The 1,153,433-nt window shown below is 38.3% G+C and overlaps 16 protein-coding genes and 6 long non-coding RNA genes across 53 annotated transcripts; 14 read left to right on the forward strand and 8 right to left on the reverse strand.

The window, feature by feature from the left end:
• Nucleotides 1-3,585: 3,585 nt before the first annotated feature.
• On the forward strand, nt 3,586-20,551 carry LOC137244419 (uncharacterized). Of its 8 annotated transcripts, none has more exons than XM_067773405.1 (2): nt 3,586-3,726; nt 19,384-20,551. In XM_067773405.1, exon 2 carries the CDS (start codon nt 20,375-20,377, stop codon nt 20,549-20,551), a length of 177 nt encoding a protein of 58 aa, XP_067629506.1. In that variant the 5' UTR covers nt 3,586-3,726; nt 19,384-20,374. The 8 variants fall into 8 exon arrangements, with proteins under 8 accessions (XP_067629506.1, XP_067629512.1, XP_067629511.1 ...); XM_067773411.1 differs by having other exon boundaries at nt 3,599-3,726; nt 19,500-20,551; XM_067773410.1 differs by lacking the exon at nt 3,586-3,726 and adding an exon at nt 18,654-18,782 and having other exon boundaries at nt 19,500-20,551.
• Nucleotides 20,552-21,091: 540 nt separating this feature from the next.
• On the forward strand, nt 21,092-456,699 carry gem (gemini). 5 transcript variants are annotated; one of them, XM_067773376.1, is made up of 13 exons: nt 21,092-21,574; nt 62,863-62,977; nt 131,639-131,842; nt 180,561-180,633; nt 186,567-186,910; nt 189,497-189,617; nt 189,678-189,822; nt 257,710-258,234; nt 258,320-258,492; nt 419,126-419,324; nt 419,386-419,501; nt 445,479-445,553; nt 445,617-456,699. In XM_067773376.1, exons 1-13 carry the CDS (start codon nt 21,095-21,097, stop codon nt 446,008-446,010), a joined length of 2,964 nt encoding a protein of 987 aa, XP_067629477.1. In that variant the 5' UTR covers nt 21,092-21,094; the 3' UTR covers nt 446,011-456,699. The 5 variants fall into 5 exon arrangements, with proteins under 5 accessions (XP_067629477.1, XP_067629478.1, XP_067629479.1 ...); XM_067773377.1 differs by lacking the exon at nt 131,639-131,842; XM_067773378.1 differs by lacking the exons at nt 419,126-419,324; nt 419,386-419,501.
• LOC137244408 (uncharacterized) lies at nt 226,170-229,990 on the forward strand. Its single transcript, XM_067773386.1, has 3 exons — nt 226,170-228,835; nt 228,894-229,083; nt 229,166-229,990. Coding segments are annotated over exons 1-3 (699 nt in total). The 5' UTR covers nt 226,170-228,833; the 3' UTR covers nt 229,673-229,990.
• On the reverse strand, nt 272,250-278,775 carry LOC137244423 (uncharacterized). 7 transcript variants are annotated; one of them, XR_010950981.1, is made up of 7 exons: nt 278,600-278,773; nt 275,099-275,192; nt 274,716-275,017; nt 274,388-274,661; nt 273,741-274,323; nt 273,252-273,685; nt 272,250-273,189 (listed from the first exon to the last, which is right to left on the reverse strand). It is a non-coding gene; the product is annotated as an uncharacterized lncRNA (long non-coding RNA). The 7 variants fall into 7 exon arrangements; XR_010950978.1 differs by having other exon boundaries at nt 274,716-275,230; nt 278,600-278,775; XR_010950980.1 differs by having other exon boundaries at nt 274,716-275,192; nt 278,600-278,774.
• Nucleotides 297,470-300,870, forward strand: LOC137244406 (uncharacterized). The gene is made up of 2 exons (XM_067773383.1): nt 297,470-297,498; nt 297,579-300,870. The coding sequence occupies exon 2, from the start codon at nt 298,237-298,239 to the stop codon at nt 299,386-299,388; it is 1,152 nt and encodes a 383-aa protein (XP_067629484.1). The 5' UTR covers nt 297,470-297,498; nt 297,579-298,236; the 3' UTR covers nt 299,389-300,870.
• LOC137244412 (uncharacterized) lies at nt 400,385-402,619 on the forward strand. Its single transcript, XM_067773390.1, has 3 exons — nt 400,385-402,037; nt 402,096-402,387; nt 402,451-402,619. Exons 1-3 carry the CDS (start codon nt 401,987-401,989, stop codon nt 402,603-402,605), a joined length of 498 nt encoding a protein of 165 aa, XP_067629491.1. The 5' UTR covers nt 400,385-401,986; the 3' UTR covers nt 402,606-402,619.
• Nucleotides 455,730-515,699, reverse strand: LOC137244416 (protein transport protein Sec24C-like). Of its 6 annotated transcripts, none has more exons than XM_067773401.1 (9): nt 464,369-464,853; nt 461,606-461,832; nt 461,321-461,544; nt 460,924-461,263; nt 460,641-460,870; nt 460,433-460,575; nt 460,226-460,376; nt 456,994-457,378; nt 455,730-456,934 (listed from the first exon to the last, which is right to left on the reverse strand). In XM_067773401.1, exons 1-3 carry the CDS (start codon nt 464,372-464,374, stop codon nt 461,379-461,381), a joined length of 399 nt encoding a protein of 132 aa, XP_067629502.1. In that variant the 5' UTR covers nt 464,375-464,853; the 3' UTR covers nt 455,730-456,934; nt 456,994-457,378; nt 460,226-460,376; nt 460,433-460,575; nt 460,641-460,870; nt 460,924-461,263; nt 461,321-461,378. The 6 variants fall into 6 exon arrangements, 5 of the variants coding, with proteins under 5 accessions (XP_067629502.1, XP_067629500.1, XP_067629498.1 ...); XM_067773398.1 differs by having other exon boundaries at nt 455,733-456,934; nt 460,433-460,585; XR_010950974.1 differs by lacking the exon at nt 464,369-464,853 and adding exons at nt 461,897-462,374; nt 515,361-515,699 and having other exon boundaries at nt 455,738-456,934; nt 460,433-460,870.
• A 148,776-nt stretch (nt 515,700-664,475) lies between these two features.
• Nucleotides 664,476-673,680, reverse strand: LOC137244409 (PHD finger protein rhinoceros-like). Of its 2 annotated transcripts, XM_067773388.1 has the most exons (7): nt 673,435-673,680; nt 669,068-669,262; nt 668,791-669,007; nt 668,512-668,701; nt 667,729-668,273; nt 665,048-666,058; nt 664,476-664,499 (listed from the first exon to the last, which is right to left on the reverse strand). In XM_067773388.1, exons 2-4 carry the CDS (start codon nt 669,241-669,243, stop codon nt 668,534-668,536), a joined length of 561 nt encoding a protein of 186 aa, XP_067629489.1. In that variant the 5' UTR covers nt 669,244-669,262; nt 673,435-673,680; the 3' UTR covers nt 664,476-664,499; nt 665,048-666,058; nt 667,729-668,273; nt 668,512-668,533. The 2 variants fall into 2 exon arrangements, with proteins under 2 accessions (XP_067629489.1, XP_067629488.1); XM_067773387.1 differs by lacking the exon at nt 664,476-664,499 and having other exon boundaries at nt 664,988-666,058.
• A 2,127-nt stretch (nt 673,681-675,807) lies between these two features.
• Nucleotides 675,808-803,364, forward strand: LOC137244413 (succinate--CoA ligase [ADP/GDP-forming] subunit alpha, mitochondrial-like). Of its 3 annotated transcripts, none has more exons than XM_067773392.1 (5): nt 675,808-675,937; nt 796,747-796,920; nt 796,993-797,223; nt 802,302-802,482; nt 802,553-803,364. In XM_067773392.1, exons 1-4 carry the CDS (start codon nt 675,902-675,904, stop codon nt 802,308-802,310), a joined length of 450 nt encoding a protein of 149 aa, XP_067629493.1. In that variant the 5' UTR covers nt 675,808-675,901; the 3' UTR covers nt 802,311-802,482; nt 802,553-803,364. The 3 variants fall into 3 exon arrangements, 2 of the variants coding, with proteins under 2 accessions (XP_067629493.1, XP_067629494.1); XR_010950973.1 differs by lacking the exon at nt 675,808-675,937 and adding an exon at nt 796,004-796,351 and having other exon boundaries at nt 796,997-797,223; XM_067773393.1 differs by lacking the exon at nt 675,808-675,937 and adding an exon at nt 796,009-796,351.
• LOC137244411 (beta-arrestin-1-like) lies at nt 761,562-765,715 on the reverse strand. The gene is made up of 2 exons (XM_067773389.1): nt 765,185-765,715; nt 761,562-761,988 (listed from the first exon to the last, which is right to left on the reverse strand). The coding sequence occupies exons 1-2, from the start codon at nt 765,699-765,701 to the stop codon at nt 761,984-761,986; spliced, it is 522 nt and encodes a 173-aa protein (XP_067629490.1). The 5' UTR covers nt 765,702-765,715; the 3' UTR covers nt 761,562-761,983.
• LOC137244422 (uncharacterized) lies at nt 778,121-780,739 on the forward strand. Its single transcript, XR_010950976.1, has 5 exons — nt 778,121-778,323; nt 778,399-778,483; nt 778,566-778,925; nt 778,986-779,240; nt 779,300-780,739. It is a non-coding gene; the product is annotated as an uncharacterized lncRNA (long non-coding RNA).
• Nucleotides 780,625-786,717, reverse strand: LOC137244425 (uncharacterized). Of its 2 annotated transcripts, XR_010950987.1 has the most exons (5): nt 786,582-786,717; nt 786,384-786,418; nt 785,773-785,855; nt 784,359-784,443; nt 780,625-781,272 (listed from the first exon to the last, which is right to left on the reverse strand). It is a non-coding gene; the product is annotated as an uncharacterized lncRNA (long non-coding RNA). The 2 variants fall into 2 exon arrangements; XR_010950986.1 differs by lacking the exon at nt 780,625-781,272 and having other exon boundaries at nt 783,583-784,443.
• LOC137244414 (uncharacterized) lies at nt 786,887-791,575 on the forward strand. 2 transcript variants are annotated; one of them, XM_067773394.1, is made up of 5 exons: nt 786,887-786,936; nt 786,992-787,185; nt 788,555-788,724; nt 790,072-790,183; nt 790,343-791,575. In XM_067773394.1, the coding sequence occupies exons 3-5, from the start codon at nt 788,660-788,662 to the stop codon at nt 790,595-790,597; spliced, it is 432 nt and encodes a 143-aa protein (XP_067629495.1). In that variant the 5' UTR covers nt 786,887-786,936; nt 786,992-787,185; nt 788,555-788,659; the 3' UTR covers nt 790,598-791,575. The 2 variants fall into 2 exon arrangements, with proteins under 2 accessions (XP_067629495.1, XP_067629496.1); XM_067773395.1 differs by lacking the exons at nt 786,887-786,936; nt 786,992-787,185 and adding exons at nt 787,913-788,087; nt 788,321-788,452.
• Nucleotides 794,799-805,584, reverse strand: LOC137244421 (uncharacterized). Its single transcript, XR_010950975.1, has 6 exons — nt 804,959-805,584; nt 804,668-804,894; nt 804,453-804,607; nt 795,815-796,077; nt 795,416-795,758; nt 794,799-795,362 (listed from the first exon to the last, which is right to left on the reverse strand). It is a non-coding gene; the product is annotated as an uncharacterized lncRNA (long non-coding RNA).
• A 357-nt stretch (nt 805,585-805,941) lies between these two features.
• Nucleotides 805,942-811,004, forward strand: LOC137244426 (uncharacterized). 3 transcript variants are annotated; one of them, XM_067773413.1, is made up of 8 exons: nt 805,942-806,728; nt 806,804-807,224; nt 807,293-807,670; nt 807,741-807,909; nt 808,096-808,208; nt 808,940-809,343; nt 809,413-810,127; nt 810,189-810,999. In XM_067773413.1, exons 4-7 carry the CDS (start codon nt 807,751-807,753, stop codon nt 809,760-809,762), a joined length of 1,026 nt encoding a protein of 341 aa, XP_067629514.1. In that variant the 5' UTR covers nt 805,942-806,728; nt 806,804-807,224; nt 807,293-807,670; nt 807,741-807,750; the 3' UTR covers nt 809,763-810,127; nt 810,189-810,999. The 3 variants fall into 3 exon arrangements, with proteins under 3 accessions (XP_067629514.1, XP_067629515.1, XP_067629516.1); XM_067773414.1 differs by lacking the exons at nt 805,942-806,728; nt 806,804-807,224; nt 807,293-807,670 and having other exon boundaries at nt 807,787-807,909; nt 808,018-808,208; nt 810,189-811,004; XM_067773415.1 differs by lacking the exons at nt 805,942-806,728; nt 806,804-807,224; nt 807,293-807,670 and having other exon boundaries at nt 807,874-807,909; nt 808,096-808,652; nt 810,189-811,001.
• A 1,139-nt stretch (nt 811,005-812,143) lies between these two features.
• On the reverse strand, nt 812,144-813,490 carry LOC137246698 (tRNA (guanine(26)-N(2))-dimethyltransferase-like). Its single transcript, XM_067777711.1, has 3 exons — nt 812,821-813,490; nt 812,325-812,764; nt 812,144-812,256 (listed from the first exon to the last, which is right to left on the reverse strand). Exons 1-3 carry the CDS (start codon nt 812,848-812,850, stop codon nt 812,193-812,195), a joined length of 534 nt encoding a protein of 177 aa, XP_067633812.1. The 5' UTR covers nt 812,851-813,490; the 3' UTR covers nt 812,144-812,192.
• A 440-nt stretch (nt 813,491-813,930) lies between these two features.
• On the forward strand, nt 813,931-816,272 carry LOC137244427 (uncharacterized). Its single transcript, XR_010950988.1, has 5 exons — nt 813,931-814,575; nt 814,640-814,866; nt 814,927-815,158; nt 815,215-815,557; nt 815,611-816,272. It is a non-coding gene; the product is annotated as an uncharacterized lncRNA (long non-coding RNA).
• Nucleotides 816,273-828,243: 11,971 nt separating this feature from the next.
• LOC137246032 (mRNA export factor GLE1-like) lies at nt 828,244-829,513 on the forward strand. The gene is made up of 2 exons (XM_067777150.1): nt 828,244-828,500; nt 828,558-829,513. The coding sequence occupies exons 1-2, from the start codon at nt 828,440-828,442 to the stop codon at nt 829,511-829,513; spliced, it is 1,017 nt and encodes a 338-aa protein (XP_067633251.1). The 5' UTR covers nt 828,244-828,439.
• An 11,894-nt stretch (nt 829,514-841,407) lies between these two features.
• On the forward strand, nt 841,408-843,749 carry LOC137244430 (uncharacterized). The gene is made up of 5 exons (XR_010950989.1): nt 841,408-842,052; nt 842,117-842,343; nt 842,404-842,635; nt 842,692-843,034; nt 843,088-843,749. It is a non-coding gene; the product is annotated as an uncharacterized lncRNA (long non-coding RNA).
• LOC137244428 (uncharacterized) lies at nt 843,419-848,989 on the reverse strand. 3 transcript variants are annotated; one of them, XM_067773417.1, is made up of 5 exons: nt 848,800-848,989; nt 847,929-848,036; nt 847,657-847,826; nt 846,609-846,720; nt 843,419-846,449 (listed from the first exon to the last, which is right to left on the reverse strand). In XM_067773417.1, exons 3-5 carry the CDS (start codon nt 847,719-847,721, stop codon nt 846,195-846,197), a joined length of 432 nt encoding a protein of 143 aa, XP_067629518.1. In that variant the 5' UTR covers nt 847,722-847,826; nt 847,929-848,036; nt 848,800-848,989; the 3' UTR covers nt 843,419-846,194. The 3 variants fall into 3 exon arrangements, with proteins under 3 accessions (XP_067629518.1, XP_067629519.1, XP_067629517.1); XM_067773418.1 differs by lacking the exon at nt 847,929-848,036; XM_067773416.1 differs by having other exon boundaries at nt 847,657-848,060; nt 848,294-848,989.
• Nucleotides 848,990-855,725: 6,736 nt separating this feature from the next.
• On the forward strand, nt 855,726-1,098,583 carry LOC137244431 (putative leucine-rich repeat-containing protein DDB_G0290503). The gene is made up of 7 exons (XM_067773419.1): nt 855,726-855,978; nt 856,036-856,958; nt 920,075-922,177; nt 922,246-922,472; nt 1,061,663-1,064,024; nt 1,065,151-1,065,346; nt 1,097,849-1,098,583. Exons 1-7 carry the CDS (start codon nt 855,918-855,920, stop codon nt 1,098,436-1,098,438), a joined length of 6,462 nt encoding a protein of 2,153 aa, XP_067629520.1. The 5' UTR covers nt 855,726-855,917; the 3' UTR covers nt 1,098,439-1,098,583.
• Nucleotides 1,079,265-1,080,857, forward strand: LOC137246699 (uncharacterized). Its single transcript, XM_067777712.1, has 4 exons — nt 1,079,265-1,080,041; nt 1,080,129-1,080,406; nt 1,080,474-1,080,627; nt 1,080,687-1,080,857. The coding sequence occupies exons 1-4, from the start codon at nt 1,079,939-1,079,941 to the stop codon at nt 1,080,791-1,080,793; spliced, it is 642 nt and encodes a 213-aa protein (XP_067633813.1). The 5' UTR covers nt 1,079,265-1,079,938; the 3' UTR covers nt 1,080,794-1,080,857.
• Nucleotides 1,098,584-1,153,433: the final 54,850 nt, after the last annotated feature.

The following is a 1,153,433-nucleotide window of genomic DNA, read 5'->3' on the forward strand; positions in this document are numbered from 1 at the left end:
TTGTGGAAGTGTCGCTCACAAATACAAGCGCATATGAGAGGTATACACGTACATTTGTAGTTATAATTATAGCAGATAACCAACTAGTAGATTCTAGAACAAAACCGCCTAGAAATGCCAACGAGGAAACCAAACACTATAAAAGGCAGCAACAGTAGAGGCGCGAGAATCAGTTGGATTTAAGACGCTATCTAGGGAGCAATAGCAGTATTATTTTAAAAATCAGTTTCGTTTAAGCAAGCTATCAGTTGCAAATTATAGGTGTTATTTTCAATCAGTCTAATAAAGACCATTATTGCATTATTCAATATTGGAGTTATTTATTCAACAGTTTAGTGATTTGAACTTAGCAGAAGGTTGCAAATAAGAGGATTTGCAGTAAATTCGTTACAATATTGTTACGAATATTAGCAAAACTAAGGGGTGCTGCTATCTCTAAGCCGATGCTAAGCAGTGACGTGAATTCACATCAATAATTCAATCATTATGTATCTACATAAACGAAACAATAAATGCGTCTACACATATGTACCATGTACGTATACGAGCAGCGGAGAGTCAATGCACAAACACATGCATATATCTGAGATACTCCTGAAAGTATGCAATGAGAGAAGCTATAAAATCGTGCAATTGTAGTTACAGCTGAGAAGTTTGAGAGCTGATGGCAACTAGTAGATTCTGGAAGCGCCTAGAAGATGCGAACGTTGAAATCAGAGAGTATAAAAGGCAGCAAATGTAGAGGCGCTGGAATTCAGTTTGATTTGAGCTATCAAGCAGTTTCGATTAAGACGCTATCTAGCGAGCCATAGCAGTATTAAATTGAAAGTCAGTTTCATTTAAGGTATCAGTTTGGTTATTAAGCCAGCTAGTTGCAAAGTATAAGTGTTATTGTGAAGGACTTTAATAAAGGCCATTTTTCCATTATTCAATATTGGAGTTATTTATTCAACAGTTTAGTAATACGAACTTAGCAAAAGGGCAAATAAGAGGATTTGCAAGCAAATTCGTTACAATATGTATGTTCATACTTTTACTTATATATGTACATGTAGATCGTTTTTTGGCACGCGTCAGTCGATTATTCGTGTGAAGATTGTGCGCTGTAAATAGTATTGAACAATTTTAAAAGCAAAAAAAACTCATACAATAAATAATAAAAAGAAATCTAAACTATTTAAGTGAGTTTTTCAGTTAAATTACTTAGATTTACATATTATAATAATAGGTTTCTTCTTATTTAGTGTGTGCATTGTGGAATTCTAGCAAGCATAACTGTAATTTCTGTGAACTACTAAAATATTGTGATTTTATGTATTATGTAAGCTAACACAGCAGTATTTACATATGCCTATGTTTTTTTTTATAAATTTTTTTTGTTTAATTTACAGATGCTTTCAAAGGTGATGGCACCAATGAGCGCTTATATAATCAAACCATACGACAAGCATTCAAAACGCAAAAGGGTCGCTTAGCAAAACGAAAGTACGATAATAAAATTTAATATCTTCAAAATAAGGAAAATATTGGAAGTGCTGGGAATACAGACAATAAAAAAACCAATGACGGGAAAAAGTCACCAAATTAGTAAAGATATACTCATAAGAAAAATATGTGCATAATATGGACTTCGTATTTTAGTTTGTTCTTTTATCCTTTTGGCGTTTTTTTTTCTCAAACAAAATTGCAGTTTTTTTTTTATTAATTATAAGAAAGAGTATGTATATATGTAGGTTAGGTTTGTGGATGCGCCCCATATGTAGGTGTATGCATAATATCTAGTATGAAATTGTAGTTGCTACTTTAGTTTTTTGAAGCTTTTTTGATGAAATATTTCAAATAAATTTGTTAATTTCTAAAATAACTAAATAAAAATAAACATTTTAAAAATGGTATAAATGAAAATACATAATTTACTTTGCTGTTACCCTGCCTTTGAATTGTACACTAAGTTGTACAGTGATTCTGTTCCAAGAGCACTTACCATTTCAGAATTGTGTATCATTATGTGGGTGCTCTACCTAAACTGCCGATTACAATTGCATAAATGTACACTGCAATGTGTTGACTATACTTTACCATTCCAATTACAAGTATACGAATTGGTATAGTGGCTGTATTATAAGGTTTCTTACCCTTTAGAAAGCGTGTATAGTTATGTGGATAACCTCTCTACAATGCCGATAACAATTTCAGAAAAGTGTGCCTTAGAGTAATAAACATCCGAAGATTGTTCGGAGATCGTTTACTTACTCCATTACCAGTAATGGTGTAAGTAATCAGTTCTGTTCACAAAGCAGCCATGCTTACGGAGAAGTAACATTGATTGTAATTAGCTGAGTTTTTTTTACTTCTATATACGTTTACGCTTAAACTTTATATGGACTGCTAAGCGACAAACTTTAAATACACCTCTGAAATTGCTGCGCATAAAATTTGTCCTACTAAATTTCAATACGCATTATACTCAGATGTAACTGAAATATGTGTTTTTGTTTCACCCTCTACACTAATTCTATGTATTCTATGCGTGTCTACAATTCATTGCAACTGATTCAGCTATATGTTTTACCCTATGGCCATCAGAGGGTTGTGTCTCCGCTTTTCGGTTCACCCTGTGCTGTTATGTTACTTATTTAACCACTGCCGCTAGATGGGTCCCCTAAGCATTATCAAAGCGAGGATAGGCGTTTTTTTCACGCGCAAACGAAACGTATACGCGTGTGAAAAAAACACGGCTATTGATTCTGGAAGGTAAGCTGCATTCGAAGTGTATGATGATGAGTGCAGACATTGGTGCTTTATCGGTAACCGTATCGGTTTATAACAGCCGATTCGACCAACCTTATGGGAATCAATGCAATCGATTATTGGTGCCGCTAAGGTCGTAACCGTATCGTAGCCAACCAATTGGTTTTTGGTTTACCGTCGTAACGATAAACAGCTGATTAAGTTAAGCCGGAGTCATTGGTGCCGTATGTCGTATCGCTGTATCCGTATCCCTAACGTAATCAGCTGCTTATCGTTACGACGGTAAACCAAAACTCAATTGGTTGGCTACGATACGGTTACGACCTTAGCGGCACCAATAATCGATTGCATTGATTCTCATAATGTTGGTCGAATCAGCTGTTAAAAGGTTACCGATACGGTTACCGATAAAGCACCAATGTCTCCAGCTTTAAGCTGGAGTCATTGGTGCCGTATGTCGTATCGCTGTATCCGTATCCCTAACGTAATCAGCTGTTTATCGTTACGACGGTAAACCAAAACCCAATTGGTTGGCTACGATACGGTTACGACTTTAGCGGCACCAATAATCGATTGCATTGATTCTCATAAGGTTGGTCGAATCAGCTGTTAAAAGGTTACCGATACGGTTACCGATAAAGCACCAATGTCTCCAGCTTTAGGGATACGACTACAGCGATACGACATACGGCACCAATGACTCCCGCTTGAGAAGTATTGGATTTCGTAATGCACATTTTCGCTGCTGGGTAGTAATCCATGGCTCCAACAGTAGCTGAATGGTGAGAACAACTAATTCAGAGGCTTGTATAATCGCACATCGCATTCAGCTAAGTTAGTATGGTTATTACGATTGTTGCTATAACAAGTGTTCCAATTTCTACGCTCTGATCTTTTTCTGCAAAATAAAAAACGATTTTTTTTGCATGAAATAAATCTCATATCCTTGAATTTTTTTCATAACGAGCATATTCGGTATATGATGTCGATTTAATTTATGTGTTTTTCTTTATGTAATTGTTTATGAGTTTTGCTATTAAATGTGCCAGAAGTTGAAAAATATAATCGACATTTTGATCAAGTTTTATTAATAACTTATACATCGACGTATGGACGCTATTTACATATGTACATATTTATACCATATTAGTGCATGTACATATGTATAAGATAGCAAACTAGTATGTAGCTGTCGTTCGTATTATCAATTTAAGAGCAATAAACATACATACATATGCACATATAGGCAGACAACATTTTCATCACGGTTGCCACGTTAGCGCATTTGGACCAAAAATTGTCACATTCAAACCCCATTAGGTCCTTTTTTCAATTTTGGTCCTTTTTAGGCCGTAGCGACGATTTTGGTACTTTTTTTTCACTGAGGCAAAAATTCAAAATACTGTCCACAAAATTTGCCACACATTCATTAAATCACATATAATTTTCAATTTCAATGCAATTCTTACCACAAAAATTGCTCAGGCAATAAATTGTAGCAGAAGAATGACATTTAACCTGGGAGATATGTAGTTTAGGCGAGGCATTAAAAAGAGAAGTGTTGGATCTTTGGGCAAGGCACATTGTCATTAATTTCTATTGAAACAACGGATTTATCAGAAAGAAATATTATTTTCGTGGCTAGATGTTTCAATCGATTATCAAACAGTTCTTGTCATTACGTAGATGAGAAAAGAAATTATTTCAAATGCACGTGTATTTCTAATAGCGTTTTCTTTTCTGAAAAATATGTTTGCCTAAGTAAATGGTAAAAACTTAATAGAGTTACTCCTACTCTGGAAAAGTGCCAACTTTTATAGTGCATGAAAAGAATATAAATGGCTACGCTGAGTATCAGCTGATTCTCACAAGCGCGTTGTCAATAATAATAAAAATTCATTAGCAATTATTGCCTACATTTAAATTTTCTTCGGTAAAAATTTGTGAAGTTACGATAATAAATTGTCACGATCAGCTGGTTTGGCAGGGTTACAATGCCACACCATCATTTTATGAAAGGAAGAAGTATAACGCTTTTTCGTTGCGAGCAGGTAACAATTTTCACAAAGGATCGAAATACCCGACAAAGGCGTTGCCTGTTTTTTTTTAGAATAGATCAAAATATATTTATAACCATTGTGCAGCGTACAAAAAGCGTAATACTTTTGCCAGAAAAGAAAACGCTATAAGAACTATGTTTTAAATTAAATGTACTTGCCACTTACTTAATTTAGGTTCGAGAGATTTTGAGAGTATATGTATGACAACGTCCAAACAAAAGGTAACACCTTTAAAATTGTTTACAAAGAAATTCAATAAAAAAATTTTGAAAGCATTACTTCTCGTTTGGAACGTCGATAATTAAATGTTTTCCACCCAGCTGAAAGCAGCTCAATGAGTTTAAGGAATTATAGGACTATTGTGGTGTAAAGCCACCCAAGATACTTGAAAACTAAGTACCTTGGCACGTGGTATATTTTAACTGGAAGACAGAAATAATTTTTTAAAGCGATAACTTTATAGATGTACAACAAAGAGGGTATAAAAAAAATTTTATTTTTATATTCAGCTTTTGAAGCAAATGCAAAAGAGACCTGCTTTCGGAGGAAGGGTTTTGTGTAAAATTATTCTCGTAGGTGCTTGCAGAACCCCATAAACGTCAATAAAAACACTGTTAACTAGTTTCCCGTACCTATTTACATGTAATCCGGTTCCGTTGTTGTACAGTTGAAACTTTTTAGATGCTCGGTTTTATATCTGAGGCCTCGGGCTAGATTCAGAAAACGTGAGTTCAACACTCACACTTACTGAATCTAGTATCTGTTGTGGAGTTTAAACGTTTAAGGAAAAAGTAAGCATTTATAAAAATAGCATTAACATAATTTCTTATTTTGGTTTACGATTTACTGGCTTTGCCACAACGCAAATTTTTTAACCAATCCTTACTAAAACCTAACCGCGCTATACATTTTATTTCATTGCAATCAAGAAAAACTAGGTTCACAACGTTTGGTTGGTGAAAGACGTAGAGTTATCCGAGAAATGTGAAAATGTAACACCTAAAGGTAGACATTATTTTTGTTTGTATAGTTTGAATTAAAGCCAAGTGTCTCATATTCGAAACCATGCAAATATCCTGAAATTTTTATATTTTACAACGAATTCAACACTCTAGTAATTTGCCGAATTCTTTGTATACAAACAAAATAAAACTAAAATTTGGACCTTTTTTTGAGATTTGGTCCTTTTTTCGATTAATTTTGATCCCAAATGAAAACGTGGTGTGGCAACCGTGATTTTCATGCAAACATACATGCAAATGTTGGCCACAGTGTTAGTGAGCACTCGGTTAGAAAAGCAAGTTTGATTGCATTGTCATTGTGGTTGAGTACAATAAAATTTGCAGTAATAAGATCGGTAAAGTAATGAAAAAGCAACTACAATAACTTCTTAATGAACAGTGGCCATTTTTTCACGTTCCCAACCGACTATTGACCGAATCAAATGCAATTGCGGAGTTCATTAAAATATTTACCCCGCTGACCGACTAACGATTTAAAGAGTAGAACCATTATTACAATCTCATCCCACTCCCATTGAAAGATAGCTATTAATTTATTTGAGACAATGAAAATAAATCGAGGTTTTGCATATGTATGTATGTACATACATTACCTATCAATTGTAGTAACAAATGACGAAATATAGATATGTATGTACATATAAACCGGCAAAGCTGCAAAGAGTAAAGGCTCCATTACTGATACTTATAGCATAGACTTGACTTGACTTGGCGTAAACTTGGCATCTTAGCCACGATTATACTCCACTTAGCGCATGCAATCTGGCATCATAATCAATAAATGTCAATTTGTATACAAAATGTCAAAATGAAATGGAAACAAACGAATGGCATCTCAAAATATAAACGTCACTTAGAACTTACATAGAAAATCAAAATTCAAGAGACTTCTAAGTCAAGTTAAGTGTTGCTAAGTTTTGAGTAATCAGTAACATGCAATGTTCATTTAACAGAACTGTAAGTGACAGTTCTCAAGTCAAGTCAAGTCTATGCTAAGTATCAGTAATGGATCCTTAAGCGCCCATTACTCATACTTAGCATAGACTTGACTTGACTTGAGAACTGTCACTTACAGTTCTGTTAAATGAACATTGCATGTTACTGATTACTCAAAACATGGCAACACTTAACTTGACTTAGAAGTCTGTTGAATTTTGATTTTCTATGTAAGTTCTAAGTGACGTTTACATTTTGAATTGCCATTTGTTTGTTTCCATTTCATTTTGACATTTTGTCATAAAAATTGACATTTATTTAAAAATAAATTTCAACGCTGATTATGATGCCAGATTGTATGCGCTAAGTGGAGTATAATCGTGGCTAAGTTGCCAAGTTTACGCCAAGTCAAGTCAAGTCTATGCTAAGTATCAGTAATGGGCCCTTTAAGCCTGAATGAGAAGTCTGAAAGAGTCATGAGCATACCTCTTCACAAAATGTTGCATATATTTGCAGAGGGTCAACCCATATAACTCTTCATCGGTTTTAAGTAGGCATAAATATAGTCCCAAACTAATACCTTTGGGGTGAAATTGAAAGAGCTTTTATCCAAATAGTTAAGCCTTTTTTATTTTTTTATGAACAACATACAGGATTATTAAAGATAAAACCAACCATTTAATTAAAAAAAGAGACAAAAGGACGTGCGAGCACAAAAACGCCTAATCGATTTTTTGAGAGTACTTGGCTCAACTTTGAGAAAGTGTTAAATATTCACAATGGGAAATTTTGTTTTAATTTTTGTTACTCGTTTATTTTTGATGCATGTTTTTGGGGTTTGCCTTGTATTTTTCATCAAGTTTAAATAACGGGTATTCTCTTGCGAGCTGAGCAATAAATACACAAAAAAATGTTGGGGTGAAAACTATGCTTTGTGATGTACCCAGCAAACACAGTCTCTAACGCTAGACAATTTATGTGGGTCGTTAGACAACTACATAATATAATCGTGAGTCGAGAAAAGTATTAGAAACCTGCACTAGCAATCGAGTCTAGAGTGATTATAGATCTACTGCAAATTCAGTTAAAATTGGCATTTCAATAGAGAAACACATTAGATTTTGACAGAAGAACAATAATTTTTCTCGACTTCGTAATTATTTAAAATAAATACAAATAAACGACAACCTTCGAAGAGAGTTTAGGCTCAGCTTCTCTTCCAATTCGAGCACTCCTTTTAGTTTTTCCTACAAATTGGCGGGACGGGACATACTTGTTTTATTCCGACTACGAACGGCATCTGCAAGGCAGATGCGTTTTCACTGAGAAGCTTTTAATGGTCAACACCGCTTAGAAAAAATTTGATCCAATTGAAATTCTTGTTTCTGAAATTTTGATGTTGCTTTGCCCGTAACGTGAACCCAGGTTCTTCGGTGTGGTAGGCGGAACACGCTACCATCACACCACCGCGGCCGCCGTCTCATTTTATTTCTCCAGTATTTCTCGAGTCCGTCCTCTAACATAAGAGATTCGAGAACAGGGTAGTTACCTAATCAACCTCTAATCTTCATCTAACTTCAGTGTTTGTTAGGTTGTTCTATAATTATGTATATAAAACAAAATATTGTTAATTTCATCCCCAAGAAGTCCACTAAAAAGTTTAATTTTAACAACAATCAAAACAATTTTTGATGTTGCTTGGTACGTGACTTGAACGCGTGACCTTCGATGTGAAAGGAGGATCTGGCGGTGCTCAATGCAACGAAAAAGAGCGTTGACTACAAAGTAGTGTCAAAGTTTCTATTTATTTATTTTTTATTTATTTATATGTATAATATACAGCAGACACTTAAGAATATAGTACAACTAATGTAAATTAAGTATTACTTAAAAAATAGGTTTTTAGTTTGGATTGTATAACCGATTTGGTATACGTTAAATCTAAATTCAGAAAATTTGAAAAATAGTTGTAATCAGACATAGTTCTATTCAAGGGAGCGTTAGCGCCATAGACTGTTCAGTTAACACCACCACGAAAAACAACAAAATTCCGTAAATTTCTGCAGCGCACATTAAAGTTAACTAGCTGAAGTAAAGAAGGACAATCTATCCTGCCAAAGACAAGATCAGTAATAAATGTAACCGATAACAGCGTTCTCCTATCGGTCTGCATTTTCTTCCAGTGAGAAACCTTTAGGTTTGGCGACCATATCAGGGACGTGTAGCATGCAATCGGCTGGCCAATTGCTTTGTAAGTGGTGAAGAGCGTTTCTTTATCTTTAGCCCAAGTGCTGCCGGCAAGAGATTCGAGGATTTTATTGCGGCTCTGGACTTTCGGTACAATTGCGGCTGCATGCTCTCCAAAATGTAGATCCTGATCGAACGTCACACCCAAGATTTTAGGCTGTAAGTCAGTCGGTAGCGTGGTGCCATCGACGTGGATGTTCCATATGGTCGACATTTGGCGCGTCCATGTTGCAAATAAGGTAGCCGATGATTTGGTCGTTGACAATGTCAGTTGTCGCGAGACGAAGAAACTGGAGAGATCAGGGAGATAGCTGTCTATTTTGTTACAAAGCTCATCAATCTGTGGGCCTGGACTGTGGCCATTATTGCGCAGTCATCGGTGAAGGTAGCTTTGATATGTAGAAGTTAAACAAAATTGGGGATAGGGCACCACGTGACACCCCTTGTTTAATTCTTCTTGGCTTGGACGTTTCGTTCCTGAATTGCACTGATGCTTGCCCGACCAGACAGATAATTTGAGGTCCAACTTTTGAAACTTGGGGGAAGGTAGAACCCTTCCATGAAAAGCTTCCCAGTAAAGATTAATCTGTCTTGCAGATACCGTTCGGAATCGTCCTAAAATATGCAGCGCAAATTAAAGTATTTTTTACTTATTATTAAGAATTCATGAGCTTAACACCGGCTTATAATAACTGAATATTCAATTATTATATTTTTCTGAGAGAAACTGAAAAGAAAGAAAGAAACATTTACTGGCATATTGCGATGGTACCATTTCGAAAACCGCCACGTAATCATCATTTTTTTGTTATGGCATCAAACGCTTTGCGGGGAGAAAAACTAAACAGAACTTTAAATAGAACTAATGTACTTTGCACTCCATATCTCTACTGGTTGTTGTTGTTGTAACAGTGCTTCGCTCCATCCAATAGGTGCAACCACTGACAAATTGTCATAAATATACTCTAACGGGAGTCCAAGGATACCTTCAGTTTCAAGAGGGGAGGACTACAGAGAAAGGTGTGTTAGAGGAATTCGTTCCACATTAAAATTGAAAAGATGGTGGTGTCATGTGCGGACACGTGGCATATAAAATATACATTATGTATGTCAGGGTTGATTCTGGATAGGTAAAAGTTTAACCAGTTACAGGATCCAGATCGAAGTTGAGCCAGAGTGACGCGCGTCTCCCTAGGGCGATTACCCTCCTCTTCTGCGAGTTCAGGGTATTTAATTTTAAGAACGGGGTTCCCGGGAAATTCCTGGCAAAGAAGTCCCACGCCTTTTTGTGGATGTCACTGAGGACCTTTTTGTGTTCTTCTTCTACATACAGCTGAGATCTCAGGTGGCGTATTTCCTCATAATGCTTGCGGTGATGACTTCTTCAGGCGGGACTCTTTAATAAGATGTCTGTTGGGATGCCCAGGTTTCTGTATATTGAGCATAAACTGTTCGCCCAGCGTTTCATTTCTCTCTCTAATGGGGGTAGGTACTCTCGCCTCACTATGTAGGTGGTGCTCTGTGGTCATAAAAAGACAGAAAAGTGTTAGTTCTAAGAGAAGTGTTTTGGCAGGCCTGTATTTGCTTCCAGTGAGTAACCTTATGGTTCGGCGAACATATCGGGGACGCGTAGCGTGCAATCGGCCGGCCAATTTCTTTGTAAGTAGTAATGGGTGTCTCTTTATCTTTACCCCAACTGCTGCCGGCAAGAGATTTGAGAATTTTGTTACAGCTCTGGATTCTAAATACAATTGCGGATGCATGCCCGCCATAATGCGGATCCTGATCGAACGTTACACCTAGTATTTTTGGTAGTCCAATATGGTCGACTTTTGTTTTGTGTATGTTGTAAATAAGGCCAACTATGATTTGGTCGGTGACAATGTCATGTTTCGCGACAGGAGAAATCAGGGAGATAGTTGTTTATTAAATTATATAGGTGATCGATGGATGGGCCGGGACCTGTAGCCATTATCGCGCAGTCATCGGCATAGGAAACAATGGCGGGTGCCTAGCAGATGTCGTTCGGAGTGGGCATAGACCAAGAAGGTCCCGTCCCGCCAATTTGTAGGAAAAATTAAAAGGAGCACGATGAAAAAAGGAAGAGAAAATCTACTTAAAATCTCTTCGGAGTTTATCGCGGCTTATATTTATTTCCGCCGCACTGCAAAGTGATATCAACGGCTTTTGTTAACGGTTTGCAAAAATTTTAAATTTGCTTCTGCCTAATGTAGGCGGCGCCACACCAATTTTACAAAATTGTAATAAATTTATATTGTACATATTAACTTTTTTTTATCCACTCATCACGTTTCACCACTTCATCAGTATTGTCGAAGCATTGTTCCTTCTGACTTCGACCATTTTCAATACCAATATATCGTCGACGATGCTGTCAAAGCTGCAACTCCATCCACCAAAGTTTCACAGTAGATCGAAAAAGCTAAATAGCACGATAAGTTAAAATGTATTGAAATTTTATGGAGTTAGCAGCTTTTCATAATTTTTTCGGAGTTAGTGATTCTGGACAATAAACACATACTTTTCTTTTATCACTATAAGCAGAAATCGTCTTCCACTCCACGATTATCAAAAAACGGTTTAAGTAAAATGCGAAGCTTTTACCGCATCGTCGACGATCTCAATTTATGCTCAAGCTATGGTGTTAATGGACTGAACTTTGTTGATCTTAAACATGTAGACCACCGGCACTTGGTAAAATATCGGGGAAAAGTATAGAGGTAAAGTATCGATACTTTACTCAGTACTTGGAAAAAGCATCGAGTACAAAATACTCGAGTACTTTTTGGAAAAGTATCGATACTACTCACTCAGTACTCGTTTCGTTCTATCACTACCTCCACTTTCTCGATCCAACTGCTGCTAGCCTCTCCAAATGAACTACCCTTCTATTTCGTGCTTTCTGAATTCTTTGTATGCGGTAGGCGGCATCACTGATCAGCTTCACAACCTTGTACGGTCCTTCACAACTACACTGAAATTTCCGCCAAATCTCCCTTCAGGAATCCTACCGAATTGTTGTTCTTGTCGAACCTGTGTTTCATCTTACTAATCATTATCATGGATCGTTGGCTCACACTCTGTTTTTTAGCCACTGGACTACTTCGAAGAGCTTGAGCTTGACGGATTGGCTTTGTATAATCAGTATCGTTCAGACGCTTCATAACAATAGTGCGCGCTGGCTTGAACCCACCCTTGAATTTTTTCTGGAAAGTTCTTTTCTTTGTTTAAGTGCGTCCATTTGGGTTTGACAATGCCAGGTTTCTTCTCATAACTACATTCAGTTTTGATTTGTGTATTCCATTCGTTCCACTAATCTTTGCCCGGTCTACTGTTTTGACTTTTGTGGCATTTGTCGAATCTCCTCCACTAGCACATGTTTACTGCTGAACCCCTTGTTAAAACTACAGTTCAGAGGCAGATCCTTTTTATTATAGCGCATAATGCCTCTTTGCATCCATCTTGATGCCATGGTCAACTAAGAAGTCCACTCCCAATATGACTTCATCAACAATCTCTGCCACAACGAATTTGTGTAGAACCTAGACCTTCCTAATTCGACCTCACATGTCACTTCTCCCTGTACTTGGTTGTAATCGCCAGTGACCGTACGCAATCTTGCTCCGTAACGTCTCTCGGCAGCGGCCGTCAATGCTTCAGGCCTTTTCAATGGCACGAACAGTGCAGCAACTTTATCTTCAGCATTCCAGCTGTTCACTGCTGATGCCTTCTCAAATTGAGGCTTAAATACCTCGAAAGGAACAGAGATGAAGTTTTTACCTTCTGGTTGCTCGCTGGAACAGCTGGCCGATTTAGTTGCAACTCTTGTATACGACCTCTCAAAGCATCCACCTTGGCCTTGATTTATTCCTCAAACTGCATTATTTTTTCGTCCATGCGCGCTTCGATGTTTGATGATAGACGCGCCTCTAGTGCTTCTAGTTGTAATGTTATGCGTGTCTCTTATTCTTACAGTTGAAATGCCATATATGTCTTTTGTTCTTCCAGCTGTCATGAAATTTGTGTTTCCTGGGCGTCATTCTTGGATGTTATGCGTGTCTCCTGCGTTTCCAGTGGAGATGCCACTGTCGATGTTTGTGCAGATATCGCAGCCAATATCATGTTCAAGTTTGTGTTCGCCACTGTCTGCGGTGTTTCGTTTTTCTCCTCCATTTTTGTTGTAGCCTCTTCCCCGGGCATTTACACAGAAAATGCTCGACAGTCTCTTTTTCATCTATGTACTTACAATTTCTGCAGTGGTCATTGTGCGGAATACCAATCTTTTCCGCATGCACGCCTAAAGCCCAGTGACCAGTGCAGACCGCTAGAAGTCTACGGGTGTCGGCCCTGGATCTGCCCAGCTGATACCTCGTTTTCCTTTCGTTGTAGTCCGGCCAAATGGCTTTTGAAATCGCACAACCCGCGGTGCTCTTCCATTTTTTTCGGGCTTTGTTCACTCAAAAATCTCGAATAACTCCCTTGGCCACCCCCATGGGGTATACCTACTTCGACACTGGTTATTCCCTCACCCCCCTCTGCGGATCTCCAACGTGCCAGTTCGTCAGCCATCTCATTTCCCTCGATTCCCCTATGTCCCGGAATCCAGATAATGGATATTTCCAGAGTGTCGGTCAGCGCCGATAACATTTGTTTGCATGACCCTACCAGCTTTGAACTAGTGTATGGTGCAGCTATCACCTTAATTGCTGCTTGACTGTCAGAAAGGATAGACACTTTGCCAGCTATGCTCCTGGCCTCCAGAAGGTTACAGGCCTGCCAAATTGCGAGGACTTCTGCTTGAAATACACTGCAGTATGGCGGTAGTTTGAGCGACGTAGAAATTTCTAGGGGATGCGAGAAGATACCAGCTCCCACCCCTGAGTCCATCTTAGAGCCATCAGTGTAGATTAGTATGCCGCTGCCCACTGGAGCCGCTCCCCCTTCCAATCATTCCTACTTGGAATGATAGTGGTTATGTTGCCCTCAAACTAAAGTTTGCGGGGATTATAATCTATATCGGAATTTAGTACTCCAGTCGGGAGTAAATTAAGGATGCTGCCATGCCCCTTCTGAGTATCCTTCCAATACCCAGACTGTCGAAGTCCCAGTGCGGTCTGCGCCGCTGTACATAGTATGTGCATGTCTATTTTACTTACTTACTTAATTGGCGCTTAACCGTCTAAACGGTTATGGCCGCCCAACAAGGCGCGCCAGTCGCTCCTTCGCTCCGCCAACCGGCGCCAATTGGTCACACCAAGGGAGTTTAAATCGCTTTCCACCTGGTCCTTCCAACGGACAGGCTTGTTGTTATTTTTCATTGGAGTATAGTTTTACGTGGCGGGTCCCAAGCCCAGCGCACAACCCGCTCAGCGGGGGGGGGGGGGGGGGGGGTGAAAATATTACTTGCACGTTTATATAGCGAGCCGCTTGCTCCAAGACAGACGCCCGCTTGCAGCCGCACCTAGTGGTGGACAGACGCTGCCGATGAGATCTCCCCCGGCTAGCCCTTAAACCCATTATGTCAGAGTGCCAGGTTGTCGCCTTCTCACATTAGCTCACCGCTAAACGGATGTTTAGTGGCTACCCAGAGGATACTTGGCCGCAAGCAACCGGAAGTAGTGAGCTGCTTGAACCGCATGCAAAAGAATCGCTCTGGCCATTCCCAGGTGAATGGCGGTGAGAAGCTTTTCCCACTTTCGTGGACTTCTACACATGGCTCCACCCTCCGTCTATCGGAAACAGGTTTAAGATGGGGTCCAAAGCCGCAGTGGGGCAGATGCGGCAGGCTCAGGTGGCCCAAACGCACGCAGTACGTTGGACCTTCTGTAGGCTGGTGCGGTTGCACTTCTTGCTAAGAGCTTACCACCACACCATAGAGCCATACGTCAGCACTGGCCGCACTACTACTTCATACAGCCAAAGGACCATCTTCCGCCTGAGACCCCACTTCTTACCGAACAGTTTCGGTCATTCATTTTGGGCAACGAAATGCGCGCCCGTGGTCTCCTGGGAATCTCCGAAGCCGGGATGATCTTTAACGTAAGACCATCGAAAGCGTTTCTTACCTTATAAACACATTGATCGAGAAATCCGAGCGAGAACTCGTCCGTGCACTTGATGACCCTGCATCCACGGCAGACCTCATCACACCTGTAGTTCGGCACTGAAGTCTGCCTCTCCAAAAGGTGCTCGACGACCATCTCAGACAGTCGTCCCTCTATGGAGCTTCACACATCCCACGAGCGCCACCTGGAGGTGATCCCTGACCACCTCGCTATAGGCATGTTTCGCCAATGCTGCCGCCACATTGGAAGGTCCCTCATCCTGCCTATACCGGCCCTTCTTGGTGTCGCGCTCGCTGACCTCGTGCGAACGATTGCGCTTCGCCGACTCTTTTTTCGGTTGTTGCTGACGTGGGTGCATCGCGGGTTCTGTGCGAGAGCGGTCCGGTACTCCTGGACTACCTCTTCGCGCCATACCCTGTCCTGAGCATCCCGCTCATGCACCATGCCGCTCTTCTCATTCTTGGCTATCTTATCCAATATGTACAAAGCCCTCAGGTACCTTGCCCTCTGCAGGGTTCCCGACGACTTCTTGGATTTTCTGCGAGCCACCTTGGCTTGTGCGCTTTCCCCTACTACCACTGGTCGTGCTGGAGAGACAAGGGTACTATGGCTGGTACCCGCACCCTCGCGAGACATCCCCATCAAAGACACCCATGAAAGGCATACTCCTCCACATTAATTCCTTCCAATTCCATAACGCCTCGTAGCCGTGCTTGAAGATCGGATTTATTGCCGGTTGTAATAAATCCACGGTTCTCCAATTCCTTTTTAGTTGCTGGATCTTCAACTGACTCAACTTAGCCCTGTCCTTGTTGTCCTCTAAAAGTATCGAATTTATTCAACAATTTATTATTATTGTTATGCACCTTCTGTTAACGTTCGAATCGATTATCTGTCGAATAAATATCTCCAATATTCAGTATGGCAAAATGGTCTTTATTTACAACTCTACTGTGGCAGTAGTACTTCACAATTACAATTATCGCGTACTTCACTAAAAGCGTGTTTAAATCAAACTAACTGATTCTCCCTCAACTTGCGCTTCTTTTATACCTTTTATTGCCTCGCTCGCATATTTCTCCTAAGGTATAGGCTTTTCGCGAACAACTGCTTATTTATTTCTCTTATATGTATTTGGTATTTACTTTTTGTCTTCTAGTTATATGCGTGTGTATGTGTTGTTGTTGTTGTTGTTGTATTAACGACAAAGGCACTCCCCGAAGGTTTTGGGAAGTGTTATCGATGCTGACGGTCCTTTGCCTTATATAGATCCGGTTCGTTCCGGTAACAAAGCACCATTAAGGTACTAGCCCGACCATCTCAGGAACGATTTATATAACCACATTAAACCTTCTAGGCCATCCCGCCCCCTACCTCCTAGTTCCATGAGGAACTTGGGGTCGCCAGAGCCTCGCCTGATAAATATGTGTATGATACATTCATATTTATAACAGGATTTCCCTCGCGTAGGTGAGGTTGACAATTGGGTTGCGGAAGCTTTGAAGCTATAAAGCTTTGTATTGCGCTTATCAACCCATTGAATCCCCGTGTATATGCGTGAGTAGTAACTTCGAAGTAGTAGCTTCGCTCTTAACTGCTTCATACATATATGTATGTGAAATATTCTACTTGCTGTTAGCGCGCTGCTTGCTTTGGTGTTTACATGTACACATGTGTGGCTGCTTGCTTTTCTGTTGTTGTGCATTTATTTTGTAGCAGCAGAGTGATGAACCAAAATGCTAATATTCGTCATAACACTTTAATTATACTCAGCTGAGCAGAGATCACACAGTATATTAATTTTGTTCGCATAACGGTACCCGGTAACGGCATAAACTAATCGAGATAGATATAGACTTCTATATATAAAAATGATCTGGGCGAAAAAAAGAAATTCATTTAGCCATGTTCGTCCGTCCGTCCGTTTGTCCGTAAACACGACAACTTGAGTAAATTTTGAGGTATCTTAATGAAATTTGACATGTAAGTTCATGGGCACTCATCTCAGATCGCTACTTAAAATAAACGAAATCGGACTATAACACGCCCCCTTTTTCGATATGGAAAATTTCGAAAAAACGAAAAAGTGCAATAATTCATTACCAAAGACGGATAAAGCGATGAAACTTGGTAGGTGGGTTGACCTTATGACGCAGAATAGAAAATTAGTACAATTTTGGACAATGGGCGTGGCACCGCCCACTTTTAAAAGAAGGTAATTTAAAAGTTTTGCAAGCTGTAATTTGGCAGTCGTTGAAGATATCATGATGAAATTTGGCAGGAAGGTTACTCCTATTACTATATGTGTTCTAATCGAAATCGGATAACGAACACGCCCACTTAAAAAAAAAAATTTAGAAGTCAAATTTTAACAAAAAATCGAGTATCTTTACAGCATATAAGTAAATTATGTCAACATTCAACTCCAACATTTGTCGCCAAAGTTCTCAGCTGAGTACGTAATCTTCGGGTCCATCCACCACCTTAATCCGTGCGTTCGTAGCTTGCTTTTGAAGGTTTGTTACCACTTTTTAAAGCCACCGCAATATCACAATGTGGTCGATCGCTATCATCTTCACACCACTGTGCCACCCCTCCGAATCAAAAGTTGGAACGAGCTTACTTGGTTCTTCCCGCACCATCTCGAGTATTAAGGTAATAAGCTTTGTATTCACAGACCTCACCCTTTCATTAGGCATCTATACTAAAGGATTGCTCCGATCAACTAGTGACCCAGCCAATGACTGCGTTGCCACATTACTCATATTCTTGACACCTCCGAGAAAGCCGGAGCCTTAGCGCTATCTCTCTTTGGCTTATCTCATACTTCCGTAGTCGCCTCTTTAAACGTCCTCTTTCTGGCTTGCAGTATTCGAGCTTGTTGCTTTCGAGATAGTCACTACCTCGCTATTGGGGCTCAGCACGCGCCTACGCCAAGCGCATCGCTTATTGCGTTCTTGTCTTCTTTGGCTTTCGACTTCGTTCTCCAACTCTCATCTTTCTTATTAAAATAAGAACTTGAGTCGTTCATATTCGTCGTACAGTATTAAATTTGGGGAAAGAGCTGTCCGCCACAAAAGTGCCCCTTTAGTACTGTGATAAGGTCATCAATACTTCCCGAGGTGACCCGATGTCGGGAAGGCTCAGTTAGAATACAGCCGAATATTTTAACAAAAAATCATATATTCCAAATATTTTGTACTGTTTCTCAGACATTTAAATACGTCAAACTATCAGTTGGGTGCGGGCGCATTTAAAATCCTATGTATGGAGATATTGCACCCTCGAGTAGACCTACAACTTGAGGAAAGTCTCGAGGGGAGTATAATTCCACTGCTGCAAAGTGTAATATTTGTATGGTATCAACTTTACATCTAGTCGATCTGCCTGCTGGGTATTACCAAAGATATATGTATACAAACATACATACTTAAGTCGACGAGTGTAGAGACAACACCAATTAAGCCTATTTCAGCTACCCCACAAGATAGGTGTCTACATATACATATACGTATTTTGTGACATATTTATCATTGGTTGTTTTCGTTTTCGTTCTCGTTCTTGTTTTCATTTATTATTTACGTATTTGTAGTGAGTAGTGAACGAGCGCCAGTAGATCTAACGGAGACCGCATCTATAATGTACATAGCTAAAGCTGGACCAACAAAACGCAGACACAGGCAAGGCCAGAATCACCACTAACGTTGTACTGATTGATCGAATACGGATTCTTTAGTTTCCCGCTTGTTAAAAAACATCTCCCTATTCATTTTTGTTTTGATTGCGTGTACGAACGACGCGAGGTGGCAGTGGTGCTGGTTGGATACAGCCAAAACTGTCTATTAAAATGCTGGTCTCATATTGCTCCGCGAAGCATTGCTTCGTCATATTAAAATTGCTCCTTTAACGTGTCGACGTGTTAACCGACATTGTAAATTCATGTAGGGAAAATTTGTTTTGAAAACATCCTAAAATCTTTAAAATGAAAAAGTGTTCCTAAAGGTAGCGAGTAACGTGACAACTTTTTTTTTTTAAATCAAGTTTAAAAGTTTGTGTTTGTGCAGCAGTTTTTTGTGTATTTGCTCGTTAATATTAAATTTTGTTTGATCAAATTTTTAATCATTTCATACGTGCATTCCAGCACTTTGTTACATACATACATATGTAGATATTTACCTGTTAATTTGTATTTCTTGTGAATATATAAAACAAGTGGATAGTTGGATCAACAATAAAAATAATATATTTATGCATACGATTGATTTCGTTTTCTTTTAACAGGTAACAAACAACAGCTAAAACTTGTGATGTGTATATGAATCTACATACACACACATATGTTTATGTACATAAATAGTATATACAAACAATATTTACAAATGAACAAATATTTTCAGAACAATTTGAGAAACTAACTAAATCGTTACTAATCACGCTTACACTAAGTGTAGAAAATCACAACGACAACCATAACAACAATTAAACAAAAGCAGTCACAACAACAATATTAATCACGTTGGAATAAAAAACAACTAAAAAGTTGGTAGAAGTGAACTTTATCAAATCAACAAGTACAGAGTTAAATGTAAAATATATACACACCTACTTATATAGTATGTACATACATACAAAGTCGTATAAAGTTAAACAAAGTTAAATATATACACACATACGTGTGAACATACATACATACATTTGTGCGATCAGTGTGAAGAGATTACGATTTAATCGTGGCATTGTATAGGAAAACGCCAGTGTGACTACTAAAAACTTGGTGTCGATTGACGAAGTTCATAAATAAATATTATTAAAACAAAAAAACTCTCCAGCAAGAAAGTAATTGAGTGTTGCACGAGTCGAAAATATTAATAAAATACTTAATCGCATATTATTGTTTGTGTAATCAAATTGAAAAAAATTTCTCAATAGCTGCAGATAAAAAGATTTACGAATAAAAGGGGAAAAAATAGTTTTGAAAACGAAAGCAAATATATAAAGAAAATGCCATTGAAATAGGCAAAATATTGTTAAAAATAACTTTGATTCTATTATACAGCGAAAAAAAGAGTGAATACGGCACTATGGTTTCTAGCATTTGACAAAACCTAAACAGCGATAAGCTCTGTCAAAGAAAAAAAAAAGACATCACCAAGTCAAACGAAACTGCTGTAAACAATTACGGTACTAAAAAGAAATTCACGAACAATAATCAATTACATACATACCATTTTCAAATATTTCCGTTGCGAAAATAAAATTTTCGTTACAATAAATGGAGAAGTCTAATAACAAAGAACTCCGATTCCCTTCCAATGAGCACCAAGTGAGTCATATGTATTTGATAAACAAAATGCTGCTGAAAATTGAAAACACCCTACTACGAAGCCACCGTCAACGTGAGACCACCGGAATCAAGGAGTTGTACAATTCCTTTTTTGTGCTATTTTAAACATCTTAGCCGCAGAAGGACCCTTACCAAAAAAAAAAAAAAACATTCAGTGTTAAAGTAAAATATTAGCTTTACATAGCAAGTTTGTTATTAGTTAATGTTACAAAGTTTTATAAGTAAAAAAGTAATTAAATAAATAAAAAAACCAAAAAGGGAGTCATTAATAAAAAAGTGTAAAAACAAACCAAAAACATATAGCCGTATAAAGTAAAATTTAATTTGGTTGTTAGTAAAATAAAAACGATAAAGCAAATATTTGCCCATAAACAAATTGCCAAAGTCAAACAAAATTGAAAACTCCAAAATATGTAGGGCTAGACAATTATTAATACAGTTCTTAATTTAATATCTTAATTGTTGCGTGGCGCAAAAGCTCTCCTAATTATACACAAATCTTTAAAAATTTGTGTTACATCGGAAAGAAATACCAAATGTAAAAAATCACATTTCGGAACAAATTTTGATTTACGGGTTTCGTATACGTTTGTGTTTGTGCGCGAGTGTATGTGTCTGTGATTATCCTTGGGATATATATATAACCGAATGGCGCTTTCGCTGTTGTCGCAACATCAGCAGCCGCCAAATTATTTCGATTTGCAAACATTATTCGATCCATTTTCATTCCAACCACAACAGCAACATTTACAATATCCACATAACCCTTATCAGCAGCAACAGCAACAGCAACAATTCCAAGTGCAGCATTTGTCGCAATATCATCAACAACTAGATGATCAGCAGCAACGCCAACAACAACAACTACTGCAACATCCAACTAAGTCTAAAACTACAGCGGTCAACGTTTCGTCTTTAAAAATTAATTCGACAACGAGGACAACAAACTTTTTCCCGAATCAAATGGAATATATTGCAAATAATCTTCATCAGAATCAAAATCACAATCATACTCCTTATCAGCAACAACAACAACCGAATAACAATAATAATAACGATAACAATAGCAGTATCATCAATAATATCAGAAAAAGTAGCAGCATTATACAGAATAATAACAACAGTCAGGTAAGCGACACTCACCAGCTTAATTTAAATAATGTGATCAATTGGCTTTCAAACTGTGGGTCGCAACATCGAGGGCCCCCAAAAAAAATGTGTTATTGCAAATGCTATACATATAACTAAAAAGTTTTTTTTCTTTCTATTTCTCCGGCTTTGAACATTGAACAGAGCATGAAGCAGAGCCGTACCATTAAAAAGTGATAGCATTTCTTATGATCTGCTACGAGCTACGTCGTGTTTTAGATCAGAGCAAATAGCAGAATTAAAACTCCAAACGAAATGCTATTTTAAAAAAATGCAATTCTATTTGCATTGTTAAGCTTCCATTACTCATATTGAGCAATGACTTGGCTTGACTTAGCCTTGATTCTACATAGCACATACGATCAGCACTGTACTTAATTTATTCCAAAAATTAAAAGAAAATAGAAGTAGAAATAATGAAAACAAACAAACAACCGCTGTGATAGCTGAATGGTTATAGCAGCGGCGCCTAAACGTTGCCGATGAAGGAATTTCGCAGCTCCCGAAATGGATCTATACAACGAGCTTTGGCAGTTGTCTTAATTTTTTTTCTTGTATTCTAATTAAAATTTTTTTCAATTAAGAAATAATGTATCATAACAATAATAATGATAAAATAATTATTAGGCCTCCAGCTCGATCCAAACCCGCGAAAATACGTTTATCTGATCTCAAATAAACGCCAAATTTTTCAAAGTAATATTAAAATAAAGTTTAGAGCTTACGTAGAGAATCAAAACAACATAACAAACTTGTAAGTCAAGCAAAGTATTTCTCAGTGCTGCGTAATCAGTTAAGCAAATATCATAAAATTTTGTTTCATTGAGCATTTCGTTTGGAGTTTTTCTTCGGTTATTTGCTCCGCTCTAAAACACGATGTAGCTCGCATCAGAGTATAAGAAATGCTATCACTTTTTAATGGTACGGCTCTGCTTCATGCTCTGTTCAATGTTCAAAGCCGGAGATATAGAAAGAAAAACAACTTTTTAGTTATATGTATAGCATCTGCAATCACGCATTTTTTTTGGGGCCTTCGATGTTGCGACCCACAGTTTGAAAGCTCTGGAGTAGCAAATGCAAACGCTAGTTTAAAATCGTAGCACATATGATAAATATGAGACCTTATGATTTGGCTAACTGTTTGACAAAAAAAAAAAATTGATATACTTTTTGCGAGACATAAATCAAGTTGTATGTCTAGTCGAGTATACAAGAAAAAACTATCCAAATTTTCCAATAGACCCTTTTTTTCTTTAAATGGTGTGCAAATTGTTAATTCTCCTTAGAAATTTCTGAAATATTTTACAAAATACAACAAGAATTCGCCTTGCTTAATTTTTTCATTTTCAATAACGGACTTTTCTTACCACTGTATGCAGGGAACTACTCACTTAAAATCCGTAGCCAATTCTGTGTTCGAAAATCTATATCAAAATATCTCATATTCGACTTTGGCGACGTCTAACCCCCAAATATTTGTACTTTAAAGTTCGATTTCAAAAGCTGAAAAAATTCAATAGAAAAAGCAAGGTAGATATTTACACAGCCTTTCTTTTGTTTACATGTTTCATATAAAAAATCATTAAAAACAAAATCTAAACTCAAAAGGATCTTTGAGATTCATACTTCGTTCGAATCGGAATTGAGTTGAAATTCTACTTAATTAATTTATGTATTGATCTCGAGAAAACGGTTACCCAAATAAAAAATTTTAACAGCTACAAAACCATATAAGCTCCAACCTATGGAAAATGGGGGCTCGGCTCATAACTCTAGATGTAGTACTTGTAAAGTCGACTAGATCTTCAATTTGATGTAAAATCCGTTAAAAGTATATTAATTTTTTTATTTTGTCACATAGAGTTATTCGCCCCATTCAATGGGTACAATCACATGCCATCAAAGTCTTCTAACGAGAGTTCAAGGAAACAAGCAGTTTCAACAGAGGCTTTGATTCTACATTATAATTGAAAAACGGGTTGGTGTCATGTGAATACACATCGCATGCAGGACATATACTACGTGTGTATGGGTTAATGCTGGATAAGTAAGGGTTTAACCTGTTACAGTATCCTGAACGTAGTTAGGCAGGGGTAACTCGTGTCTCTTCCCTGGTAGTCTGTTTTCTTCTTCTGTAAGGGTAGAATATTGTATATTTTTAACGGTGTTCACCGGACGCGTCCTGGAAAAAGCGTTTACCGATTCTGTGTGGATTTAGCCAAGGGCCTTTTCATGTTTTTTCGATCAAACGGCTGTGTTGTCAGGTGCCGACTCATAGCGCTTATGACAATTAAACAAACTCTGCCTGTTCAGCATTTCGTTGTCCTCTTTAATGTTAAGCTCTGTGGTCTTCCTCTGTAGCTGGTGGTCAGGGGTCATAATGAGACATCTTGTGGCAGTTGTGATTGCGGCATTTTGACAGGTCTGCAGCCTTTTTCAGTATGTGTTTTTTAGACCAGGCGACCAGACTGGTAACGCGTAGCACATGAGCGGCCGGTCAATTGCTTTGTACATGGTTAGCCATGTATCTTTTCCCCAAGTGCTGTCGGCAAGCGACTTAAGTATTTTGTTGCGACTTTGTACTTTAATACAATTTCGGTGGCATGCGCGTTGTATTATCGAACGTTACAGTCGGTAGCGTAACACCGTCGACATGAACGTCCAATATTTGCGTCATCTGTTCCTTCCACATCGTAGAAAAGTGGCCGTGGATTTGGTCGGTGATAATTCCAGGTCGTATGAGGTGAAAAAAGGGCGAAGGGGCGAATCTTCTATGTCATGGAGTGGCGTGTCGTAGTTGACCGTGTCAAAAGCTTTTGACAGGTCGAGTGCCACGAGCACTACCCTACGATGGAGTTTTCTTGATTTAGTCCGTAACGCATTTGAGTGTAGGCGAAGATTTGCAGTGAAATGAGGGAGCAGGACGGTTTCTATTGTCTTCGTTATTGGTGAAAAGAGTGATATCGGTCGATAAGACTTACCTTCGTTAGCTGGTCTCCCTGGCTTTGGTACCAGAATTATCCTTGCCATTTTCCATTGTTAGTGAATGACAAAGGACTTCAACGTAAGGTTTCTAGCAACGGCATGGCTATTCAGTCTGGGCATATTGGTCTTTTTGATGTCTTCTTCAACCTCTTTGGGGGTGATGGTAATGGGTGACACGTCGTGTTTGTGTTTATGTGCTCGTCTGAAGGATGTATTACAAATTGCCGGCAAAAAGTCCGGCTGGCCACTGTTTACCAACACCCGCAGAGAAGTTGCAGTTCTTTAAGTGCTCTTCTTAATTGGCAGGATTGTGTTCATTTACCAGCCGAAAAATATCCAAGTTGAGATTCCTTATATGGGGGTTTTAAGAGTCGAGTTGTCTTGCTAGGTCACATTCTCTTGCTAAGATTGCAGCTTCAGCTGGGAAACAGGGTGCGATTTCCGGCGAATGACCTTAGGGAACGCACGCTCGGCTTGCCTGACATCAGTCCAAATGGGCAGACAGGAAAGATTTGTGAATGTTGTAAAGTCTTCCCACTTATCTTTCTTGAAATTAATAAAAGTCCGTTTTTCAGAGGTGAAAAAATTCGCAGGTCGATGTATTGAAAGGAGTATGGGCAGGTGGTCAGAAGCTTAAGTGAGCAGTGTCTGCAATACGACGCAGTTTAAGAGCCGTGCGCTGACGATGTAAATGTCTGCGAACTGGAACAGTTTACTTCGATTCGAGTGGGGGCATCGCCATTTATCGTGCAGAAAGTTTTTTTTTATGTGATTAGCTAGTTGTCTGCCTCTGGCGCCGACTGGCAACCTGGAATGTCAGGGTCCCTGTTGTGCGGTGAAGTCACCAAGAATTAGACGTTTTTCGCCACTGATATCAGGGCGATAGCCACTTGGATAGCAGGTGGCAGGAGGAATATAGATTTTAATTATTTCTATGTCAACGTCAACTGACCGGATGGTTATGCGTTGACTTTTTAAGTTCTTGCCCCTGTGGCTTTGTTGGGTTGAAATAGACTATATTAAACAGTGTGATGGGTGATAAAGACAAGGCCGCCTTACCCCTTGTGCAATCTTTTGTATGGATGTTGTAGCCATCGCAATTTCGGAAGTCCGACCTGGCAGTTAGCTTTGTTTCTTGAATTGCGGCTATATGGGTATTATTTTTAATCATGTAATCAACTATCTCCGTGATCTTTCCGGTTACCCCACTACAATTAGTTGCATAATTCTGAAGGGCAACGGGGAGGCAGCAGCCAGAGATGGGTGGACACGCCTTGAAGGATTTAGGCTTTGTCGTGTGTGCTGTCCAACTACTGATGGAGTCCCTCGTGTTGATGGGCTGGTAATTGTATTTTGGCGGCACGGTGCAACGAATGCGTCAGTCGGACGGTTGCCATTGCTAAGCTCGGAATATCTACGAATGTGGCATCGGCCAAGGCATGAACTGTATTGGACCGATGTTGCAATCATAAATATTCTTAGCTGGCATACGGAGCACATGGTGTGGGGGACTAGGAGTTGATGACTCACGCGAATTCGTGTCCCAGAAAAGGAGGGGTGGGATGGGGATATATGCAGATGTTCGGCATTGCTTCAATCCATGCTACGTAGATTCTAGTGATGGGTTGGAGCGACCACGTTTGCTGGATGCGCCGTTTGGCGCGAGCAACAGCGGAATGTGGATGTGGCTTGCTGAGCAGCGTTGCTGCTAGAAGGTGCCGGAGGTACGCTTGAGCGTGAACCGGGGGATGTCTTTCGACGCGAACAGCAGGGAGCCACAAAAGTTTTGTAGACATTTCGGGGACGACGAACCTTGTGTTCTAACTCAGAATAACCCGAACGGTGCATCCTCTTTTACACGTGACACAATGGCAGGGGTGTGACCGTTTGAGGTAGATCCTTTTCAGCATATGCAGCAGAACCGCAGCTTGATACCAGGGTTACATTCAATACCTTCCCGGGGTGCGGAGCGGTCCAAGTGCAAAGAGCTTCTCCGAGAATGACTATTTGTAGGAGGGACGCCAAAATTTAAATGGGGTTACACTGAAATGACACAAAAAAAATCCCGAGCCGCTGCGGTGCATAGAACCGGCTGCCGTGGGAAGCGCCGTACTATACGAAAGCTTATACTTTTCTTGTGAAAGCCAACACTTGCAAAATTTCGTGCGAAAACTAACACTTTCGGCCTATGGCTGACGAAAACAATCAACTTCTATTTGTGGATCACAACTAGCAATTTCGATTTCTGGCTGAAGAAAACTAGCAATTTCATTCGGTGTCTGACGAAAAGTAGCAATTTTCTTTTTTGTTTTTCTGCTTTTTTACAGGGGCTAGAGTTGTAAAGAAACATCTTATTAGAGCAAAATTTTTATTGCGATCCACCTAAAACAAGTTTTCCGTAGATAACTTCAAAAGTTACCTTGTTTGAAACTACAAACTTTTCTTTCCAGAAAGTGGACGAGGGCTTGATCTACTCTAATAATTCGTATTCATGTTGTCGTTTATTTAGGATTTGGTACAGCGGTACCTCTTCGTCTAGCTTAATATTGGAGAGACTTTTCTTTTCGAGAAGTGGGCCAGTGACAGACGTTTTTGAAAAAATCTTATTTATGGTGCGATTTGCTTAAAATTTAGTGCAGGAGTTCCCTTCGACAAGATATATATTTGAAAAACTTTCTTTTCGACATGTGGACCAGGGGCGTACCTATTCCAAAAAATATTATTTTTGGTGCAATTAGTTTGAAATGCATTGTCTAGGCATCCTTTCAAAAAGGAAAATAATAGAATGTGGGTGAAATTAAAGAGGCGAAGAAAGGGAAGTTAGGGTTTGGGAAATGAAAGAAAGTGTGAGTAGAAAAGAAGATAAAAATGAAGAAAGTGCGAGGAGAAGATAGAAAGGAGAGAAAGCTTGTGCAAAGAATGAGATGAAGAAGAATAGAGTAAGGTCAAGGAAGAGGAAAGAAGTAGAGTAGAAGAGAGCAAAATCGAGAATGTAAAAGAGAAAATATACTGAGGAGAGACAGGGCAATATACAGAGGAGGTGAAAGAGGCAAGAAGTAATTTTTTTTTTGCAGAAGCTTAAATATGACCAATGCCTCTGTTTACTGGTACAGTAATTACATCGGTGGGAGGAATATCATTGGCAGGAAAACGGCCAATTATCTTTCCATGTAAATCTTATTTACAACAAGTAAAGGTGTCTAAGTTCGGGTGTAACCGAACATTATATACTCAGCGTGAGCTTCAATTGTACATTTCATATCAGATAAATTACTTTAAAACATAAAACGTGGCACCGCCCGTTTAAAAGAAAAATGTCTCCCCATTTCCTCTTACAGTAAAACTTTATAAGTGAAATATCATTGATTCAAAACTATTTTTTGCTAAGTTATAGCTTATTATTCTAGTCTACGACCCTTTAAAACCTTTTAAGCTTGTTTTATATCTAAGTTACCGTGGTCTTTAACCGATCCCGTCCATTTTTATTACAAATATTTTCTGCTACAAGGAAAATATGTGTACCCTATTTTGTTACGATATGTAAATTTTTCTTCGAGTTATAGCTCCCGAAAAATAGAAAATTGCTTAGTCATAAAAGGGGCGGTGCCACACCCGTTTTCAAAAATTTTAGTTTTTTCCAATTTAATGTTATAATTCAGTTTAGATAGTAAAATTCTATTGACACAAAGCTCTTTTTCGCTAAGATATAGCTTATTAATTTCGTCTACGACCCTTTCAAAAATCTTTTATATAAAAGTGGGCGTGGTCGTAAATCGATCTCGTCCATTTTTCCTAGAAATATTTCCTGCTATAGGGAAAATTTGTGTACCCAATTTTATTACGATCCGTTAATTTTTCTTCGAGTTATGGCTCCCGAAACATAGAATATTGCTTAGTCATAAAAGGGGCGGCATTACGCCCATTTTTTTAAGTTTGAAGTTTTTCCTATTTATTGTTATAAATCCACTTGGAAAATGAAATACCAAAGATATAGCCTATTTTATTCGTCCACGACCCTTTTTAAAATCGTTTATATAAAAGTGGGTGTGGTCCTTAACCGATTTCGTAAATTTTTCTTCAAAACATTCCTTATAGTAAAGGCAACCTCTCTGCCGAATTTTCTTACGATAGGTTTAACGATTTTTGATTCACGATTAATAATATTTGTAAAATTGATTTTATCATAAGTTGGCCCATCTTGAAAAATATTTCCAAATTTTTATCAAGAGTCTCAATATCAGTCCACGTGTCAAATGTCAACATTCTAGGTGTATATTTACTAAATTATCAGTTTTTTTTTGTTTTCCAAAATTTTATATATATATAAAGTGGGCGTGGTTATCATCCGATTTCGCTCATTTTCAATACCAATCTATTCTGGGTCCAGATAAGCTAGTGTACCAAATTTAGTGAAGATATCTCAATATTTACTCAAGTTATCGTGCTAACGGGCGGACGGACGGACATGGCTCAATCAAATTTTTTTTCGATACCGATGATTTTGATATATGGAAGTCTATATCTATCTCGATTCCTTTATACCTGTATAACCAACCATTATCCAATCAAAGTTAATATACTCTGTGTGCAAAGCACGCTTAGTATAAAAATGAAAGGGATTTTAAAAATTGCGTTACTTACATCTAGTTTCGTAAAGGTTTATACAAACAAAGGAATTGAAATCGGTCGGCCAAATGAAGCAGATATTCGATGTTTGGTACACTCAGAAAAAATCGTTATAAAACGAACGAAATAAGATCAGTATTAAGAAAACTCGTTTAAAAAAGTCTGTTAAGTACGTTTTTTCTTAACTCGTGACCGATGGGCTTCTTTTAAGAACAGTTTTTCCAAGCACACTGTTCGTATTTTAAGACCAGTTTGGTATTGATGTGTGAACCTTCTGTGCTCATTTGAAGCACTCAATAGGTACCCATTTATTTTTTATAAATAATAATTTTTTTGTCATAAATAACAATTATTTATAAAAAACATTTCTTTATTAAAATCCAAAATAAATAAAAAATAAATGAAAGCGCGATAACCTCCGAAGAGATCTAAGGCCGAGCTTCTCTTCCAATTTGCGTAGTACTCCTCTTGATTTTCCCTACAAATTGGCCGGACGGGAACTACATGTTTTATACCGACTCCGAACGGCATCTGCAAGGCAGATGAGTTTTCACTGAGATCTTAAAATCCAAAAGCACAAGAAAAAATTCATATTATGCATTTTTTTCAATAATTTCTCTTAGTGAGAAATTATTCTTATTTGAAGACGTAATATGCATATATATATACTTAAAACATTTCATAACAAGTGTATTTGTCAAGTTAATAGACTACATACAAATGTAATGCGTTTAATAATCAACCTAATATTAAATGTTATCATAATGAAACTAGGAAATTTATATAGGTATCATTTTGATACATTTTAAGGGCGAAACAAATATTTTCCATGAGCAAATCAATAGTCAAGATACAAAATTGATACTTTTAATTATACTTTTTATAATATTTATCGTTGCATTGATACCACGAAAATGATACGGTTTATAGTTTCATTTTTGCACATCGTGTATTAAATTAATAGTGATATTTTTTTTTGAGTGCAGTATTATTTTTAACATTATAGTGGACACGAATTACACCGTTTCTTTTTTCTTCAACTTAAGAACATTGTACTTAATTTAAGAACATTGTTCTCATTAATAGAACATTTGTTCATATTTTAAGACCAGCCGTTCTCTTTTCAAGAAAATGGTGTCAGTTTAAGCACAAGGTTGTTGTTTTAACAACTGGTCGTTCGTTTTTGAAGAACCAAAAAGTAAGAACATGAAAAGCTTGAATTGAGTCCGATGGTGCTGGATTTTAGAACGGCGTTTTTCTCTGAGTGTATAGAGATTACATATATGACGAAATAGTGTTGAGAGAGGCAGATGGAATAGGAGCGGGAAAGGGAGTAGGAGTGGAGTTGTAGTGGGAGTGGGACTAGGACTGGAAGTGGGAATGTGAAATTTAGCGAAAGTTGGAGCGGGTGTGGCAGTGGAAATGAATTTGATAGAGGAGGAGAAAAATGAGATATAAAGTAAAAGCGAATGGGATAGATAGTGAAGAAGGGAAGCGAGGCTAAATTTTTCAATGTAGGCAAACCGATTTTCGGGGAAAACACAACATACCCCAACAAATTTAAGGGGGTATGCAGAATTTCAATGCTTAGCATTACGGGAGCCCTGAAAACAACCCCGACGGCTGCACTGTATGCCATTCTGCACATTCCACCTGTAGACCTGGTAGCAAAGAACATAGCGTTAACAACTGCAACCAGGCTCGGTTCCTCGGCGCAGCTTGAGCGCCGACCATATGGCCATAGTAGTATAGCGCCATCAATCACAAGACGAACAGACTACCTGATTCCATATCTGCGCTTCGAGGGCGATCTTAAGGCCACAAGGTGGACGGTTGGCGCAAGGATGCTCAAATGGCAGACGATGCGATACATGTGTACACAGATGGTTCCAAAGTATTGGAAGGAGTAGGGTCTGCGGTATACTGTGTTGATCCGGAAATAAATAGATCCTACAGGCTGCCGGATTGCTGCAGCGTTTTCCAAGCGGAAATAGTAGCCGTAACCAAAGCAGTAGAAACCCTGGAAGAGAATAGCCTAAGCTGCAATCGCGTTAACTTTTATATTGACAGTCAAGCAGCAATTAAGGCAATAATCTCACATAGCACAGCATCTAAATGCGTGTTAGAGTGTAAGCAGTCCCTGGAGAGAATCGGGACAGGGAGAAGCATACATCTATATTGGGTCCCAGGGCATATGGGAATAGATGGGAATGAAAAAGCGGATGAACTAGCTAAAAAGGCCGCATCCCGTGAAGCTTGCTCCGTAGACGTCCCAATTAGACTGAGCGAGATTAAGCGAAGGCGAGAGGTGGACGTGATCGACCAAACAGGAAATGCGTGGGTTCAAGCGCGGGGCTGTAAAGTGTCGAAAATTATGTGTAGGTCTTACAACCTTAGACTAACAAAGTTGCTTCTATCATTAAAAAGAGAGGACTGTAGACTCATGACGGGTTTTCTGACTGGACACTGCCTACTGGCGTCACATGCCTTTGAATCAGGCTTGGCCAGTGATATCAGATGTAGGAAGTGCGGGCTGGAGGAGGAAACGATTGAACACATTCTGTGCTCGTGCCCTGCGCTCGCCAGGCTAAAACTCCAGCTATTAGGAGTGATACAGCTGTCAGATATAGAAGCGGCAAGTGGCTTAATTCCTAGGAAGCTTCTAGTATTTGCCAAGAGGACGGAGTTATTTTATAACATAGGTCCAGGTTTTTGATAGGGTTTCTCAGTTCGGTCGTTAAAACAAACTTCTGGTAACACTACGGTCTTATTCAGTCTATGTGGTGTCCTCATGGACCGCCCAGTAAAACCTAACCTAACCTAAGTTAAATTTATAAAATTTATTGCAAAAGCTGAATCTCGCTATGCTAATGACATTGATTAACTGTAATTAAGGCCTCATTATTAATCATAATAACTTTGCACTATACTGTCCAGGCGATTTTTCCTTACCTCATGCTAGATATGCTATTTCAGGATAACTGACGCCAACTGGGAGCATCAAGGGAGATCAAGTCGTACCCCACATGTCTCCAAGAAATCAATGGAGGTCCCTTCCTCTGGTGCAAAATGCGAATGTCACCAGAATATCCTTATAGCCGGGAGCGTCCTCATCCATTCGCAAACCATGAGTTAATGGTAGACAAGAGTTAATTGTAAACGAGTTAATGGTGAAGGCAAAAGGGGAATTTAATATTAAATATGACATACTATCGCAATCAGCTTTGGGCAATTATTGGGTACCACAGGCTGGTGTCTTATCCCCTCTTCTGTTTAATTTCCACATATCAAAACCCGCCTTGTCTTAAAATCACATACTGGAAAAGGTTACGGGCTTGTGAAAATGCTGTAATCAGAACTACCACCGTATGTCTCCTTATGACCCACCAAACCACCTACATATTGAGGCCAAAGAGCTCAACATTAAAGAGCGCAGCGAAATGCTGAAACGGCAGTTTTGCTAAATTGTCACAAGCCAGGACATCCTAGCACTGTTTTCCGTGAAAATGGTGAAGTTGGCACCTACATGTGCGAGTAATTAAAAAAAACCATATCTCATTCGTTTGTCCACGTTTGTCCAGGATAAGTTTTCGTTTGTCCACCTTTTGTTAAAAACTTACAACAAAAATATTTTTTTTTTCGAAAAAACCCCAAAAAAATTTTTTTTTCGCTTTATTGTGCTAAACCGTATGTCCGTCGTTTGTCCACCGGTTGTCCATGTTTCTCCAGGAAAAAATTTCGTTTGTCCACCTTTTGTTAAAAAGTTATTTCACAAAAAAAAAAAAAAAAAAAAAATATATTTTTGTTATAACTTTTTAACAAAAGGTGGACAAACGAAAATTTTTCCTGGGCAACATGGACAAACGAATGATATTTGATTTTCTTAATTACTCGCAAATGGAGGTGCCAACTTCACACACGATTTTTATTTATTTATTGTTTTTTGTTTGAAATAACTTTTTAACAAAAGGTAGACAAACGAAAATTTTTCCTGGATAAACATGGACAAACGGTGCACAAACGATGAGTTAGCACAATGCGAAAAAAAAACAATTTTGGCGTTTTTTCGAAAAAAAAATTTTTTTGTTATAACATTTTAACAAAAGGTGGACAAACAAAAATTTTTCCTGGGCAACATGGACAAACGAATGATATTTGATTTTCTTAATTACTCGCAAATGGAAGTGCCAACTTCACACACGATTTTTATTTATTTATTTCTTTTTTTGTTTGAAATTACTTTTTAATAAAAGGTGGACAAACGAAAATTTTCCTGGTCAAACTTGGACAAACGATGGATATACGAGTTAGCACAATGCGAAAAAAACAATTTTGGGGTTTTTATGGACAAACGATGGGCAGACAAACGATTTAGCATAATAAAGCAAAAAAAAAAAAAATTTTGGGATTTTTTCGAAAAAAAAAATTGTTTTGTTAAAAATTTTTAACAAAAGGTGGACAAACAAAAATTTTTTCCTGGATAAACGTGGACAAACGAAGGACAAACGAGTGACATTTGGGTTTTTAATTACTCGCAAATGGAGGTACCAACTTCACATCGAAGTTTTTTGTTTTTGAAATAACTTTTTAAAAAAAGGTGGACACAAGAAAATTTTTCCTGGACAAACATGGACAAACGATGGGCAAACATCGGACATACGATTTAGCATAATAAAGCGAAAAAAAAATGTTAGGGTGTTTAAGAAAAAAAATTTTTTTGTTATTACTTTTTAACAAAAGGTGGACAAACGAAAATATTCCTGGACAAACGAATGACATTTGTTTTTTTTTTAATTACTCGCACATGTAGGTGCCAACTTCACAGAGCTGTCCTTGCGCTCGGCCGTTAACACGATGACTTGAGCAAAAATCGATATATCTCTACTAAACTTAGTTCACGTACTTATCTGAACTCGCTTTATCGTGGTATTAAAAATGGGCAAATTCCGACTATGACTACGCCCACATTTTCGATATCGAAAATGTCGAAAAATGAAAAAATGCCATAATTCTATACCAAATACGAAAAAAGGGATGAAACATGGTGATAGGATTGGTTTTTGACGCAAAATATAACTTTAGAAAAAACTTTGTAAAATGGGTGTCACACCTACCATATTAAGTAGAAGAAAATGAAACGGTTCTGCAGGGTTCGTGGTAGTATATATGTATGTATATAAATAAATTAGCGGTAGCCGACAGAAGATGTTCTGGGTCACCCTGGTCCACATTTTGGACGATATCTCGAAAACGGCTTCACATATGGGTCGAAATTTCTCAAGTGGGCCATTTTAAAATCGATTGTCTCAGTTGTCATTGATTACTACGGCTTTCAATCAGTTTGGACGTAAAGACGATCTCCCCAAAATATTTTTCAACAAAATTTTCTTTACATTAGTTACTAACAGTTAGAGTTTTTGATCATGTTATTATCATGTTATTTTAAAAAATTAATAACTCGTGAACAGTTTATCGAAACTTAACGTTTTCTACATCAAAATTTTCGTCAATTAATATGCTTTGCCATAAAAAAATTGATTGTTATATAAAGTTATTATTTTGCTAAACAAGTCCTGTTTGTTTTAAATAATTAAAAATTAATAAGACTGATTTACACTGATCAAAAAAAACGTGCTCGTCTAGCGCTGGAGGTAGGAGCGCGGCCACAAAAACATGTATCTTTTGACCTAATGCAAACTAATGACTTTTTTCACCAAAATTTTTTAAGGGATTGTAGAATTGAATGATATGTGTTAAAATTTTCTCGCAGGCGGATAAGTCTTATTAATTTACAAACACATTCTAGAGTCACCCCTGGTCCACTTTTATGGCGATATATCGAAAAGGCGTCCACCTAAAGAACTAAGGCCCACTCCGTTTTAAAATACTAATTAACAACTTTCATTTGATACTCATGTCATACAAACACATTTCAGGGTTACCCTAGGTTCATTCTCCTACATGGTGATTTTCCCTTATTTGACAAAGGATGAAGGAAAATTGTTCCAACAAACGTCACCCTTGGTCTACAATTTCGGACTTTTATCGGACTCATAATTAAGAGCGCTTGGAAATATTTCAGGGGTGATTTAAAAAAAATGATAAAGAAATGCGTTCAAATTTAACAAAGTTTTCATATTTAAAAAAAATATTCAAATAAAACGAATTTATAGCTGAAGAAATATAGCAAAGGCAAGTTGCTCCACTTTTTTAGTATTACCATTTGTATGTATCCAAAGAAAGAGACAATTTTATCTCCAAAGCTCCCAGCTGAGTATGTAATGTTCGGTTACACCCGAACTTAGCCTTCCTTACTTGTTTAAATTCAATTTAATTAATTTGTTACTGGGACTCAAAGATAACATGTACGATATACATCAACAACGGTGTTTAATTTTAAGCTTGACAATTTGAGACACTTAAATTATTATTGATAAACAGAAGTAAAAACAAGTAAGGAAGGTTAAGTTCGGGTGTAACCGAACATTACATACTCAGTTGAGAGCTATGGTGACAACATAAGGGAAAATAACCATGTAGGAAAATGAACCGAGGGAAACCCTGGAATGTGTTTGTATGACATGTGTATCAAATGAAAGGCATTAAAGAGTATTTTATGAGGGAGTGCGCCATAGTTCTATAGGTGGACGCCATTTAGGGTATAGCCATAAAGGTGGATCAGGGTTGACTCTAGAATGCGTTTGTACGATATGGGTATCAAATGAAAGGTATTAATGAGTATTTTAAAAGGGCGTGGACCTAAGTTCTATAGATGGACGCCTTTTCGAGATATCGCCGTAAAGATGGACCAGGGGTGACTCTAGAATGCGTTTGCACAATATGGGCATCAAACGAAAGGTGTTAATGAGTATTTTAAAAGGGAGTGGGCCTTAGTTCTATAGGTGGACGCCGTTTCGAGATATCGTCATAAAGGTGGACCAGGGGTGACTCTAGAATGCGTTTGTACGATATGGGTATCAAATGAAAGGTGTTAATGAGTATTTTAAAAGGGAGTAATCCTTAGTTCCATAGGTGGACGCCGTTTCGAGATATCGCCATAAAGGTGGACCAGGGGTGACCCTATAATTTGTTTGTACAATATGGGTATCAAAAGAAAGCTGTTAATGAATATTTTAAAAGGGAGTAATCCTTAGTTCCATAAGTGGACGCCGTTTCGAGATATCGCCATAAAGGTGGACCAGGGGTGACTCTAGAATGTGTTTGTACGATATGGATATCAAATTAAAGGTATTAATGAGGACTTTAAAAGGGAGTGGTGGTTGTTGTATAGGTGGTCGCCTTTTCGAAATATCGCCATAAAGGTGGACCAGGGGTGACTCTAAAATGCGTTTGTACGATATGGATATCAAATTAAAGGTATTAATGAGTATTTTAAAAGGGAGTAATCCTTAGTTCCATAGGTGGACGCCGTTTCGAGATATCGCCATAAAGGTGGACCAGGGGTGACCCTAGAATTTGTTTGTACAATATGGGTATCAAAAGAAAGCTGTTAATGAATATTTTAAAAGGGAGTAATCCTTAGTTCCATAAGTGGACGCCGTTTCGAGATATCGCCATAAAGGTGGACCAGGGGTGACCCTAGAATTTGTTTGTACAATATGGGTATCAAAAGAAAGGTGTTAATGAGTATTTTAAAAGGGTGTGGGGCTTAGTTCTATAGGTGGACACCTTTTCGGAATATCGCCACAAAGGTGGACCAGGGGTGACTCTAGAATGTGTTTGTACGATATGGGTATCAAATTAAAGGTATTAATGAGGGTTTTAAAAGGGAGTGGTGGTTGTTGTATAGGTGGTCGCATTTTCGAGATATCGCCATAAAGGTGGACCAGGGGTGACCCTAGAATTTGTTTGTACAATATGGGCATCAAAAGAAAGGTGATAATGAGTATTTTAAAAGGGAGTATTCCTTAGTTCCATAGGTGGACGCCGTTTCGAGATATCGCCATAAAGGTGGAGCAGGGGTGACTCTAGAATGAGTTTGTACGATATGGGTATCAAATTAAAGGTATTAATGAGAGTTTCAAAAGGGAGTGGTGGTAGTTGTATATCTGAAGGCGTTTTCCAGATATCGACCAAAATGTGGACTAGGGTGACCCAGAACATTATCGGTTGGATACCGCTAATTTATTTATATATGTAATACCTAGCAATATTTTAAGGGTGTTTTATTTCGCCCTGCAGAACTTTTTCATTTTCTTCTACTTAATATGGTAGGTGTCACAACCATTTTATAAAGTTTTTTCTAAAGTTATATTTCGCGTCAATAAAACAATCCAATTACCTTACCATGTTTCATCCCTTTTTTCGTATTTGGTATAGAATTATGGCATTTTTTTCATTTTTCGCAATTTTCGATATCGAAAAAGTGGGCGTGGTCATAGTCGGATTTCGTTCATTTTTCATACCAAGGTAAAGTGGGTTCAGATAAGTACGTGAACTGAGTTTAGTAAAGATATATCGATTTTTGCTCAAGTTATCGTGTTAACCGCCATGCGGAAGGACAGACGGACGACTGTGTATAAAAACTGGGCGTGGCATCAACCGCGTTCGCCCATTTTCACAGAAAACAGTTAGCGCCATAAAATCTATGCCCCTACCAAATTTCAAAAGGATTGGTTAACTTTTGTTCGATTTATGGCATTAAAAGTATCCTAGACAAATTAAATGAAAAAGGGCGGAGCCACGCCCATTTTTAAAATTTCTTTTATTTTTGTATTTTGTTGCACCATATCATTACTGGAGTTGAATCTTGACATAATTTACTTATATACTGTAAAGATATTAAATTTTTTGTTAAAATTATACTTTAAAAAAATTTTTTTTTTAAAAGTGGGCGTGGTCCTTCTCCGATTTTGCTATTTTTTATTAAGCGTACATACAGATATAAGAGTAACGTTTCTGCCAAATTTCATCAAGATATCTTCAACAACTGCCAAATTACAGTTTGCAAAAGTTTTAAATTACCTTCTTTAAAAAGTGGGCGGTGCCACGCCCATTGTCCAAAATTTTACTAATTTTATATTTGGCGTCATAAGTTCAACTCATCTACCAAGTTTCGTCGCTTTATCCGTCTTTTGTAATGAATTATCGCACATTTTCGGTTTTTCGAAATTTTCGATATCGAAAAAGTGGGCGTGGTTATAGTCCGATATCGTTCATTTTAAATAGCGATCTGAGATGAGTACTCAGTAACCTACATACCAAATTTCATCAAGATACCTCAAAATTTACTCAAGTTATCGTGTTAACGGACGGACGGACGGACGGACGGACGGACATGGCTCAATCAAATTTTTTTTCGATCCTGATTATTTTGATATATGGAAGTCTATATCTATCTCGATTCCTTTATATATGTACAACCAACCGTTATCCAATCAAACTTAATATACTCTGTGAGCTCTGCTCAACTGAGTATAAAAACTTGTGCATGCTGGGCCCAGTGGGGTCCATCATGAGCTATTTGCCCAGTAGGGGGCAGGTGTGAAGTTATTTTTTGAAAACAAATAAACAATAGTATATAAATTTTATGCAGAGATTTTCATTGGGATTCTACGTATAATCTGCCACCTTATACTAATCGCCTGAAACTTATTAATCTTATGATTAAATACATAATGCTTCGGTCTATAGCTCTTTCCTGTTGAGTGAAGTAAACTTTAATGTCCCCTCCCGGCCTTCAAGACATTTTAAGCATCTCTTCCTAAAACATTGTAGGACAAATTTTGAATTAAATGAGCCCTTCCTTTGTTTGTGTCAGAATTGCAACTCCCACTCTAGCACATTTGATGTTTCGGACTCGCCTTTTTGCATTACAAAATCTGTTCTTTCCTCTCTTAATAGCACCTAATTATATTCATTAACATATTCAATTCAATTTTCTAATAATTCTATCCATTATATGTATGTATATTAATTACTAATACGGCATTTATTTTCCTTAGCTGATGAGGTTTCCTCTGTAGCTGAGCAGTTACAGATTTTGACGGTTAACAAACCACTGCCTTGCAACGACACGACATGAACAGGATTAGCGTTGTATCATTGGACCACTTGAGGGTGTGCTGTCACAATGTCCATTTTAAAGTAAAATTTTAATACATACTTATATAAATAACGATAAAATCACCGTTATACAAACAATTTTCCAGTCATTGGTACTTTACATATTCGACATAGAGGGTTGAACAGAGCTATAGTGGTTTGGCGTTCTTTGCTTTATTTCAATTTTCAAATTTAAGGTAGTGTTTATAAAATCATGACACAAACAACGAAGTGGTTCGCGCGTTTCATAATTCGATCTGCATGTAACTACAAATAATTATTCCCAACTGTTTTGGCCTCCAAAGCCCACCGAGCCATGACGAGGGGCGCATCCGCATTACGCACGGATTTGTAAATTTTGTTTGCCGAGTAATTGATAGGCAGGGATTTGTTAAGCGTCGACATCGAAAACTGCTATGGAATCGTAACATACGATCACGGATCGAAAACAGTTTTCACACAAGCGATAAAAATAAGGCTATCCAACTATTTAAAAAAAATAATAATATATTATAGATTTAGTGAGAACGTGTTGCCCCTAGTTCACATATTTCATTAATCCAATGCACCATTTCGGAGCTATGGTGATTTAAAACCCGGCACTCGTATGTAACGATTCGGCCCCTGCTTAGCTATAGAGAATAGTTAAACTCATCAGCTAAGTAAAACACTAATAAGGTAGGTTATTTACTACTGACATATAAATAGTTAGAAAAGAATAATACTCAGGTTAGCGGCTCTATAATGTGGGCAACTGTAATACTTAACCGATAGTAGCGGGGGGGGGGTTTGAAGGATCCCATGGGAAGTGTTTCAAACCGAAAAGAAAAAAATTGTTACTGGACTGATTAAAGTTAAAAAGATAAAAGTAGAATGATAACGCGGATTCCAGATTTTCGAAGCATATTCCAGAATAGAAATTTTTGTAAAGGGCAACGTTTAACCTTTAGCCCTTTAGCCAAGCAAGATTTAGTATTAAATTTAAAATCCACTTTAGGATCCATTGTAACGCCTAGGTGAATAAAGTAAGTCACTTGTTTAAATATATAATCGCCACTCGCATAATCATAGGATTGGAAGAACTTCGGTTCTTCCTTTGGGTTAACTGGCGCCAATTGGTCACACCAAGAGAATTTAAATCGTTTTCCACATGGCCCTTCCAACGGAGTGGAGGCCGCCCTCTTCCTCTGCTTCCATAGGCGGGTTCCGATAAAAATATTTTATGAACCCAGCATTTTCTTTCATTCGCATAGCATGGCCTAGCCATTGTAGCCGCTGGGCTGTGTTGATGTCTACTCATACAGCCCATCATTACATCTTCTTCGGTTCTCGCCATCGCCAATGCGCAGAGGTCCGTAAATCTTTCGAAGAACTTTGCACACGAGCACTCCCAGATTCGCCTCATCAGTTGTCATGATCCATCTTTCTGCATGGCAGGACGGTTACGATAAGTGACTTGTAGAGCATGATTTTCGATTCCCGAGAGAGGACTTTACCTTTCAATTGCCTACTTAGTGTGTGTTAATGCTGGTTCCCAAAAAACGAAGTCTTTTACTATTTCGAAATTATGGCTGCCAACAGTAGTGGCGCAAACGCGCTGACTTTTTGCTTGATGACAGCAGATACTTCGTTTTGTCCTTATTCGCCATGAAATCCATCTTGTTCGCTTCTTTTTCCAATTTGGAGTAAGCAGAACTTACGCCGCGGGTGTTCAGGCCTATGTTATCAATGTCGTCAGCATACGCCAGTAATTGCACGCTTCTATAAAATATTGTTCCGGTGCGGGTAAGTGCTGCAGCTTCTATTACTTGATCCATTATCAAATTTAAGAAATCACACTATAGGGGTTACCCTGTCTTAAACTTTGCTTAGTTTCGAACGACTCGGAGAGGTACTTCCCAGTTCTGACTGAGCTGATGGTGTTGCACACGTCATTTTGCACAGCCGTATAAGTTTAACGGGGAAACCAAATTCAGACATAGCGGCATATAGGAAGCTCGTTGGTGATGGTGAATGAGGACGAAGTATATGCTGTCATCAACCAAAAAGTCAGCCCATTTGCGGCTTGGCAACCACGTCACTGTTGGCAGTCATAGTTTCGAAATAAGAAAAGGCAACATGGCCAGTCCACTCTGATATACTCGGTTTAAGGGCTAGCTGGGGGATTTTCATCGGCAGCGTCTGTCCATCACAAGAGGCGTCTGTCGGGATCAAGCGAATAGCGAGCCGAAAATAATATTTTAATATTATATGAGCGGGTTGGGCGCTAGTCTTGGGACCAGCCACGTCAAACCACACTCCAATGAAAAGCTTAATAAAGTCTCGGATAAGAAGACATCCCTTAACTGATGACGACCATGGCAAACGTTTAAAGAACAATGATTTCAGGGCATGCCCCTGGATTGTCCCTTCCCTAAATGGGATTAGTGCTGACATCACCGCTATCAAATAATTGCGTTAGATGAAGCCAGGAAGGAAGAATATTAAAAAATTGTGATATCTACTGGAGCGGCCATACAAATAAGCGCAGTTTCGGTGTCGAATTCGTGGGGGGCGAGCGACTTTGTCGCTAAATATTGACGTTCACGCCTGTGGACGTACGTCTCGGCTCTATCCGAATAAAATAAAATGTTTTAATGTATCATTCATCTGAGCCCATGCATCGACAGAGTAGAAAGTCGAAGATGTGAAATACTCGTTCTATGAACGTTGAGAACGCATATGTGAGCGGTGCCCCCGCCATGATATAAAAGTCGGGTTAGGCGATTTTAATGACAGGGTGGACAAAAAATATGTTTTTGGCCCCACAATCGGAAAGTTGAGTCGGTAGACTGACGGCATGTTTCCAGAGTTTTTTGAATAGCTCACGATCCGAGGACCTAACATCGACTCGGAACATTATCCTGTCGCGGCCAAAATACGCTCCCGACTCTGCGTGGCTAAAACCAAGGAACAAAAACCGAAAGGAAACACGGCTACGTTAAAGGCGAGCGCAAGAAGAAGAGTATGTGAACGCTATCGCGAGTTGAAAAGGGAAGCGAGAAGCCTTTTCAAGAAGAAGAAAAAACAGAGGCAGAAAGGCATGAGTGCGCTATTACGAGGCAAACTTCTTTAAGAACGAAAACGGCGTACTTAGATTATGGAGGAAACACTTCTTTGCTCTCCTAAATTGAGGCAGCGATGTACCGCACTGGGATGATGATCCCGATTCCGTAATCGGTGATGATGGAATTAATGTCACCCAATGTCACCCACCCGATTATGACGAAGTCAGAATCGCGATAACCACATTAAAAAGCAATAAGTCTGCGGGCGCCATTGGATTATCTGCAGAGCTATTCAAATACGGCGGCGAGGAGTTCGTTAGGCCCATGCATCAGTTTCTTTGCAAAATATGGTCGGACGAGTGCATGCCGAGTCCACAAAAAAGGGAAAGTGCAAACTGCGTCAACTATAGCGGAATCAGCCTTCTTAATATCGCATATAAAGTCCTGTAGAGTGCACTGTGCGAAAGATTGCAGCCCACTGTGAATCGGCCGATTGGGCCTTATCAGTGCGGCTTCAGACCTGGTAAATCTAGCATCGACCAGATTTTCACAATGTCCGAAATCTTTGAAAAAACCCGCGAAAAAAATTTACACACATTACCTCTTCGTCGATTTTGAAAGCTGCCTTCGACAGCACGAAAAGGAGCTTCCTATATGCCGCTATGTCTGAATTTGGCTTCCCCGTTAAACTTATACTTATAAAATGACGTTGAGCAATACCATCAGCTCAGTAGAATTGGGAAGGACCTCTCCGAGCCGTTCGAAGCTAGGAGAGGTTTCAGACAGGGTGAAGACCTATCGAGCTGTTTCTTAAATTTTATGCTTGAGAAAATAATACTAGCAGTAGGACTTAACCGCTCTGGAACAATATTCAATAAAAGCGTGCAATTACTATGCTGATGACATTGATATCATCGGTCTGAACACCCGTGAGTTCTCTGGAAAAAGAAGCGGAAAAGATGGTTTGATGTTGAATTAGGACAAAGCGAAGTGCCTGCTGTCATCGAGAAAAGAGACGGCGCATTTGCACTTCGGCAACCACGCTACTGTTGGCAATCATAATTTCGAAATAGTAAAAGACTTCGTTTACTTGGGAACCAGCATTGACACAAACAACAACATCAGGTCTGAAATCCATCGAAGAATCCTTCTTGCCAAGAAATGCTACTTTGGTAGGCAATTGAAAAGTAAAGTCGTCTCACGGCATACAAGTCACTTATCGTACCCGTCCTACTATATGCAGAAGCATGTACCATAAAAACTCAGATGAAGCGTCTCTGGGAGTGTTCGAGAGAAAAGTTCTTTGATTTACGAACCTTTACTCGGTGACGACGGCGAGAACAGAAGAATATTTAATAATGAGCTTTACGAGGTTTACGCATACATTAACATAGTCAAGCGAATTAAAACGCAACAGCTACGCTCGCTAGGCCATGTTTTGCGAAGGAAAGATGGTGCTCGGTTAAGAAAGTATTTTTTTGGAACCCCCCTATGGAAGCAGGGGGAAAGGGCAGTCCCAACTCCATTGAAAGTACTATATGGACATCTATTTAAATCCCCTTGGTGTGACCAATTGACGCCAGTTAACCCAACAAAGAAGTGACTGGCGCGCCTTATTGGACGGCCATAACCGTTTAAACGGGTAAGCGCCTATTAAGTAAGTAAGATTATCAGTTAATCAAATATGCCAAATAATAAGGAAACTGATTTATCATAATCTGATTGATTAAAATATTTTATAGTTTTTATTACTATCCGAACAATCTGCAGACATTCAACGAGACCATGTATGAATGTGTGTATAATATAAACTTAAGCATAATACATAAAAGGGACGTGGTCTTTTTAGCAATCACGTGCTCGGTTTAAATTCATTAATGGTTAAGAAAAACCTTGTTTAATAGAACGAATGTAGGTATGTACATTAGACTGGGTCGAAAACATAGCAGCGAAAATCCGCCCCTTAATTTAAAGTTTATATTGAAAGATCCCCTGGAAAGTTTTTTAAACTTTTACGAACCTTGCAAATACAGCCGAAATTTTGTTGTACTCAGCGTGCTTTGCATACAGAGTATATTTACTTTGATTGGATAACGGTTGGTTGTACAGGTATAAAGGAATCGAGATAGATATAAACTTCCATATATCAAAATCGTCAGTATCGAAAAAAAAAATTTAATTGAGCCATGTCCGTCCATCCGCCCGTCCGTCTGTCCGTCCGCCCGTCCGTCTGTCCGTCCGCCCGTCCGTCTGTCCGTTACACGATAACTTGAGTAAATATTGAGATATCTTCACCAAATTTGGTACACGAGCTTACCTACAGAATAGATTGGTATTGAAAATGAGCGAAATCGGATGATAACCACGCCCACTTTTTATATATATATCATTTGGAAAACACAAAAAACCTGATTCTTTAGTAAATAATACACCTAGAATGTTGAAATTTGACGTGTGGCTATCCGGTTCTGCAGCAGGAAGATGCAGGCCCTCTCTATTCCTTGTAGCTCTGCTTGGAAGATGCTAGCTGTGTTTGGAAGGCGGATGGGGATTTCAACATTTAGTTGGTTCAAGAAGACACCTTGGCCGACGCCGCAGTCCATTTTGGATCCGTCAGTGTAGAGTGAGGTGACCCCCTCCCTGCCAACTTTGTCGGCCGACCAATCCGTTCTAGAGGGTATCTGCACCTTGTAATTTCTGTCGAAGGTCAGTGTTTTTGAGAGGTAATCTGTTGTCGAATCTACATCGGCGAGCCTTGTTAGGATGTCACTGTGGCCATATCGTTTTTCTGTCAGCATCTAGACTCCTTTAGCTTGATGGCTGTGCTGATCGCTGTATATCTGATGTGGAGGGCCAGTGGCATCAGGTTAAGTATAACATTTAGTGCGTCCGTCGGGCACGATCTAAGTGCACCTGTTACCCTTGCGCATGCTGCCCTTTGTATTTTGTATTTTGTTGTATTGCTTGTTCAGGGCAGGCCACCATTCTATGGCTCCGTACGTCAGGATGGGCCTTATGACCGCCGTATAGAGCCACATCATGAGTTTTGGCTTTAGCCCCCAATTTCTGCACGAGTAGTATGCGATATACGCCTTCTCTACCCTTTTTTCGATATTGGTTTTCCAATTTAACTTGTTGTCTATTACAACGCCTAGGTACTTAACTCTAGTTGAGAGCGAGAGTTCCGTACCACCTAGTGGGGGCAGTCGAAATGTTGGTATTTTCGTTCTGTTACTGAACAGTATCAGTTCTGTTTTGCTAGGGTTGATGTTGAGGCCGCATGATGCCGCCCAGGTGTGTAGCCTGCTTAGTGGACCATGAAGGATGTCGCTTAGCGTGGAGGGAAAAGCCCACGAGACTGCAAAGACCACGTCGTCTGCATATGCTACTGCCTTAACACCATTCTTTTCGAGTTCGAGTAGTATCTCGTTCAGTGCAATGACCCAAAGTAGTGGCGAGAGGACCCCGCCCTGGGGTGTACCTCTACCAACTTTGTGGGTCATTGTCACTGAGCCCATATCCGCTTGTATGGTTCTGTTTTCCAGCATTGATTGAGTCCATCCACAAATGTGGTTGTCAACTCCGACCCTTTGCAGGGCTTTCACAATTGTGCCGGTTTCGATGTTGTTGAAGGCGCCTTCTATATCTAGGAAAGCTGCTAGTGTGAATTGTTTGTAGTGTAGTGATCTTTCCACAAAGCCCGTTAGCTCATGGAGGGCGGTCTCCGTAGATCTTCCCTTCATGTAGGCGTGCTGTGATTTGACAGGTTTGGTCCTGTTATTATTGATCTAATATATATATCCAGAAGCCTCTCAAGGACCTTGAGCATGAAGGATGTGAGGCTTATTGGCCTGTAGTCTTTGGCATTTTCGCGTGTGCGTCTGCCCGCTTTTGGTAGATAGATTACTTTTGTTTTTCTCAAGCTTTGTGGGATATAGGCCAGGGCGATACTCGCTATGTATACCACTTCCAAACAGAGGATCATTGGATCACCTAGCTTTTGTTGCATTACCGGGATAATGCCATCAAGACCGGGCGATTTGAATGGAGAGAGGCCAATTATGGCAGACCTGACCTCTTCGCTATCTAATATCCTGTCCAGTAAGCCTTCTGAGGGCTGAGAGTCCCTGCAGAGAGATTCTTTTACTGGTGCTAGAACGCATCCAGGGAAGTGAGTATTAATGAGTGTGCCCAGGGAGTCCTCTGCTGAGTTTGTCCATAGGCCTGCCTCACTTCTTACGAAGTGATTGTTGTGGTGTTCTTTGGACAGAATTTTACTCAGTCTGGAGGACTCAGGAGTGTTTTCTATTGAGGAGCAGAAGGATTGCCAGGGCACAGCCTTCGCTACCCTTATAGCTTTTTTGTATGCTTTGAGCGCCTCCCTATATGGCTGCCACTCCTTGGTTATGAGGCACTCATTAAATGCCTTCCGTACTGTCGTTCTAAGTTTCCTAAGGTCCCCGCTCCACCAGGGTGGGGACTTCTTTTTACGAATACTAAATGGAGTGCACTTCGTAAGGGGTAGTTAACGCGAGCTCTACCTTGCCGACTAGCTCATCGAGCTTTTGCGGGCAGGTTATGTTAGGTTCGCTTATTTCTAAAGCTGGCGTAGATAGCCTTACAAATTTATCCCACTTTGTTCTTCTTGGGTTTCTGTAGCGGCGAGTCTGGCCAGATCCAAATTTGAGGACTTCCTCCAAGCCCTGAAACCTGTCTGAACTAGGGAATATAAAAGTGGGCTTGTGGCCGCTGTTGCAAATACTGAGGTTAGAATTAAGAATAAAGTGTAGAAGGGACTCACCTCTCTCGTTGGTTGAGGAGCTGCCCCATATCGTGGTTCTTGCATTGGCGTCGCAGCCGATAATTATGCTGCACCCTCCGCTTTTATTTATAAAGTGTGCCAGCTCTGGAGGTGGAACCATCCCGTCATGGGCCATGTAGGCCGAGACCACGTAGATGACCTGGTTGGACACGCCCTCTATCTTTACCACTGTTAGGTCTGCTGTGCTGTAATTTGAACATAAGAAAGCATTTATACCTTTTTTTGCCTGCTCTTGGCTTACCTGCATCCGTTTTGAAGAACAGATTGTGTGTGCTGATGTTTAGCCCCCTAATTTCCTGATTGTGGACCCAGGGCTCTTGGATTAAGGTGATGTGGATGTCCTCCTCACCGAGAAGGATTTTAAGATTATATGTAGCACTTTTAGAGTGCTGCAGATTAATCTGCATACACTTAGACTTCTGTTGTGTCCCCGCCCCTGACATTGACACCATGCAGTAGATTACCTGCCTCTTCAACTTCATCAGGGTCATCTTCAGCAGGGATTGTGTCGCCGCGGAATACCTTTACCTTGGCCATGCGAAAAGCAAAGGCGATTTTGTAGACCGCCTTGGCCAGAGCCTCTAGGGACTCCTCGCAAATGGCCACCAGGATTGGTTTGCTGGTTTTCGACGGCGTTTCCTTTTTTATTAGCTGCCATTCTGCATTGGCCGGAATGTTGCTGTTTTAAAACTTGATGCAGTCCAGCAAATCCTCTCCCGAGTCCTCCAGGGGGGAAGCCAAATGCGCGCACGATGTCTCTTTGCAACCTCTGAGGCAGGTATTAGCCTTAGCTGGAGGTTGTTTAACTTTTTCGAAACAGGCTCACTGCTATTTTCATGGCCGGATCTGTTTCTCTTTTGAGAAACGTCCCCAACCGAGCTTGGTTGTCTAGGTTGTTGAGGAGTCGGATGCTCCCTTTGGAAGCGTTCGTACTCCTCCACAACCGATGTGAGAGATGCGACGTCAACAGAACCGATTGCGATCTCGTCATTTTGTATTCTCCGTAGAGTATACAGCGCTCGCTGGTACCTGTTACGCCTAACCTGTCCTTAAAATGTACTTAACAGAATTTTGTCGACGAATGTTCTTCATTTTGAACTTGTTTCGTTCGTTTTAGAACGATTTTTTCTCTTAGTGTATGTATATCGTATGCACGTGTGTAACTGAACTGAACTCCTCCTAAAAAACTGGAATGATTTTATATTTATTTAATCAACAAACAAGGTTGTTTATGTTGTCGTAGCAGTGCTTCGCCCCACCTAACAGCCGCGACCGATCACAAATTATCATCAATATCCTCGAACGGGAGTCCAAGGAAACTTGCTGTTTCAACAGAGGTGGACCATAATGAAAGGGGTGTTACAGGAGTTGGTTCCACATTACAATTAAAGATATAGTTGGTGTCATGTTTTGTATGTCGGGGTTTATTCTGGATAGGTAAGAGTTTAACCTGTTACAGTATCCAGGACGAAGTTGAGCTAGAGTGACTCGCGTTTCCCTGGGATGTATGCGTTCCTCTTCCGCAAGTTTTGGGAACTGTTCTTTAAGTACTGTATTCACCGGGTAATTCCCGGCATAAAGGTCCGACGCCTGTTTGTGGAGTTCACCAAGGACCTGTTGTGTTTTTTTGCTTCATACGGCTGAGATCTGAGGTGCCGTATTTCCTCAAAATGCTTACGGAGATGACTCCTTAGGTCCCTAGACGGTGTTGGCTCATTAATCAGATATCTGTTGGGATGCCCAGATTTCTGGGTATTCAACAGGAACTGTTTGGTTAGCATCTCATTTCTCTCCCTGATGGGGAGTATTCTCGCTTCATTATGCAGATGGTGTTCTGGGGACATAAGAAGAAAGCCCGTGGCGGTTCTGAGAGCAGTATTATGGCAGGCCTGTAGCTTCTTCCAGTGGGTAGTTTATAGGCTTGGCGACCATATAGGGGACGCGTAGCACGCAATCGGCTGGTCAATTGCTTTGTATGTGGTAATGAGCGTTTCTTTGTCTTTTCCCCAAGTACTGCCAGCAAGGGATTTGAGGATTTTATTACGGCTCTGGATTTTCGGAATAATTGCGGCTGCGTTCTCACCAAAATGTAGATCCTGATCAAACGTCACACCCAAGATTTTTGGGTGTAGGACAGTCGGTAGCGTAGTGCCATCGACGTGGATGTTCAGAATGGTCGACATTTGGGAAGTCCATGTTGTAAATAAGGTCGCGGAGGATTTAGTCGGTGATAATGCCAGGTTTCGCGAGGCGAAAAAGATGGAGAGATCAGGGAGGTAGCCGTTTATTCTGCTGCAAAGCTCATCGATCTGTGGGCCTGGGCCTGTGGCCATTATTGTGCAGTCATCGTCGTAAGAAACGATAGTAACTCCTTCTGGTTGCGAAGGTAGCTTAGGTATGTAGAAATTAAACAAAAGTGGGGATAGGACACCACCCTGTGGCACCCCTTGTTTAATTCTTCTTGGTTTTGATGTTTCATTTCTAATTTGTACCGATGCCTGCCGACCACCCAAATAATTTTCGGTCCACCTTTTAAGACATGGGGGAAGGGTAGACCCTTTCCAGGTCTTGCAGTAACATGCCATGGTTGACCGTATCAAAAGCTTTTGATAGGTCTAGCGCAACTCTTTACGGTGGACCAAAGTTTACCTACACCGGCAGAGAGGTTACAACCTCTTAGGTGCTCGTCCCATTTCGCCCGCTTGTGTTCATCCACAAGCAATCTGATGTGTTGGCTTATATACCTTATTTGGGGGTCGTCGGGATCGCGCTGTCTTATAAGGTTACGTTCTCTCGCTTGATTTGCGGCCTCCGCCGGGAAGTGAGGCCGAATTTCGGTAATTCTACCGGCGGTAATGAAGCGAGCCGAGGCGGATTCAATGACCTTGCGGAAAGCACGCTCCCCTTGGCGGGCATCAGTCGGGATAGGGAGGGCAGCATAGCGGTTGTCTGTAAAGGATTTGTATTCGTCCCACTTTCCTTTTTTAAAGTTTATGAAAGTGCGTTTTTCTGTGACGATGAAGTCGGTGGTACGCTCGAGCGAAATAAGTATATGCAGGTGGTCGGATGCCAATGTAACCATCGGCTGCCAGTTGACGCAGTTTACGAGTTCTGCGCTCACGATTGAGATATCCGGCGAACTATGACAGCTTCCTACCATACGTGTGGGGGCGTCTCCGTTTATTGTGCAGAACGTCGTTTCTTCTATTTGATCCGCCAACATCTCACCCCTTCTGTCCGCCCGCAAGTTTGAATGCCATAGATCGTGATGGGCATTGAAATCGCCTAAGATAATGCGATTGTTGCCAGTGAGTAAGGCGCTGATATTAGGGCGGTATCCACTGGGGCAACAGGTGGCACGAGGGATGTAGATGTGGTGTATGATAAACGCGAGGCCGCCTCCATTTCCGCTCTCGCAATCTTTTCTGTGAACATTATACCCAGAACAGGTCTGCAGAGCAGATATTGCTGTTAGTTTAGTCTCTTGAATCGCGGCAATGCGGATGTTGTGCTGCTTCATGAAATCGACTATCTCTGTGATCTTCTCAGTTAATCCATTACAGTTTAACTGCAGAATTCTGAAGTGCATAGGGGGAGACGTCGTCACTCTGGGAGTAAATGACGGGTGACATCGCCTGGGTTGTGGAAGGCTAGGACGCAACTGCTATTGTGGCCCTGGGACTGGACGTCCTTTGGTAAGCATAGGGGTACCCGGTGTATTTGGGTATGCGGACTGGCAACATGGCGCAATGAAACCCATCGAGGGGTTGCCGTCGCGGAGACCAGAACATCTAGGAAAGTGGTACCGTCCATGGCAGGAGCTACATTGGGCGGATGTCGCAAACATATATATTCCGTGCTGACAAACGGTGCAAAAGGAGGTAGGGACTAAGAGTCTGTTTCACTGACCTAAAAAATTGCTGCCGGAAAAGAGGGGGGAGAAGACGGGGGCAGGGGCTGATGCTCGGCATTGCTCCCGACTCTACTACGGAGATTTTAGGTATGAGTGGGAGCAGCCGTATGACTTGGTGGCGCCGTGGGCGCGAACAGCAGCGGGGCTGCTGGAGGGTAGTGGGGGGGCGCTAAGACGCAGACTACGGGACGTCCTAGGGCGTGAACGGCAAGGAGCCACAAAAGATTTATAGAAGTTACGTGGACGTGTTGTTTTGGGATCAGCCCAGAACAACCTGCCCGATGCAACCATCCCTTACACGAGACACACTGACAAGAGTATGACCGTCCTAAGAAGATTCCTTTCTGGCAGATGCAGCAAAAACATTTCTCAGGACGGGGGTCAGGAGACGGACCCGGATTGGGTTCGATACCTTCCCGGAGCAAGAGAATATGGAGTAATCCCGCTGCAAGGAGCTGCTGGGAGGATGACAATTTGTGGGAGGGACGTAACAAATTAAATGGGGTTACACTGAAATTACCGTCCTTGGTCGGGGAAAATCCGGAGTCGCTCCGGTACATAGAACCGACTGCCTTGGGAAGCGACAAGGTGTTTATAGACTGCTAATATACAAAACTTCAAGTTTACATAGCTTATATAAAAAGTATAGTTAATTCTATGAATATTTGTGTGTATGTTCAAGGGGAATTGTGAATGTTTTATATTAACATCTTGGTCCGTTTTCTTTCTTATTTTTCGGGAAATTAACCAGGGGCTGACATATTCCAAAAAAAATTTATTTATGGTGCGATTACTTTGAAATGTGGTACCGGGGTATTTCCTTGACCAGCTTATTATTTGAGAAACTCGTGTGACCCGTTATCTCCCCCACAGAGATTGAAGAGGCCATGAAAAAAGCCAAACCCTCTAAACCAGCTAACGATGGAGAGTCATAACGTCTGCTATGTTGTTGTAGCAGTGCTTCACCCCATCCAGTGGGTGCGACCGATCACGAATTGTCATCAACTTGCTGTTTCAACAGAGGTGGACCATAGTGAGAGGGGTGTTAGAGGCGTTGGTTCCACATTACAATTGGAGAGATGGATGGTGTCATGTGGGGACACATTGCAAACAGGACATATATTTTGTATAGGTTGGTCGGTTCTGTATAGGTAAGAGTTTAACCTGTTTCACTACCCAGATCGAATTTGAGCTAGAGTGACTAGGGAGAGTGCGTTCCTACTGCGAGTTCTGGGTATCTTTCTTTAAGAACTGGATTCGTCGGGTAATTCCCGCCAGAGAGGTGTGACGCCTTTTTGTGGATATAACTGAGGATCTGCTTGTGCTTTTTTGCTTCATTCGGCTGTGTTTTGAGGTGTCGTATTTTCTCATAATGCTTACGCAGATTATGCCTTAAGCTCCTAGGAGATGTAGCCTCATCAATCGGATGTCTGTTGCGATACCCAAGCTTCTGGGTATTCAAAAGAAACTGTTTTTTCAGCATTTCATTTCTCTTCCTAATGGGGAGTAATCTCGCTTCATTGTGTAGGGGATGTTCTGGGGACATATTTTCTTCCAATGAGTAACCTGTATGCTTGGCGACCATATTGGGGACGCGTAGCATGCAATCGGCCGGCCAATTGTTTTGTAAGTGGTAATGAGCGTTTATTTGTCTTTACCCTAAGTGCTGCCGGCAAGATATTTGATGATTTTATTACGTCCCTGGATTTTAGGAACAGTTGCGGTTGCATGCTCTCCAAAATATAGATCCTAATCGCACGTCACACCCAAGATTTTAGGGTGTAAGACAGTCGGTAGAGTGGTGCCATCGACGTGGATGTTGAATATGGTCGAAATTTGGCGCGTCCATGTTGTAAATAAGGTCTCCGATGATTTGGTCGGTAACAATGCACGATTCGCGAGGGAAGAAACTGGAGAGATCAACGAGATAGCTGTTTATTTTATTACAGAGTTCATCGATGTGTGGGCCTGTGACCATTATTGTGCAGTCATCGGCGTAGGAAACGATGGCGACTCCTTCTGGTGGTGAAGGTAGCTTCGATATGTAGAAGGTAAATAGAAGTGGGGATAGGACACCACCCTGTCGTACCCCTTATTTAATTCTTTTCGGTAGCACTCCTTTCGCCAGTAGTGAAGACATTGGAAACCTTCCCGTTCCCTCCCTTTACTCCGAATCTTCGCCTAGCCACTCAGCATGGCTTCCGCAAAATGCATAGCACTACCAGCGCTGTCGAAAGCTTTTGACACAGTCAACCACGGCACTCTACTCCAAGTTATAGAAGGTTTACCCTTTCCTCTTTATATGAAAAGATGGACTGCAAATTATCTGAACCTAGCCGACCAGGGTCTGACTTACCACTAGGCTGACTAGGTTGTAGCCTAGGGCGGCAAAGTTGTAAGGAAAAAAATTATATTGGATAATCATTTATATCTCAAATAAAGGAAAATGATATGAAAAACATGTACCTATATCAATAATTTAATATAAGGAATTTTTTCATTCATTTCATGGATCATCAGTCGTAAGCATTGAGATAAAGGCGCGAAAATGTTTAAAGTGTGTTCAACAGAGCGTTTAACATGTCGTCTGCTACTCTGTGCAACAACGTATCACGTGACCTTGTTTATCACTAGAAACAAGCGACTACATAATGCCAGCATGATCGCAACTAGCGAAACTTCCATTTCAGCGTTTGTTACTAGAATTTCCCAGTTCGAACCGTTCGAACAACAACTAATATCGCTATGTCTTCACGCCGACTTCGCCAACTGCGTAAAAATTTAAAGGCAACTACGACTGCTTAGCCGGTAAACGTTTATATATCCCGTTACTTGGCAGCAGACGCAGCAGAATGCTGCAAAATCGCGATTGACTTTTTTGACACTGTGCAGAAGGTCTATAATTTTTTCACTGCATCCACTAAACGATGGGAAATTCTGCAGTCTTCTGTTCCAGAAAGTAATAAAATAATAAGTTTGAAATCTTTATCAACCACTAGATGGTCGGCCAGAAATGACGCAGTCAATACACTCGATAAGTTTTATCCGGAAGTGATTTCTGCGTTACAAAAGATGGAGAATAACGAAACAGAAAAACCTTTGGTGCGAAGCGAAGCCAAAGGAATCCGGGATAAATTAGAATCTCTTGAAACAGTCTTTATGGTTGGTTTTTGGCATTTTATTCTTTCACGTTTCGAAGCAGTCAGTAAAAAATTGCAATCTGTTTCTACTACAATGGACCAAGTGATTCAATTGTACGATGGGCTTTTTAATACTGTCTTAATACTGTAAAAAAACCCTAAGGTATCAGTCATTAAAGAATATACGACTTGTCAAAGTAGAAAAAAAAAATTAGGAAAACTCAGTTTGATGAAAAAAAAGAAGGAGATGTAACATTGTTGGGCAGAGAAGACTTAATGTTATCATCGACAATTTACTCTGCAATCTAGAAGAAAGAAGCTCAGGATACAAAACCATTTTTAAGACATTTTCTGCGCTCATTGAATTGAAGACTTTAAGTTCTGAAGACCTTCGTGAGCAAGCAAAACAGTTGTGTGAATTTTATCACGAAGACTTGGAAACATCCTTTGAGGATCAGTTAATTCATTTTAAAATGCACTGCATGGAAATGCAGATATCCAATTTTTCACCGACAGAAATGCTATAATTTTTGCGAAAAAATGATCTTCAAATGGTGTTTCCAAACGTCGAAATAGCTTATAGAATACTTGTATGCACTGCAGTGCCGAAAGATCTTTTTCATGTTTACGAAGAATATAAAATTATTTACGTTCAACAACATCAGAATACCGAACGTCGCACAGTGGCGCCTTTTGAGTTTTTTCTTTGCAAAAATCATAACTTTTGAACCAATGAAGATATTATAAAAATTCGAAATGCAAATGAAAGCTAATTATTTTAGTGTGTGAAAGCTTAGAATATCACAGATACAGGGTGCTTCAAAAAAATTCGCCAAATACGAAAATTTTTAAAAAATGTAAAAACAAAATGTTTTTAGTAAAAAATAAAAAAATAAAATGAGATTTGTCTTATAATCACGTATTTAAGCATTAAATAAGATAAACTAATAATTTTGATAAGATAGCGTGGCACTGCCCACTTATGATAAAAAGTTGTATCTAAGTAGTCACGTAATCAATAACTACCAAAATCGTATTGTTTCTTTTAAATGGCGATACTCTTATAAAACTTAAATGTCCGCTTCATCGTAAAATTTTACACATTTTTATTTTTTATTTTACGAGCCAAATATGTATTTTATTAATAACTAAAAGTTATTTAAAGTGGTTCAATGAAATTTTATTTGAGCTAAAGATTAAACAGCCAACGAATTTTGGAAAAGAGGAGTGGCACTGCCCATTTATGCTAAAAAGTTTGATCTTAGCAACCGTTTTACCAATTTGTACCAAGCTTGATAGACGTATTGATTTCTATAAAAATTTAATACTCGTTTGAAGACGAAATGCCTAAAATAAATTTGATAAACTTTAGAGAAATGCAATAACGAAAAGTATAAAATAAAAAAAATGTAAGGCGCGATAACCCCGAAGAGATCTAAGGCCGAGCTTCTCTTCCAATTTGCGTCGTGCTCCTCTTGATTTTCCCTACAAATTGGCCGGACGGGACCTACATGTGTTATGCCGACTCCGAACGGCATCTGCAAGGCAGATGAGTTTTCACTGAGAGGTTTTCATGGCAGAAATACACTCGAAGCGCTTGTCAGTCACTGCCGAGGGGCGACCCCTCTTAGAAAAATTTTCTTCTAATTGAAAAACCTTATTTCGAAAATTTTGATGTTGCTTTGCCCGAGAGTTGAACCCATGGCATACGGTGTGATAGGCGGAGCACGCTACCATCACGCCACGGTGGCCGCCTAACGAAAAGTATATATTTATAAATTACTAAATTAATTAATTCTTTTATTTGAAATAAAAAATTTACTTGTACATAGATATCTTATTTTTCAATAAAGTAACAAAATTGATTAGTAAATCTCTTTTTCATCGTTACTTTATCTTAACATAGTAATCGTCACTGGAACATATATCCAACAAAGCAACCATTTCTGCGCTATATGCACCTGTACGATCTTTTTGTGTTCTTACATACCTCATAGTTGATATGACTGGATCAGAGATAGCTAACATGTTGAAAAGGTCTTCGTTTTGTCTAACTCGTGATACTTTGCAGGTATTCATACATCTATATCTTTTGTAGTCCTTGTTCTTAGATTCTTGAGCTTCTTCAGACAATTCTTCTAATGGTAAGCACTGGTACTCTATTAAATCTTTTCCATGTACTAAAATTTTATGTACCGTTGGTGTAAGTTTCTTCTCAGGATACTTTTGATGCAGCAACTCTGTAGTTTTAGATGCATATTTTCTAAATTTGGGTCCATTAACTGGTTCATGGCAGTTTAAAATATTAAAAATTACGCCCAATCTTTTCACAATATCTCTATCAACTCCTGTTATGCGAGCAGTCACTTCATCGTTTTCAAAAAATCTTCTTGAGGAGTTACCATCATTTGTATTTCCATATCCATACTTTGGACAGTCAACTCTAAGGCCAATCTCCTTATAAAATGCATTCTGAATTATTTTTTTCCCCCTGTTTTGTTTCTCCTTACATGTTGTATTGTCGTCGAAAGATTCTCCTTGTTGTGGTAGTGTATAAGCCAGCTTCAAAACAAATTCCATACATCTTATCCTAGCATGCAAAGGAGATATTCCATACTCATAATTTAGTTCGTCAGTTATTGAATCATCAAGATTTTCTAAGTCCTTTTGGCTCTTCTTACAAACTGGACATTTCATTGTAGATGTCGTATTTGTTATTAAGTTCAAAACTTTTCCATCGATCATTGTTAGAAGAAAATCATGCTTTATTGTAATGACATTCCCCTCTTCAATTTCAATTATTGTTGGTTCTAATTTGGCAATTTGATTTTTTATATCACTCACTGTAGATTTTATGAGTTCGGAAGACTCCTTCTCGTATTTAAATAATATCGGGCGACACAATATAATTGATGAGGATTTTTCCAATATTCTGAAGCTTCATCTTTTAGTCGTAATGGAATAATAGAAGCTATAAACATATTACTATCTGTAATTGTTTCATCGTCTACATTTATTATTTGTTTATATGCGCTTTGTCCTGATGATCCATCACAGCCCCACTTAGTTATCAATGCTAGCTCCTTTGGCAGTTATTTCAACTTTTCTTCAGTAAAACTTTGAAGGAGTCGTGTAGACGTATGATCCATTAGGTTTTGTAGCTCAATTTCAGCTGATACTTCGGTTATTTTGGGACTTAGAGGAACTGCTTCTTTCTTGGCTTGAGTAATCATTTTGTATCCAGGTAAAATATCGGCATTACGTTGCAATAATGACTTACGAAATATAATATATTTTTTCTTCGTTATACCGAGATCTATAAACAGCGCCAAAGCTTCTTCGGGAGTGTATTTCCTAGGTAGCGCATTAGGTGGTGCGGGAATGCTGTTTTTGATCCTCATCAGTCGCACTGGACTTGCTACCGCAACTGCTTCTGTTATATGAGACTTCACGTTTTCTTCGTCTTTTTTATATTTAATAGGCAGTGCTTCTGAAAGAAGCGGCCATAGCTTTTGTGGTATCAGACAGCTTCCTTTTCCTTGTGTAGGTAGAACACTCTTCTATGGGTTTTATTGGTCTCCCTCTACTTGGATTGGTTGACGTGCTAGGCGTTTCTTCGTCCAAAAAAGTTTTGTCAGCTAGCCACTTTTCATGCTTACTTAGAAATTTTGAATTGTTACGATAGACGTCCTTCCATTTTCTTTCTATCATAATATATTTTAAACCAATTTTTCTTTAATGCTTGTTTCACTCGCTATTTCTCCCATATTTAGCCTCAACGAAGTCCCGTCTTGACTTTGTAGATTTAAACACCGCAAATAGTTTTGAGTTTTCTAGATAAACCGCCTAGGGCGACAAATTCCTCAAGTCCGGCCCTGTAGCCGACCAAATCCATGGCCACTCTGTTAATTTCATTTCATTTATTTAACAAATTTGTACAACTAAGAACTTAAAGTCTTTTATATGTACATCAACTGACATTAAAAACTTATGCTAATACATTTTATGTAAATGGGAAGTTCAATAACAATAAAAAAAAAAAAAAAAACAATATAAAATTTAAAGAAAACTAAAATTTACGTACTGACATAAAAGTATGCGTTTATATATGCATTTACTTAAATTAATCTTATAACTATTACAAATTAATCTAGACACATGAATAGCAGAGGTACAGAAAACAATGAAAGGAGAAACAAGGAAATTAGATGACATAAAGATTATTTTAGAAATAGTATTTTAGTCAAAATATAGAAGAAATATCAATATTAGCGAAGTATTTCAGTATAATGCTTTTGAAGTTGCTATTATTCAGCCCTACTTTAATTGATTCGGGAATTGAGTTCCAAAGTCTAACAGCGCTAGTAAAAAACAATCTGCTAGACGTTAAGTATTTGAACATTGGAACCACCAATTTACGGTTTCTTTGAGACCTGGTAAAATGCAGTTTCTCATAAAGATACTTGGGGGCCTTACATTCTAATAGTTTAAACATGAACATGCAGTTTCTGGCAGCCAAGTAATTAAAGATGTTGCATCCCAGAATTTTATCCCTCCAAGGTGATATGTGATCATATCGACCTACCCCATACACATACCTGGTAACATTATTGAAGGTTACATTGATCTTGTTGGCGGACTCCGAGTCAAGTTTAGTATACACAAGTTAAAAGTATGTGAAGTGGGGTACAATTAGCTGCATTGCAAGCTTGCGACGAGTTTCCTGCGGTGTGAACGGTGCCGATATGCGTAAGGTCCGCAGTATTACATAAACATTGTGGACTACTTTATTAACTTGGTCGAAAGAAGTTAATTTATTATTTAATACAAAGCCTAAATTTTTAACTTTGTCAGTGATACTAAGGGCCTGCGATCCGATCTTTAAAGATGGAATACTTTCAGGGTCGATTTCATTTTTGGATATCGGCATAACGTACGATTTTGCAGCGTTAAGACATAAATAGTTGTTTTTAGCCCAACAGAAAACAGCAGACAGATAACAGTTTACTTTGAAGCATAAGTCTTCAACGAGGCCAACACGATTAGAAAGGTACAACTAAATATCATCAGCATATGCGTGGAGGTTAACATACTTACACACGGAAAACACATCATTGACAAACATACTAAATAATAGAGGACCAAGAACTGATCCCTGCGGAACACCTGCTTTAATGGATTTGAATTCTGACGAAGCTTTCTCTCCTCTGACCTTTTGTTCCCTACCTTGGAGGAGCCATGACTTTAATGGAACTATCAGAAAAGGCAAATAAGTGACGGAGTTTCCAGCGCAATAGCTCGTAGCAGACCAAATCGAATGCCTTAGAGAAATCCAATATGCAATGAATGGTTAGGTCGCCATTATCAAATGGCCCTCTGATGTCATCCATGATTTTTACCATAGCAGTGGCACAACTGTGTTTAGGCTTAAATCCAGACTGTAGAGGAGAGAGCAAGTTGTTTTCTCTAACAAAATTAGATATTTGTTCAGCAATTAAAGATTCGCACACTTTTGAGAACGATGGTACGATACCAATCGGTCTGAAGTCGGAAGGATCCGCAGCAAGCGGTTTCTTAGGGACAGGCACAACTATTGCTTTCTTCCAAGCAGAAGGAAAACAACCACTTGTAAAACAGTGGTTAATAATGTGGTTCAGAGGATTTACAATAAAAGGAAGAACAATTTAATTAATTTTTTTAACGAAACCCCATCATTACCCACGGCACACGATTTTATAGACAAAATAGACTTTATTACGTCACACTCACTAACACACTTAAACTCAAACGTATTAATAAAAGTATTGACAAGTTCAGGCATCCTCTCAGGAGAGACAGCGCTGGAGTTGTTGCTGGAACCGATGAAAAAATTATTTAGTATATCAGGGTCAATACTGCATTCCACCTTATTTCTCCCATGGGCCTTTAGGGTTTTAAGGTTACACCATAGCGCTTTTGATGGCAGAGAAGGATCCAATTTGCTATGAAAGAAATTCTTTTTGGCCTGCCTAATTACGGCAGTCGCTTCGTTGCGAGCAGCTTTGTACAAATCCCATGAAGCATCACTTCGGCGTGCAGCTTATTGCGCTTTTTTATTGCACAAATAACTCTTCTACTAAACCAAGGATAAGATTTATTTAAAACATGGACAGTACGTGTAGGGACATGACGATCAAATATGACATTTATGTTTTGGTTAAGATGTTCAAGTTTCTTATCTACCGTATCTAAATACCAACAATCATTCCAAGGAATACAGGAACAATCGCTGAGCAACACTTTGGTATCCACAGAACGGAAATCACGATATACATAAACATATGGCTCAGGACGATTAAACCCAACGTTCACAGTACAAAAAATTAGGTCATGGTCTGATACAAAACAAAGCTGGTCAAATTTAAGAATATATGTCAAGTCAGATATCATAAAATAGTCTAATAAGCTGGGATTGAAGTTGTTAGCAAACCTCGTAGGCATTGTGTCATTTACTATGACTAAACCAGCTGTTGAAACTTGATCACACAGTTTTTTACTATACGGGTCACTTACAAGTAAATTAACCTTGAAATCGCCACTAATGACGTAACATTCATAATCAATTAGATACACGGACAGCGCAGTAAAAAAAACAATCTAACGTGCAACATTTAGGCGGGTTATAAACACAAGAAACTAAAGCTTTTTTTACACCATCAGAGACCTCAGAAATGATAAACTCAACATCTGAATCGACAGACATACTAAGAGGCTTAATGCTAAGATTTTTCTTACAATAGATCGCCACACCACCCCCTTTCTTACGTTTCCTGTCATTCCGAATGACGTTATAGCTACTAATACAAGAATGCAGATCAGAGGTATTTTCACTAAACCATGTTTCACTTACACAAACAACATCAACCAACGATTCCTCAAAAATGTATCTAACATAATCCATTTTATCAGAGCTTAAGCTGCGTGCATTAAAGTGAACCATGTTAAGACCAACAGATTGTTTACACAAAATATTCAACAACAATTTATGATTACCATTAACTCCGGTAGTTGAGTTAAAAGTTATGTTAAATTAAATATTGTGGGCTGACACAGAGACATCATTATACTACAAAACACATATCTTTGACAAGGAAGGGAGAAAGGTGGAAAAAAAGCAATAGAGAGTATACAAGAACAACACGGAAAGAGAAAGAAAAAAATATCATTGTATCTTACATTTAGAAATTCTGTTATACTCTTAAAATTATAAATCTTAAATAAAATTATGTTAAAAATTATAAAGTTTTATAGTTTTACGCTTTGCCAACAATTTCATCAATGTCTATCTTCTTATCATTTACCCTAATTGCTTCTTCGCCATCTCTTTTTCGAACCATCAACTGTCCTCGCACAGAAAGAGCTGCTGCTAAGAGTTTTTGACGCTTTAGCTGAGCTGCATATTGCATTATCTTGCGGTTCCCTCTCGAAAGGCTTTCACGTATGTAAATTCGAGCAGAGCTTTCGGTTGAGATGTCGCTGCAAATCAGAGCTTTTTTGTTGGTTTTACAATAACTAGCAACAGCTTTTAGTAAACGACTTCGAGCATGTGAGGAGAATAGTTTGACGATAATTGGTGAAGAAGAAGCATGACGTGGAATATTGGACGTTCACGTCGATTGTGTTACGCCACCAACTGTCAGTCATCCAAAGATCTTAGCGGTAAAATTCGGTAACGCTTTGATCTTCAAGGCGTATGCCATCGAAGTTGTATCTAAATTACAAAGCCGCAACAAAATCCTTCAGTTGCTTGCCGGCAGCACTTGGGAAAAAGGTAAAGAAACGTTGCTGGCCACGTACAAAGCAATTTATACGGCCGCCTAACAGCAAATCTAAACTACGATTATACAATCTTATCATACCTGTCCTCATTTATGTCGAGGAAAAATGAATTGCCAATCATAGAAGACAGTGTTTGTGTTGTACAAAAGTTTTCTTTTGATCCAAGGAGTTACTATGGCCTCATATAATCACCGCTTGTATCGCAAAACTATTTTTACACTAAGATTTTCTCAATTACTTTTGCTATTCCTTTGAGGAATGGAAAGTTATTAATTATTTTTGGTATTTCTTGTAATGTAATTGGAAAATTTTCAAATACATTTTCAGTTCCTTGCAAAAGTACTGGAGCAGAAATTACATTTGAGCAAAATATTTATTTTCAATTACAAACAAAAAATTTTTTGTACTCGAGCCTCAAAAAACCAAACTTTTAGGTATTTTTTTGAGGAATTGAAATCAATTCCTTAGCTGTGGAGAAAAGGAATTGATTACTTTCCTCAAGTACATGTAATGGGGAATTGAATGTAATTGAATACCTAAAGTAATCATTACTACCCCACTCATGTTGAGACTTTAGATATTATTCTGTCCGGGCTAAAATGACAGTTAGGTTATCCTAGATTGTTTCCTGGTCGGATAGATATGTCCCGGAAAGGGCAGTGCGCTTTGCTACAATGCAAAATGCCCACAAAATATCTCTACAATCCTGATTATTAATTATTTCTATTACTTTATTTGTATGTATATGGCATTTAAACGTGATACTTAAGTTTGAAATAAATTCAATATTATTATATTTAAGTAAGAAAACACCAAACATGACCGTTTATTAATTCTCTTTATCTTTACAGATATTGAGCAAAACTAATCGATGTTTTATAAATGGCTACTCACATCAAAAAATTGCGTCGGATTATATTATTACTTTCGTAGATTCTCCACCGAACTCTGAGGAATCTTGGAAAGGTAAGATGCAACAAAATAACCTTGTGCTTAACTGCAGGAAGGCCCTTAAAAGAAGGAAGAAAAGCAAGATAATTATAACGATGATAATGATGTGAATGATGATATCGTCACCCATATCTAAAAGAAAAAAACAAACAGCAGGATATTAAACCGGTGAAAACAAGTAAGGGTGTCTAAGCTCGGGTGTAACCGAAAATTATGTACTCAGATTGAGTTTAAATTGTACAGTTAATTTCAGATAAATTACTTTTCTAAACCTATATAAAAGTTGGCGTGGATCTTAACCGATCCCGTCCATTTTTACTAGAATATTTCCCGCTATAAAGAAAACATGTGTATCCAATCTTATTACGATCCGTAATTTTTTCTTCAAGTTATAGTTTCTGAAACATAACAAATTGGCTTAGTCATAAAAGTGGCGATGCCACGCCCACTTTCGAAAATTTAAATTTTTTCTTATTTCTTGTTGTAATTCCACTTGGGAAAAGAAATACCAATGATAAAAAGCTCTTTTTTGCAAAGCTTATCTATTTATCCACGGTGATGGCACCTTTCTCTTTTCATCCTGAACTTTTTGGTATATGGAAGTCTATATTTATCTCGATACGTTTATGTCGTTACGATCAACCCTTATGTTACCAAAGTTAATATTGTCACGGATATTAACATCACTAAGTTATACCATCACTAAGGCGATGCCAAGGCCACGATAAGCAGTATTTACGTCAATAATCAAATCATGTATACGCATATATAAGGCAGCCGAAATATGTCACACACAGATGCATTTACTTATACGCCTATGTATGCGCGAGAGACTGTAAACTACAAACATTCACATAAATAATTCAATCATTATGTATCTACATAAACGAATAAATAATTGCGTCTACACATATGTACGTATACGAGCAGCGGAGCGGCAATGCACAAACACATGCATATATGAAGAGAGAGCAATAATTTGTGCACGTAGTTGTGGCTGGCGATTTTGTAGCCGAACTAACTAGTAACTTCTGGAAATCGAAGAGCCTAGAAGTATGCAGCGTAAACTATAAAAGCGGAACAGGCGAGTAAGAAGTAATTCAGTTTGATTTGAGTTGATCAGCAATTACGACTAAGAAGATATCTAGCGAGCAATACCAGTATTATTTTGATTAGTGGAGTTTCATTTGAGCTATCAGTTTGGTTATTAAGCTATTCGTTGCACAGTTTGAGTGTTATTGTGAAGCATTTTAATAAAGGCCATTTTTCCATTATTCAATATTGGAGTTATTTATTCAACAGTTTAGCGATACGAACCTAGCAAAAGGGGCAAATAAGAGGATTTGCAGCAAATTCGTTACAATTGGTGTCAGAAGAGGAATTGTTGAATAAATTCCGGAGGACAACAAGGACATGGCAAAGTTCAGTGAATTGAAGATCCAGCAACTAAAGAAGGAGTTGGAGAGCCGTGGATTGAATACAAGCGGCGTTAAACTTGAACTTCAGGCACGGCTACGAGAGGCAATGGAAGCGGAAGGAATTGATGTGGAAGAGTATGACTTTCATCTTGATGGCGAGGAAGTAACAAAAATTGAAGAGAAAAACGAAACATCGCAGACGGTTACCAGCACAGACTTGAATATGATATTGGCTGCAATATCTGCACAAACATCGACTGTAGCATCAATGTCGTCACAAATGTCATCACAACTGGAAGAGCAGAAGACATATATGGCATCACAACTGGAAGAACAAAAAACGTATATGTCATCTCAACTGGAAGAACAGAAAACGTATATGTCATCTCAACTGGAATCGCAGGAGAACCGTATAACATCGAAGATTGAAGCACAAGAGGCACGAATATCCGAAATGTCGGCACAAATATCAGCGCAGATCTCTGCTCAACTGGAAGAGCAAGAAGGACGTATTTCCTCGAAGTTGGAGGTGCAAGATACAAAAATTTTACAGTTTGAAGAAAAAATCGAGGCCGAGGTGGATGCTTTGAGAGGACGTATCGAGCAGTTGCAACTAAATCGCCCAGCAGTTTCAACGAGTAATCCAAAAGTAAAAACACCTTCCTTTGACGGTTCTGTTCCTTTTCAGGTCTTTAAGCTACAGTTTGAGAAGACCGCAGCAGTGCACCAATGGAATGCTGAAGATAAAGTTGCAGCTCTGTTCGTGGCACTGAAAGGGCCTGCCGCGGAAATCTTACAGACTATCCCAGAGTATGAGCGGAACCACTACGAAACATTGATGAGCGCTTTAGAGAGACGTTACGGAAGCGAGCATAGGAAACAGATATTCCAAATTGAGTTGCAAAACCGCTACCAAAAAGCAAATGAGACATTGCAGGAGTTTGCTTCAGATATTGAAAGATTGGCTCATCTTGCAAATGCAGACGCACCCGTGGAATACACTGAAAGGGTAAAAATCCAGAGCTTCATAAATGGCATACGAGATGTGGAAACGAAGCGGGCTACATATGCGAATCCAAAACTAACGTTTGCTGAAACGGTATCGCATGCACTGACTCAGGAAACAGCCTCACTTTTGAGTAAGCCAGCGTACAAAGCTCATCGCGTGGAAGTGGAAAAGCCAGACTGGGTAGACGCAATTTTGGAAGCATTGAAGGGTACGCAGCAGAAGAATAATGATGCAGTCAAATGCTTTAAGTGTGGAAAGCCAGGGCATATTGCGCGTTATTGCAACACCAACCCTAACAGTTCCAACAATGTGGGTGGTCGTAAACGCAGAGCAGAAAGACATGAGCAAATCTCCAAGACAAATCAATCGTTAAACTAAAGCGAGTCAGCAGCAAGGGGCGACAGCTGACTCCCTCAATTGAATGCCCCATAATCTCTATCTCACAAATTGGAAGAAGGTCGAGCAATCTTACTGTCGGAGGACATGTGGATGGAAAGGAACGTTTACTGACTGTAGATACGGGTGCATCTCATTCCATCATTCGAGCGGATTTAGTCAACAAGAAGATAAAACCATTGCATGGAGCAATATTGCGTACAGCCACTGGAGAAGACACCCAGGTAATTGGAGAAGTAGAATGTGAAGTAGCAATTGGGAACGTCACGGTACTTCACAATTTTATAGTGGCAGGTATTGTTGATGAAATCATAATTGGAGTGGACTTCTTAATCAACCAAAGCATCAAAATCGATATGCAAAGCAAGACGATGCGATATAAGAACATGGATGTGCCACTTAATTTCGGCTACGAGAGAGGCTACAGTAGTAAACGAGTGCTGGTGGAAGAGAGTCAGCAAATACCACCAAAATCAGAAGCAGTCATCTGGGCAAAGGTTGATGGAGATTGTGGGACAAACAAATTGTGGGTTGTCGAAGCAGCAAACAAATCAGCACTAAACATACTTGTAGGAAAAACCCTGGCTATGACAAAACAAGATGGACGTATTCCGGTAAGAGTACTCAATGAGTTCAAGTCACCACTCAAACTGACTAAAGGAGCTATTTTGGGAAGATGCCAAGAGGCTGAAGTAGTTATTAACTGTGAACAGTTCCAGGAACACGTTTCAGCTAGTAATACTGATCTTTCAAATGACATCACGGCATGGATGCAGGGGCTAGAGGAAGCATATCAGAGTAAGGCAAAACAACTGCTCCTAAAGTACGCGAACATATTTGACCAGGATGATTCTAAACCAGGCCGCACCAACGTTGTGAAACATCAAATTGACACTGGAGATGCGAGGCCGATCCGTCAAGCTCCACGTAGTGTTCCACTGGCGAAGCGGGAAGTTGTGAGTCAAATCATTCAAGAAATGAGCGACAGCGGCGTCATCGAACCATCAGCTAGTCCATGGAGCTCACCGGTAGTACTTGTAAAAAAGAAGGATGGAAAAATGAGGTTTTGCGTGGACTACCGGAAGTTGAATGACTTAACGAAAAAGGATAGCTACCCATTGCCAAGAATTGACGACACTCTGGACTCGCTTTCTGGTACGAAATGGTTTTCCACGCTGGACTTGAAAAGCGGCTACTGGCAAGTGGAAGTGAAGGAGGAAGATAAAGAGAAAACAGCCTTCAGTGTCGGTGATGGTCTTTGGCAATTTACAGTGATGCCTTTTGGACTTTGTAATGCACCAGCTACTTTTGAGAGGCTCATGGACCAGGTACTGAAAGGACTACATTGGAAAACATGCTTGGTGTACCTGGACGACATCATCGTATTGGGCAAGAACTTTGATGAACATCTTAAGAACTTGGAGGAAGTTTTCCAGAGAATAGCTGGCGCTGGCCTGAAGTTAAGTCCCAAAAAGTGTGCGCTGTTTAAAAAGGAAGTCAATTATTTGGGTCACAAGGTAACGACAGAGGGCATCTGCACTGCGAACGAAAAAATAGAGGCTGTAAAGGATTGGCCAAGACCACAGAACCTACATGAATTGAGAAGTTTTCTTGGGCTGTGCACATATTACCGCCGATTTGTACCAAATTTTTCCAGCGTAGCCCATAGCCTCCATGAGCTTACAAGAAAAAACAAAGCTTTTGAATGGAAGAAGGAGCAAGAAGTGGCTTTCCAAACATTGAAGGAGCGTTTGTGCACTGCCCCAATGTTAGCATATCCGATTCCAGGAGCAACATTTATTCTAGATACAGATGCGAGTGGATATGCTATAGGAGGCGTTTTATCACAACTGGTCGATGGACAGGAGAAGGTAGTTGCATATTACAGCCGTTCGATTGGAAAACCAGAGAGGAACTACTGTGTTACGCGGAGAGAGCTGTTGGCATTGGTAGAGTGCATTAAACATTTTCACAAATACCTCTACGGCCAGCGATTCCGTGTCAGGACAGATCACGCAGCGTTGAAATGGCTTCTGCAGTTCCGTAATCCGGAAGGACAATTGGCACGGTGGATCGAGCGACTACAAAGCTTCGACTTTTCCATTGAGCATCGAAAAGGTAGTACCCATGGAAATGCTGATGCAATGTCACGAAGACCATGTAGTCTGGAATGCAAGCACTGCTCAAAGGCCGAGGCTAAAGAAGACATTATAGATGTCCGGCTAATGACTGTAACGTGTACGGATGAATGGGACAAGGAACAACTAAGAAAGTGTCAGCTAGAAGATACAGATCTGTCACATGTTATGCAAGGGCTCGAACGAAACGAAAGACCAAGTAGAGAGGAGATGTCAGCAGAGAGTCCCATTGCGAAGTCATACTGGGCACAGTGGAACAGTTTAGAATTGATATCCGGTTGCTTGCATCGAGTATGGGAGAGTGAGGATGGTCAATGCAAGAAGAAACTGATAGTTGTTCCCAGGAAGTGGATTCCTGACGTGCTCAGCGAGCTGCACAATGGGCCAAGTGGAGGTCATCTGGGAATCACGAAGACACTCGAAAAAATTAAGCAGAGATTCTATTGGGTTGGTTGCCGTCAGTCGATCACCGAGTGGATTGCCAACTGCGAGGTATGCAACAGAGCGAAAGGGCCAAAAACCCGAAGTCATGGCCAGATGAAGCAGTATATTTCAGGTGCACCATTTGAAAGGATCGCCATGGATGTCGCAGGGCCATTTCCTACTAGCAACCGCGGAAACAAATACGTACTGGTGGTTATGGATTATTTCAGTAAATGGCCAGAGTTATACCCAATCCCAAACCAAGAAGCAGAAACAGTAGCAGAAGTGGTAAAAAACGAATGGGTTGCAAGGTATGGTGTACCAATGGAGTTACATTCTGACCAAGGCAGGAATTTTGAATCAGCTGTGTTCCAAGAAATATGCAAGAAGTTGGGCATTCAAAAAACACGGACAACTGCATTGCATCCTCAGTCCGATGGTATGGTGGAACGCTTCAATAGAACATTGGAGGAGCATTTAAGGAAAGTTGTAGACAAGTACCATAAGGACTGGGATACACACATATCATTATTCTTGATGGCCTACCGATCGGCAGTACATGACACAACGGGCCAAACTCCCGCAAAGGTAATTTTTGGCAATGACCTTCGACTGCCAGCTGATTTGAAGTATGGGATAGATGCCGATGCGGAGAGGAATGTCAAGAAATCCACTGGTGTCTTGGAAGAAGAGCTGAGAGAGATACACGATCTGGTAAGGCAACGAGCAAAGATTATGAGTGACAAGATGAAAGCGAGGTACGATAAAGCTATACAACCCACAACGAAAAAAAGGTTTGTCCCCGAAATTGCAGTGTAACTGGGAAGGCCCATACAAAGTTGTAAAACGGATCAACGATGTAGTGTACCGCATACAAACCACTACCAAACCACGAACCAAACTGAAAGTGGTTCATTTGGAGAGATTAGCAGCGTTTAGATCGAGAGATTTGTCTGACCGGGACGATCAGACTTAGGTGGAGGGCAGTGTCACGGATATTAACATCACTAAGTTATACCATCACTAAGGCGATGCCAAGGCCACGATAAGCAGTATTTATGTCAATAATCAAATCATGTATACGCATATATAAGGCAGCCGAAATATGTCACACACAGATGCATTTACTTATACGCCTATGTATGCGCGAGAGACTGTAAACTACAAACATTCACATAAATAATTCAATCATTATGTATCTACATAAACGAATAAATAATTGCGTCTACACATATGTACGTATACGAGCAGCGGAGCGGCAATGCACAAACACATGCATATATCAAGAGAGAGCAATAATTTGTGCACGTAGTTGTGGCTGGCGATTTTGTAGCCGAACTAACTAGTAACTTCTGGAAATCGAAGAGCCTAGAAGTATGCAGCGTAAACTATAAAAGCGGAACAGGCGAGTAAGAAGTAATTCAGTTTGATTTGAGTTGATCAGCAATTACGACTAAGAAGATATCTAGCGAGCAATACCAGTATTATTTTGATTAGTGGAGTTTCATTTGAGCTATCAGTTTGGTTATTAAGCTATTCGTTGCACAGTTTGAGTGTTATTGTGAAGCATTTTAATAAAGGCCATTTTTCCATTATTCAATATTGGAGTTATTTATTCAACAGTTTAGCGATACGAACCTAGCAAAAGGGGCAAATAAGAAGATTTGCAGCAAATTCGTTACAATATGATCTGTGTGCATTGTTTGGTTGGATTTAGTTGGGTATGAGCGTTACCATCCAGCGTTTACTGCTTACTTTTCCTCATGATTTTTTTTATTACTTCAAAATAGCTTAATCGAGTTTGATAAAATTATTGGCAATTTACTACTACTACTACTACTACTTTTTGTTAAAAGTTGAATTATATGGGTACTTTCACCGCCGCGAGCCATACATTCGTACGCTTTTTAATAGGGGGACTCATGTAACCGTATAAATGCCTTATAAAGTGTGTAAACGTATAAATGAAAATGCCTGCTGTAATGTCTGCAAGGTTGCATTCCTTTGAGTTTACCGCATTTACACAATGAAATGTGCGCGTAAATTTATACAAATTGTGTAAATGATTTTCCATACAAAATTTGACAGCTCGTTTACGCACTAGATAAATTTATACGTTTACACACTTTATAAGGCATTTGTACGGTTATATGAGTCCCCCTATTAGCAAGTCATTTACAAGAATATCTTAGTACAGACGTTTCAGTTTTGCTTTTTCACTTAATCTTGGCATTTTTTAATTTGTATAACAATCTAAAAATTTTTGTTTGGCAATAATACATCTGATAAACAATCAAGTTTATCAAGAGTATTACTAGGTGCGTTCATATAACAGCGTGTGTAAATGGATATAATTTTACACCTTATAAATTTATATGCTTTCATGAGTCCCCCTAATGATTCGAAAGCATTTGTAAACGGTACATTTCTTCTATTTATATTTCCCAATATGTAAGCAATAATAATGTGGCCGTGAACGCCCTAAAATCTAAAAAAATCTGCGAAATATGGCTGGGTGTTTCCTTGACCATATTGGAATAATGAAACTGGCACTGGATATTGAAATATCCCAATCCGGTTTCTCACTTATAGGCTTAATAGCCAGTCGCGAATGTACGAGTCGCTAAAGTAAGGTTTTTTTGATAATGCATCTTTGCTTTTGTGGGGGCTGAATTAAATACTTTATCAATTTTTTGTGTTTATCAAACTGCAGTACAAAGTGTATATATTTCATTTATTTGAAAAAATTAGTATTACTAACACTTGCATACAAAAACAGGGGTCTGTACATGGAACTGCATAGCCCCATGCACTTAAATGCATTTCGGGCTCTGATTCCGAATATATAGTTAGCTTGCCAATATACTGTAACGAATTTGCTGCAAATTCCTCTTATTTGCCCTTTTGCTAGGTTCGTATCGCTAAACTGTTGAATAAATAACTCCAATATTGAATAATGGAAAAATGGCCTTTATTAAAATACTTCACAATAACACTCAAACTGTGCAACGAATAGCTTAATAACCAAACTGATAGCTCAAATGAAACTCCACTATTCAAAATAATACTGCTATTGCTCGCTAGATATCGTCTTAGTCGTAACTGCTTGACAGCTCAAATCAAACTCAAACTCCTCGCCTTTACTGTCGCGCCTTTTATACTTTTTGATTTCTAATTGCATACTTCTAGGCTTTTCCATTCCAGAGCTTACTAGTTACTTTCGGCTACAAAATCGCCAGCCACAACTACCTGCACAAATTATTGCCCTCTCTTGTGACAACTCAGATAAGATATATGCATGTGTTTGTGCATTGCCGCTCCACTGCTCGTATACGTACATATGTGTAGACGCAATTATTTATTCGTTTATGTAGATACATAATGATTGAATTATTGATGTGAATGTTTGTAGTTTACAGTCTCTCGAGTACACATAGGCGTATAAGTAAATGCATCTGTGTGTGACATCTCTCTGGGCTGCCTTACATATGTGTATACTTGATTTGATTATTGACGTAAATACTGCTTAGCATGGCCTTAGTGATGGTATAGCTTAGTGATGCTAATATCCGTGACACTGCCCTCCACCTAAGTCTGATCGTCCCGATCAGACAAATCTCTCGATCTAAACGCTGCTAATCTTTCCAAATGAACCACTTTCATTTTGGTTCGTGGTTTGTATGCGGTACACTACATCGTTGATCCGTTTTACAACTTTGTACGGGCCTTCCCAGTTACACTGCAATTTCGGGGACAAACCCTTTTTTTTTGTGGGTTGTATAGCAGCACCAAATCTCCTTCCTGAAACCCTTCCGAATTAATTGCTTTATCGTACCACTCTTTCATCTTGTCACTCATAATCTTTGCTCGTTGCCTTACCAGATCGTGTATCTCTCTCAGCTCTTCTTCCAAGACATCAGTGGATTTCTGGTCATTCCTCTCCGCATCGGCATCTATCCCATACTTCAAATCAGCTGGCAGTCGAAGGTCATTGCCAAGAATTACCTTTGCGGGAGCTTGGCCAGTTGTGTCATGTACTGCCGATCGGTAGGCCATCAAGAATAATGATATGTGTGTATCCCAGTCATTATGGTACTTGTCTACTACTTTCCTTAAATTCTCCTCCAATGTTCTATTGAAGCGTTCCACCATACCATCGGACTGAGGATGCAATGCAGTTGTCCGTGTTTTTCGAATGCCCAACTTCTTGCATATTTCTTGGAACACAGCTGATTCAAAATTCCTGCCTTGGTCAGAATGTAACTCCATTGGTACACCATACCTTGCAACCCATTCGTTTTTAACCACTTCTGCTACTGTTTCTGCTTCTGGTTTGGGATTGGGTATACCTCTGGCCATTTAGTGAAATAATCCATAACCACCAGTACGTATTTGTTTCCGCGGTTGCTAGTAGGAAATGGACCTGCGCCATCCATGGCGATCCTTTCAAAGGGTATACCTGAAATATACTGCTTCATCTGGCCATGACTTCGGGTTTTGGGCCCTTTCGCTCTGTTGCATACCTCGCAATTGGCAATCCACTCGGTGACCGACTGACGGCAACCAACCCAATAGAATCTCTGCTTAATTTTCTCGAGTGTCTTCGTGATTCCAAGATGACCTCCACTTGGACCATTGTGCAGCTCGCTGAGCACGTCAGGAATCCTCTTTCTGGGAACAACTATCAGTTTCTTCTTGCATTGAGCATCCTCACTCTCCCATACTCGATGCAAGCAACCGGATATCAATTCTTAACTGTTCCACTGTGCCCAATATGACTTCGCAATGGGACTCTCTGCTGACATCTCCTCTCTGCTTGGTCTTTCGTTTCGTTCTAGCCCTTGCATAACATGTGACAGATCTGTATCTTCTAGCTGACACTTCCTTAGTTGTTCCTTGTCCCATTCATCCGAACACGTTGTAGTCATTAGCCGGACCTCTATAATGTCTTCTTTAGCCTCGGCCTTTGAACATTGCTTGCATTCCAAACTACATGGTCTTCGTGACATTGCATCAGCATTTCCATGGGTACTACCTTTTCGATGCTCAATGGAAAAGTCATAGCTTTGTAGTCGCTCGATCCACCGTGCCAATTGTCCTTCCGGATTACGGAACTGCAGAAGCCATTTCAACGCTGCGTGATCTGTCCTGACACGGAATCGCTGGCCGTAGAGGTATTTGTGAAAATGTTTAATGCACTCTACCAATGCCAACAGCTCTCTCCGCGTAATGCAGTAGTTCCTCTCTGGTTTTCCAATCGAACGGCTGTAATATGCAATTACCTTTTCCTGTCAATCGACCAGTTGTGATAAAACGCCTCCTATCGCATATCCACTCGCATCTGTATCTAGAATAAATGTTGCTCCTGGAATCGGATATGCTAACATTGGGGCAGTGCACAAACGCTCCTTCAATGTTTGGATAGCCACTTCTTGCTCCTTCTTCCATTCAAAAGCTTTATTTTTTCTTGTAAGCTCATGGAGGCTATCGGCTACGCTGGAAAAATTTGGTACAAATCGGCGGTAATATGTGCACAGCCCAAGAAAACTTCTCAATTCATGTAGGTTCTGTGGTATTGGCCAATCCTTTACAGCCTCTATTTTTTCGTTCACAGTGCAGATGCCCTCTGTCGTTACCTTGTGACCCAAATAATTTACTTCCTTTTTAAACAGCGCACACTTTTTGGGACTTAACTTCAGACCAGCGCCAGCTATTCTCTGGAAAACTTCCTCCAAGTTCTTAAGATGTTAATCAAAATTCTTTCCCAATACGATGATGTCGTCCAGGTACACCAAGCATGTTTTCCAATGTAGTCCTTTCAGTACCTGGTCCATGAGTCTCTCAAAAGTAGCTGGTGCATTACAAAGTCCAAAAGGCATCACTGTAAATTGGCCAAGACCATCACCCACACTGAAGGCTGTTTTCTCTTTATCTTCCTCCTTCACTTCAACTTGCCAGTAGCCGCTTTTCAAGTCCAGTGTGGAAAACTATTTCGTACCAGATAGCGAGTCCTGAGTGTCGTCAATTCTTGTCAATGGGTAGCTATCCTTTTTCGTTACGTCATTCAACTTCCGGTAGTCCACGCAAAACCTCATTTTTCCATCCTTCTTTTTTACAAGTACTACCGGTGAGCTCCATGGACTAGCTGATGGTTCGATGACGCCGCTGTCGCTCATTTCTTGAATGATTTGACTCACAACTTCCCGCTTCGCCAGTGGAACACTACGTGGAGCTTGACGGATCGGCCTTGCATCTCCAGTGTCAATTTGATGTTTCACAACGTTGGTGCGGCCTGGTTTAGAATCATCCTGGTCAAATATGTTCGCGTACTTTAGAAGCAGTTATTTGGCCTTACTCTGATATGCTTCCTCTAGCCCCTAAGTCCATGCCGTGATGTCATTTGAAAGATCAGTATTACTAGCTGAAACGTGTTCCTGGAGCTGTTCACAGTTAATAACTACTTCAGCCTCTTGGCATCTTCCCAAATTAGCTCCTTTAGTCAGTTTGAGTGGTGACTTGAACTCATTGAGTACTCTTACCGGAATACGTCCATCTTGTTTTGTCATAGCCAGGGTTTTCCTACAAGTATGTTTAGTGCTGATTTGTTTGCTGCTTCGACAACCCACAATTTGTTTGTCCCACAATCTCCATCAACCTTTGCCCAGATGACTTGTAACGAAGCTTTTTCGTGCCCCGTTGCTTCTTTGATATTTGCTGGGGTATACTCGCCGTGCCCAGGGTTCGTTTACAATAAATTTGAATTAAAGGGGCACCTTCCTTGCAAATCGATTTAATATAAAAAACTTCACTCTCTTTATTGGTTCTAAATTCTATAATATAAAATAAAACGTGTTTGTATACTTCATTTTCAATTTCACTTGGATTATCTTGCGGTATCCTTGATTGCGGTGGCGGGCCTTAGCGGTCCGGCCGTATTCCGTTAGCTGGGTCCCGTTAGTATGTGGCGTCGGTGCCTTGACGCGCCTTATGACGGCGTCTATCTCTGCTGCGGTGCTCTGTCGCGCCTTACGTCGGCGTCTACTTGTATTGCTGAGGCGATGCTCTGTCGCCGTGTTCCGTTAGACGGATCCCGTTAGTATGTGGCGTCGGTGCCTTGACGCGCCTTATGACGGCGTCTCTCTCTGCTGCGGTGCTCTGTCGCGCCTTACGTCGGCGTCTGTTTGTATTGCTGGTTGCCGGGTGATTCTCTGCCACGCCTTGCGTCGGCGTCTACTCGTATTTGCTGGGCGATACTCTGTCGCGCCCTACGTCGGCGTTTACTTGTATTGCTAGGCGATGCTCTGTCGCCGTGTTCCGTTAGACGGATCCCGTTAGTATGTAGCGTCGGTGCCTTGACGCGCCTTACGTCGGCGTTTACTTGTATTACTCTGCTGCGGCTTGCGTCGGCGTCTATTTGTATTACTCTGTCGGTGTACCTCTGCTGCGTGCTGCCGCCTCGCTTGGCACTGGCTTAGCCTGGCTACACTATGCGTCGCCGCGTTGACGTGACCTCTGTCGGCGTACCTCTGCCGCCGCGGTTCGCGCTGGCTTACCCTGGTTACGTTGTGCTTCGGCGGACCTCTGCTGCGCTTTGCTGCCGCGCTCTGCGCTGGTTTACGTGCGTTGCCGCTCTGTTGCGGCCTCTGCCGGCGTACTTCTACTGACGGAGGTGAGCGGGTGTCACCTGTCGCGGTTGCGCGTTACTGTGGCGGGGTCTTTGGTCTTTGGGGGTGATGCGTAGAGAAGATCAACCGCAATCACCGCTCCACGACTCGCTCCTATGAAGTGGATTCCTATTGCATAGAGAAGATCAACTGCAATAGGGATCTACTTCGCTAGTAGCTCTGGTCACGACCACAGCTCCGTGCTGACTGACTGCTGGTTTACGTGCGTTGCCGCTCTGTTGCGGCCTCTGCCGGCGTACTTCTACTGACGGAGATGAGCGGGCGTCACCTGTCGCGGTTGCGCGTTACTGTGGCGGGGCCTTTGGTCTTTGGGGGTGATGTGTAGAGAAGGTCAACCGCAATCACCATTCCACGACTCGCTCCTATGAAGCGGATTCCTACTGCATAGAGAAGGTCAACTGCAATAGGGATATACTTCGCTAGTAGCTCTGGTCATGACCACAGCTCCGTGCTGACTGACTCTGGTTACGTTGTGCGTCGGCGGACCTCTGCTGCGCTTTTCTGCCGCGCTCTGCGTTGGTTTACGTGCTTTGCTTCTCTGTTGCGGCCTCTGCCGGCGTACTTCTACTGATGGAGGTGAGCGGGTGTCACCTGTCGCGGTTGCGCGTTACTGTGGCGGGGCCTTTGGTCTTTGGGGGTGATGCGTAGAGAAGGTCAACCGCAATCACCATTCCACGACTTGCTCCTATGAAGTGGATTCCTATTGCATAGAGAAGGTCAACTGCAATAGGGATACACTTCGCTAGTAGCTCTGGTCACGACCACAGCTCCGTGCTGACTGACTGCTGGTTTATCGTGTTGCTAGAGCCTTTTGTGGCCACTTGTTGTGTTAATGTCGTGTCAAATATGTTGTGGGTTCGTTTTGTGTGGGTCAAATTAATGAGGATTTATTTGGTCCTCACACTCCCCCCCCCCCCCCCCCCCCCCCCCCCCCCCACTTCAGAAATTTAGCCCTCGGTGCCCCGTATTCGTATGCGGGCCCTGCCTTTTACCACCGTGACGGTGTATTCCCGTGTGCGTCCTTTGCCTTCGGCGATGCGTCGGAAAATGTCTCGCACGCTTTCTGCAATTTTCGGGAATTGGTTTAGCGTTGGTCCATCCGCGTCGTGGGCCTCGATTATCACCTCTTAGTGGCCTGCTGTTGTTTGTTGTGGCTCTGTTTCGGCGTCTGGTGCTACCGGTTCAGTGTTGTCTTCCGGGATTGGTTGTTTGACTGTGTAAGGATTGTATGTGGTGGTTATGGTTTGCGTAGTCTTCGTGGACTCTCGACCGTCCCGTAGAAATCGGTTCAACATTTCCGTGCGCTTCTGGCTCGCCATTTCCTCGGTGAACGGCTGTCTGCACAGTCCGGGTACTCCTTCTCCGCTCCCTGTGTATCGCAATACTCTCTCCATGTTCTCGGCTACGTATACGCCACAGTCGTTGTTGCTGGGCCTTAAACCCGTCATACCCGTACCGCTGTACATACTCCCACCGAAGGAAATCCACCCAAGCCTGTGTTGCGTGCGGAACTTTGGCCCTGTGCATCGAGTCCGCTATCCATACGTACCGCTCCTGCCAGCATTCCGTGTCAGTGATGTGGTGTGTGACTGCTGCGTTCGCCAGGCCGAGTAGGTACCAGTGTTTGGCGACGTTGTGGGGCGCAAGGATCACGCTCTTGCCAAACAGGTCGACGTTCCGGACCCAGCGGTGTATGCGTCGGTAATTTTCCTCCGTGTTCCTCTTCTGGGTCAGCTGCCAGATCACGAAAGGGCTGAGAGTCGTATTGTGTTGTCCGTGTTGCTCTTCCAGTCCCTTTGCCCAAGCGTCAATGACGGTATCGGTTAGCCATCTAGATCCCTTGAGGGCGTTGAGGTCAGTCGCGTAGAGTGTTATGCCGCCTGGTCCTGCCGGGAATATTGTTTTGGTCGTTTCCCTCTCTGGGGGGCTGTGTCCTCGCCAGAGGAGAGCTCGATGGCTGCCGGCAACTGCCCTGCCTCCACGTCTATCCTACCCAGTGTGGCTGTTTGTGGTGATGTGCTGATCTTGCCGTGGGCCTTGGCCGCGACTTCCTCCCATTTAGATATGCGCGTGGTGCGTGTCACGAGTTCCGTTGCCCGTCTGGCTGCTTCCGCCGCGCGTCTGATGTTGGTGCTGGCATAAGCTGCGGCCGACTCGGTGTTCGTGGTGTTGGTGTAGGTGTCTGCAGTGTTTGGTGATGTAATGGTGCGTGCGACGTCAGCGTACGTGTTTGCGTGTGTAGTTGCACACATGTTGTTGGCGTCGCTGCCTGTGGTGTTCGGTGGTGTGATGATACGTGCGACGTCAGCGTACGTGTTTTCGCGTTTAGTTGCACGCGTGTTGCTGACGTCGGCGGCAGTAGCGCTTGGTGGTGTAACGTTGTGTGCGACGTCAGCGTACGTGTTTATGCGTGTGGTTCCACGCGTGTTGCTGACGTCGGCGCTGGTAGCTCCTTCCAGCAGTACTACCCTGGGGCGCTTTGCTTCCTCCTCCTCGTAATGCTGGCGCATACGCTTGACGCTGTTGTTTAGTTTGGCGTTATGGCTCTCCATCTTAGGTTGTTGGTTTTTTTTTTTTTTGTTTTTGGAAAAGAAATTCGTATCAAAAGCACGTGTTGTCACCTCGGTGGTTTGCGACAGAATGACCGGTTGTCGTTGTTTTGCATCATGCCGTCGTGCTTGAAGTTACAGCTGCTCGGTGCTGTTATACTCTGAATGGTTCCAGATGAGGCTCCAGGGGTGTCGTACCCGGCGTTATCCGTTCTTGATGATGTTGAATTTTGAATAGTCCCAGGGCTGTCGTACCTGGCGATATCCGTTCTGGCTGATGGTGTACTTTGAATAGTCCCAGGGCTGTCGTACCTGGCGATATCCGTTCTTGATGATGTTGAATTTTGAATAGTCCCAGGGCTGTCGTACCTGGCGATATCCTTTCTGGCTGATGGTGTACTTTGAATAGTCCCAGGGCTGTCGTACCTGGCGATATCCTTTCTTGATGATATTGAACTTGGAATAGTCCCAGGGCTGTCGTACCTGGCGATATCCGTTCTGGCTGATGGTGTACTTTGAATAGTCCCAGGGCTGTCGTACCTGGCGATATCCTTTCTTGATGATATTAAACTTGAAATAGTCCCAGGGCTGTCGTACCTGGCGATATCCGTTCTGGCTGATGGTGTGCTTTGAATAGTCCCATGGCTGTCGTACCTGGCGATATCCGTTCTTGATTATGTTGAATTTTGAATAGTCCCAGGGCTGTCGTACCTGGCGATATCCGTTCTGGCTGATGGTGTACTTTGAATAGTTCCAGGGCTGTCGTACCTGGCGATATCCTTTCTTGATTATATTGAACTTGGAATAGTCCCAGGGCTGTCGTACCTGGCGATATCCGTTCTGGCTAATGTTGTTCTCTGAATAGTTTCTGGCGCGGCTCCCGAAATCGGTGTGTGCTGGGCAAGGGGTCTGGTTAGCACGAGGTGGCCTTCTCCACATGATATGGTGGCTCCCATGCTTCCTAGCGCATCTAGGCCCAGTATGGTGTCGTCGATCGCTCCGGGCATGACGTGTAAAACTGTGTGGAGTGACACTTCTCCGAGGCGTACCTCAGTCCTTATGGCGTCGAAGATGGTAGTGCTAGTCCCGTTTGCCATCATTATTTTGATGGCCACTCTCACCATTTCTCCGCTTCCCGAGTTCACCACACGTTTTGCTAAGCTGCTCGAGACGAAACTTCTTGATGCCCCGGTGACGATGACCGCCTCGGCTGATTCCGCGCCGAGCTTGGCTACGGCGTAGAGGCGACCATGCTCTTGGTACATTGTTACTGCCGTTTCAGCGCTCGGTTCCTTGGGTATCGTTACTGCCGTTTCGGCGCTAGGTCCCTCGGGCTCACGGCGCCTTCTTCTTCGTGGAGCCCTCTGTCGTTTCCCTGACGTCGGCGGCAGCATTCGATGGTTCGTATATCGTTGCGGCCACATTCCCATCAAAAAATTTTCTGTGGGTTTCGGCACCTATTGGTGTCATGTCCTCGTTTTCCGCATCTCCTTCATACGCCGTTGGGGTCGTATCTCTGATTGCCTGGAGGCGTGCGGTTCGTTAGATTCGGTGGTGGTGATGGTTGTGTTGCAGGTTTTGATGGTGACACCCGGGTTGTGTCACTGGCGATGTGTAGCGTAACTTCGCGGTGATGTCCGCCTGATGATCTTCGATAGTCCTCGCGTATGTTCTCATATTCTTCGGCAAGTGTCAGGAGCTCTGCGAGATTAGTGAAGTCCCTCCGACGGATGTAAAGTTGGTATTCGGGGTGGCTGTTACGGAAGATTCGTTCCAGCCGCTGTTCGCTGGTGTACCCTGCGTGTCTCATCAAGCTCTGGATTCCTAGTACGTAGTCCTTATACCTCTCCTTGTTGTGCTGCCTTCGTTGGCGTATGTCGTCGTCGAGCCGCTCGAAGTACCTGACTGGTAGGAAGAAACGTAAAAAATCCTTTTTGAAGCTTGTCCACTCTCCCCAGTGCGCATTGTTATTGCGGCACCATTGTAGCGCGGCGCCCGCTAGTAGCTCGGGCATGGTTTTTGGCAGGAGGTCCACGTTTAGCGCGTATACTTCGGCTAACTCCTCTAACCGTTCGATGAACGCTAACGGGTCCCGTCCACCTTCATACTTTACGGACCACTTTCTTACCTGGTCGATGATGGGCGCGAACACCACGGTCGGTGCTTGAGTTACCTGGCATGTATAGTTCATGGCTGGTGCCGTCATCCCGCTGGTAAGTACGGTTGAGTGGGTTGAGATGTGCCGGTTGATGATGCCATAATTTCTGATGGTACGTGCTGTTGTGTGGGTACTGTATTCCTGGGAGGAAACGCGAATTGAGTTTGTTCTACTGTTGTAACGGCGACCTTTGGTGTGCCTCCTCCGTTCGACGGAGTCGGTGTCTTAACCTCATTTACGTCGCTCATGTGCGTAGTTTCCTTGTAGGTGGCTTGTAGGGATAAAAATTTTTCGTGGATTTCCGAGTCGGTATTTGCCTTTGAGGCCAGTGCTGCTATGCGCTTTCGGATTTCTCGGGTGGTACCTGTCTGCTCAATACCCAATTCCTGTGTGATGGATATCAGCTGCTCCTTTGAAATTGTGTCTAACCACGTGGTATCGATCTGGTCGACCATTTTGTGGTTAGGTTTCTCGTCAGGAATGTTCCTTCTGACGCGCTAACGATTTGCAGGGTCCCTGCTCGGGCCCCAATTGTAACGAAGCTTTTTCGTGCCCCGTTGCTTCTTTGATATTTGCTGGGGTATACTCGCCGTGCCCAGGGTTCGTTTACAATAAATTTGTATTAAAGGGGCACCTTGCAAATCGATTTAATATAAAAAACTTCACTCTCTTTATTGGTTCTAAATTCTATAATATAAAATAAAACGTGTTTGTATACTTCATTTTCAATTTCACTTGGATTATCTTGCGGTATCCTTGATTGCGGTGGCGGGCCTTAGCGGTCGGCCGTATTCCGTTAGCTGGGTCCCGTTAGTATGTGGCGTCGGTGCCTTGACGCGCCTTATGACGGCGTCTCTCTCTGCTGCGGTGCTCTGTCGCGCCTTATGTCGGCGTCTACTTGTATTGCTGAGGCGATGCTCTGTCGCCGTGTTCCGTTAGACGGATCCCGTTAGTATGTGGCGTCGGTGCCTTGCCGCGCTTTATGACGGCGTGTCTCTCTGCTGCGGTGCTCTGTCGCGCCTTACGTCGGCGTCTGTTTGTATTGCTGGTTGCCGGGTGATTCTCTGCCACGCCTTGCGTCGGCGTCTACTCGTATTTGCTGGGCGATACTCTGTCGCGCCCTACGTCGGCGTACTTCTACTGACGGAGGTAAGCGAGTGTCACCTGTCGCGGTTGCGCGTTACTGTGGCAGGACCTTTGGTCTTTGGGGGTGATGCGTAGAGAAGATCAACCGCAATCACCGCTCCACGACTCGCTCCTATGAAGTGGATTCCTATTGCATAGAGAAGATCAACTGCAATAGGAATCTACTTCGCTAGTAGCTCTGGTCACGACCACAGCTCCGTGCTGACTGACTGCTGGTTTACGTGCGTTGCCGCTCTGTTGCGGCCTCTGCCGGCGTACTTCTACTGACGGAGGTGAGGGGAGTCACCTGTCGCGGTTGCGCGTTACTATGGCGGGGCCTTTGGTCTTTGGGGGTGATGCGTAGAGAAGGTCAACCGCAATCACCATTCCACGACTCGCTCCTATGAAGTGGATTCCTATTGCATAGAGGAGGTCAACTGCAATAGGGATATACTTCGCTAGTAGCTATGGTCATGATCACAGCTCCGTGCTGACTGACTCTGGTTACGTTGTGCGTCGGCGGACCTCTGCTGCGCTTTGCTGCCGCGCTCTGCGCTGGTTTACGTGAGTTGCCGCTCTGTTGCGGCCTCTGCCGGCGTACTTCTACTGACGGAGGTGAGCGAGTGTCCCTGTCGCGGTTTCGCGTTACTGTGGCGGGGCCTTTGGTCTTTGGGGGTGATGCGTAGAGAAGGTCAACCGCAATCACCATTCCACGACTCGCTCCTATGAAGTGGATTCCTATTGCATAGAGAAGGTCACGTGCAATAGGGATACACTTCGCTAGTAGCTCTGGTCACGACCACAGCTCCGTGCTGACTGACTGTTGGTTTATCGTGTTGCTAGAGCCTTTTGTGGCCACTTGTTGTGTTAATGTCGTGTCAAATATGTTGTGGGTTCGTTTTGTGTGGGCCAAATTAATGAGGATTTATTTGGTCCTCACAGACTGCTTCGGATTTTGGTGGTATTTGCTGACTCTCTTCCACCAACACTCGTTTACTGCTGCAGCCTCTCTCGTAGCCGAAATTAAGTGGTACATCCATGTTTTTATATCGCATCGTCTTGCTTTGCATGTCGATCTTGATGCCCTGGTCGATTAAGAAGTCCACTCCAATTATGATTTCATCAACAATTTCTGCCACTATAAAATTGTGTACTACCGTGACGTTCCGAATTGCGACTTCACATTCTACTTCTCCAATAACCTGGGAGAGGACCGTGGCTGTACGTAATCGTGCTCCAAGCAATGGTCTTATCTTTTTGTTGACTAAATCCGCTCGAATGATGGAATGAGATGCACCCGTATCTAAAGTCAGTAAACGTTCCTTTCCGTCCACATGTCCTCCAACAGTAAGATTGCTCGATCTTCTTCCAATCTGCGAGATAGAGATTATGGGGCATTCAATTTCGGGAGCCAGCTGTCGCCCCTTGCGGCTGACTCGATTTAATTTAACGATTGAGTGGTCTTGGAGATTTGCTCATCACCTTCTGCTCTGCGTTTACGACCACCCACATTGTTGGAGCTATTGGGACCGCTGCTGAAATGTCGTGCAATATGACCTGGGTTGCCGCACTTGAAACATTTAATAACTCCGGCATTTTTCTGTTGTGATCCCTTCAGTGCTTCCAAAATTGTGTCTACCCAATCTGGTCTTTCCACTTCCACACGATGAGCTTTGTATGCTGGTTTACTCAATAGTGAGGCCGTTTCCTGAGTCAATGCATGTGATACCGTTTCAGCAAATGTCAGCTTTGGGTTTGCGTATGTAGCTCGCTTCGCTTCCACGTCCCGTATGCCATTTATGAAACTCTGGATTTTTACCCTCACGGGTGCGTCCGCATTTGCGAGATGAGCTAACCTTTCAACATCCGAGGCAAACTCCTGCAAAGTCTCATTTGCTCTTTGGTGACGGTTTTGCAACTCAATTTGGAATATCTGTTTCCTATGCTCGCTTCCATAACGTCGTTCTACAGCAGCCATCAATGTTTCATAACTGTTCCGTTCGTACTCTGGAATCCTCTGTAAGATTTCCGCTGCAGGCCCTTTCAATGCCACGAACAGTGCAGCAACTTTATCTTCCGCATTCCAGTTGTTCACTGCTGCGGTCTTCTCAAACTGTAGCTTGAAGACCTGGAAATGAACAGAACCGTCAAATGATGGTGTTTTTACCTTTGGATTGCTTGCTGAAACAGCTGGGCGCTTTAGTTGTAACTGCTCCATACGACCTTTTAACACTTCTATTTCGGCATCAATTTTGTCCTCGAGTTGTAAAATTTTTGCATCCTGCTCTTCCAGTTTCACAAAGAGCTGCGATGATACCTGTTCCGAAATTTGTGCCGACATTTCAGATATACGTGCCTCTTGCGCTTCCAGTTGAGATGCCAAATATGTCTTCTGTTCTTCCAATTGTGATGTTATACGGGTTTCCTGCGCTTCAATCTTCGATGTTATGCGTGTCTCTTGGAATTCCATCTGTGATGACATTGTCGATGTTTGACCAGATATTGCAGCCAAAATCATGTTCAAAATGTGCTCGTAACTGTCTGCGATGTTTCGTTTTTCTCTTCAATTTTTGTTACTTCCTCGCCATCAAGATGAAAGTCATACTCTTCCACATCAATTCCTTCCGCTTCCATTGCCTCTCGTAGCCGTGCCTGAAGTTCAAGTTTAATGCCGCTTGTATTAAATCCACGGCTCTCCAACTCCTTCTTTAGTTGCTGGATTTTCAATTCACTGAACTTTGCCCTTTTGCTAGGCTCGTATCGCTAAACTGTTGAATAAATAACTCCAATATTGAATAATGGAAAAATGGCCTTTATTAAAATACTTCACAATAACACTCAAACTGTGCAACGAATAGCTTAATAACCAAACTGATAGCTCAAATGAAACTCCACTATTCAAAATAATACTGCTATTGGTCGCTAGATATCGTCTTAGTCATAATTGCTTGACAACTCAAATCAAACTCAAACTCCTCGCCTTTACTGTCGCGCCTTTTATACTTTTTGATTTCTAATTGCATACTTCTAGCCTTTTCCATTCCAGAACTTACTAGTTAGTTTCGGCTACAAAATCGCCAGCCACAACTACGTGCACAAATTATTGCCTTCTCTCGTGACAACTCAGATAAGATATATAGTCAAGTATCGTAAGTAAAACATGCCTCTTCGATGTCAACTCAAGAACTGAAACTTTATTTTTCAACCGTTACATTCGAACTTAGCGCTAATCTTCTTTTCTTTTTACTTATTTAATTTGATCTCTTACTTTATGACAATGTATGTAACTTAACTTATGTATGTTATAATGTATGTAACATAACATCAATTTTCTGTTAGTAACTTTTAGTAACATTGCTTACGCCTAACATAGCTTAAGGCTAACATGAAGTTATAACTTATAACTACATATATCACTCCTCCACCGCCAGAGTAGGCAGTCCCTGCTGAATCGAAATATATATGTGTATTTTCATAAAAAATTATGTGTTTTCAAATATGTTTTTCCTTTTCACTTGCGTTTTATATATTTTCTTAAACTTCTTATCTTTAGATACTAAATGGTTTCCTTCTTGAACATAGTTCGTAACTTTTTTATATTTTGGCTTAGATTTACTTACACGATTATTATTAACAATTTCATTAGCAAAATTTTCAGTAGAGACTTTTTTCAATTTTCTGTTTAAATTTTCAACTTTTTTAGTAATTTTCTGTTTAAATTTTCAACTTTTTTAGTCTTATCGGCATGTATTAATTTTGAAAAGTTTGATAGCTCTTCTTTTGAAATTAAGTTATTAATAAAATCAATAGGACGATTTTTGGTAGTTGAGTGAATTGTGTTATTATACGACACTATTGCTTTAAAAACTTTTTCGGAAATATCATCTTTATTTTCCTTATCAGCATTAAACAATCTAATGTGTTCATTAAGGGTACCATGGAATCTCTCTACATCTGAATTACCCGTCTTCAAGTAAGCAGTTGCAGTATGCATGGCAATATTTTGCTCTTTCAAAAACTCTCGAATGGCAATTGTATCAAGCTCGTTATCTACTACAAGTAATTTTGGCTTTCCCAAATATTGAATTCTTTCTTTTATAGCTTTGATTAAAGAAATCCAGGTCCTGTCCTCTAAATAATGAGCTGTGGCGTATTTTGTAAGCTTATCAATACTTGTTAGATACATCACCCCGCGCTGGGGAAACCATATATCTACATGAACAATTTCATTATGTGTTTCTGGAGTAGGAGTTATATTTATACTATGCTTTATTGGAGCTCTATCGTATTTAGCTAATTTACAAATTTTACAATTATTAATATATTTCTGAACTTCTTTCTGAAGTTTAGGAAAATAGTAATACCTTTTTAGTTCAGAAAATATTTCGGTTATGCCTCGATGATTGTTTTTTAAATGTTCTTTCTCTATTATTTGTAAAAGCTTTTGCTTATCAGTGACATCTTCTACCATTGAGTTAGATTTAAGTACTTTAAGATTTTTATTTTTCGCGAAATAATTTACATATCTCTGTTGGAATTCTTTAAATAATTCAATTTGTGGGCAATAAACAACTGCTAATCCTTTAGTTGGAAGTTTTTCCCTCATAAAATTTAAAATATTATCTATCTCTTTTATTTTTAAGGTATGTAGAATTTTGTTTCTAAAAATTATTTCGGTTTTACATGAATTTTTATCAGAAGGATAGATTATCAATTGCGTTTTAAAAATGTTAACAGGCTGTTCGGTTATTTTAATGTAATCTGTATGATCGCTTTCTGCGCTATGTACAGTGTATAAATCTTCATCAAATATCTCGTTAAGATTTGTTTCCATTTCATTCTCTGAATTTACGACGTTTAGCCTACTTAAACCATCTGCGATAACATTTTCCTTACCTTTTATATAGCTGATATCAAAATCGAATTCGTTAAGCTTTATCTTCCACCTCTGTAATTTGGAATTAGGTTCCTTTATATTATTCAGCCATACTAATGGACGGTGATCCGTCTTGATTGAGAATCTTCGACCGAAAAGATATGGACGGAAATATTTTGTGGCCCACACTATCGCGAGTAATTCTTTTTCAATCGTACTATAATTTTTCTCGTGCCCATTTAAGGTACGACTGGCAAAAGAAACCACTCTATCTCCTTGCATTAGTGCTGCTCCTAAAGCAAAATTGCTTGCATCGGTAACTAGCGTAAATGGTTTACTAAAATCTGGGTGGATAAGTATAGGATCATTCTTTATTAACGTTTTTAATTTTTCAAAAGCAGCTTTGAAATCTTTATCATTAGCTTTAATCTTTGCGCCTTGTTTTAAATATTTTATTAAATGATATGCTATTTTCGAATAGTCTTTAATGAACCGCCTGTAATAGCCCGTTATTCCCAAAAAAGATTTTATATCTTTCTGCGTCCTTGGTAACTCTATTTTATCAATCGCTTTTACTTTTTCCGGATTTGGTTTGATGCCAGAAGGGGTCACTACGTGGCCTAAAAACTCGGTTTCCCTTTTAAGAAAATGACACTTATCTAATTGTACTTTTAAATTTGCTTCAGTTAAACGTTTCAAAATTTTACCAATGGCTTCCAAGTGCTCCTCTATACTTGTTGAAAATATTAGCACATCATCTAAATAAACTAAACACATTAATCCTATATATTCCTTCAAAACATTGTTTATCATACGTTGAAATGTAGCCGGTGAATTACGAAGGCCAAATGGCATGCGCAAAAATTCATAATGGCCATTAGCCGTTGAAAATGCTGTCTTCGGAATATCATCGGGGTGCATTTCAACTTGATGAAAACCCTTGGCCAAATCTAGGGTCGTAAAATATTGGCTTCTTCCTAATTTATCAAATATGTCGTCCATATTTGGAATAGGAAACCTATCTTCAATCGTAATGTCATTCAACTTCCGGTAGTCTATTACAATGCGCCACGTTTGTTTATTGTTAGCGTCTAATTTTTTTGGAACTACCCATATTGGGCTATTGTATGGACTATTTGAATTTCTTATTATACCCTGATTTAGCATTTCTGCAATTTGCTTATTAACTTCATCTTTATGTACTTCTGGATATCTGTATAAACGAGAATAAACCGGTACGTCGTGCTTCGTTCTTATTCTATGCTTTATTTCATTTGTGAATGTTAAATTATCATTTTTATCGTAAAACACATTTTTATATTTATTTAGTAATTTCATTAATTTTTCTTTTTCAAACATCTGTAAGTGATCGGTTTTAATTAAACTTAAAATGTTGTAGTTTTTAATTTCGCAGTTAAAAAATTGAATGTTACTATCTTTGTACGATGCTTCATTATAAAGTTCTTCCTCTTCAGATAAAATTAAAGTTATTACAGCGTTTTTGGTAATTAATTGCCTATTTGGAAAATGGGTAGCGTGCTCCGCCTATCATACCGTATGCCCTGGGTTCAACTCCCAGGCAAAGCAACATCAAAATTTCAGAAATAAGATTTTTCAATTAGAAGAAAATTTTTCTAAGCGGGGTCGCCCCTCGGCAGTGTTTGGCAAGCACTCCGGGTGTATTTCTGCCATGAAAAGCTCTCAGTGAAAACTCATCTGCTTTGCAGATGCCGTTCGGAGTCGGCATAAAACATGTAGGTCCCGTCCGGCCAATTTGTAGGGAAAATCAAGAGGAGCACGACGCAAATTGGAAGAGAAGCTCGGCCTTAGATCTCTGCGGAGGTTATCGCGCCTTACATTTTTTATTTGGAAAATCGATTACGCAGCCTAAATCTTTCAAAATATTGTTACCAATTAGTCCATCAAATTTTTTATTGAAATTACATTCTAAAAACTCGCAATAGTAACCTCTCAAATTAAATTCGTTAAATATTGGGAATTTACAAAGTTTCGTTAAAAGAGTTTCTCTACCTAGAGCTTTGGCTATTACGTTAACATCTTGTTTCCATTTAGGGTGACAAATGTTAGTATTAATTAGACTGAACTCAGCACCCGTATCAATAACAAATTTTAATTTTTTTGAGGTGTTATCTATTATTATATAGGGTAGTTTTGCTCGACTGCATTTGGAAAATTTACACTCGAGCTGCCAATCTCCATAGGTTCGACCTGAGAACTTGATCTATTGAAGGCCTGCACTTGTGTTGATCCATAAGGAATAGTTTGATTGCAACTTCGGTCGGTGGCATTATGGAGAAAATTCCTGTTATCATATTGTGGGGAATTTGACTGCCTAGTTCTGTTTGAATTATTTGAATTATGCAAATTATTTTGATTAAAACGAAAAGGATTGGCTTGGAATTGTTGTTGGCGATTATTGTTCACTCTTAAACTATTACATGAATCAAAATTCCCACAGAGATTATCATTTTGATATTGATACTTACGCTCGAAATTGTTTTTTTCGTTTTTAATAAATGGTTTAATATTTCTATGGTCGTTACTAAAATTTGTTTTTACAGTGTTAAAACTACCATTTCGTGGTGGTCCAAATTGACTGTAATTTTGATGCCTGGCATCAAGTATTATTTTGTATGCATCTTCTAAATTTTTAGGATTTCTGGCAAAAATTAGTGAACGCGTTGGCTCGGGTAAATGATCTCTAAAAGTTTTGAGAGCAATTCTATTAACTTCTTTTGTTGTATACGTTTTATCACCATGTGTTAAGTTTCGATTATGTATTTTATTTGCTAGCTTATTTATTTCAAAGTAATAGTTTTCAATTGTTCCCTGTAGCCTGTACGTTTTCAAATTATCCATTAAATCATTACTACTCTCCTTTTCGCCGAAATTATTAATGAGTATTTCTTTCAAAATGGGCCAATCATCCACATTAGAGTATCTATGAATCGCTTCTCGCGTTTTGCCTACACATTTATTTTTTATGTAACCGAAAATTACATTCTTATCATTATTATTCAAATCATTGTATAGTGGTACAATATTTTCAATCTGTTTTATAAAGTCCGGCAATTGATTCGGATCATTAACATCAAAACTTTCAATATTCTTAATACATGTCAATATTAAATTAAACCTGCTTATGGTTAAAGCGTCCATTATGTTTGTTGTTGTGAGAAACAAATAGAATATGAAGTAAAATGTATTTGAATGAGCTTTTAAGCTTATATTAAAAGCACTAAAGAATAAAATGAAATTATGTCTACTTACACATATATGTAAATGGATTTACAATGAATGAGTAGTAAAGTGTGAGCATTGTTATTGTGTTTATTTGTGCAACTTCAAATGAATAAATATTTATGTGTATACATATGTATATTGGTTTTTTTATACCTTTTGCTTATTAAAAGAGAAATCTATTCGCTCTAATTGCTTCAACCTCTCTGCTCTGCTAATACGTGTGGAGAGCTCCTTCTTATACTTCCGCTGTTATTTGCCGATTTATCTTGATGTTGAGCTTCCGCTTATGCTGCTGCCAAAAAGGAAATGGATGTGCTTTACTGAGTCACTGCTTGCTCGAACTCGAAACTACACACATACGTATGTATGAATGAGTATTATTGAAGAGATTTTGTGAATAGCAAAATTCTATTTTATTCTCTTTGTAGGTAATTGATGTTCTGTATTGTTATTGTCTTATGCACTGCTATTTGACTGTCTCTTAAAGTTCCGATGTAATAAATATTGTGATTAAATTTTTGTTTTTGTATACAGATTGTCTCCACGGGAGTATGTATTTTTATAACGTTAAATTTATTTACTCTCTTCGAAAATAACTGATGATTTGATTAATTCTCTCAAAGCCCAATAACGAGAACAGAAATGTACATACTTTGCAATTTCGAAAGAAATGCTGCTTCATGAGAAAATTTGTTGTCTTTTTTTTTTGGTTGCTCTGACCTTGAGAAAGAGTAGAGTCTTCAAATAGGTTTTGTTGTAACTTGCACCCATCAACTAACGGGATAGTGAAAAAATGTTGTATTATTTTTTTTTCTTTTAGGTAAAGTTTTAATTTCACTTATTTTTATGATTTATTTGTATTCTTTCTACTTAAATAGTCAATAATCTTTTAACGTTTTTATTTCACTTTTTCTTGATGTAGAGTAAAGTTTTAATTTTTGCCACTCATTTATTATGCGTTAATAGTTTCAATACTTGCACTCAGTTCATAGTTAAAACTGAAGTTTTAAATGTTTTTTGTTTTTGTCAATGTCTTTTATTAAATTTGTTTTTCTTTAGACAATACACACGTACCACGATGACAAATTTAACTTTATTTGCACTTTAGCTTTAACATAAATGACTCTTGCCAAATTATGTTTTTGTTTTCCTCGTCGCCAGTCAAGTATCGTAAGTAAAACATGCCTCTTCGATGTCAATTCAAGAACTGAAACTTTATTTTTCAACCGTTACATTCGAACTTAGCGCTAATCTTCTTTTCTTTTTACTTATTTAATTTGATCTCTTACTTTATGACAATGTATGTAACTTAACTTATGTATGTTATAATGTATGTAACATAACATCAATTTTCTGTTAGTAACTTTTAGTAACATTGCTTACGCCTAACATAGCTTAAGGCTAACATGAAGTTATAACCTATAACTACATATATCACTATATGCATGTGTTTCTGCATTGCCGCTCCACTGCTCGTATACGTACATATGTGTAGACGCAATTATTTATTCGTTTATGTAGATACATAATGATTGAATTATTGATGGGAATGTTTGTAGTTTACAGTCTCTCGAGTACACATAGGCGTATAAGTAAATACATCTGTGTGTGACATCTCTCTGGGCTGCCTTATATATGTGTATACTTGATTTGATTATTGACGTAAATACTGCTTAGCATGTCCTTAGTGATGGTATAGATTAGTGATGCTAATATCCGTGACAATACCTACAAAATTGCGAGATATGTGTAAAAACGTAATCAGCACAAAAAAGCGGTTATGAAATAAAAATTAAAAACTTTCCAAATAAATTGAGGAGCCTACATATGAAACTTTTTTGTACTACATACATATATGACCAAACCAAATTAGGTTTCAAATATATGTTCATTATGCCGGGAATGAGTGCACTGTAGCATTCACGCATTAAGTTATTCATTCATTTGTACAAACATATGTATATTTCAACCCGTTTTGGAATGTCTTAAAATGCATTAACTCTTACATACATATTAATACATTTGTACATACATATATTTTGGTTCGCTTTGGTACGGCCTGAGATTCATTGACATATTCATTCATTTGTACACAGATATATTTTCTACACGCCACGGTAACTACGCCGTGCACCGTCTGGTAAAATGAACATTGATATGTTACTGTTTAAAGCTAATCAAATGCTCGCCACAAGCCTTTACCTGTATACAAATTATTCACATGATTTATTTATGCTTGCGTTGCAATTTCCACAGCTAATTTTATTTATGTTTAGAATGCAGTTCCCAGGGAACTGAAAGTATATGTATGTAATACACTTAGTTTGTAAGTATTAGTGTAAGTAGGTATTTTAGCTTATAGAAATTTTGTATAAAAGAAACAACTATTTAATAAAGAACTCAATTCAATCTGCTGCCGCTTCAATGGCAGTCAATTCCATCTGGTGCCGCTTAATTGGCACAACACCATATTCAATTTATTTTTTATTCCAATTATTACAGCACAGATCTGGTTTGAATTTGAAATTAGAAAAGTCTACACTTGCAGTTAAAAAAAACTAAAACTTTTTAAATAAACAAAAATAAAAAACTAAAACTAAAAAATACAAATTAAATTTTTAAATGTTCAAAAAGTTTAGAAGTTTTAATATACCGATCCCTTAAAACATTTCGTAAATTACTATATTATCGCAATACTCCAGAGCAATTAAACTAAATTCTCAAAATCCAGCACATCAACTTCACTCAGCACCGGTTGAATCGATGTTGCTGGTGGCCCAAATGTTAGTCCAAATACAATATTCATTGATATCTAATCTAGGTAGGTTCAAGGTCTCAGCAACTGCTCGAGCCTTAACTCAGAAATGGTTTAGACCATGATAAAGTACTTCAGGCTGGACCTGTGGAGAGTTTCATGATGTCCAACTTCGAATTGAGCGCAACTCGAGCAAAACATAGGAAGTGAGATATTTGCGAAGAACTAAATTTTGCTACCCCGGCTCTCGGACAACCCAAGACGCGCAAGCGTCTTATCACGATCTTAAATACCATTAACTTAATGTAAAAATAAATGCGTATGCAGATTTCCAAGTCTTATCTTAAATTCCGAGGTCAAACCCTTTTTTGGCTGGAGTAATTTTCTTAATGAATCAATTTTGAATACAAATTTTTTTCAGCGCCATAATATTTTTAAATAATTTTTAGTTATCAATTTGTTAGTGTAAATTGGTTTTTTATACCGAAGTGCTAGTTCATCATATGAAAGTGCTTTTGTCTTGCCAATTGCCAATTGCCAAGTTCTGGTTCAAATCCCACTCCCGGGAAAAAAGAATTTGAAGAGATTTACAAGGTACAGTAGAAACATCTGTCGCCTTGTCCATCCTGATGTCACGTTTTTTAAATTTTTCCGCAATTATTCAATAAATTATAATTTGCCTCAACTAAATGTTTTCATACGTTTAAATGCAATAAGGGAAATCCCCGCTTAATTCATACAAATAAGAAAACTTTAGTTTGATGTAAAAAATCTCATTTGAAAATCAGAATTCAGTTAAAAATAAGAAAATAAATAATTTTTTTGGAAATTTCAAAATCATATGAATTGGTACCTCAATTGAAATACAAAAAAAATTGTGTTGATTTTCAATAAACAACCCAGAAACATTCGGAATAAGATATTAGTCCGAAAGGAGCTGGATCGTTTGCGCTGATTATGGGCTCGTTTAGGAGTCTGAAGTGAACATATTTACCGTCTTGAGGTAGTCGTTCCATATAACCCTGATTTCATACTTCATATTAGCCCAAATATAAGTCCGATATACTAAGTGCTACCAGGCCCATAAGCAGCTCATATGTCGCCCCTTATACAGGCCTCTTTCCGACATCAATTAAGAGTCTCATTGGCCTCATACGCTGCTTATGTTGAATTTTATGGCATTATTTCGAGCCGTTTAGGAATAATTTTGGACCCATACCCGAAGAGGAAAATATACATATGTACATACATATTTTATATAATTTTATTATCTTTACAATCATGTTATGTATTATACAACATATACATACATATGTACATATGCGCAAATTGATCAATGAAGGGGAAATACTAAAAAGATCATGCGGCTATGTGGAAGAAATTTAGAAAAACTTAGAAGTGAGCAGCAACATTGACGATGAGAAAGCAAACCTCATGGTAAATACATACGTACATATGTATGTAAGTAAGTAAATAAGTACCTACACAAATGTATTCATACGCTCGAATTAGCTTTCAAAGAATATATTCAAGCCTTGCGCTGATACTTGTATTGTCCAGAAACATTTTAATGAAAGAGCTTCTATGAAACTAACCAAAAAAGAGCCAACCAAGTCATCGCTGATAGAAATGGAATTAATTTTCACAGAAAATTTTCTGAATTTTAATTCAGAAGCTACCTAGTTTGATGTTTTAATATTTTTCCTTTGTTAATAATTTCAACAAGTTGGATCCATAAAAGATTCCTAGGTGATCACATTTCTGAGAATAATACTTTTCACACATTTCGGACTCATATTAGACTCCAGAATTGTGAGCGCTTCGAGAATGTAACCCTACATATATTCGCAAAAAAAGATACCCTTTAAACATTCTCATGGCGCTCATAATTAAGGGTCCGAAGTGAGTCCAAAATCAGTGAAAAAAGTAAGAGTCAGCCAAGTGATCACTTGGGAGGTTTTTATGATTCCGAAAAAAACAAAAATTATGAGCAAAATGCCAAATATTTATGCACATATATACGGCAAAGCAAGTTTGGAATAAACATTTATATTTTATTATGAAAATTTTGCCTGTTTTTATATTGGCGTAGTCGCTTTTCCGCTCTCGGACGCTTCTCCTTAGTCATCTAGTGAAAAATATTCATTCGGCCTCTCAAATGAGCTCAAAATAACTGTAAACGTTCACATTTAGATATCTCTCCTGACTTTTAATGTTTGCTAGGTCAGTTAAAATGTTTGCAACGGTATGCATTGAATGAAGATTTATGGAGAACGCTGGATTACAAATTAAAACTAATTTAACTTATGACGCAATGGTAACTACTTTTAAATCCCACCGGTATAATTACAACGGATTGAATTTGTATGCTTGATTGCCATATTTTCTAAAACATATTTCATACCCTTCTTTTAGGTAAATATTTAGATACATAACCAATCTACCGGGTATTTACCCTTTTCCCATCTTTAAGAATACTGCATTAAAAAACAGGAAACAATAATTTCAAAAGTTGAAAGTTTCATGTAAAGAAAGAAATCATTAACTGAATATGAGAAATATGTTTTTATGACAAGTTTTCTGTTTTTAATTGCCTACAGGCAATTCTAAAGCCACATACATCAATACTAATGCTTAGTGCGCAGAAAAGGGAGGACTTCTTGGCTCACTTCGGAAAAAAGCCATCCCCTAAGTCAGAAAAAATTCCTTGATTTTCAAAAGGATGTAATCCAAATAAAGATTTTTGAAGAAAAAGAGGTCACAATACACCTAAGGCCGTAGTGAAGTATACAAAACTTATTTTATCCAAACCTCAAAAAAATTAGGTTCAATTGGTATTTGATAATATTCTGATTTTCATGATTATTTTCAAATTAAAGCTTCGCAATTTAAATGTTGTTTTCTCATTTTAAAGTGAGTATCTGATATTCAAATGATGGTATATATAGAAATTTTCTTGTCTTAAATTGCATAATCTGAATTGATATTTTCCCATATTTGAGTGAATAATCCAATTTTAAAATGCGAGGATCTCATTTTAAGTTGACAAATCTTATTTTGAATTGAATCTTTCCCATTTAAATTTAAATAATGTTATTTTAAATTGAAGGTTTCTCGTTCAGTTGTTTGATGGGCCAATATTTATTATTTTTGGGTTATTTTCTATAAGAGCTATTTGGCCGGTGGTGTTTAAGCGAAAAAACAAAGTTTTTCTTTATCCTCCTGCGCGTTTCGGTACATTTCGTACCTTCTTCAGGGAGATTTGTTTTTATTAACAACATAAAACAGTTACTTTCAAAATAAACATTTTACACGACATTGAGGATTTCACTTACATTACATTTAATTAAATTTAAAAAATTTCGTCAAAACTATGTACGTATATTCGCACTGCATCCTTTTCGTTGCTGTGTGCTTTTTAATTGCTGTGAAGTAAGCACAGTTGATATTGTCCACGTCTTCTTTGAAGTTGACACAGTCTTTTATTCTTTGTTTTTTTCGTAAGTTCTCTAGTATTAGTATTGTTTTTGTTCTTCTTTCTATGTCCATTATACGCGCATTCGAAAAATCAGCTGAGTGATTGTGTATTGTTAGGTGTTGTGAAAGTGCCGTAGAGGTCTTTTTGTTTCTTCCGTCTGCTTTGCGTTCGCTTATTCGTATTCCTAATGATCTTTTTGTTGTCCCTATATAAATTTTGTTGCAGTCTTCGCCAGCATTCGATTTAATATATCACATTATGTTGTTCCTCCTTTTCGATTGTGTCTTTTGTTCGTGTAAAAATTTGATTTAGAGTGCAGTGTGGTTTGTGCGCAAATCTTACATTGTTGTTGTTTATGATATTTTTCAAACTTTTGTTGTCCGCTAAGCCTGGCATGTCCGTCACTAGGGTAGGCACCTTGTCGTTGGTGTGAGGGCTTAGCCGAACGCCATAGCGCCCGAGTATGAGGCGGAGCTGTTTAGGACTGACATCTACGCCGTTTCGTCTCATAGGAGGGCGGCTGGATGTCGGTGACCAAGAACTGCCAACCCCCTAATCCAGGGTGTTATGCGGACCGTGCCTATTGGACGATTTGCAGCCAGGGGATTAATTCGGCTGTATTCGAACGGAGCCTTCCCGATACCGGGCCACCTCGGGAAGTATTTATGGCCTTACCACAGTAAGGGGCGCTGCTGTGGCGGACGGTTCTTTTTCCGTATATAATACTGGACCGCTGAACCCGCCTTGTCGGGCAGGTAGTCGTACGACCAAGATGAACGACTCATTACCTGATTGTAATAAGGACAATGTAAAGAGGAGGACTGAGTCGCAATCCAAGGACGACAAATACGAATTAAGCGATGCATCGGACTCGGGAAGCAAGAGTAGTGCTGATTCAATAAAGTCCGGGTTGGAGAAGCACACAAATGAAAACGGAGTAGAAGAGTGGAGAAGGGTACGGAGCAGAGGAAGTAAAAGAGCTCTCACGCAGTACCGTGCAGCACTAAGAATTGTACAACGGTTGGGAGCAGTGGTCGACCCAACAGAAGTGGAGATCTAGCGCTTGGAATGGGCCCATTAAGTGGTAGAAGTAGGTCGAAGGCAGTTCAAAAGGTTTGCTGCGATAAACCCTCGGTTCTGCAACCGGTACGAGGAGGAAGAAGCGTCGAATGGCAGAATGAAGAGGCAACGTTCGGCGGAAGGCGACAAGCCTGCTTTCGAGAGGCAGAAAGGACCCAGTCCTAGAGCCGCGAGGCAGGGCAGTCGCATAGACCAGACAAGTAGGCCCAAAGTTGTAAGACAGATGGGCTCAAATAGCGAGGTAGCAACTACCTCGAAAGCTGCGAGTCAGAGGGAAGTTCCAACTACGGAAGTAGGAGATAAGCCAAAGGGAGATAACGCTAAGACTCCGGCTTTCTCGCAGGCGCTAAAGGGAGTTAACGCTAAGACTCCGGCTTTCTCGGAGGTGCCAAAGGGATATAACACTAAGACTTCTGCTTTTCCCGAGAAGATGAGTGATGTGGCAAAGCTGTCACTGACTGTGGCGCTGGTTGATCGTAGCAGTCCTTTCGGACAAATGACTACTGAAAGGTGGAGATCTGTGGAAAGGGAGCTTATTAGCTTAATGCTTAAGATGATGTGGGAACAACCAAGTAAGCCCATTCCAACCTTTGATTCGGGGGGATGGTATAACGGTGTGAAGATGATAGCGTGCGACAACATCGCGAGCTTGCGGTGGCTGGAGGAAGTGGTTCCAAACGTCCAAAGGCAAGGCACGAACGCGCGGTTTGAGGTGGTGGATAAAGCGAAAATCCCCACGGTACCAAAAGTTAAGGTATGGATACCATGCGTGATGAAGTCGGAGGATACACTGCGACTTCTGCAGAATCAGAATACGAACATACCGACACAGGATTGGAAGGTACTTACTGTATCTCGGCCTACCGAGGATGGTCAGTTCTACATCTTCCAAATAAACAAGCAGGCGGAGGATATTTTGTACACGCAGCTTGGCAAAATGTCCTTTGGCACTGGCAAAATTGACATGCGACTCAGGAAAAGAAGTGCCGAGGATAAAAACCCTAACACGCTAAAGGTGGGCGAAGTCGAAAAGGACCTCAAAAGCCTAAGGGAAAAAAGACAGGTGGAGGTCCCCGACGTCACCACGAACGTGCTAGAAGAGGACCAACCGCTAAATGGTGCTGTGACTCGCACAGATGAACACCCGGCACAACAGTCACGAGAGGCTGAAGGGGGCCTCGAATACTCTAAACCAAAAGGGCAAGGGGAGGACGACGACGTCAAGACGAAGGTGCTGGAGGGGTACAAACAGCCCAATGGTACTGCGAGTCCTACAGATAAACCTCCAACACAGTAAAGTGGCGTCGAGCGAACTCCTCCTAACCCTTGAGGAGGGTCCGTTTGACATGGCGCTGATCCAGTAGCCGTGGCTCTCATCGGGAGGAAAGGTTTCTGGACTTAGCGCGCGCGGGTTTGGCGTTTACTACGCGCAAATGGAAGGACGGGTGCGAGCTGTAGTAATGGTAAGGAAACAGCTGCATTCATATATGCTACCTAATTACACCACTGAGGATCTCGTAGCGGTGGCCGTTGAGCAAAAGAATAAGCAAACATTTATCCTGGCGTCCTTCTACATGGCCCATGCTGCGGAGGTTCCACCGATGGAGTACAGGAGGAAGGGCGCAAAGGGTGGTTGGTCATAGGCGCAGATGCAAATGCGCACCACAATGCATGGGGAGGAGCAGATACGAACGAGAGAGGCGAATCTCTATTTTGTTACATCCTGCAAACCAATTTGCAGATAGCCAAGAGGGGAAATTTCCCTACATAAATTGGTCCAACATCCAGATATGTTCTGGATATTACATTGAGCTCCGAGCGTGATATATCAAGGTATGATTGGATGTTTCTTGATAGACCATCCTTCTCCGACCATGCGTATATCAGCTTCAGCATCCCCCTAAAGAGGGTAGAGAAGGGAGGAACCTTTAGAAACACTAGGTCAACGAACTGGACTAAATTCCTGAAACATGTAGAAACAAAACTGGGACAACCCAAAGAGGTTGCTAGTGTAGAGGAACTGGAGGAGTCGAATGAATTCCTAACAAGGACGCTTATGATTGAGTATAACAAAGCTTGCCCTCTAAGAAGATTTATAGGAAAAGCAAAGCCGACATGGTGGAGCAATGAAGTGAGTCTTCTAAGAAGACAGGTAAAAGAAATGTTTAAGCTCGCAAAGACCGCGGAAAGCAAAGCATGTCGGGACGAGTACAGGGATCTACTGAGGATCTACAAGCGTGAAATTACCAGGGCGAAGAGAAACTCATGGAAAAGTTTCTGTACGGACATAGAGTGCTCCAGTAAAACAGCACGGTTAAAAAAAGGCCTAGCAAAGGGAAACATAGTCCAGGGACTAATAAAGAAAGAGAATGGGGAATGGTCACGTAATAGTGAGGAATCCCTTGAGGTGCTTCTCGATACACATTTCCCACCGGGAGACGGTTTAGAAGAGCCAGCAGACATCACTCACACTTCGATCACGGAGCTAGTAGTGCCGGGCTTGGTGACCGATACCAAGATCGAGTGGGCAGTGAAGACGTTTTCTAAGTTTAAATAGCCGGGCCCAGATGGTATATTCTCGGCTATGCTACAAGCCTCAAGCAGGGCGGTCGTGGAATGGCTTAAAATAATATTCGAGGGTGCATAAGACTGAATCATGTACCGCACTCTTGGAGAACTGCTCGTGTAGCTTTTCTACCAAAGGCGGGGAAGATAGGTCACGTGTATCCCAAAGACTATAGACGCATTAGCTTAACATCATTTCTGCTCAAAACCTTTGAGAGGCTGATAATACATAAAGTCCAACGTGGAATAAAAGCTGCTCTCCACAACACAGCACAAAATATCTAGGAATCATCGTAGACAGTAAGCTCTCATGGAAGCTCAACGTGGAGGAGGGTCAAGAAGGCCTCAACGGCACTCTATGCATGTAAAAGACTGCTGGGGTGTACGTGGGGCCTATCGCCCTCTCTTTTTCATTGGGTTTTTACAGCGATTGTAAGCCCTATTCTATGCTATGGAGTTCTTGTTTGGTGGAAAGCCACACAAAAAACAACATACCTCAAAAAATTAGAGGGGGTATGCAGACTATCGATCCTTAGCATTACGGGAGCCCTGAAAACAACCCCGACGGCTGCACTGTATGCCATTCTTCACATTCCACCTGTGGACCTGGTAGCAAAGAACAAATCATTAACGACCGCAACCAGGCTCGGTGCCTCGGGGCAGCTTGAGCGCCGACCATTTGGCCATAGTAGTATAGCGCCATCAATCACAAGACGAACAGACTACCTGATTCCCTATCGGCGCTTCGAGAGAGATCTTAAGGCCACAATAGAGGTGGACGGTGGGCGCAAGGGTGCGCAAATGGCGGACGAGGCGATACATGTGTACACCGATGGCTCCAAAGTAGTGGAAGGAGTAGGGTCTGCGGTATACTCCGCTGATCCGGAAATAAGCAGATCCTACAGGCTGCCGGATTACTGTAGCGTTTTCTAAGCGGACATATTAGCAGTAACCAATGCAGTAAAGAAGAGAATAGCTTAAGCTGCAACCGTGATAACTTTTATATTGAAAGTCAAGCAGCAATTAAGGCAATAATTTCGCAAAGCACAGCATCTAAATGCGTGTTAGAGTGTAAGCAGTCTGTGGAGAGAATCGGGACAGGGAGAATCACACATGTATATTGGGTCCCAGGGCATATGGGAATAGATGGGAATGAAAAAGAGGACGAACTAGCTAAAAAGGGCGCATCCCTTGAAGCTTGCTCCGTAGACGTCCCAATTAGATCGGGCGAGATTAAGCGAAGGCGAGAGGTGCACATGATCGACCAAGTGAGAAAGGCGTGGGTTCAAGCGCGGCACGGAAAAGTGTCGAAGATTATGTGAAGGTCTTACACCCTTAGACTAACACAGTTGCTTCTATCATTAAAAAGAGAGGACTGTATACTCATGACGGGTATTCTGACTGGACATTGCCTTCTGGCGTCACCTGCCGTTAAATTAGCCTTGGTCAGTGATAGCAGATGCAGGAAGTGCGGGTTGGAGGAGGAAACGATCGAGCACGTTCTGTGCTCTTGCCCTGGACTTGCCAGGCTTATACTCCAGCTATTAGGAGTTTTAAGGTTGGCTTTTTAACGCCAACCATTTTTGCTGGGTTTTGATACTCACGCTAGGGGGTGTGCAGCCCTTACGCCCACCTGCACACACAAACCGTTTACCCTTTTTCTTAGTTCCAAATTAATTAGACTTGGTTTAGTTTTTGTTCAGTTTTTTTAACTAATTTCTTTTTCTGATTATTGATATTTTTACAATTTCAGTTTTACTTATGATAAACCCTAATTAAATTTATTCTTTTGCTGTTCTTAGACTTTTATTCTTTTTGTTCACAACTTGTCTTTCAATTTCGTTTAAAAAATCATAATGGTTTTAACCTTTCTTTTGGTCTCAACTTTACTTTGGGTTTTCCTTTAGTTTGGGTTTATTCACGACCGGTCACTGCAAATGTCTAACAACGAATTCACTCGGGTTCGTTTTTCACCCACGCTCAGCGGCCATCATTTTTTCATTGCTGAATGCAATTGGCCCTGCTGAGTGCAATTGGCATTGCTGTTCAGCAACAGCTGACAGCGATGCCATTTGCACTCAGGGGTGTGTTTAGTGCGTTAAGGCTGGGTAACGCAGTGCGGTTATACCACCCTTCCTTAGAAAAAGAAGAATCTGACAAGTTGATCAGATTTGTCATATTCTTCTTGATCCCATGATTTAAATTGTTTTGATTGAATGAATGCATGATATTAGGGTGTTCCTCCCCTTTTTTCATTCGTTCAATCTGAACAATTTTTTTTCTTTTTACATATGAAATTTTGTTAATATTATAATATTAATTCGATTACTTACATGTAATTTGTTTTCTAATTTCTATTGCATTAAATTAATGTATTATATATTTTTATTACAAATAGTGCGTGTATATTAATATTTGGTTTTATTTGCATGCCAATTGAAATTTTGTTTTTGTATATTAATATAAATTTTAATTTGAGATTTCATGCTTCAATAACAGAGTAATGAAAACTTAAAATTAGTTACAAGTTAGATTGTAAATTTGTAATATGAGAAAAAAAATTTAGTTTACCTTATTGATTCGGTTTTTGTGAACGGTTTTTTCCTTTTTATTTATTTCATCTAAAACCGTGACATTAACTCCATCAATCGTGCTTATTTCTAGGTTCTTTTTGTACTACTACCTTATCATTTATATTAATAGCTAACGGACGCGCCCTCTTATCATATAGATACTTATTTTTAATTTTATGTTCATTAATTAAATCTATTGCTATTTTATGTGTTTTTTGTAGTCTATATTTTACTTCTTTTGCATAATTTTCAACATTGTAAATTAGACCGATTTGTTCCTTTTGAACTTCATTTGGTAGGCTAACATTTCTACCGAATACTAATTCGTATGGCGTAAATCCATTATCGAAAATTGTACTAGGAGTTGTATTATGCAAAAATGTAAAATATTTCAAATAAACGTCCCATTCGGGGAAGTTATCATATAGAAAAGCTTGTAAATATTCATCAAACACCCGATGATTTATTTCAATTGTACCTAGGGTTTCATGATGGTAAGCTGTAGAAAAATTATGTGCGATTTTTAAGAGTTTAGTTAATTCAGAGAAAATTTCATTTTTATATTCGGTTCCTAAATCGGTTTTAATTGATTTCATTATGCCATAAATGAGGATGAAGCCTTCAAAAATGGCTCTTGCAATTGTTTTTGCTGTCTTATCAGGGATTGATATTGTAACTAGGTATTTGCTTAAGTCGCACATAATGGTAACCGCGAACCTATACCCATTATTCGACTGTTGTATCTATAACTACGACATCGAAAGGTTTGCAGGGTGTTGGTGTAAGCACCAAATTTTCTTTGGTTTTTGGCTTGACTTTATTCAAAAGGCACTTTTTGCAATTTTTGATGTATGTGGCAATATCACGGGTCATACCTTTCCAATAATATTTTGTACGTATTTTTGCGTAAAGTTTTTTATTTCCGCAGTGACCACCTGATATCGGGTCATTGTGGTAAATTTCCATTAGTTTAAGTTTTTTGTCGTTGTCCGTAACTGTTACGACAGGTTCTATTAATAGTATATGTAAATTTTTTAAAATTGAATTCCCTGTACTTTTAAAATTTGAAATAGAAAAATATTTAAATAACTGATCATCTTTTTGCCATTCTGCTTTATCAAGCTTCAAAAGTAATTCATCTAATTGCATTATTTTGTTAGTACACACAATATTAAGTAACTCGAGTTTTTTATGTTTTAAATGCGCATATATTTTTAAATTTATTTTATCATTATCGTTGTCATGACAAATTTGGCTTTTTATCCTATGGATTTTCTTGGAAAAATTATATGAAAATTTGTCGAATACCTGTAATTTGACATTTTCTTCGTTTATGTCTTCAGCCGATTGTTGTAATTGTTCGTGACGTTTCGTCATAGACCTCGTCTGTACCGCTATAATTTGATTATTGGAATTTTTAAGTTCTTGAATTGAAATTCGCGATAATGCGTCTGCACCGACGTTAGATTTTCCTTTAATATATTCTATGGTAAAATTATATTCGTACAATTCCCAACGGATTCTGGAAAGTTTCGACGACGATCTTTCATATTAAATAGATAAACTAGTGGACGATGATCTGATTTAACTTTGAAGTGAGTGCCATAGACATATGCACGAAATTGCTTTATTGCAAAATATATTGCCAAAAGTTCTAATTCTATTATTGCTTTATTTTGTTCCGATTTGCTAAAAGATTTTGAAGCAAAACAAATTGGCAAGTCGTTACCATTATGATTTTGACTCAGTACCGCACCACAACCTAACTTTGAAGCATCAACCGTAATTAAAAATTCTTTGGGGAAATCTGGATATTGTAATAGTTTGGAGAAATCAGACTTTTTCTTAGTTTTTCGAAAGCTAACTCACATGCCGTATCCCAATTAAATTCAACCTTTTTTCTACTCAAACGATTCAATGGAGCTGCTAAAGAAGCGAAATTTGGAATGAATCTCCTATAATAATTTGCAAATTCCACGAAACAGCGTCTTTATCGCGTGGGTTAGGATACCTTTTAATTGCTTCAATTTTTGAATCGTCTGGTAGCAACCCATTTGCTGAGCATTTATGCCCTAAGAAAGTTACTTCAGGTCGAAGAAAATTACATTTTTTTGGGTTAAGTCGCAAGTTGAACTTCCTAGAGGTCTCGAAAATTTTTTTTAGATTTTTGAGATGATGTGCTTCGCTACATCCAATTACTATTATATCGTCCACATACATAAAGGCTTGGTTGGGTGAAATACCAGAAAATACAATTGACATCATTCTTGAAAATGAATTTGGAGCCACGTTTAAACCAAATGGTAACACCTTCCATCGAAAAGCTCCGCGGTCAGTACTAAAGGATGTTATGTCTCTTGAATCTTTATGAAGTGGGATTTGGTGAAAACCCGAAAAAAGATCTAAAGTAGAAAAGAATTTCGCACGGCCAAGGTTATCCAAAATATCGTCTACACGTGCCAAAGGAAATTTATCGGCAATTAAATTTTTATATAGAGCCCTAAAGTCAACGCACATTCTATACGATTTTTGGCCATTTAGGTCTTTTTTCGGTACCAAAATCAAGGGACTGTTATAATTCGCACAAAAATTTTCGATCAGATCGTTTTCCAATAATTTATTAACTTGTTTATTTATTTCTTCGCGCTGAGAATACGGTAGGCGGTAATTTTTAATGTATACTGGCGTTGTATCGTTTAGTCTTAGTTTTTGTTCATAAAAATTCTTTTTTGTCATTTTATCATTGTCTAGCGCAAAAATATCGGAATGTTGTAAACATAAGTTAATGAGCTTGTTTTCAGCATAATTAGGTATTTGTTTTTCTAAAATGCTTTTAAGTTCTTTAATACGACTATCATGTTTTACTGGGTTATTGATTTTATAAACGTGATAATTAGAAAGTTTTTCTGTTTGAATGTTGCAGTTATTTACGTATTTTACGCTATTTGTGGTGTTTATTACTTTAATGATCGGATTACTAGTATCAACTACACATTTCGCTGTGAAAACACCGTCAGAAATATCTTGAGAATCCACGAAAAGTGGTTCTGAGTCTTTTTCCAAGGCGAAAATTCTATAAACTTCGCAACGAGGTGGTATAACAAATGTATAGCTTTCCATTCCGTGAAGGATGGGAAGTCCTATCTTTTCATTGCCTATCCAGCAGGAAATGCAATTTGTTGCATAGCTGATATTGCATTTATTTGATTTTCCATTTGGTATTCCATCTGATGGAATGTTGAAATCATTGTCTACCACGTGCAACGTATGTTTGATATAAAAATTTGAAAAGTGTAAGTTACTTGTAAAAGTACCTAATGTAGAAACTGTATCTGTAGTTATTCCATTAATATCGATTGTATCATTGTTATTAATTAACAAATTTTTATTGAGAGAAGAAATTTTAATTAACGAAATGTCTGCTTGTGTATCGACTAGAAATCTACAAAATTTGTTAGAGCCAGTAATATTTATTTGTACAAAATCGGAATAATTTAAGTTAAGACAATATACGTTTTTAGAAGAAAAACTGTGAGCTGAATCAGTTAGTAATTTGTCTCGTCCTCCCTCAGTGTTCGCTCCAAGGGGCTTCCCTGTTTAAAGCCCGGACACTTGCATTTCTACCTCTATTATTGGAAGTGTTAGAACCGTTGTTATTGCTAGTACGACTATGGTTGCTATTATTATTATTAGACTGATGCCGATTTCCGCCACCAGAACGGAAATTTTGCCTTTGATTGCCGCGATTGAAGTTGTTGCCATAGTTACTGTTACTAAAAGATGGTCTATTTTGCCTATAATTGTTAAAGTTGCGACTTTGATTTTGGAAGTTTCGACCTCGGTTATTACTTTGAAAATTTCTGAAATTGTTATTGTTTCGAGCTCTAAATGCTAAAACTTGGCGTTCTTTTATTTCATTTGATTGCTCTACAATCAGTTTAGCTACTATGTCCTTGGAATCAGAAAAATTGGTTGAAGCGAGGATTGATTTGACTAAACTGGTTTTTGCGTTCAATCGGCAAACGTTAACTGTTTGCTCGATGGCCATTTCATGGGCTTTGGCCTGGGTAATCCCTTCGATAATGAGGGAACGCTCTAAAGAATCAGACAATTCCTCGACGCGTTTTGCAAATTGGTGTAATTATTATTATTAACTTGTAAAGCTGCAATTTTTCCGGCAACAACTTTGGAATTGTCGGGTCTTATACGGTTACGCAGTGCTATTTTTATATCTTTCAGTTATTTGAGTTGGTATCGCTTCTCGAGCTTTACCATCGAGTTTGTATTTAATATATGAAATACAAGTGCCAGTTAAATTTTCGTCGACAAATTCTTCGATTAACTCAATTTTATTGATGAAAGATTCAAGACCCAGGGGCTCGCCGCTATAATCTTCACGCATAATACCAGCACACATGCTGATAAACGATCTTTTTTCCTCAGGAGTTGCCATATTTGTATCGGAATTAGGAGGATTTGAAATATGTGTTTCGGTCAATTCCTCAAATGCGTGAAATTCTCCGGACAAAGAAAGTCTAACAACAAGGTTTTTGATTGTACTGGGCGAATATGTGGTTGAGCCTTCGGAAACTGGGCTTTTAAAGTCAAGATTTTCGGAATCGGAACTACCGGAATTAAAATTTTTGGAATTGAAATCTGAATTTTTGGAATTAAAATCTGAATTTTCGGAATCTGAGTCTTGCTGTGAAATTCTGGGAACTACTTTTTTATTTCTAAGAAACATATGTAGTAGGAACAAGAAGAAATATTTAAACTAATTAAAGTCGAATTTGTAATAAATTGAATGTATATTGAAGTAATTTAATTTAAATTGATTTCACAGGAAAATATTTTATTTTGGTAAATGGATTTGGCTGTTGATAACGGACGCACCGCTTTTATTAAAATTGTATGGTTTTATTGTTATAGATACGGGCGCACCACATCTTTTCAAACTTGTAATATGAATGTCCTCGGACGCACCGGGATTAAAAAAAATTCCATTGGTTGTTTACGGGACCACCGTTTACGCAAAAAAAAATACTTTTGGTTAATTACGGAACCACCGCTTTAAATAAAACTTGTAATCATGTTATCTTTTTTTTTCACGTGGAACGCATCGCTTATGAAAAGTAAAAAAAGAAAATTTTATTTATTTTTTATACTCAGTTGAGCAGAGCTCACAGAGTATATTAACTTTGATTGGATAACGGTTGGTTGTACAGGTATAAAGGAATCGAAATAAATATAGACTTCCATATATCAAAATCATCAGTATCGAAAAAAAATTCGATTGAGCCATGACCGTCCGTCCGTTCGCCCGTCTGTCCATTAACACGATAACTTGAGTAAATTTTGAGGTATCTTGATGAAATTTGGTATGTAGGTTCCTGGGCACTCATCTCAGATCGCTATTTAAAATGAACGATATCGGACAATAACCACGCCCACTTTTTCGATATCGAAAATTTCGAAAAATCGAAAAAGGCGATAATTCCTTACCAAATACGGATAAAGCGATGAAACTTGGTAGGTGAGTTGAACTTATGACTCAACATGGAAAACTAGTAAAATTTTGGACAATGGGCGTGGCACCGCCCACTTTTAAAAGAAGGTAATTTAGAAGTTTTGCAAGCTGTAATTTGGCAGTCGTTGAAGATATCATCATGAAATTTGGCAGGAACGTTACATTTATTACTATATGCCTGTTTAATAAAAATTTGCAAAATCGGAGAACGACCACGCCCACTTTTAAAAAATTTTTTTTTTTAATTCAAATTTTAAAAGAAAAGTTAATATCTTTACAGTATATAAGTAAATTATGTCAACATTCAACTCCAGTAATGATATGGTGCAACAAAATACAAAAATAAATGAAAATTTCAAAATGGGCGTGGCTCCGCCCTTTCTCATTTAATTTGTCTAGGATACTTTTAATGCCATAAGTCGAACAAAAATTTACCAATACTTGTGAAATTTGGTAGAGGCTTAGATTCTAGGACGATAACTGTTTTCTGTGAAAAAGGGCGAAATCGGTTTAAGCCACGCCCAATTTTTATACACAGTCGACCGTCTGTCCTTTCGCTCGGCCGTTAACACGATAATTTGAGCAAAAATCGATATATCATTACTAAACTCAGTTGACGTACTTATCTGAACTCACTCTGTATTGGTGTAAAAAATGGCCGAAATCCGACTATGACCACGCCCACTTTTTCAATATCGAAAATTACGAAAAATGAAAAAAATGCCATAATTATATACCAAATACGAAAAAAGGGATGAAACATGGTAATTGTATTGGTCTATTGACGCAAAATATAACTTAAGAAAAAAACTTGGTAAAATGGGTGTGACACCTACCATATTAAGTGGAAGAAAATGAAAAAGTTTTGCAGGGCGAAATCAAAAGCCCTTGGAATATTGGAAGGAATACTGTTCGTGGTATTACATATATAAATAAATTAGCGGTACCCGACAGATTATGTTATGGATCACCCTGGTCCACATATTGGTCCATATCTCGAAAACGCCTTCACATATACAACAAAGGGCCACTCCCTTTTAAAACCCTCATTAATACCTTTAATTTGATACCCATATCGTACAAACATATTCTAGGGTCACCCTGGTTCACGTTTATGGCGATATCTCGAAAAGGCGTCCACATATAGAACTAAGGCCCACTCCTTTTTAAAATACTCATTAACACCTTTCATTTGATACCCATATCGTACAAACAAATTCTAGAGTCACCCCTGGTCCACCTTTATGGCAAATTTCGAAAAATCGAAAAAGGCGATAATTCCTTACCAAATATGGATAAAGCGATGAAACTTGGTAGGTGAGTTGAACTTATGACTCAACATGGAAAACTAGTAAAATTTTGGACAATGGGCGTGGCACCGCCCACTTTTAAAAGAAGGTAATTTAGAAGTTTTGCAAGCTGTAATTTGGCAGTCGTTGAAGATATCATCATGAAATTTGGCAGGAACGTTACACTTATTACTATATGCCTGTTTAATAAAAATTTGCAAAATCGGAGAACGACCACGCCCACTTTTAAAAAATTTTTTTTTTAATTCAAATTTTAAAAGAAAAGTTAATATCTTTACAGTATATAAGTAAATTATGTCAACATTCAACTCCAGTAATGATATGGTGCAACAAAATACAAAAATAAATGAAAATTTCAAAATGGGCGTGGCTCCGCCCTTTCTCATTTAATTTGTCTAGGATACTTTTAATGCCATAAGTCGAACAAAAATTTACCAATACTTGTGAAATTTAGTAGAGGCTTAGATTCTAGGACGATAACTGTTTTCTGTGAAAAAGGGCGAAATCGGTTTAAGCCACGCCCAATTTTTATACACAGTCGACCGTCTGTCCTTTCGCTCGGCCGTTAACACGATAATTTGAGCAAAAATCGATATATCATTACTAAACTCAGTTGACGTACTTATCTGAACTCACTCTGTATTGGGGTAAAAAATGGCCGAAATCCGACTATGACCACGCCCACTTTTTCAATATCGAAAATTACGAAAAATGAAAAAAATGCCATAATTATATACCAAATACGAAAAAAGGGATGAAACATGGTAATTGTATTGGTCTATTGACGCAAAATATAACTTAAGAAAAAAACTTGTTAAAATGGGTGTGACACCTACCATATTAAGTGGAAGAAAATGAAAAAGTTTTGCAGGGCGAAATCAAAAGCCCTTGGAATATTGGAAGGAATACTGTTCGTGGTATTACATATATAAATAAATTAGCGGTACCCGACAGATTATGTTATGGATCACCCTGGTCCACATATTGGTCCATATCTCGAAAACGCCTTCACATATACAACAAAGGGCCACTCCCTTTTAAAACCCTCATTAATACCTTTAATTTGATACCCATATCGTACAAACATATTCTAGGGTCACCCTGGTTCACGTTTATGGCGATATCTCGAAAAGGCGTCCACATATAGAACTAAGGCCCACTCCTTTTTAAAATACTCATTAACACCTTTCATTTGATACCCATATCGTACAAACAAATTCTAGAGTCACCCCTGGTCCACCTTTATGGCGATATCCCGAAAAGGCGTCCACCTATAGAACTAAGGCCCACGCCCTTTTAAAATACTCATTAACACCTTTCATTTGATACCCATATTATACAAACGCATTCTAGAGCCACCCCTGGTCCACTTTTATAACGATATTCCGAAAAGGCATCCACCTATAGAACTAAGGCCCACTCCCTTTTAAAACACTTATTAACACCTTTGGTTTGATACCCATATTGTACAAACGCATTCTAAAGTCACCCCTGGTCCACCTTTATGGCGATATCTCGAAAAGGCGTCCACCTATAGAACTAAGGCGCACGCCCTTTTAAAATACTCATTAACACCTTTCATTTGATACCCATATCGTACAAACAAATTCTAGAGTCACCCCAGGTCCACCGTTATGGCGATATCTCGAAAAGGTATCCATCTATAGAACTAAGGCCCACGCCCTTTTAAAATACTCATTAACACCTTTCATTTGATACCCATATTGTACAAACGCATTTTAGAGTCAACCCTGGTCCACTTTTATAACGATATTCCGAAAAGGCGTCCACCTATAGAACTAAGGCCCACTCCCTTTCAAAATACTCATTAACACCTTTCATTTGATACCCATATAGTACAAACAAACTCTAGAGTCACCCCTGGTCCACCTTTATGGCGATATTTCGAAAAGGCGTCCACCTATAGAACTAAGGCGCACGCCCTTTTAAAATACTCATTAACAACTTTCATTTGATACCCATATCGTACAAACAAATTCTAGAGTCACCCCTGGTCCACCTTTATGGCGATATCTCGAAAAGGCGTCCACCTATAGAACTAAGGCCCACGCCCTTTTAAAATACACATTAACACCTTTCATTTGATACCCATATTGTACAAACGCATTCTAGAGTCACCCCTGGTCCACTTTTATAACGATATTCCGAAAAGGCGTCCACCTATAGAACTAAGGCCCACTCCATTTTAAAACACTTATTAACACCTTTCGTTTGATACCCATATTGTACAAACGCATTCTAGAGTCACCCCTGGTCCACTTTTATAACGATATTCCGAAAAGGCGTCCACCTATAGAACTAAGGCCCACTCCCTTTTAAAACACTTATTAACACCTTTCGTTTGATACCCATATTGTACAAACGCATTCTAAAGTCACCCCTGGTCCACCTTTATGGCGATATCTCGAAAAGGCGTCCACCTATAGAACTAAGGCGCACGCTCTTTTAAAATACTTATTAACACCTTTCATTTGATACCCATATCGTACAAACAAATTCTAGAGTCACCCCTGGTCCACCTTTATGGCGATATCTCGAAAAGGCGTCCACCTATAGAACTAAGGCGCACGCCCTTTTAAAATATTCATTAACACCTTTCATTTGATACCCATATCGTACAAACAAATTCTAGAGTCACCCCTGGTCCACCTTTATGGCGATATCTCGAAAAGACGTCCACCTATAGAACTAAGGCGCACGCCCTTTTAAAATACTCATTAACACCTTTCATTTGATACCCATATCGTACAAACGAATTCTAGAGTCACCCCTGGTCCACCTTTATGGCGATATCTCGAAATGGCGTCCACCTATAGAACTAAGGCGCACGCCCTTTTAAAATACTCATTAACACCTTTCATTTGATACCCATATCGTACAAACAAATTCTAGAGTCACCCCTGGTCCACCTTTATGGCGATATCTCGAAAAGACGTCCACCTATAGAACTAAGGCGCACGGCCTTTTAAAATACTCATTAACACCTTTCATTTGACACCCATATCGTACAAACAAATTCTAGAGTCACCCCTGGTCCACCTTTATGGCGATATCCCGAAAAGGCGTCCACCTATAGAACTAAGGCGCACACCCTTTTAAAATACTCATTAACACCTTTCATTTGATACCCATATCGTACAAACAAATTCTAGAGTCACCCCTGGTCCACCTTTATGGCGATATCTCGAAAAGGTATCCACCTATAGAACTAAGGCCCACTCCTTTTTAAAATACTCATTAACACCTTTCATTTGATACCCATATCGTACAAACAAATTCTAGAGTCACCCCTGGTCCACGTTTATGGCGATATCTCGAAAAGGTATCCACCTATAGAACTAAGGCCCACGCCATTTTAAAATACTCATTAACACCTTTCATTTGATACCCATATACTACAAACAAATTCTAGAGTCACCCCTGGTCCACCTTTATGGCGATATCTCGAAAAGGTATCCACCTATAGAACTAAGGCCCACTCCTTTTTAAAATACTCATTAACACCTTTCATTTGATACCCATATCGTACAAACAAATTCTAGAGTCACCCCTGGTCCACGTTTATGGCGATATCTCGAAAAGGTATCCACCTATAGAACTAAGGCCCACGCCCTTTTAAAATACTCATTAACACCTTTCATTTGATACCCAAATTATACAAACGCATTCTAGAGCCACCCCTGGTCCACTTTTATAACGATATTCCGAAAAGGCGTCCACCTATAGAACTAAGGCCCACTCCCTTTCATTTGATACCCATATAGTACAAACAAATTCTAGAGTCACCCCTGGTCCACGTTTATGGCGATATCTCGAAAAGGCGTCCACATATAGAACCAACGCCCACTCCTTTTTAAAATACTCATTAACACCTTTCATTTGATACCCATATCGTACAAACAAATTCTAGAGTCACCCCTGGTCCACGTTTATGGCGATATCTCGAAAAGGTATCCACCTATAGAACTAAGGCCCACTCCCTTTTAAAATACTCATTAACACCTTTCATTTGATACCCATATACTACAAACAAATTCTAGAGTCACCCCTGGTCCACGTTTATGGCGATATCTCGAAAAGGCGTCCACATATAGAACTAAAGCCCACTCCTTTTTAAAATACTCATTAACACCTTTCATTTGATACCCATATCGTACAAACAAATTCTAGAGTCACCCCTGGTCCACCTATATGGCGATATTTCGAAAAGGCGTCCACCTATAGAACTAAGGCGCACGCCCTTTTAAAATACTCATTAACACCTTTCATTTGATACCCATATCGTACAAACAAATTCTAGAGTCACCCCTGGTCCACCTTTATGGCGATATTTCGAAAAGGCGTCCACCTATAGAACTAAGGCCCACGCCCTTTTAAAACACTCATTAACACCTTTCATTTGATACCCATATTATACAAACGTATTCTAGAGTCACCCCTGGTCCACTTTTATAACGATATTCCGAAAAGGCGTCCACCTATAGAACTAAGGCCCACTCCCTTTTAAAACACTTATTAACACCTTTCGTTTGATACCCATATTGTACAAACGCATTCTAAAGTCACCCCTGGTCCACCTTTATGGCGATATCTCGAAAAGGCGTCCACCTATAGAACTAAGGCGCACGCCCTTTTAAAATACTCATTAACACCTTTCATTTGATACCCATATTGTACAAACAAATTCTAGAGTCACCCCTGGTCCACCTTTATGGCGATATCTCGAAAAGGCGTCCACCTATAGAACTAAGGCGCACGCCCTTTTAAAATACTCATTAACACCTTTCTTTTGATACCCATATCGTACAAACAAATTCTAGAGTCACCCCTGGTCCACCTTTATGGCGATATCTCGAAAAGGTATCCACCTATAGAACTAAGGCCCACGCCCTTTTAAAATACTAATTAACACCTTTCATTTGATACGCATATTGTACAAACGCATTCTAGAGTCAACCCTGGTCCACTTTTATAACGATATTCCGAAAAGGCGTCCACCTATAGAACTAAGGCCCACTCCCTTTCAAAATACTCATTAACACCTTTCATTTGATATCCATATAGTACAAACAAATTCTAGAGTCACCCCTGGTCCACCTTTATGGCGATATCTCGAAAAGGCGTCCACCTATAGAACTAAGGCCCACGCCCTTTTAAAATACACATTAACACCTTTCATTTGATACCCATATTGTGCAAACGCATTCTAGAGTCACCCCTGGTCCACTTTTATAACGATATTCCGAAAAGGCGTCCACCTATAGGACTAAGGCCCACTCCCTTTTAAAACACTTATTAACACCTTTCGTTTGATACCCATATTGTACAAATGCATTCTAGAGTCACCCCTGGTCCACTTTTATAACGATATTCCGAAAAGGCGTCCACCTATAGAACTAAGGCCCACTCCCTTTTAAAACACTTATTAACACCTTTCGTTTGATACCCATATTGTACAAACGCATTCTAAAGTCACCCCTGGTCCACCTTTATGGCGATATCTCGAAAAGGCGTCCACCTATAGAACTAAGGCGCACGCCCTTTTAAAATACTCATTAACACCTTTCTTTTGATACCCATATCGTACAAACAAATTCTAGAGTCACCCCTGGTCCACCTTTATGGCGATATCTCGAAAAGGCGTCCACCTATAGAACTAAGGCGCACGCCCTTTTAAAATACTCATTAACACCTTTCTTTTGATACCCATATCGTACAAACAAATTCTAGAGTCACCCCTGGTCCACCTTTATGGCGATATCTCGAAAAGGTATCCACCTATAGAACTAAGGCCCACGCCCTTTTAAAATACTAATTAACACCTTTCATTTGATACGCATATTGTACAAACGCATTCTAGAGTCAACCCTGGTCCACTTTTATAACGATATTCCGAAAAGGCGTCCACCTATAGAACTAAGGCCCACTCCCTTTCAAAATACTCATTAACACCTTTCATTTGATATCCATATAGTACAAACAAATTCTAGAGTCACCCCTGGTCCACCTTTATGGCGATATCTCGAAAAGGCGTCCACCTATAGAACTAAGGCCCACGCCCTTTTAAAATACACATTAACACCTTTCATTTGATACCCATATTGTACAAACGCATTCTAGAGTCACCCCTGGTCCACTTTTATAACGATATTCCGAAAAGGCGTCCACCTATAGAACTAAGGCCCACTCCCTTTTAAAACACTTATTAACACCTTTCGTTTGATACCCATATTGTACAAATGCATTCTAGAGTCACCCCTGGTCCACTTTTATAACGATATTCCGAAAAGGCGTCCACCTATAGAACTAAGGCCCACTCCCTTTTAAAACACTTATTAACACCTTTCGTTTGATACCCATATTGTACAAACGCATTCTAAAGTCACCCCTGGTCCACCTTTATGGCGATATCTCGAAAAGGCGTCCACCTATAGAACTAAGGCGCACGCCCTTTTAAAATACTCATTAACACCTTTCATTTGATACCCATATCGGACAAACAAATTCTAGAGTCACCCCTGGTCCACCTTTAAGGCGATATCTCGAAAAGGCGTCCACCTATAGAACTAAGGCGCACGCCCTTTTAAAATACTCATTAACACCTTTCATTTGATACCCATATCGTACAAACAAATTCTAGAGTCACCCCTGGTCCACCTTTATGGCGATATCTCGAAAAGACGTCCACCTATAGAACTAAGGCGCACGCCCTTTTAAAATACTCATTAACACCTTTCATTTGATACCCATATCGTACAAACAAATTCTAGAGTCACCCCTGGTCCACCTTTATGGCGATATCTCGAAATGGCGTCCACCTATAGAACTAAGGCGCACGCCCTTTTAAAATACTCATTAACACCTTTCATTTGATACCCATATCGTACAAACAAGTTCTAGAGTCACCCCTGGTCCACCTTTATGGCGATATCTCGAAAAGGCGTCCACCTATAGAACTAAGGCGCCCGCCCTTTTAAAATACTCATTAACACCTTTCATTTGATACCCATATCGTACAAACAAATTCTAGAGTCACCCCTGGTCCACCTTTATGGCGATATCTCGAAAAGGCGTCCACCTATAGAACTAAGGCGCACACCCTTTTAAAATACTCATTAACACCTTTCATTTGATACCCATATCGTACAAACAAATTCTAGATTCACCCCTGATCCACCTTTATGGCGATATCTCGAAAAGGTATCCACCTATAGAACTAAGGCCCACGCCCTTTTAAAATACTCATTAACACCTGTCATTTGATACCCATATTGTACAAACGCATTCTAGAGTCAACCCTGGTCCACTTTTATAACGATATTCCGAAAAGGCGTCCACCTATAGAACTAAGGCCCACTCCCTTTCAAAATACTCATTAACACCTTTCATTTGATATCCATATAGTACAAACAAACTCTAGAGTCACCCCTGGTCCACCTTTATGGCGATATTTCGAAAAGGCGTCCACCTATAGAACTAAGCCCCCTCCGTTTTAAAACACTTATTAACACCTTTCGTTTGATACCCATATTCTACAAACGCATTCTAAATTCAACCCTGGTAAGGCGCACGCCCTTTTAAAATACTCATTAACACCTTTCATTTGATACCCATATCGTACAAACAAATTCTAGAGTCACCCCTGGCGAAAAGGCGTCCACCTATAGAACTAAGGCGCACACCCTTTTAAAATACTCATTAACACCTTTCATTTGATACCCATATTGTACAAACAAATTCTAGAGTCACCCCTGGTCCACCTTTATGGCGATATCTCGAAAAGGTATCCACCTATAGAACTAAGGCCCACGCCCTTTTAAAATACTCATTAAGACCTTTCATTTGATACCCATATTGTACAAACGCATTCTAGAGTCAACCCTGGTCCACTTTTATGACGATATTCCGAAAAGGCGTCCACCTATAGAACTAAGGACCACGCCCTTTTAAAATACCTATTAACACCTTTCATTTGATACCCATATCGTACAAACAAATTCTAGAGTCACCGCTGGTCCACCTTTATGGCGATATCTCGAAAAGGCGTCCACCTATAGAACTAAGGCCCACGCCCTTTTAAAATACACATTAACACCTTTCATTTGATACTCATATTGTACAAACGCATTCTAGAGTCACCCCTGGTCCACTTTTATAACGATATTCCGAAAAGGCGTCCACCTATAGAACTAAGGCCCACTCCGTTTTAAAACACTTATTAACACCTTTCGTTTGATACCCATATTGTACAAACGCATTCTAAAGTCAACCCTGGTCCACTTTTATAACGATATTCCGAAAAGGCGTCCACCTATAGAACTAAGGCCCACTCCCTTTCATTTGATACCCATATAGTACAAACAAATTCTAGAGTCACCCCTGGTCCATCTTTATGGCGATATCTCGAAACGGCGTCCATCTATAGAACTTAGGCCCACGCCCTTTTAAAATACTCATTAATACCTTTCATTTGATACCCATATCGTACAAAATAAATTCTAGAGTCACCCCTGGTCCACCTTTATGGCGATATCTCGAAACGGCGTCCATCTATAGAACTTAGGCCCACGCCCTTTTAAAATACTCATTAATACCTTTCATTTGATACCCATATCGTACAAAATAAATTCTATAGTCGCCCCTGGTCCACCTTTATGGCGATATCTCGAAAAGGCGTCCACCTATAGAACTAAGGCCCACTCCCTTTTAAAATTATCATTAACACATTTCATTTGATACCCATATCGTACAAACAAATTCTAGAGTCAGGCCTGGTTCACCTTTATGGCGATATCCCTAAATGGCGTCCGTCTATAGAACTATGGTCCACTTTCTCTTAAAATACTCTTTAATACCTTCCATTTGATACACATGTCATACAAACACATTCCAGGGTTACCCTAGGTTCTTTTTACAACATGGTGATTTTCCCTTACTTTGTCTCCACAGCTCTCATCTGAGTATGTAATGTTCGGTTACACCCGAACTTAGCCTTCCTTACTTGTTTTCTGTTTGTATTGTTTTTGATGGGGCCCACTGTAGGGCAGAGTGGGACTAAAACTATAGACAACTTTTAAAAATGTATTTAATTTCAGCAACTGTTATACAAGCCAAAAACCAACAACGCAATTAATGATGATTAAAAAAGTTTCTGTTTTTGTCCAACCCTGTCCCACAGTGCCTACCTTTACACATTTTTTGTGGATTTGTTCATAAAAATTGTTTTTTGTCATTTTATCATTGTCTAGCGCAAAAATATCGGAATATTGTAAACATAAGTTAATAAGCTTATTTTCAGCATAATTAGGTATTTGTTTTTCTAAAATGCTTTTAAGTTCCTTAATACGACTATCTTATTTTACTGGGCTATTGGTTTTATAAACGTGATAATTAGAAAGTTTTTCTGTTTGAATGTTGCAGTTATTTACGTATTTTACGCTATTTGTGGTGTTTATTACTTTAATGATCGGATTACTAGTATCAACTACACATTTCGCTGTGAAAACACCGCCAGAAATCTCTTGAGAATCCACGAAAAGTGGTTCTGAATTGTTTTTTCAAGGCGAAAATTCTATAAACTTCGCAACGAGGTGGTATAACAAATGTATCGCTTTCCATTCCGTGAATGATGGGAAGTTCTATCTTTTCATTGCCTATCCAGAAGGAAATGCAATTTGTTGCATAGCTGATATCGCATTTATTTGATTTTACGAAATCCTTACCAAATATTCCATCTGATGGAATGTTGAAATCATTGTCTACCACGTGCAACGTATGTTTGATATAAAAATTTGAAAAGTGTAAGTTAGTTGTAAAAGTACCTAATGTAGAAACTGTATCTGTAGTTACTCCAGTAATATTGATTGTACCATTGTTATTAATTGACAAATTTCTATTGAGAGCAGAAATTTTATTAACGAAATGTCTGCTTGTGTATCGACTAGAAATGTACAAAATTTGTTAGAGCCAGTAATAATTTAAGTTAAGACAATAAACGTTTTTAGAAGAAAAACTGTGAGCTGAATCAGTTGTAATTTGTCTCGTCCTCCCTCAGTGTTCGCTCCTGAGGGGCTTCCCCGTTTAAAGCCCGGACACTTGCATTTCTACCTCTATTAGTACGACTATTGCTGCTATTATTATTATTAGACTGATGCCGATTTCCGCCACCAGAACGAAAATTTTGTCTTTAAATGCCGCGATTGAAGTTGTTGCCATAGTTACTGTTACTAAAAGATGGTATATTTTGTCTATAATTGTTAAAGTTGCGACTTTGATTTTGGAAGTTTCGACTTCGGTTATTACTTTGAAAATTTCTGAAATTGTTATTGTTCCGAGCTCTAAATGCTAAATCTTGGCGTTCTTTTATTTCATCCGATTGCTCTACAATCAGTTTAGCTACTATGTCCTTGGAATCAGAAAAATTGGTTGAAGCGAGGATTGATTTGACTAAACTGGTTTTTGCGTTCAATCGGCAAACGTTAACTGTTTGCTCGATGGCCATTTCATGGGCTTTGGCCTGGGTAATCCCTTCGATAATGAGGGAACGCTCTAAAGAATCAGACAATTCCTCGACGCGTTTTGCAAAATCGGTGTAATTATTATTATTAACTTGTAAAGCTGCACTTTTTCCGGCCACAACTTTGGAGTTGTCGGGTTTTATACGGTTACGTAGTGCTATTTTTATATCATTAACTGAAAGTATTTGAGTTGGTATCGCTTCTCGAGCTTTACCATCGAGTTTGGATTTAATATATGAAATACAAGTGCCAGTTAAATTTTCGTCGACAAATTCTTCGATTAACTCAATTTTATTAATGAAATATTCGAGACCCAGGGGCTCGCCGCTATAATTTTCACGCATAATACCAGCACACATGCTGATAAACGATCTTTTTTCCTCAGGAGTTGCCATATTTGTATCGGAATTAGGATGATTTGAAATATGTGTTTCGGGCAATTCCTCAAATCCGTGAAATTCTCCGGACAAAGAAAGTCTAACAACAAGGTTTTTGATTGTACTGGGCGAATACGTGGTTGAGCCTTCGGAAACTGGACTTTTAAAATCAAGATTTTCGGAATCGGAACTACCGGAATTAAAATTTTTAGAATTGGAATCTGAATTTTTGGAATTAAAATCTGAATTTTCGGAATCTGAGTCTTGCTGTGAAATTCTGGGAACTACTTTTTTATTTCTAAGAAACATATGTAGTAGGAACAAAGAAGAAATATTTAAACTAACTAAAGTCGAATTTGTAGAAATTGCTTACGAGAATTTAACAGAAATTGAAATTGAATTGAATGTTGATGTGAAATTGAAAGATTTATCCGGCTATTTAATGAAAGACTGAATATTTAATCAAAAATTTAATGTATATTGAAGTAATTTAATTTAAATTGATTTCACAGGAAAATATTTTATTTTGGTAAAAGGATTTGGCGGTTGATAACGGACGCACCGCTTTTGTTAAAATTGTATGGTTTTATTTTTATAGATACGGGCGCACCGCATCTTTTCAAACTTGTAATATGAATGTCGTCGGACGCACCGGGATTAAAAAAAATTCCATTGGTTATTTACGGGACCACCATTTATGCAAAAAAAATCTTTTTGGTTAATTACGGAACCACCGCTTTAAATAAAACTTTTAATCATGTTATCTTTTTTTTTTTTTTTTTTTAACGTGGAACGCATCGCTTATGAAAAGTAAAAAAAGAAAATTTTATTTATTTTTTTTCTGTTTGTATTGTTTTTGATGGAGCCCACTGTAGGGTAGAGTGGGACTAAAACTAGAAAACTTTTAAAAATGTATATAATTTCAGCAACTGTTATACAAGCCAAAAACCAACAACGCAATTAATGATGATTAAAAAAGTTTCTGTTTTTGTCCGACCCTGTCCCACAGTGCCTACCTTTACACATTTTTTGTGGATTTGTTCATAAAAATTGTTTTTTGTCATTTTATCATTTTCTAGCGCAAAAATATCGGAATATTGTAAACATAAGTTAATAAGCTTATTTTCAGCATAATTGGGTATTTGTTTTTCTAAAATGCTTTTAAGTTCTTTAATACGACTATCTTGTTTTACTGGGTTATTGGTTTTATAAACGTGATAATTAGAAAGTTTTTCTGTTTGAATGTTGCAGTTATTTACGTATTTTACGCTATTTGTGGTGTTTATTACTTTAATGATCGGATTACTAGTATCAACTACACATTTCGCTGTGAAAACACCGTCAGAAATCTCTTGAGAATCCACGAAAAGTGGTTCTGAGTCTTTTTCGAAGGCGAAAATTCTATAAACTTCGCAACGAGGTGGTATAACAAATATATCGCTTTCCATTCCGTGAAGGATGGGAAGTGCGATCTTTTCATTGCCTATCCAGAAGGAAATGCAATTTGTTGCATAGCTGATATCGCATTTATTTGATTTTAGGAAATCCTTACCAAGTATTCCATCTGATGGAATGTTGAAATCATTGTCTACCACGTGCAACGTATGTTTGATATAAAAATTTGAAAAGTGTAAGTTAGTTGTAAAAGTACCTAATGTAGAAACTGTATCTGTAGTTACTCCAGTAATATTGATTGTATCATTGTTATTAATTGCCACATTTTTATTGAGAGAAGAAATTTTAATTAACGAATTGTCTGCTTGTGTATCGACTAGAAATGTACAAAATTTGTTAGAGCCAGTAATGTTTATTTGTATAAAATCGGAATAATTTAAGTTAAGACAATAAACGTTTTTAGAAGAAAAACTGTGAGCTGAATCAGTTAGTAATTTGTCTCGTCCTCCCTCAGTGTTCGCTCCTGAGGGGCTTCCCTGTTTAAAGCTCGGACACTTGCATTTCTACCTCTATTATTGGAAGTGTTAGAACCGTTGTTATTGCTATTACGACTATTGTTGCTATTATTATTATAAGACTGATGCCGATTTCCGCCACCAGAACGGAAATTTTGCCTTTGATTGCCGTGATTGAAGTTGTTGCCATAGTTACTGTTACTAAAAGATGGTCTATTTTGTCTATAATTGTTAAAGTTGCGACTTTGATTTCGGAAGTTTCGACCTCAGTTATTACTTTGAAAATTTCTGAAATTGTTATTGTTCCGAGCTCTAAATGCTAAAACTTGGCGTTCTTTTATTTCATTTGATTGCTCTACAATCAGTTTAGCTACTATGTCCTTGGAATCAGAAAAATTGGTTGAAGCGAGGATTGATTTGACTAAACTGGTTTTTGCGTTCAATCGGCAAACGTTAACTGTTTGCTCGATGGCCATTTCATGGGCTTTGGCCTGGGTAATCCCTTCGATAATGAGGGAACGCTCTAAAGAATCAGACAATTCCTCGACGCGTTTTGCAAAATCGGTGTAATTATTATTATTAACTTGTAAAGCTGCAATTTTTCCGGCAACAACTTTGGAATTGTCGGGTTTTATACGGTAACGTAGTGCTATTTTTATATCATTAACTGAAAGTATTTGAGTTGGTATCGCTTCTCGAGCTTTACCATCGAGTTTGTATTTAATATATGAAATACAAGTGCCAGTTAAATTTTCGTCGACAAATTCTTCGATTAACTCAATTTTATTAATGAAAGATTCAAGACCCAGGGGCTCGCCGCTATAATTTTCACGCATAATACCAGCACACATGCTGATAAACGATCTTTTTTCCTCAGGAGTTGCCATATTTGTATCGGAATTAGGAGGATTTGAAATATGTGTTTCGGGTAATTCCTCAAATCCGTGAAATTCTCCGGACAAAGAAAGTCTAACAACAAGGTTTTTGATTGTACTGGGCGAATATGTGGTTGAGCCTTCGGAAACTGGGCTTTTAAAGTCAAGATTTTCGGAATCGGAACTACCGGAATTAAAATTTTTGGAATTGGAATCTGAATTTTTGGAATTAAAATCTGAATTTTCGGAATCTGAGTCTTGCTCTGAAATTCTGGGAACTACTTTTTTGTTTCTAAGAAACATATGTAGTAGGAACAAAGAAGAAATATTTAAACTAATTAAAGTCGAATTTGTAGAAATTGCTTACGAGAATTTAACAGAAATTGAAATTGAATTGAATGTTGATGTGAAATTGAAAGGATTATCCGGCTATTTAATGAAAGGCTGAATATTTAATGATAAATTGAATGTATATTGAAGTAATTTAATTTAAATTTATTTCAAAGGAAAATATTTTATTTTGGCAAAAGGATTTGGCTGTTGATAACGGACGCACCGCTTTTATTAAAATTGTATGGTTTTATTGTTATAGATACGGGCGCACCGCATCTTTTCACACTTGTAATATGAATGTCCTCGGACGCACCGGGATTAAAAAAATTCCATTGGTTGTTTACGGGACCACCGTTTACGCAAAAAAAATTTTTTTGGTTAATTACGGAACCACCGCTTTAAATAAAACTTGTAATCATGTTATCTTTTTTTTGTTTTTTTTTTTTAACGTGGAACGCACCGCTTATGAAAAGTAAAAAAAGAAAATTTTATTTATTTTTTTTCTGTTTGTATTGTTTTTGATGGAGCCCACTGTAGGGCAGAGTGGGACTAAAACTAGAAAACTTTTAAAAATGTATTTAATTTCAGCAACTGTTATACAAGCCAAAAACCAACAACGCCATTAATGATGATTAAAAAAGTTTCTGTTTTTGTCCGACCCTGTCCCACAGTGCCTACCTTTACACATTTTGCCCACATATATATATATATATATATGTGTGTACAATTCAGGAAATTGTATGTTTGTATTAGAAGTTTTTTTTTTATTTAATGTAATTGAATAAGTATAATAATAAGTACGGTAATTTTTGAAAATTGGAAATATAATTTGAAATGTATTATTTTGTAGATGTCGAAACTTCAGGAAAAGGTTAATATGAAATAATTTTTTTGATAGAAAATATAATGAATATTCAATGGAAATTGACAAAAATGTAAATTTAATTTATTTTAATGTAAGTTATGTAATTCAAAAATTATTTCATACCAACTGCTGCTGCGCTTCATTGCCGCTTGATCGCTTATCGTTATGTTGCTGCTGCTGCTGGTCTGCTGCTTCGGTTGCTGTTTTGCTGCTGCTGCTGTGCTTGCTGTTCTGCCATGTACTGTTCTTATGTGCTTATATCCCATGAAAGTTGTTTTCTGTTTTGTTGCTTTTTGGGCTTACGGTGGTTTGCCGCTATGCTGGTAGCGTGGCTAGGGCCGATATCAGTGTCGTGGCAAGTGCCGTTTTTACAGAAAAAAAATTTTGGTACAGTCTTCAAATTATGTGTTTTAATTTTTTGTGTTTTTGTTGTTTTTCTTTCCACGATTATATTATTTCTGCTGACGTTTAGTTCGTTGTTTATTTTATAAAAGTTCATATGATCTTATTATTTCTGTATTCTATTAATTCTTTTTATTATATTTTTTGTTAAGTGCTTTTATTTCTTCTAATTTTTCTGAACTAGCCACCGGCACAAACACCACCATGAACTCCCACCAAGTAGTATAGTTATTCAAAAATGTTTCAGCTTTCAAACGTTTCGAATTTTTGTACATTTGTGTTAATTTTGATATTTTTTTTTTTTTGGATTTTTAGATTTTTGTAAATTTTTTTTGTTTTTTTTTTTAATTTTTATAATTTTTTTTTTTTTGTAGAGGGGTTTTTTAAACTTTTTGTATTTTTTTGTGTGTTTTTAATGTCTTTAAATTTTTTTGTAGATTTCTAAATGTTTTTAAATTTTTTTTGTGGGGTTTTCCTAAATTTTGTATTTTTAGTAATTTTTATAGTTTTCAAAGGAACATTTTTTGTGAAGTTTTTAGTTTTTTAATTTTTTTTTGTAAGATTTTTGGATTTTTATATTTTTTTTTGTAGATTTTTAAATAAATTTTTTGTAAACTAAATTTTAATTCTTTAGGAAAAAACTGTATTTGTTTAATTAATTTTTAGTTAAATTTTTGGATTTTAATTTGTTACCATTTTAAATTTTTAAGGTTTTAAGTTTTTCTTTTTGATTTTTGTGTATATGTGTATTTGTTGTAATTTTGTTAACATTTTAATAAATTTAAATAATATTTCTTCGATTTTTGCAATTTTTTGTAGGTTTTTTTTCCACTTTAATTAGTGCTCCTGTTGGGAGGCTTGAATGGCCACTCGCCGCATTTGCAGGCCTTCGGCCCACGGTCGCCATTTAAGGTTGGCTTTTTAACGCCAACCATTTTTGCTGGGTTTTGATACTCACGCTAGAGGGTGTGCATCCCTAACGCCCACCTGCATACACAAACCTTTTACCCTTTTTCTTAGTTCCAAATTAATTAGACTTGGTTTAGTTTTTGTTCAATTTATTTAACTAATTTCTTTTTCTGATTATTGAAATTTTTACACTTTCAGTTTTACTTATGATAAACCCTAATTAAATTTATTCTTTTGCTGTTCTTAGACTTTTATTCTTTTTGTTCACAACTGGTCTTTCAATTTCGTTTAAACATATCATAAATACACTTTTGGTTTTAACCTCTCTTTTGGTCTCAACTTTACGTTGGGTTTTTTCCTTTAGTTTGGGTTTGGTCACGACCGGTCACTGCAAATGTCTAACAACGAATTCACTCGGGTTGGTTTTTCACCCACGCTCAGCGGTCATCATTTTTTCATTGCTAAATGCAATTGGCCCTGCTGAGTGCAATTGGCATTGCTGTTCAGCAACAGCTGACAGCGATGCCATTTGCACTCAGGGGTGTGTTTAGTGCGTTAAGGCTGGGTAACGCAGTGCGGTTATAGAGTGATACAGCTGTAGGATCTAGAAGCAGCAAGTGGCTTAAGTCCTAGGAAGCTTCTAGTATTTGCCAAGAGATCGGGGTTATTTTATAACATAGGTCCTGGTTTTTGATAGGGTTTTTCAGTTTGGTCGTTAAAACAAACTTCTGGTAACACTACGGACTCAATCAGTCTATGTGAGGTCCTCATGGACCGGCCAGTTCAACCTAACCTAAGCCTGGTATGTATGTAATTCCTGTGTATATTATGCTCTCCCGTACATTATTGTTTTGTGTGTTAATATTTGGATGCTCAATTTTGTTAATTGTTGTAGTTATTAGCTTCTCAGTGACTTCATTAAGGTACCCGTAATTGTATAGAATATTTTTTATTTTCAACTCATTTTCATTCCGGAACTCCTGATCACTTAACATCATAATTTTTCTTATTAGGCTTATTGCCGTGTTCTTCTTTTGGGTTCATGGATGGTTCGAGTGGTAGTTTATCATACTCGATAACGCTATGGACTTAGAATACCAATTCGTTCTCAATTTTTCGTTTGGCCTAGTAAGATCAATATCTAGGAAGGCCAGTTTGTTGTCTTTTTCTGTGGTGAATTGTATTTTCGTGGGTTGTGAGTTTAGGGTTTTGAGTATTACTTCCACGTCCTTTTTCTTAATTATGGCTAATATATCAACTACATACTTAACTATGTATTTAATATATATGTCGTAAGATTCAAGTTCAGCGAAATTGTCGTCAATAATTTTATCTATGTCTGCTATTGTGAGAGATAGGGGGTTTCCCATTGGCATTCCATTTATTTTGTCGATAAATAGTGCCATCGTATCTGAAATAATTGTTGTCCCTTAGACAAAATTCAATAATTGTCCGGAACTGGGCTTTGGTTAGAGAGGTGTGCTCCTTTAGAATTGGCCAATGTTGCATTATGTTTGGGATTGCTAGCTGAATGGGGATGTTTGTGAAGGGTGATATCACGTCAAAGGATATAAGCAATTCATCATCGACGACTTACGTTTTCTTCAGTTTCTCTTTTACTTGGAAAAAATTTTTTACATTATAGTTTTTTGCGAGATTGTGGCAAGGTACATTAACGGATGAAGAGATCGGACGGAGAGGCATGTTGTTTTTATGGACTTTTGGAAGTCCATATAACCTAGGCGCAGTGGCTGCATTCCATGCAAGCTTGATTTTTTTGTTTCAAGTCAATGTTTTGTTGTTTATAGATTTCGTTGTTTTTCCTTTGTAACTTTTGTATTGGTTCGTCTCGTATGGTTTTGTAAGTGTTTTTATCATTTAGGAGGGCTTGCATTTTTAGTTTGTAGTCCATTTTATACCTTATGAGAGTTTTGTTGCCTTTGTCGGCGTTGGTTACAATTACATCGTCATTATGTTTGCTAATAAATTATTTCCTGTTCTCCAACCATTTGAGTATTATTTTTTCTTTCGGACCTTTCCTAATTTTGCTCCTGAAAGTGTTGATTCTCGTTGCTACCTCGCATCTGGCGTTATGTTTTTGTCGTTCGTCGCCTATTGTCCGAATCTTCTGTTCCAAGTCAGCGATTTAGTGTATCGGTGAGAACGTTTTCCTTGTTACCGGTACAGGGAATTTTTTCCCCATGGATAGTACCCAACGACAAATCTTGGGGTATATCGATGTTGGTTTTGTTTATCAGCCAATTGTTGTTCATTCTCAGCCCGTTTTTCTGTATATTTTTGTTAATTTGTGTCTTAAGTTTTTCATTTAGATTAATTTCTGTAGCAGACAATGTTTTATTGTAATAAATATTTTGATTAATTAAAATTTTCCGATGGTCCTTTACTTCTATTCTTCTAATCTTACTATTTTTACAGAATATTGCATCATGAGTTTTGTTGGTGGGTTTCAAATTGAGTTTTCCAAGGAACTTGATTCGGTGTCGTATAAAATTGTATTAAAAAAGTTAGCATTAATGGGTTTTCACTCCATATTTCTCGAATGGATCAGATCGTATCTAAATGGAAGGTACTGTAGAGTCCAGCTAGTAAATGTAATATCACGGGATTTTCATGCAAGCTCAGGAGTTCCTCAAGGTAGCATCCTACGGCCGTGTTTCTAGTGGATAGGAAATTACTTTTATCTTGCTCTTTGATTCTGAACGTCCTTACCGGCGTGGTAGATTGTTGTGATATTCTTCGGAAAATACCGTTCAAAATTCCTTTTAGAAATTTGAGGCGTTCTGATTTATTTTACTTGACCGCTGTCAGATCGAATTATGCTATAAATGTACCAATTGGGCGATCACTTACGGAAATTACGGTATCAGTCATAAAAAATATTGTCTTAAACTACATTAAACAATTTTTTTCTATTTAATTGTATAAGTCATTATTGTTACCAGTATATGCGTAGTCAGTAAGAATCTTTTGTTCATTGGCGAAATAAATAAATAAATAAATAAAATTTATATCCGACAAAGGAAAAAGAAGTTCCAAGGATAACAATCCTAACACGTTATATGTGGGCGAAGTCGAAGAGGGCCTCGAAAGCCTAAAAGCAAAGGGGCAGATGGAGGACGCGAACGTCGCGACGAAGGTGTCAGAGAAGGACAATGAGAACTAACAGTCAAATACGCAGCGAGCCGCACAGAGAAACATCCAACACAATATTTAAGCCTCAGGAAAAGGAGCCCCGCGGGACAAATCCCAATGGTGCTGCGAGAAGGGTTCGTTTCACGTGGCGCTGATGCAGGAGCAAATTCTCTCATCGGGAGGAAAGGTTTCTGGGCTTAGCGCGCGGATTTCGCGTTTACTACGCGCAAACGAAAGGACGGGTGCGAGCTGTAGTAATGGTAAGGAAACAGCTACAATCATATATGCTGCCTAATTACACTACTGAGGACCTCGTAGTAGTGGCTGTCGAACAGAAGAATAAGCAGGCATTTATCCTGGCATCCTGCTATATGGCCAATATTACGGAGGCACCACTGGTGCAGTACAAGATGCACGGATGCAAATGCGCACCACAATGGTTGGTGTGGAGGTAATAGGATTGATAGAGGCAAGTGTCTATTTTGTTACATCCTGCAAACCAATTTGCAGATAGCCAACAGGGGAAGTGTTCCTATATGTGTATGTTCAACATCCAGCAATGTTCTTGAGCTCTGAGCTTGAAACGTTATCAATGGATGATTCTTGCTAGACCGTCCTTCTCCGACAATGCGTATATCAGCTTCAGCACCCTCCTAAAAATGGTAGAGAAAGGAAGAAGATTTAGAAACCCTAAGTCAACGAACTTGGAGAAATTTCAGAAACATGTAAAAACAAAACTGGACAACCCAAAGAAATTGCGACTGTGGGGGAACTGAAGGTGTCCAATGACTAACAAAGACGCTTATGACTACATATAACAAGGCGGGGAACATCAGTCCAATGTGTCCCAAAGACTAAAGGCCCATTAGCTTTACGTCATTTCTGCTCAAAACCTTTGAGAGGTTGATAGATGTGTACATAAAGTCCACCGTGGATGAAAAACTGCTTTTCCCAACACAACATGCATACACTAAAGGCAAGTCGGTAGACACGGCACTGCATAGATGGTTATAAATACAGAGGAAGCCATAGAATATAAGGAATATGCCTTGGGGGTCTTCGTAGACATTGTCGAGACTTCCAACAATGTCTATAAACGGCCGATCATGGGTTGTCTTCTCTACATTGAAGTACATAGAGCCATAACCGGATGGATATGCTGTATGTTAAATTGCAGGAAGACTGCTTCACAATCGGGGCTGTATGAGGCCACAGCGTACGCAGATGACGTTGCAATTATTACAAGTGGAAAGTGCCTTCCAACAATTAGCTCGTTGGTGGATCGGGCGCTTCGGGATGCATTTAATGTCGCGTAGACCGCCAATGCGGAGATCAGTTACAGGGTGATCAGACTACCCGGTTGCGTACCTGGAAGTGAATGGTTGGCGCAAGAGTTCCCAAATGGCGAACGAGGTGATTCCAATGTCTGTAGTATACTGTTCAGATCCGGAAATAAACGGATCCTACAAGATGCCAGATTACTCTAGCGCTTTTCTGGCGGAAGTAGTAGCCGTAACCAAAGCAGTTGAAACACTGGAAGAAAATAGCTTAAACTCCAGCAAAGTCAAATTTTATTTGACAGCCAAGCAGCAACTAAGGCAATAATCTCGCATAGCAATCATCTAAGAGAGTGCAAGAGGTTTTGTAATCCCTGGAAGGAATCGGGATAGGGAGAAGCATACATCTATGTTCGAAATGCAATTAAAAAGCTGATGAACTAGCTAAAAAGGATGCCTCCCTGGAAGCTTGTATACATCCCAATTAGATTGGGCGACATTAATTGAAGGCGGGGTTGCTCTACGCGGGGCTATAAAGTGTCGAAGATCATGTGTAGGTCTTATAACCTTAGACTAACAAAGTTGTTCCTATCATTAAAAAGGGTTGTATTTTAACTAGACACTGCCTTCTGGCGTCGCATGCCTTTAAATTAGACCTGGTCAGTGATAGCAGAAGTAGGAAGTGAGGGCAGGAGGATGAGTGATACAGCTGTCAAATCTATAATATTTGCCAAGAGGACGGAGTAATTTTATAGCATAGGTCCCGGTTTTTGATAAAGGTTTTCAGGTTGGTCGTTAAACAAAGTTCTGATAACACTATGGACTCATTCAGTCTATGTGAGGTCTTCGCGGGCCGGCCAGTTCAACCTAATCTAACCTAGTCGGTTTATGTAGCTCCAAACAAAGCCCATGTAAAAAGTTACAGGTCACTTTGAGGGGCAACGTGAACTTTTATGGGTTTTTAGACTACTTTCATGCTGAAGCACTCATGCTGAAGCAGGATGGAAACTGAAAGCTTCAGTTTGAAAGTCCAAAAACCATAAAAATTGGCGTTGCCCCACAAAGTGGTCTATACATTTTATAAGGAAGTACATGGGCTCTACTTGGAGCAACAATGATAGAAATCGAAGCGGCTTACATTGCGCAAAATAATTTTTAAATTAGAATTTAAATTTTTTCTTTAATTTTTGCAATGCAACCCGATTTGGATTTCTTTAGTGTTACTTAAAATAAAAAACATCTACTCCCATCTACTCTGCGCAGGTCACAAAAAAACGAAGCTCAGTTTGAATAATGTTACAATAATTGAAAAAGGTTAAAAAAATACCTAAATTGATCAAATTTTATTTTAATACTTATTTAATGAAAAGTACGAAAAAAGTACTATAAGAACCAATTAAACTGTTTTTAGTACTTTGCAGCTTGGTTGTCTAAATATTTATTGAAAAAAAAATCGCAAGGAAAAATAGCCAATTTTCGACACCTTGTATCACTGCAATCCGCTCATAATTTGGTCACTCCTTTTGTACAGATCATGTACCCTACAATGACAACATTTTCTCTAACCTTGGTTGAATTTGGAGACATGAAGTTTCTCGATTGGGAACACTTGACGTAAAAAGCTCGAAATACATTTTTCTGCATGTGACGATATCTGAAAAATCCAAACTACGAATTTTGTGAAACACTTTATATTTATATTTTTTAGACGAACAATCAAAGGGATCACCTGGACCACAAATTATAGACGTACAGACAATTTATTCAAGTAGTGGAACACGAAAGAGACGAATGGATTGGGACTCATTGGATATTGGTCAAAGTGGAGCTTCAACTGCAGCACAGTCTGGAGAATTAGCTACGAAAATTCCATATCACGAAAAGGAAAAGCAAAAGAAAGAAAAAACAGCCGGTAAGAATTTTCATATTTAGCTTTTTACGCAATTCTTAATTAACAAAAATACTTATGGGATCATCGAAAAATTGTATGCTTTGTGTAGTCTTTTGCATTAAAGGTGCGTTTATATAATTTGGCACTGTACACATGTAAAAAGTTCAGAGATTATTTTCTCGCATATCAAATGCTTAAGTTATGGCGGCCGCCGTGGTGTGGTGGTAGCGTGCTTCGCCTACCACACCGAGGTACTGGGTTCAACTTAATCGCTAAGTTACATAAAAAATTTTGAAAAAAAAAAAGTGTTTCCAATCGGGTTCGCCCCTCGAAAGCTTCTCAGTAAAAATTCATCTGCCTAGCAGATGACGCTCGGAGTTGGCATGGAACATGTAGGTCCCGCCCCGCCAATTTGTGAGGAAGGTTAAAAAGTAGCACGACACACAATGGAGGAGAAGCTCGGCCTTAAATCTCTTCGGAGGATATCGCGCTTTGCATTTAATTTTGTTTATTATATGTTTTAAAAATCAGTTTCATTCAATCGGCTTTTGGCGCAATAACTCGGGTAGGTTAAGTACCTATGATTTTGCGAGCCATATTTGTGAGATATGCTGCCAGCTTGCAAGCGCTATGGAATTTTGACTTATCGACTGTTATTTAAGCCCAGTGTTTTGGAGCTATTTTAAATTACTAGAGTTTAACCTTATCACTGGCGCCTCTCTCATTGTCTGCATATACATAACCGTCAATATCTAAATAGTCTAACCAGCAGAAAATCATAGGACTGGTAAAAGCCTGAACTGCCCCTGGTCATATGCGTGAGAAAATTATTCTATCTTGATAGAATTTTATCGCCGATTGGGTTGAACTGGCAGGTCAATAAAGACCTCACATAGACTTACAGTGTCCATCGCGTTTATCCGCTAGTTAATATTAATAGTTTTTCGAATTTTGGCCGCACAAGTAACAATGTAATTCACATTGGCTGAAAAAAAGGGGAACGAGTATGCTGCTGCCAAAATTAAACAATATATTAATAAACAAAACAAGTAAATGTGTCTAAGTTCGGGTGTAACCGAACATTATATACTCAGCGTGATGTAACGACACCCTAAGAACAACTCACCACATCAACCATACATCAGCTGATGTATGTACTAGTTGACCGAACACGCTCGCACGGGCGAATGCAACCCGGCGTGTGAGTGGCTCGGCCATTATAATTTGGCAGCTGAAAAAGTAAGTTGAACTTACAAAAAACTATATTGGTGAAACGTTGTAAATTAAAGATATTGGAAACCAAATAAAACCTAAAATTAAATTGTGAAACACGAAAGTTTTATTTATACGGTTATTAATTGTGCCCATAATTGAGCGCATCCACGCTTTAATAATCCATCCAAAGTTCACTCTACAAAATCGTAAGTAGAGTTCAAATGGCGACCGTGACATCGAAACACGCGGTGCGAAAAATAAAATGGTGGAATTACCGAATTTTTGGGGTTAGGAAGATGTAGCCAAAATTAGATTGGCCTAGCAAAGGATTAATCCAACTCTGCCAATAAGTTTTATGTGGTAGTCAGTCGCGACACCACTTTGCAATTTAACAATATCAATACGCTGAATATAACATTTTTACAAACTTCAACGCAAAGTCACGCTACATTTATTCCGGCATACATTCTTTTTTCGGGATGACGATTTTGGTACATGCGACTACCCACCGTGTGGCATATTTCCAAGGCACAAGCACCAGTAGGAACCAGCAAAGACCAGCAGCAGAAAATATGTATTTAATATGTATGTATGTATTACATTCCTTTACCTACGTCTTTTACTAAACACATGTATGTGTACAAAATATTAAAATTTTCATTAAATGCGGTGCGTTCGCATAATGTATTTTAGATTTTGGTTACAACAGTGTCTCTATTAATAAAACACCTGGATTGTTTTTATAAAACGGTGCGTGCGTCTAAATTCTAAACTTAACCTCTCACAAATCTTCCATTTAAGGATTTCTCTTACCCCAGGTAGAATTTCTTCAATACATTCATTTTTCAGCAAAATATCATACTGAGTGAATTAGATGTACAGACTGCTAGTACCCTATAAAATTGATAATTTTTGATATACATATGCGGTGGTTTCGTTAAAAACCAATGAAATTTCTTTTTGATATATGCGGTGGTTCCGTTAAAAACCAATAAAATTTTTTTTGATATATGCGGTGGTTCCGTTAAAAACCAATAAATTTTTTTTTGATATATGCGGTGGTTCCGTTAAAAACCAATAAAATTTTTTTTGATATATGCGGTGGTTCCGTTAAAAACCAATAAAATTTTTTTTGATATATGCGGCGGTTCCGCTAAAAACCAATAAAATTTTTTTTATATAAACGGTGGTTCCGTGAAAAGCCAAGCGAGATTTTTTTACATAAAGTGGTGCGTCCGTGAAAATATACGATTTTTTTTACAACGCGTGAATATAAATGGATCTTTTGAACAAGTTACAACAATTTTGAGATTGTTACCAATTAATACCTATATACTTTTGTGCAAAGTTTAAATTCAAGTACATCTTAAAGATTTTTCTATACAAGGTTACTACAGTTTTAGTTAATTCTTCAAATAAATTGTTAAATACTTCTTTAGTGACTATTCACCTGCAAATCAGTTCTCTTATACAAAATTTATTTTTCTTTTTCCTCAACGTTTCAGCTTCAAAGAATTCAGACATTCAAATAAATACTTCATTAATTTCATAGTTTGAACTGAATTATTTGGGCTATTCTGATAACTACATATGTATAGTGCAAAACTAACTTCAACTTCTTTTACTTTAAAATCAGATCTTAACGATCCAAATAGTAAAAACGTGGCCTCACCTTCTGCTAATTCAGCTCCAGATCTTAACGATCAAATCATGGCAATACCAGAGGAAAAGAGAATTTTTATTAACACATGTGCTAATTCTATTAGAGAAAACTACAGTGGTGATCCTCTTGCACTTTATTCTTTTATAGACAAAATTGCATTACTTGAACAATTCGCTACTGCAGATTTAACTGATACTTTTATAGCGTTCTTAAAATCAAAACTAGAGGGTAAAGCCCGTGAAGCAATACCAACACAAGTAACTTCAGTCAATGAAATTAAAACAGCTCTACGTAGTAGGATCAAACCAGACAACTCGAAAGTTGTAGCAGGGAGAATTGCAGCGTTGCACGTTAGCAATAACATTACACAGATTTTTCAAAAAAAGTTGAAGATTTAGCTGACTCACTTGAGCGGTCTCTTATTATTGAAGGGATCACTCAAGCGAAAGCTCATGAAATGGCAGTCGAACAAACTGTTAACGTGTGTCGTTTAAACGCAAAATCCAATTTAGTAAAAACCATTTTAGCCTCAACGGCATTTACAGATCCGAAAGACGTGGTAGCAAAATTAATTGTAGAACAAAACAACGAAGTAACTGAGCGTCAGGTTTTAGGTTTTCGATCACGTGGTAACAACACATTCAGAAATTCACGTGGTAGTTATCGAGACTTTTACCCAAACCGCGGCTATACTGGTTAAAGAAACAATAATTCATTTGCATACAACAGCAACTATAACGGCAATAATAATCAAAGATATAGCAATTATAACGGAAATAGATACCAGAATAACAAAAATAATAATACGCGTCCAAATTCAAATTTCAATTCAAATACAAATAATAGTAACAATAGAAGCAACAATTCAAGATCGTCAAACGGTAGAGGTCGAAACACAAACGTTCGCGCCTTAAACGCCAGCGCCCCTCAGGAGCGAACACTGGGGGAGGACGAACTAAGCCAGTAAGCGAACATCCCTCACCAATAGGCATCTATTGTTTAAACTTCAATTACTCTGATTTCATTGAATTACAACTTAACGAGTCACAAAAATTTTGTTCTTTCCTAGTAGACATTCAAGCGGACATTTATTTAATAAAGATATCATGTTTAAGCAGAAATATTTCCTTAAATACGATCGACATTATTAACATTACCGGTGTCACTTCAAATTCAGTTTTGACTTTAGGTAAAATTACCGTAAATTTAAATTTTTCAAACTTTTCTATTAAACATACTTTACATGTAGTAAATGAAGGCTTTAATACTCCATCCGATGGCATACTGGGTAAAGATTTTCTGAAAATTAACAAATGCATTATTAATTATGAAAGAAATAGTATTTCCTTTTGGGTAGGTAATGAAAAAGTCACGATACCAATCCTGCACGGAACAGAAAGCGACAGTTGTATCATTCCACCAAGATGTGAAATATTCAGACTTTTTGATTTAGGAGATTCACCCGAACCACTTTTGGTGCACTCGCAGGAAATTGAAAAAGGTGTTTTCACAGCCAGGTGCATTGTTAATTCCAGTAATCCGATAATTAAAGTCATAAACACCACGGATGATGTCAAATGTAAAAGGTAACAGCATTCGAACAGAAAAACTTTCAAACTACAATGTTTATAAAATTAACAAGACAGAAACAGAAGACAAACGTACGAAAAAACTAATTTCGATTTTCAAAAATCAAATACCTCAACATGCTCCAGATAAATTACTTGACCTTTGCATAGATTATGCCGACATTTTCGCGCTTGACACGGACAAAATGACTTTAAAGAATTTCTACGAGCAAAAATTAAGATTGACAGACAACGAACCGGTATATGTTAAGAACTATAGATTGCCATACTCTCAACGCGAAGAAATAAATCGCCAAGTAAATAAACTGTTAGACAACGATTTGATTCAACCCAGTTATTCCAATTACAATAGTCCCTTGATTGTAGTCCCAAAGAAAGATATTAATAGTCAAAAACCTTATCGTATGTGCGTAGATTTTCGCGCAGTAAACAAAAAACTCATTGCTGATAAACTTCCACTAGCTAGAGTTGACGATATTTTAGACAATCTCGGTAGAGCAAAATAGTTTTCCACATTAGATCTTTTTCCAGGATTTCATCAAATCCCCTTGCATCCTCTCTCACGTGACATTACTTATTTCGGCACCTCGGTCGGCGCATTTAGATGGAAAGTGCTTCCATTCGGTTTAAACATAGCACCAAATTCATTCTCACGAATGATGACAATAGCTTTTTCGGGTATACCACCGAACGTCGCATTTTTGTACGTCGACGATATTATCGTCATAGGTTGTAGCGAAGTACACCATATTAAAAATCTTTCAAACGTTTTCGATAATTGTAGGTCTTTCAATCTCAAGTTTAACCCTAATAAATGCAACTTTTTACGACCAGAAGTTACATTTTTAGGTCACAAATGTTCAGCCAAAGGTTTGTTGCCAGACGACTCCAAAATAAACGCAGCTAAAAAGTATACAAAACCTACTGATAAAGACGCAGTACGACGATTCGTTGCATTTGCAAACTATTGCAGACGGTTTATACCTTATTTTGCATCTCTGGCAGCGCCTCTAAACCGATTAAGCAGAAAAAGAGTTGAATTTGTATGGGATGTTGAGTGAGAAGGAGCATTTTTATGTTTGAAAGCAGCGTTACTTTCACCAAAATTACTTCAACACCCAGATTTTACTAAACAATTCATTATTACTGTTGATGCTTCCACAACTGGATGTGGCGCTATTTTAAGTCAATAACAGCAAAGTAATGATTGTTTCGCTTCTAAAGCATTTAATAAAGCCGAACAGAAAAAACCCATTATAGAATTAGAGCTTTTGGCTATTTACTTTGCAATCAAGCAATTTCGACCATACGTTTATGGCATCCATTTTATAGTAAAGTCAGATCATAGACCTCTAGTGTACCTTTTCAATATGAAAGACCCATCTTCAAAACTTTCAAAATTAGGTTAGAATTAGCAGAATATAACTTTACTATAGTTTATATAAACTAACTCGAACAAACAAATTTTAGCAGTACAGACAAGATCAATGACAAAACGGCAAAACGACAATAACCTTCCTAGGAAAACAGACATAAAAGACGAAAAACAAATTACATTACATGTCTACGACAAATTTTCATTTAATTTTTCGAAACAAGTTCCACGAATAAGATGTGCAATTACGTACGATAAAAATAATAAAACAACAAATTTAAGAATTTTTGCGCATATTAAACATAAGAAACTCGAGTTACTTAGTTTTGAGCTTGTTAACGAAATAATAACTTTAGAGAAATTACTTTCGAGGCTTGAATCAGAAGCCGGCAAACGCAAAATTAAGCAGATTGAATGGCCTAAAAACGATATTTTGTTCGAACATTATAATATTACAAATTTCAAAAATATTGGGAATAAAATTTTAAAATCATTAGAAATTATACTAACAGATCCAGTGGAGACAGTAACAGATGAGGATACAAAATCAAACCACTAATGAAAATTTACCATAATGATCCCATTTCTGGTGGACATTGCGGAATGAAAAGACTTTACGCAAAACTGCGAACAAAATTTTATTGGAAAGATATGACTCGCGATATATCGAAATATATCAAAAATTGTAATGATTGTCTTTTAAACAAGGTTAAACCTAAAACAAAAGAAAAATTTGTTTTAACACCAACTCCTTGTAAACCATTTGATATACTAGTAATTGACACAATAGCACCCCTACCTGAGTCCAAATATGGTAACAAGTTCGCACTTACCATGATTTGCGACATGACTAAATACCTGGTAACAGTCGCTGTGCCAGACAAATCGGCAAAAACAATCGCTTCAGCAATTTTTGAAGGATTCATTTTGACATACGGCACAATGAATGCCATAAAATCAGATTTAGGTACTGAATTTAAAAATGAATTATTTGAAGAATTAACTAAACTTCTAAATATTGAACATAATTTTTCAACTGCATACCATCACGAAACTACTGGCACGATTGAACGTAATCATAGAGTTTTTAATGAATACTTACGTGCATATTTGAAAGATACTTTTTCTGATTGGGATGTTTATTTAAAATATTTTACTTTCCTACACAATACTACGAGTAGCACAGTTTTCGACAATCAGTTTTCTCCTTTCGAGTTAGTCTTTGGGAAAAAGGCAACTTTGCCGAATGAATTAACAAAAGAAAAAATTGACCCAATCTATAATGTCGCAAACTATGCCAAAGAAGTCAAGTTTAGGATGCAGAAAACGCACAAAATGGCACAAAACCTAATTAATAAAAATAAGGTACAAAGTAAAAATATGTACGATAAAACGGCACGACCTTTAATTGTAAAAATCTGAGATAAAGTACTTTTACAGAAAGAACCACATCATAAACACGAGAATATATATTAAGGTCCGTTCACTATAACTAAAATTAATGAACCTAATGTAACTATTTTTGATGGAGTTACAAGAAAAGAAAAGATTGTACACAAAAATAGAATTAATAAAGTAAATCAATAACTACTTGTTTATACTAAACTCGTATATACAACAAAAACAAAATTTTCCTTTACAAACAGCCAGGAAGGCAGAACAAAAATCATATAAATCTAAATTTAAAAACATAAAAAAAAACCGAAAATGTTTATATATCACATATGCCAATTGGCATAGCAAAACCTCCCTAGTTTCAAAATCATAAGATAAAAATGTTAAACTATACACTTAAATGAAATTATAACAAAACGAAAAAAAAGACTATATTATTAGTTAATAATACTTTAAACGTTATAAACAAAAAAAAATATACTTTAACTAATAGTTTAACTAGTAGTACAAAATACATTAAAAAAAGCAAACAAAAGAAAAGAGAACCGAATTCTTGAATAAAAATTTTTATATACATATATCATGCAACTACTATTTGCATATTGCAATGCAAAAATTTAAATAACATTGTACAAATAAATTAAATTATCTTAAATTTAAACTATTTCTCATATTAAATAAGTCGATAAAACTATGTATTAATTGGAACATAGGCTGATGTATGTTTGAGTCCAATATACAACATATTTTAGATTGAATAATATCGGGCAAGAAGAAGTCAGCAGAGTGATCACCCCAAAGGAGGGTGATGTAACGACACCTTAAGAGCAACTCACTACATCAACCATACATCAGCTGATGTATGTACTAGTTGACCGAATAGTTTTTCGAATTTTGGCCGCACAAGTAACAATGTAATTCACATTGGCTGAAAAAAAGTGGAACGAGTATGCTGCTGCCAAAATTAAACAATATATTAATAAACAAAACAAGTAAGTGTGTCTAAGTTCGGGTGTAACCGAACATTATATACTCAGCGTGATGTAACGACACCCTAAGAACAACTCACCACATCAACCATACATCAGCTGATGTATGTACTAGTCGACCGAACACGCTCGCACGGGCGAATGCAACCCGGCGCGTGAGTGGCTCGGCCATTATAATTTGGCAGCTGAAAAAGTAAGTTGAACTTACAAAAAACTATATTGGTGAAACGTTGTAAATTAAAGATATTGGAAACCAAATAAAACCTAATATTAAATTGTGAAACACGAAAATTTTATTTATACGGTTATTAATTGTGCGCATAATTGAGCGCATCCACGCTTTAATAATGCATCCAAAGTTCACTCTACAAAATCATAAGTAGAGTTCACAGTCAGCTTCAATTGCACATTTCATTTCATATAAATTACTTTTCTACATAACACGTTGCACCGCCCGTTTAATAATGCATCCAAAGTTCACTCTACAAAATCATAAGTAGAGTTCACAGTCAGCTTCAATTGCACATTTCATTTCATATAAATTACTTTTCTACATAACACGTTGCACCGCCCGTTTAAAAAAATGTCTCTCCATTTCCTCTTACAATAAAACTTGATAAGTGGAATTTCATTGATTCAAAACTATTTTTTGCTAAGTTATAGCTTATTATTCTAGTCTACGACCCATTTAAACCTTTTAAACTTGTCTTATATCTAAGTTGCCGTGATCTTTAACCGATCCCGTCCATTTTTTCTAGAAATATTTCTTGCTATAGGGAAGATTAGTGTACCCAATTTTATTAATATCCGTTAATTTTTCTTCGAGTTATGGCTCCCGAAACTTAGAAAATTGCTTAGTCATAAATGGGGCGGTGCCACGCCCATTTTTTTAAATTTGAAGTTTTTCCTATTTATTGTGGATTTAAGTGGATTTAACTTAGAAATGAAATACCATTGCTATAAAGCTCTTTTTTGCAAAGATACAGCTTATATTATTCGTCCACGACCCTTTTAAAAATATTTTATATAAAAGTGGGCGTGGTCCTTAACCGATTTCGTAAATTTTTGGGTGCCACGCCCACTTTCAAGATTTTTTTTTTTATTTTTCCAATTCTCTCTTAGAGTCTCAATAGCAGTCCACACGTCAAATTTCAATATTCTAAGTGTATTATTTACTAAATAATCAGGTTTTTGGTGTTTTCCAATATGTTATATATATAAAAAGTGGGCGTGGTTATCATCCGATGTCGCTCATTTTTAATACCAATCTATTCTGGGTCCAGATAAGCTTGTGTACCAAATTTGGTGAAGATATCTCAATATTTACTCAAGTTATCCTGTTAACGGACGGACGGACGGACATGGCTCAATCAAATTACACACATTGTCGGCTGAGTTTGGTAGTCTTACAAAAAAAGTATTATTTATTTCGTTGATGTCAACATCAGGGGGATGAGACAGGTCACTTTTGGGCTTTCCAATTCCTATTTGTTTGATTATGTTCCACTTTTGTTTTGTATTTAAAGCAGAACTAAACTTATACTTAGAATAATTTGCCTTGGCCAACCTTATGACTTTGTTTGCAGTAAGCCGAGCTGTTTTAAAGCAGTTATGCGCTTCGACTGTGTGTTACGAAGGTGGATTAGGTGTTTTAATGTAAAATTGAACCAAGGGCTATTATTGTATTTAGGTGTTTTTATTTTTAGTGGAACGTGATCATCGAATAACTTATTTATGTTATCCTGCAGAAACTTTGTCTGGTCATCAACCGATGTTAACGTACGAATCAAGCTCCATTCAACCGACTCTACGGACTCAGCAAGATAATAATAATCTATACTTCTGTAATCGCGATACGTGAACGAACTTGGCCTACATGATGTTTGGAAGTTGTAATTTAAGAATATCAGGTCGTGTTTTGAGAAGCTGGAGGCGGATAGTTGCGTGTAGTGAATTATTTTATGAAGATCATTGACAAAAAATAAATCCAATAGAGAAGAGTTAGTATTTGTGAAATGCGTTGGTAGAGCACAGTTTGTGGGAAAAGTCCCACAGATTCCATGCTTTGTTTTAAACTGGCATCCACCAGTAGGTTACTATTAAAATCTCCAGCGATCATAATATTGTCATAGTCTATTAGTAACGATTGAACAAATTCAATAAATGCGGAAAAATTTACTAGTCGATTCGGTCTGTATGTACAGCCGATAAGAAGCCTAATAATATTCTCAGAAAACACATGAACAAACACATATTCCACAGGATCACCTAGACTAGAACAACAACACAATTTACAGGACATACTACCTTTAACATATATAGCAACACCACCACCATGACCACTTCTATCTTCACCATATAATTTTTATGAAACGAAGAAAACCATTTTTCTTAAACACAAATGATATCAATATTGGAGCCTTCTGCCAGAAACCTCAACTCGTCAAGCTTTTTATAAAGGCTTTACGCATTGATATGAACAACTTTCAGCCCTTTGGTTTTCTTGCTGACTATGCGCAACAAAGTATATAGCCAGTCTTTGGAACTCGGGGACTCACTATCGGAGACCAACATTATAAAAATAATTAAGTGAATGATTTGCACTGAATTTGGCTAATAACATATTTAAAGATTTTGTAGGCGGAAAAAAGACAGAGAAGGAATAGATTAGAAAAGAGCAAAGATAAATATTTATTATCAGGAGGCTGTTAGTTAGGCCCTTGGTGGCCCTCCAGGGCATTCATTCATTCATTCATTCATTTTTATTGAGCATTTTACTTATATCTATTTATGTACAAGTTTCCGAATATTACAAACTGTGCAACACAAAGTTTAAACATAAAATCTTACAACTTATAGATAAGTACATCTAGATATAAAAAAGGTAAGACATTTTATATGTTATACTTAACATAGTGTCAAATGTCATCTCTATTGAATATACAGTGGGGTGGACTGTTAAATATTAAAGTTAAAAATTAATTATATGTTGAAAATAGGTAAAAATAAATATATTTATGTAACTAACGCATTTAATAGAGCTTTTGTAAAGATAAATGTAATATAAAGGAAAGCAATGAATATAAGACAAAATTAGTTAATGAAAAACTGTTTATGAATTGGTCCGCAGCAAAACTTCGATTTCGGTATGCGAGAGGCCCAAAAGAAAGGACTTCACGTTTTTCATGAATTGTTGTAAATTTCGTAAGGCACGAATTTCGGCAGGTAGTGCATTAAAAAGTTTTCTAGATACTATCGTATAAAACTTGCTAGAGTGTGTGGTTCGCGAGGAAGGTACAACTACAGCAGGATGTGAGTTTGTCCTTAGATTATAGGTTTCCGGTCTCATACTATGTAGGTATCCACACTTTATTAAACACATTTTTAAACTTTAGAATAATAAAGATCTCTTACTGGAAGGATTGCTAGACTTCTAAAAAGCTCCCTTGAGCGATGCAATCGATTAACGTTAGATAATTTTCTAATAACAAATTTTTGCAAAAAAAATATAGGTTGAATTTTGCTCAGGGTAGTGCCTCCCCAGCAGCTGATTCCATACATTAATAATTAAATAAAGCATAATATACCATTTTAAGAGTAGAGTTAGAACAACAACTCCTTAGATGATAAAAACAGCGTAAAGAAGATTGGAAATATTGTTTAAGACGGGTCCACAACCGGCGTGTCGTCTTCACGAAAGGAAGTATTGTTTTCCGGGTTGAAACTGTCGAGAAAACTCAGGCTGGGGACTGCTTCGGGTCGGTCGCTGATTTTTCGCTTTATATGCACCATACCCCGCATTGTGAAGACCGCTGAAACCTTTTTTCTCTTCTTTAGATGGATCACAGCCTTGAAGATCTCATGGTAGTTTTTGGTCAGCGATGCATTAACAAAGATAGGCTCATTGGAATTTATTCCCACATGCACGAGTCACAGCCCTTTGGTGCTGTTGTGGCGCCTGAAGCTCGCAATGGTTTTCAACGGCGTATTTCGGTCCGCGGGTGAGTAAAATTTAATGATAACGGCCGGATCAACCGTACCGTGGGGTAGTTTACGTTTCGGCCGAAAAACACTTTTTAGGGGGGTGGCTGAAAGTTTAGCGTGAAGCAGAGGTGGTAGAAAATCGTCTGTAAGTTTTCCCCTTCCTCGAAGGGAATCCCATGAACTCGCACGTCGCATGCAGCAATTTGGAGTTCTTGTTTAGATATAAAGTTTTCCTGCTTACATACTCTCTGTGTTAGTGTGGTTATTTCATTTTCGAGGTGCCCAATCCTCTCAAACATACCCTCCATGCGAATAATTCTACCACTTAACTCGTTTAACTCCTTCTTCAGGCCTTCAAATTTATCTTCCAGCTTTCTGCACGTTAACTCCATCATACGCTTTTCTGCTTCCATTATTTTATTGGACAAAGAGTAGTTGTACTTTATCAGTTGTTGGTCGATTGTACGGATGAGGTTAGGATATGAATCGCTTAGACGAGGAGCCTTTTTGATTATTTCAGCTTTATTGCACAAGGTCTCGCCACGACCCTTTCCAGAATTTTGAGACATGGTGTTCCAAAAAAATACTCTGAAAAATAGATGAGTTGGAACCAGGCAGCGCAAGTGTAGATGGTATACTTTATTATATTATAATTTGATAATTTTGATTGAGCTTTAGGCCAGATTATTGAATAAAACTTCTTTTTTAGTAGTATTCAAAATATATTTATTTTTCGATATTTCGACTTCAATCTGAAGTCATCATCAAGAATACATATGGATATGTATGATGTCGATCATACATATCCATATGTATTCTTGATGATGACTTCAGATTGAAGTCGAAATATCGAAAAATAAATATATTTTGAATACTACTAAAAAAGAAGTTTTATTCAATAATCTGGCCTAAAGCTCAATCAAAATTATCAAATTATATTAAACAAGGTTATTATATTATAGGTTTAACGATTTTAGATTTATGATTAATAATATTTGTAGAATTGATTTTATCACAAGTGGGCGGTGCCACGCCCATTTAAATTTTGTTTTCAAATTTTTATCAAGAGTCTCAATATCAGGCCACACGTAAAATTTAAACTTCTAGGTGTATTATTTACTAAATAATCAGGTTTTTTGTGTTTTCCAAAATGATATATATATAAAAAGTGGGCGTGGTTATCATCCGATTTCGCTCATTTTCAATAACAATCTATTCGTGTACCAAATTTGGTGAAGATATCTCAATATTTACTCAAGTTATCGTGTTAACGGACAGACGGACGGACATGGCTCAATCAAATTTTTTTTCGATACTGATGATTTTGATATATGGAAGTCAATATCTATCTCGATTCCTTTATATCTGTTCAACCAACCGTTATCCAATCAAAGTTAATATACTCTCTGTGCAAAGCACGCTGAGTATAAAAATTGATTTCAGTGCAACAAAACAGTTTCACACTAGACTATACTGATTACACTGTCTTACAGTGAAATTATAGTATTTGCGAGATATATACCTTGAATTGTGGGTATACTCCAGTTACAAGAACTGAATACTTAGATTTTCGTTTTCACCCCCAAAGTCTGGAGTTAGGGGCCAAAAACACATTTTCCACGGGTTGTAGCGTTTATTGTCCTATTACCTTACTAATCTTTATTCTACAAATGCAAATTTTATGTCATTGAAAAAAAAGGAACTTAGCGGTATAGATTTGTTCGTTTGGAAAACAGTTTTTTTAATTTTTGAATAAAATTTTTTGTTTGGCTAGTAGGTTTTTTTCTACTTTCTTAACCAATTGTTAAAACGGTTAATTCAGAATCAAAAATTTGTAGGAAGTTGATGCAACGGCCTTTTGCCATGGATGAAAATTTACAGAAATGTCGGTTGAATTGACCCGTAATTCGGTTGATTTTTACTAGTTTCTTGTTTGCAGTGTACAGCAGTAGACTTTTGAACACATAATTGAAAAATGCGCATTTCGTAGATTAAGAGATTTTTGAGTCTAACTCCAGATTTTTGGAGTCTATTAGAATAAAATACATATACACATATCATACGCTCCCAGCAAAAACTGTCGTAAGCATTCGTAAACAATAAGGAATACTGGCTTTACTCCTCACAGATAAGCCTCAGAATAACGTAAAAAGACTACATCATTCGCCTTATAAAAAAGCCTTATAAACACGCCTTATTGGAGGCTTAAAATATATATGACAAATAGAACCCAGCTCTTGTTGATATATTTTCCTAATATTTTTAAGGAAACTGGATTTCCTTTTTACACATTTTTCTTATGGCATAAGGAATATTATATATAATAGTTCACAAACCTTATAATCGGGTTATTGTACTCGATGTATTAACTTATTATAACGCTTTATGTAAGACTGATTTTAGTGAGTTATAAGCCGTTTATAAAAGGTCCTGATACAGCAAGCAGTACCTTATATTAAGGCATAATATAAGTCTTATTAGATTTGGTCCATAAGCCTTATGGGATATTATAATCGCCCTAATAGCTATTAATAATTCCTTATGTAAGACTTATTTTATGTAGGCTATACGCCTTATACATATCGTTATCTTTTAGATAATAATTATAATAAGCAGCATTATAAGGAACACACCTAACATTTCTTATGGAATTAAGGCCTGATACCATAAGCCTTCTGAATATATGAAATAGGCCTTATATAAGGTTCAAATTTTTCTGCTGGGCTTGTAAGGTTTTATGTCGGATGTACATACAGCGCTTTGCGCTATGTTCTTCTTGACAGATGAGTTTAGGTTTAGGTACAGTTTGGGGAATGTAAAACTCTCTTATCTGTCAAAGTAGTAGCTTTTGACAAAGCAACTGCCTCACAACTAGAATGAATATAAAGTCAAACTGCAGGTTTGAACAGATTTCATAAAGTACAATTAAAAATACTTCTATGCACTAAAACCATTGGTTATTAAGCAAATTGGAAAAGAAGCTCGCCCTAAATCTCCTCGGAGGTTTATCCACCCAAGTATTTCTTTATTTTCCTTTTTTTATACAGCTGTACTTGTACACAGAGAATTATAACTTTGATTGGATAACGGTTGGTTGTACAGGTATAAAGGAATCGAGATAGATATAGACTTCCATATATCAAAATCATCAGTATCAAAAAAAAAAAATTGATTAAGCTATGTCCGTCCATCCGTCCGTTTACACGATAACTTACGCAAATATTGAGATATGTATATGCACCAAATTCGGTTTACGGGCTTATATTTTGACCCAGAATAGATTAGTATTGTAAATGAGCGAAATCGGACTATAACCACGCCCCCTTCTTCGATATCGAAAATTTAGAAAAATGGAAAAAATGAGATAATTCAAAAACGAATACCGCTAAGCTAATGAAATTTTGTAGGTGAATTGATATAATGACGCAAAACATGTGAAGAAAATCGGTTATGGACCCCGCCCACTTTTTCTAAAGGTCCAACCTTAACGAAGTTTGCAATAACTCTATGGTATTTAACTACATTTGACTGATATTCTACCTCAGTAGTGGTATGGTTGAGCTAAGAACAAAACTTAAACAAATTTTGAAAACAGGCATGACCAGCACCTTTTTTGTTACTATTCCCAAAATACTTTCAATGCCATAAGTTGAACAAAAATCTCCCAATCCGAACGAAATTTGCCATAAACATTTTTTTCATAGCTGCAACTGTTTGCTCTGAAAATGGGCGAAATTGCCTATTCACCACACAAAGCAAACAACAACACAGTTTTAAGTGCACAGCTTTGTATGTAATGTTCGGTTTCACCCGAACTTGGGCTTTCTTACTAGTTTTTATATTAATTACGAATACAATTATTTAAATGAAAATTTACGAAAACATTACTAAAAAAGCTCCTTCTTTTTTAAATTATATAAGTTTACGTTCATAACAAGGTCCGATTCGGATTATTTTGCGTTTAATTTAAATTGAGTTATAAACTAACAAGTAAGGAAGATTAAGTTCGGGTGTAACCGAACATTACATACTCAGTTGAGAGCTATGGTGACAACATAAGGGAAAATAACCATGTAGGAAAATGAACCGAGGGTAATCCTGGAATGTGTTTGTATGGCATGTGTATCAAATGAAAGGTATTAAAGAGTATTTTATGAGGGAGTGGGCCATAGTTCTATAGGTGGACGCCATTTAGGTATATCGCCATAAAGGTGGATCAGGGTTGACTCTAGAATTTGTTTGTACAATATGGGTATCAAAAGAAAGGTGTTAATTAGTATTTTAAAAGGGAGTGATCCTTAGTTCCATAGGTGTACGCCGTTTCGAGATATCGCCATAAAGGTGGACCAGAGGTGACCCTAGAATATGTTTGTACGATATGGGTATCAAATTAAAGGGGTTAATGAACATTTTAAAAGGGAGTGGGCCTTAGTTCTATAGGTGGACGCCTTTTCGAGATATCGCCATAAAGGTGGACCAGAGGTGACCCTAGAATTTGTTTGTACGATATGGGTATCAAACGAAAGGTGTTAATGAGTATTTTAAAAGGGCGTGGGTCTTATTTCTATAGGTGGACGCCTTTTCGAGATATCACCATAAAGGTGGACCAGGGGTGACTCTAGAATGTGTTTGTACGATATGGGTATCAAATTAAAGGTATTAATGAGGGTTTTAAAACGGAGTGGTGGTAGTTGTATAGGTGGTCGCCTTTTCGAGATATCGGCATAAAGGTGGACCAGGGGTGACTCTAGAACGCGCTTGTACAATATGGGTATCTAACGAAAGGTGTTAATGAGTATTTTAAAAGGGAGTGGGGCTTAGTTCTATAGGTGGACGCCTTTTCGAGATATCGCCATAAAGGTGGACCAGGGGTGACTCTAGAATGTGTTTGTACGATATGGGTATCAAATTAAAGGTATTAATGAGGGTTCTAAAAGGGAGTGGTGGTAGTTGTATAGGTGGTCGCCTTTTCGGGATATCGGCATAAAGGTGGACCAGGGGTGACTCCAGAATGCGTTTGTACAATATGGCTATCAAACGAAAGGTGTTAATGAGTATTTTAAAGGGAGTGGGCCTTAGTTCTATAGGTGGACGCCTTTTCGAGATATCGCCATAAAGGTGGACCAGGGGTGGCTCTAGAATGTGTTTGTACAATATGGGTATCAAACGAAAGGTGTTAATGAGTATTTTAAAAGGGCGTGGGGCTTAGTTCTATAGTTTAACGCCTTTTCTAGATATCGCCATAAAGGTGGACCAGTGGTGACTCTAGAATGTGTTAGTACGATATGGGTATCAAATTAAAGGTATTAATGAGGGTTTTAAAAGGGAGTGGTGGTAGTTGTATAGGTGGTCGCCTTTTCGAGATATCGGCATAAAGGTGGACCAGGGGTGACTCTAGAATGCGACTGTACAATATGGGTATCAAACGAAAGGTGTTAATGAGTATTTTAAAAGGGAGTGGGCCTTAGTCCTATAGGTGGATGCCTTTTCGTGATATCGCCATAAAGGTGGACCATGGGTTAATCCAGAATGTGTTTGTACGATATGGGTATCAAATTAAAGGTATTAATGAGGGTTTTAAAAGGGAGTGTTGGTAGTTGTATAGGTGGTCACCTTTTCGAGATATCGGCATAAAGGTGGACCAGGGGTGACTCTAGAATTTGTTTGTACGATATGGGTATCAAATAAAAGGTGTTAATGAGTATTTTAAAAGGGAGTGATCCTTAGTTCCATAGGTGGACACCGTTTCGAGATATCGCCATAAAGGTGGACCAGGGGTGACCCTAGAATTTGTTTGTAAGATATGGGTATCAAATGAAAGGGGATAATGAGCATTTTAAAAGGGAGTGGGCCTTAGTTCTATAGGTGGATGCCTTTTCGAGATATCGCCATAAAGGTGGACCCGGGGTGACTCTAGAATGCGTTTGTACAATATGGGTATCAAACGAAAGGTGTTAATGAGGATTTCAAACGGGCGTGGGGCTTAGTTCTATAGGTGGGCGCCTTTTCGAGATATCGCCATAAAGGTGGACCAGGGGTGACTCTAGAATATGTTTGTACGATATGGGTATCAAATGAAAGGTGTTAATGAGTATTTTAAAAGGGCGTGGGGTTTAGTTCTATAGGTGGACGCCTTTTGCAGATATCGCCATTAAGGTGGACCAGGGGTGACTCTAGAATGTGTTTGATCGATATGGGTATCAAATTAAAGGCATTAATGAGGGTTTTAAAAGCGAGTGGTGGTAGTTGTATAGGTGATCGCCTTTTCGAGACATCGCCATAAAGGTGGACCAGAGGTGACTCTAGAATTTGTTTGTACTATATGGGTATCAAATGAAAGGTGTTAATGAGTATTTTAAAAGGGAGTGGGCCTTAGTTCTATAGGTGGACGCCTTTTCGGAATATCGTTATAAAAGTGGACCAGGGTTGAGTGTAGAATGCGTTTGTACAATATGGGTATCAAACGGAAGGTGTTAATAAGTGTTTTAAAATGGAGTGGGCCTTAGTTCTATAGGTGGACGCCTTTTCGGAATATCGTTATAAAAGTGGACCAGGGGTGACTCTAGAATGAGTTTGTACAATATGGGTATCAAACGAAAGGTAATAATGAGTATTTTAAAAGGGCGTGGGCCTTAGTTCTATAGGTGGACGCCTTTTCGAAATATCGCCATAAAGGTGGACCAGGGGCGACTCTAGAATTTGTTTGTACGATATGGGTATCAAATGAAAGGTGTTAATGAGTATTGTAAAAAGGAGTGGGCCTTAGTTCTATGTGTGGACGCCTTTTCGAGATATCGCCATAAACGTAGACCAGGGGTGACTCTAGGTTTTGTTTGTACGATATGGGTATCAAATTAAAGGTATTAATGAGGGTTTTAAAAGGGAGTGGCCCTTAGTTGTATATGTGAAGGCGTTTTCGATATATCGATCAAAATGTGGACCAGGGTGACCCAGAACATCATCTGTCGGGTACCGCTAATTTATTTATATATGTAATGCCACGAACAGTATTCCTGCCATGATTCCAAGGGCTTTTGATTTCGCCCTGCAGAACTTTTTCATTTTCTTTTACTTAATATGGTAGGTGTCACACCTATTTTACAAAGTTTTTTTCTAAAGTTATATTTTGCGTCAATAAACCAATCCAATTACCATATTTCAACCCTTTTTTCGTATTGGTATAGAATTATGGCACTTTTTCCATTTTTCGTAATTTTCGATATCGAAAAAGTGGGCGTGGTCATAGTCAGATTTCGACCATTTTTTATGCCAATAGAAAGTGAGTTCAGATAATTATGTGAACTGAGTTTAGTAAAGATATATCGATATTTGCTCAAGTTATCGTGTTAATGGCCGAGCGGAAGGACAGACGGTCGACTGTGTATAAAAACTGGGCGTGGCTTCAACCGATTTCGCCCTTTTTCACAGAAAACAGTTATCGTCCTAGAATCTAAGCCGCTACCAAATTTCACAAGGATTGGTAAATTTTTGTTCGGCTTATGGCATTAAATGTATCCTAGACAAATCAAATGAAAAAGGGCGGAGCCACGCCCATTTTGAAATTTTCTTTTATTTTTGCATTTTGTTGCACCATATCATTACTGGAATTGAATGTTGACATAATTTACTTATATACTGTAAAGATATTAAATTTTTTGTAAAAATTTCACTTTAAAAAAAATTTTTTTTAAAAGTGGGCGTGGTCGTCCTTGTTAAGCATGCATATAGTAATAGGAGTAACATTCCTGCCGAATTTCATCATGATATCTTCAACGACTGCCAAATTACAGCTTGCAAAACTTCTAAATTACCTTCTTTTAAAACAGGGCGGTGCCACGCCCATTGTCCCAAATTTTACTTATTTTCTATTCTGCGTCATAAGTTCAACGCACCTAACAAGTTTCATCGCTTTATCCCTCTTTGGTAATGAATTATCGCAATTTTTCGATTTTTCGAAATTTTCGATAACGAAAAAGTGGGCGTGGTTATAGTCCGATATCGTTCATTTTAAATAGCGATCTGAGATGAGTGCCCAGGAATCTACATACCAAATTTCGTCAAGATATCTCAAAATTTACTCAAGTTATCGTGTTAATGGACAGACGGGCGAACGGACGGACGGACATGGCTCAATCGAATTTTTTTTCGATACTGATGATTTTGATATATGGAAGTCTATATCTATCTCGATTCCTTTATACTTGTACAACCAACCGTTATCCAATCAAAGTTAATATACTCTGTGAGCTCTGCTCAACTGAGTATAAAAATCAGTGTCTTATGGTTTATCCGTTCGATAAAAATATTTCTTGTGAAGAAAATTAAAAAAATAAGGTTTAAAGTTCACATGAGAAAACGGCCCTTAGCTCGGCCTTTAGCCGGCCAAAAGTCGAATTTTCAAAGTGTGCTATGCAAAAAAAAAAATGCTTACTGAAATTTCTAAACATCTAATGTTACATACCGCAAAACTCATCTGCAACGTGAACATATCGAACCGTAAACATCTAAATCAAGTTCAACTCACTGAGAGGAAACAACGACTTGAATTTTTAATATACATACATAAATATTTATTAACTCAAAAGGCTTTAATCAGTTCAAATGAAATTTTCTTTTAGAACAAGTAAATGTGTATTAATATTTTGCTTTTTGCTGCCATATATTTTGCTACCTCTAATACAACCAGTTTTCTATATCATACGTTTTAAAAACAAAAATACTCACTTTTTTATGATATATGATATAAGTTTGAGCTAATACTGGAGTTTGAAAACAAAAACCGCTGCGCATACCTGCTAAACAAAAAGTGGCAGTGGTGATCAATTTAGTAGACTCTCGCTAAAATAAATTTTGAGTTTTCGTGACTGTTCAACAGCAATTTTGAAAAAATTAACCGCGGTATTTTGCTGAAAAAGGTGACATCGCACAGATAAGTCTTTCGGAACAAACATATAGTCCAGTTCATCAAGTTTACTTTTAATTCGCATATGTAGGTTAAATTGGTCACAAAGTCTTGGAACTTTTATCAATATCCGATTTTTCCGATATTGGCAAAAAATTTACCCCATGGTGTCCCGCGGTAAAAACTTCTAATTTCATCCAACATACTTTTAGATTGCTACGAAAAAAAAACTAAATAGAATGAAAGCGTCGGTCAACATTGTGATCATTGGCTGAAAAATAAGTGTGATATCTTATCCGTCATCTGCTGGACAGGATGCTCAAGATGGTTCCTTTTTAGCGTTTGGACAGGAGTTTTTGATGTCTATGCTGAACATATCACACTTGTCTTATCCACAATGCTTCTGACTTTCAAAATGTACTAAATATTTATGGAGTCAGCAGCTCACCAGAAGTTTGTTGCAGTTAGCAGATTATTTTTAGTTGTTGTTGTTGTTGTTGTAGCAGTGCTTCGCCCCACCTAATAGCTGCGACCGATCACAAATTGTCATCAATATCCTCTAATGGGAGTCCAAAGAAAGTTGCTGTTTCAACAGGGGTGGACCATAATGAGAGGGGTGTTAGAGGCGTTGGTTCAACATTACAATTGAATAGATAGTTGGTGTCATGTGGGGACGCATTGCAAGCGGGGAATACATTTTGTATGTCGGGGTTGATTCTGGATAGGTAAGAGTCTAGCCTGTTACAGTATCCAGAACGAAGTTGAGCTAGAGTGACTCGCGTTGCCCTGGGGGGTATGCGTTCCTCTTCCGCAAGCTGTGGGTACTGTTCTTTGAGTACTGGATTCACCGGGCAATTCCTGGCATAAATGTCCGACTTCTGTTTTTGGACCTGCTTGTGTTTTTTTGCTTTATACGGCTGAGTTTTCAGGTGCCGTATTTCCTCATAATGTTTACGGAGATGACTCCTTAAGCCCCTAGGCCGTGTTGGCTAATCAATCAGATGTCTGTTGGGATGCCCAGGTTTCTGGGTATTCAACAGGAACTGTTTAGTTAGCATCTCATTTCTCTCCCTGATAGGGAGTATTATGTAGATGGTGTTCTGGGGACATAAGAAGACATCCCGTCGCGGTTCTGAGAGCAGTATTTTGGCAGGCCTGCAGCTTCTTCCAGTGAGTAGCTTTTAGGTTTGGCGACCATATAGGGGACGCGTAGCATGCAATCGGCTGGCCAATTGCTTTGTATGTGGTAAAGGGCGTTTCTTTGTCTTTTCCCCAAGTACTGCCAGCAAAGGATTTGAGGATTTTATTACGGCTCTGGATTTTCGGTACAATTGCGGCTGCATGCTCACCAAAATGTAGATCCTCATCAAACGTCACACCCAAGATTTTGGGGTGTAGAACAGTCGGTAGAGTAGTGCCATCGACGTGGATGTTCAAAATGGTCGACATTTGGAACGTCCGTGTTGTAAATAAGGTCGCGGAGGATTTAGTCGGTGATAATGCCAGCCGTTTATTCTGTTGCAAAGCTCATCGATCTGTGGGCCTGGGCCTATGGTCATTATTGTGCAGTCATCGGTGCAGTAAACTATAGTAACTCCTTCTGGTGGCGAAGGTAGCTTATATATGTAGAAATTAAACAAAAGTGGGGATAGGACACCACCCTGAGGCACCCCTTGTTTAATTCTCCTTGGTTTTGATGTTTCGTTTCTAAATTGCACCAATAACTGCCGACTACCCAGATAATTTGCGGTCCACCTTTTAAAACATGGGGGAAGGGTAAACCCTTCCAGGCCTTGCGGTGGCGTGACATGGTTGACCGTATCAAAAGCTATTGATAGGTCTAGCGCAACGAGTACTGTTCTATGGTGGGGGTTTTGATTTAAACCGCAATTTATCTGGATGCTAATGGCATTTAACGCGGTGGTGGTGCTATGGAGTTTTCTGAAGCCATGCTGATGACAGGCTAGCTGCAAATTTGCTTTGAAGTAGGGGAGCAAAGTGGCTTCAAGAAAACTTAAAGCTTTAGTGGATTTCTTATATACATATGTAGGAGGCGCGTGCTGCAGGAAGAAAATTCTGAGCATGTTCTCTGTTTGTATTCTGCTTGTTTTTTTCTTTTTCTAAAAAAACTTTGGAATTACTAATTGTTATTTGTTATCCCTTCAAGAATTACAAAGTTACTAACGCCGAAATAGTAATTACTACATAGCATGACCCAGCGGGTTAGGGGGCTTAGAATATACCCGCGGTAGGTATGGCTGTCGAAAGAGGCGACTAAAACACCAAATTGATTCAAGGGGTTGCCAACGCAATATATAGCTTTTCCAACCCAATTGTCAACTTCACCTGCCCGTGACGAATCCTATTTCGTTAACAGCCGAGGCTCTGGCGATTCCGAACTCCTGATGGATCTAGGGGGTGGGAGGGCTTTATGGCCTAAAAGATTTTATGTGGTGACACCAAATCGTTCCCGATATGGTCGGGCTAGTACCTTTATGCTGCTTGTTACCGGAACGTACCGGATCTGCATCCGAGAAAGGACCATCAACATCGATAACACTCCCCAAGGCCTTATCGCTACAACAACAACAACAACAACCGCATGAATACAAAGAAACACTAAAACTCCCCCTTATAAAACATTCGACATGCGGTTTTTGTTTTCTAGCGAGTTACACGCTTTTCGTAGCAAACTGGTGGCTCTTATTTTAATCTATTCTCTTTGAAAGAAGTTTTAATTACCAATATACATTTTGTCAGCCCAAACAATCAAATACACCACTGTGCAAGGGACCAATGTAAACAGCGAATTTTGAATATGTACTAAGTCCAGCATTTGTTTACTTTTTATTTGCCTCATAACGAATAGGTAATATTACACACATACATTCATACATATAATATATTTATTTAGTGTCATTGGCAATCTAGATTACAGCGTCTTAAATTATCACCCAATAATTTAATCTGTAAATCATAATAATAAAACTCAAAAGCTTGTTTCTAGGAAAGACTCAACTCTCGCTCAGTTAATATGTGAACACCAAAAATTTAAGTTGATCTTGCAAAATATTTAGCTAGGTCAGATTTATTATATCTGTATACTTGTCTGCATAAATAAAGTTTTGTTAGTTATTTTTTTATAAGCATATTCCTATGTATTTTAAATATTTATATATAAAGTTTGCTTATTGTTTACAAAAAAAATAATCAAAATAATAAATGCAGAACAATGCAGTTCCAAACAGTGACAATAATAATCGGATTTATGCTTGGTATCAGACAAATTTTTCCGGTACGATCGTTAATTCTTTGAATATTTTTATTTAGTCCACACTATAAAAATTGTGTTTGTAAAGTTTCGTGTTGGATTTGGGAATGGACACAACAGAATAAATATACAAAAATAACACATGCGAGGCCGTTTACTACACGGAGGGTCCTGGGTCCAACTCCCGGCCAAAGTAACATCAAAAATTTCGAAACAAGATTTTTCAATTTAAAACTTGTTTTTCTAGTCGAGGTCGCCCCTCATAAGTGATTTGGCAAACACTCCAAGTGTATTTCTACCATGAAAAGCTTCTGAGTGAAAATTTATCTGCCTTGCAGATGCCGTTCGGAGTCGACATAGGTCCGTCCCGCCAATTTGTAGGGAAAATTAAAAACGGAGCACGACACAAATTGGAAGAGAAGCTCGGCCTAAATCTCCTCGGAGGTAAATCGCGCCAAGTATTTATATATATATTTTTTTAACACATACGTAGAAATAGTATATACAAACTGTTTTGTAAATGTCGTCGGCATAGCATATCTACATATATATATGAATTTGTGTGCGTTATGCTATTTTAATGATTTTTTCTCTGCTATTTTCGATCTGATTCAGGGATCATTTACGGCAAACATTTTTTTTTTTAAATCGCAATTGAAAAATAGTTTAGCTGATACACAAAAACCGTTTAATCGATTTCAATAATTTTTTGTTTCCTTCATTTAATCGGACTAATTGTTCGTTTATAGCAAAAAAAACAATTTTTAAATCATTTTCTTCGTACCAAAAAACGGGCCAAAACGCTTTTCAGAAAACCAGAATAGTTATTTCTCAGTTGTAATCTTAATATATATAAATTTCGTGTCACGTTGCTTGTCCGCGATGGACCCATCAGCTACTCAACCGATTTCAATCAAATTTGTACACCGTGTGCAGTTTGATCCAACTTGAAAGATAGCATAGCGTTCCTGTGCAGTTTCTTTCCGATAAGTGGATCAGGACCAATCTATTCGAACAAATTCTATTCATGGTTCAATTTGCCTGAAATTTGGTATATAGGTATCCCTTTGCCTATATTAGTATTTACGATACCTCTCTTCCGGGAAGAGGCCCAGGGACCGATCTTTTCGAACAAATTCTGCTCTTTTTTCTATTTACATGAAATTGGCATACAGGTAGCCCTTTGCCTAGATTAGTATTTATGACAATTTTTTCGGGAAATAGATCAGGGGCCGACTGGGACTGGTACTAGGGCTGGGACTCCGACTAGAAGTGCCACTGAGACTGGGAATGCGACTAGAAGTGACACTGAGACTGGGACTGGTACTGGGCTTGGACTTGGAGTGGAACTGGGACTGGGAAAAAGGAATGGAGAAGAACTAGAGAGAAGAGAGGAGGGAAGAAGAAAGAAATAGAGTTAGACGAAGTTAGATGGATGGATGGAGGGGAAAAAGTGGGGAAGAAGACGGAGAGGGAGAAAGAGATGCAGAAAAGAGAAAGGCAGAGGGCAGATTGAATAAAAAGATAAGGAAAAGGCGGAGAGTAGAGAAAGGAGAGTAAGAGGTAAAAACTGCTTGAAAGTTGTGTATGACTGCTTGAAAGCATGTATAACTAATGCTAGGGCAACGTCTGCCATGTCTGCTAGTATTCTATAAAAATTATTAACAATTATACGGAAACTAAATGTGGATGGTAAGATGGGTTTTGGCTTGTCCTTCACCATGAGAAGTTTTGTCAAACAAAAAACTTATGTAAGTTTGGGAACGTTGAGTTGTGGGGAATTTCCTTTAATAATAACCTATTAAACATTTGAAGTTCCTTTGAAGTAATTTTTTGTATTCACCCTGTCGACAACACATGTTCTTAAATTAAATCTGCCAACAATACAAGTAAGGTTTTTTGGCAGCAGTTTGTTACCTATACCAAATTTCCAGGCCGTTTTCAGCACGTATTAGGGTTTTTGTGCGCTGATACCAAAGAGGATAAATATAATAAGAGACGTCACTCGTTACTTGTAGCCATTTGCTGAATGTTTTCTTCGAGGTAGTCGCTGGTTTTTTTTTTTTTTTGGGCGAGATGTGCATAAAATATTTTCTGTACATTTTCATGGAGTATTTGTGTTTATTTTTCCGAATGTAATTAATTAATTAATTCTCTCTCCAAAAATCACAGTTGCACAAGGTGCCTACACGGCATGGATAAATGCGAGACAATTAAAAATATCCCTCTTAGAAAACATTAGGCATACATTTTTTTAATATCCAGCGAGTTACTTCCACTCGTAGCAGATTTGTGGCTCTTATTATATATATACCTCTTTGCCGATACTATCAAATCAAGCCATGACCAGTAGCCATGAAGCTGCGATAAAAGTTTTATGCAATACTCTATTATCCCATTTCAATCAGTAACATCTCAAATTTCCTTTGCGTTAAAGATGTAGGAGTTGAGTTCCAAAGAATACTGATCCAGATCCCAAGTAAAATCTAAAATACAAATGCAAATGCAACAACAACTTTGTGATCCTAATTGTTATCGGATCAACAGAGTGGCTCTGCTTATTTCATTACTTGTGGTTTTTACTTGGTAGCGCTTACAAACAAATGCATTACAGTGTGCGATATTTACCAACTTTTTTTCACTGAACACCGGATAAATTTGTACTATAAAATGCCATAGCACAGTTACATTATATTCATTTTATTAAACCATGCTAAAACAACTATTCTTTTTTCATCTGCGTAGCTACATGGTTAAAATTTTGAGCCCAAACTTAAAACTTGTTTGGACTACATGTATGACCAAGCCGAATTCGGTTTGGAGTTGAAAATCTAAAATTTCTTGTGAAAATGATAATTTAGGCTTCGCGGATCCAGATATTCCATTTTTGAATTCTAAAACTTAAATATGCAACTTTTTGTCGAGAAGCGTTTGGCATTTCCAAGCAAAGCATCCATCGGATAACGTAACATGAACGATTGTAAAAACTAACATACAAAAATGTCTTAGGTTTGAAACAAAAAGTGTAAGACAACGATGAAAAATGAGCACATACATGTAATGTTTTACAGTTGAGGCATTGATTTACAATCAAGTTTACGTTTGCATGCTACCCAATCAAATTAAAAATTGTGGGAGTAGAGGTTTACGCCGATCACTTTATTAGCGGCGGTGGCGTAGGCTCTATTATATACCGGCGGCGGGGCCGGCGCGCCGACAAAGTAACCGGCGTAAACCTCTGAGCTGAATGGCTGGACCTCAGACTATCACATTGTGCACAGCTAATGAATATGGAAACATACTTCTGACGTCAATGGTATGTTTGACGATCTGGAACAATATCAAAAAGTTGCGGCACGATTTCTTTAAATCATTTGTGGCTCGATGCTGGTCACATACAAAGGCGACTTTCGGTTGTTATCAATTATCTACTAATATTCATGACTCTCGCGGCACAGTTTTAACGATTAGCATCAATGTTGGCTTATTGTTGACCGGCTGTTTCTAAGAGCTACAATTCCCGACGTGCGAACAGTAGCAATCCCGGCTACCAGTCGCTACCACGCATCCTGACTCTTATACCATATGCCAGCACAGAAGCTATAGGACTGCGTCGACGTCACTTTCCTAGAAGCTGCGAAGACTTTCTGACGGATGTTTTTGTCGCGCTATGCTGCCAAGATACACCAAAGAAACACCTTGAAACGTTAGGGAGTAATTACTCGGTCGAAATCATAAGCAGTCTAAATGGATATCATTGTGTAACTCATGGGTGAAAATCGTATACCCATTGGCGCATATACATAATTTAAACTTTACAAGGACCGTGGATAAAAGTTTTAAAATGTAGACCAAAAACTTGCAGACGTTTGTATTCGAAACATTGACTTCAATAGTCTTCGTTTCCGGCCTTATGATATAAGAGCTTATTATGGATGATCGCCTTCAGTTTTCAGACTAGTTCGACTATCCCCTACGTTAGGGTAGTAGAATACCAGGTCATTTGTTCGACTGTCTTGGGAAAGATTTTGGCCTTTCGGGATATAGAATTTATGAAAAAAACGGCACTTTTTTCGGGTAACCTGCTTTTTTAACAACTTGAGGACAAATTTGAAAACATGTTCGACTTGGGTCACTTTATTTAAATTCATTGTTCTATATTAATTTTTTGAAAAAATTATGCGAAGTGAGCATTTAAATTTATTATATTACTTTTCTTTTAGTGTTTGGTTTTAATGAAGCAAAACCCGTGTTAAGCTGGCATTGAAACTGCCTGTTTCCTCAAATAGATTTTGAACGGTTAGAAAGTGTTAAATTTCGCAATTGGATTTTATAACTGGCAGTGATGCATTTTTAAAATTAAGCTTCCATGTGGTATGGCTATTAAAATATATTATAAAAGTCTAGAAGGTGGGTCGACTCCTAATACGCGTCCAAAAATATCGGGAGAGGTGTCAAAAGATGCGTATTGACTTCGAAAACATTAATCCGAAGACGGAAAAGAAAAATGTTATCCCTATCATCTATCCGGAGATATTGTCATGTTGTTATGCACTAAAAAAATGTTTGTGTACGAAGGGATTTTATAGGATTTAATTTTGATCCCACCCCCTTGGTGGACCGGCCAGGGTAATTTTTTATGAGCGCAGCCGAAGACCGCCAATGCAGAAAGGTGTTCTGCGCAAAAATACTATGGATCCCACCCCGGTTTCGGAGGGACCCGAGGTCATTTTTCGGTTAATATCTTTTTAACGAGTTACAATTTTTAAGCTATTGCATAGATTTTATCGCGGGCTTGGCGACTAAATCAAAAAAAAACCGTAACGGATATTTGTCAAAAAAGGTTCGAAAACGTTCGAAAAAGGTTCGGTGTTAGCAACAGGCCAAATACATAAAATTGGATCTCTATTATAAAGTTAAAGTTAAAGTTAAACCTAAAGTTAAAGTTAAAGTTAAAGTTACAGTTAAAGTTAAAGTTAAAGTTAAAGTTAAATTTAAAGTTAAAGTTAAAGTTAAAGTAAATCTTAAAGTTAAAGTTAAAGTTAAAAATAAAGTTAAAGTTAAAGTGAAAGTTAAACTTAAACTTAAAGTTAAAGTTAAAGTTAAAGCTAAAGTTAAATTTAAAGTTAAAGTTAAAGTGAAAGTGAAATTTAAAGTTAAAGTTAAGGTTAAAGTTAAGTCAAAGTTAAAGTTAAATTTAACGTGAATGTTTTTTTTTTTTTTTTTTTTTTTGTGTTTCGTGGAAGGAGGAAATGCTTTATGCACTGACCGGGATATTTAAGCCTCACTGCGAGACTCTCCGAGTGTAGGACTCCCTTCTTCCATGAAGGCCTACCCACTAAAACCTAACCTCCCACGGCCCGCGCAAATCCCCGTACCTGAGACCGCGTTTAGCATTACTTCGGGTACGGGTGCGCGCTACGTGAGCTCTATGGCTACTCTCACGCTAATGGGCTAGGCATCCGTCTTCTCGTTTACTGGTAAGTATATGCCTCACATATGTGCTGACCGTATCCCATCTGTCTCTTCGACAGGTCATGTTATTAATGACACTGCCCGGGGATAGGTCGCCAAGTACCTCTTCTACCCTCCTTCGCTGATGGGAGAAGTGCGTGCATTCGAAGAAGGTGTGGCGTACATCGTCTATTTCCCCACAGTACAGGCAGCTCGGGCTATCAACTTTACCCATTCTGTGTAGGTATTTGCGGAAGTAACCATGTCCCGTTAGAAACTGGGTCAGGTAAAAGTCTACCTCTCCGTGCGGTCGCTTCAACCATGGATTCAGTTCAGGGATTAGTTCCCTAGTCCACTTTCCTACGATGCTGTTGCTCCACTGATCTTGCCAGCGTCAGATCGATTCTTCTCGCGCCTACATGGCAACAGCAGCTCTACTTGCTTGCGATCCGTTGTCATATATTGTTTTTCTTTCCTCAACGAGAAGATATATCGGTATGGTTCCCGCAACGACCAGGACAGCTTCAGCTGATACCGTGCGGTAAGCCGAAGATATTCGCAGCGCCCCTCTGCGTTGGACCGAGGTGAGGGCGACTCGGTTCTTCCGGTATTTCATTGCGTTCGCCCAGATTTCTGCACCATATAAGAGTATAGAATCCGAGGCTGATGCAACCAACTTCCTTGTGCATGGCTTTGGGCCACCTGTGTTTGCTATTAATCTACTCAACTGCGATATTATGCGCGCAGCTCTTTCGCAGGCCCCTCGTATGTGATCCGAGAAGTTGAGTTTGCTGTCTAACCTCACTCCCAGATATTTCGTTGAAGCGAGTGTTTCTATTGGCTGGTCCCCAACCTTCATGTTCCTGGTAGTGGGAATACGTCTCTTTGTGAGGATGACGATCTCCGTTTTGGCTGTTGCTAACTGGAGACCGTGCTCAGCCATCCACCTATTTACATTACGCATGACCTGGTTTAATTTTAGCTGTGCCAGCTCTCAGCTTGGTGCTGTTATCACAGCTGCCACGTCGTCTGCAAAGGCAACGAGGAAGGTGCTTTCTGGTATGTCTAATCGAAGAAGACTGTCGTAAGTTATATTCCAGAGATCGGGACCTAGTACCGAACCCTGGGCTGCTCCACCTGTTATTTTTACCTATTTTTGACCGTGAGTGGTTTCATATATTAGATACCTCTCTCTTAAGTAGTCCCTTAAAATTTCTAACAAATATTGCGGTACTTTGAAAGTGCTTTCTAGTGCCTCAAGCATGTCCTCCCACCTAGCTGAGTTAAAAGCGCTTTTGACGTCCAGCGTGACGAGCAACACTATAGGTCTTGCTCTGTGGCACGCTGTCTCGGCTGCGTCTATAACTTCTGTTATGGCATCGATTGTGGAGTGCCCCCTCCGAAAACCATGCTGGCTGGGAGACATTGCTCCGCCGTCCTGTAACGCTCTGGTAAGGCGTTGCTTCAGGAGACTCTCCATCAATTTCCCTGCTGTGTCCAACATACATAGGGGACGGTAGGATGATGGAGAGTTGGGATCTCCTTTCCCTTTTGGAATGAGAACCAGTCGTGCTGTCTTCCATATGGTGGGGAAAATTCTTTCTTCGAGACATTTGTTGTACATGTGCAACATAAGTTCTGGGCAGTCGTTTGCAGCTAGTCTAATTGCCTCCGCGGGTATTCCGTCGGGCCCAGATGCTTTCCTAGGTTTCATAGTTCGCACGGCAGTTTTAAGCTCTTCTTCTTGGAATGGTTCCACGTTGCGATCTTCATGGGTAACGTACCCGCCCTCCCTAGGCAGTTGGGTGGGAAACAGGCCATCCACAATGTTCCTTATTTGGTTCTCGTCCATCAGTTGGTTTGGCGGACGGAACTTCTTCATTACTATCTTATATCCCTGCCCCCAGGGGTCTCGATCCACTTCCTCGCAAAGCGCTTTCCAGCACTTAAGCTTGCTTTGCTTAATGGCAGCACTAAGAGCTTTCTTCGCTCCTTTGTACGCTTCCGACTTTTCTAGAGCCTCAGGCCTGCCGCCGGCGCGAGTTGCTAGCCTTCGCATCCTGTGGCATATTTTCCGCAGCTCCGCGATTTCGCTATTCCACCAGTATACCTGCTTTTTACCCCTCCACATTCCCCTCCGTGGCATAGAGAGGTTGCAAGCGTGGAGAAGACAGCGTCTCTTCCGTTGGACTGGAGTTGTTGATTATCCATCGGGCATCCCCCAGTACTGATGCGGAGAACGTGGCAGAGTCGACCTTGGATGCGTCCCATGCTTTTGTTCTACGTGGCCCGTTCGGAATCTGCCTCTGACCGGGATCGTTTAGGTGGAAAGGGATGTAGTTGTGATCGCTGCCAGTCAGACCCTCTATGACTCTCCATCCAGCAGCGGTCAACAGCAGGCTTTCTGACACTAGTGTTACATCGGGGATCGAGTATCCAAAGCCTGGCCGTCGGTATGTAGGGGTCGTACCAGTGTTAAGCACGTTCAAACCGAGCCTGGCTGCCATCTCAAGGACTAACCTTCCACGGGTGTTAGTCTGCGGCATTCCCCATAAGACGGCTCTTGCGTTAAAGTCTCCCGCCACAACCAGGTTACTAGTTAAGTCCCTCAGGTCGTCTTCAATAAGTTCAAGCTTGTCCCTGAACGTTTGAATGGGATCATTCGGGGACAAGTAGCAGCTTACTATTGTGGTATTATTCGTAGTTAGGCGGACGTAGCCTTGTCCGGCAACACGGTTCACAATATTGGCGTTTGCATCTGTCATCCAGATTGCGACGGTGCCGGTGTTGTCTATATGCCAATCATTTCGGGCTCTATAGGGTTCGCTGATGATAACGCAGTTAGCTTTATGGTCTAAGACCAACTGTTGTAGTAGCTCATCAGCAAGTCTGCTCCGGTTTAGGTTGCCTTGGATAAAACTAATCACTATCGAATTGAGACTTTGGCCTTTGCAACAGCGAGTGCCGCTCTGAAAATGCTGCATGCTCCAGATCCAGGGACATGATTGAGCTTCTGTGTATTACACAGGTAACATTTTGGAGCTGCGGTACAGGCCGAAGCTTTGTGGCCGCTTTGCCCACACTTCCAGCAGGCGTTATTCCTGTCTGGACCCTTATATTCAGCCTTCCGGTGTCCGTAGCCGAGACACCTAAAGCAGCGTTGTACTTCTGCTCGCTGTCTGATTCGGCACTGTATCCATCCGATAGGAATTTTACCTTTTTTGAGTAGGGCGTTGCCAATATTCTCGTCCATTTCGACGACCGCCATTTTCTGTTCTCTTTGGTTTGCTGCGAACACAGAGACACGGAGAGGTCTAGTGATTTCTTCTTTTCCGACCTCCCTCCTTATTGCGTCTTGGATTTCTGTTTCAGTTGTGAGACAGTCCATGCCAAGTACTTCCAACTTCATGCGCTTGGAAAGCTGTTGTGCTTCACCGACCTCTCCTACTGCACTACCTATAGCTGCTCTGAAGGCCGTCTGGTCACTGCAGCGCGCCGTTTCAATCAGTACGTTACCAGATTTGGTTTTTCGTACTGACCGTACCACCGTACCTGTGTCATTAGGGCAGAGCTGGCCGCGTATGGCCCCTAGTACTTGGGCATAGCTTTTGCCTTCCACAGGTTTTACCACAAAAGTTGCTGCTTGTCTCCTCTTTCTCGTCCGTTTTTGAGCTTTAGGAGCTTGGACGGGGGTTGCCTGCTTGGCTGGCTGGGCCCGCTGTTTCAGCCTCCGGCGCGCTACATTGGGCCAAGACTCACCTTGTGAAAGCGTATTTGTTCTTTTATCTCGTTTATTTTTGGCTTCCAAGTCCTCTGGGTGGGAATCTGAGCTCGTTCGTGCCCTCTTGCTTTTTCGGCCCGATTCTCTGCTCTCATCTAACTTTTGAGAGTGAGCCTCTTGGCGGAGTCGCACGTTTCTCCTTCCCAACAGCGCGCTGTGCAACGACACTGGGTGAGCTGACCGACGCTTTTTCCCTTGCAGTAGCAGGTGTTGACTGGCTGGGGATGTCGCGCAGCTGTGCTTTTGCCGCCTTTGTCTTTTCCGCCGATTCGGTGCCTTGTGTGGGCATTACCGACAAGGTCGCTTTAGCGGGGGTTGTTAAAACCGGCGATCTCAGCACTTTAGTGCTCTTCTTGAACACCGCTTCATCGCCCCTTTCTTTCTCGCTTTCTCTACTTTTATCTTCCTTTGTTGTTTTTATTTTGTTGCTCATTTGTTCTATTGGGTCTCCGCTTCAAGCCGCTATTTCCGCACGATGTGCAGTCGCCGTCTTCAATTCCCGTGGTTATCTTTGCAGAAGGAGGGAGGCCACGCGTCGGTTGACACAGGTCCTTATGGGAGTCTGTGTTCAGAGCCAGAATACAGCGTTAGTCAGGAGTCGTCTCAACTGAGCCTGCACCACCAACTTAATGGCGACGTGCTTCGAACGTACTTGAAGACCTGCCAATGTTTTAACGAGACGGAGACGATGCCGATATTAACCTACCAGCCGTTTCGGCAAGGTGTCACCTTTACTTATTAAGGTAGTAGCCTATCGTCATCGCCAGCCCGTAGCAATCAATTCATAATCATATTTCCAGTTCTGGTCAACAGGATCTTACTGTCCTCGATCCTTCGGATGCTTGATGGGATATTTTAGGGCGGCATCCTATCGCCCTTCCACCAGAACTTTGGGATGTGTTGCCCTTAGAGCAACACATTCCCATTTTTCCACTGGATTGCTCGTTTTGGTTCGCCCAGAGTACTTAATTCACTCAGTACCTCCCGTCTTGTGGGAAGCGTTCCTCTATCCACCACCTGAGGAGGCGCCCGGTAGGGGACCGATACAAATGACATCTCAAAATGTAAACGTCACTTAGAACTTCAATCAACAGACTTCTAAGTCAAGTTAAGTGTTGCTAAGTTTTGAGTAATCAGGTACATGCAATCTTCATTTAACAGAACTGTAAGTGACAGTTCTCAAGTCAAGTCAAGTCTATACTCAGTAATGGGCCCTTTAGTCATTTTTCTTTCGCTCGTTGTATACGTATATGGCCGCTTAGCAGGTGCTAAGCTCATGCCCACCCCTGATCATGATTGTCGTGGCACAATTTTAACGATCTTCAGCTTTCCGACTGTCCACTTCGTTACCCTAACGTAGCATATCCGGTCATTAGTTCGACTGTCTTGGGAAAGCTTTTGCTCCGCCACTTTGAGAGGACAAAGCCTCATCTGGTAAATATATGTACCTACGTATTCACATTTGTTACAGGAGCCGTAAGGTGTAGGTGATACTTAAACTTGGTTGATAGGCTATAATCACTGTGATTCACTCCAAGATAGGGATAGGGCCACCAACTTCAAACCGGGAGACTTGGGTGTGGAATGGTGAAGTGTGAAAATCAAAATTAACAATCCACACGCAATTTTATAGTTTCGCAAATAAACAAAAGAGGTTTGAATATAAGGCCAAATGATTGTACAGCTCGCACTTACTACGTCTGCTGTTACAGTCGAGGCCTAACTTATAATAATTTGACGCCAGAAGACATTTTCCAGTTGGTATGCCCATCCTAAGCCTTCAGTCTTCTCTCTTCAGAGATATGAGCCACTTTGTGAGTCTAATATCGTAGGCTTTGCACACGATTTTAGAAATTTTGCAGCCCCGCGCTACTGTCCACGCCTGATGCAACTCCAGACTTTAGTCGATTCAGCGAGACGGCGCTATACTGATATGACCATAAGGCTTGCACTCAAGCTGACCCGAGACCTTAAGCCTTGTTGCAGTTACTAACGCGATATTTTTGGCCATAAGGTCTGCAGGCGGGATGTGTAGAATGGCAAAGCTGCTTTTGGGGTAGTTTTTAGGGCTCCCGTTATACTAATCATTGATACTCTGTGTTTTTTGGTATATGTACTTTTTCTGTGGCTGTCCACCAAACTAGGACCCCATAGTAAAGTACGGGTTTGCCGTAAATACCCAATCAGAGAGTTTGAGTGATAGGTCCAAAGTGCATACTAGCATCCTCTCGAATGCATACACTGCCGCGGAGGCTTTCCTCGCTCTCTCTTCCACATGGAGTTTCCACGACAACTTACTATCTAGTATAACTCCTAGATACTTTATGCTATATTTATACTCAGCTGAGCAGAGCTCACAGAGTATACTAACTTTGTTCGCATAACGGTAATCCGTAACGGCATAAACTAATGGATATAGATATATACTTCTATAACTGATCTGGGCGAGAAAAGAAATTCATTTAGCCATGTCCGTCCGTCCGTCCGTCCCTAAACACGATAACTTGAGTAAATTTTAAGGTATCTTGATGAAATTTGGTATGTAGGTTCCTGGGCGCTCATCTCAGATCGCTATTTAAACGCCCACTTTTTTGATATCGAAAATTTCGAAAAACGGAAAAAGTGCGATAATTCATTACCAAAGACGGATAAAGCGATGAAACTTGGTAGGTGCGTTAATCCTATGACGCAAAATAGAAAACTAGTAAAATTTTGGACAATGGGCGTGGCACCGCCCACTTTTAAAAGAAGGTAATTTAAAAGTTTTGCAAGCTGTAATTTGGCAGTCGTTGAAGATATCGTGATGAAATTGGCAGAAAGGTTACTCCTATTACTATATGTGTGCTAAAAAAAAATTAGAAAAATCGGATGACGAACGCGCCCACTTTAAAAAAAAATTTTTTAAAGTCAAATTTTAACAAAAAATTTAATATCTTTACAGTATATAAGTAAATTATGTCAATATTCAACTCCAGTAATGATATGGCGCAACAAAATACAAAAATAAGAGAAAATTTTAAAATGGGCGTGGCTCCGCCCTTTTCCATTTCATTTGTCTAGAATACTTTTAATGCCATAAGTCGAACAAAAATTTACCAATCCTTGTGAAATTTGGTAGGGGCATAGACTCTATGACGATAACTGTTTTCTGTGAAAATTGGCGAAATCGGTTGAAGCCACGCCCAGATTTTATACACAGTCGACCGCTCGAGAGCTTTGGAGACAAAATAAGGGAAAATCACCATTTAGCAAAATGAACCTAGGGTAACCCTGGAATGTGTTTGTATGACATGGGTTTCAAATGGAAGGCATTAAAGAGTATTTTAAAAGGGAGTGGGCCATAGTTCTATAGGTTGCCGCCATTTCGGGATATCGCCATAAAGGTGGACCAGAGGTCACTCTAGAATGTGTTTGCACGATATGGGTATCAAATGAAAGGTGTTAATGGGTATTGTTACGAATGTTGGCGGCACTAAGGGGTACTGCAATCTCTAGGCCAATGCTAAGCAGTGACGTGAATTCACATCAATTATTCAATCATTATGTCTACACATACGCGTGCACGCGGCGGAGAAGCAACGCACAAGCACATGCAGATATCTTATCTGAAATGCTCCTAAAGGTATGCAATTGTGATTGTGGAAGTGTCGCTCACACATACAAGCGCATTGGGTATGAGAGAATATATAAAAATTATACATCTGTAGCTGAGAAATTTATAACTATGTAAATTCTGGAAGCGCCTAGAAGATGCCACGAGGAAATCACAGAGTATAAAAGCACCAGCGGTAGAGGCGATATAAGCAGTTTTTGATTAAGCACGCAATCTGTCGGGCAATAGTAGAGTTTAATTTAAGCAGTATAGTCAGTTTGGTTATTAAGCAAGCTATTCGTTGCAAAGTATAAGTGTACTTTAATAAAGGCCATTTTTCCATTATTCAATATTGGAGTTATTTATTCAACAATTTAGCGATACGAACGTTGGCAGAAGATTGCAAATAAGGGGAATTGCAGCAAATTTGTTACAATTGGTGTCAGAAGAGGAATTGTTGAATAAATTCCAGAGGACAACGAGGACATGGCGAAGTTAAGTGAATTGAAGATCCAGCAACTGAAGAAGGAGTTGGACAGCCGTGGATTGAATACAACCGGCAATAAACTCGAACTTCAGGCACGACTACGAGAGGCAATGGAATTAGAGGGAATTAACGTGGAAGAGTATATCTTTCATCTTGATGGCGAGGAGACAACAAAAATTGAAGAGAAAAACGAAACATCGCAGTCAGTTACGAGCACAGACTTGAACATGATTTTGGCTGCAATATCTGCACAAACGTCCACAGTAAAAGAAATGTCGTCAGAAATAACATCGAAGATTGAAGCACAAGAAACGCGTATGTCAGAAATGTCGACACAGATTACATCCAAGATGGAAACTCAACTGGAAGAACAGAAGACATATATGGCATCCCAACTGGAATCGCAGGAGACACGCATAACATCCAAGATGGAAGAACAAGAGGAGCGCTTATCATTGCAGGTGGCACAAATGTCTTCACAGTTAGAAGCACAGGAAGCAAGGGTAACATCAAAGCTGGAAGCGCAGGATGCAAAAATCGCTCAATTTCAGGCAGAAGTCGATGATTTGAAGGGTCGTATGGAGCAGTTACAATTAAATCGCCCAGCTGTTTCAGCGAGTAATCCAAGGGTAAAAACACCATCCTTTGACGGGTCTGTTCCTTTCCAGGTCTTTAAGCTACATTTGAGAAGACCGCAACAGTGAACAACTGGAATGTTGAAGATAAAGTTGCTGCACTGTTCATGGCGTTGAAAGGGCCTGCAGCTGAGATTTTACAAACCATTACAGAGGGCGAACGGAACTGTTATGAAGCATTGATGGGCACTCTAGAGAGACGATACGGAACTGAGCATAGGAGACAGATATACGAAATGGAGTTGCTGAACCGCTTCCATAGGCCTGGAGAAACATTGCAAGAGTTTGCGTCGGATATTGAAAGGCTAGCACATTTAGCGAATGCGGACGCACCCGTGGAATACGCTGAAAGGGTAAAGATTCAGAGCTTTATAAATGGCATACGGGACGTCGAAACAAAGCGAGCTATATACGCAAACCCAAAGCCAACATTCGCAGAAACGGTGTCATAAGCTCTGATTCAGGAAACAGCATCGCTTCTGTGTAAGCCAGTTTTCAAAGCACGCCGTGTGGAGGTAGAAAGGCCAGAGTGTGTAGACGCAACATTGGAGGCGCTGAAAGGATCGCAAAAGCGGAGTGAAAAAGTTATCAAATGCTTCAAATGCGAGAAGTCCGGTCACATTGCACGTCATTGCAATCTTGATCCTAGTAGTTCCAACAATGTGGGTGGCCGTAAACTCAAAGCTGGAGGAGATGAGCAAGAGCGTGTCAGATGTAAAGAACGAAAACTTGCCCCAGCTATTGAATGTCCTGTGATATCTGTGTCGCAAATTGGAAGAAAATCGAGCAGTCTTGCCGTCGAAGGAAAACTGGATGGCAAGGAGCGTGTACTGACTGTAGATACGGGCGCACTCATTCCTTAATTCGATCTGACTTGGTCAACAGGAGAGTAAAAATGTTACCTGGAGCAAGGTTGCGTACGGTCACTGGTGAGTATAACCAAGTCCAAGGAGAAGTGGTATGTGAGGTATTAATTGGAAAGGTCATGGTTCTACACAAATTCATTGTGGCGGAGATTTTTGATGAAGTCATATTGGGAGTGGACTTCTTAGTTGCGCTATAAGAACAAGGATATACCACTTAACTTTAGTTTGGAGAAAGGTTTCTGCAGTAATAGGGTACTGGTGGAGGAGATTCGACAGAGACCACGAAAGTCAAGGATGGATCGAATGGGCCAAACAAAGCGAAATCAAAGGTACCTGCGAGAAAAACACTGGCATTGACAAACCCTAATGGACGCACTAAACCGACTGAAAGAATTTTCCAGAAAGAATGCAAGGGTGGTTTCAAGCCAGCGCGCACTAATGTTATGAAGCGTTAAGACGATACTGATGATGCAAAGTCAATCCGTCAAGATCAAGCTCTGCGAAGTAGTTCTTCATTGACCAAGCAACAGAGTGTGAGGAAACGGCCCAGGGTAATGAGAAGTAAGATGAAACACAGGTATGACAAGAACTTTAATTCGGAAGGTTTCTTGGAGGAATATTTTGTACTGCTACACAACCCTCACCGGCGGAAAGGTGTTCCATCCAAATATCCGTGCAGCTGGGAAGGCCCGTACAGAGTAGTGAAGAGGATCAGAGATGTCATCTACCGCATACAAACAATTGGGAAACCACGAAGTAGAAGGGTGGTTCATTTGGAGATGCTAGCAGCATTTAGATCGAGAGATTTGCCTGATCGGGACGATCAGACTTAGGTGGAGGGCAGTGTTACGAATGTTGACGGCACTAAGGGGTACTGCCCTCTAGGCCGATGCTAAGCAGTGACGTGAATTCAATTGCAATTGTGATTGTGGAAGTGTCGCTCACACATACAAGCGCACGGGGCATGAGAGAATCTATAAAAATTATACATCTGTAGTTGTAGCTGAGAAATTTATAACTAACTATGTAAATTTTGGAAACGCCTAGAAGATGCCACGAGGAAATCACAGAGTACAAAAGCACAAGCGGTAGAGGCGCTATAAGTAGTTTTTGATTAAGTACGCAATCTGCCGGGCAATAGTGGAGTTTCATTTAAGCAGTATAGTCAGTTTGGTTATTAAGCAAGCTATTCGTTGGAAAGTATAAGTGTTATTGTGAAGTACTTTAATAAAGGCCATTTTTCCATTATTCAATATTGGAGTTATTTATTCAAAAATTTAGCGATACGAACGTTGGCAGAAGATTGCAAATAAGGGGGAATTGCAGTAAATTCGTTACAGTATTTTAAAAGGGAGTGAGCCTTAGTTCTATAGGTGGACGCCTTTTCGAGATATCGCCATAAAGGTGGACCAGGGGTGACTCTAGAAATCAAAGGAAAGGTGTTAATGGGTATTTTAAAAGGGAGTGGGCTTTAGTTCTATAGGTGGACGCCTTTTCGAGATATCGTCATAAGGGTGGACCCAGGGGTGACTCTAGAATGTGTTTGTACGATATGGGTTTCCAATTAAAGGAATTAATGAGGGTTTTAAAAGGGAGCGGCCCTTAGACAGAACATCATCTGTCGGGGGCCGCTAATTTATTTATATATGTAATACTACGAACAGTATTCCGGCCAAGATTCCAAGGGCTTTTGATTTCGCCCTGCAGAACTTTTTCATTTTCTTCTACTTAATATGGTGGGGTGCCACACCCATTTTATAAAGTTCTTTCTAAAGTTATATTTTTCGTCAAAAAACCAATCCAATCACCATGTTTCATTTCGTTTTTCATATTTTGTATATAATTATGGAATTTTTTTCATTTTTCGTAATTTTCGATATCGGAAAAGTGGGCGTGGTCATAGTCGGATTTCGGCCATTTTTTTTACCAAGATAAAGTGACTCCCGATAAGTACGTGAACTAAGTTTAGTAAAGATATATCGATTTTTCCTCAAGTTATCGTGTTAACGGCCGAGCGGAAGGACAGACCGTCGACTGTGTATAAAAACTGGGCTTGGCTTCAATCGATTTCGCCCACAGAAAATAGTTATCGTCATAGAATCTATGTCCCTAAAAAATTTCACAGCGATTGGTAAATTTTTGTTCGACTTATGGCATTAAAAGTATTCTAGACGAATAAAATGAAAAAGAGCGGAGCCACGCCCATTTTGAAATTTTCTTTTATTTTTGTATTTTGTTGTACCATATCATTACTGGAGTTGAATGTTGACATAATTTACTTATATACTGTAAAGATATTAAATTTTTTGATAAAATTTTACTTAAAAAAATTCTTTTTTTTAAGCGGGCGTGTTCGTCATCCGATTTTGCTAATTTTAATTTAACACACATATAGTAGTAGGAGTAACGTACCTGCCAAATTTCATCATGATATCTTCAACGACTGCCAAATTACAGCTTGCAAAACTTTTAAATTACCTTCTTTTAAAAGTGGGCGGTGCCACGCCCATTGTGCAGACTTTTACTAATTTTCTATTTTGCGTCATAAGGTCAACACACCTACCAAGTTTCATCGCTTTATCCGTATTTGGTAATGAATTATCGCATTTTTTCTGTTTTTCGAAATTTTCGATATCGAAAAAGTGGGCGTGTTTGTAGTCCGATTTCGTTCATTTTAAATAGCGATCTGAGATGAGGGCCGAGGAACCTACGTACCAAATTTCATCAAGATACCTCAAAATTGACTCAAGTTATCGTGTTTAGGGTCGGACGGACGGACATGGCTAAATGAATTTCTTTTTTCGCCCAGATCATGTTGATATATAGAAGTCTATATCTATCTCGATTAGTTTATGCCGTTACGGATTACCGTTATGCGAACAAAGTTAATATACTCAGCTGAGGTGGTCGCCTTTTCGAGATATCGGCATAAAGGTGGACCAGGGGTGACTCTAGAATATGTTTGTACGATATGGGTATCAAATGAAAGGTATTAATGAGGGTTATAAAAGGGAGTGGTGGTAGTTGTATATGTGAAGGCGTTTTCTAGATATCGACCAAAATGTGGACCAGGGTGACCCAGAAAATCATCTGTTGGATACCGCTAATTTATTTATATATGTAACACCACGAACAGTATTCCTGCCAATATTTCAAGGGTTTTTTATTTCGCCCTGCAGAATTTTTTCATTTTCTTCTACTTAATATGGTAGGTGTCACACCCATTTTACAAAGTTTTTTTCTAAAATTATATTTTGCGTCAATAAACCAATCCAATTACCATGTTTCATCCCTTTTTTCGTATTTGGTATAGAATTATGGCATTTTTTTCATTTTTCGTAATTTTCGATATCGAAAAAGTGGGCGTGGTCATAGTCGGATTTCGGCCATTTTTTATACCAATACAAAGTGAGTTCAGATAAGTACGTGAACTGAGTTTAGTAAAGATATATCGCTTTTTGCTCAAGTTATCGTGTTAACGGCTGAGCGGAAGGACAGACGGTCGACTGTGTATAAAAACAGGGCGTGGCTTCAACCGATTTCGCCCTTTTTCACAGAAATAAGTTATCGTCCTAGAATCTTAGCCCTACCAAATTTCACAAGGATTGGTAAATTTTTGTTCAACTTATGGCATTAAAAGTATCCTAGACAAATTAAATGAAAAAGGGCGGAGCCAAGCCCATTTTGAAAATTTTTTTTATTTTTATATTTTGTAATGTTGACATAATTTGCTTATATACTGTAAAGATATTAACTTTTTTTTTTTAATTTGACTTTAAAAAAAAAATTTTTTTAAAGTAGGCGTGGTCGTTCTCCGATTTTGCTAATTTTTATTAAGCATGCATATAGTAATAGGAGTAACGTTCCTGCCAAATTTCATCATGATATTTTCAACGACTGCTAAATTACAGCTTGCAAAACTTCTAAATTACTTACTTACTTAATTGGCGCTTAACCGTCTAAACGGTTATGGTCGTCCAACAAGGCGCGCCAGTCGCTCCTTCGCTCCGCCAACCGGCGCCAATTGGTCACACCAAGGGAGTTTAAATAGTTTTCCACCTGGTCCTTCCAACGGAGTGGGGACCGCCCTCTACCTCTGCTTCCATAGGCGGGTTCCGATAGAAACACTTTCTTGGCCGGAGCATCATTATTCATTCGCATAACATGGCCTAACCAGCGCAGCCGCTGCATTTTAATTCGCTGGACTATGTTGATGTCTGCGTATAGCTCGTACAGCTCATCATTAAATCTTCTTCGGTACTCGCCATCGCCAACGCGTAGAGGTCCATAAATTTTTCGAAGAACTTTTCTCTCGAACACTCCCAAAGCCGCTTCATCTGCTGTTGTCATGGTCCATGCTTCTGCCCCATATAGCAGGACGGGTACGATATGTGACTTGTAGAGTATGATTTTCGTTTACCGAGAGAGGACTTTACTTTTCAATTGCCTACCTAGTCCAAAGTAGCATTTATTGGCAAGATTGATTCTTCGCTGGATTTCAGTGCTGATGTTGTTGCTAGTGTTGATGCTGGTTCCCAAATAAACGAAGTCTTTTACAATTTCGAAATTATGGCTGCCAACAGTAGCGTGGTTGCCAAGGCGCGTATGCACTGACTCTTTGCTGGATGACAGCAGGTACTTCGTTTTGTCCTCATTCACCATCAAACCCATCTTTACCGCTTCTTTTTCCAGTTTGGAGTAAGTAGAACAAACAGCGCGGGTGTTTAGGCCGATGATATCAATGTCATCAGCATATGCCAGTAATTGCACACTGTGGTGCCACGCCCATTGCCCAAAATTTTACTAATTTTCTATTCTGCGTCATAAGTTCAACTCACCTACCAAGTTTCATCGCTTTATCCGTCTTTGGTAATGAATTATCGCACTTTTTCTGTTTTTCGAAATTTTCGATATCGAAAAAGTGGGCGTGGTTATAGTAAGATATCGTTCATTTTAAATAGCGATCTGATATGAGTGCTCAGGAACCTACATACCGAATTTCATCAAGATACCCCAATATTTACTCAAGTTATCGTGTTAACGGACAGACGGACGGACGGACGGACATGGCTCAATCAAATGTTTGTTCGATCCTGATGATTTTGATATATGGAAGTCTATATCTGTTTCGATTCCTTTATCCCTGTACAACCAACCGTTATCCAATCAAAGTTAATATACTCTGTGAGCTCTGCTCAACTGAGTATAATCATGAGAATCGGTTAATTTTTGACAAAGCAATTGTATGCTGTTATGCATTCCATTAATATATGGGGAAAAAATTTTTAATATTCAAAAATTCATATCTCGAAAACAACGAGTTTTGGCTAATAGGCATTTGGCCAAGTTGAAATATGAACTATACACTCGATACAGAAAAAATTTAAACAAAAAAAGATAACCTTTTTTGAGAAATTAATTTTGAAAAAAGTCATAAATTTTTACTAAATACTAAAACAAAATTTGTTTTAAACTATATGCTATTTTTTATAAATTTATATAAAAGTAAATGTAATAACCAACATTTCAAAGAAAAAATCATGAGAATCTGTTAATTTTTGACAAAGTTATTGACAGTTGAAAAAATAGGTGAAGAAAATATCGATCGCATTTTATCGAATTCAATTGCCGATTAATCCGAGAAAAAATATTTTTTGAGGCAAAAAAAACACGTGTTTCATTATTTTGAACAAAGAACAACATATTAAAATTTCATCGAAATCAAAAATCATGTCCTGCGCGGACCGGGTGTCTTGAAATGGAATGAGCCTATGGTTTTATCCTTGCGGCTGATGTTGGGTTTAAATAGACCAGTGGCGCAGTGAGGGGGAAGCAAGGGTGTAGGTATCTTTCCCCGGGCGCTACTCACATTTTTATTATAACTGATTTCTGGACAACAGTTTCTATAATAAAAAATGCATTCATATATCCGGAACACTTACGACAGGTTGTGGAATAATTAAAGGCATATAAATTATAAATTTTCGTTTCATAACATTAGTTCATTTCTGGTATGAAATCTCAAAGAGGATTGATCGTACGCAGCTCAGATTACATGATCCAGGAATGAATTTTAGATAAGCTCATCATGATCTTAAATCATTAGCAACTGAACTATCCGAAATTCGAGACACTCCCTGTGAAGAAGCAATAGAAAAAGCGAAGTCTCTTTGTGAAAAATAGAATATTGATATAGTAAAACGTGTAAGAAGCGCCGCAAAATGCCCGGAGAATCGGCTAGAGATGTTGGTCTTTATGCTCTTTTCCGAATGTGAAATTTCTCGCGTAATGAAAAGTGTTCTCGATCGTCTCCAACAAGAAATACGTACAAGATTTACGTGACTAAATGAGCTTAATTTTAAATTTGGATTTCTCTTAGATGTTGGCAATTTGTTAAACAAGGATACTAACAACTTAGAAAGAAATTGTAGGAACATGGGTGAATTTTATATTACAGATTTCGACGGAACAGAACTTTTTATCGAAATATGTGACTGCAAAATATTACTTCGCAGTAGAAAAGAAATTGAACCCAAAACTCCGTTAGAAATATTTTGTCCCGGGCGCCCGAAAACCTCACTACGCCAATGAAATATACTATATTGCACGCTGTGTTGGGCCACCACGATCGCCCTTCTGGGGCAGGAGGAGCTGCTCCGAATATGAAAATTTGAGGCAGGGACCTTGAGAAGGAAGGAGAAAAACTTGAGTCGCTCCGGTACATAGAATCGGCTGCCGTGGGAATCGATCTCAAAGCCTGGGGAAATTAAACAGGGGGTTCAACAGAACGATGTCCTATTCCCGCTTCTGTTTAGTTTCTACATATCAAAACTCCTTTACCCACAAGATGTAGCCACAGTCATTTCCTATGCCGAGGACTGCACGATTATGGTAATGGGACCCGGCCCTTCAATCGATGAATTAGTTTCTTTCTAGTTTTTTCACCTCAACCTGGCATTATCACCGACAAAATCCACGGCTACTCTGTTTACGACGTGTAAGGAACAGATGACGCAAAACGTTCACGTCGATGGTGTCACACTACCGACTGTCAGTCACCCAAAGATCTGAGGGATAACGTTCAATAATACTCTGACCTTCAAGGCGTATGCCACGGAAATCGTATCTAAAGTACAAAGGCGCACCAAAATCCTCAAGTCGCTTGCTGGTAGCACCTGGGAAAGAGATAAAGAAACGTAGCTAACCACGTACAAAGCAATTGGACGGCCACTTATGTGTTAGGCGTCACCAGTTTGGTCGCCTGATTTTAAGACCACATCCTGGAAAATGCTACAGGCCTGTCAACTCCTATCAGAACTGTCACGGGATGTCTCCTAATGACGCCCGAACACCACCTACATAGTGAGACCAAAGAGCTGAACATTAAGAAGTGAAATGCTGAACAGACAGTTTTTGCTTAACTGTCACAAACCAGGACATCCTAGCAAACAACTGCTTGATCTAGCCCCACCTCCACGGGGGTTAAGAGAACATCTCCATAAGCACTATTATGTGAACCCTTTTTTAATATAATATCCTACTCTTGCAGAAGAAGAAATCACACTACCAAAGGAGACCAACTTCGTTCTGAATACTGTAACAGGTTATACTCTTACTTGTCCAGAGTCCCTGACTACGACTACGAACATAATGTATGTCATCACTCCACCATAGTTTCAATTGTAATGTGGAACCCACGCCTCTAACACCAATCTCCCTATGGTCCGCCCCTGTTGAAACTGCCAGTTTCCTTGGACTCCTGTTAGAGGACTTTGATGAAAATTTGTGAGTGGTCGTGTCCATTGTCCGTCTCGCTAATCAAATACCTAAAAATAATATTTATACTATTATGAACAACGGAAGCAGTGCTAACAACGCAGTGCTATAAATCCAATTTCACTGATCAAGTCCTTTTGAAGCGCCAAAAATTACTTCACACAGTTCGTGATATAAAAAAACGTATATTATAGATATAACAAAGTGTGTGTAGAAGGAACAGGAACAAAAAAAAGAAAAACAAAAGTGAGAGACAAATCACAAAGCGTGCAGTGAGGCATTCAATTGTATGAGTGCCATAATACCTGTATGAAGGCAAGTGAAATTAAGTGCAAAATTCAGCACCTGAAAAGCGACCTGATGAAGAAGTGAAATTCGGAAAGATATTCGGTCGATATTCTCAAGTCATGTTACTTTTTTATGCATTGTGATGGCATACCACATAACATTACTCGGAGTTCTGCCGCATTCCCACGACATGCTGATTGGAATCTTGTTGCACTCCAATAGCAAGTCGATTGGAATACAGAGCATTCCGGAATTATGCTGAGCGGAATCTGACGCTCTCTTCTTACTATTATATTCTGAAATTAAGTTGTAATATTAAATAATATATTTCTATGTTTCTAATATAGTATTGTTGAAATTTCGATGTATTTTAATTTTAACCTTTGACTTGTATATATATATATATATATATATCTTTTATATCATGTAGTCGACCATTTTACGTTTGTTGTCGACTTTAAATTAATAAATAAATGAATAAATAAAAATATCAATAACATTCTTGTTACATCTATTGATTTTATATTAAAGTATACAAAGGCATGCTTATTTAGGACTTTTCATACACATAAAAAATTTTAAGAAACCAGTTTTTTATTTTTGTTTGTGTATGAACTACACAATATTAATAAACTAAATACTTTGTCTAATACTGTTTTCACACAGACGGCTTATTGAATAATAAAGGCAGTTATCTACATTAAGACGCTTATTGAGCTCAATCTTCCCTACAAAATTCGAATCTATTATTATTTCATTAGTAGCTAATCGAATGCCTAATGAAGTCAAAAGCACAATGCAACTCTGTTGGCAGCGTTCCGCTTCCGTTTCCGCTTCTTAGTTTTCAAAGCAAATGTCATTGTCTGCATGGCGGAACGATACAAGGTGGCCGCATCGAACAGCTGATTATAACCTTTTTTATTTGATTTGATACATCAACTACCGACGCAGTACGATTTTGACATTTGTCCATCGAATTTACAAGTACATGGAATTTTGTTTGTTTGTAGGTATGTCACCATGCTCCCACCTTGTATCGTTCCGCCATGATTGTCTGTCTCATACTTCATACAAATCGAGCAGTTACTTCTGTGTGAAAGCAAAAATTTACGATTTCATTAGCAGGTGAAATGAGATCATTAAGTTTCTGTGTGAAAACAGTATAATAAAGTTATGGTTTTTTAAAATTGCGTACGATTTGTTCCGTACCAACCGTGGAATGCTCCTATAGAAAATTTTCATTTGATTTTCATAATTTGTAGCTTGTGAAGGTGTGCAAGGTGCATGGTAATACGCAAATCGTTTTTGCACATTTATATTCGTTTTATTATGAGATACCATTCAATTACAAAATATCTGCCTTACTTTTTTTTGCTTACAAGTTATCCCCATCCTAGTTTAAGTTCTTGTTTGATATATGCACATGCTTATTTTTCCAGAAAATATGGAGGTTAAATCTTATCTAAAAAAATTTTAGGTCGTGGCAATTGGACGGAAGATATTGGATTCGATTTAAATACAGACTTCAACAGCAATTCTTATCTCAGCAAGTAAGTTTCATTATACGCAAATATATTTAAAATCATGCGAAACATTATATTATTACGATTTAAGGGGAAATGCAACTTTTTTATATTGTAACGAATTCTGTGCAATTTCTCTTATTTGCAAACTTCTGCTAACTTTCGAATCACTAAATTGTTGAATAAATAACTTCACTATTCAATAATGCAAAATGACCTTTATTAAAGTACTTCACAATAACACTTCTAATTCTCGACAGATAGCGTGCTCAAATCAAACTGGTCCCTCGTGCCTAAGCTGCTGCTTCTTTCATACTTTTTGGTTTCCTCGTTGACATATTTCTAGCCGTTTCTATTTCTAGAATTTGCTACCAGCTATAAAATTACCAGCTATAACATAAATACAGATGCACGTTATAGCTTCTCATATGCGCGTGTATATGTGAGTGATACTTCCACAGATAATTGCCTACTTTTGGGAGCATCTCAGATAAGATATATGCATGTGTTTGTGCGTCTCTCTCCGCTGTGTGTACGTATATATGTGTAGACATAATGATTGATTCGTTTATGTAGATACAAGTGACTGCCTGCTTTATTGTTGTTGTGGCTTCATTTACTTAGCATCAGACTAGTGAGGTGAGTATCACTTAGTGTCACTAATATTCGTCACTCTGCCCTCGACCTAAGTCTGATCGTCCCGATCAGACAAATCTGTCGATCTAACCGCTGCTAGCCTCCAATTGAACCACCCTTCTATTTCGTGGTTCCCCAATTGTTTGTATGCGGTAGATGACATCACTGATCCTCTTCACAACTCTGCACGGGCCTTCCCAACTGCACCAAAATTTGGATGGAACACCTTTCCGCCGGTGAGGGTTGCATAGCAGTACCAAATCTCCCTCCAAGAAACCTTCCGAATTATAGTTCTTATCGTACCTGTGTTTCATCCTACTACTCATTACCCTGGGCCGTTCCCGCACACTCTGATCTTTGGCCAATGAACTACTTCGCAGAGCTTGCGCTTGACGGATTGGCTTCGCATAATTAGTATCGTTCCCACGTTTCACAACAGTAGTGCGCCCTGGCTTGAAACCACCCTTGCATTCTTTCTGCGAAATTATTTCCTTCGTTTTAGTGCGTCCTTTTGGGTTTGTCAATGGCAGTGTTTCTCTCGCAGGTATCTTTGATTTTGCTTTGTTTGACCCATTCGTTCCATCAACCTTTACCTTTGACTTTCGTGGTCTTGTCAACTCTCCTCCACCAGTACTCGATTATTGTTGAACGCTTTTTCCAAACTGAAGTTAAGTGGTAGATCCTGGTTCTCATATCGCATAATTCTTCTCCGCATATCGATCTTGATGTCATGGTCAACTAAGAAGTCCACTCCTAATATGACTTCATCAACAATCCCCGCCACAACGAATTTGTGTAGAACCATGGCCTTCCCAATTAAGACTTCACAGATCACTTCTCCCTGGACTTGGTTATACTCGCCAGTGACCGTACGCAACCTTCCTCCAGGTAATGGCTTTACTCTCCTGTCAGATCGGATTAAGGAATGAGATGCGCCCGTATCTACAGTCAGTTCACTCTCCTTGCCATCCACATTTCCTTTGACGGTAAGACTGCTCGAGTTTCTTCCAATTTGCGAGATAGATATCACAGGACATTCAATAGCTGGGGCAAGTTTTCGACCTTTACATCTGACTCGCTCTTGCTTATCTCCTCCAGATTTACGTTTACGACCAGCCAAGTTGGAACCACCAGGACCGGTGCTGCAATGACGTGCAATGTGCCATGGCTTTCCACACTTAACATTTGATTGCACCATTATTCAACTGTTGCGTTCCTTTTAAAGCTTCCAAAATTGCGTCTACCCACTCTGGCCTTTCTACTTATACACGGCGTGCTTGGAAAACTGGCTTACACAGAAGCGACGCTGTTTCCTGAATCAGAGCATATGATACCGTTTCTGCGAATGTAGGTTTTGGGTTTGCGTATGTCGCTCGATTCGTTTCGACATCCCGTATTCCATTAATAAAGCTCTGAATTTTTACCTTTTCGGTGTATTCCACGGGTGCGTCCGCATTCGCTAAATGTGTCAGCCTTTCAACATCCGACGCAAACTCTTGCAATGCTTCCCCAGCCCTCTGGAGACAGATATACCAACTGAGATGTCATATATGTCTTCTGTTCTTCCAGTTGAGTTTCCATCTTGGATGTAATCTGTGTCAACATTTCTGACATACGCGTTTCTTGTGCTTCAATCTTCGATGTTATACGTGTCTCCTGCGATTCCAGTTGGGATGCTGTTTGCGACGATATTGATGTTACTGTCGATGTTTGTGCAGATATTGCAGCCAATATCATGTTCAAGTCTGTGCTGGTAACTGTCTGCGATGTTTCGTTTTTCCCTTAAATTTTTGTTGTCTCCTCGCCATCAAGATGAAAGACATACTCTTCCAGGTTAATTCCTTCTAATTCCATTGCCTCTGGTAGTCGTGCCTGAAGTTCGAGTTTATTTGACGATTATATTCAATCCACGGCTCTCCAACTCCTTCTTCAATTGCTGGATCTTCAATTCACTCTACATTGTCATGTCCAAGTTGTATTCGAAGTCTTCGGAATTTATTCAACAATTCCTCTTCTGACACCAGTTGTAACGAATTTAGTGCAATTTGCAACCGTCTACTAACGTTCGAATCAATAAACTGTTGAATAAATAACTCCACTAATCAATAATGCAAAATGGCCTGTATTAAAGTACTTCACAATAACACTTCTACTTCTGGACAGATAGGGTGCTTAAATCAAATTCATTCCTCGTGCCTCAGCTGCTGCTGCTTTTATATTTTTTGGTTTCCTCGTTGACATATTTCTAGGCGTTTCTATTTCTAGACTTTGCTACCAGCTATAAAATTCATATCTCATATTCGCGTGTATATGTGAGTGATACTTCCGCAGATAATTGCCTACTTTTGGGAGCATCTCAGATAAGATATATGCACGTGTTTGTGCGTCTCTCTCCGCTGCGTGTACGTATATATGTGTAGACATAATGGTTGATTCGTTTATGTAGGTACAAGCGACTGCCTGCTTTATTGTTGTTGTGGCTTCATTTACTTAGCATCAGACTAGTGATGTGAGTATCACTTAGTGTCACTATGGTGGCCACATAAATATAATTTTTATATTTTTAAACAATATTCACACCTGTTTTTATCTTTAACTGTTAATTTTCAATTAAAATCCTTTTCTGATTTCCCAAAAATCCAAGTTCAATACTTAAAACAAAATGCACAGCTTTTTTCCAACTTCTTATTAAATTCAAGGTTCGATTCGAGCTCAAGGCCAGAACAATATAGTTGGTAAAAGGAATAGAAGTAGCAAATTTGCCAGTCAAACAAACCACCGCTGTATAGCTAAATGGTTAGCGCAGCGTGCCTAAAGCGTACTGATGATGAAGGCTTAGCACCCTCCGAAATGGATCTATTCGCAGCTATGGCAGGTTGTCTGAAAAATTTTCTACTTACTATTTCAAAAACAAAATACAATTTTTCAAATTTAGAAAAATTAAAAAATAACAATAATTATCATTAGAAAAAAAATTATTGTTCTGACCTTGAGCTCGAATCGAACCTTGAATCATTTATCAATAAGCCGATAAAAACAAAAACAATTGTTAATAAACCATGAGCACTTGGGAATGTCAAACAAAGTAATTGACAATAAACAAAAATCCAGCATTATCAGTTATTTGCACCAGATGGCACAACACTGAAAAAAATAGTTGGTAAAAGGAATAGAAGTAGCAAATTTGCCAGTCAAACAAACCAACGCTGTATAGCTAAATGGTTAGCGCAGCGTGCCTAAAGCGTACTGATGATGAAGGCTTAGCACCCTTCGAAATGGATCTATCTGCGCAGCTATGGCAGGTTGTCTGAAAAATTTTCTACTTACTATTCCAAAAACAAAATACAATTTTTCAAATTTAGAAAAATTAAAAAATAACAATAATTATCATTAGAAAAAAAAATTATTGTTCTGGCCTTGAACTCGAATCGAACCTTGAATCATTTATCAATAGGTCGATAAAAACAAAAACTTCTTATTAGTTTTTAGAATTCTTTCGAGAACGAATTTTTGTCACCCATTCAATGTGGCCTAGGGATGTGCAAGTTTTAAAACGCTTTCGACTATCGTTTAGTTTTGAAAATTTATTTAAAGAAGGTGCCCTTACATACATAAAAACAAGTTTTGTTCGTCTATTGTATGAAAAAATGAGCAACACCTTCGACAAAAAAAATTCTTAAAATTAAACGGTAGGCGTTAGTGCTGTGAACTTTGTTTTAAGTATTGAACTCGTACTTTTCGGAAATCGAAAAGGGAAAGCATTATTTTTTATTTGAAATTGAACAAACTAGTTAATGATAAAATTAGTTGTAAATAATGTCTTAAAATAAAAGATTTCTTATTTTGAAGCCCCCACTGTATATGTATAAAAACGGGTTTCTCTTCGTTGAGCATGTCGAACACGGAAACTCGCTGGCCTACTTTCATATCCAAAGAACTATGAAGCTGGGATATACGCTTTTGAATATAAAGTTATAAATAAAGCTTTTAAAATTTTAAAATATATAAACAACATGCATGTAAATCTTAAACATATTTAAACAAAAGAATTGTTCCCGAAAGGTATTATCTTTAGACTACCGTACCCACAAATAAGACATACCAAGAATGATGTGAAAGCTAGCCGCATAACTTTTTGCAGAATTTAAAAATTATTTTTGTAAAAACCACATCTTATACATATTCATATACATATGTACATATGGGTATTTCCAACCTTATGGACTTTCCATCGTGATACACTTTGGGTATAAAAACTCTAGTAGGCATTGGATCAGAATATTTTTTTTGTGTTATAATCGACATTCGTTGACCTTTATCCACTCCAATAACAAATATTTTCCTAAAGCGATACACATCTACTTGTTGCCGATCTAAAGTTGCTGTTCGGACGTTCCGAAAGCGTACCTCATGTTGTTGACATAATATTTTCTTAGAAATTAGCGAAATAGTTTATGTTGCATAAATATGTTGTAAAAATTGTAATTAAAAGAATATACATACAAGGATTATAACTGCATAATTTTTATATTTTCAACGATGCTAGGACGTTCCCATTCGGACGTAGAAATTTGCATTAATTCTTGCAAAATTAATTTTCCAGCTTCACTCAGATATGAGAAAATCTCTTTTAAATACATTTTTAAAGAGATAAGAGAAAATTTTCTGTAAGGGTTCAGACGTTCCGGTTTTTGACAAATCTATAATTTTGACTGCTCAAATTTCTCGAAAAACAAACTATGCGATCATAAAGATACCTGAAAATACCCCTTTTTGTTGAAGTTTTTACACTTTAAACTACCGCTACGCAATTTCTTTTAAACTTTAAGTATGAAATACGTCCGCTTGCAAAAAATTTATTATTTTAAAAATTTCAAGCTTCAACCCATACATGCGATTTTTATTATTAGTTTGAAGGACATAGAGCGTTGTAAGCAAATTTATAGATAATCTCATTATTTTATTAAAAAAACAAAATTTGGCAACTTAGCATATTTGATTAACCTTCAATATCTTATATAAAATATTAATCTTTGTACATATGCGGCTTTTGATTGACATTTAAAAAAAATTGCATAGGTAAATGTTAACTTTTTTGCTCTTAAATTACAGCTCTACGGAAACACCCATATGTATATAAATAATATATAGTATATTAAAAAAACAAAAAATGTAAGGTGCGATAACCTCCGAAGAGATTTTAGGCCAAGCTTCCCCATTCTTTCATATATAGTATTTACATATAGGAATTCAATAAACATAAAAGTAGTATTAAGAAGCATAAACAATTATTTATATCAATAATGGATTCGTTTCATCAACAGTGAATCCTTTTTATCATTTTCACCGGCTTTGACAGTACTCAAACAAGAGCCACAAGCTGATCAGTTGAAGACTAACAAAAGTCCTTTGAATACTATTATTGGCGGCAGTATTGGAAGTATACAAAAATTAGATAAAACATCATCAAATATTGTGACAGCGCCAACAACCGAGGATACTCCAAAAAATGCTTTGAACACTTCATTATGTGGATGTGGATCGCCTAAAGTAGGCAATTCACCAGAAATTGAACAAAATGGCAATAATATTGAAAAATCCAACAGCAGTGGAGCCATTGGATTTGGCAATGCTGGATCATCTTATTCTGGGGTAGACAAAAATACTGGTAAGGCATATTTTTTACAGAAACCAAAATAAAAAATCTTAAAATTTATGGAAGTGATTGGTTTACTCAATCAAGTAAAGTGTTATATGATCACTGATAAAAAAAAACATTTTTACTCAAACGACAAGTTTGCACCTTGGCTTAATTCACAAAGGCCCTAACCAACAAATTTAAAATTTTACAGGAGAAACAAAAAAAATTTATTTTTACATTCACTATATACAGTTTTTTTTTTTTTAAGTGGCATATCTCCGTTGTTATTCACTTTAATAAATTAAAATTTTTTTGGAGGATGTATCTTAATATACCATACCAAAATCAGCAATAAACGAAAAATCTGTTGGTTGAGGCCTTTATGAATAAAGCTAACGATATACCATTCATAAAGGTGATAATAAAATATAAATCTAACTATTCAACATTTCACAACTTTAGTGATTTAAAAATATTTTTCGATCACATACATATAGTAAAAAGCGACATGGTCCCATAACATCGCTTATTTTTCTTGGTTTTGGGGATAATAATCCTGAGAGTGGGAAACTTAAATAAAAATTGGCCATCATCGGAATCTAAATAAGGTACTTTACCTACGGCACACTATGGAGTAGATTGGCAAAAGTTGTCTCAAAATCAAACGGGAAATTTAGAGCGATCAAAAAAATGCTTTAAAGGCCAATTATTATAATATATAAAAAAAATGGTAGACTACAACACAAAGTTGCAACTCAAACGTCACCAAAGTTCTTGCTATTGATAGATTTTTAATGCATTTTATATAAAAGAATTCACTACAAATCAATCACAAATTTTAAAGAAATGACGCTCAAATAAATCGCAAATAATATAATGGCACACATTTTGTTGGGACTTTTCTCGAAAATTGTAGAATGAATAGATATTTCTTTTGGCATATTTGAGTTCAAAATCTATAAAAGATATGATATGGAAATTAAAATATTTATTTAGTTTTTATTTTACAATAACAATTTTTACAAAATTACGCTTTCAAACACGTTTTTCAATACTTAGTTCTGAAACTTTCAATTACATTCGCATTTTTCATATAGAAAACTACACTTATGGTAAAAAGAAAAAGGCGAGGAAAATGTTTTCCCTATTACGGCTTTTCTACAGTCACTACAGCTGCGTAACGAAGCTTTTTAAATGGTTTTATTCAGCTTCACTTGACAGGCCGGCCGGCCGACACGAATTTTGTAATTAAAATTTAAGTAACTTCCCGATAAGCTAAAAGCGTTAAACTTGGAATGTAGTTCAGAACCCGATGACAATGCAATAAGAAGAAAAAAACTCCGATAGGTGGAGCAAGGATCGAGATATTTAACAAAACCTTATTTGTGGTCCGATTTGGCTCATATTTGGAACACATATTACATACATGAATAGAAAGCGACAAATGAAAAAAATCGCCGCCAAGTGGCGCAAGGATCGAGATAGTGAAAAAAATCGTATTTGGGGTCCGATATGGTCCATATTTGGAACACATACATATTACGTACATGAATAGTAAGCGCCATATGAAATAAAATAAATTTAAAAAATGTTTTAAGTTAAACGGTTTTATTGAAAGCAATACTTACATTAAGTAATAATAATACTAAAAGATAGAAAATAAAATAATTTAAAAAAAATGTTTAGTTAAACGGTTTTATTGAAAACAATACTTACATGAAGGAATAATAATACTAAAAGCTAGAAAATAATTAGGTGGATCCTAGGTACTAGTCATCACACTCCTCATCTATCTAGGGCGTTGATCAGACTATTAAATAAAAGCGTTGTGCGCGTGAAATTTCTAAAAATGTGAGGCGTAGCATAATCTGATTAAGTTGGTCTTATGACTACCAATAGAAATTTGACGCGTCCAACGCTATTATTTAATTGTCTGATCAACGTTTCAACCTGTACTTTTAAATGCAATTTTTATTATTAGTTTGGCTGAACATAGAGCGTTCTAAGCAAATATATGGATATTGTCATTATTTTACTATTTCATATCCATATTATGGACGATTTGTTAAAGCTTATCCAGAAAAAAAATTTAGGAACTTAGTGTATTTAATTAAACTTTAATATTTTATATATTAGAAAAATAACTGGATGTATATTTTGTGTCTTAGAGGACATCTACATATAAAATTTTCCTAGGCGAACGATACTTTTTTTGCTTTTGCCACTTCTGCGGCAACACTCATATACAATACCAAATTTACATCCAAGGAGGTTTAGGTCGAGATTCTGTTCCAATTTTCGTTATGCTATTTTTAAATTCTTTTTCTACAAATTGGCAGGCGGGACTTTCCTGTTTTATGCCAATTTCCAACGGCATCTGCAAGCAAATAAATTTTCGGCAAGAAGCTGTTCATGCCAGAAATACAATCGCAGAGTTTGCTAAACCACTGCCGAGGGGCGACCCCGCTTAAAGTTTTTTTCTCTAAAGATTTTGATATTGTTTCTCCAGGCCCTTGAAAGTAGGACCTTCTGGATGGTAGTCGAGTCTTCTACCACCACATCACCAATTCTATAAACTTATATAAAGAATTAATATTTTAATAATATTTTTAGTACAAGGAAACCCAGTGCCTGAACAGTTGACCGTAGCAGGTGTGAGCAAAGTTGATAACTGTAGCAAAAGTGTGGCCTCTAGTGGCAACAACAATGCCAATGCACACTCTGACGATCATAAGTGAGCTCATTGACTGCATTTTGCTTACGATGTTTGAAATTCTAATCTTGTAATTTATAGGTTTCAATACATTTTGGCAGCTGCCACTTCTATAGCTACTAAAAACAATGAAGAAACGCTTACCTATCTAAATCAAGGGCAAAGCTACGAAATCAAGCTGAAGAAGATCGGAGATTTATCGTTCTACCGTGATAAGATATTGAAGGTAAGCACTTTCAAGCATTTAAAAATATTATAAATAAAAATAAGATAAAAAAATTGTTAAACACTTTCTTTATATGTATGAATCTATGTATAAATTATTCAAAATATTGATGAATTTTTATTTTGAAATTTTAACAAAAGCTACTTATTGTAAACAACCTAGATTACAAAAACAAAACTTTAAAGGTAGACCGCAATTGGCGAACCCAGGCGAACTATTACTTTAAGTCCATGAAGAATGGAAGCTTCGTTGTAAAGAAGACAATACATATCCATAAATAAATGAGCCCAGATCACGCATTCCGGAATTGTTGTATTTGTAATCGAATTTGGAAAAAAAGTTTGGTGACGTAGCGCTTTCGAAATTTTTCGATTTATTACATTTCTCTCATATTTCGCTGCCAGTGTTCGGGGTATAAAAAATTGTTAAACGACTACGCCCTAGTTAAGAGTTAAATTTTCGGAGTATATTTTTCCCCCCTTTTGGGAAAGCGGGCGAACAACTAAAAAATCACAAGGCGCCAGGTAATGACGGAATACCCACCGGTCTTGTCAAACACTGAGTATAAGAGTTGATATTATATAAAGAAGCAGGTAGATGAGGACAAGACGAAGTACATGAGACTTCTCTTGAACTGCTCCCGAGAAAAGTTCTCCGGAAGACTTATAGTCCTGTCCGTGCTGTCGACGGCGAGTATCGAAGGAGGTATAATCATAAGCTGTATGGGCTTAACGCAAATATGACGATAGTGCAGCGAATAAAAACAGAAAGCTTCGCTAGCTACATAGGTCATGTTATGTGAATGGACAAATACGCTCCAGCCAAGAAATAAAGTAACCTCTGTTTGGAAGCATAGGAAGGTGAAGCCTTTACTGATTTGGGAGAGGCAGTTGGAGGGAGATTTGACCTCGCTTGATGTCCCCAATTGGCGACTGTTATCGCCAAACAAAAAAAAATCGCTAGGGTGGTTCAGCTCCAATTAACGATGATGATGTAAGTTTGTACATGGTTGTAAGGCTGGATTACATTTTTAATTCGAAAAAAATTATGCACTTTTGTTTTATTATAGATCCTTTTATTTAAAAAAAAAATAAACACCACCCTCTACAACTACTTACTCAACTTACTTCATTTTTAACACGCTTATATTAGCTTCACTTGTATGTATGCTTGTTTGTAACTCTCTAGACTAGGCGCGCACGGAAGAGTTAGACCCATCTAGCGGAAATTATTGAAGACTCGTGGCAGTGGTTAAATAACTCGCTACACAACAAGTTGTGCTTGATAGCGGAGACATGATTGGTGCGCTACGGTGGTATCAACACCAAATATCTAAGTGGATTGTAGATACTAAAACTTCACCATATTTGCGAGTTTTTTAGTTATTTTAAATTATATTTATTTTATAAAAAAATTCTAGAAGTGCAGTATGTTGAATTTTGGCAGGACTTGCAGATCGCGTCCGTGCGGCTTACATTTTACTCCTTCTATTCTGATTATGTACGAAAAAAGTACAAAAATTGTGAGTAAAATGTGAAGAAACAATGTCTTAAGAAAGGAACAACGAATTAACTTCAACCCAGGGACGGAAAATAATAATTATTTTTTTTTTCGGAGTCGGAAAAAGTCCTGGTCAAAAAATTGTCCTAGGTGAAAATTTTTGAGTTCCCAGGTATCCCTATAGCAATATCATGTCGAATCATGCATCCTTTTTATTTTTTGAACTTTTTCCATAAGAGTCCATATATAAAAGTAAAATCTGTAATTTTATTTTTTTAGTCCGATAGAACTAGTTAAACTCGGACTTTTAAAAACAAAAGTCAGGAAATAAAAGTTAAATCCGGACTTTTATTTTTTAATGCCAAAATAAAAGTCCGGCTTGATAACAAAGAAACTGCTTATCCGAATTAAAAAAAAAATAGTTTGTTTCGGATATGCCGTTTCTTGGTTATCAAGCGGGACTTTTATTTTGGCCTTATTTCCGGACTTTTATTTTTAAAAGTCCGAGTTTAACTAGTTCTCTCGGACTCAAAAAATAAAAATCCTAAAATAATTTGTATTTTGATCCAAATATATTAAAAGTCCAAAATTAATAGTAATATGATTTAGTTTTCAACTCAACCCAAATAAACCTTTGAGATAAAAAATGTAGCAGAAGGTAAGAGCGAAGCAAAATACTCCGATTGGAATAATGTCTGAAACCTGCGTCAGCAATAAAACAAGTTGTCAAAAGCGTGACGTCACGCCGAGAAAATGTAATTCACAGCTATGATTTATTTGCCCTCTCATTTTTTTATGCGTGATCTGATTATTGGTTCATGATACACATACATACATAAATTGTGCACAACCATTATAGTTTTGTTTTTGTTAAGCTTTTTACAATAACTCTTGTTAAAATTTCAAAGTCAAAACTCATCATCATTACGTCTCTGTTTTTGAATGCTTTATATAAAGGAAGTTTCAAACAAAATTTTATCTTATTTTACCCATTTGTAGCATCGTTCCGGTGCTCAAGTTTGTAGCTGAATAGCAAGTCTCATGAAAATTAATCACTTGATTCGCTCTTCCGTACGATTTTCTAAGTACCTCGTTGCGTGAGCCTCCTAGGAGAACTTTTTGTAATAGGTATTTTACTCCCTTTGGCCTTTGAAATGCTTTAAAAACATAAAGCCTCTAGTTTTCTATGATGATTGATATTGTTTCTCCTTTTGATGCATTTTCACAGTGCCCTGAAATACGTAAGTGTAAGGTTTTAAATTTCTGACTCCAAAATCGATCGCAAGCTTCCACATGTTCTAAATGATTTTATTAAATATCTCGATCGCTTCCTCATCATTTTGTTATCCTTAATATTAGAACCTGCTGAACCCTCAGCTATTTTCAAAGTTTCTATTGTGTAGGTTATGGGGAAGTCCTTAAAAACTGGAAAGCAAATTTTCCAAGTTTGAAAGATTTTTTAATATTTGGCGATGCCTGCGCAAAATTGTTTTCCCCCTGACGTTAAGTTGTGATCGGCCCCTGATTGTGTTCCAAGTTTCAAGACTTTAGCTTCCCGGGAAGTTAATTAAAAAATGGTTTCAAGATTTCCCAATTGTGTAGTGAAATTTGCGGAAAACATGAAACGAAACTAAATAAACAAAATTCTTTCGAAAAATGGTTTTCCAAATACGTTTTCCAGTACCAACAGGATTACCATGGTTAATTGAGAAGAACAAAAGGTGCATTTGAAATGATACCTTGAAAAGTTAAGTCGGTAAAGGCCTAAATTTGATTTAGTTTGATGCAAATTTTACATGCTATTCAAACCTTTTACATGACTACACTTCTCTCATCCGAAATTTTATTTTTGCAAATATATTTCTTAGAATTTCTTATTTAACAATAATTATGCAGTGAGTAGGGCAGTATAATGTGTGTATACACTAGGGGGGTCCTTAGAAATCATATTATCCATTTCCAATGAATTCGGTTCCCGATTGGTGTCGATTAAGGAGCGTCGCACAGGGCTCAAAGTTAGAATTTATCTAAGGGGGCTTATAAAATTAAAATTAAATTTTTTAGCTTCTAAAACCAAAACTCGATAATAGTATTAAGGTAAACGATTTCATGTACATATATGTAAATTTTGGTCGTATTACACGATGAACTCCTATACAACTCACTTTTATCTTTTCTAATCGGGACCGATATGTGTATGTATTGTCGCCAACTATAGTATTATCAATTTCGGTATTTAAACAAAAAATTGAATTGAACATTTTTTTAAATCCATAGAGAAGTCTTAACGCTCATGCGACACACTTTAATCATCTCCAATAGGGGCCAAAATTTATGTGTGATATTTTTGTCGTTTACCTATTGAACGGGTGAGACTGGAAAAATTCGGTAATGTCATTTATAAGTGCCACCATAGCGTATATACACACATGTTTGGGCTCTCCTTTTTCAGTGAAAGTTTAAAGTTAAACATAGTTTAGTTCTGGCCGTCAAATACGGACCCTGTTTTTTGTTGTATACGGTCTGTTCTAGTTTACAATTTTGGGAATAGTTCCCTAACTAAATTTGTACTGCTATGCAACACTATTTCAACATTGTCTTCTAGAATTTTTGAAACTTCCAAAATTACTCCATATTCGAGGGGTGTACGACGATATGGTTGGACCAGGGCGTACTATCATGTAATATATGAACAATTTTTAAGTTTATTTACACATAAATATTTACGTAGATATTTTCTAAGCATTTATATGTATGTATATAACAACAAACATATATGTATTCATTCATTGTATTGGTATTAAGTAAGTAAATTGATTTTAATATGCTTCAATTAAAGCAAATTGCGACAAAGTGCGCAGATGTTTATATCCATACATACATTTGTTCTAACGCATCGAATCCCGCAGATCTTTTGCAATCCCGGTGTTTTCCGGGATTATACAGAGGATATACTTTTTTTAATTTCGGTTCAAAAATAATGATGTAACGTATGCGCAGTTGAGTAGTTTAACCAAAATATGAATTTCAATTCAGTGTTTCGAAAATAATTCTACTCAATTTTTATAAACACATAAAAAGTTAATTTCGTTTTAAACAAAAATGAATAGTTTGTGTCGTGCGCTTTAACACAAGTGTTTGATATGAAAGTTCAGCCAATTCAAAAAACCTTTATTTTAGAAAATATCGTAATTATGTATATTATAGCGTAAAAAGCATTACTTGCTAGTCTTGATTTTAAGTTGTTACATATCGGTCTATCCTAATAGAAAAGTCGTAATTGAAAAGTTTTGTTAACAAGGACGTAACTCGGCAAGTGCTTTAATAAAGTCGTATCTCAAAACGTCAGTTAATAAGGTTGTAACGGAAAAAATAAATTTTTTGACAGAAGAGATATAATTTTAATATAGCTTAATTCCTTTCCACTTTTGGTAAACAACTTAAAACGGCTAACTATACTGCAGCTGAAGAAGCAAAAAAAATGGGTCTTGCGGTAAATGAGGACAAGACGAATTATTTGCTGTCATCCACGAAAGAATCGTACAAGACGAAGTATTTGCTGTCATCCAAGAAAGAATCGGCGCATTCGCGCCTTGGCAGTCACGTGACTGTTCATGGGATTCCCTCTATTTGGGAACGAGCATTAACAGCAAAAACAATGTCAGCTTAGAAATCAAACGGAGAACAACTCTTGCCAACAAGTGCTACTGTGGACTAGAGCTGGATTTTGATTAGATTTTTAATCGATTTAATCGATCTTTTTTTAAGAAATGAAGAATCGATTTTCTTTTTAGAATCGTTCGATTTTTTAGCCTTCGAAGTTTTGATCATCTTTCAGCAACTGTCTATTTCATATGTATTGATAAAAACGTGCATAAAATATATTTGTTGTAATTTTTAATAAATTTAGCTTTATTGGCGCATATTCACAGACTAAATAAAATAGTGTTTAAATTTTCAAAAAGCTCGACTTTTTTAAAAACCATGAACTATAACTATACACCATTATGATGGTGGCTATTGGTAAAAGAAGAAATTTAACATCACCAAAAATTGGCACTTAGCCGCCTAGGAGATTTTGGCATTGCAGTTGCGCAAGTCAGCCTAGATATTTGTTTCCGAATACGGATGCTGATAGGAACACCTGCTGTGCCGAAATCTTTTCATGAATTCACATAACAAGACCTATCGGCTGGTTCGACGAAGATGGCCATAATTCATCGACATAACTTTTCTCTTGAAATGTGCCATGCCATCGACTCTTGATTCCGCAGCTATAATGACAGATTAATAAAGGGTTATAGCCAAAAATTGTTCTACTGTGATTTCTAAGATAACATTGCAGAGAATGCAGAACTAACTGAAGAAATGTCTGCGCACAAAATTTTAATATGTGGAAAAAACACAGAAAGCATGATATTTAGGTATAGAATACACTATCAATCTCACTCCGATGGGAGGAACAAGTGAATAACCCTGTGATAATCTTTGATGTTACCAAAGAGCCTCAGTCAACGAACGAGAAAGAATCTGGCAAGATTTTTTAGCGGTACAACCTTGGTAAATAATTGAGCAGAAATCAACTATTTTCAGTTCGATTTAATCGATTAAATAAATTTGTCTTAGAAACGCATCGAAAAAATCGATTTTCAAAAAATCGAATCCTCTGCTTACAAACTGCGATGTCGACTGGAATACTTTCTCCTTCTATTAATGATATTGCTGAGATACGTCCTTGTTAGGTCGACATATAACCGACTGGAGAAATTGTTGTTGATAGCATATTAAACAATTTCTAAATGTACAACAGGAGATCCACCGGATAAAAAAATATATATTTCTATTAAAATCACATCATTACGATTTGTAACGTTTAAAGTAGGCTGTACATTATCATAATAAATATAGTTTAAAAAACTAAAAAAATTGCTTTTAAATAATGTCGAACTAAAAAAGTTGAAAATAATTTTCAAAATAAGTTTAAAACAATAATGAACGAAAAATACTAGTATTATTATGAAAAAAGCGTCGGGCTCTCGATATACGAAAAATGTGGCAGAAAACGCCCATGCTTTTTAGTTTTTTTAAACTATATTTATTTTTCACTATTCATTCTTACAAGTGAAGCTAATATAAGCGTGTTAGAAAGAAGATTTCTTTTGATTTAAAATTAGAACTTGCAAAAATAAAAAAACAGGGACACTATTCATCAATAAAGTTTTTTGATTTGCAACATGAGATTCCGAGAATCCAGGCATTTTAGTAAGTGTAATCCCGGGATTTCGGGATGGCAAAATGGATTGGAACCCCGTTATTCGGGATCGGGTTTCCCCGGACTCGTTACCTTAATTGGTATATGTATATGTACATGCGTACATACAAACGAACAAAATATGTAAGTAAGTAATTGTTTTTAAGTACGCGTGCATCACTTAGTTATTGTACAAAAGACGGTAGATATTTATCGTATCGCGTAGCTCAGCGAGTAGATCATTGTTTGTAAAATTGCGCTGAAAATTTGCTGACTTTCAGCATTGAAGTTAAATGAGACAAGATTAAGCGATAGAATGATTAACGACGCTGCGTTTTGATGACAAATATCTAATTGTACTGGAAGACCACAAGTGTCTGGACCGCAAACATTCCTCGCGGGCGGATTACACAATTGCCAACAATTGGCGCAATCAAATTTAAAAACATACATATAACACAGTAAAACCTCACATAATCGGACACTAAAAAGGAATACATTTTCCGTTCAGTTGGTTTAACAAAAAATTGGACGATGTCCGGTGAAGTGGATCGATCCAAATGAGGAACACTTATATGGGAACTATCCTCAAACGTTCGTTCGAGCACAAGCCAGTGTGGAAATTTGTCATGCTTGACCTTGACGATTATTCAATTGAGCGCTTTCCATGGTTGCCTCTACCCAATGAAAAATCGAACGTATGGTCGCATACATCCTTAAACTATCGTAGAAGTTGGGCCAGGATGACTCGTGTGTCCCTTGGCAGTGTGCTTTCTTCTTCTGCAAGGGTAGGATAGTGTATTGATAACGAGGTTCGTAGAGCGCGGCCTGGCAAAGACGTTTACCGATTCTGTGTAGATTTTGCATTGGGCCTCCTTATGTTTGTCTGGATCAAAGTGCTGTGTTGGCAGGTGCCGGATCTCATCATAGTTCTTATGGAGTTGCGCCCTTGACCCTATTGGAGGTGGGCCTAGATCAAGCAGTTGTTTTTAGGGTCACCGGGTTGTCACGTCATGAAAGACATCCTCATACAAAATTATACGACTGTTACCAAAGAAAATAATCAAGCAACAGTAACCACTACTTCATTTGCTTATTTGAAACTTGAGGATTTATGAAATCATTCCGATTTTTAATGAAATAATAAAAATTTGCTTTTCACACACAACCATTTGCTTCATTAACTAACTTCAGTCAGTTTTCCTTAAGTAATAGGAACTCATCAAACCTTATAAATGCCTTATAAACAGAGCTGCCCAACCCCTATACACTTGTAGCACTTTTGTTTTGTATGAAAGTGTAAATAAATTTTTTTTAAAGCACTCCCATATGAAGCTCGCGAACTGGGGTATGAAAAACAAATTTATACTAACAAATTGCCAACTAAGTATTATGCACAAATGTTATGAAAAAAATTTAAAATGAGAATTGATTCATAAAGAAAATGAGAAATGAACCCAACAAACGAATCAAAGAACCGAAATGTTTTAAATATTTAAAACTTTGCATTGTATTTTTGAAATACAGAAAAAATTCCAGTGTACATAAAATTTTTTATATGTATTGTGATCAATGTTGCTAGAACTTTTTCAGAAAATAAGATAAATGGACAAACAAAAATATATAAAAAAAGCTAAAAAAAAATTTAAAGCTAAAAAAATTGTTTTTGTTTTTATCGGCCTATTGATAAATCATTCAAGGTTCGAATCGAGCTCAAGGCCAGAACAATAATTTTTTTCTAATGATAATTATTGTTATTTGTTAATTTTTCTAAATTTGAAAAATTGTATTTTGGTTTTTGGAATAGTAAGTAGAAAATTTTTCAGACAACCTGCCATAGCTGCGCAGATAGATCCATTTCGAAGGGTGCTAAGCCTTCATCAGTAGTACGCTTTAGGTATGCTGCGCTAACCATATAGCGGTGGTTTGTTTAACTGGCAAAATTAAAAAATAACAATAATTATCATTAGAAAAAAATTATTGTTCTGGCCTTGAGCTCGATTCGAACCTTGAATGAAAGCTAAAAAAAACTAAAAATTTAAGGCAACTTTTGAAGCATTTTATTAATTTTTTCATAAAAATCTTAGCATTTTAAACATTTTATACATCTATTTAAAAATTTAAACTAAATTTTACTCCAAATATAATTTACAGATGATGCAATCTGTGTTTTATACAAATTTTTTAAGTCAATCATTTGACCACTCGTCTACTACTACAGCTATTTCACTGCTTGCAGTATATATATATATAAAAGGTAGTATGTGTGAGATAAAAACATACATAAAGACTTAAAATATTTCGATATCATCATCTGATTAATTGGAATATATATTTGAATTGTTCATTAGTTCAATGAGATCGTTTGTTATAATAAAATCATGGCAGCACTTATTTGCTTTCCCTTGTCCGTACTTTATATATAAAATTGAATTTTTAAATGTAACCTGTTCTGCTGCTTCGTTTTAACATTGTTCATGGTGCTTCAAATTCGCTCTACTTCTGCAGTACTGAGTGGTAAACCCAAGAAATCGAAAACACAAGTGGAAAGACTGGCAAAGGCATTATCCCCGAGAGCGTTTTTATACTCCCGGACCTCTGCCCAACCTACGTTGTCCCATTCATGTAGGTGCAATTTTTTCCACTGCATTTCAAGTTATTTATTTCATCATATATATCTACATTTTTCTTGTGTGAAGCTATCGAAAATAAGTGGTTTGACAGCACTCAGTGCCTTTTCAATAGAGAAAAAATTTATATCTTTTAAAGTTTCTATATAACTAGGCAGACGTTGCCGTAGTTGCTCTATTAACTTTATAATGAAACTACGACAGTTTTCTCGTACAATTCTTCGCGAATGTGTATCATTAACCTTGGTTTTTAAAAAGTCATCACTTTATTACTCCTAGAAAATTGGGCATAGGAACCAATAACGGCGTTAAAGGAAAAAACACCGGATCAAAAGTGTCTGAGTGAAATGTTACAAGTGAAAGCAGATACTTAAGATCACTAAACATTTTAAGAGGATCTGCCGAGTTGCTCTCAAAGAGCTTATTCATGGTTTGGACCTCTTTTAATATGGGGCTTAGGAAAAGTAAATAAGGCAAATATCGTCCGTGAAAACATTAGACAAAAGCTTTGCTTTATGGCACGAATCCGCGACAGCAGCAATACCAAAGTGGGTTTTCAACTTTATCCATTGATTGGCCACTCTTTTTGCGGCTACTTCGATGAACAACCACCCAGTTGAGCATGTCTTAACAATTTTCAATGGCTCAAGTCCTTTCTTTATGGCAGCATATAGCATTCCATAGCTCCTTTGTCTACTTGCGGACTTATAAAACCAGTTGTATGTTTCTGCAATCAAAAATTCAATTTCATTCGGAAGTAGCTTCGAAGCAGATGAAACAGCCAATTGAATCGAATGGCAGACACACGGAACTAAAATGATTTTAGGTTGATGTTGCTTTAATAAAGTTACTGCGCCTCGATTTCTGCCTACCATAACGCTAGCATTATCTGTTCCTACTAAGCCCCTCAAATGTTCAACATCCAACCCAAAATCATTCAATGTTCTTAAAATTGAAGCAGTCAATCCCTTTGCCCTGCAATCCTCGATAGCTGATAGTTTAAGAAATGTGTTAACAATTGTCATTTTCCTCATACCTAAGAAGGTACTCTGCTAGGTAATGAACTACGAAAAATACTCGTTCCTAGAACAAGTGTGTACTCGTATCGGAAGAACACTACTCCTATGATATCAGACTTACAAAGTTGCTCATATCTCTAAAGAGAGAACACTTAAGGCTCATGATGGACATACAGACTGGGCACTGCCTTTTGGCGAGTGTTCGTGTCCTGCGATCGTGAGGTCAAGCCTCCAGCTAGTTGGGGCGGCATAGTTACCAGATCTCGAGGCAGAAAGTATGGTAGGTACTAGAAATTTTATAGTATTTGCCAAGAGGACGGGGTTATTTTATAACATAAGTCCTGGTAACTGATTGGGGCTTTTCCGTTTGGTCGTCAACAAATTATGATAAGGCTATGGACGCATTCAGTCTATTCGAAGTCTTTCTTGACCAGCCAGTTCAACCTAACCTAACCTTGCCACATATGCTAACTATAGCGCAGGCAATTAAAATTTAAAAAAGTCCACACCCAGATATGAGCTAATAATTTCAACAGGTCTTCGGTTTGCTCCTTTGATAAGAAACTACTATGTATATTAGTATTATATATTTCATTACAGTCAATATTTACTCTGTACATGATGCAATTGTTGAAAAAATAAAATCATAAAACAAGACGTTGTGGCCCTATTTTCGGAAATCTTTATTTATTTAGCTTCTAGCCTCACAGCCTGAATTTCAAACTACAATGAAATTCTGCACACTTTTGGATAAATTAATATTTTAAGATTTTTAAGAGAAATTAAAATATTTTTTAATTCGAAATATCTCTCATAATTTTTCACAGTCGAAAATAATGAAAATACGATATTAGGTTTGGAAATATATAGCAGATGGAGTGGTCGATATACATAATTCATTTTAACGTAAATGTTTTGTTTTACTAGTTGATTCTCATTTTATTTCGAACATAAACCATGCATGTTCCAAATAAATTTATATGAGGCTAGTAAACAAGGTGAACCTGCCTACATGCAATTATAAAGTGACGAACGTGCGTCAAAGTAATCTTCTGTTTTGTGAAAAAATTTTGTTGGAGAAAATATCGCAAGTCCGAAACTATTTGAAGAACAATATCGAAAATCGAAAAGGGAACCAAAAAGTAAAACTACGTTTTCAAGGAAAATAACCGTACTTGTAAATTGCGTATGCTGTTTTGTAATAAAAAGAAGTTTTCGTGGCGAAAAAGTGTACTGATGGCAATAAAATGCATTTTTAGCATTTTCAAATATATCGAAATCTAGAACCAATTTAAAATCCGTACCGAAAGCCTTTGGAATGCAACAAATACATTTAAACAGGAAAACATTATCATACGGCGCCTTAAAAACTCAGACCTTTTCGGGAAGGTGCTCGTACGACCAAGATGAACTGCTCAGTATCGTATTTTAATAAGGAGAATGAGAAAGGGAGGACTGAGTCGCAAGTCAAGGAAGACAAACACGAATTAAACGATGCGTCGGTGAGTTATCGAGCTTCGTGTTAGAAAAGCATACAAATTCAAACGTAGAAGTAGAGTGGAGAAGGTACGGCGCAGAGTAATAAGAGAGATCTTTCGCGGTATTTTGCAGCGCTAAGAATTGTCCAACGCTTTGGAGCAGTGGTCGCCCCAACAAAACTGTAGTGCGAGCGCTTAGAGTGGGTCAGTGAGGAAGTAGTAATATGTCAAAGCCAGTTCTAAAGGTTTGCTGTGAGAAACCCTATCTACTGCAAGCGGTACGAGGCGGAAGGCGACAAGCCTGCTTTCAAGTGACAGAAAGGACCATGTCCAGGGCTGCCAGGCAGGACAGCCGGATATACAAGACAAGAAGGCCTATAGCTGCAGGACAGATGGGCACAAATAGCGAGGTGGTAACTACCTCGAAAACTTCAAGTCAGGGAGAAGACGTTAAATGTGCCAACCACGGAAGTAGGAGATAAGGCAAAAAGAGATTACGGTAAGAATCCGTCTTTCTCAGAGGTGTCAAAGGGAAATAACGCTAAGAATTCAGCTTCCTCGGAGATGCCAAAGGGAGAAACACTAAGACTCGGGCTGTTCCCGAGAAGATGAGTGATGTGGCAAGGCAGTCACTGACTGTTGCGGAGAATACGCTGCGACTTCTACAGAGTCAGAACCCGAATATACCGACACAGAATCGGAAGGTCCTTTATAGTCCAGGGACTAATAAAGAAAGAGAGCGGAGAATGGTCACGTAACAGTGGGGACTCCCTTGAGGTGCTTTTCGACACACACGTCACATCGGGAGATGATTCAGTAGAGCCAGCAGACAACACTTACATGTCGATGAAGCGGCGGGCCACCTTGTCCTTGGATAACTAGAAAATAACTTACCTCAAAAAATTAGAGGGGTATTCAGGCTATCGATGCCCCAAAAACAACCCTGACGGCTGCACTGAATGCCGTTCTGCACATTACACCTGTACACCTGGTGGCAAAGACATAACGTTAACAAGTGTAACGAGGCTCAGTGCCTTGGGCAGCTTGAACGCAGGCCATACGTCCATAGTTATATAGCGTCGCCAATTACAGGTAGTGATAGAACTTTTAGAAAAAGTATCGATACCGGTACTCATATAAAATACTCGGATCAAAGTATCGATGCTAGTACTCATACTCAGTAAAAGGTATCGAGTATACTCGATCCAAGTGAGTACTTCGGAATTTTTACCAAAATTGAAGAAACTTTTTTTTTAATGAGATCGTATGGTTTGAATTTAATAGAAAACAAGTAAGTAAGTTTAATTTTGGATGAAACCGAACATTATATTCCTAAACGGGGTCGTCCCTCGGCAGTGGTTTGGCAAGACTCCGAATGTATTTCTCCCATGAAATGCTTTGCAGTGAAAATTCATCTGCCTTGTAGATGCCGTTCGGAATCAACATAAAATATGTAGCACAACGCAAATTGGAAGAGAAGCCGGATCTAAATCTCCTCGGAGGTAAATCGCGTCAAGTATTTTTTTATGGCATTAAACGTTTTGTGGAGAGATTACTTGAATAGAATTTAAAACAGAACTTACGTACTTTGCACTGCCATATCTTTACTGGTTTTTCTTGTAGTAACATTGCTTCGCCTCATCCTATCCATCATGGGTGCGGCCACTCCCAAAATGCCATCAATATCATCTAACAGAAGTCCAAGGAAACCTGCAGTTTCAACAGTGGTGGACCATAGAGAAAGGGGTGTTAGAGGCATTGGTTCCACATAGCAATTGATGTGGATAGGAAAGAGCTTAACCTGTTACAGTATCCGGATCGAAGTTGAGCTAGAGTGACGCGCGTATCTCTAGGGAGATTGCTTTCCTCGTCTGCGATATCAGGCTATTTAACTTTAAGAACGAGGTTCGCCGGGCAATTCCTGGCATAGAGGTCTGGCGTCTTTGTGCATATCACTGAAGACCTGTTTATGTTCTTTTCTACATAGGGCTGAGATCCTGAGCGGTGGGGCCTCTTTAATGAAAAGATGTATGTTGGGATGCCCAGGCTTCTGTGTATTCAACAGAATATTCACCATAAGATTTCTCTCCCTAATGAGGAGTACTCTCGCCTCACTATGTAGGTGGCGGACAGCCCTTATCGGTTCGGAGAGCGGTGGTTTGACATGCCTGTATTTTCTTCCAGTGAGTAACCTTTAGGTTTGGTGAACATATCGGGGACGCGTAGCATGCAAGCGGCCGGCCAATTATTTTTTAATGAGCGGTAATGAGCGTCTCTTTATCTTTACCCCAAGTGCAGTCGGCAAGAAATTTTACGTTTTTGGATTCTAGGTACAATTTCACGCTTGTCAAAATGAAGATCTGATCGAACGTCACATGACATTTGTTTTGTGTATGTTGTAACCAAGGCCGCTTATGATTTGGTCGGTGTAATTTTCAGGGCAGGAGAAACTAGGTAGATAATTGTTTGTTTTATTACATACTACAAATTGATGGGTGGGCCGGGAGCTGTAGCCATTATCGTGCAGTCATCGACGTAGGAAACAATGGTAACTCCTTCTGGTGGCGAAGGGAGTTTCGATATGTAGACGTTAGAAAAAAGAGGGTACAGGAAACCACCTTGTGTAATTCTTCTGGGTTTAGACGTTACGTTCCTGAATTGCACCGATGTCTACCGACCAGAAAGATAATTTGCGGTCCACCTTTTCAGACAAGGAAGAAGAGGAGACCCTTACAAGTCTTGCAGTAACGAGCCATTGTAATAAGTTTATATTGGCGGTCACCGTGGTGTGGTGGTAGCTTGCTCCGCCTACCATTCTGAAGATTTTGGGTTCAAGCCTCAGACAAAGCAACATAAAAAAATTAGAAAAAAGTTTTTTCAATTTGAAAAAAAAGTTTTCGAGCGGGGTCGCCCATCGGCAGTGATTTGGGATATACTCCGAGTGTATATCTTCCAATGAAAAGCGTCTCACTTCACACAAACTCATCTGCCTTGCAGATGCCCTTCGGAATCGGTGTAAAACATTTAGTTCTCCTCCCGCCAATTTGTAGAAAAATTAAAAGGAACCTGACGCAAATTGGAAGAGAAGCTCGGCCTAAAATCTCTTCGGATGTTATAGCGACTTACTTTTATTTTATTTTTTATAAATTTATATTGTGCCTCGTAAATTTTTTTCCAGTCATCAAGTTCCACCACTTCATCAATATTTGTTGAAGCATTGTTACTTTTTCCATTTTTGAAAGTAGGCGTAGATATAGTCTGACTTCGACCATTTTCAATACCAAAATATCGTTGACGATGCTGTAAAAGCTGCACCTCCATCCACCAAAGTTTCACAATAAAACGAAAAAGCTATATAGCACGATAAGTTAAAATGTATTGAAATTTTATGGAGTTAGCAGCTTTTCATAATTTTGTCGGAGTTAGTGATTCTGGACAATAAACACATACCTTTCTTTTACACCATATGCAGAATTCTCTCCCATTCCACCATTATCAAAAAGTCGGTTAAAGTTAAATGGCGAGCTTTTACCGCATCATCCACGATCTCAATTTATGCTAAAGTTGTGGTGTTAATGGACTGAACTTTGTTGATCTTAAACGGTCTACATGGTAAAGTATCGGGGTAAAGTATCGATACTTTACTCAGTACTCGGAAAAAAGCATCGGGTAGGAAATACTCGAGTATTTTTTGGAAGTATCGATACTACTCACTCAGTACTCGTATCAGTATATCACTAATTACAGGGCGAACAGACTACCTCATTCCGTATCTGCGCTTCGAATGAGCTCTTACAGCCACAAAAGAGGTGGTTGGCCGAAATGGCGGACGAGGCGATACACATGTACGTCGAAGGTTCCAAAGTAGTGGAAGGACTAGCGTCTGCGGTATACTGTGCTGATCCGGAAATAAACAGATCCTATCAGTATGCCAGATCACTATAGCGGTTTTCAGGTGGAAGAATTTGCTGTAGCAGCACTGGAAGAAAATAGCGTAAGCAGTAACCGTGCAAACTTTTTATATTGACAGCCAAGCAGCAGATAAGGCAATAATCTCGCATAGCACAGCAGCTAAAAGTGTGTTAGTATGTAAGGACAGTAAAAAGCATACATCTATATCAGGCCCGCCGCTGACAGTTTTTTGACTGCCTGCAAATACCGATAAAAAAAAAAATTCCAGTGTACATAAAGACTTAAAATATTTCGATATCATCATCTGATTAATTGGAATATATATTTGAATTGTTCATTAGTTCAATGAGATCGTTTGTTATAATAAAATCATGGCAGCACTTATTTGCTTTCTCTTGTCCGTACTTTATATATAAAATTGAATTTTTAAATGTAACCTGTTCTGCTGCTTCGTTTTAACATTGTTCATGGTGCTTCAAATTCGCTCTACTTCTGCAGTACTGAGTGGTAAACCCAAGAAATCGAAAACACAAGTGGAAAGACTGGCAAAGGCATTATCCCCGAGAGCGTTTTTATACTCCCGGACCTCTGCCCAACCTACGTTGCCCCATTCATGTAGGTGCAATTTTTTCCACTGCATTTCAAGTTATTTATTTCATCATATATATCTACATTTTTCTTGTGTGAAGCTATCGAAAATAAGTGGTTTGACAGCACTCAGTGCCTTTTCAATAGAGAAAAAATTTATATCTTTTAAAGTTTCTATATAACTAGGCAGACGTTGCCGTAGTTGCTCTATTAACTTTATAATGAAACTACGACAGTTTTCTCGTACAATTCTTCGCGAATGTGTATCATTAACCTTGGTTTTTAAAAAGTCATCACTTTATTACTCCTAGAAAATTGGGCATAGGAACCAATAACGGCGTTAAAGGAAAAAACACCGGATCAAAAGTGTCTGAGTGAAATGTTACAAGTGAAAGCAGATACTTAAGATCACTAAACATTTTAAGAGGATCTGCCGAGTTGCTCTCAAAGAGCTTATTCATGGTTTGGACCTCTTTTAATATGGGGCTTAGGAAAAGTAAATAAGGCAAATATCGTCCGTGAAAACATTTGACAAAAGCTTTGCTTTATGGCACGAATCCGCGACAGCAGCAATACCAAAGTGGGTTTTCAACTTTATCCATTGATTGGCCACTCTTTTTGCGGCTACTTCGATGAACAACCACCCAGTTGAGCATGTCTTAACAATTTTCAATGGCTCAAGTCCTTTCTTTATGGCAGCATATAGCATTCCATAGCTCCTTTGTCTACTTGCGGACTTATAAAACCAGTTGTATGTTTCTGCAATCAAAAATTCAATTTCATTCGGAAGTAGCTTCGAAGCAGATGAAACAGCCAATTGAATCGAATGGCAGACACACGGAACTAAAATGATTTTAGGTTGATGTTGCTTTAATAAAGTTACTGCGCCTCGATTTCTGCCTACCATAACGCTAGCATTATCTGTTCCTACTAAGCCCCTCAAATGTTCAACATCCAACCCAAAATCATTCAATGTTCTTAAAATTGAAGCAGTCAATCCCTTTGCCCTGCAATCCTCGATAGCTGATAGTTTAAGAAATGTGTTAACAATTGTCATTTTCCTCATACCTAAGAAGGTACTCTGCTAGGTAATGAACTACGAAAAATACTCGTTCCTAGAACAAGTGTGTACTCGTATCGGAAGAACACTACTCCTATGATATCAGACTTACAAAGTTGCTCATATCTCTAAAGAGAGAACACTTAAGGCTCATGATGGACATACAGACTGGGCACTGCCTTTTGGCGAGTGTTCGTGTCCTGCGATCGTGAGGTCAAGCCTCCAGCTAGTTGGGGCGGCATAGTTACCAGATCTCGAGGCAGAAAGTATGGTAGGTACTAGAAATTTTATAGTATTTGCCAAGAGGACGGGGTTATTTTATAACATAAGTCCTGGTAACTGATTGGGGCTTTTCCGTTTGGTCGTCAACAAATTATGATAAGGCTATGGACGCATTCAGTCTATTCGAAGTCTTTCTTGACCAGCCAGTTCAATCTAACCTAACCTTGCCACATATGCTAACTATAGCGCAGGCAATTAAAATTTAAAAAAGTCCACACCCAGATATGAGCTAATAATTTCAACAGGTCTTCGGTTTGCTCCTTTGATAAGAAACTACTATGTATATTAGTATTATATATTTCATTACAGTCAATATTTACTCTGTACATGATGCAATTGTTGAAAAAATAAAATCATAAAACAAGACGTTGTGGCCCTATTTTCGGAAATCTTTATTTATTTAGCTTCTAGCCTCACAGCCTCAATTTCAAACTACAATGAAATTCTGCACACTTTTGGATAAATTAATATTTTAAGATTTTTAAGAGAAATTAAAATATTTTTTAATTCGAAATATCTCTCATAATTTTTCACAGTCGAAAATAATGAAAATACGATATTAGGTTTGGAAATATATAGCAGATGGAGTGGTCGATATACATAATTCATTTTAACGTAAATGTTTTGTTTTACTAGTTGATTCTCATTTTATTTCGAACATAAACCATGCATGTTCCAAATAAATTTATATGAGGCTAGTAAACAAGGTGAACCTGCCTACATGCAATTATAAAGTGACGAACGTGCGTCAAAGTAAGCTTCTGTTTTGTGAAAAAATTTTGTTGGAGAAAATATCGCAAGTCCGAAACTATTTGAAGAACAATATCGAAAATCGAAAAGGGAACCAAAAAGTAAAACTACGTTTTCAAGGAAAATAACCGTACTTGTAAATTGCGTATGCTGTTTTGTAATAAAAAGAAGTTTTCGTGGCGAAAAAGTGTACTGATGGCAATAAAATGCATTTTTAGCATTTTCAAATATATCGAAATCTAGAACCAATTTAAAATCCGTACCGAAAGCCTTTGGAATGCAACAAATACATTTAAACAGGAAAACATTATCATACGGCGCCTTAAAAACTCAGACCTTTTCGGGAAGGTGCTCGTACGACCAAGATGAACTGCTCAGTATCGTATTTTAATAAGGAGAATGAGAAAGGGAGGACTGAGTCGCAAGTCAAGGAAGACAAACACGAATTAAACGATGCGTCGGTGAGTTATCGAGCTTCGTGTTAGAAAAGCATACAAATTCAAACGTAGAAGTAGAGTGGAGAAGGTACGGCGCAGAGTAATAAGAGAGATCTTTCGCGGTATTTTGCAGCGCTAAGAATTGTCCAACGCTTTGGAGCAGTGGTCGCCCCAACAAAACTGTAGTGCGAGCGCTTAGAGTGGGTCAGTGAGGAAGTAGTAATATGTCAAAGCCAGTTCTAAAGGTTTGCTGTGAGAAACCCTCTCTACTGCAAGCGGTACGAGGCGGAAGGCGACAAGCCTGCTTTCAAGTGGCAGAAAGGACCATGTCCAGGGCTGCCAGGCAGGACAGCCGGAAATACAAGACAAGAAGGCCTATAGCTGCAGGACAGATGGGCACAAATAGCGAGGTGGTAACTACCTCGAAAACTTCAAGTCAGGGAGAAGACGTTAAATGTGCCAACCACGGAAGTAGGAGATAAGGCAAAAAGAGATTACGGTAAGAATCCGTCTTTCTCAGAGGTGTCAAAGGGAAATAACGCTAAGAATTCAGCTTCCTCGGAGATGCCAAAGGGAGAAACACTAAGACTCCGGCTGTTCCCGAGAAGATGACTGATGTGGCAAGGCAGTCACTGACTGTTGCGGAGAATACGCTGCGACTTCTACAGAGTCAGAACCCGAATATACCGACACAGAATCGGAAGGTCCTTTATAGTCCAGGGACTAATAAAGAAAGAGAGCGGAGAATGGTCACGTAACAGTGGGGACTCCCTTGAGGTGCTTTTCGACACACACGTCACATCGGGAGATGATTCAGTAGAGCCAGCAGACAACACTTACATGTCGATGAAGCGGCGGGCCACCTTATCATTGGATAACTAGAAAATAACTTACCTCAAAAAATTAGAGGGGTATTCAGGCTATCGATGCCCCAAAAACAACCCTGACGGCTGCACTGAATGCCGTTCTGCACATTACACCTGTACACCTGGTAGCAAAGACATAACGTTAACAAGTGTAACGAGGCTCAGTGCCTTGGGCAGCTTGAACGCAGGCCATACGTCCATAGTTATATAGCGTCGCCAATTACAGGTAGTGATAGAACTTTTAGAAAAAGTATCGATACCGGTACTCATATAAAATACTCGGATCAAAGTATCGATGCTAGTACTCATACTCAGTAAAAGGTATCGAGTATACTCGATCCAAGTGAGTACTTCGGAATTTTTACCAAAATTGAAGAAACTTTTTTTTTAATGAGATCGTATGGTTTGAATTTAATAGAAAACAAGTAAGTAAGTTTAATTTTGGATGAAACCGAACATTATATTCCTAAACGGGGTCGTCCCTCGGCAGTGGTTTGGCAAGACTCCGAATGTATTTCTCCCATGAAATGCTTTCCAGTGAAAATTCATCTGCCTTGTAGATGCCGTTCGGAATCAACATAAAATATGTAGCACAACGCAAATTGGAAGAGAAGCTGGATCTAAATCTCCTCGGAGGTAAATCGCGTCAAGTATTTTTTTATGGCATTAAACGTTTTGTGGAGAGATTACTTGAATAGAATTTAAAACAGAACTTACGTACTTTGCACTGCCATATCTTTACTGGTTTTTCTTGTAGTAACATTGCTTCGCCTCATCCTATCCATCATGGGTGCGGCCACTCCCAAAATGCCATCAATATCATCAAACAGAAGTCCAAGGAAACCTGCAGTTTCAACAGTGGTGGACCATAGAGAAAGGGGTGTTAGAGGCATTGGTTCCACATAGCAATTGATGTGGATAGGAAAGAGCTTAACCTGTTACAGTATCCGGATCGAAGTTGAGCTAGAGTGACGCGCGTATCTCTAGGGAGATTGCTTTCCTCGTCTGCGATATCAGGCTATTTAACTTTAAGAACGAGGTTCGCCGGGCAATTCCTGGCATAGAGGTCTGGCGTCTTTGTGCATATCACTGAAGACCTGTTTATGTTCTTCTTCTACATAGGGCTGAGATCCTGAGCGGTGGGGCCTCTTTAATGAAAAGATGTATGTTGGGATGCCCAGGCTTCTGTGTATTCAACAGAATATTCACCATAAGATTTCTCTCCCTAATGAGGAGTACTCTCGCCTCACTATGTAGGTGGCGGACAGCCCTTATCGGTTCGGAGAGCGGTGGTTTGACATGCCTGTATTTTCTTCCAGTGAGTAACCTTTAGGTTTGGTGAACATATCGGGGACGCGTAGCATGCAAGCGGCCGGCCAATTATTTTTTAATGAGCGGTAATGAGCGTCTCTTTATCTTTACCCCAAGTGCAGTCGGCAAGAAATTTTACGTTTTTGGATTCTAGGTACAATTTCACGCTTGTCAAAATGAAGATCTGATCGAACGTCACATGACATTTGTTTTGTGTATGTTGTAACCAAGGCCGCTTATGATTTGGTCGGTGTAATTTTCAGGGCAGGAGAAACTAGGTAGATAATTGTTTGTTTTATTACATACTACAAATTGATGGGTGGGCCGGGAGCTGTAGCCATTATCGTGCAGTCATCGACGTAGGAAACAATGGTAACTCCTTCTGGTGGCGAAGGGAGTTTCGATATGTAGACGTTAGAAAAAAGAGGTTACAGGAAACCACCTTGTGTAATTCTTCTGGGTTTAGACGTTACGTTCCTGAATTGCACCGATGTCTACCGACCAGAAAGATAATTTGCGGTCCACCTTTTCAGACAAGGAAGAAGAGGAGATCCTTACAAGTCTTGCAGTAACGAGCCATTGTAATAAGTTTATATTGGCGGTCACCGTGGTGTGGTGGTAGCTTGCTCCGCCTACCATTCTGAAGATTTTGGGTTCAAGCCTCAGACAAAGCAACATAAAAAAATTAGAAAAAAGTTTTTTCAATTTGAAAAAAAAGTTTTCGAGCGGGGTCGCCCATCGGCAGTGATTTGGGATATACTCCGAGTGTATATCTTCCAATGAAAAGCGTCTCACTTCACACAAACTCATCTGCCTTGCAGATGCCCTTCGGAATCGGTGTAAAACATTTAGTTCTCCTCCCGCCAATTTGTAGAAAAATTAAAAGGAACCTGGCGCAAATTGGAAGAGAAGCTCGGCCTAAAATCTCTTCGGATGTTATAGCGACTTACTTTTATTTTATTTTTTATAAATTTATATTGTGCCTCGTAAATTTTTTTCCAGTCATCAAGTTCCACCACTTCATCAGTATTTGTTGAAGCATTGTTACTTTTTCCATTTTTGAAAGTAGGCGTAGATATAGTCTGACTTCGACCATTTTCAATACCAAAATATCGTTGACGATGCTGTAAAAGCTGCACCTCCATCCACCAAAGTTTCACAATAAAACGAAAAAGCTATATAGCACGATAAGTTAAAATGTATTGAAATTTTATGGAGTTAGCAGCTTTTCATAATTTTGTCGGAGTTAGTGATTCTGGACAATAAACACATACCTTTCTTTTACACCATATGCAGAATTCTCTCCCATTCCACCATTATCAAAAAGTCGGTTAAAGTTAAATGGCGAGCTTTTACCGCATCATCCACGATCTCAATTTATGCTAAAGTTGTGGTGTTAATGGACTGAACTATGTTGATCTTAAACGGTCTACATGGTAAAGTATCGGGGTAAAGTATCGATACTTTACTCAGTACTCGGAAAAAAGCATCGGGTAGGAAATACTCGAGTATTTTTTGGAAGTATCGATACTACTCACTCAGTACTCGTATCAGTATATCACTAATTACAGGGCGAACAGACTACCTCATTCCGTATCTGCGCTTCGAATGAGCTCTTACAGCCACAAAAGAGGTGGTTGGCCGAAATGGCGGACGAGGCGATACACATGTACGTCGAAGGTTCCAAAGTAGTGGAAGGACTAGCGTCTGCGGTATACTGTGCTGATCCGGAAATAAACAGATCCTATCAGTATGCCAGATCACTATAGCGGTTTTCAGGTGGAAGAATTTGCACTGGAAGAAAATAGCGTAAGCAGTAACCGTGCAAACTTTTTGTATTGACAGCCAAGCAGCAGATAAGGCAATAATCTCGCATAGCACAGCAGCTAAAAGTGTGTTAGTATGTAAGGACAGTAAAAAGCATACATCTATATCAGGCCCGCCGCTGACAGTTTTTTGACTGCCTGCAAATACCGATAGTGGCACCCGTTGATTACATATCGTCGCTCCCATGGAAAATTAACACGTTTCAGATTTTCTTTGCTAGTTTTCTATGAGAAAAACTGAAACGTGTTAGTCTTTCAAGGTACAGTATTGTAACGAATTTAGTGCAATTCCGCTTATTACAAATCTTCTGCTAACGTTCGAATCACTAAACTGTTGAATATATAACTCCAATATTGAATAATGCAAAAATGGTCTTTATTAGACTACTTGAAAATAACACGTATACTTCGCAGCTGACAGCTTGCTTAAATCAAACTGATTGTCGTGCCTCAACTGTTGCTGCTTTTATACTGTTGGATTTCCTCGTTGACATATTTCTTGGCGCTTCTATTTCTAGAATTTACTAGTTAGTTATCAGCTATATAATTACCAGCTATAACTACGTTTATAGCTTCTAATATGCGCGTGTATATGTGAGTGATACTTGCACAAATTATTGCCTACTTTCAGGGAGTATCTCAGATATATGCATGTGTTTGTGCGTTGCTCTCCGCTGCTTGTATGGACATATGTATAGACATAATGATTGATTTATTGATGTGCATACAAGTCACTGCTTAGTATTGGCTTAGAGATGATAGTATCCCTTAGCGTTGCTAATATTCGTCACACTGCCCTCCACCTAAGTCTGATCGTCCCGATCAGACAAATCTCTCGATCTAACCGCTGCTAGCCTCTCCAAATGAACCACCCTTCTATTTCGTGGTTTCCCAATTGTTTGTATGCGGTAGATGACAACACTGATCCTCTTCACAACTCTGCACGGGCCTTCCCAACTGCACCAAAATTTGGATGGAACACCTTTCCGCCGGTGTGGGTTGTATAGCAGTACCAAATCTCTCTCCAAGAAACCTTCCGAATTATAGTTATTGTCGTACCTGTGTTTCATCCTACTACTCATTACGCTGGGCCGTTCCTTCACATTCTGTTCTTTGGCCAATGAACTACTTCGCAGAGCTTGCGCTTGACGGATTGGCTTCGCATAATCAGTATCGTTCCCACGTTTCACAACAGTAGTGCGCCTTGTCTTGAAACTACCCTCGCATTCCTTCTGGGAAATTTTTTTTTTTTGTGCGTCCATCTGGTTTTGTGTTTCTCTCGCAGGTACCTTCGGTTTTGATTTGTTAGGCCCATTCGTTCCATCAACCTTTGCCCGATCTATTTTCCTTGACCTTTGTAGTATCTGTCGAATCTCCTCCACCAGCACTCGCTTACTGCTGAACCCTTTCTCCAAACTGAAGTTAAGTGGCACATCCTTGTTTTTACAGCGCATTTTCCTTCTTTGCATGTCGATCCTGATGTCATGGTCACCTAAGAAGCCCACTCCCAATATGACTTTATCAACAGTCTCCGCCACAATGAATTTGTGTAGAACCATGACCTTCCCTATTAAGACTTCACAGATCACTTCTCCCTGGACTTGGTTATACTCGCCAGTGACCGTACGCAACCTTGCTCCAGGTAATGGCTTTACTCTCCTATTGACCAAATCAGATCGGATTAAGGAATGAGATGCGCCCGTATCTAACGTCAGTACACGCTCCTTGCCATCCACGTTTCCTTTGACGGTAAGACTGCTCGAGTTTCTTCCAATTTGCGAGATAGATATCACAGGCCATTCAATAGCTGGGGCAAGTTTTCATTCTTTACATCTGACTCGCTTTTGCTTATCTCCTCCAGCTTTACGTTTACGACCAGCCAAGTTGGAACTACCAGGACAAAGATCGCAATGACGTGCAATGTGACCGGGCTTCCCGCATTTGAAGCATTTGGTAACTCTTTCACTCCGCTTTTGCGATCCTTTCAGCGCATCCAATATTGCGTCTACCCACTCTGGCTTTTCTACTTCCACATGGCGTGCTTTGAAAACTGGTTTACACAGAAGCGAAGCTTTTTCCTGAATCAGAGCATGTGATACCGTTTCTGTGAGTGTAGGTTTTGGGTTTGCGTATGTCGCTCGCTTCGTTTTCACGTCCCGTATGCCATTTATAAAGCTCTGGATTTTTACCCTTTCAGTGTATTCCACGGGTGCGTCCGCATTCGCTAAATGTGCCAGCCTTTCAACATCCGACGCAAACTCTTCCAATGTTTCACCAGGTCTCTGGAAGCGGTTCAGTAACTCCATTTGGTATATCTGTCTCCTATGCTCAGTTCCGTATCGTCTTTCTAGAGCGCCCATCAATGCTTCATAACAGTTCCGTTCGCCCTCTGGAAAGATTTGCAAAATCTCAGCTGCAGGCCTTTCAATGCCATGAACATTGCAGCAACTTTATCTTTCGCATTCCAGTTGTTCACTGCTGACGTCTTCTTTTAGTTGTAATTGCTCAATACGACCTTTTAAATCATCGACTTCTTCCTGAAATTGTGCGATTTTTTTTTCCTGCGATTCAAGTTTTGATGATACCCTTGCTTCCTGTGCCTCCAGCTGCGAGGATATGCGAGTTTCTTGTGCTTTCAACTCCTCAGCCATATATGTCTTCTGTTCTTCTAACTGTGTTTCCATCTTGGTTGTTATACGAGTCTCCTGCGATTCTAGTTGGGATGCCATTTGTGACGTCATATATGTCTTCTGTTCCTCCAGTTGAGATGATATATATGTCTTCTGTTCTGCCAGTTGAGATGATACTGTCGATGTTTGTGCATATATTGCAGCCAATATCATGTTGAAGTCTGTGCTGATAACTGCCTGCGATGTTTTGTTTTTCTCTTCAATTTTTGTTGTTGCCTCGTCCCCATCAGGATGAAAGATATCATCGTCCACGTTAATTCCTTCCGACTCCATAGCATCTCGTAGTCGTGCCTGAAGATTTGAGCAGGTTTGAGTATTCACTCTGCATCATTTTACTCAAAGCATTAATTTCGTTTAAAATTTCGAACCAAATTACTACCGATCAAATAAATGTATAATTTTGAATATTAAGAGGAAGCGAATGAGATTTATGAGAAATAGTGCAATCCCATTCCGAAGAATTACCAGATATTTCCAGCAAGGCGTTAAATATTTTTTCGAGGTGGTACCTTAAGGGCTTAACGGCATCGATTCGGCTAGACCATCGCGTGGCACTTAAAGCTTTTAATTTTAAATCTGGAAAATGTTTGCAAATTATGAACTACTTAAATTTCTTGAATTAATTAAAGAAATTAACAGTTTCGTGTGTTATATTTGCTGCATCGTTCACTACGAAATTAAGGCTATGAGCCGAGCATGGGACATAAAATGCGCGGTTATTGTTTAGCAAACTTTTTTTGTAGTCGATTGTGTTTTCCACGAATATTAGAACCGTTTCATAACCTTGACCGCGTAAGTTTTGAATGTTGACATTTAATTGTGAAAATAAGTCCAAATAAAAAAATGGAATAAACTTCACCTGTTGAGCTGGTCATCGGACAGAAACCAACGAAATTTTCACATATCTAAACATTATTGGTTTTGCAATTTAACAGAGCATGCCTCAGTACAACTGTAATTCACTTCGTTTTGTAACGTCGTCGCATCAAGTTCGTTTTTCCCCACAACTCAACCGCGAGCTATAAAAGGACGCCATTCATGTGGTTGAGAATAAAATGGCGGATAGTGCGGGAATCGAAATGACAAAAAATTGAATTGGAAACATTTGAAAAACTGAAAAATGTATCGTACTTACGGCTGAATTCTGTAATTCAGTCTCATCTCAAGTCTCTAAATTTGAGATTTTCATTTAGAGACAATTTTTGTGACTTGAGATGATTTCGGTATTCAGTAAACGAAAGTCACAAAAACAATTCACCATATCGACGAAATTCACCAAAATGACAATTTACTCATACATTGAACAAATAATATAGCATTGCATTTTGTCAAAGTAACGTTGGGTGGTATTGTGGCTGAGCTTGATAAGACGCCGATCAAAATTTTTATAGAAAATCCCAAAGTGCATAGGTTCGAATCTCAGCGGTGCTACATAGAGTTCGATGTTTTTTTTTTAAGTATTTTCTGTTTTTTAATTTTTTCTATGCTTATTTTAATTTTAGGAATAAAAAAAATATATTTAAAGCGTTTTTCGCAAATAATTTTCATACTTTTTCTGAAATTTTCACGTTTGTGATCTGCCTCGGCCCAGCTCACAAATTAGTGATTGCTTTTGTGAGGCTGGAGACGCGAGACAGCTTACAGAATTGCAAATTGTCTCAAAAGTGATTTTCACCCCAATTAGTCTCTAATAGTGACTAGAGACGGCTTACTGAATTCAGCTGTTAGAGTAAGCCATTAAATCGTAATGTATTTAAATATATAGTAGCCTCAATTATGCAGAAACCTACGCACATGGTTCTGGCTTTAGTGTATTACATGTGTGTTGGTGGAGCAACTGTACAGCAATCTAAAGACATCAAACTTCTGAAAGATTTCACAAAATAAGAATTAGTTATGGCGTTATAGCTTCTAAGTAAGCCGGGCCAAGGTAGTATTTCATTCAAATAAATGAATGGAAGCAACTTAAAACTTCAAACAAACAATAATTTGTTCCATGTGAGTTGCAACTGGTGTGCAGTCCAATATAATGGAGAAATATTTTGATTCTCTCACGTTGTTCAGTATATATTTTTTTATAGTCGTGCCGAGCATATCAATTATTTCATTCTCCTAAATAGTGAGTCATACGGCCTGAATCTAATTTTGAGGATTGAATTCTGTGAATATGTTCCCGTATTACTGTAACAAAGGATGCTATCATTTCGATTGTTTTTAGAAAATTACCATTATCAAGTTCATATAATATTTTTGACGATTCTTTCTAGCACGTCGCACCATTGTTTTTTTTCGATTCTAATAGTCGCAGTTGCATTTGATTTACAGTAGCTTTATTTTTTGACATATTATTCAATTGTACCCACGATTTTACATTTTCACTGTGGTAAGCGCTTGTTTCATGTCTTTTCAAGGTTAATGATAAATGCTGCCAATCAGAAAAACCGTTCAAAGAAGATATACTACCAATAGATTTACCAAATATTTTACAACAAAAATAATAGACAGAATATTTTGAAGTGGACTAAACAAGCCAATCTCGTATAAATTTTTCTCAATTGCAAAATTTTTATAATAGTAATTGACTGTTAATTTTCTTCCGTCGTCATTTAGAGGAAAGTTGTAGTTTGACACCTGTATGGACCCTCGAATAACTAAAATATTTACAAGATCATTAGAAATACTGACAGGCCACAATCCGGGATCATCAACACAATCTAAATTGCTACAAATTACAGATGATGACGGGAAATTGCTTACAGGTTCCTCAGAAGTACTTTTTCCGGTTTCACTGTACTCTCCTTCTGAAGAACATACATCTATTTGTTCAGATACGTCCATAGCTTCTTGATTTAAAGCTGCGCCTGTTAAAGCTTCGACAACATTTTCTTGACATTCCGTTTCTTTAGTTTCCGGCTTATTTAAAAATGTCTTTAAGGAAGCCGCCAATTGCTCTTTCTGTCCCTCTTTTTCTCGTTTTCGCTGTCGTGATTGCGCTCCGGAAAGTTTTTTCTTTTTCTGTGGTTCATAAAATTTTTTGTACCCATTAAATATTTATTTTAAATTAATCTTAGTATATAATAATACATGGGTATTTACTATAACAGCATCCACCCTGCAGTGAAAAGGGGAGACAGTCCCACATAGAAACAGTTTCGCACTATAGCTTTAATGATTCCCTATGAACTGGAGATAGTAGGATGCATAGCAGGACATTTGGTAGCCACCGCTGTACTTACAGCGCTAAAGTTTGAGCTATTATATTTAAATTGATAAATCGAAGGCTACGACTATTTTAGAGCCACCTACGACTGAACTAGTTAAGAACGCGTTCAAAAGGTCTGCAGAAGGAAACAATTGTCATTTCGTAGGACATCACAATGTCAAAGAGTTTAGGGATTCTTTTATAAATTTATTATAGAATAGTCTTCTATAATTTATGGAAAAGATATCGATTCTTAATAGAAAATTTATCAATTTTTTATATTGTTATTTTAAAGATTCCTTATCAAACCGATAACTCGACGATTCATAATTGTTAATAAGCCGACAATAAAACAAATTAATGTCAGTATAAGTTGTTTCCGATGAGAACGACAAAGCTCTTCTCAAAAAGCCCAAAATTATTTGTTTTCGATGAAATTTCCTCTGTCGGCGTCTAACTTAAACCCCGGGAGAGTTCTATTTAATTTAAAAACATTAGGTTTTTGGACATACGCGAATATGTTTACAAATCGAACTTCACGAGTACTTGGTACTCACTCCTTTTTTTATACTCAGTTGAGCAAAGATCACAGAGGTTATTAATTTTGTTCGCGTAACTGTACATTGTAACGGCATAAACTAATCGAGATAGATAACTTCCATATATCAAAATGATCAGGGTGAAAAAAAAATTATTTAGCCATGTCCGTCCGTCGGTAAACACGAGATATCTTATTGAAATTTGGTACGTAGGTTCCTCGACACACATCTCCGGAACCTATTTAAATTGAGCGAAATCGGACAATAACCACGCCCCCTTTTCATATACATGAAACTTTCAAAAACACCAAAAACGTGATAATTCAGTAGCTGCATTATTAACTACCACACCAAAATTCAGGAGTGTGTTGATATAACGTCCCCTAGTTCAAAATTTTGAAAATTTACAAAAAGGGGAGTGGCACTGCCCACTTCTGAGAAAATAAATTTTTCAATTATTGGTAATAAAACATTTCATTTCATTTCATTTCATTTTTTATTCATTTTCTTTCAAAACAGCATATATGTTACAATAGCGACTTAAATTAAATTAACCATAATTACAGAAAGAAAAGTAAGGCATTCTGTAAAAATATATGTATTTTAGTATCGAATGCCGTCTCCGAATAAAATTGAATTCAAAAACATGTAAAATAGTGCGTGGGGTGAAGTTTGATTAAAAATAATAAGTAATAAAATATATTAATACAATATGTACATATATTTTTTTAAGTGCTATGGTTCAGCAAAATTTTGATGTCTTCGTGTGATTTCTCTAGTAGAAAAGATTTAACCTTTCCCAAAAACTCATTCAGATTTCTAGTGACACGTATACATGCAGGCAACGCATTAAAAGCTTTACAAGAAACGATAGTAAAGAAGTTGTTGAAGTTGGTTGTTCGAGAGGTCGGGACATACACAAGTCCATATGAGTTTTGCCTCAAGTTATAACTATCCGATACCAGGCTATGTAAATACCCACAGCGAATAAAAAATATCTTTAACGTTTTATAGTAGTACATATGCTTAACAGGAAGAACTTTCAGATCCCTAAACAACTCCATAGAGTGGGGAAAACGATCAACATTACATATTTTTCTTATGACCCATTTTTGAATAGTTAGAAGCTGCTGGATTTTATTACCTGCAGCGCCACCCCAACAGGTTATACCATATTGGAGCTTGGAGTGGACTAAAGCGTAGTAAATAGTTTTAAGTGTTTCGTTTGAACAAACTTTTCTTAAATTGTAAAAATAACGAACGGAAGATCGCAAGTAGGACTTCAAACGAGAAATATGCGTAGACCAACTCAAGTTTTGGTCAACAATAACACCAAGATATTGGAAGTCGCCTACTTTTTCAATAGTGAAGCACTTATCGAAACAATTTACTTCAGCTTTAAACGATGCACAGAACAGAAAATTATTTAGTACAAAACGTTTCCAGTCAGTAGCATGGAATACAATGGCTATGTCAGGTGAGGATTTTGTATGCAAATTGAAATACATCAACTTCGTTTTCTTGCTGACAGAGCTTATGTGCTGCAAACCACACTCTTAGCAAATGCACATCGTTATTGATTCCTGCTACTAAATCCAGATAGGTCGATGAACCATAGGCGATAGCAAGGTCGTCAGCGAAGGCTGTTACTTTTCCATACAATAGCAGCGAGAATATTGAATTAAGGTAAATCAAAAATAGAATAGGACCTAAGACAGATCCTTGAGGTACACCTAAGCTAATTGTAACTGGGTTACTTATACTACTTCCAACTTTTACTTTTTGAATTCTTCCTGACAAATAAGATTTAAACCAATTATATATAAACCCACGGAAGCCCGCAAAATACAATTTGTCTAATAAAATTTGGTGATCAACCATGTCAAATGCTTTAGTGATATCAACGAACAGTCCAGCACAGTTCTTTTTATTGTCTAGTTCCCTATATATGTGAGAACAAAAGTCCAGCAGGGCATCTTCTGTTGACCGCCCATTTCTGAACCCGAATTGCATTGAGCTGAAATAGTTATTATTGTCAAGAAATGATAGGATTCAACCTTTAACCAGTTTTTCAAAAATTTTTGAAATTGAAGACAGTAATGAAATAGGCCTGTAGTTATTTATATCCGTTTTGTCACCCTTTTTAAATAAAGGAATGGCAATAGCGCATTTTAAGTCTAAAGGAAATGATCCACCTAAAATACTCATATTAAACAAATCCGTTAGGATATCAACTAAATTTAGTGCCACATATTTAAGAGTCTGATTCGAAATTCCATCACAACCACATGATCTAGAGTTATTCAGAGAATTAATTGTTTTTAAAACTTCAATGCCAGTAAATGGCTCGAAAAAAAAACTATTTCCCGAATTCGAGAACTCAGGTATCAGAGCGGAGGATTCGAAAACAGGTGATTGCCCTATTGATAGAAAGTGATCATTGAAAAGGTTTGCCACTGTTGGAGGATCAGAAAAGCTCACGCTACCATCACATAAAACAATTGATGTATTATTAGCTTTACAACTGCGATTCAGAAGACCGTTAATGATATTCCATTCCTTCTTTGGATTGCCATAGGAAGACCTAAACTCATTTCGATAGAAATTATCACGCTCCACGTGTACTTCTTTTTTGAGTTCTCTACATAATTTCATATACCTGCTGCGAAGATTTGCGTTTGATGGGTGGTTTTTACACTTTTTTCCAAGCTTGTTTTTTAGATGAATTTTTTTGAGCAACTTTTTGCTAATCCATGGTTTTAATTTATAATCAGATCTGCGAGGGATAAAAGAAAAGCTAGCAGACTTAATGTGTCTGTTAAAAATGTTCAGAAAAATATTAAATGCCTTGGATACGTCTTTTTCAGAGTAACATTCATCCCATGACTCAAATCGCAATAGTTCGTTTAGAGCGTCAAAATTTATTTGCGTTAAACAAGAACTAACCTTTTTATACTCAGTTGAGCAGAGCTCACAGAGTATATTAACTTTGATTGCATAACGGTTGGTTGTACAGGTATAAAGGAATCGAGATAGATATAGACTTCCATATATCAAAATCATCAGTATCGAAAAAAATTCGATTGAGCCATGTCCGTCCGTCCGTCCGTTTGTCCGTTAACACGATAACTTGAGTAAATTTTGAGGTATCTTGATGAAATTTGGTATGTAGGTTCCAGGGGACTCATCTCAGATCGCTATTAAAAATGAACGATATCTGAAAATAACCACGCCCACTTTTTCGATATCGAAAATTTCGAAAAATCGAAAAAGTGCGCTAATTCATTACCAAATACGCATTAAGCGATGAAACTTGGTAGGTGAGTTGAGCTTATGACGCAGAATAGAAAACTAGTAAAATTTTGGACAATGGGCGTGGCACCGCCCACTTTTAAATGAAGGTAATTTAGAAGTTTTGCAAGCTGTAATTTGGCAGTCGTTGAAGATATCATGATGAAGTTTGGCAGGAACACTACTCTACTTACTTTATGTCTGCTTAATAAAAATTAGCAAAATCGGAGAACGACCACGCCCACTTTTTAAAAAAAAATTTTTTTTAATTCAAATTTTAAAAGAAAAGTTAATATCTTTACAGCATATAAGTAAATTATGCCAAAATTGAACTCCAGTAATGATATGGTGCAACAAAATACAAAAATAAAAGAAAATTTCAAAATGGGAGTGGCTCCGCCCTTTTTCATTTAATTTGTCTAGGATGCTTTTAATGCCATAAGTCGAACAAAAATCAACCAATCATTGTGAAATTTGGTAGAGGCTTAGCTCCTAGGACGATAACTGTTTTGAGTGAAAAAGGGCGAAATCGGTTGAAGCCACGCCGAGTTTTTATACACAGTCGACCGTCTGTCCTTCCGCTCGGCCATTAACACGATAACTTGAGCAAAAATCGATATATCTTTACTAAACTCAGTTCACGTACTTATCTGAACTCACTTTGTATTAGTGTAAAAAATGGCCGAAATCCGACTATGACCACGCCCACTTTTTCGATATCGAAAATTACGAAAAATGAAAAAGATGCCATAATTATATACCAAATACGAAAAAAGGAATGAAACATGGTAATTGTATTGGTCTATTGACGCAAAATATAACTTTAGAAAAAACTTGGTAAAATGGGTGTGACACCTACCATATTAAGTAGAATAAAATGAAAAAGTTTTGCAGGGCGAAATCAAAAGCCCTTGGAATCTTGGAAGGAATACTGTACGTGGTATTACATATATAAATAAATTAGCGGTACCCGACAGATGATGTTCTGGATCACACTGGTCCACATTTTGGTAGATATCTCGAAAACGCCTTCACATATACAACTAAGGGCCACTCCCTTTTAAAACCCTCATTAATACCTTTAATTTGATACCCATATCGTACAAACAAAACCTAGAGTCACCCCTGGTCTACGTTTATGGCGATATCTCGAAAAGGCGTCCACACATAGAACTAAGGCCCACTCCTTTTTACAATACTCATTAACACCTTTCATTTGATACCCATATCGTACAAACAAATTCTAGAGTCGCCCCTGGTCCACCTTTATGGCGATATTTCGAAAAGGCGTCCACCTATAGAACTAAGGCCCACGCCCTTTTAAAATACTCATTATTACCTTTCGTTTGATACCCATATTGTACAAACTCATTCTAGAGTCACCCCTGGTCCACTTTTATAACGATATTCCGAAAAGGCGTCCACCTATAGAACTAAGGCCCACTCCATTTTAAAACACTTATTAACACCTTCCGTTTGATACCCATATTGTACAAACGCATTCTACACTCAACCCTGGTCCACTTTTATAACGATATTCCGAAAAGGCGTCCACCTATAGAACTAAGGCCCACTCCCTTTTAAAATACTCATTAACACCTTTCATTTGATACCCATATAGTACAAACAAATTCTAGAGTCACCCCTGGTCCACCTTTATGGCGATATTTCGAAAACGCGTCCACCTATAGAACTAAGGCCCACTCGTTTTTAAAATACTCATTAACACCTTTCATTTGATACCCATATCGTACAAACAAATTCTAGAGTCGCCCCTGGTCCACCTTTATGGCGATATTTCGAAAAGGCGTCCACCTATAGAACTAAGGCCCACGTCCTTGTAAGATACTCATTAACACCTTTCATTTGATACCCATATCGTACAAACAAATTCTAGAGTCACCCCTGGTCCACGTTTATGGCGATATCTCGAAAAGGCATCCACCTATAGAACTAAGGCCTACGCCCTTTTAAAGTACTCATTAACACCTTTCATTTGATACCCATATCGTACAAACAAATTCTAGAGTCGCCCCTGGTCCACTTTTATGGCGATATTTCGAAAACGCGTCCACCTATAGAACTAAGGCCCACGTCCTTTTAAGATACTCATTAACACCTTTCATTTGATACCCATATCGTACAAACAAATTCTAGAGTCACTCCTGGTCCACGTTTATGACGATATCTCGAAAAGGCATCCACCTATAGAACTAGGGCCTACGCCCTTTTAAAATACTCATTAACACCTTTCATTTGATACCCATATCGTACAAACAAATTCTAGAGTCGCCCCTGGTCCACCTTTATGGCGATATTTCGAAAAGGCGTCCACCTATAGAACTAAGGCCCACGTCCTTTTATGATACTCATTAACACCTTTCATTTGATACCCATATCGTACAAACAAATTCTAGAGTCACCCCTGGTCCACGTTTATGGCGATATCTCGAAAAGGCATCCACCTATAGAACTAAGACCCACGCCCGTTTAAAATACTCATTAACACCTTTCATTTGATACCCATATTGTACAAACGCATTCTAGAGTCACCCCAGGTCCACTTTTATAACGATATTCCGAAAAGGCGTCCACCTATATAACTAAGGCCCACTCCCTTTTAAAACACTTATTAACACCTTTCGTTTGATACCCATATCGTACAAACAAATTCTAGAGTCACCCCTGGTCCATCTTTATGGCGATATCTCGAAACGGCGTCGATCTATAGAACTAAGGCCCATTCCCTTTTAAAATAGTCATTACCACCTTTCATTTGATACCCATATCGTACAAAATAAATTCTAGAGTCACCCTTGGCCACCTTTATGGCGATATCTCGAAAAGGCGTCCACCTATAGAACTTAGGCCCACTCCCTTTTAAAATTATCATTAACACATTGCATTTGATACCCATATCGTACAAACAAATTCTAGAGTCATGCCTGGTCCACCTTTATGGCGATATCCCTAAATGGCGTCCATCTATAGAACTATGGCCCACTTCCTCTTAAAATACTCTTTAATACCTTCCATTTGATACACATGTCATACAAACACATTCCAGGGTTACCCTAGGTTCTCTTTACAACATGGTGATTTTCCCTTACTTTGTCTCCACCGCTCTCAACTGAGTATGTAATGTTCGGTTACACCCGAACTTAGCCTTTCTTACTTGTTATTATTGTTTTTTGCACAGGCCTTGATTAGTAGTACACCAGTCATAGTGTGATCTGTTATTCCGACATCAAGATTTAGGCTACGCAAACTACTGAGAAAATGATTACTAACACGACAGAAAACGTGATCCAAGCAGCTTCCAGACATACTACGAGTTGGTTCATTTAAATACGATGTTAGACCATGACCAGCCATTAGATTTAGGAAACTATCTATGATAGGATTAGCGTTAAGAATATCTAAATTAAAGTCACCTAAGATGACAATATTGGCTGAATTTTCACTACGGAGAAGATTTGAGAACTCTTCCACAAATATCTGAACAGGTATCGCATGTAGCCTGTAAACACACATAAAAGTAAAGACTGCACCGGAAATACTTATTGAAACCTTTAGGATGTCAGCACTTGTGAGATTGCATTCAAAATAATCACACTCATACATATCCCGAACAAAAACTCCAACACCACCTGCAGAATAACTGTCATTGGTGTTCGCGAAAAAATTATAACCAGGTATAGTGAAATCATGAATTTCGTGGGAGTATATCCAGATTTCAGACAAAAGTATTACGTCGGGATAGTTTTTAAACATCTCTAGATTGCATAACAATAAATCAAAATTTTGCCGAAGACTACGTATGTTTTGATGAATAGCAACAAACGAGTCCGTAGAATTATACATCAAATCAAGATCATTAATAGGGCTGACTATAGCGAGGTTGTTTATATATAAAATATTTGAGAAAGCCATTTGAAATATGCAAGTATTAAATAATAATTAGAAAACTACGTTACTTTTGACAAATCGTCAAAAGTACTAAGAATAACAACGTCGCTATTATCAGTCTTTTTCATCATTATTCTACCATGATTTATCCACAGGTACTTATAATTTTGTGCTTTTTTTGTTTTCTTCGCTACTGTAAGCAGCGCTCTGTTGTAGCTAGTGAGACTATCGTTTATGTAAATATTGGTGCTTTTCTGTCCATCACCAAAAAGCTGAGAAGTTAATTTCCCCTTTTCTCTCCGTTTTTGGGACATAACTTTACTCTTCAACTCAGTAGAGGCAAAATGAATACGGAGCACGTTTGTTTGCTTGAATTTTTTGATGTAGCACTAGCTTATCTCTTCTGGAGAAACAGATAAGTTCAAAGCAGCGCCTAAAATTTGCTTTGTGCATTCATTCGCATTATCACTTGTTAGCGCTGGTACACCAATAATATCGACTGCACTGCTTAGTAGTTGTTGTTCACGCCAATTTAATACACTTTCAAGCCTCGATACTCTCTCGCTCAGTTTGTGATTTTCCTCTTTGAGTTGTTTCACCGTGCTTAGAAACTCGGTATTCACTTTCTTTAGACTCACAATTTCGTCATAAAGCAACTGCAAAGTTATTTCCTTTGTATTTATGTCGCCATCAATATGTATTTGCTGTGACGGCTGGATTGATTCCGTTTCGTATGCGTTTGTGTTGTTGTTATTTACGACATTGCTTCGTTCACTTGCACTTGCACGTATATTGTCACGGTTATTGCTGGGTATCTTGTGTGTTTGCTGTTTTTGGCTGCTGTTGGTGGTTATTTTTGGTTTGCTAAGTGCTGTTGTTGCCGATTTTGTGGTCGCACCGCTCGATCCGGACGCAGAAGATGCGTCCGCTATATCACCCGAACAGAGCCCAGAGGCAGCACCAGGTAATAGCTGTTGATGTAGCGATTTACGGCGCAGAACAATGCACGGCTCACATCTATGCAAAAACGGTTAAAGATGTAGACACAAAAATCGGCAAACTGTTAACCTTTACAACAGGGAATAAGCCGTGGAAAAAATTATCGAAATCTGTGAAGGGCCACGCCCACTTTTATATAAAATAAATTTAAATGGACCGTCGGCGAATATAATAGGCAATATCTTTGTGAAAACAAACATGATATTTTACTTATAAAGTGTATATAAAATAAGAAAATGAATAAATGAAACAACTTTGGAAATAGGTGTGGCATGGTCCCTGTTTTGACCAAGCGTTTGCCAATTTGCCAAACTTTTCTCGAGCCAGAACTCGAAGTGTAATAGACGTATCCTGATAAAATGCAACACATATTTTCCTTATAACCCCACATATTTCTGCCAAAAATGGACCACGTCAGTTAAGGACCACGCCCCTTTTATATAAACGATGTTGAAAATTACCCTGTCGATAATAATCGAAATCTTTACGAAAAAATATACGTCGGTGGTGCTTTAGTTCTAGAGAGTATTTGTAAGAAGAAAACGAATAAATAAACAATATCTTGAAAGGGAGTGGCACCTACCCTTTTTAGAATAATACTTTGTCTACGTTTCCGGAGCCACAACTGGAAAAAAGATTGACATTTATGAATTCGGTACACTGAATTCCTCTATAAAGGGGAATATCTCTAATAAAAGTAGGCAAGATCCTTTAATAAACATTCCCAGTTTTGATTATACTTAGTGTTAAAAGCCTAAAACGAATTGGCAATAGAAGCTGTCAACTGAGTATATAATATTCGGTTCTACCCGAACTTAACTTCCTTACTTGTTTTAAATCCCCCTATTGTAAAATATGAAATACTGAGTTACGCCCCTATCTGATTTGACCGACGAAATATTAAAATATGTATGTACAAAAGTAGGTACATACTTTACGGCAAAGTCTTTGCGCATGATCTTGTTAGGGATAGTAATTATTGAGATTAGTCAATAAATGTAGATAAGTAGGTACTTACAATAATCACGATTTGATTATGATCACTCTAATAAAGTTTGATTATCAATAAATATATCTAAATACACCTCTAAAAAACTTTTAACAACGTAATTGCAATTTAATGTGTAATCGTTACGGTTCATCCACTACATTGTGGATATAACAAGTGTAATGTCTTATCCACAATGATCCACTATACGCATTACGACAAGGACTATTTTTCCGTCATCTGGTGGAGAAATCTTGAGCCAGCTAAATAATTTTGAATGTATATGCAACAACAACGATTTGAGCCAGATAAATCCAGGGGTGGCTTTCCGTATTTCGATATCGAGCAGAAACGAGTGTCGAAGTATCGTTTTTGCTTTCTCTAACAAAAAATATCGTCGCGTTGTATCGAGCGTTCGATGTAAACAGTTCGACACCAATTTTGCTATCGTTTTTCTTTTTCGCAGTTATTAACCGCATCAAAATGTAAGTTAAAAATTGTAATATTTTTGTGATTTAACATATTTGATATTTATTTACATAGGAGCCAACAAACAAACGCTGCTCAACTGAAATTACTAGTTGAATTTATGGAAAAGCATAATGCGTTAGCTAAAAATACCTTACAAAATACTAATAACGGCCGCGCGAAGAAAAAACAGCTATGGAACAAATTAACGGACCTGCTAAATAGTAACGGTCCTCCTGTAAAGGTGACGCAGGCATGGCAGAAAGTGCGTTGTGGCATTAGAAATTATACAAATTCTCTTTGAAGATGTATTGTTTGTGGTAACAACCTACTTTTGTTTCTTCTAGGTATGGACTGACTACAAATATAACACGAAACGCAAACTAACACAACGCATGAACAGTTTGAAAAGAACTGGCGGTGGTCCATATGACGCCGTTCCTTTAAACGACACGGAAGAACGAATAATTGCCGTAGCAAAAATAAATGAACATTTGTTGGGAGTTCCAGGCGCTACGTCACATGGAAGCAATACAGACCATCCTTGTTCTTCTAGGCAGTCGGAAGAAGCATTCATAAACGACTGCTTCACAGCAATTTCGAGCGCATATAGTTCCTCTAGCAACGACGAGAATAAAGCGCCAAGTGAGTCGCCAAGAGATAATATAACTTCAGGATCAGTAAGCGACAACGAGCCACCACAAACTCCCAGAGCAAGAAAACTTACAGATCGCAAAATGAAAATTATTGAAAAAGAAATAGATAATCAGGAAAAATTTCAAACTGAAATGTTAAGGCTCTTAAAAGAAAGCAACGATATTGGACAAAAGAAGCTGCAGTTAATGGAAAAATAAATTGCAATTGAAGTTCAGTATAAGAAAATTAAAATGCAAGTAATGGAGGCGGATTTGGAAAAAGTAAAAGTTGAACTCTCTTTGCTGAAACGAAAAATGAATAACAAATGAAGCTACCTATGTGTATGTGTTAAATAAGTACAATGTTTATCTATTTTTTATTTAATTAATTCGTCCTATGAGTGAACTTTTACGAGAATGAAGTGCAATTAAATTTTATTTATTACCAATTTACAAACGGTTTTACTTTATTTGCTACCAATTAAAATGAAATTCTTACATAGCTGAATGGAAAAGATGGTCTTTTATTCTATTTCTTATTCTATCTGCTTCTCGGTTGCCTGTGTCTGGCGGGTTAGGTTATATCACTCCTTCTTGCCTAGAAGTTATAACTTCATTGTTGGTACGAAAAGGAATATTTCGGCTAATGCACACATTATGAAGAGCGGCACACACTTTTGCAATTTTCGCAACAATTGTTGGGCTATATCTTGGTTTTCTGTCGTCTGATAATATCCTCCAGCGGCCTAAACGGGACGATGCAATTAAAGTTAATATATTTAAAATGGATTTAATTAATAAACTAACCTTTGTAAACGCCAATAGTTCTTTCAATGCTCCTAGCTTTGCTGTGAGTATCATTAAAAAAGCTTTTCCTTTCGTCTGGCTCATCTTCTCGTAACCGGTACGGAGTCATTAGCCATGGTTCAAGAGGGTATCCGGAATCACCCAATAGCAACGAGTTTCTATTCCCACTGTTGCATTGTCGCTCCATTAACAGTCGCGCTTTTGAGGCCTTCCACACAAATGAGTGGTGTGCAGCACCTCCATATTGTGGGCATATAGCTTTGATCATTAGTTTATGATCACATATCTGTAATAAAGCATGTCCAATGCGTTTACTCAATAAACAGTTCTAAAGAACATATGTACATAGGTATGCACGTACATATATACTTACAATCATTGCATTAATGCTATGCTTTCCTTTTCTATTGAAATATATACATATGTTCATTTTCCACAGGTCTTAGCAACTGCAAATGAGTACCATCAACGGCACCAACGACTGGAATGAATTTAAAAAAACTAAACTTTCGTTATTAATTAATTTATTGAGCTGCATTACCTCCAGGAAAATTATATTTTTGGTTAAACCACTCCTTGCATGGCTGAAAGTCTTTTTCAAAAAGTATCCACTTTCTACAAAGATGTTCATCCAAAGATACCAAAGTACTGCGAAAAACCTTCGACAATGTACTATGCCCCATTGGTGCTGTGTGTGCTCCACCAGTTTGCCATTGGTAACCGCCACCTGCTAATATCTCCAGTGTTGCTGCTAGCCTCAAAATCGGAGGAATATACGTGCTTCGTACACCTTCCCTTAGGTTGATTTCTCTTAATACTTCCATAAAAATCTCTTTGGTTAGCCGGTATTTTGTTTGGAAGCTGTGAAATGAAAATGTACAGATTTAAAACTTACTCTTTGAAATGCACACTTTTTGACAGCCACAAATCACTTTCCAAACACTTCCCAAAATATGAGAACGAGAGTGCCTTTATCGAAATACGGAAACCAAAACGGCCTCGTCGAGGGTTCGATATCGAATTGAAGTATCGTACCGACGAGTGTCGACCATCGAATTACGGAAAGCCACCCCAGATAGAAGTCTGGTTCAATTTGTGAGCCAGATAATTTGTTAATTACTTCTTTTTAGGTTGGCAACGCGGCCTTTAATAAACCTCCTTTTTCAAAAATTGATGTCGCTGCTTAGCCTTTCGCCGTATGAGTTAAATGAAAAACAGCGGCGACATCTGCCTATCACATTTCACGTGTGCGAAAATTTCACTACATCTGCTTTTCAAGTCTCTCAATGATCCAGAGCATTCCCGTGAGAAGTGAGCGTGAGCCGGAGCTGTAAAACTCACTGGAAGACGGCATTTATGTATGTATGTAAAACTACTTAAGCTGCAGACATTGGTTCTTTATCGGTAACCTTATAACAGCTGATTCGACCAACCTTATGGGAATCAATGCAATCGATTATTGGTGCCCCTAAGGTCGTAACCGTATCGTAGCCAACCAATTGGTTTTTGGTTAACCGTCGTAACGATAAACAGCTGATTAAGCTGGAGACATTGGTGCTTTATCGGTAACCGTATCGGTAACCTTTTAACAGCTGATTCGACCAACCTTATGAGAATCAATGCAATCGATTATTGGTGCCGCTAAGGTCGTAACCGTATCGTAGCCAACCAATTGGGTTTTGGTTTACCGTCGTAACGATAAACAGCTGATTACGTTAGGGATACGGATACAGCGATACGACATACGGCACCAATGACTCCAGCTTTACGTTAGGGATACGACTACAGCGATACGACATACGGCACCAATGACTCCCGCTTTAACCAACCGACCAACTGCGAAATAAGCTTAACAGGGGACTCCCCTAACTTTGCCAGTCCTGCCTTTCATAGGCAAGTGCCCGACGTTCAGCAAATACTGACATTCTTTTTGGATCACAATAAAATATCTAGAAATTTTGAAACCCATCAATGTGGATGGCAATAGTGTCAATATATATTGATGTGTAGCACCTCCGTAACCCATCAATATGTGATTTATTAGTGTTTCGTGAAATAAAAACAAAATATTGCAAATTAAAGGATTCAACTTAGTTTTGTGTCAGCAATATAATCAAAGATATTTTTGAAAGCGAAAATCTAAGTAGTGTAAGTAAACAACATAATTTTAAAGAATTGTTAACTTTTTTTATCGCAAGTAAAACGTATTTAGTACTAACATTTTATATAAAGGGCATATAATAATGAAATATAGTACCCAGTACAGGTAGAATCGAAACTTATGACAATTCCGTTTTTATTTGTTATCGTAAGTACTTTCATTATATATTGGGGTATATTCATAGTCAAACCTAGTTAAGAACTATAAGTAAGTGACTGCTTTTTGACGTAATTTCCTATGGGCTATCTTTAAAAAAATCTGCAACTAACTTTAAGCACCAACTAAATTCTTTCTATGAATATGCTCCAATGTGTACGTCACATCTCGCAATCTATCAGTATCCATCATATGGATAGCGACAAAAGTATCAAAATATAAATTTTTCGCCTACAGCTGCTTAGTGCTGAACTATGTAAAACGTGGGGAGAGACTAATTTTTTCTGGTCTAAAACAAAACTCCTATTTCATCAGAGCGTTCAATCCCTTACAAGACTACTACGCAAAGAATATTTTCCAAGCATAATTAGTTAATTTTTAGTGAAACGAAACATAACGACTGCATCTTGAGAATTTTTAATAGGGAAATACCAATATCAATGAGCCAGAACATTTCCGTGATAATTGAGCTTGATACGGAGCTAGAAAACCGACAGAATGATGGCTATTTGTAACGAATTTGGGGCGCCATCAAGCGTGGATGGGCGCCTCCACCTTCTGACAGACGCAGTTTCTTAACGACTGCAATAGATGAGGCTGTTAGGGCAAAGATTCCGAGCTCGTAAGGTTTTTTTATTGTTTAGTGTGGATGACTATTTATTATGAAATTGACTTTCAATATTGGATGTGGCGCCCGCGTGCAAAGATTGCGGTCCGAGCTAGTACGGTTTTTTTTATTCTTTAGTGTGGATGACTATTTATTATGAAATTGACTTTCAATATTGGACGTGGCGCTCACGTGCAACGATTGCGGTCCGAGCTAGTAAGGTTCTTTTTATTCTTTAGTGTGGATGACTATTTATTATGAAATTAACTTTCAATATTGAACGTGGCGCCCGCGTCAAAGATTGCGGTCCGAGCTAGTAAGGTTTTTTTATTCTTTAGTGTGGATGACTATTTACTATGAAATTGACTTTCAATATTGGACGTGGCGCCCGCGTGCAAAGATTGCGGTCCGAGCTAGTAAGGTTTTTTATTCTTTAGTGTGGATGACTATTTATTATGAAATTGACTTTCAATATTACGTCGTTCGATTTAGCGCCCCTTGGACGTGGCGCCCGCGTTCTGTGCACACTTTGCACGCCCGCTTATGGCGGGTCTGATCTATATTAGGTCCCAGGGCATGAGGGAATAGATGGGAATGAAAAAGCGGATGAACTGGCTAAAAACCAGTTTGGGGGAGATAAAGAGAAGGCGAGAGGTCCACATGATCGACCAAGCGGAAAAGGCGTGGACACAAGTGTGGGGCTGCAAAGTGTCGAACATCATATGTAGTTCTTACAACCTTAGGTTAACAAAGATACACCTGTCGTTAAAAAGAAGGACTGTAGACTCATGATGGATATTTTGGTTGGGCACTGCCTTCTGGCGTCACATGCCTTTAAATTAGGCTGGGTCAGGGATAGCAGATGTAGGGAGTGCAGGTTGGGGGAGGAAACGATCACGCACGTTTTGTGTTCGTACCCTGCGCTTGCCAGGATCAGACTCCATTAGGAGGTATACAGCTATCAGATCTAGAAGCAGCAAGTGGCATGTGTCCTAGAAAGTTACTAGTATTTGCCAAGAGAATGGAGCTATTTTATAGCATAGGTCTGGTTTTTTATAGAGGTTTTCAGTTTGGTCGTTAAACAAACTTCTGGTAACACTTCGGGCTTATTCAGTCTATGCGAGGTCCGCATGAACCGGCCAGATCAACCTAACCTTACCTTACTCTACAGCTGTGCATTACGTATGTCCAATTTCTTATCGACGTGCTATCGATTTGTTAAGGACGACTGATCGGTTTGTAATTAAACAGATACCGATAAAAGCTGAATATGAAATCGTAGTCAACGAATCTAATTATTGTTCTAATCGGCTTGTCATATAAATATGTATATATCAGGGTTGAAACAAATCAAAATAAAAAATAAAAATTATTCATCATTTTAAATTTTTTATTGATGAATAAAAAGTTATTTTTTTTTTTTTATGAATAAAAATAAAAGCATTTCTTGAATAATGAATAACATTTTCTCGTTATTCAAAATATTCTAATTGATGATAAACGCCCATTCTTATTTTTGCAAATTTTGAATAAAGAGATGAGGTATTATTCATTATTTACAAAATATGGAATAAGAATAAAATTTTAGTTTTTATTCAGTTATTCAAAAATAAAAAAATAAACCATCGAGATGCCCTGAAAATATACCCATATGCGTAACCAGTTCGCGTGTAGTTCTGAAGCTTCTTAGGGTAATATTGAGACGATTTTGGGGAGTATTCGCGGGGTTTTTTGGGGGCCGTTTGGGGTAATTTCTTGGACACCCTGGGGATCCTTCCGGGGTCTATTGGGGTCCATTCCAGGGGCTTCCTCGCGCCCTTCTAGGGTTTTGGGGTCATTTCGGGATGGCTTTTGCGACTCCCTCGGGGTCTTTTGGAGGCCATTTTGGCATGGTTTAGGGGAGTACCTCGGGGGCATACCGTGACCTTTTTGCGACTCCCTCGGGGTCATTTGGGGGTCATTCCGGGATGATTTTGGGGACTCTCTCGGGGTCCTCCCGGGGTCATTTGGGGTAATTTCGGGATCTTCTTGGGGACTCCATTGGGGTCATTGCGGGATCTTTTTGGGACTTCCTCGGGCTCATTTCGGGATGGTTTTGGGGACTCTCTCGGGGTAATTTCGGGGTCATTTGGGGGTCATTTCGGGATGGTTTTGGGGACTCCCTCGTGGTCATTTGGAGGTCATTCGTGGGTCATTCCGGGATCTTTTTGGGGACTCTCTCGGGGTCATTTCGGGGTCATTTCAGGATGGTTTTTTGTACTCCCCCGGGGCCATTTTGGGGACTCTCTCGGGGTAATTTCGGGGTCATTTGGGGGTCATTTCGGTATGGTTTTGGGGACTGCCTCGGGGTCCTCCCGGGGTCATTCGTGAGTTATTTCGGGATCTTTTTAGGGACTCCCTCGGGGTCATTTGGGGGTCATTTCGGGATGGTTTTGGGGACTGCCTCGGGTCCTCCCGGGGTCATTCGTGGGTCATTTCGGGATCTTTTTAGGGGCTCCCTCGGGGTCATTTGGGGGTCATTCGTGGGTCATTTGGAGATCTTTTTGGGGACTTCCTCGGGGTTATTTCGGGATGATTTTGGGAAATCCCCCCGGATCATTTGGGGGTTATTTCGGGATGGTTTTGGGAACTCCCTCGGGGTAATTTGGGGGTACATTTCGGGATGGTTTTGGGGACTCCCTCGGGGTCATTTGGGGGTCATTCCGGTGCGACATTCTTTGAAAAAAGTCGCTTGTTTTAAAAGTTTTCTGGGATGTGGCGCATTCAAATCGACAGCCGAGATTGGGTGATATTCCATTCGGGCTTCCATATATGTGTGTATAATGTTAACTGCTTTGTACTCTTTACTTTAATTTTTAAAATAATTTTGAATTGAAGTTTCGTTTGAATTAAAAAATTTTTGAATAACCTTAAAAAAGAAAATGTTTATTAGTATTAAAATATTTAAATATGTAGGGTTATCTGCTTTGTAAAATTTACCTTAATTTTATAAATTATTTTTATGTTATATTACTTTTAATCTTATTTCAAAATGAAAATTTTCTAGTTAGTTATTTTTAAAAAAATTTTAAAAGTGAAAATAGTAAATCATAAATGGAATAAATTTATTTAAATATATAGGTTAACACTATATATTTATGGCGATCCTACAATCGAACCAAAGGAATTATATAAATACTATTTTTCGTGTTATTTATTAACGAATTTTCCTTAAAACTCATCCATCCGTGACGAAAACATACGAGGAATTCTTTCAACAAAATGAAGATCGCGATGGTGTGCGCCTAAATTTCAATGTGTGGCCATCGAGTCGAATCGATAATATAGTGTTAACTACTTTGTACTCTTTACTTTAATTTTTAAAATAATTTTTAATTGAGTTTTCGTGTGAATTTAAAAATATTTGAACAACCTCAAACAAGAAAATTCTTATTAGTATTAAAATATTTAAACTCAAAAATAAATAAAAATAAATTTATTAAAATAAAATAAATATTTGGTTTATTACCAAAGTATGTAGTTTAATACACTTTAGTAGCACACTTTTAACATTGAAATATGTAGTTTTTGAGTGTATAATAAAGGTTCAAAACCTGTGCATCTTATAGGTCAAAAAAAATTTTATTTGATTTGAAAAAAGTTTAATTTGATTTGAAAAAAGTTTCTTTTGACCTGCAATTGTTATATGGAGTAATTTGGATGTGTGCTCAGTTAAAAATATCGCCAAAAGTAATCCGCAAATTTATGACTTGGAGACACTGTTTTCCAAGTTTGCTTCTGGGTATTTACCGCTCTCTCAGGAGTTTTTGAACGATGGGGCAAACCTATGCATAACGGTTGCCACTTTGGTCCATTTTGACCAAAAATGGTCCTTTCCAACCCCGTTTGGTCCGATGGTCCTTTTTGGTAAATTTTGGTATTATTTAATAAGTAGGCACGACTTTGGTATATTTCTCTATTTTTCTCTGGGAGAAAAAGAAACTATGGGAACGTTGAAAGGACTAATTGAAAACTTTTTGTTAATGACATTTTATCTATACCAAAAATAAAGCAAATATGGTCCTTTATCAAATTTGGTAATTTTTTTTGATGAATTTCGAACCGAAATGAAAACATTGTATGGCAGCCGTGATTTGGCACAACATTGCCATTAACCCAGATACGCTCATCAAAAGTACGTAAACATTTTAAAAGTGCTTTGCATTGACGTTTAGTAAAAACAACAATCGAAAGACATTGTTGTCATGGATTTGTAAAAATGTTTTGGAAAAAATTAATTTCATACAGGCCTTCCCATTGACACTGTGGTTCACACTTATAAGAAGTACCCCCAAATGACCCCGAGGGAGTCCCCAAAATCATCCCGAAATGACCCCCAAATGACCACGAGGGAGTCCCCAAAACCATCCCGAAATGACCTCGAGGAAGTCCCCAAAAAGATCCAGAGAGAGTCCCCAAAAATATCCCAGAATGGCCCACGAATGACGCCCAAATGACCTCAAGGAAGTCCCCAAAACCATCCCGAAATGACCCCGGGAGAACCCCGAGGGAGTCCCCAAAACAATCCCGAAATTACCCCTCAAATGACCCCGAGGGATTCCCCAAAACCATCCCGAAATAACCCCTCAAATGACCCCGAGGGATTCCCCAAAACCATCCCGAAATGACCCCCAGAGAGGCCCCAAAAAGATCCCGGAATGGACCACGAATGACGCCCAAATGACCCCAAGGGAGTCCTCAAAACCATCACGAAATGACCCCGGGAGTCCCCGAGGGAGTCCCCAAAACAATCCCGAAATTACCCCAAATGACCCCGAGGGAGTCCCAAAAACCATCCGGAAATTACCCCAGGAGGACCCCGAGGGAGTCCCCAAAACCATCCCGAAATGACCCCGAAGAAGTCCCCAAAATCATCCCGGAATGACCCCCAAATGACCCCGAGGGAGTCCCAAAAAGGTCACTGAATGACCCCGGGAGGACCCCGAGGTACTCCCCTAAACCATGCCAAAATGACCTCCAAAAGACCATGAGGGAGTCGCAAAAGCCATCCCGAAATGACCCCAAAACCCTAGAAGGATCGCGAGGGAGCCCCTGGAATGGACCCCAATAGACCCCGGAAGGATCCCCAGGGTGTCCCAGAAATTACCCCCAAACGGCCCCCAAAAAACCCCGCGAATACTCCCCAAAATCATCTCAATATTACCCTAAGAAGCTTCAGAACTACACGCGAACTGGTTATGCATATGGGTATATTTTCAGGGCATCTCGATGGTTTATTTTTTTATTTTTGAATAACTGAATAAAAATTAAAATTTTATTGTTATTCCATATTTTGTAAATAATGAATAATAACTCAACTCTTTATTCAAAATTTGCAAAAATAAGAATGAGCGTTTATCATCAAACAGAATATTTTGAATAACGAGAAAATGTTAATCGTTATCCAAGAAATGCTTGAAAAAAAATACCATGTTATTCATCACTCAAGTTTTCTTGAATAATGAATAAAAATTTATTTTTTATTTTTTCGTCAATGGTTATTCAAATTTGTTGATAACGCCTATCCCTGGTATGTATATATGTATGTATATATGTATAGTAACCTGGGTCGATTTGTATGGACGAAAGTTAACCTATATCGCGCCATCGATTTTTCGATAGGATTTGCGCTCAGGAAAAAAGTTCCACTACGCATACCCAAAAAAATAATTTTTGAGCCTGCACAAAAAAAATCGATTTTTCGACCAAAATTCTTCTAAATCTCCATAAAAGAAATTTTTTTTTTTCAAAAAACTGAATTTACCAATTGACACGAAAAAATGCATAAAAAATCGTTGAAATTTTGCAGGCTCAAAAATTATTTTTTTGGGTATGCGTAGTGGAATTTTTTTTTCCGGAGCCCAAATCCTATCGAAAAATCGATGACGCGATATAGGTTAATAAATCGACCCAGTCTAATGTATAGTTTATTAATATTACTATTTTTGCCATTATTATTATTATCTTTTTCTTCTGTTATTACTTTAATTTATTATTTTTTTTATCGTTTCTATTTTCAATCCTCATTTTTAATCGTACTGTTATTTTTAATTTGTGATGTTTGTTTAAGTTTCTCGTATTTATTCCTATACGTAATTGCATACTTCTGTACTTATCTATGTTGTACTAGAAAACATCTTTGCATCTTATCGTGCTAATATGTAGCCAATAAATAAAATGAAATGATACAACTGGAATCCGTCGATAACAAGCCGATAAAGAGCTAATAAGAGGGCGATGGCTCAGCGATAACAAATCGATAAGAAACCGATACCTTCACGGTAATAATTCCCTCACTAGGGTAGGCACCTTGTCGTTGGTGTGAGGGCTTAGCCGGGGTCATTTCGGGATGATTTTGGGAAATCCCCCCGGATCATTTGGGGGTCATTTCGGGATGGTTTTGGGAACTCCCTCGGGGTAATTTGGGGGTACATTTCGGGATGGTTTTGGGGACTCCTCGGGGTCATTTGGGGGTCATTCCGGTGCGGCATTCTTTGAAAAAAGTCGCTTGTTTTAAAAGTTTTCTGGGATGTGGCGCATTCAAATCGACAGCCGAGATTGGGTGATATTCCATTCGGGCTTCCATATATGTGTGTATAATGTTAACTGCTTTGTACTCTTTACTTTAATTTTTAAAATAATTTTGAATTGAAGTTTCGTTTGAATTAAAAAATTTTTGAATAACCTTAAAAAAGAAAATTTTTATTAGTATTAAAATATTTAAATATGTAGGGTTATCTGCTTTGTAAAATTTACCTTAATTTTATAAATTATTTTTATGTTATATTACTTTTAATCTTATTTCAAAATGAAAATTTTCTAGTTAGTTATTTTTAAAAAAATTTTAAAAGTGAAAATAGTAAATCATAAATGGAATAAATTTATTTAAATATATAGGTTAACACTATATATTTATGGCGATCCTACAATCGAACCAAAGGAATTATATAAATACTATTTTTCGTGTTATTTATTAACGAATTTTCCTTAAAACTCATCCATCCGTGACGAAAACATACGAGGAATTCTTTCAACAAAATGAAGATCGCGATGGTGTGCGCCTAAATTTCAATGTGTGGCCATCGAGTCGAATCGATAATATAGTGTTAACTACTTTGTACTCTTTACTTTAATTTTTAAAATAATTTTTAATTGAGTTTTCGTGTGAATTTAAAAATATTTGAACAACCTCAAACAAGAAAATTCTTATTAGTATTAAAATATTTAAACTCAAAAATAAATAAAAATAAATTTATTAAAATAAAATAAATATTTGGTTTATTACCAAAGTATGTAGTTTAATACACTTTAGTAGCACACTTTTAACATTGAAATATGTAGTTTTTGAGTGTATAATAAAGGTTCAAAACCTGTGCATCTTATAGGTCAAAAAAAATTTTATTTGATTTGAAAAAAGTTTAATTTGATTTGAAAAAAGTTTCTTTTGACCTGCAATTGTTATATGGAGTAATTTGGATGTGTGCTCAGTTAAAAATATCGCCAAAAGTAATCCGCAAATTTATGACTTGGAGACACTGTTTTCCAAGTTTGCTTCTGGGTATTTACCGCTCTCTCAGGAGTTATTGAACGATGGGGCAAACCTATGCATAACGGTTGCCACTTTGGTCCATTTGGACCAAAAATGGTCCTTTCCAACCCCGTTTGGTCCGATGGTCCTTTTTGGTAAATTTTGGTATTATTTAATAAGTAGGCACGACTTTGGTATATTTCTCTATTTTTCTCTGGGAGAAAAAGAAACTATGGGAACGTTGAAAGGACTAATTGAAAACTTTTTGTTAATGACATTTTATCTATACCAAAAATAAAGCAAATATGGTCCTTTATCAAATTTGGTAATTTTTTTTGATGAATTTCGAACCGAAATGAAAACATTGTATGGCAGCCGTGATTTGGCACAACATTGCCATTAACCCAGATACGCCCATCAAAAGTACGTAAACATTTTAAAAGTGCTTTGCATTGACGTTTAGTAAAAACAACAATCGAAAGACATTGTTGTCATGGATTTGTAAAAATGTTTTGGAAAAAATTAATTTCATACAGGCCTTCCCATTGACAGTGTGGTTCACACCTATAAGAAGTACCCCCAAATGACCCCGAGGGAGTCCCCAAAATCATCCCGAAATGACCCCCAAATGACCACGAGGGAGTCCCCAAAACCATCCCGAAATGACCTCGAGGAAGTCCCCAAAAAGATCCCGAGAGAGTCCCCAAAAATATCCCAGAATGGCCCACGAATGACGCCCAAATGACCTCAAGGAAGTCCCCAAAACAATCCCGAAATGACCCCGGGAGAACCCCGAGGGAGTCCCCAAAACAATCCCGAAATTACCCCCAAATAACCCCGAGGGATTCCCCAAAACCATCCCGAAATAACCCCTCAAATGACCCCGAGGGATTCCCCAAAACCATCCCGAAATGACCCCCAGAGAGACCCCAAAAAGATCCCGGAATGAACCACGAATGACGCCCAAATGACCCTAAGGGAGTCCTCAAAACCATCACGAAATGACCCCGGGAGTCCCCGAGGGAGTCCCCAAAACAATCCCGAAATTACCCCAAATGACCCCGAGGGAGTCCCAAAAACCATCCCGAAATTACCCCAGGAGGACCCCGAGGGAGTCCCCAAAACCATCCCGAAATTACCCCGAAGAAGTCCCCAAAATCATCCCGGAATGACCCCCAAATGACCTCGAGGGAGTCCCAAAAAGGTCACTGAATGACCCCGGGAGGACCCCGAGGTACTCCCCTAAACCATGCCAAAATTACCTCCAAAAGACCATGAGGGAGTCGCAAAAGCCATCCCGAAATGACCCCAAAACCCTAGAAGGATCGCGAGGGAGCCCCTGGAATGGACCCCAATAGACCCCGGAAGGATCCCCAGGGTGTCCCAGAAATTACCCCCAAACGGCCCCCAAAAACCCCGCGAATACTCCCCAAAATCATCTCAATATTACCCTAAGAAGCTTCAGAACTACACGCGAACTGGTTATGCATATGGGTATATTTTCAGGGCATCTCGATGGTTTATTTTTTTATTTTTGAATAACTGAATAAAAATTAAAATTTTATTGTTATTCCATATTTTGTAAATAATGAATAATAACTCAACTCTTTATTCAAAATTTGCAAAAATAAGAATGAGCGTTTATCATCAAACAGAATATTTTGAATAACGAGAAAATGTTAATCGTTATCCAAGAAATGCTTGAATAAAAAATACCATGTTATTCATCACTCAAGTTTTCTTGAATAATGAATAAAAATTTATTTTTTATTTTTTCGTCAATGGTTATTCAAATTTGTTGATAACGCCTATCCCTGGTATGTATATATGTATGTATATATGTATAGTAACCTGGGTCGATTTGTATGGACGAAAGTTAACCTATATCGCGCCATCGATTTTTCGATAGGATTTGCGCTCAGGAAAAAAGTTCCACTACGCATACCCAAAAAAATAATTTTTGAGCCTGCAAAAAAAAATCGATTTTTCGACCAAAATTCTTCTAAATCTCCATAAAAGAATTTTTTTTTTTCAAAAAACTGAATTTACCAATTGACACGAAAAAATGCATAAAAAATCGTTGAAATTTTGCAGGCTCAAAAATTATTTTTTTGGGTATGCGTAGTGGAATTTTTTTTCCGGAGCCCAAATCCTATCGAAAAATCGATGACGCGATATAGGTTAATAAATCGACCCAGTCTAATGTATAGTTTATTAATATTACTATTTTTGCCATTATTATTATTATCTTTTTCTTCTGTTATTACTTTAATTTATTATTTTTTTTATCGTTTCTATTTTCAATCCTCATTTTTAATTGTACTGTTATTTTTAATTTGTGATATTTGTTTAAGTTTCTCGTATTTATTCCTATACGTAATTGCATACTTCTGTACTTATCTATGTTGTACTAGAAAACATCTTTGCATCTTATCGTGCTAATATGTAGCCAATAAATAAAATGAAATGATACAACTGGAATCCGTCGATAACAAGCCGATAAAGAGCTAATAAGAGGGCGATGGCTCAGCGATAACAAATCGATAAGAAACCGATACCTTCACGGTAATAATTCCCTCACTAGGGTAGGCACCTTGTCGTTGGTGTGAGGGCTTAGCCGATCTCCATAGCGCCCGACTATGAGGTGGAGCTGTTTAGGACTGGCATCTACGCCGTTTCGCCTCATAGGAGGGCGGCGGTATGTCGGTGACTAAGAACTGCCAACCCCCCTAATCCAGGGTGTTATGCGGACCGTGCCTATTGGACGATTTGCAGCCAGGGGATAAATTCGGCTGTATTTGAACGGAGCCTTCTCGATACCGGGCCACCTCGGGAAGTATTGATGGCCTTTCCACAGTAAGGGCGATGCTGTGGCTGACGGTTCTTTCCCCGTATATAATACTGGACCGCTGAGCCCGCTTTGTCGGGCAGGTGGTCGTACGACCAATATGAACGACTCATTACCAAATTGTAATAAGGAGGGTGATAAGAGGAGGACTGAGTCGCAAGCCAAGGACGAGAAATACGCATTAAGCGATGCGGCGGACTCGGGGACCGAGAGTAGTGCTGATTCAATGAACTCTGTGTTGGAAAAGCACACAAATGAAAACGGAGTAGAAGAGTGGAGAAGGGTACGGAGCAGAGGAAGTAAAAGAACTTTCTCGCAGTACCGTGCAGCCCTAAGAATTTTCCAACGCCTGGCAGCAGTGGTCGACCCAACAGAAGTGGATATCGAGCGCTTGGAATGGGCACATGGGGCGATAGAAGTAGGTCGAAGGCACTTCAAAACGTTTGCTGCGAGAAACCCTCGGTTCTGCAACCGGTACGAGAAGGAAGAAGCGTGTAACGGCAGAATGAAGAGGCAAAGTTCGGCGGAAGGCGACAAGCCTGCTTTCAAGAGGCAGAAAGGACCCAGTCCCAGAGCCGCTAGGCAGGGCAGTCACATAGACAAGACAAGTACGCCCAAAGCTGTAAGACAGATGGGCCCCAATAGCGAGGTAGCAACTACCTCGAATGCTGCGAGTCAGGGGGAAGTTCCAACTACGGAAGTAGGAGATAAGCCAAAGGGAGATAACGCTAAAACTCCGACTTTCTCGGACGTGCTAAACAGAGTTAAAGCTAAGACTCCGGCTTTCTCTGAGGTGCCAAAGGGAGTTAACACTAAGACGCCGGCTTTTCCCGAGAAGATGAGTGATGTGGCAAAGCAGTCACTGACTGTGGCGCTGGTTGATCGTAGCAGTCCTTTCGGTCAGATGACTAGTGAAACGTGGAAATCTGTAGAAAGGGAGCTCATTAGCTTAATGCTTAAGATGGTGCGGGAACAACCAAGTAAGCCCCTTCCAACCTTTGATTCGGGGGATGGTATAATTGTGTGAAGATGATAGCGTGCGACAACATCGCGAGCTTTCGGTGGCTAGAGGAAGTGGTTCCAATCCTCCAAAGACAAGGCACGATCGCGCGGTTTGAGGTGGTGGATAAAGCGCAACTCCCCACGGTACCAAAAGTTAAGGTATGGATACCATGCGTGATGAAGTCGGAGGATACACTACGACTTCTGCAGAATCAGGATCCGAACATACCGACACACCTCGGAATATGCTTTTTTACAAGTTGGCTCATATCGGTCTCTCCAGCCACATTATAGGGGTTCTGCGACTCATTTATAAAGATACATCAAGTCAGGTATGGTTTGATGGAGTGCTTTCTGAGCCGTTTACTGTCAATCAAGGTGTTCGACAAGGTGGCTTGCTGAATCCAACTCTTTTCTCGATATAGATAAATGACCTAAGTGACAGTCTCACCGGCGGTGTTCAGGTTGCGGACATAACGGTAAAAGCTCTTATGTACGCCGACGATATCGTGCTTTTTAGCCGACTCGGTCCAATTCAATGGAATTATGGGAGCGAGATCATTGAAATTGTTAATGAGTACAAGTAGTTGGGAGTTCTATTGAACTACAAATTATCGTACATAAAGCACCTTGAGGCGAAACTGGCAGAGGTTAAGACAGCTATAAATGCTACATGGTTAAAATACATAAATAACCCTCGCATTTGTATCTCAAAAAAGATGAAAATTATTGACGCCGCATGTAAGTCCATCATGTTTTACGGTGCCCAAATATGGGGTGTTGATAAGTTTGAATGCGTAGAGAAACTTCTGCGTTTCTTTGTAAAAAAGTTAATCTTTCAGCCATTTAACCCACCAAATAATATGATACACCTAGAATCAGGTTATGCCTCCCTATTCAAACATACTTTGCGTACACACATGCTTCATATTTCACGCTGTTTAAGTTTGACTCCAAACAGACTCCCCCGCGTTGTAGCAGACGAAGCAGTAAGGCAAGGTAAAGTGGAAAAACAATTACGAAAGTGTTAACATGATTCCCCAGTCAGACTTCTCCCACGCATCGCTCAAGGTTAGTATTCCAATAGTACTAGAAAAATTGATCAAAAAGAGTTTGATAACTACACCGAAAGTGCACGCCAGTCTAGGTCACATGACCTTTACTCCGGCTTGATTCTTTGCAATCTAAATGCTGTTGAAGACGCATACCATTTCATTGGCATATGTCCTATATATAAAGATATTCGGTATAAAAGTTTTAGATCTGCAGATGGTGATAAATATCCTTAAAGGATGTAACTATCATTCGCTTTACGTTTATATAAGTAACTGTCTTAAATATAGAAGTCTTATTATGAACGAATTTTACTAAATGTTTGTTTAGATATAAGTGATATTAAGACTTGTTATTGTCTACAAATTTTTTATTTATTTTATATCTAGTTCAGGTTAATTTTGCTTTTATTTTGGTAATCCCATATTTAAAAGAAAATAAATAAACTACTACTACTACTACTACTACTACATACCGACACAGGATTGGAAGGTACTTACTGTATCTCGGCCTACGGAGGAAGATCAGCTTTACATCTTCCATATAAACAAGCAGGTGGAGGATATATTGTACACGCAGCTTGGAAAAATGTCCTTTGGTACAGGCAAAATTTATATGCGACGCAGGAAAAGAAGTCCCGAGGATAAAAATCCTAACACGCTGGGAGTGGGCGAAGTCGAAAAGGACCTCAAAAGCCTAAGGGAAAAAGGCAGGTGGAGGTAGCCGACCTCACCACGAAGGTGTTAGAAGAGAACCAACAGCCAGATAGTGCTGTGAGTCGCACAGAGGAACACCCGGCACAACAGTTACAAGAGGCTGAAGGGGGCTTCGAACACTCTAAACCAAAAAAGCAAGGGAAGACGACGACGTCACAACGAAGGTGCTGGAGGGGGACAAACAGCCCAATGGTGCTGCGAGTACTAGACATAAACCTCCAACACAGTAAAGTGGCGTCGAGCGAACTCCTCCTAACCCTTGAGGAGGGTTCGTTTGACGTGGCGCTGATCCAGAAGCCGTGGCTCTCATCGGGAGGAAAGATTTCTGAACTTAGCGCGCGCGGATTTGGCGTTTACTATGCACAAACGGAAGGACGAATGCGAGCTGTAGTAATGGTAAGGAAACACCTGCATTCATATATGCTGCCTAATTACACTACTGAGGACCTAGTAGTGGTGGCCGTTGAGCAAAGGAATAAGCAGGCACTTATCCTGGCATCCTGCTACATGGCCCATGCTGCGGAGGTTCCACCGATGGAGTGCAAGAGGCTAGTACAGGAGGAAGGGCGCAAAGGGCGGTTGGTCATAGGCGCGGATGCAAATGCGCACCACAATGCGTGGGGAGGATCAGATACGAACGAGAGGGGCGAATCTCTATTTTGTTACATCCTGCAAACCAATTTGCAGATAGCCTACAGGGGAAATGTCCCTACATACATTGGTCCAACATCCAGCAATGTTTTGGATATTACACTGAGCTCCGAACGTGATATATCAAGGTATGATTGGATGGTTCTTGATAGACCATCCTTCTCCTACCATGCGTATATCAGCTTCAGCATACCCCTAAAGAGGGTAGAGAAGGGAGGAACCTTTAGAAACCCTAGGTCAACAAACTGGACTAAATTCCAGAAACAGGTAGAAACGAAATTGGGACAATCCAAAGAGGTTGCCAATGTGAAAGAACTGGAGGAGTCTAATGAATCCCTAACTAGGACGCTTATGACTGCGTATAACAAAGCTTGCCCTCATTCAGAGGAAAAGCAAAGCCGCCATGGTGGAGTAATGAGCTGAGTCTTCTAAGAAGACAGGTAAAAGAAATATTTAAGCTAGCAAAGACCGCGCAAACCGAAGCGTGTCGGGACGAGTACAGGGATCTACTGAGGATCTACAAGCGTGAAATTTCCAGGGCGAAGAGAATCTCATGGAAAAGTTTCTGTACGGACATAGAGTGCTCCAGCGAAAAAGCACGGTTGAGAAAAGTCCTAGCAAAGGGAAATATAGTCCAGGGACTAATAAAGAAAGAGAACGGGGAATGGTGACGTAATATTGAGTAATCCCTTGAGGTGCTTCTCGATACACATTTCCCATCGGGAGATGGTTTAGAAGAGCCAGCAGACAGCACTCACACTTCGATCACGGAGCGGGTAGTGCCGGACTTGGTTACCGATACCAAGATCGAGTGGGCAGTGAAGACGTTCTCTAAGTTTAAATCACAGGGCCCAGATGGTATATTCCCGGCCATGCTACAATCTCAAGTAGGGCGGTCGAGGAATGGCTTAAAATAATATTCGATGGGTGCATAAGACTGAATCATGTACCGCACTCTTCGAGAACTGCTCGTGTAGCTTTCCTACCAAAGGCGGGAAGGATCGGTCACGTGTATGCCAAAGATTATAGACCCATTAGCTTAACATCATTTCTGCTCAAAACCTTTGAGAGGCTGATAGACGTGTACATAAAGTCCAACGTGGATGAAAAGCTGCTCTCCACAACACAACATGCGTACACCAAAGGCAAGTCGGTAGTCACCGCATTGCATAGGGTGGTAATAAGCATAAAGAAAGCTCTGGAATATAAGGAATATGCTCTAGGAGTCTTCTCAGACATTTTCGGGGCTTTCAATAATGTCTCTAAATGGGCGATTATGGATTATTTATTTATTAATTATATTAAAGTACATCCAGCCTTAACCAGATGGATCGGCTGCATGTTAAATTGCTGAAAGATTACATCACAATGGGGATTGTACGAGGCCACGAAATCAGTGGACAGGGGAACGCCGCAGGGAGGGGTGCTATCACCTCTGCTGTGGACGCTGGCCCTCGACCAACTGCTCAGGCGATTTGATGAGGGACCCGTAAAACTTACGGCTTACGCGGATGACGTTGCAGTTATCATAAGTGGAAAGTGCCTTCCAACGATTATCTTGTTGATGGATCGAGCGCTTCGGGATATTCATACCTGGGCATCAAATGTCGGGTTGAAAGTCAACGCGGATAAGACGGATATGGCCTTGTTTACAAAGAGGCACAAGGTCCCAAATTGAATCAGGCCTAAGTTAGGAGGGGTGACTCTACGGGTGAAACCTTGCACAAAGTATCTAGGAATCATCCTAGACAGTAAGCTGTGATGGAAGCTCAACGTGGAGGAGAGGGTGAAGAAGGCTTCAACGGCTTTTTATGCATCTAAAGAATGCTGGGATGTGCGTGGGCTTATCGCCTTCTCTTTCTCATTGGGTTTTTAGAGCGATTGTAAGCCCTATCATATACTATGGATTTCTTGTTTGGTGGAAAGCCACACAAAAAGCAACCTACCTCAAAAATTAGAGGGAGTGTGCAGACTATCAATGCGTAGCATTACGGGAGCCCTGAAAACAACCCCGACAGCTGCACTGTATGCCATTCTGTACCTTCCACCTGTAGACCTGGTAGCAAAGAACATAGCGTTAACAACTGCAACCAGGCTCGGTGCCTCGGGGCAGTTTGAGCGCCGACCATACGGCCATAGTAGTATAGCGTGATCAATCACAAGACGAACAGACTGCCTGATCGAGGGCGACCTTAAGGCCACACTAGAGGTGGACGGTTGGCGCAAGGGTGCTCAAATGGCGGACGAGGCGATACATGTGTACACAGATGGTTCCAAAGTAGTGGAAGGAGTAGGGTCTGCGGTATGCTGTGCTGATCCGGAAATAAACAGATCCTACAGGCTGCCGGATTACTGTAGCGCTTTCCAAGCGGAAATAGTAGCCGTAACCAAAGCAGTAGAAATCCTGGAAGAAAATAGCCCAAGCTGCAATCGTGTTAACTTTTATATTGACAGTCAAGCAGCAATTAAGGCAATAATCTCGCATACCGTAGCATCTAAATGCGTGTTAGAGTGTAAGCAGTCCCTGGAGAGAATCGGGACAGGGAGAAGCATACATCTATATTGTAAAAGGTTTGAAATAAAATAGACTGCGTTGTGAGTGATCAAAGCTCAATGCTTAATTGCTCTTTTATTCAAATGTTGTCAGCTTATTTATACAAAATTATTCTAACATATTCTTACATACATATTTACATTTAAGCATACATACTTACGTACATATTTACCTTAAGCATACATACGTACATACAACTTGATATAAAATATGTACCTACACACCTGTGTTGAGTTGTGACTTCTGTGGGAAATGCAACGTTCGGAAATTTGCTTGAATGAAAATTTGTTTGGTTGTGTGTTGTACACACACCTGTATTAAATCGTGTGAATGGCTATGTCAGCAAGAATGAAACATGATTTTTATGTGTTGATGAACATTTAGACTATTTTTGTTACAGGGTAGCTGATTTAAATATTTGGTCTTAAATTGTTGGCTGTTTACACTACATCTCCCTTTTTTTAGAATGCTTATGCATTTGGAGAATGCATGAGCATTCTAGTATAAATTAATTCCATATTTTGTATTTTATGTTTGTAGGTTGTAGATTTACTTATTCTATTAATTTAATTATATTTTTGTGAATTATTATTTTCTTATTATTTATGATATTGCTATTCTCTATGTTACTGGGAAATTTTCGCTTATCCTCATATCCTCTTCTAGATGGGATTAAAGTGTCATTATTTTTACTATCGATATTTTCTACTTTATATGGAATTAGAGTAAAATTATTGCTTTTGTCGATCTTTTCTACTCTAAAGGGCCCTTTATATCTATTACCTAACTTATGTCCTGATTCATTTTTTACTAACACTACACCTCCTATATTTATTTCCTTATAGCGAATATTTTTATCATAACTAATCTTTTGTTTTTCTTTAGCCTGTTTTACCAATTTATATGCTCTATCTTGCGCTATTTGTAACCTATACTTAATTTCTTTGTCGTAAGCCTCATAATTGTATAATGGGCTTAATGTGTTTTCTCCTCAAAATTCGTAAGTCTGGGGTTTTTTGGCAAATACTAATTCGTATGGACAATAATTATGAACCGTAGATGGGGTAGTATTGTAACAATACGGAAACTATTTAAGATATTCATCCCAATAATTTTTGTCAATATATGTAGGAACGTACGTATTCATTGAATGTTCTATGACTACGTTCAACTGTGCCTAAAGTTTGATGGTGGTAAAGTGTTGACGTTTTATGGTTTATTTTTGGAAGTTTGCATAAATCTTCAAATAAGCTATTTTTATATTCGCTTCCCATATCTGTTATAATTGTCTTCATGCAACCATAAACTAGGATAAAATTTTCGAATATCGCTTTGGCTATTGTTTTTGCGTGTTTGCTGGGTATTGGTATTGCAACTAAATACTTAGTTAAGTCACATACTATAGTAACTGCATATTCATTTTCATTTTCCGACCTGGGAAGAGGGCCTATCGTATCTATTTGTACTGTGTCGAACGCTTTTGTGGGCGTTTCGGTTATAATCATATGTTCTTTCAAGTTTTTTATTATTTTATTTTTATTGCAATGAGTGTATTTTTTGATATATTTTCTGATGTCGTTTTTCATTCCTTTCCAATAGTATTTTTGTTTTATTTTATTAGTAATGCGATTTATTCCTGGATGGCCACCAAAAACAGGATCGTCATGAAATTTGTGAAGAATTTCTTTAATTTTTTCATTATTTGTCACGTGCATAACTTCTGGAGTTAATGCTATAATTAGATTTTTGGAAACTTTGGTACCAATTTCTCTAAATCTGTCTACCCGGGCATAATTATCTTTAAACAATTTGTCTAATTCCTAAATTGCCGGCTTCTTTTATAAGCCTGGCAAAGAATTTACCTAAATCAATCTTCGCTTCTACAATTAAATTTTTTATATTAATTTCGCTACAAATTTTCTTTCCTTTTTTGAAACGTAATTTCGGAGGATCGAAAACGAGCTGGACTAGTCTCTTTACTTCACATTTATTTAGCGCTTCAAATATTATTGGGTTCTCTTTGTGACTTTTTATTTCTTCATTTTTACTACTGGAATCTTTATTGTTATAATTTTTCTTAGTTTCCGATCTAGTCGTAACTTTTAATATTTTACACGCTTCTACCGGTATTTGTTTTAGGTCTTTAATATCTTTGCGTGATAATGCGTCGGCTACATAATTTTCTTTACCTGCGATATACTCCACCTCGAAATCATATTCTTCCAGATCTAATCTGATTCGAGTTAGTTTTGATGACGGATTTTTCATCGAAAATAGGAATGTTGGGGGTTTGTGGTCTGTTTTGACCAAAAATTTTCTACCGTAAACGTATGGTCTAAAATATGTTATGGCCCAATGCATGGCTGCTAATTCTTTCTCAATTGTTGCTTTATTAATTTCTGCTTTAGTAAATGATATTGATGCATAGGCAATTGGTAATTGTTTTCCTTCATACTCTTGGCTTAATACTGCTCCGCAAGCATATCCAATTGCGTCAGTTGTTATACAAAATTGTTTATTGAAATCGGGACATTGTAGGATATTAGGGCTTATTAACGCAGCTTTCAAATAGTCAAAGGATTTTTTGCAATCCTCTGTCCAGTCGAAAACTACATTTTTCTTGCAAAGTCTTGTTATTATTCTAGAATATTCTGCAAAATTTGGGATAAATCTTCTGTAATAATTGCAAAATGCGACGAATCTTTTCGCCTCATCCGCATTTTTAGGTGTTGGGAAATTTTTAACAATTTCGAATTTATTGGGGTCTGGCAAAATTCCTTTGCTTGTGCATTTATGACCAAGGTAAGTTACTTCTGGGTTGAAAAATAAGAATTTATCCGGATGCAATTTTAAATTATATTTTTTACAAGTTGCGAAAACATCTCGTAAATTTTTATTTTCGGAGCATCCTAATACGACTAAATCGTCCATGTATAGGAATGCTTGTGAAGGTTTTAAGCCTGAAAATGCCAATGTCATCATTCTTTGGAATAAGTTCGGTGCTACTTTAAGGCCATACGGTAGTCTTTTAAAACGATAAGTATCACTATCCGCTGTAAAAGATGTGATATCTCTTGACTCTTCGCTGAGTTCAATCTGGTGAAATCCAGACATTAAATCTAAGCATGAAACATATTTAGCTCTTCCTAATTGATCTAGTATGTCATCAATCTTTGGTAAAGGGACTTTATCTGCGGTTCATTTTTTATTTACCTGTCTGTAATCTACAACCATTCTCCATCTTTTTCCTTGGTTATTCGGTAGTGATTTTTTCGGTACTAATAAAATTGGACTATTGAATTCTGAAATTGAAGGTTCTATTATGTCATCTTTAACTAATTTGTTTACTTGTTTATTAATTTCACTCTTATAATAACAAATGCTTGTTGTGAATTTGCTAGTGTGTTTGCAATAAAGATAATTTCAGACAATTCTTGTTGTGGGATTAATAAATCTGATTTTTTATTTTCTATGTGAATTTGTTGAACTACTTCTGATGGTGTGGGAATTGAAATACTATTGATTGTTGGTTTGTTAGTCATCTGAATTATTATGTTTTCTGGGTAGTCATATGGTCTCAGTATCACCTTCTGTTTGATAATTCAAAATGCAATTATATTTTTTAATGAAATCTAATCCTAATATTCCATCACATGGGATTGGGAAAGTGTCTTCTACTACGTGAAATTTGTTTCTAATTAATAGGTAATCATCTTTTAAATCTGCTTTAACCGTGCCAATAGTGCTTGTTATTCCTTGACCAATTCCTCTTAGATCTGTTTTTGAGAATTATTTATCGTGACATTACTGTCAATCTGCCCCTTTTTTATTATTGAAATATCCACTCCCGTATCGATTAGGAAGATATATAATTTGTTATTTATTGAGGTGGAGTTTGTTGGTTTTCCTGTTGTGTAACATTTCGGACATTTCTGGTGTTATTGCGGGTATTTCCTCGCGATCCGAAATTTCGACCAGGTCTTTGGTTATTTTGTCTGTTGTTATTATTATTATTATTATTATTATACGTATTGAAAGAACGTCTATAATTTCCTCTATAATTATTGTTTTGGTAACTCCTGAGGAAGTTTCCTCGGAAATTGGATTTTTGTTGGCGAATATGTAGTAGTGAATTTGTATTTCCAGTTACTTCTGTGCAACTGTTAGTAAATTTTGATATGGCTTCTTTCATTGTTGTGAACGTTCCAGCTTGCATAATTGTTTTTACATTATCGTTAGAGCAGTTTCTACACATAGCTTCCACAGCTGATTGTGCAGCATACTTGGTTGCTAACTCTGGTGTTTGTCCGTCGGATATGTATGCTCCTTCCAACGATTTTGTGAGCTTTTCAATTTCAGCAGTGTATTGATTTGCAGTTTTGCTGTTGGATATTCAGGAGTTTTGATTCACCTTTAATTGCTGTTTTTAATTTTTGTCTTATTGCTTCGATTGTGCTTTCCGTGTTTGTTAGGTTTCTGGCTGTTCCTTTCAGCTTGGTTTTTATCATTGAAACCGCTATAGCTTCATGGGTATCCTTAATTTGTTCTAAGATATCTAAAGCATCCAGAAAGCTATTCAAGTTTTCAACTTTACCATCGAATTCTGGCAAAACCGATGAAGCAGTCTTTAAAAATTCCACTATTATTTGTGACATTTTGTTGATTTCAGTTTGTGAGTTTGATGTCTCTGTTAAAATTTCCTGTTTTTTTTCTTCTACTTTTTGTTCTATTTCTGGTTCCTCTTCTAAATCGGAGGCTGACTCCAGAAGAAATGTGCTAAAGTCTATTTCTATTTCCTTCTTGAAACTTGATGGTACTTTGAATTCTATATCATATCTTGCCAGTGAGGACACCAATTTGTCTCTAACGCTGGAAAAAATTTGATATGCTTGGTCCTTTCGATTGCCGTCTAGTTTACCATTCAACTGTTGAAGTGTTTTTCCTATTTTGTTAAATACTTCAAATATCATTTTAAGATGCTTTACTACTGTTTCTGTCTTTACTTTTGTATTTTTATTAATACATTTATATCGTTTTTTCTTCTATAAGTAGTTTTACGATATCTTCCCATTTGCCCATTGGGGATAGTAGTTAAAATTTAGTTAAACCTTATCTAAACCGTCTGCGCGGCTGGTATATCGCTTTTTTAGGAATTTATTATGGGTTGAGTAGAGTTTCAGAAACAAACTGATGCAACTGACTACGCAGATTATTAGAAGCATGATTTTGATAGTATCTAGTGCCTCAGTATGATCTACTACTTGGACTGAGTTTACAACGTTTGCCGTTGGTTTTTCTATTTTTGATTCTTGGCTTCCCATCGTAAAAAAATATGAAGACAAAAAAAATTTTTTAAGAATTCATGAGCTTAACACCGGCTTATAATAATTGAATTTCAATTATTATGTTTTCTAAGAGAAACTGAAAAGAAAGAAACATTTACTGGCATATTGCGATGGACCCATTTCTAAAACCGCCAACGTAATCATCATCAGGCAATTTTGTAATGTTATCAAAGCTTTCACCGGGATTCGAACCATGAATCACATGGTGAAACTGCAGTAGCCTTTAACCACTAGGCCATCCTGCTGGTATTTGTTTTCATGCTTAATTCAGTTTTTCTCATTTCTACACTAACAACACAATTGAGACATTTTGTCTCTATATTAATTTGTGTGCCATGTAGATTTGTTTTTGTCAAGTTCTTCTTCGTTGCGAATGAGAAGCTTTGTGAACTCGGGCTCAGTTGTACATATTTATGTATGTTTGTTTAATGGTGTGTTCAGTTTATACTTATATTTAAGAATAATTGAATTTCAATTATTATGTTTTCTAAGAGAAACTGAATAGAAAGAAAGATTTACTGGCATATTGTGAAGGACCCATTTCGAAAACCGCCAACGTAATCATCATCACACAATTTTGTAATGTTATCAAAGGTTTCACCGGGATTCGAAATTTTTTTTTGTTTTTTTTTTTCTTTTGTTAAAAAAATGTTTCTTTTTTTCAATATATTAATCTGTTCTTCCCATAAATTTTACTTCGTACCTATATAATTCTTCGGATGTTGTTGCTGGTGGGTTTCCTGCATTCCATATTGTTGGTCCCCCAGGCATATCAATAAGTTTCCACCATTTTTTCAACCACACTAAAGTTTTTTCCTCATCTACAATTTTAATTTCATTTATAAGGTCCTCAAGTGGGCCTTTTACATAACTTTTAATTTTTCTTGATCTTTCCATAATTTTAAAATCAATAGTTTTACAAAATTTTATTTTATTTTTATTTTTTTTTTTTCAACACCCTAATGTTTACATTGCTGGGTTTGGTTTTTATTTTGATAATTATTTTTCCTTAATTCCTTGATTTCTTGTTTTAGTTTAATTTTTTCTGCCTGATTTGTGCTTAAATTAATTTTTTCATAAATCTTGGCTATTGTTTTTCGAATAACAAATTGCTTTCCTCCTCTTTTTCTTTTCAATTTTATCGGTTTTGGAACTTTAGGTTCCTCAATTTTTAGAATCTTATTTCTCTGTCCATATTCCTCGATTTTTATTGGCTTAGGGCCTTGCTTGGGTATTTCAGGTGTTTTGTTTTCATCTTCTAGGAACTTCAGATTTAGTTTAACTAATCCTTCAAAAATTTGATCAAATTGGCTTTGACTTTGTATGTCCTCTTCTTGGAACATATCTCAAAATTTAGCAAAAAAAAATGTTTTTACAGCAGAAATTTGAATTTTTGCTTGTCAATAGGCAGCCGTTAGGTTGCCCGAATATTTTTCCTGCTTAGAAATTATGTCTAAAATGTTAAAACTATTTCAAAATTCAGTTAATTATATTTATTATATTTATACTTATTATGCTGCCAGTCTTGTTGTTTATTCCGAATGTGGTTCTTTTGTTCCTTCCAAGGTAATATCAATATTTTTATTGCTCATATCCACTGCTCCTGCATCATTTCGATTATAAAGCCCGTAAATTATCATAAAAATTGCTAAATGGCGTCATTTTTGAGTGCTCCAAATTTATTCAAATTAGCTTTCAGTAGATTTTGTTTGATCAGCTCCTTTTTGCTTTTATTCTTCCAGGATAAAATTTAGAGTAAAAAACTCGTTTTATAGCTTCACTCTTTGTTTCATTTATAAAGCTTAGGCTGTAATCAGCCAGTAAAGTCCTTGCCAGCTATGAAATTAGGCTGAACAATCAACCAGAAAAATCATACGCAGGATCGCCATGTAAAAGATTTGAAATAAAATAGACTGCGTTGTGAGTGATCAAAGCTCAATGCTTAATTGCTCTTTTATTCAAATATTGTCAGCTTATTTATACAAAATTATTCTAACATATTCTTACATGCATATTTACATTTAAGCATACATACTTACATACATATTTACCTTAAGCATACATACTTACATACCTACATATAACTTGATACAAAATATGTACCACATGATCGACCAAGCAGGCAAGGCATGGGTTCAAGCGTGGGGCTGTAAAGTGTCGAAGATTATGTGCAGGTCTTACAACCTTAGACTAACAAAGTTGCTTCTATCATTAAAAAGATAGGACTGTAGACTCATGACGGGTATTCTGACTGGACACTGCCTTCTGGCGTCACATGCCTTTAAATTAGGTCAGTGATAGCAGATGTAGGAAGTGCGGGGTGGAGGAGAAACGATTGAGCACGTTCTGTGCTCTTGCCCTGCGCTTGCCAGGCTAAGATTCCCGCTATTAGGAGTGATACAGCTGTCAAATCTAGAAGCAGCAAGTGGCTTAAATCCTAGGAAGCTTCTAGTTTTTGCCAAGAGGACGGAGTTATTTTATAACATAGGTCCTAGTTTTTGATAGGGTTTTTCAGTTTGGTCGTTAAAACAAACTTCTGGTAACACTACAGACTTATTCAGTCTATGTGAGGTCCTCAAGGACCGACCAGTTCAACCTAACCTAACCTATCGGTAATAATTCACTATCGATAGTAACACAATAACTTGTCGGTATCGGACGAAGCTCTTTTCAAAAATCCAGAAATTATTTGTTCCTGGTAAATTTACCTTACACTTGTATATTTACACATCGAAATTCACAGGTATTTGGTACTCACGCTGTTTTCTTTTTTTTTCATTTTATACTAGAGTGTCATCAAAATATGTTTTCATGAGCGCCGATTACAGTTTATGGAACGTGAACAAATGCAACAATGGCAAGCTTCCCGTCCAGGAGAGCGAATTATTGAAGTTGATGTTCCACTTTCTTACGGCCTATGTCACGTATCGCAACCCTTAAATCCAAATTTTCTAAATACCGTTGAAATATTTTGGGACCCTTTGAAAGAGGTCGGTGTTTACATTAAAGTAAATTGCATTTCCACTGAGTTTACACCAAAAAAGCATGGTGGCGAAAAAGGTGTACCATTTAGACTTCAGATTGAAACATATATAGAATCGACTAATTCGTCAGGATCGCCGCCTGCAGCTGCATCAGTTTCAGCAGTCGTATCAACTTCAGGAACGGCTGGAACAGCTACCGTGCCATCGCAAATTGGTAATGCAATGCCATCCGGTTTATTGGCCAATTTCACTACCAATCACAATGCAAACAATAATCTTGGACATGTTAATGGCAAGCAACAGGTGCATGCTGCAGCTTGTCAAATCAAGGTATATATACATTAGAACTTTTCAGGAAAATTGTCTATCCTTAGTCTCTTATTTTAAATCATCCTCTATATGATAATACATTTAGGTCTTTAAATTGAAAGGCGCCGATCGTAAGCATAAACAAGATCGTGAAAAAATTCAACGGCGGCCTCAAGCAGAACAAGAAAAATTCCAACCCAGCTATGAATGCACAATTATGAATGACGTACCCTTGGAATTGATAACAACGGCAGGAGCGAGTTCTTTTAGCCCTGAATGGTAAGATATTTTTATTACATTATTTCATTACATTATACTACACAAATCTTCATCAACAAAGCTAAGCATTTGCATGAAAATGCACCAAATCTAACCAACCTAGGTAAATCATCATAGAATAAGGGGGTTCCATCAAATCAGACCCTCTCAGCAAATAATATAAATTGTATCTTGCTCAATCCAACAACGTTTGCATACGTTGACGTAACAAATAAATTTAAGAAATCTTTAAAATCGTAATCATAGTTGCAAGTCTTTTACACACATAAAATTACGCTGCGATGAATTTTAAATGCTTTTCCGCTAATTCGAAACAAATCTTAAGATCCTTGGAGCTATATACCGCTCACAGTAGAAACATATGTAAACTTTAAAAGTAGTGTTGTCGCGACCGTAACAGGAAAAGGTGAAAAAGTTTAATAACATGAGAACTAGACTTCGCAAATTTAATTCTTTGCATAAGTGTCGCACAGCATCCTTAGATTAGAATACCAAAGTTTCATTAAGAAAAGTTAAACCGTTTAATTTTTTTCTAACTTCATATACTTGTCGTGGCCGTAAGAGCCTCCTGCAATTTGCAACCAGATTGACTGAATTTTTGTATGTGTGCGTGTCGGGTATTTGACGATTGCCCGGCGACTATCAAATAAAAAGCCATCAATCAACATTTGCATTGAGAAACCGTAGCGTTCGGTCGTGAAAATGTCGTCATCGGATGATGACTTTTTTTTACTTGCAACTACAGCAGTTTTATTAAATAATAAAAAAATTTATAAAAATTTTATTAAATAATAATAAAAGCTTTACATTCCACAAAGCTGGTAAACATTGATAATTTTCAATAAATTTTAATATGAATTGCTGTTCTTTCGCGCACTTGTTCATTTTGAATGTCGACACAAACTAAATACAACACTGCTGTTTTGTCAATCACACCCCGGGACTATCAAATAAGTTAGCGTCAAATGAAAAAATCAAAAATGTTTGATTTTCATCAACGTGTAGCCAACAACAAATACGTGTGCCACGAAGCCACCCGAATGCACTAACACACACAAAATTCAGTCAATCTGGTTGTAAATCGCAGGAGGCTCTAACATTCGATATATTTGCTTTAACGGGCAGATATACATAATTATTTCAAGTCCCCCTGAATTCAGTTGTACTAATTATTTTTCTATCTTAGCCGTAGTTTTGGAAATGTTGACTAAAGTTTAGACCGGGATGACCCTAAGATTATTAACACCAATATGGATACCACTCGAAGGGAGTTGTTTAGTGAGTTATGGAAATGAGCTTCCACAATATATCAATTTTATAATGCCGCGACCGTTACGCTCTCTTTAACCTAACGTGGGCCCTACCAATACATTTTTTATTTGTAATTTGCCTGACTATATTTTCCACTTCTTGCAGTATTTTATTCCTATAATGATGCAATAATAACATTGAAAATTTCCTTTAAAATTACAAAAGTTGTGCACAAAAGTGTCGCTACCGTAACAATGGAAACTTCCATATACCATAACCTCATTCCCCTATTTCTCCTATGGTCTAGACCTTTTTACGAACAGTCTTCTCGAATATTTGCTTATTTAGTATTCATTTCCATAGTACATATCTCATATTCATATTTGCCTACTAGTTATATGCGTGTATATGTGTGAGTAATGCAGTGGTCGGAGATCCAATCAATTGAGCCTCACTTGCTTCACACATATTCTTACTCTCCATCGTTCAGTCTTTAGCGAGACAGCAACGTGCGCACGACTGTCGCATAAATGTTAAGATTCCCTGCGAGAAATATTATGATGGGGAAACGAAACTGTTAAGACGGCCTTTCCGTAATTTGAAATAGCTTTGAAAATGTGTTAAAGGTAATCATGAGTTTTTTTTTATTGTTTTAACAAAAGTTGTGGTAATTTTATTCAAGAATCACATTTTTTCTGAGCCAAAAATAAATTGAGCTTCTGCTCTCCAAATATCACTATAGAATTTTTAAAGTATCTTCACAAAATAGTAAAAAATTAACATGAGTAAATCTTTATGTTTGTTTTAAGTCAGTCACATATTTTTTGAACATTCTGCACTTCGTTTGATTGCGATATTAGCTTCGAAGATATGATGTTTTAAGCGAGAGATCACCACTATTTTTAATGCTATTTTCCTTGCCAAGCCACTTTAAAAATCCAAGTTTCATGAGCATTTACATATAACTATTTCGGTTACCCTTCGAAGCGACTTCAACGTGGTGAATAAAGGGACTTGAGAATGTTTTAATATACTTTTGAATCAAAAATCAAATTTTCGAAAAAGTTCGATAAATTTATTTTTAATAAATGCACGTTGCTATTTCAATTTTAATTTCCTGGTGGGATGCTCAAGCTCTCACTCTCACAGACACACTGACATTTAATTTTTTGCCGACCACTGTCATATTCTTAGCTGCTGACTACATGTATGCGAAATATTCTCTTCACTCATAGCTTTGCTGTTTACATGTTCATATGTATGGCTGCTAGAATTGATGTTTACATGCACGGTTGCCACACCATGTTTTCATTTGGGGCCGAAATTCATCCAAAAAAGGGACCACATATCAAAAAAAAAGAACAAAAATTTGTCTGTTATACTAATTGTAGGCAACATAAGGAAAACGACGATTTCTATTTTGGTTTAAAATAAATATTTATTAATTATGAAATACTTTCCATTTATTATTTAGATATTTGTATTTGATAATTTTTGATTGAAATTTAAATGATTTTATTCAAATGTTTTTGTTCCTTTTGACGCGTTCAAAAATTGGTTGTTGTTGTTGTTGTAGCGATAAGGTTGCTCACCGAAGGCTTTGGGGAGTGTTATCGATATGATGGTCCTTTGCCGGATACAGATCCGGTACGCTCCGGTACCACAGCACCATTAAGGTGCTAGCCCGACCATCTCGGGAACGATTTATGTGGCCACATTAAACATGCAGGCCATCCCCTCCCTCCCCACCCCAAGTTCCATGAGGAGCTTGGGGTCACCAGAGTCTCGTCTGTTAGTGAAACAGAATTCGCCGCGGATAGGTGAGGTTGACAATTGGGTTTGGAGAAGCTATATATTGCGCTGGCAACTGAACGGTTGCGCTACGCAGCCCCTTGAATCTGGTATTTTATTCGCCTCTTACGACAGGCATACTTACCGCGGGTATATTCTGACCCCTAACCCGCTGGGTTCTATTGCGCTTGCTACAAATCGAATGACCAGAATATTCGCGAAGAAAAATTATATAATGCAATGTTCGAAAAAGCATGCCCAAACTCATACATACATACAAAGTCATTTAAAAGTATATAGAATTTGCAACCGATCCAATTACAACTTTAATTATATAGAAATAGTATATATAACAAACAAATGTATGCAACTGAGCGCACTGAGAGTGCAACAAAAAATGATATTGGTATCTCAGTCTAAGCGGACGACTGCTTATAACATTTTCAGCTTCAATTAGGGTAATTCGAAAGGTAGGTGAGGAGCTTCTTCCTTTAGCACTCGCTACAGAAGTCGTATCATGCATTGAACAAGACTCCCAGCATCCACCAGCTGCTGTGTTCGCAGAGCAGTTGAACAGCCACTCTATTCCACGCCCAGCGCACTCTTGTTCAATGCAATCAAAATCAAACAATCTGTCTTCGACACGCAGAAGCTTTTGAGCGCCAACAAAATTAGTACCGTTGTCAATACGGATTCGTACGGGTGTGCCTCGACGGTTAATAAAACTTCTGAAACATGTAATGAAAGCGTCGGTCGACAAATCTTCAGCTACCTCCAGGTGTATTGGTCTGATATTTAAATAGGCAATCCAGTAATTTGCCGGCGGCGACCAATGGTGATAAAAGACGGACCACACTAATCAACTCCTGTGTAGCTGAACGGCCGAACATACGGCGTGAGACGGTCGACTTATAATGGACCTATCAATGGCGCGAAAGGCTTGTCGGTTTTAGCGATATAAACTGAACAACGTTTTTTAACTGAAGCAAAGACTGCACGGATATGTGGTACCCAAAACTTGGCGTATTTCATTAATTGTAAGCGAGTCATTCTGATTATGAAGCTGTGTATGCCAGTATAAGACTAAAAGACGGGTGACCTGATGATGCAGCATGATTGAACGACGGGATGATAGAGAGAGACAATATGCTGAACTATACGACCATTTCTATTTCTACCTCTTCCTGTATGCGACGACATATATGGACTTCCGATTTTGCAACCTCGTGTGCTTTTAGCTCACCTGAATGGCGGATACGGTCTCTGGCGTTGTAGATAAACCGCAAGACCCAATTCGTTACCCTAAGTAACTTAAAAAAGGAGGAAAAATTTGAATAGTTAATGATATACTCATCTGTCGAAGTGGTGAGAAGCAAGCATTTTTTTTTCTTCGGTTGCGCATTCTGTTGACTGAAGTGAAACTACTTCTTGCGGCAACTCGGATTCGCCGAGTTGCAGAAAGCTGGGACCTTTGAACCAACAGCATTGTGAATCGGGTTCTATAATGGGCTATCCCCGTGTGGCGCTATCTGCTACATTTAACGACGTTGGCAAACATCTCCAATGTGATGGTTTTATGGTAGAAATTATCTCGACGATTCTACCATCTACGAACTATTTGTATTCTCTGGTCGTAGAGCGGATCCATAATAATACAGTCTTTGAATCACTCCAAAACACAATGCGATTCAAGTTGAAGTTATGGCATTCCACAACTGATTTCTGAGGACGGCTTGCCAGCACTGCAACTTGCAGCTCCAGGCGAGGAATTGACATGCCCTTAAGAGGAGCACAACGCGCAGCATAAGCAACGGCAGCATAAGCACTAGAACTGGTATCAACGAACACATGCAACTGCACTTCGTCAGCTACAGGCAACATCGTAGAATAACATCGCAGAATTGAAAGCTTTGTTACATTTTGAAAGCTTGTCCACCGACGCCCATTTCGCGACAAGCTGCTCAGGAACTGGCTCATCCCAATCGGTTGTCGTTTCCACAAGGACTGCAATAGAATTTTCATACAAATGGTCACATTAACCAAGAACGCAAAGGATCGTATATAGCCATCACAATCCCCAGCAGTTCATGTTTTGTATGCGGGCGTACGCAATCAAGGACTTTAATCTTACGTGAAACTTAAAACAATCAGTGCTGGTATTCCAGAACATACCCAGCACCTTGTCGATAGTAGACTTTCGCTCCATGTCTACAATTTTGTCTGAGATATTGTTTTCGCCATTAAACTTGGCTTGGAGAGATTTATTATTCGACACAAAGTTGCGTAGTGTAAATCCTGCAGCAGAGTTGATGACAATTGCTTCTTTGACAACATCTTCGGCTCCTATATTGCTTCCAGAGCTGATAACTAAATCATCCACAAGTTGTTTATGACAGCAGACGATCGACGTGGCATATGGCTTTCAAATTTTAAGGCGTTTAAATTTAATTTTTTTTTTTTTCAAGACATAACATAGGTTTGAATTGTATTATGGAGATTCCCACCACGCCATAAGAAGCGTTTGCGAGCTTTGGTATGCAGGCTTGACAACTATCTGGGAGAACATCTCCTGAATATCTGCAGCGATGGCTATAATTGACGAAATTTTAAAATTATAGTTAGCAAAGACTGTGCATGCTCAGGCCCTTTAAGTAAGACAGCAGCTGCGTCAAACACAATACGAATCTTGGCCGGCTTATGGGGGTTGACCACCCCGAAATGTGGTAAGTACCATGTTTTAGAAGTTACATGAGATGCCTCTTCTTGCTTCAGCAATCGGGCATAGCGTCCGTCAACATATTTTTGCATTTGAAGTTTATAACATAGGGCTTAATTAGGATCTCTCGCCATGAGAAGCTTGTAAGCGTTGAAGCGCCATATCATAACTAGAGGGAAGCTCGGTATCATCTTTTCTCCATAAAAGACCAATCTAGGACCCAGACTCAGAAACTTTGTTGACTTTTCTAAAATATATCTTAGTCCTATATGATCTTCGTCCGATTCTAAAACCAAATCTGTACTACGAACGCCGAAACTCTAATGAAAAATACTCATTAACTAACTTGTGCAAATCTTTAAGTGACTGCGATTGTGATTCGCGGATGCACAGAATGTGTGGTTGCCGGACTGTATTTCGAGATATAGGGCCTTTGGCTATTGGTTGTTCTGGTCCCCCATCAACAACTTTTTGAGCAACACCCAAGTAGCTGTTGTCTATACCTTGCAAAATAACTGGCTTAGCATTTATGTAACTCATGATTGGCAGCGATTGAAAATGATCAAATTTATTTTTAGCAAATTTAATGACTTAACAGTATGAACGTTCTCGAAGTTAAACTCAGCTGATTCACCTCTTATATTTACTGAAACCTTGCGCGCATTTTCTTTACTTTGACTCTCACCATACCATGTAATGGAACTTTGGGACCACGAAGACCTAACTTTACGGCTATATCCTCTTCAAGAAGTGTTATGGACCCTTCATCGAACAAAAGACAAACATATTTCCATTAGGCCATGACAACGTAATGGGCAATATTTTAAAAATACTTGTTTGACTACCAGATAAATAGTTTAGCACGCGTTCGATATTTTCTGTCTTTGGCTGAGTTGTATTTTGATTATGTTGCAGTACCTTGTTGCTGTATTATACTCTGATGCAGTGATGTGTGGTGCATACGTTTGCACCCGTCGACTGAACGTACCTTACTTTGCCGACAATTCGATAAACCATGTCCCTTACGTAAACATCCAAAACATAAATGGTTGCTCTTCACGAAACTCCATATTGACTGTATGTCACGTGAAAAAAACTTTGGACATTCAACGGGTTTATGTGACTGTTCACACTCCAAATATTTATTCATTTCTTCAGGATGCATATCGTTGTTGTACAAAACTCGACGAGTAGCGCCACCGCTCTGAGGATTAGGATAGCGTGGCTGTTAACTGACCTACGCTAGCTTGGATGTGACGCAACGATAAGTCAGAAATTCCCGACAATAACGACACAAATCTGGCTATGTCACTTAACTCACTCACTGAAATGTTCAGCAATTGGATGTGGCAATATATTTACGGCACATTGACTCCATTCGTACTGTTTTGAGGGAGGCAACTTTCCAAACTTTCTAACAACGTAGGATTCATTAAGTGATGCCCGCACCTATCAGACTTGAAAAAGGCGACGATATTTCTTACCCTGTTTGCATATTCAAGAATTTGATCCAGTTGAGTCCTCATGAATCGACGGAAATCGAATGAACCGAAGTTGAAGTGCAACTCCCCTATAACGTTTGGTACATCTTCCGGATAAATTAAAAGTGAGATCACGGCGGTTTTGGCAGCACCTTGTAAAGCCTTTTGTAGGCGCATACGATTTTGACGATGGCTGTATTGGAATTTCATAGTAGTGTCGTTGAAGTTTGCCAAAAACAATGGCCAGTCATCAGGATTTCCACCGATTAATGGCAACGGGAATAATACAAAAATTCGTTCACAACGGCCAGCCGCTATACAGAATGAAGCTAAACAAAAAATTTAAGCGTTTTTCTCGAAAACTTGTTTTCGCACAATAAGGTCGTTTCATGATTCCAAGTCACATATGTAAAAATTTTTTAACAGCCCTGGAAATGTTTATCCTGTTATGTTTCTTATGAAAAAAAAAAAATGAAAAAAATTCTTTTTTAGCTTTTTTTTTTTGTCCATCTGGCCTATTTTCTGAAAAAGTTCTAGCAACACTGATTCAGAGACATTTTAAATGTCATGCCAGTATAACCTTATACATATCTAAAAAGAAATTCAATTCCAAGGCTCTTTAGTAACAGTGCTCATCTAAATGCAACTTTGTCATTAGCGCCCCGACTCCAGTGTGGTAACATTCTTCACCACGGTAACGAAATCATGTGGAAACTTTTACACCCTTTTGGTATTCTACCCACGAAAGTAGCCGGATAATTTTGACCCACAAAAGTAGGTGGTTACATGGAAATAACCACACAACAGCTGTTGTTTAGAAAAAGGCAAAACTGAAAAATAAATTGTAAGCGCAAATAAGTAAAGATAATAGTAAAAACGTGTTGCCTCTTGCTATACATATTTGTTTACATTAGCTGTGTTTTTTTTCTCATCTATATACATACGTTTACGCTTAAACTTTATGTGGACTGCTAAGCGACAAACTTTAAATACACCTCTGAAAATGCTACGTATAAAATTAGTACTACTAAATTTCAATACGCATTATACTCAGATGTAACTGAAATATATGTTTTTGTTTCACCCTCTACACTAATTCTATGTATTCTATGCGCGTCCACTATTTATCACAACTGATTCAGCTATATGTTATACACAGAAATACAACAGAGGGTTGTGTCTCCGCTTTTCGGTACACCCTATTGCTGTAGCTAGTTGTTCAACCACAGCCGCTAGATGGGTCTCCTAAGCATTATCTAAGCGAGGATATGCGTTTTTTTTCACGCGCAAACGAAACGTATACGCGTGTAAAAAAACAAACACGGCTATTATGTACATTCACAGAATAAAAATAAAATATACCTATGTAAAAACTTATCAAGTATAATATAATCACTGATGACCTGGGAGTCAATTCCCTAACTGTGAAAAACTAAAAATGTACACTCATTGAAAACTCATTTGCACACACAATTTATACTTTAAGTTTTCATGCGATTCTGTAAATTATTGTGTACATTGTTTTGCTGAATGAGCGCTGAATGTAAAAGTCTTATGTCAGTGAGAAAATATTCATCAAACGCCATGAAAACAAAAAAGTCATTCTGCAACAGTGCGTATGAGTTTTGAATGTCAGAATAGTGTACACTGGCTGCCAGGAAAACTCACGAAGTTTTTATCAGTGAGTTTTTTTGTTCACAGTTTTGCTTTACAGAATCAGAATTTCAAAGTTTACACAATTTCTTGTGTACACTGTAAAACTCACAGTTAGCGAATAGGGCCCCTGATACAAAACATTCATTCTCTCTCAATTCGCTTCCAGGAATGGGGCTTGAAATCAGATGGCTTTAGAGTTGCCTAAAATACGCAAAAAAAACTCCAAGAAATCCGTTCGGTTTCATTATTTTCAAATAAATCAGCAAGTAAGCTAATAAAAACTTATTAAAATTTATAAAAAAGGCAAAGTTTTGTAGAAATATTTTGTGGTAGATAAGTGAAAAAATATGAAATAATATATTTCGATAGCGTTGCTTTGCTTTGTTACTCTGGCACCGACAACAGATAACAATGACCGGCTAGCCCCTTTTTTCACTTTGATGCGACCAAAACGTTTATGTACATATGTACATACATATGTATATCCACATACGCAAAAAATGTATAAGAAATTACGAAATTAGATCACTTGGTGAAGTATCTGCGTTGTCGTCCACAAAAGGCTGTTAATTAAACATGTTGCGTTAACCTATCCGTATACCTACAATTTATCTCAGCTGTCAAAAATGGAATTTCGCAACGCTCCACAAAAACATGGCCTTTATGCATCCATTTACATCAATGCGAAGACTAAGAAGCTGACTTGTATATCAATCGAAAGTTGCTACCAAAACCCGTTTCGTGTGCAGCCCTTCGATGAAAGGTGTTGTAACTGATAAATTTTCCACGGGTGAAAAGGAGTTATTTTTTTCTTCGGATTTGTAATTCTGACAAAATTCGAGTTTTTTGATATCCCATTGAGAATCTTGAGTAAATTTTCGGTGAAAATCATAAATTAAACCTTTACCATGTAAAATACCCCAAAGTTATTCTTAAATACCCAAATTTGATTTTTAGCATGATGGCATCTATGGCCAATATTATAAAAAATGCACATTTTCACGCGCTCTCAGAGAGCGAGAAGTTTCATATCAGGTCCAGTGTTGTCACTCTACCACTATAGTGGTATATCTACCACTATTTAGCCTAAAATCCGGATCTACCACTCCTACCATTTTTTTTTTAAATCTACCACTTTTTTATTTGCCTGCATTTGACTATGTTCTTTAAGTTGCTCACAATGACCTAAAATTAAGGTTTTTATGTATGTTGAAAATTAAAACGTAAGCACACTCTGTATAAGTTTTTAAAATTTTCACCAAAGAAATGTGTGATTTTTATAATGCTTACGTACCTTCGAAAGAACTTATACAATTTTATGTAAAATTTAACTTCATTGATGGGAAATTCGTGCCAAAAACTTTGTAATAATCTTATTTTTCGACTGCTGAGTGGAATTCGCCGTATCTCTGCCGCCGTTTCGAAAACGCCCTATCCCAAAAAATTTTGGAATAACGCCCTATTTTAGAACTTGTTTCAAAAATGCTCTATCTCAGCTTACATTTAATAAATTTGTGACTTAAGCTGGGACTTTTATGAAAAACATATTTGGCGTTCTTCAATCGAGTTCTGAGATAGCTCGTTTTCAAAAGAAAAACTGAAATACGGTGTTTTTGAAAAACATTCTCAGATAGGGCGTTCTCGAACTGGCAGCCGAGATACGAGCGATATTCCACTCAGCCGTCGATTGGAGTATCCGATGGATGCCTTCGATGTCACGGAAGTAGGTTGTAAGATTTAAAAAATAAATTGTTTTAATGCACAAGTCTATTTCATTAGATTCGGGCTATTTGTATTCATTGGATACCATTGAAGTAATTTGTTATTTTAAGGTTTCTTAGTAGTATTATTATATGTTTGAACAATGTGTTATGAAAAATGGAAAATTTGGAGACTGTAAATTAACTTTAGTCGTATCCACACATGGTTTGTTAAAGTTCTTGGTCGGTAGTTCGTATTTGATTATCAATTTCAGCTGTTAAGGTTTTTGTAGTAACAAAATTTTTAAGACTAGTTCTTTGATAGTTTATTAAAAAAAAACGCCTAAAAACTACCGACTACTAACTTCAGAATTAAAAACTAGGTGAGAGTCACACTATTATTTAATTATTATTTTTTGTTTGATAAGGTCTAAAGCCTATACAGTATACACATACTCTTCATACAGATGTTTATATGTATGTTGTTAATTCACTTGAAGTTTTTATGTTCGTTTTAATGGTTGAATAATAATAATTTGAAAAAATTGGTTTTAATGTTTTTGGAAATTCTACCACTATTTTTAGGAGATCTACCGCTAAATATATTTTAGAAGTGACCTCACTGATCAGGGCCCGAATTACGTATTCCGTGAACTGAACACTCGTCTCTTAAAAGTACTTATTTGGTATTACGTGATACGTGAACGAATAGCTGCTATCGAAATTCGGTATTATGTGTTCAGTGAACATACACAACAAATCGTAAACGTCAAAAAATTTCATACGATAGCAAAAAGACGTTCGAGTGCATTAAAAATTGGTTGTAGTTTGAAAATTAAACGAATTAATTTATAGTTCTTACGTTTTAAATTTGTTTTTAAAAAAGTAAAGTGATCTTAGCACAACTAAAAAGGAAAATTTTATCAAACATAAAACGGAAAATTTCGAGTTTAATAATGTAAGTAAATAAATATAAAATTAGTTAAAATTATTTATAATATAAAATGTTTGTTTCCCCAAAGGACGTATCCAAATAAGCTTAATTATAAGCAAAAGGAGATGATGGGAGAATTTATGCAGCAGCACCCCAACCTGGCCAAAAACATCATACCAAATTGTGCCCAAGGAAAGGCGACATCTCAACGATTGTGGGAGGATCTATCTAAAAAACTTAACGCTGTAGGCCCACCTATGGAAGATGCAAAAATGTGGAGAAAGGTAAATCAAACAACCGATCGGAACACTCATCTCTTGCTATGATAATTTGTAATCCTGTGATATTTATAATTTGTAGGTATATGCTGACCAAAAATACCAAGCGAAGCGAAAACTAACTTTTAACCGGAGCTCAAAGTCTCGAACTGGTGGTGGACCATACGAGGAGAAATTGATAACATCAGCGAAGGAAAATATCATTGAAGCAAGCGGGTTAGAAGTGACGGTTGAGGGTCTGCAAACAGTGCAAACCTGGGGTAACATCTCAAAGGGTTTTTCTCAACACCTTTTTGAATCTCCAATCGAAGTAAGCAAGGACTTTGACGAGATTGAGTTTTAGCAGGAGGAGATGCCTTCAGTTGAAATTGACACAAACAACCCAACAACTTCGACACGGAAGATCAAAGTTTCTGATTATGACATTGAAGAATATAATGTCCCGTCCACTTCGAAGAGGAGGAGAAAAGTAGGTGAGGATCCAAAATTAACACTTTTGGAGCAAAATTTAAAATCCGGAAATGAGGCAAAGCTCAATATGGATGACAAGCTTGGCAGACTCGTGGAGATTCAAGAGCGGATGTTGCAAATCCAAGAGCGGGCGCTACAGATCAGGGAAGAAAAACACAAACGTTTTTGTGCCCTGAACGATTTAGAAATAGAACTGAGAAAGCGGGACTTAAATCCATTTTCCGATTCCGAATAAAGGGATCAAATATTGTACACCTGTTTTCGCCAATAATTTTCATCATATTTAATTTACATAGTTTTTTTTTATATACATAACTAGCCTACCTGGCAGACGATGTCTTACCCGAAAACTGGTTTTCCTACATTTAAAAAGTGAGCCCCATCTCCCCTCTTCACTCTCAATCCCATTCTCTTCTACTATATTTTTCTTCTTATTCTTCTCCATACCTTATTCCGTTTATCTCTCTTCCATTCCAAAATGCACCCCACTCCAACATCTACTCAAACTCCCTGTCCCTCTCACTATCCCACTCCCATAAACATTCCTATTCTCATATCCACTCCAGCTCCCATCCCAATCCCACTCTCCAACCTCAATTTCTTCAGATATGGAATCCCCATACCAAATATTGAATACCTGTTCAAAATAATTTCGGAAATGTAGCGAATTAAAATGTTTCCTAAAGGGGGCGTGACACCGCCCATACGTTCTGAGGCTGTACAAAGTTTGCCGGGTCAGCTAGTTATTAATATTTTTATTACATATATACCCAACAATCAAAGTAAACGTAATGTAAATTTATAAAGTTTTCTCAAACAAACACTAAGCTTACAAAACGTTGATTTTTTGTTTACAAATTGTTAAAAATTAAGCTTGAAATAATCGAAACGGCTTACTTCTAAGCTTATAAATGTAAATTTATGAAAAAAATCGAAAAGAAAACTTGTTATAAATAATTTCCCAAAACTTTTTATAAATGATAATTTTTATTTCAATAATTTCAATAATATTAAAAATACATATGTGTATGTAAATTTACATATGAATTAATTCTGAATTTCATTCATATATTAAATAAAGAATGGCTGCATTTCGAATAAGTTGCAGGAGAATCCAGGAAACGGTTTAAATGCAGCCATTCCCTCTCATGAAAATAATTTAAAATTTTCGAAGTTGAAAAATATTGGCAAATAGTTCTGTCGTCTTTTTTGTAAACATTTACAATTTACTTTCACAGCTAATTTGCATATCAACCTTTCGTCACAAAACTTATAAAATGTTTTCTGAAAAAAAAAAATATATATATAAATATTTAATACTGGAATCGTTTAACACAACAAGTTTGCTTTAAATTACTTTTCAAAACATTTACAGAAATGCCTGTTGGGTATGTATATAAGAACTGAAATTAAAATGTTGAACCTTATTTAAATCTTGAACGAAAAAATTTCCATAGTTTTAAGGGATAATATTTATTATATAAATATATATATACATTTATTGAATACAAAAAATTTATTGAACTCCAGTCATATTTTTATTTTTTAGTATAGTTATTTTTAAATACTATAAATTTAGTTATACAAATCATGTAATGATTTTAGCTAAGAAATAAAAAAAATTCTGATAAAAATTGTTATTCTTTTTATCTCTTATCTTACAGGTGCATATCGTTAGCTTAATTCACAAAGGCCCTAACCAATAGATTTTTTACAGATTGAAATGTTAACAACAAGTAAAATATTTGCCACGATGAAAGTTGGCGTTATGTTAGTATACAAGAGGTGGGAAGATCCCAACTTTTTTTCTTGGAAACACGGGGTGGCGCCTTTAAAACCTCGTCCCAGCTAATTTCGTTTCAATTAAATTATTTTAGTTATTTTTTTATAAAGTTATATGTCAATATATAAGAAGATTAAGCCAGTTTAAAGTTTACAAATTCCACGAATTTTTTCTTATATGTTTCCATTTCGATTTCGCACTCTTTCAATTTATCGTTGGATTCTCTAAGCACATCAACTTCATCTTTAAGCTGTATTAACTCAGAAGGGTTTTTCTTTAATGAAAAAAGATAAAATTAATACGTGAATGAAAATAGCAAATCTTTGGTTGCATTATAAATATGGACGATGTTTACTATCAGATCGTCATTACGCTGTTTTATTATTTGAATTTCCTTTTCTTGCTGCTGAACCTTAAATTTCAGGTCCTCTCGTGATGCATCTGATTGTATAAGGTCTTCTTTCATTCGATCGAGCTATCGACGAAGTTCAAAATAACGTACAGAACCAGCTTGAACTGGACCCAGTGATACACGATCATTACCAATTTGAGCAGTTGTATTTTCCAACCGATGAACTTCATCCTGCGGTTATTAAGATCTTGTATTTTAGATTTTTCTTCTATGAGTAATAAAATCTGTAAAACATGAAATTTAAAAAAATTAAATTTTTTAAGTAAAACTCAATTCCACCAAATACCTTTTTATCAGATTCGAAACACTTTTGAGGCAAAGCATATCCCCCTTCGTGCAATATTTTATAATCAAAATTAGCTATACTTGACCAACTACGAGATGAACACTCTCCATGCCAAGTTGACTCAAGATCTTGCAGTGCTCGCATTATATTAGCTTGAAGTGATTCCACTAAGCACGTTATTTGTCGTATATAATCTGCTTGGCAGCACAATTTACTGCGCAACCTAGTATAAGCTATAAAAAATGCTCGAGCAGGAACGCAGGATCACATTTTTCGGAAATACGTTGAGCATCAGGTTGAGGAAAATCTGCTAATGAATAACTTAATACATCGTTGTAATAATCATGTACACCTTCAATAACTTTCTTTAAATTGCTCATCCTCAAGCGCCAATTTATTACTGTGCTTATTTTGGACAACCAAGCATCTGTAAACTTAAAAGATTATTATAGTTTATTTAGTTATTTCTCCTGAATTTCTCACACTTACCTGTAAAAACGTCTGGAGCAAATTGGTGTAAGGCTTGTGCCAGAGCCACTCCAAGTAAGTTCTCAACTTACATTGACTATATTATATGTAATTGACACACTTATTTGAAAAAAATTGCCAAAATATTTCATCTTAAGCCAAACTTGCTAAGAACTTCAGACAAGACACCTGTATATTAACTTTTGTGATTGGCCATTTGTATTTTAATTAAGAAGGGATTGCTTTATTTGGTTTCGAATATTTTGACCAATTCTTAAAATTTGTGTGTGCTCGCCTATATCAATATCATTCACAGCAACATCATTGGCAGTTACACTTGGTTGGTTAAAAGGGACTTTAAATTCCATACATATGTTGTGTAGAGCTGCGCAAACGTTGGAAAACATTGCCACCTTTTGTGGGGTATATCTTCCGCGCTTATCGTTGCATAGTATTTTCCACCGCCCTTTGTAAATACCAATTGTTCTCTCCACCATACATCTGGCTTTTGAGTTAACCGCATTAAATACACTCTCACTTGAACCCTCCGCAGGATTTCTGTATGGGGTTATACACCAAGGTTCAAGTGGATAGCCGGAATCACCTAATTAAATGAAAGTAGAGAATAAATGCCCATAGTTCATACTAGTTGACTAAAAAATACAAACCAAGTAACCACGAATTATTGTTAGAATTTATTTCAAATTTCTCTTCTAGCATTATTCTTTGTTCTGATTGCTTCCATACAAAGGAATCATGTGCAGCCCCTCCATATCTAGCATTTATTGCATTAATTTTGTATTGGTGATCGCATATATGCAGCAAGATACGTGTTTATACGTATTACATTTAAACTATGAAATCCCTTACGATTAAAAAACATATGTTCGTTTTCGCTGGGTTTCTGCAGGCCAATATGGGTACCGTCAATACATCCAATTACTGTAAGAGGGAAAAGTTTAGGCGCATCCAAAAAAATTTATTTAATTTTCTCACCTCGTGGTATCTTATACTTCTCGTAGAACCATTACATACAGCCAATCAAACTCTCCAGTGTAAAACGGATATGTTCTATTTCAGTCACTACTATGGTGCTCAATTTTGAAACCAAGCTTTGACTCATTCCCATAAGGTAATCGTCCCCTACCGCCCGCTGGTAACTGCCACTTCCAAGAAACGAAAGCGTTACTGCCAACTGGAGGATGGGCGGTGCAGCTGCTGAGGAATGGCAATTGAAATTTGTATTCCTCAGGACATAATTAAATGCTGCTTTATTAAGACGAAACCTTTTAATGAACCTAAAAATTAGCCAGTTATATAAACGATTCGGTAACAGTTCACAAATGTTCAAGTTATAGTGAAATTATAAACGAGCTTACGCATTTTCAGACAAAGAAAGAGGATTGCTTTTGTCTCTTAGCTGGCGTCTTACAACCTTCTGGTCATGCCCATCCACGTCTTCGTCGGAACTTTCTAAAAAGAAATGTAGTTCCGGCTCCATGTTTTCAACTCTAAAAAACTACAACGTTAGTTTCCTTGGTATTTCTTCGAGTGATAGAGCTTATTGGTTAGGGTGAAGTACTGTTATAACAAAAACTAGAAACTATCAACATATGCATCCCTCCTGTCACCTGATGCCCCAGTGTATACCGCCCTGAAATCAGCGCACTACTCACCGGAGAAAATTGCATAATTCTAGGCAGGGCCCACCACGATCTATGGAATACTGATCTACAGACGGACAAAAAGGCGAAATAGCGTTCTACTAGATAAAGACGGTCAACTACGGCACGTTACTGCAAGACCTGGAAGGGTCCTCCCTTCTTCCATGTCTCAAAAGGTTGACCGCAAATTATGTCTGGTCGGCAAGCATCCGTGCACGTCAGGAACATAACATCTAAACCCAGAAGAATTAAACAAGGGGTACCACAGGGTGGTGTCCTATCCACACTTGCACAATAATGACCACAGGCCCACACATCGATCTCTCCGGTTATTTCGCCTTACCAAACCTGATATTGTCACCGACCAAAGCATCGGCAACCTTATTTACAACATGGACGCGCCAAATGTGGACCACATTCAACATCCACGATGATAGCATTACGCTACCGGGTGCCTTACGCCCAAAAATTTGGGAAGAATGGAACTGCAATTTTTCCTAATATATATAACGTCATAATAAAATCTTAAAATCTCTTACCGGCATCACTTGGGGTAAAGACAAAAAACGCTTATTACCACTTACAAAACAATTGGCCGGCCGTTTGCATGCTACGCGTCCCCGATATGGTCGCCCAGCCTAAAGGTTACTCACTGGAAGAAAATAAAGGCCTGGCAAATTACTGCCCTCAGAACCGCTACGGGCTGTCTTCTTATGTCCCCAGAACACCACCTAAACAATGAGGCGAGAGTACTCCCCCATTAGGCACAGAAATGAAATGCTGAACAAACTGTTTCTGTTGAATATCAATCTCAACAGATATCTGATTGAAGAGGCCACACCGCCAGGGGCTTATGAAGTCATCTCCGCAAGCATTATGAGGAAATACGGCACCTGAGAACACAACCGTATGAAGCAAAAAAGCACAAGCAGATCCTCAGAGATTTACACAAACAGGCGTCGGACCTCTATGCCAGGAATTGTCCGGCGAGCCCAGTTCTTAAGGAAAAATACCCAGAACTCAAAGAAGAGGAAGCACACTCCCTGGCTCAACTTCAATTGAATACTGTAACATGTAACTATCCAGATTCAACCCCGACATTAATAATGTATGTCTGCTTGCAGTGTTTCCCTACATGACACCAAACATCTATGTCATTGCAATGTGGAACCAACGCCTCTAACACCCCTCACTCTGCTCCACCCCTGTTGAAACTGCAAGTTTCCTAGGACTCCCGTTAGAGCCTATTGATGACAATTTGTGAGTGGTCGCACCTAGTGGATACGGCGAAGCACTGCTACAACAACAACAACCACGTAAAGGAAGCTTAGAGTACCGGTTCCTGTTGTTGTTGTTGTTGTTGTAGCGATAAAGTTGCTCCCCGAAGGCTTTGGGGAGTGTCATCGATGTGATGGTCCTTTGCCGGATACAAATCCGGTACGCTCCGGTACCATAGCACCATTAAGGTACTAGCCCGACCATCTCGGGAACGATTTATGTGGCCACATTAAACCTTCAGGCCATTCCCTCCCTCCCTACCCCCAAGTTCCATGAGGAGCTTGGGGTCGCCAGAGCCTCGTCTGTTAGTGAAACAGGATTCGCCGCGGATAGGTGAGGTTGACAATTGGGTTTGGAGAAGCTATATATTGCGCTGGCAACCTGAAGGGTTGCGCTACACAGCCCCTTGAATCTGGTATTTTAGTCGCCTCTTACGGCAGGCATACCTACCGCGGATATATTCTGATCCCCTAACCCGCTGGGGGAGTACCGGTTCCTCGAACACCTTATAAAAATTGTTGGTAGATTTATACGACATCATGACACTGCTAATACGCGTTCAAAAAGATCGACAGAGGTTTCAACGCCGACGCGTCTTGATATCAGTATTAATAATCCGAAACCCGAAAAGGCAAATTTTAAGTCGTTCAAAAGATATTAACGAAAAACCGAAAAATGACCCACGGGCCCCCGAAACCGGGGGTGGGATCCACAGTATTTTTGCGCAGAACAGTTTTCCGCATTGGCGGCCTTCGACCCCGCTTATAAAAAATTACCCTGGGTGGGTCCAACACCGGCTTGGACACCAAAACTATATCCGCGCAAAACACTTATGTTCACAATTTTTTTTGTGGGTACCCAACATTACAACAACCACATGAAAATCGCCAACTTCAACTGCAAATATCTCCAGACAGAGATAAAATTTTTCTTATTAATACTGATGTCAATACGCGTTTCACAACTCTCTCGATATTTTTGGACGCGTATTAGCAGTGTCATGCTGTCGTATAGAATTACCAAATTGTTGCGATCTTTATTACAATAACGAATTATTTACAAGAGGGATGGCTGCTAATATACTTTCAAATATATCGTGAGGTGGAAAATAACACACCTTGACCCCTCTATCATTGATCAGAAGGCGGAAAAGACATATTTTGAGTATATCAAAAGATATTCGCGAAAAACCGAAAAATTACCTATATTTCACACCTATATGCATGGACGGGATTGGGCCGCACTTATACAATACTACCCCGGCAGGTGTTACACCTGTTTGGGGTCAATATTAAAGCCGTGCAAAACCCCTTTATACACATTTTTTTTTACGTGAACAACAACATGTTGTTTGACGCCACTTCCGATATTGTTTGACGAGTATTAGCAGTCGACCCCTGTTGCAAATTGTTAAATATACAAATTACATATAACAAAGAGTACATATATCTTTATTATATGAATTAGGGGAATGTATTCCAGCGTAAGCGGCACAGATTGGAATCTTCCCACAGGTACAATTGTCTGGACAAACTACTTTTCGTTTCGGTAATTCTATACGACAGCATTACACTCTTATTACACGTCCTAAAATATTGAGACGGGTGTGAAAAGACTCGTTTTAGATCCATGATCGCGAATCTGGAAACGGAAGCTGACAAATTTGCCTTTGAGATTAGCACAAGTTGTTTTATTATTTTAATGGTGAATGTGTCATGCTGCCGTATAGAATTGGACTAAAATTCCATTCGTGCACCATTAACGATTTCGTACAATATTACTTTATTGAATTCATTAGGTTTAAGTAAATTAAAATTGGTCCGAGCAAAAACTAGAAGCATCAGTAAAATTAAAACTTTAGTTTTGGCAACTAGGAGGAACTCTCTTCCACCTCTTTTTTATATTTATTATTAATTGTGCACTCATCACTAAAATTACCTGTGTTAATTTCTTTGTAAGCAATTATTTTCCCCTTTTTTCCTTTTAAAAGTTGCTTAGGAATTTATTCCACAATGTAAATAAATAATTTTTCTTATTTACAATCAGAATATGACATTTAACTGTCAAAGTATCTATTACAAATCACCATTCAATCTATTACTGCCTGTCATAAATTACGATACGTTACTGAACGTACCTCATAATACCAATATTGCCATTCGTACGATCAGTCGCGTAATCTTTATTCGTACGATTTCCGTTTCGATCACGGAATATGTAATTCGAGCCCTGGTCATCAGTGATATGAATATACACATCGTCCCGTTTACTCGTTAACCTCGTATCTACAAATGAGACATTTTCGGTAAAGCGAACACGGTTGCCACACCATGTTTTCATTTGGGACCAAAATTCATCAAAAAAAAACGACCAAATTTTTGTTTTATTTTATAAGTAGGATGTTTCCATATAAAATTTTACTAAACATAGTGAAGACTTTGCTTTAATTCCAGCTGAACAAACAAATATATGTACATGCAACCAAAAATGGTACTATATTTGGACATAGGATAAGTCTATATCTTTCACCAACCAAACGTTGTGAACCTAGTTTTGGTCACAAAGCTCTTGGTTCTAGCATTATGTTGTTGATTGCAATGAAATAAAATGTATAGTACAGTTAGGTTTTAGTAAGAAACGGTTCAAAATTTGCGTTCTGGTGTTGCCGAACTATGTATGTGGAAAACTCAGTAAATCATAAATGAAACTAGGCAATTTTGTTAGTCCTATTTTTATAGATGCTTACTTTTTCCCTTAACGTTTAAACTTCATATCGTGAATGCGCAATCTGGGTACTCATATGAACAGAGTATATGTGGAACTTAAGAGCGAATTGAGAGTTTCACAGAGTTGCACTGCCACACCACCATTTTATACAGGGTAAAAGTGTAAAGCGTCAATTACCCACCGACGTGTGCCGTACGTACGGACGTTTGTCGTACGAAACACGTTTGACCGCACCCTCAAGCCCGTAGGAATCAATGTGTGCGTCTGTGTACATGTACATAACACATTTGTGTGTGTATTGTTTACAGATTAGCACTGTTGCCATTGACCATTTTACATGCATGCTTATGGAAACATCAACTGTTTCCAATTTAATTTTTGATGTTGTAAAAGGCTGGAATTAATATTAAAGAAATATAAATAGATCACATATTTATAATCTGCACTTTTACATAATTATTTCGAATTATTTTCACAATTTTTCAAACTTTAATTAGGTGTTTTTGCATAAAACTGCAAACGGTCAAAAATTAGCGCACAAAAGTTTACTAGGCAACTCTGTCTAGTGAGAGAGCGATCAGCTGATACGTTCTTACGGAAAAAATCAAAATTGTTTTGATTTCTACGTTCAGGGCTACGTACGTAAGGGCGTTGCACGTCGGTAAGTTTTCGTTTACATTGCACACTCATAAGATAGGTCGTGTCAGCTGACACGTTTTTGGTACGTATGTTCGTGGGTAACTGCCGCATAACGCTTTTGCGTTGCGAGCAGGCAACAATTTTCACAAAAGAACGAAATACCCCGTAAAGGCGTTGCCTGGTTTTTAGAATTGCACGGCGTACAAAAAACGTAACACTTTAGCCAGAAAAGAAAACGCTATTAGTTTTCAATTACCTTGCGTGGCTTAGCACCACAATAGTCCTGGAATTCCTTGAACTCATTGAGCTGGGTGAGAAAGATTTAAATATCAATGTGCCAAACGAGAAGTAATGCATAGAATTTCTTTGTATAAGTTTTGAAAGTGTTAGGCTCACGGCAGAGTGCTCGCTATAAGCTATGCTAGGCGAGAAGCAATTTTTATTTTCATATATTTTCCATAGTGTTGTATAACCGATCGAAATATCTAGCCGTTATTAATATTATCATAAAACAAGAGTTTTTTTTGATTATTCGGTTATTTCATCAACAATTAACGACAATGTGTTTGCCAACACTTTTCTTTTTAATGCCTGGCATAAATTATATCCTAGGTGAAATGTTATTGTTGTGGTACATTTTATTGACTGAGCAATTTTTTATGGTGAGAGTTCCATTGAAGTTAATTCAAATTATATGGGGACTAACGAAAGTGTGGCGAATTTTTGGCTATATTGTGAATTTTTACCTGAGTGAAAAATAAAAAAAGTACCAATCGAGGCTACTGCCTAAAAAGGACCAAAATTGAAGAGGGACCAGCGGGCCAAATGGAGTTGGAAGGGACCATTTTTGGTCCAAATATACCAAAGTGGCCACCGTGAAAGCGAAGAAAACTACCTTTCAAATTTCTCCACAGACACTGGTGAGTTTTTCGGTGATGACAGCGTTACCACTTGGGCCAGAATCGCAGATAAATGAACTGGTAACGATATTCGGTTCATAATGTTCTGGGTACTATTTTACCGGTAACGCTCTGATTCGGGGCATAGATATCTAATTGATAATTTACCGTCTAGTGTACAAATATTGGACCACTCGAACCGAACCGTATAGGTGGTTAAGAAACACCCAGGAATCGGTTCTTGAGCCGGTTCCAGTTTTGCTAGAGTGATCCAAACCATTGAACCGAAGGCGATTTGAGGCCATGTGCTGTAGGTTGATATCTTATTCGTCTTGTTATATTTCTTCATTAGGAATATACTTACATACATATGTATGTACGCTGTAGCGAATCGTACTTGTGCCGAACTAGCGCAGAACTAAAAGCCAGTATTAGTTGCAATTATGTCCCCTCACAGTGCTCCCAGCTAGCACTTTTACCAATATTATGCCTCCCCCTTTCACACCTTTTGAAATCTTTCTTAACTGGTTCAATCTATGGTGGCTCTGAAATAGCCGTAGATTAATTATTTTAGAACATATATGTAGCTCGGAATTGGTTGCTTTCAAGTGCCTAAGCCGCTCTGCTTCCCAAATTTTTTCTTGTTATATATAACCGTTATAACAACCGAAAGAATATTTTTGGCTAAATTAGTCAAAGTCTCAATTTTTTTGTAATTTGTAATTGTTATTAAGAAAAGAATGTACCTACATAATTTAAGCTTATACCTACATAACGAAATGAAGGCAATATTTCACAATTAAACTAGTATAATGATTAGTCCAGCGGCATGGAGCTGTTCCAATTACATATAAAAATAGGATAGACTAGTTATTGGTGATTTCGCAAGTCGACTCTCACGCCTGCTCTCTGAGAGCACAACTCAACCCGACGGAATGCAGGAGCAGTGGGAGCATATCTCCAAAACACTTCGTACTGCCGGCGAGGAAAAACTTGGTTACCGGCGACCACGGAAATACAGCTGGTACGACGAAGAATGCCCCGTTGCAACCGAAAGAAAAGACGCTGCCTACAGGGTACGTTAAAAGCGAGCGCAACAAGAGCAGTGTATGAACGCTATCGCGAGTTGAAAAGGGAAGCGAGACGCCTTTCAGGAAGAAAAGGCAGAGGCTGAAAGGCGTGAATGCGAGAAGCTTAAGCTGCTAGCCACCAGGAATAATAACCGAAAATTTTACCAAAAAATTCGGCGACAGACGGAAGGTTTTAAGTCCGGGGCAAACTCTTGTAAGATCGAAAACGGCGACCTTGTAACTCATGTCGAGAGAGTACTTAGATTATAGAGGGAAAACTTCTCTGCTCTCCTAAATGGAGACAGCGATTTCCGCGCAGGGATGACGAACTCGATCCCGCAATCGACGATGATGGAATAAATGTCCCCCATCCGATTACGACCAAGTCAGAATAGCAATAAACAGATTGGAAAAGGCCGCGGGCGCTGATGGATTGCCTGCGAAGCTATTCAAATACGGCGGCGAGGTGTTGGTAAGGCGCATGCATCAGCTGCAAAATATGGTCGGACGAGTGCATGCCCGGCGATTGGAATCTAAGTGTTCCTTGCCCAGTCCACAAGAAAGGGGATGCTGCAAACTGCGCCAACAATCGCGGAATCAGCCTTCTTAATATCGCATATAAGGTCCTGTCAAGTGTATTGTGCGAAAGATTGAAGCCCACCGTGAATCGGTTGATTGAACCTTATAGTGCGGCTTCAGACTTGGTAAATCTACCATCGACCAGATCTTCACAATGCGCCAAATCTTGGAAAAACCCGCGAAAAAGAATCGACACATATCACCTCTTCGTCGATTTTAAAGCCGACTTCGACAGCACGAAATGGAGCTGCCTACATGTTGCTATGTCTGAATTTGGTTTCCCCGCAAAACTTATACGGCTGTGCAAAATGACGTTGAGCAACACCATCAACTCAGCCAGAATTGGGAAGGACCTCTTCGAGCCGTTAGAAACTAAACAAGGTTTCAGACAAGGTGACCCCTGTCGTGCGAGTTCTTTAATTTGATGCTGGAGAAAGTTATACTAGCGCTGCAGAACTTAACCGCTCCGGAACAATATTCTATAAAAACGTGTAATTACTGGCATATGCTGATCACATTGATATTATCGGCCTAAACACCCACGCCATTACTATTGGATTTCAGTGGTTATATTAACACAATAAAAGAGTTTTAATATAATTTAATGAGAAAAAGAAAAACGTGTTGTTACACTTGTGTCAAGCGAATCCATACCACGTGGTGGCAAGGCAAATTCCATCACTTCGCGGTGCAGAAGAATGTTAAGTCAAAAGAAAATTTTCATTGATTTCGATTAATTGGCATATTGCTGTACAAGGCTTTGTATGGAAAATTAACAAGAAGAAGCAATCAGCTGTTGGGATAACACCACCTCGACTGAATTCGCCCTCACTTGTGTGGTATAATGAGAACAGAAGGTTTACAATGAAAAGAAATTGCAATGTGTATATAAGCCGATAGGCGGTGCTATTGAATAATAAAGACGTGAAGTAATTCCAATCCAACAGTTAGTTCTGCTTACTCCAAACTGGAAAAAGAAGCGGTAAAGATGGGTTTGATGGTGAATGAGCACAAAACGAAGTATGTGCTGTCATCGAGCAAAGAGTTAGTGCATATACGCCTTGGCAACCACGCTACTGTTGGCAACCATAATTTCGAAATAGTAAAAGACTTCGTTTATTTAGGAACCAGCAACAACACTAACAAGAACATCCGCTCTGAAATCCAGCGAAGAATCACTTTTGCCAATAAGTGCTACTTTCGACAAGGTAGGCAATTGAAAAGTAAACAAGTAAAGGTGTCTAAGTTCGGGTGTAACCGAACATTATATACTCAGCCTGAGCTTCAATTGCACATTTCATTTCAGATAAACTACTTTTCTACATAACACGTGGTACCGCCCGTCTAAAAAAATGGCTCCCCATTTCCTCTTAAAATACAACTTGATAAGTGAAATATCATTGATGCAAAACTATTTTTTTCTAAGTTATAGCGTATTATTCTAGTCTACGGCCTTTTTAAACTGGTTTTAATCTAAGTTGCCGTGGTCTTTAACCAATCCCGTCCATTTTTACTAGAAATATTTTCTACTATAGGGAAAATTTGTGTACCCAATTTTATTATGATCCGTTAATTTTTCTTTGAGTTATGGCTCCCGAAACATAGAAAATGGCTTAGTCATAAAAGGGGCGGTGCCACACCCATTTTCAAAAATTTTAGTGTTTTCCAACTTTATGTTATAATTCAATTTAAAAAGTTAAATTCTATTGATACAAAGCTTTTTTTCGCTAAGATATAGCTTATTATTTTCGTCTACGACCCTTTTAGAAATCTTTTATATAAAAGTGGGCGTGGTCTTTAACCGATCTAGTCCATTTCTTCTAGAAATATTTCCTGCAATAGGGAAAATCTGTGTACCCAATTTTATTACGATCCGTTACTTTTTCTTCGAGTTATGGCTCCGAAACAGAAAATTGCTTAGCCATAAAAGGGGCGGTGCCACGCCCATTTTTTAAAATTTGAAGTTTTTCCTATTTTTTGTTATAAATCCGCTTGGGAAATGAAAAACCATTGATATGGAGCTCTTTATTGCAAATATACAGCTTATTTTATTCTTCCACGACCCTTTTAAGAATCTTTTATTTAAAAGTGGGCGTGGTCCTTAACTGATTTCGTAAACTTTTCTTCAAAGCATTCCTTATACAAAATGCAACCTCTCTGCCGAATTGTGTTACGATAGGTTTAACGAATTTTGATTTATGATTAATAATATTTGTAAAATTGATTTTATCACAAGTGGGCGGTGCTACGCCCAATTAAAAATTTTTTTTCAAATTTTTATCAAGATTCAATATCAGTCCACACGTCAAATATCAATATTCTAAGTGTATTATTTATTAAATATAATCAGGCTTTTGGTATTTTCAAAAATATTATATATATAGAAAGTGGGCGTGGTTATCATCCGATTTCGTTCATTTTCTATACCAATATATTCTGGGTCCAGATAAGCTCGTGTACCAAATTTGGTGAAGATATCTCAATATTTACTCAAGTTATCGTGTAACGGACAGACGGACGGACGGACGGACATGGCTCTATTAAATTTTTTTTTCGATACTGACGATTTTGATATATGGGAGTCTATACCTATCTCGATTCCTTTATACCTGTACCACCAACCGTTATCCAATGAAAGGTAATATACTCTGTGTGCAAACCACGCTGGGTATAAAACTCATGTCCTACAAGTCACTTATCGTACCCTTCTTGCTATATGGTGCAGAAGCATGGATCGTGGCAATATCAGATGAAGCGGCTCTGGGAAAGTTCGAGAGAAAAGTTCTTTGAAAGATTTATGGACCTCTACGCGTTGGAGATGGTGAGTATCGAAGAAGATTTAACGATTTAACAACTAACCTTCCATCTCGGGTATATAGCAGCAGATCTTCTTCCTTGGTTAAATAAATCCGTCCGTGCTGTGATTATGAAGCGCAATAAGCTTTATTCCCTCTGGAAAAAAAACCGAACCGACACAAATTGGCGTGCATACAAACTTATACGAAATGAGACCAACGCCTATATAAGGAGAGAAAAGTGCAAATATTACAGTTGAATGTTGGATATATCGTTACCTAATCATGTTTTGTGGAGTAACTTGAAAGACCTTCAAGTACATGGGAGTGAGAGTTTTGACTGTTCCCTTAACCCTGAAGACCTTAAAGAAGCTTTTGTGAGTCGAGTGAGCCCGTCTTGTGTTAGTAACTGTTTCACAACCCGTCCTTTATATATGGTTCCTGTTTGTCAAGTCTTCGAGTTTACAGCTGTTTCGGAACTTAATGTGGCGAGATGCATAAATAAAATAAGGTCGAATCCAATCAGTCAGGACAATATACCGATCAAATTTGTTAAATTAATCGCCCCGTATATTAGGCCGGGTCGATTTGTGCGGAGGCAAAAAAATCACCCATTGCTCTGTGAAAATCATATTCTAGGGATCAAAATAAGAAACTTTGCCCAAGGAACTATACCTCTAAAACGAATTCTGATGTCCCCCCCCCCCCCCCCCTTTGGGTCGTAGGGGCAAATTTTGAAAAATCCCACTTTGAAATGCCTCTGTTTTTTCTTTTTGGAGTTTATTTTTCTCTTTAGAAATTTATTTAGTCAGAACATATGTAAATGAAAAAATGAATTTAACATAGTAATAGAAAAGAAATTAAAAAAATTTATTAGAAATTAGCGTTTTTACAACCCCCTTTTAAAACCAAGGCATCACTGTGATGCATTTGCATGTCGTAAACATAGTTGTGTGGGTTTTTTATTCAACCCTTTTAAAAAATGAAGGTATCAGTGTGACACAATTGCAGATCGTAAAATTGCTTGTGTTGTTTTTTTTAAGCCACCACAAGACACAGCAGGTAGAATTGAAATTGCCCCTACCCAAAAGTTCGACCCAAAGGGGGGGGACATCAGAATTCGTTTTAGAGGTATGGTTCCTTCGGCAAAGTTTCTTATTTTGATCCCTAGAATACGATTTTCACAGAGCAATGGGCGATTTTTAAATCGACCCACCCTACCGTACATTCTTCCTACATTGACACATATTATTAACCACACTATTATTACTTTTTGTTTCCCTGATATGTGGAAGGTCGCCACGGTTATACCCATTGCAAAACCTAAGCTTGCGGATTGTCCTGGGCTTTCTTGTGCACAGCCTACGTCACGAAGTAACTGATGTAACTAAACTACTTCCCTTGCACGTTCACACGCTGCCATAAATTCAGCCTCAGTGGTTGAAAGTGTTCCTGTTTTCTGGCGGCGCCTCCTCCAGGTAATAACACCTCCACCCACCAAAAATGCGTAACCTGTGGTAGATTTTCGCGTATCAACATCACGCACAAAGTCAAGTTCAGAATATCCTTTCAATGTCGTGGAAGGACCAGAGTATTGAATTCCTCTTTCAGCTGTTCCCTTCAAGTATCGTAGAATACGCTTGACTGCCGAAACATGCGAGGGCTATGGATTATCCATAAATCGGCTGACTTCTCCCACTGCATATGACATGTCTGATCTGGTCACAATCGCAGCAAACATAAGAGATCCTATCGCTTGTCGATATGGGAATTCAACACACCCATTTTCACATGATTTAGTTAACGTGCTATTGCTGTCTGCTGGACTGGATATGTGCTTCGAATGTTGCATATTGAACTTCTCTATAACCTTTTTGATATATGCACTTTGATTAATGAAATTTTTCTTCTCTCGATCTCGGTGTATTTCAACGCCAACGTAATTACCGTCTTCTCCTCGTGTCATCTCAAAATTGTCACTCAAATGAGCCATCACTACTTCCAGTGTTTGTTTGCTTTTTGACAGAATCAATCCATCGTCCACATACAACATTAGGATAATCTTATTGCCATTTGCACTACCGACAAACACACATGGATCTGCCTTCGATTGGATCACGATATAATCGTTCAGGAGTTTTGTGAATTTCTTGTTCCACATTTTAGATGCTTGTTTTAGTCCATAAAAACTTTTCTTGAGGCGGCAAGCTAGTCAACTTCAAGTCCTTCTGGAACCTCCTCTTCTAGGTCCCCATTTAAGAACGCTGCCTTCACGTCGAACTGCACCATTTCCAAGTCTTCTAATGCGGCGATCGCAAAAACAGTTCGAACAGAATCGTACTGCACCACTGGAGAAAATTTTTCCCCATAATTAACGTCCTCCTTTTGTGAATAGCCCTTTGCAACTAGGCGTGCCTTGAAAATTGGACCGGACATACTCGATTTTCGCTTAAAAACCCATCGACTTCCTATTACGTTGTGGTCCTTTGGACGTTTCACCAAATCCCATGTCGTATTTTTCTTCAGTCAACAGTTTATAGATTCTTCTGAATTAACCGCATCTTCGTAAGTGCTTGGATCTAGAACTACAGCTGAATATCCACTTTCAATTAGACGGCTTGGTTTCTTCAACCTCTCGCGAAAACCATAGCGTTCAGTACTACGTGGTCTTTCTTCCTCTTCTTCGCCACCCGGTATATCATCGCTTGTATCGAAAAAGTCGTCCGACACGTCTGAATTATTATCCTCATTTTCATATATTCCAGTATTTTCTGGAGACTGCTTAATAGTTGGCCACTCTTCATACGATGTTTGCCTATCACTATCATCATCGCCAGCTAGATGGTACACTTGAGCGTGATTCACAATTTTCTCTTTTATTTTTACGTTGCAGCTTACAATTATTTCCGTGTATCCGGATCATAGAGCCGCAAATTCTTTGATGTGGACTTGTACGTGACCAGAAATACCTTTTTTGCCTTGGCATCCCATTTCTTACGTCGACTTTGTTTTGGTATCTGCACGAAGCATTCACTGCCAAAAACTTGCACATGTCCCATTTCAGGTTTCCTCACAAACCATTCTTCATATGGCGTTGAATTAAGACACTTTTTGTTTGACGATCGACTAAGAATGTACACAGCCGTTTGTACCGCTTCTGGCCATAATTGCTGCACTGGCTAGCAGAATTGTGCGAGCATACTCTACTACGGTTCGATTTTCACGCTCTACACGGCAATTTTGCTCCGTTGTGTACGGTGCAATCCGTTCAAATATCACCCCAGCATTAATGGTGACTTATAACCATAAAGCCATAACCAGATAAAACAGCTGATCGAATCTACCTTATGGAAATCAATGTAATCGATTAATGGTGCCATACCATAACGCTAACTCGATTACATTGAGTTCCTTAAGGTAGGTTCGATCAGCTGTTTTATCTGGTTATGGCTTTATGGTTATAAGTCACCATTAATTCGCCCTTTACTCAGCATTCGCATACAGTTCTTATTGACAAACTCTGTGCCATTATCAAAACGAATGTGTTTCACAGAATTACCTGTTGTGCTGCGAACAAGTGACAACAAAGCCTTAAGTTTTTCATACACCTCATATTTATTAGCCAGATTGTACACATATTTGAAACTCGTTGCCTCATCTTCAACCAGAAGAAAGTAAGACATTCCCCCTATACCTACTTCTTCCATCGGCCCACACAGATCGACATGCAAATAATTCGCCTTTCGCGGTCACTCGGGTTTGCGCTGATTTATGTGAAACACGTTGCATTTTACCAAGATAGCAGCCTTCGCAGAAAAACTTTGTTTCACTCGACAATTTGACCCCTTCAATCAAATTCTGGTTGCATATATGTTTTCTTGCATCTACATTCCGATGATACAACTGCTCAAGCGTGACGGTTGCAGCGCACGCTCGTTCACTAATTCTCTGTCTAAATACCATTCTCAATTGCTTACTGTCATCTTTCACACCCACAGCATATATTTCACCATCAACATCCGTCAATTTGCAACCATCATGACAAATCACCATTTGAAATCCCTTTGAGGTGGCGGATGCCATTGAAAAAAAATTCTGCTTCAGTTCAGGAACATGGTGCATATTCCTAAGCTGTCTCTGTAGCCATTTAATTTAATTAAAATTGTTCCCGTGCCACGAATCAATAAACGATCATTATTTGCTATTTGTACAAATCGCTCAACTTCATACTTCTTATAATCTGTAAACCATTCAATGCGACCTGTCATGTGCTCTGTTGCACCTGAATCAGCAATCCAAATATTCTCAAAATTCGTAGTGAACCAATCACTGACGTTGCCACAAAATGCAACATCAGTGCCAGCCTTTTTGCGTTCGGCAAACTTTTCACCGCGCTTCGAACATTCACGCTTCCAATGTGAAATTTCATAACATTTGTTACACTTTGTTTTCTTTTTCAGCTCATCAATCGACGTTGACGTTTTTTTGTTAGTCCGCTGTTGTTTTGATTTGAATTTCGCACTGAAAGCCACATCTGATGATGTATCATCTACTTTGTTCATTTGATCCTCCTCCAGCTGCAAACGAGCGATCAAACTATCCAACGTTCTTGCTTCTCTTATGTTGTACCAAACTGTCTTGAAATTACGAAATTTGGGCATCAAACTGCAAATGATCCGCACCGTTTTAATGTTTTCAGATAGTTTTTCACCTTGGTCTTCGATTTCATGTACCATTCTACTCACCTTTGACACATACACCGCAACTGATTCGCCCTCAGTCATTTTCAATGAAAAATATTCCTCATATAGATTCACTAGCAAACCCGTCTGATGTTGTTCTGCCCTAAATTTGGTCTACCTGCATACATTTTAATAAGCTTTTTCTCTCTAACTCTGCCCACCCCTCTTCACTTCTTCTTAATCGTTTTATTCACTCCTCCCTCCGTCTTTTTCGCTTCATATATCTTTATTTTCGTCTCACTATATCTCTTTCTCAGTCTCCTTATCCTTCCCTCTTTTCTCTTCTCTCAAGTTTTTGCCATTCTCCCAGTCCCAGAGGGTGGTATGTATTTTGTTCCAGTACCATTCCGAGTTCCAGTCCCACTCCGAGTCTCAGTCCCAATCCTAGTCCTAATCGCATTCCCAGCCCGTCTCTGGTCTACTTCCCCGAAAAGAGGATCGTAAATACTAATATAGGCAAATTTATATACCAAATTTCAGACAAATCGAATAGGACGTATGTAAATAGGTATGTGGGTATTATCAATTCTTGCTTTTTCGGCTTCGCATGCATATTTATCAGTTTTGCCAGGTTGATGCGACTAAATCGAATATCACAATGAAAATTACTTTAAAGCTCTGAGCAACAGCTTTCATTTGGTATCCATATTACACACACATTCTAGGGGTATACGGTTCCACGTTTTGGCCTATATCTCGATACCCTAGTCACCCAGCGGTATAAATTACTCTGTACTAAAGCACACATCAACAGCTTCAATTTGATACCCATAATGTAAAAACACGTACTAGTGTTACCCTGGTCCACGTTTTGGCCTATATCTCAAGACCCTAGTCACAAACAGATATGAAAATTACCCTGTACTAAAGCACTCATCAACTGCTTTCATTTGTTATCCTTTCTTGTATAAACACTTTCTAGGGGTATCAGGGTCCACGTTTTGGCCTCAATCTTGAGACCCTAGTCACCAATATGTATGAATACTACCCTGTACTAAACCTCTCATCAACAGCTTTCATTTGTTATCCATATTCTATTAACACATTCTAGGGGTTTTGGCCTATATCTCGAGACCCTAGTCACCTATAGGAATGAAAACTACAATGCACTAAAGCACTCATCAACAGCTTCAATTTGATACCCATAATGTAAAAACACATCCTAGTGTTACCCTGGTCCACGTTTTGGCCTATATCTCAAGACCCTAGTCACAAACAGATATGAAAATTACCCTGTACTAAAGCACTCATCAACTGCTTTCATTTTTTATCCTTTCTTGTATAAACACTTTCTAGGGGTATCAGGGTCCACGTTTTGGCCTCAATCTCGAGACCCTAGTCACCAATATGTATGAATACTACCCTGTACTAAAGCACTCATCAACAGCTTTCATTTGTTATCCACATTCTATAAACACATTCTAGGGGTACCCGGGTGCACATTTTGGCCTATATCTCGAGACCCTAGTCACCCACGGGTTCGAAAAATACCCCGTATCAAAGTACCCATAAACAGCCTACATTTGATGCTCACATTTTACAAACATATTCGAGGATTCCCCAGGTCACGTTGTGATCTCAAGACCATATCCAGAACTGGATAAAAAGTATCCTATGTCAGTCTCCTGGTTCTAGGCTACCCCTCCACCAATCTTCAGCCAAATCTGTTAATCCGTTCTTGAGTTATAAATAGTTTAACTAACACCACTTTCTCTTATATATGTATGTACATATACACATCACATTAGAAACTTCAAAAATAACAGTTTCCCCACTATTTAATGGATGTTATCAGAGAATTTAAACACAATTGTGTTTAAATTCTCTGGTAAAAATGTTACTTTTGTTTAAACAATTTGGCTGATATAAGAAAGGAATCAAGTTTTTTTTTTTGATGCAGATCGAAGGTAAAGATTTCAAAGTTTTACTGAAAAATAGAATTTTTTAAATCCACCCATCTGTTTATGAGTTATAGCTGTGTAAACAAAAATTTTATGATTTTTTACTACATTTTGATATTATTCGCTTGTTCATTGTCCACCGATGAAATTAAAATCGCCATTGCTTTGCCATCATTTCTGTCTTATTGACTTTTCTCAGCGGCACTTGCAGTTTAACCAGGAACATTGCCGGCCATGACGTCCAACAGGCCTCTGGATTTCATCACAGCATCAATTTGGAACTTCCACAACTTGTAATTCATACCATTTAATTTGTGATGAGTGAATGCTACACCATTGCCAGGGTTTTCGTCTACCAAATCGATTTTGTGTAGTAAACAATAAGCAAATACTACGGTACGGCGACACGTCTATGTATTTGACCATTTCTATTAAAAATTTACAACCTATCTGATGCAAGAATGTTCTCGAAATTTTTCTTTTTTTTTCTTTTCTCAACCCACGCGTTGCGCCCTCATACACGCATATATGTACATACATATACATTCATATACCATAGCAAAGCGCGAACCAATCTTCACTACGATGAATATTCTTATTCAGTAGAATTACTTAGATTTTCCAACTTTTAAGTGTTCTTCAATTTTACTCGATAAATACAGCCATAACCTATTGGATTTCAGTGGTTATGGTAAAACAATAAAATAGTTTTAATATAATTTAATGAGAAAAAGAAAAACGTTTTGTTACACTTGTGTGGTAAAATGAGAACAGAACGTTTACAATGAGAAGAAATTGCAGTGTGTATATAAGCCGATATACGGTGCTGTTTAATAAAGACGTGAAGTAATTCAAATCCAACAGTTAGTTCTGCTTACTCCAAACTGGAAAAAGAAGCGGTAAAGATAGGTTTGATGGTGAACGAGCACAAAACGAAGTACGTGCTGTAATCGAGCAAAGAGTCGGCGCATATGCGCCTTAGCAACCACGCTACTGTTGGCAGCCATAATTTCGAAATAGTGTAATGAATTTACTGCAATTCCCCTTATTTGTAATCTTCTGCTAACGTTCGAATCACTAAACTGTTGAATAAATAACTCCAATATTGGCTACTTGGTTTCAATCATGAGGGTGTAGAAATTCTGTTGCGACCCATCGTATAAATTCCTTTATGTAACATCCATGAAGTTTTCAGATTTTTATGTCAGTACTTTGTCATTTATAGTATTTCTTTTTATTTAATATTGTAACGAATTTGCTTGAAAATCCTCTTATTTGCCCTTTTGCTAAGTTCGTATCACTAAACTGTTGAATAAATAACTCCAATATTGAATAATGAAAAAATGGCCTTTATTAAAGTACTTCACAATAACACTTATTCTTTGCAACTAGCTGGCTTAATAACCAAACTTATAGCTTAAATGAAACTGACTTTCAAAATAATACTGCTATGGCTCGCTAGATAGCGTCTTAATCGAAACTGCTTGATAGCTCAAATCAAACTGAATTACAGCGCCTCTACATTTTGCTGCCTTTTATACTCTTTGATTTCAACGTTCAAATCTTCTAAGCGCTTACATTTCCAGAATCTACTAATTACCATCAGCTCTCAAATTTCTCAGCTGTAACTACAATTGCACGATTTTATAGCTTCTCTCATTGCATACTTTCAGGAGTATCTCAGATATATGCATGTGTTTGTGCATTGATTCTCCGCTGCTCGTATACGTACATATGTGTAGACGCAATTATTGATTCGTTTATGTAGATACATAATTATTGAATTATTGATGTGAATTCACGTCACTGCTTAGCATCGGCCTAGAGATGGCAGTACCCCTTAGTGTTGCTAATATTCCTAACAATATAGTATTTTTTTTTATTTAAAGTAGTTATTCTCTGGTCTTTACTTTAACTAGGGATATTAGCAATTATATCTTGTGATTATTATGCGCTCCACAAGCATTTATTATTATATTTAAAGGAAATGACATTTCCACTGCTTTTATATTTAGCATTTAATGTCATTAACTATTTTCTTATCTGAATTTGTTATTTCTTTGTATATTGTACTACTTGGAACATTGTACGTATTTATAAGAAAATAAAGAATATACAATACAAAATAAAAATAAAAAATTTAATAATGCCAAATGGCCTTTATTAAAGTACTTCACAACCAATTGCTTGCTTAAATGAAACTGATTGTCGTGTCTCTACTGTTGCGGCCTTTTATACTCTGTGATTTCTCGTTTGCATACTTTCAGAATTTACTTAGTTACTGCTATATAATTATAACTACAGATGCACGTGTATAGCTCTCATATGCACGTGTATTTGTGAGCGACACTTCCACAATTATAATTGCATACGTTTGAGACCATCTCAGATAAGATATCTGCATGTGTTTGTGCGTTGCTTCTCCGCTGCGTGTACGTACATATGTGTAGACATAATAATTGAATTATACTTAAATAAAGCTCTTACAATAAAGCTTGATAATTGAAATATCTTTGATTCAAAACTATTTTTTGCTAAGTTATATCTTATTATTCTAGTCTACGACCTTTTTAAACTTGTTTTATATCTAAGTTGCCGCGGTCTTTAACCGATCCCGTCTATTTTTACTAGAACTATTTTCTACTATAGGGAAAATTTGTGTACCCAATTTTATTACGATCCATTAATTTTTCTTTGAGTTATGGCTCCCGAAACATAGAAAATGGCTTAGTCATAAAAGGGGCAGTGCCACACCCATTTTCAAAAATGTTAGTGTTTTCCAATTTAATGTTATAATTCAATTTAAAAAGCAAAATTCTATTGATACAAAGCTCTTTTTCACGATATAGCTTATTATTTTCGTCTACGACCCTTTTAAAAATCTTTTAACAAGGTATTTGTTTAACCGGCTTTAGGTCCAATTTTTAGTATTAAAACACCAAAAATTGTTTTTTCTTTAGTTTACCAATATATTTCGGTTACACACGGTAACCGTCTTCAGGGCTTTGAACTATAAACAAATTACAGAAACAAAAAATAAAAATACAATTGACATAAAAATTGAACAAACATAAACATTTCTCTACATACATTATTTTACACGTCTTCGCTGTTTAACGTGGAGCTAGTCACTGTCCGCATATTGTTTATCAAGAGTTTGTAGTAGCTCGCGCAGTTATCAATGTCCGTTTTGTAATTCATTCGTATGTTAGTCGGTGTGTTTAAAATATGAAGTACTTCTAAAGTCAATCTCTTATTATATTGTTTCTCTTCCTGAAGTATTGTTGTTTGGTTAAAGTTCGGAGAGTGGTTTTTCGTCGTACAGTGTGTCATAAGTGCTGTTTTTTGGAGAGTTGCTTCGTGGCAATATTTAAAATCTGATTTATGTTGGGCTAGTCGAGTTTTTAATTTAGCTTTGGTTGTGCCCACGTATATATTATTGCATGATTCCATGTCATTTCCATTACATGGTATTTTATATATCACATTGCTTCTATCCGCCTGAGGTACCTTAGATTTTGTTCTGTTGAATAAATTTTTTAATGTGTTAATTGGCTTGTGCGCTATTCTAACTTTTTCTTTATTATAACAATTCGAGTTTGCTAAGCGCTCTGATAAATTTGGTACATAACATAATGACTTGAAAATTTCAGGTTTTTGTGATTCCCGTTGACTAGCTTGTGATGTACATCTTTTAATTAGGTTATTTGTAATATTTTCAGGAAAATCTTGACCTTTTAATAATACTTTTGCTTCTTCTTTGATCTCTTCGGGGTAAGCGTCATCTGATATATTTAGCATACGTCGTATACAGCCCATTGCTGTATTTATTATCATCGTCTTTGGGTGTTTCGAATGAAAGTTAATGATTCCTCCTGTAGATGTGAGTTTCTTATACCACTTTAACTTCAATTGGTTGCCTCGTCGAATAATAATTGAGTCAAGATATGGCAATTTTCCGTCGTCTTCGAGTTCCGTTGTGAACTTTATATGTTTGTTATAGGAATTTAATGCGTCAAGTGTGTTTTGTACCTCATCTTCATTTATTATGGCGAATCTCGGATCTCCAGCACACAACCTGTGCAAATATGTAGCGGATATCTTAAAAAACGTCACGGTAAACTCGAGTTATAACATAAAAAATACACTAGACTTCAAAGGAAAAATAAACAACTCGTATATCTATGACGATGAAAGACTAATATCATTTGACGTAATTTCCCTGTTTCCCAGTATACCAACCCAACTAGGACTTGACATCATAATAAGAAAATGGACGACAATAGAGAACCATACGAAACTACCAAAGAAAATGTTTATAGAAATGTTAAAATTTTGCATCGAAGATAATCGATATTTCAAATTTAATGATAAAATTTACACCCAGCTGAAAGGGTTGCCAATGGGATCACCGACCTCACCAGTGATTGCAGATATCGTGATGGAAGAATTGTTGGAGAATACAATGAAAAAGTTAACAAGAGTACCAAGATTAGTCACGAAGTACGTGGACGACCTATTCGCCATAATAAATGAAGATGAAGTACAAAACACACTTGACGCATTAAATTCCTATAACAAACATATAAAGTTCACAACGGAACTCGAAGACGACAGAAAATTGCCATATCTTGACTCAATTATTTTCCGACGAGGCAACCAATTGAAGTTAAAGTGGTATAAGAAACCCACATCTACAGGACGAATCATTAACTTTCATTCGAAACACCCAAAGACGATGATAATAAATACAGCAATGGGCTGTATACGACGTATGCTAAATATATCAGATGACGCTTACCACGAAGAGATCAAAGAAGAAGCAAAAGTATTATTAAAAAGTCAAGATTTTCCTGAAAATATTACAAATACCCTAATTTAAAGATGTACATCACAAGCTAGTCAACGGGAATCACAAAAACCTGAAATTTTCAAGTCATTATGTTATGTACCAAATTTATCAGAGCGCTTAGCAAACTCGAATTGTTATAATAAAGAAAAAGTTAGAATAGCGCACAAGCCAATTAACACATTAAAAAATTTATTCAACAGAACAAAATCTAAGGTACCGCAGGTGGATAGAAGCAATGTGATATATAAAATACCATGTAATGGAAATGACATGGAAGCATGCAATAATATATATGTGGGCACAACCAAAGCTAAATTAAAAACTCGACTAGCCCAACATAAATCAGATTTTAAACATTGCCACGAAGCAACTCTCCAAAAAACAGCACTTATGACACACTGTACGACGAAAAACGACTCTCCGAACTTTGACCAAACAACAATACTTCAGGAAGAGAAACAATATAATAAGAGATTGACTTTAGAAGTACTTCATATTTTAAACACACCGACTAACATACGAATGAATTACAAAACGGACATTGATAACTGCGCGAGCTTTTACAAACTTTTGATAAACAATATGCGGACAGTGACTAGCTCCACGTTAAACAGCGAAGACGTGTAAAATAATGTATGTAGAGAAATGTTCTTGTTTGTTCAATTTTTATGTCAATTGTATTTTTATTTTATGTTTCTGTAATTTGTTTATAGTTCAAAGCACTGAAGACGGTTACCTTGTGTAACCGAAATATATTGGTAAACTAAAGAAAAAACAATTTTTGGTGTTTTAATACTAAAAATTGGACCTAAAGCCGGTTAAACAAATACCTTGTTAACAGAAAAAGGTCGCCAAAGGATTTCATTACAAAGATGGAAGGCACGCCGTAAGCATAAAACAACAACGAAATGGGATATGCAGAAATAAGGAGGAACTATTGCAATGCTAAGGCAGTTATAAATAAATTTCAAACTACATCAAAAAAATTGACGAAACTTAAATCTAGTATTAAATTTCTTTTAACATGCAGAAAATCTAAACTAATTCCTAATTTTATTAAAAGCTCTACTAGATGTAACAAATTATTTGTATATGACCGTGACACCCACACAGATATTGATAGGACTCTAGACAGACACACAAACAACTACCATACAAAGATACTAAACCTTCTGATCAAACACAAGCACAATATACTCAAAAGACAAAAACAGCGCACGGAATACATCACAACAAAGCTGAAGAAAAAGCTGAGCGAAGATGACTTCGAAGAATTTATAAAACAAGAAGAGGACATTGCGAACAAAGCTACAGGAGCACTAAAGAAAAAGCAAGAATCAAAACACGAAAATCTAAGGAAAACGAAACCATATGTGGGTGAACAACAACAAACATGAGGAGTGGTTTGTAAACAGAACTGATGTTGAATTTCCCTCAGACATAAAATGTCTGTTAGCAAAGGGTCCAAAGTTCGCGCTGCCAATTGAAAATAAGAGCTTTCCATTGTTTCAATATATCGCGGATGGTGAGGATTTGGTACAAACAAGCACAACGAAAGATAAACAAGAAGAGGCGCGAACAAAATTCTCTGAACTTGTGAAAGCTCATGTAAGAACAAATAAAAAAAGTGCAATAGATAGTGCAATATCGGATACAGTGAAGCGGACGCGGAATTTTCTGAGCAAAAATAAAAATATTCGTGTTTTATCATCGGACAAGGGAAACCAAACAGTGGCAATGAATGTAAATGACTATGAAAACAAAATGAATGATATATTAAAAGACTTGACAATGTACAGAATTCAGAGACAGGACCCAACAGCGAGGCTTCAAAGCAAAAATAATAACATAGTGGATAAAATATACAGAATGAATGTAATCACAAAAGTCGAGAAAAATAAACTCACCACAACCACGGCACTACCTCCACTGATTTATGGACTCCCAAAAACACATAAGCAGGGAACCCCACTCAGGCCGATATGTTCCGCCGTCGGATCTCCAGCACACAACCTGTGCAAATATATAGCGGATATCTTAAAAAACGTCACGGTAAACTCGAGTTATAACATAAAAAATACACTAGACTTCAAAGGAAAAATAAACAACTCGTATATATATGACGATGAAAGATTAATATCATTTGACGTAATTTCCCCGTTTCCCAGTATACCAACCCAACTAGCACTTGACATCATAATAAGAAAATGGACGACAATAGAGAAGCATACGAAACTACCAAAGAAAATGTTTATAGAAATGTTAAAATTTTTCATCGAAGATAATCGATATTTCAAATTTAATGATAAAATTTACACCCAGCTGAAAGGGTTGCCAATGGGATCACCGACCTCACCAGTGATTGCAGATATCGTGATGGAAAAGTTGTTGGAGAATACAATGAAAAAGTTAACAAGAGTACCAAGATTAGTCACGAAGTACGTGGACGGCCTATTCGCCATAATAAATGAAGATGAGGTACAAAACACACTTGACGCATTAAATTCCTTAACAAACATATAAAGTTCACAACGGAACTCGAAGACGGCGGAAAATTGTCATATCTGACGCAATTATTATTCGACGAGGCAACCAATTGAAGTTAAAGTGGTATAAGAAACCCACATCTACAGGACGAATCATTAACTTTCATTCGAAACACCCAAAGACGATGATAATAAATACAGCAATGGGCTGTATACGACGTATGCTAAATATATCAGATGACGCTTACTCCGAAGAGATCAAAGAAGAAGCAAAAGTATTATTAAAAGGTCAAGATTTTCCTGAAAATATTACAAATACCCTAATTAAAAGATGTACATCACAAGCTAGTCAACAGGAGTCACAAAAACCTGAAATTTTCAAGTCATTATGTTATGTACCAAATTTATCAGAGCGCTTAGCAAACTCGAATTGTTATAATAAAGAAAAAGTTAGAATAGCGCACAAGCCAATTAACACATTAAAAAATTTATTCAACAGAACAAAATCTAAGATACCTCAGGCGGATAGAAGCAATGTGATAAATAAAATACCATGTAATGGAAATGACATGGAATCATGCAATAATATATATTTGGGCACAACCAAAGCTAAATTAAAAACTCGACTAGCCCAACATAAATCAGATTTTAAACATTGCCACGAAGCAACTCACCAAAAAACAGCACTTATGACACACTGTACGACGAAAAACCACTCTCCGAACTTTAACCAAACAACAATACTTCAGGAAGAGAAACAATATAATAAGAGATTGACTTTAGAAGTACTTCATATTTTAAACACACCGACTAACATACGAATGAATTACAAAACGGACATTGATAACTGCGCGAGCTACTACAAACTTTTGATAAACAATATGCGGACAGTGACTAGCTCCACGTTAAACAGCGAAGACGTGTAAAATAATGTATGTAGAGAAATGTTCATGTTTGTTCAATTTTTTATGTCAATTGTATTTTTATTTTATGTTTCTGTAATTTGTTTATAGTTCAAAGCCCTGAAGACGGTTACCGTGTGTAACCGAAATATATTGGTAAACTAAAGAAAAAACAATTTTTGGTGTTTTAATACTAAAAATTGGACCTAAAGCCGGTTAAACAAATACCTTGTTAACAGAAAAAGGTCGCAAAAGGATTTCATTAAAAATCTTTTATATAAAAGTGGGCGTGGTCTTTATCCGATCCCGTCCATTTTTTCTAGAAATATTTCCTGCAATAGGGAAAATTTGTGTACCCAATTTTATTACGATTCGTTAATTTTTCTTCGAGTTCTGGCTCCCGAAACAGAAAATTGCTTAGCCATAAAAGGGGCGATGCCACGCCCATTTTTTTAAATTTAAAGTTTTTCCTATTTTTTGTTATAAATCCACTTGGGGAAATGAAATACCATTGATATAAAGCTCTTTTTAGCAAAGATACAGCTTATTTTATTCGTCCAGGGCACTTTTAAGAATCTTATATATAAAAGTGGGCATGGTCCTTAACCGATTTCGTAAATTTTTCTTTAAAGCATTCCTTATAGTAAAGGCAACCTCTCTGTCGAATTGTGTTACGTAAGGTTTACCGATTTTTGATTTATGATTAATAATATTTGTAAAATTGATTTTATCACAAGTGGGCGGTGCCACGCCCAATTTAAAATTTTTTTTAAATTTTTATCAAGAGTCAATATCATTCCACACGTCAAATTTCAATATTCTAAGTGTATTATTTACTAAATAATCAGATTTTTGGTGTTTTCCAAAATGTTATATATATAAAAATTGGGCGTGGTTATAATTCGATTTCGCTCATTTTCAATACCAATATATTCTGGGTCCAGATAAGCTTGTGTACCAAATTTGGTGAAGATATCTCAATATTTACTCAAGTTATCGTGTAACGGACAGACGGACGGGCGGACGGACGGACATGGCTCAATTAATTTTTTTTTCGATACTGACGATTTTGATATATGGAAGTTTATATCTATCTCGATTCCTTATACCTGTACAACCAACCGTTATCCAATCAAAGTAAATATACTCTGTATGCAAAGCACGCTGAGTGTAAAAATCTTGTCCTACAAGTCAGTTATCGTATAGCAGGAAGGCTATATGGTGCAGAAGCATAGACCGTGGCAATATCAGATGAAGCGGCTCTGGGAAAGTTCGAGAGAAAAGTGCTTTGAAAGATTTTTGGACCTCTATGCGTTGGAGATGGCGAGTACCGAAGAAGATTTAACGATTTAACAACTAACCTTCCATCTCGGGTATATAGCAGCAGATCTTCTTCCTTGGTTTAATAAATCCGCCCGTGCTATGGTTATGAAGCGCAATAAGCTTTATTCCCTCTGGAAAAAACCGAACCGACACAAATTGGCGTGCATACAAACTTATACGAAATGAGACCAACGCCTATATAAGGAGAGAAAAATGCAAATATTACATTTGAATGTTGGATATATCGTTACCTGATCATGTTTTGTGGAGTAATTTGAAAGAACTTCACGTACATGGGAGTGAGAGTTTTGACTGTTCCCTTAATCCTGAAGACCTTAAAGAAGCTTTTGTGAGTCGAGTTAACCCGTCTTGTGTTAGTACCTGTTTCGCAACCCGTCCCTTATAAATGGTTCCTGTTTGTCAAGTCGTCGAGTTTACAGCTGTTTCGGAACTTCATGTGGTGAGATGCATAAATAAAATAAGGTCGAATGCAATCGGTCAGGACAATATACCGATCAAATTGTTAATCAACCGCCCCGTACATTCTTCCTACATTGACTCATATTATCAATCACAGTATTACTACTTTTTGCTTCCCTGATATGTGGAAGGTTGCCACGGTTATACCCAATGCAAAACCTAAGCTTGCGGATTGTCCTAGTGACTTTCGCCCTATCAGCATTTTGCCAGCACTTTCGAAAGCCTTTCAGATATTTTTGTCGGAACAAATTCGAGACCACGTTAGCAGACATAGCCTGCTATCACCATACCAGTCAGGCTTCCGATCAAAGCACAGTTGCTCCACGGCTATCATAAAAATTATAGGCGACATCAGGGCACCCTTTGACAAAAACTTTTGACTTCTCGAAAGCCTTTGACTCTGTAAACCATGACTTTCTGTGCTTAAACTTAAAAAAATATTTTGGTTTTGGTGACTACGCAGTGAGACTCTAGCGAAGTTATCTGACGTGTCAAAATTGGCTCCGAAACTTCAGGTCTAAAACCACTATTGGCTGGGGTACCCCAAGATTCCATCTTGGGTCCACTACTATTTAGTATTTTTCTTAATGACATATTTAATGCATGCCAGCATGTTCATACGCATACATATGCCAATGATGTTCACCTATATTTATCGGAAAATCATGAGGGGACAAATCATTTATGCTCAAGATTGAATAATGACTTAACATCCATATTTGAATGGGCTAGGAAGAATGACGTATGCCTGAACAGTGAGAAATCGTACGGTTTGCCTATATCTAAAAAACGAATAAGTTTGTCAAGTATTCCGTCCTTACGCGTCGCCAGTAAATGTCTCAAACTCGTTTCGAAAGTGACTAATCTTGGTTATGTTATTAACACAGCGCTGGCCTGTGATGATCATGTGAACTCGGTGGTTAATAAAGTATAAAATATCTTAAGAAATTTACACGAATATCGAACGAAGAAAACTGGCAATTCAATTAATTATGTCGATTATATGCTACTCTGAGCTAGTCTACAGTAAACTGAGCTCCCAGTCTGCTCATACAATTGATGTGGCACTTAATCATGTTACACGTTATGTATTCGGCTTAGCTAGATTTAATCATATATCCAGCTGGAGAGCGCGTCCACTGGGCTATGAAATCTCCGAATATCTGAAAACTGCATTTTCTTTTGTCGACTAATCATGTATAAAAAGCCAAGTTATCTATATGAGGTCTGCTCGAATCAACGACCTAATAGTACCAACTTATAACTGTCTAACATCTGGACGGCTATTCTTTGTCAATGCTATTCGCCTATTGTACTCAATTCCAGTATCCATTCAAACGATCATACTTCATGAGTTTTCGCCGTCAATATGTATGATTATAAACATTGTTTTGTTAATGAATTCAATTATTTGTTTATTTTAGATACTTTCTTAATTTACTCCTCTATATTTCATATGATAATTTAACCTACATAATGTTCTGTTATAACTTTTGTTTTATCATTGCTATTTATCTCTTTGTTGTACTATAAAATATCTTAGATCTTATTGTACTAATACTCTGTTTGCAATAAATGATAAAAAAATGAGCTGTACGAGCTCTGCGCAGACATCAACATAGTCCAGCGAATTAAAACGTAGTGGCTGCGCTGGCTGCGTCATGTTATGCGAATGAAAGATGACGCTCCGGCCAAGAAAGTGTTTCTATCGGAACCCACCTAGAGGGCGACCCCCACTGCGCTGGAAGGACCAGGTGGAAAGCGATTTAAACTCCCTTGGTGTGACCAATTGGCGCAGGTTGGCAGAGAGAAAAAGCGACTGGCGCGCCTTGTTGGACGGCCATAACCGTTTAAACGGTTAGCGCCAATTAAGTAAGTTATTGACTATTAACCAAAACATTTTTTATTTAATAATTTGGGAAAAATTTAAACAACGTGACATCAGGACGGACAAGGCGACAGCTGTTTCGATTATACCTTGTAAATCTCTTCAAAGCCTTTTCTCCCGGGAGTGGGAGTCGAACTCGCACTCCTACGATAGTTGAAATGGTTGTAAACGCATTCAGCTACGTCATGCCTGTTGTAAAGTTCTTCCCAATTGCCTTCTTTTTTGCATATTTTAATCTTTTACACATTGCATACTTCGTATGCAATTATGTTTTAAAGCTATGCTTGGTACGGCGGTTTTCAAAGAAACTTTGGTTTTTGTTGCTGTTTTCGTTCTATTTATAGAACTACAACGAATTAACCAATTTTGTCTGTTTGTATGATTTTAATAATCGGGGATTGCCCATATTGCTTTTCTAAATGTATGAAAACATTTATTTGAAGCAATTTTTTAATTTTATAATTTATTTAATAATTTGGGAAAAATTTAAACAACGTGACATCAGGACGGACAAGGCGACAGCTGTTTCGATTATACCTTGTAAATCTCTTCAAAGCCTTTTCTCCCGGGAGTGGGAGTCGAACTCGCACTCCTACGATAGTTGAAATGGTTGTAAACGCATTCAGCTACGTCATGCCTGTTGTAAAGTTCTTCCCAATTGTCTTCTTTTTTGCATATTTTAATCTTTTACACATTGCATACTTCGTATGCAATTATGTGTTAAAGCTATGCTTGGTACGGCGGTTTTCAAAGAAACTTTGGTTTTTGTTGCTGTTTTCGTTCTATTTATAGAACTACAACGAATTAACCAATTTTGTCTGTTTGTATGATTTTAATAATCGGGGATTGCCCATATTGCTTTTCTAAATGTATGAAAACATTTATTTGAAGCAATTTTTTAATTTTATAATTTATTTAATAATTTGGGAAAAATTTAAACAACGTGACATCAGGACGGACAAGGCGACAGCTGTTTCGATTATACCTTGTAAATCTCTTCAAAGCCTTTTCTCCCGGGAGTGGGAGTTGAACTCGCACTCCTACGATAGTTGAAATGGTTGTAAACGCATTCAGCTACGTCATGCCTGTTGTAAAGTTCTTCCCAATTGCCTTCTTTTTTGCATATTTTAATCTTTTACACATTGCATACTTCGTATGCAATTATGTGTTAAAGCTATGCTTGGTACGGCGGTTTTCAAAGAAACTTTGGTTTTTGTTGCTGTTTTCGTTCTATTTATAGAACTACAACGAATTAACCAATTTTGTCTGTTTGTATGATTTTAATAATCGGGGATTGCCCATATTGCTTTTCTAAATGTATGAAAACATTTATTTGAAGCAATTTTTTAATTTTATAATTTATTTAATAATTTGGGAAAAATTTAAACAACGTGACATCAGGACGGACAAGGCGACAGCTGTTTCGATTATACCTTGTAAATCTCTTCAAAGCCTTTTCTCCCGGGAGTGGGAGTCGAACTCGCACTCCTACGATAGTTGAAATGGTTGTAAACGCATTCAGCTACGTCATGCCTGTTGTAAAGTTCTTCCCAATTGCCTTCTTTTTTGCATATTTTAATCTTTTACACATTGCATACTTCGTATGCAATTATGTGTTAAAGCTATGTTTGGTACGGCGGTTTTCAAAGAAACTTTGGTTTTTGTTGCTGTTTTCGTTCTATTTATAGAACTACAACGAATTAACCAATTTTGTCTGTTTGTATGATTTTAATAATCGGGGATTGCCCATATTGCTTTTCTAAATGTATGAAAACATTTATTTGAAGCAATTTTTTAATTTTATAATTTATTTAATAATTTGGGAAAAATTTAAACAACGTGACATCAGGACGGACAAGGCGACAGCTGTTTCGATTATACCTTGTAAATCTCTTCAAAGCCTTTTCTCCCGGGAGTGGGAGTCGAACTCGCACTCCTACGATAGTTGAAATGGTTGTAAACGCATTCAGCTACGTCATGCCTGTTGTAAAGTTCTTCCCAATTGTCTTCTTTTTTGCATATTTTAATCTTTTACACATTGCATACTTCGTATGCAATTATGTGTTAAAGCTATGCTTGGTACGGCGGTTTTCAAAGAAACTTTGGTTTTTGTTGCTGTTTTCGTTCTATTTATAGAACTACAACGAATTAACCAATTTTGTCTGTTTGTATGATTTTAATAATCGGGGATTGCCCATATTGCTTTTCTAAATGTATGAAAACATTTATTTGAAGCAATTTTTTAATTTTATAATTTATTTAATAATTTGGGAAAAATTTAAACAACGTGACATCAGGACGGACAAGGCGACAGCTGTTTCGATTATACCTTGTAAATCTCTTCAAAGCCTTTTCTCCCGGGAGTGGGAGTCGAACTCGAACTCCTACGATAGTTGAAATGGTTGTAAACGCATTCAGCTACGTCATGCCTGTTGTAAAGTTCTTCCCAATTGCCTTCTTTTTTTGCATATTTTCATCTTTTACACATTGCATACTTCGTATGCAATTATGTGTTAAAGCTATGCTTGGTACGGCGGTTTTCAAAGAAACTTTGGTTTTTGTTGCTGTTTTCGTTCTATTTATAGAACTACAACGAATTAACCAATTTTGTCTGTTTGTATGATTTTAATAATCGGGGATTGCCCATATTGCTTTTCTAAATGTATGAAAACATTTATTTGAAGCAATTTTGTCTTGTCCGTCCTGATGTCACGTTGTTTAAATTTTTCCCAAATTATTAAATAAATTATAAAATTAAAAAATTGCTTCAAATAAATGTTTTCATACATTTAGAAAAGCAATATGGGCAATCCCCGATTATTAAAATCATACAAACAGACAAAATTGGTTAATTCGTTGTAGTTCTATAAATAGAACGAAAACAGCAACAAAAACCAAAGTTTCTTTGAAAACCGCCGTACCAAGCATAGCTTTAACACATAATTGCATACGAAGTATGCAATGTGTAAAAGATTAAAATATGCAAAAAAGAAGGCAATTGGGAAGAACTTTACAACAGGTATGACGTAGATGAATGCGTTTACAACCATTTCAACTATCGTAGGAGTGCGAGTTCGACTCCCACTCCCGGGAGAAAAGGCTTTGAAGAGATTTACAAGGTATAATCGAAACAGCTGTCGCCTTGTCCGTCCTGATGTCACGTTGTTTAAATTTTTCCCAAATTATTAAATAAATTATAAAATTAAAAAATTGCTTCAAATAAATGTTTTCATACATTTAGAAAAGCAATATGGGCAATCCCCGATTATTAAAATCATACAAACAGACAAAATTGGTTAATTCGTTGTAGTTCTATAAATAGAACGAAAACAGCAACAAAAACCAAAGTTTCTTTGAAAACCGCCGTACCAAGCATAGCTTTAACACATAATTGCATACGAAGTATGCAATGTGTAAAAGATTAAAATATGCAAAAAAGAAGGCAATTGGGAAGAACTTTACAACAGGCATGACGTAGCTGAATGCGTTTACAACCATTTCAACTATCGTAGGAGTGCGAGTTCGACTCCCACTCCCGGGAGAAAAGGCTTTGAAGAGATTTACAAGGTATAATCGAAACAGCTGTCGCCTTGTCCGTCCTGATGTCACGTTGTTTAAATTTTTCCCAAATTATTAAATAAATTATAAAATTAAAAAATTGCTTCAAATAAATGTTTTCATACATTTAGAAAAGCAATATGGGCAATCCCCGATTATTAAAATCATACAAACAGACAAAACTGGTTAATTCGTTGTAGTTCTATAAATAGAACGAAAACAGCAACAAAAACCAAAGTTTCTTTGAAAACCGCCGTACCAAGCATAGCTTTAACACATAATTGCATACGAAGTATGCAATGTGTAAAAGATTAAAATATGCAAAAAAGAAGGCAATTGGGAAGAACTTTACAACAGGTATGACGTAGCTGAATGCGTTTACAACCATTTCAACTATCGTAGGAGTGCGAGTTCGACTCCCACTCCCGGGAGAAAAGGCTTTGAAGAGATTTACAAGGTATAATCGAAACAGCTGTCGCCTTGTCCGTCCTGATGTCACGTTGTTTAAATTTTTCCCAAATTATTAAATAAATTATAAAATTAAAAAATTGCTTCAAATAAATGTTTTCATACATTTAGAAAAGCAATATGGGCAATCCCCGATTATTAAAATCATACAAACAGACAAAATTGGTTAATTCGTTGTAGTTCTATAAATAGAACGAAAACAGCAACAAAAACCAAAGTTTCTTTGAAAACCGCCGTACCAAGCATAGCTTTAACACATAATTGCATACGAAGTATGCAATGTGTAAGAGATTAAAATATGCATAAAAGAAGGCAATTGGGAAGAACTTTACAACAGGCATGACGTAGCTGAATGCGTTTACAACCATTTCAACTATCGTAGGAGTGCGAGTTCGACTCCCACTCCCGGGAGAAAAGGCTTTGAAGAGATTTACAAGGTATAATCGAAACGCTGTCGCCTTGTCCATCCTGATGTCACGTTGTTTAAATTTTTCCCAAATTATTAAATAAATTATAAAATTAAAAAATTGCTTCAAATAAATGTTTTCATACATTTAGAAAAGCAATATGGGCAATCCCCGATTATTAAAATCATACAAACAGACAAAATTGGTTAATTCGTTGTAGTTCTATAAATAGAACGAAAACAGCAACAAAAACCAAAGTTTCTTTGAAAACCGCCGTACCAAGCATAGCTTTAACACATAATTGCATACGAAGTATGCAATGTGTAAAAGATTAAAATATGCAAAAAAGAAGGCAATTGGGAAGAACTTTACAACAGGCATGACGTAGCTGAATGCGTTTACAACCATTTCAACTATCGTAGGAGTGCGAGTTCGACTCCCACTCCCGGGAGAAAAGGCTTTGAAGAGATTTACAAGGTATAATCGAAACAGCTGTCGCCTTGTCCGTCCTGATGTCACGTTGTTTAAATTTTTCCCAAATTATTAAATAAATTATAAAATTAAAAAATTGCTTCAAATAAATGTTTTCATACATTTAGAAAAGCAATATGGGCAATCCCCGATTATTAAAATCATAAAAACATTTTTTGTTTAGTCTTTTGTTATTGCTATCCAAAAAAATACTTTTTGTTGCTGTATTGGTTATTTATAACCAAAAGACAAATTTTGTTCGCCATAATGATTACACTGTGCTACACTGATTTTGCACTTTAATAGCGACCTAGTGTCCGTTGTAGGTCTTGATGAGTAGATTAAGATGTCGTGTTTCAAAATTTTCTAACACCCCGAAATTTCCAATTTATTGTTAAAAAACTGTTTTCTTGTACCTCGCGCATTCAAAAATTCGTTACTCCGTCATGTTTCCATCAATTTTTGATTGCTTAACAGCTTTGAAAGCTGAAAGATAGGGCTTCAAAAATATATACATTTGTCTACACTTTTTATAGCAAATTTTTGAGATTTTTTAAAAGTTATCTAAAATTTTCTGGTTTTTTTTTTTTTTCAAAGTTTGACGGCTTTTCAATGTATCATTTCTTTAATGAAAAATTTTTTTCTTAAAGAGATTGAGAGAAAATTCTATCTCGAGTAAAAAAAGTGCTGGCTGATCAAATTCGGTTGAGAATTGTTTAAATAACAAGAATTTTTGTGAACAAGAAAATTCTGCTCTCATTGTACAATCGATATCGCGTCGGGTCAGAATTAATTGTATGATTTAAGTATATCGCTGCCATCGTAATGAGCATTCTTATCGTTTCTTTTATTCCACCAATAATTTTTTTCATAATTCCAATTATTGACTTTAATTATTTAAGCAATTTCGATATTTTTTAAGCTATTGCATAGATTTTATCGCGGGCTTGGCGACTAAATCAAAAAAAACCGTAATGGATATTTGTCAAAAAAGATTCGAAAAGCCTCGAAAAGGTTCGTAAAGGTTCGGTGTTAGCAACAGGCCAAATACATAAAATTGGATCTCTATCATAAACAGCGGTGGGCACCACTACATGTACACGGTTACCAAATTGAGAATATGTTAGTAAACACGAACGCGTAGCGAGCACGAAAGCAAAATCAATTATTTATTTAGTTTGATTTCAATCATTGTTTACTATATAGTTTGGCAACTTAAACAGAGGTTATGTTGCGAATAGAGTGGAAGGCAGTGGACTAGGCAGTCGAATGTCATAAAATGAAGGAATGGTGTTCGGAGTTTTTTGAAAATTAAAAAAAAAATTGATAAAAGCTTTAATAAAAATAAAACTACTGTTTTAATAACAACAAAAACGCCTTATATATTCTATGTACATAAATTCGTAAAGATTATCTCACTTTAAAATTTGAGTTAAATAATCTAAAGTTTTGTTTTGAAACTGAGTCGAGAACTGTTCGTGTGAATGTGCGAATTTTCACCGATCAGCTGTTAGTTGCGCTACTTGGTAAAATTTACAATGATTTCAATGCTTTTACGGTGAACACGTGTCACACGCACTGTTTGGTACTCTGTTTTAAGCGCGCGTGCGACAATTCCTCACCGTACGACCATCGAAATCAAACTAAAAGCTAGTGTTGGGAACTATCGAATGAAAACTATCGAGTTATTCGATAGTTCACTAATTTTCATTCATTCGATAGTCATTTGAAATTCGTTCATTACTATTTTTTCGAATTACTAGTTTTAGGTATGAATGATTCGTTCACTACTATTTTTTCGAGTTACTAGTTTTAGGTATGAATGATTCGTTCATTACTATTTTTTCGAATTACTAGTTTTAGGTATGAATGATTCGTTCACTACTATTTTTTCGAGTTACTAGTTTTATGTATGAACGATTCGTTCATTACTATTTTATCGAACTACTAGTTTTTGGTGTGAATGATTCGCTCATTACTATTTCTTCGAATCTTTCGTTCTATTTAAATTTTTGCGGTGCATATATCAGTGTTAAAAAGATATTAAAATAAATTTAGCATACGTCAACCTAATCGACAAACGTTTTAAGCGTGGTAATTATTAAATATTTTTAACTGAGGAAGTGATTTTAACAATTTAATTTGTGTAGATATTTATAATGCGGCCTGGATTGAAGAGATCTTCCGTTTGGGAGTTTTTTACCAAAAATGGCAATGAAGTTAAATGCCATATATGCAAAAGAATTTTTAAATTTTCTGGCAACACATCAAATTTAAATGACCATCTACGCCGTAAGCATCCGTCTTCCTCAGAACATAGGAATCTAACTTCAGGAGAAATAGCACCAGTAATTTCAGAAGAGGAACGTAGTTCCACTTCTCTTTCGTCAACTACTGCAGGGAGTGCAGCGCGCAGTTCGTTAACAGTACCTACCGAAGACATTTCCAATAGTGGATGTTTGAGAAGGACTGTTCAAACAAAATTATTTGTTACCAGCAGACGTTCTGAGCTCTCAGAGCAAGAAAAAAATAATATTGATGAATCTCTTTTAAAGATGATTACAAAAGACTTGCAGCCGCTTTCCATCGTTGACAATGTAGGATTTGTAGAATATACAAAAAAGCTTCAGCCATTATATTCCTTGCCAAACAGAAAAGTTTTATCAAATACAATGCTACCTTTTAAATACAATGAAGTAAGAAAGAAACTGCATGACTTGCTCAACATTGTAACACATATTTTAGTTACAACTGATATGTGGACTTCTGATAGTCAAAAATCTTTTTTGTCAGTTACTAGTCATTTCGTTCGGGATAACAAAATGATTTCTGCAGTTTTATCAACAAACGAAATTTTAGGAAATCATACCTCCCAAAATATAGCTACAGAATTGAAGTTAATATTTGATGAGTGGTCCGTTTTTGACAAAATAGTTACTGTAGTAAGTGATAACGGAGCTAATATTAAAAAGGCTATAATTGAAATACTACAGAAGCACCACCACCCATGTGTAGCGCATACATTAAATTTATGTGTAATTGATGCCATCAAAGCTGTTCCACAAGTTACTGTGCTCATAAACAAGTGTCGTGCCATAGTCACTTACTTTAACCATAGTTCTCAAGCGACGGAAAAATTAAAAAATATGCAAAAGCAAATGGGCGTTACTGAACTGAGGTTAAAACAAGATGTCCCTACCCGGTGGAATTCCACCCTTATAATGATGGAGCGCATATGCTTGGTAAAAGAACCACTCTCTGCCATAATAACTTCTTTACCAAATGCTCCTGATTTCCTCAATTCATCAGAATGGGAAACATTGTTGGACTACACTAATCTTTTCAAGCCCGTAGAGGCCATGACAATCGAATTGTCAGGAGAAAATTATCCCACGATGTCACTGGTAGTGCCCCTAATCAGAGGTCTTCAATACGCAGTACGAAATCGCAAAATGAAAACTGTAGAGGGAGAAAGTTTGAAGAGCAGATTGTTAGAGGTGGTTTGGAGACGATTAGGGCAGTTGGAGTCTGCCAAAATGTGCGCCAAATCAACATTCCTAGATCCCAGGTTTAAAAAAATTGCGTTCGGTAATGAAATTAATGCAAATAATACAACAAAATGGCTAGTGGAAGAAGTAACTTCCCTAATACGGCAACAAAACACAAGTGTTTCTACCAACACCCCAAGAGAAGTATCGGTCGATAAAAGCGAAGTATCTCTCTGGGATCTTCTCGATGAAAAAGTTGCTGAAGCAAAAACAATTTGTCAAAACGCGCCCAATGTGAATGCAAATATTCAGTTGGAGCAATATCTAAGGCAAAATTTTGTTGATCGCTCAAATAATCCCCTAGACTATTGGAATCGTAGCCAGTCAACATTTCCGGAACTATATATGCTTTCGAAAAAATATTTATGTATACCCGCAACATCGGTTCCGTCAGAACGAGTTTTCTCGAAAGCAGGGCAAATAATTAACGACAGCAGAAACCGACTTAAAGGAGATAAACTAGATATGATAATATTTTTGAACAGCAATTTAAACATTGAAGGTATTTTTCATGTCAACTCGATGTACATACTTGTATTATTTACTTTACAATCAATTTTTTTAGGGGTTTAATAACACAATCAGTTGCCATCTCTGCGGCGAAAATTTAATATAGACCCTCATGCACTATCCGATTTTGGCTAGAACAACTATAGCGAGTTTTAGTATTTAAGTGCTTGAAATATTTGTTTGTGCAATTTTTATATTAATTAAATGTGACCTGAATTTTGAAAAAAAAAAAAACAGTAGCTTATGTATAAGTTAAGGCAATCAATAATGCCTCTGAAACATATTTGAATAATACAGATAAAAATCCATTTTAAGTAACCTTGTTTCCTGTTGTTGTTGTTGTTGTAGAGGCATAAAATCTCCCCACAGGTTTGGGGGAGATCAAAAAACTCTGTGGGTTGCGGACCAAGGTCATTTGCATATCATTCATGCGCTTTGCATAACATGTAACAAAGGCATTTAAATTGAATATTTTCATTATTTACTTCAAACACAATTTACACCATTTTAGTTATATTTAACGTTTTTGTTACGTTCCAATGTAGCGTGATCCAAATACGGATAGAAATTTAACATACAAATGCAACAACAAATTGATCCATATGGTTCACATTGTTGTCGCATTGGCATGTTAAATCTCTAGCCGTATCTGGATCACGTTTCATTGGAACACGACGTTTTTTGTCTTATATAGGTTTGTTCTTTAGCTACCCCGAGGGGTAACTAAAACAGCTTCTGGCAAGCTAAAGAACAAATCAAATGAATGAATGAATGAATGAAAAAATTCGTTCGATAGTTAAAATCATTCAGTAACTAACTATCGATAGTTGAATTCATTCGATAGTTCCCAACACTACTAAAAGCATTGTGAATGATGACAAAGTGTGATCTCTTCTGCATAAACGTCAAAATTCCAAAGTTATTGGATCACCTGATTCGTATTTGACTATCGCTGTCTCATTCTGTATCTCTTTCTATCACCCGCTGAAGATAGGCGCCGCCATATTGAACAGCCTGTCAAAACGCTGAAAAGTAGCCATATTGAACAGCCTGTCAGGCAGTTGACAGATAAGAGATCACACATTGTCATCATTCACAATGACTAAAAGAGCTGTCGTTGATTTTCACGAAGTAGCCATTGTGCTATCGCTTATCGTATACATATATGGTCGCTTACAAGCCAACCTAATAAAACCGCACTGCGTTTTTTTAGCGCACGCAAACAACCGGCGTTTTTTGCCCTAACCCAAATAAGCATACGTTACGACAATGTAAAGCATGTGTGCAAACGTCAAATCTAAATGTCACGCAGAACAAAAATTGGACATCGAGTTAGGTTTTCACGCATCAAATTTAATTTGAGTTGCTCTCATACAAGTTGTATGTGCATGAGACATTTTTGACAGAAAATGACTTGCGTGCGTTTATATTAGGTTGGCTTGTTAGCAGGTGCTAAGCTCACGCCCACTCCGGATCATAAAGTTAAAGTTAAGGTTAAAGTTAAAGTTAAAAATAAAGTTAAAGTTAAAGCTAAAATTAAAGTTAAAGTTAAAGTTAAAGTTAAGATTAAAGTTAAAGTTAAAGTTAAATTTAAAGTTAAAGTTAAAATCAAAGTTGAGGTTAAAGTTAAAGTTAAAGTTACAGTGAATTTCAAAGTTAAAGCGAAAGTTAAAGTTAAAGTTAAAAATAAAGTTAAAGTTAAAGTGAAAGTGAAAGTTAAAGTTAATGTTAAAGTTAAAGTTAAAGGTAAAGTTAAGATTAAAGTTGAAGTTAAAGTTAAAGTTAAATTAAAGTTAAATTTAAAGTTAAAGTTAAAGTTAAAGTCAAAGTTAAAGTTAAAGTGAATGTTAAAGTTAAAGCGAAAGTTAAAGTTAAAGTTAAAAATAAAGTTAAAGTTAAAGTTAAATTTAAAGTTAAAGCTAAAGTTAAAGTTAAAGTCAAAGTTAAAGTTAAAGTTAAAGTGAATGTTAAATTTAAAGCGAAAGTTAAAGTTAAAGTTAAAAATAAAGTTAAAGTTAAAGTGAAAGTTAAAGTTAATGTCAAAGTTAAAGTTAAAGGTAAAGTTAAGGTTAAAGTTAAAGTTGAAGTTAAAGTTTAAGTTAAATTTAAAGTTAAAGTTAATGTTAAAGTTAAAGTTGAAGTTAAAGTTAAAGTTAAATTAAAGTTAAATTTAAAGTTAAAGTTAAAGTCAAAGTTAAAGTGAATGTTAAAGTTAAAAATAAAGTTAAAGTTAAATTTAAAGTTAAAGTTAAAATTAAAGTTAAAGTTGAAGTTAAAGTTAAAGTTAAAGTTAAAATTAAAGTTAAAGTTAAAGCTAAAGTTAAATTTAAATTTAAAGTTAAAGTTAAAGTTAAAGTTAAAGTCAAAGTTAAAGTTAAAGTTAAAGTGAATGTTAAAGTTAAAGCGAAAGTTAAAGTTAAAAATAAAGTTAAAGTTAAAGTTACCGTTAAAATGAAAGTTAAAGTTAAAGTTAAAGTTAAGGTTAAAGTTAAAGTTAAAGTTAAAGTTAAAGTTAAAGTTAAGGTTAAAGTTAAAGTTAAGGTTAAAGTTAAAGTTAAAGTTAAAGTTAAGTTTAAAGTTAAAGTTACAGTTAAAGTTAAAATTAAAGTGAATGTTAAAATTAAAGTTAAAGTTTAAAATAAAGTTAAAGTAAAGTTAAAGTTAAAGTGAATGTTAAAGTGAAAGTTAAAGTTAAAAATAAAGTTAAAGTTAAAGTTAAATATTAACTTCTCATTTATTCAATAAAAGTAAAAAATTTGTTTTCTTATCGGTCACCACGCTTAAAAAGGTTAACTTGAATTAATATAAAAGGCAAAACTGGAATTAACATCAAAGAAAACAAAATGTTGCATAAATATTATAATTGCATAAGTTGATAATATGCAATAGCTTTACCGCGGCAGTCCCCTAGTGCCACACGTCCTTTTATTTATCTATATCATCTCTCGAGTAATTTTATTTCGCTCCTACGTTGGAGAGAAAAAATAAGGAAATAAATAGTTGCAAATATATTTACATAAAATTTTGTTTTATTTTATGTACTTAATACAAAAAAAACTTCGAATTTCGATAGCTGTTAAAAATGTTTGCTAGACTTCTACGTTTATAAGCCACATCGTCAGTATCGCGTTTTAGAAGACCAGCAATAATTTGGCAGCATTCTGCTCTGACTTTTTCCGAAAAAGCGTTTTTCGATCTTTAGTAGTTCCTGATGGAACCGTTCTCCTTGTTCTTCACTGAATTGTCCAAGATTTTCAGGTAAGAAATCCAAATGTGAATGCAGAAAATGGACCTTGATTGACATTCTGCACCCCATCTGCCCATAAGCCTCTAAAAACTTATTCACTATTTCTACGTAGTTGGCGCTTCTGTTATTCCCCAAAAAGTTTTTGCAATAGAGAAACAAAACTAGCCCATGCTCTTTGCTCAACGTTATTCAATTTTTTGAAAAATTCCGTATCAGAAAAAATTTTTCGTATTTGTGGCCCAACAAAAATACCTGGTAAAGTTGACAATAATGAGAAAGTGAATGTGATGACAATATTTTTTTTTATGTGTATATATTTTTCATTTTTTGAGTGCGCTGGAGCATTTTACACAAGCATACTCTGGTTCATACCAAAAATTTTCTCTATACACGCGATTAAAGAAAGATGTGAAAGCTTCTGTGAGAGCTGCATTGGTTTTTAATTGTACACGATGTTGCGTATCAACGAATAACCCGCAGACGTAACAAAAGTTATTACGCTTATCACACATTGTTAAAAAAGTACCTTGTAGCAACACGTACAACCACTGACTGATTTGATTCTACCAAAATGACAGTATCTTAAGTTTCGTCTTGTCATTTATATTACAGAGGCAAAGAGGAAAATGTCTCGGAGAGCAATTAAAGCACTGTGTATCTCATTTCCACAAACAAGAAAAACCGTTGTCAAAACCGTGGTCATATCAATTTTTCCTAACACATTATTTGATGATAAAAGTAAATAATTTTGTTTATCTTTGCTTCATAATTAAATCATAAAAAAAGGTTAAACGAAGCATAGAGAATGCTCAAAACAACGGCGACGATATACTGAAATCATACACTCAATCCTGGCGCGTTATCGATTCTACGATGAGAGCAGAATTTTCTTGTTCACAAAAAGTGTAGTCATTTCAACAATTCTCAACCGAATTTGATCAACCAGTACTTTTTTTACACGAGATAGAATATTCTCTCAATCCCTTTAAGAAAAAAAAAATTCATTAAAGAAAAATAATTCATTAAAGAAATAATACAAGCCGTAAAACTTTGAAAAATAAAAAAAACAAGAAAATTTTAGATGAATTTTAAAAAAACTCAAAAATTTGCTATAAAATGTGTAGACAAATACATATATTTTTGAAGTCCTATCTTTCAGCTTTCCAAAACTATTAAGCACTCAAAAAGTGATGGAAAAATGACGGAGTAACGAATTTTTGAATGCGCAAGGTACAAGAAAAACGGTTTTTTCAAAAATAAGTTGAAAATTTCGGGGTGTTAGAAAATTTTGAAACACGGTATCTTGATCTACTCATCAAGACCTACGACGAACACTAGGTCGCTACAAAAGTGCTTGAGATATTTTTTTTTGTAGCACTATGTTATTAACATCCACAAAAAAATGTTGGTTGTTATAACTGTTATTTCTCACCAAAAAAATCTTGTTGACATATATGTTGGTTTCGGTGAACTAAACAAAACAGTTCTATTGTTATGGTTGTTTACAACATATATCTTCATATATCAATTTAATGATTCAACAGGCAATACATTTTCGTCTTTTTTTCTAAAGATTTTTATGTTGCAGCTTATTAAAATTTATGCTTTTTAATCCTCATGTTTGACTTTAATATTTTGATTACCATTTGAAAAAAAAAAACTTTTTTTATTGACCTCTAACATCGCTAAACACCAATCATGCTAAAATACGCACCCTTTAGCTTTACAAATATAGGTAGAAATTGTCAGTGAGTGGAAAAACGTTACTTGACTAGCGAAATATCTTCTTCGGCTATGTCGAATGTTATTGCTAAGACCAATAAAGGGTCTGAGATGAAAAATGATACTGATGATTGGCCAAATTACAATGAAAAGAAGTTAAAAGATAGTGGAAACGAGCACACAGCAATAAAAACTCAAAGTATACCCCCATAATTATTCAAATTATATGTAACTGCCCTTTAATTTTAATATTTTTGATAAGAGTTTAAAACTTATGAGTTTATATCAAAGCACTGTTTTTAGCAATCAAGGAATGTACGTACACAAATGCCGGAATTTTCGGAACTTGGAAAAGATTCCCACTCACCCACTTTCGATGTATAAATTTTGAATTTACCTACATATCAATACAATTTGATTACTCTTTCCGACTAAATAATGAGTTATCATACAATTGAACAAAAGAAATAATCAAATATAAATACTTTTGATGATCAAAAACTGAAAATAATTTCTCGATCACTTTTTGGAATCATTTTTGAAGTCCTTTGATGATTAAATTTTTATATTTCATAAAAAACAGCAAAAGGAACAAATATGCTTACTTTTGATGATCAAAAACTAAGTATAGTTTTTCAATCACATTTTGGAATTTTATTTGAATCGAATGTATTTACTTTAGGTGATCAAACATTTTTAATTATTTTTAATTCAGCTTTTTGAATCTTTTATGAATATATTTGTTGACTGAATAATGAATTTTATTCTTGTTAAAATTTTACTTTTCAATGAAAATCTTATTTTTTCAACATACACATATTTTTTCAATCATGAAGCTCAGAAAAAATATATAAAAATTTTATTATTTATATAATTATACATATTCTTCAAGACAAGAAATAATGTAAATGCTGCTTGTGACCAAAGATTTCCCCAACCACTTCTCCACCTTCGGCTTCCCAGAAAATACATAATTGTTGGACAATACAAAAGTTGTTAGCTATTTGAACCCCAGGTAAGTGAAACTCTCTTGACATGTGTACCTGGATATGTCTTCAACATCCCGTACCGCATCGTATTTTAAGATATTGACGATCATATGTAGCTGATGTTGGATGTTGTAGTCGTAGGTGTATATCGGTCAAGTTTGTTTGCGAGTTAGCTGTGGTTCGAATAGCTCACTTTCGCATGCTTTCTTCCCCTGATGAAATAAAATTATTATGTAGTATCCTATTTTGAATGAGATATGAAGAATAAATGCATTATAATGGCATTCAAAAATCTCAACCAAAACGATTGAAATATATTCACGAATATGATCAAAAAATGACTGTGAAAAGCAGTCAAATATTGCTCTAAAACAGTTAAAGCTCAATTTTACAATGATATCAAATATGAATAAAAAGCGTTTCGAAATAGGAATTATAAATGATTAATCAAGAATAATCACATTTATGGTACATTTTTCTCCCGACGATACGTTAATTTTCGAACAGAAAATGCTTTTAAATTTGAACGTTTTTAATCATCTTGGGGTATGATATTTAAATATTTTTTGATCAAAATTTTCAAAAAATGCTGGCTGGGTTGGGGTCCCACGGCTATATCGCTAGTACATACATACATACATACAAACATATGTACATTTTGAGACATTCCGCACTTATGTTATGAATAACAATATGTGCGTATACACTCGTAGATTTGTGCAAATATTAACAAAATTTCATACATACCTATAGCACCTTAAGGGAGTGCATATACTTATATTAGGTTGGTAAAAAAAAAAATTACTAAGCCCATAATATCAATATTTATAGGTCGCTCATCGAATTTTTTGTTTTCTTAACGATTTGAAAGGCGAAATTTGGCTTCGTGTTTCCTAAAATGGCTGCATGCTTGTGTTCGCGAAAAGTAAACAAATAAACTATTAAATTTTACAACAATGAGCAAATTAAACAAAAAAAGTTATTTGTGGTTTTATAAATATTAAAGAGTGTATGTAGTTATTGTAGTTATGTATAAAATTCTTGAGAAAGTGCTCGTGTGTAGATAAAAAGTTTTAGCTACCCCTTAGTACAATTTAAAATTACTGATTAATTCTCGGTGCAAAACTCCCTGATAACCTATATGCAAAATTTCAAAGCTCAAACCTGTTTGGTTTCCGAATAAAAGCTAAATGGACCTTTAATGTATAGCCAACCCAACATCGCTTCTTCAAACAATAAAAAATAAAAGAAAATTAAACAGTTGCTTGCTAAAAAAGTGATTCTAAAGTAATTCAAAGTCAATACTTACAATTTTGAAATATTTCCTTAAGGGCTAAAAATTCTTTAATAAAAAAAATTCCGACCTATTCTAAAGTAAGCCTGTTATAAAGCTTGTATTTGAAAATTCAAAATTTTTGAAGCAGAAATTGGTGCTTTGATTCGTTTTCACAATTCTCAAAGGAATATCATCGGTAAGCAAGCTATATTATAGTTTCATCTATGTATATTCTATAATATTGTGTAAAGGAATTAAAGCATATATGTCCTGTGAAATAATTACTACATAATTTCCAGTTTCACCTTTTTCAACCTAGGTACTTCCTGTGAGATTAGTAGAATTGCAGAACAAAAAAAAACAAAGTTTATAAATGCCTTGGAGATCTCTTACTATATCATGCAGAGAACCCACCAAATATGCAAACAAGGTATATAAAGACGTTTTCGATCTTAGGTGTATTGAGACTAATTTTTTAAACCATTAAGGGTCGTTTTCTCCATCCTCGGTTAACACTATCCGGCAGCTTAATCTATAAAAATGCATACTGGTCATTCCGCCAGAAATAACACCACGGATAAAAACTGGAATTTGATGATTATCTTTTAATACCCATATCCTCTAGGAACCCTATTTCAGTAAGTTATTACTTCTGTTATAGTAGTTTTGTTTTATGTTTTTCCGCAAGTTTACATACAAAATTGGAGAATCTTGCAAGCCAGTTTTGAGTAGCTTCCCCCTGAGCTAGGGTCTTGAAATTTGGAGCACACATCGGAGCCCAGGGGTCGTCAAAATTCAAAAAATCGCTCGAGCTTGGAATTTTCGCTTTCAAGTTTTAAGGAACTACCAGATAATCCAGTGAACCGAACCTTTGAAGATAGCTTCAGACTCAACAAGACTGAAATATTTAGGATTAAGGAGTTTTATATATGGCACAGGGATCGAGGTGTTTAGAAATTCCACTTACTACTTACACTTATGTGGAATCTGCTACCGCTATTTGAGTAACTTCCGAAGAGCTAGATTCTTGAAACTAAGAAGATGCTTCACAGCCATGACAATGCAACATGAGAGACAAAAAATTTCGTTAGAGGGTCCAGGGATCGGAAAAACTAAAAAATTCCCTGAACTTGGAAATTTTGCTTTCGACCTTTCAGGAACTTTCCGAAAACCCTGAGGTCTGAAATTTTGAATATAGCTTTGGGCTCTATTAGGTCGTAATACTTAGCATGAAAGAGTTTTTTATATTGGAAAAGGATCGAGATATTAGAAAGTACATTTAAAACATGTGGAATTTTGCGACCGCTATTTGAGTAACTTCCCGTAGAGCTAGATTCTTGAAACTAATAACGTGCTTCAGAATCCCATGACATTCCAACGTGAGGGACAAACATTTTCGCTAGGAACCCAGGGATCGTGAAAACTGAAAAAATCGCCAGAACAAGGAAATTTTTCATTCCAGCTTTCAGGAATTTTCCGAAAAGCCTGAGACCTGAAACTTTGAACATAGCTTTGGGCTCCATTAGGTTGTAATACTTAGGATAAAATGTTGGACAGGGATCGAGATATTAGAAAGTACATTTACAACATGTGAAATCTGGCGACCGCTATTTGAGTAACTTCCCGTAGACCTAGATTTATGAAACTATGAACATGCTTCGCTAGGTGGTCTAGGGATCGTGAAAATTCAAACAATATTCCGAGCTTTGAAATTTTGCTTTCGAGTTTTAAGGAACTTCCCGATAACCCAGGTACCTGATAATTTGAACGAAACTGTGTGCTCTATTAGGTCGAAATGTTTAGGATAAAATAGTTTTCTCGATCAGATATTCAGAGATATTTATAAAGTCCATTTACAATATGTGGAATCTTGCAATCGCTATCCAGTAGAGCTAGACCTGAAACTTTGAACGAGACTTCGGGATTTATATTTGGGATAAACGATTTTTCTAGGTGGGACAGGGTTCGAGATATTTAGAGGTGTTCAAAAGTAAGTACCTACTCATTGAGCTAGAAACATCATACCTTACACATAGTTCAGATTACCTTGACAATGCAACAAAAGGACAAAATAAAAAGAAGATTTATATAAGGGAAGTACTTAGAAATTTAGTTCTTTCTTTTCATTATACTCAGTTGAGCGGAGCTCACAGAGTATATTAACTTTTATTGCATAACGGTTGGTTGTACAGGTATAAAGGAATCGAGATAGATATAGACTTCCATATATCAAAATCATCAGTATCGAAAAAAAAATTCGATTGAGCCATGTCCGTCCGTCCGTCCGTCCGTCTGTCCGTTAACACGATAACTTGAGTAAATTTTGAGGTATCTTGATGAAATTTGGTATGTAGGTTCCTGGGGACTCATCTCAGATCCCTATTTAAAATGAACGATATCGGACAATAACCACGCCCACTTTTTCGATATCGAAAATTTCGAAAAATCGAAAAAGTGCGATAATGCATTACCAAATACGCATTAAGCGATGAAACTTCGTAGGTGAGTTGAGCTTATGACGCAGAATAGAAAACTAGTAAAATTTTGGACAATGGGCGTGGCACCGCCCACTTTTAAATGAAGGTAATTTAGAAGTTTTGCAAGCTGTAATTTGGCAGTCGTTGAAGATATCATGACGAAGTTTGGCAGGAACGTTACTCTTATTACATAATGTCTGCTTAATAAAAATTAGCAAAATCGGAGAACGACCACGCCTACTTTTTAAAAAAAAAATTTTTTTAATTCAAATTTTAAAAGAAAAGTTAATATCTTTACAGCATATAAGTAAATTATGCCAAAATTCAACTCCAGTAATGATATGGTGCAACAAAATACAAAAATAAAAGAAAATTTCAAAATGGGAGTGGCTCCGCCCTTTTTCATTTAATTTGTCTAGGATGCTTTTAATGCCATAAGTCGAACAAAAATTAACCAATCATTGCGAAATTTGGTAGAGGCTTAGCTCCTAGGACGATAACTGTTTTCTGTGAAAAAGGACGAAATCGGTTGAAGCCACGCCCAGTTTTTATACACAGTCGACCGTCTGTCCTTCCGCTCGGCCATTAACACGATAACTTGAGCAAAAATCGATATATGTTTACTAAAATCAGTTCACGTACTTATCTGAACTCACTTTGTATTGGTGTAAAAAATGGCCGAAATCCGACTATGACCACGCCCACTTTTTCGATATCGAAAATTACGAAAAATGAAAAAAATGCCATAATTATATACCAAATACGAAAAAAGGAATGAAACATGGTAATTGTATTGGTCTATTGACGCAAAATATAACTTTAGAAAAACTTGGTAAAATGGGTGTGACACCTACCATATTAAGTAGAATAAAATGAAAAAGTTTTGCAGGGCGAAATCAAAAGCCCTTGGAATCTTGGAAGGAATACTGTACGTGGTATTACATATATAAATAAATTAGCGGTACCCGACAGATGATGTTCTGGATCACACTGGTCCACATTTTGGTAGATATCTCGAAAACGCCTTCACATATCCAACTAAGGGCCACTCCCTTTTAAAACCCTCATTAATACCTTTAATTTGATACCCATATCGTACAAACGAATTCTAGAGTCACCCCTGGTCCAAGTTTATGGCGATATCTCGAAAAGGCGTCCACATATAGAACTAAGGCCCACTCCTTTTTAAAATACTCATTAACACCTTTCATTTGATACCCATATCGTACGAAAAAATTCTAGAGTCACCCTTGGCCCACCTTTATGGCGATATTTCGAAAAGGCGTCCACCTATAGAACTAAGGCCCGCTCGTTTTTAAAATACTCATTAACACCTTTCATTTGATACCCATATCGTACAAACAAATTCTAGAGTCGCCCCTGGTCCACCTTTATGGCGATATTTCGAAAAGGCGTCCACCTATAGAACTAAGGCCCACGTCCTTTTAAGATACTCATTAACACCTTTCATTTGATACCCATATAGTACAAACAAATTCTAGAGTCACCCCTGGTCCACGTTTATGGCGATATCTCGAAAAGGTATCCACCTATAGAACTAAGGCCTACGCCCTTTTAAAATACTCATTAACACCTTTCATTTGATACCCATATCGTACAAACAAATTCTAGGGTCGCCCCTGGTCCACTTTTATGGAGATATTTCGAAAAGGCGTCCACCTATAGAACTAAGGCCCACGTCCTTTTAAGATACTCATTAACACCTTTCATTTGATACCCATATCGTACAAACAAATTCTAGAGTCACCCCTCGTCCACGTTTATGGCGATATCTCGAAAAGGCATCCACCTATAGAACTAAGGCCTATGTAGTATCCTTTTTAATTATTTATATTTTTATTAAGAATATTCGCATATAAAGAGTATAACTTCTTGAAGGTAAAAATTGAATCCAACTCAAAATTTTTGAAAATTAAAATATCAAAATTGAAAATTAAAATATTGATGGAACATATTAAAATACAAATTTCAAAGTAACTTAAACACAAAGTTAAATAAAAATAAGAACCCTACATTACTCCCCCTTCCAGAGAATTAACATTAAATAAATTAAATGTGACTTTCTTCTTTGTTTTAATATTATTGTGATGAGTGTTAGAGTTGTTAGGTAACGTTTCAATAATCGCTGGTTTTAGCCTGTCAATCGGGATAGTTTTGATCTCATTATCAATTTATATTTTAAAATACTTCTTGTTGTTTTCAAGTATCTTGTATGGACCTTCATACGGTTGTTGTAAAGAACGCTTATTAATTAAACGAACAAAAACAAATTTACATGTTTGCAAATCTTTCGGAACATAAAAACCAACATTAGAGTTATGATGATTTAAACTCGAATGAACATTTCTAAATTTTTCACGTAATTTACTCAAAATTTCATTTGATGGTGAATTTTCAGATGTTGGAACAATAAGTTCACCGGGTAGTCTTAAATTTTGTCCAAGAACCATTTCAGCCGGTGTAGCCGAAATATCTTCTTTAAATGTTGATCGCAAACCTAACAGTATTAGAGGTAGCTCTCCATACCAATCTCTGGTTCCATTTGTAGCCATTAAAGAAGATTTCAATTGCCTATGAAATCGCTCTACCATGCCATTCGCTTGAGGATGATAAGCTGACGTTGTAATTTGATGACTACCTAATAACTTTGTTAATTCTGTAAACAATTTTGAAGTAAATTGAGCACCCTAATCAGTAGTTATTTCTAGAGGTCCCCAAACCGAGATATATATTCACATAAAAATTTATTTGCAATTGTTTCTGCAGAAATTTCCCTTAATCCGTATGCTTCTGGCCAACGTGTGAATCTATCGATAATATTCAAAATATAGCGATGTCCCTTTGAAATAGGTAAAGGTCCTACAATATCTAAATGAATATGTTCGAATCTTTTGTTCGGTATTAAAATTTTACTAACTGGTGACTTCGTATGTCGATAAACTTTAGATTTTTGACAACTAATACATTCCTTGGACCATCTATTAATTTCTTTATTCATGTTTGGCCAAAAATATTTTTTTATAATTAGACGGCGAGTGGCTTTAGTACCCGGATGCACTATCCCATGTAACTTATCAAATACTGTTTTGCGTAAATTATTTGGAACGAACGGTCTAGGACAATCTCCGGATGATTCACACCATATATTGAAATTTAAAACAGGAATTTTAACTAATTTTAAATTTTGAAATGATTGTTGAGATACAAGATTGTTTAGCTCATCATCTTGTTGCTGTTCCTTTTCTAAAATTTTAAAATTAAGTTCTGAATTTTGAATTGCTTCTATTTCAAATGCCCTAGATAAAGTATCAGCTACTACATTTGCTTGTCCAGTAATATGCTGAATATCATTTGTAAATTGTGCAATAAATTCAAGATGTCTGGTTTGTCGTGGACTACGTTCAGTTTTTGAATTTAGAGCGAAAACTAAGGGCTTGTGATCAGTAAACACAGTGAATTCTCTTCCTTCTAATAGATATCGAAAATGTTTAATATTAAGATAAATTGCTAATAACTCTCTATCAAAAGCACTATATTTCATTTCAGCTGATGAAAGTTTCTTCGAATAGAATGCGAGAGGTTCAGACTTATTGTTGAAATTTTGTTGTAGAACACCACCGACTGCCGTATTGGATGCATCTACAGTTAAAGTTAATTTTGCATCTTTGCTAAAATGATTTAACAAGACCTTAGATGCAAACTTGTCTTTAATGCATTCAAACGCTTTAATAGATTTATCATCCCAAATTAGAGTTTTGTCCCGGTTTTTACTTGTTTTATTAATTAAATCATATATAACTCCAGTAAATTCGGCTAATTGTGAAATATATCTATGGTAATAGTTAACCATACCAATAAACTTTTGAGTTTGTTTAATGGATTTTGGTAGTTCAAAATCTCGAATAGCTTTTATTCTATTTTCCGATGGGCGTATTCCTAATTCAGAAATACTATGTCCTAGAAAATCAATTCTAGTAACACCAAAAATGCATTTATTTGGTTTCACATTCAAACCATATTCACACAAACGTTCAAAAAGTATACGGAGATCTTTAATATGTTGCTCTTCACTCTCGCTAGCACCTAAATTATCATCAATGTACGCGTAAACAAAATCTAATTCATTTACAACTTCATTGATGAATCTTTGAAAAGTTTGTGCTGAGTTCCTCAAACCAAAAGGCATTCGAATGAACTCAAACATGCCAAAAGGAGTAGTAATCGCCGTTTTATATATATCTCCTTCTGCCATTGGAATTTGATGATACGCTCTAACAAGATCTAATTTTGAAAATATCTTTTTATTTCTTAGATTAATATTAAAATCCTGAATATGTGGTAAAGGATAGCGGTCAGGAACAGTAACAGTATTAAGTCGTCTAAAATCACCACAGGGACGCCAATCATTACAGAAGAATTTGATGATCTACAAATTCCAGTTTTTACAAGAAAATCAAATTCAGCTTTGGCTACCTTAAATTTGATTGGGTCTAGACGTCTGGGCTTTGAGAAAGGAAGATTGCCTTCTGTAACAAGTCTATGAACTGTGGCGTGTTTAACTGGTTTTGAATAGTTTGGCTCTTCTATAAGAGAAGGAAATTCTTTCAACAATTTTGTGTATTGATTTTCTACTGAAAACATTTTTGGAAGAGAGATGTTACAATAGTATGAAATTGTGTTAACTGATAAATTTGTTAATGGATCTATTAAACATTTGTTTTTAATATCAATAAGTAGTCCATATTTGCATAAAAAATCTGCACCTATAATCGGCTTTGCTATATCAGCTATCAAAAACACAAAAGGAAATTCCCGTCTTAAACCTAAATTAACATTTACAATTTTTTTTCCATATGTAAAAATCGTTGAACCATTGGCTGCTGTTAAAATCAGGGATGCATCTTAACGTTAAGCTAATCGTTTATCAAAAAATTTCCACCGTTTCCGTTGAAACACTTCGAAATATTACCGATAAAGAAATTATCAAGATAAATTGTATCTCGTTTTTAGCCGAAACGAAAAGCTTTCGTTAACGTTAAAAACGTTAACAAAAACGTGATACTTTATGTTTGAATTGTGCTGGCAATGCTATAGCCATGGTGAAGCCGTAAGGTGGTAACAGCGAGAGGACATACACACACAAACTCCATGTAATTTGTTTGTGTAATTCGTTGGTGGTAATGTCAAAACTACTCTGAGAAATGTTCGTACTGTCAAAATTCGTGAGCAAAGTTGCAATCAGCTTGGCTAATGCTTTCACCTTTAATGACTCCGCCATCAATCAGCTTTGCCAGCATAGTTTGAAATTAATAATCAACATAAACGATTTGATTTCGTTTTGATATGGCAGAAAACGAAGCAAAATCATTTCGTTAATTTGACGTTTTTAACGTTAATAAACGAAACGAAATGAATTTGATATCTAACAGGACTTCTAAAACTATTTCTACTTGTTGAACGTGATCTTGAATAATTCTGACTAATTTCTTTTTTAATTTCACTTAATTCCAAAGATAATTTTTGAAAATTTTCACAAATTAAAGATGTTGTCTTAACCAAATTAGTAATAATAGAATTTTCGCCTTTAGAATTTTGAGAACTGTTTATCAAAGCAATTTCATTTTTACTGATAACTTCCCAAACGTTATCAGCTAATTTAGTTAGATCATTTTATGTCATTGGAATTCGAACTTGTTAAAATTACATTCAAGTTTTTGGGTAATTTTCGCATCCAAAGTTTCTTTAACATTTCTTGGCTAAAATTAGAACCAGAAAGTAGAACTAAAGATCGGTAAAATTCTGAAGGCTTGCGATCACCCATTTCAGAATCAGACAACACTTTATCTAATTTTGCATTCTCACTTAAGGAATGTCTTTCGATCAAAGTTTGTTTTAATGCAGAATATTTATTTATTTCCGGTGGATTTTGAATAAAACCCAAAATCGTCATTATGACATCCTGAGGTAATGCAGTAATAATATACTCATATTTGGTCATTTCTTGAGTAATTTTTTTAGTATTGAACTGCATTTCGGCATGTATGAACCATGCCTCAGGACAACTTGTCCAAAACTGAGGAAGTTTCACTGAAGTGGAAAAAATTTCGTTATTGTTTTCGTTCGCATATGGATTTATTAGATCATTTTGCGAAGAAACACCTTCTAAATCAATAAGCGAATCGTTAACCCGATGTGTTGGTGTAGACGTGTTTCTGTCGTTTGGTGGCGTGCGAAGCATAATTGAAATGGAATCTCAAAAATCAAAAAATTAATTTTTTAAAATAACGTTCAAAACTCAACGTTATTAAATGCAAAATATTCTTTTAAATCTCCAGAAGAAAGAGTTTACAATTATTTAAAATGTATTAAATTTTAATTTCAGATAAACCTTAACTAATATAGTTATATATATATTTAAAATATATCAAAATTTATATACATAGTTCTGAATAACAGCTCACCATTTCTTCCTTATTTTGATTTGTTGTTGCTTGTTATATCTATCGTTATTGTTGTTATTGTTGTAACTTACGTTCTCTTTATGGTGCTGTGTTGACGGCTGACGGTGTTGTGTTAAACTCAGCGCACTTTTCCGGTTTTTTTAAGTTACCGGTAAGTCACTTTTGGAAATCTATTTCTGGATTTGAACGAATTTGCATTTGGTCTATTGCAATTCATGCACTTTTAATTAAAACATGAGTTGTTGAAAGCTCTTCTTGAATTGATGTGTTGTTGTCGGTGCTGCTGGGCTATTTGTTTGTACTTGTTGTTGTTTAATTTTGAGCTGCTATTGTTGAAATTTTCGGATTTATGCATTTTTACGCCAAAACCAATATTTTGTTTAATATTCCTCTCTTCTATAATTTCTGCTTTGAAATTGCTTTTGTTTTGTAATTCTAGTTTAAATGTTTATTGCCAATTGTCGTTCAACAATATTGCGTAACTGATAAAAATTTTATATTTTTAAATTCAAAAATTTTAGAACTGAATTTGAACTGATGGTCACACTAATCTTTGGTTTCTTCGAATTTCTGCCTGATTTTAGGCGCACTAATAAATAATGTTTGTTTGAGGTAGTAAATTTTTATGCGTACAATAAATATTTAAAATATCACATTCTTTTTTGTTTAAAAATTGATGTTTAGTTAAATCCTCCTGGCAGGATCGCCAATTGTAGTATCCTTTTTAATTATTTATATTTTTTTTAAGAATATTCACATATAAAGAGTATAACTTCTTGAAGGTAAAAATTGAATCCAACTCAAAATTTTTGAAAATTAAAATATCAAAATTGAAAATTAAAATATTGATGGAACATATTAAAATACAAATTTCAAAGTAACTTAAACACAAAGTTAAATAAAAATAAGAACCCTACAGCCTACGCCCTTTTAAAATACTCATTAACACCTTTCATTTGATACCCATATTGTACAAACGCATTCTAGAGTCACCCCTGGTCCACTTTTATGGCGATATTTCGAAAAGGCGTCCACCTATAGAACTAAGGCCCTCGTCCTCATTAACACCTTTCATTTGATACCCATATCGTACAAACAAATTCTAGAGTCAGGCCTGGTCCACCTTTATGGCGATATCCCTAAATGGCGTCCATCTATAGAACTATGGCCCACTTCCTCTTAAAATACTCTTTAATACCTTCCATTTGATACGCATGTCATACAAACACATTCCAGGGTTACCCTAGGTTCTTTTTACAACATGGTGATTTTCCCTTACTTTGTCTCCACAGCTCTCAACTGAGTATGCAATGTTCGGTTACACCCGAACTTAGCCTTTCTTACTTGTTTTTTTTTAAGTTTATCAATGATGAAAGTTAAGCAGTCAGTTGAAATTTGGTCATTTTCTTTGTGCTTGCTATACAACTTCTCCCTTGAATGTTAGTTTTTCATTAAGATTCTTATAGTTTGCCTGAATTTGGAAAGTGAGGTCATTGGAAAGAAAAAAATTGAAGTGTAATGTCTTTTGCATAAGCTAGTGATTATGTAGTTCCACCCGTCACTCTTTGAAAATGGTTTTTTGTGTAAATTACACACCTTGGTTTTATATTCCATTATCTTTGTATGAAATCAATATTTTCCTTCAAGTGATACAAGTTCTAAACTTTTATAATTACTAGTTAAAAAAAATTACTTAAAGTTTGAGTCAAAGTCTAGTCAAAATCCCTCACTCATCACTATGGAATATCACATACGTAAAATACATAAACAATAATAATTTGCAGAATTTTTTTAGTGATAAATTTAAATTGTTTGATTTTTGTTTTTGTTTTGGTTAGCCCTACAACTATTTTGAACTCCTTTTATTTTTGTAGAATTTATTAAAAGAACCAGGAGAAAGAACTATCTTCCAAATTTTCCATTTCGGTGACCGACACGCTTAAAAAATAGGTAAAGAAACAATTAGACTGTTCTCCCATTCGCGGTATGTGGTGTTCTTTGATAAAATTTTGTATTGGAAACCATTGGAACTACTCAAAACTTAAGATTTAAAATGAATGCGATACTCTTGTAAATTGCCTAAATAATTTAAAAATTAGAAACCTATATTTAAAAAAAAAGTTATTCAAATCGAATGTAAAAGAAAGCATGTATTGGATTATTAACGGTACATTCCAACTTTGAACCACTGTCCGGCGAAGTCAATGTAGGATAGGATAGGATAGGTTAGGTGGTAGCTGCCCTGATAAAGATAGCTCACTTGAACAACACGAAGGTCCGTTGTGATACCACATACAGCAAAAATAACGGTGACTTAGATCTAGCTACTTAGATAATCGTTGGGTAGCGACGATAAAGCTCCGAATGATACCGATCTCAACTTTGGATAAATCCTCGGGAGATCCAAGTGAGTCGCGACCGAAGTACTTTCCCCTAGTTCTGTCAAAAGCTGGACAATCAAGCATAAAGTGATTTGGTGATTCCACCTCATCATCCTCCATACAGCTGCAGCAGGATGGAGTTTCCAGTATATTGAGATGTACCGCATGGATACCCATGGGACAGTGCCCTGTCAAAACCCCAATGACCATTGATAGATGAGCCTTAGTGAACCCAATTATTTCAGCAGACCTTCTGCCATCCACTTTCGGCCAGAAAGATCTTGCTACCCTGCAAGACGTGGTGTCCGCCCAACGTTTGCGGAGCTGACTCGAGGCCCAGCTATGGAGGAGCAATCCACAGGTGGCCAGCGGGATCCCGAAATCCCTACAGCCATCTTCATCCGGTTCAGTTCTACCGATGCGGGCTAAGAGATCCGCATGACAGTTACCCGGGATATCACTATGGCCCTGGACCCAGGTAATCTTAATTGTAAAATAATTCGATGTAGATGTTAAATTCCCTAACCGTAGTAGCACTGAATAGCATTCCATCCACCGCATCCTTAATCGCAGCAACGTCCGCTTGGAATACCCTGCAGTGATCAGCTAACTTAAACTTGCGGCTTTAATTTTAGCTCTTGACAAAAGACCCCCCCCCCCCCCCCCCCCACCAACCTTTCCATCCAGCTTCGACCCATCCGTGAACAAGTTAACCGGTCCCATGCCCCAGATAATTCCTCTTACCGACTCCTCTCTCTCTGGAATGACTGGGTGAAGGTTGTATAGGGAGCACTTATCGGCATACAATAGTCCGTTCTGACCGGGATAAAGTCGAAACTGGTAAGAAGGCTAGAGTGTCCGCGGTCAGAAAGTCCATATCCCATATCACGAAGCCTGACCAACGACCTTGCCGCGGCCGCCTTTCCAGCAATATCTACTGGGTATATGTTCAGCATGACGTTCAGTACCAAGGTAGGCGTTGTTCTGAGAGCGCCACTGATACCGATCAGCGCCGTCCGTTGCACTGACACTAACATTTTGGAGGTGCTCGCCGTGTCCAGTGCTTTCCACCAGACCAGCACCCCATATAGCAGAATCGGTTTGACCACCATCTCATAAAGCCAGTGTACTACTCTTGGCGAGAGTCCCCATCTCTTTCCGATAGCCCCTCTGCAGCAGTACAAGGCAATGGCGGCCTTCCTGGCCCGATCTTCCACATTGGGTCTCCAGGACAGTTTCTTGTCCAAAACAATCCCCAAATATTTAACCCTATCAGAAAGTACCAACGGCACCCCTCCAATAGAGGGAGTTCTGAAATCGGGCAACTTATATCTCCTTGTGAAAAGAACCAATTCCGTTTTTCCCGGGTTGACCGCCAATCCACATGATTCAGCCCACCTAGCCACAGTATCCAGGTAGCCCTGCAGAACATCGCGCGTTGCATAGGCAACTACCCGACAACCATTGGCTTCTAGCTCCACAAGAAGCTCGTTGACTACCACAACCCAGAGGAGAGGAGATAGGACACCCCCCTGTGGCGTATCCCTGCACACCTTCCTCTTAATTATTGCCCCTCCCCACTCCTCTGCGACAATTCTGCCGCATAGAAGTTTGCTAATAAATTCAACCAGAGCCGCCTCGACTCCTAAACCCACCAGAGCTCTTTCGATTGCCCCCGGTAAGATATTGTTAAAAGCCCCCTCGATGTCTAGAAAGGCACCCAGATTTCAATCGAATGGAGAGCCGTTTCCGTCGATCTGCCCTTGCAGTACGCATGCTGTGAAGCCGACAGTAACCCCCGAGTTATCGTCTCCCGTAGATACAGTTCAAACAACTGCTCAAACGTCTTAAGAAGAATCGACGAGAGACTGATTGGCCTGAAATCCTTAGGAGATACATGAGAGCTTCTGCCGGCCTTCGGTATGAAAATAACCCTAACCGTGTGCCAAGACTTCGGGATATAGTTAAGCCTGAGGCAGTTAGTACAGATGATGGCCAACCAGCGGCAGGAAATACCCAAAGACTTTTGAAGTTGCGCAGGAATGGTTCCATCTGGGCCCCGATACTTATAGGGCTTGAACGACCCTATAGCCCAGGTTATTTGACTTTGCCGTATTGGAATGGCAGGCACTTCTGCATGGCCAACGACCGCCGACCATGCAGGGAAGATCCCTGCGCAACTGGGACATCGGGAAAATGATTGTCCAGTAAAAGCTTTAGGGACCCCTCGCTAATCATCGACCAGTCCCCACCATCATCTCGCAGATACCCCAGAGGAGCGGGATTCCTATAGAGTATTTTTCTAAGCGTCGTGGATTCATTGCAGCCTTCTACGTTTTCGCAGAAGCTTCGCCATGCATCTCGCTTGGCTATCCTTATTTCATATTTATAAATGCCCAGACTCACCTTATATAGCTCCCAGTCCGAGGGTAATTTACTCCTCCTGGCTCTGTTGAAGAGCTGCCGACTGGACGCTCTTAGGTCGTCAAGAGAATCCGACCACCAGGGCGGCTTGCCCTTCCCCCTGTAAATTTTCAATGGGCAGGACAGCTGAAAGGCGCTATTGCTTGCCGAGGTGAAGTTTTCCACCAGAACGTCTATCTCAGAATCAGACAGGTCCGAACTAACGGTAGGCGCCGCAGGCAATAGCTCTCCTAGCTTCCTACAATACAAGTCCCAGTCAGTACGTTTAGGGTTCCTATCAGATATTTTACCGGGACGTTCTTCATTCACCGAGAACTGAATATATCGGTGATCAGAGAAGGAGTGCTCGTTGAGAACCCTCCAGCCAGATATCCGACTTTCCAGTTCTATACTAACCATGGTGAGGTCCAGGACCTCCTCCCTTACCGCAGTAATAAAAGTCGGGTCATTCCCCCTATTACATATACAAAGACCCTCATCTACAATAAAAGTAAATAAAGACTCACCTCTAGTGTTGGTATCCGAGCTTCCCCAGATGCTGTGATGGTCATTAGCATCGGCACCGATGATCACGCCAACACCTCTTCGCCTTGGTTCAGCGGTGATTTCGCCCAGTATCGCAGGTGGTGGTCCCACTACGTCCCCGTGGGGCATATACGCTGAGACCACCCACATTTCATTACTTCCTCGCTCGAGGCAGACCGTGATTACGCCAGCATTGCTGAAATTAGAGAGAATAAAAGCATTAATCTCTTTTTTAACAAGCACACAGGATCTAGGCCTACTTGCCTCCCCATGCACCAAGGTGTTGAATTTTCCAGTCCTTAATCCAGAGATCTTACTGCCGTTACTACTCAGTCACGGCTCCTGGATAAGGACTATATCCACTCCGCCTATTTCAAAGCAGAGCAACAAATTTGCGGAAGCCGCCTTAGTGCTGAATATTGATTTGACGGATTTCCATCAAAACCGCTTTTCTTCCGCACCCCATCCTTGGCGGATTCGTGTTAGTCGTGTCCATTCTAAAAATTCCCCTCCCAAGGCCGCTATCCGGAGCCGATTGTGCAGTCGCCCTTCAACGGGCTCGTGGTTATCTATGCTACGCAGGGATGCCACGTGAGGGTTGACAGACCGGACGCAAAGCGGGAAAATCTTCAACCGCACCTACGCCACCAACTTAACGGCGACGGAGCCGGAACGTACATTGAGGCCCGCCACGGTTTTAACGGGACGTGGGCAGGTGCAGCATTAGCCTACCAGCCGTTTCGATAGGGTTTCACCCCGACCCACTAAGGTGGCAGAATACCGCACCTACCAGCCCAAAGTCATCAATTCCTCAACATAGTCAAAATCAAAGTCCCTAACAATCCAGTTCGTCACCGTTGTGTACCGATCTTGACCCTTAACAGGGTCCTCCCTCCCCTGAGCTCGGCACAATGACTCAGGGGTGCGGGTTTTATCGAGTTGTCCTCTCTAGATACGCCATTATCAGTAGAAACAGGGGCACCTCGTGCAGGACGTAATAACTAATCACGCGTGACATTCGTCACTATGGTCGGTCTAAGGCTGATAACAGTCCCTGATCCAGAGCCTGGAACCACTTATGATATCCAAGCCAAGTATCTCAGCCCCCGAAGTCTATGTAACAATAATAAATATTGCGAGCCCAAATAAAGACTTTTAATTCACATTCAGAACTTCTAAGCGTATAAGAAGTATATCAAACTGACTTAAAATTCGGTCCGGGCTGTTTAAATGTTCCTGCTACTTAATTTTTTGTATGCCAGTGTTATTTGAGATAAACCCACGGCTGCCACTTTGTTCATTTGGACCAAAAATGGTCCATTCGAAACTCATTTGGCACGCTTATTTTCAACTTTGGCCGTTTTTAGGTAGTAGCCACTGTCGTAAAAATCTACAACAGTGGTCACAAAAATTGCTTGAGGGCTCTTGATTGCAATCGATTTTCATCAACTCACATGTAATTTTCATTTAAATTCTTACCACATTTTCTAGCAGTGTGTTGCACAAATTTAAAAAATTTTCAGTCATTAAAATTTAGTTCAAATATTTTGGGCCAAACATTAAAAAGAAAAGTGTTGGATCTTACCGCAAACAAATTTTCCTCAATTACTGATGAAATATTTATCACGCATTTATCAGAAGAAAAGTTTTGTTTTTGTGGCCAGATATTTCGATCGCAAGATATATTCCTTTACTCGTTTACACCATGACTAAAAAATGAATGAAAGCGATAACTTTAAAAATGTGCAATGAACTGCGATCAAAAAAATTATTTTTATATTGAGCTTTGAAGCAGATGCAAAGTAGATTTGATTTCGGAAGAAGTGGTGTAAACATGTTGTGTAAAATTATTCACGTAGGTCTTAGCAGAACACCAGAAACTTCAATACTTAATAACATTGTTAACTAATTTTTCGTACCTAATTAAATATTATCAAGATTCCGTTGCTACACAATTGAAACTTTCACATAAGATTTCGGAACATTTGGGTAAAAGTGAGTATCTATGTAAAAAAATAGCATTAACAAAAATGCTTCGAAGAATTGCTAAGTTTTATTTATGATTAACTGAGTTTGCCAAATAGTTCGGCAAGAAAAGAACTCAAAATTTTTAGCTGCGCCCTATTAAAGTTAAAGTGCGTTATTAATTTAAGTTTATTTCAATCAACACAATATTGCGAGAACTAAGAACTTTGTAAGCAAAACTAGGTTAGGTTGAACTGACTGGTCAATAAAGAACTCACATAGACTGAATGTGTCCATAGTGTTACCAGAATTTTTTTGACGACCAAGCGGAAGAACCCCAATCATGTGCCAGGACATATGTTATATAATAACTCCGTCCTCTTGGCAAATACCAGCAGTTTTCTAGTACCCAGCTTAATTGCTGCCTCAAAGATCTGGCAACTCGCCACCCCTGATAGCTGGAGCCTTCGCTTGGCGAGCGCAGGACATGAACACAGCTCAACCGTTTCTTCCTGCAGCTCACACTTCCTACATTTGCTGTTACTGACGAGACCTAACTTATAAGCATGTGACGCCAGCAGGCAGTGTCCAGTCAGTATGCCCATCGTGAGCCTTAAGTCTTCTCTGTTCAGAGATATTAGCCACTTTGTGACTCTAATATAGTAAGCTTTGCACATGATCTTAGAAATTTTGCAGCCCCGCGCGTTTGTCCAAGCCTTTCCTGCTGATGGATCATATGCAACACCTGTCTCCATTTCTCCCAAACGTATTGGGACGTCTATCATCGACTTAGCGAGTATTGCACCCTTCTTTGCCAACTCATTGGCATTTTCGTTACCTTCTACCCCTTTATGACCGGGAACCCAGTAGAGGTGTATGGTCCAGCCTGAGCGAAGTTTTGCCAATGCTTCTTTGCATTCCACAACACTTCTTGATGAAGTACTGTGTAAGATTATTGCCTTAATCGCAGCCTGACTATCAATATATAAATTGAAAGAACTGCTGCTTAAGCACGCTTCCTCCAGAATTTCTGCTGCTTTCTTCGCTGCTATAATTTCCGCTTGAAAAACGCTGCAGTAATTTGGCAGCCTGTAAGATCTACTTATTTCTGGGTCGACACAGGAAACAGCAGGCCCAACCTTACTTACTTACTTAATTGGAGCTTAACCGTTTAAACGGTTATGGTGGTCCAACAAGGCGCGCCAGTCGCTCCTTCTCTCTGCTAACCGGCCCCAATTGGTCACACCAAGGGAGTTTAAACCGTTTTCCACCTGGTCCTTCCAACGAAGTGGGGGCCGCCCCACTTCCTCTACTTCTATAGGCAGGTTCCGGTAGAAACACTTTCTTGGCCGGTTCGTCATCTTTCATTCGCATAACATGGCCTAGCCAGCGCAGCCGCTGCGTTGTAATTCGCTGGACTATATTGATGTCTGCGTATAACTCATACAGCTCATCGTTAAATCTTCTTCGGTACTCGCCATCGCCAACGCCTAGAGGTCCATAAATCTTTCGAAGATCTTTTCTCTCGAACACTCCCAGAGCCGTTTCATCTGATGTTGTAATGGTCCATGCTTCTGCACCATATAGCAGGACGGAAACGATAAGTGACTTGTAGAGTATGATTTTCGTTTGCCGAGAGAGGGCTTTACTTTTCAATTGCCTACCTAGTCCAAAGTAGCATTTATTGGCAAGAGCGATTCTTGGCTGGATTTCAGAGCTGTTGTTGTTGCTAGTGTTGATGCTGGTTCCCAAATAAACGAAGTCTTTTACTACTTCGAAATTATGACTGCCAACAGTAGCGTGGTTGCCAAGGTGCATATGCGTTTTGTCCTCATTCACCATCAAACCCATCTTTACCGCTTCTTTTTCCAGTTTAGAGTGAGCAGAACTAACGGCGCGGGTGTTTAGGCCGATGATATCAATGTCATCAGCATATGCCAGTAATTGCACGCTTTTATAGAATATTGTTCCAGAGCGGTTAAGTTATGCAGCTATTAAAATTTTGTCTAGCATCAAATTAAAGAAATCACGCGATAGGGGGTCACCTTGTATAAAACCTCGTTTAGTTTCGAACGGCTCGGAGAGGTCCTTCCCAATTCGGACTGAGCTGATAGTGTTGATGATGGTGTTGACCCAACCCCTTCCATTAATTTGGAACCATCCGTATACACATGTATAGCATATTCTGCCATTTCTGCACCCCGGCACTAACCCTCCGGCTCCATTGTGGCCCCAATATCTCTTTCGAAGTTCAGGCACGGGACTATATATTCCGTTTGCCCGATATTAGCTGGCGCTATGCTGCTGTGGCCATAAGGCCCACACTCAAGCTTCCTCGAGGCCTTTAGCCTTGTTGCCGTTGCTAACGCGATGTTTTTAGCCGTTAGGTCTGCAGGCGGGATGTGTAGAATGGCGTGCAATGCTGTTGTCGGGGTAGTTTTTAAGGATCCCGTTATGGTAATCATTGATACTCTGCATACCCTCTCCAGTTTTTTGGTACCCTTGTGGTTGTCCACCAAACAATAACCCCATAGTATGGGGTGATAGGCCCAACGTACATCTTACATAGCATCCTCTTGCATGCATAGAGTGCCGCAGAGGCTTCCTTCGCTCTCTCCGGCAATGTCCAGAAAACACCTAGGGCATATTCCTGGTGTTCCAAGGCTTTCTCTATATTCATAACCATCCTATGCAATGCAATATCGACTGACTTGCCTTTGGTGTAAGCATGTTGTGCTGGAGAGCAAATTCCTCGTTCATTTTTAATTGTATATACACTAGACTGGGTCGATTTATTAACCGATATCGCGCCATCGATTTTTCGCCCACATTTTTACAATAGGTTTTTAAAAAAAAAATATATTTTTTGTGTTTTGGAGAATGTTTTGGTCGAAAAATTGACCCTTTCGCGATTTTTTTTTGCAGGCTCGAAAATTATTTTTTTGGGTATGCTTAGTGGAACTTTTTTTCCTGACCAAATCCTATCGAAAAATCGATGGCGCGATATCGGTTAGCTTTCGTCCATACAAATCGACCCAGGTTAATATACACATCTATTAATGCCCTAGGGCTTTGAGTAGAAAAGATGTCACACTGTAGTATTTCGGATGCAGATGACTGGCTTTTCCCGCTTTCGGTACGAAGACTACTCAGCCGTTCTCCAAGATTGCGGGACGCGGTTCAGTTTTCTGCAACCCTCAAAGATTATTCTTAGCCATTCTATAATCGTTCCACCGGCAATCTGCAGCATGGCGGGGAATATCCCATCTGGCGATTTGAACATAGCAAACGTTTTTATTGCCCATTCAACTTTGGTCTTTGTCACCAATCCTGGTACTTTTCGCTCCTTATTAGGACTGTAGACGTGGGTACATAAATCTTCCGCATCGTTTCTACGGTGGCAACCTCTTTAGGCTGCCCCAATCTTCCTGATACATCTCTCAGAAATTTGTACCAGTCCGTTGCCCTAGGGTTTCTAAAAGTTTTCCCCCTCTCTACCCTTTTTAGGGGTATTCTGAAGCTGATATATGCATTGTCTGAGAATAATGGCCTATCAAGGAGCCTCCATTCATGCGCCCATATATCATGTTCAGAACTCAATGTGATATCAAGCATATTGCTTGACGTAAGACCAGCATATGTAGGCACGCTACCCCTGTTGGCCACCTGCAGACTACTCTTTAGTATGTAACAAGAAAGGGACTAACCTCTATCATTAATATCGTACCCTCCCCATACGCTGTGATGCGCATTATTGATCCACCAGCCTTTTGAAATCGTCTTGTGTGGCTTCCACATCATGGGCCATGTAGCAAGATGCCAGGATAAGCGAAGGTTTTTTCTTTTCCTCTATTGCGAGTACCACTAGGTCTTCGGTGCTGAAATTAGATAGCATGCATGAGTATAGGTATTTCCTTACCATGACTGCAGCTCTAACCATGCTTTCCATCTTTGCGTAAATCTGCGAGCGCTGAGTCCAGGAACCTTTCCTCCAGATGAAAGCTATGGCTCCTGCATCAGCGCCACATCAAACGAACCCTCCTCAAAAGTCAGGAGGAGCTCACTAGATGCCACTCTACTCTGTTGGAGGTTTATTTGTAAGACTCGCAGCACCATTGAACTGTTTGTCTCCCTCCAAATTGTCCGTCACTGTGCTCACGCAAAGCATTTTTCCGCTGTTTTCCGAGTCTTGAGATCCGTTTCTCCCTCCCCTGTTCGAAGCGTGTTTGTTAGACTCGCAGCATCATTGAGCTGTTTGTCCACTTCCAATACCTCCACCTCTAAGCAAAACTAAGTCCACAAGGTTTCGTTGGTGAAAGTCTCATAGAAATTTAAACGTTTACATTTAATGTTATACATAAAAATACACCTTATTTTTGTTTGCGCAGTTTAAGCTAAATCGCTTTTACTATTTTTAGCATAAACACATTTAGGCAATTCACAAGATACCCTATTAGTCACATATGTTTGCTGTTGTAATAAATTTTATGTAGGAAACCATGGAAAAACCCCAAATTTTTAAATTTTAACGCTTGAAACACAATGTCCTGCCGCCGCGTAATAAACGCGACGAACTTCGTCTAGTCAAAAATAGAATCCCCGTAATTACATAAAGGTGAACACAATTAAAAAGAGCGAAAGTTACGCAACGGCATTTTGCGACGATAGATTAATTTCTATCGTCCCAGCCGGTCGATGACGACAAACATCACAATGGTTGCTGCTGTTCAATTTTTTTATGTATAAAAAGAGAAAAATAAAAAAGATGATACTGCCAAAACACGTTCAAAAAAATTGGGAGGGATATCGAAAGACGTGTTTCGGTATCATTATTCATAAACCGCCAACTATTGATTAATATTATTAAAAACTAAAAGGTAATTAGCACAAACATTTGCTAAAGTTTAGTTTTTTAAATCAATGTCGTACGTGCGCTGTCAAAAATTTAAGCTCATGCAAGCTTATGAAAACTTACGTAGCGTGCGCGGTATATATGTTAAAGCTCCCATTACTGATACTTAGCATAGACTTGACTTGACTTGGTGTAAACTTGGCAACTTAGCCACGATTATACTCCACTTGGTGCATACAACCTGGCATCATAATCAGCGTTGAAATTTATTTTAAAATAAATGTCAATTTGTATGACCAAAAGTCAAAAATAAATGGAAACAAACAAATGGCATCTCAAAATGTAAACGTCACTTAGAACTTACATAGAAAATCAAAATTCATCTGACTTCTAAGTCAAGTTAAGTGTTGCTAAGTTTTGAGTAATCAGTAACATGCAATGTTCATTTAACAGAACTGTAAGTGAAAGTTCTCAAGCCAAGTCAAGTCTATGCTAAGTATCAGTAATGGGCCCTTAACTGTATTTTTTAAATTAAAGGGATTAAGATTACTCGGAACCAAACGTGTCTTCCGATACAGCTCTTAACACTTTGGGCGTGTTTTAGCAGTCAAGGTTAAACAAAGAATTAAAAAAGTTTTAATTGTTTTCATCTTTATATCTGTAAATTGCCACTCTGAATAAAAAGCGTCAGAAAATTTCGCCCGGCATTGTGTTTTGAGTAAACGAAATATCTGGGCGTAATTTGAAAAATGTCATCGCGGGACGCGGCATATATCGTCGTCGCTCGGCATTGTGTTTCAAGCATAAAATGAATAGAACTTGTGAATTCCTAATTATTTGTATACCAATAAATTAAAATTAAAATTTGGTCCCTTTTTCAATGAATTTTGACCGCAAATGAAAACATGATGTGGCAACCGTGGTTAACCCCTCTTCTTCTCAGACCTATTTTAACATGTTTTTCGAAGTTTCCACAGGGGATTTCAAGTGAATAATATTTTTGAATCAACCTAATATTCTTGCATGTATGTATGTGTTTATGACGAATTTTGCGAAAAGAGAGCCAATTCCAAACTCCACCATGGTTCCAACAAAGAGTGCAAAAAAATTTCGCTTTGCTATGTACATACATACATGTATGCTAATACACAATCGCAAAAGCCACAATAAGCCACAAATACTAGGGAATAAAAGCTAAAATCTTTCTTTTGGGCGTTTTTAAACATAATTAATATTTTTTTCGGAATTTTTCGCTACTGTTTGCTGTAATTTATATTGGTGGCTGCCGCTTTCAAAGTAATCAAGAAGCCAATGCTTGGCTACGTATGTCGTCAAGCTTTGCTTTATTGTGGTTGTGGTCTGCAGTCGCCGTGTTGAATGTAGTCAGTAGGGTGGGTCGATTTGTATGGACGAAAGTTAACCGATATCGCGCCATTGATTTTTCGATAGGATTTGGGCTCAGGAAAAAAAGTTCCACTATGCATACCCAAAAAAATAATTTTCGAACCTGCCAAACATCATTTTTTTCCTTTTTTTCGGCTTTGATTTTTAAGATTTTTTTCATAACATAATGTTCATATGTATACCCTGCCCGACCCAAATATGTCCGCTAAAACGTTGGCGATAACAGTTTTTTTGAAAAAAAAAAAAATACATGGTATACATGAAAATTTTACAATCAATGAACATTTTTTTAGTAGGTCATGAAAAAAACTTTTAAAATCAAAGTCGAAAAAAGTCAAACGAATGAAATTTCCATATATGTAATACTCCTATATTGCTAATAGAAATTGCTCGCAATGTGTTTTGAATTCGAAATCAAAACAAGACAGCCTATAAAATTTTTGTGATTGTAGCAGCATAAAGCATATATGACACTACTTTATTTTTGCTTGGATTCCAAGCTAAAAAAACTGCCGAAACTTTATCGGAACTTCAAAACACAAAAACAATTTCTATCATGAAAAAGCGAGACCACTATTCCCCCAAAATTAGTGAGTTTGACATGTTTTTGTTTATGTTTTACATTTTATTTTTACATTAGCACTTTTAACAATAAAAACAATGCAAATAACACGCGAAAATTATTTCGATCTCTAATGGTTCACTTTTTTCACAAGAAAGTTGATTTTAGTTGCGTTTTTATGCACCACATTTTCAAACTAAAAACAACATTTTCCTGTGTCAGAAAAAAAATAAAGAAAAAACGGCCGAATGTCAAAAAAACCTATCGAAATACAAACTGGCTCGTTTGTTTTTAATGAACTAGTTTGTATTTTCCTTGTATTTCGTTAGTTTTTTGAAATATAATTTACACACTTACACCAGTACTGAAGCCGTATTAGGAGGGAGTGCGACAAAAAATTGAAGATAAAATACAAGAAAAAATACACGAAAATAAGGTAGTGTCATATAGGTATAAGTGTGACAAGAAAAAATTTTAATCTAGGTACATTCGATTATTGAATACAAAAACATTTAAACAGCAATATATCGGCACTCTGATGTTTGGGAATGTAGCTAGCCTTTTGTAGCAATATAGGAGTATTAAATATATGGAAATTTCGCAGGCTCGAAAACTATTATTTTTTTGGGTATGCGTAGTGGAACTTTTTTCCTGAGTCCAAATCCTATCGAAAAGTCGATGGCGCGATATCGGTTAATAAATCGACGCAGTCTTGTAGTCAGCCCGACTAGTATAGTTATTATACATACCTATATACATTTACCATTTTATTACCGGTGTAGAAACCAGCAAAAACCCATGTTACTCTTACTACTACATTGAAACATATTGCATCGATGGATTTGTTAACTTTTTATCATGAGCCACACATACAAATGCTTATGTGAAAACTTATTAGCGTCAATACCATCTTTAGTTCGTATTCGCAGTTGAATGTGGTCGGAAGTGTTGGTTCATTCAAAGCGCAAGCGTGACATAAAATCAAACAGTCGATTAGAATTACATTTTGGTCTCCTTGTGTAGCAAAAACTCTCTTTTAACACCGATAATTAAATTTGACGTATTTTAAATATTAATTATATGTATTAGTAAATATCGCGACAAGAATTTAATACTTGATTGAAATTAATACATATAAAAATAATTTGCAAAATATATTGTGAGACAAAGGTCAAATAAAGTGCGACCACACGATATCACGATCATGTACTTAAAATCAAAAGATTTATGTACACCATCATACAACATCAAGGAATTTGATATAATACTAAGTCCAAAATCGAATTTATTACGACGTGTTTGATAGTACGCAAAAAATACATCGTTGTTGTTGTAGATATCGTATTACTGGAAAATAGATTGCACAATCTGAATACTGTGGTTTGTATAACTCTAATAACTAAATATTTTTGCACGTGTTCATAGCATGCACATATGTATGTACAGTGGCTCACAGCATATTTCGTGCAGCTACAGAAAAAAAATGTAGAGCTATATAGAAAGGAAAATAGTGACGGTGTCAAAAAAATTCACATGCACAATTTTAATAAAAAGTATGCTTTTGTTTGAACAAATACTTAATTTTCATGTGTTTATACATTTGTGCTAATTATTTAATAAAAACTAAAATTATCTCAAAAACTAAGGTCACAGCTTATTTCGTGCACTGCGCCCTGCCTTACAAAAATCTACTTTTAATTTAGTTTAGTACCTCGTATGACCACCTTTTTGTTAAATAACATCTTCAAGATGATTTTCCGTAGATGCAATTAGTTTTTGAGCGGCTTCGGGTGGTACCTTATGCCTTTCTTCGACAAGAGTAGTTTTTTTATTTATTTATTTATTATTTAAAGTCGACGACAAACTATGGTCGACTGCATAATATAAAAAATATACAACTCAAAAGATAAAATTTAAGATATATCGAGATTTCAACAATGTTATATTACAAACAAAGATATATTAATGAACATTACACTTTAATTTCAGAATATAATAATAATAAGAAATATGAGCAGAAATAAGATCTTATACCGAAATCTTATACTGGCGGAATGCATCAGATTCCGCTCAGCATGATTTCGGAATGCAGTGGATTCCAATCTTCCTGTTGGAATGCAACAAGATTCCAATCAGTATGTCATGGGAATCCGGCAGTGCTAAGAGTAGTGTAATGAGGATACACCATCACAAGGCATAAAAAAGTAACATGACCTGTGTTGTTGGAATGCACCGGATTCCAATCAGCTCGATGCCTGACCCATAAGATTATACTGCCGGAATGCATACGATTCCGGTCAGTGACTCATGAAAAAGCATGTTTTTTACGTTGTTGGAATGCACCAGATTACAATCAACACAGTACTGTCTTGTTCCTTCTTAATGATACATGTTGATAAATGTTCCTCCATCCTTAAACGAGATAGTTCCTGTTTTTTATGGAATAAATAAAATGCCGGAAAATTAAATTAAATTAGCTTGTATCTCTTAAATTAGATAGGCAAGTATTGCACTACGTATAGTGGCAAAAGTACATTCAAGACTGATACAGCTATACAAGTCATTGTAGTGCGCGCACCAGATAAGAAGAGGATTATTTTTAGCAAAGTTTCGTCGACAAAGGGGTAAATAGAAAGGAACGTAGTGTCTGGATACTCTAGGGGGAACCGCAAAAAACAAGCGGCTGAGAAGGTCCGCAGAATCAATTTCTCCAATAATGAGCTTATGGATGAACAATACCCCCAGTAAAATTCTCCGATTTTCCAGAGTGGGTAAGTTAATAAGAAGAAGTCTACTTCTGTATGGGGGAAGATGGAACTCGAGTTCCAATTAAGGCCACGCAATGCAAATATCAAAAACTGCTTTTGAACTGACTCAAAAAGCTTTATATGCTTTTGAGAAACAGGGGACCAAACGCATGAGCAATACTCGAGTATTGGACGTACCAGCGATGTGTAAAGAACCTTAGTGAGGTACGGATCATCGAACTCTTTAGCCCATCTTTTAACAAATCCAAGTAAACCCAACGCTTTGTTGGCAACAGATGAAATATGCATGTTAAAATTCAATTTCGGATCAAAAAGGACACCTAGATCATTTGCAATAGATATACGCTCCAAAGGCGTACCATCTATTACATAAGGTTTCAATGCTGGCTTCACTCGGTGAAAAGTCATATGCTTACATTTAGAGCAATTTAAAGCTAGTAAATTTGTTGTGCACCAACATTGGAACGAGTCCAAGTCGGCCTGAAGAAGATCCAAGGAACTCAAATCGGTAGGACAGTAAGTGTAGCAAAGTTTTACATCATCCGCATACATTATAGTATGGGAAAATAATATTGTCTGTGGCAAGTCATTAATGAATAGGGCAAAGAGCAAAGGACCTAGATGACTTCCCTGGGGTATGCCGGAGGAAACTCCGAACGATTCCGACAGATTGGACTTGAACAGGACTTTTTCGGTCCGGTTAGAAAGATAGCTTTTCAGCCACATTAATAGGTGCAACGGAAACCCCAGTAAATCAAGCTTATGAATAAGTAGCTCATGGTTGACGGTATCAAATGCTTTGCTGAAGTCCGTGTAGATGAGATCCGTTTGCTTGTTCGCTAAAAATCCTTCCATAACTACAGAGGTGAATACAAGCAAATTTGTAGTGGTTGACCTTTGACGAATGAAACCGTGTTGGCATGGAGATAAAAGACTAGAATACTGATATTGGAGTTGACTGGTAACAATCTGTTCAAAGACTTTAGGAATGACTGAAAGTTTAGCAATACCCCTGTAGTTTTCAAATTTTGACGGACTACCTTTTTATGCAGGGGTATAATAAAAGACTGTTTCCAAAGTGTCGGGAATGACGCAGATCCCAGAGATAGCTCAAATAATTTTAAAATAGGCTCATACATGTTTTCGGCGCAGTACCTAAGCACGCAACTAGGAACACCGTCCGGTCCCGGAGAAAAGGTGGGATTCTAAGATTGAAGACTCTGAAGAAGGATTCCTAATGGAATTCAAGCTATCTAAGCGAAAGGGATATTGACCGGAATGAAAACCACTGGATGAATACGTGGACTTAAAGAACTCAGAAAATAGTTCAGCAACGTCGTCATCAGTGCAAGCTTTTTTACATCCAAACGTTAATGAGGAAGGATACCCAGAAGTTTTCCGCTTTGAATTTACGAAACTGTAAAACTTTTTTGGATTTTAAAAAAAATTGGGCTTTACAACAACTCAAGTAATTTTTATAACAAACCTGATTAAGACAGTGAAATTTAGAACGAGCTATTGGATATTTAGAGAGGTCTGCAGATGCTCCAGATTTCTTGAATCTCTTATAAAGCCTAGATTTAATGTTATTAAGTCTGATAAGTTGCCTTGAAAACCAAGGGGGCTTATTCGAACATAGGGTATAGCGAGTAGGAATGCAGGTATCAAAGAATCCATCAAGCATACTGTAAAATATAGAGATTGCCGAATCGACATCAGTGCAAGCATAGAGATCCGACCAATTATGGGAAGCCAGCAGATCATTGAGCATAATGAAATTCGCTTTGTAGAAGCATCTAGATCGGGGACGAGACTGTTCTTGAATCCTACGGGGTAGGCTGATATCGAGTGATATCTCTAGAGTAGGGTGAAGAGGATCTTCTGGAAGGGATAAAGGTGGGATTTGCGTAAGGGCAGTACCCACCGAGCCATCCACAAATACTAAATCCAGAATTTTATTTCCACTATTTGGAACATTGTTAATCTGTAAAAGAGAGGAGTCTAACAAGCAATTGAGAAACTCATGTTGAGCAGTGGGAGTTAAAAAGTTTGAATCACTTATATTAACCCAACTAACTGTTGGCAAGTTAAAGTCACCAACAACAACAAGTCGATCGTTATCTCCCAACTGCGAATTCAAATCGCAGATGGCCGAGCTATGACTAGCATAAACATCTATATCCGAACGCTATAGCTACCGAATGAAAGCCTAACTGCTATGAATTCGATATGAGAGATATTGTCCAGCGAAATCAACTCAGATGATAGGTTAGATTCAACAGCAATAAGGACACATCCCGCTCTAGAGATGCGATCACGCCGATAAACAGCATATTTATTTGAAAAAACCACAGAATTGTAATTATCAGGCTTTAGCCAGGTCTCCGTAAAAGCTACAACTTGTGCAGAAAAGTTGAAAGACTTAATGAAGAATGGAACAAGTTTTGATCGTAAACCACGAACATTTTGGTAATTAATGAGAAGACGGGACAGATCAGCAATTACCTTTGTGTTGTTATTACTGTGTTCGTCATACCGTTTTTTGGCTGTAATAAAACAGGTTCAGCCCTCGCCTTTCTTGTGAACTAGTGAACCACAGTATGCTTAGGCCAAAAAGAGGAAGTACCTTATCGATATATTCATCTGAAAGGGATATTTTATATGAGGAGATGTCTCTCTCATATTTAAAGTTAAATTTATACACATTTATGTTACTAGTGGGTGCAAGACCAAGCTTAGAGCAAACGTAATGAGCAATATCATTTTCGGTAAGCGTGGCGTGTAATCGGGACACAAATACAGCCCTACGAAGTGGCACGGCAGTCACCTGCAAAGGAGTAGCGTATAGCACACCAGAGAGCTGGGAAGGTGCGGCCGTTATAGGACAGTTGACAGAAAACGCATTGGTTATCGAGCCCGTCAATGAAGTACTATTTTTTTCAGGTACACTTGTATCGCTAGCAACAACCCCAGTATCGGTAACTGTTATTGTTGGAGCTAAAGATACCGGTGGAGGTGTACACTGAGGGAAAAAACAAAGGTAAAACTTACTATAACGAGGTTAATTCTACGATAAACAGCTATGATAGTCAACCAAAGCTGTAATTTGTCAAATCAACTATGGTGGAGTAATTTTTACGTTGATAAATAGTGTTGCAATTATAAGATTGTTTCTTTTCAATTCAAAATAAATTAATGTTGATTTAAAAATTCACATTTTTTATTCAACTTCGAAATAGAGTTGATTCAAACCTGACTTTGTTTTTGTTTCAAGATTTTTAACTGTCAGTATGAAAACTTCCTATGTTGGCTTAAAAATGTAGAGATTTTAAATAAGCATTGAAAAGTTGTTGGTTTAACTTTTTTTCAAGGTTGCTTTAAACACGCCTTCAATGTTGGTTTAATTATGTAGGACTCTTTACTTACCATTCAAAATTCCTATATATGGGCAAGTCCTCTGTCACGGGATTCGCTCATATAATAATTTCCACAAGTAAAAAAAAAGAAGTTTTTTTTAACTCTTTTTTATTTTAATTGAAAAAAACGTGTAATGTAAGAACTATGTATATATACATACGTAAATAAGTAACTTTGACAACTGTCCAGGTAGTGATATTTTGTTCGTTAATTTTTTATAAAAATATGGCACATACTTTACAATTTGTATAAAAGTAAAAGCAATTAAACAAAACGGTATAATAAATAAATAATCAAACATACTTAACTCTACAATAAGTACTGCCGTTATTTATAGAATACAGGTGCAATGGTTTACTTAAAAATTTGGATATTTCGATAATATGAATTTCATCAATTTTACTGCCAACTTCGAATGATTGAAAATGCGTACAAAATTTTTTTAAAAGTATTGGGTAACATAATACGTATAACTTTTCGTTTTGATGTAAAAAGTTATGTATTTTATGAAGTTTAAATACATCCCTTTGGGAAGCTAAATAAGAGTTTGCTTTATATTTTGTGTATCTGTAAACAACTTCGTCCAATATTAGACAATTGTTATAGTCAATACTTTCATTGTGAACAATTTTAGAAAAATAGTCTGTCTTTGTTAAATTTATACATTTAACGAAATTATATTCGATTTCGTTTTCCACACCGCTCTCATGGTCTAATAAAAATTTGGCAAATTGTAATCCAGATTTAACAGTTAATGTATAAGGAGAATTCAGTCTCGATCTGGTATTACCTAAATATGTTTTTGCTTCTTTATGTTTTGCCTCAAATCGCATTCCCCACAAGTATTTAAGAGGACCACATTTTTGAATAGCTGTCGAATAGTGAATGAGAAAATGATGTTTGGGTTTTAGCGATCCATATAATTTAATATACAGTAAATGGTGTTCTTTTACAAGATTTTGTAATTTGGGTAGTTCCTGAGGAAAATATATTGATTTACTTAAAAAATCTAAAATTTCCAATAATAGTGTAAGTAACTTCCAATGCTTGTTGCCAATTGGAACAATGTCGCCAATCATTAAAGGTAAAAAGTGGGTAAAACATTAGCCTCACTTGCCGTCATTTTTAAGTTAAATTTTTTTAGCTTTAGATAATCCAAAGCTGGAGAATCATTTCCGAACTCGGTTTTCCCAAACTGAAAATACTTTTTTCTATTATTTATCGCGTTCAGAGTAACAACGCCCTCTTCGATTAACCCCAATAAAATGTTGCATACATCGTAGGTACATACACCTTCATACAAGTCATGCATTATATCAAAGCAGAAGTTTTGTGTAACATGGTAACTTTGAAGCCTATTAAATATACATTCTTCTTTAATTCCTGTCAATTGAAAGTTATTCTGCAATAAGTCGTTTGCATAACTTTCTTTAGTCCTTAAGGAATCTATGCATTCAGATGTATCACATTTCGTTTGTTCCTTCATCCTGCTGCATACACGGCAATATCTTTTGGAGTTAGGTTAGGTTAGGTTGGGGTGGCTGCCCGAGGGCACACTTAGGCCAGTAGTACTAGGCCCGTTGTGATACCACGAAAAACACCGTTACCTCTCCTCTCCGAACCATTTTGAGGACCTGATGAAATCTACCAGGTCCTTGACGTCATGCTCCACAACCTGACTCATAGTATCAAGAAATGGAGCTCCCAGAAAGCGCTGCCGTGCTCCGCTTAGCGCTGGGCAGTTGCAGATGAGGTGAACCACCGTTTCCTCCTCCTCATCTTCTTTACAACTCCTACAGCAACGACGATAAGGCGCTCCTAGCCTTTCTGCATGCCTACCTATGAGGCAATGACCCGTTAGTGCCCCTACAAGTGTGGAAATTGTACCCCTTCTTAGGTTGTAAACGCGACGGGACCTTTTAGGATCCCATTTAGGCCAGGTTTCTTTCGACGTTCGACATCCCGGTGTTTGTAGCCATCTTTCGTCGGCTTGACGGTAGATGTGCTCTTTTAGCATTAGCTTGCATGTGGACAGGGGCATACCTAAGCGTTCTTGTCCAGGAAGAACCTGCTTGGTTGTACCCTGCCTAGCGAGTTCATCTGCAATACAGTTTCCCTCGATATCCCTATGTCCAGGGACCCATGTGAGGTGTACACGGTTCTGTTGAGCCATCTCTTGAAGAGATCGGCGACAGTTTAGTGCTAGTTCAGAATTGAACGAGTGGGAGCCCAGAGATTTTATGGCAGCTTGGCTGTCGCTGAAGATAAAAATTTCCTTTCCGACAATGTATGTCCCTATCCTAGCTGCGGCTTCCATTATGGCTGCAACTTCTGCCTGGAATACACTGCAGTGGTCGGGTAGTCTGAATGAGAGCTGGAGGTCAAGGTCCCTTGAGTATACTCCACCCCCAACTCTCCCGTTTAGCTTGGAGCCGTCCGTGTATATGGAAATGCTGTTGCCCATAGCAAAGCACTTGTCCGACTCCGTCCAGTCATCCCTGCTGGGTATGTTTATCTTAAAGTTGGTTTCCGCAACTGTTGTGGTCGCACAGAGATCCGTGCTAGGAGGAAGAAATGGAGTTAAATGATTGGACAAATCCAAGAATAGGATTCACTGCTAAATTATCTCCGCTTACCACACCAAGAATAAACCGAACTCTATATATTTCACTTCTTGTAGTGATATTAACACCATCTTCTAGTAGTTTGAGTTTATTTATAAAATGATAAAATGCATTTTCGTTCCCAATGTTCTTTAAATTTGAGGTGCTTATAAATGCAGCATGAAATATATAGGTCAGCTTTGATTGAAAACGTTGTGGTAAAGTAGGAAACGAAACATAACAACCACAAATTGAAAAGGTGTGACTTCCAAGGGGGTTGTTCACTTGAAAGTCGTCAAAGTAAAGAATGTAGGGTATGACAATGTCATCTTTATACATTTGACTCTTAATTTTGTAAATATCCCCACTTGCAAAATTTTTAATAAGAGTGCCTTTTATACTATTCCGGGTATTTTCGATTGTAAATTTCAAAAGATCCGGAATCTCAAACAACTTTTTAAATCTGAATAACAACGGAAGGATATGAATATCAAAATGTTTAGGGCCCAAGGTCGGATTACCCTGTTCCGTCACTCTTGAAATAGATATCTTAAGTGTTATTGATTTGGGCTCCTCGTAAAGGTCTAAGCTTTTTAATATCTTAAACAATCTGTATTCAGATTTTATATCCTCAAAAGGGTCGTTACAAAAATTTAGTATGCATTTTAAATCGTCTTGAATTTCGTTAAATATATGTATATTAATTACATTTTCAATTGCTTCTGTTATACATTTAAATAAACCTGTAACCATTTTCTGCACCTCAATAACATTTTTTCTCGTCATACAATTGTTTTGATGTAAACCTAAACATAAATATAGTGATTTCTTCTTCAAATGACTAACTAAATTACACGAATTGTTATCTTGTGATACATTTCTGTCTATGTTATGTGATATAGTGTAATCTGCTGACTTATAATTAATAGTTGTGGGAATGAAAGTATTATTCTTGCCATTGATTGATTCGGAATAATTTGTTGAGCTGTAAGTAGTAGATATACTGTTACTAATACCATTATTAGAAACATTGTGTTGATTGTTTAAGTGTCTTTGAAAACTTGTAAAATTTGTAAATGTTTGATCACAATTGTGTTGGGCACACTTTATCTTAAGAAATTTCGTTTTCAGCAAATGATCGAATTTAAAGTGACGAATCAAAATAGTTGATTCAGGAAACTTTTTAAAGCATTGAAAACAGATAAACATATTAAAAGTTTAAGTATTTTTTAAAAAGTTTATAAGGGACACCACATTCGAAGACTTGCGGTCGAATTTGGTAGTTATGTCAAAAAAGTATTTTTGAATAAAAATCCAAACTAATTCACATCCCTCGGGATATGCCAAGGAAAAAACTTGAAATATTTTAAAGCAAACATCCAAGCTCTCGAGAAATGTGGAAAATTTGTATAAAGTAGAATCAAAATATATGAAAAAGCTTTTTAGATCATTGACAGATCCAACTACAATTAAGAAAGGTTGAATTGTCAAATGGCATGAATAATATTTACGAACAATTTCGTCAATTTTTAGTTGATAGTCATTTATGGACTCAATATGCAAAACAAAACTTTCCTGTGCGTCGATTATTTTGATCTTTTTAGAGCGTTTTCCCGAATTATTCGTAAACCTTGAAGATGTTTGTAATACCGATGTGAGCAATATTGAAAGTAAGTAATCCTGTAATCTAACAAAAATTTCCATTAGATGGGTATTTAACATATTTATATACATATAATAATAAATTTACCTGTATTTGTCAATGATTTTGCCAAAGAAAATAACTGCTTACAATTGTCATTATTTATGTTTATTTCATAAAAGCGTACAATATTCCTTTTAAAGTGGTCCCACTTAGAGCGCAAAGAGCCTTGCTTCAATGGGTACAGAAAATCGAAGTCAATTTCAATCTAAATAAAGTGAAAAATTTAAAACAAATGGAAATTTAGTACAAAATACATAAGTGCATGTTAAAAGAAAAAGCTAAGTAGGTACTTAAATTTGGTTGAACCTGACAGATAGTCTGTATGAAGTTATGTCAAAAAGCTAAATCTTTAAATACCTACTAAACTTGATTTTGCATATGCACCAATATTATTATCTATTTACCAGCTCAGGTGCCCGAGCATCGCCTAATTTCGGCCAGGCTTTTAAAAAATCGACACTTGCCAAGCTCTTCACATCTTGTTGTTGCCTTGCTGCAAAAGTTTTAGCCCACTTATCCAAAACTTCGTTCCAATCTGCGTTCTCCTTGCTGAGCGACAACTTTAAAGCGCTGATAATGGAAGTGTCGAGTTCTTCAGTGCATTGGTGCGTATTGTTTTCTACATTGTGAGGTATATTATTCTGCGAACCTTTTTTGGACTTGCGGCAGTTTACGTATTTATAGAATAGTTTTCCACTCGGATTTTTTTTCCAGCCCGGGGAATATAGTAATATTCCTGAAAATTTTAATTAAAAAATTTGTTTCATCAAGAAGTAAAGAACTTTATATTGTTTACAACATTAATTTATTTCAAACTCTTATAAAACATAAAATCACCTTGTGTCTACTTCACTAGGGAAAACAGAGCAAATTTCGTTTACTAACGAATAAAAATCATTCGGTTTAAGAGAAGTGTTTCCGTAGCATATTTCTTCGAATAAAATAGCAATTACTTCGTCCCTGTTGATATTGTCAAGTCTACTGTTCTCTTTGTAAAAGCTTAAAATGTTCGTTCCACGTGTGGTACTCGACAACAACGTAAATAAATCCTGAAGAAAATATAATATATATAAAAAAAATAAAGTAAAATAAAAAATGAAATAAATAAATAAATAGCCAAATGAAATAATATAAATAAAATAAAATAAAAGCAAAGTAAACAAAAATAAAATGATTCAAATCAAAAATCCGAATACGTTTGGCTCAAACTATTGCTATTTGAGTATAAGATTTTGAAAAAGTGGGGGTGTGCCACGCTCTCTATTAGGAAAAATTTAAGTTCGCTTTATCTCAGCATTTATTTGAAGCAGGTATTTAATATTTGGTATAGAGATTCCAAATATGATGAAATTGAGGTGGAAGAGATAGTGGAAGTGGGAGAGGAATTGGGAGTGGGATGGAAATTAATGGAAAAAGGGATGGAAAAGATTAAGAATAAAAATGGAAGATAAAGTAGAAGAAAATGGGATAGAAAGTTAGCGAGGCTCCCTTCTTGAATGTAGGCAAAATATTTTACGGGCAAGACAAAGTCCAGCGGGCAATATAATATAAACTTTGAGTTTGAGAAAGAGCAATAACGCTGCGGCCGTAATTTCCCAATAAAAGGAAATACAGCCATCGCGCCTTATTTCATTTTCAAAGGAGAAAAATGCCAGTCGACAAAACGAAATAACGTCCGCGAACTTCTGAGCTTTAAAAAGCGACCACAATAACATTTATAAATTTTACCTTATTTATGTTTTTTTTTAATACTCACCTTTTAAATATTCAAACACATTTTCCAAATCAAAACTTTTAAGAATCGCCTTTAATTTGTTCTCGTCGTTTTCTTCCTCGCTCAGAAATGAATTTATTGTGTTATTAATAACTTCGCCACAACCTGAAGTTACATTAAACACTTCGCCAGAACATGGAGTTATATTAATTACTTCACTACCTATGGCGTAGAATACATTTTCAACAATTTCACTTTCCATTCTTACAAAATTCTTTTAAAAATCACCTTTTTAAATATTTGTTTAAAAATCGACTTCACGCTGCAACAATTTTTTACAAATGGCGCTTTTTCTCATGCAGAAATGTAAATCAGTAAGCCATGAACCGTTATTCATTGTAGGTTTTGTTGCTACATACAATTTAAGAGAGTAGGTTAGGTTAGGTTGGGTGGTAGCTTCCCTGATAGAGGAAGCTCACTTGGACAACATGACGGTCCGTTGTGATACCACATATAATAAACTAAACTAACGGTGACGTAGATATAACTACTTAGAGAATCGTTGGGTAGCAACGATAAAGTTCCGAATGATATCGATCTCAACCTTGGATAGCTCCTCGGGAGATCCAAGTGAGTCACGACCGAAATACTTTCGCCTAGTTCTGGCAAAAGCTGGGCAGTCAAGCATAAAGTGATTTGGTGATTCCACCTCATCATCCTCCATACAGCTGCAGCAGGATGGAGTTTCCAATATATTGAGACGTACCGCATGGATACCCATGGGACAGTGCCCTGTCAAAACCCCAATGACCATTGATAGGTGAGCCTTAGTGAACCCAATTATTTCAGCAGACCTCCTGCCATCCACTTTCGGCCAGAAAGATCTTGATATCCTACAAGACGTAGTGTCCGCCCAACGTTTGCTGAGCTGACTCGAGGCCCAGCTATGGAAGATCAATCCACAGGTGGCTAGCGGAATCCCGAAATCCCTACAGCCATCTTCATCCGGTTCAGTTGTACCGATTCGGGCTAAGAGATCCGCTTGTCAGTTACCCGGAATATCACTATGGCCCGGGACCCAGATAATCTTAATTGTAAAATAATTCGATGCAATCGCAAGTGAGGCCAGGCACTCCCAGACCACCCTCGATCGCACTATAGTTGAGATCAAGGCCTTTATAGCCGCTTGGCTATCAGAGTAGATGTTAAATTCCCTAACCGTAGTAGCGCGGGATAGCATTTCATCCACCGCATCCTTAATCGCAGCAACTTCCGCTTGGAATACACTGCAGTGATCAGCCAACTTAAACTTGCGGCTTACATTTAGCTCTTGACAAAAGACCCCCCCCCCCCCCCCCGCCAACCTTTCCGTCCAACTTCGACCCATCCGTGAACAAGTTAACCGGTCCCATGCCCCAGATAATTCCTCTTCTCCACTCCTCCCTCGGGGGAATGACTGGGGTGAAGGTTGTATAGGGAGCGGCCACCGGCATGCAATAGTCCGTCCTGTCCGGGATAAAGTCGAAACTAGTAAGAAGGCTAGAGTGTCCGAAATCAGAAAGCATATAACCCATATCACGAAGCCTGACCAACGACCGGGCCGCGGCTGCCTTTCCCGCAATATCTACTGGATGTATATTCAGCATGACATTCAGTGCCAAGGTAGGTGTTGTTCTCATAGCGCCACTGATACCGATAAGCGCCGTCCGTTGCACTGACACTAGCATTTTGGAGGTGCTCGCCGTGCCCAGTGCTTTCCACCAGACCAGCACCCCATATAGCAGAATCGGGTTGACCACCATCTCATTAAGCCAGTGTACTACTCCTGGCGAGAGCCCCCATCTCTTTCCGATAGCCCCCCTGCAGCAGTACAAGGCAACCGCGGCCTTCCTGGCCCTATCTTCCACATTGGGCCTCCAGGACAGCTTCTTGTCCAGAACAATTCCCAAATATTTAACCCTGTCAGTAAGTACCAACGGCACCCCTCCAATCGAAGGAGTTCTGAAGTCGGGTATCTTATATCTCCTTGTAAAAGAACCAATTCTGTTTTTCCCGGGTTGACCGCCAATCCACATGATTCAGCCCACCTAGCCACAGTATCCAGGTATCCCTGCAGAACATCGCGCAGGGTGCCCAGAAATTTGCCCCTGACTAGGATAGCGAGGTCATCTGCATAGGCAACCACCCGACAACCATTGGCTTCCAGCTCCACAAGAAGCTCGTTGACTACCACAACCCAGAGCAGAGGAGATAGGACACTCCCCTGTGGCGTACCCCTGCACACCTTCCTCCTTATTATGGCTCCTCCCCACTCCGCTGCGACAATTCTGCCGCATAGAAGTTTGCTAATAAATTCAACCAGAGCCGCTTCGACTCCTAAACCCACCAGAGCTCTTTCGATTGCCCCCGGTAAGAAATTGTTAAAAGCCCCCGCGATGTCTAGAAAGGCACCCAGAGCATACTCTTTATGTTCTAGAGACCCCTCTATTTGCTTTACAATCGAATGGAGAGCCGTTTCCGTCGATCTGCCTTTGCAGTACGCATGCTGTGAAGCCGACAGTAACCCCCCAGGTATCCTTTCTCGTAGGTACAGGTCAATCAGCCGCTCAAACGTCTTAAGAAGAAACGACGAGAGACTGATTGGCCTGAAATCCTTAGGTGACACATGAGAGCTCCTGCCGGCCTTCGGAATGAAGATGACCCTAACCGTGAGCCACGACTTAGGGATATAGTTAAGCCTGAGGCAGTTAGTGTAGATGATCACCAACCAGCGGCAGGAAATCCCTAAAGACCTTTGAAGTTGCGCAGGAATGATGCCATCCGGACCGGGTGAATTATAGGGCTTGAACGAATTTATAGCCCAGGATATTTGACTTTCCCGTAGTGGGATAGCAGGCATTTCTGCATGGCCAGCAACCGCCGACCACGCAAGCGAAGATCCCTGCGCAACTGGGACATCGGGAAAATGGCTGTCCAGTAAAAGTCTCAGGGACTCCTCGCTACTCATCGACCAGTCCCCACCATCATCTCTCAGATACCCCCGAGGAGCGGGATTCCTAGAGAGTATTTTTCTAAGCCTCGCGGATTCATTGCAGCCCTCTACGTTTTCGCAGAAGCTTCGCCATGAATCTCGCTTGGCTAACCTTATTTCATATTTATAAATCCCCAGACTCACCTTATAGAGCTCCCAGTCCGAGGGTAGTTTACTCCTCCTGGCTCTGTTAAAGAGCCGCCTACTGGACGCTCTTAGGTCGTCAAGGGAATCAGACCACCAGGGCGGCTTGCCCTTCCCCCTATAAGTTTTCAGTGGGCAGGACTGTTGAAAGGCGCTATTGCTTGCCAAGGTGAAGTTTTCCACCAGACCGTCTATTTCAGATTCGGACAGGTCCGAACCAACGGTAGGCGCCTCAGGCAATAGCTCTCCCAACTTCCTACAATACAAGTCCCAGTTGGTACTTTTAGGGTTCCTAAAAGATATTTTACCGGGACGTTCTTCATTCACCGAGAACTGAATATATCGGTGATCAGAGAAAGAGTGCTCGTTGAGAACCCTCCATCCAGATATCCGATCTTCCAGTTCTCTGCTAACCAGGGTGAGGTCCAGGACCTCCTCCCTTACCGCAGTAATAAAAGTCGGGTCATTCCCCCTATTACATATACAAAGTCCCTCATCTACAATAAAAGTAAATAAAGACTCACCTCTGGTGTTCGTATCCGAGCTCCCCCATATGCTATGGTGTGCATTAGCATCGGCACCTATGATTACGCCAACACCTCTCCGCCTTGCTTCAGCGGTGATTTCGCCCAGTATCACAGGCGGTGGTCCCGTTACGTCCCCATGGGGCATATACGCTGAGACCACCCACAATTCGTTACTGCCTCGCTCGAGGCAGACCGTGGTTACGTCAGCATTGCTGAAATTAGAGAGAATAAAAGCTTTAAATTCCTTTTTAATAAGCACACAGGATCTAGGCCTACCTGCCTCCCCATGCACCAAGGTGTTGAATTTTCCCGTCCTTAATCCAGAAATTTTTCCGCCGTTACTACTCAGCCACGGCTCCTGGACAAGGACTATATCCACTCCGCCTTTCTCAAGATAGAGCAACAAGTTTGCGGAAGCCGCCTTAGAATGCTGAAGATTGATTTGACGGATTTCCATCAACACCCCCCTTCTTCTAGAGAGTAAGAGAGTAAGATCTAACGCAAAATAATGTTGATTCAACAGTGTTATAATTTCAAATCGACAATAACAATGTTGCATTAAAAATGATTGTTGTAGATATTTAACAGAAAAATGAAACAATGTTCGTTTGACATTATTTCTAGTTGGATCGACTATTAAATTTTTAAATCAACCTAAAAATTATTGTTTTGTCATTATTAAATGTTAAATCAAATAGTTTTTCTTGAACTTTGCACAATTGTATAAATGACCTTATAAAAGTTATTTTAACAATTTAGTTTTTCTCTCAGTGATAGGATGAATTGGGGAGTCCAGCGACATCAACATTGGTGACGTAGAACAAACAGCCGCAAAGATACCACTATTAGTGGTATCTAATGGCTAATCTTACTAATCTGCCTTTTCCGTGTAGCCGATTCCAAAATTTACCACAAATTTTCAATGGCATTTAAGGCGAGAGATTGTGGAAGTGGATTCATGAGGTGTGGACAGTTCCATATTACCCATGCCTGCACAATTCCGTCACAATCCTGGATATGTGTTAAGGGTATTTGTATTTGTTATTGCGAAATCGATCACGTACTTCTAAATTAGGGACAATTTGCAACAAATTGTCTTCTCGTAAGGTTAAATAAATATTTTTGTCCATTGTACCATCAAAGAAAGTTATTTTGCCAACTCCAGAGACAGCCAAGTAGGCTCAACCCCATCACACTTCCACCGCCATACCATACAGGTGCCTTCAGTTTTTTATTTTTGAGCTCTGTATTTGCTTTACACCTCACTTTAATCATGCCATATAAGCCAAATATATAAAAAGGACGTGTGGCACCCGGGGACTGCCGCGGTAAAGCTATTGCATATTATCAACTTATGTAATTATAATATTTATGCAACATTTTGTTTTCTTTGATATTAATTCAAGTTAACCTTTTTAAGCGTGGTGACCGATAAGAAAACAAATTTTTTACTTTTACTGAATAAATGAGAAGTTAATATTTAACTTTAACTTTATTTTTAACTTTAACTTTAACCTTAACTTAAACTTGAACTTTAACTTTGACTTAAACTTTAACTTTAACTTTAACCTTAACTTCAACTTTAACTTTAACTTTGACTTTAACTTTCATTTTAACTTTAACTTTAACTTTATTTTTAACTTTAACTTTCGCTTTAACTTTAACATTCACTTTAACTTTAACTTTAACTTTTACTTTAACTTTAACATTCACTTTAATTTTAACTTTAAATTTAACTTTAACTTTAACCTTAACTTGAACTTTAACTTTGACTTAAACTTTAACTTTAACTTTAACCTTAACTTCAACTTTAACTTTAACTTTGACTTTAACTTTAACTTTCATTTTAACTTTAGCTTTAACTTTATTTTTAACTTTAACTTTCGCTTTAACTTTAACATTCACTTTAACTTTAACTTTAACTTTTACTTTAACTTTAACTTTAACTTCAACTTTAACTTCAACTTTAACTTCAACTTTAACTTTAACCTTAACTTTAACTTTAACCTTAACTTTAACTTTAACTTTTACTTTTACTTTAACTTTAACTTTAACTTTAACTTTCACTTTAACTTTAACTTCAACTTTAACTTTAACCTTAACTTCAACTTTAACTTTAACTTCAACTTTAACTTTTACTTTTACTTTAACTTTAACTTTAACTTTAACTTTAACTTTCACTTTAACTTTAACTTCAACTTTAACTTTAACCTTAACTTCAACTTTAACTTTAACTTTGACTTTAACTTTAACTTTCATTTTAACTTTAACTTTAACTTTATTTTTAACTTTAACTTTAACTTTCGCTTTAACTTTAACATTCACTTTAACTTTTACTTTAACTTTAACTTTAACCTTAACTTTAACTTTAACTTTAACTTTCACTTTAACTTTAACTTTAACTTTATTTTTAACTTTAACTTTAACTTTCGCTTTAACTTTAACATTCACTTTAACTTTAACTTTAATTTTAACTTTAACTTTAACTTCAACCTTAACTTTAACTTTAACTTTATTTTTAACTCTAAATTTCGCTTTAACTTTAACATTCACTTTAACTTTAACTTTATGATCCGGGGTGGGCGTGAGCTTAGCACCTGCTAACAAGCCAACCTAATATAAACGCACGCAAGTCATTTTCTGCCAAAAATGTCTCATGCACATACAACTTGTATGAGAGCAACTCAAATTGAATTTGCTGCGTGAAAACCTAACTCGATTTCCAATTTTTGTTCTGCGTGACATTTAGATTTGACGTTTCCACACATGCTTTACATTGTCGCAACGTATGCTTATTTGGGTTAGGGCAACAAAAGCCGGTTGTTTGCGTGCGCTAAAAAAACGCAGTGCGGTTTTATTAGGTTGGCTTGTAAGCGACCATATATGTATACGATAAGCGATAGCACAATAGCTACTTCGTGAAAATCAACAAAAGCTCTTTTAGTTTGATTTCGATGGTCGTACGGTGAGGAAGTGTCGAACGCGCGCTTAAAACAGAGTACCAAAGAGTGCGTGTGACACGTGTTCACCGTTCAAGCATTGAAATCAAACTAAATAAATAATTGATTTTGCTTTCGTGCTTGCTACGCGTTCGTGTTTACTAACACATTCTCAATTTGGTAACCGTGTAAATGTAGTGGTGCCCACCGCTGTTTATGATAGAGATCCAATTTTATGTATTTGGCCTGTTGCTAACACCGAACCTTTACGAACCTTTTCGAGCCTTTTCGGATCTTTTTTGACAAATATCCTTTACGGTTTTTTTTTTATTTAGTCGCCAAGCCCGCGATAAAATCTATGCAATAGCTTAATAATATTGATTCAGAAATGATACGTGCGATGTTAAACAATTTCAGAGCTCAAAAATAAAATTTTGAAGGCAACTGTATTGTATGGCGGTGGAAGTGTGATGGGTTTGGGCCACTGGCCTGCTTCTGGAGTTGGCCAAATAACTTTCTTTGATGACACAATGGACAAAAATTTGTATTTAACCTTACGAAAGGCAATTTGTTGCGAATCGCTCCTAATTTAGGTGTACATGATCGATTTCGCAATAACCATGACAAATACCCTTAACACATATCCAGGATTGTGCAGGCATGGGTAATATGGAACTGTCTACACCTCATGAATCCACTTCCACAATCTTGCGCCTTAAATGCCATTGAAAATTTGTCGTCAATTTTGGAATCGGCTACACGTAGAGGTGGCAAGATTAATCGCAAAGATTGAAATAATCGATTAATTTTGAACAATTAATGATTTAATTGTATCGTAGACTTTCTTTCAATTAATTGCAATTTTAATCGATTAATTGACAAAATAATCGTTTTTACACATGTTTTTTTATCTGTGCTTGGCAGCATTGTTTCTTTGTTTTTCTTACATCACTAAGATTCTTGTTCACTAACATTGCGCAAAATGGCTCCTATCAAAAGTAAAGCGTGGAAATATTTTATTAAAGAAAAAAAAACAACCTGGTTGTATGTAATTTTTGTAAGAAAAAGTTAAAATTTTCAAACAACACATCAAACATGTTCCAGCATTTAAAATTGAAACATACAGCTGAAGTTGATTAGTTTAAGGTAAGATAAAATAGTTAATTTCCTTCAAAGAATGGGTGCGTAATGCATTATTTTATAGCATGATTCCAAAACAAACGAGGATGACAGTGAAACCATTGATGAAAATAGTGTGGATACTGTAGTCGATATCACAAATGAATGCGAAAGTAGCACAGACGAAATGCCGAGTAGTAGCGCCAGTCAGCCAAGTAGCTGGCCAAGTCAGTTGAGTAGCACCGCCAGTCAACCATTAATTTTAAAAGCATTTACCAACATTCAAAGCTATTCCTCTGGAACAAAAAACAAGAAAATTACACATGGAATCATGCACATGATCGTCAAAGATAATTTGCCGTTTACCTTTGTCGAAGGTAGGTTTTGTGTTCATTAATTATTCTATCATTTTATTCTAAGAAATTTAACTTTTATTAAAGGTGCTGGCTTCTTAGACTTTATGAAGCAAAATTTCCCACTTTACAAAGTCCCAACAAGGAACACGATAAAGGCTGAAATTGATAAACTGTATGAAGAGGAAAAAAAAATGTGTGTCATTGCTTTCAAATCTGCATTGTGTAACCCTGACCACTGATATATGGACTAATATAGACACGAAAAGCATGTTGAGAATAACCGTTCATGGGTTGCTTGAAACAAAGCCATTTAATGGAACAATTGGTGTGTATCAATTGAGTGAGTCCCATACAGCTTCTCATATATCTGAGATTTTGTCCGATGCAATGAAAAATGTTTCTACTGAGGAAGATAACGTTAAGGCTGTTGTCACAGACAATGCAAGAATTATTGTCAGTACAATCTATGAAAAATTCGGAAAAAGCGTCATATTCCATGTTTCGCCCATACGATGAATTTGGTTTGTTCGAATTCATTAGATATTTCTGCTTACAAGGCATTATTTTAAAATGCAAAACAATTGTGAAATGGTTCAAACGCAGCGTTAAAGCCAATGACGACATACGAAAGGTGCAGGCAACCGCTGGCGTACCAGAGGATAAATTTTTGAAACTTATACTAGATGTAAATACGCGCTGGAATTCCATGTATTATATGATAGACCGGTTCATCAAACTTAGCGCCGACGTCAGCCAAATTTTCTTAAATTACCCCGATTCTCCGCCCATGATAACGTCAAGAGAAATGGATGAACTAATGGAAATATGTAAAGTTTTAAGACCTTTAAAGGCCATGACAGTGCAGATAAGTGGCGAACGACATGGAACTCTCAGCCAAATAATACCTCTAGTTCATTGCGGTCATGAACAAATTTCGAAAATTCACCAATGTCAACCAGCAGCACAAAAACTGACACAAGAAATTTTAAAGCAATTTGATAAAAGACTTGCGACCATAGAACAGTCTTTCCTCTTAGCTGCATCCACTATCTTGGATCCAAGATTTAAAAGGGTTAATTTTAAGGATCCGGTGGCTTTGGCGTCGGTATTAAGACACATTCGTGCTGAAATAACCAAAAAAGATGTCAATATGGAAACAGCAAGTGGAATCAGAACACGATTTTGACTTATGGGCTCCACACAAAATTCTCGCGCACAAAAAAAAAAGAGAGCATGTGACGATGTGCAACCTCAAGACGAGTTCACTTTTTATTTAAACTCGCAAGTTTTGCCACTTAAATCGAACGTAGTATATGCTTGGGATGACATGAAAACAGTTTATCCCAAGCTCTATGAAGTCACTAAAAAATTATTGCCACTTGATTGGCAAAACTATTATTTCTACAAACTTGGCTAAATAAAAAATAAAGAATTTTTTCAAGTAAATTGTTTTTAATTATTTTAATGCATTGTCGTAGCTTTTTGAAATAGTGGTCTCAATTGTTTTATCAATATATTTTATAAATCGACAATTAATCGATTAATTCTTATCAATTCCAATCAATTATTTTACTTTTGCAATTAATCACATGATTAATTAATCGATTATTTTTATTTTTTGCCATCTCTAGCTACACGGCTAAGGCAGATTAGTAAGATTAGCGATTTAAAATCTACTCTTGTCGAAGAAAGGCATAAGGTACACCCCGAACCCCCTCAAAAACTAATTGCATCCATGGAAAATCATCTTGAAGATGTTATTTAATAAAAAGGTGGTCATACGAGGTACTAAACTAAGTAAAAAGTAGTTTTTTCAAAGGCAGGGCGCAGTGCACGAAATAAGCTGTGACCTTAGCTTTTGAGATAATTTTAGTTTTTATTAAATAGTTAGCACAAACGTATAAACACATGAAAATTAAGTATTTGTTCAAATAGAAGCATATTTTTATTAAAACTGTGCTTTTGAATTTTTTGACACCGTCACTAGTTTTCCTTTCTATATAGCTCAACAATTTTGTTCTATAGCTGCACGAAATAAGCTGTGAGCCACTGTATGTATGTATGTTAGTGCAAATGTATCCTCCTGCATATGCAAATGTTTATTTTTTTTCACAGCCTTACATATTTACACATATCATGAACCAATAAACAGATCCCACATTAAAAAATGAGAGAGCAAAAAAATCATAGTTAGCCGTGAAATAAATTTTCTCGGCGTGACGTCATGCTTTTGACAACATGTTTCATTACTGACGCAGTGCTCAGACTTTATTCCAATCGGAGTATTTTGCTCCGCTCTTACCTCCTACTACAGTTTTTTATCTCAAAGGTTTATTTGGGTCAAGTTGAAAACTCAATAGTATTACTACCATATATGTAATACTCCTATATTGCTAATAGAAAATGCTCGCAATGAGTTTTGAATTCGAAATCAAAACAAGACAGCCTACAAAATTTTTGTGATTGTAGCAGCATAAGTGTGACAAGAAAAAATTTAAATTTAGGTACATTCGGCTTTTGAATACAAAAACGAAAACGTTTCAACAGCAATATATCGGCACTCTGATGTTTGGGAATGTACCTAGCCTTTTGTAGCAATATAGGAGTATTACATGATTCAATCACAAGAGGTTTGCTCGACAGACACATTTCTTGACAATTGCAGCCATTTTGCTCCCAAATCGAATTGACATCCGTTAACTGTGTTGTTTCTTTGCGAGTTTTCGAAAAATATTAGTAGTAGAAATAGGAAGCAATCAGATAAGTACTTAACTGCATAATTCCTTAGAACATTTATTTTAATTTTATGATGAATTTATTAACTATGCCATGATCTATTATTGTGGCTGAACATAGGTTTTATGAAATGTACGAACACCAAGGAATCGTGCACTTTCGTAAACCCATGAAGATACGAAACCTAAACCAATTCAAAATTCATCGTTCAACGTCAAAATCTCGACTATTAAATCGATTCACGTAAAAATTTCATTAGTAAATAATGGAGATGCCATAACGAAATGTACTCATTGGGCATGTTAACTTATTCAGGTAAAAGTCTAGAACAGGAATCTACTGCTAATACGCGTCCAAAAATATCGAGAGAGGTGACCTCGACAACAATAATTCTAAGGCAGAAAAGAAAAATTGTATCTCTGCCCGGAGATATTTGCAGTTGAAGTTGGCAATTTTCATGTGGTTGTTGTAATGCTTTTGTGCACTTAAAAAGATTTTGTGTACAAAGGGAATTTGCATGCATTTAACTTTGATCCCACCTCATTGGAGGACCGGACAGGGTAATTTTTTATAAGCTCGGCTGAAGGCCGCCAACGCGACCCGGGGTAATTTTTCGGTTTTTCGTCAATATCTTTTGAACGAACTTAAATTTTTATTTCCGTCTTCGAATTATTGTTATTGAGGTCAGTACGCGTCTTTTGATACTTCTCTCGATATTTTTGGGCGCGTATTAAAAGTCGGTCTTCTGTTCTATTAACTCCGTATGTTCGGAACATTCGTCTCCATTTAAGAATTTTGAGAATCGGTTTATATTTGGAATATTATGCATATTCGGACCGCGTGAGGTAGTATCAAATGAACCTATTCCGAATATTCTAAATTAACGGTTTATCCGGAACGCTTCCATGAATACTTAACGGAAAAGAGCTTTCCGAAATTTCAGAATAAAAAGGTGAATACTCCCTGTGTAGCAGGACCGCTCAAAAGCTTAACTCTTCTGTCAAAGTCAAGGTAGGAATATAAAGTTCTAAGACAATAAGCCATTTTCTTTTATTTTTGTTTTTGTCAGTTCCTTGCGGCTGCTGAGTAGCGTATCACCCCATGTCGGCTGCCTCTTCAAAATCATCTCAAAATATTTTTCAAAAATTTTCCAATTCAGGATTTGTCACAAAACCGCCCTATATTAGAGTTAGATTGAAGAACGCTTCATCTCAGAATGCTTTTCGTTAATTCCGTCTTATGACAAAATGCATTGAACTTATGCTCATGTAGGGCGTTTTGGAAACAAATTTTGAGATAGTGCATTTTTGAATAAAATTCTAACGTACGGCATTCTTCAAACAATTTCTGAAAGAATGAAAAAACCAACATAACTTTACCAATTCATGAAATATTTAGTAGAAATTGAATTATTTCCCCAAAAACTTTTCGCATTTACAAAATTATTATCACTACTAATATACTACCAAAGATACTTGTCTACTACAATTTCATTTAAGGGAACTGCATTATGCCCCGTTTTCCTTACATCGTAAAAGCAACCCGTCGAAATTTTTCAATTTGGGAGTGTCAAAGATCTGTCATCATTGAAGAACAAACCTGTAGTAATTGAATCATGGGAGTATTACATATATGATTACTACCTAATACATTTTGGTTAAAGTTTTAATTGTATACGTATGAAAAGCTGATTGTTTACAAGTGACGTTTGCATGAAATGTCGTGAACTCATTGTTCGTGTCTTAAGACATGTTTGTTCACATTTTACTCACAGTTTTAGTCCTATTTTCGTACGGAATGAGAAAATAAGAAGTAAAATAAGCAAAAAATGTGTTCGGGTGTGATCTGCAAATCCTGCCAGCTAACCCTGTTTTGCGATAATAGTCGCCAATTGGGGGACCAACCGAGTTAAAATCTTCCTACAACTGTCTCTCCCAACTCAGTGCAGGTTTTCTCTTTCCTCTGTTTACAAGCTGCCGGCGCGTATTCGTTCATCCGCATAACATGCCTTAGCTAGCGAAGCCTTTGGATTTTCAATCGCTGCACTATCGTCATGTCTGCGTAAAGCTCAGCTGAGTTATATCATTATACCTCCTTCGACACTCGCCGTCGACATCACGGATAGAACTATAATATCGAATACTCCAAGAGCCATTTCATCTACTTTCTCTCGACACCTTCCATAATTCCGAGCCATACATAAAGGCAGGTATTATGAGTGATTTATAGAGCGAGAATTTTGTTTGTCGAGAGAGGACCTTACTTTTCAATTGCCTAAAGAAACACTTGTTGGCAAGAGTTATTCTCCGTTTGATTTTTAGGCCAACATTGTTTTTGCTTCCCAAATGAACGAAATCCTTCACAGTCTCGAATTTATATCCGTCAACAGTGACGTAGCTACAAAGGCCACGATGACAGCAAGTACTTCGTCTTGTCCAAATTTACTGCAAGACCCACTTTTCTTTGCTTCTTTATCTTCGCCTCCATGCTTGAACAGCCCGGCGAATATCCCGTCATTACTTGGCACCTTGTGATTTTTTAGCGAGGAATCTGCCCCGGTCTTGAAACCTTCTGTCATTAAAAGAGCATGAAATATGTATGGTAACTGAAAATAATAATAATATTTTTTCGAGATAAATATCCGGGGATATAGAATGTGGTGTGTTAATGGGAGCATTAATTGGTCATCCTACACGTTTTAGGCCGACTCCATGTGCATCTGATAAGGCAGATAACTTTTTTGCTGAGAAACATTACATGACAAAAACACAATCGAAGGGATTTTCAAGCTACTAAATCAATTTGATGTTAGTTGTTCGCCCGCTTTCAAAAAGGAAGAAAAAATGTACTCCGAAAATTTAATTTTTTCTCCGGCGTAGTCGTTTGCTCAGGTAACAGTTTTATGTACTCCGAACACTGGTAGCGAAACATGAGAGATATGTAATAAATCGAAAAATTTCAAAAGCGCTACGTCATGAAACTTTTTTTTCAAATACGATTACAAATACAACAATTCCGGAATGCAGGATCTTGGCTCATTCGATTATGTACACATATTGCTTCTATCATTAAAAAGAGAGGACTGTATACTCATGACGGGTATTCTAACTGGACACCGCCTTCTGGCGTCAAATGCCTTTAAATTAGGTTTGGTCAGTGGTAGCAGATGTAGGAAGTGCGGGTTGAAGGAGGAAACGATCGAGCTTGCTAGGCTAAGACTCCAGCTATTAGGAGTGATGCAGCTGTCAGATCTGGAAGCAACAAGTGGCATAAGTCCTAGAAAGCTTCTTGTATTTGCCAAGAGGACGGAGTTATTTTATAACATAGGTCCTGATTCTTTATAGGGTTTTTGAGCTTGTTCGTTAAAAAAACTTCTGGTAACACAACGGACTCATTCAGTCCTCATGGACCGGCCCGTTCCACCTAACCTATGTATACATATGTACAGTCTGGTAAAAGTTACTGTCCATGAACTCTTTCATCTAATGATTGAAAACAAACTACTAGTTCTCCGCATTCCTAGGAGGTTGTATAAGGCTGACTTAATAATCAAAGCTGTATTGATACAATTCCTTTTAAAAATCGTGTTTATAAAAGTGAGCGTGCTTCTTATTATATTTCACCCAGTTTTATTAGAAATATTCCTTGTAAAACGGCCAATGTGCGTCAAAATTCGTTTCTACTCAAGCGGATTTGATTTATGTTAGCAAGGGTTATGACTTTTATTATAAAAATAAAAGCTAGTTTGTTTTTGTTATAATTAACGATAAGTCGGGTTCGGAATAATTTCGGGCTCACTTTGAGACTATTTCTGGCCTTATTCATGTTGCGGGATATTTTTAATATTACATGTACCTGTTTAATTCTACAAGATTTTCATAAATCTTTAAGCTATTGCATAGATTTTATCGCGGGCTTGGCGACTAAATCAAAAAAAACCGTAACGGATATTTGTCAAAAAAGATCCGAAAAGGCTCGAAAAGGTTCGTAAAGGTTCGGTGTTAGCAACAGGCCAAATACATAAAATTGGAGCTCTATCATAAACAGCGGTGGGCACCACTACATTTACACGGTTAAGTTAAAGTGAATGTTAAAGTTAAAGCGAAAGTTAAATTTAAAAATAAAGTTAAAATTAAAGTGAAAGTTAATGTTAAAGTTAAAGTTAAGGTTAATGTTAAAGTTAATGTTAAAGTTAAAGTTATAGTTAAAGTTAAAGTTAAAGTTAAATTTAAAGTTAAAGTTAAAGTGAAAGTTAAAGTTAAAGTTGAAGTTAAAGTTAAAGTGAATGTTAAAGTTAAAGTTAAATTTAAAGTTAAAAATAAAGTTAAAATTAAAGTTAAAGTTAAAATGAAAGTTAAAGTCAAAGTTAAAGTTAAGGTTAAAGTTAAAGTTAAAGTTAAAGTCAAAGTTAAAGTTAAAGTTAAGGTTAAAGTTAAAGTTAAATTTAAAGTTAAAGTTACAGTTAAAGTTAAAGTTATAGTTAAAGTTAAAGTTAAAGTTAAGGTTAAAGTTAAAGTTAAAGTTAAAGTGAATGTTAAAGTTAAAGTTAAAGTAAAAGTAAAAGTTAAAGTGAAAGTTAAAGTTAAAGTTAAAGTGAAGGTTAAAGTTAAATTTAAAGTTAAAAATAAAGTTAAAGTTAAAGTTAAAATGAAAGTTAAAGTCAAAGTTAAAGTTAAAGTCAAAGTTAAAGTTATAGCTAAAGTTAAAGTTATAGTTAAAGTTAAAGTTAAAGTGAAAGTGAAAGTTAAAGTTAAAGTGAATGTTAAATTTAAAGTTAAAAATAAAGTTAAAGTTATAAATAAAGTTAAAATTAAAGTGAATGTTAAAGTTAAAGTGAAAGTTAAGGTTAAAGTTAAAGTTAAAGTGAATGTTAAAGTTAAAGTTAGAGTTAAAGTAAAAGTTAAAGTGAAAGTTAAAGTTAAAGTCAAAGTTAAGGTTAAAGTTAAAGTTAAAGTCAAAGTTAAAGTTATAGTTAAAGTTAAGGTTATAGTTAAAGTTAAAGTTAAAGTGAAAGTTAAAGTTAAAGTGAATGTTAAATTTAAAGTTAAAAATAAAGTTAAAGTTATAAATAAAGTTAAAATTAAAGTGAATGTTAAAGTTAAAGTGAAAGTTAAAGTTAAGAATAAAGTTAAAGTTAAAGTTAAATATTAACTTCTCATTTATTCAATAAAAGTAAAAAATTTGTTTTCTTATCGGTCACCACGCTTAAAAAGGTTAACTTGAATTAATATCAAAGACAAAACTTGAAAGAAAACAAAATGTTGCATAAATATTATAATTGCATAAGTTGATAATATGCAATAGCTTTACCGCGGCAGTCCCCGAGTGCCACACGTCCTTTTTTTTATATTTTGCCGGTTTCGAGACAAAAGAAGTGTAAAACATAAATAATTTAGGTAATATTGAAAAGACCCCGGCAGTGTTCCGCAACGATCTCGAAATATTCCCCAAATAATCTTGAATAGTGAACCAATTAATGACGCCTTTAAAAGTTCCGCCAGGAGAGCGTCTCTTAATGCGATAGTTCTGAGTTAGTTCGGTACTAGTGCGGCTCAACTGGGTTCCTTAAAATTAGCTTGACGGGACCTACATATTTTTTGTCAACTCCGAACGGCTACTAAATTTCCACTGAGAAGCTTTTCATAGGAAAAATACACTCGGCGTGCTTGGCCTCTGCCGAGAGCCACCCTCGTCTAGAAAAAAATTTTTCGATGTTAAAACACTTGTTTTGTAAATTTCGATTTTACCTTGCTTAGGCGGAGCACGCCACCACCATCCGCCGAATGAAAAAGGCGGTTGAAATATTTCCTCGGGACCGGTTTTTTTTTAATTTTTTTTTCTGAAATTAAAGCAGAGTATAGGAAAACCAGCGCCGCAGGTTCTAACCTGACTTAGTTGTTATATCAAATAATCCTTACCGAACATGTTTTTAGTCCGATTTCTAACTGAAATAAAACAAGAATACAGAAAAACGACGCCACAAACGTCTTCATATTTCAGCTAATTCCTCGCTGAACCTTAAATAATCTTTAAAAAATTGTTGCGATCGACGACAGCTCAGACGAACGGGTGATCTCTTAGCGATTCGCTCGTCATGGTAGTATCTATAATTTTCGTTCGACCTTTATGTTTCTTACGTTATGTAAAAAAAATGTTAAGCAGTTGTCAATTGATATACATACTTATTGCCAGCTCTTACCGTAATGCATAGCTGCAAACAATCCTTTCGCAATAGAAAATGGGGCCCTGAACGTAATCATGAACTTGCTTTGACATGCTTCCGAAAGAACAGGTAATGTCAGCTGTTATTGGCTATTAAAGGTGCCCCTCCCGAAACATAAATACAGGGTGATTTTGACAACTGTGTCTCACGACAAAAATCTTTCGTAAGACTATTTGCTGTTCTAGCAACCAGTTTTAAGTCTTTAGCAAAGCAGTTAGTAAGATATGTTACTGAGGTGGTCTTCGTAATCTTCGCATTTCCTCTTGCAAATATATATAAAGAAGAACAATAATGAATTAAACATTGCGCAAAATGGCTCCTATCAAAAGTAAAGCGTGGAAATATTTTATTAAAGAAAAAAAAACAACCTGGTTGTATGTAATTTTTGTAAGAAAAAGTTAAAATTTTCAAACAACACATCAAACATGTTCCAGCATTTTAAATTGAAACATATAGCTGAAGTTGATTAGTTTAAGGTAAGATAAAATAGTTAATTTCCTTCAAAGAATGGGTGCGTAATGCATTATTTTATAGCATGATTCCAAAACAAACGAGGATGACAGTGAAACCATTGATGAAAATAGTGTGGATACTGTAGTCGATATCACAAATGAATGCGAAAGTAGCACAGACGAAATGCCGAGTAGTAGCGCCAGTCAGCCAAGTAGCCGGCCAAGTCAGTTGAGTAGCACCGCCAGTCAACCATTAATTTTAAAAGCATTTACCAACATTCAAAGCTATTCCTCTGGAACAAAAAACAAGAAAATTACACATGGAATCATGCACATGATCGTCAAAGATAATTTGCCGTTTACCTTTGTCGAAGGTAGGTTTTGTGTTCATTAATTATTCTATCATTTTATTCTAAGAAATTTAACTTTTATTAAAGGTGCTGGCTTCTTAGACTTTATGAAGCAAAATTTCCCACTTTACAAAGTCCCAACAAGGAACACGATAAAGGCTGAAATTGATGAAGAGGAAAAAAAAATGTGTGTCATTGCTTTCAAATCTGCATTGTGTAACCCTGACCACTGATATATGGACTAATATAGACACGAAAAGCATGTTGAGAATAACCGTTCATGGGTTGCTTGAAACAAAGCCATTTAATGGAACAATTGGTGTTTATCAATTGAGTGAGTCCCATACAGCTTCTCATATATCTGAGATTTTGTCCGATGCAATGAAAAACGTTTCTACTGAGGAAGATAACGTTAAGGCTGTTGTCACAGACAATGCAAGAAATATTGTCAGTATAATCTAGGAAAAATTCGGAAAAAAGCGTCATATTCCATGTTTCGCCCATACGATGAATTTGGTTTGTTCGAATTCATTAGATATTTCTGCTTACAAGGCATTATTTTAAAATGCAAAACAATTGTGAAATGGTTCAAACGCAGCGTTAAAGCCAATGACGACATACGAAAGGTGCAGGCAACCGCTGGCGTACCAGAAGATAAATTTTTGAAACTTTTCCTAGATGTAAATACGCGCTGGAATTCCACGTATTATATGATAGACCGGTTCATCAAACTTAGCGCCGACGTCAGCCAAATTTTGTTAAATTACCCGGATTCTCCGCCCATGATAACGTCAAGAGAAATGGATGAACTAATGGAAATATGTAAAATTTTAAGACCTTTAAAGGCCATGACAGTGCAGATAAGTGGCGAACGACATGGAACTCTGAGCCAAGTAATACCTCTAGTTCATTGTGGTCATGAACAAATTTCGAAAATTCACCAATGTCAACCAGCAGCACAAAAACTGACACAAGAAATTTTAAAGCAATTTGATAAAAAACTTGCGACCATAGAACAGTCTTTCCTCTTAGCTGCATCCACTATCTTGGATCCAAGATTTAAAAGGGTTAATTTTAAGGATCCGGTGGCTTTGGCGTCCGTATTAAGATACATTCGTGCTGAAATAACCGAAAAAGATGTCAATATGGAAACAGCAAGTGGAATCAGAACACGATTTTGACTTATGGGCTCCACACAAAATTCTCGCGCACAAAAAAAAAAAGAGAGCATGTGACGATGTGCAACCTCAAGACGAGTTCACTTTTTATTTAAACTCGCAAGTTTTGCCACTTAAATCGAACGTAGTATATGCTTGGGATGACATGAAAACAGTTTATCCCAAGCTCTATGAAGTCACTAAAAATTATTGCCACTTGATTGGCAAAACTATTTATTCTACAAACTTGGCTAAATAAAAAATAAAGAATTTTTTCAAATAAATTGTTTTTAATTATTTTAATGCATTGTCGTAGCTTTTTGAAATAGTGGTCTCAATTGTTTTATCAATATATTTTATAAATCGGCAATTAATCGATTAATTCTTATCAATTCCAATCAATTATTTTACTTTTGCAATTAATCACATGATTAATTAATCGATTATTTTTATTTTTTGCCATCTCTAGCTACACGGCTAAGGCAGATTAGTAAGATTAGCGATTTAAAATCTACTCTTGTCGAAGAAAGGCATAAGGTACACCCCGAACCCCCTCAAAAACTAATTGCATCCATGGAAAATCATCTTGAAGATGTTATTTAATAAAAAGGTGGTCATACGAGGTACTAAACTAAGTAAAAAGTAGTTTTTTCTAAGGCAGGGCGCAGTGCACGAAATAAGCTGTGACCTTAGCTTTTGAGATAATTTTAGTTTTTATTAAATAGTTAGCACAAACGTATAAACACATGAAAATTAAGTATTTGTTCAAATAGAAGCATATTTTTATTAAAACTGTGCATTTGAATTTTTTGACACCGTCACTAGTTTCCTTTCTATATAGCTCAACAATTTTGTTCTATAGCTGCACGAAATAAGCTGTGAGCCACTGTATGTATGTATGTTAGTGCAAATGTATCCTCCTGCATATGCAAATGTTTATTTTTTTTCACAGCCTTACATATTTACACATATCATGAACCAATAAACAGATCCCACATTAAAAAATGAGAGAGCAAAAAATCATAGTTAGCCGTGAAATAAATTTTCTCGGCGTGACGTCATGCTTTTGACAACATGTTTCATTCAGACTTTATTCCAATCGGAGTATTTTGCTCCGCTCTTACCTCCTACTACAGTTTTTTATCTCAAAGGTTTATTTGGGTCAAGTTGAAAACTCAATAGTATTACTACCATATATGTAATACTCCTATATTGCTAATAGAAAATGCTCGCAATGAGTTTTGAATTCGAAATCAAAACAAGACAGCCTACAAAATTTTTGTGATTGTAGCAGCATAAGTGTGACAAGAAAAAATTTAAATTTAGGTACATTCGGCTTTTGAATACAAAAACGAAAACGTTTCAACAGCAATATATCGGCACTCTGATGTTTGGGAATGTACCTAGCCTTTTGTAGCAATATAGGAGTATTACATGATTCAATCACAAGAGGTTTGCTCGACAGACACATTTCTTGACAATTGCAGCCATTTTGCTCCCAAATCGAATTGACATCCGTTAACTGTGTTGTTTCTTTGCGAGTTTTCGAAAAATATTAGTAGTAGAAATAGTAAGCAATCAGATAAGTACTTAACTGCATAATTCCTTAGAACATTTATTTTAATTTTATGATGAATTTATTAACTATGCCATGATCTATTATTGTGGCTGAACATAGGTTTTATGAAATGTACGAACACCAAGGAATCGTGCACTTTCGTAAACCCATGAAGATACGAAACCTAAACCAATTCAAAATTCATCGTTCAACGTCAAAATCTCGACTATTAAATCGATTCACGTAAAAATTTCATTAGTAAATAATGGAGATGCCATAACGAAATGTACTCATTGGGCATGTTAACTTATTCAGGTAAAAGTCTAGAACAGGAATCTACTGCTAATACGCGTCCAAAAATATCGAGAGAGGTGACCTCGACAACAATAATTCTAAGGCAGAAAAGAAAAATTGTATCTCTGCCCGGAGATATTTGCAGTTGAAGTTGGCAATTTTCATGTGGTTGTTGTAATGCTTTTGTGCACTTAAAAAGATTTTGTGTACAAAGGGAATTTGCATACATTTAACTTTGATCCCACCTCATTGGAGGACCGGACAGGGTAATTTTTTATAAGCTCGGCTGAAGGCCGCCAACGCGACCCGGGGTCATTTTTCGGTTTTTCGTCAATATCTTTTGAACGAACTTAAATTTTTATTTCCGTCTTCGAATTATTGTTATTGAGGTCAGTACGCGTCTTTTGATACTTCTCTCGATATTTTTGGACGCGTATTAAAAGTCGGTCTTCTGTTCTATTAACTCCGTATGTTCGGAACATTCGTCTCCATTTAAGAATTTTGAGAATGGGTTTATATTTGGAATATTATGCATATTCGGACCGCGTAAGGTAGTATCAAATGAACGTATTCCGAATATTCTAAATTAACGGTTTATCCGGAACGCTTCCATGAATACTTAACGGAAAAGAGCTTTCCGAAATTTCAGAATAAAAAGGTGAATACTCCCTGTGTAGCAGGACCGCTCAAAAGCTTAACTCTTCTGTCAAAGTCAAGGTAGGAATATAAAGTTCTAAGACAATAAGCCATTTTCTTTTATTTTTGTTTTTGTCAGTTCCTTGCGGCTGCTGAGTAGCGTATCACCCCATGTCGGCTGCCTCTTCAAAATAATCTCAAAATATTTTTCAAAAATTTTCCAATTCAGGATTTGTCACAAAACCGCCCTATATTAGAGTTAGATTGAAGAACGCTTCATCTCAGAATGCTTTTCGTTAACTCCGTCTTATGACAAAATGCATTGAACTTATGCTCATGTAGGGCGTTTTGGAAACAAATTTTGAGATAGTGCATTTTTGAATAAAATTCTAACGTACGGCATTCTTCAAACAATTTCTGAAAGAATGAACAAACCAACATAACTTTACCAATTCATGAAATATTTAGTAGAAATTGAATTATTTCCCCAAAAACTTTTCGCATTTACAAAATTATTATCACTACTAATATACTACCAAAGATACTTGTCTACTACAATTTCATTTAAGGGAACTGCATTATGCCCCGTTTTCCTTACATCGTGTCAAAGATCTGTCATCATTGAAGAACAAACCTGTAGTAATTGAATAATGGGAGTATTACATATATGATTACTACCTAATACCTTTTGGTTAAAGTTTGTGAGGTGGGTTTTGTCGAAGGCTGAGGTAAGCTCAGCCGCTCCAGGGTCAGGCGAAGGTCCCACTAACCTCTACCAATTAATAACACAATTAGTTGTTGTTTTGTTCCGAACACGCACACACACACGATGCGGCTTTTGCCTTTCGATGCCGGCAGCCTTTGATCCCAGAGAGAGAGAGAGAGAGAGAGGGCGGAGAGAGACGCCACGGATAATAGCGCAGGAGTGGCGGAAAGACGACAGTACGGGTTGCAGTTTTCAGGAAACGGTGGTGATAATCAAGTATCTTACCCCAGAGAAAGCTTACGGATTGGGCGGATTACGGTGGTGCTCCTACGGTTGATGCTTGACAGCGGCGGGCAAGGAGGGCGCAGTTTCACCTAGGTGAAGTATGCAGTGAGTTGTGGCGTTTGCCATTTCATACTAGTTAGCGTATAAAATGGTTAAGAATTCAGCTCATCAATAACTCCTCGTTATGATAGCGAATGAAAAATGCACGCCAGATAGTCAGTACCACACGTGCTGAGTATGTTTGGTTGTTCGCTGTTGGTACTTGGCATACTATGTGCGGGTGGTTGTTCGCTGTGCAAGGCGATCGTAGGGTATGTATATTTACATGGTATATTATGTGCGGATGGTTGTTCGCTGTGCAAGGCGATTGTAGGGTATGTATATTTAAATGCTAGGGTATATACATATTTAATGTTAGGGCTTGTGAGTGGGTTATTGTGACGTAGCATTTTGCTACGTTACAGTCCCCCTCCCACTTCAGGGAAAAAAAAGCTTTGGCATTCGGGAGTTTGTGGCCGTAAGGCCTGCACTGCCGTGGACCAAGTGGTCCCGGTATATTTTACCGCCTCGGAGGTGGCGCGGCCGACGTACGTGTGTGTGTTTGTTGTCCGGTATTTCTCTTTATTATATATTTACTTATATATATATATATATGTTTTTTTTCCTAAACTTGTATATAAATCGGCATAAAAAAAATATTGTACATTGTATTATTTTTTTTTTTTATGACAAAAAAAAATTGTTCTTTTAGCTTAATACTAATTAATTGAAATTCATGTGTATGACTTTTCTTCTTTTGTATGAGTGTTTGTATAAAGTTGAACATTTTGTTTGAAAGGTATTTTGCAGAAAAAAAAATGGGTATATATTTGAACAACATATTTTTTTCCTTATGTAGCGTACAATCATTCATAAAAAAAAATTGTTTTTAACTTATACTTGCAATTGTTAACAAAAAAGATTTGTGACAATGATTGCTCAGGCTAACAAGAAAGTCGCCACGGCATATTATGCAGTTTGAGGAATGGTGTGTATTACTAAGAAAATGGATCTCTTTCGCCACGTGTGTTTTTTTTTGTTTTTTTTTTTTTTTTTGTTTTGGTAATAACAATTCCCTGCTCGGGCGCCATTTGTGAGGTGGGTTTTGTCGAAGGCTGAGGTAAGCTCAGCCGCTCCAGGGTCAGGCGAAGGTCCCACTAACCTCTACCAATTAATAACACAATTAGTTGTTGTTTTGTTCCGAACACGCACACACACACGATGCGGCTTTTGCCTTTCGATGCCGGCAGCCTTTGATCCCAGAGAGAGAGAGAGAGAGAGAGGGGCGGAGAGAGACGCCACGGATAATAGCGCAGGAGCGGCGGAAAGACGACAGTACGGGTTGCAGTTTTCAGGAAACGGTGGTGATAATCAAGTATCTTACCCCAGAGAAAGCTTACGGATTGAGCGGATTACGGTGGTGCTCCTACGGTTGATGCTTGACAGCGGCGGGCAAGGAGGGCGCAGTTTCACCTAGGTTAAGTATATTCTTTTCTTCTTACTAGTATTGTGTAGAAAAACATTTTTTTTGTTATCTTTGTGTATGACTTTATATAAATAAAAAAAAAAACGAAGTTTAACTCCTTTGGTTTCTAAGGTTGCATGGATTTTTTTTTTTTTACAATTTTTACCAAGCAATAAAATAAATAAAAAAAAAATATAAAAAAAATATTGAATGCATCGGAGCCTAAGATTACGGTGGTGCCCAGGTTAATCCTTCTATTTCATTATTCTCCTTTTGATTTTCGCATATCTTTTCCGGTGCCTCGTTTCGGTGGGTCGAGCTGTTTCGTCTTCTACCTTTTTACGGTCGGTTGAGTTTTCTGCGCACTCGCTTATGCTTAGCAGCGGGTGTACTGTTTGCATCACGTTGGGATAAAGCGGGGGTCGTGAAAAATTTGTACCTGCTGTATGATCAACTTATTGGGTGGCCGTGAACCTGCCTCGAATGGCGGTACCCATTCCTTTACCTTTTGTGTCGAATCCAGTGAGGCTGGCGACGCATCGTAATCTGTAATGATAAGAGCAGAGTTATGTACGTGTTGTGTTAGGTGGAGATATTACTGGTTCGGCAGTGAATGGGCGTTCGTCGGCGTAGAGTTTTAAGTCCTGTAGATGCGTATGCGCTGTCCGTTTGTGATGCTCTTCGGTATGTCTCAGCTGGACGGTATTGGATGATATGTAATTTTCTACCACATAGGGTCCGGAGAACTTTGGTGCTAATTTTTGTGTAAATTGATTGACCGCGGAGGAGAGCGGATGCTCTCGTTTCATCACCTTTTCCCCAACCTGTGGTTTCCAGGGTCTACAGCGCAGATCGTAGTATTTTTTCTGTGTCTTGGCTGCTTTAGCCAAATTCTTTCTGATCTCTTCCCATAGGTCGGTTATTGTTGGGGATACGGTCGGTGATTCTTTGGGGACGGCGCCTTCGGTGCGTATTTGCTGAGCTGTCGCTATGTTTCTTCCAAAGTTGATTTCAGCAGCCGATGCTCGGGTTGCTTCGTGGTGTGCTGTGTTCATAGCGAAAGCGATTTGCGGGACTTCCCTGTCACAGGTGCGGTGATCGGCTTTTGAGCGCTGCGCCATCATGGTCTTGATTACCCTATTAGCTCTTTCGGTCGGGTTTTTATGGGGGGCGTATTCGGCTGTGAATTTGTGGGTTATTCGATGTTCGTCGACTTCAGCATTTTTTACCTGTTGCATCGCTGAGTTCCGTGGGTAATATCGCTGTTTTAACGGGCGATCATGTTTCAGCGAGATTACATGTTCTGCTGCCCTGCTGTGACCAGTTATTCCCCCGAATATCCGTTGGTGGTGGTTTAACAAAACTGCGAGCTCGGCATTTTGAGTTGTTCTTAAATGCTTTCTTTCTGTCACGGTACTTAGCTTTGCAATTATGGTGTTCTGGGTTGGCGTGGCTGGCGGTAATATGTTTCCATCTAAGGTGAGGGTGAGCCCCCTTTCCATGAGAACGTCCATGCCTAGAATCATGTATTCGGCCAAATTAGGTAGGGTGGACACTCGCATGTGGGTCGGTTTATTGTTACAGAGTATGGTTACTTGGTAGGTGTACGAACTAACAACGGAAGTCCTATCGGCGAGCTGTACATTGCGGACGCTGGGTGCGCATGCTATTTTCTTGCCTTCCAGATGTTTACGTATAGTGTCACCTACGTAGGTGAGCGTTGCGCCGGTGTCCACCAAGGCTCGGACGTTTAACCCTTCGATGGTGACCTTGACGTAGTGACGGCCATCCATCTTTTCATTCGGCGGTTGTTCGTCGATGGCTGCTGATTGTGGTATTTTCCCGTGCCGTAGCCTGACGGAAGTCAAGGTGCTCGCCTTATGGCACCTGCAATCTCTGGACAGAACGTTGTCCCGACCACATCTGGAGCAAAATAGTCTTCGGGCTTTTCGGCACTGGTGGCGCATATGTCCTCGCTCCTTGCATCTCCAACAGGATTTCTCTCGGCTATATTCTTCGGTCAACGGTGATAAAGAATGCGCTGTTTGTCTGCTTTGTCTGGTGGCCTCTAATTGTAGCAACTCGAATTCGTCGGTGAGCTCCATCAGCTCTTCAATGGTTCGGAACTCGCTACGCTTTGCGAATAACCGGTATTCGACGCGCAGCCCGTCGTAAATGCGTTCTAGGTGGTTCTCTCGTGACATAATTGGATGTTGTCGGATCATGGTTTGCATGGCGAGAATGTAATCCTTAGCCTTTTCCTGCCCCTGCTGTCTCCTCTGGCGTATGGCGTCCTCTAGTTGGTGTAGATGCCGTCTGGGTAGGAAGAATTGCTCGGCCGCTGTGCGGAACTGTGCCCACGAGAGTATCTCGGCTTTTCGTACACGGAACCATTGCAATGCCTTGCCGCGCAACGTCTCTGGCAGCGTTGGGAGCAATCTGTCCAATGGAATGCTATAGCACTCGGCCAGCTCCTCAATTCTCTCCAAAAAGTCATAAAGCGTTTCTCCACCCGTGAAATGGTCATCCCATCGGCGGACCGTATTCATTACTTCGGCATCGGTTAACTCGGTACGGGGCGGTGACGGTCGTTGGTTGGCCTTTGTAACTGCAGACGGTGTGGTCATATGGATGGAGGGAGTTTGGTCGAGAGGGGTTTTAATTTGGCTATTCTCTTCTGCCTTGATTTCATCTTCAACCTCTCTCAGTAGATTTTCAGTTGACTTGCGATTTCGTTTTGCCTTGACGTAGGCACTGAGCGCCATGCGTAGCTCAGCGACAGTGCTGCCGTTAACGAATATCCGCTATCTCTTGCACTCTTCGATGAGTCTCTCTTTCTTCAGCGAATATATCCAGTTCAAGCTGTCGGTATTCAATAGGTTGGTGTTGTCTTCTGATTGTGGTTGCGTGTTCGGTGGCCCATCTCCCGGCGGGCTGGTGCTTGCTGTTGCTTTTACACTTTCCTCTCCGGAGATGGGTCCCTGCTCGGGCGCCATTTGTGAGGTGGGTTTTGTCGAAGGCTGAGGTGAGCTCAGCCGCTCCAGGGTCAGGCGAAGGTCCCACTAACCTCTACCAATTAATAACACAATTAGTTGTTGTTTTGTTCCGAACACGCACACACACACGATGCGGCTTTTGCCTTTCGATGCCGGCAGCCTTTGATCCCAGAGAGAGAGAGAGAGAGGGGCGGAGAGAGACGCCACGGATAATAGCGCAGGAGCGGCGGAAAGACGACAGTACGGGTTGCAGTTTTCAGGACACGGTGGTGATAATCAAGTATCTTACCCCAGAGAAAGCTTACGGATTGGGCGGATTACGGTGGTGCTCCTACGGTTGATGCTTGACAGCGGCGGGCAAGGAGGGCGCAGTTTCACCTAGGTGAAGTATGCAGTGAGTTGTGGCGTTTGCCATTTCATACTAGTTAGCGTATAAAATGGTTAAGAATTCAGCTCATAAATAACTCCTCGTTATGATAGCGAATGAAAAATGCACGCCAGATAGTCAGTACCACACGTGCTGAGTATGTTTGGTTGTTCGCTGTTGGTACTTGGCATACTATGTGCGGGTGGTTGTTCGCTGTGCAAGGCGATCGTAGGGTATGTATATTTACATGGTATATTATGTGCGGATGGTTGTTCGCTGTGCAAGGCGATAGTAGGGTATGTATATTTAAATGCTAGGGTATATACATATTTAATGTTAGGGCTTGTGAGTGGGTTATTGTGACGTAGCATTTTGCTACGTTACAAGTTGTAATTGTATACGTATGAAAAGCTGATTGTTTATAAGTGACGGTGCATGAAATGACGTGAACTCATTGTTCGTGTCTTAAGACATGTTTGTTCACATTTTACTCACAGTTATAGTCCTATTTTCGTACGGAATGAGAAAATAAGAAGTAAAATAAGCAAAAAATGTGTTCGGGTGTGATCTGTAAATCCTGCCAAAATTTAACATACAACACTTCTTGAAGTACGTTGAGTCAGTGAGATCAGCTAACCCTGTTTTGCGATAATAGTCGCCAATTGGGGGACCAACCGAGTTAAAATCTTCCTACAACTGTCTCTCCCAACTCAGTGCAGGTTTTCTCTTTCCTCTGTTTACAAGCTGCCGGCGCGTATTCGTTCATCCGCATAACATGCCTTAGCTAGCGAAGCCTTTGGATTTTCAATCGCTGCACTATCGTCATGTCTGCGTAAAGCTCAGCTGAGTTATATCATTATACCTCCTTCGACACTCGCCGTCGACATCACGGATAGAACTATAATATCGAATACTCCAAGAGCCATTTCATCTACTTTATCTCGACACCTTCCATAATTCCGAGCCATACATCAAGGCAGGTATTATGAGTGATTTATAGAGCGAGAATTTTGTTTGTCGAGAGAGGACCTTACTTTTCAATTGCCTAAAGAAACACTTGTTGGCAAGAGTTATTCTCCGTTTGATTTTTAGGCCAACATTGTTTTTGCTTCCCAAATGAACGAAATCCTTCACAGTCTCGAATTTATATCCGTCAACAGTGACGTAGCTACAAAGGCCACGATGACAGCAAGTACTTCGTCTTGTCCAAATTTACTGCAAGACCCACTTTTTTTGCTTCTTTATCTTCGCCTCCATGCTTGAACAGCCCGGCGAATATCCCGTCATTACTTGGCACCTTGTGATTTTTTAGCGAGGAATCTGCCCCGGTCTTGAAACCTTCTGTCATTAAAAGAGCATGAAATATGTATGGTAACTGAAAATAATAATAATATTTTTTCGCGATAAATATCCGGGGATATAGAATGTGGTGTGTTAATGGGAGCATTAATTGGTCATCCTACACGTTTTAGGCCGACTCCACGTGCATCTGATAAGGCAGATAACTTTTTTGCTGAGAAACATTACATGACAAAAACACAATCGAAGGGATTTTCAAGCTACTAAATCAATTTGATGTTAGTTGTTCGCCCGCTTTCAAAAAGGAAGAAAAAATGTACTCCGAAAATTTAATTTTTTCTCCGGCGTAGTCGTTTGCTCAGGTAACAGTTTTATGTACTCCGAACACTGGTAGCGAAACATGAGAGAAATGTAATAAATCGAAAAATTTAAAAAGCGCTACGTCATCAAACTTTTTTTCAAATACGATTACAAATACAACAATTCCGGAATGCAGGATCTTGGCTCATTCGATTATGTACACATATTGCTTCTATCATTAAAAAGAGAGGACTGTATACTCATGACGGGTATTCTAACTGGACACCGCCTTCTGGCGTCAAATGCCTTTAAATTAGGTTTGGTCAGTGATAGCAGATGTAGGAAGTGCGGGTTGAAGGATGAAACGATCGAGCTTGCTAGGCTAAGACTCCAGCTATTAGGAGTGATGCAGCTGTCAGATCTGGAAGCAACAAGTGGCATAAGTCCTAGAAAGCTTCCTGTATTTGCCAAGAGGACGGAGTTATTTTATAACATAGGTCCTGATTCTTTATAGGGTTTTTGAGTTTGTTCGTTAAAAAAACTTCTGGTAACACAACGGACTCATTCAGTCCTCATGGACCGGCCCGTTCCACCTAACCTATGTATACATATGTACAGTCTGGTAAAAGTTACTGTCCATGAACTCTTTCATCTAATGATTGAAAACAAACTACTAGTTCTCCGCATTCCTAGGAGGTTGTATAAGGCTGACTTAATAATCAAAGCTGTATTGATACAATTCCTTTTAAAAATCGTGTTTATAAAAGTGAGCGTGCTTCTTATTATATTTCACCCAGTTTTATTAGAAATATTCCTTGTAAAACGGCCAATGTGCGTCAAAATTCGTTTCTACTCAAGCGGATTTGATTTATGTTAGCAAGGGTTATGACTTTTATTATAAAAATAAAAGCTAGTTTGTTTTTGTTATAATTAACGATAAGTCGGGTTCGGAATAATTTCGGGCTCACTTTGAGACTATTTCTGGCCTTATTCATGTTGCGGGATATTTTTAATATTACATGTACCTGTTTAATTCTACAAGATTTTCATAAATCTTTAAGCTATTGCATAGATTTTATCGCGGGCTTGGCGACTAAATCAAAAAAAACCGTAACGGATATTTGTCAAAAAAGATCCGAAAAGGCTCGAAAAGGTTAGTAAAGGTTCGGTGTTAGCAACAGGCCAAATACATAAAATTGGATCTCTATCATAAACAGCGGTGGGCACCACTACATTTACACGGTTAAGTTAAAGTGAATGTTAAAGTTAAAGCGAAAGTTAAATTTAAAAATAAAGTTAAACTTAAAGTGAAAGTTAATGTTAAAGTTAAAGTTAAAGTTAAGGTTAATGTTAAAGTTAATGTTAAAGTTAAAGTTAAAGTTATAGTTAAAGTTAAAGTTAAATTTAAATTTAAAGTTAAAGTTAAAGTTAAAGTTAAAGTTAAAGTTGAAGTTAAAGTTAAAGTGAATGTTAAAGTTAAAGTTAAATTTAAAGTTAAAAATAAAGTTAAAATTAAAGTTAAAATTATGAGGTGGGTTTGGTCAAAGGCTGGGGTATGCTCAAGTCAATCCAGAGTCGGATGGAGGTTCCACTTCCCCCACCTAAATAAATACACAGTAAATGTGTGTTTTTATTTCGAACACACACACACACGCGGCTCTCAGGCTAAAATATCCACAACCTTGAATCCAGGAGAGAGAGAGAGATGTTCACTAGGTAGTGTCGCTGACAATATAGTGTAATCCAAGGACGACGGCTCTCCACAGAGAGAGGGAGATAGAGTGCTAGCTTAGCGGTGGCTGAGATGGTGAAGACGACGGTGGCTCTCGCTAAGGGAGGCTAACGGCGGTAGTAATGACGGCTGTAGTTAGGATCACGCCCGAAGAGAGAGTACTGAGTGACGGTTGCTCTCACCAAATAGCTTTGACGACGGTGGTGGCTAGACTTCGGGATGGGATGTCCGAGGATCGGGATCGTGGTGATGTACTTACGGCGAAGTGTGTATTAGTATGAGGCTAACTAACTACAATATATTGGCTCGGGTATTGGGCTAGGGTAGTAGGGGAGTTTGTCCCGCCGCAGGCGTTGGGAAGTGTTCCCCTCTTACCTGAGCCGTGTATCCGTGCATTACCCTTCCTCTGAATAATAGGGGGGGTGAGTCCCGTCTTACTCAGAGGAGATGATAGCAAAATATTAGGGTTGCCCAACAGGCCGCGGGGGGGAAGTACCATCGGCAGAACCGACCTTGTAACTTTACCCCCCCCCCCCTCGACACAAAGGGAGTCCCTGGAATATGGGTAAGGCTGCCCAATAGGCCTGGGGAGAAGTACCATCGGCAGAACCGACCTTGTAACTTTACCCCCCGTCGACCCAAAGGGAGCCCCTACAATGTATTTATATTGGCTCGGGCAGTCTGCCAGGGTAGTGGGGAAATCCGCCCCGCCCCTGGCGTTGGGACGGGTTTCCTTCCTACCCGAGAAGGCTGCTCGTGCATTACCTTTCCGATGAGTAATAAGGGGTGTAAATCCCGTCTTACTCACCGGAAATGTGGGTAAACCTGCGGGGTGTCCGATAAGCAGGGGGGCGTACCATCGGTGGAACCGACCTTGTAACGCACCCTCCTAACTCAAAGGGCACCCCTTACCTACGGCGAAGTGTGCCTGGTGTATTCCGGCCAATCATTTTATTCATAGGTAACTATGAACACGTTGGGAATTATGCTCGCATTGTCGCGCACAGCGCGCTACGAATGAAAATTCCCAAGCATTGTGCGTTCACCATCGCTGGCTTGCTTTGTGCTTGCGCGATGGTTGTTGGGCCGGTATGTATGTATATATGTATGTCGGTACATACACTACTAGGGGTGGGCTTGGTCAAAGGCTGAGGTATGCTCAAGTCAATCCAGAGTCGGATGGAGGTCCCACTTCCCCCACCTAAATAAATACACAGTAAATTAGTGTTTTGATTTCGAACACACACACACACGCGGCTCTCGGGCTAAAATATCCACAACCTTGAATCCAGAAGAGAGAGAGAGAGAGATGTTCACTAAGTAGTATCGCTTATATTATAATCCAAGGACGACGGCTCTCCGCAGAGAGAGAGAGATAGAGTGCTAGCTAGCGGTAGCCGAGATGGTGGAGACGACGGTGGCTCTCGCTAAGGGGTGCTAACGGCGGTAGTAGTGACGGCGGTAGTTAGGATCACGCCCAGGGAGAGAGTACTGGATGACGGTGGCTCTCACCAAATAGCTATGACAACGGGTGGCTAGGCTTCGGGATGGGATGTCCGTGGATCGGGATCGCGATGATGGTGGTACCTACGGCGAAGTGTCTATATTAGTATGAGGCTAACTAACTACAATATATTGGCTCGGGTATTCGGCTAGGGTAGTAGGGGAGTTTGTCCCGCCGCAGGCGTTGGGAAGTGTTCCCCTCTTACCTGAGCCGTATATCCGTGCATTACCCTTCCTCTGAGTAATAGGGGGGGTGAGTCCCGTCTTACTCAGAGGAGATGATAGCAAAATATTAGGGTTGCCCAATAGGCCGGGGGGAAGTACCATCGGCAGAACCGACCTTGTAACTTTACCCCCCTCGACCCAAAGGGAGTCCCTGGAATATGGGTAGGGCTGCCCAATAGGCCTGGGGGGAAGTACCATCGGCAGAACCGACCTTGTAACTTTACCCCCCTCGACTCAAAGGGAGTCCCTACAATGTATTTATATTGGCTCGAGCAGTCTACTAGAGTAGTGGGGAAATCCGCCCCGCCAATGGCGTTGGGACGGGTTTCCTTCCTACCCGAGAAGGCTGCTCGTGCATTGCCTTTCCGATGAGTAATAAGGGGTGTGAATCCCGTCTTACTCACCGGAAATGTGGGTAAACCTGCGGGGTGTCCGATAAGCAGGGGGGGCGTACCATCGGTGGAACCGACCTTGTAACGCACCCTCCTAACCCAAAGGGCACCCCTTGTCGACCGCCAGTGGCGGCCGACACGCACTTCACCTACCTACGGCGAAGTGTGCCTGGTGTATTCCGGCCAATCATCTTATTCATAGGTAACTATGAACACGTTGGGAATTATGCTCGCATTGTCGCGCACAGCGCGCCACGAATGAAAATTCCCAAGTATTGTGCGTTCACCATCGCTGGCTTGCTTTGTGCTTGCGCGATGGTTGCTGGGCCGGTATGTATGGAAAATATGATGTTAGGGGTGGGCGCAAAATAGGAAATAGATATTGTGGCGTAGCATTTGCTACGTTACAAAATGAAAGTTAAAGTCAAAGTTAAAGTTAAGGTTAAAGTTAAAGTTAAAGTCAAATTTAAAGTTAAAGTTAAGGTTAAAGTTAAAGTTAAAGTTAAATTTAAAGTTAAAGTTACAGTTAAAGTTAAAGTTATAGTTAAAGTTAAAGTTAAAGTTAAGGTTAAAGTTAAAGTTAAAGTGAATGTTAAAGTTAAAGTTAAAGTTAAAGTTAAAGTTAAAGTTAAAGTTAAAGTTAAAGTTAAAGTTAAAGTTAAAGTTAAAGTAAAAGTTAAAGTGAAAGTTAAAGTTAAAGTCAAAGTTAAGGTTAAAGTTAAAGTTAAAGTCAAAGTTAAAGTTATAGTTAAAGTTAAAGTTATAGTTAAAGTTAAAGATAAAGTGAAAGTGAAAGTTAAAGTTAAAGTGAATGTTAAATTTAAAGTTAAAAATAAAGTTAAAGTTATAAATAAAGTTAAAATTAAAGTGAATGTTAAAGTTAAAGTGAAAGTTAAAGTTAAGAATAAAGTTAAAGTTAAAGTTAAATATTAACTTCTCATTTATTCAATAAAAGTAAAAAATTTGTCTTCTTATCGGTCACCACGCTTAAAAAGGTTAACTTGAATTAATATCAAAGACAAAACTTGAAAGAAAACAAAATGTTGCATAAATATTATAATTGCATAAGTTGATAATATGCAATAGCTTTACCGCGGCAGTCCCCGAGTGCCACACGTCCTTTTTTTATATTTTGCCGGTTTCGAGACAAAAGAAGTGTAAAACATAAATAATTTAGGTAATATTGAAAAGACCCCGGCAGTGTTCCGCAACGATCTCGAAATATTCCCCAAATAATCTTGAATAGTGAACCAATTAATGACGCCTTTAAAAGTTCCGCCAGGAGAGCGTCTCTTAATGCGATAGTTCTGAGTTAGTTCGGTACTAGTGCGGCTCAACTGGGTTCCTTAAAATTAGCTTGACGGGACCTACATATTTTTTGTCGACTCCGAACGGCTACTAAATTTCCACTGAGAAGCCTTTCATAGGAAAAATACACTCGGCGTGCTTGGCCTCTGCCGAGAGCCACCCTCGTCTAGAAAAAAATTTTTCGATGTTAAAACACTTGTTTTGTAAATTTCGATTTTACCTTGCTTAGGCGGAGCACGCCACCATCATCCGCCGAATGAAAAAGGCGGTTGAAATATTTCCTCGGGACCGGTTTTTTTTAAATTTTTTTTTCTGAAATTAAAGCAGAGTATAGGAAAACCAGCGCCGCAGGTTTTTACCTGACTTAGTTGTTATATCAAATAATCCTTACCGAACATGTTTTTAGTCCGATTTCTAACTGAAATAAAACAAGAATACAGAAAAACGACGCCACAGGCGTCTTCATATTTCAGCTAATTCCTCGCTGAATCTTAAATAATCTTTAAAAAATTGTTGCGATCGACGACAGCTCAGACGAACGGGTGATCTCTTAGCGATTCGCTCGTCATGGTAGTATCTATAATTTTCGTTCGACCTTTATGTTTCTTACGTTATGTAAAAAAAATGTTAAGCAGTTGTCAATTGATATACATACTTATTGCCAGCTCTTACCGTAATGCATAGCTCCAAACGATCCTTTCGCAATAGAAAATGGGGCCCTGAACGTAATCATGAACTTGCTTTGACATGCTTCCGAAAGAACAGGTAATGTCAGCATGTTATTGGCTATTAAAGGTGCCCCTCCCGAAACATAAATACAGGGTGATTTTGACAACTGTGTCTCACGACAAAAATCTTTCGTAAGACTATTTGCTGTTCTAGCAACCAGTTTTAAGTCTTTAGCAAAGCAGTTAGTAAGATATGTTACTGAGGTGGTCTTCGTAATCTTCGCATTTCCTCTTGAAAATATATATAAAGAAGAACAATAATGAATTAAACAATATTAAAAGGCAAACAATTATTTTATGTAGAGAGCATGGAATAATTAACAAGAATAAACAAACAAAAAATGTTGTACAAAGAAAAAACATTACATAACAACTAGCAGTCATGATTCAATCAATTTAAAATTCATCGTTCAATGTCAAAAACTCGACTAGTAAAAATGCCATTAGTAAATATTGGAGATGCCATAACGAAACTACTCATTTATTTTATTTAATTGGCGCTTAACCATTTAAACGTTTATGGCCATCCAACAAAGCGCGCCAATCGCTTGTTCGCTCAGCCAACTGGCGCCAAATGGTCCACCAGGGAGTTTAAATCGTTTTCCACCTGGTCCTAACAGCGGAGTCAGTGGCGCCATCTTTATCTGCTTTCATAGGCGGGTTCCGATAAAAAAAAGACTTTCTTGGCCGTCGCGTCATCTTTCATTCGCCTAGCCAGCGTATCCGCTGCGTTCTGATTCGCAGGACTATGTTCTTCGGTACTCGCCAACGCCAACGCGTAGAGGCCCATACATCTTTCGAAGAACTTTTCTCTTTAGCACTCCCAGAGCCGTATATATGTACATACTTATTTGGAATATTCGGATGTCGTAAAGTAGTATAAAACGAACGTGTTCCGAATATTCTAAATTAACGGTTTATCCGGAACACCTCCATGAATACTTAAACGGAAAAGAGCTTTCCGAAATTTCAGAATAAAAAGGTAAATACTCCCTATGTAGCAGGACCACACAAAAGCTTAACTCTTCTGTCAAAGTCAAGGCCGGAATATAAAGTTCTAAGACAATAATCCATTTTATTTTATCTTTTTTTTTGTCAGTTCATTACGGTTGCTGCGTAGTGTATCACCCCATGTCGGCTGCCAGTTCGAAATCTTCCTATCTTCAAATATTTTTCAAAAATTTCCCATTTTAGGATTTGTCACAAAATATTCAGATAGAGAGTTTTTGAAACAATTTTTGAAATTTTGAATAAAATTCTGGCGTACCGCATTCTTCAAACAAATTCTGAAAGAATGACCAAACTAACATAACTCTATCCATTCATGAAATATTTAGTAAAAAATGAATTATTTCCCCCAAAAACTTTTCGCATTTACAAAATTATTATCAGTACTAATATACTACCAAAGATACTTGTCTACTACAATTTCATTTAAGGGAACTGCATTATGCCCCGTTTTCCTTACATCGTAAAAGCAACCCGTCGAAATTTTTCAATTTGGGAGTGTCAAAGATCTGTCATCATTGAAGAACAAACCTGTAGTAATTGAATCATGGGAGTATTACATATATGATTACTACCTAATACCTTTTGGTTAAAGTTTTAATTTTATACGTATGAAAAGCTGATTGTTTACAAGTGACGTTTGCATGCAATGACGTGAACTCATTGTTCGTGTCTTAAGACATGTTTGTTCACATTTTACTCACAGTTTTAGTCCTTTTTTCGTACGGTATGAGAAAATAAGAAGTAAAATAGGCAAAAAATGTGTTCGGGTGTAAATCCTGCCAAAATTTAACATACAACACTTCTTGAAGTACGTTGAGTCAGTGAGATCAGCTAACCCTGTTTTGCGATAATAGTCGCCAATTGGGGGACCAACCGAGTTAAAATCTTCCTACAACTGTCTCTCCCAACTCAGTGCAGGTTTTCTCTTTCCTCTGTTTACAAGCTGCCGGCGCGTATTCGTTCATCCGCATAACATGCCTTAGCTAGAGAAGCCTTTGGATTTTCAATCGCTGCACTATCGTCATCTCTGCGTAAAGCTCAGCTGAGTTATATCATTATACCTCCTTCGACACTCGCCGTCGACATCACGGATAGAACTATAATATCGAATACTCCAAGAGCCATTTCATCTACTTTCTCTCGACACCTTCCATAATTCCGAGCCATACATCAAGGCAGGTATTATGAGTGATTTATAGAGCGAGAATTTTGTTCGTCGAGAGAGGACCTTACTTTTCAATTGCCTAAAGAAACACTTGTTGGCAAGAGTTATTCTCCGTTTGATTTTTAGGCCAACATTGTTTTTGCTTCCCAAATGAACGAAATCCTTCACAGTCTCGAATTTATATCCGTCAACAGTGACGTAGCTACAAAGGCCACGATGACAGCAAGTACTTCGTCTTGTCCAAATTTACTGCAAGACCCACTTTTTTTTTGCTTCTTTATCTTCGCCTCCATGCTTGAACAGCCCGGCGAATATCCCGTCATTACTTGGCACCTTGTGATTTTTTAACGAGGAATCTGCCCCGGTCTTGAAACCTTCTGTCATTAAAAGAGCATGAAATATGTATGGTAACTGAAAATAATAATAATATTTTATCGCGATAAATATCCGGGGATATAGAATGTGGTGAGTTAATGGGAGCATTAATTGGTCATCCTACACGTTTAGGTCGACTCCATGTGCATCTGATAAGGCAGATAACTTTTTTGCTGAGAAACATTACATGACAAAAACACAATCGAAGGGATTTTCAAGCTACTAAATCAATTTGATGTTAGTTGTTCGCCCGCTTTCAAAAAGGAAGAAAAAATGTACTCCGAAAATTTAATTTTTTCTCCGGCGTAGTCGTTTGCTCAGGTAACAGTTTTATGTACTCCGAACACTGGTAGCGTAACATGAGAGAAATGTAATAAATCGAAAAATTTCAAAAGCGCTACGTCATCAAACTTTTTTTTCAAATACAATTACAAATACAACAATTCCGGAATGCAGGATCTTGGCTCATTCGATTATGTACACATATTGCTTCTATCATTAAAAAGAGAGGACTGTATACTCATGACGGGTATTCTAACTGGACACCGCCTTCTGGCGTCAAATGCCTTTAAATTAGGTTTGGTCAGTGATAGCAGATGTAGGAAGTGCGGGTTGAAGGAGGAAACGATCGAGCTTTCTAGGCTAAGACTCCAGCTATTAGGAGTGATGCAGCTGTCAGATCTGGAAGCAACAAGTGGCATAAGTCCTAGAAAGCTTCTTGTATTTGCCAAGAGGACGGAGTTATTTTATAACATAGGTCCTGATTCTTTATAGGGTTTTTGAGCTTATTCGTTAAAAAAACTTCTGGTAACACAACGGACTCATTCAGTCCTCATGGACCGGCCCGTTCCACCTAACCTATGTATACATATGTACAGTCTGGTAAAAGTTACTGTCCATGAACTCTTTCATCTAATGATTGAAAACAAACTACTAGTTCTCCGCATTCCTAGGAGGTTGTATAAGGCTGACTTAATAATCAAAGCTGTATTGATACAATTCCTTTTAAAAATCGTGTTTATAAAAGTTGGCGTGCTTCTTATTATATTTCACCCAGTTTTATTAGAAATATTCCTTGTAAAACGGCCAATGTGCGTCAAAATTCGTTTCTACTCAAGCGGATTTGATTTATGTTAGCAAGGGTTATGACTTTTATTATAAAAATAAAAGCTAGTTTGTTTTTGTTATAATTAACGATAAGTCGGGTTCGGAATAATTTCGGGCTCACTTTGAGACTATTTCTGGCCTTATTCATGTTGCGGGATATTTTTAATATTACATGTACCTGTTTAATTCTACAAGATTTTCATAAATCTTTAAGCTATTGCATAGATTTTATCGCGGGCTTGGCGACTAAATCAAAAAAAAACCGTAACGGATATTTGTCAAAAAAGATCCGAAAAGGCTCGAAAAGGTTCGTAAAGGTTCGGTGTTAGCAACAGGCCAAATACATAAAATTGGATCTCTATCATAAACAGCGGTGGGCACCACTACATTTACACGGTTAAGTTAAAGTGAATGTTAAAGTTAAATTTCAAAATAAAGTTAAAATTAAAGTGAGAGTTAATGTTAAAGTTAAGGTTAAGGTTAATGTTAAAGTTAATGTTAAAGTTAAAGTTAAAGTTAAAGTTAAAGTTAAAGTTAAAGTTAAAGTTAAAGTTAAAGTTATAGTTAAAGTTAAAGTTAAAGTTAAATTTAAATTTAAAGTTAAAGTTAAAGTGAAAGTTAAATTAAAGTTGAAGTTAAAGTTAAAGTGAATATTAAAGTTAAAGTTAAATTTAAAGTTAAAAATAAAGTTAAAATTAAAGTTAAAGTTAAAATGAAAGTTAAAGTCAAAGTTAAAGTCAAAGTTAAAGTTAAGGTTAAAGTTAAAGTTAAAGTTAAATTTAAAGTTAAAGTTTTTTTTTTTTTTTTTTTTTTTTTGTGTTTCATGGAAGGAGGAAATGCTTTATGCACTGACCGGGATATTTAAGCCTCACTGCGAGACTCTCCGAGTGTAGGACTCCCTTCTTCCATGAAGGCCTACCCACTAAAACCTAACCTCCCACGGCCCGCGCAAATCCCCGTACCTGGGACCGCGTTTAGCATTACTTCGGGTACGGGTGCGCGCTACGTGAGCTCTATGGCTACTCTCACGCTAATGGGCTAGGCATCCGTCTTCTCGTTTACTGGTAAGTATATGCCTCACATATGTGCTGACCGTATCCCATCTGTCTCTTCGACAGGTCATGTTATTAATGACACTGCCCGGGGATAGGTCGCCAAGTACCTCTTCTACCCTCCTTCGCTGATGGGAGAAGTGCCTGCATTCGAAGAAGGTGTGGCGTACATCGTCTATTTCCCCACAGTACAGGCAGCTCGGGCTATCAACCTTACCCATTCTGTGTAGGTATTTGCGGAAGTAACCATGTCCCGTTAGAAACTGGGTCAGGTAAAAGTCTACCTCACCGTGCGGTCGCTTCAACCATGGATCAAGTTCAGGGATTAGTTCCCTAGTCCACTTTTCTACGATGCTGTTGCTCCACTGATCTTGCCAACATCGGATCGATTCTTCTCGCGCCTGCATGGCAACAGCAGCTCTACTTGCTTGCGATCCGTTGTCATATATTGTTTTTCTTTCCTCAACGAGAAGATATATCGGTATGGTTCCCGCAACGACCAGGACAGCTTCAGCTGATACCGTGCGGTAAGCCGAAGATATTCGCAGCGCCCCTCTGCGTTGGACCGAGGTGAGGGCGACTCGGTTCTTCCGGTATTTCATTGCCTCCGCCCAGATTTCTGCACCATATAAGAGTATAGAATCCGAGGCTGATGCAAGCAACTTCCTTGTGCATGGCTTTGTGCCACCTGTGTTTGCCATTAATCTACTGAACTGCGCTATTATGCGCGCAGCTCTTTCGCAGGTCCCTCGTATGTGATCCGAGAAGTTGAGTTTGCTGTCTAACCTCACTCCCAGATATTTCGTTGAAGCGAGTGTTTCTATTGGCTGGTCCCCAACCATCATGTTCCTGGTAGTGGGAATACGTCTCTTTGTGAGGATGACGATCTCCGTTTTGGCTGTTGCTAACTGGAGACCGTGCTCAGCCATCCACCTATTTACATTACGCATGACCTGGTTTAATTTTAGCTGTGCCAGCTCGCAGCTTGGTGCTGTTATCACAGCTGCCACGTCGTCTGCAAATGCAACGAGGAAGGTGCTTTCTGGCATGTCTAATCGAAGAAGACTGTCGTAAGTTATATTCCAGAGATCGGGACCTAGTACCGAACCCTGGGCTGCTCCACCTGTTATTTTTACCTTTTTTTGACCGTGAGTACTTTCACATATTAGATACCTCTCTCTTAGGTAGTCCCTTAAAATTTCTAACAAATATTGCGGTACTTTGAAAGTGCTTTCTAGTGCCTCAAGCATGTCCTCCCACCTAGCTGAGTTAAAAGCGTTTTTGACGTCCAGCGTGACCAGCAAGACTATAGGTCTTGCTCTGTGGCACGCTGTCTCGGCTTTCTTGACTGCGTCTATAACTTCTGCTATGGCATCTATTGTAGAGTGCCCCCTCCGAAAACCATGCTGTCTGGGCGACAGTCCTCCGGCGTCCTGTAACGCTCTGGTGAGGCGTTGCTTCAGGAGACTCTCCATCAATTTCCCTGCTGTGTCCAACATACATAGGGGACGGTAGGATGATGGAGAGTTGGGATCTCCTTTCCCTTTTGGAATGAGAACCAGTCGTGCTGTCTTCCATATGGTGGGGAAAATTCTTTCTTCGAGACATTTGTTGTACATGTGCAACATATGTTCTGGGCAGTCGTTTGCAGCTAGTCTAATTGCCTCCGCGGGTATTCCGTCGGGCCCAGATGCTTTCCTAGGTTTCATAGTTCGCACGGCAGTTTTAAGCTCTTCTTCTTGGAATGGTTCCACGTTGCGATCTTCATGGGTAACGTACCCGCCATCCCTAGGCAGTTGGGTGGGAAACAGGCCATCCACAATGTTCCTTATTTGGTTCTCGTCCATCAGCTGGTTTGGCGGACGGAACTTCTTCATTACTATCTTATATCCCTGCCCCCATGGGTCTCGATCCACTTCCTCGCAAAGCGCTTTCCAGCACTTAAGCTTGCTTTGCTTAATGGCAGCACTAAGAGCTTTCTTCGCTCCTTTGTACGCTTCCGACTTTTCTAGAGCCTCAGGCCTGCCGCGCGCGCGAGTTGCTAGCCTTCGCATCCTGTGGCATATTTTTCGCAGCTCCGCGATTTCGCTATTCCACCAGTATACCTGCTTTTTACCCCTCCACATTCCCCTCCGTGGCATAGAGAGGTTGCAAGCGTGGCGAAGACAGCTCATTGTCTTTTCAACCGTCTCTTCCGTCGGACTGGAGTTGTTGATTATCCGTCGGGCATCCCCCAGTACTGATGCGGAGAACGTGGCAGAGTCGACCTTGGATGCGTCCCATGCTTTTGTTCTGCGTGGCCCGTTCGGAATCTGCCTCTGACCGGGATCGTTTAGGTGGAAAGTGATGTAGTTTTGATCGCTGCCAGTCAGATCCTCTATGACTCTCCATCCAGCAGCGGTCAGCAGCAGCCTTTCTGACACTAGTGTTACATCGGGGATCGAGTATCCAAAGCCTGGCCGTCGGTATGTAGGGGTCGTACCAGTGTTAAGCACGTTCAAACCGAGCCTGGCTGCCATCTCAAGGACTAACCTTCCACGGGTGTTAGTCTGCGGCATTCCCCATTCGACGGCTCTTGCGTTAAAATCTCCCGCCACAACCAGGTTACTAGTTAAATCCCTCAGGTCGTCTTCAATAAGTTCAAGCTTCTCCCTGAACGTTTGAATGGGATCATTCGGGGACAAGTAGCAGCTTACTATTGTGGTATTATTCGTAGTTAGGCGGACGTAGCCTTGTCCGGCAACACGGTTCACAATATTGGCGTTTGCATCTGTCATCCAGATTGCGGCGGTGCCGGTGTTATCTATATGCCAATCATTTCGGGCTCTATAGGGTTCGCTGATGATAACGCTGTTAGCTTTATGGTCTAAGACCAACTGTTGTAGTAGCTCATCAGCAAGTCTGCTCCGGTTTAGGTTTCCTTGGATAAAACGAATCACTATTGAATTGAGACTTTGGCCTTTGCAACAGCGAGTGCCGCTCTGAAAATGCTGCATGCTCCAGATCCAGGGACATGATCGAGCTTCTGTGTATTACACAGGTAACATTTTGGAGCTGCGGTACAGGCCGAAGCTTTGTGGCCGCTTTGCCCACACTTCCAGCAGGCGTTACTCCTGTCTGGACCCTTGCATTCTGCCTTCCGGTGTCCGTAGCCGAGACACCTAAAGCAGCGTTGTACTTCTGCTCGCTGTCTGATTCGGCACTGTATCCATCCGATAGGAATTTTACCTTTTTTGAGTAGGGCGTTGCCAATATTCTCGTCCACTTCGACGACCGCCATTTTTTGTTCTCTTTGGTTTGCTGCGAACACAGAGACACGGAGAGGTCTAGTGATTTCTTCTTTTCCGACCTCCCTCCTTATTGCGTCTTGGATTTCTGTTTCAGTTGTGAGACAGTCCATGCCAAGTTCTTCCAACTTCATCCGCTTGGAGAGCTGTTGTGCTTCACCGACCCCTCCTACTGCACTACCTATAGCTGCTCTGAAGGCCGTCTGGTCACTGCAGCGCGCCGTTTCAATCAGTACGTTACCAGATTTGGTTTTTCGTACTGACCGTACCACCGAACCTGTGTCATTAGGGCGGAGCTGGCCGCGTATGGCCCCTAGTACCTGGGCATAGCTTTTGCCTTCCACAGGTTGCTTGTCCCGTTTTTGAGCTTTAGGAGCTTGGACGGGGGTTGCCTGCTTGGCTGGCTGGGCCCGCTGTTTCAGCCTCCGGCGCGCTACATTGGACCAAGACTCACCTTGTGAAAGCGTATTTATTCTTTCATCTCGTTTCTTTTTGGCTTCCAAGTCCTCCGAGTGGGAATCTGAGCTCGTTCGTGCCCTCTTGCTTTTTCGGCCCGATTCTCTGCTCTCATCTACCTTTTGGGCCCTTAACGATCCCATGCAGCTTAACGCTTCCTCGAGAAGAGCCATACCGGTTTTTATGTCCTTGGACACGGTCTTCTGCTTGAGAGCGGTTTCCTGCATCTCGCGCAGCACTGATACCGCGTACTCCAGCAGTTCGTCTTGGCTCTTCCCTTCGAGGCTTGTGTATGAGAGTGAGCCTCTTGGCGGAGTCGCACGTTTCTCCTTCCCAACAGCGCGCTGTGCAACGACATTGGGTGAGCTGACCGACGCTTTTTCCCTTGCAGTAGCAGGTGTTGACTGGCTGGGGTTATTGCGCAGCTGTGCTTTCGCTGCCTTTGTCTTTTCCGCCGATTCGGTGCCTTGTGTGGGCATTACCGACAAGGTCGCTTTAGCGGGGGTTGTTAAAACCGGCGATCTCAGCACTTTGGTGCTCTTCTTGAACACCGCTTCATCGCCCCTTTCTTTCTCGCTTTCTCTACTTTTATCTTCCTTTGTTGTTTTTATTTTGTTGCTCATTTGTTCTATTGGGTCTCCGCTTCAAGCCGCTATCTCCGCACGATGTGCAGTCGCCGTCTTCAATTCCCGTGGTTATCTTTGCATAAGCAGGGAGGCCACGCGTGGGTTGACACAGGTCCTTATGGGAGTCTGTGTTCAGAGCCAGAATACAGCGTTAGTCAGGAGTCGTCTCAACTGAGCCTGCACCACCAACTTAATGGCGACGTGCTTGGAACGTACTTGAAGACCTGCCAAGGTTTTAACGAGACGGAGACGATGCCGATATTAACCTACCAGCCGTTTCGGCAAGGTGTCACGCTTGCTTATTAAGGTAGTAGCCTATCGTCATCGCCAGCCCGTAGCAATCAGTTCATAATCATATTTCCAGTTTTGGTCAACAGGATCTTACTGGTCTCGATCGTGTGGATGCTTGATGGGGTATTTTAGGGCGGCATCCTATCGCCCTTCCACCGGAACTCTGGGGTGTGTTGCCCTTAGAGCAACACATTCCCATTTTTCCACCGGATTGCTCGTTTTGGTTCGCCCTGAGTACTTAATTCACTCAGTACCTCCCGTCTTGTGGGAAGCGTTCCTCTATCCACCACCTGAGGAGGCGCCCGGTAGGGGACCGATACCCCCGCGGGAAAGTTAAAGTTACAGTTAAAGTTATAGTTAAAGTTAAAGTTAAAGTTAAGGTTAAAGTTAAAGTTAAAGTTAAGGTTAAAGTTAAAGTTAAAGTTAAAGTTAAAGTTAAAGTTAAAGTTAAAGTGAATGTTAAAGTTAAAGTTAAAGTTAAAGTTAAAGTTAAAGTAAAAGTTAAAGTGAAAGTTAAAGTTAAAGTTAAAGTGAATGTTAAAGTTAAATTTAAAGTTAAAAATAAAGTTAAAGTTAAAGTTAAAATGAAAGTTAAAGTCAAAGTTAAAGTTAAAGTCAAAGTTAAAGTTATAGTTAAAGTTAAAGTTAAAGTTATAGTTATAGTTAAAGTTAAAGTTAAAGTTAAAGTGAAAGTGAAAGTGAAAGTTAAAGTTAAAGTGAATGTTAAATTTAAAGTTAAAAATAAAGTTAAAGTTATAAATAAAGTTAAAATTAAAGTGAATGTTAAAGTTAAAGTGAAAGTTAAAGTTAAGAATAAAGTTAAAGTTAAAGTTAAATATTAACTTCTCATTTATTCAATAAAAGTAAAAAATTTGTTTTCTTATCGGTCACCACGCTTAAAAAGGTTAACTTGAATTAATATCAAAGACAAAACTTGAAAGAAAACAAAATGTTGCATAAATATTATAATTGCATAAGTTGATAATATGCAATAGCTTTACCGCGACAGTCCCCGAGTGCCACACGTCCTTTTTTTATATTTTGCCGGTTTCGAGACAAAAGAAGTGTAAAACATAAATAATTTAGGTAATATTGAAAAGACCCCGGCAGTGTTCCGCAACGATCTCGAAATATTCCCCAAATAATCTTGAATAGTGAACCAATTAATGACGCCTTTAAAAGTTCCGCCAGGAGAGCGTCTCTTAATGCGATAGTTCTGAGTTAGTTCGGTACTAGTGCGGCTCAACTGGGTTCCTTAAAATTAGCCTGACGGGACCTAGATATTTTTTGTCGACTCCGAACGGCTACTAAATTTCCACTGAGAAGCTTTTCATAGGAAAAATACACTCGGCGTGCTTGGCCTCTGCCGAGAGCCACCCTCGGCTAGAAAAAAATTTTTCGATGTTAAAACACTTGTTTTGTAAATTTCGATTTTACCTTGCTTAGGCGGAGCACGCCACCACCATCCGCCGAATGAAAAAGGCGGTTGAAATATTTCCTCGGGACCGGTTTTTTTTTTTTCTGAAATTAAAGCAGAGTATAGGAAAACCAGCGCCGCAGGTTTTTACCTGACTTAGTTGTTATATCAAATAATCCTTACCGAACATGTTTTTAGTCCGATTTCTAACTGAAATAAAACAAGAATACAGAAAAACGACGCCACAGGCGTCTTCATATTTCAGCTAATTCCTCGCTGAACCTTAAATAATCTTTAAAAAATTGTTGCGATCGACGACAGCTCAGACGAACGGGTGATCTCTTAGCGATTCGCTCGTCATGGTAGTATCTATAATTTTCGTTCGACCTTTATGTTTCTTACGTTATGTAAAAAAAATGTTAAGCAGTTGTCAATTGATATACATACTTATTGCCAGCTCTTACCGTAATGCATAGCTCCAAACGATCCTTTCGCAATAGAAAATGGGGCCCTGAACGTAATCATGAACTTGCTTTGACATGCTTCCGAAAGAACAGGTAATGTCAGCATGTTATTGGCTATTAAAGGTGCCCCTCCCGAAACATAAATACAGGGTGATTTTGACAACTGTGTCTCACGACAAAAATCTTTCGTAAGACTATTTGCTGTTCTAGCAACCAGTTTTAAGTCTTTAGCAAAGCAGTTAGTAAGATATGTTACTGAGGTGGTCTTCGTAATCTTCGCATTTCCTCTTGCAAATATATATAAAGAAGAACAATAATGAATTAAACATTGCGCAAAATGGCTCCTATCAAAAGTAAAGCGTGGAAATATTTTATTAAAGAAAAAAAACAACCTGGTTGTATGTAATTTTTGTAAGAAAAAGTTAAAATTTTCAAACAACACATCAAACATGTTCCAGCATTTAAAATTGAAACATACAGCTGAAGTTGATAAGTTTAAGGTAAGATAAAATAGTTAATTTCCTTCAAAGAATGGGTGCGTAATGCATTATTTTATAGCATGATTCCAAAACAAACGAGGATGACAGTGAAACCATTGATAAAAATAGTGTGGATACTGTAGTCGATATCACAAATGAATGCGAAAGTAGCACAGACGAAATGCCGAGTAGTAGCGCCAGTCAGCCAAGTAGCCGGCCAAGTCAGTTGAGTAGCACCGCCAGTCAACCATTCATTTTAAAAGCATTTACCAACATTCAAAGCTATTCCTCTGGAACAAAAAACAAGAAAATTACATATGGAATCATGCACATGATCGTCAAAGATAATTTGCCGTTTACCTTTGTCGAAGGTAGGTTTTGTGTTCATTAATTATTCTATCATTTTATTCTAAGAAATTTAACTTTTATTAAAGGTGCTGGCTTCTTAGACTTTATGAAGCAAAATTTCCCACTTTACAAAGTCCCAACAAGGAACACGATAAAGGCTGAAATTGATAAACTGTATGAAGAGGAAAAAAAAATGTGTGTCATTGCTTTCAAATCTGCATTGTGTAACCCTGACCACTGATATATGGACTGATATAAACTGTAAGATTTAATAATTTAGGTGTAAAGTTTTAATGTTAAAAATATATAATTATGTACAATATGGAATTTTTTTGTCACAGACGAAGAAGCCTAATTATCGTTAAAGGTTACAATGAACTTGTAAAGTGTTATATTTCTTTGCAGTCGATTTATTTTTTTACTTTTTAGTTAACCGCTGTATAGCTAAATGGTTAGCGCAGCATGCCTAAAGCGTACTGATTATGAAGGCTTAGCACCCTTCGAAATGGATCTATCTGCGCAGCTATGACAGGTTGTCTGAAAAATTTTCTACTTACTATTCCAAAAACAAAATACAATTTTTCAAATTTGGAAAAATTAAAAAATAACAATAATTATCATTAGGAAAAAAAATTATTGTTCTGGCCTTGAGCTCGATTCGAACCTTGAATGACTTTTTAGTTAATTTAATTAACCCATAATAAAAGCTTGTTTTTAAAAAAGTTTTTTTTTTAATTTTATTTTTTACTTTTTAGTTCGTTTTATTAACAAGTAATAAAAGTTTGTTCTTAGAAAAGCTTTTTTCTTAAATTTAATTTAAATATCAATTTTTTTTTTAATTTTTGGTAGGGTAAAATTTTGTTTAAATTAGCCATGTAATCTTTTTTAGTTATTTGTAACGTTTCTCATCTTATCCATTCCTTTTAATGCATCAACATTACAGGTTTCTTCGAAGTCAACTTTGAACAGTCAAGTTCTTCGATTCGAAGACCTGCTAAAAACCTAACCCGGCTTAAAGCCACATAAGCTTGACCAGCAGCAAATAATTTGCAGCCTAAATAATAACAGCATGATCTATAATAGTTCCCTGCATTTTGTACACAGTTGAAGCCCACGATAAGACAATCGGGAGCATTCTTCTTTCAGCTGTGCCGTGATTAAGAAGGAAATTGAACTGATTTAGGCTGTATTATGTGAACGCCATTGTTACCAAAGTCTACGCGAACCGATAGTATATCGTTATGGTATAGTTGAGCACGTCTGCAATATGGCCATATAATTTCAGTGATGTGACCTATTGCTCTATTTACAAGTACAAGTCCCTTAGCAACGTCAACGTTAAATCTCAACATAACTTTAGCACCAACAAATAGTTATAGTTCTTTTGGAAGACATCCTGTTTTGTTAATGGCTGAGTGTATTATATTATTAACATCAATCTGATCATTGTTTTTTGTTCCATCAATTAATTTATCTTGCTAATAATCAGTTATCAGCTGAGTGAAAGAAATTGTGCTTTTGAAACGATACGTTGAGCCAACTGTCAACAACCAATCGATAAAAACGTTGAGTGAATAGAGCGGAAAATTTTTATGCTGCCTAATTTGTCGTAAAGTTGCAACCATAGCGGAATGATACAAGGTGGAAGAATGGTGACGTACCTACAAACATAAATAAAAATTCCATGTACTTTGTTTTTGTAAATTCGATGGACAAATGTCAAAATCGTACTGCACCGGAAGTTGATGTATCAAATCAAATAAAAAAGTTGGTAATCAGCTGTTCCATGCTGCCAACTTGTATCGTTGCGCCATGGTTGCAACTGTGCGTTCCAAGAAGTTGTCACTAATCAACTTAACCAGCAGTTGTGCTTTTGGAATGCGCCCAATGCTTTGTTCAACTCATTCAAATGAATTTGTGTATGTGTGCATATACATATCTTCACGTGTTCTTGCAACAACAAAACGTTAAACACATACATATGAATATACAGATTTTCGAGAAAACATATCGTATGTGTTTGCCAAAAGTGGCTTCACTTCGGATATCAGCAGCTTCGGTTGTCAGATCTTTCGCGTTCAACGCTAACGCGGTGTCAGGATGACAAGACTCTGAACCAAATTACTGATACGAATCGCTACGTTTAAATAACCTTGACTGAGTATGAGTAGACGATTTTTTATATCATGATGCGAATATATTGGGGCATATTCATAATCGAAATAAAATGTGACTAAGTTAGTTGAAGCATTTTTGACAGAGAGCACATATAAAATTGTGTCAAACAGTGCTAACTAACTTAAAATCATATTTTTTGTGACTTTGCCTATGTCGCGTTCAGTTTACAACTACTCATTGCAGATCTCTGCTCTGTGGGTTAAATATATAAAGCAAAATCAAGTGCGCAGAAAAGTATGCAACATTGAGCGATAACAGCCTAACTTCTACGTTCGTTGTATGCACAAACAAAGCGAAGTTACCTCGTTCTTGAGCCGCTGTGGGTTATTTACCATCCCTCTAAACACAGGACTTCGGCGCAAAATACACGACACGAACATTTCCGCGAACATTCCCGTTATGTCATGTTTCTGCGACCTTTTCTGTCGTGTATGAAGGTGTTTGCCAGTTCGCGCAAATGTTCGCCAAAAATTAAAATATTTTGCGCGAACTGTTCGTGCGTGTATGGCGAAATAGCTCATAATCGTAGTAATTTCTGAACGGAACAGACGTGCGCGGAAAAGTAAAATGGACAATAAAAAATTTCTGAGTGAATTTATTGAATCTTCTCTCTTTTTTTTACGCTTAATTGCCACAGCGAGCAATATTGCAGCAGCACAATTGTTGTCCGTATTCATCGCTGTCTGAAAGAGAACTAATGTTCGGCCAAAAGTTCGTATGGTGTATGGCCAAAGCTGCGAACAAGATTGCGGAATGTTCGCGAAAATGTTCGTGTCGTGTATTTGGCGCTTTAGGCTATTGTTCCCTTGGGAACACAAATCTTTACCGATATCTCTGTTATCGATTAATTTATCGAATTCTCGTAATATTGCATTGTCATCGGAGTTATACATGTGTGCAAAATTTCAGCTCAATCGGACACCGGGAAGTGTATCAGATTTAACGTTCAAGATTTGATTACAAACAACAGCCAAGTGAAAGTAAATAAAAGCTTATAATAAAAAATGCAGTAATAAACATATTTTTTGGGATATAACACATTGAATTTATTTAAATGCCGTAGTTTTAATCATTACAGAGCATAAACCAAGATTTAATTTGTACTGGCTGATTTCATGTTCACAGAACATATTTAGGAGAGCTTTAGTTGTTCCATGTGCAAATCTTAAGGCGAATTTCAAAAGCAACGAATATTGATAATGATTATTTGCCTGCGCCTGAGGAGACAATAAAAACATCAAACAAAAAAGTGTTTCTCAAGGGCCCGTGATTTAGAGGTACTAGGAAATTTTTTTAATTCAGGAGAGTTGGGATGCAAATACAAGCTTTTAAAGTTTTGTGCAGAGAGTGATTCGGTGGTTGGATTTCGTAACCAAAAACTTTAAAGGCAGCTGAAGAACCAAAAGTAGATATGGCACTTTACGAATGGTTCAGACAAGAGCGTTTTAAAGGCACTCCAATTACAGAACTGATGAGAGAAAAGGCTAAAATATACCACACAAAACTAAACATTGATTCTGAGTGTGAATACTCCAACGGGTGGTTGCAAAATTTTAAGAATAGCCATGGAATAAAAAGAATTCATGCTGAAGTAGAAAAATCTTCAGCAGACTATGTAAGTGCTACAAAGTTTGTAGAACAATTAAATGAATTGATATCAACGGAAAGTCTTACTAGTGAGCAAATTTATAATGCGGACGAGACAGGCCTTTTTTGGAAGTGTTTGCCCGAGAGCAGTTTGGTTTGTCATAATGAAAGATTTATAGATGGACATAAGGTGGCAAAAGAAAGAAAAACCACTTCAGTTTGCGCTAATGCTGCTGGTACGCACAAGTGAAAAGCTTTAGTTATTGGTAAAAGTGCTCGTCCAAGAGCCCTAAAAAATGTATACGACCTTCCCGTAATTTATAAGGCCAATTCAAAGCATGGGTAACGCAAACAATATTTTTAGAATGGTTTACCAAAAACTTTGTACCAGAGGTAAAGGAGCATCTTAAGAAAATCGGTCTTACGGATGATAGCAAAATCCTTCTGTTGTTGGACAACTGCCCGGCACATCCAGACGTTCACGATTTAAAGGCTAACAACGTTATTGTAAAATATTTGCCACCGAATTGTACGTCCTTGATCCAACCGATGGATCAGGGTGTAAAATGGAGTTTTAAATGCCATTATCGTAAAACTATAGTGCAAGAACTAGTCTCGTCAAATAATAGAGAAGATTTTAAGAAAGAATTTAATATAAAGAAAGCCCTGTGGTCCATTGATAATGCTTGGGACGCTATTACTTCTGAAGTTTTGAAGAACGCTTGGAATAAGTTGTTATGTCCAGATAATGAAGGTGCGTAGGTATATTTTTATAATTTTATAAAATATTTTCATGCAAAAATTCATTGATTTTTGTTATGGGTATGGACATATCGAATACGCACGTGAATGTGGCACAAATGATCAATATTACGGATGACTTTACCACAGAGGATATAGAGACATGGGTGAAATGTCATGAAAATGCCTCCCAATTTGCTGTTTTGTCAGATGAGGAAATTATAAGCATGGCAAACAGTAACTCAGATGAACCTGAGCGAGACAGTGGATTGGAAGACACTGATGAAGACGATGTAATTGTTTCAGAAAACACTTTAAAAGAATCGATAGAGGCATCAAGCACATTGCTGAATTTCCTGGATAGCCCTGGTTGTCCCGGAATTACAGAGCAGGATAAAATTTTAGTTTTTCGCATACAAGAAAAATTTATAAAAGAAAATTATAAATTGAAAAATATTAGACAAACAACATTACACGACTTTTTTTAAGAAATTGTATTCTTTTTTTGCTTGAAGTCATTTTTTTGCCTCATGTTTTCAGTAGAAAATTTCATGTATACATACATACATTGTATTTAATATAAAACTGTACATAATTTTCTTGAATTAATTTTTTTTAATGTAAATGTTCACCTGTTAAATAAAAAAAATTAAAAAAAAACTATAATCAAAATTGTTATTCCATTAACCGTGAAAATCGATTATCCGTAATGCTTCTGGTCCCGACCATCACGGATAATCGAGGCCCGACTGTACTAAGACATTTTTTTTAATTCAGGAGAGTCTAGTTTTTCCATGTGCAAATTTTAAGCCGAATTTCAAAAGCAACGAATATTGATAATGATATTGTGCCTGCGCCTGAGGAGACAATAAAAACATCAAACAAAAAAGTGTTTCTCAGGGGGCCCGTGATTTAGAGGTACTAAGACATTTTTTTAATTCAGGAAAGTCTTTAGTTGTTCCATGTGCAAATTTTAAGCCGAATTTCAAAAGCAACGAATATTGATAATGATTTTTTGCCTGGGCTTGAGGAGACAATAAAAACATCAAACAAAAATGTATGTTTACACGAATCCGAAATTGTAAAGTTTTAGTGGTGACACTGATGAAGGTTCATCTTCAAACACTCTTCCATCAGTATACCAACTCTGTATCAAAATCCAGATTATTTAAACGACTTCGATATCGGTAGCGTGAATAATGAGTTTTTGCGATCTGAAGAAGTCAACGAAATAATTCGTCGAGGTCATCAAAGTGTCCTGTTATTTTTCCACGTGATTGTCATGACGAGGCATTTCCTACCTCGTTGTGAAACAGAATCTTGCCAAATGGAAAGTTGAGCATAACTGGTTAGTGTGGAGTGCCAGTAGCAACGCTTTTTATTGCCTACCATGTCGTCCGTTAAGCACCAATACTTTAAATCGACCTAAAATTTGTTGTGCGGATATTCGAAATTCCAGGTATGGAAGAATCTATACGATAAACTGACATCACACGAAAATACTCAAGTTCACATTAAATGTTATATTCAATGGCGATCTTTACAAAATCTAATTCAAAAGGAGGCTACAATTGATACACTTATCAATGAACAGCTAATCACTGAAACTCAAAAGTGGAAAGAAATACTATATAGAATTTTGGAAACTATTTTATTTTTGGGTGAAAGAGGCCCAGCTTTCAAAGGCGAAAGTATATATCTTGGCGAACGAAACATTGGACATTTTTTGGGCATCTAAGATCTCATAAGCCATTATGATCCGATACTTAGATATCATTTGGAGAAAGTTAGGATTTCACAACAGCAGCACAAATGTTTACAAGTTCACTATCTTTTCCCAGATATTCAGAACGAGTTTATAGAAACTTGTGCAAAGCACGTGAGGAAACTTTATTAGATCAAGGCAAAAAAGCCAAGTATTTTGCTATTATCGTTGATGCTATGCCTGATGCTAGTCACGTTGATTACGTTCATTTTGCGGTAACTCCATTTCAATTCGAAAGCAACAAATTTTACAATTCAAGAACGGATTTTGGCTTTCGTGAATTGTAACCAAAAAACTGGTCAGAAAATCGTTGATCTAATTTGTCTGGAGTATGGCAGAGTACGGTAAACATGAAATCCCATTAACAGATTGTAGTGCACAAGGGCGCAATAACGGCGCCAATATGATAGGAGCTTACAACGGAGCACTACGTCACATTCTCGACAGAAACTCGAATGCTGATTACTCGCCTTGTACAACCCACATCCTCAATTTATGTGGTGTTAATGCTGCAGAATGTTGTACGGTTGCAATTACTTTCTTCGGAGTTGTACAGAAATGCTTTACTATTTTCAGCAGCACTCCACAACGATGGGACATCCTCAAAAAAATGTACCAAGCTCTCTTCATAGTCTTTCAGCCAAAAGCCAAATTTGACTGCGCAAGCATACGGCGATGTTACTGGCATTCTCAAGTACATCAAGAAGTTCGATTGTATCTTGCTGTCCTCAATTTGGTTGAAAATACTGACTACCATTAATGAAAGAAACGTGGTCCTCCAAGCTAGAGACACCACCATAGATGTTGAGGTCCGATATCTAGATGCCTTATTAGCTGGTTTGAAGTTGATCAGGAACCAATGGGAAACAATTTTAAACAAATGCCAAACAGTTGCTACTCAATTGAACATCTCGCCAAAGTTTCCGGACATTCGAAAGAGAAAACCCAAAAGACGTTCTGAAGATAATTTAAATGAGATGATTACGGTTGATTTAGAGTCTGATTTTAAAAACAATACATTCCTGGTGATCGTTGATTCGGTAATAACTGGCATTACTGAACGATTTGCAGCTATGATAAATTTGAGCGAGACGTTTTCTATTTTGTGGCAATTTGAAGACATGGATGAAACTACGGTTCGGGCGGGCGCAGCAAAATTTTGTCGAAAATTACATGTCGGACATTTCTCAAAGCTTAGAATGCGAAATAATTCGCTTGAAAAATATTCACGAAGCAAATTTTGATAAAGGTCTGTCACCATTGGCATGGCTAAATGCCATCTACATATGTTCAAAATCTGTATACGATTTTCCCCAACATTTGCGTTGCTTTACGTATCTTTTTCACTATACCTGTCACTGTAGCTAGTGCAGAACGTTCCTTCAGCGTCCTTTCAAGAATCAAAAACTTTCGTAGATCGTGTTCATCTCAAGAGCGAGTTTCAGGACTTGCCACGCTTTGTGTTGAATCCGTTTTGGCAAGACAGTTAAATTTTGATATTATTATAAAAATTTTGCAGCGAGAAAGGAATTAAAGCCACTCTGATATCCGAACTTTCTATATTGAATAATTAAAATTTATAATCATCATTAAATTTATCAGAAATGTATTAAAATGTTACCAACTAACTAGAAAATATTTTTTGAAACAATATGTGGCTGTTAAAAGAGAATTTTATTTCTACGTTACAATAAAATAATATAAATAGTAAGTATACTGTGTTAATTTTATTGACAGCTCTTAGTCCAAAAATCATTTAGTTGATGTGGCAAAAAGTTTGTTTGATGTAATCCATCAATAACACCGCGTTACACACATTCTGTCCTATGAACCAAATATACCTTTTCGGAATGAGGAGAAAAAATAAAAATACACGTGTATCGGGGATTTTTATGTACACGTCAGATTTTTTTTTATGTATAAAGTATAAAGCTCGTAGTGACCGCCTGTCCGCCTGTGTGAAAGACTTTGGATCGATTTTTAACCCTTTTTCCGTGATCCAATCGAGCTGAATTTTTGCAGGCAGACTCGTGGGAATGTCTGTATCACGTCAAATTAAAAAAAAGATTTTTATCAATTCTCAGATTTTCCTGAATTTAAAAAAAAAGTTTTTTCACTTTTTCCGGCATAACGTGAAGGGACTCCAAATTTTTAATTACAAAAGCGTTCCAAAAAAATAAATTTTTTTTCGACCCATCCTACCCCATACATTTTTAGTTTATCAATAGTAACTTTCTAACACTAAACTGTTTATGGCGGAGAGACGGACACTACGAACTTTATACTTTATACATAAAAAAACATTCTGACGTGTACATGAAAATCGCCGATGCACGTGTATTTTTATTTTTTCTCCCCTTTCCGAAAAAGTATATTTGGTTCATAGGACAGAACTAAAGCTAGTTTTTGTAGCGTGGTGTAATGATTCATGAATGAGACGTCATTAATTCAAGTTAATGAAATGTATTAGTGGATTTTTTATATGGGGCCCGTAAATTGTTTAGTCCCGGGCACGGATTTTCTCTCTACGGCCCTGTCGATAGCTGATTCTTCGTTATCATTATCGGACACTTTTCAATTTTCGTCATCTTCCGTAATTTGAACGTCGTTCCAATTTTCAATGTCGTCAATGCTGACGTCAACACCACTCACCGGGCGAATACCCGACTTGTTTTTATTGCCAAACAAACGGTTGAATTTTAAAAAAGCTCAGAAAAGTTAACCACCAGTTAACTTTTTGGAGCGCTACGTGAACCCTCAAGCTCGGCCAACTAAGCCGAGCGTTTAACTTTCTCGAGAGTTAACTTTTCCGCGATTCTACTGTATTTCGGTCCGTGTGCCCTCTAATGGATTTTTTTTGTTCCTTTGTCACGGTGTCTTAACCTATCTGTGAAGTTTCACGTTTGTAGCTCAATGAGAAATTACTTAAAAGTCGATCGCAAGATTCCATCCGTTCCGTAAGATTTTTCTAAATATCTCGATTCGTGCGCCCCTTAGCGAAATTTTTTGTGATGCGTTTTATACTGTCATCGGCCTTTGAATTAAGTTTGAAATTTAACGTCTCTATCTCACCAAAAAGTTACTTAAAAATCGATCTCAAAGTTCCAAATTTCCAAATTCTTATCTATCTTATCTTATATAAAAAATATTTGGCGATGATGTGCATACATACATATATTGTTCATAAAAATACATTTACGCAGCAATTTCATAAATTTATTAATGGAGTAAGGACGATCGCCTTCGCTGTTTTTCGAAATGTTTTCATATCCAGATCACAGTTCAGACATTAAAAGATCCATAAAGCTAAATGGCTGTCACCCGATCGAAGAGTACGGCACAGAATATAAAAAAAAATTTAAAATGGTACCAAAAATTCGGCAAAAGACGGAATATTTCAAGCCCGGGTCAAAAGGGCGACCTTATCACCAATGTTCAGCGAGTGCTCAGGTTCTAGAGGGAAGTCGTCTACGTCATGTTAAACAGAGGCAGCTTTGAAGCACCCGGCGAAGGTGATAATATTCCATTCGCTCTTCCACGGGTGGTACGGGACAAAGCATCCTAAAAAATTTAGAAACAAGTTTTCTTAATTCGAAAACTTCTTTTAAGCGAGATCGCTCTTCGGCAGTGTATTCCAGTGTGGGTTGGTAACGAAATCCCGATTTTTAAAAATTCTGCTTCTCAGAATCCCACACTTTTCAAAGTAATGACATGTCCACTTTAACATTTTTTATATTACATTTAAATACAACACTGTGTACACATTATTTTTTATTTTACTATTCCACCCATATGAACATACATATGTATTAAGGCGGGTCGATTTAAAAATCGCTCATTTCTCTGTGAAAATCGTATTCTAGGGATCAAAATAAGAAACTTTGCCCAAGGAACCATACCTCTAAAAAATTCTGATGTCCCCCAATTTGGGTCGAACTTTTGGGTAGGGGCAAATTTTGAGAAATTCCACTTTGACCCATTTAGAGTGCTCCAATCGAGTCCAAATGTATGACCGACCCCACTAACTTTGGAGGCCCGACTCACCGATGCCAGTGGCACACCCCCTGGAACCCCCTGGGGGTTCATACAAACATTTCAAAAAATCGCCGTTTTTGCACTTTACATGAAAAAATCAGCTAAATGGCCATGTTTTTTCTTTATTTTTATTTATTTATTTATAATAATATTTATTATTTATTTATAATAATATCTATTTTTTCTCTTAAGAAATTTATTTAGTCAGAACATATGTAAATGAAAAAATTAATTTAAGTAAGTTATAGAAAAGAAACTAAAAAAATTATTGTTTGAAGTCTTTTTTACTTTCAAGTCTGGGCAATTTTGCACGGCTCTCTAATGTCGTCGCCATAACAGCCTCTACATTTTCCGGTATAACCCGTTTGGAAACGCTAGCTAGCAATTGAACATGTCGTTCCGTTCCTTGTATGTGTGATGGAATTTTTGGATCATTAAACGGTGGATCATCTTGATTTAAATATTCTTTCAATGTATCGTACGGAATGCTTCGCGTGAATGGTGGTTCAAATACGATATTTATATCATTCAAATTGACCATTTCCGTATAACTTGTGCAATTAAAGTTTATATCTGGTTTTTTATAAACTCTAAGTTCCATTGGCTCGTCAACATCGGTTCGATAGCGTATAATTTTCTTGATGGCACAGTCGCGCTTTTCTTTGCTATCATCAAACAACATTGATAACAAGATATTTTCCGAATGCGCATAATATGAATTATCTTTAATTACTTTATTTACAATTTTGCGTAAACGAGGTTCTAGAAATCGTGACCAACCAATGAACTTGAAAAATAATGCACTGCCGAACACGACAGAGCTGTAATACTTGATATTGAAGTACATTGGCACATAACATTTAATTATAAATTCAACCAGAATTCTTAAATTTGCATCTGAATTTTCCGTTGTCACATATAATCGCAATAATCTAGCGGCCTTGGTGAGCCACCGAGAATGTACAATTTTCCCTGGTTTGATGTTAGCCAGATCCACCGGAACCACGCCGCTAGAAATTGCATGGGCCATGTCGTATAAGTACTTCGAATCGGTGGAAAATTCAATTTCACAAGTAAAAAATTGTTTCCAGAGATTTTACATACTCTGTAAATTATTGGGTGTTGTTTCTTCTCTTGATTTGCTCTTGATACTTGTCAAGCAATTTATTCAATATATTAAATACACTTTTTTTCAGCATTATTTCCATACCAAGTTTTTCCCAAATTCCAATCAACTTATCTTGTACTTGAATAGTGAATGATTTATGGAAAACTTTTTTTGTTCTGTTTTAGCACGTTCGCTTAAGTAAAAATAATATCTCAAGATATCCAGATGGGTTAGTAAATTAAGATCAGTTAAATTAGTAGACACACCAAAAACAGTAACATCATGCTTGGGTATATAACTCATTGGGTTTTCGATAGTTGTTGATGTAGTTGCTTCATCTTGCGGTGTAGAGGATGGTGGATTCATTGTAAACCTTTTGATTTGGAATGGTCACTTCACTTATTATTTTTTTTGAAATATTTTTTTATCTGAAATTAGCACTTCACACTTTGAGTTCTTCACAACGACTTAATGCATTCACAAAAACTGTTGCGTTATATATGGCCTACGAGACGAGGTAATAAGAATGAAATGGTAATTTCAATTCTTCCTGCTGTGTCTTGTGGTGGCTTAAAAAAAACAACACAAGCAATTTTACGATCTGCAATTGTGTCACAGTGATACCTTCATTTTTTAAAACGGTTGAATAAAAAACCCACACAACTATGTTTACGACATGCAAATGCATCACAGTGATGCCTTGGTTTTAAAAGGGTTGTAAAAACGCTAATTTCTAATAATTTTTTTAAATTTCTTTTCTATTACTAAGTTAAATTCATTTTTTCATTTACATGTGTTCTGACGAAATAAATTTCCAAAGAGAAAAATAAACTCCAAAAAGAAAAAACATAAGCATTTCGCTGATTTTTTCATGTAAAGTGCAAACTGGCGATTTTTTGAAATGTTTGTATGGTGAACCCCCAGGGGGGTTACAGGGGGTGTGCCACTGGCATCGGTGGGTCGGGCTTTCAAAGTTAGTGGGGGTCGGTCATACATTTGGACTCGATTGGAGCACTCTAAATGGGTCAAAGTGGGATTTTTCAAAAATTGCCCCTACCCAAAAGTTCGACCCAAATTGGGGGACATCAGAATTCGTTTTAGAGGTATGGTTCCTTCGGCAAAGTTTCTTATTTTGATCCCTAGAATATGATTTTCACAGAGCAATGGGCAATTTTTTTGCCTCCCCACAAATCGACCAGGCCTAATATGTATGTATGTACACATATTCATTGACGAATTGCTGGAACTAGAAATACCGTTATACATCGTAGACTAAAAGTCATTGTAGGTGAAAGTACCTCACAATTTTATAAACTCGTATAAAATTTACAAAAAGAGCTTAAAAAAAACAAAAAAAAAAAAGGAGCTTATTTATGCGAAAACTCAAATACAAAGAAGGGAAAATGGAGAAATAATAAGAAAGAAAAGAAACATAATTAAAAAAAAAAACAAGCAACTACGAAGAGTTATTAAAAAAGGAATGAATTAAATCAACCAAGTTGCTTACTAGACCAAAATATTTACCATATATAAAAACATATTACGAATAAAGTTTATTTGATTTCTAAAATCGCTGTGTATGAGTTTGAATACTTTCGCTGCGTATGTCGGTTCATTTCGTTGTTCAGAAAGTTTATCTAAAGGGTAAGTACACTAAAAGCAGAAGCCGGATTTATACTAGGTTCAAACACACACCAAATTGGCAATTTATACTGTTTTTGCAATTTATTACGCAATTTGTTATATAATAAATTGTAATAATAAATTGCCAATTTAAAAAAAATTGCGTAATAAATTGTTTCAAACTGCAAATGCAATATTGTAAAGTGTGTTTATTGAGTATACTTAAACGTCAATTACGCATGGCTGAACTATATGGTTGGCTCATCTAATCAGCTGATTTTATGTCTGTCATTTCACTGGAGTTGGATTGTCAAAAGAAGATGGCAAAATCAAAATGAAACAAAAACATTGAACACATTTTCTTACAACACACAAAAATTTCAAAGTTTTATGTTTTCATTCCATTTCATTTGCCTAATAATGTGCGTGTTCATTTTGACAGTCTGAACAAAGGTATGTTCTTGCTGTAGAGATGAGCCAACCAGCTATCAAATTACTATTGTGTAAGCTAAATCGAGTTGTATGAACAGCACTCAATTCAAATCGAAATTTCCTCAATTTATTTTTCTGTTTGAACATAGTATTAGCAAAAGCAGAATTTTGGAAAACCAGGATTTTGGAAAAGCAAAATTTTAGAAAACCAGGATTTTACCTATGCAGGATTTTTTAACATTTTGCAGGATTTTGCGAGGTAGAATTTTCTAAAACAGGCAAACGTTACGCTCCCTTCCAGTGTATATCTGCCAAGTTGCTAAGTGACAATTCATCTGATAAATGTTGTTCGGAGTCGGCGTAAAATATTTAGCACTAGTCCCTCCGATTTGCAGGAAAAATTAAAAGTAACACGACGCAAATTGGAAGAGAAGCTGGGCCTAAATCCTCTTCGGAAGTATATCGCGCCTTAGATTTTATATAGAAAAATATATGCAGTGGTTATCTAATGCAATGTTTATACATGGAAATTTACTCCAGTTTACTTATATTCACATATGTACATATTCCAGGTAAAGGCTTAGTGGCATCAAAAAATTTCATAAATTTTGTTTTATTTTTATAAAAGCGGTATTCATGTATAAATTGCCATGCATCGTGAAATGCCAAAATTTTGTGCCTACTGCTATTTTCATGCTCAAGAAAAATGCAAAATTTTTAAAATTACTTCACAATAACACTGATACTTCACAGCTTGCTTAAATCGTACTTTTCGGTTTCCTCGTTTGCATATTTCTAGGCGTTTCTAGAGTTTACTACTTGTTTACCAGCTATAAACTCACCAGCTATAACTACAGATGCACGATTATAGGTTTTCGCATAGCCATATGCGCGTGTGTATGTGAATGAGACTTCCACCGATGATTGCCTACTATTGGGAGTATCTCAGATATATGCATGTGGGTGTGCGTTTCTCTCCGCTGCTTATATGGACATATGTGTCCCCTGGTCGCCCCCCCCCCCTCCCCCATAGATCTGCACCTGCGTAAAAGCCTAAATAGAGACTTAAATACATTAAAAGACTCCACATACTCTAATAGGCTGAAAGGTCAAGAAGAGTAGGTCTAAATGAAGATCACAGTGCATCGAGGCCTAATAATAATAATTCATATTTCTAATCATTTTATTAGTGAATGTGAGATGTTAGAGAAATATGTTGCTTATATGCAGCGCTGGTCCAAGAGCGCTTAAGTAAGTCTGTGCAAAATATATTTAAAATAATTCATCGAAGGCGGTGCCTATTTCAGGACGATCTACGACTGAACTAGTTAGGAACGCGTTCAAAAGGGTTGTATTTCGTAGGCCATAACAAGGTTGAAAGTTTCAGTTGAAAGCATTGCCCTACTTCATAACTACTGCCATTCGTTGCTGGTATCAAGTGTATCTTACACTGAAAGAAAAAGGCCGGTAAAATCAACCGAAATACGGGTCAATTCCACCGAAATTTCTCTTAATTTTTATCCATCGCAACAAGATGTTAAATCAACTGCGCACAAATCGTTGATTCGTAATTGACCGTTTTAGTAGTCAAATGAACAAAAAAAGTTGTTGCGACAGCTTTGTACGAAAGTACCTATGTTGCCATATACATAAATAAATAAATAAATGTAAGGCGCGATAACCTCCGAAGAGATCTAATGCCGAGCTTTCTTCCAATTTGCGTCGTGCTCCTATTGATTTTCCCTACAAATTGGCCGAACGGGACCTAAATGTTTTATGCCGACTCCGAACGGCATCTGCAAGGCAGATGAGTTTTCAATGAGAGCTTTTCATGGCAGAAATACACTCGGAGCGCTTGCCAAACACTGCCTAGGGGCGACCTCGCTTAGAAAAATTTTCTTCTAATTGAAAAACCTTATTTCTAAAATTTTGATGTTGCTTTGCCCGGGGTGCGAACCCAGGGCATACGGTGTGGCAGGCGGAGCACGCTACTATCACACCACGGTGGCACTTAACTGAACGTCAATTGGGCTTACATCAAATATGCTGGCACACATTAAACATTATACACTTTATTATTTTGTTTTATTAAACACACTATCACCAAATTTTATATTTTATAATTTATTTAATTTATAGTTTTGAACTTCGCAAATAGAAATGAAAATAGTAGTCACAAAACTGATTCTCAATTCTTTCAGTTGCAGCTCAGCTCATTCTCAATTTCTTCTCTCGCATGTAGTTGTCACACTTGATTGTTTCGAACAAAACTTGTATAAATGTTTGACATAACATTTTAAATAGAGAACTTGTAAGTTATAGAAAAGTAAAGAATCAAATCGCTGGAAGGCAATTCACCACTGGAGTTACTTTACATGTAATTCGGCAAGTTTAATTTTGAGCAATTTTGCATTTCGCTTGGAGGAGACGTTGCAAAATTGTACCCGATAAAGAGGTGTCCCGGTATCTCATAATTTTTTGCACAGTAAATTCAAAAAAAGGTTTTTCGTTTTGTATTGATAACTGAAAAACTAGTTTTTTGTTGTTTTCTCATTTTGTGTGTTATTTCGATTTTGTGGTTTTCTTATTTTGGTATTTTTTTTAACAAGTGGCACCATCGTCATAAGTACAAAGTAGAGAGCGCAGTGAGCGTAAAATTCTCTTTGAAATTTGCTCATTTATTGACTTTTGATCGCTGTTGAAATGACCAGTGAGATCAGTTGTGTTAACAGAAAAATCAGTTAGATTGACAAGGAATCTGTTAATTTTACAGAATTTTGTTAACTTAAGAGCGACAATTTCTCTTCTGTTGAAATGACTAAACTAATTTGTTCGTTTGACAAAGAACTCGGTCGAATTAACCATAATTCGATCAATTTCACCGGATCTTCGTTAAGTCAAGAACAACAGAACCGATTTGTTGATTTTACTAGCACTTTCAGTGTAATGAGGCCTGTGCACGTATAATATGCATTCAGCAAGATGACGGTACTCTATTAACAAATTCCATAGCCATACTTCAGAATCATCGTCGAAGCACATTTGCGTCGTTTACCAAGCTATCAAATATTCTATCTGTGCAGCGAGTCGCACTAAGAAGTTCCAAATTAGCTGATGTATATATACATTTTTCCATTCTTACGTGGTGTCGATTCGTAATTATTGGCAGAAAACAAGAACAGATTCACTTTCATATACATATTTATATAGATAGATGTAGATTACTATTATTATTGCAGTGATTATTAGTATCATTAAAATGTTTGTGTTTTGTTAACTTTTTTTAATTAAGCATGAAAATTTGGCCCAATTCACCGGCTCATATTCCAAAGTACGATGGCATATTGCCGTACGCTGGTGGATCACCCAACACCAATTCCAGCCCCATAGCTATCAACAGTGTCACGTCAACAAATTCGCCAACGTTGAAAATAATGGATGCTAACATGGTCTCACCACCACAGTCCGCCACACCGGACATGGATGAATATGTAAGCCGTTACATTTGTTATAGCAAAGCTATTTATAACATCAATACCTTTAAATGTACAGGTTCTCAACATTTTACCAGAGTCCTCACCATCGCAAGTTGCACAGTGGCTCAGCCACAATCGTTTGACCTCTTATCTGTCAACGTTTGTACACTTTTCGGGATCGGATATTTTGAGGTATGTAAATAAACACATTTGGGATTTTTCATTGTGAAAGGTACTAAAATAAAAGAAGTGAAGACTTTGGTTGTCCAACATTAATTCTTTCTTTATTAATTAATTTCTCGTCTTTTATAGTAATTTGCTTAACCTATACATTCATAAATATCTTAATACTAATAACTAAAAATAAGTACATAGGAAATGGGTTATGCATACATGTACGTTTGTATACAGTCTTTGTATACATGTAGTTTTGTATGCATAACTCCATACATGTAGTTTTGAACATTTAGCAGCATCAGCAGATCAATGTGAGTGTTTTGATGTTTTCCCACCATGGGTTGTATGTTTGTATGTATAGTTTTTTTTTTTTATGTATAGTTTATTAACTGTGAATGGATATGGGTCTCATATTCGGCATTCCATTGATGTTGGTTAGCCGTCTGGGTTAGTTCAATAATTTATGTTGGAAAATATTGTAATATGATTATTACTAAAATATATTTGGAGTTTGTTATGCGTAATGCCGCAAGTATGTTACAGTGGGTGTGACGTATAATGCTACACCATCCACCTTAGAAAAAGAGTGTTATACAATTGTTGTGTAAATAAATTGTATAAGACTCTTTGTCGTATTGTTAATGTTTTGATATTTTGCTTTTTGTTTTTGATTTGCTGACCTTGATATGTTTATTACCTCTATATTTATTGTTTACATTATTATTATCTTAAAAAGAAAAAAAATTTTTTTTTTTGATTATTATTCTTATTTTATTTATTTTATTTATTGTATACATTTTTATAGTCGGATTTTAAATGTGTGCACCCAATTAAGATCCGCTTGTCGGTATATATTCCCTAATGTTTATGTATTTATAATAATTTATGTAAATATGGAATTGAGAAAGAAAAACCAATTCTTTTTTTCGATTTTTTAGATATTTAATGTGCAATGAGTAACGTGAAATGCTTATTTCATATGCGTTCTATTCTTATGGATTATTAATTCCATATCTTTATTGTTCCTATCATTATGTAATAAATTATGCAAACTATTTTCCTATTCTATCTATTGGGGTTAAAGTGAATTATTTTCCTAATATGTAAAAATATGACCTTAGACCTAGGCAATAAATGACTGTATTTATTTTATTTTATTAAACTAATTCTGTTTATTATTCAAGGAAAAAGATTTTTTTTTTTCACTTGGCATTTTTTTTTTATTTTTTCATTCATAATAAGGTAAATACAAAAAAAAAAAAGAAAAAAAGTTAAATAAAAAAAAATGCTGATGGAAGAGCGGGGTAGCTATGTATTGATAGTAGTTCTGTTAATGGATGAGTGGAAGGTACAGTGGGTGCAAAGAAGAATGTTTCGTATCTTTTAAATGTTATTTTTTATATTTTCGATAATTTCCCTATTTTCCAGCAATATCTTTGATCTTATGAGTCATGCGGTTTCTGCGCGGCCACCAAGACAGAATCGTCATGACTTTTATGAAGAATTATTTTTATTTTTATCCGGGATTGTCACAGGCACAACCTCTTTGGTTAGTGCAATTATTTGATCTTAGAGAACTTGGGTACCAATTATTATTTTATAAATTCGTCTACTGCAGTAAATATTCAATTATTTTCACCAATTTGTCCCTCAGGACAACTGTGTTTTCCTTATAAATTTCAAGTCCTGGATTGCCGGCATTTCTTTTATGCCTGGTCGAATATTGTCCTAAGTCAGTAACTTCCTCAACAATCTGGTTGCTTGAAAATTTTTCTACACTACCATTTTGCTATCCTAAGATGAAAACGAGTGCGACTAGTCTTTTCTTGCAAATTTATATAGCGCTTTATTATATATATATGTTCTCTTTGTGACTTTTTCTTCATTCTTGTTGTTATGGGCTGGTTATAAAATATTAGTATTATTTATTTTTTTTCTTTTCGTTAGGTTTTGCTTACTTCCACTGTCCTAGAATTTCCTATTCCTTCCTGACCATCTTTGTCAGGGTCAATCGAAGGAATTATGCGAATTTTGGATTTGCTGTTCGCATTAGGCAGAGCTACCTTTACTGTCGATTGTGACATTTTGAGACACTATTTGAGATTTTACTCCAATTATTTATGGCTCTTCCTCAGCTTTGAGTTTGGAAATTTGGGTAGAAAGGGCAAAAAAAAAATTTTATATGCGTTGTTGCACGTTATTCGTTTGCCTATATTTGTTTTTCGTATAGTTTTTAAGAATAGCGGCTATCGCAATGATTAATAGCCCTATCGTGCATATTAAAGCACCTAGCCAAATGTCTGTAGTTTTTGTGTCCACTTGGGCTTGTGGCTCATATTTTACCAATTTGTTGTCAACTATTTCCTCTTCAGAGGTTTCTTTGCCGAATTCATAGCCAGCTATGGCTATCATAATGCCTTGGGCAATTTTTGTCCACCAAGACATTTTGGCTATCTTCCTGCTTCTATGAGTAATGAACTAAATTTTAATTTTTAATAAAATTTTTGATTTTATTCTTTATCCTATGCATTCCATTTTATTTTTATTATTTTTCCTTATTTAGTTGACATAACAGTTTAAGAAAACTTGTGTTGGAAATATTTGTTTAATTTTAGCATTTTAATAAAAAAAATTTTTTCAATTTACATAATATTTTAAAAATTAGTTTTTATGCCATTTTTTAAAAAATTTTACTAAGAAAATTTGTATTTATTTATTTATTCATTTATTTGTCAACCAGTATATAATTTAGTATTAGATTTTAATTCTAAGAAAAAAATTATTTTTCATTTGGGAAGACCGTTCTTATCATCCTAGCTATTTCTTCCTCTGTTGTTGTAGGGTTTTTTACATCTTCTACTGTAGGTTCCCTTTTCATGCCTATTTTCTTCCAAAATGGTTTTAACCATAGGAGCTGTTTTTCATAATCTACCTCTGTTTTATTTCTAATATTTTTATCTTCCCATGTACTGGGGTGTTCCCTGTGGTTAGACGACATTCCAATTTACTCAAAAATTTTTATTTTTTCTTTCTCAATTCTCTAATCTTGTCTTTTAATTTTAATCTATCTATAATTTTTTTCCTTTTTTTTTCAACAAACAAAATTTTTGCTCAACGTTTAATACAAACAATTTTTTCAACTAATTTTCTTCATATTATTATTTTGTTTCCTACTTAGAGAGAAAGAAAAAAAATCCTAAGCAAAAAATTTCGTTTTTGCTCATTGTTTAGCGTCCATAAAGGCCGCCCAATTTGTTTTCTAGAATTTAAATTAATTATGATACTTAAAAATTTACGCCGCCTTACTGCCCGTCAGAATGTTGCCATCAATATCTTCTTTTCATGTTATATTCCACCCTGTTATGCGGTCATGTCGTCAATGAAAATCTTCTTTCCGGGTGATATTCTGCTTCCTTTGCTGCTGGTTACCGTGTAATATTTTGCCTCTTTGTGTGCTAGTCATTTGATGGTTTTTATTGTTCCTTGAGATTAATGGCCAATTCCCCAAGTATTACTGTATTAAGTTGTTCATCATCTTCGATGGATTCAAAATATGTTAACCCGTTGTTACAGGGAAATAATTGATCCTCTTTCTTTTCAGGATTTAAATTTTAAGTCTTGCTTGAGCAAAGTTAATGATTTACTATACAACGCGAACAGGCAGGATCTCGTGTTGATTTGATTCTATACTGGATTCATTGACCATAAAATTTAATTGTCTATTTGAAAAACTGGCTGAGTTCCTCCAGTCGATCTTTTTAGCAATATTTGCTTTTTCAGCAAATTTTTATGCTTATTTAGGATCGGACTGGCAGGATCAGATAAAACGTTTACAGGTGAATCCTGTATTTTTTATTTTTATTTTTATTTTACTGAACCGACAGGCTCTTCTGGCCAGCTAGATCTTTTAGCAGTTGTGCTAATTATTGACCTAGACTGGCAGGATCGCCATGAAAGGTACTAAAATAAAAGAAGTGAAGACTTTGGTTGTCCAACATTAATTCTTTCTTTATTAATTAATTTCTCGTCTTTTATAGTAATTTGCTAAACCTATACATTCATAAATATCTTAATACTGATAACTAAAAATAAGTACATAGGAAGTGGGTTATGCATACATGTACGTTTGTATACAGTCTTTGTATACATGTAGTTTTGTATGCATAACTCCATACATGTAGTTTTGTACATTTAGCAGCGTCAGCAGATCAATGTGAGTGTTTTGATATTTTCCCACCATGGGTTGTATGTTTGTATGTATAGTTTATTAACTGTGAATGGATATGGGTCTCATATTCGGCATTCCATTGATGTTGGTTAGCCGTCTGGGTTAGTTCAATAATTTATGTTGGAAAATATTGTAATATGATTATTACTAAAATATATTTGGAGTTTGTTATGCGTAATGCCGCAAGTATGTTACAGTGGGTGTGACGTATAATGATACAATACAGTGGGTGTGACGTATAATGCTACAATTGTAACTATAACGAAATTTTTATAGAAAATTTTTATTATTTTGATGAAAACTCTGATTGTATTATTTTTTGAAAGAAGTACAAGAAGTAAAAAAATATTGTCGGATAAATTACAATTAAAAAAATTAATAAGTAATGCCCATTATAAAATTTATAAATTGTAGGGAACTTATTCACATACCATACAAAATGTTTGCCACTAAACTTACTAAAACAGTATTACCATATCTAAATCATGTCGAACTATTATCTATCGTTAATTACGGATTAAATAAACAACGAAATATTGAGCGAAAATGTCGTTCACAAGTGCAACGAATTTAGTTTTGAAAGTAATACAAATTTTCCTAATATCCTTCATCTCAATATTCAAAGAATTAGAAACAAATTATCTGACATAGAGTATTATAATTGAGGAAAATAAGAAAAGAAAGATAACTGTAAGAGAAATATGGAGATAGAATCTTCCCGAATACAAATCTAACAATATATGTTTTATACATGAATCTATTAATTCCAATCCGGTATCTTGTTCGGAAGTCGATGGAAGTAGTTTTTTAATAATAAAATTAAACAAAACTTGATATTCACCTAGCTGGTGTATATAGGAATTGCTCTTCACAAATCTTTTCGTTTGAAGATGCGTTTGAAAAAGAAGTATAGCACATAATGAATTGCAATATTATAAGTATTTTAACCATTATCTTCTTCTATTACTCTTCTATTACTTAAATCCTATTAACAGCAATGGATTCGTTTGCCTAAGTAAGATAAGCACAAAGATGTATATTAGAAAATGAAAAAAAATCTGATACAGTGATACATCATCTCACCCGCCTAGATCAATAGGAAGCTAACTCAAAAATCTGAAACTTTGAAGTTATGAGTACTTCCGGGCTTTTCAATGTAATACACACCAAACTGTATACTCGATTTACTAGTACCTCGACTATTCAGCGAGTAAGAGTAGACGAAAGCTAGTTCAGATTCGTGGAATGATCAAATACCCTGTCAGCATAGCATTTCTAGCGACAATCAAGAGATTGCAATTTTCTCCGCTCAATTCTTTCATTCTAATTACTCCGTTATGTTTGATTGATCACCTACAAATTATCCATATGAACTGCATTCTAGTAACTCAATATATGCTCCACAGATGCCTTATTACATCTAAAGACCCTAAAAAAGGTATTCAAATACGGTCCTGATTTGATTCCAACATATTTGCTTTAAAAATGTGCAGAATACATTTACCTGCCCCTTACTGATCTGTTTAACCTCTCTTTAAAGAATGGCATTTTCCCGCCAGCTTGGAAGAAATCTTTTCTTATCCCCCTCCATATAAAGGAAGCAAGTCGTAAATTGAAAACTATGGTGGAATAGCAAAGCTCTCTGCTATCCCTAAGTTATTCGAAGCATCCTTACAAACCACCTTACATTTTCGATTTCCAGATTGATCGATAGTTCTCAGCATGGCGTTTGTAGAGGCAAATCAACCACAACCAATTTGCTTGAATTTACAACTCACGTCTTTCATGTTTTTAAAAACAATCATCATACCGACGTTATATACACTGATTTTAGCAAAGCATTCGACAAAGTATGCCACTCATTACTTGTCTATAAACTCGAATTGCTTGGTTTTCAACCTGGCCTAACTCGCTGGATCTCCTCCAACCACACACGATAAATAGCCAAACTCTGGAAAGCGTTGACGTTTTTGACGATTTGTGAGTTACAATGAATCGCAAACTTAGTTTCAACCCTCATATTAATGCCACAGTCAATAAAGCGAGAGGATTTTTAGCATTTGTGAAAAGATGACCAAAAGAGTTTAGCGATCCTTACGTTACGAAACCCCTTTTTACAGCATTGGTGAGATCGATATTAGAATATGGGCCGACAATTTGGAATCCGCATTACAAGTTCATGTGGATAGGCAAGAATTAATTTTCTGTGTGTTTGAAGATTATAACTCTCACTCAGGGCCGTAGAGAGAAAATTCGGGCCCGGGACTAAACAATTTACGGGCCCCCTATAAAAATTCCACTAATACATTTGATTAACTTGAATTAATGACGTTTCATGCATGAATCATTATTGATGGGTTACATCAAAAAAAATGTTTGCCACATCAACTAAATGATCTTTGGACCAAGAGCTGACAATAAAATTAACACAGAATATTTACTATTTATTTTATTTTATTGTAACATAGAAATTAAATTCTCTTTTAACAGCCACATAATATTTCAAATAATCTTTTCTAGTTATTTGGTAACATTTTAATACATTTCTGATAAATTTAATGATGATTATAAATTTTAATTATTCAATATAGAAAGTTCGGATATCAAAGAGTGGCTTTACTTGCTTTTTTCGCTGCAAAATTTTTTATAATAATATCAAAATTTAACTGTCTTGCCAAAACGGATTCAACACAAAGCGTGACAAGTCCTAAAACTGGCTCTTTAGATGAACACGATCTATGCAAGCTTTTGATTCTTGAAAGGACGCTGAAGGAACGTTCTGCACTAGCTACAGTCACAGGTATAGTGCAAAAGATACGTAAAGCAACACAAATGTTGGGGAAAATCGTATACAGATTTTGAACATATGTAGATGGCATTTAGCCATTCCAATGGTGACAGACCTTTATCAAAATTTGCTTCGTAAATGTGTTTCAAGCGAATTATTTCGCATTCTAAGCTTTGAGAAATGTCCGAATTGTATTTTTCGACAAATTTTGCTGCGCCCGCCCGAACCGTAGTTTCATCTATGTCTTCCAATTGCCACAAAAAGGAAAACGTCTCGCTCAAATTTCTCATAGCTGCAAATCGTTCAGTAATGCCAGTGATTACCGAATCAACGATCACCAGGAATGTATTGTTTTTAAAATAACACTCTGAATCATCCGTAATCATCTCATTTAAATTATCTTCAGAACGTCTTTTGGGTTTTCTCTTTCGAATGTCCGGAAACTTTGGCGAGATGTGCAATTGAATATCAGCTGTTTTGCATTCGTTTAAAATTGTTTTCCATTGGTTCCTGATCAACTTCAAATCAGCTAATAAGGCATGTCGGACCTCAACATCTATGGTGGCATCTGTAGCTTGGAGGACCACGTTTCTTTCATTAATGGTAGTCAGTATTTTGAACCAAATTGAGAACAGCAAGATACATTCGAACTTGTTAATGTACTTGAGAATGCCGCTAACATCGTCGTATGCTTGCGCAGTCAAATTTGGCTTTTGGCTGAAAGACTATGAAGAGAGCTCGGTACATTTTTTTGAGGATGTCCCTTCATTGTGGAGTGCTGCTGAAAATAGTAAAACATTTTTGTACAACTCCGAAGAAAGTAATTGCAGCCGTACAACATTCTGCAGCATCAACACCACATAAATTGAGACTGTGGGTTGCACAAGGCGAGTAATCAGCATTCGAGTTTTTGTCGAGAATGCGACGTTGTGCTCCGTTGTAAGCTCCTTTCATATTGGCGCCGTTATCGTACCCTTGTTCACGACAATCTTTTAATGGGATTTCATGTTTACCTAGAGTATGGCAAATTAGATCAGCGATTTTCTGACCAGTTTTTTTGTTACAATTCACGAAAGCCAAAAACCGTTCTTGAATTGTAAAATTTGTTGCTTTCGAATTGAAATGGAGTTAGCGCAAAATGAATGTAGTCAACGTGACTAGCATCAGGCATAGCATCAACGATAATAGCAAAATACTTGGCTTTCTTGCCTTGATCTAATATAGTTTCCCTCACGTGCTTTGACAAATTTCTATAAACTCGTTCTGAATGTCTGGGGAAAGATAGTGAACTTGTAAACATTTGTGCTGCTGTTGTGAAATCCTAATTTTCTCTAAATGATTTCTAAGTATGGGATCATAATGGCTTATGAGCTGTTAGATGCCCAAAAAATCTCCATCGTTTCGTTCACTGAGATGTATACTTTCGCCTTTGAAAGCTAGGCCTCTTTCACCCAAAACTAAAAGAGTGTCCAAAGTTCTATATAAAAATTATTTCCACTTTTGAGTTTCAGTGATTAGCTGTTCATTGATAAGTGTATCAATTGTAGCCTCCTTTTGAATTAGATTTTGTAAAGATCGCCATTGAATATAACATTTAATGTGATCTTGAGTATTTTCGTGTGATGTCAGTTTATCGTTTAGCTTCTTCCATACCTGGAATTTCGAATATCCGCACAACAAATTTAAGGTCGATTTAAAGTATTGGTGCTTAACGGACGACATGGTAGGCAATAAAAAGCGTTGCTACTGGCACTCCACACTAACCAGTTACGCTCAACTTTCCATTTGGCAAGATTCTGATCACAACGAGGTAGGAAATGCCTCGTCATGACAATCACGTGGAAAAATAACAGGACACTTTGATGACCTCGACGAATTATTTCGTTGACTTCTTCAGATCGCAAAAACGCATTATTCACGGTACCGATATCGAAGTCGTTTAAATAATCTGGACTTTGATACAGAGTTGGTGGTATTGTTGGAAGACTTTTTGAAGATGAACCTTCATCAGTGTCACCACGAAAACTTTACGATTTCGGATTCATGTAAACATACATTTTTGTTTGATGTTTTTATTGTCTCCTCTGGCCCAGGCAAAAAATCATTATCAATATTCGTTGCTTTTGAAATTCGGCTTAAAATTTGCACATGGAGCAACTAAAGACTCTCCTGAATTAAAAAAAAAATGTCTTGGTACCTCTAAACCGTGGGCCCCCTGAAAAACACATTTTTGTTTGATGTTTTTATTGTCTCCTCCGGCCCAGGCAAAAAATCATTATCAATATTCGTTGCTTTTGAAATTCGGCTTAAAATTTGCACATGGAGCAACTAAAAACTCTCCTGAATTAAAAAAAAATGTATTGGTACCTCAAAATCGCGGGCTCCTGAGAAACACATTTTTGTTTGATATTTTTATTGTATCCTCAGGCCCAGGCAAAAAATCATTATCAATATTCGTTGCTTTTGAAATTCGGCTTAAAATTTGCACATGAAACAACTAAAGACTCTCCTGAATTAAAAAAAATGTCTTAGTACCTCTAAATCGTGGGCCCCCTGAGAAACACATTTTTGTTTGATGTTTTTATTGTCTCCTCCGGTCCAGGCAAAAAATCATTATCAATATTCGTTGCTTTTGAAATTCAGCTTAAAATTTGCACATGGAGCAACTAAAGACTCTCCTGAATTAAAAAAAAAAAATGTCTTGGTACCTCTAAACCGTGGGCCCCCTGAAAAACACATTTTTGTTTGATGTTTTTATTGTCTCCTCCGGCCCAGGCAAAAAATCATTATCAATATTCGTTGCTTTTGAAATTCGGCTTAAAATTTGCACATGGAGCAACTAAAAACTCTCCTGAATTAAAAAAAAATGTATTGGTACCTCAAAATCGCGGGCTCCTGAGAAACACATTTTTGTTTGATATTTTTATTGTATCCTCAGGCCCAGGCAAAAAATCATTATCAATATTCGTTGCTTTTGAAATTCGGCTTAAAATTTGGACATGGAACAACCAAAGACTCTCCTGAATTAAAAAAAATGTCTTAGTACCTCTAAATCACGGGCCCCCTGAAAAACGCCGGGCCCGGGGGGAATCACCCATTCGCCCCCCCCCCTCTCGACGGGCCTGCTCTCACTCGCCTTTGCCAGTCTCTTAATAAATAAAAAATCATATGTATACATTTAATCTATTGTATTTGTGTATCCATATTCTCAGCTGATGAGTTTCTCTGTAGTTGAGGAGCTTTAGATTTCGACGCTTCGTAAAAAAAAAAATTTAAATTATAAATAAAAATAAAAAATTAAAATAGGAACTAAAAATTATATATTAAAAAATAATAAATAAACTGGACTAGCCTGGTTTCATCGCGCTACTTGAGGCCAGTGAGCTGCCATAACGTCCTAGGAAAGAAAAATGTATTTCGTATTCACAAGTCATATACTTAGACAGGCAGAAATATGTAGCACTATTGGCGATAGATCTCTCTAAAGCATTTAACTCCGTTAACTTGATTATAATGATCAGAAAACTGGCGGAACTAAGAATAGGTGGAGTACAATTTAAATTCTTTAAAAGTTTTTTAAGAAAGAGTGAACTTTGTGTGGAGATAAACTACCAAAAAATTACATATATATTGTAACGAATTTAAAGAAATTCTGCTTATTTTACACCTGCTACTAACGTTCGTATCGCTAAATTGTTGAATAAATAACTCCAATATTCAAAAATGCAAAATAGTCTTTATTAGACTGCTTTGAAAGTACTTCACAATAACACTTATACTTCGCAACCAATAGCGTGCTTAAATCAAACTTAAAATTACTGATTACTCAGCTTCTGCTGCTTTTGTACTCTCTGCCCAAATTTTCTAGACGTTTCTTCTTCTAGAATCCTCTACCTGTTCAACAGCCATACGCGCGTGTATTTGTAGTGTGTATCAGTGAGCTGCAATTATTCATGTTTTAAGGCAGGGCTATTCAAAACTGAAAGTGCACCAGTATTAGTGAGAGCGCAATCGTCGCGATGATCGTGCGGGTGAATTGATTTTTCATTTAGTCGCCTACTAGCAAGCAACGAGCTAACAGCAAGGATATGTATCACGCATAATTTTTCATACATATTTTGATACCGATCAGCCGATACCCATAACCGATGTTGCTACGCCAAGTCATAGTACAGGTCTACAAGTAGGATATGTAGCAGCACGCACATACACAGCCACGCTCACCTGATAAAATGCTTGTTCTTGTTCGTTTTTCTTGTGGATGATATTTCGCACTGTTGTACTTCTTAGGTCCAAGAAGTAGTAGCTGCGTAACATTTTTATTGTAAAATTACAAAGAAATATCCGTATTTACATCTATATTTAAAATCCATATGTTTTGGACAATTTTAATTAACAAATTGTGATACTTTATTACCGGGGACGATTGCCAAAACATGACCAAAACCGTTGGGGAAGTATTAATAGACGCGTTTTTTCCTCGCTTCCAATAATTCGAATACTTTTTCGCCTTTGGACTATTGATAACAGGACAAAACGCGTCTTTTCAATTCTCTTTCCACATTTTTTGACGGGTTATTGCAGTCGACCTCGGTTTCAAACTGTTTTTCGCGGAGAACTTTTGAACGGTTAGAAAAACTTAGCACCCGTGTTTGTATTCTTAATACTGCAATAACTGCGCGTCCTCAGATACCCCAATTCAAGACTTTTGTATAATTTTCTGTAGGACCCATATAGGTGCACCTCATTTTCATACTAAATTCGTTCAAACAAATTTACCATCACAGCAACCCATATCTGATATTCCGCTCCTTTTTTTGTTTCCCTGCGTCGCTTTCCACGACAGCAACCCCGGTAATTTTGACACTTCGTTCAGTGTCAAACGCAGGTTCCACTAAGTTCCACAATAGTTTGACACTGACCGAAGTGTCAAACGGCAGTGTGTTAGAAAGCGAGAGGAATTGTTTCCTTCTCATACATATCATACTTGTAAACCTGTACTATGCGCCAAGTGCCAAGCGACGACTAACTCAATTAACGACGACAGAGCAAACCATATGCGTGTGAACTGAGAGGGCACAATTGTGCTAAGAAATGAATAGCCCTGTTTTAAGGTTATTAGTGGACTAACCAAAAAATTAGTATTAGTGCGTACACAAACAAAGAATATTAAGCACTTATATCCACTAAAACACATTTACATAGTCATGCTTCGTAAAATGAATAACCGCTCATAAGCCACGAAGCAGTTCAGTACACAATTATCTTATTGAGCAAGAAAGTCAACTGTGTTATACGAAAACACTAATTTGAATCAGTATGGCTGACAGTACAATAAAATGAATATAGTCATATCAGTCTTCTGACGCTAGCAAAACAACGATGTACACGAAACTTAACTGAATACAGCGCAAAATAAAAACCGATAATAAACGAAGTATACAGTGTATTACACACGAAACCAACATGCTACTGAGTTAAAGCGACTATGATTTCAGTTTATACTCAACAATGTCATATATGTATGGGACATATGTGTTGCGGGGCACTCGTATGTATTTTCCATTTTATATGCTAGTCACTCATAGTATTTGTCTGTACTTGACTAAGTACACATTTAGACAAAATTTTTTGGCTCATGACTAAGTGCACTAATTTTATTAATACTCAAAGCAGACCTCTGGTGTGTATATATGAGCGAAGTAGTAGCTGATGATGACATGCGTTTGTGAGTATCTCTCTGCTGCTTGTATGTGTGTATACATGATGATTAACGTGTTTACGTACATATACATGTGTGGCTCGCTTCAATGTTTTTTTTTTTTGTTGTTGCGTAATTATTTATTTAGTAAACACTTAGAGAGGGTAATATTCGTCACACTGTCCTCCACCTAAGTCTGATCGTCCCGATCAGACAAATTTTCCGAACTACACGCTGCCAGCCTTTCCAAATGAACCATTTTCATTTTAGTTCGTGGTTTTCCAATGGTTTGTATGCGGTAAACTACATCATTGATCCGTTTTACAACTTTGTATGGGCCTTCCCAATTACACTGCAATTTCGGGGACAAACCTTTTTTGCGTTGTGGGTTGTATAACAGAACCAAATATCCTTCCCGAAAACCTTCAGAATTAATTGCTTTATCGTATCTGGCTTTCATCTTGTTACTCATAATCTTTGTTCGTTGTCTTACAAGATCGTGTATTCCTCTCATCTCTTCTTCCAAGACACCAGTGGATTTCTTGGTATTTCTCACTGCATCGGAATCTATCCCAAACATCAAATCAGCTGGCAGACGAAGGTCATTGCCAAAAATTACCTTTGTTGGCCCGTTGTCTCATGCACTGCCGATCGGTAAGCCATCAAGAATAATGATATGTGTGTATCCCACTCTTTATGGTACTTGTCGACTACTTTCCTTAAGTGCTCCTCCAAGGTTGTATTGAATCGTTCCACCATACCATCGGACTGAGGATGCAATGCAGTTGTCCGTGTTTTTCGAATGCCCAATTTCTTACACATTTCTTGAAACACCGCTGATTCGAAATTCCTGCCTTGGTCAGAATGTAACTCTATTGGTACACCATACCTTGCAACCCAATCGTTTGTAACCACTTCTTCTACTGTTTCCGCTTCTTGATTTGGGATTGAGTATACCTCTGGCCATTTACTGATTTAATCCATAACCACCAGTACGTATTTTTTTCCGCGGTTGCTAGTAGGAAATGGACCTGCGACATCCATGGCGATCCTTTCAAATGGTGCACCTGAAATAACCTGCTTCATCTGGCCATGACTCCGTGTTTCGGGCCATTTGACTCTGCTGCAAACCTCGCAGTTGGCAATCCACTCGGTGACCGATTGACGGCAACCAACCCAATACAATCTCTGCTTAACTTTCACGAGCGTTTTCATGATTCCAAGATGACCTCCGCTTGGACCATTATGCAGCTCGCTGAGCACGTCAGGAAATCAATTTCCTGTGAACGACTATCAGTTTCTTCTTACATTGACCATCCTCACTCTCCCATACTCGATGGAAGCAACGGGATATCAATTCTAAACTGTTCAACTGTGCCCAATATGACTTCGCAATGGGACATCCTGCTGACATCTCATCTCTGTTTGGTCTTTCGTTTCGTTCGAGGCCTTGCATAACATCTGACGGATCTGTATCTTCTAGCTGACACTTCCTTAGTTTTTCCTTGTCCCATTCATCCGTACATGTTGTAGTCATTAGCCGGGCATCTATAATGTCTTCTTTAGCCTCGGCCTTTGAACAGTGCTTGCATTCCAAACTACATGGTTTTCGTGACATTGCATCAGCATTTCCATGGGGACTACCTTTTCGATGCTCAATGGAAAAGTCATAGCTTTGTAGTCGCTCGATCCACTGGATTACGGAACAGCAAGAGCCATTTCAACTCTGCGTGATCTGTCCTGACGCGGAATCGCTGACCGTAGAGTTACTTGTGAAAATGTTTAATGCACTCTACCAATGCCAACAGCTCCCTCCGAGTAACGCAATAGTTCCTCTCTGGTTTTCCAATTGATCGGCTATAATATGCAACTACCTTCTCCTGTCCATCGACCAGTTGTGAGAAAACGCCTCCTATAGCATATCCACTCGCATCTTTGTCTAGAATAAATGTCGCTCCTGGAATCTGATATGCCAACATTTGAGCAGTGCACAAACGCTCTTTCAATGTTTGGAAAGCCACTACTTGCCCCTTATTCCATTCAAAAGCTTTATTTTTTCTTGTAAGCTCGTAGAGGCTATGGGCTACGCTGGCAAAATTTGGTACAAATCGGCGGTAATATGTGCACAGCCCAAGGAAACTTCTTAATTCATGCAAGTTCTGTGGTCTTGGCCAATCCTTTACTGCCTCTATCTTTCCGTTCGCAGTGCAGATGCCCTCTGTCGTTACCTTGTGACCCAAATAATTTACTTCCTTTTTAAACAGCGCACAATTTTTGGAACTTAGTTTCAGACCAGCGCCAGCTATTCTCTGGAAAGTTCGTCCAAGTTTTTAAGATGTTCATCAAAGTTCTTGGCCAATACGATGATGTCGTCCAGGTACACCAAGCATCTTTTCCAATGTAGTCCTTTCAATACCTGTTCCATGAGTCTCTCAAAGGTAGCTGGTGCATTACAAAGTCCAAAGGGCATTACTGTAAATTGCCAAAGACCATCTCCGACGCTGAAGGCTGTTTTCTCTTTGTCTTCCTCCTTCACCTCCACTTGCCACTAACCACTTTTCAAGTGCAGTGTGGAAAACCATTTCGTACCAGAGAGCGAGTCCAGAGTGTCGTCAATTCTTGGCAATGGGTAGCTATCCTTTTTCGTGACGTCGTTCAACTTGCGGCAGTCCACGCAAAACCTCATTTTCCCATCCTTCTTCTTCACAAGTATCACCGGTGAACTCCATGGACTAGCTGATGGTTCGATGACGCCGCTGTCGCTCATTTCTTGTACGGTTTGACTTACAACTTCCCGCTTCGCCAGTAGATCACTACGAGGACCTTGACGTATCGGCCTCGCGTCTCCAGTGTCAATTTGATGTTTCACAACATTGGTGCGGCCTGGTTTGGAACCATCCTGGTCAAATATGTTTTCTTACTTTAGGAGCAGTTGTTTTGCCTTACTATGAAAATCTTCCTCTAGCCCCTCCGTCCATGCCGTGATGTCATTTGAAAGATCAGTCTTGCTAGTTGAAACGTGTTCCTGGAGCTGTTCACAATTAATAACTACTTCAGCCTCTTGGCATCTTCCCAATATAGCTCCTTTTGTCAGTTTGAGTGGTGACTTGAACTCATTGAGTACTCTTACCAGAATACGTCCATCTTGTTTTGCCATAGCCCGGGTTTTTTCCTACAAGTACGTTCGGTGTTGATCTGTTTGCTGCCTCGACAACCCACAATTTGTTTGTCCCACAATCTCCATCAACCTTTGCCCAGATGACTGCTTCTGATTTTGCTGGTACATATTTACTGACTTTCTTCCACCAGCACTCGTTTACTGCTGTAGCCTTTCTCGTAGCCGAATTCAAGTGACACATCCATGTTCTTATATCGCATCGTCTGGCTTTGCATATCTATGCATCGGTCGATTGGTCGATTAAGAAGTCCACTCCAATTATGATTTCATCAACAATCTCTATACCACTATAAAATTGTGTAGTACCGTGGCTACTTCACATGCTACTTCTTCAATTACCTGGGTGTCCTCTCCCGTGGCTGTGTGTAATCTTGCTCCAAGCAATAGTCTTATCTTCTTGTTGAATAAATCTGATCGAATGATGGAATGAGATGCGCCCGTATCTACAGTCGGTAAACGTTCCTTTCCATCCACATGTCCTCCGACAGTAAGATTGCTTGCCCTTCTTCCAATTTGCGAGATAGAGATTATGGGGCATTCAATTGAGGGAGACAGCTGTCGCCCCTTGTGGCTGACTCGCTTTAGTTTAAAGATTGAGTGGATTTGGAGATTTGTTCATCTCCTTCACCTCTGCGTTTACGGACCCACATTGTTGGAACTATTAGCGTTGGTACTGCAATAACGTGCAATGTGCCTTGGCTTTCCATATTTAAAGCATTTGACGGCACCATCGTTTTTCTGCTGCGTTCCTTTAAATGCTTCCAAAATTGTGTCTACCTAGTCTGGCCTTTCCACTTCCACGCGATGAGCTTTGTATGCGGGCTTACTTAAAAGTGACGCTGTTTCCTGAGTCAGTGCATGCGATACCGTTTCAGCAAATGTTACTTTGGATTCGCATATGTAGCTCGTTTCGTTTCCACATCTCGTATGCCATTTATGAAGCTCTGGATTTTTACCCTCTCAGTCTATTCCACGGGTGCGTCCGCATTTGCTAGATGGACCAGCCTTTCGACATCCGACGCAAACTCCTGCAAAGTCTCATTCGCTTTATGGTAGCGGTTTTGCAACTCAATTTGATATATCTGCTTCCTGTGTTCGCTTCCGTATCATCGTTCTACAGCATTCATCAACGCTTCATAGTTGTTCCGCTCTCCTTCGGGAATCGTCTGTAGGATTTCGGCTGCTGGCCCCTTCAGTGCTGCGAATAGAGTTGCAACTTTATCTTCAGCATTCCAGTTGTTCACTGCTGCGGTCTTTTCAAACTGTAGCTCAAGGACCTGGAAAGGAACAGAACCGTCAAAAGATGGAGTTTTTACATTCGGATTGCTCGCTGGAACAGCCGGGCGACTTAGTTGTAAACGACCTTTTAAATCATCGACTTCTGCCTGAAATTGTGCGATTTTTGCATCCTGCGATTCAAGTTTTGATGATACCCTTGCTTCCTGTGCCTCCAGCTGCGAGGATATGCGGGCCTCTTGTGCTCTCAACTGCTCTGCCAACTGAGATGTCATATATGTCTTCTGTTCTTCCAGTTGAGATGAAATTTGCGACGACATTTCTGAAATGCGTGCCTCCTGTGCTTCCATGATGACATTTCGGCTGATATTTGTTTCAAAACTGCTAGTATCGCGTTAGTGTCAACACTTGCCAATGGATTCGGAGTGTCTATCTTCTCCTCCATTTTAGTCGCTGGCTCTTCCGCATCAGGATAAAAGACATACTCGTCCACATCAATTCCTTCCAACTCCATTACCTCTCGTAGCCGTGCTTGAAGTTCGATCTTATTACCGGTTGTATTCAATCCACGGTTTCCCAACTCCTTTTTCAGTTGCTGGATCCTTAATTCGCTTAACTTTGCCATGTCCAAGTTGTATTCGAAATCTTCAGAATTTATTCAACAATTCCTCTTCTGACACCAATTTTAACGAATTTAGAGAAATTCCGCTTATTTTACACTTCCTATCTCGTATCTGGCGGCCACCGTGGTGTGATGGTAGCGTGCTCCACCTACCACACCGGATGCCCTGGGTTCAAACCCCGGGCAAAGCAACATCAAAATTTTTAGAAATAAGATTTTTCAATTAGAAGAAAACTTTTCTAAGCGGGGTCGCCCCTCGGCAGTGTTTGGCAAGCGCTCCGGGTGTATTTCTGCCATGAAAAGCTCTCAGTGAAAACTCATCTGCCTTGCAGATGCCGTTCGGAGTCGGCATAAAATCATGTAGGTCCCATCCGGCCAATTTGTAGGGAAAATCAAGAGGAGCACGACGCAAATTGGAAGAGAAGCTCGGCCTTAGATCTCTTCGGAGGTTATCGCGCCTTACATTTATTTTTTTTTAATCTCGTATCGCGTACCTGTACCGAATTTCAAGCGAACCGCGCCGTTAATCGGATTATTTGGTTGCTCCTTGGTCCACTTCCCGGACAAAATTGGGAATATTAAGCATCCTCAAACCCGCTTGGATACACACACAAAATTTCATCAAAGTCGGTCCTGTCGTTTAGGAGAAGTTCGGTAACAAAGACGTACAGAAGAAATATATACATATGTATAAAAGATAATAATAAACTTAAACTCATCACCGAAAGAAAAAACAAGCTAGTAAAATAAATCAATCAGGTGTATTATTCTTGCAACAGCTATTCAGTAAAATATGTAGATTGCATTAGGGTTAATTCACCAGAGTTTTTTTGTCATTATTTTATGGTCTTATCAACAGAAGAAAAACGGTTAGTCTCAAGTCAACAATATTTTGTCAAAATGTCAGATTCTAAATCAATCTAATTGATTTTTCTGTTAAAAACAAAATCTTTGTAAATCAAAATCCATATTTTAACAGTTTTCATTGGTATTTGTAGGGTGAAATTAATAATATTTATTATCCGTATTTAATTAGCGAAACATGCTCAAATTGCTTTATACAATTGTTTTTGTTATTGATATTACAGTAAAATTACAAAGTTTACAAACGGCGATGGTTACTAGGACATGTGTCTGAATTTCACTTCTTCATCAGCTAGCTTCTCAGGAGCTACATATGTATTGAACTCGAAATCTCCAACATTCATACTTTATACTAGTGTAAGGGCAGATGTCTTTATCCACTCAGCCATATGAATGCCCCGCTGCTCGCTTTGCAATTCGTCTCAAGTGTTGCCTTTTTGTTGCTATTACTTTATTCACCATTTAGGTACATACTAATTCTATATGCTTCTTAATCCTAATTTTGGGGAATAATTAAAGACACGCTCTAAGAGCTTAGCAACATTGGGTTTAGCTCTGCCTTTACACTAGTATAAAGTATGAATGTTGGAGATTTCAAGTTCAATACTCGGCGCCCGAGAAGTTAGCTGATGAAGAATTGAAATTCAGATACAAGTCCTAGTAACCGTCGCCGTTTGTAAACTTTGTAATTTTTCTCTAATATCAATGTTAATAATACTTAGTTAACACAGCAGAGCTATGCGGCCAACGTGGTGTGATGGTAGCACATGCTACGCCTCCATACCGAAAATCGCGGGATCAAGGCCTAGTAAAGCAACATCAAAATCTATAGAAAAAAACGTTTTATTAATATTTGCTTTAAGAGAGCTGTCGCAGACAATTAATGATTTTACTGTTAAAACCGTTAATTCAAAATCAATAATTTGTGCGAAGTTGATTTAACAGCTATTTGCGATGGATCGCGAAATATCGGTTGAATCGACTCAATCGATTGATTTTACCAGTTTTTATCTTTCAGTGAAGCCAAATGGAACGCCGCAATTTTATGCAGATGATGAAAGCTTTTTCTATGCAAAAGCAACTTTGGAAAATTAAGAATTGGCATTAGACAGGACTTGAAAGAAATCAGCAATTGGTTGATTTGATAAAAATCTGCTTAAATTACTTTTTCATAAACTGATTTTATAATGTTTAATTTTACTTCACTTCCGGACATGAATGATTTCTCCGCCATCATGTATAATAATGTGAATGTTAGTAGAGTTGAAAAGCTTAAATATTTAGGAATATGGTTTGACTCCAGTTAAAGTTGGACTGAATACATAAATAATTTACAATAAAATTAATTCCTATTTAACTTCGCGCTATATAGAAATAGACACATTATTCGTCAAAAACAATCATGGGTGCTTATAACGCCTACTTCATGTCACACATAAACTACTTAAACCCTATTTGGCCGCGATACACAGATTATAATCGTGGCGTTTTATTAAATCATCCTAACTCCGTCCTCTTTGCAAATACTAGAATCTTTCTAGGACCCATGCCACTTGCTTCTTCTAGATCTGTCAGATATAACACTCCTAATAGCTGTAGTCTTTATCTGGCAAGCGCAGAGTACGAGCTGGGGTTGCGTTTACTCTAACACACATTTAAATGCTGTGCTATGCGAGATTTTCGCCTTAATTGATGCCTGGCTGTCAAGTTGAAGTTGACGCGGCTGCAGTTTAAGCTAGTTTCTTCAATTGTTTCTTCTGCTTTGGTAACAGCTACTACTTCCGCCCGAAAAACGCTTCAGTGATCCGGATCAACTCAGTATACCGCAGCCCCTTGTCTGGACGAGGACTCCGTAGTATAGGATAGATTTTACACTCGCTCACCGAACGGCCTGAGCAGTTGGGTGATGTTGTTGTTGTTGTTGTAGCAGTTGGGTGATGACCAGCGTCCATAGCAGAGGTGATAACACCGCGCCCTGCGCCATGCCTCTGTCCACAGATAACCCATTTAATCACCACTGCTTCGCATGCGCATTTCTCTGCTCTCCCTTTCAGCATGCATCAATTGCGTCATAACTATAAAGGTCATATTGCTCACAGCAGTCCAACAATCTATTTGTCAGCACATTCGGGGAACTAGATTCCTAATGGAAGGCTCCTTTCCAAAAGCTCTGTGTACAGAGAGTCCTTCGCCGTGAAAACGAGAGCAGTGAAAAATTACGTGTTCTGTGCTTTCCATTTCGGCGGGACAGTGTGGAAAGAAAGGGTCCTACTCTATTCCACGCTTATGTAGATATTTCTTGAAACCTCCGTGCCCGCTCAATATATGTGTGAGGTGGTAGTTTAGTTCGCCGTGTTTTCACTCGTACCATTCCGATATGTTCAGAACTAGCCTGAAGGCCTCGCGACTTTCTCGATTCTTCCCAATGTTCTTTCCACCTAACTATTGTTCGTGGCCTTGAGCTTTTCTTAGCATCTATACTCCTTATATTCCGGGGAAAGAGAAGAGAAAGCTCTTTGCAGTGGCGTGTGTAGCGAGTGTACGCATGTTGTGTTGTGGAGAGCAGTTTTTCATCCTTTTGGACTTAATCTACACACATCTTGATATTTCGACAGAGATCGAGTTAGGTTACTTTTATAAAATGTCAGAGATAACCAGCCCAATTCTAAATATTCCCTCGAAATTTTGTTCTCGCGGAGTTTTTTATTCCCGCGGAAATATTCCTCCAATTCTTTTCTCCTAGGGGGAACAATAATTGGGGAATAGAAATTTCGAATTTTCGAAGTCAGCTGTTTTGTCAATTGCAATTTCGTTGAGCATTTCTTATTTTGTTTAAAAAATTTAAAAGTTTAATTATTGTTGCGAATTTGTTTGAAATTAAGAAATAAAATATAAACAATGCATAGTATTGCATTTCATGTAGTATTCACTGAAACGAGTAATGAATTGGTGCCACAGCAACATCAACAGAGGAGCATAAGAAGAAGAAGACGGCGGGATAACACAAATCCGCCGGATTTGCCTGCTTCCATTCAGCAAAGCAATTTTCTGGCGGCCACGTCGAGTTGAATTCGTCTTTCGTCATATGCCAAAATCTATTTAAGCCTTCTTAAAAAATCCTTGCGCAATTTCTGGATGGCTGCATCAAATATACCAAGAGCTCTTCTGTTGCTTATATATATACTTTTCGACTTAGAATAAATAATATTGTGGTAGAATGTACATATTTTAGTGTTCTTTCTTGAAAGAACTAATTTCCTTTAACTATTTCGATGCATTCTCTTTAATTTAACAAGTGAAAAAAAACGTTTAAGTAATGGCAGAGAAATCTCACTCACATTAATAATACCTCCTTTTCTCCCAAAACCGGTTTCCACTTTTTCGAACATTATTCAGAATAGAAGGAAAGGGAGAAGTGAATCGGGCTGAATATCAATGAGCTGCAGCGGTTGCATGATAAAACAGTTATAAACATACTTTCATTGCCCATAAGAACTACTACTGCAAGTCAGCGGCCCAATCGGAACATACGACCTGTGATCGAAGGCCGTTTTTTAAATCACAATAGCTTCGAAATGGTGCATCGGATTAATGAAATATGTGAAATAGGCAGAACGCGTAATCCCTAGGTCCATAATATATTATTATTTTTTCTTAAGATTTTTAAGAATTGATGAGCTTAACACCGATAAATCATAATTGTCATTCAATTATCAGTTTTTGTAATAGTTGGAGAGCCTAATTCCATAGATGTATGAAAATAGATTAGATATTTAAGTAAATAATAGTTTAAAAAAACTACACTTTTATAGCTACCCTAATTAAAAATAAGTAAATAATTTAAGCACAAAGATTTGGTGGGTTCACGCTTTTTACTCTGAATTTGATTATTCTGTTAATAACTTTGATTTTATTATAGTTAGTTTTATTTTGAGTAAATTGTTTATGGTAAATTATTCAACCTAGTTTTCATTTCGGTTAGCTCTAGAAGCGTAGTTTTTTTTTAGTTTTTTAAAACCTATTTATTTTTAGGCTGGGTGCCAGTTTATATGTTCATTTTCCAGTATATGTCATAGTCGTCCCGGTGTTATTATTTTCCTTTCCATTATTTCTTTTTGGTTCACCATGCGTCCTTCTGAGCTTATCTGCTAGTGCTTTTTTATATCCGTTGTTTGCAGCAATGTTATATATGACTTCAAGCTCTCTCTTATATGCCTCTTGCATAAGAGGTGTTCTTTCAAGTAAATGTACCAAATGCCTTAATGCTGCATTTTTATGCTGTTGGGGGTGATTTGAGGTTTATGTATTATTGTGTTGGTGGCCGTTGGCTTTCTATATATGTCATAGTTAAATCTTTTGGCAACTTTATCAATATTTATCGTGAGGTCTAGGTAGTTGATTCCTCCGTCTTTTTCGGTTTCCATTGTAAACTTTATATTTCCGTGCTGCTTGTTGAGGTACTCCAGTACAAGCTCTTCGTTATTAGTAGTTAAAACGCATATTATGTCATCCACGTATCTAGCATAAAATGACACGCCTAATTTGGACTTCAGCTCCTGTATGTACTTTTCTTCCAGATTTTGCATGAACACTTCCATAACAATGGATGATGTGGAGCTTCGCATTCCAATACCGTTTGTTTGTCTGTATATTTTATTGTTGAATTGAAAATAGTTTTGACCTAAACTGGTTCTTGACGTATTTGTGGTTTGCATGCTTTTCACTTGGTTTCTTGTATTATAAACTATTGTTGAGCTAACCATGTCCAAAGTCTCCCGATAGTGTTATTGATGGGTATAAATCTTTTATGTCAAAAGATACCAATTTGCTGTTCTTTGTTAGTTCTACGGTTTCAAATTTCTCTATTAGTTCTGTTGTGTTAGCTATTGCATATTCGTTCCTTAGCTCCAGAGCATCTTTCAATATTGTTTTTAAATATTTGCACAGTTTGTAACATGGTGTCGATTTAAATTAATGGTGGACCTCATTGGCGTGTCCGGCTTGTGGATTTTTGGTAGCGCAATCCGTGGAGGAGCCGAAGGGTTCATTTGGACCAATATATGTTAGAATCTACTATATATGTTGCATTTTTTATAGCAACTTTGATTTGTTTTCGGTGTTCATGTTTGGGATCATCTCTTATTCTACGATATTTCATTTCCTCTATGAGTTCTTCGGTTTTGGCTATATATTCCTCCTTTCCGATTAGCACAGTGGTAATTCCTTTGTCCGATTTCGTTGTGACAATATCGTTTTCCTTAGTTTATGCCGTAGATTCTTTATTGTTTTCTCTTCTGCATTAGCTTTTTGTACTTCCTGTGCTTTCACCTCCTTTTCTATTATTTCCCTGCACATGTGTCTTGCGAGGTTCTGTTCCTCCTGGGGTATCAATGATTTGCGATCTCCGCATCTACAATCGCCTGCACCGTTTTTCTTACTGTATTTTGGTCCATGATATTGTGCTTCAGGCCCTTTTCGAGAAGTTGTGCCTCTTCCTTGGTAATGGCCACTGTTGTGAGGTTAACGAACTTGTCATGAAACTGGTGAGCTTTCTGGTTTTCGTTACACTCTCGTCGTCCTGCCAGCTTGTCCAGTTTCCGGTTCAGCGACCTGTATTTTGTTGTAATTCCTCATCGACTTCTGTCTTTATGCGATCGAAACATTCTATTAACGCAGTCGTAGGTAGTTGTTCTGCCTATCTTAAATGAATAGGTAATAAATCGGCATTTATCTCATACTTCTTGGAGTATAAGCTTTCCAACTCATATTTTAAAAAATCCTCTTCCGCTTTTCTAACTGTTTACCTGCTAGATTTGGTGTTTGCCTTTATTGTTATTTTAGCGAATTTTGGAGTAACATTCAATTCCAGGCATTGTTTGTTGAGCCAAATGCTCGCCTTTGCTTTATATGTTTTCTGTAGGCGTCGCTTGTAAATTGTCAGTAGTCCGTTCGCGTTCAAGTTAAAAGCCTGACGAGCATTAACTGATTTATTTTGTGCAAAGTGCCTATTTGACCAAAACTGAGTTAACTGCACTTTCTTAAACTTCAGCATCATGCCTACCTAGTGTGCATTTTTTGTAAGCGAGTTATCAATAATGACGGCTTAGAAGCCAGTGGAAATATCTGTTAAGTGCGTAAAATTTCAAAATCAGTGCGTAAATATGTTAAGTGTCTAACAAGTTTATATTTCACATTAAAAAAAATTTAATATGCGGATCTGGCAATGCGATACATGCCTTCGCATATATTTTGGCGTGCTGATTTCGAATCTGCTATTAGAGTTGACCTATCGAGTCTCGTTTTTGTTAGTATATTTAGATTCATAATGAAAGAATGAATCAATTCATCATTGGGAATCATAATATCCCACAAAAAAGTTAACGTTTACAGGCCAGCAATCGCCTCTAAAAGACAAAATATGCTCTCCTGAAAACCTTGAAATTTGTCACTTATCACAAGTGTGCGCTCACCCATTGATATGTACATATAAGAATATATGTGGCTATTGCTACACACTTTTTCTTCCGTTTTATATTTTCCTTTTTAGAAAATCTCTCATTTTTTATTTTTTTATTAATCTTTTTTTCTGTTATATACATAAAAAGATCTTTATGTACTTTTAATTAATATAGAAGTGCAGGTTGGAGGAGGAAACGCTTTATACTCGTGCCCCGCGCTCTCCAGTGAAAGACTATACAGCAATCAAATCTTAAAGCAACGAGTGGCATAGGTCCTAGAAATCTTTTAGTATTTACCAAGAGGACAGAATTTTTTATATATATGTAGGCCCCGTTATTAGGGTTTTTCAGTTTGGAGATTTTACTTTCTTATGCTAATATTTTATACGAACAATATTAGTAGTGATTAGTTTAGAAATTTTTACCCTGTAGTGCGATTCACTAACTTTGTTAACAACATTGTTTTTGTTTTATCGGTCTATTTTTTAGTTCGAATTCAATCTGAAGGCCAGAAAAAATTATTTTGATGATTATTTTTTTTTTTTTATTTTTCTATAATTGAAAATTTATTTTCTAATTTGGAATAGAAGATAGGAAATTTTGCAGACACTTGCTACTTAGCTACACAGTGGTGGTTTGTTTGACTGATCAATTGTTAATTCTATTCTCCTTTACCAACTATCCTCGTGTTCCAATGAAACGTGAACCAGATACGGATAGAGATTTAACATGCAAATGCAACAACAATGTGCCATATGGATCACATTATTGTTGCATTTGCATTCTAAATCTCTATTCGTATCTGGTTCATGTGTCATTGGAACACGAGGAATATTATAAGTGGAACTCTGAGGTTTAACCTTATTTGAAATTGGGAAATGAAATATACTGATTATATTTTGTGTTCTATATTTAAGGATGTCTAAAGAGGATTTAATACAAATATGCGGTATAGCCGATGGAATTCGTATGTTCAATATGTTGCGTGCTAAGTATGACAAATTGATTGTTTTAAAATGTATTAGTTTCACTAACTTTTGAATGCATTATTTCAGAGCGATTGTGCCTCGCCTTACCATTTATGTAAGTTTGGATGGTAACAGCTATAATGCTATATACATGGTATCCAACACATCGAAAGAATTAATGCAAAAGCTATGCAAAATGCCAGGATTTTACGATATGGTAGCCAATGGAGCGACAAACGGGCCAACAGAGAACAGCACAATCTATAATAGTTGGAGCATGCACTCAAAATATTCTGGCAGCGGTTCTAATATTTATAATGATAGTACTAAAAGCTTTATTTATCTTTTTGGTCCGTCGGGTGTGCTTGTCAATGTAACTGACGAGGTATTGAATAACGAAATTAAAGATGGAAGTCTTCATACACTTGAAGTACAAAATGGCAAAGTTGTTATGAAATTAATTAACAAAAATGATAACTAAATTCAAGTTATATATATACATATGTATGCATATATTACTATACATATATATGTGCAATTACATATGGTATAGTGTATTCAATATAATAATTTTTATTAGATACATTTATGTTTGTACTAACCGTATGTAGTACATTTTTCTTTTGGCACACGTTCGAGTAAAAAAAAAATGTTTACGGATATTGAAGTTATAACGGCATAATTAGTAAATACATACATATGAACATGTAAATAAATAAGTACATCTAGTACATATACTGCATTACAAAAAGTTTCCTAAAAATGTTTACTAGCGATGTTTCTCCATTTTTAGTTGATATAAAACACACTCTGTATATGTTTCAATACTAACGCTATTTCTTTCCGATGAGCACAACATTTAGAAAATAATATATAAGTATGTACACATTTTGAAATATATCTAATAAACCTAATGTATGTACGTATATTGTAGTACCAAACCCTTCATGTAAAAAATATGTACCTTTTTCCGTCGCAATATACGATTTAAAGAACGTTTTAGATTTCCGGGAGGAATGTAGCACACAGTGGACAGCCTGAAAATTTGTAATAATTTATGATGCGCCTGTCGCCGGATGACGAACTTGGTTGATACTCTGATATTAGGGGGACTCATTTATCCTTATAAATGTCTTATAAAGTTTTCAAACGTATAAATTTATCTAGTGCGTAAACGAACTGTCAAATTTTGTAGGAAAAATCATTTACACAATTTGTATAAATTTATGCGCAAATTTCATGGTGTAAACGCGGTAAGCTCAAAGGAATGGAACCCTGCAAACATAACAGCCGTCATTTTCATAAGAAATATCCAACATCATCAGCAAGTCATTTACAAGAATATCTTAGTAAAGACGTTTCGGTGTTGATTTTTCACTTAATCTTGGCATTTTTTAATTTGTATAATAATCACAATTTCTTTTTTGGCAATAATACAGCTGACGACTGTTAAGTTTATCAAGAATATTACTAGGTGCGTTCATATAACAGCGTGTATAAATGGATATAAACTTACACCTTATAAATTTATATGCTTTAATGAGTTCCCCTATTAAATTAAAGGGTCTTGTATTAGCAGCTCAATCGCCAATTATTGACTGACGTGAATTAGTTATGCTTCGCTTCCCAAGGCAGTCGTTTCTATGTACCGGAGCGACTCGGGATTTTTCCCGACCAAGGACTGTCATTTCAGTGTGACCCCATTTAATTTGTTTCGTCCCTCCCACAAATTGTCATCCTCCCAGCAGCTCCTTGCAGCAGGACTGCTACATATTCTCTTACTCCGGGAAGGTATCGAACCCAATCCGGGTCCGTCTCCTGACCCCGGTCCTGAGAAATGGTTTTGCTGCATTTGCCAGAAAAGAATCTTTTTAGGACGGTCATACTCTGTTCAGTGTGTCTCGTGCAAGGGATGGTTGCATCGGACAGGTTGTTCTGGGCTTGATCCCAAAACCCCACGTCCACGTAACTTTTATAAATCTTTTGTGGCTCCTTGCTGCTCACGCCCAAGGGCGTCCCGTAGTCTACGCCTAAGCATATCCCCACTACCTTCCAGCAGCTTCGCTGCTCAGCAAGCCACAACAAGTACCCGCTGCTGCCCGCGCCCCACGGCGCCAACAACTCAAACAGCTGATACCACTCATAACTACTACCTTCGTAGTAGAGCTGGTAGCAATGCTGAGCATCAGCCCCTGCCCCCGTCTTCTTCTCCCCCCCCCCCCCCTCTTTTCTGGCAGCAATCGTGCAGGTCAGGGAAACAGACTCTTAGTCCCTGCCTCCGTTTGCACCGTCTGCCAGCACAGAATATATAGGTTTGCGACATCCGCTCAATGCAGCTCCTGCCTTGGGTGGTGCCACTTTCCTAGATGTTCTGGTCTCCGCGACGGCAACCCCTCGACGGGTTTCATCGCGCCATGTTGCCAGGTCGCAAACCCAAATCATCCGGGTACCCCAATGCTTGCCCAAGGGCACCCAGTCCCAAGGCCACAACAGCAATTGCGTCCTGGCCTTCCACAACCTAGGCGTAGTCACCCCTCACTTACCCCTAGAGTGGCGACGTCACCCCTCATGCACTTCAGAATTCTGCAGTTCAACTGTAATGGACTAACTGGGAAGATTACGGAGATAGTCGATTTCATGAAGCGGCACAACATCCGCATTGCTGCGATTCAAGAGACTAAACTCACAGCAAGATCTGCATTGCAGACCTGCTCTGGTTATAATGTCCACAGGAAAGACCGCGAGAGAGGAAATGGAGGCGGCCTCGCGTTTATTATACACCACTCTGTGCAATATCATATATTTGATCCTGGCATCGACCGCAGTGACAATGTCTTAGAACGTCAAGGCCTATCTGTCCGGTCAGGCGATGCAAATCTAGAAATCATCAACGTCTACATCCCTCCTGTCACCTGTTGCCCCAGTGGATACCGCCCTAATATCGAGGCCTTACTCACTGGCAACAATCGCATTATCTTAGGCGATTTCAATGCCCATCACGACCTATGGCATTCAAACTTGCGGGCGGACAGTAGGGGTGAGATGTTGGCGGATCAAATAGACGAAACGACGTTCTGCACAATAAACGGAGACGCCCCCACACGTATGGTAGGAAGCTGTCATAGCTCGCCAGATATCTCAATCGCGAGCGCAGAACTCGTAAACTGCGTCAACTGGCAGCCGATGGTAACATTGGCATCCGACCACCTGCCCATACTTATTTCGTTCGAGCGTACCGCCGACTTCATCGTCACCGAAAAACGCACTTTCATAAACTTCAAAAAAGGAAAGTGGGAAGAATATAAATCTGCAACAGACAGCAGCTTTGCTGCCCTCCCTATCCCGACTGATGCCCGCTAAGGGGAGCGTGCCTTCCGTAAGGTCATTGAATCCGCCTCGGCACATTTCATTCCCGCCGGGAGAATTCCCGAAAGCCGGCCCCACTTCCCGGCGGAGGCCGCGAGCTTAGCGAGGGAACGCGACCTTATAAGACAGCTTGATCCAGGCGACCCCCAAATAAGGGATATAAACCAACGCATCAGATTGCTTGTGGACGAACACAAGCGGGCGAAATGGGAAGAGCACCTAAGAGGTTGTAACCTCTCTACCGGTGTAGGTAAACTTTGGTCCACCGTAAAGTCCTTATCGAATCCGACTAAGCACAAAGACAAAGCTTCCATCGCCTTTGGCGATAAGGTGCTGTCGGATGCGAAAAAATGCGCGAGCGCTTTCTGCCGACAATATATAATGCATCCTACGGTCGACAAAGATAGATGGAGAGCCAATAGACACGCACATAAACACAAACTCAGCGCGTCACCAATTACCATCACCGCTAGAGAGGTTGAGAACGCCATTGGTCGCGCTAAACCATCCAAAGCAGTGGGCCCAGACGGCATAGCCATGCCGATGCTTAAAAACCTAGGGAAAGAGGGTTTCAAATATTTAGCGCATGTCTTCAACCTGTCTCTTTCCACCTTTGTCATACCCGAGAAATGGAAAATGGCCAAGGTGATCCCGCTACTAAAGCCTGGGAAACCAGCTAACGTAGGTGAGTCATATCGCCCGATATCTCTCCTATCGCCAGTGGCAAAGATGCTTGAAGCCATTTTGCTCCCTTATTTCCAAGCACATTTGCAGCTAGCCCCTCATCAGCATGGCTTCAGAAAACTCCATAGCACTACCTCCGCGCTAAATGTCATTAGCACCCAGATAAATTGCGGTTTGAATCAATATCCCCACCATAGAACAGTACTCGTAGCGTTAGACCTATCAAAAGCTTTTGATACGGTCAACCATGGCTCGTTACTGCAAGACCTGGAAGGGTCTACCCTTCCCCCATGTCTTAAAAGGTGGACCGCAAATTATCTGGGTGGTCGGCAGGCATCGGTGCAATTCAGAAACGAAACATCAAAACAAAGGAGAATTAAACAAGGGGTGCCACAGGGTGGTGTCCTATCCCCGCTTTTGTTTAATTTCTACATATCTAAGCTACCTTCACCACCGGAAGGAGTCACAATCGTTTCCTACGCCGATGACTGCACAATAATGGCCACAGGCCCAGGACCAAAGATCGATGATATATGCAATAAAATAAACGGCTTTCTCCCTGATCTCTCCAGTTTTTTCGCCTTGCGAAACCTGGCATTGTCACCGACTAAATCTTCCGCGACCTTATTTACAACATGGACGCCCCAAATGTCGACCATATTGAACATCCACGTCGATGGCACTACGCTACCGACTGTCCTACACCCCAAAATCTTGGGTGTGACGTTTGATCAGGATCTACATTTGGTGCGCACGCAACCGCAATTGTTCCAAGAATTCAGAGCCGTAATAAAATCCTCAAATCCCTTGCTGGCAGTACCTGGGGAAAAGATAAAGAAACGCTCTTGACCACATACAAAGCAATTAGCCAGCCGATTACGTGCTACGCGTCACCCATATGGTCGCCAAGCCTAAAAACCACCCACTGGAAGAAACTACAGGCCTGCCAAAATACTGCTCTCAGAATCGCCACGGGCTGTCTTCTTATGTCCCCAGAACACCATCTGCATAATGAGGCGAGAATACTCCCCATCAGGGAGAGAAATGAGATGCTGACCAAACAGTTTCTGTTGAATACCCAGAAACCTGGGCATCCCAACAGACATCTGATTGACGAACCAGCACCGCCTAGGGGCCTAAGGAGTCATCTCCGTAAGCATTTTGAGGAAATACGGCACCTGAGAACCCAGCGGAAAAACACAAGCAGGTCCTTGGTGAACTCCATAGACAGGCGTCGGACCTTTATGTCGGGAATTGCCCGGTGAATCCAGTACTTGAAGAAAAATATCCAGAACTCGCAGAAGAGGAACGCATACTCCCCAGGGAAACGCGTGTCACTCTTGCTCAACTTCGTTCTGGATACTGTAACAGGTTAAACTCTTACCTATCCAGAATCAACCCCGACATACAAAATGTATGCCCTGCTTGCAATGTGTCCCCACATGACACCAACCATCTCTTTAATTGTAATGTGGAACCAACGCCTCTAACACCCCTTTCCTTATGGTCCACCCCTGTTGAAACGGCAAGTTTCCTTGGACTCCCGTTAGAGGATATTGATGACAATTTGTGATCGGTCGCGGCTATTAGGTGGGGCGAGCATTGCTACAACAACAACAACAACAACAGTTATGCTTCTACTTCCTTTTATTTGGCACTGTATCTTAAGATCGTTAGAACAAAATGTATTGTATTTAAAAAAGAACAAGTGCATGTGTTAAATAATCATATTTATTTTAGTTATAGTGGATACCGCCATAAGCTTATTTCCTAATTTAAAAGTTAAATTTGTTTTCACGAAACTACGTTTGCTGTAAAAAGGCTTGAAACTCTGTGTTTGGATATTTCCAAAGCCCGATGTTAACTATTAAGGTATCATAAGAAAGTTATTTTCTCACTACCTGAAATTGGCTTTCGTGAGTTTCTGTAGTTTTTTTTTCTATCTATAAAGGTAGTTTTTCAGGAAAAATATTTTTGAAAACCGTTTTCTAGAAGAGTAGGGAGATGGGAGTTTCATCCGGCTTTTTCAACTATCCGAAAACCGAATATCCGGCTACATAAACGGGAAAACCTGATATTCGTATGTCCGGATACTCGAATAAGAATAGCTCAATACAAAATATGATATTTCTCTATTCGAGCCTTTTTTTTTGTATTCACTGTTAATTGAAATGATAAATACTGCCAGTATTTAAGAATTGTTATCATAGTTAAATAAACGAATATGGTACATCAATTTGTTGCTTGCAGTGGATGTCCGAAAACACGGTTACGAACCGGATTCTCATAAACCAGGATATGCATGCTTCTCGGATTTTATCGCGTTAACGGATAATCCGGATGGATATTCGATGTGTGCACAGAAGAAAGAAATAATAATTTTTTATGCTTTAAAAAGTATTCGTTTATGGAAATCAGTCATGATTCAATTACCAAAGGTTAGTGCTCTAATAACAGCAGAGCTTTAACACTCCTAAAGTTTAATAATCAGAACAGGTTACTTTTACGAAGCAAGGAAAGGGGGATAATTTAATCCCACTTAGCGAAAATTGAACTAGAAAAGCACCTAAGTTGTATATTAATAGTTATAGCAATTTGTAAATTTCAGGTTTTGGGGAAATTATTCATTTTTTAACAGTTAAGTAAGTCGGCGTCAGATAGAACTCTACGTATAGCTTTACCTTTGACAGTAAAGTTAAGAGATACAATTTTGTGAAAGTTAACAGAATGAATTTGACACAAACACGTAAACAAGAGTTAGGCAACTTCTAACTTTTGATAACTTTGATATCTATTATATTTTATTTTCCCTTTATTCGCAGCATTTTTCGAGTTTTAGAAAAAAACTTCAACAGAGCAACGTAAAGTTATTTATAATAACTTAAATTACTATAAAAATTGTTGCAAAGCAACAATTGGCGCTTCATGTTTTTGTGCTCATCGCTTTGAATCTCTCAATTGTCAAATTTAAAGTGTGGCGTAAGGTTCTATCTGACGCAGTCCTTTTAATGTCATTATTTCAGAATTTGTTTGTTCATAAGGGTAATTTTTGGTACTTTTCGTAATTTCTGCCCCATTTTAACAGATAGAAGCTTTGAAATTCAAACAATGCTTACATATATTACAAAAAATGTTGTCTAAAAAATCATAGATATCGGCCATATAAATAACTTATATCGCATGTTTGCAACGCATCAACAAAAATAAACTACGAGTTTTGAGGTTGCGTATTTGCCATGACGTAGCAAATGCAAGGCCGTATATAATTTTTTGGAGAATGCAATGCTATATTTCTATTGCTTTTGGAATGCAATCCACAAAGCAAGTTTTTTGATCCAAATTGTGTGGTATATTTACAGGCGCGCATTAACAGAGCCTAGTTACATTGGATTTTAGCAGCACTTTATTTAACAATGCCTCCGCATCAGCTGTTATAAGGTTACCGATAAAGCACCAATGTCTGTAGCTTTAACCGTTTAAACGTTTATGGCCGTCCAACAAGGCGTGCCAGTCGCTTCTTTACTTTGACAACTAGGGCTATTTTATGGCCTTCATAATTTGTTTTCAAACCTAAAGAAAAATCTAATACATAGGTTCTTGAGTGGAAACATTTTTTTAAATATACATATAGTAAATAAATATGTATGTATGTATTTATGTGAACATATTGTGGAGCAGTAGAACGATCAGCTGACTGATCAGTTATTTGAACAGTTGTTTCAAAGCCGCGTTATATAAGCACAAATTCATAGATTTTCAAACAAATCCTGAGATGATAGATTTTTGAAAATGGCCTACGAAATATCTATTGCCAGTCTCTGCATCAGCATCATACCTGTTGACAAACTAGTAATTACATACATCGTACCAGATGCCATACTACTTAGTATATGCATCAAGGTCATACCATTTAACACGCTAGCCAGCCTCTGCGTCAGCATTATACCAGATGGCATACTAGTTATTGAAACCCCAATATCATACCAATTGACATACTAGTGCAACAGAATGTTGATAATAATGTTCGCCGGGTGCGACCAAGCGAAGATATTCACCGACTCAGGATTAGGCTTAGGGCCTTCTTATGTTTGTCTGGATTGACCGGCTGAGTTCGTAGGTGCCGTATCTCAACGTAATGCTGACGGAAGTGTTTTTTATCCCTCTGGGGGCGAGGCTAAAACAGGCGGTTATTTGCTGAGATTTCCACATTGTGACAATTCAGCAAAAACTTGTTTAGGTTGAGCTCTTGGCCTATGTAGGCCACATGAGCAGTCGACTAATTTCCTTTTATGTTGTGCTGCCAGCAAGCGACTTAAGGCTTTTGTTTTGGCTTTGTATTTTAAGTACGATTTCGGAGGCATGCGCCTTGAAGGTGAAAGTGTTATAGAATGTCATCCCTAAGATCTTTTGGTGACAGACAGTCGGTAAAGTAACGCCATCAACGTGACCAATATTTGCGTCATCTGTTCCTTCCACGTTGTAGATAGAGTGGCCGTGGCTTTGGTTGCCAATACTTTCAGATCGCGCGAGGTAAAAAAAACACAGAAATGCTGGATAGATAACTATACAGGGCCAGTTGGCATAGGATGTGTTGGTATCTCGTTCAGGTGGTGAAGGGAGCTTTGATATGTACATATAAATTAAATAGAATCGGGGATAGGACAGCACTCTGCACCACCCTTGTTTTATGCTTCTATGTTTCTAGGTTTCCTCTTAAACATGATGATCGGATTTGGCATCTGAGGATCTGAACGGCCTTGGGCTTGACCATACTGTTGCGGCTGTTGATATTTACCAGTAAAAGGTGCAGGTGGTTGCTAAAGAAAATAACACAAAAATAATCATCACCAAATTTTTAAATATATTAGTTGTATTAGCATACATTATAACCAGGACGTCCGGACGTGTCCGGGTATTGGGGGTTAACCCGGCTTGGGTCGTTGACTGGGCATCGGCGCCTGTTCAGGTTGTGTTGGTGGCATCATTTGACCCATGTATATCAACATTCAAGTTGATATTTTAAAAATATTTTATTTTGGTTTTACGTATAAAAATTTATTTTTGTTTATTTTTGAGTTTAGATATTTTCCAACTAATTAGAATTTTCTTTTTTTGAAGTTATTCAAAATTTTAAGTTAACAGGAAAACTCAATTAAAATTATTTTAAAAATTAAAGTAAAGAGTACAAAGTAGTTAACACTATATTTACTAATTTTCTTTTTTTGAAGTTATTCAAAATTTTAAGTTAACAGGAAAACTCAATTAAAATTATTTTAAAAATTAAAGTAAAGAGTACAAAGTAGTTAACACTATACCATGTAACCACGTGGTGCACCTGGTTGTTGTAGAGGATAACCTGTCTGTTGAGGTTTTCCATTTGTGCTCGATTTTCAGGCAACGAAGCGTATTGTGTTGTCGATTCCATTTGTTGGAGACGTGCACGAAGTACAACAACTGTTTTCTGGAAAAATATCAGAATTTGTAATATTGTAACATAAATACATATTAAACTCACTTTCCAAACACTTACATCCAACATCGCTAAGTTATTTCAATTTGATTTAATTTAATACTCCAAAATTAGCACAGGCCTGCAGCTCAATTCGCGGAAAATGGCGGACTCGCTGAAAATTTTTTCAACACAAAAATGAAATATTTCACAATATCTATGAATATAGTAGGTGCGAGAGAGCACGATACATTGTGGCAAAGCTAAATTTGTCAACATGCTATTTCATTTGGAGAATTTTCCATTCCAAATCGCCCTGCAAAAACGCTCCACGTCATTTGACTAGTCATATGACCGTCATTGTGCGGTCACGGCCCTTGTTAAATTTTAGTCACGTTTGTACTAGCGAGAGTAGATTTTTTACATTTTTTTCCCATTTCGTACCTATTAATGTGATTGTGCATTCCGCTCCCACTTATAGGATGTGGGCATAGTGCTGTGCTGCTCACACACGTCACAATGCTCGACAAATGGCGGTCATATTCTCCGTCATTTCACTCTACATTTTCGAGTCATTTGACAGTCACTTTTACTGCGGTTTTACCATTTATATATCCGCCATATAACATGAATTTTACCTGCAGATTTACTTTACCTGGAGCAGCCATATGAATAAAATATGAACCAAAAAAATTGAATTTTCAATATTTATTATTTTCATTATTATTATATATGTACATGAAATTGGAACTTATATTAATACAGTTTATATAAAAAAGAAGTAAGTACTTTAATAATAAATAAACTCGCTTAATTGGTTTTTGTTTTCCAATTGAAATCTTTTCTAAGCGAGCAGAAAATAATTTTAAGCTTTGGAAAAAACTCCAATTATTTGAATAATCTACAACTTAAAGCTTAGTAGAAATTCAGATTAGGTTTACTCTTTTTTCAGATCAAGAATATTCAAAGGTGTCGTGGAATCCGATTGCTGTCGTAATTGATGAACTTAAAAATGTACGAATTGTAATTGAGTCAGATTTATTATTGTTCTAAATCTAATCATTCAAGCAATAATTCTGCAACCCTTAGCAGGAGTATTTATTGGTTTCAAATCTAATTCCGATAGCAATCGTATCACATCCCTTATTATATACGTACGTGATATTGCAACTTAAATTAATACAATTGATATAAAGAAAAGTAAGTACTTTAATAATAACATAAACTCTCTTAATTGGTTTTTATTTTCCAATTGAAATCTTTTCTATGCGAGCAGAAAATAATTTTAAGCTTTAGAAAAAACTCCAATTATTTGAATAATCTATAACTTAAAGCTTAGTAGAAATACAGATTAGGTTTACTCTTTTTTCAGATCAAGAATATTCAAAGGTGTCGTGGAATCCGATTGCTGTCGTAATTGATGAACTTAAAAATGTACGACTTATAATTAAGTCAGACTTATTATTGTTCTAAATCTAATTATTCAAGCAATAATTCTGCAACCCTTAGCAGGAGTATTGATTGGTTTCAAATCTAATTCCGACAGCAATCGTATCACATCCCTTATTATATATGTACCTGATATTGCAACTTAAATTAATACAATTGATATAAAGAAAAGTAAATACTTTAATAATAAATAAACTCTCTTAATTGGTTTTTGTTTTCCAATTGAAATATTTTCTTGTGCAAGCACATCGCTAACCTGTGTTGGCAAAAGATATGATTATACTGTCTTCGATAGTCGGACGAGCCGCTACTCGGCGAAGTAGAGATGACCGTTGTGTCGGTGGCAGCTGTTACAACAGCAGTTTCTAACTTTACACCATCCGTACAGTGTGATGAACGCTTCGCTCCTTTTCCAATTGCTTGGCGTCAGTAATTTTTGCTGTTTGTAAAGCTTTAGCTGTAATGCAAATATATAGATGGGTTAAAGTGGTTTTCGTATGTTATTCAACAACTCACCCTATACCATCATCACAGCCTCCTCATCGATTTTGAATATGTGTACTGTTTCAGTATTCAGACCCAATTCGTTTGGTGCAATATTTTCGATTTGATGAATATGTATACTATCCGTTAGGCAGACAATTAGGTGCAATCAATTCATTCATATACTGTGGGTATTTGAGCCGTAGACGCAATGGCAGATATTTTGATTCTTTTTGAAGTGTAACATTTGTAAACAGTTGGGTTTCTCTGCTGTCACCATCACCACTAGAGAGCTATTGAAGAAACGCTCGACCAAGATAATATGTGAGATTTACACGCATAGATTTCTTCCACCTTTTCACAGTTTTTGATGGAGAAAATGCGAAAGCCATATTTACCATCCAATATCGAAATAGAACTGTAGAGGACGAAACATTTTATAAAATTTAATAAAATCAAAAAATGATAGTTGTCCAAAAATGGGGTAACGTATTGTATGTTAAAGTATAGCGAAGTCTCAGCGGCTTTGTCTTGGTGAAAATTGAGTTTGAATAGGTTTTATTCTTCATTCTTAGAAACATGTACGAAGGTACCTGGTAAGATATTAAAAATCCTCAACGCTTTTTTTGCTATAACTTAAAAAAACTGATATTCAAACTTCTGCTTAACTTCTACATATCAATAGCTACCTTTACCACCAGTCACTATTGCTTCTACGCCTATGCTATTGTTTCCTACATCGATGAGCTTTGTAATAAAATAAACAGCTATCTCCCCAATCTCTCCAGTTTTGTCGCCTCGCGAAACCTGATATTGTCACCAACCAAATCATCGGTGACCTTATTTAAAAAATGACCGCGCCAAATGTCGACCATATGGCATTACCCTACCGACTGTCTTACACCCTAAAACACCCGATCATACAGACCCAGGATTGGAAGATACTTACTGTATCTCGGCCTACGGAGGAAGGTCAGTTATACATCTTCCAAATAAACAAGCAGGCGGAGGATATATTGTACGCGCAGCTTGGAAAAATGTCCTTAGGTACAGGCAAAATTTATATGCGACTCAGGAAAAGAAGTCGCTGGACGTGGGCGAAGTCGAAAAGGACCTCAAAAGCCTAAGGGAAGAAAGACAGGTGGAGGTAGCCCACGTCACCCCGAATGTGTTAGAAGGGGACCAACAGCCAGATGGTGCTGTGAGTCGCACAGAGGAACACCCGGCACAACAGGTATAAGAGGCTGAAGAGGGCTTCGAACACTCTAAACCAAAAGGGCTAGGGGAGGACGACGACGTCACGACGAAGGTGCTGGAGGGGGACAAGCAGCCCATTGGTGCTGCGAGTCCTACAGATAAACCTCCAACACAGTAAAGTGGCGTCGAGCGAACTCCTCCTAACGCGCTGATCCAGGAGCCGTGGCTTCCATCGGGAGGAAAAGTTTCTGGACTTAGCGCGAGCGGATTTGGCGTTTACTATGCGCAAACGGAAGGACGGGTGCGAGCTGTAGTAATGGTAAGGAAACAGCTGCATTCATATATGCTGCCTAATTACACTACTGAGGACCTCGTAGTGGTGGTGAAATCGCCGGGCTCAGATGGTACATGTCCGGCCATGCTACAAGTTTCAAGTAGGGCGGTCGTGGGATGGCTTAAAATAATATTCGATGGGTGCATAAACTGAATCATGTACCGCACTCTTGGAGAACTGCTCGTGTAGCTTTCCTACCAAAGGCGGGGAAGATCGGTCACGTGTATCCCAAAGATTATAGACCCAATAGCTTAACATCATTTCTGCTCAAAACCTTTGAGAGGCTGATAGATGTGTACATAAAGTCCAACGTGGATGAAAACCTGCTCTCCACAACACAACAGGCGTACACCAAAGGCAAGTCAGTAGACACCGCATTGCATAGGGTGGTAATAAGCATAGCAAAAGCCCTGGAATATAAGGAATATGCTCTAGAAGTCTTCTTAAGCATTGCCGGGGCTTTCTAAATGGGCGATTATTGATGGTCTTAATTACGTTAAAGTACATCCATCCTTACCCAGATGGATCGACTGCATGTTAAACTGCAGTAAGATTACTTCGCAATGGGGATTGTACAGGGGCACTCCGCAGGGAGGGGTGCTATCACCTCTGCTGTGGACGCTGGTCATTAACCAACTGCTTAGGGGATTCTACGAGGGACCAGAAAAACTTACGGTTTACACAGATGACGTTGCATATGGTCTTGTTTACAAAGAGGTACAAGGTCCCTAATTGGACCAGGCCTAAGTTAGGAGGGGCGACCCTACGGGAGAAACCTTGCACAAAATATCTAGGAATAATCCTAGACAGTAAGCTGTCATGGAAGCTCAACGTGGAGGAGAGGGTGAGGAAGTCTTCAACGGCACTTTATGCATGTAAAAGAATGCAAAAGAACCGGCATATACGATCAGAAGGAACTCGATGACGTTGCCTCAAAACTAACAACCAAAAGCAATAATTATCATTTCACTGACACAAATTTTATAGTTTTTTTTCCGGGATTTGGACACAATGTTGTTGTTGTTTTTGTAGCGATAAGGTTGCTCCCCGAAGGCTTTGGGGAGTGTTATCGATGTGATGGTCCTTTAGCCGGATACAGATCCGGTACGCTCCGGTAACACAGCACCATTAAAGTGCTAGCCCGACCATCTCGGGAATGATTTTTGTGGCCACATTAAACCTTCAGGCCATCCCTCCCTAACCACCCACCCACCCCCCCTTCGGCCTGATCCTCGTCTGTTAGTGAAACAGGATTCGCCGCGGATAGGTGAGGTTGACAATTGGGTTTGGAGAAGCTATATATTGAGCTGGCAACCTGAAGGGTTGCGCTACACAGCCCCTTGAATCTGGTATTTTAGTCGCCTCTTACGACAGGCATACCTACCGCGGGTAAATTCTGACCCCCTAACCCGCTGGGGGGTATTTGGACACAATCTTTTCGTTATATTACTTAACAATTTAAATGCTTCATTCTGTATTGCGAACGATAGCTCAGACGAACGATTCGCCTCCAAACGATTTCGTCTAGCAATGGTTTTCTCTATCATTTTCGTTCGGTCTTTACCTTTCTAACTAACAGGAAAGCAAAAGTAATTGTCAAGTGATAAGTTGCCATTGTTTAACATAGTGCAAATACACTAGCGATTCGTCTCTGATCCGCATCGAAAGTTCGTTTCGTAATAGAGAATGAGGCCCTAAGATTAGACATTTTTTTCAATTTGTATTTTGACTTACCAGCAACAACAGAATCATGTTTAATTGTACGCTGCACAAGCATTATAGCATCATGTAACGAAGCTCAGTTTCTTCCAAAAATTGTTCAACACTGCCACGTAAAATCAATGTACTTGTTCTAGCATTATCGCAACCTTTAAATAATTATAAACTATAAAAACAAATTAATGTCAAACCTTGGAAAATTTTGAAACGTTCACCACCAACCTGACGTTCTTCAAAGTAATCACATTGACCCAAAACACTTGAATTAATATCATTAGCTGTAGTCATAACAGCACCACCACAAGCTTTCATTCTACGTTTCCAATCTTCTTCTGGTACATGAACAGCACAGAACATATCACGATCTGCAAAATACTGTGTAGCAACATCACCAATTGGTAATTTAGAAAACACAACATTGGCGCCTTACTTAGCTAGTTTATTCTACAGAATACGCCATTCAGCATCAACAATTTTCTGATACTCTTGGATATTGGAGGACATTGCTGTGGCAGATCATTTTTCAAATAAAGCACTTTGTTGCTCCTTTGATTGGCGCTTCGACATGTACAGCCATGTCATATTTTAGCATGCATCTGGCTTAACTTGTTTTAAGATTTCACATGCTTAAAATACTACTGAAGTGGTGCCATCGCCGACCTGATAAGAGAAACATTTTTATTCTACACATTCTAATATAACAAAAAACTTACCTCAGCATTTTGAAATTTGGCGATGTCTACTAGAGTTTTACGGCTGGATTCACAATATCCAATAGTTTCATAATGGTTGCCCCATCATTTGAAATTGTGGCCTTACCACTGGAATCAACAATATGCTTGTCCATACTACGTGAATCCAATGTAGTGCGTACAGTGCCACAATTGAATGCGAGGCATTGATGTTGCATATGAGTTGAGGTTTACCATGAGAGCTATTGGTACCCAAGCATTTTTTACACAAATACTCATGTACCCAATACAAGTTCAGGACGTTCATATTTATCGACACGCTGTCCGATATGGCCCAAATGTTGGAAATATGCAGTTGGAACTGTTGAGAAAAAATATGGATCAATGAACACAAGTAAAAGTGAAAGATTTTTTTTACCATCTCTTGTTACTTTACACATTAGACATTGGAAACGACGACCAGCATCTACAAGTTGCTATTGAGCCTCAAAACGATTGCATCTAATTGGACCCAATTCACCAAAATTTACAATGGGTGGCTCATATTCACCCTCAACCGTGCGTGCCATTGGTGAGGCGGTAAGTGTAATGGACAAAGCTGTTGTTTTTAATAAATCAGCTGCTGCAGGTATACAAAGACGACTTGCAAAGAAGAAAGATCAATGTAATTGCCAAACAAAACATTAATTTCGATTATCGATACCTCACGTAACGTGGCGAGGAGTTACCCTGATCTTCTACCACATATTTTGTGGTCACCAATGGTGGTAATAAACCCTGTTCATTAGTAATAAAAGCACCACCAGCGCTGTTTTGATTTTCAATGATGACCCTTATCGGATTTGGCATCTGATCGGGATCTAAACGGCGCTGGGCTTGATCATACTGTTGCGGCTGTTGATATTTACCAGTAACAGGTGCAGGTGGTTGCTAAAGAAAATAACACAAAAATAATCATCAGCAAATTTGTAAATTATTAGTTGTATTAGCATACATTATAACCAGGACGTCCGGACGTGTCCGGGTATTGGGGGTTGACCCGGCTTGGGTGGTTGACTGAGCATTGGCGTCTGTCCAGGTTGTGTTGGTGGCATCATAAAAGCCATCAATAACAAGTGCCAAGAATATATCCGCGGCATACCTGCCGACCAAAATGATTCAAGGGGTTGTGATTGCCAACCTCATCTACCCGTGGCGAATCCTGTACCTAACAATTTGGTGTGAACAATTGGTGCCAGTTAACCCTCTGAAATAATCGGCGCAATTGTACGCCATTGTGTTGGCATTAATTTAGCAAAATGTAAAAACTTTTCGTCCTCCTCCCGTGACCATTCTGTCTTCTTTATGCTAGGATCAAGCCATTCGTACCAGCGTGCCTTACATTGCTTGGCAGATTTGCGGTGCAGCAGTGATGCAATACGTGACCACTGGTTTTTGCCATATTTCATTACAGCTGCTTTGAGGATTTCATCCTGAAAGATGTCACGTACACCTGTTAGAAGTGAATCCGCCCCTTTGCGCAATCAAGGTGGAATGTCCCCCAGCTAGCTCAGGGCGAGAGGTCAGGGCCCTTAACCCTTATCCACCTTGATGCGGGGCGGATGTCACAATCATCATCATCTGACTTCCGTGCATTCCCCTCGCAGAAAGCCCACCCTACCTTGGACCGCTCGAGTTTCTGCCTGGCAGCGAGTCCCCTTTTCCTCTGCTCCAAATGACCCTACATACTCACCCTAATGTCATCTTCGCCCACCCCAGTCGATTAAATTAGCACGCCATTAGATCCTTCTTCTTTTCAACTTCAATCTAACATATTATTTATTTAAAATATCTTAACTTTATACAAAGAAATAGATAAGAAAATGTATTTTATGGCTATTGAGCCAAATACCAATGCTCATGAAAAATAATGATTTATATCAGGACAAAAAAAAAAAAACGTATATCACACTTGAATCAATATATGCATATATATGTGAATATCCACGGGTACCACACGGAAAATGTATAATTATTCACAGGCTTAACACAAACCACAAAAAAAAGGACACGGAATAAAAATTTAAACCGTTTTCAAAAAAAAATAGATTGCCGAACGGTGTATGCATACATATATATATATATATATAGATTCATATACGTACTTTCAAAACTTAAAACGGTATGTATGTATATATTCTGAAAAATGATCGATTTACGACACTGTACCAAAAAATAAGAAATATGTACATGTAACGGAATTATTAAAAAATACAATGTTACAAAAAAATCAGTCTTTCGCTTATTCTAGTTTTGGCAAAGGAAAAAATATTATTCATTAGCATGTATGTAATCCGAACAAGAATAGTTTTATATATGTTACACCCATCTCCATCATGGGATATATCCTACAAGTGTTTTCCAATCAAAGATTGGCAATTTGTTCAAGGCCTACTTAGTCACCAAAGTTCATCCAAACGCATTTGTGCTCAATCGGAGCCACTTCAAAAAATTATCCGAGGAACCACCCTAATGCCTACCTACAAGAGCGCTCTCAAGGGAGTTCAGGGGTTTGTTGCAGGGTTCATTGGCCACTGCACGATACAAAAAAAAAACGTATTTTCTTACAATTACCCGTTTGGAGTGTATTTATGTGCCTGCCCTATAGGTGCCACTTAAATTTTAAGTTGACTTTCACAAATTATTTAAAAAATTTTTTTTTTTTTATGCAAAAAACATACATATAACAATACATAAAACGCCTTGCTCCTATCACTTCCTCTCCTCGTCGATCTCGAGTGCGCTGCTTCAAAGGTGTCTATTGCTTGCAGGAACCAGATAACATATGGGAATAGTTTTTTTTTTTTTTTAAATATAGGTGATTGGTATAGGGACCAGTTTAAATTCATACATGAAGAGTATAAATGTCCGGTAAAATGTAATAAATAATTTCCCTGGCGCTGTTGGAGCTTTCGTCATCCGCGGTGACCAGATGGCATTCCCACTAGAGGAATAGAAAAATACCAATCAGCTCAACTTACATGGGCTAATGGAGGTATTTCACGCCAATTTTGGCGTTCACGCGTTTTTATTAGGGTGTTTATGACACCAACAAAATAGCAAAATTGATAGCACCAAAACTAAAATCTTGCAAAAAAATACGTGCTCAATATTACGAGGATTACTTTACTTTTACTTTTTATCGAAGAAATTTTTAGCTTTTAACTAGAGATATGAAACCAGAAAGACGAAAAAAAATGCAGTTACATTTTTCCGACACAATTAAAATGTATCCAGAAAATTTTGCAACAAAAAAAAAGGGATAATTATTTCAAAAAAAGAAGATAATTAAAATGGGGGGGATTAAAACCTGGAAAATTTTATGACCGAGGTCGACAATGGGGTTGCGTGAACCCCAAAAATGGCGCAAAAATAAGGGGATTAATACAAGGAAATCTTTAAAAAAAATTAAAAATCTGGCACTTACCCTCATAAAATTTATTCCACATCCATTATGCCGTTGGTTGAATTATTTTACCGACGAACCCGATATGTGTTTTTTGTTTTTTTTTTTTTTGTTTTAAAGGACACAAGCCTTATAAAACAACTTTTATAAAATAATTTTAAACTTAAAAAAATCGATTTCTCACTCCGCGCACAGGGAACTACTTTTAACTCACAACTTTAGATATTTATTCTACACCACAACGAACCGCGCAGCACAAGCGAATTGGTGCAATATACTTTTGGTTTGATCTCTTTTCTACAGTCACACCCCCTTATATAGATACCCCTCCTGCAGATACACCGTTTTCTTGTGCCGTTTTCCTACTATCATCCTTAATCACAACCGCAACCATAATGACCTATATCCATACCTTTCCTGTACTCAAAACGCTCGGAGCTACCATATGGCTACCATCTGGCAACCCTTGGAATAGAGCTTTTTAAGAATTTCCTTTTGTTGGGATTTTGTTGCTTTCTTTTATTCTGACGTTTCTATTTGCTTATGTTTTCACAAAAGCGCTTATTTATTCGCGAGATTAATTGTAATGTTTTATACAATTATTTTAACAGTGATTTAGTGCCAGTAAGCAAAAAAAACAGAAACGAGGTTTTGTGCTCCAATCCGGAAATTGCTATCTGCCTCAGGACTGGCTGTGGAAGAGCCACCTTCGTGCTTATGGCAGCCATGCGTAGGCGCCGCAAAATATTGGCCAAGACTAAAAGTCTAGGGCTACTGGCGTCCAAAAATTTCGGTGAGGGTGTCAAAGGATGTGCTTTGGGCCCAGGATCACGACTCCGAAAGCCGAATTCAAAAATGTTGTATCCGCCAAGAGAATTTGCAAAGAAATATTTTCATGCGGCTGCTGTAATTTCGATGGTTCATATACCCACCAAAAAAAATTGTGCACTCATATAAGTGATATATGCCCAAAGTAATGAAATTGGTTTTTCTTTTCTTTCTTTATTTCTTTTTCAGTTGGTCTTTGGGAAGCTCCGGCATTGGGCCCTTTACTACCGTGCTGCCATACTCGAGCGGGCAAGGTGCGCTCAATGCCCAACGCGGGGAATACCCACACCCTGACAACGTCTCCTGCCTCGAGAGCTCAGCCGGGCATATGTTACGGGAAGTATAAAAAAATTTGTAATATGTGTATATAAGAACTATTACTTGATGTGCTCTTTTTAGGTAAACTTCGGGACGAGCGTTTTATGGAAACGTCCATTCACGCCGACTTGACCCTCATCGACGGGATGGTATTCACGCAAGTAATGAAATATTTTTATGTACCTTTAATAACATTTTGGTATTCTTTTCAGGTTATCGCAGCGGCTTTCTAGTATTAAGTTATTTAGTATGCAATAATGTAGTTTTAAGTTATTTAACCGTAAACTATTTAGTTCTAGGTTAACTAGTATTAAATTAGTTAGTATTAAGTTCAGCATAAGGTTCTGTATAATTAGGTTCTTTAGGGCTCGATTATTGTTTAAGGTCCTTCGCGTGCCAGGCCCCTAAACTCTTCCCTGCCAACGACTCTAACAGGTACATATTGTTACCTAGCGCCTTAGCAATTCGACACTTAGTGAACTTGCGACAAAATTTAGCATTTACATTTTGTTTAAAGTCGCTAAGTACAAAGTTCCGTTTGTAAATTTCTTGACCGGGCTTAAATTGTACTTCGCGGATCCTTTTGTTGTAACGCGCCGCGTTACTCTCATACGCTTCGTGCAAATTCTCTTTTATTTTCTCACGCATTAACCTAAGCTTGTCACTATGATCAAGTACAAACGTTTCATTGTCATTAGGACAACTCAATTTCCTTGCGAGCGCATAATCAGCCCCGTTCGTGAACATATTAAATCCGAAGAGTGCAAAGTATGGCGACACTCCTGTCGCAGAGTGCACTGCACTCCGAAGAGAACACTCAATCTCGGTTAGGTATAAATCCCAATCCCTATGGTCATTTTCTAAATATGATCTGATCGCAGCTAACACCGATTGGTTTGCCCTTTCGGCGGCATTCGATTGCGGTGAATAAAAAGCTGTTTTTGGGTGTCTAACCCCGTACGTTTCTAATAGTTCCGAGAACTGTTTGGATACAAATTGTTTACCGTTATCGGAATGTACGATTTCCGGTACGCCGAACTTATGAAAAATTTCTTCGGTTAAGAACTTAACCACATTGCTCGCGGTAGCTTCGCGCATTGCCTTCAAAAAAATGAACTTTGAAAAATGATCGATAATGATAAAAATAAAACAGTTGCCGCGTTTCGACCTCGGGTATTTGCCTAAGAAGTCGATATATATTTTCTGAAATGGCCGGACTGTTACCACTTCTGTACCGATCCCTGGCTTCATAACTGCGTTACAGGGTTTTGTCTCTTTACAAGTTTGACATTCCCGCACGAAGTTGCGAACCTGCACCACCATGTTAGGCCAATAATACAACCTCCTTAGCCGATGCAACGTTTTCGCCATACCCCCATGCGCAGCTATTTCTGGGCAATGTGCCTTTTCAATGAGAGTTGAGGTCAACGCCTCAGGGACCCACAACTTCCATTCATTTTCTTCTAGTTCTATGTTTTTCGACAAAAACTTTTTAAAAACCATGCCGTCTTCTACCTTTAGATCAGGCAACCTATCTGTATTGTTTTCTATCGTGTTAATTAATTCCTTATATTCCTTCGATTCGAATTCAACGGTATCCATATTTGCTATTGGAGATTCTGTGATCTCTGCTATACAACGCGAGAGCGTATCGGCCACTATATTATCTGCACCTTTACGGTGTTCTATTTCAAAATTAAAAGCTTGTAATTGTAATGACCACCTAGCTAGTCTCCCGTTTAAATCTTTCAAAGACATTAGCCACTTAAGGCTAGCATGATCAGTCACTATCGTGAATGGCATTAGATCGATATATGGTCGAAATCTCTTGACGGCCATCTCCGCCGCAAAACATTCCTACTCCGTTGTACTATATTTTCTTTGACAGTCGTTGAACTTTTGTGAAAAGTATGCGATTGGCCTTACTGCATCATCACTTTCTTTTTGGTAGAGTACTGCACCCAGACCATAATCAGATGCATCGCATTGTATGAAAAATCTTTTTGAGAAATCAGGGTGTCTGAGAACTGGAGCACTTGTGAGTGCTCTCTTCAAGCTATTGAATGCTTCCACTGCTTCTTCAGACATTTCGAACTTTTTCCCCTTCTTTAACGAATCTGTCAAAGGTGCTGCCATTGTGGTGAAATCTTTTATAAATCTCCTATACCATCCTGCAGTTCCGAGGAAACTGCGCACATCTTTTACCGTTTTTGGAAGAGGGATTTTCTGTATTGCTTTGATCTTCTCAGGATCTGTCTTTAACATCCCGCCTCCTACTATATAACCTAAATATGGCAATTCTTTAAAACAAAATTTCGATTTTTTCAACCCAATCGTAAGGTTCGCGTCTCTCAAGCAGATGGCGACTTCTTGTAAAATTCGAAGATGTGAGTCAAAGTCAGGAGCGATGATTAATAAGTCATCCAAATAGATAAAAACATTTGACTTTAGTCTTTGTGGAATGACACGGTCCATTAGGCGACATAGTCTTTGGGCCGCATTGCACAATCCAAATGGCATTGTAACGAATTGGTAAAGTGGACGTCCAGGCACGGTAAACGCGGTAGAAGGTTTACTAGCTTCGTCTAGCTCGATTTGCCAAAACGCGAACTTTAGGTCGACGCTACTTATAAAGTGTGTGTCGTCAATGCGACTTAATATCCCCTCTATATTTTGTAGGGGGTATGCGTCTTTTACAGTAACGGCGTTTAGTTTACGAGCGTCTAAACAAAAGCTATTTTTCCCCGGCTTCCTCACCACTGTCGTTCGGTTACTCCAGGGGCTCTCACTCTCCTCTATAACGCCCAACTCCAACATTTTGTCGCCCTCCTCATATATGATGGCTTGCATTGCCGGCGAAAGAGGATAATGTCGCTTCTTAATAGGTACTGCTTCGTCGACTAACTTTATTGTATGCTTTTCCAAGCTAGTTCGTCCTAACCCGTGATCTTCATATGTCCTAAACTCTTTTACTACTTTTTCTAAACGTTCTTTCTGCTCTGGCGTTAAACAGTGTAAAACCCGACGTTCGTTCCTGTCTTCATCAGATACCAACTCTTGCTCTATTTTTGTTAGATCTATTTCATCCACGGTAATAACTTCAGGTGCCAACTGAAACGCCCTCCAAAAGTCAACTCCGAGGTAGATCTTTTGTTCGAGATATGGGCATAAAAAAAATGTAATTTTTTGTTCCACTGTATTAAACTTTACCGGTAAAGCTATTTTGCCTAAGACATTATGTCTGCGGCCGCCTGCAGTTGTGACAGAAGACACATAACGTTCGATAGGAACTCCTAATCCTTCTACAAACTCCCGACAGCCACGGCCTAGAATACTGACGGAGGCGCCAGTATCTAGTAAGCCGCGTGTTTGTATGCCCTTAATATCTATATCCGCATACACACGCGGGTCTGTTGTACTTATTTTCCTAATAGATGCCACTACCTTCTGTCGGAGTTTTTTCCTCTTTTTAAATCGTTCCCTTGCCTTCTGAATTTTACGCGAAACTGCCCGACGTCCCATAACAATGCTTTCTGCAAAAATTCTTTCCCGAGTTTCGAGGTATTTCCTAAGTCGTTCTTCATAGGATATCGTATTTTCCTTTCCTGTCTTTGAGGGCTTTACGGTTTTTGTGTTTTTATTGAAAATGCAAATATCAGTTGTAATTACTGATTCTATATACGGTTCTGTATTTGTTGACGCGTCTACTTTGACGAGGTTTGGGCGGAGCGCGATTCCCCCGTCACAATCGCGTTCCTCAAAGCGTTTCCCGCTGGGTTACACATTGGGCATTTAGAAGTAATAACATCCTGTTTGCCACATTTGTAACAGAAAATGCGCCGCTGAAGCGACATACATTCGGTGAAGAAATGGCCGTCAGCGCCACAATTCCAGCACGAAACGTTTCTGCGAACGCCCGACTGCTTATTTGAAGATTGATGGCGTATTTCCTCCACGGTGACTTGACCCTCATCACCGGGAGTAAAACGCTCATCGTCTTCCGATTGATAAATTTCATTCACATATTGTGCGCGTGGCGTAAAAGTACTCAACGGCGTGCGGTCCCGGCGCGGAAAGCATCGCTCGACCTCCTTGCATTCCATTCGTAATTGGTCTAGGGAATATGCCGAAATTGGGTAGACCATTTTAGCTAATGATTCCCGCAAGTTCCCTTTTACTAATCGTACTATCTCGTATTCTGGTATCGGATTTTTAAGTCGCGAACGTAAAATACCAACCGCTTGGAAATACTCATCTATATTTTCTTCTGGTCTTTGCTTCCTCTCCGTCAGTTCTCTCAAAATTTCGAAGTCTGTACGTTGTGATGAATATTGGCGTAGCAGCGCGAGCTGTAAGCTTGGCCAATCGACTCTACCGTGCGACTTTATATAAAGCCAGTACCACTCGCGTGCTTCGCTGCTCAGCAATCGATGGAAATCGCGTATTATTTCATTCCATGTACAACCGTATTGACCTTTTAAGTATTCTAGTCGGAATATAAAATCTTCGACTGGCATGGCGTCGCGGTGCCCTTTAAAGTCTAGTCCCCATTTGTCTAGCTTAATGTCTGGCCTGGACAATTCCCTTTCCCTTATTCCTGATGCTTCTTCACGTCCTGCAGGGATAGGTGCTGATTCCCTTTCTTCGACAATAAGTGGTTGACGAGCTGGTGGTGGATTATTGCGCGTGTAGGCTGCTGCACTGAGCATAGGGTGATTGTTGTTTCAATTCACGTTATGATTATTTGTCTTAGCGTATGTAGCTAAATCACAGGAACGCCTAGAATCACGGGACTCGATACTTGAATTATGTCTTAGTCGCTTACTATTCCGACTACGTGCCCTATCGTTACCCCTTGACGGCTCTAACGCTGTACCTGTATTTGGAGTTGTCCTCGTTAACTCCGGTAAACTCTCGCGAATTTCAGTCATAATAGCTTGTTTCGCCTCGACCATCAATTCTTTTAGAATTGGCACTAACTCATCCCTAAGCCCACGAGGGTTGCCTACAGAAGCTCGATTTAGTTCGGCAGTATTGTTAGTAGTAGGTGGTGGAAAATTCAAGTTCGATGGTGGAGCTTGTAATGGTTGCGATTGCTCCTTCGGCGCTTTCGGAATAGTACCGGTGTTCTTGTTTGGCTCTGCTGAAACGTTATTAGCATTCGCTTGCCTAGCCTCTCCGCCTGCGGCTACGGCTGTGCTGCCGCCTCCGAATCGATCAGAAAGATCTATAAAGGTAGTGTCATGGGAGTTCGCCATACCGGACGATTTTAATTTATTTATTTGTTTAGTCTTATATCGGGTGTTGTAAGGTTCGAAGCGACCCATACGATTCGTGTTTTACCCCTCTACCAGAGTCTCTTTTCAACTTTGTTACGCAAAAAAAAAGGCAATTCGATTATAAATCTGGTCGCAACAATTGTTTTCAAAAAAAAATGTTTATATCAAAAAAAAATGTGTAGTTTAATTTCGCTCGTTGTCGAAGATCAATTTCAAATATAAAATTTCGATGTTTCCTCAAAGAAGATTATAATTTAAATTCTATGTCAAAATATTTGACTTCAAACGGTTTCCACCAAAAAGTATTAATAATTTCAAATTTCACATCTATAGGTTTGGGTGGGTTCAGATGACGCTCAGGCCTATCAAAAAAAAGTTGTTTGATGCTAGGAGTCATTGGAGCAAACTCTTACGTTCCTACGAAGGTGTATGCACTTCCGTATTTCAAAAAAAAAAATCAATATGTGGATATGTTCTAAAATTTGTATACATTATGCAACACTAGCTTTATGCAGCTGACCGCTTGAGGTCATAATGTATAATTTCCATAATTACGGAGCAATATATTAACAAAAAAACTTAATAAGGACTTCCCTTTTATCTGAAGCTACAAAAAAAAAGATTGATTGTATTGTAATGAAAGAAAAATAATTTTTAGTAAATTATAAAAGATGCAAATAGTCGGCCACCCTAATGCGGCTATGCCATCTATGGGCTATTGCTAGGGTCTGCCATCTGCTTCCAACTCCTGTCTCGGTGCATTTAAATTTTCGGATCAAACACCATGAATAAGTCACCGAGACAGGGTGTTGGTCGCATACGGCTAGACCCGTTTAACTCGATGATTGTATACGCCAAAATGTATATATATGTTTTAAAGACTGAAATATATTTGTAATTTAAAATGAGTATTGGCAAATTTTGAGTCGATTGATGTTAATATCGATAATGAATTGTACTCATTGGTGGGCGCCAATTCCAATCAGTAACGCTGTTGTTAGGTCCAAACAATCACATTTTTGATCTACCTATATATGTATGTATGTGGTATTAAAAAGAATTTCATGTGTTTGGGCGCTATATTACATATAGCAACCCGTTTGTATGTTTTTGATTGGGCGCCATATTAATAATAATTGTCACGTACACCTGTTAGAAGGTGAATCCGCCCCTTTGCGCAATCAAGGTGGAATGTCCCCCAGCTAGCTCAGGGCGAGAGGTCGGGGCCCTTAACCCTTGTCCACCTTGATGCGGGGCGGATGTCACAATCATCATCATCTGACTTCCGTGCATTCCCCTCGCAGAAAGCCCACCCTACCTTGGACCGCTCGAGTTTCTGCCTGGCAGCGAGTCCCCTTTTCCTCTGCTCCAAATGACCCTACATACTCACCCTAATGTCATCTTCGCCCACCCCAGTCGATTAAATTAGCACGCCATTAGATCCTTCTTCTTTTCAACTTCAATCTAACATATTATTTATTTAAAATATCTTAACTTTATACAAAGAAATAGATAAGAAAACGTATTTTATGGCTATTGTGCCAAATACCAATGCTCATGAAAAATAATGATTTATATCAGGACAAAAAAAAAACTTATATCACACTTGAATCAATATATGCATATATATGTGAATATCCACGGGTACCACACGGAAAATGTATAACTATTCACAGGCTTAACACAAACCACAAAAAAAAGGACACGGAATAAAAATTTAAACCGTTTTCAAAAAAAAAATAGATTGCCGAACGGTGTATGCATACATATATATATATATATATAGATTCGTATACGTACTTTCAAAACTTAAAACGGTAAGTATGTATATATTCTGAAAAATGATCGATTTACGACACTGTACCAAAAAATAAGAAATATGTACATGTAACGGAATTATTAAAAAATACAATGTTACAAAAAAATCAGTCTTTCGCTTATTCTAGTTTTGGCAAAGGAAAAAATATTATTCATTAGCACGTATGTAATCCGAACAAGAATAGTTTTATATATGTTACACCCATCTCCATCATGAGATATATCCTACAAATGTTTTCCAATCAAAGATTGGCAATTTGTTCAAGGCCTACTTGGTCACCAAAGTTCATCCAAACGCTTTTGTGCTCAATCGGAGCCACTTCAAAAAATTATCCGAGGAACCACCCTAATGCCTACCTACAAGAGCGCTCTCAAGGGAGTTCAGGGGTTTGTTGCAGGGTTCATTGGCCACTACACGATCCAAAAAAAAAAACGTATTTTCTTACAATTACCCGTTTGGAGTGTATTTATGTGCCTGCCCTATAGGTGCCACTTAAATTTTAAGTTGACTTTCACAAATTATTTAAAAATTTTTTTTTTTTTTTTATGCAAAAAACATACATATAACAATACATAAAACGCCTTGCTCCTATCACTTCCTCTCCTCGTCGATCTCGAGTGCGCTGCTTCAAAGGTGTCTATTGCTTGCAGGAACCAGATAACATATGGGAATAGTTTTTTTTTTTTTAAATATAGGTGATTGGTATAGGGACCAGTTTAAATTCATACATGAAGAGTATAAATGTCCGGTAAAATGTAATAAATAATTTCCCTGGCGCTGTTGGAGCTTTCGTCATCCGCGGTGACCAGATGGCATTCCCACTAGAGGAATAGAAAAATACCAATCAGCTCGACTTACATGGGCTAATGGAGGTATTTCACGCCAATTTTGGTGTTCACGCGTTTTTATTAGGGTGTTTATGACAACAACAAAATAGCAAAATTGATAGCACCAAAACTAAAATCTTGCAAAAAAAATATGTGCTCAATATTACGAGGATTACTTTTATCGAAGAAATTTTTAGCTTTTAACTAGGGATATGAAAACAGAAAGACGAAAAAAAATGCAGTTACATTTTTCCGACACAATTAAAATGTATCCAGAAAATTTTGCAACAAAAAAAAGGGATAATTATTTCAAAAAAAGAAGATAATTAAAATGGCGGGGATTAAAACCTGGAAAATTTTATGACCGAGGTCGACAATGGGGTTGCGTGAACCCCAAAAATGGCGCAAAAATAAGGGGATTAATACAAGGAAATCTTTAAAAAAATTAAAAATCTGGCACTTACCCTCATAAAATTTATTCCACATCCATTATGCCGTTGGTTGAATTATTTTACCGACGGACCCGATATGTGTTTTTTGTTTTTTTTTTTTTTGTTTTAAAGGACACAAGCCTTATAAAACAACTTTTATAAAATAATTTTAAACTTAAAAAAAATCGATTTCTCACTCCGCGCACAGAGAACTACTTTTAACTCACAACTTTAGATATTTATTCTACACCACAACGAACCGCGCAGCACAAGCGAATTGGTGCAATATACTTTTGGACTGATCTCTTTTCTACAGTCACACCCCCTTATATAGATACCCCTCCTGCAGATACACCGTTTTCTTGTGCCGTTTTCCTATTATCATCCTTAATCACAACCGCAAACATAATGACCTATATCCATCCCTTTCCTGTACTCACCACGTTCGGAGCTACCATATGGCTACCATCTGGCAACCCTTGGAATAGAGCTTTTTAAGAATTTCCTTTTGTTGGGATTTTGTTGCTTTCTTTTATTCTGACGTTTCTATTTGTTTATGTTTTCACAAAAGCGCTTATTTATTCGCGAGATTAATTGTAATATTTTATACAATTATTTTAACAGTGATTTAGTGCCAGTAAGCAAAAAAACAGAAACGAGGTTTTGTGCTTCCATCCGGAAATTGCTATCTGCCTCAGGACTGGCTGTGGAAGAGCCACCTTCGTGCTTATGGCAGCCATGCGTAGGCGCCGCAAAATATTGGCCAAGACTAAAAGTCTAGGGCTAATGGCGTCCAAAAATTTCGGTGAGGGTGTCAAAGGATGTGCTTTGGGCCCAGGATCACGACTCCGAAAGCCGAATTCAAAAATGTTGTATCCGCCAAGAGAATTTGCAAAGAAATATTTTCATGCGGCTGCTGTAATTTCGATGGTTCATATACCCACCAAAAAAAATTGTGCACTCATATAAGTGATATATGCCCAAAGTAATGAAATTGGTTTTTCTTTTCTTTCTTTATTTCTTTTTCAGTTGGTCTTTGGGAAGCTCCGGCATTGGGCCCTTTACTACCGTGCTGCCATACTCGAGCGGGCAAGGTGCTCTCAATGCCCAACGCGGGGAATACCCACATCCTGACAACGTCTCCTGCCTCGAGAGCTCAGCCGGGCATATGTTACGGGAAGTATAAAAAAATTTGTAATATGTGTATATAAGAACTATTACTTTATGTGCTCTTTTTAGGTAAACTTCGGGACGAGCGTTTTATGGAAACGTCCATTCCCGCCGACTTGACCCTCATCGACGGGATGGTATTCACGCAAGTAATGAAATATTTTTATGTACCTTTAATAACATTTTGGTATTCTTTTCAGGTTATCGCAGCGGCTTTCTAGTATTAAGTTATTTAGTATGCAATAATGTAGTTTTAAGTTATTTAACCGTAAACTATTTAGTTCTAGGTTAACTAGTATTAAATTAGTTAGTATTAAGTTCAGCATAAGGTTCTGTATAATTAGGTTCTTTAGGGCTCGATTATTGTTTAAGGTCCTTCGCGTGCCAGGCCCCTAAACTCTTCCCTGCCAACGACTCTAAGAGGTACATATTGTTACCTAGCGCCTTAGCAATTCGACACTTAGTGAACTTGCGACAAAATTTAGCATTTACATTTTGTTTAAAGTCGCTAAGTACAAAGTTCCGTTTGTAAATTTCTTGACCGGGCTTAAATTGTACTTCGCGGATCCTTTTGTTGCAACGCGCCGCGTTACTCTCATACGCTTCGTGCAAATTCTCTTTTATTTTCTCACGCATTAACCTAAGCTTGTCACTATGATCAAGTACAAACGTTTCATTGTCATTAGGACAACTCAATTTCCTTGCGAGCGCATAATCAGCCCCGTTCGTGAACATATTAAATCCGAAGAGTGCAAAGTATGGCGACACTCCTGTCGCAGAGTGCACTGCACTCCGAAGAGAACACTCAATCTCGGTTAGGTATAAATCCCAATCCCTATGGTCATTTTCTAAATATGATCTGATCGCAGCTAACACCGATTGGTTTGCCCTTTCGGCGGCATTCGATTGCGGTGAATAAAAAGCTGTTTTTAGGTGTCTAACCCCGTACGTTTCTAATAGTTCCGAGAACTGTTTGGATACAAATTGTTTACCGTTATCGGAATGTACGATTTCCGGTACGCCGAACTTATGAAAAATTTCTTCGGTTAAGAACTTAACCACATTGCTCGCGGTAGCTTCGCGCATTGCCTTCAAAAAAATGAACTTTGAAAAATGATCGATAATGATAAAACTAAAACAGTTGCCGCGTTTCGACCTCGGGTATTTGCCTAAGAAGTCGATATATATTTTCTGAAATGGCCGGACTGTTACCACTTCTGTACCGATCCCTGGCTTCATAACTGCGTTACAGGGTTTTGTCTCTTTACAAGTTTGACATTCCCGCACGAAGTTGCGAACCTGCCCCACCATGTTAGGCCAATAATACAACCTCCTTAGCCGATGCAACGTTTTCGCCAAACCCCCATGCACAGCTATTTCTGGGCAATGTGCCTTTTCAATGAGAGTTGAGGTCAACGCCTCAGGGACCCACAACTTCCATTCATTTTCTTCTAGTTCTATGTTTTTCGACAAAAACTTTTTAAAAACCATGCCGTCTTCTACCTTTAGATCAGGCAACCTATCTGTATTGTTTTCTATCGTGTTAATTAATTCCTTATATTCCTTCGATTCGAATTCAACGGTATCCATATTTGCTCTTGGAGATTCTGTGATCTCTGCTATACAACGCGAGAGCGTATCGGCCACTATATTGTCTGGACCTTTACGGTGTTATATTTCAAAATTAAAAGCTTGTAATTGTAATGACCACCTAGCTAGTCTCCCGTTTAAATCTTTCAAAGACATTAGCCACTTAAGGCTAGCATGATCAGTCACTATCGTGAATGGCATTAGATCGATATATGGTCGAAATCTCTTGACGGCCATCTCCGCCGCAAAACATTCCTTCTCCGTTGTACTATATTTTCTTTGACAGTCGTTGAACTTTTGTGAAAAGTATGCGATTGGCCTTTCTGCATCATCACTTTCTTTTTGGTAGAGTACTGCACCCAGACCATAATCAGATGCATCGCATTGTATGAAAAATCTTTTTGAGAAATCAGGGTGTCTGAGAACTGGAGCACTTGTGAGTGCTCTCTTCAAGCTATTGAATGCTTCCACTGCTTCTTCAGACATTTCGAACTTTTTCCCCTTCTTTAACGAATCTGTCAAAGGTGCTGCCATTGTGGCGAAATCTTTTATAAATCTCCTATACCATCCTGCAGTTCCGAGGAAACTGCGCACATCTTTTACCGTTTTTGGAACAGGGATTTTCTGTATTGCTTTGATCTTCTCAGGATCTGTCTTTAACATCCCGCCTCCTACTATATAACCTAAATATGGCAATTCTTTAAAACAAAATTTCGATTTTTTCAACCCAATCGTAAGGTTCGCGTCTCTCAAGCAGATGGCGACTTCTTGTAAAATTCGAAGATGTGAGTCAAAGTCAGGAGCGATGATTAATAAGTCATCCAAATAGATAAAAACATTTGACTTTAGTCTTTGTGGAATGACACGGTCCATTAGGCGACATAGTCTTTGGGCCGCATTGCACAATCCAAATGGCATTGTAACGAATTGGTAAAGTGGACGTCCAGGCACGGTAAACGCGGTAGAAGGTTTACTAGCTTCGTCTAGCTCGATTTGCCAAAACGCGAACTTTAGGTCGACGCTACTTATAAAGTGTGTGTCGTCAATGCGACTTAATATCCCCTCTATATTTTGTAGGGGGTATGCGTCTTTTACAGTAACGGCGTTTAGTTTACGAGCGTCTAAACAAAAGCTATTTTTCCCCGGCTTCCTCACCACTGTCGTTCGGTTACTCCAGGGGCTCTCACTCTCCTCTATAACGCCCAACTCCAACATTTTGTCGCCCTCCTCATATATGATGGCTTGCATTGCCGGCGAAAGAGGATAATGTCGCTTCTTAATAGGTACTGCTTCGTCGACTAACTTTATTGTATGCTTTTCCAAGCTAGTTCGTCCTAACCCGTGATCTTCATATGTCCTAAACTCTTTTACTACTTTTTCTAAACGTTCTTTCTGCTCTGGCGTTAAACAGTGTAAAACCCGACGTTCGTTCCTGTCTTCATCAGATACCAACTCTTGCTCTATTTTTGTTAGATCTATTTCATCCACGGTAATAACTTCAGGTGCCAACTGAAACGCCCTCCAAAAGTCGACTCCGAGGTAGATCTTTTGTTCGAGATATGGGCATAAAAAAAATGTAATTTTTTGTTCCACTGTATTAAACTTTACCGGTAAAGCTATTTTGCCTAAGACATTATGTCTGCGGCCGCCTGCAGTTGTGACAGAAGACACATAACGTTCGATAGGAACTCCTAATCCTTCTACAAACTCCCGACAGCCACGGCCTAGAATACTGACGGAGGCGCCAGTATCTAGTAAGCCGCGTGTTTGTATGCCCTTTATATCTATATCCGCATACACACGCGGGTCTGTTGTACTTATTTTCCTAATAGATGCCACTACCTTCTGTCGGAGTTTTTTCCTCTTTTTAAATCGTTCCCTTGCCTTCTGAATTTTACGCGAAACTGCCCGACGTCCCATAACAATGCTTTCTGCAAAAATTCTTTCCCGAGTTTCGAGGTATTTCCTAAGTCGTTCTTCATAGGATATCGTATTTTCCTTTCCTGTCTTTGAGGGCTTTACGGTTTTTGTGTTTTTATTGAAAATGCAAATATCAGTTGTAATTACTGATTCTATATACGGTTCTGTATTTGTTGACGCGTCTACTTTGACGAGGTTTGGGCGGAGCGCGATTACCCCGTCACAATCGCGTTCCTCAAAGCGTTTCCCGCTGGGTTACACATTGGGCATTTAGAAGTAATAACATCCTGTTTGCCACATTTGTAACAGAAAATGCGCCGCTGAAGCGACATACATTCGGTGAAGAAATGGCCGTCAGCGCCACAATTCCAGCACGAAACGTTTCTGCGAACGCCCGACTGCTTATTTGAAGATTGATGGCGTATTTCCTCCACGGTGACTTGACCCTCATCACCGGGAGTAAAACGCTCATCGTCTTCCGATTGATAAATTTCATTCACATATTGTGCGCGTGGCGTAAAAGTACTCAACGGCGTGCGGTCCCGGCGCGGAAAGCATCGCTCGACCTCCTTGCATTCCATTCGTAATTGGTCTAGGGAATATGCCGAAATTGGGTAGACCATTTTAGCTAATGATTCCCGCAAGTTCCCTTTTACTAATCGTACTATCTCGTATTCTGGTATCGGATTTTTAAGTCGCGAACGTAAAATACCAACCGCGTGGAAATACTCATCTATATTTTCTTCTGGTCTTTGCTTCCTCTCCGTCAGTTCTCTCAAAATTTCGAAGTCTGTACGTTGTGATGAATATTGGCGTAGCAGCGCGAGCTGTAAGCTTGGCCAATCGACTCTACCGTGCGACTTTATATAAAGCCAGTACCACTCGCGTGCTTCGCTGCTCAGCAATCGATGGAAATCGCGTATTATTTCATTCCATGTACAACCGTATTGACCTTTTAAGTATTCTAGTCGGAATATAAAATCTTCGACTGGCATGGCGTCGCGGTGGTGGATTATTGCGCGTGTAGGCTGCTGCCCTGAGCATAGGGTGATTGTTGTTTCTATTCACGTTATGATTATTTGTCTTAGCGTATGTAGCTAAATCACAGGAACGCCTAGAATCACGGGACTCGATACTTGAATTATGTCTTAGTCGCTTATTATTCCGACTACGTGCCCTATCGTTACCCCTTGACGGCTCTAACGCTGTACCTGTATTTGGAGTTGTCCTCGTTAACTCCGGTAAACTCCCGCGAATTTCAGTCATAATAGCTTGTTTCGCCTCGACCATCAATTCTTTTAGAATTGGCACTAACTCATCCCTAAGCCCACGAGGGTTGCCTACAGAAGCTCGATTTAGTTCGGCAGTAATGTTAGTAGTAGGTGGTGGAAAATTCAAGTTCGATGGTGGAGCTTGTAATGGTTGCGATTGCTCCTTCGGCGCTTTCGGAATAGTACCGGTGTTCTTGTTTGGCTCTGCTGAAACGTTATTAGCATTCGCTTGCCTAGCCTCTCCGCCTGCGGCTACGGCTGTGCTGCCGCCTCCGAATCGATCAGAAAGATCTATAAAGGTAGTGTCATGGGAGTTCGCCATACCGGACGATTTTAATTTATTTATTTGTTTAGTCTTATATCGGGTGTTGTAAGGTTCGAAGCGACCCATACGATTCGTGTTTTACCCCTCTACCAGAGTCTCTTTTCAACTTTGTTCCGCAAAAAAAAGGCAATTCGATTATAAATCTGGTCGCAACAATTGTTTTCAAAAAAAAATGTTTATATCAAAAAAAATGTGTAGTTTAATTTCGCTCGTTGTCGAAGATCAATTTCAAATATAAAATTTCGATGTTTCCTCAAAGAAGATTATAATTTAAATTCTATGTCAAAATATTTGACTTCAAACGGTTTCCACCAAAAAGTATTAATAATTTCAAATTTCACATCTATAGGTTTGGGTGGGTTCAGATGACGCTCAGGCCTATCAAAAAAAAGTTGTTTGATGCTAGGAGTCATTGGAGCAAACTCTTACGTTCCTACGAAGGTGTATGCACTTCCGTATTTCAAAAAAAAAAAATCAATATGTGGATATGTTCTAAAATTTGTATACATTATGCAACACTAGCTTTATGCAGCTGACCGCTTGAGGTCATAATGTATAATTTCCATAATTACCTAGCAATATATTAACAAAAAAGCTTAATAAGGACTTCCCTTTTATCTGAAGCTACAAAAAAAAAGATTGATTGTATTGTAATGAAAGAAAAATAATTTTTAGTAAATTATAAAAGATGCAAATAGTCGGCCACCCTAATGCGGCTATGCCATCTATGGGCTATTGCTAGGGTCTGCCATCTGCTTCCAACTCCTGTCTCGGTGCATTTAAATTTTCGGATCAAACACCATGAATAAGTCACCGAGACAGGGTGTTGGTCGCATACGGCTAGACCCGTTTAACTCGATGATTGTATACGCCAAAATGTATATATATGTTTTAAAGACTGAAATATATTTGTAATTTAAAATGAGTATTGGCAAATTTTGAGTCGATTGATGTTAATATCGATAATGAATTGTACTCATTGGTGGGCGCCAATTCCAATCAGTAACGCTGTTGTTAGGTCCAAACAATCACATTTTTGATCTACCTATATATGTATGTATGTGGTATTAAAAAGAATTTCATGTGTTTGGGCGCTATATTACATATAGCAACCCGTTTGTATGTTTTTGATTGGGCGCCATATTAATAATAATTGTCACGTACACCTGTTAGAAGGTGAATCCGCCCCTTTGCGCAATCAAGGTGGAATGTCCCCCAGCTAGCTCAGGGCGAGAGGTCGGGGCCCTTAACCCTTGTCCACCTTGATGCGGGGCGGATGTCACAATCATCATCATCTGACTTCCGTGCATTCCCCTCGCAGAAAGCCCACCCTACCTTGGACCGCTCGAGTTTCTGCCTGGCAGCAAGTCCCCTTTTCCTCTGCTCCAAATGACCCTACATACTCACCCTAATGTCATCTTCGCCCACCCCAGTCGATTAAATTAGCACGCCATTAGATCCTTCTTCTTTTCAACTTCAATCTAACATATTATTTATTTAAAATATCTTAACTTTATACAAAGAAATAGATAAGAAAACGTATTTTATGGCTATTGTGCCAAATACCAATGCTCATGAAAAATAATGATTTATATCAGGACAAAAAAAAAAACTTTATATCACACTTGAATCAATATATGTATGCATATATATGTGAATATCCACGGGTACCACACGGAAAATGTATAATTATTCACAGGCTTAACACAAACCACAAAAAAAAGGACACGGAATAAAAATTTAAACCGTTTTCAAAAAAAAAATAGATTGCCGAACGGTGTATGCATACATATATATATATATATATAGATTCGTATACGTACTTTCAAAACTTAAAACGGTATGTATGTATATATTCTGAAAAATGATCAATTTACGACACTGTACCAAAAAATAAGAAATATGTACATGTAACGGAATTATTAAAAAATACAATGTTACAAAAAAATCAGTCTTTCGCTTATTCTAGTTTTGGCAAAGGAAAAAATATTATTCATTAGCACGTATGTAATCCGAACAAGAATAGTTTTATATATGTTACACCCATCTCCATCATGGGATATATCCTACAAGTGTTTTCCAATCAAAGATTGGCAATTTGTTCAAGGCCTACTTGGTCACCAAAGTTCATCCAAACGCTTTTGTGCTCAATCGGAGCCACTTCAAAAAATTATCCGAGGAACCACCCTAATGCCTACCTACAAGAGCGCTCTCAAGGGAGTTCAGGGGTTTGTTGCAGGGTTCATTGGCCACTGCACGATCCAAAAAAAAAAACGTATTTTCTTACAATTACCCGTTTGGAGTGTATTTATGTGCCTGCCCTATAGGTGCCACTTAAATTTTAAGTTGACTTTCACAAATTATTTAAAAAAAATTTTTTTTTTTATGCAAAAAACATACATATAACAATACATAAAACGCCTTGCTCCTATCACTTCCTCTCCTCGTCGATCTCGAGTGCGCTGCTTCAAAGGTGTCTATTGCTTGCAGGAACCAGATAACATATGGGAATAGTTTTTTTTTTTTTTAATATAGGTGATTGGTATAGGGACCAGTTTAAATTCATACATGAAGAGTATAAATGTCCGGTAAAATGTAATAAATAATTTCCCTGGCGCTGTTGGAGCTTTCGTCATCCGCGGTGACCAGATGGCATTCCCACTAGAGGAATAGAAAAATACCAACCAGCTCCACTTACATGGGCTAATGGAGGTATTTCACGCCAATTTTGGTGTTCACGCGTTTTTATTAGGGTGTTTATGACACTAACAAAATAGCAAAATTGATAGCACCAAAACTAAAATCTTGCAAAAAAAATACGTGCTCAATATTACGAGGATTACTTTTATCGAAGAAATTTTTAGCTTTTAACTAGGGATATGAAACCAGAAAGACGAAAAAAAATGCAGTTACATTTTTCCGACACAATTAAAATGTATCCAGAAAATTTTGCAACAAAAAAAAAGGGATAATTATTTCAAAAAAAGAAGATAATTAAAATGGCGGGGATTAAAACCTGGAAAATTTTATGACCGAGGTCGACAATGGGGTTGCGTGAACCCCAAAAATGGCGCAAAAATAAGGGGATTAATACAAGGAAATCTTTAGAAAATATTAAAAATCTGGCACTTACCCTCATAAAATTTATTCCACATCCATTATGCCGTTGTTTGAATTATTTTACCGACGGACCCGATATGTGTTTTTTGTTTTTTTTTTTTTTGTTTTAAAGGACACAAGCCTTATAAAACAACTTTTATAAAATAATTTTAAACTTAAAAAATCGATTTCTCACTCCGCGCACAGGGAACTACTTTTAACTCACAACTTTAGATATTTATTCTACACCACAACGAACCGCGCAGCACAAGCGAATTGGTGCAATATACTTTTGGACTGATCTCTTTTCTACAGTCACACCCCCTTATATAGATACCCCTCCTGCAGATACACCGTTTTCTTGTGCCGTTTTCCTATTATCATCCTTAATCACAACCGCAACCATAATGACCTATATCCATCCCTTTCCTGTACTCACCACGCTCGGAGCTACCATATGGCTACCATCTGGCAACCCTTGGAATAGAGCTTTTTAAGAATTTCCTTTTGTTGGGATTTTGTTGCTTTCTTTTATTCTGACGTTTCTATTTGTTTATGTTTTCACAAAAGCGCTTATTTATTCGCGAGATTAATTGTAATATTTTATACAATTATTTTAACAGTGATTTAGTGCCAGTAAGCAAAAAAACAGAAACGAGGTTTTGTGCTTCCATCCGGAAATTGCTATCTGCCTCAGGACTGGCTGTGGAAGAGCCACCTTCGTGCTTATGGCAGCCATGCGTAGGCGCCGCAAAATATTGGCCAAGACTAAAAGTCTAGGGCTACTGGCGTCCAAAAATTTCGGTGAGGGTGTCAAAGGATGTGCTTTGGGCCCAGGATCACGACTCCGAAAGCCGAATTCAAAAATGTTGTATCCGCCAAGAGAATTTGCAAAGAAATATTTTCATGCGGCTGCTGTAATTTCGATGGTTCAGATACCCACCAAAAAAAATTGTGCACTCATATAAGTGATATATGCCCAAAGTAATGAAATTGGTTTTTCTTTTCTTTCTTTATTTCTTTTTCAGTTGGACTTTGGGAAGCTCCGGCATTGAGCCCTTTACTACCGTGCTGCCATACTCGAGCGGGCAAGGTGCGCTCAATGCCCAACGCGGGGAATACCCACACCCTGACAAAGTTATCAATTTAGTTAATAAACGGCCAAGAGTAACCAGTCGCGTCAAATGCTTTCCTCAGTGTTTCTCCACACACCATCTTTTATCATAATTCACGGCATGGTGCTATATAATTGTGAATTCTATCGATGAGCACAAAAATCAAATCAAAAATTTTTGTCAAAATAAACGGCAAAAATCATTGTATATTAAAGACTTTGGGAAAATTTTAGAATAGCACCCCCCGAGTTCGGGGTAAAATTTGGTATCAAATGAAAGAGGGAGTTCTCCCGATCACAAATATATAAATATTTTAAAGTGCGCAAACTTATAATTTAAAAGTTATTTGTTGTTAAAGTTTGCAAATTTAGCAAATTTCTATAGCACTTAAATTACAATTTACACATCTTTCAAAATCTTAATCCACATACATATCTATATAAATTGGCAACGATAAACTTAAATTGCATTTTTGTATATTTCACATTTCATTTTTGCATTGTTTTCACTTATTATAAATGTTTTTATTAAATCAATCGCGCTTTTGTAGCAACATGCACATGTATATATATATATATATTTTATTGATGACATTACAAAGCTGTGCTGCCACATATATATACGTATACACATATAAAATTTGTATAGAAATTTGCAAACTCTAACACCAAATAACTTTTAAATTATAAGTTTGCGCACATTAAAATATATATATTTGTGATCTGGAGGACTCCCTCTTAATTTTAAATCTTTCCGGAGATATCCCATTTAAAACTCTCAAAATTGAAAAAATTTTCCAAAATGTTTTGCTGTCTCTGCTGAATTAGAAATGGCGGATTTTTTTGCACGCAAAAATGACGTATTTTGCTATCCCTATAAAAATAATAGGGTAATAGTCTAGTTGAGGGGTCGACTGCTAATACGCTACCAAAAATATCGAGAGAGGTGTCAAACGACGCGTATTAATCTCGAGAACAATAATCCGATGGCGGAAAAGAAAAATTTTATCTCTGTCCGGAGATATTTGCATTTGAAGTTGGCGATTTCCATGTGGTTGTTGTTGTGTTTTTACCCCCAAAAAAATTGTGCATCACCGTGGCGGTAGCCACGGTTATACCACACACCCGGACTTGGCATGGCGTAGCCCAGGGTTATTTTTTATAATCGCGGCCGAACGCCGCCAACGCAGAAAGGTGTTCTGCGCAAAAATACTATGGATCCGACCCCCGGTTCGGAGGTACTCGCGGGTCTTTTTTCGGTTTTTCGTTAATATCTTTTGATGTCAAGACGCGTCGTTTGACACCTCTCTCGATATTTTTGGTAGCGTATTAGCAGTCGACCCCTCAACTAGACTATTACCAATAATAGGTGTAAGAGAGCACGATACATTGTGGGGAAGCTAAATTTGTCAACATGCTATTTCATTTGGAGAATTTTTCATTCCAAATCGTCACCCCTGTCCAAAATTCGTGTAGCTGTGTGCGTTTTTGGTCACACAATTTTTGCAGGGCTACGTCGGTTTCCACGACAGCAATCCCGGTAATTTTGACACTTCGTTCAGTGTCAAACGCATGTTCCACGCAGGTTCCACAATAGTTTGACACTGACCGAAATGTCAAACGGCAGTGTGTTAGAAAGAGAAAGGAATTGACCTGAAAGGACCTGTACTACGGTCAAACTATTTTGGAACTCAGTGGAACCTGCGTGGAACATGCGTTTGACACTGAACGAAGTGTTAAAATTACCGGGGTTGCTGTCTGCCAAATAGCATCCACACAAAAAACGAACAAGGACAAGCAATTTATCAGGTGAGCGTGCTGCTACATATCCTACTTGTAGACCTTTACAATGTACTGTGCAACCGAGCTTAGCTTAAGCTGCATACATTGGTGCTTTATCGGTAACCTTATAACAGCTGATTCGACCAACCTTATGGGAATCAATGCAATCGATTATTGCTGCCGCTAAAGCTGCCGGCCAACGCACAAAATTTGCGTGATGGTTACCTAGCAACGTGTAGTTGTGTGCGTATCGGGCGATGTCGTGATCACACGTATTTGTTGTCGGCTTCGCGTTGATGAAAATCAAAATTTTTAGATTTTTTCGCTTGAATGCTGGTCTATTTGATCGTGGCCGACGTCGTTGACAAGCATTAATGTGTTAGTTTTCTGAGAACGTGCAATGAGCAAGATCGCGGAAGAAAAAGATTTTACGTTGCGGTTTATTGAAACCTACGAATGCTTACCAGCATTGTGGAATATAAAGTGTGAAGCATATTCCACCCGTAATGAAAAAAATAAGCAATATGATATTTTTTCATCCACAATTTTTTATTTTTTTTTATTTTCTTTCTTTTTTTCGGCCAAAACAACTGCAGTTACAAGCAATAAAAAATCGTCATCCGACGACATGTTTACGTCCCCATGCTACGAATTTTCAATACAAATGACCAAAGATGACTTGATACGCAACTCTCTCATTTTTTGCGCTCTCATGAGGGATTTATCTCAAATTTGAGCTGGCAACAATCACAGATAAATTCCTCGCGCCAGCTGAAGCGGCTGCCAGAACAAAAAATGTGCCAGCTAAAATGAAACACGGGCCAAAAATTTCAGTAAACTTTAGTTTGACCTACAACTGTAGAAATGGGTTCAAAAATTATGGGAAAAATTATAAAACTACTTGTTTTATTGTAAATATTATTAGTTCGAAGGCGGAGGGTTAATATTATTTCCCATTCAAAAGTTATCACTAAAAACAGGTTTTGTAAATATGAAGTCCCGATGCAACCAGTCCATTTTGATCACAGAACCTGGAACGTCAGACACGTAGGATAAGCCCTATCCATTAAATGATATTAACTATTATATCATAGGTCCGATTTACTGAAATTTGAAAAGAATATATGGTTTTCACTGTGAGTTAAATGCGCTACAATATTTGACTAATTAATTTGATCAAAATGAAAATTTTACTTAGATTTGTTTATATTTGACTCTAACTAATCGTATTATTGTAAAATAAGTTTAAAGAAATGAATATTTTACGGCTATCATTTTATTAAATTATTGAAACTATAATCGCCGAAATGTATGTCAAAAATCCCCATATTTAGATCTATTAATTTTTTTTTTGGAGTGGCATCATTGACCAATGTTATAAAAAATGTGCATTTTGACAGCGCTTTCTCGAAACAAAGAGTTGCAAATCCATTCATATATGCAAATAGCGCTCGATGCTTTCTGCTTGTTTGGTGGCCGGGCAAGCGACAATCACCCGAAACGCACACAACTACACGTTGCTATGAGCCTCCTGTGATTTACAACCAGATTGACTGAATTTTTGTATGTGTGCGTGTCGGGTATTTGACGCTTTCCCCGCACCTATCAAATAAAAAGCCATCAGTCAACATTTGCATTGAGAAACCGTAGCGTTCGGACGTGAATATGCCGTCATCTGATCATGACTTTTTTTACTTGCAATTACAGCAGTTTTATTAAATAATAAAAAAATTTATAAAAATTTTATTAATAATAAAAGCTTTACATTCAATAAAGCTGCTAAACATTGATAATTTTCAATAAATTCTAATATGAATTGCTGTTCTTCCGCGCACTTGTTCATTTTGAATGTCGACACAAACTAAATACAACACTGCTGTTTTGTTAATCACACCCCGCGACTATAAAATGAGCAAGCGTCAAATGAAAAAATCAAAAATTTTTTGATTTTCATCAACGTGTAGCCGACAACAAATACGTGTGTCACGAAGCCACCCGACTTCACTAATACACACAAAATTCAGTCAATCTGGTTATAAATCGCAGGAGGCTCTATGGTAGGTAGGTAGGTTGAACTGGCCGGTCCATGAGGACCTCACATAGACTGATTGAGTCCGTAGTGTTACCAGAAGTTTGTTTTAACGACCAAACTGAAAAACCCCATCAAAAACCAGGACCTATGTTATAAAATAACTCCGTCCTCTTGGCAAATACTAGAAGCTTCCTAGGACTTAAGCCACTTGCTGCTTCTAGATCTGACAGCTGTATCACTCCTAATAGCTGGAGTCTTAGCCTGGCAAGTGCAGGGCACGAGCACAGAACGTGCTCGATCGTTTCCTCCTCCAACCCGCACTTCCTACACCTGCTATCACTGACCAAGCCTAATTTAAAGGCATGTGACGCCAGAAGGCAGTGTCCAGTCAGAATACCCGTCATGAGTCTACAGTCCTCTCTTTTTAATAGGCTCTATGGTAACCATCGAGCAAATTTTGTGCGTTGCGCGGCAGCTTAAGGTCGTACCCGTATCGTAGCCAACGAATTGGTTTTTGGTTTACCGTCGTAACGATAAACAGCTGATTACGTTAGGGATACGACTACAGCGATACGACATACGGCACCAATGACTCCCGCTTTAGCTTGAATCAAATTTGTCCCACAATCTCTTTAGTTAGTTATGGCCTCGCCACAATCAATTGCGTTCAACGCAATCTTATTCATGGTAAGTAGAATACCCGTATTTTTATGGAGAACGGCAGATCGTGCGATACTAGCGCCATCTGACCTACAACAGCTTGGAATTTTCAACTTTTTCTACATGTAGTGCTTCCACACTTTGCAACTGAAATTATTTTTCCCACTCTTTAGTACTTTTCGAACGCTTTTTACAATTAAAAACTGCATTTAACAAAAGAATAGTAGACAAAATATGTTAGCAAGTATTTTTCTTGTATATTGAGAATGTTTATATCAGCTTAGTCTGAAGTTCATTTATTTTTACAAACGCAACATCTTGCGCGATTGTGACGATGTTACCAAGGAGAATCTATAAAAGGTGGTGGCAAAGCGAATTCAATCAATTCGCAGTGCAGATGAATGTCATGTCAATAGAAAATTTTCATAGATTTCGATTAACTGACATTTTGTTGTACAAGTCTTTTGTATGGAAATTTTTCAAGAAGAAGCAATCAGCGGTTGGGATAACACCACCTCTACTGAATTCGCCTTGGATGTTACTGTCATGCATAAGATTTCGTTGAACGCACCTACATATATGAATTTCATTCTGACGCGGCCATCATACGAAATATATATTAGCGTTTCCAAATGTCCCGAATTTGCCCAGATATCCAGTATTTTTACCGAATTTAAAAAGTTCCGCCAGGAAATAGCAGCTACCGCCATTTCAACAAAATCAAAATGAATATTAAAAAACCTAGTTCATAGATGTATTTAGATGAAAATTTTTGCTAGACGTAATATTTTGATGTCTATAAAACTATATACTACTTCCTGTTACGGGTGAGACATATTCATTTTTTAATATATCCTTGCCAAAATCAAATAAGTCAAAACTGAATAGTTGATTAAAGTTAAAACGAGGTTATATCATTTTGTAACAAATATGAAATAAAACGACTTGCATAATTTACAATAACCACTTTTGACCTCTTTGTCCCCATCAGGGAGAGAAATGAGATGCTGACCAAACAGTTCCTGTTGAATACCCAGAAACCTGGGCATCCCAACAGACATCTGATTGATGAACCAGCACCGCCTAGGGGTTTAAGGAGTCATCTCCGTAATCATTTTGAGGAAATACGGCACCTGAGAACCCAGCCGTATGAAGTGAAAAAACACAAGCAGGTCCTTGGTGAACTCCATGAACAGGCGTCGGACCTTTATGCCGGGAATTGCCCGGTGAATCCAGTACTTAACGAAAATTATCCAAAACTCGCGGAAGAGGAACGCATACTCCCCAGGGAAACGCGTGTCACTCTTGAGCAACTTCGTTCTGGATACTGTACCAGGTTAAACTCTTACCTATCCAGAATCAACCCCGACATACAAAATGTATGCCCCGCTTGCAATGTGTCCCCACATGACACCAACCATCTCTTCAATTGTAATGTGGAACCAACGCCTCTAACACCCCTTTCCTTATGGTCCACCCCTGTTGAAACGGCAAGTTTCCTTGGACTCCCGTTAGAGGATATTGATGACAATTTGTGATCGGTCGCGGCTATTAGGTGGGGCGAGCATTGCTACAACAACAACAACAACAACCTCTTATTGATCTAGGGCAGAGCCGACCAAAAGTTGCACATTGTGCAATTTGAGTTCGTATTTTCACACAGACACTAACGATGTGCGATCACGATCGTTCGCTTTCGCTTGTCACTCACTAAAATCAACAGTGAATGCAAAAGGAAAAGCCCATGCTACTTTTTGGGCACATAATAAAAACAATATACTGCGAGGTTAAAGTGACTTTTAATACGTTTTAGTTAGTATTATTAAGTTCCTTGGAACATACATATTAATATTGACAATTTAGATATTAATAATAATTAATTAATTATTAATAAATATTGACAATTCAATATAAGTACCTTTTTGTACGTTCTACTTAGTTTTATTAATTTTTATACATTTTTTTTATTCAATAAATTTATGTTTTGAAAATATATATTTCTATCTTTACATTTAATTTGTTTTATAGTCCTTTCTTAATGAAAAAGTGATTTTTTTAAGTAAATTTTGCATTGAAGAAACACCATAACTTCTTTCATAAAAAAGTTTTATCTGGCTAGCCCGACCTCCGCGTTCTTAGTTATATGAATATAAGTAAATATTGTTGGGATTAGTTTGAAATCAAATAACCAGAGTCCTTTTTAATTTCGGACTTCACAGTCCACATTTTCTTTTAGCACACTGTGGGGAGTTGTCACTCAATTTTTACACACACTTATGCAATTGTTTTAGTATTTGTGTGGCCGGCTCTGATCTAGGGCGTTGATCAGAAAAATAAATAAAAGCGTTGGGCGCGTGAGATTTCTAAAAACGTGTGGCGTAGCATAACCTGATTAAAGGCTCCATTACTGATACTTAGCATAGACTTGACTTGACTTGAGAACTGTCACTTAGGGCTATTTTCACAGTGGCAAGTTAACTTACATTCCACAGTTAACTATTGATTCTCAATTTCACTGTAGCGAGTTAACTAAAAGTTTACTGCCCAATGTTGGCGACTTAAACTCTAGTTAGAAATCAGCTGATTGACTTTGAAATACATATTTATTTATTTATTATTTTGACGTTGACTTTGAAATAGAAATTTTAAAAGCAAATTTTATTTTACGTTGCCCGGAATAAAATGAACCGCTTTGACTATCAGGAATTGCAGGATATGAACGATGCAGAAAATCATAGTGTTGCTAGAAGAATAATTGTCCGTAGGAGCAAAACTATTCGCGAAAGAACTGTGTTCTCAAACTATGATGAGAAGGATTTTCGTGATCAGTTTAGATTGACTAAAGAAGTAGCTTGGGCTGTATTAGCTAAAATTAAGGATAAACTGGAACACAAAACGAAATGGTAAGCCGCTACTTTGGTAGCATTGCAGAAATCACTGTAATTTTTCTAAATCGTAGGAATAGTGCCTTAACCGCTGAAACAATGCTGCTAGTTGCTCTTCGCTTTTATGCAACTGGAAGTTTTCTCCAAACAGTAGGTGATCTATGTGGAGTATCTACAACAACAACTTCACGCGTAGTTACAGTTGTCTCCCACAACTTAGCGCTACTTGCCAAAGAAATCATCTGTTTTCCCTCTGATGAAGAACTTCGAAGTATTCAAAAGCAGTTTTATATGATAGCTAAATTCCCCCGGATTATAGCTGCTATGGACTGTACTCATATAAAAATTAGTTCACCTGGTAAACTAACTCGAAAAATTTTTCCTTCATTAGTTATTGGAAAAGGGTGGTTTTCTTTCAATGTTCAAACCCTTTATGATAGCACTCTCAAGATATTGGATATTGTAGCGCGGTGGCCAGGATCCACACATGATGCAACCATTTTTCGAAATTCTCGTATATGCACACGTCTTGAAAATGGGGAGTTCCAAAATGGAATCGTTGTAGCTGATAGTGGTTATCAAAATACAAATTGAGTATTAACACCTTTGTGACAATGCAATAGTCCAGAAGAAAATCTTTATAACGAGTCCTTTGTTAGAACAAGAAACTGCGTTGAGCGTTCGTATGGCGTATGGAAACGTAGATTTCCAGTACTATCACTAGGGTTGCGAATAAATATATCAAAAGTTGAGAGTATTGTTGTCGCCACTGCAGTTTTGCACAATATTTGCTGTTTGAATAGAGATTGGGAGCCTCCACCTTTGTCGCCAGGCGTTGAAGACATAATAAGAAGCAGCCTAGAATTTCCAGCTTACAATCATTTACCAAGCATTAGCCGAAATAATCATGTGAGACTTACTTTAATTGATCATCCTTTTTCGAACTTATTGTAAATAATGACATGTACATACATACTGTAGTAGAGCAAACTCGTACTTATCCAGAATCAATCAGCCTGCGATGGGTCTCCACATGACACAAACCATCTTTTTAACTGTGATGTGGAGCCAACAGATCTAACGGCATACTGTATGGTTCAACCCTTTCGAAGCAGCTGTTTCCCTTCGACTCCCGTTAGATGATTTCGATAACAACCTATGAGTGGTAGTGGCAGTAGGTTCTATGTACCGGAGCGACTCGGGATTTTTCCCTGTAACCCTATTTAATTTGTTGCATCCCTCCCACAAATTGTCATCCTCCCAGCAGCTCCTTGCAGCGGGATTGCTTCATATTCTCTTGCTCCGGGAAGGTATCGAATCCAATCCGGGTTCGTCTCCTGACCCCGGTCCTGAGAAATGGTTTTGCTGCATCTGCCGGAAAAGAATCTTTTTAGGACGGTCATACTCTGTTCAGTGTGTCTCGTGTAAGGGATGGTTGCATCGGACAGGTTGTTCTGGGCTTGACCCCAAAACCCGACGTCCACGTAACTTTTATAAATCTTTTGTGGCTCCTTGCTGTTCACGCCCAAGGGCGTCCCGTAGCCTACGCCTGAGCACCCCCCCCCCCCCCCCCCCCCACTACCTGCCAGCAGCCCGCTGCTCAGCAAGCCACAACAAGTACCCGCTGCTGCTCGCGGGCCCCACGGCGACAACAACTCAAACAGCTGCTACCACTCTTAACTTCTATCTTCGTAGTATAGGCGGTAGCAATTCTGAGCATCAGCCCCTGTCCCCGTCTTCACCCCCGCCCTCTTTTCCGACAGCAATCGTGTAGGTCAGGGAAACATACTCTTAGTCCCTACCTCCGTTTGCACCGTCTGCCAGCACAGAATATATACATATGTTTGCGACTTCCGCCCAATGCAGCTCCTGCCTTGGGTGGTGCCACTTTCCTAGATGTTCTGGTCTCCGCGACGGCAACCCCCCGACGGGTTTCATCGCGCCATGTTGCCAGGTTGCAAACCCAAATCATCCGGGTACCCCAATGCTTGCCCAAGGAGCCCAGTCCCAGGGCCACAACAGCAATTTCGTCCTAGCCTTCCTCAACCCAGGCGTAATCACGCGTCACTTACCCACAGAGTGGCGACGTCCCACCCTATGCACTTCAGAATTCTGCAGTTAAACTGTAATGGACTAACTGGGAAGATTACGGAGATAGTCGATTTCATGAAGCGGCATAACATCCGCATTGCTGCGATTCAAGAGACTAAACTCACAGCGAGATCTGCATTGCAGACCTGCTCTGGGTATAATGTCCACAGAAAAGATCGCGAGAGCGGAAATGAAGGCGGCCTCGGCGGCCGTTTATCATACACCACTCTGTGCAATATTATATAATTTGCTCCTGGCATCGACAGCAGGGACAATGTCTTAGAACGTCAAGGCCTATCTGTCCGGTCAGGTGATGCAAACCTAGAAATCATCAACATCTACATTCCTCCTGCCACCTGTTGCCCCAGTGGATACCGCCCTAATATCAGCGCCTTACTCACTGGCAACAATCGCATTATCTTGGGAGATTTCAATGCGCATCACGATCTATGGCATTCAAATTTGCGGGCGGACAGTAGGGGTGAGATGTTGGCGGATCAAACAGAAGAAACGGCGTTCTGCAAAATAAACGGAGACGCCCCCACACGTATGGCAGGAAGCTGTCACTGTTCGCCAGATATCTCAATAGTGAGCGCAGAACTTGTAAACTGCGTCAACTGGCAGCCGATGGTAACATTGGCATCCGACCACCTGCCTATACTTATTTCGCTCGAGCGTACCGCCGACTTCATCGTCACAGAAAAACGCGCTTTCATAAGCTTCAAAAAAGGAAAGTGGGACGAATATAAATCTTTTACAGACAACCTCTTTGCTGCCCTCCCTATCCCGACTGATGCCCGCCAAGGGGAGCGTGTCTTCCGCAAGGTCATTGAATCCGCCTCGGCACGTTTCATTCCCGCCGGGAGAATTCCCGATATTCGCCCCACTTCCCGGCGAAGGCCGCAAACTTAGCGAGAGAACGTGACCTTATAAGAGAGCTTGATCCAGGCGATCCCCAAATAAGGGATATAAACCAACGCATCAGATAGCGTGTGGATGAACTCAAGCGGGCGAAATGGGAGGAGCACCTAAGAGGTGGTAACCTCTCTACCGGTGTGGGTAATCTTTGGTCCACCGTAAAGTCCCTATCGAATCCGTCTAAGCACAAAGACAAAGTTTCCTTCGACTTCGGTGATAAAGTGCTGTCGGATGCGAAAAAATGCGCGAGCGCTTTCTGCCGACAATATATAATGCATTCTACGGTCGACAAAGATAGACGGAGGGCCAACAGACACTCACATAAACACAAATTCAGCGCGTCACCAATCACCCGCGCGCGAAAGAGGTTGAGGACGCCATTGGTCACGCAAAACCATCCAAAGCAGTGAGCCCAGACGGCATAGCCATGCCGATGCTTAAAAGCCTAGGGAAAGAGGGTTTCAAATATTTAGCGCATGTCTTCAACCTGTCTCTTTCCACCTTTGTCATACCCGAAAAATGGAAAAAGGCCAAGGTGGTCCCGCTACTAAAGCCTGGGAAACCAGCTAACATAGGACAGTCGTATCGTCCGATATCTCTCCTATCACCAGTAGCAAAGCCGCTTGAAGCCATTTTGCTCCCCTACTTTCAAGCAAATTTGTAGCTAGCCTCTCATCAGCATGGCTTCAGAAAACTCCATAGCACCACCATCGCGCTAAATGCCATCAGCACCCAGATAAATTGCGGTTTAAATCAAAACCCCCACCATAGAACAGTACTCGTAGCGCTAGACCTATCAAAAGCTTTTGATACGGTCAACCATGGCACGTTATTGCAAGACCTGGAAGGTTCTACCCTTCCCCCATGTCTTAAAAGGTGGACCGCAAATTATCTGCGTGGTCGGCAGGCATCGGTGCAATTTAGAAACGAAACATCAAAACCAAGAAGAATTAAACAAATGGTGCCACAGGATAGTGTCCTATCCCCAATTTTAATTAACTTCTAAATATCAAAACTACCTTCGCCAACAGAAAGTGGATACTATCGCTTCGTACGCCAATGACTGCACAATAAGGGCCACAGGCCCGGGCCCAAAGATCGATGAGCTTTGCAACAAAATAAACGGTTACCCCCCTGAGCTCTCCAGTTTTTTCGCCTCGCGACACCTGGCATTGCACCGACTAAATCATCCGCGACCTTATTTACAACTTGGATCAACAATGTCGACCATTTGGACATCCACGTCGATGGCACTACGCTGCCGACCGTCCTACACCCCAAAATATAGGGTGTGACGTTTGATCAGGATCTACATTTTGGTGAGCACGCAGTCGCAATTGTTCCGAGAATTCAGAGCCGTAACAAAATCCTCAAATCCCTCGCTGGCAGTACTTGGGGAAAAGATAAAGAAACGCTCATGATTACATACAAAGCAATTAGCTAGCTGATTACGTGCTACGCGTCACCCATATGGTCGCCAAGCCTAAAAATTACCCACTGGAAGAAGCTACAGGCCTGTCAAAATACTGCTCTCAGAATTGCCACGGGATGTCTTCTTATGTCCCCAGAACACCATCTGCATAACGAGGCGAGAATACTCCCCATCAGGGAGAGAAATGAGGTGCTGACCAAACAGTTCCTGTTGAATACCCAGAAATCTGAGCATCCCAACAGACATCTGATTGATGAGCCAGCACCGCCTATGGGCTTAAGGAGTCATCTCCGTAAGCATTTTGAGGAAATACGTCACCTGAGAACCCAGCCGTATTAAGCGGAAAAACACAAGCAGGTCCTTGGTGAAATTTGTGATCGGTGGCGGCTGTTAGGTGGGGCGAAGCACTGCTACAACAACAACAATAACAACAACAGTGGTAGTGGTCTCGCTTGAACGGGGCGAAGTACCGCTACAACAACAACAACCCATTTTGCTGGCCAGCCATCATGATTCCGTAAATTGCATAGCACCATTAGCGATAATGCAAGAATCGCATCATAGGACAGTAATCGTAGCGCTTGACCTGTCAAAACTGTTGACACAGTAGATCACAGCGCACTACTCCAGCACATAGAAGAGTCAACGCTTCCCCGCGCCTTAAGAAGTGGACTGCCAACTATTTGAATAGCCGGAAGGATACATTCATACGCAGATGAGCAGTCGTCTGATGAGCTAAACTCTAAAATAACATATTCAGTTAAGTAAAACAAATTTAAAATTATTTTCAAGGTTGTATATTTGCGTCTTTGTCCCTTCCGAACTTTGGCTTTCATATATTTATACATTTTTCGCATTCGCACACACACTCCCACTTCCCACTCCACTCCCACTCCCCACTCCATTCCATTCCCCAGTACACTCCACTACCACTCCACTCTTCATTCCCATTCCACTCCACTCCCACTCCCCACTCCACTCCATTCACCAATACACTCCACTACCACTCCCCACTTCCCACTCCACTCCCAATCCACTCCATACTCCACTACTACTCCCCACTTCCCACTACCACTCCACACTCCCCACTTCCCACTACACCCCACACTCCCCAATTCCCACTCCACTCCACACTCAGTTTTTAAAATCTTCATCCTTATTTGATGCTCTTCTTCTGCGTGCCTCATTCGCTGTTCATGCTCTAATAGGCGTTGAGCACGTCCCTCTTCCTCCCGCCTAACATTCATGTCATGTTCTTTAATACGTATTTCCAAGTCCTTTTCAGCGCATATTTTCTTGGTTTCAGCCAAATCGTCCCAGCTGGACTTCGAGCTTTGTTTTAAATTTGGTGCCAGCTTGGCGCTTTTAAGCATACTAGGAGTATATTTGCTCCAGTTTACATTAACATCTAAAAAAATTACATAGTTAAAAGTCACATCGTCATCAAATTTGAAATTAATATTAGAAATACATTCCTTATCTTCGCAGTCCTCTAACACTTCCACTATCCCTTCCTCAGTCACTACTTCGTATTCAAAATCTTCGCCACTATTTGCATGAACTGTTTGAAAATAAACAGAAATAATTACCAGCTTATCTTATAGAATATTGAGTATGCTTACCATCTTCCATAGTGTGGTCGCCATCGTAATTCGATCCCCTACCGCTTGTTTGCGTATCGTGCACTATACGCATTAAATGCTCATCTGATGGAGAATATGTATGGCTTGATGCTGGGCCTCCACCAGTAGTATATAAAGATTTCCGCACTTCTGATTTTGTTTTTTTTTTTTTAACGCTTTCTTTAAATTACTATATTTATCCTTCAACACTTTCTTGGTTCGTCCCGTACCAAACTCGGCATTGAATCGAAGGGATATTTCATCCCAACACTTCTCCTTCATATCGACACTAACGCGGTCGGTTTTTTTGCATTCTATAATGCTTTTTTTTTGTTTCGACAATTAATAATAATTTGTCAATTTCTGCTGATGAAAAATTTGATGCGTGCTTCTGGTCAGATATTTTGCTATTTTGTTTTATTATTCTTCTTTCTCACTAATAAATAATGTTGCCATACTTTATTACTAAAATCAGCTGATTTTATTTGACTTCATTGGAAAGTTAACTCTTCACTGTAAAATTGAAGTTTATTGAAGTGTAGGTTAACTCTTGCAACTGAGTTAAAGTAAAACTTGAGTTAACTCGCCAGTGTGAAAACGGCTCTTACAGTTCTGTTAAATGAACATTGCATGTTACTGATTACTCAAAACTTAGCAACACTTAACTTGACTTAGAAGTCTGTTGAATTTTGATTTTCTATGTAAGTTCTAAGTGACGTTTATATTTTGAGATGCCATTTGTTTGTTTCCATTTCATTTTGACATTTTGTCATACAAATTGACATTTATTGATTATGATGCCAGATTGTATGCGTTAAGTGGAGTATAATCGTGGCTAAGTTGCCAAGTTTACGCTAAGTGAAGTCAAGTCTATGCTAAGTATCAGTAATGGAGCCTTAAGGTTAAGTTGATTTTACTTATGCATATATGAAAATATAATTTATAAAGATGTAAGCGGTTGACTATCAATAGTCAGAATGAGGAGTGTGATGACTAGTACCTAAGATCTACCTAATTATTTTCTATCTTTTAGTATTATTATTACTGAATGTAAGTACTGTTTTCAATAAAACGGTTTAACATAACAAGAAAGGAAGGCTAAGTTCGGGTGTAACCGAACATTACATACTCAGCTCAGAGCTTTGGAGACAAATTTGTTTTTTTCTTAGATACATACAAATGGTAATACTAATAAGTGGAGCAACTTGCCTTTGCTATCTTTCTTCAGCTATCAATTCGTTTTATTTGTTTTATTACTTTATCATTTATTCACTTCTTTACCATTTTTTTTAAATCACCTCTGAAATATTTTCGAAGCGCTCTTAATTATGAGTCCTATAAGAGTCCGAAATATGTGAGAAATATTTGCCTCGATCGAAATCTAAGCCTATAATCATATATAACTCCTATAAGGTGGAAATTATGAGCCGTATGCCAAAAATGTATTTTTAACTTTGATATATGGAAGTCTAAATTACTCTCGATAAGTTTACACCGTTACGGAATACAATTATGCGAACAAAATGAATATACTCTGTGAGTTCTGTTCATCTGTGTTTGTATGACATGTGTATAAAATGAAAGGTATTAAAGAGTATTTTAAAAGGTAGTGGACCTTAGTTCTATAGGTGGACGCCTTTTCGAGATATCGCCATAAAGGAGGACCAGTAGTGGAATTCACTAACTTTTTTAACGACATTTGCCATCGATTATTTGCAAATCGATAACTATAACGATTTCGTTATTCAGTAACTATTTTGTATCGATATTCGTTTATCGACGATCAGCTGTGTCGTTAAATAAACGGCAAGTAAATTGGCTGCGTTAAAAATCACGATATTAATATTTCTGGCAATTTTAGTTAAAAAAGAAAATCGGAACTTTAATTAAATACTTTCAAACACGAAAAGCTGCTTTATTTATAAATCCAATGGCATTTGAGTACTTGGCGTACGTTTTATCACAAAATGAAGAATTACTAAGTCCATCGCCAGTGGTTCATAGAGAAGTAGATGAGTTTCTAAAGCTGTACCGACTAACCCTAGACTTGGCTCATGATATTATTTCTCAACTTAATGGTCAATTAAGGGGTACAAGAATAACTGCGATATGAACAGAGAAAAAAAAAATTAATACCGCATTTACTTACCTTTTGTTAAAATATGTAAAAACTTTTAAAAAGAGTTTAGTATGCGGAACTTATTTATTTTTGGCACTCCTTTTGTGCTTTTCGCAATTTTTAGGTTTCGTTAAGCTGTGCTGCCACCTTTATACTATTAAAACGAAATTTAAATGTAATTTATTTCGATTCGTTAAAACAAAGTTAGTGAATAGCACAATCGATAAGGCAAGCGACAAAATCGTTAATTAAAATCTCGACAAATCACATCGTTATAAGTTAGTGAATTCCGCTACAGGGGTGACTCTATAATCTGTTTGTACGATATGGGTATAAATTAAAGGTATTAATGAGGGTTTTAAATGGGAGTGTCCCTTAGTAGTATATCGACCAAAATAGATACCAGGGTGACCCAGAACATCATTATTCGGCTACCGTTAATTTATTTATATATGTAATACTACGAACAGTTTTCCTGCCATGATGCCAAGGGCTTTTGATTTCGCCCTGCAGAACTTTTTCATTTTCTTCTACTTCAAACCCATTTTACAAAGTTTTTTCTAAAGTTATATTTTGCGTCAAAAAACAAATCCAAACACCATGTTTCATCCCTTTTTCCGTATTTGGTGTAGAATTGTGACATTTTCTTCATTTTTTGAAATTTTCGATATTGAAAAAGTGGCCGTGGTCATAGTCAGATTTCGCCCATTTTTAATACCAAGATAAAGTGAGTTCAGATAAGTACGTGACTAAGTTTAGTAAAGACATTCGTGTAAATGGCCGAGCGAAGGGACAGAAGTCTGTGTATAAAAACTGGACGTGGTTTCGACCGATTTTGCCCATTTTCACAGGAAACAGTTATCGTCATAGAAGCTATGCCCTTACCAAATTGGTAAATTTTTGTTCGACTCACGGCATTAAAAGTATTCTAGACAAATTAAATGAAAAAGTGCGGGGCCACGCCCATTTTGAACATTTCTTTAATTTTTATATTTTGTTGCACCATATCATTACTGGAGGTAAATGCTGACTTAATTTACTTATATGCTGTAAAGATATTCAATTTTTGGTTAAAATTTGACTTAAATTTTTTGTTTTTTAAGTGGGCGTGTTCCTTATCCGATTTTACTAATTTTTATTTAGAACACATATAGTAACAGCGGTAACGTTTTTGCCAAATTTCATCATGATATCAACGACTGCCAAATTACGGCTTGCAAATCTTTTAAATAACCTTTTTTTAAGTGGGCGGTGCCACGCCCATTGTCCAAAATTTTACCTATTTTCTATTCTGCGTCATAAGGTAAACTCACCTACAAAGCTTCATTGCTTTATCCGTTTTTGGTAATGAATTATCGCACTTGTTAGGTTTTCGGAAGTTTTCTATATCGAAAAAGTGGACGTGGTTATGGTCCGATTTCGTTCATTTTATATAGCGATCTGAGATAAGTGCCCAGGAACTTACATACCAAATTCATTTCAAAATCATTCATTCAAAATCATTAAGATACCTCAAAATTTACTCAAGTTATCGTGTTTAGGGGCATACAGACGGACGGACGGATGGATATGGCTAAATGAATTTTTCGCCCAGATCATTTTGATATATAGGAGTCTGTAGTAAAGTTAAATATTTCAGGCAGTGAATAAAACCAAAACACGTTTAATGGTAGTACAAACCGGAAGAGAGAGTATAAAAATTTCATTTTATTTGACAGAATATATATGGTAGTATATATAGCAGAGTTGTATTTAATAGTATGAGGTATCGTTCTATTTTACACCTCAACACCTTTCCTTAAGGATACTTCATTTATTAAATAAACAGCCCTGCAAAAACGCTCCACGTCATTTGACTAGTAATTTGACCGCCATTGTGCGGTCACGCCCCTTATTAAATTTTGGTCACGTTTGTTCAGGCGTCGGTAACTTTTTTACATTTTTTTCCCATTTCATACCTATTTATGATTGTGCATTCCGCTCCCACTTATAGGATGTGAGCATAGCACTGCTCTGCTCACACACGTCACAATGCGCGTCAAAAGGCGGTCAAATTTTCGGTTTTTTCCTCTACATTTTCGAGTCATTTGACAATCAATTTTACTGCGGTTTTACCGTTTATATAACCGCCATATAACTTGAATTTTACCTGCCGATTTACTTTACCTGTAGCAGCCACGAGAATAAAATATGAACCAAAAAATTTAATTTTCAATATTTATTTTTAATTATAATAACCAAACATAACATATAATATAAACATTTATATAAAACATATCATTAGATTTAGTAAATTTTTGTCAAATAAAGAATATATGAGGCGCCTAGATGCAAAACCAGATATTTAAAAATTTTTAAATAATATTTAAATTGCGACAATATTGCATCGCCTAGCAACATTCTAAAAACCCATATTGAAAATTGATAACAATTTACAAAATTTCAGCTTTTCTAAGTTTTACATATCATGGATTCATCTGGTTTTGCATCTTGGAGCCTCATATATTCATGAAATTGCAACTTAAATTAATACATTTAATATAAAAAGGAAGTAAGTACTTTAATAATAACATAAAAATATATTAATTGCTTTGAGCTATATTGCTGCTGCAGCTAACTTTACATTTGGACAATTCAGAAGTGTGTTATATTCATGTATAATTTGAGTTGTTTACATGGTTTCGAATACAAAATTTGATTATTTGAATCAATTTAAGTCTACAACTTAAAGCTAAGTAGAAATTCAGATTAGATTTACTCTTGTTTTCAAATCAAGAATAATATTCAAAGGTGTCGTGGAATCGGATTGCTGTCGTAATTGAATTTGAAAGTAATAAAGTAAAATATGAATTAAAAAATGTAGGACTAGTAATTGAGTCAGACTTATTATTGTTCTAAATCTAATCATTCAAGCAATAATTCTGAAACCCTCGCAGGAGTATTGATTGGTTTCAAATCTAATTCCAACAGCAATCGTATCACGACATACCTTATTATATATGTACATGAAATTGTAACTTAAATTAATACAGTTGAAAAAAAGAAAAGTAAGAAACTTAATAATAAATAAACTCGCCTTATTGGTTTTTATTTTCCAATTGAAATCTTTTCCAAGCGAACAGAAAATAATTTTAAGCTTCAGAAAAAACTCCAATTATTTAAATAATTTACAACTTAAAGCTTAGTAGAAATTCAGATTAGGTTTACTCTTTTTTCAGATCAAGAATATTCAAAGGTGTCGTGGAATCCGATTGCTGTCGTAATTGATAACCTTAAAAATGTACGACTTGTAATTAAGTCAGACTTATTATTGTTCTAAAAATTATAATTCAAGCAATAACCCTTAGCAGGAGTATTGATTGGTTTCAAATCTAATTCCGACAGCAATTGTATCACATCCCTTATTAATTGGTTTTTGTTTTCCAAATGAAATCTTTTCCTGTGCAAGCACATCGCTAACCTGTGTTGGCAAAAGATATGATTATACTGTCTTCGATAGATAGTCGGACGAGCCGCTACTCGGCGAAGTAGAGATGACCGTTGTGTCGGTGGCAGCTGTTACAACAGCAGTTTCTAACTTTACACCATCCGTACAGTGTGATGAATGCTTCACTGCCTTTTCCAATTGCTTGGCGCCAGCAATTTTTGCTGTTTGTAAAGCTTTAGCTGTAATGCAAATATATAGATGGGTTAAAGTGGTTTTCGTATGTTATTCTACAACTCACCCTATACCATCATCACAGCCTCCTCATCGATTTTGAATATGTGTACTGTTTCAGTATTCAGACCCAGTTCGTTTGGTGCAATATTTTCGATTTGATGAATATGTATACTATCCGTTAGGCAGACAATTAGGTGCAATCGATTCATTCATATATTGTGGGTATTTGAGCCGTAGACGCAATGGCAGATATTTTGATTCTTTTTGAAGTGTAACATTTGTAAACAGTTGGGTTTCTCTGCTGTCACCATCACCACTAAAGAGCTATTGAAGAAGCGCTCGACCAAGATAATATGTGAGATTTACACGCATAGATTTCTTCCACCTTTTCACAGTTATTGATGGAGAAAATGCGAAAGCCATATTTACCATCCAATACCGAAATAGAACTGTAGAGGAAGAAACCTTTTATAAAATTTAATAAAATCAAAAAATGATAGTTGTGCTAAAATGGGGTAACGTATTGTATGCTAAAGTATAGCGAAGTCTCAGCGGCTTTGTCCTGGTGAAAATTGAGTTTGAATAGGTTTTATTCTTCATTCTTAGAAACATGTACGAAGGTACCTGGTAAGATATTAAAAATCCTCAACGCTTTTATTTGCTATAACTTAAAAAAACTCATATTCAAACTTCTGCTTAACTTCTACATATCAATAGCTACCTTTACCACCAGGAGTCACTATTACTTCTACGCCTATGCTATTGTTTCCTACATCGATGAGGTTTGTAATAAAATAAACAGCTACCTCCCCAATCTCTCCAGTTTTGTCGCCTCGCGAAACCTGATATTGTCACCAACCAAATCATCTGCAACCTTATTTAAAACATGACCGCGCCAAATGTCGACCATATGGCATTACCCTACCGACTGTCTTACACCCTAAAATTTTGGGTGTGACTTTCGATCAGGATCTACATCTTGGAGAGCATGCACTAGCAATTGTAACGAAAATCGTCGTTGGTGTGAGGGCTTAGCCGATCTCCATAGCGCCCGACTATGAGGAGGAGCTGTTTAGGACTGGCATCTACGCCGTTTCGCCTCATAGGAGGGCGGCGGGATGTCGGTGACCAAGAACTACCAACCCCCTAATCCAGGGTGTTATGCGGACCGTGCCTATTGGACGGTTTGTAGCCAGGGGATAAATTCGGCTGTATTCGAACGGAGCCTTCCCGATACCGGACCACCTCGGGAAGTATTGATGGCCTTACCACAGTAAGGGGCGCTGCTGTGGCTGACGGTTCTTTTCCCGTATATAATACTGGACCGCTGAGCCCGCCTTGTCGGGCTGGTGGTCGTACGACCAAGATGAACGACTCATTACCTAATTTTCATAAGGACGATGAAAAGAAGAGGACTGAGGCGCAAGCCAAGGACGACAAATACGCATTAAGCGATGCGTCGGACTCGGGGAGCGAGAGTAGTGCTGATTCAATGAACTCCGTGTTGGAGAAGCACACAAATGAAAAAGGAGTAGAAGAGTGGAGAAGGGTACGGAGCAAAGAGCACTCTCGAAGTACCGTGCAGTACTAAGAATTGTACAGCGCTTGGGAGCAGTGGTGGACCCAACAGAAGAGGTGATCGAGCGTTTGGCATGGGCTCATGAGGCGGTAGAAGTAGGTCGAAGGCATTTCAAAAGGTTTGCTGCGAGAAACCCTCGGTTCTGCAACCGGTATGAGGAGGAAGAAGCGTCGAATGGCAGAATGAAGAGGCAACGTTCGGCGGAAGGCGACAAGCCTGCTTTCAAGAAGCAGAAAGGGCCCGGTCCCAGAGCCGCGACGCAGGGCAGTCCCGTAGACAAGACAAGTAGGCCCAAAGCTGTAAGACAGATGGGCCCCAATAGCGAGGTAGCAAGTACCTCGAAGGCTGCGAGTCAGAGGGAAGTTCCAACTATGGAAATAAGAGATAAGCCAAAGGGAGATAACGCTAAGACTCCGACTTTCTCGGAGGTGCTAAAGGGAGCTAAGACTCCGTACTCCGACTCGTAGCAGTCCTTTCGAACAGATAACTAGTGAAAGGTGGAGATCTGTAGAAAAGGAGCTTATTAGCACAATGCTTAAGATGATGCGGAAATAACCAAGTAAGCTCCTTCCAACCTTTGATTCGGGGGATGGTATAATGGTATGAAGATGATAGCGTGCGACAACATCGCGAGCTTGCGGTGGCTGGAGGAAGTGGTTCCAAAAGGCAGGGCACGAACGCGCGTTTTGAGATGGTGGATAAAGCGCAAATCCCCAAGGTGCCAGAAGTTAAGGTATGGATACCATGCGTGATGAAGTCGGAGGATACACTGCGACTTTTGCAGAATCAGAATCCGAACATACCGACACAGGATTGGAAGGTACTTACTGTATATCGGCCTACGAAGGAAGGACAGTCATACATCTTCCAAATAAACAAGCAGGCGGAGGATATATTGTACGCAGCTTGGAAAAATGTCCTTAGGTACAGGCAAAATTTATATGCGACTCAGGAAAAGAAGTCGCGGGTATTAAAGTCCGAACACGCTGGACCTGGGCGAAGTCGAAAAGGACCTCAAAAGCCTAAGGGAAAAAAGACAGGTGGAGGTAGCCCACGTCACCCCGAATGTGTTAGAAGGGGACCAACAGCCAGATGGTGCTGTGAGTCGCACAGGGGAACACCCGGCACAACAGGTACAAGAGGCTGAAGGGGGCTTCGAACACTCTAAACCAAAAGGGCTAGGGGAGGACGACGACGTCACGATGAAGGTGCTGGAGGGGGACAAGCAGCCCATTGGTGCTGCGAGTCCTACAGATAAACCTCCAACACAGTAAAGTGGCGTCGAGCGAACTCCTCCTCCTAACGCGCTGATCCAGGAGCCGTGATTCCATCGGGAGGAAAGGTTTCTGGACTTAACGCGCGCGGATTTGGGGTTTACTATGCGCAAACGGAAGGACGGGTGCGAGCTGTAGTAATGGTAAGGAAACAGCTGCATTCATATATGCTGCCTAATTACACTACTGAGGACCTCGTAGTGGTGGTGAAATCGCCGGGCTCAGATGGTACATGTCCGGCCATGCTACAAGTTTCAAGTAGGGCGGTCGTGGGATAGCTTAAAATAATATTCGATGGGTGCATAAACTGAATCATGTACCGCACTCTTGGAGAACTGCTCGTGTAGCTTTCCTACCAAAGGCGAGGAAGATCGGTCACGTGTATCCCAAAGATTATAGACCCAATAGCTTAACATCATTTCTGCTCAAACATGTACATAAAGTCCAACGTGGATGAAAAGCTGCCCTCCACAACACAACAGGCGTACACCAAAGGTAAGTCAGTAGACACCGTATTGCATAGGGTGGTAATAAGCATAGAATAAAATAATTTAAAAAAAAATTTTAAGTTAAACGGTTTTATTGAAAACAATACTTACATGAAATAATAAAAATACGAAAAGCTAGAAAATAATTAGGTAGGTCCTAGGTACTAGTCATCACACTCCTTATCAATCTAGGGCGTTGATCAGACAATTAAATAAAAGCGTTGGGCGCGTGAAATTTCTAAAAATGTGAGGCGTAGCATAACCTGATTAAGGTTCAGTTGGTTTTACTTATGACTATCAATAGAAATATGACGCGTCCAACGCTTTTATTTAATTGTCTGATCAATGCCCTAGATTGATAAGGAGTGTGATGACTAGTACCTAGGACCTACCTAATTATTTTCTAGCTTTTCGTATTTTTATTATTTCATGTAAGTATTGTTTTCAATAAAACCGTTTAACTTAAAAAAATTTTTTTAATTATTTTATTTTCAAGTTTTTAGTCTTTATTTAATTGCCTATTATTTCTCATTCTATTTAGTTCATTTAGTGACTCATTATTACAAGGACTCTTTCCAGACAATTTGTAACAACCTAAGTCCTCAATACATAATCCTTCCAAAGACTTTACTCGACTCTGCGCCACGTATGCTTGTCCCTCCTCGAACTCCAAAATATTTTGATGTCATTTCTACCGGAATGTATGTAATATTTGTTCCAAATATGAGCCAAATCGGGCATCATAGGTCGCTTTCTATTCATGTATGTATTATGTGTTCCAAATATGGACCAAATCAAATCGGACCACAAATACGATTTTTGTGAATATCTCGATGCTTGCGCCACCTAGCGGCAATTTTTTTGATAGGTCGTTTTCTATTCTTGTATGTATTATATGTTCCAAATATGAGCCAAATCGGACAACAAATACGATTTTTGTGAATATCTCGATCCATGTGCTACCTAGCGGCGATTTTTTTTCACAGGTCAATTTCTATTCTTGCATGTATTATGTATTCCAAATATGAGCCAAATCGGACTACAAATGCGAATTTTGCGAATATATCGATCCATGCGCCACCTAGGGGCGATTTTTTCACAGGTCGATTTCTATTCTTGCATGTATTATGTGTTCCAAATATGAGCCAAATCGGACCACAAATGCGAATTTTGCGAATATCTCGATCCTTGCGCCACCTAGCGGCGATTTTTTTCTTATTATTGCATTGTCATCGGGTTCTGAACTATATTCTAAGTTTCAAGCTTGTAGCTTATCGGGAAGTTACTTAAATTTCAATTACAAGATTCGTTCACAACGGCCGTGCATGCGGCCGTGCAGCCTGTCAACTCAAGCTAAATAAAACCGTTTAAAAAGCCCTGGAATATAAGGAATATGCTCTAGAAATCTTCTTAAGCATTGCCGGGGCTTTCTAAATGGGCGATTATTGATGGTCTTAATTACGTTAAAGTACATCCAGCCTTACCCAGATGGATCGACTGCATGTTAAACTGCAGTAAGATTACTTCGCAATGGGGATTGTACGCGGCCACGAAATTAGTGGACAGGGGCACTCCGCAGGGAGGGGTGCTATCACCTCTGCTGTGGACGCTGGTCATTAACCAACTGCTTAGGGGATTCTACGAGAGACCAGAAAAACTTACGGTTTACGCAGATGGTCTTGTTTACAAAGACGTACAAGGTCCCTAATTGGACCAGGCCTAAGTTAGGAGGGGCGACCCTACGGGAGAAACCTTGCACAAAATATCTAGGAATGATCCTAGACAGTAAGCTGTCATGGAAGCTCAACGTGGAGGAGAGGGTGAGGAAGGCTTCAACGGCACTTTATGCATGTAAAAGAATGCAAAAGAACCGGCATATACGATCAGAAGGAACTCGATGACGATGCCTCAAAACTAACAACCAAGAGCAATAATTATCATTTCACTGACACAAATTTTATAGTTTTTTTTCGGGATTTGGACACAATGTTGTTGTTGTTTTTGTAGCGATAAGGTTGCTCCCCGAAGGCTTTGGGGAGTGTTATCGATGTGATGGTCCTTTAGCCGGATACAGATCCGGTAAGCTCCGGTAACACAGAACCATTAAAAAGGTAGCCCGACCATCTCGGGAACAATTTATGTGGCCACATTAAACCTTCAGGCCATCGCCTCCAAACGATTTCGTTTAGCAATGGTATTCTCTATCATTTTCGATCGGTCTTTACCTTTCTAACTAACAGGAAGGCAAAAGTAATTGTCAAGTGATAAGTTGCCATTGTTTAACATAGTGCAAATACACTAGCGATTCGTCTCTCATCCGCATCGAAAGTTCGTTTCGTAATAGAGAATGAGGCCTACGATTAGACATTTTTTCAATTTGTATTTTGACTTACCAGCAACAACAGAATGTTGTTGTTGTTGTTGTAGTGATTAGGTTACTCCCCGAAGGCTTTGGGGAGTGTTATCGATGTGATGGTCCTTTGTCGGATACAGATCCGATACGCTCCGGTAACAGCACCATTAAGGTGCTGGGCCGACCATCTCGGGAACGATTTATATGGCCACATTAAACCATCAGGCCATCCCTCCCTCCCCACCCCCAAGTTCTATGAGGAGCTTGGGGTCGCCAGAGCCCCGTCTGTTAGTGAAACGGGATTCGCCGCTCGAAGGTGAGGTTGACAATTGGGTTGGAGAAGCTATATATTGCGCTACACAACCCCTTGAATCCCGCAACAACAGAATCATGTTTAATTGTACGCCGCACAAGCATTATAGCATCATGTAACGAAGCTCAGTTTCTTCCAAAAATTGTTCAACACTGCCACGTTAAATCAATGTACTTGTTCTAGCATTAACGCAACCTTTAAACAATTATAAACTATAAAAATTAAATTAATGTCATACCTTGGAAAATGTTGAAACGTTCACCACCAACCTGACGTTCTTCAAAGTAATCACATTGACCCAAAACACTTGAATTAATATCATTAGCTGTAGTCATAACAGCACCACCACAAGCTTTCATTCTACGTATCCAATCTTCTTCTGGTACATGAACAGCACAGAACATATCACGATCTGAAAAATACTGTGTAGCAACATCACCAATTGGTAATTTAGAAAACACAACATTGGCGCCTTACTTAGCTAGTTTATTCTACAGAATACGCCATTCAGCATCAACAATTTTCTGATACTCTTGGGCATTGGAGGACCTTGCTGTGGCAGATCATTTTTCCAATAAAGCACTATGTTGCTCCTTTGATTGGCGCTTCGAAATGTACAACCATGTCATATTTTAGCATGCATAATTGTAATGCTTTACGTATAGCTTTAATGATGATACGTGCATGCACGCCTTCCTCAACATCTGGCTTAACTTGTTTTAAGATTTCACATGCTTAAAATACTACTGAAGTTGTGCCATCGCCGACCTGATAAGATAAACATTTTTATTCTACACATTCTAATATAACAAAAAAACTTACCTCAGCATTTTGAAATTTGGCGATGTCTACTAGAGTTTTACGGCTAAATTCACAATATCCAATAGTTTCATAATGGTTGCCCCATCATTTGAAATTGTGGCCTTACCACTGGAATCAACAATATGCTTGTCCATACAACGTGAACCCAATGTAGTGCGTACAGTGCCACAATTGAATGCGAGGCATTGATGTTGGATATGAGTTGAGGTTTGCCATGAGAGCTATCGGTACCCAACCCTTTTTTACACAAATACTCATGTACCCAATACAAGTTCAGGATGTTCATATTTATCGACACGCTGTCCGGTATGGCCCAAATGTTGGAAATATGCAGTTGGCACTGTTGAGAAAAAATATGGATCAATGAACACAAGTAAAAGTGAAAGATTTTTTTTACCATCTCTTGTTACTTTACACATTAGACATTGGAAACGACGACCAGCATCTACCCGCTTCCCAAGGCAGTCGGTTCTATGTACCGGAGCGACTCGGGATTATTCCCGACCAAGGACTGTCATTTCAGTGTGACCCCATCTAATTTGTTTCGTCCCTCCCACAAATTGTCATCCTCCCAGCAGCTCCTTGCAGCAGGACTGCTCCATATTCTATTACTCCGGGAAGGCATCGAATCCAATCCGGGTCCGTCTCCTGACCCCGGTCCTGAGAAATGGTTTTGCTGCATCTGCCGGAAAAGAATATTTTTAGGACGGTCATACTCTGTTCAGTGTGTCTCGTGCAAAGGATGGTTGCATCGGGCAGGTTGTTCTGGGCTTGATCCCAAAACCCGACGTCCACGTAACTTTTATAAATCTTTTGTGGCTCTTTGCTGTTCACGCCCAAGGGCATCCCGTAGTCTACGCCTAAGCGCCCCCACTACCTTCCAGCAGCCCCGCTGCTCAGCAAGCCACAACAAGTACCCGCTGATGCTCGCGCCCCACGGCGCCAACAACTCAAACAGCTGATACCACTCATAACTACTACCTTCATAGTAGAGTTGGTAGCAATGCTGAGCATCAGCCCCTGCCCCCGTCTTCTCACCCCTTTTTTCCGGCAGCAATCGTGCAGGTCAGGGAAACAGACTCTTAGTCCCTACCTCCGTTTGCACCGTCTGCCAGCACAGAATATATAGGTTTGCGACATCCGCGCAATGCAGCTCCTGCCTTTGGTGGTGCCACTTTCCTAGATGTTCTGGTCTCCGCGACGGCAACCCCCGACGGGTTTCATCGCGCCATGTTGTCAGGTCGCAAACCCAAATCATCCGGGTACCCCAATGCTTGCCCAAGGACGCCCAGTCCCAGGGCCACAACAGCAATTGCGTCCTGGCCTTCCACAACCCAGGCGTAGTCACCCGTCACTTACCCCCAGAGTGGCGACGTCTCCCCTTATGCACTTCAGAATTCTGCAGTTAAACTCTAATGGACTAACTGCGAAGATTACGGAGATAGTCGATTTCATGAAGCGGCACAACATCCGCATTTCTGCGATTCAAGAGACTAAACTCACAGCAAGATCTGCATTGCAGACCTGCTCTGGGTATAACGTCCACATGAAAGCCCGCGAGAGCGGAAATGGAGGCGGTCTCGCGTTTATCATACACCACTCTGTGCAATATTATATATTTGATCCTGACATCGACCGCAGGGACAGTGTCTTAGAACGTCAAGGCCTATCTGTCCGGTCAGGCGATGCAAACCTAGAAATCATCAACATCTACATCCCTCCTGCCACCTGTTGCCCCAGTGGATACCGCTTCAATATCAGGGCCTTACTCACTGGCAACAATCGCATTATCTTAGGCGATTTCAATACCCATCATGATCTATGGCATTCAAACTTGCGGGCGGACAGTAGGGGTGAGATGTTGGCGGATCAAATAGAAGAAACGACGTTCTGCACAATAAACGGAGACGCCCCCACACGTATGGTAGGAAGCTGTCACAGCTCGCCAGATATATCAATCGTGAGCGCAGAACTCGAAAACTGCATCAACTAGCAGCCGACGGTAACTTTGGCATCCGACCACCTGCCCATACTTATTTCGCTTGAGCGTACCGCCGACTTCATCGTCACTGAAAAACGCACTTTCATAAACTTCAAAAAAGGAAAGTGGGAAGAATATAAATCCTTTACAGACAGCCGCCTAGCTTCCCTCCCTATCCCGACTGATTCCCGCCAAGGGGAGCGTGCCTTCCGTAAGGTCATTAAATCCGCCTCGGCACATTTCATTCCCGCCGGGAGAATTCCCGAAATCCGGCCCCACTTCTCGGCGGAGGCCGCAAACTTAGCGAGAGAACGTGACCTTATAAGACAGCTTGATCCAGGCGACCCCCAAATAAGGGATATAAACCAACGCATCAGATTGCTTGTGGATGAACCCAAGCGGGCGAAATGGGAGGAGCACCTAAGAGGTTGTAACCTCTCTACCGGTGTGGGTAAACTTTGGTCCACCGTAAAGTCCCTATCGAATCCGACTCAGCACAAAGACAAAGTTTCCATCGCCTTTGGCGACAAAGTGCTGTCGGACGCGAAAAAATGCCCGAGCGCTTTCTGCCGACAATATATAATGCATCCTACGGTCGACAGAGATAGACGGAGAGCCAATAGACACGCACATAAACACAAATTCAGCGCGTCACCAATCACCATCACCGCTAAAGAGGTTGAGGACGCCATTGGTCGTGCTAAACCATCCAAAGCCGTGGGCCCAGACGGCATAGCCATGCCGATGCTTAAAAGCCTAGGGAAAGAGGGTTTCAAATATTTAGCGCATGTCTTCAATCTGTTTCTTTCCACCTTTGTCATACCTGAGAAATGAAAAATGGCCAAGGTGGTCCCGCTACTAAAGCCTGGGAAACCAGCTAACATAGGTGAGTCGTATCATCCGATATCTCTCCTATCGCCAGTGGCAAAGACGCTTGAAGCCATTTTGCTCCCTTATTTCCAAGCAAATTTGCAGCTAGCCCCTCATCAGTATGGCTTCAGAACTCTCCATAGCACTACCACCGCGCTAAATGCCATTAGCACCCAGATAAATTGCGGTTTAAATCAATACCCCCACCATAGAACAGTACTCGTAGCGCTAGACCTATCAAAAGCTTTTGATACGGTCAACCATGGCTCGTTACTGCAGGACCTGGAAGGGTCTACCCTTCCCCCATGTCTTAAAAGGTGGACCGCGTCACCCATATGGTCGCCAAGCCTAAAAATCACCCACTGGAAGAAACTACAGGCCTGCCAAAAGACTGCTCTCAGAATCGCCACGGGCTGTCTTCTTATGTCCCCAGAACACCATCTGCATAATGAGGCGAGAATACTCCCCATCAGGGAGAGAAATGAGATGCTGACCAAACAGTTCCTGTTGAATACCCAGAAACCTGGGCATCCCAACAGACATCTGATTGATGAACCAGCACCGCTAAGGGGCTTAAGGAATCATCTCCGTAAGCATTTTGAGGAAATACGGCACCTGAGAACCCAGCCGTATGAAGTGAAAAAACACAAGCAGGTCCTTGGTGAACTCCATAAATAGGCGTCGGACCTTTATGCCGGGAATTGCCCGGTGAATCCAGTACTTAACGAAAATTATCCAAAACTTGGGAAGAGGAACGCATACTCCCCAGGGAAACGCGTGTCACTCTTGCTCAACTTCGTTCAGGATACTGTAACAGGTTAAACTCTTACCTATCCAGAATCAACCCCGACATACAAAATGTATGCCCCGCTTGCAATGTGTCCCCACATGACACCAACCATCTCTTCAATTGTAATGTGGAACCAACGCCTCTAACACCCCTTTCCTTATGGTCCACCCCTGTTGAAACGGCAAGTTTCCTTGGACTCCCGTTAGAGGAAATTGATGACAATTTGTGATCGGTCGCGGCTATTAGGTGGGGCGAGCATTGCTACAACAACAACAACAACCAGCATCTACAAGTTGCTATTGAGCCTTGCAACGATTACATCTAATTGCACCCAATTTACCAAAATTTACAATGGGTGGCTCATATAACCATGCGTGCCACTGATGAGATGGTAAGTGTAATGGACAAAGCTGTTGTTTTTAATAAATCAGCTGTTGCAGGTATGCAATACAAAGACGACCTGCAAAGAAGAAAGATCAATGTAAATGCCAAACAAAACATCAATTTCTATTATCTATACCTAACGTAACGTGGCGAGGAGTTACCCTGATCTTCTACCACATATTTTGTGGTCACCAATGGTGTTACTAAACCCTGTTCATTAGTAATAAAAGCACCACCAGCGCTATTTTAATTTTCAATGATAACGCTTATCGGATTTGGCATCTGATCGGGATCTAAACGGCGTTCGGCTTGATCATACTGTTGCGGCTGTTGATATTTACCAGTAACAGGTGCAGGTGGTTGCTAAAGAAAATAACACAAAAATAATCATCAGCAAATTTGTAAATTATTAGTTGTATTAGCGTACATTATAACCAGGACGTTCGGACGTGTCCGGGTATTGGGGGTTGACCCGGCTTGGGTGGTTGACTGAGCATTGGCGTCTGTCCAGGTTGTGTTGGTGGCATCATAAAAGCCATCAATAACAAGTGCCAAGAATATATCCGCGGCATACCTGCCGACCAAAATGATTCAAGGGGTTGTGATTGCCAACCTCACCTACCTGTGGCGAATCCTGTACCTAACAATTTGGTGTAAACAATTGGTGCCAGTTAACCCTCTGAAATAATCGGCGCAATTGTACGCCATTGTATTGGCATTAATTTGGCAAAATGCAAAAACTTTTCATCCTCCTCCCGTGACCATTCTGTATTCTATATGCTAGGATCAAGCCATTCGTACCAGCGTGCCTTACATTGCTTGGCAGATTTGCGGTGCAGCAGTGATGCAATACGTGGCCACTGGTTTTTGCCATATTTTATTACAGCTGCTTTGAGGATTTCATCCTGAAAGTTATCAATTTAGTTAATAAACGGCCAAGAGTAACCAGTCGCGTCAAATGCTTACCTCAGTGTTTCTCCACACACCACCTTTTATCATAATTCGCGGCATGGTGCTATATAATTGTGAATTATTTCGATGAGCACAAAAATCAAATCAAAAATTTGTGTCGAAATAAACAGCAAAAATCATTGTATATTAAAGACTTTGGGAAAATTTTAGAATAGCACCCCCCGAGTTCGGGGTAAAACTTGGTATCAAATGAAAGAGGGAGTTCTCCCGATCACAAATATATACATTTTAAAGTGCGCAAACTTATAATTTAAAAGTTATTTGTTGTTAAAGTTTGCAAATTTAGCAAATTTCTATAGCACTTTAAATTACAATTTACACATATTTCAAAACCTTAATCCACATACATATCTATATAAATTGGCAACGATAAACTTAGATTGCATTTTTGTATATTTCACATTTCATTTCTGCATTGTTTTTACTTATTATAAATTTTTTTATTAAATCAATCGCGCTTTTGTAGCAATATGCAGATATATATATATATATACATATTTTATTGACGACATTACAAAGCTGTGCTGCCACATATATATACGTAATGTTAATGCTTTCCAGTGCCTCGGAAAGCTCATTAAGGAGATGAAGGAGTTTGTAGGAAGTGGAAAACGCACCATTAACCAAAACCTTCGGGATTTGGTAAAGGCTATTGCAATCTCCTACGAGCAAGCCACGTATGCGCTCAAGAAGACGAGTAATTCTTGCTGGGAAGTGAAGCAGTCACAGACTACCCCATCTCTGGCACAAAGCGTGAAACAGAAGTCTATAAAACGTGGCCGTGAGTGCGCATCCGGGGGTACACCATCGCCGCAGGTGCGACCAAAGAAGAAGAAGAACGCGCAAAAGACCTCAGAAGTCGTGAACGCACCAACGAAGGAAGTAACAGAGTTAGTGAAAGAAGCAGAAAAGGGAGGAGCGTGGGCGACGGTTAAAAAGCAAAAGCGCCCGAAGCAGAGACCAGCCCGCCCCGACGCAATCCTGATCAAAAGCTCAGGTGATTGCTCATACGCGGATATCCTTAAAGCGGTTAAAAATGAAGAGTCACTGAGAGAAATGAACACAATGGTTCGTAAGATCCGCAAGACTGCTAAAGGAGAACTCCTCTTCTAACTCAGTAGCCAGTCGGACAATGACACTGCAAAACTTGAAGCAGCTGTAGGACAAGCTCTCTCAGGGAAAGCCGATGTCAAGTCCCTCAAGGAGGAGTCTCTGTGCGAAATACGCGATATAGACGAAGTAACGACGGTTGAAGAGGTCTGCCAGGCGCTGAACACACAGCTTGCAGGTTTCAATGCTAAGCCGTCTTGTGTGCGATCCTTGCGCAAAGCGTACGGCGGTACGCAGACTGCGACTATGTCTTTACCCACCGAGTTAGTTCGGGAACTTACGAGAAGTGGTAAAGTCCGAATCGGATGGGTCATATGCCGAGTCCGAGCAAAAGTTCAGCCGAAACGATGCTTTAACTGTCTCGAGTTCGGACACATAGGAAAAAACTGCGGCACCGAATCCAATCTCAAAGGCGTTTGCTTTAAGTGCGGGGGCCAGGGGCACGCGGCGAAATCATGCACTAACGCGCTTAAGTGCTTATTGTGCGCTAGAAGAGGGCTCAGCTGCACAGACCATCACACTGGTGGCTATAAGTGCCCAGTATATAAAGAAGCGGTCCAGAAACAAAGACCTTTATGAGATTATTGCAACTTAATCTTAACCATTGTGAAGCAGCCCAGGACCTTCTGGCACAAACAGTTTTGGAGTTGAAGATTGACTTAGCACTTCTTAGTGAGCCCTACAGAGCGAAGACTGCGAATTGGATACAAGACGAATTGAGCAAGACTGCTATTTGGTCCTGCAGACATAATCCCTTATATGCGGAATTAATACTTAAGGAACGAGGATTCGTATGCGGTAAGATTGATGGCATTTACGTTTACAGTTGCTATATACCACCTAGTACGCCGCTGGACGCGTTCGAAGAAATCGTCGGGAAAATAGCTATGGATGCGACGTTGCGGGAGCGTTTCGTCATCGCGGGAGACTTTAATGCATGGGCTATATAGTGGGGCTCACAGAAAACATCTCCCAAAGGGAGGGCTCTGCTCGAAGCATTTGCATGCCTTGATGTAGCGCTCCTTAACGTGGGTGGGCAAAACACCTTCTTAAGAAATGGGTTCGGCTCCGTAATCGACATAACGTTTGTCAGCGCCAATCTCTACAGGTTGGCTGAGTGGAAAATCAGTGATTGCTATACCCAAAGCGACCACTCAGCGATTGTGGTGGACATCAACCTCGAGGGGGAGGGCCCACTATACAGCCACCCCTAAAAAACAGAGGTTGGAATATCAATACTTTCGACCCCGACATATTCAAGCTAATGTTGACAACAGTCGAACATAGAGGAAGTGCTAACGACATGGCGAATAAATTAATGGCGGATATTAGAGCAGCACGCGATGCGTCAATGGCTAGAAAGACCAAGCGCAAACAACATTGTTCCACATTTTGGTGGAACGAGCGCATACACTCCCTAAGGAGAGAGTGTATTCAGGCTAGGAGGCGCTATCAACGAGCCAGAGGGAGACCGGAATTTCTAGAGTGCAGAGCTACCTACAAAAGAGCGCGACTCGCACTTAAGAGAGCAATAAAAGATAGTAAGCGCGAATGCTTTCTCAAGCTTTGCGATGACGTCGAGAATGGCCCTTGGGGCACAGCTTATAAATTGGTTTTTAAGGAATTGAAACACAAAGGAGAGGCGATGCCAACATGCCCCTCTTTTCTCAGAAACGTGGTAGATACTTTATTTCCCACGCAAAGGGAGCTAGTGTCTCCCACATCAGGCGCCGTACTATACTCATTTGACGAGGTTACCGTCGTCGAGGTCCTTCAAGCGGTGAATAGACTGCAAGACCGCAAGTCTCCTGGCCCAGACGGGGTACCAAACAGAGCACTCAAACTAGCTCTCACTTATAACACGCCAACATTTGCGGAACTATTTAATGCATGCTTGGCTGAGGGGACATTTCCTACAATATGGAAACGACAAAAGCTGGTCCTGCTGCCAAAGTTTGGTAAAAATACGGCGGAACCATCTAGCTACAGGCCCATTTGCCTGCTCGACTCCGCCGGTAAGGTTCTTGAGCGAGTCCTCTATAATCGACTCGAAAAAGAAATTGAAGATGTGGGTGGTATTTCCGATAACCAGTTTGGGTTTAGGAAAGGAAGATCCACCATCCAAGCTGTGAACATGGCGAAGGAAGTGGCCCAAGAAGCCATAAGTGGCACCCGATGGCTCGAAGGCTCTAAGGAATATTGCCTCATCGTTACTTTAGATGTAAAAAATGCCTTCAACACTGCCAATTGGGCAAAAATTCTAGACACGCTGGAGCAGATAGGCATATCCCTTTACCTGCGTAGGATCATACGCAGCTACTTTGAAGGTAGAGTGCTGGAATATGAAACGGCTGCTGGAGTAGAAAAGCTTCACGTCACAGGCGGTGTTCCTCAAGGATCCGTGCTCGGTCCACTGCTTTGGAATATTATGTACGACGGAGTATTTCGACTCAAGGTACCCAATGGGGTGAAAATTATCGGCTTCGCGGACGATATCGCATTGGTAATCACCGCCAAGCACCTAGGCGAAATATGCGCCAAATCTAATACAAGCATAGCGATGGTTCAATCGTGGCTTACGAAAAATGGACTGCAGCTGGCGGAACAAAAAACAGAGGCTGTACTCATATCAAGTAGGAAAAGGGTGGAGCAGGTCACTGTAAGAATCGGCCGCCATGACATCGACACGCTGCCTGCAATAAAATACTTGGGGGTTGTGATAGACAGGAGGTTGTCATTCAAATCCCACTTAGAGTATGCCAATGGAAAGGTAGCAAAAACCGTAGCAGCATTATCTAGGAATATGATAAATGCAAGAGGACCAAAGCAACGACGGCGTCAACTTCTGGCTGGCGTTGTAAAAAGCCAAATACTTTACGGGGCTCCTGTTTGGCATCAGGCCACGGAGTATAAATCATACTTCCGCGGGGTAAAGTCGACTTACCGCCTGTGTGCACTACGCGTCTGTAGCGCCTTTAAAACTGTCTCTGACGACGCAGCACTAATCATCGCAGGAATGTGTCCTATAGACTTATTAGCAAAAGAAGCAGCGACGATTTATCGGGATCAAAGCTCAAGTAACGGAGCACGAGAGCGAAGCGTGCAGAACTGGCAGCTCAGGTGGAATGCCTCAACAAATGGTCGTTGGACACACCGATGTATCCCAGATATTAATACATGGATATCTAGAAAGCACGGCGAGGTGGATTTCTACCTCACACAGTTTCTGAGTGGTCACGGATGCTTTAAGGAATATTTGCACCGATTCAATCACGAGCCTAACAACATATGCGATCACTGCGGCGGCGATACAGTAGAAGATGTTTACCATGTATTTTTCGAGTGTCCTAGGTTCTATAGCTCGAGATGCAAACTGTGCAGAATATTTGGAGAGGATTACACTCCTGAAACAATTGTTGGATGCAGGCTACAAAGCAAGGTAAAATGGTCAGCGGCGTGCGATGTAATAGCGGAAATAATGAAGAGTCTACGAAGTCTTGAAAGGCTACGGCGCAGCAGCGAACATTGAACAGGCGAGTTGTGTGGGTGGATAACAAATTTCTAAGGTGGAGGGGATCGAGCTGAGCACGTATTGAATGCAAGGCCTCCGTACAATTAGCGGCGTGAGAATGATAACATAAAAAAATACCGTAATATATGTAGGTAAATGTAATAGCAAACCAGGCTACGGATTGGAGACAAGGCCTCTTCAACCGTTCGAATACTGCCCCAGGTGAAGGAATAAAGCACGGATTGGAGACACGGCCTCTTCAACCGTGCGACCAAAGCAGTCAACATACACGCAACAACAAACCTACGGATTGGAGACAAGGCCTCTCCAACGGTAGAAACAACGAGTATGAGGGTAAACGTCTCACATGCAATCAGAGTTTATACTCGGATTGGAGAGAAGACCTCTCCAACCGGTGGAAGTACGAGGAAAGCCCCGTTACGTATTGTGGAAAAAAAACAAAAAAAAAAAAAAATTCCTATTTATACATATATAATTTATTTACACATATATACATATGTAAAAAACAAAACCCTACAATACAAGTAGTCGAACGCACAAGCATGCCACAAGCACTATATGCACAGTGTTTAAGGTAGGCTTGCAAATATTCGTAGAAGTGGTATGCGTCAAGCACATTCAGGTAGTAAGCAGGGCGTGTCAGTCCCAGCGTTAACCATACCGCGGCACTATCTAAGTACAGCAACGTGACCCCGACAGACGTAGAGCTTAGTGCTCAACCTACCTCCCGACAGAATACTTGACGGTAGTACCGGGGGGTAAATGGTACTCAGACGGTAAGAGGTTTAGTGCGGTTAAAGTCCCACACTGACTATGAGGCTTTCGACGCTTCCTCCTCGTAAAACAAAAAAAAAAAAACATATATATACGTATACACATATAAAATTTGTATAGAAATTTGCAAACTTTAACACCAAATAACTTTTAAATTATAAGTTTGCGCACTTTAAAATATATATATTTGCGATCTGGAGAACTCCCTCTTAATTTTAAATCCTTCCGGAGATATTCCACTTAAAACTCTCAAAATTGAAAACATTTTTCACCACCAAATGTTTTGCTGTCTCTGCTGAATTAGAAATGGCGGATTTTTTTGCACGCAAAAATGACGTATTTTGCTATCCCTATAAAAATAATAGGTGCGAGAGAGCACGATACATTTTGGGAAAGCTAAATTTGTCAACATGCTATTTCATTTGGAGAATTTTTCATTCCAAATCGTCACCCCTGTCAAAAATTCGTGTGGCTGTGTGCGTTTTTGGTCACACGATTTTTGCAGGGAGAGAAAGGAAAACTTCATTTAATTATTTTAAATAGTTATTTGCAAATCAAACTATGATAGAATTAACAATATAAATTTAGTTTCAATTAAGACCAAGCGACTTACAAAGATTAGTATAAATAACTAGAGATACACCTTTTGTCAGGATATCAGCCAACGTCTCCTCGGTTGGTATGTAGACCAGCTTGATCTTACCATTTTCCAAATGTTGACGGATAAATTTGCCTATTATATCAACATGCTTTGTGCGAGGTGAATAAGAATTATTCATAGCCACTTGTATAGCACTTTTGTTGTCGCAATGGAGTAATATAGTTTCTGCACTGTGTGGTGCCAGCTCCTTCTTTAAGCGCATTAGCCATGTTGCCTCTTGGATTGCCGACGTCATGGCCATAAATTAGGCCTCAGTAGAAGAAAGAGCAACAGTTCGCTGCATTCGAGTGCACCAAGAAATCGAGCCACCTAGCAATTTAAATACATAGCCCGTTGTAGATCGTATTTCATCGAGATCGCTAGCCCAATCTGCGTCGCAAAACCCATTCAGATTGCACGCTTCTTTGCTAAACACTATACCATAGTTTATGGTAACCTTTAAGTATCGCATGACGCGTTTCATTGCAGTCCAGTGTGCCTTTCCTGATGTCAGGGCGTGTTATTTGTGCAGCGAATAGCAAACACCCAATTGCTTGCATATAGGGAACTTTTGCCATCTCTTGTTTATCCGTTTCGCTGACTGGACACATTTTGGTACTTATATGCTGATTGAGGTCGATTCGTGTCGCAACTGGATTGCTGTCAAGCATTCCAAAGCATTCGAGCATATCAGAGATATATTGGGACTGGTCAACTTTTATATTGCCGTTAAATAAAGCTTTTGTAACACGCATGCTAAGAACTGTTGACACTTTACCAAGATCTTTCATTTTAAATTCCGATGCCAACTGCCTCTTTAAGGTATTTAAGCTTGACTCGTCATTCGAGAAAAGTAACACATAGTCAACATAAACAGCTACAAATAACAGTCATCTCCAACCTTGTAGTAGACACACTGGTCTGTATTGCTGCGTATCAGGTCTAATTTTAATAAAACGTTATTGAATTTTTCATTCCACAGTCGACTTGACTGCTTTAGCCCGTATAGAGATTTATTTAGTCTACAAACACGACCAGAGCCATCATCAAAACCATCGGGCTGCGCCATGTAAATTTCATCTTTGAGCTCAGCATTGAGAAATGCTGTAACCGCATCCATTTGGTGAATCAGTAGGTCATGCTTTGCCGCTAGTGCCAATAGAAAACGCAAAGAGGTATACCGGACCACAGGGGCAAACGTTTCCTCATAGTCGATACCTTTTTTTGATTATATCCTTTGATTACTAACCTGTCTTTACGTCGAACAACCGTGCCATTACCATCTATTTTGGGTTTAAATACCTAATTGCTTTCTTTCCAGTAGGTAATTCACTCAGCTGCCAAGTTTTGTTTAAAAGCAAATAATTCATTTCCGCGTCTACTGCAGCTTTCCAGTCTTCTGCATGTTCATTTGATATCGCCTCAGCCAGAGTTTCAGGTTCATTGGAAATAAAGTCTGTGACAGAAAAGTTTGCGCCAAACTGTTTTGCCGAGATTCTTTTCGAACGCCTTAGACCATTTGCGTCCTCGAAGTCGTCAGAGTCGTTTGCGCTTTCATAGGGAAAATCGAACTCTGCTGTATCAGGCACGAACTGATTGGCGAGTTCATTATCAGACTCTACTTTAAGTGGCGTGAGTGTATCAGTTTCTTCACATACTACTTCTGATAGCTTGTTGTCATTAATTGGCGATTCTTTCATATGTACCTCCTAACCTGAATCAACAATATTGAAGGATTCACACCCCGATTCCCAATCAAATATATAGTTTTTTTCAGCATTATTATTATGCGACTCAATAAAAACAACGTGGCGGCTTATTACAATTTTTTGTGTTTTATGGTTAAATAACCTATACGCTTTTGAGTCACTAGCCAATCATTACGCACTCAACCGATTTCGGGGCAAGCTTTCTTCGCTTTTCGCGAGGCACATGCACCATGGCTTTGCAACCAAACACTTTTATAAATTTTAGGCTGGGCTTTTTATTTGGAAATATTTCTTGAGCACTCTTTTCATTCATATTGTATTCGATTAAGAATATACGCCGCTGTATTTGCAGCTTCAGTCCAAAATTTGTGTTTCAAACCAGAATATATTAACATGCACCGCACTCGTTCAATTATTGTGCGGTTAAATCTCCGCAACTCCGTTTTGTTCTGGAGTGTACGGTGAGGTAGTTTGGTGCACTATACCTTCTATTTCACAAAGTTTTTTAAATTTATCATTAAGATATTCCGTGCCATTATCAGGCCTAAAGACTTTTATTTTTCGTGAACTTTGCTTTTCAACTCTTTTTTTAAACTTTACAAACTCATCATTATCATGGTTGGCGTGACGTTCGGACGTGTTTTTTGAACGCTCTGTAATCGATGTTAATTTTTCTCAAAGCAAAAGCTTTTATCCACTTGTTGACTCAAGTGTAATCAAACAATTTTACTTACCTGTATTTTACATTTTTATATTGTGATTTACAATCATAATGTGAAACAGTGACTCTATAAAACATATTTTATTTAACTAGGGCATAATAAGTCATAATAAATAAATGTGCTATTTTGCTCAGTTTATGCATTAGTTAGACAGTGTCTCTTTTTTACCGTACTAACTTTTGTTGCTTTGCTCGGCTTGCTCTCTAAAATGCCGTGTTTCTGTGCAAATAAGGTAGTGAGATCGCATAAAACAGTGCAATGATCTTTTTCATTTGGACTGTGTGAATATTCTGCCGGCTGATCTTGAGTGCCTAAGAGAAGCAGACAAGCAGTATATATGTGACAGGTGTGTTGCTGCTCGGCGAAACTCCCTTCGCTCGCCGCCACCTATTGTTGATCTTGAAGCTATTGACAGATTCAAGCTCTCGCATACTCATACATCGTCATCATCTAACTCTTCTAAACCAATGCCTGCCTTAGATTTGGCGCTAAAGGAAATCAGTGCTCTTAAATTTGAAAAGTCACGCTTGGCTGATATCGTCAACTCTTTGGGAGATGAATGCAAAATACTCATTGAGCAGACTGGCGTGCTTAAAGCCGCTGTTCGCTCATTAGGAAAACAGCTTTGTTTAGATGAGCTGCTTTCTGCTATTGCTTCACTAGCCACTGAAGTGAAGGAAATGCAAAATGAAAACAAATACAAGAACAACTGTTTGGACAATAATCATGCTCTAATGGTGTCGGGTAACTATCAAACCAGATTGACAGGGAGGTCTGCGGATGTCACTGTTTTAGACACACTTACAATTGCAACTACGTTATTAAACGGCTCTCTGCCTCAGAAATCAGTTATCAAGAACACTTGATCTTATATTTATTAACGATAATATTAATTATTCCCTAACTGAATGTCTGGGTCCACTGTCGTGTTCCGGTATTCACCATATCCCGCTAGTTTTGGGTGTTGAATTTTATAATTTTGAAAGCATTGTTCCAGATAATGCTACTCCTAGTTTCTCATTTAGGCGTGCGAACTTTGCTAATATTTCCCGAGAAGTTTCTCTAATTGATTGGGAAGCTATTTTTTCTGGAAGTGATCTCTCACGCTGTTTCAATGCCTTCAAAGGCCTTATCAATGAGATTTGTAGTAGCAATATTCCGCGGAAAATTAAAAAGTGTTACAAAATTGCTTGGTATACTACTGGGCTCAAGCGGCTAAAGAATTTGAGGAATAGATTTTTAAAAAATTCAAGACTACAAATTCTTGGGTGTTTAAAATCAAGTACATTCGCTACAATAGGAAATTTTAAGCGTTAAGTAAGAGGATGCGTATTAATTTCACCCGAAACTTCGAATCTTGTATCAAAGATAACCCTAAAGCTTTTTGGAATTATGTAAAATCCAAGAAAGCTACCTCGAGTACTCCCTCGTCAGTTTTTTATACTGGGTTTCATACCTCTTCACCTATGGAGTCGGCTAACCTTTTTGCAGACTTTTTTCACTCCAAATTTGTTACTCAGCCAGTTAGTGTTCCTGAGTCCTCCTCAATGGTAGACTCTCCCATCAACTTTGGGGCTCTTACTCTTTCTCTAGATGACATTGTTGATGGAATCCGGAACCTCAAGTCGTCTTCCCAGACAGATATTGACGGCTTATCGTCTTATCTCTTTAAAAATTGTCTGATTCTAGCCACCCCGCTTCTTTTAATCTTCAACAAATCTCTCGAATGTGGTGAGTTCATTGATTTGATTCATTGGAAGATAACCTTCATATCCCCCATTTTTAAAAGTGGTAATAAAAACAATGTTGCCAACTATAGACCAATTGCGAAATTATCTACTATCTCTAAACTTTTTGAGTATGTTGTAAAACAAAAAATTAGTTTTGTTGTCAAGCAATTAATTAGTGATAGTCAACATGGCTTCTTGCCTGGTAGATCCACGGTTACAAACTTAGCAATTTTTTCTGAATTTTGCCTTGCAGCCTTCAACAACCGTCTTCAATTCGACACGGTTTATACGGATTTCTCCAAAGCGTTTGATAAAGTCAGTCATCAAATCTTGATATCCAAACTAGTCAGACTGGGCTTTCACTCTATATTTTTGTCTTGGATTAAGTCCTACCTTCACTCACGCAAATGTGTAGTTGTTGTTGACAATACTCACGCCAAGCCTTTTATTGCATCCTCAGGGGTACCCCAAGGCAGCATCTTGGGGCCACTGCTTTTTGTAATTTTTATACTCAGTTGAGCAGAGCTCACAGAGTATATTAAGTTTGATTGGATAACGGTTGGTTGTACATATATAAAGGAATCGAGATAGATATAGACTTCCATATATCAAAATAATCAGGATCGAAAAAAAATTTGATTGAACCATGTCCGTCCGTCCGTTAACACGATAACTTGAGTAAATTTTGAGGTATCTTGATGAAATTTGGTATGCAGGTTCCTGAGTACACATCTCAGATCGCTATTTAAAATGAACGATATCGGACTATAACCACGCCCACTTTTTCGATATCGAAAATTTCGAAAAACCGAAAAAGTGCGATAATTCATTACAAAAGACAGCTAAAGCGACGAAACTTGGTGGATGAGTTGAACTTATGACACAGAATAGAAAATTAGTAAAATTTTGGACAATGGGCGTGGCACCGCCCACTTTTAAAAGAAGGTAATTTAAAAGTTTTGCAAGCTGTAATTTGGCAGTCGTTGAAGATATCTTGATGAAATTTGGCAGGAACGTTACTTCTATTACTATATATACGCCTAATAAAAATTAGCAAAATCGGAGTAAGACCACGCCCACTTTTAAAAAAAAAATTTTTTTAAAGTAAAATTTTAACAAAAAATTTAATATCTTTACAGTATATAAGTAAATTATGTCAACATTCAACTCCAGTAATGATATGGTGCAACAAAATACAAAAATAAAAGAAAATTTCAAAATGGGCGTGGCCCCGCCCTTTTTCATTTAATTTGTCTAGGATACTTTTAACGCCATAAGTCGAACAAAAATTAACCAATCCTTTTGAAATTTGGTAGGGGCATAGATTTTATGACATTAACTGTTTTCTGTTAAAATGGGCGAATGGGCCGTCTGTCCTTCCGCATGGCCGTTAACACGATAACTTGGGCAAAAATCGACATATCTTTAATGAACTTAGTTCACGTGCTTACTTGAACTCACTTTATCTTGGTATGAAAAATGAACGAAATCCGACTATGACCACGCCCACTTTTTCGATATCGAAAATTACGAAAAATAAAAAAATGCCATAATTCTATACCAAATACGAAAAAAAGCATGAAACATGGTAAGGTAATTGGATTGTTTTATTGGCGCGAAATAAAACTTTAGAAAAAACTTTATAAAATGGTTGTGACACCTACCATATTAAGTAGAAGAAAATAAAAAAGTTCTACAGGGCGAAATAAAAAACCCTTAAAATCTTGGCAGGTATTACATATATAAATAAATTAGCTGTATCCAACAGATGATGTTCTGGGTCACCCTGGTCCACATTTTGGTCGATATCTGGAAAACGCCTTCACACCACTCCCTTTTAAAACTCTCATTAATACCTTTAATTTTATACCCATATCGTACAAACTCATTCTAGAGTCACCCCTGGTCCACCTTTATGGCGATATCTCGAAAAGGCGTCCACCTATAGAACTAAGCCCCACGCCCTTTTAAAATACTCATTAACACCTTTCATTTGATACCCGTATCGTAAAAACATATTCTAAAGTCACCCCTGGTCCACCTTTATGGCGATATCTCGAAAAGGCGAACACCTATAGAACGAAGGCCCACTCCCTTTTAAAATACTCATTAACACCTTTCTTTTGATACCCATATTGTACAATCAAATTCTAGAGTCACCCCTGCTCCACCTTTATGGCGATATCTCGAAACGGCGTCCACATATGGAACTAAGGATTACTCCCTTTTAAAATACTCATAAACACCTTTCTTTTGATACCCATATTGTACAAACAAATTCTAGGGTTACCCCTGGTCCACCTTTATGGCGATATATCGAAACCGCGTCCACCTATGGAACTAAGGATTACTCCCTTTTAAAATACTCATTAGCACCTTTCATTTGATACCCATATCGTGCAAACGCGTTCTATAGTCACCCCAGGTCCACCTTTATGGCGATATCTCGAAAAGGCGACCACCTATACAACAACCACCACTCTCTTTTAAAACCCTTATTAATACCTTTAATTTGATACCCATATCGTACAAACATATTCTAGAGTCACCCCTGGTCCACCTTTAGGGCGATATTTCGAAACGGCGTCCACCTATAGAACTAAGGCCCACTCCCTTTTAAAATACTCATTAACACCTTTCGTTTGATGCCCATATTGTACAAACAAATTCTAGGGTCACCCCTGGTCCACTTTATGGCGATATCTCGAAACGGCGTCCACCTATGGAACTAAGGATTACTCCCTTTTAAAATACTCATTAACACCTTTTTTTTGATACCCATATTGTACAAACAAATTCTAGGGTCACCCCTGGTCCACCTTTGTGGCGATATCTCGAAATGGCTTCCACCTATGGAACTAAGGATTACTCCCTGTTAAAATACTCATTAACACCTTTCATTTGAAACCCATATCGTACAAACGCATTCTAGAGTCAACCCTGATCCACCTTTATGGCTATATCCCTAAATGGCATCCACCTATAGAACTACGGCCCACTCCCTCATAAAATACTCTTTAACGCCTTTCATTTGATACACATTCCAGGGTTTCCCTCGGTTCATTTTCCTACATGGTTATTTTCCCTTATGTTGTCACCATAGCTCTCAACTGAGTATGTAATGTTCGGTTACACCCGAATTTAACCTTCCTTACTTGTTATTAATGAAATTTCAGCCTGCTTTCAGCATTCCCATTTTTTGATGTACGCTGATGATCTGAAGGTGTTTACAACTGTTTCTACTCCTTATGATGCAGAAAGTATTCAGTCTTATCTGAACAACGTTACTGATTGGTGCCGTAATAATAATATGCCTTTAAATATTGGTAAGTGCTTTCACGTAACCTTCTCTAAGTCTCGTGGCACAATTCCCACTTCATATTATATTGACGGCTCTCGTCTGTCCACACGTACTGAGATTTCTGACTTAGGCGTAGTTTTCGACTCGCAGTTTTCGTTTACCACTCACATAACCTCGATAATAGCTAAATCTTACTCAGTTTTGGCTTTTATTCGGCGATTTAGCTCTGACTTAAAATATCCTTATACTCTTAAGTTGCTGTTTACGTCTCTCGTACGCTCTAAGTTGGAATATGCTTGCTTTATCTGGAGGCCTTATCATGACTGCCATATCAAAAGGCTCGAGCGAGTCCAAAAAGTCTTTTTATGGTCTTGCCTGCGGTCTATGAACTTTTCTGAGCCGATTCCCTCTTATAATGCCAGATGTGCACTAATTAGCCTTCAATCACTTCAAAGTAAGAGGACCATTCTTTCTCTTACTTTTGTCTATGATATTATTAATGCTGTGATTGATTCACCACGTTTACTCGAGAGTATTTGTCTCCATATACCCCCTAGATCGCTTCGAAATTGGGATATGTTTTATATTGATTGCGCCCGGACCCTCTATGCCTCTAACGCTCCCATTTTTAGAGCACTGAGGGAGTTCAATATTATCTCAAATTCTTTGGCCATTGACTTTTCTTTGCCAAAGGCCACCTTCAAATCTTTGTTGAGTGTTATAATTTTTTGATTGTATTGCTAAGGTCTGTATTTTCAAGTACAAACTCAAGTAGTCTGTAAGAACATTAGACTATTTTTGAAATTAAATTAAATAAATAAATAAATAAATAAATAAAGAAAAAGAAATACTTCTGATTTGTATTTAATTGGCACCACAAATAGCATATGGGAAAAGTCATCAACAAATGAGAGTAATAAGTGTTATGGTCCGCTTGGGAGATTCACATTCTGAACGTTCTACTGACTGGTGGTAGGAGGTTAGTTAATAGGGAAAAGGTTAGGATCCACCATCGCTCATGTCTGCCTGAGGTGGTTAAAACCAATTTTTGTTAATTTCGCGCGGGTAGCTTCGCCAAAGAATCCAATGGTGTAGGAAAATTCCCAATAACGGCAACCACTATACAAGGTGACAGCTGACTTTTAGTTTTTATACGATTTGACACATCAACCTTCAGCGCAGTACGATTTTGACATTAGTCCATCGGTTCTCAAAAACAAAGTATATGGAACTTTTAATGATGGCTGCAGGAATGTCACCGCGACTACCACCTTGTATGGTTCCACCATCGAAACCACAGTTAAATCATGCCATTTAACGGCGCTTTTCCATGGCACAGTCGGAATAGGAGTGGATTTTTCTTCCTAACGCCATGACGGCTTGGTGCGCCATTTGAAGAGATCAAAATGTAAAGTGCGTTGAAAAGTGTCGGTTGTGTTCGCGTGGTGATCGTTCATTATTGATAAATTCAAAATTATTTGCCATCGTGCTTATAATCAGAATAAACTTATTGTGTGCGGAATTTATTCATATAAAATCGATTAAATTTGGAAAGTAATATTAACGTTAAATATATAAGTTGTGTTCTTATGTGTATTTAAGACTTATTGTCCATTTGTATAGAATCAGTTTCTGTAGGAACCTAGTTATATATATCGGCGGAGTTTGGTTTCCAATAAGCATAATAAAAGTGAATGAGGAGATTACCGCGAATGTTGCATTAGGAAATGAGTTCGATAACTTTCGAAATGCTTAATTTGAGGGCTCCGCGCAGTTGTTTTAAATTGGTGTTAAAATTTACATATATTAGCAACAGAGATTACTGAGCTGCTGAAATACCACTTGAATTTAATAAAATGTTTAGCAAGCAAATGATAGACAGGGTTACTTAATGGTTTCCCCCTTACTTTTAGTCAAAAAAAATAAAAAATGAAAAAAAAAATTCTCATAACCAGGAAAACGATATTCCGAAATAAAATACAAAATCACATAAACTACACCGTAGGAGAAGCTCTAGTTTAAAACTGGTGCACTTCTATTGCATTCTGAACCACTAACAGTTCGCCATCTATCTCTCTTACATTGCGATGTATTAGGAGATGGAAGTTGTCCCACAGCTATATAAAAGCTTCCACTTTACAACTAGTTCTTTATTTGCATTTTTCGGATAGTTACGAACTAGTGGAAAATTTTACAGTTCCTTCTCGGTAACATTTCGTTGGCCTCGAACCGAAGTGAAATTCTACATGTCGCTTCTAGTAAAATATTATCGCATTTTTTGATAATACCGGGCTGGTGGAATAGTGTAGAAAAAGAGGCATTCCTATATGTAGTAGTAGCTTGTTAAAGCTGGTAGCAGTTTTTTTGTTGGTGGCCTATTTTTAAATATATGTTAAATATGAAATATAAAAATCCAACTGGCGATTTTATAATTTTAAATATAGCAACTAACAAAGTAGTACTTATTTGGCACTCAAGGTCTAGTTCCGAACCAGAAATTGGTAACACTAGTTGCTGACTTCCCTTGAGGATAACTTACTATTATCATGTGAAGTTAGAAAAGGCTCCTCTTCTTTTGGGTACAGTTTCGCTTATATTCTTTGGTCATATGCCCCATATATTCCAGCTATGCGGTTAGTTACCTATTTTTCTAATTATCAATATTGTAATTTTATTTATGAATTAATTTTGATTATCATTTTTTTTCGGTGCTATTTAATTTTGAATAAATTTTAGCTGTTAAATTGTTAGTGTAAAATTTTTTATAACTTACACAAGTGCCTGAGCTTCATATGAGAGTGCTTTTCTTGGCACTGTCATAAGAAATTCGAGCATTTTCATATGATTCAAAATTATATGTGAGGGCATATGCGAGAGCTGTGAAAAAATTTTTTTAATTAAAGTGTGAATTTGTATCTGTTCCTAAAAGCAAAAATGCAGAGGCCCACTCAACGGCCTTCTTCACCACCAACAGTGACAGCAAAAGACAGAGGCCCAAGTAAGTGGCCTCATGCACCACCAACTGTGACAACTAAAAGGCAGAGGCCCACTAAACGGCCTCCTGCACCACCAACTCTCATATATAGTAGTAGCTTGTTAAAGCTGGAAGCAGTTTTTTTGTTGGTGGCCTATTTTTAAATATATGTTAAATATGAAATATAAAAATCCAACTGGCGATTTTATAATTGTAAATATAGCAACTAATAAAGTAGTACTTATTTGGCACTCAAGGTCTAGCTCCGAACCAGAAATTGGTAACACTAGTTGCTGACTTCCCTTGAGGATAACTTACTATTATCATGTGAAGTTAGAAAAGGCTCCTCTTCTTTTGGGTACAGTTTCGCTTATATTCTTTGGTCATATGTCCCATATATTTCAGCTATGCGGTTAGTTACCTATTTTTCTAATTATCAATATTGTAATTTTATTTATGAATTAATTTTGATTATCATTTTTTTTTCAGTGCTATTTAATTTTGAATAAATTTTAGCTGTCAAATTGTAAGTGTAAAATTTTTTATATCTTACACAAGTGCCAGAGTTTCATACGAGAGTGCTTTTCTTGGCACTGTCATAAGAAATTCGAGCATTTTCATATGATTCAAAATTATATGTGAGGGCATATGCGAGAGCTGTGAAAAAAATTTTTTAATTAAAGTGTGAATTTGTATCTGTGCCTATGATTCGGAGCAAAACAAAACAAAAGTGCTGCAAGTGTATAGGGGTTGAGCAGCCCTGTTCTTAACGAAAACGGATTATAGCCTAATTGTCAAATAAAGCAATATATAATCCATGTTATATGTTATACTTTTTTATATCTTATAAAACACTAACATCATTTTTTCTTAATTCATAGCTCCACCATCGTCAAACCCCCCGCTACCACCGCCGACAGCGCAACACCGCGCGCCAATACCACCTTCAAACGTACACCCCAACGGCGAATGAACATCATCAGCCGCGACGAAACGTGCGACAAGAGACCAGTGACATCAGAAGAAATAAGCCCACCTAAGCGGCCTCATGCACGACCAACAGCGACATAAAAGAGGCAGAGGCCCACCTAAACGGCCTCCTGCGCCACCAACAGTGACATCAAAAGGCAGAGGCTCATCTAAACGGCCTCCTTCAGCACCAACAGTGACATCAAAATGCAGCGGCCCACCGAAGCGGCCTCCTGCACCACCAACACTGACATCAAAAGGCAAAGGCCCATCTAAACGGCCTCCTGCACCACCAACAGTGACAACAAAAAGGCAGAGGCCCACTAAACGGCCTCCTTTACCACCAACAGCGACAACAATAAGGCAGAGGCCCACCTAAACGGGCTCCTGCACCACCAACAGTGACATCAAAAGGCAAAGGCCCACCTAAGCGGCCTCCTGCACCTCCAACAGTGACAACAAAAAGGCAGAGGGCCACCTAAATGGCCTCCTGCACCACCAACAGTGACATCAAAAGGCAGAGGCCCATCTAAAGGGCCTCCTGCACCACCAACAGTGAAAACAAAAAGGCAGAGGCCCACTAAACGGCCTCCTGCACCACCAACAGTGACATCAAAAGTCAGAGGCCCACCTAAGCGGCCTCCTTCACCACCAACAACGCCAGAGAAAAGGCAGAGGCCCACCTAAACGCCCTCCTGCACCACCAACAGTGACATCAAAAGGCAGAGGCTTATCTAAACGGCCTCCTGCACCACCAATAGTGACGACAAAAAGGCAGAAGCCCACTCAACGGCCTCCTTCGCCACCAACAGTGACATAAAAAGACAGAGGCCCACCTAAGCGGGCTCGTGCACCTCCAACAGCGACATCAAAAGGCAGAGGCCCGCCTAAGCAGCCTCCTGCACCACCAAAGGTGACAACAAAAATGCAGAAGCCCACTCAACGGCCTCCTTCGCCATCAACAGTGACATCGAAAGACAGAGGCCCAAGTAAGTGGCCTCCTGCACCACCATCAGTGACAACTAAAAGGCAGAGGCCCACTAAACGGCCTCCTGCTGCGCCAACAGTGACATCAAAAGGCAGAGGCCCACCTAAGCGGCCTCGTGCATCTCCAACAGCGACAACAAAAAGGCAGAGGCCAACCTAAACGGCCTCCTGCTGCGCCAACAGTGACATCAAAAGGCATAGGCACACCTAAGCGCCCTCGTGCACCTCCAGCAGCGACAACAAAAAGACAGAGGCCCACCTAAACGGCCTCCTGCTGCGCCAACAGTGACATCAAAAGGCAGAGGCCCACCTAAGCGGCCTCGTGCATCTCCAACAGCGACAACAAAAAGGCAGAGGCCAACCTAAACGGCCTCCTACACCACCAGCAGTGACAATAAAAAGGCAGAGGCCCACAAAACGGCCTCCTTTACCACCAACAGCGACAACAAAAAGGCAGAGGCCCACCTAAACGGCCTCCTGCAACACCAACAGTGACAACAAAAAGGCAGAGGCCCACTAAACGGGCTCCTGCACCACCAACAGTGACATCAAACGGCAGAGGCCCACCTAAGCGGCCTCGTGCACCACCAACAGTGACAACAAAAAGGCAGAGGCCCACTAAACGGCCTCCTGCGCTACCAAGAGTGAATTCAAAAGGCATAGGCCCATCTTAACGGCCTCCTGCACCTCCAACAGCGACAACAAAAAGGCAGAGGCCCACCTAAACGGCCTCCTGCAGGACCAACAGTGACATCAAAAGGCAGAGGCCCACCTAAGCGGCCTCGTGCATCTCCAACAGCGACAACAAAAAGGCAGAGGCCCACCTAAACGGCCCCCTGCAACACCAACAGTGACATCAAAAGGCAGAGGCCCACCTAAGCAGCCTCCTGCACCACCAACAGTGACAACAAAAATGCAGAGGCCCACTCAACGGCCTCCTGCACCACCGACAGTGATATCAAAAGGCAGAGGCAGACCTAAGCGGCCTCGTGCACCTCCAGCAGCGACAACAAAAAGACAGAGGCCCACCTAAACGGCCTCCTGCAGCTCCAACAGTGACATCAAAAGGCAGAGGCCCATCTTAACGGCCTCCTGCACCACCAACAGTGACAACAAAAAGGCAGAGGCCCACTAAACGGCCTCCTGCGCTACCAAGAGTGAATTCAAAAGGCATAGGCCCATCTTAACGGCCTCCTGCACCTCCAACAGCGACAACAAAAAGGCAGAGGCCCACCTAAACGGCCTCCTGCAGGACCAACAGTGACATCAAAAGGCAGAGGCCCATCTTAACGGCCTCCTGCACCTACAACAGCGACAACAAAAAGGCAGAGGCCCACCTAAACGGCCTCCTGTTGCGCCAACAGTGACATCAAAAGGCAGAGTCCCACCTAAGCGGCCTCGTGCATCTCCAACAGCGACAACAAAAAGGCAGAGGCCCACCTAAACGGCCTCCTACACCACCAGCAGTGACAACAAAAAGGCAGAGGCCCACCAAACGGCCTCCTTTACCACCAACAGCGACAGCAAAAAGGCAGAGGCCCACCTAAGCGGCCTCCTGCACCACCAACAGTAACATCAAAAGGCAGAGGCCCACATAAGCGGCCTCCTGCACCACCAACAGTGACACCAAAAGGCAGAGTCCCACCTAAGCGGCCTCGTGTATCTCCAACAGCGACAACAAAAAGGCAGAGGCCCACCTAAACGGCCTCCTACACCACCAGCAGTGACAACAAAAAGGCAGAGGCCCACCAAACGGCCTCCTTTACCACCAACAGTGACATAAGAAGGCAGAGGCCCACCTAAGCGGCCTCCTTCACCACCAACAGCAACAACAAAAAGGCAGAGGCCCACCTAAACAGCCTCCTGCACCACCAACAGTGACAACAAAAAGGCAGAGGCCCACTCAAAGGCCTCCTGCACCACCAACAGTGACATAAAAAGCCAGAGACCCACGTAAACGGCCTCCTGCACCACCAACAGTGGCAACAAAAAGGCAGAGGCCCACCTAAGCGGCCTCCTGCATCACCAACAGTAACATCAAAAGGCAGAGGCCCACATAAGCGGCCTCCTGCAACACCAACAGTGACAACAAAAAGGCAGAGGCCCACCTAAACGGCCTCCTGCAGCACCAACAGTGACATAAAAAGGCAGAGGCCCACCTAAGCGGCCTCCTTCACCACCAACAGCAACAACAAAAAGGCAGAGGCCCACCTAAACAGCCTCCTGCACCACCAACAGTGACAACAAAAAGGCAGAGGCCCACTCAACGGCCTCCTGCAGCACCAACAGTGACATAAAAAGCCAGAGGCCCACGTAAACGGCCTCCTGCATCTCCAAAAGCGACAACAAAAAGGCAGAGGCCCACTTAAACGGCCTCCTGCACCACCAACTGCGACAACAAAAAGGCAGACGCCCACCTAAACGGCCTCCTGCACCATCAACAGTGCCATCAAAAGACAAATGCCAATCTAAACGGCCTCCTGCAGCACCAGTAGAGACATCAAAAGGCAGAGGCCCACCTAAGCTGTCTCCTGCACCACCAAAAGCGACAACAAAAAGGCAGAGGCCCACCTACATTGCCTCCTGCACCACCAGCAGTGATATCAAAAGGCAGAGGCCCACTAAACGGACTCCTGCACCACCAACAGTGACAACAAAAAGGCAGAGACCCACACAACGGCCTCCTGCACCACCAGCAGTGACAGAAAAAGGCAGAGGCCCACGTAAGCGGCCTCGTGCACCTCGCCATGTAGCTTTGAACAAATTTTCCACGATTCTAGTAAGTGTCTGTAGATATGTGAGCAGCCGTCGGTATCTATTTTATAGTTAAGTCTCTTGTTTATTGGTGTGTTTGTCATATGGAGTATTTCTAAATTGAAGCGTTTTTTGTAATTTTGCTCTGTTTGAAGTATGCTCACTGCTTCGAAATCTGGTTGATGGCCGCTCTCTGCACAGTGGGCAGCAAGTGTAGTTTTTTGCGTGTTACTAGCTGCTCTGCATTTTATATCAGATCGGTGGCCTGATATCCTCGTTTTCAATTTATTCTTAGTTGTACCTACATACTCTTTGTTACACTTATCGTTTTCATTTCCAGCGCATGTAATTTTGTATACAATGTTGTTTTTGTCTAAAAATCCTACTTTACTTTTCATGTTGTTGTAGAAAATATTCGTCATATAGGCTGGCTTATGTGCAATTTTGATGTTTTCCTTGTCATATATGTCGGAACCTTTTAATCTGTCGGAGAAGCATGGTATATATAACATCGATTTGTACTTTGTAGTTGTTTTTTCTCCGTTTTTGGGTATTTTTATTTCCCTGTAAGCTTTTATCTTCTTCCGTATAATTCCATGAGGGAAGTCATTCATTTTTAGTATATTTGTAATTTTTCTTTTGTTTTCAGGGTGGAACACTGCATCACTCGTGTCCAACACCTTCCCAATAAAGTTTTTGGCTGTATTTATAATCATGCTTCTCGGATGTTTGGAATTGTAGCTCATTATCCGTCCTGATGATGTGGGCTTTTGGTACCAATATACTTTTATTTGGTAACATCTCTTACATACGAGACAATCCAAGAAGGGTAATCTGTTTTCAGTCTCTAGCTCCATGGTAAATTGTATATCTTTATGATATGTGTTTAGGGTTTTCATTGTTTTCTCTAGTTCGTCCTCCCTTATTATTGCAAACACATCAACTACGTACTTACTAAGTAGTCTCGTGTGTGTCACCTTCTTCAATATTTCTTCCATGATGATGTCGGCTACTATCGGTGATGCCGGAGATCCCATTGGAAGCCTTCTTAACTGCGTATAAATAATTTCTTCATACTTAAAATATCTATTCTCTGTGATACAAAAGGTCAATATTTCCATAAAGAGCTTTTTTGGTATATCTGTGTATTGTTTTATGTCATCCCACTTTGTCATTATAGTCCCTATAGCTAAATCCGTTGGTACACTTGGGAACAATGACACTACATCAAACGACACAGGACATTCATCATCACATATACAGGAGTTGTTTATCTTATTTTTGAACTCTATTGCACTTTTTACATTAAATTTTGATTCGGGAGTCAGATTTTTTAAAACGTTGGTCAAGTATTTACACAAATTATAGGACGGAAAATTAATCATTGAACAAATTGGTCTTAAAGGTATATTATCTTTGTGTACTTTTGGAGCACCATATATTCGTGGTGGTAGAGCGGTATGGGTTGTCATTTGTGATCTTTCTCTTTTTGTAATGATACCTAGTTTCTCTAATTTATCTACTAATTGATTGTTTTTTGTTTGTAAACGCAACTTTGGGTCTTGTCGTAATATTCTATATGTTGACAGATCGGATAATATATTATTCACCTTTACCATGTAGTCACTTTTTTCCATTGCAACAGTCACATTGCCCTTATCTGCACTTAAAATAACTATATTTTTGTTTTGGTTTAGAAATTTTCAGGTTCGCCCCACTGTATCGTTAATGGCAATACCAGCTGTGTTCGTTTTATGTTTTGTTACTGTTTCTTTTATCAGCAACGATAGTTTTGTTCTCGCAGACTCTTGATCCTCTTTATTTTTAACGCTCTGTATTAGTTCTTCTCCATCCGCTATACATTTGAATAGAGGGAAAGTGTTTTTTGCAACCGGTAGAGCAAACTTTGGACCTTTTGCAAGAAGCGCCTCAACATCAGGTGGAAAATCTGTCTGTGTTTGGTTTACAAACCAATGTTTGTTGTTGTTGTTTACGAGTGCTACGTTGTTTCGTGCGCTTCTCAATTTTTCGAGCTTTGCTTGTTGCGTGTTTTTGCAAATGCTGGTACGTGTGAGTGCGAGTTGTTGTTCACTCTCGAAAAAAGCTTTCAGATCATCCTCTTTCATATTTTCGCTTAAAGTGGCCTTAGTATAAGTACTTATACTAAGTATACTAAGTATATAAGCCAAAATATGAAAGAGGATGATCTGAGAGAGTATGTAGGTACAACTAAGAATAAATTGAAAACGAGGATATCAGGCCACCGATCTGATATAAAATGCAGAACAGCTAGTAACACGCAAAAAACTGCACTTGCGGCCCACTGTGCAGAGAGCGGCCATCAACCAGATTTCGAAGCAGTGACCATACTTCATAAGCAAAATTACAAAAAACGCTTCACTTTAGAAATGCTCCATATAACAAACACACCAATACACAAGGGACTTAACTATAAAATAGATACCGACGGCTGCTCACATATCTACAGACACTTGCTAGAATCGTGGAAAATTAGTTCAAAGCTACATGGCGAACCGAACGGACGCAGATTAGCAAAACAAAAATATAAATGTATGTATGTATATAAATATGAATGTGATTATATACATAGGATGGTTTATTTAGTTATTATTGTTAGTTATTACAAACTAAGCTGAATTGTTTATTATTGTTGTAGCCCCCTGATGAAGTTCTCCGAAGGTCATCGAAATATATTGGGAAAATAAAAAATCAAATCGTTTTATTACTTTTGACCTAGAGCCGGCAAAATAAAAACCTTACATTTAAAAATTACTTAAGTTAATGCATTTAAACCGAATGGAAGGAAAATAAATAAAAAACTTAAGTTTAAAATAGATTAAAATAATGCAGGTTTGACTAAATTAATTAAAACTAAGGGTAAAGATAATTTTAAATAAGACTACCCTTACTTAACTAGATGAGAACAAAAAACAAAAAAAAAGGGAGAATGAATTGAAGTTAAGAGAAACTTTTTTAATAATAAGCAAAATAAAAAGAAAAGAGAAATATACAAACTTAAAATTAGGGAAATAAAGAAATAACAAAGAAAATTATTTGCCCGTATATAAATGAAATAACGAATATGAAATAAAATAAAATAAGATTAAATTAAATTTGAATAAAACTACATTAAAATCAATTAAAGTAAAACAAATAAATACAGTAAATGAATAAAACAATAAATACCTAAATACAATTAATACAAAAATAAATACAGTAAATCGATTAAATAAAATAAACAAACAAAATAAGACAAAACCTAATAAATAAAATGAATTATTAACAAAACAAAAGGTCAGATAAAAATGAATAACAAATGGACGGGGTATTACAAATAACTAAACTTAAACTAAATAACTAAGAACATATTAGGAAAAGCAAAGAAGGGACTAAAATTTAATTTTTTTTTTTTGGTTTTATTAGTTTTGCATTCGGTAGTTAATATATACCTCTGATATGGCTTTTTATTTCTTTTGAGCCTTTTCCGTATTTACACATACCAGCAATTTTGATGATATTTTAAAATTTTTTATAATTATTTTGAGAGTTTTTTTTTATTTAATTAAAGTGCGTAAAGGCACTAAAATGTAAAATCATTAGTTAGCGCTGCTCCATTAAAGATGTATTTCGATAACAGATGGCGCCCAACGTGGCATCTCAGGCGCTGGTCGAGAGGGTAATTCCAGGTCAACTTGTGAAGTTGACCATCCCATCAGTCCCAGATGAGCAGCCGTAGGAGCAGCCATCTGCGTGCGGTGGGATGGTTGGACGGACCAGGTTGTCCGGAGTGGTCATCAGGGGCAGTAGCTGAGGGTTCCACGAGACTGAACGTCATGTCCGCCGGATTTTGTATTCACCCGGTGAGGCAGTGCTGCACGCACTTAGTTTTTTTTGTAGATTGGGGTTTTAGTTTTCCCGGATGTTGTCCGTTAGTCGGCTCCGGTTTAAAATATTTGTCCGCTAATTGGGGTTTTTATTTTTCTTTAATGTTTAGACTTTGGTAATTTGTTTCTCCTTTTCTACCGAATATTTGTGTTTGTTAGTATGAATAATGTGTGTGTGTTACAAGGACCCCAGCTCATCCCACGTCCCAGGTGGTAAATTTGAATACCGCCTGTATTGCGATGGGTTGAGCTGGGATTCAAAGCGGCACCCTTTTCTGTCCCGCCAACCTGGGGAGCGGACTTTGAAACAGCTCCTCCCATTGCAGCGGAGGCAGGAGGGGGTGCAGTTTGAGTGGCCCCAACACCCAGACCCAGAGGTGGGCCTCTGTAGATCGCTCTTGCGTTGCGGCTGGGTGTGCTGGGACTAATCTGTGTGTATCTGGTACTGACCCTAGTGGCCCAACCAGCCTCAGAGGTGGGTCCCTAAGACCCCCCCCCCCCCCCCCTTTGCACTGCGGTTGGGAGCACTGGGGACAAGTATGGGTGAATTTTTTGTTTGTAACATACCTGTGGCTTCTGGATGTATGTGATATCAGCATTCCCATTGGCATCACGCTTTTATTTGTATGTATATATAACACGTATATTTCACATAATCACCCTATTTCCAGCTTTTTGAATCTCCTTTTTATTATTCGATACGATCATCGAATTATTATTGATTGTATCCTGGCGATTTTTTTTTTACTCGCACATAAATTTTTCTTTTCCAAGAAACAATCGTCGGTAATATAGGGTGAAGAGGGGGGTGAATTTTGACCTTTTTCTTTAACCCCTAACTGCTTTACGTTTTGCTTTAGATAGAAGTTTTTTTATAACAGTAATACTCAAGTTTAGCAGTTACAAAATTTGTTTGGATTATAATGTCACGTGACCAATCGTTGGGCGAATGACCACCAGGAACACTCCGTTCGGGAGTGGAGGCAATTTAGAGGGAACCAGTACCGGGGTAGCAATAATAGGGGGGCTTTTTCGAAGGCTAAGCGTCCCCTGGTGATGCATACACCAGTAGGTAGCCGAGATGGAGGTCCAGTGGAGACGAATGCAAGCTCGGACCAAAATGACCAGCAGGGGAAAATGGATAGACAGAGAAGCACCAGCAATCTTAACGCGCCCCTGATAAATGCGCATAATGCCCAATCTCTCGACATACGCACAGGACGGAGCTAGTGTTTTGCCATTAAATCATGGGAATTTTGGAGGAGCTGCAAGCAATACGGCGCATACCCCAGGGATCCGTGCCGAAGCTCCTCGTGGAGCCTCGTGGGTGGAAGTGCTACACCAACTTTTCCGGACCTCGCAGGAAGAAATGCGGAGGGAGATGGGGACGATCCGAAACAACATGGACCAGGTCAACGCAGCTCTCGAGTCTGCGCAACGATCGATGAATTTTAACGATAGAACGGAGCGTAACCCAATTCCAGCGGCTGTAACCCCAACGAACCCTGTTCCGAGCAGCATAATAGTTAAATCCCATGCGTGGAAAATATCGTTCGATGGTACTGGGAGCGTCTCGGATTTCCTGTTTAAGCTAGACACCCTGTGTGAGCGTACACAATGCTCTGACGACCAAATAATGGCGAGTTTCCACCTATGGTACTGGTTGTTTACAAAACAAAACCCAAACGCGACTTGTGCATTTTTGTGCTACTCACTAAAAAGAGAATTCGGAACTCTGAAAAGTGACCACGAGATCATGATGGAGATCTCCATGCGTAAGCAGAAGCTAAGTGAGTGCTATGACGTGTTCCACACGGACATAGTCTCCTTAAATGCGCGCCGAAGAGAACAAATGTCAGAGGTCTTACTGATTGACATCATAAAAAGGAACGTCAACAGTAGCCTTAAGCTGATGCTTTTCAACGCAGAATTGAGAACCCTTCATGATCTACGCGATGTAGCACGCCGAGGGGAACAAGTGCTGAAGGAAAGCAAGATATTGGGAACCACTTACCCGGGACGTCACGTGAACGAGGCCCGCACGATAACCCCGGACTTGAGGATAGAAGGCGAGGACTGCGAAGCTTACCCACAGATAGAGGCGTTGGAGTATCGACGCAACAGGAGGCCGGATTATTCAGGCATGCAGTGCTGCAATTGCCAAAGCATGGGGCATTCGTACATCTATTGCCAAGAGCCCATTAAAAACCAGTTTTGCTTCAAGTGTGGTCTAAAAGGAGTCCTCACTCCGAAATGTCCTAGGAATCATCGTCGGCAGGGAAACCAGAATCCCAGCGAGAAAACAGAGGTGGTAACTCGTTCGGAGCTATGGCCCCCATATCACCCAGGGCTCGAGTCGTCTCGTGCGTTGAACCAGACATTAGAGCCTTCACGAATGGCGGGTTCCCAAAATGTTAGTAGAACTCCTGCGAAGGAAGATCCGAAGGTCATAGTAGCGTTCCCTGATAGTACAAATAGTTCAACCGGATCAGATTCAGACAGTCCAGGTTCTTCACGTGAAGTTTCTAAGCCAGGCCGCAATTCCACCTAGTCTCGAACAAAGAGAGCATAATTATGAGCTAGTGAGATCTAGAATTTTTGAAAATCAATCCAATTTCACGGTGTCGGAAAATATTTGAAAATGCCGTAAAATATTTGAAATGCCGTTCTCCAGAGTACTAGGATTCTTCTACTGAAGATGAAAGACCTCTAGTTAGGGTGAAAATAGAAAAAAATTTCATAGTAGGTTTGCTGGACTCTGAAGCTAACGTTTCTATCCTGGGAAAAGATTGTGAAGAATTTCTAAAATCCAATGGTCTGAAGTAACACCCACTGCAGGCGTTCGTATATACAGCGGGTGGTAACAAGCAGAAAAAATTAAGTTCGATTTCTTTACCAGTGACTTTCAAAAACACTACCAAATCCATTCGTTTTTATCTTGTACCTTCGCTACTTCAAGAAGCCTACTTCGGAGTTGACTTCTGGAAAGCATTCGCGTTAGTTCCTGATATATTTCCAAGTGTAGCGTGTTTAGAAGTTAGCGAAGAAAAATATCAAAAACATAATTTCCATGATTTGACAAAAAGGCAGAAGACCGAATTGCAGAAGGTAATAGAGATGTTTCCGTCATTTGAGAAGTTAGGTTTGGGGTAAACACAGCTGGTCGAACACTGTATTGATACGGGCGACGCGGTTCAGATTAAAAGCAAGCACTTCCCTCTTTCGCCACCAAGGCAAGCTGAAGCGTTTAGGGAAATAGACAGGTTGCTTGAAATGGGAGTGATCGAGGAATCGAACTCACCGTGGTGTAGCCCGGTGGTGTTAGTTCGAAAACCAGGGAAGGTCCGGATGTGCATTGACTCCAGGAAGGTCAACGAGGTCACGAAGAAGGACTCGTACCCGTTGCCGCATATCAACGGTCTGTTGAGTAGACTGAAGGACACGCATTATATCAGCGGCATTGACCTAAGAGACGCGTTCTTCCAAATTAAATTGACGGAATCATCCAAGGAGAAGACAGTCTTCGCCGTTCCGGGAAAACTACTGTATCATTTCAAAGTGATGCCGTTCGGCCTCTGCAATGGACCGCAGACAATGAGCAGACTCATGGATAAGGTAATTCCATCGCGCTTGAGGGAGAATGTTTTCATTTACTTGGATGATCTAATGGTATGCAGCGCGAATTTCGATGATCACATGAACCTGCTAGCGGAAGTGGCGAAGTGTTTGAAGGATGCCGGCCTTACCATATAAATGTAAAAAAGAGCAAATTTTGCCAGAAAGAAATTCGATACTTAGGATACCTGATAGGTAGCGGGTGTTTAAAGGTAGAAGCCGTTAAGAGTTTCCCAATCCCGAAATCTCCTCGCCAGGTGCGTAGGTTCGCTGGCATGGCAAACTGGTATAGGGCGTTCATCACTAATTTCGCTGACCTAGAATGTCCCCTAACGGATTGTCTTCGGAAATCGCCAGGACCATTCAAGCTTACCTCTGAAGCTATAGAGGACTTCCAAAAACTTAAAGTAGCCTTAAGTTCCGCTCCTGTCTTGGACCAACCCGATTTTTCCAAAGAGTTTGTGATCCAATGCGAGGCTTCCAAAATAGGTGTGGGCGGGGTGTGGTTCCAGGTCGATGATAAGGGCGCTGAGCATCCAATCGCATTCGTTTCGAAAAAGCTGAATAATGCTCAACGCAATTATACAGTAACTGAGCTGGATTGTCTCGCCGCCATAGTCAGTGTGTAGCGCTTCCGACCCTATGTTGAAGGATTATCGTTTCGAATTATCACGGATCACTCCAGTCTCAAGTGGTTGATGACGCAAAAGGACCTGAGCGGGAGGTTGGCGAGGTGGCCGCTCCTGCTGCAAATATACGACTTTCGGATGGAACATCCTAAAGGCACCCTGAATATAGTACCTGAAGCGCTTTCGCGGTTCGATGTAGACAAGTTAACTTTTACTACTACACCCGGAGAAATAGATTTAGGCTCCCCTGAATTTAAGAGTAACGAATACCTAGATTTGATTAGGACCCACTGAAAACGAGGAGTCGCTTCCGTACTTACAAGTGGTTGATGGTGTAATTTTCAAGAGGTTTAAATTTCGGAAGGGGGGAAGGTGAAGAAGACTCGTTATGGCGTTTCTGGTTGCCGAAGGGGTTGACGGAGGAAGCCGTGAGATTAGCACATGACGCCAATCGGAGTTACCATGGCGGGTGGCAGAAAACCGTAGAACGCGTTAGGCAAAAGGACTTCTGGCCACATCAAGCTAAAGGCATCAGGGACTACGTGAAGCAATGTGACACTTGCAAAGCGGTAAAACCCACGAAGCAACAGTCAAGACCACCTATAAAGAGTACTTTTACATCCGAAAGGCGAAATCAGTTTATTTTTATAGTATTGGACCATCTTTCAAAGTACGTTTGGCTAAAGCCCATGCAGAGAGCCACAGCTGTAAACGTTATAAAAAACTTCGCTTCTGAGATTTTTTCAGCTGTAGGGGTCCCTTAGTTTATTCATAGCGACAATGGTAAACAGTTTATCTCGAAGGAAATTTAACAATTTTTAGAAAATTATGGGGTGACACACGTGAGGATGGGATTATATTCTCCTCAAGCGAACGCCTCAGAACGAGTTAATAGAGAAATTGTTTCTGAAATAAGAATTTTCCTGAAGGATAAGCCAGACCATACTGATTGGGATAAGCATATACCCGAAGTTTATCAGTTTTGAGAATGGATTTTCATACGGCGATTCAGTGCTCTCCATACTTCGCATTATATGGTCAAAACATGGTTCAACGTGCATCAGCTTACAATATTTTGGAAAAGCTCGGCAGCCTTAGGGAAGACCAGATTACCATAGCAAACAAAGCCGACAAGTTGACTAATATTCGAAATTTAGATCAGGCAAAGGGCAGGGGAATAAACACCTATAACAAGCGCTCTAGGCAAGTCAACTACAAGGAAGGTCAGGAAGTTTTCCGGAAAAACTTTGCTTTAAGTAACTTCAAACAGGGCATTAACACCAAATTCCTTCCGAAATATCTTAAGTGTCGCGTGCTCCGAAAAATAGGCAATGCAATGTATGATCTCGAGGACCTAAACGGGAAATTGACAGGTCGCTTCCATGCTTCGGGTATTCGTGCACAATAAACCAACGAGAACATTTTTTTTGCTTTTACCAATTGATTTTTTTTTTTAAACATACAAATTTGATTTTTTTATTTACCCTGTCTGGGCGTTTTGGCGGTCGGGGACAACTCCCCAGTATTCTCCCCGAGCAACGATTTCATAGGGTGTTCACACGCATTCTCATCGTGAACCGTGAACAGCCTGGCAGTCCAAACTTGGGTTGGACTAGCCTTACGGAGTTTGGACGAGTCCTCCTTTATCAAAATGTCTACATACAAAATTTATTATGCCTTTCTGTGGGGGCGATAGCCACTAGAAAATACCATACGGAGTTTTGACGAGTTCTCCATAACAAATATTTATCTGCCGCAAATCCTTTTAACTAGGAAACAAAATTACTTTACCATTTTTTTCTCAATTGATTTTTTTTTATGGACCTTCTGTTGCCCGGCTAGCTTCGCGGTAGAACTTTGTGACTCTTATCTTAGGGGTGAGTCGTGCCCCACGTTAACTGACCTCGGAGGTTCTTGGAAGTGGCTCTCTCCGGGTGAACCGGTTTCCTGTTCGCTTCCTCGCCAGGTTCTCGAAGCGAAGCAGGTTTGTTATGGTCCGCTTGAGAGATTCACATTCTGAACGTTCTACTGACTGGTGGTAGGAGGTTAGTTAATAGGGAAAAGGTTATGATTCACCCTCACTCATATCTGCCTGGGGTGGTTAAAACAAATTTTTGTTAATTTCACGCGGGTGGCATCGCCAAAGAATCCAGTGTGTGGGAAAATTCCCAATAACGGCAACCACCATGGCGTAACTATACAAGGTGAAAGCTGACTTGTAGTTTTTATATGATTTGCACATCAACTTTCAACGCAGTACGATTTTGACATTAGTCCATCGGTTCACAAAAACAAAGTATATGGAAATTTTAATGATGGCTGCAGGAATGTCACCGCGACTACCACCTTGTAAGGTTCCACCATGGCAACCACAGTTAAATCATGCCATTTAACGGCGCTTTTCCATGGCGCAGTCGCAATAGGAGTGGAATTTTTCTTCCTAACGCCATGACGGCTTGGTGCGCCATTTGAAAAGATCAAAATGTAAAGTGCGTTGAAAAGTGTCGATTGTATTCGCGTGGTGATCGTTCATTATTGATAAATTCAAATTTATTTGCCACCGCGCATATAATTAGAATAAACTTATTGTGTGCGGAATTTATTCATTTAAAATCGGTTAAATTTGGAAAGTAATATCAACGTTAAATATGGAGGTTGTGTTCTTATGTGTATTTAAGACTTATTGTCCATTTGTATAGCCTCAGTTTCTGTAGGAACATAGTTATATATATCGTCGAAGTTTTATTTCCAGCCAGCATCCTAAAAGTGAATGTGGGGATTTCCGCGAATGTTGCATTAGAAAAATGAGTTCGATAACTTTCGAAATTCTTAATTTGAGGGCTCCGCGCAGTTGTTTTAAATTGGTGTTAAAATTTATATATATTAGCAACAGAGATTACTGAGGTGCTGAAATACCACTAGAATTTAATAAAATGTTACGCAGCAAATGATAGACAGGGTTGCTTAATGGTTCAGTCAAAAAAAAATGGAAAAAAATTTCTCATAACCACGAAAATGAGATTCCGAAATAAAATACAAAATCACAGAAACTACACCGTAAGAGAACCTCTAGTTTAAAACTGGTGCACTTCTATTGCATTCTAAATCACTAACAGTTCGCCATCTATCTCTCTTACATTGCAATACACTAGGAGATGGAAGTTGTTCCCACAACTATATAAAAACTTCCACTTTAGAACTAGTTCTTTATTTGCACTTTTTGGATAGTTACGCACTAGTGCAAAATTTTACAGTTCCTTCTCGGTAACATTTCGTTGGCCCCGAACCAGAGCGAAATTCTAAATGTCGCTTCTAGTACAATATTATTGCATTTTTTGATAGTACCGGGCTGGTGGAATAGTGTAGAAAAAGAGGCATTCCTATATGTAGTAGTAGCTTGTTAAAGCTGGTAACAGTATTTTTGTTGGTGGTCTATTTTTAAATATATGTTAAATATGAAATATAAAAATCCAACTGGCGATTTTATAATTGTAAATATAGCAACTAACAAAGTAGTACTAATTTGGCACTCAAGGTCTAGCTCCGAACCAGAAATTGATAACACTAGTTGCTGACTTTCCTTGAGGACAACTTATTATTATCATGTGAAGTTAGAATAGGCTCCTCCTCTTTTAGGTAGTTTCGCTTATATTCTTTTGTCATATGCCCCATATATTCCATCTATGCGGATAGTTACCTACTTTTCTAATTATAAATATTATAATTTTAACAATTGTTTTTGTTTTTATCGGTTTTCGATTCGAGCTCAAGGGCAGAATAATAATTTTTTTCTAGTGATAATTATTGTTATTTTTATTTTTTTTTATTTTTCTAAATTTGAAAAATTGTATTTTGTTTTTGGAATAGTAAGTAGAAAATTTTTCAGACAACCTGCCATAGCTGCGCAGATAGATCCATTTCGAAGGGTGCTAAGCCTTCATCATCAGTACGCTTTAGGCACGCTCCGCTAACCATTTATCTACACAGCGGTGGTTTGTTTGACTGCTCATGGTTTATTAACATTTGTTTTTGTTTTTATCGGCCTATTGATAAATGATTCAAATGAAAAAAATAACAATAATTATCATTAGAACAAAATTATTACCGAACCTTGAATTATTATAATTTTATTTATGAATCAATTTGAATTATCAGTTTTTTCAGTGCTATTTAATTTTGAATAAATTTTAGCTGTCAAATTGTTAGTGTAAATTTTTTTTATCTTACACAAGTGCCTGGGCTTCATATGGGAGTGCTTTTCTTGGCACTGTCATAAGAAATTCGAGCATTTTCATATGATCCAAATCATATGTAGGGTCATATGTGAGCGCTATGAAATTTTTTTTTTAATTAAAGTGTGAATTTGTATCTGTGCCTATGATTCGGAGCAAAAACAAAACAAAAGTGCTGCAAGTGTATAGGGGTTGAGCAGTCCTGTTCTTAAGGAAACCGGATTATAGCCTAATTGCCAAATAAAGCAATACATAATCCATGTTATATGTTATACGTTTTTATCGCTTATAAAACATTAACAGCATTCTTTCTTATTTCATAGCTCCACCATCCTCAAACCGCGCGCTACCGAAAGCGCCCCACCGCGCGCCAATACATCCTTCAAACCTACACCCCAACCGCGCGTGAACATCATCATCCGCGCCGCACCGTGCGACAACAGAACAGTGACATCAAAAGGCAGAGGCCCACCTAAACGGCCTCCTGCACCACCTACAGCGACAACAAAAAGGCACCCCAGCGGGTTAGGGGGTCAGAATATACCTCGGTAGGTATGCCTGTCGAAAGAGACGACTAAAATACCAGATTCAAGGGGCTGTGTAACGTAATCCTTCAGGTTGCCAGCGCAATATATAGCTTCTCCAAACCCAATTGTCCACCTCACCTATCCGCGGCGAATACTGTTTCACTAACAGACGAGGCTCTGACGACGCTAAGCTCCTCATGGAACTTGGGTGTGGGGAGGGAGGGGATGGCCTGAAGGTTTAATGTGGCCACATAAATAGTCCCGAGATGGTCTATCTAGCACCTTAATGGTGCTGTGGTACCGGAGCGTACCGGATCTGTATCCGGCAAAGGACCATCACATCGATAACCCAAAGCCTTCAGGGAGCAATCTTATCGCTACAACAACAGCAACAACAACAAAAGCAGAGGCTCACCTAAAAGGCCTCCTGCAGCTCCAACAGTGCCATCAAAAGGCAGAGGCCCACCTAGACGGTCTTCTGCAGCACCAACAGTTACATCAAAAGACAGAGGCCCACCTAAACGGCCTCCTGCACCACCAACAGTGACATCAAAAAAGCGGAGGTCCACTAAACGTCCTCCTGCACCACCAAGAGCGACAACAAAAGGCAGAGGCCCACCTAAACGGCCTCCTGCACCACCAACCGTGACATCAAAGGGCAAATGCCCACCTAAGCGGCCTCCTGCACCTCCAAGAGCGACAACAAAAAGGCAGATGCTCCCCTAAACGGCCTCCTGCAGCCCCAACCGTGACAACAAAAAGGCAGGGGCCCACCTAAACGGCCTCCTGCACCACCAAAAGTGATATCAAAACGCAGAGGCCCATCTAAACGGCCTCCTGCACCACCAACAGTGACAACAAAAAGGCAGCGTCCCACTAAACGGCCTCCTGCACCACCAACAGTGATATCAAAGGGCAGAGGCCTACGTAATCGGCCTCCTGCACCTCCAACAGCGACAACAAGGAGACAGATGCCCACCTAAACGGCCTGCTGTACTACCGACAGCGACAACAAAAAGGCAGAGGCCCACCTAAGCGGCCTCCTGCACCTCCAACAGTGACAACAAAAAGGCAAAAGTCCACCTAAGTGGCCTCCTGCACCTCCAACAGCGACAAAAAAAGGCACAGATCACCAAAACGGCCTCCTGCACCGCCAACAGTAACATCAAAAGGCAGAGACCCACCTAAGCGGCCTCCTCCACCACCAACAGCGACAACAAAAAGGCAGATCCCACGTAAGCGGCCTCCTGCATATCCAACAGCGACAACAAAGGGCAGAGGCGCAACTAAGCGGCCTCCTGCACCACCAACAGAGACAACAAAAAGGCAGAGGCCCACCTAAACGGCCTCCTGCACCACCAACATTGACATCAAAAGGCAGAGGCCCACGTAAGCAGCCCCCTGCACCGCCAATAGCTACAACAAAAGGCAGAGGCCCACCTAAGCGGCCTCCTACACCACCAACAGTGACATCAAAAGGCAGAGGCCCACCTAAGCAGCCTCCTGCACCTCCAACAGCGACAACAAAAAGGCAAAGGCCCACCTAAACGGCCTCCTGCTCCTCCAACAGTGACAACAAAAAGGCAGCGGCCCACTAAACGGCCTCCTGCACCACCTACAGCGACAACAAAAAGGCACCCAGCGGGTTAGGGAGTCAGAATATACCCGCGGTAGGTATGTCTGTCGTAAGAGACGACTAAAATACCAGATTCAAGGGGCTGTGTAGCGCAACCCTTCAGGTTGCCAGCGCAATATATAGCTTCTCCAAACCCAATTGTCCACCTCACCTATCCGCGGCGAATCCTGTTTCACTAACAGACGAGGCTCCTTATGGAACTTGGGTGTGGGGAGAGAGGGGATGGCCTGAAGGTTTAATGTGGCAACATAAATCGTCCCGAGATGGTCGGGCTAACACCTTAATGGTGCTGTGGTACCGGAACATACCGGATCTGTATCCGGCAAAGGACCATCACATCGATAACACTCTCCAAATCCTTCGGGGAGCAACCTTATCGCTACAACAACAACAAAAAAGCAGAGGCTCACCTAAACGGCCTCCTGCACCTCCAACAGTGACATCAAAAGGCAGAGGCCCACCTAAGCGGCCCCCTGCACCTTCAACAGCGACAACAAGATGGCAGAGGCCCACCTAAACGGTCTTCTGCAGCACCAAAATTTATATCAAAAGGCAGAGGCCAACGTAAACGGCCTCCTGCACCACCAACAGTGACAACAAAAAGGCAGGGGCCCACTAAACGTCCTCCTGCACCACCAACAGCGACAACCAAAAGGCAGAAGCCCACCTAAACGGCCTCCTGCACCACCAACAGTGATATCAAAGGGCAGAGGCCCACCTAAGCGGCCTCCTGCACCTCCAACAGCGACAACAAAAAGGCAGAGGCTCACCTAAACGGCCTCCTCCAGCTCCGACAGTGACAACAAAGGGGCAGAGGCCCACCTAAACGGCCTCCTGCACCACCAACAGCGTCAAGAAAAAGGCAGAGGCCAAATAGAGGGTCTCCTGCACCACCAACAGTGACATTAAAACGCAGAGGCCCATCTAAACGGTCTCCTGCACCACCAACAGTGACAACAAAAAGGCAGTGGCCCACTAAACGGCCTCCTGCACTGTAGGATATCTGTAATAACTTTGAAATAATATCAACTTTTGTTATTTTAAATATTTTATGTATTCAAATTTGTTTTAATTTTCAATCTTGAATTTTATGTTTTTCATAAATTTTAATTCCTTGGAATGTTCTGCTGGAAATAGAATTAAATTCAATAAAATATTCTTTTTAAAAATATCTCTAAAATATTTATCCTACAACTCTAAAACTGGTGATCCTGCCAGGAGCGAATTCAAATGTTTTGTTGCCAAAGAGCAAATCAAGCAAAAATATACGTAGATTTTATGGAGAAAAATAATGGAAGAAATTAGCTGATTGATTACAAATAGTTTATCTCCATTCATTACCATCAAGCTATTTATTTCGTATACAAATGCTGCTAATAAGAATTAACTAACGAATGAAAGTTAAAATATTGGTTTAACATCAATTTTAAAAAAAATAATTTTGATTATTTATGGTTATACACATACCTACATAGTGAAAAGTTTTAGATTTCTAACTGATAAATGTTTGTATTGTAAAGCGTTGTTATTAGTGCAACAACAACAAATAAACTACGCAAACAACGAAAAATATCATTTTAATTAAAATGTTGATTAATATAAAATAAAATTTTAACTCTAATATATATATATATATATATATATATATATAAATATGTGCTAAATAATTATAAACTGTGTATGAAACGAGTAATTGTTACAAACAGATTAAAAGGTGTGTGACAGATAAATATATATGACCTATTTTGAACTTTAGCTGGCTCGAGGTCAATAAAACTACGTTGAATAAAACCACAGGTTTTTTAACTAATTTATTCCAATATATTTCGGTTATTCTGCGATAACCGTTCTCAAGGATCTGTGTATAAATGTGATATAAACAATTTTCTTAATACCAAGAACAAAGTCAAAACATAAACAATATTTGTATATACATACATTTATTTTCACGTCTTTATTACTTGACGCGGAACTTAACACTGTCTATTTGATCGTTAGTAAATGACGAAACAAGTGAGCAACGCCATCGGTATCCGTTTTGTAGTTTAGCCGAATGTCTGGTGGAGTGTTAATTATATGTAACATTTCTAGTGTAAATCGTTTGTTGTAGTGTTGTTCTTGTTGTAATATTGTTACTTTTTCGAAGTTGGGGGAGTGGCCGCTACTTGCACAGTGTGCCATAAGTGCAGTTTTTTGTGTATTTGAATGATGGCACTGTTTAACGCCGCATTTGTGTTGTGCTAGTCTGGTTTTTAACTTTGATTTCGTTGTGCCAATATACATACTTTTGCAAGGTTCTTGGTTATTGCCGTTACATGGAATTTTATAAATTACATTACTTTTTTCTAATTGAGGTATTTTTGACTTAGTTTTGTTTAACATGGTTTTCAGAGTGTTGGTAGGCTTATGGGCTATTCGTACTTTTTCTTTATCATAACAATCTGACTTCGTTAGTCGTTCTGATAAATGAGATACATAAGTGACGGATTTGAAATTTTTTTTAGTGGTTTCACGGTCTTGTTGATTTTTTGTAAATTTGGCTCTTTTTAATAGTGTTTTTATATAATGGAGTCAAGGTACGGCAGTGAGTTTTCTTCTTCAAGTTCTATCGTGAATTTAATATTTCTGTCACACGAATTTAATATTTTTAGCGTATTTTGTACTTCATCCTCACGTATGATCGCAAATAAATCATCGACATATTTGGTTAATATTCTTGGTTTACGGCTTAGCTTTTCCATCGTTTTGTTGAGCAATTCGTCCATTATGATATCCGCTATGACTGGGGATGCCGGGGATCCCATTGGCATTCCTTTCAATTGTGTATATACCGTTATCATTAAATTTGAAGTATCGAGTTTCTTCAATGCAAAATTTAAGTATTTCCATGAAATTTTTTTGGGTATATTAGTGTGTTCTTTTATAACCGCCCATTTTTCTCGAATTATGTCTAATGCTAAATTTGTTGGTATGCTGGGGAACAATGACACCATGTCAAATGAGATGAGTTTTTCATCATCATAAATAAATGTGTTATTAATTCTTTCTTTAAATTCGTATGTGTTCTTTATGTTGGAAGTGGAGTTCGCCGTTACATTTTTTAAAATATTCATGATATATTTGCACAAACCGTATGATGATGAACCAGTGGCAGAACAAATAGGTCGGAGTGGCGTTCCTTCTTTTTGTATCTTGGGAAGTCCATAAATCCTGGGTGCTAGCGCGGTGGTCGTGGTTAATTTGTACTTTTCAGCTTTTGAGATACACCCGATTTTGAAAAGTTTCTCTACGAGACTGTTATTTTTATTTCAAACAAACAGATGATCTACGAGAATTTATGGAAAATGAAGAAAACGTCACAAATAAACTAACAACATTGGTAAAAAATAGGCAAGTGGCAAAACATGAGAAATTAAGAAACAAACAAAATAACCGGAATAACCGAAATATATTGGAATAAATTAGTTAAAAAACCTGTGGTTTTATTCAACGTAGTTTTATTGACCTCGAGCCAGCTAAACTTCAACATATTTACATATAAAAAGGTCGCTAAAAACATTCAGTTTATATATGACCTATTTACATCAAAACTCATAAAGAGAGTTCCAAAAAAAAAAACAACAACAAAAATTTAAATCTGCAAAAATGAGGAATATGAAACGGAGTACAGCATCAGCTATAAGAATTACAACAACAACAATCAACAATATAACAACAATAATGATTACTACAACAACAATAAGTACAGCAGGAACATATATTTTAGAAGAAGATCCTTATAAATAGCAATTATATGACTTGGGTGAGCTGTATCGAATATTTTTACCATTTATATTTGTAAATTACTTATATAAATAATATATGTACACTTTATAATTTATCTATAATACTTCATTCATTTTTAGATTTTAAATTGTAAACTTCTTTTTCGGAGATCTTTAATTTTTGTTTATTAAACATGTATCGTACGCCACCGCGTGACACACACACGTCTACACCAACACGTCATACAAATGACTCGCTTATAGATTTACAAGGTGATGTTTTTCAGGAAAAATCCATACGCCAATCAAAATAATATTGAAATATGTGCCACTTCAGTGAAACTTCCCCAATTTTGGACGAATTGTCCTGAAGCATGGTTCATTCATGCAGATATGCAATTCAATAGGAAAAATATTACGCAGGAGACGACAAAATATGAATATGTCATCACTGCGCTTCCTCAGGATGTCATTATGACAATTTTGGATTTTATTCAAAATCCTCCAGATAGTAATAAATTCTCAGCCTTAAAACAGATTTTAATAGAAAGGCATTCTTTAAGTGAAAATGCCAAATTGGATAAGATTTTGACTGATTCAGAAATTGGTGATCGCAAACCCTCAGAGTTTTATCGGTCTCTGGTCTTACTTTCTGGCTCCAATTTCAGCTCTGAAGTCCTTAAAAAGATTTGGATGAGAAAGCTTCCTAAAAATTTATATGTTATTTTAACGAGTTCGAACTCTAATGCACTTTTAAAATTGGCTGATAATGTGTGGGAAGTTATTAGCAAAAACGAAATAGCTTTAGTCAATAATTTGCAAAATTCTAAAAGCGAGAATGCAATAATTTCCAATTTGATTCAAACCACTAATCTAATATGTAATCACTTTGAAAAATTATCTTTAGAATTATCAGAAATTAAAAAAGAAATTAATCAAAAGTATTCAAGGTCCCGTTCGATAAGTAGGAATCTTTTTAGAAGTCAGTCTAGATATAGGTCCAATTCTCGTGAGAATCCGAACTGGCTCTGCAGATATCATTATAAATTTGGTGACAAAGCTATTAAACGTGAACAACCATGCGCCTTTTCTAAAAATAATTCAACAAACTAAAGTTTTCCGTTGTTGCAGCCACGAACGACGGAAATTTTGAAGTATCAACTCAAGTAAAAAATAAATAAAATTTTCTTATTGATAGTGGGGCAGAGATTTCGGTACTTCCAGGTACTAAATTCTTGTGTAAAAATAAATCTAACGATATTATTTTGACAGCAGCTAATGGTACTACGATTTCGACTTATAGTAAAAAAATTTTAAATATAAATTTAGGATTGAGGCGCGAATTTCCATTTACCTTTTTAATAGCTGATATAGGTAAGCCATTAGTCGGAGCTGATGTTTTAAGCAAATATGGCCTACTTATCGATATTAAAAATAAATGTTTAGTTGACCCGTTGCCAAGTCTTTCAGTCAATACTATTTCATGTTTTTGCAATGTCTCTCTTCCCAAAATTTTCTCAGTAGACAATCAATATACGAAATTATTAAAAACTTTTCCATCTTTAATTACGGAACCAGATTACTCGAAGCCAGTTAAACATGCTACGGTTCACAGACTAGTTACAGAAGGTAACCTACCATTTTCTAAGCCCAGGCATTTAGATCCTATTAAATTTAAAGTGGCCAAGACCGAATTCGATTTTTTATTAAAAACTGGAATTTGTAGATCTTCATATTCATCCGTGGCATCTCCTATTCATTTAGTACCCAAAACAGTTGCTAATGACTGGCGTCCTTGTGGCGATTTCAGAAGACTAAACGTAGTAACAGTTCCTGATCGCTATCCCTTGCCACATATCCATGACTTCAATATGAATCTTCGAAGCAAAACTATATTTTCAAAAATTGATTTAGTTAAAGCGTACCATCAGATACCAATGGCTAAAGAAGACGTATATAAAACGGCAATAACAACACCTTTCGGTATGTTTGAATTTTTACGTATGCCTTTTGGGTTAAGGAACTCAGCTCAAACATTTCAAAGGTTTATTAATGAAATTATAAGTGGGCTGGATTTTGTGTTTGCCTATATAGATGATTTGCTTATAGCGAGTGAAAACGAACAGGAATATTTAAGAGATTTGAGTATTCTTTTTGAGAAGTTGTCGGAATACGGTCTAAATATTAAACCGAGCAAATGTATTTTTGTTGTTAGCAGTATTGATTTTTAGGGCACAATATTTCTAGTTCTGGATTTAAGCCATCCGATGAGAAAATAGCAGCCATACGTAATTTTGAGCGTCCGAAAGATATTAAAAAGGCACAAAAATTTATAGGAATTGTAAACTGTTGCCATAGGTATATTCAAAATCTTGCTGAGTACACGAATATAATATATGATTTAATTAATAGAACAAACAAAAAACGTGATAAAAAATTAATATGGGATGACACATCAACAAATCTAAAGTATTAATAAATCATTTTAATAAAGATGCAAAGCTTTCTTTAAATATAGATGCATCAAATACAGCCTTTGGTGGTGTCATAGAACAACATTTTAATGGCAAATCTGAGCCAGTAGGATTCTATTCCAAAAAGCTTTCCCTATCAGAGATAAAGTATAGTGCATTTGATCGAGAGTTGTTAGCAATATATTTAAATATAAAACACTTTCGATATCTTTTAGAAGTAAGACAGTTTACAGTTTGTACTGATCATAAACCTTTGGTTTTCGCCTTAAATTCAAAAACTGAGCGTAGTCCTAGACAAACGCGGCATCTGGAATTCATTGCGCAATTCACTAGCGATATACAATATGTTAAAGGAAAAGATAATAGGGGGACTCATGAAAGCATATAAACGTATAAGGTGTAAAATTGTATCCATTTACACACGCGGTTATATGAACGCACCTAGTAATACTCTTGATAAACTTGATTGTTTATCAGCTGTATTATTGCCAAACAAAATTTTTTTTGATTGTTATACAAATTAAAAAATGCCAAGATTAAGCGCAAAATCAAAACTACAACGCCTTTACTTGCTGATGTTGGAGATTTCTGATGAAAATGCCTGCTGTAATGTCTGCAAGGTTGCATTCCTTTGAGTTTACCGCGTTTACACAATTAAATGTGCGCGTAAATTTATACAAATTGTGTAAATGATTTTTCATACAAAATTTGACAGCTCGTTTACGCACTAGATAAATTTATACGTTTACACACTTTATAAGGTTTTTATACGGTTACATGAGTCCCCCTAATGTGGTAGCTGACACATTGTCATGAGTTTTTGAGGTAGATGCTTTTCGAAATTTCGATCTAAATTTTAAAATCTTACAAAAAGAGCAACAAGACACTGAACTTAATGAATTAATATCTGGTCAAACTTTTCAAAATCTTAAGTTAATCAAAATTCCTTTGCTAAATCTTACCATCTGGTGCGAAGTTTCAGGAGAATGTCCTAGACCATTTGTTCCAAACAACTTGCGTAAAACAATTTTTGATATTTTACATGGAATTGCTCATCCTGGTACGAAGGCTACCCGAAAACTAATAGTTAAAAGGTATTTTTGGCCAAGTATGAATAAGCAAATAAATTTATAGTCCAAAGAATGTTTAAATTGTCAGAAATCAAAAGTTATTCGTCATACGAAATCACCTATTAGCAAAATTCCAGTACCAAAAGGTAGATTCGAGCATATTCTTTTGGATATTGTAGGACCTTTACCCATTTCCAGAGGACATCGTTATATTTTTACTATAGTTGACAGGTTTTCTCGTTGGCCTGAGGCATATGCGCTAAGAGACATTTCTTCGGCAAATATTGCAAGAAAATTTTTCAGTGAATATATTTCGCGTTTTGGAGTTCCATGTAATATAACTACTGATCAAGGCTCTCAGTTTACATCAAATTTGTTTTCGGAATTGGAAGTCACCACATAACAACGTCTCCCTACCATCCCTAAGCTAACGGAATGGTGGAACGTTTTCATAGACAGTTAAAGTCTTCAATAATGGCTAGGAATGGGATTAGAGATTTGTACGAAGAATTAGCAATAATACTTTTGGGTTTGCGATCAACTTTTAAAGAAGATATTTCAGCTATACCATCTGAAATGGTTTTTGGTCAAAATTTAAGGTTACCTGGTGAGCTCGTTGTCTCAATTTCTGGGAAAACAAATTCGACAGATGTTTTGAGCAGTTTACGTGAACATTTTAGAAATTTTAAATCAAATCTTGAACATCATCAAAATTCTTCTGGAATTTATGTTCCTAAAAATTTAGAAGATTGTCAATTTGTTTTCGTACGTGTGGTAAACAAACATTCTTTACAACATCCTTACGAGGGACCTTATAGAGTAATTGAAAAAGGCATTAAAAATTTTAAAGTAGAAATAAATAATGAAATTAAAATTTTTCCTATTGATCGTTTAAAACCTGCTATGGTAGATTTTGCGCACTTTACTAAAACAAAAACAAAAAAGAAAGTAACGTTTAATTTACATAACAAGGAAGGGGGAGTAATGTAGGGTATCTGTAATCACTTTGAAATAATATCAACTTTTCTTATTTTAAATATTTTATGTATTCAAATTTGTTTTAATTTTCAATCTTGAATTTTATGTTTTTCAAAAATGTTCATTCTTTGTAATGTTCTGCTGGAAATAGAATTCAATTCAATAAAATATTCTTTTTAAAAATATCTCTTAAATATTTATCCTACCACTCTACATGCACCACCAACAGTGACATCAAAGGACAGAGGCCCACCTAAACGGCCTCCTGTACCACCAACAGCGACATCAAAAGGTAGAGGCCCACCTAAGCGGCCTCCTGCACCACCAACAGCGACAACAAAAAGGCAGAGGCACACCTAAGCGGCCTCCTACACCACCAACAGTGACATCAAAACACAGAGGCCCATCTAAACGCCCTCCTGCACCACAAACAGTGACAACAAAAGGCAGAGGCCCACCTAAGCGGCCTCCTGCACCCCCAACAGTGAAAACAAAAAGGCAGAAGCACACCTAAGCGGCCTCCTGCACCTCCAACAGCGACAAAAAAAGGCAGAGGCCACTAAACTTCCTCCTGCACCACCAACAACGACAACAAAAAGGCAGAGGCCCACATAAACGGCCTCCCACCTAAGTGGCCTCCTGCACAACCAACAGTGACATCAAAAGGCAGAGGCCCACCTAAGCGGCCTCCTACACCACCAACAGTGACATCAAAAGGCAGAGGCCCATCTAAACGGCCTCCTGCACCACCCACAGCGACAACAAAAAGGCAGAGGCCACTCAAATGGACTCCTACACCACCAACAGTGACATCAAAATGCAGAGGCCCACCTAAGCGGCCTTCTGCACCTCCAACAGCGACAACAAAAAGGCAGAGACCTACCTAAACGGCCTCCTGCACCACGAACAGTGACATCAAAAGGCAGAGGCCCACCTAAGCGGCCTCCTGCACCTCCAACAGCGACAACAAAAGGCAGAGGCCCACCTAAACTGCCTCCTGCAGCCCCAACAGTGACATCAAAACACAGAGGCCCACCTAAGCGGCCTCCTGCACCACCAACAGTGACATCAAAAGGCAACGGCCCACGTAAGCGGCCTCCTACACCTCCAACAGCGACATCAAAAGGCAGCGGCCCACCTAAGCGGCCTCCTGCACCAACAACAGCGACAACAAAAATGCAGAGGCCTACCTAAGCGGCCTCCTACACCACCAACAGTGACATCAAAAGGCAGAGGCCCATCTAAACGGCCTCCTGCACCACCAACAGTGACAACAAAGAGGCAGCGGCCCACTGAACGGCCTCCTGCACCACCCGCAGTAACACCAAAGGGCAGAGGCCCACCTAAGCGGCCCCCTGCACCTCCAGCAACGACAACAAAAGGCAGACGCCCACCTAAACAGCTCCTGCACCACTAACAGGGACTAAAAAGTGCAGAGGCCAACTAAACGGCCTCCTGCACCACCAACAGTGACAACAGAGAGGCAGCGGCCCACTAAATGGCCTCCTGCACCACCAACAGTGACAAAAAAGGCAGAGGCCCACTTAACGGCCTCCTGCCCCACCAACAGTGACATAAAAAGGCAGAGACCCACGTAAGCGGCCTCCTGCATCTCCAACATCGACATCAAAAGGCAGAAGCCCACCTAAGTGGCCTCCTGCACAACCAACAGTGACATCAAAAGGCAGAGGCCCACCTAAGCGGCCTCCTACACCACCAACAGTGACATAAAAAGGCAAAGGCCCATCTAAACGGCCTCCTGCACCACCAACAGTGACATCAATAGGCAGGGGCCCACGTAAGCGGCCTCCTGCACCTCCAACAGCGACAACAAAAGGCAGAGGCCCACCTAAATGGCCTCCTGCACCACCAACAGTGACATCAAAAGGCAGAGGACCACGTAAGCGGCCTCTTGCACCTCCAGCAGCTACAACAAAAGGCAGAGGCCCACCTAAACGGCCTCCTGCACCACCAACAGGGACAAAAAAAGGCATAGGACCACGTAAGCGGCCTCCTGCACCTCCAATCAGCTACAACAAAAGGCAGAAGCCCACCTAAACGGCCTCCTGCACCACCCACAGCGACAACAAAAAGGCAGAGGCCACTCAAATGGCCTCCTACACCACCAACAGTGACATCAAAATGCAGATGCCCACCTAAGCGGCCTTCTGCACCTCCAACAGCGACAACAAAAAGGCAGAGACGTACCTAAACGGCCTCCTGCACCACGAACAGTGACATCAAAAGGCAGAGGCCCACCCAAGCGGCCTCCTGCACCTCCAACAGCGACAACAAAAAGGCAGAGGCCCACCTAAACTGCCTCCTGCAGCCCCAATAGTGACATCAAAACACAGAGGCCCACCTAAGCGGCCTCCTGCACCACCAACAGTGACATCAAAAGGCAGAGGCCCATCTAAACGGCCTCCTGCACCACCAACCGTGACAACAAAAAGGCAGAAGCCCACCTAAACGGCCTCCAGTACCACCAACAGTGACAACAAAAAGGCAGCGGCCCACTAAACGGGCTCCTGCACCACCAACAGTGACATCAAAAGGCAGAGGCCCACGTAAGCGGCCTCCTGCATCTCCAACAGCGACATCAAAAGGCAGAATCCCACCTAAGTGGCCTCCTGCACAACGAACAGTGACATCAAAAGGCAGAGGCCCACCTAAGTGGCCTCCTACACCACCAACAGTGACATAAAAAGGCAAAGGCCCATCTAAACGGCCTCCTGCACCACCAACAGTGACATCGATAGGCAGAGGCCCACGTAAGCGGCCTCCTGCACCTCCAACAGTGACAACAAAAGGCAGAGGCCCACCTAAATGGCCTCCTGCACCACCAACAGTGACATCAAAAGGCAGAGGCCTATCTAAGCGGCCTACTTCACCTCCAACAGTGACAACCAAAAGGCAGCGGCCCACTAAATGGCCTCCTGCACCACCAACAGTGACATCAAAAGGCAGAGGACCACGTAAGCGGCCTCTTGCACCTCCAGCAGCTACAAAAAAGGCAGAGGCCCAACTAAACGGCCTCCTGCACCACCAACAGGGAAAACAAAAAAGCAGAGGACCACGTAAGCGGCCTCCTGCACCTCCAATCAGCTACAAAAAAAGGCAGAAGCCCACCTAAACGGCCTCCTGCACCACCCACAGCGACAACAAAAAGGCAGAGGCCACTCAAATGGCCTCCTGCACCACCAACAGTGACATAAAAAGCAGAGGCCCACGGAAGCGGCCTCCTGCACCTCCAGCAGCGACATAAAAAGCAGAGGCCCACCTAAGCGGCCTGTTGCTCCACCAGCAGTGACAACAAAAAGGCAGAGGCCCACCTAAGCGGCCTCCTGACCACCAACAATGACAACAAAAGGCAGAGGCCCACCTAAGCAGCCTCCTGCACCTCCTACGGCGACAACAAAAAGGCAGAGGCCCACCAAATCGGCCTCCTGCAGCCCCAGCAATGATATTAAAAGGCAGAGGCTGACCTAAACGACCTTCTGCAGCACCAACAGTGACATCAAAAGGCAGAATGCCACCTAAGCGGCCTCCTGCCCCACCAGCAGCTACAACAAAAAGGCAGAGGCCCACCTAAACGGCCTCTTGCACCACCAACAGTGACATCAAAAGGCAGAGGCCCACCTAAGCGGCCCGCTGCACCTCCACAAGCGACAACAATAGGCAAAAGCCCACCCAAACATCCTCCTGCACCACCAACAGGGACAACAAAGTGCAGAGGCCACCTAAACGGCCCCCTGCACCACCAACAGTGGCATCAAAGGGCAGAGGCCCATCTAAACGGCCTCCTGCAACACCAGCAGTGACAACAAAAAGCAGCGGCCCACTAAACGGCCTCCTGCACCACCAACAGTGACATCAAAAGGCAGAGGCCCACCTAAGCGGCCTCCTGCACATCCAACAGCGACAACAGAAGGCAGAGGCCCACGTAAGCGGCATCCTGCACCTCCAGCAGCGACAAAAAAAGGCAGAGGCCACTAAACTTCCTCCTGCACCACCAACAACGACAAAAAAAGGCAGAGGCCCACATAAACGGCCTCCCGCACCATCAACAGTGACATCAAAAGGCAGAGGCCCACCTAAGCTGTCTCCTGCACCTCCAACAGTGACAACAAAAATGCAGAGGCCCATCTAAACGACCTTCTGCACCACCAACAGTGACAACAAAAAGGCAGAGGCCCACTAAACGGCCTCCTGCACCATCAACAGTGACAAAAAAAGGCAGAGGCCCACTTAACGGCCGCCTGCACCACCAACAGTGACATCAAAAGGCAACGGCCCACGTAAGCGGCCTCCTGCACCTCCAACAGCGACATCAAAAGGCAGCGGCCCACCTAAGCGGCCTCCTGCACCAACAACAGCGACAACAAAAATGCAGAGGCCTACCTAAGCGGCCTCCTACACCACCAACAGTGACATCAAAAGGCAGAGGCCCATCTAAACGGCCTCCTGCACCACCAACAGTGACAACAAAGAGGCAGCGGCCCACTGAACGGCCTCCTGCACCACCCGCAGTGACACCAAAGGGCAGAGGCCCACCTAAGCGGCCCCCTGCACCTCCAGCAACGACAACAAAAGGCAGATGCCCACCTAAACAGCTCCTGCACCACTAACAGGGACTAAAAAGTGCAGAGGCCAACTAAACGGCCTCCTGCACCACCAACAGTGACAACAGAGAGGCAGCGGCCAACTAAACGGCCTCCTGCACCACCAACAGTGACAAAAAAGGCAGAGGCCCACTTAACGGCCTCCTGCCCAACCAACAGTGACATAAAAAGGCAGAGACCCACGTAAGCGGCCTCCTGCATCTCCAACATCGACATCAAAAGGCAGAAGCCCACCTAAGTGGCCTCCTGCACAACCAACAGTGACATCAAAAGGCAGAGGCCCACCTAAGCGGCCTCCTACACCACCAACAGTGACATAAAAAGGCAAAGGCCCATCTAAACGGCCTCCTGCACCACCAACAGTGACATCAATAGGCAGGGGCCCACGTAAGCGGCCTCCTGCACCTCCAACAGCGACAACAAAAGGCAGAGGCCCACCTAAATGGCCTCCTGCACCACCAACAGTGACATCAAAAGACAGAGGCCCACCTAAGCGGCCTCCTGCACATCCAACAGCGACAACAGAAGGCAGAGGCCCACCTAAACAGCCTCCTTCACCACCACCAGGGACAACAAAGTGCAGAGGCCACCTAAACGCAGGAAGAAAAGGCAGAGGCCCACCTAAGTGGCCTCCTGCACCTCCAACGGCGACAAAAAAGGGCAGAGGCCACTAAACTTCCTCTTGCACCACCAACAGCGACAACAATAAAGGCAGAGGCCCACATAAACGGCCTCCAGCACCCCAACAGTGACATCAAAAAGCCGCGGTCCACCTAAGCGGCCTCCTGCATCTCCAACAGTGACAACAAAAAGGCAGAGGCCCATCTAAACGGCCTCCTGCACCACCAACAGTGACAATAAAAAGGCAGCGGCGCTCTAAACGGCCTCCTGCACCACCAACAGTGACATCAAAAGGCAGAGGCCTAACTAAGCGGCCTCCTGCACCTCCAACAGCGACAATAAAAGGCAGAGGCCCCTCTAAACGGCCTCCGGCACCACCAACAGTGACATCAAAAGGCAGAGGCCCAAGTAAGCGGCCTCCTGCACCTCCGACAGCTATATCAAAAGGCCGAGGCCCACCTAAGCGGCGTCCTGCATCACCAACGGCGACAACAAAAAGGCAGAGGCCTACCTAAGCGGCCTCATACACCACCAACAGTGACATCAAAAGGCAGAGGCCCATCTAAACAGCCTCCTGCACCACCAACAGTGACAACGAAAAGGCAGCGGCCCACTAAACGGCCTGCTGCACCACCAACAGTGACATCAAAAGGCAGAGGCCAACCTAAGCGGCCTCCTGCACCTCCAACAGCGACAGCAAAAGGCAGACGCCCACCTAAACAGCTCCTGCAGCACCAACAGGGACTACAAAGTGCAGAGGCCACCTAAACGGCCTCCTGCGCCACCAACAGTGACATCAAAAGGCAGAAGCCCATCTAAACTGCCTCCTGCCCCACCAACAGTGACAACAGAAAGGCAGCGGCCCGCTAAACGGCCTCCTGCACCACCAACAGTGACAAAAAAGGAAGAGGCCCATCTAAACGGTCTCCTGCACCACCAACAGTGACAACAAAAAGGCAGCGGCCCACTAAATGGCCTCCTGCACCACCAACAGTGACAAAAAAGGAAGAGGCCCATCTAAACGGTCTCCTGCACCACCAACAGTGACAACAAAAAGGCAGAGGCCCATCTAAACTGCCTCCTGCACCACCAACAGTGACAATAAAAAGGCAGCGGCCCTCTAAACGGCCTCCTGCACCACCACCAGTGACATCAAAAGGCAGAAGCCCATCTAAACGGCCTCCTGCCCCACCAACAGTGACAACAGAAAGGCAGCGGCCCACTAAATGGCCTCCTGCACCACCAACAGTGACAAAAAAGGAAGAGGCCCATCTAAACGGTCTCCTGCACCACCAACAGTGACAACAAAAAGGCAGAGGCCCACCTAAGAGGCCTCCTGCACCTCCAACAGCGACATCAAAAAGCAGAGGCCCACCTAAGAGGCCTCTTGCACCACCAATAGTGACAACAAAAAGGCAGCGGCCCACTAAATGGCCTCCTGCACCACCAACAGTGACATCAAAAGGCAGAAGCCCATCTAAACGGCCTCCTGCCCCACCAACAGTGACAACAGAAAGGCAGCGGCCCACTAAATGGCCTCCTGCACCACCAACAGTGACAAAAAAGGAAGAGGCCCATCTAAACGGTCTCCTGCACCACCAACAGTGACAACAAAAAGGCAGAGGCCCACCTAAGAGGCCTCCTGCACCTCCAACAGCGACATCAAAAAGCAGAGGCCCACCTAAGAGGCCTCTTGCACCACCAATGGTGACAACAAAAAGGCAGCGGCCCACTAAATGGCCTCCTGCACCACCAACAGTGACATAAAAAGCAGAGGCCCAGGTAAGCGGCATCCTGCACCTCCAGCAGCGACAAAAAAAGGCAGAGGCCACTAAACTTCCTCCTGCACCACCAACAACGACAAAAAAAAGGCAGAGGCCCACATAAACGGCCTCCCGCACCATCAACAGTGACATCAAAAGGCAGAGGCCCACCTAAGCTGTCTCCTGCACCTCCAACAGTGACAACAAAAATGCAGAGGCCCATCTAAACGACCTTCTGCACCACCAACAGTGACAACAAAAAGCCCCAGAGGCCCACTAAACGGCCTCCTGTACCACCAACAGTGACAAAAAAAGGCAGAGGCCCACTTAACGGCCGCCTGCACCACCAACAGTGACATCAAAAGGCAACGGCCCACGTAAGCGGCCTCCTGCACCTCCAACAGCGACATCAAAAGGCAGCGGCCCACCTAAGCGGCCTCCTGCACCAACAACAGCGAATACAAAAATGCAGAGGCCTACCTACGCGGCCTCCTACACCACCAACAGTGACATCAAAAGGCACAGGCCCATCTAAACGGCCTCCTGCACCACCAACAGTGACAACAAAGAGGCAGCTGCCCACTGAACGGCCTCCTGCACCACCCGCAGTGACACCAAAGGGCAGAGGCCCACCTAAGCGGCCCCCTGCACCTCCAGCAACAACAACAAAAGGCAGATGCCCACCTAAACAGCTCCTGCACCACTAACAGGGACTAAAAAGTGCAGAGGCCAACTAAACGGCCTCCTGCACCACCAACAGTGACAACAGAGAGGCAGCGGCCAACTAAACGGCCTCCTGCACCACCAACAGTGACAAAAAAGGCAGAGGCCCACTTAACGGCCTCCTGCCCCACCAACAGTGACATAAAAAGGCAGAGACCCACGTAAGCGGCCTCCTGCATCTCCAACATCGACATCAAAAGGCAGAAGCCCACCTAAGTGGCCTCCTGCACAACCAACAGTGACATCAAAAGGCAGAGGCCCACCTAAGCGGCCTCCTACACCACCAACAGTGACATAAAAAGGCAAAGGCCCATCTAAACGGCCTCCTGCACCACCAACAGTGACATCAATAGGCAGGGGCCCACGTAAGCGGCCTCCTGCACCTCCAACAGCGACAACAAAAGGCAGAGGCCCACCTAAATGGCCTCCTGCACCACCAACAGTGACATCAAAAGACAGAGGCCCATCTAAGCGGCCTACTTCACCTCCAACAATGACAACCAAAAGGCAGCGGCCCACTAAATGGCCTCCTGCACCACCAACAGTGACATCAAAAGGCAGAGGACCACGTAAGCGGCCTCTTGTACCTCCAGCAGCTACAACAAAAGGCAGAGGCCCACCAAAACGGCCTCCTGCACCACCAACAGGGACAAAAAAAAGGCATAGGACCACGTAAGCGGCCTCCTGCACCTCCAATCAGCTACAACAAAAGGCAGAAGCCCACCTAAACGGCCTCCTGCACCACCCACAGCGACAACAAAAAGGCAGAGGCCACTCAAATGGCCTCCTACACCACCAACAGTGACATCAAAATGCAGAGGCCCACCTAAGCGGCCTTCTGCACCTCCAACAGCGACAACAAAAAGGCAGAGACGTACCTAAACGGCCTTCTGCACCACGAACAGTGACATCAAAAGGCAGAGGCCCACCCAAGCGGCCTCCTGCAACTCCAACAGCGACAACAAAAAGGCAGAGGCCCAGCTAAACTGCCTCCTGCAGCCCCAATAGTGACATCAAAACACAGAGGCCCACCTAAGCGGCCTCTGCACCACCAACAGTGACATCAAAAGGCAGAGGCCCATCTAAACGGCCTCCTGCACCACCAACCGTGACAACAAAAAGGCAGAAGCCCACCTAAACGGCCTCCAGTACCACCAACAGTGACAACAAAAAGGCAGCGGCCCACTAAACGGCCTCCTGCACCACCAACAGTGATATCAAAAGGCAGAGGCCCACGTAAGCGGCCTCCTGCATCTCCAACAGCGACATCAAAAGGCAGAAGCCCACCTAAGTGGCCTCCTGCACAACCAACAGTGACATCAAAAGGCAGAGGCCCACCTAAGTGGCCTCCTACACCACCAACAGTGACATAAAAAGGCAAAGGCCCATCTAAACGGCCTCCTGCACCACCAACAGTGACATCGATAGGCAGAGGCCCACGTAAGCGGCCTCCTGCACCTCCAACAGCGACAACAAAAGGCAGAGGCCCACCTAAATGGCCTCCTGCACCACCAACAGTGACATCAAAAGGCAGAGGCCTATCTAAGCGGCCTACTTCACCTCCAACAGTGACAACCAAAAGGCAGCGGCCCACTAAATGGCCTCCTGCACCACCAACAGTGACATCAAAAGGCAGAGGACCACGTAAGCGGCCTCTTGCACCTCCAGCAGCTACAAAAAAGGCAGAGGCCCAACTAAACGGCCTCCTGCACCACCAACAGGGAAAACAAAAAAGCAGAGGACCACGTAAGCGGCCTCCTGCACCTCCAATCAGCTACAAAAAAGGCAGAAGCCCACCTAAACGGCCTCCTGCACCACCCACAGCGACAACAAAAAGGCAGAGGCCACTCAAATGGCCTCCTGCACCACCAACAGTGACATAAAAAGCAGAGGCCCACGTAAGCGGCCTCCTGCACCTCCAGCAGCGACATAAAAAGCAGAGGCCCACCTAAGCGGCCTGTTGCTCCGCCAGCAGTGACAACAAAAAGGCAGAGGCCCACCTAAGCGGCCTCCTGACCACCAACAATGACATCAAAAGGCAGAGGCCCACCTAAGCAGCCTCCTGCACCTCCTACGGCGACAACAAGAAGGCAGAGGCCCACCAAATCGGCCTCCTGCAGCCCCAGCAGTGATATTAAAAGGCAGAGGCTGACCTAAACGACCTTCTGCAGCACCAACAGTGACATCAAAAGGCAGAATGCCACCTAAGCGGCCTCCTGCCCCACTAGCAGCTACAACAAAAAGGCAGAGGCCCACCTAAACGGCCTCTTGCACCACCAACAGTGACATCAAAAGGCAGAGGCCCACCTAAGCGGCCCCCTGCACCTCCACAAGCGACAACAATAGGCAAAAGCCCACCCAAGCAGCCTCCTGCACCACCAACAGGGACAACAAAGTGCAGAGGCCACCTAAACGGCCCCCTGCACCACCAACAGTGGCATCAAAGGGCAGAGGCCCATCTAAACGGCCTCCTGCAACACCAGCAGTGACAACAAAAAGCAGCGGCCCACTAAACGGCCTCCTGCACCACCAACAGTGACATCAAAAGGCAGAGGCCCACCTAAGCGGCCTCCTGCACATCCAACAGCGACAACAGAAGGCAGAGGCCCACCTAAACAGCCTCCTTCACCACCAACAGGGACAACAAAGTGCAGAGGCCACCTAAACGCAGGAAGAAAAGGCAGAGGCCCACCTAAGTGGCCTCCTGCACCTCCAACGGCGACAAAAAAGGGCAGAGGCCACTAAACTTCCTCTTGCACCACCAACAGCGACAACAATAAAGGCAGAGGCCCACATAAACGGCCTCCAGCACCCCAACAGTGACATCAAAAAGCCGCGGTCCACCTAAGCGGCCTCCTGCATCTCCAACAGTGACAACAAAAAGGCAGAGGCCCATCTAAACGGCCTCCTGCACCACCAACAGTGACAATAAAAAGGCAGCGGCGCTCTAAACGGCCTCCTGCACCACCAACAGTGACATCAAAAGGCAGAGGCCTAACTAAGCGGCCTCCTGCACCTCCAACAGCGACAATAAAAGGCAGAGGTCCCTCTAAACGGCCTCCGGCACCACCAACAGTGACATCAAAAGGCAGAGGCCCAAGTAAGCGGCCTCCTCCACCTCCGACAGCTATATCAAAAGGCCGAGGCCCACCTAAGCGGCGTCCTGCATCACCAACGGCGACAACAAAAAGGCAGAGGCCTACCTAAGCGGCCTCATACACCACCAGCAGTGACATCAAAAGGCAGAGGCCCATCTAAACAGCCTCCTGCACCACCAACAGTGACAACGAAAAGGCAGCGGCCCACTAAACGGCCTGCTGCACAACCAACAGTGACATCAAAAGGCAGAGGCCAACCTAAGCGGCCTCCTGCACCTCCAACAGCGACAGCAAAAGGCAGACGCCCACCTAAACAGCTCCTGCAGCACCAACAGGGACTACAAAGTGCAGAGGCCACCTAAACGGCCTCCTGCGCCACCAACAGTGACATCAAAAGGCAGAAGCCCATCTAAACTGCCTCCTGCCCCACCAACAGTGACAACAGAAAGGCAGCGGCCCGCTAAACGGCCTCCTGCACCACCAACAGTGACAAAAAAGGAAGAGGCCCATCTAAACGGTCTCCTGCACCACCAACAGTGACAACAAAAAGGCAGCGGCACACTAAATGGCCTCCTGCACCACCAACAGTGACAAAAAAGGAAGAGGCCCATCTAAACGGTCTCCTGCACCACCAACAGTGACAACAAAAAGGCAGAGGCCCATCTAAACTGCCTCCTGCACCACCAACAGTGACAATAAAAAGGCAGCGGCCCTCTAAACGGCCTCCTGCACCACCACCAGTGACATCAAAAGGCAGAAGCCCATCTAAACGGCCTCCTGCCCCACCAACAGTGACAACAGAAAGGCAGCGGCCCACTAAATGGCCTCCTGCACCACCAACAGTGACAAAAAAGGAAGAGGCCCATCTAAACGGTCTCCTGCACCACCAACAGTGACAACAAAAAGGCAGAGGCCCACCTAAGAGGCCTCCTGCACCTCCAACAGCGACATCAAAAAGCAGAGGCCCACCTAAGAGGCCTCTTGCACCACCAATAGTGACAACAAAAAGGCAGCGGCCCACTAAATGGCCTCCTGCACCACCAACAGTGACATCAAAAGGCAGAAGCCCATCTAAACGGCCTCCTGCCCCACCAACAGTGACAACAGAAAGGCAGCGGCCCACTAAATGGCCTCCTGCACCACCAACAGTGACAAAAAAGGAAGAGGCCCATCTAAACGGTCTCCTGCACCACCAACAGTGACAACAAAAAGGCAGAGGCCCACCTAAGAGGCCTCCTGCACCTCCAACAGCGACATCAAAAAGCAGAGGCCCACCTAAGAGGCCTCTTGCACCACCAATGGTGACAACAAAAAGGCAGCGGCCCACTAAATGGCCTCCTGCACCACCAACAGTGACATAAAAAGCAGAGGCCCAGGTAAGCGGCATCCTGCACCTCCAGCAGCGACAAAAAAAGGCAGAGGCCACTAAACTTCCTCCTGCACCACCAACAACGACAAAAAAAAGGCAGAGGTCCACATAAACGGCCTCCCGCACCATCAACAGTGACATCAAAAGGCAGAGGCCCACCTAAGCTGTCTCCTGCACCTCCAACAGTGACAACAAAAATGCAGAGGCCCATCTAAACGGCCTTCTGCACCACCAACAGTGACAACAAAAAGCCCCAGAGGCCCACTAAACGGCCTCCTGTACCACCAACAGTGACAAAAAAAAGGCAGAGGCCCAATTAACGGCCGCCTGCACCACCAACAGTGACATCAAAAGGCAACGGCCCACGTAAGCGGCCTCCTGCACCTCCAACAGCGACATCAAAAGGCAGCGGCCCACCTAAGCGGCCTCCTGCACCAACAACAGCGAATACAAAAATGCAGAGGCCTACCTACGCGGCCTCCTACACCACCAACAGTGACATCAAAAGGCACAGGCCCATCTAAACGGCCTCCTGCACCACCAACAGTGACAACAAAGAGGCAGCGGCCCACTGAACGGCCTCCTGCACCACTCGCAGTGACACCAAAGGGCAGAGGCCCACCTAGGCGGCCCCCTTCACCTCCAACAACGACAACAAAAGGCAGACGCCCACCTAAACAGCTCCTGCACCACTAACAGGGACTACAAAGTGCAGAGGCCAACTAAACGGCCTCCTGCACCACCAACAGTGACAACAGAGAGGCAGCGGCCCACTAAACGGCCTCCTGCACCATCAACAGTGACAAAAAAGGCAGAGGCCCACTTAACGGCCTCCTGCCCCACCAACAGTGACATAAAAAGGCAGAGACCCACGTAAGCGGCCTCCTGCATCTCCACCATCGACATCAAAAGGTAGAAGCCCACCTAAGTGGCCTCCTGCACAACCAACAGTGACATCAAAAGGCAGAGGCCCACCTAAGCGGCCTTCTACACCACCAACAGTGACATAAAAAGGCAAAGGCCCATCTAAACGGCCTCCTGCACCACCAACAGTGACATCAATAGGCAGGGGCCCACGTAAGCGGCCTCCTGCACCTCCAACAGCGACAACAAGAGGCAGAGGCCCACCTAAATGGCCTCCTGCACCACCAACAGTGACATCAAAAGACAGAGGCCCATCTACGCGGCCTACTTCACTTCCAACAATGACAATCAAAAGGCAGCGGCCCACTAAATGGCCTCCTGCACCACCAACAGTGACATCAAAAGGCAGAGGACCACGTAAGCGGCCTCTTGCACCTCCAGCAGCTACAACAAAAGGCAGAGGCCCACCTAAACGGCCTCCTGCACCACCAACAGGGACAAAAAAAGGCATAGGACCACGTAAGCGGCCTCCTGCACCTCCAATCAGCTACAACAAAAGGCAGAAGGCCACCTAAACGGCCTCCTGCACCACCCACAGCGACAACAAAAAGGCAGAGGCCACTCAAATGGCCTCCTACACCACCAACAGTGACATCAAAATGCAGAGGCCCACCTAAGCGGCCTCCTGCACCTCCAGCAGCGACATAAAAAGCAGAGGCCCACCTAAGCGGCCTGTTGCTCCACCAGCAGTGACAACAAAAAGGCAGAGGCCCACCTAAGCGGCCTCCTGACCACCAACAATGACATAAAAAGCAGAGGCCCACGTAAGCGGCCTCCTGCACCTCCAGCAGCGACATAAAAAGCAGAGGCCCACCTAAGCGGCCTGTTGCTCCACCAGCAGTGACAACAAAAAGGCAGAGGCCCACCTAAATGGCCTCCTGCACCACCAACAGTGACATCAAAAGACAGAGGCCCATCTACGCGGCCTACTTCACCTCCAACAATGACAACCAAAAGGCAGCGGCCCACTAAATGGCCTCCTGCACCACCAACAGTGACATCAAAATGCATAGGACCACGTAAGCGGCCCCCTGCACCTCCAATCAGCTACAAAAAAAGGCAGAAGCCCACCTAAACGGCCTCCTGCACCACCCACAGCGACAACAAAAAGGCAGAGGCCACTCAAATGGCCTCCTACACCACCAACAGTGACATCAAAATGCAGAGGCCCACCTAAGCGGCCTTCTGCACCTCCAACAGCGACAACAAAAAGGCAGAGACGTACCTAAACGGCCTCCTGCACCACGAACAGTGACATCAAAAGGCAGAGACCCACCTAAGCGGCCTCCTGCACCTCCAACAGCGACAACAAAAAGGCGGAGGCCCACCTAAACTGCCTCCTGCAGCCCCAATAGTGACATCAAAACACAGAGGCCCACCTAAGCGGCCTCCTGCACCACCAACAGTGACATCAAAAGGCAGAGGCCCATCTAAACGGCCTCCTGCACCACCAACCGTGACAACAAAAAGGCAGAAGCCCACCTAAACGGCCTCCAGTACCACCAACAGTGACAACAAAAAGGCAGCGGCCCACTAAACGGCCTCCTGCACCACCAACAGTGACATCAAAAGGCAGAGGCCCACGTAAGCGGCCTCCTGCATCTCCAACAGCGACAACAAAAGGCAGAGGCCCACCTAAGCGGCCTCCTACACCACCAACAGTGACATAAAAAGGCAAAGGCCCATCTAAACGGCCTCCTGCACCACCAACAGTGACATCAATAGGCAGAGGCCCACGTAAGCGGCCTCCTGCACCTCCAACAGCGACAACAAAAGGCAGAGGCCCACCTAAATGGCCTCCTGCACCACCAACAGTGACATCAAAAGGCAGAGGCCTATCTAAGCGGCCTACTTCACCTCCAACAGTGACAACCAAAAGGCAGCGGCCCACTAAATGGCCTCCTGCACCACCAACAGTGACATCAAAATGCAGAGGACCACGTAAGCGGCCTCTTACACCTCCAGCAGCTACAAAAAAGGCAGAGGCCCACCTAAACGGTCTCCTGCACGACCAACAGGGAAAACAAAAAAGCAGAGGACCACGTAAGCGGCCTCCTGCGCCTCCAATCAGCTACAAAAAAAGGCAGAAGCCCACCTAAACGGCCTCCTGCACCACCCACAGCGTCATCAAAAAGGCAGAGGCCACTCAAATGGCCTCCTGCACCACCAACAGTGACATAAAAAGCAGAGGCCCACGTAAGCGGCCTCCTGCACCTCCAGCAGCGACATAAAAAGCAGAGGCCCACCTAAGCGGCCTGTTGCTCCACCAGCAGTGACAACAAAAAGGCAGGGGCCCACCTAAGCGGCCTCCTGACCACCAACAATGACATCAAAATGCAGAGGCCCACCTAAGCAGCCTCCTGCACCTCCTACGGCGACAACAAAAAGGCAGAGGCCCACCAAATCGGCCTCCTGCAGCCCCAGCAATGATATTAAAAGGCAGAGGCTGACCTAAACGACCTTCTGCAGCACCAACAGTGACATCAAAAGGCAGAATGCCACCTAAGCGGCCTCCTGCCCCACCAACAGCTACAACAAAAAGGCAGAGGCCCACCTAAACGGCCTCTTGCACCACCAACAGTGACATCAAAAGGCAGAGGCCCACCTAAGCGGCCCCCTGCACCTCCACAAGCGACAACAATAGGCAAAAGGCCACCCAAACAGCCTCCTGCACCACCAACAGGGACAACAAAGTGCAGAGGCCACCTAAACGGCCTCCTGCATCACCAACAGTGGCATCAAAGGGCAGAGGCCCATCTAAACGGCCTCCTGCAACACCAGCAGTGACAACAAAAAGCAGCGGCCCACTAAACGGCCTCCTGCACCACCAACAGTGACATCAAAAGGCAGAGGCCCACCTAAGAGGCCTCCTGCACATCCAACAGCGACAACAGAAGGCAGAGGCCCACCTAAACAGCCTCCTTCACCACCAACAGGGACAACAAAGTGCAGAGGCCACCTAAACGCAGGAAGAAAAGGCAGAGGCCCACCTAAGTGGCCTCCTGCACCTCCAACGGCGACAAAAAAGGGCAGAGGCCACTAAACTTCCCCTTGCACCACCAACAGCGACAACAATAAAGGCAGAGGCCCACATAAACGGCCTCCAGCACCCCAACAGTGACATCAAAAAGCAGCGGTCCACCTAAGCGGCCTCCTGCATCTCCAACAGTGACAACAAAAAGGCAGAGGCCCATCTAAACGGCCTCCTGCACCACCAACAGTGACAATAAAAAGGCAGCGGCCCTCTAAACGGCCTCCTGCACCACCAACAGTGACATCAAAAGGCAGAGGCCTAACTAAGCGGCCTCCTGCACCTCGAACAGCGACAACAAAAGGCAGAGGCCCATCTAAACGGCCTCCGGCACCACCAACAGTGACATCAAAAGGCAGAGGCCCAAGTAAGCGGCCTCCTGCACCTCCGACAGCTACATCAAAAGGCCGAGGCCCACCTAAGCGGCGTCCTGCATCACCAACGGCGACAACAAAAAGGCAGAGGCCTACCTAAGCGGCCTCATACACCACCAACAGTGACATCAAAAGGCAGAGGCCCATCTAAACAGCCTCCTGCACCACCAACAGTGACAACGAAAAGGCAGCGGCCCACTAAACGGCCTCCTGCACCACCAACAGTGACATCAAAAGGCAGAGGCCAACCTAAGCGGCCTCCTGCACCTCCAACAGCGACAACAAAAGGCAGACGCCCACCTAAACAGCTCCTGCACCACCAACAGGGACTACAAAGTGAAGAGGCCACCTAAACGGCCTCCTGCGCCACCAACAGTGACATCAAAAGGCAGAGGCCCATCTAAACGGCCTCCTGCCCACCAACAGTGACAACAGAAAGGCAGCGGCCCGCTAAACGGCCTCCTGCACCACCAACAGTGACAAAAAAGGAAGAGGCCCATCTAAACGGTCTCCTGCACTACCAACAGTGACAACAAAAAGGCAGCGGCCCACTAAATGGCCTCCTGCACCACCAACAGTGACAAAAAAGGAAGAGGCCCATCTAAACGGTCTCCTGCACCACCAACAGTGACAACAAAAAGGCAGAGGCCCATCTAAACGGCCTCCTGCACCACAAACCGTGACAACAAAAAGGCAGAAGCCCACCTAAATGGCCTCCAGTACCACCAATAGTGACAACAAAAAGGCAGCGTCCCACTAAACGGCCTCCTGCACCACCAGCAGTGACATCAAAAGGAAGAGGCCCACGAAAGCGGCCTCCTGCACCTCCAACAGCGACATCAAAAAGCAGAGGCCCACCTAAGCGGCCTCTTGCACCACCAACAGCGACAACAAAAGGCAGAGGCCCACCTAAACGGCCTCCTGCATCACCAACAGTGACATCAAAAGGCAGAGGCCCATCTAAACGGTCTCCCGCACCACCAACAGTGACAACAAAAAGGCAGCGGCCCACTAAATGGCCTCCTGCACCACCAACAGTGACATAAAAAGCTGAGGCCCACGTAAGCGGCTTCCTGCACCTCCAGCAGCGACATAAAAAGCAGAGGCCCACCTAACCGGCCTGTTGCTCCACCAACAGTGACAACAAAAAGGCAGAGGCCCACCTAAACGGCCTCCTGACCACCAACAATGACACCAAAAGGCAGAGGCCCACCTAAGCAGCCTCCTGCACCTCCTTCGGCGACAAAAAAAGGCAGAGGTCCACCAAATCGGCCTCCTGCAGCCCCAGCAATGATATTAAAAGGCAGAGGCTGACCTAAACGACCTTCTGCAGCACCAACAGTGACATCAAAAGGCAGAATGCCACCTAAGCAGCCTCCTGCCCCACCAAAAGCGACAACAAAAAGGCAGAGGCCCACCTAAACGGCCTCTTGCACCACCAACAGTGACATCAAAAGGCAGAGGCCCACCTAAGCGGCCTCCTGCACCTCCAACAGCTACAGAAAAAAGGCAGAGGCACACCTAAACGGCCTACAGCAGCCCCAACAGTGAAATCAAAAGGCAGAGGCCCACCTAAGCGGCCTCCTGCACCACCAACAAGGACATCAAAAGGCAGAGGCCCACCTAAATGGCCTCCTGCTCCTCCAACAGCGACAACAAAAAGGCAGAGGCCCACCTAAACCGCCTCCTGCACCACCAACAGTGACATCAAAAGGCAGAGGCCCACCTAAGCGGCCTCCTGCATCTCCAACTGTGACCAAAAAATCAGAGGTCCACCTAAGCGGCCTCCTGCACGTCCAACAGCGACAAAAAAGGCACAGACCCACCTAGACGCCCTCCTGCAGCCCCAACAGTGACATCAAAAGGCAGAGGCCGACCTAAGCAGCCTCCTGCACCACCAACATCGACAACAAAAAGGCAGAGGCCCGCCTAAACGACCTGCTGCACCACCAACAGTGACATCAAAAGGCAAAGGCCCATCTAAAGGGCCTCCTGCACCACCAACAGTGACAACAAAAAGGTAGAGACCCGTTAACGGCCTCCTGCACCACCAACAGTGACATCAAAAGTCAGAGGCCCACCTAAGCGGCCTCTTGCACCACCAACAGCGACAACAAAAAGGCCCATTAAACGGCCTTCTACACCACCAACAGTGACAAAAAAGGCAGAGGCCCGTTTACGGCCTCCTGCACCACCAACAGTGACAACAAAAAGGCAGAGGCCCATTAAACGGGCTTCTGCACCACCAACAGTGACATCAAAAGCAGAGGCCACGTAAGCGGCCTCTTGCACTTCTAGCAGCGACATCAAAAGGCAGAGGCCCAACTAAGCGGCCTCCTTCACCACCAACAGTGACAACAAAAAGTCATAGGCCCACCTAAACGGCCTCCTGCACCACCAACAGTGACATCAAAAGGCAGAGGCCCACCTAAGCAGCCTCCTGCACAACTAACAGCAACAAAATAAAGGCAGAGGCCCACCTAAACGGCCTCTTGCACCACCAACAGTGACATCAAAAGGCAGAGGCCCATCTAAACGGCCTCCTCCACCACCAACAGTGACAACAAAAAGGCAGAGGCCCATTAACGGCCTCCTGCACCACCAACAGTGACAGCAAAAAGGCAGAGGACCATTAAACGGCCTCCTGCACCACCAACAGTGACATAAAAAGGCAGAAGTCCACCTAAGCGGTCTCCTGCACTACCAACAGTGACATCAAAAGGCAGAGGCCCATCTAAACGGTCTCCTGCACCACCAACAGTGACATCAAAAGGCAGAGGCCCACCTAAACGGCCTCCTGCATGAACAACAGTGACAACAAAAAGGCAGAGGCACACCTAAATGGCCTCCAGCAGCCCCAACAGTGACATCAAAAGGCAGAGGCCCACCTAAGCGGCCTCCTGCACTACCAATGACAACAAAAAGGCAGAGGCCAACATAAACGGCCTCCTGCACCACCAACAGTGACATCAAAGGCAAAGGCCCACCTAAACGGCCTCCTGCAGCCCCAACAGTCACGTCAAAAGGCAGAGGCCCACCTAAGCGGCCTCCTGCACCACCAACAGTGACATCAAAGGGCAGATGCCCATCTAAACGGTCTCCTGCACCACCAAAAGTGACATCAAAAGGCAGAGGCCCACCTAAGCGGCCTCCTGCAGCCCCAACAATCATATCAAAAGGCAGAGGCCAACCTAAACGGCCTCCTGCATCCCCAACAGTGACATCAAAAGGCAGAGGTCCACCTAAGCGGCCTCCTGCACCACCAACAGTGACAACAAAAAGGCAGAGGCCCACCTAAACGGCCTCCTGCACCACCAACAGTGACATCAAAAGGCACAGGCCCACCTAAGCGGCCTCCTGCACCACCAACAGCGACAACAAAAAGGCAGAGGCCCACCTAAACGGCCTCCTGCACCACCAACAGTGACATCAAAAAGCATAGGCCCACCTAAGCGGCCTCCTGCACCACCAACAGTGACATCAAAAGGCAGAGGCCCACCGAAACGGCCTCCTGCAGCCCCAACAGTCACATCAAAAGACTGAGGCCCACCTAAACGGCCTCCTGCATCCCCAACAGTGACATCAAAAGGCAGAGGCCCACCTAAGCGGCCTCCTGCACCAACAACAGCGACAACAAAAAGGCAGAGGCCCACCTAAACGGCCTCCTGCACTACCAACAGTGACAAAAACAGGCAGAGGGCCACTTAAACGGCCTCCTGCACCACCTGCAACGACAACGGCAGAACCAAAACCAATGGCCTGCAGCCTGACTTGGGTGAGTTCGTTCCAAAAAAAATTTACTGAAAATAAAATTTTGAAATTAGAAAACTTAGAAGTTAGAGAAAAAAAGGAAAATCTACTTAATAATAACTTTTAATTATAATTAAATAATCGCAAATTAAGAGTTTTCCTAACTAAAGTTGCAGATAGATCGGAAACGAGAACAAAATAAAAATTACTTAAGTTAATGGATTTAAACCGAATGGAAAGAAAATAATTAGAAAACTTAAGTTTAAAATAGATTAAAATAAGGCAGGTTTGACTATATTAATTAAAACTAAGAGTAAAGATAATTTTAAATAAGATTACCCTTAACTATATAAGAATAAAAAAAAGGAGAAATAATTGAAATAAACACAAATTTTTTTAATAATAAGCAAAACAAAAAGAAAAAAGAAATATCCAAACTTAAAATTGGGGAAATAAAGAAATAACAAAGAAAATTATTTGCGCGTATATAAATGAAATAACGAATATGAAATAAAATAAAATAAAATAAGATTAAATTAAATTAGAATAAAACTACATTAAAATCAATTAAAGTAAAATAAATAAATACAGTAAATAAATAAAACAATAAATACCTAAATATAATTAATACATAAATAAATACAATAAATCGATTAAATAAAATAAACAAATAAAATAAGACAAAACCTCATAAATAAAATGAATTATTAACAAAACAAAAGGCCAGTTATAAATGAATTGCAAATGGACGGGGTAATTCAAATAACTAAAAATAAATAAATGTAAGGCGCGATAACCTCCGAAGAGATCTAAGGCCGAGCTTCTCTTCCAATTTGCGTCGTGCTCCTCTTGATTTTTCCCTACAAATTGGCCGGACGGGACCTACATGTTTTATGCCGACTCCGAACGGCATCTGCAAGGCAGATGAGTTTTCACTGAGAGCTTTTCATGGCAGAAATACAATCGGAGCGCTTGCCAGACACTGCCGAGGGGCGACCCCGCTTAGAAAAATTTTCTTCTAATTGAAAAATCTTATTTCTAAAATTTTGATGTTGCTTTGCCCGGGAGTTGAACCCAGGGCATACGGTGTGATAGGCGGAGCACGCTACCATCACACCACGGTGGCCGCCGACTAACTAAACTTAAACTTAATAACTAAGAACATATTAGGAAAAGGAAAGAAAGGAACTTAAAATTAATTTTTTTTGGTTTTATTAGTTTTGCATTCGGTAGTTAACATAAACATTTGATATGGCTTTTTATTTCTTTTGAGCCTTTTGCGTATTTACACATACCAGCAATTTTGATGAAATTTTTCAATTTTTGAATTATTTTGATAGGTTTTTTTTTATTTAATTAAAGTGCGTAAAAGCACTAAAATGTAAAATCATTAGTTAGGGTAACTTATAAACAAAAAGAAAATATTTCAATATTTTTGTATTTCTCTTATACCTATGCCCTAGTAATGTATATTGGATAAATTTTATATAAAATGGGAATGCTGATTATTTCTTGATTTAGAAGGCACATAGGGAATTTAGAAAAGGGGCCACCGAAATATAGTTGCGTCGGTGGCCATTGTTTTTAGGGTGGGATCAGCACCGGGTATCGCAACAACACCCGCGGCGCCCCCTATGTATATTCGATCCTTTTAACCTTTTTTTTAACTTTAAGTTTTTTTCCATTTTGATTTCCCGCGTTTGGTAACCGGTCATTTCCGGTTCGGTAAATTTTTTTGCGTTAGATTTTTTTTTTTTGGAATTTCGCTTTGAATGTTTAACGGGTTGTCCGTGCCATCCAGTTCGACCGCATGATATGACCTTTTTTCTGTTTATGGCGCAGGACAGCAGGGTTGGCAAGAACCCCGCCCAGCCGACATGACTAGCCACAGAGCACCACTAGATCATGCCGACTACCTTCCTTGCTGCTCCATTAAAGATGCGTTTCCATAACAAAAGCGAGCATCAGAAAAAGATTTTTCAGCAAACGAACCCATCATGTCCGAGTGAACTATATCAAGCAAGGCTTTTGCTCTAGTTCCACAATTCTTAAACGAGCAACGTTTTTTTTTTCCTTTTATACAAACTACACATTTTTCATTGCTAGGTAGGTAGGTAGGTTAAACTGGCCGGTCCATGAGGACCTCACATAGACTGATTGAGTCCGTAGTGTTACCAGAAGTTTGTTTTAACGACCAAACTGAAAAACCCTATCAAAAACCAGGACCTATGTTATAAAATAACTCCGTCCTCTTGGCAAATACTAGAAGCTTCCTAGGATTTAAGCCACTTGCTGCTTCTAGATCTGACAGCTGTATCACTCCTAATAGCTGGAGTCTTAGCCTGGCAAGTGCAGGGCACGAGCACAGAACGTGCTCGATCGTTTCCTCCTCCAACCCGCACTTCCTACACCTGCTATCACTGACCAAGCCTAATTTAAAGGCATGTGACGCCAGAAGGCAGTGTCCAGTCAGAATACCCGTCATGAGTCTACAGTCCTCTCTTTTTAATGATAGAAGCAACTGTGTTAGTCTAAGGTTGTAAGACCTACACATAATCTTCGACACTTTACAGCCCCGCGCTTGAACCCACGCCTTTTCTGCTTGGTCGATCATGTGCACCTCTCGCATTCGCTTAATCTCGCCCAATCTAATTGGGACGTCTACGGAGCAAGCTTCAAGGGATGCGCCTTTTTTAGCTAATTCGTCCGCTTTTTCATTCCCATCTATTCCCATATGCCCTGGGACCCAATATAGATGTATGCTTCTCCCTGTCCCGATTCTCTCCAGAGACTGCTTACACTCTAACACGCATTTAGATGCTGTGCTATGCGAGATTATTGCCTTAATTGCTGCTTGACTGTCAATATAAAAGTTAACACGGTTGCAGCTTAAGCTATTCTCTTCCAGGGTTTCTACTGCTTTGGTTACGGCTAATATTTCCGCTTGGAAAACGCTACAGTAATCCGGCAGCCTGTAGGATCTGCTTAATTCCGGATCAGCGCAGTATACCGCAGACCCTACTCCTTCCACTATTTTGGAACCATCAGTGTACACATGTATCGCCTCGTCCGCCATTTGCGCACCCTTGCGCCAACCGTCCACCTCTATTGTGGCCTTAAGATCTCCCTCAAAGTGCAGGTAGGGAATCATGTAGTCTGTTCGTCTTGTGACTGAGGACGCTATACTACTATGGCCATATGGTCGGCGCTCAAGCTGCCCCGAAGCATCGAGCCTGGTTGCGGTCGTTAACGCTTTGTTCTTTGCTACCAGGTCTACAGGTGGAATGTGCAGAATGGCATACAGTGCAGCCGTCGGGGTTGTTTTCAGGGCTCCCGTAATGCAAAGCATCGATAGTCTGCATACCCCCTCTAATATTTTGAGGTATGTTGTTTTTTGTGTGGCTTTCCACCAAACAAGAACTCCATAGTATAGAATAGGGCTTACAATCGCTGTAAAAACCCAATGAGAAAGAGAGGGCGATAGGCCCCACGTACACCCCAGCATTCTTTTACATGCATAGAGTGCCGTTGAGGCCTTCTTGACCCTCTCCTCCAAGTTGAGCTTCCATGACAGCTTACTGTCTAGGACGATTCCTAGATATTTTGTGCAAGGTTTCTCCTGTAAGGTCACCGCTCCTAATTTAGGCCTGGTCCAATTTGGGACCTTGTACTTCTTTGTAAACAAGACCATATCCGTCTTCTCCGCATTGACTTTCAGCCCGACATTAGATGCCCAGGTATGAATATCCCGAAGCGCCCGATCCATCAAATAACTAATCGTTGGAAGGCATTTTCCACTTATGACAATTGCAACGTCATCTGCGTAAGCCGTAAGTTTTACGGGTCCCTCATCGAATTGCCTGAGCAGTTGGTTGATGACCAGTGTCCACAGCAGAGGTGATGGCACCCCTCCCTGCGGCGTGCCCCTGTCCACTGATTTCGTGGCCTCGTACAATCCCCATTGTGATGTAATCTTTCTGCAATTTAACATGCAGCCGATCCATCTGATTAAGGCAGGATGTACTTTAATGTAATTAAGACCATCCATAATCGCCCATTTTGCAACATTATTGAAAGCCCCGGCAATGTCCAAGAAGACTCCTAGAGCATACTCCTTATATTCCAGGGATTTCTCTATGCTTATTACCACCCTATGCAATGCGGTGTCTACCGACTTGCCTTTGGTGTACGGATGCTGTGTTGTGGAGAGCAGCTTTTCATCCACGTTGGACTTTATGTACACATCTATCAGCCTCTCAAAGGTTTTGAGCAGAAATTATGTTAAGCTAATGGGTCTATAGTCTTTGGGATACACGTGACCGATCTTCCCCGCCTTTGGTAGAAAAGCTACACGAGCAGTTCTCCAAGAGTGCGGTACATGATTCAGTCTTATGCACCCATCGAATATTATTTTAAGCCATTCCACGACCGCCCTACTTGAGACTTGTAGCATGGCCGGGAATATACCATCTGGGCCCGGCGATTTAAACTTAGAAAACGTCTTCACTGCCCACTCGATCTTGGTATCGGTCACCAAGCCCGGCACCACTAGCTCCGTGATCGAAGTGTGAGTGATGTCTGCTGGTTCTTCTAAACCGTCTCCCGATGGGAAATGTGTATCGAGAAGCACCTCAAGGGATTCCTCACTATCACGTGACCATTCCCCGTTCTCTTTCTTTATTAGTCCCTGGACTATGTTTCCCTTTGCTAGGACTTTTTTCAACCGTGCTGTTTCACTGGAGCACTCTATGTCCGTACAGAAACTTTTCCATGAGTTTCTCTTCGCCCTGGTAATTTCACGCTTGTAGATCCTCAGTAGATCCCTGTACTCATCCCGACACGCTTCGCTTTCCGCGGTCTTTGCGAGTTTAAACATTTCTTTTACCTGTCTTCTTAGAAGACTCAGCTCATTGCTCCACCATGGCGGCTTTGCTTTTCCTCTGAATCTTCTTAGAGGGCAAGCTTTGTTATACGCAGTCATAAGCGTCCTTGTTAGGAATTCATTCGACTCCTCCAGTTCCTCTACATTAGCAACCTCTTTGGGTTGTCCCAGTTTCGTTTCTACATGTTTCTGGAATTTAGTCCAATTCGTTGCCCTAGGGTTTCTAAAGGTTCCTCCCTTCTCTACCCTCTTTAGTTAGATGCTGAAGCTTATATACGCATGGTCGGAGAAGGATGGTCTATCGAGAACCATCCAATCATACCTTGATATATCACGCTCGGAGCTCAATGTAATATCCAGAACATTGCTGGATGTTGGACCAATGTATGTAGGAACATTTCCCCTGTTGGCTATCTGCAAATTGGTTTGCAGGATGTAACAAAATAGAGATTCGCCTCTCTCGTTCGTATCTGCTCCTCCCCACGCATTGTGGTGCGCATTTGCATCTGCGCCTATGACCAACCGCCCTTGGCGCCCTTCGTCCTGTACTAGCCTTTTGCACTCCATCGAAGGAACCTCCGCAGCATGGGCCATGTAGCAGGACGCCAGGATAAATGCCTGCTTAATCTTTTGCTCAACGGCCACCGCTACGAGATCCTCGGTGGTGTAATTAGGCAGCATATATGAATGCAGCTGTTTCCTTACCATTAGCACAGCTCGCACCCGTCCTTCCGTTTGTGCGTAGTAAACGCCAAACCCGCGCGCGCTAAGTCCAGAAACGTTTCCTCCCGATGAGAGCCACGGCTCCTGGATCAGCGCCACGTCAAACGAACCCTCCTCAAGGGTTAGGAGGAGTTCGCTCGACGCCACTTTACTGTGTTGGAGGTTTATCTGTAGGACTCGCAGCACCATTGGGCTGTTTGTCCCCCTCCAGCACCTTCGTCTTGACGTCGTCGTCCTCTTCTTGCCCTTTTGGTTTAGAGTATTCGAGGCCCCCTTCAGCCCCTCGTGAATGTTGTGCCGTGTGTTCCTCTGTGCGAGTCACAGCACCATTTAGCGGTTGGTCCTCTTCTAGCACGTTCGTGGTGACGTCGGGGACCTCCACCTGTCTTTTTTCCCTTAGGCTTCTGAGTTCCTTTTCGACTTCGCCCACTTCCAGCGTGTTAGGATTTTTATCCTCGGGACTTCTTTTCCTGAGTCGCATGTAAATTTTGCCAGTGCCAAAGGACATTTTGCCAAGCTGCGTGTACAAAATATCCTCCGCCTGCTTGTTTATTTGGAAGATGTAGAACTGACCATCCTCGGTAGGCCGAGATACAGTAAGTACCTTCCAATCCTGTGTCGGTATATTCGGATTCTGATTCTGCAGAAGTCGCAGTGTATCCTCCGACTTCATCACGCATGGTATCCATACCTTAACTTTTGGTACCGTGGGGATTTGCGCTTTATCCACCACCTCAAACCGCGCATTCGTGCCTTGCCTTTGGAGGTTTGGAACGACTTCCTCCAGCCACCGCAAGCTCGCGATGTTGTCGCACGCTATCATCTTCACACCATTATACCATCCCCCCGAATCAAAGGTTGGAAGGGGCTTACGTGGTTGTTCCCGCATCATCTTAAGCATTAAGCTAATAAGCTCCCTTTCCACAGATCTCCACCTTTCAGTAGTCATTTGTCCGAACGGACTGCTACGATCAACCAGCGCCACAGTCAGTGACTGCTTTGCCACATCACTCATCTTCTCGGGAAAAGCAGGAGTCTTAGTGTTATCTCCCTTTGGAACCTCCGAGAACACCGGAGTCTTCGCGTTAATTCCCTTTAGCGCCTCCGAGAAAGCCGGAGTCTTAGCGTTATCTCCCTTTGGCTTATCTCCTACTTCCGTAGTTGGAACTTCCCTCTGACTGGCAGCTTTCGAGGTAGTTGCTACCTCGCTATTGGAACCCATCTGTCTTACAGCTTTGGGCCTACTTGTCTTGTCTATGCGACTGCCCTGCCTCGCAGCTCTAGGACTGGGTCCTTTCTGCCTCTTGAAAGCAGGCTTGTCGCCTTCTGCCGAACGTTGCCTCTTCATTCTGCCATTCGACGCTTCTTCCTCCTCGTACCGGTTGCAGAACCGAGGATTTCTCGCAGCAAACCTTTTGAACTGCCTTCGACCTACTTCTACCGCTTCATGGGCCCATTCCAAGCGCTCGATCTCCACTTCTGTTGGGTCGACCACTGCTCCCAAGCGTTGTACAATTCTTAGTGCTGCACGGTACTGCGAGAGAGCTCTTTTACTTCCTCTGCTCCGTACCCTTCTCCACTTTTCATTGCTAACTTTCCCAAATTCAAACCCAACAGAAGCGTTTTTAGCTTTCTTTAAATGTTCAGGGCAAATATGACCCATTCTTCTATGCCACAATTCATAATCATTTCGAGTCAGAAAAACACTTTGTGTATTCACTGTTACAGTATTTTCTCGGCAAGAAAAAGAAAAAGAAGATCACTTAGTCCGTTTGAAGTAGCTGTTTATTTGTTACTGAGCAATTCTTACGGTTTTACAAAGACTTTTTATTTAGCTGTCTCAGCAAAAGCAAATACTGAATTATTAAGGCACGCTGCGCAGCTGACTTGCAAAAAATAAAAATAGAGAGTAACGGCATGGGCCGAAAAGTATGATGTACATACATATATACATTACAGTGCGATCTACTTGCTAAATTTCATATACAGGGTAATTTAACTTAGATTAACATTATTTGCTTCAACACTTTCCCTTGTTAATTAAAGTTAAATAAACGTATAATATTACATAAATAACAATGGCTATTTCATTTCATATAATTTCAATCGTGTCTTTGGCAACGGTTTAGTCATAATATCTGTTAATTGGTGCTCTGTAGAAATTTGTTTAATACCCAATTTGCCTTCTGTCACCTTTTCTCTTATGAAAAAGTGCTTAATCGATATGTGTTTCGTTCTACGATGAAATTCCGGCTTTTGAGCCAGTCTAACTGCTGCAGAGTTGTCAACTAGGATGACGGGACATCTATCAGCTTCAACACACCTTTAAAGAGCCTGCTCAACAAAATTGCTTCTTTGGCTTCCTCGTTTGCTGCGATAATTTCTGCTTCAGTTGTGGAAATGGTCACAATAGCTTGAGGTTGACTCATCCAGGAAATTGCTGCTCCTGCATATTTCGCAATGACTCCGGAGGTTGAGCGACCTGTCTTCATGCATCCTCCAAAATCAGCATCACTATGAACTTCCAAAAGCCCTACATCTTCATTATGCCGGTAGCATATTCCAAGATCCAAAGTGCATGCTATGTACCGAAGATCTCTCTTGACTCGTAGGATGTCGTCCTGAGTGGGATTTTCTAAGGCTCTGGAAATAAACCCCACACTGTACGCCAGGTAAGGTCTTGTGCCGAGCATCAGGTACATCAGTGATCCAACAGTTTGTCTGTAAGGAAATTTTGTTGCTTTGTCATCTTTCCTTGGTCTGTAAGTTTCTGCTTCTTTGATCAGTGGAGTTCAAACTGGTTTACAATCTGAAAAATTGAAACGTTCTAAAATTTTCTTTGAATATGATTTTTGACTTATTTTAATAAAAATTTTGTGTGTTCAATTTCAAGCCCCAAAAATTAGTTTGCTTCATTTGAGACTATTTTAAACTCTGTTTACAACTCTCCAATGAAAGTATCCATCTCACGTGGATCTGTTGCGGCTAGGCGACTATCATCTACGTAAATCATAAGTATGAGTTTTTTACCACGTCTTTCTCGAACATACAAACATGGATCAGCGCAACTAACTTTGAATCCATACTTTTCAAGAAAAGCTCCCAAACGTTTGTTTCAGCATCTAGGTGCTTCCTTGAGACCATATAGGCTTCTCTGCAACTTACATACCTTGTTGGTTCCGTCCTCATACCCCTCTGGCTGTTTCATAAACACGGTCTCTTCGAGCTCACCGTATAAAAAGGCTGTTGATACATCAAATTATGTTAACTGCATTTTCTCACTTACTGCTATGCCAAGTATTGAACGAATTGTGCTCATTCGCGCTACTGGACTGAAGGTTTCGCTGTAATCGATGCCTTGACGCTGATTGAAGCCCTTAACGACCAACCTTCCTTCATATTTGTCGATGCTTCCATCCGGATTTTTCTTAAGTCGGAAGACCTATTTGCATGGAATTGCCCTTGCACCTGATGGCAGTTCTATTAAAGTCCAAGTTTTATTTTCTTTTAACGAGGCAATTTCGCGATCCATGGCTCTCTTCCATTCTACTGAATCCTCACTCTTTAGAGCATTTTCATAAGTATCAGGTGTTTCCGTCAATTGGTTGTGGACTTCCTCAACAATCATTGCATAATCTTCAAGATGTTTGGGCTGCTTTAAAACCAATCTTTCTCTTAATATTCTGGGTGTCTACTGCGCTTGTTCTTCAAAATCACTTTCAGACTGTTCTTCAACGCCAGACTGTTCTTCAGCGCCGTCAGCCGCAACAAAATTAGTGCCATTTTCTCTGAATATTTCTATGGGTTGACCTCTTCTAGAAATGAAGCTTCTTATCGCCATTACGCAGGAATTCATACTGAGTGAATGTGCTACCTCAATGTGTATAGCGCGGCAAGTCATGCAAGTGTATAGTACGCCTTATCTCTTTTCCGTTCGCACAGTTTAGGCGTACTGAGCGAAGGGCTTGTCGAAGACTTGGAATGTAAAATTCTTGGAACATCTCGTTGATGACCGTGTCATGATGCACGTGATGATATTTTCGATGATAACAATCAATTATTAACTGTGTAATCTTGTGTGCAGTGCACGGACTTTAAAACTTTATACATAGGTACATCTACCAACTTTTTAGCCCATTTTCATTTTCTACCACTTCTACCACCAAAACCCAAAAATCTACCAACATTTCAATATATTCGCATTAAAACCAAATACTGCGATCATTAGATAAACGTATTTAATTGCTCCTTACATTAAGCAAAAAAGTGACTGCTGTGTTTTTTGAACATTGCAATTTTTTTAGTTTATCGCTGTTTAGATCTAGGTGTACGATATGTACATATGTATATACTTGTAATTATTTGTTACTTACAAATATTTTTGGACTTATTAGTTATAGGTCTGGCGCGACTTAAAAAGTCGAACGTCCACTCATGTACGTGAGTTGAAAAAGGAACAGGGGAAGATTGGCAACAGACCCCTTCAACAAGCGCCCCTTAGCGAATTAGAAAATAGGGTAATAGCAGTAGTAGGGAGCACCTACATGGAAGGATCCTCGAATGTCACTGAAAATATTCCCGACCAAGAGGTAATGTGTGTTGTGTCATATTAATATATACTCCATTTCATAGTTGTTAGGTTACTCATATTGGCATGTTCTAATTTTGTTTATATTTCGTTTTTGAATATTTCTTTAAAGTAAAGAAAATGTTTTGAAAAATGTTGATACTTTTTTGAAATATTTCAAATTAAAGTCAGAAAAATCTTGAATGTTTAGAATTTTTTTTTTCAAAACGCATCATCAATTAGAAAAAAAGTTCTGAAAATTCAAGTAGATTTTTCTCAGACGTAAGAATTATAGGTGCCTATAGAATCTAGAATTTAATGGCTACAAAAAATAATTGCGGTTTTTAAATTGAAAAATTAAAAAAAAATGTCAACATTGTTCAAAACTTTTTTTTACTTTAAAAAATATTGAAATAAACTGAAGTTTCAAAGTTTACACAAATTTCATCAAACTTCGATAAATTCCCATGAAAATTCTCAGCTTTTTGGACAGAAGTCCTAGACATTTTTTGAGCACGCAGTTTTGTAGCATCTAAATGCATCTATATGAAAAATGTCATTGTACCGCGGCCCTTAATGGTGAGATACGATTTTGCGTGTCGCTTCCAGATGTCGAAGTTTTCCCCACCTTTCAGCTTCTCGAAGGGAAAATTTACAGCGTATGTCGCCATTTTCGCGAGCTCAAACTCCGGTTATTTATTAAAAAAAACAGTTGAGCCGCGTTTATTGCTTACTAAGCCGTAATGTAAATTCACTCTTCCAATTAGGGGATATATTATTTTTGCGTATTATAGGCCCATAACCTGCAGTAAACTTAAATATTTCAATTAGTGAATAAAAACAAGAGTAGTACAAACCCGAAGAGAGAGTATAAACATTTCAGTTTAATAGTAGTACAAACCCGAAGAGAGAGTATAAACATTTTAATTGACAGAAAATATATGGTAGTATACATAGCAGAGTTGTATTTAATAGTATCAGGTATCGTTCTATTTTACACCTCAACAAAGTCTATACCTATCTCGATTAGTTTATGCCGTTACGGGGTACCGTTATGCGAACAAAATTAATATAATATATATATATATATATATATATTAAGCTTATTTTATATACCAAATGATACTAAATACCCCCGTTAAACTTACCTGTACTAAGTGGAGTGCACTTATACCTGGTAGATAAGGCGAAATTCCTAGGCGTAATTCTGGATAAAAGGCTGAACTGGAAGACCAACGTCATTCAGCGCCTAAAGGAAATCATACGTGTAAAAGATCCTGTTACAAATAGACTAATTTTAAGAGCACTGCTGCTCTATACAAATAAAACTCATTTTTTTTGTACTGTATTAAGCAAGCGGGACGCTTTAAAAATAGTTTATTTCAATATACATGCGACTTCTTGTCCGTTGTAACAAAGAGATTTGAATTATTAAAATTAGTTAGGATATTTGATACACGCAACAATGTTGCATTTTCGATTGACTTATCGAGTTTGATAGTGTTGCCACATTCTCTCCCTCGGTATTACGACCAATGTGAGAAAAAAACCTTCATCTAGGCAACATTGTCCGTGGCATCTTGTTTGTCCAATATAGCTAACTTCGCTACTGGCCGGTGATACTCGCTGGCCGACGTTCGGACGGTGACACTTCTCACCTGCCCATCATGCCCAGGGTAGATGTTTGTTACAATACCCTTTAGCCAAATGTGACGCGGAAGATTGGGATCAGTGATTATAAAGATGTCACCCCTCTAGATTGGTCTTGTATGATCAAACCACTTGGTCTTTCTGGTAAGTGTTGGTAGTACTTCGGCCACCCATCGTTTCCAAAACATGTCGGCCAGGTATTGTGAGTGTCGCCAGTAACCTATAACATACTCATCTGTCGTGTTGAATTTACCTGGTGGCTTGTTCCCAGAAGAGCTTCCGAGTAAAAAGTGCTTTGGAGTAAGCTTCTTGGTCAGCTGTCTCCAGGGACAAATAGGTAAGAGGCCGACCGTTGACGATGCTTTCCACTTCTAAAAGTAGGTTATGAAGTTTCTCATCCGTTAGTTTTGTGTCTGGTGTAACGATTCTGTATAATACGTTCTTTACTGAGCGTTTCATGCGCTCCCAGGCGCCATCCATATGAGGACTTGCTGGTGGAATAAAAGTCCACTTACACGCTGTGGTTGTTATTTTTGCCTGCAGAACATTAAAATGTATGTCTTTGTAGACTTTGCACAGTTCTTTCTCAGCCGCAACAAAATTAGTGCCATTTTCGCTGAATATTTCTATGGTTTGACCTCTTCTAGAAATGAAGCTTCTTATCGCCATTACGCAGGAATTCATACTGCGTGAGTGTGCTACCTCAATGTGTATAGCGCGGCAAGTCATGCAAGTGAATAGTACGCCTTATCTCTTTTCCGTTCGTCTTCCCATAGTCACGAAGGATGGGCCGAAGAAGTCTATTCCGGCGTACGAGAATGGTCTTGTAAATGGCGCCAGACGTCCTTTAGGCAGTGGACCCATTTCCGGTGGCGCTGGGTTTGTATTTGGCAACTTACATGTAACACAGTTTAGGCGTACTGAGCGAAGGGCTTGTCGAAGACTTGGAATGTAAAATTCTTGGAACATCTCGTTGATGACCGTGTCATGATGGACGTGATGATATTTTCGATGATAACAATCAATTATTAACTGTGTAATCTTGTGTGCAGTGCACGGACTTTAAAAATTTATACATAGGTACATCTACACACTTTTTAGCCCATTTTCATTTTCTACCACTTCTACCACCAAAACCCAAAAATCTACCAACATTTCAATATTAAAACCAAATACTGCGATCATTAGATAAAAGTATTTAATTGCTCCTTACATTAAGCAAAAAAGTGACTGCGATTTAGCTTGGAGTCGCAGGAATTGCACTATTTTTGCTATGGAACGGACGAGGAAGTCATTGTGTATTAGTGCAAGTGTTCCTGATCACAAATATATAAGTTTTACCACGCGCGATTTTATAGTTCTCCAGTGCATGATGTCATGGATAAACAAAAAGTGTCAGCAGCCACAGCCATGTGAATCGGTGGTGATCCACGAAGAAATAATGTGTCTCTTCGGGAAGCCGGGTATTTGATTGGCTATGGTTATTGTTTGTAAGCGTAATTTACAGTGTGCGGCCAAGTGAGAAACTTTCACTAAAAGTGTGTAAATAATGGTGAAAAACGCTGTACGAGTACGTAAAACTTCCAACTTTAACCACTATTGCCTCGATTACTATACGGCTCCGCATGCTAGGAACTATATGTTTGTGATCAGAAAAGCCTCCTCTACCTTCCTATAACAACCGTTTTTTCTAAATCAAAGGGAAGGATTTGATTACTTTTTTCGATTTATTTCAACAGAATGTCTTCACAATCAAAAAGGAGTCGTGCATGGGGAGCAGCTAAGCGCGATGCTCGATGTTTTTACATTCGACCCAGACTTCGCCAGCGAAAAATTTCAAAAAATGCATGGCAAATTAGAAAGCCGTAAGAAGTGGGCTGAAATGGCCGCGAAGCTGAATGCCGTTGGAGGGGCGGTAAAGTCGGTTGAAGAGTGGCAAAATGTAAGTATGAGAATTGAGTGAAGTAGTACTACCTCGTTCCCCAGTTCAATACCCACCGATCTGTATACTCGAATAACTAATAGCAGGCAGTTAGTTTTTCGAGTTTTTTGAACATTGCGATTTTTTTAGTTTATCGCTGTTTAGATCTAGGTGTACGATATGTACATATGTATATACTTGTAATTATTTGTTACTTACAAATATTTTTCGACTTATTAGTTATAGGTCTGGCGCGACTTAAAAAGTCGAACGTCCACTCATGTACGTGAGTTGAAAAAGGAACAGGGGAAGATTGGCAACAGACCCCTTCAACAAGCGTCCCTTAGCGAATTAGAAAATAGGGTAATAGCAGCAGTAGGGAGCACCTACATGGAAGGATCCTCGAATGTCACTGAAAATATTCCCGACCAAGAGGTAATGTGTGTTGTGTCATATTAATATATACTCCATTTCATATTTGTAAGGTTACTCATATTGGCATGTTCTAATTTTGTTTATATTTCGTTTTTGAATATTTCTTTAAAGTAAAGAAAATGTTTTGAAAAATGTTGATACTTTTTTGAAATATTTCAAATTAAAGTCAGAAAAATCTTGAATGTTTAGAATTTTTTTTTTCAAAACGCATCATCAATTAGAAAAAAAGTTCTGAAAATTCAAGTAGATTTTTCCCAGACGTAAGAATTATAGGTGCCTATAGAATCTAGAATTTAATGGCTACAAAAAATAATTGCGGTTTTTAAATTGAAAAATTAAAAAAAAATGTCAACATTGTTCAAAACTTTTTTTTACTTTAAAAAATATTGAAATAAACTGAAGTTTCAAAGTTTACACAAATTTCATCAAACTTTGATAAATTCCCATGAAAATTCTCAGCTTTTTGGACAGAAGTCCTAGACATTTTTTGAGCACGCAGTTTTGTAGCCCATTAAATTTTACTACAATAATTTGCAAGTAAGAAGTACCTCCAAATCTCCAACCCTGTTGTTTCCTGGGACTTCCGTTAGAAGAATCCACCGTATGGACGTGCCAGTTAAGCAGGGCGAAGTACTGCTAACACAACAACAACAAAAATTTAAAATTTCAGGGAAAATGTTGATGTACTTCTGACTAGCATATTATTATACTAAAATTTAATGGGCTATATAACTGCGTACTCAAAAATTTTTTGGAATCTCTTGCGAAAAAGTTGAAAAATTGTGATAGTAATTTTTCAAGGTTTGATGAACTTTGTGTAAACTTTAAAACTTTTATTTATAATGTTTCTGTTATAGATTTAAATAAGCCTATTAAGTTTAAATAATGCTACTTCTAGGTACAACAATTGAACATGGAGGACGAAGGGGAAGATTTTCACCTAGTCGTGGATGAAGATGACACTCCTCAATGGCGTGTCGAAAGGCGAATCGGAGACTCGGTGTACAACTTCGTGTACAACTCCGAGAACGGCAAAACAGACACCATGAAGGGGAGCGAAGAGGAAACGGGATGCAAGTTCACCAACAACACAAACAAAATTTTTAAAGATTGCGGAAACACAAGCCGAGACACAAAAGGTATACACACGAAGGATTGATCATAGTTTCTCAGTTTAAATTAGTCTTTCGTTTTAATAGATGCTACCAAAGTCTTCGCCGGCCCAGGCTGAGGCAATAAGCAGAATGGCAGCCGCAACTGTGGGAATGGCAAACGCAATGATAGCAATTGGTGAGGGGATGAATGCTTGTGCTCATGCTTTCATGCAGTTAAAATTTTCATTACCTGAAATGAGAATTATTAAAAAAAAATTTTTCTCTTTAATAGGTATTTTGTGATTCTTAGTAACAAACAATTATTCGATCATACGGCTTTCTTATGCCCGCTATTCGATGACATGAAAATCAAAAATCAAAAACCGAAAACTGACATATCTTTCTCATTGTGAACTAAGATGTTCTTTGGTTAATAAATAAAAATATTTAAGAATTATTTATATGTCTTCAAACTAACAGACTAACTATTTTGATACATATTGTATGTGTATGTACATGCAATTTTTTATAAACTGAATTTGTAAGCCTTTGTTTTGATGAAATATCAGAATATAGAAATATTTATAGATCTAACTAAAAAAAATTCCTCCAAAGCTCAGCTTGATATATCAATCCTACACTGAGTTCAATCAATTTTTATTTTCCATATAAATTACTATGTAAACATTTTTTTTTCAAGTTTTTATACGATAAAACTACGTAAAAAAATTTTTTCGGAATTTTCCATTAAATAAAATAAAATTTCCTACAATAAAGTTAACCGTGGTCCCATAAAATTTATCAAAAAAGACGTTTTTTTGGTGGAAAATTCCGAAAAAAAATGTTACGTAGTTTTATTGTATAAAAACTTGAAAAAAAATATTCACATAGTAATTTATATGGGAAAATAAAAATTAATTGAGCTCAGTGTAGGATTAAAATATCAAGCTGGACTTTGGAGGAAATTTTTTTACCTAAATGAAACTTTTAAGAAAATAAGACTTGAAAATAATCAAAAAAATATTTTTTTTTGGACCACTCTAATGTACATGCAATTTTTTATAAAGTGAATTTGTAAGCCTTTGTTTTGATGAAATATCAAACAAATTCGTTATAGCTAAAATAACTAAAATAATGTTTAAAAAATTTTTATGGGCAATATACCTCTTAAATATTGCCCATAAAAAATTTTTAAACACTTCCAAAATTTCGAAAACACTTAATTTTTTTAACTTTTTCCATTTTCGTTTCAAATTCGACAGAATTTTGTTTCGCATCGCAATATAGAATAATCCCCCTGACTGAAGCCGCACCGAGTATGTTCAACAGGGATACGGACAGGAATAGTTATGAGGATAGGGATAGAGGTAGGACACCTTTTTAAAAGAAATTTGCGATTAGCCGTTCTGGTACACGTTTTGCAATCGAGCTTGGAGCAACGACATCGGAAACGATTTCCGGATCATAAGCAACTCTATCGTCGAAATCGGTCTGTTGTTCACCCAAAAGAATATTGTGCAATGTTGCGCACGCGCTTACTATTTTTCCCGCAAAACCAGGTTCATAGACGAGTACTCTTTGGCGTGATAAGTACCGCCATGTACTTTTAAGGACACCAAAAAGTCTCTCGACAGGATTACGTGCTTTACATAGCGCCTCATTGTACCGAAACTTCGGTGTTCCCTCTGGCTGATTTGGCAAAGGTGTCATCAGCCAAGGCTCCAATGGATATCCAGAATCGCCTGCAATTATTTGCTTTTAATATTACAACCCACATGGAATTAAAACACCTTACCTATCAAAACATGTTGTGATTTCCAGATTCGTATGACCGCTGCATTACCCTACGTGCTGCAGATGAGCTCCAAATAAACGAATCATGTCTTGCTCCTGGAAATTTGGCGTTCACGTTTAAAATTTTAAGGCTGGGATCACATATCTGCAAGTTTAAAACAAGTAAAGACGGGAATGTCTTCGGCTGTGATGAAGACTTCATACATTTCATGAATGGGTCTGAACAATAATCTTATCCCGTTCGTAATCTCCAAATAATCGGATGTATAAGATAAGAAATATATAGTGAACAGATGTACAGACCTAAACGATTAATGGCCAAAAATCTTTCTATCTGAACGTTCGGTTGTATGGGATAAAACTATAAAATATAACTGCCAACCCCCTAATCCAGGGTGTTATGTGGACCGTGCCTATTAGGCAATTTGCAGCCAGGGGATAAATTCGGCTGTATTCGAATGGAGCCTTCCCGATACCGGGCCACCTCGGGAAGTATTTATGGCCTTACCACAGTAAGGGGCGCTGCTGTGGCGGACGGTTCTTTCCCCGTATATAATACTGGACGGCTGATCCCGCCTTGTCGGGCAGGTGGTCATACGACCAAGATGAACGACTCATTACCTGATTGTAATAAGGACGATGTAAAGAGGACGATTGAGTCGCAATCCAAGGACGACAAATACGAATTAAGCGATGCGTCGGACTCGGGGGGCGAGAGTAGTGCTGATTCAATGAACTCCGTGTTGGAGAAGCACACAAATGAAAACGGAGTAGAAGAGTGGAGAAGAGTACGGAGCAGAGGAAGTAAAAGAGCTCTCTCGCAGTACCGTGCAGCACTAAGAATTGTACAACGCTTTGGAGCAGTGGTCGACCCAACAGAAGTGGAGATCGATCGCTTGGAATGGTCCCATGAAGCGGTAGAAGTAGGTCGAAGGCAGTTCAAAAGGTTTGCTGCGAGGTACCCTCGGTTCTGCAACCGGTGCGAGGACGAAGAAGCGTCGAAAGGTAGAATGAAGAGGCAACGTTCTGCGGAAGGCGACAAGCCTGCTTTCAAGAGGCAGAAAGGACCCAATCCTAGAGCCGTGAGGCAAGGCAGTCGCATAGACAAGACAAGTAGGCCCAAACTGTAAGACATATGGGCTCCAATACCGAGGTAGCAACTACCTCGAAAGCTGTGAGTCAGAGGGAAGTTCCAACTACGGAAGTAGGAGATAAGGCAGAGGGAGATAATGCTAAGACTCCGGCTTTCGCGGAGGCGCTAAAGGGAAGTTAACGCTAAGACTCCGACTTTCTCGGAGGTGCCAAAGGGAGATAACACTAAGACTCCTGCTTTTCCCAAGAAATTGAGTGATGTGACAAAGCAGTCACTGACTGTGGCGCTGGTAGATCGTAGCAATCCGTTCGGAAAAATGACTACTGAAAGGTAGAGATCTGTGGAAAGGGAGCTTAGCTTAATGCTTAAGATGATGAGGGAACAACCAAGTAAGCCCCTTCCAAACTTTGATTCGGGGGGATGGTATAATGGTGTGAAGATGATAGCGTGCGACAACATCACGAGCTTACGGTGGCTGGAGGAAATGGTTCCAAACCTCCAAAGGCAAGGCACGAACGCGCAGTTTGAGGTGGTGAATAAAGCGCAAATCCCCACGGTACCAAAATTTAAGGTATGGATGCCATGCGTGATGAAGTCGGAGGATACACTGCGACTTCTGCAGAATCAGAATCCGAACATACCGACACAGGATTGGAAGGTACTTACTGTATCTCGGCCTACTGAGGATGTTCAGTTCTACATCTTCCAAATAAACAAGCAGGCGGAGAATATTTTGTGAACGCAACTTGGCAAAATGTTCTTTGGCAGTGGCAAAATTTACATGCGACTCAGGAAAAGAAGTCCTGAGGATAAAAACCCTAACAAGCCAGAAGTGGGCGAAGTCGAAAAGGACCTCAAAGGCCTAAGGGAAAAAAGACAGGTTGAGGTCCCCGACGTCACCACGAACGTGCTAGAAGAGGACCAACCGCTAAATGGTGCTCTGACTCGCACAGAGGAACACCCGGCACAACAGTCACGAGAGGCTGAAGGGGGCCTCGAATACTCTAAACCAAAAGGGCAAGGGGAGGACGACGTAGTCAAGACAAAGGTGCTGGAGGGGGACAAACAGCCCAATGGTGCTGCGAGTCCTACAGATAAACCTCCAACACTGTAAAGTGGCGTCGAGAGAACTGCTCCTAACCCTTGAGGAGGGTTCGTTTGACGTGGCGTTGATCCAGGAGCCGTGGCTCTCATCGAGAGGAAAGTTTTCTGGACTTAGCGCGCGCGGGTTTGGCGTTTACTAGGCGCAAACGGAGGGACGGGTGCGAGCTATAGTAATGGTAAGGAAACAGCTGCATTCATATATGCTTCCCAATTACACCACTGAGTATCTCCTAGCGGTGGCCGTTGAGCAAAAGAATAAGCAGGCATTTATCCTGGCTCCCATGCTGCGGAGGTTCCACCGATGGAGTGCAAAAGTACTAGTACAGGAGGAAAGGCGCAAAGGGCGGTTGGTCATAGGCGCAGATGCAAATGCGCACCACAATGCGTGGGGAGGAGCAGATACGAACGAGAGAGGCGAATCTCTATTTTCTTACATCCTGCGAACCAATTTGCAGATAGCCAACAGGGGAAATGTCCCTACATACATTGGTCCAACATCCAGCAATGTTCTGGATATTACATTAAGCTCCGAGCGTGATATATCAAGGTATGATTGGATGGTTCTTGATAGACCATCCTTCTCCGAACATGCGTATATCAGTTTCAGCATCCCGCTAAAGTGGGTAGAGAAGGGAGGAACCTTTAGAAACCCTAGGTCAACGAACTGGACTAAATTCCAGAAACATGTAGAAACAAAACCGGGACAACCCAAAGAGGTTGCTAATGTAGAGGAACTGGAGGAGTGGAATGAATTCCTAACAAGGACGCTTATGACTGCGTATACCAAGGGACTAATAAAGAAAGAGAACGGGGAATGGTCACGTAATAGTGAGGAATCTCTTGAGGTGCTTCTCGATAACTATATATATCTTAGTATATATATCACCGAGTTTCACGGTTATACTTTCTAAATTGCGGCAGGAATTACCAAAATCGTCTTGTCTGAACGATATGTGGTATGGGAGATATATGTTATAGTGGTCCGATCCTACCGGATCCGACAAACGTCTAATATAATACAAAAATACATCTTAATGCCAAATTGCATTGTGATATCTCAAAATTTGAGGGACTAGTTTGCGTTCAAACAGACAGTCGGACGGACTGACGGACATAGCTATATCAACTCAGTTCGTCGCCCTGATCAATTCGGTGTATTTAATGGTGAGTCTATCTTCTATATTTTTCAACGTTACAAACATCGGACCAAAGTTAATATACCATTTCTTGTTCATGAAAGTTATAAAAAGTATCATTAATATAATTATTGTGTGCTATTTCCTTCCTACCATTTGTACGTTGATCGAATGGTATCCGTGGTGGTTGACGTAACTAGCTTCGTAATCTTTAGGACTCAAAATCGACACGTGACTGCAATCGACTGCACCGATAGTGCCCGGTACAAACGGTGCAGGTGCTGATGCAAAAATTTCCTTTGCCGCCTGGCGCTCTGTTTGCGTCATAGGGAATTTCACATATTGGGAAAACAAGGAATTGTTTATTGCATCTGTCACACGGTGTACGGAACGGCTTATTGACGTTTGGCTCATCGATATTCCCCATTGTTCCCCTACTGATCGTTGGTAGCATCCAGCTGCTAGAACCTGCGAGTTATTTATACATTTATGCAAGTATGTAAATAAGCCGATTTTTATAAGTTACCTGTTTTTCGGCTGATAACGCCGTTATCCTTTCTCCTTTTAACTGGTTACTTAACTGCGATATTATATTTACAGTTAAGCTGGGACTTAATCGGTATAGTTTACGGAACTCCGATGGTGTCAAATCGAAAGGGTTATCAACTTCCCGAAGCCTGCGCCGGTCAACTATAGGCACATTAACTTCATCATTACACAGATGCATTGCAACATATTCAAACGCCATTAAATTAATTTTTTACCCACAAAAAACTGAAAAAAACAAAAAATCTTTTTAATAACAACACAAACTCAAATGCCTTTAACTTAGCCACAAAAATAAACAAAGCAAATCAGCTGATTGTGATTGTTTACAATAAACAAGGTCAAGTCTTGTTAAAGATGCTACAGAATCGCTTAACAACAAAAAAGTTGTTAAGATGTAGAAACAACATGAAATGTTGTTTAAATTAGTTACAGAATCGACCTACTGATTATATTCGTGAACATATTTTAATCGTTTTGTTTGAGATTTTTGAATCATTTTTGAATGCGATTATGATGCATTTATTCTTCATATCTCATTCACAATTACTACATAGTAATCTTATCTCATCAGAGCACAGTGTTTCGTGTAGAACAAGCTAGCTGGACAAAATTATTTTATGAGATTTTCCGTTTCATATGCAGTCATTTATTACAACTACGTCATTTTTTTCGGCCATATGTTCTTTTTTTTTATTTTTTCCAAAATTTTACTTCATATGCATACATTTGCTTATTTCATATACAGTAACTCATGTGAATAAGTGACATAGATCCAAAAAAATTTAAAGGACTTAAGAATATTACTTTATTGTACTTAAATTGAATGGACTACAAATCTCAATACTCTAAATAATTCTAAAAATTCGGAAAAAAATTAACATTGTTTATGAAAATTCGTTCAATTTTTCAAACATTTTTTAAATAAAATTTTGTTTTTGTTATAGATCGTGACAAATTTTCTTATGGGAAATTAGTTAAAATATGAAAATTCGTCGAATTTTTCAAACATTTTTTAAATATAATTTAGTTTTTGTTACAGATCGTGACAAATTTTCTTATGGGAAATTAGTTAAAATAAATTTGCGAAAGCAAAAATTGTAAGAATTGTCCAAAAATGGATGTCTACTTATTTATGTGAGTGACTGTACATATGTACATACATATTTTTTATTTATTTGAGTATTTATCCTGGCACTACAATTTTTACAAAATTATTTTATAGTACCAGTCAGGAATGTAAAAGTGAATTACAATAATAATAATAACAATGTAAATAATTAAATTAATTATGTGAAAATTACTTATTACAAAAACTTAAAAGTAAAGTATCATACAAAGTAGAAAAGACAATAGATTTAAATTAAATAAAACCTGATCCAACAAAAAGTTATAGTAGGTTATCTTTTATAATTATGTTATTATTCGCTATCATCACTTTCATTCGATGAGTCACTTGTGGAATAGTCATGAGCATCAGCAACACTATTGTGAAAGCTTGAAACAACTGGGGTATTTATTTACTCCTCAACATTATCGGGGGACAGTAAATTTAAGACTTCTGAAGTCAGACTTTAAAATTTTTTCTTAGGTATCTCCCTAAAACTGTTAACTAAAGGATCCGATGTTATAAGCAACATATTCATAAGATCTCTATTCGTGGCTTCACGCGACTGCTTTTGTGTGTTATCATCCCTGAATCGTCTCAAATCTTTGTTACGGGCTTCCTGTGCTTCCTCAGAAAGTTGACCAATAGGTAAAATTGCTGATTTTATAATATCAGTACTATGCACTAAGATTTTATGAACTGTAACAGGCATATAAAACCACGAATAGAGATCTATGTATAGTTTTTTAGTCTCATTCGCAAATATCTCAAATCTTTGGATATTGATATTATACCCAGATGCTAATGCGCGAAGGAGAGTGTCGAATCTTTTGATGAGCGTTACATCCAATCCCGTAATCTCAGCACTAGCCTCAGAATTTTCGAAAAACCTACGAGCAGTGTTGCCGTCATTGGTATTGCCGAAACTTGGTTTTGGTTTATCGAGGCGATAACTTATGTGAAGCAAGCATTCAAAACATCTTATCCATGCATGGATAGTAGACAAACCAAAACCAAGATTATCTCGGTTAGGCGTAAAGTTCCGTAACTCATTATTCATATCTTTTGGAGTGGCACCACAAATATAACACTTTTGTGAGGAAGAAGTTTCAGTCAAAGCATTGCAAACTTTTCCGTCAATCATTGTTAGAGGCGTATTGTGATTTACGGAAACTTCGTATTCTTCGAGCATGTACTTTGTTGGCAACACCGCACTTATCTCCTCTTAAACTTTGTTCGTTTCAAAAACAATAAAATCTTTTGTTTCTTTAGAAAAAATAAATTTAATTGGACGACAATACGTGGTAGAAGGTCGAGGATTCTGCCAAACAATATTACCTTTTTCATCCTGTAATTGAAGAGGAACAAAAGAAAATATAAACAAAATCTCGTCAGTGTCAGAAATGCATGTAAACTTTTGCCTATATGTGATATGGCCAGAGCTTCCATCGCAATCCCACTTGCTGATTAAAGTATACGTCAAGTTTGTAGGTAATAAACTAACAAAAACTTCTTGATGTGCTAAAACTAAACGCTCAACAGTTTTATCTAATACGGACTGGACTTTAATTTCCGCACGTGTTTCACCCACATCAATTTCATTTGGATAGCATTCTGCCTTAGCTTTTCTTAGACTATAAAATGATGGATAAAATTTATGGCCTGCTTTGATGCTCCACTTCCGAGTCGTTTTTTACCCATGAGTCGTCGACTTGCTATCTATGTAGTATGCTAAAACTTCTAGATTGCTCAAGTATCTTGCATCTGGCTCACATGTCATCTTTTTGCCGGATATTTGAGTGGTTTCCTGTGATTTTTTTATAATGTTAGCAACATTTCTGTTGGCGGACATACGCATTGATACTTCTTCTGCATAAAGTAACTCACCAGGACTTCTAGATTGCAAGAGGTCATCCACTCGACGCCGTTTGGTTTTTCACTGCAGCTAACAAAGTCCATCTTTCGTCTTCCGGGGCCGGGGTTACCTGAAGAAGTGGTTGGTTGGTCTGATGGCAACTTTGGATCTACCGTTATTGCAAATGTGAAGTCTGGACCCGAAAGCCACTCCGAGTTTTTATTCAAAAATCGCGCCTTATGCCTTCCAAAAGTGTTCCACTTTTGATCCAGCTTCGACGAATATGCCGATATTTGTAAGCTTAAACTTTTTATCGAATACTCGGCTGCTTCGATTAAATCATACTTAAGTACAACAAAACTCAATAATTCTTTATATCTGGTTTCCTTCGAATGTTGAACCCAAATGTCAAAAAACTCCGTTCTTGGTACGGCTATAACTAAACTGCTTTGTGTTGTTGATTTTCCGACAGGGTGAATAGTTGATTATTGTTGTGCTGCCATCTTAAGTGTCGTTGATCGTTCTGATTTGTTATCAGTTGTGCAGTATTTATATTACATTCAGGTATTGGCGTAGATGCTACCAAATGGGGTTGTTTTGTGTAGCGTTCCTGTGTGGTTATACCAGCATTAGGATTGCTTTGTATGTACCTGTTTTTATGCCTTGGTGACTGGTGCGGTAGGTTGTGGCAGGTTGAGTCAGTGATCTTCGCCTTTTTGCTTTTGGTGTGCTCTTGTTGACCTTGCGCGTTTATTTTTGTGTGTTTGTTCGCTGAACCTGGGAATTGCTTTTGCCGTTTGTAGATCAGGTTTAAAGGTTCAAATATCTCGTCGGAGCTGGTACGTACATACATCCTATTTTATATGTACAGATAACTAAATCTACAAAAAAAAAATTTAAAATAGATGGTGAAAGAATTCACAATGGTTTTCTCTCGACTATTAGAGAATACTTGCGACTATAACATATGTAAAATTTAGCCCGGATGTCCGCGGATGTATGTAACTTTTTTGTCCTTAAGTTAAAAATATAGAGAAAAAATACCTTTTCTTCTTAATAACGGAATGTTAAATATATTGAAAATACTCTAATTGCGAAAGAATTACTATTAAAAAATTTTACTTACCTTCGAGCTTAGAAGCCATTAAAAAAATTATATGTAAGTGTTCACTTAAAAGATATATGAAGCTTAATATTCAACAAGAATTTTGCAAATTAATCAATGCATTTTACGGCCACTCCTGCTTTATTACTTCAATTACTCAATATATATGAACAAAAAATCAAAAAAAAAAAAAAAATCCCGTTATTTTGTTTGTTTTCTTTCATTTCTCATTACACTTTTCTTGGAATAAGAACCTTGTTTTTGTCCAGCTAGCTTGTTCTACACGACACTGTGAAGGGGAAGAAAGCATGCGGAAGCTAGCTATTTTAAGCACAGGTCACTCGCAAACAAACTTGACCGATATACACCTGCGACTACAACATCAAACATCACGGGTGGCTTTCCGTAATTCGATGGTCGACACTCGTCGGTACGATACTTAAATTCGATATCGAACCCTCGACGAGGCCGTTTTGGTTTCCGTATTTCGATAAAGGCACTCTCGTTCTCATATTTTGGGAAGTGTTTGGAAAGTGATTTGTGCCTGCCTGTCAAAAACTGTGTGCCATAAATAAAAAATAAAAAGCAAAAAATGTTTAATTGGCGTTATTTTTTGATTATGGGCGATTTTAATGCGGAAAACTCGTCAATTAATAGGAGGAGGATAAAAGATGCACCCAATCCTATGGAGTTGCCACAAAAAAGTAAGATTATACACATTTCAAAGAGTAAGTCTTAAATCTGTTCATTTGCATTTCACAGCTTCCAAACAAAATACCGGCTAACCAAAGAGATTTTTATGGAAATCTTAAGAGAAATCAACCTAAGGGAAGGCATACGAGCACTTATATTCCTCCAATTTGGAGGTTAGCAGCAACACTGGAGATATTAGCAGGTGGCGGTTACCAATGGCAAACTGTTGGAGCGCACACAGCACCAATGGGGCATGGTACATTGTCGAAGGTTTTTCGCAGTACTTTGGTATCTATGGATGCACATCTTTGTAGAAAGTGGATACTTTTTGAAAAAGACTTTCAGCCATGCAAGGAGTGGTTTAACCAAAAATATAATTTACATGGAGGTAATGCAACTCAATAAATCAATAAATAACGAAAGTTTAGTTTTTTAAATTCATTCCAGTCGTTGGTTCCGTTGATGGTACTCATTTGCAGTTGCTAAGACCTGTGGAAAAAGAACATATATATTTCAATAGAAAAGGAAATCATAGCATTAATGCAGTGATTGTAAGTATATATGTACGTACATTCCTATATTCATATGTAGTTTTTATGTAAATCCTTTCTTTAGAACTGTTTATTGAGTAAACGCATTGGACATGCTTTATTACAGATATGGGATCATAAACTAATAATCAAAGCTATATACCCACAATATGGAGGTGCTGCACACGACTCATTTGTGTGGAAGGCCTGAAAAGGGAGATTAGTAATGGAGCGAGAATGCAACGGTGGAAATAGAAACTCGTGGCTATTGGGTGATTCGGTATACCCTCTTGAGCCATGGCTAATGACCCCGTACCGGTTACGAGAAGATGAGCCAGACGAAAGCAAAAGTTTTTTTAATGATACTCATAGCAAAGCTAGGAGCATTGTTGAAAGAACTGTTGCCGTTTACAAAGGTTAGTTTATTAATTAAATCTATTTTAAATATATTAACTTTAATTGCGTCGCCCGTTTAGGCCACTGGAGGATATTATCAGACGACAGAAAACCAAGATAGAGCCCAACAATTGTTGCGAAAATTGCAAACGTGTGTACTGCTCTTCATAATGTGTGCATTAGCCGAAATATTCCTTTTCGTACCAAAAATGAAGCTATAACTTCTAGGCAAGAAGCGGTGATAGAACCTACCCCGCCGGACACAGGCAACCGAGAAGCAGGTAGAATAAGAAATAGAATAAAAGACCATCTTTTCCATTCAGCTATGTAAGAATTTCATTTTAATTGGTAGCAAATAAAGTAAAATTGTTTGTAAATTGGTAATAAATAACATAAAATTGCACTTCATTCTCGTAAAAGTACACTCATAGGACGAATTAGTTAAATAAAAAAATAGATAAACATTGTATTTATTTAACACATACATATAGGTAGCTTCATTTGTTATTAATTTTTCGTTTCAACAAAGGGAGTTCAACTTTTACTTTTTCCAAATCCGCCTCCATTACTTGCACTTTAATTTTTTTTACTGAACTTCAATTGCAATTTGTTAACTGCAGCTTCTTTCGTCCAATTTCGTTGCTTTCTTTTAAGAGCCTTAACATTTCAGTTTGAAATTTTTCCTGATTATCTATTTCTTTTTCAATAATTTTCATTTTTGGATCCGTAAGTTTTCTTGCTCTGGGAGTTTGTGGTGGCTCGTTATCGCTTTCTGATCCTCAACTTATATTATCTCGTGGCGACTCACTTGGCGCTTGGAACTTTCTGCGCTCGAAATTGCTGTGAAGCAGTCGTTTATGAATGCTTCCTCCGACTGCTTAGAAGAGCAAGGACGGTCTGTATTGCTTCCATGTGAAGTAGCGCCTGGAACTCCTAACAAATGTTAATTTATTTTTGCTACGGCAATTACCCGTTCTTCCGTGTCGTTTAACCCTAGGACTTATACCCAAGTACAGGTGTGGCCAGTAGCTACTTTGGAGTGATGTTGCTCCTAAATCGCTAAAGATATCGACTTGAAATTTTTCATCTAAGAAAAGGAAGTAAATCTACGTCGATTGGTGTCTTATTTGTCATGCTAGGTCCATGCATTGATGAGATATAAGCTTTCAAAGTTGACACCTACGACTTCTTATACCCGGGTACAGGTGTGGCCAGTAGCTTTTTTTCTCGTTTTTTCTCATTTTTTGAAGGAAAAAATTTTTATTTATTATTTTCTTTATAAAATATTATTTTATTGATTATTTCTTATAACTAAATATGCAAACAAATTTAAATTATTCAATTGTATTCATTATTTTCACAAATATTACATGTAAATGTATTTGAAGAATGCTGTAGGCATATTGGGCGCTGACATATTCTGCACATGTTACGCGTTCGTCTTCTGTGTTGGTCATGGATGTAGCAGAGAAACCAGCTTCCAACCTGCTGTTTCTAAGGTTTTGCACCAGCAGCTGCAGGCGTTGATGGCCTACTGTCAGCACTTCCTTGCAAGGCCGTACTTATGAAACTGGCGACTGCAATTTTTGTGTTGAAGTTCCGCATCACTTGCTGATTCACCGACCGCTCTTCAATTATGGGCATAGCAGTTCCTTGGCGAGCTGGCGAAGAAATCTCTTACGCTTCGCATTGGTGCATCTGATGTTGGGATTATTCTCATAATATATGATGTACGCTGCCAATGCCGTCAAATCAAACATATTGAAGAATAGGGACAACGGCCAACGCTTTGTCATCCTTTGGCAAGTATATTCTCCAAGCAATTGGTCCATCACGTCCACTCCTCCTTTTGTCTTGTTATAAAACTCGATCATTTCTGGTTTGCCGCTTTCGTCAATGCGATCATCGTCATGCATTGATGATAGTAATATAACTGCCTTGTTTTTTTCCGCAAATAGGAGCAAATGGATATGTTGGGCCTAAACCGAATGTACTTGACCTCTCTGCATGATCTTTGTGTGCCAACATCTCCTTTGGTATGTAGGGCTTATTTTTCCGCAGAGTTCCAACTGCCGTCAAATTCATGGATGACAAGCTTTCCAGTAGATTTAGGGATGTAAAAAAATAAAAAATTGTCCATCGTTATAATTCGGCCGGTTCCATGAAAGCGGCTTAACCATGCGTTCACCCTGGTTAGATTCCTGTCCCGGAGGTGCTTGGCCAGTATATATTTGTCCATGCAGTGGATATGCGTTTTTGGCATCACATACCCACCACACTTTGATGCCATATTTTGCCGGTTTCGATGGGATGTATTGCGTGAAACGGACGCGGCCACGATATGGAAAGAGCTGCTCGTCTACCGTTAGATATTCACTTGGCTTATATGACTGCTCAAAGTTGTAGTTCATCATGGTCCACAGCTCGGATATTGGTGCAGCTTTGTCAGTTACCAAACGTTGTGCCCGTGTGTTGCCATCGTCAAACCTCATAAACCGCAGTATGGCCTGAAAGCGGTTAATGCCCATTGACGCACGATACAATGGACAATTTTCCACCGACCACAAGTCCGGCGTACATTCGGCATTGCTGCGGTTAGCGCCAGTCATAATAAGCACTCCAATGAACGCATACATTTCGCTCAAAGTAACCTTCTTCCATGTTTTTGGTTCCGCCTCTGGATGCTTTGCGTTTAATTCCGCCTATGTAGCTTTTGCTTTTTTGTTGGTGTAGCGTACTATAATATCCACCATTTCCGGAGTCATAAAACATTTATATGTATTGGCTATTGACATCATAGTAGTTGGCCTTGCGGGCCCACTTCGCTGTCGCAAAATATTTTGTTGCCTAGTTTGGCGTGCAAGTCGTGGCTGTGAGCTCCATATGGTACTATCACGTGCTACGAATTCAGCTGAATGCAAATTAATCTCCTCAGAATCATCTGCAGCATCGGATTCATTGTCAGATTCTTCGTAATCAGCCTCAACTACCTGGGCATTGTCAATTGTGTAATCAGGGTCTTCTACATCCGATTCAACCACGCCATCTGCTACTGCTACTTGTTCGCTTTCATCCCCTTCAGGGTCGGAAAATAATTCATCATCTGAGATTTCGTCAAACAGGTTTTGTATGTACTGCTCTTTTTCAGCGTCAGATAATCTATATAAAAATAATTAATTTTTATTCCATTTATGAAATTATATTTGAGTTATTTGTATTTACCTCATATATTGATTCGACGACAAATATTCCATGTTCCTTCTGCTATCCATGTTATAATATTTTAAATTTTTTCTGACTTGTTATTTTCACAAATATAAATCAACTTCACCCTTCAAAAGAACGCTTTACAATCGCAAAACTGCGGTTTATATAGCTGCAACCCTTAACTTTCTGGAAGCAATTCTTACCTGCCAGGTAGTTATCAAATGTTGTTTGTCAGCAACTTCTAGCAAGGGTACAATATAATGTCTTCTTCTAAATAATTAAGAGTGCGCGAAAAGGTTGTATTCTAAAAATTCTAACAATAGAAATTATTGACTTCTTAGAAATAACTTAGAATGCGCGCAATTCTTAGAAGCAGGCTACAAATATATGTTTATAACTACTTAAAATGTTCGTAAGACACTCAGCTACAACATTGCATTAAAAAAAAAACTTGTTTCTCAGAAAAAATGAGAAAAAACGGGTAAAACAGGCTACTGGCCACACCTGTACCCGGGTATAAGAAGTCGTAGTAAAAGTTGGGTATAAGTCCTAGGGTTAAAGAAATGGCATCGTATGGACCACCGCCCGTTCTTTTCAAACTGTTCATGCGTTTTGTTAGGTTGCGTTTCGTGTCATATTAGTAGTCAGTCCATACCTAGAAGAAATAAAAGTATGTTGATACCAGAAACAATAAATTTTAAAAGAGAATTTGTGTAATTTCTAATGCCACAACGCACTTTCTGCCATGCCTGCGTCGCCTTTACAGGAGGATCGTTACTATTTAGCAGGTCCGTTAATTTGCTCCATAGCTGTTTTTTCTTCGCGCGGCCGTTATAAGTATTTTGTAAGCTATTTTTAGCTAACGCATTATGGTTTTCCATAAATTCAACTAGTAGCTTCAGTTGAGCAGTGTTTGTTTGTTGGCTCCTATGTAAATAAATATCAAATATTTTAAATCACAAAAATATTAAAAAATTTAACTTACATTTTGATGTGGTTAATTGCTGCGAAAAAGAGAAACGATAGCAAAAGTGGTGTCGAGCTGTTTATATCGAACGTTCGATACAAGGCGGCGATATTTTTTCTTAGAGAAAGCAAAAACGATACTTCGATACTCGTTTCTGCTCGATATCGATCGTCAATTGCCGTCTTTCAGTGACTGTTACAGCTCCGGCTCACGCTCAATTCTCACCGGAATGCTTTGGATCATTGAGAGACTTGAGAAGCAGATGTCGTGAAATTTTCGCACACGTGAAATGTTATAGGCAGATGTCGCCGCTGTTTTTCATTTAACTCATACGGCGAAAGGCTAAGCAGCGACATCTATTTTTGAAAAAGTAGGTATATTAAAGGCCGCGTTGCCAACCTAAAAAGAAGTAATTAACAAATTATCTGGCTCACAAATTGAACCAGACTTCTATCTGGATTTATCTGGCTCAAATCGTTGTTGTTGCATTTACATGCAAAATTATTTATCTGGCTCAAGATTTTGCCACCGGATGATAGCTAATATCTTAAAATAAGATACGGTACGGGATGTTGAAGACATATCCAGGTTCATATGTCAAGAGAGTTTTACTTACCTGAGGTTGAAATAGCTCACAACCTTTGTATTGTCCAACTATTATGTATTTTCTGGGAAGCGGGAGGTGGAGAAATGGTTGGGGAAATCTTCGGTCGAGCAGCATTGGATTATATTGTCTTGAAGAATATCTTGATAATAAAATTTTTGTATATGTATGTATATACATACATATTTTTTCTGAACTTCATGATTGAAGAAATGTTTGTATGTGAAAAAATAAGATTTTTAATGAAAAGTAAAATTTTAACAAGTATGAAATTCATTATTCAGTCAACAAGTATAGTCAGAAAAGATTCAGAAAGCGAATTAAAAATGATTATAAATTTTTGATCACATAAAGTAAACACATTTGATTCAAATATGATTCCAAAATGTGATTGAAAAACTACATTCAGTTTTTGATCATCAAAGGTAAGCATTTATGAATATTCATCTTGTTGGTTTATTTATTTATCTATTTATTTATTTATTTATTTAAGTCTACAGTACCAAATACCTTACAGACTAAACAATATATTTTGATAAATTCCAAACAGGGAAGTAAATATTATATAGAATAATACAAAACACAAGTTTTTTACTAACAAATTGCATTAAGTGTTTTTACAAAGTGTGATTTTGAGGAAGCAAAATCAACATTGTTTGTGATTGAAAATAAAGCATTCATTTCACGCAATGCCCAAGCAATAGGCGCCATACTCGCATATTTTGTTTTAAAAATTTATAAATAAAAGGGGAACAATGTACGCAGATTTCTTCACGGAACATTAAAACTAATACGCTCAAGTAAAACTGGACAATCAACTACGCCATTAATAACGTTAAACATGAACCAAAGTGAAAGAACTTTCCGTCGTTTTTCCAGAGAATCCAAATTTATTAGCATACGTCTAGCATCGTACGAGGGAGCTGGATCCTCAAACCGAAGAGAACGTAATGCGTGTTTCAGAAAAACTTTTTGCACCCGCTCGATCCTATTGATCGAAAGCTGGGCCCGTATTACGTGTTACGATCCGTGATCGAAACTAATTTTTTAAATCACAATAGCTCTGAAAAGGTGGATTAGATTAACGGCATATTTTAACTTGCAACAAATAGTACTCGTTAGATCCATTATTTATTATAATTTTCAAAAAAGGTTTGACAGTTGCATAGTTATCGCTTGAGTGAAAATGGTTTTCAGTCACTGATCGTAACACGTAATACGGGCCCTGATCATATGGATGCCAAATAAAGACTGCATACTCCAAGTGTGACCGGACAAGCGACGTAAAGAGTTGTTTATGGGTGCAAGGGTCGGCAAATTCAGACGAGTTGCGACGAATGAAACCCAAAAGTGAATGTGATTTCGAAATTATACCATTTAAATGACTGTTGAAATTAAACTTTGCATCAAACACAACTCCTAAATCCTTAAATTCTGTAACGGATTGCAGTACACCAGTACCATTAGCATACGATGTACTCAGATTGGAAAAAGATAAATGGAAACATTTTTTAATATTTAAAGAGAGGCGCGATTTCACACACCATCTATAAAGATTGTCGAGATCCTTCTGTATGTTCATCGCGTCAACTAAGTTTCTAACATTCCAAAAAATTTTTAAATCTTCGGCATAAAGCAACAACTCTGCATGTAAGAAACAATCACTTATGTCGTTAATAAATAGTATAAATAGGAGTGGTCCTAAAATACTACCTTGGGGGACCCCTGAAGAGGCAAAAATTGGTTAGAAGACACACCATCAATCGTAACTACGCAGCATCTATTCATTAAATATGAATTGATCAACAATATGTAAGATGAGTGAAATTCTATGCAGGCCAATTTACTAAGTAAAATTTTGTGGGAGACTTTATCGAAAGCCTTAGAAAAATCTGTATAAATATAGTCAACTTGGAGTCCAGAAGAAAATCAAGAAGTGCAGAATTCAGTGAACACAGCTAAATTAGAAACTGTTGACTGACCTGACACAAATCCATTTTGATTTGGGTTTATCAAAGTGTTAACAGCAAAATAGATTTTTTCTTTGACTATGTACTCAAAAAGTTTTGAGATACATGAGAGCTTCTCTATATGCCTATAGTTGCGAACATCACTTTTACTTCCATTTTTGAAAAACGGCGTTATGGAAGTCAGTTTCCAATAATTTAGGAATGTACCTGCGGACAGGGATTTATTGAAAACGATCACGAGTGGACTAACTAATGCTGTACAACTTTTAAATAAAATAGCTGAGAAACCATCGACATCTGTCTTTTAAGAAGGCTTAAGGTATGCTAAACCATCAATAACGTCCTTTGAAGAAATCTCCAAGTTCCCAAAGTTCAAGAATGACGGGATCTCAGCACAAAAATCAGGGGCACCACGTCATCAGCCACATAGTTTGACTTAAAAAATTTTGCAAATAGGTTTGCAGCCTCAACTGGGGTATTAGCAGAGGTAGGTATACTTGAGCAAGCCTTTTTCGATTTAACATAATTCCAAAACAGTTTTGGATTAGTTTTAATGTAGCGCTCAGTGTCATTTATATACCTTTTATAAAGCTTTTTATCTAAAGACTTAAATTTTTTTTGGAAATGCTGATATTTTACAAAATATGCGTAATTTTGAGATATTTTATACTTTTTAAGATACTTATTTTTAAGATCGTTCAAGCTATTTAAACGCAAATTGTACCAAGGATATTTATAAACAGCCCCCTTTTTTAAAGGAATATTATTTAGACAAAAGTCATTCATAATTACTTTAAATTTAGAGAAGCCACTTTGAATATCTAGATCTGAAAGTAACTCAGCCCAATTGAATTCACTGAGATAATTATTCAAACAATCGGATAGTCACAAGATGCAAACATAAACGCGACTGAATCGGTATGGTTTAAGGGTAGAAACTCATAGAAAGTTAGCTTAATATCTAATGGAGCATGATGAACACATTCATCGGATATTGGAGAAAAGCATTTTGATAAAGAGTAATTGATGTTATCAGTAATAAATATGAGATCTAAAAATCGATTTAGTTGATTGAAGATGCTATTAATTTGCTTAAGATTTATACTTAGAAAGCTATCAACCACATAAGTTTCATGTAGAGTAACAATATTATTAGCTGTAAGACCTGAGTTAGCAGAAATGACTGCTCCAATTAATGTTACTTAAGTTAAAATCGCCTAAGACACATAAGTGATTATCTCGCAAATGGTCTACAGCCAGAGAAATAACATTATCCACATGAGCCTTATATAAAGTCGAATCACTGTTTGGCGGGATATATGAAGCAATGACATAGAAACAGCGCAAAGTTTTAGAACCTTTGATACGAACACAAAGTTGGTCCAGCAATGAGTCATCATTATAAGCGTGTAATAAAATTCACTGGCTAGGCCATGTTATGCGAATGAAAGATGATGCTCCGGCTAAGAAAGTTTTTCTATCGGAACCCGCCTATGGAAGTAGAGGTAGAGGGCGGCCCCCACTCCGTTGGAAGGACCAGGTGGAAAACGATTTAAACACCCTTGGTGTGACCAATTGGCGCCGGTTAGCGGAGCGAAGGAGCAACTGGCGCGCCTTGTTGGACGGCCATAACCGTTTAGACGGTTAAGCGCCAATTAAGTAAGTAAGTAATAAAATTCGCCATACTTTCTTCTGACAGCAATAAGAACGCCACCTCCTCTCATACAGCCAGTTTTAACAGCATCACGATCCTTGCGAAAGACATCATATAGACTCGGATCAAAAAACTCAATATCATAGGAATCAGAATTTAGCCATGTTTCTACCAAAACAACAACGTCAAAGGCCTCTTCGGTGCTAAAATGAAGTATAATTTCTGATTTAGTCCTCAGCCCGGAGACATTCTGATAATATAGTTTCAGACCACTATTACAATCAGACGAAGAACTAGTGTTCAGGGTCACATTTGATGTGATTGAGCCGTTTCCTTTTGAAAAAAAATAAACGGCTTCAGGTTAACATTTGCTGGCCAAAGAGATGACTGCATAATAATGCGGAGTAAAGCTGACGGTACACCCAGTTTGAAAATGACACCTCTGCGCTTATTTGCTGGGTTATCTTTTTTGATAAGAGCATAGCAATGGATCAAATTAATATTGATATCTGTGTGTTTCGCAACATAGTTTTTTTATGTCATCCGCTGTAACTTTATGTCCAAAAGACGACAAATGAACCCATCTGTTGCGAACAGAAACAGACAATTCAGTGTTATCACTTGAACCAACAACAACCTGTGATTTCTTTTGCTTTTGCTTTTATTTATTTTCTTGTCGTTTACAACAACAGTCCAATCAGTAGAATTGTTCGCATTTAGAGACGATGATTGAGAGACAGAAGTGCCGCCAACAAAAGGCTCAGAGTTATCAACATACTCTTCTGCAGATAATGAGCGCAAATCGCCATCAGCAATTGAATTTGACAAGTCAGCACGAGTCATATCAGTAGCCGAAAGAGCACTTAATTCGGTATGATTATTATTGCTGCTTGCCATGGGATAGTGAGTACTAGAAGAATTATCAACACATGCAGCAACAACATCGGTAACACTGACATCAGTCACGGGAGTAATAGCATTAACAGCAGCTATGCAAGAAGCAGCATGTGCCTTCAAAGGCAAGCCATCACGGTCAGCGACCTTTGTTTTAGATCCCGTAACAATTACATTATTAACATCCACATCACCATTGTTAACGGCAGTGCTACTAGCAACATTGTTTTTAGATATGCTAGGCACATTATTATTTTTGTTATTGTTTTTATCTGCATTGGCAGTGGATTCACTAATTTGAACTTGCTTCTTAGATCGATTTACATTTTTATGACCACTCAAAACCATGCAAACTTCACTTAATGAGCTTATGGCATTTTCAAGCTTATGCAATTAAGCTGGAGCAGAAATGTTATCACAATTGTCACATCTAAAGATCACATTCTTACATGAAGTAATGAGCTTAATGTAGCTAGAGCTCAACTTAGTGCACTTTTTATGATAATTATAAGAGCAGATACCACACGATAGGAATCCACCCGAAGCACGCTGTAAGTTACAATTAGCACACAAAATCACCCTTACTGATACTTAGCATAGACTTGACTTGACTTGGCGTAAACTTGGCAACTTAGCACCGATTATACTCCACTTGGCGCATACAATCTGGCATCATAATCAGCGTTGAAATTTATTTTTAAATAAATGTCAATTTGTATGACAAAATGTCAAAAGGAAATGGAAACGAAGAAATGGCATCTCAAAATGTAAACTTCACTTAGAACTTACATAGAAAATCAAAATTCAACAGACTTCTAAGTCAAGTTAAGTGCTGCCAAGTTTTGTGTAATCAGTAACATGCAATGTTCATTTAACAGAACTGTGACAGTTCTCAAGTCAAGTCAAGTCTATGCTAAGTATCAGTAATGGAGCCTAAAGACATAACAAAGTATTTAAAAGCAAATTAGCCACGGAGCAACAGAAAAACACGTCTGCACGCAGCGACGAACGACTATATTTTTTTGTGAAATATTAAAATTTAATCATCAAAGGACTTTAAATATGATTCCAAAAAGTGATCGAAAAATGCTTTTCGGTTTTTGATCATCAAAAGTATTCATATTTGATTATTTCTTTTTTTCAATGTATGATCTCATTATTTAGTTAAAAAGAGTAAACAAATTTTATTGATATGTAGGGAAATTCAAAATTTAATCATCTAAATGCTGAGTGGGCATATAGACATAAGCTATGTATATAGAAATTTACATGTACTTTCTTGTTTTGTTTACATGTTTTTAAAAAATTTTTTTTTCGTGAAATGTACTTTATTTGTTTTACAATAAATTACGAATTGTGTTGTACAAATATAAACTGTAGCTATTGTTTTCTTGGAAAAAAAATCTACCAACTTCTACCAGTATTTTAATTTTTTGTCTACCAAAATTCTCTTTTTAAAAGTCCGTGCACTGCTTGTGTGCCTTTGGTAGAATAAGTGGGTTCTTTGATACATCTTGTATCGGGCATTTTCCACGCGACTGCGTATTCTAACAATTTGGTCGTCGTCGATAAAAGGTTATAACGTTCTCAAGACGCGTGATTTGGACAACATGCAACGGGGGTTCTCTGTAAACAACCAATCTCTGTTCTGTAGGCGTCGGTTTGAGCACAAAAGTAGAGAAAGTGTCGACTCCAGAGAAGCTCGTCAGTGGTTAGATTGACTAGCTTGGTGGACGTGTAACTTTGCGTTCTTTTTTTGTCTCTGCAACTTTCGATGAAACGTCTGACGTAGGCTAAGCACCTCTCAAGGCGCTCCCACTTAGAAAACCGTGCAACATCAACGATTGACTCCACACCCACTTGTATTGAACATTGCATATATTGATTATCTTCCTCCTTGACTGGATTACATTTTATCTCAGCCTTCTCGCAAATCGACTACCTTTCCCTCGGTAGATGTAAAAAATCAGGACCTGTGAACCAAACGCTGGTTGGAGCAAATTCTTTAGTATTTGGTAACAGCATCTGCTACATTTTGTTTAGTGGGTACAAAATGTCATTTGGATATGTCACTTTTTTTTTTGTATTTCTGCCGCTCTGAACATGACAAATTGCTTGTATTTACGTGGATCGGAGTGCAGCCATGTTAGTACTCTTTTTGAGTCAGTATAAAAATGTATATCATTAATTTCGAAGTCTTGTCTCTTAACAATTGCATAGGCTAGGCGGGTTCCCAAAATCGCTGCTGTTAATTCCATTCGTGGTATTGAAAATGAGCGCAAAGGGGCACCTTGGACTTAGAGCCAACAAGAGCAACATGAAACTCGTGATTGCTTGCAATCCTGAAGTATGCTACAGCAGCGACTGCTGACTCGCTTGCGTCAACAAACATGTGTAATTCGACATTTCAAGCCTCTCTTTTCCATTTACTAAAATAGCAACTTGGAATTTGCACCTCACCAACATATTTGAAATTTGAGAGCCATTGTATCCGTGGGGTCGCAAACTCTTCGTTATGATGTCATCCCAGCCAATACCACTTCGCCATATACCTTGTAAGAACATTTTTTTACGAACTGTGTAAAACGAAATACATTCTTGCGAGTCATATATCGACATTAGCAGTCGGAGAAGTTCCCTCTTAGTCGGTAGTTTTTCGTTTCGTAGAATTGCCCCGGTGGCTTTGGTAAACTTCGTGTTAAATGTAAACACGTCGTTGCTTGATTGCCACCACAAACCGAGCACCTTTTCCGGCTCAATTACTTGATCAATCACCTTTCCAGCCTTGCAAAAATCATTAAGGGTGTCTGGATCCTGTTGCTGGAACCAGTTGCTCACCGTTGGAAATCCACCCTCTGATGTGAAAGTTCCCCCGTTTATGGGCTTCCGCACATCGTTGGCTAGTTGGATAGCTTCCTCTGGAGTATCAGCACAGTCTAACATATCATCCACGTAATATCTCTCAATTATAGACTTCGCTGCTCTTGGAAACTCTTTTCTAAACTCTTCAGCATTTTTGTTTCTTATATATTGTGCTATCGATGGGGAGCAACTCGCTCCGAATGACATTACCCTTAAAACATTGACGTGGTTTTTTTTATTTAATCATCACAATTGCGCCAAAGGAACATTTGTGAGTGCTGATCATTGTCATCTACGCTGATCCTGTGAAACATCTCACGGATATCAGTACAAATACCAATTTTACCAATTCTAAAGTTGTACAAAACATTCGTGAGCGATTGCATTAAGTCAGGGCCTTTCTCCAAAAACCCATTAAGTGAGTATCCTGTATATATCGCTGCAGTATCCTAGACCAGTCTTGTCTTATTTGGCTTGTTAGGATTTTTTACCATAAATATAGGTAAGTACCACTTTCGGTTATGATTCGTGTCAATTTCACATTTATCAAGCTTTCGAATGTATTGCTTTTCCTCCATATTATGTATGTGCGAGGTAACATTTTCTTTGAGTAAATGATCTCTTTTGAGCTTCTTCTCGAAAGACTCAAGTCTTCGTTTTACAATTTCATAACTATCTGGTAATGATATATCATTTGATCGCCATAGTAGCTTTGCCGTAAAGTGGTCTCCAGTACGTTTGACGTATTTAGCAAGCTGGGCCCGTATTACGTGTTACGATCCGTGATCGAAACTAATTTTTTAAATCACAATAGCTCTGAAAAGGTGGATTAGTTTAACGGCATATTTGAACTTGCAACAAATAGTACTCGTTAGATCCATTATTTATTATAATTTTCAAAAAAGGTTTGACAGTTGCATAGTTATTGCTTGAGTGAAAATGGTTTTCAGTCACTGATCGTAACACGTAATACGGGCCCTGATCTTTATCGAGATTGTATTTTACAGGGATGCATCTTAACGTTAAGCTAATCGTTATCAAAAAATTTCCACCGTTTCCGTTGAAACACTTCGAAATATTACCGATAAAGAAATTATCAAGATAAATTGTATCTCGTTTTTAGCCGAAACGAAAAGCTTTCGTTAACGTTAAAAACGTTAACAAAAACGTGATACTTTATGTTTGAATTGTGCTGGCAATGCTATAGCCATGGTGAAGCCGTAAGGTGGTAACAGCGAGAGGACATACACACACAAACTCCATGTAATTTGTTTGTGTAATTCGTTGGTGGTAATGTCAAAAATACTCTGAGAAATGTTCGTACTGTCAAAATTCGTGAGCAAAGTTGCAATCAGCTTGGCTAATGCTTTCACCTTTAATGACTCCGCCATCAATCAGCTTTGCCAGCATAGTTTGAAATTAATAATCAACATAAACGATTTGATTTCGTTTTGATATGGCAGAAAACGAAGCAAAATCATTTCGTTAATTTGACGTTTTTAACGTTAATAAACGAAACGAAATGAATTTGTTTCGTTTATTAACGTTAATTATCGTAACGAAATGATATCGGTTCGTTGGTTAAGCATGCCTGGTATTTTACACTGCATGTTACCAGTTGCGCATTTGAGCTTTCATGTCGCATATTCTCAACTAAAAGCTTTTGAAGCGCTATGTCATCATCACATTCATATATGTGTAGCTGTAAATCATCGCGTGCTTTTACATTACTTTGTTTTAAGACTCCATAAATTGTCCATCCTAGCCGCGTTTTCGTTGCAGCTAGCTCATCACTCCTTCCCTCCCTGAACTTCATGAGCATCGCCACATGCCTCTTGTTTAGGCCGATTACGATTCGGGAGCGTGCCATTATTCTGTATTACAAAATTCTGGGTGACAAAATTCTGTAAATTGCAAAAAAATTCTGCTTGAACAATATTCTGCTTTTTAAAAATTCTGCTTTTTAAAATTCTGCTTTCTAAAATTCTGCTTTCTAAAACTCTACTTTTTCAAAATTCTGCATGTTTAATTCTGGAAGTCAAAATTGCGGAATCATGGCATGGCGTAGCCGGTGTTGCATCGGCTAAGGGTTAGTTTTTTAAAGTGCGGCCGAAGGCCGCCTACGCAGAAGGACATCACCGTGGCGGTAGCCAAAGCAACCCTGTCATTTCGAATGATTCTCAAGAAAGTTTTGGTTAGTTTTCTTTAACTGCATCCTATATATTTATGCGGTGAAGTGACTTTGCATAAATACGATTTTTGGAAAGATAATTAATTAATTAATTTAATGCAATCAATAAAATAAACACAAATACCCCACGAAAATGTATAGAAGGCTTTTTTATAAATACATCTGACAAAAAAAAACCAACGACTACCTTGAGAAAACATCGAGTAATTTGTCAAAGTATGCGTTCTGACGGCTCTTATTAATATATACTCCTTGCAGCCATCATAAAAAGTTCTATGTATTTTGTTTTTGTGAACCGATGAACTAGTGGCAAAATCGTACTGCGCCGAAAGTTGATGTGCCAAATCTTATAAAAATTACAAATCAGCATTCACCTTGTATAGTTATGCCATGTGGTTGCCGTTATTGAGAATTTGTCAATGTCATTGGAATTTTTGGCGATGCCACCCGCAGGAAATAAAAAAAATATTATAACCACCCCAGGCAGACACGAGTGAGGGTGAATCCTAACCCTTTCACCTATCGCCAACCAACCAGTACTTCCAAAATGTGAATCTCCCAAGTGGACCATAACAATTTCTTTAAAAAACTTAACTTTCTTCGTAAAATACTGTCAAATACGTAAGCAAGTATGAACGAGTCATCCGATGACAAGGGAGTTTGCCCTGTCTGCAAAACGTCGGAAGAATGTGATAGATGCGATAGGTGGTTCCATTTCGCCTGCGTTGGTGTATCTACTGGCATCGAGTTTACTAACTGAGAATGCAGTGAGTGTGCTACAAACAAAACAATGACCAATACGCAAGATGATAGTCGCCAGAATGTCGAAAGTATAATAGGAACCGAGGTTACCCCAGCGCCACCCACGAGCGAATCTGATACAGTCAGTATGCTGACCACGGGCGATCAAGGTAACGCAAACGCGAAGTACAAAGGCATGCGGGTGCAAAGTAATTTCATTTTGCCAACCACGAGCGTGTATGGCACAGTCAATACGCTGACCACGGGCACACAAAGAAACATGAACGCGCAATACGATGCCATGCGAGCATCAAGCAATTTCATTTTGCCAACCACGGGCGTCATAGTCAATACGCTGACACCCGGACTTGGCATGGCGTAGCCCAGGGTTATTTTTTATAAGCGCGGCCAAAGGCCGCCTATGCAGAAAGGTGTTCTACGCAGAATTACTGTGCACGGCGCACTTTTTCAAAATAATTACATGACCTCTTTAACATTGTTAACATTATATTTTAATACAGAAATTTGTAATACAGAATTTTGAAAGCAGAATTTTAGAAAGCAGAATTTAAAAAAAGCAGAATTTTGTTTTTAGAATTTTGTACATACAGAATTTCGACACCAACCCGTACGATTCTCCTGGTAGACTTCTGAGATGCGGAGTTTGCGGAGGCAAGTCGAGCTTTGTAACTGTGCATACGTCACGCAATGTATACCTTTTATTTTTCGTGTGGCCTGACACTTGCAAACTGACGCGGGTAGAATTTTCTTCGAATCGAACAGAGCCATCGGTCCAACGTAAACGAAGCTCGCCCTTCAGTTGTAACCTCTTAAGTATATCGTGCTCAATTATCGTAGGACCTGACCCATCATCCGAAAGTGCGTAAATGTCAGCAGTTGCAATTACTGGCATATGCTGATGACATTGATATCATCGGCCTAAACACCCGCGCTGTTAGTTCTGCTTACTCCAAGCTGGAAAAAGAAGCGGTAAAGATGGGTTTGATGGTGAATGAGGACAAAACGAAGTACCTGCTGTCATCGAGCAAAGAGTCGGCGCATATGCGCCTTGGCAACCACGCTACTGTTGGCAGCCATAATTTCGAAATAGTAAAAGACTTCGTTTATTTGGGAACCAGCATCAACACTAGCAACAACATCAGCACTGAAATCCAGCGAAGAATCAATCTTGCCAATAAATGCTACTTTGGACTAGGTAGGCAATTGAAAAGTAAAGTCCTCTCTCGGCGAACGAAAATCATACTCTACAAGTCACTTATCGTACCCGTCCTGCTATATGGGGCAGAAGCATGGACCATGACAACAGCAGGTGAAGCGGCTTTGGGAGTGTTCGAGAGAAAAGTTATTCGAAAGATTTATGGACCTCTACGCGTTGGCGATGGCGAGTACCGAAGAAGATTTAATGATGAGCTGTACGAGCTATACGCAGACATCAACATAGTCCAGCGAATTAAAACGCAGCGGCTGCGCTGGCTAGGCCATGTTATGCGAATGAAAGATGATGCTCCGGCCAAGAAAGTGTTTCTATCGGAACCAGCCTATGGAAGCAGAGGTAGAGGGCGGCCCCCACTCCGTTGGAAGGACCAGGTGGAAAACGATTTAAACTCCCTTGGTGTGACCAATTGGCGCCGGTTGGCGGAGCGAAGGAGCGACTGGCGCGCCTTGTTGGACGGCCATAACCGTTTAGACGGTTAAGCGCCAATTAAGTAAGTAAGTAAGTAAGATCCGATACAAAACATTTGATGTTTGTTGTACATGTATTCCTGCCATGTCTTGCTTAGGGTTATTACTTTCTAGTTTTGGCTTATGTAACAGAACATGATGTTTTGCCGTACAATTACTTTTGCCGCATTCTCGTCGGTCTTTGCAAAGCTTAGGATCGTGCAAATTAAGGCACGACCCACACAGTCTCTTGCGATTCACCAGAACACACTTGTCATTATACGACATAGCTTTAAACGTACTACAATTTATGATAAAATTATTTTCATTACATACCGGGCATTTGCGTGAATCCGCTGTTCATTTTCCGACTCACATTTTTCCTCGTGGAAGCCAACACGATGTGCCTTACGCCTTTCTTATTGTTGGTAGACACCTACCGAACTAGCTGCGTTTGCCCGGAAAGATGGCCTCTCGCTAAAATCTAATAAATTTATATATTTTAAAATCATGGGGTTATTTAAATGTGACATAAGTCCGGAAGCAGAAATTGTTGCTGCCAGGTTCTTTACTTCAAGTGAAAATGTTATAAATGTTTCCAGTTTGTTGGCATTTACGTCCGACAACGAACGGACTTTTCCAACAAGCTGTTTATCAAGTGCTCGGGTCTGCCAAAGATTGTACGTAGTGTGGAAATAACGTCAGGAACTAGTGCTGAAATCAGCACATAGTCAAACGCTTTACCTTTCAGAGCGCGCTGGAGTCGAAGTAAAGTTTCATCGTCGGTGAAACCGCATATTCGAGTTGAATTTTCGTAGCTGCTGATAAACAGTGGCCACTCCTCTGGCTTGCCTCTGAACTGTGGCAATTCTTTTGGTAAAGCCTGACTTGCTTGTATTTGCCTAGTTGACAAACCGTAATTTAGTTGCCGCCCCGCAACTTGATCGTTGTTCGTGGAACTGCCGCAGAAGCCGTCAATACCACAACCGTCTTGCTCTTGCCTGTAAAAGTTATTATTTAGATTACAATTTGTGCCTATATAGGCACCCACATTTAGTCGACCTTGCATGCCACCCATTGTGTGCGGAATTGGCTCATTAGTGTTACCCTGTGTTAGGAGAATGTCTCTATTTGCAGTTGTCAAACCGCCCTGAAATGGAACGTTGTTCCTGACCGTAGCCACCTTATGTGCGCTTGACGAAAACAAATTACTTTGCGCTCTTATGTCTTTATATTGCGCATACGTATTACCTTGTGTGCCCGTAATTAGCGTATCGTATACGCTCGTGGTTGGCAAAAGGAAATTGCTTCATACTTTCATGGGATCGTACTGTGTGCCTGTGGTCAGCGTATTGACTATGACATACACGTTCGTGGTTGGCAAAATGAAATTGCTTGATGCTCGCATGGCATCGTATTGCGCGTTTATGTTTCCATGTGTGCCCGTGGTCAGCGTATTGACTGTGCCATACACGCTCGTGGTTGGAAAATGAAATTACTTTGCACCCACATGCCTTTGTACTTCGCGTTTGCGTTACCTTGATCGCCCGTGGTCAGCATTCTGACTGTATCAGATTCGCTCGTGGGTGGCGCTGTGGTAACCTCGGTTCCTATTATACTTTTGACATTCTGGCGACTATCATCTTGCGTATTGATCATTGTTTTGTTTGTAGCACACTCACTGCATTCCCACTCAGTAAATTCGATTCCAGTAGATACACCAACGCAGGCGAAATGGAACCACCTATCGCATCTATCACATTCTTCCGACGTTTTGCAGACAGGGCAAACTCCCTTGTCATCGGATGACTCATTCATACTTGCTTACGTATTTGACAGTATTTTACGAAGAAAGTTAAGTTTTTTAAAGAAATTGTTATGGTCCACTTGGGAGATTCACATTTTGGAAGTACTGGTTGGTTAGCGATAGGTGAAAGGGGTAGGATTCACCCTCTCTCGTGTCTGCCTGGGTGGTTAAAACATTTTTTTTTTATTTCATGCGGGTGGCATCGCCAAAAATTCCAATGACATTGAAAAATTCTCAATAACGACAACCAGATGGCATAACTATACAAGGTGACAGCTGATTTGTAATTTTTATAAAATTTGTCACATCAACTTTCGGCGCAGTATGATTTTGACACTAGTTTATCGGTTCACAAAAACAAAATACATAGAACTTTTTATGATGGCTGCAAAGAGTATGATTTAATAAGAGCCGTCAGAACGCATACTTTGACAAATTACTCGATGTTTTCTCAAGGTAGTTGTTGGTTTTTTTTTTTTTTTTGTCAGATGTAACGCCTTCTATACATTTTCGTGGGGTATTTGTGTTTATTTTATTGATTGTATTAAATTAATTAATTAATTCTCTTTCTAAAAATCGTAATTATGCAAAGTCACTTCACCGCATAAATATATAGGATGCAGTTAAAGAAAACTAAACAAAACTTCCTTGAGAATCATTCGACATGACAGGGTTGCTTTGGCAACAATAAAAGTATCGAGTGACGCCTCTTAACAAATATATACTCTTTGATGGCTGCAGGAATGACCCTGATGCTTCCATCGTGGGCAACCACAGTTAAATCATGCGATTTAAAGGCCGCGGTACAATGATATTTTTCATATAGATGCGTTTAACACAAGCTTATGTATTCCAATAACATCGCCACAATCAACCAAGATGTTGCGTTTGTAAATATGAAGGCAATTTAAGTTTATTTCGCCTTGCCCATTCACATACGAAATTTCGCGAAGCACTGTTGTAAACATTATCCCTATACAACAAAAATACTTGCTAACATATTATGTGTCGTATTCGATTGTTATATTCAGTTTTTAATTACGAAAAATTTTAGAAAAATTACCAACAAAAATGTGCCAACACCCTTAGCCAAAGCAAATGTCAAATTCTTCTTATGATTTGCTTGGAACAAAATTGGGGAGTTGGCTACTTTTCAATATCAGATGGCTTCATTGTCGCTCATTCTACCATTCTCCATAAAAATACGTGCAATCTACTCATAATGCATAAGCATGTGTTAAGCTCATCTATATGAAAAACTGCTTATGTGTCGGACCTATAAGGGCGCCTTTCTATGGCGCAGTCGCGATTGGAATGGAATTTTTTCTTTGAACGGCCACAACGGCGTGGCGGGCCATTTTGGCAAAAATCGAGAAGTAGATTGCAAAAGTCGGAATTGGTTGGGTTTTGTCAAGGGAAATAAAATAGTCCGGAAAATTGTGCAAAATATAGTGTTTTGTGCACGCTACAATAATGCGTTATTGAAATGTAATTATAATTACGAAAAATCCATACTAACGAAATCGTCGGCAAACACGTTGAAAGTGTAATAAAAAAATACCAACCCAGATAACCTTCATTATACGCAGGCTTATGCAGAATTAGTTCGCGCCGCACTACAAATACTGGAAAAAAGAAATTCAAAAAAAATTGCGGAAATGGCAAAATCAAAAGTTGTTTAACAAAAATTTCTTTCCTTGGCCAAAACCTACAAAAATTGAACAAGTAAAGTAGATTGAATGTGGCCGGCGGCAAAAATTATTGCTCCCGAGGAGAAGAAAAATGGCACGCGTCGTGGTAGATGGTAGTCGGTTCATTTCGGTGTGTGTGAAATAGTTTTTCAAGTTGGGAAAATTCGGGTAAAACGTACCTTGAGCATTAAATAAAGACTTATCCAAAGAAGAAAAGCAAAGCGTTGCATAAAATTGAAGAAAAACTTGCGAATTGTCCGCTCTGGTTAGGGCCTCCAACATAACTGGTTGTGCGTGTGTTATGAGCAAAACTCCAATATGGAAAACCAATAAAAACTGGAAAATTTATGTATTGCTAGTGCGGAATACGAGAAAAAAATATATTGCTAAAATGATAAATTCGATATGAAAATCTATTTCCGTTGTCTAGCCATCGTTTATTACAGTGCGTTGAAAAGCTCCGGTGGTGGGCGCGAATTCTTGAACAGATTTAGAGCTTCACCGCGCTAGTTTACACAAAAGAAAAAAAAAATTAATTAAGATAAATTTTGCAAAGAAAAATCGTTTGCGACTGTGCTGGGAAAAATATAAAAGCAACAAAGAAAGGAAATGCTCGAGGAATACCATATACGTTAAAGAAAATATGATGAAAATCGTGTGATTATAATGATAATAAAATGGTTCTGAACAATGTAATGAAGAAAACGTTGCAAGTGAAATAGCGACAACTAAAAGTTATTGGCATTTTCGGAGTAACCAGTTAAGAGGCTTAATTGACGACGATGACAATTCCTTCGAGTGGTTCCACATTGCATACGATTGTGTTGAGAGTGCCTTAGCGGGATCATTGTCTTTTTTCTTTTTTTGGCGACAGAGACATGAACCCATACATCCCTACGTGTGAGCATTATCCACTGTGTAACATCAAAATCGCCTATTCATTCCATGCGCATGCCTGCATTTACATACATAAATTGGCTTTAGACCATTACAGCAAGAAACCCACCCAACTACCAATATTAAATTTTTGAAAACTAACAACTACTTACTGTGAAGTGTATACTTTTGCGCCAACGTGCGCGCTATAATCATCGACTGCGCCGTCTTCGAGTACAACAACCACCAGCGTGCCACACCATACTTCACTGCACCATCTTCGAGCGAGACAACCACCAGCGCCCCACACCGCGCGCGATACCATGCTTGACTGCGCCATCTTAGAGCGCGACAACCAACACGCGCGCTGTCATCATCGACTGAGCATCCAACAGCGCCACCGGCAACGACAACCACCAGCAAACACAACAACAGCAGGGCCTCAACCACAGGCCTGCTGCAACGAACCCAGTATAGGCATGATGGAATAGCGGCCACAACCACAAGAATAGCCACTACGGCACAGCGGTGAGTCTGTTCCAATTATAATTAAACACATTTTTGAAAACGAGAAAATTTAGTAATTAAAGAAAAAGCAAGCATTAATTTGGTACAACTTAAATACATACACAAGAAAAATTTAGAATTAGAAACTAAGATTTTGTAACTTCTATCTTCGATGGTTAATAAAATAGCAGAAATGTTCGGATTAATTATCATAGTACTTTATTTTTCAGTCCTCAATCCAATAATGAACCGGAAGTCCACCATCTTCTCTTTCTTCCATTTCTTTTCTTTACAGTGATGTATTTGTGCTTATTCTATTAATTAGTTCCCATGGTTGTATTTTTTGCTTATTCTGTTACATCAGTTGACATGGTTGCATTTATGATCTTACAACTCAGTCGACCTGAAACTGTATCGATACATTATCTTAATTTCTATCTTCACTATCGTATATTTCTTAATCTAATACCTAATCTAAATCTAACATCTAATCTAATACAATTCGCTATTTGTGTTCAGAGTTACAGCTCGGCCAATCTGACACTGTAGTCTGGTTCCTCTACATCTCTATCGGGTCATTTGACGTTTTTGCTGCATTCGTATATTTTTTTCCCACTCCTGGTTGTACTGTGAAATATTTTCTTTGAAAACGGCTGACTAATGCCTTCAAATCATCAAGTGTTTTGGCCGGTAACAGTAGATGTGCATTTGGCACTACACTGCCTATCCGTCTATTATGAAATCGATGATTTCTGTTTCGCATATGTTTGCCCGTTTTCCTATTGTTTGCATCAATAGAACGTAGCAATGTACTGACTCGCTCTTTTTGTCCCACTTGCGTCTTGCCAACATTTTATAAACATCGTTCCTCTGTATCGGCACATCAAGTTCCATTGTAAGGGCCTTTTTTAACTCGACATAGCTTAATGCTTTGGTGGTGGTAAGGAAAACTTTGGCTGTTCCCACCAGGCAGCGACGAAGAGCCAGCAATTTAAATCGTTCGTCTACTCTTGACGACTCCATTACTTCTTCGAAGTCTTGAAGAAAATGTCCCACCGTCACTGATGTATCATCACCACTGAACTTGGAAACAGCATGCTCTATATCGGCAAAATCCAGCCTACGTTGCTGTTGTGCCCCAGTAATAGCTCTTAGCTCGTCGATTTCCTTCATTAATTTTAACATCTCCATACGTTTTCGTAGCGCCACCAGTTCGCCATCCACACTTATGGTCGTGGCTCTTACGTCAATTGGGGCAGTTTGATGGGGCGGCAGTAAAAACATCGTGAACAGCAAGTGTTGAATTGAATTCAACCAAAACATCGGTAGTAGAGGCAGTTGGAACGGCAGTGGCGGCAGAGCAGACGGTAGCGGGGGCAGAATAGACGGTAGGTGCGGCAGCAAAAACATCGTGAACGGCAGGTGTTTAATTGAATTCAACCAAAAAATCGGTAGTAGAGGCAGTTGGAACGGCAGTGTCGGCAGAGCTGACGGTAGCGGCAGCAAAATAGACGGCATTAGCAGCAGTATGAACGGCGGTAACGGCAGCGGCGGCAGAGGAATAAATAGAAACGGCAGCGTTTATCTCAATCATTTCATCCAGAATATTCTCCAATATGTTTGTGTATTCATCGTATCTGCGGAGCTATTATCTCCCACGCCAACTATATTTTGCAGTAATCTGCGTAATTGTATAATGTTGGCAGTAGGAGGGAAATCCACATTATTTTCAGTTAAAACATTGACAATGTTCTCTTGAGCATCCATTTTACAAAATAGTTGTTTATAATAGTGCGCGAGGTTCGTTAACACACCTGAGATGTAACTTCTATCTTCGATGGTTAATAAAACAGCAGAAATGTCCGGATTAATTATCTTAGTACTTTATTTTTCAGTCCTCAATCCAATAATGAACCGGAAGTCCCCTATCTTCTCTTTCTTCCATTTCTTTTCTTTACAGTGATGTATTTTTGCTTATTCTATTAATTAGTTCCCATGGTTGTATTTTTTGCTTATTCTGTTACATTAGTTGACAGGGTTGCATTTATGATCTTACAATTTAAAATAGATTTTAAATGAGAAAATAATTAAACTTGTTTAAATAAAAACAGGAAATGAAAATTTTAAGTTAGAAACAAGGATATAAAATAGATTTGAGATAGGAAGATAATTAAACTTAATTAAATACATACACAAGAAAAATTTAGAATTAGAAACTAAGATTTAAAATACATTATAAATGAGAAAATAATTAAACTTGTTTAAATAAAAACAGGAAAGAAAAATTTTAAGTTAGAAACAAGGATTTAAAATATATTTGAGATAAGAACATAATTAAATACGTACACAAGAAAAATTTAGAATTATATTAGCACAGGGAGTCGCAACAACACCCGCGGCGCCCCCATGTATATTTGGACTTTTTATTTTTGTTTTGATTTTCAGCTTTTTTTGTTTCAGCGTTGTAACCGGTCGTATCCGGTTCGGATTTTTTTTTTTTTGGTTGTTTCAGTTGTTTTAAAATTTCAGTTGGTAGTTTTCAGTTGTAGTTTAAATTCAAATTCGAGTCTTATTTTCCGGTTAATTTTTTTATGCGTTTAGATTTCTCTTTTGAATTGAATTTCACGGTCTGTCCGTGGCATCCGGTTCGACCGGATGTCGTTTTATTTTAAATTATAAGCGTTTTGATTCGGCTCTGCTGTTGTGACAGTTTTTTTTAAAGGCATGATATGACCTTTTTCTGTTTATGGCGCAGGACAGCAGGGTTAGCAAGAATCCCGCCCAGCCGACATGACTAGCCACAGAGCACCACTAGAGCATGCCGACTGCCTTCCTTGCTGCTCCACTAAAGGTGCGTTACCATAACAAAATTTTAAAAATATACTAATTTTAAGAGCACTGCTGCTCTATACAAATAAAACTCATTTATTTTATTCTGCATTAAGCAAGCGAAACGCTTTAAAAAACTTAGTTTATTTCAATATTGTAACGAATATACGGAAATTCCAACCTTCTACTAATGTTCGAATCACTAAACTGTTGAATAAATAACTCCAATATTGAATAATGCAAAAATGGTCTTTATTAGACTACATGGAAATAACACTTATATTTTGCAATTAATAGCTTGCTTAAATCAAACTGATTGTCGTGCCTCTACTGTTGCTGCCTTTTATACTGTCTGGTTTCCTTTTTGCATATTTCTAGGCTTTTCTATTCTAGAATTTACTAGTTAGTTATCACCTGTAAAATTACCAGCTATAACTACGTTTATAGCTTCTCATATGCGCGTGTGTATGTGAGTGATACTTGCACAAATTATTGCCTTCTTTTGTGAGCATCTGAGATAAGATATATGCATGTGTTTGTGCGTCCCTTCTCCGCTGCTCGTATGGACATACGGGTAGACATAATGATTGATTTAATGATGTGCATACCAGTCGCTGCTTAGCATCGGCTTAGAGATGATAGTATCCCTTAGTGTTGCTAATATTCGTCACACTGGCCTCCACCTAAGTCTGATCGTCCCGATCAGACAAATCTCTCGCCAGCTAGCAGTCGAAGATCATTGACAAAAATTACCTTTGCGAGAGTTTTGCCCGTTGTCTCATGTACTGCCGATCGGTAAGCCATCAAGAATAATGATATGTGTGTATCCCACACCTTATGGTACTTGTCTACTACTTTCCTTAAATGCTCCTCCAATGTTCTATTGAAACGTTCCACCATACCATCGGACTGAGGATGCAATGCAGTTGTCCGTATTTTTCGAATACCCAACTCCTTACACATTTCTTGGAACACAGCTGATTCAAAATTCCTGCCTTGGTTAGGATGTAACTCCATTGGTACACCATGCCTTGCAACCCAATCGTTTGTAACCACTTCTGCTACTGTTTCCGCTTCTTGGTTTGGGATTGGGTATACCTTTGGCAATTTACTGAAATAATCCATAACCACCAGTACGTATTTGTTTCTGCGATTGCATAACATGTGAGAGATCTGTATTTTCTAGCTGACACTTTCTTAGTTGTTCATTTTCCCATTAATCCCTACACGTTATAGTCATTAGCCGGACATCTATAATTTCTTCTTTAGCCTCGGCCTTTGAACAGTGCTTGCATTCCAAACTACATGGTCTTTGTGACATTGCATCAACATTTCCATGGGCACTACCTTTTCGATGCTCAATGGGAAAGTCATAGCTTTGTAGTCAATCGATCAACCGTACCAATTGTCCTTCTGGATTACGGTACTACGGAAGCCATTTCAACGCTGCGTGATCTGTTCTGACGCGGAATCGCCGGCCGTAGAAATATTTGTGAAAATGTTTAATGCACTCTACCAATGCCAACAGCTCTCGCCGTGTAACGAAATAGTTCCTCTCTGGTTTTCCAATCGAACGGCTGTAATATGCAACTACCTTCTCCTGTCCATCGACCAGTTGTGATAAAATGCCTCCTATAGCATATCCACTCGCATCTGTATCTAGAATAAATGTTGCTCCTGGAATCGGGTATGCCAACATTGGGGCAGTACACAAACGCTCCTTCAATGTTTGGAAAGCCACATCTTGCTCCTTCTTCCATTCAAAAGCTTTATTTTTTCTTGTAAGCTTATGGAGGCTATGGGCTACGCTGGAAAAGTTTGGAACAAATCAGCGGTAATATGTACATAGCCCAAGGAAAGTTCTTAATTCATCCAAGGTCTGTGGTCTTGGCCAATCCTTTACTGCCTCTATCTTTTCATTCGCTGTACAGGTACCTTCTGTCATTACCTTGTGACCCAAATAATATACTTCCTTTTTAAACAGCGAACATTTTTTGGGACTTAGTTTCAGACCATCGCCAGCTATTCTCTGGAAAACTTCCTCCAAGTTCTTACGATGCTCATCAAAGTTCTTGCCCAGTACGATGATGTCGTCCAGGTACACCAAGCATGTTTTCCAATGTAGTCTTTTCACTACCTGGTCCATGAGTCTCTTAAAAGTAGCTGGTGCATTACAAAGTCCAAAAGGGATCACTGTAAATTGCCAAATACCATCTACGACACTGAAGGCTGTTTTCTCTTTATCTTCCTCTTTCACCTCAACTTGCCAGTAGCCGCTTTTCAAGTCCAGTGTGGAAAACCATTTCGTACCAGACAGCGAGTCCAGAGTGTCGTCAATTCTTGGCAATGCGTAGCTATCCTTTTTCGTGATGTCGTTCAACTTGCGGTAGTCCACGCAAAATCTCATTTTCCCATCCTTCTTCTTCACAAGTACCACCGGTGAGCTCCATGGACTAGCAGATGATTCGATGACCCGCTGTCGCTCATTTCTTGTACGATTTGACTCACAACTTCCCGCTTCGCCAGTGGAACACTACGAGGAGCTTGACGTATCGGCCTCGCGTCCCCAGTGTCAATTTGATGTTTCACAAGATTGGTGCGGCCTGGTTCTGAACCATCCTCGTCAAATATGTTTGCGTACTTTATGAGCAGTTGCTTTGCCTTGCTCTGATAATCTTGATATAGCTCCTCCCTCCATGCCGTGAAGTGATTGAAAGATCAGTCTTGCTAGTTGAATCGTGTTCCTGGAGCTGTTCACAGTTAATAACTACTTCAGCCTCTTGGCGTCTTCCCAATATAGCTCCTTTTGTCAGTTTGAGTGTTGACTTGAACTCATTGAGTACTCTTATCGAAATACGTCCATCTTGTTTTGTCATAGCCAGGGTTTTTCCTACAAGTATGTTGTTTGCTGCCTCGACAACCCACAATTTGTTTGTCCCACAATCTCCATCAACCTTTGCCCAGATGACTGCTTCGGATTTTGGTGGTATTTGCTGACTCTCTTCCACCAGCACTCGTTTGCTGCTGTAGCCTCTCTCGTAGCCGAAATTAAGTGGCACATACATGTTCTTATATCGCATCGTCTTGCTTTGCACTTGCGTATTGATGCCTTGGTCGATTAAGAAGTCTACTCCAATTATGATTTCATCAACAATTTCTGCCACTATAAAATTTTGTAGTACCGTGGCGTTCCCAATTGCTACTTCACATGCTACTTCTCCAATGACCTGGGTGTCCTCTCCCGTGGCTGTACGCAATCTCGCTCCATGCAATGGTCTTATCTTCTTGTTGACTAAATCCGCTCGAATGATGGAATGAGATGCACCCGTATCTACAGTCAGTAAACGTTCCTTTCCATCCACATGTCCGCCGACAGTAAGAGTGTTTGACCTTCTTCCAATTTGTGAGGTAGAAATTATGGGGCATTCAATTGCGGGAGTCAGCTGTTGCCCCTTTCGGCTGATTCGCTTTAGTTTAACGATTGAGTAGATTTGGAGATATGCTCATCTCCTTCAGCTCTGCGTTTACGGCCACCCACATTGTTGGAACTATTAGAACCGGTGCTGCAATGACGTGCAATGTGACCTGGGTTACCGCAGCATTTTTCTGTTGTGGCCCCTTCTCGATCTTTACATCTGACTCGCTCTTGCTTATCTCCTCCAGCTTTGTGGTTACGATCAGCCAAGTTGGAACTACTATGACTGGGGCTGCAATAACGGGCAATATGACTTGGGTTACCGCACTTGAAACACTTCATAACTCCGGCATTTTTCTGTTGTAATCCCTTCAGTGCTTCCAAATTGTGTCTACCCAGTCTGGCCTTTTCACTTCCACGCGATGAGCTTTGAACGCTGGCTTACTCAAAATTGAGGATGTTTCCTGAGTCAGTGCATGCGATACGGTTTCAGCAAATGTTAGTTTTGGATTCGTATATGTAGCTCGTTTCGTTTCCCTATCTCGTATGCCATTTATGAAGCTCTGGATTTTTACCCTCTCGGTGTATTCCACGGGTGCGTCCGCATTTGCTAAATGGGCCAGTCTTTCGACATCCGACGCAAACTCCTGCAAAGTTTCATTCGCTTTTTGGTAGCGATTTTGCAATTCAATTTGATATATCTGTTTCCTATGCTCGCTTCCGTAACGTCTCTCGGCAGCGGTGATCAATGATTCATAACTGTTCCTTTCGTACTCTGGAATAGTCTGTAAGATTTCAGCTTCAGACCCTTTCAATGCCACGAACAGTGCAGCAACTTTATCTTCAGCATTTCAGTTGTTCACTGCTGATGTCTTCTCTAGCTAGGCGATTTAGTTGCAACTCCTGTATACGACCTCTCAAAGCATCCACCTCGGCCTCGATTTTTTCCTCAAACTGCGTTATTTTTACGTCCATACGCGCTTCGAGTTTTGATGATATACGCGCCTCTTGCGCTTAGAGTTGTACTGATCCGTGTCTCTTGTTCTTTCAGTTGTGCTTCCATCTTTGATGTAATCTGTGTCGACATTTCTGAAATACGAGTTTCTTGTGCTTCAATCCTCGATGTTATTTCTGACGACATTTCTGCAATACGTGTCTCCTGTGATTCCATCTTGGATGCCAAATATGTCTTTTGTTCTTCCAGTTGAGATGACATTTGCGACGACATTGATGTTACTGTCGATGTTTGTGCAGATATTGCAGCCAATATCATGTTCAAGTCTGTGCTCGTAACTGTCTGTGATGTTTCATTTTTCTCTTCAATTTTTGTTGTCTCTTCGCCATCAAGAAGAAAAACATACTCTTCCACGTTAATTCCCTCTAATTCCATTGCCTTTCGTAGTCGTGCCTGAATTCGAGTTTATTGCCGGCTGTATTCAATCCACGGCTCTCCAACTCCTTCTTCAGTTGCTGGATCTTAAATTCACTCCACTTTTCCATGTCCAAGTTGTATTCGAAGAGTTCGGAATTTAATCAACAATTCCTCTTCTGACACCAATTGTAACGAATTTACGGAGATTCCTCTTATTTGCAACCTTCTACTTATGTTTGAAACACTAAACTGTTGAATAAATAACTCCAATATTGAATAATGCAAAAATGGTCTTTATTAGACTACTTGGAAATAACACTTATATTTCGCATCTAATAGATTGCTTAAATCAAACTGATTGTCGTGTCTCTACTGTTGCTGCCTTTTATACTGTCTGGTTTCCTCGTTGCATATTTCAAGGCTTTTCTATTCCAGAATTTACTAGTTAGTTATGAGCTATAAAATTACCAGCTGTAACTACGTTTATAGCTTCTCATATGCGCGTGTATATGTGAGTGATACATGCACAAATTATTGCCTTTTTAAGGAACATAAGCCTTACCCCAAAATATAATAAGGTATTCTATGTGGTTGGGCCTTAAATTGTATTTGACAAGCGCGTACAGGTGGCAACGCGCATATCAAATACAACTGCGGCCCACATCACTGACATACAAATGTTATACACACAATTATTAATTTGGACATTGAAGTGAACACACGAAGCAAGTGTGAAAAAACTAAAAAAATTAACTAAGTCTAGTGATTAATTTAAAACTAGAATAGTTTTAACTATTTATTATCCTACAAAACATAAACTAACTTAAATAAAGAACAATAACCTAAAACTAAAAGTACGTGTTTTTTAGCATTGATTGGGGAGTGAGCAGTAGGGTGTGTACGTAAGTACAACTTTTTCGGAGGTTCCAAAATGGAACCTCACATGGCGACCGTGAGGGTCTTTGGTGGTGGTACAGGTGAGTTGAGTGCGTATGATCCGAACATAATAAAATTAACTTAAAAAATGTAATAAAATTTACAATATACAATTATACAATTTTAAATTGCGAAATAACAAAAATCTACAAAATATTTTCTAATACAACAAATTATATAAAAACTAAAACTACGGTGTTAATAAAAATCAGTAAATTCTATTTTCTACATAATTTTCAATTATTTAACTAACATACATAATAACGGCATGCATAATAACATACATAAAACCCACGCCACTCAGATAACGGATCCACAAACCCTACCACCGCCAGCGGCAGCGAACGTCAGCAGCAACGAACACCGTCAACAGAAAAGCCCAGCAGCAGCAACCACCGTCGGCAGCGAAGGCCAGCATTAACATCAGCGGCAGCCATCATCAAAGCAGCAGTGAAGCAGAAAAATAAGTATATGATATATGTATGTATTAATAAAATTTTTCCTACGGGTTTTCTTTACATATATGTATACAAAAAATTTACAATTTTTATTAAGTGCGGTGCGTTCACATTAAATATGATAAATCTTTTTTTTATTACAACGGTGCGTCCGTTTATGTAAAACATTTTGGATTTTTGATAACAACGGTCCGTTTATATAAAAGACTTGGATTTTTTTACTAAAACGGTGCGTGCGTCTAAATTTAACTACCTCAGTTTCAATAATTTTAAAATTTTTTTCTAACCATTTTATAAATCTTAACATTTGCAGATCTACATTTATTTTTTTCTCAAGTTTAAATTCATTTTACAGATTTACATTTCCTTCAAATTTTTCATATTTTCAAATTTCTAATTTAAAAATTTATCAATTCATTTTACAAATTCTCATACTTTCAAGCTTCAGTTTTCCAAATTTTCAAATCATTTCACAAATCTTCAATTTAAGTTTCACATGCCTTATTTCCATTTTCATTGTACTTCAGTTTTTTTTTTAATACGTACATTTTCTAACAAAATATCACCATATAAGACTGAGTGAACTAGATAAGCAGTCTCCAGGTACGCTATAAATTTGATGAATTTTTGATATAAGCGGTGGCGAAAAACCAATTGAATTTTTTTGATATAAACGGTGGTTTGCGGAAAACCAATTAAGATTTTTTTATATAAAGCGGTGATTCTGTGAAAAACCAAGCGATTTTTTTGATATAAAACGGTGGTTCCGTGAAAAACCAATTGAATTTTTTAATAAAGCGGTGCGTCCGTGAAAATATATGAACTGATTAACACATTTTTTAGATTTTTACCAATTCATACTTATATACTCTCGTGCCATTGTAAATTCAATTACTTCTTACAACTTTTTCATACAATTATATTTCAGTGCTATTAATTCTGCCAATAAACTTTTAAATATTTCGTTAGCGACAATTCATTGTAAATCAATTCCTCCTTTTTTTCGTCAACATTTCGGCTTCAATTATAAATTCCTATATCCAAATAAGTGCTTCATTAATTTCATAGTAGTTTCAACTGAATTCGTTTGCTATTCTGATAACTACATATGTACAACTTTAGAGATAGGAAGAGAGTTCACAAAACTTCTAATTCAGAACCAGATTCCGATAAATTAGGTTCAAGATACGAAAGTTTAACTTCATTTTCGACGGAAACAGTCACAAACCAGAAAAATAAATTATCCTTGTCAATAGATTTTCTAGGCTTCTAAGACTCTTCCAGTAAAAATTTAACTTCTAATTTAGCTTCGAATCTCAACGACTCAAATAGTACAAACTTAGTTACCCCTTCTTCTAACGTTAACCCAGATCTTAACGATCAAATCATGGCAACACTTGAGGAAAAGAGAATTTTCGTTAGCACATGTGCTAATTCTATTAGAGAAAACTACAGTCGTGATCCTCTAGCACTTGATTCTTTTATAGACAAAATTGAATTACTTGAACAATTCGCTAATGCAGATTTAACTGGTACTTTTATAGCGTTCTTAAAATCAAAACTAGAGGGTAAAGCACGTGAAGCAATACCAAGAAAAGTAAATTCAGTTAATGAAATTAAAACAGCTCTACGTAGTAGGATCAAACCGGACAACTCGAAAGTTGTAGCAGGGAGAATTGCAGCGTTGCACGTTAGCAATAACAATTACACAGATTTTGCCAAAAAATTTGAAGATTTAGCTGACTCACTTGAGTGGTCTCTTATTATTGAAGGGATCACTCAAGCGAAAGCTCATGAAATGGCAGTCGAACAAACTGTTAACTTTTGTTGTTTAAACGCAAAATCAAATTTAGTAAAAACCATTTTAGCCTCAACGGCATTTACTGATCCCAAAGACGTAGTAGCGAACTAATTGTAGAACAAAATAATGAAGTAACAGAGCGTCTGATTTTAGCTTTTCGATCACGTGGTAACAATACATTCAGAAATTCACGTGGTAGTTATCGAGATTTTTACCCAAATCATAGCTATACTGGTTATAGAAACAATAGTTCATTTGCATACAATAGCAACCGTAACGGTAACAATAATCAAATCGATATGACAATAGAAATAGAAACCAAAATAGTAACAACATTAATACGCGTTCAAATTCAAATTTAAATAATAGTAACAATAGAGGTAACAATTCAAGATCGTCCAACGGTAGAGGTAGAAACGCAAACATTCGGGCTTTAAACGCAAGTGCCCCTCAGGAGCGAACACCGGGGGAGGACGAACTAACCGAGTAAACGAATTTCCCTCACCAATAGGCATCTATTGTTTAAACTTAAATTATTCAGATTTCATAGAATTGCAACTTAACGAGTCACAAAAATTTTGTTCTTTCTTAGCAGACACTCAAGCAGACATTTCTTTAATTAAAATATCATGTATAGACAGTATTATTTTCTTAAATACAAACGACATTATTAACATTACCGGTTTCACTTCTAATTCAGTTTCTACTTTAGGTAAAATTACCGTAAATCTAAACTTTTCAAACTTTTCTCTTAAACATACTTTACATGTAGTAGATGAAGACTTTAATATTCCATCCGATGGCATATTAGGTAAAGATTTTCTGAAAATTAAGAAACGCATTATTAATTATGAAACAAATAGTATTTCCTTTTGGGTAGGTAATGAAAAAGTTGCGATACCAATCCTGCACGGAACAGAAAGCGACAGTTGTATCATTCCTCCCAGATGTGGAATATTCAGACTTTTTGATTTAGGAGATTCACCCGAGCCACTTTTCGTGGACCCGCAGGAAATTGAAAAAGGCGTTTTCACAGCTAGGTGCATTGTTAATTCCAGTAACCCAATAATTAAAGTCATAAGTACCACGGATGATATAAAGTATGTGAAAAGAAACAGTTTTCGGACAGAAACACTTTCAAATTATAATGTTTATACAATTAACAAGACAGAAACAGAAGACAAACGTACGAAAAAACTTATTTCAATTTTAAAAAATCAAATACCTCAACATTCTCATAGCAAATTAATTGACCTTTGCATATATTATGCCGACATTTTCGCCCTTGACACGGACAAAATGACTTTAAACAACTTCTACGAACAAAAATTAAGATTGACAGACAACGAGCCGGTATATGTTAAAAGCTACCGATTACCATACTCTCAACGCGAAGAAATAAATCGTCAAGTAAATAAATTATTAGACAACGATTTCATTGAACCCAGTTATTCGAATTACAATAGTCCTTTGATTGTTTTCCCAAAGAAAGATACTAATGGTCAAAAAGCTTAATGTATGTGCGTAGATTTTCGCGCAGTAAACAAAAACTTATTGCTGATAAATTTACACTAGCTAGATTTGACGATATATTAGACAATCTTGGCAGGGCAAAGTATTTTTCGACATTAGATCTTTATTCAGGATTCCATTAAATCCCCTTGCATCCTGACTCACGTGACATTACGTCTTTCAGCACTGACCGAGGTGCATTTAGATGGAAAGTGCTTCCATTCGGTTTAAATATAGCACCAAATTCATTCTCACGAATGATGACAATAGCTTTTTCGGGTATACCACCCAATGTCGCATTTTTATACGTCGACGATATCATCGTCATCGGTTGTAGTGAAGCACACCATATTAAAAATCTTTCAAAAGTTTTCGATACTTTTAGGTCTTTCAATCTCAAACTTCACCCAAATAAATGCAACTTTTTACGACCAGAAGTTACATTTTTAGGTCACAAATATTCAGCCAAAGGTTTGTTGCCAGACGACTCTAAAATATAGGCAATTAAAAAGTATACAAAACCGACTGATAAAGATGCGGTACGACGATTCGTCGCGTTTGCAAACAATTACCGATAGCTTATACCTAATTTTGCGTCTCTGGCAGCGCCTCTAAATCGATTAAGCAGAAAAATGGTTGAGTTCGTATGGGATGTAGAGTGCGAAAGAGCATTTTTATCTTTGAAAGCAGCGTTACTTTCACCAAAATTACTTCAATATCCAGATTTTACTAAACAATTCATTATTACCGTTGATGCTTCCACAACTGCATGTGGCGCTATTTTAAGTCAAGAACAGCAAGGTAGTGATTTACCAATTTGTTTCGCTTCTAAAGCATTTAATAAAGCAGATCAGAAAAAACCAATTATAGAGTTGGAACTCTTAGCTATTTATTTCGCAATAAAGCAATTTCGACCATATGTGTATGGCACCCATTTCATTGTAAAATCAGACCATAGACCTCTAGTGTACCTGATCAATATGAAAGACCCATCTTCAAAACTTTCAAGAATAAGGCTGGGACTAGCAGAATACAACTTTACTATAGTTTATATAAAGGGTAAATCAAACGTTGGCGCTGATGCACTATCGCGCATCACTATGAATGAGATTAAAGAAGCTAACAAACAAATTTTATCAGTACAGACAAGATCAATGACAAAACGGCAAAACGACAATAACCTTCCTAGGAAAACAGACATAAACGACGAAAAACAAATTACTTTACATATCTACGACAAATTTTCAATTAATTTTTCGAAAAAAGTTCCACGAATAAGATCTGCAATTACGTACGATAAAAATAATAAAACAACAAATTTAAGAATTTTTGCGCATATTAAACATAAGAAACTCAAGTTACTTAGTTTTGAGCTTGTTAACATTCATTATTGTCATGTCATGTCATTATCTTTAGAGAAATTACTTTCGAGGCTCGAATCAGAAGCCGGCAAACGCAAAATTAAGCAGATTGAATGGCCTAAAAACGATATTTTATTCAAACATTATACCATTACAAATTTCAAAGATATAGGAAATAAGATTTTAAAATCATTAGAAATTATTCTAACAGATCCAGCGGAGACAGTAACAGACGAAGACACAAAACTAAAACTAATGAAAATTTACCATGACGATCCAATTGCATGTGGACATTGCGGAATGAAAAAACTTTACGCAAAACTTCGAACAAAATTTTATTGGAAGAACATGACTCGTGATATAGCGAAATATATCAAAAGTTGTTACGATTGTCTTTTAAACAAGGTTAAACCTAAAATGAAAGAAAAACTCGTTTTAACACCAACTCCTTCTAAACCATTTGATCTACTAGTTATAGATACAATATTACCTCTCCCTGAGTCCAAACACGGTAACAAGTTTGCAGTTACCATGATTTTATGGTCCGCTTGGGATAGTCACCTTTGGCAAAGAAATTTACCCATGGCAATTTTAATCGAAAATGGACATTAGAGGTCGCCACGGCCGAGAAAATGATGATCACTAAGGAGGAAACACGCTGTTTCCGAAGAAGGAAGAAAAAAAAAGAAAGAATCGTAAGAAGCAGTAAAAGGCGCGGTCCTCATTAGCGGGAGAAAAACGTGGTCAGACAGTTCACTAAACTAGTGGAAAACATCTAAACTTTCAATTTAATTCTAATAAGAAAATTAGCTTCAAATAAATGTAATAAACACTAAAATCGATCATAGTGGAAAGTGCAGAATGTGGGAGAATACAACCGAAGCGAGAATATGCTACCTAAATTAGGAGGAAGAAAAAAATTTACAGCGCCGGCAGGCAGAGGAAAATCGCGGCAAGGAAAAAATTAAACATTCCTGCCGATAAAATCATATATTCTCATTTCACATGTGCTACGGATACTGAAAATATTAGATTCGTGTTTCAGCTGTTAAGGATACAATCCTTCAATCAAATCTGAAGGAATATAATTTGGTCTGAAGTGTATTCAGATGTACGGGCAATTTTTGTGATTTTATTATATTCACGATTCCCTTTTCGTATAAAAAATTAACTAATTGGGTGCTGGCAGCAGATTTTATAAGCCAAATTACCGAAAACAAACAAGCCCTAAGTTATTAGTGAACCGGCTTGGTACTGCTGTGGTTTTGGTCTTTTTACGCTAAACGACTTGTATTGCGCAGTCCCATTCCGACGCAGGACAAGTTGAAAATCAGTCATAAGAAGACAACAGCAAACAGAAGTAGCCAAAAAGTAACACGACCGCGAGAAAATTAAAAATCAACCACTTTGTATATGCTTGGAATTGTCTGGAGCAAGGTTTAATCGAGGAAATCGGCAATTGAAATAAATGTTTGTCCAATCGTGTTGAGGTACCACTTTCACGATTGAGTGTATACGGATGTAGGTAATCCCTGTGAACTGCGCCCGCTTTGCGCCCTCTGCACGGCATACAGTATCCTTGTTAACCTATGAATACATATATGGGCACTCTTGTAGTCAGTGTTATAATACCTAAACAACGGTGGGGAACATGATAGGTGTTCCACGTTGAAACTCATACCAGCAAGACGTCGTATCGAGCACGACAGCAATTGAGCATACACAACTTAAGATCTACCACCCTAGAGCGCAACCACCACCAACCGCGCGCTAACACCACCATTGGGTGCAACACCGCGCGCAACCACCAGAGGGGCCGACCCATACAGGCCGCTATAACATCGACTGTGACCACAACAACCAGCAGGGCCGACGCATATAGGTCGGCCGTAACAGCCACTGGGACAACAGCAACCAGCAGACCCAGCTGTGACACCAAGACCAGCACGAAAGCGGTGAGTTCGTTCCGGATACGGAAAACCAAGTTTTTTTATCTACCTTTAAGCTTGATAACTTATGTTAGATTCAGTAGATAATACTATTTAAATTATGCTTAAAATTATGTATATACATGAGATGTAAAGGGGGGGGGGGGGGGGGGGGGGGTTACTTGTAGTTATACCCAGCCAACATTTTGGAAGAGTATCGGAAAGTTGCTAGAAAACGCTCAAATTCGAAACTCAATGTATCGTCGGGAGAAGGATGTACCCTGGATGGGATTATTCTTGACTAATCAGTTGCAAGCCACGTTTTATTTTTGGAAGGCAATCGGATTTTCAATGAATAGTTGGTTCAATTTTTTAACAAAATCGATATTTAGTTCCAAGGAATAATCAAGGCGTATTGATACGGAAGTAAATTCGTCATCTAGATGCTGGGTGGGTATGAACTCCATTTAAGATTTTTCATGTATAAAATTTAAAGGAGTGAACTAGGGTCATTGTTTAGGCCACAGGCCTAAATATATCTCCCCCCCCCCCCTTCGTAACATAACTTTCTTTGGTTATTTTCTTTCGTTACTACCACCCACATATTCTTGTGATCACTATACACACAGGCATGTGTGAGTGGTAGTACGTATGTATCTTGGATTTTTACCGCTGTGAGCCCGCGGTACGGCAACTTTGTTGCCGGGAAACCCAACGAAGGAGCTGTATCGTGGGTTCATCGGCTCATGTCGCAAAAAGGCTCGTGCTCTTTAAATCCAGCGGCCAGCAAAGGTACACGCAATCGCCCGTTCACGTAAGTTATAATTTCCTAAAATATATTTCATATTTTAAACTTTCACAACATTTGTTAACATCTTCCTTAACACTTGTTGTATTTATACACATTGAATAAAAACACTGTGAATTCCTTTTTTTATTAATACGAAACCTTTTTGGTGTTTTTATTTTCTTCCCCCTTTTTCGCCTTAACTAATCTTTAACAAATACGTGGGTGCGCGCCGTTGCCACCACGCATTTGTTCATGGTCCTTCGAGCCGGTAAAGAGAACCAACCACATAATTACAGTCCGCTCAACGGCATTAAAGCAAGGAAGTGATAATACACAGGAAAAACCATTAATTTCAACGTCAAATATCAGCAATTGTTCATGGTGATACAACCTTCGTGGTGATACCAGCGAATTTATATTGAAGACAACAACAACAGCCAATATACAACAACTGATACACTTTTGGTGGTACCTTGGAAACATCCAACAACAATATTTAAATCACATTCGATTACTCCGGATTAAGGTACGTGGTTTAAAAATATTCCGTGCTAGGTAGGGTTTTCCTTTAATTTCACATTTAATAAAATCTGAAAATAAAAATAGCAAATTACAAAGTGATTCTTTATATGGAATAGTGCAAGTGATTTTTTTCCCGTGAAGTGAGAAGTCTTATTTCGTGCAAAAATAGGAAAAGGCGCTTAACGCAGTTATTTAAAGTTTGTGCAACACGCCTTGTGACTATCCGGAACAATCCCCCACCAGCGGTAAGATTTTCCGGACACAGCTCAAGGTAGCACAACACTGCTCTAAATGGTTAACATAACCTCAAACACCGCCTTGCACCACTTTTCTACTTTCACCTTTGCAGGATTTATCTGAAAAAATTCATTTAACCCACGGCACAAAAATTCGATTTGTTAGGGTTACTTATTCAGAAACCTGTAAATTTAATTTAGGCGCAATTTATTTTGTTCTTTCAGTGCAAAGTGCACTTATTTTTAAACTGAACATATTGTTGTTGTTGTTTGGGTGGCCAAAAGGCTTATTTCTTGTTCAATTTTTCAAAATTGATTTATTTTATTTTTTCACTTGCGGCTACACAAATCAGTTTTGACTGATCTATTTTTGTGATATAAAGACACTAATCACTTTAAAGTCTTAATACTGTCCTTGGTTATATTACCAAAAAGTCCATAACGAGCGTTCATACATTTTTTATTTTTTCACTAACACCACTTTTTCACTAGCCATTACTTATTGGCTTACACAATTCGTTAACACAGCTACATTAGCACTTTCTTTTAACAATAACGTGAATGCGCGCCGTTGCCACCACGCAATTGGACATTCCCTTAAACTACTAGCTTTCTTGCAAGCTTCGAGGCCACTTCACCGAGAAATCTCTCTCGAATACATTCCTTCATTCCAGTTCATTTTCAATCAGTACTCTCTGCAAAGGCAATTAATTAATTAATATTCCAATAAATTTTCATTTAATATAATGGATACCTATATACGCCAAGCAGAGGCAGTGACTGAGTTTGAAAATGACTATCATGATATGTCCCCTTCAGACCATACAAAACACACCCTCTTAGTCCAAAAGGAGGAGTTGAAATCGCTATGGGAGAAGGCGAAGCAGACATATGAAGAACTCTTGGGCTCCTCAGAACTGGAGGCAAAAGAGCTGTCGGCCATCAAAAAGAAGCACAAAATTGCATACTTCAGCTTTCTCAAGTGCCAGGCAGCGATGGCTGAACTTTCGGAAAAACTTGAGAAAGCTGAAAAGAAAGAAGAAAGCTCAGGAGACAGGGAATATAGCGTGCTCCTGCCACCGTGTGATACGGACGTTTTCAAAGGAGATTACCTTTCTTGGCCTTCATTTAGAGACATGTTCACTGCTATATATATACGTAACAAAAACCTCGAAGCAGTAGAAAAATTATATTATTTAAACCAAAAGACTCAAGGTGAGGCCAAAGAGATAGTTGGGCGATGTCCTTTAACGAAAGACGGTTTCGAAACAGCGTGGAAAAATCTTTGTGATAGATACGAAAATAAACGTATCTTAGTAAACGCCCAATTAAAAATTCTTTTTAGTTTGAAAGCAGTTGAGAGTGAATGCGGTAGCTCTATAAAGAAACTCCAACGTGAAATAAATAATTGCATCTCGGCGCTCCAATGTCATCATATAGACATATCAAACTGGGATGCAATTATAACATATCTATGTTCCACAAAACTGCCAGAAACCACACTGGCACTCTGGGAACAAACAATTAAAAACAAAACGGAAATTTCAAAATGGGCTGATATGGATAGATTCTTATCCAATCGTTTCCAAACCCTAGAAACCGTGACTGATCTGAGAGGGGATACAGTTTTCAAAACCTCAAAGCCACAGGTATCTCGTTCGACAACAGATACACCTGCTAAAAAATTAGGGTCCTATTAGGCAAGTGCAAGTGTAGCAAAACCTACGTGTAAGATGTGCAAAAGTCCTGCACATCGAATTTCAAAGTGTGAAAAGTTCTTACGTTTAACACCCAATAAACGGTTTGAACAAATTAAGAGCAGCCGTGAATGTATAAACTGCCTTTCTGCTGGCCATTCGGTAACAAAGTGCACCAGTCAAATGAACTGTGCCACATGTCATTTAAGACATCATACGCTGCTTCATATTTCGAATCAGCCAAAATCAACAAATACTTCTGACACTTTCGGAGCATCTACCTCACGGGAAGCTCAAATACGACGCAATGCTGAAAGAGAAAATGCTCCGATTAATAATGTGAACTCATGTTTTGCTAATACAAATAAAGGAGTATTACTAGGGACAGCTCAGATTAATATTCATTTTAATGGTGTTGACTATTCGGCGAGAGCCCTAATAGACTCGGGATCTGAATGTTCATTCATTACCGAGAAACTAAAGCGCAGAATTAATCTGCCTTCCAAACACCTGCATGCCCAAGTTTCGGGCATCAATAATACAATGTCTGCACAAGTAAAAGAAGCGTGCAACATACAACTGCGGTCACCAACCGACCCATTAATCAAGATCAATACGATCATGCTGGTTTTACCACAATTGACAGGGAATCTTCCAACTTGCCAAATAAACGCAATGACTAGGCAAGCATTCCCTGGCTTAGTACTGGCTGACAAACGATTCTTTGTCAATGAGCCAGTCGATCTAATTCTGGGCGGAGACATATACCCCCAAATTATGTTAGGCGGCATTAGGAAAGATGTGCTAAACATATTAATAGCACAGGAAACGGTGTTCGGCTGGATTTTGACAGGCCGTACAGATGCGGTTGATACAAATAAAACCCTAGTTTCATATTTCAACGAGGTCACTTTAGACATACAACTGGCGGCCTTCTGGGAGATAGAGGAAATTCCAAAGAAGAGGAGCATCAATAAAGATGATACTTACTGCGAGGAGCTATACAAATCGACAACAGTTCGGAACAACGATGGCAAATACGTAGTCTCCCTACCCTTTAGGAAAGTGTTTAACTTAGGCCCCTCATTAAGAAGTGCGTGTTATCAATTCTATCGGAACGAGACACAACTTGCAAAAAACCCAGTCCTTCAAACGGAATACAATAGAGTTGTATCCGAATATGAAACCTTAGGGCACATGAAACAAATAGGCAATATTTCGCCAGACTCAAATGACTGTTACTTCCTACCTCACTATGCTGTTATAAAGGAGGGAAGTACAACGACAAAAGTCAGAGTCGTATTTAATGCATCTTGTCCTACCACTGATGGCAAAAGTCTAAGTGATACCTTATATCCAGGTCCGATTCTTCAATTCGACCTGACAATCCTTATACTACGTTGGCGGCTGTTCAAATACGTATTTAACAGCGACATAGAAAAAATGTATCGCCAAATATTGGTCAATGAAGACCAAACAAAATATCAGCGAATCATATTTCGCAAATGCCCCAAAAACCCATTTAACATTTATGAATTGAAAACGGTAACCTTTGGGGTTAATTGCGCTCCGTATCTTACGATTCGGACGCTGCACCAACTAGCTGATGACGTGGAGACATCGCATCCAATGGCAGCGGATATCCTGCGAAATTGCATGTACGTTGATGACGTACTCGCCGGTGGACAGAGCATCGAAATTGCAATCAAGGCAAGGGACGAAATATCATCGGCATTGCAATCGGCAGGTTTCCCATTGCGAAAATGGACGTCCAACTGCAAAAAAATTCTACAGGGTATACCGAAGCAACACTTATTAAGGGAGGATTTTCTTGAGTTTGAAGACACCAGCACGGTAAAAGCACTCGGTATCAGATGGAACGCTCATTTCGACTACTTCTACTTTGCAGCGAAACCTTTTGATAATAACCCTACTGTAACAAAAAGGTCGATACTGTCTGCGATAACAAAACTCCTCGACCCTCTTGGCTAGCTGGCACCAGTCGTAATTGTAGACAAAATTATAATGCAAAATATTTGGTTGGAAGGCACGGGTTGGGACGAAGAAGTATCACCAACTACTCTAGATCATTGGACCGCATTAGTCGATCAGTGCTGATTAGAAACCGATTAGTGTGCATATCTCTTGAACCAAGCAGGATAGGCAATTTTTTTTTGGGCAATATGTGGGTATTCATTTGTAGATTAAACGACAATTTGATTGAGAGTTCCATAATTAACCCTTCAATGAAAAAATGGAGTTTATCGGTACACATATGACCCCGAAACCTGATTTGGCGCCATATCTCTTGAACTTCGCAAGATTTTCTAAATTTTATTTTTGCATTAGATAGCCATCCCCGTTTAGCACCATTCACAATTTGATCCAATCTTCTATCTATAACGGTTCAATTTCTACCGCATACTGATGGCTAAATCGATCAGTGCTGATTAAAACCGATGAGTGTGCATATCTCTTGAACCAAGCAAGATGGAATCGATTTTGTTTTTGCATATTGTAGGTATTCACGTGTAGATTAATCCACAAGTTGATTCAAGGTTTTATCATTAACGGTTCAGACGATAGGAGGCTTAATCAGTTAAAATCGCGCGATGTTCTAATCCAAGTTTTCTATTTTTAGGACATGAAGTGGGAAAATCTCACAAAGTTTCACTTTAGAAGAGAAACGGGTTTCCGAGGACCTTTGACCATTGACGCATCTAATGGCAAATTTAGATGGAAAGCTTTAAAGCTTCAAAAGCGCCATATTCTAAAAATATCTCAACTTTTAGACTTGTTTCACATATGTTAAGCTTTGTGTAGAATAGTATATGTGGTGCCCTACATTGAACTTATCTGCAAAGCAAAGCAACAACAAACAAAATGCAACAAAGCGTTCTATGAAAATCCCAAAAAAAAAACGAGAAAATGATACTTACATATACAAATATGTATGCGCGTCCGCAAACAAGTGCCTAACCATTCACAAAATAACAAAACAACCATTAAGGAAAAAAGACATAAGTCAGAAAAAACCCTTTTTTATTTATAATGATGCTATTATATGTACATTTAATATTTCTGCTCTCTGTTTGTTGGTTAGCTGGTACTTTCCGTCTCTGACAAGCGTACTTTACAGACATATCAACGCCTGTAAAAAATGTTTTATTATATATTTAAATATGACAAAGAAAAACAAATCAAACCATCAAAGTAACTACCCATGTCTATTCCTGAAGAACATATATATGTTTTATAGCCTCTATCAGCTTCTTGAAGGGGTCTTCATGTTTCCTCAAAACTGAACTGAACAAAAACTCTACAAGAATATCTTCGAAATTTGCAGGATGGTTATAATTTTCTTTGTAAAAATATCTCTTCACAACGCGCCATTGAGATTCTATTCTCTGTGTATGTGTGCCATCAGGTGCAACAAACGGGTTGCCTGGGTCGCTGTGGTTGACTTTGAAATGCAAATACCCATATTACCTTATAACTCGTATGTTTATTGTTATGTTAGCCAATCCAACACCGGCTGCGCCATGCACAGTAATTCTGCGTAGAACACCTTTCCGCGTAGGCGGCCTTCGGCCGCGCTTATTTAAAATAACCCTGGGCTACGCCATGCCAAGTCCGGATGTGTGGTATAACCGTGGCTACCGCCACGGTGATGTCCTTCCGCATATTACCTTATAACTCTTATGTTTATTGTTATGTTAGCCGATCCAACACCGGCTGCGCCATGCACAGTAATTCTGCGTAGAACACCTTTCCGCGTAGGCGGCCTTCGGCCGCGCTTATTTAAAATAACCCTGGGCTACGCCATGCCAAGTCCGGGTGTGTGGTATAACCGTGGCTACCGCCACGGTGATATCCTTCCGCATATTACCTTATAACTCTTATGTTTATTGTTATGTTAGCCGATCCAACACCGGCTGCGCTATGCACAGTAATTCTGCGTAGAACACCTTTCCGCGTAGGCGGCCTTCGGCCGCGCTTATTTAAAATAACCCTGGGCTACGCCATGCCAAGTCCGGGTGTGTGGTATAACCGTGGCTACCGCCACGGTGATGTCCTTCCGCATAGTAGTAAAAATACATATTTTCCTTTTTCTTTATTAACTGAAAAGTGGCACGTTAATATTTATATTTGTTTTTTCTTTGTTGATGTGGCAGCACAGCTTTGTAATGTTATCGATAAAATATATACATACATAAATGTGAATGTTGCTACAAAAGCGCGATTTATTTAATAAAAACATTTAAATTAAGTAAAAACAATTCAAGAATTATATGTGAAATATACTAAAATGAAGTTTAAGTGTATCGTTGCCAATTTATATAGATATCTATGAGCATAAAGGTTTTGAAAGATGTGTAAATTGTAAGTGAGAGTGCTATAGAAATTTGCTAAATTTGCAAACTTTAACATCAAATAACTCGTAAACTATAAGTCTGCGCACTTTAAGTTATATATATTTGTGATCGGGAGAACTCCCTCTTTCATTTGATACCAAGTTTAACCCCGAACTCGGGGGTGCTAAACTAGATCGCTGCCAAATACATTAATTTCAAATTATTCAGAGAATTACAAAACAAAATACATCGATAGTGTATGTTTGTTTGCATTTATGTCGACGTGTCACCACCTTATAATCTTCTACAAGTTAAAAAGATATTGTTGCGGAGCTGGCAACACTATTCACCACCTTCATTTGTTTTCGTTTGTTTAATTGCAACAACGAAAAAGGCGACAATAGTACCGACGGGTTTTCCGCGAATAACTTTTAACCGAGATAAAAAATGTAGTTTCTGCTTTCGGATTCTGAATCTTGACGCAAATACGCGTCTTTTGATATCGCTATCGACATGTGCGACCCGAATTTTAAGTGCAGGACTTAAGTTATTTTACTAAATTTGGAAATTAAAAAGCTTATATTTCATAAACTAAGAGTTTCCTAGAGCTGCGGATGGTAATTTTGTGATTTTTAGGACCCCCTCTACCCCTACAAATCAACAAAAGTTTGAAAACCGTGGCACCTTATATAAAATCCAACCCGTTTTCCATAATATTCTTACCTTCAGGTCTGGCAGCCCCTTAACACATAAACGAACAGTCTACTCGTTCAAAATACACTCGGTCTGCCATATTATGTCGGTTGCAGATGACAATTCGATTATGAAATAAACAAACGAACTCGTCGACGCTGGTGTATTTTTTCAGTTTTAAGTTTCGTTAATTATTAAATTAAAACGCGTTGTGGCTTAGTTGTTAACATCGGTAGTGGCTAAAATAACTCTGTTTAATGATTTGAACTTATTCCAAGTGCGGTATTTTAAAGAAATCGGTCAGAACGCATTAAGTTTGTTCGGTGAAATTTACATTTTTAAACGCTTATATGTCATAAACTAAGAATTTCCTAGAGTTGCGGATGATAATTTTGTGATTTTTAGGACCCCTTTTACCCCTACAAATCAACAAAAGTTTGAAAATCGTGGCACCTTATATAAAATCCAACCCCTAAAATTAACTTAATGTTATTTTGGGCGAAGGCCGCCAACGTAAAAAGGTGTTCTCTGCAACAAAATTTTTAATTTCCGTCACATGTCACAACTAAAAGCACAAGATATTTTTCGTTGTAAACAAATATATTTTTTTGCGTTTCAATGTTTTCCGGAATAATTAATGAACTGTCATTTCGATGACAGCATGAAACGTCGATGTGTTAGTGGAGAGCGAAAAAAGCTTTGAATGTGTGAGTGAACTGGTTACCTCCGTCTTGTAGGGTAATGACTTTTACATTGCTAAGTGAAAAAGGTAACGCATGCGCTCTCTCAAAATAGTGTACGTGTGACTCGCTTTCTCGCTCTTACCTATTGTGTTTTCGGCATTCCTTCTCGCTCGATGTTATTTACATTTTTAAGTTACTTCATTAGGTATGTTTTCGTTATCGCTAACCAAAACATATGCAACAACAACAACACGGGTAACTGGCCTATCGGTTACCCGTACCGGTTACCTTCTGTCAATTCGCTTTTTATATGAATGAAACGCGTCCTTTTTTTTAAATAATATTTAATTAATACATAATCCATGCTTAAAATGGTTTTTACAGTTAAAATCATGTCCTATTATACTAGTAATTTTTACATATGTGCATTTTTATATTTATAAACTATATAAATACATTAACGATTCATATTCGTGCCCTTTCCGAAACATTGTTTTGAAGTCCTTATTTTTCCTGCGCTGGTAGTGTTGATCATGAGTTTGCAGAGTCATATTAGTTTGGTAGGTATAGTAAGATCAGACGTAGCGAAATTAGGAAGCATGTCAGGAGTATCACCAGAATCCAAAGAAGCATGGTGATTCATTTCGTCACCTCCGTTTTCTTCCTTATCCGGATTCATTCCATACTAGTATTATAAATACCTTGTAGATGCCACATAGGTGTAACCTTACCCTCAAGATCTTTAGGTTCAAATCTTGTGGTGTACAATGAGCAAACTTTTGGTAAACATGTACACGTAAACTTGTATTTGTTCTAAATTCTTCACCACATTCTAAACATAGAAAAGATGTTCTGTTCTTTCATCCACTGTTTTCTTATGTTCCTGTATTAAGTGTTTGCGTAAATACCATTGTGATGCAAATTCTTGATTACAATATGGACAAACAGTTAATTCTAAACTTTTCGTTGTTACATTAATTGTTCTTTCATCCACTGTTTTCTTATGTTCCTGTATTAAGTGTTTGCGTAAATACCATTGTGATGCAAATTCTTGATTACAATATGGACAAACAGTTAATTCTAAACTTTTCGTTGTTACATTAATTGTTTCAGCGTGTTGTGCACGTAAATGAAAATTCATACTTGATTATATTTTAGTATTCCAATCGCAAAATTTACATTTTAAATAATGACTATTGGCCATATGAGAAATCTCATGGTCCAATAATTTGTTGAAGCTTGGTGTAGCTGTTTGAAAATCACACTATTTACATTTTGCACAATGTTCGTTATATTTAAATCGTAAATATTCTGGTTTCTGTAGACGATGCATAAAGTTTAGATGCTTTTTCCAACAATGTGCTGAATTTAATTGAAATTCATACATTGAGCATTGTCTCATGATAAATTTTCCATAAATATACTGAGCACTCTTTATGTAGGCTCTTTTCTTAACATCTAATTCTGGTCGTACCGGATATGACAGTTTTGCTTCAGGTTATAATCCACACTCATACTATTTTCAGATTCTGTTTCATAATTTTCATCATTTTCAACATTGGACTTTGCATCAACATCATTATCATCATCGTCATTTTTTGATAACTCTGTTTTAAGCTTCATATTTATCAAAGGTTTATCTTCCTTAGTATTAGATTAGAAACATCGTCATCTTCGGTTAAGTTTTTATCAAGTTTAGCTTTTTTCCTAGGTTTAAACTCTTCACTATCCGTATTAGAATTAATACCATCATCATTTTTCGTAGTCTGTTTGAGTTTTTAAATTTGCCAATGGTTCGCCTTTATCAGTATTAGAATCAGAATGGCCTTGGCCATCTTCCCCGTGTATATATTGATATTCGGGCGAATAAACAAATGAACCACTTATAATTGCACACCTGAAGTGCATTCGCATACATATGTTGCATATGTGAAACATATAACGGTGTACCAGTGACTTGTTATGCAACTGACGCGGGATGAAGCATTGGATTTTGTGTTGCAAAGTAGGCGACATATGTTGGTGTTGATGAATGCGCATATTGCGGATATGTTGGTGGTTCACTAGTCATTAATTGTTTAGAAGTTATAACTTGTTGCGATTGTTGTTGTTGTTGCTGGCTGCTGATGTGGTGTTAACGTTTGTTGTACAATTTATTTCATTTCATTTCATTTATTTATTACGGCAAAAAAGCCTAATTCATAAATTAAATTATATTACAATTTACTATCTTATTGCTAAGGTTTTACAATAGCCGTGTTTTTTAACACGCGCGTATACGTTTCGTTTGCGCGTGTTAAAAAACGCCTATCTTCGCTTAGATAATGCTTAGGAGACCCATCTAGCGGCTGTGGTAAAACAACTAGCTACAGCAACAGGGTGTACCGAAAAGCGGAGACGCAACGCTCTGATGGCCATAGGGTATAACATATAGCTGAATCAGTTGCGATGAATTGTGGACACACATATAATACATAGAATTAGTGTACAGGGTGAAACAAAGACACATATTTCAGTTACATCTGAGTATAATGCGTATTGAAATTTAGTAGGACAAAATTTATGCGCAGCAATTTCAGAGGTGTATTTATAGTTTGTCTCTTAGCAGTCAATATAAAGTTTAAGCGTAAACGGATATACGCGTGTTAAAAAACACGGCTAATATTCATAAAGTTTTGGTTTAAAAGCTCCGATTTCATTACAACTTTTTATATCTATAGGCAGTTCATTGAAACTTTTTAGACCTTTATAAAAAATATTTTGCTGATCTATTTCAGTTCTAAATAAAGGCAGTTTGAAATTGTGTTTATTCCTTGTATTAATGTTATGTGTTTGCTTAACTAATACTACGTTTTTACTTAGATATTCAGGTACATTTTCACTTTTAATATTAAATATAAACTTCATAGCCTGAAAAAAAATCTTTTGCTTTACACTTAACCAGTTCAAACTTCTCAGCATATCAGCCGTACGAGTATCTCTAGGTTTTTTAAGAATAAATCTCATACATCTGTTTTGCATCTTTTGAAGTTTATTTATTTCTTTGTCTGACACAATGAATAGAATAGATGGGCAGTTTACAAAGTGCGGTTCTATAATGGACTTATATATAATTATTTTGTACTTTTTTTGAATATATTTGGATGTTCTCTGTATAACCCCAATTTTTTTCGCAACTTTCTGGACTGTGTAGTTTATATGTTCTTCAAACTTGAGTTTGTTATCAATTATAATTCCCAAATATTTTATACTGTCAACTTTTTGTATGCTTTCATCATTTATTTTTAAACCAATTATATCCTCATTAACGTTCCTCCTTGTTATTATCATAAATTTCGTTTTATTTATATTAAGTTTCAGTCTATTTCCGCACAACCATTTATACAGGTTATTCAGTTCATGTTGTATTTTAGAAAGTGCAGAATTAATATTATTCTCACTAATCATTATTAATGCATTTATTCGGGTGCTTGCACATATTGTTGGTGTTGTTATGGTGCTGGAAAACCTTCCGATATTGAGAGTCCTTGATTAGTGTAATCCCCACTTAGTGAACTACTCCTATGACCGCGTCCGCGGTAACTATTACATCTGAAGGCGCTTAAGTTACAGGCATAGCTGACATCGCTTATATAACCGGTTGACCCTAAAGTAAAAACCAAAACAAAATATTAGAATCAGTGTTTATGAATAACATATTTAAAATAAGCTCTTACAACAACGTGAAAAGTAGTGTGGTGTTCCTCCTTGTATAAACGTAGGTACTGGATGTGCTCAACCGTGCAGTTTTCTTTAATTTGAGCAAATGTATGTTCTTACAGCCACAGCTGGAATATTTGGGATATTTCTATCCGCACATCGTCAAAATCAAATTACCTAGAATGAAAAAGAAACTCATATCAGTAAGAATATATTAAAAGTTTTTAATATAAGCCGAAAAGTGTTCCATAAATAGAGCTCCACAATTAGTTCTTTTCTGAGAGGCCAAAGGCACAAGAGAAATTTCAGACAACTAGAATCAGGACCTGGTAAAGTAACTTCAAATGAACCTCCACCATGCCTACGCATCTTCCGATGGCAGGGGTACCCAAAGACACTTTGCTGTTGCATTCATAGAGAACATAAAATTATAACAAGGGACAATTGATTGTTGTTACGAAGTAAATTAGACGGGCTACAATAACAAATAAATACAGATGACTTTTTAATCTATTATGCGAAGTTCTTGAATGGATGTTCAAATTGAAAAGGGCAAATCAATGCTAAAATTGCTTTCCCCGACTAACCCGGGAACGAATTGATATGACAACGCCTATCCTTCTTTAGCAGCAGTGCCGTGCACCAGTTCTGTTTTGGACAGCAAAATAAACGTTTGGTTGTCTCCAAGTTGATCATATGATACAGAATATACTCGTTTGCTACATCTAATTTTCCCCTGAAAGGTGCATTTGTTGCACCCTGCTGTCTGGCCGCTCACCCAACAACACCAGGCACGACCGAACTTGTCTTTTTTTATTGGACGTTGTGGTAGCGCACTACCCTCAAGTGGCCCAATGAAACCAGGCTAATCCTGTTCATGTGTCCGCATCCCTTGAGATCGCCGTTAGGCATAACGTCACAGGGGAAAAGGCGATTTAGTCGCCACTACTTCGTATGCGCCTTTCTCTGCGCTGCGTTTCGGCATGCATCAATTTCGTCATTACTATAAAGGCCATCTTGCTCACAGCAATCCAACAATCTATTTGTCCGCAAATTCGTGGAACTAAATTCCTAATGGAAGGTTCCTCTCCAAAAACTCTGTTTACAGACAGTCTTTCGTCGTGAAAACGAGGGTAGTGAAACATTACATGTTCTGCGCTTTCAAATTCGGACGGACAGTTTGGACAGAAAGGATCCTCCTCTATCCCACGCTTATGTAGATATTCCTTGAATCCACCGTGGCCGCTCAATATCTGTGTGAGATGGTAATTTAGTTCCCCGTGTTTTCGCTCGTACCATTCCGCTATATTCCGGACTCGCATGAAGGTCCAGCGCTCTTTTCTCGAATCTTCCCACCGTTCTTGCCACCTAACTTGTTCGTGACCTTGCGCTTTTCTTAGCATCTTCAGATGGTCGGCTGAATCCAATGCCACACAGATCGGCCATTTCACCTGAGAGTAGATCTACTGGGATTTTCCTGGATAAAACATGGATCGCGTCGTCGCAACAGCACATGCTATTCGTATAGCATTAATGCGGTAGGCTGCTAGTATATCTTTTTGGTGGACCATTTTAGATCTGTGCCATATTGGTGCTGCATATAATATTATAGAGCTGGTTACGTTGGATAATAGCTGACGGGTAGCTTCGCTTGGGCCGCCGATGTTGGGCATTATTCGCGTTAGGGTTCCACTAACTCTAGAAACTTTGGTTCACACCGCCCTGAAGTGCTCCCTAAAAGTTAGTTTTGAGTCAATGATTACTCCTAGATATTTCAAGGAGGGCTTTGAATTTATTTGATAATCTCCTATGGTTAGGACCAACTCATCCACAGTCCACTTTGAGCTCATCAGAACCACTTCTGTCTTATTGCTAGCCATCTCCAGCCCCGTGTTCGTCAACCATTCCTTTATTCTTCCCACGGCGTCATTACATAATGCTTGGAGCAGATCAAGTTTCTTGGCCACTGCTACTACGACAATATCATCTGCATAGCCGACAATTTCCGTGCATCCGGGAAGGTCGATTTGTAGCACCCCGCCATACATCGCATTCCAAAGAGTTGGACCTAGAACAGATCCCTGAGGGACACCACCCGTGGTGTTGTGCTTTCTTAGTCCCTCATCTGTATCAAAAGGGAGTACTTTGTCGCTTAGATAGCTACAAATTATTCGGAGCAGGTACGGAACTTGTCTTGGGACACCCAAAGTGCACTCACGCTTCTCATGGCTCCAGCGGGTTAGCGGCTTCCTAGAACTTAAGCCACTTGCTGCTTCTAGATCTGACAGCTGTCAGCTGGAGTCTTAGCCCGGCAAGCGCAGGGCACGAGCACAGAACGTAATCGATCGTTTCCTTCTCCAACCCACACTTCCTACATCTGCTATCACTGACCAAGCCTAATTTAAAGGCATGTGACGCCAGTGGCAGTGTCCAGTAAGAATACCCGTCATGAGTCTAGTCTACAGTTTAATGATAATGAAAATATAATAATCAGTGTTTATGAATAACATATTTTAATTAATCTCTTACAACAACCTGATCGGTGGCTACATCGCCATGTAGGTAGTGTGGTGTTCCACCTTGTATAAACGTAGGTACTATATGTGCTCAACCGTGCAAATTGACATTAGCAGTAATATTATTTACATAAACATAGCTTGGTATTTGTGCAGGCCTCAATATAGCATACATTGGTTCAGTTCGGTGTGCACCAGCCACTGGTACAAACACTTTTGAATGCATAGCTTTCATATAGGATGGATGTGCAGAAGTACTCCGGTTGTGCCAATATGTAATGGGCTGCTCCGTCTCTTGGTACGGCTGTATAGGTATAGGCGGGTGCAATGTATTACTAGTTTGCTCAAGATCGTATGGTACATAGATGGCTCGAAGACGCCAGAGGGGATTGGAGCCAGAGTTTTCGAATCCAGAACCAAAATATCAGTAACTCTAAAAGCACATCCGAGCATTTTCGAGCGGAAGTATTCGCCATAAGTTAGTGCGCTAAGCTGGACCTTCAGCGCTGATACCCCAATGAAACAATTGCCATACTCAGTCAGACAGTCAGTCCCCACTAAAGGCATTTGCGGCGTTCGAAATAAAGTTAACACTGGTACTTCAGTGCGTAGAAAAGCTGAATCAATAGGAGCACACAACGTAGTACTGTTGCCCTGGGTCCTAGGCCACAGGGGAGTGGAGGGTAATGAGCAGGCAGACTCAGTGTTTAATTTGTTGCGTCTCTCCCAAAAATTGTCAACCTCCCAGCAGATCCTTGCAGCGGGTCTGCGCCATACTCTCCTCTTCCAGGAAGGTATCGACCCCAATCCGGGTCCTTCTCCTGACCCCGGTACTGAGAAATGGGTTTGCTGCGTTTGCCGGAAAAGAATCTTTTTAGGACGGTCATATATAAGGGCCTGAAATATTTCAATGAACTTCCTAATCACATAAAAGGTAGTAATTACTTCAATACTTTTAAAAAATGTTTATTGGATCATTGTAAAACCCTTCCAATAAGATAAAGTTTTTCTCCTCTTATTTTTTACATGATATATCCGATACTGGAGCGCGAAAAGGGAATGGTAATATTGGAAGCAGCAAAATACAATGCATCCGGCCCTATGGAAAAGAAAATCGGTCGCCACCTGTAACTCCAAACAGTTCCAAAAACTAATTTCGCTGGAATTCGGTATTTTCAGCCGATATTTACTGTTGCTGATCGGAATCACTCGCATTACATTATGAGGAAATGCGGCACCTGAGAACACAGCCGTATGAAGCTAAAAAACACAAGCATGTCTTCAGTGAACTCCACAAACAGGCGTCGGACCTCTATGTCGGTGATTCCTGTACTCAAAGAACAAAACTAGCAGAGGAAGAACGCTACAACACTCTCCCTAGGGAAACGCGAGTAGTCACTCTCAACTTCGATCTGGATACCGTAACAGGTTAAACTCTTACCTATCCAGAATCAACCCCGACATACAAAACATTGTCCTGCTTGTAATGTGTCCCCACATGACACCAACCATCTGTTGTTGTTGTTGTTGTAGCGATTAGGTTACTCCCCGAAGGCTTTGGGGAGTGTTATCGATGTGATGGTCCTTTGTCGGATACAGATCCGATACGCTCCGGTAACACAGCACCATTAAGGTGCTGGCCCGACCATCTCGGGAACGATTTATATGGCCACATTGAACTTTCAGGCCATCCCTCCCTCCCCACCCCCAAGTTCCATGAGGAGCTTGGGGTCGCCAGAGCCTCGTCTGTTAGTGAAACGGGATTCGCCGCTCGAAGGTGAGGTTGACAATTGGGTTGGAGAAGCTATATATTGCGCTACACAACCCCTTGAATCCCACCAACCATCTCTTTAACTGTATTGTGGAACAAACGCCTCTAACACTCCTCTCATTATGGTCCACCCCTGTTGAAACAGAAAGTTTCTTTGGACTCCCGTTAGAGGACATTGATGACAAATTGTGTCGCACCTATTGGATGGGGCGAAGCACTGCTACAACAACAACAGCAGGTGGACAACACGGAAAGATAGGCAGCAACTGCATGACCCATCGATCCCGAGGCGTTCCTGCCAGTTGGCTCACAGAGGCATTTATTAGCAGAAGAGAGGGAAAAGAGAGAACACTGGCGCAATATGACAGGCCTGAGTAAATCTAAGTTACTGTTAGGGGTTTACAGCACAACTCGATATAAGGCATTAATAGGCCTCTCAAAAAGATAACCTAAGAACCCCAACGGCTATTCTTACAAGACACTGTAGACTGAACAGTCACATGCAAAAGCTGGGTATAATATCGAACAACACATACCGATTTTGTGATGGATCAGCAGACGGCGGACCATATCCTTCTAGATTGCGGCGCAATTTCAAGACGTAGGGCTAAGTTTATGGGCTCACCATGGCCAGAGCATTCGCACATTTAATCCCTCAAGCCAAGAACACTGCTGGGATTCTTCAAGGAAGCCGGCTAGGATGAGGTGCTGTGAAGGAGATGTGCAAGTCACTGTGCAATCCTCAATAAATTATCTATCTATCTACGTTCCGGTAACAAGCATCATTGTGGTACTAGCCCCACCATCTCGGGAACTTTTGATATATGATATGACTACCTTAAACCTTCTAGGGATTGAATATTAATGACCGCAATGCGAAAGTCTGCTAAAATGTACCATTCTCCATGGAATGCTCGATACATATATAACTTTCCACGTTTTGAAACAGTGATAAAAAAAACAAAATTTACTAAAATTTTAACTGGCTGTGGGTAGTAAGGTGTTGATGTCCCCTCTTAAAGCAATGTAATGACAAAAATCTTGCAAATCTACTGATAATAATTAATTAATTCCTCCCCTTCTATGCAATTCTATGCATACATATATATGTATTTTTTCTCCAAACGCTAATTAAAAATATTAATCGGTTTTCATATGAACTTCGAACGCTGGCGTATTTGCATTCTTCAGTTGATTATCAACAAAAGCATGACAAATTATCACTAAAAAATTCATACATGTTGTTTATATATATAAAATGGTAGCCAATTTACTTACCCTTTCTGGTGCGATGATTTCTGGACAATCGGGCCTGACTAGACGCGATTTTTTTTTGCCTTAAGAGAGCGTGCTTAACGCGAACCATATCATGTTATGGCACACCTTTGGTGATGCAAACCATCAAAGACATTTCTGCTTCTAATGCTTCTAGGAAAGCAGCAGCAGCTCCCGGTGGCGCTACATAAATAACAGTTGCATGCCGATCAGTTGCCTTTTTGCTCCGGCTACCTATTAAATTTTAATTCACATTACATTATCTACTATTGCAATTTTTAATCAATACAAATATAACGTATCGAAGCAAATACTGGCAAACCAAGATGCGTAGTTCCACCCTTTTTTGGGGAAATACAGCCAACCAGTTTGGTACCGTATTCCAAAGCATGTTGGTTGTAAAGTACCTTGTATCCTTGGCAAATGACACGTAAATCTGCATTTAATTGTAGATTTCCTCTGATTTTGGCATATTCTGAGCTGAATCGCAACCCGGTGGAGATGCTATATATTAGAATAATATAACATTTTTTTATTATTTAAAAATGCACATACGTATGAATGAAAATCAGAAAGTAAATAATGTTGTTGTTGTTGTAGCGATAAAGACACTCCCCGTTATCGACTTTGTTGGTCCTTTGCCGGATGCAGATCGGGTACGTTCCGGGAACCATTAAGGTACTAGCCCCACCATATCGGGAGCGATTTAGTATGACATGAAACATTGTAGGCCATCCCGTCGATTCTATACAACTTAATATGGTAACGATTTAAAAGACGGTGCACCACCTAATTTTTATCAAAAATTATCAAACGTGGAATCAAAAGACGCGCCTCGAGCTCCGTTTTTATTATATTTGATATTTTTAAATTAGGTGATGCACCGTCTTGTAAAACGTTACCCTTAATATTATTTCGGGCGAAGGCACATGTCACAACTAAATATAACTTAATATTATTTTGGGCGAAGGCCGCCAACGCAACAAGGTGTTCTCTGCAACAAAATGTTTAATTTCCGTCAGATGTCACAACTAAAAGCGCAAGAAATTTTTCGTTGTAAACAATATTTTTTCTCCGTTTCAAAGTTTCCCGGAATAATTAATGAACTGTCATTTCGATGACAGCATAAAACGTCGATGTGTTAGTGGAGAACGAAAAAAGCTTTGAATGTGTGGGTGAACTAGTTACCTCTGGCTTGTAGGGATGTTATTACTTTGGATGTCAATACTGGTTTTGAATCCATTCCATGTCACGTCTAGACGCCTATACCACAACTGCTAGTTATGCAGGCCACCCTGCAATTACTGATGGGAACGGCACAAATGATGTTAAAATATTAATGAATCACGCACAAACGAAATCTAAAATGGAACGCATTTTTTGATATTTGTCAACTTTATTCGGCCAACAAATGATACATGCAGTAATATGCAGCATATTTAGCTGCGAAATACTTGGTACGCGCCGATATTAAAGATATTGGAACGTTATTTGGCCGAGATAACGTCGGCGCTGAGTGAATTGGATCAAACGGCAGAAGAACAGGGTGGCGCAGGCAAAAAAAATTGCTTTCAAATCAATTATTCAATGATTCGGTGAATCACTCCCAAAATTTTGTTGACCCGGTGACTGGTGCCCACACCCAAAACATCGAACGGAACTGGCGGGAATTCCGGTCCTCTATTCCCGATTATGGGCGAACATATACAAATTTCGACGGTTACATAGCGGAATTTCTATTCAATAGAAAGAATACCAATATGGGGGACCGCATTCACTATTTATTCAAACATATCGGGGTTGTGTATGCTCCAAGCGGCTCTTAAGGCGCTAGGAATTCCCGCCGCGGTCATGGTCCCTAAGCTGAGCAACGCAACCTTAGCATGGTGAGTAAAAAGTATATATGTAAAAAAACGATGTCACGAGGACGTCCACTGAAATGTGAATTGTTCGAATAATGCGATTCAGCAAAATGTGATTCGTTGTTGGCGTTACGATAAAGTGGAGAGCGGCCCTCTATCCATGTTGAAGAAGTACGTAAAATTTTGGATATGCTATCTAACGAAAGACAATACATTAATTTATAATGTAAGATAAATTGGTATTTCTGAATGCATACTACCGAAATCCTGAACTCCCTCCATTATGTGGAGTACTCTCAGCTCACTGTGTAAATGGTGTTCTGTGGACATAAGAAGACAGCCCGTGCATAAGATTTGTTTATGATAATGAAAATAGTTATATTAATAAATAATAAAAGCACCACCAGCGCTACTTTGATTTTCAATGATAACGCTTATAGGATTTGGCATCTGATCGGGATCTAAACGGCGTTGGGCTTGAGCATACTGTTGCGGCTCTTGATACATACCAGTACCAGGTGCAGGTGGTTGCTAAAGAAAATATTATAAACAAAATCATCAGCAATATTTGAAATATATTAGTTGTATTAGCATACATTATAACCAGGACGTCCGGGTATTGGAGGTTGACCCGGCATGGGTGGCCGACTGGGCATTGGCGCCTGTCGAGGTTGTGTTGGTAGCATAATTTGACCCATGTAACCGCGCTGCCTAAGGCAGTCGGTTCTATGTACTTCCTAGAGTTCTTAGCAGGAATGTAATATATTTGTAATTTTTCCATATCCAAACGTTTCGCGTTTTCGAGATTTTTTACAATTTTCTAGTTTTCCTAAAAAAGATATGGAACAAATTTATTTGAGTTTCAGAAATTAATAAATAAACATAAAGGCAGTACAAGAGTTTTGTGCATTTGATATTGGAAACGTAGCAATAGCAATTATAAGCTATGGATTGTGAGCAGCTTTTTTCATTTCAAAATTTTTTTTCCACATTTTGTTTTGTATTGGCAGGTGCTGATTTGCTATTCAATGTTGAAAAAATAAACTACAGTTTTTGATGTAGCGTATTTGCCATGACGTAGCAAATGCATATCCATATAATTTTTTGTCGTTTTGTGTAAAAGTACTACACCAGTTTGCAAATACTATGATGCTAGACCATTTGCACAAAGTCCTGAACTCCCCTATAGTAAAATAGCATGGTAACAAACGCATGATCTTATAAAGTATTGGAAACATAATATGTACATACAAAAATTGCAAGTCTTTCTGTTTGCAACTGTAATAAATGTATTCCTATATAATTATTTAAGCTAAAATAGTATGTATTACGTTTTTACAAAATTTTTGTTTTTGTAATAAATACTTCCTTACGTACTAGCCACTTGCCGTTGATGAATATTTTAGGGATTTCGCGACATCCTTTCCCATATTTGGTGCGGGGACACCACTATTTCGGCGTCAAGTCATACTAGACTGTTTTATTGATATTTGCTAGCAATATATATTTCCGACCATGTTATATGATTGTGGAACTCCGTGTATTAGCCTTTGTGTTCTAATTTTTTAATGACTTCCAGTTTGTCTTATATAACTGCGCTGACATTCGCTGACAAGCTTGTGTACGATGTGTCCCCCAAATGCATTCTCTAAATTTGGGTTGGTTCTACGTTTTCGCAGTGAATATGTTCGTGTTGTATATATTGTGATTAATCATCACTTTTGAGTGTACATATGTACCTGTTTTTTTATATACATTATTTGCAGCTATGTTGTATACTATATAAATAAATAAATAAATCGTGTCAAGTTTCGGCATCAACGAAATTTCGTCGCGCATTTTCTTTCATCGACTCAACGCATTCGAGGCTACCATCAGTTATAAGCACGTGACGCACATCGCTGCATTGCACTAGTATCATCCCACAGAAACCGGTACCAGCGCCTAACTCTAATACACATTTTCCCTTTTACTATATCCGTATTATGTGCAAGATAATCAGCTAAGGCAATCGATGCTTGCCAACTAATTAGCCCCGTGGTGCTTTCTGCTACGAAGCTTTTGAATTCACGCAAGGTAAGTGACACGTCCAGCGCTGATTGTTGGAAATGTTTGTAAACGTATTTTAGCAGTTGATTCAGCTATTTCGTTAGTTCTATTTGTAGCGTGTTTGTGTTAAAATTATTCATGTTCGCGTTCTAACTTCTTATAATCAAATGTAAGAGTTTATATTTGTGTTTCTAAGGCTCGTTTTTCCATGTTAATAACTTCAACCTTTTTAACTTCACCCGTCATTTCATTGATTTGCAATTTTAGGCGTCCATTTTCAGTATATAACTCCGTATTTTGTTGTTTCTCTCGATTTAAACTTTTAGTGGAATCGCCATGCTGTTGAAGAGATAAAATTTTAATTAAAAAATGTATATCATTCATTCAAAAAAAGTTCTGCCAAAGTAAAGAATTTTATTTAAAAAAATATTTAGCAAAGTTCTATGTTTAACGAAAATACAACAAAGTATAACTGCAACAAAACATTTAGAATTTATTTGTCTTCTAATTAATTAATAAATTTCAGTAGCTACTTGTATGTATGTATTTATTTGAAAATTTGTTCCTAGCACAACAATTTTGACAAATTATTTAACAGTGCTAGTCATGAATAGCATGAGCTATAAAAATTTAACATTTATAATAATAATAAATTAGATTAATCAAATTAAATTAAATATAACGGATAATAGTGAAATATTTATGTATGTAAATGTAAATCTTAAAACTAAAGAAAAGTAATTAATAAATATTAGAAGACAGCAGTAGTGATGATTTGGCTGGGTATAGATCGAATAGTATTTAACAAATAAAGGAAGAAGACACAGAGAAAGGAAAAGGACTCTGAAATGAACATTTTAACAACAACAATTTGTGATCAAGTTTAGGAGTCGTTAAAAAATGATGTTAGCTCTTTTTTGAAGTGCAGAGCATTACTTAAATATAGATAGTCAGGTTCCTTCGTGTGTATCAATTTATGGAGGAAGGACAGTGTTTTGACTTTTAAAAGATTTTCGAAAGAAATGTTTAGCAACCTTTCAGCATGTTGTGATACGTGGTCAAGTCTTTTCAACCCATAAACGTATCTAGCAATGTTGTTGTAAACAACATTTAGTTTGTTCTTGCACACATAGTCACAGTTTGAGTAAATCACACAACCATGGGTAGCGTAGGTATTAAGTACGCTTTAGCAAGAAGTAGTCTTATATGCAAAGGCGTGAAATACTGTGTTAACCATAGTGTACGAAGCATTCCATACACTTTTCCAACCGTTATAAAAATATGGTCTTTCCATGTCAATGTATTGTTAAAAATTACACCTAAGATTTTCGCTGTATCTACGTATTCTATAACGGAATTGTCGAACACTACATTCTCTAAATCATTAGTGGGAAAAGACCTTCTATGAATAACAATATATTTTGACTTATTCGGGTTTATACATAAGCCATTTATATTAGCCCATGATAATATTTGATTCAAATCGTGGTTTAAGTTACTTATAAACTAGCTTGTTTGATCACGAGGACAACATGTAAACAACTGCACATCATCAGCGTAGATATGAACATTACAATACTTAAGGACATCGGGTAAGTCATTGATATACAGAACAAATAACAAAGGACCCAGGATAGAGCCTTGAGGGACGCCTCTTAAGACATGTAGGAAGTCAGACTTTTCACCATAAATACATACTGCTTGAGTCCTATCGCCAAGATATGATCTTATAAGGGCAACTGCATGACCAGAGAAGTTAAATAAGTTTACCAGCTTCCTACAGAGCAGAGTGTGGTCTACAGAATCAAAAGCTTTAGAGTGGTCAAGAAGTGTTAAGAAGGAAATGTAACTTTCATCCACTCGCTACGAATTTCTTCTGTCACTTCTTTAGTTTATTTTTTATTTTTGTACAGTAAGATAAAATGGTATAGTAATATTTCAAAATCTGGAAAAAGCCGCCTCAACAGACTTCGTTGAAAAAGAAAATTTTCACGTAAACAATAACTTACCTGTAATCGTTGCGCCCGTGCTTCATTCAACATCATTCTTCAGAACTCATATCTGATTTTCGACTTTTACGTCGTCGGCAATCGTCCTCATCATTAGCTGCTCCATGTGTTGTATTATGTTTGTTTGTGTTACTGCTATGAGCACCACCGCTACCTTCCCTTTTGCCTTTACTAACGCTATCTTTTTGTCAGTAGGAACGCAATTTAACACTAATTAAGTGCACGCATCTCAAGACCATGTTGAAATGCGCTAACCACATGATAGGCGGTTTTACATGTATTCACGGAACATTGTATACAAGCACCGACTCGTGCTCGACACAAAATACAAACGAGTGCCCAACGACTCGATGGAATGCTCGATATTTTTGTTATTGGTTCCATGCGATCAACACAACCGATGCTTACTTCGAGTATCCATAGAGCGCAGGAAACATGTGCCCAATGTTTGCCTGATTTGGTTGATTTCATGGCGTCAGCCTTATTTGGGCCGAGCAAACAGTCTGGATTAATACCCATTCAACATGTCCGACAGAGCCATTGTCCTGGTATAAAAGAAAACAATATTTTGTTTAAATTTAGTGATTGTTCAATTAATATAAAATACTTTTGATAATTAGATTTTTTTTTAAGTGAACATTCGTAAGAGGCGAAAATCATTTATAGGTGGGATATGAAGTTAATTTACACATTTAACAACTATTACTAAACGCTTTCATATCTTTGTTCTTTTGATTAGGTTCAAATATGTATTTTTTATTTAAAAGTAAAAGAAAAACAAACCTGATGTAATCGCTGTAATACCCTAACATGCCTGATTTACACAAATATTACAATTATCACAGAAAACCATTTCATTTGCTTCCTCTGAGTCTGGTGATCGACACACATCGCATATAACATTTTCATCATAATCAATGCCAAGGCCTTCCTCATTCTTCAGGATCACCTGTATTTGTTTCCAACATCGTATCTGTACATATATAAAAATATATTTCTTTCAGTACTATGTTATGTATAGATTTGTATATACACAAATTAAACAGAAAAGTAACAGCGTACCTCCAGTTCTTCGATGACGCGCTCAAATTGCGTTTCCGTTATGGAATAAGCACCATATTGCTTACGATCGGAATTGAGTAATTGCAGCGATGATTCATCGACCGGGTCATTGTCGTAGGCACATGTATTTTCCGCTTGCGTAACCACATTTGTTAGACAATGCAAATCGCTCGAGTAGGTATCGTCTTTGCTTATACGCAGGAATCGATTTTTGGAGCTAATATTACAAAAAAGTATTAAGCATATTAAACTTGAGTGAATAACATATAGAACTTACAGTTTAAAGTCATGCGAAGGAGGCATAATTGGTTCTGATAGCACATAAACGGTTGGCTCTGCCAAAGAGTCAGGATTGACAGGCACCTGCACGCCCTTCTCCCACTCTTGCTTCCATTGATCATTTACAATGAGATACTCGTAATTAGCCAAAGGCTCTGAATCCGGCACTTTCATTGCACTTATGACATCCTTTCTGTAAGTGAAAGAGAAAACAAACTCAAATTTTAAACTTATATGTATCGCTAAACCATATTAAACTTAATTAAATTAAACAACTTTGTAAAAGAATTACATTTATTCAGTTATAACCTTCCTTGTTAACAAGGCATCTTAGTTACGATATTTCTATTAGGATATCGCACCCCCGCTTCAGAAGTGACACAACTCAAAAAAATCAATTTCTGGTATTAAGGCATTTTTTAATGGTATAAGTTTAGTCCCATACGCTAGAATACGTTCTATTAGCAAAAACCCAGCTTTTTTAAGCCTAATTTCAAAAGCAACGAATATTGATAATGATTTTTTGCATGGGCCTGAGGAGACAATAAAAACATCAAACAAAAATGTATGTTTACATAAATCCGAAATCGTAAAGTTTTCGTGGTGACACTGATAAAGTTTCATCTTCAAAAAGTCTTCCAACAATACCACGAACTCTGTATCAAAGTCCAGATTATTTATACGACTTCGTGATTGTCATGACGAGCCATTTCCTGACTGGTTAGTGTGGAGTGCCAGTAGCAATGCTTTTTATTGCCTACCATGTCGTCTGTTAAGCACCAATACTTTAAGTCGACCTAAAATTTGTTGCCCTGGCGGATATTCGAAATTCCAGGTATGGAAGAAGCTATACGATATACTGCCATCACACGAAAATACTCAACATCACATTAAATTAGATTAGATTGATATTTACTATTATGTTTACATATTTTTTGATTTCACAATAAATTTTAAATATCACAAATTCATTTTCATTTCACAGACGTGTATGATATATATATATATATTAAGTAATAAAAAGTATACATATTATGTAATAAAATGTAATAAAAAAGTATTTTAGCCTCAAATAACATCTATGCATAGCATAAATGTTAAATTCAATGATGACCTTTACAAAATCTTATTCAAAAAAGAAGGCTACAATTGATACACTTATCAACAATGACCACCTAATAACTGAAACTCCAAAGTGGAAAGAAATTGTATATAGAATTTTGGACACTATTTTGTTTTTGGGTGAAAAAGGTCTAATTTTCAAGGCGAAGGTGAACGAAACGATGGACATTTTTTGGGCATCTAAGGTCTCATAAGCCATTATGATCCAATACTTAGACATCATTTGGAGAAAGTTAGGATTTCACAACAGCAGCACAAACGTTTACAAGTTCACTATCTTTCCCCAGACATTCAGAACGAGTTTACAGAAATTTGTGCAAAACACGTAAGGGAAACTATATTAGATCAACGCAAGAAAGCCAAGTAACAAATTTTTCAATTCAAGAACGGTTTTTGACTTTCGTGAATTGTAACCAAAAAACTGGTCAGAAACTGATCTAATTTTCCATACTTGATTGAAGATTGTCGATAACGGCGCCAATATGAAAGGAGCTTACAACGGAGAACTACGTCACATTCTCGACAAATCCGAAAATCCAGAGCCGTAATAAAATCCTCAAATCCCTTACTGGCAGTACCTGGGGAAAAGATAAAGAAACGCTCGTTACTACATACAAGCAATTGGCCAGCCGTTTACGTGCTACGCGTAACCCATATGGTCACCAAGCCTAAAAACTACCCACTGGAAGAAGCTACAGGCCTGCCAAAATACTGCTCAAAGAATCGCCACGGGCTGCCTTCTTATGTCCCCAGAACACCATCTACATAATGAGGCGAGAATACTCCCCATCAGGGAGAGAAATGAGATGCTAACCAAACAGTTCCTGTTGAATACCCAGGAACCTGGGCATCCAAACAGACATCTGATTGATGAGCCAACACCGCCTAGGGGCTTAAGGAGTCATCTCCGTAAGCATTTTGAGGAAATACGGCACCTGAGAACCCAGCCGTATGAAGGAAAAAAACACAAGCAGGTCCTTGGCGAACTCCACAAACAGGTGTCGGCCCTTTATGCCAGGAATTCCCCGGTGAATCCAGTACTCAAAGAAAAGTACCCAAAACTTGTGGAGGAGGAACGCATACTCCACAGGGAAACGCGTGTCACTTTTGCTCAACTTCGTTCTGGATACTGTAACAGGTTAAACTCTTACCTATCTAGAATCAACCCCGACATACAAAATGTATGCCCCGCTTGCAATGTGTGCCCACATGACACCAACCATCTCTTTAATTGTAATGTGGAACCAACGCCTCTAACACCCCTTTCATTATGGTCCACCCCTGTTGAAACAGTAAGTTTCCTTGGACCCCCGTTAGAGGATATTGATGACAATTTGTGATAGGGCGAAACACTGCTAAAACAACAACAAAAGTTGTTTGAAATTAACATTAGCACATTTCACACCGATTATAAAACAGTTACCTTTTATTTATTTTGAATCATTGTAACTATAAGTAATTCTATTAATTTTTCTGTACACGACCACTCAAGAACTGTCCTCGAAACACTCTAAAGGAAGTCTAAGGAAAGTAGTAGTATGACCAAGATTGACAAAAAAAGTTGCTGTTTGAGGCGTCGATTACACATCGTATACAGGATTTACATCACGTTATTTAGACATTAACCTAAGTGCAGATCGAAGGTGAACAGGGTGATGCAAATCTGGGTTTAATAACATAGCGGACGTGCCTTAACCGTCTTGGAGACGTAGCCGCATCAAGCAGTGGTCTGCGGTTCAAAATATTGAGCATTTCCAGAGACAACCGTGGCATTTCTGAGTACCAAGTTTGAGTTTGTAAATCAGAAACTCATTCGACGGGGTCGAATGAACATTTGCGGCGGTATGCTCCTGCAACACAGCTACAACGCCAACGGTATGCTCCTAAGAATGATTTTATGTGTAGTGTTGTGGAATAATTAAACGATTTTTTTATCCTTGCAAATACAGGCGTAATAGTTCTTGATTGCATGATGTTTGATTTTTAAATTGATGTCATTACTCTATTGCTTTTAGAAGCTCTTTAATGTCTTCTAATGTCCTTTTAAAGTCTGAAATGCGTTTTTATAATTTTGCCTGCTATGAAACTTCTGCCGTTGTTGTTGTATTAACGATAAAGGCGCTCCCTGAAGGTTTTGGGTCCTTTGTCGGATGTAGATCCCGTATGTTCCAGTAACAAAAACCATTAAGGTACTAGCCCGACCATCTCAGGATTGGAAATTACGAGGCGCATCGTATGCGTAACTATATTGACTCCTTCTGATGGAGAGAATCAACGAAAGGGGAAGTAGGGCACCATCCGTTGCCTCCCCCGTTTAGTCCTGCTTGATTTGTATAATTTATTTGCAATGGTTGCCGCGGGCATGTGTATAAATTTCGATTATCTAAAGGTAACAAGTCAACGTCATGGAAGATAAAGCGGTCCCATGGAAATATTTTTAATGCTTCTAGGAGGCCAATATTCATCAGTTAAGCTCGATTGAAAGCTTTTCCATTTGTTTGCTCGATAAGAAATTTCTATAAGCGAAATGCTGTTTCCTTAGGAATGGATGAATGTTTCGCAGGAAAACTGCCAATGAGCGTAACTATCCCTAAACGGAACCACTATTGCAACGTGATGCTTCGGAACACAATCATTAGGCTCAAATGATCGGCCTGTCTTTAAAAACGGAGCCAATTCAGCTTCTACAATATCCAAGGACTCTAAAGTTCTATTTGGAGTTATGAGACCTTCATCTAAAGAAATGAAAGTAGAATATTAGGAATAATACGTTAAAGTTAATGTTGTTGTTATAACATCGGTGTGACAATCCTTGGCCGGAAATATCAGACCGATCCACTGTGATACTTAGACCTGACTGCCATGTGTACTACATATATAACGTTTGCTCCTGAACAAAATAGTTAGCTTACTCTCATCGATCTTCGGTGCTTTACACGTCCTATTTATAGAAGCAGCCTAATGTGTATTGTGTCTTTATAGGCCGCCAAGTATTAGGCATTGAATCCATATTTGATTTTCCATTGTCATAGCCAGTACTATTATTATCGCCAATTGATAAACTAGACAATTGGGACTCGACATCTTGCGAAAATATTGTGTGATTAACAGACAACGATTCGTTTTGTTAATTAACACATCACTGCAAATGTTATCCAATTTAGAAAACCTATTCATATGACGAATGCTATAAGAATAAAGCATATACTAAATTAGGGGGCACATACGATAAAGCACACTCACCAAAATTGGTGGCGATTGATGTTGCATTGGCAGTGGTAGCCTCTGTGCCTGCCGGACCATTTGTTGGCGTTTTTTCTACATTGCTCTCAGATTTTGTATTATTCTCCGTCTCAATGGTTCCGCTGTTGTTGTTATTGGGTTTGTTTGCACTCGAACGGTATAATCCTCTTCTGGTTCATCGGTCTCCATATTTATTGTATTCCCGTTGTTTGAAGAACTAGGACCTGATTCTATTTTAGATGACGAAGTGCTTGATATGGCTTTACGTGACGAACTCGGCCCATCATCGGCATCTAATATATCTGCTGTTGATGTAGAAGAGCCCTGCGGCTTAGAATCTGGATCAGATCTAAAACACCTTCATTAGTGGCATCAGCTATTACTACTGCATAGCGTCTGTCACGTTAATATGGGGATTGTGGTTTTGGAAAATTGTGATAACATACCCGCGAAATACGTTGCCACTTCGACTCCCCCGTGACTATCATACACAGCGAAAAATGAGGTATTTACATCATTTAAAAGCGATTTGTGAGCGTCCTACAAGTAATAAATTGTTTGCAAGACTCCATTTTTTTCTTTTTGTTTTTATTCTGACATTCCGAGCAAAATAAAGGAATGGGTTCCACTTTCATTCCCTTTTATTAAGACATTTACTCTTATTCCCGTACTTACTCCCGTATGCACATGCAAATAATGATGTTCGTTAATGGTACGATAGATATGCTTATATTCTACACAATACCTGCCATGTACGTTTACAGATGAAGATGATATTTTTCCAGCTTTAGGTATGTACACTTTTAATTTTGCAGCATATTTGGTAATAAAATACCATGTAAAGTAATTCGATGTGTTGAGTAAACAATTACATGCAAAAGTCATTAAACGGAACAGTAATTCTAACGACAGCATGACACTATTAATACATGTCCAAAAACATCAAGAGGGGTATCAAAAGAGGTGTTTTGGATCTAGGATCGCATAGGTGTTTTGCTCGGGTATAGTTTTGGTTTCCAAACCGTTGTTGGACCCACCCAAGTTAGTTTTTTATAAGCGCGGCCGAAAGCCACCAATGTAGAAAGGTGTTCTGCGCAAAAATACTATGAATCCCTCCCCTGCTTTACGGTTTTTCGTTAATATATTTTGAATGAGCTACATTTTTTTTTCCGCCCTCAGATTATTGTTGTCGATGTCAATACGCGTCATTGGACACCTCTCTCGATATTTTTGGACGCGTATTAGCGGTGTCATGCTGTCGTATAAAATTACCAACAGAACTTATGTGAAAGTTCGCAAATCAACTTCAGTCTGCTACGAGTATCCATATATATTTGGTAATGAAATACCAAGTAAATTATTCTTTGTGTTGATTAGCCATGTAGAATTCACTAAAAAAGAACTTATGAGACAACTAACGTTAGGTTGAACTGGGCGGTCCGTGAATACCTCACATAGACTGAATGGGTCCGTAGTGTTACTAGAAGTTTATTTAATGACCAAACTGAATAGCCTTATAAAACTCAGAACCTATGTATCACTCCTAATAGCTGAATTCTGATAAGCGCAGGGCAGAAGCACGATCGTTTCCTCCTCCAACCCGTACTTCCTACATCTGCTATCACTGACCAAGCCTAAGTTAAAGGAATGTGATGCCAGACGGCAGTGTCCAGTCAAAATCCCCTAATGAGTCTACAGCCCTCTCTTTTTATTGATAGAAGCAACTTTGTTAGCCTAAGGTTGTAAGACCTACACTTTATCTTCGACCTTTAGAGCCCGCAACTTATGTGACAGTTCTCAAATCAACTTAAGTTTGTCAAGCTACTACGTGGCTCTAAGCCCTGAGGCGTAACCCAGGTAAAAGATCGAGAGAGATGACAAAAGACGCGTATTTACCTCGACAATAATAATCCGAAGTTGGAAAGAAAATTCTTAACTCGTTCAAGAGATTTTAACGAAAACTTGAAAAATGACCGCGGTTCCTTCCGAAACCGTGGCGGGATCCACAGTATTTTTGCGCAGAACACCTTTCTGGGTTGGCAGCCGCGATTATAAAACATTACGGTGGGCGGTCCACCAATGGGGTGGGCTCAAAATTAAATGCGTGCAAAATCCCTCAAATAGAGTTTTACCGTTTGATATTTCATAATTCCCCGTAGTCATACTCAGCTCGTAGCATTTAAATGCGTATAGAATATTTATGATGACATTATTAGAATTTATAAAGTTTTTCTTTAATTGCATAATTAGATTTTAAGACCAAGTCTTTTTTTTTAAGTGTAGACTCTATGTAAGGAAAACCAAGGTCCTAAAAAACGCCGATCCGGTGGCAACGCTGGCAATTTCACGTAAAAATTTTTTCGGGCATAAGAAAAGTGGTGAGTGCTATAAAACAAAGAAAATAATAAAAATAAAACCATTTTGGTTGAATGTTTTGATAAAAAAAAAGAGAAAACATGTTAATAAAATGATTAAAAGTGGTGAAGTGAGTGATCAGTGCGCAGTAAGTGTTTAAGTGGGGTTTAAAGATAGGGCATTTTTGGGGGGGTTTTTCGCAAATATCTCGAGAAGTATCAGAGATAGAGATAGTTTTCCGCCACCGGATTCGAGATCCTGGGACCGAAACGCGTCTCTGGGTACCACTCTCGAATTTTTACGTCGCGTATTAGCAGTCGACCCCTCACCTAGACTGTTACCAAAAAACCATATTACGCATTATAGAAATTTTCTCACCACCGCGTGTTTTATCTCAATGATTTTTTTTCCATTCAGGAAATGGAAAAGCGTAGCAGATGTCAAAATCTCTACACTTAATGTCTGACTGTCAATGATTATTGCAATACAAACATTAGGCCTCATGCGCACGCATCTCACGCACTACACGTCAGGCACTACATGCCGCACTACGCGTCACGCGCTACGTGCCGCACGACAAATCGAACACAGCACGCCACACATGTCGCGTATTACATATCTCGATCAATCATTCATTTGGTCGAGATGTAAAATACTTAATTCCACGAAACTCAACATTATCGACAATACACGTCAAAAATAATGTTGAAGGGTGGAAGTGCAACTCTGTAATACCATTTCAGCCAGGTTTCGAACCGTTCCGTGTGGTGGCAGGCCACTTGTTGTGAAAACAAAGTTCACCACCAATCAAAAATAAATTCTTAGGACTACTTTCGGCTACATCTACCTACAAAAATTAAATTCTAAATAAACTAGTCCTAAAAGTCGGCGTCAGATAGAATTTAGCATAGCGCACGCTTCCAACTTTGACAAAGGTCGTATTTTATTTTGTTTCTTCAAGCTTCAAAAATTGGGTTGACGTTAAATTCAGGGCTGAAGTTTGGGGTAAACTGCTAACTGACGCCGCCCTAAGGCATCATTTACATGTACGCCCTACAAGACAGGTACCCGTTACCTAATCGATTACTTAATCGTTACCAATAACTTGGTCACCAATTATCGTCTTAATGACTTTTACATTGCTGTCGGGAAAAAGGTAACGCATGCGCTCTCTCAAAATAGTGTACGTGTGACTCGCTTTCTCGCTCTTACCTATTGTGTTTTCGACATCCCTTCTCACTCGATGTTATTTACATTTTTAAGTTACTTCATTAGGTATGTTTTCGTTATCGCTAACCAAAACATATGCAACAACAACAACACGGGTAACTGGCCTACCGGTTACCCGTATCGGTTACCTTCTGTCAAATCGCTTTTTCTATGAATGAAACGCGTCCTTTATGTTCAGATAATATTTAATTATAAATTATTCATATATACAATGTTTTTTTACAATTTAAATTATTCCCTTATTACTCTAGTGAACTTTACATATATGAATTTTTATATTTATAAACTATATAAATACATTAACGTCTATTCATAGTCGTTCCCTTTCCGAAACCTTGTTTTGAAGTTCGTATTTTTCCTACGCTGGTAGTATTGCGCATCAGTTTGCAGAGTCATATTAGTTTGGTAGGTATAGTAACATCAGACGTAGCGAAATTAGGAAGCATGTCAGGAGTATCACCAGAATCCAAAGAAGCATGGTGATTCATTTCGTCACCTCCGTTTTCTTCCATATCCGGATTCATTCCATACTAGTCATTATAAATAGCTTGTAGATGCCACATAGGTGTAACCATACCCTCAAGATCTTTCCGTTCAAATCTTGTGGTGTACAATGAGCAAACTTTTCATAAACATGTACACGTAAACTTGTATTTGTTCTAAATTGTTCACCACATTCTAAACATAGAAAAGATGTTCTTTCATCCACTGATTTCTCATGTTCCTGTATTAAGTGTTTGCGTAAATACCATTGTGATTACAATATGGACAAACAGTCAAATCTAAACTTTTCGTCGTCACATCAATTGTTTCAGCGTGTTGTACACGTAAATGAAAATTCATACTTGAATGTATTTTCGTCTTCCAATCGCATAATTTACATTTTAAATAATAACTATTAGGCATATGAGAAATCTCATGGTCCAATAATTTTTTGAAGCTTGGTGTAGCTGCTTGAATATCACAAAATTTACATTTTGCACCACGTTCGTTATATTTAAATTGTAAATGTTCTGGTTTCTCTACACGATGCATAAAGTTTAGATGCTTTTTCCAACAGTGTGGTTAATTTAATTGAAATACATACATTGGGCATTGTCTCATGATACATTTTCCATAAATATACTAAGCCTCTTTATGTAGGCTCTTTTCTGAACATCTAATTCTGGTCGTACCGGATATGACAGTTTTGCTTCAGGTTATAATCCACACACTTACTATTTTCATATTCTGTTTCATAATTTTCATCATTTTCAACATTGGACTTTGCATCAACATCATTATCATCATCGTCATTTTTTGATAACTCTGTTTTAAGCTTCATATTTATCAAAGGTTCATCTTCCTTAGTATTAGAATTAGAAACATTGTCATCTTCGGTTAAGTTTTTATCAAGTTTAGCTTTTTTCCTAGGTTTAAATTCTTTACTATCCATACTAGAATTAATACCATCATCTACATTTTTCGTGGTCTGTTTGAGTTTTTAAATTTGCCAATGGTTCGCCTTTATCAGTATTAGAATCAGAATGGCCTTGGCCATCTTCACCGTGTTGCAAAGTAGGCGACATATGTTGGTGTTGATGTTTGCGCATATTGCGGATATGTTTGTGGTTCACTAGTCATTAATTGTTAGAAGTTTCAACTTGTTGCGATTGTTGTTGTTGTTGCTGGCTGATGATGTGGTGTTAACGTTTGTTGTACAATTTATTAGGGTGATTGCACATATTGTTGATGTTGTTATGGTGCTGGAAAACCTTCCGATATTGAAAGTCCTTGATTAGTGTAATCCCCACGTAGTGAACTACTCCTGTGACCGCGTCCGCGGTAACTATTATATCTGAAGGCGCTTAAGTTACCTACATAGCTGACATCGCTTATATAACAGGTTGGCACTATAGTAAAAACCAAAACAAAATATTAGAATCAGTGTTTATGAATAACATATTTAAAATACGCTCTTACAACAACGTGATCGGTGGCTACATCCTCGTGAAAGTAGTGTGGTGTTCCTCCTTGTATAAACGTAGGTACTGGATGTGCTCAACCGTGCAGTTTTCTTCTAATTTGAGCAAATGTATGTTCTTACAGCCACAGCTGGAATATTTGGGATATTTCTATCCTCACATCGTCAAAATCAAATTACCTAGAATGAAAAAGAAACTCATATCAGTAAGAATAGATTAAAAGTTTTTAATATAAGCCGAAAAGTGTTCCACACCTAGCTCTTTTCCAAAGGCTCAAGAGAAATTTCAGATAACTAGAATCAGGACCTGGTAAAGTAACTTCAAATGAACCTCCACCATGCCTATGCATCTTCCGTTGGCAGGGGTACCCAAAGATACTTTGCTGTTGCATTCATAGAGAACATAAAATTGTAACAAGGGACAATTGATTGATGTTACGAAGTAAATTAATTAGACGTGCTACAATAACAAATAAATACAGATGACTGTTTAATCTATTATGCGAAGTTCTTGAATGGATGTTCAAATTGAAAAGGACAAATTAATGCTAAAATTGCTTTCCCCGACTATCCCGGGAACGAATTGATATGACTACGCCTATCCTTCTTTAGCAGCAGTGCCGTGCACCAGTTCTGTTTTGGACAGGAAACTAAACGTTTGGTTGTCTCCAAGTTGATCATATGATACAGAATATACTCGTTTGCTACATCTTATTTCCCCTGAAAGGTGCATTTGTTGCACCCTGCTGTCTGGCCGCTCACCCAACAACACCAGGCACGACGGAACATGTCTTTTTTTATTGGACGTGGTGGTAGCGCACTACCCTCAAGTGGCCCAATGAAACCAGGCTAATCCTGTTCACGGGTCCGCACCCCGTGGGACCGCCGTTAGGCATAACGTCACGGGGGGAAAGGCGATTTAGGCGCCACTACTTCGTATGCGCATTTCTCTGCGCTCCCTTTCGGCATTCATCATCAATTTCGTCATTACTATAAAGGCCATCTTGCTCACAGCAATCCAACAATCTATTTGTCCGCAAATTCGTGGAACTAAATTCCTAATGGAAGGTTCCTCTCCAAAAACTCTGTTTACAGACAGTTTTTCGCCGTGAAAACGAGGGCAGTGAAATATTACATGTTCTGCGCTTTCCAAATCGGATGGACAGCTTGGACAGAAAGGATCCTCCTCTATCCCACGCTTATGTAGATATTCCTTGAAGCCACCGTGCCCGCTCAATATCTGAGTGAGATGGTAATTTAGTTTGCCGTGTTTTCGCTCGTACCATTCCGCTATATTCCGGACTAGTATGAAGGTCCAGCGCTCTTTTCTCGAATCTTCCCACCGTTCTTGCCACCTAACTATTATTCGTGACCTTGCGCTTTTCTTAGCATCTTCAGATGGTCGGCTGAATCGAATAGCATACAGATCGGCCATTTCACTTGAGAGTAGATCTACTGGGATTTTCCTGGATAAAACATGGATCGCGTCGTCGGAACAGCACATGATATTCGTATAGCAGTAATGCGGTAGGCTGCTAATATATCTTTTTGGTGGACCACTTTAGATCTGTGCCATATTGGTGCTGCATATAATATTATAGAGCTGGTTACGTTGGATAATAGCTGACGGGTAGCTTCGCTTGGGCCGCCGATGTTGGGCATTATTCGCGTTAGGGTTCCACTAACTCTAGAAACTTTGTCCCACACCGCCCTGAAGTGCTCCCTAAAAGTTAGTTTTGAGTCAATGATTACTCCTAGATATTTCAAGGAGGGCTTTGAATTTATTTGATAATCTCCTATGGTTAGGACCAACTCATCCACAGTCCGCTTTGAGCTCATCAGAACCACTTCTGTCTTATTGCTAGCCATCTCCAGCCCCGTGTTCGTCAACCATTCCTTTATTCTTCCCACGGCGTCATTACATAATGCTTGGAGCAGATCAAGTTTCTTGGCCACTGCTACTACGACAATATCATCTGCATAGCCGACAATTTCCGTGCCTCCGGGAAGGTCGATTTGTAGCACCCCGCCATACATCGCATTCCAAAGAGTTGTACCTAGAACAGATCCCTGAGGGACACCGCCCGTAGTGTTGTGTTTTTTTAGTCCCTCATCTGTATCAAAAGGGAGTACTTTGTTGCTTAGATAGCTACAAATTATTCGGAGCAGGTACGGAACTTGTCTTGGGACACCCAAAGTGCACTCACGCTTCTCATGGCTCCAGCGGGTTAGCGGCTTCTTAGAACTTAAGCCACTTGCTGCTTCTAGATCTGACAGCTGTCAGCTGGAGTCTTAGACCGGCAAGCGCAGGGCACGAGCACAGAACGTAATCGATCGTTTCCTCCCCAACCCACACTTCCTACATCTGCTATCACTGACCAAGCCTAATTTAAAGGCATGTGACGCCAGAAAGCAGTGTCCAGTAAGAATACCCGTCATGAGTCTAGTCTACAGTTTAATGATAATGAAAATATAAGAATCAGTGTTTATGAATAACATATTTTAATTAATCTCTTACAACAACCTGATCGGTGGCTACATCGCCATGTAGGTAGTGTGGTGTTCCACTTTGTATAAACGTAGGTACTGTATGTGCTCAACCGTGCAAATTGACATTAGCAGTAATATTATTTACATAAACATAGCTTGGTATTTGTGCAGGCCTCAATATAGAATACATTGGTTCAGTTCGGTGTGCACCAGCCACTGGTACAAACACTTTTGAATGCATAGCTTTCATATAGGATGGATGTCCAGCAGTGCTCCGGTTGTGCCAATATGTAATGGGCTGCTCCGTCTCTTGGTACGGCTGTATAGGTATAGGCGGGTGCAATGTGTTACTAATCTGCTCAAGATCGTATGGTACATAGATGGCTCGAAGACGCCAGAGGGGATTGGAGCCAGAGTTTTCGGAACCAGAACCAAAATATCAGTAACTCTAAAAGCACATCCGAGCATTTTCGAGCGGAAGTATTCGCCATAAGTTAGTGCGCTAAGCTGAACCTTCAGCGCTGATACCCCAATGAAACAATTGCCATACTCAGTCAGGCAGTCAGGTTCCACTAAAGGCATTTGCGGCGCCCGAAATAAAGTCAGCACTGGTCCTTCAGTGCGTAGAAAAGCTGAATCAATTAGGAGCACACAACGTAACAGGTTAAACTCTTACCTATCCAGAATCAACCCAGACATACAAAACATTGTCCTGCTTGTAATGTGTCCCCACATGTCACCAACCAACTCTTTAACTGTATTGTGAAACCAACGCCTCTAACACTCCTCTCATTATGGTCCACCACTGTTGAAACAGAAAGTTTCTTTGGACTCCCATTAGAGGACATTGATGACAATTTGTGATCGGTCGCACCTATTAGATGGGGCGAAGCACTGCTTCTACAACAACAGCAGGCGGACAACACGGAAAGAGAGGCAGCAACTGCATGACCCATCGATCCCCAGCCGTTCCTGCCAGTTGGCCCACAGGGGCATTTATTAGCAGAAGGGAGGGAAAAGAGAGAACACTGGCGCAATATGCCAGGCCTGAGTCAATCTAAGTTACTGTTAGGGGGTTACAGCACAACTCGAATTAGGGCATTAATAGGCCTCTCAAAAAGATAACCTAAGAACCCTAACGGCTATTCTTACAAGACACTGTAGACTGAACAGTCATATGCAAAAGCTGGGTATAATATCGAACAACACATACCGATTTTGTGATGAATCAGCAGACGGTGGACCATATCCTTCTATATTGCGGCGCAATTTCAAGACGTAGGGCTAAGTTTATGGGCTCACCATGGCCAGAGCATTCCCACATTTAATCACTCAAGCAAAGAACACTGCTGGGGTTCATCAAGGAAGTCGGCTAGGATGAGGTGCTGTGAAGGAGATGTGCAAGTCACTGTGCAATCCTCAAAAAATTATCTATCTATCTACGTTCCGGTAACAAGCACCATTGTGGTACTAGCCCCACCATCTCGGGAACTATTGATATGACTACATTAAACCTTCTAGGGATTGAATATTAATAATGCCGGCAATGCGAAAGTCTGCTAAAATGTACCATTCTCCATGGAATGCTCGATATATAACTTTCCACGTTTTGAAACAGTGATGAAAAGAGCAAAATTTACAAAAATTTTAACTGGCTGTGGGTAGTAAGGTGTTGATGTCCTCTCTTAACGCAATGTAATGACAACTGCGATGCAGGGAAAATGACAAAAATCTTGCAAATCTACTGATAATAATTAATTAATGCCTCCCCTTCTATGTAGTTCTGCATACATACATATGTATTTTTCTCTCCAAACGCTAATTAAAAAAATTAATTGGTTTTCTCATGAACTTCGAACTCTGTCGTATTTGCATTCTTCAGTTGATTATCAACAAAAGCATGACAAATTATTTAATATGGTAGCCAATTTACTTACCCTTTCTGGTGCGATGATTCCTGGACAATCGGGCCTGACTAGACGCGATTTTTTTTGCCTTAAGAGAGCGTGCTTAACGCGAACCATATCATGTTATGGCACACCTTTGGTGATGCAAAAAATCAAAGCCATTTCTGCTTCTAATGCTTCTGGGATAGCAGCAGCAGCTCTCGGTGGCGCCACATAAATAACAGTTACATGCCGATCAGTTGCCTTTTTTGCTCCGGCTACCTATTCAATTTTAATTCACATTACATTATCTACTAATGCAATTTTTAATCACTACAAATCAATATAAATTTCCGAAGCAAATACTGGCAAACCAAGATGCGTAGTTCCACCCTTTTTTAGGAAATACATCCAAACAGTTTGGTACCGTATTCCAAAGCATGTTGCTTGTAAAGTACCTTGTATCCTTGGCAAATGACACGTGAATCTGCATTTAGTTGTAGATTTCGGTAGTAGTGCAGTTTACGGTACCCACCTTAAAGTTGGGCCAAGACTTTCGAGTGAGGTATCAAAAGACGCGTATTAATCTCGAGAACAATAATCCGAAGGCGGAAAAAATTGCATCTCTGTCCGGAGATATTTGCATTTGAAGTTGGCGATTTTAATGTGGTTGTTGTTGTGTTTATACCCACAAAAAAAATTGTGCATCACCGTGGCGGTAGCCAAGTCTATACCACACACCCGGACTTGGCATGGTGTAGTCCAGGGTTATTTTTTATAGGGCCACCAACGCAGAAAGGTGTTCTGCGCAAAAATACTATGGATCCCACCTCTGGTTTCGGAGGGACCCGGGGTCTTTTTCCTTTTTCGGATTCTTGATATAGACGTGAATACGCGTCTTCTGATACCTCACTCGAAAATTTTGGCCCAAATTTCGGTGGGTACCGTAAATTGCACTATTACCTAGATTTCCTCTGATTTTGGCATATTCTGAGCTGAATCGCAACCCGGCGGAGATGCTATCTATTAGAATAATATAACATTTTTTTTATTATTTAAAAATGCACATACGTATGAATGAAAATCAGAAGGTAAATAATGTTGCTGTTGTTGTAGTGATAAGGACACTCCCCGTTATCGACTTTGTTGGTCCTTCGCCGGATGCAGATCGGGTACGTTCCGGGAACCATTAAGGTACTAGCCCGACCATATCGGGAGCGATTTAGTTGACATGAAGCCTTGTAGGCCATCCCGTTGATTCTATACAACTTAATATGGTAACGAATTAAAAGACGGTGCACCACCGAATTTTTATCAAAAATTATCAAACGTGGAATCAAAAGGCGCGCCTCGATCTCCGTTTTTATTATTATTTGATATTTTTAAATTAGGTGGTGTACCGTCTTGTAAAACGTTACCCTTAATATTATTTTGGGCGAATGCCGCCAACGCAAAAAGATGGTCTCTGCAGCAAAATTTTTAATGTCCGTCACATGTTACAACTAAAATTAACTTAATGTTATTTTGGGCGAAGGCCGCCAACGCAAAAAGGTGTTCTCTGCAACAAAATTTTTAATTTCCGTCACATGTCACAACTAAAAGCACAAGATATTTTTCGTTGTAAACAAATATATTTTTTTTGCGTTTCAATGTTTTCCGGAATCATAGTGTACAAGTACAAGTGTGTTGACTTCTTTCTGACAGGCACTCGCTTAAGTGAGCATAACGGGAAAAGCTGGGTTACCATTGTTGTTTCGGTTGAAAACGGTCAATTAGGGTTCTGTGCAGAGACGTAAAAGATTGAAACAGGGTTTGTGTAGTCACAAAAGTGTTGCTCCTGTTCCACAGCATTTTAATTTTATATCATGGCGAAAAGTGCTCATTTCAGAGTTATTGATTTCCATTCAAAGTTTAATTTATTAAGGAGGGTTACTCCTTTAAATGTAAAAAGCAGAGAAAATGTAGAGTTTTTCAAATAATTGCGAAAAACTTTTTAATTTGAATTTCTGTACCCAAGTTCACTATATTTGTGTAACACAAGAATCTGGAGGTCAATTCCTTAACTATGAAAAACTGAAAAATGTACACTTATTGAAAACTCATTTGCATACGCAATTTACAATTTGAATTTAGTCGTGTTTTTATGCACAAAATTTTGAAACTAAAGATAAAATTTTCATTTGTCAGAAAAAATAAAGAAAAAACGGCCTAATGTCAAAAGCCCTATCGAAATACAAACTGGCTTGTTTGTTTTTAATGAACTACGTTGTATTTTTCTTGAATTTCGTTCGTTTTTTTAAATATAGTTTACACACTTACACCAGTACTGAAACCTTATTGGCTCCCTAGACAAAAAATATAGGAGAAAATACAAGAAAAATACATAGAAAATAAACCCTACAAGAAACGCTGATAGTTTTACTAATACACTCACACTTGTAATTGACAATGCGGATCCTGCGATGATGTAAACATTGATACTCAAAATTATGTATGTTCTTTTGTTCGCTCATGTTCCCAACGACAGCCTATAGTCACGAAAAAGGACTCAAACTGGGAAAGCTTCGGACACCTGGTACAGAACAAAAGAACATACAGCAGATACCATTATGCATGTGAGACAGATACATAATTCTCAACGGAATTTTATGTATGAGAACAGTTTATCCGATTTAATCATGTTGTCACTACTGACTGTCATATGACAATCAAATTATTAACGCGGTTGTTTTGTTATTTTTTAAATTCCGCCATTTTCAACCGACGAAAACCATATAAAAAATAAGTTTAAAAAATGAAAAAGGGAGCATTTCAAAGCTCCATGCTAAAAGAAAAAAAATCGAAAATAATATTAAAAAATACCAAAAGCTGTCAGAATATATGGGGCGCACTCAAAAAATTGATACGCGAAAAATAATAGTGGTTAGTGGTGATTCATTTTTAAATGTGTTTCCGCATGAGGAAAGCGCTCTTCTGTTGTTTTGTTATTTTCTGAATTTAAATTGAACATTCTCAACTCGAATTCTTATAAAACTATTTATTTTAAACAAATAAAAAACACGTATGCTTTTATCACGTACAAAATTAAAAACGTAATGAAATAAAGTATATGAAAAGCAAAAATCATTGTTTCATTTTTGGCGGAATATAACAATGGTCATTTATGATAGCATAACAGTCAAACCTGATATCTACAGTAAACTATCATTTATGACACTTTTTGATAGTTACAGTGTCATCAATGATCCAGGAAAAACAATGAGGGTGAGCAGTACGGCTATATACTGAATCAGTAGGTCATGTTGGTGTATAAGAAAGAGACAAAAACTCACACGTACACAGTTGTTTACATCACATTTGCGCAAGTCCCCTTAAGTTCGTGATAGAAAGTTTGTATGAGGCGCTGATGGTTAGGTTGACATTGCTGACAATCAGATGATAGTCATATGATAGTCAGTATTCTTGTAGGGAATTAGTGTCATATAGGAGTTTGATTGGTTTGCACTTACAGCACCATTTTATTTGCAGGAGACTTTCACAGCTACAAAAACTAAGGCGGATTTACACAGACGGTCTGGTTGTGTTGCATTCATTAATTCATCTGTCGGGAGAAGTATAAAATATTTACATAAATGCTTTGGTTGCGTGCCTACGCTTTGACACCGCCAGGCGAAAAACAATGAAACGAAGTACGTTATCTTTGCTTTGAAGCGACCAAAGCGTTTGTATAATTTTACCCTTATGCATTTGTGTAAACAGCCTTAGAAGTGAAATTTTTCCATGTTACATCTGTGGCGCTTTGCTCTAATTTAAATAAAATTTGCTTTCCGTATGTTTCATCTGTAATACTACAAAGTTTTATTAAACTATGAAATGCAACTCCGCTTGAAGTACTCTTACGTACCAAAAATGCAACTCTAGACCTGAGGTTTGCATCAGGTGAGCGAGGCTGTTTGTAGTTTTGACGTTTAATGCTTAGCTGACATACTTGTATAGGTACACTATGTCCGGAATAATTAATGAACTGTCATTTCGATGACAGCATGAAACGTCGATGTGTTAGTGGAGAGCGAAAAAAGCTTTGAATGTGTGAGTGAACTGGTTACCTCCGTCTTGTAGGGCGGTTATTGAAATCACGTAAGATTTTTCCCCTTTTTGCTTTTCCGTCACCTTGCGCCACCCAAACAGAACCCACCCAATTTATGCGGTTATGATCAATGTTACCGATATTCTTTGCAGACCATGACCCGTTTCGAAACTCTATTGGCCAAGTCAGAGGTAGGCGCCAAGCGCTTCGACGTCACCTGCCAGCTCTGCGGTAGAAACCATAGTATGAGGCTCTGCGCTGAGTACAGAAGCAAGTCGCCCGAAGAAAGGTTACGGGCTGTTCTACTACATAAATAATGCCCGAATTGTTTGTCGCCGTTTCATCGCGTTAACAACTGCAAAAGGTGTAACGAGAAGCACCATACTACGCTTCACCTCGAGGACCAACGTCCTGCACGCGCAGAAACCATTGTCGTCGGCGACGACAACCAATCGGACGACGAGTTGTCGATCCACTTATCGGGACCAACTAAGTCTTGGGCCCAACAAGTCGAGGAGGCAGAGTTGGAAGAAGAAATGGCTAGAGCCGAACAAAACCCCTCAACCAGCAATCTTGGGAAGCGTAGTTTTCGGCCGCTGCTACAACATGAACGGAAGGCGGAAAAGTTCAAGAAAGAACGACAAGAACAAGACAATTGGCGGCAGCAGGACACCGAACTCCATACCACATCATCGAAGGGAAGCACTGCCCATGGTCGGCCCAGAGCAACTAAACGCGTAACGAAGCAGAATCGAAACAAAACCGCGCCATATCAAAGTAACGCGAGCAAAGTCGACAGTAGACGAGCGCTATTACACGCCGTACCAGCCGGCTTCCGAACGGGACGCCTATACCAGACAACGACCCCATCACCAATCATGCGACCATTTGTGACCATCGCACCGACTGCCGTCGTACGGATCGAATAGCGGGGCCACTTGCATTTGGTTCGATCTATAGTCGATCCCTGCGCCACAAGCACAATTGTCGATGCAGAGCTGGTGCGCGACCTACAGTTAGAGCGTCAAGGATCAGGGCAATGCACAATAATCCTTCGCGGGAAATTCGGGCCATCCACACACTTGAACACTCAGGCCAGCATTGTTGCAAGCCACTATCGGTTGAGTCCGCCATCAAATGTAGATCCAAAGATTGCCGTTCCATTCCAATTCATGCGGCTGGCCGACCCACAGTTCTACCGCTCATCGCCAATTCGGCTTACACTCGGCGCAGATATATACGCCGAAATGATGGTGAGCGGAACGCCAGCAACAACAGTTGGTGGTCTCCTGACCCAACCGTCCGTATTCGGGCTGGTAGTCTCTAGAGCCTGCCAAAAATAGGAGTTTTTTCATAAAAATAAGTAATTACAGCACGGAATTTAAAACCACGTACGTATATCTAATTACTTCTTTTCTTTTTCCACAGGAGAGCGAAACGTGAGGTCATACATCTGGCGTGCAGTGCTTGCAGCCCGCATCTCCACTGCCTTCTTTCGTTACAGCGCCTTACTGGACGTGCGATCACGTGGCATCCCTTTTTTTAATTTGTTTCTTTGTTGCTTACGGCAAGGGGGCCGGTATGTTTAGGCCACAGGCCTAAATATATCTCCCCCCCCCCCCCCCTCGTAACATAACTTTCTTTGGTTATTTTCTTTCGTTACTACCACCCACATATTCTTGTGATCACTATACACACAGGCATTTGTGAGTGGTAGTACGTATGTATCTTAGATTTTTACCGCTGTGAGCCCGCGGTACGGCAACTTTGTTGCCGGGAAACCCAACGAAGGAGCTGTATCGTGGGTTCATCGGCTCATGTCGCAAAGAGGCTCGTGCTCTTTAAATCCAGCAGCCAGCAAAGGTACACGCAATCGCCCGTTCACGTAAGTTATAATTTCCTAAAATATATTTCATATTTTAAACTTTCACAGCATTTGTGAACATCTTCCTTAACACTTGTTGTATTTATACACATTGAATAAAAAGACTGTGAATTCCTTTTTTTATTAATACGAAACATTTTTGGTGTTTTTATTTTCTTCCCCCTTTTTTGCCTTAACTAATCTTTAACAAATACGTGGGTGCGCGCCGTTGCCACCACGCATTTGTTCAGTCATTATAGAAGCGTAAATAATTACGGCAATTAAATTTTAAACTAAGGTTAACATAGTTAAAGAATCAATGTCAACAGCTGAAGCATCATAAGCCTATTATATGTAAATACATACGAACTTCAAGCGTAAATTATGAATAAAAAAAGTATTTAAATGTTTTTGAGGAGCGTAAGAAGCGTTAATAAGCTTAAAGTCTATAGCACTGGCGTTGATCGCATATATACGGATATGCATACATACATAAAAGTGCATATGTTCATAGACATGCAAACCTTATTATACATAATAGTAAAAGTAGGCAATTTAAAGACAGTTTCTGAAACTTCCAAACACAGATACCACTATACATTACAATCGAAATAAATTTGTCATACATGTTCAGACACATTATTTTTAGAGGCGAATAAAATAAGATAAAATAACATAAAACAAAATTAGATTAAATCAAAAGGAAATAAAATGAAGTTAAATTAAATAAAACTAAGATAATATAACATACCACAAAGTACAATAAAATTAAACCAAATATAACCAAAAATCACAGAATAGATAGTAAATCACAATATAATGGGATAATTAAGACTATAAATAACAATAATAAAACCTTTATGTCTTGGCTTACCAATTATGTGTTGGTTATCTACGTATTGAACTATTTTTGAATTTTCACCTTGTTCTCTGTCACGGTTCTGTCTATTAATGTAAACTACTTTTGCCAAATTGTTGTGTTAGGAAGAATTTAATAAATACAAAACACAAATACCGATCAAAGGTAGATTAAACTGAAATACCATAAGATAGCTTAATATGCTTCCTAATTGATTATTGCTAGGAATTAAGTCGTACCCTAAATTTGGTAACCTTGGATTTTTTATAATGCGTTGTAAATAAAATATAGTAATAATGGGAATGCTGACTTCCTTATTTATTTAGAAGGCATAGGATAATACATGTAAGGGGCCACCGAAAATTTAGGTGCGTCGGTGGCCATGGATTTGGGGGTGGGTAAATGTACCGGGCGTCGCAACAACACCCGCGGCGCCCCCTAAGTATATTCGGCCCTTTTTGTTTTCCCTTTCCTTCTTTCATTTTGATTTTCAGCTTTTTTTCTGTTCTTTTGATTTTAGAGTAGTAACCGGTCATGTCCGGTTCGGTAATTTTCGCTGCGTTTAGTTTTTTTTTTTGAATTTTTTTTTGAATGTAAATTTTTGAATGTTTAACGGTCTGTCCGTGGCATCCGGTTCGACCGGATGTCGTTTTAATTTGAATTTCAAGCGTTTTGAATGCGTTCTGCGCTTTTTTGTCAGTTTTTGACGGTTTTTTTTAAAGGCATGATAGGAACTTTTTTTGTTGTGGCGCAGGACAGCAAGGTTGGCAAGAACCCAACCCAGCCGACATGGCTAGCCACTGTGCACCACTACATCATGCCGACTGCCTTCCTTGCTGATCCATTGAAGATGCGTATTCCATAACAGATGGCGCCCAACGTTTTGGTGTCCGAGGCACTGTCGCGATGACAGTTGCTGGGGGCGCCATAACAGATGGCGCCCAACGTGGCACCTGAAGCGCTGGTCGCGAGGGCCATTCCGGTCGACTTGTGAAGTCGACCATCCCACCAGTCCGGGTGGGCAGCCGCAGGAGCAGCCACCTGCGTTGCGGTGGGATGGTTGGACTGATCAGGAAGTTGTCCGTTAGTCGGCTTAGGTAATATATATGTCCGCTAATCGGGATTTTTTATAATTTTTTTGTAACGTTAAAAAAATTTTTTTTATATATCAATTCTCTTTTGCCGAATTTGAATGAATGAATGGTAGGTGTGAGTTGTAGGACCCCAGCTCATCCCACGTCTCAGGTGGCAACACATAGTACCACCTGGATTGTGATAGGTTGAGCTGGGATTCAAAGTGGCACCTCTTCCTGTCATACCAGTCTGGGGAGCGGCCCTTGACGCCGCTCCACCCATTGCGGCGGAGGCAGGAGGGGTGTCCCGGGTGAATGGACGGGAGGCCTCAGCACCCCCAGCCAGTCCCACTAGCGCGTCCCCAGAGACCGCCTCTGCGTTGCGGCTGGGTGTGTTGGGACCAACCTGTGTGTAGGAAATTGACCCTAGTGGCCCAACCAGTCCCAGAGGCAGGTCCTTAAGACCCCCTTATGCGTTGCGGTTGGGAGCACTTGGGACAAGTATGAATGAGTTTGTGTTTTTTTTTCTTTTTTTCTCCCTGTAGACCTATTGCCTTCTTGTCAGCATTCCCATCATCACCTCCCGTGTAAGCGAATTTTTTTTATTCCCTCGCGCAACATTTTTTTTCGTTCTTTCTCTACATATATTTATACGTTTTTTTTTCAAACTATCTTCTAGACTATAGGGTGAAGGGGGGTGAATTCAGGTCTTTTTTCTTAACCCTTAACTGCTTTACGCATAAGTTTTTTTGAGATAACCAAACTACGATTTAACTAATTATTTTTCTTCTAAATTTAATGTCGAATGACCAATCGTTCGGGCGAATGCCCACCAGAAACACCCCTTCCGGGAGTAATGGCAATTTTTTTATTTTTTTTTTACCAAATTTATAAAATGATTTTTTTTTTTTTTGAAAAAATTTACAAATTAGATTTTTCTGGGCATTTTGGCGGTCGGGGACATCTCGCCCAGTATTCTCATCCAGCAATGACCTCATAGGATGTTCACACGCGTACTCACCGAGAACCGTGAACAGCCTGGCAGTCCACGCCTGGGTTGGACTAGCCTTTCGGAGTTTGGACGAGTTCTCCTTATCAAAATGTCTACACCCATATTTTGTTTTTGCCTTTCTGTAATGGCGATAACCACTAGAACCATACGGAGTTTTGACGAGTTCTCCATAACAAATGTCTAACTGCCGCAAAGCCTTTTAAACTAAGAAACAAAATTAATTCCCTACTTGACTTAATTTTTTTTTGATGGACCTTGTTGCCCGGCTAGCTTCGCGGTAGAACTTTGAGACTCTTATCTTAGGGGTGAGTCGTGCCCCACGTTGCTTGTCATCGGAGGTTCCTGGCAGTGGCTTCCCATAGATGATCCGGTTTCCTGTTCGCTTCATCGTCAGGTCTTCAAAGCGAAGCAGGTTTGTTATGGTCCGCTTGGGATAGTCACCTTTGGAACGCACCTAGTGGCTAGTGATAGCAAAAAAATGACCCATGGCTATTTTAATCGAAAATGGACACTAGAGGTCGCCACGGCCGCGAAAATGGTGATCGCTAAGGAGGAAACACGCTGTTTCCGAAGAAGGAAGAAAAAAAAAAGAAAGAATCTTAAGAAGCAGTAAAAGGCGCGGTCCTCATTAGCGGGAGAAAAACGTGGTCAGACAGTTCACTAAATTAGTGGAAAACATCTAAACTTTCAATTTATATCTAGTAAGAAAATTAGCTTCAAATAAATGTAATAAACACTAAAATCGATCATAGTGGAAAGTGCAGAATATGTGCGAATACAACCGAAGCGAGAATATGCTACCTAAATTAGGAGGAAGAAAAAAATTGACAGCGCCGGCAGGCAGAGGAAAATCGCGGCAAGGAAAAAATTAAACATTCCTGCCGATAAAATCATATATTCTCATTTCACATGTGCTACGGATACTGAAAATATTAGATTCGTGTTTGCAGCTGTTAAGGATACAATCCTTCAATCAAATCTGAAGGAATATAATTTGGTCTGAAGTGTATTTAGATGTACGGCCAATTTTTGTGATTTTATTATATTCACGATTCCCTTTTCGTATAAAAAATTAACTAATTGGGTGCTGGCAGCAGATTTTATAAGCCAAATTACCGAAAACAAACAAGCCCTAAGTTATTAGTGAACCGGCTTGGTACTGCTGTGGGTTTGGTTTTTACGCTAAACGACTTGTATTGCGCAGTCCCATTCCGACGTAGGAAAAGTTGAGAATCAGTCATAAGAAGACAACAGCAAACCGAAGTAGCCAAAAAGTAACACGACCGCGAGAAAATTAAAAATCAACCACTTTGTATATGCTTGGAATTGTCTGGAGCAAGGTTTAATCGAGGAAATCGGCAATTGGAATAAATGTTTGTCCAATCGTGTTGAGGTACCACTTTCACGATTGAGTGTATACGGATGTAGGTAATCCCTGTGAACTACGGCCGCTTTGCTCCCTCTACCCGGCATACAGTATCCTTGTTAACCTATTAATACATATATGGGCACTCTTGTAGTCAGTGTTATAATACTTAAACAACGGTGGCGAACATGATAGGTGTTCCACGTTGAAACTCATACCAGCAAGACGTCGTATCGAGCACGACAACAATTGAGCATACACAACTTAAGATCTACCACCCTAGAGCGCAACCACCACCAACCGCGCGCTAACACCACCATTTCCGACCAGGGGCCGACCCATATAGGCCGCTTTAACATCGACTGTGACCACAACAACTAGCAGGGCCGACACATATAGGCCGGCCGTAACATCCACTGGGGCAACCGCAACCAGCAGACCCAGCTGTGACACCAAGACCAGCACGAAAGCGGTGAGTTCGTTCCGGATAAGGAAAACCAAGTTTTTTTACCTACCTTTAAGCTTGATAACTTATGTTAGATTCAGTAGATAATACTATTTAAATTATGCTTAAAATTATGTGTATACATGATATGTAAAGGGGGGGGGGGGGGGGGGGATTACTTGTAGTTATACCCAGCCAGCATTTTGGAAGAGTATCGGAAAGTTGCTAGAAAACGCTCAAATTCGAAACTAAATGTATCGTCGGGAGAAGGGTGTACCCTGGATGGGATTATTCTTGACTAATCAGTTGTAAGCCACATTTAATTTGCCCCTTTATTCGTTTCATCACCATATGTGATATGACATTTTATTAGCTTTCACAATTTTTTTTTTATCGTATTTAACAACAATTATCAACCATATAAAGTAATGTTTTGGAATCATTTGTGAATATGATTAAGATTCAATTTTCCATCATATTTAGTGCGTAATTCAATATTATATTATAAACATATTCCATCAGCGGATGGAAGTATCCGGGAGCTCGAAGGTAAGCAAATTAAAACCCCCGATAATTGCCGATAGTTAACTTGAACGAGGTTCACACACGACTACAACATCCAACATTATCTCTGGCCATCATCTTAAATAATGGTAGTGTGATGTGATGTTTGTTAAGACGTGTCGGCATAAATGCTATCGGACATCGTAGTCTAGGAACACCATCCACATTTCTTTAGGTCTAAACATATTTTGGTATAGCCATATTTTTTTTTTTTTAATTCATTTATTGAGAAGTGTGAGCATAGGAAGGCAATCGGATTTTAAATGAATAGTTGGTTCAATTGTTTAACAAAAAGGATATTTAGTTGCAAGGAATAATCAAGGCGTATTGATACGGAAGTAAATTCGTCATACAGATGCTGGGTGGGTATGAACTCCATTTAAGATTTTTCATGTATAAAATTTAAAGGAGTGAACTAGGGTCATTATAGAAGCGTAAATAATTACGGCATACCCAATTTGAAATCCCGGATTATTCAATTTTAAACTAAGGTTAACATAGTTAAAGAATTAATGTCAACAGCTGAAGCATGATAAGCCTATTATACATACGAACTTCAAGCGTAAATTATGAATAAAAAGAGTACTTAAATGTTTTTGAGAAGCGTAAGAAGCGTTAATAAGCTTAAAGTCTATAGCACTGGCGTTGTTCGCATACATACGGATATGCATACATACATAAAAGTGCATATGTTCATAGACATGCAAACCTTATTATACATAATAGTAAAAGTAGGCAATTTAAAGACAGTTTCTGAAACTTCCAAACACAGATACCACTATATATTACAATCGAAATAAATTAGTCATATATGTTCAGACACATTATTTTTAGAGGCGAATAAAATAAGATAAAATAAAATAACATAAAACAAAATTAAATTAAATCAAAAGGAAATAAAATGAAATTAAATTAAATAAAACTAAGATAATATAACATACCACAAAGTACAATAAAATTAAACCAAATATAACCAAAAATCACAGAATAGATAGTAGATCACAATATAATGGGATAATTAAGACTATAAATAACAATAATAAAACCTTTATGTCTTGGCTTACCAATTATTTGTTGGTTATCTACGTATTAAACTATTTTTGAATTTTCACCTTGTTCGCTGTCACGGTTCTGACTATTAATGTAAACTACTTTTGCCAAATTGTTGTGTTAGGAAGAATTTAATAAATACAAAACACAAATACCGATCAAAAGTAGATTAAACTAAAATACCATAAGATAGCTTAATGTGCCTCCTAATTGATTATTGCTAGGAATTAAGTCGTACCCTAAGTTTTTGTAACCTTGGATTTTTTTTATAATGAGTTGTAAATAAAATTAAGTAATAATGGGAATGCTGACTTCCTTATTTATTTAGAAGGCATAGGATAATACAGGTAAGGGGCCACCGAAAAATAGGTGCGTCGGTGGCCATGGATTTTGAGGGAGGGAATAGCACCGGGCGTCGCAAAACCATCCGCGGCGCCCCTATATATATTCGGTCCTTTTTGTTCATTTTCCGTTTGGTTCTTTTTTTTCGTCTGTTTTTATTTTCAGCTTTTTTTCATTTTTGATTTTCAGTAATAGTAACCGGTCATTTCCGGTTCGGTTAAGTTTTTTGGCGTTATTTCTGTTGAAGATTTTGTTTTGAATTTTAAATTGCTGAATATTTCAACGGTCTGTCCGTGGCATCCGGTTCGACCGGATGTCGTTTTAATTTGAATTTATAAGCGTTTTGTGTGGTCTCTGCGCTTTTTTGTCAGTTTTTTTAAAGGCATGATAGGAACTTTTTTTTTTATGGCGCAGGAACAGTAAGGTTGGCAAGGACTAGTGGTGGGTAATGACACTATTTTTTGAGTGTTAACACAGTAGCACAGACACACTTTGCAGTGTTAACACATTGTGTTGACACAATTGTGTTATAACTGATTATCGAAAATCGATATGAGTGTTGGCACAATATCAGAGCACAGTACTGTGTTACTTACCTCTAAGGACACGTTTGACGCCATTTAGAAAAGTAAATCATGGCAACATTTATCTTCTTTCATACTCCCATGTTTAGGGAGTTTACGTTATATAACCACAACTTTTGTTTAAATAGAACATTTTCAACTTAGAGTATACATTTTGTGCCCACATCTTTTATACGTAATACACAGGCAAGATTATGAGTACAATCAACACAAAAGCAAAACACAAGCACAATGGACTATGTATGTATGAATGTGCACTTACGATCTGAGTGTCATTCTCTGTGCTATAGAAACAGTGAGCTTTGTGCCATCGAGTGTGCCACTGTGTTATAAATTAATCGATAAGTGTGCGTGTGCTTGCCGCACATTACTGAGTGTTAACACAATAACACAGCACAGTGCTGTGTTACTCAGCCTTAGTAAGGACCCCATGCAGCCGACATGACTAGCCACAGAGCACCCCCAGATCATGCCGACTGCCTTCCTTACTGCTCCATAAAAGATGCGATTCCATAACAATTTGCGACATGACCAAATATCTGGTAACAGTTGCTATACCAGACAAATCAGCAAAAACAATTGCTTCAGCCATTTTCGAAACATTTATTTTAACCTACGGCGTAATGAGCGCCATAAAATCAGATTTAGGTACAGAATTTAAAAATGAATTATTTGAAGAATTAACTAAACTCTTAAATATTAAACATAATTTTTCAACTGCATACCATCACAAAACTGTTGGTACAATTGAACGTAATCATAGAGTTTTTAATGAATACTTGCGTGCATATTTAAACAATACTTTTAATGATTAGGATATTTACTTAAAATACTTTACTTTCCTACACAATACAACAACTAGCACAATACATTTTCTCCCTTCGAGTTAGTATTTGGTAAAAAGGGCATATATCTTAATATAAAGTGAAAATTCATAATTGAATTATATACAATTTAAATTTATAATACAAAATGCATAAAGCAAAAATATTAACGTAATTCCAACATTTAATTTATCTTACAACAAATATAAAATTGCTCCGGATGAACGAATTTTAAAAAGGAAGTGCACCCTAATATTTTCGTTCATCCGAACCAATTAATAGAATACAAAAGAAGAATACGGCACACGTGTGTAATTTGCCAAATTCTTCTTTCGAAAAGGAAGGGTGATATAAGGAACATAAGCCTTACCCCAAAATATAATAAGGTATTCTATGTGGTTGGGCCTTAAGTTGTATTTGGCAGGCGCATACAGGTGGCAACACGCATGTCAAATACAACTGCGGCCCACATCACTGACATAAAAATGTTATACACACCCCTGCAAAAACGGTCACGTCATTTTACGGTCATTGTGACTTTCTGCAGCGGTTATATTCATAGTCATTTTTGCATGGGCGGATTAGGTTTTGTGACCAAATTTTCCGTTTCGTTCCTATTAATGTGATCGTGCATTCCGCTCCCACCTATAGGATCAATTTTACTGCAGTTTTACCATTTATATAACCGCCATATAACGTGAATTTTACCTGCAGATTTACTTTACCTGGAGCAGCCATATGAATAAAATATGAACCAAAAAAATTTAATTTTCAATATTTATTATTTTCAGTATTATTATATATGTACATGAAATTGGAACTTATATTAATACAGTTCATATAAAACAGAAGAACTTTAATAATAAACAAACTCGCTTAATTGGTTTTTGTTTTCCAATTGAAATCTCTTCTAAGCGAGCAAAAAAATAATATTAAGCTTTAGAAAAAACTCCAATTATTTGAATAATCTACAACTTAAAGCTTAGTAGAAATTCAGATCAAGAATATTCAAAGGTGTCGTGGATCCGATTGCTGTCGTAATTGAAGGACTTAAAAATGTACGACTATTAATTGAGTCAGACTTATTATTGTTCTAAATCTAATCATTCAAGCAATAATTCTGCAACCCTTAGCAGGAGTACTGATTGGTTTCAAATCTAATTCCGACAGCAATCGTATCACGTAATCCCTTATTATATATGCACATGAAATTGTAACTTAAATTAATACAGTTCATATAAAGAAAAGTAAGTATTTTAATAATAAATAAACTCGCTTGATTGGTTTTCGTTTTCCAATTGAAATCTTTTCCAAGCGAACAGAAAATAATTTTAAGCTTTAGAAAAAACTCCAATAATTTGAATCAATTTAAATCTACAACTAAAAGCTAATTAGAAATTCAGATTAGATTTACTCTTTTTTTTTCAGATCAAGAATATTCAAAGGTGTCGTGGAATCCGATTGCTGTCGTAATTGAATTTGAAAGTAATAAAGTAAAGTAAAATATGAATTTAAAAATGTAGGACTAGTAATTGAGTCAGACTTATTATTGTTCTAAATCTAATCATTCCAGCAATAATTCTGCAACCCTTAGCAGAAGTATTGTTTGGTTTCAAATCTAATTCCAACAGCAATCGTATCACGACATCCCTTATTATATAGGCACATGAAATTGTAACTTAAATTAATACAGTTCATATAAAGAAAAGTAAGTATTTTAATAATAAATAAACTCGCTTAATTGGTTTTCGTTTTCCAATTGAAATCTTTTCCAAGCGAACAGAAAATAATTTTAAGCTTTAGAAAAAACTCCAATTATTTGAATCAATTTAAATCTACAACTTAAAGCTAATTAGAAATTCAGATTAGATTTACTCTTTTTTTTTCAGATCAAGAATATTCAAAGGTGTCGTGGAATCCGATTGCTGTCGTAATTGATGAACTTAAAAATGTACGACTTGTAATTAAGTCAGACTTATTATTGTTCTAAATCTAATTATTCAAGCAATAATTCTACAACCCTTAGCAGGAGTATTGATTGGTTTCAAATCTAATTCCGACAGCAATCGTATCACATCCCTTATTATATATGTACGTGATATTGCAACTTAAATTAATACTGTTGATATAAAGAAAAGTAAATACTTTAATAATAAATAAACTCTCTTAATTGGTTTTTGTTTTCCAATTGAAATCTTTTCCTGTGCAAGCACATCGCTAACCTGTGTTGGCAAAAGATATGATTATACTGTCTTCGATAGATAGTCGGACGAGCCGCTACTCGGCGAAGTAGAGATGACCGTTGTGTCGGTGGCAGCTGTTACAACAGCAGTTCCTAACTTTACACCATCCGTACAGTGTGATGAATGCTTCACTGCCTTTTCCAATTGCTTGGCGCCAGCAATTTTTGCTGTTTGTAAAGCTTTAGCTGTAATGCAAATATATAGATGGGTTAAAGTGGTTTTCGTATGTTATTCAACAACTCACCCTATACCATCATCACAGCCTCCTCATCGATTTTGAATATGTGTACTGTTTCAGTATTCAGACCCAGTTCGTTTGGTGCAATATTTTCGATTTGATGAATATGTATACTATCCGTTAGGCAGACAATTAGGTGCAATCGATTCATTCATATACTGTGGGTATTGGAGCCGTAGACGCAATGGCAGATATTTTGATTCTTTTTGAAGTGTAACATTTGTAAACAGTTGGGTTTCTCTGCTGTCACCATCACCACTAGAGAGCTATTGAATAAACGCTCGTCCAAGATAATATGTGAGATTTACACACATAGATTTCTTCCACCTTTTCACAGTTATTGATGGAGAGAATGCGGAAGCCATATTTACCATCCAATACCGAAATAGAACTGTAGAGGAAGAAACATTTTATAAAATTTAATACAATCAAAAAATGATAGTTGTGCTAAAATGGGGTAACGTATTGTATGTTAAGGTATAGCGAAGTCTCAGCGGCTTGTCCTGGTGAAAATTGAGTTTGAATAGGTTTTATTCTTCATTCTTAGAAACATGTACGAAGGTACCTGGTAAGATATTAAAAATCCTCAGCGCTTTTTTTGCTATAACTTAAAAAAACTCATATTCAAACTTCTGCTTAACTTCTACATATCAATAGCTACCTTTACCACCAGGAGTCACTATTGCTTCTACGCCTATGCTATTGTTTCCTACATCGATGAGCTTTGTAATAAAATAAACAGCTATCTCCCCAATCTCTCCAGTTTTGTCGCCTCGCGAAACCTGATATTTTCACCAACCAAATCATCGGTGACCTTATTTAAAACATGGCCGCGCCAAATATCGACCATATGGCATTACCCTACCGACTGTCTTACACCCTAAAATTTTGGGTGTGACTTTCGATCAGGACCTACATCTTGGAGAGCATGCACTAGCAATTGTAACGAAAATCGTCGTTGGTGTGAGGTCTTAGCCGATCTCCATAGCGCCCGACTATGAGGAGGAGCTGTTTAGGACTGGCATCTACGCCGTTTCGCCTCATAGGAGGGCGGCGGTATGTCGGTGACCAAGAACTGCCAACCCCCTAATCCAGGGTGTTATGCGGACCGTGCCTATTGGACGATTTGTAGCCAGGGGATAAATTCGGCTGTATTCGAACGGAGCCTTCCCGATTCCGGACCACCTCGGGAAGTATTGATGGCCTTACCACAGTAAGGGGCGCTGCTGTGACTGACAGTTCTTTCCCCGTATATAATACTGGACCGCTGAGCCCGCCTTGTCGGGCTGGTGGTCGTATGACCAAGGTGAACGACTCATTACCTAATTTTCATAAGGACGATGATAAGAAGAGGACTGAGCCGCAAGCCAAGGACGACAAATACGCATTAAGCGATGCGTCGGACTCGGGTAGCGAGAGTAGTGCTAATTCAATGAACTCCGTGTTGGAGAAGCACACAAATGAAAAAGGAGTAGAAGAGTGGAGAAGGGTACGGAGCAAAGAGCTCTCTCGAAGTACCGTGCAGTACTAAGAATTGTACAACGCTTGGGAGCAGTGGTGGACCCAACAGAAGAGGAGATCGAGCGCTTGGCATGGGCTCATGAGGCGGTAGAAGTAGGTCGAAGGCAGTTCAAAAGGTTTGCTGCGAGAAACCCTCGGTTCTACAACCAGTATGAGGAGGAAGAAGCGTCGAATGGCAGAATGAAAAGGCAACGTTCGGCGGAAGGCGACAAGCCTTCTTTCAAGAGGCAGAAAGGGCCCAGTCCCAGAGCCGCGACGCAGGGCAGTCCCATAGACAAGACAAGTAGGTCCAAAGCTGTAAGACAGATGGGCCCCAATAGCGAGGTAGCAACTACCTCGAAGGCTGCGAGTCAGAGGGAAGTTCCAACTATGGAAGTAGGAGATAAGCCAAAGGGAGATAACGCTAAGACTCCGACTTTCTCGGAGGTACTAGAGGGAGCTAAGACTCCGGTTTTCTCGGAGGAGCCAAAGGGAAATAACACTAAGATGCCGACTTTTCCCGAGAAGATGAGTGATGTGGCAAAGCAGTCACTGACTGTGGCGCTGGTTGATCGTAGCAGTCCTTTCGAACAGATGACTAGTGAAAGGTGGAGATCTGTAGAAAAGGAGCTTATTAGCTTAATGCTTAAGATGATGCGGGAATAACCAAGTAAGCTCCTTCCAACCTTTGATTCGGGGGATGGTATAATCGTATGAAGATGATAGCGTGCGACAACATCGCGAGCTTGCGGTGGCTGGAGGAAGTGGTTCCAAAGGCAGGGCACGAACGCGCGTTTTGAGATGGTGGATAAAGCGCAAATCCCCAAGGTACCAAAAGTTAAGGTATGGATACCATGCGTGATGAAGTCGAAGGATACACTGCGACTTTTGCAGAATCAGAATCAGAACATACCGACACAGGATTGGAAGGTACTTACTGTATCTCGGCCTACGGAGGAAGGTCAGTTATACATCTTCCAAATAAACAAGCAGGCGGAATATATATTGTACGCGCAGCTTGGAAAAATGTCCTTAGGTACAGGCAAAATTTATATGCGACTCAGGAAAAGAAGTCGCGGGTATTAAAGTCCTAACACGCTGGACGTGGGCGAAGTCGAAAAGGACCTCAAAAGCCTAAGGGAAAAAAGACAGGTGGAGGTAGCCCACGTCACCCCGAATGTGTTAGAAGGGGACCAACATCCAGATGGTGCTGTGAGTCGCACAGAGGAACACCCGGCACAACAGGTACAAGAGGCTGAAGGGGGCTTCGAATACTCTAACCCAAAAGGCCTAGGGGAGGACGACGACGTCACGATGAAGGTGCTGGAGGGGGACAAGCAGCCCATTGGTGCTGCGAGTCCTACAGATAAACCTCCAACACAGTAAAGTGGCGTCGAGCGAACTCCTCCTCCTAACGCGCTGATCCAGGAGCCGTGGCTTCCATCGGGAGGAAAGGTTTCTGGATTTAGCGCGCGCGGATTTGGCGTTTACTATGCGCAAACGGAAGGACGGGTGTGAGCTGTAGTAGTGGTAAGGAAACAGCTGCATTCATATATGCTGCCTAATTACACTACTGAGGATCTCGTAGTGGTGGTGAAATCGCCGGGCTCAGATGGTACATGTCCGGCCATGCTACAAGTTTCAAGTAGGGCGGTCGTGGGATGGCTTAAAATAATATTCGATGGGTGCATAAACTGAATCATGTACCGCACTCTTTGAGAACTGCTCGTGTAGCTTTCCTACCAAAGCGGGGAGATCGGTCACGTGTATCCCAGAGATTATAGACCCAATAGCTTAACATCATTTCTGCTCAAAACCTTTGAGAGGCTGATAGATGTGTACATAAAGTCAAACGTGGATGAAAAGCTTCTCTCCACAACACAACAGGCGTACACCAAAGGCAAGTCAGTAGCCACCGCATTGCATAGGGTGGTAATAAGCACAGAAAAAGCCCTGGAATATAAGGAATATTCTCTAGAAGTCTTCTTAAACATTGCCGGGGCTTTCTAAATGGGCGATTATTGATGGTCCTAATTACGTTAAAGTACATCCAGCCTTACCCTGATGGATCGACTGCATGTTAAACTGCAGTAAGATTACATCGCAATGGGGATTGTACGCAGCCACGAAATTAGTGGACAGGGGCACTCCGCAGGGAGGGGTGCTATCACCTCTGCTATGGACGCTGGTCATTAACCAACTGCTTAGGGGATTCTACGAGGGACCAGAAAAACTTACGTTTTACGCAGATGACGTTGCATATGGTCTTGTTTACAAAGAGGTACAAGGTCCCTAATTGGACGAGGCCTAAGTTAGGAGGGGCGACCCTACGGGAGAAACCTTGCACAAAATATCTAGGAATGATCCTAGACAGTAAGCTGTCATGGAAGCTCAACGTGGAGGAGAGGGTGAGGAAGGCTTCAACGGCACTTTATGCATGTAAAAGAATGCAAAAGAACCGGCATATACGGTCAGAAGGAACTCGATGACGATGCCTCAAAACTAACAACCAAAAGCAATAATTATCATTTCACTGACACAAATTTTATAGTTTTTTTTCGGGATTTGGACACAATATTGTTGTTGTTTTTGTAGCGATAAGGTTGCTCCCCGAAGGCTTTGGGGAGTGTTATCGATGTGATGGTCCTTTAGCCGGATACAGATCCGGTACGCTCCGGTAACACAGCACCATTAAAGTGCCAGCCCGACAATCTCGGCAACGATTTATGTGGCCACAATAAACCTTCAGGCCATCCCTGGTATGAAATGAAAGAGGGAGTTCTCCCGATCACAAATATATATATTTTAAAGTGCGCAAACTTATAATTTAAAAGTTATTTGTTGTCAAAGTTTGCAAATTTAGCAAATTTCTATAGCACTTTAAATTACAATTTACACATCTTTCAAAACCTTAATCCACATACATATCTATTTAAATTGGCAACGATAAACTTAAATTGCATTTTTGTATATTTCACATTTCATTTTTGCATTGTTTTCACTTATTATAAATGTTTTTATTAAATCAATCGCGCTTTTGTAGCAACATGCACATATATATATATATATATACATATATTTTATTGATGACATTACAAAGCTGTGCTGCCACATATATATACGTATACACATATAAAATTTGTATAGAAATTTGCAAACTTTAACACCAAATAACTTTTAAATTATAAGTTTGCGGACTTTAAAATATATATATATGTGATCTGGAGAACTCCCTCTTAATTTTAAATCTTTCCGGAGATATTCCATTTAAAACTCTCAAAATTGAAAAAATTTTCGACCACCAAATGTTTTGCTGTCTCTGCTGAATTAGAAATGGCGGATTTTTTTGCACGCAAAAATGACGTATTTTGCTATCCCTATAAAAATAATAGGTCCGAGAGAGCACGATACATTGTGGGAAAGCTAAATTTGTCAACATGCTATTTCATTTGGAGATTTTTCATTTCAAATCGTCACCCCTGTCACACGATTTTTGCAGGGACATTTATAAATTTGGACATTGAAGTGAATACACGAAGAAAGTGTGAAAAAACTAAACCCATTTTGTATTGGGAAAATTATAAAAAATTAACTAAGCCTAGTGATTAATTTAAATCTAGAAGTAAAAGTTAAAACTATTTGTTGTCCTACAAACATAAACTAACTTAAATAAAGAACAATAACCTAACACTAAAAGTACGTGCTTTTTGCATTGATTGGGGAGTGTGCAGTAGGGTGTGTAAGTACAACTTTTTCGAAGGTTTCAAAATGGAACCTCACACCTTCTTTTGTGAGCATCTCAGATAAGATATATATATGCATGTGTTTGTGCGTCTCTTCTCCGCTGCTCGTATGGACATATGGGTAGACATAATGATTGGTTTAATGATGTGCATACAAATCCCTGCTTAGCATCGGCTTAGAGATGATAGTATCCCTTAGTGTTGTTAATATTCGTCACAATATATATGAGACTTCTTGTCCGTTGTAACAAAGAGATTTGAATTGTCAAAATTAGTTAGGATATTTGATACACGCCACAATGTTGCATTTTCGATTGACTTATCGAGTTTGATAGTGTTGCCACAGATCCATAAGATTTAAAATAGATTTTGAATGAGAAAATAATTAAAACTTAATTAAATAAACAAGGAAAGAAAAATTTAGAGATAGAAATATAAGATTTAAAATAAGGAGATAATTAAATTTAAATAAGCACAAACGAAAGGGAAATTAGAGTTAGAAAGCTAAAATTTCAGAAATTTAGAATAAGGCAAATGATACTTAATAGAACTTAGAAAAGTAAAGTTTAAACAAAATTCAAAATAACACGTACCTAAAATGAATTGGTAACCAAAAGAAAGAAAAAGGCAATAATAAAATTTTTCTTTGGAAAAATATATATATATTTATATAAATATATAGATACATAAATTTTGATTTTGGCGACCTTTTTGTTAACTAATCACTTTTTTTTCTAGCTGGCTTGAGGTCTGAGTTGAAATAAAAACACAAGGGTTTTTTATATATTACCAATATATTTCGATTACACACGGTAATCGTCTTCAGGGTGAGCAATTTTTTACACGTGTGTATCACTTGACGTGGAGTTTATTTCAACTCAGACCTCAAGCCAGCTGGAAAAAAAGTGATATAGATACATATATAAACATAGGTAAAATAAAATACAATAAAATTTCAAAAATAAAATAAACTATAATAAAGTAAAATACAATAAAATAAATAAAGAATATAAATAGTAATTGTAAGAACAAGACAAAATAAAATAAAACGCAATAAAATTTTAAATAAATATACCAAAAACAAAATAACTTATAATAAAATAAAATTCGATAAAATAATAAAGATTATAAATATTAATAATATAAATACAAATGAAATAAACTAAAATGAAATCAAATAGAATACAAATAAAAACCAAATATACCACTAATTGCATTATAACTAAGACGTATAGCTATACTTACCACTGAGCGTATAATTAAAATCTACAGGCCAAAACTTACAATAAAAATTTTAAATTTTGCGGTTGCCAATATTCTCTCCTACGCTAGTAGGGTAAATGATGTAATAATATAATAAAATTAATTTTGTATTATTTTTATTCATAATGACTTGTCAATAAATATCTTGCAATTTAAAAATGGGAACGCTGATATTCTTGTTTATTTAGAAGTCGAAGGTATATACAGGTAAGGGGCCACCGAAAAATTAGGTGCGTCGGTGGCCATGGGTTTTGGGGGCGGGAATAGCACCGGGCGTCGCAACAACACCCGCGGCGCCCCCATGTATGTTCGGTCTTTTTATTTTTTTTTTTTTTTAATTTTCAGCTTGTTTTTTTTTGTTTCAGCGTTGTAACCGGTCGTATCCGGTTCGGATTTTTTTTCTTTTGTTATTTTCGTTGTTTTAAAATTTCTGTTGGTAGTTTTCAGTTGTAGTTTAAATTCAAATTTGAGTCTTATTTTTCGGTTAATTTTTTTATGCGTTTAGATTTCTCATTTGAATTTTTGAATTGATCGTTTAATTTTGAATTAGAAGCGTTTTGAGTCGGTTCTGCGCTTCTGACAGTTTTTTTTTTAAAGGCATGATGTGAACTTTTCCTGTTTATGACGCAGGACAGCAGGTTTGGCAAGAACCCCGCCCAGCCGACATGGCTAGCCACAGAGCAACACTAGATTATGCCGACTGCATTCCTTGCTGCTCCACTAAAGATGCGTTACCATAACAAAATGTTAGAAATAGAATAATTTTAAGAGCACTGCTGCTCTTTACAAATAAAACTAATTTATTTTATACTGTATTAAGCAAGCGAAACGCTTTAAAAAACTTCGTTTATTTCAATATATATGAGACTTCATGTCATGTAACTTCATGTAACAAAGAGATTTGAATTATCAAAATTAGTTAGGATATTTGATACACGCCACAATGTTGTATTTTCGATTGACTTATCGAGTTTGATAGTTATTACGTTCCATTGGTGCGTGAACCAGATACGGTTAGAAATTTAACATACAAATGCAACAACAACGTTGTGATGCTCATATTTATCTGGTTCAATTTCTGATTCGTATAGCAGTTCTGTTCGTTTCATTTTTTGTAATAGATTTTTTGACAGCTAACCACTTTTCAGTTGGTAGCACTCATGGCTCAACTATATGGTTGGCTCATCTTTACAGCAACAACATACCTTTGTTCACATTGCCAAAATCAGCGTGTTGGTTTTAGACGAATGGAATGGAATGAAAACATAAAACTTAGCAGCATTTATTAGTAGTAGGAAAATGTTGTAAATTCGTTGGTTTCATTTTAAGTTTGCCATTTCCTTCTGACAATCCCTACTCCAGTGAAATGAAAAAAATAAAATCAGCTGGTGAGATGAGTCAACCATATAGTTGAGCCATTGTAGCACTGAACTAAATGCGTGTACATTGTGTAAACATACAAGATTTCGCCATATTTAAAAGCAAAAACACTGAAAGAGTAAACAACTTGAAGATGATGTAAGGAAAATAAATAGTTTGCTTACGTACGAAACTATTTAAATGTTAATAATTCTATCACTATCTTAAAATTTTGTGTACGTTTCTTCTTATTTTCAACAAAACAGATGTTTTATATTAGTGCTGCCAGCTCTTATAAAGTTGATCCAGATCGTTCCAATGAGATTTGAGCCAGAGCTAGAGCTCGACAAACCAATGGAACGGCCCTAGTGTTGCCACAGCTCCATTGACAAAAAATGGAGACTTACCCCCAATATATGCACATTGATTTATACCGCGACTGTCCAACCTTACTGCTGTGCGGGATAGTCATATGAAAACCAGCCTTGAGCAAGGCTTCAAACCTAAAGCTGTTGGGTAAAATCCCCAGATTTATTCGGCGCCGAAACCGTATTGTCTCCAATCTAAATGTGACAAGGGATGACGCAAACGCGTTTCAAAATACGTTAAAAATTTAGTTGAGGGGTCGACTGCTAATACGCTACCAAAAATATCGAGAGAGGTGTCAAAAGACGCGTATTGACCTCGCATCAATTAGGGTCGGATTAACAAGTAGCCAGAATAGGCAGTTGCCTGGGGCCCCGATTTTAGGGGGCCCCCGAAAAATTAAAAAGACTTCTAAAATTTTCTTGCAAACATAAAATTCTGGAGAGTGAAAGAAAAATATAATCAGAACTGAAAATAAATTTTACTCATATACATAAATAAAATTTAATTGACCGCATTCAAAAGGCGACGACCGACCAACTAGACAAGGTTCCTAAAAAGGACATTTCCGACTCATTTGGCCAATTGTATGAGCGTGAAAAAAAGTTTATCGAAGTGAAAGGAGAGTATATTGAATAATAAAAAAGTTTATAACTTTTCTTTACTTGGAAAGTTATACTGGTGGAAATCTAGCGAATCAAACTTTAAAGTTTCTTACTGAAGGCTGTGGTTTAGATATTCAACATTGTAGAGGACAATACCTAATATGACAACGCATTAAACATGTCCGGAAAGTATAAAGGTGTGCAATCAGGGATCCTCGTGTTACAATGAAACGTGAACCAGATACGGATAGAGTTTTAACATAGAAATGCAACAACAATGGGAACCATATGGCTCACATTAGTTAGATTCCAATGACGCGTGAACCAGATACGAATAGAAATTTAACATGCAAATGAAACAACAACGTTGTGATACTGATATTTATCTGGTGCAATTTCTGATCCGTATAAAAGTTCTGTTCGTTCCGTTTTCTGTAGTAGATTTTTTAGCAACTAACCACTTTTGAGTTGGTAGCACTCACGACTCAACTATATGGCTGGCTCATCTCTACAGCAACACACCTTTGTTCAGATTGTCAAAATCAGCCTGCTGGTGTTATACGAATGGAATGGCATTAAAACTTAAAACTTAGGAGCTTTTGTGTGTAGTAAGAAAATGTTGTCAATTTGTTGGTAGCACTCATGGCTCAACTGTACGGTTGGATCATCTCTACAGCCACAACATACCTTTGTTCAAATTGTCAAAATCAGCGTGCTGGTGTTAGGCCAATGGAATGGAATGAAAATGTTGTCAATGTGTTGGTTTCATTTAGAGTTTGCCATCTCCTTCTGACAATTCCTATTCCAGTGAAATGAAAAAAATAAAATCAGCTTATGAGATGAGCCAACCATATAGTTGAGCCATGGTAGCACTGAAATAAATATGTGTACATATGTGTATACGTAAAAGATTTGAAAGCAAAAACACGGAAAGAGTAAACACCTTGAAGAAAATGTAAGGAAAATAAATAGTATGTTTACGTGCGAAACTATTTAAATGTTAATAATTCATAATCAGTAACTTCAATTTTTGCGTACGTTTCTTCTTCTTATTTCCAACAAAACAGATGTTTTATATTGGTGTTACCAGCTCCCAGTAAGCTGCAGACATTGGTGCTTTATCGGTAACCTTATAACAGCTGATTCGACTAACCTTAAGCTGCAGACATTGGTGCTTTATGGTAACCTTATCGGTAACCGTATCGGTAACCTTATAACAGCTGATTCGACCAACCTTATGGCAATCAATGCAATCGATTATTGGTGCCGCTAAGGTCGTAACCGTATTGTAGCCAACCAATTGGTTTTTGGTTTACCGTCGTAACGATAAACAGCTGATTACGTTAGGGATACGACTACAGCGATAGGACAAACGGCACCAATGACTTCCGCTTTATGGGAATCAAAGCAATCGGTTATTGGTGCCGCTAAGGTCATAACCGTATGTTATGGTATCGCATCGAAGATGGAAGCAGTAAGGAAGGCGGTCGGCATGATGTGTTGGTGCACAGTGGCTAGTCATTGTCAGCTGGGGCGGGTCCTTGCCAACCTTACTGTTCCTGCGCCATAATCAGAGAAAAGTTCCTATCATGCCTATCAAAAAACTCAGCTGTCAGATTCAAAAAAAAAAAAAACTGACAGAAGCGCAGAGACCGACTCAAAACGCTTATAAATTCAAACTAAAACAACATCCGGCCGAACCGGATGTCACGGACAGACCGTTACAACATTCAAAATTTTAAATTCAAAAAAAAAGAAAAAAAACTAACGCAAAAAAAAAATTTTACCGAAACTAACCGAACCGGAAACGGCCGGTTACTAAACTCTGAAAATAAAAAAAATGCTGAAAATAAATACAAAAGGGTATAAACAAAAAGGGCCGAATATAACTTGAGGCGCCGCGGGTGTTGTTGCGACGCCCGGTGCATGTCCCACCCTCAAAATCCATGGCCACCGTCGCACCTAAAATTCCGGTGGCCCTTACCTGGTAACCCTACGTGCCTTCTAAATAAATGTCGACGCCAGCATTCCCATTTTAATTACAATTTTATTGACAATTCATTTTAATAAAGACTTATTCCGTACTTATGGCTAATATAGGTTATAATACTAACCCTAAACTAAGGCTTATTCAAACGAATATAAGGGAAATCCTAAGCAAAAAAAAATTCAAGATTAGGCTAATCTCATGTTCTTTTCAAGAAGAAATTTTAGTTCCAAAGTTAGCGGAAGGCCATAGATATAATTAAGTATGGGGGCGGAAGTAAAAAAGAAACAATTGCTGTAATTTAGCTTATTTCGTTGTATCCTATTCTATTATAGTTTATTTTATTGTACTTTATCTTATTTTATTTGTTTATTTTTCTTATTTTAGTCTATCTCAATTCATTTTATAGTAGTTTATGCTTTCTCTTGAAGAATTAGTTTAATTTTACTGAGTCTTTTTCTTTTATTTTTATCATTATTATTTATAAACTTTATTATTTTATCATAATTTATTTTATTTTTGGTATATTTAATTTAATTTTATTTTTTTATTTTATTCTATCCGCGAAAAAAATTGTGTCTGAACATATACGACTAATTTATTTAGATTGTAATATCTATTTGTATCGGTGTTTGACAGTTTCAGAAACTGTCTTTAATTTGCCTACTTTTAATATTATGTATTATAAGGTTTGCATGTCTGTGAACATATGCACTTTATGTATGTCATTTCAGGTATGTATGCCTATCCGTATTTTTGCGAACAACGCAAGTGCTATAGATTTTAAGCTTATTAACGTTTCTTACGCTTTTCAGAACCGTTTAAGCGCTCCTTTTATATATAATCTACGTTTAAAGTTCGTATGTATTTACGTAGTAATAGGCTTATCATGCTTCAGCCGCTGACATTAATTCTTTAACTATGTTAACCTTAGTTTAAAACTGAATAATACGAGATTCCAAATTGGGTATTCCGTAATTATTTACGCTTCTATAATGACCCTAGTTCACGCCTCTAAATTTTATGCATGAAAAATCTTAAATAGAGTTCATACCCACCCAGCATCTGGATGACGAATTTACACTCGTATCAATAAGCTTTGTTTACTCCTTGCGACTAAATACCGGTTTTTGTTAAACAATTGAACCAACTTTCCATTGAAAATCCGATTGCCTTCCTATGCTCACACTTCTCGATAAATAAATTCACAAAAAAAAATTATGACTACATAAAAATGTGGTCGAGACCTAAGGAAATGTGTATGCTGTCCCTAGCTACGATGTCCGACAGCATTTATGCCGACACGTAAAAAAAAACCCAGGTTACAGTGTAGGAACACGTTGTTCGGAAGCTCCGATGTGTTGAACCGCTGGTAATAATAGGTTTATAATATAGTATTGCATTACGCACTAAATAGGATGGAAAAATGAATCGTTATCGTGTTCACAAATGATTCCAAAACATTATTCCATATGAGGGATAATCGTTTTTAAATATGATAAAAAAAATGATGGTGGAAGCGAATCAAATGTCATATCGAAAATGATGATAAAGCGAATAAAAAGGGAAAGTAAGTCATATTTTACAAATGATTATTCGAGAATAATCCCGTCCAGGGTACACCCTTCTCCCGACGACACATTGATTTTCAAATGCAAATAATACTTTTCAATTTAAGCGTTTTCAATCAACTTTCAGATACGACTTCCAAAATGCTGACTGGGTATAACTGGCAAGTATTCTCCCCCTTTACAACTCATGTACATACATAATTTTAAGTATATCTTAAATAGTATTATTTTATGAATCTAACATAAGTTTATCAAATTAATGGTAGGTACAAAAAATTGGTTCTCCGTTTCCGGAACGAACTCACCGCCTTCGTGCTGGTCTTAGTGTCACGGCTGGATCTGTTGGTTGTTGTTGCTGCAGTTGATGTTGCTGAGTTCAATTGAATCATTTAGTTGAATAGTCGGCCCCCCTTTTTACTGTTACATACGCCGAAATCCAAAAGTAATGTAACGAAGAGCAAACAAGCTGCCGAAAAAATAGCAGGTGGTTAGCAATGAGGATACAAAATGGAACCACTTTGTTATAGTTGTTGATGAGGTTATAATGGATAATTTTCTAACTGCTGCTGCCGTTGTTGTTGTTATAAAGACGACTGGCGGCAACGAGTTTGAGCTGGTGTCTCTTGCCAACTATTGGTGGGCGTTACAGCGCTGCTCATGGTTTACCAATATATTATCTGTTGTGTAGATTTGTGGTTTGATAGCATGCGCATTCATCGACAAATTTTGAAGTTAACGACGACGAGGTGCTGGCTGCTGTATTCAACAATTTCTTTAATATTTTGCTGCTCGAAATGTGGGTGCGGTGCTACTTCTCGTTGTTATGTTTCGGTGCGTCACACGATTTGGTTAACATGATGATTTGCCCGAGCTGTTGTGGTTATTGCCAAAATGCCAAGTAGCTCTTCGCATACGAAATTGCAACCATTTTTATGCTTTTTTTTTAATTTTTCTCTAAGCACAAATGTGGGGTGTGTATATGAGTAATTACAACCACTGGCTGGCGTCGTGTTTCCAATTCCAAAATTCAACCACATATGCGCCCTGCTCTGCTGCTGCTGGCGCTTAATGACTTTGCGTTCGAAAATGTGTCTTTATGATTGGTTAAAATTATAATCAATTGACAAAAAGCAGTTCGTAAGTAAATTTTTGTTTTTGGCGAAATATTAACGAAAAATTTACTAATTTGTTGAAATTTTAGTTTAGGAATTTCCTCGCTAATAAAATTTACTCCCGATCATAGCGGTTTTTTTTTTCTGTCTGCCTTCGCCAAATTTTTTCCGGAAACTGGTGGCAATTATCGCTAGTGATCGCCAAATTTTTATTTCTTTGTTTCAATACTTTTGTATCGCAACTTTCGCCCCATCACAAGGTGTGTCCGCGCGAACACGCTCCCAGGTGGACCGTAACCGTAGACCGTAGCAGCAGACCGTAACAAACCTGTTTCGCTTTGAAGACCTGAGATGAAGCGAACAGGAAACCGGATCATCTGTGGGAAGCCACTGCCAGAGGCCTCCGATGCCAATCAACGTGGGGCACGACTCACCCCTGAGATAAGAGTCGCAACGTCCTACTACGAAGCTAGCCGGGCAACATAGGTCCATCAAAAAAAAAAAGGTTTAATCAAATCGGGAATTAATTCTGTTTCCTAGTTTAAAGGGCTTTGCGGCAATCAGATATTTGTTATGGAGAACCCGTCAAAACTCCGAAAGATGATTTCTAGTGGTTACCGCTCCCACAGGAATGCAAAAACAAAAAAAAAGGTGTAGACATTTTGATCTGGAGAATTCGTCCAAACTCCGAAAGGCTAGTCCGACCTAAGCGTGGACTGCCAGGGGGGTTCACGGTACTCGGTGAGTACGCTTATGAACATCCTATGAGGTCAGTGCTCGGGGAGAATACTGGGCGAGATGTCCCCGACCGCCAAAACGCCCAGACAAAAAAAAAAGTCCGATTGGTAGGTAGATATAAAAAAAATCTAATTGTAATTTGGCAAAGAAACGTTCTTTCTGGTTCATTGCGGACGAATATCCGAAGCGTGAAAGCGACCTATCAATTTCCCGTTTAGGTCTTCGAGACCATACAGTGCATTGCCTATTTTTCGAAGCACGCAACACTTCAGGTATTTTGGCAGGAATTTGGCGTTAATGCCCTGTTTGAAGTTACTTAAGGCAAAGTTTTTCCGAAAAACTTCCTGACCTACCTTATAGTTGACTTGCCTAGAGCGCTTGTTATAGGTGTTTACTCCCCTATCCTTGGCCTAATATATTATTCAACTTGTCAGCTCTGCTTACTATAGTAACCTGGTCTTCCCGAAGGCTGCCGAGTTTCCCTAAAATGTTGTACGCTGAGGCATGTTGGACCATATTTTGGCCATATTTTATTTATTTATTTATTTATTTATTTATTTATTTATTATTTAAAGTCGACGACAAACTATGGTCGACTGCATAATATAAAAGATATATAAATATACAACTCAAAAGATAAAATTTAAGATATATCGAGCTTTCAACAATGTTACATATATAATGCAAAGTATGAGAACACTGAATCGCCGTATGAAAATCACTTCTCAAAACTGATAAAATCTCGGGTATATGCTTATCCCAATCGGTATGGTCAGGTTTATCTTTCAGGAAAATCCTAATCTTCGAAACAATTTCTCTATTAACGCGCTCGGATGCGTTCGCTTGAGGAGAATATAACCCCGTCCTCACGTGCGTCACCCCGTAATTTGCAAAAAATTGGTTCATTTCCTTCGAGATAAACTGTTTACCATTGTCACTGTGAATAAACTCAGGGACCCCTACAGCCGGAAAAATTTCTGAAGCGAAGTAATTTATAACGTTTACAGTGGTGGCTCTCTGCATGGGCTTTAGCCAAACGTATTTATGAAAAGAAATTGATTTCGCCGCTTAGATCTCGGATACGGTCCTAGGAAATCGCAATATAATCGCTGAAATGGCCTCTCGGATACAAAGGTATTTTCTATAGGCGGTCTCGGCTGCTGATTAGTAGGTTTTACTGATTTGGAGGTATCACAACGCTGGACGTAGTCCCTGACGTCCTTAGCCTGCTGCGGCCAGAAGTACTTCTGCCTAACACGTTCTAAGGTTTTCTGCCACCCGCCATGGTAACTCCGGTTAGCGTCATGTGCTAATCTCACTGTTTCCTCAGTCAACCCTTTCGACAACCATAATCGCCACAGCGAGTCTTCTTCCCCTTCCACCCCCTTACGAAATTTAACTCGTTTGAAAATTACCCCGTCCACCACTCGTAAATCCGGAAGCGATTCCCCGCTTTCGGTGACGGTCCGAATCAAGTCTAAATATTCGTTGCTGCTAAATTCGGGAGATGCTAAATCTATTTCCCCGGGTGTGGTAGTGAAAGTCAACTCATCGGCATCAAACCGCGACAGCGCATCTGGTACTACATTCAGGGTGCCCTTACGATGTTCCATTTTAAAGTCGTATCTTTGCAGTAAGAGCGACCACCTCGCCAACCTCCCGCTCAAGTCCTTTTGTGTCATTAACCACTTAAGACTGGAGTGGTCCGTGATAATACGAAACGGTAATCCCTCCACATAGGGTCGGAAACGCTTTACACTGATTATGGCGGCGAGACATTCCAGCTCGGTTACCGTATAATTGGATGCTCAGCGCCCTCGTCATCGACCTGGAACAACACTCCGCCAACACCTATTTTGGAAGCGTCGCATTGTATTACAAATTCCTTTGAAAAGTCTGGTTGGGCCAAGACAATGGCGGAACTCAAAGCTACTTTTAGCTTTTCGAAGGCCTCTATAGCTTCAGAGGTAAGCTTGAACGGGCCTGATGACTTACGGAGACAATCGGTCAAGGGACCTGCCAAGTCAGCAAAATTGGTAATAAACGCCTTAAGTAGCGTATTTCCTTCTGACAAAATTTACTTTTCTTCACGTTTATTGTCAGCCCTGCGTCTCTCAAACATTTGGCCACTTCCGCTAGCAATTTCAGGTGGTCTTCAAAATTAGTGCTGCATACCATGAGGTCGTCCAGATAGACAAAGACGTTCTCTCGCAAACGCGAAGGGATTGCCTTGTCCATCAGCCTACTCATAGTCTGCGGTCCATTGCACAGACCAAATGGCATTACTTTGAAGTGGTACAGAGGCCTCCCCGGAACTGCGAATGCTGTTTTTTCCTTGGAGGACTCTGTCAATTTGATCTAGAAGAACGCGTCCTTCAGATCAATTCCACTAATAAAATGCGTATCCTTTAGTCTGCTCAATAAGCCGTTGATATGAGGAAGAGGGTATGAGTCCTTCTTAGTCACCGCGTTGAATTTCCTCGAATCTATGCACAGCCTAACTTTACCTGGTTTCCGGACCAGTACTACAGGACTACACCACGGGGAGTTTGATTCTTCTATAACTCCTAATTCGAGTAACCTGTCTAGTTCGCTAAAAGCTTCGGCTTGCCTCGGTGGCGAAAGAGGGAAATGTTTGCTTTTTATGGGAACGGCATCACCGGTGTCGATGTGATGCTCCACTAATTTAGTTTGCTCTAGGCCTAACTTCTCGTACGAAGGAAAGGTCTCGATGACCTTTTGTAACTCTAATTTCCGGTCTGGTGACAATTCATGGAGGTTGAGTTCCTCTTCCCTTTCAAGTCTAATCTCTATGCACTCTACGCTTGGGAATATTTCGTGAGCTAACGCAAATGCACTCCAAAAATCTACCCCGAAGTAGGCTTCTTGGAGCAATGAGGGAACAAGGTAAAAACGAATAACCTTTATGATATTTTTGAAGATGACTGGTAGGGATACTGAGCCTAAAATTGTTTGCTTGTTGCCGCCCGCGGTATATACGAACGCATGTAGGGGCTGATATTCGAAGCCGTTATCAGCTAGGAATTCTAATCCATTTTTCCCTAAGATGGAAACGTTGGCTCCCGAGTCCAATAGCCCTACAAGAAAACTATCTTTAATTTTGGCCTTTACGAGAGGCCTTTCATCCTCTGTAATCGTTAACGTGGTGGCCTGCAGCAGTCTACGCTCCTGTACTCTCCTATGGTATCTCTTCCTACACTTCAAAATATTGTCCGATACCGGGTATTGTTCGAAAATGGTATGTCTTATTTGTTCATACCTATGTTCCCTTTCTTCTAGGTTTGGTGGAAATTGCGTTTGGCAAGCGACATCCCTATGCTGGCGTTGCAGAATTCTGGTCGGTTCGCCCATCGCGGATGAGGACGTTTGACTCTCGGATTCAGAACTATTCGAATTGTCCGTACTGTCAGGGTAGGTTATTATCACATTTGAGGGTTCTTATGCCAGGGTACTATTGCACCTCGGAAGCTCACCACCTCCATGCAGAGATTCACCCTCTGGTTCAGTGCACGGGACGACGCCTCGAGCACTGGCTGGTGTGGGAGCTATGAAGCCGAACGAGGTTCCCCCGCCTTCTCGCTCGGGTACTGGTTTCCCTGCCTGCGATGGTCCCTAGGGCATTTAGGAGTAAATACACCCTTATACCCACATCTAAAACAAAAGGGATTCTTAATGGGTTCCTCATAGTATATATAGGAGTGGCCCATTGCCTGGCAATTCCAGCATTGGATTCCCGAATAGTCCGGTCTCCTGTTGCGTCGATATTCCAGCGCCTCTATCTGTGGATCCATTTCGCCGTCCTCGCCTTCCATCCTTATGTCCGGGGTTGTCACGCGTGCTTCGTTTACATGCCTCCCTGGGTAAGTGGCTCCCAACAGCTTGCTTTCTTTCAGCACTTGTTCACCTCTGCGTGCTACATCGCGTAGATCATGAAGAGTCCTTACATCTGCGTTGAAAAGCATCAGCTTAAGGCTACTGTTGACGTTTCTTTTTATAATGTCAATCAGTAGAAGCTCCGACATGGGTTCTCTTAAGCGCGCGTTCAAGGAGATTATGTCCTTGTGGAACAGGTCATAGCACTCACTTACTTTTTGCTTCCGCAAGGAGATCTCCATCATGATCTCGTGGTCTGTTTTCAAAGTGCCAAATTCTCTTTTCAATGAGTAGCATAAAAAGGCATAAGTCGCGTTTGGGTTTTTTTTCGTGAAAAGCCAGTACCATTCTTCGGCCCGCCCGGAAAGAAACAGGTGGAAACTAGTCATGATTTGTTCGTCCGTGCATTGTGTGCGCTCACACAAGGTGTTCAGCTTAAAAAGGAAATCGGCTACGCTCCCAGTGCCGTCGAACGAGATTTTCCACTCCTGCGGCTTCACTACTATGCTGCTCGGAGCAGGGTATATTGGCGGTATTACTGTTGGAAGTGGGTTACGGTCCATCCTATTTGCGTTCCGGTTCTGATTCGCTGATTGCTGCGCAGATTCGAGGGCGGCGTTGAGCTGGTCCATATTGTTTCTGATTGACCCCATCTCTCTCCGCATTTCCTCCTGCGAAGCCTGGAACAGTTGGTGTAGCACGTCCACCCACGAGCCTCCACGAGTAGCTTCGTTCTGGATCCCTGGAGTATTCGTCCGGTCACTTGCAGCTTCTCTTATATTTCCCATTCCATAATTAGGTGGTAAAGCACCAGCTCCATCTGGAGCGTAGGTCGACACATTGGTCACTAGTCCCGAGATATCATGCGCGTTTGATAGGGGCGCATTTGGATTACTGGTGCTTCCAGGTCTGTCCAGTTTGTCGCGAGGGTCATTCAGGTCCGAGCCCATATTCGTTCCCCCGGGATCTCCATATGGTCCACCTACTCGGGTGTGCACCACCAAGGGACGCCTGGCCTTGGGGAAAGCCCACCTATTATTACCGACCCGGTTCTGGCTCCCCCGAAAGCTTCCCGCACTCCCAAACGGAGTATTTCGGCCTGGTTGGCCGTACGACTGCTCGCGCGACATAGTCCGGTGAAAAAAAAATAAACAAAAAGTAACTAGTTTTGTCGTAGTTTTGGAGAGAAAAAAAACTTTTGCTGCTTAAGGCAGTTAGGGATTGGAGGGAGGAAAAAAAAAGTTAAAGTCCACCCCCTTCACCTAGTATACCTAGCGATGATTGATAGGAAAAAAAATTTTATATATATATATATATCTACAGGTGCGCGAGGAAATACAAAAAAACTCGCAAATAATAATTACTTAATAGATAGCCGTACAAAAAAAATCAAGCTGCAAAAAAAAATGATTAGTTATATATATATGTTTTATGTAATCAATGGGAATGCTGGCATCCCCTTCCCGAAGGCACTCGGGCTACAGGCAAAAAAAAATTTTTTGCTCAAAAAAACACAACACAAATCCATTCATACTTGTCCCTAGTGCTCCCAACCGTGATGCGAGGGGGTCTTAAGGCCCCCCTCCGAGACTGGTTGGGGCCACTAGGGTCACTCCAGGCACACACGGGTTGGTCTCAACACGCCCAGCCGCAACGCAGGGGCAGTCTCCAGGGGCTTGCCCCTGGGACTGGTTGGGGGTGCTCAGGCCTCCCGTCCATTCTCTGGACACCCCTCCTGCCTCCACCGCAATGGGTGGAGCGGTTTCGGAGCCGGTCCCCCAGTCTGGTGGGACAGGAAGGAGTGCCACTTTGAATCGCAGCTCAACCCGTCACAGTCTGGGTGGTATTCTACTTTACCACCAATTAGACAAAAAAAAACCCAAGTTAGCGGACAAAATTATTCCTAGCCGGCTAACGGACAACAACCGGCAACATAAAAACCCCAAATCTACAAAAAAACTAAGTGCGTTCAGCACTGCCTCATCGGGTGAAATAAAAAAAATCCGGAGGACTTGACGTGTAGTCCGTGGCTCCCTCGGCCACTGCCCCCGATGACCAGCCCGGACAACCTGGTCCGTCCAACCATCCCACCGCAACGTAGGTGGCAGCTCCTGTGGCTGCTCACTCGACTGGTGGGATGGTCAACTTCACAGGTTGACCCGACTGACCCTCGCGGCCAGCGCCTCAGGCGCCACGTTGGGCGCCATCTGTTATGGTATCGCATTGATGATGAAAGCAGTAAGGAAGGCGGTCGGCATGATGTGTTGGTGCACAGTGGCTAGTCATTGTCGGCTGGGGCGAGTCCTTGCCAACCTTACTGTTCCTGCGCCATAATCAGAGAAAATTTCCTATCATGCCTATCAAAAAACTCAGCTGTCAGATTCAAAAAAAAAACTGACAGAAGCACAGAGACCGACTCAAAACGCTTATAAATTCAAACTAAAACAACATCCGGCCGAACCGGATGTCACGGACAGACCGTTACAACATTCAAAATTTTAATTTCAAAAAAAAAAGAAAAAAAACTAACGCAAAAAAAATTTTTACCGAAACTAACCGAACCGGAAACGACCGGTTACTAAACTCTGAAAATCAAAAAAAATGCTGAAAATAAATACAAAAGGGTATAAACAAAAAGGGCCGAATATAACTTGTGGCGCCGCGGGTGTTGTTGCGACGCCCGGTGCATGTCCCACCCTCAAAATCCATGGCCACCGTCGCACCTAAAATTCCGGTGGCCCCTTACCTGGTAACCCTACGTGCCTTCTAAATAAATGGCGACGCCAGCATTCCCATTTTAATTACAATTTTATTGACAATTCATTTTAATAAAGACTTATTCCGTACTTATGGCTAATATAGGTTATAATACTAACCCTAAACTAAGGCTTATTCAAACGAATATAAGGGAAACCCTAAGCAAAAAAAATTCAAGATTAGGCTAATCTCATGTTCTTTTCAAGAAGAAATTTTAGTTCCAAAGTTAGCGGAAGGCCATAGATATAATTAAGTATGGGGGCGGAAGTAAAAAAGAAACAATTGCTGTAATTTAGTTTATTTCGTTGTATCCTATTCTATTATAGTTTATTTTATTGTACTTTATTTTATTTTATTTGTTTGTTTTTCTTTTTTTAGTCTATCTCAACTCGTTTTATTGTAGTTTATGCTTTCTCTTGAAGAATTAGTTTAATTTTACTGAGTCTTTTTCTTTTATTTTTATCATTATTATTTATAAACTTTATTATTTTATCATAATTTATTTTATTTTTGGTATATTTAATTTAATTTTATTGAGCTGTATTTTATTCTATCCGCGAAAAAAAATTGTGTCTGAACATATACGACTATTTTATTTAGATTGTAATATCTATTTGTATCGGTGTTTGACAGTTTCAGAAACTGTCTTTAATTTGCCTACTTTTAATATTATGTATTATAAGGTTTGCATGTCTGTGAACATATGCACTTTATGTATGTCATTTCAGGTATGTATGCCTATCCGTATTTTTGCGAACAACGCAAGTGCTATAGATTTTAAGCTTATTAACGTTTCTTACGCTTTTCAGAACCGTTTAAGCGCTCCTTTTATATATAATCTACGTTTAAAGTTCGTATGTATTTACGTAGTAATAGGCTTATCATGCTTCAGCCGCTGACATTAATTCTTTAACTATGTTAACCTTAGTTTAAAACTGAATAATCCGAGATTCCAAATTGGGTATTCCGTAATTATTTACGCTTCTATAATGACCCTAGTTCACGCCTCTAAATTTTATGCATGAAAAATCTTAAATGGAGTTCATACCCACCCAGCATCTGGATGATGAATTTACCTCCGTATCAATAAGCTTTGATTACTCCTTGCGACTAAATACCGATTTTTGTTAAACAATTGAACCAACTTTCCATTGAAAATCCGATTGCCTTCCTATGCTCACACTTCTCGATAAATAAATTCACAAAAAAAAATTATGACTACATAAAAATGTGGTCGAGACCTAAGGAAGTGTGTATGCTGTCCCTAGACTACGATGTCCGACAGCATTTATGCCGACACGTAAAAAAAAAAACCCAGGTTACAGTGTTAGAACCCGTTGTTCGGAAGCTCCGATGTGTTGAACCGCTGGTAATAATAGGTTTATAATATAGTATTGCATTACGCACTAAATAGGATGGAAAAATGAATCGTAATCGTGTTCACAAATGATTCCAAAACATTATTCCATATAAGGGATAATCGTTTTAAATATGATAAAAAAAATGATGGTGGAAGCGAATCAAATGTCATATCGAAAATGATTATAAAGCCCATAAAAAGGGAAAGAAAATATGACTTACAAATGATTATTCGAGAATAATCCCGTCCAGAGTACACCCTTCTCCCGACGACACATTGATTTTCAATTACAAATAATACTTTTAAATTTGAGCGTTTTCAATCAACTTTCAGATACGACTGGGTATAATTGGCAAGTATTCTCCCCCTTTACAGCTCATGTACATACATAATTTTAAGTATATCTTAAATAGTATTATTTTATGAATCTAACATAAGTTTATCAAATTAATGGTAGGTACAAAAAATTGGTTCTCCGTTTCCGGAACGAACTTACCGCCTTCGTGCTGGTCTTAGTGTCACGGCTGGATCTGTTGGTTGTTGTTGCTGCAGTTGATGTTGCTGAGTTCAATTGAATCATTTAGTTGAATAGTCGGGCCCACTTTTTGTTGGCAACTCATGTATTTGATATTGACTTTTGAAGATACATGGCAAGCATACATGTGAAGCTATGTTAGTTAACACAGATAATATTCAAGAATGTTCTACATTGCATGACAAAAGCAAATTGCAATATTCATTATAGCAATGTTAAGTTTATATGCTATGTAAAACTTAACATTGAAAGATTGATTCAGTTTTGTAACGCCGGTGTGACAAGTTTTCTGAAAGAATTAAATAAGAAAAGATAAAAGAAATTTAAGTGGAATCAATAAATTTTGATAAATAGCTAATGTGTTGTGATTTTTATTGTCTCTGTACGATGGTGTACAAAGTGTTCCTTAAAGTTTGATTATTATAAACGAAAATCTTGGTTGCTGTTGTTGTCTTTGTTGCATAGGAGTTGCTGGCTGTGGTGGTCTGGTTGCTGTGGAGGATTGTTCTGTTTGGATTGCGGTGTCCTGGTTTGGTGTTATATAATATAAATTTAATAGGTTATGGGCCCAGTCCATGCCTAGGAACTGCAGATAAGTATCAATACAATTTATAAATAGAAATGGAGAAAGGTAAGCGCAATATTAAACCATTTGATGGGAAAAATATTCCATATGGAAATTTCGTGTTAGAGCACTTTTAAGTGAAAGTGACGCGCTTCAAGTTGTTGATCAAGATGGTGAAAAAACGGATGAGTGGGAGAAACTAAATAGATGCGCTAAAAGTTTGATTATAAAGTATCTAAGTGATTCCTTTCTTGGTTTTGCTAAAAGCGAAAGCAGTGCTAGAGAAATTTTCAAAAATCTGGATGCAATATATGAAAGGAAAAGCTTAGCTTCACAGCTCTCTATACGCAAACAATTATTATCATTAAAACTAAAGGGTGAAACAACATTGCTAAATCATTTTAATACACTTGATGATTTAGTAACAGAATTGCTGGCATCCGGAGCTCAAGTGGATGAAATGGATAAAATATCCCATTTGCTTTTAACCCTACCTTCCCCATATGATGGGATTATTACAGCGATTGAAACTTTGTCTGAAAGCAATTTGACTTTAGCCTTCGTGAAGAACAGATTATTAGATCAGGAAATTAAATTAAAGCAATCTTGTAAGGACACTAGTCTTAAAGTTTTGCAAGCGACTAGAAACGAAAATAAACACGCAATAACAAAACACAGAAATCAAAATTTTCAAAAGAACAAATACAAGTTTAATAAAACTAAATTTAATAGTAAACTAAAATGTTTTCATTGCGGCAAAGCAGGACATTTAAAAAGGAATTGCTTTATATATAAAAAAGAAAAAGGTGGAGAAGATAGTCAGGCAAGCCACAAACAAGTGCAAATGGTGTCTATTCAACCAGAGTCAGGCCAGTCAGGCCAGGCAGGCCAGTCAGGCCAGTCAGGCTTTGCATTTATGCTAAAACGTGTGTGTTATGCAAATGACAATATTTCTTTTCTCTTGGACTCCGGAGCGTCAGATCATATAATTAATGACGAAAATCTTTTTACCATTTTTACGTATTTGGATTCACCTATCAAAATCTCTGTGGCAAAATGTGGTGAATTTATATATGCATCAAAGAAAGGAGAAATTGAGCTATGTAGTAGTACTCAAGCTAAAATTTGTTTAAAGGAGGTATTGTTCTGCCCTGAGGTTCCTCACAATCTAACATCTGTTAAAAAGATGCAGGATGCTGGTTTGACAGTTATGTTTCATCCAGGAGGTGTAATGATCAATAAAGGTCATACAACTATTATGGAGGGTAAATATAGTAACAATGTTCCTATTGTTAATTTTAATTTACCAAATAGGGCATACGTATCGACTGCAAATAAAAATAATTATAGTTTGTGGCATGAGAGGTTAGGTCATATGAGTAAAGGAAAATTTGTAGAAATGAAATCAAAGAAAATGGTTGATAACATTGAGGTAATTGAAAATATACAACCTAATGATGATTTATGTGAGGTATGTATAAAAGGAAGACAGGCTAGGCTAAGTTTTGAAAAATACAATAATAAAGACCACATAAATAGACCGTTGTTCGTAGTTCATTCGGATGTATGTGGACCGATATCACCTTCAACTATGAATAAAAGAAATTACTATGTAATTTTTGTTGACGAATATACCCATTACTGTGTTACATATTTACTAATTTATAAGTCTGATGTTTTTGCTATATTTAAAGACTTCCTTGCGAAAAGTGAAGCACATTTTAACCTTAAAGTTGTAAATCTATATATTGATAATGGAGGGGAATATTTGTCGAATGAAATGAGGGAGTTCTGTGTTCAAAAAGGCATTAGTTACCATTTAACAGTTCCGCATACCCCGCAATTGAATGGTGTATCCGAAAGGATGATTAGATCTATAACCGAAAAAGCTCGTTCTTTGGTTATAGGAGCGAAATTACCAAAATATTTCTGGGGCGAAGCTGTATTGACAGCTACATATTTAATTAATAGAAGCCCAAGTAATGCATTGAGAGAATGCAATAAAACACCATATGAAATGTGGCATAATAAAAAGCCAAGTCTCAAATATTTAAAAGTTTTTGGTTCAACAGTATACGTTCATAAAAAAAATAAGAAAAGGAAAGTTTGATGAAAAATCATGGAAAGGTATACTGGTAGGATATGAACCAAATGGTTATAAGGTGTGGGATGCGGAAACTGGAAAATTTGAGATTGCTAGAGATGTCATTGTAGATGAAGCAAATATGATTAATTCTAGAGCTGTGTTTGACCATAAGAATGCTGAATTAAATAATGAAGAAAGCATGGTTGATATTGGAAACGAGAATACACTCTCAGATATGGGTACTTCCTCAGGTATCTGTGAGAATAAAACTGTAAATAAGAAAAATAATAAACAGTTAGATGAACAGCCTAGAAATATGGTAACAGAAGAATTAAATGCCGATCCAGTTTCGACTGGTGATACTATATGTGAAGATATAGGTGAACCAGGTAATAATAAACTGTTGACAAATATAAGAAAAAGTGATAGGTTAAAAGATAAACCACAAATTTCATATAAAGATCTTTTGGAAAATTGTATTATGAATGCTCAGTCTTCTATAGAGAATACCCCTCTTTCTTTTGATGAGATAAAATATAGAAGTGATAAGAAAAGTTGGGAAGAAGCAATTAGGGATGAGCTAGACTCCCATTTGACTAACGAAACGTGGTCATTGGTTAAGATACCAGATAACAAAAATATAGTAGATTGCAGATGGGTATTTACAATTAAGCAAAATGAAGTTGGCGAACCAATTAAGTATAAAGCAAGGCTTGTTGCGCGTGGATTTACGCAAGAATACTTGATTGATTATGATGAAACATTTGCGCCAGTTGCTCGAATTTCGAGTTTTAGGCTTATGATGTCTTTTTCAAATCAATATGGATTGAAAGTACATCATATGGATGTAAAAACTGCATTTTTGAATGGTGTTTTAAAAGAAGAAATATACATGACAGTTCCCCAAGGAGTGGATTGTGAAAAAGATCAAGTATGTAAGTTGAATAAAGCTATTTATGGGCTAAAGCAAGCTGCTAGATGTTGGTTCGAGGTATTTGAACAAGCTTTAAAAGAAATTGGTTTCATAAATTCGCCTGTGGATCGATGTATATATATATTAGTAAAAGGGAATATTAAAAAGAATATATATGTTTTATTGTATGTTGATGATTTAGTTATATCAACAGAAAATATTCATACAATGAACAATTTTAAATATTATTTGAAGAATAAATTTCGGATGACTGATCTTTTAGAAATTAAATATTTTGTCGGAATAAAAATTGATAGAGATGATAATCAAATAAGATTGAGTCAATCAGCTTATGTTAATAAGGTTTTAAATAAATTTGGAATGGTTGAATGTAATCCAGTAAATTCTCCACTTCCAAGCAAATTAAATCAGGAAGCATTGAATTCTGATAATAAGTATGATGCACCGTGTTGTAGTTTGATAGGATGCTTAATGTATGTTATGATATGTACAAGACCGGACTTAAGTACATCTGTTAACTTGTTAAGTCGATATTGTCAGAAAAATAACCAAGAACTATGGCAATGTTTGAAAAGATTTTTAAGATATTTAAAAGGAACAATAGATTCAAAATTAGTATATAGAAAGAATATTAACTATGAAAATCTCTTAATTGGATACGTAGACTCAGATTGGGGTGGTAGTGAGAGTGATAGAAAGAGCACAACAGGGTACTTATTCAAAATGTTTGAATCGAATGTGATCTGTTGGAATACACGAAAACAAAATTCTGTAGCTGCTTCATCTACTGAAGCAGAGTATATGGCTTTATTCGAGGCAGTTAGGGAAGCACTGTGGCTTAAATCATTATTAGAAAGTTTGAAAATAGAATTTACAAAATCAATTAAATTGTTTGAAGATTACCAGGGTTGTATAAGTATTGCAAATAACCCCTCTAGTCACAAACGATCTAAACATATAGATATAAAATATCATTTTACTAGAGAACAAATTGAAAATAAACTAATAAAAGTTGTTTATATTTCCACAGAGAAACAGATTTCAGATATATTAACTAAACCACTTCCAGCTCCACGTTTCAATGAACTAAGATGCCAAATGGGTTTAACTGAATAATGGATATTACTGAAGAAAACTATGAGACTGAACTTGGCATATACAGTATTCAATTAATATTTTATATAATATATGTAATTTTTTTTATTTTGGTCTGATTAGGTTTTTCTGGGTTTTTCCTAATCCTTGCAACAAATGTTGGACTATTATTATTACTCCCAGATAATATCAGGCTTGTCACATCTATATTTTAATTATAAGATTAAAAACAATGAATTTGGACTGATAGTATATGTAATTTAACTCATAGATATATATATTTATCTAAACTTTAATATATCTAAACTTTAGCCGTGTTTTTTAACACGCGTATATCCGTTTACGCTTAAACTTTATATTGACTGCTAAGAGACAAACTATAAATACACCTCTGAAATTGCTGCGCATAAATTTTGTCCTACTAAATTTCAATACGCATTATACTCAGATGTAACTGAAATATGTGTCTTTGTTTCACCCTGTACACTAATTCTATGTATTATATGTGTGTCCACAATTCATCGCAACTGATTCAGCTATATGTTATACCCTATGGCCATCAGAGCGTTGCGTCTCCGCTTTTCGGTACACCCTGTTGCTGTAGCTAGTTGTTTTACCACAGCCGCTAGATGGGTCTCCTAAGCATTATCTAAGCGAAGATAGGCGTTTTTTAACACGCGCAAACGAAACGTATACGCGCGTGTTAAAAAACACGGCTTTTAATATGATTATTGCAATTTGAGGAGGTGTGTTGGCAACTCATGTATTTGATATTGACTTTTGAAGATACATGGCAAGCATACATGTGAAGCTATGTTAGTTAACACAGATAATATTCAAGAATGTTCTACATTGCAGGACAAAAGCAAATTGCAATATTCATTATAGCAATGTTAAGTTTATATGCTATGTAAAACTTAACATTGAAAGATTGATTCAGTTTTGTAACGCCGGTGTGACAAGTTTTCTGAAAGAATTAAATAAGAAAAGATAAAAGAAATTTAAGTGGAATCAATAAATTTTGATAAATAGCTAATGTGTTGTGATTTTTATTGTCTCTGTACGATGGTGTACAAAGTGTTCCTTAAAGTTTGATTATTATAAACGAAAATCTTGGTTGCTGTTGTTGTCTTTGTTGCATAGGAGTTGCTGGCTGTGGTGGTCTGGTTGCTGTGGAGGATTGGTCTGTTTGGATTGCGGTGTCCTGGTTTGGTGTTATATAATATAAATTTAATACTTTTTACTGTTCCATACGCCGAAATCCAAAAGTAATGTAAAGAAGAGCAAACAAGCTGCCGAAAAAATAGCAGGTGGTTAGCAATGAGGATACAAAATGGAACCACTTTTTTATAGTTGTTGATGAGGTTATAGTGGATAATTTGCTAACTGCTGCTGCCCTTGTTGTTGTTATAAAGACGACTGGCGGCAACGAGTTTGAGCTGGTGTCTCTTGCCAACTATTGGTGGGCGTTACAGCGCTGCTCATGGTTTACCAATATATTATCTGTTGTGTAGATTTGTGGTTTGCTAGCATGCGCATTCACCGACAAACTTTGAAGTTAACGACGACGAGGTGCTGGCTGCTGTATTCAACAATTTCTTTAATATTTTGCTGCTCGAAATGTGGGTGCGGTGCTACTTCTCGTTGTTATGTTTCGGTGCGTCACACGATTTGGTTAACATGATGATTTGCCCGAGCTGTTGTGGTTATTGCTAAAATGCCAAGTAGCTCTTCGCATACGAAATTGCAACCATTTTTATGCTTTTTTTTAATTTTTCTCTAAGCACAAATGTGGAGTGTGTATATGAGTAATTACAACCACTGCCTGGCGTCGTGTTTCTAATTCCAAAATTCAACCACATATGCGACCTGCTCTGCTACTGCTGGCGCTTAATGACTTTGCGTTCGAAAATGTGTCTTTATGATTGGTTAAAATTATAATCAATTGACAAAAAGCAGTTCGTAAGTAAATTTTTGTTTTTTGCGAAATATTAACGAAAAATTTACTAATTTGTTGAAATTTTAGTTTAGGAATTTCTCGCTAATAAAATTTACTCCGAATCATAGCGGGTTTTTTTTTCTGTCTGCCTTCGCCAAATTTTTTCCGGACACTCGGGGCAATTTTCGCCTAATTTTCATTTCTTTGTTTCGATACTTTTGTATCGCAACTTTCGCCCCATCACTAGGTGTGCTCGCGCGAACACGCTCCCAAGTGGACCGTAGCCGTAGACCGTAGCAGCAGACCGTAACACGTATCGTAGCCAACTAATTGGTTTTTGGTTTACCGTCGTAACGATAAACAGTTATTACGTTAGGGATACGACTACAGCGATACGACAAACGGCACCAATGACTCCCGCTAAAATCAATTGGTTGGCTACGATACGGTTACGACCTTAGCGGCACCAATAATCGATTGCATTGATTCCCATAAGGTTGGTCGAATCAGCTAAGGTTACCGATACGGTTACCGATAAAGGACCAATGTCTCCAGCTTTTGGGTTTACCGTCGTAACGATAAACAGTTGATTACGTTGGGGATACGACTACAGCAATACGACATACGGCTCCAATGACTCCCACTTTAAGTTGATCCAGATCGTTCCAATGAGATTTGATCGTGAGCCATAGCTCGATAACTCAATGGAACATTCCTATTTATTACGTTCCATTGGTGCGTGAACCAGATACGGATAGAAATTTAACATACAAACGCAACTACAACGTTGCGATCCTCATATTTATCTGCTTCAATCTCTGATCCGTATAGCAGTTCTGTTCGTTTCGTTTTCTGTATTAGATTTTTTGACAGCTACCCACTTTTGTGTTGGTAGCACTCATGGCTCAACTATATGGTTGGCTGATCTCTACAGCAATAACATACCTTTGTTCACATAGCCAAAATCAGCGTCCCAGCAAAAATGTACCCGTAAATTGATTAGTAAAATAACTAAAAGCTGTGTCGTTGGAACACGTAAATCGTTAAGTAGCATTTGTATAGGGCGTCAGGACTCTTTGTGACCAGTCCATTCCGTCGTGATTGTCCATACTGCTCACACATATACGGTATTAGGTTATCGAAATGTAAACAAACTATAGTCCTGTACTGTTCTTACATTCACGTTATGGCAGTCAGTTTTTAAGTTATACACCTGTAACTTTACGAGTATTTTTACAGTATTTTTACGTTAATATGACCGCCTTTTCACTAGTATTATGACCGTTTTTTTACTTGGATTATACTGCTATATAAATAAAACATTTCTTTAATTCAAATCCATTAACATATCTTTTATTCAACGTTTTTATAATATATTACATTATTTATAATAGTTAATATACCCAGCCAGCATTTTGGAAGAGTATCGGAAAGTTGCTAGAAAACGCTCAAATTCGAAACTAAATGTATCGTCGGGAGAAGGGTGTATCCTGGATGGGATTATTCTTGACTAATGAGTTGCAAGCTACATTTTATTTTCCCCTTTATTCGTTTCATCACCATATGTCATATGACATTTTATTAGCTTTCACAATTTTTTTTATCGTATTTAACAACAATTATCAATCATATATGGTAATGTTTTGGAATCATTTTTGAATATGATTACGATTCAATTTTCCATCATATTTAGTGCGTAATTCAATATTATATTATAAACATATTCCATCAGCGGATGGAAGTATCCGGGAGCTCGAAGGTGAGCAAATTAAAACCTCAGGTAATTGCCGATAGTTAACTTGAACGAGGTTCACACACGACTACAACATCCAACATTATCTATGGCCATCATCTTAAATAAGGGTAGTGTGATGTTTTAACAAGCGTAACCCATGTAGGATGTTGAAGCCGGAACTTATCGAGCTTAAATTACCAGCGGTTCAACCACATCGGAGTTTCCGTACCACGGTTTCATACACTGTAACCTTTTTTCTTTTTTTTTGGAAGACGTGTCGGCATAAAAGCTATCGGACATCGTAGTCTAGGAACAGCATCCACATTTCCTTCGGTCTAAACATATTTTGGTATAGCCATAATTTTTTTTTTTTAATTCATTTATTGAGAAGTGTGAGCATAGGAAGGCAATCGGATTTTCAATGAATAGTTGGTTCAATTGTTTAACAAAATCGATATTTAGTTGCAAGGAATAATCAAGGCGTATTGATACGGAAGTAATTTCGTCATCCAGATGCCGGGTGGGTATGAACTCCATTTAAGATTTTTCATGTATAAAATTTAAAGGAGTGAACTAGGGTCATTACAGAAGCGTAAATAATTACGGCATACCCAATTTGAAATCCCGGATTATTCAATTTTAAACTAAGGTTAACATAATTAAAGAATTAATGTCAACAGCTGAATCATGATAAGCCTATTATAGGTAAAAACATACGAACTTCAAGCGTAAATTATGAATAAAAAGATTACTTAAATGTTTTTGAGAATCGTTAATAAGCTTAAAGTCTATAGCACTGGCGTTGTTCGCATATATACGGATATGCATACATACATAAAAGTGCATATGTTCATAGACATGCAACCCTTATTATACATAATAGTAAAAGTAGGCAATTTAAAGACAGTTTCTGAAACTTCCAAACACAGATACCACTATATATTACAATCGAAATAAATTAGTCATATATGTTCAGACACATTATTTTTAGAGGCGAATAAAATAAGATAAAATAAAATAACATAAAACAAAATTAGATTAAATCGAAAGGAAATAAAATGAAATTAAATTAAATAAAACTAAGATAATATAACATACCACAAAGTACAATAAAATTAAACCAAATATAACCAAAAATCGCAGAATAGATAGTAAATCACAATATAATTAACCTATAAATAACAATAATAAAACCTTTATGTCTTGGCTTACCAATTATTTGTTGGTTATCTACGTATTGAATTTTCACCTTGTTCTCTGTCACGGTTCTGACTATTAATGTAAACTACTTTTGCCAAATTGTTGTGTTAGGAAGAATATAATAAATACAAAACACAAATTCCGATCAAAGGTAGATTAAACTAAAATACCATAAGATAAATTAATATGCCCCCTAATTGATTATTGCTAGGAATTAAGTCGTACCCTAAGTTTTTGCAACCTTGGATTTTTTTTATAATGAGTTGTAAATAAAATATAGTAATAATGGGAAAGCTGACTTCCTTATTTATTTAGAATGCATAGGATAATATAGGTAAGGGGCCACCGAAAAATAGGTGCGTCGGTGGCCATGGATTCTGAGGGAGGGAATAGCACCGGGCGTCGCAAAACCACCCGCGGCGCCCCCTATATATATTCGGTCCTTTTTGTTTATTTTCCTTTTGGTTCTTTTTTTTCGTCTGTTTTTATTTTCAGCTTTTTTTTTCATTTTTGATTTTCAGTAATAGTAACCGGTCATTTCCGGTTCGGTTAAGTTTTTTGGCGTTATTTGTTTTGAAGATTTTGTTTTGAATTTTAAATTGTTGAATATTTCAACGGTCTGTCCGTGGCATCCGGTTCGACCGGATGTCGTTTTAATTTGAATTTATAAGCGTTTTGAGTCGTCTCTGCGCTTTTTTGTCAGTTTTTTTAAAGGCATGATAGGAACTTTTTTTTTGTTATGGCGCAGGAACAGTAAGGTTGGCAAGGACTAGTGGTGGGTAATGACACTATTTTTTGAGTGTTAACACAGTAGCACAGACACACTTTGCAGTGTTAACACAATTGTGTTATAACTGATTATCGAAAATGGATATGAGTGTTGGCACAATATCAGAGCACAGTACTGTGTTACTTACCTCTAACGCCACGTTTGACGCCATTTAGAAAAGTAAATCATGGACTCATTTATCTTCTTTCATACTCCCATGTTTAGGGAGTTTACGTTATATAACCACAACTTTTGTTTAAATAGAACATTTTCAACTTAGAGTATACATTTTGTGCCCACATCTTTTAAACGTAATACACAGGCAAGATTATGAGTACAATCAACACACAAGCAAAACACAAGCACAATGGACTATGTATGTATGAATGTGCACTTACGATCTGAGTGTCATTCTCTGTGCTATAGAAACAGTGAGCTTTGTGCCATCGAGTGTGCCACTGTGTTATAAATTAATCGATAAGTGTGCGTGTGCGTGCCGCACATTACTGAGTGTTAACACAATAACACAGCACAGTGCTGTGTTACTCAGCCTTAGTAAGGACCCCGCCCAGCCGACATGACTAGCCACAGAGCACCCCCAGATCATGCCGACTGCCTTCCTTTCTGCTCCAACAGAGATGCGATTCCATAACAATTTGCGACATGACCAAATATCTGGTAACAGTTGCTATACCAGACAAATCAGCAAAAAACATTTGCTTCAGCCATTTTCGAAACATTTATTTTAACCTACGGCGTAATGAGCGCCACAAAATCAGATTTATAATGATTTCATTTCACCTGCTAATGAAATCGTAAATTTTTTGCTTTCACACAGAAGTAACTGCTCGATTAGTATGAAGGATGAGACAGACAATCATGGCGGAACGATACAAGGTGGGAGCATGGTGACATACCTACAAACAAAAAAAATTCCATGTACTTGTAAATTCGATGGACAAGTGTCAAAATCGTACTGCGCCGGCAGTTGATGTATCAAATCAAATCAAAAAGGTTATAATCAGCTGTTCGATGCGGCCACCTTGTATCGTTCCGCCATGCAGACAATGACATTTGCTTTGAAAACTAAGAAGCGGAAACGGAAGCGGAACGCTGCCACCAGAGTTGCATTGTGCTTTTGACTTCATTAGGCATTCGATTAACTACTAATGATATAATAATAGATTCGAATTTTGTAGGGAAGATTGAGCTCAATAAGCGTCTTAATGTAGAAAATTGCCTTTATTATTCAATAAGCCGTCTGTGTGAAATTAGTATTAGGTACAGAATTTAAAAATGAATTATTTGAAGAATTAACTAAACTCTTAAATATTAAACATAATTTTTCAACTGCATACCATCACAAAAATGTTGGTACAATTGAACGTAATCATAGAGTTTTTAGTGAATATTTGCGCGCATATTTAAACAATACTTTTAATTATTGGGATATTTACTTTAAATACTTTACTTTCCTACACAATACAACAACTAGCACAGTTTTCGACAATAAATTTCCTCCCTTCGAGTTAGTATTTGGTAAAAAGGCAACTTTGCCTCATGAATTACGAAAGGAAAAATTGATCCACTTTACAATGCCGATAACTTTGCTAAAGAGATTAAATTTAGAATGCAGAAAACACATGAAATGGCGAAAGATTTAATAATTAAAAATAAAATACAAACCAAAACGTTTTATGATAGAACGGCACGACCATTAGCAATTAAAATAGGCGATAAAGTTCTCGTACAAAAAGAACCACGGCACAAACATGAAAACATATACCAGGGTCCTTTTGTTGTAACTAAAATTAACGACCCTAATGTTACTATTTTAGACGAAACAACAAAAACAGGAAAAACTATACACAAAAACAGAATAAATAAAATTGATTAATAAGTGTTAGTAATATTATATTCATATATATAAACAAATTTTTTTTTACAAATAACCAAGAAGGCAGAACAAAACAAATACCAATTTAAATGTCTAACAACAAATATTCAAATTTAAATGTCGATTTTAGCATGTGCATCAATGCAAATGTAAAACACAAAAAAAAATATTTTCCTACATGTATTTATATATTTTAATATAAATTTATAAATTGAAAATTCATAATTGAATTATATACAATTTAAATTTATTATACAAAAAAACATAAAGCAAAAATATTAACGTAATTCCAACTTTTAATTTATCTTACAACAAATATAAAATTGCTCCGGATGAACGAATTTTAAAAAGGAAGTGCACCCTAATATTTTCGTTCATCCGAACCAATTAATAGAATACAAAAGAAGAATATGGCACAGGTGTGTAATTTGCCAAATTCTTCTTTTGAAAAGGAAGGGTGATATAAGGAACATAAGCCTTACCTCAAAATATAATAAGGTATTCTATGTGGTTGGGCCTTAAGTTGTATTTGACAGGCGCGTACAGGTGGCAACGCGCATGTCAAATACAACTGCGGCCCACATCCCCTACAAGAATACTGACTATCATATGACTGTCATCTGATTGTCAGCAATGTCAACCTAACGATCAGCGCCTCATACAAACTTTCTATCACAAACTTAAGGGGACTTGCGCAAATGTGATGTAAACAACTGTGTACGTGTGAGTTTTTGTCTCCTTCTTATACACCAACATGGCCTACTGATTAAGTATATAGCCGTACTGCTCACTCTCATTCCTTTTCCTGGATCAGTGCTGACACTCTAACTATCAAAAAGTGTCATAAATGATAGTTTACTGTAGATATCAGGTTTGACTGTTATACTATCATAAATGACCTTTGTTATATTCCGCCAAAAATGAAACAATGCTTTTTGCTTTTTATTTACTTTATTTCATTACGTTTTTAATTTTTTACATGATAAAAGCATACGTGTTTCTTATTTGTTTAAAATAAATAGTTTTATAAGAATTCGAGTTCAGAATGTTCAATTTAAATTCAGAAAATAACAAAACAACAGAAGAGCGCTTTCCTCATGCGGAAACACATTTAAAAATAAATCACCACTAACCACTATTATTTTTCGCGTATCAATTTTTTTAGTGCACCCCATACATTCAGACAGCTTTTGGTATTTTTTAATATTATTTTCTTTTAGCATGAAGCTTTGAAATGCTCTTTTTTTCATTTTTTAAACTTATTTTTTATATGGTTTTCGTCGGTTGAAAATGGCGGCATTTAAAAAATAACAAAACAACCGTGATAATCATTTGATTGTCATATGACAGTCAGTAGTGACAACATGATTAAGTCGGATAAACTGTTCTCGCATACATAAAATTCCGTTGAGAATTATGTATCTGTCTCACATTCATAATGGTATCTGCTGTATGTTCTTTTGTTCTGTACCAGGTGTCCGAAGCTTTCCCAGTTTGAGTCCTTTTTCATGATTATAGGCTGTCGTTGGGAACATGCGGACATGCGTGAGCGATCAAAGGAACATACATAAATTTGAGTATCAATGTTTACGTCATCGCAGGATCAGCATTGTCAATTACAAGTGCGAGTGTATTAGTAAAACTATCAGCGTTTCTTGTAGGGTCACTGACATAAAAATGTTATACACACATTTATAAATTTGGACTTTGAAGTGAACACACGAAGAAAGTGTGAAAAAACTAAACCCATTTTGTATTGGGAAAATTATAAAAAATTAAGTAAGTCTAGTGATTAATTTAAAACTAGAAGTAAAAGTTAAAACTATTTATTGTCCTACAAAACATAAACTAACTTAAATAAAGAACAATAACCTAAAACTAAAAGTACGTGTTTTTTGTATTGATTGGGGAGTGTGCAGTAGAGTGTGTAAGTACAACTTTTTCGAAGGTTCCAAAATGGAACCTCACACCTTCTTTTGTGAGCATCTCAGATAAGATATATGCATGTGTTTGTGCGTCTCTTCTCCGCTGCTCGTATGAACATATGGGTAGACATAATGATTGGTTTAATGATGTGCATACAAATCCCTGCTTAGCATCGGCTTAGAGATGATAGTATCCCTTAGTGTTGCTAATATTCGTCACAAAATATATGAGACTTCTTGTCCGTTTTAACAAAGAGATTTGAATTATCAAAATTAGTTAAGATATTTGATACACGCCACAATGTTGCATTTTCGATTGACTTATCGAGTTTGATAGTGTTGCCACAGATCCATAAGATTTAAAATAGATTTTGAATGAGAAAATAATTAAAACTTAATTAAATAAACAAGGAAAGAAAAATTTAGAGATAGAAATATAAGATTTTAAATAAGGAGATAACTAAATTTAAATAAGCACAAACGAAAGGGAAATTAGAGTTAGAAAGCTAAAATTTCAGAAATTTAGAATAAGGCAAATGATACTTAATATAACTTAGAAAAGTAAAGTTTAAATAAAATTCAAAATAAGGCGGACCTAAAATGAATTGGTAACCAAAAGAAACAAAAAGACAATAATTAAATTTTTCTTTGGAAAAATATATATATATATATATTTATATAAATATATAGATACATATATAAACATAGGTAAAATAAAATACAATAAAATTTCAAAAATAAAATAAACTATAATAAAGTGAAATACACTAAAATAAAATTTAATAAAATAAATAAAGATTATAAATAGTAATTGTAAGAACGCGACAAAATAAAATAAAACACAATAAAATTTTAAATAAATATACCAAAAACAAAATAACTTATAATAAAATAAAATTCGATAAAATAATAAAGATTATAAATATTAATAATATAAATACAAATGAAATAAACTAAAATGAAATCAAATAGAATACAAATAAAAACCAAATATACCACTAATTGCATTATAACTAGGACGTATAGCTATACTTACCACTGAGCGTATAATTAAAATCTGCAGGCCAAAACTTACAATACAAATTTTAAATTTTGCGGTTGCCAATATTCTCTCTTACGCTAGTGGGGTAAATGATGTAATAATATAATAAAATTAATTTTGTATTATTTTTATTCATAATGCCTTGTCAATAAATATCTTGCAATTTAAAAATGGGAATGCTGGTATTCTTGTTTATTTAGAAGGCGAAGGTATATACAGGTAAGGGGCCACCGAAAAATTAGGTGGTCGGTGGCCATGGGTTTTGCGGACGGGAATAGCAGCGGGCGTCGCAACAACATCCGCGGCGCCCCCATGTATATTCGGCCTTTTTTTTTTTAATTTTCAGCTTGTTTTTTTTTTGTTTCAGTGAAGTGAACACACGAAGAAAGTGTGAAAAAACTAAACCCATTTTGTATTGGAAAATTATAAAACATTAACTAAGTCTAGTGATTAATTTAAAGATAGAAGTAAAAGTTAAAACTATTTATTGTCCTACAAAACATAAACTAACTTAAATAAAGAACAATAACCTAAAACTAAAAGTACGTGTTTTTTGTATTGATTGGGGAGTGTGCAGTAAGGTGTGTAAGTACAACTTTTTCGAAGGTTCCAAAATGGAACCTCACACCCTCTTTTGTGAGCATCTCAGATAAGATATATGCATGTGGTTGTGCGTCTCTTCTCCGCTGCTCGTATGGACATATGGGTAGACATAATGATTGGTTTAATGTTGTGCATACAAATCCCTGCTTAGCATCGGCTTAGAGATGATAGTATCCCTTAGTGTTGCTAATATTCGTCACAATATATGAGACTTCTTGTCCATTGTAACAAAGAGATTTGAATTATCAAAATTAGTTAGGATATTTGATACACGCCACAGTGTTGCATTTTCGATTGACTTATCGAGTTTGATAGTGTTGCCCCAGATCCATAAGATTTAAAATAGATTTTGAATGAGAAAATAATTAAAACTTAATTAAATAAACAAGGAAAGAAAAATTTAGAGATAGAAATATGAGATTTTAAATAAGGAGATAATTAAATTTAAATAAGCACAAACGAAAGGGAAATTAGAGTTAGAAAGCTAAAATTTCAGAAATTTAGAATAAGGCAAATGATACTTAATAGAACTTAGAAAAGTAAAGTTTAAACAAAATTCAAAATAAGGCGGACCTAAAATGAATTGGTAACCAAAAGAAAGAAAAAGACAATAATTAAATTTTTCTTTGGAAAAATATATATATATTTATATAAATATATAGATACATATATAAACATAGGTAAAATAAAATACAATAAAATTTCAAAAATAAAATAAACTATAATGAAGTAAAATACAATAAAATAAAATTTAATAAAATAAATAAAGATTATAAATAGTAATTGTAAGAACGCGACAAAATAAAATAAAACACAATAAAATTTTAAATAAATATACCAAAAACAAAATAACTTATAATAAAATAAAATTCGATAAAATAATAAAGATTATAAATATTAATAATATAAATACAAATGAAATAAACTAAAATGAAATCAAATAGAATACAAATAAAAACCAAATATACCACTAATTGCATTATAACTAGGACGTATAGCTATACTTACCACTGAGGGTATAATTAAAATCTGCAGGCCAAAACTTACAATACAAATTTTAAATTTTGCGGTTGCCAATATTCTCTCTTACGCTAGTAGGGTAAATGATGTAATAATATAATAAAATTAATTTTGTATTATTTTTATTCATAATGCCTTGTCAATAAATATCTTGCAATTTAAAAATGGGAATGCTGATATTCTTGTTTATTTAGAAGGCGAAGGTATATACAGGTAAGGGGCCACCGAAAAATTAGGTGCGTCGGTGGCCATGGGTTTTGAGGGCGGGAATAGCAGCGGGCGTCGCAATAACACCCGCGGCGCCCCCATGTATATTGGGCCTTTTTATTTTTTTTTTTTTAATTTTCAGCTTGTTTTTTTTAGTTTCAGTGTTGTAACCGGTCGTATCCGGTTCGGATTTTTTTTTTTTTTTTTTTTGTTATTTTCGTTGTTTTAATATTTCTGTTGGTAGTTTTCAGGTGTAGTTTAAATTCAAATTTTAGTCTTATTTTTCGGTTAATTTTTTTATGCGTTTAGATTTCTCTTTTGAATTTTTGAATTGATCGTTTAATTTTGAATTAAGAGCGTTTTGAGTCGGTTCTGCGCTTCTGACAGTTTTTTTTTTACAGGCATGATATGAACTTTTTCTGTTTATGGCGCAGGACAGCAGGGTTGGCAAGAACCCCGCCCAGCCGACATGGCTAGCCACAGAGCAACACTAGATCATGTCGACTGCATTCCTTGCTGCTCCACTAAAGATGCGTTACCATAACAAAATGTTAGAAATAGACTAATTTTAAGAGCACTGCTGCTCTTTACAAATAAAACTCATTTATTTTATACTGTATTAAGCAAGCGAAACGCTTTAAAAAACTTCGTTTATTTCAATACTAGCCTTTACCCGCGGCCCCGTCCGCAAGGAAAAAATTAAATATATGGGCTATTCACGTTAGCCTGTTTATCAAGTTATCTGTTTAAAAATTTTTTTCTGTCTAATGCATTTTATTTTTGTAACTGAGTAAAAAAAGAAGTAAATCAGCTGATAATCTGATAGGATCCCCAAATGATCCCGAAATTATCCAGAAAAAGACACAAAATGACCCCGATGTTATCGCGTACGGATTCCGAAAACTATCCAGAAATGCCCCGGAAGGGTCTACAAAAGTTCCGGGAATAGTCCTAAAAACCAGACATGACAACGACACGACTCTAGACTTATCCAGAGAACCACACAGAAATGATCCCTGAAGTGTATCAAAATGATCCCGAAACAGTCCACAAAAAGTTCCGAAATGACCCTGACGGGCTCCTGGACGGATCTCAAAAACCATCCAGAAAATATCCAGGAAGGGTCCCAAAATGATCCCGATGAGATCCCGCAGGCATCCAGAAATGATCGCGGAAGTGTCCCAAAACTATCCCGATAAAGTAACAACAAAATACCGAAATAACTCCTACGGTATCCCGGACGGATCCAGAAATGATCTCGGAAAGGTCCCCAAATGATCCCAAAATGGCCCCGAAATGACCCTGATGGATCCGGCAAACCATCAAGAAGTGATGCCGGAAGGTTCCCCAAATGATCCCGAAATAACACAGAAAAAGTCATGAAATTACCTCTAAAGGGTCGCCAAATGATCCCGAAATAGTCCCGAAGGAGTCCCGAAATGACCCTGACGGAACCTCGAACGGATCCTTAAATTACCATTGACGGGATCCCGGACAGATCCCGAAATCCATCCAGAAATTATGCCGCAATGGACCCCAAATGATCCCGAAAAAGTCACGAAATGACCCCGACGGGATCCCGAAAGCCATACAGAAATGATCACGGTAGGTACCCCAAATTATCCCGAAATAGTCCCAAAATAACCCCGATGGGATCCCAGACGGATCCCGAAAACTGTCCAGAAATGATGCCGGAAAGGTCCCCAAATTATCCCCTAATAGTCCTGAAATGACCCTGATGGGATCCCGGACCGATCCCGAACACCATCCAGAAATGATGCTAAAAAGGGTCCTCAAATGATGCCGAAATGACCCCGTCGTGTCCCCGGACAGATCCCGAAAACTATCCAAAAATGATGCCGAAAGGCTCCCCAAATGATCCCGAAATAGTCCCGAAAAATTCCCGAAATGACTCCGACGGGCTCCCGGATGGATCCCAAAAACCATCCAGAAATGGTGCCGGTAGGTACCCCAAATGATCCCGAAATTGTCCCGAAATGACCCCGTCGTGATCCCGCACGGATCCCGAAAACTATCCAGTAATGATGTCGAAAGGGACCCCAAATGATCCCGTATCAGTCGAGAAAAATTCCTGAAATGACACCGATGGGATCCCGGACGGATCCCGGAAACCATCTAGAAATGATGCCGGAAGGTACCCCAAATGATCCCAAAAAAGTCCTGAAATGACCCTGATGAGATCCCGAAAACCATCCAGAAATGATGCCGAAAGGGTTTCCAAGTGATCCCGAATCAGTCGAGAAAAAGTCCCGAAATTACCCCGACGGGATTCCGGACGGATCCCGAAAACCATCCAGAAATGATGCCGGTAGGTACCCCAAATGATCCCGAAATGACAACGTGGTGATCCCGGACGGATCCCGAAAACTATCCAGAAATGATGCCGGCAAGGTCCCCAAATGATTCCCTAATAGTCCCGAAATGACACTGACGGGATCCCTGACGGATCCCGAAAAAGATCAGGAAATGATGACGAAAGGGTCCCCAAATGATCCCGTATTAGTCGCGAAAAAGTTCCGAAATGAGCCCGACGTGATCGCGGACGGATCACGAAACCCATCCAGAAATGATGCCGAAAGGGTTCCCAAGTGATCCCGAATCAGTTGAAAAAAAGTCCCGAAATGACCACGACGGGATTCCGGACGGATCCCGAAAACCATCCAGAAATGAATCCGGTAGGTACCCCAATTGATCCCGAAATGACAACGTGGTGATCCCGGACGGATCCCGAAAACTATCCAGAAATGATGCCGGCAAGGTCCCCAAATGATTCCCTAATAGTTCCGAAATGACCCTGACGGGATCCCTGCCGGATCCCGAAAAAGATCAGGAAATGATACCGAAAGGGTTCCCAAGTGATCCCATATCAGTCGAGAAAAAGTCCCGAAATGACCCCGACGGAATCCCGGACGGATCCCGAAATCCATCTAGAAATGATGCCGGAATGTACCCCAAATGATCACGAAATAGTCCCGAAATGACCCCGGACGGATCCCGGAAGGATCCCGTAAACCATCAAGAAATGATATCGGAATGTACCCCAAATGATGCCGAAAAGGCCTGGAATGACCATGACGGGATCCCGGACGGATCCCGAAAACCATCCAGGATTGATGCCGGAAGGGACCTGAAATGATCCCGAAAAAGTCCCCAAACGACCCCGACGTGATCCCGGACGGATCCCGCAAACCATTCAGAAATGATGCCGGTAGGTACCCCAAATGATCCCGAAATAGTCCCGAAATGATCCCGTCGGGATGCCGAAAGCTATCCAGAAATAATGGATGAAAGGTCCTCAAATGATCCCCTAATAGTCCCGAAATAGCCCTGACGGGATCCCGGACGGATCCCGAAAACCATCCAGAAATGATGCCGAAAGGGTCCCCAAATGATTCCGTATTAGTCGAGAAAAAGTTCCGAAATTACCCCGACGGGATCCCGGATGGATCTGGAAATCCATCCAGAAATGATGCCGGAAGATACCCAAATGATCCCAAAATAACCCCGAAATGGATCCCGAAAACCATCAAGAAATGATGGCGGAATGTACCCCAAATGATCCCGAAAAGGCCTGGAATGACCCCGACGGGATCCCGGACGGATCCCGAAAACTATACAGAAATGATCCCGGAAGGGTCCCAAAATGATCCAGAAGTAGTCCCGAAAAAGTCCCGAAATGACCCCGGCGGGATCTCGGAAGGGTCTCGATATGACCCTAACGGGATTACAAATAACTTGAAGCTGATTATAAAACCATGTTAATAAGGCAGCAAGCGCGTTGAAGCGAATGAAGATTTACAAAGAAACACACAGCTAAAGCTAATAAGAGCATGCTAATAAAAACAATTGAAGGAGGGCGGATGGCGGGAGGAGATGGAGAGCACCACCGATCGTTTTTCCAAAATTGTTTAGATCTCCATCTGTATGAGCCAAATACCAGAAATTACTGATTTAGGAGAACATTTATATTGAGTTATAACAATTTATAGATTTTACATCAGAGGGGGTGAGAAGGGGGGAGGGGGGACGGAGGGTGTCACTGCTCATTATGTAAGCCCTCGACTTATTTGACCCATTGAGTCATTAATATTGGTGAAGGCCCGTATAGGTAAAGTTATAATGTGTAAAAATTATTAAAAAGTATTTCTTCGAAGGGGGTCGTGCGTCCCCTACCCACCTGATAGGATCCCAAATGATCCCGAAATTATCCAGAAAAAGCTACGAAATGACCCCACGCTATCGTGCACGGATCCCGAAAACCATCCAGAAATGCCCCGAAAGGGTCTCCAAAAGCTCCCGGAATAGCCCCAAAAAAACCCGAAATGACAACGAAACGATTCTAGACGTATCCAGAGAACCACACAGAAATGATTCTGAAGGTGTTCCAAAATGATCCCGAAAAGGTTCCAAAATAAGCCTGACGGGCTCCCGGGCGGATCTCAAAAACCATCTAGAAAATATCCAGGAAGGGTCCCTAAATTATCCCGACATACTCCAGAAAAAGTTCCGAAATGGCTCCGAGGGGATCAACGACGGATCGCGAAAACCATACAGTAATGATTCCGGAAGGATCCCAAAATGATCCCGAAATAGTCCGGAAATGACCCAGAGGGGATCCCGCACAGATCCAGAAATGATCCCGGAAAGGTCCAAAAACTATCCCGGAAAAGTAACAAAAAATCCCGAAATGGCTCCTACGGCATCCCGGACGGATCCAGAAATGATCTCGGAAGGGTCCCCAAATGATCCCAAAATGGTCCCGAAATGACCCTGATGGATCCGGCAAACCATCAACAAATTATCCCGGAAGGGTCCCCAAATGATCCCGAAAAAGTCCCGCAATGATTCCAACGGGATCCTGAACGGATACCGAAAACCATCCAGAAGTGATGCCGGAAAGGTCCTCAAATGATCACCTAATACCAAAACGACCGTGACTGCATCCCGGACTGATCCCGAAATCCATCCAGAAATGATCTTGGGTAGGTTCCAAAATGATCTCGAAATAGTCTCAGAAAAGTCAAGAAATTACCCTGACGGGTTCCCGGACGAATCCTGAAAGCCATCCTTAAATGATCCCGATAAATTCCGGGAATGACCCTGACGGGACCCCGAAAGGATCCCGAAAACTATCCAGAAATGATGCCGGAAAGGTCCTCAAATGATCTCCTAATAGTTCCGAAAATACCCTGACGGGATCCTGAACGGATCCCGACAACTATCTAGAAATGATGCCGAAAGGGCCCGCAAATGATCCCGTATTACTCGAGAAAAAGTCCCGAAATGACCCCGACGGGATCCCGGACGGATCCCGACAACTATCCAGAAATGATGCCGAAAGGGTCCGCAAATGATCCCGTATTAGTCGAGAAAAAGTCCCGAAATGACCCCGAAGGGATCCCGGACGAATCCCAAAAACCATCCAGAAATGATGCCGGTAGGTATCCCAAATAATCCCAAAATAGTCCCGAAATGACCTCGTCGGCATCCCGGACGGATCCCGAAAACCATCCAGAAATGATGCCGAAAGGGTTCCCAAATGATCCCGTATTAGTCGCGAAAAAGTCCCGAAATGACCCCGACGGGATCTCGGACGGATCCCGAAAACCATCCAGCAATGATGCCGGAAGAGCCCTCAAATGATCCCGAAAAAAAAACCCATCCAGGAGTGATGCCGGAAAGATCCTCAAATGATCACCTAAGAGTCCCAAAATGACCCTGACGGCATCCCGGACAGATCCCGAAATCCATACAGAAATGATCTTAGGAAGGTCCCAAATGATCCCGAAATAGTCTCGGAAAAGTCCAGAAATTACCCTGACGGGTTCCCGGACGAATTCTGAAAGCCATCCTTAAATGATCCCGAAAAAAGTCCCGAAATTACCCTGACGGTATCCCGAAAGGATTCCGAAAACTATTCATAAATGATGCCGGAAAGGTCCTCAAATGATCCCCTAATAGTCCCGAAATTACCGTGACGGGATCCCGAACGGATCCCGACAACTATTCAGAAATGATGCCGAAAGGGTCCGCAAATGATCCCGTATTAGTCGAGAAAAAGTCCCGAAATGACCCCGAAGGGATCCCGGACGAATCCCAAAAACCATCCAGAAATGACGCCGGTAGGTATCCCAAATAATCCCGAAATAGTCCCGAAATGACCTCGTCGGCATCCCGGACGGATCACGAAAATTATCCAGAAATGATGCCGGAAAGGTCCCCTAATTGTCCCGAAATTACCCTGATGGGATCCCGGACGGATCCCGAAAACAATCCAGAAATGATGCCGAAATGGTTCCCAAATGATCCTGTATTAGTCGCGAAAAATTCCCGAAATGACCCCGACGGGATCCCGGACGGATCCCGAAAACCATCCAGAAATTATGTCGAAAGGGTTCCCAAATGATCCCGTATTAGTCGCGAAAAAGTCCCGAAATGACCCCAACGGGATCCCGGACGGATCCCGAAAACCATCCAGAAATTATGCAGGATGAGCCCCCAAATGATCCCGAAAAAGGCGCCAAATGACCCCGACGAGATCCCGGACGGATCCCGAAAACCATCCAGAAATGATGCCGAAAGGGTTCCCAAATGATCCCGTATTAGTCGCGAAAAGTTCCGAAATGACCCCGACGGAATGCCGGACGAATCCCGAAGACCATCCAGAAATGATGCCTAAAGGGTCCCAAAATAACCCCGAAAAAGTCCGGTTCCGGAAACTATCAAGAATTTATCTCTCGAAGGTACGCAAATGATCCCGAAAGTACCCCGACGGGATCCCGGACGGATCCCGAAAACCAACCAGAAATGATGCCGAAAGGGTTCCCAAATGATCGCGAAATAGTCCCGAAATGATTCCGGAATAGTCCCGAAAATGTCCCAAAATAACCCCGACGGGATCCCGGACGGATCCCGAAAACTATACAGAAATGATCCCGGAAGGGTCCCAAAATGATCCCGAAATAGTCACGAAAAAGTCCCGAAATTACCCCGACGAGATCCCGGGCGGATCCCGAAAACCATCTGTCCTGTCCTGTCCCTGTCACTGCTTACTTTGCAAGCCCTCGACTTATTTGACCCCTTGAGTCTGTGATATTGGTGAAGGCCAGTATACGTAAAGTTATAATGTGTAAAAATTATTAAAAAGTAATTGCTCGAAGGGGTCGTGGGACCCCCACCCCTATTTCCATGTTCGAAAAAAATTTCGCTAGTATACTACTGTCTGTGTCCCAAATTTCATCAATATCCGTGTAGCCGTTCTGGCGTGATTCAGTCACAAAGACGAAAAACTATAATAATTAAATTATAACTGTTCCTAGGGGCCAGCGACCACGCCCCCTTTGAAAAATATATAGCTAGTAGATCCTTCTAGACTATTGGCTATATGTGTGCAAAATTTCATCCAAATTGGTCCAGCCGTTCTTGCGTGATTGAGTCACAAAGACAAACGTCTGGACAAACATCCAAACATCTAAACGTCCAAACATCCAAACATCCAAACATCCAAACTTTCCCATTTATAATATACATTAGAATTAGATATATGAGATTTCATGTCATGTAACTTCATGTAACAAAGAGATTTGAATTATCAAAATTAGTTAGGATATTCGATACACGCCACAATGTTGCATTTTCGATTGACTTATCGAGTTTGATAGTTATTACGTTCCATTGGTGCGTGAACCAGATACGGTTAGAAATTTAACATACAAATGCTACAACAACGTTGTGATGCTCATATTTATCTGGTTCAATTTCTGATCCGTACAGCAGTTCTGTTCGCTTCATTTTCTGTAGTAGATTTTTTGACAGCTAACCACTTTTCAGTTGGTAGCACTCATGGCTCAACTATATGGTTGGCTGATCTCTACAGCAACAACATACCTTTGTTCACATAGCCAAAATCAGCGTCCCAGCAAAAATGTACCCGTAAATTGATTAGTAAAATAACTAAAAGCTGTGTCTTTGGAACACGTAAATCGTTAAGGAGCATTTGTACAGGGCGTCAGGACTCTTTGTGACCAGTCCATTCCGTCGTACCTATTTATGTGATTGTCCATACTGCTCACACATATACGGTATTAGGTTATCGAAATGTAAACAAACTATAGTGCTGTACTGTTCTTACATTCACGTTATGGCAGTCATTTTTTAAGTTATATACCTGTAACTTTACGAGTATTTTTACAGTATTTTTACGTTAATATGACCGCCTTTTCACTAGTATTATGACCGTTTTTTTACTTGGATTATACTGCTATATAAATAAAACATTTCTTTATTTCAAATCCATTAACATATCTTTTATTCAACGTTTTTATAATATATTACATTATTTATAATAGTTGGAATAAATGTTTGTCCAATCGTGTTGAGGTACCGCTTTCACGATTGAGTGTATACGGATGTAGGTAATCCCTGTTAACTACGCCCGCTTTGTTCCCTCTACACGGCATACAGTATCCTTTTTAACCTATGAATACATATATGGGCACTCTTGTAGTCAGTGTTATAATACCTAAACAACGGTGGGGAACATGATAAGTGTTCCACGTTAAAACTCATACCAGCAAGACGTCGTATCGAACACGACAGCAATTGAGCATACACAACTTAAGATCTACCACCCTAGAGCGCAACCACCACCAACCGCGCAGACCCAGCTGTGACACCAAGACCAGCACGAAAGCGGTGAATTCGTTACGGATACGGAAAACCAAGTTTTTTTTACCTACCTTTAAGCTTGATAACTTATGTTAGATTCAGTAGATAATACTATTTAAATTATGCTTAAAATTATGTGTATACATGAGATGTAAAGGAGGGGATTACTTGTAGTTATACCCAGCCAGCATTTTGGAAGAGTATCGGAAAGTTGCTAGAAAACGCTCAAATTCGAAACTAAATGTATCGTCGGGAGAAGGGTGTACCCTGGATGGGATTATTCTTGACTAATCAGTTGCAAGCCACATTTTATTTTCCCCTTTATTCGTTTCATCACCATATGTGATATGACATTTTATTAGCTTTCACAATTTTTTTTTATTGCATTTAACAACAATTATCAATCATATAAAGTAATGTTTTGGAATCATTTGTGAATATGATTACGATTCAATTTTCCATCATATTTAGTGCATAATTCAATATTATATTATAAACATATTCCATCAGCGGATGAAAGTATCCGGAAGCTCGAAGGTGAGCAAATTAAAACCTCAGGTAATTGCCGATAGTTAACTTGAACGAGGTTCACACACGACTACAACACCCAACATTATCTATGGCCATCATCTTAAATAATGGTCGTGTGATGTTTTAACAAGCGTAACCCATGTAGGATGTTGAAGCCGGAACATATCGAGCTTAAATTACCAGCGGTTCATCCACATCGGAGCTTCCGTACCACGGTTTCATACACTGTAACCTTTTTTCTTTTTTTTGGAAGACGTGTCGGCATAAATGCTATCGGACATCGTAGTCTAGGAACAGCATCCACATTTCTTTAGGTCTAAACATATTTTGATATAGCCATAATTTTTTTTTTTGAATTCATTTATTGAGAAGTGTGAGCATAGGAAGGCAATCGGATTTTCAATGAATAGTTGGTTCAATTGTTTAAAAAAATCGATATTTAGTTGCAAGGAATAATCAAGGCGTATTGATACGGAAGTAAATTCGTCATCCAGATGACGGGTGGGTATGAACTCCATTTAATATTTTGCATGTATAAAATTTAAAGGAGTGAACTAGGGTCATTACAGAAGCGTAAATAATTACGGCATACCCAATTTGAAATCCCGGATTATTCAATTTTAAACTAATGTTAACATAATTAAAGAATTAATGTCAACAGCTGAATCATGATAAGCCTATTATACGTAAAAACATACGAACTTCAAGCGTAAATTATGAATAAAAAGATTACTTAAATGTTTTTGAGAATCGTTAATAAGCTTAAAGTCTATAGCACTGGCGTTGTTCGCATATATACGGATATGCATACATACATAAAAGTGCATATGTTCATAGACATGCAACCCTTATTATACATAATAGTAAAAGTAGGCAATTTAAAGACAGTAGGGGGACTCATGTAAACGTATAAATGCCTTATAAAGTGTGTAAACGTATAAATTTATCTAGTTTACCCACGAGCTGTCAAATTTTGTATGAAAAATCATTTACACAATTTGTATAAATTTACGCGCACATTTCATTGTGTAAACGCGGTAAACTCAAAGGAATGCAACCTTGCAGACATTACAGCAGGCATTTTCATCAAAAATCTCCAACATCAGCAAGTAAAGGCGTTTTAGTTTTGATTTTTCACTTAATCTTGGTATTTTTTAATTTGTATAACAATCAAAAAATTTTTTTTGGAAATAATACAGCTGAAAAACAATCAAGTTTATCAAGAGTATTACTAGGTGCGTTCATATAACCGCGCGTGTAAATGGATATAATTTTACACCTTATAAGTTTATATGTTATCATGAGTCCCCCTAATTTCTGAAACTTCCAAACACAGATACCACTATATATTACAATCGAAATAAATTAGTCATATATTTTCAGACACATTATTTTTAGAGGCGAATAAAATAAGATAAAATAAAATAAAATAAAATAAAATAAAATAACATAAAACAAAATTATATTAAATCAAAAGGAAATAAAATGAAATGAAATTAAATAAAACTAAGATAATATAACATACCACAAAGTACAATAAAATTAAACGAAATATAACCAAAAATCACAGAATAGATAGTAAATCACAATATAATGGGATAGTTAAGACTATAAATAACAATAATAAAACCTTTATGTCTTGGCTTACCAATTATTTGTTGGTTATCTATGTATTAAACTATTTTTGAATTTTCACCTTGTTCTCTGTCACGGTTCTGACTATTAATGTAAACTACTTTTGCCAAATTGTTGCGTTAGGAAGAATTTAAAATATAAAAAACACAAATACCGATCAAAGGTAGATTAAACTAAAATACCATAAGATAGCTTAATATGCCTCCTAATTGATTATTGCTAGGAATTAAGTCGTACCCTAAGTTTTTGTAACCTCGATTTTTTTTTATAATGAGTTGTAAATAAAATATAGTAATAATGGGAATGCTGACTTCCTTATTTATTTAGAAGGAATAGGATAATATAGGTAAGGGGCCACCGAAAAATAGGTGCGTCGGTGGCCATGGATTTTGAGGGAGGGAATAGCACCGGGCGTCGCAAAACCCCCAGCGGCGCCCCCTATATACATTCGGTCCTTTTTGCTTATTTTCCTTTTGGTTCTTTTTTTTCGTCTGTTTTTTTTTCAGCTTTTTTTTCATTTTTGATTTTCAGTAATAGTAACCGGTCATTTCCGGTTCGGTTAAGTTTTTTGGCGTTATTTGTTTTGAAGATTGTGTTTTGAATTTTAAATTGTTGAATATTTCAACGGTCTGTCCGTGCATCCGGTTCGACCGGATGTCGTTTTAATTTGAATTTATAAGCGTTTTGAGTCGTCTCTGCCCTTTTTTGTCAGTTTTTTTAAAGGCATGATAGGAACTTTTTTTTTTGTTATGGCGCAGGAACAGTAAGGTTGGCAAGGACTAGTGGTGGGTAATGACACTATTTTTTGAGTGTTAACACAGTAGCACAGACACACTTTGCAGTGTTAACACATTGTAGTGACACAATTGTGTTATAACTGATTATCGAAAGTCGATATGAGTGTTGGCACAATATCAGAGCACAGTACTGTGTTACTTACCTCTAACGCCACGTTTGACGCCATTTAGAAAAGTAAATCAACAATGGCAACGTTTATCTTCTTTCATACTTCCATGTTTAGGGAGTTTACGTCATATAACCACAACTTTTGTTTAAATAGAACATTTTCAACTTAGAGTATACATTTTGTGCCCACATCTTTAAACGTAATACACAGGCAAGATTATGAGTACAATCAACACACAAGCAAAACACAAGCACAATGGACTATGTATGTATGAATGTGCACTTACGATCTGAGTGTCATTCTCTGTGCTATAGAAAAAGTCAGCTTTGTGCCATCGAGTGTGCTACTGTGTTATAAATTAATCGATAAGTGTGCGTGTGCGTGCCGCACATTACTGAATGTTAACACAATAACACAACACAGTGCTGTGTTACTCAGCCTTAGCGAGGACCCCACCCAGCCGACATGACTAGCCACAGAGCATGCCCACTGCCTTCCTTACTGCTCCATCAAAGATGCTATTCCATAACAATTTGCGACATGACCAAATATCTTTTAACGGTTGCTATACCAGACAAATCAGCAAAAACAATTGCTTCAGCCATTTTTGAAACATTTATTTTAACCTACGGCGTAATGAGCGCCATAAAATCAGATTTAGGTACAGAATTTAAAAATGAATTATTTGAAGAATTAACTAAACTCTTAAATATTAAACATAATTTTTCAACTGCATACCATCACAAAACTGTTGGTACAATTGAACGTAATCATAGAGTTTTTAATGAATACTTACGTGCATATTTAAACAATACTTTTAATGATTGGGATATTTACTTAAAATACCTTAATTTCCTACACAATACAACAACTAGCACAGTTTTCGACAATAAATTTTCTCCCTTCGAGTTAGTATTTGGTAAAAAGGCAACTTTGCCTCATGAATTACGAAAGGAAAAATTGATCCACTTTACAATGCCGATAACTTTGCTAAAGAGATTAAATTTAGAATGCAGAAAACACATGAAATGGCGAAAGATTTAATAATTAAAAATAAAATACAAACCAAAACGTTTTATGATAGAACGGCACGACCATTAGCAATTAAAATAGGCGATAAAGTTCTCGTACAAAAAGAACCACGGCACAAACATGAAAATATATACCAGGGTCCTTTTGTTGTAACTAAAATTAACGACCCTAATGTTACTATTTTAGACGAAACAACAAAAACAGGAAAAACTATACACAAAAACAGAATAAATAAAATTGATTAATAACTGTTAGTAATATTATATTCATATATATAAACAATTGTTTTTTTACAAATAACCAAGAAGGCAGAACAAAACAAATACCAATTTAAATGTCTAACAAAAAATATTCAAATTTAAATGTCGATTTTAGCATGTGCATCAATGCAAATGTAAAACACAAAAAAAAATATTTTCCTACATGTATTTATATATCTTAATATAAATTTATAAATTGAAAATTCATAATTGAATTATATACAATTTAAATTTATTATACAAAAAAACATAAAGCAAAAATATTAACGTAATTCCAACTTTTAATTTATCTTACAACAAATATAAAATTGCTCCGGATGAACGAATTTTAAAAAGGAAGTGCACCCTAATATTTTCGTTCATCCGAACCAATTAATAGAATACAAAAGAAGAATATGGCACACGTGTGTAATTTGCCAAATTCTTCTTTTGAAAAGGAAGGGTGATATAAGGAACATAAACCTTACCACAAAATGTAATAAGGTATTCTATGTGGTTGGGCCTTAAGTTGTATTTGACAGACGCGTACAGGTGGCAACGCGCATGTCAAATACAACTGCGGCCCACATCACTGACATAAAAATGTTATACACACATTTATAAATTTGGACATTGATGTGAACACACGAAAAAAGTGTGAAAAAACTAAACCCATTTTGTATTGGGAGAATTATAAAAAATTAACTAAGTCTAGTGATTAATTTAAAACTAGAAGTAAAAGTTAAAACTATTTATTGTCCTACAAAACATAAACTAACTTAAATAAAGAACAATAACCTAAAACTAAAAATACGTGTTTTTTGTATTGATTGGGGAGTGTGCAGTAGGGTGTGTAAGTAAGTACAACTTTTTCGAAGGTTCCAAAATGGAACCTCACACCTTCTTTTGTGAGCATCTCAGAAAAGATATATGCATGTGTTTGTGCGTCTCTTCTCCGCTGCTCGTATGGCATATGGGTAGACATAATGATTGGTTTAATGATGTACATACAAATCCCTGCTTAGCATCGGCTTAGAGATGATAGTATCCCTTAGTGTTGCTAATATTCGTCACAATATATATGAGACTTCTTGTCCGTTGTAACAAAGAGATTTGAATTATCAAAATTAGTTAGGATATTTGATACACGCCACAATGTTGCATTTTCGATTGACTTATCGAGTTTGATAGTGTTGCCACAGATCCATAAGATTTAAAAAAGATTTTGAATGAGAAAATAATTAAAACTTAATTAAATAAACAAGGAAAGAAAAATTTAGAGATAGAAATATAAGATTTTAAATAAGGAGATAATTAAATTTAAATAAGCACAAACGAAAGGAAATTAGAGTTAGAAAGCTAAAATTTCAGAAATTTAGAATAAGGCAAATGATACTTAATAGAACTTAGAAAAGTAAAGTTTAAACAAAATTCAAAATAAGGCGGACCTAAAATGAATTGGTAACCAAAAGAAAGAAAACGACAATAATTAAATTTTTCTTTGGAAAAATATATATATATATATTGATATAAATATATAGATACATATATAAACATAGGTAAAATAAAATACAATAAAATTTCAAAAATAAAATAAACTATAATGAAGTAAAATACAATAAAATAAAATTTAATAAAATAAATAAAGATTATAAATAGTAATTGTAAGAACGCGACAAAATAAAATAAAACACAATAAAATTTTAAATAAATATACCAAAAACAAAATAACTTATAATAAAATAAAATTCGATAAAATAATAAAGATTATAAATATTAATAATATAAATACAAATGAAATAAACTAAAATGAAATCAAATAGAATACAAATAAAAACCAAATATACCACTAATTGCATTATAACTAGGACGTATAGCTATACTTACCACTGAGCGTATAATTAAAATCTGCAGGCCAAAACTTACAGTACAAATTTTAAATTTTGCGGTTGCCAATATTCTCTCTTACGCTAGTAGGGTAAATGATGTAATAATATAATAAAATAAATTTTGTATTATTTTTATTCATAATGCCTTGTCAATAAATATCTTGCAATTTAAAAATGGGAATGCTGATATTCTTATTTATTTAGAAGGCGAAGGTATATACAGGTAAGGGGCCACCGAAAAATTAGGTGCGTCGGTGGCCATGGGTTTTGAGGGCGGGAATAGCAGCGTGCGTCGCAACAACACCCGCGGCGCCCCCATGTATATTCGGCCTTTTTATTTTTTTTTTTTTTTATTTTCAGCTTGTTTTTTTTTGTTTCAGTGTTGCAACCGGTCGTATCCGGTTCGGATTTTTTTTTTTTTGTTATTTTCGTTGTTTTAATATTTCTGTTGGTAGTTTTCAGTTGTAGTTTAAATTCAAATTTTAGTCTTATTTTTCGGTTAATTTTTTTATGCGTTTAGATTTCTCTTTTGAATTTTTGAATTGATCGTTTAATTTTGAATTAAAAGCGTTTTGAGTCGGTTCTGCGCTTCTAACAGTTTTTTTTTAAAGGCATGATATGAACTTTTTCTGTTTATGGCGCAGGACAGCAGGGTTGGCAAGAACCCCGCCCAGCCGACATGGCTAGCCACAGAGCAATACTAGATCATGCCGACTGCATTCCTTGCTGCTCCACTAAAGATGCGTTACCATAACAAAATGTTAGAAATAGACTAATTTTAAGAGCACTGCTGCTCTTTACAAATAAAACTCATTTATTTTATACTGTATTAAGCAAGCGAAACGCTTTAAAAAACTTCGTTTATTTCAATATATATGAGACTTCATGTCATGTAACAAAGAGATTTGAATTATCAAAATTAGTTAGGATATTCGATACACGCCACAATGTTGCATTTTCGATTGACTTATCGAGTTTGATAGTTATTACGTTCCATTGGTGCGTGAACCAGATACGGTTAGAAATTTAACATACAAATGCAACAACAACGTTGTGATGCTCATTTTTATCTGGTTCAATTTCTGATCCGTATAGCAGTTCTGTTCGTTTCATTTTCTGTAGTAGATTTTTTGACAGCTAACCACTTTTCAGTTGGTAGCACTCATGGCTCAACTATATGGTTGGCTCATCTCTACAGCAACAACATACCTTTGTTCACATTGCCAAAATCAGCGTGTTGGTTTTACACGAATTGAATGGAATGAAAACATAAAACTTAGCAGCATTTGGTAGTAGTAGGAAAATGTTGTAAATTCGTTGGTTTCATTTTAAGTTTGCCATCTCCTTCTGACAATCCCTACTCCAGTGAAATGAAAAAAATAAAATCAGCTGGTGAGATGAGTCAACCATATAGTTGAGCCATTGTAGCACTGAACTAAATACGTGTACATTTGTGTATACATAAAAGATTTCGCCATATTTAAAAGTAAAAACACTGAAAGAGTAAACAACTTGAAGATGATGTAAGGAAAATAAATAGTTTGCTTACGTCCGAAACTATTTAAATGTTAATAGTTCTATCACTATCTTAAAATTTTGTGTACGTTTCTTCTTATTTTCAACAAAACAGATGTTTTATATTAGTGCTGCCAGCTTTTATAAAGTTGATCCAGATCGTTCCAATGAGATTTGAGCTAGAGCTAGAGCTCGATAAACCAATGGAACGGTCCTAGTGTTGCCACAGCTCCATTGAAAAAAAATGGGGACTTACCCACAATATATGCACATGGATTTATACCGCGACTGTCCAACCTTACTGCTGTGCGGGATAGTCATATGAAAACCAGCCTTGAGCAAGGCTTCAAACCTAAAGCTGTTGGGTAAAATCCCCAGATTTATTCGGCGCCGAAACCGTATTATCTCCAATCTAAATTTGGCAAGGGATGACGCAAAAGCGTTTCAAAATACGGTAAAAGTTTAGTTGAGGGGTCGACTGCTAATACGCTACCAAAAATATCGAGAGAGGTGTCAAAAGACGCGTATTGACCTCGCATCAATTAGGGTCGGATTAACAAGTAGCCAGAGTAGGCAGTTGCCTGGGGCCCCGATTTTAGGGTGCCCCCGAAAAATTAAAAATACTTCTAAAATTTTCTTGCAAACATAAAATTCTGGAGAGTGAAAGAAAAATATAATCAGAACTGAAAATAAATTGTACTCATATACATAAATAAAATTTAATTGACCGCATTCAAAAGGCGACGACCGACCAACTAGACAAGGTTCCTAAAAAGGACATTTCCGACTCATTTGGCTAATTGTATGAGCGTGAAAATAAGTCTATCGAAGTGAAAGGAGAGTATATTGAACAATAAAAAAGTTTATAACTTTTCTTTACTTGGAAGGTCATACTGGTGGAAATCTAGCGAATCAAACTTTAAAGTTTCTTACTGAAGGCTGTGGTTTAGATATTCAAAATTGTAGAGGACAATACCTAATATGACAACGCATTAAACATGTCCGGAAAGTATAAAGGTGTGCAAGCAGGGATCCTCGTGTTACAATGAAACGTGAACCAGATACGGATAGAGTTTTAACATAGAAATGCAACAACAATGGGAACCATATGGATCACATTAGTTAGATTCCAATGACGCGTGAACCAAATACAAATAGAAATTTAACATGCAAATGAAACAACAACGTTGTGATACTGATATTTATCTGGTGCAATTTCTGATCCGTATAAAAGTTCTGTTCGTTTCGTTTTCTGTAGTAGATTTTTTTGCAACTAACCACTTTTGAGTTGGTAGCACTCATGGCTCAACTATATGGCTGGCTCATCTCTACAGCAACAACACACCTTTGTTCAGATTGTCAAAATCAGCCTCTTGGTGTTATACGAATGGAATGGCATTAAAACTTAAAACTTAGGAGCTTTTGTGTGTAGTAAGAAAATGTTGTCAATTTGTTGGTTTCATTTTAAGTTTGCCATCTTCTTCTTACAATCCCTAATCTAAGGAAATGAAAAATATAAAATCAGCTGATGAGATGAGCCAACCATATAGTTGACGAAAAGGTTTCGCCATATTAAAAAGCAAAGATACGGAAAGAGTAAACAACTTGAAGAAAATGTCAGGAAAATAAATAGTTTACTTACGTGCGAAACTATTTAAATGTTAATAATTTTATCAGAATCATAAATTTTTGTGTACGTTTCTTCTTCTTATTTTCAACAAAACAGATGTTTTATATTAGTGCTGCCAGCTCTGATAAAGTTGATCGTGAGCCAGAGCTCGATAACTCAATGGAACGTTCCTATTAGTTACGTTCTACTGACGCGTGAACCAGATACGGATAGAAACTTAACATGCAAATGCAACAACAACGTTGTGATACATATATTTATCTGGTGCAATTTCTGATCCGTATAGCAGTTCCTTCATTTTCGTTTTCTCCAATAGCTTTTTTGACAGCTTACCACTTTTGAGTTGGTAGCACTCATGGCTCAACTGTACGGTTGGATCATCTCTACAGCCACAACATACCTTTGTTCAAATTGTCAAAATCAGACGCTGCTGGTGTTAGGCCAATGGAATGGAATGAAAATGTTGTCAATGTGTTGGTTTCATTTAGAGTTTGCCATCTCCTTCTGACAATTCCTATTCCAGTGAAATGAAAAAAATAAAATCAGCTTATGAGATGAGCCAACCATATAGTTGAGCCATGGTAGCACTGAAATAAATATGTGTACATATGTGTATACGTAAAAGATTTGAAAGCAAAAACACGGAAAGAGTAAACAACTTGAAGAAAATGTAAGGAAAATAAATAGTCTGTTTACGTGCGAAACTATTTAAATGTTAATAATTCATAATCAGTAACTTCAATTTTTGCGTACGTTTCTTCTTCTTATTTTCAACAAAACAGATGTTTTATATTAGTGTTACCAGCTCCCACTAAGCTGCAGACATTGGTGCTTTATCGGTAACCGTATCGGTAACCTTATAACAGCTGATCCGACCAACCTTAAGCTGCAGACATTGGTGCTTTATGGTAACCTTATCGGTAACCTTATAACAGCTGATTCGAACAACCTTATGGCAATCAATGCAATCGATTATTGGTGCCGCTAAGGTCGTAACCGTATCGTAGCCAACCAATTGGTTTTTGGTTTACCGTCGTAACGATAAACAGCTGATTACTTTAGGGATACGACTACAGCGATAGGACAAACGGCACCAATGACTCCCGCTTTATGGGAATCAAAGCAATCGATTATTGGTGCCGCTAAGGTCGTAACCGTATCGTAGCCAACTAATTGGTTATTGGTTTACCGTCGTAACGATAAACAGATGATTACGTTAGGGATACGACTACAGCGATACGACAAACGGCACTAATGACTCCCGCTAAAACCAATTGGTTGGCTACGATACGGTTACGACCTTAGCGGCACCAATAATCGATTGCATTGATTCCCATAAGGTTGGTCGAATCAGCTGCTAAGGTTACCGATACGGTTACCGATAAGGCACCAATGTCTCCAGCTTTTGGGTTTACCGTCGTAACGATAAACAGCTGATTACGTTGGGGATACGACTACAGGAATACGACATACGGCACCAATGACTCCCTCTTTAAGTTCATCCAGATCGTTCCAATGAGATTTGATCGTGAACCAGAGCTCGATAACTCAATGGAACATTCCTATTTATTACGTTCCATTGGTGCGTGAACCAGATACGGATAGAAATTTAACATACAAATGCAACAACAACGTTGCGATCCTCATATTTATCTGCTACAATCTCTGATCCGTATAGCAGTTCTGTTCGGTTCGTTTTCTGTATTAGATTTTTTGACAGCTACCCACTTTTGTGTTGGTAGCACTCATGGCTCAACTATATGGTTGGCTGATCTCTACAGCAACAACATACCTTTGTTCACATTGCCAAAATCAGCGTCCCAGCAAAAATGTACCCGTAAATTGATTAGTAAAATGGCTAAAAGCTGTGTCGATGGAACACGTAAATCGTTAAGTAGCATTTGTACAGGGCGTCAGGACTGTTTGTGACCAGTCCATTCCGTCATACCTTTTATGTGATTGTCCATACTGCTCACACATATACGGTATTAGGTTATCGAAATGTAAACAAACTATAGTGCTGTACTGTTCTTACATTCACGTTATGGCAGTCATTTTTTAAGTTATATACCTGTAACTTTACGAGTATTTTTACAGTATTTTCACGGTAATATGACCGCCTTTTCAATATTGTTATGACCGTTTTTTTTACTTGGATTATACTGCTATATAAATAAAACATTTCTTTAATTCAAATCCATTAACATTTCTTTTATTCAACGTTTTTATAATATATTACATTATTTATAATATTTGTAAATTATTAACTATAAGTCTTAAGGAAGGAATAGTTTTTCAGTCTTGTTGGTGAGCCATAAATACAAATTTTATTGTATGCGATTGTATGCACACAAAGTTAAGAGAAACTTAAATAAATTAATTAATGATATAGAAAACAAAAGAGAAGAACTAACAGAACTATTGTTTGCAGTAAACCATCAAATCGCGAGTAGCCAATTCACAATTTGGGTAAGTTGACTTGTAATTCGCCAATTTTAATACTATACCTTTTTTATTTTAGTTCAGAAAGCTGCAATTGAGGTTCGAAAGTTACAATTGAAGTTCGAAAATTTCAATTCAAGTTCAGAAAATTTAAATTCAAGCTCAGAAATTCTATTTGTATTTCAGAAAATTAAAATTGAAGTTCAGAATTTCTGTTTGTAGTTCAGAAAATTATAATTGAAATTAAATTGTAATTTTCTGAACTTCAGTTGTAATTTACTGAACTGCAGTTGAAATTCGTATAGATATGTAAACATTTTTTTCAATTTACAAAATAAAAAGGTTAAAAAAACAAAAAATTTATGATGAAAAGAATCACGACTTCAAAACGCATTAACTTATAATGTCATTGGTGAAAACAAAAAAAGGAAAACTTTTTTTTCTAAAATTACAATAGACTATAATACTTTTTTTTCTAAAATTACAATAGACTATAATACGATAAGTATTTAGCTAGCCTACCACCTAATTACATATATGTAAGGTTCCCAAGCACAATTACCGCCAAAACTGGCGATTTTGTTTCATTTAAAGTCCTTTTTTTTAACTAAATGAATTGTCAATAAATGTTATATAAAATGGGAATGCTGACCGTCTTGTTAATTTAGAAGGCACTTAGGTATTTCAGGCAAGGGCCACCGAAAATTTAGGTGCGGCGGTGGCCATGGTTTTGAGGGTGGGACAAGCACCGGGCGTCGCAACAACACCCGCGGCGCCCCCAAGTTATATTCGGCCCTTTTATTTTTAATTTTAATATTTCAGGGTTTTTTATTTTAGAATTTCAGCGTTAGTAAGCGGCCATGTCCGGTTCGGTAATTTTTTTGCGCTAGATTTTTTTTGAATTTCTTTTTTTTGAATTTTAAATTTTGAATGTTGTAACGGTCTGTCCGTGACATCCGGTTCGGTCGGATGTTGTTCTAATTTGAATTTCAAGCGTTTTGAGTCGTCTGTGCGCTTTTTGTCAGTTGATTTGAATAGGCATGATAGGAACTTTTTTTTTGTTATGGCGCAGGAACAGTAAGGTTGGCAAGGACCCCGCCCAGCCGACATGACTTGCCACAGAGCACCCCCAGATCATGCCGACAGCCTTCCTTGCTGCTCCCATAGAAGATGCGACTCCATAACAAATTATTGATAAATTCGTTGCAATTAAATTGCTTTAAAAAGCTTTGCAAACTTTGCGAGATTGTTGAAGATTATTTTAATTACAGCATAAAAAGCTTAGATTAGTAACGTAGGAAAAAACTTAGAATTATTTCAGTTAATTTCATCACAAATATTTATATTCAAAATACTTTTTTGTTATACATCTAGTTTATAAATTTTTGTTAAAAATTGTTGACAAATTCGTTGCAATTAAATTGCTTTAAAAATCTTTGCAAACTTTGTGCGATTGTTGAATATTTTTTTTCAATTAGATCATTAAAAGCTTAGAATAGGAACGTAGGAAAAATCTAAGAATTATTAGATGCCTAGATACTTTTTAACCAAGATTATTTCAGTGTGTGTTGTTCGTTTGTTGTACAAATTCGTTGCATATTAATTTTCAGATCAAGAATACTCAAAGGTGTCGTGGCATCGTCTTGTTGGTCAATCGCGCGCCGCCATATCCATTGATGGGAATTGACATTCATTATAAAGTAGCGAAGGCACGATCCTGCGCAAATACATCGCCAACCTGTGTTTGGCAAAAGATATGCTAAACTGTAGAGGAAGAAACTTTTTAAAATTTAATAAAATCAAAATTATAGTTCTGCGAAAAAGGGGTAAAGTATTGTATGTTAAAGTATAGCAAAGTCTCAGCGGCCTTGTCCTGGTGAAAATTGAGTTTGAATAGGTCTCATTCTTCATTCTCGAAACATTTACAAAGGTACCTCGTAAGATATTAAAAATCCTCAACGCTTTTTGCAATAACTTCAAAAAAACTCACATTTAAACCGGTGTCCTATACCTACTTCTGTTTAACTTCTACATATCCATAGCTATCTTCACCACCAGAAGGAGTCACTATTGTTTCCTACACCATATGGTCGCCAAGCCTAAAGATTAGCCACTGGAAGAAGCTACATGCCTGCCAAAATACTGCCCTCAGAACCGCCACGGGTTGTCTCCTTATGTCCCCAGAACACCATCTACATAATGAGGCGAGAGTACTCCCAATAAGTGAAAGAAATGAAATGCTAACCGTATAGTTTCTGTTGAATACCCAGGAACCTGAGCATCCCAACAGACATCTGATTGATTAGCCAACACCACCCAGGGTCTTAAAGAGTCACATCCGTAAGCACTATGAGGAAATACGGCACCTGAGAACTCAGCCGTATGAAGCAAGAAAATACCCCAGCGGGCTAGGCGGTCAGAATATTCCCGCGGTAGGTATTCACGGCGCCAACAACTCAAACAGCTGTTACCACTCATAACTACGATCTTCGTAGCAGAGTAGGTAGCAATGCTGAGCATCAGCCCCTGCCCCGTCTTCTCCCCCCCCCCCCCTCTTTTCCGGCAGCAATCGTGTAGGTCAGGGAAACAGACTCTTAGTCCCTAACCCCGTTTGCCAGCACAGAATATATATGTTTGCGACATCCGCCCAATGCAGCTCCTGCCTTGGGCGATGCCACTTTCCTAGATATTCTGGTCTCCGCGACGGCAACCCCCCGACGGTTTCATTGGGCCATGTTGCCAGGTCGCAAACTCCAATCTACCGGGTACCCCAATGCTTACCCAATGACGCCCAGTCCCAGGGCCACAACATCAGTTGCGTCCTGGCCTTCCTCAACCCAGGCGTAGTCACCCGACACTTACTCCCAGAGTGGCGACATCTCCCCCTATGCACTTCAGAATTCTGCAGTTAAACTGTAATGGACTAACTGGGAAGATCACGGAGAGAGTCGATTTCATGAAGCGGCACAACATCCGCATTGCTGCGATTCAAGAGACTAAACTTACAACAAGATCTGCACTGCAAACCTGTTCTGGGTATAATGTCCACAGAAAAGATCGCATGATCGGAAATGGAGGCGGCATCGCGTTTATCATAAACCACTCTGTGCAATATCATATATTTGATCCTGGCATCGACCGCAGCGACAATGTCTTAGAACGTCAAGGCCTATCTGTCCGGTCAGGCGATGCAAACCTAGAAATCATCAACATCTACATCCCTCCTGTCACCTGTTGCCCCAGTGGATACTGCCCTAATATCAGAGCCTTACTCACTGGCAACAATCGCATTATCTTAAGCGATTTCAATGCCCATCACGATCTATGGCATTCTAATTTGCGGGCGGACAGTAGGGGTGAGATATTGGTGGATCAAATAGAAGAAACGACGTTCTGCACAATAAACGGAGACGCCCCGACGTATGGTAGGAAGCTGTCACAGTTCGCCGAACATCTCAATCGTGAGCGCAGAACTCGTAAATTGCGTCAACTGGCAGCCGATGGTAACATTGGCATCCGACCACCTGCCTATACTTATTTCGTTCGAGCGTACCGCCGACTTCATCGTTACAGAAAAACGCACTTTCATAAACTTTAAAAAAGGAAAGTGGGACGAATACAAATCTTATACAGACAACCTCTTTGCTGCCTAACCTATTCCGACTGATGCCCGCCAAGGGGAGCGTGCTTTCCGCAAGGTCATTGAATTCGCCTCGGCACGTTTCATTCCCGCCGGGAGAATTCCCAAAATTAGGCCCACTTCCCGGCGGAGGCCGCAAATTTAGCGAGAGAACGTGACCTTATAAGACAGTTCGACCCAGGCGACCCTCAAATAAGGGATATAAACCAACGCATCAGATTGCTTGTGGATGAACACAAGCGGGCGAATAGGGAGGAGCACCCAAGATTTTAACCTCTCTGCCGGTGTGGGTAAACTTTGGTCCGTCGTAAAGTCCCTATCGAATCCGTCTAAGCACAATGACAAAGTTTCCATCGCCTTTGGCGATAAAGTGCTGTCGGATTCGAAAAAATGCGCGAGCGCTTTCTGCCGTCAATTTGTAATGCATTCTACGGTCGACAAAGATAGACGGAGGGCCAACAGACACGCACATACACATAAATTCAGCGCGTCACCAACTACTATCACCGCCAGAGAGGTTGAAGATGCCATTGGTCACGCTAAACCATCCAAAGCAGTGGGACCAGACGGCATAGCCATGCCGATGCTTAAAAGCCTAGGGAAAGAGGGTTTCAAATACTTACCACATGTCTTCAACCTGTCTCTTTCCACCTTTTTCATACCCGAAAAATGGAAAATGGCCAAGGTGGTTCCGCTACTAAAGCCTGGGAAACCAGCTAACATAGGAGAGGCGTATCGTCCGATATCTCTCCTATCGCCAGTAGCAAAGACGCTTGAAGCCATTTTGCTCCCCTACTTCCAAGCAAATTTGCAGCTAGCCTGTCATTAGCATGGCTTCAGAAAACTCCATAGCACAACCACCGCACTACGTGCCATCAGCACCCAGATAAATTGCGGTTTAAATCAAAACCCCCACAATATAACAGTACTCGTAGCGCTAGACCTATCAAAACTATATCTGCGCAGAACACTTTTACGCAGCTTTTCTTGTGGGTTCAACAAAATCATTAAAATTACAACAACAACATGAAAATTTTCTATTTTGTGATACTAGGCCCAAAGCACGTCCTTTGACACCCCTCCCAATAATTTTGCACGACTTTTAGCAGTTGTGAGCTAAAGTAAAGAATTACCCTATGATTTAATCAAGTTATATATATGAAACCGTGCAAAACAACTGAAAATTTTACACGAATACGACACTCTTATGATTTGCCCAAGTGAATCTGATTCTCAGGCTCCAAATAGTATTTTTTTTTTATATACTTGTGCATTATTTTTTTTACAATGTAGCTATTGGTTACTGTTAATTATACTTACCAACAAAGGATTCTAACTCATAGTCAACGCCACAAGATTTACCCGTATCGCCAGGCGCGGGTTGGAGGAACTTCAAATAAAATGGATACGCATTGGGTCCTAATTTTTTAACAAGCCGCTCTTGTAATCTCGTCAATGGCCGTTCAGTTTGTTGTGGCGGATATATTTGCTCATGCGATAAATACAAGTCTTTACGAAATGTTAGACCAAGCACGTCCAAATGCTCACGTCCATATCTGAAAGCGACAAGTACTTGTCCAAATACCTTGCGATCTTTTACATATTCGGGATCGATGAAAACTACCCCGTCTATAGGATCAACTTGTGAAATGTGGTAGACGAAATCGCGTTTCCCCAGGTACACGGTGATCTTACCATTAGATGAACTTTTCTTAAATACTCTTGTGGCTTGACGTCTTGAACTTGCATCTGCATCTCCTCCACCACCACCACCACCTGCTTCATCTGATGAGGGTGTGGCAGCAGTTGCTGTTCCGCTGGTAGAAAGAGTATTCATCGGTGTATGTAATAAATGAAATATATATTGTTCGAACAGCCTTTAATGATGGGATTTTTTGGTGGTAAAATTACTTTAAACTTAATTCCTATTTCGGCATATAAATGCTAATCATGCGTTGATTATGTGTATATACTCGAATTCTTAGAAATATTGCAATTACCACGTTAACCTTCGTAATATTAAATATTTTTGGTTAGTCTCTACACCAACCATAAATGATTTCGATTATTTAAATATGTTATATGTAAATGCACTTGAGCAACATTTTGTTTTTCCTTATTATTTATCCTTTTCATACAAATTTAACATTTTCTGAACGTTTTAAGAACTACCCTGCAAAAATTATTGGATTACGTGTTCCATTTTCTTCATGTTGGAGTACTCTAACAATATTCCTTTGCAATGCGTTTCCGAACCACCATCAGCCGATCATTGCTCGTTTTTTAACGACAGTGATCACGACACGATGACGATCGAACAGAGTTGCCAAAAGTAAAATATTGCATGCAAAAGCTAATAATAAAATTTTACTTTGGCAACTCTGATAAAATGCAACAGCGCACTGGGTTTATGTATACATACTATATTAGTTTCTTTATTCACGTATGCGTATGCGTATTATATTAGTTTCTTAATTCACGCAAATGCTAAATAACATAAGAATATTCGTAGTATAAAATATAAAAGTTGTGCCCCTCTTCATTTACTTTCATTTTAAATAAAACTCACTTCGACAATTCTTTCCGACACAATTCCTCTTTAGTACTTTGGCATATGACCCTCTGTGGGTGCTCCATGGAGTACTACAGTGAAGTACTCTCACGATTGTTCTCTATGGAATACAAAGCGAGAGTGGGATCACCTACTCCTCTCCTAGGACATCGCAATGTTAATTGGAGCACATTTTTTGTATGAATACAGATTAGATTTGGAGCAGTCCTATTCTCCCAAAGGAGTATTCCTTACATTATTTATAGAGTACTCGCGTTTTTTGAAGGATAGCAACAATATCGCGAAACGTACAATGGCTACGCTCGCCGTTATCCATTCACCCCAGTTAGCTGATATGCCGTGGAGGGCGCCGCCTCCAGATGGTTGCCATTATTATTCGTCATTTTCATATTGCACCCCACATATACATCTTATTCTTTCTGCCTAACAGCCTTACAATGGCTGAATACTTATTTATATATATATTTCCTATTCTTCTTAGTATTCACAATGACATGTTAGTAATGCAAGTTATAGTGTTGCCATATGTGTCATTGAAAAGATGACTTGGGTCATTTTACCATTACATCTTCCTTTTTGGGGAAAAGAAGAATTGACAAAGTGATCAATTTTGTCACATTCTTCTTTGGCCAAAAACTTATAAAAATTGTTGCGAACAAACGAATATATATATATTAGGGTGTTCCTCCCCTTTTTAATTCGTTGGTTCGGAACCATTTTTATTACTGATTATTACAAATGAATGAATTTGATTTTAATTTATTAAATTATGTTGTTTGTTCTTCTTTTTGTTGTAGATATTTACATTTTAATATATATTAAATTTGTTAAAGTTTTACATTTTTAATCTATGCTGCTTTTGAAATATGTCTTTTTCTGTTTTGTTTTTTTTTTTTTTTTTTGTTTGAACCAGGCATGCTTAACCAACGAACCGATATCATTTCGTTACGATAATTAACGTTAATAAACGAAACAAAGTCATTTCGTTTCGTTTATTAACGTTAAGAACGTCAAATTAACGAAATGATTTTGTTTCGTTTTCTGCCATATCAAAACGAAATCAAATCGTTTATGTTGATTATTAATTTCAAACAATGCTGGCAAAACTGATTGGTGGCGGAGTCATTAAAGGTGAAAGCATTAGCCAAGCTGGTTGCAACTTTTCTCATGAATTTTGACAGTACGAACATTTATCAGAGTATTTTTGACATTACCACAACGAATTACACATACAAATTACATGGAGTTTGTGTGTGTATGTCCGCTCGCTGTTACCACCTTACGGCTTTACCATGGCTATAGCATTGCCAGCACAATTCAAACATAAAGTATCACGTTTCTGTTAACGTTTTTAACGCTAACGAAAGCTTTTCGTTTCGGTTAAAAACGAGATACAATTTATCTTGATAATTTCTTTATCGATAATATTTCGAAGTGTTTCAACGGAAACTGTGGAAATTTTTTGATAAACGATTAGCTTAACGTTAAGGTGCATCCCTGGTTTGAACTTAAGAAATACGAACAATTTTCATGAAATAGGTTTTTTTGAATATACAAAATTTGTGTTATTTTACTTTTTTTTCGTTTTAACAGTTTTTAAGCCTTCGTGGATGCTTATATGCTAGTAAGTAAATTTTGGATTTGTTTTTTAATCAAATTTAAAGTAAACGAACTGGAGTAATGTTAATTTACTTTACTTAGGCGGTTTTTATGTACCACTTTTTCTTTGTTTTTAACTTCATCGAAAATAGTTACATTAGGTTCGTTAATTTTAGTTATAATAAACGGACCTTGATAAATATTTGGGTGCTTATGATGTGGTTCTTTTTGTAAAAGTACTTTATCTCCGATTTTGACAACTAAAGGTCGTGCCGTTTTATCGTACAGATTTTTACTTTGTAATTTATTTTTATTAATTAGATTCTGTGCCATTTTGTACGTTTTCTGCATCCTAAACTTAACTTCTTTGGCATAGTTTTCGACATTATTGATCGGGTCAATTTTTTCTTTACTTAATTCATTAGGCAAAGTTGCCTTTTTCCCAAAGACTAACTCGTAAGGCGAAAATTGGTTGTCGAAAACTGTGCTACTCGTAGTATTGTGTAGGAAAGTAAAGTATTTTAAATAAACATCCCAATCAGAAAAAGTGTCTTTTAGATATGCACGTAAGTATTCATTAAAAACTCTATGATTACGTTCAATCGTGCCAACAGTTTCGTGATGGTATGCAGTTGAAAAATTATGTTGAATATTTAAAAGCTTTGTTAATTCTTCGAATAATTCATTTTTAAATTCAGTACCTAAATCTGATTTTATGGCATTCATTGTGCCGTAAGTTAAAATGAATCCTTTAAAAATAGCTGAAGCGATTGTTTTTGCCGATTTGTCTGGTACAGCGACTGTTACCAGGTATTTAGTCATGTCGCAAATCATGGTAAGTGCGAACTTGTTACCATATTTGGACTCAGGTAGGGGTCCTATTGTGTCAATTACTAGTATATTAAATGGTTTACAAGGAGTTGGTGTTAAAACAAGTTTTTCTTTTGTTTTAGGTTTAACCTTGTTTAAAAGACAATCTTTACAATTTTTGATATATTTCGATATATCAGGAGTCATGTTCTTCCAATAAAATTTTGTTCGCAATTTTGCGTAAAGTCTTTTCATTACGCAATGTCCACCAGAATTGGATCATGGTAAATTTTCATAAGTTTTAATTTTGTATCTTCATCTGTTACTGTCTCCACTGGATCTGTTAATATAATTTCTAATGATTTTAAAATTTTATTTCCAATATTTTTGAAATTTGTAATAGTATAATGTTCGAACATAATATCGTTTTCAGGCCATTCAATTTGCTCAATCTTGCGTTTGCCGGCTTCTGATTCAAGCCTCGAAAGTAATTTCTCTAAAGTCATTGTTTCGTTAACAAGCTCAAAACTAAGTAACCCGAGTTTCTTATGTTTAATATGCGCAAAAATTCTTAAATTTGTTGTTTTATTATTTTTATCGTACGTAATTGCAGATCTTATTCGTGGAAAAATTGAATGAAAATTTGTCGTAGACATGTAAAGTAAGTTGTTTTTCGTCGTTTTTGTCTGTTTTCCTATGCAAATTTTTGTCGTTCGCCTTTTTTGTCATGGCTCTTGTCTGTACTGCCAAAATTTGTTTGTTATCTTCTTTAATCTCATCGATTGTTATACGCGATAGTGCATCAGCACAAACGTTTGATTTACCTTTTATATATACAATAGTAAATTTATATTCAGACAGTTCCAGTCTTATTCTTGAAAGTTTTGAAGATGGGTCTTTCATGTTGAATAAGTATACTAGAGGTCCATGGTCTGATTTTACAATGAAATGGGTACCATAAACATATGGTCGAAATTGCTTGATTGCAAAGTAAATAGCTAAAAGCTCTAATTCTATAATGGGTTTTTTCTGTTCGGCTTTATTAAATGCTTTAGAAGCGAAACAAATTGGTAAATCACTACCTTGTTGTTCTTGACTCAAAATAGCGCCACATCCAGTTGTGGAAGCATCAACTGTAATAATGAATTGTTTAGTAAAATCTGGGTATTGAAGTAATTTTGGTGAAAGTAACGCTGCTTTCAAAGATAAAAATGCTCTTTCGCACTCAACATCCCATACAAATTCAACTCTTTTTCTGCTTAATCGGTTCAGAGGCGCTGCCAGAGACGCAAAATTAGGTATAAACCGTCTGTAATAGTTTGCAAACGCGACAAATCGTCCTACCGCGTCTTTGTCATTCGGTTTTGTATACTTTTTAATTGCGTTTATTTTAGAGTCGTCTGGCAACAAACCTTTGGCTGAACATTTGTGACCTAAAAATGTAACTTCTGGTCGTAAAAAGTTGCATATATTTGGGTTAAGTTTGAGATTAAAAGACCTACAAGTATCGAAAACTTTTGAAAGACTTTTAATGTGGTGTGCTTCACTACACCCTATGACGATGATATCGTCGACGTACAAAAATGCGACATTGGGTGGTATACCCGAAAAAGCTATGGTCATCATTCGTGAGAATGAATTTGGTGCTATATTTAAGCCGAATGGAAGCACTTTCCATCTAAATGCGCCACGGTCAGTGCTGAAAGACGTTATGTCACGAGAGTCAGGATGCAAGGGGATTTGATGAAATCCTGAAAAAAGATCTAATGTGGAAAAATACTTTGCTCTACCGAGATTGTCTAAAATATCATCAACTCTAGCTAGTGGGAATTTATCAGCAATAAGTTTTTTGTTTACTGCGCGAAAATCTACGCACATACGATAAGCTTTTTGACCAATTGTATCCTTCTTTGGGACTACAATCAAAGGACTATTGTAATTCGAATAACTGGGTTCAATCAAATCATTGTCTAACAATTTATTTACTTGGCGGTTTATTTCTTCGCGTTGAGAGTATGGCAATCTATAGTTTTTAACATATACCGGTTCGTTGTCTGTCAGTCTTAATTTTTGCTCGTAAAAGTTATCTAAAGTCATTTTGTCCGTATCAAGAGCGAAAATGTCGGCATAATCTATGCAAAGGTCAATTAATTTACTATGAGCATGTTGAGGTATTTGATTTTTCAAAATCGAAATTAGTTTTTTGGTACGTTTGTCTTCTGTTTCTGTTAATTGTATAAACATTGTAGTTTGAAAGTATTTCTATCCGAATACTTTTTCTTTTGACATACTTTATATCATCCGTAGTATTTATAACTTTAATAATTGGGTTACTGGAATTAACAATGCACCCGTCGCTTTCTGTTCCGTGTAGGATTGGTATCGCGACTTTTTCATTATCTACCCAAAAGGAAATACTATTTCTTTCATAATTAATAATGCATTTGTTAATTTTCAGAAAATCTTTACCCAGTATGCCATCGGATGGAATATTAAAGTCTTCATTTACTACATGTAAAGTATGTTTAATAGAAAAGTTTGAAAATTTTTAATTTGCTGTAATTTTACCTAAAGTAGAAACTGAATTAGAAGTGACACCGGTAATGTTAATAATGTCGTTCGTATTTAAGGAAATATTTCTGTCTAGACATGATATTTTTATTAAAGAAATGTCGGCTTGAGTGTCTACTAGGAAAGAACAAAATTTTTGTGACTCGTTTAGTTGTAATTCTATGAAATCTGAGTAATTTAAATTTAAACAATAGATGCCTACTGGTGAGGGAAGTTCGCTTACTGGCTTAGTTCGTCCTCCCTCAGTGTTCGCTCCTGAGGGGCGCTGGCGTTTAAAGCGCGAACGTTTGCGTTTCGACCTCTACCATTGGCTGATCTCGAATTGTTACCTCTATTGTTACTATTGTTTGAATTAGGATTTGTATTTGGACGCGTATTATTATTGTGATTATTCTGATATCTATTTCCGTTATAATTCCTATATCTTTGATTATTAATACCGTTATAGTTACTATTGTATGAAAATGAACTGTTATTATTTCTATAACCAGTATAGCCGCGGTTTGGGTAAAAACCTTGATAACTACCACGTGAATTTCTGAATGTACTCTTACCACGTTGTTTTGTTCTACAATAAATTTTGCTACTACGTCTTTCGGATCTGTAAATTCCGTTGAGGCTAAAATGGTTTCTACTAAATTGGATTTTGCATTTAATCTACACACGTTAACAGTTTGTTCGACTGCCATTTCATGAGCTTTTACTTGAGTGATCCCTTCAATAATAAGAGACCGCTCAAGTGAGTCAGCTAAATCTTCAACTTTTTTGGCAAAATCTGTATAATTGTTACCGTTAACGTGCAACGCTGCAATTCTCCCTGCTACAATCTTCGAGTTGTCTGGTTTGACCCTACTTCGTAGAGCTGTTTTAATTTCGTTAACTGAAGTTACTTGTGTTGGTATTGCTTCACGAACTTTACCCTCTAATTTTGATTTTAATAACGCTATAAAAGTATCGGTTAAATCTGCAGTAGCGAATTGTTCAAGTAATGCAATTTTGTCTATGCAAGAATCAAGTGCAAGAGGATCACCACTGTAGTTTTCTCTAATAGAATTAGCACATGTCTTAATAAAAATTCTCTTTTCCTCAGGTGTTGCCATGATTTGATCGTTAAGATCTGGAGCTGAATTAGCAGATGAGGCCACGTTTGTACTAATTGGATTGTTAAGATCTGGGTTTGCGTTAGAAGTTGAAGTTAATATTTCACTATTTGAATCGTTAAGATTTGAAACTAAATTAGAAGTTAAATTTTTACTTGAAGAATCTTCGAAGCCTAGGAAATCTGCTGACAACGATAATTTATTTTCCTGTTTGGTGACTTTTTCAGTCGAAGATGAAGCTAAACTTTCGTAGCTTGAGCCTGAATTATCTGAATCGCATTCTGAATCTGAAGTTTTTTGCACTTGCTTACCACTTCTAAGGTTGTACATATGAAATTACTAAAGCACTTGTTTGAATTTTGAATTTATATTTGAAGTTAAATTGTTGAGGAAAAAGAGAGCAGAAAAAAAAATTTTATGAAAGGGAACTGATTTGCAGGTGAATAGTCGCTAAATACATATTTAACAATTTATTAGAAGAATTAATTGAAACTGCAGTAAACTTGTATGAAAAATCTATAAAAATTAATTGAATTTAAAATGTCACAAAAGTACATAGGTATGAATTGTAAAAAAAAAATACAAAAATGTGGTAATCACGGACGCACCGCTTTATTCAAAAAAATCTCAATTTGGTTTTTCACGGAACCACCGCATGTAATAAAAAAATCTTAATTGGTTTTTAACGGAACCACTGCATATTGTCAAAAAAATTATTTGGTTTTTAACGGAACCACCGCATATATCAAAAAAATTATTTGGTTTTTAACAAACCACCGTTTATATAAAAAAATTCAATTGGTTTTTAACAAACCATTGTTATGTCAAAAATCCAAAATTTATATGAAATGTGAAATTATTTTAATTGGAAAGCGAAGACACCGAATTTAATATAAAATTTTAATTTTTAATATACATACATATATAGGTTTTAAAGAAAAAAATACCCGTAGGCAAAAGCAATGTTAAATACGTATATGTATATTATACTTATTGTGCTGCTGCCGTAAACGCTGCCGCTGTCGTCGCCAATGCTGCTGATGCCGGATTCGCTGCCGAAGTCGCTGCCGGTGTTTTTGCTGCCGTTAATATTGCTGCTTCTGGCGGTGGTGGTGGTGGTTGAAAATGGCGATGTTTTACCGTTTTGTAGTGGCGTGGGTTATATGCCGTTATTAAAAGCGTTGTTTTACAAAAATTTTCCTCGTTTTTGCTTTTATATTATCTCCGTTATATTTATTGTAGTTTTTAGTTGGTTTTATTAATTTAAAGATTTTGTTTTATCTCTGTTAAGTTTAGTCCTTGCATTAGTTGTATTTCTATTAAAAATTGTCTTTCCTCCAATTGGATATTTAATTTTGTATTACCTCTGCATTATTTAGTTGCAATTTTTAGTACATTACGTTATTTAGAATATTTTTATATTATTTTTGTTGAATTAGTCGTAGAATTAGTTGATTTGTTAAAAATTTCCCTTTTATTAAGGTATTAAATTTCGTATTACCTCCGAATAATTTATTTCTTTTTTTTTCTTTAGGTGATTTTATTATTTAAAACGATTTTTCCTTTGTATTATTTCTGTTTCCTTTAAACGTTTGATTTTAATCGAAAATTTTCCATTCTACAATTAGCTCTGTATTATTTCTGTTTTATTTATTTGTAATTTTACTATTTAACCGCTTTTTATAATATTTCTGTTTTAATTTGTCGTAGTTTTAGCTTTAGTTTATTATACAATATTAATTTTTCTCCAAAATTTCTATCACCCACTGCCACTTTTTTTAACACCACTCTACTCACCGCCGAAATTGAAAAAATGAACGAGGCTCCAGCCTCACGGTCGCCATATCGCGAAACGTACAATGGCTACGCTTGCCGTTATCCACTCACCCCAGTTAGCTGCTATGCCGTGGAGGGCGCCGCCTCCAGATGGTTGCCATTATTATTCCTCAGATGAAGTTTCTTGGCGGCCTCGTGCGCCAAATACCCATTCACATAAAAAAAGTATTATTTACTTAGTTTTAAATTTTAAATTTACTTCGCGTTTTATTAAAAATTCACGGAGAGCCGTCTGCGTGTTTCGGTGTCCAAAATTACAATCATGGCGGTGCAATATGAAAATGTCGAGCACACCCTTGCCAATCGCCATTTTCATATTGCACCCCACATATACATTTTATTCTTTCTGCCTAACAGCCTTACAATGGCTGAATACTTATTTATATATATATTTCCTATTCTTCTTAGTATTCACAATGTCATGTTAGTAATGCAAGTTATAGTGTTGCCATATGTGTCATTGAAAAGATGACTTGGGTCATTTTACCATTACAACAACGACGACCAACCCAAAATATTCAGCAAAAAATTGACACGGAGGAAATGTCACACGGAATGTTCCCAGCAAAATTGTACCCGTAAATTGACCAGTAAAATTACTAATTTTTGTGACGTATTTGAGGGAACATATGCCGTCTATCAGTGAGTTTTACAGCTCCGGCTCACGCTCAATTCTCACGGGAATGCTCTGGATCATTGGGAGACTTGAGAAGCAGATGTCGTGAAATTTTCGCACACGTGAAATGTGATAGGCAGATGCCGCCGCTGTGTTTAATTTAACTCATACGGCGAAAGGCTAAGCCGCGACATCTATTTTTGAAAAAGTAGGTATATTAACAGCCGCGTTGCCAACCTAAAAAGAAGTTATTAACAAATTATCTGGCTCATAAATTGAACCAGACTTCTATCTGGATTTATCTGGCTCAAATCGTTGTTGTTGCATTTACATGCAAAACTAGTTATCTGGCTCAGGCTTTTTCCACCGGATGATAGCTATAGCATGTAAGAAAAGGCAAGCATATATGTATTGAACATTTCAATTACGCCATCTCATTCTGTCATAGTAACAATTGTGGAACAATGTGGGATATTTTGTTCTTGGTCGCCATTTTCAATCACTAGATTTTTGCTGGGGTGTTGGTGTTAGACGAATGGAATGGAATGAAAACATAAAATTTAGCAGCATTTGTATGTAGTAAGAAAATGTTGTAAATTCGTTGGTTTCATTTTAAGTTTGCCATTTCCTTCTGACAATCCCTACTCCAGTGAAATGAAAAAAATAAAATCAGCTGGTGAGATGAGCCAACCGTATAGTTGAGCCATTGTAGCACTGAACTAAATATGCATTTTAAACTTTACCAAGTAGCGCAACTAACAGCTGATCGCTCAAAATTTGCACACAAACATCACTAATGGTCATATTACGGAAATCTAAGGGAAATTGAAGTTAAATTTTTAAACAGACATAAAATGTTATAGTTTTGGATTATATAGCATCTAGGACACCTTAATTGCAGTAACTGAAAGAAAATGTGTGCTTATGCTCAAGTATTTAATTATTTTTCCTAAATTTATCTTTAATATTGATGCAATGATTGAAGTTATATCAAAGAGGATAAATATAATAAGAGCCGTCACTCGTTATTTTTTAGGCATTTACTATGTAAACTGTGAGATAGTCGCTACTTTTTTTTTGGGCGAGATGTTTATAAATGTCTTCTATACATTTTCATGGGGTATTTTTGTTTATTTTTCCGACTGTATTTAATTAATTATTTAATTCTCTTTCCAAAAAACACGTTTGCATAAAGTGATAACACCGCATGGATAAATGGCAGGCAATTTAAAAATGTCCCTAATAAAACAAAAGTAGCGACTACCTCACGGTTTACATCGAGTAAATGCTTAAAAAATAACGAGTGACGGCTCTTATTATATTTATCCTCTTTGGTTATATTAATCCAATGCAACTCTGCTCTTCTTACTGTTCTTCATTCCACTCCTTTCAAGTGTCTCTTTCACTGAATTCGAGTGCCTTCCACTCTATTCGCAACATAACCTCAATTTAAGCTGCCAAACTATATAGTAAACAATAGGGGGACTCATGAAAGCATATAAACTTATAAGGCGTAAAATTATATCCATTTACACACGCTGTTATATGAACGCACCTAGAAATATTCTTGATAAACTTGATTGTTTATCAGCTGTATTATTGCCAAACAAAAATTTTTTGATTGTTATACAAATTAAAAAATGCCAAGATTAAGTGAAAAATCAAAACTAAAACGTCTTTACTAAGTTATTCTAGTAAATGACTTGCTGATGTTGGAGATTTCTGATGAAAAGCCTGCTGTAATGTCTGCAAGGTTGCATTCCTTTGAGTTTACCGCGTTTACACAATGAAATGTGCGCGTAAATTTATACAAATTGTGTAAATGATTTTTTATACAAAATTTGACAGTTCGTTTACGTACTAGATAAATGTATACGTTTACACACTTTATAAAGCATTTATACGATTACATGATTCCCCCTAATGTAAATATGTGTACATTTGTATATACATAAAAGATTTCGGGAGTGGGAGTCGAACTCGCACCCCTACGATAGTTGAAATGGTTGTAAACGCATTCAGCTACGTCATGCCTGTTGTGAATGCGTTTACAACCATTTCAACTATCGTAGGGGTGCGAGTTCGACTCCCACTCCCGGGAGAAAAGGCTTTGAACATAAAAGATTTCGCCATATTTAAGAGCACAAACACTGAAAGAGTAAACAACTTGATGATGTAATGAAAACAAATAGTTTGCTTACATGCGAAACTATTTAAGGCCTCATTAGTGATACTTAGCATAGACTTGACTTGGCTTGAGAACTGTCACTTACAGTTCTGTTAAATGAACATTGTACTGATTACTCAAAACTTAGCAACACTTAACTTGACTTAGAAGTCTATTGAATTTTGATTTTCTATGTAAGTTCTAAGTGACGTTTACATTTTGAGATGCTTTGTTTGTTTCCATTTCATTTTGACATTTTGTCATACAAATTGACATTTATTGATTATGATGACAGATTGTATGCGCTAAGTGGAGTATAATCGTGGCTAAGTTGCCAAGTTTACGCCAATTCAAGTCAAGTCTAAGCTAAGTATCAGTAATGGTGCCTTTAAGTGTTAATAATTCTATCAGTATCTTAAAATTTTGTGTACGTTTCTTCTTATTTTCAACAAAACAGATGTTTTATATTAGTGCTGCCAGCTCTCATAAGGTTGATCCAGACCGTTCCAATGAGATTTGAGCCAGATGATGGTTCAATTATGTACAGGTTGGCTCATCTCATCAGCTGATTTTATTTATGTCATTGCATGGTCGAAGGGATTGTCAAAAGGAGATGGCAAACTCAAAATGAAACCAACCCATTTTCAACATTTTACTTACACATACAAAAACTGCTAAGTTTTATGTTTCCATTCCATACCATTCACACCAACCCCAATACACAGATTTTGACAATTTGAACATACATATTTTGTTGCTTTACAGATCATTGTGAATGATGACAAAGTGTGATCACTTCTGCATAGACGTCAAAATTCCAAAGTGATTGGATCACCTGATATTCAGAGATGATTTTTTGGTCAAAAGATAACTATTTTGAGCTGAGTTGCATTTGCATGTGCAGTAGAATTATGTAGTAGTTCCAGGTTAACTGGTGAAATGAATTTTTGAAAAGTTGAAAAATTCCAATTGAACATTTACCATAATATATTTTTCAAAGTTCATTTGTAGTTTTTGCTATGGGGCAACTATTTTTTGCCAGGATAAATACGCTTTTTAGTAAGCGTTCCTTGTGGTTTTTAAAGTTTTTAAAAAGTACTACGAAATGCAACCAAGCTTTTGAACATGGCGGCTTCAATAAAATATTCGTGTGGTGTTCGTTTGTAAACAAAGAAAATTTTGAGAATGGTAAGTAAATATTTGAATATTTTGTACAAATATTGACAACTATAAATTGTAAAACATTTCATATCTTTTATTTAGGAATAAAGGTTGAAGTAGCTTTGACTTTGCAAGCGCCAGCAAAGCAGGGAGGACAGGACCATAGTACATCCATATATGCACATAGGTAATTATTAAATTGATTAATTCTTTAAATTACAATTTTATCGTGAATTCTTAGCTAATCTATTGCAATGCATCTTTTTCAGTCTACTGATATCATAACAAAAGGTCTTTGTGAAATCGCCAGGAATGTGAAGAAAAAATTCCCTGCAAAAATCGCGAGTGCTCCATGCATGCATGTATGGAGTACTCGCTATGGACCAACCGAGTGCTCCCAAATTAACCACAATTCATACAAAAAATATGGTCCAATTAACATTGCGATGTCCTAGGACTGGACCATATACTCCAGCTCCGCATTACATCAGAGTAATCCATGGAGTACCCACAGTCCAATAAACATCGTGTAGTGATTACAATCGTTAAAAACGAGCAATGATCGCCTTACAATATGTTCGTGTAGAAACATGAGTTGGTCCATTCCTGCATTACAGAGGAGTATAATGGTAAGTACTCCAGTGGACCACATTATCCAACGATTTCTGCAGGGTTTATACAATTTCCAGTTGAGATGTGGGTGCTGTGACCGAACGAATACTGCAAGCAATAATGTAAGTGGTTTAATATCCATTGAATTTGTATATCTAACGACTGCTCACAATGTTTTTAAACGGTTTTATTTCTTTTGTAAACAATATGTCTACGGCGGCGGAGGCAAAAGTCGATGTAGTTATATCAATTCATCATAATGTATTAGCGCATTATGGACGCATCAACTATGATTTTTTGGGTAATGATTGTTACAACGCAGCAACTAGTAGGTAATAATGCAATTTTTTGAACTTCAAAAGTTGTACGTTACATATTTTTTTCTTAACAGATTGCGTAATAATGACATAACCGCATCCGATACAACGCGAACAAATGGATAATCTTCAGGCTTGTGTACTAAAATGCTGTTAAATACATGTTTATATATTAACATTATTAAATTTGTATGTATTATATGTGCCGTACTCTGCATATTGTAAGGACAGGCTAATGTTTAGGAAAGATGATAAGAAATTATAATGATTATTTACATAAAAAGAAAGCTGATTCAATTGCTTTTCTTGCCATTATAATTTCTTTTCATTTTAATTAATATTTCTTTAAAAAATTTTAATTTTGTAAACTGCCTTTTGGGCATTCAGAAGTATATGTACGGTATACTGTAACTTCTAAGGACAGGCTAATGTTTAGGAAAGATGATAAGAAATTATAATGGTTATTTACATAAAAAGAAAGCTGATTCAATTGCTTTTCTTGCCATTATAATTTCTTTTCATTTTAATTAATATTTCTTTAAAAAATTTTAATTTTGTAAACTGCCTTTTGGGCATTCAGAAGTATATGTACGGTATACTGTAACTTCTAAATACAGGCTAATGTTTAGGAAAGATGATAAGAAATTATAATCGTTATTTACATAAGAAGAAAGCTGATTCAATTGCTTTTCTTGCCATTATAATTTCTTTTCATTTTAATTAATATTTCTTTAAAAAATTTTAATTTTTGTAAACTGCCTTTTGGGTATTCAGAAGTATATGTACGGTATACTGTAACTTCTAAGGACAGACTAATGTTTAGGCAAGATGATAAGAAATTATAATGGTTATTTACATAAAAAGAAAGCTGATTCAATTGCTTTTCTTGCCATTATAATTTCTTTTCATTTTAATTAATATTTCTTTAAAAAATTTTAATTTTTGTAAACTGCCTTTTGGGCATTCAGAAGTATATGTACGGTATACTGTAACTTCTAAGGACAGGCTAATGTTTAGGAAAGATGATAAGAAATTATAATGGTTATTTACATAAAAAGAAAGCTGATTCAATTGCTTTTCTTGCCATTATAATTTCTTTTCATTTTAATTAATATTTCTTTAAAAAATTTTAATTTTGTAAACTGCCTTTTGGGCATTCAGAAGTATATGTACGGTATTCTGTAACTTCTAAGGACAGGCTAATGTTCAGGAAAGATGATAAGAAATTATAATGGTTATTTACATAAAAAGAAAGCTGATTTAATTGCTTTTCTTGCCATTATAGTTTCTTTTCATATTAATTAATATTAAAACTGCTTTCCACGTCTACTACGAGTACGCTGATACTTACTTGTCAACTGCTTATACCAAAGAAAAATTTTGTGCAATGTTAGTTTTATAAGGATTTATTAAACAAAATGTTAACTTAAATTTATTTATTTTATAATATACAAAGCTATTTGGAATAAATCGTTTTTTTTTGGTACAAAAAACAAAATTGCATACATATTGTAATGAATTTACTGAAATTCCTCTTATTTGCAACCTTCTACTAATGTTCGAATCACTAAACTGTTGAATAAATAACTCCAATATTGAATAATGCAAAAATGGTCTTTATTAGACTACTTGAAAATAAAACTTATACTTCGCAACTGATAGCTTGCTTAAATCAAAACTGATTTTCGTGCCTCAACTGTTGCTGCTTTTATACTGTTTGCTTTCGTAGACATGTTTCGGTTCCCCAGGAGGCCTATTTTCACCCATACATAAGTATCTACTTTCTAAAAGTCTACTAAGCAATATATCAACTTAACAATAAAATGACTAAGCAACAGTTTTAAGAAAAATAAAAGATTGCACAATTCAGGTACGTATTAAAATTTTTACATATGACGGTAAATCGCACGATCTATTACATCTTTCATCCAAAATTTAATTTCAATATAAAAATGACATTAGAATGTATTTATGTTTTGATCTTTTTGAGTATTTTATAAATGTCAGTATAATATCGCCAGTTGGTTATCTTGGCCTGTCATAATATCTAAAAAGATCAAAATTTTGAGTTGAATCAGTTTACAATAAAACGTGCGACATATTTATTCATACTACTCCTACATAATAAAATTACTAAGCAATATGTTAAAAAATAAAATAAAAGATTGTACAATTCAGGTACATTAGTGCTATAGTCTTTTACATATATATATATATATATATATATATATATATATATATATATATATATATATATACAACTACGTACTATGACAGACCAGAAAAATATGACTTATGTAGTAAGTAGACATGGGGGGAAATGGGATATGTAACGTAATAATAATAATTATATGTAACACCAGACAACTGCAAAGAAAATGAGCTTATAAAAATTTACTGTAAAAAAGATCTCACTCCTGTAAAATAGAGGAATACATAAATCGTTGAACAAGGGAATGAGCGTACAACCTTACTATTTGGGAGCTCATTTTTAGATACCCAAATCGATAAAAACCTTATCCTTAGGATTGATTCGAAATTTGCGGACGAACACTAGTATCTAAAATCGGCGGTTTGTTTTGCACATGCAAAAAACTTATATTTTTAAGTTTTTCATGGGCCGATTTTTTATTAAAGCTATTAAGTAGAAAATATGTTCTAATTCTTATAAAAATACATTTAAAAATATCGATGTTGCAATTTTCACAACATTCGAACGGCTCTACGTCTATCATTTTCTCAAACATAATTTGAGAAAACCCAACCCTGTGACAAAGTGAATCAAAATTGTCTGTGTAGATTTTCTCTAATTTCCACATAAATTCCACAAATTCGGTTGGAGGGCACACAAGTTGGCAATTGGAAAATTGTTTATGTTAAAAAAGAAATCGCTTTCAGTCATTTCATTTTCAAATCTTGGCAATGGTTTTGTACAGACATGATGCTTGGAATATTTAAAATACATATATCCCGAAAAATACACAAAAGCGCTTCTATGGAGGAAACTACTTTCATCAACATCAACCGAAATATTGATTTTGACATCTTGAAATGAGCGTGGTCTAGGCCTAGGTAAGCCTTGAAAAAGCTGCCAAGATGTATCTCTAACTAAGGCGTCGTTGCAAGCTGCTATTAAGGTGCTGTTAGAAAATTCTTCCCACTCATCCTCAGGCAAGAGTTCGCAGTTCCCCTTGTCAACGCATTTAATATAACTTATGCCCCAGGCTTGCCTAAAAAGATACGAGAATCTCTGCGGAGTTATCCTCGTATCAAATGACCCACCTCTACGAATATGACCAAAAAAGTTTTCTAATTTATCTTGACATAGTTTACGTGTGAGTAAAAATGTAAAGCCATTATTTGACAAGAATTGCCACAAATGACGCAAACTACTTATATTTAAGAGCCAACCTTTTATAAAGAGATAAGTGTTGGTAATATCACATTCTTCCTCGTAAACTTTAATTGAGCTTAAGAACTGCTCTGCCTCGTCAAGAAAATTCAGTTGATTCGCTGTACCTTGAAATGGTTCTTTAAAATTTCCTATTTTTCCAAAGTAGCTGCTATTAAATATATTAAAAAGTTTATCGAAAAAAAGGACGAACTCGGCAGTGTTAAAAAAGGATGGAGATTTGGAACTATTTAAAAGCCCGGAGCTGTAGATAGCGAACATTGCACTTGCCACAGAATTACTAAAGACCTGTGTAGCTAAATGTACGCTCATTTTATCGAAAACTTTCGGTCTTACATGTTTTTTGGTTAATTTATGTGTACATGAAATATCATACTGAGACCCTTGTTTATAAAGATGTACAATATCCATCCAATCTACAGGGCGGTCTTGAAAAAATACTTTATTTTTGTTATTTTTCAAACAGTTTCTAGTACTTTTGATGAGATGTGGGGAATCAAAGAAATAAAATATTTTATGGCCGTTAACCTCGAAGAATGGCCTTTCCCGAGAGACTCGCACAATATTTGAAAACCCTACAAAATTTGGCCCTTGGTCGGTTACCATTTGGCAGGGATGAAGTCCAATACTCTGAAACTGAGTTATAATTTCAAAAACATATTGTTTTAAAACAGATCCTCGGCACGTTTTGTGTACAAAAAAGTATGCCAAAGGATGGTTCCAAGCCTTCCCACCGATGCCTTGGACAAGGACAGCTAAAACGCTCGTAGCTACTCTGGATGTGCGATTTTCATCGCCATAGTCCTCCAGTCCCATAATTAAATCCCTATTCCTTTCAAAGTGGACATGCACTTTCAGGGACATTTCATCTCTGTGAAGCCACGGCTTCTCAGCTCTAGAGCTTTTATGCTGCTGTAGCCGCAGCCAGGGTTACGTGGCCAACTTTGAACAAACCGTTCTAGTGTTTTTCTGGATGGCCAGGTGAATAGGGGCTTAAGGTACCTATAAGCTAAAGGAGCAATAAAATTAACAGCTAGTGCTAATGTTTTTACCTCCCTGGCAAATCTATGTCCCTTAGGCGTTCAGGGTGTGTTTCTAAGGCAATTCCTCACACATTCTGCCACATGTGGAGGCAATTTGTCACATATTTCTTGGATTTCACTGTCCTGCCATTCTACAGTTAAATCCGGATTAACATCTAAACTAAAAACTTTTTTTTCTAAAATGGCTACTCTTTCGCGCAGCCTACCCAACTCCTCATCTTTTTCTTTTATAATTTGCCGGTACTTTCTTTTTCTAGGAGTTCCATCAGTTAGATGTTTAGGTGTTTGGATTTGTCTGCTATTAGCCTCTATTTGGATTAGAGAAGTTAAAGAGGAGTTAAACTCAACGTCCGAAGAGGGAAGATGGAATTCCTCAAAGGATACTTCAACCATATCTGGGGTTAAAGTCCATTCTGCCTCTCTGGGCGACAAAGGTACCGGTTGTAAATCTTCGACGCCTAAAACTTTAGCTTCAAGAGAAGACTGAACTGTGATTGGAGATGGCGTCATTTCTGCCTCTGTGGGCGACAAGGGGACAGGTTGAAAATCTTCTAAAGGGAATTTAGGGTCAAGTGTACTACCTAAGTCATTTTTCTCATAGTCTGTCACCGGAGGCTCTAAAACTCTTAAATTTATGTCTGGAAATACGGTTTTGTAAAGTAACCGCCCCCCTCTCACCTTGTGGGAGAAATGCCTTTGGCATGCAAATATAAATTTTGATGTGGGGCCAGTAACATCCAACAGTCGCAACCATTCACGCCGCCTAATGAACGCAGAAAGAAAACAAAAAAGCATGCATTAGTTCAAACGTATGGACAAAAAATGTAATGTGCATACATGTCTATATGAGGGAACTACGAAGCATAAATGGGTTTGAAAGATTAGTCAGTTGGTTTAGTAAAATGTAGCATGGAAGTCAAGGTTATTTAATGAAAGTGAAAGTCAAGGTTACAAAAATTTAACATAACAAATGGAAAAGCCGTCAAGCAGTGCGATCATTATTATAACCATCAAAAATGGGACCCTTAAAAATTTTGTCGCATTTATGCTATTGTAAGATGGTGAATCTGGAAACGATATATACGAAATATATGATATTCAGAATGAATGCAACTATGTAAAAGAAGAAGAAAGATGATGGTCAATTTCCTGTTGTCAAGATATAAGCTATCATCCGGACTTCTTTTTAGGTTGGCAACCCGGCCTTTAATATACCTACTTTTTCAAAAATAGATGTCGCTACTTAGCCTTTCGCCGTATGAGTTAAATGAAAAACAGCGGCGACATCTGCCTATCACATTTCACGTGTGCGAAAATTTCACGCCATCTGCTTCTCAAGTCTCTCAATGATCCAGAGCGTTCCCGTGAGAATTGAGCGTGAGCCGGAGCTGTAAAACTCACTGAAAGACGACAATAGACTGATTGCGAATAAAGAAAGTGTGTTTTATTAACTTATTTGCATCTCCGCTGAAATAAAGATATATTGGTCTAGTTTTACACTATAAAATTTTTAATTTTTTATTATATGTAGTTAGAAGCGTGCTCTAAAAGTTAGCAGAATGGGATGCAAAGAAAATTGAGGGAAAAAAGTATTATTTTTTTTAAAGAAATTGGAAAAAATTCCAGAAATGATCCCGGAAGGGTCTCGATATGACCTTGAAGAAGTTACAAAGAAACAAACATACAGGTAAAGTTAATAAAAGCGTGCCAATAAAAATAATTGAAGGATGGCGGATAGCGCGATGAGGTGAGCACCACTAATCGTTTTTCGAAAACTCGATCTGTATGAGCCAGATACCAAAAATTATTGATTTACCAGAAAATTTACATTGAGTTGTAACAATTTATAGATTTTGCACCAGAGCGGGAGAGGTGGGTGGTTTCACTGCTCACCTTGTAAGCCCTCGACTTATTTGACCCATTGAGTTTGTGTATTGGTGAGGGTCAGAATACGTAGTTATTATGTGTAGAAATTATTAAGAATTGTTCGAATGCGTCGTGGTATTTGCAGATTTTGTATTTGGGGATCGCATTTGAGGATTTGGAGCCTCTGCCCATTTCGACCACATATTTATAAACATTTTCTACTCACCGGTCTATTTCTCCCTCCGGTGGGAAGGGATAAAGCGGTACCCCTAACCCGCACCCAACTATACAAAATTTGTTTACCATTTTCTGAAAAAAATGAGAAAATTGTTATATATAAAGAATTTCACATATTCACAAAATGTTTCGGTTTCAGGTTTCTCGGGTCTCTCAATACACGTCCAAAAATATGGAGGGGTATAAAAAAACGCGTTTTGAACCCAGGATCCGAAAATGTGTGGTTATGTGGTTGTTGTAACTTTGTTTTGTACAGAAAAAAAACATTGTGTACAAAGGGATTTTGCACGGATTTAATTTTGATCACACACGGAATTAATTGTGACCACACAACGGTCAAAATGTTTTCAGCCCAAAAATACTATGGATGCCAATCACGGTTTCGGAGGGGTCCGGTGCCATTTTTCGATATTTCGTGAATACTATTCGAACGACGTCAATGTCTTGCTTTCCTTTTTCGGACGCGCGATCCTGGGTTCAAAACGCGTCTTTTCTTACCCCTCTCGATATTTTTGGACGTTTTTGAAGGGTGTCATGCTGGCGTAAATAGCTACCGCATTTTTGGCTGGGATTTCACTAAAAGGTGCTCCAAATACTCACCAGCTGCAGAATTTCAAAAATCCTGTAAAGAGTATCTGAAAGAAGAAATTAAAATAACTTTATAATAAACATTAATACAAGGATATGTAAATATTGCAAATTGCCTAGTTAAAAAATATATTCAACATGGCGTCTGCGTGACTTGCAATATTTTCTATATCATAATTAAAATCATTGAAATTCAATTACAATGCTCACCAAATTGAAGTACGCTACGTTGCTTCGCCTTTTCCTTATTGAATCTGTAAAGAAAAAACGTATTATTAACAATAACAAATTGTAAAATTTAAGCACAAAATTGTAAGCCACTTTTCTCGTTCAGCGTGGTACGCAGATCACAAGAAAGTAAAAATTCCATATAAAAAACGCTCAAGAAATGCTCAAGAAAATTCCTTGTAGTAAATTTTCTTGAAGTAGTACGCAGTTTACAAGAAATTTACTTTACTACCATTTTTCCATTAAATTTATATACGGTAACACCGGTTTCCGCAAGAAATATGTCAAGCGCCATATATTTCTTGAAGAAAAAAAGGTAAACAACTGGAAAAATTAGGTAAGCAAATGGTTTTTTAATTTTTCTGCAATAAATAATTATTATTTTATTTCAGAAATGGAAATAAATATTGATGCAGCACCAAAACGCAAAAAGCGCGTATTAAATTTCACGGCGGAGGAGAAACGGGCTCTGATAAGGGAAGTGAAATGGTGGCCCAGGATATGGGATACTTCTGATCCATTGCATTGTAACAAAAATGCAGTGCATCAGGCCTGGGTCCACTTAAGTAGCCCCTTGGGAAAGAAGGTATGTTAATAAAACTTTTTGTATGTATATTTGTGGTAATTGTTTACTTTAGCTCACAACTGCTAAAACTCGTCCAAAAATATCAGGAGAGGAGTAAAAAGACGCGCTTTGCACCCAGGATCACGAATCCGAAGGCGGAAATTCAAAATTTTATTTCGTTTCGGAGATATTTGGGTAATAGTCTAGTTGAGGGGTCGACTGCTAATACGCGTCAAAAAATATCGAGAGAAGTGTCAAAAGACGCGTATTAATCTCGAGAACAATAATCCGAAGGCGGAAAAGAAAAATTTTATCTCTGTCCGGAGATATTTGCAGTTGAATTTGGCGATTTTCATGTGGTTGTTGTTGTGTTAGTGCCCCCAAAAAAAATTGTGCATCACCGTGGCGGTAGCCACGGTTATACCACACACTCGGACTTGGCATGGCGTAGCCCAGGGTTATTTTTTATAAGCGCGGCCAAAGGCCGCCAACGCAGAAAGGTGTTCTGCGCAAAAATACTATGGATCCCACCCCCGGTTTCGGAGGTACCCGCGAGTCTCTTTTCGGTTTTTCGTTAATATCTTTTGAACGAGTTGAAATTTTTATTTTCCGCCTTCGGATTATTAATACTGATGTCAAAATGCGTCGTAGCGTATTAGCAGTCGACCCCTCAACTAGACTATTACCGATATTTGCAAACAAAATTGAAAATTGTTATTTTGATGATTTTGTAGTACCCACAAGAAAAACTGTGGGTAAAAGTGTGTTGCGCGGATATAGTTTTGGTCTCCAAACCGGTGTTGGACCCACCCAGGGTAATTTTTTATAAGAGTGGCCGAAGGCCGCCAATGCAGAAAGGTGTTCTGCGCAAGAAAACTATGGATCCCACCCTCGGTTTCGGAGCGCCCCGGGGCCATTTTTCGGTTTTTTGGAAATAACTTTTGACAGAAATTAAATTTTGAGTTTCCGCTCTCGGAGTGGTGGTCCTGGGATCAAAACTCGTCTTTTGACACTTCTTCCGATATTTTTGGTCGGGTTTTTGCAGTTGTGATCTAAAGTAAACAATTACCATATTTGTGTATTTTAATTGGTAATTATTTACTTTAGCTCAAAACTGTTAAACCACGTCCAAAAATATATGGAGGAGTGTCAAAAGACGCGTTTTGTCTTTTATAAATAGGTATTTGCAAGAAAAGTTGGAAATTTGCTGTAATTTCCATTTGGTTCGTGTACGCACAAGTATTGCGTGTTCCGAAAACTGCAAGTGTGTTATTGGTACGGAAGTCACGTACGTATCTTTATATACCTCTCGCGACATTTTTGGACATGTTTTAACAATTGTGAGCAAATGCAAAGTGTCACATTTAATTGTATGTGTTATTTACATTAGTGATTGAAAGCAAAGACGCGTGGACCAGCCTTCGGGAAAGCTATCGCTACCACGCCAGAGCATCCAAGCGGCAAAAGAGTGGCAGTAGCGGCGGCGCTGCGTTGGATGCGGCTATATTGGGAGTTTGCCGGGGAAATGGCATTCTTGCCAAACGTTTCACAAAAACGAAGGTAATTTTGCAATCCACTTTTAACTAACTTCCCGATGACCTTCTCCCCCTCCCCACATTTTGTTTGTGTTGGGGATTGACCTCATATAACTCCTTACTGAATTTCAATGTTCTAGCATGAATATATTCAGAGTTATGTAGTACTAAATATTCATTTTGCATGGGAGGTGCCACGCCCCTTTTATATATCGATATTAGCCGTGTTTTTTAACACGCGCGTATACGTTTCGTTTGCGCGTGTTAAAAAACGCCTATCTTCGCTTAGATAATGCTTAGGAGACCCATCTAGCGGCTGTGGTAAAACAACTAGCTACAGCAACAGGGTGTACCGAAAAGCGGAGACGCAACGCTCTGATGGCCATAGGGTATAACATATAGCTGAATCAGTTGCGATGAATTGTGGACACACATATAATACATAGAATTAGTGTACAAGGTGAAACAAAGACACATATTTCAGTTACATCTGAGTATAATGCGTATTGAAATTTAGTAGGACAAAATTTATGCGCAGCAATTTCAGAGGTGTATTTATAGTTTGTCTCTTAGCAGTCAATATAAAGTTTAAGCGTAAACGGATATACGCGTGTTAAAAAACACGGCTATTATTTTTAGCCTATGACCATCCTTGGAAGGTTTCTAGTGGGTTGTGCAAATTTGGTTGTGATCGGTCGATATGTTTAGGACGCAACTCGATCTATACCTACATACATACATAATTTGATTTTTATATATATAGATAGATGTGTAAGTTAGAAGTACCTCATATGTTTCCCCGAAATTTCAGAATTTTTTGTTGTCGAGAGTGTTGAGTATTTTTTCCATATGTTTTGATTGAAAAATCACTTTTGTGCATGAGTTGTATGGTAGAAAACAAGGCTGCACAACGAAATAAACAAATATTTTTTTTTCGACAACGAAGTCAAAAAAAATTTTTTTTAATTCGTTATGTTGGCATCAGAAACAAAATCAAAAACTTAGAATTTTTTAGTAATTTTTTCAGCGTTTTTTGTATGGAAAAAAATACTCAAACTCTAAAAATCAATTTTTTTTACTTTGATATCAACGAAATGAAACTTTTGAATATCGAATAAAAAACGAAATATTTTTATTTTTTTTTAAGAAAATAACCAACACTGTCTACAAAAAAAGTTCTGAAAATTCGGGGAAACTTCTGAGAAACTTCTAACTTGGACATTACAAAACTGCATATTCGAAAAACTTTTGGAAATTCGGATAAAAAAATTCAAGTTTTGATAAAAAAAAGTTTTTGAAGTTTGATCCATTGTCATGAATTCTGTGTGTATACTTCAAAAAATGTTAACATTGTACATGTACTCCCTTGCAGGACATTTACATCTTCATCGAATTTCAGTGAGGAATCAAGCCAATCTCCCTTAGATCCCTCAGAGGACTTGAACAGCACGCAAATTAGTGACAACGATTCCCAATACGACTATGTGAGTATGGGTGCAGATGGTAATATCGACAGCAGTATTGCGCATTTGCATCAGCATCACATTCTGCGTTGATGTCTGGCAATAAGCGCAACAGCATGACGTTCTATAAATAATAAATAAATAAAATATATAAATAGACCTATCATTTTGTATTTACAGAATCCAAAGCGTTCGAAATCGTATACGTTATCTCAAAGTCCAGATGAGAAGTGGGGGCGCTTGAATAGAATTTTAAAAAAGCAAGAGGAGTTTTTGGAGGATCGTAAGAAATCCCCATACGCCCAGGCATTATCGACTTTTGACTGGCTGCTAAATAAGCTGCCACGTTCTGTCGGAGATGACATGTGTCTTCACATAAACAGTATCCTTCTACAGAAAATCGTGGAACAGAAATCCAGCCAGACCACAGAATAAATTGGTCTGTACGTCAGTGCACCACCTGTGATCACATATCGTCCTCATGAAAAATTGTTATAAATTATATTTAAGTAAGCAGGCTAGACCGGCCGTCGAAATTATGATTCCTTATGTTGGTACGAACAAAACATTGGCCTACAACATACACTCATTGCCAAATTAATAGGTACATACTTGATCGGTCAACTACACCTTTCAGAATAGTTAATTGAATTTCAAAATTTGTCATTTGGATTAAGAATAGTTATCTGGATTTCAGAATATGTTAATTTGATTTCAGAATAGGTAATTGGAATTCAGAATGTGTGAATTGGATTTCAGAAATCGTCAAGTGGATTTTAGAAAATACCTTTCGAACCATTTTACATTTAAATGAATTTATGAAATGCCTTGAACTTACAAATTATATTCCAACTTTGCGTAATAAATTGTTTGATATCTGAAATCCAATTGATGCCTTCCGAAATTGAATTGTCTATTTTTGAAATCCACTTCACACATTCTGAATTTCAATTGCCTATTCTGAAATCCAATTACCTATTCTGAAATTCAGTTGACGTTTTCTGAATTCAAAACGGAAAAGATTTAGATTTGCGAATGATTCCTTCTAAGTTTTTAATTTTTTTTATAACAACATTAAATTTTTGGTTCGTATGAACATGAGGAACTATAATTTCGACGGCACGGTATAAATTGCCAAACCGCCTCAGCCTAATACAGGCCCTTATTGAAAGTATACATTTAATGAATTTATTAAGCTCTTAAAGCGTCAAAATATTGAAGTCTATTAGCAAACTCTTTTGTTCATATTACCCAATATATTATTAGATAAAAAGAAATGTTATTTTATGTTTGTTATAAATTATACCCCTTATTCATAAAAAAGATAAAATAGGTTTATTAAGCTCTTATAATTGGAAATTTGTATGGAAATGTCATTTTAAAAATCTTTATAAACCCTCATGATTTTTTATGTATAAGGGGGTATATTTATTTAATCCCATTATTCATATAAAATATTGAAGGTTTATAAAGCATTTTAAAATGACATTTCTATACAAATTTCCAATTATAAGAGCTTAATAAACCTATTTTATTTTTTTATGGATAAGAGAGGAAGTTTATAGGCGCTTATTGAAAGCATGCCTTTATTATTATTTATTGTATTGTATTATTAATGAGCTCTCCAAGAGTAAATATTGAAGTCTGTTGGTGAAATTTATGATATATAGTGTGCGACATAAATAAAGCACCGAAATTCCTTTCAGAACATCTACATAGCTCAACAAAAGTCAAATTATAAGTTCTAGGATGTTAAGTCTATTTTATTAAGGAAGAACATATACTCAATATAATATATAAATGTTTAGTATGTCGACGGCTGAGTGGAAGATCACCCTGTTTCAAAACATTTAAAAAAAAATGCCCTTTCTCAGAAATTGTTTCAAGAACGCCTTAACTTAGAATTTTTTCCTAAAACGCCCTATTTTATAACTTAGTTCCAAAACGCCGTATCTTAGAATGAGTTTACAAAAGGTCATATTTGAACGAAAACTAAATACACTTGCAGCTGAGATAGGGCGTTTCTGAAACTCATTCTGAGATAGGACGTTCTTGAACCAAGTTTTGAAATAGGGCATTTTTGAAACAAGTTCTAATTTAAGGCGCTCGTGAAACAATTTCTGAGAAAGGGAATTTTCGAAAAATGTTTGGAAATACGGTGATGTTCCACTCAGCCGTCGATGTGGTCTTCACAAATAAAAGCAAAATATTGGGGCATATTCATAGTCAGAATTAAGTGGGTACTTAAAGTTAGTTGTAGCTTTTTGACAAAACTTCCAATGGGCTATCTGTCAAAAAAGTTGCAACTAATTTAGAGTATACGCCCCATTGAATTAAGAACTTGAATTTAAGATTTTACTTAACCAAAAGCAACAGAGACTTCGGTGCTTTAGTTTTGGCGCACACTGTACATATCGTCACTTGATTGCCAGAAGCGTGAGTGTGCCATTTTTTAAACTTTGATCTAATCAGGTCATTAGATGAACCATTAAATATTCTATATTGTATCAAAATCTCGATTAAAATGCATCACAGGAAGGCTGTATAATTTGCATAACAAAAAGGCACTCTAATTTGCAAAACATAGCTAAATCTATAATAGAAGCCACCTAAACCAAAGTTGCAAAAGTTACAAAGAATTAATCAAACTTTGAAAAACGGACATCAAAATTTGCATCTTTTGTGGCAGAGAGTCTAGCAAATTTTTGAGTACGCAGTTTTGTAGAAATTGAGAAAAGTTTCTTATCTGAACAATCGGTTGTGTGAGATATATACTATATATAGCACCGATCTCTATGATTTTTTCAGACAACAATATATGATATACACGTAAATATTTGGTGAAATTTGAAGTTTCTAGCTGTTAAAATGGGGCTGAAATTGCAAAAAAATATTTATATATATACTATATATATATACTATATATATCACCGATCTCTATGATTTTTTAACACAACAATAAATACAGAATACGTAAGCAATCGGTGAAATTTGAAGCATATAACTGTTAAAATGGGGTAGAAATTGCGAAAAGTTTCTTATCTGAACAATCGGTTGTATGAGATATATACTATATATACCACCGATCTCTATGATTTTTTCAGACAACAATATATGATATACACGTAACCATTCGGTGAAATTTGAAGCTTCTAGCTGTTGAAATGGGGCTAAAATTGCGAAAATATATATATATACTAAATATATATACTATATATATATATATACTATATATATATATACTATATATACCACCATATATATACTATATATACCACCGATTTTTATGATTTTTTCAGACAACAATATATGCTATATGCGTAAGCATTAGTTGAAATTTGAAGCCTATAGCTCTTAAAATAAGGCAGTAATTACGAAAAGTTTCTTATCTGAACAATCGATTGTGGGGGATATGTACTATATATACTACCGATCTCATCAATTTTTTCATACGACAATATGTGCAATATACGAAAGTATAAGTATATCTATATGGTGAAGTTTGAAGCTTCAATCTGATAAATTGAGGAGGATATGACAAAAATCCTCTATTTCTGAAAAATTGGTTGTATGGAGGATATATGCTATAGTGGTCCGATCCAGCCGGTTCCGACAAATTTCTAATCGGCCACCCAAATACACCCGCTCACCAAATTTTATCAAGATATCTCAAATATTGATGGACTAGTTTGCATACAAACAGGCAGACGGACAGACGGAAAAGGCTAAATCAACTCAGCTCTTCGTCCTGATTATTTCGGTATACTTAATGGTGGGTCTATATATTTTCTTTAAGGACTTACAATTTTGGGATTAGTGGCGAAATTAATATACCATTTCATTTTCATTAAAGGTATAAAAATATGTAGGTACTTTGTGTGAGGATGCAAAGTTTCAGGTTTTTTGTGGTCTGCATGTAAAAACTATGTCTACGAATCACGTATTTCAACAATCTATGACGTAAACGTAACTATTTGATGAAATTTGTTGAAATTTGAAGCTTCTAGCCGTAAAAAAGGGCAAAAATGACAGTTTATATGGGGTATATAATATATATACCACCGATCTCTATTATTGTTTCAGACAACAATGTACGCTATATACTACACGTAAGCATTTGGTGTAATGTGAAGCTTCTAGCTGTTAAAATGGGGCAGAAATTGCGAAAAGTTTCTTATCTGAATAATCGGTTGTATGAGATATATACTACATATACCACCGATCTCTATTATTTTTTCAGACAACAATATATGCTATACACGTAAGCATTTGGTGAAATTGGAACATATCTAACCGATTTTTAAGATAAATATAAAATAAACAAGTAAGGAAGGCTAAGTTCGGGCAGAGAGTCTAGCAAATTTTTGAGTACGCAGTTTTGTAGCCCAATCAATTTCAGAATAATGGTGTAAATGCTAGAACGACTAAAAAGTTTATCTGAATTTTCAGAATTTTTTTGTAAAGGCTGTTGAGAAATTTCTTCCATACAACGCATGAGAAAAATTTTCTTTTGTATGGAAGAAAATGTTGAACAGCCTCTACAAAAAAGTTCTGAAAATTCAGATAAACTTTTTAGTAGTTCTAGCATTTACATTATTATTTTGAAATTGTTTGGGCTACAAAGCTGCGTACTCAAAAATTTGGGAGACCCTCTGCCAAAAAAGGTGCAAACTTTGATGTCCGTTTTTCAAAGTTTGATTAACTCTCTGTAACTTTTGCAACTTTTGTTTAGGTGGCTTCTATTATAGATTTCGGAGCCACTGTTTGTATGTATATTTATTTTTAGTTTTTAATGTTTCTTTGTATATACATACATTGTCTGAAAGTGAAATTTATAGACTGAATAAAAGCCTTCAATTCCAATTCTATATTTAATTTTGCGATTTTATATTTTTTGTATGACTTTGGGTCCATTAAAGGAAAGTACAGCGTCCAAAACCATTTTAGAAAATAAATCTTCTTGTTGATGAATAAGTTTGGAGGACATTGCTGTGGCAGCGCCTTTTTCCAATAAAGCACGTTGTTATTCCTTTGATTGGCGCCTCTACATGTACAGCCATGTCATATTTTGGCATAATTGTAATGCTTTACGTATAGCTTTAATGACGATATGTGCATGCATGCCTTCCTCAACATATGGCTTAACTTGTTTTAAGATTTCACCTGCTTAAAGTACTACTGAAGTGGTGCCATCGCTGACCTGATAGGAGAAACATTTTTATTCTACACATTCTAATATAACAAAAAACTTACCTCAGCATCTTGAGATTTGGCGATGTCGACTAGAGTTTTACGGCTGGATGCACAATATGCAATAGTTTCATACTGCTTGCCCCATCATTTGAAATTGTGGCCTTCCCACTGGAATCAACAATATGCTCGTCCATACTGCGTGGACCCAATGTAGTGCGTATAGCGTCCACAATTGATTGCGAGGCATTGATGTTGGATATGAGTTGAGGTTTACCTTGAGAGCTATCGGTACCCAAACATTTTTTACACAAAAACTCATACGTACCCAATACAAGTTCAGGACATTCATATTTATCGACACGCTGTCCGGTGTGGCCCAAATGTTGGAAATATTCAGTTGGCACTGTTGAGAAAAAATATGGATCAATGAACACAAGCAAAATTTACAGATTTTTTTACCATCTGTTGTTACTTTACACACAAGACTTTGGAAACGACGACCAGCATCTACAAATTGTATATATGAGCCTTGCAAAGATTACATCTAATTGCACCCAATTCACCAAAATTTATAATGGGTGGCTCGTATTCACCCTCAACCGTGCGTGTCATTGGTGAGACGGTAAGTGTAATGGACAAAGCTCCCTACAAGACGGAGGTAACCAGTTCACCCACACATTCAAAGCTTTTTTCGCTCTCCACTAACACATCGACGTTTCATGCTGTCATCGAAATGACAGTTCATTAATTATTCCGGAAAACATTGAAACGCAAAAAAAATATAAATTGTTTACAACGAAAAATATCTTGTGCTTTTAGTTGTGACATGTGACGGAAATTAAAAATTTTGTTGCAGAGAACACCTTTTTGCGTTGGCGACCTTCGCCCAAAATAACATTAAGTTAATTTGAGTTGTGACATGTGACGGAAATTAAGAATATTGCTGCAGAGACCATCTTTTTGCGTTGGCGGCCTTCGCCCAAAATAATATTAAGGGTAAAGTTTTACAAGACGGTACACCACCTAATTTAAAAATATCAAATAATAATAAAAACGGAGCTCGAGGCGCGCCTTTTGATTCCACGTTTGATAATTTTTGATAAAAATTGGGTGGTGCACCGTCTTTTAAATCGTTACCATATTAAGTTGTATAGAATCGGCGGGATGGCCTACAAAGTTTTATGTCTACTAAATCGCTCCCGATATGGTCGGGCTACTACCTTAATGGTTCCCGGAACGTACCCGATCTGCATCCGGCAAAGGACCACCAAAGTCGATAACGGGGAGTGTCCTTATCGCTACAACAACAACAACATTATTTACTTTCTGATTTTCATTCATACGTATGTGCATTTTTAAATAATAAAAAAAATGTTATATTATTCTAATAGATAGCATCTCCGCCGGGTTGCGGTTCAGCTCAGAATATGCCAAAATCAAAGGAAATCTACAAAAACCAGGTGCTTTACAAGCAACATGCTTTGGAATACGGTACCAAACTGGTTGGATGTATTTCCCTAAAAAAGGGTGGAACTACGCATCTTGGTTTGCCAGTATTTGCTTCGGTAATTTATATTGATTTGTAGTGATTAAAAATTGCAATAGTAGATAATGTAATGTGAATTAAAATTGAATAGGTAGCCGGAGCAAAAAAGGCAACTGATCGGCATGCAACTGTTATTTATGTGGTGCCACCGGGAGCTGCTGCTGCTATCCTAGAAGCATTAGAAGCAGAAATGTCTTTGATATTTTGCATAACCAAGGTTGTGCCAAAACATGATAGGGTTCGCGTTAAGCACGCTCTCTTAAGGCAAAAAAAATCGCGTCTAGTCAGGCCCGACTGTTCAGGAATCATCGCACCAGAAAGGGTAAGTAAATTGGCTACCATATTAAATATATAAGCAACATGTATGATTTTTTTAGTGATAATTTGTCATGCTTTTGTTGATAATCATCTGAAGAATGCAAATACGACAGAGTTCGAAGTTCATGTGAAAACCAATTAATTTTTTTAATTAGCATTTGGAGAGAAAAATACATATGTATGTATGCATAGAACTGCATAGAAGGGGAGGAAAAATTAATTATTATCAGTAGATTTGCATGATTTTTGTCATTTTCCCTGCATCGCAGTTGTCATTACATTGCGTTAAGAGAGGACATCAACACCTTACTACCCACAGCCAGTTAAAATTATTGTAAATTTTGCTCTTTTCATCACTGTTTCAAAACGTGGAAAGTTATATATCGAGCATTCCATGGAGAATGGTGCATTTTAGCAGACTTTCTCATTGCCGGCATTATTAATATTCAATCCCTAGAAGGTTTAATGTAGTCATATCAATAGTTCCCGAGATGGAGGGGCTAGTACCATAATGGTGCTTGTTACCGGAACGTAGATAGATAGATCATTTATTGAGGATTGCACAGTGACTTGCACATCTCTTTCACAGCACCTCATCCTAGCCGACTTCCTTGATGAACCCCAGCAGTGTTCTTTGCTTGAGGGATTAAATGTGGGAATGCTCTGGCCATGGTGAGCCCATAAACTTAGCCCTACGTCTTGAAATTGCGCCGCAATCTAGAAGGATATGGTCCACCGTCTGCTGATCCATCACAAAATCGGTATGTGTTGTTCGATACTATACCCAGTTTTTGCATGTGACTGTTCAGTCTACAGTGTCTTGTAAGAATAGCCGTTGGGGTTTTTAGGTTATCTTTTTGAGAGGCCTATTAATGCCCTATATCGAGTTGTGCTGTAACCCCCTAACAGTAACTTAGATTGACTCAGGCCTGGCATATTGCGCCAGTGTTCTCTCTTTTCCCTCCCTTCTGCAAATAAATGCCCCTGTGGGCCAACTGGCAGGAACAGCTCGGGATCGATGGGTCATGCAGTTGCTGCCTCTCTTTCCGTGTTGTCCGCCTGCTGTTGTTGTAGTAGCAGTGCTTCGCCCCATCCAATAGGTGCGACCGATCACAAATTGTCATCAATGTACTCTAACGGGAGTCCAAAGAAACTTTCTGTTTCAACAGGGGTGGGCCATAATGAGAGGAGTGTTAGAGGCGTTGGTTGCACAATACAGTTAAAGAGATGGTTGGTGACATGTGGGGACACATTACAAGCAGGACAATGTTTTGTATGTCGGGGTTGATTCTGGATAGGTAAGAGTTTAACCTGTTACGTTATCCAGCTCGAAGTTGAGCTAGAGTGACTACTCTCGTTTCCCTAGGGAGAGTGCGTTCCTCCTCTGCTAGTTTTGTTCTTTGAGTACAGGAATCACCGGCATAGAGGTCCGACGCCTGTTTGTGGAGTTCACTGTAGACATGCTTGTGATTTTTAGCTTCATACGGCTGTTTTCTCAGGTGCCGTATTTCCTCAATGTAATGAGGCCGTGAACAACAAGAGCCACAAAAGATTTATAAAAGTTACGAGGAATCTAGCCCAGAGCAACCTGTCCGATGCAACCATCCCTTGCACGTGAAACACTGACAAGAGTATTTATTTTTTTAATTTAATTTATTTATTATTACGGCTGTTTAGGCCTAAAACTTAAACTACTAAGTGCAATTCATTGTTATAATCACTTATTACTATTGAATATGCTGTTGGAATGCCATGTGATTCCGATCAGCATATTTACTAGCGTGACAAAGGGACGAGTCTGGGAGCCAGTCATTTAAGGAAGGTCGGAAAGGACGCGTTTCCAATCCTCCAGTGCTCCCAGCTTAAGGCAACAAAATTTGGAACTTATATTTTTCAATTATATGTGTATTTTAAGCTTTCGGAATGTATTAGTCTCCGATCAATGCAGCTAAACATGTCTTTGGATGTTGGAAATTGAAAATAAGTGTATCCAATCACCCCTCAACTTTGTTTAGTAAAGACGCTGTCGGAATGCATGAAGATTCCGATTAGCACAGCTCAACATATAATGGGAGGTTGAAAAGGACGTGTTTCCAATCCCCCTTGCTCCAACTTTTATTTGGCCTTATTTTCGTTATTTTTGTTACACATTATATAATTTTATTGTTATATTTATGCTGTCGGAATGCGAATGATTCCGATCAGCAACAGTAAATACCAGCTGGAAATACCGAATTCCAGCGAAATTAGTTGTTGGAACTGTCTGGAGTTACAGGTGGCGTCCGATTTTATTTTCCTTAGGGCCGGATGCATTGTATTTTGCTGCTACCATTATTACCATTCCCTTTTCGCGCTCCAGTATCGGTATATCATGTAAAAAAATAAAAGAAAAAAAACTATCTTATTGGAAGGTTTTTACAATGCTCCAATAAACTTTTTTTAAAAGTATTGAAGTTATTACTACTTTTTATGTGATTAGGAAGTTCATTGAAATATTTCAGGCCCTTATATATATGACCGTCCTAAAAAGATTCTTTTCCGGCAAACGCAGCAAACCCATTTCTCAGTACTGGGGTCAGGAGAAGGACCCGGATTGGGGTCGATACCTTCCCGGAAGAGGAGAGTATGGCGCAGACCCGCTGCAAGGATCTGCTGGGGGGTTGACAATTTGTGGGAGAGACGCAACAAATTAAACATGGAGTCCGCCTGCTCATTGCCCTCCACTCCCCTGTGGCCTAGGACCCAGGCCAACAGTACTACGTTGTGTGCTCCTAATTGATTCAGCTTTTCTACGCACTGAAGGACAAGTGCTGACTTTATTTCGAACGCCGCAAGTGCCTTTAGTGGAACCTGACTGCCTGACTGAGTATGGCAATTGTTTCTTTGGGGTATCAGCGCTGAAGGTTCAGCTTAGCGCACTAACTTATGGCGAATACTTCCGCTCGAAAATGCTCGGATGTGCTTTTAGAGTTACTGATATTTTGGTTCTGGGTCCGAAAACTCTGGCTCCAATCCCCTCTGGCGTCTTCGAGCCATCTATGTACCTTCCGATCTTGAGCCTAGTAATACATTGCACCCGCCTATACCTATACAGCCGTACCAAGAGACGGAGCAGCCCATTACATATTGACACAACCGGAGCACTGCTGGACATCCATCCTATATGAAAGCAATGCATTCAAAAGTGTTTGTACCAGTGGCTGGTGCACACCGAACTGGACCAATGTATGCTATATTGAGGCCTTCACAAATACCAAGCTATGTTTATGTAAATAATGTTACTGCTAATGTCAATTTGCACGGTTGAGCACATACAGTACCTACGTTTATACAAGGTGGAACACCACACTACCTACATGGCGATGTAGCCACCGATCAGGTTGTTGTAAGAGATTAATTAAAATATGTTATTCATAAACACTGATTCTTATATTTTTATTATCATTAAACTGTAGACTAGACTCATGACGGGTATTCTTACTGGATACTGCCTTCTGGCGTCACATGCCTTTAAATTAGTCTTGGTCAGTGATAGCAGATGTAGGAAGTGCGAGTTGGAGGAGGAAACGATCGATTTCATTCTGTGCTCGTGCCCTGCGCTTGCCGGGCTAAGACTCCAGCTGACAGATGTCAGATCTAGAAGCAGCAAGTGGCTTAAGTTCTAGGAAACCGCTAACCCGCTGGAGCCATGAGAAGCGTGGGTGCACTTTGGGTGTACCAAGACAAGTTCCGTACCTGCTCCGAATAATTTGATAGATAGATAGATTAGATAGGGATCTGTTCTAGGTCCAACTCTTTGGAATGCGGTGTATGGCGGGGTGCTACAAAACCACCTTCCCGGAGGCACGGAAATTGTCGGCTATGCAGATGATATTGTCGTAGTAGCAGTGGCCAAGAAACTTGATCTGCTCCAAGCATTATGTAATGACGCCATGGGAAGAATAGAGGAATGGTTGACGAACACGGGGCTGGAGATGGCTAGCAATAAGACAGAAGTGGTTCTGATGAGCTCAAAGCGGACTGTGGATGAGTTGGTCCTAACCATAGGAGATTTTCAAATAAATTCAAAGCCCTCCTTGAAATATCTAGGAGTAATCATTGACTCAAAACTAACTTTTAGGGAGCACTTCAGGGCGGTGGGGGACAAAGTTTCTAGAGTTAGTGGAACCCTAACGCGAATAATGCCCAACATCGGCGGCCCAAGCGAAGCTACCCGTCAGCGATTATCCAACGTAACCAGCTCTATAATATTATATGCAGCACCAGTATGGCACAGATCTAAAATGGTCCACCAAAAAGATATACTAGCAGCCTACCGCATTACTGCTATACGAATAGCATGTGCTGTTCCGACGACGCGATCCATGTTTTATCCAGGAAAATCCCAGTACATCTACTCTCAGGTGAAATGGCCGATCTGTATGGCATTGGATTCAGCCGACCATCTGAAGATGCTAAGAAAACCGCAAGGTAACGAACAATAGTTAGGTGGCAAGAACGGCGGGAAGATTCGAGAAAAGAGCGCTGAACCTTCATGCTAGTCCGGAATATAGCGGAATGGTACGAGCGAAAACACGGCAAACTAAATTACCATCTCACACAGATATTGAGCGGGCACGGTGGCTTGAAGGAATATCTACATAAGCGTGGGATAGAGGAGGATCCTTTCTGTCCAAGCTGTCCGTCCGAATTGGAAGGCGCAGAAGTAATATTTCACTGCCCTCGTTTTCACGGCGAAAGACTGTCTGTAAACAGAGTTTTTGGAGAGGAACCTTCCATTAGGAATTTAGTTCCACGAATTTGCGGACAAATAGATTGTTGGATTGCTGTGAGCAAGATGGCCTTTATAGTAATGACGAAATTGATGATGCATGCCGAAAGGGAGCGTAGTACGCATACGAAGTAGTGGCGACTAAATCGCCTTTGAAGTTACTTTACCAGGTCCTGATTCTAGTTATCTGAAATTTCTCTTGTGCCTTTGGAAAAGAGCTATGTGTGGAGCCCTATTTATGGAACACTTTTCGGCTTATATTAAAAACTTTTAATCTATTCTTACTGATATGAGTTTCTTTTTCATTCTAGGTAATTTGATTTTGACGATGTGAGGATAGAAATATCGCAAATATTCCAGCTGTGGCTGTAAGAACATACATTTGCTCAAATTAGAAGAAAACTGCACGGTTGAGCACATCCAGTATCTACGTTTATACAAGGAGGAACACCACACTACTTTCACGGGGATGTAGCCACCGATCACGTTGTAGTAAGAGCTTATTTTAAATATGTTATTCATAAACACTGATTCTAATATTTTGTTTTGGTTTTTACTTTAGAGTCAACCTGTTATATAAGCGATGTCAGCTATGCCTGTAACTTAAGCGCCTTCAGATGTAATAGTTACCGCGGACGCGGTCACAGGAGTAGTTCACTACGTGGGGATTACACTAATCAAGGACTTTCAATATCGGAAGGATTTCCAGCACTATAACACACCAACAATATGTGCAATCACCCGAATAAATTGTACAACAAACGTTAACACCACATCATCAGCCAGCAACAACAACAACAAACGCAACAAGTTGAAACTTCTAAACAATTAATGACTAGTGAACCACCAACATATCCGCAATATGCGCAAACATCAACACCAACATGTGTCGCCTACTTTGCAACACGGTGAAGATGGCCAAGGCCATTCTGATTCTAATACTGATAAAGGCGAACCATTGGCAAATTTAAAAACTCAAACAGACCACGAAAAATGTTGATGATGGTATTAATTCTAGTACGGATAGTAAAGAATTTAAACATAGGAAAAAAGCTAAACTTGATAAAAACTTAACCGAAGATGACAATGTTTCCAATTCTAATACTAAGGAAGATGAACCTTTGATAAATATGAAGCTTAAAACAGAGTTATCAAAAAATGACGATGATGATAATGATGTTGATGCAAAGTCCAATGTTGAAAATGATGAAAATTATGAAACAGAAACTGAAAATAGTATGAGTGTGGATTATAACCTGAAGCAAAACTGTCATATCCTGTACGGCCAGAATTAGATGTTAAGAAAAGAGCCTACATAAAGAGGCTCAGTATATTTATGGAAAATTTATCATGAGACAATGCCCAATGTATGTATTTCAATTAAATTCAGCACATTGTTGGAAAAAGCATCTAAACTTTATGCATCGTGTAGAGAAACCAGAACATTTACAATTTAAATATAACGAACGTGGTGCAAAATGTAAATTTTGTGTTATTCAAGCAGCTACACCAAGCTTCAACAAATTATTGTACCATGAGATTTCTCATATGCCTAATAGTCATTATTTAAAATGTAAATTATGCGATTGGAAGACGAAAATACATTCAAGTATGAATTTTTATTTACGTGTACAACACGCTGAAACAATTGATGTAACAACGAAAAGTTTAGAATTGAATGTTTGTCCATATTGTAATCACAATGGTATTTACGCAAACACTTAATACATCTTTTCTATGTTTAGAATGTGGTGAATAATTTAGAACAAATACAAGTTTACGTGTACACCACAAGATTTGAACGAAAATATCTTGAGGGTATGGTTACACCTATGTGGCATCTACAAGATATTTATAATTACTAGTATGGAATGAATCCGGATATGGAAGAAAACGGAGGTGACGAATCACCATGCTTCTTTGGATTCTGGTGATACTCCTGACATGCTTCCTAATTTCCCTACGTCTGATGTTACTATACCTACCAAACTAATATGACTGCAAACTGATGAGCAACACTACCAGCGCAGGAAAAATAAGAACTTCAAAACAAGGTTTCGGAAAGGGCACGACTATGAATAGACGTTAATGTATTTATATAGTTTATAAATATAAAAATTCACATATGTAAAGTTCGCTAGAGTAATAAGACAATAATTTAAATTCTAAAAAAACATTGTATATATGAATAATTTATAATTAAATATTATCTGAACATAAAGGACGCGTTTCATTCATAGAAAAAGCGATTTGACAGAAGGTAACCGATACGGGTAACCGATAGACCAGTTACCCGTATTGTTGTTGTTGCATATGTTTTGGTTAGCGATAACGAAAACATAACTGATGAAGTAACTTAAAAATGTAAATAACATCGAGCGAGAAGGAATGTCGAAAACACAATAGGTAAGAGCGAGAAAGAGAGTCACACGTACACTATTTTGAGAGAGCACATGCGTTACCTTTTTCACGACAGCAATGTAAAAGTCATTAAGACGATAATTGGTGAACAAGTTATTGATGACGATTAAGTAATCGATTAGGGAACGGGTACCTGTCTTGTAGGGCTGTTGTTTTTAATAAATCAGCTGTTGCCGGTATGCAATACAAAGACGACCTGCAAAGAAGAAAGATCAATGTAATTGCCAAACAAAACATTAATTTCGATTATCGATACCTAACGTAACGTGGCGAGGAGTTACCCTAATTTTCTACCACATATTTTGTGGTCACCAATGGTGGTAATGAACCCTGTTCATTAGTAATAAAAGCACCACCAGCGCTATTTTGATTTTCAATGATAACGCTTATCGGATTTGGCATCTGATCGGGATCTAAACGGCGTTGGGCTTGATCATACTGTTGCGGCTGTTGATATTTACCAGTAACAGTTGCAGGTGGTTGCTAAAGAAAATAACACAAAAATAATCATCAGCTAATTTGTAAATTATTAGTTGTATTAGCATACATTATGACCAGAACGTCCGAACGTGTCCGGGTATTGGGGGTTGACCCGGCTTGACTGAGCATTGGCGTCTGTCCAGGTTGTGTTGGTGGCATCATTTGACCCATGTAACCACGTGGTGCACCTGGTTGTTGTAGAGGATAACCTGGATTTTGAGGTTGTGGTGGATAGCCCGGATTTTGTGGCATTGGCAGATAGCCATCCTGGGGAGGTTGTTGCTGCTGTTATCGTGGCATTGCATAACCCGGTGGCTGTTGTGGTATATACCTTGGCATAACTGGATGTGGTGTCATTGCCCCACCTGGTCCAGTAGATGCGGGCGGCATACCTGGAGGACCTTGTTGCTCATGGCCACCAAATGACTGGCGCATAGGGTGTTGAGGTGGCATTTGACCGGATTTTGACTGCATTAGACCAGGCTGTCGTGGCATTGGACCCAGTTGCGGTGGCATTTGCTGTTCATCTGTTTGCTGGTGTGGAGATTTAACACTGCCGGCAATTGATGTTGGTGGTGTAGCTGACCAATTTGAGGACCACTCTAGAAAAATAACAACATTTATTAGACAGAAAATTATCAAAAATATATGTTTGCGAATACTTTCCCTAATAATGAAGTGACATTCTTTATATTTCTTTTGTTTATGTGCTCTTCTTCTTGCTTGTTTCACTATTCACCGTAGATTTTTAAACGTCAAAATTACTTCCATACTACTATTTTTCACGCAAGAAAAAAGGCAAAACCCTGCAAAAACGCTCCACGTCATTTTACTAGTCATTTTACGGTCATTGTGACTTTCTGCAGCGGTTATACCCTGCAAAAATCGAGTGACCAAAAACGCACACAGCCACACGAATTTTTGACAGGGGTGACGATTTGGAATGAAAAATTGTGCAAATGAAATAGCATGCTGACAAATTTTGCTTTCCCACAATGTATCGTGCTCTCTCGCACCTATTATTTTCAAAGGGATAGCAAAATACGTCATTTTTGCGTGCGAAAAATCCGCCATTTCTAATTCTGCAGAAAAGTGGAAAATTTTTTCAATTTGTGTGATTTACATTTTGCAGAAATTAATATTTTTTGGTCTACTAAAGTGTGTTTTAGCAAAAAAAACTCATATCAATGTCTGCATGTTTATAAAGAAAGAAAGTGAAATATGTAATAGCATAGTATAAATAATCGTGAGCAATTCTAATGCAGAATAGTAAATTTTGATTTCCACATACATACAAGAAAAAAATTCTTGTTACCATTAAGATTTATTATCCCAAAATTGAAAAAAAAAAAAAGATTAGAAAATTCGGTGTAAAAAAACGGCTATGTGTGCAATAAAATCGCCTCTCTTGTTGAGATACCCCTCCATGGTCTCCATTAATTATTGTGACGGAGGTGTGTTTGCAGCAGCAAAGTGAATCCAAACAGTGTAGGTCGTGGTGGTTGTTGTTCGTGGTCCGCATCAACTGGACCAGGTGTGGCAATGACGCCACATCCAGTTATACCAAGGTATATACCACAACAGCAACCGAGTAATGCAAGGCCACGATAGCAGCAGCAACAACCTCCCAAGGCTGGCTATCATCGTTGATTTATAAAAAAACAGTGTTGTGCATCTTTAATGCTTAAATATTTCCTCTGTTGAAACAGTTTCCACGATTCACTGTTCAACGAAAGCAGCAGCCAGCGTATGCCACCACCGAACAGCTGATAACAAAAACTTGGATGCACAGCAGTTTAAAGCCAAAATGGAAGTTGAGGAAATATCTGAAAATAAGGTAAATATATGTTTCGTGTTATTAACAAAATCGCCCTAAATTTTATGAATTAACATATCGCTACGAACGACAAAGCACCCGAACGTGTGATCAAAGAAAGCACTACAGAAATTATTGCCGGCGGGGCCGTATTCTACAATCCAGTACAAGAATTTAATCGTGATTTAAGTATTTCAGTACTTAATGTATACTCAAAGGGGTTGATAAGAGAGCGGGAAGCGGCGGCGCATAAAAATCCGCAAAATACAAAGGAAAGAAACAATGCTAATGACAAGAAACCATACACGGCTGGTGGTGTAAAATACGATGATGGACTGCGAATATTGGAAGCGCTTGCTGCAACAGGTTTACGTAGCATAAGTTATGCAAAAGAAGTAGCAGGCGTGCGTGAAATTGTTGCAAATGATCTATCTAAGGTGGCAGTAGATTCCATTAGCGTAAATATGCGACACAATGGAGTGGAACATTTAATTGTGCCAAGCGAAGGGGATGCAATGTAGGTTTGATATACGAATCAATAGCTAGTGATTTAACTGTAATAATCAATAATAAAATTCGCAATAGGACTCTCATGTACCTTTCAACTTCATATGAGAAGCGTTTCGATGTTATAGACCTAGATCCTTAATGTTGTCCGAATCGATTTCTGGATGGCGCTATACAATCACTGACGAGTGGGGGTTCATTACTTGTAACTGCGAATGATATGGCTGTGCTGGCAGGCAATACGCCTGAAGCCTGCAATGCCAAATATAGTTCTGTGCCTTTGCGTATGAAATGCTGCCATGAGATGGGATTGCGTATACTATTGCATTGTATTGAAACGCACTCTAATCGTTATGGAAAATATATTGAGCCACTTTTGAGCATTTCTGCCAATTTTTATATACGCGTATTTGTGCGTATGCATAGTAGTCAAGCGAAGTGTAAATATAGCATGAGGTTGGTATACAGCATTTTGGCCTTTTACCACAATCCAATTACTTACCATATCTTTATATTATGAACACAGCAAACAATGAATGGTATTTCAATGCACTGGTTGTGATACCTATACGCTACAGCCTATGGGTATTGTAAAAAGCAAGATCTCAGATAAAGGCAATGCGGAAGAAAAATTCGGTATACCAACTGGACCAAATGTTAATACAAATTGTGCGCATTGCGGTGATAAACATCATGTAAGTTTCAGCTATCCCACTTAAGTATTTAAACTCGAATAAATCAAATTTTTTCGTTCTTACTTAATTGGTGCTTAACCGTTTAAACGGTTATGTCCGTTCAAAAAGGCGCGTCAGTCGCTTTTTCAGAGGGTTAACTGGCACCAATTGTTCACACCAAATTGTTTCTTATATTCCCAAATATAGATGGGCGGTCCACTTTGGTCGCATCCCATACATGATCCAACGTTTGTTGAAGAATTGCTACAAATCATAGAAGAAAAACCGCTAAGTGATTTGGACACAACGTCGTTTAAAAGGTGTGTTATCGGCGGTATGCCTGAACTTGTATTGGGTACATGAGTTTTTATGTAAAAAATATTCATCATATCCAACATCAATACCTCGCATTCAATTGTGGACGCTGTACGCACTACATTGGGTTCACGTAATATGGACAAGCATATTGTTGATTCCAGTGGTAAGGCCACAATTTCAAATGATGGGGCAACCATTAAGAAACTATTGGATAAAATAATAACACAACGTAGCGTGCTCAAGTGGTATAAGCTTATCTGGAAAAGATATTTCGTAACGAAAACCCTAGAAGATTACCGCGCCTTGTCTGCTGTGGTTCAACAAAATATAACTTGGATGTTTGTTGCTCTTTTTCAATTTTCCTGAATACAAATGTCTGGATTGGAAAAATTTCAAGCAAATAAAGCTTGGCGTGCAAAAGTCAAGAAATTACTTGTCATGCAACGGTAAATGCTTATAAATATATCATTAAAATTGCATGCTTGTTTGTGATGAGCCATTCGAGTGAGCATGGAGATGGATGTTTTAAATACTGTAGAGTAAATTGGCTTACTATATAAGAATTCGAAATTTTTCCAAATCTTTGACTAAAAAGTAGCTACTAGCTTGTATAACTTTATTACTTTACTTTTAAAAAGATAAATCACTTTAGCATGGTAATATATACCTATTATTAAAAATTAATACAAACAATATCTTCAACATTTTTTTCTCGATTCACGAACACATTTAGAAAGGCTACAACGCCTGCTAAAGAGCCGGTATCTTGCCAACGCTTTAGCTTGGATGTAGAGGATGTGGATCAACACGAAAGTAACGTTGCTGTTAGCGGAAATGCAATGAACAAACTATTTGAAATGGAGGATGAAAATAAATCCAACCATGCAAACACTATAAAGAGGATTCCTTATAATTTTTCAACTAAGGCATCTTGTGACGAAACTATATTTGAATGCCAACAGCAACGTACGTCTGATGAAAGTTTTATGGCTTTGGAAAAAATGTGTGATAAAACAGCATCCGATCCTAACAGCACACTATTTAAGTACATACATAGCGAGAACAAGGATATGGTTAAAGAAGATGCTAAAAAGCGCAGCGCCGATGGAAACTATTTTAAAATCCCTTGTAAACAAGGTAAGTGAATATACAACATATTGAAAGTTGATAAGATTGCGTGGTATAAATTTAATAATATAATCTTAGAACTACAAGAAATAGATGAAGAAGCACAATCACTGCAACGTCTATTGCATGACTTATGCGTACAGGAGCAGCATCAATTGGATAATGAAACTCCTTTAAAAAGTATTGATGTAACACTACTAGAAGATATTGAAGCGCCATCTAAAATGTGGGACTCCACAATAGTGGGCGATACCACTTTACAAACTTCACCTTTGAAAATGGTGAAACTTCTCAGACCATCTACTATACTAGAGGAAAATTGCGAAGATCAGTCTAATAGTTCTTTGGGTGGTGATGATGCATCATCACACATAAGCTTTCAAAGCGCTCAAAAAGGCAGTGAAACTTCAGCGACAACAAGCTTTTAAAAAAAAGGCTTTACCTACACTCTAAATCTACGCCGTCATATACGTACTCATACCGGTGGAAAACCATACAAATGCGAATACTGCGAATGCACCTTTGCTGTAAGCGATCCAGTGCTGTCGCATTTACTTACGTACACATCTGGGCAAAAATATTCATAGATGTGAGTTTTGCCCATCAACTTTTCCTCACTTTACGAAGTTACGTACGCATTTAACTACGCACAAAGACGAAGATCCAGAAACGCGGGAGCGAAATATGACAGCCTTAAAGGAGGAGGAGGCTAAATTAAAGCAAAATTTGGCCACTAAAATTCAGCAGCCGCCAAAACCCAAACGAAAATATACGTGCAATTTCTGCAACAAGGGTAAAGGTTTATAAGACTGTGATTGTAAATGATATTCATTTTACTGATCGTTAATTCACAGATTTTACAACTTCATCTAAGCAAAAGCGACATATACGTATGCATACCGGCGAGCGACCATACTCGTGCTCAGAGTGTGGGAAATCATTCTCATTGAAATCGTAAGAATATACAATAGGGTTCAGAGTTTGAACGGGCGGCAGTTAAAAATGGATTTATTTTAAAAGTTAATAAAAAAACTTATATCTAAACATATCCGTAAAACGAAAGGCACAAAAACAAAAGCTCAGTAAAAATGGGACAACTAAATGAAAGCTTATATCCATATCGCCTGCTGATTGGATTATCACCCGGTTGTTGTTGTAGCAGTTAGGTGGGGCGAAACACTGCTCAACAATATCACCCGGTCTCGGGTGCCGTTTCGAAAAGCACCTTTCTCAGAAAATATTTGAATAACCCCGTATATTAGAAAAGCCCTATCACAGAATTCGGTTGAAGAATGCCCTAACTCAGATTTGGCTTCAAAAATGACCGATCTGAGCTCAAATACAACACATTTTGACAATAGCTAGAGTGTTTATGAAACAAATTCTAAGATAGGGCGTTCTTCAAACGAATTCTGAGAAAGGAAGTTTTTGGAATGGCAGCCGAGATTTGGTGATATTCCACTCAGCAGCCGATATGAATATATGGTAAGTCTCATTTTTACCGACCTTTCCTTTCCTTTTTAAAAATGTGCTTAACAAAACTTTTTTCTTTTAATGCACTCTTAAAATGAATCCATAAGCACTGTAACGTTAACAACTTTTTCATACTTGTTTTTTGATTTTTATTGAGAGTGGCGATTCTAATATTAGAACGGCTAATTTAGACAATTAAAATAACAAAAATTACTACAAATCCAAATTTTAGTGAGGACCTCTAGTTTACCATAAAAATATTAAAATTAAAAGTCCCCATCTATCCTATTCGAGCTAAAAAAAATTACTCGAGGTCAAAGGTCATTGCCTTAATAGCACCGCAAAAAAATTCCTCCAATTCTTTTCTCCTAGAGAGAACAATAATTGGGGAATAGGAATTTCGAATCTTCGAAGTCAGCTGATTTGCCAATTGAAATTTTGTTGCGCATTTCTATTTTTGTTAACAAATTAAAAGTTTAGTTATTGTTGCGAATTTGTTTAAAATTGAGAAAAAAAATATAAGCAAAGCAACAGGGAGCAACAAACGAATGATGCAACCATCTTTCACACGTTGTTATTGTAGCAGTGCTTCGCCCCATCCAATAGGTGCGACCGATCAGAAATTATCATCAATATCCTCTAACGGGAGTCCAAGGAAACTTGCTGTTTCGACAGGGGGGACCATAATGAAAGGGGCGTTGAGGCGTTAGAGGCGTTGGTTCCACATTACAATTAAAGAGATGGTTGGTGCCATGTGGGGACACATTGCAAGCGGGCATACATTTTGTATGCCGGGGTTGATTCTGGATAGGTAAGAGTTTAACCTGTTACAGTATCCAGAACGAAGTTGAGCTAGAGTGACTCGCTTTTCTCTGGGGAGTATGCGTTCCTCTTCCGCGAGGTTTGCATACTTTTCTTTGAGTACTGGATTCACCGGGCAATTCCTAGCATAAAGGTCCGACGCTTGTTTATGGAGTTCACCAAGGACCTGCTTGTGTTTTTTCGCTTCATAATATAAAGATATGGTAAGTAATTGGATTGTGGTAAAAGGCCAAAATGCTGTATACCAACCTCATGCTATATTTACACTTCGCTTGACTACTATGCATACGCACAAATACGCGTATATAAAAATTGGCAGAAATGCTCAAAAGTGGCTCAATATATTTTCCATAACGATTAGAGTGCGTTTCAATACAATGCAATAGTATACGCAACCCCATCTCATGGCAGCATTTCATACGCAAAGGCACAGAACTATATTTGGCATTGCAGGCTTCAGGCGTATTGCCTGCCAGCACAGCCATATCATTCGCAGTTACAAGTAATGAACCTCCACTCATCAGTGATTGTATAGCGCCATCCAGAAATCGATTCGGACAACATTAAGGATCTAGGTCTATAACATCGAAACGCTTCTCATATGAAGTTGAAAGGTACATGAGAGTCCTATTGCGAATTTTATTATTGATTATTACAGTTAAATCACTAGCTATTGATTCGTATATCAAACCTACATTGCATCCCCTTCGCTTGGCACAATTAAATGTTCCACTCCATTGTGTCGCATATTTACGCTAATGGAATCTACTGCCACCTTAGATAGATCATTTGCAACAATTTCACGCACGCCTGCTACTTCTTTTGCAGAACTTATGCTACGTAAACCTGTTGCAGCAAGCGCTTCCAATATTCGCAGTCCATCATCGTATTTTACACCACCAGCCGTGTATGGTTTCTTGTCATTAGCATTGTTTCTTTCCTTTGTATTTTGCGGATTTTTATGCGCCGCCGCTTCCCGCTCTCTTATCAACCGCTTTGAGTATACATTAAGTACTGAAATACTTAAATCACGATTAAATTCTTGTACTGGATTGTAGAATACGGCCCCGCCGGCAATAATTTCTGTAGTGCTTTCTTTGATCACACGTTCGGGTGCTTTGTCGTTCGTAGCGATCTGTTAATTCATAAAATTTAGGGCGATTTTGTTAATAACACGAAACATATATTTACCTTATTTTCAGATATTTCCTCAACTTCCATTTTGGCTTTAAACTGCTGTGCATCCAAGTTTTTGTTATCAGCTGTTCGGTGGTGGCATACGCTGGCTGCTGCTTTCGTTGAACAGTGAATCGTGGAAACTGTTTCAACAGAGGAAATATTTAAGCATTAAAGATGCACAACACTGTTTTTTTATAAATCAACGATGATAGCCAGCCTTGGGAGGTTGTTGCTGCTGCTATCGTGGCCTTGCATTACTCGGTTGCTGTTGTGGTATATACCTTGGTATAACTGGATGTGGCGTCATTGCCACACCTGGTCCAGTTGATGCGGACCACGAACAACAACCACCACGACCTACACTGTTTGGATTCACTTTGCTGCTGCAAACACACCTCCGTCACAATAATTAATGGAGACCATGGAGGGGTATCTCAACAAGAGAAGCGATTTTATTGCACACATAGCCGTTTTTTTACACCGAATTTTCTAATCTTTTTTTTTTTTTCAATTTTGGGATAATAAATCTTAATGGTAACAAGAATTTTTTTCTTGTATGTATGTGGAAATCAAAATTTACTATTCTGCATTAGAATTGCTCACGATTATTTATACTATGCTATTACATATTTCACTTTCTTTCTTTATAAACATGCAGACATTGATATGAGTTTTTTTTGCTAAAACACACTTTAGTAGACCAAAAAATATAAATTTCTGCAAAATGTAAATCACACAAATTGAAAAAATTTTCCACTTTTCTGCAGAATTAGAAATGGCGGATTTTTCGCACGCAAAAATGACGTATTTTGCTATCCCTTTGAAAATAATAGGTGCGAGAGAGCACGATGCATTGTGGGAAAGCAAAATTTGTCAGCATGCTATTTCATTTGCACAATTTTTCATTCCAAATCGTCACCCCTGTCAAAAATTCGTGTGGCTGTGTGCGTTTTTGGTCACTCGATTTTTGCAGGGTATAACCGCTGCAGAAAGTCACAATGACCGTAAAATGACTAGTAAAATGACGTGGAGCGTTTTTGCAGGGTTTTGCCTTTTTTCTTGCGTGAAAAATAGTAGTATGGAAGTAATTTTGACGTTTAAAAATCTACGGTGAATAGTGAAACAAGCAAGAAGAAGAGCACATAAACAAAAGAAATATAAAGAATGTCACTTCCTTATTAGGGAAAGTATTCGCAAACATATATTTTTGATAATTTTCTGTCTAATAAATGTTGTTATTTTTCTAGAGTGGTCCTCAAATTGGTCAGCTACACCACCAACATCAATTGCCGGCAGTGTTAAATCTCCACACCAGCAAATGCCACCGCAACTGGGTCCAATGCCACGACAGCCTGGTCTAATGCAGTCAAAATCCGGTCAAATGCCACCTCAACACCCTATGCGCCAGTCATTTGGTGGCCATGAGCAACAAGGTCCTCCAGGTATGCCGCCCGCATCTACTGGACCAGGTGGGGCAATGACACCACATCCAGTTATGCCAAGGTATATACCACAACAGCCACCGGGTTATGCAATGCCACGATAACAGCAGCAACAACCTCCCCAGGATGGCTATCTGCCAATGCCACAAAATCCGGGCTATCCACCACAACCTCAAAATCCAGGTTATCCTCTACAACAACCAGGTGCACCACGTGGTTACATGGGTCAAATGATGCCACCAACACAACCTGGACAGACGCCAATGCTCAGTCAAGCCGGGTCAACCCCCAATACCCGGACACGTTCGGACGTTCTGGTCATAATGTATGCTAATACAACTAATAATTTACAAATTAGCTGATGATTATTTTTGTGTTATTTTCTTTAGCAACCACCTGCAACTGTTACTGGTAAATATCAACAGCCGCAACAGTATGATCAAGCCCAACGCCGTTTAGATCCCGATCAGATGCCAAATCCGATAAGCGTTATCATTGAAAATCAAAATAGCGCTGGTGGTGCTTTTATTACTAATGAACAGGGTTTATTACCACCATTGGTGATCACAAAATATGTGGTAGAAAATTAGGGTAACTCCTCGCCACGTTACGTTAGGTATCGATAATCGAAATTAATGTTTTGTTTGGCAATTACATTGATCTTTCTTCTTTGCAGGTCGTCTTTGTATTGCATACCTGCAACAGCTGATTTATTAAAAACAACAGCTTTGTCCATTACACTTACCGTCTCACCAATGACACGCACGGTTGAGGGTGAATACGAGCCACCCATTATAAATTTTGGTGAATTGGGTGCAATTAGATGTAATCTTTGCAAGGCTCATATATACAATTTGTAGATGCTGGTCGTCGTTTCCAAAGTCTTGTGTGTAAAGTAACAACAGATGGTAAAAAAATCTGTAAATTTTGCTTGTGTTCATTGATCCATATTTTTTCTCAACAGTGCCAACTGAATATTTCCAACATTTGGGCCACACCGGACAGCGTGTCGATAAATATGAATGTCCTGAACTTGTATTGGGTACGTATGAGTTTTTGTGTAAAAAATGTTTGGTTACCGATAGCTCTCAAGGTAAACCTCAACTCATATCCAACATCAATGCCTCGCAATCAATTGTGGACGCTATACGCACTACATTGGGTCCACGCAGTATGGACGAGCATATTGATGATTCCAGTGGGAAGGCCACAATTTCAAATGATGGGGCAAGCAGTATGAAACTATTGCATATTGTGCATCCAGCCGTAAAACTCTAGTCGACATCGCCAAATCTCAAGATGCTGAGGTAAGTTTTTTGTTATATTAGAATGTGTAGAATAAAAATGTTTCTCTTATCAGGTCAGCGATGGCACCACTTCAGTAGTACTTTAAGCAGGTGAAATCTTAAAACAAGTTAAGCCATATGTTGAGGAAGGCATGCATGCACATATCATCATTAAAGCTATACGTAAAGCATTACAATTATGCCAAAATATGACATGGCTGTACATGTAGAGGCGCCAATCAAAGGAATAACAACGTGCTTTATTGGAAAAAGGCGCTGCCACAGCAATGTCCTCCAAACTTATTCATCAACAAGAAGATTTATTTTCTAAAATGGTTTTGGACGCTGTACTTTCCTTTAATGGACCCAAAGTCATACAAAAAATATAAAATCGCAAAATTAAATATAGAATTGGAATTGAAGGCTTTTATTCAGTCTATAAATTTCACTTTCAGACAATGTATGTATATACAAAGAAACATTAAAAACTAAAAATAAATATACATACAAACAGTGGCTCCGAAATCTATAATAGAAGCCACCTAAACAAAAGTTGCAAAAGTTACAGAGAGTTAATCAAACTTTGAAAAACGGACATCAAAGTTTGCACCTTTTTTGGCAGAGGGTCTCGCAAATTTTTGAGTACGCAGCTTTGTAGCCCAAATAATTTCAAAATAATAATGTAAATGCTAGAACTACTAAAAAGTTTATCTGAATTTTCAGAACTTTTTTGTAGAGGCTGTTCAACATTTTCTTCCATACAAAAGAAAATTTTTCTCATGCGTTGTATGGAAGAAATTTCTCAACAGCCTTTACAAAAAAATTCTGAAAATTCAGATAAACTTTTTAGTCGTTCTAGCATTTACACCATTATTCTGAAATTGATTGGGCTACAAAATTGCGTACTCAAAAATTTGCTAGACTCTCTGCCACAAAAGATGCAAATTTTGATGTCCGTTTTTCAAAGTTTGATTAATTCTTTGTAACTTTTGCAACTTTGGTTTAGGTGGCTTCTATTATAGATTTAGCTATGTTTTGCAAATTAGAGTGCCTTTTTGTGATGCAAATTATACAGCCTTCCTGTGATGCATTTTAATCGAGATTTTGATACAATATAGAATATTTAATGGTTCATCTAATGACCTGATTAGATCAAAGTTTAAAAAATGGCACACTCACGCTTCTGGCAATCAAGTGACGATATGTACAGTGTGCGCCAAAACTAAAGCACCGAAGTCTCTGTTGCTTTTGGTTAAGTAAAATCTTAAATTCAAGTTCTTAATTCAATGGGGCGTATACTCTAAATTAGTTGCAACTTTTTTGACAGATAGCCCATTGGAAGTTTTGTCAAAAAGCTACAACTAACTTTAAGTACCCACTTAATTCTGACTATGAATATGCCCCAATATTTTGCTTTTATTTGTGAAGACCACATCGACGGCTGAGTGGAACATCACCGTATTTCAAAACATTTTTCGAAAATTCCCTTTGTCAGAAATTGTTTCACGAGCGCCTTAAATTAGAACTTGTTTCAAAAATGCCCTATTTCAAAACTTGGTTCAAGAACGTCCTATCTCAGAATGAGTTTCAGAAACGCCCTATCTCAGCTGCAAGTGTATTTAGTTTTCGTTCAAATATGACCTTTTGTAAACTCATTCTAAGATACGGCGTTTTGGAACTAAGTTATAAAATAGGGCGTTTTAGGAAAAGATTCTAAGTTAAGGCGTTCTTGAAACAATTTCTGAGAAAGGGCATTTTTTTTTAAATGTTTTGAAACAGGGTGATCTTCCACTCAGCCGTCGATATACTAAACATTTATATATTATATTGAGTATATGTTCTTCCTTAATAAAATAGACTTAACATCCTAGAACTTATAATTTGACTTTTGTTGAGCTATGTAGATGTTCTGAAAGGAATTTCGGTGCTTTATTTATGTCGCACACTATATATCATAAATTTCACCAACAGACTTCAATATTTACTCTTGGAGAGCTCATTAATAATACAATACAATAAATAATAATAAAGGCATGCTTTCAATAAGCGCCTATAAACTTCCTCTCTTATCCATAAAAAAATAAAATAGGTTTATTAAGCTCTTATAATTGGAAATTTGTATAGAAATGTCATTTTAAAATGCTTTATAAACCTCCAATATTTTATATGAATAATGGGATTAAATAAATATACCCCCTTATACATAAAAAATCATGAGGGTTTATAAAGATTTTTAAAATGACATTTCCATACAAATTTCCAATTATAAGAGCTTAATAAACCTATTTTATCTTTTTTATGAATAAGGGGTATAATTTATAACAAACATAAAATAACATTTCTTTTTATCTAATAATATATTGGGTAATATGAACAAAAGAGTTTGCTAATAGACTTCAATATTTTGACGCTTTAAGAGCTTATTAAATTCATTAAATGTATACTTTCAATAAGGGCCTGTATTAGGCTGAGGCGGTTTGGCAATTTATACCGTGCCGTCGAAATTATAGTTCCTCATATTCATACGAACCAAAAATTTAATGTTGTTATAAAAAAAATTAAAAACTTAGAAGGAATCATTCGCAAATCTAAATCTTTTCCATTTTGAATTCAGAAAACGTCAACTGAATTTCAGAATAGGTAATTGGATTTCAGAATAGGCAATTGAAATTCAGAATGTGTGAAGTGGATTTCAAAAATAGACAATTCAATTTCGGAAGGCATCAATTGGATTTCAGATATCAAACAATTTATTACGCAAAGTTGGAATATAATTTGTAAGTTCAAGGCATTTCATAAATTCATTTAAATGTAAAATGGTTCGAAAGGTATTTTCTAAAATCCACTTGACGATTTCTGAAATCCAATTCACACATTCTGAATTCCAATTACCTATTCTGAAATCAAATTAACATATTCTGAAATCCAGATAACTATTCTTAATCCAAATGACAAATTTTGAAATTCAATTAACTATTCTGAAAGGTGTAGTTGACCGATCAAGTATGTACCTATTAATTTGGCAATGAGTGTATGTTGTAGGCCAATGTTTTGTTCGTACCAACATAAGGAATCATAATTTCGACGGCGCGGTCTAGCCTGCTTACTTAAATATAATTTATAACAATTTTTCATGAGGACGATATGTGATCACAGGTGGTGCACTGACGTACAGACCAATTTATTCTGTGGTCTGGCTGGATTTCTGTTCCACGATTTTCTGTAGAAGGATACTGTTTATGTGAAGACACATGTCATCTCCGACAGAACGTGGCAGCTTATTTAGCAGCCAGTCAAAAGTCGATAATGCCTGGGCGTATGGGGATTTCTTACGATCCTCCAAAAACTCCTCTTCCTTTTTTAAAATTCTATTCAAGCGCCCCCACTTCTCATCTGGACTTTGAGATAACGTATACGATTTCGAACGCTTTGGATTCTGTAAATACAAAATGATAGGTCTATTTATATATTTTATTTATTTATTATTTATAGAACGTCATGCTGTTGCGCTTATTGCCAGACATCAACGCAGAATGTGATGCTGATGCAAATGCGCAATACTGCTGTCGATATTACCATCTGCACCCATACTCACATAGTCGTATTGGGAATCGTTGTCACTAATTTGCGTGCTGTTCAAGTCCTCTGAGGGATCTAAGGGAGATTGGCTTGATTCCTCACTGAAATTCGATGAAGATGTAAATGTCCTGCAAGGGAGTACATGTACAATGTTAACATTTTTTGAAGTATACACACAGAATTCATGACAATGGATCAAACTTCAAAAACTTTTTTTTATCAAAACTTGAATTTTTTTATCCGAATTTCCAAAAGTTCTTCGAATATGCAGTTTTGTAATGTCCAAGTTAGAAGTTTCTCAGAAGTTTCCCCGAATTTTCAGAACTTTTTTTGTAGACAGTGTTGGTTATTTTCTTAAAAAAAAATAAAAATATTTCGTTTTTTATTCGATATTCAAAAGTTTCATTTCGTTGATATCAAAGTAAAAAAAATTGATTTTTAGAGTTTGAGTATTTTTTTCCATACAAAAAACGCTGAAAAAATTACTAAAAAATTCTAAGTTTTTGATTTTGTTTCTGATGCCAACATAACGAATTTAAAAAAATTTTTTTTGACTTCGTTGTCGAAAAAAAAATATTTGTTTATTTCGTTGTGCAGCCTTGTTTTCTACCATACAACTCATGCACAAAAGTGATTTTTCAATCAAAACATATGGAAAAAATACTCAACACTCTCGACAACAAAAAATTCTGAAATTTCGGGGAAACATATGAGGTACTTCTAACTTACACATCTATCTATATATATAAAAATCAAATTATGTATGTATGTAGGTATAGATCGAGTTGCGTCCTAAACATATCGACCGATCACAACCAAATTTGCACAACCCACTAGAAACCTTCCAAGGATGGTCATAGGCTAAAAATAATATCGATATATAAAAGGGGCGTGGCACCTCCCATGCAAAATAAATATTTAGTACTACATAACTCTGAATATATTCATGCTAGAACATTGAAATTCAGTAAGGAGTTATATGAGGTCAATCCCCAACACAAACAAAATGTGGGGAGGGGGAGAAGGTCATCGGGAAGTTAGTTAAAAGTGGATTGCAAAATTACATCCTTGTTGTGAAACGTTTGGCAAGAATGCCATTTCCCCGGCAAACTCCCAATATAGCCGCATCCAACGCAGCGCCGCCGCTACTGCCACTCTTTTGCCGCTTGGATGCTCTGGCGTGGTAGCGATAGCTTTCCCGAAGGCTGGTCCACGCGTCTTTGCTTTCAATCACTAATGTAAATAACACATACAATTAAATGTGACACTTTGCATTTGCTCACAATTGTTAAAACATGTCCAAAAATGTCGCGAGAGGTATATAAAGATACGTACGTGACTTCCGTACCAATAACACACTTGCAGTTTTCGGAACACGCAATACTTGTGCGTACACGAACCAAATGGAAATTACAGCAAATTTCCAACTTTTCTTGCAAATACCTATTTATAAAAGACAAAACGCGTCTTTTGACACTCCTCCATATATTTTTGGACGTGGTTTAACAGTTTTGAGCTAAAGTAAATAATTACCAATTAAAATACACAAATATGGTAATTGTTTACTTTAGATCACAACTGCAAAAACCCGACCAAAAATATCGGAAGAAGTGTCAAAAGACGAGTTTTGATCCCAGGACCACCACTCCGAGAGCGGAAACTCAAAATTTAATTTCTGTCAAAAGTTATTTCCAAAAAACCGAAAAATGGCCCCGGGGCGCTCCGAAACCGAGGGTGGGATCCATAGTTTTCTTGCGCAGAACACCTTTCTGCATTGGCGGCCTTCGGCCACTCTTATAAAAAATTACCCTGGGTGGGTCCAATACCGGTTTGGAGACCAAAACTATATCCGCGCAACACACTTTTACCCACAGTTTTTCTTGTGGGTACTACAAAATCATCAAAATAACAACCACATGAAAATTTTCAATTTTGTTTGCAAATATCGGTAATAGTCTAGTTGAGGGGTCGACTGCTAATACGCTACGACGCATCTTGACATCAGTATTAATAATCCGAAGGCGGAAAATAAAAATTTTAACGCGCTCAAAAGATATTAACGAAAAACCGAAAAAAGACCCGCGGGTACCTCCGAAACCGGGGGTCGGATCCATAGTATTTTTGCGCAGAACACCTTTCTGTGTTGGCGGCCTTCGGCCGCGATTATAAAAAATAACCCTGGGCTAATGGATTAATAGTGCCATACCGTAGCCAACCAATTGGTTTTGGTTTTTCGCCATATCCATAACCTAAAAATATTTGAGTTGGTGAATTTATTAACTTTTTGAATATTTTACGTATTGGTTTGGGATACGTTTTGACTAAGAGACTTATTGTTTGTGGAATATGTTTGTAATTTTTTGTGTTTTCCTAATTTTTACGAAAATGTCAGCTGTTTAAGGTTATGGCACCATTAATCGATCACAATGGAGATGGTTATGGATATGGGTATCGGTACGAATATGGCGTTAGAGCTAATGAAGTTTAACTGGCCCTATGTAGTTGGTCAATGGTGCCCTATAATAACGCCGGAGCCACAACATAGCAAGAGAACCAATTAGTTTTAAACAATAGTTATCACCAAATTATTGGATTAGGGGTTGAGCTCGAAATTGAACCTAAAATCCTTTATCAGTAGGCCGATGCATCAAAAACAATTAGTTTTTAGTTTTTCGCCATATCCACAACTTACAAATATTTAAGTTGGCAAGTTTATTAGCTTTTCAGATACTATTATATACTAGAAATATAATTTGTAAGTAATTCTTTTGAAGAATCTTTTTTCTGAAATTATCAGATTTTCTAGATGCAGCAATGTCAATAAATATGTTTACATAAACATGGTTATGATGAAGACATTATGACTTTGTTAAAAATTTAATCTCCAGGTTAATAGATAGGCGTGAATATTTTATGGAATAAGTAAATGTACACATAGAGCTTGTTTTACAATTTACAATTGAAACATATTTTGGTTTTGCATTTAAACTTAAAACTTCTTTTTCAACGAAGAGCGTTCGTTTGCATTTGTATTTATTAAATTTTCTGTCCCATATAATCTAAATTATATGAAATACATAACAAACGACAATTCCGTGTGAAAGAAAATCGTCACGAATTACAATCGATGCTGTGTGCAACACAGCAACACTTTTGAGCAAACATAAACCCTGTTCCAACTTTTCTTGGCCCTGCACGAAACCCTAATTGCCGATTGTGGCCAAACTAACAACGGTAACCCAGACTTTTCCCGTTATTTTTTCACGAAGGTCTTTATTCTGCTCGTGTTTTTTTACCATTCGGCTCGCTCGGCAATGGCAGCCATATTGAACAGCCTGTCAAACCTCCATATTGAACAGCCTGTCAAACCTCCATATTGAACAGCCTGTCAAATGCTTGACAGATAAGAGATCACACTTTGTCATCATTCACAATGTTACAGATGAGCCAACCTGTATATAGTTGAACCATGGACTGAACCAAAAAATGTACTACATATGTATTTGTCGCGCTGGTATACTGCGTAGCATAGCGGAATGACTTTGCGCCATGCTGCGTAGTAATCAGTGATCATCAGTGTCATTGTTTACTATATAGTTTGGCAGCTTAAATAGAGCTTATGTTGCGAACAGAGTGGAAGGCAATGGACTAGGCAGTCGAATGTCATATAATGAAGGAATTGATGTTCAGAGTTTATTCGAAATTTTCCCGAAATCGTGAATCACTAAAGGGAGTGTAGTTAAGTACGAAAATGAAAAAAATGTTGTTAGGTTTTGCTCCTTTTTTAGCAGAAATTTTCATTTTAAAAATGTAATGTACAAACCAATGTTCATTCTAATACTTTTTTAGCAGAAGATTTTCATTTTAAAAATGTAATATATAAACCAATTTTCTTTCTATTACTCATTTTATATATGGAGCTTCATATGCACTTTATAAAAACGTACTTTTTATTTTTACGAACTTATTCCTCAATGAAAATAAATGAAACACGTATTAATGTAAGCATTAATCATGTTGCTTACTTCTCAAAAGTTCGTCTAAAATATTATAAATGTGTTAAAAGTAGCAGGACTTAAATAATGTTGACAAATCTGATATTTCAAACTAATTTTATATAATAAAAATGATTTCATAAATTGCATGCATTTTATACATATGCTGTTTAGGTAAGAACCTAAATATTTATATCTATTTTATTTATATTTTAAATTTTCTCTAACTATTCGTTTTGTGCTGAGTAAATTTTGATTATGCATAACTTTCTTTGGCTATATAAGCTAGCAATTCCAGGGGCCGTTTTCACCATCTTCGGTGAACGCTAACAAACACTTTATTTGAAAGAAATCGTCCAGTGATTCGTCAAATAAGGGTTACTTTAAAATAACGGACGTTAAAAGTTCCCCTGTCACATGAGGAAAAATGATCAAATTGTGTCGCGTTCCAGGAGGATATATTCCACCGTCTCTCCTGATCGATTACGAAATCGACATGAATTCAAAATTATGTTTTTTATTTAGTTGAACGGCGATAGAAAATCGGTTTTTTTTTTTAAATGCAAGAAACTTCAAGAAGAACGTAAGTTTTTAATCATTTGCGTGTTGCTTTGACGTTGGCGTTGCGTTGCTTATGGATTGAAGCAATTAAAGCCCGTGTGTTCAAAGTCAGATGTAGACGCAATGCAAGAGCCAAAACGACGCAAAAGTCACCTTAAGCGTATTTGCTTTAGGTGTTATTTATCAATATTAATTAAAAATATTAGATCTCCTAAAAAGTTGAATTTAGGCAAGATACACAAGAGGCGTAGCTTCGTAGACGCCTGCAAAATATGGCATGCAGCTAAGATCTCTCTACACCTCAAGATTGCTTATGCTGTGCCTAATACGCGTCTATGAAGCTACGCCTCGTGTCCATCTTCTCTTAGATTATATTTCAAAGAAATTTTTTTAGCTATAAACTTTGTTCATAATATTCATGTACATGTCTACTACTATGGCAGTCTCTTGCATACTACTATTTCATTATTTAAAAAAAAATTTAATTCGGAAATATGCAACCTTATCATGTGCATTCTCAAACACGGTTGCCACACCATGTTGCCATTTGGGACCAAAATTTATCGAAAAAAAGACCAGGCCTCAAAAAAACGGACCAAATTTTAGTTTTATTTTATTGGAATACAAACAATTCGGCAAATTACTAGAGTATCGTATTTGTTGTGATAAGCGAAAATTGTAGGATGTTTCAGGGGTGTCCGATATAAAATTTTAATAAAGGAGACACTGGGCTTTAGTTCAAACTGCACAAACAAAAATAAAGTGTACCTTTAGGTATCACATTTTCAAATTTTTAGGATAAGACTATGTCTTTCACCAATCTAACGTTGTGGACCTAGTTTTGCTTGTTTGCAATGAAATAAAATGTGTAGCGCAGTTATGTTTTAGTAAGGAACGGTTAAAAAATTTGCGTTGTGGCAAACTCAATAAATCGTAAATGAAACTAAGTAATTGTGTTAATGCTATTTTTATAGATGCTTTTATTTTCACTCACAGTTTAAACTTCATACCAGAGCCTAGATTCAGTAAGTGTGAGTTTTGAACTCAGACTAAAAATGAAGCGTCTTAAAAGTTTCAACTGTATAATAATTGAATACCGATCGAAATATCTAAACACTAAAACAAGTCTTTTTCTGATAATTCGTTGTTTCATCAAAAATTAATGACAATGTATTTGTCCGAACATTCAACACTTCATTTTTAATGCCTCGCCTAAATTATCTCCCAAGTGAAATGTGATTGTTCTGCCACATTTTATTGATAGAGCAATTTTCGTGGTAAAAATTTCATTGGAGTAAATTGAAAATTAAATAAATAAATAAATGTAAGGCGCGATAACCTCCGAAGAGATCTAAGGCCGAGCTTCTCTTCCAATTTGCGTCGTGCTCCTCTTGATTTCCCCTACAAATTGGCCGGACGGGACCTACATGTTTTATGCCGACTCCGAGCGGCATCAGCGAGGCAGATGAGTTTTCACTGAGATCTTTTCATGGCAGAAATACACCCGGAGCGCTTGCCAATTGAAAATTATATGTGGGTAATAGATTTGCGGCAATTTTTTTTAGCAGTGTTTTGAATTTTTGTTTCAGTGAAAAAGAAATATAAGTACCAAAACCGTGCCAAAAAGACCCAAAATTGAGAAAAAAGGACCAGATGACCATATAGGGGAGGAAGGGAATGGACTGAAGTGGCAACCGTGTTCTCAAATGCAAGCTTCCACATCAAATACATATACATATAAGTACTTCGACATTACGAAATACATTGTCGCCTTGCATAAAAGCTTTTTGACCACCATAATACCACAGATTAAGTATAAAATTTCACAAAAATAATACATTTTTTCGAAAAATCACACAGAATATTCACAGTCATTGTTTACGAATTTAGAAACAATGAGAATGGCAAATACGAACGTGTATGAAATGTAATGTCAAAACGTATATGCACATGGTTGTATTTATATGCACGAAAACGCTTTAAAATCGCATGAAAATGTTAAAATAAAGTTCAAAAATAAATGATAAAAACTTTAATATAAATAAGAAGATTCTTTTAATAACAACAAAAACGCCTTATATATTCTATATATATATGAATTGGTAAGGATTATCGCACTTTAAAATTTAAGTTAAATAATCTAAAGATTTTTTTTGAAACTGAGTCGAGAACTGTGCGTGTGAATGTGCGAATTTCACCGATCAGCTTTGCGCTCATTGTAAATTTTACCAAGTAGCGCAACTAACAGCTGATCGGTGAAAATACGCACATTCACACGCACAGTCCTCGACTCAGTTTCAAAAACAAACTTTAGATTATTTAATTCAAATTTTAAAGTGAGATAATCCTTATAAATTTATGTATACAGAATATATATGGCGTTTTTGTTGTTATTAAAACAATAGTTTTATTTATATTAAAGCTTTTATCATGCTTTTTTTATCTTTGAAAAAACTCCGAACACCATTCCTTCATTATATGACATTCGACTGCCTAGTCCACTGCCTTCCACTCTAGTCGCAACATAACATCTACTTAAGCTGCCAAACTATATAGTAAACAATGGTTGCGCTACTTGGTAAAATTTACTATGATCAGTGTTCTTGATCATGGTTCAACTATATAAAGGTTGGCTCATCTGTAAAGCAACAAAATATGTATGTTCAAATTGTCAAAATATGTGTATTGGTGTTGGTGCGAATGGTATGGAATGGAAACATAAAACTTAGCAGTTTTTGTATGTGTAAGTAAAATGTTGTCAATGTGTTGGTTTCATTTTGAGTTTGCCATCTCCTTTTGACAATCCCTTCGACCATGCAATGACATAAATAAAATCAGCTGATGAGATGAGCCAACCTGTACATAATTGAACCATGGTTCTTGATCATATAGAAATTTCTGAAAGCATAGTGTAGAAGTACAAGTGTGTTGACTTCTTTCTGACAGGCACTCGCTTAAGTGGGCATAACGGGAAAATCTGTGTTACCATTGTTGTTTCGGTTGAAAAAGGTCAATTAGGGTTCTGTGCAGAGACGTAAAAGATTGAAACAGGGTTTATGTAGTCACAAAAGTGTTACTCCTGTTCCACAGCATTTTAATTTTATTTCACGGCGAAAAGTGTTCAGTTCAGAGTTTTTGATTTTCATTAAAAGTTTAATTTATTACGGAAGGTTACTCCTTTAATTGTAAAAAGCAGAGAAAACGTAGAGTTTTTCAAATTATTGTGAAACACTTTTTAATTTGAATTTCTGTACCCAAGTTCACTATGAAAACTGAAAAATGTACACTTATTAAAAACTCATTTGCACACACAATTTCCACTTTGAATTTAATTGTGTTTTTATGCATAAAATTTTGAAACTAAAAACAAAATTTTCATTTGTCAGAAAAAATAAAGAAAAAACTGCCTAATGTCAAAAACCCCTATCGCAATACAAACTGGCTTGTTTGTTTTTAATGAACTACGTTGATTTTTTCTTGTATTTCGTTAGTTTTTTCAAATATAGTTCACATACTTTCACCAGTATTGAAACCTTATTGGCTCCCTCGACAAAAAATATAAGAGAAAATACAAGAAAAATACATAGAAAATAAAGTAGCGTCATATAGGAATTTGATTTGTTTGCAATTACAGCACCATTATATTTGCAGGAGGCTTTCACAGCTACAAAAATTAAGGCGGATTTAAACAGACGCTGTGGTTGTGTTGCATTCATTAATTCATCTGTCGGGCGAAGTATAGAAAAATTTACATAAATGCTTTGGTTGCGTGCCTACGCTAAACTATATTTCAAAAAACTAACGAAATACAAGAAAAATACAACCTTTCATTAAAAACAAATGAGCCAGTTTGTTTTTCGATAGGTTTTTTTGACATTCGGCCGTTTTTTCTTTATTTTTTTTCAGACAAATGAAAGTTTTTTTTTTAGTTTGAAAATTTGATGCATAAAAACACAATTAGAATCAAGTTTCTTTTGAAAAAAGTGAACCATTAGAGGAAGAAATAATTTGCGCGTGTTATTTGCTATGTTTTATTGTTAAAAATGTTAATGTAAAAATAAAATGTAAAAAATAAACAAAAACATGACAAACTCGCTAATTATGGGGGAATAGTGGCCTCGCTTTTTCATGATAAAATTTTTTTTTGTGTTTTGAAGTTCCGATAAAGTTTCGTTAGTTTTTTTAGCTTGAAATCCAAGCAAAGATAAAGTAGTGTCATATATGCTTTTGAAGTGACCAAAGCGTTTTATATAATTTTGCCCTTATGCATTTGTGTAAACAGCCTTAGAAGTGAAATTTTTCCATGTTACACATGTGGCGCTTTATATTTTGACTCTAATTTAAATAAATTTTGCTTCCCGTATGTTTCCGCATTGTTGCAGGCTACAAATCTAGTATTCTTATTTCCGCGGAAATATATGCTACTATTACATCTGTAAATTGTACAGTTTTATTTAACTATTAAATGCAACTCAGCTTGAAGTACTCTTACGTACCAAAAATGCAACTCTAGACCTGAGATTTGCATCAGGTGAGCGAGGCTGTTTGTAGTTTTGACGTTTATCGCTTAGTTGACACACTTGGTATAGGTACACTATGTCTGAAAGTTTTATTAAGAATAAAGTATTGTATGGATAGCATCTCTTTATAAAGTGAGCCGTGATGAGCAATGCAGCTGCTAAAACTCGTCCAAAAATGATTATCAGTATACAGTTTTGCAGATTTTACATATAGGCTTTCGAATGGATTGATTTGACAACGCAGCATAATGAATGATAAGCAACCGGTTGGATACTCAGAAGACGCTGAGGAAAACACCGTCACTTCAAGTAGGGAAAACTTCTCGTACATTATTATATTAATAATTTTTTTGTTCTAATTTTTAGCTAATACCATTAATCGCATGTCGGCGAGTCCCCGATCAATAACAACACAAGTCGCCAAACTAACTTATCCGGGCACGGCAAAACCATTAAAAAAAATTGGGACAAAGAAGCAATGTAAACCAATACAACATACTCATGATAATTTGAAGCAACCAGAATCAGAGGCTATCGATACAGCTCGAAACGAGTTCAGCAAGAAAAGAGAAGAACGTGACAAAGAAGTGAAAGAATTTAAGTCGTACATAACTGGAATCGCTACAAGTAGAGAAGAGGGTGACAAAAATGAGAAAGAATTAAACAGAGGTTCTACAATACACAAGAATGAGGAGCTTAAAATTAATACAATAACTACTTTTCGTAGATGTAAAACTGAAATACTTAGTAATAAAGTTGAATTGATATCAGAACGGCCGATAACAACTAGAAAAGGGGCTAAGGAAAGATCCAAGTCCAGTCATCTTCCAGATACAAAATCAAAAGATTTATTACCTTCAGCTTTATGTAATACAAAGAGAAAGTCGTATAACGTTGAAGAAGCACGGAAGTTCTTACAACAGCAAAAACGTCGAAGGCGCTGTCAACAATCCGCTTCAGCACTAAAAGTCTATAATGAAAAAAACGCGTTTGAAAAGGAGGAAATCAAAAAAAGACTGGAAGAACTAAGGAAAAACTCTAGAGCCATTATTACGAAGAATGTAAAAAGAAAGAAAACACCACTTCTAGTCAAAGCCACTACTAACAGAAATGTAACAACAACGGAAAAACAAGAAAAATCTATTGCGGATATAATCGTTGAACCAACTAAAAAAACAGGAATTATTTATGTTGAAAACAACAATCGTTCCGAAAACAAAGGTACTTCGGCCACCATTGAGAATCTATCGGAAAGATCTCGAAGTAATGGTGAAAGGAAAACGGCTAACGTAAGTAAAATACTTGCTGAGTTGTTTGTTTAGAATAAAATATTAAAGCACTTGTCCACACTATGTGCGCGAACAAACTAATCGGATTTATAGACAACCTACGGTAGCGCTTCCCAAGGCAGTCGGTTCTATGTACCGGAGCGACGTGGGATTTTTCCCGGCCAAGAACTGTCATTTCAGGGTACCCATTTAATTTGTTGCGACCCTCCCACAAATTGTCATCCTCCCAGCAGCTCCTTGCAGCGAGACTGCTCCATATTCTCTTGCTCCGAGAAGGTATCGAATCCAATCCGGGTCCGTCTCCTGACCTCGGTCCTGAGAAATAGTTTTGCTGCGTATTATTATTATTATTATTATTTATTTATTATTACGGCGTTTTAAGCCTAAAACTTAGATTATTACAAATTATAAATATATTTTAATAATAATAGGATTTCTAGCGTTTGGGGTGTCGGAATGCATGATATTCCGATCAGCACGGGAACTGGTGGTCCCAACGACGAGTCTTGGAGTCATCTCATTGGGAGGTTGGAAGGACGTGTTCTCAATCCTGCTCTACTCCAAGACGTATGATTACACAGTTTTATTATTTATACTGTCGGAATGCATTTGATTCCGGTCTACCCAAAAGCTAGCAGCTCAGCAGAACGAGCCACTCTTATCGGACGGTTGGAAAGGACGCGTTTCCAATCCTCCCTGTACCAGCTTTTATGTACACACAACCAACTATAATATATCGTTGTTGTAGTAATATACGTGATTCACATGAACACTCCACCTGTTTGTCTGGGACGATATTTTCCGGAATTCTGTCCCAATTTGATTGCGAGCGATATATGTTTTTGACCTGATGCATAAGGTTCCTCTGTGTCTATTTGGATTGACATGTACGCTCAAGGATCAGTAACATGAAATACAGATACAAAATATTTTATCTCATTGGAAGGGTTTTGTAATATTCTAATAAACTTTTTTTGAAGGTGTATAAGTTTTCACAATTTTTAACATGATTAGGTAGTTCATTAAAACATTTCAGGCCTTTGTAAAATATATTTTGCTTGTCCATTTCTGTTTTGAGAAGAGGTAATCTAAAATTATTATTTTCCCTGATTATGTAAGAATGGGTTTCATTCACATAAACAAGTTTTTCACTTAGGTAGGCTGGTAATTTACCATGCTTGATATAAAATACAAATTTCATACTATGGTAAAATATCAACTGTTTCACACTCAACCAGTTTAGTGCATCAAGCATCCTCTTTATGGAAGTGTCGTATCTCACTTTCAATCTTTGTTTTTCATAGCTTTGTTTTGCATAATTTGTAACCCGTCTAGTTGTGTTTCATTAGCAATAAAGAATATTGTAGGGCAATATAAAAAGTGCGGTTCTGTGATGGATCTATATCCTTTCAACTTATATTTCTTACTAATAAGTTTACACGATCTCTTCCAAAATCCAATTTTTTTGCCCATTTTGGCAACAATATAATCAATATGATCCGTAAACCTCAGTTTATTGGCAATCAGGATCCCTAAGTACTTAAATATTTTGACATCCTCAATGCTTGTATTCAATATTTTTAGATTTAAATTAAGTGATTCTTTATTGGTCGTCCTAGATAAAACCATGAACTTAGTTTTGTTAACGTTAAGCTTGAGTTTGTTAATGCAAAGCCATCTATACAATGAGTCCAAATCTTCTTGCATTTTGCTCCTTGCTATTGAAATGTCCGTTTCATTTACTTCAAGTAGCGCATCATCTGCAAACAACCTGATTTTACTATATTTCAGTGCTGATGATATATCGTTTATGTAAATGTTGAACAAGATTGGTGCTAATACCGCCCTTGTGGTAAACCTATGTCCACTTGTGCCTCGGATGAGACTACTGACTCGGTGGTTGTTCTTTGTTTCCGGTCTGATAAGAAGCTTCTAAACCACTGCAATTCATTTTCCCTAATACCAATTTTTTGTAGTTTATCGAGCACTATATTCCTATCAATTGTTTCAAACGCTCTTTTCAGGTCAATGAAAACTGCTACTATATGTTTTTTTAGGCTCAGCTCTTCCTTTCAGCTAGATATGACGTAATTTAATGCCGTCTCGCAAGAGTGCCTTTCTCGGAAACCGGATTGTCCCATTATAAGTATTTTATTATTTTCTAAGTAATTAAGCAGTTGATTTTTTATTGCAATTTCTAGAATTTTTTCTATGTTCGGCAATGTATTTATCGGCCTTAGTTCTTCTGCCACTATTGAACCTTTTACTTTCCTAATTGGTACTATTGTCGAAATTTTCCACATGTCTGGTACTATTCCAGTAGTGATGGATTTGTTTATAGTAGTTGCATAGAAGAAACCCATGTACGATACCGAATCTTTAATTACGCCTTCTGAAAGTAAATTCCCCCCCCCCCCCCCCCCCCCCCCCCCCCAGTTTTATTTTTGAACCTTTTTGCTATACGTGTAACATCCTCAACCGTAATTTCTTCGAATTTTAAACATGACCTACCTGTAAATTGGAAGTCGTTCTGACTTTGAATAACTTCAATTTCCCTGTTTATATCAACAATGCTATCTATAAAGAAGGAGTTCAATGCTTCAGCAATATCATATGTCACACCTTTTACGAACACCGTCAAGATCTTTTCTTGTGGCCCCGTTAAGTTTACAGCATGCTTAAGATGCTTCCACATTAGCTTGCTATCTGAACTATTGATATCAATATTATTCTCCATGTATTTAATCTTTTTAAATTTGATTAGTTTTTTGTAGTACTTTGCGACCATGTTATATTCGGTATAGTCACCCGTTGCTCTAGCTGGTGAGTGCAACCGGTATTTTAGTTTATTCAATTCTGTCAATTCTTGGTCATACCATTTATTTCTTAACTTTACCGTACTGTTTTTTTCAAACGTTAGTACTCCCATACAATCTAGTAAACAAGTATTTATATAGTTGACCATGTCGTTGACATTCATGCTCCTTATTAAACTGAGATCGCAATTCCTCAGTAGAGTGGTCAAGTTATCGGCAGAATAATTCTCCCAGGATGTTGATGAAATGACTCTTCGTAACGGGTTTGAATTACTTACTTTTATAGCAAATGAAATAGTTTCGTGATCGGATATTCTGTGGTCTTCAAGATTTACACAAGACAGTATATCAGCGCTTGCATGTAATAAATATATTTGTGTTTGAGAAGTTTCCGCGACTCTTGTATTGAAATTTATTTTTTGTTTCATTGCGCTACGTGCACAAATTGCATTCAGTTTGTAGCTACTCGAAGAGTTAATATTTAAGTTTATATTGAAATCTCCATCTAGAAGGGAATTCGTACCTGATTCTAATACTTCTGATAAAATACTCTCTACGTGATTTAAAAATTCACTGTCACTAGAACTTGGGGAATGGTACAACACACCTATTTGCCACTTAATGTCCACTTGCTTTAATTTTACTATAGCATACCATACATTTCTATCAATTGATCGATTAAACCTGACTTTGTACTTGATTTCCTTTTTCAGTAATAAAGCGACCCCTTCCGTATGTCTACTATGAGAGTCGCAACGAATTAATGTATACGGTGCAATATTAATTTCAGAATCAAGAATATCTGAAGTTATACATGTTTCTGAGCATAAAACAATGTCCGGATCCACTTCTTCTATCATTTTTTCGAGCTCTGCTTTATTTGCTAACAAACTACAAATATTCAAGTAGACATATTTCAAATCAAAAACATTTATTACTGGGCTTGTACGTCTTGGTTGCTAAAAACCAACTCGTTGTTTTTCCAGTTTAAGCTTCCTTTGATAAACTGGGCAGTCATGGCTCATTATGTTATGGCCTATATTGAGCTTAAAACCTGACTGATTATTGGCATCTACGAAATTACCACATTTATTAATGGGCGTGCTCTCCTGGCAGTTTTCTGTCACATGTTCTCCCAGACATTTACTACATCTCTGTTTCAGAGCAATTGGCAGCTATGTGGTTAAACCCTAAATATTTGTAGCACCTTTTTACAGTTTGACCGTCATAAACTGGGCAGCGATCCCATCCAACATTAATTTTCTTATGTCTCAGGATGGCCTCATAATATTTATGCTCAATTTCTATAACTGCATTAATATGTTGTCCTCTATTTTCTTTTTTAGCGCGTTTAATTGTAATACATTTCATTTTAGCTTCCCTGAGTGTATCATTCTGCGCAAGGATCCGGCTAACTATTTCGCTCTCGGTATGCTCTGCACTAATATTAGCTACCACAACTCTAGGAAAATACACTTTTGGCTCAGCTATATTATACACATTTTTATCCAACTTTTCTGTTAGCGTATCTCTAATTTTGTCCTTGTCGCCTGCTGTATTAGCGCTTATAATTATCGTGCCATTATTTTTGTTTTGTACCCTTCCTATATTTAAATGAGATGGATCTATTTTTTTTAAATCCATTTTTTTTCTCAATGGCTTGTTTCAATTTGGGCTTAATAACAATTGGAGGGATGCCTTTTGTAACAGTGGCATATGTAAAAACATTTCCACCATCAAACCCTTTATTCTGATTTGCAACCTTCTTAACCTCTTTTATAATTTCCTCTTTCTGTTTATTAAATGCCTCATTAGAGATATTAGCAACCTTTTTAACTTCATTAATAATTTCATCCTTTTGCTTAGTGAACACCTCATTAGGTATACTTACTTTACTTAGTTTATCCTTATTTTCTAAGCACAAGCATTCTATTTTTTTCATTAACTCTAGTTTTTCTGAGTTCACCTTATAGATTTTTTCTACTATTATTTTCATCTCTCTTTCGTTGTGAGTTATGGAAGCGCTTATTTCCCTTTTATGCTCACTCAACATTTTTTCAATTTCGCTTTTTGCTCTTTCAAATTTACTTTGTTTACCTCTGAAATAGCCAAGATTTCCCTTAAAGCCTCATCAACATTGGAAACATAAGTCATGCAATCATCACAAATAAATCTTAAAAGTTTAAAACCTTGCAAACAATTAAAGCCATAATCATCGATAGACGCACACGCAATGTTTTTATGGTAAACCTTACCACACACACCCTCACATCTTACACCTGTTTCCCCTCTTATTTTTTTGCTACATTTCCCGCACTCTTCCATTTTCTGCTTAACAGTTACACAAAACTGCACAAGCAAAATATATTTTCTCCTTTTTATTTAAATTAAATATAATTGAATCTCACAAGAAATGCACTTTATTAATGATGGTGCATCACCTGTCACTACTTTGCTAGTTTCACCAATTTTTAGTGCTTATCAAAGCACACAGACTTTATAATGTTTATTCTACTTACGAGCTCCAAATACACGTCCATACGCAAGCAATTCGCAAGCAATGATCGTATGCCGGAAAAGAATCTTTTTAGGACGGTCATACTCTTGTCAGTGTGTCTCGGGTAAGGGATGGTTGCATAGATTCCAAAACCCGACGCCCACGTTACTTTTATAAATATTTTGTGGCTCCTTGCTGTTCACGCCCAAGGGCGTCCCGTAGACTACGCCTTAGCGCCCCCTACATCCTTCCAGCAGCCCCCCTGCTCAGCAAGCCACAAGTACCCGCTGCTGCTCGCGCCCCACGGCATCACCAACTCATACGGCCGCTGCAACTCATACCTACAACCTCCGTAGTAGAGTCGGGAGCAATGACGAGCATCAGTCCCTGCCCCCGGCTCTTCCCCCCTCTTTTACGGCAGCAATCGTTTAGGTCAGGGAAACATACTCTTAGTCCCTACCTCCCTTTGCACCGTTTGCCAGCAGTTTAGTTATCTTTGTTGTTGTTGTTGTTGTAGCAGTGCTTCGCCCCACCTAACAGCTGCGACCGATCACAAATTGTCATCAATATCCTCTAACGGGAGTCCAAGGAAAGTTGCTGTTTCAACAGGGGTGGACCATAATGAAAGGGTTGTTAGAGGCGTTGGTTCCACATTACAATTAAAGGGATGGTTGGTGTCATGTGGGGACACATTGCAAGCGGGGCATATATTTTGTATGTCGCGGTTGATTTTGGATATGTAAGAGTTTAACCTGTTACAGTATCCCGAACGAAATTGAGCCAGAGTGACTCGTGTTTCCCTGGGGAGTATGCATTTATCTTCCGCAAGTTTTGGGTACTGTTCTTTGAGTACTGGATTCACCGGGCAATTCCTGGCATAAAGATCCGACGCCTGTTTGTGGAGTTCACCAAGGACCTGTTTGTGTTTTTTGCTTCATACGGCTGAGTTGTTAGGTGTCGTATTTCCTCAAATTGCTTACGGAGATGACTCAAGTCCCTAGGCGGTGTTGGCTTATCAATCAGATGTCTGTTGGGATGCCCAGGTTTCTGGGTATTCAACAGGAACTGTTTGGTTAGCATCTCATTTCTCTCCCTGATGGGGAGTATTATCGCCTCATTATGTAAATGGTGTTCTGGGGACATAAGAAGACAGCCCGTGGCGATTCTGAGAGCAGTATTTTAGCAGGCCTGTAGCTTATTCCAGTCGGTAATTTTTAGGCTTGGCGACCATATAGGGGACGCGTAGCATGCAATTGCTTTGTATGTGGTAATAAGCGCTTCTTTGTCTTTTTCCCAAGTACTGCCAGCAAGGGATTTGAGGATTTTATTACGGCTCTGGATTTTCGGTACAATTGCAGCTGCGTGCTCACCAAAATGTAGATCCTGATCAAACGTCACACCCAAGATTTTGGGGTGTAGGACAGTCGGTAGCGTAGTGCCATCGACGTGGATGTTCAAAATGGTCGACATTTGTGACGTCCATGTTGTAAATAAGGTCGCGGAGGATTTAGTCAGAGATAATGCCAGGTTTCGCTAGGCGAAAAAACTGGAGAGATCAGGGAGGTAGCCGTTTATTCTGTTGCAAAGCTCATCGATCTTTGGGCCTGGACCTGTGGCCATTATTGTGCAGTCATCGGCGTAGGAAACGATAGTAACTCCTTCTGGTGGCGGAGGTAGCTTAGTATATGTAGAAATTAAACAAAAGTGGGGATAGGACACCACCCTGTGGCACCCGTTGTTTAATTCTTCTTGATTTTGATGTTTCATTTCTAAATTGCACCGATGCCTGCCGACCACCCAGATAATTTGCGGTCCACCTTTTAAGACATTGGGGAAGGGTAGACCCTTCAAGGTCTTGCAGTAACGAGCCATGGTTGACCGTATCAAAAGCTTTTGATAGGTCTAGCGCAACGAGTACAATTCTATGGTGGGGGTTTCGTTTTAAACCGCAATTTATCTGGGTGCTGATGGCATTCACCGCGGTGGTGGTGCTATGGAGTTTTCTGAAGCCATGATGATGGCAGGCTAGCTGCAAATTTGCTTTGAACTCCTATGTTAGCTGGTTTCCCAGGCTTTAGTAGCGGGACCACCTTGGACATTTTCCATTCTTCGGGTATGACAAAGGTGGAAAGAGACAGGTTGAAGACATGTACTAAATATTTGAAACCCTCTTTCCCTAGGCTTTTAAGCATCGGCATGGCTATGCCGTCTGGGCCTACTGCTTTGGATGGTTTAGCATGACCGATGGCATCCTCAACCTCTTTGGCGGTGGTGGTAATTGGTGACGCGCTGAATTTATGTTTATGTGCGTGTCTGTTGGCCCTCCGTCTACCTTTGTCGACCGTAGAATGCATTATATATTGTCGGCAGAAAGCACTCGCGCATTTTTTCGCATCCGACACACTTTATCGCCAAAGGCGATGGGAACTAAGTCATTGTGCCTAGACGGATTCGATAGGGACTTTACGGTTTTTTTTAAGTTTACCTACACCGGCAGAGAGGTTACAACCGCTTAGGTGTTCCTCCCATTTCGCCCGCTTGTGTTCATCCACAAGCAATCTGATGCGTTGGTTTATATCCCTTATTTGGGGGTCGCCGGGATTGAGCTGTCTTATAAGATCACATTCTCTCGCTAAACTTGCGGCCTCCTCCGGGAAGTGGGCCGAATTTCGGGAATTCTACCGGCGAGAATGAAACGAGCAGAGGCGGATTCAATGATCTTGCGGAAAGCACGCTTCCCTTGGCGGGCATCAGTCGGGACAGGGAAGGCAGCAAAGCGGTTGTCTGTAAAGGATTTGTATTCGTCCCACTTTCCCTTTTTAAAGTTAATGAAAATGCGTATTTCTGTGACGATGAAGTCGGCGGAACGCTCGAGCGAAATAAGTATCTACATTTTGGTGAGCACGCAATTGTACCGAAAATCCAGAGCCGTAATAAAATCCTCAAATCCCTTGCTGGCAGTACTTGGGGAAAAGACAAAGAAGCGCTCATTACCACATACAAAGCAATTGGCCAGCCGATTGCATGCTACGCGTCCCCTATATGGTCGCCAAGCCTAAAAATTACCCACTGGAATAAGCTACAGGCTTGCCAAAACACTGCTCTCAGAACCGCCACGGGCTGTCTTCTTATGTCCCCAGAACACCATCAACATAATGAGGCGAGAATACTCCCCATCAGGGAGAGAAATGAGATGCTAACCAAACAGTTCCTGTTGAATACCCAGAAACCTGGGCATCCCAACAGACATCTGATTGATGAGCCAACACTGCCTAGGGACTTAAGGAGTTATCTCCGTGAGCATTTTGAGGAAATACGACACCTGAGAACTCAGCCGTATGAAGCAAAAAGACACAAGCAGGTTCTTGGTGAACTCCACAAACAGGCGTCGGGTATTTATGCCAGGAATTGCCCGGTGAATCCAGTACTCAAAAAACAGTACCCAAAACTTGCGGAAGAGGAACGCATACTCCCCAGGGAAACGCGAGTCACTCTGGATACTGTAACAGGTTAAACTCTTACATATTCAGAATCAACCCGACATACAAAATGTATGCCCCGATTGCAATGTGTCCCCACATGACACCAACCATCTCTTTAATTGCAACATTGAACCAACGCCTCTAACACCCTTTCATTATGGTCCACCCCTGTTGAAACAGCAAGTTTCCTTGGACTCCCGTTAGAGGATATTGATGGCAATTTGTGATCGGTCGCAGCTATTAGGTGGGGCGAAGCATTTCTACAACAACAACTAGTGCTGATTTTATTTCAGACGCCGAGATCGCCTTGAGTGCAGCCTGACTGTCACTGTGTATGGCAATTGTTTCTTGTAGTATTCGCGCTGAAGGTTCAGGTCAGCGCACTGGCTTATAGCGAATACTTCTGCTTGAAAAATGCTCGGGTATGCTCCCAGAGGTGTTGATAGCTTGGCTCTGGGTCCAACGACTCCAGATACAATCCCCTCCGGCGTCTTCGAGCTATCGGTATACCATACTATTCTATTTAGCTGATGAATGTACTCAATTCTGCTTTCCTCCCACGTATACTTGTCTCCCAGTTGTACTTTATACCTTTTCTCATAGACTATCTGGCTTGGGATATCATCCCTCGGGAGTTGAGAGATTGGGATCTTCTCTCTCAATTCCTCCATGTTCCGGGACGATATGACTTATTTTTATTTATTTATTTATTATTACGGTCTTTAAGACCTAGTTTAGGTTAAAATAAGAGATAAAACATAAATACTCATGTCACATTTAGTGACGTACAATATAAAAACAATTTTTCTTTGAACTTACTAATATTTTCACAGTCTTTCAAATCAGAAGGTAACTCATTATACATTTTATAACCTAAATATTCAAGAGACCTTTTGGCGAACTCAGTTCTTATTCTAGGCAGTCTTATATTATTGCAATTTCTTGTTCCATAATTGTGGATTTCATGATTATAATGTATTTTACTACTCAGGTAATTCGGTAACATTCCTAACCTAAGTTGGTGTATAAATTTCAATGTGAAATAACTAACTGACTGTTTAATACTAAGCCAGTTTAATCTATTGAGCATTACAATTTTTGGCGTTCTTGGAGGACATTTTAAAATAAATCGCATTGCCTTGTTTTGCGATATTTGAAGTTTCTTAATATATATATCATTACTTAATAGCAGAATAGTAGGACAATAAATAAAGTGTGGTTCAATAATTGAACGATATACCAATATTTTATGACTTTGACTGATATGTTTACATGTTCTATACATGAAGCCTATTTTCTGTGCAATTTTCCTTTCCAGATAAGTTACATGCTCTCCAAAATTTAGATTATCATCAATCAAAACTCCTAAATACTTAATTTTTTCTACTCTTCGGATTTCCATGTTTTTTACCTTCAGCGTAATATTATTTAAACTATTGTTACTTATGATATTAGTGTTTTTACAAAATATCATGAACTTAGTTTTTTCGACATTTAATTTCAGTTTTCTAAGGCATAACCATTTGTATAGCGAGTCCAGGTCTTCTTGTACTTTCAGCATGGCACATTCTGCATATTTTTCACTTATGATAAGCAATGCATCATACGCAAATAGACGTATTTTACAATATTTTAAGCATCTTTTGATATCATTGATATACAATGTAAACAATATTGGCGCCAAGACCGAGCCTTGTGGTAAACCAATGTTAACATCCACCACTGATGAAACCTCCTTTCCAATTATCGTTCTCTGTTTTCTGTCACCCAAATAACTCCGGAACCATTCCAAAGCCTTTCCTCTTATACCAATTTTAAACAACCGCTTTGAGTATACATTAAGTACTGAAATACTTAAATCACGATTAAATTCTTGTACTGGATTGTAGAATACGGCCCCGCCGGCAATAATTTCTGTAGTGCTTTCTTTGATCACACGTTCGGGTGCTTTGTCGTTCGTAGCGATCTGTTAATTCATAAAATTTAGGGCGATTTTGTTAATAACACGAAACATATATTTACCTTATTTTCAGATATTTCCTCAACTTCCATTTTGGCTTTAAACTGCTGTGCATCCAAGTTTTTGTTATCAGCTGTTCGGTGGTGGCATACGCTGGCTGCTGCTTTCGTTGAACAGTGAATCGTGGAAACTGTTTCAACAGAGGAAATATTTAAGCATTAAAGATGCACAACACTGTTTTTTTATAAATCAACGATGATAGCCAGCCTTGGGAGGTTGTTGCTGCTGCTATCGTGGCCTTGCATTACTCGGTTGCTGTTGTGGTATATACCTTGGTATAACTGGATGTGGCGTCATTGCCACACCTGGTCCAGTTGATGCGGACCACGAACAACAACCACCACGACCTACACTGTTTGGATTCACTTTGCTGCTGCAAACACACCTCCGTCACAATAATTAATGGAGACCATGGAGGGGTATCTCAACAAGAGAAGCGATTTTATTGCACACATAGCCGTTTTTTTACACCGAATTTTCTAATCTTTTTTTTTTTTTCAATTTTGGGATAATAAATCTTAATGGTAACAAGAATTTTTTTCTTGTATGTATGTGGAAATCAAAATTTACTATTCTGCATTAGAATTGCTCACGATTATTTATACTATGCTATTACATATTTCACTTTCTTTCTTTATAAACATGCAGACATTGATATGAGTTTTTTTTGCTAAAACACACTTTAGTAGACCAAAAAATATAAATTTCTGCAAAATGTAAATCACACAAATTGAAAAAATTTTCCACTTTTCTGCAGAATTAGAAATGGCGGATTTTTCGCACGCAAAAATGACGTATTTTGCTATCCCTTTGAAAATAATAGGTGCGAGAGAGCACGATACATTGTGGGAAAGCAAAATTTGTCAGCATGCTATTTCATTTGCACAATTTTTCATTCCAAATCGTCACCCCTGTCAAAAATTCGTGTGGCTGTGTGCGTTTTTGGTCACTCGATTTTTGCAGGGTATAACCGCTGCAGAAAGTCACAATGACCGTAAAATGACTAGTAAAATGACGTGGAGCGTTTTTGCAGGGTTTTGCCTTTTTTCTTGCGTGAAAAATAGTAGTATGGAAGTAATTTTGACGTTTAAAAATCTACGGTGAATAGTGAAACAAGCAAGAAGAAGAGCACATAAACAAAAGAAATATAAAGAATGTCACTTCCTTATTAGGGAAAGTATTCGCAAACATATATTTTTGATAATTTTCTGTCTAATAAATGTTGTTATTTTTCTAGAGTGGTCCTCAAATTGGTCAGCTACACCACCAACATCAATTGCCGGCAGTGTTAAATCTCCACACCAGCAAATGCCACCGCAACTGGGTCCAATGCCACGACAGCCTGGTCTAATGCAGTCAAAATCCGGTCAAATGCCACCTCAACACCCTATGCGCCAGTCATTTGGTGGCCATGAGCAACAAGGTCCTCCAGGTATGCCGCCCGCATCTACTGGACCAGGTGGGGCAATGACACCACATCCAGTTATGCCAAGGTATATACCACAACAGCCACCGGGTTATGCAATGCCACGATAACAGCAGCAACAACCTCCCCAGGATGGCTATCTGCCAATGCCACAAAATCCGGGCTATCCACCACAACCTCAAAATCCAGGTTATCCTCTACAACAACCAGGTGCACCACGTGGTTACATGGGTCAAATGATGCCACCAACACAACCTGGACAGACGCCAATGCTCAGTCAAGCCGGGTCAACCCCCAATACCCGGACACGTTCGGACGTTCTGGTCATAATGTATGCTAATACAACTAATAATTTACAAATTAGCTGATGATTATTTTTGTGTTATTTTCTTTAGCAACCACCTGCAACTGTTACTGGTAAATATCAACAGCCGCAACAGTATGATCAAGCCCAACGCCGTTTAGATCCCGATCAGATGCCAAATCCGATAAGCGTTATCATTGAAAATCAAAATAGCGCTGGTGGTGCTTTTATTACTAATGAACAGGGTTTATTACCACCATTGGTGATCACAAAATATGTGGTAGAAAATTAGGGTAACTCCTCGCCACGTTACGTTAGGTATCGATAATCGAAATTAATGTTTTGTTTGGCAATTACATTGATCTTTCTTCTTTGCAGGTCGTCTTTGTATTGCATACCTGCAACAGCTGATTTATTAAAAACAACAGCTTTGTCCATTACACTTACCGTCTCACCAATGACACGCACGGTTGAGGGTGAATACGAGCCACCCATTATAAATTTTGGTGAATTGGGTGCAATTAGATGTAATCTTTGCAAGGCTCATATATACAATTTGTAGATGCTGGTCGTCGTTTCCAAAGTCTTGTGTGTAAAGTAACAACAGATGGTAAAAAAATCTGTAAATTTTGCTTGTGTTCATTGATCCATATTTTTTCTCAACAGTGCCAACTGAATATTTCCAACATTTGGGCCACACCGGACAGCGTGTCGATAAATATGAATGTCCTGAACTTGTATTGGGTACGTATGAGTTTTTGTGTAAAAAATGTTTGGTTACCGATAGCTCTCAAGGTAAACCTCAACTCATATCCAACATCAATGCCTCGCAATCAATTGTGGACGCTATACGCACTACATTGGGTCCACGCAGTATGGACGAGCATATTGATGATTCCAGTGGGAAGGCCACAATTTCAAATGATGGGGCAAGCAGTATGAAACTATTGCATATTGTGCATCCAGCCGTAAAACTCTAGTCGACATCGCCAAATCTCAAGATGCTGAGGTAAGTTTTTTGTTATATTAGAATGTGTAGAATAAAAATGTTTCTCTTATCAGGTCAGCGATGGCACCACTTCAGTAGTACTTTAAGCAGGTGAAATCTTAAAACAAGTTAAGCCATATGTTGAGGAAGGCATGCATGCACATATCATCATTAAAGCTATACGTAAAGCATTACAATTATGCCAAAATATGACATGGCTGTACATGTAGAGGCGCCAATCAAAGGAATAACAACGTGCTTTATTGGAAAAAGGCGCTGCCACAGCAATGTCCTCCAAACTTATTCATCAACAAGAAGATTTATTTTCTAAAATGGTTTTGGACGCTGTACTTTCCTTTAATGGACCCAAAGTCATACAAAAAATATAAAATCGCAAAATTAAATATAGAATTGGAATTGAAGGCTTTTATTCAGTCTATAAATTTCACTTTCAGACAATGTATGTATATACAAAGAAACATTAAAAACTAAAAATAAATATACATACAAACAGTGGCTCCGAAATCTATAATAGAAGCCACCTAAACAAAAGTTGCAAAAGTTACAGAGAGTTAATCAAACTTTGAAAAACGGACATCAAAGTTTGCACCTTTTTTGGCAGAGGGTCTCGCAAATTTTTGAGTACGCAGCTTTGTAGCCCAAATAATTTCAAAATAATAATGTAAATGCTAGAACTACTAAAAAGTTTATCTGAATTTTCAGAACTTTTTTGTAGAGGCTGTTCAACATTTTCTTCCATACAAAAGAAAATTTTTCTCATGCGTTGTATGGAAGAAATTTCTCAACAGCCTTTACAAAAAAATTCTGAAAATTCAGATAAACTTTTTAGTCGTTCTAGCATTTACACCATTATTCTGAAATTGATTGGGCTACAAAATTGCGTACTCAAAAATTTGCTAGACTCTCTGCCACAAAAGATGCAAATTTTGATGTCCGTTTTTCAAAGTTTGATTAATTCTTTGTAACTTTTGCAACTTTGGTTTAGGTGGCTTCTATTATAGATTTAGCTATGTTTTGCAAATTAGAGTGCCTTTTTGTGATGCAAATTATACAGCCTTCCTGTGATGCATTTTAATCGAGATTTTGATACAATATAGAATATTTAATGGTTCATCTAATGACCTGATTAGATCAAAGTTTAAAAAATGGCACACTCACGCTTCTGGCAATCAAGTGACGATATGTACAGTGTGCGCCAAAACTAAAGCACCGAAGTCTCTGTTGCTTTTGGTTAAGTAAAATCTTAAATTCAAGTTCTTAATTCAATGGGGCGTATACTCTAAATTAGTTGCAACTTTTTTGACAGATAGCCCATTGGAAGTTTTGTCAAAAAGCTACAACTAACTTTAAGTACCCACTTAATTCTGACTATGAATATGCCCCAATATTTTGCTTTTATTTGTGAAGACCACATCGACGGCTGAGTGGAACATCACCGTATTTCAAAACATTTTTCGAAAATTCCCTTTGTCAGAAATTGTTTCACGAGCGCCTTAAATTAGAACTTGTTTCAAAAATGCCCTATTTCAAAACTTGGTTCAAGAACGTCCTATCTCAGAATGAGTTTCAGAAACGCCCTATCTCAGCTGCAAGTGTATTTAGTTTTCGTTCAAATATGACCTTTTGTAAACTCATTCTAAGATACGGCGTTTTGGAACTAAGTTATAAAATAGGGCGTTTTAGGAAAAGATTCTAAGTTAAGGCGTTCTTGAAACAATTTCTGAGAAAGGGCATTTTTTTTTAAATGTTTTGAAACAGGGTGATCTTCCACTCAGCCGTCGATATACTAAACATTTATATATTATATTGAGTATATGTTCTTCCTTAATAAAATAGACTTAACATCCTAGAACTTATAATTTGACTTTTGTTGAGCTATGTAGATGTTCTGAAAGGAATTTCGGTGCTTTATTTATGTCGCACACTATATATCATAAATTTCACCAACAGACTTCAATATTTACTCTTGGAGAGCTCATTAATAATACAATACAATAAATAATAATAAAGGCATGCTTTCAATAAGCGCCTATAAACTTCCTCTCTTATCCATAAAAAAATAAAATAGGTTTATTAAGCTCTTATAATTGGAAATTTGTATAGAAATGTCATTTTAAAATGCTTTATAAACCTCCAATATTTTATATGAATAATGGGATTAAATAAATATACCCCCTTATACATAAAAAATCATGAGGGTTTATAAAGATTTTTAAAATGACATTTCCATACAAATTTCCAATTATAAGAGCTTAATAAACCTATTTTATCTTTTTTATGAATAAGGGGTATAATTTATAACAAACATAAAATAACATTTCTTTTTATCTAATAATATATTGGGTAATATGAACAAAAGAGTTTGCTAATAGACTTCAATATTTTGACGCTTTAAGAGCTTATTAAATTCATTAAATGTATACTTTCAATAAGGGCCTGTATTAGGCTGAGGCGGTTTGGCAATTTATACCGTGCCGTCGAAATTATAGTTCCTCATATTCATACGAACCAAAAATTTAATGTTGTTATAAAAAAAATTAAAAACTTAGAAGGAATCATTCGCAAATCTAAATCTTTTCCATTTTGAATTCAGAAAACGTCAACTGAATTTCAGAATAGGTAATTGGATTTCAGAATAGGCAATTGAAATTCAGAATGTGTGAAGTGGATTTCAAAAATAGACAATTCAATTTCGGAAGGCATCAATTGGATTTCAGATATCAAACAATTTATTACGCAAAGTTGGAATATAATTTGTAAGTTCAAGGCATTTCATAAATTCATTTAAATGTAAAATGGTTCGAAAGGTATTTTCTAAAATCCACTTGACGATTTCTGAAATCCAATTCACACATTCTGAATTCCAATTACCTATTCTGAAATCAAATTAACATATTCTGAAATCCAGATAACTATTCTTAATCCAAATGACAAATTTTGAAATTCAATTAACTATTCTGAAAGGTGTAGTTGACCGATCAAGTATGTACCTATTAATTTGGCAATGAGTGTATGTTGTAGGCCAATGTTTTGTTCGTACCAACATAAGGAATCATAATTTCGACGGCGCGGTCTAGCCTGCTTACTTAAATATAATTTATAACAATTTTTCATGAGGACGATATGTGATCACAGGTGGTGCACTGACGTACAGACCAATTTATTCTGTGGTCTGGCTGGATTTCTGTTCCACGATTTTCTGTAGAAGGATACTGTTTATGTGAAGACACATGTCATCTCCGACAGAACGTGGCAGCTTATTTAGCAGCCAGTCAAAAGTCGATAATGCCTGGGCGTATGGGGATTTCTTACGATCCTCCAAAAACTCCTCTTCCTTTTTTAAAATTCTATTCAAGCGCCCCCACTTCTCATCTGGACTTTGAGATAACGTATACGATTTCGAACGCTTTGGATTCTGTAAATACAAAATGATAGGTCTATTTATATATTTTATTTATTTATTATTTATAGAACGTCATGCTGTTGCGCTTATTGCCAGACATCAACGCAGAATGTGATGCTGATGCAAATGCGCAATACTGCTGTCGATATTACCATCTGCACCCATACTCACATAGTCGTATTGGGAATCGTTGTCACTAATTTGCGTGCTGTTCAAGTCCTCTGAGGGATCTAAGGGAGATTGGCTTGATTCCTCACTGAAATTCGATGAAGATGTAAATGTCCTGCAAGGGAGTACATGTACAATGTTAACATTTTTTGAAGTATACACACAGAATTCATGACAATGGATCAAACTTCAAAAACTTTTTTTTATCAAAACTTGAATTTTTTTATCCGAATTTCCAAAAGTTCTTCGAATATGCAGTTTTGTAATGTCCAAGTTAGAAGTTTCTCAGAAGTTTCCCCGAATTTTCAGAACTTTTTTTGTAGACAGTGTTGGTTATTTTCTTAAAAAAAAATAAAAATATTTCGTTTTTTATTCGATATTCAAAAGTTTCATTTCGTTGATATCAAAGTAAAAAAAATTGATTTTTAGAGTTTGAGTATTTTTTTCCATACAAAAAACGCTGAAAAAATTACTAAAAAATTCTAAGTTTTTGATTTTGTTTCTGATGCCAACATAACGAATTTAAAAAAATTTTTTTTGACTTCGTTGTCGAAAAAAAAATATTTGTTTATTTCGTTGTGCAGCCTTGTTTTCTACCATACAACTCATGCACAAAAGTGATTTTTCAATCAAAACATATGGAAAAAATACTCAACACTCTCGACAACAAAAAATTCTGAAATTTCGGGGAAACATATGAGGTACTTCTAACTTACACATCTATCTATATATATAAAAATCAAATTATGTATGTATGTAGGTATAGATCGAGTTGCGTCCTAAACATATCGACCGATCACAACCAAATTTGCACAACCCACTAGAAACCTTCCAAGGATGGTCATAGGCTAAAAATAATATCGATATATAAAAGGGGCGTGGCACCTCCCATGCAAAATAAATATTTAGTACTACATAACTCTGAATATATTCATGCTAGAACATTGAAATTCAGTAAGGAGTTATATGAGGTCAATCCCCAACACAAACAAAATGTGGGGAGGGGGAGAAGGTCATCGGGAAGTTAGTTAAAAGTGGATTGCAAAATTACCTTCGTTGTTGTGAAACGTTTGGCAAGAATGCCATTTCCCCGGCAAACTCCCAATATAGCCGCATCCAACGCAGCGCCGCCGCTACTGCCACTCTTTTGCCGCTTGGATGCTCTGGCGTGGTAGCGATAGCTTTCCCGAAGGCTGGTCCACGCGTCTTTGCTTTCAATCACTAATGTAAATAACACATACAATTAAATGTGACACTTTGCATTTGCTCACAATTGTTAAAACATGTCCAAAAATGTCGCGAGAGGTATATAAAGATACGTACGTGACTTCCGTACCAATAACACACTTGCAGTTTTCGGAACACGCAATACTTGTGCGTACACGAACCAAATGGAAATTACAGCAAATTTCCAACTTTTCTTGCAAATACCTATTTATAAAAGACAAAACGCGTCTTTTGACACTCCTCCATATATTTTTGGACGTGGTTTAACAGTTTTGAGCTAAAGTAAATAATTACCAATTAAAATACACAAATATGGTAATTGTTTACTTTAGATCACAACTGCAAAAACCCGACCAAAAATATCGGAAGAAGTGTCAAAAGACGAGTTTTGATCCCAGGACCACCACTCCGAGAGCGGAAACTCAAAATTTAATTTCTGTCAAAAGTTATTTCCAAAAAACCGAAAAATGGCCCCGGGGCGCTCCGAAACCGAGGGTGGGATCCATAGTTTTCTTGCGCAGAACACCTTTCTGCATTGGCGGCCTTCGGCCACTCTTATAAAAAATTACCCTGGGTGGGTCCAATACCGGTTTGGAGACCAAAACTATATCCGCGCAACACACTTTTACCCACAGTTTTTCTTGTGGGTACTACAAAATCATCAAAATAACAACCACATGAAAATTTTCAATTTTGTTTGCAAATATCGGTAATAGTCTAGTTGAGGGGTCGACTGCTAATACGCTACGACGCATCTTGACATCAGTATTAATAATCCGAAGGCGGAAAATAAAAATTTTAACGCGCTCAAAAGATATTAACGAAAAACCGAAAAAAGACCCGCGGGTACCTCCGAAACCGGGGGTCGGATCCATAGTATTTTTGCGCAGAACACCTTTCTGTGTTGGCGGCCTTCGGCCGCGATTATAAAAAATAACCCTGGGCTAATGGATTAATAGTGCCATACCGTAGCCAACCAATTGGTTTTGGTTTTTCGCCATATCCATAACCTAAAAATATTTGAGTTGGTGAATTTATTAACTTTTTGAATATTTTACGTATTGGTTTGGGATACGTTTTGACTAAGAGACTTATTGTTTGTGGAATATGTTTGTAATTTTTTGTGTTTTCCTAATTTTTACGAAAATGTCAGCTGTTTAAGGTTATGGCACCATTAATCGATCACAATGGAGATGGTTATGGATATGGGTATCGGTACGAATATGGCGTTAGAGCTAATGAAGTTTAACTGGCCCTATGTAGTTGGTCAATGGTGCCCTATAATAACGCCGGAGCCACAACATAGCAAGAGAACCAATTAGTTTTAAACAATAGTTATCACCAAATTATTGGATTAGGGGTTGAGCTCGAAATTGAACCTAAAATCCTTTATCAGTAGGCCGATGCATCAAAAACAATTAGTTTTTAGTTTTTCGCCATATCCACAACTTACAAATATTTAAGTTGGCAAGTTTATTAGCTTTTCAGATACTATTATATACTAGAAATATAATTTGTAAGTAATTCTTTTGAAGAATCTTTTTTCTGAAATTATCAGATTTTCTAGATGCAGCAATGTCAATAAATATGTTTACATAAACATGGTTATGATGAAGACATTATGACTTTGTTAAAAATTTAATCTCCAGGTTAATAGATAGGCGTGAATATTTTATGGAATAAGTAAATGTACACATAGAGCTTGTTTTACAATTTACAATTGAAACATATTTTGGTTTTGCATTTAAACTTAAAACTTCTTTTTCAACGAAGAGCGTTCGTTTGCATTTGTATTTATTAAATTTTCTGTCCCATATAATCTAAATTATATGAAATACATAACAAACGACAATTCCGTGTGAAAGAAAATCGTCACGAATTACAATCGATGCTGTGTGCAACACAGCAACACTTTTGAGCAAACATAAACCCTGTTCCAACTTTTCTTGGCCCTGCACGAAACCCTAATTGCCGATTGTGGCCAAACTAACAACGGTAACCCAGACTTTTCCCGTTATTTTTTCACGAAGGTCTTTATTCTGCTCGTGTTTTTTTACCATTCGGCTCGCTCGGCAATGGCAGCCATATTGAACAGCCTGTCAAACCTCCATATTGAACAGCCTGTCAAACCTCCATATTGAACAGCCTGTCAAATGCTTGACAGATAAGAGATCACACTTTGTCATCATTCACAATGTTACAGATGAGCCAACCTGTATATAGTTGAACCATGGACTGAACCAAAAAATGTACTACATATGTATTTGTCGCGCTGGTATACTGCGTAGCATAGCGGAATGACTTTGCGCCATGCTGCGTAGTAATCAGTGATCATCAGTGTCATTGTTTACTATATAGTTTGGCAGCTTAAATAGAGCTTATGTTGCGAACAGAGTGGAAGGCAATGGACTAGGCAGTCGAATGTCATATAATGAAGGAATTGATGTTCAGAGTTTATTCGAAATTTTCCCGAAATCGTGAATCACTAAAGGGAGTGTAGTTAAGTACGAAAATGAAAAAAATGTTGTTAGGTTTTGCTCCTTTTTTAGCAGAAATTTTCATTTTAAAAATGTAATGTACAAACCAATGTTCATTCTATTACTTTTTTAGCAGAAGATTTTCATTTTAAAAATGTAATATATAAACCAATTTTCTTTCTATTACTCATTTTATATATGGAGCTTCATATGCACTTTATAAAAACGTACTTTTTATTTTTACGAACTTATTCCTCAATGAAAATAAATGAAACACGTATTAATGTAAGCATTAATCATGTTGCTTACTTCTCAAAAGTTCGTCTAAAATATTATAAATGTGTTAAAAGTAGCAGGACTTAAATAATGTTGACAAATCTGATATTTCAAACTAATTTTATATAATAAAAATGATTTCATAAATTGCATGCATTTTATACATATGCTGTTTAGGTAAGAACCTAAATATTTATATCTATTTTATTTATATTTTAAATTTTCTCTAACTATTCGTTTTGTGCTGAGTAAATTTTGATTATGCATAACTTTCTTTGGCTATATAAGCTAGCAATTCCAGGGGCCGTTTTCACCATCTTCGGTGAACGCTAACAAACACTTTATTTGAAAGAAATCGTCCAGTGATTCGTCAAATAAGGGTTACTTTAAAATAACGGACGTTAAAAGTTCCCCTGTCACATGAGGAAAAATGATCAAATTGTGTCGCGTTCCAGGAGGATATATTCCACCGTCTCTCCTGATCGATTACGAAATCGACATGAATTCAAAATTATGTTTTTTATTTAGTTGAACGGCGATAGAAAATCGTTTTTTTTTTTTAAATGCAAGAAACTTCAAGAAGAACGTAAGTTTTTAATCATTTGCGTGTTGCTTTGACGTTGGCGTTGCGTTGCTTATGGATTGAAGCAATTAAAGCCCGTGTGTTCAAAGTCAGATGTAGACGCAATGCAAGAGCCAAAACGACGCAAAAGTCACCTTAAGCGTATTTGCTTTAGGTGTTATTTATCAATATTAATTAAAAATATTAGATCTCCTAAAAAGTTGAATTTAGGCAAGATACACAAGAGGCGTAGCTTCGTAGACGCCTGCAAAATATGGCATGCAGCTAAGATCTCTCTACACCTCAAGATTGCTTATGCTGTGCCTAATACGCGTCTATGAAGCTACGCCTCGTGTCCATCTTCTCTTAGATTATATTTCAAAGAAATTTTTTTAGCTATAAACTTTGTTCATAATATTCATGTACATGTCTACTACTATGGCAGTCTCTTGCATACTACTATTTCATTATTTAAAAAAAAATTTAATTCGGAAATATGCAACCTTATCATGTGCATTCTCAAACACGGTTGCCACACCATGTTGCCATTTGGGACCAAAATTTATCGAAAAAAAGACCAGGCCTCAAAAAAACGGACCAAATTTTAGTTTTATTTTATTGGAATACAAACAATTCGGCAAATTACTAGAGTATCGTATTTGTTGTGATAAGCGAAAATTGTAGGATGTTTCAGGGGTGTCCGATATAAAATTTTAATAAAGGAGACACTGGGCTTTAGTTCAAACTGCACAAACAAAAATAAAGTGTACCTTTAGGTATCACATTTTCAAATTTTTAGGATAAGACTATGTCTTTCACCAATCTAACGTTGTGGACCTAGTTTTGCTTGTTTGCAATGAAATAAAATGTGTAGCGCAGTTATGTTTTAGTAAGGAACGGTTAAAAAATTTGCGTTGTGGCAAACTCAATAAATCGTAAATGAAACTAAGTAATTGTGTTAATGCTATTTTTATAGATGCTTTTATTTTCACTCACAGTTTAAACTTCATACCAGAGCCTAGATTCAGTAAGTGTGAGTTTTGAACTCAGACTAAAAATGAAGCGTCTTAAAAGTTTCAACTGTATAATAATTGAATACCGATCGAAATATCTAAACACTAAAACAAGTCTTTTTCTGATAATTCGTTGTTTCATCAAAAATTAATGACAATGTATTTGTCCGAACATTCAACACTTCATTTTTAATGCCTCGCCTAAATTATCTCCCAAGTGAAATGTGATTGTTCTGCCACATTTTATTGATAGAGCAATTTTCGTGGTAAAAATTTCATTGGAGTAAATTGAAAATTAAATAAATAAATAAATGTAAGGCGCGATAACCTCCGAAGAGATCTAAGGCCGAGCTTCTCTTCCAATTTGCGTCGTGCTCCTCTTGATTTCCCCTACAAATTGGCCGGACGGGACCTACATGTTTTATGCCGACTCCGAGCGGCATCAGCGAGGCAGATGAGTTTTCACTGAGATCTTTTCATGGCAGAAATACACCCGGAGCGCTTGCCAATTGAAAATTATATGTGGGTAATAGATTTGCGGCAATTTTTTTTAGCAGTGTTTTGAATTTTTGTTTCAGTGAAAAAGAAATATAAGTACCAAAACCGTGCCAAAAAGACCCAAAATTGAGAAAAAAGGACCAGATGACCATATAGGGGAGGAAGGGAATGGACTGAAGTGGCAACCGTGTTCTCAAATGCAAGCTTCCACATCAAATACATATACATATAAGTACTTCGACATTACGAAATACATTGTCGCCTTGCATAAAAGCTTTTTGACCACCATAATACCACAGATTAAGTATAAAATTTCACAAAAATAATACATTTTTTCGAAAAATCACACAGAATATTCACAGTCATTGTTTACGAATTTAGAAACAATGAGAATGGCAAATACGAACGTGTATGAAATGTAATGTCAAAACGTATATGCACATGGTTGTATTTATATGCACGAAAACGCTTTAAAATCGCATGAAAATGTTAAAATAAAGTTCAAAAATAAATGATAAAAACTTTAATATAAATAAGAAGATTCTTTTAATAACAACAAAAACGCCTTATATATTCTATATATATATGAATTGGTAAGGATTATCGCACTTTAAAATTTAAGTTAAATAATCTAAAGATTTTTTTTGAAACTGAGTCGAGAACTGTGCGTGTGAATGTGCGAATTTCACCGATCAGCTTTGCGCTCATTGTAAATTTTACCAAGTAGCGCAACTAACAGCTGATCGGTGAAAATACGCACATTCACACGCACAGTCCTCGACTCAGTTTCAAAAACAAACTTTAGATTATTTAATTCAAATTTTAAAGTGAGATAATCCTTATAAATTTATGTATACAGAATATATATGGCGTTTTTGTTGTTATTAAAACAATAGTTTTATTTATATTAAAGCTTTTATCATGCTTTTTTTATCTTTGAAAAAACTCCGAACACCATTCCTTCATTATATGACATTCGACTGCCTAGTCCACTGCCTTCCACTCTAGTCGCAACATAACATCTACTTAAGCTGCCAAACTATATAGTAAACAATGGTTGCGCTACTTGGTAAAATTTACTATGATCAGTGTTCTTGATCATGGTTCAACTATATAAAGGTTGGCTCATCTGTAAAGCAACAAAATATGTATGTTCAAATTGTCAAAATATGTGTATTGGTGTTGGTGCGAATGGTATGGAATGGAAACATAAAACTTAGCAGTTTTTGTATGTGTAAGTAAAATGTTGTCAATGTGTTGGTTTCATTTTGAGTTTGCCATCTCCTTTTGACAATCCCTTCGACCATGCAATGACATAAATAAAATCAGCTGATGAGATGAGCCAACCTGTACATAATTGAACCATGGTTCTTGATCATATAGAAATTTCTGAAAGCATAGTGTAGAAGTACAAGTGTGTTGACTTCTTTCTGACAGGCACTCGCTTAAGTGGGCATAACGGGAAAATCTGTGTTACCATTGTTGTTTCGGTTGAAAAAGGTCAATTAGGGTTCTGTGCAGAGACGTAAAAGATTGAAACAGGGTTTATGTAGTCACAAAAGTGTTACTCCTGTTCCACAGCATTTTAATTTTATTTCACGGCGAAAAGTGTTCAGTTCAGAGTTTTTGATTTTCATTAAAAGTTTAATTTATTACGGAAGGTTACTCCTTTAATTGTAAAAAGCAGAGAAAACGTAGAGTTTTTCAAATTATTGTGAAACACTTTTTAATTTGAATTTCTGTACCCAAGTTCACTATGAAAACTGAAAAATGTACACTTATTAAAAACTCATTTGCACACACAATTTCCACTTTGAATTTAATTGTGTTTTTATGCATAAAATTTTGAAACTAAAAACAAAATTTTCATTTGTCAGAAAAAATAAAGAAAAAACTGCCTAATGTCAAAAACCCCTATCGCAATACAAACTGGCTTGTTTGTTTTTAATGAACTACGTTGATTTTTTCTTGTATTTCGTTAGTTTTTTCAAATATAGTTCACATACTTTCACCAGTATTGAAACCTTATTGGCTCCCTCGACAAAAAATATAAGAGAAAATACAAGAAAAATACATAGAAAATAAAGTAGCGTCATATAGGAGTTTGATTTGTTTGCAATTACAGCACCATTATATTTGCAGGAGGCTTTCACAGCTACAAAAATTAAGGCGGATTTAAACAGACGCTGTGGTTGTGTTGCATTCATTAATTCATCTGTCGGGCGAAGTATAGAAAAATTTACATAAATGCTTTGGTTGCGTGCCTACGCTAAACTATATTTCAAAAAACTAACGAAATACAAGAAAAATACAACCTTTCATTAAAAACAAATGAGCCAGTTTGTTTTTCGATAGGTTTTTTTGACATTCGGCCGTTTTTTCTTTATTTTTTTTCAGACAAATGAAAGTTTTTTTTTTAGTTTGAAAATTTGATGCATAAAAACACAATTAGAATCAAGTTTCTTTTGAAAAAAGTGAACCATTAGAGGAAGAAATAATTTGCGCGTGTTATTTGCTATGTTTTATTGTTAAAAATGTTAATGTAAAAATAAAATGTAAAAAATAAACAAAAACATGACAAACTCGCTAATTATGGGGGAATAGTGGCCTCGCTTTTTCATGATAAAATTTTTTTTTGTGTTTTGAAGTTCCGATAAAGTTTCGTTAGTTTTTTTAGCTTGAAATCCAAGCAAAGATAAAGTAGTGTCATATATGCTTTTGAAGTGACCAAAGCGTTTTATATAATTTTGCCCTTATGCATTTGTGTAAACAGCCTTAGAAGTGAAATTTTTCCATGTTACACATGTGGCGCTTTATATTTTGACTCTAATTTAAATAAATTTTGCTTCCCGTATGTTTCCGCATTGTTGCAGGCTACAAATCTAGTATTCTTATTTCCGCGGAAATATATGCTACTATTACATCTGTAAATTGTACAGTTTTATTTAACTATTAAATGCAACTCAGCTTGAAGTACTCTTACGTACCAAAAATGCAACTCTAGACCTGAGATTTGCATCAGGTGAGCGAGGCTGTTTGTAGTTTTGACGTTTATCGCTTAGTTGACACACTTGGTATAGGTACACTATGTCTGAAAGTTTTATTAAGAATAAAGTATTGTATGGATAGCATCTCTTTATAAAGTGAGCCGTGATGAGCAATGCAGCTGCTAAAACTCGTCCAAAAATGATTATCAGTATACAGTTTTGCAGATTTTACATATAGGCTTTCGAATGGATTGATTTGACAACGCAGCATAATGAATGATAAGCAACCGGTTGGATACTCAGAAGACGCTGAGGAAAACACCGTCACTTCAAGTAGGGAAAACTTCTCGTACATTATTATATTAATAATTTTTTTGTTCTAATTTTTAGCTAATACCATTAATCGCATGTCGGCGAGTCCCCGATCAATAACAACACAAGTCGCCAAACTAACTTATCCGGGCACGGCAAAACCATTAAAAAAAATTGGGACAAAGAAGCAATGTAAACCAATACAACATACTCATGATAATTTGAAGCAACCAGAATCAGAGGCTATCGATACAGCTCGAAACGAGTTCAGCAAGAAAAGAGAAGAACGTGACAAAGAAGTGAAAGAATTTAAGTCGTACATAACTGGAATCGCTACAAGTAGAGAAGAGGGTGACAAAAATGAGAAAGAATTAAACAGAGGTTCTACAATACACAAGAATGAGGAGCTTAAAATTAATACAATAACTACTTTTCGTAGATGTAAAACTGAAATACTTAGTAATAAAGTTGAATTGATATCAGAACGGCCGATAACAACTAGAAAAGGGGCTAAGGAAAGATCCAAGTCCAGTCATCTTCCAGATACAAAATCAAAAGATTTATTACCTTCAGCTTTATGTAATACAAAGAGAAAGTCGTATAACGTTGAAGAAGCACGGAAGTTCTTACAACAGCAAAAACGTCGAAGGCGCTGTCAACAATCCGCTTCAGCACTAAAAGTCTATAATGAAAAAAACGCGTTTGAAAAGGAGGAAATCAAAAAAAGACTGGAAGAACTAAGGAAAAACTCTAGAGCCATTATTACGAAGAATGTAAAAAGAAAGAAAACACCACTTCTAGTCAAAGCCACTACTAACAGAAATGTAACAACAACGGAAAAACAAGAAAAATCTATTGCGGATATAATCGTTGAACCAACTAAAAAAACAGGAATTATTTATGTTGAAAACAACAATCGTTCCGAAAACAAAGGTACTTCGGCCACCATTGAGAATCTATCGGAAAGATCTCGAAGTAATGGTGAAAGGAAAACGGCTAACGTAAGTAAAATACTTGCTGAGTTGTTTGTTTAGAATAAAATATTAAAGCACTTGTCCACACTATGTGCGCGAACAAACTAATCGGATTTATAGACAACCTACGGTAGCGCTTCCCAAGGCAGTCGGTTCTATGTACCGGAGCGACGTGGGATTTTTCCCGGCCAAGAACTGTCATTTCAGGGTACCCATTTAATTTGTTGCGACCCTCCCACAAATTGTCATCCTCCCAGCAGCTCCTTGCAGCGAGACTGCTCCATATTCTCTTGCTCCGAGAAGGTATCGAATCCAATCCGGGTCCGTCTCCTGACCTCGGTCCTGAGAAATAGTTTTGCTGCGTATTATTATTATTATTATTATTTATTTATTATTACGGCGTTTTAAGCCTAAAACTTAGATTATTACAAATTATAAATATATTTTAATAATAATAGGATTTCTAGCGTTTGGGGTGTCGGAATGCATGATATTCCGATCAGCACGGGAACTGGTGGTCCCAACGACGAGTCTTGGAGTCATCTCATTGGGAGGTTGGAAGGACGTGTTCTCAATCCTGCTCTACTCCAAGACGTATGATTACACAGTTTTATTATTTATACTGTCGGAATGCATTTGATTCCGGTCTACCCAAAAGCTAGCAGCTCAGCAGAACGAGCCACTCTTATCGGACGGTTGGAAAGGACGCGTTTCCAATCCTCCCTGTACCAGCTTTTATGTACACACAACCAACTATAATATATCGTTGTTGTAGTAATATACGTGATTCACATGAACACTCCACCTGTTTGTCTGGGACGATATTTTCCGGAATTCTGTCCCAATTTGATTGCGAGCGATATATGTTTTTGACCTGATGCATAAGGTTCCTCTGTGTCTATTTGGATTGACATGTACGCTCAAGGATCAGTAACATGAAATACAGATACAAAATATTTTATCTCATTGGAAGGGTTTTGTAATATTCTAATAAACTTTTTTTGAAGGTGTATAAGTTTTCACAATTTTTAACATGATTAGGTAGTTCATTAAAACATTTCAGGCCTTTGTAAAATATATTTTGCTTGTCCATTTCTGTTTTGAGAAGAGGTAATCTAAAATTATTATTTTCCCTGATTATGTAAGAATGGGTTTCATTCACATAAACAAGTTTTTCACTTAGGTAGGCTGGTAATTTACCATGCTTGATATAAAATACAAATTTCATACTATGGTAAAATATCAACTGTTTCACACTCAACCAGTTTAGTGCATCAAGCATCCTCTTTATGGAAGTGTCGTATCTCACTTTCAATCTTTGTTTTTCATAGCTTTGTTTTGCATAATTTGTAACCCGTCTAGTTGTGTTTCATTAGCAATAAAGAATATTGTAGGGCAATATAAAAAGTGCGGTTCTGTGATGGATCTATATCCTTTCAACTTATATTTCTTACTAATAAGTTTACACGATCTCTTCCAAAATCCAATTTTTTTGCCCATTTTGGCAACAATATAATCAATATGATCCGTAAACCTCAGTTTATTGGCAATCAGGATCCCTAAGTACTTAAATATTTTGACATCCTCAATGCTTGTATTCAATATTTTTAGATTTAAATTAAGTGATTCTTTATTGGTCGTCCTAGATAAAACCATGAACTTAGTTTTGTTAACGTTAAGCTTGAGTTTGTTAATGCAAAGCCATCTATACAATGAGTCCAAATCTTCTTGCATTTTGCTCCTTGCTATTGAAATGTCCGTTTCATTTACTTCAAGTAGCGCATCATCTGCAAACAACCTGATTTTACTATATTTCAGTGCTGATGATATATCGTTTATGTAAATGTTGAACAAGATTGGTGCTAATACCGCCCTTGTGGTAAACCTATGTCCACTTGTGCCTCGGATGAGACTACTGACTCGGTGGTTGTTCTTTGTTTCCGGTCTGATAAGAAGCTTCTAAACCACTGCAATTCATTTTCCCTAATACCAATTTTTTGTAGTTTATCGAGCACTATATTCCTATCAATTGTTTCAAACGCTCTTTTCAGGTCAATGAAAACTGCTACTATATGTTTTTTTAGGCTCAGCTCTTCCTTTCAGCTAGATATGACGTAATTTAATGCCGTCTCGCAAGAGTGCCTTTCTCGGAAACCGGATTGTCCCATTATAAGTATTTTATTATTTTCTAAGTAATTAAGCAGTTGATTTTTTATTGCAATTTCTAGAATTTTTTCTATGTTCGGCAATGTATTTATCGGCCTTAGTTCTTCTGCCACTATTGAACCTTTTACTTTCCTAATTGGTACTATTGTCGAAATTTTCCACATGTCTGGTACTATTCCAGTAGTGATGGATTTGTTTATAGTAGTTGCATAGAAGAAACCCATGTACGATACCGAATCTTTAATTACGCCTTCTGAAAGTAAATTCCCCCCCCCCCCCCCCCCCCCCCCCCCCCAGTTTTATTTTTGAACCTTTTTGCTATACGTGTAACATCCTCAACCGTAATTTCTTCGAATTTTAAACATGACCTACCTGTAAATTGGAAGTCGTTCTGACTTTGAATAACTTCAATTTCCCTGTTTATATCAACAATGCTATCTATAAAGAAGGAGTTCAATGCTTCAGCAATATCATATGTCACACCTTTTACGAACACCGTCAAGATCTTTTCTTGTGGCCCCGTTAAGTTTACAGCATGCTTAAGATGCTTCCACATTAGCTTGCTATCTGAACTATTGATATCAATATTATTCTCCATGTATTTAATCTTTTTAAATTTGATTAGTTTTTTGTAGTACTTTGCGACCATGTTATATTCGGTATAGTCACCCGTTGCTCTAGCTGGTGAGTGCAACCGGTATTTTAGTTTATTCAATTCTGTCAATTCTTGGTCATACCATTTATTTCTTAACTTTACCGTACTGTTTTTTTCAAACGTTAGTACTCCCATACAATCTAGTAAACAAGTATTTATATAGTTGACCATGTCGTTGACATTCATGCTCCTTATTAAACTGAGATCGCAATTCCTCAGTAGAGTGGTCAAGTTATCGGCAGAATAATTCTCCCAGGATGTTGATGAAATGACTCTTCGTAACGGGTTTGAATTACTTACTTTTATAGCAAATGAAATAGTTTCGTGATCGGATATTCTGTGGTCTTCAAGATTTACACAAGACAGTATATCAGCGCTTGCATGTAATAAATATATTTGTGTTTGAGAAGTTTCCGCGACTCTTGTATTGAAATTTATTTTTTGTTTCATTGCGCTACGTGCACAAATTGCATTCAGTTTGTAGCTACTCGAAGAGTTAATATTTAAGTTTATATTGAAATCTCCATCTAGAAGGGAATTCGTACCTGATTCTAATACTTCTGATAAAATACTCTCTACGTGATTTAAAAATTCACTGTCACTAGAACTTGGGGAATGGTACAACACACCTATTTGCCACTTAATGTCCACTTGCTTTAATTTTACTATAGCATACCATACATTTCTATCAATTGATCGATTAAACCTGACTTTGTACTTGATTTCCTTTTTCAGTAATAAAGCGACCCCTTCCGTATGTCTACTATGAGAGTCGCAACGAATTAATGTATACGGTGCAATATTAATTTCAGAATCAAGAATATCTGAAGTTATACATGTTTCTGAGCATAAAACAATGTCCGGATCCACTTCTTCTATCATTTTTTCGAGCTCTGCTTTATTTGCTAACAAACTACAAATATTCAAGTAGACATATTTCAAATCAAAAACATTTATTACTGGGCTTGTACGTCTTGGTTGCTAAAAACCAACTCGTTGTTTTTCCAGTTTAAGCTTCCTTTGATAAACTGGGCAGTCATGGCTCATTATGTTATGGCCTATATTGAGCTTAAAACCTGACTGATTATTGGCATCTACGAAATTACCACATTTATTAATGGGCGTGCTCTCCTGGCAGTTTTCTGTCACATGTTCTCCCAGACATTTACTACATCTCTGTTTCAGAGCAATTGGCAGCTATGTGGTTAAACCCTAAATATTTGTAGCACCTTTTTACAGTTTGACCGTCATAAACTGGGCAGCGATCCCATCCAACATTAATTTTCTTATGTCTCAGGATGGCCTCATAATATTTATGCTCAATTTCTATAACTGCATTAATATGTTGTCCTCTATTTTCTTTTTTAGCGCGTTTAATTGTAATACATTTCATTTTAGCTTCCCTGAGTGTATCATTCTGCGCAAGGATCCGGCTAACTATTTCGCTCTCGGTATGCTCTGCACTAATATTAGCTACCACAACTCTAGGAAAATACACTTTTGGCTCAGCTATATTATACACATTTTTATCCAACTTTTCTGTTAGCGTATCTCTAATTTTGTCCTTGTCGCCTGCTGTATTAGCGCTTATAATTATCGTGCCATTATTTTTGTTTTGTACCCTTCCTATATTTAAATGAGATGGATCTATTTTTTTTAAATCCATTTTTTTTCTCAATGGCTTGTTTCAATTTGGGCTTAATAACAATTGGAGGGATGCCTTTTGTAACAGTGGCATATGTAAAAACATTTCCACCATCAAACCCTTTATTCTGATTTGCAACCTTCTTAACCTCTTTTATAATTTCCTCTTTCTGTTTATTAAATGCCTCATTAGAGATATTAGCAACCTTTTTAACTTCATTAATAATTTCATCCTTTTGCTTAGTGAACACCTCATTAGGTATACTTACTTTACTTAGTTTATCCTTATTTTCTAAGCACAAGCATTCTATTTTTTTCATTAACTCTAGTTTTTCTGAGTTCACCTTATAGATTTTTTCTACTATTATTTTCATCTCTCTTTCGTTGTGAGTTATGGAAGCGCTTATTTCCCTTTTATGCTCACTCAACATTTTTTCAATTTCGCTTTTTGCTCTTTCAAATTTACTTTGTTTACCTCTGAAATAGCCAAGATTTCCCTTAAAGCCTCATCAACATTGGAAACATAAGTCATGCAATCATCACAAATAAATCTTAAAAGTTTAAAACCTTGCAAACAATTAAAGCCATAATCATCGATAGACGCACACGCAATGTTTTTATGGTAAACCTTACCACACACACCCTCACATCTTACACCTGTTTCCCCTCTTATTTTTTTGCTACATTTCCCGCACTCTTCCATTTTCTGCTTAACAGTTACACAAAACTGCACAAGCAAAATATATTTTCTCCTTTTTATTTAAATTAAATATAATTGAATCTCACAAGAAATGCACTTTATTAATGATGGTGCATCACCTGTCACTACTTTGCTAGTTTCACCAATTTTTAGTGCTTATCAAAGCACACAGACTTTATAATGTTTATTCTACTTACGAGCTCCAAATACACGTCCATACGCAAGCAATTCGCAAGCAATGATCGTATGCCGGAAAAGAATCTTTTTAGGACGGTCATACTCTTGTCAGTGTGTCTCGGGTAAGGGATGGTTGCATAGATTCCAAAACCCGACGCCCACGTTACTTTTATAAATATTTTGTGGCTCCTTGCTGTTCACGCCCAAGGGCGTCCCGTAGACTACGCCTTAGCGCCCCCTACATCCTTCCAGCAGCCCCCCTGCTCAGCAAGCCACAAGTACCCGCTGCTGCTCGCGCCCCACGGCATCACCAACTCATACGGCCGCTGCAACTCATACCTACAACCTCCGTAGTAGAGTCGGGAGCAATGACGAGCATCAGTCCCTGCCCCCGGCTCTTCCCCCCTCTTTTACGGCAGCAATCGTTTAGGTCAGGGAAACATACTCTTAGTCCCTACCTCCCTTTGCACCGTTTGCCAGCAGTTTAGTTATCTTTGTTGTTGTTGTTGTTGTAGCAGTGCTTCGCCCCACCTAACAGCTGCGACCGATCACAAATTGTCATCAATATCCTCTAACGGGAGTCCAAGGAAAGTTGCTGTTTCAACAGGGGTGGACCATAATGAAAGGGTTGTTAGAGGCGTTGGTTCCACATTACAATTAAAGGGATGGTTGGTGTCATGTGGGGACACATTGCAAGCGGGGCATATATTTTGTATGTCGCGGTTGATTTTGGATATGTAAGAGTTTAACCTGTTACAGTATCCCGAACGAAATTGAGCCAGAGTGACTCGTGTTTCCCTGGGGAGTATGCATTTATCTTCCGCAAGTTTTGGGTACTGTTCTTTGAGTACTGGATTCACCGGGCAATTCCTGGCATAAAGATCCGACGCCTGTTTGTGGAGTTCACCAAGGACCTGTTTGTGTTTTTTGCTTCATACGGCTGAGTTGTTAGGTGTCGTATTTCCTCAAATTGCTTACGGAGATGACTCAAGTCCCTAGGCGGTGTTGGCTTATCAATCAGATGTCTGTTGGGATGCCCAGGTTTCTGGGTATTCAACAGGAACTGTTTGGTTAGCATCTCATTTCTCTCCCTGATGGGGAGTATTATCGCCTCATTATGTAAATGGTGTTCTGGGGACATAAGAAGACAGCCCGTGGCGATTCTGAGAGCAGTATTTTAGCAGGCCTGTAGCTTATTCCAGTCGGTAATTTTTAGGCTTGGCGACCATATAGGGGACGCGTAGCATGCAATTGCTTTGTATGTGGTAATAAGCGCTTCTTTGTCTTTTTCCCAAGTACTGCCAGCAAGGGATTTGAGGATTTTATTACGGCTCTGGATTTTCGGTACAATTGCAGCTGCGTGCTCACCAAAATGTAGATCCTGATCAAACGTCACACCCAAGATTTTGGGGTGTAGGACAGTCGGTAGCGTAGTGCCATCGACGTGGATGTTCAAAATGGTCGACATTTGTGACGTCCATGTTGTAAATAAGGTCGCGGAGGATTTAGTCAGAGATAATGCCAGGTTTCGCTAGGCGAAAAAACTGGAGAGATCAGGGAGGTAGCCGTTTATTCTGTTGCAAAGCTCATCGATCTTTGGGCCTGGACCTGTGGCCATTATTGTGCAGTCATCGGCGTAGGAAACGATAGTAACTCCTTCTGGTGGCGGAGGTAGCTTAGTATATGTAGAAATTAAACAAAAGTGGGGATAGGACACCACCCTGTGGCACCCGTTGTTTAATTCTTCTTGATTTTGATGTTTCATTTCTAAATTGCACCGATGCCTGCCGACCACCCAGATAATTTGCGGTCCACCTTTTAAGACATTGGGGAAGGGTAGACCCTTCAAGGTCTTGCAGTAACGAGCCATGGTTGACCGTATCAAAAGCTTTTGATAGGTCTAGCGCAACGAGTACAATTCTATGGTGGGGGTTTCGTTTTAAACCGCAATTTATCTGGGTGCTGATGGCATTCACCGCGGTGGTGGTGCTATGGAGTTTTCTGAAGCCATGATGATGGCAGGCTAGCTGCAAATTTGCTTTGAACTCCTATGTTAGCTGGTTTCCCAGGCTTTAGTAGCGGGACCACCTTGGACATTTTCCATTCTTCGGGTATGACAAAGGTGGAAAGAGACAGGTTGAAGACATGTACTAAATATTTGAAACCCTCTTTCCCTAGGCTTTTAAGCATCGGCATGGCTATGCCGTCTGGGCCTACTGCTTTGGATGGTTTAGCATGACCGATGGCATCCTCAACCTCTTTGGCGGTGGTGGTAATTGGTGACGCGCTGAATTTATGTTTATGTGCGTGTCTGTTGGCCCTCCGTCTACCTTTGTCGACCGTAGAATGCATTATATATTGTCGGCAGAAAGCACTCGCGCATTTTTTCGCATCCGACACACTTTATCGCCAAAGGCGATGGGAACTAAGTCATTGTGCCTAGACGGATTCGATAGGGACTTTACGGTTTTTTTTAAGTTTACCTACACCGGCAGAGAGGTTACAACCGCTTAGGTGTTCCTCCCATTTCGCCCGCTTGTGTTCATCCACAAGCAATCTGATGCGTTGGTTTATATCCCTTATTTGGGGGTCGCCGGGATTGAGCTGTCTTATAAGATCACATTCTCTCGCTAAACTTGCGGCCTCCTCCGGGAAGTGGGCCGAATTTCGGGAATTCTACCGGCGAGAATGAAACGAGCAGAGGCGGATTCAATGATCTTGCGGAAAGCACGCTTCCCTTGGCGGGCATCAGTCGGGACAGGGAAGGCAGCAAAGCGGTTGTCTGTAAAGGATTTGTATTCGTCCCACTTTCCCTTTTTAAAGTTAATGAAAATGCGTATTTCTGTGACGATGAAGTCGGCGGAACGCTCGAGCGAAATAAGTATCTACATTTTGGTGAGCACGCAATTGTACCGAAAATCCAGAGCCGTAATAAAATCCTCAAATCCCTTGCTGGCAGTACTTGGGGAAAAGACAAAGAAGCGCTCATTACCACATACAAAGCAATTGGCCAGCCGATTGCATGCTACGCGTCCCCTATATGGTCGCCAAGCCTAAAAATTACCCACTGGAATAAGCTACAGGCTTGCCAAAACACTGCTCTCAGAACCGCCACGGGCTGTCTTCTTATGTCCCCAGAACACCATCAACATAATGAGGCGAGAATACTCCCCATCAGGGAGAGAAATGAGATGCTAACCAAACAGTTCCTGTTGAATACCCAGAAACCTGGGCATCCCAACAGACATCTGATTGATGAGCCAACACTGCCTAGGGACTTAAGGAGTTATCTCCGTGAGCATTTTGAGGAAATACGACACCTGAGAACTCAGCCGTATGAAGCAAAAAGACACAAGCAGGTTCTTGGTGAACTCCACAAACAGGCGTCGGGTATTTATGCCAGGAATTGCCCGGTGAATCCAGTACTCAAAAAACAGTACCCAAAACTTGCGGAAGAGGAACGCATACTCCCCAGGGAAACGCGAGTCACTCTGGATACTGTAACAGGTTAAACTCTTACATATTCAGAATCAACCCGACATACAAAATGTATGCCCCGATTGCAATGTGTCCCCACATGACACCAACCATCTCTTTAATTGCAACATTGAACCAACGCCTCTAACACCCTTTCATTATGGTCCACCCCTGTTGAAACAGCAAGTTTCCTTGGACTCCCGTTAGAGGATATTGATGGCAATTTGTGATCGGTCGCAGCTATTAGGTGGGGCGAAGCATTTCTACAACAACAACTAGTGCTGATTTTATTTCAGACGCCGAGATCGCCTTGAGTGCAGCCTGACTGTCACTGTGTATGGCAATTGTTTCTTGTAGTATTCGCGCTGAAGGTTCAGGTCAGCGCACTGGCTTATAGCGAATACTTCTGCTTGAAAAATGCTCGGGTATGCTCCCAGAGGTGTTGATAGCTTGGCTCTGGGTCCAACGACTCCAGATACAATCCCCTCCGGCGTCTTCGAGCTATCGGTATACCATACTATTCTATTTAGCTGATGAATGTACTCAATTCTGCTTTCCTCCCACGTATACTTGTCTCCCAGTTGTACTTTATACCTTTTCTCATAGACTATCTGGCTTGGGATATCATCCCTCGGGAGTTGAGAGATTGGGATCTTCTCTCTCAATTCCTCCATGTTCCGGGACGATATGACTTATTTTTATTTATTTATTTATTATTACGGTCTTTAAGACCTAGTTTAGGTTAAAATAAGAGATAAAACATAAATACTCATGTCACATTTAGTGACGTACAATATAAAAACAATTTTTCTTTGAACTTACTAATATTTTCACAGTCTTTCAAATCAGAAGGTAACTCATTATACATTTTATAACCTAAATATTCAAGAGACCTTTTGGCGAACTCAGTTCTTATTCTAGGCAGTCTTATATTATTGCAATTTCTTGTTCCATAATTGTGGATTTCATGATTATAATGTATTTTACTACTCAGGTAATTCGGTAACATTCCTAACCTAAGTTGGTGTATAAATTTCAATGTGAAATAACTAACTGACTGTTTAATACTAAGCCAGTTTAATCTATTGAGCATTACAATTTTTGGCGTTCTTGGAGGACATTTTAAAATAAATCGCATTGCCTTGTTTTGCGATATTTGAAGTTTCTTAATATATATATCATTACTTAATAGCAGAATAGTAGGACAATAAATAAAGTGTGGTTCAATAATTGAACGATATACCAATATTTTATGACTTTGACTGATATGTTTACATGTTCTATACATGAAGCCTATTTTCTGTGCAATTTTCCTTTCCAGATAAGTTACATGCTCTCCAAAATTTAGATTATCATCAATCAAAACTCCTAAATACTTAATTTTTTCTACTCTTCGGATTTCCATGTTTTTTACCTTCAGCGTAATATTATTTAAACTATTGTTACTTATGATATTAGTGTTTTTACAAAATATCATGAACTTAGTTTTTTCGACATTTAATTTCAGTTTTCTAAGGCATAACCATTTGTATAGCGAGTCCAGGTCTTCTTGTACTTTCAGCATGGCACATTCTGCATATTTTTCACTTATGATAAGCAATGCATCATACGCAAATAGACGTATTTTACAATATTTTAAGCATCTTTTGATATCATTGATATACAATGTAAACAATATTGGCGCCAAGACCGAGCCTTGTGGTAAACCAATGTTAACATCCACCACTGATGAAACCTCCTTTCCAATTATCGTTCTCTGTTTTCTGTCACCCAAATAACTCCGGAACCATTCCAAAGCCTTTCCTCTTATACCAATTTTAAACATAACGTCCAATAGCTCAGATCTATCGACAGTTTCAAAAGCCCGTTTTAAATCCAAGAAGACAGACACCGTAAATTTTTTGTCCGCCATGTCTTCTTTCCAATCTGCAATTACCATATTCAACGCTGTTTCACAAGAATGGCTCTTCCTGAATCCCGATTGTTCTGGGATAATCACATTGTGCTTCTCTAAGTATGCCACAAGTTGATCCTTCACCACTGTCTCCATAATTTTTTCATCTGTAGGTAACGTGTTAATTGGACGTAGTTCCTCGGGTTTCATTGTATTTTTTACTTTTTCAACAGGTATTATTGTTGAAATTTTCCAGTAACTAGGTACAATACCGCTGTCTAAGGATTCGTTAATTATGTCTTTGTAGAAATTAGCAGTATATGTCATGGCATCTTTAACGACACCCTCCGATAAAAGCTTGTCGCCGCCATATTTGTTTTTAAGTGATTTTGTGATAATAATAATATCGTCCACTACAATGTCAGTAAATTTAAATGTTTCAAATGGATTACTATGATTTGCGCTTATTTCATCCCCATTTACAATTTCTTCGATGCTATCATTAATTTCAACAATACTTTGTATAAAAAAGTTATTTAGGGCATTAGCTATATCATATTCATTTTCCAGGCATTCACCGTTAATTACAATTTTAGTGATATGTTTTTTAACATCATTAAGCTCGACGAGGTCTTTTAGACACTTCCACATACGTTTCATATCGCCATTGTTATGATTTACTCTATCTTCCATGTATTTCTTTTTTTTATAAATTATGGTTCTTTTATATATTTTCTTAATGACGTTATATTCGTCCCAAAATCCAGTATCCAGTACCTATGCCCGAGCCCTCCTTGGCGATATTCAGGAGGGTTCGCTTGGCCGACTGCTCTATTGATATATGCAGCGGGGTTAGATCGAGGATAGCCGGCCTTGCGAAACCTGGCATTATCACCGACTAAATCATCCGCGACCTTATTTACAACTTGGACGTCCCAAATGTCGACCATTTTGAACATCCACGTCGATGGCACTACGCTACCGACTGTCCTACACCCCAAAATCTTGGGTGCGACGTTTGATCAGGATCTACATTTTGGTGAGCACGCAGCCGTAATTGTTCCGTAAATCCAGAGCTGTAATAAAATCCTCAAATCCCTTGCTGGCAGTAATTGGGGAAAATACAAAGAAACGCTCATTACCACTTACAAAGCAATTGGCCAGCCGTTTGCGTGCTACGCGTCCCCTATATGGTCGCCCAGCCTAAAAACTATCCACTGGAAGAAGCTACAGGCCTGCCAAAATACTGCGCTCATAACCGCCACGGGCTGTCTTCTTATGTCCCCAGAACACCATCTACATAATGAGGCGAGAACACTCCCCATCAGGGAGAGAAATGAGATGCTAACCAAACAGTTCCTGTTGAAAACCCAGAAACCTGGGCATCCCAACAGACATCTGATTGATGAGCCAACACCGCCTAGGGAGTTAAGGAGACATCTCCGTAAGCATTTTGAGGAAATACGGCACCTGAGAACTCAGCCGCATGAAGCAAAAAAACACAAGCAGGTCCTTGGTGAACTCCACAAACAGGCGTCGGACCTTTATGCCGGGAATTGCCTGGTGAACCCAGTATTCAGGGAACAGTACCCAAAACTTGCGGAAGAGGAACGCATACTCCCCACGGAAACGCGAGTCACTCTGGCTCAACTTCGTTCTGGATACTGTAACAGGTTAAACTCTTACATATCCAGAATCAACCCCGACATACAAAATGTATGCCCCGCTTGCAACCCGAATAAGTCAAAATGTATTGTTATTCATAGAAGGTCTTTTCCCACTAATGATTTAGAGAATGTAGTGCGCTTCCCAAGGCAGTCGGTTCTATGTACCGGAGCGACTCGAATGTAGTGTTTGACAATTCCGTTATTGAATACGTAGATACGACGAAAAACTTAGGTGTATTTTTTAACAAAACATTGACATGGAAAGACCATATTTTTAGAACGGTTGGAAAAGTGTATGGAATGCTTCGTACACTATGGTTAACACACATTATTTCACGCCTTTGCACATAAGACTACTTCTGGCTAAAGCGTACTTAATACCTACGCTACTCTATGGTTATGAGAGTATGTGTGCAAAAACAAACTAAATGTTGTTTACAACAACATTGCTAGATATGTTTATGGGTTGAAAAGACTTGATCACGTATCACAACATGCTAAAAGGTTGGTAAACATTTCTTTCGAAAATCTTTTAAAAGTCAAAACACTGTCCTTCCTCCATAAATTGATACCCACGAAGAAACCTGACTATCTATATCGTAAGCTTATTTTTCTGCAATCATCAAGATCGGTGCTTCTTACGCACATTAGATACCGCACGCTCACCTCTGAAGCCAATTCTTTGTTACTGCAATACGTCTTTGGAACTCCCTACCTACAAGTCTTCGACTTTTAAGTAATGCTCTGCACTTCAAAAAAGAGCTAATATCATTTTTTAACGACTCTTAAACTGGATCTCAACTTGTTGTTAAAATGTTCATTTCTAAGTCCCTTTTCCTTTCTCTGTGTCTTCTTTCTTTATTTGTTAAATACTATTCGATCTATAATCAGCCAAAGGTTATCATAACTACTGCTGTCTTTTAATATTTATTAACTACTTTTCTTTAGTTTTAAGATTTACATCTACATACATAAATATTTAACTATTATCTGTTATACTTAATTTAATTTGGTTAATCTGATTTATTATTATAAATGTTAAATTTTTATAGCTCATGCTATCACTGTTAAATAGTTTGTCAAAATTGTTGTGCTAGGAACAAATTTTCAAATAAATACAAAAATACCATGATGGACCTCGTGGCCCTAGCTCTCATGGAGTCGAAGTGCTGTTTCCATAGGAGCTTGGTGTCAAAAATGACCCCAAAGTATTTCACCGCGGTTCCATATTCTAGTGGCACGCCATCTATTGTTATTGCTCTCAGGGCTGGTAGGGCCCTTCTTCTGGTGAAGGGGATGATAGTCGTTTTAGATGGGTTGATGTTAAGCCCCACACTGGCGCACCATCCCCTTGTAATATTCAATACTCTCTGTATTATGTCACATAGCGTACTCTCGAAATTACCCCTTGCAATTATGACGATGTCGTCAGCATATCCTTGGCATCAGCAGTTGCGTCCTAGCCTTTCATAAGCGAGGCGTAGTCACCCGTCACTTACTCACAGAGTGACGACGTCTCCTCCCGTGTCACTTCAGAATTCTGCAGTTAAACTGTAATGGATTAACTGGGAAGATCACGGGGATAGTCGATTTCATGAAGCGGCACAACATCCGCATTGCTGCGATTCAAGAGACTAAACTCACAGCAAGATCTGCTCTGCAGACTTGTTCTGGGTGTAATGTCCACAGAAAAGATCGCGAGAGCGGAAATGGAGGTGGTCTGGCGTTTATCATACACCACTCTGTGCAATATCATATCTTTGATCCCGACATCGGCCGCAGAGACAGTGTCTTAGAACGTCAAGGCTTATCTGTCCGTTCAGGCGATGGAAACCTAGAAATCATCAACATCTACATCCCTCCTGCCACCTGTTGCCCCAGTGGATACCACGCTAATATCAGTGCCTTACTCACTGGCGATAATCGCATTATCTTAGGTGATTTCAATGCCCATCACGATCTATGGCATTCAGACTTGCAGGCAGACAGTAGGGGTGATATGTTGGCGGATCAAAAAGAAGAAACGACGTTCTGCACAATAAACGGAGACGCCCCCACACGTATGGTAGGAAACTGTCACAGTTCGCCGGATATATCAATCGTCACCGCAGGACTCGTAAACTGCGTCAACTGGCAGCCGATGGTAACATTGGCATCCGACCACTTGCCCATACTTATTTCGCTCGACCGTACCGCCGACTTCATCGTCACAGAAAAACGCACTTTCATAAACTTTAAAAAAGGAAAGTGGGACGAATACAAATCCTTTACAGACAACCGCTTTGCTGGCCTCCCTATCCCGACTGATGTTCGCCAAGGGGAGCATACTTTCCGCAAGGTCATTGAATCCGCCTCGGCTCGCTTCATTCCCGCCGGTAGAATTCCCGAAATTCGGCCTCACTTTCCGGCGAAGGCCGCAAATTTAGCGAGAGAACGTGACCTTATAAGAAAGCTCGATTCCGGCGACCCTCATATAAGGGATATAAACCAACGCATCAGATTGCTTGTGGATGAACACAAGCGGGCGAAATGGGAGGAGCACCTAAACGGTTGTAACCTCTCTGCTGGTGTAGGTAAGCTTTGATCCACCGTAAAGTCCCTATCGAATCCGTCTAAGCACAATGACAAAATTTCCATCGCCTTTGGCGATAAAGTGCTGTCGGATGCGAAAAAATGCGCGAGCGCTATCTGCCGACAATATATAATGCATTCTACGGTCGACAAAGATACACGGAGGGCTAACAGACACGCACATAAACAAAAACTCAGCACGTCTCCAATTACCATCACCGCCAAAGAGGTTGAGGATGCCGTCGGTCACGATAAACCATCCAAAGCAGTGGGCCCAGACGGCATAGCCATGCCGATGCTAAAAAGCCTAGGGAAAGAAGGTTAAAAATATTTAGCGCATGTTTTCAACCTGTCTCTTTACACCTTTGTCATTCCCGAAAAATGGAAAACGGCCAAGGTGGTCTCGCTACTCAAGCCTGGGAAACCAACAAACATAGGAGAGTCATATCGCCCGATATCTCTCCTATCGCCAGTAGCCCAGAAGCTTGAAGCCATCTTGCTCCGCTACTTCAAAGCAAATTTGCAGTAGCCTGTCATCAGCATGGCTTTAGAAAACTCCATAGCACCACCACCGCGCTAAATGCCATTAGGACCCAGATAAATTGTGGTTTAAATCAAAACCCCCACCATAGAACAGTACTCGTTGCACTAGACCTATCGAAAGCTTTTGATACGGTCAACCATGGCACGTTACTGCAAGACCTGGAAGGGTCTACCCTTCCCCCATGTCTTAAAAGGTGGACCGCAAATTATTTGGGTGGACGGCAGACATCGGTGCAATTTCGAAACGAAACATCTATTCCAAGGAGAGTTAAACAAGAGGTTCCACAGGGTGGTGTCCTATCCACACTCTTGTTTAACTTCTACATATCAACGCTACCTTCGCCACCAGAAGGAGTTACTATCGTTTCCGCACTGCTACAACAACAACAACAACACCATCCTACGCCGATGACTGCACAATAACGGCCACAGGCCCAAGCCCACAGATCGATGAGCTATGCAACAAAATAAACGGCTACCTCTGATCTCTCCAGTTTCTTCACCTCACGAAACCTGACATTATCACGGACTAAATCATCGGCGACCTTATTTATAACATGGACGTCCCAAATGTCGACCATTTTGTACGTCCACGTCAATGGTACTACGCTACCGACTGTCTTAAAAAAAAATAAATAAAAATGTAAGGCGCGATAACCTCCGAAGAGATCTAAGGCCGAGCTTCTCTTCCAATTAGCGTCGTGCTCCTCTTGATTTTCCCTACAAATTGGCCGGACGGGACCTACATGTTTTATGCCGACTCCGAACGGCATCTGCAAGGCAGATGAGTTTTCACTGAGAGCTTTTCATGGCAGACATACACCCGGAGCGCTTTCCACACACTGCAGAGGGGCGACCCCGCTTAGAAAATGTTTTCTCTATGTCAGGAAGTGCCCGGTGAATCCAGTACTCAAAGAGCAATACCCAAAACTTGCGGAAGAGGAACGCACACTCCCTAGGGAAACGCGAGTCACTCTAGCCCAACTGCGATCTGGATACTGTAACAGGTTAAAATCTTACCTATCCAGAATCAACCCCGACATACAAAATGTATGCCCTGCTTGCAATGTGTCCCCACATGACACCAACCATCTCTTCAATTGTAATGTGGAACCAACGCCTCTAACACATCTCTCATTATGGTCCACCCCTGTTGAAACAACAAGTTTCCTCGGACTCCCGTTAGAGGACATTGATGACAATTTGTGATTGGTCAGACCTATTGGATGGGGCGAAGCACTGCTTCAACAACAATATCTTTCTGGTTAATCCGTTACAATTAAGTTGGAGAATTCTAAGTGCAACGGGGGGCAGTCGTCACTCTGGGAGTCAGAAATGAGTGTAAGCGCCTTTAAGGATATAGGCTTTGTCGAGTGTTCGGTTCGATTGCTGCCTGGTGACGATGAGTTGGCACTTGTGTCTTGGCAGCTCGGTGTAACGAATGTACCGGTCGGACGGTTGCAATTTCTAAGCCCAGAGCATCTATGAAGGTGGCATCGGCCGAGGCATGAACTGCATTGGACCGATGTCCCGATCATACATATTCTTAGCTGGTGTGGGGAACTAGGAGTTGATACGCGAGTGCGTGTGTCGGAAAAGGAGGGATGGGTCGTGGGTAAAATCTGATGCTCGGCATTGCTACTGTCCATGCTACGTAGATTGTAGTGATAGGTTGCAGCGGCCGCGTTCGCTGGAGGCGAAGTTTGGCGCGAGCAACAGCGGACAGTTGATGTGGCATGCTGGGCAGCGTTACTGCAAGAAGGTGGCGGGGTTACGCATGAGAGTGAACCGCGGGACGTCCTTGAATTGAACAGCAGTGAGCCACAAAGGTTTTGTAGAAATTTCGGGGCGATGAACGTTGGGTTCTAACTGAGAACAGCCTGAACAATGCAACAATCTTTTAAGCGTGACACACTGGCAAGAGTTTGACAGTCTGGGATAAATCCTTTTCCGACATATGCAGCAGAACAGCAGCCTGGGACCGGGGTTAGGTTCAATGCCTTCCTCGAGCTGGAGGGTATGGAGCAGTCCAGCTGCAAAGAGCTGCTCCGACGATGACATTTTATGGGAAAGACACAACAAATTAAATGGGGTTCCACTGAAATGACAGCCATCTTCAACCTGTTTGGCGGTAATTGGGGACCAGCTGTATTTATGCCTGTGTGCGCGTCTATTGTCCGCAAAAAGCGCTCCCACAAAATTTTTCGCATCCTACAGCACTTTATCACCAAATGCGATGGATGGGGTAGAAAGTTTGGGGCGACGAACGTTGGGTTCTTACTCAGAAAAGCCTGAACGTCATTGAAATTAGTCGGGTTCGATAAGGGCTTTACGGTGGACCATAGATTACCCACACCGGCAGAGAGGTTACAATTCTTTAAGTGATTTCCCCATTTCGACCGCTTGCGTTCATCCACAAGCAATATGATGCGTTGGTACATATCCCCTATATGGAGGTCGCCGGAGTCGTACTGTCTTATAAGATCACCTTCTCTCGCTAGAGTTGCGGCCTCCGCTGGAAAATGTGGCCGTATTTCCGGGATTCCTAAGGCGGGAATGAAACGAGCCGACGCGGATACGATGACCTTGCAAAAAGCACGCTCTCCTTGACGGGCATCAGTCGAGATAGTGAGGGCAGCAAAACGATTGTCTGTATAGGTTTCTTAATCGTCCCACTTTCCTTTTTGAAATTGATGAAAGTGCGTCTTTCAGTAGTGATGAAATCGACAGATCGCTAGAACGAAAGGAGTATGGGTAGGTGGTCGGATGCCAATGTTAGCATCGGCTGCTAGTTGACGCAGTTAACGAGTCCTGCGCTCACGATGGAAATGTCTGGCGAACTGTGGAAGCTTCCTACCATACGTGTGGGGGCGTCCTCATTTATCGTGTAGGACGTCTTTGCTGTCCGCCTGTTAGATCAGAATCAGTGAGCTGCAATTATTCATCTTTTAAGGTTATTAGTGGACTAACGAAAAAATGAGTATTAGTGCGTACACAAACAAAGAATATCAAGCACTTATATCCACTAAAACACATTTACATAGTCATGCTTCGTAAAATGAATAAACGCTCATAAGTCACGAAGCAGTTCAGTACTCAATTGTCTCATTGAGCGAGAAAGTCAACTGTGTTATACGATAACACTAATTGGAATGAAGCGGGAGTCATTGGTGCCGTATGTCGTATCGCTGTAGTCGTATCCCTAACGTAATCAGCTGTTTATCGTTACGACGGTAAAGCGCAAAATACACGACACGAACATTTTCGCGAACATTCGCGTTATGTCATGTTTCTGCGACCTTTTCTGTCGTGTATGGTGGTGTTTGCCAGTTCGCGCAAATGTTCGCCAAAAATCAAAATATTTTAATTTTTGGCGAACATTTGCGCGAACTGTTCGTGCGTGTATGGCGAAATAGCTCATAATCGTAGTAATTTCTGAACGGAACAGACGTGCGTGGAAAAGTAAAATGGACAATAAAAAATTTCTGAGTGAATTTATTGAATCTTCTCTCTTTTTTTACGCTTAATTGCCACTTTGAGCAATATTGCTGCAGCACAATTGTTGCCCGTATTCATCGCTGTCTGAAAGAGAACTAATGTTCGGCCAAAAGTTCATATGGTGTATGGCCAAAGCTGCGAACAAGATTGCGGAATGTTCGTGTCGTGTATTTGGCGCTTAAACCAAAAACCAATTGGTTGGCTACGATACGGTTACGACCTTAGCGGCACCAATAATCGATTGCATTGATTCCCATAAGGTTGGTCGAATCAGCTGTTATGAGGTTACCGATACAGTTACCGATAAAGCACCAATGTCTGCAGCTTAAGTAAGCCTAACGTCCAATAAAATGAATGCAGTCATATCAGCCTTCTGACGCTAGCAACACATCGATGTACACGAAACTAAACTGAATGCAGCGCTAAAGAAAAACCGATAATAAACGAAGTATACAGTGTATTATATACGAAACCAACGTGCTACTGAGTTAAAGCGACTATGATTTCAGTTTATACTCAACAATGTCATATATGTATGGGACATATGTGTTGCGTGGCACTCGTATGTATTTTCTATTTTATGTGCTAGTCACTCATAGTATTTTTCTGTACTTGACTAAGTACACATTTACGGCGTTATTATGTATAACGCAAAGCGACGCGAAGAGTCACTTTCAGTCCCCAGCGGGTTAGGGGGTCAGAATATACCCGCGGTAGGTATGCCTGTCGTAAGAGGGGCTGTGTAGCGCAACCCTTCAGGTTGCCAGCGCAATATATAGCTTCTCCAAACCCAATTGTCAACCTCACCTATCCGCGGCGAATCCTGTTTCACTAACAGACGAGGCTCTGGCGACCCTAAGCTCCTCATGGAACTTGGGGGTGGGGAGGGAGGGGATGGCCTGAAGGTTTAATGTGGCTATATAAATCGTTCCCGAGATGGTCGGGCTAGCTCCTTAATGGTGCTGTGGTACCGGAGCGTACCGGATCTGTATCCGGCAAAGGACCATCATATCGATAACACTCCCCAAAGCCTTCGGGGATCAACTTTATCGCTACAACAACAACAACAACAAGAGTCACTTTCACCCAAGTGAAACCAAATTCGTATCATATAAGAGCATTCATTCACTTCGGTGACTCTCAGTGACTATAGATGACTGTAGGTGATTGTATTACGTTTTTTCGTATTATATAGCGACGCAAAGTGTCACGAACACTCATTTTTGCTGTCAAAATATTCATTTGCTTCTGGGTCGCGTTTGCTTCATTCACTTCGCTTTTTTATTGTCGTTTTTTATAATTTTGAGTAAAAACAGACAGCCGATAAAGGTTATATTTAGAGCTTCGTTCAATGTGGATGCATATTTCGTCTAATTTTACAGGAATATAAAAAGCGAAACCTATAAAAATTACAGCCAGGGACCCAAACTGTTATTTCTTTTGTAATAAAAGTCCTTCAGAAAAATGTATTGGTGGTATGGCCTAGAAGGTTCAATGCGGTCATATTAAATCGTTCCCGAGATGGTTGAGCTTGTACCTTAATGGTGCTTGTTACCGGAACATACCTGATATATATCCCGTGAAGGACCATCAAAATCGATAACGATTTATCGCTACAACAACAACAACACCAACAACAACAATGAAATGAAATGCTAACCAAACAGTTTCTGTTGAATACCCAGAAATCTGGGCATCCCAACAGAGATCTGATTGATGAGGCTACACCGCCCAGGGGCTTAAGCGGTAATCTCCGTAAACATTATGAGGAAATACGGCACCTGAGAACAGACCCGTATGAAGCAAAAAAGCACAAACAGATCCTCAGTGATATCCACAAACAAGCGTCGGACCTCTATGCCAGGAATTGCCCGACAAATCCGGTACTGAAAGAAAAATTCCCAGAACTAGCAGAGGGAGAACTCACTCTCCCTAGGGAAATGCGCGTCACTCTAGCTAAACTTCCATCTGGGTACTGTAACAGGTTAAATTACCTATCCAGAATCAACCCCGACATACAACTTGAAAGAACACTGAAGGAAGTTTAAAATAAAATTCGAACACAAAATATGGAAAAAAAAAATTTAGAAATTTGGTAATACTCTAGAACAGGGGTCGACTACACTGTTTGTAACGTTGACCTGTTCTTTCTCATAATATAAAATTGAAATTTTTTACGACAAACAAAATTTCTGGTAAAAGTCCAGAACAGGGGTCGACTGCTAATACGCGTCCAAAAATATTGTGAGAGATGTCAAACGAAAATAAAAATATTGACTCGTTCAAAGTTTATTGACGAAAAACCGAAAAATGACCCCGGGTCTCTCCGAAACCGGGGGTGGCATCCATAGTATTTTTCCGAAGAACACCTTTCAGCGTTGGCGGTCTTCGGCCGAGCTTATCAAAAATTACTCTGGCCGATCCACCAATGGGGTGGGATAAAAATTAAATGCGTCCAAAATCCCTTTTTACACAAAATTTTTTTCAGTGCACACCATTACAACAACCACATAAAATTGCCAAGTTCAACTGCAATTATCTACGGACCTTCGGATTGTTGTTGTCGAGGTCAATACGCGTCCTTTGACACCTCTCTCTATATTTTTGGACGCGTATTAGCAGTCGACCCTGGTTCTGGACTTTTACCAGAAATTTTGTTTGTCGTAAAAAATGTCAGCTTTTATATTATGACTCTTTGATTATGAGAAAGAACAGGTCAACGTTACAAACAGTGTAGCGTTAACAACTGTAACGAGGCTGTGCCTACGGAAGCTTGAGCGCAGCCCATACGACCATAGTGGTATGAACTTCAAGGCGTAGGTACCAAAATTGCAGCTGTAGTGCAAGGCCGCAACAAAATCCTCAAATCGATTGCCGGCAGTACTTGGGAAAAAAATAAAGAAACATACAAAATTCAAATGCAATTGAAAAATAAACAAGCAACTGGTTTTAAAAACATTAACAATCAGACAATCAATATTGCAATAGAAAAAGTGTGTTGCTACATGCGTAGTATACAAATGTCTATAGGAAAAGTATGTTTATAAGCAAAAGTGTCAATTTGTGTTGCTACATGCATAGGCTACATGTGTATTACGGAAAATTGTTGCTACGTTTATAGTATACATGTATATTGAGAAAGCCAAAATGTCTAAGTATGTACAAAGTAAAAATTTTATATACGTATATATTAAGGTACTGTACCGCCCTTTTTCTGCTTTGCTTGCTGCCTTCGCTTGTATACTGCTGAAATTTGTTGTTGTTGGTGTTGTCTTCCGTTGCTGCCGTTACCAAGTGAATATTTTCTGCTTCTTGCCTCCCGTTCTCTCCTTCTAATTTTTCTCTGACTTTTGATGAATTTTATGATGATGAGTAGGATAAGTAAATGGCGTGTCGGTGATGTTTTACCGCTATTAACGGTGCTTATTAAAGGCGTCACTGGTGGTTGTGTTTTTAGTTTCACCGTTATGGCGTGGTACAGCCAGTTCAAAATTTAATATCTCCATATACATGTATGTATGTATGTATGTAACACCACAAAATGTAGGTTTTGTGTAAGTTCCAAATTTATGTTTAGTAAAAATTGTATTTTTAAATTTCTTCTAAATTTTCTCAAATTAGTTTTTAAATGTATATGTTTTAAATAGTCCATTTTGCCATATGTGGCTTTTTGTTTTGCAACTTTGTATTTTTTTCGTTTTTTTTTTTTTGAAATTTTATATATTTTTTTTGTAATTTTTCCTTTCGGAGTTTTGTATATTTTTGTAGTATTTGCAACTTTTGTAATTTCGTAGCTTTAAAATTTTGTGAAAAAAATTTTTTTTTTATTTGTAGTTTTTCTTTGAAAGTATGCTTTTTTTGTAGGTTTTGAAATTTTATGATTTTTTTGTAGATTTTGAAATTTTAAATTTTTTTTTGTAGTTTATGACATTTTATTTTTTTTGTAGTTTTTTGAAATTTTATGATTTTTGTATTTTTGAAATTTTGTAATTTTTGTAGGTTTGAAATTTGATAAGAATAAAAATTTTTTTGTAGTATTTTTGTAATTTTGTAGTTTTTTTGTAGTCTTTTATAATTTTGTAGTTTTTTTTTTTGTAATTTTTTGTATTATTTTTTTAGATTATATTACTTCGTGTAATTTTCTTTTTGCATATATTTATGTTATTTTATGAATTTTGCAAAATTTTTTCCATATTGGCACAACCACCACGCACTTTTTCGTCACAACCACCACGCACATATTCTTTCAGATTTTTTTTTTTTAATTATGCTGCTTTTGTAGTGCAGGGAATTTTTTCCTTCCCCGACGCCACCTTTTGCCGCAGGCATGGCCACGGTCGCCATGTAAGATGACCATCGTGGTCATCTTTATTTCCGTCGTAGTGGACGTAGTTTATCGCCCAAACGCTTTAACGATACTAGTTACGTAGACTCACGCAAATACACCGATTTCAATACAAAACAAGAAATGATGCACTTTACTTTATAGTATAGTCCTTTTCTTTATTTGTTCTTATAAAAATGTTCAGAAATTAACACATTTATATATAGATGTGCGAGCTACTTCAATTTTTGCTTCTGGACAAGTTAACTGCGCGGAATTAATTGGCTTCTATTCATTTGACAGATAGCCCTTATCGTGAATGTGTTGTGTTGACAGGTAACCCTTATTGTGAATTATGGTTATGTTTAATAAGCATTGCTTATGGTCACGCAACACTTACCGTAAGGGTTACCTTACACTGTCGATGTTGAAGACGCCATTGGTCGCGCTAAACGATCCAAAGCAGTGGGCCCAGACGGCATAGCCATACCGATGCTTAAAAGCCTAGGGAAAGAGGGTTTCAAATATTTAGCGCATGTCTTCAACCTGTCTCTTTCCACCTTTGTCATACCCGAGAAATGGAAAATGGCCAAGGTGGTCCCGCTACTAAAGCCTGGGAAACCAGCTAACATAGGAGAGTCGTATCGTCCGATATCTCTCCTATCGCCAATAGCAAAGACGCTTGAAGCCATTTTGCTCCCTTATTTCCAAGCAAATTTGCAGCTAGCCTCTCATCAGCATGGCTTCAGAAAACTCCATAGCACTACCACCGCGCTAAATGCCATTAGCACCCAGATAAATTGCGATTTAAATCATTACCCCCACCATAGAACAGTACTTGTAGCGCTAGACCTATCAAAAGCTTTTGATACGGTCAACCATGGTTCGTTACTGCAAGACCTGGAAGGGTCTACCCTTCCCCCATGTCTTAAAAGGTGGACCGCAAATTATCTGGGTGGTCGGCAGGCATCGGTGCAATTTAGAAACGAAACATCAAAACCAAGGAGAATTAAACAAGGGGTGCCACAGGGTGATGTCCTATCCCCACTTTTGTTTAATTTCTACATATCTAAGCTACCTTCACCACCGGAAGGAGTCGCAATCGTTTCCTACGCCGATGACTGCACAATAATGGCCACAGGCCCAGGCCCAAAAATCGATGAGCTATGCAATAAGATAAACGGCTACCTCCCTGATCTCTCCATTTTTTTCGCCTCGCGAAACCTGGCATTATCACCGACTAAATCTTCCGCGACCTTATTTACAACATGGACGTCCCAAATGTCGACCATTTTGAACATCCACGTCGATGGCACTACGCTACGACTGTCCTACACCCCAAAATCTTTGGTGTGACGTTTGATCAGGATCTACATTTTGGTGAGCACGCAGCCGTAATTGTTCCAAGAATTCAGAGCCGTAACAAAATCCTCAAATCCCTCGCTGGCAGTACCTGGGGAAAAGATAAAGAAACGCTCATGACTACATACAAAGCAATAAGCCAGCCGATTACGTGCTACGCGTCACCCATATGGTCGCCAAGCCTAAAAATTACCCACTGGAAGAAGCTACAGGCCTGCCAAAATACTGCTCTCAGAATTGCCACGGGCTGTCTTCTTATGTCCCCAGAACACCATCTGCATAATGAGGCGAGAATACTCCCCATCAGGGAGAGAAATGAGATGCTGACCAAACAGTTCCTGTTGAATACCCAGAAACCTGAGCATCCCAACAGACATCTGATTGATGAACCAGCACCGCCTAGGGGCTTAAGGAGTCATCTCCGTAAGCATTTTGAGGAAATACGGCACCTGAGAACCCAGCCGTATGAAGCGAAAAAACACAAGCAGGTCCTTGGTGAACTCCATAAACTGGCGTCGGACCTTTATGTCAGGAATTGCCCGGTGAATCCAGTACTTAAAGAAAAGTATCCAAAACTCGCGGAAGAGGAACGCATACTCCCCAGGGAAACGCGTGTCACTCTTGCTCAACTTCGTTCTAGATACTGTAACAGGTTAAACTCTTACCTATCCAGAATCAACCCCGACATACAAAATGTATGCCCCGCTTGCAATGTGTCCCCACATGACACCAACCATCTCTTTAATTGTAATGTGGAACCAACGCCCCTAACACCCCTTTCCTTATGGTCCACCCCTGTTGAAACGGCAAGTTTCCTTGGACTCCGTTAGAGGATATTGATGACAATTTGTGATCGGTCGCGGCTGTTAGGTGGGGCGAAGCATTGCTACAACAACAACAACATTTTAAGTTAGCATTGTTTGACACAATTTTATATGTGCTCTCTGCCAAAAATGCTTCAACTAACTTAGTCACATTTTATTTCGATTATGAATATGCCCCAATATGTTCGCATCATGTTATAAAAAATCGTGTACTCATACTTAGTCAGGGTTATTAAAACGTAGCGATTCGTATCAGTAATTTGGTTGAGTCTTTTTCATCCTCACACCGCGTTAGCGTTGAACGCGAAAGATCTGACAACAGAAGATGCTGATATCCGAAGTGAAGCCCCTTTTGGCAAACAGATACGATATGTTTTCTCGAAAATGTGTATATTCATACCGTGGTGTGATGGTAGCGTGCTCCGCCTATCACACCGTATGCCCTGGGTTCAACTCCCGGGCAAAGCAACATCAAAATTTTAGAAATAAGGTTTTTCAATTAGAAGAAAATTTTTCTAAGCGGGGTCGCCCCTCGGCAATGTTTGGCAAGCGCTCCGGGTGTATTTCTGCCATGAAAAGCTCTCAGTGAAAACTCATCTGCCTTGCAGATGCCGTTCGGAGTCGGCATAAAACATGTAGGTCCCGTCCGGCCAATTTGTAGGGAAAATCAAGAGGAGCACGACGCAAATTGGAAGAGAAGCTCGGCCTTAGATCTCTTCGGAGGTTATCGCGCCTTACATTAATTTTTTTTTTTTGTTTTTTTTTTTAATATATAAAAAACACGTGTCACACAATTGAGGCCAATGGACTCCTAAACTACTGAACCGATTTTGAATTTGTTTTGCAACCCGTGTGTATTTTGATCTAACTTGAAATATAGGATAGGTGACTGGGTGACTAGGGTCTCGGGATATAGGCCAAAACGTGGACCCGGGTACCCCTGTTGTTGTTGTTGTTGTTGTAGCGATAAGGTTGCTCCCCGAAGGCTTTGGGGAGTGTTATCGATGTAATGGTCCTTTGCCGGATACAGATCCGGTACGCTCCGGTACCACAGCACCATTAAGGTGCTAGCCCGACCATCTCGGGAACGATTTATGTGGCCACATTAAACTTTCAGGCCATCCCCTCCCTCCCCACCCCAGGTTCCATGAGGAGCTTGGGGTCGCCAGAGCCTCATCTGTTAGTGAAACAGGATTCGCCGCGGATAGGTGAGGTTGACAATTGGGTTTGGAGAAGCTATATATTGCGCTGGCAACCTGAAGGGTTGCGCTACACACCCCTTGAATCTGGTATTTTAGTCGCCTCTTACGACAGGCATACCTACCGCGGGTATATTCTGACCCCCTTACCCCTTACCCGGGTACCCCTAGAGTGTGTTTATAGAATATGGATATCAAATGAAAGCTGTTGATGAGTTCTTTAGTAGAGGGTAATCTTCATACCCCTGGGTGAGTAGGGTCTCGAGATATAGGCCAAAACGTGGACCCGGGTACCCCTAGAGTGTGTTTATAGAATATGGATATCAAATGAAAGCTGTTGATGAGTGCTTTAGTAGAGGGTAATTTTCATACCCCTTGGTGAGTAGGGTCTCGAGCTATAGGCAAAAACGTGGACCCGGGTACCCCTAGAATGTGTTTATAGAATATGGATATCAAATGAAAGCTGTTGATGATTGCTTTAGTAGAGGGTCATTTTCATACCCCTGAGTGACTAAGGTCTCGAGATATAGGCCAAAACGCGGACCCGGGTACCCCTAGAGTGTGTTTATAGAATATGGATATCAAATGAAAGCTGTCGATGAGTGCTTTAGTAGAGGGTAATTTTCATACCCCTGGGTGACTTGGGTCTCGAGATATAGGCCAAAACGTGGACCTGGGTACCCCTAGAATGTGTGTATAGAATATGGATATCAAATGAAAGCTGTTGATGAGTAATTTAGTAGAGGGTAACTTTCATACCCCTGGGTGACTAGGGTCTCGAGATATATGCCAAAACGTGGACCCGGGTACCCCAAGAATGTGTTTATAGAATATGGATATCAAATGAAAGCTGTGGATGAGTGCTTTAGCAGAGGGTACTTTTCATGCCCCTGGGTGACTAGGGTCCCGAGATATAGGCCAAAACGTGGGCCAGTGAATGCCTAGACAGTGTTTATACAATATGGATATCAAATGAAAGCTGTTGATGAGTGCTTTAGTACAGAGTAATATATTATCCCGAGACGGACTAGGACTGGCATTAGGACTAGGACTGGGACTGAGATTCGGAGTGGGACTGGGACTGGAATAAAATACATACCACCCTCCGGGACAGGCAATAAGGGATGCAGAAGAGTAAGAAGAAAGAGAAAAAAGATAAGGAGAAGGAGATTGAGAAAGAGATAGAATGAGACGATGGAGATAGATGAAGCGAAAAGGACTGAGGAAGGAGTGAATAAAAGGATTAGGAAAAAGTGAAGAGGGGGGGAGGGCAGATTCAGACGGAAAAAGCTTATTAAAATGTATGCAGATAGGCCAAATTTAGGGCAGGACAACGTCTGCCGGGTATTCTAGTGTATGTATATATTGTTACGAATATTAGCAACACTAAGGGGTACTGTCATCTCTAAGCCGATGCTAAGCAGTGACTTGTATGCACATCAATAATTCAATCATTATGTCTACACATATGTACGTACACGCAGCGGAGAAGCAACGCACAAACACATGCAGATATCTTATCTGAGATGGTCCCAAAAGTATGCATTTATAATTGTGGAAGTATCGCTCACAAAAACACGCGCATATGAGAGCTACACACGTGCATCTTTAGTTAAAATTATATACCAGTAACTAAGTAAATTCTGGAAGAGCCTAGAAGATGCAACGAGGAAATCACACAGTATAAAAGCAGCAACAGTAGAGGCGCGACAATCAGTTTGATTTAAGAAGCCACCTGGCGAGCAATAGTAGCGAAGTACTTTAATAAAGGCCATTTTGCATTATTGAAAAGTGGAGTTATTTATTCAACAGTTTAAGGATACGAACGTTAGTAGAAGTTTGCAAATAAGAGGAATTGCAGTAAATTCGTTACAATTGGTGTCAGAAGAGGAATTGTTGAATAAATTCCAGAGGACAACAAGGACATGGCAAAGTTCAGTGAATTGAAGATCCAGCAACTGAAGAAGGAGTTGGAGAGCCGTGGATTGAATACAACCGGCATTAAAATCGAACTTCAGGCACGACTACGAGAGGCAATGGAAGCAGAAGGAATTAACGTGGAAGAGTATGTCTTTCATCTTGATGGCGACGAGACAACAACAAAAATTGAGGAGAACAACGAAACACCGCAGACAATGGCGCACAGACTTGAACACAATATTAGCTGCAATATCTGCACAAACGTCGACAGTAACATCCAAGATGGAAACTCAACTGGAAGAACAGAAGACATATATGGCATCCCAACTGGGATCGCAAGGGACACGCATAACATCCAAGATTGAAGCACAGGAGACGCGTATTTCCGAAATGTCGGCACAAATTTCAGAACAGATATCACCTCAGATCTCCACACAACTAGAAGAGCAGGAAGTCCGAATATCATCGAAACTGGAAGTGCATATGGAAGAAAAACTTACCCAGTTTCATAAAGGCTTCAGTGGTCGACAGGATAAAATAGAGGCAGAGATGGATGCTTTGAAAGATAGGATCCAGGAATTACAATTAAGACGCCCAGCTGTTCCAGCAAGTAAGCTAAAGGTAAAAACACCATCCTTTGACGGTTCTGTTCCTTTCCAGGTCTTTAAGCTACAGTTTGAGAAGACCGCAGCAGTGAACAACTGGAATGCTGATGATAAAGTTGCAGCTCTATTCGTAGCATTGAAGAGGCCAGCAGCCGAAATCCTACAGACGATTCCCGAAGGAGAGCGGAATAACTATGAAGCATTGATGGCCGCTGTCGAGAGACGTTATGGAAGCGAGCATAGAAAACAGATATACCAAATTGAGTTGGAAAACCGTCACCAAAGAGCGAATGAGACTTTGCAGGAGTTTGCCTCGGATGTTGAAAGATTGGCTCATCTCGCAAATGCGGACGCACCCGTGAAATACACCGAGAGGGTAATAATCCAGAGTTTTATAAATGGCCTACTGGTCGTGGAAACGAAGCGAGCTACATATGCGATTCCAAAGCTGACATTTGCTGAAACGGTATCACATGCATTGACTCAGGAAACTGCCTCCCTAATGAGTAAACCAGCATATAAGGCTCATCGTGTGGAAGTAGAAAGACCAGAGTGGGTAGACAATATTTTGGAAGCATTGAAGGGTACGCAGCAGAAGAATAATGATGCAGTCAAATGCTTTAAGTGTGGAAAGCACGTCATTGCGATCTTGGTCCTGGTAATTCCAACTTGGGTGGCCGTAAACGCAAAGCTGGAGGAGATGAGCAAGAGCGTGCCAGATGTTATAATCGAGAGCTAGCTCCAGCTATTGAATTTCCTGTGATATCTGTGTCGCAAACTGGAAGGAAATCAAGCAGTCTTACAGTCAGAGGGAATGTGGATGGCAAGGAGCGTGTACTGACTGTAGATACGGGCGCATCTCATTCTCTTTTTATTCGATCTGATTTAGTCAACAAGAGATTAAAACCGTTACCTGTAGCAAGGTTGCGTACGGCCACAGGCGAGTATAACCAAGTTCAGGGAGAAGTGATATGTGAAGTCCTAATTGGGAAGGTCATGGTTCTACACAAATTCATTGTGGCGGAGATTGTTGACGTAGTCATATTGGGAGTGGACTTCTTAGTTGACCATGACATCAAGATCGATATGCAGGGAAGGGTTGTGCGTTATGAGAACCAGGATGTACCACTTAACTTTAGTTTGAAGAAAGGGTTCAGCAGTAATCGAGTACTGGTGGAGAAGACTCGACAAAGACCACGAAAGTCCAAGGTAAAGGTTGATGAATCGGATGGGCCAAATAAATCAAAACCAAAGGTACCTGCGAGAAAAACACTGGCATTGACAAACCCTAATGGACGCACTAAAACGACTGAAAGAATTTTCCAGAAAGAATGCAAGGGTGGTTTCAAGCCAACGCGCACTACTGTTGTGAAACGTCAAGACGATACTGATGATGCAAAGTCAATCAGATATACCAAAGTCAATCCGTCAAGATCAAGCTCTGCGAAGTAGTTCTTCATTGGCCAAACAACAGAGTGTGAGGGAACGGCCCAGGGTATTGAGAAGTAAGATGAAACACAGGTACGACAAGAAAAATAATTCGGAAGGTTTCCGGGAGGAAGATTTGGTACTGCTATACAACCCTCACCAGCGGAAAGGTGTTCCATCCGAATCTTGGTGCAGTTGGGAAGGCCCGTAAAGAGTTGTGAAGAGGATCAGTGATGTCATCTACCGCATACAAACCATTCGGAAACCACGAAGTAGAAGGGTGGTTCATTTGGAGATGCTAGCGGCATTTAGATCGAGATATTTGTCTGATCGGGACGATCAGACTTAGGTGGAGGGCAGTGTTACGAATATTAGCACCACTAAGGGATACTGTCCGTGGTGTGATGGTAGCGTGCTTCGCCTATCACACCGTATGCCCTGGGTTCGCACCCCGGGCAAAGCAACATCAAAATTTTAGAAATAAGGTTTTTCAATTAGAAGAAAATTTTTCTAAGCGGGGTCGCCCCTCTGCAGTGTTTGGCAAGCGCTCCGGGAGTATTTCTGCCATGAAAAGCTCTCAGTGAAAACTCATCTGCCTCGCAGATGCCGTTCGGAGTCGGCATAAAACATGTAGGTCCCGTCCGGTCAATTTTTAGGGAAAATCAAGAGGAGCACGACGCAAATTGGAAGAGAAGCTCGGTCTTAGATCTCTTCGGAGGTCATCGCGCCTTACATTTTTTTTTTTATTTAAGGGATACTGTCATCTCTAAGCCGATGCTAAGCAGTGACTTGTATGCACATCAATAATTCAATCATTATGTCTACACATATGTACGTACACGCAGCGGAGAATCAAAGCACAAACACATGCAGGTATCTTATCTGAGATGCTCCCAAAAGTATGCAATTATAATTGAGGGGATGTGTGGAATAGTGGTATTAGTCGAGCTACACCGTTTTTCCATAAATCAACCAAATAAAAAGAGCACGATTACATACACATACCATATTAATCTTAGAAAATAATAGTGATATTTAAACAAAGATATTAGATTCATTTATGAAAAAACGGTATAACTCGCTAATAAAATTTTGCAGTAGTGAAGCATCGAAATGGTATGAAAATATATTCAATGTCGTAGACCAGAAAGAACTGAAAAATAAAAGAATTGAAGTGGTTTCAAAAACGACTAAGCAGACAGAGAACTCCATTGTCAAATATAAAAAAAAGGTTAAAAATGATAAAAGTAGTAAAAAAATATTGCTAAAAATAACAAAAAGAAATAAAAAATAGTTATAAGCATTTCTAAATAATAGAATATAATGTATTTAATAATGGTCATTAATGTATCTACTATTTTGTTCATTAAAGTATCTCAATCAAAATATTTGATATTCGATCTATGGAATAACTCAAAAAAAAGAAAGCATCCATTTTCTAATAAAATTCAATTCAATTAAATTCAATTTATTTAACACATTTGTACAAGTGAGACTATTGTCTCTTAAAGTACATCGATATTTGGATATGTGTACAATGTAATAATGTGAGAATAACAATATTTATATTAATACAAAAGAAATAACAGAATAGACAATGTAGAATCGAGAAAATAGCTAGAATAGTGTTTTTCGTATATCAAAAAATTCAGACAAAGCCAATTTAAAGCGCGATGCATTGGGCTCATTTTTAATAAAATTAGGTAATGAGTTCCATACTTTGAGAGTACTGACAAAGAACGTCCTTGATGATGAGAGATATTTATGGCGTGGAACGATGAGGATACAGGTTCTGTCAGATCTAGCAAAACATAAATTTCGGAATAGGTATTCTGGTTGTTTTTATAAATTAATTTATTCAGGAAAATTAGATTGCGATAGTTTATGAAGGTAGTAAGACAAATTTACGCTCAAGTAGATATATCTTGCACAATTGTTCAATGCAAGTTGTAGCTTATTTCTAGACTTACAGTCTATATCACCAAACACTAACCCTCCAAACGAAATTAAAGGAACTATTAGTGATCTGACTAACATTAATTTGACATTTGGAGGAATGAAAGCAGCTGTGTACCACAATTTCCTTAACACAAAATAAATTTTTGATAAAACGTAGTTAATATGATCAACACAGTTAAAATTGGAATTTAGTTTGAACCCTAAACTACTAACGACCGACTCATACTTAATGGTAATATCCTGTAGTATAACCGATGGCAAATTCTGCAATAGTTGCGGAGAGTGCGAAATGCAAATAGCTTTTGTTTTAGACGCATTTAGATTTAAATTATTATCACTCGACCACGAAGAGATGCTTTCGAGATCCTCGTTCATCCTACAAACCAAATCTTCAGATAAGCCAATAGGGCGAAATAAATATATTTGTACATCATCAGCATATAGATGTATTGAAACACTTTTGCAGCAATGAGTAATATCGTTAATGAACATACTGAACAAAATTGGTCCAAGTATAGATCCCTGAGGCATCCCCGAGTACAGGCACTTCGTCTCAGAGCAACCACTTTTAACTACTACCTTCTGCCAACGATTTGTAAGATAGTTTTCAAGCAATCTTGAAGCACTAGAAGAGAATCCAAAGTAGTGTCGTAATTTCATTAAGAGAATGGAATGATCTACTGTGTCAAAGGCTTTCGAAAAATCTAAAAGTGAGGTCACAGTCAGATCACCCCTAGGCAGGGCGGAGGTCTTCAATTACCTTGAGTAAAGCCGTCGCACAACTATGGCTCGCTCTATAACCAGACTGGCATTCTGAGAGAAGGTTGTACTTATTGAGGTGTTCGGTGATTTGCGCCACCACTAACTTTTCCCAGATTTTAGAAAGAGCGGGTAATATGCTTATCGGCCAAAAATCCTTTGGCAAAACAGCCGATGGCTTTTTAGCAATAGGAATAACTTTTGCTATCTTCCAAGCATCGGGAAAAGTTGAAGTCGTTATCGAAAAGTTAATAATATGTGTTAACGTTGAAATAATGTTGATTGGAATAAGTTTTACAAACCTAAGGCTTATACCGTCGGCGCCAACGGCATTGGATTTATTGAGAATATACTTCTTATGACATCATCCTCTGTAACTCCGAAAAATTGAAATTTGTTATTATCTGGTGTGTACATCACATTTTCATTAAGTTTGAAATTTTGATTTCTTATATAACTACTCGACTGTAAAAAGAAGTCATTGATGGAGTTAGGGTCCAAATCGCATTTCGAATCATTTTTACATGCAATCCCTACTGATTTGGGATTTTTCCACACGTTCTTGGTTGGTAAATTCGTGTCAAGCTTTGTTTGAAAAAAAAAAGTCTTTTAGAATTTCTTACTGTGAGTGTAGCATGATTTCTGGCCAGACGATAATATTGCCAGTTTTCATTTGTGAGCTTTTGCTTCCAAATTCTGTAAGACTTACTACGAGCTTTGATAGCCAGCATAACCTCTTTTGTGAACCACGGCTGTCTATTTGTTTGGGACTTTACCGCCTTTAGAGGTACATATTTAGTAAATAGGTAATTTAAAAGAAACATGAAATAACTGAGTTTTTGGTTAGTATCTGAAAACATCCATACGCGGTTCCAATGTAAAGAATCAGCTTCGCACATTAGTTCAGAGAGATTAACTGACTTAAAATCCCTATAATAAAATTGTGTTTCAGTATTGCAAATAAAATCTATATCATACGATATAAACAACATATCATGATCAGATATTCCCGCAACTGAGAACTGGTCAAAATAAAGTACACTGGAACTGTCCGAGGTACATATCAGGTCTAGCAAGTTAATTTGCAATTTGGTGAAAATCTAGTAGGAGATTTATTGACAACTTCTAAGCCAGCGGAATACAAATTATCCATTAATGTCATTGACCTCAAGTCATTGTTTAATAGGTCTGTGTTAAAGTCACCACAGACAAAAATATGTTCATATTTGTATATAAATTCAGACAATTTTAGGAAAAAATTGTCTAGCTTATGGAATTTACTGGGGTTGTATACACACACAACTAAACACTTCTTTAATGCATCACTAACTTCTATAATCAAGTACTCAACAGGATCATTTTCGTTGGATTTGAAGATAACCTGATGCCTCAGCGATGTTTTACAATATATGGCAACACCTCCACCCCTTGCCCCGGTTTTCCTATCATTCCGTGCCAATGATTAAGAGTGTAGTTTATAAAATTCATCCTCAATATTCTCTATAAACCAAGTCTCAGTCACACAAAGTATGTCAATTTTTGTATTTTGCAAAATTTGGTTCATGTAATCAAGTTTCTGTAAATTAAGAATACGTGCATTTATGTGGCAAAGCTGCAAACCTGTATGACTGTTGCTTACAAAGGTTAAAATGGTCTTGAGACATTCGTTGTCAGTACTCAGATACTCATTTTCACTGATCATTAGGATTAATGCACTTAGCGCTGCGTAATGGGCTTTGGTTTGTAGAATTGAAAGTAATAAAGAAAAGAGGAATTTGCAAATAATAAACATACATATTTGAAAAAGTAAGAGAGAAAGATAAAAAAGTAAATGTAGTAATAAACATAAATACTAATCCCATGCTTGCTTTGTAGAAATTCGTCATCATTGTTTGTCTTCGCTGACAAGAGCATTTATATCTTCTCTGCTGATTGAGCGCATACGGAAAGCTTGACGAATGGCTGGTGTCTCATAACTAATTGCTTCACACAGTTTGCTGAAAATTTCTTTAACATTGCCATTATTTGAATTCGGTATACCATTTATCACGATATCAGTTGACACAGCTTTTTCCGCAAGATCCTAAATTTCTTCACGCAATGCATCAACCTTGGTTTTGAGAAATGCAAACTCAGTTTGTGCATTTTCGACACCCGCTACTCTTTGTTCACATCTTCCTATTCTATCTTTGGCATTCGCTAACTCACCCGTAAGCTCGCTCATTCTTTGCATAACTCTATTCTCCATGGATTGCATTGACTCATTAATATGTTTAATAATATTTTCTTCGTGCGTTTTGAGTTTTTGTTCCCACATTTCATTTATGTGTTCAATGATATTTTTTTCATGCTTTTCGAGTTTTTTCTCCCATATTTGCATAAGCTGTTCGGCTGATATGCTCTCACCTTGCATTTTTCAGGCCGCGTTCTGTGATTGTGTTGAAATTGATGCATTAGGCGACAGAGAAGTGATTGGTGACGATACATCATTCCGCGCCAAAAGCCCTGGTTGTTGTTGCTTTGTGAGCCTTGTATTCGGTTTACTCATTTTGCCACAAAAGAAAACCAAAAATAAACACAAACTGGAAGATTTTAGATTAAAGTTGCTTTTTACTTGTTTGGAATGTAACCACTTTTATAAAAAAACTAGCAGAATTGCATAAATATATCACCAAACACTTATTTGGTACAAATTTACGTAAATAAAGCAAAGAAAACAGCAATCCTTTCTCAGCGAAACAAAAACACGTCTACACAGCGAACATTTATTATATATATGATGTGTATATAAAATTTATTACTTTTTCTTATCAAAGAATCATACTATCTAAAATCTTAACAAGTAGGATTATTATAAATTTATTTTTACCTGTATTGTTAAGTTTTTTTCACTTTTCACAAAAGGTTGATTTTTGAGTTATACCGTTATTCCACACATCCCCTCAATTGTGGAAGTCTCTCTCACAAATACACGCGCATATGAGAGCTGTAGTGTAAACAGCCAACAATTTAATCCCAAATATTTAAATCAGTCTAATATGCTCCGAGTTCGTGAGGCGTTCGGAACTGGCAACTTAAGTATAATACGTATGTATATTAGATTAGTTTTAACAATTTAAAAATTATTGTTAGGCAGGAAAATATTCGGGCAACCTAACGGCTGCCTATTGACAAGCAAAAATTTAAATTTCTGCTGTAAAAACTTTTTACTAATTATTGAGCTGAGGGATTAAGGAAAAATAATTATAAAAATAAAAAACCGAATCCAGCAATGTAAACATTAGAGTGTTAAAAAAAAAAGATAAAATACAATTTTGTAAAACTATTGATTTTAAAATTATGGAAAGATCAAGAAAAATTAAAAGTTATGTAAAAGGCCCACTTGAGGACCTTACAAATGAAACTAAAATTGTAGATGAGGAAAAAACTCCAATTTGGTTGAAAAGTCATTGGAAACTTATTGAGATGCCTGGGGAACCAACAATATGTAATGTTAGGAACCCACACGTAACAGCAGCTGAAGAGATATATAGATGGGAAGTAAAATTTATGGGAAGAACAGATTAAAATATTGAAAAAAAAAAATTTTAATAAAAGAAAAAAACCACAAAAATTTTTTTTTTGTCTTCATATCTTTTTTTACGATGGAAGGCCAAGAATCAAAAATAGAAAAACCAACGGCAAACGTTGTAAAGTCAGTCCAATTAGTAGACCATACTGAGGCACTAGATACTATTAAGATCATACTTCTAATCATCTGCGTAGTCAGTTGCATCAGTTTTTTTCTGAAACTCTACTCAACCCATAATAAATTCCTAAAAAAGCGATATGCTGGCCGCGCAGACGGTTTAGATACGTTTTAACTGCCATCCCCAATGGGCAAATGGGAAGATATCGTTAAACTACTCATAGAAGAAAAAACGATAGGAGAAAAATCTTACAAATGTATTAATAAAAATACCAAAGTTAAGGCAGAAACAGTAGTAAAGCATCTTAAAATAATAGTTGAAGCATTTAACAAAATAGGACAAATAATTCAACAGTTAAATGGTAAACTCGACGGCAATCGAAAAGACCAAGCATATCAACCTTGTTCCAGCATTAGAGGCAAATTGGTGTCCTCACTGGCAAGATATGATATAGAATTCATAGTACCAACGAGTTTCAAGAAGGAAATAGAAATAGACTATAGCACATTCCTTCTGGAGTCAGCATCCGATTTAGAAGAGGAACCAAAAGTAGAACAAAAAGAAGAAGAAAAACAGGAACAAAAGGAAATTTTAACAGAGACGCCAAACTACCAAACAAGAAAAGACAAAATCAAAACCACAGTAGAATTCTTAAAAACGGCTTCGTCAATTCTACCTGAGTTTGATGGTAAACATGGGAATTTACATAGCTTCTTAGACGCACTAGATATCATAGAACAAATTAAGGATACTCACGAGACCATAGCAGACCCCATGATAAAAACTAAGCTCAAGGGAACAGCTAGGAACCTTTTGAGCACTGAAAATTCAATACTAGCAATAAGGCAAAAGTTGAGTTCAGCAACTAAAGGTGAATCTGTAGAAGTTTTTACGGCAAAACTCCTAAACGTCCAACAGCGCAGTAAAACAGCTAACCAGTACACTGCCGAAATCAAAAAATTAACAAAATCGTTGGAAGGTGCTTACATATCAGACGGTCTTGCACCTGACTTGGCAACCAAATATGCCACACAATCAGCTGTAAAGGCCATGTGTAAAAACTCGGCTAACGAAAGAGTTAAACTGATAATGCAAGCAGGAACGTTCACATCTATGAACGAGGCTATTTCAAAATTCACGAATAGCTGTAGTGAAGTCACGGGTAACCCAACTACAGTGTTACGCCTGACGCGCTCACAAGGTAATTACCTAGGTAACTTCCGAAGAAGCTAACAAAATAATAATTATCGAATTAACCAAAGCCGAAGATATTACGGTAACACTAACAGATATAATAACAACAATAGTGATAGACAAAATAATAATATCCAAAGACGTAATTTTGGAGGTCAGTCAAGATCATCCAATCAGAGTAACACAAGCAATCTCCATAATATAAACCAACAGGAAAACCAGCAAACTCCACTCCAACAGTAAATTCTAACGGTAATAAAATATGCACATTCAACTTGCATCTAAACAGCTACATATCTTCCAATACTACCCTAAATAAATCAACTGCCACAATAAATAACTCACAGATCACAGATTTAAAAGGTATTGGCCGAGGCATAACAAGCACACTTGGAACAGTAAAAGCAGATCTAACAGCTGATAGTCTTTTAATAAAACATAAATTTCACATAGTAGAAGACAATTTCCCAATCCCATGTGATGGAATTTTGGGACTCGACTTCATTAAAAAATATAATTGCATTATAGATTATAATAAAAATGGGGACAGCCTAATACTACGACCATATGACTACCCAGAAGATATAGTTATATAAATGACAAATAAACCAACAATTAATAGCATTACAATACCCGCAAGAGCCGAGGTAGTTAGACAGGTTCATATCAATAGTCACAATAAGGAACTATTAGTACCTCATCAAGAATTGACTAATGACATTTTTGTAGCCAACACGATAGTAAACTCAAATCAAGCTTTAATAAGAATAATAAATACAACAGATAAACATGCAATCATTCAAGATTATGACATCAAAACAGAAAGTTTAGAGGATTATGTAATAATTGAAAATACACCTCACTGTAAAGCTAATAATAAAGAAAAGTTAGAAAGATTGAATAAAAACTTCCCACCATTCGCTAGTAAATCACTCAACACATTATGCTCAGAATTCGATGATATATTCTCATTAGAAGCAGAACCAATTACGACCAACAACTTCTACAAACAAAAGTTGCATCTGAAGGATAACACTCCTGTGTATATTAAAAATTATAGACTACCCCAAGCACATAAGAATGAAATAAATAAACAAGTAAATAAACTAATTCAAGATGATATTGTTGAACCATCAACCTCAGAGTACAACAGCCCTATTTTATTGGTACCAGAAAAATCTCTTCCGGGAAAACAAGAAAAAAAGGTGGAGATTAGTTGTTGATTTCAGACAAATAAATAAAAAATTAACAGCTGATAAATTCCCTTTGCCTAGAATATATTATATTCTGGATCAATTGGGAAGAGCTAAATATTTCTCATGCCTAGATTTAATGTCAGGATTTAACCAAATAGAACTCAGCCCAGAATCAAGAGATATCACATCCTTTACAGCGGACAACGGTACTTATCGTTTCAAGAATTACCTTATGGCCTCAAAGTAGCGCCAAACTCATTCCAGAGGATGATGACATTGGCATTCGCAGGTCTAAACCCATCACAAGCATTCTTATACATGGACGATTTAGTCGTATTAGGATGCTCTGAAAAACATATGATTAAAAATTTTACGGGATGTATTCTCCACATGCAGAAAATATAATTTAAAATTACATCCGGACAAATGTCTATTTTTCAGCAAAGAAGTCACTTATCTTGGACATAAATGCACAAGTACTGGAATTTTACCAGACCCAAGCAAATTTAAAATTGTTCAAAATTACCCAACTCCCAAAAATGCCGATGAAGCAAAAAGATTTGTCGCATTTTGTAATTATTATAGACGATTCATACCAAATTTCGCGGAATACGCCAGGATTCTAACAAGACTTAGTATGAAAAATGTAATTTTCAATTGGACAGATGACTGCGAGAAATCTTTTAATTACCTAAAAAATGCATTAGTTAGTCCAAATATCCTACAATATCCCAATTTTGATAAAGAGTTCTTTATTACAACTGACGCAAGTGGTTATGCTTGCGGTGCTGTGCTAAGCCAAGAATATGAAGGAAAACAATTACCCATTGCCTATGCCTCAAGATCATTTACAAAAGGCGAAATAAACAAAGCCACGATCGAAAAAGAATTAGCGGCCATACATTGGGCAATTATATATTTTAGACCATATGTTTATGGCAGAAAATTCACAGTGAAAACGGATCATCGACCTTTAACGTATTTATTCTCAATGAAAAACCCTTCATCTAAATTAACTAGAATCAGGTTAGATTTGGAAGAGTATGACTTTGGGGTGGAGTACATAGCCGGAAAAGAAAATTACGTGGCAGACGCTCTGTCACGAATAGATATCAATGATTTGAAAGAAATGTCAATACAGGCATGTAAAATAATGAAAGTCACGACAAGATCGCAAACTAAAAAGAATTCCAGTAATAACAGTAATAGAAATGAAGAGAAGAAAAATCACAAAGAAAATAAATAAAATGTAAGGCGCGATAACCTCCGAAGAGATCTAAGGCCGAGCTTCTCTTCCAATTTGCGTCGTGCTCCTCTTGATTTTTCCCTACAAATTGGCCGGACGGGACCTACATGTTTTATGCCGACTCCGAACGGCATCTGCAAGGCAGATGAGTTTTCACTGAGAGCTTTTCATGGCAGAAATACAATCGGAGCGCTTGCCAGACACTGCCGAGGGGCGACCCCGCTTAGAAAAATTTTCTTCTAATTGAAAAATCTTATTTCTAAAATTTTGATGTTGCTTTGCCCGGGAGTTGAACCCAGGGCATACGGTGTGATAGGCGGAGCACGCTACCATCACACCACGGTGGCCGCCAGATCACAAAGAGAACCTTATAATATACGAAGCGCTTAATAAATGTGAAGTAAAAAGACTAGGCCAGCTCGTTTTCGATCCTCCGAAATTATATTTCAAAAACGGAAAGAAAATTTGTAGTGAAATAAATATAGAAAATCAAATTATTGAGGCGAAGATTGACTTAGGCCAATTCTTTACCAGGCTTATGGAAAAAGCCGGCGTTCGAAACAGTACAAATTGGTCCTTTACCAAGATCATTAAATGGAAACGAATACGCTGTCACTCTAATATGTGATTTGATACTTAGTTGCAATTCCTATGCAGAGCAAACATGCAAAAACAGTAGCCAGAGCCATATTCGAGAATTTCATATTAATTTATGGAAGTATGAAAACAATAATAACGGATATGGGATCTGAATATAAAAATAGCCTGTTTGAAGAACTATGTAAACTTCTCAATATTGAGCACAAAACATCTACGCCGTATCACCACCAAACTTTAGGCACTGTTGAACGTAGCCATAGAACTTTCAATGAATATGTGCGTTCATACATATCCATTAACAAAGATGACTGGGACGAATATCTTAAATATTTTGCATATTGTTACAATACTACTCCATCTACAGTCCATAACTATTGTCCGTTGGAATTGATCTTTGGCAAAAACCCCAGACTTACGAATTTTTACAAGAAAATACGGTAAGCCCATTATACAATTATGAGGCTTACGATAAAGAAATTAAATATAGGTTACAAATAGCACAGGATAGAGCCTTTAAATTAGTAGAAGAGGCTAAAGAAAAACAAAAGATTGGTTATGATAAAAATATTCACTATAAGGAAATAAATATAGGAGATGTAGTGTTAGTAAAAAACGAAGGTAGGTAGAAGAAATCGATGAAAATAATAATTTTACTCGAATACCCTATAAAGAAGAAAATACTAATAATAAAAATAATGACACTTTAATCCCATCTAAAATAGGAAATGAGGATAAGCAAAAATGTCTCAGTAACATAGAGAATAGCAATATCATAAATAATAAGAAAATAAAAATACACAAAAATAGACTTAAATTAGTAGAATAAGAAAATGTTCAACCTACAAACATAAAATACAAAAGTAGAATTAATTTATAAAAATAGAACACTCATGCATTCTCCAAATGCATAAGCTTTCTAAAAAAAAAGGGAGATGTAGTGTAAACAGCCAACAATTTAATCCCAAATAGTTATTTAAATCAGTCTAATATGCTACCCTGCTACAAACATCGTCTAAATGTTCATCAACACATAAATATGCATTTGATAATTATTGCTGACATAGCCATTCACACGATTTAATACAGGTGTGTGTACAACACAAAACCAAACAAATTTGAATTCTAGCAAATTTGCAAACATTGCATTTCCCATAGAAGTCACAGCTCAACACAGATGTGTAGGTACATATTTGGTATCGAGTTGTATGTAGGTATTTAAGTATGTATGCTTAATGTAGATATGAATGTAAGTATGTATGCTTAAATGTAAATATGTATGTAAGAATATGTTTAGAATAATTTAATATAAATAAGCTGAAATATTTGAATAAAGATTCATTCAGAATTCACTCATTAAGGTCACAACTCTTTTTATTGCATTTTAATCTTTTACAGAGCTACACACGTGCATATGTAGTTATAATTATATACCAGTAACTAAGTAAATTCCCCCGGGTTCCCCCCGAGCCCAGGGTTTCTCAGGGGGCCCGCGATTCAGAGGTACTAAGACATTTTTTTTTAATTCAGGAGAGTCTTTAGTTGTTCCATGTGCAAATTTTAAGCCGAATTTCAAAAGCAACGAATATTGATAATGATTTTTGCCTGGGCCTGAGGAGACAATAAAAACATCAAACAAAAATATATGTTTACATGGATCCGAAATCGTAAAGTTTTCGTGGTGACACTGATGAAGGTTCATCTTCAAAAAGTCAACAATACCACCAACTCTGTATAAAAGTTCAGATTATTTAAACGACTTCGATATCGGTACCGTGAATAATGAGTTTTTGCGATCTGAAGATATAATTCGTCGAGACCATCAAAAGTGTCCTGTTATTTTTCCACGTGATTATCATGACGAGGAATTTCCTACCTCGTTGTTAAACAAAATCTTGCCAAATGGAGAGAAAGTGGAGCGTGACTGGTTAGCGTGGAGTGCCAGTGGCAATGCTTTTTACCATGTCGTTTATTAATCACCAATACTTTAAATCGGCCTAAAATTTGTTCTGCGGATATTCGAAATTCCAGGTATGGAAGAAGCTATACGATAAACTGCCACCACACGAATATACTCAAGATCACATTAAAAATTATATTCAATGGCGATCTTTACAAAATCTAATTCAAAAGGAGGCTACAATTGATACACTTATCAATGAACAGCTAATCACTGAAACTCAAAAGTGGAAATAAATTTTATATAGAATTTTTGACACTATTTTATTTTTGGGTGAAAGTGTATATCTTGGTTAACAAAACAATGGACATTTTTAGGGCATCCAAAATCTCATAAGCCATTATGATCCGATACTTGAGATCATTTGGAGAAAGTTAGGATTTCACAACGACAGCACAAACGTTTACAAGTTCAGAACGAGTTTATAGAAATTTGTGCAAAGCACGTGAGGGAAACTATATTACAACTGAGCACTACGTCACATTCTCGACAAAAACTCGAATGCTGATTGCTCGCCTTGTGCAACCCACAGTCTCCATTTACGTGTTGTTGATGCTGCAGAATGTTGTACGGCTGCAATAACTTTCTTCGGAGTTGTACAAAAATATTTTACTATTTTCAGCAGTAGTCCACAACGATGGGACATACGCTTCCCAAGGCAGTCGGTTCTATGTACCGGAGCGACTCGGGATTTTTCCCGACCAAGGACTGTCATTTCAGTGTGACCCCATCTAATTTGTTTCGTCCCTCCCACAAATTGTCATCCTCCCAGCAGCTCGTTGCAGCAGGACTGCTCCATATTCTCTTACTCCGGGAAGGCATCGAATCCAATCCGGGTCCGTCTCCTGATCCCGGTCCTGAGAAATGGTTTTGCTGCATCTGCCGGAAAAGAATCTTTTTAGGACGGTCATACTCTGTTCAGAGTGTCTCGTGCAAGGGATGGTTGCATCGGACAGGTTGTTCTGGGCTTGATCCCAAAACCCGACGTCCACGTAACTTTTATAAATATTTTGTGCCTCCTTGCTGTTCACGCCCAAGGGCGTCCCGTAGTCTACGTCTAAGCGCCCCCCACTACCTTCCAGCAGCCCCGCTGCTCAGCAAGCCACAACAAGTACCCGCTGCTGCTCGCGCCCCACGGCGCCAACATCTCAAACAGCTGCTACCACTCATAACTACAATCTGCGTAGTAGAGTCGGAAGCAATGCTGAGCAACAGCCCCCCCCCCCCCCCCCCCCCCCCCCCCCCCCTCCTGCCTTGGGTGGTGCCACTTTCCTAGATGTTCTGGTCTCCGCGACGGCAACCCCCCCGACGGGTTTCATCGCGTCATGTTGCCAGGTCGCAAACCCAAATCACCCGGTACCCCAATGCTTGCCCAAGGACGCCCAGTCCTAGGGCCACAACAGCAATTGCTTCCTGGCCTTCCCCAACCCAGGCGTAGTCACCCGTCACTTACCCCCAGAGTGGCGACGTCTCCCCTTATGCACTTCAGAATTCTGCAGTTCAACTGTAATGGACTAACTGGGAAGATTACGGAGATAGTCGATTTCATGAAGCGGCACAACATCCGCATTGCAGCGATTCAAGAGACGAAACTCACAGCAAGATCTGCATTGCAGACCTGCTCTGGGTATAACGTCCACAGGAAAGACCGCGAGAGCGGAAATGGAGGCGGTCTCGCGTTTATCATACACCCTCTGTGCAATATTATATATTTGATCCTGGCATCGACCGCAGGGACAATGTCTTAGAACGTCAAGGCCTATCTGTCCGGTCAGGCGATGCAAACCTAGAAATCATCAACATCTACATCCCTCCTGCCACCTGTTGCCCCAGTGGATACCGCCCTAATATCAGGGCCTTACTCACTGGCAACAATCGCATTATCTTAGGCGATTTCAATGCCCATCATGATCTATGGCATTCAAACTTGCGGGCGGACAGTAGGGGTGAGATGTTGGCGGATCAAATAGAAGAAACGACGTTCTGCACAATAAACGGAGACGCCCCCACACGTATGGTAGGAAGCTGTCACAGCTCGCCAGATATCTTAATCGTGAGCGCAGAACTCGTAAACTGCGTCAACTGGCAGCCGATGGTAACATTGGCATCCGACCACCTGCCCATACTTATTTCGCTTGAGCGTACCGCCGACTTCATCGTCACTGAAAAACGCACTTTCATAAACTTCAAAAAAGGAAAGTGGGAAGAATATAAATCCTTTACAGACATCCGCCTAGCTGCCCTCCCTATCCCGACTGATGCCCGCCAAGGGGAGCGTGCCTTCCGTAAGGTCATTAAATCCGCCTCGGCACATTTCATTCCCGCCGGGAGAATTCCCGAAATCCGGCCCCACTTCCCGGCGGAGGCCGCAAACTTAGCGAGAGAACGTGAACTTATAAGACAGCTTGATCCAGTACCCCCAAATAAGGGATATAAACCAACGCATCAGATTGCTTGTGGATGAACACAAGCGGGCGAAATGGGAGGAGCACCTAAGAGGTTGTAACCTCTCTACCGGTGTGGGTAAACTTTGGTCCACCGTAAAGTCCCTATCGAATCCGACTAAGCACAAAGACAAAGTTTCCACCGCCTTTGGTGACAAAGTGCTGTCGGACGCGAAAAAATGCGCGAGCGCTTTCTGCCGACAATATATAATGCATCCTACGGTCGACAAAGATAGACGGAGAGCCAATAGACGCGCACATAAACACAAATTCAGCGCGTCACCAATCACCATCACCGCTAAAGAGGTTGAGGACGCCATTGGTCGTGCTAAACCATCCAAAGCAGTGGGCCCAGACGGCATAGTCATGCCGATGCTTAAAAACCTAGGGAAAGAGGTTTTCAAATATTTAGCGCATGTCTTCAATCTGTCTCTTTCCACCTTTGTCATACCTGAGAAATGGAAAATCACCAAGGTGGTCCCGCTACTAAAGCCTGGGAAACTAGCTAACATAGGTGAGTCGTATCGTCCGATATCTCTCCTATCGCCAGTGGCAAAGACGCTTGAAGCCATTTTGCTCCCTTATTTCCAAGCAAATTTGCAGCTAGCCCCTCATCAGCATGGCTTCAGAAAACTCCATAGCACTACCACCGCGCTAAATGCCATTAGCACCCAGATAAATTGCGGTTTAAATCAATACCCCGACCATAGTACAGTACTCGTAGCGCTAGACCTATCAAAAGCTTTTGATACGGTCAACCATGGCTCGTTACTGCAGGACCTGGAAGGGTCTACCCTTCCCCCATGTCTTAAAAGGTGGACCGCAAATTATCTGGTTGGTCGGCAGGCATCGGTGCAATTTAGAAACGAAACATCAAAACCAAGGAGAATTAAACAAGGGGTGCCACAGGGTGGTGTCCTATCCCCACTTTTGTTTAATTTCTACATATCTAAGCTACCTTCACCACCGGAAGGAGTCACAACCGTTTCCTACGCCGATGACTGCACAATAATGGCCACAGGCCCAGGCCCAAAGATCGATGCGCTATGCAATAAAATAAACGGCTACCTCCCTGATCTCTCCAGTTTTTTCGCCTCGCGAAACCTGGAATTATCACCGACTAAATCTTCCGCGACCTTATTTACAACATGGACGCCCCAAATGTCGACCATTTTGAACATCCACGTCGATGGCACTACGCTACCGACTGTCCTACACCCCAAAATCTTGGGTGTGACGTTTGATCAGGATCTACATTTTGGTGAGCACGCAGCCGCAATTGTTCCGAGAATTCAGAGCCGTAACAAAATCCTCAAATCCCTCGCTGGCAGTACTTGGGGAAAAGATAAAGAAACGCTCATGACTACATACAAAGCAACTAGCCAGCCGATTACGTGCTACGCGTCACCCATATGGTCGCCAAGCCTAAAAATCACCCACTGGAAGAAACTACAGGCCTGCCAAAATACTGCTCTCAGAATCGCCACGGGCTGTCTTCTTATGTCCCCAGAACACCATCTGCATAATGAGGCGAGAATACTCCCCATCAGGGAGAGAAATGAGATGCTGACCAAACAGTTCCTGTTGAATACCCAGAAACCTGGGCATCCCAACAGACATCTGATTGATGAACCAGCACCGCCTAGGGCTTAAGGAGTTATCGCCGTAAACATTTTGAGGAAATACGGCACCTGAGAACCCAGCCGTATGAAGTGAAAAAACACAAGCAGGTCCTTGGTGAGCTCCATAAACAGGCGTCGGACCTTTATGCCGGGAATTGCCCGGTGAATCCAGTACTTAACGAAAATTATCCAAAACTTGCGGAAGAGGAACGCATACTCCCCAGGGAAACGCGTGTCACTCTTGCTCAACTTCGTTCTGGATACTGTAACAGGTTAAACTCTTACCTATCCAGAATCAACCCCGACATACAAAATGTATGCCCCGCTTGCAATGTGTCCCCACATGACACAAACCATCTCTTCAATTGTAATGTGGAACCAACGCCTCTAACACCCCTTTCCTTATGGTCCACCCCTGTTGAAACGGCAAGTTTCCTTGGACTCCCGTTAGAGGATATTGATGACAATTTGTGGTCGGCCGCGGCTATTAGGTGGGGCGAGCATTGCTACAACAACAACATGGGACATCCTCAAAAAAATGTACCGAGCTCTCTTCATAGTCTTTCAGACAAAAGCTTTGACTGCGCAAGCATACGGAGATGTTACCGGCATTCTCAAGTACGTCAACAAGTTCGAATATATCTTGCTGTCCTCAATTTGGTTCAAAATACTGACTTCCATTAATGAAAGAAACGGTGTCCTCCAAGCTAGAGACGCCACCATAGATGTTGAGGTCCGACATCTAGATGCCTTATTAGCTGATTTGAAGTTGATCAGAAACAATTTTAAACGAATGCAAAACAGTTGCTACTCAATTGAACATCTCTCCAAAGTTTCCGGACATTCGAAAGAGAAAACCCAAAAGACGTTCTGAAGATAATTTAAATGAGATGATTACGGATGATTCAGAGTCTGATTTTAAAAACAAAACATTCTTGGTGATCGTCGATTCGGTAATCACTGGCATTACTGAACGATTTGGAGCTATGAGAAATTTGAACGCGACGTTTTCCTTTTTGTGGCAATTTGAAGACATGGATGAAACTACGGTTCGGGCGAGTGCAGTAAAATTTGTCGAAAAATATAAGTCGGACATTTCTCAAAGCTTAGAATGCGAAATAATTCACTTGAAACACATTTACAAAGCAAATTTGGATAAAGGTCTGTCACCATTGCTAATGACACCTACGATTTTCCCCAACATTTGTGTTGGTTTACGTATCTTTTGCACTATACCTGTCACTGTAGCTAGTGCAGAACGTTCCTTCAGCGTCCTTCCAAAAATCAAAAACTTTCATAGATCGTGTTCATCTCAAGAGCGAGTTTCAGGACTTGCCACGCTTTGTGATGAATCCGTTTTGGCAAGACAGTTAAAAATAAAAATAAATGTAAGGCGCGATAACCCCCGAAGAGATCTAAGGCCGAGTTTCTCTTCCAATTTGCGTCGTGCTCTTCTTGATTTTCCCTACAAATTGACCGGACGGGACCTACATTTTTTATGCCGACTCCGAACGGCATCTGCAAGGCAGATGAGTTTTCACTGAGAGCTTTTCATGGCAGAAATACACCCGGAGCGCTTGCCAAACACTGCCGAGGGGCGACCCCGCTTAGAAACAAGCAAGGCAAGACAGTTAAATTGTGTTATTATTATACAAATTTTGCAGCGAAAAAAGCAAGTAAAGCCACTTGTTTACGCCCCTCCTTATTGTGCAACCCACGCCGCACATGCATTTCCAACCAGTCTTCGAATTTGCATTACTCTCTACTTCACATGTTCATACATAGGTACATACCTACGATTCTAACGTCTCATCATCGCTGTCATTGTCGTTGCTTGCATTTAGCTAATTTCTTCGCTTTATGCTGAAACCCACTGTCCATCTACCGTCGTCGTCGTCTTAGTCGCTGCAGCATTCATACATTTGGGTTTTTGGATATACATATAATTTTACATATGCACACATAACAACACGCATAGTTTTTGGTATCTTCGCACTTATTGTTTTGTTTACCTATTTCAAGAAATCATACGAGATTCTCTACGGTAATTGTCAATGTATTATAACAGGGCTTTTCCATGGATGATTCCTACATATTTTTTCTGCTAGCATTGAATTCGTTTTTAGCTTTTAAGATTATTAACCTTGTAACCATCGAAGAGTGAACTTCAATAAAGCAAAATATTAAATTGAAATTATTCGGTTAACCTTTCTTTAATTGAAGAACCTTTCGCAAGTTTTGTTGAAGGTCAAAGGTTGTAGAAAACGCTCTACAACTCATCCATAGGTCCTTCGAGCCGGATTTCCCCGGCTCGCATCATTAACAAGATTCATCAATCAAAATGTCACAGACCAACGAAGATCGATCATTTGATGCTAATGCCGAATTGACACCAATAGCATCAAATGCCAACAACATACATGTAAAGGAGCTGCAACGAGAACAACTATGTCGCCGAGTCTCCGAACTGCGTTGAAACGCGCAGCAATTCAACACTTTGACGTATTCACAGCTGGAATATAAACTTGCGCTTTTGGAACATCATTTCACCACATTTGAAAGACTACAATCGGAGTTGGAGCACCTTGATGAGTCTCAGTTTGAGCTAGATCACCGATTAACTTTCGAAGAGTCGTTTTGTGAAGTAAAAAGCATCATAATCGATCGTATAGCTGCACTTCGTCGGAGTGATGGGTTTAGTAGCACTATGGTCCCTACACCGAATTTTTCGTCTTCGTCATCGCAACCAGCATCGCACAGATTACCTAAGCTGCAGCTAACGAAATTTAGTGGAAAAAACACGGAATGGCTTGACTTTCATAATATGTTTAATGTCACAGTACACAACAACACAGGACTTGATGACGTCGAGAAGTTCCAATATCTACGCTCTTGTTTAAGTGACAGTGCATTTCGCTTAATACAGTCGCTGGAAGTTACACACGACAATTATCAACAGGCTGTAGAGCTACTTGTTAACCGCTACGATAATAAGCGGTATATTTTTCAATCGCACCTGCAAGCCATATTCGACAAGGGAGCTATCAGTCACCCGACCGTTGCCTCTTTACGAGAATTCATCGACTCCATAAATGCTCATCTTCGTGCCATACAGTCATTGGCAACACGCCCCCCAAATCGCCGATGGTATTTTACTGCACCTGATCGTTTCCAAATTGGACCATGAAACAGTTGAAATGGGAGGAGGAAGTGTCAGTCAAATGGGATAATGCTACAACCAATGCCTTTCAACTTCCATCATGGGATGATCTGGTCTCGTTCATCGAGCGCCGCTGCCAAACAATCAACCAGCAATAACGTATCAAGTAAAAACAGCTCATCTAAATTCCCAGCGCGTCCATCAAAGGCTGGCTCAGTATTGGTCACCACATCGAATAACAATAAATGTCCACTGTGCGATGAAGTGGCCACACATAGTGCCTTTAAATGTAGTAAATTTGCCGCTATGGACCCATTGCAGAGGTATGACGTAGCTAAAAAAAGGAATCTTTGTTTGAATTGCCTGGGTAAAAATCACCTGTCTAGCAAGTGTCCATCAACCAATCGATGCCAACATTGCAAGGTGAGTTATCATTCCCTGCTTCACCGTAATTTGCCATCGACACCAACATCACCAGACCCCATCCAAGCACCAGCAGCGTCACTGCATTCACATATGAAGAGCAATGATGTAATCCTTGCTACAGCTGTAGTACAACTTCACAACAATAAAGGTAATTCAATTACGGCTTGAGCGCTGCTCGACTCGGCATCTCAGCGTAATTTCATATCAGAACGCATCGCCAATATGCTGAAATTATCTCGAACCAAAATTGCTATGGAAATCAGCGGAATAGGCGCACTACGAACGAAGGCAAAATACGTGGCTCTTATTGGGATCAAATCCATGCACACTGGATTTCCGTCACTAGTGGAAGCCGCCTTCATGCCATCGATTTCTTCGACTCAACAACGATGCCATATAGAGATTGCTGAATGGGGGATACCTCAAAACATCAACTTACCCGACAAAACATTTCATATCCCTGGTGTCATTGATTTGCTTCTTGGTGCCGTCATTTTCTTCGACATTCTGTCTGTGGGGCAAATAAAACTGCAGAAAAACTTACCCTCTCTGCAAAAGACGCAACTGGGTTGGGTAGTGGCTGGAGCCCTCACTACGTCTTCTTCGCTCTCATTATGTTTACTTCATCCTCAACAACGCATACCGAGTCGTCGTAACTAACAAATTTATCGCTTGAATCTCTTCTGGAAAGGTTCTGGAATGTAGAAGACGTTTGCTACAAACCACCTGTCGATAACGCAACAACTGAGCATGAGTGTGAAAAACATTTTCGATAAAATACGACACGTTGCTTGGTTACGAAGAAGTTCATCGTACGTCTCCCCTTCAGAGAAAATCCTGCTGGGTTAGGTAACCCCTTGGAAACGGCACGTCGAAGATTGTTCATCATGGAAAAGGGAATTCAGAGTAACCGCATTATTCAGCAAGAGTACAAGGCATTCATGCAAGAATACATTGAGCTACAACATATGGTACCAGTCGATCTGGGCGCGTTAGCTTCGAAGGTAGGTACCTACATTCCCCACCACTGCGTTGTAAAGGAGGAGAGTTCGACAACCAAATTGCGTGAGTATTCGACGCTTCATGCGCACTTCAAATGGGCGGTCCTTAAACGAAATTCTACACGCAGGGCCCATACTACAAGACGATATTGTAAAAATTCTGCTTCCGTTTCGAACTCACCGGTTCGTTCTTATGGCCGACATCGCTAAAATGTATCGGCAAATCATCGTTGATCTACGCGATGCAAAGTGGCAGTGTATATTGTGGCGTAACTCTCCTGCAGAGCCTCTAACAACATATCAACTTCAAACGGTAACGTACGGCACCAGCTAGCAGTTCGCTGCTTACAACAACTTGCACGTGAAAACCTCGAAACCTATCCTCTTGGATCGCGAGTCACTCTTCCTACAATAGGGGAAGTGCTAGAAATCAAGACTGAATTTACCGCACTACTAGCATCAGGTGGGTTTCCACTTCGTAAATTCGCGTCCAACTGCAACGAAATTATTTATGTATTTATTTATTTAGTCTATGATATACAGAGAATCCTAAAGACTAGATTACATAAGATTTCATATACTTATATATAATAAAGAACCACTTAACTTAAGGCAGAAAGAGCATATTTTTAAAGCATTGCCGCGATAAAGAAAAATCAATACAATGTTTATGATTAATTGAGTTGATTACAATTAGGGCGCGTGTGATTGGTCCATTCAGCTCATAATAAGACTTAAAATTCTCAAGAGCAAACATATAATGTTGACGCTAATTACGTTGTGGAACATGGAAGTCCAAAGATTCAAGAATTATTGGACAATCGATTACGCCATTAACAAAAGGGGCTGGTCGAATTTTAAATCAGGTAAACAGTACTTCATAAAAGTTTTCTGAACACGTTCAATCCTCATATTATGAACCTCATAGTGAGGACTCCATATGATGGAAGCATATTCAAGCCTAGATCTAACGAACGCGTTATACAACAGCTTCTTAGTATATGGGTCCTTAAATTCGGAGCCATTTCTTTTAAGAAATGCCAATAAGGCGCAAGCTTTGGGAATTATGAAATTTAGATGTTCAGTAAATGTGAATGATGAATCAAACACAACACCTAAATCCCTTAAATCCCTGGGGTAAGTAAACCCAACTAGAGCTGTATCAGAAACAAGATAAGTCGAAGTCACTGTATTTCTTAATTTAGAATACGTAACACTACATTTATTGACATTGAGCGCGAGCTTATTTCTACAGCACCAAGCATTAAAGTCATTGAGTTCAGTTTGAAGAATGGAAACAGACTCTTGTAATTTTCAAAAAGATTTTTAAATCATCAGCATACATGAGGTGACGACATTGTTTAAAACAAGCACTTACGTCATTGAAAAACATAATGAAAAAGAGTGGACCAAGGATGCTTCCCTGAGGTACGCCCGATGTAGCCACATAAGGTGCTGACTCCACACCGTCAATAACGACGAAATTGACTCTATTGGATAAGTATGAACTTATCCATTGTAGAAATGAGGAATGAAATCCCCTTCTTTCTAGCTTACCCAATAGTACGCAGTGCGATACTCTGTCAAAAGCTTTGGCTAAATCAGTATAAATACAATCAACTTGACAGCCATCCGTGAATGATGAAATGCAATAATTAGAAAATACAGTGAGATTGGACACTGTGGAACGTCCTAGAACAAAACTATGTTGACAAGAACTTAAATAAGGATTAACCATGAATGATATTTTAGCCATAACAATTTTCTCAAACAATTTAGATATAACAGGAAGTTTAGAGATTGGATGATAATTTGAAACTTCATTTTTATTGCCACTCTTATGAATTGGTTGAATGTACGAAATTTTCCATTCATCCAAAAAAATGCCAGACTTTAGTGATAAATTATATAAATACATTAGAGGTTCCGCAACAGAAACCGCACATTGCTTTAAAAAGAAAGATGAAAATTGTTGATAATCGCATTACTTTGAATTTTTGATAGCCTTAATACCCAAAGTAACGTCATCAATATCAAGAACTAATGAGCACAAGTTGAGATAAGACGGTATATTATTGAACATATCACCATTGTCATTCAGTGGTTCATCACTCACGAAATTCGCCTTAAAAAATTCAGCAAAATAATTAACTTTGTCGAAAGACGATGTGGAATTCTTACCTTGGTACGACACAGACACGGGAACTGCCGAAGATGAGCGCTTGGAGCGAATGAAATTCCAAAACGGGGTTCGATTTAATATTCGTTTCAAAATTATGAATATATTGCTTATATAAAAATTTCTCACGGCAATTAAACTCTTTGGCATACTTTAAGTATAGTTGCTTGTGCTGTGGGCTACCAGATTCTTTGAAGAGCTTATGAAATTTATTACGTAAGTTTTTAAGTCTCTTTGGATTCCTGGTGTACCAAGGCAACTTATACACTCTTTCGGGAAAACGCGGGATATTATTATTTACTATTTCTGACACATTGTTTTTAAATAACGCAAAACAATCCTTGAGATTACTTACTTACTTACTTAATTGGCGCTTAACCGTCTAAACGGTTATGGCCGTCCAACAAGGCGCGCCAGTCGCTCCTTCGCTCCGCCAACCCGCGCCAATTGGTCACACCAAGGGAGTTTAAATCGTTTTCCACCTGGTCCTTCCAACGGTGTGGGGCCGCCCTCTACCTCTGCTTCCATAGGCGGGTTCCGATAGAAACACTTTCTTGGCCGGAGCATCATCTTTAATTCGCATAACATGACCTAGCCAGCGCAGCCGCTTTGTTTTAATTCGCTGGACTATGTTGATGTCTGCGTATAGCTCGTACAGCTCATCATTAAAAATTCTTCGGTACTCGCCATCGCCAACGCGTAGAGGTCCATAAATCTTTGGAAGAACTTTTCTCTCGAACACCCCCAAAAGCCGCTTCATCTGCTGTTGTCATGGTTCATGCTTCTGCCCCATATAGCAGGACGGGTACGATAAGTGACTTGTAGAGTATGATTTTCGTTCGCCGAGAGAGAACTTTACTTTTCAATTGCCTACCTAGTCTAAAGTAGCATTTATTGGCAAGATTAATTCTTCGCTGGATTTCAGTGCTGATGTTGTTGCTAGTGTTGATGCTGGTTCCCAAATAAACGAAGTCTTTTACTATTTCGAAATGATGGCTGCCAACAGTAGCGTGGTTGCCAAGGCGCGTATGCGCTGACTCTTTGCTGGATGACAGCAGGTACTTCGTTTTGTCCTCATTCACCATCAAAATCCTTGAGATTACGCCCATTAAAAAGGTGTTGCCAGTCAAAATTGGAAATCAAACTATTTATTAAGACAAAATCGCAGCGACTATAGTTGAAACCGCACTCATTATTATGTAAATTAATAGCAAACTCATAAAATTCAAGCTCCAGTATTAATGGAACATGATGCTTATCTGTATTGGACAACGGACAGCAGGCGCGAGACAAATTATAATTTAGATCATTAAAATTGAAGACATACCAAGCACTGACGTTGAAGAAATTATCACATCAGAGGGACTGAAATGGTCACCAACAAACGACAACTTCATATTCTCGTACCGCTCATCGCAACATAATTCATCGAAGCTAACCAAACGCACTATATTGGCACAAGTAGCAAGCTTCTTCGACCCGCTAGGAATACTTAATCCTATCATCGTTAAGTGCAAAATCTTGTTGCAACGCCTCTGGAAACTACGTTTAGCATGGGATGAGAGTGTACCGCTTTCTATTCACACATAATGGGAGAGTATCTGCCATCAACTGACCCTCGTCAATCGCACCAAAGTCCCACGGTACGTATACTTTAACAATAACACTAATTTACATGCCTTTGCAGATGCAAGCTGTAAGGCTTATGGGGCATGTATCTATGCCGTTTCTTGTGATGAAAATGCTATCCATTCAACTCTTATCTGTGCCAAGTCACGAGTTGCACCAACGAAGGAGATAACCCTACCTAAATTGTAGCTTTGTGCTGCTCTGTTGCTCTCAGAGCTGCTTCATTCGATTTTAGAAACATTCAGCGAACTATCACCTTGTCATGGTTGCAACGTGAACCAGATTGCTGGAAAACATTCGTCGCCAATCGAGGTGCAAAAATACAACACATTACTGCTGACTTCACATGGCATCATGTCCCATCCGAAGAGAATCCAGCAGATTTAGTATCGCGTGGAACGCTAGTAGATGCCCTCATCGATAATAAATTGTGGTTCAGTGGGCCAGATTTTTTGACAAAGGAAAGCTGGTTCTGGCCACGTAATCCAGTTGACGCTTCGCAAGAACTTCCAGAACAGCGGGCACTTTGTGTTTCGTTAACATCGTCGCCACAAGAAGATATAATAGCTGAACTCAAATATGTGAATAGGTACGGAAAACTGCTTCGGAGATTTGCTTACGTTAAACGTTTTATTTCATCCCTTCGTCATCGCTTCGTGGAATCGGGTCCAATCACGGCCAAAGAACTAGATAAGTCTCTAATGACTGTTCCGATATATCCAGAGTGTAGAATTTGCCGAAGAGTACGAAACACTACATACATCTGAGGTCAATCGTAATTCCACACTCAATCAATTATCGCCATTTCTGCACGATAAAATAATCAGAGTGGGTGGAAGAATTTCTAATTCATCACTGCCGTGGTCTACGAAACACCCAATTCTCCTTCCCAAGGCACATCCATTCGTGCGAACCCTCGTCGAAGCTACGCATCGTCAACACCTGCATGCTGGATGCCAAACTCTCTTGAGCATCCTTCGTGACAAGTACTGGATTATCAACGCCCGAAGTATAGTTAAACAGGTAGTTCACAATTGCATTTTATGCTATCGCAACAAACCCAAGCTAGAATAGCAACTCATGTGAGCACTTCCTCCAGAACGCGTTCAGCCTGCTTATCCCTTTGAAATCGCTGGGGTTGACTATTGCGGCCCTTTGTCAATAACTCAAAGAATTAGAAGCAAGGGCCGTATCAAGGTATACATAGCATTGTTCATTTGCTTCACAACAAAGGCCGTGCATATGGAGTTGGTACCAGACTTGAGTACTGCCGCATTCATTTCTTCTCTCAAGAGATTTTTTGCACGCAGAGGCAAATGCCGCACAATTTTCTCAGACCATGCAACAAATTTCGTCGGAGCAAATCGAGAGCTGAAGGAGATGTTATCGGAATTTACATCACAAAAACATATTAATACAGTCCAATCAGCTTGTGCAGACGAAGGCATAGAATGGAGATTCATACCGCCACGGTCACCGCATTTCGGCGGACTTTGGGAAAGCGCAGTAAAATGTGCAAAATATTATCTCCGACGGGTTGTCGGCGCAACATTGCTTACATTCGATGAGCTAAATACAGTTTGTTGTCAAGCTGAGGCAATGATGAACAGCCGCCCGCTTACACCCTTGTCTACTACCCCTGACGATCTTCGTGCGCTTACTCCTGCTTATTTTTTGATTGGCAGAAGTCTCACCACGGTAATTGAACCATCGGTCCAACAAATTCCTACTGGGTTGTTATCAAGATACCAAATGGTGTAATCAATGCAACAAAACTTTTGGGAACGCTGGCGGCAAGAATACTTAAAGGAATTAATGGTTCGTACCAAGTGGAGGACAACATATCAAAATTTAAAAATCAACGACATGGTTCTTATTAAGGACGATTCCACACCACCCCTGAAGTGGCCACTAGGTAGAGTTGTTGATACTTTGTTGGGATTTATGGCATAGTACGAGTGTTTCTTATCAAAACTGCTGAAGGAACATACAAAAGAGCAGTGACACGAGTATGTAAGCTACCAATAGAAACATTATCATCTCAACAGTAACAATTGATAGCAAGCTTTCAAGGGGAGGCGGGGGTGGGGGAGAGTGGATGTTTACGCCCCTACTTATTGTTCAACCCACGCCGCACATGCATTTCCAACCAGTCTTCGAATTTGCATTACTCTCTACTTCGCACATACATACATAGGTACATACCTACGATTCTAACGTATCATCATCGCTGTCGTTGTCGTTGCTTGCATTTAGCTAATTTCTTCGCTTTGTGCTCAAACCCATTGTCCATCTACCGTCGTCATCGCCTTAGTCGCTGCAGCATTCATACATTTTGGTTGTTGGATATACATATAATTTTACAAATGCACACAAAACAACACGCATAGTTTTTGGTCTCTTCGCACTTATTGTTTTGTTTACCTTTTTCAAGAAATCACACGAGATTCTCTACGGTAATTGTCAATGTAATATAACAGGGCTTTTCCATGGAATATTCCTACATACTTTTTCTGCTAGCATTGAATTCGTTTTTAGCTTTTCAGATTATTAACCTTGTAGACGAAGAGTGAACTCCAATAAAGCAAAATATTAAATTGAAATTGTTCGGTTAACCTTTCTTTAATTGAAGAACCTTTCGCAAGTTTTGTTGAAGGTCAAAGGTTGTAGAAAACGCTCTACAACTCATCCACCACTCTTTTATATCCGAACTTTCCATATTGAATAATTAAAATTTATAATCATTATAAAATTTATCAGAAATGTATTAGAATTTTACCAAATAACTAGAACAGATTATTTGAAACAATACGTGGCTATTAAAAGAGAATTTTATTTCAACGTTACAATAAAATAGTATAAATAGTAAATATTCTCTGAGTTAATTTTATTGTCAGCTCTTAGTCCAAAAATCATTTAGTTGATGTGGCAAAAGTTTTTTTTTGATGTAATCCAACAATAATGATTCATGAATGAGACGTCATTAATTCAAGTTAATCAAATGTATTAGTGAATTTTTTATGGGGGCCCGTAAATTGTTTAGTCCCGGGCCCGGATTTTCTCTCTACGGCCCCGGTATGCATTAACCTGGGTCGATTTGTAGGGACGAAAGTTAACCTATATCGCGCTATCGATTTTTCGATAGGATTTGGGCTCAGGAAAAAAAGTTCCACTACGTATACCCAAAAAAATAATTTTTTTTTAAAACTACATTTACCAATTTTGCATTTGCCAATTGACATGAAAAAATGCATAAAAAATCGAAAAAATCGTTGAAATTTTGCAGGCTCAAAAATTATTTTTTTGGGTATGCGTAGTGGAACTTTTTTTCCTGAGCCCAAATCCTATCGAAAAATCGATGGCGCGATATAGGTTAATAAATCGACCCAGTCTAATGCACATATATACAAATTCATTTGAATGAGTTGAACAAAGCATGGGGCGCATTCCAAAAGCACAACTGCTGGCGAAGTTGATTAGTGATAACTTCTTGGAACGCACAGTTGCAACTTTACGACAAATTAGTGAGCATAACAGTTTTCCGCTCATTCACTCAACGTTTTTATCGATTGGTTGTTGACAGTTGGCTCAACGTATCGTTTCAAAAGCACAGTTTCTTTCACTCAGCTGATAACTGATTATTAGCAAGATCAGTTAATTGATGGAAGAAAAGACAATGATCAGATTGATGTTCATAATATAATACACCCAGACATTAACAAAACAGGAGGTCTTCCAAAAGAACTAGAAATATTTGTTGGTGTTAAAGTTATGTTCAGATCTAACGTTGACGTTGCTAAGGGACTTGTAAATGGAGCAAAGGTCACACCACTGAAATTATATGGCCATATTACGTGCTCAACTATACCATAACGATATACCATCGGTTCGCGTAGACTTTGGGAACGATGGCGTTCACATAATACAGCCTAAATCAGTTCAATTTCCTTCTAAATTTAATCACGGCACCGCTGATAACATTAAAACTTTACACCTAAATTATTAAATCTTACAGTTTATATCACAGTCCTAATTGTTCTAATAAACGCGTGTTAAATTTTGATGGTATAATTAAGAACAATTAGGACCTTCTTTTATTGCTATCACAATGTAACACGCTTTTATTAGAACAATTAGGACTGTGATATAAACTGTAAGATTTAATAATTTAGGTGTAAAGTTTCAATGTTAAAAATATATAATTATGTACAATATGGAATTTTTTTGTCGCAGACGAAGAAGCCTAATTATCGTTAAAGGTTACAATGAACTTATAATAACACTTTCTTCACAGTCAATTTATTTTTTACTTTTTAGTTAATTTTATTAACCAATAATAAAAGCTTATTTTAAAAAAAATTTTTTTTCTTTTATTTTATTTTTTACTTTTTAGTTAATTTTATTAACCAATAATAAAAGCTTATTTTTAAAAAAGTTTTTTTTTTTATTTTTATTATATTTATATTTCTAATGTATAATTTAGTTATTTTATAGTAAACAAACATTTTTTCTTTGAATTTGTGACGCCTTCAATGTAATCCAGTGATAATAATAATAATGCCCAACGGATTAATACCCTCCAAAGCCCGCCCGACCAGCGCGAGCGGCACATCCGCATGACGCACGGATTTCTTTTTGTTTTTTCCGAGTTGTTGATAGGTGGAAAGCGTCGAGATCTAAAACTGCTCAGCTACAGAATAAAAATCATCAGCTGAGTACTATACATAACAGTTAGAAATTACATAACGGTTAGAAATTATACTTATACGTACTACATTGTTAAATTACAGAAGATTTTTATTTTATTAGATTGTTTTTTTTACGAGTTAAGATAGGATAAGACAGTTTTCTTTATGGTAAAAAGTGAATCAGTTATATCAAATGAATTAGAATGATTGTTAAAATCATGACACAAACACCGAAAAGGTTCATTCAATTCAAAGCTAGTTCTACACTGCCTCAAAAGAAGAGGTTTGTAATGTCTTCACACTCGTGATGGGACGTTAAAGTTTACTTCGTTTAAAAGAATTGGACTAGACATCAATCCATTCAGGAGCTTAGTCATAAATATAACGCCTAGCATTTCTCTACGACTTGCAAGAGTTGGAAGATTGATAAGCTTCAACCGACTAGTATAAGGCGGAAGATTATACGCAGAGTCCCACTGAAAATTCCTTAAAGAGAAAAGTAGAAATTGCTTTTGTATTGATTCAAGCCTATCTGCACGAACTCGATATTGTGGATTGCAGACTATTGATCCGTATTCTAGTATCGGTTTAACTAAAGTGATGAAAAACGCTTTAGTTACATAAGGGTCACTAAATTCTTTAGACCATCGTTTCACGAATGATATAACACCTCTAGGCTTATTGACCGTAGCATTAGTATGAAGGTTGAAACTAAGTTTAGCATCTATCGTGACTCCCAAGTCCACAAAATAGTTTACTGATAGAAGACAAAAATTATTAATTACGTAAGAGGCTGCTGGCAAAGATACATACATTTATGTCAGTGTTCTATTAAAATAATCCTTTTGCTCATTTTTAACCAAACATTTTTTCCAATAACTTTCTTTTATGCATATTGTTGTTGTTTGTAATAAAAATAACTAAATAAATTCAGCTTCGCTCCTGAAGAAGCTAAGGTGCTTAGTGAAACGTCGAGCCGAAATATTGGAGTTTTATTTAATTTTGCACTAAGCAAATAATGGTCAAAAAGCCTATTTCTACTGTCGTAAACCATATAATTGACCGGCTATCATTTAAAGAAATTAATTCTTATTTTGAAAATTTCTCAATCAGCAAAGACATTTTTTTTTTCAAAAGCGCGGCATACATTTGTATACCCAGCTGTACTTATGCTTAGCTATTATAGCTTTAATCGGATAACGTTGGGGTGTAATGGTGTAAAGGGGTCGAGATAGACATAAACTCTCGTGTATCAATATTATCAGTGTCGAAAAAGAAAACGATTGGCCCAGGTCAGTCTGTCCGCCGTTAAAGCTTTTGATAGGCAGGTAGGAGCACCAAAATCATGACCTTCAATACAGAACTCTAGAACTTTTCCACTATTGCTTTGCAAAAACCGCTGTCAGCCATATATATATATTTTATAGAAATAATTTTCATTCGAATACAAAAAGCTCTATCTGACTTTTAAGCAAGTATAAACGACTTATTTGAATACACCACGGAATTTTGTATCACCTATTGGAATACTTCATATTATAAGAAATTTAAAGTATAGCTGTTTTTTTTGTTCTCCTGAGCAACTCAGCCCAATTCTAAGCAAAAATTCCGTGCGAGTTCTTTCCCTTCTCCCATTCCTCGTATTCTAAATAAAGATTCCTTGTGAGTTTTTTCACTTCTCCCTTTCCTCCTATTCTGAATAATGTTCGAAAAAGCGGAAACCGGTTATGGGATACAAGTAGGTATTATGTATGTGAGGGAGAGGAAGATTTCATAGCAGTTTTTTCACTTGTTAAATTAAAGGAAAACGCATCGAAATAGTTAAAGGAAATTGGTTTTTTTAAGAAAGAACACTTATTTGTACAAATTTGTGCTAAAATATGTATGTACATTCTACAACAATATTCTCACTGTTAAGACAACAACAACAACAACCACAATATTCTTTATTTTAAGTCGAAAAGTATATCATAAGCAACGGAAGAGCTCTTGGTATATTTGATGCAGCCATCCAGAAATTGCGCAAGGATTTTTTAAGAAGGCTTAAATAGATTTTGGCATATGGCGAAAGGCGAACTCAACTCGACTTGGCCGCCAGAAAATTGCTTTGCTGAATGAAAGCAGGCAACTCCGGCGGATTGTGCATTGTTTATATTTTATTTCTTAATTTCAAACAAATTCGCAACAATAATTAAACTTTTCTATTTTTTAAACAAAATAAGAAATGCGCAACGAAATTTCAATTGACGAAACAGATGTCTTCGAAAATTCGAAATTCCTATTCCCCAATTATTGTTCTCACTAGGATAAAAGAATTGGAGAAATTTTTCCGCGGGAAAAAAAAATCGCGAGAACAAAATTCCGAGGGAATATTTAGAATTGGGTTGACTGTGTTTTCGCTGATAGAGGGTATTGAATATAAGCCGAAAATGTAGTACATGTTTACTTATTACAAGAGCTTTTAATCAGTTTTGATATCTTCAGAAAGTAATAGTGATGAAATTTATTGATGAAATATAACAAAAATCGATAGTTTACCACGCCCACTTACTATGACAGATTGAAAAATCAACATTATAAAGGATAGATTCAAAGCGTAAAGAATATCCGTATCTCTTTGTTTTAGGCATTTGCGCCATCTAACATAACATTTTTTTATTATATTTAAGCTTCAAATTTCCAGCTTATCGAAAAATAACATCAATAAACTACCAAAATGTTTTACTTCTATCCATTTTAGCTGGAAGATGGAAGTTTTTCTGAAAACTGTGGTGACCAAAATGCTTCAAAAGTAATTAAAGGCAACAAACCCATACCCTCGCAAAAACGTGTAGGACTATTGCGTAAACCAGAAACCAAAGACCACTCGTTCAGTGCTATTAAAGAGTTCAGCTTTGATAAAGAAAATATTGCATTAGAGATGATGACACCAAAAATACGCCAACATATGCCATCGGAAGCAAATGCAATTTCTAAAGGTAAAGATATAGCGACAATAACGCTGGACCAACCAGAAAAATCACTGGAAGTCGCATATCGTAAATCAATTAATATTGAAAATGATTTAGAAACGCTACGTCCAAATGAAATCAAAAATATCGAGGGAACAAAATCCAATGGTGAGCTTAATTATGTTCCGATAAATTGTGAAGCATCACAATCTACGTTGAATGTTATACATGAAAAGACGGAGCAAAATGACCTTCCTTATTGGCTTAAACCCAGTACAGTGCAGATATATCCATACAATTTTATAATGGCTGTTAGACGAAAGCTTGAAGCGCTAGCAGATGTAAAACAAGTACATTCCCAAATAAAGCACCATAAAACAACATCAACTAAGGATTTGCTCTCAAAGAGAGCAGAGAATGAACAAATAAGTTTCTCAAAAACTGTTAAAGAACTGACTCCACAATCTATCACTCGGTCGTTCATCCCAGTGAGTAAAAATACATTTGAGGAATCCGTCGTAACTTATTCAGCCGATAAAGATGCTTCACCAAATTTTACTAAATCGAAAAATTATTCGACTCATTCGCAATCCGAAGTTAACTCAAATATTAGCTCGATATCAATACAACTTATACCATCTTCGAATACCGTTTCACAAACCTCTTCCAAAACGTCGATAAGTATTCCATTAACATATTCAAAATCAAAACCTGACACTCAACCGGAGGATGACACAACAATATCAAGTTCAATCTTCAATAGCCCGGAAAGAAATACCGGTCACAAAAATACTAACAATGATAAAAATGAGAAACATTTGCAGAGGTCAATTAGTCCGCTATCTCTTGATCGTGTGGAAAATCTTACGATTACACCAAATATAAATTTTGCAAGAACCAATGCATGGAAAAACGTGAATACCAATCGAGGTGACAAAGTACAGGCTTGTACTATAGATCAAAAACCTAGCAATAATAAGATTGTGCACGAGGAAGTAAATATTAATCAGCTTTTAGACGATTTCAATCGTAGTTTATCACACGTTATAGCTGTAAATGATCGAATAAAAACGACTAAAAATAAAACGCAGTATAAATGTGGCACGCAGGATATTTGTGGCACGCAGCAGTGTATAGAGCAGAGCGAATATATCGACCCAAAAGAATCTGATGAGTATACAGAAGACTTTGAGGGTCACTCTAGTCAAAATTCGACTTGCAATAAAAGAAGTACAGTGTCTAGTAGGAATGAAACTATTACTAGTGAAGAGGAGTTAAAGGGCAATACTGAAAGCTCCCAGGCTAAAGTAATTTCAATTAGTTTATGTTCACGTTCAAGGGTAGCTTCTGAAGAGACGCAAACTCAACTAAATAGAAAATTTTCACAACATGAATTAAATAAATCTGATAAACGTGCACAAAAAATAGAAAGAGTAAAGAAAAAAGTTATGCAAAATATTTCAACTTCACAAAAAATGAGAAATTCTAAAGAAAATTTTAAAGATTTTATAGATGAACAACACAATTGTATACAAACAGAACTATTAAATGGCATACCAGCACCTCACAGCATTAAACATAAGCAAAAGGAATGTTGTAAATCGGAGAGCGTAGTGGATAATATTCAAACTAAAGGTAACATTGCCAAGGAGCGAAATATAGAACATTCAAAACATTCGCCAACAGACCGTTCCCACGAAGAAAAAATTAAGTTAAACGAATTACAAAAAAATGAAGGTGGTCTTTGTAAACGTCATTTACTACCAAAATATGTTACAGCCAGTCATAAAGTTCTGGAAATGTTTGATAGTTCCAATTTAGAGATTTCTATAGGTTCCACAAATAAAGACAGTCTATCTGATTCAGCTTGTAACTACTCAAATGTCGGCCTGGTAAGTGTGTGGGTCTCAAAGTCTATTAAAAATATTAATATTCTTATATTTCCCTTACTTATATTTAGTATGCAAAATTAATACGAAACGAAACAACAAAATCAGAACATTTGTCAACCTTATTAAAGATGCGGGAAAAGGTGTTGTTCGATCGTACTAAAGGGCAAATAGCATGGTTGGAAGTACAAAAGGAACGATGTAAGTCAAAGGGATTACTTCAGCAGATAGTTGCTATAAAGAAAAAACAACGTGGGATTTTGCTGAAAATGGAAAAGGAACGTGAAGAAATAAAGAGGTAACTACATTGTTGAGCGTAGCTAAAACATATAATCAATTGCTTTACGACCGAGAAACGTTTGAGAGAAAACTGCGTGAGAGAGGCGGCACCTATTGCCCAAAAGCTGAGTTTATGATATTAGTTTATATGAACATGCCATTTTAACTGTCTTGCAGGTCTTGGCTGTTTTTAAACTTTTTATGAAAATAAAATGGTATATTAAATTTGTCACGAAACTTAAAATTATAAGTCCTTAAAGGAGAATAGATAGACCCACCAATAAATATACGGACATGGTCAGGTTGACAAACTGGTTTGATTTAGCCATGCCCGTCAGTCTCTCGTAATTTCTTTCCAATGTTAACAGCTAGAAATTTCACCAAATAATTACGTATACGACATTTATTGTTGTCTGAAAAAAGTGTACAGAACGGTAGTATATAAAGTATATATCCTTTAAAACGGGTTGTTCAGATAAAATATCCATGGCCACAGCTATCTCATGCAGATAACAAGAAATGTGAAACTGTGCGAGGATTACGGATCTATTATTTATTTGATATAAATCGAAAATGTCATCTGTTCTTATGTACACCTGTTCTCTATATATTACATATCTCGACTGTATACGATTATTAGGATATTACGAATGAGATAAGATTATTGCTCAGCTCAATTCATGAAAGGTCTTTGGCACAACCGATCACAGTTCCGTCCTTGTTTTTTTTTTTTTAATTTTGAGGCACTGGGGTATCATTCTGATATTTGAACAGGTAGGTCAGTCGAATCCTCGTTAGAACTGCCCACGATGCAATAAAGCCAGACAGGTGAAGTTAATCTTACAAAATAGTCACATTTGACAATATTCGCCCTCATAACTTAAAATGTTGCTTTCTGATTTTTTCTCAGCATTGATTTTTTTCAGTATCATACAAAATCATATCATGCCACGCGGACATGACTTCCATTTTTCATGCGTCAATTCCGCAGGCATTATTTAATTGCTCCAGAATTACGGAGCTCCTTAGGCGAAATGAAAAAGTTGTAAGCTTTTTTTCGCTTAATTAGCATACTTAAAACCTTATAAAAGTTATATGAAGCGATTCGTATGGATCAGCCGCAGTGCATTGGCCTATTTTTGTTAACAAATAATGCTATGTTTGTTTATAATTAATAGAAACAGTTTTTTCGAAAATTCCAACAATATCTAAAAATATCGAAATTAACTTTCTTACCCAAAAGCAGATTTGTAGGATCGAAAATTTTCATGGCGTCTTTCCGAAATTCAAAGACACAAACATCTCTGCTAGACAGAGCTGACAGAAACTCCAACACATTAACAGAATTTTTGACATCAATAATACACTTGCATAAATTTTTCCTTTTATTCCTATAGAAAACCATGGTATGTATGTGTATGCATACACGTATACAAAATGTTTACATCAGGTTTGTCATGTCGCTTCTAACAACCTGACAAAAACTTTGCTTTACGCTGTGATGCAAATTTCCATCAGCCATATCTGTCAATTGATGCCTCAAATGACTGATAGCTGTCTAGCAGGGATATAAGCCCGCTCTAATTCGAAATTCGAAAAGCTGCATAGTCGTGTTGCTCAAATGTTTCACCCAAATACATATATGTACGAGCAAGACGGTAAGAGAACTACTCTCTTACTAGTTTTGAGTTTGAATAACATATGGCTTTCCAATTGTTTCCACTTACCTATAGTATAGTAAGTGGCCTTCAATCAGGCTCGGTGCCTCGGGGCAGCTTGAGCGCCGACCATATGGCCATAGTAGTATAGCGTCATCAATCACAAGGCGAACAGACTACCTGATTCCCTATCTGCGCTTCGACGGAGATCTTAAGGCCACAATAGAGGTGGACGGTTGGCGCAAGGGTGCGCAAATGGCGGACGAGGCGATACATGTGTACACAGATGGTTCCAAAGTAGTGGAAGGAGTAGGGTCTGCGGTATACTGTGCTGATCCGGAAATAAGCAGATCCTACAGGCTGCCGGATTACTGTAGTGTAACGGAAATATTAGCCGTAACCAAAGCAGTAGAAACCCTGGAAGAGAATAGCTTAAGCTGCAACCGTGTTAACTTTTATATTGACAGTCAAGCAGCAATTAAAGCAACAATCTCGCATAGCACAGCATCTAAACGCGTGTTAGAGTGTAAACAGTCTCTGGAGAGAATCGGGACTGGGAATGAAAAAGCGGATGAACTAGCTAAAAAGGGCGCATCCCTTGAAGCTTGCTCCTGAGACGTCACAATTAGATTGAGGGAAATTAAGCGAAGGCGAGAGGTGCACATGATCGACCAAGCGGGAAAGGCGTGGGTTCAAGCGCGGGGCTGTTAAGTGTCGAAGATTATGTGTAGGTCTTACAACCTTAGACTAACAAAGTTGCTTCTATCATTAAAAAGACAGGACTGTAGACTCATGACGGGTATTCTGACTGGGCACTGCCTTCTGGCGTCACATACCTTTAAATTAGGCTTGGTCAGTGATAGCATATGTAGGAAGTGCGGGTTGGAGGAGGAAACAATTGAGCACGTTCTGTGCTCGTGCCCTGCACTTGCCAGGCTACGACTCCAGCTATTAGGAGTGATACAGCTGTCAGATCTAGAAACAGCAAGTGGCTTAAGTCCTAGGAAGCTTCTAGTATTTGCCAAGAGGACGGAGTTATTTTATAACAAAGGTCATGGTTTTTGATAGGGTTTTTCAGTTTGGTAGTTAAAACAAACTTCTGGTAACACTACGTACTCAATCAGTCTATATGAAGTCCTTATTGACCGGCCAGTTCAACCTAACCTAACCTATAGTGGTCTGTACCAAAATCCTAAAAAATGTTTCCAAAATAATTTTTAGCGCACAAAAAAACCTTAAATAGAATTAATTTTTGACCGGCCCATTTTTTGGGCAAATTTCACTTACACGTAAATACATAGGTGTCTTTTTTTCCAGATTATTTTTTCTTTATTTTAGTTGCTTCTAAAAAAAACACGAAATCCCAAATAACGAGTTAACTTTTGACGAAACTGACTAAATTTACGTATTTATGCTACTCTATTTTATTATATCTTATTTTATATTATATTATATTCTTTTATTTCACCTTATTTTATTATTATTTAAATGGAACGGACTGAATGGGAAAATTTCACGAAAAAGAATATTTCAAAAATGTTTTAGTTTTTAGGCATGGTTCAACTATATGGTTGGCTCATCTGTACAATAACAAAACATGTCTGTTCAAATTGTCAAAATCTGTGTATTGGTGTTGATGCGAATGGTATGAAATGGAAATATAAAACTTAGCAGTTTTGGTATGTTTAAGAAAATGTTGCCAACGTGTTGGTTTCATTTTGAGTTTGCCATCTCCTTTTGACAATCCCATCGACCATGCAATGAAATAAATAAAATCAGCTGATGGGATGAGCCAACCATATAATTGAACCATGGTTTTAGGTCAAAACGGCAACCGTCATATAGCGTAATTTTATCGATTTAAAACATATAAACGCTCACGGTTGCCATTTGACAAAATTTTTTGTGCCAAAAAAAAAAACGCAATGTACCGAAATATTCGAAGTAGTTTATATTTTATAAAATATATTTTTCTAACGTCATTTTCAATTTATTTGATTACATTTAATTTTTTAATATTATTTAGTATTTTATTCAAATTTCTTATATTTTTTAGTGTTTTATTTATTTTATATTATTTTATTTTACTTCCTTCCAATTTATTTTATCTAACATTCTTTTAAATCAACTTATTTTATTTCGTTTTATCGTATTTATATCTTTCATGAACATGATATTAACTTTGGTCCGATGTTTGTAACGTTGAGAAATATAGAAGATATAGATTGATCAGAGCGACGAACTGAGTTGATATAGCCATGTCCGTCTGTCTGTTTGAACGCAAACTAGTCCCTCAAATTTTCAGATATCTCAATGAAATTTGGCACAAGGGTGTATTTTTGTATTATATTAGACATTTGTCGGATCCGATAGGATCGGACCACTATATCATATATCTCCCATACAACCGATCGTTCAGATAGAAAGATTTTTGGCAATTTCTCCCTTAATTTCCAATATAAAAACGTTTAACTTGGTGATATTTATTCTAATATATCATAGAAGATTTCATGAAAAAATCATTTCGACCGGAGCTATATATAATATTGTTACGAATATTAGCAAAACTAAGGGGTGCTGCCATCTCTAAGCCGATGCTAAGCAGCGCCTTGCATGCACATCCATATATCAATCTATATGTATCTACATAAACGAACCAATCATTGTGCCTACACGCAGCTGAGAGCAACGCACAAGCACATGCAGATATCTTATCTGGAATGCTCTTAAAGGTATGCAATTGTGATTGTGGAAGTGTCGCTCACACATACAAGCGCATGGGGTATGAGAGAAGCTATAAAAATTATACATCTGTAGTTGTAGCTGAGAAATTTATAACTAACTAATTAAAATTCTGGAAGCGCCTAGAAGATGCCACGAGGAAATCAGAGAGTATAAAAGCATTAGCGGTAGAGGCGCTATGGGCAGTTTTCAGTTAAGCACGCTATCTGTCGAGCAATAGATCAGTTTCATCAGTCAGTTTGGTTATTAAGCCAGCTAGTTGCAAAGTATAAGTGTTATTGTGAAGTACTTTAATAAAGGCCATTTTTCCATTATTCAATATTGGAGTTATTTATTCAACAGTTTAGTGAGACGAACTTAGCAAAAGGGCAAATAAGAGGATTTGCAGTAAATTCGTTACAATATATATCCCATACAATCGATCGTCCAGATAGAAAGGTTTTTGGTCATTTCTCCCTTAGTTTCCAATATAAAAACGTGAAACTTGGTGATATATATTCTAATATATCATAGAAGATTTCCTGTAAAAATCATTTCGATCGGAGCTATATATAATGTATATCCCATACAACCGATCGTTCAGGTAAGGGGTTTTTTGCCATTTTTTATTTTATATTTATCTTAAAAATCGTTTAGGTATGTACATCTGTTCACTATATATTTCTTATCTTGTACATCCGATCATTTGGAGATTACGAACGGGATAAGATTATTGTTCAGCCCCATTCATGAAAGGTATGAAGTCTTCGGCACAGCTGAAGACATTCCCGTCCTTACTTGTTTTTATTTAACTTTCTATCGTTTGCCTGTTTCTTTTATATGGCATGCTTTGCTTCCATATTCTTCTTCTTATTTAATTGGCCCTTAACGTTTAAACGGTTATGGCCGTACAACAAGGCGGGGCAGTCGCTCCTTCTCTCTGCCAACCGGCGCCAATTGGTCACCAAGGGATTTTAAATCGTTTTCCACCTGGTCCTTCCAACGGAGGGGCCGCCCTCTACCTCTGCTTCCATAGGCGGGTTCCGATAGAAACACTTTCTTGGTTGGAGCGTCATCTTTCATTCGCATAACATGGCCTAGCCAGCGCAGCCGCTGCGTTTTAATTCGCTGGACTATGTTGATGTCTGCATATAGCTCGTACAGCTCATCGTTAAATCTTTTTCGGTACTCACCATCGCCAACGCGTACAGGTCCATAAATCTTTCGAAGAACTTTTCTCTCGAACACTCCCAGAGCCGCTTCATCTGCTGTTGTCATGGTTCATGCTTCTGCACCATATAGCAGAACGGGTACGATAAGGGATTTGTAGGTCATGATTTTCGTTTGCCGAGAGAGGACTTTACCTTTCAATTGCCTACCTAGTCCAAAGTAGCATTTATTGGCAAGTGATTCTTCGCTGGATTTCAGAGCTTCCATATGGGTAACATATATACAATATACAATATTTATTATTAGTCTAACTATGGTGGTGATATATATCTCCTAATCTTTATGAGTAGTTTAAGGATTTGGGTCCATTATAATATTTTAAAAATTAATGTGCATGTAATTTTTTTATCTTAGTGTGCTGCCTCTTTTCATCACTACATAAAATTTTACTGAAGCATTTTGGTTCATTATCATTCACTTGGGTGGTAGGATAGAAATTGTTCCAAACATAAAATAGTGCAAAATATTGAAAGATTTCTGTTTTTTAGTCAAAATAAAGAACAAAAAATTTTTCCCAAATTATTAAATAAATTATAAAATTAAAAAAATTGCTTCAAATAAATGTTTTCATACATTTAAAAAAAAAAAAGCAATATGGGCAATCCCCGATTATTAAAAATCATACAAACAGACAAAATTGGTTAATTCGTTGTAGTTCTATAAATAGAACGAAAACAGCAACAAAACCAAAGTTTCTTTGAAAACCGCCGTACCAAGCATAGCTTTAACACATAATTGCATACGAAGTATGCAATGTGTAAAAGATTAAAATATGCAAAAAGAAGGCAATTGGGAAAGACTTCACAACAGGCATGACGTAGCTGAATGCGTTTACAACCATTTCAACTATCGTAGGGGTGCGAGTTCGACTCCCACTCCCGGGAGAAAAGGCTTTGAAGAGATTTACAAGGTATAATCGAAACAGCTGTCGCCTTGTCCGTCCTGATGTCACGTTGTTTAAATTTTTCCCAAATTATTAAATAAATTATAAAATTAAAAAAATTGCTTCAAATAAATGTTTTCATACATTTAAAAAAAAAAAGCAATATGGGCAATCCCCGATTATTAAAAATCATACAAACAGACAAAATTGGTTAATTCGTTGTAGTTCTATAAATAGAACGAAAACAGCAACAAAACCAAAGTTTCTTTGAAAACCGCCGTACCAAGCATAGCTTTAACACATAATTGCATACGAAGTATGCAATGTGTAAAAGATTAAAATATGCAAAAAGAAGGCAATTGGGAAAGACTTCACAACAGGCATGACGTAGCTGAATGCGTTTACAACCATTTCAACTATCGTAGGGGTGCGAGTTCGACTCCCACTCCCGGGAGAAAAGGCTTTGAAGAGATTTACAAGGTATAATCGAAACAGCTGTCGCCTTGTCCGTCCTGATGTCACGTTGTTTAAATTTTTCCCAAATTATTAAATAAATTATAAAATTAAAAAAATTGCTTCAAATAAATGTTTTCATACATTTAAAAAAAAAAAAAAAAAAAAGCAATATGGGCAATCCCCGATTATTAAAAATCATACAAACAGACAAAATTGGTTAATTCGTTGTAGTTCTATAAATAGAACGAAAACAGCAACAAAACCAAAGTTTCTTTGAAAACCGCCGTACCAAGCATAGCTTTAACACATAATTGCATACGAAGTATGCAATGTGTAAAAGATTAAAATATGCAAAAAGAAGGCAATTGGGAAAGAGTTCACAACAGGCATGACGTAGCTGAATGCGTTTACAACCATTTCAACTATCGTAGGGGTGCGAGTTCGACTCCCACTCCCGGGAGAAAAGGCTTTGAAGAGATTTACAAGGTATAATCGAAACAGCTGTCGCCTTGTCCGTCCTGATGTCACGTTGTTTAAATTTTTCCCAAATTATTAAATAAATTATAAAATTAAAAAAATTGCTTCAAATAAATGTTTTCATACATTTAAAAAAAAAAAGCAATATGGGCAATCCCCGATTATTAAAAATCATACAAACAGACAAAATTGGTTAATTCGTTGTAGTTCTATAAATAGAACGAAAACAGCAACAAAACCAAAGTTTCTTTGAAAACCGCCGTACCAAGCATAGCTTTAACACATAATTGCATACGAAGTATGCAATGTGTAAAAGATTAAAATATGCAAAAAGAAGGCAATTGGGAAAGACTTCACAACAGGCATGACGTAGCTGAATGCGTTTACAACCATTTCAACTATCGTAGGGGTGCGAGTTCGACTCCCACTCCCGGGAGAAAAGGCTTTGAAGAGATTTACAAGGTATAATCGAAACAGCTGTCGCCTTGTCCGTCCTGATGTCACGTTGTTTAAATTTTTCCCAAATTATTAAATAAATTATAAAATTAAAAAAATTGCTTCAAATAAATGTTTTCATACATTTAAAAAAAAAAAAAGCAATATGGGCAATCCCCGATTATTAAAAATCATACAAACAGACAAAATTGGTTAATTCGTTGTAGTTCTATAAATAGAACGAAAACAGCAACAAAACCAAAGTTTCTTTGAAAACCGCCGTACCAAGCATAGCTTTAACACATAATTGCATACGAAGTATGCAATGTGTAAAAGATTAAAATATGCAAAAAGAAGGCAATTGGGAAAGACTTCACAACAGGCATGACGTAGCTGAATGCGTTTACAACCATTTCAACTATCGTAGGGGTGCGAGTTCGACTCCCACTCCCGGGAGAAAAGGCTTTGAAGAGATTTACAAGGTATAATCGAAACAGCTGTCGCCTTGTCCGTCCTGATGTCACGTTGTTTAAATTTTTCCCAAATTATTAAATAAATTATAAAATTAAAAAAATTGCTTCAAATAAATGTTTTCATACATTTAAAAAAAAAAAAAAAAGCAATATGGGCAATCCCCGATTATTAAAAATCATACAAACAGACGAAATTGGTTAATTCGTTGTAGTTCTATAAATAGAACGAAAACAGCAACAAAACCAAAGTTTCTTTGAAAACCGCCGTACCAAGCATAGCTTTAACACATAATTGCATACGAAGTATGCAATGTGTAAAAGATTAAAATATGCAAAAAGAAGGCAATTGGGAAAGACTTCACAACAGGCATGACGTAGCTGAATGCGTTTACAACCATTTCAACTATCGTAGGGGTGCGAGTTCGACTCCCACTCCCGGGAGAAAAGGCTTTGAAGAGATTTACAAGGTATAATCGAAACAGCTGTCGCCTTGTCCGTCCTGATGTCACGTTGTTTAAATTTTTCCCAAATTATTAAATAAATTATAAAATTAAAAAAAAATTGCTTCAAATAAATGTTTTCATACATTTAAAAAAAAAAAAAAAGCAATATGGGCAATCCCCGATTATTAAAAATCATACAAACAGACAAAATTGGTTAATTCGTTGTAGTTCTATAAATAGAACGAAAACAGCAACAAAACCAAAGTTTCTTTGAAAACCGCCGTACCAAGCATAGCTTTAACACATAATTGCATACGAAGTATGCAATGTGTAAAAGATTAAAATATGCAAAAAGAAGGCAATTGGGAAAGACTTCACAACAGGCATGACGTAGCTGAATGCGTTTACAACCATTTCAACTATCGTAGGGGTGCGAGTTCGACTCCCACTCCCGGGAGAAAAGGCTTTGAAGAGATTTACAAGGTATAATCGAAACAGCTGTCGCCTTGTCCGTCCTGATGTCACGTTGTTTAAATTTTTCCCAAATTATTAAATAAATTATAAAATTAAAAAAATTGCTTCAAATAAATGTTTTCATACATTTATAAAAAAAAAAAAAAGCAATATGGGCAATCCCCGATTATTAAAAATCATACAAACAGACAAAATTGGTTAATTCGTTGTAGTTCTATAAATAGAACGAAAACAGCAACAAAACCAAAGTTTCTTTGAAAACCGCCGTACCAAGCATAGCTTTAACACATAATTGCATACGAAGTATGCAATGTGTAAAAGATTAAAATATGCAAAAAGAAGGCAATTGGGAAAGACTTCACAACAGGCATGACGTAGCTGAATGCGTTCACAACCATTTCAACTATCGTAGGGGTGCGAGTTCGACTCCCACTCCCGGGAGAAAAGGCTTTGAAGAGATTTACAAGGTATAATCGAAACAGCTGTCGCCTTGTACGTCCTGATGTCACGTTGTTTAAATTTTTCCCAAATTATTAAATAAATTATAAAATTAAAAAAATTGCTTCAAATAAATGTTTTCATACATTTAAAAAAAAAAAAAAAAGCAATATGGGCAATCCCCGATTATTAAAAATCATACAAACAGACAAAATTGGTTAATTCGTTGTAGTTCTATAAATAGAACGAAAACAGCAACAAAACCAAAGTTTCTTTGAAAACCGCCGTACCAAGCATAGCTTTAACACATAATTGCATACGAAGTATGCAATGTGTAAAAGATTAAAATATGCAAAAAGAAGGCAATTGGGAAAGACTTCACAACAGGCATGACGTAGCTGAATGCGTTTACAACCATTTCAACTATCGTAGGGGTGCGAGTTCGACTCCCACTCCCGGGAGAAAAGGCTTTGAAGAGATTTACAAGGTATAATCGAAACAGCTGTCGCCTTGTCCGTCCTGATGTCACGTTGTTTAAAATTTTTCCCAAATTATTAAATAAATTATAAAATTAAAAAAATTGCTTCAAATAAATGTTTTCATACATTTAAAAAAAAAAAAGCAATATGGGCAATCCCCGATTATTAAAAATCGAACAAAAATGTTTGTGCACAAAGATGAAGCTAAAAGTATTTTCACCACCAACTTTTAAATTATAGTGAAATTATTTTGAGCTCTACTGCCACTACTACTGAGTGAGGCTGCTATTTTTCCACTCACTGCTCAACTATTAACGCATTAATGCACTGGATGCATAGAGTGAGTTGAAAAAAATACAAGTTGGTAGAATTTCGACCACAGGCGATACTAGTATAGAGTAATATGTCTTCTATAGTTTAGCGTTTTAAGTCGTTTACGAATCGTGAAAAGGAGTTTAACTAGATTTAATTCATATGTCTTCTGTAAAAAAATGTATTGTCACGAATATTAGAATCACTAAGTGATACTCACATCACATCCTATGGTGATTCTAAGCAGTATGTGCGTAAATAAATAAATCATTATGTACACATTACGACAAGCAACATTTACATACACACAGCGGGGAAATACACATAAACACATTAACCGTCGTTTACCCACATGCATACAAGGCAACGAAGAGATAACTCACACACAGATGTACATAGTTAGTCAACAGTCAGAGTATTACTCACATATATACACGCATATGCCTATGCCAGAGTCTATAAACTACAAATAGGTATACATATATGTAGCTCAATTACTAGGGTAAACAAGTAGAACATTCTACAAGGAGAAACATCTGGAATATCCCAACGATGCAGAAAAGAGTATAAAAGCGGCAAAAGCGGAATAGTCTGACTTGAGTTTGATTTAAACACGATAACAGTTGTGAAGTATAATTGTTATTCAAAGTAGTCTAATAAAGACCGTTTTGCATTATTAAATATTTGATTTATTTATTCGACAATTTAGCGATACGAACGTAAGAAGCAAGTTGAAAATAAGCGGAGTTACAGTAGATTCGTTACAATTGGTGTCAGAAGAGGAATTGTTGAATAAATTCCAGAGGACAACAAGAACATGGATGTGCCACTTAATTTCGGCTACGAGAGAGGCTACAGCAGTAAACGAGTGATGGTGGAAGAGAATCAGCAAATACCACCAAAATCAGAAGCAGTCATCTGGGCAAAGGTTGATGGAGATTGTGGGTTGTCGAAGCAGCAAACAAATCAACACCGAATGTTCTTGTAGGGAAAACCCTGGCTATGACAAAACAAGATGGACGTATTCCGATAAGAGTACTCAATGAGTTCAATTCACCAATCAAACTTACCAAAGGAGCTAGATTGGGAAGATGTCAAGAGGCTGATGTAATTATTAACTGTGAGCAGCTCCAGGAGCACGTTCCAACAATGTGGGTGGCCGTAAACGCAGAGCTGAAGGAGATGAGCAAATCTCCAAGTCCACTCAATCGTTAAACTAAAGCGAGTCAGCCGCAAGGGGCGACAGCTGGCTCCCCCAATTGAATGCCCCATAATCTCTATCTCGCAAATCGGAAGAAGGTCAAACAATCTTACTGTAGGAGGACATGTGGATGGAAAGGAACGTTTTAGGATTTAGTCAACAAGAAGATAAGACCATTGCATGGAGCAAGATTGCGTACAGCCACTGGAGAAGACACCGCAGTCCTAGGAGAAGTAGTATGTGAAGTTGCAATTGGGAACGTCACGGTAGTATACAATTTTATAGTGGCGGAGATTGTTGATGAAATCATAATCGGAGTGGATTTCTTAATCGACCAAGGCATCAAGATCGATATGCAAAGCAAGATGAAGCAATATAACTCAGGTGCACCGTTTGAAAGGATTGGACGTATTCCGATAAGAGTACTCAATGAGTTCAATTCACCAATCAAACTTACCAAAGGAGCTATATTGGGAAGATGTCAAGAGGCTGATGTAATTATTAACTGTGAGCAGCTCCAGGAGCACGTTCCAACAATGTGGGTGGCCGTAAACGCAGAGCTGAAGGAGATGAGCAAATCTCCAAGTCCACTCAATCGTTAAACTAAAGCGAGTCAGCCGCAAGGGGCGACAGCTGGCTCCCCCAATTGAATGCCCCATAATCTCTATCTCGCAAATCGGAAGAAGGTCAAACAATCTTACTGTAGGAGGACATGTGGATGGAAAGGAACGTTTACTGACTGTAGATACGGGTGCATCTCATTCCATTATTCGAGCGGATTTAGTCAACAAGAAGATAAGACCATTGCATGGAGCAAGATTGCGTACAGCCACTGGAGAAGACACCACAGTCCTAGGATAAGTAGTATGTGAAGTCGCAATTGGGAACGTCACGGTAGTATACAATTTTATAGTGGCGGAGATTGTTGATGAAATCATAATCGGAGTGGATTTCTTAATCGACCAAGGCATTAAGATCGATATGCAAAGCAAGATGAAGCAATATAACTCAGGTGCACCGTTTGAAAGGATTGGACGTATTCCGATAAGAGTACTCAATGAGTTCAATTCACCAATCAAACTTACCAAAGGAGCTATATTGGGAAGATGTCAAGAGGCTGATGTAATTATTAACTGTGAGCAGCTCCAGGAGCATGTTCCAACAATGTGGGTGGCCGTAAACGCAGAGCTGAAGGAGATGAGCAAATCTCCAAGTCCACTCAATCGTTAAACTAAAGCGAGTCAGCCGCAAGGGGCGACAGCTGGCTCCCCCAATTGAATGCCCCATAATCTCTATCTCGCAAATCGGAAGAAGGTCAAAAAATCTTACTGTAGGAGGACATGTGGATGGAAAGGAACGTTTACTGACTGTAGATACGGGTGCATCTCATTCCATTATTCGAGCGGATTTAGTCAACAAGAAGATAAGACCATTGCATGGAGCAATATTGCGTACAGCCACTGGAGAAGACACCACAGTCCTAGGATAAGTAGTATGTGAAGTCGCAATTGGGAACGTCACGGTAGTATACAATTTTATAGTGGCGGAGATTGTTGATGAAATCATAATCGGAGTGGACTTCTTAATCGACCAAGGCATCAAGATCGATATGCAAAGCAATATGAAGCAATATAACTCAGGTGCACCGTTTGAAAGGATTGCTTTAGATGTCGCGGGTCCATTTCCTACTAGCAGCAGCTGAAACAAATACGTATTGGTGGTTATGGATTATTTTAGCAAATGGCCAGAGGTATACCCAATCCCAAATCAAGAAGCGGAAACAATTGTAGTCTTTGTTGTAAATAATTGGAATTACATTCTGACCAACTCAGGAATTTTGAATCAGCTGTGTTCCAAGAAATGTGTAAAATACTGGGCATTCGACAAACACGGACAACTGCATTGCATCCTCAGTCCGATGGTATGGTGGAAAGATTCAATAGAACCTTGGAGGAGCACTTAAGGAAAGTAGTCGACAAGTACCATAAAGAGTGGTATACGCATATACAATTATTTTTGATGGCTTACCGATCGGCAGTGCATGAGACAACGGGCCAAACCCCCGCAAAAGTAATTTTTGGCAATGACCTTCGACTGCCAGCCGATTGGAGTTTGGGATTAATGCCGGTGCGGAGAGAAATGCCAAGAAATCCACTGGTGTCTTGGAAGAAGAGATGAGAGAAATACACGATCTTGTAAGACAACGAACAAAGATTATGAGTGACAAAATGAAAGCCAGATACGATAAAGCAATTAATTCGGAAGGTTTTCAGGAAGGCGATTTGGTGCTGTTATATAACCCACAACGGAAGAAAGGTTTTTCCCCGAAAATACAGTGTAATTGGGAAGGCCCATACAAAATTTTAAAGCGAATCAACGATGTAGTTTACCGCATACAACGGCAAACCACGAACCAAAATGAAAGTGGTTCATTTGGAGAGGCCAGCAGCGTTTAGATCAGGAGATTTGTCTGATCGGGACGATCCGACTTAGGTGGAGGGCAGTGTCACGAATATTAGAATCACTAAGTGATACTCACATCACATCGCTAGTGTGATTCTAAGCAGTATTTGCGTAAATAAATAAATCATTATGTACACATTACGATAAGCAACATTTACATACACGCAGCGGGGAAATACACATAAACATATTAACCGTCGTTTACCCACATGCATACAAGGCAACGAAGAGATAACTCACACACAGATGTACATAGTTAGTCAACAGTCAGAGTATTACTCACATATATACACGCATATTATGCCTATGCCAGAGTCTATAAACTACAAATAGGTATACATATATGTAGCTCAATTACTAGGGTAAACAAGTAGAACATTCTACAAGGAGAAACATCTGAAATATTCCAACGATGCAGAAAAGAGTATAAAAGCGGCAAAAGCGGAGTAGTTTGACTTGAGTTTGATTTAAACACGATAACAGTTGTGAAGTATAATTGTTATTCAAAGTAGGCTAATAAAGACCGTTTTGCATTATTAAATATTTGATTTATTTATTCGACAATTTAGCGATACGAACGTAAGAAGCAAGTTGAAAATAAGCGGAGTTACAGTAGATTCGTTACAGTATATTTATGAATATACTGAAATATATGAAATTAGGCTCATATCGAACGACCATCGCAAGAAGGGAAATACTTTTATTTCGGGCTCTTACATGAGCTCATAATGAGGGCAAATGCTCCTATTTAGGTGTCTTTTCTGACTCTTTTTGGACTCCGAATGTTTGCTGGGAATAAATATTTGTAAAAGTCGAAACAAATTATTACTTTGCAATATGAACAAAAAAAATTGTATAATAACTATGAGTGACGTAAAATTGTATGAATCATAAATAATTATTTTTGTCCGACTTTTTAAAGTAACATAATAATTATCATGCAATTTATATTTAAAAGTCCCAATATAATAATTATGAGTGAAATTCATTTTGTATAAGTCTTTAAAATTTTTCATTGCGAAACTGAATATGCACAAGTCTGCGGCTGCATTGAAAGGCGTTTTAGGACATGTTGTTGTAGCAGTGCTTCGCCCCATCCAATAGGCGCGACCGGTCACAAATTGTTGTTGATGTTGTAGCAGTGCTCCGCCCCATCCAATAGGTGCGATCGATCACAAATTGTCATCAATGGCCTCTAACGGGGGTCCAAGGAAACTTGCTGCTTCAACAGGGGTGGACCATAATGAGAGGGGTTAGGGGCGTTGGTTCCACAATACAGTTAAAGAGATGGTTGGTGTCATTTGGGAACACATTACAAGCAGGACATATGTTTTGTGTGTCGGGGTGGATTCTGGATAGGTAACAGTTTAACCTGTTATAGTATCCAGATCGAAGTTGAGCAAGAGTGACGCGCGGTGTAGGCTCATCAATCAGATGTCTGTTGGGATGCCCAGGTTTCTGGGTATTCAACAGAAACTGTTTGGTTAGCATTTCATTTCTCTCCATAATGGGGAGTATTCTCGCCTCATTATGTATATGGTGTTCTCGCGACATAAAAAGAAAACCCGTGGCGGTTCTGAGGGCGATATTTTGGCAGGCCTGCAACTTCTTCCAGTGAGTAGTCTTTGGGCTTGGTGACCATATCGCGGACGCGTAGCATGCAATCATCTTGCCAATTGCTTTGTAAGTGGTAATGAGCGTTTCTTTATCTTTACCCCAAGTACTGCCAGCGAGATTTGAGTATTTTATTACGGCTCTGGATTTTCGGTACAATTGCGGCTGCATGCTCACCAAAATTTAGATCCTGATCAAACGTCGCACCCAAGATTTTGCGGTGTAAGACAGTCGGTAGCGTAGTACCATTGACGTGGAGGTTCAAAATGGTCGACATTTGGGACGTCCATGTTGAAATAAGGTCGCCGATGATTTAGTCGGTGATAATGTCAGGTTTCGCGAGGTGAAAAAACTGGAAAGATCAGGGAGGTAGTTGTTTATTTTGTTGCAGAGCTCATCGATCTGTAGGCCTGGGCCTGTGGCCATTATCGTGAAGTCATCGGCGTAGGAAACGATAGTGACTCCTTCTAGTGGCGAAGGTAGCTTTGATATGTAGAAGTGGGGATAGGACACCACCCTGTGGCACCCTTGTGTAATTCTTCTTGGTTTGGATGTTGCTTTCCTGAATTGCACCGATGCGTGCCGACTAGACAGATAATTTGCGGTCCACCTTTTAAGACTTGGGCGAAGGGTAGACCCTTCCAGATCTTGCAGTAAAGTTTTTTAACGACATTATGTTCAGTCTCGTATTACACTCAATGAGATGAAACCAGCCGAAATAGATGCCTATGCATCTTTGTTTTATAAATTTTGCTAATTGAAAATGCTTTGATTTTTAAATGTAAGATGATTCAACCCGAAATAAATCTGTATATGTAACACCATAAAAACATGATTTATTTACTATTATTTTTATACTACACCGTTGTTTCAGAAATACTCCGTATGAATTTATTCGGAAAGTTGTCATTGGCTGTATAATGTTTTTATAGAAAAATGAATTAATTTTTTATGAAAAATGCAGAGCAAAAATATAGCAAATTATTCAAACTATTATAAAAATATTTTTTAACAGAAAATTAGCCACCCACTTCAGTGCCCTAGAAATTAGCCGGAAAATTCAACCATATAATATGACAAAACAGAATTGCATTCTCCTAAAAAACTTAAATTTTGAGTTATATCTGTTTACAATAAGACGAGTGATATATATTTCTATAACTCTTTTATTTTTCCATCAAAAACACAAATTTTATAAAACTGCTAACGGCTACTGCCTAGAAGTATTAACTTAGGAATTACACAGGCAACCAATCTTAGACCAAGTCTAAAGACCCATGTATGTATATTTGGCCTCACATAGTGTAATTAAAAACAAAAAAATTCAGTCATTTAATCTCTTTTATACACTTCATGAAATATTTATATGAACGGGGACTTTTACAATTATCAACGGGCTTTGCATGCGTTTCATTTATGGGCTCATAAAATTGCCACATTTCACTTCTTTTTTACTATAACGAGCCGAACCCGTGCGCATCTTGCGGAACCAATCTAAAAGTCTCTTCTCAAATATTAACAGAAATCAGCTGTTCTATCAATCAATTAAAATACAGCTTTCTCTGCCATCTGGCGTATGGGAGCAACTGCCGGTAATGCAGTGCAAATATTCACAATGGTGCCATAGTACAAATAGATTTCTTTGTGTGCTCACAATCGTTTATTTTTAACAAATTATTTTAATAAAATATAACTAAACAAAAGCAGTACGACTAAAATTACCCAAAGCTCGCTAATAGCCCGAATCTCCATCTTTACAACCAAAACTTTATTTATAAATTTGAATTCCAAATAAGAGCGCAAAAGGGACCCGTACATAAAAACAGCAATTTGAAATAATATATGTATATGATTTGCTGTCATCTTTCATTCGGTATTAGACGGATTTTTAATAAATTAATACAACCAAATTTTCGCAGCCAACCAGATCAAAACGTCGTTTATAAAATTCAAAATAACGTCGGGGGGGGGGGGGGGCGGGGGTCGATGAGCCGTAGACTACGGGACGCCCTTGGGCGTGAACAGCAAGGAGCCACAAAAATTTATAAAAGTTACGAGGACGTCGGGTTTTGCGATCTATCTCAGAGCAACCTGTCCGATGCAACCATCCCTTGCATGTGACACACTGAAAAGAGTGTGGCCGTTCTAAAAAGATCCTTTTCCGGCAAACGCAGTAAAACCATTCCTCAGGACCGGGGTCAGGAGAAAGACCCGGATTGGGTTCGATACCTTCCCGGAGCAGGAGAGTATGGCGCAGTCCCGCTGCAAGGATCTGCTGGGAGGATTTTGTGGCAAGTGACAGCCCTTGGTCGGGAAAAATCCCGAGTCGCTCCGGTACATAGAACCAGCTACCTTGGGATGCGAAATTGTCACCAATAACCTCTAACGAGAGTCCAAGGAAACTTGTAGTTTCAGCAGGGGTTGACCATAGTGAGAGGGGTGTTAGAGGCGTTGGTTCCCATTATGGTTGGTTGCATTAAGGAGATGGTTGGTGTCATGTGGGGACACATTGCAAGCAGGACATACATTTTGTATGTCAGGGTTAATTCTGGATAGCTAAGAGTTTAACCTGTTACAGTACCCAGATCGAAGTTGAACTAGAGTGACGCGTGTTTCCCTTGCGAGAGTGCGTTACTCTTCTGCGAGTTCTGGGTATTTTTCTTTAAGAATTGGATTCGCCGGGCAATTCCTAGCATAGAGGTCCGACGCCTGTTTGTGGATATCACTGAGGACCTGTTTGTGTTTGTTTTTGTGCTTCGTAGGGCTGTGTTCTCAGTTGCCATATTCCCTCGTAGTGCTTACGGAGATGACCTCTTAAGCCCCTGCGGGATATCAGTTGGGATGTCCAGGTTTCTGGTTATTCAACAGAAACTGTTTGTTCAGCATTGTATTTATCTCCCTAATGGGGAGTACTCTCGCTTCATTGTGTAGTTGGTGTTCTGGGGACATAAGAAGACACCCCGTAGCGGTTCTGAGAGCAGTGTTTTGGCAGTCCTGTATTTTCTTTCAGTGAGTAACCTTTAGGCTTGACGACCATATCGGGGACGCTTAGCATGCAATCGGCCAATTGCTAAGTAAGTGGTAATGAGCGTTTCTTTGTCTTTACTCCAAGTACTGCCGGCAAGAGATTTGAGTATTTGAGTTCTGGGTTTTCGGTACATGCTCGCCAAAATGTAGATCCTGATCGAACACATTATTTTGGGGTAGCCGGTAGCGTAATGCCATCGACGTGGATGTCTAATATGGTTGTTGTTGTTGTTGTTGTAGCGATAAGGACACTCCCCGAAGGCCTTGGGGAGTGTTATCGAGTTGATGGTCTTTTGCTCGATGCAGATCCGGTACGTTCCGGTACCAAGCCCGACCTTCTCGGGAACGGTTTGTTATGACCACATGCGACCTTCTAGGCCAGCCCGCCCTCCCACCCCCTAGATCCATGAGGAGTTCGGGGTCGCCAGAGCCTCGGCTATTAATGAAACAGAATTCGCCACGGATAGGTAAGGTTGACAATTGGGTTTGGAGAAGCTATATATTGCGCTGGCAACCTGAAAAGGTTGCGCTACACAACCCCTTGAATCTGGTATTTTAGTCGCCTCTTACGACAGGTATACCTGCCGCGGGTATATTCTAACCCCCTAAACCGTTGGGTGATGTCCAATATGGTCGACATTTGCCGTGTCCATGTTGTAAATAAGGTCGCCGATGATTTGGTCCATGACAATGTCAGGTTTCGCAAGGCGAGAAAACTGGAGAGATCAGAGAGATAGCTGTTTATTTTATTATAAAGTTCATCGATGTGTGGGCCTGGACCAGTGGCCCTTATTGTGCAGTCATCGGCGTAGGAAAATATAGTGATTCCTTCGGCGGTGAAGGTAGCTTCGATATGTAGAAGTTAAAAAAAAGCAGGGTTACAACCCTGTGTTACCCCTTGTTCAATTCTTCTGGTTTTTGGTGTTATGTTCCTGAATTTCACCGATGCTTGCAGACCAGACAGATAATTTGCGGTCCACCATTTGAGACTTGGAGGAAGGGAGGACCCTTCCAAGTCTTGCAGTAACGTGCCTTAGTTGACCGTATCAATAGCTTTTGAAAGGTCTAGCACAACGAGTACTGTTCTGTGGTGAGGTTTTTAATTCAATCCGCAATTTATACTGCGTGTTAATTGCGTTTAGCGAGGTGGTAGTTGCTATGTAGTTTTCGAAAGCCATGCTAACACTGCGTTAGAAAAACGAGATTTAGTTCTGTCCTATGAACCAAATATAAAAAAATAAAAATACACGTGTATCGGCGAATTTTCATGTACACGTCAGAATTTTTTTTTATGCATAAAGTATGAAGCTCGTATTGTCCGTCTGTCCGCCTGAGTGAAAGACTTTGAGCCGATTTTTAACCCTTTTTCCGTGATCCAATGGAGCTGAATTTTTGCAGGCAGACTCGGGGAGACATTTCCATTTATCACGTCAAATTTTTTCAAAATTAGATTTTTATCAATTCTCAGATTTTACTGATTTTTTTTTTTTATGGTGATCGGTTTTTTGTAACGGTTTCAGCTCATTAAAAACCGATTTTTTTTTTAATTTTGTTATATTAAAATTAAAAATTGTTACATTAAAAAGTTCAATGCTTTTAAGGAAACTTAGGCCTTTTATTCTTCTTCTGAATTCTCGCATCTCGCAATCGATGCAAGAAATGTTGATAGCATTGTTGGTACCACTCTTGGTTCTCCATCGCTTAATTCGGGAACATCATTAAAAATCTCCATTGAAGCCGCTATACGTTCTTCTGGTGAGTACAGAACTGCTGGAATAACCGATTCTACATTAGCGTAGCGAATTTTGTTGCGGCGAAAGTATTGGTACCCTTTAGTTTGAGTAAAAGTTAAGCAAAAGTAGCACAATTCATTGCAGTGCTCCGTACGTGGTAGCCAAATTGTTGGTACATCGTACTTTATTGTTGACCTTCCATCAGTAAACTTGCATAAATTTCTATAGCAATAGTCGCACACGACTTGCGGAGTATACGACAAGTATGGAACATAAGCAGTCTTGAATATTTTCTGAAACGAATTAACCACTGTTTTCGTAATATTTTTAAAATTTTTACTTGGTCCGAATAAGCCACAAACTTAACAAAAGTTATTTCGAGTCGGGCACTGCATTTTTTCTCAGATGAAATATATAGAAATACGTTTTCGCACAACAGAACTTAAAACAATTGTCAAAGTATACGTTTCCTAGTAGCGCAACTGTCAGCTGATCGGATCAAACACACAAAGGGCACAGAGTGTGTTGTATCAAAAAATAAATTAATCGAATTTAAATCATACAATATTGATTGTGCAATTCAATTTTTCACATGTCATACCAGTTGTGAGTGTTGTAAAAGTCATAAGCAGTTTAGTGTTAGAAAGTTACTATTGATAAACTACAAATATATGGAGTAGGATGGGTCGAAAAACAATTTTTTTTTTCGGAACGCTTTAGTAGTTTAAAAATTTGGAGTCCCTTCAAGTTATGCCGAAAAAAGTGAAAAAAAATCAGGAAAATCTGAGATTTGATAAACATCTATTTTTTTTTAAATTTGACGTGATACAGACATTTCCATGAGTCTGCCTGCAAAAGCGACCTTATTTACAACATGGACGTCCCAAATGTCGACCATTTTGAACATCCACGTCAATGGCACTACGCTACCGACTGTCTTATACCCCAAAATCTTGGGTGTGACGTTCGATCAGGATCTACATTTTGGTGAGTATGCAGCCGCAATTTTACTGAAATCCAGAGTCGTAATAAAATCCTCAAATCTCTTGCTGACAGTACTTGGGGAAAATATATAGAAACGCTCATTACCACTTACAAAGCAATTGGCCAGCCGATTGCATTCTAAGCGTCCTCGATATGGTCGCCAAGCCTAAAGACTACTCACTGAAAGAAGCTACAGGCCCGCCAAAATACTGCCCTCAGAACCGACACGGGTTGTCTTCTTATGTCCCCAGAACACCATCTACATAATGAGGCGAGAATACTCCCCATTGGGGAGAGAAATGAAATGCCAACCAAACAGTTTCTGTTGAATACCCAGAAACCTGGAAATCCCAACAGACATCTGATTGATGAGCCAACACCGCCCAGGGGCTTAAGGATTCATCTCCGTAAGCATTATGAGGAAATACGGCACCTGATAACTCAGCCGTATGAAGCCAAAAAACACAAGCAGGTCCTCAGTGAACTCCACAAACAGGCGTCGGTCCTTATTGCCAGGAATTACCCGGTGAATCCAGTACTCAAAGAACAGTACCCAAAATTTGCGGAAGAGGAACGCATACTCCCCAGGGGAACACGAGTCACTCTAGCCCAACTTCGATCTGGATACTGTAACAGGTTAAAAACTTACCTATCCAGAATCAACCCGACATATAAAATGCATGCCCTGCTTGTAATGTGTCCCCACATGACACCAACCATCTCTTGAATTGTAATGTGGAACAAACACCTCTAACACCCCTCTCATTATGGTCCACCCCTGTTGAAACAGCAAGTTTCCTTGGACTCCCGTTTGATGACAATTTGTGATCGGTCACACTTATTGGATGGGGCGAAGCACTGATACAACAACGATAACAACAACTACCTAGCTCCTACGCTTCATGCGGCCTAGAGTCAAGGGCGCTTAAATAACAGACAAGGCGATGCACGTTTACGCCGATGGTGCCAAAGTAATGGAAGGAGTAGTAGCCGTAACATCTATATTAGGAATAGATGAACATGGAAAGCGGATGAGCTAGCGAAAGAGGGCACGTCCCTAGAAGCCTGTGCCGTAGACGTCCCGATCAGATTGGGCGAGATTAAAAGAAGGCAAGAGTTGCAACCACCAGGAAAGCAATCGCGGGCTGAAAAGTATTGAAGATCAAGTGCAGGTCTTACAACCTTAGACTAACAAACCTATTCTTATCACTGAAAAGAGGAGACTGTAGGCTTATGATGGGTATTCTGACCAGACACTTCCTTCTGGGATAGAAAATGTTCTTACGAATATTTGAGTATTTTTCCAATAGTTTTGTTATGTATTTTTAAAATCTTTGAAACCAAAACCTCTCTTAGCCCTTAACCTTGAGTGTAAATTTAAAGTAGTTCAGATATTCTGGACTAGTAAGCTTACTTAGCAAAACATGATTTTTCAATAATATAACATGAGTATTCTGATGTAATTTTTATATTTTATGTACATAACAATAATCATGATAATATGGCGTAGATTTAATTCGGTTGATTTCTAGATTGATTTTGTCTTGCAATTCGACTTGTTCTTTTACAGTTCCTATAAATTAGAGCGTTATACAGTTTTCCGCCGACGTTTGTCAGGTCATGCAAGGAAGGAATGTCAACAAAAATGGAGGTTTTTATTTAAGTTGCGACATTTCCATCCAACACGGTTCGATTTTAGATCTTCCTCATGTGAGGCAAACAGTATTGTCGCTATGATGTGGCGGCCTCTGTGGATGGTTTTAGACACATACTTGTATTTATAAATAAATCCTCCAGATCCATTCATAAATTTTGTGAGCGAGTTGAAACATTTCTGTTTACGTTTCTTTCTATGCATATATGTATATTCTTTTAAGATCACAAATATATGTATATATAAATATATATATGCATTAGGGTGGCTCTTATCAAATCAAATAAAAAAAATATTTCCAGTTTTTCCCGTTTCTAACGGTAATACCAAGGTCAAAAAAATTACATTTAACTTTTGGTCCGGGTGCGGATGGTTAAGGTTGTATCCAATACCCTAAATATATAGATAATACTAAAGTAGACGAAACTTCCAATGAATTTTGTTGGAAAGAGTTAAGGGGTGTGCAGTGGTTAAACTTCAGATTGCAATATTCGTATTATATATCAATGTTGTAATCTGTAACACGATTGACTTATTTTCTTTAAAATCCCAAATTAAACCTCAAAAAAGTCAAAATAAACCTCATTCAAGTCATTGAACAAATTTTACAAACTTTCTCGACAGCTTAACCACACCAACAAAGACCATATATAAATATATATATGCATTAGGGTGGCTCTTATCAAATCAAATAAAAAAAATATTTCCAGTTTTTCCCGTTTCTAACGGTAATACCAAGGTCAAAAAAATTACATTTAACTTTTGGTCCGGGTGCGGATGGTTAAGGTTGTATCCAATACCCTAAATATATAGATAATACTAAAGTAGACGAAACTTCCTATGAATTTTGTTGGAAAGAGTTAAGGGGTGTGCAGTGGTTAAACTTCAGATTGCAATATTCGTATTATATATCAATGTTGTAATCTGTAACACGATTGACTTATTTTCTTTAAAATCCCAAATTAAACCTCAAAAAAGTCAAAATAAACCTCATTCAAGTCATTGAACAAATTTTACAAACTTTCTCGACAGCTTAACCACACCAACAAAGACCATGGCCAATTGTCAAAATCGACAACGATAACATCTGGGTTTATTTTGTCCAGTTTTGGTGTTGACAAAGTTGGTGAATAGCAGGATTGTTAAAACTATTACTAGGCTAAGTTACCGCTGTAAAATTTTACAAAAAAAGTTAGTGAATAGCGCTACTGAACTTGGACCCCTGCATGACATTTTGTAACCCTTTCCAATACTCTACTATACTATTATATATTGTGGATTTTAGATACAAAAGAAAAACTAATTTTAATAGTTTGCGTCTCCATAGAAAAATAATAACAACCGGGACCAAAATTTATATGTGATATTTTGCTCCTGGTATTACCGTTTAAGGAGGAATGGGGTAAGACCTGAAAATATTTTTGATTCGTTGAAGATCGCCCTAATATGGAATATGTACATAATGTATGACATGTTGATTATACCAATCGTTCTCATCACTTGTGCCATCACGGTTGCCACTTTGGTCCATTTGGATTTTTTTTTTTTAATTTTGGTCCTTTTTTGGCTGTAACAAGATTTTAGTACTTTTGTTTCTTTTTCACTGAGGTAAAAATGCACAACACAGCCCACAAAATTTTCCACACCTTCATTAACCCTTATATAGTTTTCAATTTACCTCAATGGATTTCTTTCCAAAATCTGTCAATAAAATGTAGCAAACAATGTCATTTCCCCTAGCAGATAATTTAGAAAAGTGCTGGAGCTTGAAGCAAACCAATTTTCGTTAATTGTTGATGAAACAATCGACTAATCGAAAAATCTTATTTTGGTGGCTAGTACTCGGTCGGTTATCAAACACGTTTCGTGATATATTTTTGTCACTATTTCACTGAAAGAAAAATACTAGTAAAATCAACCGAAATACGGGTCAATTCAACCGAAATTTCTGTAAATTTTTATCCATCGCAACAAGATGTTGAATCAACTGCGCACAAATCGTTGATTCGTAATTGGGAACAAAATGAACAAAAAAAGTTGTTGCAACAAAACCAAAAAAAAAAAAATGTAAGGCGCAATAACCTCCGAAGAGATCTAAGGCCGAGCTTCTCTTCCAATCGGCGTCGTGCTCCATTTTAATTTTTCCTACAAATTGGCGGGACGGGACCTACTTGTTTTATGCCGACTCAGAACGGCATCTGCGGGGCAGATGAGTTTTCACTGAGAGCTTTTCATGGCAGAAATACACTCGGAGTGCTTGCCAAACACTGCTGAGGGGCGACTCCGCTTAGAAAAATGTTCTTCTAATTGAAAAACCTTATTTCTAAAATTTTGATGTTGCGTTGCCCGGGGTGTGAACCCAGGCCATTCGGTGTGGTAGGCGGAGCACGCTACCATCACACCACGGTGGCACTTACTAACCAAACTTCAATTGGGCGCACATCAAATATGCTGGCACACATTAAACATTATACACTTTATTATTTTGTTTTATTAAACACACTTTCACCAAATTTTATATTTTATAATTTATTTAATTTATAGTTTTGAACTTCGCTTTGCAAATAGAAATGAAAATAGTAGTCACAAAACTGTTTCTCATTTCTTTCAGTTACAGCTCAGCTCATTCTCAATTTCTTCTCTCGCATGTAGTTGCCACACTTGATTGTTTCGAACAAAACTTGTATAAATGTTTGACCTAACATTTTAAATAGAGAACTTGTAAGTTATAGAAAAGTAAAGAATCAAATCGCAGGAAGGTAACTCACCACTGGAGTAACTTTAAATGTAATTCGGCAAGTTCAATTTTCGTAACACTTTAACGATTCCAAAACAACTCACACTTTTATGTTGTCGGAAACATCAACGTTAAAAAAAGAGTGTTTTTTTTATTATCTTATTAGATACGTTCACGTGAGTGAAAATTCGTAAAAACTTGAAAAAAATGTTACTAACTTTGGAAAAATCCTGTTCGTTCAAACAAAACTTTTGCAACAAGAGGGCGCAATTTTGCATTTCGCTTGGAGGAGAAGTTGCAAAATTGTACCCGATAAATAGGTGTCCCGGTATCGCATAATTGTTTGCAGTGTTATGCGCATTAAATTCAAAAAAGGGTTTTTTTGTTTTGTATTGATAACTGAAAAACTAGTTTTTTGTTGTTTTTACTAGCACCATTTCTTTCAGTGTTGAGCTTAAAAAAAGTTGTTGCAAATGCACGTGCACCCCAAATAAATTTGATGGAGCTTGCCTCTGATGAAGGAATTCTTGAATTGAAAACTAAATTTAAGCATGGTACTAAATTTGTTTTATATTAAGTGCTCTTGCCACTCCCTTAATTTATTTTCATGTGCGTGCAAGCACAGGGGCGGATCCAGAATTTATTTTGGGAGGGGGCACACGAACGAACCCGCAAAAAAGTTAACAAGAACTTATATAAATATTTAGAAGTAGCATACCTACTTCAAATTTATTTATAGAGGTTCAAGTATATGCATACATATATAGGAAGGCTTATAAAAGTGTCAAAATAATGTAACGAATTTACTGTAAATCCTCTTATTTGCAACCTTCTGCTAAGTTCGAATCACTAAACTGTTGAATAAATAACTCCAATATTGAAAAATGCAATAATAGGTCTTTATTAGACTAACACTTATAATTCGCAACTGATAGCTTGCATAAACGAAACTGATTTTCAAAATAATATTACTATTGCTCGCTAGATAGCGTCTTAAATCCAACTGATTCTCGCGCCTCTACTGTTGCTGCCTTTTATAGTGTTTGGTTTCCTCGTTGATATTTCTAGGCGGTTCTGTTCTAGAATCTACTAGTCGGTTATCTGCTATAATTATAACTACAGATGTACGTGTATAGCTCTCATATGCGCGTGCATTTGTGAGCGACACTTCCACAATTATAATTTCATATCTCAGATAAGATATCTGCATGTGTTTGTGCGTTGCTTCTCCGCTGCGTGTACGTACATATGTGTAGACATAATGATTGAATTATTGATATGCATGCAGTCACTGCTTAGCATCGGCTTAGAGATGGCAGTACCCCTTAGTGTTGCTAATATTCGTAACACTGCCCTCCACCTAAGTATCATCGTCCCTATCAGACAAATATTTCGATCTAAACGCTGCTAGCATCTCCATATGAACCACCCTTCTATTTCGTGGCTTCCCAATGGTTTGTATGCGGTAGATTGTATCACTGATCTTCTTCGCAACTTTGTACGGGCCTTCCCAACTGCACCGAATTTTGGATGGAACACTTTTCCGCCGGTGAGGGTTGTATAACCGTACCAAATCTCCCTCCAAGAAACCATCCGAATCATTGTTCTCATCGTACGTGCGTTTCATCTTGCTACTCATTATCCTGGATCGTTCCCTCGCACTCTGTTGTTTGACCAATGAAGAACTCCTTCGTAGAGCTTGCGATTGACGGATTAGCTTCACATAATCAGTATCGTTCCCACGTTTGACAACAGTAGTGCGCCCGGTTGAAACTACCCTCGCATTCTTTCTGGGAAATTCGTTCCTTCGTTTTTTGTGCGTCCATTAGGATTTGTCAATGACAGTGTTTCTCTCGCAGGTACTTTTGATTTCGCTTTATTTGGCCCATTCGATCCATCAACCTTTACCTTTGACTTTCGTGTTCTTTGTCGATTCTTCTCCACCAGTACCCGACTACTTCTGAACCCTTTCTCCAAACTAAAGTTAAGTGGTATATCCTGGTTCTTATAACGCATAATCCTTCTCCATATATCGATCCTGATGTCATGGTCAACTAAGAAGTCCACTCCCAATATGACTTCATCAACAATCTCCGCCACAATGAATTTGTGTGGAACCATGACCTTTCCAATTAATACCTCACATACCACTTCTCCTTGGACTTGGTTATACTCGCCAGTGACCGTACGCAACCTTGCTCCAGGTAATGGCTTTACTCTCCTATTGACCAAATCAGATCGGATTAAGGAATGAGATGCGCCCGTATCTACAGTCAGTACACGTTCTTTGCCATCGGCATTCCCTCTGAAGGCAAGACTGCTCGAGTTTCTACCAATTTGCGACACAGATATCACAGGACATTCCATAGCTGGGGCAAGTTTTCGATATTTACATCTGACTCGCTCTTGCTTATCTCCTCCAGCTTTACTGGAAGCGCTTACACAGAAGCGACGCTGTTTCCTGAATCCTGCGTATGTAGCTCGGTTTGTTTCGACGTCCCGTATGCCATTTATAAAGCTCTGAATCTTTACCATTTCAGTGTATTCCACGGGTGCGTCCGCATTCGCTAAATGTGCCAGCCTTTCAACATCCGACGCAAACTCTTGCAATGTTTCACCAGGCCTCTGGAAGCGGTTCAGTAACTCCATTTGGTATATCTGTCTCGTATGCCCAGTTCCGTATCGTCTCTGTAGAGCGCTCATCAATGCGTCATAACAGTTCCGTTCGCCCTCTGGAATAGTCTGTAAGATTTCGGCAGCTGGTCCTTTCCATGCTACGAAGAGTGCAGCAACTTTATCTTCAGCATTCCAGTCGCTCACTGTTGCGGTCTTCTCAAATTGTAGCTTAAAGACCTGGAAAGGAACAGAACCGTCAAAGGATGGTGTTTTTACCTTTGGATTACTCGTTGAAACTGCTGGGCGATTTAGTTGCAACTTCTCGATACGTCCTCTTAAAGCATCCACCTCGGCTTCGATTTTTTTTTTTCAAACTGTAAAATTTTTGTATCTTGCGCCTCCAACTTCGAGGAAATACGTGCTTCAATCCTTGCTGTTATACGGTTCTCCTGCGATTCCAGCTGAGTTTCCATCTTGGATGTAACTGTGTCGTCATTTCTGATATACGCGTTTCTTTGCTTCAATCTTCGATGTTATTCGTGTCTCTTGGGATTCTATCTGTGATGACATATACGTTTTCTGTTCATCCAGTTGAGATGACACTGTCGATATTTGAGCAGATATTGCAGCCAAAATCATGTTCAAGTCTGTGCTCGTAACTGTCTGCGATGTTTCATTTTTCTCTTCAATTTTTTTTGTTGTCTCGTCCCCATCAGGATGACAGACATCATCGTCCACATTAATTCCTTCCGACTCCATAGCGTCTCGTCGCCGTGCTTGGAGTTCGATCTTATTGCCGGTTGTATTCAAGCCACGGCTCTCCAACTCCTTCCTCAGTTGCTGGATCCGCAATTCACTCAACTTTGCCATGTCCAAGTTGTATTCGAAGTCTTCGGAATTTATTCAACAATTCCTCTTCTGACACCAATTGTAACGAATTTACTGCAAATCCTCTTATTTGCAACCTTCTGCTAAGTTCGAATGACTAAACTGTTGAATAAATAACTTCAATATTGAATAATGCAATAATGTTTTTTATTAGACTACTTGAAAATAACACTTATAATTCGCAACTGATGGCTTGCTTAAACGAAACTGATTTTCAAAATAATACTGCTATTGCTCGCTAGATAGCGTCTTAAATCCAACTGATTCTCGCGCCTCTACAGTTGCTGCCTTTTATAGTGTTTGGTTTCCTCGTTGATATTTCTAGGCGGTTCTTTTCTAGAATCTACTAGTTGGTTATCTGCTATAATTATAACTACAGATGTACGTGTATAGCTCTCATATGCGCGTGTATTTGTGAGCAACACTTCCACAATTATAATTGCATATCTCAGATAAGATATCTGCATGTGTTTGTGCGTTGCTTCTCCGCTGCGTGTACGTGCATATGTGTAGACATAATGATTGAATTATTGATGTGCATACAGTCACTGCTTAGCATCGGCTTAGAGATGGCAGTACCCCTTAGTGTTGCTAATATTCGTAACAATAATAAAACATTATGTGTACAGTAAAGACATTTTTCTTTTATATTTCCTGCTGAAAATGGCCAGCACTTCATTAGGGTCCATTTTTCCTGCAATATCTTCATTGATATGCATTAAAGCCAATCCATTCAAATGCTCTCCTGTCATCCTGTTGCGAAGATACGACTTTAATCGGCGTAAGGTGGAGAAAGATCGCTCGGCAGTGCTGGTAGTCACTGGAAACGTATACAGCAATTGACAAAGAGTTCTAATATTTGGCAACGCCGTTGCTCGTTTGTAGGCATCTGCTGCAGAATCTGGGATATTTTCTGTCATTTCTTTCCAAATTTTTAATTCACCCTTCAAAGCTTGAAAACAAGGAAGGTCTTCTTTATATACTTCTGCGCCTTGTAAAACATTCTCCAAATCTTCATCGCTGAAGTTTTGGGACAGCAACTTTTGCAATTGCCCAATTCTTTGCATGTAGGCGTTAGGAAACCTGGATACATTTCGTTTATAATATAGTCTAGGAAAGGAATATATACTGCAACTCGGTAACAATCCTCAACTGGCTGAGTCTGAATGTTTGGTCGATTATTTTGACGCCCGGTGATTCTGGGGACATTGATTTCTGCACCAATCTCATTCGCGATGGCCTTAGCCTGGTTGAAAAGTTTCAGTGCTCGTTTCACGTTGTCTCTGTAAACTTGATGTGGTCATATCCATAAGCTTAACTGCAGAAACTATATCAATATTGTGACGAATAAGTGATACTCACATCACTAGTCTGATGCTAAGTAAATGAAGCCACAACAACAATAAAGCAGGCAGTCTCTTGTATCTACATAAACGAATCAATCATTATGTCTACACATATGTACGTACACGCAGCGGAGAGAAAACGTACAAAGACATGTATATATCTTATCTGAGATGCGCAAGTACACTCACACATGCACGCTCAATGAGAGCCTTAAACGTAGTTATAGTTGGTAATTTTATAGCTGCTAACTAACTAGTAAATTCTAGAATAGAACCGCCTAGAAATATGTCAACGAGGAAACAAAACACTATAAAAGCAGCAACAGTTGAGGCACGAGAATCAGTTTGGTTTAAGCAAGCTATTGGTTGCAAGGTATAAGTGTTATCGTGAAGTACTTTAATAAAGGCCATTTTTGCATTATTCAATATTGGAGTTATTTATTCAACAGTTTAGCGATTCGAACGTTAGCAGAGAATTTGGAATAAGTGGAACTTCAGTAAATTCGTTACAATTGGTGTCAGAAGAGGAATTGTTGAATAAATTCCGAAGACTTCGAATACAACTTGGATGGCAAAGTGGAGTGAATGGAAGATCCAGCAGCTAAAGAAGGAGTTGGAGAGCCGTGGATTGAATACAAGCGGCATTTAAATCGAACTTCAAGCACTACTACGAGAGGCAATGGAATTAGAGGGAATTAACGTGGAAGAGTATGTATTTCCTCTTGATGGCGAGGAGACAACAAAAATTGAAGAGAAAAATGAAACATCGCAGGCAGTTATGAGCACAGACTTGAACGTGATATTGGCTGCAATATCTGCACAAACATCGACAGTAACATCAATGTCGTCGCAAATGGCATCACAACTTGAAGAAGACGTATATGTTATCCCATCTGGAATCCCAGGAGAACCGTACAACATCCAAGATAGAAGCACAGGAGACACGTATATCCGAAATGTCGTCGCAAATGTCATCTCAGCTAGAATCGCAGGAGAAACGTATAACAGCGAAGATTGAAATACAATTGGATGAACAGAAAACATACATGGCGTCACAAATTGCAGAACAATTAAAAGACCAAGAGGCACGCATAACATTACAACTCGAAGCACAGGAAGAGCGTATCTCAACGAAGCTGGAGGCACAGGAAACAAAAGTCTCATCGCAGCTGGAGGCTTTTAGTGAACGACAAGATAAAATGGAGGCCGAGATGGATGCTTTGAAAGATCGTATACAGGAGTTGCAACTAAATCGCCCAGCAGTTTCAGTGAGTAATCCAAAGGTAAAACACCATCCTTTGGCAGTTCTGTTCCTTTCCAGGTCTTTAAGCTACAGTTTGAGAAGACCGCAGCAGTGAACAACTGGAATGCGGAAGATAAAGAAGAGTACGAACGGAACAGTTATGAAGCATTGATGGTTGCTGTAGAACGAGCATAGAAAACAGATATTCCAAATGGAGTTACTAAACCGCTTCCAGAGGCCTGGTGAAACATTGCAAGAGTTTGCGTCGGATGTTGAAAGGCTGGCACATTTAGCGAATTCGGACGCACCCGTGGAATACACTGAAAGGGTAAAGATTCAGAGCTTTATAAACGGCATACGGGACGTCGAAACAAAGTGAGCTACATACGCAAACCCAAAGCCAACATTTGCAGAAACGGTATCACATGCATTGACTCAGGAAACGGCGTCACTATTGAGTAAACCAGCATACAAAGCTCATCATGTGGAAGTAGAAAGACCAGAGTGGGTAGACGCAATTTCGGAAGCTTTAAAGGGAACGCAACAGAAGAATAATGATGCAGTCAAATTCTTTAAGTGTGGTAAGCCAGGGCACATTGCACGTTATAGCAGTACCAACCCTAATAGTTCCAACAATGTGGGTGGCCGTAAACGCAGAGCTGAAGGAGATGAGCAAATCTCCAAGTCCACCCAATCGTTAAACTAATGCGTGTCAGCCGCATGGGGCGACAGCTGGCTCCCGCAATTGAATGCCCCATAATCTCTATCTCGCAAATTGGAAGAAGATCAAACAATCTTAGTGTCGGAAGACATGTGGATGGAAAGGAACGGTTACTGACTGTAGATACGGGTGCATCTCATTCCATCGTTCGAGCGAATTTAGTCAACAAGAAAATGACACCATTGCATGGTGCAAGATTGCTTGCAGCCACTGGAGAAGGCACTACGGTTCTAGGAGAAGTATCATGTGAAGTCTTAATTGGAAAGGTCACAGTTCTACACAAATTCGTTGTGGCGGAGATCGTTGGGAGTGGACTTCTTGGTTGACCATGACACCAAGATCGATATGCAGAGAAGGGTGATGCGTTATGAGAACCAGGATGTTCCACTTAACTTCAGTTTGGAAAAAGGGCTCAGCAGTAATCGAGTACGAAAGTAAAAGTTAAAAATTGATGGAACGAATGGGCCAAACAAAGCAAAATCGAAGGTACCTGCGAGAAAAACACTGGCATTGACAAACCCTAATGGTCGCACTAAAACGACTAAGAGAATTTTCCAGAAAGAATGCAAGGGTGGTTTCAAGCCAGCGCGCACTACTGTTGTGAAACGTCTAGACGATACTGTAGATGCAAAGTCAATCCGTCAAGATCAAGCTCTACGAAGTAGTTCTTCATTGGTCAAACAACAGAGTGCGAGGGAACGATCCAGGATAATGAGTAGCAAGATGAAACGCAGGTACGATGAGAACAATGGTTCGGAAGGTTTCTTGGAGGGAGATTTGGTACGGTTATACAACCCTCTTCGGCGGCACCATCCAAAATTCGGTGCAGTTGGGAAGGCCCGTACAAAGTTGTGAAGAAGATCAGTGATACCATCTACCGCATACAAACCATTGCACAGTGTTTCGTGTAGAACAAGCTAGCTGGACAAAAACAAAGTTCTTATTCCAAGAAAAGTGTAATGAGAAATGAAAGAAAACAAACAAAATAACGGGACTTTTGCTTTTTTTTATATTTTTGCTCATATATATTGAGTAATTGAAGTAAGAAGGCAGGAGTGGCCGTAAAATGCATTGATTAATTTGCAAAATTCTTGTTGAATATTAAGCTTCATATTTCTTTTAAGTGAACACTTTTATATAATTTTTTAATGAATTCTAAGCTCTAAGGTAAGTAAATTTTTTTAATAGTAATTATTTCGCAATTAGAGTATTTTAAATATATTTAACATTCCGTTATTAAGAAGAAAAGGTATTTTTTCTCTATATTTTTAACTACAAAAAAGTTACATACATCCGCGGACATCCGGGCTAAGTTTTACATATGTTATATTCGCAAGTATTCTCTAATAGTCGGAAGAAAAAACCATTGCGAATTCTTTGCACATCTATTTTTTTTTTTTTTTTTTTTTTGTAGATTTAGTTATCTCTACATATAAAATAGGATGTATGTACGTACCAGCTCCGACGAGATATTTGAACCTTTAAAGCTGATCTACAAACGGCAAAACCAATTCCCAGGTACAGGGAACAAACACGTAGCCATAAAACACACAAAAATAAACGCGCAATGTCAACAAGGGAAAGAAGTTCACTGACTTCAACCTACCACAACCTACCGCACCAGTCACCAAGGCATAAAAACAGGCACATACAAAGCAATCATAATGCAGGTATAACCACACAGGAACGCTACACACAACAACCCCATTTGGTAGCATCTACACCAATACCTGAATGTAATATAAATACTGCAAAACTTGGATTGATAGTAGATAAACCAAAACCAGGTTTCGGCAATACTAATGACGGCAACACTGCTCGTAGGTTTTTCGAAAATTCTGAGGCTGGTGCTGAGATTACGGGACTGGATGTTACGCTCATCAAAAGATTCGACACTCTCCTTCGCGCATTAGCATCTGGGTACAACATAAATATCCAAAGATTTGAAAAATTTGCGGTCGGGACTAAAAAACTATACATAGATCTCTATCCATGAATTAATATACCTGTTACAGTTCATAAAATCTTAGTGCATAGTACTTATATTATAAAATCAGCAATTTTACCTATTGGTCAACTTTCTGAGGAAGCACAGGAAGCCCGTAACAAAGATTTGAGACGATTCAGGGATGATAACATACAAAAGCAGTTGCGTGAAGCCACGAATAGAGATCTTATGAATATGTTGCTTATAACATCGGATCCTTTAGTTAGCAGTTTTAGGGAGATACCTAAGAAAAAATTTAAAATTCTGACTTCAGAAGTCGATAATGTTGAGGAGTCAATAAATACCCCAGTTGTTTCAAGCTTTCACAGTAGTGTTGCTGATGCTCATGACTATTCCACAAGTGACTCATCGAATGAAAGTGATGATACCGAATAATAACATAATTATAAAAGATAACCTACTCTATAACTTTTTGTTGGATCAGGTTTTATTTAATTTAAATCTATTGTTTTTGTACTTTGTATGATACTGTTACGAATATTGGCAAAACTAAGGAGTGCTGCCGTCTTTAAGCCTATGCTAAGCAGTGACGTGAATGCACATCAATAATTCAATCATTATTTATGTATCTACATAAACGAAACAATAACTGCGTCTACATATATGTACCATGTACGTATACGAGCAGCGGAGAGTCAATGCACTAACACATACATATATCTGAGATACTCCTATAAGTATGCAATGAGAAAAACTATAAAATTGTGCAATTGTAGTTACAGCTGAGAAGTTTGCGAGCTACTGGACTAGTAGATTCTGGAAACGCCTAGAAGATGTATAAAATTGTGAAATTTTAGTTATAGCTGAGAAGTTTGAGAGCTCATGGACAATGCTAGTAGATTCTAGAAGATGCGAACGAGGAAACCAGAGAGTATAAAAGGCCGCAGATGTAGAGGCGCTGGAATTCAGTTTGATTTGAGTTGTCAAGCAGTTACGACTAAGACGATATCAAGCGACCAATAGCAGTATTATTTTGAAAGTCAGTTTCATTTAAGCTATCAGTTTGGTTATTAAGCTATTCGTTGCACAGTTTGAGTTTTATTGTGAAGTATTTTAATAAAGGCCCTTTTTCCATTATTCAATATTGGAGTTATATATTCAACAGTTTAGCGATACGAACCTAGAAAAAGGGCAAATAAGAGGATTTGCAGCAAATTCGTTACAATTGGTGTCAGAAGAGGAATTGTTGAATAAATTCCAGAGGACAACAAGGACATGGCAAAGTTCAGTGAATTGAAGATCCAGCAACTAAAGAAGGAGTTGGAGAGCCGTGGATTGAATACAAGCGGCGTTAAACTTGAACTTCAGGCACGGCTACGAGAGGCAATGGAAGCAGAAGGAATTGATGTGGAAGAGTATGACTTTCATCTTGATGGCGAGGAAATAAATAAAATGGAAGAAACACCGCAGACAATGGCGAACACAGACCTGAACATGATATTGGCTGCAATATCGGCACAAATGTCCAAAATGTCATCATAAATATCTACCAACATGTCATCACAATTGGAATCACAGGAGGCACGCATTTCAGAAATGTCGACACAGATAACATCGAAGATGGAAACTCAACTGGAAGAATAGAAGACATATATGGCATCACAATTGGAAGAACAGAAAACACACATGGCGTCACAAATTGCAGAACAATTAAAAGAACAAGAGGCACGCATAACATTACAGCTCGAAGCACAAGAAGAACGTATCTCAACAAAGCTGGAGGCACAGGAAACAAAATTCTCATTGCAGCTTGAGGCTGTTAGTGAACGACAAAATAAAGTGGAGGCCGAGATGGATGCTTTGAAAGATCGGATTCAGGAGTTACAATTGAACCGTCCAATCACTTCAACGTCTACTCTGAAGGTAAATCCCCAACGTTTGATGGTTCTGTTCCATTCTAGGTATTTAAACTCCAATTTGAGAAGACGTCGGCAGCGAACAACTGGAATGTTGAATATAAAGTTGCAGCTCTGTTCGTGGCATTGAAAGGGCCAGCAGCCGAAATCCTACAAACGATTCCCGAATGAGAGCGGAACAACTATGAAGCATTGATGGCCGCTGTCGAGAGACGTTATGGAAGCGAGCATAGGAAACAGATATTCGAAATTGAGTTGCAAAACCGTCACCAAAGAGCGAATGAGACTTTGCAGGAGTTTGCCTCGGATGTTGAAAGGTTGGCTCATCTCGCAAATGCGGACGCACCCGTGGAATACACCGAGTGGGTAAAAATCCAGAGTTTTATAAATGGCATACGGGACGTGGAGCTACATACGCAAACCCAAAGCTCACATTTGCTGAAACGGTATCACATGCATTGACTCAGGAAACGGCCTCACTATTGAGTAAACCAGCATACAAAGCTCATCGTGTGGAAGTGGAAAGACCAGATTGGGTAGACACAATTTTGGAAGCACAACAGAAAAATTTCGGAGTTATTAAATGTTTCAAGTGCGGCAACCCAGGTCATATTGCACGACATTGCAGCAGCGGTCGCAATAGCTCCAACAATGTGGGTGGCCGAAAACGCAGAGCTGAAGGAGATGAGAAAATCTCCAAGTCCACTCAATCGTTAAACTAAAGCGAGTCAGCCGCAAGGGGCGACAGCTGGCTTCCTCAATTGAATGCCCCATAATCTCTATCTCACAAATTGGAAGAAGGTCAAACAATCTTACTGTCGGAGCACATGTGGATGGAAAGGAACGTTTACTGACTGTAGATACGGGTGCATCTCATTCTATCATTCGAGCGTATTTAGTCAACAAGAAGATAAGACCATTGCATGGAGCAAGATTGCGTACAGCCACTGGAGAAGACAGCACGGTTCTAGGAGAAGTATCATGTAAAGTCGCAATTGGGAACGTCACGGTAGTACACAATTTTATAGTGGCAGAGATTGTTGATGAAATCATAATTGGAGTGGACTTCTTAATCGACCAGGGCATAAAGATCGACATGCAAAGCAAGACGATGCGATATAAGAACATGGATGTACCACTTAATTACGAGAGAGGCTACAGCAGTAAACGAGTGCTGGTGGAAGAGAGTCAGCGAATACCACCAAAATCCGAAGCAGTCATCTGGGCAAAGGTTGATGGAGATTGTGGGACAAACAAATTGTGGGTTGTCGAAGCAGCAAACAAATCAGCACTGAACATACTTGTAGGAAAAACCCTGGCTATGACAAAACAAGATGAACGTATTCCGGTAAGAGTACTCAATGAGTTCAAGTCACCATTTAATTGACCAAAGGAGCTATTTTGGGAAGATGCCAAGAGGCTGAATTAGTTATTAACTGTGAACAGCTCCAGGAACACGTTTCATCTAGTAATACTGGTCTTTCAAATGACATCACGGCATGGACGCAGGGCTAGAGGAAGCCTATCCGAATAAGGCAAAACAGGTGCTCCTAAAGTACGCGAATATATTTGACCAGGATGGTTGCAAACCAGGCCGCACCAATGTTGTGAAACATCAAATTGACACTGGAGACGCGAGGCCGATCCGTCAAGCACCACGTAGTGTTCCACTGGCGAAGCGGGAAGTTGTGAGTCAAATCATACAAGAAATGAGCGAAAGCGGCGTCATTGAACCATCAGCTAGTCCATGGAGCTCACCGGTAGTACTTGTAAAGAAGATGGATGGAAAAATGAGGTTTTGCGTGGACTACCGGAAGTTGAATGACGTTACGAAAAAGGATAGCTACCCATTGCCAAGAATTGACGACACTCTGGACTCGCTATCTGGTACGAAATGGTTTTCCACACTGGACTTGAAAAGCGGCTACTGGCAAGTTGAGGTGAAGGAGGAAGATAAAGAGAAAACAGCCTTCAGTGTCGGTGATGGTCTTTGGCAATTTACAGTGATGCCTTTTGGACTTTGTAATGCACCAGCTACTTTTGAGAGACTCATGGACCAGGTACTGAAAGGACTACATTGGAAAACATGCTTGGTGTACCTGGACGATATCATCGTATTGGGCAAGAATTTTGATGAACATCTTAAAAGCTTGGAGGAAGTTTTCCAGAGAATAGCTGGCGCTGGTCTGAAGTTAAGTCCCAAAAAGTGTACGCTGTTTAAAAAGGAAGTAAATTATTTGGGCCACAAGGTAACGACAGAAGGTGTCTGTACAGCGAATGAAAAGATAGAGGCAGTATAGGATTGGCCAAGACCACAGAATCTGCATGAATTGAGAAGTTTCCTTGGGCTGTGTACATATTACCGCCGATTTGTACCAAATTTTGCCAGCGTAGCCCATAGTCTCCACGAGCTAACAAGAAAAAATAAAGCTTTTGAATGCAAGAAGGAGCAAGAAGTAGCTTTCCAAACATTGAAAGAGCGGTTGTGCACTGCCCCAATGTTGGCATACCCGATTCCAGGAGCAACGTTTATTCTAGATACAGATGCGAGCGAATATGCTATAGGAGGCGTTTTATCACAACTGGTCGATGGACAAGAGAAGGTAGTTGCATATTACAGCCGTTCAATTGGAAAACCAGAGAGGAACTATTGCGTTACACGGAGAGAGCTGTTGGCATTGGTAGAGTGCATTAAACATTTTCACAAATACCTCTACGGCCAGCGATTCCGTGTCAGGACAGATCACGCAGCGTTGAAATGGCTTCTGCAGTTCCATAATCCGGAAGGACAATTGGCACGGTGGATCGAGCGACTACAAAGCTATGACTTTTCCATTGAGCATCGGAAAGGTAGTACCCATGGAAATGCTGATGCAATGTCACGAACACCATGTAGTGTGAAATGCAAGCACTGCTCAAAGGCCGAGGCTAAAGAAGACAATATAGATGTCCGGCTAATGACTATAACGTGTACGGATGAATGGGACAAGGAACAACTAAGAAAGTGTCAGCTAGAAGATACAGATCTGTCACATGTTATGCAAGGGCTCGAATGAAACGAAAGGCCAAGCAGAGAGGAGATGTCGGCAGAGAGTCCCATTGCGAAGTCATATTGGGCACAGTGGAACAGTATGCAATGAGAAAAACTATAAAATTGTGCAATTGTAGTTACAGCTGAGAGGTTTGAGATCTACTGGACTAGTAGATTCTGGAAGCGCCTAGAAGATGTATAAAATTGTGCAATTTTAGTTATAGCTGAGAAGTTTGAGAGCTCATGGACAATGCTAGTAGATTCTAGAAGATGCGAACGAGGAAACCAGAGAGTATAAAAGGCCGCAGATGTAGAGGCGCTGGAATTCAGTTTGATTTGAGTTGTCAATAAGTTACGACTAAGACGATATCTAGCGAGCAATAGCAGTATTATTTTGAAAGTCAGTTTCATTTAAGCTATCAGTTTGGTTATTAAGCTATTCGTTGCACAGTTTGAGTGTTATTGTGAAGTATTTTAATAAAGGCCATTTTTCCATTATTCAATATTGGAGTTATATATTCAACAGTTTAGCGATACGAACCTAGAAAAAGGGCAAATAAGAGGATTTGCAGCAAATTCGTTATAATACTTTACTTTTAAGTTTTTTTAATAAGTAATTTTCACATAATTAATTTAATTATTTACATTGTTATTATTATTATTGTAATTCACTTTTACATTCCTGACTGGTACTATAAAATAATTTTGTAAAAATTGTAGTGCCAGGATAAATACTCAAATAAATGCAAAATATGTATGTACATATGTACAGTCACTCACATAAATAAGTATACACCCTTTTTGCACAATTTTCGCTTTCGCAAATTTATTTTAACTAATTCCCATAAGCAAATTTCTCACGATCTATAACAAAAACTAAATTATATTTAAACAAGTAAGGAAGGTTAAGTTCGGGTGTAACCGAACATTACATACTCAGTTGAGAGCTATGGTGACAACATAAGGGAAAATAACCATGTAGGAAAATGAACCGAGGGAAACCCTGGAATGTGTTTGTATGACATGTGTATCAAATGAAAGGCATTAAAGAGTATTTTATGAGGGAGTGGGCCATAGTTCTATAGGTGGACGCCATTTAGGGATATAGCCGTAAAGGTGGATCAGGGTTGACTCTAGAATGCGTTTGTACGATATGGGTATCAAATTAAAGGTGTTAATGAGTATTTTAAAAGGGAGTAATCCTTAGTTCCATAGGTGGACGCCGTTTCGAGATATCGCCACAAAGGTGGAACAGGGGTGACCCTAGAATTTGTTTGTACAATACGGGCATCAAACGAATGGTGTTAATGAGTATTTTAAAAGGGAGTGGGCCTTAGTTCTATAGGTGGATGCCGTTTCGAAATATCGCCATAAAGGTGGACCAGGGTTGACTCTAGAATGTGTTTGTACGATATGGGTATCAAATTAAAGGTATTAATGAGGGTTTTAAAAGGGAGTGGTGGTTGTTGTATAGGTGGTCGCCTTTTCGAGATATCGCCATAAGGGTGGACCAGGGGTGACTCTAGAATGCGTTTGTACGATATGGGTATCAAATGAAAGGTGTTAATGAGTATTTTAAAAGGGAGTAATCCTTAGTTCTATAGGTGGCCGCCGTTTCGAGATATCGCCATAAAGGTGGACCAGGGGTGACCCTAGAATTTGTTTGTACAATATGGGTATCAAAAGAAAGGTGTTAATAAGTATTTTAAAAGGAGTAATCCTTAGTCCCATAGGTGGACGCCGTTTCGAGATATCGCCATAAAGGTGGACCAGGGGTGACCCTAGAATTTGTTTGTACATTACGGACATCAAACGAAAGGTGTTAATGAGTATTTTAAAAGGGAGTGGGCCTTAGATCTATAGGTGGACGCCGTTTCGAAATATCGCCATAAAGGTGGACCAGGGGTGACTCTAGAATGTGTTTGTACGATATGGGTATCAAATTAAAGGTATTAATGAGGGTTTTAAAAGGGAGTAATCCTTAGTTCCATAGGTGGACGCCGTTTCGAGATATCGCCATAAAGGTGGGCCAGTGGTGACTCTAGAATTCGTTTGTGCAATATGGGTATCAAACGAAAGGAGTTAATGAGTATTTTAAAAGGGAGTGGGCCTTAGTTCTATAGGTGGACGCCTTTTCGAGGTATCGCAATAAAGGTGGACCAGGGGTGACTCTAGACTTTGTTAGTACGATATGGGTATCAAATGAAAGGTGTTAATGAGTATTTTTAAGAGGGAGTGGCTTTCGTTCTATAGGTGGTCGCATTTTCGAAATATCGCCATAAAGGTGGACCAGGGGTGACTCTAGAATTTGTTTGTACAATACGGGTATCAAAATAAAGGTGTTAATGAGTATTTTAAAAGGGAGTGGGCCTTAGTTATATAGGTGGACGCCTTTTCGAGATATCGCCATAAAGGTGGACCAGGGGTGACTCTAGAATGAGTTTGTACGATATGGATATCAAATTAAAGGTATAAATGAGGGTTTTAAAAGGGAGTGGTGGTTGTTGTATAGGTGGTCGCATTTTCGAAACATCGCCATAAAGGTGGACCAGGGGTGACTCTAGAATTTGTTTGTACAATATGGGTATCAAAAGAAAGGTGTTAATGAGTATTTTAAAAGGGAGTAATCCTTAGTTCCATAGGTGGACTCCGTTTCGAGATATCGCCATAAAGGTGGGCCAGGGGTGACTCTAGAATTCGTTTGTACGATATGGGTATCAAATTAAAGGTATTAATGAGGGTTTAAAAAGGGAGTGGTGGTTGTTGTATAGGTGGTCGCATTTTCGAAATATCGCCATAAAGGTGGACCAGGGGTGACTCTAGAATTTGTTTGTACAATATGGCTATCAAACGAAAGGAGTTAATGAGTATTTTAAAAGGGAGTGGGCCTTAGTTCTATAGGTGGACGCCTTTTCGAGGTACCGCAATAAAGATTGACCAGGGGTGACTCTAGAATATGTTTGTACGATATGGGTATCAAATGAAAGGTTTTAATGAGTATTTTAAAAGGGAGTGGGCCTTAGTTCTATAGGTGGACGCCTGATAATTATGCACCTTCTGCCAACGTTCGAATCGCTGAGCTGTCAAATAAATAACTCTAATATTCAGTATTGCAAAATGGTCTTTATTTAAACTACTTTGGGAGTAGTACTTCACAATCACAATTATACTTCACTAATAGCGTGTTTAAATCAAACTGACTAATTATTCCTCAGCTTCCGCTGCTTTTATTCTCTATTGCCTCGCTCACATATTTGCCCTAAGTTCTAGACTTTTCACGCACATGCCCTCTGGAACAGTTGTATCTCATACTTGGTTATTTAGCTATATGCGTGTGTATGTGTGAGTAACAACTTCTGCTCTTAGCTGATGATAACGTGATGTGTGATTGTTTCTCCTTCTTTTTCGCTCTTATCTGCTGACTACATATGTGTATGTGAAATAATCTCTTCGCTTCGAGCTTCTGGTTATGTGTGTGGAATATTCTTCATAGAATTGTGTGGCTGCTTGCTTTAATGTGTACATGTACATAAGTATGTCTGCTTGCTTTTTTTGTTGTTTTGATTATTTAATAACATCATAGTGATGCTAATATTTGCCACAATATCATGGCCATTTACTACAGCTGGAGGAGAATATCTTGGTAAAGATATAAATGGAGGCTTCAACGTCCATTCTTCCCGTGAAGATGCTCGTCCATTGATTGATTTCCTTTAAACTAGTTTGAATCTAGCCATGAATAATAATACTCTGATTTCGACAACACCACATGGCACTACAATAGACGCCTTTTTTGCACGGTATCTCAATGCTGTTAGTAAAAAACTTTCCGTATTGTATGTTAGTTATCAAAAGGCATTGATAACTGAAGTTCCGATTCAGTCTGGGAATATGCAATGGTAATGGACATAATTTCGCTTAATTCGCAAAATGTATAAAAATATTCATTGAAAATATTTTGTAATTGTTACATCAATGTTGAAGTGTATATTGTGGTTTACAAAATAAATATTTATTTAATTAAATTTAAACTGAACTTTATTGACTTTGCTGACTATCTTTTGCCAGTAATTTTATTATTATAATTAATAATTTGCATGTAATTAGAAACTATTTCTTAATGATGCTAAAGAACGGCACCCATTTTTTCTCCAAGCAGATATTTAGGCGATAATTAACTTTAACGTTTTGAATTTCGCTTTATTTCAATAATTTTTCAGAACTCGTTAAAGGTTGTTAATTTTTTGGACGCGAATAAAAACTTTATTGTGGTGAATGGTTTAAACAGAGATTTTTTGCAAATATATTAAAAAGTAGAGCAAAACCCATATTTTTCTCTAATCCACTTATGCGCAAGAACATACTTGCGTATTTTTCATCTATGGGATACGAATTCAATCACATTATTGGATTACTTGACTTTCCAGAGGCCTTGTTCGTCTAGCTTTGGCAAGACATTGGCGAAGGCATCTCTCTTTGCCTCACAAATACCTTTCACTTGTGCCGAAAGATTTTCTCACATCGTTATAGATCTTCTTAGCTTATCAGCCAAGGTAGAAGTGACAACTGAAATATTTTGCTGTTGTAGGACTTCTTAATTCAAAAAATTGTGGGCTAACGATAAGTTTTGGGTCGTACAAAAATCATTTGTTAAAGCCACAGAAGGTAATAATATAGATTCTTTACACTACTTCTTCAGGTTGAGAACCAGAGTTATCAGGGCGAATAAATTCAGCAAAAGTTGTAACGTAGAAACAAACTTGGTACTAACTACTACAACTTTGGCCTGATTAGAAATGAAGTTGTTGTTGTTGTGTTAACAGTGCTTCGCTCCATTAAATGGGCAAACCCACTCACAAATTGTCATCAAAGTCCTCTAACGGGGGACTAAGGAAATTAGCAGTTTCAACAGGGGTGGACCATATGGGGATTAATGTTAGAGGAGTTGGTTCCACATTTCAATTGAAAAGATGGTTGCTGTCGTGTGGGGACACATCGCATGCAGGACATACAGTACGTATGTCAGGGTTGATTTTGGACAAGTAAGAGTTTATCCTGTTACAGTATCCAGAACGAAGTTGGGAGAGGGGGACTAGTGTCTCCCTTGGTAGTGTGCTTTCTTCCTCAGCAAGAGTAGGATATTGTATATTGATAACAGGGTTCACCGGGCGCGTCCTGGCAAAGGCGTTTACCGATTCTGTGTGGATTTTGCTTAGGGCCTCCTTAGGCTTGTCTGGATCAAACGGCTGTGTTATAGCGCTTATGGATATGTTCCCTTAACCCCCGTGTAGGTGGGGCTAGATCAAGCAGTTGTTTGGTAGGGTGTCATGGTTTGTGACAGTTTAGCAAAAATTGACTTTCTTTGTGCTCTTTAATGTTGAACTCTTTGGCCTCACTATGTAGGTGGTGTGCGGGGCTCATAAGGAGACATGCCGTGGCAGTTCTGATTGCAGCATTTTGTCAGACCTGCAGTCTTTTCTAGTATGTGTAGCACATGAGCGGCTTTAGTTTGGAATTATCCTTGCCATCCTTGTGGATGGCTTCTTCAACCTCGTGTCTCCCACGTCGTGTTTATGTTTATGTGCCCGCCTGGCCTTGTCTACTGAAGGATGCATTATAAATTGTCGGCAAAAGGCGCTCGCGCATTTCTTCGATTCCGATAAAGATTTATCACTGAAAGCGATGGATACCTTACCATTTTGTTTTGTTGAATTTAACAAGGATTGGACGGTTGGCCACAGCTTACGAACACCCGCAGAGAGGTTGCGGTTCTTTAGATGCTCCTCCCATTTGGCACGTTTGTGTTTATTTACCAGCCGCATAATATCCATGTTGAGGTTCCTAAGATGGGGTCTCTAGGATAAAGTTGTCTCGCCAGGTCACCTTCTCTTGCTAAGTGTGCAGCTTCAGCCGGGAAATGAGGTATGATGTCAGGCACTTTACCGGTCGCAATAAAGCTTGCAGAAGCTGAAGCGATGACATTACGGAACGCACGTTAGCCTTGCCGAACATCGGTCGGAATGGGGAGAGCAGCAAGATTTGTGAAGGTTGTGTAGCCTTCCCATTTAGCTTTTTTGAAATTATCAATGGTCCGATTTTCAGTGATGATGAAATTAGCATGTCGCTGTATTGAAAGGAGTATGGGCATGTGGTTGTAGGGTTATCTACTTTGTAAAATATACTTTAATTTTGTAAATTATTTTTTATGTTATAATACTTTTAATCTTTTTTCAAAATGAAAATTTTCTAGTTAGTTATTTTTAAAATTTTTAAAAAGTGAAAATAATAAATAATACATAGAATAAAATAGTTTAACACTATATATTTATGGCTATCCGGAAGAACCTGGAAGATTCTAATTATATATTCAACTCACCCCGAGTGATAAGATTTTTTTTGAAGATCATCATCATGATGATGATAACCAAAACGGAGATAAAAAAACTTTTACCAACAAATTGTCTTACTGTCCAATATTTAAAATTAAAACATGTTGGCAGCGCATTTTATCCTGAAGACGTAAAAGATACCTACAATGGTGAACTTTTAGAAACCAATGATCAATACTCGATCTTTCAATTTCCCGATGAAGATACAAATCGCTACTTGTTGCCCTTTCACAAAAGTCCATTACATCGTTACCAACAAATATAAGTGATCGATTTAGTGAATTTTGTATGTATTAATAAAATTAAATTACCACTAGATCTAATAGTATATCAAAATGGAGAATTCTATATGGTTGATGACTTGCTACTAACTTGCTCGGCAAAACGTTTAGAAAGTTCAGAGTATGCGACACTCCATTATGCTGAAGTGAGATCCACAAGGCGTTCAGATGGTCATTTAAATGCTATAATATCTAAGCGTTTACATATCGGCTCTGAGCTAATAATGATCATCATTATATTACTTTTAAAGAAAAATTACATAAAAATTGTATGAACAAATTTAAATAGTTCGAAAGAAAACTTTGATCAGTTATAATATTTACGCGTCCATATATTAAAAAAATTAAAAATATTTGTGGTGGACAATGTATTTTAAAATTAAATATTGTCACGGATATTAGCATCACTAAATTATCCCATCACTAAGGCGATGCTAAGGCCATGCCAAGCAGTATTTACGTTAATAATCAAATCAAGTATACACATATATAAGGCAGCCCAGAGAGATGTCACACACAGATGCATTTACTTATATGCCTATGTGCGCGCGAGAGACTGTAAACTACAAACATTCACATCAATAATTCAATCTTTATGTATCTACATAAACGAATAAATAATTGCGTCTACACATATGTACGTATACGAGCAGCGGAGCGGCAATGCACAAACACATGCATATATCTTATCTGAGTTGTCACAAGAGAGAGCAATAATTTGTGCACGTAGTTGTGGCTGGCGATTTTGTAGCCGAAACAACTAGTAAGTTCTGGAAATCGAAGAGCCTAGAAGTATGCAGCGTAAACTATAAAAGCGGGGCAAGCGAGTAAGAAGTAATTCAGTTTGATTTGAATTGTCAAGCAGTTACGAGTAAGACGATATCTAGCGAGCAATAGCACTATTATTTTGAAAGTCAGTTTCCTTTAAGCTATCAGTTTGGTTATTAAGCTATTCGTTGCACAGTTTGAGTGTTATTGTGAAGTATTTTAATAAAGGCCATTTTTCCATTATTCAATATTGGAGTTATTTATTCAACAGTTTAGCGATACGATCCTAGCAAAAGGGCAAATAAGAGGATTTGCAGGAAATTCGTTACAATTGGTGTCAGAAGAGGAATTGTTGAATAAATTCCGAAGATTGGGAATACAACTTGGACATGGCAAAGTTCAGTGAATTGAAGATCCAGCAACTGAAAAAGGAGTTGGAGAACCGTGGATTAAATACAACCGGCAATAAGATCGAACTTCAAGCACGGCTACGAGAGGTAATGGAGTCGCAAGGAATTTGATGTGGACGAGTATGCCTTTTATCCTGATGGGGACGAGACAACAACAAAAATTGAAGAGAAAAATGAAACATCGCAGACAGTTACGAGCACAGACTTGAACATGATATTGGCTGCAATAGCTGCTCAAACATCGACAGTATCATCAATGTCGTCACATATATCATCCCAACTAGAATCGCAGGAGACACGCATAACATCGAAGATTGATGCACAAGAAACACGTAGGTCAGAAATGTCGACACAGATTACATCGAAGATTGAAGCACAAGAAACGCGTATGGTAGAAATGTCGACACAGATTACATCAAAGATGGAGACACAACTGAAAGAACAAGAGGCACGCATAACAGTACAACTCGAGGCGCAAGAGGCGCGTATATCATCAAAACTCGAAGCACGTATGGACGAGAAAATAACGCAGTTTGAGGAAAAAATCGAAGCCGAGGTGGATGCTTTGAGAGGTCGTATACAAGAGTTGCAATTAAACCGCCCAGCTGTTTTAGCAAGCAATCCAAAGGTAAAAACACCATCCTTTGACGGTTCTGTTCCTTTCCAGGTCTTTAAGCTACAATTTGAGAAGACGTCGGCAGCTAACAACTGGAATGCTGAAGATAAAGTTGCAGCTCTGTTCGTGGCATTGAAAGGGCCAGCAGCCGAAATCCTACAGACGATTCCCGAAGGAGAGCGGAACAACTATGAAGCATTGATGGCCGCTGTCGAGAGAAGTTATGGAAGCGAGCATAGAAAACAGATATTCCAAATTGAGTTGCAAAACCGCTACCAAAAAGCAAATGAGACATTGCAGGAGTTTGCTTCAGATATTGAAAGATTGGCTCATCTTGCAAATGCCGACGCACCCGTGGCATACACTGAAAGGGTAAAAATCCAGAGTTTCATAAATGGCATACGGGACGTGGAAACGAAGCGAGCTACATACGCAAACCCAATGCTGACATTTGCTGAAACGATATCACATGCATTGACTCAGGAAATGGCCTCACTATTGAGTAAACCAGCATACAAAGCTCATCGTGTGGAAGTGGACAGACCAGAATGGGTAGACACAATTTTGGAAGCACTGAAGGGATCACAACAGAAAAATGCCGGAGTTATTAAATGTTTCAAGTGCGGCAACCCAGGTCATATTGCACGACATTGCAGCACCGGTCCCAATAGCTCCAACAATGTGGGTGGCCGTAAACGCAGAGCTGAAGGAGATGAGCAAATCTCCAAGTCCACTCAATCGTTAAACTAAAGCGAGTCAGCCGCAAGGGGCGACAGCTGGCTCCCTCAATTGAATGCCCCATAATCTCTATCTCACAAATTGGAAGAAGGTCAAACAATCTTACTGTCGGAGGACATGTGGATGGAAAGGAACGTTTACTGACTGTAGATACGGGTGCATCTCATTCCATCATTCGAGCGGATTTAGTCAACAAGAAGATAACACCATTGCATGGAGCAAGATTGCGTACAGCCACTGGAGAAGACAGCACGGTTCTAGGAGAAGTATCATGTGAAGTCGCAATTGGGAACGTCACGGTAGTACACAATTTTATAGTGGCAGAGATTGTTGATGAAATCATAATTGGAGTGGACTTCTTAATCGACCAGGGCATCAAGATCGACATGCAAAGCAAGACGATGCGATATAAGAACATGGATGTACCACTTAATTTCGGCTACGAGAGAGGCTACAGCAGTAAACGAGTGCTGGTGGAAGAGAGTCAGCGAATACCACCAAAATCCGAAGCAGTCATCTGGGCAAAGGTTGATGGAGATTGTGGGACAAACAAATTGTGGGTTGTCGAAGCAGCAAACAAATCAGCACTGAACATACTTGTAGGAAAAACCCTGGCTATGACAAAACAAGATGGACGTGTTCCGGTAAGAGTACTCAATGAGTTCAATTCACCACTCAAACTGACTAAAGGAGCTATTTTGGGAAGATGCCAAGAGGCTGAAGTAGTTATTAACTGTGAACAGCTCCAGGAACACGTTTCAGCTAGTAATACTAATCTTTCAAATGACATCACGGCATGGACGCAGGAGCTAGAGGAAGCATATCAGAGTAAGGCAAAACAACTGCTTCTAAAGTACGCGAACATATTTGACCAGGATGGTTCTAAACCAGGCCGCACCAACGTTGTGAAACATCAAATTGACACTGGAGATGCGAGGCCGATCCGTCAAGCTCCCCGTAGTGTTCCACTGGCGAAGCGGGAAGTTGTGAGTCAAATTATACAAGAAATGAGCGACATCGGCGTCATCGAACCATCAGCTAATCCCTGGAGCTCACCGGTAGTACTTGTAAAGAAGAAGGATGGAAAAATGAGGTTTTGCGTGGACTACCGGAAGTTGAATGACGTTACGAAAAAGGATAGCTACCCATTGCCAAGAATTGACGACACTCTGGACTCGCTCTCTGGTACGAAATGGTTTTCCACACTGGACTTGAAAAGCGGCTACTGGCAAGTGGAGGTAAAGGAGGAAGACAAAGAGAAAACAGCCTTCAGCGTCGGAGATGGTCTTTGGCAATTTACAGTAATGCCCTTTGGACTATGTAATGCACCAGCTACTTTCGAGAGACTCATGGATCAGGTATTGAAAGGACTACATTGGAAAACATGCTTGGTGTACCTGGACGACATCATCGTATTGGGCAAGAATTTCGATGAACATCTTAAGAACTTGGAGGAAGTTTTCCAAAGAATAGCTGGCGCTGGTCTGAAGTTAAGTCCCAAAAAGTGTGCGCTGTTTAAAAAGGAAGTAAATTATTTGGGTCACAAGGTAACGACAGAGGGCATCTGCACTGCGAACGAAAAGATAGAGGCTGTAAAGGATTGGCCAAGACCACAGAACCTGCATGAATTAAGAAGTTTCCTTGGGCTGTGCACATATTACCGCCGATTTGTACAAAATTTTTCCAGCGTAGCCCATAGCCTCCATGAGCTTACAAGAAAAAATAAAGCTTTTGAATGGAAGAAGGAGCAAGAAGTGGCTTTCCAAACATTGAAGGAGCGTTTGTGCACTGCCCCAATGTTAGCATATCCGATTCCAGGATCAACATTTATTCTAGATACAGATGCGAGTGGATATGCTATAGGAGGCGTTTTATCACAACTGGTCGATGGACAGGAGAAGGTAGTTGCATATTACAGCCGTTCGATTGGAAAACCAGAGAGGAACTACTGCGTTACGCGGAGAGAGCTGTTGGCATTGGTAGAGTGCGTTAAGCATTTTCACAAATACCTCTACGGCCAGCGATTCCGTGTCAGGACAGATCACGCAGCTTTAAAATGGCTACTGCAGTTCCGTAATCCGGAAGGACAATTGGCACGGTGGATCGAGCGACTACAAAGCTATGACTTTTCCATTGAGCATCGAAAAGGTAGTACCCATGGAAATGCCGATGCAATGTCACGAAGACCATGTAGTTTGGAATGCAAGCACTGTTCAAAAGCCGAGGCTAAAGAAGACATTATAGATGTCCGGCTAATGACTATAACATGTACAGATGAATGGGACAAGGAACAGCTAAGAAAGTGCCAGCTAGAAGATGCAGATCTGTCACGTGTTATGCAAGGGCTCGAACGAAATGAAAGACCAAACAGAGAAGAGATGTCAGCAGAGAGTCCCATTGCGAAGTCATATTGGGCACAGTGGAACAGTTTAGAATTGATATCCGGTTGCCTTCATCGAGTATGGGAGAGTGAGGATGGTAAATACAAGAATAAACTGATAGTTGTTCCCAGAAAGAGGATTCCTGATGTGCTCAGAGAGCTGCATAATGGTCCAAGCGGAGGTCATCTTGGAATCACGAAAACGCTCGAGAAGATTAAACAGAGATTCTATTGGGTTGGTTGCCGTCAGTCGGTCACTGAGTGGATTGCGAACTGCGAGGTTTGCAGCAGAGCGAAAGGGCCCAGAACAAGAAGTCATGGCCAGATGAAGCAATATAACTCAGGTGCGCCATTTGAAAGGATCGCTATGGATGTCGCCGGTCCATTTCCTACTAGCAACGGCGGAAACAAATATGTACTGGTAGTTATGGATTATTTCAGCAAATGGCCAGAGGTATACCCAATCCCAAATCAAGAAGCGGAAACGGTAGCAGAAGTGTTTATAAACAATTGGGTTGCAAGGTATGGTGTACCAATGGAGTTACATTCTGACCAAGGCAGGAATTTCGAATCAGCTGTGTTCCAGGAATTGTGTAAGTCATTGGGCATTCGAAAAACACGGACAACTGCATTGCATCCTCAATCCGATGGTATGGTAGAACGATTCAATAGAACATTGGAGGAGCACTTAAGGAAAGTAGTGGACAAGTACCATAAAGAATGGGATACCCGCATACCATTATTCTTGATGGCTTACCGATCAGCAGTGCATGAGACAACGGGCCAAACCCCTGCAAAAGTAATTTTTGGCAATGACCTTAGACTGCCAGCTGATTGGAAGTTTGGGATAGATGCCAATGCGGAGAGAAATGTTAGGAAATCCACTAGTGATTTGGAAGAAGAGCTAAGAGAAATACATCATCTGATAAGGCAACGAACAAAGATTATGAGTGACAAGATGAAAGCCAGATATGATAAAGCAATTAATTCAGAAGGTTTTCAGGAAGGAGATTTGGTGCTGTTATACAACCCACAACGTAAAAAAGGTTTGTCCCCGAAATTGCAGTGTAATTGGGAAGGCCTATACAAAGTTGTAAAACGGATCAACGATGTAGTGTACCGCATACAAACCATCGGTAAACCACGAACCAAAATGAAGGTGGTCCATTTGGAAAGGCTAGCAACGTTTAGATCGAGAGATTTGTCTGATCGGGACGATCAGACTTAGGTGGAGGGCAGTGTCACGGATATTAGCATCACTAAATTATCCCATCACTAAGGCGATGCTAAGGCCATGCCAAGCAGTATTTACGTTAATAATCAAATCAAGTATACACATATATAAGGCAGCCCAGAGAGATGTCACACACAGATGCATTTACTTATATACCTATGTGCGCGCGAGAGACTGTAAACTACAAACATTCACATCAATAATTCAATCTTTATGTATCTACATAAACGAATAAATAATTGCGTCTACACATATGTACGTATACGAGCAGCGGAGCGGCAATGCACAAACACATGCATATATCTTATCTGAGTTGTCACAAGAGAGAGCAATAATTTGTGCACGTAGTTGTGGCTGGCGATTTTGTAGCCGAAACAACTAGTAAGTTCTGGAAATCGAAGAGCCTAGAAGTATGCAGCGTAAACTATAAAAGCGGGGCAAGCGAGTAAGAAGTAATTCAGTTTGATTTGAATTGTTAAGCAGTTACGAGTAATACGATATCTAGCGAGCAATAGCACTATTATTTTGAAAGTCAGTTTCCTTTAAGCTATCAGTTTGGTTAGTAAGCTATTCGTTGCACAGTTTGAGTGTTATTGTGAAGTATTTTAATAAAGGCCATTTTTCCATTATTCAATATTGGAGTTATTTATTCAACAGTTTAGCGATACGATCCTAGCAAAAGGGCAAATAAGAGGATTTGCAGGAAATTCGTTACAATATATATAAAAACAATTATTTTTAAATTAAACGTGGATACTAAGGATATCACGATATACTTAAAACCTTTTTCATAGGATCTTCTATTTTGAATTTAAATATTATGAACAAACTACTCAAATGAAACATCAATTATCAAAATTTACAAACAAAGTATTCAATTTATATTTTAATACAAATTATTTATAAAATTTTTAAATATGTTCAAAAATGTAATTAGTTTTCCTAAATAATATTTTCATTAAGAGATTTTTAATTATGTGCACTCCTTCTCCAGTTTATTTTCAAAAATATTTATACACAATCATTATCATTTTACATCAACGACATACAAACTCCACAATACAAATAGATTCATATTTAAATAATAACTTCATTTTAAATTCGAAAATAACATAAAACAGATCAATAACTTTGATTTTTAAAATAAAATCAAACAAATTTTTACAATTTTAAAAAATCTCTAAAAAATTCTTAAAATAATTTGTATCGACATATTTTCTAAATATCAATTCTTTCATATTGAAATTAAAATCATATAAAAACTCAATACTAAACCCATTAAAATTACACGAATCATTGACAATTTCATATCACCATCAAACGAATTAAGGAATTAACTTTTCATTACTTATCAACAACTTGGACATACATTATGCAGAGTACAATTATATATTGAACATATATTCTGCATAATACAAGTTTTTAATTTTTAAGTAATTGTGCACACAAAGTTGCCATCTACTATCATTCAACCTCATTCTAGGTTCTTCAAATACATAATTATAATTGACAATATTTACCAAACAACTATTAAGTTATTTTTAACCTCAACAACAACAATAACGACCCCTAAAAGTATGCTATCAAGTACATCGAATCATCAAAAGATTGGGTACTTACATCAATACTAACATAAACTTTTAACGCAATTAACACTTAATAAAATTTTTTTTTGTTTTTCAAACTACAACACAAAATTCTTACAGTAATCAATATACACTATAAATTAACATTTAAAACATAAATTTTTCGTTTCAGTTATCTACTTTGTAAAATATACTTTAATTTTGTAAATTATTTTTTATGTTATAATACTTTTAATCTTTTTTCAAAATGAAAATTTTCTAGTTAGTTATTTTTAAAATTTTTAAAAAGTGAAAATAATAAATAATACATAGAATAAAATTATTTAAATATATAGTTTAACACTATAGTGGTCAGATGCCAAGGTAAGCTCCGGCTGCCATTCCACGCAGTTTATGAGCCCTGCGCTGACGATGGAAATTTCTGGCCAATTGTGACATTTACGGGCAATTCGGGTGGGGCATTGTTTATCGTGCAGAAAGCCGTATTATCTATTTGCTCTGCTAGCAGCCTGGCTCTGGTGTCGACTGGGAAGCTGGAATTCTGTGTTTCTGAAAAGATATGTTTCTGAATTTATGGGGGGCACCGCATTTTTCAGTAGTGGTAAATTCTGATAGCTCGAGCCTTGACGTTCCAGCACACTGTCTGGGTATATCTTTAACCAGTAAGTCTAACACTGGTATTAGCTGGATATTGCCTATATGGAAAGTCTTCTATTATCAGATACATATATTAAGACTTATTACCAAAGATATTTCGACTCCATTTCGATGTAGCCTGTTCGCTTGGTTAAGCCTATGTTAATAAGTTATTCGCCAATTTCAATAAAATCGCATTAGCATTGTGTAGGTTCTAAATTTTGTACAACGAGTTGAAATGTCAAAACTAAACATCGCTAAATACAGTCACACCTGGCTAGTGAAAGTTGGATAGGAGCTACACAAAATAAACACTGTGTTTAGAAGATAAGAATTTAAAGGAAGTCGGGTGTAGCTCATCTCAAAAAAAAAAGAAAAATGTATATGCCCGTGTCTAGAAATGCTGTAACACTGATTCGGAAATTCTATGTACTAGACTACGAGTTTTTCTAGGGGATAGTATGAAATATGTAGAACCGAAGCCAATGCAGGATAATTAAGATAGCTTTTCGCGGTGGTGCATCCGTCCGCCTGACCGTCCCAAGGCTTATCCTAACATGTATTTTTTCAAAAATATCATTTGAAGAAAGTTATTGTAATGATATTTACCATACTACTTTACCACGAGTAATGAACTTTATCATATATGTAGGTGCGTTCAACGCAATCGTAGGCGTGACAGTCACATCACCACAATCACGCAAGATTTTGTGTTTGTAAATATAAAGGAACTTCAGCTTGGCAATTGAAACTTGAACTTGCCCATTCACATACAAAACTTCGCGAATTTCTCACTATACAAAAAAATACTTTCTAATAAATTTTTTTGGTAAAATGCTATTTTTTAAATTCTGAAAAACGTTGGAAAAGTAACAAAGATTGGTAAAAATAATTTCACTTGCAAAGTGTGAAAGCATTCATAGCCAAAGAATATGTCAAACTCTTCTTATGCTTTACATATAGCAAAATTTTTGTATGACAGATGGTGCCAGTGTCCCTCTATCTGCCGTTCTCCATAAAAATACGTGCAATCTTCTCATCAACGCATCTATATGAAAAAATGTATTGCGGTGCGGCCAAAGGGTTTATACTAAAAACATTTATTTTTGGTCTATGTACGAGCCTGGTCCTCTAAAGTTCTGGCATTGTATATCTTTACAAGTTACAGAGATATCACGGTATACATATGTGCCTCCAACACACATTTTTGTAATCTTATATCGACAGTGGGCATGGTTGTCTTCGTATATAAAATAGATGTTGAATGAAAATGATATATGTTTCTGTCATTTATTTCATTTGTTCCAAAGACTTTATAAAATTAATAAATGTAAGGCGCGACAACCTCCGAAGAGATCTTTAGCCGAGCTTCTCTTCCAATTTGCGTTGTGCTCCTTTTACTTTTTCCTACAAATTGGCGGAACAGGACTAATTGTCTTATGCCGACTCCGAACGGCATCTGCAAGGCAGATGAGTTTTCACTGAGAGCTTTTCTTGGCAGAAATACACTAGGAGTGCTTGCCAAACACTGCCGAGGGGCGACCCCTTTCGGAAAAATGTTCTTATAATTGAAAAAACCTTTTTATAAAATTTTGATGTTGCTTTTCCCGGGGCGTGAACCCAGGATCTTCAGTGTGGATGGCGGAGCATGCTACCATCACACCACGGTGGCCGCCAAAGACCTTAGCAGTGAGTTTATTATGATCAATGTAGCATTTTCGAGGCATTTTAATCGTATCTTCGGATATATTTGATTGAATTTCTAAGTCACCATGTCCTAGTTTGAGCAACCAGTTTTTAAACTCATGGTCATTATTTGCCCGAATATTTTGGACTAATCGTCGAATTTTTACTTTTGCCCACAACGGTGACCGTTTTATAAAATTGTTAATAATTCAAGGTCGTATGTCTAACACAGGGAAGAACTTGTCTAAAATCACCTCCAAATACAAATATTTTCGCCCTAAATATCAAATTAACATTCATGATGTCTTTTAAAAGCTTGTCAACAATGGTTATTGCATCTTTAGGAACCATAGATACTTCGTCCCAAATTAATAAATCTGTTTCACGCAATAGCTATGCATCTTTTGAGTGAGGCCGTATAGATGAGACCGAAATGTGTAATATAGGCACAGGTAGCTCAAAAAGAGAATGTGAATTTCCTCCTCCAGGTAAAAGATGGACAGCAATGCCCATCCAAATTATGAAAGTATTATGTACGACTGTTTTATGAACGTGTTGTGGCGAATGTTGACATCACTAGGCTGTTAGTAAATAATCACGCAACAACAAAAACATGAAGCAGCTACACTTGTGTACATAAATACATCAGTCATCATTTACATACATACATACTGTTATGAGACCTTTGACAAGCATACTTACTCTGGGTTGACAATTGTTTCGCAGATGTACCAAGTTTACCTGGTGGCACGAAGAAGATGATCGGCGTCTGCCCGTGTGCGTCTAGCTGTCCCGGAGCTTCAGCCACTTATGTGGGTTCGTTGACCAAACGACCCCAAACCACCAGTTACGACAAACCCGAGGCCTAAAAAGAAAAAATTTACGCACACGTAAGGGTTAAGGAATTTCTTACCTCATCACTCAATATGATCGTTGATTAACCTTTTTTAGAAAGCGACACAACACTTCGTCTTTTGCCTAGCGGTTCTTCTACCAATTACTTACCGCTCTTAACCCACCCAACCATGACTTCTCAGATGTTAATGAGATGTCCCTAAGTAAAGCAACAACAACAACAACGAATTTTAGACCATTATTACAAACTTAACAATTCATGTTTTATTTAATAATAAGACTAATCAACTAAAAAGAAAAAGATCAGAATTTGATTTCATACTAAATTTAGTACTAAAGCAAAAAAGGTACCAAATTTTACTATTAGGCTTAAGACCGAACACCTATAGGAACGGCATGGAATCGAAACAATATGCAAAAACTAATCTTACAAACTTACTAAAGAGTGTGTGATATTTAAACAGCTGAAATATTATTAACACAGAGAAACGAATCATATTAAATCAAATATAAGTTATTTGATTGAAATTTCCGCGGTTTTGAATTATGTTACGAATTCAGCATTAGTAAATATTAATCTCAAATAATTTAAAGTCATTTCTAATACCAACTCGTTTCGTTGATTCTCTCGTTCTCTCGCGATTCACTGATCATGCTTAATGATCATTAACATGGTAGTTAAAAAAAAAATTATATGTACATATGCAAAACAAAAAAACCAAATGGTATGAAAATATAAAAATTTTATTATAAACTTACGTGCATTGATGTTGCAGGAACTCGACGAAGGCCTTCTACGATGCTTCTGCTTTGCTGTAAAATGGTACTTTAGCACATACTATGTAAATTTTCTAATTAGAATTTGATATTGCGATTGCTTCGAGTTGCAATCAGATTTTTGTTTCCTATTCTTATTGGAACGACAATAAGACACTGGAACTCTCTCTCCAATCACTTAAAAAAATATCACTCTCTCTTTTTCTAACTTGAATATTTAATTATAATAACCTATATTTTTATTCTGATTTTACTTTAATTATCATGAACCATGAAACTCAAAAAGATTGTAATTTATTTGTTAAATTAAAAGGAAATGCATTGAAACTTTGATACCATTTAATTTAATAAGATTATGTCACCCACACTATATTTTTCTCTCTCTTTCATATTAAGTATGTATATACTTGTTTCTTTGAGTTATTTTACAGGAGTAAGTATACATATTCGTATATTTTTACTTTAATTGGAAGATTTAATTTTTACAATTTTTTTATGTTAAAAATTGTTTCCGTGTTTTTTTTTTCTTTTTTGGAACATCCTATATTCCGAAATTTAACTTAAATTTTTCTATTATATGTATATGTTTTTTTTTCCTCGACTTTCACCAAGAAAAAGTGATTTTATTCAGACTATTACGACTATACCGCGACAAAACTAGTTGTATACTGGAAGTCAAGAGGAACTTGGAATTTCTCTATTTCTCCTGACTCTTGACTGCATTTACTTATGTATATGCTTCATTTGTTCTTGCAAAGGTTTTAAGTAAAATGCACTTATGAAACTATTTTATCACTCCACATTTCGTCACTGCAACCAAGCCTGCGAGTTTTCCATGCTGAAGTTGATGATGATGTAGCCCCAATCCGTGTCATCGTGAGTCCCAATCCGAACATTGATGGATATTTTAAATATTATAGCTTTAATTTGCGGGTTACGCGTTAAGATTTTCGAAAACCCGAATTATTTTTCTCTAAGAAGGATTAGCGAATAATTAACTTTCCGCTTTACTTGTGGAACTTAGATCCGAACGATTTTTAACTTTTCGCCGATACTAGGATCATCGCGCGAGTATACGTTTAAGGCAAACTTTATCCAGCAAAAGACCCCGCTATGTCTCAATCCGAAGCTTTTATAGGCACGGAAAGACAAGTCAAAAAGGTGGCGTGATGCGAAACAGAGATAATTAAATAGGGATGGAGATCGATATTTATATACATTTGTCCTTTTTTAGTTGTTTTATAGGACATTATCTGTAAATTGTATTTTAACCCTTGCATTCCTTAATATCTTTTCCGTGGTACCACCCTATCTTACCATGTATGTCTTGCAATTGATACATGGAGTTTCCTTTTGTGGCGAGAACTGTAGCTTTAACAAAAACGGGTGCTAGCTTGGCGTTAAACTTATTCGCTTTGTCGCTCAGAACGAAATTGCGCCGATATACATTTTCACCTACACTAAATGGTTTTACTCTGCTTCGGAGGTTATAGCTTTGAGCTGATTTCTCAAAAGCGTTTCGTATGTTCTTGGCCAACTCAGTACGCACGAGTCGGAGTTTGTCTATGCGGTCTATTACAACATCCCCTCCCAAAGACTCGAGCGTACGCAGCAGACTATAATCATCTGCATGAATTACCATTTGCTGACCGAACATAGCATAGTATGGCGTGCAGCCAATGGTTTGGTGAAATGAAGACCGAAGTGCTTCAGCTATCATTTGAAGATTTTTGTCCCAATTGGTTTGATCAGATTGGAGATATGACCTGATACCAGCGATAACGGAGCGATTGACCCTCTCGCTCGCGTTAGCTTGGGGACTATATCGGGCCGTAAACGAATGTTTAATACCCCTGGAAGATAAACAATTTTTAAATTGGACGGACTTGAACTGACTGCCGTTGTCGGATACAATGCATTCAGGTGCACCAAAAATTGGGAAAATTTGTTTTTCTAAAAAGTCGCAAATTGGAGTGGCAGTAAACTTTTTGACAGCTTCGATAAATGGAAATTTCGTCAAATGGTCGAGAACTATAAAAATGCCAATATTACCCCGCTTAGAGCGCGGATAAGGACCTAAAAGATCTGCGTATAACCTTTGGCATGGACGTACAGAATTTAAGTTTGCTTTCATAGGTGGGCGAAGAATTATATTTGTAGATTTACTCTGCTGGCAGATATCACAGCGATAAATGAAACTTTTAACATCATTTACCATCGATGGCCAGTAGAAATTTAAACGAAGGCGTTCTAAAGTTTTTGCCATACCACCATGGCATTTGTTTGGAGGACAATGGGCCTTTTCGATAGTATCCTGGACTAGTTCCTTTGGAATCCACAGTTTCCAACATAAAACTTCTCTTTCTTCATTTCCATTCGCGTATTCTGTTCGCTTGTACACTTTATCGGCTTTGACCTGCAGGTCTGGTAAACTTCTCTGAGCTTCATGAATTTTCTGTTTTAATTTATTGTACTCGTCTGAGTTGAAAGCTTCCGAATCTAAATTGACTGCTGGAAAGACAGAAATTTCTCCTAGCTCATCAAAGTTTTGTCTCGACAACGCATCGGGAACGATATTCTGAGAACCACGTCGGTGCTCAATTTTAAACCGATAACCCTGTAATTTGAGTGACCAGCGTGCTAATCTACCACTTAAATAGTTTTGCTTCATTAGCCACTGCAAACTGGCATGGTCAGTCACTATCGTGAAATCTTGGCCTTCGACGTAAGCACGGAATTTTTTCAAGCTAAGAATAGCTGCTAGGCACTCAAGCTCGGTTACGCTGTAATTGCTTTGTGCGCGATTTAGTTTTTGCGAAAAATACGCGACGGGAACTTCTACACCATCGTCATTAACTTGGGCCAAAACTGCTCCTACATCTAGTTTGCTGGCGTCACATTGAATAAGAAAAGGTTTACTATAGTTAGCATTACCCAGTATTGGTGCTGACGATAACAGGGTTTTAAGCAACTCAAATGCGGTTTGGGCATCTTCAGTCCATTTAAAAACTTTGGCCTTTTTCAGCAAATTTGTCATTGGTGCAGTAACTGCAGCGAAGTTCGGTACAAATCGTCTGTACCAACCAGCCATGCCAAGAAACCGGCGTAATTGCTTGATAGTGGTTGGTTGGGGATATTGTGTAACCGCAGATATCTTATCCGGGTCAGTACGGAGTGTGCCATTCCCTACAATATACCCTAGGTACTTCACTTCTGGCAGACAAAATTTGCTTTTCTCAATATTGATTGTTAAGCCCGCGTTCCTTAAATGATATGCAACTTCCGACATCGTCTTCATGTGAGCATCAAAACTTTCTGATACGATGAGTAAATCTTCAAGATATACGAATACACTCTCTCTTAAATTCGATGGAATCACGCGATCCATTAATATACATAGGGCCTGAGGGGCATTGCATAAGCCAAAAGGCATTACGCGGTACTATACAAAGGACGGTTTGGTACCGTGAAACAAGTAAAATCTCTCCATTTTTCCGATAAGGGAATTTGCCAAAATGCTCGCCTTAAATCGAGCGAAGATATAAACTCAGCTTTTGGTAAGCGACTGAGTATCCCATCTATGTGGGGTAAGGGGTAAGCGTCTTTAATAGTTAAGCTGTTTACTTTGCGTGAATCTAAACATAGACGAACTTTTTCACCTTTACGGACTAAAACAACCGGACTCGACCACGGACTGTTGGGTGACTCCTCAATTATTCCCAGCTTCAGCATTTCATCTATTTCCCTGTGAACTAACTTTTCTATGGCAGGTGAAATAGGAAAATATCGTTGTTTCAACGGACGGATATTTGGCTCTAACTCAATTACGTGCTCAATAAGGTTGGTTTTGCCAAGACCTTCCTTAGCATATGACGGAAATAAATCTTTTGTGATTTGCAAACGTTTTTGTTGCTCAGTTGTCAGGGTGTGCATATTATTTAAAACATCAGTATTATTATTATCGGTGCTTACACAATCGATTTGGCCTATCAGATGGGGAGCTATTTGGAATGCGATCCAGAAATCTACGCCCAAAATTAAGTTTTGCTTCAAGCTAGGGACAATATAAAAAAGTAGTTTTGATGTTTTGCCTTTATAGGTAATTTCAAATAAAGAGGTACCAAATACAAATTGGTCATTGCCATCAGCAGTTCGTATCGATGAACAATGGTTGGTTTTAATATTTTTATCCGCGCAGATCTTTTCAGCCAAGTTGCTGCCTACACAAGAAACTTGCGCTCCACTATGGAGCAAAGCTAGATGAGTTTCGTTAATAATCTCTATTTCGACATATGGTCGAAGGTCTGACGAATGCTTTTGCAAAGAACATTAAATTGGTTAGCCCTTTTCTACCTGCTTTAACTTTTCTCCAAAATTTACTTGCCCGTATTGCCGAACGTGATTTAGGTGGTGTGCCCTTTTCGATATTATTAAAAATTTCTTTTCGTTTTTCTTGGTAAAATTTCAAACGATCTTGTACGGTACTAAATGTCTTAATTCTGGTTTATAAAAATTCTTAGTTTCAAGATTGGGCTTAATTACTGCTGGCGAGGAACCGTTTTCGAGTCCTCGCTCGCTTGCAAGTTTCCCGACTTACACTTTACACACGTAGGTTTGTACATGCCTACAGTACCACAACCATAGCAAAATATCGTTCGCTCTGCCAAGCAGTCGAAGTAACGATGCCCTTCTTTGCGGCAATTCCAGCACATCAGCTGATTGTTGCTCCTACGCCGTGTCACCTCGTCAACTTCAATAGCGTCTTCGACGCGTTCTTCTTCTATTTCGTCTACAATGTCAACTTCGTTAACTTGCTTACGACCGGACGTATTTCGATAAGGGGTGGACAAAGCAGTAGTACTTGAAGACGACTGTCTAGCGATTTCTTGAAGTAAGCTTTCGTGTTTAATGCATAACTCGCGCAATTTAGCTACCGAAGGAATGGAGACGTATAAAAGTTGTTGCCTCAAGCGAGGTCTTAACCCTCTCTGTAGTATTTCAACAAGTTCTGCCTCTGGGATAGGAATGCTCAAGTTTTCTGCGATTTTAAAAATAGCATTGCGATATTCATCAAAGGTTTCGGACATATTTTGCTTGCGCATACGTATTGCCTCTTTAATATCCGTATCAGTACGGTGTTCGGCAAAATGGGTACGGAGAGCTTGACAAAGATTAGGCCAAACAACACGATCTACTGAGCGTCTGTAACGCCAGTACCAATCTTTTGCCCCCTTCGTAAACACGCTTTGGACATGTTCGCAGAATAAAGTGAAATTTCCTCCGAGGGTATCGATCACCTGTGACTCGACTCTATAAATAAAATTTTCTACCGATAGACGATTGGAGCCATCAAATTTGATGTCCCAGTTTGAAATAAGGGCGGCAATTTTGCCAGAATTAGTGACGTGTGATATGTCACTACTGTAAGGATTTCCTTGTGCATGCATATTTAAAGGTGCGCCACCATGTTGACTAAGGCCATTAACAAAATCCGGTGGATCTTCTGGCCAATCAACTAATGGTGGTAAATCATTGTTTTGTGGAGGTTGCAAGTTTACGTTTTGCAATCTAGAGACAATATTATTAACGGATTGATCCAACCGCTGCTCTAACTGAGCAAATCGGGTTTCGAAATCTTGTAACAAATTAGCCTGTCGCGCGGAGATAACGGCGCTGAAAATATTTCGGTTTCTAGTGTCTTCCGGTGGCGTAACAGATATGTTGTTGCTGTTGTTTTGTTCCATGGTTCTTGCTGGTGATTGTTGTGACTGTTGGGATTGTTGGAGACCCGAATTTCCTGCGGCTGCTTGTGTTTCAGCTTGTGTTTCAACACTAGTTTCTGCCGGTTGCTGCTGCTGTTGTGCGGCCTGTGAGGTAGACTGTCGCTCTTGAACAGTGGGACTAGTTACCGATCTAGCTTGTGAACGAAGAGGGTATGGATTTGGTCGACAGTTATTGGGATTGCATTGTGCTCTACACTGAGGACAAGTTGTATTGTTCCTTAGCCAATTCAAAAGACAAGACCGATGGAATTTGTGATTGCATGCAGTACGCACAGCATCAGAAGTCAAGGTAAAGTTTTCGCGGCAAATTGTGCACAAACCGCTTGGGGTTAGTGGCGGGGGTGCATACTCATCACTGTGACGTAACGGCATTGTGCGTATATTAAAAAAAAATTGCAAAAAGGTATATATATATATATATATGTAAAGATATTAAAAGAGTGTGTATTTATTCAAAATACAGAAATAAAAATTCAAAAAAAAAATTTTGTTAAAGCAAACTCAAATCAAATATGGTCTTACTCTTCAATTGTTGCTGTTTGTTTTGTTGTTATACGGCCAAAGACATTTGTGTGCTTTTTCACTTTCATGTGGTGTGAGAATTTTTGTTGTTGCAGTACGTGCAACACACGCATTCCAACTTGCAACAAAAATTTGATGGAACTAAATCCTGATCCTTTAAACATACAATAACGAGATTCTACATTCAAGTGGTATTTAAAATATGCATATAGCCAAATTCAAAATAGATCCAAGATGAAAAAAGAAATAACGTAAAATACGTCAGTTTTTATTTGCAATTATTTGGTCAAAGCTACTGGTATGGTTAGTACGACGTGAATTTATCTCATCGTTTCAAACTAAATTCCAAATACCAATGGCTATGAAACCGGTACTACAAAAATAAAACTGAATGAAGAGAAACAAAATTTGTATAGGACAATGGTTTGTGAAACCCCTAATTAAAGTTAAAAATGATTTTTGGCTTTCTTCTACGCTGGGGCCCCACACTGTTGGGCGCCATGTTCTGTTATGGAACCTTTGACAAGCATACTTACTCTGGGTTGACAATTGTTTCGCAGATGTACCAAGTTTACCTGGTGGCACGAAGAAGATGATCGGCGTCCGCCCGTGTGCGTCTAGCTGTCCCGGAGCTTCAGCCACTTATGTGGGTTCGTTGACCAAACGACCGACCAAACCACCAGTTACGACAAACCCAAGGCCTAACAAGAAAAAATTTACGCACACGTAAGGGCTAAGGAATTTCTTACCTCATCACTCAATATGATCGTTGATTAACCTTTTTTAGAAAGCGACACAACACTTTGTCTTTTGCCTAGCGGTTCTTCTACCAATTACTTTACGCTCTTAACCCACCCAACCATGACTTCTCAGATGTTAATGAGATGTACCTAAGTAAAGCAACAACAACAACGAATTTCAGACCATTATTACAAACTTAACAATTCATGTTTTATTTAATAATAAGACTAATCAACTAAAAAGAAAAAGATCAGAATTTGATTTCATACTAAATTTAGTACTAAAGCAAAAAAAGGTACCAATTTTTACTATTAGGCTTAAGATCGAACACCTATAGGAACGGCATGGAATCGAAACTATATGCAAAAACTAATCTTACAAACTTACTAAAGAGTGTGTGATATTTAACAGGTGAAATATTATTAACACAGAGAAACGAATCATATTAAATCAAATATAAGTTATTTGATTGAAATTTCCGCGGTTTTGAAGTGTGTTACGAATTCAGCATTAGTAAATATTAATCTCAAATAATTTAAAGTCATTTCTAATACCAACTCGTTTCGTTGATTCTCTCGTTCTCTCACGATTCACTGATCATGCTTAATGATCATTAACACGGTAGTTAAAAAAAAAAATTATAAGTACATATGCAAAACAAAAAAACCAAATGGTATGAAAATATAAAAATTTTATTATAAACTTACGTGCATTGATGTTGCAGGAACTCGACGAAGGCCTTCTACGATGCTTCTGCTTTGCTGTAAAATGGTACTTTAGCACATATGTAAATTTTCTAATTAGAATTTGATATTGCGATTGCTTCGAGTTGCAATCAGATTTTTGTTTTCCTATTCTTATTGTAACGACAATAAGACACTGGAACTCTCTCTCCAATCACTTAAAAAAATATCACTCTCTCCTTTTCTAATTTGAACATTTAATTATAATAACCTATATTATTATTCTGATTTTACTTTAATTATCATGAACCATGAAACTCAAAAAGATTGTAATTTTCTTTGTTAAATTAAAAGGAAAAGCATTGAAACTTTGATACCATTTAATTTAATAAGATTATGTCACCCACACTATATTTTTCTCTCTCTTTCATATTAAGTATGTATATACTTTTTTCTTTGAGTTATTTTACAGAAGTAAGTATACATATTCGTATATTTTTACTTTAATTGGAAGATTTAATTTTTACAATTTTTTTGTGTTAAAAATTGTTTCCGTGTTTTTTTCTTTTTTGAACATCCTATATTCTGAAATTTGTTTAACTTAAATTTTTCTATTATATGTATATGTTTTTTTTTCCTCGACTTTCACCAAGAAAAAGTGATTTTATTCAGACTATTACGACTATACCGCGACAAAACTAGTTGTATACTGGAAGTCAAAAGGAACTTGGAATTTCTCTATTTCTCCTGACTCTTGACTGCATTTACTTATGTATATGCTTCATTTGTTCTTGCAAAGGTTTTAAGTAAAATGCACTTATGAAACTATTTTATCACTCCACATTTCGTCACTGCAACCAAGCCTGCGAGTTTTCCATGCTGAAGTTGATGATGATGTAGCCCCAATCCGTGTCATTGTGAGCCCCAATCCGAACATTGATGGATCTTTTAAATATTATAGCTTTAATTTGCGGGTTACGCGTTTAGATTTTGGAAAACCTGGATTATTTTTCTCTAAGAAGGATTAGCGAATATTTAACTTTCCGCTTTACTTGTGGAACTTAGATCCGAACGATTTTTAACTTTTTGCCGATACTAGGATCATCGCGCGAGTATACGTTTAAGGCAAACTTTATCCAGCAAAAGACCCCGCTATGTCTCAATCCGAAGCTTTTATAGGCACGGAAAAACAAGTCAAAAAGGTGGCGTGATGCGAAACAGAGATAATTAAATAGGGATGGAGATCGATATTTATATACATTTGTCCTTTTTTAGTTGTTTTATAGGACATTATCTGTAAATTGTATTTTAACCCTTGCATTCCTTAATATCTTTTCCTTGGTACCACCCTATCTTATCATGTATGTCTTGCAATTGATACATGGAGTTTCCTTTTGTGGCGAGAACTGTAGCTTTAACAAAAACGGGTGCTAGCTTGGCGTTAAACTTATTCGCTTTGTCGCTCAGAACGAAATTGCGCCGATATACATTTTCACCTACACTAAATGGTTTTACTCTGCTTCGGAGGTTATAGCGTTGACTGATTTCTCAAAAGCGTTTCGTATGTTCTTGGCCAACTCAGTACGCACGAGTCGGAGTTTGTCTATGCGGTCTATTACAATACATACGAGGCAACGAAGAGATATCTCACACACACACATGTGGTCCTCAGCTGAAGGTGTTACTCACACATACACCCGCATATGGCTATGGGAAAGGCGTGGACTATAGATATACATGTTTATAGCTGTTTACCAAGCACGAGACACAAGAGTTCTAGAAGGTGAAACAAGAGTTCATAAAGGTGGACCAGGGGTGACTCTAGAATGTGTTTGTACGATATGGGTATAAGATGAAAATGTTAATGAGTATTTTAAAAGGGAGTGGGGCTTAGTTCTATAGGTGGACGCATTTTCGAGACATCGCCATAAAAGTGGACCAGGCGTGACTCTATAATGTGTTTGTACGATATGGGTATCAAATTTAAGAACTATTTAATATATTTGGTCTGTAAGGATTTATTCCATTGACTGCAAATAAATGAAATGAAATGAAATTAAAGGTATTAATGAGGGTTCTAAAAGGGAGTGAACCTTAGTTGTATATGTGAAGGCGTTTTCGAGATATCGGACCATGCTGACCCAGAACATCATCTGTCGGGTACAGCTAATTAATTTATATATGTAATACTACGATCAATATTCCTGCCATAATTCCAAGGGCTTTTGATTTCGCCCTGCAAAACTTTTTCATTTTCTTATACTTAATATGGTAGGTGTCACATACATTTTACAAAGTTTTTTCTAAAGTTATATTTTCCGTCAAAAAACCAAACCAAGCACAATTTTTCATCCCTTTTTTTGTATTTGGTATAGAATTATGGCATTTTTTTTATTTTTCGATATTTTCGATATCGAAAAAGTGGGCATGGTATAGTCGGATTTCGCCCATTTTTATTACCAAGATAAAGTGAGTTCAGATAAGTACGTGAACTAAGTTTAGTAAAGATATATAGATTTTTGCTCAAGTTATCGTGTTACCGGCCGAGCGGAAGGACAGGCGGTCGACCGTGTATAAAAACTGGGCGTGGCTTCAACCGATTTCGCCCATTTTCACAGAAAATAGTTATCGTCATAGAGCTATGCCCTTATTAAATTTCACAAGCATTGGTAAATTTTTGTTCGACTTAAGGCATTAAGAGTATCCTAGACAAATTAAATGACAAAAGGGCGGAACCACGCCCATTTTCAAATTTTCTTTAATTTTTCTATTTTGTTGCACCATATCATTACTGGAGTTGAATGTTGACATAATTTACTTATATACTGTAAAGATATTCAATTTTTTTTTTTAATTTGACTTTTAAAAATTTTTTTGTTTAAGTGGGCGTGGTCGTTCTCCGATTTTGCTAATTTTTATTTAGAACATATATAGTAATAGTAACGTTCCTGCCAAATTTAACATGATATCTTCAACGACTGCCAAATTACAGCTTGCAAAACTTTCAACCTACCTTCTTTTAAAAGTGGGTGGTGCCACGCCCATTGTCCAAAATTTTACTAACTTTCTATTCTGCGTCATAAGGTCAACGCACCTACCAAGTTGCATCGCTTTATCCGTATTTGGTAATGAATTATTGCAATTTTTCGGTTTTTCGAAATTTTCGATATCGAAAAAGTGGGCGTGGTTAAGTCCGATATCGTTCATTTTAAATAGCGATCCGAGATGAGTGCCCAGGAACTTACATACCAAATTGCATCAAGATACCTCAAAATTTACTCAAGTTATCGTGTTTACGGACAGACGGACGGAGATGGCTGAATAATTTTTTTTTTTTTCGCCTAGATCATTTTGATATATAGAAAGAAGTCTATATCTATCTCGATTAGTTTATGCCGTTACGGGGTACCCTTATGCGACCAAAATTAGAGTATGTATAAAATTAGAGTATATAAATGAGCTCTGGTAAGCTGAGTATAAAAAAGGCAGAAAGGATTTCTAATTCGGATCGTTTACGCTCATTTATAAGGTCGGAATGAATGCATTTCCCTTCTTGCTATGGTCGACCGAAGTGAGCTTAATTATTTAATGTATTATATGAACTTAAATAAGAGTCCGATATAACTTCTAGTAGGCTCATAAACAGCTCATAATTTGCTTCTTTGTATGACCCCTTTTGGAGTCATTTACGAGCTTGATAGATTAGATTGACTAGATCAGGGCGGATTTTGGACGCATGGCTTTAAAAATGGGGAAGCATATCCTAAATATTGGATAGAAAACAGGAATTTCGGAGGAAACCCATAAGTGTAGAGCATGCCGACGACAGCTATAATTAAAAAAGACTGGCTCGACAGACCAATCAGGGCATACCACGGAGGCAGTTTTGCTCGAAATGCTTCCATTGTCAAAATGCCGATCATTACGGAGATGATTATATAGAAGCTTCCCAGCAAACATTCGGAGTCTTAAAGGAGTTAGAAAAGTGTCCTAAATTGGAGCGCTTACGCTCTTTATTAGCTCATTTTGGAGTCCGAAATGAACGCATTTCCCTTATTGTGATGATCGTCCAATATGAACTTTATTTCATACATTATGTGAGCTTAAGGCCGAGGCTAAAGAAGACGTTATAGATGTCCGGCTAATGACTATAACGTGTACGGATGAATGGGACAAGGAACAACTAAGAAAGTGTCAGCTAGAAGATACAGATCTGTCACATGTTATGCAAGGGCTCGAACGAAACGAAATACCAAACAGAGAGGAGATGTCAGCAGAGAGTCCCATTGCGAAGTCATATTGGGCTCAGTGGAACAGTTTAGAATTGATATACGGTCGCTGGAATCAAATATGGGAGAGTGAGGATGGTCAATGCAAGACGAAACTGATAGTTGTTACCAGAAAGAGGATTCCCGACGTGCTCAGCGAGCTGCATAATGGTCCAAGTGGAGGTCATCTTGGAATCACGAAGACGCTCGAGAAGATTAAGCAGAGATTCTATTGGGTTGGTTGCCGTCAGTCGGTCACCGAGTGGATTGCCAACTGCGGGGTTTGCAACAGAGCGAAAGGGCCCAAAATACGAAGTCATGGCCAGATGAAACAGTATATTTCAGATGCACCATTTTTTTTTTTTTTTTTATTTACATTTGAAAGGATCACCATGGATGTCGCAGGTCCATTTCTTACTAGCAACCGCGGAAACAAATACATACTGATGGTTATGGATTATTTCAGTAAATGGCCAGAGGTATACCCAATCCCAAACCAAGAAGCGGAAACAGTAGCAGAAGTGGTTACAAACGATTGGGTCGCAAGGTATGGTATACCAATGGAGTTACATTCTGACCAAGGCAGGCATTTTGAATCAGCTGTGTTCCAAGAAATGTGTAAGACTTTGGGCATTCGAAAAACACGGACAACTGCATTGCATCCTCAGTCCGATGGTATGGTGGAACGTTTCAATAGAACCTTGGAGGAGCATTTAAGGAAAGTAGTAGACAAGTACCATAAGGAGTGGGATACACACATATCATTATTCTTGATGGCTTACCTATCGGCAGTGCATGAGACAATGGGCCAAACTCCCGCAAAGGTAATTTTTGCCAATGACCTCCGACTGCCAGCTGATTTGAAGTTTGGGATAGATGCCGATGCGGAGAGAAATGTCAAGAAATCCACTGGTGTCTTGGAAGAAGAGATGATAGAGATACACGATCTTGTAAGACAACGATCAAAGATTACGAGTGACAAGATGGACGTCAGATACGATAAAGCAATTAATTCGGAAGGTTTTCAGGAAGGAGATTTGGTGCTGTTATACAATCCACAACGAAAAAAAAGGTTTGTCCCCGAAATTGTAGTGTAATTGGGAAGGCCCATACAAAGCTATAAAACGGATCAACGATGTAGTGTACCGCATACAAACCATTGGCAAACCACGAACCAAAATGAAAGTGGTTCATTTGGAAAGGCTGGCAGCGTTTAAATCGAGAGATTTGTCTGATCGAGACGATCAGACTTAGGTGGAGGGCAGTGAGACGAATATTAGTGACACTAAGTGATACTCACATCACTAGTCTGATGCTAAGTAAATGAAGTCACAACAACAATAAAGCAGACAGTCAGTTGTATCTAAATAAACGAATCAATCATTATGTCTACACATATGTACGTACACGCAGCGGAGAAGCAACGCACAACCACATGCATATATCTGAGATACTCCCGAAAGTATGCAATGTGAGAAGCTATAAAATCGTGCATCTGTAGTTGCAGCTGAGTAATTTTATAGTAAGTAAGTATAGTAAGTTCTGGAAATAGAAGCGCCTAGAAATATGTCAACGAGGAAACCGCACAGTATAAAAGCAGCGACAGTGGAAGCACGACAATCTGTTTGATTAAGCACGCTATCTGTCGAGCAATAGAGGTGTTATTTTGAAAGCAGTCTAATAAAGACCATTTTGCATTATCGAATATTGGAAGTATTTATTCAACAGTTTAGTGATTCGAATGTTAGTAGAAGGTTGCAATTAAGAGGAATTTCAGTAAATTCGTTACAATTGATGTCACAAGAGGAATTGTTGAATAAATTCCGAAGATTGGGAATACAACTTGGACATGGCAAAGTTGAGTGAATTGACGATCCAGCAACTGAAGGAGGAGTTGGAAGTCCGTGTATTGGCTACTACTTGCAATAAATCCCAGCTACAAAGGTGACTAAGTGTAGCTATGGTATTTGAAGGAATCAATGCTGACGAGTATGTCTTTCATTATGATAGCGACAAAAAAACAACAAAAATGGAAGAAAAAAACGAAACACCGCAGACAGTGACGAGCACAATATCTGCACAAATATCGACAATGGCATCTCAGGAGTCACAGGAGGCACGCATTTCAGAAATGGCGTCGCAAATGTCATCTCAATTGGAAGAACAGAAGACATATATGTCATCTCAACTGGAAGCGCAAGAGGCTCGTATATCTGGAATGTCGACACAAATTTCGGAACAGGTATCATCGCAGCTCTTTGCGAAACTGGAAGAGCAGGACGCAAAAATTTTACAACTCGAGGACAAAATTGATGACGAGATAGAAGCGTTGAAAGATCTTATGCCACAGTTACAACTAAATCGCCAAGCTGTTCCAGCGAGCAATCCGAAGGTAAAAACTCCATCTTTTGACGGCTCTGTTCCTTTCGAGGTATTCAAGCTTCAATTTGAGAAGACGTCAGCAGTGAACAGCTGGAATGCTGAAGATAAAGTTGCTGCACTGTTCGTGACATTGAAAGGTCCTGCAGCTGAAATCTTACAGACTATTCCAGAGTACGAACGGAACAGTTATGAAGCATTGATGGCCGCTGTCGAGAGATGTTATGGAAGCTGGCATAGAAAACAGATATACGAAATTGAGTTGCAAAACCGTTACCAAAAAGCCAATGAGACTTTGCAGTAGTTTGCGTCGGACGTTAAAAGATTGGCTCATCTCGCAAATGCAGACGCACCCGTGGAATACACCGAGAGGGTTAAAATTCAGAGCTTTATAAATGGAATACGGGATGTCGAAACGAAACGAGCTACATATGCAAACCCAGAGCCAACATTTGCTGAAACGTTATCCCATGCACTGACTCAGGAAACAGCGTCAGTTTTGAGTAATCCCGCATACAAAGCTCATCGCGTGGAAGTGGAAAAGCCAGATTAGGTAGACACAATTTTGGAAGCACTGAAGGGATTACAACAGAAAAATGCCGGAGTTATGAAGTGTTTCAAGTGCGGTAACCCAAGTCACATTGTACGTTATTGCAGCACCAGTCATAATAGTTCCAACTTGGCTGGTCGTAAACACAAAGCTGGAGGATATAAGCAAGAGCGAGTCAGATGTAAAGATCGAGAACTTGCCCCAGCTATTGAATCTAGTGTGATACCTATCTCGCAAACTGGAAGGAAATCGAGCAGTCTTACCGCCAAAGGAAATGTGGATGGCAAGGAGCGTGTACTGACTGTAGATACGGGCGCATCTCATTCTTTAATCCGATCTGATTTGGTCAACAGAAGATGAGACCATTGCTTGGAGCAAGATTACGTACATCCACGGGAGAAGACACCCAGGTAATTGGAGAAGTAGTATGTGAAGTAGCAATTGGGAACGTCACGGTGCTACACAATTTTATAGTGGCAGAGATTGTTGATGAAATCATAATTGCAGTGGACTTCTTAATCGACCAAGGCATCAAGATCGATATGCAAAGCAAGACGATGCGATATAAGAACATGGATGTGCCACTTAATTTCGGCTACGAGAGAGGCTACAGCAGTAAACGAGTGCTGGTGGAAGAGAGTCAGCAAATACCACCAAAATCCGAAGCAGTCTTCTGGGCAAAGGTTGATGGAGATTGTGGGACACACAAATTGTGGGTTGTCGAAGAAGCAAACAAATTAACACCGAACGTACTTGGAAAAACCCTGGCTATAACAAAACAAAATGGACGTATCCCGGTAAGAGTACTCAATGAGTTCAAGTCACCACTCAAACTGACCAGAGGAGCTATTTTGGGAAGATGCCAAGAGGCTGAAGTAATAATCAATTGTCAACAGCTCCAGGAGGAGGTTTCAACTAGCAATATTGATCTTTCAGATGACATCATGGCATGTACGGAGGGGCTAGAGGAAGCCTATCAGAGTAAGGCAAAACAACTGCTCCTAAAATACGCGAACATATTTGACCAGGATGGTTCCAAAGCAGGCCGCACCAATGTTGTGAAACATCAAATTGACACTGGAGATGCGAGGCCGATACGTCAAGCTCCTCGTAGTGTTCCACTGGCGAAACGGGAAGTTGTGAGTCAAATCGTACAAGAAATGAGCGACAGCGGCGTCATCGAACCATCAGCTAGTCCATGGAGCTCACCTATGGTACTTGTGAAGAAGAAGGATGGGAAAATGAGGTTTTGCGTGGACTACCGCAAGTTGAACGACGTCACGAAAAAGGATAGCTACCCATTGCCAAGAATTGACGACACTCTGGACTCACTCTCTGGTACGAAATTGTTTTCCACACTGGACTTGAAAAGTGGCTACTGGCAAGTGGTGGTGAAGGAGGAAGACAAAGAGAAAACAGCCTTCAGCGTCGGAGATGGCCTTTGGCAATTTACAGTAATGCCCTTTGAACTATGTAATGCACCAGCTACTTTTGAGAGACTCGACCAGGTACTGAAAGGACTACATTGGAAAATATGCTGGTGTACCTGGACGGCATCATCGTATTGGGCAAGAACTTTGATAAACATCTGGATGCAACTGTATCTATTTGGATACATTTTTAATTAGTGGATACAAAGATACAAAATCTCAAAATTTTTAGGCTGGAAGCAAAGGGGATAAATTATAATAAGAGCCACCCGTTTGTTACGAGCGGCGAGTAGCTCGCGGAAAATCAAAAAATGTATGCCGAATGTTTTCTATGAGGGACATTTTTGAATTGTCTCCCATTTATCCATACGGTGTAGGCACCTTATACAACTGTGATTTTTGGAAAGAGAATTAATTAATTAATTAAATACAGACGGAAAAATAAACACAAATACCCCACGAAAATGTATAGAAGACATTTTATTCACATCTCGCCCAAAACCAGCGATTACCTCATAGAAAACATCGAGCAAATGGCTACGAGTAGCAGATTTGCGTCTCTTATTATAATTTATCCTCTTTGCTGGAACTACAATAAAAGTTTGAAAACTGTCATGAAAACTACAACTTTTCAGTTAGAGTTTCTAAAAAATGTATGAGTAGACAATTTTATGCCACATTAAGTTTTAGAATGATATTTAAGCAACTTGGAAGCACCCGAAAACTTCTCGAAATCTCTATACTTTTTTTACCGAGGGTATTGAGTATATTTGTTTAGAACAAACTGCTTTTAGTTTTTCCTTAGAAGTTCTTTAAACTTTTGTTAGTTTTTTGACCTTTGTGCCTGTTAAAATGAAGACCTATGCCGTTTGTAAGTTTTAATTTTAAATTTCGAATACCTTCAGATAATCGGTCGACAGTGCATTGCAGTATGACGGAAAGATATTACGCAATAAATGATATTTTTTAGTTTTCAACTCGACCCATATATAGCTTTGATATTTCCAAAAATTTACAATATATACTTTAAAATTACACTTTCCTACATACATTTGATTGGACAACGCTAAACTAAAGGTTGACATCAAGAGAAACTTCAATAATCTGTTTTTTTTTTTAATCGAAAGGACAACCTTATAATTACCATTATTCAATCACGAGATGTTTGTTCTTTAATGTGAGCTCCCAAAATTAAAAATCAAAAAGGGGTGCTTTTACGAAGTAAGGAAACCGGGGTGATAGTAATTTTGTAAATTCTAATTGGAGAAATTACTAATTTTTTACTTAATATTTTCTTAAATGATAAGTTATATTGCTTTTATAATTTTTTCAGAAACACACTAGCTCAGAACTTGTTTCATTCAAACAAAGGCGACTGAGCATAAATTCAATACATTTTGACATGAAATAAGAGGTTTTTGAAAAAAGTTCTGAGATAGGTTTCCAAACTTATTCTGAAATAGGACGCCTTTGCAAAAAATCCTGAGATAAAGAATTTTTGAACAATAATTTGAGATAAGGCGGGTACGAACTGGCAGCCGATATAGGGCGATACTTCACTCAGCAGTCGACATGGCCTCATAAAAAAAAAGATAGAAAAATTGCCAACTTTCTTAGAACTTTAAACTCAGGCCTTGACTTTGACAGAAGAGTTCAGCGGTTTAGTTTCTACACTTTTTCATTCTGAAACTTCGGAAAGGTCTTTTCCGTTTAAGTACTTAAGAAATGATTCCGGGTTAACCGTTTATTTGGAATATTTGGAACATGTTCGTTTGATACTACTTCATGCGGTAAGAATATTCCAAATACATAAATCAAATTCCAAATATAAAAATGATTCCAGCAATACTTAAAGGCGAATGCTCCGAACATACGGAATGAATAAGGTAACACGCTCAACCGAATTCTAGTATTTACTAACGACATTCTTACTACTTCAACAAAACCAGAAAAATACAAAGGAAGTTTTCATAAAATATTCTTTATTCAGCCGCACAAGTAAATCCTGGTATATTTAATAAATTTACTTTAAAAATTCAGAACAGTGCTCGACTGCAGAGACTTATTTTTGTGGTATATGTTTGTACTTTTTTGCGTTTTCTTCATTTTTATGAAATTTTCACTATTTTTAGGTTAAGGATATATGGATAAGTAAAAATATGGTTATGACTATGGCGTTATGACTATGTGAACTTTAACTCGGGCTTAATGTGGCAATAGGGTGGTTACAAGGTATATAGTGAATTTTAATTTTTGTTGGACCAGGTACTGAAAGCACTACATTGGAAAATATGCTTGGTGTACCTGGACGGCATCATCGTATTGGGCAAGAACTTTGATAAACATCTTAAGAACTTGGAGGAAGTTTTCCAGCTGGCGCTGGTCCCAAAAAGTGTTCGCTGTTTAAAAAGGAAGTAAATTATTTGGGTCACAAGGTAACGACAGAAGGCATCTGTACAGCGAATTAAAAGATAGAGGCAGTAAAGGATTGGCCAAGACCACAGTACTTGCATGAATTAAGAAGTTTCCTTGGACTGTGCACATATTACCGCCGATTTGTACCAAACTTTTCTAGCGTAGCCCATAGCCTCCATGAGCTTACAAGAAAAAATAAAGCTTTTGAATGGAAGAAGGAGCAAGAAGTGGCTTTCCAAACATTGAAGGAGCGTTTGTGCACTGTCCCAATGTTGGCTAAACCGATTCCAGGAGCAACATTTATTCTAGATACAGATGCGAGTGGATATGCTATAGGAGGCGTTTTATCACAACTGGTCGATGGACAGGAGAAGGTAGTTACATATTACAGCCGTTCGATTGGAAAACCAAAGAGGAACTATTGCGTTACACGGAGAGAGCTGTTGGCATTGGTAGAGTGTATTAAGCATTTTCACAAATGCCTCTACGGCCAGCGATTCCGCGTCAGGACAGATCACACAGGGTCGAAATGGCTTCTGCAGTTCCGTAATCCGGAAGGGCAATTGGCACGGTGGATCGAGCGACTACAAAGCTATGACTTTTCCATTGAGCATCGAAAAGGTAGTACCCATGGAAATGCCGATGCAATGTCACGAAGACCATGTAGTTTGGAATGCAAGCACTGTTCAAAGGCCGAGGCTAAAGAAGACGTTATAGATGTCCGGCTAATGACTATAACGTGTACGGATGAATGGGACAAGGAACAACTAAGAAAGTGTCAGCTAGAAGATACAGATCTGTCACATGTTATGCAAGGGCTCGAACGAAACGAAATACCAAACAGAGAGGAGATGTCAGCAGAGAGTCCCATTGCGAAGTCATATTGGGCTCAGTGGAACAGTTTAGAATTGATATACGGTCGCTTGAATCAAATATGGGAGAGTGAGGATGGTCAATGCAAGGCGAAACTGATAGTTGTTACCAGAAAGAGGATTCCCGACGTGCTCAGCGAGCTGCATAATGGTCCAAGTGGAGGTCATCTTGGAATCACGAAGACGCTCGAGAAGATTAAGCAGAGATTCTATTGGGTTGGTTGCCGTCAGTCGGTCACCGAGTGGATTGCCAACTGCGGGGTTTGCAACAGAGCGAAAGGGCCCAAAATACGAAGTCATGGAAAGATGAAACAGTATATTTCAGATGCACCATTTTTTTTTTTTTTTTTTTTATTTACATTTGAAAGGATCACCATGGATGTCGCAGGTCCATTTCCTACTAGCAACCGCAGAAACAAATACGTACTGATGGTTATGGATTATTTCAGTAAATGGCCAGAGGTATACCCAATCCCAAACCAAGAAGCGGAAACAGTAGCAGAAGTGGTTACAAACGATTGGGTCGCAAGGTATGGTATACCAATGGAGTTACATTCTGACCAAGGCAGGCATTTTGAATCAGCTGTGTTCTAAGAAATGTGTAAGAAGTTGGGCATTCGAAAAACACGGACAACTGCATTGCATCCTCAGTCCGATGGTATGGTGGAACGTTTCAATAGAACCTTGGAGGAGCATTTAAGGAAAGTAGTAGACAAGTACCATAAGGAGTGGGATACACACATATCATTATTCTTGATGGCTTACCTATCGGCAGTGCATGAGACAACGGGCCAAACTCCCGCAAAGGTAATTTTTGCCAATGACCTCCGACTGCCAGCTGATTTGAAGTTTGGGATAGATGCCGATGCGGAGAGAAATGTCAAGAAATCCACTGGTGTCTTGGAAGAAGAGATGATAGAGATACACGATCTTGTAAGGCAACGATCAAAGATTACGAGTGACAAGATGGACGTCAGATACGATAAAGCAATTAATTCGGAAGGTTTTCAGGAAGGAGATTTGGTGCTGTTATACAACCCACAACGAAAAAAAGGTTTGTCCCCGAAATTGTAGTGTAATTGGGAAGGCCCATACAAAGCTATAAAACGGATCAACGATGTAGTGTACCGCATACAAACCATTGGCAAACCACGAACCAAAATGAAAGTGGTTCATTTGGAAAGGCTGGCAGCGTTTAAATCGAGAGATTTGTCTGATCGAGACGATCAGACTTAGGTGGAGGGCAGTGAGACGAATATTAGTGACACTAAGTGATACTCACATCACTAGTCTGATGCTAAGTAAGTAAAGTCACAACAACAATAAAGCAGGCAGTCAGTTGTATCTAAATAAACGAATCAATCATTATGTCTACATATATGTACGTACACGCATCGGAAGCAACGCACAACCACATGCATATATCTGAGATACTCCCGAAAGTATGCAATGAGAGAAGCTATAAAATCGTGCATCTGTAGTTGCAGCTGAGTAATTTTATAGTAAGTAAGTATAGTAAGTTCTGGAAATAGAAGCGCCTAGAAATATGTCAACGAAGAAATCGCACAGTATAAAAGCAGCGACAGTGGAAGCACGACAATCAGTTTGATTAAGCACGCTATCTGTCGAGCAATAGAGGTGTTATTTTGAAAGCAGTCTAATAAAGACCATTTTGCATTATCGAATATTGGAAGTATTTATTCAACAGTTTAGTGATTCGAACATTAGTAGAAGGTTGCAATTAAGAGGAATTTCAGTAAATTCGTTACAATTGGTGTCACAAGAGGAATTGTTGAATAAATTCCGAAGATTGGGAATACAACTTGGACATGGCAAAGTTGAGTGAATTGACGATCCAGCAACTGAAGGAGGAGTTGGAAGTCCGTGAATTGGCTACTACTTGCAATAAATCCCAGCTACAAAGGTGACTAAGTGTAGCTATGGTATTGGAAGGAATCAATGCTGACGAGTATGTCTTTCATTATGATAGCGACAAAAAAACAACAAAATGGAAGAAAAAAACGAAACACCGCAGACAGTGACGAGCACAATATCTGCACAAATATCGACAATGGCATCTCAGGAGTCACAGGAGGCACGCATTTCAGAAATGGCGTCGCAAATGTCATCTCAATTGGAAGAACAGAAGACATATATGTCATCTCAACTGGAAGCGCAAGAGGCTCGTATATCTGGAATGTCGACACAAATTTCGGAACAGGTATCATCGCAGCTCTTTGCGAAACTGGAAGAGCAGGATGCAAAAATTTTACAACTCGAGGACAAAATTGATGACGAGATAGAAGCGTTGAAAGATCTTATGCCACAGTTACAACTAAATCGCCAAGCTGTTCCAGCGAGCAATCCGAAGGTAAAAACTCCATCTTTTGACGGCTCTGTTCCTTTCGAGGTATTCAAGCTCCAATTTGAGAAGACGTCAGCAGTGAACAACTGGAGTGCTGAAGATAAAGTTGTTGCACTGTTCATGGCATTGAAAGGTCCTGCAGCTGAGATCTTAGAGACTATTCCAGAGTACGAACGGAACAGTTATGAAGCATTGATGGCCGCTGTCGAGAGACGTTATGGAAGCGAGCATAGAAAACAGATATACCAAATTGAGTTGCAAAACCGTTACCAAAAAGCGAATGGGACGTTGCAGGAGTTTGCGTCGGACGTTGAAAGATTGGCTCATCTCGCAAATGTAGACGCACTCGTGGAATACACCGAGAGGGTTAAAATTCAGAGCTTTATAATTAGAACTAGCAGACCCGTCAGACGTTGTTCTGCCCAAAATTTGGTCTATCTCCATACATTTTAATAAGCTTTTTCCGTCTAACTCTGCCCCCCTCACTTTTTCTTAATCCATTTATTCACTCCTCTCTCCGTATTTTCGCTTCGTCTATCTCTATTTTCGCTCACTCTATCTCTTTCTCAGTCTCCTTCTCTCTTTTCTCTTCTCTAAAGTTTTTCCCATTCTTCTTCAGGACATATGTAAATAGTTATGTGGGTATTATTAATTCATGTCTTTATTTCGGCTTCGCATGCACATTTATCAGTTTTGGCAGGTTAATGCAACTAAATCGAATATCACAATGAAACGTACCTTAAAGCTCTCAGCAACAACTTTCATTTGATATCCATATTACACACACATTCTAGGGGTATCCGGGTCAAGACAAGTACCATAAGGAGTGGGATACACACATATCATTATTCTTGATGGCTTACCTATCGGCAGTGCATGAGACAACGGGCCAAACTCCCGCAAAGGTAATTTTTGCCAATGACCTCCGACTGCCAGCTGATTTGAAGTTTGGGATAGATGCCGATGCGGAGAGAAATGTCAAGAAATCCACTGGTGTCTTGGAAGAAGAGATGATAGAGATACACGATCTTGTAAGGCAACGATCAAAGGTTACGAGTGACAAGATGGACGTCAGATACGATAAAGCAATTAATTCGGAAGGTTTTCAGGAAGGAGATTTGGTGCTGTTATACAACCCACAACGAAAAAAAGGTTTGTCCCCGAAATTGTAGTGTAATTGGGAAGGCCCATACAAAGCTATAAAACGGATCAACGATGTAGTGTACCGCATACAAACCATTGGCAAACCACGAACCAAAATGAAAGTGGTTCATTTGGAAAGGCTGGCAGCGTTTAAATCGAGAGATTTGTCTGATCGAGACGATCAGACTTAGGTGGAGGGCAGTGAGACGAATATTAGTGACACTAAGTGATACTCACATCACTAGTCTGATGCTAAGTAAGTAAAGTCACAACAACAATAAAGCAGACAGTCAGTTGTATCTAAATAAACGAATCAATCATTATGTCTACATATATGTACGTACACGCATCGGAAGCAACGCACAACCACATGCATATATCTGAGATACTCCCGAAAGTATGCAATGAGAGAAGCTATAAAATCGTGCATCTGTAGTTGCAGCTGAGTAATTTTATAGTAAGTAAGTATAGTAAGTTCTGGAAATAGAAGCGCCTAGAAATATGTCAACGAGGAAATCGCACAGTATAAAAGCAGCGACAGTGGAAGCACGACAATCATTTTGATTAAGCACGCTATCTGTCGAGCAATAGAGGTGTTATTTTGAAAGCAGTCTAATAAAGACCATTTTGCATTATCGAATATTGGAAGTATTTATTCAACAGTTTAGTGATTCGAACATTAGTAGAAGGTTGCAATTAAGAGGAATTTCAGTAAATTCGTTACAATTGGTGTCACAAGAGGAATTGTTGAATAAATTCCGAAGATTGGGAATACAACTTGGACATGGCAAAGTTGAGTGAATTGACGATCCAGCAACTGAAGGAGGAGTTGGAAGTCCGTGAATTGGCTACTACTTGCAATAAATCCCAGCTACAAAGGTGACTAAGTGTAGCTATGGTATTGGAAGGAATCAATGCTGACGAGTATGTCTTTCATTATGATAGCGACAAAAAAACAACAAAATGGAAGAAAAAAACGAAACACCGCAGACAGTGACGAGCACAATATCTGCACAAATATCGACAATGGCATCTCAGGAGTCACAGGAGGCACGCATTTCAGAAATGGCGTCGCAAATGTCATCTCAATTGGAAGAACAGAAGACATATATGTCATCTCAACTGGAAGCGCAAGAGGCTCTTATATCTGGAATGTCGACACAAATTTCGGAACAGGTATCATCGCAGCTCTTTGCGAAACTGGAAGAGCAGGATGCAAAAATTTTACAACTCGAGGACAAAATTGATGACGAGATAGAAGCGTTGAAAGATCTTATGCCACAGTTACAACTAAATCGCCAAGCTGTTCCAGCGAGCAATCCGAAGGTAAAAACTCCATCTTTTGACGGCTCTGTTCCTTTCGAGGTATTCAAGCTCCAATTTGAGAAGACGTCAGCAGTGAACAACTGGAGTGCTGAAGATAAAGTTGTTGCACTGTTCATGGCATTGAAAGGTCCTGCAGCTGAGATCTTACAGACTATTCCAGAGTACGAACGGAACAGTTATGAAGCATTGATGGCCGCTGTCGAGAGACGTTATGGAAGCGAGCATAGAAAACAGATATACCAAATTGAGTTGCAAAACCGTTACCAAAAAGCGAATGGGACGTTGCAGGAGTTTGCGTCGGACGTTGAAAGATTGGCTCATCTCGCAAATGTAGACGCACTCGTGGAATACACCGAGAGGGTTAAAATTCAGAGCTTTATAATTAGAACTAGCAGACCCGTCAGACGTTGTTCTGCCCAAAATTTGGTCTATCTCCATACATTTTAATAAGCTTTTTCCGTCTAACTCTGCCCCCCTCACTTTTTCTTAATCCATTTATTCACTCCTCTCTCCGTATTTTCGCTTCGTCTATCTCTATTTTCGCTCACTCTATCTCTTTCTCAGTCTCCTTCTCTCTTTTCTCTTCTCTAAAGTTTTTCCCATTCTTCTTCAGGACATATGTAAATAGTTATGTGGGTATTATTAATTCATGTCTTTATTTCGGCTTCGCATGCACATTTATCAGTTTTGGCAGGTTAATGCAACTAAATCGAATATCACAATGAAACGTACTTTAAAGCTCTCAGCAACAACTTTCATTTGATATCCATATTACACACACATTCTAGGGGTATCCGGGTCCAGGTTTTGCCCATATCTTGAGACCTTAGTCACCCAGGGGCATAAAAATTACTCTGTACTAAAGCACTCATCAAGAGCTTCAATTTGATACCCATAATGTAAAAACACATCCTAGTGTTACCCTGATGCACGTTTTGGCCTATATCTCGAGATCCTTCACAAATAGGCATGAAAACTACCCTGTACTAAAGCACTCATCAACAGCTTTCATTTGTTATCTATATTGTATAAACACTTTCTAGGCGTACCCGGATCCACGCTTTGGCCTCACTCTCGAGACCCTAGTCACCGATAGGTATGAAAACTACCCTGTACTAAAGCACTCATAAACAGCTTACATTCGATACCCATATTGTACAAACATATCCCAGGATTACCCAGGTCCACGTTTTGATCTCAAGACCCTATCCAGAACGGGATAAAAATTAGCCTATGTCTGTCTCCTGGTTCTAAGCTACCCCTCCACCAATTTTCAGCCAAATATGTTCATCCGTTACTTCCTCTTCAACCACTATTTATCTATTAAAAAAAGCGCATCAAAATCCGTTGCGGTTTTTTAAAGGTTTAAGCATTCAAAGGGACATAGGGACAGAAAAAGCGATTTTGTTTTATACTATGTAGTGATGTACATCCATACATACCTATAACCCTAAGCCCGAAGCAGGAATTCTTAACCAACGAACCGATATCATTTCGTTACGATAATTAAAAAATCATTTCGTTAATTTGAACGAAATGACTTTGTTTCGTTTATTAACGTTAAGAACGTCAAATTAACGAAATGATTTTGTTTCGTTTTCTGCCATATCAAAACGAAATCAAATCGTTTATGTTGATTTTTAATATCAAACTATGCTGGCAAAGCTGATTGATGTTGATGGCGGAGTCACTAAAGGTGAAAGCATTAGCCAAGCTGATTGCAACTTTTCTCATGTATTTTGACAGTACGAACATTTCTTAGAGTATTTTTGACATTACCAATGAATTACACAAACAAATTACATAGAGTTTGTGTGTGTATGTCCGCTCGCTGTTACCACCTTACGGCTTCACCATGGCTATAGCATTGCCAGCACAATTCGAACATAAAGTATCACGTTTTTGTTAACGTTTTTAACGTTAACGAAAGCTTTTCGTTTCGGTTAAAAACGAGATACAATTTATCTTGATAATTTGTTTATCAATAATATTTTGAAGTGTTTCAACGGAAACGGTGGAAATTTTTTGATAAACGATTAGCTTAACGTTAAGGTGCATCCCTGGCCAGAAGTTAAATAACGCAGCGAATGCTATATATGTATGTACGTATGTATGTGTCGCATCAAGCCTCACTCAAAAGCAATTAGCGCGGACAGTTCACAGCGAACAAACACACATACGCATTTTTTGATAAAGATGTTACTCTTGTTTAAACAATTTGGCTGATATAAGAAAGGAATCAAGTATTTTTTTTGATGCAGATCGAAGGTAAATATTTCAAAGTTTTACTGAAAAGTAGAATTTTTTAAATCCATCCATCCCTTTATGAGTTATAGCTGTGCAAACAAAAATTTTATGATTTTTTACTACAATTTGGCAATTTGCCACGCCCCTATAATATATACCTTCAAATTATATTAACTGTACCATCTCACGTAGCTAAGCTTTCAAAAGCAAAAAACCGTTTTAAAATCGGAGCATTCTGTGTGAAGTTATGTGCATACATGGCATTTAGCGACTTTATTTTATAAGATTTATATATAGATATAGATAGATATAGATTATAGATAGATTTATAGATACGGGATGGCGAAACGAAACGAGTTACATATGCGAACCCAAAGCCAACATTTGCTGAAACGGTATCCCATGCACTGACTCAGGAAACTGCTTCCCTTTTGAGTAAGCCAGCGTACAAAGCCCATCGTGTGGAAGTAGAAAGGCCAGATTGGGTGGCCTAGAAATATACAACGAGGAAATCAGACAGTATAAAAGGCAGCAACAGTAGAGGCACGACAATCAGTTTGATTAAGCACGCTATCTGTCGAGCAATAAAAGTGTTATACTGTTTTCACACAGAAACTTAATGTTCTCATTTCACCTTCTAATGAAATCGTAAATTTTTTGCTTTCACACAAAAGTAACTGCTCGATTAGTATGAAGGATGAAATGTCAAGCGAATAAAATGACAATGCTATATGACAGACAATCATGGCGGAACGATACAAGGTGGCAGCATGGTGACATACCTACATACATAGATAAGAATTCCATGTACTTTGTTTTTATAAATTCGATGGACAAATGTCAAAATCGTACTGCGCCGGAAGTTGATGTATCAAATCAAATAAAAAAAGGTTATAATCAGCTGTTCGATGCGGCCACCTTGTATCGTTCCGCCATGCACACAATGACATTTACTTTGACAAATGACATTTTTAAGCACTGAACACACTAAAAAGTAAGAAACTGAACGCTCCCAACAGAGTTGCATTGTGCTTTTGACTTCATTAGGCATTCGATTAGCTACTAATGAAATAATTATAGATTCGAATTTTGTAGGGAAGATTGAGCTCAATAAGCGTCTTAATGTAGAAAACTGCCTTTATTATTCAATAAGCCGTCTGTGTGAAAACAGTATTATTTTGAAAGCAGTCTAATAAAGACCATTTTGCATTATCGAATATTGGAGTTATTTATTCAACAGTTTAGTGATTCGAACGTTAGTAGAAGGTTGCAAATAAGAGGAATTTCAGTAAATTCGTTACAATATGTTTTTTTTGAACAAATACATAATTTTCATCTGTTTACACGTGTGTGCTAGATATTTAATAAAAACTAAAATTATCTCAAAAACTAAGGCCACAGCTTATTTCGTGCACTGCGCCCTGCCTTAGAAAAAATACTTTGCTATTTTGTTTAGTACCTCGTGTGGCCACCTTTTTGAGCGGCTTGGCGTGGTATCTTATGCCTTTCTTCGACAAGAGTAGTTTTTAAATCGCTAATATTACTAATCTGAATTTGCCGTGTAGCTGATACGATATGTCGAAAAAAAAAATTGTCGAAACACAAAAGGCCGAATCGTTAAAAACGTCTTTATACAGAAAAACTTTTTTTACCGAGTCAAAAAACGTCGAAAAAATAAAAATGACCGAAAAAAGTCGAAATTGATATACTTAAAATTATGACAGCACCAAAAAACTATACTTGTACAATGAATGGTGGCCCTTGAGACGGCACCAATAAAAAAAATCTGTTTCCTTATCACAATAACGTAATTTTTGGAAACCGTATTCATATATGTATATAATATAAAAAAATCAAAGAGTTATACTTAACTCACAAAACTTTATCTAACTTCGAAAATTGTTTGCCAAAAATTATATAATATAAAAAAAAAGATTAAGGAGTTATACTTAAGTCACAAAAACCTATCAAACTTCGGAATTGTTTGCCAAAATTTATAGATTACTAGCAGACCCCGCAGACGTTGTTCTGTCCTAAATTTGGTCTATATGCTTACATTTTAATAACCTTTTTCCGTCTAACTCTGCCCCCCCCCCCCCCCCCTTCACTTTTTCTTAATCCATTTCTTCACTCCTCCCTCCGTCTTTTTCGCTTCATCTATCTCTATCTTCATCTCAATCTATATCTTTCTCAGTCTCCTCCTCCTTCTGTATTTTCTCTTTTCTCAAGTTCTTCCCATCCTTCTTCATCCCTTATTGCCAGTCCCAGAGGGTAGTATGTATTTTGTTCCAGTCCAAGTCCCACTCCGAGTCTCAGTCCCAGTCCTAGTTCAAATCCAGCCCCAGTCCGTCTTTGGTCTACTACCCGGGAAAAAGGATCATAAATACTAATATAGGCAAATTTATATACCAAATTTCAGGCTAATCGAATAGGACATATGTAAATAGGTATGTGGGTATTATTAATTGTCTTTATTTCGGCTTCGCATGCATGTTTATAAGTTTTGGCAGGTTCTTGCGACTAAATCGAATATCACAATGAAAATTACTTTAACCCATATAATCCCAACTTTTTGAAACTAAAATTTTGAAGTGAATTATACAACATTAGTGTGCTAAGAGGCCCCAATATCCGAGTGTTTTAGGAATTTCATTCATATCTCTCGCAGATTTTTAGAAAATCACCGCCCCAAAATTGGGGCGCTGGTCATGCCAGAGAGCAATGAAAATGTTTTAAGTAGCTGAGTTTAAAACAAATTATGAACTTTATTTTATTAAAAAGGATTATAAATTCAGCACAGATTTCACTTAGTAAAAAATGGAGTTAGTTAAATATGATGCCCAGACTCCTTCGACGCCGTTAGCAAACGGAGAGACGTGATATAAACGTGGACTTTGAATTCATCTGGTAGTTTGGAAACCAAATTTGTAACGACGGACCCACCAACACCTAGGTCGGGATTATTATTACCAGTGGAGGCTCCTTTATAAGGTTCAATTTGAACCAGATATCCAAGTAGAGTTGCCATTCACCAAATCTTATAACCAAATTGGATCGGATTTCCATGGATATGCTGTTTAGTGCTATGGTGCCCGTAATATGGTATCATAGGTTCATCATTACTTATATCCGCAAAAGGCGAGAAATATGTCATCCAAGTGGTATTTAGTTTATCCTACAATGGCCGAATCGTTGTAAACTTATCACCCGGATCTAATGAAGTATTGTCGCTTACGTGCGTACGTCTTAGAATTTGCTCTAACCGTAATCTAGGCATAGAATTAGCAACACCAGGATGATATGTATCAGCACCGGTATCCCAAAACATTTGATATCTTGAATAAGAACAATACCCACTTCTATAATCGTTGAGAAAGTCAGGCTTCCTCCAAACTTGTTTTTCATATGTTGCAAGGTCTTTGTTTTGCCATTCCCACTCTAGAGGTGGTTTTTTCTTTAACTTTCTTAGTCTTGATAGCAAAGCTTCAGTTGTGATAGAGGAACGTTATCATCACTATCATCCGAATCTGATTCATCTTGCCGCCCAAACGATTCTCTTTTCACTTCAATGCCACTTTTTCTTATTATCGGTAACTGTCCTTCAGATCGCAATTGATTTCCTGGCAGATGGTTCAAATCTCTTTCAACGGCGTCGTCTTCGTCACTATCCCCATCACTTAACAAGTGATTTTCGGTAGGGTAGATGTAGACAGCAGCATCCAAAATATCGTTTTCATTGTCTAATATGCCGATTGTATCAGTAACATTTAACCTGAATTATCGATTACGGAATCCCCATACAATTTTGAAAAATTCGAACGAAATAAAGAGAAAATGAATGGATATCTCTACTAAATCTGAACAAATTTTCTTAAAAAGTTTGTACAAAATCATGTGAGCAGCTGTGCTCAGCGCTCCAAAAATGGGACCTCGCAAATCATCGCTCACAAAACGTCACAGAAACAATATGCACATTTGTTTATTTTAGTTTAGCATTTTACATAGATAAAACTATTAGCATAAACCACAAAATATCACATTTATAAAAAAAGAACCACACAAACTTACTTATTATTTCGCGACATCGTAAATCGTACGAAACACTGTTTACTACTTTGATAAATAAACTAAGGCTACATTGAAAACAAAGCACATGCTGGTGTTGCCGCTTATTCCAAAAATACCAAACTGAACTATTTACTGATATTGCTTCACTAGCTTTTTAAATAACTTATAAATACAAGTCGTTTTAAAAATGGGGCGCTGGGCATATATGGGTTAAAGCTCTCAGCAACAGCTTTCATTTGATATCTATATTACACATACATTCTAGGGGTATCCGGGTCCCATTTTGGCCTATACCTCGAGACTCTAGTCAACCAGCGGTATAAAAATTACTCTGTATCAAAGTAGACATAAACAACTTCCATTTGATACCCATATTTTACAAACACATCACAGGATTACCCAGGTCCACCTTTTGATCTCAAGGCCCTAGCCAGAACGGGATAAAAAGTAGCCTATGTTCGCTCTTGATTCTAATCTACTAATCTAGGCAAAAGTCTACCAATATACCAAATTTTAAGCAAATCAAACGTTTAATAGAATTTGTTTGAATAGATCGGTCCCTAGTCCACTTCCCGAAAAAAATCGTTATTCCTAATCCAGTTAAAGCGCTACCTATATACCAAATGTCAAGCAAATCGAACTATGAACAGAACTTGTTCGAATATATCGGTCCCTGACCCGAAGTGTAGTGAATACGAATCTAGGCGAAGGGCTACCTATATACGAAGTTTCAGGCAAATCGAACGAACCACTTTCCGGAAAAAAGTTCCGTAAATACTAATCTAGGCAAAGGTCAACCTATACACTAAATTTCAGGCAAATCGAACCGCGAATAGAAGTCATTCGAATGGATCTCTGGTCCACTTTATACTTTTACACACTACATACTTCGTATGTAATTATGTGTTAAAGTTATGCTTGTTGGTAAGGCGGTTTTCAAAGAAACATGGTATTGTTGCTGTTTTTGTTCTATTTATAGAACTACAACGAATTAACCAAATGTTGTATAGTTGTATGAGTTAAGCGGGGATTGCCCGTATTGCTTTGAATGTATGAAAACATTTGTTTGAAGCAATTTTTAATTGTATAATTCACTAGAAGACCCGGCAGACCTTGTCCTGCCCTAATTTGGCCTATCTGCATACATTTTAATAAGCTTTTTCCGTCTGACTCTGCCCTCCCCCTCTCCACTTTTTCCTAATCCTTTTATTCACTCCTCCCTCCGTCTTTTTCGCTTCATCTATCTCCATCTTCGTCTCATTCTATCTCTTACTCAATCTCCTTCTCTCTTTTCTCTTCTCTCAATTTCTTCTCATTCTTCTGCATCCCTTATTGCCTGTCCCAGAGGGTGGTATGTATTTTATTCCAGTCCCAGTCCCACTCCGAGTCTCAGTCCCAGTCCTAGTCCTAATCCCAGTCCCAGTCCGTCTCTAGACAATATATTACTCTGTACTAAAGCACTCATCAACAGCTTTCATTTGGTATCCATATTGTATTAAACACGTGGCCCACGTTTTGGCCTATATTTCGAGACCCTAGTCACCCAGGGGTATGAAAATTACCCTCTACACAACTAAAGACTCTCCTGAATTAAAAAAAATGTCATAGTACCTCTAAATCGCGGGCACCCCCGCTACACACGGAGTGCAAAACAAATTCAAAATCGGTTGAGTAGTTTAGGAGTCCATCGCGGCCAAAACTGTTGTGACACGTGTTTTTTATGTATTAAGATTATATTTGGTTCACTCTACACGGTATATTCATACATGCATGCACATTAGCAGAACGTTAAATTTTTTGATTACAACAGAAAATTGCTTCGTTAATTACAAATTACATAACATAATTTCGGATTTACGAAACAAACTAAATTTATTTCAAAGTTACATTTTAACAACCGTAAATATATGGAAGTATCTGGAGTTGCAAATAAATTACGGACGCGTTAGCATAGCGAAGTGGAATATGCTAAATTTCTCAAAATTTCAACTTTTGTATACTCTGTCTTTTTATCAAGAATATTACGAATGCCTTCTTTTCTCTTTTGATATACTTTTTTAGGTTTTGTTGCATTTTCAGTACTAATTAAGCTGATTTTAATGAGAAAAGCTGGACGATTTGTTGTGCATATTTAGGTTTACCGTTAGCTCGCATATATTTAGTTGGAGCATTTATATGAATAACCCTGTGCAAAGCAGGAAGAAAAATACTTCCTACGAAACATTAAATGTATATAAAACAATGTAATGAATGATGTGTAAAATTCGCGCGAATTTTTTCTTCGGCAGTTTATTTTTCGATATTTTAATATTCAACATTTTTGGTTTTCGACATTTTATTTTTCCACAATTTTTCGGAATTTTTAGTTTCGACATTTAAACTTTCGATATATCGTACCAGACCCCAAAAACTTGTATTTAACCTTACGAAAAGACAATTTGCTGCAAAGTGCCCCTAATTTAGGTGTACGTGATCGATTTCGCAATAACCAAGACAAATGCCCTTAACAATAATCCGGGATCGTACAGGCATGGGTAATATGGAACTATCCACACCTAATGAATCCACTTCCACAATCTCTCGCCTTAAATGTCTTTGAAAATTTGTGGTCAATTTTGGAATCGGCTACATGGCAAAGGCAGATTACTAAGATTAGCGATTTAAAAGCTACTCTTGTCGAAGAAAGGCATAAGATACCACGCGAAGCCGCTCAAAAACTAATTGCATCTATGAAAATCATCTTGAAGATGTTATTAAATAAAAAGGTAGTCATACGAGGTACAAAACTAGATAACAAAGTAATTTGTTCTAAGGCAGGGCGCAGTGTACGAAATAAGCTGTGGCCTTAGTTTTTGAGATAATTTTAGTTTTTATTAAATATTAGAATTCTTTTGACACCGTCATTAGTTTCCTTTCTATATAACTCAACAGTTTTGTCCTGTAGCTGAACGCAATAAGATGGGAACCACTGTATTTAAAGTGTTATTAAATGAATAATATTCTTAACTTTTTATTTTGTAACTTCAAATTGTAATGAATTTTTTTTCCCGTGTAATCTGTGTAAAATTTTTTTATGGTTTCTAAAGTTAGTAGTACGAAAAATAAATACACTCATTTATTTTTGTTTTTATCTTTACTTCGAGAGTGTGGGTATGTATGTTTCTATCTATATTATTATCAAAAATATTTTCTTATCGGTTATTTGTTTCGCTGCTGCATTCTATATTAATACGAAGATAAAATTCCTTCATAAAAAATATTTCTCTAACCAGCAAGAAATTCGAAGTTCGGGTGGAACAGAAAATCAGCTGTGAGCTTTTATTTTTTATTGTATAGTTCATTTATGTAGTTTTTGGTCTTTTACACTAAGTATTATCAAAATAAAGCATGTTTGTAAACTGATTTTTTCCACATTTATTATAAAAACTAGAGTGCCCGAAAATTAGCTTGCCTACATTTAATAAGTGAGCCTCGCTTCTTCCCCTCTTCAGTATCTATCCCATTCACTTTTACTCTGTCTTTCATTTTACTTATACTTCTTTTCCATCCCTTATTCCATTTGTGTGCCTTCCACTCCTAGGAGACTTCGGCTAAACTTTACATTCCCATTCTCCCTTCCAGTCCTGACCAACTTCCTCTCCCAGTCACATTCCCTCTCCCTCTCTCACCCCAATTTCTTCATATATGGAATTTCTATACCAAATATCAAATACCTGCTTCAACTGCCCGACCGATTTCATATCTAAACCTTTACGCAACTATATGAAACTAATCCAAATTTTAAAGTGGCTTTCATTTTTATAAATAAGATAAAGAAAGATAACACTGGTGGACAAAATAGCAATTTTTGTCTGTTGTATATAGTTTTTTTTTTGTTTCTTACTAATTTGGGGTCGCTGATTTCAAATCAGCCTTCAAATTTCTTCGAGCAGCTCGAGTTTTTGAAAAACACTTCTCAGTTGACATATTACCATAGTAGGTGAAGTAACTGCTGTAATCCATTGTGTTATTTAATATGAGTTAATCAAGGAAAATGTGTGTAAACAATCCAATTGTTTTATTCGTGGCGCGTATATGTTCAAGAAATTTCGTTTGAATATGTTAGATCTAGTGGAATGAGCTTATATGGACTTATTCGCTTGCCCATATGAAACTAATAAACCCTGGATTCCTAGTTTTGTATGTAAAAGTTGTGTTGAGTCATTACGCCTATGGGTAAATAAAAAAGACTTCATTTCAAGTACCGAACTCCTGTGAAATGCCGTAAACCGTCGGACCAACACAGCGGCTGTCATTTTTATGTGGTAAACATAATAGGAATAAATCGCAGAAATCGCTCTAAATGGATTCATCCCAACCTACTAACTGCTGTTCGACCAGTCCTTAGTACTAAACATTAATCATAACCTGAACCAAGTACATCCTGGCATCATTCAGAGGATTTCAAATACATTTCCAAAACTGAGTTCTGAAAAGGTGAACGCTGGGATTTTCGATGGCACACAGATAAAAAAAACTAATTTGTGATCTAAAGTTCAATAGCCGTATGAAAGCTCCTGGAAAATCTGCATGGAATGAGTTCGTTTCGGTTGTAAAAAAACTTTCTTCTCTGAGCATATATACCAACTGATGCTACACTTTCAATATCTGAGTGTAATCATGAGTATAGATGCATTCTCTCCATCGCCACCTGGACCGTTTTCCTGAAAATTTCACTGAAGCGCAGGGCGAGAAGACCTCCGCACTATGGATGAGCGATATCAGTTACACTGGAACGCACATATGTTATATGATTACTGCTGGAGCATTCAGATAAGTGCTCGTGAAAGAAAATTTAACTCACGGTAATCGATAGTAATAAAGTTAATTTATTAAAAAAAAATTATTTTTACTAAGAACTGTTCCGAAAAAAATGCACACTTTATTTTGCTTGTAGTTGGACGAGCTTGCACTTTCTTTCCTTCAATTTTCTTAGAACGGAAACAAGCTTATTTTAAGGAGTTGATAATTAAAGGGGGAAAGCAAAAACATTGATCTGTAAGCTTCCACAAAGCTTTATTTTGGCCACATTTGACTTACTTTTGTACGCCAGGGAGTAAATTGAGTTAAAATAAAGCCGATATAATGTGCTGCAATAGAAAGGTGTCAAAACGAGTGAAACTGTCCTTGTTGTTGTAGCGATAAGGGAGTGTTATCGATGTTGATGGGTCATTTGCCGAATGCAGGTCCGTTCCGGTAACAAGCACCATTAAGGCAGCAGCCCGACCATCTCGTCGGTACCGATTTAGTATGACCGCATGAAACCTTCAAGGTCATACCGCCGTCTCATCCCCTAGATCCATGAGGAACCTGGGGTCGCCAGAGCCTCGGCAGTTAAAGAAACAGGATTCGACACGGGCAGGTAAGGTTAACAATTGGGTTGGAGAAGCTATATATTGCACTGGCAGCCCCTTGAAAGGTTGCGCTACATATCCCCTCCAATCAATTTGGTATTTCAGTCGCCTCTTATGACAGGCATACCTGCCACGGGTATATTCTAAGCCCCCTATTTATTATATAAAGTGCCCTTATACGACAATTGCACGATGTCCTTAAGCCTTGAGGTCAAATAGTTTACCATAAATGCAGTTTTTTGCCAAGCTTTGTCACATCAATCGGTTTAATGCAAAACTAGAACTAGAAAACATTTTTTCATCCATTTTAACGTAGATTTATTTGCCCGTTCTAAATCACTAAACATTTCTAACAATCAAACGTTCGTAGATTTTTGCTGATCTCTGTTTTCCTAATATCAACCACTTTTTTCTTCGTTTTTATCTACTTTTCCAGGCAAACTTTCTTTCTTCATGACCCTCTCTGCCCTTTTTTTCCCCTCTTTAATTTCCACTCCGATCTCTTATTTTCCTTTTTCGAAAGCTGCCTGCCTAAACAATACATTTCAAACAAATTGCACTTAAAATAAATTTTTTTGGAATAGGTAGGTCCTGGTCCACATGCTGAAAATAAAGTTTTCCATGTATATCGCTTGTCTAGGAGGAACTCCTGTACTAAAGTTAAAGCCAATCGCACTGTTAATAAGAAAAATTGTTCAAATATTAAGCTAGACAAAGAGGTACCCCTGTACCGAATCGTAAGCAAATCACATGAATATGAACTATTAAAATAGGTCGGGCCCTCGTCTACGTTCCGAAAAGAAAAGTTTGTACTAAATTTCCAACAAATCGCACAATAAATTCGATTTATTACAATAGGTCAGGCCCTGGTCCACTTTCTGGAAAGGAAAGTTTCTCAAAGAATAAGGTAGTCCCGGAAGTACCCTTATACCAAATTTCAAGCAAATCGCACCATACACTATTTTATTTAGAATAGGTCGGCCCTTCCAAATTGTGATTTGTTGTGAAAGAATCCATGCCTATCACCGTTCTTAGGGCACAATAAAGAACTGTATTTTATAAGCTTTTATTTACTTTCACTTGGTTGTTCTTTGTAATCAAATCTTGCGAGTTAAATTTGATACACTTCCCGGTGTCCAATTGAGCTGAAACTTTGCACACATGTATAACTCCGATGACAATGCAATATTACTTTGCGGGAATTCGATAAATTAATCGATAACAGAGTTATCGGTAAATATTTGTGTTGACAAGGGAATAAAAGGCTAAGTCCTTTGTTTAGAGGGATGGTGAATAACCTACAGCGGCTCAAGAACGAGGTAACTTCGCTTTGTTTGTGTATACAACGAACGTAGAAGTTAGGCTGTTATTCCTCAATGTTGCATACTTTTCTGCGGACTTGATTTTGTTTTACAGATGTAACCCACAGAGCAAAAGATCTGCAATGAGTAGTTGTAAGCTGAACGCGACATAGGCAAACTCACAATAAAATATGATTCTAATATAGTTAGCACTGTTTGACACAATTTTATATGTGCTCTCCGTCAAAAATGATTCAACTAACTTAGTCACATTTTATTTCGATTATGAATATGCCCCAATATATTCGCATCATGATATAAAAAAATCGTGTACTCATACTCAATCAGGGTTATTTAAACGTAGCGATTCGTATCAGTAATTTGGTTGAGAGTCTTTTTCATCCTGACACCGCGTTAGCGTTGAACGCCAAAGATCTGAAAACCGAAGATGCTGATATCCGATGTGAAGCCACTTTTGGCAAACACATACGATATGTTTTCTCGAAAATCTGTATATTCATATGTATGTATGTATTTATTTAACGTTTTGTTGTTGCAAGAACACGTGAACATGTGTATGCACATTAGCGTTGCCAAATGTCCCGTATTGGCCGGACATTCCGTATTTTTCACAAATTTTAAAGTGTCCCAACGGGAAATGCTATGTCCCAGCATTTTCACAATATCAAAATTAATAAATTATAATCTGCTACGAAACATGGCCATATTTGCGGCTTCGATTGTATTCAGGTCATTAGCATATTGCATGCAACTCTGTAAAGAAGGAAGACCCCTATTATGAGCATTTTTCGATCTTGGATTTTCGCTGGCTATCGAACATCGAAAATCGAATTAAAAATTGGTTTATGACATCTAATCTCTGTCGAAATTTTCGTTATGTATCGAATTTTGAAGCGAATAGAAATTTGTCGTCGACGCTGTATCGAATTAGAAGAACATTGTTTGAAATGTAAGTTTTTTGTGTTTATCTTCTACTTTTTACTAATAGTAATTTCAAACTATTTGTGTTAATCGTATATAGTGTAGGATGCTTTATTTTTATTAAAATTAATATCCACACAAAAAGTATTTAAAAGAAAATGTTATATTTTCATGATGCAAAATTGAATAATAATGAAAATTTTTGAAAATAGTAAAATCAATATTGAAAATTAAAATACAAAGTTCAAAGTAACATAATAACAAAGTTAATTAAAAATAATTAAGTCAATATAATTTAAGAACCCTACTTATAGGTCCATGGTCGTGAATACAAAACAACTGCTTGGAAGACTGATTTCATAAATTGGACAAAATCCGTTTATAACAAAACGAACTTGCAGAAAGGATCAGGTGGAAAAAATTCCGAGTGCATTCTCGTACCCGATGCTAAGTTGAGACAATCCCTAGCGCAAAATCTGAGAATTGTTGCAAAAATGATTGGCTCTTGTGCATTGTTGCAGCCATTCATCTTTACTGGATAGCAAGTCCATGAACACTTCTATGGTCATGATGAAGTTTAGTTTTTAACACATGTAACAACATGTTGAGAAAGTTACAATGTTTAGAAAGCTACAATTACGCGTTGAAATTAATTTCAGCGTTTTATACTTCTGGCTACTTCCAGAACTTGAGCTTTTTTCTTCATAATAAATAATTTTGCTTTTATATTATTTAACAGATGATGGGAATGTGCTTTTCTGAACGGTTGAATTTATCGAATTATCGAACAATGACACTAGTCTTGATCGAATGAGTGTCATAATACCGAATGAAAATTCGATCGCATTGTGAATCAAACTAAGTGTGATATCTTATCTGCCAACTGCCTGACAGAATGTTCAATATGGCTACTTATTAGCGTTTTGACAGGGTGTTCAATATGACGGCGCATGACCGGCTATCTTCAGCGGGTGATAGAAAGAGATACAGGATGAGACAGCGATAGTCAATTACAAATCAGGTGATCCATCCTTTTTGGAATTTTGATGCCTATGCAGAAGATATCACACTTAGTTTGATTCACAATGTTCGATCGATCAGCTCTTTCGACCATAGTCGAAGATCGAATTAGTCTCATAATAGGGGCCAAAAATGCATCCCTACTGTGATTCTAAATATTGTCAATATTTGACATATCGCACACCTAAATATTCATTTTGCATGGGGAAGTGTTGTGTTTTAAAATAACCTTAGCAAAACGAATCCATAGAATATGAATTCACATTAAACACAGTAAACGCATTAATTACACTGGTCAACAACATTTTTGCACATGGGTCGTGCGTATATTTTTGTATTGCTTTTGTACCCAGAAATAAGAATATGAACATAAAAAAGTTTTTGATTTGGTTTTGTTCGAAAAAAATGAGAAAAACGAAAAACATGAAAATTCATCAAAATTTGACATAGATTTGATTTATTCTAGTATAGTAAAAATCAATTTAAGATTTATTCTTATAAATTTGGTTTTAGAATACAGTTTATATGTTTAAAAATGCTTTTTCCTGCTTTTCATGCCATATTCGGTAACATTTTCTCTTATTAACGCCCAAATATAGCCCCCATCATGCTTTCCGTATACTGGCCTTGGTAGCGTTTCTCAAACTCCATTATATCTTGATGGAATCGCTCCCCGTGTTCTTCTGAATAAGCTCCCATATTATCTTTGAATTTATCCAGATGTGAATGTAACATGTGCATCTTTACCGACATTCTACATCCGATGGCGGAAAAATTCGTAACCATGCCAGTTATCAGCTCATCATAATTTTCATCCCTATGATTTCCAAGAAAGCCATGAACTACTGCCTTAAAACTGTTCCACGCTAGTTTCTCCTCATTGCTAAGTAGGTCCGGGAAAATATCGCAGTTCATAATTTTTTTTTATTTGAGGCCAACAAAGACTCCAGCTTTAATTTTCGCCTCTGACAGCTTTGGAAAAAAAGTCTGCAAATATTTGAAAGCTTTAGACTCAATATTAAGAGCCTTCACAAATTGTTTAATAAGGCCCAATTTAATATGCAATGGCGGCATCAATATATTTTTAGGATCGACAATTGCTTAATGTTTTATATTAAATCTTCCTACTCCATACTCAGTACGTTCACGCCAATGTTTTTGGCGATAGTGGACGGCATCATTTCTGCTATCCCATAGCCAAAGATAACAGGAGTGTTTGGTATATCCACCTTGCATTCCAGTAAAAAAAACAAACCATCTTGAAGCCTCCAATAACTTCCCACTTGTATTCCGTATATTTGATTGCAGTTAATAGCATTTTAATACTGTCATAATTTTCTTTGAGATGTATGGAATGTGCCAGTGGTATAGATGGAAATTTGTTCCCATTGTGTAGTAGAACTGCTTTTAGACTTTTTGTTGAGCTGTCGATAAAGAGGCGCCATTGATTTGTATTACAAGGAATACCAATTGCTTCAAATAAACCTTTCACGTCACAGCAAATACAGAGTCCATCTTCCTTACTGTAGAAACAAGAAAATTCTTCATGACGCTTTCTTTGCCGAGATATTCGAACATCAGAAGTAAGTAAATGTCGTTGTTTAAGCCCAGATGCTAATAACTCTGCTTTGTCTTTTGATAGATTAAAGTCTCTTATTAAGTCATTGAGATCTTCAGAGTTGATGAGATGTGGTATTCCTGATTCAAATTGAGGAACAAATTCGGAATGTACGGATGCAGATGAACTCGGTGTTTGAAAGCTGCCTTGAGGGAATAGTTGCTTTTCCAACACAGGTGGATCAGGTACAGGATTTTGTTCCGAATGTGGTACTGGAGCGGATGTCGATGGTAGTTTCGGATATATTGTTTTCCTTAAACTTTTCCCTTTCAGTGGTTTCACTACACAAAAATAGCAATCAGTGTCATGATTACTCGGTTCCCTCCAAATCCTCGGCACTGCGAACTTCATGGCTCTTCTCTCACCCTGGTACCAAACTATAATAAAACTCTAAAAACGTAAAGCATTTCATAACAATTTCAGTTATTATGCAATTATATATATGTATATATTAGGCCGGGTCGATTTGTGGGGAGGCAAAAAATCGCCCATTGCTCTGTGAAAATCTTAATCTAGGGATCAAAATAAGAAACTTTGCCGAAGGAACCATACCTCTAAACCGAATTCTGATGTCCCCCCCCCCCCCCCCCCTTTGGGTCGTAGGGGAAAATTTTGAAAAATCCCACTTTAAAATGCCTATGTTTTTTTTTTGGAGTTTATTTTGCTCTTTAGAAATTTATTTAGTCAGATATATGTAAATGAAAAAATGAATTTAACTTAGTAATAGAAAAGAAATTAAAAAAAATTATTAGAAATTAGCGTTTTTACAACCCCCTTTTAAAACCAAGGCATCACTCTGATGCATTTGCATGTCGTAAACATAGTTGTGTGGGTTTTTTATTCAACCGTTTTAAAAAATGAAGGTATCACTGTGACACAATTGCACTGTGACAATTGCAGATCGTAAAATTGCTTGTGTTGTTTTTTTTAAGCCACCACAAGACACAGCAGGTAGAATTGAAATTGCCCCTACCCAAAAGTTCGACCCAAAGGGGGGGACATCAGAATTGGTTTTAGAGGTATGGTTCCTTCGGCAAAGTTTCTTATTTTGATCCCTAGAATACGATTTTCACAGAGCAATGAGCGATTTTTAAATCGACCCGCCCTAGTATATATAGATGAAACAGTTAGTACAATAAAAAAGAGAAAATAAATTTACGCTCCAGAGTGCTTCTGCAAGAGTTACATGAAACATGTGGAGCCCATTTTTTGTCCTGGTTTTTAACAGGTAGACCGAAGTAGGCTAGGTAGGTCTCGCAAATCCTTGTGTTTTTGGTTAAATCAAACTTTTTTTTTCTTCTTTTAATACATTCGCCACATATATAGCAAAACGAATTAGCCGCTCGTTTACAACTTCTCGAAGACATCATTCCTCTGTGATATGCAAAAACATAGTGTCCCCCACAACGAGTGACCCAAGAAACTACAGCTTCTTGAAAAAACTTTTACTTACAAAAACGCTAAGGGTAGCTGGCATGCTCTATTGCTAGGCCTGCCAGTCCGTCAGTAAAGGTTTCGATGAATTTCTTAATATGTACTTAACGAATTTCCAAATCTACCTAAAATCATGTGTATCTGGGACCTTTTATCTCCTTTTTACTGTTTCTCAGCCACATTTTTTTGCTTTTTTTTTAAGATGAGTATGTTGTGCTTTAAGTAATCTTTTTTCGATGCATCGCTGCATCAGGTAGCTACCCGCCGCCCTCTACCGAAATAGCGCGAAAGGACCTACATTATCCTGGTGCAAAAATGCCAAATTTTCAAATCGCTATAACTTCTACAAAACCAAATATTTTTGATTCGTAATTGCATTTTTTTTCTATAGAATTGAACATAGAATCCGAATATACATATAGGGCAAAATTTTTTTTTGTTGACCTGTGTTATTAGCCTGTTTCATATAAATATTTGTTATAAATAAATGAGTTTAAAAAGTTTAATTCTATCTAAAAATTATTTCGCCGAAATGAGCAACCCATACAAATATAAACGTATTTCTTATTTTTCAAATGTCCCGGGAAATTTTAAAAAATCCCGGGAATTTGGCTCAAATTTGAGGTTTGTCCCGGGAACCCGAAATAAAAATCTGACAACCCTAATGCACATATATACAAATTCATTTGAATGAGTTGAACAAAGCATGGGACGCATTCCAAAAGCACAACTGCTGGCGAAGTTGATTAGTGATAACTTCTTGGAACGCACAGTTGCAGCTTTACGACAAATTAGTGAGCATATAAATTTTCCGCTCTATTCACTCATCGTTTTTATCGATTGGTTGTTGACAGTTGGCTCAACGTATCGTTTCAAAAGCACAATTTCTTTCACTCAGCTAATAACTGATTATTAGCAAGATCAATTAATTGATGGAACAAAAAACAATGATCAGATTGATGTTAATAATATAATAAACTCAGACATTAACAAAACAGGAGGTCTTCCAAAAGAGCTAGAAATATTTGTTGGTGCTAAAGTTATGTTGAGATCTAACGTTGACGTTGCTAAGGGATTTGTAAATGGAGCAATAGGTCACATCACTGAAATTATATGGCCATATTACAGACGTGCTCAACTATACCATAAGGATATACCATCGGTTCGCGTAGACTTTAGGAACGATGGCGTTCACATAATACAGCCTAAATCAGTTCAATTTCCTTCTAAATTTAATCACGGCACAGCTGAAAGAAGAATGCTCCCGATTGTCTTTCGTTGGCTTCAACTGTGCACAAAATGCAGGGAACTACTGTAGATCATGCTGTTATTTATCTAGGCTACAAATTATTTGCTGCTGGTCAAGCTTATGTGGCTTTAAGTCGAGTTAGGTCTTTAGCAGGTCTTCGAATCGAAGAACTTGACTGTTCAAAGTTGACTTCGAAGAAACCTGTAATGTTGATGCATTAAAAGAAATGGATAGGATGAGAAACGTTACAAATAACTAAGTAGAGATTACATAACTAATTTAAACAATATTTTACCCTACTAAAAATTTAAAAAAACTGATATTTAAATTAAATTTAAGAAAAAAGCTTTTCTAAGAACAAGCTTTTATTACTTGTTAAAATAAAATTAAAAACAAAAACTTTTTTAAAAATAAGCTTTTATTATTGGTTAATAAAATTAACTAAAAATTAAAAAATAAAATTAAAGAAAAAAACTTTTTTAAAAATAAGCTTTTATTATTGGTTAATAAAATTAACTAAAAAGTAAAAAATAAATTGACTGTAAAGAAATATAACACTTTATAAGTTCATTGTAACCTTTAACGATAATTAGGCTTTTTCTTCTGCGACAAAAAAATTCCATTTTGTACATAATTTATATATTTTTAGCATTAAAACTTTACACCTAAATTATTAAATTTTACAGTTTATATCACAGTCCTAATTTTTCTAATAAAAGCGTGTTAAATTTTGATGGTATAATTAAGAACATTTAGGACCTCCTTTTATTGCTATCACAATGTAATACGCTTTATTAGAACAATTAGAACTGTGATATAAACTGAAAGATTCAATAGTTTAATAGCTTTAATGTTAAAAATATATAATTATGTACAATATGGAATTTTTTTGTCGCAGACGAAGAAGCCTAATTATCGTTAAAGGTTACAATGAACTTATAAAGTGTTATATTTTTTTACAGTCAATTTATTTTTTACTTTTTAGTTAATTTTATTAACCAATAATAAAAGCTCATTTTTAAAAAAGTTTTTTTTCAATGATATCCGGTCAACAATTTTTTGTATTAAATTTTATATGAGAATAGGCTTTTCTTGACCATATGGTTGCTATTTTTAGTGGAAGTAAAACTTCACTATTGCGACCCAACGTTTCGCTAAGCACCTTAGCTTCCTTAGGGGCGAAACTGCATTTATTTAACATTATTTTCATCAAAAAACATTGAAGAATTATATGAAATTATAAAAATTTGAATTTTGTTAATATACCGAAACAATAAAATTTTTGTATAAGGTCACTTACAAATATATGTACGTAAAATATCAGAATTTGCATAACTAAAACTAACACATCGATACCATCTGTGCGTGGTACATTTGTCAACTAAAATTAAAAAAGCAAATAAGCCGCTGCAATGCAATCCGTGTCCTCTTTTATGTTTACCGTTTTGTCCCTTTTCTGCATTATTCTTAAGCTCTCTATGGTGTATCTGATCTTTATCCGTTTTTCTTTATCTAAGATTTTGGCATTTTGTAAATCAGCTGTGTGGCCACTCGCTGTCGTTTGCTGTAAGAGAGCTGTGTTTGGTTTATTCTTTCTAATGTCCGCTTCATGTTCATTTAGGCGAACGCCAAAGCTTCGTGTGGTTGTGCCTATGTATATTTTATCACAGCTTTCGTTCTCTGACCCTTTGCATGGTATTTCGTATACAATATTATTATGTTGTGAAGTTTGAAGTGGTGTTTTTGTTTTTGTAAAAATGCTTCCTAATGTTTTGTTGGATTTATATGCCAAGCGTATGTTACTTTTGTTGGATGTGATGGTTTTGTCGAAGTTCTCTGTCAGTCTAGGTATATATGTAACACTATAATACTATTTGGGCTGATCTGTTGTATCTTTTGTTGCTCTCTTATTGCGATTGTTTTCAATATTTGCTATTTTTTCCTTATTAGGCTGTGTATAAGTGTTTGTGGGTAGTTGTTGCTATTGATAATTTCTTTAATTTTTCTAATGTTTGCATCCCAGAACTGTTGATGGCTGATATCTGAAGCTTTGTTGATTAGGTTCTTTGCAGAATTTATTTTGTACTTGAATAGTTGGGCTGATAAGAAATTTATCAACCGGCCAGAAGAGGTAGGTTTTGTGTACCAGTCTAGCATAAGTATGTTGTTCTTTCTATGAACGCGCGTATCTAAGAAGGGGATGCTGAAATTTGTTTCTGTTGTCGTGGTACTTATTGAATGTATCTAGAATAGTTTCTAGGTCTTTTCTTTTCACAATAGCGAAGATGTCGTCAACGTATTTCACCATGAACTTTATACCTATGTTGTGTTGTGTTTTAAGTTTAGATATGGCGTCGTTTAGTAAATCATCTAAGACTATGTCTGCAATGCTTGGCGAAAGAGGGTTGCCCATAGGCATACCAAATGTTTGGGCATACAATTTTTATTTTTTTTGTCCTTGTAATAATGAGTCACTAAATGAGCTAAACAGAATGAGAAATAATAGGCAATTAAATGAAGACTAAAAACTTGAAAATAAAATAATTAAACAAATTTTTTTAGTTAAACGGAAAAAAGGAAAAGCAAAGCCGCCATGGTGGAGCAATTAGCTGATTCTTCTAAGAAGGCAGGTAAAATAAATGATTAAGCTAGCAAAGACCGCGGATAGCGAAGCATGTCGGGACGAGTACAGGGATCTACTGGGGATCTACAAGCGTGAAATTTGCAGGGCGAAGAGAATCTCATGGAAAAGTTTCTGTACGGGCATAGAGTGCTCCAGGGAAACAGCACGGTTGAGAAAACTCCTAACAAAGGGACATATAGTCCACGGACTAATAAATAAAGAGAACGGGGAATGGTCACGTAATAGTTAGGAATCCCTTGAGATGCTTCTCGATACACATTTCCCATCGGCAGATGGTTTAGAAGAGCCAGCAGACAGCACTCACACTTCGATCACGGAACGGGTAGTGCCGGGCTTGGTGACCGATACCAAGATCGAGTGGGCAGTGAAGACGTTTTCTAAGTTTAAATCGCCGGTCCCAGATGGTATATTCAGGGCCATGCTACAAGTCTCAGGTAGGGCGGTCGTGGAATGGTTTAAAATAATATTCGATGAGTGCATAAGACTGAAACATGTACCGTACTCTTGGAGAACTGCTCGTGTAGCTTTCCTACCAAAGGCGGGAAAGACCGGTCACGTGTATGCCAAAGATTATAGACCCATTAGCTTAACATCACTTCTGCTCAAAACCTTTGAGAGGCTGATAGATGTGCACATAAAGTCCAAAGTGGATGAAAAGCTGCTCTCCACAACACAACATGCGTACACCACAGGCAAGTCGGTAGACACAGCATTGCATAGGGTGGTAATAGGCGTAGAGAAATCCCTGGAATATAAGGAATATGCTCTAGGAGTCTTCTTAGACATTGCCGGCGCTTTCAGTAATGTCTCTAAATGGGCGATTATGGATGGTCTTAATTACATTAAAGTACATCCATCCTTAACCAGATGGATAGGCTGCATGTTAAATTGCAGGAAGATTACATCACAATGGGGATTGTACGAGGCCACGAAATCAGTGGACAGGGGAACGCCGCAGGGAGGAGTGCTATCACCTCTGCTGTGGACGCTGGTCATTAACCAACTGCTCAGGCGATTTGATGAGGGACCCGTAAAACTTACGGCTTACGCGGATGACGTTGCAATTGTCATAAGTGGAAAGTGCCTTCCAACGATTAGCTCTTTGATGGATCGGGCGCTTCGGGATATTCATACCTGGGCATCAAATGTCGGGTTGAAATTCAACGCGGATAAGACGGATATGGTCTTGTTTACAAATAGGTACAAGGACCCAAATTGGATCAGGCCTAAGTTAGGAGGGGTGACCCTACAGGAGAAACCTTGCACAAAGTATCTAGGAATCATCCTAGACAGTAAGCTGTCATGGAAGCTCAACGTGGAGGAGAGGGGTGAGGCTTATCGCCCTCTCTTTCTCATTGGATTTTTTACAGCGATTGTAAGCCCTATCCTATACTATGGAGTTCTTGTTTGGTGGAAAGCTACACAAAAAGCAAGCTGCCTCAAAAAAGTATAGGGGGTATGCAGACTATCAATGCTTAGCATTACGGGAGCCCTGAAAACAACCCCGACAGCTGCACTGTATACCATTCTGCACATTCCACCTTTAGACCTGGTAGCAAAGAACATAGCGTTAACAACTGCAACCAGGTTCGGTGCCTCGGGTCAGCTTGAGCGCCGACCATATTTGTATAGCGTCATCAATCACAAGACGAACAGACTACCTGATTCCCTATCTGCGCTTCGAGGGCGATCTTAAAGCCACAATAGAGGTGGACGGTTGGCGCAAGGGTGCTCAAATGGCGGACGAGGCTTTACATGTGGACACAGATGGTTCCAAAGTAGTGGAAGGAGTAGGGTCTGCGGTATACTGTGCTGATCCGGAAATAAACAGATCCTAAAGGCTGCCGGATTACTGTAGCGTTTTCCAAGCGGAAATAGTAGCCGTAACCAAAGCAGTAGAAACCCTGGAAGAAAATAGCCCAAGCTGCAATCGTGTTAACTTTTATATTGACAGTCAAGCAGCAATTAAGGCAATAATCTCGCTTACCACAGCATCTAAATGCGAGTTAGAGTGTAAGCAGTCCCTGGAGAGAATCGGGACAGGGAGAAGCATACATCTATATTGGATCCCAGGGCATATGGGAATAGATGGGAATGAAAAAGCGGATGAATTAGCTTAAAAGGGCGCATCCCTTAAAGCTTGCTCCGTAGACGTCCCAATTAGACTGGGCGAAATTAAGCGAAGGCGAGAGGTGCACATGATCGACCAAGCGGGAAAGGCGTGGGTTCAAGCGCGGGGCTGTAAAGTGTCGAAGATTATGTGTAGGTCTTACAACCTTAGACTAACACAGTTACTTACTTACTTAATTGGCGCTTAACCGTCTAAACGGTTATGGCCGGACTAACACAGTTGCTTCGATCATTAAAAAGAGAGGACTGTATACTCATGACGGGTATTCTAACTGGACACTGCCTTCTGGCGTCACATGCCTTTAAATTAGGCTTGGTCAGGAAACGATTGAGCACGTTCTATGCTCTTGCCCTGCGCTTGCCAGGCTAAGACTCCAGCTATTAGGAGTGATACAGCTGTCAGATCTAGAAGCAGCAAGTGGCTTAAATCCTAGGAAGCTTCTAGTATTTGCCAAGAGGACGGAGTTATTTTATAACAAATGTCCTGGTTTTTGATAGGGTTTTTCAGTTTGGTCGTTAAAACAAACTTCTGGTAACACTACGGACTTATTCAGTCTATGTGAGGTCCTCAGGGACCGGCCAGTTCAACCTAATCTAACCTTAGTTAAACGGTTTATTGAAAACAATACTTACATTAAGTAATAGTAATACTAAAAGCTAGAAAATAATATATCATTAAAATATAGGGCGTTGATCAGACAATAAAAGCGTTGGGCGCGTGAAATTTCTAAAAATGTGAGGCGTAGCATAACCTGGTCTTATGACTATCAATAATAATTTGAAGCGTCCCTCAATGTTGCATACTTTTCTGCGGACTTGTTGTTGTTTTACAGATGTAACCCACAGAGCAAAAGATCTGCAATGAGTAGTTGTAAGCTGAACGCGACATAGGCAAACTCACAATAAAATATGATTCTAATATAGTTAGCACTGTTTGACACAATTTTATATGTGCTCTCCGTCAAAAATTATTCAACTAACTTAGTCACATTTTATTTCGATTATGAATATGCCCCAATATATTCGCATCATGATATAAAAAATCGTGTACTCATACTCAGTCAGGGTTATTTAAACGTAGCGATTCGTATTGTAACGAATTTTTATTTGCAAATCCTCTTATTTGCCCTTTTGCTAGGATCGTATCGCTAAACTGTTGAATAAATAACTCCAATATTGAATAACGGAAAAATGGCCTTTATTAAAATACTTCACAATAACACTCAAACTGTGCAACGAATAGCTTAATAACCAAACTCATATCTTAAAGGAAACTGACTTTCAAAATAATAGTGCTATTGCTCGCTAGATATCGTCTTACTCGTAACTGCTTGACAATTCAAATCAAACTGAATTACTTCTTACTCGCCTGCATCGCTTTTATAGTTTACGCTGCATACTTCTAGGCTCTTCGATTTCCAGAAGTTACTAGTTGTTTCGGCTACAAAATCGCCAGCCACAACTACGTGCACAAATTATTGCTCTCTCTTGTGACAACTCAGATAAGGTATATGCATGTGTTTGTAGTTTACAGTCTCCCGCACACACATAAGCGTATAAGTAAATTCATCGGTGTGTGACATCTCATCTCTCGCTGCCTTGTATGTAAATGTTGCTCGTCGGAATGTGTACATATGTGTAGACGCAATTATTGATTCGTTTATGTAGATACATAATGATTGAATTATTGATGTGCATTCACGTCACTGCTTAGATCGGCTTAGAGCTGGCAGCACTCCTTAGTTTTGCTAATATTCGTAACACTGCCCTCCACCTAAGTCTGATCGTCCCGATCAGACAAATCTCTCGATCTAAACGCTGCTAATCTCTCCAAATGAACCACTTTCATTTTGGTTCGTGGTTTGGTAGTGGTTTGTATGCGGTACACTACATCGTTGATCCGTTTTACAACTTTGTATGGGCCTTCCCAGTTACACTGCAATTTCGGGGACAAACCTTTTTTTCGTTGTGGGTTGTATAGCAGCACCAAATCTCCTTCCTGAAGCCCTTCCGAATTAATTGCTTTATCGTACCTCGCTTTCATCTTGTCACTCATAATCTTTGCTCGTTGCCTTACCAGATCGTGTATCTCTCTCAGCTCTTCTTCTAAGACATCAGTGGATTTCTTGACATTCCTCTCCGCATCGGCATCTATCCCATACTTCAAATCAGCTGGCAGTCGAAGGTCATTGCCAAAAATTACCTTTGCGGGAGTTTGGCCCGTTGTGTCATGTACTGCCGATCGGTAGGCCATCAAGAATAATGATATGTGTGTATCCCAGTCCTTATGGTACTTGTCGACTACTTTCCTTAAATGCTCCTCCAATGTTCTATTGAAACGTTCCACCATACCATCGGACTGAGGATGCAATGCAGTTGTCCGTGTTTTTCGAATGCCCAACTTCTTGCACAGTTCTTGGAACACAGCTGATTCAAAATTCCTGCCTTGGTCAGAATGTAACTCCATTGGTACACCATACCTTGCAACCCATTCGTTTTTAACCACTTCTGCTACTGTTTCTGCTTCTTGGTTTGGGATTGGGTATACCTCTGGCCATTTACTGAAATAATCCATAACCACCAGTACGTATTTGTTTCCGCGGTTGCTAGTAGGAAATGGACCTGCGACATCCATGGCGATCCTTTCAAATGGTGCACCTGAAATATACTGCTTCATATGGCCACGACTTCGGGTTTTGGGCCCTTTCGCTCTGTTGCATACCTCGCAATTGGCAATCCACTCGGTGACCGACTGACGGCAACCAACCCAATAGAATCTCTGCTTAATTTTCTCGAGTGTCTTCGTGATTCCAAGATGGCCTCCACTTGGACCATTGTGCAACTCGCTGAGCACGTCAGGAATCCTCTTTCTGGGAACAACTATAAGTTTCTTCTTGCACTGACCATCCTCACTCTCCCATACTCGATGCAAGCAACCGGATATCAATTCCAAACTGTTCCACTGTGCCCAATATGACTTCGCAATGGGACTCTCTGCTGACATATCCTCTCTGCTTGGTCTTTCGTTTCGTTCGAGCCCTTGCATAACATGTGACAGATCTGTATCTTCTAGCTGACACTTTCTTAGTTGTTCCTTGTCCCATTCATCCGTACACGTTATAGTCATTAGCCGGACATCTATAATGTCTTCTTTAGCCTCGGCCTTTGAACAGTGCTTGCATTCCAAACTACATGGCCTTCGTGACATTGCATCGGCATTTCCATGGGTACTACCTTTTCGATGCTCAATGGAAAAGTCATAGCTTTGAAGTCGCTCGATCCACCGTGCCAATTGTCCTTCCGGATTACGGAACTGCAGAAGCCATTTCAATGCTGCGTGATCTGTCCTGACATGGAATCGCTGGCCGTAGAGGTATTTGTGAAAATGTTTAATGCACTCTACCAATGCCAACAGCTCTCTCCGCGTAACACAGTAGTTCCTCTCTGGTTTTCCAATCGAACGGCTGTAATATGCAACTACCTTCTCCTGTCCATCGACCAGTTGTGATAAAACGCCTCCTATAGCATATCCACTTGCATCTGTATCTAGAATAAATGTTGCTCCTGGAATCGGATATGCTAACATTGGGGCAGTGCACAAACGCTCCTTCAATGTTTGGAAAGCCACTTCTTGCTCCTTCTTCCATTCAAAAGCTTTGTTTTTTCTTGTAAGCTCATGGAGGCTATGGGCTACGCTGGAATAATTTGGTACAAATCGGCGGTAATATGTGCACAGCCCAAGAAAACTTCTCAATTCATGTAGATTCTGTGGTCTTGGCCAATCCTGTACAGCCTCTATTTTTTCGTTCGCAGTGCAGATGCCCTCTGTCGTTACCTTGTGACCCAAATAATTGACTTCCTTTTTAAACAGCGCACACTTTTTGGGACTTAACTTCAGACCAGCGCCAGCTATTCTCTGGAAAACTTCCTCCAAGTTCTTAAGATGTTCATCAAAGTTCTTGCCCAATACGATGATGTCGTCCAGGTACACCAAGCATGTTTTCCAATGTAGTCCTTTCAGTACCTGGTCCATGAGTCTCTCAAAAGTAGCTGGTGCATTACAAAGTCCAAAAGGCATCACTGCAAATTGCCAAAGACCATCACCGACACTGAAGGCTGTTTTCTCTTTATCTTCCTCCTTCACCTCCACTTGCCAGTAGCCGCTTTTCAAGTCCAGCGTGGAAAACCATTTCGTACCAGATAGCGAGTCCAGAGTGTCGTCAATTCTTGGCAATGGGTAGCTATCCTTTTTCGTTACGTCATTCAACTTCCGGTAGTCCACTTAAAACCTCATTTTCCCATCCTTCTTTTTTACAAGTACTACCGGTGAGCTCCATGGACTAGCTGATGGTTCGATGACGCCGCTGTCGTTCATTTCTTGAATGATTTGACTCACAACTTCCCGCTTCGCCAGTGGAACACTACGTGGAGCTTGACGGATCGGTCTCGCATCTCCAGTGTCAATTTGATGTTTCACAACGTTGGTGCGGCCTGGTTTAGAATCATCCTGGTCAAATATGTTCGCGTACTTTAGGAGCAGTTGTTTTGCCTTACTCTGATATGCTTCCTCTAGTCCCTGCATCCATGCCGTGATGTCATTTGAAAGATCAGTATTACCAGCTGAAACGTGTTCCTGGAGCTGTTCACAGTTAATAACCACTTCAGCCTCTTGGCATCTTCCCAAAATAGCTCCTTTAGTCAGTTTGAGTGGTGACTTGAACTCATTGAGTACTCTTACCGGAATACGTCCATCTTGTTTTGTCATAGCCAGGGTTTTTCCTACAAGTATGTTTAGTGCTGATTTGTTTGCTGCTTCGACAACCCACAATTTGTTTGTCCCACAATCTCCATCAACCTTTGCCCAGATGACTGCTTCGGATTTTGGTGGTATTTGCTGACTCTCTTCCACCAGCACTCGTTTACTGCTGTAGCCTCTCTCGTAGCCGAAATTAAGTGGTACATCCATGTTTTTATATCGCATCGTCTTGCTTTGCATGTCGATCTTGATGCCCTGGTCGATTAAGAAGTCCACTCCAATTATGATTTCATCAACAATTTCTGCCACTATAAAATTGTGTACTACCATGACGTTCCCAATTGCGACTTCACATTCTACTTCTCCAATTACCTGGGTGTCCTCTCCCGTGGCTGTACGTAATCTTGCTGCAAGCAATGGTCTTATCTTTTTGTTGACTAAATCCGCTCGAATGATGGAATGAGATGCACCCGTATCTACAGTCAATAACCGTTCCTTTCCGTCCACATGTCCTCCAACAGTAAGGTTGCTCGATCTTCTTCCAATCTGCGAGATAGAGATTATGGGGCATTCAATTGCGGGAGCCAGCTGTCGCCCCTTGCGGCTGACTCGATTTAGTTTAACGATTGAGTGGTCTTGGATATTTGCTCATCACCTTCTGCTCTGCGTTTACGACCACCCACATTGTTGGAGCTATTGGGACCGCTGCTGCAATGTCGTGCAATATGACCTGGGTTGCCGCACTTGAAACATTTAATAACTCCGGCATTTTTCTGTTGTGATCCCTTCAGTGCTTCCAAAATAGTCTCTACCCAATCTGGTCTTTCCACTTCTACACGATGAGCTTTGTATGCTGGTTTACTCAATAGTGAGGCCGTTTCCTGAGTCAATGCATGTGATACCGTTTCAGAAAATGTCAGCTTTGGGTTTGCGTATGTAGCTCGCTTCGTTTCCACGTCCCGTATGCCATTTATGAAACTCTGGATTTTTACCCTTTCAGTGTATTCCACGGGTGCGTCCGCATTTGCAAGATGAGCCAATCTTTCAATATCTGAAGCAAACTCCTGCAACGTTTCATTTGCTTTTTGGTAGCGGTTTTGCAACTCAATTTGGAATATCTGTTTCCTATGCTCGCTTCCATAACGTCGTTCTACAGCAGCCATCAATGCTTCATAATTGTTCCGCTCTCCTTCGGGAATCGTCTGTAGAATTTCCGCTGCTGGCCCCTTCAATGCCACGAATAGTGCAGCAACTTTATCTTCCGCATTCCAGTTGTTCACTGCTGCGGTCTTCTCAAACTGTAGCTTAAAGACCTGGAAAGGAACAGAACCGTCAAAGGATGGTGTTTTTACCTTTGTATTGCTTGCTGAAACAGCTGGGCGGTTTAATTGCAACTCTTGTATACGACCTCTCAAAGCATCCACCTCGGCTTCGATTTTTTCCTCAAACTGCGTTATTTTCTCGTCCATACGTGCTTCGAGTTTTGATGATATACGCGCCTCTTGTGCTTCGAGTTGTACTGTTATGCGTGCCTCTTGTGCTTTCAGTTGTGTCTCCATTTTTGATGTAATCTGTGTCGACATTTCTGACATACGCGTTTCTTGTGCTTCAATCTTGGATGTTATGCGTGTCTCCTGCGATTCTCGTTGTGATGCCATATATGTCTGCTGTTCTGCCAGTTGAGATGACACTGTCGATGTTTGAGCAGATATTGCAGCTAAAATCATGTTCAAGTCTGTACTGGTAACCGTCTGCGATGTTTCGTTCTTCTCTTCAATTTTTGTTGTCTCCTCGCCATCAAGACGAAAGACATGCTCTTCCACATCAATTCCTTCTGCTTCCATTGCTTCTCGTAGCCGTGCCTGAAGTTCGAGTTTAACGCCGCTTGTATTCAATCCACGGCTCTCCAACTCCTTCTTCAGTTGCGGGATCTTCAATTCACTTAACTTTGCCATGTCCTTGTTGTCCTCTAGAATTTATTCAACAATTCCTCTTCTGACACCAATTGTAACGAATTTTTATTTGCAAATCCTCTTATTTGCCCTTTTGCTAGGATCGTATCGCTAAACTGTTGAATAAATAACTCCAATATTGAATAACGGAAAAATGGCCTTTATTAAAATACTTCACAATAACACTCAAACTGTGCAACGAATAGCTTAATAACCAAACTCATATCTTAAAGGAAACTGACTTTCAAAATAATAGTGCTATTGCTCGCTAGATATCGTCTTACTCGTAACTGCTTGACAATTCAAATCAAACTGAATTACTTCTTACTCGCCTGCATCGCTTTTATAGTTTACGCTGCATACTTCTAGGCTCTTCGATTTCCAGAAGTTACTAGTTGTTTCGGCTACAAAATCGCCAGCCACAACTACGTGCACAAATTATTGCTCTCTCTTGTGACAACTCAGATAAGGTATATGCATGTGTTTGTAGTTTACAGTCTCCCGCACACACATAAGCGTATAAGTAAATTCATCGGTGTGTGACATCTCATCTCTCGCTGCCTTGTATGTAAATGTTGCTCGTCGGAATGTGTACATATGTGTAGACGCAATTATTGATTCGTTTATGTAGATACATAATGATTGAATTATTGATGTGCATTCACGTCACTGCTTAGATCGGCTTAGAGCTGGCAGCACTCCTTAGTTTTGCTAATATTCGTAACAGTATCAATAATTTGGTTGAGAGTCTTTTTCATCCTGACACCGCGTTAGCGTTGAACGCCAAAGATCTGACAACCGAAGATGCTGATATCCGATGTGAAGCCACTTTTGGCAAACACATACGATATGTTTTCTCGAAAATCTGTATATTCATATGTATGTATGTATTTATTTAACGTTTTGTTGTTGCAAGAACACATGAACATGTGTATGCACATTAGCGTTGCCAAATGTCCCGTATTGGCCGGACATTCCGTATTTTTCACAAATTTTAAAGTGTCCCAACGGGAAATGCTATGTCCCAGCATTTTCACAATATCAAAATTAATAAATTATAATTTGCTACGAAACATGGCCATATTTGCGGCTTCGATTGTATTCAGGTCATTAGCATATTGCATGCAACTCTGTAAAGAAGGAAGGCCCCTATTATGAGCATTTTTCGATCTTGGATTTTCGCTGGCTATCGAACATCGAAAATCGAATTAAAAATTGGTATTATGACATCTAATCTCTGTCGAAATTTTCGTTGTGTATCTAATTTTGAAGCGAATAGAAATTTGTCGTCGACGCTGTATCGAATTAGAAGAACATTGTTTGAAATGTAAGTTTTTTGTGTTTATCTTCTACTTTTTACTAATAGTAATTTCAAACTATTTGTGTTAATCGTATATAGTGTAGGATGCTTTATTTTTATTAAAATTAATATCCACACAAAAAGTATTTAAAAGAAAATGTTATATTTTCATGATGCAAAATTGAATAATAATGAAAATTTTTGAAAATAGTAAAATCAATATTGAAAATTAAAATACAAAGTTCAAAGTAACATAATAACAAAGTTAAATAAAAATAATTAAGTCAATATAATTTAAGAACCCTACTTATAGGTCCATGGTCGTGAATACAAAACAACTGCTTGGAAGGCTGATTTCATAAATTGGACAAAATCCGTTTATAACAAAACGAACTTGCAGAAAGGATCAGGTGGAATAAATTCCGAGTGCATTCTCGTACCCGATGCTAAGTTGAGACAATCCTTAGCGCAAAATCTGAGAATTGTTGCAAAAATGCTTGGCTCTTGTGCATTGTTGCAGCCATTCATCTTTACTGGATAGCAAGTCCATGAACACTTCTATGGTCATGATGAAGTTTAGTTTTTAACACATGTAACAACATGTTGAGAAAGTTACAATGTTTAGAAAGCTACAATTACGCGTTGAAATTAATTTCAGCGTTTTATACTTCTGGCTACTTCCAGTACTTGAGCTTTTTTATTCATAATAAATAATTTTGCTTTTATTTTATTTGACAGATGATGGGAATGTGCTTTTCTGAACCGTTGAATTTATCGAATTATCGAACAATGACACTAGTCTTGATCGAATGAGTGTCCTAATACCGAATGAAAATTCGATCGTATTGTGAATCAAACTAAGTGTGATATCTTATCTGCCAACTGCCTGACAGAATGTTCAATATGGCTACTTATTAGCGTTTTGACAGGGTGTTCAATATGACGGCGCATGGCCGGCTATCTTCGGCGGGTGATAGAAAGAGATACAGGATGAGACAGCTGTAGGGTTCTTATTATTTTTATTTAACTTTGTATTTTAGTTACTTTGAACTTTGTAATTTTCAAATGTATAGTTTGATTCACAATGTTCGATCGATCAGCTCTTTCGAACACAGTCGAAGATCGAATTTGTCTCATAATAGGGGCCAAAAATTCATCCCTACTGTGGTTCTAAATATTGTCAATGTTTGACATATCGCACACCTAAATATTCATTTTGCATGTGAAAGTGTTGTGTTTTAAAATAACCTTAGCAAAACGAATCCATAGAATATTGAATTCACATTAAACACAGTAAACGCATTAATTACACTGGTCAACAACATTTTTGTACATGTGTCGTGCGTATATTTTTTTATTGCTTTTGTACCCAGAAATAAGAATATGAACATAAAAAAGTTTTTGATTTGGTTTTGTTCGAAAAAAATGAGAAAAACGAAAAACATGAAAATTCATCAAAATTTGACATAGATTTGATTTATTCTAGTATAGTAAACATCAATTTCAGATTTATTCTTATAAATTTGGTTTTAGAATACAGTTTATATGTTTAAAAATGCTTTTTCCTGCTTTTCCTACCATATTCGGTAACATTTTCTCTTATTAACGTCCAAATATAGCCCCCATCATTGTTTCCGTATACTGGCCTTGGTAGCGTTTCTCAAACTCCATTATATCTTGATGGAATCGCTCCCCGTGTTCTTCTGAATAAGCTCCCATATTATCTTTGAATTTATCCAGATGTGAATGTAACATGTGCATCTTTAGCGACATTCTACATCCGATGGCGGAAAAATTCGTAATCATGCCAGTTATCAGCTCATCATAATTTTCATCCCTATGATTTCCAAGAAAGCCATGAACTACTGCCTTAAAACTGTTCCACGCTAGTTTCTCCTCATTGCTAAGTAGGTCCGGGAAAATATCGCAGTTCATAATTTTTTTTATTTGAGGGCCAACAAAGACTCCAGCTTTAATTTTCGCCTCTGACAGCTTTGGAAAAAGTCTGCAAATATTTGAAAGCTTTAGACTCAATATTAAGAGCCTTCACAAATTGTTTAATAAGGCCCAATTTAATATGCAATGACGGCATCAATATATTTTTAGGATCGACAATTGCTTAATGTTTAATATTAAATCTTCCCACTCCATACTCAGTACGTTCAGGCCAATTTTTTTGGCGATAGTAAACGGCATCATTTCTGCTATCCCATAGGCAAAGATAACAGGAGTGTTTGGTATATCCACCTTGCATTCCAGTAAAAAAACAAACCATCTTGAAGCATCCAATAACTTCCCACTTGTATTCCGTATATTTGATTGCAGTTAATAGCATTTTAATACTGTCATAATTTTCTTTGAGATGTATGGAATTTGGCAGTGGAATAGATGGAAATTTGTTCCCATTGTGTAGTAGAACTGCTTTTAGACTTTTTGTTGAGCTGTCGATAAAGAGGTGCCATTCATTTGTATTACAAGGAATACCAATTGCTTCAAATAAACCTTTCACGTTATAGCAAAAACAGAGTCCATCTTCCTTACTGTAGAAACAAGAAAATTCTTCATTACGCTTTCTTTGCCGAGATATTCGAACATCAGAAGTAAGTAAATTTCGTTGTTTAAGCCGCGATGCTAATAACTCTGCTTTGTCTTTTGATAGATTTAAGTCTCTTATTAAGTCATTGAGATCTTCAGAGTGGATGAGATGTGGTATTCCTGGTTCAAATTGATGAACAAATTCGGAAAGTACGGATGCAGATGAACTCGGTGTTTGAAAGCTGCCTTGAGGGAATAGTTGCTTTTCCAACACAAGTGGATCAGGTACAGGATTTCGTTCCGAATGTGGTACTGGAGCGGATGTCGATGGTAGTTCCGGATATATTGTTTTCCTTAAATGTTTCCCTTTCAGTGGTTTCACTACACAAAAATAGCAATCAGTGTCATGATTACTCGGTTCCCTCCAAATCCTCGGCACTGCGAACTTCATGGCTCTTTTCTCACCCTGGTACCAACCTATAATAATACTCTAAAAACGTAAAGCATTTCATAACAATTTCAGTTATTATGCAATTATATATATGTATTAGGGCGGGTCGTTTTAAAAATCGCTCATTGTTCTGTGAAAATCGTATTCTGGGGATCAAAAATAAGAAACAATTTGGGTCGAACTTTTGGGTAGGGGCAAATTTTGAAAAATCCCACTTTGACCCATTTGAAGTGCTCCAATCGATTCCAAATGTATGACCGACCCCCACTAACTTTGGAGGCCCGACCCACCGATGCCAGTGGCACACCCCCTGGAACCCCCGGGGGGTTCACCATACAAACATTTCAAAAAGTCGCCGGTTTTGCACTTTACATGAAAATATCAGCTAAATGGCTATGTGGTAATAAGGCCAATTGACCTTATGGCCGTTGACCTTATGTCACCACACCATCACATTAATGCATTGTCATCGAGCCTTGATAGGTGTGCAAAGTTGCAATCAAACTTATGGCCATTCAAAGTGGTGATAAGGCCAATTGACCTTATGGCCGTTGACCTTATTTCACCACACCATCACATTAATGCACTGTCATCGGTCCTTGATACGTGTGCAAAGTTTCAAATTAATCAGACTTCTAGAAACCGGTGAAAATTAAGCGCAAAGATTCCGTTACATACAGGCCAAGCTAACAAAAGCGTGCTAAAAATTAATTTAACTTAGTAATAGAAAAGAAATTTAAAAAAATTATTAGAAATTAACGTTTTTACAACCCTTTTAAAACCAAGGCATCACTGTGATGCATTTGCATGCCGTAAACATAGTTGTGTGGGTTTTTTATTCAACCGTTTTAAAAAATGAAGGTATCACTGTGACACAATTTCAGATCGTAAAATTGCTTGTTGTTTTTTTTAAGCCACCACAAGACACAGCAGGTAGAATTGAAATTACCATTTCATTCTTATTACCTCGTCTCGTAGACCATATATAACGCAACAGTTTTTGTGTATGCATTAAGTCGGTGTGAAGAACTCAAAGTGTGAAGTGCTAATTGCAGATAAAAAAATATTTCAAAAAAATAATAAGTGAAGTGACCATTCCAAATCAAAAGGTTTACAATGAATCCACCATCCTCTACACCGCAAGATGAAGCAACTACATCAACAACTATCGAAACCCCAATGAGTCATATACCCAAGCATGATGTTACTGTTTTTGATGTGTCTACTAATTTAACTGTTCTTAATTTACCAACCCATCTGGATATCTTGAGGTATTATTTTTACTTAAGCGAACGTGCTAAAACAGAACAAAAAAAGTTTTCCCATAAATCATTCACTATTCAAGTACAAGATAAGTTGATTGGAATTTGGGAAAAACTTCGTATGGAAATAATGCTGAAAAAAAGTGTATTTAATAAATTGAATAAATTGCTTGACAAGTATCAAGAGAAGAAACGATTGATAAAATTGATGAGAAGTATCATACTAGGATGGTAAAAGAACCTCATCCTGTTATTTTGAGAGAACCAAATTCTGAATTAAATAGCTACGTAAGACTGGAGCATCATGCCAGCTACATGCTCTATTGCTAAGCCTGCCAATCCGTCAGTAAAAGTTTCGATGGATTTCTTAATATGTCCTTAACGAATTGCCAAATCTACCTAAAATCATGTGTATCTGGGACCTTTAATCTCCTTTTTACTGTTTCTCAGCCACATTTTTTTGTTTTTTTTTTTTTTTAAGAAGAGTATGTTGTGCTTTAAGTAGATCTCTTTTCGATGCATCCCTGCATCAGGTAGCTACCCGCCGCCCTCTATCGACCGAAATAGCGCGAAAGGACCTACATTATCCTGGTGCAAAAATGCAAAATTTTCAAATCGCTATAACTTCTACAAAACCAAATATATTTGATTCGTAATTGCATTTTTTTTTATTGAATTGAACATAGAATCCGAATATATAGGGCAAAACCCATGTACAAAAAAAATTTTTTTTGTTGACCTGCGTTATTAGCCTGTTTCATAAAAATATTTGTTATAAATAAATGAGTTTAAAAAGTTTAATTCTATCTAAAAATTATTTCGCCGAAATGAGCAACCCATACAAATATAAAGGTGTTTCTTATTTTTCAAATGTCCCGGGAAATTTTAAAAAATCCCGGGAATTTGGCTCAAATTTAAGGTTTGTCCCGGGAACCTGAAATAAAAATCTGGCAACCCTAATCCACATATATACAAATTCATTTGAATGAGTTGAACAAAGCATGGGGCGCATTCCAAAAGCACAACTGCTGGGGAAGTTGATTAGTGATAACTTCTTGGAACGCACAGTTGCAGCTTTACGACAAATTAGTGAGCATACAAATTTTCCGCTCTATTCACTCAACGTTTTTATGGATTGGTTGTTGACAGTTGGCTCAACGTATCGTTTCAAAAGCACAATTTCTCTCACTCAGCTGATAACTGATTATTAGCAAGATCAATTACTTGATGGAACAAAAAACAATGATCAGATTGATGTTAATAATATAATACACTCAGACATTAACAAAACAGGAGGTCTTCCCAAAGAACTAGAAATATTTGTTGGTGCTAAAGTTATGTTGAGATCTAACGTTGACGTTGCTAAGGGACTTGTAAATGGAGCAATAGGTCACATCACTGAAATTATATGGCCATATTACAGACGTGCTCAACTATACCATAACGATATACCATCGGTTCGCGTAGACTTTGGGAACTATGGCGTTCACATAATACAACGTAAATCAGTTCAATTTCCTTCTAAATTTAAACACGGCACAGCTGAAAGAAGAATGCTCCCGATTGTCTTGTCGTGGGCTTTAACTGTGCACAAAATGCAGGGAACTACTGTAGATCATGCTGTTATTTATCTAGGCTACAAATTATTTGCTGCTGGTCAAGCTTATGTGGCTTTAAGCCGGGTTAGGTCTTTAGCAGGTCTTCGAATCGAAGAACTTGACTGTTCGTAGTTGACTTCGAAGAAACCTGTAATGTTGATGCTTTACGACAAATTAGTGAGCATACAAATTTTCCGCTCTATTCACTCAGCGTTTTTATCGATTGGTTGTTGACAGTTGGCTCAACGTATCGTTTCAAAAGCACAATTTCTTTCACTCAGCTGATAACTGATTATTAGCAAGATCAATTAATTGATGGAACAAAAAACAATGATCAGATTGATGTTAATAATATAATACACTCAGAAATTAACAAAACAGGAGGTCTTCCCAAAGAACTAGAAATATTTGTTGGTGCTAAAGTTATGTTGAGATCTAACGTTGACGTTGCTAAGGGACTTCGCGTAGACTTTAGGAACGATGGCGTTCACATAATACAGACTAAATCAGTTCAATTTCCTTCTAAATTTAATCACGGCACAGCTGAAAGAAGAATGCTCCCGATTGTCTTTCGTTGGCTTCAACTGTGCACAAAATGCAGGGAACTACTGTAGATCATGCTGTTATTTATCTAGGCTACAAATTATTTGCTGCTGGTCAAGCTTATGTGGCTTTAAGCCGAGTTAGGTCTTTAGCAGGTCTTCGAATCGAAGAACTTGACTGTTCAAAGTTGACTTCGAAGAAACCTGTAATGTTGATGCATTAAAAGAAATGGATAGGATGAGAAACGTTACAAATAACTAAGTAAAGATTACATAACTAATTTAAACAATATTTTACCCTACTAAAAATTAAAAAAAACTGATATTTAAATTAAATTTAAGAAAAAAGCTTTTCTAAGAACAAGCTTGTATTACTTGTTAAAATAAAATTAAAAACAAAAACTTTTTTAAAAATAAGCTTTTATTATTGGTTAATAAAATTAACTAAAAATTAAAAAATAAAATTAAAGAAAAAAAAACTTTTTTAAAAATAAGCTTTTATTATATTGGTTAATAAAATTAACTAAAAAGTAAAAAAATAAATTGACTGTAAAGAAATATCACACTTTATAAGTTCATTGTAACCTTTAACGATAATTAGGCTTTTTCTTCTGCGACAACAAAATTCCATTTTGTACATAATTTATATATTTTTAACATTAAAACTTTGCACCTAAATTATTAAATTTTACAGTTTATATCACAGTCCTAATTGTTCTAATAAAAGCGTGTTAAATTTTGATGGTATAATTAAGAACATTTAGGACCTCCTTTTATTGTTATCAAAAAGTAACACGCTTTATTAGAACAATTAGAACTGTGATATAAACTGAAAGATTTAATAGTTTAGGTGTAAAGTTTTAATGTTAAAAATATATAATTATGTACAATATGGAATTTTTTTGTCGCAGAAGAAAAAGCCTAATTATCGTTAAAGGTTGCAATGAACTTATAAAGTGTTATATTTCTTTACAGTCAATTTATTTTTTACTTTTTAGTTAATTTTATTAACCAATAATAAAAGCTTATTTTAATAAAGCGAAATCCTTTCTTTCCATAAAAACATCATCATAACAGACGCGGACAAAGGAAATAAAACAGTGGCACTGTATAAAGAAGATTACATGAGAAAGATGAATAAAATATTAGAAGACAAGAGTACGTATAGAACTATGAAAAACGACCCCACTAATGATCTGCAAAAGAAAAATAACAAAATAGTGGACGAGCTGTACAAAAATAAAATAATCAATTCTAAAGAGAAGCAACGATTGGCATGTTCCACGGCAAAGCCCCAAGAATATACGGGCTTCCTAAAATTCATAAGCCTGATATTCCCTTTCGTCCAATTATATCATCAGTTAATGTACCATGCTACAATCTGTCTAAGTACGTAGGAAATATACTAAAAAATCTGGTGTCAGAAGAATATAATATAAAAAATGCGTTCGAGTTTAAAGAAAAGCTGGAAAACATAAGTGTTAAAGGCGAAGACATATTGGTTTCCTTTGACGTTGTGTCATTGTTCACCAATACTCCAATTCTTTTCGCCACAAAAATAATTTAAAACAAGTAAAAACGTGACTGTCTTCGGCTATGCCGAAGACTTCATACCTTTCATGAATGGGGCTGAACAATAATCTTATCCCGCTCGTAATCTCCGAATAATCGGATGTATAAGATAAGAAATATATAGTGAACAGATCTACATACCTTAACGATTTTTAACGGTGGCGGCCACCGTGGTGTGATGGTAGCGTGCTCCGCCTATCACGCCGTATGCCCTGGGTTCAACTCCCGGGCAAAGCAACATCAAAATTTTAGAAATAAGATTTTTCAATTAGAAGAAAATTTTTCTAAGCGGGGTCGCCCCTCGGCAGTGTCTGGCAAGCGCTCCGATTGTATTTCTGCCATGAAAAGCTCTCAGTGAAAACTCATCTGCCTTGCAGATGCCGTTCGGAGTCGGCATAAAACATGTAGGTCCCGTCCGGCCAATTTGTAGGGAAAAATCAAGAGGAGCACGACGCAAATTGGAAGAGAAGCTCGGCCTTAGATCTCTTCGGAGGTTATCGCGCCTTACATTTATTTTTTTTATAAAATAAACAAGTAAGGAAGGTTAAGTTCGGGTGTAACCGAACATTACATACTCAGTTGAGAGCTATGGTGACAACATAAGGGAAAATAACCATGTAGGAAAATGAACCGAGGGAAACCCTGGAATATGTTTGTATGACATGTGTATCAAATGAAAGGCGTTAAAGAGTATTTTATGAGGGAGTGGGCCATAGTTCTATAGGTGGACGCCATTTAGGGATATAGCCATAAAGGTGGATCAGGGTTGACTCTAGAATGCGTTTGTACGATATGGGTATCAAATGAAAGGTGGGCCAGGGGTGACCCTAGAATTTGTTTGTACAATATGGGTATCAAAAGAAAGGTGTTAATGAGTATTTTAAAAGGGAGTGGGCCTTAGTTCTATAGGTGTACGCCTTTTCGAGGTATCGCAATAAAGGCGGACCAGGGGTGACTCTAGACTTTGTTTGTACGATATGGGTATCAAATGAAAGGTGTTAATGAGTATTTTTAAAAGGGAGTGGGCCTTCGTTCTATAGGTGGATGCCGTTTCGAAATATCGCCATAAAGGTGGACCAGGGTTGACTCTAGAATGTGTTTGTACGATATGGGTATCAAATTAAAGGTATTAATGAGGGTTTTAAAAGGGAGTGATGGTTGTTGTATAGGTGGTCGCCTTTTCGAGATATCGCCATAAAGGTGGACCAGGGGTGGCTCTAGAATGCGTTTGTACGATACGGGTATCAAATGAAAGGTGTTAATGAGTATTTTAAAAGGGAGTAATCCTTAGTTCCATAGGTGGACGCCGTTTCGAGATATCGCCATAAAGGTGGACCAGGGGTGACCCTAGAATTTGTTTGTACAATATGGGAATCAAATGAAAGGTGTTAATGAGTATTTTAAAAGGGCGTGGGACTTAGTTCTATAGGTGTACGCCTTTTCGAGATATCGCCATAAAGGTGGACCAGGGGTGACTCTAGAATAATTTTGTACGATATGGGTATCAAATTAAAGGTATTAATGAGAGTTTTAAAAGGGAGTGGTGGTAGTTGTATATGTGAAGGCATTTTCCAGATATCGATCAAAATGTGGACCAGGGTGACCCAGAACATCATCTGTTGGATACCGCTAATTTATTTATATATGTAGTACCTGCCAAGATTTTAAGGGTTTTTTATTTCGCCTTGCAGAACTTTTTCATTTTCTTCTACTTAATATGGTAGGTGTCACAACCATTTTATAAAGTTTTTTCTAAAGTTATATTTCGCGTCAATAAAACAATCCAATTACCTTACCATGTTTCATCCCTTTTTTCGTATTTGGTATAGAATTATGGCATTTTTTTCATTTTTCGTAATTTTCGATATCGAAAAAGTGGGCGTGGTCATAGTCGGATTTCGTTCATTTTTCATACCAAGATAAAGTGAGTTCAAGTAAGCATGTGAACTAAGTTCATTAAAGATATGCCGATTTTTGCTCAAGTTATCGTGTTAACGGCCATGCGGAAGGACAGACGGACGACTGTGTATAAAAACGGGGCGTGGCATCAACGGATTTCGCCCATTTTCACAGAAAACAGTTAACGTCATAAAATCTATGCCCCTACCAAATTTCAAAAGGATTGGTTAATTTTTGTTCGAATTATGGCGTTAAAAGTATCCTAGACAAATTAAATGAAAAAGGGCGGAGCCACGCCTATTTTGAAATTTTCTTTTATTTTTGTATTTTGTTGCACCACATCATTACTGGAGTTGAATGTTGACATAATTTACTTATATACTGTAAAGATATTAAATTTTTTGTTAAAATTTTACTTTAAAAAAAATTTTTTTTTTAAAGTAGGCGTGGTCCTTCTCCGCTTTTGCTAATTTTTATTAATCGTACATATAGTAATAGCAGTAACGTTACTGCCAAAGTTCATCATGATATCTTCAACGACTGCCAAATTACAGCTTGCAAAACTTCTAAATTACCTTCTTTTAAAAGTGGGCGGTGCCACGCCCATTGTCCAAACTTTTACTAATGTTCTATTCTGCGTCATATTTTCAACTCATCTACCAAGTTTCGTCGCTTTATCTGTCTTTTGTAATGAATTATCGCACTTTTTCGGTTTTTCGAAATTTTCGATATCGAAAAAGTGGGCGTGGTTATAGTCCGATATCGTTCGTTTTAAATATCGATCTGAGATGAGTGCTCAGGAATCTACATACCAAATTTCATCAAGATACCTCGAAATTTACTCAAGTTATCGTGTTAACGGACGGACGGACTCACGGACGGACATGGCTCAATCAAAATTTTTTTCGATCCTGATTATTTTGATATATGGAAGTCTATATCTATCTCGATTCCTTTATATATGTACAACCAACCGTTATCAAACTTAATATACTCTGTGAGCTCTGCTCAACTGAGTATAAAAACAGGTAGGTACTTTGTGTGAGGATGCAAAGTTTCAGGTTTTTTGTGGTCTGCGTGTAAAAACTATGACTACGAATCACGTATTTCAACAATATATGACGTAAACGTAACTATTTGATGAAATTTGATGAATTTTGAAGCTTCTAGCCGTAAAAAGGGGGCAAAAATTAGAGTTTATATGGGGTATATAATATATATACCACCGATCTCTATGATTTTTTCAGACAACAATATATGCTATATACGTAAGCATATGGTGAAATTTGAAGCGTCTAGCTGTTAAAAAGGGGCAGAAATTGCGCACAGTTTCTTATCTGAACAATCGGTTGAATGAGATATATACTATATATACCACCGATCCCAATGATTTTTTCAGACAACAATATATGCTATACACGTAAGCATTTGGTGAAATTTGAAGCTTCTAGCTGTTAAAATGGGGAAGAAATTGCGCAAAGTTTCTTATCTGAACAATCGGTTGTATGAGATATATACTATATATACCACCGGTATCTATGATTTTCTCAGACAACAATATATGCTATACACGTAAGCATTTGGTGAAATTTGAACATATCTAAACGATTTTTAAGATAAATATAAAATAAAAAATAGGTAGGTAATCTGTGTGAGGATGCAAAGCTTCACGTTTTTTGTGGTCTGCATGTAAAAACTATGACTACGAATCACGTCTTTCAAAAATATATGACGTAAACGTAACTATTTGATGAAATTTGATGAATTTTGAAGCTTCTAGCCGTAAAAAAGGGGCAAAAATGACAGTTTTTATGAAGTATATAATATATATACCACCGATCTCTATGATTTTTTCAGACAACAATATATGCTATATACGTAAGCATTTTGTGAAATTTGAAGCTTCTAGCTGTTAAAACGGGGCAGAAATTGCGCAAAGTTTCTTATCTGAACAATCGGTTGTATGAGATATATACTATGTATACCACCGATCTCAATGATTTTTTCAGACATCAATATATGCTATACACGTAAGCATTTGGTGAAATTTGAAGCTTATAGCTGTTAAAATGAGGCCGAAATCGCAAAAAAAAAATATATATATATTATATATATCACCGATCTCTATGATTTTTTGACACAACAATACATACTATATACGTAAGCATTTTGTGAAATTTGAAGCTTCTAGCTGTTAAAACGGGGCAGAAATTGCGCAAAGTTTCTTATCTGAACAATCGGTTGTATGAGATATATACTATATATACAACCGATCTCTATGATTTTTTTAGACAGCAATATATGCTATATACGTAAGCAATCGGTGAAATTTGAAGCTTATAGCTGTTAAAATGGGGTAGAAATTGCGAAAAGTTTCTTATCTGAACAAACGGTTGTATGAGATATATACTATATATACAACCGTTCTCTATGATTTTTTCAGACAACAATAGCCGTGTTTTTTAACACGCGTATATCCGTTTACGCTTAAACTTTATATGGACTGCTAGTCGACAAACTATAAATACACCTCTGAAATTGCTGCGCATAAATTTTGTCCTACTAAATTTCAATACGCATTATACTCAGATGTAACTGAAATATGTGTCTTTGTTTCACCCTGTACACTAATTCTATGTATTATATGTGTGTCCACAATTCATCGCAACTGATTCAGCTATATGTTATACCCTATGGCCATCAGAGCGTTGCGTCTCCGCTTTACGATACACCCTGTTGCTGTAGCTAGTTGTTTAACCACAGCCGCTAGATGGGTCTCCTAAGCATTATCTAAGCGAAGATAGGCGTTTTTTAACACGCGCAAACGAAACGTATACGCGCGTGTTAAAAAACACGGCTAATATATGCTATATACGTAAGCAATCGGTGAAATTTGAAGCTTATAGCTGTTAAAATGGGGTAGAAATTGCGAAAAGTTTCTTATCTGAACAATCGGTTGTATGAGATATATACTATATATACAACCGATCTCTATGATTTTTTCAGACAACAATATATGCTATATACGTAAGTATTCGGTGAAATTTGAAGCTTCTAGCAGTTAAAATGGGGCTAAAATTTGCGAAAATATATATATATATATACTATATATACCACCGATCTTTATGATTTTTTCAGACAACAATATATGCTATATACGTAAGCATTCGTTGAAATTTGAAGCCTCTAGCTCTTAAAATAGGGCAGTAATTACGAAAAGTTCCTTATCTGAACAATCGGTTGTGGGGGATATATACTATATATACGACCGATCTCATCAATTTTTTCAGGCAACAATACGTGCAATATACGAAAGTATATGGTGAAGTTTGAAGCTTCAATCTGTTAAATTGGGTAAGATATTACAAAAATCCTCTTTTTCTGAAAAATCGGTTGTATGGAGGATATATGCTATAGTGGTCCGATCCAGTCGGTTCCGACAAATGTCTAATCGGATACCCAAATACACCCGCTCACCAAATTTTATCAAGATATCTCAAAAATTGAGGGACTAGTTTGCATACAAACGACAGACGGACAGACGGACATGGCTAAATCAACTCAGCTCTTCAACCTGATTATTTCGGTATACTTAATGGCGGGTCTATCTATTTTCCTTTAAGGACTTACAATTTTCGGTTTCGTGACGAAATTAATATACCATTTCATTTTCATGAAAGGTATAAAAATAGGTAGGTAATCTGTGTGAGGATGCAAAGCTTCACGTTTTTTGTGGTCTGCATGTAAAAACTATGACTACGAATCACGTCTTTCAAAAATATATGATGTAAACGTAACTATTTGATGAAATTTGATGAATTTTGAAGCTTCTAGCCGAAAAAAAGGGGCAAAAATGACAGTTTATATGAAGTATATAATATATATACCACCGATCTCTATGATTTTTTCAGACAACAATATATGCTATATACGTAAGCATTATGTGAAATTTGAAGCTTCTAGCTGTTAAAACGGGGCAGAAATTGCGCAAAGTTTCTTATCTGAACAATCGGTTGTATGAGATATATACTATGTATACCACCGATCTCAATGATTTTTTCAGACATCAATATATGCTATACACGTAAGCATTTGGTGAAATTTGAAGCTTATAGCTGTTAAAAAATATATATACTATATATACCATCATATATATATTATATATATCACCGATCTCTATGATTTTTTGACACAACAATACATACTATATACGTAAGCATTTTGTGAAATTTGAAGCTTCTAGCTGTTAAAACGAGGCAGAAATTGCGCAAAGTTTCTTATCTGAACAATCGGTTGTATGAGATATATACTATATATACAACCGATCTCTATGATTTTTTCAGACAACAATATATGCTATATACGTAAGTATTCGGTGAAATTTGAAGCTTCTAGCTGTTAAAATGGGGTAGAAATTGCGAAAAGTTTCTTATCTGAACAAACGGTTGTATGAGATATATAGTATATATACAACCGTTCTCTATGATTTTTTCAGACAACAATATATGCTATATACGTAAGCAATCGGTGAAATTTGAAGCTTATAGCTGTTAAAATGGGGTAGAAATTGCGAAAAGTGTCTTATCTGAACAATCGGTTGTATGAGATATATACTATATATACAACCGATCTCTATGATTTTTTCAGACAACAATATATGCTATATACGTAAGCAATCGGTGAAATTTGAAGCTTATAGCTGTTAAAATGGGGTAGAAATTGCGAAAAGTGTCTTATCTGAACAATCGGTTGTATGAGATATATACTATATATACAACCGATCTCTATGATTTTTTCAGACAACAATATATGCTATATACGTAAGCAATCGGTGAAATTTGAAGCTTATAGCTGTTAAAATGGGGTAGAAATTGCGAAAAGTGTCTTATCTGAACAATCGGTTGTATGAGATATATACTATATATACAACCGATCTCTATGATTTTTTCAGACAACAATATATGCTATATACGTAAGTATTCGGTGAAATTTGAAGCTTCTAGCTGTTAAAATGGGGTAGAAATTGCGCAAAGTTTCTTATCTGAACAATCGGTTGTATGAGATATATACTATATATACAACCGATCTCTATGATTTTTTCAGACATCAATATATGCTATATACGTAAGCAATCGGTGAAATTTGAAGCTTATAGCTGTTAAAATGGGGTAGAAATTGCGAAAAGTTTCTTATCTGAACAATCGGTTGTATGAGATATATACTATATATACAACCGATCTCTATGATTTTTTCAGACAACAATATATGCTATATACGTAAGTATTCGGTGAAATTTGAAGCTTCTAGCTGTTAAAATGGGGTAGAAATTGCGCAAAGTTTCTTATCTGAACAATCGGTTGTATGAGATATATACTATATATACAACCGATCTCTATGATTTTTTCAGACATCAATATATGCTATATACGTAAGCAATCGGTGAAATTTGAAGCTTATAGCTGTTAAAATGGGGTAGAAATTGCGAAAAGTTTCTTATCTGAACAAACGGTTGTATGAGATATATAGTATATATACAACCGTTCTCTATGATTTTTTCAGACAACAATATATGCTATATACGTAAGCAATCGGTGAAATTTGAAGCTTATAGCTGTTAAAATGGGGTAGAAATTGCGAAAAGTGTCTTATCTGAACAATCGGTTGTATGAGATATATACTATATATACAACCGATCTCTATGATTTTTTCAGACAACAATATATGCTATATACGTAAGTATTCGGTGAAATTTGAAGCTTCTAGCTGTTAAAATGGGGCTAAAATTTGCGAAAATATATATATATATATACTATATATACCACCATATATGTACTATATATACCACCGATCTTTATGATTTTTTCAGACAACAATATATGCTATATACGAAAGCATTCGTTGAAATTTGAAGCCTCTAGCTCTTAAAATAGGGCAGTAATTACGAAAAGTTCCTTATCTGAACAATCGGTTGTGGGGGATATATACTATATATACGACCGATCTCATCAATTTTTTCAGGCAACAATACGTGTAATATACGAAAGTATATGGTGAAGTTTGAAGCTCCAATCTGTTAAATTGGGTAAGATATTACAAAAATCCTCTTTTTCTGAAAAATCGGTTGTATGGAGGATATATGCTATAGTGGTCCGATCCGGTCGGTTCCGACAAATGTCTAATCGGACACCCAAATACACCCGCTCACCAAATTTTATCAAGATATCTCAAAAATTGAGGGACTAGTTTGCATACAAACAGACAGACGGACATGGCTAAATCAACTCAGCTCTTCAACCTGATTATTTCGGTATACTTAATGGTGGGTCTATCTATTTTCCTTTAAGGACTTACAATTTTCGGTTTCGTGACGAAATTAATATACCATTTCATTTTCATGAAAGCTATAAAAATAGGTAGGTAATCTGTGTGAGGATGCAAAGCTTCACTTTTCTTGTGGTCTGCATTTAAAAACTATGACTACGAATCACGTCTTTCAAAAATATATGACGTAAACGTAACTATTTGATGAAATTTGATGAATTTTGAAGCTTCTAGCCGTAAAAAAGGGGCAAAAATGACAGTTTATATGAAGTATATAATATATATACCACCGATCTCTATGATTTTTTCAGACAACAATATATGCTATATACGTAAGCATTTTGTGAAATTTGAAGCTTTTAGCTGTTAAAACGGGGCAGAAATTGCGCAAAGTTTCTTATCTGAACAATCGGTTGTATGAGATATATACTATGTATACCACCGATCTCGATGATTTTTTCAGACATCAATATATGCTATACACGTAAATATTTGGTGAAATTTGAAGCTTATAGCTGTTAAAATGAGGCCGAAATCGCAAAAAAAATATATATATACTATATATACCATCATATATATATTATATATATCACCGATCTCTATGATTTTTTGACACATCAATACATACTATATACGTAAGCAATCGGTGAAATTTGAAGCTTAGCTGTTAAAATGGGGTAGAAATTGCGAAAATTTCTTATCTGAACAATCGGTTGTATGAGATATATACTATATATACAACCGATCTCTATGATTTTTTCAGACAACAATATATGCTATATACGTAAGCAATCGGTGAAATTTGAGGCTTATAGCTGTTAAAATGGGGTAGAAATTGCGAAAAGTTTCTTATCTGAACAATCGGTTGTATGAGATATATACTATATATACAACCGATCTCTATGATTTTTTCAGACAGCAATATATGCTATATACGTAAGCAATCGGTGAAATTTGAAGCTTATAGCTGTTAAAATGGGGTAGAAATTGCGAAAAGTTTCTTATCTGAACAAACGGTTGTATGAGATATATACTATATATACAACCGATCTCTATGATTTTTTCAGACAACAATATATGCTATATACGTAAGCAAGCGGTGAAATTTGAAGCTTATAGCTGTTAAAATGGGGTAGAAATTGCGAAAAGTTTCTTATCTGAACAATCGGTTGTATGAGATATATACTATATATACAACCGATCTCTATGATTTTTTCAGACAACAATATATGCTTTATACGTAAGTATTCGGTGAAATTTGAAGCTTCTAGCTGTTAAAATGGGGCTAAAATTTGCGAAAATATATATATATATATACTATATATACCACCATATATATACTATATATACCGCCGATCTTTATGATTTTTTCAGACAACAATATATGCTATATACGTAAGCATTCGTTGAAATTTGAAGCCTCTAGCTCTTAAAATAGGGCAGTAATTACAAAAAGTTCCTTATCTGAACAATCGGTTGTGGGGATATATACTATATATACGACCGATCTCATCAATTTTTTCAGGCAACAATACGTGCAATATACGAAAGTATATGGTGAAGTTTGAAGCTTCAATCTGTTAAATTGGGTAAGATATTACAAAAATCCTCTTTTTCTGAAAAATCGGTTGTATGGAGGATATATGCTATAGTGGTCCGATCCGGTCGGTTCCGACAAATGTCTAATCGGACACCCAAATACACCCGCTCACCAAATTTTATCAAGATATCTCAAAAATTGAGGGACTAGTTTGCATACAAACAGACAGACGGACAGACGGACATGGCTAAATCAACTCAGCTCTTCAACCTGATTATTTCGGTATACTTAATGGTGGGTCTATCTATTTTCCTTTAAGGACTTACAATTTTCGGTTTCGTGGCGAAATTAATATACCATTTCATTTTCATGAAAGGTATAAAATGTGGGAGGAAATACAAAAAACCACAAAAATACCGACGCGAATTTTCCAACAAATGTTGGATTTCTGTCTAAGAGATAATTATTTCCTGTGGGGTGAAAAATTGTATGCCCAAACATTTGGTATGCCTATGGGCAACCATCTTTCGCCAACCATTGCAGACATAGTCTTAGATGATTTACTAAACGACGCCATATCTAAACTTAAAACACAACACAACATAGATATAAAGTTCATGGTGAAATACGTTGACGACATCTTCACTATAGTGAAAAGCAAATACCTAGAAACTATTCTATATAATTCAACAAGTACCACGACAAACTTGAATTCACCTTGGAAACAGAAACAAATCTCGGCATTCCCTTCTTAGATACGCGCGTTCATAGAAAGAACAACATACTTATAATAGACTGGTACACAAAACCTACCTCTTCTGGCCGGTTGATAAATTTCTTATCAGCCCAACCATTCAAGTACAAAATGAATAGTGCAAATAACCTAATCAACAAAGCTTTAGGTATCAGCCATCAACAGTTCTGGGATGCAAACATTAGAAAAATTAAAGAAATTCTCAATAGCAACAACTACCACAAACACTTATACACAGACACGCTTGGCATATAAATCCAACAAAACATTAGGAATCATTTTTACAAAAACAAAAACACCACTTCAAACTTCACAACATAATAATATTGTATACGAAATACCATGCAAAGAGTAAGAGAACGAAAGCTGTGATAAAATATACATAGGCTCAACCACACGAAGCTTTGGCGTTCGTCTAAATCAGGGATGGGCCTATTTTCGGCTCCTAAATCAGTTTCAGTGCCAGCGAGTGCTAGGTGAGACGTTTGTGTGTTTTGGGGTGATAGGGGAGTAAAAAAAATAAATTGGATATATCGTACGCTTTATCTCAAACGATATTCATCGCAAAAAGGTTGCGGAAACACTAAAAAATTTAAATGAAGATATTCTCTCTCAACCTCGAAAACCAATTCCCAAACTGTGTTGCAATAGTACGAAAACAAAAACATACATTTTTTGGCAAGAAATACGAAAAATGGAATAACCATAGACTGAAGTCGACTTTATGTTAAGCAGCGCATTATTGACATTCATTTCGCCTTCACATACATTTAATTATATGCAAGCCGATTCATTTTGCAATATATATATAAAAGTATTTAAAAAAGTTGTTTTTAAGTAGTAACATTAGAGGAAGTAGTAGTAGAAAAACGTACTAATGCACGTTTCGTATACAATCGTGGGAAAACGAAACCCTTTTCAGACTTGTTGGCAGTGTTGCCTTGAGCCTAGAAAGAAATGTAACAGTTTACAAATAAAAAAAAGGTGACATTCGCATAAACAACGACGAATTTTACCAGTTTTATTATAAACATAACTGCTTTCATTTATAAATTTAAAATTATGGAGGAATTTTTAAATTTCTTCAGCTCACATACATATATCGTTAAATCCACACTGCAAAAATTGTTGGAGCATGTGTTGCATGTGTGTTTAATTTACGGCGACCATTTTTCTAATTATAAAACTTGCTTTGTTTATGATTTGAATCATAAAGGAACTTTTAAAATTACAACTGAAAATTCAGTTCGATTTGTGAATCACAAAAGCGACATTACATATTTGTGGCCTTTAGTGCGAGCGAAGCCGCAGGTAAAGGCTAGTTTATCCTAAAACGCTTAATAATTAGAACTTAATAAGAGCGGTGGTAGCTCTGGCACAGATGTATAAGGCCAAATACTCTCTCTTTATCAATCTTATATGTGTTTGTATATTATTCTCTTCCTTTGTTCTTCGCCCCACATACCTGCACTTGATCGTCCCTCACCAAGCACTTAAATGTGCAAAGCGTGCCCGTATGAGCAAAAGGCTCATACAAGCCGTTTTGCCCATCGCTGGACTAAATGAACATGAAGCGGACATTAGAAAGAAGAAAACAAACACAGCTCTCTCACAGCACACCACAGCGAGTGGCCACACAGCTGATTTACAAAATTCCAAAATCTTAGATAAAGAAAAACGGATAAAGATCAGATACACCATAGAAAGCTTAAGAATAATGCAGAAAAGGGACAAAACAGTAAACATATAAGAGGACACGGATTGCATTGCAGGGGCTTATTTGCTTTGCATATAATTTTTAATTTTAGTTGACAAATGTACCACGCACAAATGGTATCGATGTGTAGTTTTAGTTATGCAAATTGTGATATTTTACGTACATATATTTGTAAGTGACCTTATACAAAAATTTTATTGTTTCGGTATATTAACAAAATTCATATAAAGTTTTTTTCTTTAATTTTATTTAAACCGTCTTATTTAGCTTGACTCAGTTTAGCGGCCGGTCGGCTGTTGTTTACTAATTTTGTAATTAAAATGTAAGTAGCTTACCGATAAGCTACAAGCTTTAAACTTGGAATATAGTTCTGAACCCGATGACAATGCATTAAAAAGGAAACAAAACTCCGATAGGTGGCGCATGGATCGAAATATTTCAAAAAATCATATTTGTGGTCCGATTTGGCTCATATTTGAAACAAATATTACATACAGTCCGGTAGAAGTGACATCAAAATACTTTGGAGTTCGAGGAGGGACAAGCATACGTGGCGCTGAGTCGAGTAAAGTCTTTGGAAGGATTATGTATTGAGGACTTAGATTGTAACAAATTGTCCTTGTAATAATGAGTCACTAAATGAGCTAAATAGAATGAGAAATAATAGGCAATTAAATGAAGACCAAAAACTTGAAAATAAAATAATTAGACAAATTTTTTTAGTTAAACAGAAAAAAAGGAAAAGCAAAGCCGCCATGGTGGAGCAATTAGCTGATTCTTCTAAGAAGACAGGTAAAAGAAATGATTAAGCTAGCAAAGACCGCGGAAAGCGAAGCATGTCGGGACGAGTACAGGGATCTACTGAGGATCTACAAGCGTGAAATTTCCAGGGCGAAGAGAATCTCATGGAAAAGTTTCTGTACGGGCATAGAGTGCTCCAGGGAAACAGCACGGTTGAGAAAAGTCCTAGGAAATATAGTCCACGGACTAATAAAGAAAGAGAACGGGGAATGGTCACGTAATAGTTAGGAATCCCTTGAGATGCTTCTCGATACACATTTCCCATCGGGAGATGGTTTAGAAGAGCCAGCAGACAGCACTCACACTTCGATCACGTAACGCGTAGTGCCGGGCTTGGTGATCGATACCAAGATCGAGTGGGCAGTGAAGACGTTTTCTAAGTTTAAATCGCCGGTCCCAGATGGTATATTCCGGGCCATGCTACAAGTTTCAGGTAGGGCGGTCGTGGAATGGTTTAAAATAATATTCGATCGGTGCATAAGACTGAATCATGTACGATACTCTTGGAGAACTGCTCGTGTAGCTTTCCTACCAAAGGCGGGAAAGACCGGTCACGTGTATTTCAAAGATTATAGACCCATTAGCTTAACATCACTTCTGCTCAAAACCTTTGAGAGGCTGATAGATGTGTACATAAAGTCCAACGTGGATGAAAAGCTGCTCTCCACAACACAACATGCGTACACCACAGGCAAGTCGGTAGACACCGCATTGCATAGGGTGGTAATAAGCGTAGAGAAAGCCCTGGAATATAAGAAATATTCTCTAGGAGTATTCTTAGACATTGCCGACGCTTTCAGTAATGTCTCTAAATGGGCGATTATGGATGGTCTTAATTACATTAAAGTACATCCAGCCTTAACCAGGTCGATCGGCTGCATGTTAAATTGCAGGAAGATTACATCACAATGGGGATTGTACGAGGCCACGAAATCAGTGGACAGGGGAACGCCGCAGGGAGGGGTGCTATCACCTCTGCTGTGGACGCTGGTCATTAACCAACTGCTCAGGCGATTTGATGAGGGACCCGTAAAACTTACGGCTTACGCGGATGACGTTGCAATTGTCATAAGTGGAAAGTGCCTTCCAACGATTAGCTCTTTGTTGGATCGGGCGCTTCGGGATATTCATACCTAGGCATCAAATGTCGGGTTGAAAGTCAACGCGGATAAGACGGATATGGTCTTGTTTACAAAGAGGTACAAGGTCCCAAATTGGATCAGGCCTAAGTTAGGAAGGGTGACCCTACAGGAGAAACCTTGCACAAAGTATCTAGGAATCATCCTAGACAGTAAGCCGTCATGGAAGCTCAACGTGGAGGAGAGGGGTGGGGCTTATCGCCCTCTCTTTCTCATTGGATTTTTTACAGCGATTGTAAGCCCTATCCTATACTACGGAGTTCTTGTTTGGTGGAAAGCTACACAAAAAGCAAGCTACCTCAAAAACTTATAGGTGGTATGCAGACTATCAATGCTTAGCATTACGGGAGCCCTGAAAACAACCCCGACAGCTGCACTGTATACCATTCTACACATTCCACCTTTAGACCTGGTAGCAAAGAACATAGCGTTAACAACTGCAACCAGGTTCGGTGCCTCGGTTCAGCTTGAGCGCCGACCATATGACCATATTAGTATAGCGGCATCAATCACAAGACGAACAGACTACCTGATTCCCTATCTGCGCTTCGAGGGCGATCTTAAAGCCACAATAGAGGTGGACGGTTGGCGCAAGGGTGCTCAAATGGCGGACGAAGCGATACATGTGTACACAGATGGTTCCAAAGTAGTGGAAGGAGTAGGGTCTGCGGTATACTGTGCTGATCCGGAAATAAACAGATCCTAAAGGCTGCCGGATTACTGTAGCTTTTTCCAAGCGGAAATAGTAGCCGTAACCAAAGCAGTAGAAATCCTGGAAGAAAATAGCCCAAGCTGCAATCGTGTTATCTTTTATATTGACAGTCAAGTAGCAATTAAGGCAATAATCTCGCTTACCACAGCATCTAAATGCGAGTTAGAGTGTAAGCAGTCCCTGGAGAGAATCGGGACAGGGAGAAGCATACATCTATATTGGATCCCAGGGCATATGGGAATAGATGGGAATGAAAAAGCGGATGAATTAGCTTAGAAGGGCGCATCCCACGCTCCCAACGCTTTTATTGTCTGATCAACGCCCTATATTTTAATGATATATTATTTTCTAGCTTTTAGTATTATTATTACTTAATGTAAGTATTGTTTTCAATAAAACCGTTTAACTAAGGTTAGATTAGGTTGAACTGGCCGGTCCAAGAGGACCTCGCATAGACTGAATGAGTCCGTAGTGTTACCAGAAGTTTGTTTTAACGACCAAACTGAAAACCCTATCATAAACCAGGACCTATGTTATAAAATAACTCCGTCCTCTTGGCAAATACTAGAAGCTTCCTAGGACTTAAGCCACTTGCTGCTTGCTTCGCTTAAGGTGCAGACTACGGGACGCCCTTGCGCGTGAACAGCAAGGAGCCGCAAAAGATTTATAAAAGTTACGAGGACGTAGGATTTTAAGGTCTAGCCCATACTTTAATCTTTGCTATCCATACTTTAATTTTTGGTATCGTGGGGATCTGCGCTTTAGTCTCCACTTCAAATCGCGTATTCTTGTCTTGCCTTTGGAGGTTTGGAACAACTTCGTCCAGCCACCGCAAGCTCGCGATATCATCGCACGCTATCATCGTCTCATCATTGTAGCCCTCGCGAATCCAACCTGGAACGGGACTGCTTGGTTCTTACTGCATCATCTTGAGCTTTAAGATAATAAGCTCCCTTTTTACAGACCTCCACCTCTCAGTAATCAACTTTCCGAAAGGATTGCTGCAACCAACCAGGACCACAGTCAGATACCGATTCCTTATCACTCATCCTCTCGAGAACAGCGGGAATATTAGTGTTACCTCCCTTCGGCCTATCCCCTACTTCCAGATCCGTGATTGGCACATCGCTACTTTTAACGTCCTCCCTCTGACTTACAGCTTTCGAGGTTGTTGCTTTCGACGCAGTTATTACCTCGCTATTAAACGTTGTATCTTTAATCTTCCGCTCGAGGTATCTTACTCCTCGGTTGCAGTACCGAGAGTTTCTAGCAGCATACCTTTTGAACTGCCTTCGACCTACATCTCCTGCCTTGCGGACCCACTCCAAGCGCTCGCTCTGGAGTTCAGTTGAGTCGACTCCTGCTCTCAAACGCCATCAGGAACACGCTTATTAGTGTGAATATGTTGACGACGAACTTTCCCACACGCATGCATAGCCAGCGCGGGTAAACGATCTGCGCTGTAAGCAATATCAGATAACTTTATGCAATCGAATTTGCAATTCATGGGAAGCGCATCGTCAGCAAATAATACTTAAATTAATCAAAGCTTTAGGCTTAGCGGTAGCATTTAGAATAATTATAAACTCACTTTGTATTTGGTATTCTTGAGCGATAGATGGTAAATATACTTTTAAACCCAATTTCAGTTGTTTTAACTCATTTACAGGTTACGATGGAGCCCCCACCTTTAACTTTTTGAGCGTCCGGATACCGGGCCTCTTAACTTATGTGTATGTATCGTTTTTTATTTAAATCCATTTTTTATTGCCGGTCGTTTGAATAAGAATCTGTATTCTGCATGTCTTTAAATAAAATATTCTACATACTCGTATATATGTATACGTTGATGAAAAATTTAAATCCAATTTTCTTTAGACTACTGCAATCGACTACTACAACAACCTCAAGCGACTCATATGGAAAACGTACAATAAAAGAGTCTGAAAACACGCTAACTAAATGTGAAAAAATTATCACACAGAATTCAAGTCCGATTAGTAATAAAGCAGAGTTAGAGCGTAATGAAAAAATATGTGCGTCCCAAGCTCCATTTCCACAAACGCCATCAGTCAAACTAATCTCAAAATATCCAAGATCTAATTCAAAGTTTGTGGGGGGAACAACATGCTCTGTACCCATAATACGTGCGAATTACGCTCTTGAATCTACCCATTCCCTTGAGGACCTTTTGCGGAAACGGGAATCCGATCTACGACGTCGTCGTGAGCACGTAGAACGCCTAATGCAATGGCATCGTCAACTCGACCAAGAAGAAGCTGAAGTTTTGCAAATGGAGAATGCAATTCTTAACTATAACGCTAAAAAAAATAAATTAGAGTCTATCGAACCCAAAAATGTGAATAACTATGAGAGTGACTGTAAACATTTAAAAAGTTCTAGTACTCAAACGAAAGTTCAACACCGGTTAAAAGAGATTGAAAACAGTTTGAGAGAGCTAAGTAGCATAGCGAACACACATATAACTGTGGAAAGCAACGAGTGCAGTGAGAACGATAAAATACATAAATCTGATGGCTGTGTTGGAATCTCTGGTGGTAAATTAAATAAATTATGGCGTCGTCTTACTTCTCAGGAAATCGAAAAATATAAACCAGATAAACACTACCAACTTTATAAGTCTGATTTGGAACGTTTATACGAAGAAGCTAAAGTAACAGTACTAAATGACTTTGCTCGTCACGAAGGTAGTTTAGCTGCTGATCTTTTAGAAAAAAGCATATCAATTATAAGTAATAACTTATCGCAAACAGTATTGCAACAAAAAAAACAAGAAAATGCCTCAATTCCATCATTGAATTTATGTAGCAGTTCTGGACCATCTGACAAGGATGAAGAATCGTGGGAAGCAACGTCTGGAAATTCTTTATTGCTTGGAAATTATAGCCCTAGCACTGCTGCTCAAAATTTTAATCAATTCAAATGCAATTCTGGTTCTACCATATTGCCCTCTTCTCTTAACCAATCATCTGAATTTAATATAAAACTATCTAAAAACAAATCGGAATTAAATTTAAATCCTAATATGAAAAATGTTTCACATCATGCAGGCCATGGTGATGGCTTAATGCGAAGTCTTTCTGATACTGCTATATATAATAAAGACCGTTCGACACAATATAGCGACGTACGAATATGGAAGGTACATGCAAATTATTCAAATGAGTCAAAAGGATATACTTTAATCAAAAAACAAAAATATATTTCTGACAACATAGAAACTAATGCAGTACTACCGCTGTCGTTGAGCCCAATAAAACAATCATTAGATGAACCAACGATATCCAATTTGAATTCAGTCAACAAAAACTTACCGCTAGCATTAGATCCTCCAACGGAAAAGTTGGCAAACATCACGCAAACCGTTGTTACTCCAATACAATTGGAAGCTTGCGGCGAATCTGAAGAATTTGCCTCGAAAAATAATTTATTTGAGTCATGTACAGCTCCCAGTAGTTTTAATACATTTTCGCTGCAAGTGTGTACAGATCTTAAACGCATTTCACAAGAACAAGAAAATCAAAGCAGCTCGCAGATTATATCATCATGTGTTAAAACATTAAGCAGCTCTGACGATAATAATGTGGCTACTTCACATGAACATACGAGCAATAAAAATTTGTCGGCGGCGTCTCTGCAAGAAACCAAAATGGATAGTAACAGCTCATGCACTAATGGCGATGAATCAAATATAAATCAGTCCATAAACGAAGTGGAATCTTTTAACTCAAAAACGTTTGTAAACGAATCAAACTCGATTCATTCTGATGAGAGTTATATTGAGAAGAAAGATCTAAACACATACGAAGATGACTTCGAAAATGATAGTAATGAGTTGACACAGATAGAAGATTTGTCGTTGCCCCATTTGGAATGCATTGTGAACACATCACAACCACAAGATTTTGTTGGCCAAGAAGTCGATTCAAAAGATACTAAAAATGATAACGAGATTGAGAATTTCAACAAATGCATACAGAATTCACCTGAAGCTTCATGTGCAGAGAGAAAAAACGACACAGCACGCAGGATTTCCGCTATTATACAAACTCAACTTTCCCCACCACCACCACCGCCGCCTCCACCGCCTTTATCTTCAGCAGATGCCACACGATTTCAAATGGCCAGTTCTTTAGCATCCAACTCAGTACAACTTATGCCCGACATTATAAATGAACTGGAAGTACGACGTTGCCAACAAATTTTAATGGAAAGCGAGGTATGTTACTAACCGGACAATTTTATTACCTACAGTGCATTTCAGAAGGTGTAGCTAATTTTCTGAAAGATTGTTCATATACATATATATGTATATTTCGAATTATTATCTTGTCAGTAATAGCTTGGGATCTTTTAGTACAACTTTGGCTCGATTTTTATACATATTTCAGGTCTAAAGTGAGCTGCCCTGTTTTTCCATATTTTTCGAATTGCATCTGAGCTTAGAGTTGCTGATCCAGTGATTTCTTAATAAATTTTCCAAGTTTAATGCCGTGCGCCAAGGTTGAATGGTGGTATGGATATAAATCTACCCGCTTCAAATTCTCTTCAGATGCATTTGATATGATTTTTGTCCAATAACAGACAGTACTCATAAGTCTGGTTCGAATAGTCACCGTTAATATTTTTATTTACTTTTTTAATCATTTGTATCTCGCACTTGTTAGGCTAAACGCTGGAGAACTTCCAAAATGCAGAACTATCGCCAGAGCAGTTCCCTTCCTGCCTCTTCCTGGCGCTTTATTTTTTTCCAAATTGATCAGCGCACTTCGCAAATGATTCGGTTTTAGTCGGGTCTATCATATTTTAAAACCGAAGCTAGCTTTCCTTTTACTGAGGTTTTCCGGCCTAGCCGAAAAATTCACTTTTTATCGAAATTGGGTTAGTGCACGATTCGATATCTGTAAATGTTAAGCTTTGCAGAAAATATTAATTTACACTGTAATGTCCAAACAACTGATTTTTTCCCGACAAAACCAAACAGGCCAGCGTTTCCAGGCATACATTTTTTATTTTTAAATATTTTGATTTTGGCAGCCCAAAAAATAATACTGTAAAAGTAAAAGGCATGAAAGCTTACAGTTTTTGACAAACACTTCAAAAACTTTAAGGGTGATATTCTCCAAAACCACTGTAATTCACTTTTTCGGTTATGCCGGGAAGCCACAGATTTAATATTCACACAGCCTTTCTTATTCAACTCGGAAACCAATCAAAATGCGAAATCAAAATTTGTGCTGTAAGATTTTGACGCATATCTCAGAGTTTTTGGAAACAAAAAAGTTATTACGAGCAACAATTTATTTTGAAAGGCACTTTATATCGATAAATTTGTATCTTTACAGAAAATCCAGCAATTCGAAAGTTCCGCCAACATTGTGCCATATATCTACGTTCGTGAAATTCCAAATAAACCCCCGCCTCCATACGTACCCCCTGCACATGGCAGTCCAATGACAACTATATTTCCGTCAGAAGAACGAATCAAAGAAATAAGTTATCGGCGCACACATGAACTCTACTGTGAACTTTCAAAGATCGGTAACATATTTTATAATTACACTATGCGACTTCGAAATGAAAATGAAAGAGCTTTTAAACATCCCCGGTTAACACTAAAGTTCCCTAATCCTATCAGGCCTGTTAAGAAATTATTATTATTATTTGTAATGATTACAGTTTTAATTCATCATTTTCTTTAGAAACCACTGAATGATTTTTTACCATTATTTTCCATTTTTGAAGATTATTTTCCAATTGATTGAAAAAAGCTCCCCATAATAAATACAAATAATAATAAATACAAATACAAATAAGGTTTTAAGGAGTTTTCCCATTCGAACCGAAAGTTTGAGCAGCTGTGGCAACGTCACACGTTCATTGAATGAACTCGAACCATATCCATGTTTATAAGCAGGGGCTGAAACTGTTATTCCTTTTATAATATAATTCTTTGCAAAACTATTAATTTTGGACTTTAAATATATTTGGATCAAGATAAAAATTATTTTCGGATTTTTATTTTTTGAGTCCGATAGAACTAGTTAAACTCGGACTTTTAAAAATAAAAGTCCGGAAATAAAAGTTAAATCCGGACTTTTATTTTTTAAGGCCAAAATAAAAGTCCCGCTTGATAACAAAGAAACAGCTTATCCGAATTAAACATTTTTATTTTTAAAAGTCCAAGTTTAACTAGTTCTACCGAATTCAAAAAATGAAAATACAGATTTTATTTTTATATGTGGACTTTTATGGAAAAAGTTCGAAAAATAACAAGGAAGGCTAAGTTCGGGTGTAACCGAACATTACATACTCAGCTGAGAGCTTTGGAGACAAAATAAGGGAATCACGATGTAGGAAAATGTACCTAGGGTAAAACCCTTGAATGTGTTTGTATGACATTGGCCTCAAATGGAAGGTATTAAAGAGTATTTTAAAAGGGAGTGGGCCATAGTTCTATGGGTGGCCGCCATTTCGGGATATCGCCATAAAGGTGGAACCGGGGTGACTCTAGAATGTGCTTTTACGATATGGGAATCAAATGAAAGGCGTTAATGAGTATTTTAAAAGGTAGTGGGCCTTAGTTCTATAGGTCGACGCCTTTTCGAGATATCGCCATGAAGGTGGACCAGGGGTGACTCTAGAATTTGTTAGTACGATATGGGTATCAAATGAAAGGTGCTAATGAGTATTTTTAAAGGGAGTGGGCCTTAGTTCTATAGGTCGACGCCTTTTCGAGATATCGCCATAAAGGTGGACCAGGGGTGACTCTAGAATGGGTTTGTACGATATGGGTATCAAACGAAAGGTGTTAATGATTATTTTAAATGGAATTGGGCCTTAGTTCTATAGGTGGACGCCTTTTCGAGATATCGCCATAAAGGTGGACCAGAGGTGACTCTAGAATGTGTATGTATGGGTATCAAATTAAAGGTATTAATGAGGGTTTTAAAAGGGAGTGATCCTTAGTTGTACATGTGAAGGCGTTTTCGAGATATCGACCAAAATGTGGACCAGGGTGACCCAGAACATCATCTGTCGGGATCGCTAATTTATTTATATATGTAATACCACGAACAGTATTCCTGCCAAGATTCCAAGGGCTTTTGATTTCGCCCTTTTCATTTTATTCTACTTGATATGGGAGGTGTCACACCCATTTAACAAAGTTTTTTCTAAAGTTATATTTTGCGTCAATAAACCAATCGAATTACAATGTTTCATCCCTTTTTTCATGGTATAGAATTATGGAATTTTTTTCATTTTTCGTAATTTTCGATATCGAAAAAGTGGGCGTGGTCATAGTCGGATTTCGGCCATTTTTTGTGCCAAGATAAAGTGAGTTCAGATAAGTACGTGAACTAAGGTTAGTAAAGATATATCAATTTTTGCTCAAGTTATCGTGTTAAGGGCCGAGCGGAAGGACAGACGGTCGACTGTGTATAAAAACTGGGCGTGGCTTCAACCGATCCCATTTTCAGAGGAAACAATTATCGTCATAGAATCTATGCTTCTACCAAATTTCACAAGGATTGGTTAATTTTTGTTCGACTTATGACATTAAACGTATTCTAGATAAATTAAATGAAAAAGGGCGGAGCCACGCCCATTTTGAAATTTTCTTTTATTTTTGTATTTTGTTGCACCATATATTTTACTGGAGTTGAATGTTGATATAATTTACTTATATACTGTAGAGATAATAAATTTTTTGTTAAAATTTGACTTTTAAATTTTTTTTTTTAAGTGGGCGGGTTCTTCATCCGATTTAGCTAATTTTTATTTAGCACATATATAGTAATAGTAGTAACGTTCCTGCGAAATTTCATCATGTTACCTTCAACGACTGTCAAATTACGGCTTGCAAAACTTTCAAATTACCTTCTTTCAAAAGTGGGCGGGGCCACGCCCATTGTACAAAACTTTACTAATTTTCTATTCTACGTTATAAGGTCAACTCACCTACCAAGTTTCATCGCTTTATCCGTCTTTGGTAATGAATTATCGCACTTTTTGGATTTTTCGAAATTTTCGATATCGAAAAAGTGGGCGTGGTTATAACCAGATTTCGTTCATTTTAAATAGCGATCGGAGATGAGTGCCCAGGAACCTACATACATACCGAGTTTCGTCAAGATACCTCAAAATTTACTCAACTTATCGTGTTTACGGACGGACGGACGGACATGGCTAAATCAATTTCTTTTTTCGCCCAGATCATTTTGATATATAGAAGTCTATATCTATCTCGATTAGTTACGGATTGCCGTTATGCGAACAAAGTTAATATACTCTGTGAGCTCTGCTCAGCTGAGTATAAAAAGGATGCATGATTCGACATGATATTGCTATAGGGATACCTGGGAACTCAAACATTTTCACCTAGGACAATTTTTTGACCAGGACTTTTTCGACTCCGAAAAAAAATAATTATTATTTTCCGTCCCTATTTATAAGTTTCTCTTTTATTCAGTCTTATAATACATCCATTTTTATTGCCTACCGTTCACATAGTATATCATAAATAAAACATGACGTGGCGTTGGTCAAGAGTGTTTTTCAACATACCGATCATGGCAGGAGTGCGGGTTTCAATCCCACACCCGGGAGAAAAGGCTCTAAAGAGATTTACAAAATATAATCGAAACAGCTGTCGCCTTGGCCGCCCTGATGTCGCTTTGAATCAATTTTAAATAAAATAAATGAAACAATTGAATATACTTTTTGTGAGACATACATTAAGTTATAGGACTAGTCGAGTATTCCCTCAGAACCGCAGGGAAAAATTTCCTGAAAAGCCGTAGTCAATTATGTATTTATACGTCTATGGTTGTAATAAATCTATTAAAATTTGGCGGAATATTTACTTTGACCACGTCTAACAACCAAATATTTGTACTTCAACGAACGTTTTCAAAAGCTCATAACTCTATATTTGACGTTGGAAACGTTGCCTTAGCAAATATAAGCTACGTACAGTGAGCAACTTTTTTCATTTTAAATTAACAAAATACACGGTTATGCATTTGCTACGTCATGGCAAATACGTAACATAAAAACCCGTAGTTCATTTTTTCAATTTTGTATAGCAAATAAACATCAAAAGAAAACAAAATATGCAAAGAAAAAATTGAAAACGAAAAAATGATGCTAGACCGTTTGCACAAAACCCTGAAATCCTTATTGTGTTTTCATATGAATCGTTGAAAATAAAGAATATACCTAAAAGGATATTTGAATTACATACCTCGTTAAAAAAACACAATTAAGTAACACTAAAAATGTATTTATTTGGTTTAACATTAAACCATATTGAGACAAACGTTCAAAAAGTATACGGAGATCTTTAAAATGTTGCCCTTCACTCTTATTTGCAACTAAAAGATCATCAATGGACGTGAAAACCAAATCCAATTCACTTACAACTTCATTGATGAATCTTTGAAAAGTTTGTGCTGAGTTCCTCAAGCCGAAAGGTATTCGAATGAACTCAAACATGCCAAAAGGAGTAGTAATCGACGTTTTATAAATATCTTCTTCTGCCATTGGTATTTGGTGATACGCTTCAACAAGATCTAACTTTGAAAATATCTTTTTATTTCTTAGATTCATATTAAAATCCTGAATATATGGTAAAGGATAGCGGTCAGGAACAGTAACAGCATTGTCTTCTAAAATCACCACAGGGACGCCAATAGTTACTCTCTTTTTTGGTACTAAATGAAGTGGTGATGCTACAGAGGAATTTGATAGTCTACAAATTCCAGTTTTAATTTGATTGGGTCTAGACGTTTGGGCTTTGGGAAAGGAAGATTGCCTTCTGTAACAAGTCTGTGAACTGTGGTATGTTTAACTGGTTTCAAATAATTTGGTTCTGCTATAAGGGAAGGAAATTGTTTCAACAATTTTTTGTCTTGATCTTCTACCGAAAAATTTTTGGAAGAGAGACATTACAAAAGTACGAAATTGTGTTAACTGATACATTTTTTAATGGATCTACTAAACTTTTTTTTTTAATATCAATGAGAAGCCCATATTTGCATAAAAATCTGCACCTATAATCGGTTCCGCTATAGCAGCGATCAAAAACACAAAACGAAATTCTCGCCTTAAACCTAAAATAACATTTACAAGTTTTTTTCCATATGTAAAAAATCGTTGAACCATTAGCTGCTGTTAAGACAATATCTGATGATTTTTTTGTACACGAGAATTTTGAAACTGGAAGCACTGAAATTTCTGCCCGCAAAAACTGTAATTTGTTTTCTTTGTCAAATATAAATAAGCGACGAGTTGATACTTCTGAGATTCCGTTATTTGTCGTTGCAACAAAGGAACATTTTAGTTTGTTGGATTACTATTTTTCACAAACGCACACGGTTCTTCACATCTCCTAGCTTTATTTCCGAATAATGATATCTACATAACCAGCTGGAATTATCACGAGATTTCGAACGATATCTAACAGGACTTCTAAAACTACTTGTTGAACGTCAGCTTGAATAACTCTGACTAATTTTACTTAATTCCAAATAAATGTTTGAAAATTTTCACAAATTAAAGATGTTCTCTTAACCAAATTAGTAATAACAGAATTTTCTTCTTTTGAATTTTGAGAACTGTTTATCAAAGCAATTTCATTTTTAGTGATAACTTCCCAAACATTATCAGCTAATTTAGTTAAATCATTTATGTCATTGGAATTCGAACTTGTTAAAATTTCATTCAAGTTTTTAGGTAATTTTCGCATCAAAAGTTTCTTTAAAATTTCTTGGCTGAAATTAGAACCAGAGATCGGTAAAATTCCGAAGGTTTACAATCACCCATTTCAGAATCGGACAACACTTTATCTAACTTCGCATTCTCACTTAAGGAATGTTTTTCAATCAAAATTTTTTTAATGCAGAATATTTATTTGTTTCTGGTGGATTTTGAATAAAAGCTAAAATGGTCATTATGACTTCCTGAGGTAATGCTGTAATAATATACTCGTATTTAGTTGTTTCTTGAGTAATTTTTTTAGTATTAAACTGCATTTCAGCATGTATTAACCATGCTTCAGGACAACTTGTCCAAAACTTAGGAAGTTTCACTGAAGTGGAAAAAATTTCGTTATTGTTTTGATTCGCGTATGGATTTATTATGTCATTTTGGGAAGAAGCACCTTCTAAATCAATAAGTGAATCGTTAACCTGATGTGTTGGTGTAGATGTATTTCTGTCGTTTGGTGGTGTGCGAAGCATAATTAAAATATAATATCAAAATTTTTAAAATAACGTTTAAAATTCAACGTTATTAAATGTAAAATATTTTTCTAAACCTCAAGAAGAAAAAGTTTACAATAATAATAAAAATATATTTATATATATTAATATACATATTTAATAAAGTGAATACTCACTTGGTCTTTCTTCGCTACACAAATAAAGAGATGTTTGTTTAGTTTTTTTCCTTAAACGTTATAATTTTCAAAATTCACTTTACACAGTTTAACTTTTAATAACACACTTTTGATATGCAAATATATAAAAGGATAACTTTCAATTCATATATAAAAGATATGCAAAGTAGTGAGCGCGTCCGCGGTTGCCGGCTATTAGTAATTGACTGGCCGTTCCAAATACCGTTGATGGCAGTGGTCGTTCGTTGGTGCCTTCCACTTCGCCGCGCACGGCTGCGCATCCGAATATACGGACGCCATCTAAATATTTATGAAGGCGGCTTAAACATCCTGCCCGCCCTGCAGGGAGGTGCTTGTAAGCACCTTCTTCAGCTCCTGCAAGGGGCGGATGGTAGTAGGCCTTGTTTGCCTTGTGGGTGCGCGCGATCGTGCGCTTGGCTGTCTTTGCATGTTTGGGGGTTTCCGCTGTTTTGTTTGCAGGGCGCGCCTTTTGGGCCCTACAGGCGCAGGTTAGTTCCCTCTCTCCGCGTTGGTTTTTCTTGGGTTTCGGCTTCCTCGACGGTTGGGTGTTTCGCTCCCTCTGTGCGGGGGCTTTGTGCTGGCCGCGTCGACCTTTCGGCCCCTCGTGTAGGAAGGTGTGATGTGCCAGGCCGCAAATTTTGCACGACCCTCGGGACCCGAAGTAAGCGCTGTGAAGTCAGCTGTGTCCTGGGATAGTGAGGTTAGAGGCCTCGAATTTAGAACTGCTTCAATACGCACCAACAACGTCGTGAATTCTTCGAATGTAAAGTTGTGGTATGCAGCAGTTTTTTTGAAGTGGGTTTTAAAACTTTTTACTGCGTATACCCACAAGCCGCCCATATGAGGGGCACTGGGTGGAATATACTGCCAGTTTATTCCCTGGGGCATATTTCTGCACAATGTCCGCGGAGCATTCGTTAAGAAATTTAACGAAGTCGCGTTCGAGTGCGCATTCAGCACCAATGAACGTTTTACCATTGTCGCTCATCATTTATGAGGGATAACCTCGTCTGCGAACGAATCGGGCGAATTTTGCTCGAAAGGCGTCGGTGGTAAGGTTCGAGCATAGCTCGAGGTGTACTGCCTTTGTGGAAAAACAGACGAGTACAGCCACGTACCCTTTTATGATCGAGGTCGACCTCAGAACCGATGCTTTTATTTGGAATGGACCTGCAAAACCTACTCCTGTTGTGGAAAAGGGGAGTGAGAAATTGCAGCTCTCAGGTGGTAGCGCTGCCATTATTTGCATGCGCGTTTTCTGTTTGAAAAGCGTGCACGATTTGCATTGGAAAAGGCATTTCTTAATAAGAGGCTTTAGTTTTGGTACGTAGTACTCTTGCCTACCCATTTGGAGCATTAACCGTATTTCTGCATGAAGAAGCAGGCGGTGGAAAAACTCTAGATACAACTGGCATAGCCTTGAATCCGGAGGAAGCATTACTGGATGATTCTCGTTGTAATGTACTGTAGAATGTTCCAATCTGCCACCGATACGTAGGAGTCCGTCTCCATCAAGAAAGGGGTTAAGAGCCAGAAGAAATTTTTGCTAATTGGCATCTTGTTTTGTAGGGCGCTCTCTTCCGCCCCGAAATGGCGAGATTGTGCCATTGCCACAAGCCGCGTTTTCGCATGTTGCAACACTTTGTGGGTCAGATGGGTATTATGTGTTGTTGCCACCGATTTGGATTTGTTACAGGCATTGTTCACAAAGCGGAACACGTATGCAATCACACGGAGAGGTCGAGAGTATGAGGAGAAACGTTGAAACCTATCGTCCTCTTCCCCGAATGCGTGATATACTTGGACTCTGCGTTTCTCGGGTGGAGAAGCGCTACCTGCTTTCGGCTTTGGCCATGCCGAAGAAAGCCATTGTAGTCCGTGCCACCAAAGTGAAGAGCCTATCAAATCATACGGCTTGCAACCACGTGTGCCAAGATCACCAGGGTTGTCTTGGCTATATACATGGCGCCAGGTGCCGCTAGGAAGATATTCTCGAATTTGAGAGGTACGGTTGGCCACATAAGTCTTCCAGGTCGATGGAGATTTTTCTAGCCAAGCTAGTACAATTTCAGAATCTGACCATAAGAATGTATTGCATGCTAAGTCGAGCTGTTTTCGAACAGTTGAAGCCAGTTTGGCGAGTAGGACTGCACCACATAGTAAGCGGGGTAAGCGTACAGTTTTTATGGGGGCAACTTTGGCTTTCGCAACCAAAAGAGAAGATTTTATTTGGTTGCCCACATGTGTGCGGATGTAAATCGCTGCGCAATATGCTCTTTCCGAGGCATCACAGAACCCGTGGATTTTGGTGTCTTGCCCTGGAACGACATTAACCCATCGAGAGATTTCGATGTGGCAAATGGCTGGCAGATTTTCTGCGAAATGTTGTAATTTTGATAATGTTGCGGGCTGGCGACAGCCATCCTGCCGGGTCAAAAAGTTTTGCAACAGAAGATAAAATTTGTCGCTTTGTGACCGCATTTTGGGTGTATTCCGGCAGAATAGTGTATAAAAATGTTTCAGTGAGCGCGTTCCATCGAATGCCAAGAGTTTTGGTATTGGAAGTGCTCTCAAATTTCAAGAAGTTGGAGCCTAGAAGAGCCTCCTTCGGAAACTGTTCTAATATGGCTGGGTGATTAGCCGTTAATTTCTTTAATATGAAACCAGCTGATTTAAGGGCTTTTATAACTTGAACGAGCGATTCAGTGGCGTTATCGATGGTGTGACTTTCTGAGATGTCATCGACATACGTTTGCGTCTTGAGAATTGTTGTAGCCAAGGGGAATGTCGCTTTCGTGTCATCGGATAGTTGATGCAACGTACGAATAGCGAGATATGGTGCACAATTGACGCCGAATGTAACCATTTTTAGGTTGAAATCGCTAACAGTTGAGTTGGTTGATTTGCGAAATAGGATTCGCTGAAAATCTTTATCGTCCTCGTGTATGAGGATCTGACGGTACATTTTTTCAATGCCTCCATTGAACACATACTTATGCGTGCGCCACTGTAGGATTAGTAGCATGAGATCTGGTTGGAGAGTTGTATAAAACGTCATTCAGGGTTTGCCTGAGCCAGATTTTTTAGAGGCGTTGAAAACCACACGAACTTTGGTGGCGACCTTATCTGGTTGACTACCGCATGATGTAGCAAGTAGAATGAGAAGACCTTGCCATTCGAAGTTATTTCGCATGGGTCGGTAGATTCCATGTGATCAAGATCGAGATATTCTTGCAACACATTGTTGTACGTTGTACCTAACTCCCCCCTTTTTTGAAGTGTTCGCTCCATACTGAAAAACTGCTGCAGAGCAGCCGGGCGGGATTTGCCGAGAGAGAGTTTTTCAGGAAACTCTTCCTTGAATAGAAGTCGCACAATGTATCGACCGTTTGGTGCACGTGGCGTGGTTGTTGCATATATCTGCTCACACGCTTGATCCTCGGGGGATATCTTTGGAGGTTGTTGAATTTCCTCCTCTTCCCAAAATTTTCTCAGTTGAGAACTGAGTGTCTTGTTTGATACTTGTACTTGTGTCGAGAATGACACAACATTTTCAGTTATTGGACCACTGAGAATCCAACCAAAAGTGGTTTGTTGAGCAAGTATGCTACCGCACACCTTTTTTATACCTTCCAGCAGAATTTGTGGAAGTATGTCGCTGCAAATGACCATATCAGTCTGACCTGGTATGTGGCAACTGGGATCAGCGAGCTCAAGGAGTTTGAACTGCTCCCAGATTTTGCGACTGATGGTGGATGTTGGCAGATTCTTTGTAAGTTGCGGCAACACAATGGCATTAGCCTTTATCCTTTTCATGGCCTTGGACGCAACCAGTGTCAAAGGACAAAGTTTGGAGGACTTTTGTACGACTTGTCCACCCATACCAGAGATTTTGAACTTTGAATGTTCGAATGGAAGTTTCAACCGTTGTTGAACTTTCGAGGAAATGTAAGTTCTTTCCGAGCCCTGATCGATAAGGGCCCTCAGTTCCATAGCAGTAGGAAGGAGAATTTGGTTATCATGCAATGATTGAACCGGTGGGTGTTTTGAACAACGCGGTAGCTCGCTAGAATCGGAGCTATTCTGCGTTTGTCGAACGGGAAATGTTGACTCAGCAGTTGTGTGCTGCACGTTTGATGCATTCGTTCGCGGGGTGGAACGGGGAGCTTGTGGACCGTGTGATGCCGTTGATGATATGTCGAACATGACCACTTGCTCGTGCACTCATTGATGGTGTGAGTGCTGCTAAGGCAGTTTGTACACAGCTTAGCTTGTTGTACGAATTGTGTCCGGTTTTGCACAGACATTTGTTTAAATTGTGGACAGAATCTAATAAGGTGCGGGGAGTTACACCATTAGCAAGTTTCCCTTTTAGATTCTGCCACAAGGGTTTGCGTCCTGTTGAAGGACCTGTTTTGCGCAGAATTCTGATGAGAGACTAGCTTTTGTTTGCTTTGGCTTGGTTGAAGCCTATTGACCCTTTCAACAACTTGATATCTCGAGGTGAGAAAGTCGTTCGTCTTCGCGAATAGAGAGATTGTCCTCAAAGTGACAGGGTTGTTGCGGGAAGTTTTGATGAACAAATGTACACTAGAATTGGATCCCAACTGTCTGTCGTAACTCCTTGTGAGTGAAGGACTGATAGGCAGTTGTTGATTGTATTTTGCAATCTCTGAAGTTGCTCACTGTTTTCGGATTGAATAGTAGCAAGAGTCAGTAAGGATTTGATCTGGTTGTCAACCAGGATACGCTTGTTTTCGTATCGTAACCGTAAAGCTTCCCAGGCAAGGTCAACGTTATCATCGCTCAACGGATATTGCTTGACGATGGAGCCAGCTTTGCCTTGCGTTTTGTACCGGAGATAGTACACTTTCTGAGCAACGGAGAGCCTTGAGTGGTTAATGTACGCCGCTGTGAATATATCACGCAAATCACGAAATAGCCACCGTAAAAGGTTTCCGTGTCGCATGCTGGGACTTTGAGGTAAATATTTGCCTCAGCCGAGGGTTGTTCCACGCGGGGTGGTGGACTCGGTGTTGCCATCATTTTGATCAACGAAAGTTGATCGGCAATCTTTGCCTTTGTCACTTCATATGTATCAAGACAAGTGCATTGCTTGCCTTGTACTAAACTCTTGAAGCCTTCAGGGAAACTTTCGTCTGGTTTCGAAAATACCAGATCGTAAACAGATTGAAGCCGTGCCCAACAATCATCTAGTGATTTGTCCTTTATCATGAGATACGACTCAGTGTGATCTTGAATCGGTGCCTCGTTAAATTTTGCACAGTATCTCATGAGAGTGCTACTTTCCGCGATGAACTTTTGCGCTGATGGGTCAACTGATTTGGATTTTGGGCGGGGGATGTTTTCCTTTCCTTGACCGTTTCTTCTTTTGGTCATCTGTTGGTTTTGTTCCGGTTTCGGGCGTTTTTGAGGACTGAATAAATTATTTGTACGCTCAGGGAACGTTCGAAAAGTTCGAAGATGGAATTCCTCTTCGTGCCAAAGAAGGGGAATTTAAATTGGTGGCGGCGTTTGTGTTTTTTTTTTTTTTTGAAAAATGGAATCAAGCACGGACAACGGGACGTTCTTTAAATGATATAAATCCGCGAAACGCGGAATTTAATTTTATAATGTTTGACACAACCAAAAGAATAAATAAAAAAAATCACAAACACTTCACTTATATGCATATACGTGTGTAAATAAACGTGTATTTGTATATGATTTGTGTATATATGTATGTTAATATTAGAAGATAATAAAGATAGAAGATAAAAATATCTCAAACTTAGTTTTGTACGCTAGAATAAGTACAAATGTACATGCGCAATATACAATATATATATATTGTAACGAATTTACTGCAATTCCCCTTACTTGCAATCTTCTGCTAACGTTCGAATCACTAAACTGTTGAATAAATAACACCACTATTCAATAATGCAAAATGGCCTTTATTAAAGTACTTTCAAAAATAACACTGCTACTGCCCGACAGATGGAATGCTTAAATCAAACTGATTCTAGCGCCTCTACTGTCGCTGCCTTTTATACTTTTTGGTTTCCTCGTTGCATCTTCTAGGCGCTTCTGTTCTAGAATCTACTAGTTGGTTATCTGTTATAATTATAACTACAGATGTACGTGTATAGCTCTCATATGCGCGTGTGTTTGTGAGCGACACTTCCACCATTCCCAGCAGAATTTATTCATGCGCTTCTCTAAACTTCATTTTTGATGCGCTACCTTTTCACTTCCAAAAACGCTGAAAGATAGGCATTTAGCAAAGTGCTCCGTATTCGCTACCTAACATGCAGAAAATCAGCAAGCGCTAATTTTCTTATATGTTTCTGTCATTTTGTTTTATTTTCATTTCGAGTTCAGCAGTCGAAGATTGAGTTTTTTGCACGTGCGTGTTTGTCGCGATTTAATTTATTAATAAAAATAGATAAATAAATCTAAGTATTGTAATAAAATATGTGCGGTGTTTATGAAAATATAAACAAAATTGGAAATTTGCCAAAAACTTAAAAATCAGATTGGTATATATAAAAATATAGAAGTGGGAGCTTTCCAGAATAATACAAACTCTTGCTGGCTTGGTTTTCATCATATTTTTATCTTTTTGGAGGTGAGTAGAGTGAATTTCAGTTGAATCCGTTTTGCTATAGATCCAATTTGCATTTTAATTCTTGTATTGAATATTCTTTTTGCAGAGCACACCTTGCATCAAAAACCACACATTGCGTCGTAGTTTGGCCTTTTCTAGGTGAGCAAAGTGCATTCTATAAGTGCCGCATGGAATAAATCTCATTGCACCACGTATAATGAAATTTTCATTTTGCAGAGAACTAGTTGTATCAGACAGGTAAAATGAGTTATGCGTTTTTGGGCTATAGCAAAAGGCATTTCAAGCGACTTGTGGCCAAAGAATTGAATAGTATCAAAACCGTAGATGTGGAAGCCTCAGAAGATTCAACAAATAGCCCTGAATTATGCACAGATAAAGAAAATTCCGATGCCAGTGAAATTATTGTTCCGGAAAATGCAGAATTTGAGATGCTTGTTATGGAACCGCCATTCAATATTGTCACGTGATTTAAGGAATGGATGGTGAACCATAAAATAAGACGAATCGCTGCAGAAGATATGCTTCATTTGTTAAACAAATCCGGTCTTAATGTCCCTTATTCAACAAGTGGTCTTTTTGTAAAACAATCTATTCAGACGCGTGTAGTAAAACCTGGGGGATATTTTCATTATGGGATAGAGGAGGGCATTAAAAATGTTTGCAGTTGAAAGTCCCTCTAGATCAAAACAGTTTAGAGTTGGACATTGGTATCGATGGTCTTCCCCTATATAAAAGTTCCTCAAGTTCATTATGGGGCAAAAAAACCCGAAGATATTAACGATTTCCTATTTGATTTTGTGCAGGAGTTTTTGATTTTAAAGGAAAGAGGCATTGAGCTGGGATCTTCTACAGTTTTTATTAGACTACGAGCAATTATATGCGATGCTCCCGCTCGTGCTTTCGTTAGCGGAACTGTAGGTCATACTTCTGCCACTGGATGCTCCAAGTGCACACAACAGGCTATGCAAAAAAGTGAATGTTCTAATTGTTCTGGGAAAAAAAAGAAACGCTTGACATATAGCGTAACAGTTGGGCCCTTGAGAACCGACGATGACTTCAAGACGAGAAAGGACAAAAAATTCCATCTAAAAATGTTTATAAACAATGAACATATTCTACAAAAGTTAAATGTTAACATGATAAGTCAGTTCCCTTTAGACGTAATGCATCAAATTGACCTGGGAGTTGTTAAAAAAATGCTGCTTTTAATATGGAATAATGAACTATGCAGTGAAAAGATTTCAAAAGAAAAAAAAGACGATATGGATAAACTTTTGGTATCTTTGAGAAACTGTATTCCAAAGGAGTTCCAAAGGATGCCTCGATCTTTCAATAACTTATGCCGATGGAAGGCTACAAAGTTCAGGCTGATTGTTTTATATGTGGGCCCTGTTCTGTTTAAAAACTTTCTATCGGAAACGTTGTACACACATTTCCTTCTACTTCATGCTTATTACAGGCTTATTTCATTTACTAACTGCCAAGCATTTTAGACTGTGTGCAAAGTATGTTAGAAGTATTTGTTCATAATTTTCAATATATTTATTGCGAAAACAAAATAAGCTATAATGTGCATAATCTGCTTCATATTGCAAGTTGTGTGCAGCTATTTGGAAATGTAAATTCTTTTTCAGCCTATAGGTATGAAAATTATCTTCAAGTATTAAAAAAAGATTGCCGGAAGCCTAACTCTATATTACAACAGATTTGTAATAGAATCAATGAACGAAACGAAGTAGCAACTAAAAATAAAATCGGCATGGGTAAAAATATAGTTACTCATAGGTTTCCATACTCAAATTCACCTTTATATACAAATTACAAGTTCAACGAATTCTTTTTGAGTATCGACGCACCCGATTGTTATTGCTACTTTAAACCATGTGTGCCTGCAAAAATTAATGGTTTTGTGGATTCAATGTCGTCGTTAGGGATTGCATATGTTAGCAATCTCAGTGATAATGAAGAAATATTTCCAATTACAAACTTAATCAGCAAATGTATGTTTTTGCCAATAGGAGAGAGAGCAGTTTTTGTATCAGTTTTACATTATTATTAAAAAAGGGTGACCGCTTCAAGAATGAAGGGCATGAAGAGAAGGTTTTTAACGAAGGCAGCGCAAAAAGAAATGCTCGGCAATTTAGAGGAGAACAGCCAGTTGCAAGCAAAATGCCCAAAAATTGGTAAGTATACATTCGTTGAAATTAAGTAATTACGATTTATTTTCAGTACTTGATTTTTTTTCTAAAATTGAATACTTCTTTTCGTAGAATTTCACAACGAGGAGCAAACTAATTTCATGAATGATCAAAGAACAGATATAGCAGACATTAAAACCATTTTGTCTCAGCAGCTTGAACTTCTAAAGGAACTAAAAACAGAGATATTAGCAATCAAACAAAAGATGGCAAGCCAAGATGTGGTTATCGAAAAATTGATGAAGAGAGTCTTACCAAACACATCAAATTTAACAATTCTTCCGTTCAAAACGATTGAAGAGATTAAGTCTGCAGACAAAATTTTATCACAGTACTCTCGATATGAATTGGTATTACGCAACTTTAACCTCTTCATATCATAACTTTTAGCTAAATAGGTATTTAATATAATTTCAGGTCGCATACGTACGCACTACTGTGGGAGTTACTCCAATAAGAAAAATTGTTCCCTTCTTATTTGCTGAATCTACTCTGCCTTTTATTAATTGGGATGGTCGTCATCAAAAATTTCCAATCAAATCGCTAAAGTTTTTCAATGAGATTGTTTTTCGTAAGCATAAATTTCCACAAATATGTATTTAACGTTAAAACTCTACTTCCATTTAACAGGTGCAGTTCATGGTCCCGATATGGATTTTTCTAAATTTGACAGTGAAATGCGAAAGGGGGTCCGATCCGCGAAAAACAAAATGTATAAAAGCAAATCCAACCAGTAATATTTCCTTTTGTAATACATACATATGTAAACTAAACTAAAACTAGAAGTATTTATTTGGCATCTGAAAGTCAACTTAATTCATATTTATTCCATTTTTAAATTAAAAATAAATGTACATTAACATAAAGTAATTTAATAAATTCCAGTGTACTTATGTAAAATGAAAAGACAAAACGACAATTTGAAGCATAAACTTAATTATTTATATGTATTTATTTTCACCATTTCTTATACTTATAAATCTCAATAATCTATTTTTTTTTATTGATTAAACAAAAGACAACCGTAAATTCTTCGCTAACCGTAAGAAATTAAAGGTTTATGTACTAAAAATGAATTTAAATATACACTAAACTTATGTTCATTTAAACAATTCATATCCTTGTTCTTATTCAACTTCGTATCGTAAATAGAAAAGCAGTTTTAAGAAGTGAGTGCAGGTCAAAAATAAAAAAGTTCCTTGAGCGCTTTCCTGTGAATTCTATTTAGCCCAATACGGGGACCCCCATACGCATCTGCCTCTCATTATTATATGCCAAAAAAGATGCGCCTCTAGGCCGCAGTACTAGTTGCGTAGTCGGTGTGCATCACTCCTGCATAATTAGTCGCTTAATCGATGCGCATCACTCCTGCATTTTTGGTTGATTATTTAGGGCGCATCCTTCACGCGACTCGTGAAGCGTTCTACCTGCGCAACATTCGTAAGAAAGTGATGCGCCGATTTCCAATGACATGCCAATGTTAAAAGAGGCGTAATGAGCTACATAAACGATGCGCTTCATTGCATCTACGAAGGACTGCTAAAGCGCTTCCGATGCGCTATTCCGCCTATAGGGTTATAATTGCATGTGCATGTGTTTGTGCGTTGCTTCTACGCTGCGTGTACGTACATATGTGTAGACATAATGAGTGAATTATTGATGTGCATTCACGCCACTGCTTAGCATCGGCTTAGAGATGACAGTACCCCTTAGTGTTGCTAATATTCGTTACACTGCCCTCCACCTAAGTCTGATGGTCCCGATCAGACAAATCTCTCGATCTAAACGCTGCCAGCCTTTCCAAATGGACCACTTTCATTTTGGTTCGTGGTTTACCGATGGTTTGTATGCGGTACACTACATCGTTGATCCGTTTTACAACTTTGTATGGGACTTCCCAATTACACTGCAATTTCGGGGACAAACCTTTTTTTCGTTGTGGGTTGTATAACAGCACCAAATCTCCTTCCTGAAAACCATCAGAATTAATTGCTTTATCGTGTCTGGCTTTCATCTTGTCACTCATAATATTTGTTCGTTGCCTTATCAGGTCGTGTATTTCTCTCAGCTCTTCTTCCAAATCACCAGTGGATTTCTTGACATTTCTCTCCGCATCGGCATCTATCCCAAACTTCAAATCAGCTGGCAGTCTAAGGTATTGCCAAAAATTATTTTTGCAGGGGTTTGACCCGTTGTCTCATGCACTGCTGATCGGTAAGCCATCAAGAATAATGGTATGCGGGTATCCCACTCTTTATGGGACTTGTCCACTACTTTCCTTAAGTGCTCCTCCAATGTTCTATTGAATCGTTCCACCATACCATCGGACTGAATTGTCCGTGTTTTTCGAATGCCCAATGATTTACACATTTCCTGGAACACAGCTGATTCGAAATTCCTGCCTTGGTCAGAATGTAACTCCATTGATACACCATACCTTGCAACCCAATTGTTTATAAACACTTCTGCTACAGTTTCCGCTTCTTGATTTGGGAATGGGTATACTTCTGGCCATTTGCTGAAATAATCCATAACCACCAGTACATATTTGTTTCCGCAGTTGCTAGTAGGAAATGGACCCGCGACATCCATAGCGATTCTTTCAAATGGCGCACCTGAGTTATATTGCTTCATCTGGCCATGACTTCGGGTTTTGGGCCCTTTCGCTCAGCTGCAAACCTCGCAGTTCGCAATCCACTCAGTGACCGACTGACGGCAACCAACCCAATAGAATATCTGTTTAATCTTCTCGAGCGTCTTCGTGATTCCAAGATGACCTCCGCTTGGACCATTATGCAGCTCGCTGAGCACGTCGGGAATCCTCTTTCTGGTAACAACTATCAGTTTCGTCTTGCATTGACCATCCTCACTCTCCCATATTCGATTCAAGCGACCGTATATCAATTCTAAACTGTTCCACTGTGCCCAATATGACTTCGCAATGGGACTCTCTGCTGACATCTCCTCTCTGTTTAGTATTTCGTTTCGTTCGAGCCTTTGCATAACATGTGACAGATCTGTATCTTCTAGCTGACACTTTCTTAGTTGCTCTTGGCCAATACTTTACTGCCTCTATCTTTTCATTCGCTGTACAGATGCCTTCTGTCGTTACCTTGTGACCCAAATAATTTACTTCCTTTTTAAACAGCGAACACTTTTTGGGACCAGCGCCAGCTATTCGCTGGAAAACTTCCTCCAAGTTCTTAAGATGTTTATCAAAGTTCTTGCACAATACGATGATGCCGTCCAGGTACACCAAGCATATTTTCCAATGTAGTCCTTTCAGTACCTGGTCCATGAGTCTCTCAAAAGTAGCTGGTGCATTACATAGTTCAAAGGGCATTACTGTAAATTGCCAAAGGCCATCTCCGACGCTGAAGGCTGTTTTCTCTTTGGCTTCCTCCTTCACCCCCACTTGCCAGTAGCCACTTTTCAAGTCCAGTGTGGAAAACAATTTCGTACCAGAGAGTGAGTCCAGAGTGTCGTCAATTCTTGGCAATAGGTTGCTATCCTTTTTCGTAACGTCATTCAGCTCCCGGTAGTCCACGCAAAACCTCATATTTCCATCCTTCTTCTTTACAATTACTACCGGTGAGCTCCATGGACTAGCTGATGGTTCAATGCCGCCGCTTTCGCTCATTTCTTATATGATTTGACTCACAACTTCCCGCTTCGCCAGTGGAACACTACGTGGTGCTTGACGGATCGGCCTCGCGTCTCCAGTGTCAATTTGATGTTTCACAACATTGTTGCGGCCTGGTTTGGAACCATCCTGGTCAAATATGTTTTCTTACTTTAGGAGCAGCTGTTTTGCCTTACTCTGATAGGCTTCCTCTAGCCCCTGCGTCCATGCCGTGATGTCATTTGAAAGATCAGTATTACTAGATGAAACGTGTTCCTGGAGCTGTTCACAGTTAATAACTACTTCAGCCTCTTGGCATCTTCCCAAAATAGCTCCTTTGGTCAAATTGAGTGGTGACTTGATCTCACTGAGTACTCTTACCGGAATATGTCCATCTTGTTTTGTCATAGCAAGGGTTTTTCCTACAAGTATGTTTAGTGCTGATTTGTTTGCTGCTTCGACAACCCACAATTTGTTTGTCCCACAATCTCCATCAATCTTTGCCCAGATGGCTGCTTCGGATTTTGGTGGTATTTGCTGACTCTTCCACCAGCACTCGTTTATGCTGTAGCCTCTCTCGTATCCGAAATTAAGTGGCACATCCATGTTCTTATATCTCATCGTCTTGCTTTGCATATCGATTTTGATGCCTTGGTCGATTAAGAAGTCCACTCCAATTATGATCTCATCAACAATCTCTGCCACTATAAAATTGTGTAGTACCATGATGTTCCCAATTGCTACTTCACATGCTACTTCTCCAATTACCTGGGTGTCCTCTCCCGTGGCTGTACGTAATCTTGCTCCAAGCAATGGTCTTATCTTCTTGTTGACTAAATCTGATCCAATGATGGAATGGGATGCACCCGTATCTACAGTCAGTAAACGTTCCTTTCCATCCACATGCCCTCCGACAGTAAGATTACTTGACCTTCTTCCAATTTGCGAGATAGAGATAATGGGGCATTCAATTGAGGGAGCCAGCTGTCGCCCCTTGCGGCTGACTCTCTTTAGTTTAACGATTGAGTGGACTTGGATAATTGTTCATCTCCTTCAGCTCTGCGTTTACGACCACCCACATTGTTGGAACTGTTAGGGTTGATGTTGCAATAACGCGCAATGTGCCCTGGCTTTCCACACTTAAAACATTTGCATCATTATTCTTCTGCTGCGTACCCTTTAATGCTTCCAAAATTGTGTCTACCCAGTCTAGCCTTTCCACTTCCACGCGATGAGCTTTGTATGCGGGCTTATTCAAAAGCGACGCTGTTTCTTGAGTCAGTGCATGGGATACCGTTTCTGCGAATGTGGGTTTTGGGTTTGCATATGTCGCTCGCTTCGTTTCTACGTCCCGTATGCCATTTATAAAACTCTGGATTTTACCCTCTCGGTGTACTCTACGGGTGCGCCCGCATTTGCCAAATGAGCCAACCTTTCAACATCCGAAGCAAACTCTTGCAAAGTCTCATTAGCTTTTTGGTAACGGTTTTGCAATTCTATTTGATATATCTGTTTCCTGTGTTCGCTTCCGTACCGTCGTTCTACAGCAGCCATCAATGCGTTATAACTGTTCCGTTCGTACCTGGAGTAGTCTGTAAGATTTCGGCAGCTGGTCCAGCTGCGAGGATATGTGGGCCTCCTGTGCTTTCAACTGCTCAGCCAACTGGGATGTCATATATGTCTTTTGCTCTTCCAGTTGGGATGCCATATATGTTTTCTGTTCTTCCAGTTGAGTTTCCATCTTGGATGTAATCTGTGTCGACATTTCTGACATACGCGTTTCTTGTGCTTCAATCTTCGATGTTATTTCTGACGACATTTCTGACATTTGCGACGACATTGATGTTACTGTCGATGTATGTGCAGATATTGCAGTCAAAATCATGTTCAAGTCTGTGCTCGTAACTGTCTGCGATGTTTCGTTTTTCTCTTCAATTGTTGTTGTTGTCTCGTCCCCATCGGGATAAAAGACATACTCGTCCACATCAATTCCTTGCGACTCCATTACCTCTCGTAGCCGTGCTTGAAGTTCGAACTTATTGCCGGTTTTATTCAATCCACGGTTATCCAACTCCTTTTTCAGTTGCTGGATCCTCAATTTACTCAACTTTGCCATGCCCAAGTTTAATTCCCAATCTTCGGAATTTATTCAACAATTCCTCTTCTGACACCTATTGTAAAGAATTTACTGCAATTCCCCGTATTTGCAATCTTCTGCTAACGTTCGAATCACTAAACTGTTGAATAAATAACACCACTATTCAATAATGCAAATGGCCTTTATTAAAGTACTTTCAAAAATAACACTGCTACTGCTCGACAGATGGAATGCTTAAAACTGATTCTAGCGCCTCTACTGTCGCTGCCTTTTATACTCTTTGATTTCCTCGTTGCAACCTCTAGGCGCTTCTGCTCTAGAATCTACTAGTTGGTTATCTGTTATAATTATAACTACAGATGTACGTGTATAGCTCTCATATGCGCGTGTGTTTGTGAGAGACACTTCCACAATTATAATTGCATATCTCAAATAAGATATCTGCATGTGTTTGTGCGTTACTTCTCCGCTGCATGTACGTACATATGTGTAGACATAATGATTGAATTACTGATGTGCATTCACGCCACTGCTTAGCATCGGCTTAGAGATGACAGTACCCATTAGTGTTGCTAATATTCGTTACAATATGTTTGTTTGTGCGAACGTATGCACGTGAATCAAAGAAGCAGCTCTATTTTTGTTTACAAACAGAGTTTGTTTTGATTTGCTCCTTCGTCACTTTAATGTCGCGTTTTTGTAGTGAAGCTGAGTGCGCTTTATTGATGAGATGAACAAAGTCTTCACAAAAACAGAGCACGTGCTTAGGTTTTGTTGGTTGTAACATATTTGGATACTATTGAGTTAGATGTATACGAAATAATTATTACACAAAGAAATAAAGGAAATAATGAAAAGAATTAACTAAATTAAACAAAATAAAAAAGACAATAAAATAAAGAATAAAATCAAACAAAATAAAATTTTGTTAAATTAAATTTTATTAAATCGATTTTTAATCGACGAGTTATCCGTTTCTTATCAATATTTTTTGGAAAACTTTAGATTTGTTATCGGCGCATTATCGAAAAGTTTTCGATTTTATTTTCAAAAATGTTTCCATTTTTTATGAAACTCATACCTTCAACACTTCAATATAAAACCGACGAAAACCATTTAGCCCTTCGTTAGCAAGCCGTTAAGAAACCAATAAGAATACAATGACAAGCTAATAACAAATTTATAGCAAGCTGATAATAAATCAAAATCTCGAAGATAATAATTCGCTTTTAATAATAAACCGATAATAAAACAATAGCTTGTCGGTTCCTGATAAGAAGTCGACGAAGCACTTATCAAAAATCTCAAACTACATATTTTTTTACGGTAAAATTACGCCTATTGTGTGTTTATTTCAACCATGGATGAGCTCTAGTTAATTTAAAAACAAGCAAAGGTATATAAATTCGGTTGTAACCGAACATTATATACTCAGCTTGAGCTTCAATTGCACATTTCATTTCAGAGAAATTACTTTTCTATATAACACGTGGCACCGGCCGTTTAAAAAAATTTCTCCCTATTTCCTCTTGCAATAAAACTTGATAAGTGAAATATCATTGATTCAAAACAATTTTTTGCTTAGTTATAGCTTATTATAATCTACGACCCTTTTAAACTTTTTTTATATCTAAGTTGCCGTGGTCTTTAACCGATCCCGTCCATTTTTAGTAGAAATATTTTGTGCTATAAGGAAAATATGTGTACCCAATGTTATTACGATCCGCTATTTTTTCTTCGAGTTGTGGCTGCCGAAACATAGAAAATTGCCTAGTCATAAAAGGGGCTGTGCCACGCCCATTTTTTAAAATTTGAAGTTTTTCCCATTTATTGTTATAAATCCACTTGGGAAATGAAATACCATTGATATAAAGCGATTTTTTGCAAAGATATAGCTTATCTTATTCGTCCACGCCCCTTTGAAAAATCTTTTACATAAAAGTGGGCGTGGTCCTTAACCCATTTCGTTAATTTTTCTTCAAAGGCAACCTCTCTGGCGAATTTTTTACGATATGTTTTAACGATTTTTTATTTATGATTAATAATTGTAAAATTGATTTTATCATAAGTGGGCGGTGCCACCCCCATTTTAACATTTTTTTTTCAAATTTTTATCAAGAGTCTCAATATCAGTCCACATGTCAAATTTCAGAATTCTAGGTGTATTATTTACTAAATAATCAGGGTTTTTGTGTTTTCCAAAATGTTATATATATAAAAAGTGGGCGTGGTTATCATCCGATTTCGCTCATTTTCAATACCAATCTATTCTGGGTCCAGATAAGCTCGTGTCCTAAATTTGGTGAAGATATCTCAATATTTACTCAAGTTATCGTGTTAACGGACAGGCGGACGGACATGGCTAAATCAAATTTTTTTCGAGACTGATGATTTTGATATATGGAAGTCTATAGTTACGTTCCAATGACGCGTGATCCGTATATCAGTTCTGTTCGTTTCGTTTTCTGTAGTAGATTTTTTGACAGCTAACCACTTTTGAGTTGATAGCACTCATGGGTCAACTATATGGTTGGCTCATCTCTGCAGCAACAACATACTTTTGTTCAGACTGTCAAAATCAGCGTGTTGGTGTTAGACGAATGTAATCGAATGAAAACATAAAACTTAGCAGCTTTTGTGTGTAGTAAGAAAATGTTGTCAATGGCTTGGTTTCATTTTGAGTTTGCCATCTCCTTCTGACAATCCCTACTCCAACCATATAGTTGTACCATGGTAGCACTGAAATAAATATGTGTACATATGTGTATACATAAATGATTTCGACATATTTAAAAGCAAAAACACGGAAAGAGTAAACAACTTCAGGAAAATGTAAGGAAAATAAGTGGTTTGTTTACGTACGAAACTATTTAAATGTTAATAATTCTATCAGTATCTTCAATTTCTGTGTACGTTTCTTCTTCTTATTTTCAGCAAAACATGTTTTATATTAGTTCTACCAGCTCTCATTAAGTTGATCCAGATCGTTCCAGTGATATTTGATCGTGAGCCAGAGCTCGATAACTCGATGGAACGCTCCTTATATCTATCTCGATTCCTTTATACCTGTCCTTTATACCTGCAATTTCCCTGGGGCCCGGAAGGTTTTTGGGGCCCGGCAAGGCAAAGCAGTATTGACCGTACTCTAAATAGGATTTCATAGATACATACATATTTTGTTGCTACAAAAAATTGTTTTAAAATTGAAAATCACTAAACTAAAATCATAAGCATCCAATGGGGCATAGTCATAGTCAAAATGTGATTTTAAGTTAGAAAAACGTTTTTGACACAATTTTATAAGCGCTATCTGTCAAAAATGCTTCAACTAACTTAAAATCACATTTTATTTCGACTATAACTATGCGCCCCTCGGTTTGGTCGTATTGCTTTTTAATTTTTGTAAAAGCCAGCGGCATCTGTAAATACAGGCTGATAATAAACTAGAGCGTTAATTTGAAAAAATTAGTACACTTGACTTGTTTTGCGAAGCGCAAATTTGTGCAAACATATGAGTATATCGTGGATAAGCTTAGATAGGTCAGTTTCGCGTTGTTGCAAGCTTCGTATTTCTTTTGTCAGTGGTGCAATTATTGGTAATTTTTTTAATTTGTGAATGTAATTTCGGTTGTAATTCTTCACGGGCCTTCTAAAGACATACACTAAGCACTGATTTATAAAATTTAAAGGTAAGAATCTATTAAATAAATGAAATGAATGAATGCATCACTCATTTATTTCGAGAGTGTCACAACTCAAAAATCACGATTTTACAGTTAAATACAAAAAAAAAAATCATCATCATCTATATTGTGTAAAAAATGCTTGATGATTCGTGGAAAATTGGGGGCTTGAGATAAAAATTAATTTCCAGCTTTACGCGCCCAATATATGAAGGATTTAGGAGCAAAAGGCTCAAAGTGAAATTTTTTTTCTAACTTTTAGTTATACTCATATTTGTATAGTTTTGTTTATGGACACAGAGTTTGTTTATGGCCGCGCCATAACCCTACTACCCAGAAATTACAATAAGTACGCAATTTTAAACTTTAATGTCTCGAAACAATGTGTCTCTTGAAATCTTAAAATGGCTATCTTGAAAAGTTGTGTGTTTTGGAAAGTGTTACTGTTGAAGTAATTAATTGGCGTTGGAGTCCACGCAGCATTAGTTTTGAATCGGTAATTTCCATATTCGCAGACCAAAAAGCAGGAAGGTTTTCCTTTCGCTGATTCAAGCTCTTAAAATCTACATATTTAGAAAAAGTTAATGTAAGCAAATCAAACAATGAAATCTAACATTTCATTTATGTAAGTGCTCCAGTAAATCTTATTTTATATGAAATAAAACTGACAATGTGAATTGAAAAATTTATGTATGTTATGTTATTTTTTTTATTGGGTTGAGTTTGTTTTTTAGGGGGGCCCGTAAACGCGAAACGTCTCAGGGGCCCGGCTCGGTTCTCTGCGGCCCTGCACGTATGCAAAAAGTACCCGAAGCTCATACTGCAACGCATCACTCAACCTAAAAAGTGCATCGCCGTTCAGATGTTGCCTTCGCACTTTAAATACATTAACCTAACTCCCACTCCATTTGAGCAGGGAATAGATTAATATAAATAACTTAACGGCGGCCGCCGTGGTGTGATGGTAGCGTGCTCCGCCTACCACACCGAAGATCCTGGGTTCACGCCCGAGAAAAGCTACATCAAAAATTTTAGAGACAAGTTTTTTCAATTAGAAGAAATTTTTTCTAAGCGGGGTCGCCCCTCGGCAGTGTTTGGCAAGCACTCCGAGTGTGTTTCTCCATGAAAGGCTCTCAGTGAAAACTCATCTGCCTTGCAGATGCCGTTCGGAGTCGGCATAAAACAAGTAGGTCCCATCCAGCCAATTTGTAGGAAAAAACTAGAGGAACACGACGCAAATTGAAAGAGAAGCTCGGCTCGGTTATCGCACCTTACATTTATTTTATTTTAATTACTATATTTAGGTATAAGTTGGGCTTAGTATAAGCTGTAAGAAATAAATAAAAAATATATTTTCAGCAGCTCTATTATGCCAGTATTTACGTGTAATACAAAAGTGATAAACTTTTATTGCTACATTTTTGGTGAAAATATCCTGAAAGAAATCAGTTTTCTGCGGCCCGAATATTCCAAATATATACCGCGATTCCACAAAAACATAATTGGAAAAGGATGATCCGAACAAAAGAATGAAAAAGTTAACACTCAATCGGCCCACACGACCCAATGATTACAACATTTTCTTGGGAATCTCTTGTAGAATTTAAGGCCCACTACCTTTTTTACATGAGTCGAGTTTCTGACGTTCAACCAATAATAATAATATATTTTTTGTTTGTATATTTACGGAAAACTCCAAAAAAGTCTACGTTACACACAAGTTAGCATTGACACATAATGTCTCAAACTACAGTTACGGTCAAGAAAAGCCAACGAAGATTGTTTTCCTCTTACACTACACAATGAACGTTTTTAGTTCTCGTGGTCACTACTGATAATACCTCAGCTTATTTGGTGACATGTTAAGACCAAAAAGTTAGTAAGTCCCTAGCAGTTTTCGTAAAAGCAATGATATATAGTAAAAGTAATAGTGTTATCCTTAAGAAAGAAATTTATATAAATGTCTACAAACCGCAAATAACCCGAAATATGAATAGCGCTGAACGCAATGATAAGGATATTATCACGATAGATCTTCTGAACACATTTAAAACTACTGCAGAAATTGCCATTGAGATAGTATAAATATGAAAATTGGAATCGCAACTCTACAGCGGCTCTTGAGGAAAAATAATTTGATGGCCCATGGCTAAAAAAAACCCCGTTTTCCACCACAAAAAAGCAATCCCGCACGCTAGCTAGTATTACGAAAACATAAATTGGACTGGGAACGATTGGCTATGATTCATATTCTCTTATGAGTGCAAAATAAATTTTATTCAGTTAAGGTTCGCGATGCGTGGTAAGACCCAAAAATCAGGATGATTGAGTCAAAACTGCGTTAAGGCAAGAGTGAATGAAGGATTCTCCGTATATAATAGTGTGGTACGCATTAAAACCCGTGAGAGTTGCTTTAATACATTCAAGACGGCATCTCACCAAGAATTGAGGGGCTAATCGAGCACGGTAATCTGAACGCAGCTGTGAATCCATATTTTTGTATTTTAGTGGCTAACCACGCATTACAAAACTTAACTGAATAAATTTATTTTTTTAATCAGAGAATATAACTCGTCCCCAGTCGGTCCAAAGCTATTTTTTTTCGCAGAACCAACTTAGTGGAGGGAAGGATTTTTGTGGTAAGAAGCTGGTTTTATTCTGTTTATACCATTCTTCAACTTCGCGGAAGTTTCTGGAATAGTTTTAAATGTATTCAGAAGAGCTATCCGGACGATATTCCTATTAATGCGTTCAGTGGTACTTCGTGGTCGTCCACTTTTATAACGAGTGGATAAAGTCACCTATTCAATATATTTCGTCCAGAATCTCCTTAGGGATAATTCATTATGTATGTCAATTTTTTCTTCATGAATAAAACTATTACTTATATGAAATATAGTTGATTTTACGAAAACTGCTAGGAACTTTCTAACTTTGTCGCCTTAAGATACCACATAATGAGTTGAGGAATTACCCATGTTAACCTCAATAACAAAAAGGTTTCGTTACGCAGGTGTAGTGACTGTAGAAACGCCGTAACAGGAAACAATTTTTTTTACCGTACGTGTATGTTGTTAGTGTAAAACTGATATAAACTGAAATAAGCAAGAAAACAAATACAAGACGGATAACAAATAAAAAATAAATAAATGTAAGGCGCGATAACCTCCGAAGAGATCTAAGGCCGAGCTCTTCTTCCAATTTGCACCGTGCTCCTCTTGATTTTCCCTACAAATTGGCCGGACGGGACCTACATATTTTATGCCGACTCCGAACTGAGAACTTTTCATAGCAGAAATACACCCGGAGCGCTTGCCAAACACTGCCGAGGGGCGACCCCGCTTAGAAAATTTTTCTTCCAATTGAAAAACCTTATTTCTAAAATTTTGAAGTGGCTTTGCCCGGGGTGCGAACCCAGGGCATACGGTGTGGTAGGCGGAGCACGCTACCATCACACCACGGTGGCCGCCACAAGACGAATAGCCTAGTGGTTAATGCACCTGCAGTTTCACTGTGTGATTCGTGGTTCGAATCTCGGTGACACCCTGGATAACATATACATAAATTTCCTGATGAAGATTACGTGGTGATTTTCGAAATGATACTGTCGTTATATGCCAGTAAATGTTTCTTTCTTTTCAGTTTCTCTTATACAAAAATAATAATTTAATATTCAGTTATTATAAACCGGCGTTATACCGTTTTCCCACAGAAACTTAATCGAATCACAACTATATTTAATGAAATAATTGAGTTTCCCTTTTCATACAGCGCCTTTTGCTTCATTAAGCGAACATCTGTCAGCAGCCCCAAAAAAATATTTCGTTCTTACGAAAAATAGTTAATAGTTATAGTTAATAGTTATAAATACAATCAAAATAAACTGCCATATTTTGCAGAAAATGCAGCGAAAATTAAATTTTTAATTTTTTCGTGTTTTTCTATTTTTCATAAATTATTGAAAATAATTGTCATTAGTTACATTGACAATGAAATTCGAACCAACACGCAAAACCGACTGCATTTTTCACTCGATTAGGCATTCAATAAAGCAATAATGAGATTATTAAGAATTTGTATTTTGTATGTAAAATTGAGTTCAATTAGGGCTTTAATGTAGAAAACTTGGCATTAGGCTCATGAATTTTTAAATTTTAAGTGAAAACTTTGACATTAAAGTAATGCAGATTTTCCTCTGTCTACACCAATTTATCCCTTGTGCAGCCACCCAAGCAGATTCTGCTATAATTAATAAATTTACAATAACATCAGTAAAATACTACGGTACTATGTAGCTCGATTTCAGCGAGCCATTGAAAATTTTTGTCCTTCTATTTATATTGCTACTATTTTTCAAAAATTTGCAAACAAACAACACAGATAATGGATGCCAATTCGATTTGGGAGCAAGATGGATGCAATTGTCAAAAAATTTTGTGTGTATTGAGACAACCTCCTGTGATTGAATCATGCATTCCCTTATGGGAAATAAAAACCAAACATTTTAACAGCAATATATCGGCACCTTGATGTTTCTGAGTGTGCTCTGTCTGCACTAGCAATAAGAAATATTACATACATACATGAAGTCGCTTAATATTTTTATACTCAGTTGAGCAGAGCTCACAGAGTATATTAACTTTGATTGGATAACGGTTGGTTGTACAGGTATAAAGGAATCGAGATAGATATAGACTTCCATATATCAAAATCATCAGTATCGAAAAAAATTTTGATTGAGCCATGTCCGTCCGTCCGTCCGTTAACGCGATAACTTGAGTAAATTTTGAGGTATCTTGACGAAATTTGGTATGTAGGTTCCTGGGCACTCATCTCATATCGCTATTTAAAATGAACGATATCGGACTATAACCACGCCCACTTTTTCGATATCGAAAATTTCGAAAAATCGAAAAAGTGCGATAATTCATTACCAAAGACGGATAAAGCGATGAAACTTGGTAGGTGGGTTGAACTTATGACGCAGAATAGAAAATAAGTAAAATTTTGGACAATGGGCGTGGCACCGCCCACTTTTAAATGAAGGTAATTTAGAAGTTTTGCAAGCTGTAATTTGGCAGTCGTTGAAGATATCATCATGAAATTTGGCAGGAACGTTACTTGTATTACTATATGTATACTCAATAAAAATTAGCAAAATCGGAGAACGACCACGCCCACTTAAAAAAAAATTTTTTTTTAAAGTGAAATTTTTACAAAAAATTTAATATCTTTACAGTATATAAGTAAATTATGTCAAAATTCAACTCCAGTAATGATATGGTGCAACAAAATACAAAAACAAAAGAAAATTTCAAAATGGGCGTGGCTCCGCCCTTTTTCATTTGATTTGTCTAGGATACATTTAATGCCATAAGTCGAACAAATGTTTACCAATCCTTGTGAAATTTGGTAAGCGCTTAGAATCTAGGACGATAACTGTGAAAAAGGGCGAAATCGGTTGAAGCCACGCCCAGTTTTTATACACAGTAGATCGTCTGTCCTTCCGCTCGGCCGTTAACACGATAACTTGAGCAAAAATCGATATATCTTTACTAAACTCAGTTCACATAATTATCTGAACACACTTTGTGTTCGCATAAAAAATGGCTGAAATCCGACTATGACCACGCCCACTTTTTCGATTTCGAAAAATGAAAAAATGCCATAATTCTATACCAAATACGAAAAAAGGAATGAAACATGGTAATTGCATTGGTTTATTGACGCAAAATATAACTTTAGAAAAAAACTTTGTAAAATGGGTGTGACACCTACCATATTAAGTAGAAGAAAATGAAAAAGTTCTGCAGGGCGAAATCGAAAGCCCTTGGAATCATGGCAGGAATACTGTTCGTGGTATTACATATATAAATAAATTAGCGGTACCCGACAGATGATGTTCTGGGTCACCCTGGTCCACATTTTGGTCGAAATCTCGAAAACGCCTTCACATATACAACTACCACAACTCCCTTTTAAAATTCTTATTAATACCTTTAATTTGACACCCGTATTGTACAAACACATTATAGAGTCACCCCTGGTCCCCCTTTATGGCGATATATAGAAAAGGCGTCCACCTATAGAAATAAGGCCCACTCCCTTTTAAAATACTCATTATCACCTTTAGTTTGATACTCATAATGTACAAAAGCATTCTATAGTCAACCCTGGTCCACCTTTATAACGATATCCCGAAAAGGCGTCAACCTATAGAATTAAGGACCACTCCCTTTTAAAATACTCATTAACACCTTTCATTTGATACCCATATCGTAAACAAATTCTAAAGTCACCCCTGGTCCACCTTTATGGCGATATCTCGAAAAGGCGTCCACCTATAGAACTAAGGCCTACTCCCTTTTAAAATACTCATTAACACTTTTCATTTGATACCCATATCGTACGAACAAATTCTAGAGTCACCCCTGGTCCACCTTTATATCGATATTTCGAAAAGCCGTCCACCCATGGAACTAAGCCCCACTCCCTTTTAAAATACTCATTAACACCTTTCATTTGATACCCATATCGTATAAACGCATTCTAGAGTCATCCCTGGTCCACCTTTATGGCGATATCTCGAAAAGGCGTCCACCTATAAAACTAAGGCCCACTCCCTTTTAAAATACTCATTAACACCTTTCATTTGATACCCATATCGTACAAACAAATTCTAGAGTCAGCCCTGGTCCACCTTTATGGCGATATCTCGAAAAGGCGTTCACCCATAGAACTAAGGCCCACTCCCTTTTAAAATACTCATTAACACCTTTCATTTGATACCCATATCGTACAAACAAATTCTAGAGTCACGCCTGGTCCACCTTTATGGCAATATCTCGAAAAGGCGTCCACCTATAGAACTAAGGCCCACTCCCTTTTAAAACACTCATTAACAACTTTCGTTTGACACCCATATTGTACAAACGCATTCTAGAGTCACCCCTGGTCCACCTTTATAACGATATCCCGAAAAGGCGTCCACCTATAGAGCTAAGGCCCACTCCCTTTTAAAATACTCATTAACACCTTTCATTTGATACCCATGTCGTACAAACAAATTCTAGAGTCACCCCTGGTCCACCTTTATGGCGATATCTCGAAAATGCGTCCACCTATAGAACTAAGGCCCACTCCCTTTTAAAATACTCATTAACACCTTTCATTTGATACCCATATCGTACAAACAAATTCTAGTGTGACCCCTGGTCCACCTTTATGGCGATATCTCGAAAAGGCGTCCACCTATAGAACTAAGGCCCACTCCCTTTTAAAATACTTTCATTTGATACCCATATCGTACAAACAAATTCTAGAGTCACCTCTGGTCCACCTTTATGGCGATATCTCGAAAAGCCGTCCGCCTATAGAATTGAGGCCCACTCCCTTTTAAAATACTCATTAACACCTTTCTTTTCATACCCATATCGTACAAACAAATTCTAGAGTCACCCCTGGTCCACCTTTATGGCGATATCTCGAAAAGGCGTCCACCTATAGAACTGAGGCCAACGCCCTTTTAAAAAACTCATTAACACCTTTCTTTTCATACCCATATCGTACAAACAAATTCTAGAGTCACCCCTGGTCCACCTTTATGGCGATATCTCGAAAAGGCGTCCACCTATAGAACTAAGGCCCACGCCCTTTTAAAATATTCATTAACACCTTTCATTTGATACCCATATCGTACAAATAACACATTCCAGGGTTACCCTGGGTTCATTTTCCTACATGGTGATTTTCCCTTATTTTGTCTCCATAGCTCTCAACTGAGTATGTAATGTTCGGTTACACCCGAACTTAGCCTTCCTTACTTGTTCTTTATTTATTTTTTCTAATCACACTATACATAGGTACATACATAGACGCCCAAATTCCTTCGGCAAGCTTCTCAAAATTTTAAGTGCACAAAATTGCAATAAGTTTTAAAACAAATAAAACCTTGAAAGTTTTTTTTAAGAGATGTGGTAGCGCGAAATGTCATAATCTGTTTAATCGTCAGTTAGTTAATATTACGACCGCCAAATAGCAGTGGAAATACCTCCCTTCTTATCTCATTGTTACCACATAGCTTATCATCTTGGCAATGAAATAAACCCAAATATTAACTTGACTAATTATATGAAAATGATTTGAAATGGACCACTACTATTTCAATGAACACAACTATACCTACACATTGGCTATAGAAGGTCATTTTCAAATTCTCGAGACTATTTTTATTGGGCTATATTGGGTGAAAAATTCGCACAAATTTTTATTTGATAAATCAGTACACTATAAAAAATAAAAATAAACTCGTTTACTCTTTCTGTTTAGTCGCACATTTTCATTATATATTCTTATTTCCCAAATTTTACTAATTTTACTTTCTTTATAGATTACATAAGCGAAATGGGGGAAAAACTACCTTCAGTGAAGGATGAAAAAATTACAAACATTTACGAACGAATTATACTCGACATTTGTCGTGAATATCTAGAAGAGCACAGTGAGGTTTTAACAAAAGGGAACCCAACTAGTTTTCACACTCATTTAGCTTTCTTTAATCCACCAAACCGATTACGTTGTATACAAGAATCTGTATACAAGGAAGTTCGGCGTTGTTTGGCTATGGATAAAACATTAAATCGATGTAACCCGATATATTCTGTATATGGTCAAAGGGCTAAACGTGACAAAGTCGGAAAAATAATAACACAAGAGATGTATGACGAAGACAGCAAATGGTGCAATTTTCATCGAGAAGAAACCGAAGTACTAGATTTAATAATATACGATATGATTGGAAAATCTGTAATAGATATAGTCGAAGAAGTTCTTATTGATGAAGGGGGCACCGTAGAAAACTTATATCAAGATAATGAATCTGAGAGCGATATAAAAATTGACTCAGCAACGAGACAGCCTCTCAGTAATTGCACATCGTCAAAATCCAATGAAGCGATGCAAGTCGAAGAAGAATCTTAATGAATAATTACATTACAAAAATATAAACAAAAAATGTACTTAATCTTTACGAGTACAATGTTATAAGTTTACAATAAATATTTATATATTTGAGTTGTAATCTGCTTGTAAATATTTCTTTAAGATAATAAACAAATACAAAGCATTTATTGAGGTTAGTGTACTTAAATTTTGCGATAATGTTCAATTAATTAAGGACAGTATATTCATTAGTAAAATAAATAAAAACAAAACCTTTAAACTTTCGTATTTCCCCTTTGTAAAGCATTCCCATGAAAATTGGGCGTGATACGTAATTATAGAACTTTTAGAAAAAGTATCGATGCTAGTACTCACACTCAGTAAAAGATATCGAGTGTACTCGATCCAAGTGAGTACTTCGGAATTTTTACCAATAGTGAAGAAACTTTAAAAATGAGATCGTATGTTTTGAAGTTAATGGGAAGCATGTAAGGAAGTTTAAGTTTGGACGAAACCGAAAATTATATACCCATTTCTTTGCTCTCACATATATTTTTAGGATACATTTAAAGAGAAACGTCACGCACATTAAATGATTTAAACGATTTTTGATCGACTTATAGCGTTTAAAAAAACAAGTTTTTTCAGTCAGAAAAAAGTTTTTCTAAACGGGGTCACCCCTCGGTAGTGGTTTGGCAAGCACTGGTAGTGTATTTCTCCCATGAAAAGCTTCCAAATGAAAATTCATCTGCTTGCAGATCTCGTTCGGAATCGGCATAAAATATGTAGCAAGACGCAAATTGGAAAAGAAGCTGCGTCTAAATCTCCTCGGTGGGAAATCGCGTCAAGTAATTTTTTATAGCATTGAACGTTTTGGGGAGAGATTAACTAAATAGAACTTTTGTACTTTGCACTGTCATATCTCTTCTGGTTTTTGTTGTTGTAACCGTGCTTAGCCCGATTCAATAGGTGCCACCTCTCACAAATTGTCGTCAATATCCTCTAACGGAAGTGATGCCTCCGTCAAGTGATCTGGTAACCACGTTCTAATATCGTATCAACTGTCATTCTTTCTCTTGATATATTATTCGCTATTCTTTATATTAAATTTGTTCTTTTTTATTCTTATATACTTTGTGTACATGCATATACTATAAAAGCATTTGACAGTTAGAAAAATCGCGCCACATTCCCTGAGAAAAAGCGCCAGAACACGAATTGTTTTAAAGCGAACTAAATCATTTTCATTGTAAAATATTATCGTTGTAAAATACTTTACGATAACTTGAATTACTGTGAAATACATTTGAAGCCATTAAAATTTCGTGTATATTCAGGGCTGTCATGGAATCCAAGTCGGTTTTGATTTAAATTGGGTCATAAAACCGTATTGGTTTTGCTCTTTTCGAATGTAAATAAAAGCGATGTTCGAATCAGCTGTTTTGCGATGCACCGGCAATTTTGATGTTAATTCTTTTGGCAAAATTTTATAAAATAGTTGTTTTGTGCATTTAAACAGAAATAAACTAATTCATTGATATCAAAATGGTATCAGCAGTTGTAGCATTTATATTATTGGAAGAAGAAAGTTGCCAGAGGGTCAAAAGGAAAATTTTGCGAGATCGCAGCAATCCATTTAAGTTGCCAGAGACAGCGTAATTAAAAATATTTCTTATAGTGAGTTTCTAAATATTTATAGTGCATTTGCAGTTACATTGCATACTATCGCATAAACAAAGAGGCTATCCGATGGTATTGGACACCATTGAAGGACGCTTAACTGGCTCGAAAGTTCTGCCAGGGCTGCAACTAGCAGCTACGTTACGATTTTTAGCTGAAGGATCCCAACAAAGATCAGTTGGCAGGGATTCTAGCATGAGTGTAGGTAGGAGCATGGTGTTAACGATTCGTGAAGCCCTTCGCAATATCTGGATGTTTCTCCACAAATTCAGTCAAAATACTGTTTTGCATTGAATTTTTATGTTTTCCCCTATTATGAATGAAAATATATGTAAATTTACATTTATTTTTATAAAACAAACCTTTATTTACTTACATTTTTAGAAAAAACACACAGATTTCGCAAAATTTTCCTTTTGACCCTCTCGCAACTTTCTTCTTCCAATAATATAAATGCTACAACTGCTGATGCCATTTTGATGTCAATGAATTTGTTTATTTCTGTTTAAATGCACAAAACAACTATTTTAAAAAAATTTTGCCAAAAGAATTAACAACAAAATTTCCGGTGAATCGCAAAACAGCTGATTCGAACATCGCTTTTATTTACATTCGAAGAGAGCAAAACCAATACGGTTTTATGACACCAATTTAAATCAATATTGGTTTGTAATTCCGACAAAACGCAAAACCGACTTGGATTCCATGACAGCCCTGTATAAAATAAATACCGGATTACTGCGACATGCCCGGTGGAAAATATGCAGATACCGATCATAATTGCAGGTTATGTGAGACTGCGTATGACGCAAGAATGGTACAATGCGATTCCTGCGACCAATGGTTTCATTTTAGTTGCGTCCATGTTGACAGTCAGGTGGCCGACATTAGTTGGAACTGCGAATCATGCGAACACACTTCGGTGCCAATGACAACAGCTTCTAAGGAATCCAGCGGGGCAAGTACAGCGGTTTCATTTGCTATAGCTCAACCAGCATCAGCATCATCACCCGAACTTACACGTCGCAACCAACATTTAATTTCCGAAGCTTTTACTTCAATAGCAATTCAGCGTTAATGACATCTTCTATTTACTCAGCCCCAAGGCTTTCGACTATGCCGGCGGGTATGTCTGCACATTTTACCGCAGCGAATGCAGGACATACGGTATCAAGTCACATGAATCCGCCTACATATACAGAGATACCACAATATCATAAACAAATCAGCAAAGATCCCGCATTCCGGAATTGTTGTATTTGTAATCGAATTTGAAAAAAAAGTTTGATGACGTAGCGCTTTTGAAGTTTTTCGATTTATTACATTTCTCTCATATTTCGCTACCAGTGTTCGGAGTATTTTAAACTGTTACCTGAGTAAACGACTACGGCGGAGTAAAAATACAATTTTCGGAATATATTTTTTTTTCCTTTTTGAAAGCGGGCGAACAACTAACATCAAATAGATAGATAGACTAACATCAATAGCTTGGCAATCCCTTCGATTGTGTTTTCGTCATGAAAAGTTTCTCAGCAAAAAAGTTATCTGTCTTATCAGATGCACATGGAGTCGGCCCAAAACGTGTAGGATTGCCGAATAATGCTCCCATTGGCACACAACATCCTGGAAGAAAAGTGGGCTCTATCTCCCCGTATATATATCACGAAAAATATTAGTATTATTTTTGGTTTATCATACATTTTTCATACTCTTTTAATGACAGAAGGTCTCAAGACCGGGGCTGATTTCTGTAGGAATGATAATGGCGACCTGGTAACTGACGTACAGAGTGTGGGGGAAGACGAACCCGATACCCCGATTGCCGATGGTGAAAAACACGCTCCGGCATCCCACTTTGGCGAAGTGAGAATGACAATATTACGGCTAAAAACTCACAAGGTGCCAAGTAATGACGGGATACCCGTTGGGCTGTTCAAACATGAAGGCAAAGAGCTGGTATAAGATAAAGAAGAAAAAAAAGTGGGTCTTGCAGTAAATGTGGACAAGACGAAGTACTTGCTGTCACCGTGGCCTTTGTAGCCACGTCACTGTTGAGGGATTCAAATTTGGAGACTGTGAAGGATTTCGTCTATTTGGGAAGCAGCATTAAAAGCAAAACATGTGTTGTGAAATATGAGAAGAATGTCAAAACTCTTGGATTTATCTTAAATAAGCATCTTACTTGTGTTGATCATGTGAATTCCTCAATTAGTAGGTTATATTATATGTTAAGGCATTTATGGAAAACGGCTTATTTTATTCGAGAAGATATAAAACTTAAACTTGTCAAAAGTCTATTAATACCAATAATATCTTACCATGAATTGATATACGGTTGCCTGGATAAAGCTTCCATGAACAAATATCAACTACTGATTAATAATTGTGTCAGATATATCTATCTTAAACGGAAATATGATCATATTTCGAACTTCTCAAAAACTATTCTTGAATGCAGTTTATCAGCATTCTTTGACCGTCGTTTACTAATATTTATACATAAGATTATCTTTTCTCGTACGCCGGAATGCCTTTTTGTAAAACTTACTTTCGCACAATCATCCTGTACTTGCAATCTAATTGTACCGCATTTTAAGTATTCAGTAACATCGAGAATGTTTTTCGTTAGGGCTGTGCAGTTGTAGAATGCTTTGCCTAATAAAGTAAAGTTAGAATCAAATCCTAAGCGCTTCAAATTAGCTGTACATCGCACCCTTTGTTCTTGAACATTCTTATGTGTTTTACCTTTTCTTTTTCTTTTTTACTTACCTCCATGGAACATATGCTGTATGGTTTGAATGTTACTTCTATTTTTGTTTCTAGCTTTTAAACTTACTTTGTATTAGTAATAAGAATAATAACAAATATGGCACTGTAAAAGACTATGTCTTATATGTGTATTTTAAATAAATAAATAAATAAATGTAGGTTTGTATACATGCTTGCAAAGTCAGCAGATCAATGTTAGTATTTGGTTAATTCCCATTATTGGTTGTATGTAAATAATAAGCAGAATTTATTAGCTGTGAACGGACAAGGGTTTCATATTCGGCATTCCATTGATGTTAGTTAACCGCTGGGTTAGTTCAATAATTTATGTTGTATAATATTGTAATATGATTATTACTAAAATGTATTTGGCATAGAAGTTCATGATGCGTAATGCCGTAAGTGTATTGCATAGGTGGGTATGACGTATAATGCTACACCATCCGCCTTAGAAAAAGAGGGTTATATAATTATTTGTGAACAATTTTATAAGACTCTTTGCCGTATTTTCAATGATTTTGATATTTTACTGTAACTTGATATTGTAGTGAAAGATGTTGTTTGCTTTGCTTCTGATTTGCTGACCTTGATATTTTTATTGTTTATATTTTATGCATATCCCTTTTTTTCAAAATTTTAAGTTTAATGATTATTTTACGTATTGTATTTATTGTATATATTTTATAGCCGGATTTTAAATGTGTCGGCCCATCTAAAATCCGCTTTTTTTTTTGAAATTATTTTCTAATATTTATATGGAAATATGAAGCAGAAAAAAAAAGATTTGTTTTCAATTGCTTAGATACTAATTATTACTGAGTAGATTGGAATATTTATTTTTAGATTATTTCCAAAAGATATCTTAGATGGACTACTAATTCCTTATTTATTGCTTCTATTACTAGTTTCTAAATTATTTTTATAGTTCCTACCATTTTTATCCTACTATTATTTAGTAACTTATGCAAACTATTTTCCTATCGAAATTTTTCTATGTATATAAATTTTATTATTTATCTACCTAGGGTTAGAGAAAAAAATTTTGCTATTAATATTTTCTAATCTATTGGGGCTAAAGTAGAATACTTTCCTAATATGTAAAAATATGACCTTATGAGACCTAAGTAATAAATGATCGTATTTATTTAATTTTATTCAAGGAAAAAAGAATTTTTTTTTCACTTGACCTTATTTTTTTTCATAATTAGGTAAATCTGTAATAAATTGTATATATAATAGAGGGGGTTGCTGATGGAAGATCGGGGTAGTTTTATTAATGGATAAGTGGAAGGTACAGTGGGTGCCAAAAAAATGTTCGTATCTTTAAATTTTTAATAATTTCCCTATTTTCCAGCAATATTTTTGATCTTATTTGTCATGTGATTTCTGCGGCGGCCACCAAGACAGAATCGTCATGACTTTTATAAAGAATTGATTTTTATTTTTATACCGGGATTTGTCACTTTCACAACCTTTTTGGCTACTCGAGTAAATATTCAATTATTTTTCACCAATTTGTCCCTCAGGACAACTGTGTTTTTCTTAAAAATTTCAAGTCCTGGATTGGCGGCATTTGTACAACGTGTGTACAGCCTGATAAGTAAATGTCCTAAGTCAATTTTATCATCTACAATCAGGTTGCTTGTATTTCTTACGCTACCATTTTAGAAGCGCGACATGTCTTATTGCTGCAAATTTATATAGCGCTTCACTTATATTTTTATAGGTTCTCTTTGTGACTTTTCTTCATTCTTTTCTTTTTGTTATGGGCTGGTTTTTTAAATTTTTCTTGTTCTTAGTTTTTGCCTATTTCCACTGTCCTAGAATTTTATATTGCTTCATGACTATTTTTGTCAGAAGCCATCAAAGGAATTATGCGAATTTTTGATTTGCTGTTCGCTTTAGGCAGGGTTGCCTTTACTGTCGATTGTGACATTTTTAGGTTTACTATTTGAGATTTATTTGAATTGTTTATCGCTCTTCCTGAGCTTTGGGTTTGGTTTAGGTAATGGGTTGCAAAAACTGGTGTTTCTTAGATACGAGTTGTGGCGGGTTTTACCTGCCTAAATTTGTGCTTCATATAGTTTTTGAGCATCATAGCTATTGTGATGATCAATAGCATGAATACACAACCTATAACTGCTAACCAAACATCTGGGATGTTCGGAGTATTTTCTGTATTTACCTTAGTTGGTGGCTCATACTTGATTATCTTGTTATCTGTTCTTTCAGAGCTTTCTTTACCTATTTCGTAGCCAGCTATGGCTACCATGATGCCTTGGGCTATTTTTGTCCACCAAGACATCTTGAAAGTTCTCTAATTTTAATAAGAAGTTTTTTTTGATGCCACTTAACATTTGGAATTTTCGGGGAACACTCTCTTATCATACGCATTATTTCCTCTTCCCTGGTAGTGGGGTTTATAATATCCTCAATTGTGGGTTCCCTTTCCATACCTATTATCTACCACAATTTGTTTAATCCTACTAACTCTTTTTGTAAGTCCCTAGTGTGTCGGGTATTTTCGTCCCACCAATAGAGAGGAAGATCTGAGGAGTTTCTTTGCATTTTAGTAGTTATGGTTAGTTTTTAAACCTTATTAAAATGTTCTGTGGGCTTTCTTTAGAGGATAGGTGAACTGTCTGAATTTGATTGACTATTTTACAGAAGTGTCCTAAACATTCCAATTTACTAGAATTTTTTTTCTTATAAAAGTTTAATTTAAGATTTTTAGCATTTTAGCCTTTTTTCGAATAAGAAATTTTTAATTTCCCTCCTATTTCTTTTCTCCATAAAAATTTTACTTCAAATTTTAACAAATTAGATCAATTTTTTTTTTCAAGTTCAAAAGAAGTTGTTCGTACATACTTTTGTTTTAGTTTAAATTTTACATTATTTTTTTTCTACAAGTCCTATTTTTAAAAAAAAAATTCCTAAGCAAAAACTCGTTTTTGCTAATGGTTTAGCGTCCGTAAAGGCCGCCCAATTTGTTTCTAAAATTTTTATATACTTATATTAATTGCCTAGAGTGTTATGCCTCCGATCTCGCCATGAAATGTTTCTGGTTTCGTTTTGTTGTTAACTTGTGCCAATTGAAAGGTGTCCTTCGATCCCGTTGTGTTACCACCAAATATTTTTCAACTTAGTTTGCCAAATCCTTGCCGAAAAACGGCTTTCCTTGATAATATCTTAATTGATGCCATATAGTAGTACCTTTTGTTTACATCCAGGAGTTTAATTGTACTGCAACGGTGCCAATATTAGATTTTTGGGTGCTGCCATAATGACATTAAAGGCTGCCTTTTACTTGTTTTACAAATGGTCAGAATCCTGGGCAGTCAGATCCTTTTTAGCAGTTGTGCCAATTTTTGATCTGAACTGGCAGGATTCTTCCTCCAGAAAGATCTAGCTAATTTTGCTTAATAGCAAATTTTTCAGCTAATCAAAGATCAAGCTGGCAGGATCGCCATGAAATGTTTGAAGGTGAATCCTGCTTATTTTATATCCAGGATTTTCCTCCAGCAAGGTCTTCAGCAGTTTTGCTAATTCTTGACCAAGCTGGCAGGATCGCCATGAAATGTTTGATTTGAAAGGTTTGGTAGTCAAACATTAATTCCTTTTTATTAAATAAATTATTTCCCTTTTATAGTTATTTACTTAACCTATACATTCATAATTATCTTAATACTAATAAACTAAAAATATGTACATTGGTAATGGGGTATGCATACATGTAGGTTTGTATACATGCTTTATATACATGTAGATTTGTATACATGCTTTGTATACATGTAGATTTGTATGCATGCTTGCATACATGTAGATTTGTATGCCTGCTTGCATACATGTAGATTTGTATGCCTGCTTGCATACATGTAGATTTGTATGCCTGCTTGCAACGTCAGCAGATCAATGCGAGTAATTTGGTTAATGCTATGCATACATGTAGGTTTGTATGCATGCTTGCAAAGTCGGCAGATCAATGCGAGTAATTTGGTTAATGCTATGCATACATGTAGGTTTGTATGCATGCTTGCAAATTCAGCAGATCAATGTGAGTATTTGGTTAATTCCCATTATTGGTTGTATGTACATAATAAGCAGAATTTATTAGCTGTGAACGGACAAGGGTTTCATATTCGGCATTCCATTGATGTTAGCTAACCGCTGGGTTAGTTCAATAATTTATGTTGTATAATATTGTAATATGATTATTACTAAAATGTATTTGGCATAGAAGTTCATGATGCGTAATGCCGCAAGTGTATTACATAGGTGGGTATGACGCATAATGCTACACTATGCACGCAAAAGATGAACGTATACCTATAGTAAAAAATTTTAGCGACTGGCTTCGTAACATTGCCGAGGCAGCAAGCACGGTTGTGGCTCCGATGGCTCACAAGTCTAGTGCGAATGTTAACACACACACCCAAGCTGAAATCTTTACTGATAGTAAAGCTGAATCCAGCGCTAGTGCCAACAAATGCTTGGTATGTAAAATATATGTTCACAAGCTGCCAAGATGCGAAGCCTTTAAAGCTTTACCCCTCAAACGCAATTGGGAAATAGTTAAAGAGCAAAATATTTGCCGGCAATGCCTTGATTTTCATCGCCGTAAATGCTACGTTAATAAAGAATGTGGTATCGATGGTTGTAAGTATAAACACCATCGATTATTGCATCGCAGAACATTGCAACCTATAGACAGCAGTGGTATACCGCACGATGGCATTGATAAGCAAATAATTGCGCACAGTAGCAACACTACGAAAGAGGGACCATACTTTCGAATAATTCCAGTTCAATTACATACGCCGAGTAAGGTTATCGAAACATTTGCGTTTTAGACGAGAGCTCTGCTGTCACCTTAATTGAAAAAAGTTTGTTTGAAAATTTAGAACTTAGCGGTGTGCAGAAGCCATTAAGCTGGAGACATTGGTGCTTTATCGGTAACCGTATCGGTAACCTTTTAACAGCTGATTCGACCAACCTTATGAGAATCAATGCAATCGATTATTGGTGCCGCTAAGGTCGTAACCGTATCGTAGCCAACCAATTGGGTTTTGGTTTACCGTCGTAACCATAAACAGCTGATTACGTTAGGGATACGGATACAGCAATACGACATACGGCACCAATGACTCCGGCTTTATGCCTACGCTGGACTGACGACACGAATCGCACCGAGTACGATTCTCATAAAACCAATGTTGTAATTTAATGCGCGACAAACGAGCGCAAATATAAGTTAATCAATGCTCACACTGTGGAAAGTTTAAGTCTGCCTGCTCAAACGATCGATACTGGAGAGTTAGCAAAAATGTATCCATACTTGAATGGTTTACCTATTCGGTCGTATACAAATGCCAGAGCAACGATTTTAATTGGTTCATATAATTGGAAACAAGCTGTCCCACTAAAGGTTCGCGAGGGCTCGTGGTATCAGCCCATCGCATCAAAAACTAGGCTTGGTTGGACACTTCAAGGTTGTCACAAAAGCAATCGTACATTTGTGAGTGCGAAAAAAGTCTTGATGAACTTCATGATTCTGTAAAAAGCTATTTTAGCTTGGAGGAGATCAAGCCTAACCAGCTGTTGTCCCCAGATGATAAAAAGGCACTGACTATTCTAAACGAATCTTGTAGGAAAGTAAACAATCGGTATGAAGTGGGGCTACTTTGGCGGAACGAAGACGTTACTCTTCCAGAAAGTTACACAAACGCTCACAAACGACTTATGTGTCTTGAAAAGAAATTCAGCAAAGATCCGATCCTCAAAGCTACAATTCAAGAACAAATAAATAATTTAATTTCAAAAGGTTATGCGAGAAAGCTATCGCCAACTGACGCAGCCATTCAACCAAGTAAGACATGGTATCTACCGATATTTACATTTACGAACCCAAACAAACCGGGAAAAGTCCGACTGTTTGCGTTTGTCTTAACGATTTCATAATTGGTAAACCTGACTTGTTGAACTCCCTGGTGGAAGTTTTGTTATCGTTTCGAGTTGGGATAGTAGCTATGTGCGGTGACATAGCTGAAATGTTTCACCAAATCAATGTCAGCGAAAGCGATATGCACCCACAAAGGTTTTTATGGCGTGACAAACACAACAATCAACCAAATGTTTAGGTCATGCGTGCCCTAACGTTCGGGGTAAACTGCGCCCCGTGTATTGCACATTTTATAGGAGACAAAAACGCCGAACAATTGTGAAGACGATGAAGACTCTGCTCTTGTATTAGCCAAGCAACTGAGGCAAATCAACGCAAGTGCTGGATTCGAAGTCAGAAACTGGGTGTCCAATTCTCCGATGGTTCTACAGCACCTAGTAAACAATGTGTCAAATGAATCCGGCTTAAGAGAGTGGGGGTCCACCACCAAGATTTTAGGTATGTATTGGGAACCTACTAACGACGTTTTTAGATTTAGTTGCAGATTTGCAAGGCTGCGCCGCAACGTGCTAAAGGAAACACTCGTTCCAACAAAGCGTGAAAGTCTTCAAATCCTGATGTCGATATTTGATCCCTTGGGATTTCTTTCGGCCCATACCATAGGGTTGAAAATACTTCTCCAAGAAATATGGCGTGCCAGTATTAGTTGGGATGAGCCTCTTAACGACGCGTTGTACGAAAAATGGTTCAAGTGGAAATCGACAGTCCCTCTTATAATGGATATAAAAATACCTCGTTACTACTCCGCTATTCTCTACGGTGCGGAAAACGTGCAGCTTCATACTTTCGTCGATACGAGCGCTACTGCATTCGCCGCTGTCAGTTATCTACGTATACAGAAAAATGATGAAGTCGAAATCGCTTTAATTGCGGCGTAATCGAAGGTTGCTCCGGTTTCGATTCCTAGGTTGGAACTGCAAGCCGCTGTTACTGGGGTGAGACTCGCCAACAACATCCTAAAGGTGCCTCGCATAAATTTACGTGTACAATCCCAGTTTTGGTGGACGGACTCCAAGACAGTTCTTCAGTGGCTACGCATGGACCCAAAAAACTTTCAACAATTTGTCATGTACCGAATTGGCGAGATTCTCGAATCCTCAAACATTTCTCAGTGGAGATGGGTTCCAACACGGATGAATCCCGCAGATTTGGCCACTAAAACCTCTCATCGACTCGACATGCGTATGTGGTTTAATGGACCAGATTTTCTAAAGGCAAACGCGCCGAATTGGCCCAATTGTGAAGAATCTCTCCGAGCTAAAATGTCGAGTATTGCTAATAGACAAAATTAACGTGCATACTTGCACAGCCAACATCGAATATTTTTCCAATTGGAAACGCTTGTACCGTGCTATGGCTACCTTTATTTTGTATACTAAAAAACTTAAAGCTGCTTCAAATTCAACTGAAGGACCGCAAGACATCGATTCTACAATGATACATGCAGCACAAACTTTTCTTATACAATACGCCCAGCGAAGGGAATATGGGCAAGAAATCAAAAATTTGAAGAGCGGTGCGCCTATCGATATTAAAAGTAAACTTATCAGCCTAAATATTTATCTAGACGATAATGATGTTATTAGAAGCAGGGGACGGAAAGAGTTCCTTAACAACCATGAAGATGCTATCGTGCTACCCAACGGTAGCTACATACATTCTTGATAGTTCGTTATTTCCACGAAGATCTACGCCATCAATCGCACGAGACTGCAATCAATGCTATCAAAAGTCGTTATTTTTGTAAGGATAATAATACCCTGCAAAAATCGCGAGTACTCCATGCATGCATGTATGGAGTACTCGCTATGGACCAAGCGAGTGCTCCAAAATTAACCACAATTCATACAAAAAATATGGTCCAATTAACATTGCGATGTCCTAGGACCGGACCATATACTCCAGCTCCGCATTACATCAGAGTAAACCATGGAGTACCCACAGTCCAATAAACATCGTGTAGTGATTACAATCGTTAAAAACGAGCAATGATCGGCTTACAATATGTTCGTGTAGAAACATGAGTTGGTCCATTGCTGCATTACAGTGGAGTATAATGGTAAGTACTCCAGTGGACCACATGATCCAACGATTTTTGCAGGGTAGACACAGAAGAATTTTCCACTTAACCTAAGCAGACGTGTTTCGGTAAACTATTGTTTAAAATAAAGTTTTGCTGTGAAATAAATATTTAAATAGGCGCATTTTTAATTGTGCAAGGAATGGCGGAGATTCCCGCCACGTTACTCGTTTTCGAGTAAGTTAACCAAGATAGGTTCGGTTTGGGGGCGGCGATCTCCACGGCGAAGGCAGGAAGGCCCAATTATTGCAGCTTCAGCTTTACTTATTGCGTCAGGTAATAGCTGACACCACATGGCGACCGTGAAGGTAAGTGGTGGTGTGTATGAATTTTTGAACACCATGTTATAACCCTGCAAAAATCGTTGGACCATGTGGTCCACTGGAGTACTTACCATTATAATCCACTGTAATGCAGCAATGGACCAACTCATGTTTCTACACGAACATATTGTAAGCCGATCATTGCTCGATTTTAACGATTGTAATCACTACACGATGTTTATTGGACTGTGGGTACTCCATGGATTACTCTGATGTAATTCGGAGCTGGAGTATATGGTCCGGTCCTAGGACATCGCAATGTTAATTGGACCATATTTTTTGTATGAATTGTGGTTAATTTTGGAGCACTCGCTTGGTCCATAGCGAGTACTCCATACATGCATGCATGGCGTACTCGCGATTTTTGCAGGGAAGTGGCAGTGGGTGAGAAGAATTGAAAATTATAATAAAATAAACCTGATAACTACGACTAAATTAAACGGAAATAATGTAAAATCTTTTAAATACTAAAAAAATTCTAAAACCTACAATTAAATAAATCGGAAATAATGCAAAACTAAGTATTGGGAGAAATGAAAATTTTTAATACAAGAAACTAATTCTACGAACAATTTAAACAGAGGTAATACAAAAACTATGAAATAATAAAATCAATTAAAATATACAAATAAAAAGAAACAGAGGTAATATAAAGTCGAAATAAAGCCTATAAAATAGAAAATTTTTGCGTAAATCCATAACCACATATGAACCCACGCCACTAGTTAACGGCATAATATTCGCCATTTTCCACCACCACCACCACTAACGAACATCAGCAGCGTCAACGTTCAAGCTACGAACACCGCAGCATCAACATCAGCAGCAGCGACAAATACGTACCATCAACGGCAGCAGATGTAGCGGCAAAATAAGTATATATGTATGTATATATTCAATAAATTACTTGCATATGGGTTTTAATACTTACTATATGTATACTCAAATAAAAATTTTTTTTTTCGATTGAACGCGTTACGTGCGCATAATATATTAGAAACTATATAAAACATTTACATATCCTTTCAAATTTGAATAGAATTTTGAAGGTTTTTCTTTTTGCGTTAAACATATATTACTAAAATCTACAAAAAAAAACAAAAATTATTTTTTTTGTTCCGTTGACACAAACTGGGCAAAATGAAATTGGTGCCACACTTAACCCCGAAATTATTTGCAGTAATGTACAATAAACTACATGTGCAAAGTCTATATTTGGAAAAATGGAAATTTTTATAAAGTGTATAGCTACACGCATATAATATGTACATACATTGTTGATAAAAGCAAATAAGTCAATATATAGCATTTTTGAAAAACGTATGCATATACATAAATACATTTTATAAAAATTTAATACATTTAAAAATTACCTAATTCTTACAAAATTTGATGCGTTTGAAATACGTTAAAATACAAAAAAAAAAAAAAAAAACAACAAAACCAAAAAGAATACAACATTTTGCTGTGAAACGGTGCGGCCGACACGTTAAACAATGAATATATATTTTTGCTGAAAACGGCGCGTCCGTAAAAACTCAAATTTATGCTTTTTTAGTGCAACGGTGCGGCCGGCACGTAAAATTTAATGATTTTTTTTTTGTGCAACGGTGCGGCCGTCACGTTAAATAATATTGTAATAAATACTAAATTACAATAAACATATCACGTTTAAAATTAATATTGTCTTGGAAAATTGGAAAAATAGATCAGTCTTCCCGGCACAAAAAAAAAATTTTCAAACCCAAAACTTAATTGACGGTTCATCTGGAATACAATTCTAACTTCAAATAACCCTAACAAATTTATGCCAAACCTCAATACACAGGTCAGGTAAAGCGGTTTCAAATTAGATTATAAAATAATTTTAAATTTCTTTTCAATTAAAATTTTTTTCACATTCACATCACAAACTTGCCGCTTTCTCTCATTCAACTTATGTAATAAAACCATTTAAAATTCCCTTTCGATTAAAATTTGTTCAAATTCGTGTCTGAAACCTGCAGCAACAATTCAATTTAGGTTACAAAACCATTTAAAATCTCTCTTCCATTCAAATTGTTCATATTCATAACTCAAACAATTTAGGTTATAAAACCATTCCAAATTTCTTTTTCATTCGAATTCGTTCATATTCATACCTCAAACTGGCAACTTTTTCACAATTCGATTTAGATTATATAATCATTTCGACCTTCTTTTTCATTAAAATTTGTTAATATCCAAGCATACAAAGCTGCAAGTGTAAGAGTTTTTCTTCTGCTAATGTCAAATTTCGAAACAAAGTTCAAAGAATTGAGGAAAATTTCTTTAACTTTAAAAAACGCGTTTTACATACAGGCCGTTCCTTACCGACAAGGCAAGAGAAGTTAGATGAATATAAAAGTTCTTTAATTGAGGCATATAATAACATTTTAGTAGAGGTAAATGGTCATTTTGAAAACCGACCTAGGCCAATTGCTGTGAATAAAAGTTTATTATCACGTTGTAGGGAAGAATTAATTAAATATTTTACAAAACTCAACTGCACAGTTAAAGTACCAACGAACTACAGCGACCTAGTCCAAGATAACATTTTTATATCAGATACTGATCGGGAAGAAAAAGAATCCTGCGACGCATACAAAATCGATTCTGAGGAAGAAGAAGAATTTCCTGACTCAGCAAAGCCGGAAACACTAGACAGTCGTATCGGCGAACAAAGTTGTTCTTTACCGCATACTGAAATATTTCATTGCAAGAAAACTTCTGTGGTTTCGTTAACCCAGTCGTTACATCAAACAATTCTTTAGGGCTTTTAACAACTTTCTCGTACTAATTTTCTAGAACCAACAATAATGGCTACACCAGAGTAAAAGAGACAATTTATTGGGTCGTGGGCACCCTTATTCAGGGAAAACTATAACGGGTCACTTAGCGCTAGACTCCTTCATAGATAAAATTGAACTAGTAGAAGGCTGTATAAATCTAGATCTAATGCCAACTTTCATTTCACTTGTTAAATCGAAGCTCGAAGGGAAAGCAAGGGAAGCAATTCCGACAAATATAACATCTATCCAAGAAATTAAAGATGCGCTTAAAAGTCGAATAAAGCCAGACAATTCAAAAGTCGTTGCAAAGAAAATAGCTTCACTAAAAGTTACAAACAATAATTTAACCGAGTTTGCTAAAAGCGTAGAGGAATTATCTGATGCTTTAGAGAGGTCTCTAATTATTGAGGGCTTATCTAAAGCCAAAGCGCACGAGATGGCAGTCGAACAGTCAGTAAATGTTGTAGGCTAAATACGCGCTCAGACTTAGTCAAAGCAATTCTGGCATCAACCTCTTTTAGTGACGCAAAAGACGTCGTAGCAAAAATGATAGTCGAACAAAACAATCAGGCTACAGAAAGACAGGTATTAGCTTTTCGATCAAGGTTTAACAATCAAAATAATTTTCGCAATAACAATAGAGGCAATAACTACTACAATAACAATAATACAACAGCAATAGCAATTTCTATAGGTTCAATAACAATAACAATTTCAATAGGTACAACATCAACAATAAGGGTAGATACAACAATAACAGCCAAAATAGGCAAAACAACAATTATCGACAAAATTACGACAATCGAGGCAATGGTAATTCCCGTAACACTAGCAACCGAACCTACGTAAGCTCTATAAAAAGCAGGGATGCACCTTAACGTTAAGCTAATCGTTTATCAAAAAATTTCCACCGTTTCCGTTGAAACACTTCGAAATATTATCGATAAAGAAATTATCAAGATAAATTGTATCTCGCTTTTAACCGAAAAGAAAATCTTTCGTTAACGTTAAAAACGTTAACAAAAATGTGATACTTTATGTTTGAATTATGCTGGCAATGCTATAGCCATGGTGAAGCCGCAAGGTGGTAACAGCAAGCGGACATACACACACAAACTCCATGTAATTTGTTTCTGTAATTCGTTGGTGGTAATGTCAAAAATACTCTGACAAATGTTCGTACTGTCAAAATTCACGAGAAAAGTTGCAATCAGCTTTGCCAGCATAGTTTGAAATTAATAATCAACATAAACGATTTGATTTCGTTTTGATATGGCAGAAAACGAAACAAAATCATTTCGTTAATTTGACGTTCTTAACGTTAATAAACGAAACGAAATGACTTTGTTTCGTTTATTAACGTTAATTATCGTAACGAAATGATATCGGTTCGTTGGCTAAGCATGCCTGATTACTGTAAGAATCACACCGCAATGCCGCGCCCTCCTCAGATGGCAGCGCTACCAGCTGTCCGGCTAGCAATGTTTGAACGACCATTTACATTTGTCGGGGTTGATTACTTTGGCCCACTTTATGCAACCGTCGGGCGCAGAAGTGAAAAGCGATGGGGCATCGTATTTACTTGCCTCACCATTAGGGCAATCCACATCGAAGTTGCTCGTAGTCTCGACACGAGTTCCTGCATTATGTGCTTTCGAAACTTTGTGGCCAGGCGTGGTACACCAAAAGAAGTATTCTCGGATAATGGAACAAATTTTAAAGCTACGGAGAAGGTGTTACGCGATGAATACAAAAATATAGACCAGCAATCAGTTTGCTCCACATTTCACGGGGTAAAATGGAAGTTTAATCCGCCTGGAGCTCCACATATGGGTGGAGTCTGGGAGAGGCTAATACGATCGGTCAAGATGGTGTTGTATGCGATATGCCCAGCTATGAGTTCAACGATGAAAGCCTCAGGAGTGCCTTATGGGAGATAGAGTTCATAATCAATTTGCGGCCGCTCACGTTCGTTTCTCTAGAGTGTGGCGACGACGAAGCTATAACCCCCAATCACTTGCTGATCGGCTCTTCTGATGGCTATAAACCTTTCGCCAACGACGATAAGAGCCTGCAACAACGTTGGCATCAAACTCAAAAATTTGCGAACCAGTTCTGGACGAGATGGTTAAAAGAGTATGTACCAATAATTTCAAGAAGAACTAAATAGTTCACTCCACAACCAGCTATTCGAATCGGGGACATAGTCATCATTGTAGACCCCGATCTTCCGAGAAACTGTTGGCTTAAAGAAAAAGTTATTGATACGGTGGTAGCGAGCGACAAGTTAGACGTGTCACAGTGAAAACACAATTTGGCATCCTAAATCGGCCTTCGGATAGAGTAGCAGTTCTTGACGTCGTCAGAGATACGGAAAGCAACTTCGATCCACATGACTCGCTTACGGGGGAGCGAATTGTTGCCTTCGTCAAGTGATCTGGTAAACACGCTCTAATATCGTATCAACTGTCATTCTTTCTCTTGATATATTATTCGCTATTCTTTATATTAAATATGTTCTTTTTTATTCTTATATACTTTGTGTACATGCATATACTATAAAAGCATTTGACAGTTGGAAAAACCGCGCCACATTCTCTGAGAAAAAGCGCGAGAACACGAATTGTTTTAAAGCGAACTAAATTATTTTCATTGTAAAATATTATCGTTGTAAAATACTTTACGATTACTTGAATTACTGTGAAATACATTTGAAGCTATTAAATCTTCGTGTATATTCATTCTACTCGCGCCAACAGGAAGTCTAAGGAAACCTGCAGATTCAACAGTGGTGGACCATAGAGGAAGGGGTGTTAAGAGGCATTGGTTCCACATTGCAATTGAAAAGAGGGTTGGTGTCCTGTGGGGACACGTCCCAAGCAGGACATACATTATGTATGTCTGTGTTGATTCTGGATAGGTAAGAGTTTAACCTGTTACATTATCCTGATCGAAGTTCAGCTAGGGTGACACGCGTCTCCCTTTGGAAATTGCTTCCCTCTTTTGCGAGTTCAGGGTATTTACCTTTAAGAACGGGGCTTGCCGGGCATTCCTGGCATAGAGGTCCTCTGCCTTTTTGTGGATATCACTGAGGACCTTTTTGTGTTCTTTTACATACGGCCGAGGTGCCGTATTTCTTCATATTGCTTGCGGAGATGACTTTTTAAGTCTCTAAGAGGCAGGCCTCTTTAATTAGATGTATGTTGGGATGCTCAGGTTTCTGGGTATTTAACAGAAACTGCTCTCGCCTCACAATGTAGGTGTTGCTCTGGGGACATAAGAAGGCCCGTATCGGTTCTGAGAACGGTGTTTTGACAGGGCTGTATTTTTTTCCATTGAGTAAATTTAGGGATCGGCGACCATATCGTGGACGCGTAGCATGCAAACGGTGGGTCATTTATATCTTTTGACAGAAATAAAAATGTAAATTTTCGCTTCCAGATTCTAAAATAAAGAACAAACCTATGTAAGATAAAATGTTAAATGTGACTAAAATGGAGTAAATTTTGCTTCAAGTAAATAATGAAAATATCCAATTTAAATGCCTACTGAGTTTTTTTGGTCTTTGAGCAAGTCATGCAGTTTCTTTCTTACTTCATTGCACTTAAAAGGAAGCATTGTATTTAATAAAATGTTTATGTTTGGTAAGGAATATAATGGCTGAAGCTTTTTTGTATATTCTACATCTGCTTTATTTTCAACGATGGAAAGCAAGTCTTTTGTAATCATCTTTAAAAGAGATTCATTTATGTAAATTTTTTCTTGCTCTGAGGGCTCAGAACGTGTGCTGGTAACAATTAATTTTGTTTGAACAGTCCTTCTCAAACATCTACTATTGGAAATGTTTAGACAGGTACTTAACGACTTAAGGAACTACAGAAATTACAGGCGCTATTTCTCCTGAAGTTGCATTTCTTTGTTCTGAGGAAGACGGATGCTTACGACGTAGATGTTCATTTAAATTTGATGTGTTTTCAGAAAATTTTAATTTTTTTGCATATATGGCATTTAACTTCTTTGCCATTTTTGGTGAAAAAATCCCAAGCGGAAGATCTCCATGTAATTTTTCATTTTTTCGAGATTTTTCGAATTTCGCCATTTTTTTTTCTCATAAAAAACTTCAATCAATTCTGCAATCATCCCCACTAATCCCGGAGTGGGCCGATAATTTTTTTTTATTTAATTGAAAAAAAAAAAAACCTTAAATATTTTTTTGTTTTTTTTTCCGAAAAGTACATTTAAAAAAAATTTAAAAAAAAAGATCCCAAAAGGTCAATTTTTGAAAAAGTTCTAGCATTTTGAAAACTAAAACGGTGTCCAACTCAAAATAAGTTATGAATTTTTATGAAAAAAACGGTGTTTTTTCAAAATGCTATAACTTTTTCAAAAATTGACCGTTTGGGATCTTTTTTTTTTGAAATGTGTTTTTAAATGTACTTTTCGGAAAAAATACAAAAAAATTATTAAATTGTTTTTTTTTTTCAATTAAACAAAAAAAAAAAAATTATCGGCCCACTCCGGGATTAGTGGGGATGATTGCAGAATTGACTGAAGTTTTATATGAGAAAAAAAAAAATGGCGAAATTCGAAAAATCTCGAAAAACTGAAAAATTACAAAAAAAAAGTTTAAAATTTTTTTTGTATATTTTCCGAAAAGTACATTTAAAAAAAATTTTTTAAAAAAATCCCAAACGGTCAATTTTTGAAAAAGTTGTAGCATTTTGAAAACAAAAACAGTGTTTTTTTAAAAATTCATAACTTTTTTTTAGTTGGATGAAAAAATTTGAAAAATTCTGAAAAACGTCTTTCGTAAGCTAGAAAAAGAAGAAAAACTTTCAGCAATTCTAAAGGGGTCGGGTTCAAAATTGGTCGAAATGGGATGGAATACCCCATATATAAAAAGAAGTGTACATTTTGATTGTCACTCCATAACTCGAGAACGGCTCGACAGATTTCCATGAAATTTTTAGGAAAGATACAGGAAGGAGAGATGATGGTTAGTTGATTTTGAAATACCAAATCGGTTTAGCCATATATATATAAAAATCAAATTCTGTATGTATGTGTGTTCGCTATGGAAACGTATTTCCCACTCAACAATCATCACCAAATTTTGGTTATGTGTTCCTTCGATCAACGGGAAGGTTTTGGCTAAAAATAATTTCGATATATAAAAGGGGCGTGGCATATCCCATACAAATGGAATCTTTGGTACTGCATACCTTTGAAGGTATATATGCCAGAACATTGAAATACAATGAGGAGTTATATGAGGTCAATCCCTTACAAATGAAATCTTTGGTACTGCATACCTTTGAAGGTATATATGCCAGAACATTGAAATACAATGAGGAGTTATATGAGGTCAATCCCTAAGACCACCAAAAAAATGCGGAATTTGGAGAAAGGGGGTGTGGCACCTCCCATACAAATGGAATCTTTAGTAATGCATAACTTTTAAGGTATACATGCCAGAACATGGAAATTCAGTAAGGAGTTATATGAGGTCAATCCCTAACACCACCAAGAAAAGGCGGAATTGGGAAAAAGGGGGTGTGGAACCTCCCATTCAAATGGAATCTTTGGTACTGCATAACTTTGAAGGTATACATGCCAGAACATTGAAATTCAGTAAGGAGTTATATGAGGTCAATCCCTAACACCACCAAGAAAATGCGGAATTGGGAAAAAGGGGGCGTGGAACCTCCCATTCAAATGGAATCTTTGGTACTGTATAACTTTGAAGGTATACATGTCAGAACATTGAAATTTAGTATGGAGTTATTTGAGGTCAATCCTTAACACCACCAAGAAAATATGGAATTGGGAAAATGGGGGCTTGGCACCTCCCATACAAATGGAATATATTATACTGCGTATATCTGGATGTCGTAATGGTAGGATAATTAAAATTGGTAAGGAGCTATGTGACGTTAAGTCCTAAAACCTCCAGTAAAATGTGTGTTATTTTAACACCTAAAGTTTGACTGCATTGTTGAGTTTAGCTGTTATACCTTTTGGACGTTTAGTAATCTGCCGCTGTTAAAAAAATGTTTAGCTTCAGTCTATCTACATCTTCTATAAAAATCAAATTCTGTGTGTGTGTTCCCTATGCAAACGTGTTTGCTATACTTGGATCATCACCAAATTTTGGCTCGAGGTTCCTTCGATCAAGACGAAAGTTTTTCATATTTCAGAATTAAGAATTTTAAATTTAAATGTTTTTGTTTTTTGGCTATGCGAAAGAACTATCTTAGCTCCCAAAAATGGTCATGTTAACAAAATCAATGATCGCTTTCAAAATAAATTTCCTGGTGAAGTGACGAAATATAAATCGATCGACACAGTTACAGATGAAGATAAAATTGTGAGTTATCCAAATGAATTTCTATACTCCTTAGAACCAAAAGGAATGCCTGCGCATATATCAACTTTGAAAATTGGCTCACCAGTCATGCTTCTTCGGAATGTAATCAAAGCAACAATCATCAGCGGTAAAAGCAATACAATAATATAAAATAAGATACAATAAGATACAAGAATAAAATATTTTAACAGAAAATTTCAGCAAATATGCGTACAAAATTCAATTCAATTTACAGAACAATAATTTAAATTATCAACAAACAAAACAGAAAAAATAACGCAACATCCATTCGATCTCGGGCGTTACAACGTGCGCCTGGTAAAGCTAGTACATATATAAGTGTAATTACAATAAATTTTAACTAATTAAATTTAAAATCCAGGAGTATTTTAAAAACTAGCGGTGTAGGAGTTACACCCTTATACCCACCTACTATCTCTTTATCTATTATTTACTCTTATTGCTACATACGTTAACTGGCCTACATAACTTCTCTTTTAGGCTACATAACATTTTCTCTTAGTTCTAAATATTAGTACCTAATTAGTGATAAACTTTAGTAAGTAAGATCAAGTACATATATATTGTAACAAATTTACTGCAATTCCGCTTATTTCAAATCTTCTGCTAATGTTCGAATCACTAAACTGTTGAATAAATAACTGCACTATTCAATAATGCAAAATGGCCTTTATTCAAATCTTCACAATAACACTACTACTTCTCGACAGACAGAGTGCTTAAATCAAACTCATTTCGTGCTTTAACTGTTGCTGCTTTTATACTGGTTGGTTTCCTCGTTGACATATTTCTAGGCGCTTCTATTTCTAGAATTTACTCGTTCACCAGCTACAACTACAGATGCACGATTTTATAGTTTCTCGCAAAGCCCATGCGCGTGTATATGTGAGTGATACTTGCATAAATGATTGCATATCTTCGCGATATATGCATGTGTTTGTGCGTCTCTCTCCGCTGCGTGACGTACATATGTGTAGACATAATGATTGATTCGTTTATGTAGATACAAGTGACTGCCTGCTTATTGTTGTTGTGGTTTCATTTACTTAGCATCAAACTAGTGATGTGAGTATTACTTACTGTCACTAATATTCGTCACACTGCCCTCCACCTAAGTCTGATCGCCCCGATCTAGATCTCTCGATCTAACCGTTGCTAGCCTCTCCAATTGAACCACCTTCTATTTCGTGGTTTCGCAATTGTTTGTATGCGGTAGATGACATCACTAATCCTCTTCACAACTCTGCACGGGCCTTCCTAACTACACCAAAATTTGGATGGAACACTTTCCGCCGGTGAGGGTTGTATAGCAGTACCAAATCTCCCTCCAAGAAACCTTCCGAATTATAGTTCTTGTCGTACCTGTATTTCATCCTACTACTGTTGTTGTTGTTGTTGTAGCGATAAGGTTGCTCCCCGAAGGCTTTGGGGAGTGTTATCGATGTGATGGTCCTTTGCCGGATACAGATCCGGTACGCTCCGGTAACACAGCATCATTAAAGTGCTAGCCCGACCATCTTGGGAACGATTTATGTGGCCACGTTAAACCTTCAGGCCATCCCTCCCTCCCCATCACCAAGTTCCTTGAGGAGCTTGGGGTCGCCAGAGCCTCGTCTGCTAGTGAAACAGGATTCGCCGCGGATAGGTGAGGTTGACAATTGGGTTTGGAGAAGCTATATATTGCGCTGGCAACCTGAAGGGATGCGCTACACAGCCCCTTGAATCTGGTATTTTAGTCGCCTCTTACGACAGGCATACCTACCGCGGGTATATTCTGACCCCCTAACCCGCTGGGGGGGGGGGGGGGGGGGGGGGGGGTTCTACTACTCATTACCCTGGGCCGTTCCCTCACACTCTGTTCTTTGGCCAATGAACTACTTCGCAGAGCTTGCGCTTGACGGATTAGCTTCGCATAATCAGTATCGCTACCACGTTTCACAAGAGTAGTGCGCCCTGGCTTGAAACTACCCCGCCTCCCTTCTGGGAAATTCTTTCCTTCGTTTTTGTGCGTCCATTTGGTTTTGTTAATGCCAGTGTTTCTCTCGCAGGTACTTTTGATCTCACTTTATTTGACCGATTCTTTCCATCAACCTTTACCTTTGACTTTCGTTTCTTTGACGAGTCTTCTCCACCAGCACTCGCTTACTGCTGAACCCTTTCTCCAAACTAAAGTTAAGGGGTATATCGTGGCTCACAGCGCATATTCCTTCTTTGCATGTCGATCCTGATGTCATGGTCAACTAAGAAGTCCACTCCCAATATGACTCCATCAACAATCTCCGCCACAACGAATTTGTGTAGAACCATGACCTTCCCAATTAAGATCTCACAGATCACTTCTGCCCGGACTTGGTTATACTCACCAGTGACCGTACGCAACCTTGCTCCAGGTAATGGCTTTACTCTCCTGTTGACCAAATCAGATCTAATCAAGGAATGAGATGCACCCGTATCTACAGTGAGTTCACGCTCTTTGCCATCCACATTCCCTGTAACGGTAAGACTGCTTGATTTCCTTCCAACTTGCGACACAGATATCACAGGACATTCAATAGCTCTCTATCTCTACATCTTACTCGCTCTTGCTCATCCCCTCCAGCTTTGTTATTAAGACCACCCATGTTGTTGTTGCAAATAACGTGCAATGTGACCGGGCTTCCCGCATTTGAAGCTTTTGATAACTCTTTCACTCCGCTTTTGCGATCCTTTCAGCGCCTCCAATATTGTGTTCACCCAGTCTGGCCTTTTTACCTCCACACGGCGTGCTTTGAACGCTGACTTACATAGAAGCGATGCTGTTTCCTAAATCAGAGCATGTGATACCTGTAATGTGTCTATCACATTAGTCGAAAGTAGGCGTTTTACGTGTACCTACACATTAGCCTTAAGTATGAATTCGTGTAAATCAGCACATTAGCTTTAAGTATGAATTACAAAAGGGCGATGGCAACACTGAGCCACGGCCATTCCAATTCAATATACTTACTTGAAGAATACACACCTGCAAGACGTGAATAAAACACTTAATAAATATATCTTATAACTTGTATGGTTTTATTTACAATAAATTATTCAAAAAGACCTTTAATTGCGCCCAGCGCGTGCACAGTTTCGTAAGGAACTAACAGAAAACATGGTGTCAGAATAAAGCGAACAAATAAGCGAAAACTCACAACGTTCTAAGTGTGTCGCTGTTATAACGTGCTGCTTGGCATTGGCAATTGGCAATTTAATCCGGAAAAATCTCAATTTAATAAAAACATCGAACCACAAAAAACCATTAATCGGAATAAAACCTCGCAAAAAGAAGTTGAATAATAAAAAATTTCACGTTTTCACTTCAGTAGTCGGATATTTTAATCAGATTTTCTTTAACCGCATACAAAATGGCGGATACAGGGAGGGACTTAAGGGAATTGGACTGCTCAAACTTATCAGTGGAGTGGAAAAGCTGGAAACGCGACTTTTTAGTGTACATGATTGCGAAAGACAATAATTTGCAGTCGGAATCAACAAAAATTTCAATTTTTCTGTGGCTTGAGGGTACAAAAGGCGCTAACATCTACAATACCTTATTTCCAAATGATGGATCTCAAAAGTCGTTATTGGGCACAATTACAACACGTCGTACAATATCAGCTACAGCTACCGAAGCTGAACGGACAGTTACAGAAATAAAACAACGATCGCTGGATGTTAATAAGAGCGTCAGCCGTTTAATGAGTTTTTGAAGGAACTTCGGAGTTCAACTAGAAAGGTGTGAATACAATGGCACATGTGGAGTGTCATACGAAAATCGAAGGTTACGTGATCGTATCATAACAGGAGTTTTTGACAAGAAGCTTCAATTGAAATTGCTTGACGGGCGTGATGAGAACCTAGAAAAAGTGGTAGAAATGTGCAAGACATTTGAGGCAGTAAGCGTGAATAAGGAAATTTTGGCAACAAAGCAATCAGTCGCAGCTGTAACATCAATATGGGACAAAGAAAAAGAGGATATAAAGGCCATCAACGTAGCAGGCAGGCGTTTTTGTTTCAATTGTGGCAATGATTGGAATGGGGATCACAAAGGGAAATGTCCGGCAAGGGAGTTCATTTGTGTATGCGGCAAGAAAGGCCATTTTAAGCAGATGTGTCGTAAAAATGCGAACATTTCGGGAGCAGGTAAACTGGAATTTAAACCACAAGGGAAGAAGCAAGTCAATACTGTTCGTTGGGATGAGTTTTCAGGTAAATTAACGAAAGGAAACTGTAAGTTGGGATCAAATCTTAGCGTTAAAAATAATCAGTTGTTTTTGTTTTTATCGGCCTATTGATTAATCATTCAAGATTCGAATCGAGCTGAAGGCCAGAACAATAATTTTTTTCTAATGATAATTATTGTTATTTTTTAATTTTTCTAAATTTTAAAAATTGTATTTTGTTTTTGGAATAGTAAGTAGAAAATTTTCCAGACAACCTGCCATAGCTGCGCAGATAAATCCATTTCGAAGGGTGCTAAGTCTTCATCATCAGTACGATTTAGGCATGCTGCGCTAACCATTTAGCTATGCAGCGGTGGTTTGTTTGACTGGCAAATTTGCTACTTCTATTCCTTTTTACCAACTATATTTATTCAGTGTTGCGTCATCTGGTGCAAATCACTAGGGGGACTCATGAAAGCATATAAACTTATAAGGTGTAAAATTATATCCATTTACACACGCTGTTATATGAACGCACCTAGTAATACTCTCGATAAACTTGATTTATCAGCTGTATTATTGCCGAACAAAATTTTTTTTGTTGTTACACAAATTAAAAAATTCTAAGATTAAGTGAAAAATCAAAACTAAAACGCATTTACTTGCTGTTGTTGGAGATTTCTGATGAAAATGCCTGCTGTAGTGTCTGCAAGGTTGCATTCCTTTGAGTTTACCGCGTTTACACAATGAAATGTGCGCGTAAATTTATACAAATTGTGTAAATGATTTTTCATACAAAATTTGACAGCTCATTTACACACTTTCTAAGGCATTTATACGGTTACATGAGTCCCCCTACTGATAATGCTGGATTTTTGTTTATTGTCAATTACTTTGTTTGACATTCCCAAGTGCTCATGGTTCCTTAACAATTGTTTTTGTTTTTATCGGCCTACTGATAAATCATTCAATGTTCGAATCGAGCTCAAGGCCAGAACAATAACTTTTTTCTAATGATAATTATTGTTATTTTTTAATTTTTCTAAATTTGAAAAATTTTTATTTTGTTTTTGGAATAGTAAGTAGAAAATTTTTCAGACAACCTGCCATAGCTGCGCAGATAGATCCATTTCGAAGGGTGCTAAGCCTTCATCATCAGTACGCTTTAGGCATGCTGCGCTAACCATTTAGCTATACAGCGGTGGTTTGTTTGACTGGCAAATTTGCTACTTCTATTCCTTTTTACCAACTATATTTATTCAGTGTTGCGCCATCTGGTGCAAATCACTGATAATGCTGGATTTTTGTTTATTGTCAATTACTTTGTTTGACATTACCAGTGCTCATGGTTTATTAACAATTGTTTTTGTTTTTATCGGCCTATTGATAAATCATTCAAGGTTCGAATCGAGCTCAAGGCCAGAACAATAATTTTTTTCTAATGATAATTATTGTTATAATTATTGTTATATTGTATAGCTAAATGGTTAGCGCAGCATGCTTAAAGCGTACAGATCATGAAGGCTTAGCACCCTTCGAAATGGATCTATCTGCGCAGCTATGGCAGGTTGTCTGAAAAATTTTGTACTTACTATTCCAAAAACAAAATACAATTTTCAAATTTAGAAAAATTAAAAAATAACAATAATTATCATTAGAAAAAAATTATTGTTCTGGCCTTAAGCTCGATTCGAACCTTGAATGATTTATCAATAGGCCGATAAAAACAAAAACAATTGTTAATAAACCATGAGCACTTGGGAATGTCAAACAAAGTAATTGACAATAAACAAAAATCCAGCATTATCAGTGATTTGCACCAGATGGCGCAACACTGAATAAATATAGTTGGTAAAAAGGAATAGAAGTAACAAATTTGCCAGTCAAACAAACCATCGCTGTATAGCTAAATGGTTAGCGCAGCATGCCTAAAGCGTACTGATGATGAAGGCTTAGCACCCCTCGAAATGGATCTATCTGCGCAGCTATGGCAGGTTGTCTGAAAATTTTTCTACTGACTATTCCAAAAACAAAATACAATTTTTCAAATTTAGAAAAATTAAAAAATAACAATAATTATCATTAGAAAAAAGTTATTGTGCTGGCCTTGAGCTCAATTCGAACCTTGAATGTTGAAAATAATCTTTATAGAATAAACTCGAATGGAAAGCAAATTATAAGATGGACAAAATCATACCTAGTAGGAAATAAGACAATTGAATTTAAAATTGATACAGGAGCGGACGTGAACTGTATTCCATTAAAAATAGTACAAGAAATGAATTTAAAAATTAACAAAGAACAAAAAGACGTTCATGTATTTGATTATAGTAATAAACTTATCAACATTTATGGTATTGTTGAAGTTGAAATTTTTGATTCGAAAGATCTCAGTGAAAAAGTAGAGTTTTTAGTTGTTGATGATGCATTTGAACCGATACTTGGGTTAGAAACATGCATTAAATTACAGTTGATTAAAAGAGTGGATGTTGACACAGTTAGGTTTTCAAATGAGCAAGACAAATTTGTATATGAAAATGAGGATATCTTTACTGGCCTAGGCAAAATACCTGAAAAAATTACTTTATACTTGAATGAGAATGCAATGTCGGTGCTGCATTACAGAAAGCGCTTCCCGGATTCCATAGTTAAAAAACTTAAACCAAAACTTGACGATATGGTGAAGAAAGGAATCATATCACCAGTCTGTTATCCTACTGATTGGGTTAATAACATGCAAGTCGTTGAAAAATCCAATGGGGACTTACGGATTTGTCTAGATCCGAAGCCACTTAATAAATGCCTTAAGCGTGAACACTACATTATTCCAACTATTGAGAATTTCACGTCAGAATTGGCTAATAAAAAAATATTTACGGTATTAGACTGCTCGAATGGGTTTTGGCAATTAGAGTTAGACAAAAAAAGTCAGAATTAACAACATTCATGACACCTTTTGGTAGATATAAATTTGAGGGGCTGCCATTTGGGTTGAATGTGGCTCCAGAAAATTTTCAAAGAAGAATGTTTCAAATTTTCGGAGACATACCGGGTGTCTTTGTTTATTTTGATAACATAGGAGTAGTCGCTAGGGATGAATCCGAACATGACAAAATATTAGCAATTGTTCTTGACAGAGCACGGGCAAACAACGTTAAATTTAACTCGGAGAAAACTCAGTATCGTAGGACAGAAGTAAAATTCATGGGTCATGTTTTGTCAAATGGCCAAATTAAACCAAAACGTAAACACATAGAAGCAATATTGAACATGAGAAAGCCAACTGATAAACAAAGTGTGAACCGTTTGCTGGGACTGTTTAAATATCCTGGAAAGTTTATCCCAACCCTGTCTAAACTGACAGCCAATTTGAGAATACTAGCTCAGAAAAACACTCCTTTTTATTGGGACGAAAAACATGGAAGGGAATTAGAAAGCGTAGTTAAAATCGTTACATCTAACCCCGTTTTGCAGACTTTTAACTCAACGAAACCAGTTGTTATTCAGGCTGATGCGTCTAAGAATGGGTTAGGCGCGGGGTTAATTCAAGAGGGTCGTCCTGTAGCGTTTGCATATCGAACCCAAAGCAAAAATGAACAAAAATGGGCACAAATTGAAAAAGAGCTTTTGGCAGTGGTCTTTGCCTGCAAACGATTTCATAGCTTTGTGTATGGTCGATCATTCATTGTCGAAAGTGATCACAAGCCGCTGGAGGTATTAAACCTGCGCGATATTGATGCAGTCACACCAAGATTGCAAAGAATGTTCATGATGTTGTTAAAATATCCACAATTAAAAATTGTTTATAAACCGGGTAAAGAGATGTTGTTAGCTGATTGTTTGTATCGGGCATCAGTGGATACAGGTACAGAAGAACCAGAACTGAGTACTGTCATCCACTCGGTAACGAAATTCGTCTGTGTATCGAAAGATAACTATGATTATTACAGAAAAGTATTGGAATCAGACAATAATCTGAAAAGAGTGCGCGAATATGTGAGAAGGGGTTGGCCAGACTACCGCCATTTAAATGACTTTTGCCGTTTCTTCCATAAATTTAAAGCAGAATTACATTTGGAAGATGGGCATCGACTGGTAATTCCAAAAAAATTACAAGACAAAATGTTGAGGTGGTTACATGCGCCACATTGTGGAAGTGAGAAAACACTTGCAAGGGAAAGAATGCTTTATTTTTGGCAAGGAATGAGCAAAAGTTTAAAGGAGTTGATTGCGTCATGCACTATTTGTGAACAGTTTAAACGAAATAATCAAATAGAACCACTGAATCAAAAATCAACTCCTAAATACCCATACCACATGGCTTCAGTGGACTTATTTGAATATGCCGCTAGTGACTACATTGCGATTTATGATTATTACTCTAATTTTTTAGTAGCTAGAAAATTCAGCTATAAAACTTCCGAACATATTGTTAATGTTCTTTGCTCTATATTTAACTTAATCGGGTACCCTTCTAAAATAAAAACTGATAATGTTCCCTTCAATTCGGCACGATTTGAAGAGTTTTCACGTGAATTTAATGTTCAATTTAAATATTCGAGTCCAAGATACCCACAGAGTAATGGAATGGCTGAAAGAGGAGTAGCAATCGCTAAAAATATTCTAAAAAGGTGATATGAGGCCAATGAAGTGGATCAGTTTCAGTATAGAATTATAGAGTACAATACAACGCCAGTGGCAAGCATAAGTATTACCCCATCGGAATTGCTCTTCAGTAGATTAATTAAAACAAAGCTGCCAGTGTTAGAAGAAATGCTTAGTAGGAAACACGTGAAAGAAAAGTTTATTCAAAACAAGATTATTAGAAAAAAGGAAAAACAGAAATATTATTATTATAAAAACGCAAAGTCATTGTCGAAAGTGAATATTGGCGGCTTAGTTATTTAAAAAAAATGATAAAAAATGGTATTACGGAAAAGTTAGTGGAACGGTTAGTGACCGCTCATATATCATTAGAGATTCATTTGATAATTATTTTAGACGTAATCGTAGGTTGAGAGCCAAAACAAATAATGATGATTTGGTGCTAGCGACTTACTGTTTGAAGAAAATATTAAATCAGGTCGAGGGAATAAGCTACCAGAAATTGAGATTAACCAATTAACAAGAGTTATAATTATAATGATCAGAATAATGTAAGCCAGAATGGCAACAACAAAGAGCCGAATAACGAAGGGGTAGGCACTATAAATCCATCTAACGGTGTTATCGCTGGGGAAGTAGAACATCCGACAAAGGTTGACTGTGGAAGCCTCGATAACTCCCTATCGGAGTACAACACTGCTGAAAGTGATGAGTAAGATGTAAGCAGCCGAAATGAACCAGTAAACGGAAACTATTATAGAACACGTCCTGGTCGCGCAGTTAAACCTGCGCAAAAGTATGGGTGGTAAAAAAAATAAAAAATTTTAGCGTGTAATATGTCTGTACACATTAGTCGTAAGCAGGCGTTTTACGTGTGCCTACACATTAGCCTTAAGTATGAATTCATGTAAATCAGCACATTAGCCTTAAGTATGAATTAAAAAAGGGCGAGCCACGGCCATTCCAATTCAATATACTTACTTGAAGAATACACACCTGCAAGACGTGAATAAAACACTTAATAAATATATCTTATAACGTTAAACTTGTTTGGTTTTATTTACAATAAATTATTCAAAAAGACCTTTAATTGCGGCAAGCGCGTGCACAGTTTCGTAAGGAACTAACATAAAACAATACCGTTTCTGTGAATGTAGGTTTTGGGTTTGCGTATGTCGCTCGCTTTGTTTCTACGTCCCGTATTCCGTTTGTACAACTCTGGATTTTTACCCTCTCCGTGTACTCCACGGCTGCGTCCGCATTTGCCAAATGAGCCAACCTTTCAACATCCGAAGCAAGCTCTTGCAAAGTCTCATTAGCTTTTTGGTACCGGTTTTGCAATTCTATTTGATATATCTGTTTCCTGTGTTCGCTTCCCTACCTTCGTTCTACAGCAGCCATCAATGCGTCATAACTGTTCCGTTCGTACTCTGGAATAGTCTGTAAGATTTCGGCAGCTGGTCTTTCAATGCTACGAAGAGCGCAGCAACTTTATCTTCAGCATTCCAGTTGTTCACTGTTGCGGTCTTCTCAAATTGTAGCTTAAAGACCTGGAAAGGAACAGAAACGTAAAAGGACGGTGTTTTTACCTTTGGATTACTCGCTGAAGCAGCCGGGCGATTTATTTGCAACTCCTGTATACGACCTCTCAATGTTTCAATCTCGGCATCAATTTTGTCTTCGAGTTGTAAAATTTTTGTATCTTGCGCCTCCAACTTCGTGGAAATACGTCCTTCTTGCTCTTCCAGTTGAGCAGAAATCTGCGATGATATCTGTGCTGAAATTTACGCCGACATTTCAAATATTCGTGCCTCTTGTGCTTCAATCTTCGCTTTTATACGGTTCTCCCGCGATTCGAGCTGAGATGACATTTGTGACGAAATTTCGGATATACGCGTTTCTTGTGCTTCAATATTCGATGTTATTTCAGATGTTATTTCTGACGACATTTCTGCAATACGTGTCTTCTGTTCTACCATCTTGGATGTTGTACGTGTCTCCTGTGATTCTAGTTGAGACGCCATACTTTCAGTTATGCGTGTTTCCTGGGTTTCCATCTTTGTCGATATCTGTGATAACAAAGCTAATATCGCATTATTCTCGCCGCTTGCGACTGGACTCGGACTTCCGTTCTTCTCTTCCATTTTTGTTGTTGATTCTTCCACATCAGGATAAAAGACATATTCGTCCACATCAATTCCATGCTAATCCATTACCTCTCGTAGCCGTGCTGAAGTTCGATCTTATTGCCGGTTGTATTCAATCCACGGTTCTCCAACTCCTTTTTCGGTTGCTGGATCTTTAATGCACTCAACTTGCCATGGTCAAGTTGTATTCAAAATCTTCGGAATTTATTCAACAATTCCTTTTCTGACACCAATTGTAACGAATTTACTGCAATTCCGCTTATTTCAAATCTTCTACTAACGTTCGAATCACTAAACTGTTGAATAAATAACTCCACTATTCAATAATGCAAAATGGCCTTTATTCAAGTCTTCACAATAACACTACTACTTCTCGACAGATAGCGTGCTTAAATCCAACTCATTTCGTGCCTCAACTGTTGCTGCTTTTTATACTGTTTGGTTTCCTCGTTGATATATTTCTAGGCGCTTCTATTTCTGGAATTTACTCGTTCACCAGCTATAACTACAGATGCACGATTTTATAGCTTCTCGCAAAGCCCATGCGCGTGTATATGTGAATGATACTTGCACAAATGATTGCATATGCATGTGTTTGTGTGTCTCACTCCGCTGCGTGACGTACATATGTGTAGACATAATGATTGATTCGTTTATGTAGATACAAGTGAATGCCTGCTTATTGTTGTTGTGGCTTCATTTATTTAGCATCAAACTAGTGATTTGAGTATCACTTAGTGTAACTAATATTCGTCACAATATATATAAGTGCATTTCTTTTTTTTAGTTCTGTGTGGATGATATCCCTGCAAAAATTGTTGGATTACTCCTTTGCAATGCGTTTGCGGACCACCACCAGCCGATCATTGCTCGTTTTTTCATAACCGAGATCATTGTAAAGGTCTACAAGTAGGATATGTAGAAGCACGCACATACACAGCCACGCTCACCTGATAAAATGCTTGTTCTTATTCGTTTTTTGTGTGGATGCTATTTTGCACTGTTGTACTTCTTAGGTCCAAGAAAAGTGTAGTAGCTGCTAACGAAAACTGCGTAAAATTTTTATTGTAAAATTACAAAGAAATATCCTTATTTACTTTCGAACGAGCGCTTAATTACTTCTCTCTTTAAAATACATATGTTTTGGACAATTTTAATTAACAAATTGTGATACTTTATTACCGGGGACGATTGCCAAAATACGACCAAAACCGTCGGGGGAGGTATTAATAGACGCGTTTTTGCCTCGCTTCCAATAATTCGAATACTTTTCCGCTTTTGGACTATTGATAACAGGACAAAACGCGTCTTTTCATTTTTCTTTTCGCTTTTTTGGACGGGTTATTGCAGTCGACCTCGGTTTCAAACTGTTTTTCGCGGAGAACTTTTGAACGGGTAGAAGAACTTAACTCCCGTCTTTGTATTCTGAATACTGGAATAACTACGCGTGTTAGAAAGGGAAAGAAATTGTTTCCCTCTCATACATATCATACTTGTAAACCTGTACAATGACCGAGATGACGATCGAACAGAGTTGCCAAAAGAAAATATTGCATACAAATAACTGATAATAAAATTTTACTATGGCAACTCTGATAAAATGCAACCGCGCACTGGTTTTATGTATACATACTATAGTATAGAAAAATATTAGTTTATAAAAGTTATTTATTCCAAATAAAAGTGGAGGAACTTGGTTCACAATGAATTTTTATTTAGATGTGGTTGTGGGAGTGTAAGTTCAGTGTAGTATAATACACAAAAAAACCTTAAATAGAAAGGATTACAAAAGTAGGGTTATAGTACGTGTTAAAAATGTTATTAGCTAGATATTGTTAATATTATTAATTTATTGTTAACAATTCTAGCGACCTGTTTGTCACTGTTCAACTAGATATTGTTAATATTATTTATTTATATTTAACAATGTTAGCGACCAGTTTGTCACTGTTCAACTAAGCACCGTTAATATTAATTATCTATGATGAACAATACTAGCGACCAGTTTGTCACTGTTCAACTAATATTGTACATATGTTAGTATTTTAGCTTACCTCTCAAGTGCATTGTACAGGTTTACAAGTATGATATGTATGAGAGGGAAACAATTTCTTTCCCTTTCTAACACACGGCAGTTTGACATTTCGGACAGTGTCAAACTAGCGTGGAACATGAGTTTTTACACTGAACGAAGTGTCAAAATTACCGGTGTTGCTTCGTCGAAAGCGACACAGGGCAGCAAAAAAGGGATCGGAATATCAGATATGGGTTGCTGTGATGGTAAATTTTTTTGAACAAATTTAGTAGGAAATTTTAAGTGCACCCATATGGGTCCTTCAGAAAATTATAAAAAAAGTCTTCAATTGGGGTATCTGAGGACGCGTAGTTATTCCAGTATTAAGAATAGAAACACGGGAGTTAAGTTTTTCTACCCGTTCAAAAGTTCTCCGCGAAAAACAGTTTGAAACCGAGGTCGACTGCAATAACCCGTCCAAAAAAGCGGAAAGAAAAATGAAAAGACGCGTTTTGTCCTGTTATCAATAGTCCAAAGGCGGAAAAGTATTCGAATTATTGGAAGCGAGGCAAAAATGCGTCCATTAATACCTCCCCCGACGGTTTTGGTCGTGTTTTGGCAATCGTCCCCGGTAATAAAGTATCACAATTTGTTAATTATAATTGTCCAAAACATATGGATTTTAAAGAGAGATGTAATTAAGTGCTCCTTTGAAAATAAATAAGGATATTTCTTTGTAATTTTGCAATAAAAAGTTTACACAGTTTTCGCTAGCAGCTACTACACTTTTCTTGGACCTAAGAAGTACAACAGTGCCAAATAGCATCCACACAAAAAACTAACAAGAACAAGCATTTTATCAGGTGAGCGTGGCTGTGTATGTGCGCGCTGCTACATATCCTACTTGTAGACCTGTACTATGCTCAAGTGGACGAAAATCGCAAATTGAAATATGTCCACTTGAGAGCGCTTCTTTTATAGCAACAGGTGCTGAGCTTTTACATTGCTATTAAGAGCTTGTGTATTCTAATTTTAAATGTTGTGTATATGTGTATGGTAAGTAGCATATATTGTGGAACACATTGTAGTGCTTTTGTGTATCATAACTAACATATGTTGTGGAATGATTTGTAGTGCTTTTATATTAATAGGGTTGTCGTTGACAACTAATAGTACTGAATGAGCATTTATACTACTAAAAGTAAATAGTTATAGTACTAAATTATACTTATGCTACAGTCTCCCCCTTGATGAACGTGAAGTAAACGTAGCGGTCATCACACGTTTATTTGTACTTCCTTGGTCTTCCTCGTTTCCGAATAGGTTGGACTGGAGTTGGATCTTGGTTTGCATTGGTACCTTTGTATAATGTTAAAGCGGATGCGTGATATGTCCCAAGTGGTACGTTTGGATCAGCTTTTGATGCAATTTCGTATGAGGTTGCACCGACTTTTCGTTTGACGATATAAGGCCCATCACGTTTTGGTACAAATTTCGAGGTTAAACCCTTCTTTGCTTGACTCAGTACGTGAGTTGTAACCAATACTTCGTCTCCCACATCGATTTTAGCCGGTGGTTGTCTATGCTTGTCAGTATACATCTTGTTACGATCTCGGCTCTTTTGTTCTACCTCTCGAGCGTTTTTAAAATTTTCTGCAATTGTTTTCAAATACGGTGTAATTTGTGGAATAAAATTTTCATTTTCTGTTATTGTGCGTATATCATGCTCTACGTCATCGAATGTACGCAATTCTCTTCCAAAAGTGAGATAAGCTGCTGTATAGCTGGTTGATTGTTACTTAGCTGAGTTCATTGCAAATCGTATGGACGGTAAACCTATAGTCCACACATTGTGTTGATTTTGGAAAAGTATCGCTATTTGAGCCTTAAGGTCTCTGTTTTTGCGTTCGACTGGATTACTTTCAGGGTGATAAACAGGTGTAAAAACTTGGTGAATTCCCATGCAGTAAACTATTTGCTGCATAATTGCGGATATGAGCTGCACGCCATTATCAGATTTAAGACGCCTAGGAACACCATATCGTAAAAAAACTTCTTCGATTAAGATTTTTGCGCAATTTTCGGCAGTTGCTTCATTTAAAGGGAACAATTCTACCCAACGACCAGCGACATCTTCTGCAATCAGGATCCATTGATAGCCATCTTCCATTTTTGGTAAAGGACCAAATAAATCTACGGCAACGACTTCGAATCGTTGTTTGCTACTTGTTGTTTGAAGCAATCCCATTGGCTTCATGTTACTTGCTTTGTATCGCTGGCATTCAATGCAGTTTCTAATGTACTTTGTAATTTCGGCTCGAATTCCTGGCCAGAAGTAACGACTTAGAATACGTGCTACAGTTCGCTCTGCTCCATAGTGGCCAGCTGTGCTGTTATCATGATACGTTTTCAAAATACTTCCGCGCTCGTGATCGGGTACGACGAGCTGTGCGTCATCTGCATCCTCGTTTGCGTAACAATATAATACGCCGTTGTTCAAAACATAGCCACGAGTGTACCATAAGTTGGCATTTTCGTTGGTTTCTTCTAATGAATTATTATATTTTCCAAGTAGCTGTGTTTTAGTTGTTCTTCTCGCAGCTCATCAGGTTTATTATGTGGCAAGTCGATTTGAAAAGCATAAATGCAGTTTGTTTCAATTTCTTCCTCGTTACAGGGTGGTTGCGATAACATATCGGCAACAGAATTTGTTCTCCCTGGTGTGTAGTCAATTTTGAAATTATACTGATGTATTTGTAGTGCCCACCTTGCTAGGCGGCCTGTTGGTGACTATGGTTAATAACCATTTTAACGGTTGGTGATCGGACACCAATAACACTTCAGCTGCTTCTATAGAGCCTCTGAATTTCGCACATGCCCATACAATGGCGAGGGCTTCGTGTTCGGTAGTTGAATAATTTTTCTCTGCTGTTGTCAAAAGTCGGTTCGCATATTCGATAGGATGTTCGCATTCTTTCTCCCCCTGGCACAACAGCTCCCAAGGCATAAGCAATTGCGTCCGCCTTAATGATGAAAGGGACATTGTCTTCAGCTTGCTTCAAGGTTGGAGGGCAAACGAGTCGTTGTTTAAGCTTGTTAAAAGCTTCCCTTTGTGGTGTACTCCACTTCCATTCAGCATTCTTTTTCATTAACTCCGTAAGCGGTTTGGGAATTTCAGCGAATCGGTCAATAAAGCGCCGATACCAAGAGCAGGTTTGTATGAATGATATCAATTCTTTGATATTTTTTGGTTCTTTCCTGTGTGTAATCGCCAGAGTCTTTTCTGGGTCAACTTGTATGCCTGCAGTCGTTAAGACGTGACCAAGGTATTTACCACCTGCGCAACAAAAACGACATTTACTAGAATTAACGCGCAGCTTGAACTTTTCCAGCTTCAAGAGTTCGCTTTTTAAGTCATTTAAGTGTTCTGTAAATGATGGTGAACAAATGATTATATCATCAAGATATGCTAAAATGTTTACATTTGGCAGCGTTGCCTTACAACGGTCGATTAGTCTTTGAAATTTGGAAGGTGCGTTGCGGAGACCAAACGGCATTCTCTTAAACCGGAATGTACCAAAAGGCGTAATTAGACATGTTTTGTCTCGGTCTCTTTCAGCAACAGCGATTTGAAAATACCCTCTTTGAAGATCTAGAGTGGTCATAAATTTTGTGCTTTTTGCAGCGTGCAATAGGTCATCCATACGAGGTAAGGGGTATCGGTCGGGCTCTGTTATAGCATTTAACTTCCGATAGTCCACACATACACGAGTACCACCATCCTTTTAAAGCCACCATAACCACAGGTGATGACCACGCTGACTCACATTCTTCTATAACATCATTTTTGAGCCTTTTGTGAATCTCAGCTTTTAGTTCCTTTAACTTAGAAAATGATAATCTATACGCTGCTGATGCAATCGGCTCGTGCTCGCCAGTATCAATAAAATGTTGTGTATATGGCGTCGGTTCACACGACGCGGCAAAAACTTTTACGTGGGATCGAAGCATATTGTCGAGATCAATTTTCTCTGATACTTCCAACCCTGAGCCATCTTTTTCCTTCAGTACTTTAAAATCAATAGAAAATAAGTCTACATTATCAGCTATGTTTTGGTTATAGGTAACACCAGTAAACAAATTTGGCTTTATTGGCCTTTCAGGTGTAATCATGTTGGGTGGAATCGCATCTCTAAAAATGCTTTGAACAATACGCGGTGAGTAATCGTTTGGCAAATCAAGACCATAATACTCAAACTCGGACATATACACTTTTTGCTGTTCAACTTCTCTGACTGCCGTTTCATCGGGCTTACGTTTTGTTGCGTTGGATTACTTTCAAAGAACCAGTATCTTTGACCCATATTTAAAATTATTTCCGCTTGTTCCAAGAAATCTGTGCCAATTAGCGTTTTGTTGCCAACTGATTCTGGTAGGATCATAAATTGAATTTTGAAGATACGCCCACCTATTACTATATCGCAATTGGTTGTGAGGCATTTTTGAAGTTTCTTACTTCCGTCGGCAAGAGTAATTTCGCATTCAGCTTTGCGGTATGTGCACCCTTTAAAGTCCATTACGCGCTTTAAGTTTGCGCTAGCTACACTAGTTCGAGCGCCACTATCAAAATACACTTGTCCAGATACCCCAAACAGACTTACATTTGCAATCGGAATGTCTCTTCCAACTGGAACTGTTATGGAATTGAAACTTACCGAACCATGGCAAGTGGACGGTTTATTTGAACATTTTGGACAGTTTGCGCGGGTAACGCCAGGTGCGTTGCAACCATAACAAGCATAAGTCGGCTTTGTTACTATTGCGTTAGCAATTGCTTGTGTTTGAGCTACTTTAATTTCTTCATTTTTCTTTTTGAAACACGCTTCTGCGCTATGCCCTTTTTTGCGACAAAAATCACATCGTACCGGACCACTTGCGTTAGCAACAGCTTTATCAGCGTTCACGGTCGACATTTTGTGTTCGCGCGGGGTCATTTCTGCTTCTCTAGCTTCGGCTAACAAATCGTCGAATGTATTAATGCGCCTACGGCACACCCTGTCCCTAATTTGCAAATGAATCATGCCAAACAAAAGGTCGATTTGGAGGGATTCACTCGGAGCATCCGAGAGTTGAGAAAAAAGAGCACGCTTTTTGCGAACAAAAGTGTCCGTCGGTTCATTTTTAGCTTGTTTTGCTTCTACGATTTCGGAATATATTCGCCAGTCAGGTTTAGGGGGACAAAAAGATTCGCGCAACATACGCACAACATCTTCAAATGTGTTAGGTGCCTGTACACCGCGCCACCATTCTGCTGCCCCACCCCCTAGAATCATGGGAAGACGAGTGATAGCGTCAGCATCACTTATTTTTTCTACAGCTTTAAACGTAGTTACAGCTGCAATACACTCCTCAACTTTTGTGGAATCGCGTTCACCTGCGTAACGAGCAGTGCAAGTGCTTAACGAACCACTACGTTCATTACATCGGCTTACAATATTGATAACTGAACTTGAAACTGATATTAGTTCGTTTTGCAATTCTATCGCTTCGGCGATATGTATTTAAACTACTCGAGAGGTTTGCCACGATGCTGGGCGCCAATTATAAAAGTTATTTATTCCAAATAAAAGTGGAGGAACTTGGTTCACAATGAATTTTTATTTAGATGTCGCTGTGGGAGTGTAAGTTCAGTGTAGTATAATACACAAAAAAACCTTAAATAGAAAGGATTACAAAAGAAGGGTTATAGTACGTGTTAAAAATATTATTAGCTAGATATTGTTAATATTATTAATTTATTGTTAACAATTCTAGCGACCAGTTTGTCACTGTTCAACTAGATATTGTTAATATTATTTATTTATATTTAACAATGTTAGCGACCAGTTTATCACTGTTCAACTAAGCACCGTTAATATTAATTATTTATGATGAACAATACTAGCGACCAGTTTGTCACTGTTCAACTAATATTGTACATATGTTAGTATTTTAGCTTACCTCTCAAGTGGACGAAAATCGCAAAGTGAAAGATGTCCACTTGAGAGCGCTTCTTTTATAGCAACCAGTGTTGCCAGGTTAGCCTTTTCGAGGCTAGATTTAGCCTTTTTTTTGGCTTTAGCCTCGAAATTTTGGGTTTAGCTTCGTGACTTTTTTCTAGCCTTTTTTACTCCGAATGTATTTTTAAAAATTTCTAAAATAAAATAATTTCAATAGTTCCTGTGAACACCTAATACCTAATAATATGAGTTCTCTGCAAAAGATTAATTATTTTTCTGCTGAAAATTCGTTGAAAGTTTCAAAGCCAGATGTATTTCCTTACTTTGAAAAAGACAAGTATAGTTATTCTTCAAGTCAAATAGCATTAATAGAGCTGCAGTGGCGAAAACTTATAACTATACAATGGAAAAATGTACACTCCACCATGGAAATTTGGTCGGAAGTCCGAGAACATAAAAATACATTAAACGAACCTTCTTTTTTAGAACTTGTCGAATTCATATTTAGTTTTTTAGTATTGCCACTCAGTAACGCGAAGGTTGAAAGAATTTTTAGTGGCATGCAAATTCTGAAAATTAAATTAAGGAACAAACTAAAAATTAAAATACTTAATGCGCTGCTTAATATTAGATGCTCGTTAAAACGCTTATCTAAATGTTGTAATGACTTTGAAATTACCGATGATCTCATATCTATGGTAAATAGCCAAATTTTATACCCAGACTTAAGCTCTTCTGATTCTTCAGACGGGGAATATTTTATATAAATAACACTGGTCGACGGCCAAAATTTACCAAAGACGCCGTTATGAAATTCGTATGTAAAACCACCCCCTGATTTCGAAAATCGAGTTCATTTTTGATTCTATGGTACAGTTTTTAAGATATTTGCAATTTACCGTTATTCGAAAAAACCAAAAAGGTGGCTCCCTTTAATTACGTATATCTCACGAATGGGTAAAGCAATTGCAAAAAAGTCGGAAAGACGATAAAATTTGCTATAAATGCATAATACATTGTTTTTTGCTCAACCAGATAGTTTTCGAGATATTAGCTTATAATTTCAGATTTTTGTTTTTTTATGAAAAAATATGAAAAAAATTACTCTTTGCGAGGGCAGCATTCAAAAACCACAACTTTTTTCCAGATGTTTTTTCTTTACGTAAAGCTCTGTCTAATTAAAAAAAAGATAAGCTACCATCGAAGAAAATCGATGCAAAACTACGTAAGTTATAAGCGATCAAATAAAAATACCCAGGTTGGGCAATTTCAACGTATACCTCAAAACGTGTGTATGGTATAAAGAAGAGTGAAATATCTAGCTATGCTCTGTTTCTATTTAGTTAAAAGTTCAATTTATGACGAAAATTTCCCATATTTTTAACTTTTTTTAAAATTTATTTATGTTTATACTATACTAACAATCTTTATCTTAATTTGATTTTACTATGTAGTCGAAATAATTATGTGTTCTACTTTGACGCTTATTCAGTTTAGGATCGGTTTCTCTTATGAGAAACCAGCAGCAATCACCCATCATTGCGACGTCCCAGAATCCTTGATATCGATTCTCAATTAATTTCATTTGCTGATGAAACCTTTCGCCATGTTCGTCACTTTCGTCGCCAAGATTTGTCTGAAAAAAGCTCAAATGTGAGTGCAGAAAGTGAATTTTTAAGGACATATTTACGCCTGGAAAGAAAATATTAGTTAGGTAAACAAGTTATAGAATTTTGGGAAACTAATTTTAATAAGCCTTTAAGCCATTTTCGCATAATTATTGATTAAGTCGTTCACTATCTGCTCGTAGTTAGGGCTTTTGTGTCTACCGAGAAAAGAAGCAACGACCTTTTCAAAGGATTCCCACGCTGCTGCCTCAACTGATGAGAGTAGTCTTTTGAATTGATTATTGTTGATCAACTTTTTTATTTGTGCTCCAACAAAAATACCTTCCTTTATCTTGGCTTGAGAAATATCTGGAAAAATTGTTTTCATATAGTCGAATGCTTCGCCTTCTTTGTCCAAAGCCTTAACCAAGTCTTTAATGAGGCCGAGCTTGATGTGTAAGGGTGGAAGTATGATTTTCTCTTTCTTGACAAGAGGGGTGTATTTGATGTTATCCACACCAACGGTAAACTCGACTCTTTCCGGCCAATCCTTTCTGACGTAGTGGTCCTTACGAGCTCGGCTATCCCACTTGCAAAGGAAGCAGCAGTGCTTGGTGTAGCCACTTTGTAGACCGCATAGCATTGCAACGACTTTGAGATCCGAACATATTTTCCAATCATGCTCTTCATATTTGATAAATTTTAGTAGTTTTTGCGTTTCCTCGTAGGTTTCCTTTGTATTTACTGCATGTACGATCGGGATAGAATGCTTTTTGTTACCAATATGCAATAATACAGCCTTCAAACTCAGTTTACTGCTGTCTATGAACAATCGCCAGTCTTTTGAATCATATGTTTGACCAAACTCTTTTAATAAACCAGGAATGTCGTTGCAGTAGCATATACTGTCTTTCTTGGTATAGTGTTTGGAAAATTCTTCGTGACGAGTTCTACAATATATAACCTTAACATCGGATGACACAAATTTAAATTGTTGCATACGAGAAGTGTGGATCTCGGCCTTTTCCTTGGATAGTTCCAAATCACTTATCCAATCATTAAGTTGTGCTTGTGACAGAACGTTTCTCTCGTTTCCCATGCGAAATTCAGTACAACTTGATTCACCGCATTCAGATATTACTGTTGACAATGGAACTGGATTCGCAACTGCCGTTGAATGTAGTACTGGTAATGTCACTGTAGGTACGCTGGCATAGGTTACTCTTCTTGATCTTCCAATGCCAAGTACTTTTGTTTGACAAATATAACACTCTATTGAATGGCAAGTAGGTTCTCTCCATATCATTGGTGTATCAAATTTTATTTGTTGTCCTGATTCCGACTGAATCAATTCTACTCGACACGATGTACACAAAGTGTTCGGTGTCCATGGTTTTTCAGCATTTTTAGGCTCAATGCCAAAATACTTGGAGTATAAAGTTTTCATATGATCTGAGAATACTCGTCGTCGCCTTATGATAGTATATTGGCCACACATGAAACAGAACATATCTGGATCGTCATTACAAACAAATTCTCGCGTCCTTTTACTCATTTTATTTTTTTTAATAAATCACGGTTTTGAAATTTGACTTATGAACTGAACTATCTTCGGCGAGCTTTGCAGATGTTATAAAGTTTCAAGGCGCATTAACTCATATTTATACTCGGAACAAGAATAAAATTGAAAAAATCAAATCTTACCTAGACAGAAAGGTTCCTTTTTATACGAAGCCGGGAAAAGAAAATACTACCTGCTTTAGATGTAGGCTTTAAAAATTTTTTGTGTCTTATAATTTTGAAAATCTACCTGAATACTTACCCATAAGTGACGGAAATACATGTTTATAACTACATGCCTACAGCAGGTTTCGAACCCAACCACTCTTCCTTTCGATGCAACCTCTCTACCTACTATAAAACAATTCGAGTATTAAAAGTACTATTTGATTTATTTAAAGAAAAAGTATTATCATTGTTATGGTGTTATTCGTTTATCCGGATAATATCCCATTTGCACTTTACACCTTTAATATATGTATGTATACATACATTGAAGTTGCGCAACCTGGGTATTTTTATTTGATCGCTTATAACTTACGTAGTTTTGCATCGATTTTATTCGATGATAGCTTATCTTTTTTCTAATTAAACAGAGCTTTACGTAAAGAAAAAATATCTGGATAAAAAGTTGTGGTTTTGGAATGTTGCCCTCGCACAAAGTAATTTTTTTCATATTTTTTCATAAAAAAAAACAAAAATCTGAAATGATAACCTAATATCTCGAAAACTGTCTGGTTGAGCAAAAAACAATGTATGATGTATTTATCGTCTTTCCGATTCTGTAAACTTTTTTGCAATTGCTTCACCCGTTCGTGAGATATACGTAATTAAAGGGAGCCATCTTTTTGGTTTTTTCGAATAACGGTAAATTGCAAATATCTCAAAAACGGTACCAAAGAATCAAAAATGAACTCAATTTTCGAAATCAGGGGGTGATTTTACATACGAATTTCATAACGGCGTTTCTGGTAAAGAGAAAAAGTTGAAATTCGTGGTCCAGTGTAATTAGTTTGTAATATTTTTATACTCAGTTGAGTAGAGCTCACAGAGTATATTAACTTTGATTGGATAACGGTTGGTTGTACAGGTATAAAGGAATCGAGATAGATATAGACTTCCATATATCAAAATCATCAGTATCGAAAAAAAATTTGATTCAGCCATGTCCGTCTGTTCGTTAACACGATAACTTGAGTAAATTTTGAGGTATCATGATGAAATTTGGTATGTAGGTTCCTGGGCACTCATCTCAGATTGCTATTTAAAATGAACGATATCGGACAATAACCACGCCCACTTTTTCGATATCGAAAATTTCGAAAAATCAAAAAAGTGCGATAATTCATTACCAAATACGGATTAAGCGATGAAACTTGGTAAGTTAGTTGAACTTATGACGCAGAATAGAAAAATGGTAAAATTTTGGACAATGGGCGTGGCACCGCCCACTTTTATTTGAAATTTGGCAGGAACGTTACTCTTATTACTATATGCCAGCTTACTAAAAATTAGCAAAATCGGAGAACGACCACGCCCACTTTTTAAAAAAAGTTTTTTTTAATTCAAATTTTAAAAGAAAAGTTAATATCTTTACAGTATATAAGTAAATTATGCCAACATTCAACTCCAATAATGATATGCTGCAACAAAATACAAAAATAAAAGAAAATTTCAAAATGGGCGTGGCTCCGCTCTTTTTCATTTAATTTGTCTAGGATACTTTTAATGCCATAAGTCGAACAAAAATTTACCAATCCTTGTGAAATTTGGTAGAGGCTTAGATTCTAGGACGATAACCGTTTTCTGTGAAAAACGGCGAAATCGGTTGAAGCGGCGCCCAGTTTTTATACACAGTCGACCGTCTGTCCTTCCGCTCGGCCTTTAACACGATAACTTGAGCAAAAATCGATATATCTTTACTAAACTCAGTTCACGTACTTATCTGAACCCACTTTGTATTGGTGTAAAAAATGGCCGAAATCCGACTATGACCACGCCCACTTTTTCGATATCGAAAATTACGAAAAATGAAAAAAATGCCATAATTATATACCAAATACGAAAAAAGGGATGAAACATGGTAATTGTATTGGTCTATTGACGCAAAATATAACTTTAGAAAAAAACTTGGTAAAATGGGTGTGACACCTACCATATTAAGTAGAAGAAAATGAAAAAGTTTTGCGGGGCGAAATCAAAACCCTTGGAATCTTGGAAGGAATACTGTTCGTGGTATTACATATATAAATAAATTAGCGGTACCCGACAGATGAAGTTCTGGATCACCCTGGTCCACATTTTGGTCGATATCTCGAAAACGCCTTCACATATACAACTAAGGGCCACTCCCTTTTAAAACCCTCATTAATACCTTTAATTTGATACCCATATCGTACAAACACTTTCTAGAGTCACCCCTGGTCCACGTTTATGGCGATATCTCGAAAACGTGTCCACATATAGAACTAAGGCCCACTCCTTTTTAAAATACTCATTAACACCTTTCCTTTGATACCCATATCGTACAAAAAAATTCTAGTCACCCCTGGCCCACCTTTATGGCGATATCTCGAAAAGGCATCCACCTATGGAACTAAGGCCCTCTCCCTTTTAAAATACTCATTAACACCTTTCATTTGATACCCATATCGTACAAACAAATTCTAGAGTCACCCCTGGTCTGCCTTTATGGCGATATCTCGAAAAGGCATCCACCTATAGAACTAAGGCCCACGCTCTTTTAAAATACTCATTAACACCTTTCATTTGAAACCCATATCGTACAAACGAATTCTAGAGTCACCCCTGGTCCACCTTTATGGCGATATCTCGAAAAGGCGTCCACCTATAGAACTAAGGCCCACGCCCTTTTAAAATACTCATTAACACCTTTCATTTGATACCCATATTGTACAAACGCATTCTAGAGTCACCCCTGGTCCACGTTTATGGCGATATCCCGAAAAGGCGTCCACCCATATAACTAAGGCCCACTCCCTTTTAAAACACTTATTAACACCTTTCGTTTGATACCCATATTGTACAAACGCATTCTAGAGTCAACCCTGGTCCACTTTTATAACGATATTCCCAAAAGGCGTCCACCTATAGAACTAAGGCCCACTCCCTTTTAAAATACTCATTAACACCTTTCATCTGATACCCATATCGTACAAACAAATTCTAGAGTCAACCCTGATCCACCTTTATGGCGACATCCCTAAATGGCATCCACCTATAGAACTATGGCCCACTCCCTCTTAAAATACTCTTTAATACCTTTCATTTGATACACATGTCATACAAACACATTCCAGGGTTACCCTCGGTTCATTTTCCTACATGGTTATTTTCCCTTATGTTGCCACCATAGCTCTCATCTGAGTATGTAATGTTCGGTTACACCCGAACTTAACCTTCCTTACTTGTTTTTATGTATATACACATATGCAATCATTAAAAGTAAGTCCATGTGCTAGTCAAGGAAAATGTGCCTGATATGTTTTGAAACAGGAAGTTATGTTTAAGTTATGTTTATAAGTTTTTATTTACAAATGTGTAAACTAAAATATAAAAAAAATTGAATGAATTAACCAAAAAATTTCTGGCCCTTTTTTTTCTAAATTTAGCCTTTTTTAACCTTTTTTTGCCAATCTAGCTTCTTTTTTTTGCATCACCTGGCAACACTGATAGCAACAGGTGCTGAGCTTTTACTTACTATTAAGAGCTTGTGTATTCTAATTTTAAATGTTGTGTATATGTGTATGGTAACTAACATATATTGTGGAACATATTGTAGTGCTTTTGTGTATCATAAATAACATATGTTGTGGAATGACGTGTAGTGCTTTTATATTAATAGGGTTGTCGTCGACAACTAATAGTACTGAATGAGCATTTATACTACTAAAAGTAAATAGTTATACTACTAAATTATACTTATGCTACAAGTTTCTTTATTCACGCAAATGCTAAATAAAATAGGAATATTCGTAGTATAAAATATAAAATTTGTATTGCCCCTCTTCATTTACTTTCATTTTAAATTAAATTCACTCCGATAATTCCTTCCGACACAATTCCCCTTTAGTACTTTGGCATATGATCGCCTGTGTGTGCTCCATGGAGTACTACAGTGAAACTACTTTGGAAAGTACTCTCACGCATGTACTCTATGGAATACTCACAAACAAAGCGAGAGTGGGATCACCTACTCCTCTCCTAGGACATCGCAATGTTAATTGGAGCACGTTTGTTTTATGAACACAGATTAGTTTTGGAACACTCCTATACTTTGGAAAGTACTGTCACGTATGTACTCTATGGAATACTCACAAACAAAGCGAGAGTGGGATCCCTACTCCTCTCCTAGGACATCGCAATGTTAATTGGAGCACATTTGTTTTATGAACACAGATTAGTTTTGGAACACTCCTATACTCCTAAAGGAGTATTCCTTACACTATTTATGGAGTACTCGCGTTTTTTGAAGGGATTACCAATAAGACGATATCATCATAGTAAGCATTCAAAATCAATCGTTTTATACTTATTAAAGTAAGTATGTTTGTCGCGCGTGACGACGAGACGACGCACAGTGGAGCCTTTTTAGTTTTTTCTTTGCAAAAATCATAACTTTTGAACCAACGAAGATATTTTAAAAGTTTAAAATGCAAATGAAAGCTAATTATTTTTTTGAAGTTTTATTGTGTGAAAGCTCAGAATGTCACAGATACAGGATGCTTCAAAAAAATTCGTCAGAGTCGAAAATTTTTAGAAAAATGCAAAAACAAAATGTTTTTAGTAAAAAATTAAAAAAAATAAAATGAGATTTGTCTTATAATGACGTATTTAAGCATTAAATAAGATAAACTAATGATTTTGATAAGATAGCGTGGCACTGCCCACTTATGATAAAAAGCTTTATCTAAGTAGTCACGTAATCAATAACTACCAAAATCGATAGACGTATTGTTTCTTTTAAATGGCAATACTCTTATAAAACTCAAATGTCCGTTTTTGGTGCCACAATAACAAGGTGCTTCAAAATTCATCGTAATATTTTACATGTTTTTTTTTTTAATTTACAAGCCAAATATTAATTTTATTAATAACTAAAAGTTATTGAAAGTGGTTCAATGAAATTTTATTTGAGCTAAAGATTAAAAAGCCACCGAATTTTGGAAAAGGGGAGTGGCACTGCCCATTTATGCTAAAAAGTTTGATGTTGTTGTTGTTGTTGTAGCGATAAGGTTGCTCCCCGAAGGCTTTGGGGAGTGTTATCGATGTGATGGTCCTTTGCCGGATACAGATCCGGTACGTTCCGGTACCCCAGCACCATTAAGGTGCTAGCCCGACCATCTCGGGAACGATTTATGTGGCCACATTAAACCTTCAGGCCATCCCCTTCCTCCCCACCCCCAAGTTCCATGAGGAGCTTGGGGTCGCCAGAGCCCCGTCTGTTAGTGAAACAGGATTCGCCGCGGATAGGTGAAGTTAACAATTAGGTTTTGAGAAGCTATATATTACGCTGGCAACCTGAAGGGTTGCGCTAGGCACCCCTTGAATCTGGTATTTTAGTCGCCTCTTACGACAGGCATACCTACCGCGGGTATATTCTTACCCCCTTACCCGCTAAAAAGTTTGATCTTAGTAACCGCTTTACCAATTTGTACCAAACTCGATATACCTATTGATTTCTATAAAAATTTAATACTCGTTTGAAGGCGAAATGCCTAAGCTTTAAAATAAATTTGATAAACTTTAGAGAAATGCAATAACGAAAAGTATTTATTTATAAATTACTAAATAATTTAATTCTTTAATTGATATAAAAAATTAACTTGTACATAGATATCTTATTTTTCAATAAAGTAACAAAATTGATTAGTAAATCTCTTTTTCGTTGTGTTCACGGTTGAAGCCGCGCCCAGTTTTTATACACAGTCGATCGTCTGTCGTTCCGCTCGGCCTTTAACACGATAACTTGAGCAAAAATCGATATATCTTTACGAAACTCAGTTCACGTACTTATCTGAACTCACTTTGTATTGGTGTAAAAAATGGCCGAAATCCGACTAGGGACCACGCCCACTTTTTCGATAACGAAAATTACGAAAAATGAAAAAATGCCATAATTATATACCAAATACGAAAAAAGGGTAATTGTTTTGGTCTATTAACGCGAAATATAACTTTAGAAAAAAACTTGGTAAAATGGGTGTGACACCTACCATATTAAGTAGAAGAAAATGAAAAAGTTTTGCAGGGCGAAATCAAAAGCCCTTGGAATCTTGGAAGGAATACTGTTCGTGGTATTACATATATAAATAAATTAGCGGTACCCCGACATATGAAGTTCTGGATCACCCTGGTCCACATTTTGGTCGATATCTCGAAAACGCCTTCACATATACAACTAAGGGCCACTCCCTTTTAAAACCCTCATTAATACCTTTAATTTGATACCCATATCGTACAAACACATTCTAGAGTCACCCCTGGTCCACGTTTATGGCGATATCTCGAAAAGGCGTCCACATATAGAACTAAGGCCCACTCCTTTTTAAAATACTCATTAACACCTTTCATTTGATACCCATATCGTACAAAAAAATTCTAGAGTCACCCCTGGCCCACCTTTATGGCGATATCTCGAAAAGGCATACACCTATGGAACTAAGGCCCACTCCCTTTTAAAATACTCATTAACACCTTTCATTTGATACCCATATCGTACAAACAAATTCTATAGTCACCCCTGGTCCACCTTTATGGCGATATCTCGAAAAGGCGTCCACCTATAGAACTAAGGCCCACGCCCTTTTAAAATACTCATTAACACCATTCATTTGATACCCATATTGTACAAAGGCATTCTAGAGTCACCCCTGGTCCACGTTTATGGCGATATCCCGAAAAGGCATCCACACATATAACTAAGGCCCACTCCCTTTTAAAACACTTATTAACACCTTTCGTTTAATACCCATATTGTACAAACGCATTCTAGAGTCAACCCTGATCCACTTTTATAACGATATTCCGAAAAGGCGTCCACCTATAGAACTAAGGCCCACTCCCTTTTAAAATACTCATTAACACCTTTCATTTGATACCCATATAGTACAAACAAATTCTAGAGTCACCCCTGGTCCACCTTTATGGCGATATCTCGAAAAGGCATACACCTATGGAACTAAGGCCCACTCCCTTTTAAAATACTCATTAACACCTTTCGTTTGATACCCATATCGTACAAACCCATTCTAGAGTCACCCCTGGTCCACCTTTATGGCGATATCTCGAAAAGGCGTCGACCTATAGAACTAAGGCCCACTCCCTTTTAAAATACTCATTAACACCTTTCATTTGATACCCATATCGTACAAACAAATTCTATAGTCACCCCTGGTCCACCTTTATGGCGATATCTCGAAAAAGGCGTCCACCTATGGAACTAAGGCCCACGCTCTTTTAAAATACTCATTAACACCTTTCATTAGAAACCCATATCGTACAAACGAATTCTAGGGTCATCCCTGGTCCACCTTTATGGCGATATCTCGAAAAGGCGTCCACCTATAGAACTAAGGCCCACGCCCTTTTAAAATACTCATTAACACCATTCATTTGATACCCATATTGTACAAAGGCATTCTAGAGTCACCCCTGGTCCACGTTTATGGCGATATCCCGAAAAGGCATCCACACATATAACTAAGGCCCACTCCCTTTTAAAACACTTATTAACACCTTTCGTTTAATACCCATATTGTACAAACGCATTCTAGAGTCAACCCTGATCCACTTTTATAACGATATTCCGAAAAGGCGTCCACCTATAGAACTAAGGCCCACTCCCTTTTAAAATACTCATTAACACCTTTCATTTGATACCCATATAGTACAAACAAATTCTAGAGTCACCCCTGGTCCACCTTTATGGCGATATCTCGAAAAGGCATCCACCTATAGAACTAAGGCCCACGCCCTCTTAAAATACTCATTAATACCTTTCGTTTGACACCCATAGTGTACAAACGCATTCTAGAGTCACCCCTGGTCCCCTTTATGACGAAAACACGAAACGGCGTCCACCTATGGAAATAAGGATCACTCCCTTTTAAAATACTCATTAACACCTTTCATTTGATACCCATATCGTACAAACAAATTCTAGAGTCAACCCTGATACACCTTTATGGCGATATCCCTAAATGGCGTCCACCTATAGAACTATGGCCCACTCCCTCTTAAAATACTCTTTAATACCTTTCATTTGATACACATGTCATACAAACACATTCCAGGGTTACCCTCGGTTCATTTTCCTACATGGTTATTTTCCCTTATGTTGCCACCATAGCTCTCATCTGAGTATGTAATGTTCGGTTACACCCGAACTTAACCTTCCTTACTTGTTTTTATGTATATACACATATGCAATCATTTAAAGTAAGTCCATGTGCTAGTCAAGGAAAATTGACTGATATGTTTCGAAACAGGAAGTTATGTTTAAGTTATGTTTATAAGTTTTTATTTACAAAGGTGTAAACTAAAATATAAAAAAAATTTAATGAATTAACCAAAAAATTTCTGGCCCTTTTTTAGCTTCTTTTTTTCTAAATTTAGTCTTTTTTAACCTTTTTTTGCCAATCTAGCTCCTTTTTTTTTGCATCACCTGGCAACACTGATAGCAACAGGTGCTGAGCTTTTACATTGCTATTAAGAGCTTGTGTATTCTAATTTTAAATGTTGTGTATATGTGTATGGTAACTAACATATATAGTGGAACATATTGTAGTGCTTGTGTGTATCATAACTAACATATGTTGTGGAATGATGTGTAGTGGTTTTATATTAATAGGGTTGTCGTTGACAACTAATAGTATTGAATGAGCATTTATACTACTAAAAGTAAATAGTTATACTACTAAATTATACTTATGCTACAAGTTTCTTTATTCACGCAAATGCTAAATAACATAGGAATATTCATGTATAAAATATAAAATTTGTATTGCCCCTCTTAATTTACTTTCATTTTAAATTAAATTCACTCCGATAATTCCTTTCGACACAATTCCCCTTTAGTACTTTGGCATATGATCGTCTGTGTGTGCTCCATGGAGTACTACAGTGAAACTACTTTGGAAAGTACTTTCACGCATGTACTCTATGGAATAGTCACAAACAAAGCGAGAGTGGGATCACCTACTCCTCTCCTAGGACATCGCAATGTTAATGGGAGCACATTTTTTTTATGAACACAGATTAGTTTTGGAACAGTCCTATACTCCTAAAGGAGTATTCCTTTGAAGCGGGTGCCAGAACAAAAAATGTGCCAGCCAAAACGAAAAACGTGCCAAAAATTTTGGTAAACTTTAGTTTGACCTATAACTGTAGAATAGCGTTCAAAAATTATGGGAAAAAGGATAAAAATACTTGTTTTAGTGTAAGTATTATTAGTTCGAAGGCGTAGGGTAAATATTATTTCCCATTCAATAGTTATCACTAAAAATAGGTTTTGTAAATATGAACTCCCGATGCAACCAGCCCATTTTGATCACAGAACCTGGAACGCCAGATATGCAGGATAAGCCCTATCCATTAAATAATGTTAACTATTATATCATAGGTCCGATTTACTGAAATTTCAAAGAATATATGGTTTTCATTGCGAGTTAAATGCGTTACAATATTTGACTAATTAATTTAATCGAAATGCAAATTTTACTTAGATTTGTTTATATTTAACTCTAACTAGTCGTATTATTGTAAAATAACTTTAAGGAAATAAATATTTTACGACTATCATTTTATTAAGTGATTGAAACTATAATCGCCGAAATGTATGTCAAAAATCCCCATTTTTAGATCTATACATTTTTGTTTGGAGTGGCATCATTGATAAATGTTATAAAAAATGTGCATTTTGACAGCGCTCTCTCGAAACAAAGAGTTGCAAATCCATTCATCTATGATATTATGCATGTTAGGTTTCTACATAGGTATATTGTAATTTATTCAGTGAAAGTACATAATGTAAACAAATATGTATAGCAAGAGGCAAGAATTTTTTACTATTATCATTACTTATTTGCGCTTAAAATTCTTTATTTTTCAGTTTTACCCTTTTCTGAATAGAGTTCGATCGTTTCGTTCTGAACTTGTTCAATTGACCGGGTCTCTCAACTGAACAAGTGAACTAGATCTTCGATTTCGGTTCTATTTGTCCTTTCAGTTCACTTGTTCTTTTAGTTCGTTTTATCTAATGTTATTCTTTCTCTCATCTCGTTCGCGAACATACATACGTCAATTCATACATACATAGTGAGCACGAATGTCGATGATGCCACTTCTCTGCAAAAATCGTTGGATCATCTGGTCCACTGGAGTACTTACCATTATACTCCACTGTAATGCAGCAATGGACCAACTCATGTTTCTACACGAACTTATTGTAAGCCGATAATTGCTCGTTTTTAACGATTGTAATCACTACACGATGTTTATTGGACTGTGGGTACTCCATGGATTACTCTGATGTAATGCGGAGCTGGAGTATATGATCCAGTCCTAGGACATCGCAATGTTAATTGGACCATATTTTTTGTATGAATTGTGGTTAATTTTGGAGCACTCGGTTGGTCCATAGCGAGTACTCCATACATGCATTCATGGAGTACTTGCGATTTTTGCAGGGTTACACTAAAGATATGTGTGAAGATATGTGTGTGGCACTGCTACAAAAATATATGTATGGACTATTTATGAAAAACATGTTTTATAAGAAACTAATTATTACATTTATTAAACTTGAAAAGTTCATATTTACAATTTGTGTCTGTACCCTTTCAATTTCCTGGATCTTCCGAAATTTGTAACTTTTTTTTTTGAAGTT

Source organism: Eurosta solidaginis, chromosome 3, assembly GCF_040869045.1.
Source record: "Eurosta solidaginis isolate ZX-2024a chromosome 3, ASM4086904v1, whole genome shotgun sequence".
Classification (NCBI taxonomy): Eukaryota; Metazoa; Arthropoda; class Insecta; order Diptera; family Tephritidae; genus Eurosta; species Eurosta solidaginis.

What these genes read in the sequence shown, in the direction of transcription:
- LOC137244431 (XM_067773419.1), top strand. Translation starts at nt 855,918, where the DNA reads ATGAATGATAAGCAACCGGTTGGATACTCAGAAGACGCTGAGGAAAAC. An exon ending in AAATTTTAATGGAAAGCGAG is followed by an intron (nt 1,064,025 to 1,065,150) that starts GTATGTTACTAA and finishes GTATCTTTACAG; the next exon opens with AAAATCCAGCAATTCGAAAG. An exon ending in CTGTGAACTTTCAAAGATCG is followed by an intron (nt 1,065,347 to 1,097,848) that starts GTAACATATTTT and finishes CTTTCTTTATAG; the next exon opens with ATTACATAAGCGAAATGGGG.
- LOC137244426 (XM_067773413.1), top strand. Translation starts at nt 807,751, where the DNA reads ATGGTATTTCAATGCACTGGTTGTGATACCTATACGCTACAGCCTATG. An exon ending in ATTGCGGTGATAAACATCAT is followed by an intron (nt 807,910 to 808,095) that starts GTAAGTTTCAGC and finishes TCCCAAATATAG; the next exon opens with ATGGGCGGTCCACTTTGGTC. An exon ending in GACACAACGTCGTTTAAAAG is followed by an intron (nt 808,209 to 808,939) that starts GTGTGTTATCGG and finishes GAACACATTTAG; the next exon opens with AAAGGCTACAACGCCTGCTA.
- LOC137246699 (XM_067777712.1), top strand. Translation starts at nt 1,079,939, where the DNA reads ATGAAGGGCATGAAGAGAAGGTTTTTAACGAAGGCAGCGCAAAAAGAA. An exon ending in AGCAAAATGCCCAAAAATTG is followed by an intron (nt 1,080,042 to 1,080,128) that starts GTAAGTATACAT and finishes TTCTTTTCGTAG; the next exon opens with AATTTCACAACGAGGAGCAA. An exon ending in TTTCAATGAGATTGTTTTTC is followed by an intron (nt 1,080,628 to 1,080,686) that starts GTAAGCATAAAT and finishes TCCATTTAACAG; the next exon opens with GTGCAGTTCATGGTCCCGAT.
- LOC137244406 (XM_067773383.1), top strand. Translation starts at nt 298,237, where the DNA reads ATGTGGGTGAACAACAACAAACATGAGGAGTGGTTTGTAAACAGAACT.
- LOC137244409 (XM_067773388.1), bottom strand. Translation starts at nt 669,243, where the DNA reads ATGAAAGTGCCGGATTCAGAGCCTTTGGCTAATTACGAGTATCTCATT. An exon ending in CCTTCGCATGACTTTAAACT is followed by an intron (nt 669,008 to 669,067) that starts GTAAGTTCTATA and finishes TTGTAATATTAG; the next exon opens with CTCCAAAAATCGATTCCTGC. An exon ending in GCGTCATCGAAGAACTGGAG is followed by an intron (nt 668,702 to 668,790) that starts GTACGCTGTTAC and finishes ATATATGTACAG; the next exon opens with ATACGATGTTGGAAACAAAT.
- LOC137244419 (XM_067773405.1), top strand. Translation starts at nt 20,375, where the DNA reads ATGGAGAAGTCTAATAACAAAGAACTCCGATTCCCTTCCAATGAGCAC.
- LOC137244411 (XM_067773389.1), bottom strand. Translation starts at nt 765,701, where the DNA reads ATGAATACTCTTTCTACCAGCGGAACAGCAACTGCTGCCACACCCTCA.
- LOC137244408 (XM_067773386.1), top strand. An exon ending in TGACGCAGGCATGGCAGAAA is followed by an intron (nt 229,084 to 229,165) that starts GTGCGTTGTGGC and finishes TGTTTCTTCTAG; the next exon opens with GTATGGACTGACTACAAATA.
- gem (XM_067773376.1), top strand. Translation starts at nt 21,095, where the DNA reads ATGGCGCTTTCGCTGTTGTCGCAACATCAGCAGCCGCCAAATTATTTC. An exon ending in TGGGGTAGACAAAAATACTG is followed by an intron (nt 186,911 to 189,496) that starts GTAAGGCATATT and finishes TAATATTTTTAG; the next exon opens with TACAAGGAAACCCAGTGCCT. An exon ending in TTCAATATGTTGCGTGCTAA is followed by an intron (nt 445,554 to 445,616) that starts GTATGACAAATT and finishes GCATTATTTCAG; the next exon opens with AGCGATTGTGCCTCGCCTTA.
- LOC137246698 (XM_067777711.1), bottom strand. Translation starts at nt 812,850, where the DNA reads ATGGAAGTTGAGGAAATATCTGAAAATAAG. An exon ending in AGGAAATATCTGAAAATAAG is followed by an intron (nt 812,765 to 812,820) that starts GTAAATATATGT and finishes ATGAATTAACAG; the next exon opens with ATCGCTACGAACGACAAAGC. An exon ending in CCAAGCGAAGGGGATGCAAT is followed by an intron (nt 812,257 to 812,324) that starts GTAGGTTTGATA and finishes AATTCGCAATAG; the next exon opens with GACTCTCATGTACCTTTCAA.
- LOC137244416 (XM_067773401.1), bottom strand. An exon ending in TCCTCGCCACGTTACGTGAG is followed by an intron (nt 461,545 to 461,605) that starts GTATCGATAATC and finishes CTTCTTTGCAAG; the next exon opens with TCGTCTTTGTATACCTGCAG.
- LOC137246032 (XM_067777150.1), top strand. Translation starts at nt 828,440, where the DNA reads ATGAATGATAAGCAACCGGTTGGATACTCAGAAGACGCTGAGGAAAAC. An exon ending in GGAAAACACCGTCACTTCAA is followed by an intron (nt 828,501 to 828,557) that starts GTAGGGAAAACT and finishes TCTAATTTTTAG; the next exon opens with CTAATACCATTAATCGCATG.
- LOC137244413 (XM_067773392.1), top strand. Translation starts at nt 675,902, where the DNA reads ATGATTAAAAGTGGTGAAGTGAGTGATCAGTGCGCA. An exon ending in AAGTGAGTGATCAGTGCGCA is followed by an intron (nt 675,938 to 796,746) that starts GTAAGTGTTTAA and finishes TTATTCTAATAG; the next exon opens with ATAGCATCTCCGCCGGGTTG. An exon ending in GTTTGCCAGTATTTGCTTCG is followed by an intron (nt 796,921 to 796,992) that starts GTAATTTATATT and finishes AAAATTGAATAG; the next exon opens with GTAGCCGGAGCAAAAAAGGC.
- LOC137244414 (XM_067773394.1), top strand. Translation starts at nt 788,660, where the DNA reads ATGCGGCTATATTGGGAGTTTGCCGGGGAAATGGCATTCTTGCCAAAC. An exon ending in AACGTTTCACAAAAACGAAG is followed by an intron (nt 788,725 to 790,071) that starts GTAATTTTGCAA and finishes ACTCCCTTGCAG; the next exon opens with GACATTTACATCTTCATCGA. An exon ending in ACGATTCCCAATACGACTAT is followed by an intron (nt 790,184 to 790,342) that starts GTGAGTATGGGT and finishes TTGTATTTACAG; the next exon opens with AATCCAAAGCGTTCGAAATC.
- LOC137244428 (XM_067773418.1), bottom strand. Translation starts at nt 847,721, where the DNA reads ATGCGGCTATATTGGGAGTTTGCCGGGGAAATGGCATTCTTGCCAAAC. An exon ending in AACGTTTCACAACAACGAAG is followed by an intron (nt 846,721 to 847,656) that starts GTAATTTTGCAA and finishes ACTCCCTTGCAG; the next exon opens with GACATTTACATCTTCATCGA. An exon ending in ACGATTCCCAATACGACTAT is followed by an intron (nt 846,450 to 846,608) that starts GTGAGTATGGGT and finishes TTGTATTTACAG; the next exon opens with AATCCAAAGCGTTCGAAATC.
- LOC137244412 (XM_067773390.1), top strand. Translation starts at nt 401,987, where the DNA reads ATGTTCCAGCATTTAAAATTGAAACATACAGCTGAAGTTGATAAGTTT. An exon ending in CTGAAGTTGATAAGTTTAAG is followed by an intron (nt 402,038 to 402,095) that starts GTAAGATAAAAT and finishes ATTATTTTATAG; the next exon opens with CATGATTCCAAAACAAACGA. An exon ending in GCCGTTTACCTTTGTCGAAG is followed by an intron (nt 402,388 to 402,450) that starts GTAGGTTTTGTG and finishes CTTTTATTAAAG; the next exon opens with GTGCTGGCTTCTTAGACTTT.